Below are 989,854 nucleotides of genomic sequence, written 5' to 3'. Positions count from 1 at the left end.
AACCTCTATATTAAAGGGACAATGAAGCAGGAAGTGGTCCATACTTTCCAGTATGCCCCCACAAGTCTCACGAGGACAATCTCTGTCATCAGAGTTCCTGTACTTCAAATTGTCCCTCACATATAGCTTACCCAGGAAGCAACGCCAAGCCAAGTCCCAAAACTTCTCGGGGATCCTCGTGGAATTCAATAGACCCAGCCCTACCTCCAGATCCCGACTCGGGCAATCCCTGAGAACCAGAGGGGCCCAGAAATGAGTAGATAAGATCCTCTCGTCGAGTAATCTCCTCGACAGAGTCCTCACCTCCCACACCCCCAGACCCCACCGGCGGATGACCTTCAGAACCGGGGTAACATAAGCCGGGAGATGTCCGTGAGGCACTCGAAGGTCCTTCACACGCCCACCCATCTCCCATTCCTGGAAGTAAGGCCGAAACCACCCCCCACAGGAGGATACCCACGGAGGAGCCCTCTCTATCCAGAGGTTTGCAATATTCAACTTTAAAAAGGTATCCACCAGAAATACCACGGGGTTGACCATATTCAACCCCCCTAGTCTCCTCGTACTGTAAGTAACCTCCCGCTTGACTAGGTTCAACCTGTTTCCCCATAACAACTGGAAAAACAGGCTATAAACCCTCGTCCAGAGAGGTTCTGGCAAAATGCAAATACTGCCCAAATAAAGCAATACAGGGAGCAAGTAGGTTTTGCACAGGGCAACCCTTTCCCTCAGGGTCAAAGTTAAACCCTTCCAGCGGTCCACTCTCTGAGCGGCAATCTGAAGTCTGCCATCCCAATTTCGCGTTGGGTAATCACCCTGGCCGATTTCCACGCCTAGAATCTTGGCATATTCCTGGGGCTCCGGTAGAGTGTCCGGGAGACTAAAATCAGTCTCTCCTCCACCCAGCCAGAGACTCTCACATTTATCCTGATTGACCCTGGAACCGGAAACCTCCGAGTAGCGCTCCACTTCCGACAACACCACCTCTGCCTCCTCTTGCGAAGAGACAAAGACGGTGACATCATCCGCGTAGGCCACTGCCTTCAGCGTGGTCTCCCGTGGGCCAGGATCACCCATCCGAACCCTCCTCAAATGCCCACAATCTATCCTTCGGATGAAGGGGTCGATTACAAAAGCATAGAGCAGTGGGCTCAGCGGGCAACCCTAGCGAACACCAGAACCCACCACAAAAGGCCGTCCAACCCAACCATTCACCAACGGGAAAGTCTCTGCCCCTTGATACAATGTTTGTAGCCAGCTAACAAACCCACCCGGCAGACCATATCTCAAGAGAGTGGACCAGAGATACTCATGATCAACCCGGTCAAAAGCTTTAGCTTGATCCAAGGACAGTAAATACCCATTCCAAAGACCCGCCCTGCCCTGCTCCATGGCCTCCCGGACACCCAGAACAGCGCTAAAAGCGCCTCGACCAGGAACAGTGCAGTGCTGGGACTCCGAAAGGAGCTCTGGTGCAAATTTCACCAACCTAGTGAAAAGCACTTTTGCCAAAATCTTTCTATCCACATTGAGGAGTGATATGGGCCTCCAATTCTCAATGTGCGATAGATCTTTACCTTTTGATAGAAGAATCAAAGCTGATCTCCTCATTGATTTTGGTAGCACGCCCGAGGAAAGGCATGCGTTAAAAGCCCTCATCAATAAGGGGACTAAAGAGTCCTTAAAGATCTTATAAAACTCGGATGTTAAGCCATCCGGACCTGGCGATTTCTTGGGCCGAAGCCCATCAATGGCCAGTCTCACTTCCTCTTCCCTGATATCCTCTGTCAAAGCGCCAAGCGAGGGGTCTACCCCTGACATGGGGATGTTCTCAGCCAGGAAAGCCGAAATCCCCTCTCGGTCAGGCTCCCTCCTCCCCAAGAGGTGAGAGTAGAAAGATCTGACGACTTCCAAGATCTCTGACTTGGACCGTACCAGAGATCCTGTACTATCCTTCAGACCCACAATCAGTTTACCATTCACTGATATCTTACAGTTTTTGTAGGGGTCGGGCGAGTGGTATTTCCCGAAATCCCTCTCAAAAACCAAAGATATGTGCCTATCATACTGACACCTCTTGAGCAAGGCCTTCACCCTGGAGATTTCCTCACGGTCACCCCCAGCCGAGACTAAGGTCTCGAGTTTCCTCCTCAGGCTATGATACAGGCAATCCCTGTTCAAGCTTCTGAGGTTGGCAAGCTGTCGGAAGAACCTCCCCACCCGATATTTAAACATCTCCCACCACTCTGACTCAGTGCTACAAAGGCCCAATAACAGTACCTGGCTCTGAAGAAATTCCTCAAAAGACTGTCTCACAGTTGCTTCCTCCAGGAGTGATGAATTTAATTTCCACATGCCTCTTCCCATCCGTGGGGTCTCTGCAACATTCAGAGAAAAACATATAAGACAGTGATCAGAGAATTCCACTTCCACAACCGATAACAGTGAGAAAATGGCTATCTATCCTACTCCTACACTGACTGCCCCTAAAATAGGTGAACCCCGAGTGGCCTGGATCAGTCCTGATGTGGACATCAACCAGTCAAGCCTCATTAGCTACACTATTTAACGTCACGCTGTCGTATGCCAGCCGGTCTTTGGAACCTCTTCTATCCCGGGGCCTTGTGATAGTATTAAAGTCCCCTCCAAAGACCACCTGCCGGCTACAAAACAGAAACGGTTTGATCCTTATAAAGAGTCTTTTCCAATCCCACTTGGTTTGGGGACCGTAGATGTTGATGAGCCGAAGCTCTTGACCCTTCATAAACACATCTAAAATCAGACACCGTCCCATTTCGAGCTCAATAATCCGTCGGCATGTGACCTCTGCGATCTTAAAAAGGATCGCCACCCCGCTATACGGCTCGGCCGCAAGAGACCAGTGGGTCCACTCCTGCCTTGCTTTCTTCAAGGCTGACTGGTCAGTCAACCTGGTCTCCTGCAAAAACAAAATGTCGGCATCAAACCAGCCGAGAAAATCAAAGGCCGTAAATCTAGCCGCATCTGACTTAATGCTGGCAACATTAATGGTTGCCAGCGTCAACGGGGTGAGTGCCGCCATCAAGGATTATGAAGCTCGACAGCCAACTTTTTCCCACCCCCACCACTCTCCTCCTCACTGTGTGAGGAGGCCATTCGCTTCAAGCACACTGACACATCCATACACCTATCACTCAATTTGTCTGGCGCTTTCGGGGCGATCCCCCCCTCTAGAGAGAGATCTCCCAGAGGTGGGGACCCATCATCCCCCAAGGCCCCTATATCCTTGTCCGCAGCCCCCGGCACCTCACCCTCACTGGAGCAGGGAGGGATGTTCTCATCCAGGGTTTGGTACTGTTTGGAGAGGACCACCAGAGGCGAGGTAATAGAACTTTCCCTTGGTTTTCTGGACTGAGTAGATGACTCACCAGGAGGGTTCTCCAGGATAGATGTTCCGGAGGAGTCCCACTCCAAAGAAGGAGTCTTAGACCCCCTCCTCCTGTTCCCCCTCCTAGCTTTACTCTTTTTACCCTTCTTTTTACGATGTTGCTGTTGCCATGCCTGCGCCCCCTCTCCCTGTTCTTCCTCAGAAGAGGAAGGCGAGGCGTTGGCATCCTCCTCTTCTCTAATCCTTCTCTCCTCCTCATCCAGCTCATTAACCAGATCCTCAGCCACAGGGGCCCCCGAGGAAGAGGGCAAGGTCATCTCACCCCGCTCCCTCTCCCTCCGGCGCTGTTCTGCTCGCCTCACTCTTGAGGGGGGCACACTCTTTTCCTTCCTTGGACCAGTGCTCTGCTCACCTCTGCTAGTACCCTCTGCCGCAGGCTCCTCAGCACCCTGTGAAGCCGCGGTCTTACGAAGGACCGCATTGGCGAACGAGCGTGGGCACCGGCTGAATGGATGACCCAGATCCCCACATAGGTTACACCGAATGGCCCGACACGTGGCGGCAAGATGACCAAGCCCCCCACACAAGGCACATTTCTGTGCCTTGCAGCCTGCGCTGAAATGGGAGGGGCTACCGCACTTGTGGCAGACCTTCGGCTGCCCCCAGTAGTGGATCAGGATCCGATCCCTCCCCAGGAACGTTGAGGGAGGGATGTGGGTAACAGAGTTTCCTGAAACCTTTAACTTTACCTTAAAGGTCCAGCCTCCAGTCCAGAAACCAAAACGGTCACGAATCTTCTCGGGGACCTGGACCACCTCCCCGTAGTGGCTGATCCAGGTCATCATATCAACACAAGACAGTAACTCATTTGCTGTAATGACCGTTACTGTCTTCACCATGTTCTGCGGAGAGACCGCTGCCGCTATGATATTTTTCCATGCAGGGGTATGCTTGGCCAGCTCATACCAACACCAGAAGAGTTCCATGCCCTCTGGTCTCATGAAACTGGCCTCGAAATCCAGGGTACCAACAGGCTGAATGAAGGCAGCCAGATCCTGGCCCCTGAAGCCCATTTTCGTTAGGAGCTCAGCAATTTTGTCCCGGCAATTCCAGGGACAGGCTTCACCGCTCACGTTGGACCAGCGAAAACGGACCACATTCTTCCTAGCACCCTGACCCCCTGCTGTAGGAAGAGACCACTCAATGGGTCCCTCTCGCTCTCTATCTTGGAAAGCAGCCAACCCATGTCGTTTTGTCCAAAACGACAGGTCTATCACCTCATCCCCTACTTGCATAGTCTCCTCTCCTCTCTTTAGGGCGCTCAGGAGACGATGTTGCAAGTCACCTGCCTCGAAACTGTCATACAAAACCTCAGCCACCCTCCGTCCACTCTCCCCAGCAGCAGCAGCTTGAGCATACGTACTTCCCAGGGGGCAATGCTCTAGAATCACTGCGTTGAGAAACACGTGATGGTGTCTCCGCAGTGGATATGTTGATCTCCCTAAGGTCAACAATGCTTGCTTAAGTAGTCTTATACTAGGCATTGCCCCCACTAGCCAGATTCCTACTCCACACTGATGAGGGGCAAATACCCCGAAACGGCTGTCTGTGGATGGATACCATGTTTGGTATAGGTGGTCTCCTTGACTGGAGACTGCCCTTCCCGTGTTTGTTCCTTCCCGGTGAAAGACCTGGCTAGTTTCCTGCCAGCGTTGAGAAACACGTGATGGTGTCTCCGCGGCTTTCTTGTTTGCATACTTCCCAGGGGGCAATGCTCTAGAATCACTGCGTTGAGAAACACGTGATGGTGTCTCCGCAGTGGATATGTTGATCTCCCTAAGGTCAACAATGCTTGCTTAAGTAGTCTTATACTAGGCATTGCCCCCACTAGCCAGATTCCTACTCCACACTGATGAGGGGCAAATACCCCGAAACGGCTGTCTGTGGATGGATACCATGTTTGGTATAGGTGGTCTCCTTGACTGGAGACTGCCCTTCCCGTGGTTGTTCGTTCCCGGTGAAAGACCTGGCTAGTTTCCTGCCAGCGTTGAGAAACACGTGATGGTGTCTCCGCGGCTTTCTTGTTTGCATACTTCCCAGGGGGCAATGCTCTAGAATCACTGCGTTGAGAAACACGTGATGGTGTCTCCGCAGTGGATATGTTGATCTCCCTAAGGTCAACAATGCTTGCTTAAGTAGTCTTATACTAGGCATTGCCCCCACTAGCCAGATTCCTACTCCACACTGATGAGGGGCAAATACCCCGAAACGGCTGTCTGTGGATGGATACCATGTTTGGTATAGGTGGTCTCCTTGACTGGAGACTGCCCTTCCCGTGGTTGTTCCTTCCCGGTGAAAGACCTGGCTAGTTTCCTGCCAGCGTTGAGAAACACGTGATGGTGTCTCCGCGGCTTTCTTGTTTGCATACTTCCCAGGGGGCAATGCTCTAGAATCACTGCGTTGAGAAACACGTGATGGTGTCTCCGCAGTGGATATGTTGATCTCCCTAAGGTCAACAATGCTTGCTTAAGTAGTCTTATACTAGGCATTGCCCCCACTAGCCAGATTCCTACTCCACACTGATGAGGGGCAAATACCCCGAAACGGCTGTCTGTGGATGGATACCATGTTTGGTATAGGTGGTCTCCTTGACTGGAGATGCCCTTCCCGTGGTTGTTCCTTCCCGGTGAAAGACCTGGCTAGTTTCCTGCCAGCGTTGAGAAACACGTGATGGTGTCTCCGCGGCTTTCTTGTTTGCATACTTCCCAGGGGGCAATGCTCTAGAATCACTGCGTTGAGAAACACGTGATGGTGTCTCCGCAGTGGATATGTTGATCTCCCTAAGGTCAACAATGCTTGCTTAAGTAGTCTTATACTAGGCATTGCCCCCACTAGCCAGATTCCTACTCCACACTGATGAGGGGCAAATACCCCGAAACGGCTGTCTGTGGATGGATACCATGTTTGGTATAGGTGGTCTCCTTGACTGGAGACTGCCCTTCCCGTGGTTGTTCCTTCCCGGTGAAAGACCTGGCTAGTTTCCTGCCAGCGTTGAGAAACACGTGATGGTGTCTCCGCGGCTTTCTTGTTTGCATACTTCCCAGGGGGCAATGCTCTAGAATCACTGCGTTGAGAAACACGTGATGGTGTCTCCGCAGTGGATATGTTGATCTCCCTAAGGTCAACAATGCTTGCTTAAGTAGTCTTATACTAGGCATTTCCCCCACTAGCCAGATTCCTACTCCACACTGATGAGGGGCAAATACCCCGAAACGGCTGTCTGTGGATGGATACCATGTTTGGTATAGGTGGTCTCCTTGACTGGAGACTGCCCTTCCCGTGGTTGTTCCTTCCCGGTGAAAGACCTGGCTAGTTTCCTGCCAGTGTTGAGAAACACGTGATGGTGTCTCCGCGGCTTTCTTGTTTGCATACTTCCCAGGGGGCAATGCTCTAGAATCACTGCGTTGAGAAACACGTGATGGTGTCTCCGCAGTGGATATGTTGATCTCCCTAAGGTCAACAATGCTTGCTTAAGTAGTCTTATACTAGGCATTGCCCCCACTAGCCAGATTCCTACTCCACACTGATGAGGGGCAAATACCCCGAAACGGCTGTCTGTGGATGGATACCATGTTTGGTATAGGTGGTCTCCTTGACTGGAGACTGCCCTTCCCGTGGTTGTTCCTTCCCGGTGAAAGACCTGGCTAGTTTCCTGCCAGCGTTGAGAAACACGTGATGGTGTCTCCGCGGCTTTCTTGTTTGCATACTTCCCAGGGGGCAATGCTCTAGAATCACTGCGTTGAGAAACACGTGATGGTGTCTCCGCAGTGGATATGTTGATCTCCCTAAGGTCAACAATGCTTGCTTAAGTGAGCATACGTACCAACTCTCGAGGAGCCAGCTGCTGCCACTGGGGGGGCAGCAGAACCCACACCAGACTCTCCCCCCTTCTTTCTCTCCTCTTGCACCCTCATTCTTTCCTTCCTCACTTTCTCTTTCTCCTCTGCCTCTTTCTCCCTCCTTTCACGCCTTGCACTCTCAAACGCTGCCTCAGCCAACAAAGCGTCATTCAACTCTCCAGGCGTCCTCTCATCCACAACCCCCGATACATGTCCAAAAACCACACCTACCAAGTCGGGCTCGACTTCCAGCTCCTCCATTTCAATATTATTAATATTTTGGACCTCCCCACTGATCCCCTCCCCCCCTCCCCTCGTACCCTACTCTGCCAGGGCACAAGGAGAGGAAAGCGACGGGAAGTCCTCCATGTTGGAGAGGTCCGGAGCAGGGGTTTCAACAGGGCTAAATGTCCCCTGCGTCCTCCCCCGCTCCCCATCAGACGCATGCCCCTGCCCCCTGCGGGACCCCGCCGTGTGTACTTACACGTGCATGGCTTAATCTTTGAGACAAGCATATGCTACTGGCAGGATCAACCAGGTAGCCCGTCGGCGACCGCGCGAAGCTCCGGTGAAGGGGTGGTGGAAGCGTCGAGGTCGGGGAGAAGGCGGAGAGAGAGACCGAGAGAGGGGGACACGCAGGGGAACGGCGCCTGGCGGGTCGAAGGGGGTCAGCGAGGAGGACGCAATGGGAGGCCGCCCCTCGGCAGAGGGAGGGCACCACGGAAGGGAGCCCTATGGAAAGGCGCGCGGACAACCAGAAGCCCCCCAGGCGGAACGAGAAGGTGAGGAGACTGGCCTCGGGGGGACGCCACGGGCAGCACCCCGCCAAGAGCCCGCCGCTCCCGGGGCAACCCCCGAAGGGGGGCCGCTTGGGGAACGGGACGGGGCCAAGGCGATGGGGGCCTGATGCTGCTCCTCCGTCTGACTTAGTCCCACCTCCGCGCAGCGCGCGAGGGGTCGTCAGTCCACAGGCAGGCCCGGAGCGGAAGGGCGTCCGGAAGCCACCCCGGCAAGACGCGGAAGTGAGGAGACTGGCCGCCAGGGTCGCCACGGGCCACGCCCACCCACCGAGAGATCCGCCGCTTCCGGGCGACCCCACGGAGGGGGCCACCAGGGGTTGGGGGCATCCGAGGCAGTGGGCGAGCCTGGTGCGGCTCCTCCATCCGGCTTAGTCCCGCCTCCGCCGCGGGAAGGGCGCGGGGTCGACGGGAGAGGGGGCTGGCTTTCAGGGTCCACCGCGGCTCCGGCGCGACCAGGAAGACTCAGAGGTCTCCCCAGATGCTTGGCCTGGCCATGTCAGCGTCGCCCTACTGGCTTAGTCCTCCACCCGCTCTCGCGCCCGTTCCTCTACAGACTTTTTTTCTGCTTTTCTTTACGCCTCTCGTGGCTTTTGCAGCGGTGGGCCCAGCTGCCGACGGGACGGGGAAGGGGGGAGCGGAGCGCTTGGGGGGCCCCCTTTTTTTACCTCCGCCCTGGGTTTCTCGCCCTCTCTCCCTTTTTGGCAGGGTTTCTCCATCAGGACCCTCGGGTTCCCTTCTCGTTCTTTACTCTCGCACGCTTTCTCCCCCTTCTCCGAGCCGCCTTGGGGAGGACGGTCGAGAGGCACAGAAGGTGTACGCAATCCCCGGTGGGGACGCCCCCACACACCCTTCGCTCGCGAGGGACCCACACCACACCCTCCGCACCTCCATCATCTCCTCCCCATAGGGGGTAGGGGCTCAGGACAGACCGGGGGTAAGAAAAATGAAAAAGGATAGCCCGGCAGCAGAGTGGAAACGCCAACCGCCGCCGCTTTCCAGCTGGGAAGCTCTTGCAAGAAAAAAAAGCCGCCCTCGGAGAAGATCTTTGTGCTTCCTGGCACAGGGAGCGATTCGAACGGCGGGCCCCCTTGAGCAACCTCTGCCGGAAGATGGCCAGGAAGTCGCAGGGTAAGTCCCCGCCGTTCGCCCGTGCTGGTCATCGGACCGCTTTTCGACACTCGGGTCATTTCAAAGTCGCCACCGCGAGGCCCCCCGCCTCCTCGGGAGGGGGCGGCCAGCGCATTCGCGCCACCGTAAGGAAGGTGAAACCCCGGGGGTGGGGGAGGAAGGGGCCACTCGCCTGTGACCGGCGCGGGCTCCAGAGCCCGAGCCAAGCGAGCGGCGCCACTTCCCCGCCCGGGAGCACTTCGCCAAATCGATCGGAAGAGGACGATGCTGGGCCGGAAGGGAAGGGGGTCTTTCGGACCGGAACCTTCAACCCAGGGCCCACCGGATGGCTGCGTACATCGTGGGGGCGCTCTGACTCCGGGCCCCGTGCCTGGCAAACTCCCCACCGGGACCTGCACGAGAGGCTGGAGCGCGAACCCGCAACCGGAAAGGGTCCCCGAGCCGCAATTCGCACATCGCTCGGAGTACCGGTTCGTCGAGCAGAGCGTTGAAAGTCTGGAGAGGCGCTCTTCTCTCACATATATCTCCCGGAGGCGTGGGATGAAGTTTGTCTTCGGGTGCTTGGGAGCCCCCCCGCGTAAGCCGGGTCGGTCCCGCAAACTACGCGCCCACCTGGAACTGCCTGGCGGACGCGGCAGGCAAATTCAACCTCATCCTGGTTCTCCTGATTTTTTTGCTCCTTTGGCTCCCTCTCTGGCCGCTTTGGGGTACTGCAACCAAGGATCTGCCAAAACGCATGGAACTGCCCGTCGGATTCGAGTTAAGAGGTGTCAACCATGGAAGTCTGAACAGTCTGAAAATATTTCTCAAGGACTCTCCGGCGTGATTCTCTGGAGCCCTTTTCGGCTTCCGAGGCTGCCCGACGCCCCTCCCGGATGATGGAAGTCTGACGGTTTGACCAATTTTTCCCAACTGCCGGGGAAGATTGAGCAAAATTCTCTGGAGCCCCGCTCGGTCCCCCGAGGGCCCCGACACCCCTTAAAATCATGGAAGTAGGAAAATTTCGATTTTTCTTCTAAGTCCCAAGGACTCTCTGGCGAGATTGTCTGGAGCCCCGCTCGGGCCCCCGGGGGCCCTGGCACCTCCGGAAGGTCGCGGGGGCCTGAAATTTTCCAGTTTTCATCCAAGTGCCGAGGGCAGTCGGGCGAGAGTGCTCGGGGCCCCGCTCGGGCCCCCGGGGGCCCCGACACCTCCGGAAGGTCGCGTGGGCCTGAGATTTTCCAGTTTTCATCCAAGCACCGAGGGCAGTCGGGCAAGAGTGCCCGGGGCCTCGCTCGGGCCCCCGGGGGCCCACCACCGCTACAAGGTCACGGAGGTCCGAAATTTTTCAGGTTTTATCCAAATTACTTGGGGAGTCAGTCCAGAATTCGCCCGGGGGCCCCCCGGACAAAAAAAACAAAAAACCGCACACGCAATTTCGATGCGTTTTTGCCTGAGAACTTCCCCTCGTGGCCCCAGGGGCCCAGGCACGCACACAAGGGGTTCCCCTCTGAGCTCCATGGGTGTCAGCGGGACATGCGCAAAAAACAATCTGTTGCTCGGGAGTCCTCCGGCATAGTCAGCGCTCGCTGACTACAGAAGTCTGAGAATTTTGAAAATTATTCAAAGTCCCAAGGACTCTCTGGCGAGATTGTCTGGAGCCCTTTTCGGATGCCGGGGGCTTCCGACGCCGGTCAGATCTCGGAAGTCTGAAAAATGTGTCTTTTTTTTTTTCTAAGTCACTCAGTCTGCCACAGGATAGGATTAGATACATGGCTCAGCAGACAGTATCACACAGGATAGGATTAGATACACAGCTGTGCAGACAGTATCACAGGATACGATTAGATACACGGCTCAGCAGATTGTATCACACAGGATAGGATTAGATACACAGCTGTGCAGACAGTATCACAGGATAGGATTAGATACACAGCTGTGCAGACTGTATCACAGGATAGGATTAGACACAGCTGTGCAGACAGTATCACAGAATAGGATTAGATACACAGCTGTGCAGACAGTATCATAGGATAGGATTAGATACACAGCTGAGCAGACAGTATCACAGGATAGGATTAGATACATGGCTCAGCAGACAGTATCACACAGGAGAGGATTAGATACACAGCTGTGCAGACAGTATCACATGATAGGATTAGATACACGGCTCAGAAGACAGTATCACACAGGAGAGGATTAGATACACAGCTCAGCAGGCAGTATCACATAAGAGAGGATTAGATACAAAGCTCAGCAGCTAGTATCACACAGGATAGGTTTAGATACAGCAACTCAGCAGACAGTATCACACAGGATAGGATTAGATACTGTCTGCTGAGTTGCTGTATCATACAGGATAGGATTGGATACACAGCCTTGCAGACAGTATCACCGGTACACACACAGGCTGACAGGTGACAGGCGGAAGGTGTTTTTGGAGACGGTAGCAGCGCCGAGGCACACAGAGGTAGCAGAGGCGCACACACAGCAATGGCGGGGGGCAGAGCAGAGGGAGAGGGTGTCATTGCAGACGGTAACGGAGTCGGTGGCGGCGGGGGCAGAGCGAAGGGAGAGGGTGTCATTGGAGTCGGTGGCGGCGGTAGCGGGGGCAGAGCGGAGGGAGGAGGTGTCATTGGAGTCGGTGGTGGCGGCGGCGGTAGTGGGGGTAGAGTGAAGGGAGGGGGTGTTATTGGAGTCGGTAGCGGCGGCGGCGGTAGCGGGGGCAGAGCGGAGGGAGGGGGTGTCATTGGCGATGGTAATGGCGGGGGGAGGGTCCATACTCACACATCCCGGCGGTTGACAGGGGTTGAGTTGAGCAAACAGTATACGCTGTGAGCTTCACAATGATGGCGCCGATCTCCGTCCTCTGCTGTGAACTGGACAGCCCAGGGGGCGCGTCCAGGTCACAGCAGACGCCCACTGTAACGTTAGCTAAGAGGTCAGATTCCGACCCCTGTTCTCTATGCACAGGGGCTGCCATAAAGGAATGAGTTACTGTCGTTACACACACAGCAAATCCAGCATGGCAGCCCCCAGTGCCTCCAGTAAAATTAGAATTAAATAAAAACTAAATAAGCTGCAATTTTCATTTTGTATTAGAAATACTTGATTTCAGAAATACTATTTTTAATACAAAAATAAAAAACCGCGACACCTTCCCTTTAACTTCGGCCACAGGCCGTTCACAGAAAGATAGAACTACTTCCTCCAGCACAGGAAAATACAGAGCAGAACAACGAGTGTGTCCAGAGGCCTGGCTTTTACCTCTGGGACCACACCCTGAGGTGGAGATATGGTGAACAGCCATCCCACCCATCTCTTTAGCTGTCCACAACAAACTCGGCCCAGGTATTACAAATTAACCCTCTCACCACCTAATATGCTGGAGTATTCCATCCGGGTTTAAATCACTAATTTCAGTAATTTCAGCGAGACATATCTCCCCTCTTGCACATCACCAGTGATCACATCACATATTCCCCTCCTCTGCCCAAGGCCGGGGGTATGGGCACTATCAACCACGAAACAGGGGAGCCGTGACAGGGCATCTGCATTCCCATGTAACTTCCCAGGCCTGTGCTCTACATGGAAGGCAAAGTCCTGGAGGGCTAGAAACCACCTGGTCACCCTGGCATTCTTTCCCGGTCTACATCTCAACCATGTCAATGGCGCATGATCAGACACTAGCCTGAATTTGCGGCCTAGCAGGTAATATTTCAGAGTGTCCACTGCCCATCTAATGGCCAGGCATTCCTTTTCCATGATGGCATAATTTTTCTCGCAGGATGAGAGTTTCCTACTCAGGTAAAGCACTGGATGTTCCTTGCCATTTATTTCCTGCTACAAAACGGCTCCCAACCCGACCTCTGAAGCATCAGTCTGAAGCACAAACTCCTTTGTAAAGTCAGGTGCCACCAGGACTGGCTGCCTACACAGAGCAGACTTCAAGTCCTGGAACGCCACCTCCGCCTCAGAGGTCCACTTGGCCACCGATGGCTTTACAGCCCTAATCAGATCAGTCAGTGGAGCGGCCCTCACAACAAAATTCGGTACGAACCAGTGGTAGTATCCGACGATTCCCAGAAATGCCCTAACCTGCTTTTTAGAGAGTGGTTGTGGCCAATTCTGAATCGCCTCCACTTTATTCACTTGTGGCTTGATTAGGCCCCTACCGCCAACATAGCCCAGGTACCTGGCTTCCTCCTTCCCTATGGCACACTTCTTCGGGTTTATAGTAAACCCCGCCTTCCTCAATGCATCCAGCACCGCCTGGACCCTCTGTAGATGACTCCCCCAATCCGAGGTGAAGATCACAATATCGTCCAGATAAGCTGCAGCGTACTTCTTATGAGAAGCTTGGATCCGGTCCATGGCCCTCTGGAAGGTGGCTGGGGCTCCCTGTAACCCAAACGGCATCCTGGTATACTGGAAACATCCGTGTAGAGAAAGCCATCTTTTCCTTGGCCGCTTGAGACATGGGTATTTGCCAGTACCCTTTTGTCAGGTCAAGGGTGGTAATATACCTGGCTGGCCCAAGCCTCTCAATGAGCTCATCGACTCGAGGCATTGGATAAGAGTCAAATTTTGAGACTTCATTTAACTTGTGGTAGTCATTACAAAATCGTCAGTCTCCATCCGGCTTTGGCACAAGGACGATAGGACTAGACCAGCGACTTCTTGATTCCTCAATCACGCCGAGGCTCAGCATCCTCTTCACCTCCTTTGAGATCACTTCTGGCGGGCTTCGGGGATCCAGTATGGCTTCAGATGTACTCTCACGTGCGGATCCGTCAGAACTTCATGTTCCACAACCTGTGTATACCCCGGCAATTCTGAAAAGAGATCTAGATTTTGATAAAGCAACTCCAGACACTGCTGCTTTTGGGCCCTTGACAGCGTCTCTGCCACCATGACATCCTCGATATCAGCTTCCACCTTGACAGCTAGACACGGAGCTTCCACCGCTTCCCTATCTCGCCATGGCTTAATTAGATTAATATGGTACACCTGGCAGGGCTTCCGTCTACCCGGTTGGTGGATCTTATAATTCACCTCTCCCAGTTTCTTGACCACTTCATATGGTCCCTGCCACTCGGCCAGAAATTTACTTTCCATAGTAGGGATCAACACCAACACACGATCGCCAGGGTTGAACTGTCTCACCCTGGCAGAGCGATTATATACTCTCACCTGTGCCTTTTGAGCCCGTAGGAGACTCTCTCTCACGATGGGTATTGTTGCGGACGGAGGGGACGTGCTCGCCACGCTCGGGTCCGGGGCTTCTGCTGCTACTGCTTGGTGGCTCGAGCGGTGGACCGGACCCGGGGACTCGAGCAGCGCTCCTCACCCGTGAGTGAAATGGGGATTGGTGGTTTGGTTAGGGAGATTGTTCGTGACGCCACCCACGGGTCGTGGTGATAATGGCACCACCGCTGCTGGTAACGGGGATCCCAGGAGAGATGGTAGGGTGCAGCTGAGATGTTGTCCCCTCCGTGGGCAGGGGTTGGTGATCCCGGGGCCCGATGGTGTAACGGGGAGGCGGGATGGCTGGGGTGCAGGGTTGCAGGGACAGCGAGGCGCGGTGCCTGACGGCACTGGTGTACTCACTCAGACAATCACTGACAGAGTCTTTGGTAAACCAAAACGGCCGGATGGACGGGTCCCGCAGCCGGCTGCAGTGTTGTTGTTGTGCTCTCCCCGGATGGCTGATGGTGGCTGTCTTTCCCTGCACCTTTGAAAGTGTTCTGACTCCTGGAGTTGCCCACCGGTAGTCCGCTCCCCGGCGTATAGGTGCCGTAGGAGCCCGTTTTGCCCCCAGGCGCTGGCCCATGGATCTCTAGCCTGTGGCGGTGGCTGTATATCCTCTCTGGGTGGACGGTTGCCTTCAATCGGGACTTTAGTAGTTGAGAAACCCCTAGGGTTCCTGTCACATTCGGATTTGACTATTGACGGCAGCTCCAAGCCTGGTCGGGGTCCGATGGCCCTGCCTGTGGGCTTAGCTTCACTCCGTTCCCCGGTCCAGTACCGGCGGGCCGTCGCCCGACCCCGGTACTTACGGCTCTGCAGAGTTCCACTAACTCCTGCAGACGGCCACCACCGTCTGCCAACCTTGCTGTCAGTGTCTGGGCTCCAACCCAGACACCCAAGTGTTCACTCCTCTCACTTCCTCCTCCAAGACTAGACTGCACTTTTTCCCGCCTCCAGGCCTGTGAACTCCTCGGTGGGTGGGGCCAACCACCTGGCTCTGCCCCACCTGGTGTGGACATCAGACCCTGGAGGGAGGCAACAAGGGTTTTGTGTTTGGCTGCTGTAATTGCCTAGGGTGGGGGTGTGTGTGTGTTGGTATGTCTGTGACTACTTGGCTAGTCCGGGGCGTCACAGTATCACTTCAGCCATCCTCTCCTGCATCTGGGCCACATGCTCAATGACACTCCTAAGGGGGGTAACCTCTGCTTCCCAGGCTTCTTTGGCTATGTCAAGGAAACCCTGAGGATGTCGACCATATAAGAGTTCAAAGGGAGAGAACCCGGTAGAGGCTTGTGGAACTTCCCTGATAGACAAGAGCAAATATGGAAGCAGGCAATCCCAATCTCGGCCATCCTTCTCCAGGACCTTCTTGAGCATGGACTTTAAGGTCTTATTGAATCTCTCCACAAGGCCATCTGTCTGCGAGTGATACACTGAAGTCTTCATTTGTGTAATCCACAGCACCTTACACAGTTCCCTCATGACTTTCGACATAAAGCGGGTCCCTTGGTCTGTCAGGATCTCCTTTGGCAGTCCAGTTCGAGAGAAGATATGGACCAACTCCCTGGCTATATTCTTAGAGGAAGAATTTCTCAATGGTACCGCCTCAGGGTATCGAGTCGCATAGTCCAGAACCACTATGATATACTAGTATAATCCTCTAGCGGATTTTACCAGGGGGCCCACAAGATCCATGGCAATACAGTCAAACGGGACCTCTATTATAGGTAATGGCATAAGGGGACTTCAAAATGTGAGACTGGTGCAGTTAGCTGGCAGGTGGGACAGGATCTACAATAATTAAGAATCTCTCGACGACACCCCGGCCAGTAGAACCTCGGCAGAATCCGCTCCTGGGTTTTATCTACCCCTAGGTGACCACCCAGGACATGAGGATGGGCCATATCTAACACTCGACGTATATAAGGCCCTGGTACCAATAGTCGCTCAATTATCTCACCTCTCAACTGGGTAACCCGATATAGTAATTCCCCATTTACTGCAAAGTGGGGGAATCTGGTGTCAACCGCCAGCTCTTGAGCAATCCCATTTATGACAGTCACATTTTCAAATGTCCCCTTTAGTGTCAGGTCCCTCATTTGAACAGTCCCAAAGTTCCCTTCCAAAATGGCCAACTCCGGAATGTTAACCTCCTGGGACAAGGTCTCCTCCTCATCGCCCACCAACACACATAGTGGAAATTAATCCGCCTCCGACTGAATTGAAGTCTTATCATTGAGGGCTAACTGTCCTTTATCTGAGACACAGGGTTCCACTCCTTTACTCCACAATTCCCAGAACAAAGTAAAGTATCGTCCTATTATTTCTGGGTGCAACAGATCTTTCACCACTCCAGCCTCATGAGACTCCAACCCGCAAGTTGTTTTTATAGTCACAGCGGTCACAGGGTAGTCCTTGGCATCCCCATGAATACAACGGACGCCCACCCTCTTCCAGGAATCAGCCAGTGTGGAAGTGTGTCCCTCACGAGGCTCACCAAACTCCCGGAGTCTAGCAGTCCCACTATGCTGGTACCATTTATTTCTACAGGACATTCCTGTGGCCCCTCACTGGGTTGACTGTCCACACTGCAAACTGGGTATGCATAATAGGAAGAGCGCCGACTCATACTGCAGTCTATCGGCTCGGTGGTCAAGGGACAATGCGGAGCAATGTGACCCAGTCCCTGGCACCTCCAACAGATAATATTATTGATAAGCGGATAAGCGAAGCGCTCCGCGCGGAGCGCTTCCATCTGTAGGCTTTGTGCACCGGCGCCCCAGGTATTACCGCTGACTTCTGTTAGCCGCTCACCCGGCGATTACCTTTAGGCTTCCAGGTACAGGGTGTATATCCGGTCATCACCGCTTGCCTACCCATCGCTTCCACCCGCAGGCTTTGTTTACTAGGCGTCCAAGGTATTATTCCTGACCTTTAGTGTTAGCCGTTCATCCGGTGATTATTTTTAGGTCACCTGACACAGGGCGCATACCTGGTCACTTTTGTCTGTTTACCCACTGTACTTCCTCTGTGTACTGGCTCTATTTTCTATTTATAACCACATCATTGTTGTGTCATATGGAAATGCAAAATTCCATTTTTTAATATATTTGTCTTAATAAAAATTACCTTTTAACTTTTTTCACCTTAAAACTCCTTTGTCCTCCTTTGTTTCTAAGATATTATTGACTGGGCAGTTTTGCATGCCTCCACTTGCCACTTGGGACCTTGGATTCGCCCCTCCTGTAGATCTTGTACCCTTCTTTTGGGTGTCGCTCCCTGAAGAAATCCCCCAATAGGGAAATGGTAAGTCCCGTGGCTTCCCCAGGGAACTCTCTACCACCTGGTACCTCTCCACCAGTCCAACCAGGTCGTCAGCATTCGGGGGTTTTTCCTGGGCAACCCAAGTCTGCACTGGCTTTGGAAGGGAGGGATTGAACCTTTCCATTACAACCCGCTCCACCATCTGCCCTGGGGTGGAAGACTCTGGCTGCAACCATTTTTGCACCAGATGCAGTAAATCAAACATTTGCGAGCGAGGGAGTTTGTCACCATGATATGCCCACTGGTGGACCCGTTGTGCTCTAACAGTCATAGTCACACCCAGGCGTGCCACAAGTTCAGCCTTTAATTTGTCATACTCCTTAGCGTCCTGTAAAGCAAGATCATAATACGCCTTTTGTGGCTCTACACTTAAATATGGCGCCAATACCTCCGCCCACTGCTCCGGCGGGAGTTTTTCTCATTCAGCAACTCTCTCAAACACAGTCAAGAAGGCCTCAACATCATCCCCCGGGGTCATCTTTTGCATAGCTCGCCTTACCGCCTTCCAGACGTTAGCGTCATCACCAGGACTGGTCGCTCTGCCACGGATTACGTCTGCTAGGATGTCTATCTGCCATTGCTGTTGCTCCCGCTGTTGCTGCAGCTGCTGTATCAACAACTTGTTCGTCTCCTGCTGGGCTTGCTGATGCTGCTGCTGGTCCTGTACCAGGTGCCTGATCAGGTTCTCCATGGTGTCTGACCGTATTCCCTGGCTCATTGCTGCCTTCACCCAGGACATCCAGCTACTCTGTAGCAGGTATAAGCGTTTGCTGGGATTCCTGCCCGCAGTCTCCACCACTTGTGGTAAAGCCACTCCCTCAACTGCAGCAGGAGATAGATGTAGGAACACCTCACGGGTCGATTTTCATCTGGTTTATTAACTTCAGCCACAGGCCACAGAAAGACAGAACTACTTCCTCCAGCACAGGAAAATAAAGAGCAGAACGAGTGTGTCCAGAGGCCTGGCTTTTAACTCTGGGACCACACCCCGAGGTGAACATATGGTGAACAGCCATCCCACCCATCTCTTTAGCTGTCCACAACAAACCCGGCCCAGGTAATACAAATTAACCCTCTCAGCACCTAATATGCAGGAGTATTCCATCCGGGTTTACATCACTGATTTCAGTAATCTCAGCAACACATATCTCCCCTCTTGCACATCAACAGTGATCACATCACAACATATAGTACCATCCTTAATTACAGTTACCTCTTTTATTATGTATAACTTTGTCACTTCATACATACCATCATTTATAGTGATGTATGGGATGTTTGTTATTACATAGCGTCCCCTGTTGTGTGCAGTGCCATCCCATTATTACAATACATAGCATTACCTTTTGATATATATAGCACCCTCCCTTAGTATATAATGTACTTTCTTGTTCTGTATAGCGACATTCTTAATTGTTATGTATACCAGCACACCTTATTATGTAGTCTCCGCTCTAGTTATGTATGGCACTGTCGCTTATAATATAGCATCCTCTGTTATGTATAGCACTATCCCATTATTACATTGTATTATCTCTTGTTATGTATAGAATAGTATATTCTTCTTATTTTTAATATTCACAGTGCCCTCTTCAATAAAATAGTCCTCTCTTGTTAGATATAAAATAAAATGACTACTGATGGAGCACTATCTGACTAGTAGACCAGTCTATCAGCCTCCTCCTGTAGAAAAGAATCTTTACCATGTTATGTCAGCAGTAGAGATGAGCGAGGTTCGCCAATTTCATGTTCGAGTGATTTTGGGGGGTGTTCGAGTCGTTCGACAAACTCGAGCCTTTTGCTCGACAGTTCGAGTAACGTTTGAGAATGGTTCTATCAACAAAAAGCCTAGCTAGTTACTAGCTGGCATTTCACTGTAATAGTGGGAGTCACTGTGAATCACGCTATTATCAAAATTCAGCGTATAGTGTGCGGGGGGGAAACAGGGGTTAGATCCAAGCTGCTGCTGAGTGCTGAGAGAATGCCGATCGCCATTTTTTTTTTCCTAACCGCACGTACAGTGGGGCGGGCCAGGCTGTCAGCAAATCACAGAGACACACACTGCAAAGTGGATTTTTGCCAGACAAGCAAGGGCATGTGTCATAGGCTGTGCATGTCACATGTCCTTGCCTGATAAGACACGGCCATTTTCCCCGTCACCGCCATTACCTCTCTGCTGCATGTGGGTGACAGTCACCGCTCCCGCTGCTGCTGCTGTTGCTGTGTGCGCTATAGAGATACAGTGCAATCTACAGAGCGCTTTAGGGATTAGGGACTACTGGTAATTTCAGCCCTTTTCAGGACTGATTTACAGGCGTTCATAGACATAGCTGCTAGGCAGGTCCGTGCAAACGCTGTGTAGGGCTTTAGATAACAGCGTCTAGCTACCTCAGCTCAGGCAATTCCTTGCTGCATTTTTTTATTAGCAGAGATAGAAAGTGAGGCTTCCTTTGCTGTCCTGCTACCTACAGCACCCTGCCCATTTTTGCCACGCTATTTTATTTCCCCAAAGAGCTGACACTTTTTGTGGCATCCTAAAAGTGTCTGGAATACTAAGTTAGTGTTCCTTTGCTGTCCACTGACCCCCAGCACCCGTGCATTCTACCCCCCTTCCCATTTTTGCCACGCTATTTTATTTCCCAAAAGAGCTGACACTTTTTGGGGCATCCTAAAAGTGTCTGGAATACTAAGTTAGTGTTTCTTTGCTGTCGACTGACCCACAGCACCCATGCATTCTACCCACCTTCCAATTTTTGCCACGCTATTTTATTTTCCCAAAGAGCTGACACTTTTTGTGGCATCCTAAAAGTGTCTGGAATACTAAGTTAGTGTTTCTTTGCTGTCCACTGACCCACAGCACCCATGCATTCTACCCACCTTCCCATTTTTGCCACACTATTTTATTTCCCAAAAGAGCTGACACTTTTTGTGGCATCCTAAAAGTGTCTGGAATACTAAGTTAGTGTTCCTTTGCTGTCCACTGACCCACAGAACCCGTGCATTCTACCCACCTGCCCATTTTTGCCACGCTATTTTTTTTCCCCAAAGAGCTGACACTTTTTCTGGCATCCTAAAAGTGTCTGGAATACTACCTTAGTGTTCCTTTGCTGCCAAGCAAGGTACACCACATGTGCATTCTACACTCCTCTCCATTTCTGCTACGCACTTTTAATTTCCAAAAGTGCTGACACTTTAAGGGGCATACTACAATTGTCTGGGATACTACCTTAGTGTTCCTTTGCTGCCAAGCAAGGTACACCACTTGTGCATTCTACACTCCTCTCCATTTCTGCTACGCACTTTTAATTTCCAAAAGTGCTGACACTTTAAGGTGCATACTACAATTGTCTGGGATACTACCTTAGTGTTCCTTTGCTGCCAAGCAAGGTACACCACATGTGCATTCTACACTTCTCTCCATTTCTGCTACGCAATTAATAACTGCAGGTAGTCCAGCCAATCTGGGACGAAGATGCAGGCGCGGATATAATGTTGCCTTCATCCAAAGGTGGTTCTCTCGATGTCTGAGAGAGCTCAACACCACCAGCTGTTTCCACTTCCAAAACAACTGACAACATGACAATCACACTCCCTGTTGCGGGTAAAGGGATGGAAGGTTAGCGTGAAAAAGCATGTGTGACTGCTGTCCCCACAGTCACAGAGGATGAAGAGCACGCAGATACCATTGATGGGGCAGACGGTGGTTGCACCGCTCCGCTAGGCCGCATTGTACCATAGTGACCTTTTACTGCAACTTATGCTTCATTTAAAGTAGTGTCCAGGGTGGGATCCCCAGTATACAGCAAAACCACACACTAGGAAAAGGACTCTAGGCAGTTGGGTTGATAAATGATTGTTTAACTTTCCCAAAACAAACAATAAGAACCATGCATAAAACTGAAAGAACAGAACAATCTATTCACAATTCCAAAAGCCTACACCCCTATGCTGTGACAATCATAAAGGCGATTTATACCCCCTGATCACCAACTTTTGCCTAACCAAGGGACTGTCTAAATAGTTGCCTACTACCTGGTAATCCCTCTGCGTATCAGGAGTAATTGTGTGTGCGTGTGTGTGTGTGTGTGTGTGTGTGCGTGTGTGTGTGTGCGAACACGACTTACCAGTGTCGCATGACAAGAGCTTACAACTTATCTACCTAAACATAGACAAAACCCATTACCACCCCTGAATACCCTTGTTTGCTGAAGCCTCACAGATAAGGCAGATGATAACAGTGTGAATGCAAACCCCACAGCTCAGCAACAGTCCTGGAAATCTTGTAAAGCAACAGTCAATGCAAACATGTGTCACTGTCCCTCTATGATTTTAACTGTAAGTGCCAATTTGACAGTGCAGAGGCAGGAAGTCTTATTGTCTATATGGTCGGCCTAAGCATAACAGATATGTGTGTTGCTAAGAAAACAAAGTGTTGCGTGCACGCATTACTGTCTGGTCTCAGCCTACCGTTCCCAGGTACTGTGGTGTCCAGTTGCCATAAATACAGACTTTACGCTCCTCTTACGGTAAACAGTATAGACAGCACCGGAAGAATCTCGGTCTGTGGCACAGGATGCTGCTCACAGGCGTTACGGTCCTCCTTACCAAACTCCAACACGACTCCCCTCACAATTGACCGAAGTGTTTCGGCGGAGGCTCCTTGCTGTAACACACACCTTTAGCTTTTCCTTCTGTTCATAGACAGCATCTCCTCCGCTCTCCAAGTCCACAGCCGAAGACTGTTTTGCTATTGCTATAATGACCAAACAGACAAAGGCAGATGCAAAAAAACAGCTGCCCCTTGTGTGTAGTCTGCAACAATGCATGCAATGAACGGCAACTAAGCATGTTGCATTCACAGTGGATAAAGCTGATCAATACACCCTCACGCTATCAATTCCTGTGACACTTGTGACACATGTGACACTTCATGGACGAAGTACTCTAAGTAGTGAGTTTTTGGCCTCTACTTAGAGATTGGTGACAAATCTTACAGATGACATGACTTGGGTGATCCTTTGTGATGTCAAAAAAGCCCTAGGCTAAACAAGGCTTACAGTCCATGCAACCTCCAGAGCCACCACGACTTCTGCTTCCAGTATTTTGTCTCTGTCCAGGAAGACGAAATATAAACTCATCGTCAGTAGCATCCTCCTCCACCTCCTCTGCTGTCCTCATCAACTGGGTGACTTTGGTTTGACAGTAAGTGGGGTCTCCAACTTCATCATCACCCTGTGTGTTTTCACTCCCCTCATCCTGAGTCCTCCGAGCCAACCTCTTCCTGCCCTGACCGAAAAATAAAGTTGTTATTCGAATCAGGTATCTGAGTCTCATCAGCATGTTCCCCATTGTCTCCACCAGGAGGATTTATAGTTTGGGAATGAGGGTGTACATTATGCTCAGCACCTTCTTCATCGGGGCCTGGATCCAACACACAAAGCTTCTGGGCATCAGTGCAGATCATTTCCTTGTCTGGACTCACAGCAGCTTTGGAGCAGACCTCTGATTCCCAGGCTATAGTGTGACTGAACAGCTCTGGAGACTCAACCATCTCTGTTACCCCATACTCAGCAGGGCTGGTGGAAACATGAGAGCTGTTAGGAAGCAAGTGCGATTGGGTTGACACCACAGAGGAATGGAGTATTTGGGATATTGAACTTGAGGTGGAGGAGAGGCCACTTTATGGAGCACTTGAGATTCATTGAAGCACCTGCTGTTTTGGTGTCTCATCTACATTTGGTAGTGATGGTCGTGTCCGTGAAAAAAGGGATCATATCAGAATATCCACGGGAAGAAGTACACCTTTTATTTTGGCTGGTATTTGTTGTTACGAATTGGTACCGCCGTAGACGCCTGCAGCGGTTCCAGTTGCGCCCAGGCGTCAGCTGCCATTTTTGGCCGTGCCTCGGGTCGTCCAGCTGGCTGCTTTCTCCTTCATGTATAAGTGTGGAGAGGCGGCTAGTGCGCATGCGTGTGCCGATTTACCCCAGCTGCAGCCTAACTCCAGTGTTTCGCCTAGTGAATATGCTCAGCCTGACTGTGCCATTCCTGAGGCTAAGGCCTCAGTTGAGGCTACAGCGCATGCTCCCACATTTAGTGCAAAAAGCCTCTTTGCACAGGTAGTTGGACTCCGTGCCGTGTCTAAGTCCGGTGTTGTGGCTAGAGAGCATGCAGAAGCTGATAGTCTGTTTTCTGAGACTGTTTTCAGGCAAATAAGCATGCTCAGGCACTTAGTGCATCAGAGGCTAGGTCCATTAAGGAACTCACTGGCCATGTCCGTGAGGTGGCAGTCGATGATAGTCCAGAGGGCATCAGGTGTCCTGATGATGTGGCCACTCCGGACTGGCTCGCAGATGTCCGCCCCTATGATTTGGCACCTCATCATTATTCGTCAGACGATGACTGGTGAGGTGTTTGGGGCGTGGCTGCCATGCTGTCATCATTGAAGTGGCGATTATGGATAGGCCACTGGTTATGTCACTGATGACGTGGCACTCTGCTATTGGCTCATGGAGGGGCATTGTGGTCTACCCTGGGTTGGGGCGGACCCAGGTTAGAAAAGGGGCTGGAGACAACAAGGAGGTGCGTAGTCTTCTATTATGCTCAGAAAGAGCACACCTCCATGTGTTGAACCCATTGCGGCTTTAGGCCAGAGGTAGGCAAGGATAGGGCGTCGGTGCAGGCCGCCACCACACTTGGTACCGCAGAACGGTTAAGACCAGCTCCTGTCCTCCCAGTCATGCTAGTGCAGCCCAGTGGCATTAAATGGGCTGCTGCTGCTGCGCCTGCTGTCCACAGGTGTGCCCCCCTACGCACATGGACAGCGTACTCAATGTGTTGTTAACAGGGAGTTCCTGGGCTGGGTGTGTGGACCCTATGACGCTAACAGGGTTCACAGTCTCCAGATCCGAGTGTCGTCTAACTAGGTTAAGGCTACTATTAGTTTCAGAGCCACCCAGCTCTGTATCCTATGCCTAACCTTCATGTTGCCAGCATCTCCTTTTCCATCTGGGAGCACGGTGGACCCCGACTGGTGATTAGGATATATATCACCTTATCCTAATCTGCCAGTCCCCCCCGAAACAGATGGTGTTTCTTCAGCAGATGTTACTGTTGCTTAACCACCAAACCCACGGACACAAACTTTTTTCTCCTTTCCAACACACCTGTTCCCCTTTCCACCAGCATCTGTCCTTTTGACACTCATTTTGTATATTTACAAATTTGCAACTCTGCAGGGACACCACACCATACTCAACAGCTTAACAGGCAGCCCTCGGTCCCTCAGATGTGAACAAGTAAAAGACCATTTCCTCCTAGCCATGACAAAGCGTTGAGATTCACTCTGTGCAGCACTGGTATTTAGTGGAAAAGCCGAGCTAAGATTGCGTACCTGCTTGTGCTGACACTCCTGCATACGTGCGTTCCTTTCTATGGCAGGATTTATTTCGCCAAATTTTGTCTTCTACCGGGGATCTAACAGTGTGGCAACCCAGTAGTCAGCATTACTTCGAATTCGGACAATCTGAGGGTCATGTTGTAGGTAGTGCAGCAAGAAGGCGCTCATGTGTCTTGCGCATCCAGGAGGACCAAGTCCTTGCTGTGTTGGTGGCGGAGAGGTGAGAATCATGGCTCCTTCCCCCCACCCTCGCACAACCGAAATGTGAGCAAGCTCTCCCTCATCTGCTCAGTCTTGAATGCCCATCGCCAGTTCGTCCTCCATTTCTTACTGGACTCCTGCACCTTCCTCAACAGTTAGGCTGATACTATCCGCCCTTGTTAATCCCTCTCCCCCGCCATCCCTTGCCTGCCGCCTTGATACTGCTGACCATCTGGACCTTGTAGATCTTGTTATCCCTTCAGCATATGACTCCTCCTGTACTTCCTCCCATTCCTTTTGTCCCACCACCTGACTATGAATGCTGTTTAGAGTGTGCTCCAGCATGTAGATGACCGGAATTGTCATGCCGATAATGGCAACGTTAGCGCTAAACATCTTCGTTGCCATTTGTAAACTTCAAAGAAGGGTGCATAGGTCCTTGATCCGAGACTACTCCAGCAGCGTGATCTGTCCCACCTCTGGATATCTTTAGCCCAGGCTATACGTCATAACGTATTGCAGCAAGGCTCGCCGGTGCTGCCACAGACGCTGCAACATGTGCAGATTCAAATTCATGCGTGTCGGCACATCACATTTCAGGCGGTGAACCGCCAGACCAAAAGACTTCTGGAGTGATGCAAGTTGTTGAGCTGCTGGGTGTGAACGGTGGAAGTGAGCACATAGCGAGCATGGCCGCCGCAGAAGGCCATGTAGGCCGGGATGGTGGTTTCAAAATTGCTGGACAACCAGGTTCCACACGTGAGCCATACAAGGCAAGTGTGTCACATTGCCCTGACGAAGGGCCGCACCCAGGTTTGCATCATTGTCGCACACGGCTGTTAAGTCACCACCGGAGTCCACTCCAGCAACTTGTACTACGATCGCCAGGTGACACTGTGTTCCTTTCGTAGATAGTGCTGATGATATTAGAGAAGTCGATGCCAGCAGCGCCGGTGGCCGCAGGTTCCGCTCAGCCACTGGGCTGGGTTACCTTGAGATATGCAGAACCACTGGCTGACTGTAGGTGGTGGTTGTCTCACAGCTGAAGTACCATCATTCAGCTACAAACAATGGGAAGACACCACACCCTTTTTAAGTCGCTCTTGTCTGCTGACCACTGCCAGACATAGTTCTGAACATTTGGTTCCTTTTCCACCCAGTTCTGTTTTGTGATTTTGTGTGCTGACTACCACTTGTTTCCTGACTACGTCTCCTGCCTGCTGTTTATGTACCTCGTTGCCCGATCCGCATTTGACCTCTGCTTGTTTTCTGATTAAGTCCTGGCCATCCGATTCTGTTCATGTTCCTCAATTCATGGTTTTACCCTGCCTGACTACTACTCTCTCAGACTGCAGCCTTCGACAGGTATTGATGACCTTGGGCCCTGTGTAATTCCAAATCCCTGTATAGTGGTTAAAGGGGGTCCTGCTTGGTGAGTGGCTTCCCTCTAGCCTATCCTTTACAGCCTGTCTGAGTGTGTGGATCCAGGCAGGCGTTACACCGTGCATGCGCTTATCTGTCAGCACACCCCCAGCAGCTCTGAAGACACGTTCCGAGAGGACGCTGGTTGCGGGACACGACAAGATCCCCAAGGCGTAAGTGGCGAGCTCAGGCCATTTATCCAGATTGAAAGCCTAAAATGAACAAGGCTCAAGTTGCACAGTAATGGCATTGATGTTCACTTGCATATTCTCATATATCTGTGTCTCCTCCTCTTTTTCCTCGTCCAGCTCTTTTGTTTTCGCATGAGTATATGTCCTTGTCACTTTTCCATGTGTTTGTGGTGTCTTGGGAGTTGTTTGTCACCTTTTGGACACCTTTGAAGGTGTTTTCTATGTGTTTTTATGTGTTTGCCTCCCATTGTTTTCAATGGGGTTCAAGAGGTTCGTCGAATGGTTCGTTGAACGTTCATCGAACGGGGCCTCCGTTTGACGAACCGAATCGAACTCGAGCATTCAGAGGTTCGCTCATGTCTAGTCAGCAGTCATTTCATTTTAAACCAAACAAGAGAGAACACTATGAAATAAAGACAGGACACTGTAAATAACAAAAATTGCAAGATAATTCATTATGTAAGGGAAATTGTTGTACATAACAAGATAGGGCACTGTTAAGGCGACGTAATATACACAATGAGAGGAGACTATGTAATATAATATATACACACATAGTACATATAATGTGCAGCTTAGTCCCCATCTAAAGGAGAGGGGCCCATACACACTTTTTGCACAGGAGCATAAAGCTTTCAGTGTCTGCCCCTACACTAAGGTCGTCCTATTATTAATAAGCTGGCTGAGCTGGCATAAAAAGGCAAAAAGTTACGGTACTTTTTTTTTCTGCAACGTTTTAAATGTTTTATACTCAAATTCAGAGAAACTATTTTAACAGCCAGGAACAAAACACTCTTAGGCCCTGTGTGAACGCTGTAGATTTTACCGCAGAATTGCTGCTGATTTCGCTGAAGGAATGCTGCAGAAAAATGTTTATAACATTTCAGCAGTCCTTCTCCAGCAAATCCTATGGGGATAAAAGAATGCTGTGCGCACACTACGTTTTTTTGTTTCTGCGAGTTTTGCTGTGGAATTTCCGCTGCGGAATTAATGTGCATGTCACTTCTTTTCTGCAGGTACCTGCGTTTTTTCCCATAGATAATGGTAAAAAACCGCAGGGACCAACCAGCTGAAAAACTGTGGCAAAACCACGGCAATTCCGCATATAAACAGAAACAAACCGCGGCAAAACTACATGCAAATTTTGGGTGTAGTGTTTTGCGTTTTTTTGCCGTGGGTGAGGAATTCTTTCACAGGGTCCAGAATTTTCTTACGAAAATTCCATTTTCTAGTGCGCACAGGGCCTTATGCTGTGTTGACTCAGGGCGTTTTTGCAGTGGTTTTGCAGCGTATTTTAGCTGCAGATTTGCCTTAGTTTTATGCAAATCCATGCTAATAAAAAGCAGCATTCACAGTGCCAGCAAAGTCTATGAGATTTCTGAAATCTCATGCACACACACAAATCACGTCCAGGATTTTCTTGACGGTTTTGTGAACCCCCTCTCGTTTTGCTGCGTTATGAAAAGGATGAACATGTCCATTCTTTTCAGCGGTTTTGCCATGGTTTTTCAATCTAGTGATAGGTGGTTTCGCAGATATCATCGATCGGCAGGTCTAACCGGGCTAATAAAAAACCCAGTCCCGGCCCGGAATTGATCCAGGGTATCTGGCCAGCACCTTAAAATGGAGGTGGAAAGGATAGGGGGATTGGAGCAGGTGTGAAATACTTACGGAATCACCGACGTGGCTGTACGCTCCCACGACCCCTTTTTTACTTCCCATGACGCTTATTACCTTTATTGCATATTCACTGCTTTCATCTGTGATTGGTTGCAGTCAGACATTCCCTCAGCCTGTGTCGTGTCTGACTGCAACCAATCACAGTCCCGGTCTGCGTGTCTATTGTACAGAGAATGAATGAGCCGCACGTTCAGCAGTGACCTCCCTCAGGTAGTTTACGGTCACAGGTATCTCAGGCTGTGACCGGAAATCACCTGAGTGATGGGACCAATGATCACGCGGCTCATTCATTCTCTGGAGCTCACAGTGGGTGTTCATGTTCTATGGTGCTTGCTGTGATTTTCAGATGCAGCAAAGCTGAATCGTCATGGGACCTTGTGTGGATTATGTCGGACCTGCAGGGGTGTTATTATGTGGTTAATAAAGTGGTGAAAGAGGAGGCTTTTGTATTTTATTTCAAATAAAGGATTTTTTTAGTGTTTGTGTTTATTTCTTGTCACTTATTACAGATTGGTGATGTGGGTGTCTCATAGATGCATGCCATTACCAATCTAGGGCTTAGTCTCAGTTGGGAGCCACGATTAACCCCTTATATTACCCCGATTGCCACTGCACCAGGGCAATGGGAAGAGGCAGGTAAAGTGCTGGGATTGTTGCATCTAATGGATGCGACAATCCTGGGCGGCTGCATGCTGCTATTTTTAGGCTGGGTCTGTATACGCTGATTAGAAATACATCTAGTCCGTTGTATGCACAGTACAGTTGAAAGCTTTTAATCATGATTTTTGGCAAAACTGCTTAATTTTATATTTAAGAATCCTTAAAACAATGAAACCAAATAACAGCAATGAATAACAGAGTTATCAAAATACATAAATATAAATCATTATAAATGTTGCTAAAGTGAAAGCTGACAAGCTTCTTTCTTGAATTCCAGAAGCCTTTGTACTTTGTTGTAATTTTCGCAGGTCTAAACGACAAGAGTAACTCAGCTCATTTTCTGGGATCTCTCCTTCGGAAGGTTTCAAGTGTAGCTGTTCATCTCTAACCTGAAAATTAAAAATTAAATAGAATAAATATCCACAGTCTGCATTCAATATATATGTAAGCCTGTCTATGTATATTTGCATATATATATATATATATATATATATATATATATATATATATATAGATATATATACACCGTATTTTTCGGACTATAAGACGCACCGGACTATAAGACGCACCCTGGTTTTAGAGGAGGAAAATAGGAAAATAAAATTTTAAGCAAAAAATGTGGTCATGACACACTGTCATGGGGCGAGGATCTGCTGCTGACACTGTTATGGGGGTAATGTCCCCAAATTCTCTACTAAGGTGCCGTATCCTGGTAATGATCCTCCCTGCCTGGTATATACAGTATATGTCCCTCATCCGCTATACACCGTAATCCTGCCATATGGCCGCATCCTGCTATATACTGGCATGTGGCCGCATCCTGCTATATAACCCATCATGGCATATGGCCCCATCCGGCTCATAATATGCCCCCATCCGGTTCATAATATGCCCCCATCCGGCTCATAATATGCCCCATCCGGCTCATAATATGCCCCCATCCGGCTCATAATATGCCCCCATCCGGCTCATCATATGCCCCCATCCGGCTCATCATATGCCCCCATCCGGCTCATCATATGCCCCCATCCTGCTCATAATATGCCCCCATCCGGCTCATAATATGCCCCCATCCGGCTCATAATATGCCCCCATCCGGCTCATAATATGCCCCCATCCGGCTCATAATATGCCCCCATCCGGCTCATAATATGCCCCCATCCGGCTCATAATATGCCCCCATCTGGCTCATCATATGCCCCCATCCGGCTCATCATATGCCCCCATACTGCTCATAATATGCCCCCATCCGGCTCATAATATGCCCCCATCCTGCTCATAATATGCCCCCATCCGGCTCATAATATGCCCCCATCCTGCTCATAATATGCCCCCATCCGGCTCATAATATGCCCCCATCCGGCTCATAATATGCCCCCATCCGGCTCATAATATGCCCCCATCTGGCTCATCATATGCCCCCATCCGGCTCATCATATGCCCCCATACTGCTCATAATATGCCCCCATCCGGCTCATAATATGCCCCCATCCTGCTCATAATATGCCCCCATCCGGCTCATAATATGCCCCCATCCTGCTCATAATATGCCCCCATCTGGCTCATCATATGCCCCCATCCGGCTCATCATATGCCCCCATCCTGCTCATAATATGCCCCCATCTGGCTCATAATATGCCCCCATCCGGCTCATAATATGCCCCCATCCGGCTCATAATATGCCCCCATCCTGGTGTATGGCCGCATCCTGTGGCACATAAAAAAAATAAACGTTCATACTCACCTCACTTTACCTCACTCCCTGCAGCATCGCTCGTCCTTCCGTCTGTGTCAGCGGCAGCGCCGCTGATTGGAGCCGTCCCCATTACCCTGCTGGATCGCGATCATCTCCTGTGTCTGTGCCAGTGTCCCGGCCGCTGCGTGTGGACACGTGCGCACAGCGATGACGTCATCGCTGTGCGGCCGCTAGTCTCCACTCAGCTGCCGGCACAAACACAGGAGATGATCGCGATCCAGCAGGGTAATGGGGACGGCTCCAATCAGCGGCGCTGCCGCTGACACAGACGGAAGGACGAGCGATGCTGCAGGGAACAGTGAGTACTGTACACTCACTGATTCACTGCTCCCCGCGCTAATGATGATGCGTGGGGAGCAGTGAATACAGCCGCACATGATCACTCCAGGCCGTAGTTGCCAGGGGTGATCATGCGAGCCGGCTGTTTATCCCCCGCCCATCATCCCGCCCACCTGTCAGCGCCGGCTTCAGCGCTGAGGGATGATGGGCGGGGGATGGGCGTGCATATTAAATGAGCGGGTCCACGTAGTCACGGCAGGCTGCTACAGCCTGCTCGTGCCCCCGATGACCCGCTCCACCGCAGCACCCACATTCCCCGCAGCCACATTCAGACCATAAGACGCACCCCCCACTTTCTCCCAACATTTGGGGGAAAAAAAGTGCGTCTTATGGTCCGAAAAATACGGTATATATATATATATATATATATATATATATATATATCCCCTTAACCCCAGAGAATTGTTTTCACTTTAATGACGTGGCCATTTTTTCATTTTTTGCAATTCTGACCAGTGTCATTTTAACAGGTTATAACTCTGGCACACTTCAACGGATCCTGGTGATTCTGACATTGTTTTTCCGTGACATATTATACTTCATATTAGTGGTAAAATTCTGATGATATTTTTTGCAATTATTTGTGAAAATATCAGAAATTTGATGAAAATTGTGAAATTGTATGCCTATAAATCCAAGAATTATGTCACACAAAATAGTTACTAAATAATATTTCCCACATCTCTACTTTACATCACCACAATTTTTGAAACATATTTTTTTTTCTTAGGAAGTTAGAAGGGTTCAAATTCATCAGCAATTTCTCATTTTTCCAACAAAATTGACAAAACCATTTTTTTAGGGACCACATCACATTTGAAGTGACTATGAGAGGCCTAGGTAACAGAAAATACTGAAAAGTAACACCTTTATAAAAAACTGTACCCCTCACAATGCTCAAAACCACATCTAAGACGTTTATCAACCCTTTAGGTGCTTCACAGGAACCAGAGACATGTGGAAGGAAAAAATGAAAACTTTTTTAAACAAAAATGTTACTTTAGCCATAAAATTTTGCATTTTCACAAGGGTATCAGGAAAAAATGCACCATAAAATTTATTGTACAATTTCTCCTGAGTAAGCAGATACCTCATATGTGGTAAAATTCTACTATATGGGTGTACAGCAGGGCTTGGAAGGGAAGGAGTGCCATTTGACTTTTTGAAAGCAAAATTAGCTGAAATCATTAGCGGACGCACCTGATGTGCCTAAACAGTAGAAACCCCCCACAAGTGACCCCATTTTGGAAACTAGGCCTCTCAAGCAATTTTATGACAAGTGTTATAAGCACCATGAACTCCAAAGTGCTTCAGTTTTTCCGTAAAAATAAAAAAAAAATCAAATTTTTTCCACAAAAATGTTCTTTGAGTAATTTTTTTTTATTTTCACAAGAGTTAAGCGGGCTTTACATGCAACAACATCGCTAACGAGATATTGTTGGGGTCATGGAATTCGTGACGCACATCCGGCCTCGTTAGTGACGTCGTTGTGTGTGAAACGCACGAACGACCGTTAACGATCAAAATTACTCACCTAATCGTTGATCGTTGACACGTCGTTATAATCCCAATTATCGTTGCTGTTGCAGGACGCAGGTTGTTTGTCATTCCTGCGGCAGAATACATCGCTACGTGTGACACTGCAGGAACGAGGAACATCACCGTACCGGCGGCCGCCGGCAATGAGGAAGGAAAGAGGTGGGCGGGATGTTCCGCCCGCTCATCTCCGCCCCTCCGCTTCTATTGGGTGGCCGCTTAGTGAGGCCGCTGTGATGCCGCACGAACCTCCCCCTTAGAAAGGAGGCGGTTTGCCGGCCACAGCGACGTCGCTAGGAAGGTAACTATGTGTGAGAGGTGTTAGCGATGTTGTGCGCCACGGGCAGCAATTTGCCCGTGACGCACAACCGACGGAGGCGGATGCTAACGCTTGCGACATCGCTAGCGATGTCGCAGCGTGTAAAGCCTGCTTAACAGGAGAACATAGACCCCACAATTTGTTTTGCAATTTCTCCTGAGTACGTTAATTCCCCATATGTGGTGGAATACTACTGTCTGGGTGCATGGCAGGGCTTGGAAGGAAAAGAGCGCCATTTGACTTTTCAAACACAAAATTGGTTGGAATCATTAGCGGACGCCATGTCGCGTTTGGAGCGCTCCTGATGTGCCTAAACAGTAGAAATTCCCCCACAAGTGACCCCATTTTGGAAACTAAAGCCCTCAAGAAATTTATTGACATGCGTGGTGAGCACCATGTACCCCCAAGGTACTTCACAGTTTTTCCGTAAAAATTAAAATGAAAAAAAAAATCACGTTTTGTCCACAAAAATGTTCTTTGAGCTCAATTATTTTATTTTCACAAGGGTAACAGGAGAAAATGGACCCCACAATTTGTTGTGCAATTTCTCTTGAGTACGCTAATACCCCATATGTGGTGAAAAACTACTGTCTGGGTGCACGGCAGGGCTCGGAAGGGAAGGAGAGCCATTTAACTGTTCAAACACAAAATTGGTTGGGGTCCCTAATGGAGCGCTGTGTCCTGCTGCGTTTGCAGGGGGTTCAGAATCACTGGAGGAGTGGGAGGAATACACGAAGGTGGGATCCTCTCCCTCACTATCATTGTTGGAGGCAGCAATGTCATATGCCTCCTCTGCTGAATACCGTCTTTGGGACAAGCGGGACATTATAGTTTTTTGTGTGTTTTAATATAAAAATATTATTCAGGTGTGTGTGTGTGTGTTTGATGTAAACTTTTATTTATTAGAATAGAGGAGAGGAAAAAAAATGGAAGAAAAAAATAGAAAGATGAAGAGAAAAATAGAAGAGAAAAAAATTAGAAAGATGGGAAAAAAAATAAAAAGAAATGTGGTAAAATAAAAAAAACTAAACAGACGTTAGTAAAAATAAATTACTAAGCACCCGCAGCTACACAACACTAACTGTAATTCTATGCAGTAAAAGAAAAAAAAAAAACAGTAGTATATGCACTCCAAGATTTTTCTACTACAATTACTAAATGGGCATCACTAAAAATAAATTACCGAGCGCCCGAAACTATCTGACGCTAACCCTGACTTGATTCAGTAAAAAATACGGTAGTAAACGACGAATACTACGGTATATTTTCACTGTCCCTAATCTAGCCTATCTACTCTAAATTATTTTTATTTGATTCTTAGTTTATTTTTTCTTTTTAGTCACCGATCAGTTTCATCGGTTGAAGGAAGCATGCACGGGTGTGGTGCTAAATGGGGGGAGTCACGCACAGAAAAAAAATTAAAAAAATGAAAAAAGCCCTGGCCAAAAGTGAGCACGGAAGCTGATCAGTGATGTGGGTCACTAGTCAGTGCACGGATGTGGTGCAAAACAGGGGATAATGAAAAAAAAAAAAGGAAAAAAAAGTCCTGGCTAAAAGCGGCATGGACACCAATCAGCGATATGCGTCACTGATCAGCGCTCGCCGGCTAGAGGAAGCACGCACAGAGGAGGTGCAAAAAGGGGATGGAGATTGGACAGAGGAAAAAATAACAGAAAAAAGTCCTGACTAAAAGCGTCACGGATGCTGATCAGTGATGGGCATCAGCGGCTGCAGGACGCTCGCACGGAGGTGGTGAAAAAAAAAAAACCTGACAAAAATGGAGCGCTGAAGTACTGATCAGCAATCGATGGCAGAAGGAGGTGATTGGGAGGGGGGAATGGTGAAAAGGGGGAGAAAAGGGGGAACACAGAGAAAAAAAAAGGAAAAGGACAGTAACAGATCAGGGATAGAATAGAAGATCTTCTTTCTTCAGTCAGGATCAGCAGCAGGAGCAAGTAGGAGCAGCAGCAGTGATAGTGTGACGCCCTGGGCAGCCAGGAAGTCACAGATAGGGCCCCGCATTACACCTGTCCCTCATAGATAACATACAGCCAAACACATAAACCCTAGTCACCACCCTCAGGGCTTGATGGACACACCAGGGGGCGAAACCAGGCGGTTGGAAGAGGCCCACCGAGGAGTTCAGATAGCCTGAGGTGGGAAAGTAAACATAACAAGTCTAGAGTTCAAGTTGGAGAGGTGAGTCTGTCGGGAATTCTTCTTGATATTAGTGGTCGAGGCACTCGTTTGCTTATATGGTCTTAATGCAGTGATTGTTTGTGGTCTTATATAGCAATTTTCCCACAGTGGGTATAAATAAATAAATATTTTCCCTTCATCTGTGATAAATTGCCTATCTATATTTTTCGATATGCTATGCCTTATAATATTGTCAATAGGGAGATATATATATATATATACTATTCAATTGTTTGTATTGCTCTATACATGCGTAGGGCTTATTTCTAATTGGTTTCATAGGTGCATTGAACACTTGTAATTCCATCTCTCACCGTGTTGTTGCAGTGCACGCATGCGTGGCCTGTCAGGATTTCTCGCTACTCCCAGCCGCGTCTCTATGGCTACCTGGACACCGGGTTTACCCGGCGCCCTTGGATCCATGACGCATCTGTGAGGCGGGACTTCCGGTCGTCCGGTCTCGTATGCGTCATGACGCTGCCCAATCAGTGAGAGTTGTGGCCTATATTAACTTCACTTCCCCCGTTTCCGTTCACGCCCCCTGACGAAGGTTAATACCGAAATGCGCATTGGGCGCAATCCACTGCAGTTATCTATATCTCTAGGTAATATGTAGGTCCTGTCTTGCCTTGCCCTAATTGCTCTATATTCATCTGGCTCTCCGGTTTGTAGACATTTTGTATATCTCTTTAGTTTTACTTTCAGTGCACTTTGGGATAGACTAACAGACGCTTATTTTGACTTGGTCCATGATTCACAATGTGTTTCTTGACCGGTGTCTGTGTATTATATGTGGCAGCTATATTGTTGCACTATATTCAGCATTTTAATCCCTATATATGCACTGAAGGTATCTAAGCTGTCTATATCAGATGCTTTAGTTGCTTTTTTTGTCTATTTACCTATTAGCAACAATCTGTGTTATACCTTATATTAAGGGATTTATATGTCTTCTCTGTGAGTATGCCAGTTATTTAAAAATCCTCCTTTTGAGTGTATATTGCAATGCTTGACTGTGTATATATATACTTTGACATCTTGTATTGTTCAGCATATTAATTGCTATTGTTAACTGCAGTGATGTACATCGGTTTCTGACCCCCTCCACTTGTCTGCACTTAATATTAATAAAAATATATTTGGACCTATTGATCGCCTCTTTGTGTGGTTTTGGTAGTATAAATAGCGATTTGGTCCTTATATTGTAGTCCTTATTCTGCGTATTATATTATTGTTGTGCTATTACCATACTATCGTTATGCAGAATTTTCTTATGCCATTACTTATTTGTCTGTTTTTTGCTGTGTTTTGCACAGATTGTGGTGTCTCCAAAATGGACTACAAAGCTATGGAAACTTCATGGCTTGATCAAGCGGATCAGGTGTTTGGGGAGTCTCAAACGGATATTGTCAGTAGTGAACCTAATACGGATCTCCTGTTCTCAGAAATTATCTCCTTGATTAGCAAACGCACTCGTTTGTGGTGGAGTAGATTGCTCCTTGATAAATACGTGAGCAACAAACTTATACCAAGGGGTCTTAGAATTCGAGTAACACCAACATTTGTGGTTGATGACCAGGATTTCATCTCCAAGTGGGAGGACATCTGTAATATCTGTTCTTCCAATCTTATGCAACTCATGATCGACTTTAATACTAGAAATATTGCTAAAGTTGATTCCATGATTGATCAGAAACAGGCCTCTTTCCGTTCTATTTGTCCTCCTGACCGTGCTGAGAAGTATGATTCTGAGGCTAAGAAAAAGGTGGAATCTTTGGTTAAACAGATCAGAGATGTTCATATAAAAAAATTTAAACGTGATCAAAAAGATGCGGCTGAGAATAAAATGTATTTTTGGCGCAAACCCCGAACAGAACAAGAGGGAGTGAGACGTCCATCAGCCCAGTCCACCACTCAATCTCTCAGTGAATTATCTGATACTTCTGATTCCAGCACTAGGTCTGGAACTACATATGGCGGTGGTGGTCGCTCCCGGTATCAACATCAATGGACTAAGAAACCGAAGGGATTCAACTCGATTAATGACAATAAGGTGATAAACCTAAGTTCACATATACTTAGCGAAGTTGACTTGTCCCTATTGGCTAGAGGTTTGTCCTTTTCCCCTGTTGCTGGATTTCAAACCTTTACAGCAATTAAAGATCTAAATAATTTTGCTAGAGCATTATTGTTTAAGTGACATTTTTTTGATGAAACATCTCGGTTACTGTTTCCCGCAGAAAAAGAACAAGCGGCCTTAGCCATATTGACAGAATTAGAATTGGAACACAAAGCTGGTGAGGGAGGTAAGGTACCAGCTTGTATTAAACCTTGCTCTAAAAAATCTTTTCCCCTTTCCTCCTGCACGAATATTGATCTCTTTGTGCAGGTGGTGTCCAAAGAATTTGAAAAACTGTCCGGCACTGTCAGGAGTGACAATTTATCTAAAGCGGAACGTGTACGCCTTTAGGAGTTGCAACAGATATCAGATATTATAATAAAGCCGGCTGACAAGGGGGAACACATAGTCATTTGGCCAATAACCGCTTATGAGAGGGAGGCGTTTTGCCAATTGCGCGACAAAACATGTTATCAAAAGCTAACTTTTAATCCCCTCTCTAAATATACTGATGAACTTAAGCAAATTTTACAACAAGCCCAAAATGACTGTGTTATCTCCCCCGAGTTGGCGTCGGCTTTGGTTACATCTGAACCCAGGATTGCAACTTTGTATTTATTGCCCAAGTTGCACAAAAATGCATCTGTGCCGCCGGGTCGTCCTATTATTTCAGGCAATGGTAACTTCTTAGAAAATATAAACAGATGGCTTGATTACCAGCTCCAGCCCCTTGTGAGGAATCTTCCCTCTTACATTCAAGATACCGGAGAGTTTCTCAAGCGGATTGATGGTTTATATATTGGTGGTGATTCTCTTTTGGTGTGCTGTGATGTTGAGTCCCTATACACCAGCATCCGACATGCTGACGGAATTGAGGCAGTTAAATTCTATCTAAACACTACAGATATGTCTCCGAAATTTGTTGAGTTGGTGTTGCGACTGTTGGAGTTCTCTTTAACACATAATTTTTTTGTATTTAAGGGGTCTTTCTACCTGCAGCTCCAGGGTACAGCGATGGGCGCTTCTTTTGCGCCCGCGTACGCTAATCTGTTCCTGGGGCTGTGGGAGAGAGACCTCCCCCTGCCTGATTGTTTGTCGTCGATGGGCCGTGTCCTTTTATGGACACGGTACATCGAAGACATTTTCTTAATCTGGCAGGGGACTTCTGATTTTCTTTTGTTGTTTATTCAAGAGATGAACTCCAACACTCGCAACATCCATCTTACTCACCAATATTCTTCTGATTCCGTGGCATTTCTTGATGTTATGGTGTATAGGGACTCTGAGGACTTTTTACAGTCCGATTTATATCGTAAAACCACATCCACCAATACACCATGCATCTTCCTTTCATCCGCCATATATGATCAAATCCGTACCTGTCGGACAATTCTTGCGTATTCGCAGGTTGTGTTCAAATGACATAGATTTTGAGAAACAAGCAATTGAGCTGACTAGGCGTTTTGTTGAGAGAGGGTACAGCAAACGCATGATCAAGCATGAATACCATCGTGCGAAATATTCTGCTAGAAATGATCTGTTGTATTCTATGAAATCCAATAAAAGTGAGACATCAGTTAGATTTATTACCGATTATTGCTCTGAACATGTTGCTATTCGACAAGCCTTGATGAAATCTTGGCCTATCTTACAAGCAGATCCAATCTTGGCTAAGATTTTACCAGATAAACCACAAATTACGGTACGCAGAGCCAAAAATCTCAAAGATTATTTTGTCCGTAGTCTCCATGATGCTAACCCCCCACAAGCTCTCTGTAAAAGTCCATCAATTAGGAGTGGTAGTTTTCCATGCGGCAAATGTGTCACGTGTCCTAATATATCACGGACTGATACATTCAGTAACTCTTCCTCTACTAAGAGCTTTAAAATTCTGAAGAGAATTACTTGTGAGTCCAAATGTGTGGTTTATTACGGTCTCTGTCCCTGCCCAAAAATCTATATTGTGCTCACGACCCGGCAATTAAAAGTCCGTGTTCGGGAACACATTTTAGGAATAGAGGCCGCACGAGACAACATTGATGTGAATACCCTTAAAACGATTCCCAAGCATTTCAAATTATTTCATGGATCGGATTCAAAAAAATTAATGATCCGTGGAATTGATATGCTAGATATAGACATACGGGGTGGACGGGTTAGTCAGAGATTAGGACAATTGGAGACACGGTGGATCTGGCGTCTGCATACCGTTCAGCCCCATGGCCTTAATGAGCACATGAGTTTTATCCCTTTTCTATAATGTCTGGGTTTCTTGTTTTTAATTTAATTTTTATATTTCCTTAGGCCTCGGTTCTCTTTTCGGTTCTTTGCACCTATACAACTTTGGCATTGGAGTATGGATATGGCAGACTACTTCCTGTGACTTTCACCGCAATCGGATATCTCTTGATTTGGCAAATGATATATATACTGTTTTTTCATATATTGGTGATGATGTTATATTACTACGCTGTGGCTGGTTGCTGTGTGGGACCACACTACTTATTTATTGATATGAGTGTGCTTTTCGACCACTCTGTCAGGAATTCTTCTTGATATTAGTGGTCGAGGCACTCGTTTGCTTATATGGTCTTAATGCAGTGATTGTTTGTGGTCTTATATAGCAATTTTCCCACAGTGGGTATAAATAAATAAATATTTTCCCTTCATCTGTGATAAATTGCCTATCTATATTTTACGATATGCTATGCCTTATAATATTGTCAATAGGGAGATATATATATATATATACTATTCAATTGTTTGTATTGCTCTATACATGCGTAGGGCTTATTTCTAATTGGTTTCATAGGTGCATTGAACACTTGTAATTCCATCTCTCACCGTGTTGTTGCAGTGCACGCATGCGTGGCCTGTCAGGATTTCTCGCTACTCCCAGCCGCGTCTCTATGGCTACCTGGACACCGGGTTTACCCGGCGCCCTTGGATCCATGACGCGTCTGTGAGGCGGACTTCCGGTCGTCCGGTCTCGTATGCGTCATGACGCTGCCCAATCAGTGAGAGTTGTGGCCTATATTAACTTCACTTCCCCCGTTTCCGTTCATGCCCCCTGACGAAGGTTAATACCGAAATGCGCATTGGGCGCAATCCACTGCAGTTATCTATATCTCTAGGTAATATGTAGGTCCTGTCTTGCCTTGCACTAATTGCTCTATATTCATCTGGCTCTCCGGTTTGTAGACATTTTGTATATCTCTTTAGTTTTACTTTCAGTGCACTTTGGGATAGACTAACAGACGCTTATTTTGACTTGGTCCATGATTCACAATGTGTTTCTTGACCGGTGTCTGTGTATTATATGTGGCAGCTATATTGTTGAACTATATTCAGCATTTTAATCCCTATATATGCACTGAAGGTATCTAAGCTGTCTATATCAGATGCTTTAGTTGCTTTTTTTGTCTATTTACCTATTAGCAACAATCTGTGTTATACCTTATATTAAGGGATTTATATGTCTTCTCTGTGAGTATGCCAGTTATTTAAAAATCCTCCTTTTGAGTGTATATTGCAATGCTTGACTGTGTATATATATACTTTGACATCTTGTATTGTTCAGCATATTAATTGCTATTGTTAACTGCAGTGATGTACACCGGTTTCTGACCCCCTCCACTTGTCTGCACTTAATATTAATAAAAATATATTTGGACCTATTGATCGCCTCTTTGTGTGGTTTTCTCAGGCTAGGAGGCAGATGGCGGCCTCTGTCTGCAGGAGCCGGGAAGACGGCTCGGTGGAACCAAAGTGGACTGGGACACGGTAGTGGCCCTACGGTACCAACCCGGGGAACCGACTTGGAAACCGGAGCACAAAGGGGGCTCAGACCCTGAAGCTAGGTCCAGAAGCTACTGGGGGCTAGCTAATTAACTGATTGCGGCCAGGACTAGAGGTCCTGTCCCACCCAAAGTCCCGACTGAAGGCAACAGCCCAATGAGGGGGATAGAAAGCTAGGATAGAAAGGGCTCCTCAGGCAACCACAAGCCGGGAGCGGACTCCTGAAGTTGCAAGGGCAGGTAGTCCACCATCACAAACAGGTGCGGGAGAAAGACAGAGACCACCAGCCAGGTGGGGGACCAGACTGCAGCCGGCTACGGGCACCGACCACCATCACCTTGGTTTACCAGAGACTCGTGTGTTTACTAATAGTGAGTACATCAGTGCCCTCCGGCCGCCCATCTCCCTGCACCGCCAAGCACTCTCCCAACAGGTCCCGGGGCCACCATCCCTGCCCACGGAGGGGTTAACAACTTGCTGCCAAACATCTCCCCCGGGTGCCCCGTAACTGCAGCGGTGGTGTCCACCTTCACCACATCCCGTGGGTGGCGTCACAAACTTAACATGGCTCCAGCCGTACAGCTACGTCTTCAAACCACAAACCCCCTTTTGATTGGAGTGACTGCAGGACCCCAAGGGTCCCGAGACCCTCGAGCCACCCACTGAAGGTCCGGATCCGAGCGGCTCGGCTGCCGAGCACGGGGCTGTACACCTCCATTTCTGGCGTCACGAACAGGATACTTACCCATCCACTTACCTTGTGGAAGTGCGCCTTGTATTGAAGCCAGTGGTGATCTGTTGCGAAATTTTCAGAATCTGCCATCTTGTCGCCATCTTGTTGGCGAGAAAGTTCCCGCCCAAGGTCTCCTTCCCCGAGAAAGGGCGCGAAGCTGAAGCCCCGCCCCCTGGAAACACGGCCATAAAGAAAAGCCGGAAGTCGCAAAACGAAACTTACCGGCCGGTGAGTGGAGTGCCGCGAAAAGACCAAGGGGGGGCGGATGAAGATTCTGCGACATGTGACCAAGCAGATAAAGGGCAGGGACTCCAGGACCCCTTCACCCTTCTGGTTCCTGGACCCTGAGAGAGCGACATGGCTGATCCGTCCAGCAAGCGCGGAGCACCGGGGCCCGCACCCGGAACAGCGGCGTGGGTGGAAGCCCGGACCGCGCAGATGTGTTGCCAAATACATGCCCAGGCGTGATTCCTGATGGAGCGGTGGATGGCTGAGTTGGAGGAGTTGGCTGCGGCCATGCGAGCACACGAAGTGGAGGCAACCTTGGAGGAGAGGGTAAGCGACCCACGCCCCTATGTCCCCGAGGGAACGGCCGATCAGGCTGAGGGACTAGGGCTGCCCCTGCCCTCTATATTGCCTCCCTCGCCGCCCGCACCGGTTGCCGCTGATCCCACGCTCGGTCCGCTGCCACCAACACCGGCAGCGGAGTCCGTCCTACCAGCCCGTGAGGATCCGCCTACAAAAGCCACCGGCGGACAACCCGTCGCCACCCCGGCACCAACACTGGTCCCATGAAAGATCAGCCTCCAGAGGGTGCCCTGCCCCGGAGTGGACCCGCCAGTCCCGGAAGAAGCCGCTCCCCAGTTGACCAAAGACCCGGCAGTCCGCCCGGTCAAGATGGAGGTGGCTGCTGACCGGAAGTTGGCCCAGCGGGCAAAGCTGGCTGCTCCCAGAACCCAGGCCTTGGCTGAGGCACCACGGAGTTGCAGCTGTCAGGCAGCACAGCAGGCTGCAACACAGCGGGGTTCCCCAGTGCAGAGAGTGTCGGTTATAGCAGACACGGGGGAACTCCGGCTGGGCCCGACTCCCGCGCAGAGTGAGGCGGAGCAAGCAGACGCTCCATACTGGGAGCGGTAGCAGCACCAGCTGGGCCGGGAGATCGCTGCCCGTGAAAAGAGGAAAGCAGAGGTGCTAGCCCGGACCTTCCAAGAGAAGGACAATCTGCGGAACGCCACCTTTCGGGTACGGGGCCCGACGCACGAAGGCCAGGTCCGGCACTTTGACCCCCCTGCATGGATGGGGGTTCCTCTTCGAGCCGGACCTGGACGCAGAAATCTTCATGTCCCGGAGGGACGTCTACCCCCACCTTCCAATGGGCCACCCCGTCCGGGACCTGGAACCCGGTGAATTGGTTACCTACACCCGGCATTGCGGGAGAGGGGATAGTTAGCCCTCGATGTAAAGAGGAGGATGAGGCGCAGTGCCCGGAGACACGCCCATTCCCCTCCCCCGCCATACAGTCCCGCTGATGATGAAGAGGAGTATTAAGTGGTAGCGGTTCCCGGCTACCTTTCTGCCCGTCCCCGTTGGGACCTTGCTGACATTCCCATTCTATAAGTTAAATATTGACATGGCTGAGAACTTGCAGGCCAAGCCAGAAACTATTGGGCCTTGTAAATAGTCCCTGGACCACCCTTTTCATGTCCTGCAGTCTCCGGAGAGGCTGGTTGGGGGAAGGGCCTGCGGGAAATTGTAGGCTGAGGTCCTGTCACTAGTGAGACCAGTGACGACCCTCCGGGTCAGGGGTCCCCTAGACGTGGGGACTCTGAGAGAGACTGCCGAGTAAGGAACTTATTACCCGGTCCATGTGGGCAACACCCGGACCTGAACCCATTTCCTGGACTGGGGAAAAGGGATGCTGACCTGGTTTTTAGAGGCAGCATCAGGGCTAGGTTTGCTTGGGTGGGCAAAGTGAAAAGGACCCGATCCCATCCCGTTCCCGGTTAATAAAAATGTTTTTTATTATGCAACGTTTAAGCAAAATGCCTCCCGTTAAGGGATGAGCACAAAGCCTTCTTGATGTAAATATGTTAGTATTCTTGTACATGTTCTAAAATCTTTTATCTTTTTCAGTTTAAAGCAAAATAAACTTGTGGTGGTCGGACAGCCGCATACGGTCTGTGGTTAACCAAGGGGGAGTGTGACACCCTGGCCAGCCAGGTAGTCACAGATAGGACCCCGCATTACACCTGTCCCCCATAGGTAACATACAGCCAAACACATAAACCCTAGTCACCACCCTCAGGGCTTGATGGACACACCAGGGGGCGAAACCAGGCGGTTGGAAGAGGCCCACCGAGGAGTTCAGATAGCCTGAGGCGGGAAAGTAAACATAAGTCTAGAGTTCAAGTTGGAGAGGTGTGTGGGCTGGAGTTGTGTGCAGCTCCAGCGGAGGGAGAAACCAATTTGAGCAGGTGCCAGGGTAGGAGCCCTGGTACCTCAGGCTAGGAGGCAGACGGAGGCCTCTGTCTGCAGGAGCCGGGAAGACGGCTCGGTGGAACCGAGGTGGACCGGGACAGAGTAGTAGCCCGCTGGTACCGACCCGGCGAACCAACTCGGAAACCGGAGCACAAAGGGGGGTACTCAGACCCTGAAGCTAGGTCCAGAAGCTACTGGGGGCTAGCTAATTAACTGATTGCGGCCAGGACTAGAGGTCCTGCCCACCCAAAGTCCTGACTGAAGGCAACAGGCCAACAAGGGGGATAGAAAGCCACCGCCACGGCTCAGAGATCCCTCGGGCCAGCGTCTGCGGGCAAAGGGCTCCTCAGGCAACCACAAGCCGGGAGCAGACTCCTGAAGTTGCAAGCGCAGGTAGTCCACCATCACAAACAGGTGCGGGAGAAAGACAGAGACCACCAGCCAGGTGAGGGACCAGACTGCAGTCGGCTGCGGGCACCGACCACCATCACCTTGGTTTACCAGAGACTCGTGTGCTTACTAATAGTGAGTACATCAGTGCCCTCCGGCCGCCCATCTCCCGGCACCGCCAAGCACTCTCCCAACGGGTCCCGGGGCCACCATCCCTGCCCACGGAGGGGTTAACAACTTGCTGCCAAACATCTCCCCCGGGTGCCCCGTAACTGCAGCGGTGGTGTCCACCTTCACCACATCCCGTGGGTTGAGTCAAGAACTTAACACGGCTCCAGCCGTACACCTACGTCCCCAAACCATAAACCCCCTTTTGATTGGAGTGACCGCAGGACCCCCGCGTCCCGAGACCCTCGAGCCACCCATTGAAGGTCCGGATCCGAGCGACTTGGCTACCGAGCACGGGGCGGTACAGTAGCACAGGCTTCAAAAAGCATGTGGCACCACAAGGCCCAGCAGATTAGCAGCAGACTGTCAGTGACCGTTCTGCAAGCGTCTCAAAACTGGAGTGGGGTGGTGCAGAACAGTTACTGAGAGGCCAAACCTCAGTGCTGCTCTGTGATTGGAGCGATCGCACGTCACAGGATGATCGCTCCAATCACTGCTGGGGAGCAGGATGCAGAGATTTCATATATATATATATATATATATACATATATATATATATATATATATATATATATATATATATATAATGCATAAACAAGGAGAACAAACGAGTTTTTAAAGTGCAAAGTGTACATATTTATTCAGGATGATGGTGACACAACTTGTAAGCATTAGTAAAAATATAAAACCTGGACCATATCCGAAATTGTATCCATGTCAAAAACTAGATCACAGTCATTAAATGGCACCCCATCCCCTGAAGAAGAAAAAGAACACTTCAAATCGAAACGTACGTCGGGCAGCCTGGGGACCACGACCCTGGACCACCAGTGTGTATCCACTGCTCACCTTCTGGACTTTATACAACAACCAAGGGTATGATTCCTGACTACCGGAGTAACAACCTATGAGGGAAAATGCACGAGCCTCTTTAGGTTTATTAATCTTGTAACGTCCGTCATTGCTGGTCTGCTCATTAGGCGGTTAGAGCCATTGCTATAATACTGTTGTAACATAAGATAATCACCAGCGAATCTCATGTCTGTTTGGTTCACATGTTGCAGATAATCAGGACGCTGTCAAGCTTATATAGGCTGGTCTCCGGACTTGCAGGAGTGACATCATGAATTAATTTTTCCATACCTTGTATTGTTGGTTTGTGTCACAACCATTGTCAAGAATATTGTCGTAAAGTCTTACACTGTAAACATTTGTGGCTTTGATGTTTCCTAAACCGTATACATGGTAAACATATTACATTTTGCCACATATGGGATTGTGTCAGTGCCTCATATCGAGCACTTGAGTGCACATATACTATTGTCCATTTAATGACTGTGATCTAGTTTTTGACATGGATACAATTTCGGATATGGTCCAGGTTTTATATTTTTACTAATGCTTACAAGTTGTGTCACCATCATCCTGAATAAATATGAAAATTGTTTAAAAGAACAGAGAGTCCTCAGTGGTTGATACCTTTTAATGGCTAACTGAAAAGATGGTAATAATTGCAAGCTTTCGAGACTACTCAGGTCTCTTCATCAGGCATGGTATAACACAAAATCTGAAGAGTCACGTATTTATACACAACAGGACTTAGAATAGTGCAGTAAAAAAAAAAAAAAAAAAAAAAAAAAGAACAAGTTATATGAAACAGAACTATCTCTATGGCAGGGGGACAAGCTGTTCTAGCCATAAATACTGCTGCAGTTCAGTGTGAAAGTTTTATTGTCCTTTGATAAGGGTCTGGTCCAGGGCTGTGACACGCTCGGATGGTCAGAGGAGCACATCTTTTAACTGATGTAAAAAGACATGAATCCATGAGACACATTCATTCCTTCTCTGAATGTGTCAAAGGTCATCATAAGTTTGTACTCCCATAGTCTCCTGTCTCTCTGGGACTTGAAGTTTCCTTTCAATACCAGCAATTTCATGTCCATGATGCTGTGGTCTGGGTTACAAAAATGTTTGGCCACAGGTAGATCCATCCTTTTTTCTCTAATTGTGTGGCGGTGAGAATTCATCCTTGTCCTGAGCTGTTGTCCTGTCTCCCCTACATACAGACCCCCAGTTGGACATTTGGTACATATAATTAAGTACACCACATTGGTTGTGGTGCAGCTGAACGTACCTGGGATCTTGTAGTCCTGATGTGATCTGGGAATCTTTATCTTGTCCGTTGTCAATATTAATGGACAGGTCTTGCATTTTTTCTGGTTGCAGGGAAATGTTCCTGTTGGTGTTGGAGAGGACAGGGAGCTTCTGACAATGATGCTTCTTAGATTTGGGGGCTGTCTAAAACACAGAAGTGGGGGGTCTGGAAAAATAGATTTTAACCGGGCATCTTTTTGCAGTAATGGTTGTAGTTTCCGTGCAGCTCCTCTAAACACCTCCAGATGTGGATTGTAGGTGACTACAAGAGGGACCCGGTTGTTCTCTTCTTTGGTTTTATAATGTAGAAGATAGTTTCTTGATATTCTGGTGGCTCTTATAATCTGAACAATTGAAAACCAGATTATAAGAGCCACCAGAATATCAAGAAACTATCTTCTACATTATAAAACCAAAGAAGAGAACAACCGGGTCCCTCTTGTAGTCACCTACAATCCACATCTGGAGGTGTTTAGAGGAGCTGCACGGAAACTACAACCATTACTGCAAAAAGATGCCCGGTTAAAATCTATTTTTCCAGACCCCCCACTTCTGTGTTTTAGACAGCCCCCAAATCTAAGAAGCATCATTGTCAGAAGCTCCCTGTCCTCTCCAACACCAACAGGAACATTTCCCTGCAACCAGAAAAAATGCAAGACCTGTCCATTAATATTGACAACGGACAAGATAAAGATTCCCAGATCACATCAGGACTACAAGATCCCAGGTACGTTCAGCTGCACCACAACCAATGTGGTGTACTTAATTATATGTACCAAATGTCCAACTGGGGGTCTGTATGTAGGGGAGACAGGACAACAGCTCAGGACAAGGATGAATTCTCACCGCCACACAATTAGAGAAAAAAGGATGGATCTACCTGTGGCCAAACATTTTTGTAACCCAGACCACAGCATCATGGACATGAAATTGCTGGTATTGAAAGGAAACTTCAAGTCCCAGAGAGACAGGAGACTATGGGAGTACAAACTTATGATGACCTTTGACACATTCAGAGAAGGAATGAATGTGTCTCATGGATTCATGTCTTTTTACATCAGTTAAAAGATGTGCTCCTCTGACCATCCGAGCGTGTCACAGCCCTGGACCAGACCCTTATCAAAGGACAATAAAACTTTCACACTGAACTGCAGCAGTATTTATGGCTAGAACAGCTTGTCCCCCTGCCATAGAGATAGTTCTGTTTCATATAACTTGTTTTTTTTTTTTTTTTTTTTTTACTGCACTATTCTAAGTCCTGTTGTGTATAAATACGTGACTCTTCAGATTTTGTGTTATACCATGCCTGATGAAGAGACCTGAGTAGTCTCGAAAGCTTGCAATTATTACCATCTTTTCAGTTAGCCATTAAAAGGTATCAACCACTGAGGACTCTCTGTTCTTTTAAACAATTTTTTTATCTCTACTGGCTAACACGGTACAAAGATATATTTTACTTGAATAAATATGTACACTTTGCACTTTAAAAACTCGTTTGTTCTCCTTGTTTATGCATAATTATGAGTTTGTGCTACCCGTGTGGCCCTCAGACACTTAGGACCCCCGGGATTTCTTTGAGCATGGTTTTCTGGGATTTTGTCTATATATATATATAATGGCAGTGGACAGGATATGGGTGGACACACTGTATACAGAGTGTACAGTGTGTCCACCCATATCTTGTCCACTGCCATTTGCTTGAGAGCGGCGGTAGCTATAGGCATAGAATTGGTGTCTAGGTATAGTAAAGTAGCCATGTGCTACGCAATGAAACCACCTATAGCACCACCTGGTGGAAAACAACGGAGGTATCATTTTTAATTCGAAAACAGAACAAGATAGAGAAAAAAGTGAATTACAAAGTTGTAGAGCATCGTCAATTCAATATGAATCGACACCTTGCATACAGAAATGCTATGATTAGAACGTGTAAAACTTACAAGGCTGTGGACGTGAAGCGATACCTCATGGAGATCTTCCTACAAGTCATTGGGTATGGTGGCTGCGTGGAGTGACCTGACCTGACCCGATTGGAATTCTTTCTGTGAGGTCACATCAAACAGCAGGTGTATGCGACCCCTCCACCAACATTGCAGGACCTACGACAATGTATCAAAGATGCTTGTGCAAACGTGTCACCTACCATATTGCACAATGTGCAGCAAGATACAGTATGCTGTGCAGAGTCCAGATGTGCATTGCAGCTGACGGTGGCCACTTTGAGCATCAAAGATAAATGAGCGCCATATGCGTGACCAGGATTCAATGTTTTGGAGGGGTCATGGGTTTCATATCATAGCATTTCTGTATGCAAGGTGTCGATTCGTATTGAATTAATGATGCCCTACAACTTTGTAATTCACTTTTTTTCTCTATCTCGTTCCGTTTTTGAGATAAAAATGCTAACTCTGTTGTTTTCCACCAGGTGGCACTATAGGTGGTTTCATTGCATAGCGCATGGCTACTTTACTATACCTAGACAACACTTCTATGCCTATAGCTGCCGCCATTCTCAAGTTAATGGCGGTGGACAGAATGTGGGTGGACACACTGTATACAGGTGGATAAAGAACCTTTGGAGTATCATCAAGCAAAAGATCTATGAGGGTGGGAGGCAGTTCACATAAAAAAAGCAGCTCTGGGAGACTATTCTGACATCATACAAAGAAATTCAAGCAGAAACTCACCAAAAACTCACAAGTTCAATGGATGCAAGAATTGTGAAGGTGATATCAAATAAGGGTTCCTATGTTAACATGCAGGGCTGCCACTAGGAATTTCAGGGCCCCATACTGGTAAAATTTTCGGGCCCCCTTGAGACTCCGTCCAGGCTCCACCCAGCCCCGCCTCCACCCCTCAAACCTTCCACAGTCCTGCCGTCACTCTTTGAAAAACTATAATAAATATCTATATCTATATATTATGCACATACATATCACACACGCCCTGCCCCTCCTATCTCACAGAGCCTGTACACACACACACACGCACCCCCATATCACACACAGCCTGCAGCAACCCCCATATTACACACAGCCTGTACACATATACACACACAGCCTGCAGCAACCCCCATATTACACAGCCTGTACACATATACACACACAGCCTGCAGCAACCCCTGTATTACACAGCCTGAACACATATACACACACACACACAGCCTGCAGCAACCCCCGTCTTACACAGCCTGTACACATATACACACACACACACACACACATACAGGCTGAAGCACCCCCATGTTACACACAGCCTGTACACACACACACACACACACTCACACACGCTGCAGCACCCCCTTGTTACACACAGCCTGTACACACACACACACACACACACACACACAGGCTGCAGCACCCCCATGTTACACACAGCCTGCACACACACACACACACACAGGCTGCAGCACCCCCATGTTACACACAGCCTTACACACACACACACACACTGCAGCACCCCCATGTTACACACACACACACACATATGCTGCAGCACCCCCATGTTACACACAGCCTGTACACACACACGCACACATAGGCTTCAGCACCCCCATGTTACAGACAGCCTGTACACACACACACACAGGCTGCAGAAACCCCATGTTACACACAGCCTGTACACACACACACACACACACACACACAGGCTGCAGCACCCCCACATTACACACAGCCTGTACACACACACACACAGGCTGCAGCACCCCCATGTTACACACAGCCTGTACACACACACACACACACACACACACACATTACCTCATCTTGCATTTCCAGATGGTGCACAGCAGGAGAGGAGACACTGGGATCTGCATGGAGGCTGCAGAAGTTCCAGTCACTTTTCCTGTGATGAAATCAGGCACATGATTAGTCAGCTGACATGGAAGGTTCTGAATTTACAGGTCCTTCACCTTCTCAGCTCCTGCAGCCTCCGTTGTGGTCTGGTACGTTTCCTGTCCTGATCTGCAGAGCAGGAAGAGAGATGGCAGCTCTCTACGAACGGCCCGGGCCCCCTCATTGCCCTAATGATAGCCCCTGCCCTTGGGGCCCAATGAGCAGATTAATGAAAGGGGAGGGGCCCGGGCTGTCAGCCGGGCCTCCCTCCTGGCTTCTGCTCACCGGGCCCCCTACAGGAGTCACAGTAGTAATGCCCTGATGGTGGCCCTGTTAACATGTAACTTGGCCTGTTAGGATGTTTTGGATTTAAATAGCTTTTTATTTCAGTAAATGTGACCTCCTAATGCTGCAAATTCCACAAATGAGCATTTTCAGTTCTTTAACCACATAACGACCGCAGGCAGTAATCTTACGTCCTGAAGGTCATAGTGTTACTGCCCGCGGTCTGCTGCAAGCAGCTTGCAGCGATCGGCGCACATCTCAGCTGATTTTTACAGCTGAGATGTGTTTCTGCCAGGCATGAGTGGAATCGTTATCTGCCCGTGCCTTTTAACACCTTAAATGGCGCTGTCAATATGTGACAGCGCCATTATAATCTCATCAGCGGTAAACATTTACTCACCGGCTGATACCGGAATTCAAGTGACGTGATCACTTGACTTCCGGTAGTTGTCATGGTAGCACAGAGTCATGTGATGACTCCTGTAGCTCACATGACTCACTTCCTGCCTCACACAGCCGAGAGCTGGGTGAGACAAGTAATGAGCATATCTGCTGTTCACAGCTGTGTAGATGAGATCAGCAGATATGGCAGAGTGATCAGACAGCTGATTCACATAGTCTCCTACGGGACCTAGTAAAATAAAAAAAAAGCTAAAAAAAGTTTTAAAAAATTAAAAAAATAAATAAATAAAAGTTCAAATTACCCCCCTTTCGCCCTATTGAAAACTAAAGGATTAAAAAATAAAAATACATACATTTGGTATCGCCAAGTTCAGAAACGCCTGATCTATAAAAATATAAAATCGATTAATCTGATCGGTAAATGGCATAGCGGCAAAAAATTCCAAATGGCAAAATTACGTTTTTTGGTTGCCACAAATTAGGCGCTAAATGCAACAACAGGCGATCAAAATGTAGCATCTGCGCAAAAATGGTACCGTTAAAAATGTCAGCCAGAGACACAAAAAAATAAGCCATCACTGAGCCATAGATACCAAAAATAGAGAACGCGACAGGTCATGGAATATGGCGTACAACGTACGTCACTTTTTCCGGACAAACTTCTGAATTTTTTTTAACCCCTTAGAGAAAAGCAAACCTATTCATTTTTGGTGTTTACAAACTTGCACCGACCTGAGGCATCACATGACACATCAGTTTTACCATATAGTGAACACAGTGAATAAAATATCTTAAAAACAATAGTGCAATCACACTTTCTTTGCAATGTTTCCGAATTTGGAATTTTTTTGCTGTTTTCCAGTACACTATATGGTAAAACTCATGATTGCATCTAAAAGTACAGCTCTTTCCACAAAAAATGAGCCATAACATGACCATATTGTCTGAAAAATAAAAACGTTACTTCTCTCGGAAGAAGAATGTCGAAAAAAAAAGGAAAGCGCAAAATCGGCCGATTGTGAAGTAAAACATAAAATGTTTAAATACTCTACTGTGCCTAATAATTTGGAACACTGCATTTTGAGTTTTTTTGAATTTTGAAGATTATACTGTTATCATTGGGAGGTTTCTTCAATAAAATTTGATGTATACTCCAACAGGTGATGACTTTTATTAGACTGACTGTCATTTTCACCAATCATTTAGGAAAATCAGAGAAAAATATCATTTGCATAATAATTTGGAACATGCTGTATTTCCGTAATTCAATACAAAAAGGGAAACACATATATTATATAGTCATTACAAACAGAGTGATCTATTTCAAATGTTTATTCTGTTAATGATGATGATTATAGCTAGAGTTGAGCGAGTACCTAACTATTCGTACTCGCTATAATTATAACGAGTACTGTTTTAGGCCGGTTTCAGACGTCCGTGTTTAATCAGGTACAAGTCACATGCATGGTTATGGTCATACGTGTCACACGTGTGTCATACGTGTGTAACGCGTGTGACATCTGTGTTTGCATACGTGTGACAGGTACCGGAGAAAACACGGGTCTGTGAAATAAAAAGATTTTCCATATTTACCTGCTTTCTTCGTTTCTACTGCCTCTCGCTCCTGACCGCCGCTCATTATATTTATTGATTATTCACCGCACTCAGGACCTGGAAACTGGAGCAGCGCGGGGACAACACCGCCGAGGACAGGTGAGGATTCTGCAAGCACAATGACATCCAGGAGGACATTGGAGTTCCCAATGAACTCTGATGACATCCTGATGACACCCCCGCGACACCCGCACTACAGCTTCACGGGTTCATCAGAGTTCATTGGGAACCATGATGAGTCCCCGATGCTGTCCACGCGATGCTCTGGCTTCCAGGTTCTCACTATACACACACACACACGTATACACTGAGCACATATACACACATAGCGCACATGCATGTATACACTGAACGAACACACACACACACACACACACTCTGCTGTATACTCACCCAGCGATGCGGTCACTGGAACTGAAGTCCCCCGCGATGCTCCGGCTTCGAGCTCCACAGGGCACTGAATATTCAGTGAGCATAATGAGCTGGGGTCAGGAGCGGGAGGCAGCAGAGCCAGAGACAGCATCACTAGATACAGGTAAATATAGAAAATATTTTTATTAAAAAGACCCGTGTTTTCTCTGGTACATGTCAAACTGATGTCACATGGATGTCACACGGAACACATGAAAGGCACCAAAGGGTGCAAAATTACAAAATTCAGGAGAGTGGGACATTATGTGTCTTTCTGCCATTATAATGACAGAAAAGACTGATATGAAGTGTACAAGCACAGGAAAATCACCAGAGCGCTCTACGCTGTGAAAAGCAGTAGAAAATGGCACTGGAGTGAACATGTGACCGCCTCATGTAGGTTGAAGCTAAGGATCCTGGGTAAATTTATGCATTTTCCCTCCTTCAGTTTTTTTGCAGTACATAAAAAAAACGGAAGGCACACGGATGACAAACAGATGACATACGGACCGTCTACGGAACGGAAACGGATGCCACACGGATGCACCCGTGAAAAAAAACGGACTGTTTTTTTGCAGACAACAAAAATGGATCGGTCGTGTGAATGTAGCCTTATTCTGATCTGCCGTTTATAAACAGCAGGCAGAAATAAGTGAATAACGCCCCCCAGCGTCAGAAAATCTCCGAGGTTTCAGGGCTAGCTGAGACCCTGGAGATCATGATTCAGGACAGTTTTTCCGGTCTCCGCTCACGTGATCACAGGTATACACCGTATACCGATGATCACGTTACAGTAAATGACAGCGCCGGTAAAAAATTATTTATCTCCCATCTGGCATGAACAAACATGATAAATCTCCTCCCCGGTACCCTCCGGTCCCCCGGTGTCGCCAAAGTGCCCCCCCTGATGCCCTCCCAGAAATCCAAGATGGCCACGCGCACAGCAGCGCGCCGGCCGCATTCACCCTACTCCTCTGATTTCTGTCGCATGTGCCATGACACATGCGACAGAAAACTCCTCCCCAGGCCCTGCCAGGTCACCCCCTATAACCCCACCGGTGTTCCTTGGTGTCCCACGGTACCTGTGCAGCGTTGATCCCCCCACGGCCCTCTCCTTCACAATAGACGCTGCCGCATGCACAGAGCGGCTGTCAGCTCAGCTTCCTGTGTTCAGACACAGTGAGTGGTGGTTATGCATCTGTAAGCTAAATGGGCGGCACGGTGGCTCAGTGGTTAGCATTGCAGTCTTGCAGCGCTGAGGACCTGGTTCAATTCTCACCAAGGGCACCATCTGCAAGGAGTTTGTATGTTCTCCCCGTGTTTGCGTGGGTTTCCTCTGGGTACTCCGGTTTCCTCCCACACTCCAAAGACATACAGCGCTATGGAATTAATAACGCTATATAAATGAATAAATTATTATTACTGCAATGCCCTGCTCATGAGGTAAGGAACATAATTGATCAGGAGAGCTATATACTACATTTCCAAATGGAGGGATTTGATTTTATAGTTTCCCTGCTGAACGACTACCAAACATGAGAGTCCGTTATACGCCACAAGAAAACACATCTAAATAGCGAGCTCTGTTGTTAAGTATTCATTCAGCTGGATAACTGGACTTAAAGGGGTATTCCATCTCCAAGATCCTATCCCCAATATATAGTAGCTGGAATAGCAATAATATCAGCAAATACCAATATTTGGAAATGTAGAATAGTTCTCCTGATTAGGCATGCCCTTACCTCATGAGCAGGGCATTGCAGCTTTGGTAGCAACCATTACAACATGGACTCTGCTGCTGTGGACCCGGGGAGAGTGAGTGCAGATTCATTGCACTCACACTCCTCACATGAAGGGTCTGCACTCCTAGAAAATGGGGGATACATTCCCTGAGTGTCTCCCCTCCATATTCTAGACGGTCCAGAGTCGTCGTGGGACCCCTTTATTTTTTTTCTTACAATAAATTGGTGAAAGAGGAAATGTTTTGGGGACTGTTTTTTCAAATAAATTTCTTTTGTCGATTTTTTTTTTGTTAGTACTGACAGTTTATGATGTTGGGTATCTAATAGACGCCATGACATCACAAACTGCTGGGCTTGATCTCAGGTGACTTTACAGCTAGTATCAACCCGATTTATTACCCCATTTGCCACTGCACCAGGGCACGGGATGAGCTGGGGTGAAGCGCCAGGATTGGCGCATCTAGTGGATGCGCCACGTCTGGGGTGCCTGCGGCCTGCTATTTTTAGGCTGTGAAGGCCCAATAACTATGGATCTTCCCACCCTGAGAATACCAGACCACAGCTGTCCGCTTTACCTTGGCTGGTGATCCAATTTGGGGGGGACCCTACTTTTTTTTGTGTAATTATTAATATTTATAAAATAATTATAAAAAAAGAGCCTGGGGGGACCTCCACATTGGATCCCCAACCACGGTAAAGCTGCCAGCTGGGGTTTTCAGGCTACAGCCGTCTGCTTTACCCTAGCTGGCTATCAAAAATGGGGGGACCCAACGTCATTTTTTTTTTAACTATTTTTTAAATATAAAAAATTAATGGGCTTCCCTGTATTTTGATTGCCAACCAAGGTAACGGCAGGCAGATGGGGGTGGCAACCCATAGCTGTCTGCTTTATCTGCGCTGAGAATCAAAAATACCGCGGAGCGCTACGTCATTTTTTTTAAAGATTTATTTTTACAGCACTGTGATGTCCAGCAATCAAAATACAGGGAAGCCCATTTTGTTTTTAGTTATTTAAATAAATAATTAAAAAAAATATATATGGGCTCCCGCTGCATTTTTTGTATTGCTAGCTAAGGGTAATCCAAGCAGATACTAGCTGCTAACCCCCACTGCTTGGTGTTACCTTCACTGGCAATTGAAAATCCAGGGAAGCATTTTTTATTTTTTTTGCCAAAAAACTACAAAAAAAGGACGTGAGCTTCGCCATATTTTTGTATGCTAGCCAGGTATAGCAGGCAGGTGCTGGAAGAGTTGGATACAGCGCCAGAAGATGGCGCTTCTATGAAAGTGCCATTTTCTGAGGCGGCTGCAGACTGCAATTCGCAGCAGTGGGGCCCAGAAAGCTCAGGCCAACCTGGGCTGCGGATTCCAATCCCCAGCTGCCTAGTTGTACCTGGCTGGACACAAAAATGGGGCGAAGCCTACGTCATTTGTTTTCTAATTATTTCATGAAATTCATGAAATAATAAAAAAAGGGCTTCCCTTTATTTTTGGTTCCCAGCCGGGTACAAATAGGCAACTGGGGGTTGGGGGCAGCCGTACCTGCCTGCTGTACCTGGCTAGCATACAAAAATATGGCGAAGCCCACATAATTTTTTCAGGGGGCAAAAAACTTCTGCATACAGTCCTGGATGGAGTATGCTGAACCTTGTAGTTCTGCAGCTGCTGTCTGTCTGTATGGAGAAGAGCAGACAGCAGCTGCAGAACTACAAGGCTCAGCATACTCCATCCAGGACTGTATGCAGAAGTTTTTTGCCCACCAAAAAAATGACGTGGGCTTCACCATATTTTTGTATGCTAGCCAGGTACAGCAGGCAGCCACGGGCTGCCTCCAACCCCCAGTTGCCTATTTGTACCCGGCTGGGAACCAAAAATATAGGGAAGCCCGTTTTTTTTTAATTATTTCACTTATTTCATGAAATAATTAAAAAACAAATAACGTGGGCTTCGCCCCATTTTTGTGTCCAGCCAGGTACAACTAGGCAGCTGGGGATTGGAATCCACAGCACAGGTTAGCCCGAGGTTTCTGGGCGCCTCTGCTGCGAATTGCAGTCTGCAGCCGCCCCAGAAAATGGCGCTCTCATAGAAGCGCCATCATCTGGCGCTGTATCCAACTCTTCCAACAGCCCTGGAGCCGGGTGGCTTGTTGGGTAATCATGAGTTAATACTAGCTTAGTTTTACTAGCCAGTATTAAGCCAGAGATTCTTAATGTTAGGCACGTTTGACCCGGCCATTAAGAATCTCCAATAAAGGGTTAAAAAAAGACACCACACAGAGAAAAAATACTTTAATAGAAATAATTACACAGACACATTAGAGACTCCATCTTTATTACCCCCTGTCAGCCCTCCACGATCCATGGTCTTCTGTCTTTCTCGTTCAACAAATGCAGCTCTGCTCCATCACTGCTGCATGGGGGAAGACGCTGCTTCCCGTGCAGCCTTCACTCCGTGAAGGCTGCACAGGAAGCAGCGTGCAGCCTTCACTCCGTGAGAGATCAGTGCTGTTGGCTGCTGGCGGTGACAGACGCGTTACCATAGCAACAGGGCTCCGATCATGTGATTCCCGGAGCCGCGGTTAGCGGTGACGTCACCGCTAAATGCGTTGCTATGGCAACGGTGATCTCCGTTAATAACCGGCTGCATCAGCCGGTCCCTAACAGAACGGGGAGTCGACCGTGTGCTAGAGCATGTCGCCGGTACATGGCGATACACAAATGTGCACCGTGTACCGGAGAGTGCAATGACAGGTCCTACATGACGCGTCATAGTCATGTGACCAGTCTGTGGCCAATGAGATAATATCCACGTGACTGGTCACATGGCTATTTTGATGTCACGATAGGTCCTGCATCACTGCTGGCAGTGCTGGTCACCGGGAGGATTCAGCGATCATCGGATGGAATGGCGGCAGGAGACAGAGTGCAGAAGGGATTGCGGGGACCGGTAAGTGTTATGGCAATGTTTATTAACTGTATGTGTACATTTATAATGCGTTTTTATGTGTTTGTGATTGCCTCCCATTATATCCTATTGGTTCGAGTTCGGTTCGTCGAACGTTCGCCTAACTGACCTCCGTTCGACGAACCGAACTCGAGCCGAACCACGGCTAGTTCGCTCATCTCTATTCCTAAGTTGTTTATTAGACTCCTTAACATAGGCTTCCTTTGACCAAACCACCACATTGCCCCCCCTTATCGGCCGGCTTAAAAATAACTCCCTCCATAGATGGGAGATCCCGTAGAGCCACTCTAAGTCTATGTGGGAGATTGGAACAACTCCTCCTGGTGGAGAGGGTTCGTAAATCGCTCACCACCAGGTCATGGAAAATCTGGAGTTGTGGGCAGAGCGACAAGGGGGGGAAATGGTGGACTTGGGCATAATGTCTGTAGGAAAAAAGTTAGTTACAGCACTCTCACCCTCCGTCTCCAAATCCTCCAAATCCTGAAGAACCACTCGATCCACATCCACAGAAGAGGTATCTTGAGTCTTGCTCGTATGAATCCTGCGAAGATTGAGTTTTCACAGGAAGAGGTTGAGGTCTCTAGTTACTGCAAATAAATCAAAAATAGAGTCAGGAACAAAAGAAGGTTCAAGACTCCAATTTGGTCATGGGAGAGTCGTATATTGGTCAGGTTTGTTACCTCCATGTTACGTGTTTCACCATTTCTGGTGAGTTCTTCGCCTCTTTTCCCTGTTGTCAAAAGATAATTTCCGGGGCGTTTTGGTGGCTGTTGGCCTTTAGCTCTTGCAGTTGTTGCCCTAGTAATAGGACCCATAGGGAGATTACCAGTACAAGACCCTTCCTTACATGATGAAATTGAAGACATGGAAACAGAGCCAGACATAGTGGGCTTTCTCTTCTTTTTAGTAGATTGCCCCTTCCACCTGTATACCAGCTTTTTTTTATAATCAGAAACGTCTCTCTGGTACTTCTTGGACTTGACAGATAGTATATCTTTTTCCCATTTTGAGAATTCCTTATCTATAAATTCTTAGAATTTTTTTAAAAAGTCAGCATTCACCAGACCCGATAGCTTCTCCTGCGGCCGCCCAATCTCCGCTTCCACCTTCTGGATGGATTCATCATTCTGTTGGATGAGTAGTTGCATGAACACCCTAGAACAACCAGTGGCTGCCGCCTCCCATTGTTGCTTAAAAGCCTCACTGGTGACGTTAAAAGAGGGAAATACTTGGATCCTCAACCCCCTGGGGATTAAATCCTTCTCCAAATATTTTTGCATAAATGACCGGTTCCACCACAATCGTATTTTTTTATTTAAAAGCAATCTCATGCTACTCGTCAAGGCATCGGCCTCCATAGACTTCGGATCAGAGGCCACAACCTCCTCTGTCTCAAATAATTGATTAAGTTTATCCTGCCATGCCTTTTCGCGTGACAGCTGATCCATATTGACACCCGGTCGTATCTCTGTGAAAAGACACAGGAAAAAAATATTAGAAAGACAGAGACCAAGTAGAGCGGACCTCATATTTGTTGTAATATACATGGACCCCATAGAATACATACAAAAACCTGTGAACAAGAAGGGGTATTTATCATGTTTTTTTTAAGTAAAACTACTGTACCACAGTTGTGAAAAAGTACAGTTTTTATTATTACAAAAAGTGCAAATATCAAAAATCACATGTGATGACAGTTAGTAGTTAGACATACATAGTTAAAATCCAATTAGATGAGACAGAGAGAGAAAAAGGTCCCAGGGAGGGAGACAGACTACCCCTTAACTAAAACTGGTAAGAAAGTAGTATTACTATATCCTGGGGGGGGGGCATATAAGTAACCAAAAGAAATCAATAGTATACCCCCTGGGCTAGTGGAGTGATGGAATGTCCATACATTAAACAGTAACCAACAGGATAAGGTCCAAATCAGGGCCTGAGTACACCAGTATGTAACACCACCAGAATAATTTCAGAGAAAAAAAAAGGTCATACAGTGGTTGGTAAATTGGCACCTGAAAGACCTACCTGTGGTATGTATAGCACCCAGAAAGGGAGTCTGTCAGCCTCACATGTGGACCCGGTCACGACACGTGTTTCGCATGTGCTTCAATGGGAGACCGTGGCCAGCAGTGTGCCGGCGGTGTATAAATAGAGGCAAGGGGTGGGGACTCACTGTGATAATCACCGCTGTGTCTGGACTCAGCTGAGCGAGCGTATCCCTCCGATAGCCGGCACTCGATATGGCTTCCGGGTTCCAGGAAAGCCTCCTGGTGACGTCATACCCAGAAGCCATAGCACCGAGGCCGGATCGAAGTGAACATGCTCAGGAGTCTGTGACAGCACTGAACAGCGGTCTCCATCTTAAGTCATGGCAGCAGTATGGGCAACAAGCACAATTCATGTAATCACAGTAATTTTATATAGAATTGCACATAGTTAGTATCAGTGGTGTCTGGTACTTTGGTAGGCAGGCAAAGATACATAAATAAATATAGAGCTCCTTGTAATTATAGTAAACAATCCAAAATAGCACCTCTGTGTTCACTGTGAACTCTACTAGTGACTGCAATGAGCACAATTTCTAATCTGTGTTATCAATGGCCAGACACCACTGGTGCCACCTTGTGGATGTCTTATGGTATTAGTGTGGCTGTCTGACTAAGATTGCTATGGTGTCATGAACTATGCTCCCTGCCCTTACTTTCGCCAGGACTTAAGATGAGTGCTGTGGCTCTGTGCTATTTTGGATTGTTTACTATAATTACAAGGAGCTCTATATTTAATTATGTATCTTTGCCGGCCTACCAAAGAACCAGACACCACTGATAGTAACTATGTGCAATTCTATATAAAATTACTGTGATTACATGAATTGTGCTTGTTGCCCATACTGCTGCCAGGACTTAAGATGGAGACCGCTGTTCAGCGCTGTCTCAGACTCCTGAGCATGCTCACTTCGATCCGGCCTCGATGCTATGGCTTCTGGGTATGACGTCACCAGGAGGCTTTCCTGGAACCCGGAAGCCATATCGAGTGCCGGCTATCGGAGGGATACGCTCGCTCAGCTGAGTCCAGACACAGCGGTGATTATCACAGTGAGTCCCCATCCCTTGCCTCTATTTATACACCGCCGGCACACTGCTGGCCACGGTCTCCAGTTGAAGCACATGCGAAACACGTGTTGGGAACGGGTCCACATGTGGGGCTGACAGACTCCCTTTCTGGGTGCTATACATACTACAGGTAGGTCCTTCAGGTGGCAATTTACCCACCACTGTATGACTTTTTTTTTTTCTCTGAGATTATTCTGGTGGTGTTACATACTGGTGTACTCAGGCCCTGATTTGGACCTTATCCTGTTGGTTACTGTTTAATGTATGGACATTCCATCACTCCACTAGCCCAGGGGGTATACTATTGATATCTTTTGGTTACTTATATGCCCCCCTGTTACGAGGGGGACCCGGGGAAGCGTGCCAAGATGGGAAATGAACTGCTTCCGCCGGTCAAGGTCCACTGCGGTGTAAGGGACCGCCGCTATGGTGGGTGAAGAGTGAGCGGGTTGCTGCTAGCGATCGTCTGGAATGTCACAGACGATCTATGTACACCGATCTGCCCTAACCCGTGAGGGTTGTATGGCACAGATCTCACGGCTCGGTGTACCTGTTGCACGGGGAAGCACAGAGGTGCCCACGCACGTGTGCCAGTGGAAGTCACGAGAATATGGCACGAGGGTAGCACAGAGGTGCCCACGCACGTGTGCTTTCAATAACCAGGTGAGTCCAATGGAGACTTGAGGAGCTCACCTGGGACAGGAACACGGCCTGTTGACGGGGGTACTGCCGGAGCAGCAAGGCAGTAACACGGCCTGCAAACGAGGTACTGCCGGAGCAGCAAGGGCCAAGCCCACAAGAGAAAGTAATGCCTGAGCAGTGGCGTGGCAGCACGCTGCCAGACATCCAAACATAGAAGGACGGTCGCGCGCCGCCATGATGGCAGGGGGAGCTTTTAAGGAGGTGCAGCTCCACCCGAGGGCGGGCGTGAGGCGGAGATGACGGACTTGACCCAATCAGGGTCCACGACGTCCCAGCCTGGCCAGTCAGGATTCACCACGTCACCAGCCTTGCCATCAAGCCGTGTGACGTCAGTGAGCGAATCAGGACCCACCACGCATTGCACATGCTCACCCTCCTGCCTCTGGGAAATAGAGGCGGGATCCTCGGTCTCACAATGTGCAGAGATAATGGGAATCTCACTGCTTCCCTGAGCAGTAAACCTCTGCACATTGCGCAGCCTCGCAGACCTTCGGGGCCGCTGAGCAGGAGAGTCTGCGGCAGGCCAGGAATGGGAGACCGCTTCACTCCTTGTAACAGGAGAACCACTAGGTGTCACCCTTCTGCTGCCTCTCTGAGAAGGTATCTCCTGCGCACTGCGCAGTCTGGCAGACCTTCGGCGCTGCTGAGGAGGAGTGCTCGTGGCAGGCAAGGAATGGGAGACTGCCTCAGTCCTTGCCTCAGGAGAGCCACGAGATGTAACATTACCCCCCCGTCTAGGCCCCCCCCCTGTCCGTGCTCGAAGGCCGCTATCAAACCCGGGGCGCGGATATGATCCTCCAACTCCCAGGATCTATGCTCCGGACCACGGCCGGCCCACTCCACGAGGTAGTACCTCTTGCCCTGTATGACTTTTGTCTCCACAAGTTTTGCCACCTCAGGGTCGTCGGACGGGGAGTCGGTTTGAGCCGGCAGGGACCCCGAGAATTTATTAAGTCGTACGGGTTTCAGGAGGGACACGTGAAAGGTGTTGGCTATAGCCCAGTGTGGAGGGAGCTGGAGTCGATATGCCACTGGGCTTACCTGCTGTAGTACTTTAAACGGTCCCAGATACCTAGGGGCGAATTTGGCTGCCTGTACCCGTAGGTTAACATTCTTAGAGGACAGCCATACTAGGTCACCAGGGGCGAAGGATGGTGCAGGGCGGCGGCGAACATCAGCCGTTGTCACCATCCGGTCTTTAGCCCTTTTAAGAGCCTCTTGGGTGTCATCCCAGATCTCCCGGGCCTTGGTCGCCCAATCCTCCACTCTAGTATCGGGTGACGTAATGGGCATCGGAACCGGGATTCTGTGATGTTGTCCGTTATTGAGTAGGAACGGAGTCTGGCCAGAGGATTCATGGACCGAATTGTTAATGGCAAATTCGGCCCAAGGAAGGAGGTTAGCCCAGTTGTCGTGGTGCGTGGATATAAAATGGCGGAGGTAAGTTACCAAGGTCTGATTAGTCCTCTCCACTAGTCCATTGGTCTCGGGATGGTATGCGGAGGAGATGTTCAGCTCTATCTGCAGGAGCTTACAGAGCTCTCTCCAGAAGCGAGACGCGAACTGGGGACCCCGGTCGCTCACCACCTTGTCAGGCATGCCATGCAACCTAAATACATGCCGAATGAACAAGGTGGCGAGAGCACGTGACGTCGGGAGTCGTGGGAGAGGCACCAAGTGGACCATTTTAGAGAAGTGGTCCGTGATGACCCATACGACCCTGTGCCCTGCTGACTTGGGCAGATCTCCCAGGAAGTCCATCCCTACCACTTCCCAGGGACGATCCGGCACTGGCAGTGGGTGAAGAAGACCTGCCGGTCTCTGCCGGGACGGCTTATTCCGAGCACACGACATACAGGCTCCCACATATTCCTGTATGTCCTGGGGTAGTCTCGGCCACCAATAATGCCTGGTCACCAGGTCTCTGGTCCTTTTGACCCCGAAGTGACCCCCGACCTTGGAGGCATGGGCCCACGATAGCACCTCGTTCCGTAGTTCAGGGGGAACGAGGGTTTTGCCAGGTGGCACCTGGTCCAAAGAAGTGGGAGTGACCATCCTCAAGCTGTCCGGGGGTAGTATAAGACGAGGCTCCTCCTCGTCCTCCTCCAACACAACCATACAACGTGACAAGGCATCGGCCCGTACGTTCTTCTCACCGGCCAGGTGGCGGATAATAAAGCGGAACCGGGAGAAGAATAAAGACCAACGGGCCTGCCTTGGGTTCAGGCGTTGTGCTGTCTGGAGGTATGTGAGGTTTTTGTGGTCAGAAAAAACCTCAAATGGATGCTTCGCACCCTCCAGGAGATGCCGCCATTCCTGGAATGCTAGTTTCATCGCCAGTAACTCCCTATCCCCTATGGAGTAGTTCCTCTCGGCCGTAGAAAAGGTCTTGGAGAAAAAGAAACACGGATGTTTCCTTCCTCGTTCGTTTTTCTGGTACAGGACTGCACCTGCACCGACCGAAGAGGCGTCTACCTCCAGTAGGAAGGGTTTGGAGATGTCTGGACGATGAAGGATGGGAGCTCTGGAGAAGTGAGTTTTGAGAGTGTGAAATGCCTCTACCGTTTCCCGTGTCCATGCATTGGGATTAGCGCCCTTGCGGGTAAGGGCAATGATGGGTGCTGCCACCGTCGAGAAGTTGGGAATGAACTGGCGATAATAATTGATAAACCCCAAGAATCGCTGGATCGCCTTCAGCGAGCGGGGCTCAGGCCAGTTCATCACTGTCTCCAACTTCCCCGGATCCATTGCTAACCCCTGACTGGACACTATGTACCCCAGGAACGGCAAGGATTCCTGTTCAAAAACGCACTTTTCCAGCTTAGCATATAACAAATGGGTGCGGAGCCTCTTAAGTACTCGGATGACATCCCTCCGATGGGTGGTAAGATCGGGGGGAAGATAAGAATGTCATCCAGGTATGCAACCACGGAAAGATACAAATCCCGGAAAATGTCATTCACAAAGTCTTGAAATACGGCGGGGGCATTGCAGAGTCCGAAGGGCATTACTAGATACTCGTAGTGACCGTCCCTGGTGTTAAAGGCGGTCTTCCACTCATCGCCCTTTCGGACTCGCACTAGATTGTACGCCCCGCGTAGATCCAGCTTTGTGAAGACCTTTGCCCCGCGGAATCGATCAAATAGCTCAGTAATGAGGGGCAAAGGGTATTTGTTCTTGATTGTGATTGCATTTAATCCCCTGTAATCGATACAGGGGCGCAGATCCCCTTCCTTCTTTTGCACAAAAAAGAACCCTGCACCAGCCGGTGAAATAGACTTGCGAATGAACCCCTTCGCCAGGCTGTCCTGAATATATTTGGACATAGCCTCCGTCTCTGGAGCAGAGAGTGGATACACTCTGCCCCTGGGGGGCTCGGAGCCTGGCTTCAGGTCTATTCGGCAATCATATGGCCGGTGGGGAGGAAGAGTATCTGCGGCCCTTTTGGAAAAGACATCCCTGTAGGCCTCATAAGGTGTCGGTAAACCCGGCCCCTCAGTATTCCCTGAGGACCCAATCGACCTAATGGTAGCGGGTGGTTCGGTAGTCACGAGGTGCTCTCTACAGGATCCTGCCCAGGATGAGATCTCCCCTGTTGCCCAGTTGAGTATAGGAGCATGCTGTCTCAACCAGGGAAGGCCCAGTAGGATCTCATCCGTCCCCCCTGGAAGCACCAGGAAGGACACCTGCTCATGGTGTCCCGGTGGTACATCCATCCTGAGAGGGATGGTGATCTGGGTGATAGGATCGAGTAGTATGGACCCGTCGACTACCCGGACCCTGAGTGGCTTGGGCAACAGAACCAGGGGAACTGAGTATCGGGTTGCCAGGGAGGTCGAGATGAAATTGCCTTCAGCGCCTGAGTCCAAGCAAGCCAGGGCAGAGAAGAGAGTAGTGCCGAACTGCAACTGGGCGCTGATAGTCAACCTAGAGGGAGAAGTAGCGTCTAGAGTCCCCCCTCTGATAGAAACTAGACGCTGTCTTTTCCCGACGGTTTGGGACATCGGGTAGCTATGTGTCCCCTCTGCCCACAGGAAAAGCAGATGACACAAGACCGAGAACCTGGGGCAGAGGAGACCACCTTGGACACCTTCATTGACTCCACGGAGTCGCCTACAGGACTGGCTGGGACCTGTCTGATGGAAGACGGGAGTCAGACGCTTTTTAGGTCGAGAAGACGTGGGTGCTGAAGAGACCTCGAGCCTTCGCTCCGCCTGGCGGATGTCTATGCGAGAGGCAACCTGAATCAAGGACTCTAAAGTGGCAGGCACCTCACGTGTGGCCAGTGCGTCTTTGACAAACCCTGCCAGGCCCTCCCAAAACACAGGGACAAGGACCTTATCCGGCCAGTCCAGCTCTGCGGCCAGTGTCCTAAAGTGTACAGCAAAGTCCCTGACTGAAGCAGACCCTTGCCGAAGTCGTAGGAGGCGCAGCGCGGAATCGTGGGTGACTTGAGGCCCGAGGAACACCATTCTCATGGCCCCAAGATAAGCTGCTAAGTTATTCACCACACGATCTCCGCGCTCCCACAACGGCGTGGACCACTTCAGCGCTCTCCCTGTGAGCAGGGACTGGACGAAGGCTACCTTCGCCTTCTCGGTAGCGTAAAGAGTCGCGGACAGCTCTAAGTAGGTGGTAACCTGGTTTATAAAACCACGGCACTCAGAGCTGTTGCCGCTAAAGCGCTCTGGAAGCGCAAGGCGAGGAGACCTTCCGCCCAATAGCACAGCCTGGGTAGCCGCCTGGGTGGCGACTGTCGTCAGAGTAGTCTTATCGGAGGAAGACTGCTCCACTGCTGCCAATCGTGACTCCAACTGCTGCACATAACGCAACTGCTGCTGCTCTTCAGCCATAGCCAGACCTTTGGCGCGACCGTAATGTTACGAGGGGGACCCGGGGAAGCGTGCCAAGATGGGAAATGGACTGCTTCCGCCGGTCAAGGTCCACTGTGCGGTGTAAGGGACCGCCGCTATGGTGGGTGAAGAGTGAGCGGGTTGCTGCTAGCGATCGTCTGGAATGTCACAGACGATCTATGTACACCGATCTGCCCTAACCCATGAGGGTTGTATGGCATAGATCTCACGGCTCGGTGTACCTGTTGCACGGGGAAGCACAGAGGTGCCCACGCACGTGTGCCAGTGGAAGTCACGAGAATATGGCACGAGGGTAGCACAGAGGTGCCCACGCACGTGTGCTTTCAATAACCAGGTGAGTCCAATGGAGACTTGAGGAGCTCTCCTGGGACAGGAACACGGCCTGTTGACGGGGGTACTGCCGGAGCAGCAAGGCAGGAACACGGCCTGCAAACGAGGTACTGCCGGAGCAGCAAGGGCCAAGCCCACAAGAGAAAGTAATGCCTCAGCAGTGGCGTGGCAGCACGCTAACAGACATCCAAACATAGAAGGACGGTCGCGCGCCGCCATGATGGCAGGGGGAGCTTTTAAGGAGGTGCAGCTCCACCCGAGGGCGGGCGTGAGGCGGAGATGACGGACTTGACCCAATCAGGGTCCACGACGTCCCAGCCTGGCCAGTCAGGATTCACCACGTCACCAGCCTTGTCATCAAGCCGTGTGACGTCAGTGAGCGAATCAGGACCCACCACGCATTGCACATGCTCACCCTCCTGCCTCTGGGAAATAGAGGCGGGATCCTCGGTCTCACAATGTGCAGAGATAATGGGAATCTCACTGCTTCCCTGAGCAGTAAACCTCTGCACATTGCGCAGCCTCGCAGACCTTCGGGGCCGCTGAGCAGGAGAGTCTGCGGCAGGCCAGGAATGGGAGACCGCTTCACTCCTTGTAACAGGAGAACCACTAGGTGTCACCCTTCTGCTGCCTCTCTGAGAAGGTATCTCCTGCGCACTGCGCAGTCTGGCAGACCTTCGGCGCTGCTGAGGAGGAGTGCTCGTGGCAGGCAAGGAATGGGAGACTGCCTCAGTCCTTGCCTCAGGAGAGCCACGAGATGTAACACCCCCCCCCCCGGGATATAGTAATACTGCTTTTTTACCAGTTTTAGTTAAGGGGTAGTCTGTCTCCCTCTCTGGGACCTTTTTCTCTCTCTGTCTCATCTAATTGGATTTCAACTATGTATGTCTAACTACTAACTGTCATCACATGTGATTTTTGATATTTGCACTTTTTGTAATAATAAAAACTGTACTTTTTCACAACTGTGGTACAGTAGTTTTACTTAAAAAAACATGATAAATACCCCTTCTTGTTCACAAGTTTTTGTATGTATTCTATGGGGTCCATGTATATTACAACAAATATGAGGTCCGCTCTACTTGGTCTCTGTTTTTCTAATATTGTTTTCCTGTGTCTTTTCACAGAGATACGACCGGGTGTCAATATGGATCAGCTGTCACGCGAAAAGGCATGGCAGGATAAACTTAATCAATTATGTGAGACAGAGGAGGTTGGAGCCTCTGACCCGAAGTCTATGGAGGCCGATGCCTTGACGAGTAGCATGAGATTGCTTTTTAATAAAAAAATACGATTGTGGTGGAACCGGTCATTTATGCAAAAATATTTGGAGAAGGATTTAATCCCCAGGGGGTTGAGGATCCAAGTATTTCTTTAACGTCACCAGTGAGGCTTTTAAGCAACAATGGGAGGCGGCAGCCACTGGTTGTTCTAGGGTGTTCATCCAACTACTCATCCAACAGAATGATGAATCCATCCAGGAGGTGGAAGCGGAGATTGGGCGGTCGCAGGAGAAGCTATCGGGTCTGGTGAATGCTGACTTTTTAAAAAAATTCTATGAATCTATAAATAAGGAATTCTCAAAATGGGAAAAAGATATACTATCTGTCAAGTCCAAGAAGTACCAGAGAGACATTTCTGATTATAAAAACAAGCTGGTATACAGGTGGAAGGTGCAATCTACTAAAAAGAAGAGAAAGCCCACTATCTCTGGCTCTGTTTCCATGTCTTCAATTTCATCATGTGAGGAAGGGTCTTGCACTGGTAATCTCCCTATGGGTCCTATTACTAGGGCAACAACTGCAAGAGCTAAAGGCCAACAGCCACCAAAACGCCCTGGAAATTATCTTTTGACAACAGGGAAAAGAGGCGAAGTAACTCACCAGAAATGGTGAAACACGTAACATGGAGGTAACAAACCTGACCAATGTACGACTCTCCCATGACCAAATTGAAGTCTTGAAACTTGGTTTATCTTTTGTTCCTGACTCTATTTTTGATTTATTTGCAGTAACTAGAGACCTGAACCTCTTCCCGCGAAAACTCAATCTTTGCAGGATTCATACGAGCAAGACTCAAGATACCTCTTCTGTGGATGTGGATCGAGTGGTTCTTCAGGATTTGGAGGATTTGGAGACGGAGGGTGAGAGTGCTGTAACTAACCTTTTTCCTACAGACATTATGCCCAAGTCCACCACTTTCCCCCCCTTGTCGCTCTGCCCACAACTCCAGATTTTCCATGACCTGGTGGTGAGCGATTTACGAACCTTCTCCACCAGGAGGAGTTGTTCCAATCTCCCACATAGACTTAGAGTGGCTCTACGGGAGCTCCAGTCTATGGAGGGAGTTATTTTTAAGCCGGCCGATAAGGGGGCAATGTGGTGGTTTGGTCAAAGGAAGCCTATGTTAAGGAGGCTAATAGACAACTTAGGAATAAGGATTCATACACCACTCTCCCCTCCAACCCCACTAGTAAGTTTTTGATTGAGCTGCGACTGATCTTGGAGAGGGCATTTGACCTAGGCATAATCCCGAGAAAGGTACTGGATGGCCTCCTACCAAGGTCCCCGCTGATACCCACCTTCTACTTACTTGCTAAAATTCACAAACATCCGACCAGTCCACCAGGGCGTCCAATTGTCTCTGGCATTGGAGGGCTAAGCGATATGGCATGCAAATTCATTGATTTCTATCTGCATCCACGTGTGGAGACGCTGCCCTCCTATGTCAGAGATACTTCTGACATCCTAAGGAGACTGGATGGACTATATGTGGAGGGTGGGATTTCGCTGGTGACTTTGGACGTGGAGGCTCTTTATACCAGTATTTACCATCAACACGGCCTGCGGGCCGTTCAATACTTTCTCGGGATGAGCTGTTGGAATCCACCCTTGCGCTCTCTGGTCCTTGAGCTGTTGGAGTTCGTGCTCACGCACAACTTCTTCGCTTTCGATGACCGGTACTACCTCCAACGACGCGGCACTGCGATGGGGGCGGCATGTGCCCCCTCTTATGCCAACCTCTTCCTTGGTTATTGGGAGAGGGAGGTTTTTTGGTCGGGCATTATTGCTAGCTCCCATGTGCATTACTGGCTTCGCTATATCGACGACATTTTTGTCGTTTGGGGGGGTACCGGTCTCGAACTCGAGGATTTTGTGCGTCAGCTGAACTCCAACAGCTACAATATCCACCTCACTTGCCAGCACCATACTCGGACCATCGACTTTCTGGAATTAAGGATTTCAGTGTTGGAAGATGGTGCCGTGGCAACGGACATTTTTAGGAAATCCACGTCTGTGAATTCTCTCCTGCATGCTAGATCTAGTCATCCACCGTCAACCATACAATCAATTCCAGTCAGGTAGTTCTTACGTCTTAGACGGATCTGCTCGACTGATGAACTCTTTGAACAACTGACGGTGGATATGCGGGAGAGATTCGCGGAGCATGGGTATAGCCAGAGGTGTATTAAGGATACCAGAGAGCAAAAGGCACCAACAGAAATAGTCTCTTGTCCCGTGCCTATGTCAGTCGCAGCTCATCATCATCCTCTGGAGCCACTCGATTCATCTCCCCTTACAATAGCCAGTGGCATGACATACAACATATTTTTGTGAAGCATTGGGGGGTTCTCAAGACAGATCCTGTGCTAAGAAAGGTGGTCTCTGATCGCCCACTCATGACTGCCAGACGGGGCAGAAGCCTGAACGATTTACTGGTTCATAGCCACTATATTTCAAAATCAGGTCTGCCCTTTCATACAGGTCGCCCCAAATGGGGTTGCTTCCCCTGTGGCTCTTGCCTTGCCTGCCGCAATATCAGACGGACCACCACTTTTTTGGCGACGAACTCCAGCAGACAGTATGAAATTCGTCACTCACGGGTTAAATGAGAGGCTTTCATTCTCACCCTTCCTATAGCACATAATTTTTTTTTTCTCTCTGTTTTTGATGAGTACTAATTTTTACATCCCCCTGCTTTATTTGCACTGGCTATTTCTGACCTCCTCTTTGGCTTACTTGGTATGGCCATCTCCCAACGGGTTTAGATAAGGGACTTCCCTATATTAGTATTATCTCTACCTGTTTGGGTACATAGAGGTATTCCTCCTTTTTTGTCTCCTTTTATTTTATTTTATTATGACCATTCTATTAGTGTTCCTCCGTATTGATATTTATCTTATGCTGCAAGTCCTGACATCGGTTTTTCCTATGCCTTCATTGTATATATTATTTTTAGCAGTGATTCATATTGATTCATAGTATCATAGTATCATCATAGTATCATAGTATCATAGTTTTTAAGGTTGAAGGGAGACTCTAAGTTCATCTAGTTCAACCCGTAGCCTAACATGTTGATCCAGAGGAAGGCAAAAAAAAACCAATGTGGCAAACAAGTTCCAATGGGGAAAAATTTCCTTCCTGACTCCACATCCGGCAATCAGACTAGTTCCCTGGATCAATACCCTGTCATAAAATCTAATATACATAACTGGTAATATTAAATTTTTCAAGAAAGGCATCCAGGCTCTGCTTAAATGTTAGTAGTGAATCACTCATTACAACATCATGCGGCAGAGAGTTCCATAGTCTCACTGCTCGTACAGTAAGGCTGCTAGAGATAAGGAAACAAAAGGCGCAATAGGGTCTTACCCGGTAATAACCGTTTAGGAAGTAAAAGTAAAAACACTCACCTGATGAGGTTGTGCAAGTCACAACCCCTAGTAAGGCATGTGAGTGTCAGCGTAGTTCCAAGCAGCGGCCCCGTAGTGATCGTGGTAAAAATTTTTATATATGAATACACATATATGAGAAACGGGTTTGTGCCGCGCTAAAGAACACTGTATCCAAGGTATTTACTTAAAAATCTCTTTCTTTATTACAGTTCCAACGCGTTTCAGAGACATAAACCGTCTCCTTCCTCAGGGAAAAAGAGAAAATGTACACACAGTATGCAGACCGGTTGGTTATATAGAAGTCCATTAAAGCCACGTTAATCCCAATGACGTCAATGCTCTCATGGTAACAAGATGACTCATGAGCACGTGAAGACTACAGAGGAAATCTGTTAGTATTTAAAAAGTCCAAGCATCTGAACTTTTTCAACCGTACATAACTGAATAAAAATAGTAATAAAAAATGATGATAAAATAAAAATTTTGTATATATTAAAACTGTTTGGTTTTTTTCCAAAAGCGCATAAATGTGATAATAGATAAATATATTAAATATGTGATAAATTATCACATTTATGCGCTTTTTGAAAAAAACCAAACAGTTTTAATATATACAAAATTTTTATTTTATCATCATTTTTTATTACTATTTTTATTCAGTTATGTACGGTTGAAAAAGTTCAGATGCTTGGACTTTTTAAATACTAACAGATTTCCTCTGTAGTCTTCACGTGCTCATGAGTCATCTTGTTACCATGAGAGCATTGACGTCATTGGGATTAACGTGGCTTTAATGGACTTCTATATAACCAACCGGTCTGCATACTGTGTGTACATTTTCTCTTTTTCCCTGAGGAAGGAGACGGTTTATGTCTCTGAAACGCGTTGGAACTGTAATAAAGAAAGAGATTTTTAAGTAAATACCTTGGATACAGTGTTCTTTAGCGCGGCACAAACCCGTTTCTCATATATGTGTATTCATATATAAAAATTTTTACCATTGCTCGTACAGTAAAGAATCCTCGTCTGTGATTATGATTAAACCTTCTTTCCTCAAGACGTAGCGGATGCCCCCGTGTTCCAGTCGCAGGCCTAGGTGTAAAAAGATCTTTGGAAAGGTCTCTGTACTGTCCCCTCATATATTTATACATTGTGATTAGATCCCCCCTAAGCCTTCGTTTTTCCAGACTAAATAACCCCAAGTTTAATAACCTGTCTTGGTATTGCAGCCCACCCATTCCTCTAATAATCTTGGTGGCTCTTCTCTGCACCCTCTCCAGTTCAGCTATGTCCTTCTTATATATCGGTGACCAGAATTGTACACAGTATTCTAAGTGCGGTCGCACTAGTGACTTGTACAGAGGTAGAACTATATTTTTTTCATGAACACTTATACCTCTTTTTATACATCCCATTATTTTATTAGCCCTGGCAGCAGCTGCCTGACACTGTCCACTAAAGGGAAGTTTACCATCCACCCATACACCCAAGTCTTTCTCTGTGTCTGTTTTACCCAGTGTTCTACAATTAAGTACATAATCATAAATGTTATTTCCTCTACCCAAGTGCATGACCTTACATTTATCTACATTAAACTTCAATTGCCACTTCTCAGCCCAATCCTCCAATTTACATAAATCTCCCTGTAATATAAAATTATCCTCCTCTGTATTGATTACCCTGCAGAGTTTAGTATCATCTGCAAATATTGAAATTCTACTCCGCATGCCCCCAACAAGGTCATTTATAAATATGTTGAAAAGAAGCGGGCCCAATACTGACCCCTGTGGTACCCCACTATGAACTGAGACCCAGTCCGAGTACGTACCATTAATAACCACCCTTTGTTTCCTATCACTGAGCCAGTTTTTAACCCAGTTACACATATTTTCCCCTATCCCCATTATTCTCATTTTATGTACCAACCTTTTGTGTGGCACCGTATCAAAAGCTTTTGAAAAGTCCATATACACAACATCCACTGCATTTCCCTGGTCCAGGCTTGAACTTACCTCTTCATAGAAGCTGATCAAATTAGTTTGACAGGATCGATCCCTCATAAACCCATGTTGATACTCTGTCATAAGGTTATTTTTCTTGAGATACTCCAGTATAGCATCTCTCAAGAAACCCTCAAGGATTTTACCAACCATAGAGGTTAAACTTACCGGCCTATAATTTCCCGGCTCAGTTTTTGTCCCCTTTTTGAATATTGGCACCACATTTGCTATGCGCCAGTCCTGCGGTACCGACCCTGTTATTAAGGAATCTGAGAAGATTAAAAATAATGGTCTATCTATCACAGAACTCAATTCCTGTAGTACTCTGGGGTGTATGCCATCCGGGCCCGGAGATTTGTCAACCTTAGTGATTTCGAGGCGGCGGCGTACTTCCTGCTGGGTTAAGCAGGTAATATTCAAGGGTGAATTTATGGTATCACTGGTCATGTCATCTGCCATGGCATTTTCTTGTATAAAAACCGTAGAAAAAAAGTCATTCAGCAGGTTGGCTTTACCCTCATCCCCTTCCACCATTTCACCAAGACTATTTTTAAGGGGGCCAACATTATCGCTTTTCAGTTTTTTACTGTTTATGTAGTTAGAGAATATTTTAGGATTATTTTTACTTTCTCTCGCAATGAGTCTCTCTGTCTCAAACTTAGCTAACTTAATTTGCTTTTTACATATTTTATTTAATTTTCTATAATTATATAATGCCTCATCACTACCTACCCTCTTTAATTCTTTTAAGGCTTTCTGTTTTTCTTTTATTGCTTCCCTAACAGCTCTATTTAGCCATAGGGGTTTCCTCCTATTTCTAGCATGTTTGTAACCATAGGGTATATTTTCTGCACAAGCCCTATTCAGGATGCTCATAAAAGTCTCCCATTTGCTTTGTGTACTTTTATTACTTAGTACATCATCCCAGTTTATTGCACTAAGATCATCTTTCAACCGTTTAAAATTTGCTTTCCTGAAGTTTAGTGTCCTTGTAGCCCCTCTACTATACATCTTACTAAAGAATACATGAAAACTTATTGTTTTGTGATCACTATTCCCCAAGTAACCCCCAACTTGTATATTTGATATGCGGTCTGGCCTATTGGTTAGTACAAGGTCTAGTAGTGCTCCCCCTCTTGTGGGGTCCTGTACCATTTGTGAAAGGTAATTATCTTTCATTGTTATCAAAAATCTATTTCCTTTGCTGGAACTGCAAGTTTCTGTTCCCCAATTTATATCAGGATAGTTAAAGTCCCCCATAATAATTACCTCTCCGAGACTCGCTGCTTTATCAATTTGCTTTATGAGGAGATTCTCTACCTCTTCCATAATATTCGGCGTCTTATAACACACCCCTATCAGTATTTTATTATTCATTCTCCCCCCCCTTATCTCCACCCATAGGGACTCTACATTCTCAGTACCCTCACATATGTTGTCACGCAGGATGGGTTTTAAGGATGATTTTACATATAGAAACACACCTCCCCCTCGCTTATTTGTACGGTCATTCCTGAATAAGCTATAACCCTGTAAATTAACAGCCCAGTCATAGCTCTCATCCAGCCATGTCTCTGATATCCCCACTATATCATAATTTTCTTCCAACAATATTAATTCTAATTCCTCCACCTTATTTGTGAGGCTTCGGGCATTAGTGTACATGCACGTTACGTATGACTCTGTACCTATATTCCTGCTTACTGTATTGACTGTCCTAACCCTTCCCCCTGTACCACCCCCAATTTCATTACTTGTGCCCTGGTCACTATCTGCACTACATTCCCCTTCTATAAAGTGAATACTCTCGCCCCCCCATTCCTAATTTAAACACTCCTCCAACCTTCTAGCCATTTTCTGCCCCAGCAGAGCTGCACCCTCCCCATTAAGATGCAGCCCATCCCTAGCATAGAATCTGTAGCCAACTGAAAAGTCGGCCCAATTCTCCAGGAACCCAAAACCCTCTTTCCTACACCAATTCCTGAGCCACCTGTTAACCTCCCTGATCTTTTTGCCTCTCTGGTGTGGCTCGTGGCACAGGTAGTATTTCCGAAAATACCACCTTTGAGGTCCATGCTTTAAGCTTACAACCTAATTCCCTGAAATCATCTTTAAGGACCTTCCACCTACCTCTAACTTTGTCATTTGTGCCAATGTGTACAATGACCGCTGGGTCCTCCCCAGCCCCTCCCAGTAATCTGTCAACCCGATCAGCGATGTGCCGAACTCGAGCGCCAGGAAGACAACACACTGTTCGGCGATCCCTGTCTTTGTGACAGATTGCCCTATCTGTCCCCCTAATAATTGAGTCCCCCACTACCAGTACCTGTCTTGCCTGCCCTGCACTCCTATTCCCCCCCTTACTGGAGCAGACACTCCTCTGGCATTCAGAGGTCATGCCTTGCTGCAGCAATGCTACCCCTGTAATGACATCCCCCTCATCTGCCAAGTTTGCAAACCTATTGGGGTGTGTCAGTTCAGGACTAGCCTTCCTAGCACTTTTCCCTTTACCCCCCTTTCTAACTGTCACCCAGCTACCTACCTCACCGTCCTGCCGCTCCCTACTACGATCCTCCCCCACATCTGACCCAGCAAGCTGCTGCTCAGTGAGCAGCACACTCCTTTCCATATTGCTAATGCATCTCAGAGTTGCCAGCTGCTCATTTAGATCCAGTATCTGGGCTTCCAAATGTGCAACTTGCGCACATCTCGAACAACAGTATGCACCCTCGAACAGCTTTTCATGGACTGCATACATGAGACAAGATGTACACTGGATCGCATTAGCAATAGTGGAGCACATTTTCTAATGGGGATAGCACTAAACAAATGTTAAGTAATTAAACAACTAAATACAAACAATTCTACTCACACTTACTTTTGCTCACACTTTGCTCACTCACGCTCACAATGAAGAAGAAGACAGGCTTTCAGAAGTCTTCCTTCCGGCTGTAACGGCCAAAACCCGGTTCTCCTTGAGCTCGCGGTGACTCTTCACTTATCCCAGAAGGCACTGGGAATATGCAAATTATCCTCGCAAGACTCCTTCCCTGGCTTTCAGAAGTCTTCCTTCCGGCTGTAACGGCCAAAACCCGGTTCTCCTTGAGCTCGCGGTGACTCTTCACTTATCCCAGAAGGCACTGGGAATATGCAAATTATCCTCGCAAGACTCCTTCCCTGGCTTTCAGAAGTCTTCCTTTCGGCTGTAACAGCCAAAACCCGGTTCTCCTTGAGCTCGCGGTGACTCTTCACTTATCCCAGAAGGCACTGGGAATATGCAAATTATCCTCACAAGACTCCTTCCCTGGCTTTCAGAAGTCTTCCTTTCGGCTGTAACAGCCAAAACCCGGTTCTCCTTGAGCTCGCGGTGACTCTTCACTTATCCCAGAAGGCACTGGGAATATGCAAATTATCCTCGCAAGACTCCTTCCCTGGCTTTCTTATCTTTGTATCTTTTTTTCTTTAGTCTTTTTTCATTTCTTTGCCTGCGGTGGAGTATATACCATCTGTATGAGGGATGGACAACGTGGACCGGATATCCAGAAGTCCTGGAGGATTTGTAGTAACCTCTGTGTTCACTGTGAACTTTACTAGTGACTGCATTGAGCACAATTTCTAATCTGTGTTATCAATGGCCAGACACCACTGGTGCCACCTTGTGGATGTCTTATGGTATTAGTGTGGCTGTCTGACTAAGATTGCTATGGTGACATGAACTATGCTCCCTGCCCTTACTTTCGCCAGGACTTAAGATGAGTGCTGTGGCTCTGTGCTATTTTGGATTGTTTACTATAATTACAAGGAGCTCTATATTTAATTATGTATCTTTGCCGGCCTGCCAAAGAACCAGACACCACTGATAGTAACTATGTGCAATTCTATATAAAATTACTGTGATTACATGAATTGTGCTTGTTGCCCATACTGCTGCCAGGACTTAAGATGGAGACCGCTGTTCAGCGCTGTCTCAGACTCCTGAGCATGCTCACTTCGATCCGGCCTCGGTGCTATGGCTTCTGGGTATGACGTCACCAGGAGGCTTTCCTGGAACCCGGAAGCCATATCGAGTGCCGGCTATCGGAGGGATACGCTCGCTCAGCTGAGTCCAGACACAGCGGTGATTATCACAGTGAGTCCCCACCCCTTGCCTCTATTTATACACCGCCGGCACACTGCTGGCCACGGTTTCCTGTTGAAGCACATGCGAAACACGTGTCAGGAACGGGTCCACATGTGGGGCTGACAGACTCCCTTTCTGGGTGCTATACATACCACAGGTAGGTCCTTCAGGTGCCAATTTACCCACCACTGTATGACTTTTTTTTTTTTTTTTTTTCTCTGAGATTATTCTCAGGCCCTGAGTACTCAGGCCCTGATTTGGACCTTATCCTGTTGGTTACTGTTTAATGTATGGACATTCCATCACTCCACTAGCCCAGGGGGTATACTATTGATATCTTTTGGTTACTTATATACCCCCCCCCCCCGGGATATAGTAATACTGCTTTTTTACCAGTTTTAGTTAAGGGGTAGTCTGTCTCCTTCTCTGGGACCTTTTTCTCTCTCTGTCTCATCTAATTGGATTTCAACTATGTATGTCTAACTACTAACTGTCATCACATGTGATTTTTGATATTTGCACTTTTTGCAATAATAAAAACTGTACTTTTTCACAACTGTGGTACGGTAGTTTTACTTAAAAAAACATGATACAGTTAGGTCCAGAAATATTTGGACAGTGACACAAGTTTTGTTATTTTAGCTGTTTACAAAAACATGTTCAGAAATACAATTATATATATAATATGGGCTGAAAGTGCACACTCCCAGCTGCAATATGAGAGTTTTCACATCCAAATCGGAGAAAGGGTTTAGGAATCATAGCTCTGTAATGCATAGCCTCCTCTTTTTAAAGGGACCAAAAGTAATTGGACAAGGGACTCTAAGGGCTGCAATTAACTCTGAAGGCGTCTCCCTCGTTAACCTGTAATCAATGAAGTAGTTAAAAGGTCTGGGGTTGATTACAGGTGTGTGATTTTGCATTTGGAAGCTGTTGCTGTGATCAGACAACATGCGTTCTACGGAACTCTCAATTGAGGTGAAGAAGAACATCCTGAGGCTGAAAAAAAAGAAAAAATCCATCAGAGAGATAGCAGACATGCTTGGAGTAGCAAAATCAAGAGTCGGGTACATTTTGAGAAAAAAGGAATTGACTGGTGAGCTTGGGAACTCAAAAAGGCCTGGGCGTCCATGGATCACAACAGTGGTGGATGATCGCCGCATACTTTCTTTGGTGAAGAAGAACCCGTTCACAACATCAACTGAAGTCCAGAACACTCTCAGTGAAGTAGGTGTATCTGTCTCTAAGTCAACAGTAAAGAGAAGACTCCATGAAAGTAAATACAAAGGGTTCACATCTAGATGCAAACCATTCATCAATTCCAAAAATAGACAGGCCAGAGTTAAATTTGCTGAAAAACACCTCATGAAGCCAGCTCAGTTCTGGAAAAGTATTCTATGGACAGATGAGACAAAGATCAACCTGTACCAGAATGATCGGAAGAAAACATTTGAAGAAGAAAGGGAACGGCACATGATCCAAGGCACACCACATCCTCTGTAAAACATGGTGGAGGCAACGTGATGGCATGGAAATGCATGGCTTTCAATGGCACTGGGTCACTTGTGTTTATTGATGACATAACAGCAGACAAGAGTAGCCGGATGAATTCTGAAGTGTACTGGAATATACTTTCAGCCCGGATTCAGCCAAATGCCGCAAAGTTGATCGGACGGCGCTTCATAGTACAGATGGACAATGACCCCAAGCAAACAGCCAAAGCTACCCAGGAGTTCATGAGTGCAAAAAAGTGGAACATTCTGCAATGGCCAAGTCAATCACCAAATCTTAACCCAATTGAGCATGCATTTCACTTGCTCAAATCCAGACTTAAGACGGAAAGACCCACAAACAAGCAAGACCTGAAGGCTGCGGCTGTAAAGGCCTGGCAAAGCATTAAGAAGGAGGAAACCCAGCGTTTGGTGATGTCCATGGGTTCCAGACTTAAGGCAGTGATTGCCTCCAAAGGATTCGCAACAAAATATTGAAAATAAAAATATTTTGTTTGGGTTTGGTTTATTTGTCTAATTACTTTTGACCTCCTAAAATGTGGAGTGTTTGTAAAGAAATGTGTACAATTCCTACAATTTCTATCAGATATTTTTGTTCAAACCTTCAAATTAAACGTTACAATCTGCACTTGAATTCTGTTGTAGAGGTTTCATTTCAAATCCAATGTGGTGGCATGCAGAGCCCAACTCGCGAAAATTGTGTCACTGTCCAAATATTTCTGGACCTAACTGTAAATACCCCTTCTTGTTCACAAGTTTATGCATGTGTTCTATGGGGTCCATGTATATTACAACAAATATGAGGTCCGCTCTACTTGGTCTCTGTTTTTCTAATATTTTTTTCCTGTGTCTTTTCACAGAGATACGACCGGGTGTCAATATGGATCAGCTGTCACGCGAAAAGGCATGGCAGGATAAATTTAATCAATTATTTGAGACAGAGGAGGTTGTGGCCTCTGATCCGAAGTCTATGGAGGCCGATGCCTTGACGAGTAGCATGAGATTGCTTTTTAATAAAAAAATACGATTGTGGTGGAACCGGTCATTTATGCAAAAATATTTGGAGAAGGATTTAATCCCCAGGGGGTTGAGGATCCAAGTATTTCCCTCTTTTAACGTCACCAGTGAGGCTTTTAAGCAACAATGGGAGGCGGCAGCCACTGGTTGTTCTAGGGTGTTCATGCAACTACTCATCCAACAGAATGATGAATCCATCCAGGAGGTGGAAGCGGAGATTGGGCGGCCGCAGGAGAAGCTATCGGGTCTGGTGAATGCTGACTTTTTAAAAAAATTCTATGAATCTATAAATAAGGAATTCTCAAAATGTGAAAAAGATGTACTATCTGTCAAGTCCAAGAAGTACCAGAGAGACGTTTCTGATTATAAAAAAAAGCTGGTATACAGGTGGAAGGGGCAATCTACTAAAAAGAAGAGAAAGCCCACTATGTCTGGCTCTATTTCCATGTCTTCAATTTCATCATGTAAGGAAGGGTCTTGTACTGGTAATCTCCCTATGGGTCCTATTACTAGGGCAACAACTGCAAGAGCTAAAGGCCAACAGCCACCAAAACGCCCCGGAAATTATCTTTTGACAACAGGGAAAAGAGGCGAAGAACTCACCAGAAATGGTGAAACACGTAACATGGAGGTAACAAACCTGACCAATATATGACTCTCCCATGACCAAATTGAAGTCTTGAAACTTGGTTTTTCTTTTGTTCCTGACTCTATTTTTGATTTATTTGCAGTAACTAGAGACCTGAACCTCTTCCTGCGAAAACTCAATCTCCGCAGGATTCATACGAGCAAGACTCAAGATACCTCTTCTGTGGATGTGGATCGAGTGTTTCTTCAGGATTTGGAGGATTTGGAGACGGAGGGTGAGAGTGCTGTAACTAACCTTTTTCCTACAGACATTATGCCCAAGTCCACCACTTTCCCCCCCTTGTCGCTCTGCCCACAACTCCAGATTTTCCATGACCTGGTGGTGAGCGATTTACGAACCCTCTCCACCAGGAGGAGTTGTTCCAATCTCCCACATAGACTTAGAGTGGCTCTACGGGATCTCCCGTCTATGAAGGGAGTTATTTTTAAGCCGGCCGATAAAGGGGGGCAATGTGGTGGTTTGGTCAAAGGAAGCCTATGTTAAGGAGGCTAATAGACAACTTAGGAATAAGGATTCATACACCACTCTCCCCTCCAACCCCACTAGTAAGTTTTTGATTGAGCTGCGACTGATCTTGGAGAGGGCATTTGACCTAGGCATAATCCCAAGAAAGGTACTGGATGGCCTCCTACCAAGGTCCCCACTGATACCCACCTTCTACTTACTTGCTAAAATTCACAAACATCCGACCAGTCCACCAGGGCGTCCAATTGTCTCTGGCATTGGAGGGCTAAGCAATATGGCATTCAAATTCATTGATTTCTATCTGCATCCACTTGTGGAGATGCTGCCCTCCTATGTCAGAGATACTTCTGACGTCCTAAGGAGACTGGATGGACTATATGTGGAGGGTGGGATTTCGCTGGTGACTTTGGACATGGAGGCTCTTTATACCAGTATTTACCATCAACACGGCCTGCGGGCCATTCAATATTTTCTCGGGATGAGCTGTTGGAATCCACCCTTGCGCTCTCTGGTCCTTGAGCTGTTGGAGTTCGTGCTCACGCACAACTTCTTCGTTTTCGATGACCGGTACTACCTCCAGCGATGCGGCACTGTGATGGGGGCGGCATGTGCCCCCTCTTATGCCAACCTCTTCCTTGGTTATTGGGAGAGGGAGGTTTTTTGGTCGGGCATTATTGCTAGCTCCCATGCGCATTACTGGCTTCGCTATATCGACGACATTTTTGTCGTTTGGGGGAGTACCGGTCTCGAACTCGAGGATTTTGTGCGTCAGCTGAACTCCAACAGCTACAATATCCACCTCACTTGCCAGCACCATACTCGGACCATCGACTTCCTGGAATTAAGGATTTTGGTGTTGGAAGATGGTGCGGTGGCAACGGACACTTTTAGGAAATCCACGTCTGTGAATTCTCTCCTGCATGCTAGATCTAGTCATCCACCGTCAGCCATACAATCAATTCCAGTCGGGTAGTTCCTACGTCTTAGACGGATCTGCTCGACTGATGAACTCTTTGAACAACAGGTGGTGGATATGCGGGAGAGATTCGCGGAGCATGGGTATAGCCAGAGGTGGATTAAGAAAGGATACCAGAGAGCAAAAGGCACCAACAGAAATAGTCTCTTGTCCCGTGCCTATGTCAGTCGCAGCTCATCATCATCCTCTGGAGCCACTCGATTCATCTCCCCTTACAATAGCCAGTGGCATGACATACAACATATTTTTGTGAAGCATTGGGGGGTTCTCAAGACAGATCCTGTGCTAAGAAAGGTGGTCTCTGTTCGCCCACTCATGACTGCCAGACGGGGCAGAAGCCTGAACGATTTACTGGTTCATAGCCACTATATTTCAAAATCAGGTCTGCCCTTTCATACAGGTCGCCCCAAATGGGGTTGCTTCCCCTGTGGCTCTTGCCTTGCCTGCCGCAATATCAGACAGACCACCACTTTTTTGGCGGCGAACTCCAGCAGACAGTATGAGATTCGTCACTACATTACGTGCAGTACTGCTGGAGTCGTGTATCATGCCACATGTGGGTGTGGACTGATATACATCGGACTAACCTCACGTGAACTCCGTAGGAGAACGCATGAACATGTACGTGATATTGCGGTGGCAGCTGAAGTGGAGTCTATGGAGTCCCTGAAGATATTCCCACGCCACTTCAAGCTCAAGCATAATTGCGATCCATCAAGCTTAGTGGTTTGTGGAATTGACAAGATACATATGGGCATACGTGGGGGCGACCTTATGAAGCGACTGTCACAACGAGAAATCCCAGTGGATTTTTCGGCTTGGGACAGTTGCCCCTCACGGGTTAAATGAGAGGCTTTCATTCTCACCCTTCCTATAGCACATAATTTTTTTTTTCTCTCTGTTTTTGATGAGTACTAATTTTTACATCCCCCTGCTTTATTTGCACTGGCTATTTCTGACCTCCTCTTTGGCTTACTTGGTATGGCCATCTCCCAATGGGTTTAGATAAGGGACTTCCCTATATTAGTATTATCTCTACCTGTTTGGGTACATAGAGGTATTCCTCCTTTTTTGTCTCCTTTTATTTTATTTTATTATGACCAATCTATTAGTGTTCCTCCGTATTGATATTTATCTTATGCTGCAAGTCCTGACATCGGTTTTTCCTATGCCTTCATTGTATATATTATTTTTAGCAGTGATCCATATTGATTCTTATCTTTGTATCTTTTTTTCTTTAGTCTTGTTTCATTTCTTTGCCTGCGGTGGAGCATATACCATCTGTATGAGGGATGGACAATGTGGACCGGATATCCAGAAGTCCTGGAGGATTTGTAGTAACCTCTGTGTTCACTGTGAACTTTACTAGTGACTGCATTGAGCACAATTTCTAATCTGTGTTATCAATGGCCAGACACCACTGGTGCCACCTTGTGGATGTCTTATGGTATTAGTGTGGCTGTCTGACTAAGATTGCTATGGTGACATGAACTATGCTCCCTGCCCTTACTTTCGCCAGGACTTAAGATGAGTGCTGTGGCTCTGTGCTATTTTGGATTGTTTACTATAATTACAAGGAGCTCTATATTTAATTATGTATCTTTGCCTGCCTACCAAAGTACCAGACACCACTGATACTATGTGCAATTCTATACCGCTGTTCAGTGCTGTCACAGACTCCTGAGCATGCTCACTTCGATCCGGCCTCGGTGCTATGGCTTCTGGGTATGACGTCACCAGGAGGCTTTCCTGGAACCCAGAAGCCATATCGAGTGCCGGCTATCGGAGGGATATGCTCGCTCAGCTGAGTCCAGACACAGCGGTGATTATCACAGTGAGTCCCCACCCCTTGCCTCTATTTATACACCGCCGGCACACTGCTGGCCATGGTCTCCCGTTGAAGCACATGGGAAACATGTGTCGGGACCGGGTCCACATGTGAGGCTGACAGACTCCCTTTCTGGGTGCTATATATACCACAGGTAGGTCCTTGAGGTGCCAATTTACCCACCACTGTATGACTTTTTTTTTCTCTGAGATTATTCTGGTGGTGTTACATACTGGTGTACTCAGGCCCTGATTTGGACCTTATCCTGTTGGTTACCGTTTAATGTATGGACATTCCATCACTCCACTAGCCCAGGGGGTATACTATTGATATCTTTTGGTTACTTATATGCCCCCCCCCCCGGGATATAGTAATACTACTTTCTTACCAATTTTAGTTAAGGGGTAGTCTGTCTCCCTCCCTGGGACATTTTTCTCTCTCTGTCTCATCTAATTGGATTTTAACTATGTATGTCTAACTACTAACTGTCATCACATGTGATTTTTGATATTTGCACTTTTTGTAATAATAAAAACTGTACTTTTTCACAACTGTGGTACAGTAGTTTTACTTAAAAAAACATGATAAATACCCCTTCTTGTTCACAAGTTTTTGTATGTATTCTATGGGGTCCATGTATATTACGACAAATATGAGGTCCGCTCTACTTGGTCTCTGTTTTTCTAGTATTGTAAATTAGTTTAACAATTCTGGAAATCACCAAACCTTTAAGCTATGTGCATACGTTGCGTTCTATTCCGCAGCGTGTAAGTCACTGCATGTGCGTCTCAGAACGCAGCCGAAAAGCTGCGTTCTGAGACGCATTGTTACTGCAGAATTCCTGCTGAATTCATGCGTTTTGGATGCTTCCAGAATGCACATTTTTACAGTGCGGTCCCACTTGGGCTCTGCAGCATCCCCATAGACTTGCAGCAGAGCCGAGTGGGACCGCACTGTCAAAAAGAGCATGGCTGGCTGCGTGACAGAGCCGCCTGATCAGAATGAACTCAGATGAACTTCACCCGACTTTATTGTGATCGCGCAGCTCTGTGCGTGTGCAGCGGCTTGATTTGCGGTCACACGCGCGACTCACTTCAGTTGTTGCATGAAACTCACAGGAGCGGCGGTGTTCTACTGCCGCTCCTGTCAGCTTCTGATGTAGCAGAGCTGAAAGCATCGTGGGACCTTGCGTGGATTATGTCGGACCTGGAGGTGTTTTTGAGGGGTTAATAAAGTGGTGAAAGAGGGTTTTTTTTTTGTCTTTCATTACAAATTAAAGGATTTTTTGATGTGTGTGTTTATTTTCTTTAACTTACAGGTTAATCATGGAAGGTATCTCGGGGAGACGCCTGCCATGATTAACCTAGGACTTAGAGGCAGCTATGAGCTGCTACCATTATCTCCTTATTACCCCGTTTGCCACCGCACCAGGTCAATTCGGGATGTGTTTGGTAGAGTCCCGGGACTGTCGCATCTAATTGATGCGGCAATTCCGGGCGGCTGCTGGCTGATATTGTTAGGTTGAAGGGCTCCCCATAACGTGGAGCTCCCTATCCTGAGAATACCAGCCTTCAGCCGTGTGGCTTTACCCTGGCTGGTATCCAAATTGGGGGGCGGGGACCGCATGTCGTTTTATTTTAATTATTTTTTTTTTTTTACTGCTCGTTATAGAAACGACCACCGGGGGCTGTGATTGGTTGCAGTGAGACAGCTGTCACTCAGCGTGGGGGCGTGTCTGACTGCAATCAATCATAGGCGCTGGTGGGTGGGGGAAGCAGGGAATACGAGATGGATTAATTAGCGACTGGCATTTTCAAAAGTGGAGAAACCTCCACAGTGTGAATGCCGTGCAGTGCCGCGCTGGTGATCGGGGATCTGTAAGTATTAGAGAGGGGGTGGGAGGGAGAGACCGACATGGACAGAGGGAGAGATAGAGACAGAGAGAGAGAGAGAAAGAGACCGACACAGAGAGAGAGACCGAAAGATCTGCCTTTGTTATGTCAAAAAAACATGCTGATCGCAACAATAATGCAGTGCAAAGGCACTGCTTAACATTTTGGCAGCGTTTTTCTACAACTCATTGATTTCAATGGGTGTAGAATGCTGCCAAAACGGACAAAAAATTGACATGCTGCTTTTCTAAAAGCAGAGATTTTGTCAAATTTTTGACAATCAAAACGCTGCGTTTCAAAAAGCATTGTGCGCATAGATTTTGCATGATTCTCATAGACTTTGGAGGGGAAGCAGAACGCATGCATTTTGACAATGTGACGCTGCTACTCAAAACACTGCAGAAATGCACAAAAAACCCGCAACGTGCGCACATAGCCTTAGACATTTAATTTGTGTTCACCTAAACTGTTTGTAGATCCAGGAAACTAGTCTGAGTGCCAAATGTGGATTTGGGAAAGAATTGTTCCCCTAATATGGGGCAATTAGCATCTGCCCCACAGGGTTTTTCATCTAGGTCAACATGTGAGGTTATAGCTTGAACTTGATGGAAACGATAGTCTCTCATCTTTAAAACTATGAAATTTTAAAAGGTACATATAGGACAAATTTTAAGTTGGTCTTTTATAGAAATATATTTTTTTAGCATTTTGAACATTTTTTTTACATTAGGAATAATGTATATTTAATAATCACCCACTTTTTCCACTTTTCTAAAAACTCTCAAGAAATTTTCCCTCAAAACGCCTTTAATTTCGTTATCTTGCCATCCACGTCTCAGCAGTTCTATTATCAGCAGTGGATATTTGGATACATCCTCCAGACCATCAGGGAACCTATGAATAAAAAATATTTAGTCATTGAAACTAAAATTATTAGTTGCTACAATATGTCTTAGATATTTACTTGAAATATAGTCTTTTTTTAGACATATGCACTAATGTTTATATGAGAGACCCAGCTTTAACAACCATAATGGGATTGGGTGCAGTAATGGAATGGGGCAATTTAATTGTTTCATTTATTCTATCTTTAATGGCCGCTTTACACGCGTCGATTTATCTGGCGATATGTCGTCGGGGTCACGGATTCCGTGACGCACATCCGGCATTGTTTGCGACGGGCGACTCTGAACGATCGCAAATAGGATGAAAATCGTGGATCGTTGACACGTCGTTTATTTTTAAAAAAATGTTCGTTTTGGGGAAGCAGCAGACATATTGCGCCGTTTGACACCCTGCCAACATCGAACAACATTCAAATGACCGCCTGGGTCCAACAATATATCGTTGATCGCTGATGCGTCGATTTTGAGATCGTAATGTGTGACAGCAAATAAACGACCTATAAGCGATACCGGCAAATCGTAAATACGATCTGGGCGTGTCACGTCTCAAAATTAACTAGTTATTTTAAGACATACATACTACTCAGACACTATTTATTAATTCTATGAAACCCTGAATCAATAGTATATGTTCATTCATCTTACTGAGTTTGTTTCCTGATACTGTAAGGTCTTATCATTTGCTCTAAGTGTGCCGCCCCCGCGACAGCAGACGGGCTGCTAGGACCCGGATCCGCAGTGGCTCGAGGGGTCTCGACATCCGAGGCTGGGTCGCGCGGCTACCTCGGAAAGAAAAAGGGGGGGATGTGTTTTGGGTGGTGAATGGGATAATGTTTGTGACGCCACCCACGGTGTGTGGTAACGTGAGGGCCACCTCTGCCGGTTGGGGGGACCCCAGGGGTGATGGCATGGCAGCTCGAGATGTTAACCCCTCCGTAGGCAGGGGGAGTGGTCTCCCGGGGCCCAGTGATGGGATGGAGTGGGGAACCCGTCGGAGGTGACGGAATACCGAGTACTCACACAGTCCAAAGTCACTGACGCTGACACCAGGTAAGCCAAACTCTTGAATGCTCTGTTTCTCTTGGTTGAGCACGCTGGGTCCGTGCCTCTTTGGTGTTGCTGGTTGGTCTGAAGCATTGCCTCTTGGCACTGTGAGTAACTTGGTGGATCACTTTCGCCTAAGACTACTCGGGTCCTGCTCACCTGCGTGGCTAGCAAGGTGAGCCTGCTCTCAGGGTTCACGCTTGGGATTTTCTGGACGATTTTGGGAAGTCCTATCCCCCTCGTTGCGCTAGTACCCAATTCTGGAGCGGGTGGGGAACTGTTCCTGAAGACTCCGTTCCTGTCGGGTGAATTACTGGGCTGCGTGAAGCTAGTTCCCAGCCTAGGGTCTGCGTACCCCGTCGTGCCCTGGCCCCTGCCCGGTTGTAGCACAAGGCAGCCGGCCTGCTCTCTGTAGCAGTACTATACCCCCTGTCACTACACCCTGCGACCAGGGTTCCAGCTCCTTCTGGCCAGGCCAACGTCTGGCACCTGGGACAGGTACAGTAACCCAGCTCCACAGCGTGACCTGCACTATCACCGCTGTCTCACTGCTCAACTCTACTCAACTACTGACATCTCTGCCCTCCCTCTTCCATCCCCCATCTGGGTGGCCCTATTCCCCTCAGGCTGCCCAATGGGTGGTTGGTGGGTGTGGTGCAGAGTGTTCCTCAGGATTTATGTACAGCTGTTGGTAGCAACACCAAATGGACAAAACCCGTAACCAAGGAGGAGCGGGTACCATGCAGAAGGGCAGATTGCACGGCACCCTTGTGACGACCTGATAGGCCAGGGCCTCACATAAGTCTTTATGATTCATGTGAGCTTGCGTTTGTATTTGTTTTTGTATCTTATTTCCTCCTGCTGGCTTAAGTTAATTGATTGATTGTTAACAGGCTAAATTAGACTTAGATGAAAGCACAAACCTTCAGCTAAGGAGAGGCACTTGTGCATATTTTATCAAAGTACCATATTTTTAATAGTGCCAGAGTAGTTAAACACGGCCGTTGGGCAGGAGACAGGACAAGAGACACATTCAATCAAACTTGTTCCTAGTTCTTTTGTCCTGAAAAATGTATTCTATTCACACTATTCATTTTTATCATAGTTACATAGGTTGAAAAAAAGACTTAGGGGTACTTTACATGCTGCGACATCGCTAGCGATTGCTAGCGATGTCGAGCGTGATAGCACCCGCCCCCGTCGTCCCAGCGATATGTGGTGATCGCTGCCGTAGCGAACATTATCGCTACGGCAGCGTCACACGCTCATACCTTGTCAGCGACGTCGCTGTGACCGCCGAACAATCCCTCCCTCAAGGAGGACGTGCGTTAAGCATCATAGCGACGTCACTGTGGCGTCACTAAGCGGATGGCCAATAGAAGTGGAGGGGCGGAGATGAGCGGGACGTAACATCCCGCCCACCTCCTTCCTTCCGCATTGCCGGTGGAGGCAGGAAAGGAGATGTTCGTCGCTCCTGCCGTGTCACACATAGCGATGTGTGATGCCTCAGGAACGAGGAACAACATCACTACGTACGAGACAACGATTTTTGGTGTTTGGACGACCTCTCCAAAACAAACGATTTTTGTCTCTTTTGCGATCGTTTAAGGTCGCTCGTACGTGTTACATGCTGCGATGCTGCTAATGACGCCAGATGTGCGTCACAAACACCGTGACCCCGACGATAAATCGTTAGCGATGTCGCAGCGTGTAAAGTACCCTTTAGTCAATGGCCATATATGTCTGTCTCACAAGTCAGTAAAAAGGGTGCTCTGAAGTAAAAAAAGGCAAGCAGTAGAATGTAAATGCTTCGGCACTCAAAGAACAAGGAGAAAGAAAAAAATAATTCCTTTTCTGCGATTCTTTTATTTAGTATTCAAAAGAAAACATTTTTACATGTCGTACATCCTGTACGATGTTTCAGCTGTAAAGGTCAGCCTTTTTCAGGGATAACATGTCCAAAGGAGTAGTCTGGAGGGGGGAATGGAAAGGAACCATTGGTAAGCGGATACAGGGTAACTGCCTTTTCTTGGATCTAGGAGTAGTCCTCTATAGGTCCGTGCATATCCTAATGAAAAAATGGTGGCTATGCACCATATGATTGCTGACGTTGGAGCTCCTATTGATCAAAATTAAAATTAGTGAAATCATAATAATACTGTGGCAGGAATTAGTACCTGAAGTCACTATATGTACAATATGGAAAATATATTGACATGAGTGGTGAAGGGATGTGTACCGCCCCGCGAGCTCGGCAGGGTACCGAGCCGCTCGGATCCGTGCTCGTACGGTGGGTGGCTCGAGCTCGTCGCGGGCCCGAGGGTCACGTCGCTCCATAAGGGGGTTGGCGCTACACGCGGGGACTTCGGTGGGGAGTCCCATGGCCGGAGCCGTGGTGATTTGTAGGGGATTTAAGTTTGTGATGCCACCCACGGGTTGTGGTGAATGGATGGACACCACCGCTGCCGTTGACTAGGCCTCCCGGGGATGGTGTTGCACAGCTTGGTGTTGACCCCTCCGTGGGTAGGGAAGTGATGGTCCCGGGGGCCCGAGGGAGGTGCTGAGGCTTGGGGATGGGTGCGTGCTGGGTGCTGGTGCGGTGCGCGGCCCAAAGGCACTGGTGTACTCACTATGACACAACACATTGGAGTCTCTGGTAAACCAAACGGGATGATGAACAGGGCCCGCAGTCGGCTGCAGCTTCTCCCTTAACAGGTTGGTGGTTTCCGCCTTTCTCCTGCACCTCCTTAATGTGAATGTTATGACTCCTATGCCTAAGCAACGGTAGTCCGCTCCCCGGCTTGCTGGGTGTCGGGAGAGCCCTGTTTGCCCGCAGACGCTGGCCCTTTGGGTCTCTATGCCTTGGCGGTGGCTTTACCCTAATGGTTGGGCTGTTGTCTTCAGTTGGGTCTAGTGTGGGAAAGGTCCTTAAGTCCAGTCCTCAATAAGTTGATTTGACTCAGCCCTGTGGTTTCTGGGCTTCATGCTGGGTCTGAGTACCCCTCCTGGTGCTCTGGTTTCCATTCTGTTCCCCAGTTCGGTACCGGCGGGCCAATGCCCGACCCCAGTCCCTACGGTTCCACCGGCTGTAATCCCAGCTCCTGCAGGCGGCCACCACCGTCTGCCTCCTTGTCAGAGGTGACTGGGCTCCAACCCAGACACCTGAGTAGACTATTGGCAGGCCTGGTCACAGGTCTGCCCTTGAACTCGACTTCTCTCCTTCTCAACTAGAACTACTCTCTACAACTACTGTTTTCCCGCCTCCAGGCCTGTGAACTCTTTGGTGGGTGGAGCCAACCACCTAGATCCACCCCCCTGGTGTGGACATCAAACCTGGAGGGAGGTGACAAGGTTTTGAAGTTTGGCTGCTGTCACCTTTTTAGGGAGGGTGTGTGTGTGCATGGGACTACCTGGGACGACCTGACTAGTCCAGTGCGTCACATTCCCCCTTGGTTTAATGCAGACCGTCCGCGGGCTGCCCGCCGTCCATCACCGGTGTTACGGTTGCTGCGAGCACTGGAGACTAAGTCCAGATTTCTTGCTACTGCACATGTGCGAGCACTGGAGACTAAGTCCAGATTTCTTGCTACTGCACATGTGCGAGCGCTGGAGACTAAGTCCAGATTTCTTGCTACTGCACATGTGCGAGCGCCGGAGACTAAGTCCAATCTTGGAGCCATTGCACATGTGCGGGTGACATCATCGCTGACACGAGGTCACATGTCTCTGACACCTTCTATGCCGATTGGTCGCTGGTCATGTGCTTGTGACGTCTTGCTCGGTGATAGGCCAGCATGACGTCACTCCTGTCGTTCTGGCAGCAGATTGGTTCTGGTGTCCTCCATCTTGGATGAGGCACAGAGTCTATATAAGACCCTGACACACGCCGCATGGTGCTCAGTCCTCTTGGTTCATGCATATGAGTAGACGCTCTGTGCGTGTTCCTCTAGGCATTCCTCTGTCTATGCTAGGTGAGCGCTACCGGCAGGGTAGCGTTCTTATACCTTACAGCTTCGGCTGCTGTCCGTATCCTTACCTCTTAGGGGAGCGGACATAGGCAGGTGCCTGAGGCACATGGTCTGGCTGGGCCTTGTGATTCTACTCGTAGGTGGACGTTGCCGCTAGGGTAACGTTCCTTATACTGCGTCTGGCAGTTGTTCGTATCCTCGCACACTAGGGGAGCGAACAGAGGTAGGAGCTTTGTGCGGCTTACGCTGCTGTTCGTCTCTTTTGCACCACTAGAAGAGCGGACCTAGGCAGGTGCCATATCTAGTGGTTCGTGTCCTCGCACACTAGTGGAGCGAACGCAGGTAGGAGCTTTGTGCGGCTTACGCTGCTGTTCGTCTCTTTTGCACCACTAGAAGAGCGGACCTAGGTAGGTGCCATTTCGCACACATTGCCTTTGTCTCTGTGATTATTAACAGAGATCATTCCACACACCCTCCAAGTAAGGGAGGAATTGCTTTACTTACTTATTATATCCTTCTGTGAGTTAACAGAGGTATTGCACTCTGCCATAGTCTGCAGCAAAGTCTTTGCACGGTGGACCCTGACTGTCTGATACTCCTTTCAGTTATTATCAGACAGCCCCCCGTAACATTAGGACTGAGCCAAGGGTCTGGCAGTTATGGCAGAATATCAGCAGTTACACCGTTACATACAAGTACTTGAGTCACGGCTCAAGAGTATAGAGGATAAACCTCAGACCATGGTGACATCTGCACATGATCCTCGACTTGCTCTGCCAAACAGATATTCTGGCGATGCCAGATCATGTCGTGGTTTCATTAGTCAGTGTCAGATACACCTAGAGGTCAACTCTTCTCGCTTCTCTACGGAGAGGTCCAGAGTAGGCTTTATCATCTCCTTACTTCAGGACAAAGCCTTAGAATGGGCGACTCCCCTATGGGAGCGCTCTGATGTGGTTACTCTGAGACATCAAGACTTTCTTGATGCTCTTAAGGCGGTATTCATGGGTCCGCAGGTTACCCATGATGCGGCCCTGAGACTGTTAGATCTATCTCAGGGTTCGTTATCCACTAGTTCTTATGCCATTGCTTTTAGAACTCTGGTGGCAGAACTAGATTGGCCAGAGAAGGTGTTGATTCCTATCTTCTGGAGAGGGTTGGCAGGCTATGTCAAGGATGCCCTTGCTACTCGTGAGGTCCCTGCTTCTCTGGAGGACTTGATCACAGTAGCAACGAGGATCGATGTACGCCATAAGGAACGTAGACTCGAGGTCTCTTCCTCACGCCCTAAGCATCGGGCTATTCCAGTTGTTGAGGGTCCACTACCATCTTCCTCAGCATCTGAAACATCTCCCACTCCTATGGAGTTAGGTCATACGTCCTCCAGACTACGCAAGTCTGGTCCTCCTATATGTTACGTATGTCGTCAGGCTGGGCACTATGCCAACAAGTGTCCTAGTCGTCAGGGAAACTCCCTGGCCTAGTAACCATTAGAGGGGGGTTACTAGAGACGTCTTCTGCACCCTCTAAGTGTTGTATCCCAGGTCAGCTCTCGTTATCTGAGAATACATGGCCTATTATGGCTTTTGTGGATTCCGGAGCTGACGGGATTTTTGTGTCCTCAGGATTTGTAAAGGGACACAATATTCCCTCTATCATGTTAGAGGCGCCTATTCCTGTCCGTGTTGTTAATGGAACTATGTTGTCTGACTCCATTACATTGAGGACAGTTCCCTTGCGCCTTTCCCTGTCTCAGGGTCACATAGAGGAGATTTCTTTTCTTGTTTTGCCTGAGGGTATAGACGACGTCCTTCTGGGTCTTCCATGGCTTCGGACTCATGCTCCTCACATTGACTGGGAGTCTGACAGAATTATTAGTTGGGGTTCGAAATGTCAGTCCCGATGTCTTCCCTTACCACCTAAGGTCGTTGCGGTTGCATCAACTGATCTCTCTCCCATACCTACACCCTATTTGGATTTCGCTAACGTGTTCTCCAAACAGGGTGCTGAGGTTCTTCCACCCCATAGGCCGTATGACTGTGCCATAGACCTTATCCCAGGTTCGGTTCCACCTAAAGGCAGGGTTTACCCCCTGTCGATACCTGAGTCGGAGGCCATGTCAACCTATATAAGAGAGAGTTTAGAGAAGGGGTTCATTCGTAAGTCTGTCTCTCCCGCGGGAGCTGGGTTTTTCTTTGTTCGGAAGAAAGAGGGTGATTTGCGTCCCTGCATAGATTACAGGGGTCTCAACGCAATCACAATAAAGAACAAATACCCATTACCTTTAATTTCGGAGCTCTTTGACAGACTGAGAGGAGCTCAAGTTTTTACGAAGTTGGATCTGCGGGGTGCGTATAACTTGGTACGAATTCGAAAGGGTGACGAATGGAAGACCGCTTTTAACACCCGAGACGGTCACTATGAATACCTCGTCATGCCTTTTGGGTTATGTAATGCACCCGCAGTATTTCAGGACTTCGTAAACGATGTGTTCAGGGATTTACTGTTATCCTCAGTAGTGGTGTATCTGGACGACATCCTGATTTTTTCTCCTGATCTGGAGACTCATCGTCAGGATGTCGTTCGTGTCCTTTCCCGTTTAAGGGAGCACTCATTGTTTGCTAAACTCGAGAAATGTGTATTCGAGCAGTCCTCATTGCCTTTTTTGGGTTACATTATCTCACAAGAGGGTCTGGCTATGGATCCTGCGAAGCTCTCTGCTGTCCTGCAATGGTCCGAACCTCATTCCTTGAAGGCGGTGCAACGCTTCTTAGGATTCATAAATTATTACAGGCAGTTCATACCCCATTTTTCTACTTTGGTGGCCCCTTTGGTGGCCTTGACTAAGAAAGGTGCTAATCCCAAAGCCTGGTCTACTGAGACATCTCAGGCTTTTGAGGCAGTAAAAAGACACTTTTCAACTGCTCCCGTTCTTCAAAGACCCGATGAGAATAAGCCCTTCCTCTTAGAGGTTGATGCCTCTTCAGTGGGTGCTGGTGCGGTCTTGTATCAAAAGAACGGTGCAGGTAGAAAAAGGCCGTGTTTCTTCTTTGCTAAAACCTTTTCACCGGCAGAGAGAAACTATACCATTGGGGATAGGGAACTGCTCGCCTTGAGATTAGCCTTGGAGGAGTGGCGTCACTTGCTGGAAGGAGCGAAACATCCTTTCCAGGTCTATACAGACCATAAGAATCTGACGTACTTACAAACCGCTCAGCGTCTGAATCCTCGCCAAGCCCGCTGGTCCTTGTTTTTCTCCCGCTTTCACTTCTCCATCAACTATCTGTCTGGGAGTAAGAATAACAAGGCAGACGCCCTGTCTCGCTCTATGCTTTCTACCCAGGAAGAGATTGACGAACCTCGTCTTATCCTTCCCTCCAGGGTTTTTCATACGCTCTCCCCTGTGACGTTAGACCAAATCCCACCGGGCAAGACCTTTGTTCCGCCTGATCGACAGAATGATATACTGTCATGGGCCCACACCTCAAAGGTGGGTGGGCATTTTGGTATTAGGCGGACACGAGAGTTACTGGAGAGGTGGTATTGGTGGCCACACTTAGCCAGCCACGTCAAGAGATATGTCGGTTCCTGCTACTCGTGTGCTCGCAACTGTCCATTACGGCAGAGACCGGCTGGGCTCTTGCATCCTTTACCAGTGCCAGATAGACCATGGGAGGTGGTAGGCATGGACTTTGTGGGTGATCTTCCATGTTCACAGGGACATAGATTTGTGTGGGTCATTACGGACCATTTCTCCCGGATGGTTCATCTCGTACCGTTATCGAGAATCCCATCTTCCAGGGTACTAGCCAAACTATTCCTCAAGCATGTCTTTAGGCTTCACGGGATGCCAGATCGTATCATTTGTGATAGAGGCCCGCAATTTACTTCCCGTTTCTGGCGAGATCTTTGTAGCCTTCTGCAAATTGAGTTGAATCTCTCTTCGGCATACCATCCGGAGACTAATGGTTTGGTTGAACGTACCAATCAATCTATGATTATATACCTTCGACACTTTGTTGCTGAGAACCACGATAACTGGTCCTCCCTCCTACCCTGGGCAGAATTTGCCCTTAACAATTCGCTGGCTGAGGCCACTGGGCAGACACCGTTCGTACTCAATAATGGGCAACACCCTAGGGTACCAGTACCGTTTCCCGCTGCTGCACCTCCTCCTCTTGTGGCCGACTGGGCAACTAATGCCAGAGAGGTTTGGGATCGGACTCAAGAGTCGATCCAAGCAGCTAAGGACCGTATGAAGACGGTGTCCGATCGGTTTCGTCGCCCGGCTCCTGTCTTTTCTCCAGGGGACTTTGTGTGGCTCTCTGCAAAACACGTGAGACTTAGAGTGAGCTCTGTCAAATTTGCTCCTCGCTTCCTGGGTCCTTATGAGGTTCTTCGACAGGTAAATCCTGTAGTCTATCAATTGAAGTTACCTGTCCATCTTAGGATTCATGACAAATTCCATGTCTCACTGCTAAAGCCGGCTATTTTACCTCACGCTCGTGAAGTGCACTCTCCTGCCTCTGATTCCTCTCGCTCTAGCTATGAGGTACGAGCCATAGTTGGTTCTAAGATGGTTAGAGGGCGCAGGTTCTTCTTGATAGATTGGGAGGGCTATGGTCCGGAACATCGCTCTTGGGAGCCTGAGGAGGCTGTCCATGCTCCCGACTTAGTTGCCGATTACCTGCGTCGCCGGGAGGGGGGCCCTTGAGGGGGAGGTACTGTTACGGTTGCTGCGAGCACTGGAGACTAAGTCCAGATTTCTTGCTACTGCACATGTGCGAGCACTGGAGACTAAGTCCAGATTTCTTGCTACTGCACATGTGCGAGCGCTGGAGACTAAGTCCAGATTTCTTGCTACTGCACATGTGCGAGCGCTGGAGACTAAGTCCAGATTTCTTGCTACTGCACATGTGCGAGCGCCGGAGACTAAGTCCAATCTTGGAGCCATTGCACATGTGCGGGTGACATCATCGCTGACACGAGGTCACATGTCTCTGACACCTTCTATGCCGATTGGTCGCTGGTCATGTGCTTGTGACGTCTTGCTCGGTGATAGGCCAGCATGACGTCACTCCTGTCGTTCTGGCAGCAGATTGGTTCTGGTGTCCTCCATCTTGGATGAGGCACAGAGTCTATATAAGACCCTGACACACGCCGCATGGTGCTCAGTCCTCTTGGTTCATGCATATGAGTAGACGCTCTGTGCGTGTTCCTCTAGGCATTCCTCTGTCTATGCTAGGTGAGCGCTACCGGCAGGGTAGCGTTCTTATACCTTACAGCTTCGGCTGCTGTCCGTATCCTTACCTCTTAGGGGAGCGGACATAGGCAGGTGCCTGAGGCACATGGTCTGGCTGGGCCTTGTGATTCTACTCGTAGGTGGACGTTGCCGCTAGGGTAACGTTCCTTATACTGCGTCTGGCAGTTGTTCGTATCCTCGCACACTAGGGGAGCGAACAGAGGTAGGAGCTTTGTGCGGCTTACGCTGCTGTTCGTCTCTTTTGCACCACTAGAAGAGCGGACCTAGGCAGGTGCCATATCTAGTGGTTCGTGTCCTCGCACACTAGTGGAGCGAACGCAGGTAGGAGCTTTGTGCGGCTTACGCTGCTGTTCGTCTCTTTTGCACCACTAGAAGAGCGGACCTAGGTAGGTGCCATTTCGCACACATTGCCTTTGTCTCTGTGATTATTAACAGAGATCATTCCACACACCCTCCAAGTAAGGGAGGAATTGCTTTACTTACTTATTATATCCTTCTGTGAGTTAACAGAGGTATTGCACTCTGCCATAGTCTGCAGCAAAGTCTTTGCACGGTGGACCCTGACTGTCTGATACTCCTTTCAGTTATTATCAGACAGCCCCCCGTAACAACCGGTTTATTTTGTAACTCTAAAAGATAAAATATTGGTAAACTGTAAAAAAATTGTTTAAAAGAACTGAGAGTCCTCAGTGGTTGATACCTTTTAATGGCTAACTGAAAAGATGGTAATAATTGCAAGCTTTCGAGACTACTCAGGTCTCTTCATCAGGCATGGTATAACACAAAATCTGAAGAGTCACATATTTATACACAACAGGACTTAGAATAGTGCAGTAAAACAAACCCAAAAAATAAGTTATATAAAACAGAACTATCTCTATTGAAGGGGCCATAAATTTTTCTGCAGTTCAGTGTGAAAGTTTTATTGTCCTCTGATAAGGGTCTGGTCCAGGGCTGTGCCCCCCTGCCATAGAGATAGTTCTGTTTTATATAACTTGTTTTTTTTTTGTTTTTTTTTTTACTGCACTAGTCTAAGTCCTGTTGTGTATAAATATGTGACTCTTCAGATTTTGTGTTATACCATGCCTGATGAAGAGACCTGAGTAGTCTCGAAAGCTTGCAATTATTACCATCTTTTCAGTTAGCCATTAAAAGGTATCAACCACTCTCAGTTCTTTTAAACAATTTTTTTTATCTCTACTGGCTAACACGGTACAAAGATATATTTTACTTGGTAAACAGTATGCATTTTTTTTTCAAATCTTCCCTTGCGGGAGGCGCATTCTTGAACTGCTGCAAACATGAACATTTTTAATAATAAAGGAAACGGGACCAGGTCCTTCAGTCACCCACCCAAACAACCTGAACCTTGATGCTGCTCCTAAGAAGTGGGCAGCACCCCTTTTCCCCAGTCCAGTAACGGGCCCAGGTGGTGTTTAATGGGATGGGTGCAGGGTTCACATCTGCTCGTCTCTCGGAGGCCCAACGTCCAGGGGGCCCCTGACCCGGAGGATGGCCACCGGTTGCTTTGGTGGCGGGCCTCGGCCATCTGTTTCCCGTAGGCCCATCCTCCAGTCTGCCTCTCCGGAGGCTGTGAAACGGGAAGGCCGGTCAGGGAATTATTTACATGCCCAATAGTTTTTGGGTTGGGCTGCAAGTTCTTGGACTTGTCTTTAGGAAAACAAGGCAAAAACAGAGGCAGGCAGCATGGTCCCAACAGGGACTGTTCTACTTTGGCAGCCGGCTTCCACTGCCTTTACTCCGTATCTTCTTCATACTCCTCTTCGATGTCAACCTCAGGGCTGTACGGTGGGGGAGGGGACTGGGAGCGCTCCGGGCCTTCATGGTGGGCCTTCCTCTGCACGCTCAGGGCAAACCAGCCCCTCTCCCCACAATGGCAGGTGTAGCTAACCAGCTCTCCAGGAATCAGGTCACCGTCTGGGTGGCCCATGGGCAGATAGGGGTAGACATCCCGATGGGACACGAAGACCTCCGCTTCCAAGCCGGGCTCAAACACAAACCCCCACCCTCTGTCGGGGTCAAACCTCCTGACCTGACCTTCGTGCCTCGGGCCTCGTACCCGAAAGGTAGCATTACAGAGATTGCCTTTTTACTTTATGGTGCGGGCCAGGACTTCCGCCTTCTTCTTCTCCCGGGCTGCAATTTCCCGGCCCAGCTGGTGCTGCTGCCACTCCCAGTACGGGGCATCCAGTTGCCCTTCTTGCGCGCGGGTTGGGCCCAGCCGGATCTCCCCCATGCCGACCACGACCTGCACCTTCTCTGGGGAACCCCACTGTGTCGCGGCCTGGAGCGCTGCCTTGCAGCAACAACGCTGCGCTGCCTCCGCCGAGGCGAAATGTCGGACAGGCTGTACGACATGTAATTTTTTTTTCTTTTGAATGCTAAGTAAAAGCATCACAGAAAATTAATGTTTTTTCCTTTTTTCTTTTTTCCTTTTCCTTTGAGTGCCGAAAAAAACTAAAGGTGGCTTTAGACGCTACGAGATCGCGTTGGGGTCACGGAATTTGTGACGCACATCCGGCTGCTTTAGCGATGTCGTTGCGTGTGACACCTATTGGCGATTTTGAATCGTTGCAAAAACGTTCAAAATCGCTAATCGGTGACATGCCCCCTATTCCCAATTATCGTTGCTGCTGCAGTAACGATGTTGTTTCTCGTTCCTGTGGCAGCACACATCGCTACGTGTGTCACCGCAGGAACGAGGAACCTCTCCTTACCTGCGTCCCGCCAGCAATGGGGAAGGAAGAAGGTGGGCGGGATGTTCGTCCCGCGCATCTCCTCCCCTCCACTTTGATTGGGCGGCCGCTTAGTGACGTTGCTGTGATGCTGAACGAACCGCCTCCTTAGAAAAGAGGCGGTTCGCCAGTTATAGCGACGTCGCAGAGCAGGTATGTGCGTGTGATACTGCCATAGCGATAATGTACGCTACGGCAGCGATCACCACATATCGGCCGTACGATGGGGGCGGGTGCTATCACGCTCGACATCGCTAACATCAGCTAGCGATGTCGCAGCGTGTAAAGCGGCCTTTAGGTTCATCAAGTTCAACCTTTCTCTACCATTATACAGTCTTTGTCACTAAATTTTCTATAACTTACAATGACGAGAGTGTCTGGCATTAGTACCTCTTGTGGCACGGCATTACATAGTTTGCCTGCTCTAACAGTAAAGAACCCTGTTATGGTGAAGCTCTCTGATAGAATATAGATGGTAATCAATCAGACAGTCAGGGTCCACTGTGCAGTGATATTAAACTGCAGCTGGTAATGAACAGAAATATGAAGGTACCAGCAAATGTGCCCACTGGCAAATGGTACACTGTTGGTGTTAATCTCCACACTAGAACGGCACTACAGAAGCAGTACTTGCCACTGTTACTTCACAGTGGTGAAGTGCTTATTTAAAATAGTCTGTTAACTCACAGAGACTACTAATTAGAATATATGCAAATGAGTACTACAGAATTTATAATATATGTAAATATTAAGGCTGCTGTTAGCTCACAGAGACCAATAGAAAATACCAAATGCACAGTATGTCAGTGATAACCACACTGCCTTGCTTAGTAGGAGTGAGGCTGCCCAGGGGGAGAGAGAGCTTCCCTGCCTAACTGACTAACTCTAACCCTAACAGGTCCTAGGTATCAGTCCGCTATACTGCCAGACAAAGGCGGATGTACCGTGACAACGGCGCCTAAACCTACAACCACTCAGCAAAAGAGCACATATACCAGCATCTACTGTGTGCATGGACAAAGACGACTGAGCACACATGTGCGGGCTCCAGGGTCTTTTATAACCTAGGCATCGCCCACAAGATGGTGGCACCCATGACCAGCCCGAACCTTGGCCAATAGCGCTACAGAGCATCATCGGTGATGTCATCCATAACCAATGGAAAGGCATCACCCTCAGCCAAAGGGAAAGCAGCGTGTCAGTGGTGATATCACACGCGGCCAATAAACTGCTGTCACATGCTTAGCATGCTCACTACGGCCTTTCTCGGACTTAGGGTACCTTCACACTTAGCGATGCAGCAGCGATCCGACCAGCGATCTGACCTGGTCAGGATCGCTGCTGCATCGCTACATGGTCGCTGGTGAGCTGTCAAACAGGCAGATCTCACCAGCGACCAGTGAACAGCCCCCAGCCAGCAGCGACGTGCAAGCGACGCTGCGCTTGCACGGAGCCGCCGTCTGGAAGCTGCGGAGACTGGTAACTAAGGTAAACATCGGGTATGGTTACCCGATGTTTACATTAGTTACCAGTGTGAGCAGGGAGCAGGGAGCCGCGCACACTGAGCGCTGGCTCCTTGCTCTCCTAGCTACAGTACACATCGGGTTAATTAACCCGATGTGTAATGCAGCTGCATGTGCAGAGAGCAGGGAGCCGCGCACACTGCTTAGCGCTGGCTCCTTGCTCTCCTAGCTGCTGTACACATCGGGTTAATTAACCCGATGTGTACAGCAGCTACATGTGCAGAGAGCCGGAGCCGGCAGCACAGGCAGCGTGAGAGCTGCAGAGGCTGGTAACTAAGGTAAATATCGGGTAACCACCTTGGTTACCCGATGTTTATCTTGGATACAGCTTACCTCAGCTGTCAGACGCCGGCTCCTGCTCGCTGCTCGCTTCATTTGTCGCTCTCTTGCTGTCACACACAGCGATCTGTGTGTCACAGCAGGAGAGCGGCTTTGAAGAAAACGAACCAGGGCTGTGTGTAACGAGCAGCGATCTCGCAGCAGGGGCCAGATCGCTGCTCATTGTCACACACAGCGAGATCGCTAATGAGGTCACTGCTGCGTCACAAAAACCGTGACTCAGCAGCGATCTCGGCAGTGAGCTCGCTGTGTGTGAAGCACCCCTTAGCCTAGAAACAGCATTGTTTTCCTGCACATGCCAACTAACAGCTTTTCAGGAATTAGTCCCAGAACTGTAAACAGTAGCACAAACAGAATGTGCTGCCGCCAGGCAACTAGAACGCCGCCGAGAAGGAGCAGGGGAGGAGGGAGACGACCAAGGCACAGCAGTAGCTCGGCTCGTAACAAACCCTTTCCTAATAAGATGCTTGAATCTCCCTTCTTCCACTTGTAGCAAGTTCCCATTGATCCTTTATATAGTTTTTGGAAGAAATTAATTTTTGGAAGGAATAAGTCACGTGCCACAACTTTGTATTGACCACTCGTATTTATATATATATAAATAATATCTACTCAGAGATGTCTTTTTGTAAGATAAACAAGCCCAACATTTCTAATCTCTCATTATATTGGAGGACTTTCATCCTTTATAATAATCAAGCTACCCGCCTTTCAACTGACTCAAACTGCCGAATATCCTGTTTAAAATGTGGAGCCTGAAACTGGATCCCATATTCTATATATGGTCTTACAAGTTATTTGAGGGGTAACATTAGCATCACTGGATTTTATCTCTCTTTTTATACATCCTAAAATCTTTTTTGCTTTTGCAGCTGCATCTTGACATTAAATACGGAAACAACAGTTTTGTTGCATCCACAAAAACACTTATTGTTCGAGTGTGCTGATCTCAAATCTGATATTTGTTTTTCTCTGTAAGCTACAGTTTATTTACAATTCAATATTTTAAGTTTTCATCTTGTACACATTTCAACATTTAGTTTAACATAATGAAGTATAATGTCTTCTTGGGCATCATCTTTGTAAAAATGTAATAATGTAATGCAGTATATACACTAATAGATATGATTGCATCAGAATTTGTCTACAATTTCAAAATAGAACATATTAAAACACTTATTTTAATCATAAAATTTGCGCAAAACTTATTTAAATTCTATTCAGGCAAAAATTTGCATTTGTACGTACCATTACGTTTGTGTACTTGTTGAGGACAATCTCGTTTAAGGCTATGTGCACATGTTGTGTACTGTCCCTGCAGAAATTTCTGCAGCGATTTGAACAGCACACGTGCACTTCAAATCGCTGCAGAAAGAGTCCGTAATGAAAAAAAAAGCGAATTTCATGCGCTCTGACTGCAGCTCCTCCATAGACAGAGCAGGGACTGCAGGCAGAGCGCAGGAAAGAAGTGACATGTCACTTCTTAGAACGCGTGCTTCGGGCAGCAGCCGAAGCGCTGCGCTCTAATACGCCACATGCGCACGTCTCCTGCATAATCTTCATAGATTATGCAGGGGACGCAGGACGCATGCAGTTACGCTGCGGTGCAGATCGCAGCATAACTGCATGTAAATACGCAACGTGCGCACATAGCCTAATGGTTCAGCAGTAGTCTGTCAACAGATTTTTGTCACATCAACCATGATAACGCTCTTCCATTATCTTAAGATCTTGATAAAAGCGTTCTCCCTGCTCATCACTAACAGCTCCAAGATTTTCGGGAAACTTTTCAAGGGGACGTTCAGGAAGTAAATCTTAATGGTTATGTTACATCCAATGTCACGGAAAGCCAACAGCATCCTTTGAAGCAGAAGTTCATAGTTTTCTGCTTTTTTGTTGGCAAGGAAGATCTTTGTAACTGCCACAAAAGACTGTCATGCTGCTTTCTTCTCCTTATTCATCTTCTTGGCAAATTCTTCATCATGTATGAGGGTGTGAATTTGAGGTCCATCGAATACATAGTTACAAAGTTACATAGTTACATAGTTACTTAGGTTGAAAAAAGACCTAGGTCCATATAGTTCAACCTTATTCCACCAGTTCTACATTTGGTCACTAAGTCATTTATAACCAACAATGTTTTATGTACTGAAGAAATCATCCAGCCCTTTTTTAAAAGCTGTTATAGTATCTGCCATTACTACCTCTTTTGGTAAGGCATTCCGCAGTCTGACTGCTCTAACTGTAAAGAACCCTTTCCTATTTAGCTGTTGGAATGGCTTTTCTTCCACTCGCAGTTAGTGACCCCTGGTCCTTAGTATTGTCTTTGGAAGAAATAAATCATGTGCCAGTCCCTTATATTGACCACACATGTATTTATACATATAAATGAGATCTCCTCTGAGACGTCTTTTTTCTAAGCTAAACATATCTAACTTTTTCAACCTGTCATCACATGTGAGTCCTTCCATTCCTTGTAGTAGTCTAGTTGCCCGCCTTTGAACTGACTCTAACTTCTGAATGTCCTTTTTAAAATGTGGAGCCCAAAACTGGATCCCATATTCCAGATGTGGCCTTACAAGTAATTTATAGAGGGGTAACAATACGTTGGGATCACGGGATCTAATCTCTCTTTTTATACACCCTAAAATCTTGTTTGCTTTAGCAGCTGCTGCTTGACATTGAGTGCTGCTGCTCAGCTTATTTGTAATGAGAATACCCAAGTCCTTCTCCCGTTCTGTAGTCCCGAGTTTAATTCCATTTAATGTATACGCAGTTATAGGATTACTCCGTCCTAAGTGCATTACTTTACATTTATTAACATTAAATCTCATTTGCAAAGTATCTGCCCATTCTGACATCTTATCCAGATCTTTTTGTAATATTGTACTATCAAGGTCAGTTTTTAATATCCTACATAGTTTGGTGTCGTCAGCAAAAACTGACACTTTACTATCAATCCCATCCACAAGGTCATTAATAAAGGGATTAAAGAGAATCGGTCCTAGCACAGATCCCTGCGGCACCCCTCTGCTGACTATAGCCCATTTAGAGAATGTACCGTTTATGACTACTCTTTGTTTCCTATCTTTTAGGCAATTCCTTACCCAGTTGCATATAGTTTCCCATAGTCCTTGCTTCTGGAGCTTTAGTATAAGGCTATTATGTGGTACAATGCCTTTGCAAAGTCCAAATAAATCACATCAGCTGCATTACCAATATCCAGGTTTGCACTTACCCCTTCGTAGAACCCCAACAGATTGGTTAGACACGACTTATCTTTCATGAATCCATGCTGTCTGTCAGTTATATTATATTCTGCAATATATTTTTGCATGTCATCCCTTAAAATACCCTCACAAACTTTGCATACTACTGATGTCAGGCTTACTGGATAGTAGTTGCCTGGATCTACCCTCTTACCTTTCTTAAATATTGGTACCACATCAGCAATCCTCCAATCCTGAGGCACCAACCCTGTTACAAGCGAGTCTAAAAAGATGAGATACAGCATGACAACACAAGGCCTACCCATTAAATTAAAGACACCACACTTGAATAAAGTAAATGGCATAAAATGGCCGTGACATTTATTAAGGGTTACATAATAAATAAATTAATTAATAAATAATTAAAACCAATATTTTATTAAAATTCTTCCATAACCATATACCATAAATAACCAGTCCGCCAGTAAAACTGGCGACTTTACCCAATACTTTCAAAAAGAAGTCCATAACCAACCAGTCCACCAGTAAAACTGGCGACTTTCCCACTAACAAATGTCACGACGAGAGCAGTTCATGAAGTAGTCTTTCTCCAGGGGGGGAGGGTGGGTGTTCTTCTTGATCTTCAATTCTTCTGACAGCCAGCTGACGGAAGCAGCTACTTTTATAGTTAAAATTACCCGCACTTTCTGCCAGCTGATCCAATCAGCTGGCAGCAAAACAGGCGCGCAAAAACCAGACTAAACCTGTCAGAGCCAGAATACCTCAGAGCCACTGACTGAAAATTTGTTAACCCTTTCTGCACCTGAATAATGTTAACCAAATTCACAACCAAATAGTGAGGCCTGTGTTATCATGCGGTCGCTACGGCATACAAGATACCGTGCTCTGAACATGACAACACAAGGCCTACCCATTAAATTAAAGACACCACACTTGAATAAAGTAAATGGCATAAAATGGCCGTGACATTTATTAAGGGTTACATAATAAATAAATTAATTAATAAATAATTAAAACCAATATTTTATTAAAATTCTTCCATAACCATATACCATAAATAACCAGTCCGCCAGTAAAACTGGCGACTTTACCCAAACGCCAAGGACTAACAGTCCTTGGCCCACCCCCACTAACAAATATCACAGCCATTTCTCGATACAATTTTGGAGCCCTAAATTGAATATGTCCAATCCCACGTCTGACAGATGGACTAAATCATCCCTGTAAAGGCCACTCAGAAAACCTTCCAGATCAAGATGTCTGTAGGTTGACCCATTTATAACTGGTAAAAACCTTTCCATGGCACGGTTTACCCTTTTCCGAATCCGCTCCCGAAACCTCAGCCTGTCACAATGCCACTGCAAACGGGGAACGATTTCGGAAAAGACCAAACCCGCATCAGGAAACCATGACCTAATGATTGAAAGGTCTCTTCGCATGGCAGCAATCAGATCAAGAGTTTTCACTTTTCCAATATCATTCCCACCCAAGTGCAAAATGATTAAATTTGGAGAAGGCCACAATGTTTTTAAACAGCTCATCTCCTTCATCAGTCCGTCCCATCTCATACCTCTAACGCTGTACCACAAAATGTTAAAATGTTCAATATTAATGGCTAAATTCTCTCCATATGACCTTCCTGATGCTCTTCTCTTGGCCCAAAATATGTAAGAGTGTCCCACTATCCAAATGACAATGGGACCTACAAAAAAGAAAAAGAAATTTTATACTAACAACCTTGGACGGACATAAATTTTGTAACGCTTTGACTCCCATCTCCCAATCCCCATAATTTTACTAGCCGGTAACCCCCTTATGGCTGCTTCTGTAGCTGCCCCTATACGAAAAGAATGGGATGACAGTTTAAGATGCTCTAGATTCAGTTTAATCAAGGATTTTTTAAAAACTGAATTAAACTGAAACACCGTCACCGGACTCCCATCCTGATGGATAAGAAACGCCCCATCAAATGGAGGTCTAATCTGAAGCCAATTGTTAACATTGGAGACAGGACAAATAACTGAATTCTTTATCCGAAATAACCTAACGTTTGATCCCAAACCATCCTGATCAGACTTAGACCTACCAATACAAATCCTCAACGACTTATCAGTAACAAAAACATCTGAAAACATCAATCCTGACAACCGACTCCTACTAACAGAAACTAACTCACTAATCCTAAAAGCTCCAAAATATGCTAAAACGAATGCCACCCTAAACACCATTGACTCAAAGTCATTAACGCAAATATATGGCAACACATTCCACAATGAGAGCAATAACTTAAGAGAAATAGGTCTACGATTATCCGGCTTCCACGTCCTTTTCCTATAACCTTTCAATGCCTGTTGAACTGGGAAAAAACTCTTCAATGACAACAGACCATGCAATCTCAAGAAAAAAGACACACCTGAAAAAATATTAGAAACTGACCCCACCGCTAAATTCTTTCTCATCAAAAAATCCAGAAATTCAAGCGCTAAACCCACATTACTCTGAAAACAATCCACTTTATGAAAAACACAAAAATTCTGCCATTCTAACCATGCGGCCGAATACCTGGCCCATGTTGAATCAGCAATAGACCTCTTAATAGCCGAAACAACTAAGCCATCACTACAATCCATAAAGCTTCTGGGCACGGGCTCCCGAGAGAAATTGCCATCGGTTCCATACAAAAAAGTTCTTCCCGATCCTGCAGAGACAGAGCATTGTCCAACTTATTAACCCTGTCTGATTCCTGCTATCTGATACCAACAGCATCCTTCGATTTGACCACAACTTACCCCAGACCTCAACCAACCGCAAAACTGGAAATAAGGACATTCCCGTACTACTGACCGTCACAACAATAACCTTCCAATAATTGCGCCAAAACTCAAATACGAATTCACCTTGACAAAAAACCGTACTCACCCTGACCAAAAACAACTACAAAACGTAGGAAAGTTCAAAACTCCCGCCGAAAAAGTACCGCCACATAAACAAATCTTCCTTAAGCTGATGTGCCAAACTAATATAAGAACCCGAAGATGATAATCCCTTAGTATCAGCCTTCTGTCTGTCTAGGGAGCGCCTTAACCATCCCAGCATGTTTTGTAACCTCACTAGAGTCGCCGCCTTTAAAAATGGGCTCTTTACTGTTGTGTTGTTGCTGGTTATTCTGATTCTGTTTCTTAAAGCATTTGATGACGGCATGATTGCCCCCGCAAAAGGAGCACTCATGCCGAAATCTGCAGTTAGATGCAAACTTACAATTGGATTCATTGTAAGCGAAACAAAATCCTTTACTAACAGTAGAATTATTAATACTTTGTCTACCAAACTGGCTTCTCTGAGGAAGCATCAGATTCAGCCAAAGACCGATGTCTTTTTGACCCCACAGCATACTGCGATGGATGGCTAACTTCTGACGAAAACTCTCATCATAAGTCAGCCATGCCTGACCGCCGAAGCTGCGATAAGCTTCCAGTATGCTGTCAAGGTGCTGAAATAACCCCGAACAAACAGAAGGGTTCCTTTCCCCTAAAACAGAGGAAAAGATGCAAAATGCCTGCAGCCAGTTATGAAAAGATCTAAGGGGACCTTTCTTCCTATCATCCAACTCCGTCTTATCCTCTTTATTAACATTATCTCTGTTAGACGGAAGCAGAGAAAATAAATCAATAAATTCCCCCTTATAAATCTTTTCTTTAACTGGCTGCGGCAGATGAAAACCCAGGGGAGACAAGTCACATGTCAATGCCTCTTTAAATAAATAACCAGGCAATGACATGGACTCCTGACTACCCATAGGGGCTGCACTACCCCCCCTAGGCGTCCCTCCCCCTGCTAACAATTCTCCTAACACCTTCCTAACTACAGACTCCATACTAACAGACAGAGGGTCGACACACGAGACAGACAGGGGAACATTGAACATCTCACCCCTCCTTCTGCTCTGCGATCCTCGGCCCTCCTCTGGAATTCCAGCTTCTGCAGCTGAGCCACGCTGATGATCCTGTTCTCTGACTCCAGCTGGCAGATCATCTTCTTCAGACGGGGAGTCAGACCAGGGGGCCCCCGTCGCTCTTCCGGCCTCCGGCACGCTCACACTTGCTGGTGCAGCCCTGCTCCTGCTAGGATTTTCAAATCCCTGGGTCAGCGCCGCGCTTTTACGACGGCGCTGACTAGATGATCCACTCTTCCTCTTCCTGGACACATGACCGGGTGCAGGAGGATGACGTGCTGAAGTCCCGGCAGACAAGATGGGCGGTGATAACTCCGCTCCGGCATTCCCCTCTTCTCTGGACGATGACGTCGGGGGGAGGAAGCTGCTGCGTCTCTGGGACCTCCTCCTTGCAGGGATTTCCTCAGTCAGCTCTGCCATCTCCTCAGGAGCGGTGAGTTGAATCACCGCAGCGTCGCCGTCCATTTCTTCCTCAGCTTCTGCTGGCCGCCTGGGCACCGCCAGGCATTGTTTAAGCCAGGCTTCTCCGCCGTCCTCGCTCGCCCTCTTCATGAACTCCTGTAGCAGGCTCTCCATCAGCTGTTCTTCTTGATCTTCAATTCTTCTGACAGCCAGCTGACGGAAGCAGCTACTTTTATAGTTAAAATTACCCGCACTTTCTGCCAGCTGATCCAATCAGCTGGCAGCAAAACAGGCGCGCAAAAACCAGACTAAACCTGTCAGAGCCAGAATACCTCAGAGCCACTGACTGAAAATTTGTTAACCCTTTCTGCACCTGAATAATGTTAACCAAATTCACAACCAAATAGTGAGGCCTGTGTTATCATGCGGTCGCTACGGCATACAAGATACCGTGCTCTGAACAGTCTGTCGATTACGGAGCTCAATTCCCTCAATATTCGTGGATGAATGCCATCTGGCCCTGGGGATTTGTCAATGTTTAATTTACTCAGACGTAGGCATACTTCATCTTCTGTTAAATTAATTATATCGGGTGGTGAACTTTGATTTTTCACTTGTTAAATGATCCCAAGTACAGTCAGTTCCTTGGTGAACACAGATGAGAAATGCCTATTTAATATCTCAGTCTTATGTTTGTCTTCTATAACTAACATGTTATTATATTTTAAGGGGCCGATACTATCCTTTGTTTTCCTTTTGGCATTAATGTATTTATAAAAGATTTTGGGATTTATATTAATGTCATTTGCGATTTTTCTTTCAGTAGCTAGTTTTGCTTGTTTGATTTCTTTTTTACATTTCCTATTGATATCTTTATTCTGAAATGCTATTTCTGTATTCTCAGACTTTAAGATTTTAAACACCCTTTGTTTTTGTTTTATTATACTTTGTACTGTCTTATTTATCCATAGTGGTTTCTTTTTATTTCTGGACATTTTATTACCAGAGGGTATAAGTTTTTTACAGGACTCTAGTAGTATATCCTTAAACTTACCCCATTTCTGTTTGGTATCCCCAGTTACCATGACTTTGTCCCAATCTACACCTTTAAACTCTTCCCTTAATTTGTTGAAATCAGCTTTCCTAAAATTCCAGGTTTTAGCATTTCCCCTTTGAAATGTTCTATTGAATATTACTTTGAAGCTTACCATATTATGATCGCTGGTGCTCAAGTGCTCCCGGACCTGTAGATCTGAAATTGTATCTGGCTTATTTGACAGGACCAGATCTAGCAGATTATCTCCCCTTGTCGGTTCATCTACCATCTGAGAGAGGCACATTTTCTTGAATAGTAAATAAGAACTTACAGCTTTTAGCAGAACCAGAAGATTCTATGTCCCACTGTATGTCTGGATAGTTGAAATCTCCCATAATAAGAACCTGATTATTATTAATAGCTGCCTTTTCAATTTGTTCCAGCATTTCACCCTCTATTTGTTCAGGTATGTTAGGAAGCTTATAGCAAACTCCAATTAGCATTTTTCCATTATTCCCCTCCCCATGTACATTTACCCATACTGACTCTACATTGTTGCAGTTCCCCCCAATGTCATCATTCAACACAGGTTTTAGGTTAGATTTGATACATATACACACCTCACCACCTTTTTTGTCTTTCCTGTCCTTCTTAAATGTACTATAACCCTGTATGTTTGCCACCCAGTCATGGCTTTCATCCAGCCAGGTTTCCGTAATGCCCACCACATCATAATCCATGGTTGACATAAGAGTCTCCAATTCATTCATTTTATTTGCAAGACTTCTTGCATTTGCCAGTAGACATATAATACTATTAACACCTTTATTACTACTAGCCTCCCTACGTTCCTTGCATGTCCCATCCCCCCCTAATCCTTCATTGACCCCTGCCGTCTCAATGTCTCTATCTGCTCTATCTATCCCCTTTTTTGCTCCACTACCGTCCCTCCCCCAGATCCTAGTTTAAAAGCTCCTCCATCCATCTGACCATTTTCTCCCCCAGCACAGCTGCACCCTCCCCATTGAGGTGCAGCCCATCTCTACCGTAGCCGACTGAGAAGTTGGCCCAGTTCTCCATGAACCCGAACCCTTCCTTCCTGCACCAATTTCTAAGCCACGTATTTATCTACCTAAGCTCCCGCTGTCTTTCTAGTGACACTCGTGGCACCGGTAGTATTTCTGAAAACACCACCTTGGAGGTCCTGGACTTCAGCTTCTCTCCTAGTTCCCTGTAATCATTTTTAAGGACATTCCACCTGCCTCTAACTTTGTCATTAGTACCAATGTGCACCATGACCGCTGGGTTTTCCCCAGCCCCACCCAGCAATCTGTCTATCCAATCCGCAATATGCCGAACCCGAGCACCCGGCAGACAACACACTGTTCGGCATTCATGGTCTTGGCGACAGATGACCCTGTCTGTACGCCTAACTACAGAGTCCCCTACCACCAACATCTGTCTGTGCTTTGCTGTACTCCTATTTCCCTTCTTCCTACAGCAGTCGTTTTCCTGGTTGCTAGGAGCAACGTCCTGCTTTTATCTTCTTGAAAAACAAGGCAGGAAAATCAGAAAAATGTTGAAAGCATTCACTTTCTTTATTCAAAGCCCGAACAAACTTCTTTTTTAAACCAAGTTTGATGTTAAGTGGGGGAAAAATGACCCTGTCTCGAACAACTACAGGTTCATTCACAATATTGTGTATCCCTACTTCCAGAGCTTCACGTTTCGGCCACTCCTTCTATGTCCAGTATTTTTCCCGAGCTCAGCTGTCCCAGAAATACAGAAAACAAAGATACTTCATGAAACCTCTCTGTTGTCTTAGCAGGAGGTTTACCATTTTAAGATCTACACAAATGATCCAATTATGCTCCTCATACTTCAGTAAGTCGTGGACAATTTTTATGTCATTATAAACGTCTTGCAGATGAGTTGAATGGCCAATTGCAACCGCTGCATAAACATTACCGCTATGTAGGAAAACACATTTCAGACTCTATTTACACCGTGTGCAGAATTATTAGGCAAGTTGTATTTTAGAGGATTTTTTGTATTATTGATCAACAACTATGTTCTCAATCAACCCAAAAGACTCACAAATATCAAAGTTTAATATTTTTGGAAGTTGGAGTGGGTTTTTTTTAGATTTGGCTATCTTAGGAGGATATCTGTTTTTGCAGGTAACTATTAATTATTAGGCAACTTAACAGAAACCAAATATATTCCCATCTCACTTGTTTATTTTCACCAGATAAACCAATATAACTGCACAAAATTTAGAAATAAACATTTCTGACATGCAAAAACAAAACCCAAAAAATGAGTGACCAATATGGCCACCTTTCTTTATGATGACACTCAACAGCCTACCATCCATAGATTCTGTCAGTTTCTTGATCTGGTCACGATCAACATTGCGTGCAGCAGCCACCACAGCCTCCCAGACACTGTTCCGAGAGGTGTACTGTTTTCCCTCCCTGTAGATTTCACATTTTATGAGGGACTACAGGTTCTCTACGGGATTCAGATCAGGTGAACAAGGGGGCCATGTCATCATTTTTTCATCTTTTAGACCTTTACTGGCCAGCCACGCTGTGGAATAGTTGGATGCATGTGATGGAGCATTGTCCTGCATGAAAATCATGTTTTTCTTGAATGATACCGACTTCTTGCTGTACCTTTGCTTGAAGAAGTTGTCTTCCAGAAACTGACAGTAGGTCTGGGAGTTGAGCTTCACTCCATCCTCAACCCGAAAAGGTCCCACAAGTTCATCTTTGATGATACCAGCCAATACCAGTACCCCATCTTCACCTTGCTTGCATCTGAGTCGGAGTGGTGCTCTCTGCCCTTTACTGATCCAGCCTCTGGCCCATCCATCTGGCCCATCAAGAGTCATTCTCTTTCATCAGTCCATAAAACCTTTGAAAAATCAGTCTTAAGATATTTTTTGGCCTAGTCTTGACGTTTTATCTTATGTTTCTTGTTCAAAGGTGGTCGTTTTTCAGCCTCCTTTACCTTGGCCATGTACCTGAGTATGGCACACCTTGTGCTTTTTGATACTCCAGTAACGTTGTAGCTCTGAAATATGGCCAAACTGGTGGCAAATGGCATCTTGGCAGCTTCACGCTTGATTTTCCTCAATTCACGGGCAGTTATTTTGCGCCTTTTTAGCCCAACACGCTTCTTGCGACCCTGTTAGCTATTTGCTATGAAACGCTTGATTGTTCGATGATCACGCTTCAAAAGTTTGGCAATTACAAGACTGCTGTATCCCTCTGCAAGACATCTCCCAATTTTGGACTTTTCAGAGCTCGTCAAATCTCTCTTCTGACCCATTTTGTCAAAGGAAAGGAAGTTGCCTAATAATTAAGCACACCATATATAGGGTGTTGATGTCATTACACCACACCCCTCCTCATTACAGAGATGCGCATCACCTGATTTACTTAATTGGTAATTGGCTCTCAAGCCTATACAGCTTGGAGTAGGACAATATGTATAAAAGGTTTCTTGTGATCAAAATACTCATTTGCCTAATAATTCTGCACACAGTGTAGAGCTGTCAAAAATAGCCGCAATTCTGTTGGACTGTAAGTGGTAACACCTAGTTGGCTGAGAAGACTACTGATATCATGACAGAAAACAAAGTGTTTGTCTTAAGAAAAACGTCCACAAAAAAAAATCAATGCATGCCATAAACTGTAACAAAAAGACGTTAAAATGGACAAAAAACTAGAGCATGCACCAAAAAACAGATTTCAGATTTGGAACCAGTATTCAGAAATATATAGAAAAAGTTCTAAAACCTAATGTAACAGAAAATGGAAAAAAAAATTGTTGCCCAGGGTTATCAGCTTATTTGTAACAGAATGCTCAGGTCCTTCTCTTGTTCTGTAGACCCCCGTATAAGTCCATTTAATGTATATGGAGCAATGGGATTACTGTGGCTTAGGTGCATTACTCTACATTTATCCATGTTATACCTCATTTGCCAAATGTTTGCCCATTCAGACATCCTATTCAGATTATTTTGTAATATTGTACTATCCAGGTCAGTTTTTAATATTCTACATAGTTTGGTGTCATTAGCAAAGACTGACAATTTACTCTGAATCCCAGCCACGTATCATATATGTTCTAAGTGCTGCAGGCACTCATATCTAACAATCACATTACAAGAAGGAAAAAGAGGGGGATTCAGCTCCCCCATTCCAAGTTCATTAATAGTGGTCAGTGCATGGGCAAACAACAGACCGACTCCTGAATAGTGAGTGGTTCTAACTTATAACAGCTGAGAATGGAATGAGTTAATCCAGGGAGGAGTTTCTTGCAAGTATATTGGTCTTTGTGCACATATAGCTCAGTCATTTTATGTTAGTCTATGCTATGAGTAAGAGCTCTTAGGAGCTTGAAACGCGTAAGAGAAGACGTGTTTTTAAGCATGATTTTAAATATGCACAATAAAAGTTATTTCTTATGAAATGAAGAGGTCTGACGTAGATTAAAAAGTCAAATCGGATGGTGCTGGACAACCCTTTTCCTGAATTCTGTTGGAACTCATATCTAACACCTGTTCACACAAACTCTGTGCACTCCATTCATATCAGCCCCTCTCCTTTGTACAGCTCTCATGCCTTTTTACAGTCTTAAACCATACAGATCCACTCAATCCCACCATACAACACAAGAGACACTCTCACAAATCACTTAACCTGTTATGCAGTGTTCTGCTTTACACTCACCAGGCGTCATGGCGACTTCGGACCCTATTCACACTGCAGACTCTGACACGCCACCTGGTGATTTTCAGTTGCTCAGTCAGAGGCAGGTGTTGACCTGTTTTGTGCTCACTGGTTGTGCTGTTCCTACTTGTTTTATTTAAAACTAATTTCATGTTTTTCATGCTTGTCTTCTGCTGCCATCTACTGGTCAGACCTTTCGGTTCCTTTGTTTCTTTTCGTCCAGCCCATGGGAGTGTCTGCTGCTGCTCTTACATCACATTCTGACATGTTCAGTTCCAAACCAGAGATTGTGAGAATCACACCCCTTATTGGAGCTGCTAGAAGCAAAGTCTTCTGACCTTAGTGGCATCAGAAACAACATCACTAGAACACCAAGAAATCGGTTCTCTGTAACTGTGCATGTTTTATGGAGAAAAAAACCACAGTTGTTCATCTCAGCGTGTGCACATTCATCCAGCAACTCTGATGCGCTCTGGTCCTGTCTGCCTCACCTATTGGAAAACAAAGGTAAAATTCTCATGCCATCACACAACTACGCACCTTCAATCACCTTTAAGTGGGGACAGAACACTGGTGATCGGTCCAGCAGGAGTTAATTCCTGCTGGCCTAAAATTGCTGCTAGGGTTACAGATTGCTGAAGACCTATCAGAGACGACTCTGTCCTTTAAAAGATGGTTGAACTTGTTCCTTGATGCTGATTATAGCTCTAGCTGTTCTCTCGCGATACCGGTCATTGTGTGTTGGGATCCAGCTATTGGATCTGCTGAGTGCCATTTGGTGTGCTGTGGAAAAATCCTTGTTGTTTGTTTATTTTCTCCCTGTACTTTATTTGTCCCTGAACACATAGTGTCTTTACTCCGTGTGTGCTTGCAGTGAGTTTGAGCTTTGGTTTTCCTGCGTCTGTCTGTTTTTGTGGGATTCATCACTCCTGTCCCTGCCCTCGCTGGGTGGAGGAGAGGGATTATTAGACCATGGCTGCTCAGAAGTCAGGGCTACGCTGGCGGTCCAGACTTCTTTGCCATCTGATGTACCCCTGGAATAAGGTACAGCTTAAGGTCTCTAAGTTTGGACACACCTTCTCATCCAGAGAGTTTTCTTTATTTTCATGACTCTGAAAATTGTAGATTCACATTGAATGCATCAAAACTATGAAGTAACACATGTGGAATAAAATACTTAAAAAATTGTGAAACAACTGAAAATATGTCTTATATTCTAGGTTCTTCAAAGTAGCCACCTTTTGCTTTGATTACTGCTTTGCACACTCTTGTCATTCTTTTGATGAGCTTCAAGAGGTAGTCACCGGAAATGGTCTTCCAACAGTCTTGAAGGAGTGCCAAGAGATGCTTAGCACTTGTTAGCCCTTTTGCCTTCACTCTGCGGTCCAGCTCACCCCAAACCATCTCGATTGGGTTCAGGTCTGGTGACTGTGGAGGCAAGGTCATCTGGCGTAGCACATCATCATTCTCCTTCTTAGTTAAATAGCCCTTACACAGCCTGGAGGTGTGTTTGGTGTCATTGTCCTGTTGAAAAATAAATGATGGTCAAACTAAACGCAAACCGGATGGAATACCATGCCGCTGCAAAATGCTGTGGTAGCCATGGTGGTTCAGTATGACTTCAATTTTGAATAAATCCCCAACAGTGTCACCAGCAAAGCACCCCCACACCATCACACCTCCTCCTTCGTGCTTCATGGTGGGAACCAGGCATGTAGATTCCATCCATTGACCTTTTCTGCGTCGCACAAAGACATGGTGGTTGGTTCTCAAATTTGGACTCATCAGACCAGAGCACAGATTTCCACTGGTCTAATGTCCATTCCTTGTGTTCTTTAGCCCAAACATGTCTCTTCTGCTTGTTGCCTGTTCTTAGCAGCTATTTTCCATGAAGGCCTGCAGCACAAAGTCTCCTCTTAACAGTTGTTCTAGAGATGTTAGAAACAAGAAAATGTCCAATAAAAGTCAAATAGCTTTCATAAAAGACAACAACTTCACAAAAAATACCCTATTGTAAAACTACCTGGGTGTAAGTATGAAAAAACGCTACAAAATCATCAAAAATGTTCAGAATAAATTCAAAATATTTTTATTGTGACAAATATTTTTATTCAAACAAAAGAACACACCACAAAGGAGTCGGCTATTAAGCCCATATTAAAATGCTCAGGTTACAAAAAGAGTTATTTGTTAGTCTACAGGAGTATAAATAGTACAAAACAATTCATTAAATACAAAAATACATGAAAATCATGTTAGATCACCCTATAATTAATCAAATCTAATGCCTACCTATCATATTTCAGAGTGTTAAAGTGCACCAGTGCCAACTGTTGAACAATCTAATAATACATATTTGACTGTGAAACAATCATTAAATGTTTTTCAATATTTTACTGAAAAGAATGCACACATGTTCCCTGGCAACATTTTCTAAAATTATTTTTTCTTTTCCATAGAAAAATTCTTTAGAGATCAATACAGAGATTAATAAAGTCCAAATAAACATCTATGCACTTTCCTAATTTATTTGCAACTGATTGTCACAATCATCAACCTAGCAAGGCTAATGCAAGGCTAATAGTCATGAAGGGATAATAGCGATGCCGATCACATCAGCCGATGAATGAGTGGAGCTAAGTAGTTTCCTTAATCAAATCAAGTTCGAAGCAAAATACTTCCCATATAGGCATGCCAGTCCCAACTCAACAATCAGCTGATGGACGCGCACGCTAAAGTCATTCACATATGCTATTGGCAGGTTTTTAAATCATGAATCTACAGCGGTAACCCGCTACTAACAGAAAACTGTTAGACCGTACTGCATCAATGAATACATGTGACAATTCAGAAATTATGGAGTGAAAAGCTACATCAAAACAGCATATTACCTGAGCGGTGGGTGAGCCTCACCTTTCCCCGATGTACGTTTTGCGCCTGCTTTTTCAAGAGGGGTGTGTCAGGTAGGGAAGATGTTGCAGCTAATATACAGGTCTGTGACCAATAGGTTTAATCATGTTGTGAAGGGGGGCGTGTTTAATGATTGTTTCACAGTCAAATATGTATTATTAGATTATTCAACAGTTGGCACTGGTGCACTTTAACACTCTGAAATATGATAGGCAGGCATTAGATTTGATTAATTATAGGGTGATCTAACATGATTTTCATGTATTTTTGTATTTAATGAATTATTTTGTACTGCTGTAGACTAACTAATAACTCTTTTTGTAACCTGAGCATTTTAATATGGGCTAAATAGCCGACTCCTTTGTGGTGTGTTCTTTTGTTTGAATAAAAATATTTGCCACAATAAAAATATTTTGAATTTATTCTGAACATTTTTGATGAATTTGTAGCGTTTTTTCATACTTACACCCAGGTAGTTTTACCATAGGGTATTTTTTTGTGAAGTTGTTCTAGAGATGTGTCTGCTGCTAGAACTCTGTTTGGCATTGACCTGGTCTCTTATCTGAGCTGCTGTTAACCTGCAATTTCTGAGGCTGGTGACTCAGATAAACTTATCCTTCACAGCAGAGGTCACTCTTGGTCTTCCTTTCCTGGGGCGGTCCTCATGTGAGCCAGTTTCTTTGTAGCGTTTGATGGTTTTTGCCACTGCTTTTGGGGACACTTTCAAGGTTTTCCCAATTTTTCGGACTCACTGATCTTCATTTCTTAAAGTAATGATGGCAACTCTTTTTTCTTTACTTAGCTGCTTTTTTCTTGCCATAATACAAATTCTAAAAGTCTATTCAGTAGGGCTATCAGCTGTGTATCCACCAGGGTTCTGCACAACACAACTGATGGTCCCAACCCCATTTATAAGGCAAGAAATCCCACTTAATAAACCTGACAGGGAACACCTGTGAAGTGAAAACCATTTCCGGTGACTACCTCTTGAAGCTCATCAAAAGAATGCCAAGAGTGTGTAAAGCAGTAATCAAAGCAAAAGGTGGCTACTTTGAAGAACCTAGAATATGACATATTTTCAGTTGTTTCACACTTTTTTGTTAAGTATTTCATTACACATGTGTTAATTCATAGTTTTGATGCCTTCAATGTGAATCTACAATTTTCAGAGTCCTGAAAATAAAGAAAACTGTTTGAATGAGAAGGTGTGTCCAAACTTCTCATATATATATATAAAATGAAGGCAGCACTCAGCATAAACTTGAAAAGAATGCCTTTTATTGGCCCATAGGATACAGCAACGTTTCAGTCACAAGTGACTTTTGTCAAGCAGTACAACAAAATGCACTTCAGAGAGGGTTTTTATACCCTTACCAATTACAAATCTCATTAAAGCAATTATTTAAAAAAATCATATATACAGGCATTGAAAGAATATATGCCATATTCAAATAACATAAGCTTTTGTTTTAACATATCATATACAGAATACAGGTATTTTAACCTTATACATAAGCACTGCTACTGTAAGTGAACAATTAACTCACACCTGCTCGTCCTAAAAACCTTCATGACTCACCCCTTTCATATTATAAATCCCAGCATCTGCATATCGCAGTGTAATTGTCAGGCACACGTGGATTCATCTCAAAGCTTCCTGGTTGTCTCCCCCACTCACACATGCGCAGTAGCTATTATCGCCGCCATATTGGGACTCCAGATACACCCATTACACATGCATACTGGGAATCTACACAAACCACAACTGCTGCTCTTAGTTTAATATACCCCACTAAAGGAGCGATAAATAACGCATATTGTCACTAGTTCATCAGGCTTCATAATCTCTATACCCCTAGGCCCCTAAGCCACAACATGTCACTCCAATTATGGGATTAATGTTGTGTTTGTCTCCTATAAGGAACAGGGAGGATGCGTCTTTTCAGACATCATCCCCACATATTCCAAGGACTGTTACCATCACAGAGGTAATAAATGGGATTTACATTGCCTAAAACACAATTTAAATAGTAACATATTTTCTTTAAAAGTGGAAACTAGCAGCAGGTAGGTCAGAATCATCATCAGAAAAAAACATTTTCAAGAGGACGAATCAGAGTTCAATACAAAAACAGGGCAGATAATTCTGCAAAAAAGAGAAAATATTTACTATCAAAAATAAAATTGCTCATATTGATAAACAAATATTTATGCAAGACTACATTGTGTAAAAAAAATGCATTAAGAGCATATTCTGTCAGAAAATAGGAATACATCCACAAAGGACATTAGGTTCATAGCAAATTACCAACTTGAAAATTAAACATTTAATCCATTTGGTTTCAAAGTTTTGAACATAAATCCACTGCATTTCTAATTTTTTTTAAAATCTTCATTCTGTCCCCTGCCCTCCTTGTTAATGGGACATGATCTATGAGTCGTCTGCATTTAAGGCCTTTTTCTGTATGTTTCTGTTCTACAAAATGTTTAGAAACCGGTAAATCCATTCTCTTTTTACGTATAGTCAATCTATGATTATTTAACCTTGTTTTGAAATCTGTTGTTGTCTCCCCAATGTACCACATTTTGCAAGGACATTCTAACAAATAAATAACAAATTCAGTATCGCATGTCATGAAGTGTCTAATATGAAAGATTTCATTATTAATCGGATTTCTAAAAACATTCCCTTTTAACACATAACTGCAATTGACACATAAAAGACCTGTTCTTTTTGCCGCTGTTAGTGTTGCTTGAATTACTTTTTTCATGGAACCAATATCGGCATTAACAAGCATATTTTTAATATTTCTACTTCTGCGATACGAGAAAAGAGGAGGATTCTTAAACTCTTTCACTAATGGTAAGCTTTTATGAAGCATGCCCCAATGGTTACGAATAATCTTCTCTATGGACTTAGGGTACCGTCTCACTAATCGACGTAACAGCGATCCCGACCACGATATGACCTGGTCAGGATTGCTGGTGCGTCGCTACATGGTCGCTGGTAAACTGTCAATCAGGCAGATCTCACCAGCGACCAGTGACCAGCCACCAGCCCGCACTCGTGGAAACGATGCTGCGCTTGGTAACCAAGGTAAATATCGGGTAACTATGCAAATTCCTTTGCTTAATTACCCGATATTTACCCTGGTTACCAGTGCACATTGCTCCCTGCACTCGTACCCAGGGTACACATCGGATTACTAAGCAAAGCGCTTCGCTTAGTTACCCGATGTGTACTCTGGCTACGTGTGCTGGGAGCCAGCACTGGCAGCCTGAGAGCGGCGTACGCTAGTAACCAAGGTAAATATCGGGTAACCAAGCAAAGCACTTCGCTTAGTTACCCGATGTGTACCTTGGTTACCAGCGTCCACAGCTTCCAGATGCTGGCTCCCTGCTCCCTGCACATTCAGATCGTTGCTCTCTCGCTGACAAACACAGCGATGTGTGCTTCACAACGAGAGAGCAACAAGCAAAAAATGAACCAGCACTGTGTTTAACGATTAGCGATTTCACAGCAGGGCCCAGGTCGCTGCTTAGTGTCACACACAGCGAGATTGCTCATGAGGTCACTGGTACGTCACAAAAACCGTGACTCAGCAGCGATCTCACTAGCGATCTCGCTATGTGAGAAGTACCCCTTACTTTCTTCACCATATCTCATAATCATAGGAACCCTATTTATTTGATTACATCTTTTAGGTTCATAATTTTCAGATCTTATTTTTTGTTTCTGTAAAAGTCCCTTAGGGTAACCTCTTTCAATAAATGTACCTATTAATTTACTCAGTGATCTCTGCTCTATCTGAATCGTTCTCAATCCTTCTTACTCTGAGCATTTGTCCTATGGTAATGGCTTTTAAAAGGCTTCTAGGATGATGACTATCAAAATGCAACAATTTATTTTTATTTGTAGGTTTTGAATAGAGAGATGTCATCAGTTTGTTCCCTAATTTTGTCACTTCAACATCCAAAAGCTGAATTTGTGTGTCAGAATGAATTAACGTGAATTTTATGGTGTCGTCAACCAGATTGAGGTGCTTATGAAAATCAACCAACTCATCATTTCTGCCCATCCAAATAACAAATGTATCATCTATGTACCTCCACCATTTATATACCTTTGTAAAGTGGTGTGATACATAGATCACTTTCTCCTCCAGGACTGATATGACAATATTTGCGTACGCGGGCGCCAAGGGCGCACCCATCGCGACTCCGCGTACTTGCAAATAAAAATTATCCCCAAACAAAAAAATAATTGTGTCTTAAAAGGATGTCAAGTAAATTGATGATAAGTTCTTTCCAAGATGCAGAAAAACCAACCTCATCTAATTTAAGTTTAACACATTGAAGTCCCATACTATGATCAATGGAGGTGTAGAGTGAAACAATATCAAATGATGCAAGAATATATGTATCAGAAATTAAATCTACTGCTTTAAGTTTACTTAAAAAACCACCAGTATCCCTAATATAAGAGTTTGCATTACAGGCGAGTATTTTCTCTTTTTTACAGAATTATCTGCACTGTTTTAGTATTGAACTCTGATTCGTCCTCTTGAAAATGTTTTTTCTGATGATGATCCTGACCTACCTGCTGCTAGTTTCCACTTTTAAAGGAAATATTTTATTATTTACAGTTAGGTCCAGAAATATTTGGACAGTGACACAATTTTCGCGAGTTGGGCTCTGCATGCCACCACATTGGATTTGAAATGAAACCTCTACAACAGAATTCAAGTGCAGATTGTAACATTTAATTTGAAGGTTTGAACAAAAATATCTGATAGAAATTGTAGGAATTGTACACATTTCTTTACAAACACTCCACATTTTAGGAGGTCAAAAGTAATTGGACAAATAAACCAAACCCAAACAAAATATTTTTATTTTCAATATTTTGTTGTGAATCCTTTGGAGGCAATCACTGCCTTAAGTCTGGAACCCATGGACATCACCAAACGCTGGGTTTCCTCCTTCTTAATGCTTTGCCAGGCCTTTACAGCCGCAGCCTTCAGGTCTTGCTTGTTTGTGGGTCTTTCCGTCTTAAGTCTGGATTTGAGCAAGTGAAATGCATGCTCAATTGGGTTAAGATCTGGTGATTGACTTGGCCATTGCAGAATGTTCCACTTTTTTGCACTCATGAACTCCTGGGTAGCTTTGGCTGTATGCTTGGGGTCATTGTCCATCTGTACTATGAAGCGCCGTCCGATCAACTTTGCGGCATTTGGCTGAATCTGGGCTGAAAGTATATCCCGGTACACTTCAGAATTCATCCGGCTACTCTTGTCTGCTGTTATGTCATCAATAAACACAAGTGACCCAGTGCCATTGAAAGCCATGCATGCCCATGCCATCACGTTGCCTCCACTATGTTTTACAGAGGATGTGGTATGCCTTGGATCATGTGCTGTTCCCTTTCTTCTCCAAACTTTTGTCTTCCCATCATTCTGGTACAGGTTGATCTTTGTCTCATCTGTCCATAGAATACTTTTCCAGAACTGAGCTGGCTTCATGAGGTGTTTTTCAGCAAATTTAACTCTGGCCTGTCTATTTTTGGAATTGATGAATGGTTTGCATCTAGATGTGAACCCTTTGTATTTACTTTCATGGAGTCTTCTCTTTACTGTTGACTTAGAGACAGATACTCCTACTTCACTGAGAGTGTTCTGGACTTCAGTTGATGTTGTGAATGGGTTCTTCTTCACCAAAGAAAGTATGCGGCGATCATCCACCACTGTTGTCATCCGTGGACGCCCAGGCCTTTTTGAGTTCCCAAGCTCACCAGTCAATTCCTTTTTTCTCAGAATGTACCCGACTGTTGATTTTGCTACTCCAAGCATGTCTGCTATCTCTCTGATGGATTTTTTCTTTTTTTTCAGCCTCAGGATGTTCTGCTTCACCTCAATTGAGAGTTCCTTAGACTGCATGTTGTCTGGTCACAGCAACAGCTTCCAAATGCAAAACCACACACCTGTAATCAACCCCAGACCTTTTAACTACTTCATTGATTACAGGTTAACGAGGGAGACGCCTTCAGAGTTAATTGCAGCCCTTAGAGTCCCTTGTCCAATTACTTTTGGTCCCTTGAAAAAGAGGAGGCTATGCATTACAGAGCTATGATTCCTAAACCCTTTCTCCGATTTGGATGTGAAAACTCTCATATTGCAGCTGGGAGTGTGCATTTTCAGCCCATATTATATATATAATTGTATTTCTGAACATGTTTTTGTAAACAGCTAAAATAACAAAACTTGTGTCACTGTCCAAATATTTCTGGCCCTGACTGTAACTTGCATTTTAGGCAATGTAAATCCCATTTATTACCTCTGTGATGGTAACAGTCCTTGGAATATATGGGGATGGTGTCTGAAAAGATGCATCCTCCCTGTTCCTTATAGTAGACAAACACAACATTAATCCCTTATTTGGAGTGACATTTTGTGGCCTAGGGGTATAGGAATTATTAAGCCTGATGCACTAGTGACAATATGCGTTATTTATCGCTCCTTTTGTGGGGTATATTTAAATAAGAGCAGCAGTTGTGGTTTATGTAGATTCCCAGTACGCATGTGTAATGGTTGTATCTGGAGTCCCAATATGGCGGCGATAATAGCTACTGCGCATGTGCGAGTGGGGGAGACAACCAGGAAGCTCTGAGATGAATGCAGGTGTGCCTGACAATTACACTGCGATATGCAGATGCTGGGATTTACAACATGAAAGGGGTGAGTCATGAAGGTTTTTAGGATGAGCAGGTGTGAGTTAATTGTTCACTTACAGTAGCAGTGCTTGTGTATAAAGCTGGTGTCACACTAAACGACAGCGACAACGACGTCGCTGTTACGTCACCATTTTCGGTGACGTAACAGCGACCTTGTAAGTCGCTGTTATGATCGCTGCTTAGCTGTCAAACACAGCAGAAGCAGCGATCATAAGGTCGCTGTGCTACATGTTCAGAGAGCAGGGAGCCGCGCTTAGCGCTGGCTCCTTGCTCTCCTGCAGCACACATCGGGTTAATTAACCCGATGTGTGCTGCAGCTACATGTCACAGTTCAGAGAGCAGGGAGCCGCGCTTAGCGCTGGCTCCTTGCTCTCCTGCAGCACACATCGGGTTAATTAACCCGATGTGTGCTGCAGCTACATGTCACAGTGCAGAGAGCAGGGAGCCGCGCGCACTGCTTAGCGCTGGCTCCTTGCTCTCCTTGCTACAGTATGCATCGGGTTAATTACCCGATGCATACTGCAGCCACATGTCACAGTGCAGGAGCCGGCACTGGCAGCAAGAGCGGAGGCTGGTAACCAGCGTAAACATCGGGTAACCAGGGAAAGGTCTTCCCTTGGTTACCCGATGTTTACGCTGGTTACAGCTTACCGCAGCTGCCAGTGCCGGCTCCTGCTCGCTTCATTTCGTCGCTCTCTCGCTGTCACACACAGCGATGTGTGTGTCACAGCGGGAGAGTGACGACCAAAAAATGAAGCTGGACATTCAGCAACGACCGGCGACCTCACAGCAGGGGCCAGGTCGTTGCTGGATGTCACACACAGCGACAGCGACGGGACGTCGCTGCAACGTCACAGAAAATGGTGACGTAGCAGCGACGTCGTTGTCGTCGTCGTTATGTGTGACACCAGCTTAAGGTTAAAATACCTGTATTCTGTGTATGATATGTTAAAACAAAAGCTTATGTTATTTGGATATGGCATATTTTCTGTCAATGCTTGTATATATGAGTTTTTTAAATAATTGCTTTAATAAGATTTTGTAATTGGCAAGGGTATAAAAACCCTCTCTGAGGCCTAAAACACACTTCCGCATAAAAAACGTACATGTGACACTGTCCGTTTTTTGGGTCCGTGTTCCGTTTTTTTTGGGCGTTTCTCCGGTACGTATGGCATCCGTGTGATGGCGTATGCGAGCCGTGTGTACGTGTAAATGTCCGTATGTGCGTGTAAAATGCCCGTGTATGTGTACGTGGAATGTCCGTGTGGAATGTCCGTTTGTGTGTTGCACAATGTCGGAGATACATGTCGGCTGACAGCAATCAGAGTTGCGCGATGAGAAAGAACTCGGGTGAACTTCACCCGACTTCATCCTCATACCGCGGCTTTGTCTGTGTGCTGCGTACTGATTAGCGGTCACCTGTGAAGGATTCACCGGTGACCGCTAATCCACCGAGTGACTGTAGTGAGCAGCCCTCTCTCATACTTACCGATCCCCGATCACCAGCGCGGCGCTGCACGGCATTCACACTGCTCCGGCGGCTTTTACTATTTTGAAAGTGCCGGCCGCTCATTAATCAATCTCGTATTCCCTGCTTCCCCCTCCCACCGGCGCCTATGATTGGTTGCAGTGAGAAACGCCCCCACGCTGAGTGACAGCTGTCTCACTGCACCCAATCACAGTAGCCGGTGGGCGTGTCTATACTGTGCAGTGAAATAAATAATTAAATAATTAAAAAATCGGCGTGCGGTCGCCCCCCCAATTTTAATACCAGCCAGATAAAGCCATATGGCTGAAGGCTGGTATTCTCAGGACAGGGAGCTCCACATTATGGGGAGCCCCCCAGCCTAACAGTATCAGTCAGCAGCTGTCCAGAATTGCCGCATACAATAGATGCGACAGTTCTGGGACTGTACCCGGCTCTTCCCGATTTGCCCTGGTGCGTTGGCAATCGGGGCAATAAGGAGTTATTGGCAGCCTTTAGCTGCCAATAAGTCCTAGATTAATCATGTCAGGCATCTCCCCGAGATACCTTCCATGATTAATTTGTAAGTTATAGTAAATAAACACACACACCCAAAAAATCCTTTATTAGAAATAAAAAACACTAACAAATTCCCTTGTTCACCAATTTAATAAGCCCGAAAAAGCCCTGTTACACGTCGTGGCTCTCTTGTTGCAAGGAATGAGGTGGTCCCCCATTCCTTGTCGGCCACGAGCCCTACTGCTCAGCAGCACCAAAGGTCTGGGAGACTGTGCAGTCTGCAGGAGTTGCCTTCTCTGAGACACAGCAGAAGGGTGACACCTAGTGGTTCTCCCCTTGCAGGGAATGGAGCGGTCTCCCATCCCTTGCCTGCCACGAGCTCTCCTGCTCAGCATCATGGAGGCTCTGGGAAGTTGCGCAGTGTGCAAAGAATAGATGCTCAGGGAAGCAGCAAGACTTCCCATGTCTCTGCACATTGTGAAACCGGGGATCCCGCCTTTATGACCCAGAGGCAGGAGGATGAGCATGTGCTCCACGTGACGTCTTCTGATTCGCTCACTGATATCACACGGCCCCATGACGAGGCTGGTGATGTGCTGAATCCTGACTGGCTGGGCCAGGACGTCACGAACCCTGATTGAGTCACGCCCGTCTCGCTCCGCCCTTGGGTGGAGCTACACCTCCTTAAAAGCTCCCCCTGCCATCATGGCGGTGCGCGACCGTCCTTCTATGTTTGGATGTCTGGCAGCGTGCTGCCACGCCACTGTACAGACGTCATTGTCTTTCGTGGGCTTTGCCCTTGCTGCTCAGGCAGCACCTGGTTTGCAGGCCGTGTTCCTGCCTTGCTGCTCCGGCAGTATCTCCTTCAACAGGCCGTGTTCCTGTCCCAGGTGAGCTCCTCGAGTCTCCACCGGACTCACCTGGTTATTGAAAGCACACGTGCGTGGGCACCTCTGTGCTACCCTCGTGCCATATCCTGTGACTCCCGCTGGCACACGTGCGTAGGCACCTCTGTGCGTCCCCGTGCAACAGGTACACCGTACGAGAAGCCCCGAGCCATACAACCCTCACGGGTTAGGGCGGACCGGTGTACATAGATCGTCTGTGACGTTCCAGACGATCACTAGTAGCAACCCGCTCACTCTTTCCTGACCATAGCAGCGGTCCCTTACACCGCACAGTGGACCTTGACCGGCGGAAGCTGTCCATTTCCCATCTTGGCACGCTTCCCCGGGTCCCCCTCGTAACAAGCCCTCCATGTCCGACGTAATCCAGGATGGTCCTGCGTCGCTTCCAGCTCTGCTGCATGAAGGTGACCGGAGCTGCAGAAGACACCGCCGCTCCTGTCAGCTCCACGCAGCAACTGAGGTGAGTAGCGCGATCACTCACTCAACGTGGGGGCGTTTCTCACTGCAACCAATCATAGGCGCCAGTGGGAGGGGGTAGCAGGGAATACGAGATTGATTAATGAGCGGCCGGCACTTTCAAATGAATTAAAGCCGCGTATTTGCGGCACAGCTGTTCCTCGCCGCGATGGTGATCGGGGATTGGTAAGTATGAGCCGGGGGAAGAAAAAAACCGAGCACCAATGTAAGTATGACTGAGAACAGCAGAAAAAAGGTAAGTATACTGACTTTAATTTAAAAAAAAAAAAAAAAGATCACTACTGTAAAAACGCACAAGGACGAAACGTGCTGAACACGGACATACTCCGTGTGCGGTCCATGCAGACACAGACCCATAGACTAAAGCGGGTCCGTGCCTGCGTGCTGCCGGCAATAAATGGACAAGTCGTTTGTGTAGAAAACCACACACGTACGTACGACATGGACACATGTTCCGTGTGATTTTACGTGTGTGTGCCATCTACCATAGAATAACATGGGTCTCCGTGTCTCCGGTACGTGCAAAAACTTACCGCACACGTACCGAAAAAAAAGATGTGTGTTGCGGGCCTGAAGTGCATTTTGTTGTACTGCTTAACAAAAGTCACTTGTGACTGAAACTTTGCTGTATCCTATGGGCCAATAAAAGGCGTTTTTTTCAAGTTTATGCTGAGTGCTGCCTTCAGTTTTTCTACATACTGGAATCGGGTGAGACTGATTGGAAGGATCTTACACCACAACAGGTTAAATGCTGCTCCTGCTTTTGTATTCCTATATATATACACATATATTTATATATATATATATATATATATAAAAAATAATTAATTATTTGAAAATGCAATACACAGTGTTGCCACTAGAGGTCTCCATAGTAGATAAAGTCCAGCTATAAAAAATAAATTTAATGTCCACTAATTGCGCATAACCTGCATCAGATTGCACAATGCCGCAGTGGCAGCGGTACCCAGAGACTTGGTTTACCCGGTTGTCAGTGTCTGCTTATGAACTGAGTGAGTATGAGAGTGACCCCTGCACCCCACAGTACCCCTCATCGAGTCCCGGGGCATTCCCCTACCCGTGGAGGGCTACCACACCTTGCTGCCCTACTTCATCACCCCGGGTCATCCCAGCCACAGCGGTGGTACTCCCCAAATTACCATACACCACTGGTGGCATCACGAACTACATATCAACTCCCCTGTAAATATCCCCTTTCATTTGAGTGGCCGCACGACCCCCGGGTCCGGAGACCCTTGAGACACAGTGAACCTGAATCCGAGCAGCTTGGCTGCTTCCACGGGGGTGGCACATCTCAAATTCCTGGCGTCATGAATAGGATACGAGCAAGACCCACTTACCTGGGTGACGTGCACCTTGAAAATCCAAACCGCAAGTCAAGAATTCAGTTTCCTGCCACTTCCGCCATCTTTCGCCATCTTTTGGCGCCAAAACCCCGTCTTCTCGAACAAAAACGCAAAGCCGAAGCCCTGCCCTTCATCCTGAGAGTCAGCCTGGAACCGGAAGTTCCCAGAGGGCCACAGCACAGAAGTGAGTGGTGGGCGAAAACCGAGGGGGCGTGACGGCATGTAGCAGCGGAAGAGAAGCAAGGACGCCAGAACTCTGTCATTACATTCCTGGACCCTGCAAAAGAAAGATGGCGGTTGCGCGAGACTGGTCACCGGAGCGTGCTTCTCCCGGGACCGTGACCTGGATCGAACAAGAAACGGAGCAGCTCTGCAGGAGGATGCGGACGCAATTCCTCTTCATACTAGACCACTGGAGGGAAGAGCTGAGAAGCCTGGCAGTGGCGGTGCGAGCCCGTGAGATCAAAATCCCACGTGAGGAGTGAGTAAGCGGATACCTAGTCCCAGTTGACTCCACTAATCCAGCCTGTCACGGGGTTCTTCTCCCATATCATACAATCAACAGAGCGAGAGATGGCTGTACAATCCAAAGAGCATTTATTCCAAGCAAATCAAATGGTCCATAACATAATCCACAAAACAGAGGGTAAAATTGTCCAGTAGTGGTATAAATGTCAATCCTTCTTCCTTCAAGTTCTCAAACAGACTGCCTGAATCTCCCAGGTAAGCAAAGGGTTTAAAGTTGGCTGAACTCTAGGCCCACCTCCCCCTACACCCAGGGACGGAAATGCCTCAAGAGGCTATAACCTTGCACTAAAGGGGGTGATTACTTAGAAACAATAGAAATGTACACAGAAACAGTACAAAGAATGGACAGTGAACCAGGCTAAAAATAGGAATCTGTACAGCAAAATACACCACCCCCATATCCCACCATCACCACCTCTCCCTCCTTCTGAATAAGTGAGTATGCCATGAGGTCTACACAGACCTCTGGGCATCTCACCTAAGTCCATGTTGCTCAGCTGTGGATAGTCTATGGTTCTTCTTGCCGGGAAAATCCATCAGCACTCTGGTGTTGGCTTCCATGCTTGTATTGGATGGAGAAGCTGCAGGTAGTCCCTTGTACAGTGATAGGGTTGGAAGGACAAGCTTCTCTTTATGTCCTCCTTCACTCAAACTGTGCTTCCTGCACCCACAAATTGGCATTGTAGATCTCCCACATCATTTCCTAGGAGAAAATCTGCAGGCAGGCCGCTCATCACCCCAACCACCCATTGCTTGACCCCAAAGCCAAAGTCCAGATCTACAGTCGCCTTTGGGATATTCCTTTTTTGTCCTCCAGCCAATTCAATAACAATCCCTCGTCCATGATGTATTGCCTCTGGCAGAACCACCTGGGAATCAGCTATTGTGTGAAATGCCCCAGAGTCATAAAATCCAATAACTCTCTGTCCATGCAGCACGACCTCCTGTAAGTGCTTACTTTGATGGTGCTTAGGAACTCGGGGCTGTGGCTCGCACCCCATAAACCCCTAGTGGATAACCACGAGTGTCTGAGTCATTAGGCAAGTCAACTTGAAGGGGTGAGAACTTTTCCCACATTGTATTTGGCTGTAGAGAACGGACAGGTCGATTTGGTGCAAAGTCATTCCTCAATCGACCAGCAGGGCAAGTGTTTTGCAAATGCCCAGGCTGCCCACATTGATAACATCTCCTCTGCGTCGGACTCCTTCTAATGTGAATTCTGGAGAAGGCAGTAGGAGAACCTGGTGACAAAGGCCGGAGGCCATACACTCCAACAGGGGCATCTATGGTGCAAGGGTCAGCAGTACACTCCGGTGAAGGTGGTGGTGACTCTTCCTTAGGAGGGATGGAATGCACAAAATGCACCGGATGAGATGGAGGTGCGAGGGGGTCCCTCAGAGTCCTTGAGGGACAATTGAATTGCAGGTGCCCAGGTTGTCCGCACCCATAACATCTCCTCTCTGTGATTCCCCCAGGGCATGGTCATAACTGTTGGGGCCCAGGATTGTGAGCCATGGTTGTCATCGGCCTGTGGCTGGTTGAAGGGGCACATCTAACTAGAGAGGGCCGGGGAGCAGGAGCAGGCTGCATCTTATTGTCCAGAAGCCCCCTCCATTGCAGTCGGATAGTAAGGGCCTCATCAGCCAGGGCTGCAGCTCTATCCAAGGTGTGCGGCGTGCGCTCTCTAACCCATTCCCGTATTTCTGAGGGCCACTTGTAAATAAATTGTTCTATAAGAAATACCTGCATAATGTCTTCCACAGTGAAGGTGTCTTCCGCTTACAGCCATCTCCGACATGCCTGGGACATCTTATGGGCATACATCCTAAACAATCCCCCCATGGTGCATGGGAAGTCTTGGAACTGTGCCCCATGTGAATCTGGGGTGATGGTAATCCAGGATAGTCCCTTTTACAATGTTATAATCCCGGTTCTGCTGAGAGTCAATGGTGCGATAAGCCTCTGCCAGGCTTCCGTTCAGGAGTCCCACTAACAAACGCACCCAGCCAGAGTGGGGAACCTCCATCATGACACACTGCTGCTCAAAGTCCTTGAAGAACCTCTCTGGAAGCCTCATCAAATGGCTTGAAGTCTGGCCGGGTGATCCGCACAGGCTCCTGGATCGCTGGGTTTACACTCCAACTCACATTACTCCCTCTGTCGGACTCCATTGTTTCTTGTCTCCTCTGTGCTCAGCGAGCAGCCTGCTCTTTATATTCATGAGATACACCGGGACCAAGAACTGCCATCTCTTCTTCAAACCACACCACCCACTGGCTTTTTGGGGCAGGAATCCCTGTCCCCAGTGTTTGTTCGTCAGATATCTGGGAAGAGGTGGACTGGCTTGTGTGACACCCTGGCATAACCAGGTAGTCACACAGTTTAGGCCCCTGCACAACACCTTCCCACACTGGGTTACATACAGCTGACCTGAAACCCTAGTCACCCCCCCCAGGGTAGAACAGGCACACCAGTGGACGGGACCAGATGGATGGAGAACGCCCACCTAGGGGTCTAGAGAACCCGGGGTGGGTAAAGCCGGAGTATGGGGTACTTTGCATGTTGCGACATCGCTAGCATCAGCTAGCAATGCCGAGCGCGATAGTCCCCGCCCCCGTCGCACATGCGATATATGGTGATTGCTGCCGTAGCGAACATTATCGCTATGGCAGCTTCACACGCACATACCTGGTCGGCGACGTCGCTGTGACTGCCGAAATATCCCTCCTTCAAGGGGGAGGTGCGTTCGGCGTCACAGCGACATCACCGCAACGTCACTAATCGGCCGGCCAATAGAAGCGGAGGGGCGGAGATGAGCAGGACATAACATCCCGCCCACCTCCTTCATTCCGCATTGCCGTCGGGACGCAGGTAAGGAGATGTTTGTCGCTCCTGCGGGTTTACACACAGCGATGTGTGCTGCCGCAGGAGCGACAAACAACATTGTACCTGCGGTCGACCCGACATTATGAAAATGTCCGACGCTACACAGATCACCGATTTTCAACGCTTTTGCGATCGTTTATCGGCGCATCTAGGATTTACACGTTGCGATGTCATTACCGGCGCCGGATGTGCGTCACTAACGATGTGACCCTGACGATATTTCGGAAGCGATGTTGCAACGTGCAAAGTAACCCTAAGAGTTGAAAGTTGGAAGCTGAGAGAGGAGAGTTGAAGTTCAAGGGGCGCAGTGTAGCTCCAGTGAAGTGCGGAGTCACAAAGGAAAGGCGTCGGGGTTGGAGCCCCGGCGTGCTGGCTAGATGGCAGACGGTGGTCCGTGCCTAGCAGGAGATGGGAAGATGGCTGCCAGAGATCCGAGGTGGACCGGGACAGGGTTGGAGCCTAACGGTACCGACACCGGAGAAGCGACCCGGAAACTGTACACAGAGGGGGTACTTGGACCCTGAAGCCAGGACCGGAACCAACGGCCTAGCTAATTAACCAGTTGAGGGCAGGATTATAGGTCCTGTCCCAACCAATGTCCCAAATGCAGACAACCACCCACTGAGAGGGATAGGGCATCCGCCAGGGCCCGGTAGATCCCAAGGGTCAGCATCAGCAGGCAAGGCTCCCAACAAAAAGGACCGGGAGCGGACTCCCATGTTTCACACCGGGAAGTCCAACACACCACACACTGAGTGCAGAGGAAAGTGATACGGATCATCAGCCCGGGTGTGGGACCAGATACACCCGACCGCGGCGGCCGGCCGGCCACCAGCACCTTGGTTTACCACTGGACTTGTGATTTATTCAACCATGAGTAACCTAACATCCCCAGGTCCGACCGGGAGCGGCGGCCCCTGCAGTCACCATCCCCAGCATAGAGACACTGGGCCCCGGGGCATCCATCCCTACCCATGACCCATGGAGGGGTTAACATCCAGCTGCCATCCCATCGCCCCTGAGAGTCCCACAACAGCAGCGGTGGTGCCACAATTCACCACACACAGTGGGTGGCGTCACAAACAGTTTAGGCAAATCCCGTACAAATACGTCCCCTTTTATTTGAAGTGTCCGCACGACTTCCGGGTCTGGTAGAATCCCTCAAGCTACACTGCGGATCCGGATCCGAGCAGCCCGAGCAGCCCAGGGGCGGCACACTTGCAACCACCAGTAGATCAATTAAGGCTTCTTTACTCAGTCCCTGGTAGCTCAGGCCCAGATCTCTGGCTCTCTCTTTTAGACTGGATGCAGTCCAGTTTCTGTACCCACTCTGTGGGTTGATCTCCATTAGGCTGCGCTCTGTTGATCCCACCGCTGCCACCAATTGTCACGGGGTTCTTCTCCCATATTACACAATCAACAGAGTGAGAGATGGCTGTACAATCCAAAGAACATTTATTCCAAGCAAATCAAATGGTCCATAACATAATCCACAAAACAGAGGGTAAAATTGTCCAGTAGTGGCATAAATGTCCCCGTCTCTCTGAGAAGTCCCAGCTTCTCCCAGAGGATCAATCCTTCCTCCTTTAAGTTCTCAAACAGGCTGCCTTAATCTCCCAGGTAAGCAAAGGGTTTACAGTTGGCTGGACTCTAAGCCCACCTTCCCCTACACCCAGGGACGGAAGCGCCTCAAGAGGCTATAACCTTGCACTATATGGGGTGATTACTTAGAAACAATAGAAATGTACATGTGCCGCCCCACGCTCGGCAGAAGCCGAGACGCTCGGGTCCGGACCTTCAGTGGGTGGCTCGAGGTTCTCCGGACCCGGGGTCCACGGTCACTCCGATCTAAAAGGGGTTGGCGGTTTAGGGGGACGTAGGTGTACGGCCGGAGCCGTGTTTGAATTTGTGACGCCACCCACGGGTTGTGGTGAAGGTGGACACTACCGCTGCAGTTATGGGGCACCCGGGGGAGATGTTGCGCAGCAAGTTGTTAACCCCTCCGTGGGTAGGGATGGTGGCCCCGGGGCCTGTTGGGGGAGTAGTTGGGCGGTGCAGGGAGATGGGCGGCTGGAGGGCACTGATGTACTCACTATTAGTAAACACACACGAGTCTCTGGTAAACCAAGGTGATGGTGGTCGGTGCCCGCAGCTGGCTGCAGTCTGGTCCCCCACCCGGTTGGTGGTTTCTGCCTTTCTCCTGCACCTGTTTTGTGATGATGGACTACCTGCGCCTGCAACTACAGGAGTCCGCTCCCCAGCTTGTGATTGTCGAAGGAGCCCTTTGCCCGCAGACGCTGGCCCGTGTGATCTCTCTGCCGTGGCGGTGGCTTTCTATCCCCTCGTTGGGCTGTTGTCTTCAGTCGGGACTTTGGGTGAGACAGGACCTATAGTCCTGGCCGCAATCAGTTAATTAGCTAGCCCCCAGTAGCTTCTGGACCTAGCTTCAAGGTCTGAGTACCCCCCTTTGTGGCCTCCGTCTGCCTCCTAGCCAAAGGTGCCCGGGCTCCTACCCTGACACCTGTCAGTTTGCTATAGGCTTGTCACACAGGCCTGACCTCCTCCACTGAACTCTAAAACTAAATGAACTGAACTGTTTACTTTTCCTGCCTCAGGCGCTCTGAATTCCTCGGTGGGCATGGCCAACCACCTGGCTCCGCCCCCTGGTGTGTCCATCAAGCACTGAGGGAGGTGACTAGGGTTTATATGTTTGGCTGGTGTCACCTTGTTAGGGGACTGGTGTAATGCGGGGCCCTATCTGTGACTACCTGGCCCGGCCAGGGCGTCACATACACAGAAGCAGTACAAATAATGGACAGTGAACCAGGTTAAAAATAGGAATCTGTACAGCAAGATACACCTCCCCCCATATCACATACCATCACACAGCCGATACAGCTGTGGGATCCGGTCCGCCCCCGCTCACGACCTCGAGCTGCTCATTCCAACCCCGGCAGCGGAACCTTCAGCCCCAATCTATCAGGAACCAGCTGCGGAGCTCCCGACCCCATTACCCGATCAGGTCACGACAGTGGTCACCCAGACACTGGCCCGAAAAGACCCGGCCACATCACCGGGCCCGTACCTAGAAACAGAGCACCTGGACTCTGCACCCCCGGCTGCGGAGCAGTCGGTTCTTCTTCATGAAGTGGCAAGGGCGGAACCTGAGGAGCTACCGGTTCTGCCACTGTGCGGCATCCCAGCGGCTGTTGGGGCCTCAGGAGTACAGCTAAAATCCATGCCAGCAAGGGAAGCGAGGTCGGACGCTGACGCCCCCTACTGGGAACGACACCAGCAAAAGATTTACCAAGAGATGACAGCATGAGATCGGCGACGACGGGAGATTGCCACCCATACTCACCAAGAGAAAGACCAGGTGAGAAATGTCGCTTCATGAGTCCGAAGGCTGCGGTGCCGCGGCCTCGTAGACCATTTTGACCCTGACCAGGGATCGAGGTTCATCTGGGAAGTGGGCCTCACAGTTGGGGTGTTTGTGTCCCGGCGGGATGTGGCACCGCACCTCCCCAGGGGACATCCTGGGTGGAATCTGGAGCCAGAGGATATGGTCACGTACACCCGGCATTGTGGAGAGCGGGTCTGGTATGCCCTGGATGTAATCAAACAAGTAATGATGGAGGAAGAGTTTGTGCCGGCGTCCGTGGTGCGTAGCCGCAAGGAAGCATGGCTACGGGACCCGGCCATTTAAAGTTAGCAATGTTAGAAAGAAAATCTGTGTTTTCCTTTGTTATTATCCATAGTTTGTTATTTTCCTTGCATCATAGTAAATAGTAATGTTAATAAAAAAAAAGAAAAAATACTGACTAATCACATCGGTTTAATCAACAGAGAATTTTATCAGATTGAGAAAAGTTGATATAATCTTTGCACAAGGTACATGGACTATGGTTTTATCTATACATATATTTTAGTAGTAAACATGGACCATGGCCATGGAACTGGTTGTGGCCAACACAGACTTGTGTTATTATATATAGTTGCGTCTCCTGTGCCTACCAGAGTCGTCTTTGCAACACCTGCGACCTTAACCTGGTCACGGACCCATGGATAGGAATGCAGCGGGTCAGGTTGTTTGGGTGGCGGATTGATGGGATCCGGGACGTTGGGATTGGACTGTCTCAGGAAGAGGCTGCAACTGAGTAGGTTAAGCCTCCGCTACTGACATAACCGGTCGCGTTCCATAGTTGAAATGATGAACTCTTACTGTTAAGTAACATTTAAGGAATGTGCCTCGCTAATGTGGGATGAAAATCTTGGAAATAAAATGTTCCCTTTTTCTTACAGTTATGCAAATAAATCTCTGGATGTCCTGTAGCTCGAGTATGAGCTACGTTTAACCAAGGGGGAATGTGACGTCCCTGGACTATCAGGTCATCACAGAGTACTGGCAAAGCTGCCCTTCCATGCAGTATTCTGCCTCCCTCTTGGTTCTGGGTCCCTAGCTAAATGGTGTTGCCTCCAACAGCAAATCACATCCTAGAAACACCCTGCACCACACCCACCAGGCACAACAGTGGACGGCTTGAGTGGAATAGAGTCACCTACCTGGGGGGTCAGGGAGGGGAGGTGAGGAGTGTAGTCAGTGTAGTGTGAGGAGAATTGAAGGAGGTTTGGGAAGTAGACCTCGAGCTGTGAGAAGCTCAGAGGAAGTCGGGAGTGGTGACTCCTGAAGTAGCTGCCTAGGTTGCAGACGGTGGTCTGGGCCTAGAGGAGTCGGACCCCCGGTCGCAGGGAATTGTGGTGAGGTGCTTGGACCTGTCGAGGAGAACAGCCGGCAGCCTAGCACTATCACTGGTCCGGGACAGAAGGCACGACTGGGTACACGGACCCTAGGTCGGGGAGTAGCTTCAGGCAACCCGACAATTCACCTGAGGAGAACGGAGCCTTTATAATCTGTTTCCACCCACCTCAGAATTGGGGCATTAGCGCAATGAGGGGGATAGGACTTTCCAAACCAAAACGGTCCACAAAAACCCAAGCGTGAGCCCTGAGAGCAAGCTCGCATACTTAGCCATAGTAGGGAATGGAGTCCAGCTAGTTCTATGCTACCAAGTTGAAGTCAAACTAAGTGCCAGGAGGCAGGTCACGGATCACCAGGCAGCACCATTGGGGACAAGACCCAGATGAGCTCCCCTCAGCGGCAGCGGTACCCAGAGACTTGGTTTACCCGGTTGTCAGTGTCTGCTTATGAACTGAGTGAGTACGAGAGTGACCCTTGCACCCCACGGCACCCCTCACCCTCACCGAGTCCCGGGGCATCCCCCTACCCATGGAGGGCTACGACACATTGCTGCCTTACTTCTAGAGATGAGCGATGTTCGAGTCGATCGGTTCGCCAATTTCATGTTCGAGTGATTTTGGGTGGTGTTTGAGTCGTTCGACGAACTCGAACGATTTGCTTAAAGTTCGGCAGTTCGAGTTACGTTCGAGAATGGTTCGATCACCAAAAAGCGTAGCTAGTTACTAGCTGGCTTTTCACTGTAATAGTGTGAGTCACTGTGAATCATGATATTATCAAAATTCAGCGTATATTGTGCGGGGGGGATGGGGTTTAGATCAGTGCTGCTGCTGAGTGCTGAAAGAATGGCGATCGCCATTTTTTTTTCTTTCCTAATTGCGCATACTGTGGGGCGGACCAGACTGTCAGCAAATCACAGACACACACACAGCAAAGTGGATTTTTGCCAGACAAGCAAGAGCATGTGTCATAGGCTGTGCATGTGACATGTCCTTGCCTTATAAGACACGGCCATTTTCCCCATCGCCGCCATTATCTGTCTGCTGCCGGTGGGTGACAGTCACCGCTCCCACTGCTGCTGCTGTGTGTGCTATAGACATACAGTGCAATCTACACAGTGCTTTAGGGATTAGGGATTACTTGTAATTTCAGCCCTTTTCAGGGCTGCATTACAGCCGTTCATAGCCATTGTTGCTAGGCAGGTCTGTGCCAACGCTGTGCAGGGGTATATATAATAGCGTCTGGCTACATCAGCTCAGGCAATTCTTTGGGGCATTGTTACATTGGCAGGGATAGAAAGTGAGGCTTCCTTTGCTGACCAGCAAGCTACAGCACCTGTGCATTCTACACACCTGCCCATTTTTGCTACGCAATATTAATTGCAAACAGTGCTGACACTTTTAGGACCATAGTTTCATTGTCAGGGATAGTAAGTGTTGGTTCTTCAGCTGTCAATAAAGCTAGACCACCTCTGCATTGTACACTACCTCTCCATTTTTGCTACGACATTATAAGTGTCCAATCTAGTAACAAACAAAATGAGTGGCAAAAGGACAGATGCTGATGGAAAGAGGAACAGGCATGTTGGAAAGGGAAAAAAAAATTGTGTCCGTGGTGTAGGTGGTAAAGCTACAGTAACATCTGCTGAAGAAAGGCCATCTTCCAGCAAAAGTAAGATGTCTATTACTTTCCGTGGACAATCTGATGTGATCTCTTTTTTACGGAACCAAACAACTCTAACAAAGGTAGATGATGCACAAAAAATGAACATGCTTGAATGGATCTCAAGTGCTCTAACAAGTGGCCTCTCCTTCACCTCAACTTCAACATCCAAAAAACAACATTCCTCTGAGCTGTCACCCCAATCGCACTTGCTTTCTACCAGCTCTCAACTCAAGTCTCCACCCGCCCTGCAGATTATGGTGTAACAGAGATGGGTGAGTCTGCAGAGCTGTTCAGTCACACTATAGCCTGGGAATCAGAGGTCTGCTCCCAAGCTACAGTGAGTACAGACTAGGGAATGATCTGCAGTGATGCCCAGAAGCTTTGTGAGTCAGAATCAGGCCCTGATGACCAAGTTTCTGAGCATAATGTAGAACCTCATTCACAAACTGTAACACCTCTTGGTGGAGACAATGAGGAACATACTGATGACGATGAGACTCAGATACCTGATTGGAATGACAACTTAACTATTCAGTCAGGGCAGGAAGAGGTTAAGGTCTGAGGGCGAGGGGAGTGCAAACACGCAGGTTGATGATGAGGTTGTAGATCCCACTTACTGTCAACCCACAGTCAGGCACTCGAGGAGGTCAGCAGAGGAGGTGGAGGAGGATGCGACTGACGACGAGGTTAGCTTGCGCCTTCCTGGACAAAGACGGAGTACTGGAAGCACGTCTACAACTGCATCCTCAGCCACAACTCTGCCTCTGAGCACAAGTCGGGGTGGCTCTGCAGGTCGCATGGGCTCTAATAGTTGCCTAGCCTGGTCCTTTTTTGACATCGCAAAGGATCACCCAACTTATGTGATCTGTAAGATTTGTCACCAATCTGGAAGTAAAGGCCTAAACTCACTAGTTTGACTACTTCGTCCATGAACCGTCACATGAGTAACAAGCATAAGTCCAAGTGGGAAGCTCACTGTGCTACAATGCGGCCTAGCGGAGCGCGCCAACCACCGTCTGCCCCTTCAAGTGCATCCGTGTGCTCTTCATCCTCTATGACTGTGGGGACAGCTGTCACACATGTTTTTCAACGCAGACCTTCCATCTCTTTAACCGCAACAGGCAGTTTGATTGGTAGGTCGTCAGTTGTTTTGGAAGGGAAACCGGTGCTGGTGTAGAGCTCTCTCAGACATCGAGAGCACTAACTTTGGATGAATGCAACATAATGTCTCCACCTGCACTTTCCTCACAGACCAGCAGTTTTCCAGGGACACCCTACTCAACGCCGTCTCTGCACAGCAGCCAAATCTCGGTCCCTCAGATGTGGACAATTAAAAGACTATTTCCTCCTAGCCATGACAAAGCTAAGAGGCTGACTTTCACCCTCTGCAAGCTGTTGGCTACAGAAATGCTGCCTTTCCGCCTGGTGGACACAGAGGATTTTTGAGACCTTATGTCTGTCGCTGTGCCCCAGTACCAGATGCCCAGTCGCCACTACTTCTCCAAGAAAGGCGTGCCTGCGCTACACCAGCATGTCGCACACAACATCACCGCTTTCTTGTGAAACTCTGTGTGTGACAGGGTGCATTTCACCACCGATACTTGGACCAGTAAGCATGGACAGGAGCGTTATATGTTGCTGACTGGGCACTGGGTAACTATGATGAGAGATGAAGAAGGGTCTGCTGTACAAGTCTTGCCGTCCCCACGAGTTGTGCGTCAATCCTCTGTATGTCGAAGTTCCTCCACTGCTTCTGCCTCCTCAACCTCGTCTAGATCCTCCACCTCCACCCAAAGCCTGTCTCGTCAGGCTACCCGCATTGTAACTGCGCACAAGGAATCCTGCATACCTCCTTACTATGCTGGCAGCAGAGCTCAACGGCATCAGGCGGTCTATACGTTGAAATGTCTGGGAAATAAGAGTCACACAGCTGAGGAGTTGTGCTCAGCTCTGGAGAGCGAATTTAGTAAATTGTTGTCTCCACTCAACCTGCAGCCAGGGAAGGCCGTGTGCGACAATGCTGCACACCTGGGTGCGGCCCTTCGCCGGGGCAAGGTGACACACGTGCCTTGTATGGTTCACGTGTTGAACCTTGTTGTCCAGCAATTTTTAACCCACTATCCCGGCATAGATGGGCTTCTGCACAGGGCACGGTCACTCTCTGCTCACTTCCGCCGTTTAACTGGCATAGCTGACCGACTGGCATCGCTCCAGAAGTCTTTCGGCCTGCCGGTTCACCGCCAGAAACGCGATGTGGTGACATGCTGGAATTCGACTCTCCACATGTTGAAGCGACTGTGGCAGCACCGCCGAGCCCTGGTGCAATACGTTATGGAGTGTAGCCTGGGCCAACGAGATGCAAAGGTGGGGCAGATCACTCTGCTGGAGTGGTCTCAGATCAAGGACCTATGCACCCATCTGCACAGTTTCGACATGGCGACGAATATGTTTAGCACTGACAGTGCCATTATCAGCATGACAATGCCAGTCATTTACATGCTGGAGCACACTCTAAATGCTATTCAGAGTCAGGGGGTGGGACAAGAGGAAGGGGAGGAAGTACAGGAGGATTCATATGCGGAAGGGATACCAAGATCTACAAGGTCCAGACGTTCAGCATCCCAAAGGCGGCAGGCATGGGACGGTGGGGGAGAGGGATTAACAAGGGCGCATGGTAGCAGCCAAACTGTTTAGGAAGGTGCAGGAGCCCAGGAAGAAATGGAGGGCGAACTGGCGACGGGCATTGAAGACTCAGCAGATGAGGGAGACCTTGGTCAAATTTCGGTTGTTCGAGGTTGGGGGGAGATCTCAGAGGAAGGAAGCACGGTTATCACCTCGCCGCCACAAACACAGCAAGGACTTGGTCTGCATGGATGCGCAAGACACATGAGAGCCTTCTTGCTGCACTACCTACAACATGACCCTCGGATTGTCCGAATTAGAAGTAATGATGACTACTGGGTTGCCACACTCTTAGATCCCCGGTACAAGTCCAAATTTGGCGAAATAATTCCAGCCATAGAAAGGGATGCACGTATGCAGGAGTATCAGCAGAAGCTGTTACTCAATCTTAGCCCGGCTTTTCCATCAAACACCAGTGGTGCACAGAGTGAATCTCCCAGTTGTAACTTGCCAAGCATGGGACTGTCTCGTAATCATCAGTCAAACCGTACCAGCAACACCGTATCTGGTGGTAACAGTAATTTAAGGGAATCTTTTCATAATTTTTTTAGACCATCCTTTGCAAGGCCACAAGAGACAAGAAGTCTGACACATAGTCAACGGCTGGAGAGGATGATACAGGAGTATCTCTATATGAACATCGATGCTATGACTGTACAACTGGAGCCTTGCTCATTTTGGGCTTCCAATCTTGAAAAATGGCCTGAGCTCGCCACTTACGCCTTGGAGATCTTGTCGTGTCCCGCAGCCAGCGTTGTCTCGGAACGTGTCTTCAGTGCTGCTGGGTGTGTGCTGACAGATAAGCGCACGCGTCTTTCTAGTGACAATGTGGACAGACTAACGTTCATCAAGATGATGAAGTCATGGATCAGCAAGGACTTTGCTACCCCGGTGTTATCCTGGGGAGAGTAAAGGCTGGCGTATTTTTTAATGTGCTTGATGCAAATCAACATGTGAAGTTTGCAACTGGGGCACAAGTGATTCCACTGACGTGGTGTGTGTGGCCCAATTTTTGGAAAAAAGGGAGATTCTGCTTGGAGTCCCCTTGCTGTGTTTTTAAAAATGATCCAAGATGAACAAATCATGGTTCAGCAAGGACTTTGCTACCTGCCCCGGTGTCATCCTGGGGACAGTTAAGGCTGGCATATTTTTGAATGTGCTTGATGCAAATCAACATGTGAAGTTTGCAACTGGGGCACAAGTGATGCTACTGAAGTGGTGTGTGTGGCCCAATTTTTGGAAAAAAGGTAGACTCTGCTTGGAGTCCTCTTGCTGTGTTTTACATGATTTTAGAAGGGTATAGCATGCCTATATCTGTGTCTCCTCCTCTTTTTACTCGTCCAGCTCTTTTGTTTTCACATGAGTATATGTCCTTGTCACTTTTCCATGTGTTTGTGGTGTCTTGTGAGTTGTTTGTCACCTTTTGGAAACCTTAGGCGGGCTTTGCACGTTGCAACATCGGTAACAATGTGTTACCGATGCTGCAGCGATAGTCCCGCCCCCGTCGCACGTTCGATATATAGTGAAAGCTGCCGTAGCGATTATTATCGCTACGGCAGCTTTACACGCACATACCTGCCGTGCGACGTCCCTCTGGCCGGCGACCCGCCTCCTTCCTTAGGGGGCGGGTCGTGCGGCGTCACAGTGACGTCACACGGCAGGCGGCCAATTGAAGTGGAGGGGCGGAGATGAGCAGGATGTAAACATCCCGCCCACCTCCGTCCTTCTCATTGCAGCCGGGAGGCAGGTAAGGTGAAGTTCCTCGCTCCTGCGGCTTCACACACAGCGATGTGTGCTGCCGCAGGAGCGAGGAACTACATCGTACCTGTCGCTCCCCCGGCATTATGGAAATGTCGGAGGCTGCAGCGATGATACGATGACGACGATTTTGCGCTCGTTCATCGTATCATCTAGGATTTACACACTACGACATCGCAAGTGACGCCGGATGTGCGTCATTTTCGATTTGACCCCACCGACATCGCACCTGCGATGTCGTAGTGTGCAAAGCCCGCCTTAGAAGGTGTTTTCTGTTTGTTTGTATGTGTTTGCCTGCCATTGTTTTCAATAGGGTTCGAATTGGTTCGTCGACCGTTCGACGAACTTGTCCTCCGTTCGACAAACCGAACCGAACTTGAACTCTAGGGGGGTGGCTCATCTCTACCTACTTCATCACTCCGGGTACTCCCAGCGACAGCGGCGGTACTCCCCAAATTACCGTACACCACGGGTGGCATCACGAACTACATATCAACTGCACTGTAAATATCCCCTTTCATTTGAGTGGCCGCACGACCCCCGGGTCCGGAGACCCTCGAGCCACAGCGAACCCGGATCCTAGCAGCTCGGCTGCTTCCACGGGGGCGGCACAAATGTGAACTGGTGAAAAAAAAATATTTTTAATAATTTATAATGCACATAACCCTCATCTTGCAAAGATGAATAAATATATGTAAAGTGATAAAGTCCATAAAACATTACAGAATCAAAATTCCTATAATTTTCTATTGCAAATATCCCAGTTTGTGCAAAAGGCAAGGAGGTAGATAACAAGAAATAAATAAACAATTCATAGAAAAAAAATGTATGTTTGGGCTCAAACGATACACACAGCAGCCAAAAAAATAATAAAGACCTGTCGTCTGGCTGCAAAAGTGCAGGGAGCAAAGGACCTGGATGGATTAACGGTCACCTGGACATGCATTTTGCACAACCTTCGGACCCCGAGTAATTTGCAATAGAAAATGATAGAAATTTTAATACTGCAATTTTTTTATGCACTTTATCACTTGATATCTATTTACTCATTTTTGTATAATTAGGGTTATGTGCTTTATTAATTATTAGAAATATACTTTTTTTCACCAGTTCACTTTGTGCAATCTGACGCGGACTATGTGCCATTATTGCACATTAAATATATTTTTACAGCCGAATTTTTTCTACTACAGAGACCTCTAGTGGCTAACAATGTGTATTGCATTTCTTTTTCTTCTTTTTTTATAAATGTGGGGCGCATTTATTAATTACTAGCCGTAGTACACGGGAGTTGCCCGGGATAGTAACTGTCTCTCTGTCTCTCTCCCAGTCTCTGTCTGTGTGTTGCTGTCTGTCTGTCTCGCTGTCTGACTCTTTCCTTGTCTGTCTGTTTCTATCTCTCTGTCTGTATTTGCATCAGTCTATCTGTCTCAATCTCTGTATCTGTCTGTCTCTCTCTCTCTGTCTCTTTGCCCAGCTTTCTCTTTGCCCGTCTGTCTCTTTGCCCGGCTGTCTTTTTGCCCGGCTGTCTGTTTCTAGGTCTGTCTCTTTCCTGGTCTGCCTCTTTCCCGTCTGTCTCTCTCCAGGGCTGTCTCTCTCCCGGGCTGTCTCTTTCCTGAGCTGGCTCTTTCCCGGGCTGGCTCTTTGCCCGGTCTGTCTCTTTGCCCGGTCTGTCTCTTTGCGCAGTCTGTCTCTTTGCCCGGTCTGTCTCAGTCCCGCTCTCTTTCCCCGTCTGTCTCTTTCCCCGTCTGTCTCTTTCCCCGTCTGTCTCTTTCCCCGTCTGTCTCTTTCCCCGTCTGTCTCTTTCCCCATCTGTCTCTTTCCCCATCTGTCTCTTTCCCCAGCTGTCTCTCTGTGTCTGTCTCTTTCTATCCATCTCACCACCGACATCTTTTTACCTCACACATAAGCTTTGTATACTAACAGTTTATTTTGCTCCTATAGCAACCACTGACAGTTGCTATTTATAGCCTGCAGCTCCCATCTCCATTCAGTTTAATGGCTGTAGGATTTTTGTAGAGTAACTGGAAAGCACGGGGTTAAATTTTCCCGCCTAAACATAGTCAGTGACGTTCCCTGAGTCACATGGAGTGTCTGTGCAAAATTTTGTGATTGTACATGCGACGGTGTGGATTCCTTTAGCGGACATACACACATACACTGAGCTTTATATATTAGATTGCATTTGTTTTTTGTCTGAAAACAAATTGACTGATTTAGTATCTCTCCATATTTTTCTGCTTTTCTTTTTTATTTCTGCGTATGTTTTGCTTTTTGCTTTTGTATATGTGGACAATATTCCAGTGGAGGGATTAAATTCATTGTGTATATCCCCTTCTTTTTTATGTTTTTATTATTTTTTGTGTTTTAATAAAGATTATTTATATTTTGGCCTAACACATGTCATTTATAGGTTTCCATGATTCTTATGAGTTAGCTCAGTATATAATTACAGTTATAGGTTTTTCCCCTCCCTTTCATGTGCTGACTCAGCTCTGATACATAAAATTCAGCAAAGTGCCATGGATGAAGCTGCACCTCATATATAAGGAAGAACTCAGCACATAAGGCAGCAACCCTGGCACACGCTGCAAACACGTCTTATATACTGTAGCAGAGTTCACTGGCGGACATAATGCATGTGCAGCCGGTGCAGTCACACAGGGGCCCAGAGATTCAGGGGGCCCTTGCTGGCAGGTTAAAAATGAGGGCAATCTGACCTGTTGTCCGGAGCGCCAGGCTATGGGGCCCCTGGCCAGATCGCCCCCATCACACACAGCATGCCAGCAGGGAGCGATCCTGCAGCTCTGTACAGTGTAGTCAGTGGAATGCAGGAATCCGTCCTGACGGATTTTCTCTGTGACACACGCGCACCCTGATGTCATCAGTACGGCGCACGCGTGTGTGTCATTTGAAAAGTTCCCGGCAGGTGAAGAAGCAACGCAGCCAGGGTCTGTCCGGAAATGAGCAGTTGCGGGGCTCCGTGCGGAGAGAAACCGCGATGGGGGCCTCGTGAGGAGAGAAGCAGCGATGGTGGCCAAGTGCAGAGAGAAGCAGCGATGCGGTCCCCATGAGGAAAGAAGCAGCGACGGGGGCCTTGTGCAGAGAAGAAGCAACCACAGGGCCCGTGTGAAGAGGAAAGCAGTGTCCAGGGCCCGTACAGGAGAACAAGCAGCACAGCGGGAGCCCATACGGAGAGGCCTGAGGCGGGGACAATAAGGAGGGAGAGGTGAGTGGTGACTAATATTACAGGTGTAGTATATGGGGGTGTAGTGATGTATATTATATGTGTAGTATATGGGGGTGTAGTGATTTAGCATATTACAGGTGTAGCATATCGGGGGTGTAGTGATGTAGTATATTACAGGTGTAGTGTATGGGGTGTAGTAATGTACTATATTACAGGTGTAATATACTACATTGTGACGCCCTGGGCAAGCCAGGGGTCACAGGTCATCACACCACCACACCCTACATCCCAGTTAGGAACACCAAAGCTACTCAAATCCTTGTTGCCTTCCTCCAGGGGCTGATGTTCACACCAGGGGGTGGGCCAGGCGGTTGGCTCCGCCCACCGAGGAGTACACAGCCCTGGGGGCAGGAAGAACCAGGCAGATTAGCTCAGGGGGAGCTTGAGTGAGGGGCTAAGTAAACAACAGAGTCTAAGTGAAGTGAAAGTGAAGTGGTAGTGGAACAATGAAGAAAAGGAGCAAAAGTGAGCGTAGAAAGACCTGAAGTTAGTCTAGCTAAGTGCAGGACAGGTCAGCAAGGTCAGCAACAGCGGTGATCGTCTGGAGGGGGACTGCTCGGAGGTTGCTGGAAGGACCGCGGTCGAGTAGTGGCCCGGCGGTCTGGAGCAGTATACGAAGGACAGTCAGCACCAGGGCAGTGGCCTCTCGGACCCCGGCAAGGCTAGGAGTTGCCGTAATTTGCCGAATCCGTCAGTGAAGGGGACGTCGATCCCCCAACAACCAAGTCCCGATTGAAGACAACCGTCCAACCATTAGTGAGGAACACCGCCACCGCCAGGGCACCAGCTCCTCAGGGCCAGCGTCTGCGGGCAAAGTAGGGCTCCTCCGGCCTATATCCAAGCCGGGGAGCGGGTTACCGGTGGGAACCCATCGCTACCAACTTAGAAACATCAGGTGCCGGTCAGAGGGACATCACCGATACCTACTGGGAGAGCAAGTGCAGCCGTCTGTGGGAACCGTCTTTCCAGCCGTGTGGTTTACCGTAAAACTGTGTCAACGTCTCAGGCTGAGTGAGTACCACAGTGCCGCAAGGCACGGCGCTGCCCCCGCGTCCCTGCGCCCACCAGGCCCTGCACCCTTCCACCCCATCACCGAGCCCCGGGATCACCAACCCCTACCCACGGAGGGGCAACACAACACCTGGCTGCTCCGCATCACCACTCCCGGGATCCCCATATTGAGCAGCGGTGGTGCTACAAGTCACCACAACCGTGGGTGGCGTCACGGACAATCTCCCCAACAAAACCCCTTTCACTCACGGGCGAGGAGTGCCGCTCGAGAACCCCCGGGATCCGGCCCACCGCTCGAGCCACCACTGAGCAGCAGCAGCCGGACCCGAGCAGAGGGGTGAGCGCGGTGTCGGCACCCTCCTCCCCGCCCGCGACAACTTGGCGTCACGAACAGAATCTTACCGCTCTGCCGTTGGGTAGAGGTGCGCCTTGTGACCGCCGGAGGTATCCGGCTGAAAATTTCCAGAAGTCGCCATCTTTGGCGCGAAAAGTTCCCGCTCGAGCGTCTTCTCGAGTAGCAGAGGCGCGAAGGCCAAAACTCCCCCCCAATAGAGGAGTGGCCGGAAAGAAGCTAAGGGGGACGCGTTGGCGGCTGGCTGCATGTGAAAGCAGCTATAAAAGCAGGGACGCCAGGACTCTGCAGTCACTCCGTTCCTGGAAGGCACGATTGCCAAGATGTACAACCCAACTCCCAACGAGGAAGCCCCCGCACCCGGCACGGCGACGTGGTTGAGGGACCGGACCGTCCCGCTGAGTAATCGTCTGCAGGCCCATATGCAACTCCTCCTGGAGGAGTGGGAGACCGACATGGCGGATGTGGTGGCTGCTATGTGGAGATGCGAGGCGGAAGGGGATTTGGAGGAGCGGGTAAACGCCCCACTCCCCTGTATTCCTGAAGGATCGGCCATTGGAGCTGAGGGGCCCGGCCGGCTTCCGCTCACCCTGCCTCTCTCCCCGCTACCCGTGATGGCTGCTGCCGCTCCGCCATTAGGCCCGCTACCTGCCCAACCGGTAGCGATACCCTGCCCAGCCGCTCCGGGGGACCAGCCGGCTGCAGACGTTCGGGACGTCCCTGAAGTACACCAGGGGGAACCGCTAGAACCGCGGCCCCTTAACAGCATGGTGCCAGAAGTCCCAATAGAGACTGTGCCAGACCCTGAGCCCGGGACCGTGGCCTGGATGAGGGCCCGGATGATTCAGTTCCACCAGCGTCAACAGGAACAAATCCTCCAGATGATGGAGCAGTGGACCAGCGAGGTGGAGATGCTGACTACGACTACCCCGAGGTACGGAGGGGGAATGGATGTAGCAGAGTCGACTGGTGACCCACGTCCCTATGTCCTACCTGGACCGGCCGCTGCGGCTGAGGGGCCCGGCCTATGCATCACCCTTGCCGTTACTTATGGGGCGCCTCAGTGTAAGCTCGCCTAATCTGCTGCTCCGTGCTACCGCAGAAGGGGCTGAAGTGATGGATGCTGGAGGCCAGGAGACTGCGACAGCTGGCGGCAACCCGCTAGACGCAGAAACAAGAGATGACGACTCCTGCCCCAGCCCCGGGTCCGCTGTTGAGTTTGCAGGGGCAAGTGAGCGTTTCCGCTATGTGGGAGACCCTGTGGTTGTCCATACCCCGCGTACCGGTGGAAATGGGTACCGGGTACCCCTGTCACAGCAGGCATGTCAGTGCATGTTTGATATGCTGGTGGCAGAGGATGGGTCCGCCTCAGCAGAGGAACCGGAGTAGGGCAGCGGATGCCCGCTGCAGCAGTCCCCGTTGGGACCACCTTGAGTTTGTTGAAAAAGTTGAAAAAGTTTGAAAGTTTACAGAGATGATAAGAAAAATGATGATTACCGAGTACTTCACCTGATTCTTTGTGATTGAACCGGCCGGAGCCGGCACCGTTGTCCCCATGGGGACCGTTTAAACAGTTAGCATGGGAACTATCCATGGACAAGCCCGTGAACTTGCAGGGCAACCACAAACGTTAAGTGGCTTTTAAATATGTTGTTTTACCGTACCGTTTTCCGCAGCTGCCGCCTCCGGAGAGGCAGGTTGGAGGGAGGGCCCTCAGCAGAGCAGGCTGGGGCCCAACCACCAAAGGAACCGGTGGCTACCCTCTGGAGGGGAAGGACAGATCCCGCTCGGGTAACTTGTGCTGGACTGTGGGTCAAGGGGTGCTGCCTGGGCTTTAGGGGCAGCATCAGGGCCAGGTTGCTTGGGTGGGAGAGAGCGGAAACCGTACCCGTAAAACCGTTTAGTAACGTTTAAGAAATGTGCCTCCCGTTGTGGGATGATGTTATGCTTTACATGTTATCTTTTTACATTTACAGAAAAATAAAACCGGTGTTGGACGGGCAGCCCGCGGACGGTCTGCATTTTGCTAAGGGGGAATGTGACGCCCTGGGTGAGTGAGTACCACAGTGCCGCAAGGCATGGCGCTGCCCCCGCGTCCCTGCGCCCACCAGGCCCTGCACCCTTCCACCCCATCACCGGGCCCCGGGATCACCAACCCCTACCCACGGAGGGGCAACACAACACCTGGCTACTCCGCATCACCACTCCCGGGATCCCCATATTGAGCAGCGGTGGTGCTACAAGTCACCACAACCGTGGGTGGCGTCACGGACAATCTCCCCAACAAAACCCCTTTCATTCACGGGCGAGGAGTGCCGCTCGAGAACCCCCGGGATCCGGCCCACCGCTCGAGCCACCACTGAGCAGCAGCAGCCGGACCCGAGCAGAGGGGTGAGCGCGGTGCCGGCACCCTCCTCCCCGCCCGCGACAACATCACTACACCCCCCATATACTACACCTGTAAGATACTACATCCCTACACCCCCCCATATACTACACATGTAATATACTACATCACTACACCCCCCATATACTACACATGTAGTATATGGGGGGTGTAGTGATGTAGTATCTTACAGGTGTAGTACATGGGGGGTGCAGTGATGTATATTACAGACCTCTGATGACGCTACATACTTTTTAATCTGTGTATGCGAATCATATGTAAGGTCCTCTCTTGGTCTCTTTGTGACCTGTCAGTATTGCCACCTTGTACAATGTAAGTGTGCTGCCCCAGCAGCGGTCAAACCGCTCTGATCCGGGGGTGGTTACTCATGGCTCGAGGGTCTCCGGACCCGGGGGCTAGGGGCCACTCTCAAATGAAGAAAGGGGGATATTTACAGGGGAGATATATATAGTTTGTGACGCCACCGTGGTGTGCGGTAACGGAGACTACCGCCACTGCCGATGGCAGTTCCCGGGGGGGAGACGGAAGGGGGGCAGCCGGATGACGTTTCCCTCCACGGGTAGGGAAGGCCCCAGGACTCTGGATGGTGGGAAGCAAGGGAGCGCAGGCTTGCAAGAAGCAGGGGATGACCAAGTACTCAGACAGCGTCGGTGATGAAAAGCAGACTCTGACAACAAGGTAAACCAAGTCTCTGGGTGCTGCTGCCCTCTTGGGGGAGCCCGACCGGGTATCCGTCCCCTACAGTACTGCCTGATGGTCCGGAGCCTGCCTCCGTGCACAATTTTAGAAGTGTCCAAGTGGCCCGTAGGCATAAAGCTGTCCGGGCTCCGCTCCCTACTATTGGTAATGGAGCTGTGCTCTCAAGGGCTCACGCTTGGGATTTCTGTGGGCTGCTTGGGTTGGAACGCCCTATCCCCCTTGTTGTGCTAGTGCCCCTGATCTCTGAGCTTTGTGGGGAATAAAATAAATCTTTATTTTTTATATAGCGCTAACATATTCCGCAGCGCTTTACATACATCACGAACACTGTCCCCATTGGGGCTCGCAATCTAAATTCCCTATCTGTATGTTTTTGGAGAGTGGGAGGAAACCGGAGTACACAGAGGAAACCCATGCAAACACAGGGAGAACATACAAACTCCTTGCAGATGTTGTCCTTGGTGGGATTCGAACCCAGGACCCCAGCGCTGCAAGACTGCAGTGCTAACCACTGAGCCACCGTGCTGCCCGGGGACAGTCCATAAAGTCACTCTCCTCTACCGGTTAATTGCCAGGTTGCTTGAAGCTACTCCCCGACCTAGGGTCCAGTACCCCGCTGTGCTTTCGGTCCCGTACCGGCTATTGAATTTGAGCTGCTGACCATCCTCCAAGACTAGGTCTAGGCGATTAGTCCCAATATCCCACTACCGGGTCTCCGACTCCTCCAGGCCCAGACAGTCTGCAAACCAACGTTTTACTCCCCGGGAGCCACAGGCTCCCCCTAGCTCCTCACTGCTTGAGGGTTACTCTGTTCTGTCCTACTTCCCTCCCACCAGTCTGCCTGACCACTAGGTGGGCGGCCCTATTCCAGCCTAGCAGCCCACTGGTGTGTCTGACAGGGTGTGGTATGAGGTGTGATTGGGATTTTGGATGCAGATGGAGGCAGTACTATAGGCTGGGAACCCAGAACCAAAAGGGGTTGAGTCCTGCACTAAGGATAAAGAGCGTGCAGTACCCAGTGACGACCTGACTAGTCCAGGGGTGTCTGTCATGATTGACTCCTGGCTCAGCTGGAGCTGATCCTTTTTTTTAGTTTCACTTCTGATGCAGGTCATGTGAGGGGTTAATCCTTTCTGCCTTGTTCTGGAGGTCAGGCTGCTTTATTAGGGCACTGTGTCTCTCGGACTTCGCCAGTGATATTTCTGGCTCTGCTGTGTTCTGCTGTGTTCTGCTCTTGAGTGACTTGTTGTCTGCCCTGCCCCCTCCTGACCTCTGTGTTCATCTGACCTGTTAACCTCCTCTGTTGTCTGTTTCCATCAGTGTCTCTCCCGCTGTCTCCCTGTTCGTTCCTTATCTGTTTACCTTAATTCTGTCTTGTCTTCCCACTCCCCCTCGCTTCTAGGCTCTGATTTCCCGGCTACTGACTATTTGCTTCCCTCTGACTACGTTTAGACTTTGCCCTTGTGGACTTACAAGACCTCATGTTGTGACACGGCTTTCTGACGATTCTACTGCCATCTGGTGGGCTTGACTAGTATTACCTCTGCTAGAGAATTCCCTGCTCATATGTTTCCTCCACTTTTACGCCCCCTAGTGGTTTACCAGCTAACTACCTTCTCAGATAGTTTCAGGAATCCTCTCAGTCCCACATTACTGCGCTGTACTGCTATTGTACATCTTAGAGTACAGCGTGACATTATCACTGGCCCTTACATTTTTACCCCTATGGATCCGTTACATATCCTTACGGATCAGATGTCTAATTTGACTCAAATGATCCAGGACTTATCCATTGAGCATAGAGCCCTAGCCTCTTCCCATACTCAACTCTAGGGGGAGCTTGCTGCTGCAGTAAAGGCTTTCCAGGGTTCCATGACTCAATCACAGCCCGGTCCCGGAGATGTATCATTCCATTCTCCAGAACCCACGGTCATGCTCCCGGATAAGTTTTCCAGAGAGAAGGAGAGGTTTCACACGTTTCAGGAGAGCTGTAAATTACTTTTTTCTCTTAGACCCCGTTCCTCTGGGGATGATAGTCAGCGGTGGGGATAATAATTTCCTTGCTTAGGGAGGGACCTCAGACTTGGGCCTTTTCTTTACCTCCGACAGCCCCTGAGCGTATGTCTAAATAATGAACCGGACCGGGTCATGTTGGCAGAGGACAGGATCATGGGTCTCTCTCAGGGTAGACGCACTGCAGAGTGGTATTGTTCTGAGTTCAGGCAATGGTCTACGACGGTTTCCTGGAATGATTCTGCTCTGAGATGCCAGTTTAGGAGAGGACTCTCTGATCATCTCAAGGACGCTCTGGCCCTTCATCCTCCACCCAGTTATTTGGAGGAGGCCATAACCCAGGCAGTATGGATGGATCGGAGGTTGCGGGATAGAGGAGTGACCCTGCAGGAAACCTCATTATGCCCGGTCAAAGCTGAGGTTGTTCCACTTGCGGAGCCCATGGAGGTCAGTGCCACAGATTCCAAGGAGAAGGAGAGGAGACGACGACAGGAGTGGAAATTGTGTTTCTACTGTGGAAGTCCGGGACATTGGAGGAAGGACTGTCCTACCTGTCCTCCTGCTACTAAACCGTCGGGAAACGCTTAGGTCTGGGTGATGTTCGAGGAGGTCACCCAGACCCTCAGGTACCCTTTTCCTTTTTCCAAAAAATTTTGCTTTTTGCTTGAGGTGGAACTTGTAATAGGAGACTGTTGTATTCCAGCCTCTGCTTTCGTGGACTGTGGTTCCTCCATGAACTTCATTGACTCCAGTCTGGTTTCCAAAGCTAAGATAGGGACAGTTAGGCTAGAGACTCCGGTTCACATTATTGCTATTGATAGGACACCATTGTCACGAAATGTGGTTGAATTTGTCTGTGAGGAATTTTTGCTTAAAGTGGGGTCCCTTCATCAGGAACTTATTTCATGTTATATCATGGATAATCTCCCTGCGGGACTGGTGCTGGGATTCCCCTCGTTGCACATGCATAATCCTGTAATTGACTGGGACTCTCGCGATATTGTTAAATGGGGTCCTAAATGTTCTAATGGTTGTCTTATCACTGTTCAGGTGTCTTCAACTAATCTGGAGGGTATTCCGGAGTACCTGAAGGATTTTGGAGACGTGTTCTCTGAAAAAGAGGCTTAGGTCCTGCCACCACACCGTCCTTACGATTGTGCTATTAACCTGGTTCCAGGTGCCAAATTACCCAAGGCCCGTTTGTATAATCTTTCTGGCCCGGAACGCACTGGCATGAAAAATTACATATCCGATAGTTTACGTAAGCGACACATCCGTCCTTCTGTCTTGCCTGTTGCTGCTGGGTTCTTTTTTGTTAAGAAGAAGGATGGTGGCCTACGCCCTTGCCTCAATTTTCGGGAACTTAATAAGATCACAGTGAGAAATACCTATCCACTTCCACTCATCCCGGACCTCTATAATCAGTTATCTGGAGCTAAATGGTTCTCCAAACTTGATCTCAGGGGAGCCTATAACCTCATTTCGCATTCAGGAAGGGGATGAGTGGAAAACGGCATTCCTTACCTCAGAGGGCCTTTTTGAAAACTTGGTCATGCCTTTCGGCCTTGCTAATGCTCCTGCAGTGTTTCAGAATTTTATGAATGGTATTTTCTCTGAATTTATTGGCCGTTTTATGGTTGTGTACCTAGATGATATTCTTGTCTTCTCGTCCAACAAAGAGTCTCATATTGATTATGTACGTACAATACTTCATAAGTTACGGGAGAATTCCCTACTTGCTAAACCTGAAAAATGTACTTTTTGTGTCCAAGAAATCACCTTTCTAGGTTTTATTCTGTCTGCTGATGGTTTTCGGATGGATCCCAGAAAAGTACAAGCCATTTATAATTGGGTGCAACCCAGAGACCTCAAGGGTCTGCAGCGTTTTCTTGGTTTTGCCAATTATTACAGGAAATGTATTAAATCGTTTTCTCAAGTGGTCAAGCCACGGCTGATCTTAGGGAGTGGTCACCGCAGGCGATAGAAGCATTTCTGAGGTTAAAGGAATGTTTTATGACTGCTCCTGTACTTGTTCAACCTGACCTCTCTCAGTGGAGGTTGATGCTTCAGAGGTGAGTGTGGGGGCGGTGCTCTCCCAACGACCCGCTACTTTAACTAATTTAAGACCGTGTGCCTTCTTCTCCAAAAAAATTTCATCTGCTGAGAAGAATTATGATGTGGGGAATCGAGAGTTGTTGGCCATAAAGTTGGCCTTCGAAGAATGGAGGCATTTTTTGGAGGGGGCTGTTCATCGGATCACTGTTATTACGGACCATATAAACCTGTCTTACATCGAGTCTGCTAAACGGTTGACTCCTAGACAGGCTAAGTGGTCCTTTTTTTTTCCCGTTTTCACTTTTCCATTACTTTTCGGCCCGGTTCTAAGAATGTTAAGGCGGATGCGTTATCTCGCAGTTTGGATCCGTTTTCGCCTCCCAAACCTCCTTCCTCCATTCTTCCTCATGGGGTAGTCGTTGCTGTTTTATCCTCCGGATTGGAGGCTGAGATTCGTGTTGCACAGGCATTGGCCCCTCCTTCATTGCCCGATGTCAAATTGTTTGTTCCTGTCCAGTTTCGATTACGGGTTCTCCAGGAATTTCATGACTCTGTGTTTGGTGGTCATCCGGGGGTCTCAGCTACTCGTAAGGCTATTGCCAGGTTGTTTTGGTGGCCCTCTATGTACTCCGATGTCGCCGTGTTTGTGTCTGCTTGTGATGCGTGTGCACGTCCTAAAGTTCCCCATAACCGGCCGGCCGGGGAATTAGTGCCCTTACCAATTCCGGATAGGCCCTGGACTCATTTGTCCATGGATTTTATCACTAATTTACCTGTTTCCGCTGGCAAGACTGTTTTTTGGGTGGTGGTGGACAGATTCAGCAAACAGGCGCATTTTGTTCCCTTGTCGGGATTACCTTATGCTGAGACTCTATCCAAATTGTTTATTGAACAGGTGGTTAGATTGCATGGCATCCCTGTTAACATTGTGTCCGACAGGGGGGTTCAGTTCATTTCCAAATTTTGGAGAGCATTTTGTAGACAGCTGAGTTGTCCTTTTCTTTATCTTACCATCCCGAGATTAATGGGCAGACTGAGAGAACTAATCAGTCATTGGAACAAATTCTGCGGTGTCTGGCTATGTGTCAGCAGGACGATTGGTGTTCCTCACTGCCTATGGCTGAGTTTGCTTTCAATAACCGGGTCCATCAGTCCACAGGTACTACTCCATTTTTTTGTAACTATGGATACCATCCCCATTTCGGTGAATTTTCCAGACTTGATTCTGGGTGTCCTGGGGCTGATTCTGCAGTTCAGCAGTTGGAGGAGGTTTGGAGGGAGGTCCGGCATAATGTTGAGGTGGCTTTAGGGCGGCAAAAGCGCTCTGCTGACAAGAGACGATCGGTAGGATTTAATTTTCAGGTGGGGAATAAAATTTGGTTGTCTACCAAAAACATTCGTCTGAGAATTCCTTCCACTAAGTTGGGTCCAAAATTTATTGGTTCGTATGAGATCATCGAGATTGTCAACCCAGTGACTTTTCGTCTGCGGTTACCGCAGTCCTTTCGCATTTCTAATGTGTTTCACAAATCTCTGCTCAAGCCTTTTGTTCCTTCTGTTTCCGAGTGTCCTCATCCCCCTCCTCCCGTTTCGGTGGATGGTCAGATGGAACACTAGATTGAGCGCATCATCGATTCTCGGCGGGTCCGTAGTTCGCTTCAGTATTTGGTGCATTGGAGGGGTTACGGACCGGAGGAGCGATCCTGGGTTCCAGCATGATCTGTCCATGCTGACCGACTTACTCGTGCCTTTCACAGAAGGTTTCTTGGGAAACCTGGGGGTCCGGTGGCCCCCCTTGAGGAGGGGGTACTGTCATGATTGACTCCTGGCTCAGCTGGAGCTGAGCCTTTTTTTAGTTTCACTTATGATGCAGGTCACGATTATTTCTGCCTCGTTCTGGAGGTCAGGCTGCTTTATTAGGGCACTGTGTCTCTTGGACTTCGCCAGTGATATTTCTGACTCTGCTGTGTTCTGCTCTTGAGTGACCTGTTGTCTGCCCTGCCCCCTCCTGACCTCCGTGTTCACCTGACCTGTTAACCTCCTCTGTTGTCTGTTTCCATCAGTGTCTCTCCCGCTGTCTCCCTGTTCGTTCCTTATCTGTTTACCTTAATTCTGTCTTGTCTTCCCACTCCCCCTTGCTTCTAGGCTCTGATTTCCCGGCTACTGACTATTTGCTTCCCTCTGACTACGTTTAGACTTTGCCCTTGTGTACTTACAAGACCTCATGTTGTGACACGGCTTTCTGACGATTCTACTGCCATCTGGTGGGCTTAACTAGTATTACCTCTGCTAGGGAATTCCCTGCTCATACGTTTCCTCCACTTTTACGCCCCCTAGTGGTTTACTGTTACGAGGGGGACCCGAGGAAGCGTGCCAAGATGGGAAATGGACTGCTTCCACCGGTCAAGGTCCACTGTGCGGTGTAAGGGACCGCCGCTATGGTGGGTGAAGAGTGAGCGGGTTGCTGCTAGCGATCGTCTGGAATGTCACAGACGATCTATGTACACCGATCTGCCCTAACCCGTGAGGGTTGTATGGCACAGATCTCACGGCTCAGTGTACCTGTTGCACGGGGAAGCACAGAGGTGCCCACGCACGTGTGCCAGTGGAAGTCACGAGAATATGGCACGAGGGTAGCACAGAGGTGCCCACGCACGTGTGCTTTCAATAACCAGGTGAGTCCAATGGAGACTTGAGGAGCTCACCTGGGACAGGAACACGGCCTGTTGACGGGGGTACTGCCGGAGCAGCAAGGCAGGAACACGGCCTGCAAACGAGGTACTGCCGGAGCAGCAAGGGCCAAGCCCACAAGAGACAGTAATGCCTGAGCAGTGACGTGGCAGCACGCTGCCAGACATCCAAACATAGAAGGACGGTCGCGCGCCGCCATGATGGCAGGGGGAGATTTTAAGGAGGTGCAGCTCCACCCGAGGGCGGGCGCGAGGCGGAGATGACGGACTTGACCCAATCAGGGTCCACGACGTCCCAGCCTGGCCAGTCAGGATTCACCACGTCACCAGCCTTGTCATCAAGCCGTGTGACGTCAGTGAGCGAATCAGGACCCACCACGCATTGCACATGCTCACCCTCCTGCCTCTGGGAAATAGAGGCGGGATCCTCGGTCTCACAATGTGGAGAGATAACGGGAATCTCACTGCTTCCCTGAGCAGTAAACCTCTGCACATTGCACAGCCTTGCAGACCTTCGGGGCCGCTGAGCAGGAGAGTCTGCGGCAGGCCAGGAATGGGAGACCGCTTCACTCCTTGTAACAGGAGAACCACTAGGTGTCACCCTTCTGCTGCCTCTCTGAGAAGGTATCTCCTGCACACTGCGCAGTCTGGCAGACCTTCGGCGCTGCTGAGCAGGAGTGCTCGTGGCAGGCAAGGAATGGGAGACTGCCTCAGTCCTTGCCTCAGGAGAGCCACGAGATGTAACATTACCCCCCCGTCTAGGCCCCCCCCCTGTCCATGCTCAAAGGCCGCTATCAAACTCGGGGCGCGGATATGATCCTCCAACTCCCAGGATCTATGCTCCAGACCACGGCCGGCCCACTCCACGAGGTAGTACCTCTTGCCCTGTATGACTTTTGTCTCCACAAGTTTTGCCACCTCAGGGTCGTCGGACGGGGAGTCGGTTTGAGCCGGCAGGGACCCCGAGAATTTATTAAGTCGTACGGGTTTCAGGAGGGACACGTGAAAGGTGTTGGCTATAGCCCAGCGTGGAGGGAGCTGGAGTCGATATGCCACTGGGTTTACCTGCTGTAGTATTTTAAAAGGACCCAGATACCTAGGGGCGAATTTGGCTGCCTGTACCCGTAGGTTAACATTCTTAGAGGACAGCCATACTAGGTCACCAGGGGCGAAGGATGGTGCAGGGCGGCGGCGAACATCAGCCGTTGTCACCATCCGGTCTTTAGCCCTTTTAAGAGCCTCTTGGGTGTCATCCCAGATCTCCCGGGCCTTGGTCGCCCAATCCTCCACTCTAGTATCGGGTGACGTAATGGGCATCGGAACCGGGATTCTGGGATGTTGTCCGTTATTGAGTAGGAACGGAGTCTGGCCAGAGGATTCATGGACCGAATTGTTAATGGCAAATTCGGCCCAAGGAAGGAGGTTAGCCCAGTTGTCGTGGTGCGCGGATATAAAATGGCGGAGGTAAGTTACCAAGGTCTGATTAGTCCTCTCCACTAGTCCATTGGTCTCGGGATGGTATGCAGAGGAGATGTTCAGCTCTATCTGCAGGAGCTTACAGAGCTCTCTCCAGAAGCGAGACGCAAACTGGGGACCCCGGTCGCTCACCACCTTGTCAGGCATGCCATGCAACCTAAATACATGCCGAATGAACAAGGTGGCGAGAGCACGTGACGTCGGGAGTCGTGGGAGAGGCACCAAGTGGACCATTTTAGAGAAGTGGTCCGTGATGACCCATACGACCCTGTGCCCTGCTGACTTGGGCAGATCTCCCAGGAAGTCCATCCCTACCACTTCCCAGGGACGATCCGGCACTGGCAGTGGGTGAAGAAGACCTGCCGGTCTCTGCCGGGACGGCTTATTCCGAGCACACGACATACAGGCTCCCACATATTCCTGTATGTCCTGGGGTAGTCTCGGCCACCAATAATGCCTGGTCACCAGGTCTCTGGTCCTTTTGACCCCGAAGTGACCCCCGACCTTGGAGGCATGGGCCCACGATAGCACCTCGTTCCGTAGTTCAGGGGGAACGAGGGTTTTGCCAGGTGGGACCTGGTCCAAAGAAGTGGGAGTGACCATCCTCAAGCTGTCCGGGGGTAGTATAAGACGAGGCTCCTCATCGTCCTCCTCCAACACAACCATACAACGTGACAAGGCATCGGCCCGTACGTTCTTCTCACTGGCCAGGTGGCGGATAATAAAGTGGAACCGGGAGAAGAATAAAGACCAACGGGCCTGCCTTGGGTTCAGGCGTTGTGCTGTCTGGAGGTATGTGAGGTTTTTGTGGTCAGAAAAAACCTCAAATGGATGCTTCGCACCCTCCAGGAGATGCCGCCATTCCTGGAATGCTAGTTTCATTGCCAGTAACTCCCTATCCCCTATGGAGTAGTTCCTCTCGGCCGGAGAAAAGGTCTTGGAGAAAAAGAAACACGGATGTTTCCTTCCTCGTTCGTTTTTCTGGTACAGGACTGCACCTGCACCGACCAAAGAGGCGTCTACCTCCAGTAGGAAGGGTTTGGAGATGTCTGGACGATGAAGGATGGGAGCTCTGGAGAAGTGAGTTTTGAGAGTGTGAAATGCCTCTACCGTTTCCCGTGTCCATGCTTTGGGATTAGCGCCCTTGCGGGTAAGGGCAATGATGGGTGCTGCCACCGTCGAGAAGTTGGGAATGAACTGGCGATAATAATTGATAAACCCCAAGAATCGCTGGATCGCCTTCAGCGAGCGGGGCTCAGGCCAGTTCATCACTGTCTCCAACTTCCCCGGATCCATAGCTAACCCCTGACTGGACACTATGTACCCCAGGAACGGCAAGGATTCCTGTTCAAAAACGCACTTTTCCAGCTTAGCATATAACGAATGGGTGCGGAGCCTCTTAAGTACTCGGATGACATCCCTCCGATGGGTGGTAAGATCGGGGGAGAAGATAAGAATGTCATCCAGGTATGCAACCACGGAAAGATACAAATCCCGGAAAATGTCATTCACAAAGTCTTGAAATACGGCGGGGGCATTGCAGAGTCCGAAGGGCATTACTAGATACTCGTAGTGACCGTCCCTGGTGTTAAAGGCGGTCTTCCACTCATCGCCCTTTCGGACTCGCACTAGATTATACGCCCCGCGTAGATCCAGCTTTGTGAAGACCTTTGCCCCGCGGAATCGATCGAATAGCTCAGTAATGAGGGGCAAAGGGTATTTGTTCTTGATTGTGATTGCATTTAATCCCCTGTAATCGATACAGGGGCGCAGATCCCCTTCCTTCTTCTGCACAAAAAAGAACCCTGCACCAGCCGGTGAAATAGACTTGCGAATGAACCCCTTTGCCAGGCTGTCCTGAATATATTTGGACATAGCCTCCGTCTCTGGAGCAGAGAGTGGATACACTCTGCCCCTAGGGGGCTCGGAGCCTGGCTTCAGGTCTATTCGGCAATCATATGGCCGGTGGGGAGGAAGAGTATCTGCGGCCCTTTTGGAAAAGACATCCCTGTAGGCCTCATAAGGTGTCGGTAAACCCGGCCCCTCAGTATTCCCTGAGGACCCAACCGACCTAATGGTAGCGGGTGGTTCGGTAGTCACGAGGTGCTCTCTACAGGATCCTGCCCAGGATGAGATCTCCCCTGTTGCCCAGTTGAGTATAGGAGCATGCTGTCTCAACCAGGGAAGGCCCAGTAGGATCTCATCCGTCCCCCCTGGAAGCACCAGGAAGGACACCTGCTCATGGTGTCCCGGTGGTACATCCATCCTGAGAGGGATGGTGATCTGGGTGATAGGATCGAGTAGTATGGACCCGTCGACTACCCGGACCCTGAGTGGCTTGGGCAACAGAACCAGGGGAACTGAGTATCGGGTTGCCAGGGAGGTCGAGATGAAATTGCCTTCAGCGCCTGAGTCCAAGCAAGCCAGGGCAGAGAAGAGAGTAGTGCCGAACTGCAACTGGGCGCTGTTAGTCAACCTAGAGGGAGAAGTAGCGTCTAGAGTCCCCCCCCTCTGATAGAAACTAGACGCTGTCTTTTCCCGACGGTTTGGGACATAGGGTAGCTATGTGTCCCCTCTGCCCACAGGAAAAGCAGATGACACAAGACCGAGAACCTGGGGCAGAGGAAACCACCTTGGACACCTCCATTGACTCCACGGAGTCGCCTACAGGACTGGCTGGGGGACCTGTCTGATGGAAGACGGGAGTCAGGCGCTTTTTAGGCCGAGAAGACGTGGGTGCTGAAGAGACCTCGAGCCTTCGCTCCGCCTGGCGGATGTCTATGCGAGAGGCAACCTGAATCAAGGACTCTAAAGTGGCAGGCACCTCACGTGTGGCCAGTGCGTCTTTGACAAACCCTGCCAGGCCCTCCCAAAACACAGGGACAAGGACCTTATCCGGCCAGTCCAGCTCTGCAGCCAGTGTCCTAAAGTGTACAGCAAAGTCCCCGACTGAAGCAGACCCTTGCCGAAGTCGTAGGAGGCGCAGCGCGGAATCGTGGGTGACTTGAGGCCCGAGGAACACCATTCTCATGGCCCCAAGATAAGCTGCTAAGTTATTCACCACACGATCTCCGCGCTCCCACAACGGCGTGGACCACTTCAGCGCTCTCCCTGTGAGCAGGGACTGGACGAAGGCTACCTTCGCCTTCTCGGTAGCGTAAAGAGTCGCGGACAGCTCTAAGTAGGTGGTAACCTGGTTTATAAAACCACGGCACTCAGAGCTGTTGCCGCTAAAGCGCTCTGGAAGCGCAAGGCGAGGAGACCTTCCGCCCAATAGCACAGCCTGGGTAGCCGCCTGGGTGGCGACTGTCGTCAGAGTAGTCTTATCGGAGGAAGACTGCTCCACTGCTGCCAATCGTGACTCCAACTGCTGCACATAACGCAACTGCTGCTGCTCTTCAGCCATAGCCAGACCTTTGGCGCGACCGTAATGTTACGAGGGGGACCCGGGGAAGCGTGCCAAGATGGGAAATGGACTGCTTCCGCCGGTCAAGGTCCACTGTGCGGTGTAAGGGACCGCCGCTATGGTGGGTGAAGAGTGAGCGGGTTGCTGCTAGCGATCGTCTGGAATGTCACAGACGATCTATGTACACCGATCTGCCCTAACCCGTGAGGGTTGTATGGCACAGATCTCACGGCTCGGTGTACCTGTTGCACGGGGAAGCACAGAGGTGCCCACGCACGTGTGCCAGTGGAAGTCACGAGAATATGGCACGAGGGTAGCACAGAGGTGCCCACGCACGTGTGCTTTCAATAACCAGGTGAGTCCAATGGAGACTTGAGGAGCTCACCTGGGACAGGAACACGGCCTGTTGACGGGGGTACTGCCGGAGCAGCAAGGCAGGAACACGGCCTGCAAACGAGGTACTGCCGGAGCAGCAAGGGCCAAGCCCACAAGAGACAGTAATGCCTGAGCAGTGGCGTGGCAGCACGCTGCCAGACATCCAAACATAGAAGGACGGTCGCGCGCCGCCATGATGGCAGGGGGAGCTTTTAAGGAGGTGCAGCTCCACCCGAGGGCGGGCACGAGGCGGAGATGACGGACTTGACCCAATCAGGGTCCACGACGTCCCAGCCTGGCCAGTCAGGATTCACCACGTCACCAGCCTTGTCATCAAGCCGTGTGACGTCAGTGAGCGAATCAGGACCCACCACGCATTGCACATGCTCACCCTCCTGCCTCTGGGAAATAGAGGCGGGATCCTCGGTCTCACAATGTGGAGAGATAACGGGAATCTCACTGCTTCCCTGAGCAGTAAACCTCTGTACATTGCGCAGCCTCGCAGACCTTCGGGGCCGCTGAGCAGGAGAGTCTGCGGCAGGCCAGGAATGGGAGACCGCTTCACTCCTTGTAACAGGAGAACCACTAGGTGTCACCCTTCTGCTGCCTCTCTGAGAAGGTATCTCCTGCACACTGCGCAGTCTGGCAGACCTTCGGCGCTGCTGAGCAGGAGTGCTCGTGGCAGGCAAGGAATGGGAGACTGCCTCAGTCCTTGCCTCAGGAGAGCCACGAGATGTAACAGTTTACCATCTAACTACCTTCTCAGATAGTTTCAGGAATCCTCTCAGTCCCACATTACTGCGCTGTACTGCTATTGTACATCTTAGAGTACAGCGTTATAGTGTCACATGAGAATGCCTCAACAATACCTGACTTTCTTTTGATTTTCGTATTCCTGGTCAGTTTACATAGATAAGCACAATATATATAACCGTTACTTCTGTTATGTACATTTAACAATATTTTTATGGTAATGTGATCTCCTGATTTACCCTCCAGTTCTGGCTACATATTTATCTGTGCTATTGTTAGACCTTCGCCTGACCAGTAATCAGATTATATAGGCCTTGAGAGGCACTCACTACTTCCATTTTTTGGTGTTATACATCCCCTGATTTTCAATGGTTTGTCTTTTCCAGCACTCCATGGGTATAAATTGATGTACAGCATTGTCTTATTCCAATTACTACCGAATGTGGTTATTTTCATGGATCAACAATTTAGTGTTGATTGTATTTTTAACGAATAAATGCTTTTGTAACTTTTCACTAAATTGATTCATCCTCATTTTGTGGTGCTATACTCTTTTACTCTTTTTCCTCCTGTTTATTATGTATATTAGATGTATAGTATATGGGGGATGTAGTGATGTAGTATATTATATGTGTAGTATATGGGGGGGTGTACTGATGTAGTACATTAGATGTGTAATATATGGGGGGTGTAGTGATGTAATATATTATAGGGGTAGAGTATGGGGGGTGTAGTGATGTAGTATATTACATGTGTAGCATATGGGGGTGTAGTGCTGTAGTATAATACAGGTGTATAATACAGGTGTAGTGATAAAAAGATCTGGATAAGATGTCAGAATGGGCAGATACTTGGCAAATGAGATTTAATGTTGATAAATGTAAAGCAATGCACCTAGGACGGAGTAATTCTATAGCTACGTATACATTAAATGGAAGTAAACTCGGGACTACAGAACAGGAGAAGGACTTGGGTATAGAGATGAGCGAACCGGCCGTGGTTCGGCTCGAGTTCGGTTCGTCGAACGGAGGTCCCGTTCGAGTTCGGTTCGGTGAACGTTCGAAGAACCACTCGAACCACATAGGAAACAATGGCAGGCAATCACAAACACATAAAAACACCTAGAAAACACCCTCAAAGGTGTCCAAAAGGTGACAAACAACTCACAACACAACACATACACATGGGAAAGTGACAAGGACATATACTCCTGCGAAAACAAAAGAGCAGGACAAGGAAAAAGAGGAGGAGACACAGATATAGGCATGGCACGCCCTTCTAAAATCATGTAAACCACCGCAAGGTGACTCCAAGCATAGTTCTCCCTTTTTTCCAAAAATTGGGCCACGCACACACTCACCCCTTCAGTGGCAGCACTTGTGCCCCAGTTGTACACTTCACAGCTAGATTTGCATCAAGCACATTCAAAAATACGCCATACTTAACCGTTACAAGGATGACCCTGGGGTAGGTAGCAAAGTCTTTGCTGAACCATGACTTGTTCATCTTGGCTCCATTTAAAAAACACAGCAAGCAACGGTTACTCCAAGCGCAGTCTCCCTTTTTTTCAAAAAATTGGGCCCCACACACACCCACCCATTCAGTGGCAGCACTTGTGCCCCAGTTGTACACTTCACAGCTAGATTTGCATCAAGCACATTCAAAAATATGCCATACTTAACCATCCCCAGGAGGACACCGGGGTAGGTAGCTAAGTCTTTCCTGATCCCAGCTCTGTTCATCTTGGCTCCTTTTAAAAAACACAGCAAGCAAGGGTTACTCCAAGCGGAGTCTCCCTTTTTTCCAAAAATTGGGCCACACAGACACTCACCCCTTCAGTGGCTGCACTTGTGCCCTAGTTGTACACTTCACAGGTAGATTTGCATCAAGCACAATCAAAAATATGCCATACTTAACCGTTCCCAGGATGACCCCGGGTTAGGTAGCAAAGTCTTTGCTGAACCATGACTTGTTCATCTTGGCTCCTTTTTAAAAACACTTCAAGCAAGGGTTACTCCAAGCAGAGTCTCCCTTTTTTACAAAAATTGGGCCACACAGACACCCCTTCAGTGGCAGCACTTGTGCCCCAGTTGTACACTTCACAGGTAGATTTGCATCAAGCACATTCAAAAATACACCATACTTAACCGTTCCCAGAATGACCCTGGGGTAGGTAGCAAAGTCTTTGCTGAACCATGACTTGTTCATCTTGGCTCCTTTTAAAAAACACAGCATGCAAGGGTTACTCCAAGCGGAGTCTCCTTTTTTTCCAAAAATTGGGCCACACAGACACTCACCCCTTCAGTGGCAGCACTTGTGCCCTAGTTGCAAACAGGATGTTTTGATTTGCATCAAGCACATTCCAAATCCACAAGAATTTACTCTCCCCAGGATGACACAGGGGTAGTAAATTCCTTGTGGATCCATGACTTGTTCATTTTGATGAACGTTAGTCTGTCCACATTGTCACTGGACAGACGCGTGCGCTTATCTGTCAGCACACACCCAGCAGCACTGAAGACACGTTCAGAGACAACGCTGGCAGCTGGACACGACAAAATCTCCAAGGCGTAAGTGGAGAGCTCTGGTCATTTTCAAGATTTCAAGCCCAAAATGAGCAAGGCTCCATTTGCAAAGTCATGGCATCGATGTTCATTTGGAGATACTCCTGTATCATCCTCTCCAGCCGTTGACTATGTGTCAGACTTGTTGTCTCTTGTGGCCTTGCAAAGGAGGGTCTAAAAAAAATTCTGAAAAGATTCAATAAAATTGCTGTTACCAGCAACAGTTACGGTGCTGCTGGTACGGGTAGACTGTTGAAGATGACGAGACCGTCCCATGTTTGTCAAGTTACAACTGGGAGATTTACTCCCTGCACCTGCATGGTTGTTTGGTGGAAAAGCCGAGCAAAGATCGAGTAACAGCTTCTGCTGATACTCCTGCATACGTGCGTCCCTTTCTATGGAAGGAATTATGTCACAAAATTTGGACTTGTACCAGGGATCTAATAGTGTGGCAAGCCAGTAGTCATCATCACTTCTAATTTTGACAATACGAGGGTCATGTTGGAGGTAGTGCAGCAAGAAGGCACTCATGTGTCTTGCGCAGCCATGCGTACCAAGTCCACGCTGTGTTTGTGGCATAGAGGTGCTAACCGTTCTTTCTTCCTCTGACATCTCCCCCCAACCTCTTTCAACTGAAATTTGGCCAAGGTCTCCCTCATCCGCTGAGTCTTCCATGTCCATGGACAGTTCGTCCTCCATTTCTTCACGTTCTCCTGCACCTTCCTCAACATTTCACCTGCTACCATGTGCCCTTGTTGATCCCTGTCCCCCATGGTCCCATGCCTGCCGCGTTGGTGATGATGAACGTCTGGACCTTGGTGATGTTGTTGTGTCTTGCGCATATGAATCCTCCTGTAGTTCCTCCCCTTCCTGTTGTCCCACCCCCTGACTCCGAATAGTGTTTAGCGTGTGCTTCAGCATGTAAATGACTGGAATTGTCATGCTGATAATGGCATTGTCAGTGCTAAACATATTCGTCGCCATGTCAAAACTGTGCAGAAGGGTGCATAGGTCCTTGATTTGAGACCACTCCATCAGGGTGATCTGCCCCACCTCTGCATCTCGTTGGCCCAGGCTATAGAGTCATGACGTATTGCTCGCATTTCAGGCGATGAACCGGCAGGCCGAAAGACTTCTGGAGCGATGCAAGTCGCTCAGCAGCGGTGGTTGAACGGCGGAAATGAGCAGACAGTTTTCGTGCCCTGTTCAGAAGGCCATCTAGGCCGGGATAGTGTGTTAAAAATTGCTGGACAACAAGGTTCAACACGTGAGCCATACAAGGCACGTGTGTCACATTGCCCAGGCGAAGGGCCGCACCCAGGTTTGCAGCATTGTCGCACACGGCCTTACCAGGCTGCAGGTTGAGTGGAGACAACCATTTATTAAACTCAGACTCCAGAACTGCCCACAACTCACCCTCTGTGTGACTCTTATTTCCAAGACATTTCAAGCTAAAGACCGCCTGATGCCGTTGCGCTCTGCTGCCAGCATAGTAATGAGGGGTGCGTGATTCCTTCTGCGTAGTGAGAACGCTGGTGGCCTGACCAGGCAGGCTTGGGGCGGAGGTGGAGGACACAGATGAGGTGGAGGAGGCAGAAGCAGTGGCAGAACTTGGACAGACAGAGGATTGACACACAAGTCGTGGGGACGGCAAGACTTGTGCAGCAGACCCTTCACCATCTATCACCATAGTTATCCAGTGCCCAGTCAGCGACATGTAACGTCCCTGTCCATGCTTACTGGTCCAAGTATCGGTGGTGAAATGCACCCGTTCACACACAGAGTTTCTCAAGGAAGCGGTGATGCTGTGTGCGACATGCTGGTGTAGCGCGGGCACACCTTTCTTAGAGAAGTAGTGGTGACTGGGCATCTGGTACTGGGGCACAGCGACAGACATAAGGTCTCTAAAATCCTGTGTGTCCACCAGGCGGAAAGGCAGCATTTCCGTAGCCAAGAGCTTACAGAGGGATAAAGTCAACCTCTTAGCTTTGTCATGGGTTGCAGGAAATGGCCTTTTATTTGTCCACATCTGAGCGACAGAGATCTGGCTGCTGTGTGTAGACGGTATTGAGTAGGGTGTCCCTGGAAAAATGCAGGTTTGTGAGGAAAGAGGAGGCGTAGACATGATGTTGCCTTCATCCAACGTTGGTGCTATCGATGTCTGAGAGAGCTGTACTCACGCACTTGTTTCCCCTTCAAAACCAACTGACGACCTACCAAGCAAACTGCCTGTTGCGGTTACAGTGGTGGAAGTTGTGCGTGGAAAACCAGGTGTGACAGCTGTCCCCACAGACCTAGAAGATGAAGAGCGCGCGGATGCACTGGAAGGGGCAGGCGGTGGATGGTTCTCTCCGCTAGGCCGCATTGCAGCACGGTGAGCTTCCCTCTGGGACATATGATATTTATTCATGTGACGATTCATGGAAGAAGTTGTCAAACTGCTGAGGTTTTGCCCTCTACTAACAGAATCACGACAAATTTTACAGATCACATAATTTGGGCGATCTTTTGCTATGTCAAAAAAGGACCAGGCTAGGCAAGGCTTAGAGGGCATGCGACCTGCTGATCCACCCCGACTAGTACTCAGAGGCAGAGTGGTGGCTGAGGATGCAGTTGTAGACATCCTACCAGTGCTCCGACTCTGTCCAGGAAGGCGCAAGGTAACTTCGTCGTCGGTTGCATCCTCCTCCACCGCCTCTGTTGACCTCCTCGAGTGCCTGACTGTGGGTTGACAGTAGGTGGGATCTAGAACTTCCTCATCAATTGTTGTGTTTGCACTCCCCTCACCCTCAGACCGAGCCTCTTCTTGCCCTGACCGAATATTTAAGTTGTCATCCCAATCTGGTATCTGCGTCTCATCGTCATTAGTATGTTCCTCATTGTCTATAACAACAGGTGTTACAGTTTGTGAAAAAAAGTCAACATTATGCTCAGAAACTTGGTCCTCACGGCCTGAATCAGAGTCACAAAGGTTCTGGGCATCACTGCAGACCATTTCCTGGTCTGTACTCACTGTAGCTTAGGAGCAGACTTCTGATTCCCAGGCTATAGCGTGACTGAACAGCTCTGCAGACTCAGCCATCTCAGTTCCACCATACTGTGCAGGATGGATGGAGGCTTCAAGCTGGGAGAAAGCAAGTGTGATTGGGCTGACAACTCAGAGGACTGGTGTTTTTGTGGATGCGGTAGTTGAGTTGGCGGAGAGGGCACTTGTTGGACCACTTGAGATTCATTCAAGCATTTTTGGCCATCATCTACCTTTGTTCCAGTTGTTCGTGTCCGTAAAAAAGGGAGCACATCGGATTGTCCATGGTAAGTAGTAGACATCTTACTTTTGCTGGAAGATGGTCTATCTTCAGCAGATGTTAATGGAGCTTTGCCACCTTCCCCACGGACAAACCCTTTTTTTCCTTTTCCAACACGCCTCTTCCCCTTTCCACCAGCATCTGTCATTTTGCCACTCATTTTGATTGCGACAAGATTGTGCACATAAAATGTGGTAGTAAAAATTGAGAGGTGGTATAGATTTCAGCGGTGGTCTAGCTTTATTATCAGCAGAATAAACAACAATAATTATCCCTGACAATGCAACTACTGTCCTTAAACTGGCAGCATAGTTTGCTAGTATAATGGCTTAGTAACAATGAGTTTGAGTGTGCAATGCAGTGGTGCTGCAAATAGCTTTGCACCAGTGGGACAATAATGAAGTCCAACAGCCACTTTTAGGATGTCACTAAGTTTCCTCAGTGTTTGCTAGTATAATGGCTTAGTAACAATGAGTTTGAGTGTGCAATGCAGTGGTGCTGCAAATAGCTTTGCACTAGTGGGACAATAATGAAGTCCAACAGCCACTTTTAGGATGCCACTAAGTTTCCTCAGTGTTTGCTAGTATAATGGCTTAGTAACAATGAGTTTGAGTGTGCAATGCAGTGGTGCTGCAAATAGCTTTGCACCAGTGGGACAATAATGAAGTCCAACAGCCACTTTTAGGATGCCACTAAGTTTCCTCAGTGTTTGCTAGTATAATGGCTTAGTAACAATGAGTTTGAGTGTGCAATGCAGTGGTGCTGCAAATAGCTTTGCACCAGTGGGACAATAATGAAGTCCAACAGCCACTTTTAGGATGTCACTAAGTTTCCTCAGTGTTTGCTAGTATAATGGCTTAGTAACAATGAGTTTGAGTGTGCAATGCAGAGGTGCTGCACATAGATTTGCACCAGTGGGACACTAATGGAAGTCCAACAGCCACTTTTAGGATGCCACTAAGTTTCCTCAGTGTTTGCTAGTATAATGGCTTAGTAACAATGAGTTTGAGTGTGCAATGCAGTGGTGCTGCAAATAGCTTTGCACCAGTGGGACAATAATGAAGTCCAACAGCCACTTTTAGGATGCCACCAAGTTTCCTCAGTGTTTGTGTTATGGGGGGCTGTCTGATAATAAATCCTAAAGGAATGTCAGACAGTCAGGGTCCACCGTGCAAAGACTCTGCTGCAGACTATGGCAGAGGATAAGGGGTATATAAGTGTGCCACTGTAAATAATGATAGCACAAGTGCAGAGTGCAATACCTCTGTTATACTCACAGAGGAATATAATTAGAAAATAAAGCAATTCCTCCCTTACTTGGAGGGTGTGTGGAATGGTTTCTGTTAAAGATCACAGAGACAAAAGCAGTGAGTGTGAAATGGCACCTACTTAGGTCCGTTCCTCTAGTGGTGCCAGGAGACGGACAGCAGCGTACGCCGCACAAAGCTCCTACCTGCGTTAGCTCCACTAGTGTGCGAGGACACGAACCACTAGATATGGCACCTGCCTAGGTCCGCTCTTCTAGTGGTGCAAAACAGACGGACAGCAGCATAAGCCGCACAAAGCTCCTACCTCAGTTCGCTCCCCTAGTGTGCGAGGATACGAACAACTGCCAGACGCAGTATAAGGAACGTTACCCTAGCGGCAACGTCCACCTACGAGTAGAATCACAAGGCCCAGCCGGACGATGTGGCTCAGGCACCTGCCTATGTCCGCTCCACTAAGAGGTAAGGATACGGACTGCAGCCGAAGCTGTAAGGTATAAGAACGCTACCCTGCCGGTAGCGCTCACCTAACATAGACAGAGAGATGCCTAGAGCAACGTGCACAGAGCGTCTACTCGCATGCATGAAACAAGAGGACTGAGCGCCGGGCGGCGTGCGTCAGGGTCTTATATAGACTCTGTGCCTCATCCAAGATGGAGGACACCAGAGCCAATCCGCTGCCAGAATGACAGCAATGACGTCACACTGGCCTATCACTGAGCAAAGCGTCACAAGCACATGACCAGCGACTAATGGCATAGAAGGTGTCAGAGACATGTGACCACGTGTCACAAGCACATAACCAGTGGCCAATCAGCTTAGAAGATGTCAGAGACATGTGACCTCGTGTCAGCGATGATGTCACCCGCACATGTGCAATAGCTCAAAGATAGGACTTAGTCTCCAGTGCTTGCACATGTGCAGTAGCAAGAAATCTGGACATAGTCTCCAGAGCCACAGCAACCGTAACAGTTTGCTAGTATAATGGCTTAGTAACAATGAGTTTGAGTGTGCAATGCAGTGGTGCTGCAAATAGCTTTGCACCAGTGGGACAATAATGAAGTACAACAGCCACTTTTAGGATGCCACTAAGTTTCCTCAGTGTTTGCTAGTATAATGGCTTAGTAACAATGAGTTTGAGTGTGCAAAGGGCAGGAGGGTACAGTGGCAGGGTTGTGGGTCTCGGTAGAGGAAAGGAAGCCTCCCTTTCAATCCCTCCTAATGGGGAAATGCAGCGAGGAAATCCCTGACCTTAGCTACACAGACGCTGTCATCTTGTGTAGCTGATAAAATCTGTTTTCACGGACCTGACTGTCACCTATGGCTCTGACCCTACCGGTATTAGCCCTTACAAGGGCTGAAAGAAACTTCTATCCCTATTCTGTATAGCGCTGTGTATAGAGCATACACAGCAGTATCGAAGACAGGAGCTACGCCAGCGGTGACTGACACCAAGACGCAGAAGGCAGATAATGGTGTGCTGGAGGAAAATGTCCATTTTTATAATGCAGGGACATGTGACATGGACATCCTATCACAGATGCCGTTGCTTCTCTGGCTAAAAGTCCACTTAGCTGTGTGTGTGTCTGGGATTGGCTGACATGCTGGCCCGCCCCACTACACGCGCGCGCTTAGGGAATAAAGACAAGGGAAAAAAAAAAAAAATGGCGATCATTATCCAAACAGCAGTGTTCTGAATGCGCTGTTCCCGCACACTATACGCTGAAATTTCATAATAGTGTGAGTCACAGAGTGACTTACACTATTACAGCGGAAAGCCAGCTAGTAATTAGCTTGTCTGTTTGCTGCTAGAACCGTTCTCGAACGTATCTAGAACTATCGAGCTTTAGCAAAAAGCTCGAGTTCTAGTTCGATCTAGAACAGCCCCCAAAATCACTCGAGCAGCGAACTGGAGAACCTCGAACTGCGAACCGCGCTCAACTCTACTTGGGTATTCTTATTACAAATAAACTGAGCAACAGTACTCGATGTCAAGAAGCAGCTGCTAAAGCAAACACGATTTTAGGGTGTATAAAAAAGAGAGATTAGATCCCGTGATCCCAACATATTGTTACCCCTCTATAAATCACTTGTAAGGCCACATCTGGAATATGGGATCCAGCTTTGGGCTCCACTTTTTAAAAAGGACATTCAGAAGATAGAGTCAGTTCAAAGGCGGCTAACTAGACTACTACAAGGAATGGAAGGCCTCACATATGATGAGAGGTTGAAAAGTTAGATATGTTTAGCTTAGTAAAAAGACGTCTCAGAGGAGATCTCATTTATATGTAGAAATACATGTGTGGACAATATAAAGGACTGACACATGACTTCAGACTGTGGAATGCCCTACCACAAGAGGTAGTAATGGCAGATACTCTAACAGGTTTTAAAAAAAGGGCTGGATGATTTCCTCAGTACAAAAAAAATTGTTGGTTATAAGTGACTTAGGGGTACTTTGCACGCTGCGACATCGCAGGCCGATGCTGCGATGCCGAGCGCGATAGTACCCACCCCCGTTGCAGCAGCGATTTCCTTGTGATAGCTGCCGTAGCGAACATTATCGCTACGGCAGCTTCACATGGACTCACCTGTCCTGCGACCGTCGCTCTGGCCGGCGACCCGCCTCCTTGTTAAGGGGGCGGTTCGTGCGGCGTCATAGCGACGTCACACGCCAGGCGGCCAATCGGAGCGGAGGGGCGGAGATGAGTGGGATGTAAACATCCCGCCCATCTCCTTCCTTCCGCATATCCTACGGAAGCCGCAGTGACGCCGGTAGGAGATGTTCCTCGCTCCTGCGGCTTCACACACAGTGATGTGTGCTGCCGCAGGAGCGAGGAACGACATCAGACTGTCGCGTCAGCGTAATCATGGATTACGCCGACGCTGCACCGATGATACGATTACGACGCTTTTGCGCTCGTTAATCGTATCATCGAGCCTTTACACACTACGATGTCACATGCGATGCCGGAAGTGCGTCATTTTCAATTTGACCCCACCGACATCGCACCTGCGATGTCGTAGTGTGCAAAGCCCGCCTTAGGGTCAACATGTAGAATTGGTGGAGGAAAATTGAACTAGATGGACTTAAGTGTTTTTACAACCTAAGGAACTAATATTATTATTATTATTATTTATTATTATAGCGCCATTTATTCCATGTCGCTTTACAGTGAAAGAGGGTATACATACAACAATCTTTAACAGTACAAAACAGACTGGTATAGGAGGAGAGAGGACCCACGAGGGCTCACAGTCTATAGGGAATGGGTGATGGTACAATAGGTAAGGACAGAGCTGGTTGCACAGTGGTGTACTGGACTCAGGATTATTGTAGGTTGTAGGCTTGTTGGAAGAGATGGGTCTTGAAGTTCCTCTTGAAGCTTTCCACGGTATGGGAGAGTCTGATATGCTGAGGTAGAGCGTTCCAGAGTATGGGGGAGGCACGGGAGAAATCTTGTACGCGATTGTGGGAAGAGGAGATAAGAGAGGAGTAGAGAAGGAGATCTTGTGATGATCTGAGGTTGCGTGCGGGTAGGTACCGGGAGACTAGGTCACAGATGTAAGGAGGAGACAGGTTGTGGATCGTTTTGTATGTCATGGTTAATGTTTTGAACTGGAGTCGTTGGGCGATGGGAAGCCAGTGAAGGGATTGGCAGTGTGGCGAGGCTGGGGAATAGTGAGGGGAGATGTGGATTAAGCGAGCCGCAGAGTTTAGGATAGATTGGAGGGGTGCAAGAGTGTTGGAAGGGAGGCCAGAGAGCAGGATGTTGCAGTAGTCGAGGCAGGAGATGATGAGGGCATGCACTAATGTTTTTGCTGATTCTTGGTTAAGGAAAGCACGGATCAGGGAGATATTTTTGAGTTGTAGTCTGTATGAGGTGAAGAGGGCTTGGATGTGTGGCTTAAAGGATAGAGCAGAGTCGAAGGTTACTCCAAGGCAACGAGCTTGTGAGACTAGGGAGAGTGAGCAACCATCAAGTTTGATGGAAAGGCTTCTTGGAGGGGATGAGTGAGGGGGAGAAAAGACAATGAATCCTGTTTTGTCCATGTTAAGCTTTAGGAATCGCGCAGAGAAGAAGGATGAAATAGCAGACAGACATTGTCGAATTTTGGTTAGTAGAGAGGTAATGTCAGGTCCAGAGAGGTAGATCTGCGTATCATCAGCGTAGAGATGATACTGAAAGCTGTGGGACTCTATGAGCAGTCCCAGGCTGAAGGTGTAGATGGAGAATAGCAGGGGTCCAAGAACTGAGTCTTGGGGGACACCGACACATAGGCGGTGAGATGAGGAAGTGGTGTGAGAATGGGAGACTCTGAAAGTTCGGTCGGTTAGGTATGAGGAGATCCAAGATAGGGCCAAGTCCGTGATGCCCAGAGATGAGAGAATCTGTAGTAGGAGGGAATGGTCTACTGTGTCGAAGGCAGAGGACAGGTTCAGGAGGAGGAGGACAGAGTAGTGCCGCTTGGCTTTGGCGGTTAGTAGATCATTGGTGACTTTGGTTAGGGCAGTTTCAGTAGAGTGATGAGGTCGGAAGCTAGATTGTAGACAGTCAAAGAGGGAGCAGGAGGAGAGGTATGAGGACAATTCAAGATGGACATGCTGTTCTAGTAGTTTTGAGGCATAGGGGAGAAGGGATATGGGGCGATAGTTTGACACAGAGGATGGGTCAAGGGAGGGCTTTTTGTGGATGGGTGTAATGGAGGCATGTTTAAAGCATGAGGGGAATACACCACTTGTTAGTGATAGGTTGAAGAGATGGGTTAGGGCTGGGCTGAGGACTGCGGTGATGTTGGGGGTGAGGTGCGATGGGAGCGGGTCAAGTACAGAGGTGGTTAGATGTGATCTTAAGAGTAGAGTGGAAAGATTATTTTCTGTCATGGTGGAGAAGCTGGATTTAGAGGACGGGGGCTGATTAGCGATGATGAGTCGCCATGGTGATTGTGGGCCAAAGCTTGCTCTGATGTTATCAATCTTCTGCTTGAAGAAAAAGGCAATGTCTTCAGCTGAGATGAGAGGAGAGGAAGGTGGTGCTGGAGGACGGAGGAGAGAATTGAGAGTGTTGAATAGCTGTTTAGGGTTGTGAGAGAGAGAGAGGATATGAGGAATGAGAAGTAGGTTTGTTTTGCAGCAGTGAGTGTGGACTTGAAGGTGGTGAGGGACTCTTTATATGCAATGAAGTGCTCAGTGGAATGAGACTTCTTCCATCTGCGCTCAGCAATTCTGGAAGCCCGTCTCAGTTGTTTAGTCTGACTCGTGTGCCAGGGTTGCCTGTTGATTGTGCGGGTTTTGGTGTGAGTGAGGGGAGCAGCTGATTCGAGAGCTGCAGAGATTGTAGTGTTGTATAAAGCTGCAGCAGCATCTGCATCGTGTAAAAAAGCAATGTCTGTGAGAGGGAGAAGGGACTGTGAAAGTGCGTGTAAATCAAGGTGTTTGATATTTCTGTGAGGGTGTGAAAGTTTGTGGAGGGGGGGTTGCGTACTTGGAGAAGAGAGGGAAGAGAATGTGAGTAGGTTGTGGTCAGACACGGGAAGAGGTGAGTTAGAGAGGTTAGATAGGGAACAGAGGTAAGTGAAGATGAGGTCCAGCGTGTGGCCATCTTTGTGAGTAGCTGCAGAAGACCATTGGGTGAGGCCGAAGGAGGAAGCGAGTGTTAGAAGTTTGGAGACAGATGAGTGGGAAGTGTCAATGGGGATATTGAAATCACCCATAATGATGGTGGGGATGTCGGTGGAAAGGAAGTGTAGTAGCCAGGTGGTGAAATTATCAAAAAAGGCAGTGCCTGGCCCTGGAGGGCGGTAAATGACAGCCAGTTGAAGGTTGGAGGGGGCGTAGATGCATATGGAGTGCACCTCAAAAGAGGGAAGAGTAACAGAGGGTGGTAGTGGAATTGGTGTAAAGGAGCATTGGTCAGACAGGAGCAAACCAACTCCTCCACCATGCTTGTTACTGGGGCGGGGTGTGTGAGAGAGTTGGAGACCGCCAAAAGAAAGTGCAGCAGGAGAGGCTGTGTCAGAGGGGGTGAGCCAGGTTTCTGTGATGGCAAGAATGGAAAGTTTATTAGTGATGAAAAGATCATGAATGTAGGATAGTTTGTTGCAGACAGAGCGAGCGTTCCACAGAGCTCCTGTTAGTGGGACTGGGGGAGCGGGAGCTGGGTGGATGGGTATGAGGTTTGTGAGGTTGCAGAAATTTGTGATAGGTTGTGGATGAGGGTTTGAAGTGACAATAGGTATATGGTGAGGAGGACCAGGATTAGGAAAGATATCCCCAGCAGTGAGGAGAAGCAGTGAGAGTGTTAGTAGGTGGGAGCAGGAGAGGCCATGAGATGGTCGTGTGTGTCTGGAGACACAGGGTGAAATGTGGAGAAAAATCTCTGAGGGGAAGGTGAGATGGGCGGGGAGGATGGTGGGAGAGATGAAAAATTCATTACTGGGTTTAGGGATCAGAGGGGGCAGTAAAAAGTGAAGTATTATAGGAGTAAAAGTGAAGTATTATAGGGGTGAAAGTAAAGAAAAACGCAAACATTGTCTACAGTGACTATGTATGCAGTTACCTTACGGTCAAATCCAGCTCAATTCTGGCCTAATTCAATGCAACATACTTATATGGTGCATACTTGTCATGGTGCAGACAAAAGTCTTTGTGCAGGCTTTTAGGTGCCCCAATATATATATATACAAGTGCAATCAGCTGTGAAGGGGTGGGGTGCAACAAGAACCTCTTGATCAGTCAATCAAGGAAGCCAGATGCAGCATCACATAGGCAGAGTAAACAAAGGTCATAAAAGGAGGTTGGGGAACAGGGGGGGTCACAGTGAAATGCTGGAGCATGCCAGGGAGATATTGAAGCTAAGACAAAACATGTCATATATATTGGTAAAGTAAGGTGCATGGATTAACATACCAGGTAATAGCACACACAGCAGAGGAAATTGGAGATTAGTTCAGTTCATGGGAAAGTAGGGTGCATGGATTAACATACCAGGTAATAGCACACACAGCAGAGGAAAGGGGAGATCAGTTCAGTTCATGGGAAAGTAGGGTGCATGGATTAACATACCAGGTAATAGCACACACAGCAGAGGAAAGAGGAGATCAGTTCAGTTCATGGGAAAGTAGGGTGCATGGATTAACATACCAGGTAACAGCACACACAGCAGAGGAAAGGGGAGATCAGTTCAGTTCATGGGAAAGTAGGGTGCATGGATTACCATACTATGCAACTATGTAACTATGATATTTATATATATATATATATATATATATATATATATATATATATATACATAAAAAACAGATTGTCCTAAGACAGTAGTTAGTGCTTAACCCAAAAACCCAATATATCTGCAGCTGGGTTAAAGGGAAAAATCCCCCTTAATTTGCCTGGATTCAAAAATATAACGTGCAAGAGATTTTCTAAGTAGACATAAGAAATCTCAAAAACACAGCTCTGAAAATGGGTTTAATTATTTATTTATTAAATGTTATCATTGTCCTAGACAAATAGACAAAATACTATTCAACACAATATTCACACATAAAATTAAATAAAAAACACAATAATGGCACAGCAGCCAAATGCCAAATCAATTAATCATGATGCCCCGGCCGGTGGCAGGCACGATCATATAATTATATCAGTATGGTGTATCAGTTACCATTCAGTGCACAATTCAGTACCAGTTCATAAGTAGCGCTGCGATACAATTTACAGATAAAAAATCCAAAGGAGATATTGCCAGTTCATAAGCAAAGGAAGATTCAAATAGGGGCTTGTAATATAAACTGCATGTTCCAACGTTCCAGATGCCCTTAAGTATATTTAATGGCAATGCGGTAACCCACCAGCTCCAAATCCGACGCGCGTTTCGGGGGCGTTACCGGTCCCCTTCCTCAAGGATAGCTCAGCTGTTATTTTAGGTGCTATTTATACACAAAGTCAATTAGATTTAATTGCAAAAGACCACCATCAAAGAGTGCAAAGCATTATACTTAGTTATAAGGAAAGAAATACATATAATATAGGTTGGTGCAAAGGTCTTTTAAGATGATTTCAAAATAATTCAAATACAATACTATAGTAGTGTAATAATACATTAAAAAATCAATATACACATGTTCATGTCTCAATACATAGATTAAAAACATATATAAATATATAAGGAGAAATTATTTAAAGAGAAAATATAAAAACAGGATAATATTCCTATTTGATAATAATTTTTAAAAAAATTAATTAATTAATATTATGTGTAGGATTTAGCACTTTATATTGATTTTATTTATGTTATTTTTCTTACATTTTTGCTTTTTCGTTGCTATATATACTACCAATGTTTTAGTCTCTGGATTTATCAATTATTTATCTATTATTTATCTAACTATATTGCTAGAACATATTGACATATAGTGATTATCTAATTTAACCCCTTAACGACCGCGGGCCGTAAAATTATGTCCTAGCGGTCATAATGTTACTGCCCGCGGTCTGCCGCCAGCAGCATGCTGCGATCGGCGCACATCTCAGCTGATTTTCACAGGCACGAGCAGAATCGTTATCTGCTCGTGCCGTTTAACCCCTTAAATGGCGCTGTCAATATGTGACAGCGCCATTATAAGCACGATCGCGGTAAACTTTTACTTACCGCCCGATACCGGAAGTCACGTGACGCGATCACGTTACTTTCGGTAGTTGTCATGGTAGCACAGGGTCATGTGATGACTCCTGTGCTAGACATGAATTGCTTTCACTTTCGCTGTGCCCACGGCACAGTGAAAAAGAAAGTGAGCGTATCTGCTGTTTACAGCTGTATAGCTGTGATCAGCAGATAGTGCAGTGTGATCGGACTGCTGATCGCAATAGCCCCCTAGAGGGACTAGTAAAATAAAAAAAAAAAAGTTAAAAAAAAAGTTTTAAAAAATTAAAAAAAACCAAAAAACCTAAAAGTTCAAATCACCCCCCATTCGCCCCATTGAAAATTAAAGGGTTAAAAAAATAAAAAAATATACACACATTTGGTATCGCCGCTTTCAGAAACGCCCGATCTATCAAAATATAAAATCAATTAATCTGATCAGTATACGGCGTAGCGGCAAAAAAATTCCAAACGCCAAAATGACGTTTTTTTGTCGCCACAACCTTTGCGCAAAATGCAATAAGAGGCGATCAAAACGTAGCATCTGCGCAAAAATGGTACCGTTAAAAATGTCAGCTCGAGACGCAAAAAATAAGCCATCACTGAGCCATAGATCCCGAAAAATGTGAACGCTACGGGTCACGGAATATGGCGTAAAACGCGCTCCACTTTTTTCGGACAAACTTCCGGTTTTTTTTAACCCCTTATATAAATGTAAACCTATACATGTTTGGTGTCTACAAACTCGCACTGACCTGAGGCATCACACACACACACTTCAGTTTTACCATATAGTGAACACAGTAAATAAAATATCTCAAAAACAATAGTGCTATCGCACTTTTTTTGCAATTTTTCTGCATTTGGAATTTTTTTGCTGTTTTCCAGTACACTATATGGTAAAACTGATGGTTTCATTTAAAAGTACAGCTCGTTCCACAAAAAATGAGCCCTCACATGACCATATTGACTGAAAAATAAAAAAGTTACGTCTCTCAGAAAAAGAATGGCGAAAAAAAACGGAAAGCGGAAAAGCGAAAAATCGGCAGGTCGTGAAGGGTTTAAATAGACTATATGATCTATATATAGAGGACCATATATAAACTAGTCATTATAATATCTTATAAAAAAACATAAAAAATCCACAAAAAATATATATATCCTTAAAAGATTTTTATATCTATAACTAATTAAGACCTCAGAAAACAAAAAATCTAAAAAATGTTAAAAGCACAAAATTAGTTAAAAGAAAAACAGTTCAATGTCATTATTGAGTCCATTCGGCTTTCATGTATTTAGTTCAAAAATCCATTTACTTTCAGTTCGGGACATTTTCCCAATGAAGTCACCACCCCTCTAATCCCTTGTTACCTTTAGTATACACCAAACTTGGGACCCCTTAAAAGATCCTCCATGTTTTAGCAAGTAGTGCTTAGACAGCGGGTGTTTATCACATTTATTATTAATACTTCTAATTTGTTCACCCACCCTTTTACATAGGGGTCTTATTGTTCTCCCAACATACCTTTTTTGACAGGGGCATTGAATGCAATATATAACTCCCTTTGTTTGGCAGGTGATTAAATCCTTAATAATAATTTCCTCCCGCCCTTGCCAGAAATTTTTTCGTGTAATATTTTTTATGTTTTTACATATGATACATTTCTTACATGGAAAATACCCTTTCAGGCCAAATAACCCTCCCTTCTTGGATGATATGGTTTTACGTACAGTTGATATAGCTGAGCTATCCTTGAGGAAGGGGATCGGTAACGCCCCCAAAAGTGCGTCGGATTTGGACTCTGCTCAGCTCACCCTGTGCGGTGAAGATTTACTTGGTATACAAGGATAAGGCTGCACATCAAACTTAGATAATGGTATAATGCCTCAAGCATTCAGTTATATGTAGTTTTTTTTCTGAATGTGAACACTGCTCTGCCCCTTTCGGCCATGTTTTTTCCATCTCCTATATAAGACAGTCCTTGGTTACCCCTCTCCACCCACAGCAGTTTTTAATTGCAATGAGATGACACACAGTTAGGGTCACAAAGCTAGGGACCCCAATATAGAGATATACCTTGACGAGGTTTTGGGGCTCAGTTACATTGATCAATGCGATTGCTAAATATCTCCTTTTTCCTAATATTCATGGCAGGTATGCAATTCATTATTCACATGTTCAAGTTAGCAAGTTGCATTTTTCATTGTATTTTCCAATATTTTTCCATATGCTTGAGGCATTATACCATTATCTAAGTTTGATGTGCAGCCTTATCCTTGTATAGTATGTATTTTTTTGGCTTGCACTCAGAATATATATATTAGTGCTCACTTCAGTTATCCTATTCAGTTATATGTAGTTTTTTTTCTGAATATGAACACAGCTCCGCCCCTTTTGGCCATGTTTTTTCCATCTCCTATATAAGACAGTCCTTGGTTACCCCTCTCCACCCACAGCAGTTTTTAATTGCAATGAGATGACACACAGTTAGGGTCACAGAGCTAGGGACCCCAATATAGAGATATACCTTGATGAGGTTTTGGGGCTCAGTTACATTGATCAATGCGATTGCTAAATATCTCCTTTTTCCTAATATTCATGGCAGGTATGCAATTCATTATTCACATGTTCAAGTTAGCAAGTAGCATTTTTCATTGTATTTTCCAATATTTTTCCATATGCTTGAGGCATTATACCATTATCTAAGTTTGATGTGCAGCCTTATCCTTGTATAGTATGTATTTTTTTGGCTTGCACTCAGAATATATATATTAGTGCTCACTTCAGTTATCCTATTCAGTTATATGAAGATTTACTTGGTGGCTTCTCTCCTCGTGTGGAATTAATCAGCCGTGTATGAGGTGTACGCCTGGGCTGCCACTGGAGAAGCCGGAGAAGCTACACGTCTGTTTAAACTACAATTCCCTGGAAGCCAGCACTATATAGTGCTCGTCAGCTCTGCTCCTCCTGAACTGGGAGTGCAGGCAGGAAAGCCCTACACTGGAAACAACTCCAGGCATACAGGAGAAAAAAACAAAATCACCGTGCAGGAATACAGCCTACGGGGGCTTGATGCCCGGGACTGCTTTCAGGTAAAAAAACCTTATTGGGACATTTTTCATGAGCTAGTGGGCTACCGCATTGCCATTAAATATAGTTAAGGTCATCTGGAACGTTGGAACATGCGGTTTATATTACAAGCCCCTATTTGAATCTTCCTTTGCTTATGAACTGGCAATATCTCCTTTGGATTTTTTATCTGTAAATTGTATCGCAGTGCTACTTATGAACTGGTACTGAATTGTGCACTGAATGGTAACTGATACACCATACTGATATAATTATATGTTCGTGCCTGCCACCGGCCGGGGCATCACGATTAATTGATTTGGCATTTGGCTGCTATGCCATTATTGTATTTTTTATATAAAAAAATGTTTGTATGGTTGTGTGAATATTGTGTTGAATAGTATTTTGTCTATGAGTCTAGGACAAGGATAACATTAAATAAATAAATAATTAAACCCATTTTCAGCGCTGTTTTTTTGAGATTTTTTATGTCTAGTTAGAAAATCTCTAGCAAGTTATATTTTTGAATCCAGGCAAATTAAGGGGGATTTTTGCCTTTAACCTAGCTGCAGATATATTGGGTTTTTGGGTTAAGCGCTAACTACTGTCTTAGGACAATCTGTTTTATGTTCCTTAACCCCTTATGTTCAGCTGCTGACCCATATTCACGTGTTATAATTGTGCTGGTTGACATATAATCCCCTGTTTAATTTTTAGTATCATTATGGGGGATTTATGGGAGAATCGTAAGGATAGAATTATTAAGGTGCAAAGGTTTTTTGGATATGCGGAAAACCCGAATATAAGTAATGAAAATATTATAGATATCCCAGCTATTAAAAAGAAATTAAGGGAACTGGAACACTTACTCCTAAAAGAGATGCGTGATTTATGGGAAGTAGCAACCCTTGAGAGATCTATAGATCACTTGACCCAAAATGTATTATTGGAATCCTCCGGTACACCAAATGTAATAAGCACCCCTCAAAATAGCAATATATTGCAGGACCAAATGATAAACGGTAGGAGTACAACTAATACCTCCCAACCTGAGCTAGTAGATGACCCTAGGGCCAATACTAATGAGCCTTCTAACTCTCATGGCCGGAGGTCAAATATGACAGAAGGTGCGGCTAGTACACTTATTACTAAAAGAACTAGACCTACGCAACCCCAACCCCAAAGAAATATAAGAAAAAATGCAGGGACTAGTATTAACTATTCTAAAACAACACGTAGCACTACTGCTCTGTATTTTTTTCAAGGTAGGAAAAATAAACACCAGAGGGGGTGTAGGGGAGGGACACTCACCAAAAAGAAAATAAATGGGCAACCAATAAAGGATCAACAACAACAAAACATTTTTAATCTTAGTCATTATCAATTAACTAGTAATGAGACAGAAAGGGTTAAAATTTGAACCATCTGTAGGTTTTAATAAATTTCAAGCCTTTATTGGGATTAAACAATTCATGAGGAAATTAGCCCTAAAGAAATATTTTTTAAAAAACCTCATATCAAGACAGCATGTGATGAATTTTACTGGCTCAACCACTGTGATAACCCAAACTACTGATCTCAAACGTCAATCTAATTTCCACCCACTAAATGAATATTCGGATTCTCTTCTTACTTTTCAAAAATATGTGGTGAACGACATTAGACGATTAAAAAACCCTAAATAATGTGGGAGTTGGAATAATTTAACGAAGAAAGAAAAACTTGCAATTAAAAAATTGCAAGAGAATGAGAATATAATAATACGCCCAGCAGATAAGGGTGGGGGTATAGTTATTATGGATTTGGGGGACTATGAGAAAGAATCAGCTCGCCTATTGGGTGATAAGACAACGTATGAGGTATTGGCCTCTGATCCTACAAATATTTATAAAGAAGAATTGAATCTATTGGTTAGGAGAGGCCTTGACAAAGGAATACTGAATAAGGATGAGGCGCTATATATAAACATCCAAACCCCCAGGCTAGCTGTCTTCTATCATATACCAAAAATCTATAAAACACTACTGAATCCCCCGGGGCGCCCCATTATCTCAGGGATTGGCTGTTTAACAGCCAATCATCGAGGTATATAGATATCCACCTCCAGAAATGTGTTCCGTTATTACTGGCATATTTGAAAGATAGCACCCAGGTGCTACAGCTTCTGCAGGAAGTCAAATGGGAGAGGAACTATATTTTGGGATCAATTGATGTGACATCTTTGTACACTACTATTGAATATCATAAGGGTTGTGAAGCCTCAAAATATTTCTTAAATAAATCAGGTTTATTTCCTCAACCCCAGGTTGACTTTTTGGGGGATTGTATCCAATTTATTTTAAGTCACAACTATTTTTGGGATGGGCTCCAATACTTTTTACAATGATGGGGGACTGCTATGGGGACCAGGTTTGCTCCAAGCTACGCAAACCTGTATATGGGTATGTTATTTTAGGTGCTATTTATACACAAAGTCAATTAGATTTAATTGCAAAAGACCACCATCAAAGAGTGCAAAGCATTATACATAGGCAAACCTGTATATGGGTAGGTGGGAGGAGGTAGCCATATACCCTGGTGGCGTGCTCAGGGAGAACCTGGTCCTCTGGCGTCGCTTCATCGATGATGTTCTATTCATATGGTCAGGTGATCAAGAGTCTCTTTTTGAATTTTTGGAAAGATTAAATGTTAATGAGTTTCATTTGAAGTTTACTCATAAAATCAGTACTACAATGATTAACTTTCTTGATTTGAACATTTTCATTGAAAATGGCAAGATTCAAACTAAAACTTACCACAAGCCCACTGATACTAACAGTTATATTTCCTTAACTAGTTGTCATTTGCCTAGCTGGCTCCTCAATGTCCCAAAAACTCAATACATTAGAGCATTTAGAAATTGTAGTAAAGTGGAAGATTTTGAGTTGGAGGCGGGCTATTTAGCCAAAAAGTTTGAACAAAAAGGATATAGGGAGGCTTTCCTGGAGGATATATATTTACAAACCAAACAAATTGAAAGAAATAATTTACTCCAGAAAAAAATCCTTGAACCTGTACCTCCTAAATCTAATGAATTGAATATACCCATAATTCTCCAATATACCACACAAGTGAGGCTCTTAAAAAATATTATTAAGAAGTATTGGAGCCTCTTAAGAGAAGATAAAATAATAGGGGACATTTTGCCCGCTAACCCCAAATTTGTGTAAAGAAAGGCCAACAATATTGGTAATTTGGTGGCACCAACTATACGTAAAACCATATCATCCAAGAAGGGAGGGTTATTTGGCCTGAAAGGGTATTTTCCATGTAAGAAATGTATCGTATGTAAAAACATAAAAAATATTACACGAAAAAATTTCTGGCAAGGGCGGGAGGAAATTATTATTAAGGATTTAATCACCTGCCAAACAAAGGGAGTTATATATTGCATTCAGTGCCCCTGTCAAAAAAGGTATGTTGGGAGAACAATAAGATCCCTATGTAAAAGGGTGGGTGAACAAATTAGAAGTATTAATAATTAATGCAATAAACACCCGCTGTCTAAGCACTACTTGCTAAAACATGGAGGATCTTTTAAGGGGTCCCAAGTTTGGGGTATACAAAAGGTAACAAGGGATTGAAGGGGTGGTGACTTCATTGGGAAAATGTCCTGAACTGAAAGTAAACACATTCAAAAATATGCCATCCTTAACTGTCCCCAGGATGACACCGGGGTAGGTAGCAAAGTCTTTGCTGAACCAAGACTTGTTCATCTTGGCTCCTTTTTAAAAACACAGCAAGCAAGGGTTAATCAAAGCGGAGTCTCCCTTTTTTCCAAAAATTGGGCCACACAGACACCCACCCCTTCATTAGCAGTACTTGTTCCCCAGTTGTACACTTCACAGGTAGATTTGAATCAAGCACATTCAGAAATACGCCATCCTTAACTGTCCCCAAGATGACACCGTGGTAGGTAGCAAAGTCTTTGCTGATCACCGATCTGTTCATCTTGGATCATTTTTAGAAACACAGCAAGCAAGGGTTACTCCAAGCGGAGTCTCCCTTTTTTCCAAAAATTGGGCCACACAGACACACTTTAAGTGGCAGCACTTGTGCCCCAGTTGTACACTTCACAGGTAGATTTGCATCAAGCACATTCAAAATACACAAGCATTTTTTCTCCCCAGGATGACACAGGGGTAGTAAATTCCTTGTGGATCCATGACTTGTTCATTTTGATGAACGTTAGTCTGTCCACATTGTCAGTGGACAGACGCGTGCGCTTATCTGTCAGCACACACCCAGCAGCACTGAAGACACGTTCAGAGACAACGCTGGCAGCTGGACACGACAAGATCTCCAAGGCGTAATTGGAGAGTTCTGGCCATTTTTCAAGATTTGAAGCCCAAAATGAGCAAGGCTCCATTTGCAAAGTCATGGCATCGATGTTCATTTGGAGATACTCCTGTATCATCCTCTCCAGCCGTTGACTATGTGTCAGACTTGTTGTCTCTGGGGCCTTGCAAAGGATGGTCTAAAAAAAATTCTGAAAAGATTCAATAAAATTGCTGTTACCAGCAACAGATACGGTGCTGCTGGTACGGGTAGACTGTTGAAGATGACGAGACTGTCCCATGCTTGTCGAGTTACAACTGGGAGATTCACTTCGTGCACCACGGGTGTTTGGTGGAAAAGCCGAGTTAAGATCGAGTAACAGCTTTTGCTGATACTCTTGCATATGTGCGTCTCTTTGTATGGCTGGAATTATGTCACAAAATTTGGACTTGTACCAGGGATCTAATAGTGTGGCAAGCCAGTACTCATCATCACTTCTAATTTTGACAATATGAGGGTCATGTTGGAGGTAGTGCAGCAAGAAGGCGCTCTTGTGTCTTGCGCAGCCATGCGGACCAAGTTCATGCTGTGTTTGTGGCATAGAGGTGCTAACCGTTCTTTCTTCCTCTGACATCTCCCCCCAACCTCTTTCAACTGAAATTTGACCAAGGTCTCCCTCATCCGCTGAGTCTTCCATGTCCATGGACAGTTCATCCTCCATTTCTTCATGTTCTCCTGCACCTTCCTCAACATTTCGCCTGCTACCATGCGCCCTTGTTGATCCCTGTCCCCCATGGTCCCATGCCTGCCGCCTTGGTGATGATGAACGTCTGGACCTTGGTGATGTTGTTGTCTCTTGCGCATATGAATCCTCCTGTAGTTCCTCCTCTTCCTGTTGTCCCACCCCCTGAGTCCGTATAGTGTTTAGCGTGTGCTCCAGCATGTAAATGACTGTAATTGTCATGCTGATAATGGCATTGTCAGCGCTAAACATATTCGTCGCCATGTCGAAACTGTGCAGAAGGGTGCATAGGTCCTTGATCTGAGACCACTCCATCAGGGTGATCTGCCCCACTTCTGCATCTCGTTGGCCCAGGCTATACGTCATGGGCTCGGCGGTGCTGCCACAGTCGCTGTAACATGTGGAGAGTCGAATTTCAGTGTGTCGGCACATCGCATTTCAGGCGATGAACCGGCAGGCCGAAAGACTTCTGGAGCGATGCAAGTCGCTCAGCTGCAGCGGTTGAACGGCGGAAGTGAGCAGAGAGTTTTCGTGCCCTGTTCAGAAGGCCATCTAGGCCGGGATAGTGTGTTAAAAATTGCTGGACAACAAGGTTCAACACGTGAGCCATACAAGGAACGTGTGTCACCTTGCCCAGGCGAAGGGCCGAACCCAGGTTTGCAGCATTGTCGCACACGGCCTTACCAGGCTGCAGGTTGAGTGGAGACAACCATTTACCAAACTTAGTTTCCAGAGCTGCCCACAACTCAGCCGCTATGTGACTCTTATTTCCAAGATATTTCAAGATAAAGACCGCCTGATGCCGTTGCGCTCTGCTGCCAGCATAGTAATGAGGGGTGCGTGATTCCTTCTGCGCAGTTACAATGCTGGTGGCCTGACCAGGCAGGCTTGGGGCGGAGGTGGAGGACCCAGACGAGGTTGAGGAGGCAGAAGCAGTGGAGGAACTTGGACAGACAGAGGATTGACACAAGTCGTGGGGACGGCAAGACTTGTGCAGCAGACCCTTCACCATCTATCACCATAGTTACCCAGTGCCCAGTCAGCGACATGTAACGACCCTGTCCATGCTTATTGGTCCAAGTATCGGTGGTGAAATGCACCCGTTCACACACAGAGTTTCTCAAGGAAGCGGTGATGTTGTGTGTGACATGCTGGTGTAGCGCAGGCACACCTTTTTTAGAGAAGTAGTGGCGACTGAGCATCTGGTACTGGGGCACAGTGACAGACATAAGGTCTCTAAAATCCTGTGTGTCCACCAGGTGGAAAGGCAGCATTTCGGTAGCCAAGAGCTTACAGAGGGATAAAGTCAACCTCTTAGCTTTGTTATGGGTCGCAGGAAATGGCCTTTTATTTGTCCACATATGAGAGACAGAGATCTGGCTGCTGTGTGTAGACGGTGGTGAGTAGGGTGTCCCTGGAAAAATGCAGGTTTGTGAGGAAAGAGCAGGCGTAGACATGATGTTGCCTTCATCATTCATCAAACGTTGGTGCTATCGATGTCTGAGAGAGCTGTACACATGCACTTGTTTCCCCTTCCAAAACAACTGATGACCTACCAAGCAAACTGCCTGTTGCGGTTACAGTGCTGGAAGTTGTGCGTGGAAAACCAGGTGTGACAGCTGTCCCCACAGTCCTAGAAGATGAAGAGCGCGCGGATGCACTGGAGGGGGCAGGCGGTGGATGGTCCGCTCCGCTAGGCCGCATTGCAGCACGGTGAGCTTCCCACTGGGACATATAATATTTATTCATGTGACGATTTATGGAAGTTGTCAAACTGCTGAGGTTTTGGCCTCTACTAACAGATTCCCGACAAATTTTACAGATCACATGATTTGGGCGATCCTTTGCAAGGTCAAAAAAGGACCAGGCTAGGCAAGGCTTAGAGGGCATGCGACCTGCTGAGCCACCCCGACTAGTGCTCAGAGGCAGAGTGGTGGCTGAGGATGCAGTTGTAGACATGCTACCAGTACTCCTCCTCTGTCCAGGAAGGCGCAAGGTAACTTCATCGCCAGTTGCATCCTCCTCTACCGCCTCTGTTGACCTCCTCAAATGGCAGACTGTGGGTTGACAGTAGGTGGGATCTAGAACTTCCTCATCAATTGTTGTGTTTGCACTCCCCTAACGCTCAGACCGAGCCTCTTCCTGCCCTGACTGAATATTTAAGTTGTCATCCCATTCTGGTATCTGCGTCTCAACGTCATCAGTATGTTCCTCATTGTCTATAACAACAGGTGTTACAGTTTGTGAATAAGGGTCTACATTATGCTCAGAAACTTGGTCATCAGGGCCTGAATTTGAGTCACAAAGGTTCTGGGCATCACTGCAGACCATTTCCTGGTCTGCACTCACTGTAGCTTGGGAGCAGACCTCTGATTGCCAGGCTATAGTGTGACTGAACAGCTCTGCAGACTCAGCCATCTCTGTTCCACCATACTGTGCAGGGCGGATGGAGACTTGAGAGCTGGGAGAAAGCAAGTGTGATTGGGATGACAACTCAGAGGACTGGTGTTTTTTGGATGCGGTAGTTGAGGTGGAGGAGAGGGCACTTGTTGGACCACTTGAGATCCATTCAAGCATTTTCTATTTTTGGGCATCATCTACCTTTGTTCCAGTTCTTCGTGTCTGTAAAAAAGGGAGCACATCGGATTGTCCACGGAAAGTAGCAGACATCTTACTTTTGCTGGTAGATGGCCTATCTCAGCAGATGTTAATGGACCTTTCCCACCTTCCCCATGGACACAAACTTTTTTTCCTTTTCCAACACGCCTGTTCCCCTTTCCACCAGCATCTGTCATTTTGCCACTCATTTTGATTGAGACAAGATTGTGCACTTGAAATGTGGTAGTAAAAATTGAGAGCTAATGTACATTGCAGCGGTGGTCTAGCTTTATTAACAGCAGAATAAACAATAACTATCCCCGACAATGCAACTATGGCCCTTAAACTGGCAGCACAATTTGCTATTCTAATAGCTTAATAAAAATGAGTTTGAGGGTGCAATGCAGATGTGCTGGAAATAGCATGGCACCAGTGGGACACTAATGAAGTCCAACAGCCACTTTTGGGATGCCACTAACTGGCAGCACTCTTTTCAATTAAAATGGCTTTGCTAAAATGTGCAGGAGGGGAGAATGCAGAGGTGCTGGGACTTGCTTGGCACAAGTGCCAAAATAATGGAGGACAGCAGCCACTCTTTGGATGGCACTAACTGGCAGCACTCTGCTATTAAATTGGTTTTGCTAAAAAGGGCAGGAGGGTACAGTGGCCGGTTTGTGGGTCAGTGTAGAGGAAAGGAAGCCTCACTTTCTATCCCTCCTAATGGTGAAATGCAGCAAGGAAGTCCATGAGCTTAGCTACACAGACGCTCTTATCTGTAGCTGTTAAAAACTGTTTCCACGGACCTGACTGTCACCTATGGCTCTGAGCCGGATGAAATGAGCCCTGAAAATGGCTGAATTAAACTTCTATCCCTATTCTGTATAGCGCTGTGTGTAGAGCATACACAGCAGGATCGGCGACAGGCGATGCGTCTGCGGTGACTGTCACCCAGAAGCAGAAGGCAGATAATGGCGTCCTGACGGGCAGATGCCCGTATTTATAATGCAGGGACATGTGACATGGACATGCTATGACACACACCCTTGCTTGTCTGGCAAAAAGTCCACTTAGCTGTAAGTGTGTCTGGGATTGGCTGACATGCTGGCCCACCCCACTACACGCGAACTTAGGGAAGGAAGCACAGAAAAAAAAAAATGGCGATCGCCATTATCCCAGCAGCAGTGATCTGAACGCGCTGTCCCCGCACACTATACGCTAAAATTTCATAATAGTGTGAGTCACAGAGTGACTTACACTATTACTAGAGATGAGCGAACCGGTAGCGGTTCGGCTCGAGGCGGTTCGCCGAACGGAGCTCCCGTTCGAGTTCGGTTCATCGAACGTTAGACGAACCGAACTCGAACTGCATAGGAAACAATGGCAGGCAATCACAAACACATAAAAACACCTAGAAAACACCCTCAAAGGTGTCCTAAAGGTGATAAACAACTCACAACACAACACAAACACATGGGAAAGGGACAAGGACATATACTCATGCGAAAACAAAAGAGCTGGACAAGGAAAAAGAGGAGGACACACAGATATATGAGTATATGCAAGGAAACATCGATGCCATTACTGTGCAACTTGAGCCCTGCTCATTTTAGGCTTCCAATCTGGATAAATTGCCTGAGATTGCCACGTACGCCTTGGGGATCTTGTCGTGTCCTACAGCCAGCGTTCTCTTGGAACCTGTCTTCAGTGCTGCTGGGGGTCTGCTGGCAGATAAGCACACGCGTCTGTCCACTGACAATGTAGACATGGCTCTCAGAGGACTTTTCTTCCCCTGGGTCAGCCAGGGGACGGGAAAGGCACACGTATTTTTGAGAGTGCTTCATGCAAAGCATCTGTTTCATTTTGAAAAGGGGGATCAAGTGATGCTAGTCATGTGGGGTTTGTGTGGCCCAATTAGTGGAAATGAGGGAGACTGTGGTTGGAGTCCCCTCGCTGTGTTTCTAAAAGAACCAAGATGAACAAGTCATGGCTCTCAGAGGACTTTTCTTCCCCTGGGTCAGCCAGGGGACGGGAAAGGCACGCGTATTTTTGAGAGTGCTTCATGCAAAGCATCTTTTTCATTTTGAAAAGGGGGATCAAGTGATGCCAGTCAAGCGGGGTGTGTGTGGCCCAATTAGTGGAAACGAGGGAGACTGTGGTTGGAGTCCCCTCGCTGTGTTTCTAAAAGAACCAAGATGAACAAGTCATGGCTCTCAGAGGACTTTTCTTCCCCTGGGTCAGCCAGGGGACGGGAAAGGCACGCGTATTTTTGAGAGTGCTTCATGCAAAGCATCTGTTTCATTTTGAAAAGGGGGATCAAGTGATGCCAGTCAAGTGGGGTGTGTGTGGCCCAATTAGTGGAAACGAGGGAGACTGTGGTTGGAGTCCCCTCGCTGTGTTTCTAAAAGAACCAAGATGAACAAGTCATGGCTCTCAGAGGACTTTTCTTCCCCTGGGTCAGCCAGGGGACGGGAAAGGCACGCGTATTTTTGAGAGTGCTTCATGCAAAGCATCTGTTTCATTTTGAAAAGGGGGATCAAGTGATGCCAGTCAAGTGGGGTGTGTGTGGCCCAATTAGTGGAAACGAGGGAGACTGTGGTTGGAGTCCCCTCGCTGTGTTTCTAAAAGAACCAAAATGAACAAATCATGGCTCTCAGAGGACTTGTCTTCCCCTGGGTCAGCCAGGGGACGGGAAAGGCACGCGTATTTTTGAGAGTGCTTCATGCAAAGCATCTTTTTCTTTCTCAAAAGGGGGGTCAACTGATGCCAGTCAAGTGGGGTGTGTGTGGCCCAATTAGTGGCAACGAGGGAGACTATGGTTGGAGTCCCCTTGCTGTGTTTTACATGATTTTCGAAGGGCATGACATGCCTAAGAGGTTGAGTTTCATCATCTGCAACTTGTTGGCAACAGAAAGGCTGCTTTTACACCCTTTTGAGACCGAGGATTTTCGAGACCTTATGCCCATTGCCGTGCCCCAAGAGCCGATGGCCAGTCGTCACTCCTTCTCCAAGAAAGGCGTGCCCGCGCTACCACAGTAGGTCGCACACAACCTCACTGATTCCTTGAGAAACTCTGTGTGTGAGAGGGTGCATTTCAACACAGATACTTGGACCAGTAAGCATGGACAGGGGAGTTACATGTTGCTGACTGGGCACTGGGTAACTATGGTGAGAGATGGAGAAGGGTTTGCTGTACAAGTCTTGCCGTCCCCACGACTTGTGTGTCAATCCTTCCTCTGTATGTACAAGTTCCTCCACTGCTTCTGCCTCCTCAACCTCATGTGGGTCCTCCACCTCGGCCCAAACCCTGTGTGGTCAGGCCACCCTTCCTTGTAACTGCGCCCAAGGAATCCCACACACCTCCTTACTATGCTGGCAGCAGAGCTCAAGGCCATCAGGCGGTCAAATGTTTACTTTGAAATGTAGGGGAAATGTGAGACACCGCTGAGGAATTGTGGACGGTTAGCTCTGGAGAGTGAGACCGAGTTTCATCAATGGTTGTCTTCACTCAACCAGCAGTCAGGGAAGGTCGGGTGCGACAATGATGCAAACCAGTCTGCGACCCTTCTTCAGGGCAATGTGACACACGTGCCTTGTATGGCTCACGTGTTGAACCTGGTTGTCCAGCAATTTTTAAAACACTATCCCGGCCTACATGGCCTTCTGCAGAGGGCACGGTGTAACGCCTGCCTGGATCGACACACTCAGATGGGCTGTAAAGGATAAGCTAGAGGCAAGCCACTCACCAAGCTGGACACCCAGAACCCTGAAACCCTTTAACCCCTATACAGTGATTTGGAATTACACAGGGCCCAAGTTGATCAATACCTGTAGAAGGCTGCAGTTCCAGAGAATAGTTGTCATGCAGGGTCAAAAACATTAATTGAGGAAGAGGAACAGAATGGGATGGCCAGGACTTAATCAGAAAACAAGCAGAGGTGAAATGCGGATCTTCCAACGAGGTACATAAACAGCAAGCAGGAAACGTAGTCAGGTAACAAGCACACAAACTCATAAAACTGAACTGTGGGTAACAGTAACAAGAGGTTCATAGCTTTGTCCGTCAGTGGTCTGCAGACAGGAGGGGCCTAAAAAAGGGTGTGGTGTCTTCCCATTGGAACCAGAGTACAAATTGATTGAGTGGACTACGTTGGTGACTTAACAGCCGTGTGCGGCAATGATGCAAACCTGTCTGCGGCCCTTCGTCAGGGCAATGTGACACACGGGCCTTGTATGGCTCACGTGTTGAATCTGATTCTCCAGCAATTTTTAAAATACCATCCCGGCCTACATGGCCTTGTGCAGCGGGCATGCTGCTATGTGCTCACTTTCATCCTTCGCACCCAGCAGCTCAACAACTTTCATCGCTCCGGAAGTCTTAGGGTCTGGCAGTTAAACGCCGGAAATGCGATGTTCCGACACGCAGGAATTGGAATCTGCACATGTTGCAGCGTGTGTGGCAGCACCGCAGAGCCCTGGTGAAATACGGTATGACGTATACTCTGGGCTAACTTGATCCAGAGGTGGTGCAGATCACGCTGGTGGAGTGGTGTCAGATCAAGGACCTATGCACCCTTCTACACAATTTACAAATGTCGACGAAGATGTTTAGCACTGGCAATGCCATTCTCAGCATGACAATTCTGGTCATCTACATGATGGAGCACACTGTAAGCATTATTCGGAGTCAGGTATTGGTCCAAGAGGAAGGTGAGGAAGTACAGGAGGAGTCATATACAGAAGGGATAATAAGATCTACAAGGTCCATACGGTAAGCGGCACCTAGGCAGCAGTTATGGTGGGGGATAGGGATTAAATAGGGCGCATAGTATCAGCAAAAATTGTTGAGGAAGGTGCAGCAGCCATGAAGAAATGGAGGACGAACTTGCGATGGGCATGGAAGACTCAGCAGATGAGTGAGAGCTTGCTCACATTTCGGTTGTGCGAGGTTGGGGGGAGAGGGCAGAGGAAGGAGGCACGATTCTCACCTCTCTGCCACCAACACACCAAGGACTTGGTCCTCCTGGATGCACAAGACACATGAGCGTCTTCTTGCTGCACTACCTACAACATGACCCTCGGATTGTACGAATTCGAAGTAATGCTAACTACTGGGTTGCCACACTGTTAGATCCCCGGTACAAGACAAAATTTGGCGAAATAATTCCTGCCATAGATAGGGACGCACGTATACAGGAGTATCTTCAGAAGGTGGTACGCAATCTTAGATCTGCTTTTCCACTAAACACCAGTGCTGCACAGAGTGAATCTCAACGCTTTGTCATGGATAGGAGGAAATGGTCTTTTACTTGTCCACATCTGAGGGACCGAGGGCTGGCTGCTGTGCTGAGATGGCATTGAGTACGGTGTCCCTGCAGAGTTGAACTTTTGGTCATATACAAAATGAGTTGAAAAAGGACAGATGCTGGTGGAAAGGAGAACAGGTGTGTTGGAAAGGGGAAAAAAGTTTTGGTCCGTGGGTTTGGTGGTTAAGCAAAAGTAACATTTGATGAAGAAACACCATCTGTTACGGTGGGACTGGCAGATTTGGATAAGGTGGTATATACTATGTTACCGCTATATAACGAAAATTAATAAGAAAAGAAAGAGAAAGGTATATATCCCCATCAGCAGTCAGTGTCCACCGTGCTCCCAGATGGAAAAGGAGAGGTTGGCAACTGGAAGGTTAGGTGGAGGATACAGAGCTGAGTGGCTATGAAACTAATAGTAGCCTGAACCAAATTAGACGCCACTCGGATCTTGAGACTGGGAGCCCTGTTAGCGTCACAGGGTCCACACGCCCACCCAGCCCAGGAACTCACTGTTAACATCACAGGGGCCATTCAGTACGCTGACCGTGTGCATTGGGGCCACACCTGTGGACAGCAGGTGCATCAGCAGCAGCAGGCCTGTTAATGCCACTGGGCTGCACAAGCAGGACTTGTAGGACAGGACCTGGTCTTAACCGTTCTGCGTTACCAACTGTGGTGGCGGCCTGCATCGACGCCCTATCCCTGCCTACCTCTGGCCTAAAGCCGCAATGGGTTCAACACATGGAGGTGTGCTCTTTCGGAGCATAATAGAAGACTGCGCACCTCCTTGTTGTCTCCAGCCTTTTTTATAACCTGGGTTCGCCCCAAACCAGGGTGGACCACAATGCACCTCCTGGAGACAAAAGCAGAGTGATATGTCATGAGTGGCATAACTAGCGTCCTATTTGGAACCGCAACTTCAATGATGACCTCATGGCTGTCATGACCCAAACACCTCACCAGTCATCGTCTGACCATCAATAATGAGGTGACAAGTCATAGGGGCAGGCCTCTGCAAGCCATTTGGGAGTGGCCTGGCCACATCGTCAGGACACCTGATGCCCTGTGGTCTAAATGGGCCCCCCACATCAGGGGCAGGGCCAAAGAGTTCATTACCGGACCTAGTTTCTGATGCAGTAAGTGCCTGACCATGGTCAGTTGCATGAAATACAGTCTCTGAAAAAAGACTATCAGCTTTAGCATGGTGTCTAGGCACAACACAGGACTTAGACCCGGCACGGAGTGCAAGTACCTGTGCAAAGAGGCTTTTCGCACTAAGTGTGGGAGCATGCGCTGTAGCCCGAAATGAAGACTTAGCCTCAAGAATGGCACAGTCAGGCTGAGCATACTCACTAGGCGAAACACTGGAGTTAGGCTGCGGCTGGGGTAAATCGGCACACGCATGCGCACTAGCTACCTCTCCACACTTAGACGTGGAGGAGAAAGCAGCCAGCTGGACAACCCGAGGCACAGGCCTAAATGTCAGCTGATGCCTGGGCGCAACTGAAACCGCAGCAGGCTGCTTGCGTTTAAGGCGTCACCATTTTGTAACAACAAATACCATCCAAAAGAACAAGTGTACTTCTTCCCATGGATAATCTGATATGATCCCTTTTTTCATGGACACGACCATCGCTAACAAATGTAGATGAGGCCAAAACAGCAGCTGCTTCAATGGATCTGAAGTGCTCCATAAAGTGGCCTCTCCTCCACCCCAATTTCAAGATCCCAAATACTCCATTCCTCTGTGGTGTCAATCCAATCGCACTTGCTTCCTAACAGCTCTCAAGTTTCCACCAGCCCTGCTGAGTATGGGGTAACAGAGATGGTTGAGTTTGCATAGCTGTTCAGTCGCACTATAGCCTGGGAATCAGAGGTCTGCTCCAAAGCTGCAATGAGTACAGACAAGGAAGTTATTATTATTTTTATTATTATTGATTTATAGAGCACCATTGATTCCATGGTGCTGTACATGAGAAGGGGGTTACATACAGAATACATATACAAGTAACTATAGACAGACTGGTACAGAGGGAAGAGGGCCCTGCCCTTGCGGGATTACATTCTAAAGGATTTTTGGGAGGAGACAGTAGGAGTGGTTTAGGTTGAGCGTCAAGTATGTATGGTAGTGGTGTCATTGAAGGTTATAGTCATTTCTGAACAGATGAGTTTTCAGATTCAGTTTGAAGCTTGCGGGTGTAGCAGATAATCTGACGTGTTGAGGTAGCGAGTTCCATGAGACAGGGGAAATGATCTGCGCAGATGGCCAGAAGCTTTTTGAGTGGGATCCAGGCCCCGATGAAGAAGGTGCTGAACCTAATCTACACCCTCATTTCCAAAAAGTCAATCCTCCTGGTGGAGACAATGGGGAACATGATGAGGAGCACAGATACCTGATCGGAATGACAACTTTACTATTCGGTCAGGGCAGGAAGAGGTTGTCTCGGAGGACTCAGGACGAGGGGAATGAAAACACACAGGGTTAATGATGAGGTTGGAGACCACACTTACTGTCAAACCAAAGTCAGCCAGTTGATGAGGTCAGCAGAGGAGGTGGAGGAGGATGCTACTGACGACGAGGTTACGTTGCGTCTTCCTGGCCAGAGACAAAGTACTGGAAGCACGTCAACAACTGAATCCTGGACCACAACTTTGACTCTGAGCAGAAGTCGTGTTGGCTATGCAGGTCGCATGGGCTGTAAGCCTTTCCTAGCCTGTGAATTTTTGGACATCGCAAAGGATCACCCAAGTCATGGAATCTGTAAGATTTGTCAACAATCTGTAAGTAGAAGGCAAAAACTCACACTTTTGAGTACTTCCTCCATGAAGTATCACATGGATATGAATTGACAGCGTGAAGGTGTATTGCTCAGCTTTAGCAACTGTCAACGCAATATGCTTATTTGCCGTTCATTGCATGCATTGTTGCAGACTACACACAAGGGGCTGCTGTTTTTTTGGATCTGCCTTTGGTCACTATAGCAATATAAAATTGCTCTTCGGGTGTGGACTTGGAGATGCTGTCTATGAACAGAAGTAAAAGCTAAAGGTGTGTGTTACAGCAAGGAGCCACCGTGGAAACAGTTCGTTCAATTGTGAGGGGAGTTGTGTTGTACTTTGATGATGAGCACTGTAACGTCAGTGAGCAGCATCCTGTGCCACAGACCAACATTCTTACGGTGCTGTCTATACTGTTTACCGTGAGAGGAGCGTAAAGTCTGTATTTCTGGCAACTGGACATCACAGTACCCGGGTACGGTAGGCTGTGCCCAGACAATAATGCGGGCACGCAACACTTTGTTTTATTAGCAAAACACATATCTGTTCTGGGTAGGCCGACTATATAGACAATAAGACTTGCTGCCACTGCACTGTCAAATTGTCACGTACAGTTTAAATCATAGAGGGACAGCAACACATGTTTGCATTGACTGTTGCTTTTAAAGATTTCCATGACTGTGTTGCAGAGCTGTGTGGTTTGCATTCACACTGTTATCATCTGCATTATCTGTGAGGCTTCAGCTAACAAGGGTATTCAGGGGGGGTAATGTGTTTTGTCTATGTTTAGGTAGATAACTTGGAAGCTCTTGTGATGCGCCACTGGTAAGTCGTGTTCGCACACACACACACACACACACACGCACAAACACACAATTACTGCTACACAGAGGGATTAGCAGGTAGTAGGCAACAGAATAGATTGTTCAATTATTTAAATTGTATGCATGGTTCTTATTGTTTGTTTTGGTAAAGTTAAACAATCATTTATCAACCCAACTGACTAGAGTCCTTTTCCTGTTGCCTGGTTTTGCTGCATACTGGGGAGCCCACCCTGTACACGACTAAAAATGAAGCATAAGTCGCAATGTGAATTTCACTGTGCTACAATGCGGCCTAGCGTGCCTGTGCAACCACCGCCTGCCCCATCAAGTGCATCTGCGTGCTCTTCATCCTCTGTGACTGTGGGGACAGCAGTCACACATGGTTTTTCACACTGAACTTCCACTCCTTTACCCGCAACAGGGAGTGTGATTGGCAGGTCATCACTTGTTTTGGAAGTGGAAACAGAAGGTATTGTTGAGCTGTCAGACATCGAGAGAACCATCATTGGATGCAGGCTACATTATATCCACGCCTGCACCTTCGTCACAGATTGGCTGGACTACCTGCAGTTAATAATTGCATTCCAGAAATGGAAAGGAGTGTAGAATGCACATGTGTTGTACCTTGCTTGGCAGCAAAGGAACACTAACTTAGTATTCCAGACAATTTTAGGATGGCAGAAAAAGAGTCAGCTCTTTGGGCAAATTAAATAGCGTGGCAAAAGTGGACAGATGGGTACAGTGGCCGTGTTCTGTGGGTACCAGGACAGTAAAAGAAGCCTCACTTTCTATCCCTCCTAATGATCAAATGCAGCAAGGAATTCCCTGAGTTTGCTATAAAATTAGCATAGCAAAATGTGCATGAGGGTAGAATGCAGAGGTGCTTGAGATTGCTTGGCACAAGTGGCACAATAAAGGAGTCCAACAGCCATTTTTTGTATGCCACTAAGTTGCAGTATTTTTTGCTATCATTATAGCTTATTAAAAACAGAGCAGGAGGGTGTCCTGCACAGGTGATAGAAATAGCTTGGCACCAGTGGGGCACTAATGGAATACAACAGCCAGTTCTTGTATGCCACTAAATGGCAGCATTTTTTGCTATTATTATAGCTTATTAAAAACAGAGCAGGAGGGTGTCATGCAGAGGTGCTAGAATTAGCTTGGCACCAGTGGGACAATAATGAAATACAACAGCCAGTTCTTGTATGCCACTAAATGGCAGCATTTTTTTGCTATTATTATAGCTTATTAAAAACAAAGCAGGAGGGTGTCATGCAGAGGTGCTGCACAAAGCTTGGCACCAGTGGGGCGCTAATGGAGTACAACAGCCACTCCTTGTATGCCACTAAGTTTACTCAATTTTTGGTATTATAATGTATTAGTAACAATGAGTTTGAGTGTGCAATGCAGGCAGACGTGCTGCTAATACCTTTGCACTAGTGGGATAATACAGAAGTCCAACAGCCACTTTTTCTATGCCACTAAATGACAGCATTTTTTGCTATCATTATAGCTTATTAAAAACAGAGCAGGAGGGTGTCATGCAGAGGTGCTAGAAATAGCTTGGCACCAGTGGGACAATAATGAAATACAACAGCCAGTTCTTGTATGCCACTAAGTTTACTCAATTTTTGGTATTATAATGTATTAGTAACAATGAGTTTGAGTGTGCAATACAGGCAGACGTGCTGCAAATATCTGTGCACTACTGGGACTATACAGAAGTCCAATAGCCACGTTTAGGATGACACTAGGTACACTCAGTGTTTGCTAGTATAATGGCTTAGTTATAATGAGTTGGAGTGTGCAGAGGACAGGAGGGTACAGTGCCAGGGTTGTGGGGCTCTGGGTAGAGGAATGGAAGCCTGCCTTTCTATCCCCTCCTAATGGGGAAATGCAGCGAAGAAATCCCTGACCTTAGCTACACAGACGCTGTCTCTGTTTTCAGGACCTGTCACCTATGGCTCTGACCCTGCCGGTACGAGCCCTTAAAAGGACTGATGGAAAGTGCTCTCCCTAAGCTGTCCAGCGCTGTGTATGGAGCGCATACAGCTGTATCGGCGATAGGACTCAGGACGGAGCTGCGCCATTGATGTCTGACACCAAGGACGCAGAAGGCAGATAATGGCGTGCTGGAGGAAAATGTCCGGTTTTATAATGCAAGGACATGTGACATGGACATCCTATCACACATGCCGTTGCTTCTCTGGCTAAAAGTCCACTTAGCTGTGTGTGTGTCTGGGATTGGCTGACATGCTGGCCCTCCCCACTACACGCGCGCGCTTAGGGAAGGAAGACAAGGAAAAAAAAAAAAATGGCGATCGCCATTATACAAACAGCAGTGATCTGAAGGCGCTGTTCCCGCACACTATACACTGAAATGTCATAATAGTGTGAGTCACAGAGTGACTTACATTATTACAGCGGAAAGCCAGCTAGGAATTAGCTGTTTTTTTGCTGCTAGAACCGTTCTCGAACGTATCTAGAACTATCGAGCTTTTGCAAAAAGCTCAAGTTCTAGTTCGATCTAGAACAGGCCCCAAAATCACTCGAGCCGCGAACTGGAGAACCACGAACCTAGAACCGCGCTCAACTCTAACTATTACAGCGAAAAGCCAGCTAGTAATTAGCTTGGCTTTTTGCTGCTAGAACCGTTCTCGAACGTAACTCGAGCTATCGAGCTTTTAGCAAAAAGCTCGAGTTCTAGTTCGATCTAGAACAGCCCCCAAAATCACTCGAACCGCGAACTGGAGAACCACGAACCGCGCTCAACTCTACTAAATACATTAAAGCTGAATGGACTCAATAATGACATTGAACTGTTTGCTTTTAACTAATTTTGTGCTTTTAACATTTTTTAGATTTTTTGTTTTCTGAGGTTTTAATTAGTTATAGATTTAACAATCTTTTATGGATATATATTATTTTATGGATTTTTAATGGATTTTTTATTTTTTTTATAAGATCTTATAATGACTAGTTTATATATGGTCCTCTATATATAGATCATATAGTCTATTTAAATTAGATAATCACTGTATGTCAATATGTTCTAGTAATATAGTTAGATAAATAATAGATAAATAATTGATAAATCCAGAGACTAAAACATTGGTAGTATATATAGCAACGAAAAAAGCAAAAATGTAAGAAAAATAACATAAATAAAATCAATATAAAATCCTAAATCCTACACATAATATTAATTAATTATTTTTTAAAATAAATTATTTTCATATAGGAATATTATCCTGTTTTTATATTTTCTCTTTAAATAATCTGTCCTTATATATTTATATATGTTTTTAATCTATGTATTGAGGCATGAACATGTGTATATTGATTTTTTAATGTATTATTACACTACTATAGTATTGTATTTGGATTATTTTGAAATCATCTTAAAAAACCTTTGCACCATCCTTTATTTAATGCGTTTTTTTCCTTATAACTAAGTATAATGCTTTGCACTCTTTGATGGTGGTCTTTTGCAATTAAATCTAATTGACTTTGTGTATAAATAGCACCTAAAATAACAGCTGAGCTATTCTTGAGAAAGGGAATCGGTAACGCCCCCGAAACGCGCGTCGGATTTGGACTCTGCTCAGCTCACCCTGTGCGGTGAAGATTTACTTGGTGGCTTCTTTCCTTGTGTGGAATTAATCAGCCGTGTATGAGGTGTACGCCCGGGCTGCCACTGGAGAAGCCGGAGAAGCTGCACGTCCGTTTAAACTACAATTCCCTGGAAGCCAGCACTATATAGTGCTCGTCAGCTCTGCTCCTCCTGAACTGGGAGCGCAGGCAGGGAAGCCCTACACTGGAAACAACTCCAGGCATACAGGAGGAAAAAACAAAAGCACCGTGCAGGAATACAGCCTATGGGGGCTTGATGCCCGGGACTGGTTTTAGGTAAAATAAACCTTATTGGGACATTTTTCATGAGCTGGTGGGCTACCGCATTGCCGTTAATTATACTTAAGGGCATCTGGAACGTTGGAACATGCGATTTATATTACAAGCCCCTATTTGAATCTTCCTTTGCTTATGAACTGGCAATATCTCCTTCAGAGTTTTTATCTGTAAATTGTATCGCAGCGCTACTTATGAACTGGTACTGAATTGTGCACTGAATGGTAACTGATACACCATACTGATATAATTATATGATCGTGCCTGCCACCGGCAGGGGCATCAAATTTGGCATTTGGCTATTGTGCCATTATTGTGTTTTTTATATAAATATTTTTTTGTATGATTGTGTAAATATTGTGTTGAATAGTATTTTGTCTATTTGTCTAGGACAAAGATAACATTAAATAAATAATTAAACCCATTTTCAGCGCTGTTTTTTTGAGATTTTTTATGTCTATTTAGAAAATCTCTCGCAAGTTTTATATATATATATATATATATATATATATATATACACACACACACACACAGTACAGACCAAAGGTTTGGACACACCTCCTCATTCAAAGAGTTTTCTTTATTTTCATGACTCTAAAAATTGTAGATTCACATTGAAGGCATCAAGACTATTAATTAAAACGTGTGGAATGAAATACTTAAAAAAGTGTGAAACAACTGAAATAATGTCTTATATTCTAGGTTCTTCAAAGTAGCCACCTTTTGCTTTGATTGCTACTTTGTACACTCTGGGCATTCTCTTGATGAGCTTCAAGAGGTAGTCACTGGAAATGGTTTTCCAACAGTGTTGAAGAAGTTCCCAGAGATGCTTAGCATTTGTTGGCCCTTTTGCGTTCACTCTAAGGTCCAGCTCACTCCAAACCATTTTGATTGGGTTCAGGTCTGGTGACTGTGGAGACCACGTCATCTGGCGTAGCACTCTATCACTCTCCTTCTTAGTCAAATAGCCCTTACACAGCCTGGAGGTGTATTTAGGGTCATTGTCCTGTTGAAAAATATATTATGGTCCAACTAAACGCAAACTGGATGGAATAGCACGCCGCTGCAAGATGCTGTGGTAGCCATGCTGGTTCTGTATGCCTTCGATTTTAAATAAATCCCCAAAAGTGTCACCAGCAAAGCACCCCCACACCATCACACCTCCTCCATGCTTCACGGTGGGAACCAGGCATGTAGAGTCCATCCGTTCACCTTTCTACAAAGATACAGTGGTTGGATCCAAAGATTTCAAATTTGGACTCATCAGACCAAAGCACAGATTTCCACTGTTCTAATGGCCGTTCCTTGTGTTGTTTAGCCCAAACAAGTCTCTTCTGCTTGTTAGCAGTGGTTTCCTAGCAGTTATTTTACTATGAAGGCCTGCTGCACAAAGTCTCCTCTTAATATTTGTTCTAAAGATTAGGTGTGTCCAAACTTTTGGTCTGTACTGTGTGTGTGTATATATATATATATATATTAGCTGTACTACCTAGCTTCGCCCGGGTTAATAACTGCTGTTAACAAAATAGAATGTATTAACAAAAATTTATTGTGTGTGTTTTTGGGCGATTATATGGCGAGGTTGGTGTATGTGTGGTGAAATGTGTGCTGAGGGTGGTATATGTGTTCAAGTACGTGGTAGCGTGTGGCGAATTTTGTGTGTTTGTTCATATCCCCGAGTGAGGTGAGTATCCCATGTCGGGGCCCCACCTTAGCAACTGTACGGTATATACTCTTTGGCGCTATCGCTCTCATTCTTTAAGTCCCCCTTGTTCACATCTGGCAGCTGTCAATTTGCCCCCAACGCTTTTCGTTTCACTTTTCCCTCATTATGTAGATAGGGGAAAAATTGATTGTTAAATTGGAACGTGTGGGGTTACAATTTCGCCTCACAACATAGCACCCAGCGCTGTCCAGGATAGTAACTGTTACGGGGGGCTGTCTGATAATAACCTAAAGGAGTATCAGACAGTCAGGGTCCACCGTGCAAAGACTCTGCTGCAGACTATGGCAGAATGCAATACCTTTGTTAACTCACAGAAGGATATAATAAGTAAGTAAAGCAATTCCTCCCTTACTTGGAGGGTGGTTGGAATGATCTCTGTTAATAATCACAGAGACAAAGGCAATGTGTGCGAAATGGCACCTACCTAGATCCGCTCTTCTAGTGATGCAAAAGAGACGAACAGCAGCGTACGCCGCACAAAGCTCCTACCTGCGTTCGCTCCACTAGTGTGCGAGGACACGAACCACTAGATATGGCACCTGCCTAGGTCCGCTCTTCTAGTGGTGCAAAAGAGACGAAAAGCAGCGTAAGCCGCACAAAGCTCCTACCTCTGTTCGCTCCCCTAGTGTGCGAGGATACGAACAACTGCCAGACGCAGTATAAGGAACGTTACCCTAGCGGCAACGTCCACCTACGAGTCGAACCACAAGGCCCAGCCAGACCATGTGCCTCAGGCACCTGCCTATGTCCGCTCCCCTAAGAGGTAAGGATACAGACAGCAGCCGAAGCTGTAAGGTATAAGAACGCTACCCTGCCGGTAGCGCTCACCTAGCATAGACAGAGGAATGCCTAGAGGAACGCGCACAGAGCGTCTACTCTTATGCATGAACCAAGAGGACTGAGCGCCATGCGGCGTGTGTCAGGGTCTTATATAGACTCTGTGCCTCATCCAAGATGGAGGACACCAGAGCCAATCCGCTGTCAGAACGACAGGAGTGACGTCATGCTGGCCTATCACCGAGCAAGACATCACAAGCACATGACCAGCGACCAATCGGCATAGAAGGTGTCAGAGACATGTGACCTCGTGTCAGCGATGATGTCACCCGCACATGTGCAATGGCTCCAAGATAGGACTTAGTCTCCGGCGCTCGCACATGTGCAGTAGCAAGAAATCTGGACTTAGTCTCCAGCGCTCGCACATGTGCAGTAGCAAGAAATCTGGACTTAGTCTCCAGCGCTCGCACATGTGCAGTAGCAAGAAATCTGGACATAGTCTCCAGTGCTCGCAGCAACCGTAACAGTACCTCCCCGTCAAGGGCCCCCCTCCCGGAGATGCAGGTAATCGTGAACTAAGTCGGGAGCATGGACAGCCTCCTCAGGCTCCCAAGAGCGATGTTCCGGGCCGTAACCCTCCCAATCTATCAAGAAGAACCTGCGCCCTCTAACCATCTTAGAACCAACTATGGCTCGTATCTCATAGCTAGAGCGAGAGGAATCAGAGGCAGGAGAGTGCACTTCACGAGCGTGAGGTAAAATAGCCGGCTTTAGCAGTGAGACATGGAATTTGTCATGAATCCTAAGATGGACGGGTAACTTCAATTGGTAGACTACAGGATTTACCTGTCGAAGAACCTCATAAGGACCCAGGAAGCGAGGAGCAAATTTGACAGAGCTCACTCTAAGTCTCACGTGTTTTGCAGAGAGCCACACAAAGTCCCCTGGAGAAAAGACAGGAGCCGGGCGACAAAACCGATCGGGCACCGTCTTCATACGGTCCTTAGCTGCTTGGATCGACTCTTGAGTCCGATCCCAAACCTCTCTGGCATTAGTTGCCCAGTCGGCCACAAGAGGAGGAGGTGCAGCAGCGGGAAACTGTACCGGTACCCTAGGGTGTTGCCCATTATTGGGTACGAACGGTGTCTGCCCAGTGGCCTCAGCCAGCGAATTGTTATGGGCAAATTCTGCCCAGGGTTGGAGGGAGGACCAGTTATCGTGGTTCTCAGCAACAAAGTGTCGAAGGTATATAATCATAGATTGATTGGTACGCTCAACCAAACCATTGGTCTCCGGATGGTATGCCGAAGAGAGATTCAACTCAATTTGCAGAAGGCTACAAAGATCTCGCCAGAAACGGGAAGTAAATTGCGGGCCTCTATCACAAATGATACGATCTGGCATCCCGTGAAGCCTAAAGACATGCTTGAGGAATAGTTTGGCTAGTACCCTGGAAGATGGGATTCTCGATAACGGTACGAGATGAACCATCCGGGAGAAATGGTCCGTAATGACCCACACAAATCTATGTCCCTGTGAACATGGAAGATCACCCACAAAGTCCATGCCTACCACCTCCCATGGTCTATCTGGCACTGGTAAAGGATGCAAGAGTCCAGCCGGTCTCTGCCGTAATGGACGGTTGCGAGCACACGAGTAGCAGGAACCGACATATCTCTTGATGTGGCTGGCTAAGTGTGGCCACCAATACCACCTCTCCAGTAACTCTCGTGTCCGAATAATACCAAAATGCCCACCCACCTTTGAGGTGTGGGCCCATGACAGTATATCATTCTGTCGATCAGGCGGAACAAAGGTCTTGCCCAGTGGGATTTGGTCTAACGTCACAGGGGAGAGCGTATGAAAAACCCTGGAGGGAAGGATAAGACGAGGTTCGTCAATCTCTTCCTGGGTAGAAAGCATAGAGCGAGACAGGGCGTCTGCCTTGTTATTCTTACTCCCAGACAGATAGTTGATGGAGAAGTGAAAGCGGGAGAAAAACAAGGACCAGCGGGCTTGGCGAGGATTCAGACGCTGAGCGGTTTGTAAGTACGTCAGATTCTTATGGTCTGTATAGACCTGGAAAGGATGTTTCGCTCCTTCCAGCAAGTGACGCCACTCCTCCAAGGCTAATCTCAAGGCGAGCAGTTCCCTATCCCCAATGGTATAGTTTCTCTCTGCCGGTGAAAAGGTTTTCGCAAAGAAGAAACATGGCCTTTTTCTACCTGCACCATTCTTTTGATACAAGACTGCACCAGCACCCACTGAAGAGGCATCAACCTCTAAGAGGAAGGGCTTACTCTCATCGGGTCTTTGAAGAACGGGAGCAGTTGAAAAGTGTCTTTTTACTGCCTCAAAAGCCTGAGATGTCTCAGTAGACCAGGCTTTGGGATTAGCACCTTTCTTAGTCAAGGCCACCAAAGGGGCCACCAAAGTAGAAAAATGGGGTATGAACTGCCTGTAATAATTTATGAATCCTAAGAAGCGTTGCACCGCCTTCAAGGAATGAGGTTCGGACCATTGCAGGACAGCAGAGAGCTTTGCAGGATCCATAGCCAGGCCCTCTTGTGAGATAATGTAACCCAAAAAAGGCAATGAGGACTGCTCGAATACACATTTCTCGAGTTTAGCAAACAATGAGTGCTCCCTTAAACGGGAAAGGACACGAACGACATCCTGTCGATGAGTCTCCAGATCAGGAGAAAAAATCAGGATGTCGTCCAGATACACCACTACTGAGGATAACAGTAAATCCCTGAACACATCGTTTACGAAGTCCTAAAATACTGCGGGTGCATTACATAACCCAAAAGGCATGACGAGGTATTCATAGTGACCGTCTCGGGTGTTAAAAGCGGTCTTCCATTCGTCACCCTTTCGAATTCGTACCAAATATACGCACCCCGCAGATCCAACTTCGTAAAAACTTGAGCTCCTCTCAGTCTGTCAAAGAGCTCCGAAATTAAAGGTAATGGGTATTTGTTCTTTATTGTGATTGTGTTGAGACCCCTGTAATCTATGCAGGGACGCAAATCACCCTCTTTCTTCCGAACAAAGAAAAACCCAGCTCCCGCGGGACAGACAGACTTACGAATGAACCCCTTCTCTAAACTCTCTCTTATATAGGTCGACATGGCCTCCGACTCAGGTATCGACAGGGGGTAAACCCTGCCTTTAGGTGGAACCGAACCTGGGATAAGGTCTATGGCACAGTCATACGGCCTATGGGGTGGAAGAACCTCAGCACCCTGTTTGGAGAACACGTCAGCGAAATCCAGATAGGGTGTAGGTATGGGAGAGAGATCAGTAGATGCAACCGCAATGACCTTAGGTGGTAAGGGAAGACATCGGGACTGACATTTCGAACCCCAACTAATAATGCTGTCAGACTCCCAGTCAATGTGAGGAGCATGAGTCCGAAGCCATGGGAGACCCAGAAGGACGTCGTCTATACCCTCAGGCAAAACAAGAAAAGAAATCTCCTCTATGTGACCCTGAGACAGGGAAAGGCGCAAGGGAACTGTCCTCAATGTAATGGAGTCAGACAACATAGTTCCATTAACAACACGGACAGGAATAGGCGCCTCTAACATGATAGAGGGAATATTGTGTCCCTTTACAAATCCTGAGGACACAAAAGTCCCGTCAGCTCCGGAATCCACAAAAGCCATAATAGGCCATGTATTCTCAGATAACGAGAGCTGACCTGGGATACAACACTTAGAGGGTGCAGAAGACGTCTCTAGTAACCCCCCTCTAATGGTTACTAGGCCAGGGAGTTTCCCTGACGACTAGGACACTTGTTGGCATAGTGCCCAGCCTGACGACATACGTAACATATAGGAGGACCAGACTTGCGTAGTCTGGAAGACGTATGACCTAACTCCGTAGGAGTGGGAGATGTTTCAGATGCTGAGGAAGATGGTAGTGGACCCTCAACAACTGGAATAGCCCGATGCTTAGGGCGTGAGGAAGAGACCTCGAGTCTACGTTCCTTATGGCGTACATCGATACTCGTTGCTACTGTGATCAAGTCCTCCAGAGAAGCAGGGACCTCACGAGTAGCAAGAGCATCCTTGACATAGCCTGCCAATTCTCTCCAGAAGATAGGAATCAACACCTTCTCTGGCCAATCTAGTTCTGCCACCAGAGTTCTAAAAGCAATGGCATAAGAACTAGTGGATAACGAACCCTGAGATAGATCTAACAGTCTCAGGGCCGCATCATGGGTAACCTGCGGACCCATGAATACCGACTTAAGAGCATCAAGAAAGTCTTGATGTCTCAGAGTAACCACATCAGAGCGCTCCCATAGGGGAGTCGCCCATTCTAAGGCTTTGTCCTGAAGTAAGGAGATGATAAAGCCTACTCTGGACCTCTCCGTAGAGAAGCGAGAAGAGTTGACCTCTAGGTGTATCTGACACTGACTAATGAAATCACGACATGATCTGGCATCGCCAGAATATCTGTTTGGCAGAGCAAGTCGAGGATCATGTGCAGATGTCACCATGGTCTGAGGTTTATCCTCTATACTCTTGAGCCGTGACTGAAGTACTTGTATGTAACGATGTAACTGCTGATATTCTGCCATAACTGCCAGACCCTTGGCTCAGTCCTAATGTTACGGGGGGCTGTCTGATAATAACCTAAAGGAGTATCAGACGGTCAGGGTCCACCGTGCAAAGACTCTGCTGCAGACTATGGCAGAGTGCAATACCTCTGTTAACTCACAGAAGGATATAATAAGTAAGTAAAGCAATTCCTCTCTTACTTGGAGGGTGTGTGGAATGATCTCTGTTAATAATCACAGAGACAAAGGCAATGTGTGCGAAATGGCACCTACCTAGGTCCGCTCTTCTAGTGGTGCAAAAGAGACGAACAGCAGCATACGCCGCACAAAGCTCCTACCTGCGTTCGCTCCACTAGTGTGCGAGGACACGAACCACTAGATATGGCACCTGCCTAGGTCCGCTCTTCTAGTGGTGCAAAAGAGACGAACAGCAGCGTAAGCCGCACAAAGCTCCTACCTCTGTTCGCTCCCCTAGTGTGCGAGGATACGAACAACTGCCAGACGCAGTATAAGGAATGTTACCCTAGCGGCAACGTCCACTTACGAGTTGAACAACAAGGCCCAGCCAGACTATGTGCCTCAGGCACCTGCCTATGTCCGCTCCCCTAAGAGGTAAGGATACGGACAGCAGCCGAAGCTGTAAGGTATAAGAACGCTACCCTGCCGGTAGCGCTCACCTAGCATAGACAGAGGAATGCCTAGAGGAACGCGCACAGAGCGTCTACTCTTATGCATGAACCAAGAGGACTGAGCGCCATGCGGCGTGTGTCAGGGTCTTATATAGACTCTGTGCCTCATCCAAGATGGAGGACACCAGAGCCAATCCGCTGCCAGAACGACAGGAGTGACGTCATGCTGGCCTATCACCGAGCAAGGCATCACAAGCACATGACCAGCGACCAATCGGCATAGAAGGTGTCAGAGACATGTGACCTCGTGTCAGCGATGATGTCACCCGCACATGTGCAATGGCTCCAAGATAGGACTTAGTCTCCGGCGCTCGCACATGTGCAGTAGCAAGAAATCTGGACTTAGTCTCCAGCGCTCGCACATGTGCAGTAGCAAGAAAACTGGACATAGTCTCCAGCGCTCGCACATGTGCAGTAGCAAGAAATCTGGACAAAGTCTCCAGTGCTCGCAGCAACCGTAACAGTAACTGTCTCTCTGTTTCTCTCCCATTCTCTGTCTGTCTCCCCCTCTGTATATATCTCTCTGTCTGTCTCTCTATCTCTTTGTCTGTCTGTCTCTTACTGTCACTGTCTCTTTCTCCATCTATCTATCTCTTTCCCTGTCTGTCTATCTATCTCTTTCCTTGTCTGTCTCTTTCCCTCTCTTTCCCTGTCTGTCTCTGTTACGGTTACTGCGAGCACTGGAGACTATGTCCAGATTTCTTCCTACTGCACATGTGCGAGCACTGGAGACTAAGTCCAGATTTCTTGCTACTGCACATGTGCGAGCGCTGGAGACTAAGTCCAGATTTCTTGCTACTGCACATGTGCGAGCGCCAGAGACTAAGTCCTATCTTGGAGCCATTGCACATGTGCGGGTGACATCATCGCTGACACGAGGTCACATGTCTCTGACACCTTCTATGCCGATTGGTCGCTGGTCATGTGCTTGTGATGCCTTGCTCAGTGATAGGCCAGCATGACGTCACTCCTGTCGTTCTGGCAGCGGATTGGCTCTGGTGTCCTCCATCTTGGATGAGGCACAGAGTCTATATAAGACCCTGACACACGCCGCATGGCGCTCAGTCCTCTTGGTTCATGCATAAGAGTAGACGCTCTGTGCGCGTTCCTCTAGGCATTCCTCTGTCTATGCTAGGTGAGCGCTACCGGCAGGGTAGCGTTCTTATACCTTACAGCTTCGGCTGCTGTCCGTATCCTTACCTCTTAGGGGAGCGGACATAGGCAGGTGCCTGAGGCACATGGTCTGGCTGGGCCTTGTGGTTCGACTCGTAGGTGGACGTTGCCGCTAGGGTAACGTTCCTTATACTGCGTCTGGCAGTTGTTCGTATCCTCGCACACTAGGGGAGCGAACAGAGGTAGGAGCTTTGTGCGGCTTACGCTGCTGTTCGTCTCTTTTGCACCACTAGAAGAGCGGACCTAGGCAGGTGCCATATCTAGTGGTTCGTGTCCTCGCACACTAGTGGAGCGAACGCAGGTAGGAGCTTTGTGCGGCTTACGCTGCTGTTCGTCTCTTTTGCACCACTAGAAGAGCGGACCTAGGTAGGTGCCATTTCGCACACATTGCCCTTGTCTCTGTGATTATTAACAGAGATCATTCCACACACCCTCCAAGTAAGGGAGGAATTGCTTTACTTACTTATTATATCCTTCTGTGAGTTAACAGAGGTATTGCACTCTGCCATAGTCTGCAGCAGAGTCTTTGCACGGTGGACCCTGACTGTCTGATACTCCTTTAGGTTCTTATCAGACAGCCCCCCGTAACAGTCTCTTTCCCTCTCTTTCCCTGTCTGCCTCTTTCCCTCTGTCCCTTTCCCTGTGTTTGTCTCTTTGTCTGTCTCTTTACCTGTCTTTGTCTGTCTCTTACCCTGTCTGTCTCTTTCCCTCTCTTTCCCTGTCTGTCTCTTTCCCTCTGTTTCCATGTCTGTCTCTTTCCCTCTGTCTCTTTCCCTGTGTCTGTCTCTTTGTCTGTCTCTTACCCTGTCTGTCTCTTTCCCTTTCTTTCCCTGTCTTTCTGTTTCCCTGTGTCTCTCTGTCTCTTTGTCTGTCTCTTTACCTGTCTGTGTCTGTCTCTTAACCTGTCTCTCTCTTTCCCTCTCTTTCCCTGTCTGTCTCTTTCCCTGTCAGTCTGTCTCTTTGTCTGTGTTGGCTCTTTGTGTCTGTCTCTTACCCTGTCTATGTCTGTTTCTTACCCTGTCTGTGTCTGCCTCTTTCCCTGTCTGCGTCTGTCTCTTTCCCTGGCTGCATTGTGACACACCAACATTCCATATAAGGGCATTTCTGCCCATTCTTCTGAAGTTCTGGCTGCACTGTGGCTCCCATCTCCATTCGCTTTAATGGAGGCAGGTTTTTGGCGAATAACTGTAAAGCGCGGGGTTAAAATTTCCCCTCAAAACATAGCCTATGACGCTCTCGGGGTCCAGACGTGTGAGTGTGCAAAATTTTGTGGCTGTAGCTGCGACGGTGCAAATGCCAATCCCGGACATACACACACACATACACACACATTCAGCTTTATATATTAGATATATATATATGCAGCTTTGTTGCCATAGAAGAAGGGGGGGGGCACAATTTGTTGCACAGGCCCCAAAGCTGTCAGTGTCTGCCTCTGCCAGAGTTCCAAGTGCCAAGCATCTAAAGGGAAATCGTATTTGGCCAAAGGTCATCCATTTTCCTTAAGGCATACAACTCTGCCCTTCACCTCTCCAAACAAGCCTACTTGAACACCCTCATCACCTCACTATCCAATGATGTTAAATGATTCTTTGACACTATTCATTCCCTCTTGAGTCAAAGAATGTAGGCCCTTAGCGCTGACGACCTGGCCAGTTATGTCAAGGAAAACATTGACAATATCCAACAAGAAATTTTCTCCCAATCCCCTAATATCATACATTCTCATCCCTTCCGCACTTCGTCTAGCTCACTTTCTGTCTTTGAATCGGTCATGGAAGAAGTAGTTACTACGCTCATCGCATCCTCTCCCTCGACTACCTGCACCACTGATCCTATTTCCTCACATCCTCTGTAGTTAATTTTCCCGGCTGTTACCACTTATCAAACTAAAATATTTAACCTCTCTTTCTCGACTGGTATCTTTCAAAGAAGCTGGAATACACACATTACTAGAGATGAGCGATCTTGATTGGTGAAGATCGAAAAATTTCAAAATTGTACGATCCTTGGCGGGATCGATTCAGGATCGGAAATTCCAACATTTGTCGGCAACGTTTGGTTTGGATCAGTACATATTCGTGGCTTTTCTAAAACTTTAATATTACTTTGGCTACTGTAGTGGTGCTGTATTATGAGTGGGGGGAATGTGTTTGATGAAGGGAGGGAGTGGTCAGAGATCAGAGGATCGGCAGATTTTTTTTTCTTTTTAACGTCATGTGAAGATCTTCCCTCCAGCCAATCAGCCAAACACAATTTGCCAAAAGGCCAACTAGAGATACCATAACTAAAGTTCTTGAAAACTTAATTTTTATTATTACCAAAATAAACAGACATGTTTAAAACTAGCAAGTAGGGCGACCTAATATACTCACTAAATAAGGTGTCTGGTCGCGGACCAGATACAACGTACAATTGGACCTCTAGTTGTCCTTTGGGCAAATTGTGTTTGGCTTATTAACCCTATGCTGCTCGTGGGTATAGATTGAGGTGTTTATGTGATGCCCTGGACTAGTCAGGTCATCCCAGGTAGTCACACACAACACCACACCCCCTCCCGATTAGGTGACATCAGTCAAACTAAAAACCTTGTCACCACCCTCCAGGTTTGATGTCCACACCAGGGGGGAATGGAGCCAGGTGGTTGGCTCCGCCCACCGAGGAGTTCACAGGCCTCAAGGCAGGAAAACACAGACACAAGAGTCAAGTACAAGTGCAGAGTAGTCTAGAGGAGGTGGAGAGCAGTCAAGTTCACAGGCAGTCCTGTGTCCAGGCCTGCCAAGAGACTACCAGGTGGCTGGGTCGGAGCCCAGTCACCATTAGCAAAGAGGCAGACGGTGGTGGCCACCTGCAGGAGCTGGGATTAGAGCCGGTGGAACCGTAGGGACCGGGGTCAGGCGGTGGCCCGCCGGTACCAAACCGGGGAACCGATTGGAAACCAGAGCACCAGGAGGGGTACTCAGACCCAGTACAGAGCCCTGAACCAACAGGGCCGAGTCAAATCAACTGATTGCGGACTGGACTTAAGGACCTATCCCACACAAGCCCCATTAGAAGACAACAGCCCAGCCATACAGGGTAGAGCCACCGCCAAGGCATAGAAACCCAAAGGGCCAGCGTCTGCAGGCAAAGGGGCTCCTACGGCATATACAAGTCGGGGAGCGGACTACTGGTGTCTAGGCATAGGAGTCAAACATTTACACACAGAGGTGCAGGAGAAAGGTGGAAACCACCAACCTATTCTGGGAGAAGCTGCAGCCCGCTGCGGGCCCCGTTCATCACTCTGTTTGGTTTACCAGAGACTTCGGTGTCTTGTGTCATAGTGAGTACACCAGTGCCTTCGGGCCGCGCACCGCACCGCTTCACCCTGCACCCCGGCCCTTGCCAACCGGGCCCCGGGACCAACACCCCCTACCCACGGAGGGGTCAACACCTAGCTGCGCCATTACACTGTTCCCGGGAGCCCCCATACCTTCACCGCAGCGGTGGTGTCTACAATCATTACAACCCGTGGGTGGCGTCACAAACTTACATCCCAAACCAAACCACCACGGTCCCGGCCGTGGAACTCCTCACCCAAGTCCCCGCGTGTAGCGCCAACTCCCTTGCAGAGCGACGTGACGCCTGGGTCTGTGAGAGGCTCTAGCCACCACCCGCAGTACGAGCACGGATCCAAGCGGCTCGACGGTTGCAGCCGAACCCACGGGGCTGTACATTTACTATATTGTTGGGGGCCATGTTCAGGCCCTTTTGATCTATATCCTTATTAAGTCAGGTTTTTTGTCACATAAAACCAACTTAGATAACCTATTATTGGAAGCCTCTCATATTTTCTCCAATGGTAACCCCACATTTGCTCATAGAGACTTGCTTACTTTATTTAATAATATAACTAAGGGGACCGTTACACGTAGCGACGTTCCAGCAATCCCAACAACGATATGACCTGGTCAGGATCGCTGTTACATCACGACATGGTTGCTAGAGAGCTGGGAAACAGGCAGATCTAATTAATAATGCAGCAACGATACGGCGATCCGTATAACGACCTCAGCAGTCGTTAGGACCCTGTCACACAGCAGCTATTCTGATGACTGAAACCTTGATAGAGGCATAGTGTTTCCACCCAGGTGTGCCTTTGCGTTGCCTTTTCCTTGTTCCTCTGCTCTGAGTGGTGGCCACTACTGTTGCGCTGTCATTCTCAGATTGGGCGACCTTGCCATTAGAAGGCAACGCAGTTGCGCTTCCTTCCTTTGTTGCATAATGAGCACAATACAAAATATGGTTATGATTGCAAATAATTGATAGTTGACCTGCATGCGCTCAGGAACAAAGATGGAAGTGCTACTATGTTGCCTTCTTTATGGCAAGTTCGCCCAATTGTAACACAGTTGTGACCACAAATCAGAGCTGAGGAGTCGTTGAAAAGACAAAGCAAAAACACGCGTGCATCGCTGAGTTCTGAGTCACCAACGAGGTGGTTCGTCATTGTTATGGCGTCAAACACAGCGATACATGCTGCCCAGCGGGACACCAACGATCAAACAGTGAACCAGGACATTCAGGTATGATCTGCGATATCGCGGTTGCTGCTATGTGTCACACGTCACAAAACCTGTGACGTTTCAGCCATCTCACTAATGACATCGCTATGTGTAACGGGGATTAAAGAAATATAAAAAGCAGATTAGGGCTTGGTGGGAGATAGAGAGCTTTGAAACTTATTTACAGAGGAAAATAGTGTACAGAGGTCTGAGCATTAAGATCTCTCCTAATATACATAGGGAGGACAGTAATTTTGTAAAAGGCTGGGTGGGCTTACTAACTGATAACTCCCTACATATGATAGATTTTCTACTATCCTATGAAAAAGCACACTTGGATAAAATTAATGAAAAGCTGGAGAAAGATAAATGACCAACAGAAATATTCCTCACAATCAGATTTTGCGAAACTTGAGCTCGCACTACAAAACAATCTTGAAAAATTTAAGAAGGACATAAAAGATCTTAAACACCAAAAATTTATCAGGGATTTGAAGGATTTTGAGATGAGGTTTACAGGTTCAACAATAAAGGCCCCGTCACACACACAGATAAATCTATGGCAGATCTGTGGTTGCAGTGAAATCATGGACATATTGTTCCATTTGTACACAGCCACAAACCTGGCACTGATTGTCCACAATTTCACTGCAACCACAGATCTGCCGCAGATTTATCTCTGTGTGTAAAGTGGCCTTAAGCCTTCCCAATCCTTCAGAGCTAGGTACACTAATCTCTCAGAGACTGATAGCTCGATTGATGTCCCCAATACAACATCCAATATGCGACTGGGATTGATAAAGCAAACATTACCAACACTATTTGCTGGTGCCACTTTGGTGATACCAAGGGATCCCAATATATCGCAGTGTATACCTTTACCTATGACAGCGAATACGGCTTTACAACAAGGGGTACCACACAGGAGGCCCCTTAGTACCTGTCATGCTTCCCGGTCCCCGGGCCCCGCTCTCCGGTCCCCGTGCCCCGCACTCCGGTCCCCGTGGCCCGCTCCCCGGTTCCCGCCGGCGTCCCCTGCTCACCACCCCGGTCCCGGTCCCGTCCTCCTCGCCTGCACCCTCCTTGTGTCCTGCTCCCCGCTCCCGGCGCTCCTCTGCGACATGGGACACACAGCCGGGCGCTCCTGCTTCCTCCTCACCGCTTCCTGGACTGGCTTCTGGCACACGGGACTCGCGCATGCGCATTAGGGCGCGCGCGCGGTCATTGACCCTCTCTTAAAGGGCCAGCACCCAGAAACAGGAAATTGCATAGACAGGTACAGGGTATATTAGGTTTCTCTTTCCTGGTAGGCGGGGCCTGTTCTACGTGTTTAGCAAGCTAGTGTTCAGGTCCCCGTATTGCTTTACCCTGTGCTTTGCCCTGTATTAACTCTGTCTGTCTCGCAGAGCCTGTCCTGCCACCCCAGCCGCTCCGAACCAAGTCCATCCCTGGACCCTGACGGTGACTTCGGCGGATGTTCCACCACCTCTGCAGCTCCGCCAGTCTCCAGTCCCTGGCTCCGTTCGGTGACCCGCCCCATCGCTCAGCAGGTTCCGGATTCCGCCTGACCCTACAACCCGGCCTCGGACCCTGAGCCTCGTCACCCGGACTACCGTCCAGAACTCCGTGTGTTCAGCAACATCCACCTTTCCTGATCCTCTACGGACTGTCTGGCTACCAATAGTGCTTCGGCTGCCGTGCATCAGGACCCTCTGGCGGGGTGACCGGCCTGGCTGCCTCCTCAGGGAAATCGGTGTACGGTCCAGTGCTTCCACCATCCGGACGTAACAGTACTGTCTACATCACAGAACCCAAATATGCTACAGAGTCTAACTATGCCAGTGACATCTGCACAACAGGGATTCCCACAAGTTGGGGCCCTGGTGCCACATCCTACCCCTGTAGTGGGAGCACCCTCCTTCCAGCTGTTCACTTTTTTAGGGATAAGGAAGTGAATGCTGATAAGTCTGCTGATCTACAGATCTTTAACTTGTATTAATTTACTCTGGAAGAACCACATATTTCCCTGTTACGTATGGGACTATCTTTTACACCGACTCCCTCTTTTGACCCTTTCACCTGGATGAAGGGTGTAAATCTCTTCGTCAGGAAACTGGCATTACATAAATATCATGCTGTTAAAAATCGTGATCCGATAACTTTGAAAAGAATGGAGGAGGAGTCAATTAGGATGTTGGAGGAATTGCCTATGAAGTCGAATTTTGAGTTTATCCCCCCTTCTCCAAACTCAAGTCTAAAAGTAAGAACACCCCGCCTCTCTCGCAATGTCACAATTTTGATGCTTTTGTGAATATGATGACAGCTGATCTTGAGAGATTAACTAGAACAAATTTGGCAATGGGCCAGCTGAGCTTGGATGAAATCAGAGCTATGAAAGAATTGCATGTTTTCTGTGAGGATTTGAGTTTTTTTGTCAGTCATATTATTTTCTGTGGTAGGTACATTGATGATGTACTTATCCTATGGGAGGGTACACCCTTTTTGTGTGACGCCCTGGCACACCAGGTAGTCACAGCAAGAGTTAATCCTCCTTGGTACCATGTGATCCCACATCGGTGAAGTGAGGCAACCGCAGCTTCCCCCAGTGTAGCAACTGAAAAGAGCAGGAGGGGAAGAGTTGAGGGTCAGTCGGAGAAGGGAGTGAGAGGAGAGCAGACAGGGGTTGTAGCCCCTGGGCTGCTGGGGAAGTTAAGAAAAGCGAAAGCCGAGTTCTAGGAGTTGAAGTGGAGAGTAGGCTAAGGGGAACCCGTGGTGGACCGGGGCAGGGTAGTGGCCCGCCGGTAGTGTGCACGGTAACCCAGACTTGTGCAGAGAAAGGACTTCCCCCATCCGAAACCAAAAAAGAAAAGGTGACTGTCAGCTGGAGTGCAGGAGAGAGAGGACCCTACTACTTGTACCGGGTGTGGGATCCGAACACCTCCGTACCAAAGGTCTACAGACACCGGCAATTTCTGGTTAAGTACTGTACTCTGAGTATTTCTTCCATCTGTGTTTATTAACTCTCCACATCAATACAGCCTTATCCAGCACCACGACAACCGAACTGTGAGTTTCCTGCTCCCTGCAATCCCTCTCACATCACCCTGGCCCCGGGACTACACCTCCCCTACCTGTGGAGGGGATACCACCTTGCTGCCCAGATCCATCAGCCTCAGGCACCCCATATACCGGCAGCAGTGGTGCCATCTATCATCACCGCGTCCCACGGGTGGCGTCACTGACAAAGACTCTATCCCTTGTAAATAACCCCTTTTCACTTGTGGGCAGCGGACCGCTGCTCTAGCCCGGGTCCGGTTCCCACTTGAGCCACAGTAAAGCCCCAGATCCGAGCATCCCCAAGCAGCCCCTTAGCTATCGTCTGGCCCCCATCAACAACAATTTGGCATCACGAACAGGATTCTTACCCCATCAGTAGATGTCGTGCGTCTTGTTCTAAAATCCGTGAACTGTTTGAAAATTTTGACCTGCCGCCATCTTGCCCACCATTTTTGGCGCCAAAACAACGGCACCATCTTCTTCTTCCCCGAAAACGGCGCGAAGTTGAAGCCCCACCCCCTGGGAACACAGCCGGAAGGAAGTAACACCCTGAGGCCGAAAAGGAAACTAGCGAGCAACGCAAGGAGAGTGCTCGCAAAAGACCAAGGGGTGGGCGGGCAGAGAAGCTGCGGAATGTAACCAGTAGAGTTGAGCGTTGTTCGATTCAAATGGTTCGCCAATACAAATTCAAGTGATTTTGGGGGGTGTTCGAGTCGTTTGACGAACTGGAACGATTTGCTTCAAGTTCGGCAGTTCGAGTTACCGTTCGATAACGGTTCGATCACCAAAAGCGTGGCTTTTCACAGTAAAGCGGGTTTTACACGCTACAATATCGTTAACGTATTATCGTCGGGGTCACAGTGTTTGTGACACACATCCAGCGACGTTAACGACATCGCAGCATGTGACACGTACGAGCGACCTTAGTCGATCGCAAAAGTGGCCAAAATCGTTCGCCACGGAGAGGTTGTCCTGAATCAAAAAATCGTTAATTGCTTATTAGCGATGTTGTTCGTCGTTCCTGCGGCAGCACACATCACTATGTGTGACACCGCAGAAGCGACGAACGTCTCCTTACTAGAGATGAGCCACCCCCCTAAAGTTCGAGTGCGGTTCGTCGAACTCTCGAACCCCATAGGAGACAATGGGAGGCAATCACAAACACATAAAAACACCTGGAAAACACCCTCAAAGTTGTCCAAAAGGTGTCAAACAACTCCCAAGACAACACAAACACATGGGAAAGTGAAAAGGACAAATACTCATGCGAAAACTAAACAGCTGGACGAGGAAAAAGAGGAGGAGACACAGATTATGAGTATATGCAAGGGAACATCGATGCCAACCTGTGCAACTTGAGCTCTGCTCATTTTAGGCTTCCAATCTGGATAATTTGCCTAAGCTCACCACGTACGCCTTGGGTATCTTGTCATGTCCCGCAGCCAGCATTCTCTCGGAACGTGTCTTCAGTGCTGCTGGGGGTGTGCTGACAGATAAGCGCACGCAGCTGTCCACTGACAATGTAGACACACTAACGTTCATAAAGATGAGCAAGTCATGGATCTCAGAGGACTTTTCTTCCCCTGGGTCATCCAGGGGAGGCGAAAGGCACGTGTATTTTTGAGAGTGCTTCATGCAAAGCATCTTTTTCATCTTGAAAATGGGGGCCAACTGATACCACTCAAGTGGGGTGTGTGTGGCCGAATTAGTGGAAACGAGGGAGACTGTGGTTGGAGTCCCCTCGCTTTTGAAAAAAAACCAAGATGAACAAGTCATGGCTCTCAGAGGACTTTTCTTCCCCTGGGTCATCCAGGGGAGGCGAAAGGCACATGTATTTTTGAGAGTGCTTCATTCAAAGCATCTTTTTCATCTTGAAAATGGGGGTCAACTGATGCCAGTCAAGTGGGGTGTGTGTGGCCCAATTAGTGGAAACAAGGGAGACTGTGGTTGGAGTCCCCTCGCTGTGTTTAAAAGAACCAAGATGAACAAGTCATGGCTCACAGAGGACTTTTCTTCCCCTGGGTCATTCAGGGGAGGCGAAAGGCAAGTGTAGTTTTGAGAGTGCTTCATGCAAAGCATCATTTTGAAAATGGGGGTCAACTGATGCCACTCAAGTGGGGTGTGTGTGGCCCAATTAGTGGAAAAGAGGTAGACTGTGGTTGGTGTCCCCTCGCTTTTGAAAAAAGAACCAAGATGAACAAGTCATGGCTCTCAGAGGACTTTTCTTCCCCTGGGTCATCCGGGGGAGGTGAAAAGCACGTGTATTTTTGAGAGTGTTTCATGCAAAGCATCTTTTTCATTTTGAAAATGGGGGTCAACTGAGATGCAGGGCTTGGTGGGCGCAGGGACGCGGGGGCAGCGCTGTGCCTTGCGGCACTGTGGTACTCACTCAGTCTGAGACGTTGAGACAGTTCTCGGTAAAACACACGGCTGGAAAGACTGTTCCCACGGACGGCTGCACTTGCTTTCCCCAGTAGGTGACGGTGATGTCCCTTTTCCTGCACCTAATGTTGTTGATGGTCTCGATGGGTTCCCACCGGTAACCCGCTCCCCGGCTTCAAGCTGGACCGGAGGAGCTCTACTCTTTGCCCACAGGCGCTGGCCCTTAGAAACTGTTGCCCTGGCGGTGGCGGTGTCTCTACTGTAATGGTTGGGCTGTTGCCTTCAATCGGGACTTGGTTGTTGGGAGACAGACGTCCCCTTCACTGACGGATTTGGCAAATTATGGCGACTCCTAGCCTTGCCGGGGTCCGGGAGGCCCCTGCCCTGGTGCTGACTGTCCTTTGTACACTGCTCCAGACCGCCAGGCCACCACCCGTCCGCGGTCCTTCCAGGAACTTCCAAACGGTCACCCCTTCGGACAATCACCGCCGTTGCTGACCTTGCTGACTCTGTCCTGCACACAGCTGGACTAACTTCAGGCTTTTCTACTCTCACTTTTACTCCTTTTCTTCTTTGCTCCACTACTACTTCACTTTCACTTCACTTAGCTCCTCTACCACTTCACTGTTTACTCCTTCTTGTACAAACCCTATCCGCCTGGTTCCTCCCGCCTCCAGGGCTGTGAACTCCTCGGTGGGCGGAGCCAACCGCCTGGCCCACCCCCTGGTGTGAACATCAGCCCCTGGAGGAAGGCAACAAGGATTTTGGTTAGCTGTGATGTTCCTAACTGGGGTGTTTGGTGTGGTGGTGTGATGACCTGTGACCCCTGGCTTGCCCAGGGCGTCACATTCCCCCTTAGCAAAATGCAGACCGTCCGCGGGCTGCCCGTCCAACACCGGTTTTATTTTTCTGAAAAATATATAACATTGTAAATGGTAACATATTTACATTTTTATTAATTCTTCCCATAACGGGAGGCACTTTTACTTAAACGTTGCCAAACGGTTCATGGTTACGGTTTCCGCTCTCTCCCACCCAAGCAACCTGGCCCTGATGCTGCCCCTAAAACCCAGGCAGCACCCCTTGTCCCCAAGTCCAGCACACGTTACCCGAGCGGGATCTGTCCTTCCCCTCCAGAGGGTAGCCACCGGTTCCTGTGGTGGCTGGGCCCCAGCCTGCTCTGCTGAGGGCCCTCCCTCCAACCTGCCTCTCCGGAGGCGGCAATGCGGAAACGGTAACGGCAAAACAACTTAAACAGTCCCCACGGGGACAACGGTGCCGGCTCCGGCCGGTTCAATCACTGGTAGACAATCAGATGACTTTTTCGGTATTATTTTCAGTTATCATCATTTTCAAAACTTTCAAACAAAAACACAACTCCAGACAAACATGGTCCCAACGGGGACTGCTGCAGCGGGCATCCGCTGCCCTACTCCGGACTTTCAGCTTCATCCGAGGGAGGGGGTGCAGGACTCACTCTGCTCTCCTGGCTGCCCCGCAGTTTTACATCCAGGGCAAACCACCCCCTCTCTCCACAGTGCCGGGTATACTGGACAATGTCTCCCGGCATTAGGTTGCGGCCGGGATGCTCTTCAGGCAGGTGGGCATTTACATCCCGCCGGGCTACAAACACTTCGGCCTCCAGGCCCGGTTCATAAATAAACCCATAGCCTCGGCGGACATCAAACCGCCTCACCTGCCCCTCGTACAGCGGGCCCCGGACACGGATCGTGGCCTGGCGGAGATTCTCCTTCTCCCTTATCGCTCGGGCCACCAGCTCGGCCTTCTTCCTCTCCCGTTCACCGATCTCTAGGCCCAACGGTACCGGCTCCCTATCCCAATAAGGCGCTGCTGCGAGCTCCGGCGCATGGGTCGGGCCCCGCGGGACATTCTGGACGTTGCCCACTGTCGGGAATCTGGGCGGCGGGTCCCGCGGTGTCTTGGCCTTGGGCGCTGCCTTACAGCAACAACCCGGCGCTACCTCAGCCGAGGTGTGGGGCATGGGCATAGGGGCTTTCCGCTGCTGGGCCTTCGGCTCGGAGCGGGTCATCAGCTCCGGCTCGGGGGACTTTTCAGGGGATGCCTCCGGTTCAGTTTTTGGGACTTTCCAGGGCAACACCTCCGGTCGACTACGGGCTCCGGCTACAGGTCGGCCCGCCTGGGCGGGGACGCTGGGTATTGCTACCGGTTGCGGTGGTAGCAGGCCTAGTGGCGGGGTCACAGCCTCCGAGACGGGTGGCGAGGGAGGCAACGGGGGGAGAGGGCTTGGACCGGGTCCCGCAGCCGCGATGACCGGCCCTTCCAGGGCATCGGGGCGTGGGTCACTCACCCTCCCTTCCTCCGCTCCCTCCTCGCGTCTCCGCACAGCCGCTATAACGTCCGCCATGTCGGCCTCCCACTCCTCCATGAGGAGCTACATCTTGACCTGCAGCCTTAGGTAGAGCTGCGCGGTCCGGATTTCCACCCACGCCACGGTTCCTGGCGCGGGGGCTACGGTGTCGCGGCACGGCATCCACATGTTGCTGGCGGCTCTTCCCAGGAACAAGATGTCTGCAGAGTCCTGGCGTCCCTGATTTTATAGCTGCGTTCACATGCAGCCAGCCACCATCGCGTCCCCCTTAGCTCTTTCCGGCCCCTCCTCTCTTGGGGCGGAGTTTTGGCCTTCACGCCTCCACTACTCGAGAAGACGCTCGAGCCGGAACTTTTCGCGCCAAAGATGGCGACTTCCGAAATTTTTCAGCCGGATACCTCCGGTGGTAACAAGGCGCACCTCCGCCAGACGGCAGAGCGGTAAGATCCTGTTCGTGACGCCAAGTTGTCGCGGGCGGGGAGGAGGGTGTCAGCACTGCACTCACCCCTCTGCTCGGGTCCGGCTGCTGCTGCTCAGTGGTGGCTCGAGCGGTGGGCCGGATCCCGGGGGTTCTCGAGCGGCGCTCCTCGCCCATGAGTGAAAGGGGATTGGGTTTTGGGATATAGTCTATTGTCCGTGACGCCACCCACGGTTGTGGTGATCTGTTAGCACCACCGCTGCTGGGTGTGGGGATCCCGGGAGTGATCGTGTGAAGCAGCAAGTTGTTGTGTTGCCCCTCCGTGGGTAGGGGTTGGTGATCCCGGGGCCCAGTGTTGAGGTGGGTAGATGCAGGGCTTGGTGGGCGCAGGGACGCGGGGGCAGCGCTGTGCCTTGCGGCACTGTGGTACTCACTCAGCCTGAGACGTTGACACAGTTCTCGGTAAAACACACGGCTGGAAAGACGGTTCCCACGGACGGCTGCACTTGCTTTCCCCAGTAGGTGACGGTGATGTCCCTTTTCCTGCACCTAATGTTGTTGATGGTATCGATGGGTTCCCACCGGTAACCCGCTCCCCGGCTTCAAGCTGGACCGGAGGAGCTCTACTCTTTGCCCGCAGGTGCTGGCCCTTAGAAACTGGTGCCCTGGCGGTGGCGGTGTCTCTACTGTAATGGTTGGGCTGTTGCCTTCAATCGGGACTTGGTTGTTGGGAGACAGACGTCCCCTTTACTGACGGATTTGGCAAATTATTGCGACTCCTAGCCTTGCCGGGGTCCGAGAGGCCCCTGCCCTGGTGCTGACTGTCCTTTGTACACTGCTCCAGACCGCCGGGCCACCACCCATCCGCGGTCCTTCCAGGAACTTCCAAACGGTCACCCCTCCGGACAATCACCGCCGTTGCTGACCTTGCTGACTCTGTCCTGCACACAGCTGGACTAACTTCAGGCTTTTCTACTCTCACTTTTACTCCTTTTCTTCTTTGCTCCACTACTACTTCACTTTCACTTCACTTAGCTCCTCTACCACTTCACTGTTTACTCCTTCTTGTCCAAACCCTATCTGCCTGGTTCCTCCCGCCTCCAGGGCTGTGAACTCCTCGGTGGGCGGAGCCAACCGCCTGGTCCACCCCCTGGTGTGAACATCAGCCCCTGGAGGAAGGCAACAAGGATTTTGGTTAGCTGTGATGTTCCTAACTGGGGTGTTGGGTGTGGTGGTGTGATGACCTGTGACCCCTGGCTTGCCCAGGGCGTCACACTGTTATATGCTGTTTTGTTCAAATCAAAGTTTATTAGAATAGAAGAAGGTAATCAAACAATTGCACAGTGCGCAGGCTGAGGACATATATATCCCAAGCTAGCTGCTAAAAACATCACAGTTCCTTGACTAAACCTGCACCACTGGCGACCAAAAATAACAAGTACAATTCGTATGTGTGTGAAATAGGAAGAACAAATTGAAAAACAAAGAGATAAAGAAGAGGAGGTGGAAGAAGAATTTAGAGACAGTAAAGACAACAGAAACGTGTGAAAGTAAGGTGAAAGGGGAAGGGTACAAAGGGTTCCCACCCAAATGGATGCGCCCTCCTACATCAAAACCACATTTTCAAGGCTAACCTTCCAGGTACAGAAATAAGAGAATGGAAAATTACCTACATACTTGCCTCCCGTGAATCCATAGACCCATATCTGGTGAGTCCTGGAACATGATCCACGGGGCCCACGTAGCATCAACTTTGTCCTTGTTGCCGAGTGTCTGACCTATCAAGGAGAAATATAACTCCCATAGTGAAGCAGTGCAGCTAGCATATACAAATTATCTGGTAGATAGGTCTAGTTCGGCAAGGGACAGATGGTTGGAGGCAAAGAGGGGCTTTGACGAGTGGGCCAAAAAAAAGGAACAACTCTTTTGGCCTCACAAGGAAGCTGATCTTCATAGATTCGGCAATAAGGCAGGGAGAATGTTGGCAAATTTGGCAAGGGGTAGCAGAAAAACAACTGTAATCTCCAAAATGAAAACAAAGTGAGGGGGGTAACCACAGATCCCAAAGATATCAACAAGGTGCAGGGGGAATATTATAGAAAGCTATATGGGTCAGGAAACAATGATTTCACTGATGAGGACGATTGGTTAAGACAAGCTCAAATGCCTAGCTTAACGGAGGAAGAGCTGGGAGCCCTAAATGCGGACATTTCAGTGGAGGAGGTAACAAGAACAATGGGGAGCTTAACACCAATAAAGTGCCAGGACCTGACGGTTTTAATAACGAATTTCATAAAGCACTTAAGGATCTGATTACACCGGACTTAACCTCAGTTTTTAATGCAATCCTGGGAGGAACAGAAATCCCTAGAAATGCCAACATAGCATACATTAACTTACTCCCGAAGGGCAACAAAGACCTAGATGATCCCTCTAGTTACAGACCCATATCGCTCATTAATCAGGATTTAAAAATAATGTCCAAAATCATGGCCGATAGACTAGCACTGATTTTGCCTAGGGTAATCTCCGAACATCAGGTAGGGTTTATCAAAGGGAGAAATGCGGTTACCAATATCAGGAAGATGATCTTAGTGGTAGATGCGGTTAGATTGGGGTGCACCGAGGGAGGGGCAAAACCTGCTTTAGTTACACTCGACGCTGAGAAAGCGTTCGATAATGTTAATTGGAACTGGCTAGATAAAGTGATGGAGGCCATAGGAATTACCGGTAAAATGAGACTTTACATCAGAAGTTTATATGCCAACTCGGGAGCAAGGATACGTACCCCGGGCTTCCTGTCGGAAGTGTTCCCCCTGATGAAGGGGACGAGGCAGGGCTGCCCGCTATCCCCCCTACTATTTAACCTGGCAATTGAACCATTATCTAGAGTTCTCCAGGGTCCTAACATCTTCAAAGGGATCAAAATAAGGGGGGCAGAAATGAAGATAGCGCTTTTCGCTGATGATGTGATACTGTATATGGGAAACCCAGGCATGGACTTACCACAAACCCTTGACATGATTGAATAATTTGGATCATTCTCAGGCTTTAAGTTAAACAAAAAGAAGTGTGAGATCTTGTTCTTGAGGGGAGGTCACGGGAGTGTTGGGAGAAATCTGAGAGATGGTTGTACATGTGGGATCCCTATAGCACAGACATCAATCAAATACCTGGGAGTGCAGATAGGGAGAACGGTGGAAACAATTTATAAAATGAATTATGGCCCGCTGATCAGAAAAATCATAACACAAATAAGGGGATGGAAAGGCTTACCCTTACCATTGCTGGCAAGATGCCACTTGATAAAAATTATGAGCTCTCCTAGGCTGCTGTATCCCTTTCAGACAATTCCGCTACCATTAAAACTAAAAGATGTTAACAGACTCAACGCAGCATATGCAGATTTTGTGTGGAGGGGAAGGAAACCCAGAATAAAATTACGCACATTGATGAAGTCAGTGGAGGAGGGAGGAATGAATTTCCCGGACGTTAGGGGGTATAACCTGGTGTGTATTATAAGACACGTGATCGACTGGTTGAGAGGAACAAGTAGACACTCAGATCATGACATGGAGAACAAATACGCAACACCATGGGACCTGAAGTCCATTCTCCATGCCCCATTGTCTAGGATTGAGGGTCACATAAGAAACTCAATCATATTCCGAGATACCATGTTAACTTGGAGACTAGTTAGAAAGAAAATGGGACTTTCCTGAAAGGTGTCTAAGTATTTAAATCCGTGGGCATCCCCAAAATTCCCTCAGGGACGAGACAACAAGTTATTTCTGGGATGGAAAGAGATGGGCATCAAGAGAATGCAAGATGTTATGAATGTGGAGGAGAGACGGTGGATGACAGGAAGGGAAGTGCTTGATAAATATGACCTCAATAACATTCACATTATCCAGTATGAGCAATTGAAGTTTGGAGTAATCAGAGATCTTGGCGAGATTGGAAGGGAACTGAACAAAAGTCCGATTGATGAGCTCCTGGAATATGAGGTTACAAATGTAAATGTATCCCAAATTTACCGAACACTTAGGGAGATATTAATATCTCGGGAGGATAGTCGTACCTTATTAGCATGGGAGAAACAGCTGAAAGGTCAAGAAGTGGTGGGAAATATGTTGAAAGGGTGGGTCCAAATGCGGAAACATATCACCAACGAGGGTTGGAGAGACACCCAGTTTAGGATTTTACATAGGGCTATTGTAGGTTTCAGTATTCCGGGTAGAGATGCACGATGTCCAAAATGTCAAGCAGAGAAAACAGATATGCTACATGACACAGGTGTTTAAGTGACTATATTACATGTGGTTTATTTTGACTTTCTAGTTCGGTTTCATTATATGTCATTTTTTATGGAAGAATAATCTGGACTAGCAAGAGGGGGTTGTACCCCTTTTTTTTTCTTCTTCTATACCATACTCTGTCAATTGATTGTCCTTCCCTTTAATCATACTCATTTTGTTATGGTTTTTATAAAATTTGGAAAATCAATAAAAATGTTTGGAAAAAAAAAATGAGCCAAGATGAACAGATCTGGGATCAGCAAAGACTTTCATAGAGCTTCCCCGGTGTCATCCGGGCGACAGTTAAGGCTGGCGTATTTTGGAATGTGCTTGATGCTAATCAACACATACAGTTTGCAACTGGGGCACAAGTGCTGCCACTAAAGGGGTGTCTGTGTGGCCCAATTTTTGGAAAAAAGGGAGACTCTGCTTGGAGTAACCCTTGTGGTGTTTTTAAAAATGAGCCAAGATGAACAAGTCATGGTTCAGAAAAGACTTTGCTACTCAGCCCGGTGTCATCCTGGGGACAGTTAAGGCTGGCGTATTTTTGAATGTGCTTGATGCTAATCAACACATACAGTTTGCAACTGGGGCACAAGTGCTGCCACTAAAGGGGTGTCTGTGTGGCCCAATTTTTGGAAAAAAGGGAGACTTTGCTTGGAGTAACCCTTGTGGTGTTTTTAAAAATGAGCCAAGATGAACAAGTCATGGTTCAGAAAAGACTTTGCTACCTACCCGGTGTCATCCTGGGGACAGTTAAGGCTGGCGTATTTTTTAATGTGTTTGATGCAAATCAACCTGTCCAGTTTGCAACTGGGGCACAAGTGCTGCCACTAAAGGGGTGTCTGTGTGGCCCTATTTTTAGAAAAAAGGGAGACTCTGCTTGGAGTAACCCTTGCAGTGTTTTTAAAAATGAGCCAAGATGAACAAGTCATGGTTCAGCAAAGACTTTGCTACCCACCCCGGTGTCATCCTGGGGACAGTTAAGGCTGGTGTATTTTTGAATGTGCTTGATGCTAATCAACACATACAGTTTGCAACTGGGGCACAAGTGCTGCCATTAAAGGGGTGTCTGTGTGGCCCAATTTTTGGAAAACAGGGAGACTCTGCTTGGAGTAACCCTTGCGGTGTTTTTAAAAATGAGCCAAGATGAACAAGTCATGGTTCAGCAAAGACTTTGCCACCCACCCCGGTGTCATCCTGGGGACAGTAAAGGCTGGCGTATTTTTGAATGTGTTTGATGCAAATCAACCTGTCCAGTTTGCAACTGGGGCACAACTGCTGCCACTAAAGGGGTGTCTGTATGGCCCAATTTTTGGAAAAAAGGGAGACTCTGCTTGGAGTAAACCTTGCGGTGTTTTTAAAAATGAGCCAAGATGAACAAGTCATGGTTCAGCAAAGACTTTGCCACCCACCCCGGTGTCATCCTGGGGACAGTTAAGGCTGGCGTATTTTTGAATGTGTTTGATGCAAATCAACACATACAGTTTGCAACTGGGGCACAAGTGCTGCCACTAAAGGGGTGTCTGTGGGGCCCAATTTTTGGAAAAAAAGGAGAGTCTGCTTGGAGTCCCCTTGCTGTGTTTTACATGATTTTAGAAGGGCATGCCATGCCTATATCTGTGTCTCCTCCTCTTTTTCCTCATCCAGCTGTTTAGTTTCCGCATGAGTATTTGTCCTTGTTACTTTCCCATGTGTTTGTGTTGTCTTGGGAGTTGATTGGCACCTTTTGGACAACTTTGAGGGTGTTTTCCAGGTGTTTTTATGTGTTTGCGATTGCCTCCCATTGTTTCCTATGGGGTTCGAGAGTTCGACGAACGGTTCGACGAACGGCTCATCGAACGGGATACCGTTCGGCGAACCGAACCGAACTCGAACTCAAGGGGGGTGGCTCATCTCTAGTCGTGAGTTACTCACCAAAAGTCTCAAAGTTTAATGACCGTGCAAAAACTTACAAAGCGTGGAGAGCTTACCTCAGAATTACCACGGCTGGCCTAGACATCTCTGCCAACGAAGAGATTAATCTCTTGGTTAAGTGGCAAGGAAACAAATCGGTAGAACACGCAAAATGCATCAGAGATATCAGCATCAATCAACCGAGCAAAGGTTTGTGCCTATTATGAGAGAGACTTGACGAGTGCTATGGCTCTTCAGAGAGGATAGAAGAATCCGTCTTCAAAAGGTTGGAGGACTTTCCCAAAATCTCTAATAAGAGCTTTCACATGCTAAGAGTATTGAGCATCCTCTTGGTAGAACTCTAATTCGCCAACATTGAAGGAGACCTGCAAGGCCTTGCACCCTAGATACAGCCAGAGGCATCAAACCCATAGTGATGAAGCCACCTTACAGTCTGCAAGAGAAATGGTTAAACCGGGGTTCAGGTTACAAACAGCGCCACAACGTGCCGTTTCCTCCATTCTATATCTTTGTAGATTTTGTGTGCCAGCAGCCAAGATCAAGAATGATCCCAGCTTCGAACTTTCCACCTTAGATCACATCAACCCACGAACAGGTAAGTCTGCTTTAGTCCACAACCCCAGAGGCTCACCAATCACTGTACACAAAACTAATGTCTGCTACAGATTTATCATGCAAAACCCACAGTACAACAGAACGCAAAGTGTTGCTAACAATCAACCCAGACATAGAGTGCCCCTAAATCCTCACCCACTGCAAAAGTGCAGGGGTTTTAGGGGAAAATCTCTTAAAGACTGTAGAATCTTCCTCAAAGAGAACAAAATATTTTACATACAGTATGTTGTGCATCTACATTCCACTTAGTTAGAGACTGCAAAGCCCGGATCACTTGTTCGTAGTGTTACAGTCAAGAGCACAGCACAGCTTTACACCCAGAGCTAGCCCCACAGAACCCTTCGCACATAGACCAACTTACAGAGCACGTTAGGGAGGAGAAAGACAGTACACCTCCTGAAGTGTTACCCTAGTTTACTCAAGTTTGTGAGGTCTTACTAACAAATCCTGCTCAAAGATCTGTCTGATTACAGTTTACCCTATCGGCCACAGATACAGTGCCTACAAGTAGTATTCAACCCCCTGCAGATTTAGCAGGTTTGATAAGATGCAAATAAGTTAGAGCCTGCAAACTTCAAACAAGAGCAGGATTTATTAACAGATGCATAAATCGTACAAACCAACAAGTTATGTTGCTCAGTTAAATTTTAATAAATTTTCAACATAAAAGTGTGGGTCAATTATTATTCAACCCCTAGGTTTAATATTTTGTGGAATAACCCTTGTTTGCAATTACAGCTAATAATCGTCTTTTATAAGACCTGATCAGGCCGGCACAGGTCTCTGGAGTTATCTTGGCCCACTCCTCCATGCAGATCTTCTCAAAGTTATCTAGGTTCTTTGGGTGTCTCATGTGGACTTTAATCTTGAGCTCCTTCCACAAGTTTTCAATTGGGTTAAGGTCAGGAGACTGACTAGGCCACTGCAACACCTTGATTTTTTCCCTCTTGAACCAGGCCTTGGTTTTCTTGGCTGTGTGCTTTGGGTCGTTGTCTTGTTGGAAGATGAAATGACGACCCATCTTAAGATCCTTGATGGAGGAGCGGAGGTTCTTGGCCAAAATCTCCAGGTAGGCCGTGCTATCCATCTTCCCATGGATGCGGACCAGATGGCCAGGCCCCTTGGCTGAGAAACAGCCCCACAGCATGATGCTGCCACCACCATGCTTGACTGTAGGGATGGTATTCTTGGGGTCGTATGCAGTGCCATCCAGTCTCCAAACGTCACGTGTGTGGTTGGCACCAAAGATCTCGATCTTGGTCTCATCAGACCAGAGAACCTTGAACCAGTCTGTCTCAGAGTCCTCCAAGTGATCATGAGCAAACTGTAGATGAGCCTTGACATGACGCTTTGAAAGTAAAGGTACCTTACGGGCTCGTCTGGAACGGAGACCATTGCGGTGGAATACGTTACTTATGGTATTGACTGAAACCAATGTCCCCACTGCCATGAGATCTTCCCGGAGCTCCTTCCTTGTTGTCCTTGGGTTAGCCTTGACTCTTCGGACAAGCCTGGCCTCGGCACGGGTGGAAATGTTCAAAGGCTGTCCAGGCCGTGGAAGGCTAACAGTAGTTCCATAAGCCTTCCACTTCCGGATGATGCTCCCAACAGTGGAGACAGGTAGGCCCAACTCCTTGGAAAGGGTTTTGTACCCCTTGCCAGCCTTGTGACCCTCCACGATCTTGTCTCTGATGGCCTTGGAATGCTCCTTTGTCTTTCCCATGTTGACCAAGTATGAGTGCTGTTCACAAGTTTGGGAAGGGTCTTAATTAGTCAGAAAAGGCTGGAAAAAGAGATAATTAATCCAAACATGTGAAGCTCATTGTTCTTTGTGCCTGAAATACTTCTTAATACTTTAGGGGAACCAAACAGAATTCTTGTGGTTTGAGGGGTTGAATAATAAATGACCCTCTGAATAAACTTTTCACAATTTAAAAAAAAAATAAAAAAAGAAATAACATTCTTTTTTGCTGCAGAGCATTTCACACTTCCAGGCTGATCTACAGTCCAAGTGTCACAATGCCAAGTTAATTCCGAATGTGTAAACCTGCTAAATCTGCAGGGGGTTGAATACTACTTGTAGGCACTGTAAAAGGCGGTTAAACTCTATGCTATACTCGATGACCAGAGTAATAGATCACTCAACAGCTTGGCTTTTTTTGACATCTTTTAAATCGAGGGACTTAGCTCCTCCTACTCATTGAAAACATGTACAGGAGTGAGTGAAGAATCTGGGAGGAGGGCAACAGGTTATTAAATCAAATCCCTAGATGAGGAAACATCCTTACCCCTTCCTACATTAATCGAGTGCAATTCCTTCCCAAACAATAGAGAAGAAGTCCCCACTCCAGTAGCGGCTCTACACCATCCCCATTTCAGAAACATAGCGCATCTCATTCCTGCACTCAATTCTCAAGTCAAGTTGGTCCTTTTGCTGGGGAGAGACATCATCAGAGTTCACAAAGGGAGTAAACCGATAAACGGTCCTCATAACTCACCCTACGTTCAGAAGCGAGATCTAGGATGGATAGTTATAGGGGACGTTTGCCTCAGAAACGCTCACAAGCCAAACAACATCCATTCTTTATACACGAACACGTTGGAGAGTGGACGTCCATCCTTTTTACTACCCTGCCCCAACAAATTCCTAGTAAAGGAGACGCTCACCAACTTGGCACGCTTAAATGTTGGGGAAGACACTTACACCATGGATGACTTATGCGATGGAGACAAAGATTACCTAGGGTGTGCGGTCTTCCAAAAGACCAAAGAAGATTATAAACAAGCCCATTCCATTGAAGATGAGACCTTCCTGGAGATAATGGATCAAGGATTTCATAAGGATAAAAACAACAGCTGGGTGGCTCCACTACCATTCAAGCCATAGAGACCCCGTCTTCTTAACAACAAAGAGCTGGCACTAAAGCGCCTTACCTACCTAAAGCTAAGTTTCTCAGGGAAGCCAGAAATGGAGACACATTTCTTTGCTTTAATGGACAAAATATTCAAAAATGGTTACGCGGAGGACGCTCCACCTCTGAAAGAGGACAATGAATGCTGGTATCTCCCGATATTCGGTGTATAATCACCCCAAAAAGCCTGGACAGATACGCATAGTGTTCGACTCCAGCTCACAATACCAAGGACTCTCCTTGACTGATGTCCTTTTGACAGGTCACGACCTGAACAATGTGCTCATTGGTGTTCTTATCAGATTTCGAAAAGAAGCACTTGTCATCATTGCAGATATACAACAAATGTTTCATTGCTTTCTAGTCGATGAGGAGCATAGAGATTTCCTTTGGTTCAGAGATAACAAACCTACTAAAGACTTTGTAGAGTACCGTATTAAGGTGCATGTTTTTGGCAATAGCCCATCCCCTGCGATAGCAATCTACGGCCTTAAGCGATCTGTGCGAGGAAGTGAAAAACACTTTGCTAAAGATGTTAAACGGTTCATTAAAAGAGACTTCTACGTAGATGATGGCCTAAACTCTCTTCCATCACATCAGACTGCAATCAGCCTACTCAAGAGAATTCAGAATGAACTAGCGTGTTTTAATCTCAGATGGCATAAGATAGTTTCTAATAGCAAAACAGTGATGGAAGCCTTTTCTGACGAAGACTATGCCACCGATCTGAAAGACCTAGACTTATCCACAGACTTTCATCCCATACAACGCAGTCTAGGGCTCAATTCCTTATAATGGCACCGCACGGCAGTCATTATCACGCCGCTGCAGCCTCTCTCCTTGCCACTTGTGCCAGCTCCGGATCTCCACTGCAGGTAGCGCTGCTGTCCTGCACACTCCAGCCACCACCGATACTTGAGATTACCTCATCTCACCATGCTGCTTTGTTTTCCAGGCGTCCTCTCACCTCACATAGTGATTCTGTCACCCCTTCACCTACGGTATGTAGCATCTGCCTCCCTGTTGTTGCTAACCATACTTACCAGCTGTGTTCCTTTTCTCCCTCCACCTCACCCTTTTTCTTCTGTTCCCCAGTCTTTCTCTGCACCATTTCTCTCTTTCCCTCCTTTTCTCTCCCTCTTTTTTTTCTCTCCCTCCTTTTTTTTCTCCCTCCTTTTTCCTCCCTCTTTTTCTTCTCTTTTTCTCTTTCTCTCTCCCTCTTTCTCTCTCCCTCTTTCTCTCTCCCTCTTTCTCTCTCCCTTTTTCTCTCTCCCTCTTTTTTTCTCTTTCTCTCTCCCTCTTTCTCTCTCCCTCTCTCTCTCTCCCTCTCTCTCCCCCTCTTTCCCTCTCTTTCTCACCCAATCTTTCTCTCCCTCGCTTTCTCTCCCTCTCTTTCTCTCCCTCTCTTTCTCTCCCTCTCTTTCTCTCCCTCTCTTTCTCTTTCTCTCTTTCTCTTTCTCTCTTTCTCTCCCTCTCTTTCTCTCCCTCTCCCTCTCTTTTTCTCCCTCTCTTTCTCTCCCTTTCTTTTTCTCCCTCTCTTTCTCTCCCTCTCTTTTGCTCCCTCTCTTCTTTCTTCTCCACTCACCTTGGTACTGATACCAGCTCCGGCTGTCTGGTCTGGATACCAGCTGCGGCTGTTTGGTTTTGTTTTTACCTGTGTCACCTGACCAGTATTATCTCCTATGGTACGCAATTTTGTTATTATACCTGTACTAATTATTTCTCTCTCCATGTGATTAAGAGCATACTCTGCAAAACGTGTGGAACCTTACCCTTATTTGCAAACCTCCGGTTGTCCTTCGAGACCCGTGTTTCCTTACTCTGACCAGTGATGTACGTTCCATCCGCAGTATATCTTCATGTATTTTTGTATTATTTTGTACATAATCTGTGTATCACCTGTATATAATGCACTCATTATTGTTATTGTCTTCACACCTTTTCAGGCAACAACCTTGAGAAAGGCTCTATGCCGAAACGTTGGTGCTGTTGCTCTGGTTAGGTTCCTTTTGCAGTGTATTAGTCAATAAATCCACTTATGCATAATTCCCCCTTTGTCTTCATTTTGAGTGCTGGGGTTTACTTTACTATATAATTCTTTATCCCCAAAGCACCTCTAGTATATGTGGTAGAGCCTGTAATTCCTATATATTAGGGCTCAATTGGGACTTAAAGTCTGATACCTTCACGTTTCAGGTCGATGTAGAGCAAAAACCCTTCACACGATGAGGAGTCCTGTCCACAATCAACAGTCTATATGACCCCCTCACATTCGCTACACCGGTGATAATCCAAGGTAAGACCTTGCTAAGAGAATTAATTGTAGACTCGGTTGACTAGGACACCCCACTTTCTCCTGGGAAAGAAGTTCCATGGGTAACCTGGAGGGACCCTCTAAAGACATTATCTGACTTGCATATACACAGGCCATACACGTGTATTCCCTCAGAGAAAGTTCTCTCTAGGAAGCTATGCGTATTTAGAGATGCCTCAGTTAAAGCCATAGCCTCAGTCACCAATTTGAAAACAATAGATGTCACGTGTAATGTCCACATAGGGTAGGTCATGGGAAAGGCCATGTTGACTCCATGTCCTAAATCTACCATACCCAGACTAGAACGCTGCACTGCTGTTCTTGCCATAGAACTGGCGGAACGTATCACATCAGAACTCGACCTACAGCTTTAAGATACAGAATTCTTCACCAATAGCAAAGTAGTGTTAGGCTATATTCATAACAAGACTGGGAGATTCTATGTCTAAATAAATAACTGAGTACCCAGAATTAGGAAGTCTTTACAGCCTTCTCAGTGGAGATATGTACCGACCGACCAGAATCCTGCAGACTATGCGACGAGAGCGGTACCAGCATCAAGCCTTAAAGACACCCCCTGGCTACTCAGGCCTGCACTTCTGTATCATCCAGTACCCACTGCTCACGAGACACATACACATGAACTCTTCGAACCCGAATCAAATGTAGAGATCAAACCTTAGGTTTCCGCACTTAACACAATGGTTACCTACAGGCAGCTTGATTCTAGCCACTTTTTCAGATTCTCCACCTGGAGGTTAGTCTACAGAGCCTTGGCTTGCCTGAACTATGTTGTTAGATCTTTTATAAACACACAATCGGGACCAGTTCCATGCAAAGGCTGGCATCGTTGTCATAAAGCTTACTCATTGGACGGGCTCAAGCAAGCCAAACATGCAATCATCCGTTGTGTACAGCACAAAGCTTATACCCAGACTCTAGAGTCCCTCTGAAACCACAGAGGCGTCCCAAAAGATAGTCCTCTTAAGAAACTTGACCCATTTGTAGATACTCAGGGATTGCTGAGAGTTGGGGGACGAATTTCAAATGCAAGGCTTTAAAATAATGAGTGTACTCCTATCATTGTTGCTCTCGGCCATATTGCTTCCATGCTGATCAAGTATTATGTGTTAAATAAATTATTATGTGTGGCTTTATTAAGCGGTATGGCAGATGTCTGTAAAAAATTTGGACCATCGGTGCATTTTGGTTCAAAAATTGAATAGTAAGTTTTCATCCCTGATCTACATCTCTATAGGGATAAACCTAAGAATTTGATCACTACTCAAAAAAAGAGCCAATGTGATCACACACACTCATGTAGTTCACAGTGAATCATACAACCTACAAAGAACTACAACACTTTTACATAGAAAATATCTTTATTAAGAGAATATATATATAAAACAAGATAAAAATGCACAGCAATACAATGACATGAGGATAGGAGACAGCTTTTTCTCTGATTGAAATCACATGGTGGCCAGCAATAATAAATATATATTTTTCCTAGTCAGATGAAGTGTAAACAAAATCCCCTCTGAAAATTACTTCCAGGAATTTATTTCAAAAAATTCATCCGACTGAATAAAATTGAATACTTTGGCCAAACATACAATGAAAAAGTCTCAAAAGCTGAACCCAAAGTCTGTACACCCTGTACAGCAAATGGATGGCAAGAAGAAATCAGGACAGTATGTCTATAGCAAGAGTGACAGATGTGACACTGCACGGACTGTAGAAATGCATGAACATTTAGTAGTGTAATGGGGAATGTCAGGAGTCAATGCCATTTATAAATAGGTAATGCCATAACCAAATGAATGGAATATGGGGTAATAATAACAAGAAATGAGAGTCCTGACATGCCGCAACACACAAAATAGATAGTCACATGCAAGTGTACAAAAACATCTAGAGTAATCACATACTGTATCTTACCATGGGACACCCTGACGCGTTTCGCCAATGCTTTATCCAAGGGCGCTTATGACAAATGTAAGGTTTACAGAGGTTTTTATATCATTGGTAATTCACACCATCCCATAATTGCTAGAAAGGTTGAGCCAATACACTCATAGGAATCACTAAATGATCAACCGCATTGGTGGTTTCAAAAAATGATCAATGTTATTAGCATAATTACTTACTTCATCAAATCGAAAATCAATTGCACAGATGGAGATTCCCATTTCTTGTATGTGGGGTAACTAGGATAATCCTCCCCTCTGTGACCTCTCTGAACAGTTCCACTGGCCGGAACTGCCACATAAAGTGATGCATAAGGAAATCGGAAAACAGGAAGTGAGGAATCATAATGTGGTCCATCAGGGATATCCTTCCCCAAAGCTCACAAAGAAAGGTTCCGCTACCCGGAAACGCTGTATATGTTTGTTACACATCTGTGAGTGCAGTGGAACGCAAATGCGTTCCACATATGCGGAAGTGATTGCACATTATACAAATGGAAGTATTTTTCGTTTTTATATGAAAAAATAGAACTATAAAACCACCAATATGATTTAACCCCTTCAGCCCCCAGCCTGTTTTCACCTTAAAGACCCGGCCATTTTTTGCAATTTTGACCAGTGTCACTTTGACAGGTTATAACTCTGGAACACTTCAACGGATCCTGGCGATTCTGAGATTGTTTTTTTGTGACATATTGTACTTCATGTCAGTGGTAAATTTAGGCCGATATGTTTTGCGTTTATTTGTGAAAATTTCGGAAATTTGGCGAAAATTTTGAAAATTTTGCAATTTTCAAAATTTGAAATTTTATGCCCATAAATCTGAGAGATATGTCACACAAAAAAGTTACTAAATAACATTTCCCACTTGTCTACTTTACACCAGCGTAATTTTTGAAAAAAAAAACATTTCCGTTAGGAAGATAGAAGGGTTCAAAGTTCATCACCAATTTCTCATTTTTCCAACAAAATTTACAAAAAAAAATTTTTTAGGTACCACATCACATTTGGAGTGATTTGAGAAACCTAGGCGACAGAAAATACCCAAAAGTGACCCAATTCTAAAATCTGCACCCCTCACTCTGCTCAAAACCACATCCAAGAAGTTTATTAACCCTTTAGGAGCTTCACAGCAACCAAAGCAATGTAGACGAAAAAATGAAAATTTTACTTTTTTAACACAAAAATGTTATTTTAGCCATAAAAATTAGTATTTTCACAAGGGTATCAGGAAAAATGCTTCATAAAATGTATCGTGAATTTTCTCCTGAGTACGCAGATACCCCATATGTGGTGGTAATCAAATGTTTGGGCACACAGCAGGACTCGGAAGGCAAGGAGCGCCATTTGAATTTTTGAGTGCAAAATTAGCTGCACTCATTAGCGGACACCATGTCGGGTTTGAAGACTCCCTGAGGTGCCTAAACAATGGAGCTCCCCCACAAATGACCCCATTTTGGAAACTAGAGCCCTCAAATATTTTTTCTAGATGTTTGATGTGCACTTTGAACCCCTGGGGGCTTCACAGAAGTTTATAACGTTGAGCCGTGAAAAGAAAAAATTTTTTTTTTACCACAAAACTGTTGCTTCAACCAGGTAGCTTTTTTTATCACAAGGGTATCAGGAAAAAATGCACCATAAAATGTATTGTGCATTTTCTCCTGAGTACGCAGATATCCCATATGTGGTGGAAATCAAATGTTTGGGCGCACGGCAGGACTCGGAAGGCAAGGAGAGCCATTTTACAGCAAAATTGGTTGGAATTATTAGCGGACGCCATGTTGCGTTTGGAGACCCCCCTGAAGTGCCTAAACAATGGAGCTCCCCCACAATTGACCCCATTTTGGAAACTAGACCCCTCATGGAATTTATCTAGCTGTTTAGTGAGCACTTTGAACCCCTGGAGGCTTCACAAACGTTTGTAATGTTCAGCCGTGAAAATATTTTATTCTTTTTTTTACCACAAAATTGTTTTTTCAAACAGGTAGCTTTTTTTTCCACAAGGGTATCAGGAAAAAATGCACCATAAAATGTATTGTGCAATTTCTCCTGAGTACGACGATACCTCATATGTGGTGGAAATCAATTGTTTGGGCGTACGGCGGGGCTCAGAAGAGAAGGAGCTCCATTTCACAGTAAAATTGATTGGAATTATTAGCAGACGCCATGTTTCATTTGGAGACCCCCTGAGGTGCCTAAACAATGGAGCTCCCCCACATGTGATCCCATTTTGGAAACTAGACCCCCCCATACAAAAAAAATTAGTTTGGCGAAATAAAAAATACAGACATCAGTAAAAAAAAAAAAAAAAAAAGAGCGCCTGCCACTAAGACCAGTGCCAAACGTGAGAGCAATGCACGAGTCTCGCATCGCATCATCCACTGCAGTCTGGAAGCGAGCAACTGCGCTGGATAATGCGATGCGAGAGGGCGGGGCGGCAGATGAGAAAGGGCGCAGCGGATGGAAGATGGGAAAGGGCGCAGCGGGTGGAGGAGCGGCAGAGGATGGGAAAGGGCGCAGCGGATGGATGATGGGAAATGGCGCAGCGGATGAATGGGAAATGGCGCAGCGGATGGAGGAGCGGCAGAGGATGGGGGGGGAGGTGAGATGGGGATACCTACCTTACAGGATGGATCTAGGCAGCAGGATCACAGCAGACAGAAGAGGCAGCAGATGAAGGAGGCAACAGATCGAGGAGGGTGAGAGGGGGCAGTAGATGGAAAATGGGAGAGAGCAGGCAGCAGATCGGGGAGGGGGGCAGAGTCTGATGGGAGAGAGAGATGGCACATGGAGGAGGGGGGCCCTGGGGGGAGGGTGGCTTGCAGCACATGTGGGGGGAGGGTGGCTTGCAGCACATGTGGGGGGAGGGTGGCTGGCTTGCAGCACATGTGGGGGGAGGGTGGCTGGCTTGCAGCACATGTAGGTGGAGGGTGGCTGGCTTGCAGCACATGTGGGGGGAGGGTGGCTTGCAGCACATGTGCTGCAAGCCAGCCACCCTCCCCCCACATGTGCTGCAAGCCAGCCACCCTCCCCCCACATGTGCTGCAAGCCAGCCACCCTCCCCCCACATGTGCTGCAAGCCACCCTCCCCCCACGTGGGGGGAGGGTGGCTTGCAGCACATGGAGGGATAGGAGGTGTGGCGATGGAGAAGGGGCAGCCGATGAAGGAGGCGGCGGCGGTGGTGGCGGCAGCCGCCAATCGGGAACAGTGGGGGCCGATTCGGGGGCAACAGCGGCTGAAAAAGGTGGGTGCGACGGCGGCGGGGACAGTGGCGAGCATGGCGGCGGGGACAGCGGTGGATCGGGAGCGGCGGCGGGGACAGCGGTGGAGCGGGAGCATGGCGCCGGGGACAGCGGTGCATCGGGAGCAGCGGCGGGGACAGCGGTGAAGCGGGAGCAGCGGCGGGGCGATCGGAGACAGCGGTGCATCGGGAGCAGCGGCGGGGACAGCGGTGAAGCGGGAGCAGCGGCGGGGCGATCGGAGACAGCGGCAGGGACAGCTGTGAAGCGGGAGCAGCGGCAGGGCGATCGGAGACAGCGGCGGGGACAGCGGTGCATTGGGAGCAGCGGCGGGGACAGCGGTGAAGCGGGAGCAGCGGCGGGGCGATTGGAGACAGCGGCGGGGACAGCGGTGAAGCGGGAGCAGCGGCGGGGCGATCGGAGACAGCGGCGGGGACAGCGGTGAAGCAGGAGCATGGCGCCGGGGACAGCGGTGGATCAGGAGCGTGGCGCCGGGGACAGCGGTGGATCAGGAGCGTGGCGCCGGGGACAGCGGTGGATCGGGAGTAGCGGCGGGGCGATCGGAGACAGCGGCGGGGACAGCAATGGATCGGGAGCAGAGGCGGGGCGATCGGGGACAGGGGCGGGCGGCGGGGACAGGGGCGGGCGGCGGGGACAACAACTTACCGCTCTCCTCGGCTTCCAGGGACGGTCACAGGCTGCAGATCCACAATGATTGGAGAGAGCGGTCACAAGACCGGTCTCTCCAATCAGAGCTGGGGGCGGGTGAAGCATCGATCACCCAGCTCCAGCCAATGGCCAGTGCTACAGCAGCACTGATCAGGGCTGGATTTCAATGTTCCAGCCATTTTCAATGGCTGGAACATTACAGTGGCTGTAATTGGCTGAGCGGCGTTCGTCAGCCAATCACAGCCTCTGTAGGTTCGGGGAGGAGGCACCACCCCTCCTGAGGTCCCCTCCTTCCCGAATCTACCGTTTAATTAAACAAATTTCACTCCCCGGGGCTCCGGGACCGCGATTTCGCCATGACGTACTGAGTACGTCATGGGTCGTTTAGCACCATGTCACCATGACGTACTCAGTACGTCAAAGGTCGTTAAGGGGTTAAAAGATCATAAAGAGACATATTACACAATGCCCATAAAAATAAATGTATATATAAGTACATAAAGCAAAATTTGATAAAAACAAGATTATGCATTTTGCAATATAAGTAGGGTTATACATTTTTGTAGGGTTATACATTTCTCAATGTAAACAATAAATACAAAATCCTTTGTGCTTGTTAAAAAATCATTAGTGCTCATAGAAACATATAAATACATACTGAGAGAGGAGTAAGAGAATGCACACATGCACACGCACATTAGTGCATGAACATGTGTGCCGAGTCCACCCCAATCCCATAAGAAAGCATACACACATATATATACATAAACCATACATATACATATATATACGCATACATACATGCATACATTACAACGTGAATAATTAGAATATACAATGTCACTTATACTATAAAAAAGAACAGAGTAGAGAGGTACACATATGCACACGCACATTATTTGCGCATATACAGTTAGGTCCAGAAATATTTGGACAGTGACACAAGTTTTGTTATTTTAGCTGTTTACAAAAACATGTTCAGAAATACAATTATATATATAATATGGGCTGAAAGTGCACACTCCCAGCTGCAATATGAGAGTTTTCACATCCAAATCGGAGAAAGGGTTTAGGAATCATAGCTCTGTAATGCATAGCCTCCTCTTTTTCAAGGGACCAAAAGTAATTGGACAAGGGACTCTAAGGGCTGCAATTAACTCTGAAGGCATCTCCCTCGTTAACCTGTAATCAATGAAGTAGTTAAAAGGTCTGGGGTTGATTACAGGTGTTTGGTTTTGCATTTGGAAGCTGTTGCTGTGACCAGACAACATGCGGTCTAAGGAACTCTCAATTGAGGTGAAGCAGAACATCCTGAGGCTGAAGAAAAAGAAAAAATCCATCAGAGAGATAGCAGACATGCTTGGAGTAGCAAAATCAACAGTCGGGTACATTCTGAGAAAAAAAGAATTGACTGGTGAGCTTGGGAACTCAAAAAGGCCTGGGCGTCCACGGATGACAACAGTGGTGGATGATCGCCGCATACTTTCTTTGGTGAAGAAGAACCCGTTCACAACATCAACTGAAGTCCAGAACACTCTCAGTGAAGTAGGTGTATCTGTCTCTAAGTCAACAGTAAAGAGAAGACTCCATGAAAGTAAATACAAAGGGTTCACATCTAGATGCAAACCATTCATCAATTCCAAAAATAGACAGGCCAGAGTTAAATTTGCTGAAAAACACCTCATGAAGCCAGCTCAGTTCTGGAAAAGTATTCTATGGACAGATGAGACAAAGATCAACCTGTACCAAAATGATGGCAAGAAAAAAGTTTGGAGAAGAAAGGGAACGGCACATGATCCAAGGCACACCACATCCTCTGTAAAACATGGTGGAGGCAACGTGATGGCATGGGCATGCAATGGCACTGGGTCACTTGTGTTTATTGATGACATAACAGCAGACAAGAGTAGCCGGATGAATTCTGAAGTGTACCGGGATATACTTTCAGCCCAGATTCAGCCAAATGCCGCAAAGTTGATCGGACGGCGCTTCATAGTACAGATGGACAATGATCCCAAGCGTACAGCCAAAGCTACCCAGGAGTTCATGAGTGCAAAAAAGTGGGACATTCTGCAATGGCCAAGTCAATCACCAGATCTTAACCCAATTGAGCATGCATTTCACTTGCTCAAATCCAGACTTAAGACGGAAAGACCCACAAACAAGCAAGACCTGAAGGCTGCGGATGTAAAGGCCTGGCAAAGCATTAAGAAGGAGGAAACCCAGCGTTTGGTGATGTCCATGGGTTCCAGACTTAAGGCAGTGATTGCCTCCAAAGGATTCGCAACAAAATATTGAAAATAAAAATATTTTGTTTGGGTTTGGTTTATTTGTCCAATTACTTTTGACCTCCTAAAATGTGGCGTGTTTGTAAAGAAATGTGTACAATTCCTACAATTTCTATCAGATATTTTTGTTCAAACCTTCAAATTAAACGTTACAATCTGCACTTGAATTCTGTTGTAGAGATTTCATTTCAAATCCAATGTGGTGGCATGCAGAGCCCAACTCGCGAAAATTGTGTCACTGTCCAAATATTTCTGGACCTAACTGTACATATGCCACAACCAACTCCAAACTCACTTGGTGAAAAAATATATATGTCTTAGGATAATCAAAGAAACATTTTGATTAACAAAAAAGTGCATAAAGTGCGCAGTGCGAGTGAAAAACACACGTGACAAAAAACATTTCTTATAAAAAATATGAAAAAAATATATAAATATATTTTTATTAACACAATATAGTGTTTATATAAAAGGATTTTTATTTGTAAGAGTGTAGACTATTGAAAAGAGTCCCCACAAAGTATCCATAATTTCTCCGGGCAGTAGGATAAGATATCTCCATTCACAATACTCAAAAAGGCTCAACCTAAGAAAATAAAAATAATAAAAAATAAATAAAAAATTAAAACAAGTGTACAAAGAACTAACACCAGTAGGAAGAGCTAATAAAAAGGAACTAGGAACCTTAATCACAAGAAGGGTACATAACTGATATTCTCATTTAACCCATGAGGTACTAGGGTATTCAAAGTAGGCAATTCAGGAGAAGAGCAAGGGAGCATGTTCTAGCCATTTCTGCAGCAAAGGATGAAGAGGATGTATCCAGATTGACAACCATTCCTCGCCATTTCAGGCAATTCCACCAGTGTAATCCCTCTCTATTACGGATACGTGCAATTGATAGAGTTATGGTAAGTCAAAGAGGGGGGAAATGGAAAAAAGCTCTAGCCCGAAAAGAATCACGATGGATTTTTACTTTGAATACCCTAGTACCTCATGGGTTAAATGAGAATATCAGTTATGTACCCTTCTTATGATTAAGGTTCCTAGTTCCTTTTTATTAGCTCTTCCTACTGGTGTTAGTTCTTTGTACACTTGTTTTAATTTTTTATTTATTTTTTATTATTTTTATTTTCTTAGGTTGAGCCTTTTTGAGTATTGTGAATGGAGATATCTTATCCTACTGCTCGGAGAAATTATGGATACTTTGTGGGGACTCTTTTCAATAGTCAACACTCTTACAAATAAAAATCCTTTTATATGAACACTACATTGTGTTAATAAATTATATTTATATATTTTTCTCATATTTTTTATAAGAAATGTTTTTTGTCACGTGTGTTTTTCACTCGCACTGCGCATTTTATGCACTTTTTTGTTAATCAAAATGTTTCTTTGATTATCCTAAGACATATATATTTTTTCACCAAGTGAGTTTGGAGTTGGTTGTGGCATATGTATATGCGCAATTAATGTGCGTGTGCATATGTGTACCTCTCTACTCTGTTCTTTTTTTATTAGAAAAAGAGAACAGGAGTTTTTATAGTGCAAATAACAAATTTTTATTCGACAATGGTGGGGAAACAATCCAAACAGTCATTAAAAACATATAAAAACATTAATGACGGTTTGCCCCTACATAGGACATAGTACAAAATTTAAGATGTAAGAGCATGAGGCGTATAAATGGCACGTACTCAGGTGCAGAAATAACCCTTGGGTATTATACCGACAGTCTACAGTGGTCTGCACTTAATACCAGACTTCAGAATACATGAGTAGGGCATGCAGATATAACACATTCATTTGTACAAAGACACTATATAAAAGCCTTTAGCATGCTACCAGACATTTGAAAGTCATGTTGTCAGACAAAATCACTGTGGTATGGAGTCGCAACTGTGATTAAATATAATTTCCCATTAGGAGCCTGCACATATAAATACCAGTGCCTGTAACGCCCGGTACCAGTCCAACCAAGTGAGGGGGGGCTCCGCCAGTAACTGCAGCCTCTGGAAGACCTACGTACGTTTCGATATTAAAGGTGATTAATCTTCATCAGGGAGGAGGCATGAGGTGACAGCCTTCCCCGGTCACGGGCTTTTAAATGTGCCATTGTGATTGCCGCGGACCCGGAAGTCTCGCTCGCGGCAATCACACCTGGGGCCGGACGAAAACACGCGAGATGACGGCCATCACGTCATATTCGCGCATGCGCGGGAGCGGGGACGCGTCACCAAGGCTCCCGCGCATGCGCGCGACGTACAGATGGCCCCAGCTACGCGCGCACGAACGGCACCAGATGCGATCGCACGGAGACAGCCGGACACCGCAGCAATGGTGAGTGTAAACAAATCTCACTGAGCATATAATAATGCGACGACATTCATGAATTTAATGAAAACAAAACCAAATCATATAAATAAGTCCATCTTTAGTTGTTCGTATAGATCAGGAGAAATGATGAGTCTCACAGGGCAGACGTATGATCATTTTCTAGGTCCTATTGAAAAAGGACATACATAAGTAAATAAGCCCGGACAATAGGGAGGGATGCACATAAATTGAGGCAGATTAAAAACAGTTAAAAAACATAAATAAAATGGACAAAGGATACAGGTGCGAGAGCAAATGGCTATTTCAGAATGAGAAATGGGCAAAATCAATCTATAGATAGAATGCAAAATACATGTATAACATATATATATTATAATATATGCATAGACATGACCATAAGAGAAACAAATAGTTCCAGGAGGAAAGGCCACACAAAATCTGGGGAATATCATGCCTACAGGAAAGGGGCATAGCTCACTGATTCATTTAGGCCCTTAGGAGCCAGTGTGTCCAGAGTCACTATCCACTTGGTCTCACACTGCGCCAAGCGTTTTTTAAGATCACCACCTCTGATCCCCCCTGTTACCACATCAATCTCCCTGATCTTCAACTTCGAGGGGTCACAGGAGTGGTGTGATCTAAAATGCCTGGGCAGTGTTTTGAGTGTTGTTAGGTCCTCCTCCGTCTTGGCCGCAGCAATGTCCCTCACGTGCTCCCTGACCCTAATGCGGAGCTCCCTAGAAGTGAGTCCCACATAGGTCAGGGGGCACGTACATGTCGCGAAATACACCACATGTGTGGTTGCACACGTGATGTAATGTTTGATGTTATAAGTTTTCTGCCCATTAGATGAGCAGAATGTATGACTACGAAGGACATTGCTGCACGCCACACAATGGCCACAGGGAAAACAGCCCTGTGGAGGACCATGAGAACCAAAAAGGTTAACTCGGGGTGGAACATAGTGACTCTGGACCAAAATGTCCCTCAAATTCCTTGCTCTCCTAGATGTCATGAGAGGATCCTGGGTAAGCACACTAGCCAGAGTTGGATCGGTCATCAGCACCGGCCAATGTTTTTTCAAAATCTGGCGTATGGTCTCCCATTCCTGACTGTGTGTTCCAATGAACCGCACTGCGGTATCGCGTTCTGCCGATTTCTTTGGGGCATCAGTAAGTAGTTGCAGCCGGGGGGTCATTTTGGCCCGATTGTAACCCGCCCTGATGCTTCTACCGCTGTACCCCCTCTCACGGAAACGATCCCTGAGGTCAGCCGACTGGGCCTCAAAGCTATCTTTAGAAGAGCAAATTCGCCTCATCCTCAGATATTGTCCGGTGGGAATGGCACGAATTGTTGATGGATTGTGATCAGAAGTAGCATGTAGTAGAGCATTGACGGAAGTCGTCTTCCGAAAGACGTCCGTCTGGATCACTCCTCTCTGATCCACCTTGATCAAGATGTCGAGGAAGTCTATCTTATGTCTACTACTTTTATAAGTGAGCTTGATGTTAAAATCATTGATGTTTAATTGTCTCATGAATACATCCAGCTGCTCAGCTGTACCCTGCCACACAAACAAAACATCGTCTATATATCTAAGCCAACACTGCACATGGGCGCTAAGCCCGGGGCCCTCGTCCGCAAAAACCAGCCTCTCCCAGTAACCCAAGAAGAGGCCTGCGTACGAAGGCGCACAGGCCGCGCCCATAGCAGTGCCGCGTTGCTGTAGATAAAAGATGTCTTTAAAGACGAAGAAGTTGTGTGATAGTGCAAACTCAAGCAGCTCGATGATCAGCTCACTCAATTCGCCATTCTGACCCGACATCTCGAGAAAGAAACGAACAGCTCGTATTCCGTCCGTATGAGAGATACACGTGTATAAACTCTCAACGTCGGCCGTGACAAGGATCATGTCCTCTTCCAGAGAGATGCCGTCAATGCGCCTGAGGACGTCCGTGGTGTCCCGGACATAAGAGGGTAACGTCTCAACCAAGGTTTTTAAATGATAGTCTATAAATCGACAAATGGGATCACATAAACCCTCTATGCCCGACACAATCGGACGGCCAGGCGGATTGACGGCATCTTTATGGACTTTAGGCAGTATGTAAAATGTTGGGACTCTGGGATGTTTTTTACACAGTCCATCAAACATTTTCTTATTGATCAGGCCAGTATCCAGAGCCCTACGAAGTATCGCAGTAAGCTCAGTGGAAAAAACAGTCAGGGGATTGGAGAGCAATTTCCTATAGGTACTTTTATCCCGGAGCTGTCTAAGAACCTCCTGCTCATACTTGGCACAAGACAGCACCACAATGTTGCCCCCCTTGTCCGCAGGTTTTATCACAATATTGTGAAAACCCTGCAGTTCAATCAAAGCCCTCCTTTGAGAGTGAGTCAAATTGTCCCTTTTCCGATTAGTCGGGATTTTTTTAAAATCCTCACTCACCATTTTGGTAAAGATCTCAATTGCAGGGCTAATAGACAGTGGGGGAAACTTGGTTGACTTAGGTAGGAGGGCATCTGGGAACGTACCTGTTGTCGGGATCTCCTGTTCCTGGAGTAAATCCTCAAGATTGCGTATGGCCTCGCGTTCCACCAAACTGTCGGACCCGTCATTCCGCTTATGAAAAAGTTTTTTTAGAATTAGTTTCCGTGAGAATAAGTTAAGGTCTTTCAAAGTTGAGAAAAGATGGAAAGCATTAGAGGGAGAAAAAGTCAAACCCCGTGAGAGGACCTCCACCTGAGCCCCAGTGAGCACCCGTTGAGATAAATTGAGTACCTGGAGTTTATTCCCTTGACGTTTGTTCTTATTATATGTCACGGGTGGCCGGTTTCGATGTTTGACACGTGCCCCAACGGTATCTCCCAAATCCATGGAGCTCACTGATGCCCCAGAGGAGGAACCACCCGCTGAGGTCATGGATACCAGTGACGAGGATCTTGAACGGGGGTTCTTATTAGCAGTATCTCCCGTGCGTCCTCTGGTTGTATTATTTCTCCATCTATATGCCCTCCGCAGGGTGTAGTCCTGAATGTCCCTATTTAATTTCTTCAATTTGAAAGTCCTAATTTCCTGCTCCCATTTCTCCAACTCCTTATCAATCTCAGCGAAAAAACGGGTAACGACAGTTGGTGTACACGCCTCTGTTAGGTTTTTTTCTAATGCCTCTAATTCTGTTTCAATTGAGGTCAATGAGGTTGAATTGTGGTCCCACAGAAGACCCAGGAAGCCCCGAGAACATGTTTGTGCTAATTCTTCCCATTTTGTTTTAAAAGTTTCATCTTCCAAGGGGAAGGAGGGGAAGACCTGCACACGGAGGCCCCTGGGCACTAAATCTTTCTCCAAGTACTTGCCCAGAAATGCTTTATTCCACCAAAGTTTGGTGCGTTTCTTAAGTAAATCTTTATATTTGGTCATGATAGCCTCATCAGACTGAATGCCATTGCTCACATCACCTGTGGCCCCACCAGTCCTAAGGACGTCGTCCAACTGTGACTGCCAGGTGCTGTCCCTGGCCCTAAAGGTCATGGCGGCTGGAAATAACTCTGTAATAAACAGAACAAATATGATTAGAGGAGGGATATTCCAAAATACCATAACAAAAGTAGGGGTGGGCCCAGATTTTTCTGGAACCCAGCCCTTTTAGCACAAACTCATTAGCTTATTAGAAAAAGAGAACAGGAGTTTTTATAGTGCAAATAACAAATTTTTATTCGACAATGGTGGGGAAACAATCCAAACAGTCATTAAAAACATATAAAAACATATAAAAACATTAATGACGGTTTGCCCCTACATAGGACATAGTACAAAATTTAAGATGTAAGAGCATGAGGCGTATAAATGGCACGTACTCAGGTGCAGAAATAACCCTTGGGTATTATACCGACAGTCTACAGTGGTCTGCACTTAATACCAGACTTCAGAATACATATGAGTAGGGCATGCAGATATAACACATTCATTTGTACAAAGACACTATATAAAAGCCTTTAGCATGCTACCAGACATTTGAAAGTCATGTTGTCAGACAAAATCACTGTGGTATGGAGTCGCAACTGTGATTAAATATAATTTCCCATTAGGAGCCTGCACATATAAATACCAGTGCCTGTAACGCCCGGTACCAGTCCAACCAAGTGAGGGGGGGCTCCGCCAGTAACTGCAGCCTCTGGAAGACCTACGTACGTTTCGATATTAAAGGTGATTAATCTTCATCAGGGAGGAGGCATGAGGTGACAGCCTTCCCCGGTCACGGGCTTTTAAATGTGCCATTGTGATTGCCGCGGACCCGGAAGTCTCGCTCGCGGCAATCACACCTGGGGCCGGACGAAAACACGCGAGATGACGGCCATCACGTCATATTCGCGCATGTTCGCGTATATTCTAATTATTCACGTTGTAATGTATGCATGTATGTATGCATATATATATGTATATGTATGGTGTATGTATATGTATGTATATGTGTGTATGCTTTCTTATGGTATTGGGGTGGACTCTGCACACATGTTCATGCACTAATGTGCGTGTGCATGTGTGCATTCTCTTACTCCTCTCTCACTATGTATTTATATGTTTCTTTGAGCACTAATGATTTTTTAACAAGCACAAAGGATTTTGTATTTATTGTTTACATTGAGAAATGTATAACCCTACTTATATTGCAAAATGCATAATCTTGTTTTTATCAAATGTTGCTTTATGTACTTATATATACATTTATTTTTATGGGCATTGTGTAATATGTCTCTTTATAATCTTTTAAATCATATTGATGGTTTTATAGTTCTATTTTTTCATATAAAAACGAAAAATACTTCCATTTGTATAATGTGCAATCACTTCCGCATATGTGGAACGCATTTGCGTTCCACTGCGCTCACAAATGTGTAACAAACATATACAGCGTTTCCGGGTAGCGGAACCTTTCTTTGTGAGCTTTGGGGAAGGATATCCCTGATGGACCACATTATGATTCCTCACTTCCTGTTTTCCGATTTCCTTATGCATCACTTTATGTGGCAGTTCCGGCCAGTGGAACTGTTCAGAGAGGTCACAGAGGGGAGGATTATCCTAGTTACCCCACATACAAGAAATGGGAATCTCCATCTGTGCAATTGATTTTCGATTTGATGAAGTAAGTAATTATGCTAATAACATTGTGCATTTTTTGAAACCACCAATGCGGTTGATCATTTAGTGATTCCTATGAGTGTATTGGCTCAACCCTTCTAGCAATTATGGGATGGTGTGAATTACCAATGATATAAAAACCTCTGTAAACCTTACATTTGTCATAAGCGCCCTTGGATAAAGCATTGGCGAAACGCGTCAGGGTGTCCCATGGTAAGATACAGTATGTGATTACTCTAGATGTTTTTGTATACTTGCATGTGACTATCTATTTTTTGTGTTGCGGCATGTCAGGACTCTCATTTCTTGTTATTATTACCCCATATTCCATTCATTAGGTTATGGCATTACCTATTTATAAATGGCATTGACTCCTGACATTCCCCATTACACTAATAAATGTTCATGCATTTCTACAGTCCGTGCAGTGTCACATCTGTCACTCTTGCTATAGACATACTGTCCTGATTTCTTCTTGCCATCCATTTGCTGTACAGGGTGTACAGACTTTGGGTTCAGCTTTTGAGACTTTTTCATTGTATGTTTGGCCAAAGTATTCAATTTTATTCAGTCGGATGAATTTTTTGAAATAAATTCCTGGAAGTAATTTTCAGAGGGGATTTTGTTTACACTTCATCTGACTAGGAAATATATATTTATTATTGCTGGCCACCATGTGATTTCAATCAGAGAAAAAGCTGTCTCCTATCCTCATGTCATTGTATTGCTGTGCATTTTTATCTTGTTTTATATATATATTCTCTTAATAAAGATATTTTCTATGTAAAAGTGTTGTAGTTCTTTGTAGGTTGTATGATTCACTGTGAACTACATGAGTGTGTGTGATTACATTGGCTCTTTTTTTGAGTAGTGATCAAATTCTTAGGTTTATCTATTTACCTTTATTGGTCTTTTCCATTTATAAAATGGACTTCAGAGCCAGAGAGAGTAACTGGTCGACTAAAGCTGATTTACTTTTCAGCAATGATGCTCAGCAAAATGATGACATGGTTTGTACCAGTAGGAAGAGCATATCCAAACAGGTATGTGATCTCATGCATCGGCGCATGAAATTATGGTGGAACAAAAAGACTCTTGAACAATATCTACACAGGAATTTGATTCCTAGAGGTCTTCGGGTTCAAATTTACCCATCATTTGGGAGAGATGTAACAGATTTCGCCAAACGATGGGAGGACATATGTAACAGCTGTTCTAGATCTTTTATGCAGGCTATTATTGAATATAATAAACAACAGTTGGCCGTGGTAGATACGGAACTGGATGGAATACAGTCCCAGATCACTGACATATGGACGACTGAAGATATAGCCTTACTTGATAGTGAAATCGATACTAAATCTAAGGAATGGGAGAAACAAATTAGTGATGTAAAGAATAAAAAACTGCAAAGGGATTCACTTGATGACCAGACTGGGCGAGTATATAAATGGAAATTTCAGAATGGAGATCGACAGGTGAGAAATCCATCTATATCATCGGCGGCATCATCGACCAGTGAAACGTCTGTGTCTGAGCGACAACAACATAGGATTGCCCAGAATAAATCCACCAATTGGAGAAAGAAGGGATTCAAATGAAAACAGGTTCCTGATCTAGAACAAGACAAATCAAGTGCCTTGAAGGTAATAAATTTGTCTAATGTGGTCCTCTCACCAGCTCAAATTGATGTACTGTGTAGGGGTCTAACATTCTGTCCTGCCTCTAAATTTGACTGTTTTGCAGCTATCACAGATCTAAACCTCTTTGCCAGGAAATTACTTTTTAAAAAATATTTTCATGATGAGAATTTGAGATCAATGTTCCCTACCAATGAGGAAAGAGAAGCAATTCAGATACTGGAGGAGCTGCTAAGTGAACAAGACAGTCTTAAAGGAGGTAAGGTTCCATCATCCCCTATCCCTAAATCTAAGAAGTTCCCTCCTCTCACTTCTTGTCCGAATATTGACATATTTGTGCAGTTGGTTACAGAAGATCTGAAATCTATATCATCATCTATTAGACATGACAACTGCACAAGTATTGAGAGGGAGGCGTTGAAGGATCTGTCTAAAATGGATGATATTGTGATTAAGCCATCCGATAAGGGTGGCAATGTAGTCATCTGGCCATGCACCCTTTATGAGAAGGAAGCATTGCGTCAGCTGAGGGATTGTCAGTGTTATAAGAGATTGTATTATAATCCCTTGTCTGATTTTCAGTTGGCATTGATGAAGATTCTCCATAAAGGAGTTGAAGATGGTATTCTATCCTCTAAGGAAGTGGAATTTTTGACGGTTGAGGATCCATGTGTGGCCACAATATATTTTCTGCCGAAAATCCATAAAAAACCTGTAACTCCACCTGGACGACCTATCGTTTCAGGTAATGGCAATATTTGTGAATGTATTTGTAAATTTTTGGACCATTACCTGCAACCTTTGGTTGAAACCCTGCCTTCTTTCATCAGGGATACAAATGACATATTAAGAAAAATGGAAGACCTGCACTTGGAACAAGACATGTTACTTGTCACAGCCGACGTTGACTCGTTATATACATCCATACGACATCAGGACGGTCTTTCTGCGGTGAGTTTCTTCCTTGACTCATCCAATTTGGAGAGGGGTCTTGTTAAGTTACTTTTACAACTTCTGGAATTTATTCTGGAGCATAATTTTTTCTTTTTCAAGGATGTCCTCTACCTACAGCTCCAGGGCACAGCAATGGGGGCGTCTTGTGCGCCCTCATATGCTAAGTTTTCCTGGGGCTGTGGGAAAGGAACATCTTTGTAACAGACCCCCTTCCTCTCTCTGACAAGATACATATGTGGTCAAGATATATTAACGATGTCATTTTTGTATGGCAGGGTAACAAGGAAGAGTTGGAATTATTTATGACATCTATCAATCAAAATGACATTAATTTGAAACTCACCCATAATGTCGGAGCTTCTTCTATTGATTTCTTGGATGTGAAATTTAATGTTAATGCTAATGGTGCAATACATTCGGATCTCTTCAGAAAGACCACCGCAGTGAATTCTGTATTGCATGCGAAGTTTGCCCATCCTAAACATGTCATCAAAAACATTCCCAAAGGTCAATTCTTACGAATTAAGAGGATCTGTTCGGATAGCCTATCCTTTGAGAAACAAGCCGCTGATCTTACTAGAAGATTTTTGGCCAGAGGATATCATCCCAGAGATGTTAATCGTGGATACCAAGCGGCGAAACATACAGAACGGAGGACTCTGCTCAATAATGTCAAGAGAAGCAAACCCCATGAGGATATCGTGAGATTCATCTCTACGTTCAATTCGCATTCTGAGGAGGTACGTGCAATCCTAAAAAAACATTGGGGGATTCTAAAACTGGACAACATCTTGAGGCACTATGTTCCATCAGATCCGAACATCACTTTTCGGAGATCTAAGAGCCTCAAGGACCTTCTTGTACACAGTCATCACAGAGGTCAGGTAAGCCAAACTTTTTTGGACTCCTCAAAGATTCCATGGGGTTGTAAACCATGTGGTGACTGTGTGGCATGTCCCAATGTCGAGAGAGTAAAAAATTTCTTTAGCTCGGACGACAAGAGGGAATTTAAAATTACACATGCCCTCAACTGCAGTACAAAGGGGGTGATTTACTTGGCTTCTTGTCCCTGCAACCTTAGGTACGTTGGCCTCACAACCAGGCAATTCAGGAGAAGAGCAAGGGAGCATGTTCTAGCCATTTCTGCAGCAAAGGATGAAGAGGATGTATCCAGATTGACAACCATTCCTCGCCATTTCAGGCAATTCCACCAGTGTAATCCCTCTCTATTACGGATACGTGCAATTGATAGAGTTATGGTAAGTCAAAGAGGGGGGAAATGGAAAAAAGCTCTAGCCCAAAAAGAATCACGATGGATTTTTACTTTGAATACCCTAGTACCTCATGGGTTAAATGAGAATATCAGTTATGTACCCTTCTTATGATTAAGGTTCCTAGTTCCTTTTTATTAGCTCTTCCTACTGGTGTTAGTTCTTTGTACACTTGTTTTCATTTTTTATTTATTTTTTATTATTTTTATTTTCTTAGGTTGAGCCTTTTTGAGTATTGTGAATGGAGATATCTTATCCTACTGCCCGGAGAAATTATGGATACTTTGTGGGGACTCTTTTCAATAGTCTACACTCTTACAAATAAAAATCCTTTTATATAAACACTATATTGTGTTAATAAATTATATTTATATATTTTTTTCATATTTTTTATAAGAAATGGTTTTTGTCACATGTGTTTTTCACTCGCACTGTGCACTTTATGCACTTTTTTGTTAATCAAAATGTTTCTTTGATTATCCTAAGACAAATATATTTTTTCACCAAGTGAGTTTGGAGTTGGTTGTGGCATATGTATATGCGCAATTAATGTGCGTGTGCATATGTGTACCTTTCTACTCTGTTCTTTTTTATAGTATAAGTGACATTGTATATTCTAATTATTCACGTTGTAATGTATGCATGTATGTATGCATATATATATGTATATGTATGGTGTATGTATATGTATATATATGTGTGCATGCTTTCTTATGGGATTGGGGTGGACTCTGCACACATGTTCATGCACTAATGTGCGTGTGCATGTGTGCATTCTCTTACTCCTCTCTCACTATGTATTTATCTGTTTCTATGAGCACTAATGATTTTTTAACAAGCACAAAGGATTTTGTATTTATTGTTTACATTGAGAAATGTATAACCCTACTTATATTGCAAAATGCATAATCTTGTTTTTATCAAATGTTGCTTTATGTACTTATATATACATTTATTTTTATGTGCATTGTGTAATATGTCTCTTTATGATCTTTTAAATCATATTGGTGGTTTTATAGTTCTATTTTTTCATATAAAAACGAAAAATACTTCCATTTGTATAATGTGCAATCACTTCCGCATATGTGGAACGCATTTGCGTTCCACTGCACTCACAAATGTGTAACAAACATATACAGCGTTTCCGGGTAGCGGAACCTTTCTTTGTGAGCTTTAGGGAACGATATCCCTGATGGACCACATTATGATTCCTCACTTCCTGTTTTCCGATTTCCTTATGCATCACTTTATGTGGCAGTTCCGGCCAGTGGAACTGTTCAGAGAGGTCACAGAGGGGAGGATTATCCTAGTTACCCCACATACAAGAAATGGGAATCTCCATCTGTGCAATTGATTTTCGATTTGATGAAGTAAGTAATTATGCTAATAACATTGTGCATTTTTTGAAACCACCAATGCGGTTGATCATTTAGTGATTCCTATGAGTGTATTGGCTCAACCCTTCTAGCAATTATGGGATGGTGTGAATTACCAATGATATAAAAACCTCTGTAAACCTTACATTTGTCATAAGCGCCCTTGGATAAAGCATTGGCGAAACGTGTCAGGGTGTCCCATGGTAAAAACAGTATGTGATTACTCTAGATGTTTTTGTATACTTGCATGTGACTATCTATTTTGTGTGTTGCGGCATGTCAGGACTCTCATTTCTTGTTATTATTACCCCATATTCCATTCATTTGGTTATGGCATTACCTATTTATAAATGGCATTGACTCCTGACATTCCCCATTACACTACTAAATGTTCATGCATTTCTACAGTCCGTGCAGTGTCACATCTGTCACTCTTGCTATAGACATACTGTCCTGATTTCTTCTTGCCATCCATTTGCTGTACAGGGCGTACAGACTTTGGGTTCAGCTTTTGAGACTTTTTCATTGTATGTTTGGCCAAAGTATTCAATTTTATTCAGTCGGATGAATTTTTTGAAATAAATTCCTGGAAGTAATTTTCAGAGGGGATTTTGTTTACACTTCATCTGACTAGGAAATATATATTTATTATTGCTGGCCACCATGTGATTTCAATCAGAGAAAAAGCTGTCTCCTATCCTCATGTCATTGTATTGCTGTGCATTTTTATCTTGTTTTATATATATATTCTCTTAATAAAGATATTTTCTATGTAAAAGTGTTGTAGTTCTTTGTAGGTTGTATCTCTATAGGGATGGTTGCCTAGATCCTAAATACTGTACTATCTTTTTACATATCCTCAAGTCAAGACAACTATTTATACATCCAATAGGAGGCACTATAGAACTGCTTTCTTCTTCTTGTAGGAGCACTAATCCAGTTATAAATATTTTAAAGGCCTCAGTCTCACATAAATACATTTTCTCATACATAAAAACATGGACTGATTTTAATCATTGTTTTGTATCCTAGTTTCATCATTGGTCCATGTGTCAGTTTTTACATCATTGTTTCATCAATGATGGTCTCCTACAACTATAAATGACAATGAGATTACGAATTTAGGTTTTTTAAAGATCATATGGAGAAAAATTGGCCAAAAGGTTAAAATAATTATTGTCCAACAGCAGGGAGACGAAAAATCGACCGCAAACAGCTGCTATGCCAGACAAATTCTTTTATTTAGACGATTTTCTCCATAGGTGCAGGTAAAAATGCGGGAGGTGGCTTGGATGCGAGTCCCTCCACAGGACGACGGCCGTTTCGTCTGTAAGTCAGACTTCTACGGGTCCACGAGGACCCGTAGAAGTCTGACTTACAGACGAAACGGCCGTCGTCCTGTGGAGGGACTCGCATCCAAGCCACCTCCCGCATTTTTACCTGCACCTATGGAGAAAATCGTCTAAATAAAAGAATTTGTCTGGCATAGCAGCTGTTTGCGGTCGATTTTTCGTCTCCCTGCTGTTGGATCCCCTAGCTGTCTGCTACCGACCAGCACGCTGCGCCTGAAACCAGCGCCACATGATAACCATCAGCACGTGAGCCACTGAACCAAAAGGTAAATTGAGGGCAGGCAGTGCAGGACTTGTTCTCGTTTGGCTGTAAAATAATTATTGTAGCTCAAACATTTTCTGATTATACAAATACAAACACTTCAGAGCTGTTGTAACATTTTCTTAACCAATCCTAAACAGAATGGCTTACCCATTTGCCCCATCATAATCTCCACCAATTCCAATCGATTCAGGTCCTATGAAATGTTTAATGTAGTCAAAATGGTCTAAATAAAAAAGTTTACAAGTATTGAATACATAATTAATTTTTAGTTTTTAGATCAAAAACTTTGTATTAAACATCAAGGAACTTGCATTTTCTGAGTACAGTACATTTTGTTATGTGTCAACATTTTAAAATTAAAGATGTATAACAAGGAATAGTAAAAACTAACCACTGCAGAAAATTTTAACCGTGCCCCTAACCACACTGGTAGGAGGAGAAGTCTTGGGGGGCATGATGTAGGTGAGTGACATTCAGCAAACCTCGTAGACCCAACTCAGGGACTGTTCTGCTTTATCCGGGATGGTTAGAACCTATTGACCTATTTTTTGTTCATTCATTCAGAATTGTAGCAGTGATATCATTCTCATTTTTATGTAAGCTTCAATATATATCTTTCTGTTTTGTTTCTGTAAGGTAGTGTTCACACGGTGCGTAAATACTGTTGTTTTTCCCTGCATGTTTTCTGTTGGTATCTGCACCAAACTATGGAATAACAATTTTGTCTGGTTATTGCATTGTTTATGCGTTTTCCACTGTATTTGGTGTAGATCTGAAGCAGCATTTTTAATATGTTTATATAATACAGAAAAGCTTTGATTTTGCACTTAAAAAAGCAATTGCATTTTTTTTTACATGATTTTTTTTACATGCATTTTTTTCAAGCTCCCCATAGAAGACTATAAAGAACAAAAAGAACCAAAATGGGCACATTTAAACAGTGTGTTTAGAAACACTTCAAGCTGAGTTTTCATGAAATCATGTCCAGTTTGCTTGGACTGTGAAATTCAGCAACATTTCTGTGCAAAAAAAAATACAGCAGAAAAAAACACAGCATTTACCCTACATGTGAGCACGGCCTAAGATGAATAGGGCAATTATACTGTAAAATGTATTCCTATAGGTAACAAATACAGACTAATAAATTACATCCTAAATGAGGGGTGTTTGCTTCTCATCAGAGAAAAGCAGAAGAATTGGTTTGGCTGCGTGAGCCTTTAACATGATATCTAAAGGGAAAACACCTCAAAACATGTGTCTGCAACTGGAGTTTCTGGTTCAGCTGCTTATCCGAAGTTATATGACAAGGCCCTTTAAAGCGTAGATATTGCTTCTTCTAATAAGTAGTAGTTCTCTTCCTCACTGAAGATTTTATTTGCATATTCAAATTCCCAGTTAATCATTGCAAGGCTTATAATACTTGGCATGCCAACTTTCCTCTTTCCACAAGGAGAAAATACACCCCTTACACCCCAGGCAGTGGCCTCTCACCCAGACAAGCTAGTTATTCTACTTTGCATTGATGAAGGGTAAACACCCAGAAGAATGTCTTTAAAGGGTTGACATTGACTTTTAGGATTACAAATTACAATATATGATACTAGATTTCTTGTTCTCTTTCTCTATGAAAAGGTTTCTCTCATATTCAAGTTCCCAGGAGAGCACTGTAAGCTCTGGGGAGCCTATAAGTCTCCTTACCTCAACTTGGCGCTCTCAAGATGGAGAAACTTTACCGCTAAGATAGTCAATATTATTCTTCTTAGCTATGAATGGCTTAAATGCTTTATAGCCAAGCTAGCAATATCATAATTGTGATTCAAAAGTAATATATTCTTTAGGGATTTTTTTTTCTCCCATGCAAAGCATGGTGCTTATTATCACTAAGGGGGTTTTACTGTTGGAAAAGTGTAACAGAACCTATTCTACTTGTGTACAGACAGCCTGCACAAATACCGTATGTTCATAAATCACTTACAGAAGATATTTAAATGTTTTGGGATAACATGAAAAAGTTACATGAAAATTCAAACCTGCCAATGTAGAGATGTTTGCTGTTTTACTGCATGCAATGAACTCTGTATGAAAATTCACCATCAGCAATCCTCCATTCTTTTTCTGAAATCAATAACAAAAATAAACAACTGAAAGGGGTTCTCAGAGAAATGTGCTAAAATAAATAAAAACTTTTAACCCCTTCATGACCTTTAACATACCCATCATAGCCTGGAAGAAGTTCTCGACCAATGACATATGGGTACGTCATGGTGATTATGTGGGGCACATGAGCTGTGCCGGGAGCTCAGCTTAAGTGATAGCTGAACTCCAGCTGTCAGTCAGGCATGGTTCCCGTGCTACCCCTAGCTGTTTATGGCCTCCGTCACACATCCGTGCCTCCGGTACGTGTTTGCCATTTTTTATTTGTACCGGAGACACGTACACACGTTGTCCTAGGTAATCCTAATGTTTTGGATACACGTAAGTATTTAGGAACGGAACGTGTGTCCGTTCTGTACTTACGTGTGTCCGTGAGTTCCAAACGCTGACATGTTCGTGCTGCTCCGGCAGCACGGGTGTCACACGGCCCACACCCGTACCACACGGATGTAGTGTGGATGCGGGCCCGTGTGACACGCGCCGGAGAAACACACGTGCCAGGTTAAAAATAAAAAAAACACACACTAACCTCCACAAGTCTTGCAATCTCTGCCGCGGCTGTCACCTGCATCCGTCCCCCTGTGAATTTGAACAACGCATCTCCTTCACTGGGGGCCGGAAGCAGCGTCAGCGGGGTGTGGCCTGGGCTGACTGACATTCAGCACCACAGACAGCACCGGAAGAAGCAGGTAAGGCGTGTGTTATTACGTATAACACACGGAGAACACGTACATGCCACAAAAACGGCACACGGGGAGCAAACCACCCCTTTAACACGTACGTGAAAAAACGTTACGTTTTTTTCACGTAAGTGTGGCAGAGGCCTAAAGTGAAGCAACCACCAGGATTTTGCTATATAAAGTAAAGGCAGTGCCATACTGGCACTATGATGCTGAATCCAGACATACACTAAAAGTTTAGGGTCACTTAGATATTTCCTTATTTTTGAATGAAAAGCAAATTTTTTTTCAAAGAAGCTAACTTTAAATTAAACAAAAATACACTCTATACATATATTGTTAATGTGGGAAATGACTATTCTAGCTGCAACCGTTTGTTTTTTTAATGCAATATCTACATAGGTGTATAGAGTCCCAATTCCAACAACCATCACTCCAGTGTTTTAATGGTACATTGTGTTTGCTAACTGTGTTAGAAGAAGGCTAATGGATGTATAGAAAACCCTTGAAAACCCTTATGCAAGTATATTAGCACAGCTGAAAACAGATTTGCTGATTAGGAAAGCTATAAAACTGACCTTCCTTGGAGCTAGTTGAGAATCTGGAGCATTACAATTGTTGGTTCCATTAAACTCTCAAAATGGCCAGAAAAAGAGAACTTTCATGTGAAACTCGACAATCTATTCTTGTTCTTAGACATGAAGGACATTCCATGCGAGAAATTGCCAAGAAACTGAAGATTTGTAGAGGGAAGAGTGCCTGATACCATCTTTCAAGCATGGTGGATGTAATGTGATGGTCTGGGGTTGCTTTGGTGCTGGTAAAGTGGGAGATTTGAACATGGTAAAATGGATTTTGAATTAGGAAGGTTATTACTTCATTTTGCAACGCCATGCCATAGCCTGTGGACAGCGCTTGATTGGAGCCAATGTTATCCTACAACAGGACAATGACCCAAAGCACACCTACAAATTATGCATGAACTATTTAAGGAAGAAGCAGACAGCTGGTATTCTATCTGTAATGGAGTGGCCAGCCCAGTCACCAGATCTCAACCCTATTGAGCTGTTTTGGGAGCAGCTTGACCATATGGTACGCAAAAAGTGCCCATCAAGCCAATCCAACTTGTGGAAGGGGCTTCTGGAAGCATGGGGTGAAATATCAAAAGATTACCTCTGCAAATTAACAGCTAGAATGCCAAAGGTCTGCAAAGCTCTAATTGCTGCAAAGGAAGCATTCTTTGACGAAAGCCAAGTTTGAAGGAGAAAATTATTATTTCAACTAAAAAATCATTATTTCTAACCTAGTCAATGTCTGGACTATATTTTCTATTTATTATGCAACTCATTTGATAAATAAAAGTGATTTTTCATGGAAAAGACAAAATTGTCTGTGTGAAACTTTTGAACTGTAGTGTGCCTGTTGTAGAAAGATCAGATGCTTGATTGCTGAAATACATATAATCAAAAGTCCAGAAATACACTGCACCTTAGATTGATGTGTGCATCAGGAGCGGGTCTTTGTGGGACGGGTCCTTGTTGTAAATTCCTCCTACTGCGTGCTCTATGGCGTACCCCCTTTTCTATATTTAAATTTTGCCCTGCGCCACCATTGCTGCTGTTCACTGCGCGTGTGCAGTCCTACAATGATGATGTTTTAAGTAAGATGGTCCTGGAGTCCGCACATGCGGGCACTGTGATCTCCAAAGCCATTTTTTTAAGACACTGTGGAGAAGTCTATGAGCGGCATTATTTGTTTGTTTTTGTTTTTTTTTACATCTGCACACTCGCCACTGCCACTCATAGTCTTCTTTACACTGTCTTCAATAAAATGGTACCAGAGATCGCGGTACACAAATGCGTGGACTCTGGCACCATTTTATTGGACATTATTACTGTGGAAATGCGCATCCGCAGCCAAACGCAGAAATGTTGGTGTGGTATAATATTTAATCAAAGAAAAGGGGGCACATTATACAGAACGCAGGAGGAGGAATTTACAAGGACCCAACCCATAAAGGCCCAGCCCGATGCACTTTCCAATCAAAGGTGCAGTGCATTTCTGGACTTTTGATTACAGATATTTCATTAATCAAGCATCCGATCTTGCAACAAAAGGTATGCTTGTGTATAACCGAGAGGTTACGTTCAGGATACAGTGGGATATGAACGAGGAACGAGACCAGACTAGGGCTGAGTGCAAATTATTTTTCTTTATAAACCGTTAGGGGAGTGGGAAATAAAATACGAAATCAAGGTGGGATTTACCACAACCAAATGTACATACACCCAGCTCAGAAAGCCAGGATCAGTGTACTAGGCTAGAGACCCTTTCCAATTCGCGGGAACTACTGGAACACAATTTACCTACAGGAAAACCCAAACAATGCTGGAACAGAACCTATAAACTAATAGAGTGTAAATTACTGAGTGTAAGGGGTGCTTCACACACAGCGAGCTCGCTGCCGAGATCGCTGCTGAGTCACGCTTTTTGTGACGCAGCAGTGACCTCATTAGCGATCTCGCTGTGTGTGACACTGAGCAGCGATCTGGCCCCTGCTGTGAGATCGCTGCTCGTTACACACAGCCCTGGTTCGTTTTCTTCAAAGGCGCTCTCCCACTGTGACACACAGATCGCTGTGTGTGACAGCGAAAGAGCGACAAATGAAGCGAGCAGGGGAGCAGGAGCCGGCGTCTGGCAGCTGCAGTAAGCTGTATCCAAGATAAACATCGGGTAACCAAGGTGGTTACCCGATATTTACCTTAGTTACCAGCCTCCGCAGCTCTCACGCTGCCTGTGCTGCCGGCTCCGGCTCTCTGCACATGTAGCTGCATTACACATTGTAAGATACATTGCAGCGTGTAAAGCGGGCTTAAGAGGCATTCTGTCCCCAATCAGGAAACCAATCAGTGGTTCATGTTCAAAACAATGATTTTTATTACACAGATTAAATAACACACATTTAAAAAACAGAAATATCCTGTAGGGACACTATTTTATGCCCAGAAACCATTGGTTATATCCTTACAACTAGGGCTATATGTTACAATGGCAAAAATTACTATATATAAGGCAAAATACCAATGAGCAGTGCTGCTAGTAAAACCATACATGCACTGACACACACATTACATCCATAAGGTTGCCCAATAAATAGAATGAAATAGTTCCTAATAACTAGGAATTAACAATGCCCAGATGTAAGCAGGTCATCCCAAGGCTAAACACCACAATAGCTACTTGATGAATAACCTGGGTCCGGGTAAAACGTCCCTGCACCCCAACGCCGTTTCGCCCTTGCTTCTTCCGGGGGCGTGTGTGCGAGTTGTGCTACCCTGGGTACGATGAACAACCTGACGTTCAATTCATGATGAATGAACGACGTGCGTGCGATGAACGTTTTACCGTTCAATCGCAATCGCACGTAGCTGTTATACACTGCAATGTACCTTACAATGCCGGATGTGCGTCACTTACGACGTGATCCCGCCGACACATTGTAAGATACATTGCAGCGTGTAAAGTGGGCTTAAGAGGCATTCTGCTAGAACCACAAATAGATATAGAACCGAGGTATGTTATCAACATAAGACCACAGAAGAAGCAATACCTCTAAAAATATATTTAATTTTATTGAGAAAAATATAAAAATATGACAAACAGTATCTCTCTAAAAAATACATAAAGGACAAAACAGTGCCAGTGAGATGTTGGGAAGAGATAGTTTCAGCGTGAAAAGGATAGCGATAGATGAGGCAATTCTGCTAGTATCACACTGACAAGTGTTATGCATGTGCCAGGTAATGTATTATACCAGCAATGAGACTAATTCAAATTAATACCCACAGAGGGAGTAAAAAAGTAAAAAAAAAATATAAAAATATTTAAAAGAAATCCCAAAATAAAATAACATATGAAATTAATATCACACAAATAAACACGTATATTTATATAAAAACAAAACTAAACAAATAACCTCCACATATTTGATATCACCACATAAAGAACAACCCAATGTATAAAACTGCTACACTAATTAACCCTTTCATTAAAAACTGTAAAAAAAAAATTTGTTGCAAACAACTATGCTTTATCACCATACTGTTAAAAAAAGTGGAATAAAACGCGATCAGAAGGTCATATGTAAATAAAAATGGTATCACTGAAACTGTCATCTTGTCCCACAAAAAACAAGCGGACATAGGACTACAGCAGCAGAAAAATAAAATGCTACTGCTTGCCAAACAGACCGAAGCAAAAAACTATTTTTTACTATAAAATAGTTTTTACTGTGCAAAAGTGACAAAGTATAAAATCCCCAAAATTGGGATAGAAAGTGATCCGAAAATGGAGCCAATAAAAACGTCAATTCATTCGGCAAAAAGTAAGGAATTCTTCACATGACTGTCAGCAGAAATCTAGAAAAATTATAGCTATCAAAATATAGTGATACAAAAACAATTTAAAATAAACCCCCACACAGCCTTCTTTGCTAAAAAATAACAAAGCTACAGCTCTCAGAATATTGCGACAGATAAACGATTTACCAGATTTTTCAGATTTTTCAGATTATAAAACGCACCTTTTATCCCAAAAAATTGGAGGGAAAAATGGGGGTGCATTTTATAATCCAGATATAGCTCACCAGGGGGGGCACAGTAGCAATAGAGTGAGGTCGCAAATGAAAGACATCAGTGGCGGCATGAGTGGGGCAATGCTCTGGGCCCAGGGCTGTGAGAAGGGGATGTCGCAGTGGTGTGTGTTGGCGCCATTGATCTCCAGCTAGTGGACATGACAGACTTCAGGAAAGCCATGATGTAAAACTGCATGTGCCCCAGCAGCCATTTTCCTGAAGTCCTTCATCGTGTTGGAAGCGGCACATGCACAGATTAAGATCTCGGCTCTCCAAGATTGCAGTCTGCATGTGCGCTGCCTCCGCAGCCATTTTCCTGAAGCCCATGGCATCCATTGACCGGAGATCAATGGCGCCCGCATCGCTACACCGCAACACGCCCTTCCTCCCAGCCCAATGCCACCGCCGTCATGTGTCAGCTGCAACCCTGCCTACTGTGACCCCACTCCACTGCTGCACCCCCCCTTGAGTTATATCCAGATTATAAAGCGGACTCAAAGACTAGAAGAAGGACCCCTTTTTTATTATTAAAAATGAATTTTTTCCAATTTTCTTCCTTGAAATTTGGGGTGCGTCTTATAATGTGGTGCGTGTTATATTCCGAAAAATACAGTAATATAAAAAAAGTATTTTTACTATATGATAGAAGCAGAACATAAAAAAACTATATCAATCTGGTATCGCTGAAATCACACTGACCCACAGGATAAATCCATCATATCACTTATACTGTAAGATGAACAGCGCAAAAATTAAAAAAAAAACTATTTTTCTACTGATGTCTATTTCTTCATTCTTCCTCCCAAAAATTGTAATAAGGCTCGGCTGATATTTATCCTGCGCTCTTCGCTGAGCGTTACTTTCGGGCTTCCATGTAAATCCAAAAAACGAGATGCAGATAAAAGCCCCGTTGGAGCGAGTCACTATAATGAGGCAGATGAAAATACTTTGGATTCCGGTCTGGTCTCTGTTCTGACCAAGGAAGGTCCCATCCTTTTAGGGATCTTTTTAGCTCACAAATGTGGATGACCACAGCTCTGTTGATGTCTAAAACGTTTGACAATAGTGAAACAGACGACAAACGGAATCCAAGGTTTTTCCATCTCCTTCAGTCAGGGGTTCCATCGAGGGTTTTGTCTAAATAATAGTTGTGGGGGATTTAAATGGAAACCCTGAAGTAAGTGTTTAGCACAGAACACAAGAATGTGATCCCAGGCTTATACTGAAAGTGATCAAAAATGTTCTGTACCCCAAAATGTTACCAATAAAACCCCTAACAATCACTGGATATATCCCTCATTATTGGTAGAATAAAGACTCTGGAAAACTGTTAAAGTTCTGTTAAGACTCTCACCCCAAAATATAATCAGTGACATCTGTTCTCTCAAATCTAAATGCCCCCCCCTACTGCTGCCCCCCCTGTGCCTAAACCGCAGTAAGTGGCAATGTATGTGGCACTATTGTAGTAGGAAGAGCACAGTTTACAATTTATGGGGTGCGTATCTCCAACACCACAAACTGGGCATAATGTATGAGGGCACAATATATAGACTTATATAGGCATATATGTAATTCTTCAGAAAAAGAGAATGGCATGGATGCTACAAACTATTCTGCAGCAACAGATACATTATTTGAGAGGTGCAGTTTCCACAATGGGGTCACTTTTAGTGTGTTTTTGATGTTCTGGCACCTTATGGGCTATGCACGTTAACCACAAACTATTTTAGCTAAATCTGTACTCTGAAAACCAATTAGCACTTCCAGCTCAGCCCTGCCATGTGGCCAAACAGTGATCATCATCACCTTATTCTGGAGAAATTGCACAATAAATTGTTGGGTTCATTTTCCCCGTTTAACCCTTGTGTAACTGACAAATTTGCAGGTAAGAAAAAAAACTTAATTTTTACCACTACAATGTTATATTTCCACTCTCCAATGTTATAAAATTCTCTGAGGCACCTGTGGGTTCAAAATATTAACTACATCCCTAGGTGAAATCCATAAGTAGTGACATTTCCAATAAGGGGTCACTTGTGGGGTTTCTGCTAATCTGGCACCTCAGGGGCTCAGCTAATGAGGGCCACAATCTATTAAAACGGAATCTCTGTTCTAAATACCAAGTTGCACTCCTTCCCATCTAATTACCGCCGCGTAAACAAATTATAGAGTACAGCCACATATGGGGTACTGCCACATTCAGTTACAATTGTATAACAAATTATTCTGTCATTTTCTACTGTTATCCTTTGTGTGAATTACAATTTTTAGGCTAAAGTAAAAGTTTAGCTGAAAAACTCTACAATTTTCATTTTCGCAGCCCAATTTAATAAATGTAATTTGTCGGTTAAAAATACCACACCAATAGATTAATTCAATATAGGGTTTAGCTTACCAAATGCGGTCAGATGTGGGTGCTTCTACATTTTTGGCACTTCAGGGTCTTTGCAAATGCAACATGTCTAAATTTGTATTCCAAAATCAAATAGCGCTATTCGCTTTCCGAGCCTTACCATGTGCCAAAACTTTAGTTTTTGACCCTGTATGGAGTATCACCATGTTCTGAAGAAATTGTGTAACAAACTATGGGGTCCATTTTCCTCTATCATTGTCAAAACTAAAAATCTTGGGCTAAAATAACATTTTTGTGGAACAAGTAACCATCATTATCATATCCATATTTTAAAACGTTCTGTGAAGCACCTATGGGTTCAAAAAGCTCATCACACCCCTAAATACATTTCTTGATGTGTCTAGTTTCCAAAATGGGGTCATTTGTGGGGGTTTCTGATGTTTAGATATTTCAGTTGCCCTGCAAACGTGATATGGTACCCCCTATCTAGTTCAGCAAACTTTGCTTTCCAAAATTCAGATATTGCTCCTTTGGTTCAAAACCTTCTTGTTTGTCCAAACAGAACTTTTTGACTACATGTAGGGTATCAACTAGGGATGAGTCACCCCCCTAGTGTTCGAGTTCGGTTCGTCGAACGATGGGTGTGTTCGTCGAACGTTCTTCGTACGTTCGTCGAACACCATCGAACCCCATTGAAAACAATGGCAGGCAAAACACAAACACATACAAACACATACAAAACACCTTCTAAGGTGTCAAAAAGGTGACAAACAACTCAGAAGAAACCACAAACATATGGAAAAGTGACAAGTACATATACTCATGCTGAAAGAAAAGAGCTGGACGAGTAAAAGGAGGAGGAGACACAGATATAGGAGTATCTGCAAGTGAACATCGATGCCATGACTGTGCAACTTGAGCCTTGCTCATTTTGGGCTTCCAATCTGGAAAAAGGACCTGAGCTCGCAACTTACGCCTTGGGGATCATGTCGTGTCCCGCAGCCAGCGTTCTCTCGGAACGTGTCTTCAGTGCTGCTGGGGGTGTGCTGATTAGAGATGAGCAAACCGGTCGGACGTCTCGTTCGAGTTCGGTTCGGCGAACGTTCGACGAACCGAACTCGAACCGCATAGGAAACAATGGCAGGCAATCACAAACACATAAAAACACCTAGAAAACACCCTCAAAGGTGTCCAATAAGTGACAAACAACTCACAACACAACACAAACACATGGGAAAGTGACAAGGACATATACTCATGCGAAAACAAAAGAGCTGGACAAGGAAAAAGAGGAGGAGACACAGATATAGGCATGGCATGCCCTTCTAAAATCATGTAAAACACCGCAAGGTGACTCCAAGCCGAGTCTCCCTTTTTTCCAAAAATTGGGTCACACACACACACCCCATCAGTGGCAGCACTTGTGCCCTAGTTGTACACTTCACAGGTAGATTTGCATCAAGCACATTCAAAAATACGCCATACTTAACCGTCCCCAGGATGACACCGGGGTAGGTAGCAAAGTCTTTCCTGATCCCAGCTCTGTGCATCTTGGATCATTTTTAAAAACAATGTAAGCAAGGGTTACTCCAAGCGGAGTCTCCCTTTTTTCCAAAAATTGGGCCACACACACACACCCACCCTGTTACGGGGGGCTGTCTGATAATAACCGAAAGGAGTATCAGACAGTCAGGGTCCACCGTGCAAAGACTTTGCTGCAGACTATGGCAGAGTGCAATACCTCTGTTAACTCACAGAAGGATATAATAAGAAAGTAAAGCAATTCCTCCCTTACTTGGAGGGTGTGTGGAATGATCTCTGTTAATAATCACAGAGACAAAGGCAATGTGTGCGAAATGGCACCTACCTAGGTCCGCTCTTCTAGTGGTGCAAAAGAGACGAACAGCAGCGTAAGCCGCACAAAGCTCCTACCTGCGTTCGCTCCACTAGTGTGCGAGGACACGAACCACTAGATATGGCACCTGCCTAGGTCCGCTCTTCTAGTGGTGCAAAAGAGACGAACAGCAGCGTAAGCCGCACAAAGCTCCTACCTCTGTTCGCTCCCCTAGTGTGCGAGGATACGAACAACTGCCAGACGCAGTACAAGGAACGTTACCCTAGCGGCAACGTCCACCTACGAGTACAATCACAAGGCCCAGCCAGACCATGTGCCTCAGGCACCTGCCTATGTCCGCTCCCCTAAGAGGTAAGGATACGGACAGCAGCCGAAGCTGTAAGGTATAAGAACGCTACCCTGCCGGTAGCGCTCACCTAGCATAGACAGAGGAATGCCTAGAGGAACGCGCACAGAGCGTCTACTCATATGCATGAACCAAGAGGACTGAGCACCATGCGGCGTGTGTCAGGGTCTTATATAGACTCTGTGCCTCATCCAAGATGGAGGACACCAGAGCCAATCCGCTTCCAGAACGACAGGAGTGACGTCATGCTGGCCTATCACCGAGCAAGACGTCACAAGCACATGACCAGCGACCAATCGGCATAGAAGGTGTCAGAGACATGTGACCTCGTGTCAGCGATGATGTCACCCGCACATGTGCAATGGCTCCAAGATTGGACTTAGTCTCCGGCGCTCGCACATGTGCAGTAGCAAGAAATCTGGACTTAGTCTCCAGCGCTCGCACATGTGCAGTAGCAAGAAATCTGGACTTAGTCTCCAGCGCTTGCACATGTGCAGTAGCAAGAAATCTGGACTTAGTCTCCAGCGCTCGCACATGTGCAGTAGCAAGAAATCTGGACATAGTCTCCAGTGCTCGCAGCAACCGTAACAGTACCTCCCCCTCAAGGGCCCCCCTCCCGGCGACGCAGATAATCGGCAACTAAGTCGGGAGCATGGACAGCCTCCTCAGGCTCCCAAGAGCGATGTTCCGGGCCGTAGCCCTCCCAATCTATCAAGAAGAACCTGCGCCCTCTAACCATCTTAGAACCAACTATGGCTCGTACCTCATAGCTAGAGCGAGAGGAATCAGAGGCAGGAGAGTGCACTTCACGAGCGTGAGGTAAAATAGCCGGCTTTAGCAGTGAGACATGGAATTTGTCATGAATCCTAAGATGGACAGGTAACTTCAATTGATAGACTACAGGATTTACCTGTCGAAGAACCTCATAAGGACCCAGGAAGCGAGGAGCAAATTTGACAGAGCTCACTCTAAGTCTCACGTGTTTTGCAGAGAGCCACACAAAGTCCCCTGGAGAAAAGACAGGAGCCGGGCGACGAAACCGATCGGACACCGTCTTCATACGGTCCTTAGCTGCTTGGATCGACTCTTGAGTCCGATCCCAAACCTCTCTGGCATTAGTTGCCCAGTCGGCCACAAGAGGAGGAGGTGCAGCAGCGGGAAACGGTACCGGTACCCTAGGGTGTTGCCCATTATTGAGTACGAACGGTGTCTGCCCAGTGGCCTCAGCCAGAGAATTGTTAAGGGCAAATTCTGCCCAGGGTAGGAGGGAGGACCAGTTATCGTGGTTCTCAGCAACAAAGTGTCGAAGGTATATAATCATAGATTGATTGGTACGTTCAACCAAACCATTAGTCTCCGGATGGTATGCCGAAGAGAGATTAAACTCAATTTGCAGAAGGCTACAAAGATCTCGCCAGAAACGGGAAGTAAATTGCGGGCCTCTATCACAAATGATACGATCTGGCATCCCGTGAAGCCTAAAGACATGCTTGAGGAATAGTTTGGCTAGTACCCTGGAAGATGGGATTCTCGATAACGGTACGAGATGAACCATCCGGGAGAAATGGTCCGTAATGACCCACACAAATCTATGTCCCTGTGAACATGGAAGATCACCCGCAAAGTCCATGCCTACCACCTCCCATGGTCTATCTGGCACTGGTAAAGGATGCAAGAGCCCAGCCGGTCTCTGCCGTAATGGACGGTTGCGAGCACACGAGTAGCAGGAACCGACATATCTCTTGACGTGGCTGGCTAAGTGTGGCCACCAATACCACCTCTCCAGTAACTCTCGTGTCCGCCTAATACCAAAATGCCCACCCACCTTTGAGGTGTGGGCCCATGACAGTATATCATTCTGTCGATCAGGCGGAACAAATGTCTTGCCCGGTGGGATTTGGTCTAACGTCACAGGAGAGAGCGTATGAAAAACCCTGGAGGGAAGGATAAGACGAGGTTCGTCAATCTCTTCCTGGGTAGAAAGCATAGAGCGAGACAGGGCGTCTGCCTTGTTATTCTTACTCCCAGACAAATAGTTGATGGAGAAGTGAAAGCGGGAGAAAAACAAGGACCAGCGGGCTTGGCGAGGATTCAGACGCTGAGCGGTTTGTAAGTACGTCAGATTCTTATGGTCTGTATAGACCTGGAAAGGATGTTTCGCTCCTTCCAGCAAGTGACGCCACTCCTCCAAGGCTAATCTCAAGGCGAGCAGTTCCCTATCCCCAATGGTATAGTTTCTCTCTGCCGGTGAAAAGGTTTTAGCAAAGAAGAAACACGGCCTTTTTCTACCTGCACCGTTCTTTTGATACAAGACCGCACCAGCACCCACTGAAGAGGCATCAACCTCTAAGAGGAAGGGCTTACTCTCATCTGGTCTTTGAAGAACGGGAGCAGTTGAAAAGTGTCTTTTTACTGCCTCAAAAGCCTGAGATGTCTCAGTAGACCAGGCTTTGGGATTAGCACCTTTCTTAGTCAAGGCCACCAAAGGGGCCACCAAAGTAGAAAAATGGGGTATGAACTGCCTGTAATAATTTATAAATCCTAAGAAGCGTTGCACCGCCTTCAAGGAATGAGGTTCGGACCATTGCAGGACAGCAGAGAGCTTCGCAGGATCCATAGCCAGACCCTCTTGTGAGATAATGTAACCCAAAAAAGGCAATGAGGACTGCTCGAATACACATTTCTCGAGTTTAGCAAACAATGAGTGCTCCCTTAAACGGGAAAGGACACGAACGACATCCTGACGATGAGTCTCCAGATCAGGAGAAAAAATCAGGATGTCGTCCAGATACACCACTACTGAGGATAACAGTAAATCCCTGAACACATCATTTACGAAGTCCTGAAATACTGCGGGTGCATTACATAACCCAAAAGGCATGACGAGGTATTCATAGTGACCGTCTCGGGTGTTAAAAGCGGTCTTCCATTCGTCACCCTTTCGAATTCGTACCAAGTTATACGCACCCCGCAGATCCAACTTCGTAAAAACTTGAGCTCCTCTCAGTCTGTCAAAGAGCTCCGAAATTAAAGGTAATGGGTATTTGTTCTTTATTGTGATTGCGTTGAGACCCCTGTAATCTATGCAGGGACGCAAATCACCCTCTTTCTTCCGAACAAAGAAAAACCCAGCTCCCGCGGGAGAGACAGACTTACGAATGAACCCCTTCTCTAAGCTCTCTCTTATATAGGTCGACATGGCCTCCGACTCAGGTATCGACAGTGGGTAAACCCTGCCTTTAGGTGGAACCGAACCTGGGATAAGGTCTATGGCACAGTCATACGGCCTATGGGGTGGAAGAACCTCAGCACCCTGTTTGGAGAACACGTCAGCGAAATCCAAATAGGGTGTAGGTATGGGAGAGAGATCAATTGATGCAACTGCAACGACCTTAGGTGGTAAGGGAAGACATCGGGACTGACATTTCGAACCCCAACTAATAATGCTGTCAGACTCCCAGTCAATGTGAGGAGCATGAGTCCGAAGCCATGGAAGACCCAGAAGGACGTCGTCTATACCCTCAGGCAAAACAAGAAAAGAAATCTCCTCTATGTGACCCTGAGAGAGGGAAAGGCGCAAGGGAACTGTCCTCAATGTAATGGAGTCAGACAACATAGTTCCATTAACAACACGGACAGGAATAGGCGCCTCTAACATGATAGAGGGAATATTGTGTCCCTTTACAAATCCTGAGGACACAAAAATCCCGTCAGCTCCGGAATCCACAAAAGCCATAATAGGCCATGTATTCTCAGATAACGAGAGCTGACCTGGGATACAACACTTAGAGGGTGCAGAAGACGTCTCTAGTAACCCCCCTCTAATGGTTACTAGGCCAGGGAGTTTCCCTGACGACGAGGACACTTGTTGGCATAGTGCCCAGCCTGACGACATACGTAACATATAGGAGGACCAGACTTGCGTAGTCTGGAGAACGTATGACCTAACTCCATAGGAGTGGGAGATGTTTCAGATGCTGAGGAAGATGGTAGTGGACCCTCAACAACTGGAATAGCCCGATGCTTAGGGCGTGAGGAAGAGACCTCGAGTCTACGTTCCTTATGGCGTACATCGATCCTCGTTGCTACTGTGATCAAGTCCTCCAGAGAAGCAGGGACTTCACGAGTAGCAAGGGCATCCTTGACATAGCCAGCCAACCCTCTCCAGAAGATAGGAATCAACACCTTCTCTGGCCAATCTAGTTCTGCCACCAGAGTTCTAAAAGCAATGGCATAAGAACTAGTGGATAACGAACCCTGAGATAGATCCAACAGTCTCAGGGCCGCATCATGGGTAACCTGCGGACCCATGAATACCGCCTTAAGAGCATCAAGAAAGTCTTGATGTCTCAGAGTAACCACATCAGAGCGCTCCCATAGGGGAGTCGCCCATTCTAAGGCTTTGTCCTGAAGTAAGGAGATGATAAAGCCTACTCTGGACCTCTCCGTAGAGAAGCGAGAAGAGTTAACCTCTAGGTGTATCTGACACTGACTAATGAAACCACGACATGATCTGGCATCGCCAGAATATCTGTTTGGTAGAGCAAGTCGAGGATCATGTGCAGATGTCACCATGGTCTGAGGTTTATCCTCTATACTCTTGAGCCGTGACTCAAGTACTTGTACGTAACGGTGTAACTGCTGATATTCTGCCATAACTGCCAGACCCTTGGCTCAGTCCTAATGTTACGGGGGGCTGTCTGATAATAACCGAAAGGAGTATCAGACAGTCAGGGTCCACCGTGCAAAGACTTTGCTGCAGACTATGGCAGAGTGCAATACCTCTGTTAACTCACAGAAGGATATAATAAGAAAGTAAAGCAATTCCTCCCTTACTTGGAGGGTGTGTGGAATGATCTCTGTTAATAATCACAGAGACAAAGGCAATGTGTGCGAAATGGCACCTACCTAGGTCCGCTTTTCTAGTGGTGCAAAAGAGACGAACAGCAGCGTAAGCCGCACAAAGCTCCTACCTGCGTTCGCTCCACTAGTGTGCGAGGACACGAACCACTAGATATGGCACCTGCCTAGGTCCGCTCTTCTAGTGGTGCAAAAGAGACGAACAGCAGCGTAAGCCGCACAAAGCTCCTACCTCTGTTCGCTCCCCTAGTGTGCGAGGATACGAACAACTGCCAGACGCAGTACAAGGAACGTTACCCTAGCGGCAACGTCCACCTACGAGTACAATCACAAGGCCCAGCCAGACCATGTGCCTCAGGCACCTGCCTATGTCCGCTCCCCTAAGAGGTAAGGATACGGACAGCAGCCGAAGCTGTAAGGTATAAGAACGCTACCCTGCCGGTAGCGCTCACCTAGCATAGACAGAGGAATGCCTAGAGGAACGCGCACAGAGCGTCTACTCATATGCATGAACCAAGAGGACTGAGCACCATGCGGCGTGTGTCAGGGTCTTATATAGACTCTGTGCCTCATCCAAGATGGAGGACACCAGAGCCAATCCGCTTCCAGAACGACAGGAGTGACGTCATGCTGGCCTATCACCGAGCAAGACGTCACAAGCACATGACCAGCGACCAATCGGCATAGAAGGTGTCAGAGACATGTGACCTCGTGTCAGCGATGATGTCACCCGCACATGTGCAATGGCTCCAAGATTGGACTTAGTCTCCGGCGCTCGCACATGTGCAGTAGCAAGAAATCTGGACTTAGTCTCCAGCGCTCGCACATGTGCAGTAGCAAGAAATCTGGACTTAGTCTCCAGCGCTCGCACATGTGCAGTAGCAAGAAATCTGGACTTAGTCTCCAGCGCTCGCACATGTGCAGTAGCAAGAAATCTGGACATAGTCTCCAGTGCTCGCAGCAACCGTAACACACCCCTTCAGTGGCAGCACTTGTGCCCCATTTGTACACTTCACAGCTAGATTTGCATCAAGCACATTCAAAAATACGCCATACTTAACCGTCCCCAGGATGACACCAGGGTAGGTAGCAAAGTCTTTCCTGATCCCAGCTCTGTGCATCTTGGATCATTTTTAAAAACAATGTAAGCAAGGGTTACTTCAAGCGGAGTCTCCCTTTTTTCCAAAAATTGGGCCACACACACACCCACCCCTTCAGTGGCAGCACTTGTGCCCCAGTTGTACACTTCACAGCTAGATTTGCATCAAGCACATTCAAAAATACGCCATACTTAACTGTCCCCAGGATTACACCGGGGTAGGTAGCAAAGTCTTTCCTGATCCCAGCTCTGTGCATCTTGGATAATTTTTAAAAACAATGTAAGCAAGGGTTACTCCAAGCGGAGTCTCCCTTTTTTCCAAAAATTGGGCCACACAGACACCCCATCAGTGGCAGCACTTGTGCCCTAGTTGTACACTTCACAGCTAGATTTGCATCATGCACATTCAAAATACACAAGCATTTACTCTCCCCAGGATGACACAGGGGTAGTAAATTCCTTGTGGATCCATGACTTGTTCATTTTGATGAACGTTAGTCTGTCCACATTGTCACTGGACAGACGCATGCGCTTATCTGTCAGCACACACCCAGCAGCACTGAAGACACATTCAGAGACAACGCTGGCAGCTGGACACGACAAAATCTCCAAGGCGTAAGTGGAGAGCTCTGGCCATTTTTCAAGATTTGAAGCCCAAAATGAGCAAGGCTCCATTTGCAAAGTAATGGCATCGATGTTCATTTGGAGATACTCCTGTATCATCCTCTCCAGCCGTTGACTATGTGTCAGACTTGTTGTCTCTGGTGGCCTTGCAAAGGAGGGTCTAAAAAAATTATGAAAAGATTCAATAAAATTGCTGTTACCAGCACCAGATACGGTGCTATTGGTACAGGTAGACTGTTGAAGATGACGAGACCGTCCCATGTTTGTCAAGTTACAACTGGGAGATTCTGCACCTGCACGGTTGTTTGGTGGAAAAGCCAAGCTAAGATCGAATAACAGCTTCTGCTGATACTCCTGCATACGTGCGTCCCTTTCTATGGCTGGAATTATGTCACAAAATTTGGACTTGTACCGGGGATCTAATAATGTGGCAAGCCAGTAGTCATCATCACTTCTAATTTTGACAATACGAGGGTCATGTTGGAGGTAGTGCATCAAGAAGGCACTCATGTGTCTTGCGCAGCCATGCGGACCAAGTCCACGCTGTGTTTGTGGCTTAGAGATGCTAACCGTTCTTTCTTCCTCCGACATCTCCCCCCAACCTCTTTCAACTGAAATTTGACCAAGGTCTCCCACATCCGCTGAGTCTTCCATGTCCATGGACAGTTCGTCCTCCATTTCTTCATGTTCTCCTGCACCTTCCTCAACATTTCACCTGCTACCATGCGCCCTTGTTGATCCCTGTCCCCCATGGTCCCATGCCTGCCGCGTTGGTGATGATGAACGTCTGGACCTTGGGGATGTTGTTGTGTCTTGCGCATATGAATCCTCCTGTAGTTCCTCGCCTTCCTGTTGTCCCATCCCCTGACTCCGAATAGTGTTTAGCGTGTGCTCCAGCATGTAAATGACTGGAATTGTCATGCTGATAAAGGCATTGTCAGCGCTAAACATATTCGTCGCCATGTCAAAACTGTGCAGAAGGGTGCATAGGTCCTTGATCTGAGACCACTCCATCAGGGTGATCTGCCCCACCTCTGCATCTCGTTGGCCCAGGCTATACGTCATGACGTATTGCACCAGGGCTCGGCGGTGCTGCCACAGTCGCTGTAACATGTGGAGAGTCGAATTCCAGCGTGTCGCCACATCTCATTTCAGGCGATGAACCGGCAGGCCGAAAGACTTCTGGAGCGATGAAAGTCGCTCAGCAGCGGTGGTTGAACGGCGGAAGTGAGCAGACAGTTTTCGTGCCCTGTTCAGAAGGCAATCTAGGCGGGGATAGTGTGTTAAAAATTGCTGGACAACAAGGTTCAACACGTGAGCCATACAAGGCACGTGTGTCACCTTGCCCAGGTGAAGGGCCGCACCCAGGTTTGCAGCATTGTCACACACGGCCTTAACAGGTTGCAGGTTGAGTGGAGACAACCATTTATTAAACTCAGTCTCCAGAGCTGCCCACAACTCATCCGCTGTGTGACTCCTATTTCCAAGACATGTCAAGCTAAAGACCGCCTGATGCCGTTGCGCTCTGCTGCCAGCATAGTAATGAGGGGTGTGTGATTCCTTCTGCGCAGTGAGAACGCTGGTGGCTTGGGGCGGAGGTGGAGGACCCAGATGAGGTGGAAGAGGCAGAAGCAGTGGCGGAACTTGGACAGACAGAGGATTGACACACAAGTCGTGGGGACGGCAAAACTTGTGCAGCAGACCCTTCACCATCTATCACCATAGTTACCCAGTGCCCAGTCAGCGACATGTAACATCCCTGTCCATGCTTACTGGTCCAAGTATCGGTGGTGAAATGCACCCGTTCATACACAGAGTTTCTCAAGGAAGCGGTGATGTTGTGTGCGACATGCTGGTGTAGCGCGGGTACACCTTTCTTAGAGAAGTAGTGGCGACTGGGCATCTGGTACTGGGGCACAGCGACAGACATAAGGTCTCCAAAATCCTGTGTGTCCACCAGGCGGAAAGGCAGCATTTCGGTAGCCAAGAGCTTACAGAGGGATAAAGTCAACCTCTTAGCTTTGTCATGGGTCGCAGGAAATGGCCTTTTATTTGTCCACATCTGAGGGACAGAGATCTGGCTGCTGTGTGTAGACGGTCTTGAGTAGGGTGTCCCTGGAAAAATGCAGGTTTGTGAGGAAAGTGCAGGCGTAGAGATGATGTTGCCTTCATCCAACGTTGGTGCTATCGATGTTTGAGAGAGCTGTACACACGCACTTGTTTCCCCTTCCAAACCAACTGACGACCTACCAAGCAAACTGCCTGTTGCGGTTACAGTGGTGGAAGTTGTGCGTGGAAAACCTGGGGTGACAGCTGTCCCCACAGTCCTAGAAGATGAAGATCGCGCGGATGCACTGGATGGGGCAGGCGGTGGATGGTTCGCTCCGCTAGGCCGCATTGCAGCACGGTGAGCTTCCCACTGGGACATATGATATTTATTCATGTGACGATTCATGGAAGAAGTTGTCAAACTGCTGAGGTTTTGCCCTCTAATAACAGAATCACGACAAATTTTACAGATCACATAATTTGGGTGATCTTTTGCTATGTCAAAAAAGGACCAGGCTAGGCAAGGCTTAGAGGGCATGCGACCTGCTGATCCACCCCGACTAGTGCTCAGAGGCACAGTGGTGGCTGAGGATGCAGTTGTAGACGTGCTACCAGTACTCCGACTCTGTCCAGGAAGGCGCAAGGTAACTTCGTCGTCAGTTGCATCCTCCTCCACCGTCTCTGTTGACCTCCTCGAGGGCCTGACTGTGGGTTGACAGTAGGTGGGATCTAGAACTTCCTCATCAAATGTTGTGTTTGCACTCCCCTCACCCTCAGACCGAGCCTCTTCTTGCCCTGACTGAATATTTAAGTTGTCATCCCAATCTGGTATCTGCGTCTCATCGTCATCAGTATGTTCCTCATTGTCTATTACAACAGGTGTTTCAGTTTGTGGATAAGGGTCAACATTATGCTCAGAAACTTGGTCATCACGGCCTGAATCTGAGTCACAAAGGTTCTGGGCATCACTGCAGACCATTTCCTGGTCTGTACTCACTGTAGCTTGGGAGCAGACCTCTGATTCCCAGGCTATAGTGGGACTGAACAGCTCTGCAGACTCAGCCATCTCAGTTCCACCATACTGTGCAGGGTGGATGGAGACTTCAGAGCTGGAAGAAAGCAAGTGTGATTGGGATGAAAACTCAGAGGACTGGTGTTTTTTGGATGCGGTAGTTGAGGGGTGGAGGAGAGGGCACTTGTTGGACCACTTGAGATCCATTCAAGCATTTTCTTTTTTTGGCCATCATCTACCTTTGTTCCAGTTGTTCGTGTCCGTAAAAAAGGGAGCACATCGAATTGTCCACGGTAAGTAGTAGACATCTTACTTTTGCTGGAAGATGGTCTATCTTCAGCAGATGTTAATGGAGCTTTGCCACCTTCCCCACGGACAAACCCTTTTTTTCCTTTTCCAACACGCCTCTTCCCCTTTCCACCAGCATCTGTCATTTTGCCACTAATTTTGATTGCGACAAGATTGTGCACTAAAAATGTGGTAGTAAAAATTGAGAGGTAGTGTAGATTGCAGCGGTAGTCTATCTTTATTAACAGCAGAATAAACAACAATAACTATCCCTGAAAATGCAACTACGGCCCTTAAACTGGCAGCATAGTTTGCTAGTATAATGGCTTAGTAACAATGAGTTTGAGTGTGCAATGCAGAGGTGCTGCACATAGGCTTGCACCAGTGGGACACTAATGGAAGTCCAACAGCCACTTTTAGGATGCCACTAAGTTTACTCAGTGTTTGCTAGTATAATGGCTTAGTAACAATGAGTTTGAGTGTGCAATGCAGAGGTGCTGCACATAGGTTTGCACCAGTGGGACACTAATGGAAGTCCAACAGCCACTTTTAGGATGCCACTAAGTTTACTCAGTGTTTGCTAGTATAATGGCTTATTAACAATGAGTTTGAGTGTGCAATGCAGAGGTGCTGCACATAGGTTTGCACCAGTGGGACACTAATGGAAGTCCAACAGCCACTTTTAGGATGCCACTAAGTTTCCTCAGTGTTTGCTAGTATAATGACTTAGTAACAATGAGTTTGAGTGTGCAAAGGGCAGGAGGGTACAGTGGCAGGGTTGTGGGTCTGGGTAGAGGAAAGGAAGCCTCCCTTTCTATCCCTCCTAATGGGGAAATGCAGCGAGGAAATTTCTGACCTTAGCTACACAGACGCTGTCATCTTGTGTAGCTGTTCAAATCTGTTTTCACGGACCTGACTGTCATCTATGGCTCTGACCCTGCCGGTATTAGCCCTTACAAGGACTAATAGAAACTTCTATCCCTATTCTGTATAGCGCTGTGTATAGAGCATACACAGCAGTATCGGAGACAGGAGCTACGCCAGCGGTGACTGACACCAAGACGCAGAAGGCAGATAATGGCGTGCTGGAGGAAAATGTCCGTTTTTATAATGCATGGACATGTGACATGGACATCCTATCACACATGCCGTTGCTTCTCTGGCTAAAAGTCCACTTAGCTGTGTGTGTGTCTGGGATTGGCTGACATGCTGGCCCGCCCCACTACATGCGCGCGCTTAGGGAAGGAAGACAAGGGAAAAAAAAAATGGCAATCGCCATTATCCCAGCAGCAGTGATCTGAATGCGCTGTTCCCGCACACTATACGCTGAAATTTCATAATAGTGTGAGTCACAGAGTGACTTATACTATTACAGCGGAAAGCCAGCTAGTAATTAGTTTGTCTTTTTGCTGCTAGAACCATTCTCGAACGTATCTAGAACTATCGAGCTTTAGCAAAAAGCTCGAGTTCTAGTTCGATCTAGAACAGCCCCCAAAATCACTCAAGTCGCGAACTGGAGAACCTCGAACCGCGAACCGCGCTCAACTCTAGTGCTGATAGATAAGTGCACGCGTCTGTCCAATGACAATGTGGACAGGCTAACGTTCATCAAGATGAACAAATCATGGATCCGCAAGGACTTTTCTACCCCTGTGTCATCCTGGAGAAACTAAAGGCTTGTGGATTTTTGAATGTGCTTCATGAAAATAACCATTTTAAGTTTGCAACTGTGGGAAAATTGATGCCACTTAAGTGGTATCTGTGGCCAAATTTGGCGAAATATTTTCTACCATAGAAAGGGACGCACATATGCAGCAGTATCAGCAGAAGCTGTTACACAATCTTAGATCAGCTTTTCCACTAAAAACCAGTGGTGGAAAGAATGAATCTCACCTCTTTGTCATGGCTAGGAGGAAATGGTCTTTTACTTGCCCACATCTGAGGGACCGAGGGCTGGCTGCTGTGCTGAGACAACGTTGAGTAGGGTGTCCCTGCAGAGTTGCAAATTTGGTCATATAGAAAATGAGTGGAAAAAGGCCAGATGCTGGTGGAAAGGGGAACAGGCGTGTTGGAAAGGGAAAAAAAGTTTGTGTCCGTGGGGTTGGTAGTAAAGCAACAGTAACATCTGCTGAAGAAACACCATGTGTTATGGGGGGACTGGCAGATTAGGATAAGGTGGTATATATCCCAATCACCAGTCGGGGTCCACCGTGCTCCCAGATGGAAAAGGAGATGCTGTCATCCCGAAGGTTAGGCGGAGGATACAGAGCTGGGTGGCTCTGAAACTAATAGGAGGCTGATCCGAGTTAGATGACACAGGGTCCACACACCCAGCCCAGGAACTCCATGTTAACAATACAGGAGCCTGGGGGTATGCTGTCCGTGTGCGTAGGGGGCACACCTGTGGACAGCAGGCGCAGCAGCAGCCCAGTTAATGCCACTGGTCTGTACTAGCAGGACTGGTATGACAGGAGCTGGCCGTAACCGTGCCGCGTTACCAAGTGTGGTGGCGTCCAGCACCGATGTACTATCCCTGCCTACCTGTCCTAAAGCTGCAATGGGTTCAACACATGGAGGTGTGCTCTGTCTGAGCATAATAGAGGACTGCGCACCTCCATGTTGTCTCCAGCCCCTTTTATAACCTGGGTCCACTCCAACCCAGGGTGGACCACAATGCACCTCCAAGAGCCAATAGCAGAGTGCCACGTCATCAGTGACATAACCAGCGGCCTATCAGCTTGAGCATGTTCAGTAGGCACAACACAAGACTTAAATACGGCACAGAGTCCAAGTACCTGTGCAAAGAGTCTTTTCGCACAAAGTGTGGGAACATGCTTAGTAGCCCTAACTGAGGATTCGTCTCAGAAATGGCACAATCAGGCTGAGCATGCTCACTAGGCGAAACACTGGACTTGGTCTGTGGCTGTGGTAAATTGGCACACGCATGCGCACTAGCCGCCTCTCCATACTTAGATGTGGAGGAGGAAGCAGCCAGCTGGACGACCCATGGCACGGCCAAAAATGGCAGCAGGCGTCTGGGTGCAACTGGAACCGCAGCAGGCTGCTTGCGGCTACGGATGCACCGATTCGTAACACCATCTTCCAGCCAAAATAAGATGTCTACTTCTCGTGGATAATCTGATATGATCCCTTTGTTTATGGACACGACCATCGCTACCAAATGTAGATGAGGCACCAAAGCAGCAGGTGCTTGAATGGATCTCAAGGGCTCCATCAAGTGGCCTCTCCTCCACCTCAACTTCAATATCCCAAATACTCCATTCCTCTGTGGTGTCACCCCAATCGCACTTGCTTCCTACCAGCTCTCAAGTCTCCACCCGCCCTGCTGAGTATGGGGTAACAGAGATGGTTGAGTCTGCAGAGCTGTTCAGTCACACTATAGCCTGCTAATCAGAGATCTACTCCAAAGCTGCAGTGAGTCCAGACAAGGAAATTATCTGCACTCATGCCCAGAACCTTTGTGAGTCGCATCCAAGGTTCTGAGCATAATGTAGACCCTCATTCCCAAACTGTAACTCCTCTTGGTGGAGAAAATGGGGAACCTGCTGATGAGACTCAGGTACCTGATTGGAACGACAACTTTACTATTCGGTCAGGGTAGGAAGAGGTTGGCTCTGAGGAGTCAGGACGAGGGGAGTGAGAACACACAGTGTGATGATGAGGTTGGAGACTCCACTTACTGTCAACCCACCGTCAGCCAGTCGATGAGGTCAGCAGAGGAGGTGGAGGAGGATGCTACTGACGACGAGGTTAGGTTGCGCCTTCCTGGACAGAGACGGAGTACTGGAAGCACATTAACAAGTGCATTCTCAGCCACAACTCTGACTCTGAGCAGAAGTCGTGGTGGCTCTGCAGGTCGCATGGGCTGTAAGCCTTGCCTAGCCTGGGCCTTTTTTGACATCGCAAAGGATCACCCAACTCATGTCATCTGTAAGATTTGTCACCAATCTGTAAGTAGAGGCCAAATACTCACTAGTTTGAGTACTTAGTCCATGAACAGTCACATGGATATGAAGTGATAGGGTGAGGTTGTATTGATGACCTTTATCCACTGTGAATGCAAGATGCTTATTTGCCGTTCATTGTATGCATTGTTATTCACATGCAAAAGGGTAAGAGTGTATAAATTACCTTTATTCACTGTAAATGCAAAAGGTTTATTTACTGTCTATTGTATGCATTGTTGCTGACCACCCACAAGTGGCCGCTCTTTTGCATCTGCCTTTGACTGTTTGGTCACTATAGCAACAGCAAAACTGTTTTCGGCTGTGGACTTGGAGACCGGAGGAGGTGCTGTATGTGAGGTGAAGGAAAAGCGAAAGGTGTGCGTAACAGAAAGGAGCCACCGCAGAAACACTTAGGTGGATTGTGAGGAGACTCGTGTTGGAGTTTAGTGAGGAGAACCGAAAAGCGTGTGAGCAGCATCCTGTGCTGGAGACCGCTATTCTTCAGTTGCTGGCTATACTGATTACCGTGAGAGAATCGTCAAGTCTGTATTTATGGCAGCTGGACACCAAAGTACCCGGGTATCGTAGGCTGGGCCTAGGACTGCGTGCACGCAACACTTTGTTTTGGTAACAAAACACATATCTGTTCTGCTTTGACCGACTATATAGACAATAAGACTTGCTGGCTCTGCTCTGTCAGTTTGTAAGTTACAGTTAAAATCTTAAAGGGACAGCGACACATGTTTGCATTGACTGTTGCTTTACAAGATTTCCAGGACTGTGTTGCTGAGCTGTGTGGTTTGCTTTACCACTTTTATCATCTGCCTTATCTGTGAGGCTTCATCAAACAAGGTTATTCAGGGGGGTTAATGGGTTTTGTCTATGTTTAGGTAGATATGTTGTAAGCTCTTGTGCTGTGCCACTGGTAGGTCGTGTTCGCACACACACACACACACAATTATTCCTGCTATCCATAGGGATTACCAGGTATTAGGCGACTGTTTAGACAGTCCCTTGGTTAGGCAAAGGTTTGTGAGAAGGTGGTATAAATTGCCATTACGAGTGGCGTAGCATAGGAGTGTAGGCTTTTGGACTTGTGAATAGATTGGTCAATTCTTTTTGTTTTATGCATGGTTGTTATTGTTTGTTTTGTTAAAGTTAAACAATCATTTATCAACCCAACTGCCTAGAGTCCTTTTCCTGGTGCGTAGTTTTGCTGTATACCGGGGAGCCCACCATGTACATGATTTTCACTGTGCTACAATGCGGCCTAGCGGGGCGGGGCAACCACAGTCTGCCCCATCAAGTGCATCTGCGTGCTCTTCATCCTCTGTGCCTGTGGGGACAGCAGTCACACATGCTTTTGAACGAAGACCTTCCACCTCTTTACCTGCAACAGGCAGTGTGATTGGCAGGTCGTTAGTTGTTTTGGAAGTGGAAACAGCTGCTGGTGTTGAGCTCTCTCAGACATTGAGAGCACCACCTTTGGATGAAGGCAACATTATGTCTACGCCTGCACCTTCCTCACAGATTGGTTGGACTAGCTGCAATTAAAAATTGGCTAGTAGAAATGGAGAGGTGGTGTAGCTTTCTTGACAGCAGTGGTAGGTCACTGACTATCACAGACACTGAAACTATGCCCCAAAGAATTGCATGGACTACCTGCAGTTAAAAAAATTGTCTAGCAGAAATGGAGAGCTCTCTCAGACATTGAGAGCACCACCTTTGGATGAAGGCAACATTATGTCTACGCCTGCACCTTCCTCACAGATTGGTTGGACTAGCTGCAGTTAAAAATTGGCTAGTAGAAATGGAGAGGTGGTGTAGCTTTCTTGACAGCAGTGGTAGGTCACTGACGATCACAGACACTGATACTATGCCCCAAAGAATTGCCTGAGCTGATTTAGATAGACGCTGTGAAAAACACTTGCACAGCGCTGGCACAGACCTGCCTAGCAAAAATGGCTATGAACTGCTCTAATCTAGCCCTGAAAAGGGCTGAAATTACAAGTAGTCCCTAATCCCTAAACTGATGTGTAGATTGCACTTTTTAAGTGTATAGCGCCCACAGCAGCAGCAGCACATACCCGCAGCACTGAGATAATGGTGGCAATGGGGAAAATGGCCGGGTCCTATAGGGCAAGGACATGTGACATGCATAGCCAATGAAACATGCCCTTGCTTGTCGGGCAAAATCCACTTTGCTGTGTGTGTCTGTGATTGGCTGACAGCCTCGCCTGCCCCACTGTACGCGCGGTTAGGAAAAAAAAAATGGCTCTTGCCATTCTTTAAGCACTCAGCAGCATACAGTGAAAAGCCAGCTGTTACGTCCGGGTGGTGGAAGCACTGGACCGTACACCGATTCCCCTGAGAAGGCAGCCAGGCTGGTCACCCCGCCGTCAGGGTCCAGGGATGGATTTGGTTCGGAGCGACTGGCGTGGCAGGATAGGCTCTACGAGACAGGACAGGGTTAATACAAGGCAAAGCACAGGGCAAAGCAATACGGGGACCTGAACACTAGCTTGCTAAACACGTAGAACAGGCCCCGCCCACCAGGAAAAAGAAACCTTATATACCCTGTACCTGTCTATGCAATATCCTGTTTCTGGGTGCTGGCCCTTTAAGAAAGGGTCAATGACCGCGCGCGCGCCCTAATGCGCATGCGCGAGGCCCGTGTGCCAGAAGCCAGTCCAGGAAGCGGTGAGGAGGAAGCAGGAGCGCCCGGCTGGGAGTCCCACGTCGCAGAGGAGCGCCGGGAGCGGGGAGCTGGACGCATGGAGACCGCAGATGGGGAAGAGGAGACCGGGACCGGAGTGGTAAGCAGGGAACGCCGCCGGGGAGCGGGGAGCGGGCCACGGGGACCGGAGGACGGGACCATGGGACCGGGAAGCGTGACAGTACCCCCAAGCCCCCGCCGCCCCCCCCCGCAAGCGGGACAGGAAGGCACGAATCAGAGGAGTGCCAACATTCTTCCGGGGCTCTCAGGACCGATCCTCGGGACCATAACCCACCCAGTCTACCAGGAAGTACTGCCGACCTCGCACGGTCTTCATGGCCACGATATCTCTTACCGCACAGATGTCATCGTCAGCAATAGGAGGGGGAGCAGCACCGACCTCAGCGGAGAAGGGACCAAGGACAACAGGCTTGAGTAAGGAGACATGGAAGGAGTTGGGTATCCGCATCGTGGCCGGGAGTTGCAGCTTGTAGGAGACTGCATTGATCTTGCTGATGATCTTAAACGGCCTGATGTAGCGAGGACCCAACTTGTACGAGGGTAACTTCAATCGGACATATCTGGATGCAAGCCAGACCAGATCACCTGGGGAGAAACACGGGGGATCCAGGCGCCTCTTGTCCGCATGTCTCTTCATCCGCAAAGAAGCACGTTCTAGGGACGACTTGACAGAGTTCCATATAGCTGAAAAGTCCCGAACCAGAGCATCTGCTGCGGGGATGTCGGAAGCCGAGGATACTGGCAACGGGACAGAAGGCTGCAGTCCATACACGATCTGAAAGGGAGAGCTGGAGGTGGACTCACTGATGTGCTGGTTATGGGAGAACTCAGCCCAAGGGAGGAGCGTGGACCAATCGTCATGATGGATGTTGACGTAGTGGCGCAGGAAGGAGGTCAGGATCTGATTGACCCGTTCCACTTGGCCATTCGACTGAGGATGGTAGGCCGAAGAAAAGTCCAGGGACACTCCCAGATGTTTGCAGAGAGCCCTCCAGAAACGCGAGGTAAACTGAGTTCCTCTGTCGGACACAATGTGTGCGGGGAAGCCATGCAATCGGAATATGTGCTGTATGAAGGAGTCAGCTAGCTCCTGGGCAGAGGGCAGTCCAGCCATGGGAACGAAGTGGGCCATCTTTGAGAAGCGATCCACCACAACCCATATGACCGTATGTCCGGAGGATAAGGGTAAGTCCGTGATAAAGTCCATTGCGATATGTTGCCACGGAACGGAAGGAATGGGCAGAGGCAGAAGACGTCCATAGGGTAGGTGCTTAGGTGTCTTGTTCCGGGCACAGGATGGACAGGCTGAGACGAAGGTTGCGACGTCTTTACGGAGGGACGGCCACCAGTAGTGACGGACAATCGTGCTCCAAGTTTTCTTCTGACCAGCATGGCCGGCGATCTTAGAAGCATGGCCCCAGTGCAGGACTCTCTGTCTGTCAGTATCTGAGACATAGGTTTTCCCAGGGGGTATCTGAGTTAGAGTGACAGGAGTCACCGGAATGATTTTACTGGGGTTGATGATGGGCTGGTATGTCTCCTCCTCCAACTCCACAGGCACGAAGGATGTGGACAGAGCGTCTGCCCGCACGTTCTTATCCGCAGGCCGAAAATGGAGTTGGAAATCAAATCGAGCAAAGAACAAGGACCAGCGGGCTTGTCGTGGATTTAGTCTTTGGGCAGACCGCAGGTACTCCAGATTCTTGTGGTCCGTGTATATGATTACAGGGTATACAGCTCCTTCCAGGAGGTAGCGGCATTCCTCCAAGGCCAGCTTCACGGCCAGTAGATCCCGATCCCCAATGGTGTAGTTGCGTTCGGGTGCCGAGAAGCTCTTGGAAAAGAATCCACATGTGACCATCTTTCCGGAGGGGGAGTTCTGCATCAACACTGCCCCGGCTCCTGAGGAGGAGGCATCCACCTCTAAGGTGAACTGTCGGTTCAATTCAGGGCGATGGAGAACCGAGGAAGAAGCAAACGCCTGTTTCAAGGAGCAGAACGCGGCATCGGCCGCCGGGGACCAGTCCTTAGGATTAGCTCCTTTTTTAGTCAAGGCAGAGAGAGGTGCAGTCAAGGCAGAGAAATGCGGGATGAACTGACGGTAGTAGTTCACAAAGCCGAGAAAGCGTTGGATAGCCTTCAGTCCGGAAGGAGGAGGCCAGTTGATGATGGCAGACACTTTCTCTGGGTCCATCTGCAGGCCAGTGTCCGAGATTACATAACCCAGGAAGGGAAGAGACGACTTTTCAAAGATGCATTTCTCGTACTTGGCGTACAGACGATTCTCTCTAAGCCTCTGGAGGACTAGCTGCACGTTCTCTCGGTGGGTTTGTAGATCCGGAGAGAAGACCAGGATGTCGTCCAGATACACCACGACACAGACATAGAGGAGGTCTCTGAACACGTCGTTTACCAGTTCTTGGAAGACGGCCGGAGCGTTACACAGACCAAAGGGCATGACACAGTACTCATAGTGCCCATCCCGAGTGTTGAATGCAGTTTTCCATTCGTCTCCAGAGCGAATGCGAACCAGGTTATAGGCCCCACGAAGGTCCAACTTGGTGAATACACGGGCTCCTCGGAGCCGATCGAATAGTTCGGGGATAAGCGGCAGAGGGTATTTGTTCTTTACGGTGATCTGGTTTAATCCCCGGTAGTAAATGCAAGGGCGCAGGTCACCTTCCTTCTTCTTAACGAAGAAAAACCCCGCTCCGGCAGGGGACGAGGACCTCCGAATGAACCCCTTAGCTAGGCTCTCGGTGATATAGGCAGACATAGCTCGTGTTTCAGCAGGGGACAAGGGGTATATCCGTCCTCGAGGAGGCGTGGTTCCTGGCAATAACTCGATAGCACAGTCGTAGGGACGATGTGGCGGTAACACCTCTGACTCCTTTTTATCAAACACGTCCGTGAAGGACCAGTAGGCAGAAGGCAGTCCTGGTAGAGACTCTGGAACCGGAGGGCGTCGGACGGGCTGGATGGATTTCAGACATCTCTCGTGACACGAGGAGCCCCATTGGGTGATTTCACCTGTACTCCAGCTGACCGATGGTTCGTGTGTCCGTAACCATGGAAGTCCCAGCAGGATCTGATGAGACATGCGCGGGAGGACGTAGAAGGTGATCTTCTCGGTGTGCAGAGCACCGATCCGTACTTCCACAGGCTTGGTGATCAGGGAGACGGTGTCAGAGAGGGGTTTCCCATCAACAGAGGCGATCACCAGCGGTTTCTCTAGTGGGAGGACAGGCACCTGGTACTTATCCACCGTGGCCTGCTGGATGAAGTTGCCTGCTGCTCCGGAATCGAGATACGCCTCTGCCGTGAACCGGGTCTCTTCTGTAGTGACTTGAATAGTCCAGGTAACGGAGTCTGAGAGAGTCCCAGCACCTAGGGTGGCCTCTCCTACCAAGCCTAGGCTTTGGAGCTTCCCGGCTTCTCGGGACAAGAGCGTAGCAGGTGTGTACCATCACCACAGTAGAAGCAGAGACCCTTTGCTAGTCGTTCTGCTCGGCGTTGTTCCGACTGCTTCAGGCGGTCAATCTGCATGGGCTCGGAGGCAGACACGCCAGGTGACGCCAACTGGGGAGCGATGGACTTCTGTGGTGGGGAGGAGTGCCGTATCGGACGCCTCTCGCGGGACACTTCTTTGGATCGTTCCTGAAAGCGAAGATCCACTCGAGTCGCTAGGGCAATCAGGGCATCCAGGGTGGAAAGCACGTCACGTCCAGCCAGCTCATCTTTAATACGACCCGAGAGTCCTTCCCAGAAGGCGGCGGTTAGAGCCTCATTGTTCCACCCGAGTTCCGAAGCCAAGGTGCGAAAACGGATGGCATATTGGCCCACCGTCAGAGTCCCCTGACGTAGCCGGAAGAGAGATGAGGCAGACGCGGAGGCGCGTCCGGGCTCGTCAAAGGTGCCACGAAATACCTGCAGGAATTCCTGGATGTTGGTGGTCACCGGATCCTCCTTCTCCCACAAGGGGTTCATCCAGGCCAGTGCCTCTCCCTCTAGATGGGACATCATGAACGCGACCTTGGCTTGGTCGGAGGCAAACAAGTGCGGCAGCAGCTTGAAATGGAGAGAGCATTGATTGATGAATCCCCTGCAGGTCTTGGGATCTCCGGCGTACCGGGGTGGTGAGGCCAAACGAAGTCTGGAAGCATCCGAGGGGGCTGCCACGGGAGCTGTGGCCGTGGATTGTACAGTGGAAACCTGAGATGCCGAGGATGTGACCGTCGCTTGTAGCGTGTTCAGGCGGGTATCCACAAAAGACATGAAGTTCAGCATGCGGGTCTGGGTCTCACGCTGGCGCGTGAGTTCCTGCTGCAAGGCCGCTAGTGCTTCGGCGGGATCCATGGCCTGTTCTAGCTGTTATGTCCGGGTGGTGGAAGCACTGGACCATACACCGATTCCCCTGAGAAGGCAGCCAGGCTGGTCACCCCGCCAGAGGGTCCTGATGCACGGCAGCTGGAGCACTATAGGTAGCTGGACAGTCCGTAGAGAAGCAGGAAAGGTGGATGATGCTGAACCCACGGAGTTCTGGACGGTAGTCCGGGTGACGAGGCTCAGGGTCCGAGGCCGGGTGATAGGGTCAGGCGGGATCCGGAACCTGCTGAGCGATGGGGCGGGTCACCGAACGGAGCCAGAGACTGGAGACTGGCGGAGCTGCAGAGGTGGTGGGACATCCGCCGAAGTCACCGTCAGGGTCCAGGGATGGATTTGGTTCGGAGCGACTGGCGTGGCAGGATAGGCTCTACGAGACAGGACAGGGTTAATACAAGGCACAGCACAGGGCAAAGCAATACGGGGACCTGAACACTAGCTTGCTAAACACGTAGAACAGGCCCCGCCCACCAGGAAAGAGAAACCTTATATACCCTGTACCTGTCTATGCAATATCCTGTTTCTGGGTGCTGGCCCTTTAAGGAAGAGTCAATGACCGCGCGCGCGCCCTAATGCGCATGCGCGAGGCCCGTGTGCCAGAAGCCAGTCCAGGAAGTGGTGAGGGGGAAGCAGGAGCGCCCGGCTGGGAGTCCCACGTCGCAGAGGAGCGCCGGGAGCGGGGAGCTTGACGCATGGAGACCGCAGGCGGGAAAGAGGAGACCGGGACCGGAGTGGTAAGCAGGGAACGCCGCCGGGGAGTGGGGAGCGGGCCACGGGGACCGGAGGACGGGACCAGAGGACCGGGAAGCGTGACACCAGCTAGTAACTAGCTACACTTTTGGTGATCAAACCGTTATCGAACGGTAACTCAAACGGTCGAACGTGAAGCAAATCATTCGAGTTCGTCGAACGACTCGAATATCGCCCAAAACAACTCGAATTTGAAATTGGCGAATAGTTCTATTCGAACATAGCTCATCTCTAGTATCAACGCACTCATAAGAAAGTGGATAACAAATTATGGGGTCCACATTTTGGTGGTACTGTGTCGCCCAGGGAATAAGGTACTCGGTCCCGGGCCGCATATACAATTAGGTCACTTTGGTGGCCGTTGCCCAGTTCCGTGCCCTGGGTGCTTTTTATAAAGGGAGTATTTACAGGGGAGATAAGAGTTAATGTTCTTGTGATGCCACCTTCGGGTTGTGGTTATGATTGTGGAACTGCCACTGCTGAAGTAGGTACTCCCAGGGCTGGTGGTAATGGCAGCGGTGGTAGTAGGCCCTCCGCAGGTAGGGTTGAGCCTGGGAGGTATGTGATGTAGTAATAATGGAGGCCACACCGGGGTTGTAATGAACAGTCTCTACTCACTTTAACCTGTGGACGGCTGGTTCAGGTCCCTGTATTCCAGTGCCAGTTTAGTGACTCAGTTGATCTATCCCCGGCACTCTCAGTGTAGTTGAGACCCCGAAGCTTGAAACGTTGGGGGTCCCCCAGCTGTGTCACAGCGGTCTGTCTGTTCGGCTGGCAGTGTGGACCCTATGGGGAGGTATGTGTCCGAACCCGGATACTGCTTTACTGCTGATTCCCCCAGATCTGTAGGTCAGTGAGGCCCGTGGATGACCCTCACTGTGCAGGATTTGCCAGGCCGTATGAAACTGTCGCCTGACCTAGGGCCCTGTGCGCCATGCATGCCCAGGTTCCAGTGGTGCTCCCTCGTACCGTCCCTGGCGACCTTCTCTGTTCCAGAGGTACTTGTTTGCTCCTATACTGGCAACCTGACTTCCATGCCCCCGGGTCTCCGTTACACAGACCCAGCTCCAGGGACACTTCCTCCTGCACCTCACATTGTGCTCTCTCTCCTCCTACTCCAACAGACTGGCCTTCCCCCTTCCCACAAGGTGGTCTAGTCCCTGTATTTACTCTGCCCACTGGGTGGCCTCCCCTTATCTGACTAACCCTTTGAGCCCTAGTGTGAGTGGCAACTGGGAATTTAGGTGTGTGCAGGTGTTACTGGCACTGGTGTTCCAGGTCCCAGGGGGAGGTCCTGCATCCCTGTGAGGATTCAGTTCCCTGTAGTGCCCTGATTGGCTCAGGGGTGCTACAGTACCTTTCATAAACATTGAAAATTTGGTGAGAAAGCAACATTTTTCTGAAGAAAAATGAAAATTTTAAATATGACAACTTAATGTTATCAAATTCTGTGAAGTAACTGTTAGTTCAAAATGCTCACTATATCCCTGGATGAAATCCTTGAGGAGTCTAGTTTTCAGAATGTGGTCACTTGTGGGAGGTTTCTACTGTTTAGGTACCTTGGGGACCTGCAAATACAATATGGTGCCCGCAGTCTATTTCAGCCAAATTTGTGTTCCAAAATTCAAATGGCGTTCCTTCACTTCCGAGCCCTCCCGGTTGACCACACGTGGAGTATCAGTGCACGCATAAAAAACTGGGTAACAAATTTTAGGGCCCATCGAGCTGTGTTATTTCTTGTAAGGTGAATAAATTGGGGAAAAGCAACATTTTTAGGTAAAATGTAATTTTTTTTTCTATCCTACTTTGCATTAATTCCTATGAAGCACCTGACAAGTTAATAAACTTCTTGAATGTGGTTTTGAGCACTTTGAGGGGGCAGTTTTTAGAATGGTGTTACTTTGGGGTATTTTCTGTCACTTAGGCCTCTCAAAATCACTTCAAAAGTGACGTGGTCACTAAAAAAATGGTTTTGTAAATTTTGTTGGAAAAATAAGAAATTGCTTAAACTTTGAGCCCTTCTAACGTCCTAATAAAAAAAAATTATGATTAAAAAATTGTGCTGATGTAAAGTAGATATGTGGAAGATGTTATTTATTAACTATTTTGTGTGACATAACTCTCTGGTTTATGGGTTTTAAAAATTCAAAATTTGAAAATTGCAAAATTTACTACATTTTGTCAACTATCCAATTTTTTCACAAATAAGCGCAAAAAATATAATCCTAAATTTACCACTATCATAAAGTAAAATATGTAATGAAAAAACAGTCTCAGAATCACTGGTATCTGTTGAAGCGTTCCAGAGATATAACCTCATAGATTGACACTGGTCAGAATTGTAAAATTTGACCTGGTTATTGAGGGCAAAATTTCTTCCATCATTAAGGGGTTAATACAGACCTTAAACCCCAAATTTAATTTATAAAGACCCCAGAACCCAATTGAATTAATACAGACTCCAGACGTTTTAAATAAATGTACAAAGGTGATAAACAGCAATTCACATACAGACGTACCGTATTTTCGCTTTATAAGACGCCCCTGATTATAAGACGCACCCCCAAATTTGGTGAAGGAATAGAGAATTTTTTAATAAATGGGGTCCGTCTTATAATGCCAGTGTCCGTCTAACAAATAATATAGGGTATATGTCCCTCATAGCCCCCTCATCCTAAAATTAGCCACCTTAATCTGGATATGGCCACCTTATATTGAACACGTCCCCCAGTAAGGCCCACAGGCCCACTGTGGCAGGCCCACAGGCCCACTGTGGCCAGGCCCACAGGCCCACTTTGGCCAGGCCCACAGGCCCACTGTGGCAGGCCCACAGGCCTACTGTGGCCAGGCCCACTGTGGCCAGGCCCACAGGCCCACTGTGGCCAGGCCCACAGGCCCACTGTGGCCAGGCCCATAGGCCCATTGTGGCCAGGCCCACTGTGGCCAGGCCCACAGGCCCACTGTGGCCAGGCCCACAGACCCACTGTGGCCAGGCCCACAGGCCCACTGTGGCCAGGCCCACTGTGGCCAGGCCCACAGTGGCCAGGCCCACAGGCCCACTGTTTGCAGGCACACAGGCCCACTGTTTGCAGGCACACAGGCCCACTGTTTGCAGGCACACAGGCCCACTGTTTGCAGGCACACAGGCCCACTGTTTGCAGGCACACAGGCCCTCTGTTTGTAGACACACAGGCCCACTGTTTGCAGGCACACAGGCTCACTGTTTGCAGGCACACAGGCCCACTGTTAGATATCGCCCCCATGATGCTGCTTTTAGTAAAATAAACTCCTTACCTTCTGCAGCAGTGTACTGTCTGGTGTCACCCTCCTCAGGGTTGAGCTCCTCCAGTGTCTCCTGAACTTCCTACTTCCTGGTTCTAGTGCCAGTCATGTGATTGGGACTGCAGAGAGAGATATCTCTGCGTGCAAGATCACAGCAGCAGGAGGGAGACCGGGGAGACACGCTGGAGGAGGTGAGTAAAGAGTTTATTATTTTACTATGGGCAGCAGCATGGGGGCCATAGCTAACACAGGGGGAGGGGGCATGTGCGATCAAAGGTAAGCACAGGCAGATAATATGCGCAGCTCCCCCAGCCCATCGCCATGGTGCAGTTTCAGCACCATGGTGGTGGACAGCGGCTGTGCATATTATATGAGCGGGTGCAGGAGATCAAAGGCTGCCGCCCGCAGCTTCACAAGCCTCTACCAACCCCCCTAGCACTATTCCAGAGCGGCCTCCACCTCCCCTGGACCCTGCAGTATATAATCTGTATATTCGGTTTATAAGATGCACCCCCTACTTTCCCCCAAAATTTGGGGGAACAAAAGTGCGTCTTATAAAGCGAAAAATACGGTAACTGGAAATATCCAAGCTTATGGTGGAGCAATGCCCTTGAATAAGAAAGACTGACCATAACTCCTTAACAGTAAAGTAGTATATGACCTCGCTCCCACTTGTATATAAAATGTTGGAGAGAAAAAAAAATACGGATGCTAGGCGAGAAAAAAAATCACACACTCGCATAGCACTCGCATGACATATGGAATACCAAACGAATTTCACTTGTCCAACTTTTCTGAATGAGAATTAGACCAACTATTTTTCTACAGTCACTTACAGGACTAAGTGAGGGCGAACCATAAAAGTCATATAGAAAAAGGGAAAGGTCCAGCACCAAAATTTTCCATATAAAATCTGTCTTCTTAATTGAAAAATCACATACATGATAAAATCAAATATATACCATAATGTGGACCAAATAAGGCCCCCACCTTACGCGTTTCGTAGATGACTCCTTTCTTATAGGCATAGGTATTTGATTTTATCATGTATGTGATTTCTTAATAAAGAAGAAATAATTTTTTATGGAAAATTTTGGCACTGGACCTTTCTTGTTTTCTATTTGACTTGTGGTAGCCAGCCACGTCCGCACACCTGTGGAACTAACGGTGAGCTTTTTCCCCACCCCTGTTTCCTCTGGATTACATAAAAGTCACATGCATAGTGAAACAAGATGATTTGAGGAGAATATTTAAACTGAAAAACTCAGCAAATTAGACATGCCCTGGAAGAAGCTGCAAATGGGCACAACCCAAGGTTAGTCAGGGATCAAATATATTTAACTATAATGCCCTTCTTTTAACTACTTTTGTGACTATAGAGAAACAATGAAACTTCATTTCTGTAACATTGAAGATGTGATGCAATCTGTTGGTTTCTGTTTAAAGGGGTTATCTGGCTTAGTTTGCTTTTTTTTGTCATTTCACTATATGGCTACATAGGACTTACTTGTGCTGCTGTCAGACACTCTCCCCTGGCTCAGAGCATCAGAGCGGTCATGTGACCGCTCTTGCTGTGGTTTTGCTGCTTCCTCTGTCGTCATGTTGACAGGGGCAGTACGTTGTTGACAGGCATCAAAGCCAATGACATGTTGCTGCCCTGCTGGGTGGGTACAGTCCATTGGAGTCCCCACCCCCCTTCCCTGCTCAGCATTAACCCTTTGGAGGGGCAACACTGTTGTGGCAACCAGATCCTGGGGTGCCACACTCCCCCTTAGTTAAAACCAGTACTCCCGGACTGAAAAACATAAACAAGACATAACATAATAACATTTCATCCCTTTATGGAAAGCACATTTCTTAAACATTACAAACTTAAAGAATAACTACTATGAGTCTAGTGTGGCTCCCTGCCGGGTGTCCATTACACTGCTCCATGGGGGACCCACCGTGATAAAAACCCCAACATAGGCTCTTGGCATGCGTCAGAGCATTGATGACCCCAATGTATGCACGCCGGACGGGATTTTCTTCTGGGGTGGTGAGCACACTGGTGCTAACTATACACACTTAAAGTTTTGGCCACCCATAGTCCAGTCACCCAGTTGTCCATTTACTTAATCACCTAAAACAAAAAGCATTTTATACAAGACATTTTCACATAACTATTTACACTCTGATTGGTATTCTATATTCTATACTTTGGAGGGGGCTGTCCCCGGGTACTACGTTGGGAGCTGCGTAGTAGGGGTTTTAATTCTTCACTATCTGGTGTGTGTACTACCTCAATGTTGCAGGTTGGCCTAGCTGGTAGGGTTGCAATCTCCTACGGGTTCTTAGATTCACCATAGGTATGACAGATTCACCACTGGCAGGGGGTTGATTCTCCTGTTCCACTGCTGGCGTGTCATCTTGTGTTGGGACTGATAGTTCTTCAGGTGGATCTGAAACCTCTTCTGTTGCTGGTATGACCACTTGCGGGAATGTCAATACTGGTACCACTATAGCCTTATTTATTTGGGTTCATGTTTTGGGGAATTTTCCGAGTATTTTTTGGATCATATATTCCTCTTTTTCTTGAAGTTGGGGACTTTCTTGAACTTCTGAGATTTGACACCGTTCAGGGCATACCTTCAGACGATCTCTTGAAACTGCTTGATAAGTACTGCCTCCGTCTTTACTTATGAGACACACTTTGTTATTGTCAAAATTTGAGGGAATAATTGTGTAGGGCTCGCTCTCCCACTGGTCATCTAATTTGTGCATTCTCCGCTTTTTCTTGAGGACCTGTACTCCAGGTGCTAAGGGTGTTGCTGGGGCTGTTTGATTGTAGTTCTTTTCTTGTCTCATTCTGGCTTGGGACAGGTTCTTTTCCACAAATTCCTGAACTTGGCGGTATTGTTGTTGTCGCTCTGTATTCCAATCTTCTATCTGTTGAACCGCTTCAGGTGACATAGTTCCCATTTCAAAGTCTACAGGTAACTTGCCAGGTCTTGCTCGCATCAAGTAAGCGGGGCTGCAGTTGGTGGAATTTACTGGTATATGATTGTACAACTCCACTAGATCTGGCAACTTCTCTGGCCATTGGTTTCTTTCTTCTAGAGGTAGAGTCTTGAGCAAATCAATAACCACATGGTTCATCTTATCGCATAATCCATTGGTTTGAGGGTGGTACGGTGTTGTTCTTATTTTCTTACAGCCGTACATGTTACAGAATTCTTGGAACACTTCCGCCTCAAATGCAGGGCCTTGATCAGTCAGTACTCTTTCAGGATAACCGTGGGGTCGACAAAAGTATGCTTGAAATGCCCTAGCTGCTGTTATGGCTGTTTGGTCTTTCACAGGCACTACTACCAGGAAACTAGAGTAATGGTCCACTATGGTAAGGGCGTAGACATAGCCTGACCGGCTTGGTGTTAGTTTCACGTGGTCCATGGCCACTAATTCAAGGGGCTGCTTCGTGATGATTGGCTGCAGGGGCGACCTCTGGCTAGTATCATCTTTTTGCCTCAGGTTACACGGACCACAGTCTCGGCACCACTTCTCGATGGCCTTTCTCATGTGCACCCAGTAGAACTGATCACGGAGTAGGACCTCCAACTTCTTCCACCTGAAGTGTCCTGCTTTATCATGGTAAGTGGCTAGGACCATAGGGGCATCCCTTTGTGGAACCACTATTTGCTAGATGAGTTCATTAGTTCGCCAGTTAACATATCTCTTGCATAACTTGCCTTTGTAGAGAAACAATCGTCCCCTCTCCTTCCACAGCTGTTGGGCTTCTTGTGGAGCATGTGAACCAAGATGGGTTTCAGCTTGTGCTAGCTTTTCTTTGACTAATCGGACGTCCGGGTCACTGTTCTGGGTTTCTTCCCATTTATGGTGGAGTAATGGGTTGACCGAGACCTCGTGCTGGCTAGAGCACTTCCCTCTTACAGCATGCTCACACTGGGAGACACCTTGGTGATTGAAAGCTGGTAACTCTATCTCTTCGAGTTCATACAGGTCTTCTCCAGACTCGGGTAAGTGAGGCATTCTGGAAAGCGCATCAGCATTGCTACTCTTTCGGCCAGCCCGGTACTTAATGGTAAAGTCAAAGTTGGACAGTCGAGCCATCCATCGCTGTTCTATCGCACCTAGCTTGGCTGTTGCCAGGTGGGTCAATAAATTGTTGTCCGTGAAGATGGTAAACTTGGCCGACGCTAGATAGTGCTTGAAGCGTTCAGTCACTGCCCAGACAATAGTGATGAACTCCAGCTTAAAAGAACTGTAGTTTTCTGGATTCCTTTCTGTTGGACGAAGCTTTCTAATGGCGTAGGCTATCACTTTCTCTCTGCCTTCTTGTACCTGGGACAGAACTGTGCCCAATCCCACGTTGCTGGCATCTGTGTACAGTACAAACGGCTGGCTGTAGTCAGGATAGGCCAGAATTTCTTCTCCAGTGAGAGCCATCTTCAACCGGACAATGGATGTTTCTACTTGGCTATTCCACTCGAATGGAGGACTTTGCTTCTTAGCCTTCTTTGGCTGTCTCACCAGGAGATCTTGAAGAGATGCTGCTATTTTTGTGAAACCGTCAATGAACCTTCGGTAGTAGCCCACCAGCCCAAGGAACTGCCGCACCTCCTTTATCGTGGTGAGTCTTGGCCAGTCCTTGATTACTGTGACTTTCTCCGGATCAGGTGCCACACCTTCTGCTCTGACTACATGACCCAGGTATTGTACCTTTGGCTTCAAGAGGTGACATTTTGATGGCTTTATCTTCAGGCCATACTCGGACAAGGACTCAAACACTTCTGCCAAGTGCCTCAGGTGGTCTTCATAGGTCTTCGAGTAGACTATGACGTCATCTAGGTACAATAACACGGTTTCAAAGTTGTAATGGCCCAAGCAGCACTCCATCAGTCTTTAAAATGTCCCTGGGGCGTTGCAGAGCCCGAAAGGCATACAGTTGAACTCGCAGAGGCCCATTGGTGTAGTGAAGGCAGTCTTCTCCTTGTCCGCCTCTGCCACGGGAACCTGCCAATACCCACTGGTGAGATCCAAGGTGGAGAAATAGTTAGCTGATTTTAAAGCTGCTAAGGACTAGATATGAGCGAACCGGTCGTGGTTCGGCTCGAGTTCGGTTCGCCGAATGAAGGTCTCGTTAAAGTTCGGTTCGGCGAACCGCTCGAACCGCATAGGAAACAATGGGAGGCAATCACAAACACATAAAAACACCTAGAAAACACCCTCAAAGGTGTCCAAAAGGTGACAAACAACTCACAACACAACACAAACACATGGGAAATTGAAAAGAACAAATTCTCATGCTTAAACAAAACAGCGTTACGAGGTAAAGAGGATGAGACACAGATATAGGCATGGCATGCCCTTCTAAAATCATGTAAAACACCGCAAGGTTACTCCAAGCAGAGTCGCCCTTTTTTCCAAAAATTGGGCCACACAGACACCCACCCCTTCAGTGGCAGCACTTGTACCCCAGTTGTACACTTCACAGGTAGATTTGCATCGAGCACATTCAAAATTACGCCATCCTTAACTGTTCCCTGGATAACCCCGGGGTAGGTAGCAAAGTCTTTCCTGATCCCAGCTCTGTTCATCTTGGATCATTTTTAAAAACACTGTAAGCAAGGGTTACTGCAAGCAGAGTCTCCCTTTTTTCCAAAAATTGGGCCACACAGACACCCGTCCCTTCAGTGGCAGCACTTGTGCCCCAGTTGTACACTTCACAGGTAGATTTGCATCAAGCACATTCAAAATTACGCCATCCTTAACCGTTCCCAGGATGACCCCGGGGTAGGTAGCAATGTCTTTGCTGAACCATGAATTGTTCATCTTGGCTCCTTTTAAAAAACACAGCAAGCAAGGGTTACTCCAAGCGGAGTCTCCCTTTTTTCCAAAAATTGGGCCACACAGACACCCCATCAGTGGCAGCACTTGTGCCCCAGTTGTACACTTCACAGGGAGTTTTGCATCAAGCACATTCAAAAATACGCCATCCTTAACCGTCCCCAGGATGACACCGGGGTAAGTAGCAAAGTCTTTGCTGATCCCAGCTCTGTTCATCTTGGCTCATTTTAAAAAACACAGCAAGCAAAGGTTACTCCAAGTGGAGTCTCCCTTTTTTCCATAAATTGGGCCACACAGACACCCACCCCTTCAGTGGCAGCACTTGTGCCCTAGTTGCAAACAGGATGTTTTGATTTGCATCAAGCACATTCCAAATCCACAAGCATTTACTCTCCCCAGGATGACACAGGGGTAGTAAATTCCTTGTGGATCCATGACTTGTTCATTTTGATGAACGTTAGTCTGTCCACATTGTCACTGGACAGACATATGCGCTTATCTGTCAGCACACACCCAGCAGCACTGAAGACACATTCAGAGACAACGCTGGCAGCTGGACACGATAAAATCTCCAAGGCGTAAGTGGAGAGCTCTGGTCATTTTTCAAGATTTGAAGCCCAAAATGAGCAAGGCTCCATTTGCAAAGTCATGGCATCGATGTTCATTTGGAGATACTCCTATATCATCCTCTCCAGCCGTTGACTATGTGTCAGACTTGTTGTCTCTGGTGGCCTTGCAAAGGATGGTCTAAAAAAATTATGAAAAGATTCAATAAAATTGCTGTTACCAGCACCAGATACGGTGCTGCTGGTATGGGTAGACTGTTGAAGATGACGAGACCGTCCCATGTTTGTCAAGTTACAACTGGGAGATTCACTCCCTGCACCACGGGTGTTTGGTGGAAAAGCCGAGTTAAGATCGAGTAACAGCTTTTGCTGATACTCCTGCATATGTGCGTCCCTTTCTATGGCTGGAATTATGTCACAAAATTTGGACTTGTACCGGGGATCTAATAGTGTGGCAAGCCAGTACTCACCATCACTTCTAATTTTGACAATACGAGAGTCATGTTGGAGGTAGTGCAGCAAGAAGGCGCTCATGTGTCTTGCACAGCCATGCGGACCAAGTCCACGCTATGTTTGTGGCATAGAGGTGCTAACCGTTCTTTCTTCCTCTGACATCTCCCCCCAACCTCTTTCAACTGAAATTTGACCAAGGTCTCCCTCATCTGCTGAGTCTTCCATGTCCATGGACAGTTCGTCCTCCATTTCTTCATGTTCTCCTGCACCTTCCTCAACATATCTCCTGTTATCATGCGCCCTTGTTGATCTTTGTCCCCCATGGTCCCATGCCTGCCGCCTTGGTGATGATGAACGTTTGGACCTTGGTGATGTTGTTGTCTCTTGCGCATATGAATCCTTCTGTAGTTCCTCCCCTTCCTGTTGTCCCACCCCCTGACTCCGAATAGTGTTTAGCGTGTGCTCCAGCATGTAAATGACTGGAATTGTCATGCTGATAATGGCATTGTTAACGCTAAACATATTCGTCGCCATGTCGAAACTGTGCAGAAGGGTGCATAGGTCCTTGATCTGAGACCACTCCATCAGGGTGATCTGCCCCACCTCTGCATCTCGTTGGCCCAGGCTATACGTCATGACGTATTGAAACAGGGCTCGATGGTGCTGCCACAGTCGCTGTAACATGTGGAGAGTCGAATTCCAGCGTGTCGGCACATCGCATTTCAGCGATGAACCGGCAGGCCGAAAGACTTCTGGAGCGATGCAAGTCGCTCAGCTGCGGTGGTTGAACGGCGGAAGTGAGCAGACAGTTTTCGTGCCCTGTTCAGAAGGCCATCTAGGCGGGGATAGTGTGTTAAAAATTGCTGGACAACAAGGTTCAACACGTGAGCCATACAAGGCACGTGTGTCACCTTGCCCAGGCGAAGGGCCGCACCCAGGTTTGCAGCATTGTCGCACACGGCCTTACCAGGCTGCAGGTTGAGTGGAGACAACCATTTACAAAACTCAGTCTCCAGAGCTGCCCACAACTCAGCCGCTGTGTGACTCTTATTTCCAAGACATTTCAAGCTAAAGACCGCCTGATGCCGTTGCGCTCTGCTGCCAGCATAGTAATGAGGGGTGCGTGATTCCTTCTGCGCAGTTAGAACGCTGGTGGCCTGACCAGGAAGGCTTGGGGCAGAGGTGGAGGACCCAGACGAAATCGAGGAGGCAGAAGCAGTGGGGGAACTTGGACAGACAGAGGATTGACACACAAGTCGTGGGGACGGTAAGACTTGTGCAGCAGACCCTTCACCATCTATCACCATAGTTACCCAGTGCCCAGTCAGCGACATGTAACATCCCTGTCCATTTCCTCCTGGTCCAAGTATCGGTGGTGAAATGCACCCGTTCACACACAGAGTTTTCAAGGAAGCGGTGATGTTGTGCGCGATATGCTGGTGTAGCACAGGCACACCTTTCTTAGAGAAGTAGTGGCGACTTGGCATCTGGTACTGGGGCACAGCAACAGACATAAGGTCTCTAAAATCCTGTGTGTCCACCAGGCGGAAAGGCAGTATTTTGGTAGCCAAGAGCTTACAGAGGGATAAAGTCAACCTCTTAGCTTTGTCATGGGTCGCAGGAAATGGCCTTTTATTTGTCCACATCTGAGGGACAGAGATCTGGCTGCTGTGTGTAGACAGTGGTGAGTAGGGTGTCCCTGAAAAAATGCAGGTTTGTGAGGAATTGCAGCACGGTGAGCTTCCCACTGGGACATATGATATTTATTCATGTGACGATTCATGGAAGAAGTTGTCAAACTGCTGAGGTTTTGCCCTCTACTAACAGAATCACGACAAATTTTACATATCACATGATTTGGGCAATCTTTTGCTATGTCATAATAGGACCAGGCTTGGCAAGGTTTAGAGGGCATGCGACCTGCTGAGCCACCCCGACTAGTGCTCAGAGGCAGAGTGGTGGCTGAGGATGCAGTTGTAGACGTGCTACCAGTACTCCTACTCTGTCCAGGAAGGCGCAAGGTAACTTCGTCATCAGTAGCATCCTCCTCCACCGCCTCTGTTGACCTCCTCAAGTGCCTGACTGTGGGTTGACAGTAGGTGGGATCTAGAAGTTCCTCATCAAGCGTTGTGTTTGTACTCCCCTCCCCCTCAGACCGAGCCTCTTCCTGCCCTGAACGAATATTTAAGTTGTCATCCCAATCTGGTATCTGCGTCTCATCATCATCAGTATGTTCCTCATTGTCTATTACAACAGGTGTTTCAGTTTGTGAATAAGGGTCATCATTATGCTCATGAACTTGGTCATCACGGCCTGAATCTGAGTCACAAAGGTTCTGGGCATCACTGTATACCATTTTCTGGTCTGTACTCACTGAAGCTTGGGAACAGACCTCTGATTCCCAGGCTATAGTGTGACTAAACAGCTCTGCAGACTCAGCCATCTCTGTTCCACCAAACTGCGCAGAGCGGATGGAGACTTGAGAGCTGGGAGAAAGCAAGTGTGATTGGGTGACAACTCAGAGGACTGGTCTTTTTTGGATGCGGTAGTTAAGGCGGCGGAGAGGGCACTTTTTGGACCACTTGGGATCCATTCAAGCATTTTCTTTTTTTGGCCATCATCTACCTTTGTTCCAGTTGTTCGTGTCCGTAAAAAAGGGAGCACATTGGATTGTCCACGGTAAGTAGTAGACATCTTACTTTTGCTGGAAGATGGTCTATCTTCAGCAGATGTTAATGGAGCTTTGCCACCTTCCCCACGGACAAACCCTTTTTTCCTTTTCCAACACGCCTCTTCCCCTTTCCACCAGCATCTGTCTTTTTGCCACTCATTTTGATTGCGACAAGATTGTGCACTTAAAATGTGGTAGTAAAAATTGAGAGGTGGTGTAGATTGCAGCGGTGGTCTAGCTTTATTGATAGCAGAAAAAACAACAATAACTATCCCTGACAATGCAACTACGGCCCTTAAACTGGCAGCACAGTTTGCTATTAGAATGGCTTAGTAACAATGAGCTTGAGTGTGCAATGCAGAGGTGCTGCAAATATCTTTGCACCAGTGGGACAAGAATGAAGTCCAACAGCCGCTTTTAGGCTGCCACTAAGTTTCCTCAGTGTTTGCTAATATAATAGCTTAGTACAAATGAGTTTGAGTGTGCAATGCAGTGGTGCCACAAATAGCTTAGCACCAGTGGGACAATAATGAAGTCCAACAGCCACTTTTAGGATGACACTAAGTTTCCACAGTGTTTGCTAGTATAATGGCTTAGTAAAAATGAGTTTGAGTGTGCAATGCAAAGGTGCTGCAATAATCTTTGCACCAGTGGGACAATAATGAAGTCCAACACCCACTTTTAGGATGCCACTAAGTTTCCTCAGTGTTTGCTAGTATAATAGCTTAGTAAAAATGAGTTTGAGTGTGCAATGCAGTGGTGCTGCAAATAGCTTTGCACCAGTGGGACAATAATGAAGTCCAACAGCCACTTTTAGGATGCCACTAAGTTTCCTCAGTGTTTGCTAGCATAATGGCTTAGTAAAAATGAGTTTGAGTGTGCAATGCAAAGGTGCTGCAAATATCTTTGCAGCAGTGGGACAATAATGAAGTCCAACAGCCACTTTTAGGATGACACTAAGTTTCCACAGTGTTTGCTAGTGTAATGGCTTAGTAAAAATGAGTTTGAGTGTGCAATGCAAAGGTGCTGCAAATATCTTTGCACCAGTGCTACAATAATGAAGTCCAACAGGCACTTTTAGGATGCCACTAAACTTCCTCAGTGTTTGCTAGCATAATGGCTTAGTAAAAATGAGTTTCAGTGTGCAATGCAGAGGTGCCGCAAATATCTTTGCAGCAGTGGGACAATAATGAAGTCCAACAGCCACTTTTAGGATTCCACTAAGTTTCTTCAGTGTTTGCTAGTATAATAGCTTAGTAAAACTGAGTTTCAGTGTGCAATGCAGAGGTGCCGCAAATATCTTTGCACCAGTGGGACAATAATGAAGTCCAACAGCCACTTTTAGGATGCCACTAAGTTTCCTCAGTGTTTGCTAGTATAATATCTTAGTAAAAATGAGTTTGAGTGTGCTATGCAGTGGTGCTGCAAATAGCTTTGCACCAGTGGGACAATAATGAAGTCCAACAGCCACTTTTAGGATGCCACTTAGTTTCCTCAGTGTTTGCTAATATAATGGCTTAGTAAAAATGAGTTTGAGTGTGCAATGCAAAGGTGCTGCAAATATCTTTGCACCAGTGGGACAATAATGAAGTCCAACAGCCACTTTTAGGATGCCACTAAGTTTCTTCAGTGTTTGCTAGTATAATAGCTTAGTAAAAATGAGTTTGAGTGTGCAATGCTGTGGTGCCGCAAATAGGTTTGCACCAGTGGGACAATAATGAAGTCCAACAGCCACTCTTAGGATGCCACTAAGTTTCCTCAGTATTTGCTAGTATAATAGCTTAGTAAAAATAGTAAAAATGAGTTTGAGTGTGCAATGCAGTGGTGCTGCAAATAGCTTTGTACCAGTGGGACAATAATGAAGTCCAACAGCCACTTTTAGGATGCCACTAAGTTTCCTCAGTGTTTGCTAGTATAATGGCTTAGTAAAAATGAGTTTCAGTGTGCAATGCAGAGGTGCCGCAAATATCTTTGCACCAGTGGGACAATAATGAAGTCAAACAGCCACTTTTAGGATGCCACTAAGTTTCCTCAGTGTTTGCTAGTATAATAGCTTAGTAAAAATGAGTTTCAGTGTGCAATGCAGAGGTGCCGCAAATATCTTTGCACCAGTGGGACAATAATGAATTCCAACAGCCACTTTTAGGATGCCACTAAGTTTCCTCAGTGTTTGCTAGTATAATAGCTTAGTAAAAATGAGGTTGATTGTGCAATGCAGTGGTGCCGCAAATATCTTTTCACCAGTGGGAATATAATGAAGTCGAACAGCCACTTTTAGGATGCCACTAAGTTTCCTCAGTGTTTGCTAGTATAATGGCTTAGTAAAAATGAGTTTGAGTGTGCAATGCAAAGGTGCTGCAAATATCTTTGCAGCAGTGGGACAATAATGAAGTCCAACAGCCACTTTTAGGATGACACTAAGTTTCCACAGTGTTTGCTAGTGTAATGGCTTAGTAAAAATGAGTTTGAGTGTGCAATGCAAAGGTGCTGCAAATAGAGATGAGCAAACCGGTCGCGGTTCGGCTCGAGGTCGGTTCGCCGAACGGGGGTCCCGTTCGAGTTCGGTTCGTCGAACGTTCGACGAACCGAACTAGAACCAATAGGCTATAATGGGAGGCAATCACAAACACATAAAAATGCATGATAAATGTACACAAACAGTTAATAAACATTGCCATAACACTTAACGGTCCCCGCGATTCCTCCTGCACTCTGTCTCCTGCTGCTATTCCATCCGATGATTGCTGAATCCTCCCGGTGACCGGCACTGCCAGCAGAGAAGCAGGACCTATCGTGACGTCAAAATAGCCATGTGACCAGTCACGTGGCTATTATCTCATTGGCTACAGACTGGTCACATGACTATGACACGTCATGTAGGACCTGCGAGTACATCTCTCCTGTACACGGTGCACATTTGTGTATCGCCGTGTACCGGCGATATGCTATAGCACACGGTCGACTCCCCGTTCTGTTAGGGACCGGCTGACACAGCCGGTCATTAACGGAGATCACCGTTGCCATAGCAACGCAGTTAGCGGTGACGTCACCGCTAACCGCGGCTCCGGGAGCACCGTTGCTATGGTAACGCGTCTGTCAGCGTTACCGCTGTTACCGCTAGCAGCACTGATCACTCACGGAGTGAAGGCTGCACGCTGCTTCCCGATTGTAGTGAGGATTGTAGTGAGGATGAGGTGCCCCAGCCCATGATGTGCTGGTGCACCTCATCCTCACTACAATCGTCACTACTACTACACTAGTGAGGATTGTAGTGAGGATGTAGGAGGTGCCCCAGCCCATCAAGTAATGGGCTGGGGCACCTCATCCTCACTACAATCCTCACTACAATCCTGAATTGCAGTTTCTTCAAATTCATTTAAAGGCACTTGGAACGCTGAAATTGCTGCTTATAATTTAAGCCTCTATTAAAAACCTCTTATCAGCGATGGTTTATTGGGGATTTATTGGGCTGACAGGGGGTAATAAAGATGGAGTCTCTAATGTGTCTGTGTATTTATTTCTATTAAAGTATTTTTTCTCTGTGTGGTGTCTTTTTTTTAACCCTTTATTTATTACCCAACAAGCCACCCGGCTCCAGGGCTGTTGGAAGAGTTGGATACAGCGCCAGATGATGGCGCTTCTATGAGAGCGCCATTTTCTGGGACGGCTGCGGACTGAAATTCGCAGCAGAGGCGCCCAGAAACCTCGGGCTAACCTGTGCTGCGGATTCCAATCCCCAGCTGCCTAGTTGTACCCGGCTGGACACAAAAATGGGGCGAAGCCCACGTCATTTGTTTTTTAATTATTTCATGAAATAAGTGAAATAATTAAAAAAAAAGGGCTTCCCTATATTTTTGGTTCCCAGCCGGGTACAAATAGGCAACTGGGGGTTGGAGGCAGCCCGTGGCTGCATGCTATACCTGGCTAGCATACAAAAATATGGCGAAGCCCACGTCATTTTTTTGGTGGGCAAAAAACTTCTGCATACAGTCCTGGATGGAGTATGCTGAGCCTTGTAGTTCTGCAGCTGCTGTCTGCTCTTCTCCATACAGACACACAGCAGCTGCAGAACTACAAGGCTCAGCATACTCAGCATACTCCATCCAGGACTGTATGCAGAAGTTTTTTGCTGAAAAAATTATGTGGGCTTCGCCATATTTTTGTATGCTAGCCAGGTACAGCAGGCAGGTACGGCTGCCCTCAACCCCCAGGTGCCTATTTGTACCCGGCTGGGAACCAAAAATAAAGGGAAGCCCTTTTTTTATTATTTCATGAATTTCATGAAATAATTAGAAAACAAATGACGTAGGCTTCGCTCCATTTTTGTGTCCAGCCAGGTACATCTAGGCAGCTGGGGATTGGAATACGCAGCACAGGTTGGCCTGAGCTTTCTGGGCCCCACTGCTGCGAATTGCAGTCTGCAGCCGCCTCAGAAAATGGCACTTTCATAGAAGCGCCATCTTCTGGCACTGTATCCAACTCTTCCAGCACCTGCCTGCTATACCTTGCTAGCATACAAAAATATGGCGAAACTCACGTCCTTTTTTTGTAGTTTTTTGGCCAAAAAAATTAAAAAATGCTTCCCTGGATTTTCCATTGCCAGTGAAGGTAACACCAAGCAGTGGGGGTTAGCAGCCAGTAGCTGCTTGGATTACCCTTAGCTAGCAATACAAAAAATGCAGCGGGAGCCCATATATATTTTTTTTAATTATTTATTTAAATACCTAAAAACAAAATGGGCTTCCCTGTATTTTGATTGCTGGACATCACAGTGCTGTAAAAATAAATCTTTAAAAAAAATGACATAGCGCTCCGCGGTATTTTTGATTCTCAGCGCAGATAAAGCAGACAGCTATGGGTTGCCACCCCCATCTGCCTGTCGTTACCTTGGTTGGCAATCAAAATACAGGGAAGCCGATTAATTTTTTCTATTTAAAAAATAATTAAAAAAAAATGACGTTGGGTCCCCCCATTTTTGATAGCCAGCTAGGGTAAAGCAGACGTCTGTAGCCTGAAAACCACAGCTGGCAGCTTTACCATGGTTGGGGATCCAATGTGGAGGTCCCCCCAGGCTCTTTTTTTATAATTATTTTATAAATATTAATAATTACACAAAAAAAGTAGGGTCCCCTCCAAATTGGATCACCAGCCAAGGTAAAGCGGACAGCTGTGGTCTGTTATTCTCAGGGTGGGAAGGTCCATAGTTATTGGGCCTTCACAGCCTAAAAATAGCAGGCCGCAGGCACCTCAGACGTGGCGCATCCACTAGATGCGCCAATCCTGGCGCTTCACCCCAGCTCATCCCGTGCCCTGGTGCAGTGGCAAACGGGGTAATAAATCGGGTTGTTACTAGCTGTAAAGTCACCTGAGATCAAGCCCAGCAGTTTGTGATGTCATGGCGTCTATTAGATACCCAACATCATAAACTGTCAGTACTAACAAAAACAAAAAATCGACAAAAGAAATTTATTTGAAAAAACAGTCCCCAAAACATTTCCTCTTTCACCAATTTATTGTAAGAAAAAAAATAAAGGGGTCCCACGACGACTCTGGACCGTCTAGAATATGGGGTGAGACACTCAGGGAACGTATCCCCCATTTTCTAGGAGTGCGGACCCTTCATGTGAGGAGTGTGGGTGCAATGAATCTGCACTCACTCTCCCCGGGTCCACAGCAGCAGAGTCCATGTCGTAATGGTTGCTACCAAAGCTGCAATGCCCTGCTCATGAGGTAAGGGCATGCCTAATCAGGAGAACTACGGTAGAGGAAACTCTGCTCACTGGTATATAGGTGCTCAGAGGTAATAATAGATAAAATTAGTGAGTAACCTCGACACTCTAAATCTCCCAGACTAAGTCAGTAAGTCACAACGGATAGTAATGCAAAATCACTCTTTATTGGTCTGTATTAAGAAAACATTTTTTTTCATAAGCATATATGTTTTTGTCCAAAACAAGTTACAAATGACGTTTCGGCCTGAGCCTTCGTCAGATTGGACTTATCTGCATGTAATCATGAAAAATGACAATAATCAGTATCACATAAGAGTGAGAGAACAATAACATAAACTCGAACAATGTAGAGGTACAATTGGGATACAGCCAAAAAAATTGCAACACAGCAAGAAATGAAACACATGATACAAATGTCATAATACAGTACAAGGACAATATAGTAATGACAAATATGGGGTCAGAGTAGGCTTAGACAGCTCTGGTACGAAAGAGATGTCAATCATAAAGTAACATGTGCAGTAGGTGTAGAGCTACACTATGCATGGCAGATCTAATGGGTAGACCGACCGTAGAAAAAGAACGGAGAAAAAGTGGAGAAAAAGTGGAGAAAAAATGGAGAAAAAGTGGAGAAAAAAATGGAAAAAAAGTGGAGAAAAAATGGAGAAAAAGTGGAGAAAAAGTGGAGAAAAAATGGAGAAAAAGTATAGAAAAAGTGGAGAAAAAGTGGAGAAAAAATGGAGAAAAAGTGGAGAAAAAATGGAGAAAAAGTGGAGAAAAAATGGAGAAAAAGTGGAGAAAAAGTGGAGAAAAAGTGGAGAAAAAATGGAGAAAAAGTATAGAAAAAATGGAGAAAAAGTGGAGAAAAAATGGAGAAAAAATGGAGAAAAAGTGGAGAAAAAGTGGAGAAAAAGTGGAGAAAAAATGGAGAAAAAGTGGAGAAAAAGTGGAGAAAAAGTGGAGAAAAAATGGAGAAAAAGTGGAGAAAAAATGGAGAAAAAGTGGAGAAAAAATGGAGAAAAAATGGAGAAAAAGTGGAGAAAAAGTGGAGAATAAGTGGAGAAAAAGTGGAGAAAAAATGTAGAAAAAGTGGAGAAAAAATGGAGAAAAAGTGGAGAAAAAATGGAGAAAAAGTGGAGAAAAAATGGAGAAAAAGTGGAGAAAAAGTGGAGAAAAAGTATAGAAAAAATGGAGAAAAAGTGGAGAAAAAATGGAGAAAAAATGGAGAAAAAGTGGAGAAAAAGTGGAGAAAAAATGGAGAAAAAATGGAGAAAAAGTGGAGAAAAAATGGAGAAAAAGTGGAGAAAAAATGGAGAAAAAATGGAGAAAAAGTGGAGAAAAAGTGGAGAAAAAGTGGAGAAAAAATGGAGAATAAGTGGAGAAAAAGTGGAGAAAAAGTGGAGAAAAAGTGGAGAAAAAGTGGAGAAAAAGTGGAGAAAAAGTGGAGAAAAAATGGAGAAAAAGTGGAGAAAAAATGGAGAAAAAGTGGAGAAAAAATGGAGAAAAAATGGAGAAAAAGTGGAGAAAAAGTGGAGAAAAAGTGGAGAAAAAGTGGAGAATAAGTGGACAGAAAGTGGAGAAAAAGTGGAGAAAAAGTGGAGAAGAAGTGGAGAAGAAGTGGAGAAGAAGTGGAGAAGTGTTTGTTCATGCCAGATGGGAGATAAATAATTTTTTACCGGCGCTATCATTTACTGTAACGTGATCATCGGTGTATGGTGTATACCTGTGATCACGTGAGCGGGGACCGGAAAAACCGTCCTGATGATCTCCAGGGTCTCAGCTAGCCCTGAAACCCCGGAGATTTTCTGACGCTGGGGGGCGTTATTCACTTATTTCTGCCTGCTGTTTATAAACGGCAGATCAGAATAAGGCTACATTAACACGACAGATCCATTTTTGTGGTCTGCAAAAAACAGTCCATTTTTTTTCACGGGTGCATCCGTGTGGCATCCGTTTCCGTTCCGTAGACGGTCCGTATGTCATCTGTTTGTCATCCGTGTGCCTTCCGTTTTTTTTGTGTACTGCAAAAAAACTGAATGAGAGTAAATGCATAAATTTACCCAGGATCCATAGCTTCATCCTACATGAGGCGGTCACATGTTCACTCCAGTGCCATTTTCTACTGCTTTTCACAGCGTAGAGCGCTCTGGTGATTTTCTTGTGCTTGTGCACTTCATATCAGTCTTTTCTGTCATTATAATGGCAGAAAGACACATAATGTCCCACTCTCCTGCATTTTGTAATTTTGCACCCTTTGGTGCCTTTCATGTGGCACTAAGGGGTGCTTAGCTTTGTATTTAGCCAAAAAAATGAAAAAAAAAAAATGACGTAGGGTTCCCCCTAGTTTTGTAGCCAGCTAGGGTAAAGCAGAAGGCTGCAGCCTGCAGACCACAGCTGGCAACCTCACCTTGGCTGGTAATCCAAAACTGAGGGCACCCCACGCTGTTATTTTAAATTAAATAAATAATTAAAAAAAAAAACACATAGGGGGCCCCCCAAGATTGGATCACCAGCCAAGGTAAAGCAGACAGCTGGGGTCTGATATTCTCAGACTAAGGAGGTCCATGGTTATTGGACTCTCCCCAGCCTAAAAATAACAGGCCGCAGCCGCCCCAGAAGTGGCGCATCCATTAGATGCGCCAATCCTGGTGCTTCGCCCCAGCTCATCCCGCGCCCTGGTGCGGTGGCAAACGGGGTAATATATGGGGTTAATACCAGATGTGTAATGTCACCTGGCATCAAGCCCTGGGGTTGGTGAGGTCAGGCGTCTATCAGATACCCGACATCACCAACCCAGTCATTAATAAAAAAAAATAGACGACAAACACATTTTTATTTGAAAAAACACTCCCCAAAACATTCCCTCTTTAACCAATTTATTAGAAAGAAAAACACATCCAGGTCTGGTGTAATCCAAGGGGTTGCCATGACGATCCACACTGTCCCAGTCAATGAAGAGCAGGATGTTCCCCATTGGCTGGGAGAGCACTGCAGTGACCTGAGCTAACATCAATGTGTCAGCCCAGGTCACTGCAGGGGATGACAAGTGCTGCTGTCAGCGAGGTACATTACCTGCGCTGATCTCCAGCACACTGACAGCCCCTGTCACTGAGTTCAATGACTGGCGCCTTCACACCAAGTATCGCGAGAGGCCCGTGACGTCACCGCTAGTCAGTCTCGGGTCGGAAGTGATAGGTGATGTGACAAGCGGCGGCCATGGAGGACAGTGACAGCGCTGAGGTCGGGATGGCGGGACTTCATCACCGCAGGTAAGCCGAGCGGGACCATGTGTGTGTGTGTGTGTGTGTGTGTGTGTGTGTGTGTGTGTGTGTGTGTGTGTGAGTGTGTGTGTGTGTACATGCCGCGTGCAGGAGGGGGCGGAGTGAGCTGAGCGGGAAAGTGTGGGCTTCCTGCACGTAACTAGGATAAACATCGGGTTATTAACCAAAGCGCTTTGGTTGGATACCCGATGTTTATCTTGGTTACCAGCTTCTGGCAGGCTGCCAGCGATGGCTCCTGCACACTGTAGCTGTAAAAAGCCCTGCTTTTTGCTGCTAGAACCGTTCTCGAACGTATCTAGAACTATCGAGCTTTTGCAAAAAGCTCGAGTTCTAGTTCGATCTTGAACAGCCCCAAAAATCACTCGAGCTTAGAACTGGAGAACCTCGAACCTAGAACCGCGCTCAACTCTAGCTGCAAATATCTTTGCACCAGTGGGACAATAATGAAGTCCAACACCCACTTTTAGGATGCCACTAAGTTTCCTCAGTGTTTGCTAGTATAATAACTTAGTAAAAATGAGTTTGAGTGTGCAATGCAGTGGTGCTGCAAATAGCTTTGCACCAGTGGGACAATAATGAAGTCCAACAGGCACTTTTAGGATGCCACTAAACTTCCTCAGTGTTTGCTAGTATAATGGCTTAGTAAAAATGAGTTTCAGTGTGCAATGCAGAGGTGCCGCAAATATCTTTGCACCAGTGGGACAATAATGAAGTCCAACAGCCACTTTTAGGATGCCATTAAGTTTCCTCAGTGTTTGATAGTATAATAGCTTAGTAAAAATGAGTTTGAGTGTGCAATGCAGTGGTGCCGCAAATAGCTTTTCACCAGTGGGACAATAATGAAGTCCAACAGCCACTTTTAGGATGCCACTAAGTTTCCTCAGTGTTTGCTAGTGTAATAGCTTAGTAAAAATGAGTTTGAGTGTGCAATGCAGTGGTGCTGCAAATAGCTTTGCACCAGTGGGACAATAATGAAGTCCAACAGCCACTTTTAGGATGCCACTAAGTTTCCTCAGTGTTTGCTAGTATAATAGCTTAGTAAAAATAAGTTTGAGTGTGCAATACAGTGGTGCTGCAAATAGCTTTGCACCAGTGGGACAATAATGAAGTCCAACAGCCTCTTTTAGGATGCCACTAAGTTTCCTTAGTGTTTGCTAGTATAATGGCTTAGTAAAAATGAGTTTCAGTGTGTAATGCAGAGGTGCCACAAATATCTTTGCACCAGTGGGACAATAATGACGTCCAACAGCCACTTTTAGGATGCCAGTAAGTTTCCTCAGTGTTTGCTAATATAATAGCTTAGTAAAAATGAGTTTGAGTGTGCAATGCAGTGGTGCCGCAAATAGCTTTGCACCAGTAGGACAATAATGAAGTCCAACAGCTACGTTTAGGATGCCACTAAGTTTCCTCAGTGTTTGATAGTATAATGGCTTAGTAACATTGAGCTTGAGTGTGCAATGCAGAAGTGCTGCAAATAGATTTGCACTATTGGGACACTAATGGAGGTCCAACAGCCACTTTCAGGATGCCACTAAGTTTCCTCAGTGTTTGCTAGTATATCGGCTTAGTAACAATGAGCTTGAATGTGCAATGCAAAGGTGCTGCAAATATCTTTGCACCAGTGGGACAATACTGAAGTCCAACAGCCAATTTTAGGATGCCACTAAGTTTCCTCAATGTTTGCTAGTATAATAGCTTAGTAAAAATGAGTTTGAGTGTGCAATGCAGTGGTGCTGCAAATAGCTTTGCACCAGTGGGACAATAATGAAGTCCAACAGCCACTTTTAGGATGCCACTAAGTTTCCTCAGTGTTTGCTAGTATAATAGCTTAGTAAAAATAAGTTTGAGTGTGCAATACAGTGGTGCTGCAAATAGCTTTGCACCAGTGGGACAATAATGAAGTCCAACAGCAACTTTTAGGATGCCACTAAATTTCCTCAGTGTTTGCTAGTATAATGGCTTAGTAAAAATGAGTTTCAGTGTGCAATGCAGAGGTGCCGCAAATAGCTTTGCACCAGTGGGACAATAATGAAGTCCAACAGCCACTTTTAGGATGCCACTAAGTTTCCTCAGTGTTTGCTAATATAATAGCTTAGTAAAAATGAGTTTGAGTGTGCAATGCTGTGGTGCCGCAAATAGCTTTGCACCAGTAAGACACTAATGAAGTCCAATAGCCACGTTTAGGATGCCACTAAGTTTCCTCAGTGCTTGCTAGTATAATGGCTTAGTAACAGTGAGCTTGAGTGTGCAATGCAGAGGTGCTGCAAATAGATTTGCACTATTGGGACACTAATGGAGGTCCAACAGCCACTTTTAGGATGCCACTAATTTTCTTCAGTGATTGCTAGTATAATAGCTTAGTAAATATGAGTTTGAGTGTGCAATGCAGTGGTGCTGTAAATAGCTTTGCACCAGTGGGACAATAATGAAGTCCAACAGCCACTTTTAGGATGCCACTAAGTTTCCTTAGTGTTTGCTAGTATAATAGCTTAGTAAAAATGAGTTTGAGTGTGCAATGCAGTGGTGCCGCAAATAGCTTTTCACCAGTGGGACAATAATGAAGTCCAACAGCCACTTTTAGGATGCCACTAAGTTTCCTCAGTGATTGCTAGTATAATAGCTTAGTAAAAATGAGTTTGAGTGTGCAATGCAGTGGTGCTGCAAATAGCTTTGCACCAGTGGGACACTAATGAAGTCCAACAGCCACTTTTAGGATGCCACTAAGTTTCCTCAGTGTTTGCTAATATAATAGCTTAGTAAAAATGAGTTTGAGTGTGCAATGCAGTGGTGCCGCAAATAGCTTTGCACCAGTGGGACAATAATGAAGTCCAACAGCCACGTTTAGGATGCCACTAAGTTTCCTCAGTGTTTGCTAGTATAATGGCTTAGTAACAATGAGCTTGAGTGTGCAATGCAGAGGTGCTGCAAATAGATTTGCACTATTGGGACACTAATGGAAGTCCAACAGCCACTTTTAGGATGCCACTAAGTTTCCTCAGTGTTTTCTAGTATAATGGCTTAGTAACAATGAGCTTGAGTGTGCAATGCAAAGGTTATGCAAATATCTTTGCACCAGTGGGACAATAATGAAGTCCAACAGCCACTTTTAGGATGCCACTAAGTTTCATCAGTGTTTGCTAGTATAATAGCTTAGTAAAAATGAGATTGAGTGTGCAATGCAGTGGTCCTGCAAATAGCTTTGCACCAGTGGGATAATACTGAAGTCCAACAGCCACTTTTAGGATGCCACTAAGTTTCCTCAGTGTTTGCTAGTATAATAGCTTAGTAAAAATGAGTTTGAGTGTGCAATACAGTGGTGCTGCAAAAAGCTTTGCACCACTGGGACAATAATGAAGTCCAACAGCCACTTTTAGGATGCCACTAAGTTTCTTCAGTGTTTGCTAGCATAATGGCTTAGTAAAATGAGTTTCAGTGTGTATTGCAGAGGTGCCGCAAATATCTTTGCACCAGTGGGACAATAATGAAGTCCAACAGCCACTTTTAGGATGCCACTAAGTTTCCTCAGTGCTTGCTAGTATAATAGCTTAGTAAAAATGAGTTTGAGTGTGCAATGCAGTGGTGCTACAAATAGCTTTGCACCAGTGGGACAATAATGAAGTCCAACACCCACTTTTAGGATGCCACTAAGTTTCCTCAGTGTTTGCTAGTTTAATGGCTTAGTAAAAATGAGTTTGAGTGTGCAATGCAAAGGTGCTGCAAATATCTTTGCACCAGTGGGACAATAATGAAGTCCAACAGCCACTTTTAGGATGCCACTAAGTTTCCTCAGTGATTGCTAGTATAATGGCTTAGTAAAAATGAGTTTGAGTGTGAAATGCAAAGGTGCTGCAAATAGATTTGGACTAGTGGGACACTAATGGAGGTCCAAAAGCCACTTTCAGGATGCCACTAAGTTTCCTCAGTGTTTGCTAATATAATAGTATAATAGCTTAGTAAAAATGAGTTTGAGTGTGCAATACAGTGGTGCTTCAAATAGCTTTGCACCAGTGGGACACCAATGCAACTCCAACAGCCACTTTTAGGATGCCACTAAGTTTCCTCAGTGTTTGCTAGTATAATGGCTTAGTAAAAATGAGTTTGAGTGTGCAATACAGTGGTGCTGCAAATAGCTTTGCACCAGTAGGTCAATAATGAAGTCCAACAGCCACGTTTAGGATGCCACTAAGTTTCCCCAGTGTTTGCTAGTATAATGGCTTAGTAACAATGAGCTTGAGTGTGCAATGCAGAGGTGCTGCAAATAGATTTGCACTATTGGGACACTAATGGAGGTCCAAAAGCCACTTTCAGGATGCCACTAAGTTTCCTCAGTGTTTGCTAGTATAATGGCTTAGTAACAATGAGCTTGAGTGTGCAATGCAAAGGTGCTGCAAATATCTTTGCACCAGTGGGACAAAAATGAAGTCCAACAGCTACTTTTAGGATGCCACTAAGTTTCTTCAGTGTTTGCTAGTATAATAGCTTAGTAAAAATGAGTTTGAGTGTGCAATGCAGTGGTGCTGCAAATAGCTTTGCACCAGTGGGACAATAATGAAGTCCAACAGCCACTTTTAGGATGCCACTAAGTTTCCTCAGTGTTTGCTAGTATAATAGCTTAGCAAATAAATAATAAATTGAGATTTTTCATAGATGGAAAAAACTCACCAACCAGCGCTGAATAGTAAGATTAGTTAAGAATTTATTAATAACAATATAGAGATAACAACGAATAATGAAATTACTGCACAAGACAGGACACAAAGGACATAATAATAAATACACAAACAAGAGTAAATGTAATAGATACTGTGTCCTCGTGGGGCCCTGGCCGGTGGCAACCACGAATATTACTAAAAGTCCGACTAAGGAAAATAACTTCCTCAGGAATAATCAATAAATGAATAATAATTGTTGCAAAAGATTTCTTTCGAGGGGGTACCACATCCGTGCTAGCCCATATGTGAGGGCAAAGATTCCTTCTAGCGGGTACTTGTGCCCAAATGAATACTTCAAAGTAGATTAGATTGTACTAACATCCACGCTGCAAGTTTTCACGGTCCCTGATTGAGGTTGAATATGCCGCGATTCTACCAAGGAGTCTAACAGGCAGAGGGATCAGTGCACCGGGAACTCGTTACAAGTCTCAGTGTATATTACCTGACACCCGCGCTGGCAATGGGAGCTCCGTGAAGTATGGTCCTTGCTTGGGGCAATTCTCTCTCCTAGTCGGAGAGGAGGGAGTAATGCCGGGTCGCAGTTTGTCCTATCCATGTCCTAGGACGGTGCAATCCTGCTACAGCAACTTTCAACTAGCATCCTGTATTTTGGATCTAAAGACTCTCGCAAACTGCGACCCGGCATTACTCCCTCCTCTCCGACTAGGAGAGAGAATTGCCCCACGCAAGGACCATACTTCACAGAGCTCCCATTGCCAGCGCGGGTGTCAGGTAATATACCCTGGGACTTGTAACGAGTTCCCGGTGCACTGATCCCTCTGCCTGTTAGACTCCTTGGTAGAAGCGCGGCATATTCAACCTCAATCAGGGACCGTGAAAACTTGCAGCGTGGATGTTAGTACAATCTAATCTACTTTGAAGTATTCATTTGGGCACAAGTACCCGCTAGAAGGAATCTTTGCCCTCACATATGGGCTAGCACGGATGTGGTACCCCCTCGAAAGAAATCTTTTGCAACAATTATTATTCATTTATTGATTATTCCTGAGGAAGTTATTTTCCTTAGTCGGACATTTAGTAATATTCGTGGTTGCCACCGGCCGGGGCCCCACGAGGACACAGTATCTATTACATTTACTCTTGTTTGTGTATTTATTATTATGTCCTTTGTGTCCTGTCTTGTGCAGTAATTTCATTATTCGTTGTTATCGCTATATTGTTATTAATAAATTCTTAACTAATCTTACTATTCAGCGCTGGTTGGTGAGTTTTTTCCATCTACGAAAAATCTCAATTTATTATTCGTTTGTACCCAGGCAATTTTTGGGGTGTTTTTGCCTTTTAACCAGCTGCAGAATTTTAAGTGAGTTTTTTGGATCAAGCGCTTACCCTTGTCCTCGGACAATTTATTACCTTTTTAATAGCTTAGCAAAAATGAGTTTGAGTGTGCAATACAGTGGTGGTGCAAATAGCTTTGCACCAGTGGGACAATAATGAAGTGCAACAGCCACTTTTAGGATGCCACTAAGTTTCCTCAGTGTTTGCTAGTATAATGGCTTAGTAAGAATGAGTTTTAGTGTGCAATGCAGTGGTGCCGTAAATAGCTTTTCACCAGTGGGACAATAATGAAGTCAAACAGCCACTTTTAGGATGCCACTAAGTTTCCTCAGTGTTTACTAATATAATAGCTTAGTAAAAAATGAGTTTGAGTGTGCAGTGGAGTGTTGCCGCAAATGCTTTGCACCAGTGGGACAATAATGAAGTCCAACAGCCACGATTAGGATGCCACTAAGTTTCCTCAGTGTTTGCTAGTATAATGGCTTAGAAACAATGAGCTTGAATGTGCAATGCAGAGGTGCTGCAAATAGATTTGCACTATTGGGACACTAATGGAAGTCCAACAGCCACTTTTAGGATGCCACTAAATTTCCTTAGTGTTTGCTAGTATAATGGTTTAATAACAATGAGCTTGAGTGTGCAATGCAGTTGTGCTGCAAATAGCTTTGCACCAGTGGGACAATAATGAAGTCCAACAGCCACTTTTAGGATGCCACTAAGTTTCTTCAGTGTTTGCTAATATAATAGCTTAGTAAAAATGAGTTTGAGTGTGCAATGCAAAGGTGCAGCAAATAGCTTTGCACCAGTGGGCCAATAATGAAGTCCAACAACCACTTTTAGGATGCCACTAAGTTTCCTCAGTGTTTGCTAGTATAATGGCTTAGTAAAAATGAGTTTGAGTGTGCAATGCAAAGGTGCTGCAAATATCTTTGCACCAGTGGGACAATAATGAAGTCCAACACCCACTTTTAGGATGCCACTAAGTTTCCTCAGTGTTTGGTAGTATAATAGCTTAGTAAAAATGAGTTTGAGTGTGCACTGCAGTGGTGCTGCAAATAGCTTTGCACCAGTGGGACAATAATGAAGTCCAACAGCCACTTTTAAGATGCCACTAAGTTTCCTCTGTGTTTGCTAGTATAATGGCTTAGTAACAATGAGCTTGAGTGTGCAATGGCGAGGTGCTGCAAATAGATTTGCACTATTGGGACACTAATGGAAGTTCAACAGCCACTTTTAGGATGCCACTAAGTTTCCTCAGTGTTTGCTAGTATAATGGCTTAGTAACAATGAGCTTGAGTGTGCAATGCAGTGGTGCCGCAAATAGCTTTGCACCTTAGGGACAATAGTGAAGTCCAACAGTCACTTTAAGGATGCCACTAAGTTTCCTCAGTGTTTGCTAGTATAATAGCTTAGTAAAAATGAGTTTGAGTGTGCAATGCAGTGGTGCCGCAAATAGCTTTGCACCTTAGGGACAATAGTGAAGTCCAACAGTCACTTTAAGGATGCCACTAAGTTTCCTCAGTGTTTGCTAGTATAATAGCTTAGTAAAAATGAGTTTGAGTGTGCAATGCAGAGGTGCCGCAAATATCTTTGCACCAGTGGGACAATAATGAAGTCCAACAGCCACTTTTAGGATGCCACTAAGTTTCCTCAGTGTTTGCTAGTATAATGGCTTAGTAAAAATGAGTTTGAGTGTGCAATGCAGTGGTGCTGCAAATAGCTTTGCACCATTGGGACAATAATGAAGTCCAACAGCCACTTTTAGGATGCCACTAATTTCCTCAGTGTTTGCTAATATAATAGCTTAGTAAAAATGAGTTTGAGTGTGCAATGCAGTGGTGCCGCAAATAGCTTTGCACCAGTGGGACAATAATGAAGTCCAACAGCCACTTTTAAGATGCCACTAAGTTTCCTCAGTGTTTGCTAGTATAATGGCTTAGTAACAATGAGCTTGAGTGTGCAATGGCGAGGTGCTGCAAATAGATTTGCACTATTGGGACACTAATGGAAGTTCAACAGCCACTTTTAGGATGCCACTAAGTTTCCTCAGTGTTTGCTAGTATAATAGCTTAGTAAAAATGAGTTTGAGTGTGCAATGCAGTGGTGCCGCAAATAGCTTTGCACCTTAGGGACAATAATGAAGTCCAACAGCCACTTTAAGGATGCCACTAAGTTTCCTCAGTGTTTGCTAGTATAATGGCTTAGTAAAAATGAGTTTGAGTGTGCAATGCAAAGGTGCTGCAAATCTTTGCACAAGTAGGACAATAATGAAGTACAACAGCCACTTTTAGGATGCCACTAAGTTTCCTCAGTGTTTGCTAGTATAATAGCTTAGTAAAAATGAGTTTGAGTGTGCAATGCAGTGGTCCAGCAAATAGCTTTGCACCAGTGGGACAATAATGAAGTCCAACAGCCACTTTTAGGATGCCACTAAGTTTATTCAGTGTTTGCTAGTATAATGGCTAAGTAGTAATGAGCGTGAGTGTGCATTGCAAAGATGCCGCAAATATCTTTGCACCAGTGGGACAATAATGAAGTCTAACAGCCACTTTTAAGATGCCACTAAGTTTCCTCAGTGTTTGCTAGTATAATAGCTTAGTAAAAATGAGTTTGAGTGTGCAATGCAGTGGTGCTGCAAATAGCTTTGCACCAGTGGGACAATAATGAAGTCCAACAGCCACTTTTAGGATGCCACTAAGTTTCCTCAGTGTTTGCTAATATAATAGCTTAGTAAAAATGAGTTTGAGTGTGCAATGCAGTGGTGCCGCAAATAGCTTTGCACCAGTGGGACAATATTGTAGTCCAACAGCCACTTTTAGGATGCAACTAAGTTTCCTCAGTGTTTGCTAGGATAATAGCTTAGTAAAAATGAGTTTGAGTGTGCAATGCAGTGGTGCTGCAAATAGCTTTGCACCAGTGGGACATTAATGAAGTCCAACAGCCACTTTTAGGATGCCACTAAGTTTCCTCAGTGTTTGCTAGTATAATGGCTTAGTAAAAATGAGTTTGAGTGTGCAATGCAGAGGTGCCGCAAATATCTTTCCACAAGTGGGACAATAATGAAGCACAACAGCCACTTTTAGGATGCCACTAAGTTTCCTCAGTGTTTTCTAGTATAAAAGCTTAGTAAAAATGAGCTTCAGTGTGCAATGCAGAGGTGCTGCAAAGAGATTTGCACCATTGGGACACTAATGGAAGTCCAACAGCCACTTTTAGGATGCCACTAAGTTTCCTCAGTGTTTGCTAGTATAAAAGCTTAGTAAAAATGAGCTTGAGTGTGCAATGCAGAGGTGCTGCAAAGAGATTTGCACTATTGGGAGACTAATGGAAGTCCAACAGCCACTTTTAGGATGCCACTAAGTTTCCTCAGTGTTTGCTATTATAATGGCTTAGTAACAATGAGCTTGAGTGTGCAATGCAAAGGTGCTGCAAATATCTTTGCACCAGTGGGACAATAATGAAGTCCAACAGCCACTTTTAGGATGCCACTAAGTTTCCTCAGTGTTTGCTAGTACAATAGCTTAGTAAAAATGAGTTTGAGTGTGCAATGCAGTGGTGCCGCAAATAGCTTTTCACCAGTGGGAAAATAATGAAGTCCAACAGCCACTTTTAGGATGCCACTAAGTTTCCTCCGTGTTTGCTAGTATAATAGCTTAGTAAAAATGAGTTTGAGTGTGCAATGCAGTGGTGCTGCAAATAGTTTTGCACCAGTGGGACAATAATGAAGTCCAACAGCCACTTTTAGGATGCCACTAAGTTTCCTCAGTGTTTGCTAGTATAATAGCTTAGTAAAAATAAGTTTGAGTGTGCAATACAGTGGTGCTGCAAATAGCTTTGCACCAGTGGGACAATAATGAAGTCCAACAGCCCCTTTTAGGATGCCACTAAGTTTCCTCAGTGTTTGCTAGTATAATGGCTTAGTAAAAATGAGTTTCAGTGTGTAATGCAGAGGTGCCACAAATATCTTTGCACCAGTGGGACAATAATGACGTCCAACAGCCACTTTTAGGATGCCAGTAAGTTTCCTCAGTGTTTGCTAATATAATAGCTTAGTAAAAATGAGTTTGAGTGTGCAATGCAGTGGTGCCGCAAATAGCTTTGCACCAGTAGGACAATAATGAAGTCCAACAGCTACGTTTAGGATGCCACTAAGTTTCCTCAGTGTTTGATAGTATAATGGCTTAGTAACATTGAGCTTGAGTGTGCAATGCAGAAGTGCTGCAAATAGATTTGCACTATTGGGACACTAATGGAGGTCCAACAGCCACTTTCAGGATGCCACTAAGTTTCCTCAGTGTTTGCTAGTATATCGGCTTAGTAACAATGAGCTTGAATGTGCAATGCAAAGGTGCTGCAAATATCTTTGCACCAGTGGGACAATACTGAAGTCCAACAGCCAATTTTAGGATGCCACTAAGTTTCCTCAATGTTTGCTAGTATAATAGCTTAGTAAAAATGAGTTTGAGTGTGCAATGCAGTGGTGCTGCAAATAGCTTTGCACCAGTGGGACAATAATGAAGTCCAACAGCCACTTTTAGGATGCCACTAAGTTTCCTCAGTGTTTGCTAGTATAATAGCTTAGTAAAAATAAGTTTGAGTGTGCAATACAGTGGTGCTGCAAATAGCTTTGCACCAGTGGGACAATAATGAAGTCCAACAGCAACTTTTAGGATGCCACTAAATTTCCTCAGTGTTTGCTAGTATAATGGCTTAGTAAAAATGAGTTTCAGTGTGCAATGCAGAGGTGCCGCAAATAGCTTTGCACCAGTGGGACAATAATGAAGTCCAACAGCCACTTTTAGGATGCCACTAAGTTTCCTCAGTGTTTGCTAATATAATAGCTTAGTAAAAATGAGTTTGAGTGTGCAATGCTGTGGTGCCGCAAATAGCTTTGCACTAGTAAGACACTAATGAAGTTCAATAGCCACGTTTAGGATGCCACTAAGTTTCCTCAGTGTTTGCTAGTATAATGGCTTAGTAACAGTGAGCTTGAGTGTGCAATGCAGAGGTGCTGCAAATAGATTTGCACTATTGGGACACTAATGGAGGTCCAACAGCCACTTTTAGGATGCCACTAAGTTTCTTCAGTGATTGCTAGTATAATAGCTTAGTAAATATGAGTTTGAGTGTGCAATGCAGTGGTGCTGTAAATAGCTTTGCACCAGTGGGACAATAATGAAGTCCAACAGCCACTTTTAGGATGCCACTAAGTTTCCTTAGTGTTTGCTAGTATAATAGATTAGTAAAAATGAGTTTGAGTGTGCAATGCAGTGGTGCCGCAAATAGCTTTTCACCAGTGGGACAATAATGAAGTCCAACAGCCACTTTTAGGATGCCACTAAGTTTCCTCAGTGATTGCTAGTATAATAGCTTAGTAAAAATGAGTTTGAGTGTGCAATGCAGTGGTGCTGCAAATAGCTTTGCACCAGTGGGACACTAATGAAGTCCAACAGCCACTTTTAGGATGCCACTAAGTTTCCTCAGTGTTTGTTAATATAATAGCTTAGTAAAAATGAGTTTGAGTGTGCAATGCAGTGGTGCCGCAAATAGCTTTGCACCAGTGGGACAATAATGAAGTCCAACAGCCACGTTTAGGATGCCACTAAGTTTCCTCAGTGTTTGCTAGTATAATGGCTTAGTAACAATGAGCTTGAGTGTGCAATGCAGAGGTGCTGCAAATAGATTTGCACTATTGGGACACTAATGGAAGTCCAACAGCCACTTTTAGGATGCCACTAAGTTTCCTCAGTGTTTGCTAGTATAATGGCTTAGTAACAATGAGCTTGAGTGTGCAATGCAAAGGTTATGCAAATATCTTTGCACCAGTGGGACAATAATGAAGTCCAACAGCCACTTTTAGGATGCCACTAAGTTTCATCAGTGTTTGCTAGTATAATAGCTTAGTAAAAATGAGATTGAGTGTGCAATGCAGTGGTCCTGCAAATAGCTTTGCACAAGTGGGATAATACTGAAGTCCAACAGCCACTTTTAGGATGCCACTAAGTTTCCTCAGTGTTTGCTAGTATAATAGCTTAGTAAAAATGAGTTTGAGTGTGCAATACAGTGGTGCTGCAAAAAGCTTTGCACCACTGGGACAATAATGAAGTCCAACAGCCACTTTTAGGATGCCACTAAGTTTCTTCAGTGTTTGCTAGCATAATGGCTTAGTAAAATGAGTTTCAGTGTGTATTGCAGAGGTGCCGCAAATATCTTTGCACCAGTGGGACAATAATAAAGTCCAACAGCCACTTTTAGGATGCCACTAAGTTTCCTCAGTGCTTGCTAGTATAATAGCTTAGTAAAAATGAGTTTGAGTGTGCAATGCAGTGGTGCTACAAATAGCTTTGCACCAGTGGGACAATAATGAAGTCCAACACCCACTTTTAGGATGCCACTAAGTTTCCTCAGTGTTTGCTAGTTTCATGGCTTAGTAAAAATGAGTTTGAGTGTGCAATGCAAAGGTGCTGCAAATATCTTTGCACCAGTGGGACAATAATGAAGTCCAACAGCCACTTTTAGGATGCCACTAAGTTTCCTCAGTGATTGCTAGTATAATGGCTTAGTAAAAATGAGTTTGAGTGTGAAATGCAAAGGTGCTGCAAATAGATTTGCACTAGTGGGACACTAATGGAGGTCCAAAAGCCACTTTCAGGATGCCACTAAGTTTCCTCAGTGTTTGCTAATATAATAGTATAATAGCTTAGTAAAAATGAGTTTGAGTGTGCAATACAGTGGTGCTTCAAATAGCTTTGCACCAGTGGGACACTAATGCAACTCCAACAGCCACTTTTAGGATGCCACTAAGTTTCCTCAGTGTTTGCTAGTATAATGGCTTAGTAAAAATGAGTTTGAGTGTGCAATACAGTGGTGCTGCAAATAGCTTTGCACCAGTAGGTCAATAATGAAGTCCAACAGCCACGTTTAGGATGCCACTAAGTTTCCCCAGTGTTTGCTAGTATAATGGCTTAGTAACAATGAGCTTGAGTGTGCAATGCAGAGGTGCTGCAAATAGATTTGCACTATTGGGACACTAATGGAGGTCCAAAAGCCACTTTCAGGATGCCACTAAGTTTCCTCAGTGTTTGCTAGTATAATGGCTTAGTAACAATGAGCTTGAGTGTGCAATGCAAAGGTGCTGCAAATATCTTTGCACCAGTGGGACAAAAATGAAGTCCAACAGCTACTTTTAGGATGCCACTAAGTTTCTTCAGTGTTTGCTAGTATAATAGCTTAGTAAAAATGAGTTTGAGTGTGCAATGCAGTGGTGCTGCAAATAGCTTTGCACCAGTGGGACAATAATGAAGTCCAACAGCCACTTTTAGGATGCCACTAAGTTTCCTCAGTGTTTGCTAGTATAATAGCTTAGCAAATAAATAATAAATTGAGATTTTTCATAGATGGAAAAAACTCACCAACCAGCGCTGAATAGTAAGATTAGTTAAGAATTTATTAATAACAATATAGAGATAACAACGAATAATGAAATTACTGCACAAGACAGGACACAAAGGACATAATAATAAATACACAAACAAGAGTAAATGTAATAGATACTGTGTCCTCGTGGGGCCCTGGCCGGTGGCAACCACGAATATTACTAAAAGTCCGACTAAGGAAAATAACTTCCTCAGGAATAATCAATAAATGAATAATAATTGTTGCAAAAGATTTCTTTCGAGGGGGTACCACATCCGTGCTAGCCCTTATGTGAGGGCAAAGATTCCTTCTAGCGGGTACTTGTGCCCAAATGAATACTTCAAAGTAGATTAGATTGTACTAACATCCACGCTGCAAGTTTTCACGGTCCCTGATTGAGGTTGAATATGCCGCGATTCTACCAAGGAGTCTAACAGGCAGAGGGATCAGTGCACCGGGAACTCGTTACAAGTCCCAGTGTATATTACCTGACACCCGCGCTGGCAATGGGAGCTCCGTGAAGTATGGTCCTTGCTTGGGGCAATTCTCTCTCCTAGTCGGAGAGGAGGGAGTAATGCCGGGTCGCAGTTTGTCCTATCCATGTCCTAGGACGGTGCAATCCTGCTACAGCAACTTTCAACTAGCATCCTGTATTTTGGATCTAAAGACTCTCGCAAACTGCGACCCGGCATTACTCCCTCCTCTCCGACTAGGAGAGAGAATTGCCCCACGCAAGGACCATACTTCACAGAGCTCCCATTGCCAGCGCGGGTGTCAGGTAATATACCCTGGGACTTGTAACGAGTTCCCGGTGCACTGATCCCTCTGACTGTTAGACTCCTTGGTAGAAGCGCGGCATATTCAACCTCAATCAGGGACCGTGAAAACTTGCAGCGTGGATGTTAGTACAATCTAATCTACTTTGAAGTATTCATTTGGGCACAAGTACCCGCTAGAAGGAATCTTTGCCCTCACATATGGGCTAGCACGGATGTGGTACCCCCTCGAAAGAAATCTTTTGCAACAATTATTATTCATTTATTGATTATTCCTGAGGAAGTTATTTTCCTTAGTCGGACATTTAGTAATATTCGTGGTTGCCACCGGCCGGGGCCCCACGAGGACACAGTATCTATTACATTTACTCTTGTTTGTTTATTTATTATTATGTCCTTTGTGTCCTGTCTTGTGCAGTAATTTCATTATTCGTTGTTATCGCTATATTGTTATTAATAAATTCTTAACTAATCTTACTATTCAGCGCTGGTTGGTGAGTTTTTTCCATCTATGAAAAATCTCAATTTATTATTCGTTTGTACCCAGGCAATTTTTGGGGTGTTTTTGCCTTTTAACCAGCTGCAGAATTTTAAGTGAGTTTTTTGGATCAAGCGCTTACCCTTGTCCTCGGACAATTTATTACCTTTTTAATAGCTTAGCAAAAATGAGTTTGAGTGTGCAATACAGTGGTGGTGCAAATAGCTTTGCACCAGTGGGACAATAATGAAGTGCAACAGCCACTTTTAGGATGCCACTAAGTTTCCTCAGTGTTTGCTAGTATAATGGCTTAGTAAGAATGAGTTTTAGTGTGCAATGCAGTGGTGCCGTAAATAGCTTTTCACCAGTGGGACAATAATGAAGTCAAACAGCCACTTTTAGGATGCCACTAAGTTTCCTCAGTGTTTACTAATATAATAGCTTAGTAAAAAATGAGTTTGAGTGTGCAGTGGAGTGTTGCCGCAAATGCTTTGCACCAGTGGGACAATAATGAAGTCCAACAGCCACGATTAGGATGCCACTAAGTTTCCTCAGTGTTTGCTAGTATAATGGCTTAGAAACAATGAGCTTGAATGTGCAATGCAGAGGTGCTGCAAATAGATTTGCACTATTGGGACACTAATGGAAGTCCAACAGCCACTTTTAGGATGCCACTAAATTTCCTTAGTGTTTGCTAGTATAATGGTTTAATAACAATGAGCTTGAGTGTGCAATGCAGTTGTGCTGCAAATAGCTTTGCACCAGTGGGACAATAATGAAGTCCAACAGCCACTTTTAGGATGCCACTAAGTTTCTTCAGTGTTTGCTAATATAATAGCTTAGTAAAAATGAGTTTGAGTGTGCAATGCAAAGGTGCTGCAAATAGCTTTGCACCAGTGGGCCAATAATGAAGTCCAACAACCACTTTTAGGATGCCACTAAGTTTCCTCAGTGTTTGCTAGTATAATGGCTTAGTAAAAATGAGTTTGAGTGTGCAATGCAAAGGTGCTGCAAATATCTTTGCACCAGTGGGACAATAATGAAGTCCAACACCCACTTTTAGGATGCCACTAAGTTTCCTCAGTGTTTGGTAGTATAATAGCTTAGTAAAAATGAGTTTGAGTGTGCACTGCAGTGGTGCTGCAAATAGCTTTGCACCAGTGGGACAATAATGAAGTCCAACAGCCACTTTTAGGATGCCACTAAGTTTCCTCAGTGTTTGCTAATATAATAGCTTAGTAAAAATGAGTTTGAGTGTGCAATGCAGTGGTGCCGCAAGTAGCTTTGCACCAGTGGGACAATAATGAAGTCCAACAGCCACTTTTAAGATGCCACTAAGTTTCCTCAGTGTTTGCTAGTATAATGGCTTAGTAACAATGAGCTTGAGTGTGCAATGGCGAGGTGCTGCAAATAGATTTGCACTATTGGGACACTAATGGAAGTTCAACAGCCACTTTTAGGATGCCACTAAGTTTCCTCAGTGTTTGCTAGTATAATGGCTTAGTAACAATGAGTTTGAGTGTGCAATGCAGTGGTGCCGCAAATAGCTTTGCACCTTAGGGACAATAGTGAAGTCCAACAGTCACTTTAAGGATGCCACTAAGTTTCCTCAGTGTTTGCTAGTATAATAGCTTAGTAAAAATGAGTTTGAGTGTGCAATGCAGAGGTGCCGCAAATATCTTTGCACCAGTGGGACAATAATGAAGTCCAACAGCCACTTTTAGGATGCCACTAAGTTTCCTCAGTGTTTGCTAGTATAATGGCTTAGTAAAAATGAGTTTGAGTGTGCAATGCAGTGGTGCTGCAAATAGCTTTGCACCATTGGGACAATAATGAAGTCCAACAGCCACTTTTAGGATGCCACTAAGTTTATTCAGTGTTTGCTAGTATAATGGCTAAGTAGTAATGAGCGTGAGTGTGCATTGCAAAGATGCCGCAAATATCTTTGCACCAGTGGGACAATAATGAAGTCTAACAGCCACTTTTAAGATGCCACTAAGTTTCCTCAGTGTTTGCTAGTATAATAGCTTAGTAAAAATGAGTTTGAGTGTGCAATGCAGTGGTGCTGCAAATAGCTTTGCACCAGTGGGACAATAATGAAGTCCAACAGCCACTTTTAGGATGCCACTAAGTTTCCTCAGTGTTTGCTAATATAATAGCTTAGTAAAAATGAGTTTGAGTGTGCAATCCACTGGTGCCGCAAATAGCTTTGCACCAGTGGGACAATATTGTAGTCCAACAGCCACTTTTAGGATGCAACTAAGTTTCCTCAGTGTTTGCTAGGATAATAGCTTAGTAAAAATGAGTTTGAGTGTGCAATGCAGTGGTGCTGCAAATAGCTTTGCACCAGTGGGACATTAATGAAGTCCAACAGCCACTTTTAGGATGCCACTAAGTTTCCTCAGAGTTTGCTAGTATAATGGCTTAGTAAAAATGAGTTTGAGTGTGCAATGCAAAGGTGCTGCAAATATCTTTGCACCAGTGGGACAATAATGAAGTCCAACAGCCACTTTTAGGATGCAACTAAGTTTCCTCCGTGTTTGCTAGTATAATAGCTTAGTAAAAGTGAGTTTGAGTGTGCAATGCAGTGGTGCTGCAAATAGCTTTGCACCAGTGGGACACTAATGAAGTCAAACAGCCACTTTTAGGATGCCACTAAGTTTCCTCAGTGATTGCTAGTATAATGGCTTAGTAACAATGAGCTTGAGTGTGCAATGCAGAGATGCCGCAAATATCTTTGCACCAGTGGGACAATAATGAAATCCAACAGCCACTTTTAGGATGCCACTAAGTTTCCTCAGTGATTGCTAGTATAATAGCTTAGTAAAAATGAGTTTGAGTGTGCAATGCAGTGGTGCTGCAAATAGCTTTGCACCAGTGGGACAATAATGAAGTCCAACACCCATTTTTAGGATGCCACTAAGTTTCCTCAGTGTTTGCTAGTATAATAGCTTAGTAAAAATGAGTTTGAGTGTGCAATGCAGTGGTGCTGCAAATAGCTTTGCACCAGTGGGACAATAATGAAGTCCAACAGCCACTTTTAGGATGCCACCAAGTTTCCTCAGTGTTTGCTAGTATAATGGCTTAGTAAAAATGAGTTTCAGTGTGCAATGCAGAGGTGCCGCAAATATCTTTCCACAAGTGGGACAATAATGAAGTCCAACAGCCACTTTTAGGATGCCACTAAGTTTCCTCAGTGTTTTCTAGTATAAAAGCTTAGTAAAAATGAGCTTCAGTGTGCAATGCAGAGGTGCTGCAAAGAGATTTGCACCATTGGGACACTAATGGAAGTCCAACAGCCACTTTTAGGATGCCACTAAGTTTCCTCAGTGTTTGCTAGTATAAAAGCTTAGTAAAAATGAGCTTGAGTGTGCAATGCAGAGGTGCTGCAAAGAGATTTGCACTATTGGGACACTAATGGAAGTCCAACAGCCACTTTTAGGATGCCACTAAGTTTCCTCAGTGTTTGCTATTATAATGGCTTAGTAACAATGAGCTTGAGTGTGCAATGCAAAGGTGCTGCAAATATCTTTGCACCAGTGGGACAATAATCAAGTCCAACAGCCACTTTTAGGATGCCACTAAGTTTCTTCAGTGTTTGCTAGTATAATAGCTTAGTAAAAATGAGTTTCAGTGTGCAATTCAGTGGTGCTGCAAATAGCTTTGCACCAGTGGGACAATAATGAAGTCCAACAGCCACTTTTAGGATGCCACTAAGTTTCCTCAGTGCTTGCTAGTATAATAGCTTAGTAAAAATGAGTTTGAGTGTGCAATGCAGTGGTGCTACAAATAGCTTTGCACCAGTGGCACAATAATGAAGTCCAACACCCACTTTTAGGATGCCACTAAGTTTCCTCAGTGTTTGCTAGTATAATAGCTTAGTAAAAATGAGTTTGAGTGTGCAATGCAGTGGTGCTGCAAATAGCTTTGCACCAGTGGGACAATAATGAAGTCCAACACCCACTTTTAGGATGCCACTAAGTTTCCTCAGTGTTTGCTAGTATAATAGCTTAGTAAAAATGAGCTTGAGTGTGCAATGCAGAGGTGCTGCAAAGAGATTTGCACTATTGGGACACTAATGGAAGTCCAACAGCCACTTTTAGGATGCCACTAAGTTTCCTCAGTGTTTGCTAGTATAAAAGCTTAGTAAAAATGAGCTTGAGTGTGCAATGCAGAGGTGCTGCAAAGAGATTTGCACTATTGGGACACTAATGGAAGTCCAACAGCCACTTTTAGGATGCCACTAAGTTTCCTCAGTGTTTGCTATTATAATGGCTTAGTAACAATGAGCTTGAGTGTGCAATGCAAAGGTTCTGCAAATATCTTTGCACCAGTGGGACAATAATGAAGTCCAACAGCCACTTTTAGGATGCCACTAAGTTTCCTCAGTGTTTGCTAGTATAATAGCTTAGTAAAAATGAGTTTCAGTGTGCAATTCAGTGGTGCTGCAAATAGCTTTGCACCAGTGGGACAATAATGAAGTCCAACAGCCACTTTTAGGATGCCACTAAGTTTCTTCAGTGTTTGCTAGTATAAAAGCTTAGTAAAAATGAGTTTCAGTGTGCAATGCAGAGGTGCCGCAAATATCTTTGCACCAGTGGGACAATAATGAAGTCCAACAGCCACTTTTAGGATGCCACTAAGTTTCCACAGTGCTTGCTAGTATAATAGCTTAGTAAAAATGAGCTTGAGTGTGCAATGCAGAGGTGCTGCAAAGAGATTTGCACTATTGGGACACTAATGGAAGTCCAACAGCCACTTTTAGGATGCCACTAAGTTTCCTCAGTGTTTGCTAGTATAAAAGCTTAGTAAAAATGAGCTTGAGTGTGCAATGCAGAGGTGCTGCAAATATCTTTGCACCAGTGGGACAATAATGAAGTCCAACAGCCACTTTTAGGATGCCACTAAGTTTCTTCAGTGTTTGCTAGTATAATGGCTTAGTAAAAATGAGTTTCAGTGTGCAATGCAGAGGTGCTGCAAATAGCTTTGCACCAGTGGGACAATAATGAAGTCCAACAGCCACTTTTAGGATGCCACTAAGTTTCCACAGTGCTTGCTAGTATAATAGCTTAGTAAAAATGAGCTTGAGTGTGCAATGCAGAGGTGCTGGAAAGAGATTTGCACTATTGGGACACTAATGGAAGTCCAACAGCCACTTTTAGGATGCCACTAAGTTTCCTCAGTGTTTGCTAGTATAAAAGCTTAGTAAAAATGAGCTTGAGTGTGCAATGCAGAGGTGCTGCAAATATCTTTGCACCAGTGGGACAATAATGAAGTCCAACAGCCACTTTTAGGATGCCACTAAGTTTCTTCAGTGTTTGCTAGTATAATGGCTTAGTAAAAATGAGTTTCAGTGTGCAATGCAGAGGTGCCGCAAATATCTTTGCACCAGTGGGACAATAATGAAGTCCAACAGCCACTTTTAGGATGCCACTAAGTTTTCTCAGTGCTTGCTAGTATAATAGCTTAGTAAAAATGAGTTTGAGTGTGCAATGCAGTGGTGCTGCAAATAGCTTTGCACTAGTGAGACAATAATGAAGTCCAACAGCCACTTTTAGGATGCCACCAAGCTTCCTTAGTGTTTGCTAGTATAATGGCTTAGTAACAATGAGTTTCAGTGTGCAATGCAGAGGTTCCGCAAATATCTTTCCACAAGTGGGACAATAATGAAGTCCAACAGCCACTTTTAGGATGCCACTAAGTTTCCTCAGTGTTTGCTAGTATATTAGCTTAGTAAAAATGAGTTTGGGAGTGCAATGCAGTGGTGCTGCAAATAGCTTTGCACCAGTGGGACATTAATGAAGTCCAACACCCACTTTTAGGATGCCACTAAGTTTCCTCAGTGTTTGCTAGTATATTAGCTTAGTAAAAATGAGTTTGAGTGTGCAATGCAGAGGTTCCGCAAATATCTTAACACAAGTGGGACAATAATGAAGTCCAACAGCCACTTTTAGGATGCCACTAAGTTTCCTCAGTGTTTGCTAGTATAATAGCTTAGTAAAAATGAGTTTGGGAGTGCAATGCAGTGGTGCTGCAAATAGCTTTGCACCAGTGGGACATTAATGAAGTCCAACAGCCACTTTTAGGATGCCACTAAGTTTCCTCAGTGTTTGCTAGTATAATAGCTTAGTAAAAATGAGTTTCAGTGTGCAATGCAGAGGTGCCACAAATGTCTTTGCACCAGTGGGACAATAATGAAGTCCAACAGCCACTTTTAGGATGCCACTAAGTTTCCTCAGTGTTTGCTAGTATAAAAGCTTAGTAAAAATGAGCTTGAGTGTGCAATGCAGAGGTGCTGCAAAGAGGTTTGCACTATTGGGACACTAATGGAAGTCCAATAGCCACTTTTAGGATGCCACTAAGTTTCCTCAGTGCTTGCTAGTATAATGGCTTAGTAAAAATGAGTTTGAGTGTGCAATTGAAAGGTTCTGCAAATAGATTTGCACTAGTGGGACAATAATGAAGTTCAACAGCCACTTTTAGGATGCCACTAAGATTCCTCAGTGTTTGCTAGTATAATAGCTTAGTAAAAATGAGTTTGAGTGTGCAATGTAGTGGTGCTGCAAATAGCTTTGCACCAGTGGGACAATAATGAAGTCCAACAGCCACTTTTAGGATGCCACTAAGTTTCTTCAGTGTTTGCTAGTATAATGGCTTAGTAAAAATGAGTTTCAGTGTGCAATGCAGAGGTGCTGCAAATAGCTTTGCACCAGTGGGACAATAATGAAGTCCAACAGCCACTTTTAGGATGCCACTAAGTTTCCACAGTGCTTGCTAGTATAATAGCTTAGTAAAAATGAGCTTGAGTGTGCAATGCAGAGGTGCTGCAAAGAGATTTGCACTATTGGGACACTAATGGAAGTCCAACAGCCACTTTTAGGATGCCACTAAGTTTCCTCAGTGTTTGCTAGTATAAAAGCTTAGAAAAATGAGCTTGAGTGTGCAATGCAGAGGTGCTGCAAATATCTTTGCACCAGTGGGACAATAATGAAGTCCAACAGCCACTTTTAGGATGCCACTAAGTTTCTTCAGTGTTTGCTAGTATAATGGCTTAGTAAAAATGAGTTTCAGTGTGCAATGCAGAGGTGCCGCAAATATCTTTGCACCAGTGGGACAATAATGAAGTCCAACAGCCACTTTTAGGATGCCACTAAGTTTTCTCAGTGCTTGCTAGTATAATAGCTTAGTAAAAATGAGTTTGAGTGTGCAATGCAGTGGTGCTGCAAATAGCTTTGCACCAGTGGGACAATAATGAAGTCCAACACCCACTTTTAGGATGCCACTAAGTTTCCTCAGTGTTTGCTAGTATAATAGCTTAGTAAAAATGAGTTTGAGTGTACAATGCAGTGGTGCTGCAAATAGCTTTGCACTAGTGGGACAATAATGAAGTCCAACAGCCACTTTTAGGATGCCACCAAGCTTCCTCAGTGTTTGCTAGTATAATGGCTTAGTAACAATGAGTTTCAGTGTGCAATGCAGAGGTTCCGCAAATATCTTTCCACAAGTGGGACAATAATGAAGTCCAACAGCCACTTTTAGGATGCCACTAAGTTTCCTCAGTGTTTGCTAGTATATTAGCTTAGTAAAAATGAGTTTGGGAGTGCAATGCAGTGGTGCTGCAAATAGCTTTGCACCAGTGGGACATTAATGAAGTCCAACACCCACTTTTAGGATGCCACTAAGTTTCCTCAGTGTTTGCTAGTATATTAGCTTAGTAAAAATGAGTTTGAGTGTGCAATGCAGAGGTTCCGCAAATATCTTTCCACAAGTGGGACAATAATGAAGTCCAACAGCCACTTTTAGGATGCAACTAAGTTTCCTCAGTGTTTGCTAGTATAATAGCTTAGTAAAAATGAGTTTGGGAGTGCAATGCAGTGGTGCTGCAAATAGCTTTGCACCAGTGGGACATTAATGAAGTCCAACAGCCACTTTTAGGATGCCACTAAGTTTCCTCAGTGTTTGCTAGTATAATAGCTTAGTAAAAATGAGTTTGAGTGTGCAATGTAGTGGTGCTGCAAATAGCTTTGCACCAGTGGGACAATACTGAAGTCCAACAGCAACTTTTAGGATGACACTAAGTTTCCTCAGTGTTTGCTAGTATAATGGCTTAGTAAAAATGAGTTTCAGTGTGCAATGCAGAGGTGCCACAAATGTCTTTGCACCAGTGGGACAATAATGAAGTCCAACAGCCACTTTTAGGATGCCACTAAGTTTCCTCAGTGTTTGCTAGTATAAAAGCTTAGTAAAAATGAGCTTGAGTGTGCAATGCAGAGGTGCTGCACAGAGATTTGCACTATTGGGACACTAATGGAAGTCCAATAGCCACTTTTAGGATGCCACTAAGTTTCCTCAGTGCTTGCTAGTATAATGGCTTAGTAAAAATGAGTTTGAGTGTGCAATTGAAAGGTTCTGCAAATAGATTTGCACTAGTGGGACAATAATGAAGTTCAACAGCCACTTTTAGGATGCCACTAAGTTTCTTCAGTGTTTGCTAGTATAATGGCTTAGTAAAAATGAGTTTCAGTGTGCAATGCAGAGGTGCCGCAAATATCTTTGCACCAGTGGGACAATAATGAAGTCCAACAGCCACTTTTAGGATGCCACTAAGTTTTCTCAGTGCTTGCTAGTATAATAGCTTAGTAAAAATGAGTTTGAGTGTGCAATGCAGTGGTGCTGCAAATAGCTTTGCACTAGTGAGACAATAATGAAGTCCAACAGCCACTTTTAGGATGCCACCAAGCTTCCTTAGTGTTTGCTAGTATAATGGCTTAGTAACAATGAGTTTCAGTGTGCAATGCAGAGGTTCCGCAAATATCTTTCCACAAGTGGGACAATAATGAAGTCCAACAGCCACTTTTAGGATGCCACTAAGTTTCCTCAGTGTTTGCTAGTATATTAGCTTAGTAAAAATGAGTTTGGGAGTGCAATGCAGTGGTGCTGCAAATAGCTTTGCACCAGTGGGACATTAATGAAGTCCAACACCCACTTTTAGGATGCCACTAAGTTTCCTCAGTGTTTGCTAGTATATTAGCTTAGTAAAAATGAGTTTGAGTGTGCAATGCAGAGGTTCCGCAAATATCTTAACACAAGTGGGACAATAATGAAGTCCAACAGCCACTTTTAGGATGCCACTAAGTTTCCTCAGTGTTTGCTAGTATAATAGCTTAGTAAAAATGAGTTTGGGAGTGCAATGCAGTGGTGCTGCAAATAGCTTTGCACCAGTGGGACATTAATGAAGTCCAACAGCCACTTTTAGGATGCCACTAAGTTTCCTCAGTGTTTGCTAGTATAATAGCTTAGTAAAAATGAGTTTCAGTGTGCAATGCAGAGGTGCCACAAATGTCTTTGCACCAGTGGGACAATAATGAAGTCCAACAGCCACTTTTAGGATGCCACTAAGTTTCCTCAGTGTTTGCTAGTATAAAAGCTTAGTAAAAATGAGCTTGAGTGTGCAATGCAGAGGTGCTGCAAAGAGGTTTGCACTATTGGGACACTAATGGAAGTCCAATAGCCACTTTTAGGATGCCACTAAGTTTCCTCAGTGCTTGCTAGTATAATGGCTTAGTAAAAATGAGTTTGAGTGTGCAATTGAAAGGTTCTGCAAATAGATTTGCACTAGTGGGACAATAATGAAGTTCAACAGCCACTTTTAGGATGCCACTAAGATTCCTCAGTGTTTGCTAGTATAATAGCTTAGTAAAAATGAGTTTGAGTGTGCAATGTAGTGGTGCTGCAAATAGCTTTGCACCAGTGGGACAATAATGAAGTCCAACAGCCACTTTTAGGATGCCACTAAGTTTCTTCAGTGTTTGCTAGTATAATGGCTTAGTAAAAATGAGTTTCAGTGTGCAATGCAGAGGTGCTGCAAATAGCTTTGCACCAGTGGGACAATAATGAAGTCCAACAGCCACTTTTAGGATGCCACTAAGTTTCCACAGTGCTTGCTAGTATAATAGCTTAGTAAAAATGAGCTTGAGTGTGCAATGCAGAGGTGCTGCAAAGAGATTTGCACTATTGGGACACTAATGGAAGTCCAACAGCCACTTTTAGGATGCCACTAAGTTTCCTCAGTGTTTGCTAGTATAAAAGCTTAGAAAAATGAGCTTGAGTGTGCAATGCAGAGGTGCTGCAAATATCTTTGCACCAGTGGGACAATAATGAAGTCCAACAGCCACTTTTAGGATGCCACTAAGTTTCTTCAGTGTTTGCTAGTATAATGGCTTAGTAAAAATGAGTTTCAGTGTGCAATGCAGAGGTGCCGCAAATATCTTTGCACCAGTGGGACAATAATGAAGTCCAACAGCCACTTTTAGGATGCCACTAAGTTTTCTCAGTGCTTGCTAGTATAATAGCTTAGTAAAAATGAGTTTGAGTGTGCAATGCAGTGGTGCTGCAAATAGCTTTGCACCAGTGGGACAATAATGAAGTCCAACACCCACTTTTAGGATGCCACTAAGTTTCCTCAGTGTTTGCTAGTATAATAGCTTAGTAAAAATGAGTTTGAGTGTACAATGCAGTGGTGCTGCAAATAGCTTTGCACTAGTGGGACAATAATGAAGTCCAACAGCCACTTTTAGGATGCCACCAAGCTTCCTCAGTGTTTGCTAGTATAATGGCTTAGTAACAATGAGTTTCAGTGTGCAATGCAGAGGTTCCGCAAATATCTTTCCACAAGTGGGACAATAATGAAGTCCAACAGCCACTTTTAGGATGCCACTAAGTTTCCTCAGTGTTTGCTAGTATATTAGCTTAGTAAAAATGAGTTTGGGAGTGCAATGCAGTGGTGCTGCAAATAGCTTTGCACCAGTGGGACATTAATGAAGTCCAACACCCACTTTTAGGATGCCACTAAGTTTCCTCAGTGTTTGCTAGTATATTAGCTTAGTAAAAATGAGTTTGAGTGTGCAATGCAGAGGTTCCGCAAATATCTTTCCACAAGTGGGACAATAATGAAGTCCAACAGCCACTTTTAGGATGCAACTAAGTTTCCTCAGTGTTTGCTAGTATAATAGCTTAGTAAAAATGAGTTTGGGAGTGCAATGCAGTGGTGCTGCAAATAGCTTTGCACCAGTGGGACATTAATGAAGTCCAACAGCCACTTTTAGGATGCCACTAAGTTTCCTCAGTGTTTGCTAGTATAATAGCTTAGTAAAAATGAGTTTGAGTGTGCAATGTAGTGGTGCTGCAAATAGCTTTGCACCAGTGGGACAATACTGAAGTCCAACAGCAACTTTTAGGATGACACTAAGTTTCCTCAGTGTTTGCTAGTATAATGGCTTAGTAAAAATGAGTTTCAGTGTGCAATGCAGAGGTGCCACAAATGTCTTTGCACCAGTGGGACAATAATGAAGTCCAACAGCCACTTTTAGGATGCCACTAAGTTTCCTCAGTGTTTGCTAGTATAAAAGCTTAGTAAAAATGAGCTTGAGTGTGCAATGCAGAGGTGCTGCACAGAGATTTGCACTATTGGGACACTAATGGAAGTCCAATAGCCACTTTTAGGATGCCACTAAGTTTCCTCAGTGCTTGCTAGTATAATGGCTTAGTAAAAATGAGTTTGAGTGTGCAATTGAAAGGTTCTGCAAATAGATTTGCACTAGTGGGACAATAATGAAGTTCAACAGCCACTTTTAGGATGCCACTAAGTTTCCTCAGTGTTTGCTAATATAATAGCTTAGTAAAAATGAGTTTGAGTGTGCAACGCAGTGGTGACGCAAATAGCTTTGCACCAGTGGGACAATAATGAAGTCCAACAGCCACGTTTAGGATGCCACTAAGTTTCCTCAGTGTTTGCTAGTATAATAGCTTAGTAAAAATGAGTTTGAGTGTGCAATGCAGTGGTGCTACAAATAGCTTTGCACCAGTGGCACAATAATGAAGTCCAACACCCACTTTTAGGATGCCACTAAGTTTCCTCAGTGTTTGCTAGTATAATAGCTTAGTAAAAATGAGTTTGAGTGTGCAATGCAGTGGTGCTGCAAATAGCTTTGCACCAGTGGGACAATAATGAAGTCCAACACCCACTTTTAGGATGCCACTAAGTTTCCTCAGTGTTTGCTAGTATAATAGCTTAGTAAAAATGAGCTTGAGTGTGCAATGCAGAGGTGCTGCAAAGAGATTTGCACTATTGGGACACTAATGGAAGTCCAACAGCCACTTTTAGGATGCCACTAAGTTTCCTCAGTGTTTGCTAGTATAAAAGCTTAGTAAAAATGAGCTTGAGTGTGCAATGCAGAGGTGCTGCAAAGAGATTTGCACTATTGGGACACTAATGGAAGTCCAACAGCCACTTTTAGGATGCCACTAAGTTTCCTCAGTGTTTGCTATTATAATGGCTTAGTAACAATGAGCTTGAGTGTGCAATGCAAAGGTGCTGCAAATATCTTTGCACCAGTGGGACAATAATGAAGTCCAACAGCCACTTTTAGGATGCCACTAAGTTTCCTCAGTGTTTGCTAGTATAATAGCTTAGTAAAAATGAGTTTCAGTGTGCAATTCAGTGGTGCTGCAAATAGCTTTGCACCAGTGGGACAATAATGAAGTCCAACAGCCACTTTTAGGATGCCACTAAGTTTCTTCAGTGTTTGCTAGTATAAAAGCTTAGTAAAAATGAGTTTCAGTGTGCAATGCAGAGGTGCCGCAAATATCTTTGCACCAGTGGGACAATAATGAAGTCCAACAGCCACTTTTAGGATGCCACTAAGTTTCCACAGTGCTTGCTAGTATAATAGCTTAGTAAAAATGAGCTTGAGTGTGCAATGCAGAGGTGCTGCAAAGAGATTTGCACTATTGGGACACTAATGGAAGTCCAACAGCCACTTTTAGGATGCCACTAAATTTCCTCAGTGTTTGCTAGTATAAAAGCTTAGTAAAAATGAGCTTGAGTGTGCAATGCAGAGGTGCTGCAAATATCTTTGCACCAGTGGGACAATAATGAAGTCCAACAGCCACTTTTAGGATGCCACTAAGTTTCTTCAGTGTTTGCTAGTATAATGGCTTAGTAAAAATGAGTTTCAGTGTGCAATGCAGAGGTGCTGCAAATAGCTTTGCACCAGTGGGACAATAATGAAGTCCAACAGCCACTTTTAGGATGCCACTAAGTTTCCACAGTGCTTGCTAGTATAATAGCTTAGTAAAAATGAGCTTGAGTGTGCAATGCAGAGGTGCTGGAAAGAGATTTGCACTATTGGGACACTAATGGAAGTCCAACAGCCACTTTTAGGATGCCACTAAGTTTCCTCAGTGTTTGCTAGTATAAAAGCTTAGTAAAAATGAGCTTGAGTGTGCAATGCAGAGGTGCTGCAAATATCTTTGCACCAGTGGGACAATAATGAAGTCCAACAGCCACTTTTAGGATGCCACTAAGTTTCTTCAGTGTTTGCTAGTATAATGGCTTAGTAAAAATGAGTTTCAGTGTGCAATGCAGAGGTGCCGCAAATATCTTTGCACCAGTGGGACAATAATGAAGTCCAACAGCCACTTTTAGGATGCCACTAAGTTTTCTCAGTGCTTGCTAGTATAATAGCTTAGTAAAAATGAGTTTGAGTGTGCAATGCAGTGGTGCTGCAAATAGCTTTGCACTAGTGGGACAATAATGAAGTCCAACAGCCACTTTTAGGATGCCACCAAGCTTCCTTAGTGTTTGCTAGTATAATGGCTTAGTAACAATGAGTTTCAGTGTGCAATGCAGAGGTTCCGCAAATATCTTTCCACAAGTGGGACAATAATGAAGTCCAACAGCCACTTTTAGGATGCCACTAAGTTTCCTCAGTGTTTGCTATTATAATGGCTTAGTAACAATGAGCTTGAGTGTGCAATGCAAAGGTGCTGCAAATATCTTTGCACCAGTGGGACAATAATCAAGTCCAACAGCCACTTTTAGGATGCCACTAAGTTTCTTCAGTGTTTGCTAGTATAATAGCTTAGTAAAAATGAGTTTCAGTGTGCAATTCAGTGGTGCTGCAAATAGCTTTGCACCAGTGGGACAATAATGAAGTCCAACAGCCACTTTTAGGATGCCACTAAGTTTCCTCAGTGTTTGCTAGTATAATGGCTTAGTAAAAATGAGTTTCAGTGTGCAATGCAGAGGTGCCGCAAATATCTTTGCACCAGTGGGACAATAATGAAGTCCAACAGCCACTTTTAGGATGCCACTAAGTTTCCTCAGTGCTTGCTAGTATAATAGCTTAGTAAAAATGAGTTTGAGTGTGCAATGCAGTGGTGCTACAAATAGCTTTGCACCAGTGGCACAATAATGAAGTCCAACACCCACTTTTAGGATGCCACTAAGTTTCTTCAGTGTTTGCTAGTATAATAGCTTAGTAAAAATGAGTTTCAGTGTGCAATTCAGTGGTGCTGCAAATAGCTTTGCACCAGTGGGACAATAATGAAGTCCAACAGCCACTTTTAGGATGCCACTAAGTTTCCTCAGTGTTTGCTAGTATAATGGCTTAGTAAAAATGAGTTTCAGTGTGCAATGCAGAGGTGCCGCAAATATCTTTGCACCAGTGGGACAATAATGAAGTCCAACAGCCACTTTTAGGATGCCACTAAGTTTCCTCAGTGCTTGCTAGTATAATGGCTTAGTAAAAATGAGTTTGAGTGTGCAATTGAAAGGTTCTGCAAATAGATTTGCACTAGTGGGACAATAATGAAGTTCAACAGCCACTTTTAGGATGCCACTAAGTTTCCTCAGTGTTTGCTAGTATAATAGCTTAGTAAAAATGAGTTTGAGTGTGCAATGTAGTGGTGCTGCAAATAGCTTTGCACCAGTGGGACAATAATGAAGTCCAACAGCCACTTTTAGGATGCCACTAAGTTTCTTCAGTGTTTGCTAGTATAATGGCTTAGTAAAAATGAGTTTCAGTGTGCAATGCAGAGGTGCTGCAAATAGCTTTGCACCAGTGGGACAATAATGAAGTCCAACAGCCACTTTTAGGATGCCACTAAGTTTCCACAGTGCTTGCTAGTATAATAGCTTAGTAAAAATGAGCTTGAGTGTGCAATGCAGAGGTGCTGCAAAGAGATTTGCACTATTGGGACACTAATGGAAGTCCAACAGCCACTTTTAGGATGCCACTAAGTTTCCTCAGTGTTTGCTAGTATAAAAGCTTAGTAAAAATGAGCTTGAGTGTGCAATGCAGAGGTGCTGCAAATATCTTTGCACAAGTGGGACAATAATGAAGTCCAACAGCCACTTTTAGGATGCCACTAAGTTTCTTCAGTGTTTGCTAGTATAATGGCTTAGTAAAAATGAGTTTCAGTGTGCAATGCAGAGGTGCCGCAAATATCTTTGCACCAGTGGGACAATAATGAAGTCCAACAGCCACTTTTAGGATGCCACTAAGTTTTCTCAGTGCTTGCTAGTATAATAGCTTAGTAAAAATGAGTTTGAGTGTGCAATGCAGTGGTGCTGCAAATAGCTTTGCACCAGTGGGACAATAATGAAGTCCAACACCCACTTTTAGGATGCCACTAAGTTTCCTCAGTGTTTGCTAGTATAATAGCTTAGTAAAAATGAGTTTGAGTGTACAATGCAGTGGTGCTGCAAATAGCTTTGCACTAGTGGGACAATACTGAAGTCCAACAGCCACTTTTAGGATGCCACCAAGCTTCCTCAGTGTTTGCTAGTATAATGGCTTAGTAACAATGAGTTTCAGTGTGCAATGCAGAGGATCCGCAAATATCTTTCCACAAGTGGGACAATAATGAAGTCCAACAGCCACTTTTAGGATGCCACTAAGTTTCCTCAGTGTTTGCTAGTATATTAGCTTAGTAAAAATGAGTTTGGGAGTGCAATGCAGTGGTGCTGCAAATAGCTTTGCACCAGTGGGACATTAATGAAGTCCAACACCCACTTTTAGGATGCCACTAAGTTTCCTCAGTGTTTGCTAGTATATTAGCTTAGAAAAAATGAGTTTGAGTGTGCAATGCAGAGGTTCCGCAAATATCTTTCCACAAGTGGGACAATAATGAAGTCCAACAGCCACTTTTAGGATGCCACTAAGTTTCCTCAGTGTTTGCTAGTATAATAGCTTAGTAAAAATGAGTTTGGGAGTGCAATGCAGTGGTGCTGCAAATAGCTTTGCACCAGTGGGACATTAATGAAGTCCAACAGCCACTTTTAGGATGCCACTAAGTTTCCTCAGTGTTTGCTAGTATAATAGCTTAGTAAAAATGAGTTTGAGTGTGCAATGTAGTGGTGCTGCAAATAGCTTTGCACCAGTGGGACAATACTGAAGTCCAACAGCAACTTTTAGGATGACACTAAGTTTCCTCAGTGTTTGCTAGTATAATGGCTTAGTAAAAATGAGTTTCAGTGTGCAATGCAGAGGTGCCACAAATGTCTTTGCACCAGTGGGACAATAATGAAGTCCAACAGCCACTTTTAGGATGCCACTAAGTTTCCTCAGTGTTTGCTAGTATAAAAGCTTAGTAAAAATGAGCTTGAGTGTGCAATGCAGAGGTGCTGCACAGAGATTTGCACTATTGGGACACTAATGGAAGTCCAATAGCCACTTTTAGGATGCCACTAAGTTTCCTCAGTGCTTGCTAGTATAATGGCTTAGTAAAAATGAGTTTGAGTGTGCAATTGAAAGGTTCTGCAAATAGATTTGCACTAGTGGGACAATAATGAAGTTCAACAGCCACTTTTAGGATGCCACTAAGTTTCCTCAGTGTTTGCTAATATAATAGCTTAGTAAAAATGAGTTTGAGTGTGCAACGCAGTGGTGACGCAAATAGCTTTGCACCAGTGGGACAATAATGAAGTCCAACAGCCACGTTTAGGATGCCACTAAGTTTCCTCAGTGTTTGCTAGTATAATGGCTTAGTAACAATGAGCTTGAGTGTGCAATGCAGAGGTGCTGCAAATAGATTTGCACTATTGGGACACTAATGGAAGTCCAACAGCCACTTTTAGGATGCCACTAAGTTTCCTCAGTGTTTGCTAGTATAATGGATTAGTAACAATGAGCTTGAGTGTGCAATGCAAAGGTGCTGTAAATATCTTTGCACCAGTGGGACAATAATGAAGTCCAACAGCCACTTTTAGGATGCCACTAAGTTTCTTCAGTGTTTGCTAGTATAATGGCTTAGTAAAAATGAGTTTCAGTGTGCAATGCAGAGGTGCCGCAAATATCTTTGCACCAGTGGGACAATAATGAAGTCCAACAGCCACTTTTAGGATGCCACTAAGTTTCCTCAGTGCTTGCTAGTAAAATAGCTTAGTAAAAATGAGTTTGAGTGTGCAATGCAGTGGTGCTACAAATAGCTTTGCACCAGTGTGACAATAATGAAGTCCAACACCCACTTTTAGGATGCCACTAAGTTTCCTCAGTGTTTGCTAGTATAATAGCTTAGTAAAAATGAGTTTGAGTGTGCAATGCAGTTGTGCTGCAAATAGCTTTGCACCAGTGTGACAATAATGAAGTCCAACAGGCACTTTTAGGATGCCACTAAGTTTCCTCAGTGTTTGCTAGTATAATGGCTTAGTAAAAATGAGTTTCAGTGTGCAATGCAGAGATGCCGAAAATATCTTTGCGCCAGTGGGACAATAATGAAGTCCAACAGCCACTTTTAGGATGCCACTAAGTTTCCTCATTGTTTGCTAATACAATAGCTTAGTAAAAATGAGTTTGAGTGTGCAATGCAGTGGTGCCGCAAATAGGTTTTCACCAGTGGGACAATAATGAAGTCCAACAGCCACTTTTAGGATGCCACTAAGTTTCCTCCGTGTTTGCTAGTATAATAGCTTAGTAAAAATGAGTTTGAGTGTGCAATGCAGTGGTGCTGCAAATTGCTTTGCACCAGTGGGACAATAATGAAGTCCAACAGCCACTTTTAGGATGCCACTAAGTTTCTTCAGTGTTTGCTTGTATAATGGCTTAGTAAAAATGAGTTTCAGTGTGCAATGCAGAGGTGCCGCAAATATCTTTGCACCAGTGGGACAATAATGAAGTCCAACAGCCACTTTTAGGATGCCACTAAGTTTCCTCAGTGCTTGCTAGTATAATAGCTTAGTAAAAATGAGTTTGAGTGTGCAATGCAGTGGTGCTACAAATAGCTTTGCATCAGTGGGACAATAATGAAGTCCAACACCCACTTTTAGGATGCCACTAAGTTTCCTCAGTGTTTGCTAGTATAATAGCTTAGTAAAAATGAGTTTGAGTGTGCAATGCAGTTGTGCTACAAATAGCTTTGTATCAGTGGGACAATAATGAAGTCCAACACCCACTTTTAGGATGCCACTAAGTTTACTCAGTGTTTGCTAGTATAATAGCTTAGTTAAAATGAGTTTGAGTGTGCAATGCAGTTGTGCTGCAAATAGCTTTGCACTAGTGAGACAATAATGAAGTCCAACAGGCACTTTTAGGATGCCACCAAGTTTCCTCAGTGTTTGCTAATATAATGGCTTAGTAAAAATGAGTTTCAGTGTGCAATGCAGTGGTGCCGCAAATAGCTTTTCACCAGTGGGACAATAATGAAGTCCAACAGCCAATTTTAGGATGCCAATAAGTTTCCTCCGTGTTTGCTAGTATATTAGCTTAGTAAAAATGAGTTTGAGTGTGCAATGCAGTGGTGCTGCAAATAGCTTTGCACCAGTGGGACAATAATGAAGTCCAACAGCCACTTTTAAGATGCCACTAAGTTTCCTCAGTGATTGCTAGTATAATGGCTTAGTAACAATGAGCTTGAGTGTGCAATGCAGAGGTGCTGCAAATAGATTTGCACCAGTGAGACAATAATGAAGTCCAACAGGCACTTTTAGGATGCCACTAAGTTTCCTCAGTATTTGCTAATATAATGGCCTAGTAAAAATGAGTTTCAGTGTGCAATGCAGAGGTGCCGCAAATATCTTTGCACCAGTGGGACAATAATGAAGTCCAACAGCCACTTTTAGGATGCCACTAAGTTTCCTCAGTGTTTGCTAGTACAATAGCTTAGTAAAAATGAGTTTGAGTGTGCAATGCAGTGGTGCCGCAAATAGCTTTTCACCAGTGGGACAATAATGAAGTCCAACAGCCACTTTTAGGATGCCACTAAGTTTCCTCCGTGTTTGCTAGTATAATAGCTTAGTAAAAATGAGTTTGAGTGTGCAATGCAGTGGTGCTGCAAAAAGCTTTGCACCAGTGGGACAATAATGAAGTCCATCAGCCACTTTTAGGATGCCACTAAGTTTCCTCAGTGATTGCTAGTATAATGGCTTAGTAAAAATGAGCTTGAGTGTGCAATGCAGAGGTGCTGCAAATAGATTTGCACTATTCGGACAGTAATCCAACTCCAACAGCCACTTTTAGGATGCCACTAAGTTTCCTCAGTGTTTGCTAGTATAATGGCTTAGTAAAAATGAGTTTGAGTGTGAAATGCAAAGGTGCTGCAAATAGATTTGCACTAGTGGGACAATAGTGAAGTTCATCAGCCACTTTTAGGATGCCACTAAGTTTCCTCAGTGTTTGCTAGTATAATAGCTTAGTAAAAATGAGTTTGAGGGTGCAATACAGTGGTGCTGCAAATATCTTTGCACCAGTGGGACAATAATGAAGTGCAACAGCCACTTCTAGGATGCCACTAAGTTTCCTCAATGTTTGCTAGTATAATAGCTTAGTAAAAATGAGTTTGAGTGTGCAATGCAGTGGTGCTGCAAATAGTTTTGCACCAGTGGGACAATAATGAAGTCCAACAGCCACTTTTAGGATGCCACTAAGTTTCCTCAGTGTTTGCTAGTATAATAGCTTAGTAAAAATAAGTTTGAGTGTGCAATACAGTGGTGCTGCAAATAGCTTTGCACCACTGGGACAATAATGAAGTCCAACAGCCCCTTTTAGGATGCCACTAAGTTTCCTCAGTGTTTGCTAGTATAATGGCTTAGTAAAAATGAGTTTCAGTGTGTAATGCAGAGGTGCCACAAATATCTTTGCACCAGTGGGACAATAATGACGTCCAACAGCCACTTTTAGGATGCCAGTAAGATTCCTCAGTGTTTGCTAATATAATAGCTTAGTAAAAATGAGTTTGAGTGTGCAATGCAGTGGTGCCGCAAATAGCTTTGCACCAGTAGGACAATAATGAAGTCCAACAGCTACGTTTAGGATGCCACTAAGTTTCCTCAGTGTTTGATAGTATAATGGCTTAGTAACATTGAGCTTGAGTGTGCAATGCAGAAGTGCTGCAAATAGATTTGCACTATTGGGACACTAATGGAGGTCCAACAGCCACTTTCAGGATGCCACTAAGTTTCCTCAGTGTTTGCTAGTATATCGGCTTAGTAACAATGAGCTTGAATGTGCAATGCAAAGGTGCTGCAAATATCTTTGCACCAGTGGGACAATACTGAAGTCCAACAGCCAATTTTAGGATGCCACTAAGTTTCCTCAATGTTTGCTAGTATAATAGCTTAGTAAAAATGAGTTTGAGTGTGCAATGCAGTGGTGCTGCAAATAGCTTTGCACCAGTGGGACAATAATGAAGTCCAACAGCCACTTTTAGGATGCCACTAAGTTTCCTCAGTGTTTGCTAGTATAATAGCTTAGTAAAAATAAGTTTGAGTGTGCAATACAGTGGTGCTGCAAATAGCTTTGCACCAGTGGGACAATAATGAAGTCCAACAGCCACTTTTAGGATGCCACTAAATTTCCTCAGTGTTTGCTAGTATAATGGCTTAGTAAAAATGAGTTTCAGTGTGCAATGCAGAGGTGCCGCAAATAGCTTTGCACCAGTGGGACAATAATGAAGTCCAACAGCCACTTTTAGGATGCCACTAAGTTTCCTCAGTGTTTGCTAATATAATAGCTTAGTAAAAATGAGTTTGAGTGTGCAATACAGTGGTGCTGCAAATAGCTTTGCACCAGTGGGACAATAATGAAGTCCAACAGCCACTTTTAGGATGCCACTAAGTTTCCTCAGTGTTTGCTAGTATAATAGCTTAGTAAAAATAAGTTTGAGTGTGCAATACAGTGGTGCTGCAAATAGCTTTGCACCAGTGGGACAATAATGAAGTCCAACAGCCACTTTTAGGATGCCACTAAATTTCCTCAGTGTTTGCTAGTATAATGGCTTAGTAAAAATGAGTTTCAGTGTGCAATGCTGTGGTGCCGCAAATAGCTTTGCACCAGTAAGACACTAATGAAGTCCAATAGCCACGTTTAGGATGCCACTAAGTTTCCTCAGTGTTTGCTAGTATAATGGCTTAGTAACAGTGAGCTTGAGTGTGCAATGCAGAGGTGCTGCAAATAGATTTGCACTATTGGGACACTAATGGAGGTCCAACAGCCACTTTTAGGATGCCACTAAGTTTCTTCAGTGATTGCTAGTATAATAGCTTAGTAAAGATGAGTTTGGGTGTGCAATGCAGTGGTGCTGCAAATAGCTTTGCACCAGTGGGACAATAATGAAGTCCAACAGCCACTTTTAGGATGCCACTAAGTTTCCTTAGTGTTTGCTAGTATAATAGCTTAGTAAAAATGTGTTTGAGTGTGCAATGCAGTGGTGCCGCAAATAGCTTTTCACCAGTGGGACAATAATGAAGTCCAACAGCCACTTTTAGGATGCCACTAAGTTTCCTCAGTGATTGCTAGTATAATAGCTTAGTAAAAATGAGTTTGAGTGTGCAATGCAGTGGTGCTGCAAATAGCTTTGCACCAGTGGGACACTAATGAAGTCCAACAGCCACTTTTAGGATGCCACTAAGTTTCCTCAGTGTTTGCTAATATAATAGCTTAGTAAAAATGAGTTTGAGTGTGCAATGCAGTGGTGCCGCAAATAGCTTTGCACCAGTGGGACAATAATGAAGTCCAACAGCCACGTTTAGGATGCCACTAAGTTTCCTCAGTGTTTGCTAGTATAATGGCTTAGTAACAATGAGCTTGAGTGTGCAATGCAGAGGTGCTGCAAATAGATTTGCACTATTGGGACACTAATGGAAGTCCAACAGCCACTTTTAGGATGCCACTAAGTTTCCTCAGTGTTTGCTAGTATAATGGCTTAGTAACAATGAGCTTGAGTGTGCAATGCAAAGGTTATGCAAATATCTTTGCACCAGTGGGACAATAATGAAGTCCAACAGCCACTTTTAGGATGCCACTAAGTTTCATCAGTGTTTGCTAGTATAATAGCTTAGTAAAAATGAGATTGAGTGTGCAATGCAGTGGTCCTGCAAATAGCTTTGCACCAGTGGGATAATACTGAAGTCCAACAGCCACTTTTAGGATGCCACTAAGTTTCCTCAGTGTTTGCTAGTACAATAGCTTAGTAAAAATGAGTTTGAGTGTGCAATGCAGTGGTGCCGCAAATAGCTTTTCACCAGTGGGACAATAATGAAGTCCAACAGCCACTTTTAGGATGCCACTAAGTTTCCTCCGTGTTTGCTAGTATAATAGCTTAGTAAAAATGAGTTTGAGTGTGCAATGCAGTGGTGCTGCAAAAAGCTTTGCACCAGTGGGACAATAATGAAGTCCATCAGCCACTTTTAGGATGCCACTAAGTTTCCTCAGTGATTGCTAGTATAATGGCTTAGTAAAAATGAGCTTGAGTGTGCAATGCAGAGGTGCTGCAAATAGATTTGCACTATTCGGACAGTAATCCAACTCCAACAGCCACTTTTAGGATGCCACTAAGTTTCCTCAGTGTTTGCTAGTATAATGGCTTAGTAAAAATGAGTTTGAGTGTGAAATGCAAAGGTGCTGCAAATAGATTTGCACTAGTGGGACAATAGTGAAGTTCATCAGCCACTTTTAGGATGCCACTAAGTTTCCTCAGTGTTTGCTAGTATAATAGCTTAGTAAAAATGAGTTTGAGGGTGCAATACAGTGGTGCTGCAAATATCTTTGCACCAGTGGGACAATAATGAAGTGCAACAGCCACTTCTAGGATGCCACTAAGTTTCCTCAATGTTTGCTAGTATAATAGCTTAGTAAAAATGAGTTTGAGTGTGCAATGCAGTGGTGCTGCAAATAGTTTTGCACCAGTGGGACAATAATGAAGTCCAACAGCCACTTTTAGGATGCCACTAAGTTTCCTCAGTGTTTGCTAGTATAATAGCTTAGTAAAAATAAGTTTGAGTGTGCAATACAGTGGTGCTGCAAATAGCTTTGCACCACTGGGACAATAATGAAGTCCAACAGCCCCTTTTAGGATGCCACTAAGTTTCCTCAGTGTTTGCTAGTATAATGGCTTAGTAAAAATGAGTTTCAGTGTGTAATGCAGAGGTGCCACAAATATCTTTGCACCAGTGGGACAATAATGACGTCCAACAGCCACTTTTAGGATGCCAGTAAGTTTCCTCAGTGTTTGCTAATATAATAGCTTAGTAAAAATGAGTTTGAGTGTGCAATGCAGTGGTGCCGCAAATAGCTTTGCACCAGTAGGACAATAATGAAGTCCAACAGCTACGTTTAGGATGCCACTAAGTTTCCTCAGTGTTTGATAGTATAATGGCTTAGTAACATTGAGCTTGAGTGTGCAATGCAGAAGTGCTGCAAATAGATTTGCACTATTGGGACACTAATGGAGGTCCAACAGCCACTTTCAGGATGCCACTAAGTTTCCTCAGTGTTTGCTAGTATATCGGCTTAGTAACAATGAGCTTGAATGTGCAATGCAAAGGTGCTGCAAATATCTTTGCACCAGTGGGACAATACTGAAGTCCAACAGCCAATTTTAGGATGCCACTAAGTTTCCTCAATGTTTGCTAGTATAATAGCTTAGTAAAAATGAGTTTGAGTGTGCAATGCAGTGGTGCTGCAAATAGCTTTGCACCAGTGGGACAATAATGAAGTCCAACAGCCACTTTTAGGATGCCACTAAGTTTCCTCAGTGTTTGCTAGTATAATAGCTTAGTAAAAATAAGTTTGAGTGTGCAATACAGTGGTGCTGCAAATAGCTTTGCACCAGTGGGACAATAATGAAGTCCAACAGCCACTTTTAGGATGCCACTAAATTTCCTCAGTGTTTGCTAGTATAATGGCTTAGTAAAAATGAGTTTCAGTGTGCAATGCAGAGGTGCCGCAAATAGCTTTGCACCAGTGGGACAATAATGAAGTCCAACAGCCACTTTTAGGATGCCACTAAGTTTCCTCAGTGTTTGCTAATATAATAGCTTAGTAAAAATGAGTTTGAGTGTGCAATACAGTGGTGCTGCAAATAGCTTTGCACCAGTGGGACAATAATGAAGTCCAACAGCCACTTTTAGGATGCCACTAAGTTTCCTCAGTGTTTGCTAGTATAATAGCTTAGTAAAAATAAGTTTGAGTGTGCAATACAGTGGTGCTGCAAATAGCTTTGCACCAGTGGGACAATAATGAAGTCCAACAGCCACTTTTAGGATGCCACTAAATTTCCTCAGTGTTTGCTAGTATAATGGCTTAGTAAAAATGAGTTTCAGTGTGCAATGCTGTGGTGCCGCAAATAGCTTTGCACCAGTAAGACACTAATGAAGTCCAATAGCCACGTTTAGGATGCCACTAAGTTTCCTCAGTGTTTGCTAGTATAATGGCTTAGTAACAGTGAGCTTGAGTGTGCAATGCAGAGGTGCTGCAAATAGATTTGCACTATTGGGACACTAATGGAGGTCCAACAGCCACTTTTAGGATGCCACTAAGTTTCTTCAGTGATTGCTAGTATAATAGCTTAGTAAAGATGAGTTTGGGTGTGCAATGCAGTGGTGCTGCAAATAGCTTTGCACCAGTGGGACAATAATGAAGTCCAACAGCCACTTTTAGGATGCCACTAAGTTTCCTTAGTGTTTGCTAGTATAATAGCTTAGTAAAAATGTGTTTGAGTGTGCAATGCAGTGGTGCCGCAAATAGCTTTTCACCAGTGGGACAATAATGAAGTCCAACAGCCACTTTTAGGATGCCACTAAGTTTCCTCAGTGATTGCTAGTATAATAGCTTAGTAAAAATGAGTTTGAGTGTGCAATGCAGTGGTGCTGCAAATAGCTTTGCACCAGTGGGACACTAATGAAGTCCAACAGCCACTTTTAGGATGCCACTAAGTTTCCTCAGTGTTTGCTAATATAATAGCTTAGTAAAAATGAGTTTGAGTGTGCAATGCAGTGGTGCCGCAAATAGCTTTGCACCAGTGGGACAATAATGAAGTCCAACAGCCACGTTTAGGATGCCACTAAGTTTCCTCAGTGTTTGCTAGTATAATGGCTTAGTAACAATGAGCTTGAGTGTGCAATGCAGAGGTGCTGCAAATAGATTTGCACTATTGGGACACTAATGGAAGTCCAACAGCCACTTTTAGGATGCCACTAAGTTTCCTCAGTGTTTGCTAGTATAATGGCTTAGTAACAATGAGCTTGAGTGTGCAATGCAAAGGTTATGCAAATATCTTTGCACCAGTGGGACAATAATGAAGTCCAACAGCCACTTTTAGGATGCCACTAAGTTTCATCAGTGTTTGCTAGTATAATAGCTTAGTAAAAATGAGATTGAGTGTGCAATGCAGTGGTCCTGCAAATAGCTTTGCACCAGTGGGATAATACTGAAGTCCAACAGCCACTTTTAGGATGCCACTAAGTTTCCTCAGTGTTTGCTAGTATAATAGCTTAGTAAAAATGAGTTTGAGTGTGCAATACAGTGGTGCTGCAAAAAGCTTTGCACAACTGGGACAATAATGAAGTCCAACAGCCACTTTTAGGATGCCACTAAGTTTCTTCAGTGTTTGCTAGTATAATGGCTTAGTAAAATGAGTTTCAGTGTGTATTGCAGAGGTGCCGCAAATATCTTTGCACCAGTGGGACAATAATGAAGTCCAACAGCCACTTTTAGGATGCCACTAAGTTTCCTCAGTGCTTGCTAGTATAATAGCTTAGTAAAAATGAGTTTGAGTGTGAAATGCAAAGGTGCTGCAAATAGATTTGCACTAGTGGGACAATAATGAAGTTCATCAGCCACTTTTAGGATGCCACTAAGTTTCCTCAGTGTTTGCTAATATAATAGTATAATAGCTTAGTAAAAATGAGTTTGAGTGTGCAATACAGTGGTGCTGCAAATAGCTTTGCACCAGTGGGACACTAATGCAACTCCAACAGCCACTTTTAGGATGCCACTAAGTTTCCTCAGTGTTTGCTAGTATAATGGCTTAGTAAAAATGAGTTTCAGTGTGCAATGCAGAGGTGCCGCAAATAGCTTTGCACCAGTGGGACAATAATGAAGTCCAACAGCCACTTTTAGGATGTCACTAAGTTTCCTCAGTGTTTGCTAATATAATAGCTTAGTAAAAATGAGTTTGAGTGTGCAATGCTGTGGTGCCGCAAATAGCTTTGCACCAGTAAGACACTAATGAAGTCCAATAGCCACGTTTAGGATGCCACTAAGTTTCCTCAGTGTTTGCTAGTATAATGGCTTAGTAACAGTGAGCTTGAGTGTGCAATGCAGAGGTGCTGCAAATAGATTTGCACTATTGGGACACTAATGGAGGTCCAACAGCCACTTTTAGGATGCCACTAAGTTTCTTCAGTGATTGCTAGTATAATAGCTTAGTAAATATGAGTTTGGGTGTGCAATGCAGTGGTGCTGCAAATAGCTTTGCACCAGTGGGACAATAATGAAGTCCAACAGCCACTTTTAGGATGCCACTAAGTTTCCTTAGTGTTTGCTAGTATAATAGCTTAGTAAAAATGAGTTTGAGTGTGCAATGCAGTGGTGCTGCAAATAGCTTTTCACCAGTGGGACAATAATGAAGTCCAACAGCCACTTTTAGGATGCCACTAAGTTTCCTCAGTGATTGCTAGTATAATAGCTTAGTAAAAATGAGTTTGAGTGTGCAATGCAGTGGTGCTGCAAATAGCTTTGCACCAGTGGGACACTAATGAAGTCCAACAGCCACTTTTAGGATGCCACTAAGTTTCCTCAGTGTTTACTAATATAATAGCTTAGTAAAAATGAGTTTGAGTGTGCAATGCAGTGGTGCCGCAAATAGCTTTGCACCAGTGGGACAATAATGAAGTCCAACAGCCACGTTTAGGATGCCACTAAGTTTCCTCAGTGTTTGCTAGTATAATGGCTTAGTAACATTGAGCTTGAGTGTGCAATGCAGAGGTGCTGCAAATAGATTTGCACTATTGGGACACTAATGGAAGTCCAACAGCCACTTTTAGGATGCCACTAAGTTTCCTCAGTGTTTGCTAGTATAATGGCTTAGTAACAATGAGCTTGAGTGTGCAATGCAAAGGTTATGCAAATATCTTTGCACCAGTGGGACAATAATGAAGTCCAACAGCCACTTTTAGGATGCCACTAAGTTTCATCAGTGTTTGCTAGTATAATAGCTTAGTAAAAATGAGATTGAGTGTGCAATGCAGTGGTCCTGCAAATAGCTTTGCACCAGTGGGATAATACTGAAGTCCAACAGCCACTTTTAGGATGCCACTAAGTTTCCTCAGTGTTTGCTAGTATAATAGCTTAGTAAAAATGAGTTTGAGTGTGCAATGCAGTGGTGCTGCAAAAAGCTTTGCACCACTGGGACAATAATGAAGTTCATCAGCCACTTTTAGGATGCCACTAAGTTTCCTCAGTGTTTGCTAATATAATAGTATAATAGCTTAGTAAAAATGAGTTTGAGTGTGCAATACAGTGGTGCTGCAAATAGCTTTGCACCAGTGGGACACTAATGCAACTCCAACAGCCACTTTTAGGATGCCACTAAGTTTCCTCAGTGTTTGCTAGTATAATGGCTTAGTAAAAATGAGTTTGAGTGTGCAATACAGTGGTGCTGCAAATAGCTTTGCACCAGTAGGTCAATAATGAAGTCCAACAGCCACGTTTAGGATGCCACTAAGTTTCCCCAGTGTTTGCTAGTATAATGGCTTAGTAACAATGAGCTTGAGTGTGCAATGCAGAGGTGCTGCAAATAGATTTGCACTATTGGGACACTAATGGAGGTCCAAAAGCCACTTTCAGGATGCCACTAAGTTTCCTCAGTGTTTGCTAGTATAATGGCTTAGTAACAATGAGCTTGAGTGTGCAATGCAAAGGTGCTGCAAATATCTTTGCACCAGTGGGACAAAAATGAAGTCCAACAGCTACTTTTAGGATGCCACTAAGTTTCTTCAGTGTTTGCTAGTATAATAGCTTAGCAAATAAATAATAAATTGAGATTTTTCATAGATGGAAAAAACTCACCAACCAGCGCTGAATAGTAAGATTAGTTAAGAATTTATTAATAACAATATAGAGATAACAACGAATAATGAAATTACTGCACAAGACATGACTGATGGACTAGTGAATTGCGCTCCTGGTAACCTAATAAATAAGACACCACACACTGCGTGACATGGATTAAAATTTTGGCCACAGCAGCCCTTTATTTTTTATAAGAAAAAACATCAACAAGAAAAAACAAGATTATCGGCCCAGAGATGTGGTTGTTATAAATCCCAGCCCCATATCCCCCTCCGCCGTGTACACCTAGCTCAAGGGGGAATCTGGGTATACCCCTTGATCATTTTCCTTGTGTCCGCTGAGCTCCTCCCCAGGGACCCATCTATTCCACTGTCCACTGAGCTCCTCCCCAGGGACCCATATTCCACTGTCCGCTGAGCTCTGGCCCAGGGACCCCATTAAAAACATAATTCTCCAACCAACAAAGAGGGGGTTTAAACAACCACATCTCGCCGCCGCCAAATGCTGCTGTAACATACAATATTAAAATGTTAATACAATATTAATATGTTGATATGACATTGTCAATTTGGATACATTACTGATAACAATTGATACAATACGATACAATACTAATAATGTTGATAAAATACCGATGATGTTGAATACCAAAACATTGTTAGAATATTGACAGTGTTGCAAAGTCCTGATATTGATACATTTCCCTTTATTATAGGGAGGGTGGGTGGGACAACTGCTGGTTCAGTCTTTGAGTCCAGGACAAAGGAATGACACCTTAACATGGGACCTATTTCTTATATGGCCCCAGCCCCCCGTCTCTCCTCCTGCTCGCTCACCCCCCACCACATTCCTTAGGTAAAAACCCCATCCCTTACTCCTTAACCCTTTCCTGGATCTATCACTGCCTCAGTCATGTACGTTACGGCTATCTGCCTTCACTCTGCTTGACTGATGGACTAGTGAATTGCGCTCCTGGTAACCTAATAAATAAGACACCACACACTGCGTGACATGGATTAAAATTTTGGCCACAGCAGCCCTTTATTTTTTATAAGAAAAAACATCAACAAGAAAAAACAAGATTATCGGCCCAGAGATGTGGTTGTTATAAATCCCAGCCCCATATCCCCCTCCGCCGTGTACACCTAGCTCAAGGGGGAATCTGGGTATACCCCTTGATCATTTTCCTTGTGTCCGCTGAGCTCCTCCCCAGGGACCCATCTATTCCACTGTCCACTGAGCTCCTCCCCAGGGACCCATATTCCACTGTCCGCTGAGCTCTGGCCCAGGGACCCCATTAAAAACATAATTCTCCAACCAACAAAGAGGGGGTTTAAACAACCACATCCCGCCAAGACTCGCTCTTGTGACACCTTACAAGAGTGAGTTCCTCCACAACTTAATGGCTCGTTCTACTCCTTCTTGTATTCCCAACATCCATATATCAATGCCAATGTCATTAAGATGTACCTTATCATCTCTCCAAAATTGTTCCTTTGTATTTTCCAGCATCTAGTGACGTATGGCCACCCCTCCGTTTTCCAACACAAATTTTGTTATTTTTTTATTAACCTTTATCCTTGTATTATTGATGCGAGCCACTGATCGCGCTGTTCTCCACATTTGTCTAGCTACTATATCCGACCAGACCACCACTGTTTCTGGGTAAGACCTCCATAAATTCAACATATCAAGCTTTATGTTCCTAACTAAATGTCTTGATGTTCTTATTGCTAAATCATTACCACCTAAATGGATAAGTAAGACGTCCGGGGGGCGGTAGAACTCCACATGATACTGGATTTCTTTTAACAGCTGATGCCACTGCATTCCCCTCTTTCCTATCCATGTCACCCGTGCCAAGGAACTGGGCAACCCCAACTGTTTACCATTAGGCCTGACTGCTGCACGTAAGGCCCCCCAAAAAACAAATGAATGTCCCATGATCCAAACCAGGCATTGCTGTTCAGCTAAAACAAAAAACAAAAACACAATTATCACACAATTGTCTAAATGAAGACACAACTACTATAAGATTACCAAAATGTACACATATATATATATACATGTACGCCATTTATAATAAATGTAATCTAATGTAACTCTTAAATCTGCTCGATTCCCATCTCCCGATTTTTTTAACTATGTCAGGCCCTAAGCCCCATCTACAGCTTCTGTGGCTGCTCCTATCCTAAACGAGTGTGAAGTGAATGCATTTGGAGACTCTCCCAATATTGTCAGGCATTTTTTAAGAACTGCTGTGAATTGAAATTGTGACAATGACTTACAATCCTCATGAATTAGTAATGAACCTTGGATATTTGGCCTTCTTAAGACATAGTTTCTAAAACAGATGACCGGGCAGGCCCTGGAACCGCTTAAAGGAAACAATGTGATCCATTTTCCTCTACCCTGTTGATCAGTTTTTGACTTTGCCAGAAAACATTCCAATCTGTCTGTGTACTGATGCACGTCCTCGGCTTGTAGACCCCCACTTCTGGTGGAGCTACTCGACACTAACTCGCTGATTCTAAAAGCTCCAAAAAAGGCCAGTGTGAATGCACAACTAAAGAGAAACACTTCAAACGGACTGCTCCAGACTCGGCCTAGTACACTCAGTATCTGCTGCAATAACTGGAAAGAAATCGGACGCCGTTTATCTCTGGTCTTCTTACAACTTTTCCTGTAACCCTTTAGGGCCTGCTTAACTAAAAAATGCTTTGTGTAATCAGTGAAGTCGTGCAACTTAAACCAAAAAGCTAATCCAGACATTTTACTATCAATACTGGACAATGAAGTACCGTCCACAAAGGCCCTGCTAATGTAAAATAACAACAAGGAAACATTGTCATGTGACCTGGCATCATGTCCCACTAGAGCACACAAGTCTTCCCATTCCCTCCATGCTGACTGGTACCTCTGCCATGTGCTTACACCCACAGACCGTTCTATCAGAGCGTATGCGGTGTAACTGGCAGTGACCACAGAAAATCCGGACACTTCTTGCCTTGTACCTCTGCCATCGGGGCTAACGAACGGAATCTGTCCCACTGAAAACGAGACAGAGCATCAGCCACAGAATTGCAAACACCGGGGACATGCACAGCTGTAATCTGACAATTTGACTTTAAGCAGCGCAGCACTAGATGATGCAGCAACGTAACAACAGGCAGGGAAGAATCTGATTGTTTGTTGATGACTTCTACAACTCCCAAGTTATCACAATGAAATCTCACTTTTCGGTTTTGGAAAATATTGCACCAAATTTCACAAGCAACCACTATGGGGAACAATTCAAGGAGTACTAAGTTTCGTGTTAACCCATTGTTTCTCCAACTCTCTGGCCACCTATCTGCACACCACTGTCCAGAACAATATGCACCAAAACCAGTTGACCCCGCTGCATCAGTGTGGATGTCTAGATCAAAATTTGAAACCGGTGGTCTGATCCACAATGACCTCCCATTAAACTCCATTAAGAACTGTTCCCATACCGCCAGATCGTCCTTTAATGTTCTAGCCAGCCGCACAAAGTGATGTGGAAAGGTTATGCCTGAGGTAGCTGCAGCTAGGCGCCTACAAAAAACTCTACCCATTGGAATAATGCGACACGCAAAGTTCATTTTTCCTAACAGCGATTGTAGATCCTTTAATCTGATCTTACGGTGAGATCTAGCTTCTCTGACTGCCTCCAGCAGATCACTGACCTTGTCATCCGGTAATCTGCACTCCATTGCTTCACTGTCAATCAAAATTCCTAAAAACTTGATAAGTGTAGACGGGCCTTCTGTTTTATCTGATGCTAACGGTACTCCAAAACACTTAAAAACCGACTGAATCGCTGCCAATAATGAAGCACAAACAAATGACTTTGGTGGACCAATACATAGGAAATCATCTAGATAATGCAGGACAGAACGCACGCCGGCTTCCTTCTTTACTACCCACTCCAAAAATGTGCTAAATGATTCAAACAAGGAGCATGAGATGGAGCAGCCCATCGGTAAACACAAGTCTACATAAAACATTCCCTGCCACTGACAACCCAAGAGATGGAAGCTTTCTGGATGGACTGGTAAGAGTCTAAAGGCAGCTTCAATGTCTGTTTTTGCCATTAAAGCTCCTCTGCCATACTTCTGAACCCATGCAATCGCTGTATCAAATGAAGTATACGAGACTGTGCAAAGTTCCTGATTGATTCCATCATTAACTGAGCTTCCATGAGGGAAGGACAGATGATGGATCAGCCTAAACTTATTGGGTTCCTTCTTTGGGACCACTCCCAATGGAGAGACCCTTAAGTTTTCTATTGGCATTTTGGGGAATGGGCCTGCCATGCGGCCCAGGTCAATTTCTTTGTTTAGTTTTGTGGAGACAATGTGAGAATATGTATAAGCTGAAGCAAGGTTACGAGAACAGGTTAATGGGCCCGAAGTAGATGGGATCTTAAAACCTTCTGAGAAACCCTCCCCCAGCAATTGTGCTGCTTTTCTATCTGGGTACCTGCTTAGATAGCCCACCATCTCCCCGAGTCTAATTGGGGTTTCCCCCTTTTTGGTTAATTTCTGCTGTTGGGGTTTTATTTCGTTTAAAGCATTTTGATAGGCTATGGTTTCCACTACAGAAGGTGCATTCATGTTTGTACTTGCATGTGTTTCCGAATCTGCACTGGCTATCATTGAACTGCCAGCAGCAACCTTTTCTGTTTGCTGCCGACAATCCGATTGCTGATGATCTGCCGACATAGCCCTGAAAGGGCTGATTAACCCCACGTGGCGCTGTCATGAGACGCATCCATAAACCAATATCTTTGTGATCCCAACGAATCCCTTGGCGACCAGCCTTTCGTTGGCGAAACTGCTCATCATAGCGCAGCCATGCTAAACCTCCATACACACGGTGCGCCTCCCCGATAGAATTCATGTAACAAAATAAGGCAGAGCAATGTTCAGGAGTTTTTTGGCCTATTACACTTGCTAATATGGCAAAGGCCTGGAACCAATTGCTAAATGTTTGGGGGATGAGACAATACCGTCTTTCTTGTTCCTCTCTTTTCCTCTCATCAAACCTTACTCTAATCTATCCAAGTTATATTTTTCTAAGGGCAATAATGAAAATATTTCCACATATTCGTCGGCCCAAATCTTCTCCCTAACCTCCTGTTTCAAATGAATTCCTAGAGGACCCTCAAAACATACATATAATTCTCCTTTTGCTGCATCAGATAATGTAACCCCTTATGAAATTACTGCGTCCTCCTGTGTCTCTGGATCAGCACACGACTGACTTACCATCTCCGATGTCCGGCGACCATTCCCACACCATGCAGCAATAGGAGAAGAAGTTATGGGTAAGCTAGACTGACTCAAAGCCTCCTTAACCCCTGACACTAATTGCTGTACTATTGAATTAAGATCCCATCCTACATTGCCGGGACCCGTACCCCCAACTGCGCCCACTGGAGTCATTACAGGTGTTGTTACACTAGATATAGGACAAGAAAAAGTGTTCTCACCAATACCTGGCTGCGTCCTAGGTTGACCAGCCGTCCGTGACGTATTAGTTATAGTCTCTACAGCCCCTCCATTATTGAAGTGCTGCGTGCTGCTGCCCTCTAGTGGGGAGTCGTTATCTGTGTCATAGTCATTGTCTGGAATCTCTTCTGAGTCTTGTAGCTGTAGATTTATTGCCTGACTCACATCCTGAGCCGGCCGATGAAGTCTTTGTCTGGTTAAAGTACTTTTGCGCAGTTGTCTTTTTGGATTCCTACCACTCCTCGTGTAATGAGAACCCGGATCCGGAAATGTTGTGTGTCCTAAGCCCATCCCCCCGTGTTGGTTCATTTCCTGGGGTGAGGCCGTATGATGTCCTCTAGAATGATGCAAAGTTTGTTGAGGAAGTTCTAAGGATTCATGGTGGACTGTGGTCACGTCAGTTGTAGCTTGTGTGGCTGCTTCTCTGGCTGGCACATCAGTAGAGCTGGACTTTCTCCTTGCACTTCTTGGTGTCTCTCTGGTTAGATGGTCGGGCTCTTTTCTCTGTACCTTGTTATTCTGGTACTGTAGTTTCCTTCCTGGTTTGTAAGAAGGATCAGAGGCCGTGCTGCGCTTTGCTCTTTTCCTAGAAGTAACAGAAGGACTTATGATCCTATTGTGAGTCCTATTGGCCATTTCAGAAGTTAGTCTCTCAGGAGGTCTTGATCTTCTTAGAGTTTGATGTTCAGAAAGTTCAGAAGGGACAGATGCTGTATCCCGGGCACTCTTCAGCAATTCGTCTAGCTGGGCCTGAATCCATTCGGGCCTACACGTCAAAGCCGCAGCCTGAACGCTCTTCAGCAAGGCATCCATACTGCTGGTTCAGTCTTTGAGTCCAGGACAAAGGAATGACACCTTAACATGGGACCTATTTCTTATATGGCCCCTGCCCCCCGTCTCTCCTCCTGCTCGCTCACCCCCCACCACATTCCTTAGGTAAAAACCCCATCCCTTACTCCTTAACCCTTTCCTGGATCTATCACTGCCTCAGTCATGTACGTTACGGCTATCTGCCTTCACTCTGCTGGACACAAAGGACATAATAATAAATACACAAACAAGAGTAAATGTAATAGATACTGTGTCCTCGTGGGGCCCCGGCCGGTGGCAACCACGAATATTACTAAAAGTCCGACTAAGGAAAATAACTTCCTCATGAATAATCAATAAATGAATAATAATTGTTCCAAAGATTTCTTTCGAGGGGGTACCACATCCGTGCTAGCCCATATGTGAGGGCAAAGATTCCTTCTAGCGGGTACTTGTGCCCAAATGAATACTTCAAAGTAGATTAGATTGTACTAACATCCACGCTGCAAGTTTTCACGGTCCCTGATTGAGGTTGAATATGCCGCGATTCTACCAAGGAGTCTAACAGGCAGAGGGATCAGTGCACCGGGAACTCGTTACAAGTCCCAGTGTATATTACCTGACACCCGCGCTGGCAATGGGAGCTCCGTGAAGTATGGTCCTTGCGTGGGGCAATTCTCTCTCCTAGTCGGAGAGGAGGGAGTAATGCCGGGTCGCAGTTTGTCCTATCCATGTCCTAGGACGGTGCAATCCTGCTACAGCAACTTTCAACTAGCATCCTGTATTTTGGATCTAAAGACTCTCGCAAACTGCGACCCGGCATTACTCCCTCCTCTCCGACTAGGAGAGAGAATTGCCCCACGCAAGGACCATACTTCACGGAGCTCCCATTGCCAGCGCGGGTGTCAGGTAATATACACTGGGACTTGTAACGAGTTCCCGGTGCACTGATCCCTCTGCCTCTTAGACTCCTTGGTAGAAGCGCGGCATATTCAACCTCAATCAGGGACCGTGAAAACTTGCAGCGTGGATGTTAGTACAATCTAATCTACTTTGAAGTATTCATTTGGGCACAAGTACCCGCTAGAAGGAATCTTTGCCCTCACATATGGGCTAGCACGGATGTGGTACCCCCTCGAAAGAAATCTTTTGCAATAATTATTATTCATTTATTGATTATTCCTGAGGAAGTTATTTTCCTTAGTCGGACATTTAGTAATGATCGTGGTTGCCACCGGCCGGGGCCCCACGAGGACACAGTATCTATTACATTTACTCTTGTTTGTGTATTTATTATTATGTCCTTTGTGTCCTGTCTTGTGCAGTAATTTCATTATTCGTTGTTATCGCTATATTGTTATTAATAAATTCTTAACTAATCTTACTATTCAGCGCTGGTTGGTGAGTTTTTTCCATCTATGAAAAATCTCAATTTATTATTCGTTTGTACCCAGGCAATTTTTGGGGTGTTTTTGCCTTTTAACCAGCTGCAGAATTTTAAGTGAGTTTTTTGGATCAAGCGCTTACCCTTGTCCTCGGACAATTTATTACCTTTTTAATAGCTTAGCAAAAATGAGTTTGAGTGTGCAATACAGTGGTGGTGCAAATAGCTTTGCACCAGTGGGACAATAATGAAGTGCAACAGCCACTTTTAGGATGCCACTAAGTTTCCTCAGTGTTTGCTAGTATAATGGCTTAGTAAGAATGAGTTTTAGTGTGCAATGCAGTGGTGCCGTAAATAGCTTTTCACCAGTGGGACAATAATGAAGTCAAACAGCCACTTTTAGGATGCCACTAAGTTTCCTCAGTGTTTACTAATATAATAGCTTAGTAAAAAATGAGTTTGAGTGTGCAGTGGAGTGTTGCCGCAAATGCTTTGCACCAGTGGGACAATAATGAAGTCCAACAGCCACGATTAGGATGCCACTAAGTTTCCTCAGTGTTTGCTAGTATAATGGCTTAGAAACAATGAGCTTGAATGTGCAATGCAGAGGTGCTGCAAATAGATTTGCACTATTGGGACACTAATGGAAGTCCAACAGCCACTTTTAGGATGCCACTAAATTTCCTTAGTGTTTGCTAGTATAATGGTTTAATAACAATGAGCTTGAGTGTGCAATGCAGTTGTGCTGCAAATAGCTTTGCACCAGTGGGACAATAATGAAGTCCAACAGCCACTTTTAGGATGCCACTAAGTTTCTTCAGTGTTTGCTAATATAATAGCTTAGTAAAAATGAGTTTGAGTGTGCAATGCAGTGGTGCCGCAAATAGCTTTGCACCAGTAGGGCACTAATGAAGTCCAACAGCCACGTTTAGGATGCCACTAATTTTCCTCAGTGTTTGCTAGTATAATGGCTTAGTAACAATGAGCTTGAGTGTGCAATGGCGAGGTGCTGCAAATAGATTTGCACTATTGGGACACTAATGGAAGTTCAACAGCCACTTTTAGGATGCCACTAAGTTTCCTCAGTGTTTGCTAGTATAATGGCTTAGTAACAAAGAGCTTGAGTGTGCAATGCAGAGATGCCGCAAATATTTTTGCACCAGTGGGACAATAATGAAGTCTAACAGCCTCTTTTAGGATGCCACTAAGTTTCCTCAGTGTTTGCTAGTATAATAGCTTAGTAAAAATGAGTTTGAGTGTGCAATGCAGTGGTGCTGCAAATAGCTTTGCACCAGTGGGACAATACTGAAGTCCAACAGCCATTTTTAGGATGCCACTAAGTTTCCTCAGTGTTTGCTAGTATAATGGCTTAGTAACAATGAGCTTGAGTGTGCAATGGCGAGGTGCTGCAAATAGATTTGCACTATTGGGACACTAATGGAAGTTCAACAGCCACTTTTAGGATGCCACTAAGTTTCCTCAGTGTTTGCTAGTATAATGGCTTAGTAACAATGAGCTTGAGTGTGCAATGCAGTGGTGCCGCAAATAGCTTTGCACCTTAGGGACAATAGTGAAGTCCAACAGTCACTTTAAGGATGCCAATAAGTTTCCTCAGTGTTTGCTAGTATAATAGCTTAGTAAAAATGAGTTTGAGTGTGCAATGCAGTGGTGCCGCAAATAGCTTTGCACCAGTGGGACAATAATGAAGTCCAACAGCCACTTTTAAGATGCCACTAAGTTTCCTCAGTGTTTGCTAGTATAATGGCTTAGTAACAATGAGCTTGAGTGTGCAATGGCGAGGTGCTGCAAATAGATTTGCACTATTGGGACACTAATGGAAGTTCAACAGCCACTTTTAGGATGTCACTAAGTTTCCTCAGTGTTTGCTAGTATAATGCCTTAGTAACAATGAGCTTGAGTGTGCAATGCAGAGATGCCGCAAATATTTTTGCACCAGTGGGACAATAATGAAGTCTAAGAGCCACTTTTAGGATGCCACTAAGTTTCCTCAGTGTTTGCTAGTATAATGCCTTAGTAACAATGAGCTTGAGTGTGCAATGCAGAGATGCCGCAAATATTTTTGCACCTTAGGGACAATAATGAAGTCCAACAGCCACTTTAAGGATGCCACTAAGTTTCCTCAGTGTTTGCTAGTATAATGGCTTAGTAAAAATGAGTTTGAGTGTGCAATGCAAAGGTGCTGCAAATCTTTGCACAAGTAGGACAATAATGAAGTACAACAGCCACTTTTAGGATGCCACTAAGTTTCCTCAGTGTTTGCTAGTATAATAGCTTAGTAAAAATGAGTTTGAGTGTGCAATGCAGTGGTCCAGCAAATAGCTTTGCACCAGTGGGACAATAATGAAGTCCAACAGCCACTTTTAGGATGCCACTAAGTTTATTCAGTGTTTGCTAGTATAATGGCTAAGTAGTAATGAGCGTGAGTGTGCATTGCAAAGATGCCGCAAATATCTTTGCACCAGTGGGACAATAATGAAGTCTAACAGCCACTTTTAAGATGCCACTAAGTTTCCTCAGTGTTTGCTAGTATAATAGCTTAGTAAAAATGAGTTTGAGTGTGCAATGCAGTGGTGCTGCAAATAGATTTGCACCAGTGGGACAATAATGAAGTCCAACAGCCACTTTTAGGATGCCACTCAGTTTCCTCAGTGTTTGCTAATATAATAGCTTAGTAAAAATGAGTTTGAGTGTGCAATGCAGTGGTGCCGCAAATAGCTTTGCACCAGTGGGACAATATTGTAGTCCAACAGCCACTTTTAGGATGCAACTAAGTTTCCTCAGTGTTTGCTAGGATAATAGCTTAGTAAAAATGAGTTTGAGTGTGCAATGCAGTGGTGCTGCAAATAGCTTTGCACCAGTGGGACATTAATGAAGTCCAACAGCCACTTTTAGGATGCCACTAAGTTTCCTCAGTGTTTGCTAGTATAATGGCTTAGTAAAAATGAGTTTCAGTGTGCAATGCAGAGGTGCCTTAAATATCTTTGCACCAGTGGGACAATAATGAAGTCCAACACCCATTTTTAGGATGCTACTAAGTTTCCTCAGTGTTTGCTAGTATAATAGCTTAGTAAAAATGAGTTTGAGTGTGCAATGCAGTGGTGCTGTAAATAGCTTTGCACCAGTGGGCCAAAAATGAAGTCCAACAGCCACTTTTAGGATGCCACTAAGTTTCCTTAGTGTTTGCTAGTATAATGGCTTAGTAAAAATGAGTTTGAGTGTGCAATGCAAAGGTGCTGCAAATATCTTTGCACCAGTGGGACAATAATGAAGTCAAACACCCACTTTTAGGATGCCACTAAGTTTCCTCAGTGTTTGGTAGTATAATAGCTTAGTAAAAATGAGTGTGAGTGTGCTATACAGTGATACTGCAAATATCTTTGCACCAGTGGGACAATAATGAAGTCCAACAGCCACTTTTAGGATGCCGCTAAGTTTCCTCAATGTTTGGTAGTATAATGGCTTAGTAACAATGAGCTTGAGTGTTCAATGCAGAGATGCGGCAAATATTTTTACACCAGTGGACCAATAATGAAGTCCAACAGCCACTTTTAGGATGCCACTAAGTTTCCTCAGTGTTTGCTAGTATAATAGCTCAGTAAAAATGAGTTTGAGTGTGCAATGCAGAGATGCCGGAAATATTTTTTCACCAGTGGGACAATAATGAAGTCTAACAGCCACTTTTAGGATGCCACTGTTTCCTCAGTGTTTTCTAGTATAATAGCTTAGTAAAAATGAGTTTGAGTGTGCAATGCAGTGGTGCCGCAAATAGCTTTGCACCTTAGGGACAATAATGAAGTCCAACAGTCACTTTAAGGATGCCACTAAGTTTCCTCAGTGTTTGCCAGTATAATAGCTTAGTAAAAATGAGTTTGAGTGTGCAATGCAGTGGTGCTGCAAATAGCTTTGCACCAGTGGGACAATAATGAAGTTCAACAGCCACTTTTAGGATGCCACTAAGTTTCCTCAGTGTTTGCTAGTATAATAGCTTAGTAAAAATGAGTTTGAGTGTGCAATGTAGAGGTGCCGGAAATATCTTTGCACCAGTGGGACAATAATGAAGTCCAACAGCCACTTTTAGGATGCCACTAAGTTTCCTCAGTGTTTGCTAGTATAATAGCTTAGTAAAAATGAGTTTGAGTGTGCAATGCAAAGGTGCTGCAAATAGCTTTGCACCAGTGGGCCAATAATGAAGTCCAACAGCCACTTTTAGGATGCCACTAAGTTTACGCAGTGTTTGCTAGTATAATGGCTTAGTAAAAATGAGTTTGAGTGTGCAATGCAAAGGTGCTGCAAATATCTTTGCACCAGTGAGACAATAATGAAGTCCAACACCCACTTTTAGGATGCCACTAAGTTTCCTCAGTGTTTGGTAGTATAATAGCTTAGTAAAAATGAGTTTGAGTGTGCACTGCAGTGGTGCTGCAAATAGCTTTGCACCAGTGGGACAATAATGAAGTCCAACAGCCACTTTTAGGATGCCACTAAGTTTCCTCAGTGTTTGCTAATATAATAGCTTAGTAAAAATGAGTTTGAGTGTGAATGCAGTGGTGCCGCAAATAGCTTTGCACCAGTGGGACAATAATGAAGTCCAACAGCCACTTTTAAGATGCCACTAAGTTTCCTCAGTGTTTGCTAGTATAATGGCTTAGTAACAATGAGCTTGAGTGTGCAATGGCGAGGTGCTGCAAATAGATTTGCACTATTGGGACACTAATGGAAGTTCAACAGCCACTTTTAGGATGCCACTAAGTTTCCTCAGTGTTTGCTAGTATAATAGCTTAGTAAAAATGAGTTTGAGTGTGCAATGCAAAGGTGCTGCAAATAGCTTTGCACCAGTGGGCCAATAATGAAGTCCAACAGCCACTTTTAGGATGCCACTAAGTTTCCTCAGTGTTTGGTAGTATAATAGCTTAGTAAAAATGAGTTTGAGTGTGCACTGCAGTGGTGCTGCAAATAGCTTTGCACCAGTGGGACAATAATGAAGTCCAACAGCCACTTTTAGGATGCCACTAAGTTTCCTCAGTGTTTGCTAGTATAATGGCTTAGTAAAAATGAGTTTGAGTGTGCAATGCAGTGGTGCTGCAAATAGCTTTGCACCAGTGGAACAATAATGAAATCCAACAGCCACTTTTAGGATGCCACTAAGTTTCCGCAGTGTTTGCTAATATAATAGCTTAGTAAAAATGAGTTTGAGTGTGCAATGCAGTGGTGCCGCAAATAGCTTTGCACCAGTGGGACAATAATGAAGTCCAACAGCCACTTTTAAGATGCCACTAAGTTTCCTCAGTGTTTGCTAGTATAATGGCTTAGTAACAATGAGCTTGAGTGTGCAATGGCGAGGTGCTGCAAATAGATTTGCACTATTGGGACACTAATGGAAGTTCAACAGCCACTTTTAGGATGCCACTAAGTTTCCTCAGTGTTTGCTAGTATAATGCCTTAGTAACAATGAGCTTGAGTGTGCAATGCAGAGATGCCGCAAATATTTTTGCACCAGTGGGACAATAATGAAGTCTAAGAGCCACTTTTAGGATGCCACTAAGTTTCCTCAGTGTTTGCTAGTATAATAGCTTAGTAAAAATGAGTTTGAGTGTGCAATGCAAAGGTGCTGCAAATAGCTTTGCACCAGTGGGCCAATAATGAAGTCCAACAACCACTTTTAGGATGCCACTAAGTTTCCTCAGTGTTTGCTAGTATAATGGCTTAGTAAAAATGAGTTTGAGTGTGCAATGCAAAGGTGCTGCAAATATCTTTGCACCAGTGGGACAATAATGAAGTCCAACACCCACTTTTAGGATGCCACTAAGTTTCCTCAGTGTTTGGTAGTATAATAGCTTAGTAAAAATGAGTTTGAGTGTGCACTGCAGTGGTGCTGCAAATAGCTTTGCACCAGTGGGACAATAATGAAGTCCAACAGCCACTTTTAGGATGCCACTAAGTTTCCTCAGTGTTTGCTAATATAATAGCTTAGTAAAAATGAGTTTGAGTGTGCAATGCAGTGGTGCCACAAGTAGCTTTGCACCAGTGGGACAATAATGAAGTCCAACAGCCACTTTTAAGATGCCACTAAGTTTTCTCAGTGTTTGCTAGTATAATGGCTTAGTAACAATGAGCTTGAGTGTGCAATGGCGAGGTGCTGCAAATAGATTTGCACTATTGGGACACTAATGGAAGTTCAACAGCCACTTTTAGGATGCCACTAAGTTTCCTCAGTGTTTGCTAGTATAATGGCTTAGTAACAATGAGCTTGAGTGTGCAATGCAGAGATGCCGCAAATATTTTTGCACCAGTGGGACAATAATGAAGTCTAACAGCCACTTTTAGGATGCCACTAAGTTTCCTCAGTGTTTGCTAGTATAACAGCTTAGTAAAAATGAGTTTGAGTGTGCACTGCAGTGGTGCTGCAAATAGCTTTGCACCAGTGGGACAATAATGAAGTCCAACAGCCCCTTTTAGGATGCCACTAAGTTTCCTCAGTGTTTGCTAATATAATAGCTTAGTAAAAATGAGTTTGAGTGTGCAATGCATTGGTGCCGCAAGTAGCTTTGCACCAGTGGGACAATAATGAAGTCCAACAGCCACTTTTAAGATGCCACTAAGTTTCCTCAGTGTTTGCTAGTATAATGGCTTAGTAACAATGAGCTTGAGTGTGCAATGGCGAGGTGCTGCAAATAGATTTGCACTATTGGGACACTAATGGAAGTTCAACAGCCACTTTTAGGATGCCACTAAGTTTCCTCAGTGTTTGCTAGTATAATGGCTTAGTAAGAATGAGCTTGAGTGTGCAATGCAGAGATGCCGCAAATATTTTTGCACCAGTGGGACAATAATGAAGTCTAACAGCCACTTTTAGGATGCCACTAAGTTTCCTCAGTGTTTGCTAGTATAACAGCTTAGTAAAAATGAGTTTGAGTGTGCAATGCAGTGGTGCCGCAAATAGCTTTGCACCTTAGGGACAATAGTGAAGTCCAACTGTCACTTTAAGGATGCCACTAAGTTTCCTCAGTGTTTGCTAGTATAATAGCTTAGTAAAAATGAGTTTGAGTGTGCAATGCAGTGGTGCCGCAAATAGCTTTGCACCTTAGGGACAATAATGAAGTCCAACAGCCACTTTTAGGATGCCACTAAGTTTCCTCAGTGTTTGCTAGTATAATGGCTTAGTAAAAATGAGTTTGAGTGTGCAATGCAGTGGTGCTGCAAATAGCTTTGCACCATTGGGACAATAATGAAGTCCAACAGCCACTTTTAGGATGCCACTAAGTTTCCCCAGTGTTTGCTAATATAATAGCTTAGTAAAAATGAGTTTGAGTGTGCAATGCAGTGGTGCCGCAAATAGCTTTGCACCAGTGGGACAATAATGAAGTCCAACAGCCACTTTTAAGATGCCACTAAGTTTCCTCAGTGTTTGCTAGTATAATGGCTTAGTAACAATGAGCTTGAGTGTGCAATGCAGAGATGCCGCAAATATTTTTGCACCAGTGGGACAATAATGAAGTCTAAGAGCCACTTTTAGGATGCCACTAAGTTTCCTCAGTGTTTGCTAGTATAATAGCTTAGTAAAAATGAGTTTGAGTGTGAAATGCAGTGGTGCCTCAAATAGCTTTGCACCTTAGGGACAATAATGAAGTCCAACAGCCACTTTAAGGATGCCACTAAGTTTCCTCAGTGTTTGCTAGTATAATGGCTTAGTAAAAATGAGTTTGAGTGTGCAATGCAAAGGTGCTGCAAATCTTTGCACAAGTAGGACAATAATGAAGTACAACAGCCACTTTTAGGATGCCACTAAGTTTCCTCAGTGTTTGCTAGTGTAATAGCTTAGTAAAAATGAGCTTGAGTGTGCAATGCAGTGGTCCAGCAAATAGCTTTGCACCAGTGGGACAATAATGAAGTCCAACACCCACTTTTAGGATGCCACTAAGTTTCCTCAGTGTTTGGTAGTATAATAGCTTAGTAAAAATGAGTTTGAGTGTGCACTGCAGTGGTGCTGCAAATAGCTTTGCACCAGTGGGACAATAATGAAGTCCAACAGCCACTTTTAGGATGCCACTAAGTTTCCTCAGTGTTTGCTAATATAATAGCTTAGTAAAAATGAGTTTGAGTGTGCAATGCAGTGGTGCCACAAGTAGCTTTGCACCAGTGGGACAATAATGAAGTCCAACAGCCACTTTTAAGATGCCACTAAGTTTTCTCAGTGTTTGCTAGTATAATGGCTTAGTAACAATGAGCTTGAGTGTGCAATGGCGAGGTGCTGCAAATAGATTTGCACTATTGGGACACTAATGGAAGTTCAACAGCCACTTTTAGGATGCCACTAAGTTTCCTCAGTGTTTGCTAGTATAATGGCTTAGTAACAATGAGCTTGAGTGTGCAATGCAGAGATGCCGCAAATTTTTTTGCACCAGTGGGACAATAATGAAGTCTAACAGCCACTTTTAGGATGCCACTAAGTTTCCTCAGTGTTTGCTAGTATAACAGCTTAGTAAAAATGAGTTTGAGTGTGCACTGCAGTGGTGCTGCAAATAGCTTTGCACCAGTGGGACAATAATGAAGTCCAACAGCCCCTTTTAGGATGCCACTAAGTTTCCTCAGTGTTTGCTAATATAATAGCTTAGTAAAAATGAGTTTGAGTGTGCAATGCAGTGGTGCCGCAAGTAGCTTTGCACCAGTGGGACAATAATGAAGTCCAACAGCCACTTTTAAGATGCCACTAAGTTTCCTCAGTGTTTGCTAGTATAATGGCTTAGTAACAATGAGCTTGAGTGTGCAATGGCGAGGTGCTGCAAATAGATTTGCACTATTGGGACACTAATGGAAGTTCAACAGCCACTTTTAGGATGCCACTAAGTTTCCTCAGTGTTTGCTAGTATAATGGCTTAGTAAGAATGAGCTTGAGTGTGCAATGCAGAGATGCCGCAAATATTTTTGCACCAGTGGGACAATAATGAAGTCTGAGAGCCACTTTTAGGATGCCACTAAGTTTCCTCAGTGTTTGCTAGTATAATAGCTTAGTAAAAATGAGTTTGAGTGTGCAATGCAGTGGTGCCGCAAATAGCTTTGTACCTTAGGGACAATAATGAAGTCCAACAGCCACTTTAAGGATGCCACTAAGTTTCCTCAGTGTTTGCTAGTATAATGGCTTAGTAAAAATGAGTTTGAGTGTGCAATGCAAAGGTGCTGCAAATCTTTGCACAAGTAGGACAATAATGAAGTACAACAGCCACTTTTAGGATGCCACTAAGTTTCCTCAGTGTTTGCTAGTGTAATAGCTTAGTAAAAATGAGCTTGAGTGTGCAATGCAGTGGTCCAGCAAATAGCTTTGCACCAGTGGGACAATAATGAAGTCCAACACCCACTTTTAGGATGCCACTAAGTTTCCTCAGTGTTTGGTAGTATAATAGCTTAGTAAAAATGAGTTTGAGTGTGCACTGCAGTGGTGCTGCAAATAGCTTTGCACCAGTGGGACAATAATGAAGTCCAACAGCCACTTTTAGGATGCCACTAAGTTTCCTCAGTGTTTGCTAATATAATAGCTTAGTAAAAATGAGTTTGAGTGTGCAATGCAGTGGTGCCACAAGTAGCTTTGCACCAGTGGGACAATAATGAAGTCCAACAGCCACTTTTAAGATGCCACTAAGTTTTCTCAGTGTTTGCTAGTATAATGGCTTAGTAACAATGAGCTTGAGTGTGCAATGGCGAGGTGCTGCAAATAGATTTGCACTATTGGGACACTAATGGAAGTTCAACAGCCACTTTTAGGATGCCACTAAGTTTCCTCAGTGTTTGCTAGTATAATGGCTTAGTAACAATGAGCTTGAGTGTGCAATGCAGAGATGCCGCAAATTTTTTTGCACCAGTGGGACAATAATGAAGTCTAACAGCCACTTTTAGGATGCCACTAAGTTTCCTCAGTGTTTGCTAGTATAACAGCTTAGTAAAAATGAGTTTGAGTGTGCACTGCAGTGGTGCTGCAAATAGCTTTGCACCAGTGGGACAATAATGAAGTCCAACAGCCCCTTTTAGGATGCCACTAAGTTTCCTCAGTGTTTGCTAATATAATAGCTTAGTAAAAATGAGTTTGAGTGTGCAATGCAGTGGTGCCGCAAGTAGCTTTGCACCAGTGGGACAATAATGAAGTCCAACAGCCACTTTTAAGATGCCACTAAGTTTCCTCAGTGTTTGCTAGTATAATGGCTTAGTAACAATGAGCTTGAGTGTGCAATGGCGAGGTGCTGCAAATAGATTTGCACTATTGGGACACTAATGGAAGTTCAACAGCCACTTTTAGGATGCCACTAAGTTTCCTCAGTGTTTGCTAGTATAATGGCTTAGTAAGAATGAGCTTGAGTGTGCAATGCAGAGATGCCGCAAATATTTTTGCACCAGTGGGACAATAATGAAGTCTAACAGCCACTTTTAGGATGCCACTAAGTTTCCTCAGTGTTTGCTAGTATAACAGCTTAGTAAAAATGAGTTTGAGTGTGCAATGCAGTGGTGCCGCAAATAGCTTTGCACCTTAGGGACAATAGTGAAGTCCAACTGTCACTTTAAGGATGCCACTAAGTTTCCTCAGTGTTTGCTAGTATAATAGCTTAGTAAAAATGAGTTTGAGTGTGCAATGCAGTGGTGCCGCAAATAGCTTTGCACCTTAGGGACAATAATGAAGTCCAACAGCCACTTTTAGGATGCCACTAAGTTTCCTCAGTGTTTGCTAGTATAATGGCTTAGTAAAAATGAGTTTGAGTGTGCAATGCAGTGGTGCTGCAAATAGCTTTGCACCATTGGGACAATAATGAAGTCCAACAGCCACTTTTAGGATGCCACTAAGTTTCCCCAGTGTTTGCTAATATAATAGCTTAGTAAAAATGAGTTTGAGTGTGCAATGCAGTGGTGCCGCAAATAGCTTTGCACCAGTGGGACAATAATGAAGTCCAACAGCCACTTTTAAGATGCCACTAAGTTTCCTCAGTGTTTGCTAGTATAATGGCTTAGTAACAATGAGCTTGAGTGTGCAATGCAGAGATGCCGCAAATATTTTTGCACCAGTGGGACAATAATGAAGTCTAAGAGCCACTTTTAGGATGCCACTAAGTTTCCTCAGTGTTTGCTAGTATAATAGCTTAGTAAAAATGAGTTTGAGTGTGAAATGCAGTGGTGCCTCAAATAGCTTTGCACCTTAGGGACAATAATGAAGTCCAACAGCCACTTTAAGGATGCCACTAAGTTTCCTCAGTGTTTGCTAGTATAATGGCTTAGTAAAAATGAGTTTGAGTGTGCAATGCAAAGGTGCTGCAAATCTTTGCACAAGTAGGACAATAATGAAGTACAACAGCCACTTTTAGGATGCCACTAAGTTTCCTCAGTGTTTGCTAGTATAATAGCTTAGTAAAAATGAGCTTGAGTGTGCAATGCAGTGGTCCAGCAAATAGCTTTGCACCAGTGGGACAATAATGAAGTCCAACAGCCACTTTTAGGATGCCACTAAGTTTCCTCAGTGTTTGCTAGTATAATGGCTAAGTAGTAATGAGCGTGAGTGTGCATTGCAAAGATGCCGCAAATATCTTTGCACAAGTGGGACAATAATGAAGTCTAACAGCCACTTTTAAGATGCCACTAAGTTTCCTCAGTGTTTGCTAGTATAATAGCTTAGTAAAAATGAGTTTGAGTGTGCAATGCAGTGGTGCTGCAAATAGCTTTGCACCAGTGGGACAATAATGAAGTCCAACAGCCACTTTTAGGATGCCACTAAGTTTCCTCAGTGTTTGCTAATATAATAGCTTAGTAAAAATGAGTTTGAGTGTGCAATGCAGTGGTGCCGCAAATAGCTTTGCACCAGTGGGACAATATTGTAGTCCAACAGCCACTTTTAGGATGCAACTAAGTTTCCTCAGTGTTTGCTAGGATAATAGCTTAGTAAAAATGAGTTTGAGTGTGCAATGCAGTGGTGCTGCAAATAGCTTTGCACCAGTGGGACATTAATGAAGTCCAACAGCCACTTTTAGGATGCCACTAAGTTTCCTCAGTGTTTGCTAGTATAATGGCTTAGTAAAAATGAGTTTCAGTGTGCAATGCAGAGGTGCCTTAAATATCTTTGCACCAGTGGGACAATAATGAAGTCCAACACCCATTTTTAGGATGCTACTAAGTTTCCTCAGTGTTTGCTAGTATAATAGCTTAGTAAAAATGAGTTTGAGTGTGCAATGCAGTGGTGCTGTAAATAGCTTTGCACCAGTGGGCCAACAATGAAGTCCAACACCCACTTTTAGGATGCCACTAAGTTTCCTCAGTGTTTGGTAGTATAATGGCTTAGTAAAAATGAGTGTGAGTGTGCTATACAGTGATACTGCAAATATCTTTGCACCAGTGGGACAATAATGAAGTCCAACAGCCACTTTTAGGATGCCGCTAAGTTTCCTCAATGTTTGGTAGTATAATGGCTTAGTAACAATGAGCTTGAGTGTTCAATGCAGAGATGCGGCAAATATTTTTACACCAGTGGACCAATAATGAAGTCCAACAGCCACTTTTAGGATGCCACTAAGTTTCCTCAGTGTTTGCTAGTATAATGGCTTAGTAAAAATGAGTTTGAGTGTGCAATGCAGTGGTGCTGCAAATAGCTTTGCACCAGTGGGACAATAATGAAGTTCAACAGCCACTTTTAGGATGCCACTAAGTTTCCTCAGTGTTTGCTAGTATAATAGCTTAGTAAAAATGAGTTTGAGTGTGCAATGTAGAGGTGCCGGAAATATCTTTGCACCAGTGGGACAATAATGAAGTCCAACAGCCACTTTTAGGATGCCACTAAGTTTCCTCAGTGTTTGCTAGTATAATAGCTTAGTAAAAATGAGTTTGAGTGTGCAATGCAAAGGTGCTGCAAATAGCTTTGCACCAGTGGGCCAATAATGAAGTCCAACAGCCACTTTTAAGATGCCACTAAGTTTCCTCAGTGTTTGCTAGTATAATGGCTTAGTAACAATGAGCTTGAGTGTGCAATGGCGAGGTGCTGCAAATAGATTTGCACTATTGGGACACTAATGGAAGTCCAACACCCACTTTTAGGATGCCACTAAGTTTCCTCAGTGTTTGGTAGTATAATAGCTTAGTAAAAATGAGTTTGAGTGTGCACTGCAGTGGTGCTGCAAATAGCTTTGCACCAGTGGGACAATAATGAAGTCCAACAGCCACTTTTAGGATGCCACTAAGTTTCCTCAGTGTTTGCTAATATAATAGCTTAGTAAAAATGAGTTTGAGTGTGAATGCAGTGGTGCCGCAAATAGCTTTGCACCAGTGGGACAATAATGAAGTCCAACAGCCACTTTTAAGATGCCACTAAGTTTCCTCAGTGTTTGCTAGTATAATGGCTTAGTAACAATGAGCTTGAGTGTGCAATGGCGAGGTGCTGCAAATAGATTTGCACTATTGGGACACTAATGGAAGTTCAACAGCCACTTTTAGGATGCCACTAAGTTTCCTCAGTGTTTGCTAGTATAATAGCTTAGTAAAAATGAGTTTGAGTGTGCAATGCAAAGGTGCTGCAAATAGCTTTGCACCAGTGGGCCAATAATGAAGTCCAACAGCCACTTTTAGGATGCCACTAAGTTTCCTCAGTGTTTGGTAGTATAATAGCTTAGTAAAAATGAGTTTGAGTGTGCACTGCAGTGGTGCTGCAAATAGCTTTGCACCAGTGGGACAATAATGAAGTCCAACAGCCACTTTTAGGATGCCACTAAGTTTCCTCAGTGTTTGCTAGTATAATGGCTTAGTAAAAATGAGTTTGAGTGTGCAATGCAGTGGTGCTGCAAATAGCTTTGCACCAGTGGGACAATAATGAAGTCCAACAGCCACTTTTAGGATGCCACTAAGTTTCCGCAGTGTTTGCTAATATAATAGCTTAGTAAAAATGAGTTTGAGTGTGCAATGCAGTGGTGCCGCAAATAGCTTTGCACCAGTGGGACAATAATGAAGTCCAACAGCCACTTTTAAGATGCCACTAAGTTTCCTCAGTGTTTGCTAGTATAATGGCTTAGTAACAATGAGCTTGAGTGTGCAATGGCGAGGTGCTGCAAATAGATTTGCACTATTGGGACACTAATGGAAGTTCAACAGCCACTTTTAGGATGCCACTAAGTTTCCTCAGTGTTTGCTAGTATAATGCCTTAGTAACAATGAGCTTGAGTGTGCAATGCAGAGATGCCGCAAATATTTTTGCACCAGTGGGACAATAATGAAGTCTGAGAGCCACTTTTAGGATGCCACTAAGTTTCCTCAGTGTTTGCTAGTATAATAGCTTAGTAAAAATGAGTTTGAGTGTGCAATGCAGTGGTGCCGCAAATAGCTTTGTACCTTAGGGACAATAATGAAGTCCAACAGCCACTTTAAGGATGCCACTAAGTTTCCTCAGTGTTTGCTAGTATAATGGCTTAGTAAAAATGAGTTTGAGTGTGCAATGCAAAGGTGCTGCAAATCTTTGCACAAGTAGGACAATAATGAAGTACAACAGCCACTTTTAGGATGCCACTAAGTTTCCTCAGTGTTTGCTAGTATAATAGCTTAGTAAAAATGAGTTTGAGTGTGCAATGCAGTGGTCCAGCAAATAGCTTTGCACCAGTGGGACAATAATGAAGTCCAACAGCCACTTTTAGGATGCCACTAAGTTTCCTCAGTGTTTGCTAGTATAATGGCTTAGTAGTAATGAGCGTGAGTGTGCATTGCAAAGATGCCGCAAATATCTTTGCACCAGTGGGACAATAATGAAGTCTAACAGCCACTTTTAAGATGCCACTAAGTTTCCTCAGTGTTTGCTAGTATAATAGCTTAGTAAAAATGAGTTTGAGTGTGCAATGCAGTGGTGCTGCAAATAGCTTTGCACCAGTGGGACAATAATGAAGTCCAACAGACACTTTTAGGATGCCACTAAGTTTCCTCATTGTTTGCTAATATAATAGCTTAGTAAAAATGAGTTTGAGTGTGCAATGCAGTGGTGCTGCAAATAGCTTTGCACCAGTGGGACAATAATGAAGTCCAACAGCCACTTTTAGGATGCCACTAAGTTTCCTCAGTGTTTGCTAGTATAATGGCTTAGTAAAAATGAGTTTCAGTGTGCAATGCAGAGGTGCCTTAAATATCTTTGCACCAGTGGGACAATAATGAAGTCCAACACCCATTTTTAGGATTCTACCAAGTTTCCTCAGTGTTTGCTAGTATAATAGCTTAGTAAAAATGAGTTTGAGTGTGCAATGCAGTGGTGCTGTAAATAGCTTTGCACCAGTGGGCCAAAAATGAAGTCCAACAGCCACTTTTAGGATGCCACTAAGTTTCCTTAGTGTTTGCTAGTATAATGGCTTAGTAAAAATGAGTTTGAGTGTGCAATGCAAAGGTGCTGCAAATATCTTTGCACCAGTGGGACAATAATGAAGTCCAACACCCACTTTTAGGATGCCACTAAGTTTCCTCAGTGTTTGGTAGTATAATAGCTTAGTAAAAATGAGTGTGAGTGTGCTATACAGTGATACTGCAAATATCTTTGCACCAGTGGGACAATAATGAAGTCCAACAGCCACTTTTAGGATGCCACTAAGTTTCCTCAGTGTTTGCTAATATAATGGCTTAGTAAAAATGAGTTTCAGTGTGCAATGCAGAGGTGCCGCAAATATCTTTGCACCAGTGGGACAATAATGAAGTCCAACACCCACTTTTAGGATGCCACTAAGTTTCCTCAGTGTTTGGTAGTATAATAGCTTAGTAAAAATGAGTTTGAGTGTGCTATACAGTGATGCTGCAAATATCTTTGCACCAGTGGGACAATAATGAAGTCCAACAGCCACTTTTAGGATGCCACTAAGTTTCCTCAGTGTTTGCTAATATAATGGCTTAGTAAAAATGAGTTTCAGTGTGCAATGCAGAGGTGCCGCTAATATCTTTGCACCGGGGGGCGTGTCTGGGACTCCATGGAGCAGGACGTGTAAGGGCTGAGTTCCTCCGCCCGGGATACCGAAAAGCCCTTAACATAAGCTTCACATAAGCAGGAATGGGGAAGAAAAGGCCCCCAAAAGCTACAAAGGACCCAGTGGCTCCAGCACTGCTCACCCTTGACTCCTACCTTACAAAGGAGACGCCAGGGGAGCGGGAACAGGAGATGCCACAGGCAACAGGAGCGCCACAAAGCAGTCACCCCGGGACAGCCGCGATGGAGGACTGTGCAGGAGGGACGGAGCGGGGATTACCCACCCGCGCCGCGGACGGAGGAGAGGGAAGAGATCGGGAGCCGGTGGATTCCGGCGGGAGCGGGCCTTCCCTCGTGGGCAAGATGGCGGCGGAGGTGGAGGAGGCGGCGTACAGCAACTCACCAGCGCAGCTGCACGAGCCGGAGCATCGCCAGGCAAGTGACGCTGCGGGCCTCCAGAATGCCAGCCCAGGTGAGAAGTATGTGTTCCCCCCTGACGCGAGCACCGATGGCTCAGAGGAGATGGAGGTGATCATGCCGCCCCTTCCCCCCATAGAACTGTTGGAGCGTGGCGGTGGCTGGAGCTCGGCTGCCCACACAGACAGCGTGCAGAGGGGGTTGGAGCAGGCAGAATGGGCATTTGAGGACATGGAGCTGAGGAGTGATGGCCCTGAGGAAACTAGATATGAGGAAAGGAGCGACGAGGAAACTCTGGGGGAAAACTTGGAGCATGATAAGTCAGGCCTGCGGCCTCCTGGAACCCCCCGGCTCCCAGGGGATACAGTTAATACAATAACAAGTGACATGCTCTCCCCATCGGGACCTCCAACACTGCTAAGTGAGGCCCTTACACCCAGACCTCAAAGAGCCCATAAACCACCCAGGGACATAGGGCTCCGGAATCCGGGCCCCGCGGCTAGATGGAGGGGAAACCCTGAGCCACCCCCTAGCCCACCTAATCTGGAAAGCAACAAAAAAAAGGCCCTCAGGCAGTATGAAGGCCAGTTCAATGACCACACAGCCGGGATGCCCCCCACCAGAATGGTGGGAATTTATCAAACAAGTTCCCACCAAGACAGATTTCCAAACACTCATCTCAGAAGTCAAGGACGCCTGCAAATCTGAAATAGCTGCAGTCCATTCTTTCCATCTCCAAACGAATAAACCAACTGGAGAATGAACATGGTGAGGCTAGAACAACCATCCGCCACCTCCAATCCCAGACTTCCTCTCAGGCTGACGTCATCAGAGAATTACAGCGCCATGTTGAAGATCTAGATAACAGAGGCAGGCGACATAACATACGAGTCAGGGGCGTGCCTGAGGTCCAATCAAAGGAAGATGTCACCACAATCTTGCAAACCATATTTAATTCGCTCCTCCAACGGCCCTCAGACAACCCAATACCCATGGACAGGGCGCATAGAGCTCTCTGCCCCAAAAATCTAAAGGGGAACCCAAGAGACATTATATGCCACATCATTGACTTTCAACTTAAAGAAGAAATAATGCTCAAAGCCCGACCGCCAAAACAAGTGATGTATCAGGGCACCAAGATCCAGCTTTTTCAAGACCTATCGTGGATAACATTACAACAACGGAGGGCTCTCCGCCCTCTACTGTCATCCCTGCAGGCTCATAAGGTTCTTTATAGATGGGGGTTCCCGTTTAGCCTCACTGCACGACGTGGAGAGGCGTCGGCCACCCTCCGGGCCCCTGTAGACCTGGAGCCTTTTTGTCGGGTTTTTGATATTCCTGTTCCAGATTTGACAGACTGGACTCTGCCTCAACAGATGCCACTGCTTCCTCCGACGTGGCAACCAACGACCTCACCCCGCAAACGGCGGCCCGGGAGTGCAAGAGAAAAGGGCCCTACTTGACAGTGCCCTCTTGCACATTTATGGCTACTTATAGTTTTCAATTGGGGTTGACGAGCTCATTTTTATAGTTATTTGATGATTTTTTGCCTCACTTTTGGGGGGAGGAATGTCTCCCCATTCCGGAATCCTGGGGGAGGACGGAGACCCAGGGGACTGTTCTGTGGAGTTTCACCACTCACCCACTAGCAGAGTCTGACTAGTATAGTCGCAGGTTGGTTTACAGTGCAGGTTGTACTTAGTGCATCAGTTTCTAGTTAGAGTGCATGCAAGTCGGCTCTGATACTGGGATAGTGGACGAGTGGTGTCGTTTACCATACACCTATCTCATAACTGAAAGGTTTCTATTTTTTCTGTCGAATATAGTTATGTTTTTTCCTGTTTTTCTATGTCTATCTTCTAATTACAGGTATGCGTCTCACCAAATGCAGAGGGGTTCATGGAGTGCAGTTTTTACACACACCAAGTCGAGGTACCGGGCACTAGCCTTTATATTAGAGTATGCTGAGATTTTGGGATGGCTAGGTTCATGAGCCTTAATGTTAAGGGGCTGAATTCTGATGTAAAAAGGAGGCTGGCCCTCCAAGAGATGCGAAAATCAAAGGCGGAGGTGGTGTTTCTGCAGGAGACGCACTTCACAGAGAAAAGTTCCTTTAACTTTGCCCGCCATTGGTTTCCCCAATCCTTTTCAGCCACAACCACAAAGAAGAAAGCAGGGGTGGCAATACTGATCTCTCGCACCTGCCCACTTCAAGTGAGTAAGTGGGAAGCAGATCCCTCAGGTCGTTTTTTGATCGTCCAAGGTACTCTAAATGGAATACCACTAATTTTGTGTAACCTGTATGTACCAAACTCTAACCAGCTTAGATTTATTTCCTCAACATTGTCACGCCTCCCGAGGGACCGTGGGATCATCCACTTTATAGGAGGAGACTTTAATACGGTATTCTCAGACAAGGCAGATAGAATGCTTGCACCTTCACATTCGTCAGGCTCACATAGGTCACCACATCTATCCACGGGGTTCCGCAAATTGATCCGTAAACATCAATTATTTGATCCTTGGAGAATCGATAACCCGACGGCGAGACAATATACCTTCTTCTCACATCCCCATAAATCGCATAGCCGAATAGATTACTTTTTGGGCAATATCCTTACACTTAGAACACTCCAACATGCACAAATTGGTAGTATCACTTGGTCGGATCATGCTCCTGTGTTGATATCTCTTAATCTGACAACCCCTCTCCTGAAACGCACCCACTGGAGACTGAACGAATCCTTACTCACTAACATCACATCTCGAGAATCTCTTCGTAGAGTCATACAGAACTACTTTATGGAGAATTCTCAGTCCCTCCCATCTTTCCCATTAATATGGGAGGCCCACAAAGCGGTGGTTAGAGGGGAATGCATAGCCCTGTCTTCTAAACTCAAAAAAGACTCACAACAGCAGTACCGTCAGTGTGAAAGGGACCTCTCCGCACAGCAGAGATTCAGCTTCAAACCCACCCCACTAAAACTCGCCTGAAAAAAGTGGTAGACTTGAGAACTAAACTAAAAGAGCTCTCACATGGAAACATAGAAAGACTCCTGCGTTACTCTCGCCAGAAATACTATGAATACGGTAATAAGCCCCATACGATGCTAGCTAGAAAGCTTAGAGACCAAGCGATAACTAGTGCCCCATGCGCCATAAAAGATGCTGCAGGCACCCCTCACTATGACCCCACGAAAATAGCTCAACTTTTCCACACATACTATACATCGCTGTATTCTATCCCCCCGCGGTTACCAATGACGCACCCGAATAGAACAAAAATATTAAATGACTATTTGACTGACTGTCACCTCCCAAAACTTTCTCAGGAGGCATTGGAGGACCTTAATCGGAAGGTGGAGCCAGAGGAAATTCATCAAATCATTAAGGACTTACCAGGCCACAAAGCCCCGGGTCCTGACGGGTTTACCTATCTATATTATAAGACCTTTGAGGGAGAGCTGTCTACCCATCTAACACACCTTTTTAACCTTTTCATGGAGGGTGAAGCCATCCCAAACACATTCCTACACTCATATATAACTGTTATTCCTAAAACAGGAAAAGATCCATTGGAGTGTGCAAGTTACCGTCCTATCAGCCTCTTAAACTCGGATCTTAAGATATTCACTAAACTACTGGCTGACCGTCTAAACAATTGGCTCCCACATCTGATCCATAAGGATCAGGTTGGTTTTGTCCGTTATAGACAAGCAGGAGACAACACTCGAAGGATTTTGAATTTGGTGGACGTGGTGAATAAGGGGGGAATTGAAGCTCTCCTTGTGGGGCTAGATGCGGAGAAGGCTTTCGACAGGCTGGACTGGTCCTTCATGTTCTCTGCTTTGGATCATTTCGGCCTGTCGGGGCCATTTGTCTTGGCACTCAGAGGATTGTATTCTTCGTCTGCGGCAACAATCCGCCTCCCTAATGCGCATTCGGGGCCCCTCCCTATTAGAAACGGAACTAGGCAGGGATGCCCGTTGTCCCCCCTGCTTTACGTTCTTAGCATTGAGCCACTGGCGGCGCATATCAGACATAACCCAGATATTATGGGGATCAAAGTACGAGAGAAATCCTTCAAAATAGCCTTATTTGCGGATGATGTTCTGCTGTCTCTGACCAACCCTATGATCTCCCTACCAAATCTCCACAAGATAATAGCCCAATACGCTAGGCTTTCGGGATATAAACTTAATTCGGACAAAACTGAGGCTTTACCTCTCAACATTCCGGAGGCTAAATTACAGTCCCTTAAACAAAATTTTAAATACTCTTGGTGCACAGACTCTCGGAGATATCTCGGAGTCAAGATACCTTCTAATTACAAGACAATATATCAGGCAAATTTCCCACCCTTGATACGAGAAGTTGAAAATAGTCTAAAGAAGTGGTCTTCCTTGCAGATCTCTTTTCTAGGTAAAATTGCCACAATTAAAATGTCAATTATCCCTAAATTTCTGTACTTGTTTGAGACTCTCCCAGTACGAGTACCCTTAGGAGTGCTGAAGAAGGTTCAATCATCGCTTTTGCGTTTTATTTGGCACTAGGGACGACATGGAATCCCAGATTCGGTCCTATGTGCACCACGCACTAAGGGAGGCTTGTCCTGCCCGAATATTATACTCTATTACTATGCTTCGCACCTACGCTGCCTGGCCTCCTGGACGACTTTACCAGCCTTCAATAAATGGACAGAAATAGCTCTGGATGGCTCCTTTTCATCCAAGCTCTCTAATCTGGGACCGACCTGTCGAAACCCCCTCTAGAGATCTCCTGGGCCCAATGGCATTCACAAGAGACTTATGGCGACAGTGTAGGATGAAGTTTCAGTTGGCATCACAGTCTTCCCTGTTGACCCCCTTCCTGTTCACCCCACACCTAACTTCAGGTATGAACTCAGAAGTGATCGGGCGGTGGGCAGAGGCAGGTCTCTATTGCTTTTGGGATATAGTCAATCCAACCACATTAAAACTCAAGCCATTTACTGACTTGCGACACCAATATAAGCTACCTTTCCACCTATATTTCTCATACCAGCAGATATCACACTTCTATGCGGATGTTATGGGACAGAGGGAGGTAGGCCGCCCCTCGGCATTTGAGACTCTCTGCTCAAGCCGGTCCTCGACCAAGGGATTAATCTCAGCCATTTATGCAATACTGGTGGCGGGGAACCCCTCGGGCACAGTGAAGCACACATATATGAGGAGATGGGAGGGCTGGGCGGGGAGACCGCTGTCGGAGACACTCTGGTCGGTCATATGGGCGAGGACATTCAGGTCCTCAATTAGTACTCTCTATAAGGAAAACCAAGTTAAAGACCTTATGACGTGGTACCATACCCCGGAGCTACTACATAAGTTTAACCGTGCTTGCCCAGATGTCTGTTGGAGATGTGGGCTCAGCGGGGCATCCTTATACCATATATTTTGGACATGCCCAGCCATAGAAGGTTTCTGGGGGGAGGTGGAAACCCTGATAGGCAGATTGGTCGATAAAAACATAAGCAGGGATCCGGTGGTCTACCTGTTGAATGCCCTCCCATCGTTTTTAAGTAAGCCAGAGATAAAATTGCTGCTTCATATCCTCACAGCTGCCAAGTGCTTGGTGGCATTGTTGTGGAAAAGAGTGGCGCCTCCGTCTGTCTCAGATCTGTATGCTCGAATAACAAATGTCAGAAATATGGAGAGATTAACGGCCCAGCTTCATAACACAATGGATGGGTTTATAACAACTTGGTCTTTGTGGGACACTTTTGCGAATTCATACCAGATATAGGGGAATGAAGATCTCTATAGTATTAGACTTTTTGCACTACATAGTAACGGGATCTGAGAATTTGCTACTGAGATCTTCAGGTTAGGCTCTGACCTCTATCTTCTCTTACTCTTATATGAGATAACAAACTGTTTAATTTCCATTTTCTTATGATATGCCCCTACTGCATTGTATTTGACTGCATGCCTGAGAATTATTTCTGATACCTGTGTATTTGTCTTAATTTTTGGTTGTAAAAGATGTTAAAAAATCTTCTCAAAAATAAAAAGTTGAAGAAAAAAAATATCTTTGCACCAGTGGGACAATAATGAAGTCCAACAGCCACTTTTAGGATGCCACTAAGTTTCCTCAGTGTTTGCTAGTATAATAGCTTAGTAAAAATGAGTTTGGGTGTGCAATACAGTGGTGCTGCAAATAGCTTTGCACCAGTGGGCCAATAATGAAGTCCAACAGCCACTTTTAGGATGCCACTAAGTTTCCTCAGTGTTTGCTAGTATAATGGCTTAGTAAAAATGAGTTTGAGTGTGCAATGCAGTGGTGCTGCAAATATCTTTGCACCAGTGGGACAATAATGAAGTCCAACAGCCACTTTTAGGATGCCACTAAGTTTCCTCAGTGTTTGCTAGTATAATGGCTTAGTAAAAATGAGTTTGAGTGTGCAATGCAGTGGTGCTGCAAATAGCTTTGCACCAGTGGGACAATAATGAAGTCCAACAGCCACTTTTAGGATGCCACTAAGTTTCCTCAGTGTTTGCTAGTATAATGGCTTAGTAAAAATGAGTTTGAGTGTGCAATGCAAAGGTGCTGCAAATATCTTTGCACCAGTGGGACAATAATGAAGTCCAACAGCCACTTTTAGGATGCCACTAAGTTTCCTCAGTGTTTGCTAATATAATGGCTTAGTAAAAATGAGTTTCAGTGTGCAATGCAGTGGTGCCGCAAATATCTTTGCACCAGTGGGACAATAATGAAGTCCAACAGCCACTTTTGGGATGCCACTAAGTTTCCTCAGTGTTTGCTAGTATAATGGCTTAGTAACAATGAGCTTGAGTGTGCAATGCAGAGTTGCTGCAAATAGATTTGCACTAGTGGGACACTAATGGAAGTCAACAGCCACTTTTAGGATGCCACTAAGTTTCCTCAGTGTTTACTAGTATAATGGCTTAGTAACAATGAGCTTGAGTGTGCAAAGGGCAGGAGGGTACAGTGGCCGGGTTGTGGGTCAGTGTAGAGGAAAGGAAACCTCACTTTCTATCTCTCCTAATGGTGAAATGCAGCAAGGAACTCCCTGACCTTAGCTACACAGACGCTCTTATCTGTAGCTGTTAAAACCTCTTTCCATGGACCTGACTGTCACCTATGACTCTGAGACTGCTGTTATTAGCACTTACAAGGGCTGAAAGAAACTTCTATCCCTATTCTGTATAGCGCTGTGTGTAGAGTGTACACAGCACTATCGGAGACAGGAGCTGCACCTGCGGTGACTGATACCCATACGCAGAAGGCAGATAATGGCGTCCAGACGGGCAGATGCCCGTATTTATAATGCAGGGACATGTGACATGGACATCCTATCACACATGCCGTTGCTTCTCTGGCTAAAAGTCCACTTAGCTGTGTGTGTGTCTGGGATTGGCTGACATGCTGGCCCGCCCCACTACACGCGCACTTAGGGAAGGAAGGCAAGGGAAAAAAAAAATGGCGATCGCCATTATCCCAGCAGCAGTGATCTGAATGCTCAGTCCCCGCACACTATACGCTGAAATTTCATGACAGTGTGAGTCACAGAGTGACTTACACTATTACAGCGAAAATCCAGCTAGTAATTAGCTTGGCTTTTTGCTGCTAGAACCATTCTCGAACGTAAGTAGAACTATCGAGCTTTTAGTAAAAAGCTCGAGTTCTAGTTCGATCTAGAACAGCCCCCAAAATCACTCGAACCGCGAAATGGAGAACCACGAGCCACGAACCGCGCTCAACTCTACTAAGGACTCTTCTATTCTGGGTAGTGGATAAGCATCTTTATGTGTAATGCAATTAATTTGCCTTTAATCAACGCACATTCTCATTGTGCCATCTTTTTTCTTTACGAGCACTAGTGGAGCTGCCCAGGGGCTACAACTATCTCTAATCACCCCAGCCTCCTTCATTTCCCGTAACATATCTTTTGCACGCTGATATTGAGCTGGGGGTACAGGGTGGTATCTCTCTTTAATGGGATGATGGTCACCAGTGGGGATTTGATGTTTAACCCCTTTTACCTGCCCAAAGTCTAGAGGGTGTTTGCTGAAGACCCGCTCGTATTCTTGTACCACCCGGTAAACTCCATGCTTTTGGTGGGAAGGGGTGGAGTCGGTGCCCACATGCAATCTTTGGCACCAGTCCTCTAGCTGTCCCTTGAAGCCATTGTCTTCCGCCTGGTCGGACGGGATCAAGGTTTCCATGGTTCTTATGGTATTATTACTGACAGTGTACAGCTTAGCTACCGTGGCCACTGTCTTGGTCAGTTCTTGGACCTGTTGTCTGAGCTCTGCAGCGGTATCCTTATCCAGGGTCTGCGCCTCAGCCCCTGCAGTGGCTCGGGTTGCAGGCACTTCCTCTGGGTATGTGATGGCAAGAGGCCGGAGGGGTACTGTGTCATTTTGAGTAGAGTCTCTCAGTACCCGGATGGCCTGGTCTTTAAACTTTGCAAAGTCAAGGGCAGGATTCTGCAGGACCATGATACGCAGCCGTGTCCTGTGAGCATCTGACAGGAGCCCCTCTATAAACTGCTCAGTCAGTAGCTTATCTTCACCACGCACACTCTCTGGGTCTACCTGTTTAACTGCTTTCAGGGCCTCCTGCAAGTTTAAGGCATAGTCCTGTATGCTGTCTTTAGCCCTTTGTTTGCACCCAAAGAATTTCATTTTTATTTCTGCTGCAGTGCGGGTGTCAAAAGTACTCTTCAACTTGGCCAGTATCTGGGTTACTGTCCCTTTATCAGTGTCAGGCCAGGACTTTACTTCACGCTGGGCTGCGCCAGTTATCTGTCCTATTATTATACCCACTTTCTGGCTCTCAGTTAGAGGATACACTTTAAACAAGCTATGCAGCCTTTTTCTGAAGTCGCTCAGGGTATGTGACTCCCCGAGTACTGCGGTAGCCAGTCCGCTCCCAGGAGGTATGGCATTGTGAGCGGCATAACGGGCGCTGCAGCGGGGGCTGGGGCGATGGCGACTGGGATTACATTGGCCGGTGCTGCTGCGTCTTGGGCTATAGCAGCCAGCTGCTCCTCCTCAGCGTCGGACATCCTTCTTCCCCCTTAGTGGACCTTACCAGGCTCCGCTCTCTTTTCAAAACCTCTTCTGAGTCGCGCGGGGTAAACGAACCTCCGCTCTGCTGGCGCGCTCTCTTCGCGCTCTTTTTCGGACACGCCCCCCTTCTTCCTGCGCTCAGCGAGGCTAATGGCGGCGGCAGTTTTTACAGTAAAACAGTCTTTAAGCACAGTTTCTTCAGGCGCACAGTACCCGGTGGGACCGGGCACTAAATCCTGTTCGTGATGCTAATGTTGACTCGCCCACCCCAGGGCTTTGGGACACCCGGTGTCGGGCCGCAATAGTCCGGGGGTAGTCAGTGGTGGCGGGGCCCGACTCCGTGACCCTGGCAGGGTCAACTAATATGGCAGTGGTGGGGATGGTAATTACTAATAAAGTTTGTAGAATATTCGTGACGCCACCTGTGGCTTGCGACTAAGGAGCCGCCGCTGCTGGATGGGACCTCGGGGCTGATGGATTAGCAGCTGGGATGGTTCTGTTCCCCACAGGTGGAGCGGTACCCCGGGGCAACCGTTGTTGCTTATTAAAGTCTATGATGCTAGAAAACGGTGCAGGGCTAATCAGGCAGTGTAAAGAACCGACACAAACAACAGTCTCTTTACCTTCTTTTCTTTTACTGTGGAACAGTCCAGTCCTGGGAGACCGTCACAGGTGGTAAAGGGGTTCCGGTCGGCCTGGAAGTACCTGGGGTGATCTCCTTGGCCAGTTGAGTATTGAGGCCTACTCCCTGTTCCTCCTTTTTCTTCTACAGGACCCTGCACTCTGGGTTAGCAATGGCCCTCTTGCTGCTGGGACTGGTGGTACGTCCCTTTCTTGTAGGATAGGCTGCGCAGGCTCTCTCTGATGCTTCCCTGCTGGGGTCCACACCGGGCCCTGGTGATGCAGCTGTACCTTCAGGTTGTTTTGGGGGCCAGGAGACTACAGTCCTCCTGCCCTTCGGATTCGGCTACCAGGTAAGGGTTTTACACCCTGGCAACCACAGACTCCGATGTCTAATTTTGCAGGAACATAACTACACTTCTGAATTTAAACCCAAAGATTAAGTGATGACAAGTCAGAGCCGTAGCCAGCATTTTAATTTGTCATCGTGAATGCTGCAACTCCATTACTGCCCTCCTGCGCTGAGGATAGGAAAAGGTGAAAAATTAGTGGGAAGTTTTAAAAAGCACCTCACACAGCGGAAGACTATGGAAAGCTGTGTACATTTTGTAGTTACAGCTTTATGAAAAGTATTTTACCAGCAATAGTTTATGCTGTGGGCATTAGCTTTAATTCTTGTTCTAACATTATACTTCCATCATCAAAGGCACTAATCAGAGATCCATATATTTTGTTTGATCAACATAATCAGTCAGGCTGAACGGAGCCAGGGCAGAGCCATGGGCGTAGTGACCCATGACTCACCTTTGCAGGGCAGCAAGGGGTTAATTATAATTTTCTAGAAAGAGCAGGCTTTCTGCGGGGTCAAGAGTTTAGGGGGGTGGATTTATAGGGCCAGGGGAGGGAACAGGGTGGGGGCTGTATATATGTCCAGGGAGAGAGGGGGGGGCACTACTTCGGCGCGAGGTACCGTTAGAGAAGGTCCCCGTGTCACCTCACCTGGTCTCCCCCTGATCTGATGGCATCTGTTGCAGGACTCCTGGAGCAGCTTCGGGCTGCTGCTTGCGGCGCGGATGGAGCGGCGGTCAGGACAGCGTTGAGGGAGATCCTGGGAGGTCCGGATGCGGTGCCTGATGCTGACCCCCCACCGCTCCGGAGTGGGCGCAGGGCGAGGGCACCGGAGAGGGTCTCGCCTGATGCTGCTCCTGGTCCTCAGCGGTGCCACAGGAGCCCCTCCGGGGACCCTCCTCGCCAGAAGAATCCATCTGCTGCAGCTGGCAGGAGCAGGCGAGGGAGGAATCCTTCTCGGCGTTCAGGACCTGCGGCGGTGGGCGGTCCCTCCAGGGGTCAGGTGACCGGCTCAGCTGCCTCTACTGCTTCGAGCTACAACAAAATGGCGGCGGTCCTCCCTGGCGATGCTCCTGTCGGGGGGACTGCTAGACAGCATGGAGTTGGAGTTTCTGCGGGGCCTCCGGGGCCGGGAATTGGGAGTACGTCTCTTCAAGGAACATCACCTGTGGTGCCCGGGATGGATTCATCTTCCAGGAGGACCGCGCGCGCTGGGTTGGAGGATACTGACAGGAGTGGGGCATCGCAGCTGCGGAGATCATCACCAGAGAGGAGGTTGCTGTCCAGGTTCAGGTCCCCTTCGACGCGGAGGAGCGGGTCGCCATCAGGGAGGTCAGCGATGGGGAGAAATTCGCCCGCACGGCAGGGGCCTGGGTCATCCCGGTCGAGGTCGTGATTCAGGAGGAGGTCGCCTTCACGGTCGGCATCTGAGGGGAGTCGTCCTGCATCTCATTATCCGGTTCGCTCCGGGGTCATCCGACCAGGGTCGACTGCGGCGGGTTCCCAGGTCCCCCCTGGTCGAGCTGCCGAAGACCTTTCCGTGCTGGACCATTCTGGAGGAGATCGTCATCTGGAGTCAGGATTTTCGGCTGGTGGGTCTCATGTACCGACGCAGCTTGGTGAGTACACCTCTATGTTTTGTACGTCCTCACCTAGTTTAGTTTCCCTGGGAGTGAGCGGTGGCCAGGCGCAAGGCGTCATGGGGGGTCTGGGGGTCCGGGGCCGAGCGCGGCGGGGTTTGATGTCGGTGGTCTGAGCAATGTTTTGAATGGTGTGCGTGATTTGTTGGCGCAGTTGGATAGGGTGAGTCAGGGGGCAAGCGGGTCCCCTGTCCCAGCGTGGGTGCCGGGTTCTGGGGCGGCAGCATCTGGCGTGGTTGTGGTACCGACGGAGAGCGAGGTGGTTGCTGGGGATGGTGTGGCGGATCCCGGGCAAAAGGAGAAGGATAAGGAAGGAGATAGGATTATTTTGGATGATAGGGCCAGAGGGGAGGTGTACGTTTGCGTTTGCTTTGAGGGCCCTCTGGGGGCGCATTTAAAGAAGGAAGTGAAGGAGAATATTTGGAAGGATGAATACGTGGAGATTTTTTCCCTCCTTCCTTTGGAGAAGTTTAATTTAGATAAGAGAAAGAAGGATGATAGCAAGAAGGAGGAGGAAGAAAAGCAGAAGTGGCGGCTGATCCCTCAAACGTTTGTTAACTGGTTGCAGGCTTTTGCGATCCTAGCTAGTGTCATTGGCGAAAAGGCGCCGGATAATTGTTCTGGGCTATTCTGCTACATGGATGCTATAGCAGAAGCTCATAGGATTTATAGTGGGCAGACTTGGTTGCGGTACGATGAACAATTTAGGTAGCGAAAAGCTGTGCGGCCCAGTATCCGATGGGATCAGAAGGATATTGGTTTATGGTTTAAAGTCATGGCACCGGCTCGTTATGGTCAGCCCTTTCACGGGGGGGCCATCCGGCCAACATAATGTTGGGGGAGCGGGGACCCAGGCAGGGGGTGTTGGAGCAAAGGCAGGGGTGTGCTGGCAGTTTAATGACAGCCAGTGCAAGTTTGGAAACTCCTGCAAGTTTAAGCATCAGTGTTCAGGTTGTGGAGGTTCCTCCCACAGAGCGCCTCGTTGCTTTAAGAAGGGAAGGCCCAAGGTAGGGGGAGATCTTGGAAAAGGGGGGGAGCCCGGTGAGGCTTCACGAGATGGCCCCTTATCTAGATAGATACCCTAAGTGGCATAAGGCAGTATTGTTGGAGGACGGTTTTCGTGTTGGTTTCAGGATCCCCTCCCTCCTCATGTTGTTCCGTTTCAGTTAAAGAGTTTGTTGTCGGCACGGCGACACCCAGAGGTTGTGACTAAAAAGCTTCTTGGGGAGGTTGCTTGTGGGCGGATGGCGGGTCCATTTGCATCCCCCCCATTCCTAATCTGGTAGTATCGCCATTAGGGGTTGTCCCAAAGAAGCAGCCGAACAAATTTCGGCTCATTCAGCATTTGTCGTTCCCCAAGGGTTTGTCGGTGAATGACGGCATTGACCCAGAACTTTGCTCAGTGGTTTATACCTCGTTTGACGCTGCCATCAGCTGGGTTCGGAAATGTGGTAGGGGAGCATTGCTAGCAAAGACGGACATCGAATCGGCATTCCACTTGCTGCTGGTGCATCCTGAGAGCATGCATCTGTTGGGTTGTTTTTGGGAAGGTGTTCCATTTCTTGCGCTTATTTTGAAGCGTTCAGTTCTTTTTTAGAATGGGCAGTGTGTGATGTGGCGCAGCTCTCGTCGGCGATTCATTTTCTTGACGATTTTTTGTTCATTGGCTCGCGGAGTCGGCAGTTTGTCAGACGTTGTTGAGGACTATGGAGTGGTTGTCTGGCCGGTTCGGGGTCCCCTAGGCGCCGGATAAGACGGAAGGCCCGTGTACTTGTCTGAATTTTTTGGGTATCACTATTGATACTGTGTTGATGGAGTGCAGGCTGCCTGAAGAAAAGATCTCAGCTTTGCGGGCAGAGGTGGGATCGGCTGTTCGTCCTAAAAAAATTCAGTTGAGGGACCTCCAGTCTTTGTTGGGCAAGCTTAATTTTTCTTGCCGCATCATGCCCATGGGCCAGGTTTTCTCACGAAGGTTGGCGTCAGCGACTGCCGGGGTGCGCTCCCCAAGGCATTACATAAGGTTGACTCGGGACCTTAGGGAGGATTTGGCTGTATGGGGCAGTTTTTTAGAGAAGTACAATTGCCGGTCGCTAATGATTGCAGAAGTCTTAGATGATTTTGATTGTGAGCTCTTCACCGATGCAGCAGGGGGTACGGGCTTTGGAGCTTACTTCGGTGGCAGATGGTGCGTGGGAGAGTGGCCAGCGGCTTGGCATGACGCAGGGTTTACACAGAATTTGACATTGTTGGAGTTTTTTCCAATTGTGGTGGCAGTGTCCATTTGGGGAGAGCATTTTAGCAACAGAAAAATTCGTTTTCACTGTGATAACATGTCGGTTGTCATGGCAATTAATAACCTGTCTGGCGCGTCTCCTCTGGTGGTCCGCCTGTTGCGTACTTTGTGTTGCGGTGCCTTTGTCTTAATGTGTGGGTTGTGGCAGTGCATGTACCGGGGGTTGAGAACTCCATTGCTGATTCCCTTTCTCGCTTGCAGTGGGATCGTTTTTGGAGCCTGGCACCGGAAGCGGAGTCCGCTGGCAGCATCTGGCCGGCGGAGCTCTTGGAATTGGTGTTCGAGAGGCGAGTTCGTTGATCAGAGCATCATTGGCCCCTGGCACGTGAGCTGCATATGAAGCAGATTGGATGGAATGGACAAATTGGAGGCAGGAATTTGGGGCGGGGGAGTCTGCAAGGATTCTGTAGGCTTTTTGCTTTGTTGGATGTGCCGGATGGCTTCAGATCAGTGGTCTTTTTCCAGGGTTAATCGGTTTATGGCGGGGGTTGCGTTTGGTTGTTGGCGGGGGGTTGCTGACATAACAAAGAATTTTCTGGTTTGACAAGCTGTGAGGGGCTTGAGGAAGGGGCTTCATAGACTGGACAGTTGGAGGCCGGTGTCATTCCAGCTGCTGGAAGAGTTGGGTGCTCAACTGGCGCGAGTGTGTGTTTCCTATTTTGAAATGGTTTTGTTTCGGTTGGCGTTTTCCTGGGCTTTCTTCGGAGCTACGAGGATAGGCGAATTGGTGTCCCCAGTGTCATCCCGTGGGGGGGGTGTTTTGGGAGAAGACACAGTTGATTTAGGAGACTCTGTGGAATTTTGGATCCGGCGGTCTAAGACGGATCACTTTGGTCATGGAAGAAGGGTCACTTTATGGGCATTGGTGGGGTCCTTGATGTGCCCTGTATCTTGTTTTAAACAGTATTTAGAATTGGGGGCAGGCCGCCTGGGACCAATGCTGAAGCATCAGGACGGATCGTTTTTGTCCAGGTATCAGTTTGTGGCGGTCTTTCGGAAATGCCTGGAGAGGTTGGGGTTGGGGGCGGACAAGTTTTCAGCCCATTCTTTTCGCATTGGAGTGGCGATGGAGGCCGACAGGTGGGGGCTTCCAGCTGAGACAGTGAAGAGGATAGGCAGGTGGGAGTCGAGGAGGTTCAGACTGTACGTCCGCCCCCATTTGTTGTAGAAGTCGGGGCTAGTCTGGTCTAGTGGTGTAATTATTTAAAAAAAAAAAAAACAAAAAAAAACGGAACCCTGTAATGTTGTTTTTAATCGTACGTTGGATCGGGGTGAGGGGCATGCGCTGGCGGCAGGTGTTGGTTGATTTTCATCGGTTCGCTCAATTGGATCGCACCCCAGATGTGCTGGTGTTGCACAGGGGGGGAAATGATTTAGGGGCCCACCCCTGTCTGGAGTTGATACGGGATATACGGTACGACCTGCTCCGCCTTTGGTCAGTTTGCCCTAACCTGAGGGTGGTTTGGTCGGACATTGTTCCCAGAAAGGTTTGGCGGGGGGCTCGGTCCCTGGAGGGGATCAACAAAACCAGAATAAAGGTCAACAGGGTGGTTGGGAATTTTGTGTCCAGGAATGGGGGAGTGGTGGTTCGGCACAGGGACTTGGAGTAGGGGGAGGGGAATTTTTGGCGATCAGATGGTGTGCACCTGACTGCCGTGGGTATTGATTTATGGGCCTTGAGCATTCAGGAAGGAGTGGAGCGCGCACTGGTTTTGGTGGGGTGACTCGCATTATGAAGTGTCAGGTAATGCTCATGGTGGCGGTGGCGAGGGGGGTTCTTGGAGTCGGTGGAAATTCGGGGTGGGGGGTGGTACATCGGATAGATGGGGAACCACCCCCCCTTGTTTATTCTGGTATGGTAATTGCCTGGCGGACTTGGGGGGGCTCTCCAGGGGTGGGCCCCCTGAGAGTCGGTTAGGGACACGGTTTTCCGGCAAAAGGTGATGCCCCCGAGCTTGTGGTCGCGGCTGGGGGCAAATATGCCGGAAGGTTTGGTAACAATATTTGGTGTCCGCCAGGTTTTGGGGCTCCAAGAACCGCCCTTGCATTGGTAAAATGTTTATTTATGGTTATTTATTTGTTATAATGTTTGTTAATAAACCGGGCCGATTTGGCCAATTTATCCAAAGAATGGTGTTGTGTTTTTATTAGCGGTTGGGAAAAAGGGGGTTTTGTTGGGGATTCTGCTGAGACGATGAAGAAAGCCTCTGCAGTAGGGCAGTCAAGGGCCATAGATATCTATATGAAAAAATACATTGTGTGGCTTTTGAATATAAAAATGAAAAACCTTAAAGAGGACCAAGCACTAGAAGTTTTCTATATGAAGTAAACACAGTGCCATATAGGGAGTGAGATGATGAATGCAGGTGCGTCACCAAGGGTTATGGGGTACTTGGTCCCGGGCAGTGTATAACTGGGGAATGTTACTTTGGTGGCCGTTGCCCAGTTCTGTGCCCTGGGTGCTTTTTGAAAAAGGGGATTACTTACAGTGGATTTTTGAATAAAGTTCATACGTGACGCCACCTATGGTGTGCGGCCAGGTAAGGGGGCCGCCGCTGCAGGATTCTTCTCATCGGGGGTGGATGTTGATTGCAGCCAAGATAGAGTCACTCCCCACAGGCAAAGTGGTTGCCCCGGGAGGGTGGCCGGCTGGCTGATAGTGGGCCATGGACGCCGGAGCATAGGATGGCGTCGCCGGTAAATAATGGAAACGAGGCAAGAGCTCCAGTTCAGGTGTTTACTCACTGGTTAGGAGATTGCCTGAGAGTTTCCTGGTTCACTGCTGATAAGTCTCTGGTTATCCGATGCAAGTTCCAAGTGGTTACCGATGTCAGTCTAAATGTCCTGTTTGTCCAGCGACTGGCAGAAGGAACCTGGGCCGAGCTTCAGCTCATAGGCCCCAGGCTCCACAGCAGAAAGGTAAGCTTTGTCTCGTCCCTCCAGCACTGGTGCTTTTCTGCAGCTAGTCTGGTCTCAGGGGACTTCCCTCTAGAAAGCTCACTATTTGTCATGTCTACCTTCTCTTATACCCCATGTGGCACTCGCCCCCCAGTGGTTGTCCTGGTGACCGGGAAGTCCCATGCTACTGGATGGCTAACTCTCCCTGCCCACCCCATTCCACTCCCCCCCTGTGGGGAAGGCACCTAACTGCATGGGAAATGTGTGTCTGGTGTGAGCACCGGCAATCCACCTATCACTTACCCCGGTTAGATACTGCTCCTTAACTCAGTTGCATTACCCTGTAGCAACCAGGGCTTCAGGGGCACTACACAGCTATACCTGTTGTAGAAAGATCTGAAGCTTGGTTGAAGAAATATCTTTAATCAAAGTTGCAGAAATGCACTGCACTTTGAGTGACAGGTGCAATAGGTGCGGGCCTTTGTGGGTCGGGTCCGCGCTGTAAAGTCCTCCTCCAGTGTCCTCTATAACGTGCCCCCTTTTCTTTATTTGAATATCACGCCACAATTGCTGCTGTTGCCGGCTTGTGCACTTTGACACAGTAATTCTGTGACGCCCTGGCCTATCAGGTCATCACACGGTATTGTGCAATCTGCCCTTCTGCACAGTATTCACCCACCTTGGTTACGGATCCTGGTCCTTTGGTGTTGCTATCAGCTTGGCCAATCAAAATCCTAGGAACACACTTCCCACTTTAACCTGCCAGACACACCATTGGGGGGCCTGAAGGGAATAGGGCCGCCCACATGAGGGGGGTTGGCAAGGGGGAAAGTGAGGAAAGTGACAGTTGAGCTGAGGAGTTGAGGAGTTGAGAGTGAAAGGAGAGAAGGTGGAGTGGTGACTCTCGTAAGGAAAGGCCACGGAGGAGAGCTCCTGTGTACTAGGTGGCAGACGTTGGTCTGGGCCTGGTAGGAGCTGGAACCCCGGTCGCAGGGGACAGTGTCAAGGGGCACAGACTGCAAAAGAGGGCTGCCGGCAGACTTGAGCTATCACCGGGCAGGGGCCAGGGCACGGCGGGGTACATGGACCATAGGCCGGAAAGTAGCTTCATGCGTTCTGGTAATTTACCCGACGGGGTGAAGACTTCAAATGTCATCCCCAAACCGCTCCAAAATTGGGGTACTAGCGCACTGATAGGATAGGACGTTCCCAATACAGTCCAAAGAAATCCTACGAGTGAACCTTGAGAGCAAGATTACTCCGTTAGCCATACGGGTGAGTGGGACCCAAAGAGTTTTATACCCACGGGTCCAACAGAGACAGAGGTGCCAAGGACAGGGTCACAGGCTAACAGCAACACCAAGGGCACGGACCCAAGCTCCCTACAAGCTGCAGTTGTGCTCAGAATTCTGGTTTACAAGCTGTTGGTGTTGTTATTCCTGGACTGAGTGAGTACACTGAAATACCCCTGCTCCTACCCCAGCAGCACCCATTCACCAACCATCCGACGGGCCCCGGGACACAAACCCCCTACCCACGGAGGGGTTAAAACATCAGGCTGCCACACATCGTCACCAGGCTCCCCAACTGCAGCCGTGGTCCCTCACATTACCACGCATCGTGGGTGGTATCACGAAATTTTCAATTCTCCTCCTTGTACATAGTCCCCCTCTTATCGAGTGGCCGCGTGACCCCCGGGTCCGGAAACCCCTCGAGCCACCATGTATCCAGATCCAAGCAGCCCGGCTGCTGGCATGGGTGTGGCACAGCTCAAAAAACTTGGCGACATGAACAGGATACGAACAGGACCCACTTACCTGGGTGATGTGCGCCTTGAAAGCCGAAGACAGCGAGTCAAGATTCTGTTTCCCGCCACTCCGCCATTTTCCGCTAATTTTTCACGCCAAAACCCCGTATTCTTTGAGAAAGCATGCAAAGCCTAAGCCCCACCCCTTATCTTCCCAGTGAGGCTGGAACCGGAAGTTCCCAGAGTACCACGGTCAGCGAGAGAATGCTGCGAAAAGACCGAGGGGTGGGCCAGAATGTGTTACTAGCGGAAGTGGAGCAGGGACGCCAGGACTCTGTCACAACGTTCCTGGAAGACGCAGTGGCAAGATGGCGGAGCGAGACTGGTCCCCAGAGTGTGCTGTCCCTGGGACCGCGGCATGGATAGAGGAGGAAACAGTGCAGCTGTGCCAGAGGATGCGGACGCAATTCCTCTTCATTCTTTATTCTGAACCACTGGAGGGAAGAGATGAGGAACCTGGCGGTGGTGGTGCGAGACCCTGAGATTGAAATCCCACGTAAAGAGAGGGTAAGTGGTTACCCAGTCCCTGCTGATTGCACAAATCCGGACAAAGTGGCTGAGGGATCCGGACCGTCCCTGCTCGCGGTGAGTGCTCCACTACCAACTACCCCATCCTCGGCGGACGCCGAGCTGCCCCCACCATCCCCGGCAGCGGAACCTTCAGTATGTCTATCAGATTCTCCGGCTGCAGAGATCCAGAGCAAGGCCCTCATTCCAGCCATGGCAGTGGTCACCCAGACACCGGTCAGACCAGACCCAGCCACATCACCGGGCCCGAGCTCAAAGGCGGAGCACCCGGGCCCTGCAACCCCGGCTGCGGAGCAGTCGGTTTATCAGTCTACACCAGCGGGAGCGGAACCAAGATGTCTGACTGTTCCATTACCGCGCACCATCCCGATGGCTGTCAGGGCCTCAGAAGTTTACTTACCACCAGTGACAGAGGCTGAAATGTAGCCTAGCATCGATCCCCATGCTGGAGAACTGCACGGGCGGCAGCTATTGCGATTCCGTACAAAAGCAATAGCCAGAGAGCGACGCCGGAGAAGAATTGCCGCTCAAGAGCTTGTGAGTGGAAGTGCCACCTGGGTCTGGGACCCATGGAATGGTGGCCGGAGGCAGCGCTGTACCCTGGAAGGGCCACTGGAGCAGATTGATAGTGATTGTCCGTTGCAGTAATGCAGCGGCCAAGAAGTTAAAAAAAATACAGTACCAGTAGTTGCGATGCCATAGAATGTTAGGTATCAGTGTTTTTTTGTTTATTATTTTTCATAGTTTATTATGTTTCATACAGAAAATGTTAGTGAATAAGTGCCTAGTCAACCAGTTTTAATGAAAAGGGTGAAAGTTACCAGATTTACTAGAAGATTGTCAAGATGTGTACCCCAGTACATGGACTCCGTTAAAAGTTTTTATATTTATTAAGTATAAATGGACCACGGTCACAGGACTGGCGTGACCAACACAAACTTGTGTCTTGTATAATAGTTGCACCTCATGTACCAACCAGAGTCATCTAAAATACAACACCCGGGACCTTAACCCGGTCAAGGACCCACCTTAGGTTTCCAGGGGGAACAGGTTGTTTGGGTGGCAAGTTATTGGGATCCGGGACGTTGGGACTGGACTGTCGCAGGATGGAGCTTCAACGGAGTAGGTTGAGCCTCCGTTACCATGGAAACCGGTAGCGTCCCACAGTTGGGCGATGAACTCTTAGCATAATAGAATTTTAGTAACGTTTAAGTGCATTGCCTCCCCTGTGTGGGATGGACCCATTAAATAAAATTGTGTTAACTTATGTTCCCCTTTTTCTGCAGTTTAAGCAAAACAAAAATAAACCTCTGGCGTCCTGTAGCTCGCGGTCGAGCTACGTTTAACCAAGAGGGAATGTGAAACCCTGGCCAATCAGGTCGTCACAGGGTATTGCGCAAACTGCCCTTCTGCACAGTATCCACCCTCCTTGGTTACGGATCCTGGTCGTTTGGTGTTGCTATCAGCTTGGCCAATCAATATCCTAGGAACACTTCCCACTTTAACCTGGCAGACACACCATTGGGGGGCCTGAAGGGAATAGGGCCGCCCACATGAGGGGGGTTTGCAAGGGGAAAGTGAGGAAAGTGACAGTTGAGCTGACGAGTTGAGAGTGAAAGGAGACGAGGTGGGGTGGTGACTTTCGTGAGGTGAGGCCATGGAGGAGAGCTCCTGTGTACTAGGTGGCAGACGTTGGTCTGGGCCTGGTAGGAGCTGGAACCCCGGTCGCAGGGGACAGTGTCAAGGGGCATGGACTGCCGAGGAGGGTGGCCGGCAGCCTTGAGCTATCACCGGGCAGGGGCCAGGGCACGACGGAGTACATGGACCCTAGGCCGGAAAGTAGCTTCACGCGTTCCGGTAATTTATCCGACGGGGTGAAGACTTCAAGTGTCATCCCAAACCGCTCCAAAATTGGGGTACTAGCGCACCGATGGGATAGGACTTTCCCAAAACAGTCCAAAGAAATCCTACGCGTGAACCCTGAGAGCAAGCTCAGTCAGTTAGCCATACGGGTGAGCGGGACCTGAAAAGTTTTATACCCACAGGTCCAACAGAGACAGAGGTGCCAAGGACAGGACCACAGACTAACAGCAACACCAAGGGCATGGACCCAAGCGTGCTCCCTACAAGATGCAGTGGTGCTCAGAATTCTGGTTTACAAGCTGTCGGTGTTGTTATTCCTGGACTGAGTGAGTACACTGAAATACCCCTGCTCCTACCCCAGTGGCACCCATTCACCAACCATCCAACGAACCATCTGACGGGCCCCGGGACACAAACCCCCTACCCATGGAGGGGTTAAAACATCAGGCTGCCACACCATCGTCACCGGGCTCCCCAACCGCAGCGGTGGTCCCTCACATTACCGTGCACCGTGGGTGGCGTCACAAACTTTCCAATTCTTCCCCTTGTACATAGTCCCCCTCTTATCAAGTGGACGCGCGTCCCCTGGGTCCAGAGACCCCTCGAGCCACCGCGGATCCGGATCCGAGCAGCCCGGCTACTGGCATGGGGGCGGCACAATTCTGTCCTTATTAAAATGGCATCTGAGTCCGAGCATGCGTGAACCGCAATCTCTGGCTCCATTTTATTGAGGACACTGGTGAAAATTGTGAGCAGCAGGGGCGCATGCTCAGATGTATAAAAAAAATATCTGCGAATGGGCCAATGACCCACCTACTGTTTCTCTTCTAGATGTCGCAGAGCTCAGAAAGCTAACCCCACTCACAACACAGCTTTCTGTGTACATTGTCTATTGACAGTAAGCTGCTAATCATAGGATGGGGTGTGGTCAGAAAACTACATGCATTCCCTGTAGTTCTGGCAGTGATAAACACCTTGTGATTAAATCTTCACTGTAAGTAAACAACACAGCATGAAAATTAACACATTGCTGAATTCAGGGTTTCAGTGCCTTTCTCCTGTTGTCTTCAGATTACATAGCCAAAACTTGCTGACAGATTTCATTTAAGGGTCCACCCGGCCAAATTCAATAATATATTGAGTATAAAAAAAGACTTTGCAATTGACTTTACATACAAGGGGTGAAGATTCAGTAATGTATTGAAATTGCCTGCTGTGAATTGGTATACTCAGATTCTCTCAATGATGGATATAAGTAGTCAAGATATTAATTCTCTCACATAAACTATTCCAACATTATCCTGGTACCAAAATACAGATGCTGTTACATATAAACTTTATTATAACCATTTTCTCCCAATAAAGTGTAAGGTATCTTTATTTAAATGTGACTTACAGTGCCTACAAGTAGTATTCAACCCCCTGCAGATTTAGCAGGTTTACACATTCGGAATTAACTTGGCATTGTGACATTTGGACTGTAGATCAGCCTGGAAGTGTGAAATGCACTGCAGCAAAAAAGAATGTTATTTCTTTTTTTATTTTTTTTTTTAAATTGTGAAAAGTTTATTCAGAGGATCATTTATTATTCAACCCCTCAAACCACCAGAATTCTGTTTGGTTCCCCTAAAGTATTAAGAAGTATTTCAGGCACAAAGAACAATGAGCTTCACATGTTTGGATTAATTATCTCTTTTTCCAGCCTTTTCTGACTAATTAAGACCCTCCCCAAACTTGTGAACAGCTCTCATACTTGGTCAACATGGGAAAGACAAAGAAGCATTCCAAGGCCATCAGAGACAAGATCGTGGAGAGTCACAAGGCTGGCAAGGGGTACAAAACCCTTTCCAAGGAGTTGGGCCTACCTGTCTCCACTGTTGGGAGCATCATCCGGAAGTTGAACGCTTATGGAACTACTGTTAGCCTTCCACGTCCTGGACAGCCTTTGAAAGTTTCCACCCGTGCCGAGGCCAGGCTTGTCCGAAGAGTCAAGGCTAACCCAAGGACAACAAGGAAGGAGCTCCGGGAAGATCTCATGGTAGTGGGGACATTGGTTTCAGTCAATACCATAAGTAACGTAACAAATTTATCCAGGAAACACATAATAGCCCTTCTAATGGAAGGAGAGTGTATAAAATGAGGCTACATATTTAAAATTAGCTAATAAAGGTATCATCTTATATATATGACCAAATTCAAATGCAGATTAGTGGCAGGGTAGACCAGCGGCCTGATTGGAAATGACTGTCACCTTTAGAGTCCTCTCTCATAGTTTTTCTGGGGAAGGATCAGGGAATGCAAGGGTTAAACTTAAACAACCAGGTCATTAGGGGTTTAGGGATCGTAAAGAGAGGGGGAAAGGAAGGAAAAGATATTGAACAAAAAGGAAAAAGGGGGGGGGGGGGCAATACAGGACCAGGATTTAGTTGAGGTCCCTGTATGATATATAGGGATAATATAACATGGAGCACTTAATCAATTATATATATATAAGGATAGAGTGGTTAATAAAGGCGCTAGATTGGACTGGGATCTGTTGAAGACCCTAAACGCTTAATAAAAATAGCTCCCCCTGCAATATGGATACAGATTATCCTGATATTATGCGAAAACCGGAAGTAGGGCATTCTGACGCCGGTCGCAGAAGATGTACAGACCTTTTGCCAGTACAGGAAGTGAGGCAATCTGATGCCTTCCCACATGAGTACTGTGTGGGGAGTGGAGGCCGGATATGACGCCCCCTAACATGACGATAAGCGTCAGAGGGGAGGTTTGGCAACGTCCCGGGTGTTAAATATATGACAGCCGCAAACCGGAAACAGAGAAACCCCAAACGAGATTGACCAATGGGACGGGAGGTGTGTCATCGCGCGTCACATATGGGCGGTACTGACTGACGACTGACATCAGGCCCTTTGGATAACGCCCCCTTCCCCCCTTGATGACCGGCAATGAATGAAAAACCGGAAATAAGGTAATATGACGCTGACGAGGAGGGGGATTTAAACTTGCCAGCGTTCAGCATTGAGCTAGGCGCCATTATCCTTGCACCATTGATGTGCGGCCGGCCTCTAGACCTATGCAGTGGGATATCTGAGTAAGTACCCTTTTGACATGGACCTTTTGATATGGATTGTTGATCTGACCTGGATAATATGAGGGAGACGAGGAGATGTTATTGGATTTTTATATATTGTTTTACAGCTGACAATAACACCTCACTGTGGAATTACATACTCATGGCCTAAATAAGAACATGCAGTCCCAGATAATACCTGACAGTGAGTGAGTACTGGGCTTCACAAAATAGTCTGTTGTTTTTAAACTGATGAGAATGTGATGGACTTATGTGTATATATATATATATATATATATACTTTCAGTGAGAACAACATTACCTTATTGAAGGACTGAATTATCAATTTTGGCACTATTGCAATGTGAGTAATGGCCGTATATGGAATTGCTGTATATGGACTCTTAAAATGGTGATTAGTCATCTAATATAGACATATTAATAATTTCATTCTGTCATCTGTGCAACTGAGCCCTGAACAGCCCCTGATGAACCTCCGTTCTATTGTTGGTCCAGGAGGAGAAACGCGTCGGGCAGTGAGCTATGCCTAATGGCGAAGCAGTAGGCGATTTGGCTACATCATTTTCTGGTGAAATGGGCAGTGAGCTATGCCTATTGGCGAAGCAGTGGCGATTTGGCTACATCATTTACTGGTGATATGTAAAGTTTGATACCCAAAACATGGACAGTGCCTTCTACTTGATAAACTGATTATGTTAAAAATGCTGAGATGTCTATCTAAATTCAAAAAGTGTAAGAAAGCAGGTTGATATACCGCGCCACACCACAGAAGCCAAAAGTTGTTAAAAGTAAATCCCTTGTTCTTTATTTTCACAGGTCTACGCGTTTCAGGGACATATCCGTCCCCTTCCTCAGGACAATGTACAGAAAATACTAATACTAATAGTATTTTCTGTACATTGTCCTGAGGAAGGGGACGGATATGTCCCTGAAACGCGTAGACCTGTGAAAATAAAGAACAAGGGATTTACTTTTAACAACTTTTGGCTTCTGTGGTGTGGCGCGGTATATCAACCTGCTTTCTTACACTTTTTGAATTTTCTCATCACCGCGGGACCGCTGCCTCCCACACCATCACATCGTGATTTACATGCTTTGAAAGGGGTTGTGACTGGCACAACCGAACCAGGTGAGTTGACCTGCCAGTATTCACTTCCACGTGTATACCGGGTAAGACCCTATTTGCGCCTTATCTTTCCACAGTTATCTTATCTATGAGATGTCTATCTAGAATATCCAGGAAATTATAGATGTCACATTTATTGAATGCCTGGATGGATGCATGAGGACCTCACAAAATAATATACAAGGCTCTCACAGAGATTAGCAGCACGAACAAGATTGTCAGTACAGGGTCAGAATGGTCAGTCCACGTTTTGAGCAGGGGCGCCACTACGTTTATATGTATAGGGTGCCGACCCCTGCGGTCAGGAAGGGTTAAAATAGGGAATTTACCCGGAAAACCCCCTGCAACAGTGATTTAATGTATCAAACTCACTCTGTTTTTAAACTTGTTGGTTTTTGGAATAAAGCATTGAATTTTATGGTGGGTTTTTTTTTGTGAGGTATTACTAACCCATGGACAACAAGGAAGGAGCTCCGGGAAGATCTCATGGCAGTGGGGACATTGGTTTCAGTCAATACCATAAGTAACGTACTCCACTGCAATGGTCTCCGTTCCAGACGAGCCCGTAAGGTACCTTTACTTTCAAAGCGTCATGTCAAGGCTCGTCTACAGTTTGCTCATGATCACTTGGAGGACTCTGAGACAGGCTGGTTCAAGGTTCTCTGGTCTGATGAGACCAAGATCGAGATCTTTGGTGCCAACCACACACGTGACGTTTGGAGACTGGATGGCACTGCATACGACCCCAAGAATACCATCCCTACAGTCAAGCATGGTGGTGGCAGCATCATGCTGTGGGGCTGTTTCTCAGCCAAGGGGCCTGGCCATCTGGTCCGCATCCATGGGAAGATGGATAGCACGGCCTACCTGTAGATTTTGGCCAAGAACCTCCGCTCCTCCATAAAGAATCTTAAGATGGGTCGTCATTTCATCTTCCAACAAGACAACGACCCAAAGCACACAGCCAAGAAAACCAAGGCCTGGTTCAAGAGGGAAAAAATCAAGGTGTTGCAGTGGCCTAGTCAGTCTCCTGACCTTAACCCAATTGAAAACTTGTGGAAGGAGCTCAAGATTAAAGTCCACATGAGACACCCAAAGAACCTAGATAACTTGGAGAAGATCTGCATGGAGGAGTGGGCCAAGATAACTCCAGAGACCTGTGCCGGCCTGATCAGGTCTTATAAAAGACGATTATTAGCTGTAATTGCAAACAAGGGTTATTCCACAAAATATTAAACCTAGGGGTTGAATAATAATTGACCCACACTTTTATGTTGAAAATTTATTAAAATTTAACTAAGCAACATAACTTGTTGGTTTGTAAGATTTCTGCATCTGTTAATAAATCCTGCTCTTGTTTGAAGTTTGCAGGCTCTAACTTATTTGCATCTTATCAAACCTGCTAAATCTGCAGGGGGTTGAATACTACTTGTAGGCACTGTATACAGTGGCGACCGAATGTTTTGCATTTTTTTTTAAAAAAGTGTGATCACTCCTGTCTGGTTATTGTAATGCCATTTTATTTATGGTTTTAGTAAACTGGAAGCAATTGGTTATCAGCTCTAAAGATGAAAACTGTGTTTGACATTGTTTTATCCCCTTATGTGTTAGTTTTCCACATTTTCAGGGCCAAATGTTTTGAATATTTTGTCATGGGCAGTCTAATTTTACCTGTGTTTTTTGGATAAAACATGTGGGCCAAGATAACTCCAGAGACCTGTGCCGGCCTGATCAGGTCTTATAAAAGACGATTATTAGCTGTAATTGCAAACAAGGGTTATTCCACAAAATATTAAACCTAGGGGTTGAATAATAATTGACCCACACTTTTATGTTGAAAATTTATTAAAATTTAACTAAGCAACATAACTTGTTGGTTTGTAAGATTTCTGCATCTGTTAATAAATCCTGCTCTTGTTTGAAGTTTGCAGGCTCTAACTTATTTGCATCTTATCAAACCTGCTAAATCTGCAGGGGGTTGAATACTACTTGTAGGCACTGTATACAGTGGCGACCGAATGTTTTGCATTTTTTTTTAAAAAAGTGTGATCACTCCTGTCTGGTTATTGTAATGCCATTTTATTTATGGTTTTAGTAAACTGGAAGCAATTGGTTATCAGCTCTAAAGATGAAAACTGTGTTTGACATTGTTTTATCCCCTTATGTGTTAGTTTTCCACATTTTCAGGGCCAAATGTTTTGAATATTTTGTCATGGGCAGTCTAATTTTACCTGTGTTTTTTGGATAAAACATGGCAAAGACAAAGCCAAATTTATCACCAGCTTATTATTCTGTGAGTGAAGTCAGGCAAAACCTTAAAAGAGGTAGCCATAGAATTCAACTGTTTTTAAAGTCAAGCGTCATGTATACTAAAGAAAGAAAAACAAGGTTATGGAACAGGACTACATCATTCAAATAAGACACGGTGAGGCACAGTTATATATATCATTTTTGAAGGTTATGGAACAGCTGACAAACCTAGAAGAAGTGGACGACCACGACCATGAAAAACTTCCTCTAAATTTGATCACATTATTAAGAAAAAGTCTATATCTGATGGTCATAAAAGTGTTGTATAGATTTCACACAAAATGAAGGATGACTATGATGTCAAAGTGAGTTGCCAAACTGTGGCGCGACGGCTAAGAGGCTTGAATGCATGAGTTCCAGTCAAGAAGTATGTCATCTCTGCAAAGAGTGGGAAGATCTGACTTGAGATTGCCAAATAACATGGCCAATGGAAAGAGACAGTGGTTGGATGAATCCAAGTTCAATCTGTTTGGTAGTGATAGCCGCACTATATATACCGCCCAATTAGAAAACATAATTATGTAAAGTACCAAACACCTACAGTGAAACATGGTGGTGGCAATGTCATGGTTTAAGGCTGCTTTTCGGCACCTGCCATTGGCCCTCTGCATAGAATTGATCGAAATTTGAATGCTACCATGTGCAAGGATATACTGGAGAATGTAATGCTGCCACATAGTAAAACCAAAGTAAGCAGGGATGGAAATTGCAGCAAGACAATGATCTTAAGCACACATCCAATTTGTAAAAAAAAATAGTTTAGCAAAGAAAAATGTTCACCTGTTGAAATGGCGAAGCCAATCACCTGATTTACAGCCTATAGAGCAGCTTTGGGATAAGTTAGGGAGACGAATTGGGGCCAGTATCATAGCAGTAAAGATTTATTGTTTGCAGATTTGCAATGGAATGGAGCAAGGTCCCTTAAGATGTCCTGAATACACTAGTGGCGTCAATGCCCCGTTGGTGTAGTGCAGTAATTAAAGCAAGAGGTTATGCTACAAAATACTAAGTTATGGCATTGTAAGCAATTAATTACTTTCTATGTTGTGATCAATAAATAGTAGATGCAAAACATTTGGCAGAGTTTTCTTTAATGAAATGACCGACCTATCTTCAAAAGTATTTTGGTTAAAATCAGTAGCGTAGCTACCGGGGGGGCAGAGGGGGCGGTTGCCCCGACCCCCAAGCTCAGAGGGGGCCCACCCAGAACTTCTGAGCTGCCACACTGCAGGGGCAGAGCGGAAACTCTTTCCCAGATGACGAAAATACCTAGTGGTACAGCCAGGACCTGTGATGATGTCCTGCCCATGTGATCATGTGGGAGGAGCCACAGTTTTGCGGGGCAGAAAACAACAGGACGGTGATACTGATTCCTGAAGGAGATGGGGACATGTGACCAGTAATAACGGCAGAGGGTTGCAGGGCGAGTGGCATTTGAGGGGTGCAGACTGTGACAAAATGTTGTGAAGAGGTGCAGGGTGTTTGAGAGAGGGGTAAGTTTTGATATAGATAACCTCTCAAAAGAAGGCTCTGACAGACAACAATTGAGTACCTATAGTATAATCTCCGAATACTACCAACACTTACATAGCCCAAAATTAGTATTCAGTCAAAGCCAATAATTAATAAACAATGCAATTTTTATTAAATATATTAAAAATGCAAAAACACACAGGTGATTAAAATAAATGCAAAAGGATCTCATAATGCGTAGAGGGGCATGGGCATCACAAGAAAAGAATGGCACATATCAATGAATCCAACATATTAATATGTATCAATAAAATTCCAGGAAAAGTATTGGCATTTTGATGAAATTTAGGATACATGTTCTTCTTTCCTTCTACCACTTGAGGCCATCTACTACTCTTAAGGGCTCTGGAAATTTTTTTAGATGGTCTCGGGAGACAGTGGCCGTGGTTCTTACCTGATCCTTGCTGGTTAGGCAAGTCTTTTGGTTGTCGAAGTTGGATGGTTGCATGACGTATGGCTCCTTTTCCCATTGATCATCCAATTTGTGCTGCTTTCACTTCCTCTTTAGCACGATCTCACCTGGTGAGAAAGGGGTTGCTTTTGCCTGCTTGTTAAAGTTCCTCTCTTGCCTTTCTCTGGTTTGATTCAAACTCTCTTCAACACACTTTTGAATCTGTTTATACTGGATCTGGCGACATGAGTCCCAATCCGCCTTGGGCAAGTAGGTTTCAGGCAAGTCGACCTCCATCTCCAAGTCCACTGGGAATCTTCCAGGTCTGGTTCTCATCAGGTAATCGGGGGTGCATTTGGTGGATCCCACAGGAATGTTGTTATAGATATCCACAAGGTTTGGTAGCTTTTCAGGCCACTGGTTCCGCTCTACCAGGGGAAGAGTCTTCAGCAGATTGATCACTAGATGGTTCATCTTCTCGCTCATCCCATTCGTCTGTGCATGATAGGGTGTGGTGCGTATCTTCTTGCACCCGTACAAGCTACAGAACTCCTGGAAGATTTCAGCCTCAGATGCCGGACCTTGATCGGTAAGGGCTCGATCAGGATATCCATGCGGCCTGCAGCAGTGCGCTTGTAACGCCTTTTCTGCAGTGCTGGCAGTTAAATCTTTAACAGGTATCACCACCAGGAACCGAGAGTAGTGGTCTACCATCATGAGCGCGTACGTATACCCACTCCTGATGGGGGTTAACTTGACATGATCCAAGGCCACAATCTCTAGGGGTTGCTTGGTGACTATCGGCTGGAGAGATGCTCGCTGACTGGTGCCATCTTGCCTCCTCAAGGCACAGGGACCGCAATTCCTACACCAGTCCTCTATGGAGTCTCTCATCCCTATCCAATAGAAGCGACTTCTCAGCATCATCTCCAACTTTTTCCATCAAAAGTGCCCGGCTCCATCATTGTACGCTTCCAGCACCACCGGGACATAAGCCCGAGGTATCACGATCTGGCAGATCCTCTCATGTGTCTTGGGGTTGGTTAGGCTTCTGCACAGTTTGCCTTGGTGGAGGTAAAGCCGACTTCTGTCCTGCCACAGTTTTCTAGCTTCCTCTGGGGCGCCCGGCTCAAGACGGGCACCAGCTCTGGCCAGCAATGCTTTAACTAATCTGATTGCAGGGTCCTCATCCTGGGCCTCTTGCCAACCGTGACAGGGCAGTGGATCACAGGTCATCTCTTGCTGATGGGCGCATGGTCGAGGCCGTTCCATGTGAGCGGGCTGAAGAAACGCAGGCAATGGAACGCAGGCAATTCAATCTCTACCAGGTCATCTTCATCTTTCTCATCGTCAAACAGATGGGGCATCCTAGACAGTGCATCAGCGTTAGTGTACTTGTGGCCGGCCCTGTACTTTATGACAAAATCATAATTCGCCATCCTTGCAACCCAGCGTTGTTCCAACGCTTCCTTCTTCGCCTTGTCCAGGTGGGTCAACGGGTTATTGTCTGTGTACACAGTAAACTTTGCGGCAGCAAGGTAGTGCTTAAACCTTTTTGTCACAGCCCATACAAGTGCTAGGAACTCCAGCTTGAAAGAACTACAGTTCTCTGGGTTTCTCTCCATGGGCCTTAAGGCCGCTTTACATGCTACGATATATCTATCTTAGTGACACACATCCGGCATCGTTTGACATATTGTAGCATGTGACAGCTACGTGCGACTGTGAACGAGCAATAATACTCACCTCATCGTTGCTCGTTGACACGTCGCTCATTTTAAATTTTTAAAAATCGAACGTCCTTTTGTGCTCCGGTTGTTCATCTTTCCCGAGACAGCACACATCGCTCCGTGTGACACCCCGGGAACAATGAACTGCAGCTTACCTGCGTCCCGCCAGTAATGCAGAAGGAAGAAGGTGGTCGGGATGTTTACGTCCCGCTCATCTCCACCCCTCCGCTTCTATTGGCCAGCCACTGTGTGACGCCGCTGTGACGCCGAACGTCCGTCCTCCTTCAGGAAGAGGATGTTTGCCGCCCACAGCGAGGTCGTTTGGAAGGTAAGTACGTGTGACGGGGGTTTACGACTTTGTGTGATACGGGCAACAAATTGCCCGTGCCGCACAAACGATGGGGCGGATGCGATCGCACGACATATCGACGCGTCTAAAGCAGGCTTTAGTTTCCAGCTAGCATAGCCTTTCACCTTCTCCTTGCCCTTCTGCACCTGTGACAGGACAGCTCCCAGCCCTACATGACTGACATCCGTATACAGTATAAACGAGAGACCGTAGTCGGGATACACCAGGATTTCATCCCCCGTCAGGACGGACTTCATCTGCTCAAAGGAATCTTCCTATTCCTTGCCCCACTGGAACTGGAACGGAGGGCTAGAGGATTTGCCATTGTCCCACCAGAAGGTTTTGCAAGGGGGCCGCCATCTGTGTGTACCTCTTGACAAACCTCCAATAGTACCCCATCAGGCCCAGGAACTGCCGCACCTCTCTGACAGTGTTGGGCCTCAGCCAGTTCTGGATGGCTGTAATTTTCTCTGGATCCGGTGCCACTCCTTCAGCATTGACCACATGTCCCAGGTACTGTACCTTCGGCTTCAGCAGGTGGCACTTGGATGGCTTGAGCTTCATCTCATACTTGGACAGTGCCTCAAATACCTCTGCCAGGTGTTCTAGGTGCGCATCGTACGTCTTAGAGGACACAATGACATCGTCCAGATACAGCAAGACCGTCTCAAAATTGCAGTGGCCCAAGCAGCACTCCATGAGCCTCTGGAATGTCCCCGGTGCGTTGCACAGCCCTAATGACATGCTATTGAATTCACATAGTGCCATCGGGGTGACAAATGCGGTTTTCTCACTGTCTTCTTCGGCAACAGCCACCTGCCAGTATCCGCTAGTAAGATCAAGGGTAGAAAAGTAAGTGGCGGATTTCAGGGCATCCAATGATTCCTCAATGCAGGGCAAGGGGTAGACATCTTTGTGCATGATTTTATTGATTTGTCGGTAGTCCACACACATTCTCATAGTGCCGTCCTTCTTCACCAGTACCAGTGGGGTGGCCCAGGGACTGCAACTGTTACGGATTACTCCAGCTTCCTTCTTGCTCCTGAGCATGTCTTTAGCACACTGGTAATGAGCAGGTGGTATGGGCCTATACCTCTCTTTAATAGGTGGGTGTGTGCCCGTGGGTATGTGGTGTTGTACCCCCTTTATCCACCCAAAATCCATTGGATGCTTACTAAAGACCTGCTCATGGCCCTGGACAACCCTGTAGACCCCTTGTTTATGATGTGCAGGTGTAGAGTCGGTGCCCACGTGTAGCTCCTCACACCATTTCTCTAACGGTCCCTGGGGGCTATCACTGGGGAACTAATTGGGCTGGATTGGGGAACCTGCTGCGTGGATGGCATCTGCATTAACTACAAACAGCTTGGTGGCATACCTGGGTAGTGTGATCTCCTCTGCCCCACATTTCAACACTCGCACGGGCACTCTCCCCTTCCGGACATCAACTACCCCTCTGGTCATAAACACGGTGGGCCAATGCTCTGAAGGCAGGGGCTATACCACTGCCTGGTAATCCTGTCCACGGGAGCCTACAGCTGCCCTGCACCATATCATCATCTCGCTTCGCGGGGGCACTATAAGAGGGGCCACATGCATTACCCGCACACTACCTATCTCACTTCCAGAGAGATTTACCTGTTGCCGCTGCAGGAGGGCTCGGATTTCACATTGCAGGACTCTTTGCCGCCACGCCCCTGCAGTCTCAGACAGCTGTTGAAGCAAAAACAATACTTCTCCCATACAGTTTTCAATTACATTTGTGCCTAAAATGATCTTAGGGTTCCAATCACTAGGGTCATTCTGCATGACTATGAGGCCTTGCCTCTCCAACTCTACCCGGCCCACCTCAATTGTCACCTCCTTGAATCTGATTTGAGTCACTGGTAACCCGTTGATGGCGTAGATGGTGATGCTGTCATCTGGGTGGGGTGAGTTCATCATCTAACCAAAACTTCTTATACAGTACATAGGGAATAGTTGTTACCTGGGAGCCGGTATCAAAGAGTGCAGAGTTCGGGATCCCATCCAGGGTAATGGAAACGGTGGGCCGTCCCCCTACATACCGCTCCCACCAGTCTTCTGGGCCTTGAGAGTTTCTTCCTGGGGATTGGCACTTGGCCCCAGGGGTTGCCCATTTGAAGGACAGCTCAGTGCGTAATGGCCAGTCTTGTTACACTTATAACAAACAGATTTTCAATACCGGTCACTGTTCCGTCCTTTATACGCCATGGTCCTCTTCCTCATCCATGGGACGTCCTCCGAGCAGTCGGTTAGTTGTATCTCTCTCATCGGGATGCCTTGGACTTGAGTTGCATCGCCTCCAAGATCCTTGCGATGTCGCTACTTAGCTGCTGTACCTGTGAAGATAAATCGCTGATTCCACCTACAGGCACTACCGGGGGAGTTGGTTCAGGCAGTGCCAAGGCAGGGGGCTTCACATGCAACGGGGATGTACCAACTTGCCAGGATGGGAGTGGGGAGTCAGGAGCCTCCAGGGGCTGCAGGGCTTTGATTGCCCGCTCCTTCAGGGTAGTAAAGTCCAAGGTAGGATGTTCCAGGGCCCACAGCCGGAGCTGCTTATGGTCCTCCACTGATCCAAGGCCGTGGAGGAACTGCTCCACAAGCATCTTGTTCCCCTCTTGCTCACCGATATCGTTGGTCAGTCTCAGAGTCCGTAGCGCTGCTTGTAGTTTTAGGGCATAATCCCTAATTCTGTCTTGGGGCCATTGTTTGCAGCTATAGAACCTCATCCTCAGCTCAGCTTCAGTGCGGGTCTCAAATGCAGCTCCCAGTCTCTTAAAGATGGCGGGTACCGAGACCCGATCCTCCTCAGTCCATGTTTCCACTTCTAATTCAGCAGCACCGGTCAGCTGCGTGAGTACCACAGATGCCTGCTGCCGCCCGGGTAGGGCGTACATGTCGAGGACATTACAGATCTTTCTCTTGATTCCCTGCAGTGCATCCGGTCGGCTATCATACTGTGGGAGCCAGGTGGCACCAAGCACGTAAAGCAAGGTGATCAGCATGATGGGCACAACCACCTCGGCTTCCGGTGCTGCTGCCCTTGCGACTGGAGCAGCGCCTGTGACATTCGCATCACCCTGGTCTGGTGGGGAAAACGCTGCGACACTTCCATCGTCCGGCGCGGACATCTTTTATCTTCCCCCTTGGTTTTCGCCACCACTCAATTTTGTGCTGTGGCCCTCTGGGAACTTCCGGTTCCGGGCTAACTCTCAGAACGAAGGGTGGGGAGTACCCGGGGTGATGGAATGGGGCAGCCAGGTGTTGTAACCCTCCACGGGTAGGGGGAATACCTCAGGACTCAGTGGTTGAGGGGGATACCGCTGGATGCAAGGGGATCACTGTGGTGCTCACTCAGTCCATTAAGCAGACACCGACAGCTGGTCAAACAAGTCTCTGGACACCGCTGCCACTGAGGGGAGCTTAGTTCGGGTCCTGTCCCCAATGGTGCTGCCTGGTGATCCGTGACCTGCCTCCTGGCACTCAATTTACTTCTTTGGTGGTCCCGGTAGTGTGAAACTTGCCGGGTCCTGCTCCCCACTATGGCTAAGTGTGGGAGCTTGCTTTCACAGTTTCACGTTTGGGATTTTCTGGACCATTTTGGATTGGAAAGTCCTATCCCCCTTGTTGCACTAATGCCCCGATGCTGGAGCAGGTGGGAACGGATCTTGAAGGTTCCATTCTCCTCAGGTATATCATCGGGTTGCCTGAAGCTAGTCCCCGACCTAGGGTCCACGTACCCCGTCGTGCCTTGGTACCAGCCCGGTGATGGAGATAGGCCGCCGACTGTCCTCCTCAACAGATCCGTGCCCCTTTCCACGATCCCCTGCGACCCGGGGTCCAACTCTTCTAGGCCCAGACCACGGTCTGCCACCTAGATTGCTTCCCAGGAGCCCCGCTCCTGACCTCCTCTCACTTTCACTTCTCAGACTCTACTCTCTCCTCTTGACACTCCTCACCTCCCCTTCCCAACCCACCAGGTGGGCGACTCTATTCCACTCAAGCCGTCCACTGGTGTGTTTGGTGGGTGTGGTGCAGGGTGTATATAGGATTTGATTAGCTGATGTAGGTAACACCATATAGTTAGGGACCCTACACCAAGAAGGATGTGGATATTGCACAGGAGGGCAGATTGTGCAATACCTTGTGATGACCCAATAGGCCAGGGGCATCACAAATGCAAAGGATACAATGGGATTATCTGTATTAAATCAAGCATCTGCCATTAGATTACAGAATAAATGTACATATTATTTAATAGGTCATAGTGTAGACAAAATTCAATTAATTAATAAAACCTCCATATTAACTGATAAGATGTTGATCCAATCCCTTTAACATTCACATAGAAAACATTTACCTAGTACAATGTCCAGATATAATGATGTGAAAATCAATTCAGCAGAAGACAATACTTGCAGATATGTGTATCATACCCAAAGAGATGACCTGCCCCTCACACCACTCCAAGGATCATTTCACAATTGCTATGTCAGGGAGTGAAGTGGAGAGGTCAGTATGCAGATTTAAATACTAAGTCAGCAGCTGCAACTAATGAATGAGGAGGCACCTTCTTACTGGATGCCACATGTTGCGGACGCGCTGCGCTGTCCCATGGACCAGATGCGAGTCAGCATACATCAAGAGCGACACTGTAGCTGTTGATGACATCGACACAGCATCCAGGTTGAGGATAGGGCGCTGCACATGCGCACTACGGCGTCAGTGTGCTTGGCTGCTACATGTAAGTGATCAGCGCATTATGAAGGCTGTACAATGTGAAAAGGGGCACAGTACAGACAGGGGTAGTGTAGTGTGGTGAGGGGCATGGAAGGTATGGAGAGTGTGGAGGCCATTATTCATATCACAGTACATTATGTTGTATGGACAGCATAGAGGACATGGTTAATGATAGGGGATGATTTTACGGATATATTTCATAAGGAAAGACAGTGTGGTGGCCATAATTCATGGTGGAGGGATGGTGGCAGTGGTTGTAATACATTAGTGGGACAGTGTGGAAGCCATGTATCATAAGGGGGCCAGTGTGGGGGTCACTTTAGCGACAGGAAGCATAGTGGGTGGAAATATTTTGTCAGGTGCACAGTATAAGAATTATTTAGTGCATAGCATGTGCGGATATTTTTATTTAGATGTAATAATGACACTGATATTTTTCAGGGCACCATGTTGGGATATGTTGTGGAAAATCAGAGAAAATTGAAGTCTGTGGAAAGAAGCCGTGTATGTCCAAAGTCATCATGGCGTCTGTGTGTCGCCCAGGTTTATGGGGTATTCAGTCCCGGGCGGTGTATAACTGGGGAATGTCACTGTGGTGGCCACTGCCCGGTTCCGTGCCCTGGGTGCTTTTTGAAAAGGGGATATTTACAGGGGATTGTTGATTAAAGTTTATACGTGACGCTACTTGTGGTGTTGCGGCTATATGGATGGAGCCGCCGCTGCACAATGTTCACTACTGGGGCTGGTGTTAGTGGCAGCCTGGATGTTAGGTCCTCTGCAAGCAGGGCCAGGCCTCAGAGGATAGGTGTTGCAGGTGGGTGTTGAAAGAAGTTAGGCCACAATGGGAGTTTGGTGTAACTGGTTCTTTTTACTCACTGCGAGCTGGTAACTGGTCACCCGAGGCTGGCTGGTCATAACCGCAGGTCCCCTTAGTCCCAGTGCCGGTTTAGTGACCTGGTGGCTTCTTTCCCCTGCACCTGACTTTGGTTGGTGGGTCCCTGTGGCGTGGAGCGGTTGGGGGTCCCGTTGTGGTTGTCTTCTTCAGCGTCCGTATGACGGTAGCGTGAAACCTGTGGGGTTGGAGTCTCTGGTCCTGTCACCAGTTCTCCTTTTGCTACTGAGTCCCGAACTTCAAGGTCAGTGAGGTCCTTGATGGTCCCCTTACTGTGCAGATTTTATCAGGTCTGCCTGGAGCTTTTGCCTGACCTAGGATTCTGTACTAGAGATGAGCGGTGTTCTAATCGAACTGTTCGCCAATCTCAAGTTCGACCTGTTTTTGGCGATGTTCGAGTCGTTCGAAGAACTCGAATGATTAGCTTCACGTTCGACAGTTCGATTTACCGTTCGATAACGGTTCAATCACCAAAAGTTACTAGCTAGCTTTTCACAGTAATACTGTCATTCAATATTAATAATAATATTATCCAAATTCAGCGTATAGTGTGCGGGGGGACGGGGTTTAGATCAGTGCTGCTGAGTGCTGAAAGAATGGCGATCGCCATTTTTTTCCTAGCCACGCATCCAGTGGGGCGGGCCAGGCTGTCAGCCAATCCCAAACACACACACAGCAAAGTGCATTTTTGGCAGACAAGCAAGGGCATGTGTCATTGACTGTGTATGTCACATGTCCTTGCCCTATAAGACACTGCCATTTTCCCCATTGCCGCCATTATCTCAGTGCTGCGGTTGTGTGTCAGTCACCGCTCCCGCTGCTGCTGCTGCTGCTGTGGGTGCTATAAAGTGCAATCGAGAAATTGGTTTAGGGAGTAGGGACTAGTTGTAATTTCAGCCCTTTTCAGGGCTAGATTAGAGCAGTTCATACAAATTTTTTCCCGGAAGGTCTGTGCCAGCGCTGTGCAAGTGTTTTTCACAGCATCTGTCCAAATCAGCTCAGGCAATTCCTTTGGGCATAGTATCAGTGTGTGATAGTGGCGTAGCACTGCTATCAAGAAAGCTACCCCACCTCTCCATCTATAGTAGCCAATTTTTAACTGCAGCTAGTCCAGGCAATCCCTTTGGGCATAGTATCAGTGTGTGATAGTCAGTGGCGTACCACTGCTGTCAAGAAAGCTACCCCACCTCTCCATCTTTAGTAGCCAATTTTTAACTGAAAAAAGTCCAGGCAATCCCTTGGGCATAGTATCAGTGTGTGATAGTCAGCAGTATAGCAGTCTTTTAAAGTAAGATATACCACCTGTCCCCATCTCTAGTAGCCAATTTTTAACTGCAGCTACCCCAGGCAATCTGTGAGGAAGGTGCAGGCGGAGATATAATGTTGCCTTCATCCAAAGGTGGTGCTCTCGATGTCTGTGAGAGCTCAACAAAAGCAGGTGTTTCCACTTCCAAAACAACTGACGACCTGCCAATCACACTGCCTGTTGCGGGTAAAGAGGTGGAAGGTCTGCATCCAAAAGCATGTGTGACTGCTGTCCCTACAGTCATAGAGGATGCACGCGGATGCACTCTTTGTGGCAGACAGTGGTTGGTCCGCCCCGCTAGGCCGCTTTGTAGCACAGTGAGCTTCCCACTGCGACTTATGCTTCATTGAAAGTCATGTACAGGGTGGGCTCCCCAGTATACAGCTAAACCACTCACCAGGAAAAGGCACTTGGGTCGATAAATTATTGTTTTACTTTACCAAAACAAAAAAACCTGCATAAAACAGAAAGAATAGAACGATCTATTCACAAAGCCAAAAGTCTCCACCCCTATGCTGCGCCACTCGTAATGGCGATTTATACCACCTTCTCACCAACCTTTTCCTAACCAAGGGACTGTCTAAACAGTCGCCTAATACCTGGTAATCCCTCTGGGTAGCAGGAGTAATTGTGTGTGTTAGTGTGTGTTTGTGTGTGTGTGTGTGTGAGTGTGTGTGTGTGTGCGTGCGAACACAACCTACTAGTGGCGCAGCACAAGAGCTTACAGCATATCTACCTAAACAAAGACAAAACCCATTAACCCCGCTAAATACCCATATTTGCTGAAGCCTCACAGATAAGGCAGATGATTACAGTGGGAAGGCAAACCACACAGCTCAACAACACAGTCCTGGAAATCTTCTACAGCAACATTCAATGCAAACATGTGGCGCTGTCCCTTTAAGATTTTAACTGTAACTGACAAACTGACAGAGCAGAGCTAGCAACTCTTATTGTCTATATACTCGGCCTAAGCAGAACAGATATGTGTTTTGCTACCAAAAAAAAAGTGTTGCGTGCACGCACTCCTGGGCCCAGCCTACCATACCCGGGTACTGTGGTGTCCAGCTGCCATAAATAGAGACTTGAAGATCCTCTCACGGTGATCGTATAGCCAGCAACTGAAGAATGGCGGTCTCCGGCACAGGATGGTGCTCACACGTGTTATGGTCCTCTTCACCAAACTCTAAAGCAGGCTTTACACGGTAGCGATATTGGTACCGACATCGCTAGCGTGCATACCCGCCCCCTTCGTTTGTGCGACACGGGCATATCGCTGCCCGTCGCACACAAAATCACGCTCCCCCGTCACACGGCTTACCTGCCCTGCGAGATCGCTCTGGCCGGCGATCCGCCTCCTTTCTAAGGGGGCGGGTCGTTCGGCGTCACAGCGACGTCACACGGCAGGCGTCCAATAGAAGAGGAGGGGCAGAGATGAGCGGGACGTCAACATCCCGCCCACCTCCTTCCTTCCGCATTGGCGGTGGAGGCAGGTAAGGAGATGTTCTTCGCTCCTGCGGTGTCACACACAGCGATGTATGCTGCCACAGGAACGAGGAACAACATTGCTAATGAGAGGTAAAGTTTTTTTTGTTTTAGGACGACCTCTCCGTGGCAAATGATTTTGGCCGCTTTTGCGATCGTTTTAGGTCGCACATAAGTGTCACACGCTGCGATATCGTTAATGACGCGGGATGTGCGTCACTAACGACGTGACCCTGACGATAAAACATTAACGATATTGTAGCGTGTAAAGCCCCCTTAACATGAATCTTCTCACAATCCACCTAAGTGTTTCTGCGGCGGCTTCTTTCTGTTATGCACACCTTTTGCTTTTCCTTCAGCTCACATACAGCACCTCCTCCGGTCTCCAAGTCCACAGCCGAAGACAGTTTTGCTGTTGCTATAGTGACCAAACAGTCAAAGGCAGATGCAAAACAGCGGCCCCTTGTGGGTGGTCAGCAACAATGCATACAATAGACAGTAAATAAGCTTTTGCATTTACAGTGAATAAAGGTCATTTATACACCCATATCCTTTTACATAAGAATAACAATGCATACAATGAACGGCAAATAAGCATCTTGCATTCACAGTGGATAAAAGTCATCAATGCACCCTCACCCTATCACATCATATCCATGTCACGGTTCATGGACGAAGTAGTGAAACTAGTGAGTTTTTGGCATCTACTTAGAGATTGGTGACAAATCTTACAGATGACAGGAGTTGGGTGATCCTTTGCGATGTCAAAAAAGGCCCAAACTAGGCAAGGCTTAGAGCCCATGCGACCTGCAGAGCCACCACGACTTCTGCTCAGAGGCAGAGTTGTGGCTGAGGATGCAATTGTTGACATGCTTCCAGTACTTAGTCTCTGTCCAGGAAGGCCCAACCTAACCTCGTCGTCAGTATCATCCTCCTCCACCTCCTCATTGACTAGCTGACTGTGGGTTGACAGTAAGTGGGATCTCCAACCTCATCATCACCCTGTGTGTTCTCACTCCCCTCATACTCAGAGCCAACCTCTTCCTGCCCTTACCGAATAGTAAAGTTGTTGTTCCAATCGGGTATCTGAGTCTCATCAGAATTAGATGGACCTAGGTCTTTTTTCAACCTATGTAACTAACAATGTAACTATGTAGCATGTTCCTCATTGTGTCCACCAAGAGGAGTTACAGTTTGGGAATGAGGGTCTACATTATGCTCAGAACCTTCTTCGTCTGGGCCTCGATCCGACTCACAAAGCTTCAGGGCATCAGTGCATATCATTTCCTTGTCTGGACTCACTGCAGCTTTGGAGCAGACCTCTGATTCCCAGGCTATTTGTGTGACTGAACAGCTCTGCAGACTCAACCATCTCTGTTACTCCATACTCAACAGGGCGGGTGGAGACTTGAGAGCTGGTAGGAAGCAAGTGCGATTGGGGTGACACCACAGAGCAATGGAGTATTTGGGATATTGAAGTTGAGGTGGAGGAGAGGCCACTTGATGGAGCACTTGAGATCCATTCAAGCACCTGCTCTTTTGGTGCCTCATCTACATTTGGTAGCGATGGTCATGTCGGTAAGAAAAGGATCATATTAGATTGTCCACGGAAAGAAGTAGACATCTTACTTTGGCTGGAAGATGGTCTTTCTTCAGCAGATGTTACTGTTGCTTTACCACCTACCCCACGGACACAAACTTTTTTTTTCCTTTCCAACACGCCTGTTCCCCTTTCCACCAGCATCTGGTCTTTTTCCACTCATTTTGTAGATGACTAAATTTTTAACTTTGCAGGGACACCCTACTCAACGCCATCTCAGCACAGCAGCCAGCCCTCGGTCCCTCAGATGTGGACAAGTAAAAGACTATTTACTCCTAGCCATGACAAAGCTGTGAGATTCATTCTGTGCACCACTGGTGTTTATTGTAAAAGCCGATCTACGATTGTGTAACAGGCGCTTCTGCTGATACTCCTGCATACGTGTGTCCTTTTCTATGGCAGGAATTATGTCGCCAAATTTTGTCTTGTACCGGGGATCTAAGAGTGTGGCAACCCAGTAGTCAGCATTACTTCGAATTCTGACAATCCGAGGATCATATTGTAGGTAGTGCAGCAAAAAGGCTCTCATGTGTCATGCGAATCCAGGAGGAACAATTCCTTGCTGTGTTGTTGGCGGTGAGGTGAGAATCATGCTTCTCTCCTCTGCCCTCTCCCCCCAACCTTGCACAACACAAATGTGATCAAGGTGTCCCTCATCTGCTGAATTTTCCATGCCCATCGCCAGTTCGTCATCCATTTCTTCCTGGGGATCTTGTTATCCCTTCCGCATATCACTCCTCCTGAACTTGCTCCCCTTCCTCTTGTCCCACCACCTGACTCCAAATAATGTTTAGAGTGTGCTCCAGCATGTAGATGACCGGAATTGTCATGCTGATAATGGCATCATCAGCGCTAAACATCTTCATCGCCATTTCAAAACTGTGCAGAAGGGTGCATAGGTCCTTGATCTGAGACCCCTCTAGCAGCGGGATCTGCCCCCCCTCTGGATCTCGTTGGCCGAGGCTATACGTCATAATATATTGCAGCAGGGCTCGTCGGTGCTGCCACAGTCACTGCAACATTTTCAGATTCGAATTCCTGTGTGTCGGCATACCGCATTTCAGCCGGTGAACCGGCAGGCCGAAAGACTTCTGGAGCGATGCAAGTGTGACGCCCTGACAAAACCAGGTAGTCACACAGGCCCCCGCATAACATCTTCCCTCACTTAGGTGACATACAGCCGACCTGAAACCCTTGTCACCCCCCCTTAGGGCAAGACAGGCACACCAGTGGAAGGAACCAGGTGGTTAGGGAACGCCCACCTAGGGGTATAGGCAGCCCGGGGCGGGAAAACAAGGAGTACAAGTCGTATTTCAAGTTGAGAGGAGTGTGGGCTGGAGCTAGGTGTAGCTCCAGCAGAGGAAGTTCAAGTTGAACCGTGCCAGGGTTGGAACCCTGGTACCCTGGCTAGGTGGCAGACGGTGATCTCCGTCAGCAGGAGACGGCCGGCCGGCCACCAGCACCTTGGTTTACCAAAATACTCGTGTGATTCATTCAATTGTGAGTAACCAACTATCCCCTGGTCCATCTGGGTGTGCAAGCCCCTGCCATCGCTATACCCTGCACAGAGACACTGGGCCCCGGGGCAACCATCCCTACCCATGGAGGGGTTAACATCCGGCTGCCGTTACATCTCCCCTGGGTATCCCACAACAGCAGCAGTGGTGTCCCACCTCACTACACACCGTGGGTGGCGTCACAGATAGAGTTAAGCGATGTTCGAGGTTTGAGGTTCGCCAATTTCATGTTCGAGTGATTTTGGGGGGTGTTCAAGTTGTTCGACAAACTCGAATGATTTGCTAAAAGTTCTGCAGTTCGAGAACGGTTCGACCACCAAAAGCATGGCTTTTCACAGTAAGCATATGCGCACGTTGCATATCTGCATGCGTCCTGCGTCCCCAGCACAATCCCTCACTCTTTCCTACTCACCGATCACGGGCGCCTCGCTGCATGGCTGTCACAAATCTCCGGCAGCTTTTCCTCTTTTGAAAATGGCTGCCGCTTCATTATGCAATCAGGTATTCCGTGCCTTCCCCGCCCACCAGCGCCCATGATTGGTTGCACTCAGACACGCCCCCACAATGAGTGACAGCTGTCTCACTGAAACCAATCACAGCCGCTGGTGGGTGGGTCTATATCGTGCAGTATAATAAATAAATAATTAAAAAAAAAAATGCAGTCCCCCAATTTTGATACCAGCCAGGACAAAGCCAGACGGCTGGAGGCTGGTATTGTCAGGATGGGGACCGCCACGTTATGGGGAGCCCACCACCCTAACAATATCACCCAGCAGCCGCCCGGAATTGCCGCATCCATTAGTTGCGGCAGTCTCGGGACTCTACCCAGCTCATCCCGAATTGCGCTGGTGCGATGGCAATCGGGGTAATAACGGGGTTAATCATAACAAGCGTCTCCCCGAGACACCTTCTATGATTAACCTGTAAGTGAAAGTAAAGAAACACTCACAGCGAAAAATCCTTTATTTGGAATAAAAGACAAAAAAAACCCTCATTTACCTCTTTATTAATCCCCAAACAACAATCCAGGTCTGAAGTAATCCACACGACACTGTCAGCTCTGCTACATGAAGATGACAGGAAGCCCCGTAGAACACGAGTGCTCTGTCCTTCTCCATGCAGCATCTGAAGTGAGCCGCGCTGTCACCAGAAACTTCACTCTGCAATGCAGAGGTCAAGATAACCAAATCTTCCTATATTTCTCATTAGAGCCAATGGCTCAATTGTTAGAGCTCCTGCCTAAGAAGCATTAGTTCACGAGTTCAAGTCCCGGCCGCCCCGGTAAAGAATTTAACTTAATTTTAAATTCTAATTATTATTTATAATTATGATTTAATTTAATTTAATTATGCACTGAGGGGAGGAGCCGGACATCAGCTGTGAGCCGCAGGCCACACCTCTAAAATCAGAGCAGTTCACGGAATGAGGCTGCATTGCTCTCTCTCTTTCTCTCTCTCTCTGTCTCCCTCTCTCCCTCTCCTCTTCTCTCTCCTCTTCTCTCTCTCCTCTTCTCTCTCTCTCCTCTTCTCTCTTCTCTTCCTCTCTCCCTCTCTCCCCCTCTCTCTCCTCTCTTTTCTCTCTCTCCTCTCTTTTCTCTCTCTTTTCTCTCTCTTTTCTCTCTCTCAGACCTGGCGATGATCAGCTGATGCAGTCACCTGACGGAATCAGCTGACACTATAAGTCGAGCGGTGAGGCCGGCTTTTTACCGCCCGGCTGGCTAAACTATCAGCTGCTGCTGTCGGACAGGAGTGTACACAGAAGTGAGTAGTTTTTTATTTGCACTGATGCATCAGCTGATTGTATAAAAGCCATTTATACAATCAGCTGCTGTGTCATGTGATTCAGGCCCTTGAACCTGACATATCATCTGATCGCTTTGCCTTCCAGCAAACTGATCAGATGATATTGGATCCGGATTGGACGGCACGGGACCCTTGACCCAGGATTACTGCGGAGGGGGGTTCTTTATTTCAATAAAGATGGAGTCACTAATTGTGTTGTGTTTTATTTCTAATAAAAATATTTTTCTGTGTGTTGTGTTTTTTTATCTGTACTAGAAATTCTTCATGGTGGCCATGTCTAATATTGGCGTGACACCATGAATTTCGGGCTTAGGGCCAGTTGATAATATACAGCTATCAATAACCCCATTATTACCCAGTGAGCCACCCGTCACCAGGGCAGCTGAAGAGTTGGATACAGCGCCAGAAGATGGCCCTTCTATGAAAGTGCCATTTTCTGGGGCGGCTGTGGACTGCAATTCGCAGCAGGGGTGCCCAGAAAGCTTGGGCACACTGCGCTGTGGATTCATGAAATAATTGAAAAAAAAGGGCTTCCCTATATTTTTGGTTCCCAGTCGGGTACAAATAGGCAGCTAGGGGGTTGGAGGCAGCCCGTAGCTGCCTGCTGTACCTGGCTAGCATACAAAAACATGGCGAAGCCCACGTAATTTTTTTGGGGGGCAAAAATCTCCTGCATACATTCCTGGATGGACACAAGTAAAAAAAGAAAAAATACAGCTCACCGTATGAGATTATGCTGGTAAATTCATGTTGTAGAGAAGGTCAGATAGTGCATGGAATAAGGGAGGCTCAAACGTGATTGCAGCAAAAAGAAAAAAATATCCAGCAGTAACGTCTTCATAGGGAAAATATTTTTCTTAAAATTCCATTTTATTGAAAACTAATTAAAAAACATAGTGCAGCAAGTTATAAACACGTGGTTGACGCATTTCAGAAGTTAGACTTCCTTAATCATAACCATTGTTATGGTTATGATTAAGGAAGTCTAACTTCTGAAATGCATCAACCGCGTGTTTATAACTTGCTGCACTATGTTTTTTAATTAGTTTTCAATAAAATGGAATTTAAAAAAAAAATACTTTGCCTATGAAGACGTTGCTGCTGGATATTTTTTTCTTTTTTCTGCAGTCATGGATGGAGTATGCTGAGCCTTGTAGATCTGCAGCTGCTGTCTGCTGTCTGTCTGGAGAAGAGCAGACAGCAGCTGCAGAACTACAAGGCTCAGCATCCTCAATTCACTAGTGTATGCAGGAGAGCAGACAGCAGCTGCAGAACTACAGGGCTCAGCATACTCCATCCAGGACTGTATGCAGGAGTTTATTGCCTTCCCCAAAAAAATGACGTGGGCTTCGCCATATTTTTGTATGCTAGCCAGGTACAGCAGGCAGATACGTCTGCCCCCAACCCCCAGCTGCCTATTTGTACCCGGCTGGGAACTAAAAAAATAGGGAAGCCGTTTTTTTAATTATTTCATGAATTTCATGAAATAATTAAAAAAAGAAATCGACATGGGCTTTGCCCCATTTTTGTGTCCAGCCAGGTACAACTAGGCAGCTGGGGATTGGAATCCGCAGAACAGGTTGGCCCGAGCTTTCTGGGCCCCTCTGCTGCGAATTGCAGTCCGCAGCCACCCCAGAAAATGGCGCTTTCATAGAAGCGCCATCATCTGGCGCTGTATCCAACTCTTCCAGCAGCCTTGAAGCTGGGTGGCTTGCTGGGTAATAATGGGTTAATGCTAGCTTTGTTTTACTAGCTAGTATTAAGCCAGAGATTCTTAATGTCAGGCAAGTTTGACCCGGCCATTAAGAATCTCCAATATAGGGTTAAAAAAAGACACCACACAGAGAAAAAATACTTTAATAGAAATAAATACACAGACACACTTAGAGACTCCATGTTTATTACTCCCTGTCATCCCTCCACGATCCTGGTCTTCTGTCTTCTTTCTCCTTCAACCCATGCAGCTCTGCTACATCAGACAGCACTGCATTGGAGGAAGATGTTGCTGCTCCCTGTGCAGTTTAATCACTCAGTGAGAGTGAGCAGAGGCTGCGGGCTGTAAGCGGTGACATCACTGCTGCCACCATTGCTAAAATAATCTGACAGGCGGTTACTATAGCAACGGTGCTCTGATCACGTGATTCCCGGTCCCGCAATTCACCAACTGTGGCAGCCAGTCCTTGCATGTGGGCTAACTCTGTAAAGAGCGCCCACATGCAGGAACGGGGAAGCCGACCATGTGCCAGAGCATCTCGCCGGTACACGGAGATGCACAAATGAGCACCGCATACCGGAGAGATGCACTGACAGGACCTAGCATGACGTCTAGCCATGTGACCAGTCTGTAGCCAATGAGATAATAGACACATGACTGGTCACATGCTATTTTAACGTCACGGAAGGTCCTATCATCAGTGCTTGTTACAAGGAAGACGCAGTGATTATAATATATTATATTATAATTATCGGAAGGAAAAGCGGCGGAAGACAGAGTGCAGGACGCGTCGCGGGGACCTGTAAGTGTAATGGCAATGTTTATTAACTGTATCTATCTATCTATCTATCTATCTGTGCTACAGGGACAGTAGAGCTACAACAGAGCATTGTTTGAAAACTGAATGGCCTTAGCAACAGAGTTTGGCATCTGGCGATAAGAATGTCATCCATGATCCTCTAGTGGATAGGAAGAACATTGTCTTTCCTCCTTTGCACATAAAACTTGTATTGATGAAGCAATTCGTCAAAGCTCTCAATCACAGTGGAGAATGCTTTAACTATATATGTCCAACTTTTCCTGGTCTTAGTGAAGAGAAGAAAAAGGCTGGAATATTTGAAGGACATCAAATAAGAACACTTATGAGAGACCCAAATTTTATCACATCAATGAATGAGACAGAAGAAAGAGCTTGGAATGCATGTTGTAATGTGGTGCAGAATTTTCTAGGGAATAAGAAAGCAGACAACTATGAAGAGATTGTGGAAGAGCTACTAATGAGTCTGCGAAATCTTGGATGTAGAATGAGTATCAAGATTCACTATTTACACAGCCATTTGGACTTTTTTCCAGAGAACCTTGGGGATGTGAGCAAGGAACAAGGGGAGCATTTTCATCAGGACATTAAAACAATGGAAGAACGGTATCAAGGCCGGTGGGACTCACATATGATGGCTGACTAATGCTGGAGCTTGATGAGAGACAACCCAGAAGCTGTACATCACAGATCAGCCAAGAAAAGAAAGTTCAAATAACTGCCATTTGCCATTCATCTCTGTGCCATATATATATATATATATATATATATATGTGTGTGTTTTTATATTTTGTAGTTTAATTCTTTAAGTATATTTGATTTGCTGTACATAGACTTTGTAATATTTGTTATTCCTTGATTAAAAATATAAAAAATGTACTACCTAAAATCATGTGTTTTTATCATAAAACATTTGATATGAGTCATTTTCATCAAAAATTGAAAATATCTCGAAATCCTGATGTGATTGCCAAAAACGGACTTCATATTCAGAATCAGTAGGCGAAATTGACTTAAAATATGTTTTAAAACCTTTTGCCAAAAAAATTGCGTTGACCAGTGAATCTGTGCTGGAGAGGAAAAACGGGGTTAATGCCGCGCTGCCGCCGAATGATGAGATTGTTGATTATTAATAATTTTCTTTTATTTCATACCATATTTTTTGGACTATAAGACGCAGTCTTTTTCCCGCAAATGGTGGGGGATGCGTCTTATAGTCTGAATGTAGGGCTGCGGGGAATGAGGGTGCTGTGGTGGAGCGGGTCATCGGCGGCATAAGCAGGCTGTAGCAGCCTGCCGTGACCACGTGGACCCGCTCATTTAATATGCACGCCCATCATGCCGCCCATCATTTCTCAGCGCTAAAGCCGGCGCTGACAGGTGGGCGGGATGATGGGCGAGGGATAAACAGCCGACCCGCGTGATCATCACCCCTGGCAACTACAGCCTTGAGTGATCATGTGCAGCTGTATTCACTGCCCCCCACCGCATCATCATCAGCGCAGGGTGCAGTGAATCAGTATACTCACCGGCCACGATCCCTGCAGCACCACAATGTCCTCCTGTCTGTGCCGGCGGCGGCTGTGTGGAGACTAGCGGTGCGCACAGCGATGACATCATCGCTGTGTGCAGGTGTCCACACGCAGCCGCAGCCGGCACAGACAGGAGGACATCGCGATGCTGCGGGGATCGTGGCCGGCTCCACACAGGTCAGCGGCGCTGCTGCTGGCACAGACAGGATGAGAAGCGATGCTGAAGGGAGTGAGGTAAGGTGAGTATGAACGTTTATCTTTTTTATGTGCCACAGGATGCGGCCATACACCAGGATGGGGGGTATATAGCAGGATGAGGGCATATAGCAGGATGCAGGTATATTATGAGCAGGATAGGGGTATATTAGCAGAATGGGGGTATATTAGCAGAATGGGGGTATATTATGAGCAGGATGGGGGTATATTATGAGCAGGATGGGGGTATATAGCAGGATGAGGGTATATTATGAGCAGGATGGGGTATATAAAAGGATGGGGGCATATAGCAGGATGGAGCCATATGCCAATATGGGTTATATAGCATGATAGGGCCATATGCCAGGATGGGATATGTAGCAGGATGTGTCCATATGCCAGGATGACGGTATATAGCAGGATGTGGGCTATACCAGGATGAGGGACATATACTCTATATACAAGGCAGGAGGATCATTACCAGGATGGGGTACCTTAGTAGAGATTTTGGGGACATTACCCCCATAACAGTGTCAGCCGCAGATCCTCGCCCCATAACAGTGTGTCATGACCACATTTTTTGCTTAAAATGTTATTTTCCACCTCTAAAACCAGGGTGCGTCTTATGGTCCAGTGTGCGTCTTATAGTCCAAAAAATACGGCAGGTCTACGCATTTCAGGGATCAAGTCCGCTTCTTCAGGAAAAAAAGGAGGAATCAACAATACAATTGTATTGTTGATTATTAATGATTATTGTTAATAATTAACAATCTCTTCGTTGCACTGAATATTAATCCACATGGGGCTGCGGCAGCTGTGATTACTTTACAAGCCTTCATAGGGGTTGTGACTTTCACAACCACATTAAGTGAGTGTAATATCATGCATACTGCAATATTATACCTGGTAAGATCCTATTTGCGCTCCTTTTTCTCAGCTTTGCATAGGAGTTACAGGTTGGAAGGACACAGGGAATAACCAGGGTAAGAAGTACAAACTATCCCCTGTCGTGCCCTGTGTAAAAGCTTCCATCTTGACAAGGGATGCACCCTAATAAGCTGTCTGCCCCGCAACCTCATCAAAAAACACCCTCCCAACCTGTTTCCCTTTCAAACAACAGAGTTCACCAGGGGAGAAACAAGAATCAACCTGCAGTGACAGGGATTGGTAGAAAGTTGCACGAAAAAGGCAGTATGTGCAAAGACGGATGCGTTGGGAGTGCGTTTTTTGATGAGTTTGTGGGGCAGACTGCTTACTAGGGTGCTGCCCCTGTCAGGGTGGAAGCTTTTACATGGGACACGACAGGGGATAGTTTGTACTTCTTACCCTGGTTATTGCCGGTGTTCTTCTAACCTGTGGCTCCTCGCTTGTGTGATTGATGCTTACTTCATCTGTGGAGAAGGATCGGGTTAGATTGACCCTTATTATTCTTCAATATTGCACTTTATATTCTTTGCACTGTACGTTATTACTCAATGTAATTTTAATCATGGCAATTAAACGTTAAGTTTTAGTCTCTGCTGCTTTGGTACTGGTTAGGGGCCAACTCAGAAGTTTCACCCACAATGAGCCAAACCCCTAGCTACGCCTCTGGTTGAAATTAAGGTCTTGAATGATGACAACTTCATGTACTTTCATTTCATCAACAGGAGAAAAGGAATCACAACAACCAGACAGAAGTAATCACACTTTAGCATTTTTTTTAAAAACTTTTGGTCGCCACTTTACATTTAATTGTCTGTATGAAAGTAAAGCTGAAGGCAGCAAGACCATTTTTTACTCTCCAGAAAATCTAATTTACAAAAGTTACTTACAATGCTTTGCAGAATGTCATCAGGAACATTGCGTTCTATCCCACAACGTGCAAAGACTGCTGAATGACTAAATATTACTGGTGATTCCGATATTGCAAGGACTTTCCGAGATGTGTTAAATGAGGTATGAGACAGATCAATAATCATACCTATTCTGTTCATTTCTCTTACCACTTCCTAAAAGATAAAAAAAAGTGAACCTTTGTCACCATATTATTTAGGCATAGTGTCATATGTACAGTTGACAAAAGGGGTTCTTGGAGCTTTTGTAACTAAATCGTATTGATTAAAAGCTAGGGAACATTGTAACATAAGCATTCTCTCTGTATTTCCCCTGATTCAGTGGTCTCCCCCAAGTCTGGAAATGATGATGCTCCATCTGTTTAGTTCCTTGACTATTGAATAACTCCAAGGTCAGGATTGCTAAGACATCATTCAACTGAATGTTATTATTTCATATCCAGCAACCACCTTCGGTTGCTTCCAAAAAGAAATGGAAAACCCTTTAATATCGCTACTTGCAGTATTCAATTTGAAATATTCTTGTTTTAAAAAAAAAAAAATATATATATATATATATATATATATATATATACACATATATATATAAAAACGTTAAAGATGATCACACTAATGCATGGCTCATAGTTGAGTCTGGCTATGCCGTCTCTCATGTTTGCAGAAAACTGAATCAGGCTAATTTGCCTAACTGTTATGGAATACCTAAATGAAATTGCATAATCTTCAATTATCTAAGCACCATCCTTTAATCACAGTTCGGTAATATTCTGTGCATCTGTGAGAGTCAGAATTAGTTTTTTTGTAAACTCACTTTTTGTTAAAGAGGAGCGAGATACAGTGCCTTGCGAAAGGATTCGGCCCCCTTGAATTTTTCAATCTCTTCCCACATTTCAGGTTTCAAACATAAAGATAAACATTTTTAATTTTATAGTGAAGAATCAACAAGTGGGACACAATTGTGAAGTTGAACAAAATTTATTGTTTATTTTAAACTTTTATAAAAAATAATAAACTGAAAAGTGGGGTGTGCAATATTATTCGTCCCCTTTAAGTTAATACTTTTTAGCGCCCCCTTTTGCTGCGATTACAGCTGCAAGTCGCTTGGGGTATGTGAAGCTCAGTTTTGCACATCGAGAGACTGAAATTCTTGCCCATTCTTCCTTTGCAAACAGCTCGAGCTGAGTGAGGTTGGATGGAGAGAGTTTGTGAACAGCAGTTTTCTGCTCTTTCCACAGATTCTCGATTGGATTCAGGTCTGGACTTTGACTTGGCCATTCTAACACCTGGATACGTTTATTTGTGAACCATTGCATTGCAGATTTTGCTTTTTGTTTGGGATCATTGTCTTGTTGAAACACAAATCTCCGTCCCAGTCTCAGGTCCTTTTGCAGACTGCAACAGGTTTTCTTCAAGAATGGTCCTGTATTTGGCTCCATCCATCTTCCCATCAATTTTAACCATCTTCCATCTCAATGCGTAAAAGAAAAGCAGGCCCAAAACATGATGCTGCCACCACCATGTTTGACAGTGGGAATGGTGTGTTCAGGGTGATGAGCTGTGTTGCTTTTATGCCAAACATATCATTTGGCATTGTGCCCAACACGTTCAATTTTGATTTCATCTGATCAGAGCACCTTCTTCCACATGTTTGGTGTGTCTCCCAGGTGGCTTGTGGCAAACTTTAAACAACATTTTTTATGGATATCTTTGAGAAATGGCTTTCTTCTTGCCACTTCCTGTCATAAAGGGCAGATTTGTGCAGTGTACGACTGATTGTTGTCCTAGGCAGAAACTCTCCCACCTCAACTGTAGATCTCTGTATTTCATCCAGAGTGATCATGGGCCTCTTGGCTGCATCTCTGATCAGTCTTCTCCTTGTTTGTGATGCAATTTTTGAAGGATGGCCGGTAGGGATGGGCGATCACATAGTAATCGTGTACACGATCCTGACCACGAGCTTTCCAGGGAAGCTCTTGTTACAGATCGGGTCCAGATCAGGTCATGGGCTGTAAAAAAAAAAGAGGGCACATTATTAAAAAACATTGTTATTATACTTACAGGTCCCACGATGCATCCTGCAGACTCTCAGCAGCTCCTGCATCCGAGTCCGACCATTGCTGTGCCACCGGTAACCAGCAGTGACTTACAGGACCTTCAGTGACGTCATAGCATGTGACCGTCTTGTGTGAACATTGATAAGCTTACAGACTGGTCACATGACTATGACGTCATCGAAGGTCCTGGTAACTGAACTGTAACTGTCGCATCACAGCACACAATCTCCCCACAGGAGCGATCAGCTGCATATATTTCCATGCAGCTGAAGTGCTCCTGTTCTGAGATTGTCAGACCGAGCGGGGTGATGCAATGCGAGATGCAAGTGCAATCATCCCCTCAGTGTCAGCCTGCATGTCATTTCTGTACAGAGCGATGTAGCAGACCTGACATGACTCTCTGTGCTTCTCACTGTGTATAGACTGTGTCTGTACAGAGTGATGAAGCTGGTAATGCTCTCCCTGTGGATTACGTCGGACTAAGGAATTTCGTGACATCTGAGCAGTTTTGGTCCAGAATATATTGGCCAAATTTCAATAAACTATCTCCACCCCCTTCCGAGATAAGGAGTCGAGAAATTTTGGCAAAATTATGCAGCCTGACAAAGGTTAAATAGTTTAAAAAAAATAACGGGCTCCCCTGTATTTTGATCGCCACATGCTGGGACCTGGGCTGCTCTTTAACCACAATTTATGTGTAGAGCTTGCTCCACATGCTGGGACCTGGGCTGCTCCTTATCCACAATTAAGGTCAGTTCTGATATAGTCCTGGTATGTGTAGAGCTTGTCCATGTTGCGGGCAGGGGGACAGACCATAGCAGGGGGCTGCTCAAGACACTCGGATCCAGGGTCGTTGCAGTGGCTCGAGGGAAGCCGGACCCGGGCCTGAGCACCCGTCTGTCGCCCGCAAGTGAAAAAGGGGAATTCTATATATATATAGGGAAGGTTTGTCAGTGACGCCATCCATGGTATGCGGTGATTTTGGTGGCACCGCCGCTGCCGCTGGAGGTGGTGCCCGGGGCTGATGGAGTGGGGAAGCTGGATGTTATCCCCTCCACGGGTAGGGGAGGTGTTGTCCCGGGACCCCGGTCCACTTGGGATGGTGTGACGGAGTGCAGTCTGCAGGGCTGGACCGGATGGTGCCAGTGTACTCACAGTGCTGAAATAACTTGACACAGAGTCCAGATGGTAAACCAAACTGCCGGCAACCGGTAGCCTCTGGAGGGGTGTGCTCGGGTCCCACACACTGGTACAGCAGAACAGAGGCCCTTCCGCCTGCACTTTAGGTTTGTGTCCTTGGTTTTGACTACTCCGCTTGAAACAGGGAAGTCCACTCCCAGTGTGTTTGTCCGTGGGAGCTGTGGCCCGCGAGAACTGACCCATGGGATCTTAGCAGGCAATTGTGGAGCCCTATCCCCCTTGTTGGGCTTCCGTCTCGCTCTATCTGGGCCTCCTGTGGGATGAGATTTAAAATCCCGTCCCCAGCTGGTCAGTTGGTGAGGTGTTTAAACTGTTCCTCGCCCTAGGGTCCAGGTACCCAGTCTGTGCACGGCTCCAGACCGGATTCCCGCTGTTGGTACCGGCGGGCTACAACCCTGCCCCGGTCCACTTAAGCTTTCCCGCGACCGGATCTCCATCGCCTGTGGCCCTGTCTATCGACTGCCACCTAGTCAGTTGCCAAGTCGTCCAGTAGCCCAGGAGCTCCAACTCCTGACTACTCTGTTCACCGTCTCCACTCAACTCCAACTGTCAACTCTTCTCTCAACTGTCACTCTCTGACTGAAACTGGGCCCTCCCATAACACCTCAGAACCCCTACGTGGGCGTCGCCATCCGCTTGGCCCCTCCCACTGTTGTGTCTCTATTGTCGTGCCAGGGTACTAGGGTTTTGATGGCTGGTGTTGTGTACTAGTATGGGGAATGTGATGGAGGACCAAAGAGGAGAAAATCCTGCACCTAGAAGAGGGGTGCAGTCTTCTGTGACACCCTGATTTTGTCAGGCGCTCACACTCACATGCTGGGACCTGGGCTGCTCCTTATCCACAATTGCCTCTTTTGCAACATAGAAGCAGTTATATACAGGTTACAGGTATGTGTGCTCCATTATGGTTCTGCTTTTAACTTCATCTAGGAGGCTGCATGACACATGAAATACATAATATAGAGTAGGACCCCCCTATTGAGGTTTGCTGTGACGTTGGCAGGGGTGGCTCAAAGAATTGATCAATTATTTGCTAAAAATCTCATTTTGTATTATAGTACAGTTGGAATAAATCTGTGAATTTACACTTTTTATATGATGCATGCCATTTTCAGATCGTGCTGGCTCCCCTCTCTCTCTGATCGCCAGGTAGGTAAAGTGAGGCAGATGAGGATGGCAGCCCGTAGCCCGTATATACAGCTCTGGTAAAAATTAAGAGACCACTGCAACATTTTCAGTTTTTCTGATTTTTCTCTTAATAGGTATATTTTAGAGTAAAATGTAAATCGTTGTTTTATTCTATAAACTAGTATTTTCAGAAAATAAATGCAAAATGTATTGCTTGGAAACTCAAAGACATGTTGTCAGTAGTTAATAGAATAAAATAACAATATACATTTTACTCTAAAATATAAAGAGAAAAATCAGAAAAACTGACCATTTTGCAGTGGTCTCTTAATTTTTGCCAGAGCTGTATATATATGTACACAATATATAGTTGTATAAAATTAAATAATTACAAAAATGAAGTAGCGCTCCGTGGTATTTTTGATTCTCAGCGCACATAAAGCAGACAGGTAATGGCTGCTACCCCCATCTGCCTGGCTTTACCTTGGCTGGCAGTCAAGCTACAGGGAAGCACATTTTTTTTGTTATTTAAAAAAATAATGAAGAAAAAATGCGTGGGCTCCCGCTGCATTTTCTATTGCTAAGGGTAATCCAAGCAGCTAATGGCTGCTAACCCCCAGTGCTTGCTGTTACCTCCACTGGTAATGGAAAATCCAGGAAAGCCCTTTATTTTTTAAGTTTTTTGCCCAAAAACTAAAGACAAAAAATGACGTGGACTTCACCATATTTTTGTATGTTAGCCAGGTGCAGCAGGTAGGTACGGGCTGCACCAAACCTCTAGCTGCCTATTTGTACCCGGCTTGGAACCATAAATATGAGGAAGCCCTTTTTTTAAGTTCATGAAATAATTTAAAAAAAAACGACGTGGGCTTCGCCCAATTTTTGTGTCCAGCCAGGTACAATTAGGCCGCTGGGGATTGAAATCCGCAGTGCAGGATGGCCCAAGCTTTCTGGGCCCTCCCCACTGCGAATTGCAGTCTGCAGCCGCCCCAGAAAATGGCGCTTTCATAGAAGCGCCATCTTCTGGCGCTGTATCCAACTCTTCCAGCAGCCCTGGTGCTGGGTGGCACGCTGGGTAATAAGGGGTTAATAGCAACTTTGTTTTACCAGCTGCTATTAAGCCCAAGATTCTTAATGTCAGGCCAAGCTTGACCCGGCCATTAAGAATCTCCAATAAAGGGCTAAAAAAAAGACACTACGCACAGTAAAATACTTTATTAGAAATAAATACACAGACACACTTAGGGACTCTATCTTTATTACTCCTTCTCACCCCTCCACGATCCTGGTCTTCAGTTTTCTGCAACCGATGCAGCTGTGCTATATCAGAATGCACGGGGGGAGTAAGAACACTTCTGCTCCCCGTGCAGTCTAATCACTCAATGAGTGAGCAAAGGCTGTGGGTTGGTAAGCTGTAACGTGACATCATTGCTGCCACGGTTGCCATACTAACCTAACGAGCGGGTTACTATAGCAACAGTGATCTCCGATCACCTGATTCCCGATGCCGCTATTCACCAGCTGTGGCAGTGTATGGCAGCCAATCCATGCAGGTGGGCTGACTATGTAAAGAGCACCGACATGCAGAGATGGAAAGCCGAGCATGTGCCCGAGCATCTCGCCGGTACACGGCACTCGCCGAGTATACCGAGAGCACTGAGATACTCGGGCGAGCACTGAGTATGGGCGAGCATGCTGACACTACAGGACCTTGCATGACATCATAGTCATGTGACCAGTCTGTAGCCAATGAGATAATACAACATTCACACGTGACTGGTCACATGCTATGACGTCACGGAAGGTTCTTTGGTTACCGGGTGGCACAGCGATGATCATACTCAGAAGCAGAAGCGGGGGAGACAGAGCCTGCAGGACGCGTCACTGGACCTGTAAGTATAATGACAATGTTTATTACTAACTGTATTCTTTATTTTACAGCCCCCCGCAGCCCCATCACATAACTGTAAAGCTCCAGATCAGTGATCGGACTCAAGCTCATGTTATCTTGATCTCGATATTTACAAAATGATCGGGCGAGTCTCCCTGATACCGACCATCGGGGGGATCACCCATCACTAACGGCCGAGTCTTGGTAGATTTGCAATGGTATGATACTCCTTCCATTTCAATATGATTGCTTGCACAGTGCTTCTTGGGATGTTTAAAGTTGTGGAAATCTTTTTGTTACAACTTCCAGCTTTAAACCTCTCCACAACAGTATCATGGACCTGCCTGTTGTGTTCCTTGGTCTTCATGATGCTCTCTGTGCTTTAAACAGAACACTGAGACTATCACAGAGCAGGTGCATTTATACGGAGACTTGATTACACATAGGTGGATTATATTTATCATCATCAGTCATTTAGGACAACATTGGATCATTCAGAGATCTTCAATGAACTTCTGGAGTGAGTTTGCTGCACTGAAAGTAAAGGGGCCGAATAATATTGCACACCCGACTTTTCAGTTTATTATTTTTTACAAAAGTTTAAAATAAGCAATATCAGTCATTGGGTCGCTCAATAGGAAAAATGAATATTCGCCCCTTCCACCTCCCATAATCCTGCCCACCCCTCTGCTGGCGTCAGTGATTGGAACTTGTGATAATGAAATAATAAATAATCACTTCCTTCCATCACCCACCCCTCTGCCAGCATCAATGATTGGAACTTGTGTTAATGAAATTATAAATATGCACCCCTTTCCCCCACCCACCCTTCTGCTTGTGTAATTAATTGGAACTTGTGCTAATGAAATAGCTAATAGTCACCCCACTCCCCTTACTATATATTTTACTATCTTGATTTATTGAGCTTCTTTAATCTGAATACCAATATCAGATTATTGTGTATAGTCTTGTTGTAGAAGCTTTACCACTCAGGTGGGGAAGTCCATACAATTATTTTGGCAAACTTGTGACTTATATATATATATATACATATATATATATATATATATATATATATATATATACACTGCTCAAAAAATTAAAGGGAACACTTAACTAACCGAATATAACTCCAAGTTAATCAAACTTCTGTGAAGTCAAACTGTCCACTTAGGAAGCAACACTGATTGACAATCAATTTCACATACTGTTGTGTAAATAGAATTGACAGATTCAAATTATTGGCAGTTATCAAGACACACTCAATAAAGGAGTGTTTCTGCAGGTGGGGACCACAGATGACATCTCAGTACCAATGCTTTCTGGCTGATGTTTTGGTCACTTTTGAATGTTGGTTGTGCTCTCACACACGTGGTAGTATGAGACGGACTCTACAACCCACACAAGTGGCACAGGTAATGCAGCTCATACAGGATGGCACATCAATGTGAGCTGTGGCAAGAAGGTTTGCTGTGTCTGTCAGCGTAGTGTCCAGAGGATGGAGGCGCTACCAGGAGACAGGCCAGTGCACCAGGAGACGTGGAGGGGGGCCATAGGAGAGGGCCATAGGAGAACAGCAACCCAGGAGCAGGAGCACTACTTTACCTCTGCCTTTGTGCAAGGAGGAACAGGAGGAGCACAGCCAGAGGCCTGCAAAATGACTTCCAGCAGGCCACAAATGTGCATGTGTCTGCACAGTTGGAAACTGACTCCATGAGGATGGCATGAGGGCCCGACGTCCACAGATGGAGGTTGTGCTCACTGTCCAACACTGTGCAGGATGCTTGGCATTTGCCACAGAACACCAGGATTTGCAAATTCGCCACTGACGCCCTGTGCTCTTCACAGATGAAAGCAGGCTCACACTGAGCACATGTGACAGACGTGACAGAGTCTGGAGACGCCGTGGAGAGCGATCTGCAACTTGCAACATCTTTCAGGATGACCGGTTTGGCAGTGGGTCAGTAATGGTGTGGGTTGGCATTTCTTTGGAGGGCCACACAGCCCTCCATGTGCTCGCCAGAGGTAGCCTGACTGCCATTAGGTACCGAGATGAAATTCTTAGACCCCTTGTGAGACCATATGCTGGTACGGTTGGCCCTGGGTTCCTCCTAATGCAGGACAATGCAAGACCTCATGTGGCAGTAGTATGTCAGCAGTTCCTGCAAGATGAAGGCATTAAAACAATGGACTGGCCCGCCCGATCCCCAGACCTGAATCCGATTGAGCACATGTGGGACATCATGTCTCGCTCCATTCACCAACGTCACGTTGCACCACAGACTTTCTAGGAGTTGGTGGATGCTTTAGTCCAGGTTTGGGAGGAGATCCCTCAGGAGATCATCCGCAATCTCATCAGGAGCATGCCCAGGTGTTGTAGGGAGGTCATACTGGAGGCCACACACAATACTGAGCCTCATTTTGACTTGTTTCCACTTTAATTTTGTCTTGTTTTGTCTTGTTTTTATTTTCATTTTTACTTGTTTCCACTTTCATTTTGTGTGTGTTTTCAAATTCAGGCCTCCATTGGTTAAAACATTTGATTTCCATTGATGATTTTTGTGTGATTTTTGTTGTCTATTTCAGCGATTTTCCAGCCCCCCCAGCTCTTCTGCTAGGGTCTTTTGGAAAAATGTCCAAGTTTCCCATTTATTTCCATTATTCTCCTTATACTTCAAATTGACTACCGAGCACTTGAGCATTTAATGCTCGCTCATCACTACTGATTACTCATCTAAGAGAAAAGCCCTAAGGTGAAAGTTGGCAAAATGCACCTATAAGGAATTACATATATCAAGTTTTCTATTTAGCTTGTCAATTCAGTGGCTTAATGGGAACATAAAAAACCCCCTAACATTTTGGCTATGTGCGCACTTTGCTTTTTACCTGCTTTTTGCTGCTTTTTCAACTGCAGCGTTTTGGGCAAAAACTCTGCTTTGCAGTTCAAAACGCAAATGGCAAAAACAATTGACATGTTGCTTCTTTAAAAAGCAGAGTTTTTGCCCAAATTTATGCCACAAAAAGGCAGCATTTTGAACAGCATAGTGCACACAAGAAACCCAAATTCCCATAGACTATGCTTGAAAAGCAGAACACATCCATTTTGGCATTAAAATGCTGCAGTTGAAAAAGCAGCAAAAAAGCAGGTAAAAAGCAAAGTGCGCACATAGCCTTAGGATGGTCCTCCCATTTGTAACAGATTGCAGAATGTTGGCTCAAAAACATTATAGTAGTAATTATTTTTATATTCTTTATTGTTAAACCTTCAAACTTACCATGCAGGTTAGTATGGTATTTTTAAAACAAAATTGTAAAAATACCTGAAAATTGTTTTTTGAAAGATTATGACTGTGGTTATCATTTTTGCCATTGTCAGTTACAGATCTCAAGACCATCTGGAACGTGAAATCTGGACGTGACATGATATTGTTTTTGCAAAATTTACTAACATGATTGAATAAAATAAATTATAATGATTAAAAATGTCTTACTTTGCCAAAATCTGTCAAGCTACTTGTTCCTTGGTAGAATTTATGTGCACCTCTACTAGATGTTTCTGCCCTGAAAATAGACAAAAGATTCAAATGTTATCATCACGTTGTTTCAGTTTAGCTCATTTTTTTTCATATTTTTTACTACAGACCATGATGAAGGCGTAGCATATCGCTGAAACGCATAGTCTAGGACACCCTGTTAGTTTGATACTAGCCATTTAAATGTAGTGTTTTTAATCAAATTAACAAATATAACTTTTAATTTTTTATAAGAAAAAACTTTTTTGTCCACTTGGATTCGCTGGAATTTTTTAAACTGTTCTACTATTTGCTCCTGGAAGGGCATCCACTTTGTTCCGTGCGGCTTCACAGGACATGGACGCTACAAGAGGGATCTCTACTACTGGTAAGCGGGCCTTTTTTCTTTTTCACAGTTATTTAAACATTCACTACTTAGATATTCTTACCTAGTTCTTTAATCTACTGTGTTAAGTCCCTGGTTATTTAGTCCATTGGAACCTAGACACTGATTATAACGATGTCAAATATAGCTGACAATTCCTATTTTCTGAATCCAAATGGTAATGTGACCGGAATGAAAAACTTAACCTAGAATTAAAAGTTAAAAGGAAACAGGAGAAAAACGTACACGCTGTTACATCAGTCTGCAGGTTCTGCAAGTCTCAGAGCTTGCGGTTTATGCTGGATTTGTACTGCATAATCCTCTGGCTACATGTTAGCCAATCTACAATTGTTTAAAGGGAGGGAATCTGTCAGCATGTTTTTTCAATGTAATCTCACAGCACCATTATGTAGTGGAAGAGCGCTTACAATGATGTCACTTATTGGTGTGGCCTGCGTTTTGCTGTTTCAATACAATCAATGTTTTCTCAGTGAACGATCATCACTAGAGGACAACTAGAAAAGTACAACTAAGTCCAATCCCACCCCCAGTTTTCTGTTACTAAACAAAATTGTGATTCTATAACTACTGCACCTAGTATACTAAGTGATACATCAGTGGAATAAGGGTCTCTATAACTACCTCATTCTGCTGTCAGAATACATAACCCCCAACCATTCCGAACGGTCAGCAGAACTGTCTCAATTTGTGGGAGCAGTCCGACTGTCCCGAGATATTAGGGCTTTATTGCGCGATGTCTTCTCTGGGCATTCTCTTCATTGCTCTATAGCTCCTCCTCCTTGGGCAGGGCTTGTAACTCTCTGCATCCTGGCATTAAATATATAAACAATTCTCTTCTTCTTTTGCGATCTGGTCTCTTGGGGAATTGAATCGGGTGACAAACGTAGAGGGTTATACTATATTCAGGAAGGACAGGAAAGACAAAAAAGGCTGCCGCCCCACCACCGTGCGGAGCTGCCGCCCCACCACCGTGCGGAGCTGCCGCCCCACCACCGTGCGGAGCTGCTGCCCCACCACCGTGCGGAGCTGCCGCCCCACCACCGTGCGGAGCTGCCGCCCCACCACCGTGCGGAGCTGCCGCCCCACCACCGTGCGGAGCTGCCGCCCCACCTACACCCCACCTACTGTCTCCTCCCCAAAATCCTTTAGGATGTAAGCCCGCAAGGGCAGGGCCCTCTTCCCCCTGTGCTAGTCTGTCTATTGTAACGTGTACATGTATTCTGTATGTAACCCCCTCATGTACAGCACCATGGAATCAATGGTGCTCTATAAATAAACAATAATAATAATAATATTTATCAAATCTAACCTAAGATATCTGTGCTCAATGATGACATTCGGGGAGCTGCAACAATATAGAGTTAATATGGGTAAATGTACATGGGGAGGGGAATAACGGAAAAATGCTAATTGGAGTTTGCTATAAGCCTCCTAACATACCTGAACAGGTAGAGGGTGAAATGCTGCAACAAATTGAAAAGGCAGATAATAATAATAATAATAATAATAGTAATCGGGTCCTTATTATGGGGGATTTCAACTATCCAGACATTCAATGGAAGATAGGGGATATAGAATCTTCTGGTTGTGCTAAAAACTGTAAGGTCCTATCTACAATTCAAGACAATTACCTCTCTCAAATGGTAGATGAAACAACCAGGGGAGATAATTTGCTAGATCTGGTCCTTTTAAGTATCAAAGTAACATTCAATAGAACATTTGAAAGGGGAAATACTAAAACCTGGAATTTTAGGAAAGCTGAGTTCAACAAATTAAAAAAAAATGTGTAGATTAGGAAAATATCATGGTAACTGGGGATACGGAACATAAATGGGGTAAGTTTAAGGATAAACTGCTAGAGTCCTGTAAAAAAAACTTATACCCTCTGGTAATAAAATGTTCAGGAATAAAAAGAAACCACTATAGCTAGTACAAAGTATAATAAAACAAAAACAAAGGGCGTTTAAAATGTTTAAGGCTGAGAATACAGAAATAGCATTTCAGGAGTATAAAGGTCTCAACAGGAAATGCAAAAAAGAAATCATGCAAGCAAAATTAACTACTGAAACAAGAATCGCCAAGGACATTAAAATAAATCCCCAAAATTTTTATAAATACATTAATGCCAAAAGAAAACAAAGGATGGTATTTGCCCCTAAAAATATAACAACAAGTTAATTATAGTGTAAAAAGAAAAGACTGAGATATTAAACAGTCACTCATCAGTGTTCACTAAGGAATTGACTGTTCCAGGGATCATTCAACAAGTAAAAAATTCAAAGTTTACCACCTGATATAATTAATTTAACACAAGAAGAAGTACGCCTGCATCTGAGTAAATTAAACATTGACAAATCCCCCAGGCCAGATGGCTTTCATCCACAAATATTGAGGGAATTCAGCTCAGTAATTGACAGACCACTGTAGCTCATCTTCTAAAGCGGACTTTACATGCAACGACATCGCTAACGAGATGTCGTTGGGGGTCACGGAATTCGTGCCGCACATCCGGCCTCGTTAGCGATGTCATTGCATGTGAAATGCAGGAACGACCGTTAACGATCAAAAATACTCACCTTATCGTTGATCGCTGACCGGTCGTTCTAATCTCGATTATCGTTGCTGTGGCAGGACGCAGGTTGTTCGTCATTCCTGAGGCAGCACACGTCGCTATGTGTGACACCGCAGGAACGAGGAACAGCAACGTACCTGCGGCCACCCGCAATGAGGAAGGAAGGAGGTGGGCGGGATGTTCAGCCTGCTCATCTCCGCCCCTCCGCTTCTATTGGGCGGCCGCTTAGTGACGCCACTGTGACGGCGAACGAACCGCCCCCTTAGAAAGGAGGCGGTTCGCCGGCTACAGTGACGTCGCTAGGCAGGTAAGTATGTGTGATGGGTAATAGCGATGTTGTGCACCATGGGCAGCGATTTGCCTGTGACGCACAACCGACGGGGGTTTTTTTTTGCTTTTATTTAGTTACAGCAGGGTATGTTTTCACAATTTTTTTTCCTTGGTTTCTCTTTGTCTCATGGCCAGTGTGAACATGGTCTCACAAGTTCCAGGTATACCATCTCATACTCCGGCTCACTTTTTTGTTTTTATGTAGTTTTTTTGTATTCAGTACAAACAGGGAGTGGCCCCCTTCTCAGCGAGCTGGACATTTCATTCTGTGAATCCCCCTGACTGTGTGTGTCCTGTTGGGACCCGGTCGCTCTCAGCCCTTAGCCACATTGAGGCCTATTTTAGACCCATGGTAAGGTTCTAATATTAGAGAGTGTAGGTACTATCCCAACTGGGTACACCTTGACGTTTGGTGGGATAGCTTTATGCTTTTTTTGATCAAAAACAGTGTTTACTAAGTACCCTATGTTTATATGCACTATGCTTTTATTTAGTTACAGCAGGGTATGTTTTCACAATTTTTTTTCCTTGGTTTCTCTTTGTCTCATGGCCAGTGTGAACATGGTCTCACAAGTTCCAGGTATACCATCTCATACTCCGGCTCACTTTTTTGTTTTTATTTTGTTTTTACAAGAAGAAGTACGCCTGCGTCTGAGTAAATTAAACATTGACAAATCCCCCAGGCCAGATGGCTTTCATCAACAAATATTGAGGGAATTCAGCTCAGTAATTGACAGACCACTGTAGCTCATCTTCTAAAGCGGGCTTTACATGCAACGACATCACTAACGAGATGTCGTTGGGGGTCACGGAATTCGTGCCGCACATCCGGCCTCGTTAGCGATGTCATTGCATGTGAAATGCAGGAACGACCGTTAACGATCAAAAATACTCACCTTATCGTTGATCGCTGACCGGTCGTTCTAATCTCGATTATCGTTGCTGTGGCAGGACGCAGGTTGTTCGTCATTCCTGAGGCAGCACACATCGCTATGTGTGACACCGCAGGAACGAGGAACAGCAACGTACCTGCGGCCATCCGCAATGAGGAAGGAAGGAGGTGGGCGGGATGTTCAGCCTGCTCATCTCCGCCCCTCCGCTTCTATTGGGCGGCCGCTTAGTGACGCCACTGTGACGGCGAACGAACCGCCCCCTTAGAAAGGAGGCGGTTCGCCGGCTACAGTGACGTCGCTAGGCAGGTAAGTATGTGTGATGGGTAATAGCGATGTTGTGCACCATGGGCAGCGATTTGCCTGTGACGCACAACCGACGGGGGCGGGTGCTTTCACCAGCGACATCGATGTTGCTGTGTGTAAAGCCTGCTTTAGACTCGCTTGTAACAAGGTGTCTCAGGATTGGAGGATTGCTGATGTGGTACCGATATTTAAGAAAGGTAAGAGATTGGATGCAGGCAACTACCGTCCAGTAAGTCTGACATCAGTATTGTGCAAAGATTTTGAGGGTCAATTTAAGGGATGACCTGCAAAAATATTTTACAGAAAATAATATAACAACTGACAGACAGCATGGATTCATGAAAGATAAGTTATGTCTAACCAACATGTTGGGGTTCTATGAGGCGGTAAGTGCAAAACTGAATATAATATTAGTAATGCAGCTGATGTGATTTATTTGGAGTTTACAAAGGCATTTGATACTGTGCCACATAATATCCTTATACTGAAACTCCAGAAGCAAGGACTAGTGGAAATTATATGCAAATGGATAAAGAATTGGCTAAAAGATAAGAAACAAAGAGTAGTCATAAATGGTATATTTTCTAAATGAGCTATAGTCAGCAGTGGGGTACCGCAGGGATCTGTGCTAGGACCAATTCTTTTTATTTTATTTATTAATGATCTTGTGGATGGGATTGATAGTAAAGTGTCAGTCTTTGCTTATGACACCAAACTATGTAGAATATTAAAAGCGGATCTTCATAGTACAATATTACAAAACAATCTGGATAAGATGTCAGATTGGGCAGACATCTTATCAAGATTATTTTGTAATATTGTCAAATGAGATTTAATGTTGATAAATGTAAAGTAAAGCACGTAGGAAGGAGTAATCTAATTGCTGCATATACATTAAATGGAAGTAAATTGGGACTACAGAACAGGAGAAGGACTTGGGTGTTCTGGTTACAAGTAAGATGAGCAGCAATACTCAATGCTAAGCAGCAGCTGCTAAAGCAAAGATTTTAGGGTGTACAAAAAGAGAGATTAAATCCTGTGATCCCAACGTTTACTCTTCTATAAATCACTTGTTAACTTACAAAATGCGTCAAAACACCGCATTTTTTTTGCCAGGAGGTGTAAATTGGATGCAGGAATATGATGTAAAAATTTCAGCACCAAATTTACATCTCTTGGCCAAACAAAACTGCGATTTTCTGCTAGGAGATGCAGGTCTGTGAACTCAGTGATTTCCACCTGAGGTCAGGTTACCTGCGATCACAGGTGAAGGACCGTGGGAACATCCAGCTGTGACCGCAAATGACCTGAGTGACGTCACCGCTCATTGCGCAGCTCATTCATTCTCTGGAGCTCACAGAGAGCGGTCGTTCTCTATGGCCTCTCTCTGTGATATTCAGATGTAGCAGAGCTGAAGCGGCGTGGGACCTCATGTGGATTACGCCGGACCTGGAGGGCTGTGTTGGGGGTTAATAAAGTGGTGAAGGAGGGGGTGTTTGTATTTTATTCCAAATAAAGGATTTTTGTCTGTGTGTTTATGTACTGTAATTTACAGGTTTGTGATGCAGGTATCTGATTAACGCCAGAGCCATCACAAACCTAGGGCTTAGTAGCAGCTGTGTGCTGCTATTAACCTCTCATTACCCTGATTGGCACCGCATCACACCACCGGGAAGAACTAGTATGGCACCGGGATTGTCACATCTAATAGATGCGGCAATACCTGGCGGCTGCGGGTTGAGAATACCAGCCCCCAGCCGGTGATATCATGGCTGGGGATGAAAATTGGGGGGGACCGCACGTCGTTTTTTTTTATTATTTATTTAAATAAAAAAATAAAAAGCCGCATGCGGTTTCTCTCAGACCGGAATCACACTTACGAGGGACTCGCAAGAGTCGACCATGGCATCACCTGGCAAAGCCTTGCACGTGTGACTGTGGGCACTGGATACACAGCACAGATACAGCCCGACAGCTGGGGCTGCAGCCGCAGGCTAAATCTGTGCTGACAATTGTTTTTTTTGTTTATTTTTTACCACGATACTGACGCGCAGCCACTTGTACTGCTTTCCCCGCCGAACGGCTGTCCTGCCGCCTGTGATTGGTTGCAGTCAGGTGACATGCTGCTACTGAGGGTAGGGGCACGTCTAACTGCAACCAATTACACGCGCCCGTGGGCGGGCAAAGTAGTGAATATCGAATTGTCGGCCTTGGAAGGTAAAAGCGTGACCCGGAAGGGGTGTGCCACCATGACACAGCCTTGGTGAGTATACTGCACGCGCTCCTGCCCCCATATCCTCTCCACAGATGTTTTTAATCTCCAGATTCTGGTGCCCATTGAGTTATATAGGCACCGGATACCGGAGCAGATCGGACTTATTTTTAAATCTGTCAGTGATCCGCCGGTCCCGGTTTTTGGGGCATTCAATCAGCTCTACTTGTAAGGCCAAATCTAGAATATGGGATCCAGTTTTGGGCTACACAGTTTAAAAAGGACATTCAGAAATTAGAGTCAGTTCAGAGGCGGACAACTAGATTATTACAAGGAAGGGAGGCATTCCATACGATGAGAGCTTGAAAAAATGGATTTGTTTAGCTTAGAAAAAAGTTGTCTCAAAGGAGATCTCATTTATATGTATAAATACATGTGTGGTCAATATAAGGACTGGCACATAACTTATTCCTTCGAAAGACAATACTAAGGACCAGCGGGCACTCACTTCAAGTGGAATAAAAGCGATTCTGGCAGCTAAATAGGAAAGGGTTCTTTAAAGCTAGAGCTGTAGAGATGTAGAGAAGCCTACACAGAAAAAAGTCACCAATAGTACACAGGTCGGCTGCGCCTTTGGACGCACTGAGAGCTGAGTTCTCATGAAATCACATTCACTTTGCTTGGATATTTAGGCTGTGTTCACATGCATCATAGAGTTTTTTTCTGCTCATTTTTTTTGCATAGTAATTCTGCTGTGTCCAAGCAAAGTGTATGTGATTTCATGAACACTCCGGCCACTGTGCATCTAAAGACTGCTGAATTGTGTGGGGGGGGATGCTTTTTTTCCTCTAGATACTTCTATGTGGAGCCATAAAAAATTACAGTTTTTTATTAGAAAGAAATAGTAAATGGGTGTGACTTTGGGTGTGGCTAGTGGCGCTGTATGGTTTGTCCCTCTTTCTCTTCTCCAAACGTTGGGATGTATAAGACTGCATTACAAAAACTTGCTGACAGATTCCCTTTAATTGTCTGTATAGCCAAGCACATTTTTATGTGCACAGAGCAATTTTTAATATAATAGTTCTTTATACATAGGATATTGGTATTGGAAGTGTGGCGCCCCTGAGGCTTCAGTCGCCACAGAGTATTGCACCTTATTTTAGGTGTGATATTCACCTCAGGTAAGGAGGGGGTTAATCACCGGTGTTCCACATTCACACTTTACATATAGCTTAATTGTAGACACAGAGTACTTGAACCGCTCACCACAGTGGAAGTCAGCCTAATTAGTTCCTCCAAATAGGAATCCTCAGTCCCAGCACGGTTCACGGCAGCCAGCCATATATAGACAAGAAGCAAGCAGGGGAAAGATCCATCTCAGATTCCAAGGATTTGAATAAAAGGCATTTCTTTCTTTCAACTTTGTTAAAAAGAATATATCCAAAAAGGTAAAATAACACTGGCTGATAACACTGACAGATGGTAGATGATGAGAAAAACTACGCGTTTCGGCGGTATGCCTTCATCAGGTCATAGTTTGCTGTGCATGGCCATGTCTGTTATACTGACATCTTGCAGCATGCCCTGCATTTCCTCCTTCCCACCAAGAGGATCTTTATTCAACTATGTGGGCCAGACGGGAAACAAACCAGAAAATGTGTTGCCCCCAAACATCATAAGCAAAAACACCCCCAATATGTGTGTATATCTGTGTATATATATGATTGTTTACGTCTATTTATCCATGTATATGTATGTGTATGTGTAAGTGAATATGCCTTCAAATATATATATATATATATATATATATATATATATATATATATATGCTTCTACGGTATGTGATTACATCTGTATACTGTATGTGTACACATCTGTGTACTGTATGTTTAAATATCCGTGTTTCTGGAGTTGTATGTATGTTTGTAACATGCTTTTATGTAATAGTGTATTGTGGTGTATGTATAAAACATTTGTACATTTAGGGCACAACTCTAAATCTATAAGGCTACGTGCCCACAATCAGGCTTCTTCGCATTTTGTATGCAGCATGTTTTCTCTTGCAGAGGCGCTAGTGTCCTGTGCAGGAGAGCACACTGTACATGCCCAAGACCAGGATTAAGGGCTCGGAAAGTCGCACTGAATGTCTGTTTATGGAGTGTCTAAAAGAAGCAGCGGGCAGGAGATTTCTATAAATCTCATCCACTGTGCTTGTACTGTACGACGCAGCATTTTGTACACAGTGAAAAAGGAAGTACAAAACACTGCTAACACTGATCCTGGGCAAGTACCCTAAGGGCTCGTTCACATTTGTTAGGGTATTCCATTTGTCTTTCCATGTTTAAGAAAGTACAAGTAAAATTAACCCCTTTCAGCGACAGACGTAACTACACTGTATGCAGAATTATTAGGCAAATGAGTATTTTGATCACATGATACTTTTTATACATGTTGTCCTAGCTGTATAGGCTTGAGAGCCAACTACCAATTAAGTAAATCAGGTGATGTGCATCTCTGTAATGAGAAGGGGTGTGGTGTAATGACATCAACACCCTATATAAGGTGTGCTTAATTATTAGGCAACTTCCTTTCCTTTGGCAAAATAGGTCAGAAGAGAGATCTGGCTCTGAAAAGTCCAATATTGTGTGATGTCTTGCAGAGGAATGCAGCAGTCTTGAAATTGACAAACTTTTGAAGAGTGATCACTGAACAATCAAGCGTTTCATGGCAAATAGCCAACAGGGTCGAAAGAAGCGTGTTGGGCAAAAAAGGCGTAAAATAACTGCCCATGAACTGAGGAAAATCAAGCGTGAAGCTGCCAAGATGCCATTTGCCACCAGTTTGGCCATATTTCAGAGCTGCAACGTTACTGGAGTATCAAAAAGCACAAGGTGTGCCATACTCAGGGACATGGCCAATGTAAAGAAGGCTTAAAAACGACCACCTTTGAACAAGAAACATAAGATAAAACGTCAAGACTGGGGCAAAAAATATCTTAATACTGATTTTTCAAAGGTTTTATGGACTGATGAAATGAGAGTGACTCTTGATGGGCCAGAGGCTGGATCAGTAAAGGGCAGAGAGCTCTTCTCCGATGCCAGCAAGGTGGAGGTGGGATACTGGTATGGGCTGGTATCATCAAAGATGAACTTGTGTGACCTTTTCAGGTTGAGGATGGAGTGAGGCTCAACTCCCAGACCTACTGCCAGTTTCTGGAAGACAACTTCTTCAAGCAGTGGTACAGGAAGAAGTCGGTATCGTTCAAGAAAAACATGATTTTCATGCAGGACAATGCTCCATCACATGCATCCAACTACTCCACAGCGTGGCTGGCCAGTAAAGGTCTAAAAGATAAAATAATAATGACATGGCCCTCTTGTTCCTTGTTCACCTGATCTGAACCCCATAGAGAACCTATGGTCCCTCATAAAATGTGAGATCTACAGGGAGGGAAAACAATACACCTCTCGGAACAGTGTCTGGAGGCTGTGGTGGCTGCTGAACGCAATGTTGATCGTAAACAGATCAAGAAACTGACACAATCTATGGATGGTATGCTGTTTAGTGTCATCAGAAAGAAAGGTGGCTATATTGGTCACTTATTTTTTGTGGTTTGGTTTTTGCATGTCAGAAATGTTTATTTCTAAATTGTGTGCATTTATATTGGTTTACCTGGTGAAAATAAACAAGTGAGATGTAAATATATTTGGTTTTTATTAAGTTGCCTAATAGTTCTCCACAGTAATAGTTACCTGCACAAACAGATATCCTCCTAAGATAGCCAAATCTAAGAAAACCCACTCCAACTTCCAAAAATATTAAGCTTTGATATTTATGAGTTTTTTGGGTTGATTGAGAACATAGTTGTTGATCAATAATAAAAAAATCCTCTAAAATACAACTTGCCTAATAATTCTGCACACGGTGTATGTTACTATGAGGTCAACTCTTTCACATGTCCGTGGTTCTGGTATGTGTGTTGTATCCATTTTTTTCACAGTTACCACATGTACCGTGTTTTTCCAAAAATAAGCCCTCCCCAAAAATAAGCCCCAGCAGGGTTTTTCAGCATTTTAGGAGCAAGGTTTAAATATAGGCCCTCCACCGAAAATAAGCCCTAGTCACGGTTCATTAATGAAGTGTCCGTGCAGCTAAAAAAGTTAAAGAATCCTGCAGGACACTTTATTATAGACAGTGGACACCCCGCAATCATACTCCCCAGACGCCGAGCAGAGAACTTGCAGTGATCGCACACCCACACACATCCGATCTCACACACACACAATCAGATCGGATCACATACATACTCACCACATCCACTGATTTCTTCTGGCTGGCAGAATCCTGAGGGGCAGTGCAGTGGCGTGCAAGGTCCTGCTGCAACGTTAGCTTACAGGACCTGCAGACACGTGACTTCCTCCCATCATTCCCTGCAGCCGGAAGTGTTCTGTAATGCTGGATGTAATGAGTATGTGTGTGTCAGTGTGTGTCAGTGTGTGTGTGTGTGTGTGTGAGTCAGTGTGTGTGTGTGTCAGTGTGTGTGAGTCAGTGTGTGTGTGTCAGTGAGCCAGCCAGAAGCAGGAGAGGATGGCATGCAGCACCCACCGGAGATCACAGGGAGGACCTGGGAGCCACGCAGACTTCCGGGTCTGGTAAGTATGAGTCTCCTGGGAATTGGGGTGTCTGCTTTTTTGGGGGGGTAAACTTACCCCCAACCATGTTTCTCCAAAAATAAGACCTCCTCCAAAAATAAGCCCTAGTGCTTTTTTGGGAGCAAAAAAAAATACAAGACAGTGCCTTATTTTTGGAAAAACACAGTACCTATTATAATCTATGGTGCTGCTCACATGTCCGTGTGTTTTCACATACTGTATTGTGTATCCATGTGATCCACATAGAGACATGTCTGTTTTTTCCGGCAGCACAGATGACAAGGGTCAATAAAAGTCTAAGTTCAGTGAAAAACATGTACTGGACACAGATGGCATCAGTGTACAGTATGTTTGCTGTATGTGTTTACTACTCAAAATATAGGAGAAGCTGTGCAATTTTATTTTCTATATCCTATACCAAAAAAACACGGATGAGACATTTTTTCAAATACTTACACACGGATGGGTAATAAAAAATAAAAATGGATGGTCAAAACAGACTTTGTCTCACACCTTTTTATAAGGACATGTGAAGGGAGCCTAAGGGTGCACTTGTGTGTGGCGGGTTGAGGGAGCTGAGCCTGCTTCGTCCTGAGTAGCTGTTGGCTGCTATACATAGCCAACATCTGACTATAACAGCAGTGATCCTACCTCACCTCAGCTGCAGCTGTTTTAAAATGGATATCTGGGACTTTGTTAAAAAAATGAAACAAATTGTGCCTATGCACTAACAGGCAGGTTCTTCTTACCTACCTGCCTGTTGTGCCAAGTGCTATTCTTTGCCAGCACAGAGTGGTCACAGACCGCTCTCCTGCTAATGATTCAGCTGCTTTCGCTGACCTCAATTCAATAGAGCGGAAGCTTCTTTACCTCTCTGCTCTGTTGACATGGTGTGACTGCCGACATCATGCTGATTGACAATTGCCTCTGCACTCCCTAACTGGGGGAGCCGGCTGTCAATCAGCATGACGACTGCATTCCCTCACTGTCAACAGAGGTGAGAAGAAAAGGAGTTGCCGCTCTGTTGACATAACGTCAGCAGAAGCAGGTGAATTACCGTCAGGAGTGGTTTGTGACTGTGACCACTCTGTGCCGGCGAAGAACGGAATAAAACATAACAGTCAGGAAGACAGAGGTGTGTCTAGGCTTTCCAGCACCCGGGGCAAGAATTCAGTTTGGCGCCCCCCCACCAAGCGGTTTGGGTAGTCGTCATATCACCAATCATTCATATGTGATTAGCACACTTAGTCACGTGATAACAAGCTGCTCTTAATAATTCTCTCAATGTTCAATGAGAAACAGGAAGAATAGCTAGTTGTTACATGCAAGTATGAAAATCACATGAGTGAAGTGTCCATGTGATGACTGCTAGGACCAGCAAGCAGAGTTGAATCCTGACAAGGAGTATATTACACGTAATTAGAACTTGGGATGGTACATTGCTTAATTTTATAATTAAAGGGGTTGTCCATGTTTGATATGAAAGTCTGCAGTCACTCTATGTGACTGTAGGCTTCTGAATTCTCATCACATTCTGCACGCTTTTACGATTCTCCGACTCCAGTGACGAGAGTGAACGATCATGTGAGCACAAACTATGCGATTTGTATATTTCTGACCACATTCTGTTTTGACGTGTCCGCCTCACTCAATTCATTTTCGTTGAGCAAGACCATGACTGTCTAGTCGGCATGTGACCACATGTATGTAAAATCGCACACTTGCAGTTTTGTAACCTCACACTCTCACTGCAGGTACCAGAGAATCATGATAATGTGCAGTGTACGCACTGTGAGAATTCAGAAGTGTGCAGTCACATAGTGTGACACAGAATGACTGCAGACTTATCACAAACTTGGACAACCCCTTTAATGCTCCTAACATAAATAAAAACATAGCAACCCTTAATTTGGCAGATGGCACAATACTTTATTAAAGAGGTTGTCCACTACTTTAACATTTATGGTCTATATTAGTCTATATTGGTGACCTATAATTAGGATAGGTCACCAATATCTGATCGGCCAGGTCCAGCACCTGGTACTCCGATCAATCGCCTGTTCTAGGTGGCATGTGGCCGGAAGTGCTCATGTGGCGCCCCTGAGGCTCAGTCGCAACAGGGTATTGCATCTCACTTAAGATGCAGTACTCATACCGGGTAAGGAAGAGGTTAACCACTGGTGTTCATCACTTACACAACACACACACACACACTTTAGATACTTTCCCAGCTTAGCAGCCAGACACTGGAACTGGGCTAAAGGTGGTCACCATAACAATGGGTTTTTCCCAGCCACTAGTGAGTCATCAAGAAGGTGGGGGCAGCACAGGGGAAGAGAGAGAACACACAGTTTTTATTTCAGAATAGTCTGAGACACAGAAGAAGACGGGGCGCTGAGGGGTGTGCTGTACAGGTCCCCTCAGAGGGACCGCCCGGGAGAAGTGCTTCAGAGATCTCCAGGGACCGACTGAGGGAGTGCCAGAAAATCAGGGACTCACAGGACCGTGGTCGCTGTGAAGAGTGCTTCAGAGGTATCATAGTTAGGAGCGGGCAGACTGGAAGAAACCGGAGATGACCAGGGGAGTTGGTGAGACAGAGGAGAAAAACGGTGGCAGCCAAAAAGCCTAACAGCCCCTTCGGGACTAGTGCAGTCAGGGCGCACAACCCTAGGGTGGTGTACACTTTACGTTGCGCCATCAGAATCTGCAGGGAAGGGGGATTTCATGTCCCATTGCCCACCACAAAGATCCCGGGGCACAGCAGCAAATAGGGTCCGGAGTCATGATTACAGTCAGGCCCCACAGCGGATCCGCACTGTCTGCGAACGGGACGAGAACTAAACCCAAGGACACTAGGATCTCCAAGTAGCTCCACGCCACAAGGATCCACACTACAAGCGCAAACAAGGAAGGTATCACACTCTACAACACCGGTGGTGGCCACTGAATCATCTGGGATCAGCTGCGGCCCATCACGGCGGAAACCGGCACTCCAAGGGTGATGACCTGACACAGTGAGTATAAGAACTCTGCCGGCAATTCTGGTGTCGTCCCATCATTGCCGTCACCCACGCCCAGCGCCAATGGCCGCTACCCCCCACCATCGTCCTCTCTGGGGCCAAGCTCTACCTGTGCGGAGCTGGACTATCTGAGCTGCGTGACCATCCGCTCCGGAGGAGAGCAACATCTCGGAGCGGCGGCTGATCATTGTCCGCATACCTCAGGTGGCGATGCAAAGCAAACCCCCATCATCCACCATTACTGGTCACCTTGCACCCTTTTTATTGAAACCAACGAGGCCACAGAGCCAGATCAGGCCAGTCACAGCAGCCCCAAATACCACTGGCCCGGTGACGATTAGCCCTGAGGCCCAGTGGGCGCGTCACTCAGTTCCGCATCTGCTCCGTCTTCTGATAGTGGCAGCAGCCTCCTATTCAAATTAATGAGGAGGATGTGCAGTACCCGGCTGCAGACACTATCAGAAGACGGAGTAGATCCAAAAACATAATTAGAACCCCCAGCGGTACAGAAATACAGCATCTCAACCACCAGCAATAAAGAAATTCATTATCACAACCACCAGAAATACAGATATTCATCATCAGGACCATCAGAAGTACAGAAATTCATCATCAGGATCACCAGAAATACAGAAATTGATCATCAGAACCACCACCAGTACAGAAATACAACCATCTAACCCCATCAGTTCAGAAACACTGAATTAATACAAAAATACATTATCAGAACCACAAGCAGTACACGGTACATCTATTGTAATGTCAGGTCAGACCCATATACTGTACCTGGATGAACCTACAACTTCCAGTACATCCTTAAAGGGAACCTTTAGGTTTTTAACACCTAATCTGAGAGCAGTGTAACGTAGGGGCAGAGATCCTGATTCCAGCGATGTGTCACTTACTGAGCTGCTTAGTGTCATTTTGATAAAACCACTGCTTAATCATCAGTAGATTATCATTACAGGACTACTTGGCCTGCTGCCACATAGTCCAGCATATTCATAAGCTCTGTATAACTGTTAGGGGTACTTTGCACGTTGCGACATCGCTACTGCGATATCGTCAGGGTCAAATTGAAAGTGACGCACATCCGGCGCCAGTAACAATGTCGCAATATGTAAAGCCTAGATGTACTGATAAACGATTGCAAAAGCGTTGAAAATTGGTGATCTGTGTAGTGTCGGTCATTTCCATAATTTCGCTGCAGCGACAGGTACGATGTTGCTTCTCGTTCCTGCGGCAGCATACATCACTGTGTCTGAAGCCACAGGAGCAAGGAACATCTGCTTACCTGCTGCCAGCGGCTATGCGGAAGGAAGGAGTTGGGCGGGATGTTTACGTTTATCTCCACCCCTCCGCTACTATTGGCCGCCTGCCGTGTGATGTCGCTGTGACGCCGCACGACCCACTCCCTTAGGAAGGAGGCGGGTCGCCGGCCAGAGCGACGTCGCAGGGTAGGTAAGTCCCGTGTGAAGCTGCCGTAGCGATAATGTTCGCTATGGCAGCAATCACAAGATATCGCATGTGCGATGGGGGCAGGTACTATTGTGCTCGGCATCGTTATCATCGGATAGGGATGTCGCAGCGTGCAAAGTACCCCTTAGATCTGCAGCAGAGAAAACAGTGATTTCATCAAAATGACAGCAAAACGCTAAGTAAGGGACACATCGCTGGAATCAGGGTCTCTGTCTCTACATTATGCTGCTCTCAGATGGGGGAGCAAAAACCTGGTGACAGATTCCTTTTAACAATGGTAAGGAGATACTTGGGAGTTATCAATCATCATTAGACTGCGAAGCACAGTAAGGCCTCTGTTCCACTTATGTTTTGCACGGACTAGTGCACTCCAATAAAACATTGGCTTGTACCTGCTGTTCTGTTTTCATGCACGTTTGCACGGTGTGAACCCCAACATACAGCCTAAATCTGTTCTTTGTTTCCAAGTAAGCAGACTGTTTCTCAGAAGTCTAAACTTATTTATTGGTTAACAGTGTTGAACGTGTTTGAGTATATGGTAAAATTGTAAGAATACAGAAAACAATAATAAGTGTGGAGCACACTACACATCCAGATATTACATTACACTGTACATGGGAAAAGCTCACAAAATGGCAACATATACATGTGGATTTCTATCAAGTCTAATTACCTACATCATTTCAACTTATGCAATGCAACAACAGGTTTCAACATAATGTTTTTACACGTAGTACATACCGGATATACTTTCGTGTGGATAATGGGTTTAACAAGAGAGGTGCAGGAGAGCACAGGCAAACGTCCTCCTTCATGTATCTTCCTTACAAAATGGAGCCTGGTTTCAGAATGCTCAGGAAATCCCCAGCAGCAAGACAGTCCCAAAAAGGAAAACACTGAACACTATAGAACTAGAGCACCATCTAGTGGCTTAACATCGTTTAGTATTGATGTAAGGTAACAATAACTTTATTAGACTTAACAACTGTGACAATTGACACTCCCCACCTGACGTCAACTGATGCCACTTACAGGCTCTTTTGGCGAAAGCAACAGGACGAGTTCTGCAACTGGCCTGAGGAATAATTTATTCTCCCTGAATTTACACACCTTGACTTAAACTTTGTGAACGTTCCCATCTTTGCTCGGGAACGTCCTGGTTACTAGGCCAAGCGGCCACTCGTTTCGGTGTGATTCGCTGTCTTTCATGAGTACAACGTCACCAGGTTTGATGTTTGGTTTGTTGTCTTGCCACTTCGTCCTAGTTTGCAAGGTGGAGAGGTACTGCTTTCTCCATCTGTCCTTAGGAATGGGTTGCTTTTTGGTGACATTGTCTATTTCTTCAGTATAACTCTCATATTGAATGGTGCGAATTATCACATTCCTGGATCTTTCTAGGTTGGGAACAGTAAAGGCATGTTTGCAGTGATACCAACCTTTGCAAGGTTTTTGCCTCACAGGTGATGCTGACTGGTAAGACTGGGCTATGTAAATTAAAAAGGCAATGGCATGAACAAGCAACCTTTAGGCTGAGAACCTGCTGAAACGATGCGAACTGAGGTGGTGGTCTGAAGTGACTGTGCGTAGAACGGATACCTGCGGGCGGATTTCTTCATCAGCCTCTGGATCTATCAGCTCAAATGTGTTGGATTCGGTAATGCAGGATGTTGAACGGTGTAGGAATGCAGGACCTGAAAACCATGTTGTGTCTTTTAGGTGGCTCGCTGCAACGGATCTGGTCGCATGGTCTTTAGGATTATATTGTGTAGACACGTAGTCCCACTGTTTAGGGCAGGTGGATCTCCTGATCCTTAGCACCTGAAAGCTGACATGGACATAGAAACGTCGAATTTCATTTCAAATTTACCCTAGTACTACCTTGCTGTCAGTGTAGAATTCAGAATCCTTGATCTCTAGGCTTAATCCTGTCGAGATAAGTTCAGCCAACTCAAGTGCAAGCACAGCGGCACAGAGTTCCAGTCTGGGTATCGTGTGTTCACGGAGAGGCGCCTGTTTTGTGCGACTCATGACAAACTGTGACGGTGTTACGGGGGGACCGGCAGATTAGGACCAGGGGTATATATCCCAATCGCCAGTCGGGGCCCACCGTGCTCCAGATGGTAATGGAGCTGCTGGCACCCTGTGGGTTAGGCGGAGACTATAAAGCTGGATGGCTCTGAGATAACTGAAGGAACCGGTCACGTGTGTAGGGACACGTCAGACCGGACGACAACCCAGTTAGCGTTTCGGTGGAGCGGACGCTACTCCGACCACGTGTGTAACAACACGCCAGGCCGGATGGTAACCAGTTAGCGTTGACCGAGAAGACCGCTGCGACAGCGCCCTGTCGGCCACGTGTGTAAGACACGTCAGGCCAAGTGGTCCTCCGATTAGCGTTTCTGGCCACCACTCGACTGGCCACGTGTGTAAAGGACACGTCAGACCAGGTAGTCACACAGTAGCATTTGACTGGGAAGCCGAGGAGGATAATAGGGTTCACACACCCAATCCAGGAACACCCTGTTAACTTCACAGGGGTTCTGGGGTGCGCTGTCCATGCGCGTAGAGGGCACAACTGGACAGGTGGCGCAGCAGGTACACTGTCCGTGTGCGTAGAGGGCACTCTCGGACAGGTGACGCAACAGGTATTCTGTCCATGTGCGTAGGAGGCACAACTGAACAGGTGACGCAGCAGTCGCAGCCCAGTTAACGCCACTGGACTGCTCTAGCACAACAGGAACGGTAGCAAGGAAACACGGCGCCTGACCCTCATGTGCTGAGCCACGAATCTTGGCGTGACAGGCACCGTTCGCCTAGCCCTACCTACTGCTTCCAACAAGGCTTATGCCACCATGAACTCTAAATGAAGACTGCGCACCTCCATGTTGTCTCCAGCCCCTTTTATAACCTGGGTCCGCCCCAAACCCAGGGTGGAACCACTAAGGTCCAATAGCAGAGTGCCATGTCATCAGTGACGTCACATGCGACCTATCCGGAACCGCCACGTCATTGATGACCTCATGGCAGCCACGCCCCAAACACTTCACCAGTCATCGTCTGACGACCAATGGTGAGGTGCCAGATCATAGGGGCGGGCCTCTGCGAGCCAGTCTGGAGTTGCCATGTCATCAGGACACCTGACACCCTCTGCCCTATCAGGGCCTGCACCTCACGGACATGCTCAGTGAGGTCCTTACCGGAGCAACAGGCTTAGAAAGCAGACTATTAGTTTGAGCATGCTCAGTAGGCACATCCCAGAACTTAGACACAGCCCGAAGTCCAAGTACCTGTGCAAAGAGGCTGTTAGGGTTAATTGTGGGAACATGCTCAGTAGCCTGAACTGAGGACTTAGTCTCAGACATAACACAAACAGGCTGAGCATGCTCACTAGGCAAAACACCGGGCTTAAACTCCGGCTGGGGTAAATCGGCGCACGCATGCGCACTAGCCGCCTCTCCACACTTAGACGTGGTGGAAGGAACAGCCAACTGGACGACACGAGGCACGGCCAAGAACGGCAGCCGGCGCCTGGGCGCAACAGGAACCGCAGCAGGCTGCTTGCGGCTATGGCGGCGCCGGTTCGTAACAGACGGGGTCCTTCTCCCATATCACACAATCAACAGAGCGAGAGATGGCTGTACAATCCAAAGAGCATTTATTACAAGCAAATCAAATGGTCCATAACATAATCCACCATACAGAGGGTAAAATTAGTCCAGAAATATGACTATAATCCAATAAGCGATAAATGTCCAGGTCTCTTTGGGAAGCCGCAGCTTTTCTCTTAAGCTGGGTTTACACACTGAGACTTTCTAGCAATCCAACCTGCGATCTCAACCTAGCCGGGATCGCTACAAAGTCTCTGGTGAGCTGTCAAACAGGCAAACCTGGCCAACGACGCAACAGCGATCTGGACCTGCAGAGCAACCTAGCTGGTTGTTGGGGACGTGTCAAAGTCCCCTTTACACACTGAAACTTTCTAGCGATGCATGCTGCACAGCGGGAAACAAAGGACCTAGGAATGGTCCTGAACGATTTGTAGCGATCACAACTTCACAGCAGGGTCCAGGTCGCTGATAGGTTTCACACACTGCAATGTCGCTGGGGAGGTCGCTGTAACGTCACAAAACCGGTGACGTTACAGCGATGTCGTTTGCGATGTTGCAGTGTGTAAAGCCACCTTTAGAGGTTCAATCTTACTGCTTAAATCTTGAAGTTCTCAAACAGACTGACTCATCACCCCAGGTAAGCAAAGATGTTAGGTGGATTCCAGGACCACCTCCCCCCACACCTAGGGATAGAAGCGCTTCAAGAAGCTATAACCTTGCACTACAGGGTGTGATTACCTACAGACAATACAATGTACACACAAGCAGTACAAATAATGGACAGTGAACCAAGCTTAAAATAAGAATCCGCACAACATGATACACCTCCCCCCATATTCCACTATCACACAAACCCTATGTGGCATTGTTCCTTGGCATCTACAATTTTTAGATATGCCACTGTTGCAATCGCTTTGACTGAGGCATCACAAAAGATAGAAAGTCTTTGCAATTTGACTTCTGTTGTTGGCACAGGAGCATATGGTCGTCTCCCCTGAAGGCTGGTCAAGGCCTCAAGAGAATTCTTCCAGTCTGCCCATAGGTCTCTTTTCTACATTGGAAGCAGGTCATCCCAATCAGATGTGAAGCGTCCACGGGGTCTTAGGGTAATTGTCACCGGGCCAGTAGTTCCTTGGGGTAGCTGTGACTGGCCTGACCTGGTTCCATGACCCCGTAGCCTACATGAATAAAGAAAAACAGCAAACGGACAAGTGTCCAATACAGATGGGGATGGAAGGAGGCCCCTGGGAAACATGTCACCGGTTGCAGTGGTGACTGGGGTCTCGGCCTCCTCTGTCGCCGAACCTTCCTGCGACTAGTCCCTGCCCAGGGGCAGTACTGGATAGGGAATGGGGATGCTTCGCAGCGCCACCCGTGGTATGCGGCCAGGAATTAGCCGCCGCTGCACAGTCTCTCTCCGGGGCAGGTGTTAGGTGCAGCCGGGATGGTATCGCTCCTCGCAGGTGGAGCGGAGAACTCTGGGAGGTTGGTGAAAATGGGGGTGGCAGTCCAAGGGAACGCCGAAGCACAGTGCGGCGGCACTTACTCACAGAGTCACTGGGTGCGGGTTCCAGTCACTTTATTTACTGGCTCAGGTGGTATCGCACCCTGGGTGCTGGTCCTCGCCATCAGAGACTCCGGTCACTTCCCGGGCATGTCAGAGGCTGGATCTGGTTTGGTAATCTGTGGCCTTTCTCCTCCATGCACAACTCTGTACTCTCCCCGGATCCTGGTCCATACGGCCGGCAGCCTGGGCCTCTCGTGGGTCGGACCTCTGTCCAATCTCCTAGGCTCCCTCTCTGCTGCTGTGCCTCGGCCACCCAAACTAGGGCTCTGTACCTCTCCTGTGCTGAGTTCCGTGCTCCGGCAACTGCTGCCTTTTAGTCCACGATTACAGGTGCCTGGTCTCGTCTCTCTAGATGTTACTGGCCCCAGCTTGGTTGTGCTGTCTGTTCGGTATTACATCCAGACAGCTCTGTTCTGCCTCCCTGAAGGGCCTGACAGCCTCCCTTCAGGGAGCTACACACTGTGCATCTGCTCTGTCTCTTGTTCAAGCTGTTCTGCCTGGCTAAAAGTGAAACTGCAATGTTCTCTACTCCTAACTGCCCATGCCCCCACCTTTGCAAGTTGTTATGGTGACCTGGGTCCACTAGGAGCTGGCTGAGTCACTTCCTGACTGTGTTTAGAAACATTGTTAACCCTTTCCTAGTGACTGCTTCACCCTGCTGTATGGTGGTGTGAGGTGTGTGTAGAACTTACCAGATTAACATCTTCACCTGCCCGGGGAGAATATAATTATATACCCTATAGCTACCAGTCTCAGGGGCGCTACAGATGTATCTTGGGTAAAGTCTCTTAACATCATTTTACCTTGGATGGTCACAGGAGCTACAAATCCCAGAGGATCATACAAGATGTTTACAAAGGACAGAACACCTCTGCGTGTGAAAGGCTTCTCTTCTCTGCTAATTTGGAAAGTGAATGCATCCACCTTCAAATCCCAGATCAAACCAAGACTCCGCTGTATGGGTAGGGAGTCAGTGCTTGGTCCAAGTCCTTCAAATCACTTGAGTAATCTTGAGAGGGAAAAGCTTCCATTAATTCTTTGCTGTTGGAAGCGATCTTGTGCAACCTCAAATTAGACAGAGCGAGCATTTCTTGAGCTCTTCTAAGGAAACTGTTTGCAGCTTCACTGGTGGGTGTGGATTTTAGGCAGTCATCCACGTAGAACTCTTTTTCCACAAAGGATCTAATACAGTCCTGGGCAAGGGGCGGCCCGCGGGCCACATCCGGCCCGCCTGCTCTCTGTGACCGGCCCGCCCGTCTTCAGCCGGTGCAGTGGAGCCGGGCTGCAGCGTGCCGAGCAGGGAGAGATCCTGTGCAGGTCCGTACAGTCAGTGCAGGCAGCGGAACGCAGGAGTCTTTCCTCTGTTCCCTGCCGGCACTAATTGTCAGTGACACACGCGCGCTCTGACGTTGTCAGTACTGCGCTGCGTGTGTCATTTCAAAAGTTCCCGCCGGGCAGAAGAAAGAAGCAGCACAGCAGAGGAATAATTCATCTTGCAGGACCTGCGATGATGTCACGCCCATGTGACTGTGTGGGAGGAGACACAGGATGCCGGGCAGAAAGCAAGACATGCTGAATGCTGAAGGAGATGTGGACACATGATGACTGGTAATGAGAAAAGAGGGGACATGAGGGGAGGGGCTGCAGGGTGAGTGCATATGAGGGCTGCAGACTGACAGAAGGATGTGAAGGGGTGCAGAGTGTTTGAGAGGGGTAAGTTGGGGTACAGGCAGGGTGAGATATGTGGGCATGGTGTGTGACATATGGGGGTGCAGTGTGTGTGATATGGGGGTGCAGGCTAGTGGTGTAGTATATGGGGGTATAGTGATGTAGTATATTACAGGTGTGCTATATGGAGGTGTAGTATATTACAGGTGTGCTATATGGAGGTGTAGTATATTACAGGTGTGCTATATGGAGGTGTAGTATATTACAGGTGTGCTATATGGAGGTGTAGTATATTACAGGTGTGCTATATGGAGGTGTAGTATATTACAGGTGTACTATATGGAGGTGTAGTATATTACAGGTGTGCTATATGGAGGTGTAGTATATTACAGGTGTGCTATATGGAGGTGTAGTATATTACAGGTGTGCTATATGGAGGTGTAGTATATTACAGGTGTGCTATATGGAGGTGTAGTATATTACAGGTGTACTATATGGAGGTGTAGTATATTACAGGTGTACTATATGGAGGCGTAGTATATTACAGGTGTGCTATATGGAGGTGTACTATATGGGGGTGTAGTATATTACAGGTGTACTATATGGAGGTGTAGTATATTACAGGTGTACTATATGGAGGCGTAGTATATTACAGGTGTACTATATGGAGGTGTAGTATATTACAGGTGTACTATATGGAGGTGTAGTATATTACAGGTGTACTATATGGAGGTGTAGTATATTACAGGTGTACTATATGGAGGTGTAGTATATTACAGGTGTACTATATGGAGGTGTAGTATATTACAGGTGTACTATATGGGGGTGTAGTATATTACAGGTGTATTATGGGGGTGTAGTATATTACAGGTGTACTATATGGGGGTGTAGTATATTACAGGTGTACTATATGGAGGCGTAGTATATTACAGGTGTACTATATGGAGGCGTAGTATATTAGAGGTGTACTATATGGAGGCGTAGTATATTACAGGTGTACTATATGGAGGCGTAGTATATTACAGGTGTACTATATGGAGGCGTAGTATATTACAGGTGTACTATATGGAGGTGTAGTATATTACAGGTGTACTATATGGGGGTGTAGTATATTACAGGTGTACTATATGGAGGTGTAGTATATTACAGGTGTACTATATGGAGGTGTAGTATATTACAGGTGTACTATATGGAGGTGTAGTATATTACAGGTGTACTATATGGAGGTGTAGTATATTACAGGTGTACTATATGGAGGTGTAGTATATTACAGGTGTACTATATGGGGGTGTAGTATATTACAGGTGTATTATGGGGGTTTAGTATATTACAGGTGTACTATATGGGGGTGTAGTATATTACAGGTGTATTATGGGGGTTTAGTATATTACAGGTGTACTATATGGAGGCGTAGTATATTACAGGTGTACTATATGGAGGCGTAGTATATTAGAGGTGTACTATATGGAGGCGTAGTATATTACAGGTGTACTATATGGAGGCGTAGTATATTACAGGTGTACTATATGGAGGCGTAGTATATTACAGGTGTACTATATGGAGGCGTAGTATATTACAGGTGTACTATATGGAGGCGTAGTATATTACAGGTGTACTATATGGAGGCGTAGTATATTACAGGTGTACTATATGGAGGCGTAGTATATTACAGGTGTGCTATATAGGGGTGTAGTGTTGTAGTATATTACAGGTGTGCTATATAGAGGTGTAGTATATTACAGGTGTGCTATATGGAGGTGTAGTATATTACAGGTGTGCTATATGGAGGTGTAGTATATTACAGGTGTACTATATGGAGGTGTAGTATATTACAGGTGTGCTCTATGGAGGTGTAGTATATTACAGGTGTGCTATATAGTGGTGTAGTGATGTAGTATATTACAGGTGTGCTATATGGAGGTGTAGTATATTACAGGTGTGCTATATAGTGGTGTAGTGATGTAGTATATTACAGGTGTGCTATATGGAGGTGTACTATATTACAGGTGTAGTATATAGGGGTGTAATGATGTAGTATATCGGAGGTGTATTATATAGTGGTGTAGTATAATACAGGTGTATATGGGGGTGTAGTATATTACAGGTATATGGAGGGAGTGTAGTATAATACAGGTGTAGTATATAGGGGTGTAGTGGTGTAGTTTATTACAGGTGTAGTATATGGAGGGGGTGTAGTGATGTAGTATATTGGGTAGAACTGAGGTAATTATATTAGTCCGGCCCTCTAAACCAATCCCAATTTCTCATGCGGCCCCATGGGAAAATTAATTGCCCACCCCTGATCTAATATCTGACCCGTACCTTGCTTCACCTTCTTTAGCTGAATGTCTGAGACCATAGATGGCAACTGCAGGAGGACTGTTCCCAAAGATGTGCACTCTCATCCTGTACTCTGCGATGTCTTTATCTGGGTCATTGTCGCGATAACAGAAGAACCTCGAGTAGTTTCTGTATTCCTTTTTGACAATAAAGCAGTGAAACATCTGTTGTATGTCTGCCATAAATGCCAACTTATCTCTGCGGAAGCAGAGGACTTCCAGAAGTCTGTTATTGATATCTGGGCCGGACAGTAAGACATCATTTAGTGAAACACCTTCACATCTGGCGCTTGAGTCAAATATCTTATCTGACCTGGTTTCTTAGGATGAGACACACCGAAAATGGGTAAGTACCAGCACTCTTCAGAGTCTTGGAGTGGGGGTGTGATTTCTGCATGGTTACTCTCGAATATCTTCTCCATGAAGGCAAAGAAATATTCTCTCGTATCTGGTGAACTTTGAAGTTTGTGTTTCAGGGAGAGAAATTGACGGTAGACAGGTTCTCTGTTGTTGGGTAAGCATCGTCTTTGCGGTCTGAATGGTAGAGGTGCGACCCAACTTCTTGACTTGTCTTTTACTATTTCTTGCTCTCTGATGTCCAAGAACAGTCTGCCTTCTATGGACATTGCTGTCTTGTTGTCTTCTCTTGTCCTGTGGAAAACTGTACTTCCTATGTGATTTTGCTCGCTATCACAAGCGTGGTCTTCACAGGAAGGGTCTGCAAAAGGACAAGGCAGGGGGCACTGCGTGGTATTTTTTTTTACCAGGAAATGCTCTTGCATGGTTGGAAGAGAGATGGACGTCCATTTTCATGTGTACTGGTGAGCATACTGTTGACTGAGGTCGGCTTGTGCATCCCTCCTAGGCAGACATTTCCAATAATGACCCATCCTAGGTCAAGTTTCTGCATATAGGGAGCGTTCTGGTGGCTGTTAATCTGTCTTCTAGCCTTATGAACACGTTGTATGTCTCTTCTGAGGAGTAAGACTATCGGAGCTTCTAAGTAGAGATGACTGGTGTTTGAATCGAACTGTTCGCCAATCTCAAATTCGACCTGTTTTAGGCAATGTTCGAGTCGTTCAACAAACACGAACAATTAGCTTCAAGTTCGACAGACCGGTTCGATGACCAAAAGCGTCACTGGCTTTTCACAGTAATACTGTCATTCAATGTTAATACAGTGGAACTTGGTTAACGAGAACAATCCGTTCTGGGAGTGTGCTTGTTAACCAAGTTACTCGTTCAGCAAAGCAAGATTTCCCATAGGAAATCGTTGCAATGCAGACAATTCATTCCACAACTTGTTAAATGTCCCATCCTTGTCCCCTTTTGTGCCATTCCACACACGCACAAACACACACAAACACACACAGAACGTACACAAACATACACGCACACACATATTATGCTCACTTTACCTTCCGTTCAATCGCCGGCCTCCTGGGACTTGCATTTCGCCGGTACAGGATGTGTATCGGGTAACCATGCGACCGATGCCTCGGAGCTTCCACTGCCAGGGCGCTGACATCAAAGGCAGGAGCCACTTGTCTCTTATTGAAGAGCGCGCTGCCTTTGAGTAGTGTCTGACAGAGGAAGTTCCTCCCTCGTCGCGATGGTTACCCGATACATGTAGTTCGCCGATACAGGATGTGTATCGGGTAACCATCGCGACAAGGGAGGAACTTCCTCTGTCAGACGCTACTCAAAGGCAGCGCGCTGGTTAACCAGAGGCAAGCGGCTCCTGCCTTTGACGTCGGCGCTCTGGCAGCGGAAGTCCCGGCATCGGTCGCGATGGTTACCCGATACACATCCTGCAGCGGTGAACTATGTGTATCGGGTAACCATCGCAACAAGGGAAGAACTTCCTCTGTCAGACGCTACTGAAAGGCAGTGCACTGGCCAATCAGAGGAAAGCGGCTCCTGCCTTTGACGTCACCGCGCTGGCAGTGGAAGCTCCGGGGCATCGGTCGCATGGTTACCCAATACACATCTCGTACCGGCGAACTGTAAGTCCCAGGAGGCCAGCGATGGAACAGAAGGTAAGGTGATCAAAATATGTGTGTGTGCGTTCGTGTTTGTACATGTGTGTGTGTGTGTGTGTGTGTGTGGCGCCCTGGACTAGCCAGGTCGTCACAGGTAACACACAAACACCCCCACCCCCACTAGACAGTAACATTAGCCAAACATAAAACCCTTGTTGCCTCCCTCCAGGGTCTGATGTCCACACCAGGTGGGACGGAGCCAAGTGGTTGGCCCCACCCACCGAGAAGTTCACAGGCTTGGAGGCGGGAAAAGTTTAGTGGAGTTTGAGGAGTTGAGTGGAGGAGGTTGAAGTGAAGGGTGTCTGGGTTTGGGGCCCAGGCACTGACAACAAGGTTGGCAGATGGTGGTGGCCGTCTGCAGGAGTGGTGAATTGACGCGGAACCATAGGACCGGGGTCGGGCGTTGGCCCGCCGGTACCGACCGGGGAGCGAAGTGAAGCCAGCACACACAGGCAGGGCCATCGGACCCCGACTAGGCTTGGAGTCGCCATCAACAGTCAAATCCGAGTGTGACAGGAACCCCAGGGGTTTCCTAACAGCCAAAGACCCGACAGAAGGCAACTGCCCACACCGTGAGGGTATACAGCTACCGCCTAAGGCTAGAGACCCAAGGGCCAGCGCCTGCGGGCAAACGGGCTCCTCCAGCATCCATACACCGGGGAGCGGACTACCGTTGGGGATCCACCGTAGTCAAACAGGTATACAAAGGTGCAGGGAAAGACAGCCACCATCAACTGTCCGGGGAGAGACACTGCAGCCGGCTGCGGGACCCGTCCATCCAGCCGTTTGGTTTACCGAGGACTTTGTGCATCTCTTATTGAGTGAGTACACCTGTGCCATCCGGCACCGCGCCGTGCTGTCCCTGCAACCCTGCACCTCACCTACCCTGCCTCCCCGTCACACCACCGGGCCCTGGGACCATGACCCCTACCCACGGAGGGGGAAAACAACATCCCAGCTGCTCCCTACCATCGCTCCCAGGATCCCCGTCACCAGCAGTGGTGGTGCCCATCTTCACCACAACCCGTGGGTGGCGTCACGGACTAAATCCTTCAAACTAACCACCCCTTTCACTCACGGGCGAGGAGCGCCGCTCGAGTCCCTGGATCCGGCCCACCGCTCGAGCCACCGAGCAGCAGCAGCCGCAGCAGCACCAGACCCAAGCGTTAGCGAGCGCAGCGGCGGCGTACCTCCTCGCCCGCGACATGTGTTTCATAGTATCATAGTATCATAGTTTTTAAGGTTGAAGGGAGACTCTAAGTCCATCTAGTTCAACCCGTAGCCTAACATGTTGATCCAGAGGAAGGCAAAAAGAAACCAATGTGGCAAACAAGCTCCAATAGGGAAAAAAATTCCTTCCTGACTCCACATACGGCAATCAGACTAGTTCCATGGATCAACACCCTGTCATAAAATTTAATATACATAACTGGTAATATTACATTTTTCAAGAAAGGCATCCAGGCTCTGCTGAAATGTTAGTAGGGAATCACTCATTACAACATCATGCGGCAGAGAGTTCCATAGTCTCACTGCTCGTACAGTAAAGAATCCTCGTCTGTGATTATGATTAAACCTTCTTTCCTCAAGACGTAGTAGATGCCCCCGTGTTCCAGTCGCAGGCCTAGGTGTAAAAAGATCTTTGGAAAGGTCTCTGTACTGTCCCCTCATATATTCATACATTGTGATTAGATCCCCCTAAGCCTTCGTTTTTCAAAACTAAATAACCCCAAGTTTAATAACCTGTCTTGGTATTGCAGCCCACCCATTCCTCTAATAATCTTGCTCGCTCTTCTCTGCACCCTCTCCAGTTCAGCTATGTCCTTCTTATATATCGGTGACCAGAATTGTACACAGTATTCTAAGTGCGGTCGCACTAGTGACTTGAACAGAGGTAGAACTATATTTTTTTCATGAACACTTATACCTCTTTTAATACATCCCATTATTTTATTAGCCCTGGCAGCAGCTGCCTGACGTCCAATAAAGTTAGGTTTACCATCCACTCATACACCCAAGTCTTTTTCTGTGTCTATTTTACCCAGTGTTCTACAATTAAGTACATAATTATAAATTTTATTTCCTCTACACAAGTGCATGACTTTACATTTATTTTCATTAAACTTCAATTGCACTTCTCAGCCCAATCCTCCAATTTACATAAATCTCCCTGTAATATAAAATTATCCTCCCCTGTATTGATTATCCTGTTTGTTTTCAATTGTTTTCAATGGTGTTCGAAGGTGTTCAAAAGTGTTCATTGACCGTTCGACGAACACACCCGCCGTTCGACAAACCGAACTCGAACACTAGGGTGGTGGCTCATCTCTACTTCTGAGTCCAGTTCTGGTATTTGGTTAGCTTTAGGCGGGCTTTGCACACTACGACATCGCAGGTGCGATGTCGGTGGGGTCAAATTGAAAATGACGCACATCCGGCATCGCATGCGACATCGTAGTGTGTAAAGTCTAGATGACACGATTAACGAGCGCAAAAGCGTCGTAATCGTATCATCGGTGCAGCGTCGGCGTAATCCATAATTACGCTGACGCGACAGGCCGATGTTGTTCCTCGCTCCTGCGGCAGCACACATCGCTGTGTGTGAAGCCGCAGGAGCAAGGAACATCTCCTACCGGCGTCACTGGGGCTTCCGTAGGATATGCGGAAGGAAGGAGATGGGCGGGATGTTTACATCCCACTCATCTCCGCCCCTCCGCTCCGATTGGCCGCCTGACGTGTGACGTCACTATGACGCCGCACGACCCGCCCCCTTAACAAGGAGGCGGGTCGCTGGCCAGAGTGACGGTCGCAGGACAGGTGAGTCCATGTGAAGCTGCCGTAGCGATAATGTTCGCTACGGCAGCTATCACAAGGAAATCGCTGCTGCGACGGGGGCGGGTACTATCGCGCTCGGCATCGCAGCATCGGCCTGCGATGTCGCAGCGTGCAAAGTACCCCATACTCTTCAAATGGGAATGCGCCGCTACCTCCGGGGGAAGGTATCTTGGACCTGTTGTCAGGAGTAAAGTTGCACTCCAGTATCGTTGGCAGCGGTAAACAAGTCTGACCATCCCTAGACTCAACTTTGTAACCGGTTGCTTTCCTCTCGCCGTCTCGACAGTACCTGCACACATCCTCAAAGATATTAAAACAAAAAAGAAAATAGAAATCCATATCTAAATATTCATAAAGCAAAGCAGATCTCACCATTGTTGAAATTAATTAACCGAAAAAAAGATCTGCAAGGGGGATCCAATGATTTCTCAGACAACCAATGTGGTTAAGAATATTTATCATGTTTTAGTTCATCAATTTACAAAAATTATAGTGCTGGTGCCCACAGGATTAAAAGAAATCCTACCCCATAAAACCATACAAAAACAAGCTGATGCAATGTGGTGATGCCATAATTTGATATCCAAGGTTCTTGCAATTTATATATAAACTTCTGGGTATAAATAATTACAAATTTCATCAACCCTACTAACCAGTCACAGTTGGACCTATAATGTACAAGTGCAATTATGACCAGAGCAGCTGAACATATATATAGACCTCCTGAACACAATTAGCATTATGCAGTTAATTCATATAGTCTAAAGGCACAAGGTAACAAAGAACAAAAGGCTAATACATTCACCATACTGAAGGACAATAAATAACTATGTATCCCACAACATCTATCATGATCCGGATCATGATCCGTATGGAATCTTTGTATCGGGCCAATGTCAAATTAAACCAGTATGAAAGCGTCCGTTGAGCTATTAGAGTGTCAGGTGACAAATTACAAACCCAGATGGCGAACTACAAAGCCCAGCACCTCGAAGCGCGTTTCGCTTTTTGCTTCGTCAGGAGGTGCTGGGGTAGCCACAGGGTCACTCTCTTATACCATAAAGCCCACCTGAAGTCCATTGCGGCGCACGCCGCACGGCGGAGGCCGCATCATCCATCACCGCCGGCGTCCCGGAAGATGTCATGCGCATGCTCAAAAGACGTCCCCCAATTGGACGCCGGCCAGGGAGGAGGAGGCAGACTCCGACACGCAGAGTGCGCACTGACCTCAGCATGACCGGTGGCCATTTTGGAAGTGGGCAGAAGTGATGGCAAATTAAATGTAACATTACAGATAGCATAGAAAACAGCATTGAAAGCAGTTTTTGAGATAATGCAAGTTAAGCGGGCTTTACACACTGCGATGTCGGTCCCGATATTGCTAGTGTGGGTACCCGCCCCCATCTGTTGCGCGACACGGGCAAATTGCTGCCCGTGCCGCACAACATCGCCCAGACCCGTCACACTACTTACCTGCCCGGCGACGTAGCTGTGACCGGCAAATCGCCTCCTTTCTAAGGGGGCGGTCCGTGCGGCGTCACAGCGACGTCACTGAGCGGCCGCCCAATAGCAGCGGAGGGGCGGAGCTGAGCGGGATGTAACATCCCGCCCACCTCCTTCCTTCCGCATAGCGGACGGGAGGCAGGTAAGGAGAGCTTCCTCATTCCTGCGGTGTCACACGGAGCGATGTGTGCTTCCGCAGGATTGAGGAACAACCTCGTTACTGCTGCAGTAACGATTTTTGAGAATGGACCCCCATGTCACCGATGAGCGATTTTGCAAGTTTTTGCAACGATGCAAAATCGCTCATCGGTGTCACACGCAACGGCATCGCTAATGCGGCCGGATGTGCGTCACCAATTCTGTGACCCCAACGAGTTCGCATTAGCGATGTCGTAGCGTGTAAAGCCCCCTTTAGAAAAAGATCAAATAATTGAATAAGATGATCCAAACATATTAATATAGGTGCATACATGGATTACAGATTATCAGACAGTGGGCATGTCTACACATTAAATACTGACATCTAGTGGACAGTCCTATCCATGTCTCAGAAATAAAGCCATCATATAAGTATGTGCGAGATATGATTATCCCATCTCATAACATTAAATGAGTGTCATAATGGTCACAAATAGGAGTGCAGATCATCTTCATTTCAAAATGCATTCATGGTCCACAAGGTAATCCATGTAATAATAATCGGCATTTCATCCCGTCCATGCTTTATATATCAAATTATGTAATCAAAGAATTCTGTATAGAAAAAAAAAAATAAAAAGAATGAATAAACAAGAGACCTCAAAGCACATTAAAAAGTGAAATATACTGGTGACAGCATCATGGCAGCAAAAGAGCATAAATCTTATAAAGTTCATCTATAATTTAACTCCCAATTCAGAAAACTGCGAAGCCGGAAAGATCAACCTAAGCAAAACAGGGAGGATATGGTGGGGAGATAAAAAGGGAAACACAATGCTGAGGCGGAAAACAACCATAGTGGTTTATAGAAATTGCTTGAAAGAAATAAAATCATTCAAGCCCTTCGGCTTCTCCGTCTCTAACACCGTGATCCACTTGACCTCCCTATGCGCTAGTATCCCTAGGGCTCAAATAAATTCGGTCAATACCCCGAAATTTAAGAAGGCGCCAGTTACAGTTGTGACTTTCCTTAAAGTGTTTAGGGATATTCTTCAGCATTTCAAAATCCTCAGGTTTCACAATCCTGGCCACCTTCTTAATGTCCCTAATATGCTCGAGGACCCTTACCCTCAACTCACGGGAGGGGAGGCCCACATAAATGAGCCCACAGGGGCATTTTGCCCAATAAATTACATATGTCGTTCTACAATTTATATTGTGAACGATTTTAAACTCCTTATTGTTGGCAGAATTATGAAAAGTAGATGATCTCTCCATCTGTGAGCAAGCCCCACAGTCCCCACAGCAGGAGGAGCCCCATCTTGGTCCCCTAGCTCTCTCTAAAAAATTGGAGGGGGAGGTATAAAATGGATTTTGACTATCATGTCTTTCAGAGTCTTGGATCTCCGGGGTATAACAGATGGTCTATCTGAAAGAACCAACTTCAAATCCTTATCCAATAACAATATAGGCCAACATCTCTCAATCACTTGCTTCATTTCAGACCATTGAGAATGGTAAGGTGTAATAAGTCTCACTTGGTCATTCGACTTTTTAACCGCTGGTCTCAGCAGGTCATCCCTAGGTGTAGCCCTGGCCCTGTCATATCCAATTGGGGGACGTCTTTTGCGCATGCGCATGACGTCTTCCGGGACGCCGGCAGTGATGGATGATGCGGCCTCCGCCGCGTGGTGTGCGCTGCAATGGACTTCAGGTGGGCTTTATGGTATAGGAGAGTGACCCTGTGGCTACCCCAGCACCTCCTGACAAAGAAAAAAGCGAAACACGCGTCGAGGTGCTGGGCTTTGTGGTTTGCCATCTGGGTTTGTAACTTGTCACCTGACACTCTAATAGCTCAACGGAAGCCTTCATACTGGTTTAATTTGACATTGGCCTGATACAAAGATTCCATGCTCTAACCATGGTGTCTCATACCATTTTTTGACCCATGGGAAGCACATCATTGAAGGTAAGGGCTGTGAGTCTGAATTTATATTTGCGAATCCTGTGTTGGATGTTTTCAGATTGAATGCTCCAGTAGGGATGATATATATGGGGGAACTGTCTTGAGGGGAGACACATGGAAACTTATCCTGATATATATTCATTTTTGAATTTAAATGAGAGGACCCCCTGTTGGGGCCCTAATCAGAATATACTTTAACTATGATGAAAAAACTTTGTTCTAGGAGGCTATTACACCTAGGCTTTGAATCTCCTGATGAACTCCGTATAATAAGGAGATGGAGGGAAACGCGTCGATTTTCAAACATAATTATTGATGGATATGGAGACATCTCAGGACCCCGAGAGTTTCAAACATAGTTATTGATGGATATAGGAGACATCTCAGGACCCCAAATAATCAGCAGATACAGTGCCTACAAGTAGTATTCAACCCCCTGCAGATTTAGCAGGTTTGATAAGATGCAAATAAGTTAGAGCCTGCAAACGTCAAACAAGAGCAGGATTTATTAACAGATGCATAAATCTTACAAACCAACAAGTTATGTTGCTCAGTTAAATTTTAATAAATTTTCAACATAAAAGTGTGGGTCAATTATTATTCAACCCCTAGGTTTAATATTTTGTGGAATAACCCTTGTTTGCAATTACAGCTAATAATCGTCTTTTATAAGACCTGATCAGGCCGGCACAGGTCTCTGGAGTTATCTTGGCCCACTCCTCCATGCAGATCTTCTCCAAGTTATCTAGGTTCTTTGGGTGTCTCATGTGGACTTTAATCTTGAGCTCCTTCCACAAGTTTTCAATTGGGTTAAGGTCAGGAGACTGACTAGGCCACTGCAACACCTTGATTTTTTCCCTCTTGAACCAGGCCTTGGTTTTCTTGGCTGTGTGCTTTGGGTCGTTGTCTTGTTGGAAGATGAAATGACGACCCATCTTAAGATCCTTGATGGAGGAGCGGAGGTTCTTGGCCAAAATCTCCAGGTAGGCCGTGCTATCCTTCTTCCCATGGATGCGGACCAGATGGCCAGGCCCCTTGGCTGAGAAACAGCCCCACAGCATGATGCTGCCACCACCATGCTTGACTGTAGGGATGGTATTCTTGGGGTCGTATGCAGTGCCATCCAGTCTCCAAACGTCACGTGTGTGGTTGGCACCAAAGATCTCGATCTTGGTCTCATCAGACCAGAGAACCTTGAACCAATCTGTCTCAGAGTCCTCCAAGTGATCATGAGAAAACTGTAGACGAGCCTTGACATGACGCTTTGAAAGTAAAGGTACCTTACGGGCTCGTCTGGAACGGAGACCATTGCAGTGGAGTACGTTACTTATGGTATTGACTGAAACCAATGTCCTCACTGCCATGAGATCTTCCCAGAGCTCCTTCCTTGTTGTCCTTGGGTTAGCCTTGACTCTTCGGACAAGCCTGGCCTCGGCACGGGTGGAAACTTTCAAAGGCTGTCCAGGCCGTGGAAGGCTAACAGTAGTTCCATAAGCATTCCACTTCCGGATGATGCTCCCAACAGTGGAGATAGGTAGGCCCAACTCCTTGGAAAGGGTTTTGTACCCTTTGCCAGCCTTGTGACCCTCCACGATCTTGTCTCTGATGGCCTTGGAATGCTCCTTTGTCTTTCCCATGTTGACCAAGTATGAGTGCTGTTCACTAGTTTGGGGAGGGTCTTAATTAGTCAGAAAAGGCTGGAAAAAGAGATAATTAATCCAAACATGTGAAGCTTATTGTTCTTTGTGCCTGAAATACTTCTTAATACTTTAGGGGAACCAAACAGAATTCTGGTGGTTTGAGGGGTTGAATAATAAATGACCCTCTGAATAAACTTTTCACAATTTAAAAAAAAAAAAAAAAAAGAAATAACATTCTTTTTTGCTGCAGTGCATTTCACACTTCCAGGCTGATCTACAGTCCAAATGTCACAATGCCAACTTAATTCCGAATGTGTAAACCTGCTAAATCTGCAGGGGATTGAATACTCCCACAAGGAAAACACCAAACACTATAGAACTAGAGCACCATATAGTGGCTTAACATCCTTTAGCATTGATGTAAGGTAACAATAACTTTATTAGCACTTAACAACTGTGACAATTGTCTTATGCCTGAATGGGCAGAACACTTAGTTACATAGTTACATAGTTACTAAGGTTGAAAAAAGACCTAGGTCCATCTAGTTCAACCTTCCTCCACCAGTTCTACACCTGGTCACCAAGTCATTTATAACCATCAATGTTTTGTGTACTGAGGAAATTATCCAGCCCTTTTTTAAAAGCTGTTATGGTATCTGCCATTACTACCTGCTGTGGTAGGGCATTCCACAGTCTGACTGCTCTAACTGTAAAGAACCCTTTCCTATTTAGCTGCCGGAATCGCTTTTCTTCCACTCGCAGTGAGTGTCCCCTGGTCCTTAGTATTGTCTTTGGAAGAAATAAGTCATGTGCCAGTCCTTTATATTGACCACACACGTATTTATACATATAAATGAGATCTTCTCTGAGATGTCTTTTTTCTAAGCTAAACATATCTAACTTTTTCAACCTGTCATCATATGGGAGGCCTTCCATTCCTTGTAGTAGTCTAGTTGCCCGCCTTTGAACTGACTCTAACTTCTGAATGTCCTTTTTAAAATGTGGAGCCCAAAACTGGATCCCATATTCCAGATGTGGCCTTACAAGTGATTTATAGAGGGGTAACAATACGTTGGGATCACGGGATCTAATCTCTCTTTTTATACACCCTAGAATCTTGTTTGCTTTAGCAGCTGCTGCCTGACATTGAGTGCTGCTGCTCAGCTTATTTGTAATGAGAATACCCAAGTCCTTCTCCTGATCTGTAGTCCCAAGTTTTCTTCCATTTAATGTATACGCAGTTATAGGATTACTACGTCCTAGGTGCATTACTTTACATTTATCAACATTAAATCTCATTTGCCAAGTATCTGCCCATTCTGACATCTTATCCAGATCTTTTTGTAATATTGTACTATCAAGGTCAGTTTTTAATATCCTACATAGTTTGGTGTCATCAGCAAAGACTGACACTTTACTATCAATCCCATCCACAAGGTCATTAATAAAGAGATTAAAAAGAATTGGTCCTAGCACAGATCCCTGCAGCACCCCACTGCTGACTATAGCCCATTTAGAGAATATACCATTTATGACTACTCTTTGTTTCCTATCTTTTAGCCAATTCCTTACCCAGTTGCATATAGTTTCCCCTAGTCCTTGCTTCTGGAGCTTTAGTATAAGGCTATTATGTGGTACAGTATCAAATGCCTTTGCAAAGGCCAAATAAATCACATCAGCTGCATTACCAATATCCAGGTTTGCACTTACCCCCTCATAGAACCCCAACAGGTTGGTTAGACATGACTTATCTTTCATGAATCCATGCTGTCTGTCAGTTATATTATTTTCTGCAACATATTTTTGCATGTCATCCCTTAAAATGCCCTCAAAAACTTTGCATACTACTGATGTCAGGCTTACTGGTCGGTAGTTGCCTGGATCTACCCTCTTACCTTTCTTAAATATCAGTACCACATCAGCAATCCTCCAATCCTGAGGCACCAACCCTGTTACAAGAGAGTCTAAAAAGATGAGATACAGCGGTCTGTCAATAACGGATCTCAATTCCCTCAATATTCGTGGATGAATGCCATCTGGCCCTGGGGATTTGTCAATGTTTCATTTACTCAGACGTAGGCGTACTTCTTCTTGTGTTAAATTAATTATATCTGGTGGGGAACTTAGATTTTTCACTTGTTGAATGATCCCTGGTACAGTCAGTTCCTTGGTGAACACAGATGAGAAATGCCTATTTAATATCTCAGTCTTTTGTTTGTCCTCTCTAACTAACTTGTTATTATATTTTAAGGGGCCAATACTATCCTTTGTTTTCCCTTTGGCATTAATGTATTTATAAAAGATTTTTTGATTTATTTTAATGTCATTGGCGATTTTTGTTTCAGTAGCTAGTTTTGCTTGTTTGATTTTTTTTTGCATTTCCTATTGATATCTTTATACTCCTGAAATGCTATTTCTGTATTCTCAGCCTTCAAGATTTTAAATGCCCTTTGTTTTTGTTTTATTATACTTTGTACAGTCTTATTTATCCATAGTGGTTTCTTTTTATTCCGGGACATTTTATTACCAGAGGGTATACGTTTTTTACAGGACTCTAGCAGTATATCCTTAAACTTTCCCCATTTATGTTCAGTATCCCCAGTTACCATGACTTTGTCCCATTCTACACATTTAAGCTCTTCCCTTAATTTGTTGAAATCAGCTTTCCTAAAATTCCAGGTTTTAGCATTTCCCCTTTGAAATGTTCTATTGAATATTACGTTGAAGCTTACCATATTATGATCGCTGGTGCCCAAGTGCTCCTGAACTTGTAGATCTGAAATTGTCTCCGGTCTATTTGACAGGACCAGATTTAGCAAATTATCTCCCCTCGTCGGTTCATCTACCATCTGAGAGAGGAAATGGTCTTGAATGGTAGATAAGAATTTACAGCTTTTAGCAGAACCAGAAGATTCTATGTCCCACTGTATGTCTGGATAGTTGAAATCCCCCATAATAAGAACCCGATTATTATTATTAGCTGCCTTTTAAATTTGTTCCAGCATTTCACCCTCTATTTTTTCAGGTATGTTAAGAGGCTTATTGCAAACTCCAATTAGCATTTTTCCATTATTACCCTCCCCATGTACATTTACCCATACTGACGCTACATTGTTGCAGTTTTCCGCAATGTAATCATTCAACACAGGTTTTAGGTTAGATTTGATAAATGTACACACCCCACCACCTTTTCTGTCTTTCCTGTCCCTCCTAAATGTATTATGACCCTGTATGTTTGTCACCCAGTCATGGCTTTCATCCAGCCAGGTTTCCGTAATGCCCACCACATCATAATCCATGGTTGACATAAGAGTCTCCAATTCATTCATTTTGTTTGCAAGACTTCTTGCATTTGCCAGTAGACATTTAATCCTATTAACACCTTTATTACTCCTAGCCTCCCTATGTTCCTGGCATGTCCCATCCCCCACTAATCCTTCATTGACCCCTACCGTCTCCCTGTCTCTATCTGCTCTATCTATCCCTTTTTTGCTCCACTTCCCTCCCTCCCTCCAGATCCTAGTTTAAAAGCTCCTCCATCCTTCTGACCATTTTCTCCCCCAGCACAGCTGGACCTTCCCCATTGAGGTGCAGCCCGTCCCTACTATAGAGCCTGTAGCCGACTGAGAAGTCAGCCCAGTTCTCCATGAACCCGAACCCTTCCTTCCTGCACCAATTTCTAAGCCACGTGTTTATCTCCCTAAGCTCCCACTGTCTTTCTAGTGACACTCGTGGCACCGGTAGTATTTCTGAAAACACCACCTTGGAGGTCCTGGACTTCAGCTTCTCTCCTAATTCCCTGTAATCATTTTTAAGGACCTTCCACCTGCCTCTAACTTTGTCATTAGTACCAATGTGCACCATGACCGCTGGGGTTTCCCCAGCCCCACCCAGCAATCTGTCTATCCGATCCTCAATATGCCGAACACGAGCACCCGGCAGACAACATACTGTTCGGCATTCACGGTCTCGGCGACAGATGACCCTGTCTGTCCGCCTAATTATAGAGTCCCCTACCACCAACATCTGTCTGGGCTTTGCTGCACTCCTATTTACCTCCTTCCTACATCAGTTGTTTTCCTGGTTGCTAGGAGCAATGTCCTGCTGTAGTGACCCTAGTCTTGGCCCTTCCTTCCTAATATCAGCCAAACAGGCAAATTTACTAGGTTGCGCCAGGTCAGGACTAGGCTCCCTGACACTTTTCCCCCTACCTCTTCTTCTAACTGTTACCCAACTACCTACCTCTGGGTCCTGATCTTCTCCACCTCCACCCTCCTCCATATCACTGGCCCCAGCCAGAGAAAGCTTAGTGAGCTCTAAACTCCTCTCCAGGTTTGCAATGCCCCTGAGTGTTGCAAACTGCTTATTTAGATCAGTTACCTTGGCTTCCAAATACGCAACATGCTTGCATCGAGTGCAGACATATTCACCCTCAAACGGCTGCTCAAGGCATGCATACATCTGACAAGATACACACCTGGTAGCATTGTCCATGGAGCACCTATTAAATGGGGATAAACGTTAAAGTAGAAAAACAGAAAAAAAAACAACAAAAAAAAACAAAAAAAAAACAATGGGAAACGTATAAGGATAAATTCAAACTATGTTCTTGTGTCAAACTATGTAATTGTGTTTAAACTATGCCACACTTATCTTCAAACCCCGCACACTTTGCTTCAGTACCTTGCCTCGCACTTGCACCAGTGTAAAACTATGGGGGTGTCCATCTGCGATTGATTTTTCATACCATACCAGCATGAGAAAAGAATCACCTCATGCTGATTTTGGCAATGAGTCTCGGCTCACACATCCCCATACAAGTCTATGGGTGCATGGGAAATTTCGCACTGTTAATATCAGATGTCATCAGTGTAGTGTGATGTACGCACAGACAGGCTGTAGAGACGAGTGAGAGCCTGTTCTCCACAGCTGTAATCCAATCACAAGTTGCATGACAGTCGGCTCATGCAGGCAGCAGATCTGGAGCCGACGGTCATTAGCATATCGCATCCGATGCTCTCGCATGGGAAGCAATGCGGAAGTAGGACTGAGGCATAATGATGAGAATTAGTTAGTATCACAAATAAACATTTACATTCAGGTACTTTATAGATGACTTTGTCTCTGATCAGAATAATTTCTTTCTTTTCTTCATCTTGTCCAGACACCATGATGACTATTCATAGCCACAGCTCTTTTCTGCAAATTTCTATCTTCTCTGATCTTCTGCAGCACATTATGGCACAATACCCTTAAAAATAGCAGAATGATTATAATACTGCTAAATAAAAATATCTCCCCTACGCTGTGCCCCTGAACAAATAATTGTACCTCAGTGTTCTCTGCACAAAATATTACACACACTGTCCCTCTTATGGTACACACCCTCCATATTGTCCTCTCCGTTCTACACTGAACCCACTCTTCACACTGTCCTCTCACACTGTGTCCCCTTATACTGCCTGCCTTTAAATTGTGCCCACTCATCACACTCCCCCTCCTCGCTATTGTGCCGCCTCCGTGCCAGTGTCGCGCACCCTGACCTGGTCAGGCACCACTGAGTACTGCACACATGCTGGGTGAGTACAAACAGGTAATTCCAAAGGCTGAATAGGGTGTGAACACACAGACATACTTTATCTAGGTCTCACACACACCTTAGAGGGGACCCCTGGACAGACCCAGGAGGGGACGTGGCCTCCACATCTCAGCTAGTGGTGCAGTGGAGAAGCTGGAAGGAGTTATGCAGTGGCAGTCCAAGAGAGAGGAGCAGTGGAGGAGGACACATGTCAGTCTGAAGCAGAGAGCGTGCACGCAGACACGCTAGACAGACCCTGCAGGTGTAGTGGCTGTTGTCGGGGAAGTTCGGTTGTCACAGAGTCAGCCTGAAAGACACCTCAGTAAGAAGCGGGGTGATTGAGTACGGGGACTCCTGGTAGACCAGGCACACACAAGGACAGGTCCCTAGAGCCAGACATCCATTTAGTGGTCTGCTAAAACCTGCCGGTGAGGGCACTACAGGTGTCTCACCAAACAACACAGAGTCCGCAGCATCAGCAGCAACGAGGGGGCCCATAAGTGAGATAGGGCAGGAAACCATCTTTACTTGGTCCACGCTGCCAGCAAACGGACCAGAAAGGGGAGAAAAGGCAGATGTGACTTCCCTGGATGAATCCCATATACTTCAAGTGGGGGGTTATCCGAAACAAGAAGTGCTAGGAGGGTGAGCTTGCAGTCACCTCTATTTCAGCCTGAAGGATACCTGGTTCTCTCTGGTCTATCTCAGTATCGCCTGGGTTACCTCACAGAAAACAACTGAAAGTGAGTAAAATCCCTGAAAGACATTCTGGACTGTGTGTGAGTTCTTCTGTGACCTGTGGTTGCACACATACACCCGAGCTCCTGGGGCCAGCCTCACTCTTGGGAGGCAATACCACCAGACTGCATACACCATCAGCCCCAGACCCTCGTTAAACTACAGTGGCGGTCACCCCTCACCCTGACCACAAAACCGAGAGTGGCGTCATGATTCCTATGAAAGTGAACCTGACATACTTGTTGCCAGCAGGGTCCCTACAGAGAAGTCTCTGCAGTGTCCCGCAGGCGACCGCTGCAGTGCTGTGGTGGGCGACTCACCAGCAGCCGTGCTGCTCGGATCCGGATCTGCGGTATGGCTCGAGGGACTCTACCGGACGCGGGGGTCACGCGGACACTTCGAATAAAAAGGGGGGACATATTTGTACGGGGGTTGTTGAAACTGTCTGTGACTCCACCCACGGTGTGTGGTGAGATGTAGCACCACCGCTGCGGTTGTGGGGCTCCTGGGGGGTGATGGGCTGGGAACTGGATGCTAACCACTCCGTGGGCAGGGATGGATGCCCTGGGGCCCAGTGTCTCTGTGCAGGGGATGATAACGGCAGGGGCTGGTGCACCCGGTCAGGCCGGGGAAGTTACTCACTGTTGAATGAATCACACAAGTCTTTTGGTAAACCAAGGTGATGGTGGCCAGCTGCCGCAGACGGGTATATCTGGTCCCACACCCGAGCTGATGGTCACTGCCCCTTTACTCTGCATTTTGTGTTCTCTTATGTAGACTTCCCGGGGGGGAAACGCAGGAGTCCGCTCCCTGTCCTGGTTGGGAGCCGTGCCCGTCAGACGCTGACCCGTGGGATCTACCGGGCCCTGGCGGATGCCCTATCCCTCTCTGTGGGTGGTTGTCTACTTTTCGGGACTTAGGTTGGGACAGGACCTGGAATCCTGCCCTCAATCAGTTAATTAGCTAGGCTGTCAGTGCCGGTCCTGGCTTCGGGGTCCGAGTACCCCCTTTTGTGCATGGTTTCCGGGTCGGTTCTCCGGTGTCGGTACCGGCGGGCTACAACCCTGCCCCGGTCCACCTCGGATCTGCCGAGCCGTTTTTTCCGTCTCCTGCTGGCGGTGATCACCATCTGCCACCTAGCCAATGTGTCAGGGCTCCGACCCTGACACCTGTCAGCTTCTCCTTCTCACCCCAACTCCAACTCAAATCTCAAACTGACTGTTTTCCCGCCCCGGGCACTCCAGATCCCTAGATGGGCATTTAATTTCCACCTAGTCCCACCCACTGGTGTGCCTGTCCTTCCCTGAGGGGGTGACTAGGGTTTTAGGTTGGCTGCTTTAACCCTGTGTGGAAGCGGTGTTGTGTGGGGGCCTAACCTGTGTGACTTCCTGGTTTTGCCAGGGCACCACACTATGGCCTCATACTGTACCCACAAGCTACTCCCTTTCCATACCACCTCACCTGGCTCTACCCATTGCTCTATTTTGTGCCCTCTCACATTTTTATCATCCCATACTGTCTGATCACTAACTTCGTACTCAGCTCCCCTCACTCCCCATACTGTGTTCATATACATTTCTTACTCGCTTCCCATACTGTGTCAACGCCCCTTCTGCCCACTTGCTCCTCATAATGTGTCCTTAAATTTGCCCCCTCACTCTTTATTCTGTGTCCTCAACATTTCTTTCACCTGTTTGCTCCACATACTATGTCAGCATACATTCCCCCAATCACTCCCCATACTATGTCTGTATACATCACCCCTTACTGTCACTAACCATACTATGGCTATATACATCACCCCCTCACCCTCTTTCCTCATACTATGTTCAAAGATTCCTCCCACCCACCATACTGTGTAAACAGATACTTCCCCCTCCTCTCTCTCACCATACTGGGTAAACAGATATTTCCCCCTCCCCCTCCTCTCACCATACTGTGTAAAGAAATATCCCCTCCCCCCTGTACCACCATACTGTGTAAACAAATATCTCCCCCTCCTCTCCTCTCTGCCACCATACTGGATAAACAGATATTTCTCCCTTCCCATGCTCTCACCCTCATACTGTGTCCATAGATATTTTTCCCTCCCCATTCTCTCCCCCCAATGCTGTGTCCATACATGCTGGCTGCCCCTCACCCCATAGTGTTCCTCTTCGGTGTCTTCAGCTCCACTGGCGCACTCACCACCAGCGTTGTCTGCCGGCTATGAACTGTTACGCTGAAGAGTGATGTAACCTGTATGATCAGCTGATCTCATAACACTACAGATGTCTTTCTGACCAGGAAATCAGTTCTAGTGGTCATCGCTTCAATTGTCCTTGCTTCTGAAAGATACGAGGACAATTGATCAGTAAGACCTGGCGTGCCACATTTCCTCTGAGTCTGTCAGCTGACAGCCCAGACTCAGAGTAGCCGGCTCTCACTACGGGGTGGCAAACGCAGCCACCGGGGAGACTCAGACCACTTTGTAGTGAGCTCTGACTGGAACTATGACTGGAAGCTAGAGGCAGCAGGGAGAATTAAACTGAATTTTCTTCCTGTAGGCAACACTTTTTCAGCAAGCCAACTAACCTAACTTCAAACGCAATTTACCTGAAGATTGGCCCTACATCTGCAGATAAATAGCATTTCTAAAGGTAACAAGTTAACTTTAAAGAGGTGTCTAGAACATTTGTAGAATTTCACTATTTCACTGACTCTTAACATTGTGTAATGTACTGTTAGGATTGGTTTGTTTTTACTCTGCGCTCATATCACCTTTCCATATGAAATTTTTAGAGTGTTATACACTTACCCAGCAATTTTATTTCTGATTCTCTTATTGTTTCAACTGGGTTTATCAGAAAAGGAAGAGGTTGACATTTGATTGCCTCTAAAAAAACTGCATCTGGAGGAGTGATGTGACGAGTGCAGAAAGTATGTAAAAGTAATAGGTTTTGGGTTTTGTTTTGTTTGGTTTTTTTTTAAAAAAATGGTGTTCAAAAAAGCCTCACTAGGTAGTTTTTGTATATGTAGTGTGCTAGGTTATGGTACTGTATCTAGGTAGTAAACGTGGTTTTGCTCCCATATGTATATATAGGCTCAATTATGATACCATACTAGGGTTGATACATGTCCTCCAGGATGTGGCTAGAAACTTACTGAATCCCACTGAAGTGTGTTGTACTCACAGGCACAGCTGTGGGTGCAGTGGAAAATAAAAGTGAGCGTGGACTTTGTCAAGCCATTTGACCAAGTCAGATAACAAAAACCTTACAAGGGCTTTTATTTTTGGTAAGATTTGTAGGAAGGTAGTGTCACAAACAGGGGCGTACATAGAAATCATGGGGCCCCATAGCAAAAGTCTGAATGGGGCCCCCCCATTAAAAAAAATACAATAAAATATTAACAGAATAAACAGCATATACATTGCTGGGGGAACATACAAGTTACTAGGAGCCAGTGGGAGGGCATATGTGGCACCCCTGACCTGGTCAGGCACCACTGAGTACTGCACTCATGCTGGGGGCAGTACCATACAGGTGATCCAGAAGGCTGACCGAGGTGTCACTAAACAGGTGCATAGTAATCAGGTCTCACACATCTACCTTTGGGAAAACTCCTGAGAGATTCCAGGAGGGGGCGTGGCCTCAATGTCCACTCAAGGGGTGTGGTAGAGAGCTTGGTTGCTAGGTGGCATAGGCAAGAACAGGAGAGGAGGAGAAGTGAGCCAGTTTAGTGAGTGCAGCTCGGGGAGAGCGGTCACATGCAGCAGACCCTGGAGTCTGTCACAATCTGACAGCGTACGTGCAGTGACTACCGACGGGGGAGGTAGCAGCAACTTCCCTGGGTTACCCCCGTAGGGACTTTAAGTCGGGGTCACCACAAAAACACAAAGGGCTAAGGAAGGCGAGTTGGTAGTCACCCTCATCAGCCAGCCGGAAGGATTCCTGGTTCCAGCCTGGTTCATCCCAGCTACGCCCGGGTTACTCACCCTGCCATCTACTGTGAGTAAAAACCCTGAAAGACTGTTTGGACTGTGCCTGAGTCATTTTGCGTTTTGTGGTTCCACACACCTACACAGGGCCCTGGGGCTTGCCTCACTCTCGGGAGGCCACTACAACTGACTGCACCTGTTACGCCCTGGACCCCAGGGGTCACAGGTCACAACACTCACCACATACACCCCCACACTAGAAAGGTACCACCAGTCAACCACAAAAACCTGATTGCCTCCCTCAGTGTTAGACAGGCACACCAGGTGGGCGGAGTCAGGTGGAAAGACATGCCCTTCAAGGAGTCTGCTGGCCTGAGGCAGGAAAACAGTTAGTTGAGTTGAGGAGTTCTGTTCAGCCAGTCTGTGCAGACAGACGGTTCAAACAGTCAGACAGGCAGACAGCAGTGGCCGCCTGCAAGAGACCGGGAAAACGACCAGCAGAACCGTAACGGACCGGGAAAGGGTAGTGGCCCGCCGGAACCGAACCGTGGAGCTAAATGGATATTGGAGCACCAGGCAGGGTACTCAGACCCCGACTAGGCTATATGCCACCACCATAGTCAGATTAACTGATTGCGGTCTGGACCTCAGGGGTTCATTCCCACCAAAGTCCTATTTAAAGGCAACAGCCCAACCCATCCGGATAGTAGCCCCCGCCAGAGGCCAGAGATCCAAGGGACAGCCAGCGTCTGCGGGCAACAGGGGCTCCTACGACACATACACGCCGGGGAGCGGACTACCAGTGCCCAGGCACAGTGGTCACACTACAAACACAGGTGCAGGAGAAAGGCGGACATTGCCAACCCAACTAGGAAGCTGCAGCTGGCTGCGGGCCCTGTTCATTCCTCCATTTGGTTTACCAGTGACTCTATGTGGTTTAATCGTGAGTACAACAGTGCCATCAGACACCGCACCGCGCTGCACCGCAACACTGCGCCCTGCACCCTTGCTCACAGCCAGACCGGGCCCCGGGACCAACATCCCCTACCCACGGAGGGGTCAACACCAAGCTGCGCCATTACACCGCTCTCGGGAGTCCCCGTACCTTCACCGCAGCGGTGGTGCTCACCATCACCACAACCCGTGGGTGGCGTCATGAACAATCATCCCAAAAACCAGATACCCGCATCCCCCATGTGTAATGCTTGCAGAGCAACATGACCCCCGGGTCCGTGAGAGGCTTGAGCCACTACCCATAGAACGCGAGCACAGATCCAAGCAGCTTGGCGGCCGCAGCCGAGGCCGCGGGGCGGTACACACCCACCATCAGCCCCAGGCACCCCTTAATCTGCAGTGGTGGTCACCCTGACCGCAATACCAAGAGTGGCATCACGACAATCCTAAAAGAAGGTTCCCTACCTGTGACCAGACTGTTCCATCCACGTAGAGTCCCTGAAGGTAATGCACCGACAATACCTGTGGGGCTTCACATCTGGCGTCACGAACAGGATAAGGACTAGACCTGTAAAGACAGGTGACCATGTGCCTGGGCGGTCCGCTTAAAAAGTTTGAAGCGCTGCCATATTGCCACCATGAAAAGCACGCTGAAAAACAACAAAAGCCTGTGCTGGAAGAAGTTACCGCCCACAAAGAGGTGTGGCTACCCAGAGATCACCTGCAGCGTCCTGACCTTGTGAGAGGGAAGGAGGAAGGTTCTGACCCTGAACACTGGGAATGCTCTGGAGAAGTGAAGAGACTAACACTTAAGCTGCAAGAAGAAGTCATAGGCCTGCTGCTGAAAGAAGATCTGGAGAGCAGCGACGACGCAGAGAAAATGGCGTCCACACGCAGCGATCCAGAACTGGGCTCCGCTGCCTGGTGGAACTGGGAGCTGGACCAGTGGTGTGAAAGGCTGGAGGCGAAGGTGATGCAGAAGATCCGGGAACCACGCGCAGAGCTCAGCGAGATGGCTGGAGTCGCCTGGGCCCATGAGAAGTGGCCGGCAAGGCCAGCGACACGCGGAGCGGTGACCGCCCGGACACCGGAGATGCTGCTGAGGGGTGAGTCATCTGATGCCCCTGCCAGCGTGAGTGCCCCGTCACCCACTGCCATGCTCACGGTCCCTGGAGAGACGCTCGGCGTGGCGATGCTCAACCAGGCCGCTGCCACACCAGGCCCGGCCCGCCAAGAGCCCGCCGCAGCCGCGACGCCCATCCACACCACAGGAGCGACGCTGAACCAAGCCGCCGCCACGCGAGGCCCTGCCCGCCAAGATCCTGCTGCAGCAGCGACGCCCATCCACACCGCAGCAGCGACGCCCAACCCGGCCCGTCCAGCTCAGGCCGCCGCAGCGATGCCCTGCTCGGCAAGACAAGACCCCGCCGCAGCAGCGATGCTTATCCGCGCTGCAGGAGCAACGCTAACCCAGGCCGCCGCCATACTGGGCGCGGCCTGCCAAGACCAGGCCGCCGCCATGCCAGGTTTGGCCTGTAAGGCCAGAGCAGACACCGTTCCCCAGCCCAAGGAATTGGAGCTCCCCTCCCCACTGGGAGAGGACCCCGAATACTGGAGGCTTAAGGCTGATCTGGAGGCTCATTTCCTAAAGGAGATGGTGGACCGGTATCTGCTCCCTCCGCATTCCCACAAGAAGACTCTGTGACGACATGGACTCTCATGGGTTAAAGTTTCTTAACATTCAGCCAGACTATTGTTCTTATGTGTGCTAAGTCATGTTTGCTTAGCTATTGCTCTCCAGACTTTTCCAGTAATCATTGTATTGTAGTTGTGTATTGATAATGTAATTACCTTAGTAGCCATTGTCTAGTCGGTGACTTGCCGACTCCATGTAGATATACTGAGTCTTTTTATGCACATCATTTAAATGAACATTATCCATGCAGCTTGAAATTCGTCCAATGGGAGAAGCAATCTTGTCCAACCAATCGATGAGGACGCAGTGTGCCCAGAGGGAGGGCTGTGGCTATAAGAGAGGACTTCTTTAAGCCACCATGTTGATAAAGGTTGATGGATGCTGATGGATCCAGTCTAAGCTCTAAGGAGCTGACTAGAGGATCAGGATATCTTATGGATTCAATCTAGGGACTCCGGTTCCAGTTGGAGACCATATCCACAGCCTAGGGATTTCGACTCCGGCTGCCAAGATTGTAACGTCATACGAGGACTACCTAAGGAGGACACTCAGGTTGGGACAGTTCAGCCACCTGTTACAGACTTTGCAGACCTCACACAGCTTCCTGAATCTGGCATTATTCCTTTCTCGGTGGGTGCCCGCCAAAAGTGGGGTGCTGCTGGACTGGAGTAAGCGGCCCTGGAAGCTCTGAGGCATGGACATTCTAAATCCCTGGTGAGCCAGCGGAAGGGTGAGACTCTATTGCCTGTTACATTTGTGTGTTTTGCTGGTTATGTGCCGTTAATTGTTTGGGGATCCAATAAAGTCTAATTATTGTGGTTCCCTCACCCTGTGTCGTCTGAGTAGTGTTACGTCCACGGTTAAGGAGGCCGGCGTTCAGTTGGGATGAGCCCTGAGCCACGCTGTCTTTCTAAAGGCGGCGGGTTTTAGTGAATGAGAGCACCCACTGAGCTCCGTGTCTCCACAATTGGTGGCAGCAGTGGGATACTACTCAGCCTGGTTTACCCAGGGGAGCTGCAGTGGACTGGTGTTTTTGGATACCGTCCAGGGCTCAACAACCAGGGAGGCACATAAGCATACCCAGCAGGCCATAGGGGAGGCATTCAGGTTTTGGACGCTGCCATGTCCAACCCCACCAGCTCAGCCATGGGACAAGGACAAGAGAGGAGTTACGACCGCTGCAGTAAATGGATGCTACAGGATCTGTGCCAGAGGCGAAAGATTATCTACTGGAATGCTGAGACTTGGTCAGTCTTGATCCAGAAATTAGTCCGTTGGGATGCCCAGAATGATGCAGAGGACTATGAGGATCCCGCCGATATTGACCCACAGGATTTAACTATGTGCCACATCATGGATCCAGTGACAATCGGGAATCAACTTTGTCCAAAATGGCCCAAGCCACGGCGTTGTTGGAAGCATTGGGGCCTAGATCCTCAAGAGAAGAGAGGGCTTATGTTCTGGAATATGTTTATGGGATTCCAGCTGCCGTACTGCTAGCACCAGCCGCTCGAGAAGGATGGTCCCGCTACCCAGCAGAAGCTGCGCCAAAACAAAGGACTACAAACAGGGCCCGTGACTCACCCAATCTATGGCGCTGTTATACATGTGGGCGCCATGGCCATATAGATAGAGATTGTCTCCAAAACTGAGGCCGCATGCTTGGAGCCCATCTACCAGCTCAGCCGGTCAAGAGCCAGGGACTACGAGACACTGTTTCCTCCATTATCCTGGTAAGTCCAGTTATTATTTCCCCAGAAGACCCTGTACCAGATTCCCAATTATCCGTCTCCCTGGCTGAGGGCCAGCGCTCAGACATTCCTCTGGCATGTGTGCAGTTGGACCTAAGGACCGACCAGGGAGAGGTCGAGGTGGAGCTTGTGGACAGCCTCCCCACACCTGGTATTTTGGGGACCAACCAGGAAGTGATCGATGTGGGGATTGTGAACAGCCTCCCCATACCTGACATTGTGGAGACTGACCAGAGCAAGGCTGATGTGGAGCTTATGGACACCATCCCCATACCAGTTATTTCGGGAAAGGACCAGGGAGAGGTTGATGTGAGACTTGTGAACAGCCTCCCCACACCTGTCATTGTGGAGACTAATCAGAGCAAGGCTGATGTGGAGCTTATGGACACCGTCCCCACACCAGTTACTTTGGGGTCTGACCAGGAAGAGGTCCATATGGAGTTTATGGACAGCCTCCCCACACCTGTTGTTTCGGGGACTAGCCAGGAGGAAGTTGAAGTGGGGTTCATAGATGGCCTCACTAAGCCTGTTGTTTCGGATAAACACTCAAAGGGAAGTGAAAGTGGGGCTTGTGAATTACCTGCTCACACCAGTCATTTTGGAGAATGACCTAGGACAAGGACTATCTAGTCAGTTTGAAGCAGCCATCACCCACCTCCAAGCCAAGCAGGACCCTGATGTGGATCTTTCTAACATCTTTTCCAGGGATGGCTTGCATTCCCGGTCTCCATCATCCACTTCTGAGCCAAGAACCGTGAGTAAGCCTAACCACACTGTGGCTATTGACTGGGGGAGGATTGATAGTGGGAGATTTGTGCAGGCCCAACTCATGGACCCCACCTTAGTGCTTGTCCACAATATGGCTGCTCAACTTGGGGGAGGTAATCAGGGGGAGGTGTATAGATGCAAGCCTCTGTTGCTGACCTCACCATTAAAAAGGACAATGCCGTTAAGAGGAGAAGGATGATCGGAAGCCTATCAAGTCTGGCTAATATCAAGTAGGGGGAGGAATGTGACGACATGGACTCTCATGGGTTAAAGTTTCTTAACATTCAGCCAGACTATTGTTCTTATGTGTGCTAAGTCATGTTTGCTTAGCTATTGCTCTCCAGACTTTTCCAGTAATCATTGTATTGTAGTTGTGTATTGATAATGTAATTACCTTAGTAGCCATTGTCTAGTCGGTGACTTGCCGACTCCATGTAGATATACTGAGTCTTTTTATGCACATCATTTAAATGAACATTATCCATGCAGCTTGAAATTCGTCAAATGGGAGAAGCAATCTTGTCCAACCAATCGATGAGGACGCAGTGTGCTCAGAGGGAGGGCTGTGGCTATAAGAGAGGACTTCTTTAAGCCACCATGTTGATGAAGGTTGAGGGATGCTGATGGATCCAGTCTAAGCTCTAAGGAGCTGACTAGAGGATCAGGATATCTTATGGCTTCAATCTAGGGACTCCGGTTCCGGTTGGAGACCATATCCACAGCCTAGGGATTTGGACTCCGGATGCCAGGATTGTAACGTCATACCAGGACTACCTAAGGAGGACACTCAGGTTGGGACAGTTCAGTCACCTGTTACAGACTTTGCAGACCTCACACAGCTTCCTGAATCTGGCATTATTCCTTTCTCGGTGGGTGCCCGCCAAAAGCGGGGTGCTGCTGGACTGGAGTAAGCGGCCCTGGAAGCTCTGAGGCATGGACATTCTAAATCCCTGGTGAGCCAGCGGAAGGGTGAGACTCTGTTGCCTGTTACATTTGTGTGTTTTGCTGGTTATGTGTTATGTGCCGTTAATTGTTTGGGGATCCAATAAAGTCTAATTATTGTGGTTCCCTCACCCTGTGTCGTCTGAGTAGTGTTACGCCCATGGTTAAGGAGGCCGGCGTTCAGTTGGGATGAGCCCTGAGCCACGCTGTCTTTCTAAAGGCGGCGGGTTTTAGTGGACGAGAGCACCCACTGAGCCCCATGTCTCCACAGACTCTAGTAACATCCACGATGAAAAGTCCACCGCCCTGGCCTGCTGATGAGGATCCATCCCCAGCGCTACAACGGGAGGAGTGCTCAAGAGCACTAAGGGGGGGAGAGGCCCAGAGCCAGAGATGCTGCCGTGCTCCCGCTGGGATGAAGAAAGCCCAATGCCCTCTGCTGATGAAGAGCTGACAGTACTGGCCCCAAGCATGTATGTAACCTGGGAGCCTGCAGTCACCAAGGAATCCATGTAAGGAAATAAAGTAAAGTACAGCAAGTTAAAGTAAAGTTCTGCAACGTTCAAGAAATGTGTCCACATGAACTAATGTGAGAAATCCTTTTTGCACTTTGAAAAATATGGACCATAGGCTATGAAATGGCTATAGCCACAAACTCTCGCAGTGTATATAGTCACCCCAGAGGTACAGCCACCAGAGCCAGCTAGTTTAGGGGCCTGGCTCGCCTGTGACCAAGGAGCACGCCTGTTTATGGGGCCTGGCTCTCCACCACAAAGAGGGTACCTGGTCAGCACCAACTGTGGAGGCCGCCTCTACATCCTGCCAGAAGAGGCTGAAGGCACGGTCCACCAGGCCAGGTATACCCTGAAACCACCAAACCACGAAAGCCGTCTCTACATCCTGTTAGAAGGGGCTGAAGGCGCGGATTCACGGGAGAGGAAGATTGGAGGAGAGGTCTGGGGAAGCGGATGGCCCAGACCTGGTTGCTAAAAGGACCGGTGACCTGCCTCCTGAGAGGGTTTTGGGTGGGTTAACGGACTTGTGGGTTGAGGGTGGTGATGTATGGTACCTGGTGGTTTTAAATGTTTTACTGTTTTATGCATTTTAAAATGTTGTCTTGCAGCCCGAGAACGTGCTGGTGATAACTAAGGGGGAATGTGGCGCCCATGACCTGGTCAGGCACCACTGAGTACTGCACCCATGCTGGGGGCAGTACCATACAGGTGATCCAGAAGGCTGACCGAGGTGTGACTACACAGGCGCATAGTAATCATGTCTCACACATCTGCCTTTGGGAGGACTCCTGAGAGATTCCAGGAGGGGGCGTGGCCTCCATGTCCACTCAAGGGGTGTGGTAGAGAGCCTGGTTGCTAGGTAGCGTAGGCAAGAACAGGAGTGGAGGAGCAGTGAGCCAGTTTAGTGAGTGCAGCTCAGGGAGAGCGGTTGCATGAAGCAGACCCTGGAGTCTGTCACAATCTGACAGCGTATGCGCAGTGAATACAAAATGGATACAGCCGCAAACTCAATGCCATCAATGTATAAGGGAACTCTGGTACTGCATTACTGCTATATGAAAAAATGAGATTTTTAGTTTATGAATTGGCCAATGCATGTAAGCCCGGAAACCAACGGCAAGGTAAATCTCATTATTCCGGGTCCCTAACTTAAATGCCACTATCTAGGTTAAAAACATCCATGTCTGGGCAGCTAGACTAAAAGTTGGTTGGTTTCCGGGCTTACATGCATTGGCCAATTCATAAACTAAAAATCTCATTTTTTTCATATAGCAGTAATGCAGTACCAGAGTTCCCTTATACATTGATGGCATTTAGTGTGCGGTTGTATCCATTTTGTATTTGCTAGGTTTTTTCAGCTGGCACCTATACACACTTGTAGGATGTGCGGGTCAGTTTTTTTAAATATTTGCAGTGAGTTTCTTTGTGACTGAGCACTCCGCCCTATAAACCAGGCTATGTTCATAATCCTTATACCAGGAGTCCTAGCTGCCCAGACATGGAGGTTAGTCCAGATAGTGGCATTTCAAGTTAGATTTTTAGTCTAGCTGCCCAGACATGGATGTTTTTAACCTAGATAGTGGCATTTTAGTTAGGGACCCGGAATATTGAGATTTACCTTGCCGTTGGTTTCCGGGCTTACATGCATTAATCAATTCATACACTAAAAATCTCATTTTTTCATATAGCAGTAATGCAGTACCAGAGTTCACTTATGCATTGATGGCATTTAGTGTGCGGCTATACACACTTGTAGGATGTGCGGGTCAGTTTTTTGAAATATTTGCAGCGTACGCGCAGTGTCTACCGACGGGGGAGATCGGTCACCTAGTATTGCCGCCCGAAATCCACCAAAGGCTAGAGAAAGCAAAGGGGTGGCAGAGTAAGGGGACTGCCAGGGAGGTACCAGGCCCGCAGGGGTAACAGGTCCCAGTGCAGAGATAGATTCACTTTTCTTCTGCCAAATCTGCCTGAGGGGGCACTTTAAAACCCCCAAGACAACCCCACAGAGTCCGCAGCCACGTAGCAAAGAGAGGGCCCATAGTTCACAGGAGGCAAGCAGCCGGAGTGACCTTGTCCAGGCTACAAGCAAACGGGCCAAAACGAGGGGAGAACAGGCAGCTGCAACTTCCCTGGGTGATCCCCGTAGGGACTTCAAGTCGGGGTCACCACAAAAACACAAAGGGCTAAGGAAGGCTAATTGGTAGTCACCCTCATCAGCCAGCCGGAAGGATTCCTGGTTCCAGCCTGGTTCATCCCAGCTACGCCCGGGTTACTCACCCTGCCATCTACTGTGAGTAAAAACCATGAAAGACTGTTTGGACTGTGCCTGAGTCATTCTGCGCCTTGTGGTTCCACACACCTACACAGGGCCCTGGGGCTTAACTCACTCTCGGGAGGCCACAACAACTGATTGCACCCCCCATCAGCCCCAGGCACCCCTTAATCTGCAGTGGCGGCACCCTGACCGCAATACCGAGAGTGGCGTCACGACAATCCTAAAAGAAGGTTCCCTACCTGTGACCAGACTGTTCCATCCACGTGGAGTCCCTGAAGGTAATGCACCAACACAATAGCTGTGGGGCTTCATACATACAAGTTATTAGGGGGGCATATATACACAAATTATGAATTAATCTTTATTCTAGCCAGGCTATACATCTACCAGTCCAGTAAGTAGACTATTACTGGGCGCAGCTCCCTCTGCAGAGCACCAGTCTAGGCAGTGATGTGTGCCTGTCCTCCTCTTTTGTGACTCTCTGTGATGCCTGACGCCCGCAGAGCACCGCGGCGCATGACGCTCGCAGAACACCGCAGCGCATGACGCTCGCAGAGCACCGCAGCGCCTGACGCTCGCTGAGCACTGCAGCGCCTGACACTTGCTGAGCACCACAGGGTCTGACGCTCGCTGAGCACCGCAGCGCCTGACGCTCGCTGAGCACCGCAGGGCCTGATGCACGCTGAGCACCGCAGGGCCTGACGATCGCTGAGCACCGCAGGGATTGACGCTCACAGAGCACCGCAGCGTCTGACGCTCGCAGAGCACCGCACCGCCTAACGCTTGCTGAGTAAACAGTGCTAAAAAATCGTCCTACGAAAGTGTCTCACAGTAATTACTGATTTACTGCCGGCGGAAAAATAATTAAATAATACAAATCTACAAATATCTACATTTCTTTTTAATAATGCATCCACAAACTAGTCATACAATTACCAAATAATACATACTATATAATGACACTGAACAACACCCACCATATCAAAACCAATAACACTACTATATATTGCAAAATAAAGCTACCTCACCATGACCAAATATTATCATAACAAAGTCTGAATATAACCACCATCCTGTAACTGAGCAAAGTCCACTGCACAAAGACCAGTGGGTTCAAAACGCAAATCCCCCCCAGTACAGGGATAATACACACAGTGATGTCACAGTACAGGGGCAACACACAGTAATGCCACAGTACAGGGGTAATACACAGTGATTTCACAGTAAAGGGATAATACACACAATGATGTCACAGAACAGAGATAATACACACAGTGATGTCAAAGTACAGGGGTAATGCACACAGTGATGTCACAGTACAGGGGAAATGCATGCACACAGTGATGTCACAGTACAGGGGAAATGCATGCACACAGTGATGTCACAGTACAGGGGTAATGCACACAGAGATGTCAAAGTACAGGAATAATACACACGGTTATGTCACAGTACAGGGGTAATACACACAATGATGTCACAGTACAGGAGTAATACACAGTGATGACTCAGTACAGGGATAATAAACACAGTGATGTCACAGTACAGGAGTAATACACAGTGATGTCACAGTACAGGGATAATACACACTGATGTCACAGTAAAGGGATAATACACGCAGTGATGTCACAGTACACGGCTAAAACACACAGTGATGTTACAGTAAAGGGATAATACACAGTGATGTCACAGTACAGGGGCAACACAGTGATGTCACTATACAGGGGTAATACACACAGTGATGTCACAGTACAGGGGTAAAACACACAGTGATGTCCCAGTACAGGGGTAATACACAAAGTGATGTCACAGTACAGGGGTAATACACACAGTGATGTCACAGTACAGGGGTAATACACACAGTAATGTCACAGTAAATGGATAATACACGCAGTGATGTCAAAGTACAGGAATAATACACACAGTGATGTCACAGTACAGGGGTAAAACACACAGTGATGTCCCAGTACAGGGGTAATACACAAAGTGATGTCCCAGTACAGGGGTAATGCACACAGTGATGTCGCAGTACAGGGATAATGCACACAGTGATGTCACAGTACAGGGGTAATTCACACAGAGATGTCACAGTACAGGTATAATACACACAGTGATGTCCCAGTACAGGGGTAATACACACAGTGATGTCCCAGTACAGGGGTAATGCACACAGTGATGTCACAGTTCAGGAGAAATACACACAGTTATGTCACAGTACAGGGGTATTACACAGTGATGTCACAGTACAGGGATAATAAACACAGTGATGTCACAGCACAGGGATAATAAACACTGTGATGTCACAGTACAAAAATAATACACACCGTCATATTACAGTAAAGGGATAATACACACAGAGATGTCACATACAGGGGTAATGCACACAGTGATGTACCAGTACAGGGGTTATACACACAGTGATGTCACAGTACAGGGGTAATACACACAGTGATGTCACAGTACAGGGGTAATACACAGTGGTGTAACATCACAGAGGTAATACACAGTGATGTCACAGTACAGAGATAATAAACACAGTGATGTCACAGTACAGAAATAATACACACAGTGATGTTACAGTACAGGGGTAATACACAGTAATGTCACAGTACAGGGATAATACACACAGTGATGTCCCAGTACAGGGGTAATACACACAGTGATGTCACAGTACGGGGATAATACACATAGTGATGTCATAGTACAGGGATAATAAACACAGTGATGTCACAGCACAGGGGTAATGGACACAGAGATGTCACAGTACAGGGTTAATTCTAACAGTGATGTCGCAGTACAGGGATAATGCACACAGTGATGTCACAGTACAGGGGTAATTCACACAGAGATGTCACAGTACAGGTATAATACACACAGTGATGTCCCAGTACAGGGGTAATACACACAGTGATGTCCCAGTACAGGGGTAATGCACACAGTGATGTCACAGTTCAGGAGAAATACACACAGTTATGTCACAGTACAGGGGTATTACACAGTGATGTCACAGTACAGGGATAATAAACACAGTGATGTCACAGCACAGGGATAAAAAACACTGTGATGTCACAGTACAGGAATAATACACACCGTGATATTACAGTAAAGGGATAATACACACAGAGATGTCACATACAGGGGTAATGCACACAGTGATGTACCAGTACAGGGGTTATACACACAGTGATGTCACAGTACAGGGGTAATACACACAGTGATGTCACAGTACAGGGGTAATACACAGTGGTGTAACATCACAGAGGTAATACACAGTGATGTCACAGTACAGGGATAATAAACACAGTGATGTCACAGTACAGAAATAATACACACAGTGATGTTACAGTACAGGGGTAATACACAGTAATGTCACAGTACGGGGATAATACACACAGTGATGTCCCAGTACAGGGGTAATACACACAGTGATGTCACAGTACGGGGATAATACACATAGTGATGTCATAGTACAGGGATAATAAACACAGTGATGTCACAGCACAGGGGTAATGGACACAGAGATGTCACAGTACAGGGGTAATTCTAACAGTGATGTCACAGTACAGGGATAATAAACACAGTGATATCACAGTACAGGAATAATACACACAGTGATGTCACAGTACAGGGAAAATACACACAGTGATGTCACAGTAAAGGGATAATTCACACAGTGATGTCACAGTACAGGGATAATACACACAGTGATGTCACAGTACAGGGATAATACACACAGTGATGTCCCTGTACAGGGGTAATACACAGTGATGTCCCTGTACAGGGGTAATACACACAGTGATGTCACAGTACAGGGATAATATACACAGTGATGTTACAGTACAGGGATAATACACACAGTGATTTCACAGTACAGGGTAATGCACACAGATGTCACAGTACACGGGCAACACACACTAATGTCACAGTACAAGGGTAATACACAGTGATGTCACAATACAGGGATAATACACACAGTGATGTCACAGTACAGGGATAATACACAGTGATGTCACAGTACAGAGGCAACACACAGTGATGTCACAGTACAGGGGTAATACACAGTGATGTCACAATACAGGGATAGAACACGCAGTGATGTCACAGTACAGGGATAATACACAGTGATGTCACAGTACAGGGGCAACACACACAGTGATGTCACAGTACAGGGGTAATACACACAGTGATGTCACAGTACAGGGGTAATTTACACAGAGATGTCACAGTACAGGGATAATACACACAGTGATGTCCCAGTACAGGGGTAATGCACACAGTGATGTCACAGTACAGGAGTAATACACACAGTTATGTCACAGTACAGGGGTAATACACAGTGATGTCACAGTACAGGGATAATAAACACAGTGATGTCACAGCACAGGGATAATAAACACAGTGATATCACAGTACAGGGATAATACACACAGTGATGTCACAGTACAGGGATAATACACACAGTGATGTCACAGTACAGGGGAAATGCACACAGATGTCAGTATCATAGTATCATAGTTTTTAAGGTTGAAGGGAGACTCTAAGGCGGGCTTTGCACACTACGACATCGCAGGCCGATGCTGCGATGCCGAGTGCGATAGTGCCCGCCCCCGTCGCAGCAGCGATATGTGGTGATAGCTGGCGTAGCGAAAGTTATCGCAATGCCAGCTTCACACACACACTCACCTGCCGTGCAACGTCCCTGTGGCCGGCGACCCGCCTCCTTGTTAAGGGGGCGGGTCGTGCGGCATCACTGCGACGTCACACGGCAGGCGGCCAATCAGAGCGGAGGGGCGGAGATGAGCAGGATGTAAACATCCTGCCCACCTCCTTCCTTCCGCATATCCTACGGAAGCCGCAGTGAGGCCGGTAGGAGACGTTCCTCGCTCCTGCGACTTCACACACAGCGATGTGTGCTGCCGCAGGAGCGAGGAACAACATCGGACTGTCGCGTCAGCGTAATCATGGATTACGCCGACGCTGCACCGATGATACGATTACGACGCTTTTGCGCTCGTTAATCGTATCATCCAGCCTTTACACACTGCGATGTCGCCTGCGATGCCGGAAGTGCGTCATTTTCAATTTGACCCCACCGACATCGCACCTGCGATGTCGCAGTGTGCAAAGTGCCCCTAAGTCCATCTAGTTCAACCCGTAGCCTAACATGTTGATCCAGAGGAAGGCAAAAAAAAACCCAATGTGGCAAACAAGTTCCAATGGGGAAAAAATTTCCTTCATGATGTCACCGTATTGTCACCGTACAAGGGTAATACACAGTGATGTCACAATACAGGGATAATACACACATTGATGTCACAGTACATGGATAATACACAGTGATGTCACAGTACAGGGGCAACACACAGTGATGTCACAGTACAGGGGTAATACACACAGTGATGTCAAAGTACAGGGGTAATACACACAGTGATGTCACAGTACAGGGGTAATACACACAGTTATGTCACAGTAAATGGATAATACACGCAGTGATGTCACAGTACAGGAATAATACACACAGTGATGTCATAGTACAGGACAGTGTTGTTACAGTACAGAGGTAAAGCACACAGTGATGTCTCAGTACAGAAGTAATACACAGTGATGTCACAGCACAGGGATAATGAACACAGTGATATCACAGTACAGGGATAATACACACAGTGATGTCACAGTACAGGGATAATACACACAGTGATGTCACAGTACAGGGGTAATGCACACAGATGTCACAGTACAGGGGCAATACACAGTAATGTCACAGTACAGGGGTGATACACAGTGATGTCACAATACAGGGATAATACACACATTGATGTCACAGTACAGGGATAATACACAGTGATGTCACAGTACAGGGGTAATACACACAGTGATGTCACAGTACAGGGGTAATACACACAGTAATGTCACAGTAAATGGATAATACACGCAGTGATGTCACAGTACAGGAATAATACACACAGTGATGTCACAGTACAGGGGTAATACACAGTGATGTCACAGTACAGGAAAAATACACACAGTGATATCACTGTAAAGGGATAATACACACAGTGATATCACAGTACAGGGGTAATACACACAGTGATGTCATAGTACAGGACAGTGTTGTTACAGTACAGGGGTAAAGCACACAGTGATGTCTCAGTACAGAAGTAATACACAGTGATGTCACAGCACAGGGATAATGAACACAGTGATATCACAGTACAGGGATAATACACACAGTGATGTCACAGTACAGGGGTAATGCACACAGATGTCACAGTACAGGGGCAATACACAGTAATGTCACAGTACAGGGGTGATACACAGTGATGTCACAATACAGGGATAATACACACATTGATATCACAGTACAGGGATAATACACAGTGATGTCACAGTACAGGGGCAACACACAGTGATGTCACAGTACAGGGGTAATACACACAGTGATGTCACAGTACAGGGGTAATACACACAGTGATGTCAAAATACCAGGGTAATACACACAGTGATGTCACAGTAAAGGGATAATACACGCAGTGATGTCACAGTACAGGAATAATACACACAGTGATGTCACAGTACAGGGGTAAAGCACCAAGTGATGTCTCAGTACAGAAGTAATACACAGTGATGTCACAGTAAAGGGATAATACACGCAGTGATGTCACAGTACAGGGATAATGCACACAGTGATGTTACAGTACAGGGGTAATGCACACAGAGATGTCACAGTACAGGGGTAATGCACACAGTTATGTTACAGAACTGGGATAATTCACACAGTGATATCCCAGTACAGTAGTAGTGCACACAGAGATGTCACAGTACAGGGGTAATACACACAGAGATGTTACAGTACAGGGATAATACACACAGTGATGTCCCAGTACAGGGGTAATGCACACAGTGATGTCACAGTACAGGAGTAATACACACAGTTATGTCACAGTACAGGGGTAATCCACACAGTGATGTCACATTACAAAGATAACACACACAGTGATGTCACAGTACAGAAGTAATACACAGTGATGTCACAGTACAGGGTTAAAACACACAGTGATGTCAAAGTACAGGGATAATACACACAGTGATGTCATAGTACAGGGAAAATACACACAGTGATGTCACAGTACAGGGGTAATGCACACAGTGATGTCACAGTACAGGGATAATACACACAGTGATGTCACAGTACATTGATAATACAGTGATGTCACAGTACAGGGATAATACACACAGTGATGTCACAGTACAGGGATAATACACACAGTGATATCCCAGAACAGTAGTAGTGCACACAGAGATGTCACAGTAGAGGGATAATACACACAGTGATGTCACAGTACAGGGATAATACACACAGTGATGTCACAGTACATTGATAATACAGTGATGTCACAGTACAGGGATAATACACACAGTGATGTCACAGTACAGGGATAATACACACAGTGATATCCCAGAACAGTAGTAGTGCACACAGAGATGTCACAGTACAGGGATAATACACACAGTGATGTCAAAGTACAGGGATAATACCACAGTGATGTCATAGTACAGGGAAAATACACACAGTGATGTCACAGTACAGGGTTAATGCACTCAGTGATGTCACAGTACAGGGACAACAAACACAGTTATGTCACAGTACAGGAATAATACACACAGTGTTGTCACAGTACAGGGATAATACACACAGTGATGTCACAGTACATTGATAATACAGTGATGTCACAGTACAGGGATAATACACACAGTGATGTCACAGTACAGGGATAATACACACAGTGATATCCCAGAACAGTAGTAGTGCACACAGAGATGTCACAGTACAGGGGTAATGCACACAGTGATGTCACGGTAAAGGGGTAATACACACAGTGATGTCACAATACAGGGATAACACACACAGTGATGTCGCAGTACAGGATTAATACACACAGTGATGTCATAATACAGCGATAATACACACAGTGATGTCACAGTACAGGGATAATGCACACAGTGATGTCATAGTACAGGGGTAATGCACACAGTGATGTCACAGTACAGGACTAATACACACAGTGATGTCACAGTACAGGGATAATACACATAGGGATGTCACAGTACAGGGATAATACACACAGTGATGTCACAGTACAGGGATAATACACACAGTGATATCACAGTACAGGGATAATATACACTGTGATGTTACAGTACAGGGATAATACACACAGTGATGTCACAGTACAGGGTAATGCACACAGATGTCACAGTACAGGGGCAACACACAGTAATGTCACAGTACAGGTGTAATACACAGTGATGTCACAATACAGGGATAATACATACAGTGATTTCACAGTACAGGGATAATACACAGTGATGTCACAGTACAGGGGCAACACACAGTGATGTCACAATACAAGGGTAATACACACAGCAATGTCACAGTACAGGGGTAATACACATAGTGATGTCACAGTACAGGGGTAATTCACACAGAGATGTCACAGTACAGGAATAGTACACACAGTGATGTCCCAGTACAGGGGTAATGCACACAGTGATGTCACAGTACAGGAGTATTACACATTAATGTCACAGTACGGGGATAATACACACAGTGATGTCCCAGTACAGGGTTAATACACACAGTGATGTCACAGTGCAGGGATAATACACACAGTGATGTCATAGTACAGGGATAATAAACACAGTGATGTCACAGTACATGGGTAATGGACACAGAGATGTCACAGTACAGGGGTAATTCAAACAGTGATGTCACAGTACAGGGATAATAAACACAGTGATATCACAGTACAGGAATAATACACACAGTGATGTCTCAGTACAGAAGTAATACACAGTGATGTCACAGCACAGGGATAATAAACACAGTGATATCACAGTACAGGGATAATACACACAGTGATGTCACAGTACAGGGATAATACACACAGTGATGTCACAGTACAGGGGTAATGCACACAGATGTCACAGTACAGGGGCAACACACAGTAATGTCACAGTACAGGGGTGATACACAGTGATGTCACAATACAGAGATAATACACACATTGATGTCACAGTACAGGGATAATACACAGTGATGTCACAGTACAGGGGCAACACACAGTGATGTCTCAGTACAGGGGTAATACACACAGTGATGTCACAGTACAGGGGTAAAACAGTAAAGAGGGAAAGAAAATGTGCATAAAGTGGGATCACCAATATAGCAAAAAATATCATTTATTAATTTAGACACAAAACAAAACCATGGACAACATTTAAAAACATTTAAAAAGCGTAAGCTCATATATTAACACATATTTGGTGCCAGGGTATAAGGCACCAAACACACCCCACACTCTCAGCCGGCCAAAACCACCAATATATACTACTGATGAAGGCGTAAACTTGCAAGATGGTATCATAAAATACAAACAGGGGATTGAGACAGAAAGTACAAATGCCCGGACAAAAAAGACCAACTGTCAATGCATAGCAGTAAAACACCTGAGTGACCTGGGCCACAGCAATCACCTGGAATAAACTTGTTAAGCCAAAAAGGCAAGTATAGACGCCAGTAAGAATAATGGTTGGAGGCCACAAAATGGAGGAGGGGGTGGGGTGGTAATCCCACGCGTATCGCTACAGCAAGGTGTAGCTTCCTCAGGGAAAAGTGAGGAAAGCCATGGTTAGCGTGTCTTAAATACATATCGTAATTAGAGCAAAGATTGCTTACCAGCATGTAATTAGAGGACAGGGGAGATTTTTGTATACAGGCCGGAGTATACCGATGGACGCCGCCATATTCGCCACCTGATCTAGTCAGGTGGACTCATGACGTGAGGGTACCCTCTACCGCGCATGCGCCGAAACCATAGTGACCATGAACAAGGAGCGTCACATGCGCATGCGCAATGCGACAGACCAAGGAAGCGTACGTCATAGGTCACATGACCGTGTGCTGTATGTGTGTCCCTACGGCAAGCGCGCTGTGCTAGCACAATAACCCCAGTGTAGATGTCTATATAGACATAGGAACACATACGGCCGCAAAATATAGCGCTACCCATGCCATGACATAACATCATGCAAATAAGTCTCTATACAACGCATGCGCAGAGTCGGTGGCACCTATCATACCAGAGTGACCAAAAGTATAGCCTCTGGAAGCAAGAAGTGACGTTAAATATGGCATATTTTACATTTTAGGACAAAAAGGAAATACAAATATAGTAGCAATAGCAGTCACCAGAGTGACCAGGAATGTAGACTCTGGAAGCAAAATGTGACGTTAAATATAGCATGTTTTACATTAGGACAAAAAAGAAAGTGCAGATATAGTAACAATAACAAAGATAGAGCTCATCAGGTCACAAAAAAGTGGCAAATAGTTGTATTTGTCACTTAAAAGAGGTATCAACCCCAAATGACAAGTATTCAAAGATGTCCCATGAAAATGCATAGCCGTGAGTGTAGAGCCCCCATAAAGGGCAGCACCAACCCCGAACACCAAAGGACATATCTATTGAATAGTTGTTCATATAGAACTCCTAACACAAAACGTGTATAGTTGTTTCTTTATTTTTTTCTCTCCGTTTTTTTTTTTCCCCAACTTGCAGGGGTTGTGAACCCCAGCATGCAGTTATGCGAAAAAAGTCACATAAAGGTACATAGCAATAAGTATAGAGCTCCCATAAAGGGTAAGCCCAACCAAAGGAACCAAAGGGCATATCTGCAAAATAATTGTACATACAGAGCTCATGTACACATATACGTACATATAGCGCATGACCTGACAAAGAAATGCAAAAAGAGTCTCTGTGGAGGAGAAAACCCCTCTTGATGGGGCATGGAATCTCAGGGGGCACACAGTTGTACAGGAAAAAACAAGGGAAGGTCAAAAAAGAAAAACATGAGCAGTCCATGAGTCACAGATTGCTGGATAAGAGACATGGCCTGGATAGGAGAGTGGATAGATCCGTTGAGAAATCCGATTCCGTCATTGAGGACATTAAAGACGTTCCCACACCAGACATGATTTCTTCAGGAGATGGAGAGGGATCTTCATTCAGTTTCATCGAGGAAGATCAGGCACACCAAAGGCTATATACATACGAAAATGTGTATATATATATGTACACATACCTACAATCAAAGAAAAAGCCACAAATGAGCGGACAAAAGGAAAACCACAGGAACCCCCGAATGGTGAGGGCAGAGGAAGGGGGGGAGGGCGAGGGGGGTGGAGGGAGGGGGGGGAGGGAGGAAAGGGATGGTGGGGGGGGAACCCTCGGGGGGAACCGGATGGCTGAAAATCCAGCCGATGTTAAATTAACTGGAAAAATTCAGTCAACCATGAGTTCGAAAGGATAACATCCCCCAGGGTATCCCAAACAGAGTCCAAAGAGCGAGCTCATTTCTTGTAGAAGCCACTAAACAACATTTCCTCATTGAGGCCGTTGGGGGAAAGGCTCCGAAGTTGATAAATCCACCTGGCCTCCCTTCTCAATAATTCATCAGACATCTTTCCCCCCCGAATGTTAAGGGGGACAGATTCAAGCACCAATATCCGGACCTTACAAAAAGAGCCATTATGCAAATCAAGGAAATGTTGTTTAGCCACAGAAGTAATGGGCTTACCTTGAGCTTGATCTCTCTTGGCCCGTCCGATATCTGAAAAATGGTGCTGAATCCGTCGCCGAAGCTCCTGTGTGGTCTGTCCAACATATAGTTTGGGACAATCACACATCAAAAGGTACACAACATTTTTGGTGCGACAGTTGGCATAAACCCTAGTCGTGATAGTCCCTGGAAAGATAGAAATTTGGACAGACCTATCAGCAACAAGAAAGGGACATATGGAACAGTCCCCACAAGGAAAAGAACCGACCAATCTCTCTCCTCGACCCAAAGAGACAGTAGGTCTCTTAAAGTGACTCGTGGAGAGGAGGTCTTTTAGGTTCTTTGCACGTTTGGCGATCACTTTCGGACGAGTGTTGATGAAAGGGACCAACCTGGGTTCACTAAGGAGAATATTCCAGTTCTTTGCCAAAACACGTCGTACTTCCTCCCACTGGTTGTTATAGGCTGTCACAAGGTTTATGGTGCTCATCTCCGTCTTTGGCGACCACGGAAGGTGTCAGATCGTGGAATGTTAGCCGAATGTTGAAAGGCTCTGGAAATTACTTTAGGAGGATACCCTCTCTTGAGGAACCGTGTGGTCAAGTCCTGTGCTTCATTCCTAAATGTAGTTATTTCAGAACAGTTGCGGCGGACCCGCAAGAACTGACCCTTGGGTATTCCATCACGCACATGTTTGGGATGGAACGAGGTGTAGTGTAACACACTGTTGGTTGCAGTCTGTTTCCGAAACAGGGAAGTCGTAATACGATTGTTCTCCAACGTGATCTTCAAGTCGAGGAAATCTACCGATGTGATTGAGATGTTAGATGACAATTTAATATGCCACGGATTATCATTCAACTGGGCAATGAAATCCTCACACAATGCCCGATCACCTACCCAGAAAAAAAGAACATCGTCGATGTATCTAAACCAATGTGACACATGCCCCCGGAACAAAGCGGTAGGCGCCACGTGTGTCTCCTCCCACCAACCTAAAAATAGGTTGGCATACGAAGGGGCACAACGGGCGCCCATCGCGGTCCCGGATGCCTGTTTGTAAAAATCACGATCAAAGACGAAAAAGCTGTTGCGTAAGACAAGTTGTAATAAATCTATCAAAAAGGAATCGTGTTTTCTGTCACCTGTCGAGCGACGATCCAAAAAGTAAGTAACCGCTTGTAGGCCCAGGTCGTGATCGATGCACGTGTACAGGGATTCGATGTCCATAGTGATCAATAGGGTACCATCTTGAAGGTCGACTTGCTCCAATTGGGTAATCAAATGCGATGATCCCTGATATAAGAGTCAAGAGTAAACACATACGGTTGTAGATAGAAATCCAAATACTCGCATGGACGTTCGTATAAGCCCCCTATGCCCGATACTATGGGCCTCCCTGGCGGGTCCACCAATGATTTGTGGACCTTCGGGAGCATATAAAACGTAGGGATCTTGGGGAAACGTGTGGTAAGGAAATCCCTCTCCCGTTTAGAGATGATGCCCAAATCAAAGGCATGACCCAAAAACCTGTCCAGTTTAGCCTTAAACAAATCCGTGGGGTCTGAAGGGAGAATGGTATAGAAAACTCGGTTACCAAGTTGTCTACTAGCTTCCTTAGTATATAGTTCAATGGGCCATAGCACTACATTTCCCCCTTTGTCAGCCTCACGGATAATAAACGAGGTATTCTTTCTAAGTCTAGACAGGGCTTTTTGTTCCACGGCAGTGAGATTGTTTTGCTGAAAAGGTATAATCTTTAGACCCTGTCACACTGTCTCAAAAAAGATTTGTACTTCCGGGAACAAAGAGAAAGAGGGTGTAGCCTGAGAGGGCAATCTTGATGTAAAGGGCAACTTCTTACCTCCCGGTCCACTGCTTTCCTCCAAAAGCTCCAACAAATCCCGAAACGTTTGTCTGTCCTCCACAGGTAAGGTGTCAATAATACCGGGTTGATGGTACATAAGTTTAAAGACCAATTGCCTACAAAATAGGTACACATCCTTAGTAAGTTCAAATTTGTCGAGTACCTTGGTAGGAGAAGAGGAGAGACCCTTAGACAGGAGACTCAGTTCTTCATCAGACAAATGATAGTTAGTAAGATTGATAATTTGCAGATTACCTTGCGAGTCATTCCCCAAGTTTCCAAAACCGATACTGTCCCTCCATCACCACCTCTTCCTGTTCCTCGTTACCCTGTTGGACGTTGTGGGCCATTGTTTGCGTCGTGTTTGTTGTAGCAGAACCCCTGGTGCGCTTACGTCTCCCTCGTCTGGTGGACCTTCCCTGTCGCTGTTGTCCGAGGACAAAAAATCACTTGAGGAGAGATCACGAGTTGTAATATTTGATCCGCTTTGGCCCATTGCAACTGCTTTCCAGAATCTCTGATTCCCATGATGTGTCCATCTAAAGGCGACACCATTTTCAAAGTCCTTTTTGTCCCTAAAAAATTTTTGTTTTTTACCCCTAACAATATCCTTCTCATATCTTTCAATAGAGATTTTAAGCTGTTGTTGAAAGGGAAGGACCTGTGTGGTAAGGTCAAAGGTTTTTAACTTAGACTCACACATTCTAATCTTGTCTTTGATGTCATTTAACAATGTCCTATCATGTTCAATCAACATGTGCAGGATTATATCTGAGCATTTCATGAGGCCAGCTTCCCATGTGCTCTTGAACCCTGCATTAGGTTCCCAAGCAGGAAAGATCTGCACTCTCAGCCCACGGGGTACTATACCCATTTTTACATACTCTTCCAAAGTCTTGACATTCCACCATGTCTTAGTGACCGATTTGTGTAGGTTAGTAAGCTCACTAGATAACTGCTGGAAGGAGTCCTGTACCAACACCTCTGAGGGCGCACCAAACAAGTCACCAGATTGATTATTCCAAGCGGTCTCTCTAGCCTCCAAATCCATACTGGAAAAACCTAGTAATGCAATCACAAAACTAACCACTGTGCCACACTCCCAGAATTGAAGGGGAAGCCTTCACAACTGCGACAAGAGTAAACACTGGAGTGTGGGAGGGCACCAAATGTAAATTACATGTATGTATCAAAGCAGAGGGATCAAAACACCACTAGCACATTTTAAGAAACTAAGTCAGTAAAGAGGGAAAGAAAATGTGCATAAAGTGGGATCACCAATATAGCAAAAAATATCATTTATTAATTTAGACACAAAACAAAACCATGGACAACATTTAAAAACATTTAAAAAGCGTAAGCTCATATATTAACACATATTTGGTGCCAGTGTATAAGGCACCAAACACACCCCACACTCTCAGCCGGCCAAAACCACTAATATATACTACTGATGAAGGCGTAAACTTGCAAGATGGTATCATAAAATAAACTATATATAACCCTTAAAATTACGTACTTTATTAATATTCATTAAAATCCACAACCCTTGTGCAAAATATTTCAAAAGGGAAAAATAATAAAGGGAGGAGGGTAAGATGCTCGCCCTTTACAATAGCCCTCCCTCCTGTCCACTACCTACCGCGGGGGTCGGCACCCTGATACCTGCGAAAAATGGCGCCCCCACTCAGCGGAGGCTGTCCCTAAAATGACCCTCAATGGACCCTCAACAAAGTAATGAAAAATAGATAGGGTTAGGAGTCATACACAGGGTACATACATTCACAGTGGACAGGTAAAAAGGAACAGCTGCACATGAACCTCAGGTTTAGACCAACATTAAATGTCACTGGTGTTTCTAGGGGTCTAGGGGTAATAATACGGACCGATAGACAGATCCAGTGTACTGAATATAAGGTACCCCTGGTGCTTCCAGGGGCAAGGATACAATACAATGGATATGTGGCCCTATATATCCCCAAACACCCCTGAATACCAAGATTCAATTGCATACACTTGATATCCAAAACTACTCTTTGGTACGCCTATTAAGTGAAAGACAGAATATAGTGCATGGTGCAAAAACAATGTGCAAAATTATGAGCAGAATCTGGCCTCAGATGCCAACCATAATGAACAGCCAGTCTGCCCATATATAGAATAAGACATACCAAGTGTGAATCAACCAGTAATGGTCATACAGGTTAGTCAATAACTTATCTGTAGGGAGGGTTCATGTGCGCTTCCCAGAAAAGCCCCAAACACGCCTCAACGCGTTTCTCCAGACATGGATCATCAGGAGGCTTGATGCAAGGCTTGCCAATTGGTTTCAGGACAGCATGATGTCAGGATAAGGGGGGAGATCCGATGTACCTAGATCTCCTCTTAAAGGCACACCCCCATCCATGATAGGCCATACCATCAAAAATATTGCTCATCAGATCTTATGATCTTTCCCATAAGGTGTACATATAAATTGCTAGATTACCTCATGTACCCCGTCATATAATTCGTCCTACTGGATCATGTATGAAAATAATGTGTCTCCAGGGAACGCCCCTCTAATGCATTGGTATGGCCTATCATGGATGGGGGTGTGCCTTTGTGTGGGCGGGGGGGGGGGGGCTGATTGGATGGAGGTGGGGGTGGCCTATCACTGGCATGGTTTAAGAGGAGATCTAGGTACATCGGATCTCCCCCCTTATCCTGACATCATGCTGTCCTGAAACCAATTGGCAAGCCTTGCATCAAGCCTCCTGATGATCCATGTCTGGAGAAACGCGTTGAGGCGTGTTTGGGGCTTTTCTGGGAAGCGCACATGAACCCTCCCTACAGATAAGTTATTGACTAACCTGTATGACCATTACTGGTTGATTCACACTTGGTATGTCTTATTCTATATATGGGCAGACTGGCTGTTCATTATGGTTGGCATCTGAGGCCAGATTCTGCTCATAATTTTGCACATTGTTTTTGCACCATGCACTATATTCTGTCTTTCACTTAATAGGCGTACCAAAGAGTAGTTTTGGATATCAAGTGTATGCAATTGAATCTTGGTATTCAGGGGTGTTTGGGGATATATAGGGCCACATATCCATTGTATTGTATCCTTGCCCCTGGAAGCACCAGGGGTACCTTATATTCAGTACACTGGATCTGTCTATCGGTCCGTATTATTACCCCTAGACCCCTAGAAACACCAGTGACATTTAATGTTGGTCTAAACCTGAGGTTCATGTGCAGCTGTTCCTTTTTACCTGTCCACTGTGAATGTATGTACCCTGTGTATGACTCCTAACCCTATCTATTTTTCATTACTTTGTTGAGGGTCCATTGAGGGTCATTTTAGGGACAGCCTCCGCTGAGTGGGGGCGCCATTTTTCGCAGGTATCAGGGTGCCGACCCCCGCGGTAGGTAGTGGACAGGAGGGAGGGCTATTGTAAAGGGCGAGCATCTTACCCTCCTCCCTTTATTATTTTTCCCTTTTGAAATATTTTGCACAAGGGTTGTGGATTTTAATGAATATTAATAAAGTACGTAATTTTAAGGGTTATATATAGTTTGTTATGAAACACCCCCCTTTACATATATTTGGTATCATAAAATACAAACGGGATTGAGACAGAAAGTACAAATGCCCGGACAAAAAAGACCAACTGTCAATGCATAGCAGTAAAACACCTGAGTGACCTGGGCCACAGCAATCACCTGGAATAAACTTGTTAAGCCAAAAAGGCAAGTATAGACGCCAGTAAGAATAATGGTTGGAGGCCACAAAATGGAGGAGGGGGTGGGGTGGTAATCCCACGCGTATCGCTACAGCAAGGTGTAGCTTCCTCAGGGAAAAGTGAGGAAAGCCATGGTTAGCGTGTCTTAAATACATATCGTAATTAGAGCAAAGATTGCTTACCAGCATGTAATTAGAGGACAGGGGAGATTTTTGTATACAGGCCGGAGTATACCGATGGACGCCGCCATATTCGCCACCTGATCTAGTCAGGTGGACTCATGACGTGAGGGTACCCTCTACCGCGCATGCGCCGAAACCATAGTGACCATGAACAAGGTATCGGTTTTGGAAACTTGGGGAATGACTCGCAAGGTAATCTGCAAATTATCAATCTTACTAACTATCATTTGTCTGATGAAGAACTGAGTCTCCTGTCTAAGGGTCTCTCCTTTTCTCCTACCAAGGTACTCGACAAATTTGAACTTACTAAGGATGTGTACCTATTTTGTAGGCAATTGGTCTTTAAACTTATGTACCATCAACCCGGTATTATTGACACCTTACCTGTGGAGGACAGACAAACGTTTCGGGATTTGTTGGAGCTTTTGGAGGAAAGCAGTGGACCGGGAGGTAAGAAGTTGCCCTTTACATCAAGATTGCCCTCTCAGGCAACACCCTCTTTCTCTTTGTTCCCGGCAGTACAAATCTTTTTTGAGACAGTGTGTCGGGATATACAGGGTCTAAAGATTATACCTTTTCAGCAAAACAATCTCACTGCCGTGGAACAAAAAGCCCTGTCTAGACTTAGAAAGAATACCTCGTTTATTATCCGTGAGGCTGACAAAGGGGGAAATGTAGTGCTATGGCCCATTGAACTATATACTAAGGAAGCTAGTAGACAACTTGGTAACCGAGTTTTCTATACCATTCTCCCTTCAGACCCCACGGATTTGTTTAAGGCTAAACTGGACAGGTTTTTGGGTCATGCCTTTGATTTGGGCATCATCTCTAAACGGGAGAGGGATTTCCTTACCACACGTTTCCCCAAGATCCCTACGTTTTATATGCTCCCGAAGGTCCACAAATCATTGGTGGACCCGCCAGGGAGGCCCATAGTATCGGGCATAGGGGGCTTATACGAACGTCCATGCGAGTATTTGGATTTCTATCTACAACCGTATGTGTTTACTCTTGACTCTTATATCAGGGATTCATCGCATTTGATTACCCAATTGGAGCAAGTCGACCTTCAAGATGGTACCCTATTGATCACTATGGACATCGAATCCCTGTACACGTGCATCGATCACGACCTGGGCCTACAAGCGGTTACTTACTTTTTGGATCGTCGCTCGACAGGTGACAGAAAACACGATTCCTTTTTGATAGATTTATTACAACTTGTCTTACGCAACAGCTTTTTCGTCTTTGATCGTGATTTTTACAAACAGGCATCCGGGACCGCGATGGGCGCCCATTGTGCCCCTTCGTATGCCAACCTATTTTTAGGTTGGTGGGAGGAGACACACGTGGCGCCCACCGCTTTGTTCCGGGGGCATGTGTCACATTGGTTTAGATACATCGACGATGTTCTTTTTTTCTGGGTAGGTGATCGGGCATTGTGTGAGGATTTCATTGCCCAGTTGAATGATAATCCGTGGCATATTAAATTGTCATCTAACATCTCAATCACATCGGTAGATTTCCTCGACTTGAAGATCACGTTGGAGAACAATCGTATTACGACTTCCCTGTTTCGGAAACAGACTGCAACCAACAGTGTGTTACACTACACCTCGTTCCATCCCAAACATGTGCGTGATGGAATACCCAAGGGTCAGTTCTTGCGGGTCCGCCGCAACTGTTCTGAAATAACTACATTCAGGAATGAAGCACAGGACTTGACCACACGGTTCCTCAAGAGAGGGTATCCTCGTAAAGTAATTTCCAGAGCCTTTCAACATTCGGCTAACATTCCACGATCTGACACCTTCCGTGGTCGCCAAAAGACGGAGATGAGCACCATAAACCTTGTGACAGCCTATAACAACCAGTGGGAGGAAGTACGACGTGTTTTGGCAAAGAACTGGAATATTCTCCTTAGTGAACCCAGGTTGGTCCCTTTCATCAACACTCGTCCGAAAGTGATCGCCAAACGTGCAAAGAACCTAAAAGACCTCCTCTCCACGAGTCACTTTAAGAGACCTACTGTCTCTTTGGGTCGAGGAGAGAGATTGGTCGGTTCTTTTCCTTGTGGGGACTGTTCCATATGTCCCTTTCTTGTTGCTGATAGGTCTGTCCAAATTTCTATCTTTCCAGGGACTATCACGACTAGGGTTTATGCCAACTGTCGCACCAAAAATGTTGTGTACCTTTTAATGTGTGATTGTCCCAAACTATATGTTGGACAGACCACACAGGAGCTTCGGCGACGGATTCAGCACCATTTTTCAGATATCGGACGGGCCAAGAGAGATCAAGCTCAAGGTAAGCCCATTACTTCTGTGGCTAAACATTTCCTTGATTTGCATAATGGCTCTTTTTGTAAGGTCCGGATATTGGTGCTTGAATCTGTCCCCCTTAACATTCGGGGGGGAAAGATGTCTGATGAATTATTCAGAAGGGAGGCCAGGTGGATTTATCAACTTCGGAGCCTTTCCCCCAACGGCCTCAATGAGGAAATGTTGTTTAGTGGCTTCTACAAGAAATGAGCTCGCTCTTTGGACTCTGTTTGGGGTACCTTGGGGGATGTTATCCTTTCGAACTCATGGTTGACTGAATTTTTCCAGTTAATTTAACATCGGCTGGATTTTCAGCCATCCGGTTCCCCCCGAGGGTTCCCCCCCCCCCCACCATCCCTTTCCTCCCTTCCCCCCTCCTCCCTCCCCCTCCCCCCCTTCCTCTGCCCTCACCATTCGGGGGTTCCTGTGGTTTTCCTTTTGTCCGCTCATTTGTGGCTTTTTCTTTGATTGTAGGTATGTGTACATATATATACACATTTTCGTATGTATATAGCCTTTGGTGTGCCTGATCTTCCTCGATGAAACTGAATGAAGATTCCTCTCCATCTCCTGAAGAAATCATGTCTGGTGTGGGAACGTCTTTAATGTCCTCAATGACGGAATCGGATTTCTCAACGGATCTATCCACTCTCCTATCCAGGCCATGTCTCTTATCCAGCAATCTGTGACTCATGGACTGCTCATGTATTTCTTTTTTTACCTTCCCTTGTTTTTTCCTGTACAACTGTGTGCCCCCTGAGATTCCATGCCCCATCAAGAGGGGTTTTCTCCTCCACAGAGACTCTTTTTGCATTTCTTTGTCAGGTCATGCGCTATATGTACGTATATGTGTACATGAGCTCTGTATGTACAATTATTTTGCAGATATGCCCTTTGGGTCCTTTGGTTGGGCTTACCCTTTATGGGAGCTCTATACTTATTGCTATGTACCTTTATGTGACTTTTTTCGCATAACTGCATGCTGGGGTTCACAACCCCTGCAAGTTGGGGGAAAAAAAAACGGAGAGAAAAAAATAAAGAAACAACTATACACGTTTTGTGTTAGGAGTTCTATATGAACAACTATTCAATAGATATGTCCTTTGGTGTTCGGGGTTGGTGCTGCCCTTTATGGGGGCTCTACACTCACGGCTATGCATTTTCATGGGACATCTTTGAATACTTGTCATTTGGGGTTGATACCTCTTTTAAGTGACAAATACAACTATTTGCCACTTTTTTGTGACCTGATGAGCTCTATCTTTGTTATTGTTACTATATCTGCACTTTCTTTTTTGTCCTAATGTAAAACATGCTATATTTAACGTCACATTTTGCTTCCAGAGTCTACATTCCTGGTCACTCTGGTGACTGCTATTGCTACTATATTTGTATTTCCTTTTTGTCCTAAAATGTAAAATATGCCATATTTAACGTCACTTCTTGCTTCCAGAGGCTATACTTTTGGTCACTCTGGTATGATAGGTGCCACCGACTCTGCGCATGCGTTGTATAGAGACTTATTTGCATGATGTTATGTCATGGCATGGGTAGCGCTATATTTTGCGGCCGTATGTGTTCCTATGTCTATATAGACATCTACACTGGGGTTATTGTGCTAGCACAGCGCGCTTGCCGTAGGGACACACATACAGCACACGGTCATGTGACCTATGACGTACGCTTCCTTGGTCTGTAGCATTGCGCATGCGCATGTGACGCTCCTTGTTCATGGTCACTATGGTTTCGGCGCATGCGCGGTAGAGGGTACCCTCACGTCATGAGTCCACCTGACTAGATCAGGTGGCGAATATGGCGGCGTCCATCGGTATACTCCGGCCTGTATACAAAAATCTCCCCTGTCCTCTAATTACATGCTGGTAAGCAATCTTTGCTCTAATTACGATATGTATTTAAGACACGCTAACCATGGCTTTCCTCACTTTTCCCTGAGGAAGCTACACCTTGCTGTAGCGATACGCGTGGGATTACCACCCCACCCCCTCCTCCATTTTGTGGCCTCCAACCATTATTCTTACTGGCGTCTATACTTGCCTTTTTGGCTTAACAAGTTTATTCCAGGTGACTGCTGTGGCCCAGGTCACTCAGGTGTTTTACTGCTATGCATTGACAGTTGGTCTTTTTTGTCCGGGCATTTGTACTTTCTGTCTCAATCCCCTGTTTGTATTTTATGATACCATCTTGCAAGTTTACGCCTTCATCAGTAGTATATATTGGTGGTTTTGGCCGGCTGAGAGTGTGGGGTGTGTTTGGTGCCTTATACCCTGGCACCAAATATGTGTTAATATATGAGCTTACGCTTTTTAAATGTTTTTAAATGTTGTCCATGGTTTTGTTTTGTGTCTAAATTAATAAATGATATTTTTTGCTATATTGGTGATCCCACTTTATGCACATTTTCTTTCCCTCTTTACTGACTTAGTTTCTTAAAATGTGCTAGTGGTGTTTTGATCCCTCTGCTTTGATACATACATGTAATTTACATTTGGTGCCCTCCCACACTCCAGTGTTTACTCTTGTCACAGTACAGGGGTAATACACACAGTGATGTCACAGTAAAGAGATAATACACGCAGTGATGTCACAGTACAGGAATAATACACACAGTGATGTCACAGTACAGGGGTAATACACAGTGATGTCACAGTACAGGAAAAATACACACAGTGATATCACAGTAAAGGGATAATACACACAGTGATATCACAGTACAGGGGTAATACACACAGTGATGTCATAGTACAGGACAGTGTTGTTACAGTACAGGGGTAAAGCACACAGTGATGTCTCAGTACAGAAGTAATACACAGTGATGTCACAGTACAGGGTTAATACACACAGTGATGTCACAGTACAGGGATAATACACACAGTGATGTCATAGTACAGGGATAATACACACAGTGATGTTACAGTACAGGGGTAATGGACACAGATGTCACAGTACAGAGGTAATGCTCTCAGTGATGTCACAGTACAGGGATAATAAACAGTGATTTCACAGTACAGGAATAATACACACAGTGATGTCACAGTACAGGGATAATACACACAGTGATGTTACAGTACAGGGGTAATGCACACAGAGATGTCACAGTACAGGGGTAATGCACACAGTTAAGTTACAGTACTGGGATAATTCACACAGTGATATCCCAGTACAGTAGTAGTGCACACAGTGATGTCACTGTACAGGGGTAATGCACTCAGTGATATCACAGTACAGGGGTAATCCACACAGTGATGTCACATTACAAAGATAACACACACAGTGATGTCACAGTACAGAAGTAATACACAGTGATGTCACAGTACAGGGTTAATACACACACTGATGTCAAAGTACAGGGATAATACACACAGTGATGTCATAGTACAGGGAAAATACACACAGTGATGTCACAGTACAGGGGTAATGGACACAGATATGTCACAGTACAGGGGTAATGCACTCAGTGATGTCACAGTACAGGGACAATAAACACAGTGATGTCACAGTACAGGAATAATACACACAGTGATGTCACAGTACAGGGATAATACACACGGTTATGTCACAGTACATTGATAATACAGTGATGTCACAGTACAGGGATAATACACACAGTGATGTCACAGTACAGGGATAATACACACAGTGATTTCCCAGTACAGTAGTAGTGCACACAGAGATGTCACAGTACCGGGGTAATGCACACAGTGATGTCAAAGTACAGGGGTAATACACACAGTGATGTCACAATACAGGGATAACACACACAGTGATGTCGCAGTACAGGATTAATACACACAGTGATGTCATAATACAGCGATAATACACACAGTGATGTCACAGTACAGGGATAATGCACACAGTGATGTCATAGTACAGGGGTAATGCACACAGTGATGTCACAGTACAGGACTAATACACACAGTGATGTCACAGTACAGGGATAATACACATAGTGATATCACAGTACAGGGATAATATACACAGTGATGTTACAGTACAGCCATAATACACACAGTGATGTCACAGTACAGGGTAATGCACACAGATGTCACAGAACAGGGGCAACACACAGTAATGTCACAGTACAGGGGTAATACACAGTGATGTCACAATACAGGGATAATACACATAGTGATTTCACAGTACAAGGATAATACACAGTGATGTCACAGTACAGGGGCAACACACAGTGATGTCACAGTACAAGGGTAATACACACAGAGATGTCACAGTACAGGAGTAATACACATAGTGATGTCACAGTACAGGGGTAATTCACACAGAGATGTCACAGTACAGGAATACTACACAGTGATGTCCCAGTACAGGGGTAATGCACACAGTGATGTCACAGTACAGGAGTAATACACACAGTTACAGTGCCTACAAGTAGTATTCAACCCCCTGCAGATTTAGCAGGTTTGATAAGATGCAAATAAGTTAGAGCCTGCAAACTTCAAACAAGAGCAGGATTTATTAACAGATGCATAAATCTTACAAACCAACAAGTTATGTTGCTCAGTTAAATTTTAATACATTTTCAACATAACAGTGTGGGTCAATTATTATTCAACCCCTAGGTTTAATATTTTGAGGAATAACCCTTGTTTGTAATTACAGCTAATAATTGTCTTTTATAAGACCTGATCAGGCCGGCACAGGTCTCTGGAGTTATCTTGGTCCTCCATGCAGATCTTCTCCAAGTTATCTAGGTTCTTTGAGTGTCTCATGTCGACTTTAATCTTGAGCTCCTTCCACAAGTTTTCAATTGGGTTAAGGTCAGGAGACTGACTAGGCCACTGCAACACCTTGATTTTTTCCCTCTTGAACCAGGCCTTGGTTTTCTTGGCTGTGTGCTTTGGGTCGGTGTCTTGTTGGAAGATGAAATGACGACCAATCTTAAGATCCTTGATGGAGGAGCGGAGGTTCTTGGCCAAAATCTCCAGGTAGGCCGTGCTATCCATCTTCCCATGGATGCGGACCAGATGGCCAGGCCCCTTGGCTGAGAAACAGCCCCACAGCATGATGCTGCCAAAACCATGCTTGACTGTAGGGATGGTATTCTTGGGGTCGTATGCAGTGCCATCCAGTCTCCAAACATCACGTGTGTGGTTGGCACCAAAGATCTCGATCTTGGTCTCATCAGACCAGAGAACCTTGAACCAGTCTGTCTCAGAGTCCTCCAAGTGATCATGAGCAAACTGTAGACGAGCCTTGATATGACGCTTTGAAAGTAAAGGTACCTTACGGGCTCGTCTGGAACGGAGACCATTGCGGTGGAGTACGTTACTTATGGTATTGACTGAAACCAATGTCCCCACCGCCATGAGATCTTCCTGGAGCTCCTTCCTTGTTGTCCTTGGGTTAGCCTTGAGTCTTCGGACAAGCCTGGCCTCGGCACGGGTGGAAACTTTCAAAGGCTGTCCAGGCCGTGGAAGGCTAACAGTAGTTCCATAAGCCTTCCACTTCCGGATGATGGTCCCAACAGTGGAGACAGGTAGGCCCAACTCCTTGGAAAGGGTTTTGTACCCCTTGCCAGCCTTGTGACCCTCCACGATCTTGTCTCTGATGGCCTTGGAATGCTCCTTTGTCTTTCCCATGTTGACCAAGTATGAGTGCTGTTCACAAGTTTGGGGAGGCTCTTAATTAGTCAGAAAAGGCTGGAAAAAGAGATAATTAATCCAAACATGTGAAGCTCATTGTTCTTTGTGCCTGAAATACTTCTTAATACTTTAGGGGAACCAAACAGAATTCTTGTGGTTTGAGGGGTTGAATAATAAATGACCCTCTGAATAAACTTTTCACAATTTAAAAAAAAAAATAAAAAAAGAAATAACATTCTTTTTTGCTGCAGTGCATTTCACACTTCCAGGCTGATCTACAGTCCAAATGTCACAATGCAAAGTTAATTCCGAATGTGTAAACCTGCTAAATCTGCAGGGGGTTGAATACTACTTGTAGGCACTGCATGTCACAGTACAGGGGTAATACACAGTGATGTCACAGTACAGGGGTAATACACAGTAATGTCACAGTACGGGGATAATACACACAGTGATGTCCCAGTACAGGGGTAATACACACAGTGATGCCCAGTACAGGGATAATACACACAGTGATGTCACAGTACAGGGGTGATACACACAGTGATGTCACAGTACAGGGGTAATACACACAGTGATGTCACAGTACAGGGGTAATACACAGTGATGTCAAAGTACAGGGATAATACACACAGTGATGTCACGGTATAGGGATAATGCACACAGTGATGTCACAGTAAAGGTATAAAACACCAGTGATGTCACAGTACAGGAATAATACACACAGTGATGTCTCAGTACAGGGATAATACACATAGGGATGTCACAGTACAGGGATAATACACACAGTGATGTCACAGTACAGGGTTAATACACACAGTGATGTCCCAGTAAAGGGGTAATACACACAGTGATGTCCCAGTACAGAGGTAATACACACAGTGATGTCACAGTACAGGGATAATGCACACAGTGATGTCACAGTACAGGGGTAATGCACACAAATGTCACAGTACAAGGGTAATGCACACAGTGATGTTACAGCACTGGGATAATACACACAGTGATGTCACAGTACAGGGGTAATACACACAGTGATGTCACAGTACAGGGGTAATACACACAGTGATGTCACAGTAGAGGGGTAATACACACAGTGATGTCACAGTACAGGGGTAATACACAGTGATGTCAAAGTACAGGGATAATACACACAGTGATGTCACGGTATAGGGATAATGCACACAGTGATGTCACAGTAAAGGTATAAAACACTCAGTGATGTCACAGTACAGGAATAATACACACAGTGATGTCACAGTACAGGGGTAATACACAGTGATGTCACAGTACAGGGGTAATACACACAGTGATGTCACAGTACAGGGGTAATACACACAGTGATGTCACAATACAGGGGTAATACACACAGTGATATCACAGTACAGGGGTAATACACAGTGATGTCATGGTATAGGGATAATACACAGAGTGATGTTACAGTAAAGGGATAATACACGCAGTGATGTCACAGTACAGGAATAATACACACAGTGATGTCACAGTACAGGGGTAATACACAGTGATGTCACAGAACAGGGATAATACACACAGTGATGACACACCACAGGGTAATACACGCAGTGATGTCACAGTACAGAAATAATAATATATATATATATATATATTTATATTTTTTTTGCTGCTCATTGAAATCGGGTGAGACTGATTGGAAGGACTTTGCACCACAACAGGTTAAGTGCTGCTCCTATTTTTTGCATTGTATTATCTCAAGGAGATTTTTGCACTTATTTTTGCATTATGTCTTATCATGCTGTGGAGCCCGGTTTGTTATCATATTCTGTGGCGGATGAGGAACGTATTCTGAAGGGGGTCGATGTTGATGCGACTTTTTTGAATACACCTTCTATACCGGATTTGAAACAGAAGTTTCAAAATGATAATAAGAGACTTGTTACTTAGGAATTGCATCTTGCGACTTTGGGTCAATATTATAAGGAGAAGAAAATTCCTAGAGGTCTAAGATCTAATATTAGACCCAACCTCTTCCCTGGAGATTCACAGTTTTGCAACAGTTTTTGCATGTTATCTAACAAATATGCCTTTGATATAATTCTGTTGAATATGGACGTTTTGCAAAAGGACATTGTCAGATTGCAAGAGGTTATTAAAGAGCACGAGACCAAAATTAAGGATACATTATCTGAAGATGATTGGATGAATTTTCATGCCGGCATTAAAAGCAAGTTGGAAAAATTAAAGACCGAACTAGAAGAGAATAAAAGAAAAAAATGGTTCAGAGACTCTGAGGATTATAGAGTTGGAAATGTTTATAATTGGCAAAAAGGAGGGGCTAACAATACTTGGAGGAAAAAAGTTGGATGTAGTGGATGTGGTGCAATTGATCATTCTATGTGGTGGTTTTGTAATAATCGCATTGATTTTTTTTTAGATTTAGAAAAAATTCCACAGGATTACAAGGATCAAAGAGGAGAGGTGGGTGACACCAGCACAGGGAAAAGAAAAGGGAAAAAGGAGAAAGACAGAGTGATTCCCCAGAGGAAAGCATAGGAGAAAGTTAATAGTTATTTATCATACCATATGATAAACCTTTATTTAACACTTTTAACTGTATAGGGGTTAATACACCCCTATACAGTTAAAAGTGTTAAATAAAGGTTTATCATATGGGATTTGTCAACATGTAGATTGGTTTGAATTAGAACTTGATCTTTTGTCTTTTTTAGAAATATTAAGTTGAAACACTGGTTTCATGATAAAAAAAAATGGAGGTGGGAACAAAGGATAGTGAGCTGAATTTGAAAAGTGTAGGCATCAGTAAAAAGAGTGATTTTACTCCAGTTGTGGAGGTACCAGTAATTGAGGCATTTATACAGGCAGTTAAAAAAAGGTGGATTTTTTAAAAAATGAGACTAAGAAGGAATTCACTCAACCGAACCTTACAAAGGAGGAATATAGTGCTCTGCTGGATATTTCACAAGATAAAAAAATAATTGTAAAACCAGCAGATAAAGGGGGAGCGGTGGTTTTAATGGATAAGGATGACTATATGGTTGAAATTCAACGGCAGTTGATGGATTTGAATGTGTATAGAAAACTTGATTCTGACCCTAAATTTGAGATACAGAAAAAACTTAGGTTGGTATTGGAGGAAGCTGTAGGTGGGGGAATCATTGATAAAGAATAAATACTTCAATATTTACTTGTTAAAAATCCTTTAACGCCACTACTATATATACTCCCTAAAATACACAAGGGCTTGGAAAAACCACCAGGTAGACCCATAGTTTCTGGGGTTGAATCAGTCTTTAGTCACATTGGGATATTTCTAGATAAAATCCTTAATCCCCTGGCCTGCAACACTAGATCTTTTTGTCAGGTTTCCAGGTTTTCCAGTTCTCTTTTGAATGAGCTTGCCCTCAGTTAACATGGAGTTTAAGGTTCTGTTGCCCTACTTCCTGTCCAGCTGCTTAAAAGGCCGCCTCTCAGCCCAGTCCAGTGCCTGAGTATACTGCTTGCTGTGTGCTCCTGCTTTGCTGCTGCTAATCCTGATTGCTTTTGGATCCTCCTAAAGACTACCGACCGACCGCCTCTGGACCTTACCCGGTTTCTCAAGCTGTGCCGGATTCCGTCTGCCATCTTCGGTCAGCACTCTGCCTGGTTCTCTCTGGTTCGTAACCACTCTGGACAATCATCCCGTACGGACACTCCTGGACTTTTACCGCTTGCCCCTTGTGTCCCGGCTGCTGCGCATTTAGGCCTTCCGGGGTGATTGCCGGACAGTCCCTGTATAGGGGTTCGCTCTGGTGGTCTCCCTGGGGGAGTCCGGTGCGTGGCCCCGGGAATTCCCTCCGCTCCGTTTCGGGAAGGTATTTTGTGTATTTGTACTGCTGTGTTTGTTCTGTTGTTATCTACCGTGGTTACAGATTATAAAACATCTTGTATCAAAAACTCGTCTCTGCTGATCATTGCCCTACGCTATCGAAATCCTCAGAACATATAATAAGTATTACATTATACTCAGGCCATAAGAGGATTTCGCTGGGGCAATGACTGAGACACGAGGAGTAGATCAGCTCTTTTCTATGATTAACTCCTTGCAGCAGGAGATGGAGGTGGTGCAGACTAAACTTAGAGATGTGGAGGCACAGCTGGGCCATGATCACCAGGTACTGGGGCCGGCTATACAGGACTTGCAAGTCAGAGTGGAGGCTCAGGAAGCCGTCCCCACTACGTCCGTATCAGCTGCCGGTATGCCTAGGTTACCCCCATTCCGTTTCAATGGTGACCGTAGTCAGTTTCGTGGATTTGTGAACCAATGTATACTGTTTTTTGATGTACATGCTGATTATTACCGTTCTGACCGGTCCAAAGTGTTATGTATAATTATGTTATTAACCTCACGAGCACTGGCTTGGGCTAATCCTATGATAGAGAACCGGGACATCCGTTTAAATCACCTAGATGATTTTCTGACCGCAATGGCGCAGATGTTTGATGATCCGAATCGCCGTGCTACCGCTGAATCGGCTCTCCTTTCCTTACGTCAGGGAAAGCGTTCTGTCGTTGAATACGCCACTGAATTTAAGAGGTTAGTGGTAGACACCGACTGGGGAAACAATGCATTATTGTCTGTTTTCAGAAAGGGGTTGTCCGGTACCATCAAGGACGAATTAGCTCGTTCCGAATCTCCAGGGGATTTTGACCTGTTTCTCCAGCATTGTGTGCGTATTGATACCCGCTTGACGGAACGTAGACAGGAAAAATGGGCAGCTGTAAACCGTGTAAACAACTTTACATTTCCTTCCAGAGAACCCGCTCTCAGGACGCCACGGGAGGCCGAGGACGTTCCTATGCAAGTGGACTCTCTGCAAAAGCGAGAGACCAATGAACGTCGTGAACACCGGCTCCGTGAGCGTTTGTGTTTCTATTGCGGTCAATCGGACCATTTCTTGATCGACTGCCCGAAACGTCCGAATCGCCCAAATAAGGTATTGGCAGCCATGGCAGAGTGTGACAACACGGACGCAGAGTCCGATATCTCTGAGGCAAGTGGACACTTGGATGCGGTATTTCCCTTGACTGTAATGTCAACCTCACCGAAGGACTCAGAAGGGAAATATACCCATTGCTCACTCCCCATTCAGATCCGTTGGGAGGGACAACTAATTACTACCTCTGCAATGATAGACTCTGGGGCAGGGGGAAATTTCATGGACACTTCTTTTGCCAGGAAACACGGTATCCGGACTCAGCAAAGATCCTCACCGGTTACCATGGAGACGGTAAACGGATCTCCGTTAATCTCTGGACCAGTCGATCGGGAAACCGTACCGCTAGAATGCGTCATGAAGCCAGGTCAGCAGGAGACCCTTGTTTTCATGCTAATTTCATCTCCTCATTTTCCGATTATTTTAGGTATTCCGTGGCTACGGTCTACAAATCCGGTCATCGATTGGGAAACTAAGGAAATATCCTTCCCACCGCAGAATATTCCGACCATTAGTCCAACTGTTCCGGTTCCAGTACCACCAAATACGGAGAGCACTGTACAGGTACCTGTTTTACCCCCGGTTTACCGTGACTTCGCTGATATATGCGACAAAAGAAAAGCCGACCGACTTCCCCCGCATAGACCGTATGATTGCCCCATAGACTTACTCCCAGGGGCGGAGATTCCGTTTGGTCATGTCTACCCGTTGGCGGCACCTGAGCTAGGAGCGCTAAAAGAGTACATTGATGAAAGCCTAGCCAAGGGATTTATTCGTCCGTCTACCTCACCCGCAGGGGCACCCATCTTTTTCGTGAAAAAGAAGGAGGGGACTCTGAGACCCTGTGTTGACTACCGGGAACTGAATAAAATAACCATCCGGAACCGGTATCCGTTACCGTTGATTCCTGAGCTATTGGAGAGGGTCCAACAGGCAAAAATATTCACCAAATTGGACCTCCGTGGGGCATATAATCTGCTTCGTATACGTCCCGGAGACGAGTGGAAGACCGCGTTCCGATGTCGGTACGGACATTTTGAGTACCTAGTGATGCCTTTTGGACTTTGTAACGCTCCCGCGGCATTTCAACATCTAGTTAACGATATTTTTAGGGATATCATGGACCAATTCATGGTGATCTATCTGGACGATATCCTAATCTTTTCTGATTCTCTACAGGAACACCAGGAGCACGTCAAGACCGTACTTACCCGTCTGAGGGAAAACCACCTGTACATTAAGCTGGAGAAATGCGAGTTCCACTGCTCACAAATACAATTCTTAGGTTATGTCATCTCTCCTCAGGGACTAAACATGGAATCTGGCAAGATACAAGCCATTCTGGACTGGCCGGAACCGGGAAACATCAAGGAGGTACAACGCTTTGTCGGTTTTGCCAACTTTTACCGACGCTTTATCCGTAACTTTTCAGAGATTGTCCGTCCCATCACTCTGTTAACCAAGAAAGGACAGAAGTTTGTGTGGTCCGCCCAGGCCCAGGAAGCATTCCATCGTCTCAAGGTATGTTTTACCTCAGCGCCAATATTAGTCCATCTGAATCCCGCACTTCCCTTTATCGTGGAGGTCGACGCTTCCGACTATGCATTAGGGGCCATTCTTTCTCAAAGGACCGGGGACAAGAGTCTCTTGCATCCGTGTGCCTTCTTTTCCCGCCGGTTGTCCCCTGCAGAAAGGAACTACGACATTGCGGACAAGGAATTATTGGCGATTATTTCCGCTTTCAAGGAATGGAGACACCACTTACAGGGAGCCGCACAGCAAGTGATAGTACTCACGGATCACCGTAATCTGGAATTTCTTAAGTCTGCCAGGTGCCTGTCTCCACGGCAAGCCCGTTGGAGCCTATTTCTTAACCAATTCAATTTTATCGTTACATACCGTCCAGGTTCACGTAATGGGAAAGCCGATGCCTTGTCCCGAATCCACGCCGTGGACTCCGTGCCTGGAACCCCGTCTCAGACCGTGTTATCGGATGCCAATTTCGTTGGAGTACTCCAGGACCAGGACTTGTGGAAGGACATCAAGCTGGCCTATGATGGTGACGTATTTCTTGCTGCCCCCCCGAATGATGTAACTTTTGTTCTTCGGAATGGTGTGTGGTTGAGAGAGCGACGCATTTATGTCCCGGAGGCCGTAAGACTTCGGGTTCTCAAGTTGGTCCATGACTCCGTGTTGGCTGGTCATAGGGGGGTACAGAAGACGCAAGAATTTCTGAGCCGTTTTTTCTGGTGGCCTACTTGTTTAAAGGATGTGAAGGACTATGTCAACTCATGTGTGGTTTGTGCCCGGTGCAAGGTCCCTCGTGTGGCTCCTACGGGACTCCTCCAACCGTTACCCGTGCCATCTCGCCCTTGGGGGTCTATCTCCATGGATTTTATTGTGGAGTTGCCAGTCTCATGCGGACACAATACCATTTTAGTGGTGGTAGATCGATTGACTAAAGCTGCTCACTTCATTCCGTGTACCGGTCTTCCCTCAGCCGCAGAGACAGTGGATTTGGTTATCCAGAATGTATTCCGATTGCATGGGGTACCAGACGAGATCATCTCTGACCGGGGCGTGCAGTTCACGTCTAGATTCTGGAAGGGGTTTTGTACGGCACTCCAGATTGATGTCTGTTTGTCTTCTGCATACCATCCTCAGACGAATGGGCAAACCGAACGGACTAATCAAACCCTGGAACAATACCTTCGATGTTATGTCAGCCATCTCCAAGACGATTGGTTGAAGATGCTTCCGTTGGCGGAGTTCTCATATAACAACACTCAGAGCAGCTCCACTAAGGTAACGCCCTTTTTCGCTAACTTGGGTTACCATCCGAATGTTTTGCCTAGGTCACCGGTTGCGGTTTCGGTGCCAGCGGTGGAGGACAGATTGACAGAGCTACGACAAAATCTGGAGGTTCTGAAGGACACTGTGGCTACGGCCCAGGAGCGTTACAAGAGGTCGGCCGACACTCACCGGAAACCGGCACCCATGTACAAGGTAGGGGACTCTGTATGGTTGTCCACCAAAAACCTGAGATTGGGTGTTCCTTCGCAGAAGCTGGGACAAAAATTCATCGGTCCGTTTAAGATCACCGGGATCGTGAGCCCTGTGGCCTGTCGGCTACGGTTGCCGCACCATCTAAAGGTACACCCGGTCTTTCATGTGTCTCTCCTCAAACCTGTCTCCCCTAATACGTTTCGTGGTCGTGTTGTGCCTCCTCCTCCGCCTGTGATGGTCGACGGCGAGGAGCAGTTCGTGGTTGAGGACATTATTGACTCCCGGCTCCATCGTCGTCGGCTTCAATATCTGGTACGTTGGCAGGGGTACGCCCCCGAGGACGATTCCTGGGAACCGGTGGGTAACATTCGGGCACCCCGGAAGATCGCTCAGTTTCATCGACGGTTCCCGGACAAGCCGGGCCCTGATCCGTCCTAAGGCCGTCTCTGGGGGGGGGGAGTAATGTCAGGTTTCCAGGTTTTCCAGTTCTCTTTTGAATGAGCTTGCCCTCAGTTAACATGGAGTTTAAGGTTCTGTTGCCCTACTTCCTGTCCAGCTGCTTAAAAGGCCGCCTCTCAGCCCAGTCCAGTGCCTGAGTATACTGCTTGCTGTGTGCTCCTGCTTTGCTGCTGCTAATCCTGATTGCTTTTGGATCCTCCTAAAGACTACCGACCGACCGCCTCTGGACCTTACCCGGTTTCTCAAGCTGTGCCGGATTCCGTCTGCCATCTTCGGTCAGCACTCTGCCTGGTTCTCTCTGGTTCGTAACCACTCTGGACAATCATCCCGTACGGACACTCCTGGACTTTTACCGCTTGCCCCTTGTGTCCCGGCTGCTGCGCATTTAGGCCTTCCGGGGTGATTGCCGGACAGTCCCTGTATAGGGGTTCGCTCTGGTGGTCTCCCTGGGGGAGTCCGGTGCGTGGCCCCGGGAATTCCCTCCGCTCCGTTTCGGGAAGGTATTTTGTGTATTTGTACTGCTGTGTTTGTTCTGTTGTTATCTACCGTGGTTACAGATTATAAAACATCTTGTATCAAAAACTCGTCTCTGCTGATCATTGCCCTACGCTATCGAAATCCTCAGAACATATAATAAGTATTACACTTTTATTAGAGACACTGGAGATTTTTTACATAAACTTAGATCATTGGAGTTAGCCTCTCATTCATTTATTCTGGCATCATTTGATATAGTTTCACTTTACACCTCCATTGATCACAATATGGGTCTTCAATGTGTTAAATTAAAATTGGATGAGATGCATTTCTCTACATTTTGTAAGGAACTTATTTTTAATTTACTTGATATATTGTTGAAACACAACTATTTTCTGTTTGGGGATGACTCTTACTTGCAAATACGCGGAGTCGCGATGGGTGCGCCCATGGCGCCCGCATATGCAAATTTAGTCACGTCGGTCTTGGAAGAAAAGCTCATTTATGCATGTATAAGTGGTGGAGATACATAGATGATACATTTGTTAGCTGGATGGGCACGCAAGAGGAATTGATGGATTTCCATAAATACCTGAATCTGGTGGATAACACTATTAAATTTACATTAATTTGGTAACATACAAAAATTCAGTTTTTGGATGTTGAGATAAAATAAAAATTCTAAAATAGAAAATAAATTGATCACATCCCTTTGTTCAAAACCTACAGATAGAAATAAATTGTTACATTTTGATAGCCATCATCCTAGGAGCCTTTTTAGAGCCATTCCCACTTCACAAATGCTCAGAGTAAAAAGGATTGAAAATGATCCAATTAGTGCAGAACTGGCCATTAATAAATTGTTAAATAAATTTATTGAGAGAGGTTACCCTAAAGATCTTTTACAGCGAGAAAAAGTTAAATCTGATGGTCATTTATCTAAAAAAAAGTCATCATGTTGGTAGGATTCCTATGATCATGAAATATGGCGAAGAGAGTAAATCTATAGAGGGAATAATTCTTAAGCATTGGGATATGTTGCAAAACAGTTTACCCTTTGTGGATGAATTTAAAAATACTCTTTTTTCATATCGGAAGAGTAAAAATATTGAACATATGCTTATTAGTGCTGATATTGGTTCTGCAAAAAGAGATATTCAAACAACAATTTCTGTGGCTAAAATGATAGGTTGCTTCCCATGTCTTTCATGTGTTAATTGTAGTTACATGTTGAAAGGGAATGTTTTTACACATCCGATTAGTAATGAGACTATTCATATCACATATTTTTTGACATGTGACACGGCATTTGTTATTTATTTGTTAGAATGTCCTTGTAAAATGTGGTACATAGGTGAGATGACAACAGATTTTAAAACAAGATTAAATAATCATAGATTAACTTTACGTAAAAAGAGAATGGATTTACCTGTTCCTAAACATTTTACAGAACAAAAACAGACAGAAAAAGATTTAACCCCTTAACGACCGCCGATACGCCTTTTAACGGCGACAAATTAGGGTACTTCTTCCAAACCGCCGCTTTTTAACAGCGGTCGGAAAAAAGGGTCTAGCGCCCCCCCGAGTCAGAAAATTTCCAGGGTCTCAGCTGCCGGGGGTAGCTGAGACCCTGGAGATCATGATTCTGGCCGCTTTTTCCGGTCCCCGCTCACCTGATGACCGGTATACACCGTATACCGATGATCAGGTTACAGTAAATGACCGCGCCGGTAAAAAATCATTTATCTCCCATCTGGCATAATCAAACATGTCAGATGGGAGATAAATCTCATCCCCCGATCCTCTCCGATCCCTCTGTGTCGCCAAAGTGTCACCACACTCCCCCTTCCTCCCGAAAATCTAACATGGCGCCGCACATACCGGCGCGCACAGCAGCGCGCCGGCCGCATTTCCCCCTTTCCCATGGTTTCTGTCGCATGTGCTATGACACATACGACAGAAAACTGCTCCCTGGGCCCTGCCAGGTCACCCCCTATTCCCACCCCGGTGTCCCCAGTACCTGTCTCAGCTCTGATCCCCCGCGGCCCCCTCCTCCTTCACAGTGAACGTCGGTCACACTGCAGAGGGCGGCTGTCAGCTCCACTTCCTGCTTTGCCTTCAGTCTGCTCGGCAGTCTGCGGCCGTGACCCGGGGAGAGTGGGTGCAGATTCTTTGCACCCACTCTCCTCAAATGGAGGGTCTGCACTCCTAGAAAATGGGGGATACGTTCCCTGAACATGCCCCCCATATTCTAGAAGGTCCAGAATCGCCGCGGGACTTTCACAATGGATTACAGCAGGGACCCGATTTTTTTTTTCTTTTCAATAAATTGGCCAAAGAGGGAATGCTTTGGGGAGTGGTTTTTCAAATAATTTTTTTTTTTTGTCAATTTTTTTTTTTTATTACTGTCAATTAGTTATGTCTGGTATCAAATAGACGCCGTGACATAACTAATTGCTGGGCTTGATGTCAGGTGACATTACACATCTGGTATCAACCCCATTTATTACCCCGTTTGCCACCGCACCAGGGAAACGAGATGAGTTGGGGCGAAGCGCCAGGATTGGCGCATCTAATGGATGCGCCACTTCTGGGGCGGTTGCGGCCTGCTATTTTTAGGCTGGGAAGAGTCCAATAACCATGGCTCTTCCCACCCTGAGAATACCAGACCCCAGCTGTCAGCTTCACCTTGGCTGGTGGTCTAATTTGGGGGGACTCTACGTTTGTTTGTTTTTTTTAATTATTTATTGATAAATAATTAAAAAAAAAAAAAACATCTTGGGGAGCCCTCCAAATTGATCACCAGCCAAGGTGAAGCTGTCAGCTGTGGTTTGCAGGCTACAGCTGTCTGCTTTACCCTAGCTGGCTATCAAAAATAGGGGGGACCCCACGTCATTTATTTTAATTTTTTTTTTCTTTTTGTGCTAAATACAAGGCTAGGCACCCTTTAGTGCCACATGAAAGGCACTAAAGGGCGCCAGCTTAGAATATGCAGAAGGTGGGATGTTATATATGTTTGACATCTATCCATTCATCCACTGTAGCATTTTAGGCTGTGTGCCCACAATCAGGGTTTGCAGCGTTTTGGGCGCAGAGTGTTTTCCCTGCGTCCATAATGCTGTGTTGTGCAGTAGAAGCACAGTGGAAGGATTTTTAGAAATCTCATGCATACTGTGCTTCTTTTCACCGCAGCATAAACCGACCTGTGGCGCAGCTTCCCGAGCCTCAGCATGTCAATTTATGCTGCGGAGATGAGTGTTCTCTGCAGGTAGAATGGAGCTAAAGTCCACATCAGCCTGAACCCAATTCGTGGGCATGGGCAGCTGCGTTCTCCCGTGGACAACACTCAGATCTCTGCAGGAAGGCTGACACTGTGTACTAGAAGCCGTGTCGCTGGATCATGGCCACATAGCCTAACAGTGAGAAATTTGTTGCTACAGGAACATTTTTGTGAAGTACCTGTGGATTCAAAATGCTTACTATACTCCTGAATAAAATCCTTGAGGGGTCCAGTTTCCAAAATGGAGTCACTTGTGGGGGGGATTCTAATGTATAGGTACCCAAGAGGCCCTGCTAATGTGACATAGTGCGCGCAATTTATTTCAACTTTTCCAAAATTCAAATGGTGCTCCTTTCATTCCAAGCCCTCCCATTTATCCAAACAGAGGTTTTTGGCCACATATGGGGTATCCATGCGCTCACAAGAAATTGGATAACAACCTGTGGGGTCCACGTTTTGTTGTTGCCTCTTGAAAAAGTGAGAAATGTGATGCTAAAGAAACATTTTTGTGAAAAAAATGAAAATTTTCAATATGGCAACCTAAGCTTATCAAATTCTGTGAAGTATTCGTGGATTCAAAATGCTAAATATACACCTAGATAAAAGCCTTGAGGTGTCTTGTTTCCAGAATGGGGTCACTTGTGGGGGACCTCCACTGTTTAGGCACTTTAGGGGCTTTCCAAATGCGACATAGCGTCCACTAATTATTCCAGCCAAATGTTCAGTCAAATGGCACTTTTTCCCTTCCGAGCCCTGCTGTGCACCCAAACAGTTGATTTCCACCACACATAAGGTATTTGCATACTCAGGAGAAATTGCACAATAAATTTTATGCTGCTTTTTTTCCTTTTACTCTTGTTAAAAAAAAGCTATGTGGTTGAAGTAACAATTTTGTGGTAAAAATGTATTTTTTTTATTTTCACAGCTCAATATTATAAACTTCTGTGAAGCACCTAAGGGGTTCAGGGTACTCACCAAACATCTAGATAAATTCCTTGAGGGGTCTATTTTCCAGAATGGGGTCACTTGTGGGGGACCTCATGCAACATGATGTCCGCTATTGATTCCAGCCAATTTTGCAGTCAAATTGCACTCCTTCCCTTCCAAGACCTGCCGTGTGCCCAAACAGTTGAATTCCACCATATATAAGATATCACCAAACTCAGGAGAAATTGCACAATAAATTGCATGGTGATTTTTTTCCTGTTACCCTTGTGAAAAAAAAGCTACCTGGTTGAAGTAACAATTTTGTGGTAAAATTTTATTTTTTTATTTTCATGGCTCAACGTTATAAACGTCTGTGAAGCACTTGGGGGTTCAGGGTACTCACCAAACATCTAGATAAATTCCTTGAGAGGCCTAGTTTCCAATATGGGGTCACTTGTGGTGGTTTTTTGCTGTTTACGTACCTTAGGGGTCCTCCAAATGCGACATGGTGCCCGCAATCTTTTTCAGCCAAATTTCCTTTCCAAAATTCAAATATTGCTCCTTTCGTTCCAAGCCCTCCCATTTGTCCATACAAAGGTTTCAGACCACATGTGAGGTATCACCGCGCTTATAAAACAGTGGGTAACAAACATTTGGGTCAAATTTTTTTTAATTACCTCTTGAAAAAGTGAGAGAATTGATGCTAAAGCAACATTTTTAAGAAAAAAATGACAATTTTCAATATGACAACGTAACGTTATCAAAATCTGTGAAGTACCTGTGGGTCCAAAATGCTCAGTATACCCCTCGATAGAAGCCTTAAGGGGTCTAGTTTCTAAAGGATCACTTGAGGGGGGTTCCTGCTGTTTAGGTACCTTAGGGGATCTGTAAATGCAACATGGTGCCCGCAATCTGTTTCAGCCAACTTTGCTTTCCAAAATTCAAATATTGCTCCTTTCGTTCCGAGCCCTCCCATTTACCCAAACAAAGGTTTCTGACCACATGTGGGGTATCGGCGTGCTCATAAGAAAGTGGGTAACAAAGTGTGAGGTCCAATTTTTGGTGTTACTTCTTGAAAAAGTAAGAAAATTAGTGCTAAAGTAACATTTTTAGGTAAAATGTTAATTTTTATTTTTTTCATTCCACATTACTTTAGTTCCTGTGAAGCACCTGAAGGGTTAATAAACTTCTTGAATGTGGTTTTGAGTACCTTGAGGGGTGCAGATTTTAGAATGGAGTCACTTTTGGGTATTTTCTGTCACCCAGGCCTCTCAAAGTCACTTCAAATGGGATGTGGTCCCTAAAAAAATGGTTTTGTAAATTTTGTTGAAAAAATGGGAAATTGCTGATGAAATTTGAACCCTTCTAACTTCCTAACCCCAAAAAATTTTGTTTCAAAAATTGCGCTGATCTAAAGTAGACAAGTGGGAAATGCTATTTATTAAATATTTTGTGTGACATAACTCTCTGGTTTATGGGCATAAAAATTAAAAGTTTCAAAATTGCAAAATGTTTAATTTTTTTGTCAAATTTCAGATTTTTTCACAAATAAAATAAAAAAAATCATCCTAAATTTACCTCTAACATGAAGCCCAATATGTCACGAAAAACAGCCTCAGAATCACCGGGATCCATTGAAGCATTCCAGAGTTATAACCTTATAAAGTGACACTGGTCAAAATTGCAAAAAATGGCCTGGGCATTAAGTACAAAACTGGCTTCGTCCTTAAGGGGTTAAAATGCAGGCTGATAGATCATGTCCCCGTAACGAGAAGAGGAGGGGATAGAATTAAAAAATTGGAAATGAAGTGGATTTTTAGGTTAAATACCTTAAAACCAAATGGATTAAATATAGATTTTAGGGTGGGTGATCTTTTATAAACCCTTTTTTTCCCAGATGTATACATCCTCATCTCACATAGAATATTTTTTATGATGCATTCTATATATCATATAGGTTGTAGTCATTGGGTTTTTTCATTTATACAAGCAGCTTTAGAGTGATGAGTGAATTCTCTTTTCTTTTACAGAATCTGCAACACTGTCTTATAATGAATATTGTCCTTTTGGATTTCTGATAAGGTCCTGTTTTTTCTGCTACTTTATTTAATTTTGACAATTATATGTCAGGCATAGGAGAAAAATTCTGTTAGTCACCTATTTTACGATATTAAACTGTATATGTAGGAAGAGGGTCTATATAGATATATCCCTTTATCTCTATGTATTGTTGGGAGATTGAAGTTTTTCATATATTGGTAACTTTGTCACCTATCTAATGATATTAAACTGTAGGAGGAGGGTCTATACAGACATATTCTATTGTTTTCTATTTTTCATTGTTAGTCATCTATTTAATGATATTAAACTATTTGTATTGGTGGGAGGAGGGTCTATATAGATGAACCCCTTTATCTTAGTATAATGTTTAGGAATCATACATTTTCACTATTTGGTGACTTAGCAGATCTTTTTTGCCTGTTAGTGGTGTGGAACGATAGGTTTTCACCAATTTTGTAGCATATGTGGTTTTTTTAGCAGTGCTTTCACGTTTGTATGAATCCCAGTGTGTATGCATTGGGTGTATTGGGTCTGCTGGGTGTACCAGCATGGCAATTTTGGCTGCTACTGCACATGTGCGAGTGGGGAAGGCAACCAGGAAGTAGCAATGCATGCACGTGTAATTTGGAATCACACTGCAGACGCTGGGTTCCATAACATGAAAAGGACAATCAGGAGTCTATTAGTACTTACAGGTGTGTGTTAATTGTTTATGTACTGTTACAGTGCTTATGTATAAGGTGATTTACCTATTTTGTGTAAGATTTCATGTTTGATTATGCATTGATATTATGTGGACACTGTGTGTGTCCTATGTTTGTATTCATGTTATTTGGTTATTTTATTAATGAGATTTATAATTAGTGAGGATATTTAAAGCCTCACTTGAATGCATTGCATTGTACTGCTTGAAAAAAAGTCACTTGAGACTGAAACGTCATGCTGTATCATATGGGCCATTAAATAGGCTTTTTCATTCAAGATTGAAGCTGTGTGCTGCCTTCATTTTTTTTGCTGCTCATTGAAATCGGGTGAGACTGATTGGAAGGACTTTGCACCACAACAGGTTAAGTGCTGCTCCTATTTTTTGCATTATATATATATATATATATACAGTATATATATATATATATATATATAAAAAAGGGGGCACACCCGCTCTATATCAATAAAACCGAATGCAGTATCCTGCATGATCACATGACCAAAACAGAAGAAAAAAAGCTCACACCTAATGGATGCCCACTTTTTCAAAAAAATCCAATGAGAGAAGGAAAGAGAGCGGCTAGAATCTTTTCTCTTAACAAAGTTGATATTTCATCAGAGGAACATACGGATTTGAATAAACTTATGTGGGACTTGGAAAAGAATATCTCTGTCCGCATCAGAACTTGGTGGGACAGCCACACCTTAAAAGCTTATGTCGAACATGGGATGATTCCCAGAGGCTTACGCCTGCATAAAAGACCTACTACTGAATTTAATCAGGAATTTATCTCACAATGGAATAATATTCTCTCAGAATGTTCAAAAAAATTAATGCTGCTTATTATTGAACAAGAGCAGTCAAAATTATCATGTTTGGACACTAAAACAAAGGAAATTGAGGAATCACTGAAAAAATACTCATCCAGTGATACTTATAAAATTATGAGAGAACAATTGAATACTAAGATCTCTAAACTGGAGGACTCAATTACATCTTTTAAAGAAGGAAAATTTAAAAGGGACTCCAGGGACTATGAGACGGATAAGGTATACACGTGGCACCAGTTCAGATGGAATAGGGGGAATGAACCAAGATCCATTCTTAAAAATAAAAAAGGGGACCTTACACCCCTCATAATAGAGTCAGTTTTTCTTCTACTGAACTGGATACTACGGATGCAGAATCTACTGACTACAATACGGACACATCCGAGCCTAATCATCTTGTTCCCTCTATTTCAGTACAGGATCCAAAAAACTGCCCTGCTCCAAAACAGCAAAGAAAAAAACAAGGCGGGCCGGTACTAAGCACTCCAGGAGAAAAAGACTTTCAGCACGGACACTTTACGAGAGGGAGGAAACATTAGATCTGGAAAACTCTTTTTCTGTGATTAATATGTCAGCCAATATTCTCAATGGTGATGAGGTTCGGGTTCTTCAAAAGGGTCTTAATTTCGTACCGACAACTGATTTCAATCTTTTTGAAACGATTTTGGATGTCAATCGTTTTATACGTAATCTAACTGTTAAAAAACACTTTTTTCAAGAGCCCGAACAGAATCACCATATTCCTCAGGTTGTACAGGAATCTGGTTTTTTGATGTCTTCCTTTCAGGAGCAAATAGCATTGCAGACCCTACGTGAATTATCTGAGGATTCATGCATTTTGTCAGATAATTCGATTATACCTAGAAGAATTCCTAATCCATCGTTTTATCCGGTGCAATCACGATGTAACCAGATGACTGATTTCCAAACCTTGGTTGAGAAAGAGTTAACAGCTTTGCATAAACAGCCTAAGGATCTCTCGTCCAACCTTTCAGGTAAAGAAAAACTTGCCATTCAATCGTTAAGAAATAATCCTAATATTATTATTATGAACGCTGATAAGGGGGGCGCGGTGGTAGTTTTGGACACAGGACTGTATGAAAGAGAACTATGCAAAATGCTTGATGATAGCAGTGTTTATAGTAAAGTCACTAAAGACCCACTAAATGAAATCAGAAATTCCCTAACACAATTGATTGAAGAAGGTTTCCAACTTGGTTTATTTAATGATAAACAAAGGGATTATTTTGTTCCATCTTGCCCTTTGACTCCTATATTACACGCGCTCCCCAAGTCGCATAAAGATGTATTCCCCCCAAAATTTCGACCGATTGTCTCTGGGATCGGCTCTGTCACCGAACATTTGTCTGAATGGGTGGACGATCATTTGCATGATTTGGCTCAGTCATCTCCAAGTCATGTAACTGATAGCAAACATGTATTGAACATCATATCTAATATCAGCTGGCAGGAGGGTTTTAGCTGGATCTCTTGCGATGTCCAGACGCTTTATACATGTATCCCACATTATTTAGCTATATTAGCTCTTAAATGCCACCTTGACAGATACACAAATTATTCTATGGAATTGCAGAGTTTTATCCTTGAGGCTACTAATTTTCTTTTGAAGAACAACTATTTCACCTTTTTGGGTGATTTTTATATTCAGCGCCAAGGCTGTTCAATGGGTGCAAAATTCTCACCCTCCCTAGCTTGTATTTATATGCATTGGTGGGAGGAACAGTATATTTTCACCTTGTCCAACCCTTTTTTGACAGATACCGCCATATATTTGAGATATCTGGATGATATCTTAATTATATGGCAGGGTACCCATAATGGGGTTACTGAATTTTTGGATTACATCAGTAATAACGCCCATAATCTTTCATTCACTTATCAGTACCATCGGGAAGTGATACATTTTTTGGACATGTCATTTTGTGGCAATAAAATAGATGGAGTTATAGAGAGTAAATTATATCGGAAACCTTTTTCGGGTAACTCCCTTCTGCATGCAAAAAGCTGCCATCCTCGACATGTTATTCAAAATATTCCCATGGGGGAATACATTAGAGCCACTAGATGCTGTACAACTAATGTAGACCTAGCTGGGGAATTCATTACAATTGATAATAGATTCAAAGCCAGGGGTTACTCCCAGGCTCATTTGGATCGCTCTAAGTTCAAGGTTGGCCTCAAGGATAGAGCTCAGTATCTGGAGATGAAAAATACATCCTTTAATTCCCAAGACAAATTTTCAGTGGTTTTCTCTACTAACTATAGCAGGGATTACCACCAAGTGGTTCGCATCATCAAGAAATGTTTACCTATTTTGTCATCTGATGATGTTTTGCAAAAAGTGCTGGATCAGGGAATAAAATTTGTACCTAAAAGAAACGTTACCCTGGGCAACCAATTGGCTCCCAGTGATCATAGAACATTCCATAAGGCTATTAATAGCAATGATCACCGTTCTTGGCTCCCCACATGCGGTTCCTATAGGTGTGGGTGCAAATTATGCGGTTTATGCAAATTTATGGTGGGTACAAAAATGGTCTCTTCCTATGTTAATGGTAAATCTTTTTTGATTAAGGACATGATCAATTGTGGTACTGACCATGTAATTTATTGCATATCTTGCACTAAATGTTGTATTCAATATATTGGCAGTACTACACGCCCCTTGAGAAAGAGAATCTCGGAACACGTGTACGATGCAAGCCATGTAACAACAAGAAATCTGTCAGGTGCCTCCCAACATTTTATGCTAAAACATGCGGGGAATACAGATACTATGCAAGTAGTCGCCTTGGAAAAGGTTAGATTACCTAAAAGAGGAGGTAACTTGAAAGATTTATTGTTACGGAGGGAGACCAAATTGATCTTTCTAATGGGCACTAGATCACCTTTCGGCATGAACCTTAAAAATGATTTGTTTTTGACATATTGATTGTATAAAAATGATCCTATGAACCTTAAGAGTGATTTGCTTTTGACATATTGATTGTATAAAATGATCCTATGGCCTTAATCGGCCTTATTATTTATTTCATATTGCTCTTATATCAACTTTGCTATTCTACCCCTTTTTTTTTTTTTTGCAGTATACAGGGACACATGAGGCATTATACACGGTTACAAGATATATGAGACGGTATACACGGTATATGAGGCGGTATGCAGGGATATATGAGGCAGTGTGCCCGGTATACAGGATATTTTATTTTTTTTTTTTTTATGCAGTATACAGGGATACATGAGGTAGTATATAGGGATATATGAGGCAGTATACACGGTATACAAGATATATGAGACGGTATACACGGTATATGAGGCGGTATGCAGGGATATATGAGGCAGTGTGCCCGGTATACAGGATATTTTTTTTTTTTTTTTTTTTTTTCTTTCCTCTTCTTTCCTCTCTCCTTAACTTTCTGTCTGCTCCTTCCTCCCCTTCTCTCCGCCCACCATTGTTCATGTCTGGTTCTTAGCTTATTTTAATCAGTCCATTTCATTCATTAGCTAGAGACAGACTAAGAACTATACAGTTCGAAACGCGTCCTCTCCGTTTCTTTGCTCTGGACCCTATTTGGACTTTTTAATATGTTTCAATAAACGTCATTAATTTTTAATACATTTCCTGGATTCGGTGCTGGATTTTTTTGAAAAAGTCTCCATACAAGATTGCCAGCTGGTTTATCCTTGCACGTGTCTGGGAAGCATTGGTCTCCTTCATACCACAGGTGAGCGGATACATACACTTTCCTTGGACTTTGCTAATGGATGCCCACACCAGAAGATGGAAATGCTAGATACAAATATAACAATCTTTATTAAATCAAAAATTACAGTAAAAACACATAAAATCATTTACAGGGAACCTATCACAAGATTTGTTTAATGCTGTGTTGCACAGCACTGGTATATTGACTCTGCTTCATGCTGTTTTGCACAGCGCTGCACACAGCATTTACTTATGGCTTGCTGAAAGTTTGCCTTTTAGTACAGAGATATTACACACAGGGTGACACAGCACAGGGCAGTTTCTGTAGTGTTACAGGCAGACATCTGCACATTATTATACTCATCTGCTCCTGTGCTGTGAGGGATGATGTTAGTGACTTCTGCCTCCACGTCCTGCGGCTCCTGCTGGCTGTGTTCAGTTCCTTTCTTCTGCTATTTCTCTCTGGTGCTTCTGCTCTCCCTTCTTGTTTGCTCAGCCCTCTGTTTCCTCAGCTTCTTCTGCTCTGTTGTCTCCTGGTCAGTTTCTGCTCCTTCTCCTGCTCTATTGTCTCTCCTTGTCAGGTCTCTTCTTCTTCTCCTGCTCTGTTGTCTTCTTGTCAGGTCTCTGCTTCTTCTCCTGCTCTGTTGTCTTCTTGCCAGGTATCTGCTTCTCCTGCTCTGTTGTTTTCTTGTCAGTTCTCTGCTCCTTATCCTGCTCTGTTGTCTCTCCTTGTTAGGTCTCTGCTCCTTCTCCCGCTCTGTTGTCTCCTTGTCAGGTCTCTGCTTATTCTCCCACTCTGTTGTCTCCTTCTCAGATCTCTGCTTCTTCTCCCGCTCTGTTGTCTTCTTGTCAGGTCTCTGCTCCATCTCCTGCTCTGTTGTCTCTCCTTGTCAGGTCTTTGCTTATTCTGCTGTGTTGTCTCCTTGTCAGGTCTCTGCTTATTCTGCTCTGTTGTCTCCTTGTCAGGTCTAAGCTTATTCAGCTCTGTTGTCTCTCCTTGTCAAGGTCTCTGCTCCTTCTCCTGCTCTGTTTAGCTTTCCAATCTCTTTACAATCTCCCGCGGCTGTACTGAACAAGCTCCGCCCCTCTCCTGATTGGCTGTTTTCCTTCTATCAGCTCTCACAGCTCTCTGACTGGTAGAAGATGCTGCCTGGCCACTCCCCCCTCTACAGCACAGGCCACGCTGTGCAGTGTGGGTGACTCCATACCTCTGTGTTGGCGCCTGCAGCTATTCACACAGTGCGGGCCTCCCCTTAATCAGCAGCTTGATGATGGCCCGGGGCAGCCCGCCCATGCTGGAAATAATGGAGAGTGAAAGTGCACACACCGCAGACAGCCGCTCCGGGCCACTTTAGGTCACGGGCCCCATAGCAGCCGTTTGGTCTGCCTTTATTGATGGTACACCACTGGTCACAAAGAGTTTTGCACAAACTTCACCAACTGTGCTCCCTTATCTCTGTAGCAAGCTTGGTTCTGCACCCATATCTCGGTAGTAATCTTAGGCGGGCTTTGCACGTTGCGACATCGCAAGCCGATGCTGCGATGTCGCACGCGATAGTCCCCGCCCCTGTCACTGGTACGATATATTGTGATAGCTGGCGTAGCGAAAATTATCGCTACGCCAGCTTCACATGCACTCACCTGCCCTGCGACCGTCGCTCTGGCCGGCGAACCCGCCTCCTTGTTAAGGGGGCGGGTCGTGCGGCGTCACTGTGACGTCACACGGCAGGCGGTCAATCGGAGCGGAGGGGCGGAGATGAGTGGGATGTAAACATCCCGCCCACCTCCTTCCTTCCGCATATTCTACGGAAGCCACGGTGACGCCGGTAGGAGATGTTCCTCGCTCCTGTGGCTTCATACACAGCGATGTGTGCTACCGCAGGAGCGAGGAACAACATCGGACCATCGCGTCAGCGTAATTATGGATTACGCCGACGCTATACCGATGATACGATTACGACGCTTTTGCGCTCGTTAATCGTATCATCGAGCCTTTACACACTACGATGTCACATGCGATGCCGGAAGTACGTCATTTTCAATTTGACCCCACCGACATCGCACCTGCGATGTCGTAGTGTGCAAAGCCCGCCTTAGTCTCACTCCCATATCTCTCTAGTAATCTTGGTTCTGCTCCCATATCTCTGTAGTTAGCTTGATCTCACTCCCATATCTCTGTAGTAAGCTTGGTTCTGCTCTCATATTTCTGTAGTAAGCTCAGTTCTACTCTCATATCTCTGTAGTAAGCTCAGTTCAGCTCTCATATCTCTGTACTAAGATCGGTTCTGCTCCCATATCTCTGTAATAAGCTTGATTGTGCTTTCACATCTCTGTAGTAAGCTTGGTTCTGCTCCCGTATCTTTGTAGTAAACTACTTTTAGTTCCCCTATCTATGTAGTTGTGCTGCCTCCACGCCAGCAGCCGTGCTGCTCGGATCTGGATCTGTGGTATGGCTCGAGGGACTCTACCGGATCCGGGGGTCGCGCGGACACTTCGAATAAAAAGGGGACGTATTTGTACGGGTGTTGTTGAAAACTGTCTGTGATGCCACCCACGGTGTGTGGTGAGATGTAGCACCACCGCTGCTGATGTGGGACTCCCGGGGGCGATGGCCTGGCAGCTGGATGTTAACCTCTCCGTGGGCAGGGATGGATGCCCCGGGGCCCAATGTTTCTGCGCAGGGGATGATCACGGCAGGGGCCGGCGCACCCGGTCAGGCCGGGATTGTTAATCACAGTTGAATAAATCACACAAGTTCTTTGATAAACCAAGGTAATGATGGCCGGCTGCCGCAGATGGGTGTATCTGGTCCCACACCCGGGCCGGTGGTCAATGCCCCTTTCCTTTCCACTTTGTGTTTTCTGTGGTGGACTTCCCGGTGTGTAATGCAGGAGTCCGCTCCTGGTCCTTTGGTTGGGAGCCGTGCCCGTCAGACGCTGACCCGTGGGATCCACCGGGCCCTGGCGAATGCCCTGTCCCTCTTGGTGGGTGGTTGTCTACTTTTCGAGACTTAGGTTGGGACAGGACCTAAAAACCTGCCCTCAATTGGTTAACTAGCTAGGCCGTTGGTGCCGGTCCTGGCTTCAGGGTCCAAGTACCACCTTTTATGCACGGTTTCCAGGTCGGTTCTCCGGTGTCGGTACCGGTGGGCTACAATCCTGCCCCGGTCCACCTCGGATCTCCGGCAGCCATCTCCCCATCTCCTGCTGGTATTGACCACTGTCTGACACCTAGCCAATGTGTCAGGGCTCCGACCCTGACACCTGTCAGCTTCACCTCCAAACTCAACTTGACTTCTCTGACTGAACTCCAAATTTATGTCCCTCTCCAGACCCCTAGGTGGACATTTCCCTTCTGCCTGGTCCCCCCCACTGGTGTGTCTGTCCTTCCCTGAGGGGGTGACTAGGAATTTGTCGGCTGGTTAAACCCTGTATGAGAGCGGTGTTATGCGGGGGCCTTTTCTGTGTGACTTCCTGGTTTTGCCAGAGCGTCACATTCCCCCTTGGTTTAATACAGACCGTCCGCGGGCTGTCCGTCCACCACCATTTATTTTAACCGGAAATGGAATGAAAAAGATAGAAAAACAGGATAAAAGTAAAATAACTTTTTACAATTTCTTCCCTTTATGGAAGACACAAATCTTAAACGTTGCATAACTTAACGGAACGAGATGGACCGGACCACCTTTTTGCTGGGCCCCCACCCAAAACAACCTGTTCCCTGGTGCCACCGCTAAGCACTGGTGCACACCCCTTTACTCAAGTCCAGGAACGGGTCCAGGTGACGCCCACACGAGCCGGGTAAAAAGTTACTTACCCGGCATTCTATCTCAAGGGCCCCAAGTCCGGGGACCCCTGGCCTGGAGGGTAGTCACCGGTTTCAGTAGTGACTGGGCCTCGGCCGACTCTACCGCAGGCACTTTCTCCAATCAGCCTCTCCAGAGACTGCACGGTGTGTAACAAAAAGGTGGATGGGAGTATTTACAAGACCCAAAAGTTTTTGGGTTGGCCTGCCAGTTCTCGGCCGTGGTCCATATAAAACTGAAAAACTCCAACGGGGTTAACTGGGGTAGCCGGAAACCGCTACCTTAATGATCATCTTCCTGGCTTGGAGATGGCGGAGAGGGGTGGAGGTGCAGCTGATCACCATTCTTTACCCACCTCTTGACATCGAGGGCGAACCACCCCCTCTCTCCGCCGTGAGGGGTATATGAGTCCAACTCTCCGGGCTCCAGGTCTCGATCTGGGTGGCCAGTTGGTAGGTATGGGGACACATCTCTCCGGGAGATGAATATCTCGGCCTCCAGGCCCAGCAAGTATATAAAACCCCATCCCTATTGGGGGTTAAAATTCTGGACCTGTCCTTGATACATAGGGCCCCGCACCCGAAAGGTGGCCTGTCAGAGGTTGTCCTTCTCCCGGTATGCTCGGCTCAGCACTTTGGCCTTCCTCTTCTCCCGGGCCGCTATCTCGAAGTTCAGCTGCTGTCGCTGCCGCTCCCAATACGGGGCACTGGTTCCGTGCTCTGCCTCCGCCTGCTCAGGGGCTTGGACCATCCGGATGCCTTCACTGCCGGCTACGACCAGCCTCATGTGAAGTGAAGGGCTCTGCTGATCCACGGCCTGCTCTGCCACCCTGCAGGTGCATCCCGGCTGCGCCTCAGCCGGCATCGGGTACTGGGGAGCGGTCGGCGTCTTTGCTGGTGCCGACTTCCGGTTGGGCATCGCCTCTGTTGTGGCCGGGCGGATTGCTGGGGCCGACGTCATCAAGTGCGCCGCCACCTTCGGGACGGGAGGTGATGTCATCTTAAGTGCGGCCGGGCGGACTGACGGGGTTGTCGTCATCGGGGTTGCGGCCTGTCTCAGGTCACCAACTGCAGGTACGGGCAGCGAGGGAGGCGACATGGCAGACAGAGGCAGACCGAGCCCCTCAGCCTGTTGGGCCAGTTCCGGTGGAACATAGGGGCATGGGTCGCTTACCCGCTCCTCCGAGGCAATCTCCTCTTTGTGTGCCCGCACGGCTGCAGCCAGATCCTTCATCTCAGCCGTCCATCTTGCCAGCATGTAGTTGGCTTTGGTCTGGATCCTGCGGCACATCTTCGCAGTCTGGGCTTCCACCCATTCAGCAGTCCCGTGAGCTGGCTCCTCCATCATCGGGTCGCCGGACCGGGCAGACATCCTCTCGAGATGGTGTCCAGGAACAGAAGATGGCAGAGTCCGCCCCCTTGGTTTTTCAGGAGCAGTCTCTAGACGTGGCTTGCTAGTTTCGTTTTCAGCCTCAGGGTCTTCCTTCCGGCCGTGTTCCCAGGAAGCGGGACTTCAACTTTGCGCCCTTTCTCGGGGAAGAAGACGCTGAGTTGTGGTTTTTCGTGCCTGAAAATGGCGGCAAAAATGGCGGTCTTTCAAAATTTTGCAGTGGAGCGCCGCTGACTGTCCAGAACAAGGCGCACTTCCACCAGGTAAGTGAATGGGTAAGTATCGTGTTCGTGACGCCAAGTTTCGAGGTGTGCCGCCCCCACGCCAGCAGCCGTGCTGCTCGGGTCCGGATCTACAGTATGGCTCGAGGGACTCTACCATATCCGGGGGTCACGCGGACACTTCGAATAAAAAGGGGACGTATTTGTACGGGTGTTGTTGAAAACTGTCTGTGACATCACCCACTTCTGTGGGACTCCCGGGGGCGATGGCCTGGCAGCTGGATGTTAACCCCTCCGTGGGCAGGGATGGATGCCCCGGGGCCCAATGTCTCTGTGCAGGGGATGATAACGGCAGGGGCCGGCACACCCGGTCAGGCCGGGATTGTTACTCACAGTTGAATAAATCACACAAGTCCTTTGGTAAACCAAGGTGATGGTCGCCGGCTGCCGCAGACGAGTGTATCTGGTCCCACACCCGGGCCGGTGGTCAATGCCCCTTTCCTCTGCACTTTGTGTTTTCCGTGGTGGACTTGCCGGTGTGTAACGCAGGAGTCCGCTCCCGGGGAGCCATGCCCATCAAACGCTCACCCGTGAGATCTACCGGACCCTGGCGGCTGCCCTATCCCTCTCGGTGGGTGGTTGTCTACTTTTCGAAACTTAGGTTGGGACAGGACCTAAAATCCTGCCCTCAATTGGTTAATTAGCTAGGCCGTTGGTGCCAGTCCTGGCTTCAGGGTCCAAGTACCCCCTTTTGTGCACGGTTTCCGGGTTGGTTCTCCGGTGTCGGTACCGGTGGGCTACAACCCTGCCCCGGTCCACCTCGGATCTCTGGCAGCCGTCTTCCCATCTCCTGCTGGCGCTGACCACTGTCTGCCACCTAGCCAATATGTCAGGGCTCCGACCCTGACACCTGTCAGCTTCACCTCCAAACTCAACTTGACTTGCCTGACTGAACTCCAAACTTAACTCCCGGTTTTCCCGGGGGCTGGCACCTTCCTTCAATTGGCGCTGCGTGCAGGGTCGTTTCCTGCATAACCTGACAAAGAAGGCTGCAGGGAAGATGCCTAAGAGTAAAGGACAACTGACCACGAAAATAAAGATGGCAGGACATGGCCTGGGATAGGAAAAGTAGATAATTCCAACGCGTTTCGGAGACCCATCTGTCTCCTTCCTCAGGGAAAAAGGAAGGAGACAGATGGGTCTCCGAAACGCGTTGGAATTATCTAAATAAAAGAAAAATATTCATTTACATCCTTGCTCGTGGTTTCCTAGCGCGGTTTTTAAACCCGTTTTTCCTCCAGTCTACACTTTGACACCTTAAAGGGACGGCAGCTGCAGTTTCCTGCCAAGAACTGTGGTCCCCGGAACTTGGCCTGGGGGCAGCAGAACTGACTAAGGCGAGTGGGTCCCCCCCGGCTGTCCAGGGCCCCGGCATTTGCTTGGGTGTGTCAGCTACTGATGCCAGCCCTGGGACCAAGATATTGAGGGAAAGAGGAAGAGGCAGGCTTGGGTCCGGACTCAGCTGGTGCTCCCTGGTGGCGCAGTCAGTGGCTGCGTTACCATGGGGTGATCGGTTACCTTAACCAGGTTGGTGTGTGAAGGTCCCATTCTAAACTAGTGAAACAGGGTCCGCTTCATTGAGGAAGACAGGCCCTGGGGGTGGTACGCAGCTGCGGTCATGCATGTGATGGCCGAGGGAGCCTTCTGGGAGGCGTTGAGGTCCAAAGAGTCCTTACTGAGGAACAGTACCTCGATGGCAGTGACCCTATGAACCCGAAATCCTAGAGGGGAAATGGAGGCCAGCTTTCCCAGCACTGTGCTGGAAACCCAGGCCTGGGCTTCAAAAGTGGCATCACCCAGGGGGCCTACTCAGCCATATATGTTAAGCTGGCTAAGTCCAAGGCCACCTGGGTGTGAGATCAGTTACAATCTATGTAGATATAAATTGGAATCGACTTCAAACCTGAACTGCCCCCCAGTTGTGCTCGTTCTGTTTTCAGTGGGGGGGATAGGTCAGGAGATCTGCACCGCTGAAATTGGACCAGAGCAGTAACATTTTTTGTTTGTTTACACCCACCTTCTACCAGTTGTTTTGTGCATGTTGCACTCTGCTGGAATGTGGAACTTGTAACGGTGAAAGTCCAGCCTGCCCTCCGCTATGCACTTGCTCCATGGACATTGCCCTTGCCTCATGGACCTTATCCCTAGCTGCAGTTCCTGGGCTATGTTGTGCAACAAAGGATTGACATCTGCAGAGTGGGGAGAAGGAAGAAGGAAACGACAGACCCTGGAGGATGAAATCAGGACTGTTGTGCATCCTGCCAAGGACAGGCAGGTGCATGAACTGTGCTGCCGATGGCAGAGAAGGACTGTTGCTTATGTGTGACTGCTTGTTTTAAAGGTGCACCCTTGTCCGGTATCTGGATTAATGAAATGAACTCTGGCCTCTGGCCATAATAAATATGGACTTTTAGCATAACACTTAATTTACGGTTTTATACCTGTACATAATAAAGTTTATGGTTGGGGACAACCACATTTAAGTGGACAGATGTGTAATAGGGGGGGGCAGTGCACCAACCATGTTATATAGCCTGTTAAATATTGTAAGATGTATACACAGTCATATGAAAAAGTTTGGGCACCCCTATTAATGTTAACCTTTTTTCTTTATAACAATTTGGGTTTTTGCAACAGCTATTTCAGTTTCATATATGTAATAACTGATGGACTGAGTAATATTTCTGGATTGAAATGAGGTTTATTGTACTAACAGAAAATGTGCAATCCGCATTTAAACAAAATTTGACCGGTGCAAAAGCACCCTTATCAATTTCTTGATTTGAACACTCCTAACTACTTTTTACTGACTTACTAAAGCACTAAATTGGTTTTGTAACCTCATTGAGCTTTGAACGTCATAGGCAGGTGTATCCAATCATAAGAAAAAGGTATTTAAGGTGGCCACTTGCAAGTTGTTCTCCTATTTGAATCTCCTATGAAGAGTGGCATCATGGGCTCCTCAAAACAACTCTCAAATTATCTGAAAACAAAGATTATTTAACATAGTTGTTCAGGGAAAGGATACAAAAAATTGTCTCAGAGATTTAAGCTGTCAGTTTCCACTGTGAGGAACATAGTAAGGAAATAGAAGAACACAGGTACAGCTCTCGTTAAGCCCAGAAGTGGCAGGCCAAGAAAAATATCAGAAAGACAGAGAAGAAGAATGGTGAGAGCAGTCAAGGACAATCCACAGACCACCTCCAAAGACATGCAGCATCATCTTGCTGCAGATGGTGTCAATGTGCATCGGTCAACAATACAGCGTACTTTGCACAAGGAGAAGCTGTATGGGAGAGTGATGCGAAAGAAGCCGTTTCTGCAAGCACGCCACAAACAGAGTCGCCTGAGGTATGCAAAAGCACATTTGGACAAGCCAGTTACATTTTGGAAGAAGGTCCTGTGGGCTGATGAAACAAAGATTGAGTTGTTTGGTCATACAAAAAGGCGTTATGCATGGAAGCAAAAAAAACACAGCATTCTAAGAAAAGCACTTGCTACCCACATTAAAATTTGGTGGAGGTTCCATCATGCTTTGGGGCTGTGTGGCCAATGCCGGCACCGGGAATCTTGTTAAAGTTGAGAGTCGCATGGATTCAACTCAGTATCAGCAGATTCTTCACAATAATGTGCAAGAATCAGTAACGAAGTTGAAGTTATGCAGGGGATGGATATTTCAGCAAGACAATGATCCAAAACACCGCTCCAAATCTAATCAGGCATTCATGCAGAGGAATAATTACAATGTTCTGGAAAGGCCATCCCAGTCCCCAGACCTGAATATCATTGAAAATCTGTGGGATGATTTGAAGCGTGCTGTCCATGCTCTGCGACCATCAAACTTAACTGAACTGGAATTGTTTTGTAAACATACCTTTATCCAGGATCCAGGAACTCATTAAAAGCTACAGGAAGCGACTAGAGGCTGTTATTTTTTGCAAAAGGAGGATCTACAAAATATTAATGTCACTTTTATGTTGAGGTGCCCATACTTGTGCACCGGTCAAATTTTGTTTAAATGCGGATTGCACATTTTCTGTTAGTACAATAAACCTCATTTCAATCCAGAAATATTACTCAGTCCATCAGTTATTAGATATATGAAACTGAAATAGCTGTGGCAAAAACCCAAATTGTTATAAAGAAAAAGGTTAACATTAATAGGGGTGCCCAAACTTTTTCATTTGACTGTATATTTGTATCAACAACAATGGTTGCCCTTTAGTGACAATTCACCTTTTGATTAGATGATTAGATAACATAGGGTTAAGGTAATGGCAGATGGCAGGAAAGAGAAAAGGAGAGAAGGCTTGAGGTGGAACCAGTTGAGAATAGGGATGAAGTGTGAGAATATGGGGTCACAGTGCTAGGGCCAGTCAGGGAACTCCCAGATAACCTCAAGAGGTCCGGAGCCAGCAGCTCACCCCAACAGGCTTAGAGAGTTGTCCGTCTAGAGAGACATTGAGGCACAGAATCAGAATGAAGGTGAACGAAGTTAGGGGGAAGAAGACACAGACTCAGGAGCTTGAGTATGAGATCCAAGATAGCAGCGAGAGGAACAAGCCGAGGAGCAGTACCCCACATGGAGAGGAAGGAATGGAAGACCATGTCTGTCATAAGAGTGTGAAGAATAAAAGTGAACAATTCTGGTCAGCTAAGCAAACTTTGGTATTGCCTGTGTTACGGACTGTCCATGACGGCGACTGCCAGCGAGGTGATGGACACCAGCCTGAAGAAACCATTAAAGGGAACCTCTCAGCAAAAATTTTGCCCTAAACCTAAAAGTTTCCCCTTCTGCAGCTCCTGGGCTGCATTCTAGCAAGGTTCCTATAGTTATTCTGCCCCCTTTTAGATCAAAATAAATAGTTTATAAAGTGGTACCTTTCAGTTTGAAAATCTTGTTAATTCTACCATGGGGGCAGGCTGTCTGTTGTCCGTTACTGTCCCTCCTGCCGCTTTAGGCTGTTCCCCAGCGCTCATTTACATACCTCAGGACGCCGCCCAGTGCGTCCAAGGTCTCGCGCATGCGCCGTGCCACAGTAGCGGGACTTTGCACAGTGGGACCGCTGGTGACATTGTGCAGGCACGAGATTATGGGCGGCACTGTGATTTTCACCAGCAAGCTCCCGCCCATAATCTCGTGCCCGCGCTTTCCCCTCTGCCTCCACCGTTCTGCGCATGCCCTGGCCAGATGACCAGATGATCGGTTGTGTCCTGCTCCGCTCCTCCCATCTATTTCCTGCGCCAGGGCTAGATGGGAAAGAGGTGACATTGGGTCATTTGGCCAGGGCATGCGCAGAACGGTGGAGGCAGAGAGGAATGCGCGGGCACAAGATTATGGGCGGGAGCTTGCTGATTAAAATCACAGCGCCGCCCATAATCTCATGCCTGCGCAATGTCACCAGTGGTCCCACTGTGCACAGTCCCACTACAGTGGCACAGCGGATGCATGAGACCTCGGACGCACTGGGCGGCGTCCTGAGGTATGTAAATGAGCGTTGGGGGGTGGCCTAAAGCGGCAGGAGGGACAGTAACGGACAACAGACAGCCTGCCCCCGTGGTAGAATTAACAAGATTTTTAAACTGAAAGGTACCACTTTATAAACTAGTTATTTTGATCTAAAAGGGGGCAGAATAACTATAGGAACCTTGCTAGAATGCAGCCCAGGAGCTGCAGAAGGGGAAACTTTTAGGTTTAGGGCAAAATTTCTGCTGACAGGTTTCCTTTAAGTGTCATCCACTCCACTCGAAGTTACATCCGTACAGAGTCTCCACGGCAAAGGAGTGTAGCGCCCGTGCAGCATGGAGCCAGCAACTTACATCACAGCTGATAAATACTATTGAGAACTTTGCTATTGGAAGTGGAAGGGAAGATCAAAGATGAGAAAATCTAAATAATTAAAATATTAGCGAAAGAGAAACTGATCACAAACTAAAATGTTTCTATACAGATGCATAGTGCATGGGAAACAAACAAGAAGAATTAAAGCTTCTAATGCAGGATAAGAAATTTTATGTCAACTGAAAGTTGGGATGATACACATGATTGAAATACAAGGCTAGAAAGATACAACTTATTTGCAAGAAACAGATTTAATAAACGGGGAGATGTTGCATTGTTTGTTAGTAAAGTGTAAATCTCCACAGAAACTGAAGCTTCAGATACTGGGAGTTCTGTGGAGATTGTTTGGGTAACAATACAAGGAAAGAATAAGGTATAGGATACAATTGTAGGAGTTTATTACAGGCAACCTGGGCAAGCTGAAGATATGGATAAACTCTTTATGCAATACTACGCAGTGATCATATGAGATTTCAACCCGCTGTACCTGACATCACTCAGGTTTGTTGCGGTCACAGCTAGAGGTTTCTACAGTGCTCCACCCATGTCCACAGCTATCCTGACCTCAGGTGGGGTCACTGAGTTTAATGAAGTACCCTGAGGTCAGGTTACCTACGGTCACAAGTGGAGGACCGTGGGAACCTCCAGCTGTGACCGCAACTAACCTGAGTGACGTCACCACTGGTTGCGGCTCAGTCTCTGCCTGAAGTTACAGCATGCAGACATGTTCCCTGATCACGCGTTATAATTCAAATGTAGCAGGGCTGAATTGTCGAGTGGATTATGTTGGACCTGCAGGGGTGTTTTTGGGTTAATAAAGTGGTGAAAGAGGGTATTTTTTTGTCTCCTAGTCTAAAAGAGTTTTTTTTGGGTGTTTGTGTTTGTTTACTTTCACTTAGAGATTAGTAATGGGGGGTTTCATAGATGCCTCCCATTACTAATCTAGGGCTTACTGGCAGCTGTGAGCTGACATTCACTCCTTATTACCCCAGCACCAGGGCAATTGGGAAGAGTCTGGTTAGGTGCTGGGATTGTCGCATCTAATGGATGCAACAATTCTGTGCGGCTGCAGGCTGGGCCTCCCCAGCATGAGAAAACCAGTCCCCAACTGTCGGGCTTTCTTATTGCTGGGTATCAAAATTGGGGGGAACTGCACTTTAGTTTTTCTAATTATTTAAATAATAATAAAAAAAAGCCACATGCAGTTCCTCACATTTTGATACACAGCCAAGATAAGCGCACGGCTGGGGGCTGCAGCCTGTAGCCATATGCTTTATCTGTGCTGGGTATCATAATATGGGGGGACCTTACACCAAAAGTTTTATTTATTTTTACTGTACTATAGACCCTCAGACAGCACCTGTCATTAGCAGCTGTCAGATACTGTCACACAGGCTGGGGGCGTGTCTGACTGCAACCAATCACAGACACTTGTGGGTGGGGAAAGCAGTGCACATGCAACGAAAGTAATTAGCTGCCCCGGAAGTGAATGATCAAGTTCAGGTGCAGCTACAGTCGTGCTGGAACCTTGGTAAATATAGCGGGTGTGCGACTATCCCACTAACTCTTCCACCAGCATTTATATAGGGACCAGTGTCCAGCCAGATACCTGAGATCAATTCCAGGACGGAACCAGATTTTATTTTTCATCTGGTTAGGTCTGCCGGTACCAGTTATCTGCAAGTCTGCCCATCACTAGTCGTTTCCCTATCCACATTTGTTGGCAGGTCAATTGTCCTGCTCTTAACTGCTTTTTGCATCCTTTTGCAGCCCATTTGCCCCATTTTACAGCATAAAAGTTTGGGTCCCCATTGACTTTTATGGTGTTCGGGGTTCAATTCGAGACAAGTTGAGGTACCTAACCAAATATTCAACTACAGAACCATTGAGATATCATTTTTGGGTGCCATAGCCCCCCTGCTTCTTGATCTTTGGGAACTGATGGATTGTCATGAAAGCCACGGGCCTGCTAAAGGCCCCACAACTGTAATCTTGGAGAATCATGATTTCCATGGTATTGTAGTATATACCGTAGTATAAGTAACCAAATGATTGGAAGTTAAAAATCAAACTAAAAAATAAAGTTTAAATTAATTAAAAAAACAAAGTTAAAAAAAGAAAAGTTTATAAATTATAAATTGTTAAAAATAGAAACATTCAAATCACCCTTCATTTAAAAAGACATAAAAAAAGTAACATATTAAGTATAATCATCACACCTGAAAAATTCCAATCTATCACGATATAAAATTATTTTTACTACATGAAAGGAGTCAAAATGGAAGAACGTTATCTTTTTGTCACTGCACTAATGACGAAAAAAATACAATAAAAAGATCAAAATGTTGTATGTATGCCAAAATTGTATAACAAACATTGTAAGCTCAGTGTGCAAAACTATAAAGTGGGCTTTACACGCTGCGATCTCACTAGCGAGATCGCAAGCGATGGTACCCGCCCCCGTCAGTTGAGCGACACGGGCATATCGCTGACCGTGTCGCACAACCTCGCTTACCCCCGTCACACAGCTTACCTGCTCTGCGACGTCGCTCTGGCCGGCGACCCGCCTCCCTTCTAAGGGGGCGGTTCATGCGGCGTCACAGCGACGTCACACAGCAGGCGACCAATAGAAGCAGAGGGGCGGAGATGAGCGGGACGTAAACATCCCGCCCACCTTCTTCCTTCCGCATAGCCGGTGGAGGCAGGTAAGGAGATGTTCCTCGCTCCTGCGGTGTCACAAGTTCTGAATTTTTTTTGACCACTATAATGTAATATAGTATAAGTTTGGTATTTTAGTGTCTTGAAGAATCATACTGTCAGGTAATTCTTACTGCATAATGAATGTTGTAAAAGCAAAACTTAAAAAACAACGTGTTTTTTTGCCATGCTTGAATTTTTTCCCCAATTTCAAGTCTATTACACGGTAAAATGTATAATATCATTTAGAACTACAATTCATCTCATAAAAAGAAAACCCTCATGGCTATATTCATGTACAAATAAAAAGTTATGGATCTTAGAAGCATGGGCATAAACAAATGAAAGGACAAAAAATTTAAATGTTAAATTCATGAAGAGGTTAATGGATTCAGACATGTAAGACAGTATTGGTGCAAACATTTTATACTTTACCATGGCGTATTGCATGTGTGCGTTAGGGTCATATATCTGGCTCCAAGTTCATAGAACATTCTAAGGGCAGGCAGGCTACTGTCTATGATGTGTCCTCCTTCTAACCCAATGAGACAGGCAATTTTTTTAGTGTCTTCAATACCTAATTGGGAAAAAACGGATTATTTATATTATTTGCAACAGAGAAGTGATCAAGCAATAAAATGCTGAAATTATAAATTCCCTCCATTCAAGACAAACTTCATTGCGTTTTCTTTTTCTACATTTTTCTCATGTAATAAATAGGGATGAGCGAAAGTATTCGCCACTATTCGGTATCCAACGCATAATGGGGGATTCGAGGTATTCACTATCCGACGGCTAATATGGTATTCGCTTCGATACTTTCATTTTCATTTCTGACTTCCTGGCGCTTTTTTCCAGCCAATGAACATATCTGATGTTGCTTGCCCTCGCAGTAACGCCGCAGCCATCTTTGTTGTGGTGTTACTGTGATTGGCTTGGCCACACAGCATCATAGGGGATATATAAGGTTTCCACCATTTTGTGCACGCATTCATTCCTGAGCTGGCGGTGTAGATAGACTGTACTGTTTGCAGGAGAGCGTTTCTACAGCGAACTAATAACAGTCCTTCTAAGGGCTGAAGATATTTTGCATTAGCTGCTAGCGGCTGTGTAAATCGTAGAGCCAGTCTTAGGGACAGTGCAGTGCATTGTTTGATATAGCGTTCCTGCTGCAAAATCCAAAATAGTCCTTTTAAGGGCCGAAGATTGCGTGCATTAGGTGCTAGCAGGTGAAGAAATCACAGAAGTAGCTATAAGGTAAGTGGTAGTGCATTGCTTTTTTAGGTGAGATCCGTTCCTATTTTAAACCGCCAAAAAAAAAAAATCCTCTTATGGCTATGTGCACACGCTGCGTTTTTTTGATGCTGCGTTTTTGGCCGCTAAAAACACACAAAAATGCACACGCGGCAAAAAAAGCGGCAAAAAGCGCATGCGTTTTTATCGCAATTTGGTGCGTTTTTGGCTGCGTTTTTGATCTCTGCGTTTTTCTGCGTTTTTCCAATGCAATGCATGGGGGGAAAACGCAGATAAATCGCAGGAAAGAATTGACATGTCCATTTTTTTTTTTAAGCTCAAAAACGCAGCTTAAAAAAAAGTTGTGTGCGGACAGCAAAAATGAAAACTCATAGACGTTGCTGGGGAAACAAAGTCATGCAGTTTTGAGCTCAAAAACGCACCCGAAAAATGCACAAAAACGCCGCGAAAAATGCACTATGTGAACTTACCCCATTAGTCCTGCATACGGTCTGTTACTGCAGTGTGTGATATAGGGAGAGGTTTTTCACAGGCAGGGAGAGATTTAAGGCTAAGTTCACACACTGCGTTTTTTTGACGCTGCGTTTTTTTGCGGCAAAAAACGCACAAAAACGCACCCGCGTCAAAAAACGCAGCCAAAAATGCACGTGTTTTTGCTGCGATTTGGTGCTTTTTTTGCTGCATTTTGCTGCGTTTTTGCTCACTGCGTCTTTATGCGTTTTTTATCAGTGAACAAAAAAAAAAGGTCTGATGTCATTTCCTTCTTCAATATGTTCTTCATTCTCCACTAGTGTATGCAGGACAGCAGACAGCTGCAGAACTACAAGGCTCAGCATACTCCATCCAATAGTGTATGCAGGAGAGCAGACAGCAGCTGCAGAACTACAAGGCTCAGCATGCTCCATCCAGGACTATATGCTGGAGGGACAGGCAGGGGGAGCAGACCTACAAGGCTCAGCATCCTCCATCCAATAGTGTATGCAGGAGAGCAGACAGCAGCTGTCGAACTACAAGGCTCAGCATCCTCCATCCAATAGTGTATGCAGGAGAGCAGACAGCAGCTATCGAACTACAAGGCTCAGCATCCTCCTTCCAGGACTGTATGCAGGATTTATTTGCCCCCCCAAACAAAAAAAATGACGTGGGCTTTGCCATATTTTTGTATGCTAGCCGGGTACAGCAGGCAGGTACGGGCTGCCCCCAACCCCCAGCTGCCTATTTGTACCAGGCTGGGAACCAAAAATATAGAGAAGCCCTTTTTTTTTTATTATTTCATGAATTTCATGAAATAATTAAAAAAAAAATGACGTGAGCTTCGCCTAATTTTTGTGTCCAGCCAGGTACAACTAGGCAGCTGGGGATTGGAATCCACAGTGCAGGGTGCCCATGCTTTCTGGGCACCCCTACTGCGAATTGCAGTCCGCAGCCACCCCAGAAAATGGCGCTTTCATAGAAGCCCCATCTTCTGGCGCTGTATCCAACTCTTCCAGCTGCCCTGATGCCGGGTGGCTCACTGGGTAATAATGGGGTTAGGGATAGCTGTATATTATCAGCTGGCCCTAAGCCCAAAATTCATGGTGTCACGCCAATATTAGGCATGGACACCATGAATTTCTAGAAAAGATAAAAAAAACACAACACACAGAAAAATATTTTTATTAGAAATAAAACACAACACAATTAGTGACTCCATCTTTATTGAAATAAAGAACCCCCTCCGCAGTAATCCTGGGTTAGGGTCCCGTGCCGTCCAATCCGGATCCAATATCATCTGATCGGTTTGCTGGAAGGTAAAGCGATCAGATGATGTGTCAGGATCAAGTGCCTGAATCACATCACACATCAGCTGATTGTATAAAAGCTGTTTATACAATCAGCAGATGCATCGGTGCAAAAGAAAAAAAAAAAAAAATACTTATGTGCTGATTACCGGCAGCTCCTGCAGCGGAGTCTGATCCCGTCTGATTACTGCAGGAGCTGCCGGTAATCAGGAATTAAGTCTCCTGATGCATCCGCTGACAGGTTAAACCGGCCGGCCGCTGGCGTCAGCCCGAGACTTACGATCAGCTGACGCGTCAGGTGACTGCATCAGGTGATCCATCGCCAGGTCCTGCATCCTGCAGGCATACGTACCCGGGGAGACTGCACACACCCGGAGCGGTGGTACCGGGAGGAGGATCTGGGAGCGGGCATGGCACCGGGAGTCTGCAGACAGGTGAGTATGACTTTATTTTTTCTACTGTTCACTTTGGTTTTCGCAGCCGCTTCCCCCTCCTGCCCGTACATGACGCCGCACGGCAGCATACATGCACAGGACGGGAGATGGAAGCAGCGGTGACGGTACCGGGAGGATTCACGCTTCTGTGTTTACTGACAGAAGGAATCCTCTTCCTGTACATGTCACTTTACTACCCACCTCCTGCGTTTATAGCTTCGTTTTTGGTCTTAGAAACGCACTAAAACGCACCAAAACGCACCTATTTGCGTTTCTAATTGCGTCTTTCAACATCCTATTGCACTCAATGGATGAAAAGCGCAGTGAAAAACGCGGGAATAATTGACATGCTGCGTTTTTGTGGCACCACAAAAACGCAGCTGAAAAAAAACGCTGTGTGCAGACAGCAAAAATGAAAACTCATAGACTTTGCTGGGGAAGCAAAGTCATGCAGTTTTCTGAGCAAAAACGCACCCGAAAACTGCGCAAAAACGCCATGAAAAACGCACTGTGTGAACTTACCCTAAAGCTGTCCTGACATGTGCTACTAATAATCAACAATCCCAGTACTTGTACATCCCTTGTATGTGTTCTACTAGGAATAGGCATTACAACTTCCTAAAAATGGTCCAAAATTGACAAAACAATGGGTTCAGGTGTAGTGTAGTGCCTGTCAGCCACCATCTCAATTCATAGAAGCACAGTTGTGTCCTTGTGTTGGCTTCACAGCGTACATAAACTCCATAGTAGCCTACTCCTAAAAGAAATAGTGTAAATTAAAAAAAAAAAATTAAAAAAAAAAACAATTTCTGTCACAGCCTGTAGTTCTGCCTGAAGCCAAATACCATAATATATAGCATCCTGGTGGTGGCTTCATATCTTACAGAACCTACATAGTGTCCTGCTCTTATTAAAACGCAGTCTGAGTGCCAAAAACCAATACAGTGGTACCTCGCTTAACGAGTAACCCACTTAACGAGAATTTTGCTTAACAAGCAAAGCTTTCTGTAAATTTGTAACCCGCTTTACGAGAAAGCTTTGCTGTACGAGCAAAATTCTCACCGCACAAACTTCCGGTTTTGTCCATCCACCGCGCTCTGACCCGCACTTGCAGTCCACACAAACACACACATGTACGCACAAACACACACAAACACATACGCACGCACATACAGTATTATGCTCACCTTACCTTCCGTTCCACTGCCGGGCTCATGGTTCTTGTAGTTCCCGGGTACATCGCGACGTCCTCGCGGTGAACTACAAGACCCAGGAGGCTTGTGATGGAACGTAACGTAAGGTAAGCATATAATATAACATAATATGTTTACCTTTCGTTTCATCGCCGGCCTCCTGGGTGCTGTAGTGCGCCGCTGCGCTCCAGTCCACGCTGTGTATCTGCATCCATAGCGACGAGGGAGGAACTTCCTGTCACCTCTAATGAAAGGCAGAGCGCTGGCCAATCAGAGGCAAGCGGCTCTGCCTTTGACGTCAGCGCTCTGGCTGGGAAGTTCCTGCCTCGTCGTTATGGTAACGCGATACACAGCCCGGCCCCGTACCAGAGAACAGCAAGTCCCAGAAGACCGGCGATGGAACGGAAGGTAAGGTGAGCATATAATATGTACGTGTGCGTGCGTGCATGTGTGTTTGTGTGTGTTTGTGTGTGTGGTTGTGCATGTTTGTGCATGTGTGGAATGACTGAATAGGGGACATTTTAGAAGTTGTGGAACGGATCGTCAGCATTGCAATGATTTCCTATGGGAAATCTTGCTCTGCTGAACGAGTACCTTGATTAACAAGCACAGTCCCCGAATGGATTGTTCTCGTTAAGCAAGGTTCCACTGTACTAAAATAAAAGTGGTGTCAAACCCTGTTTTCTTTTAGGGTTGAAAGATATTCAAAACATCTTTGTCGACTCCTCCAAGTGGTACTTTGTCCAATAAAGCTACTTTGCGGTTTTTACACTTACAGAAACAGCTATCATGGGAAACTATTAACATAAGTTTAACAACCTGGCATAACTGTTGTTCCACTGTCTGTACAAAAGGTCATGTTACAATATTCACCTTCAAATAATCAAACCAAAAAAATGGGAAAAAGAGGCGGTAAGGGACGTGGACGAGGTGGTAGTGACAGTGGTGGTCGCCCAGGCAGTGTGACCGAGCCAAAGAAAAAGGTTCCTGCTTTATCTACAGTACCTCTGCCTTCCTATCCAAATTTTCTTGTCCACGTGGGAAACCACTCTTGCACCCTGAACAGTGCGAACAGGTAACGAGTTGGCTAGCAGAAAATGCCTCCAGTTACTTGTCGAGTAGCAAATCCCAAGGGTCCACCCAGACAGACTTGAGTAGACAAGAGGCTGGCCAATCGAATCCTCAGTCTTATCCTCCTTCCTCACAACAACAGTATTCTAAGGAAACATATGACCCCAAAGCAGGTTACTCTGAGGAACTATTTACGAGATCCTTTGACCTTTCTTGCCTCTCATCGCAAAACACCAGCAACGCAGGTGAGGCCATGGTGTGCAGTGATGCACAGATCTTTGAGCACCCAAGGCCAGAAGAAAGCCATGTTGTTGGCCGTGACATGCTGGGCAATCAGGTAGAAGTGTTAGAGGATGATGAGACACAGTTGCCCTCAGGTCAGCCTGAAACCACCATTACCCAAGATGTTGACCTTCAGGAATTTGAAGACAACCTGGTCGACTATGAGGTGGCCAGAGATGAGCCACCCCCCTAGTGTTCAAGTTTGGTTCGGTTCGTCGAACGGCGGGTGTGTTCGTTGAACGTTCAACGAACACCTTCGAACTCCTTTGAAAACAATGGCAGGCAAACACAAACACATACAAACACATAGAAAACACCTTTTAAGGTGTCCAAAAGGTGACAAACAACTCAGAAAACACCATAAAGACTAGAGTTGAGCGCGGTTCGCGGTTCTCCAGTTCGCGGTTCGAGTGATTTTGGGGCTGTTCTAGATCGAACTAGAACTCGAGCTTTTTTGCTAAAATTCGATAGTTCTAGATACGTTCGAGAACGGTTCTAGCAGCAAAAAGCAGGGCTTTTTACAGCTACAGTGTGCAGGAGCCATCGCTGGCAGCCTGCCAGAAGCAGGTAACCAAGATAAACATCGGGTATCCAAGCAAAGCGCTTTGGTTAGTAACCCGATGTTTATCCTAGTTACGTGCAGGAAGCCCACACTTCCCCGCTCAGCTCGCTCCGCCCCCTCCTGCCCGCGGCATGTACACACGTACACACACACACACACACACACACACTCTGCACACACACTCTGCACACACACTCTGCACACATGGTCCCGCTCGGCTTACCTGCGGTGATGAAGTCCCGCTATCCCGACCTCAGCGCTGTCACTGTCCTCCATGGCCGACGCTTGTCACATCACCTTCTCTCGCTTCCGACCCGAGACTGTTTAGCGGTGACGTCACGGGCCTCTCGCGATACTTGGCTGTGAAGGCGGCGGTCATTGAACTCAGTGAGAGGTGCTGTCAGTGTGCTGGAGATCAGCGCAGGTAATGTACCTCGCTGACAGCAGCACTTGTCATGCCCTGCAGTGACCTGGGCTGACCCATTGATGTTAGCTCAGGTCACTGCACTGCTCTCCCAGCCAATGGGGAACATTCTGCTCTTCATTGACTGGGACAGTGTGTATCGTCATGGCAACCCCTTGGATTACACCAGACCTGGATTTGTTTTTCTTTCTAATAAATTGGTTAAAGAGGGAATGTTTTGGGGAGTGTTTTTTCAAATAAAATGTGTTTGTCGTCTATATTTTTTTATTACTGACTGGGTTGGTGATGTCGGGTATCTGATAGACGCCTGACCTCACCAACCCCAGAGCTTGATGCCAGGTGACATTACACATCTGGTATTAACCCCATATATTACCCCGTTTGCCACCGCACCAGGGCGCAGGATGAGCTGGGGCGAAGCACCAGGATTGGCGCATCTAATGGATGCGCCACTTCTGGGGCGGCTGCGGCCTGCTATTTTTAGGCTGGGGAGAGTCCAATAACCATGGACCTCCCTAGTCTGAGAATATCAGACCCCAGCTGTCTGCTTTACCTTGGCTGGTGATCCAATTTTGGAGGGACCCCTACGTGTTTTTTTTTTTTAATTATTTATTTAATTTAAAATAACAGCGTGGGGTGCCCTCAGTTTTGGATTACCAGCCAAGGTGAGGTTGCCAGCTGTGGTCTGCAGGCTGCAGCCGTCTGCTTTACCCTAGCTGGCTACAAAACTAGGGGGAACCCTACGTCTTTTTTTTCATTTTTTTGGCTAAATACAAAGCTAAGCACCCCTTAGTGCCACATGAAAGGCACCAAAGGGTGCAAAATTACAAAATGCAGGAGAGTGGGACATTATGTGTCTTTCTGCCATTATAATGACAGAAAAGACTGATATGAAGTGCACAAGCACAAGAAAATCACCAGAGCGCTCTACGCTGTGAAAAGCAGTAGAAAATGGCACTGGAGTGAACATGTGACCGCCTCATGTAGGATGAAGCTATGGATCCTGGGTAAATTTATGCATTTATCCTCCTTCAGTTTTTTTGCAGTACACAAAAAAACGGAAGGCACACGGATGACAAACAGATGACATACGGACCGTCTACGGAACGGAAACGGATGCCACACGGATGCACCCGTGAAAAAAAACGGACTGTTTTTTGTAGACCACAAAAATGGATCGGTCGTGTTAATGTAGCCTTATTCTGATCTGCCGTTTATAAACAGCAGGCAGAAATAAGTGAATAGCGCCCCCCAGCGTCAGAAAATCTCCGGGGTTTCAGGGCTAGCTGAGACCCTGGAGATCATGATTCAGGACGGTTTTTCCGGTCCCCGCTCACGTGATCACTAGAGCTGAGCGCGGTTCGCGGTTCGAGGTTCTCCAGTTCTAGGCTCGAGTGATTTTGGGGCCTGTTCTAGATCAAACTAGAACTCGAGCTTTTTTCAAAAGCTCGATAGTTCTAGAAACGTTCGAGAACGGTTCTAGCAGCAAAAAAACAGCTAATTCCTAGCTGGCTTTCCGCTGTAATAGTGTAAGTCACTCTGTGACTCACACTATTATGACATTTCAGTGTATAGTGTGCGGGAACAGCGCCTTCAGATCACTGCTGTTTGTATAATTCGTCGCTGCATTTCCCCATTAGGAGGGAATAGAAAGGCAGGCTTCCATTCCTCTACCCAGAGCCTCACAATCCTGGCACTGTACCCTCCTGTTCTCTGCACACTCCAACTCATTATAACTAAGCCATTATACTAGCAAACACTCAGTGTACCTAGTGGCATCCTAAACGTGGCTATTGGACTTTGCTATAGTCCCACTAGTGCAAAGACATTTGCAGCACCTCTACCTGCATTGCACACTTCAACTCATTATAACTAAGCCATTATACTAGCAAACACTCAGTGTACCTAGTGGCATCCTAAACGTGGCTATTGGACTTTTGTCTAGTCACACTAGTGCAAAGACATTTGCAGCACCTCTGCCTGCATTGCACACTCCAACTCATTATAACTAAGCCATTATACTAGCAAACACTCAGTGTACCTAGTGGCATCCTAAACGTGGCTATTGGACTTTTGTCTAGTCACACTAGTGCAAAGACATTTGCAGCACCTCTGCCTGCATTGCACACTCCAACTCATTATAACTAAGCCATTATACTAGCAAACACTCAGTGTACCTAGTGGCATCCTAAACGTGGCTATTGGACTTTGCTATAGTCCCAGTAGTGCAAAGACATTTGCAGCACCTCTACCTGCATTGCACACTTCAACTCATTATAACTAAGCCATTATACTAGCAAACACTCAGTGTACCTAGTGGCATCCTAAACGTGGCTATTGGACTTTGCTATAGTCCCACTAGTGCAAAGACATTTTCAGCACCTCTACCTGCATTGCACACTTCAACTCATTATAACTAAGCCATTATACTAGCAAACACTCAGTGTACCTAGTGGCATCCTAAACGTGGCTATTGGACTTTTGTCTAGTCACACTAGTGCAAAGACATTTGCAGCACCTCTACCTGCATTGCACACTTCAACTCATTATAACTAAGCCATTATACTAGCAATTGATGCTGCCAGTTTAAGGGCCGTAGTTGCATTGTCAGGGATATTTATTCTTTCTTATTCTGCTGTTAATAAAGTTAGACCACCGCTGCAATCTACACCACCTCTCAATTTTTACTACCACATTTTCAGTGCACAATCTTGTCGCAATCAACATGAGTGGCAAAATGACAGATGCTGGTGGAAAGGGGAAGAGGCGTGGTGGAAAAGGAAAAAAAGGGTTTGTCCGTGGGGAAGGTGGCAAAGCTCCATTATCATCTGCTGAAGATAGACCATCTACCAGCAAAAGTAAGATGTCTACTACTTACCGTGGACAATCCGATGTGCTCCCTTTTTTACGGACACGAACAACAGGAACAAAGGTAGATGATGGCCAAAAAAGGAAAATGCTTGAATGGATCTCAAGTGGTCCAACAAGTGCCCTCTCAGCCACTTCAAGTACTGCATCCAAAAAACACCAGTCCTCTGAGTTGTCATCCCAATCAAACTTGCTTTCTCCCAGCTCTGAAGTCTCCATCAGCCCTGCACAGTATGGTGGAACTGAGATGGCTGAGTCTGCAGAGCTGTTCAGTCACACTATAGCCTGGGAATCAGAGGTCTGCTCCCAAGCTACAGTGAGTACAGACCAGGAAATGGTCTGCAGTGATGCCCAGAACCTTTGTGACTCTGATTCAGGCCGTGAGGACCAAGTTTCTGAGCATAATGTTGACCCTTTGTCACAAACTGTAACACCTGTGGTTATAGACAATGAGGAACATACTGATGAAGATGAGACGCAGATACCCGATTGGGATGACAACTTAAATATTCGGTCAGGGCAAGAACAGGCTCGGTCTGAGGGGGAGGGGAGTGCAAACACAACAATTGATGATGAAGTTCTAGATCCCACCTACTGTCAACCCACAGTCAGGCACTCGAGGAGGTCAACAGAGGTGGTGGAGGAGGATGCAACTGATGACGAAGTTACCTTGCGCCTTCCTGGACACAGTCGGAGTACTGGTAGCACGTCTACAACTGCATCCTCAGCCACCACTCTGCCTCTGAGCATTATTCGGGGTGGATCATCAGGTCGCATGGCCTCTAAGCCTTGCCTAGCCTGGTCCTTTTTTGACATAGAAAAAGATCGCCCAAATTATGTGATCTGTAAAATTTGTCATGGTTCTCTTAGTAGAGGTCAAAACCTCAGCAGTTTGACAACTTATTCCATGAATCGTCACATGAATAAATATCATATGGCCCGGTGGGAACCTCACAGTGCTGCAATGCGGCCTAGCGCAGCGAACCATCCACCGCCTGCCCCTTCCAGTGCATCCGCGCGCTCTTCATCTTCTAGGACTGTGGGGACAGCTGTCACACCTGTTTTTCCACCCACAACTTCCACCACTGTAACCGCAACAGGCAATTTGCTTGGTAGGTCATCAGTTGGCTTGGAAGGGGAAACAAGTGAGTGTGTACAGCTCTCTCAGACATCGATAGCACCAAAGTTGGATGAAGGCAACATCATGTCTCCGCCTGCACTTTCCTCACAAACCTGCATTTTTCCAGGGACACCCTACTCAACACCGTCTACACACAGCAGCCAGATCTCTGTCCCTCAGATGTGGTCAAATAAAAGGCCACTTCCTGCGACCCATGACAAAGCTAAGAGGTTGACTCTATCCCTCTGTAAGCTGTTGGCTACCGAAATGCTGCCTTTCCGCCTAGTGGACATACAGGATTTTAGAGACCTTATGTCTGTCGCTGTGCCCCAGTACCAGATGCCTAGTCGACACTACTTCTCTAAGAAAGGTGTGCCCGCGCTACACCAGCATGTCGCACACAACATCACCACTTCCTTGAGAAACTCTGTGTGTGAACGGGTGCATTTCACCACCGATACTTGGACCAGTAAGCATGGACAGGGACGTTACATGTCGCTGACTGGGCACTGGGTAACTATGGTGATAGATGGTGAAGGGTCTGCTGCACAAGTCTTGCCGTCCCCACGACTTGTGTGTCAATCCTCTGTCTGTCCAAGTTCCGCCACTGCTTCTGCCTCCTCCACCTCATCTGGGTCCTCCACCTCCGCCCCAAGCCTGCCTGGTCAGGCCACCAGCGTTCTCACTGCGCAGAAGGAATCACGCACCCCTCATTACTATGCTGGCAGCAGAGCGCAACGGCATCAGGCGGTCTTTAGCTTGACATGTCTTGGGAATAAGAGTCACACAGCTGAGGAGTTGTGGTCAGCTCTGCGGTCCGAGTTTAATAAATGGTTGTCTCCACTCAATCTGCAGCCTGGTAAGGCAGTGTGCGACAATGCTGCAAACCTGGGTGCGGCCCTTCGCCTGGGCAAGGTGACAAACGTACCTTGTATGGCTCACGTGTTGAACCTTGTCGTCCAGCAATTTTTAACACACTATCCCGGCCTAGATGGCCTTCTGAACAGGGCACGAAAACTGTCTGCTCACTTCCGCCGTTCAAGCGCCGCAGCTGAGCGACTTGCATCGCTCCAGAAGTCTTTCGGACTGCCGGTTCATCGCCTGAAATGCGATGTGGCGACACGCTGGAATTCAACTCTCCACATGTTACAGCGACTGTGGCAGCACCGCCGAGCCCTGGTGCAATACGTCATGACGTATAGCCTGGGCCAACGAGATGCAGAGGTGGGTCAGATCACCCTGATGGAGTGGTCTCAGATCAAGGACCTATGCACCCTTCTGCACAGTTTCGACATGGCGACGAATACGTTTAGCGCTGACAATGCCATTATCAGCATGACAATTCCAGTCATTTACATGCTGGAGCACACGCTAAACACTATTCGGAGTCAGGGTGTTACGGGGGGCTGTCTGATAATAACCGAAAGGAGTATCAGACAGTCAGGGTCCACCGTGCAAAGACTTTGCTGCAGACTATGGCAGAGTGCAATACCTCTGTTAACTCACAGAAGGATATAATAAGTAAGTAAAGCAATTCCTCCCTTACTTGGAGGGTGTGTGGAATGATCTCTGTTAACAATCACAGAGACAAAGGCAATGTGTGCGAAATGGCACCTACCTAGGTCCGCTCTTCTAGTGGTGCAAAAGAGACGAACAGCAGCGTAAGCCGCACAAAGCTCCTACCTGCGTTCGCTCCACTAGTGTGCGAGGACACGAACCACTAGATATGGCACCTGCCTAGGTCCGCTCTTCTAGTGGTGCAAAAGAGACGAACAGCAGCGTAAGCCGCACAAAGCTCCTACCTCTGTTCGCTCCCCTAGTGTGCGAGGATACGAACAACTGCCAGACGCAGTATAAGGAACGTTACCCTAGCGGCAACGTCCACCTACGAGTAGAATCACAAGGCCCAGCCAGACCATGTGCCTCAGGCACCTGCCTATGTCCGCTCCCCTAAGAGGTAAGGATACGGACAGCAGCCGAAGCTGTAAGGTATAAGAACGCTACCCTGCCGGTAGCGCTCACCTAGCATAGACAGAGGAATGCCTAGAGGAACGCGCACAGAGCGTCTACTCATATGCATGAACCAAGAGGACTGAGCACCATGCGGCGTGTGTCAGGGTCTTATATAGACTCTGTGCCTCATCCAAGATGGAGGACACCAGAGCCAATCCGCTGCCAGAACGACAGGAGTGACGTCATGCTGGCCTATCACCGAGCAAGACGTCACAAGCACATGACCAGCGACCAATCGGCATAGAAGGTGTCAGAGACATGTGACCTCGTGTCAGCGATGATGTCACCCACACATGTGCAATGGCTCCAAGATTGGACTTAGTCTCCGGCGCTCGCACATGTGCAGTAGCAAGAAATCTGGACTTAGTCTCCAGCGCTCGCACATGTGCAGTAGCACGAAATCTGGACTTAGTCTCCAGCGCTCGCACATGTGCAGTAGCACGAAATCTGGACTTAGTCTCCAGCGCTCGCACATGTGCAGTAGCAAGAAATCTGGACATAGTCTCCAGTGCTCGCAGCAACCGTAACAGTACCTCCCCCTCAAGGGCCCCCCTCCCGGCGACGCAGGTAATCGGCAACTAAGTCGGGAGCATGGACAGCCTCCTCAGGCTCCCAAGAGCGATGTTCCGGGCCATAGCCCTCCCAATCTATCAAGAAGAACCTGCGCCCTCTAACCATCTTAGAACCAACTATGGCTCGTACCTCATAGCTAGAGCGAGAGGAATCAGAGGCAGGAGAGTGCACTTCACGAGCGTGAGGTAAAATAGCCGGCTTTAGCAGTGAGACATGGAATTTGTCATGAATCCTAAGATGGACAGGTAACTTCAATTGATAGACTACAGGATTTACCTGTCGAAGAACCTCATAAGGACCCAGGAAGCGAGGAGCAAATTTGACAGAGCTCACTCTAAGTCTCACGTGTTTTGCAGAGAGCCACACAAAGTCCCCTGGAGAAAAGACAGGAGCCGGGCGACGAAACCTATCGGACACCGTCTTCATACGGTCCTTAGCTGCTTGGATCGACTCTTGAGTCCGATCCCAAACCTCTCTGGCATTAGTTGCCCAGTCGGCCACAAGAGGAGGAGGTGCAGCAGCGGGAAACGGTACCGGTACCCTAGGGTGTTGCCCATTATTGAGTACGAACGGTGTCTGCCCAGTGGCCTCAGCCAGCGAATTGTTAAGGGCAAATTCTGCCCAGGGTAGGAGGGAGGACCAGTTATCGTGGTTCTCAGCAACAAAGTGTCGAAGGTATATAATCATAGATTGATTGGTACGTTCAACCAAACCATTAGTCTCCGGATGGTATGCCGAAGAGAGATTCAACTCAATTTGCAGAAGGCTACAAAGATCTCGCCAGAAACGGGAAGTAAATTGCGGGCCTCTATCACAAATGATACGATCTGGCATCCCGTGAAGCCTAAAGACATGCTTGAGGAATAGTTTGGCTAGTACCCTGGAAGATGGGATTCTCGATAACGGTACGAGATGAACCATCCGGGAGAAATGGTCCGTAATGACCCACACAAATCTATGTCCCTGTGAACATGGAAGATCACCCACAAAGTCCATGCCTACCACCTCCCATGGTCTATCTGGCACTGGTAAAGGATGCAAGAGCCCAGCCGGTCTCTGCCGTAATGGACGGTTGCGAGCACACGAGTAGCAGGAACCGACATATCTCTTGACGTGGCTGGCTAAGTGTGGCCACCAATACCACCTCTCCAGTAACTCTCGTGTCCGCCTAATACCAAAATGCCCACCCACCTTTGAGGTGTGGGCCCATGACAGTATATCATTCTGTCGATCAGGCGGAACAAAGGTCTTGCCCGGTGGGATTTGGTCTAACGTCACAGGGGAGAGCGTATGAAAAACCCTGGAGGGAAGGATAAGACGAGGTTCGTCAATCTCTTCCTGGGTAGAAAGCATAGAGCGAGACAGGGCGTCTGCCTTGTTATTCTTACTCCCAGACAGATAGTTGATGGAGAAGTGAAAGCGGGAGAAAAACAAGGACCAGCGGGCTTGGCGAGGATTCAGACGCTGAGCGGTTTGTAAGTACGTCAGATTCTTATGGTCTGTATAGACCTGGAAAGGATGTTTCGCTCCTTCCAGCAAGTGACGCCACTCCTCCAAGGCTAATCTCAAGGCGAGCAGTTCCCTATCCCCAATGGTATAGTTTCTCTCTGCCGGTGAAAAGGTTTTAGCAAAGAAGAAACACGGCCTTTTTCTACCTGCACCGTTCTTTTGATACAAGACCGCACCAGCACCCACTGAAAAGGCATCAACCTCTAAGAGGAAGGGCTTATTCTCATCGGGTCTTTGAAGAACGGGAGCAGTTGAAAAGTGTCTTTTTACTGCCTCAAAAGCCTGAGATGTCTCAGTAGACCAGGCTTTGGGATTAGCACCTTTCTTAGTCAAGGCCACCAAAGGGGCCACCAAAGTAGAAAAATGGGGTATGAACTGCCTGTAATAATTTATGAATCCTAAGAAGCGTTGCACCGCCTTCAAGGAATGAGGTTCGGACCATTGCAGGACAGCAGAGAGCTTCGCAGGATCCATAGCCAGACCCTCTTGTGAGATAATGTAACCCAAAAAGGCAATGAGGACTGCTCGAATACACATTTCTCGAGTTTAGCAAACAATGAGTGCTCCCTTAAACGGGAAAGGACACGAACGACATCCTGACGATGAGTCTCCAGATCAGGAGAAAAAATCAGGATGTCGTCCAGATACACCACTACTGAGGATAACAGTAAATCCCTGAACACATCGTTTACGAAGTCCTGAAATACTGCGGGTGCATTACATAACCCAAAAGGCATGACGAGGTATTCATAGTGACCGTCTCGGGTGTTAAAAGCGGTCTTCCATTCGTCACCCTTTCGAATTCGTACCAAGTTATACGCACCCCGCAGATCCAACTTCGTAAAAACTTGAGCTCCTCTCAGTCTGTCAAAGAGCTCCGAAATTAAAGGTAATGGGTATTTGTTCTTTATTGTGATTGCGTTGAGACCCCTGTAATCTATGCAGGGACGCAAATCACCCTCTTTCTTCCGAACAAAGAAAAACCCAGCTCCCGCGGGAGAGACAGACTTACGAATGAACCCCTTCTCTAAACTCTCTCTTATATAGGTCGACATGGCCTCCGACTCAGGTATCGACAGGGGGTAAACCCTGCCTTTAGGTGGAACCGAACCTGGGATAAGGTCTATGGCACAGTCATACGGCCTATGGGGTGGAAGAACCTCAGCACCCTGTTTGGAGAACACGTCAGCGAAATCCAAATAGGGTGTAGGTATGGGAGAGAGATCAGTTGATGCAACCGCAACGACCTTAGGTGGTAAGGGAAGACATCGGGACTGACATTTCGAACCCCAACTAATAATGCTGTCAGACTCCCAGTCAATGTGAGGAGCATGAGTCCGAAGCCATGGAAGACCCACAAGGACGTCGTCTATACCCTCAGGCAAAACAAGAAAAGAAATCTCCTCTATGTGACCCTGAGACAGGGAAAGGCGCAAGGGAACTGTCCTCAATGTAATGGAGTCAGACAACATAGTTCCATTAACAACACGGACAGGAATAGGCGCCTCTAACATGATAGAGGGAATATTGTGTCCCTTTACAAATCCTGAGGACACAAAAATCCCGTCAGCTCCGGAATCCACAAAAGCCATAATAGGCCATGTATTCTCAGATAACGAGAGCTGACCTGGGATACAACACTTAGAGGGTGCAGAAGACGTCTCTAGTAACCCCCCTCTAATGGTTACTAGGCCAGGGAGTTTCCCTGACGACTAGGACACTTGTTGGCATAGTGCCCAGCCTGACGACATACGTAACATATAGGAGGACCAGACTTGCGTAGTCTGGAGAACGTATGACCTAACTCCATAGGAGTGGGAGATGTTTCAGATGCTGAGGAAGATGGTAGTGGACCCTCAACAACTGGAATAGCCCGATGCTTAGGGCGTGAGGAAGAGACCTCGAGTCTACGTTCCTTATGGCGTACATCGATCCTCGTTGCAACTGTGATCAAGTCCTCCAGAGAAGCAGGGACCTCACGAGTAGCAAGGGCATCCTTGACATAGCCTGCCAACCCTCTCCAGAAGATAGGAATCAACACCTTCTCTGGCCAATCTAGTTCTGCCACCAGAGTTCTAAAAGCAATGGCATAAGAACTAGTGGATAACGAACCCTGAGATAGATCTAACAGTCTCAGGGCCGCATCATGGGTAACCTGCGGACCCATGAATACCGCCTTAAGAGCATCAAGAAAGTCTTGATGTCTCAGAGTAACCACATCAGAGCGCTCCCATAGGGGAGTCGCCCATTCTAAGGCTTTGTCCTGAAGTAATGAGATGATAAAGCCTACTCTGGACCTCTCCGTAGAGAAGCGAGAAGAGTTGACCTCTAGGTGTATCTGACACTGACTAATGAAACCACGACATGATCTGGCATCGCCAGAATATCTGTTTGGCAGAGCAAGTCGAGGATCATGTGCAGATGTCACCATGGTCTGAGGTTTATCCTCTATACTCTTGAGCCGTGACTCAAGTACTTGTATGTAACGGTGTAACTGCTGATATTCTGCCATAACTGCCAGACCCTTGGCTCAGTCCTAATGTTACGGGGGGCTGTCTGATAATAACCGAAAGGAGTATCAGACAGTCAGGGTCCACCGTGCAAAGACTTTGCTGCAGACTATGGCAGAGTGCAATACCTCTGTTAACTCACAGAAGGATATAATAAGTAAGTAAAGCAATTCGTCCCTTACTTGGAGGGTGTGTGGAATGATCTCTGTTAACAATCACAGAGACAAAGGCAATGTGTGCGAAATGGCACCTACCTAGGTCCGCTCTTCTAGTGGTGCAAAAGAGACGAACAGCAGCGTAAGCCGCACAAAGCTCCTACCTGCGTTCGCTCCACTAGTGTGCGAGGACACGAACCACTAGATATGGCACCTGCCTAGGTCCGCTCTTCTAGTGGTGCAAAAGAGACGAACAGCAGCGTAAGCCGCACAAAGCTCCTACCTCTGTTCGCTCCCCTAGTGTGCGAGGATACGAACAACTGCCAGACGCAGTATAAGGAACGTTACCCTAGCGGCAACGTCCACCTACGAGTAGAATCACAAGGCCCAGCCAGACCATGTGCCTCAGGCACCTGCCTATGTCCGCTCCCCTAAGAGGTAAGGATACGGACAGCAGCCGAAGCTGTAAGGTATAAGAACGCTACCCTGCCGGTAGCGCTCACCTAGCATAGACAGAGGAATGCCTAGAGGAACGCGCACAGAGCGTCTACTCATATGCATGAACCAAGAGGACTGAGCACCATGCGGCGTGTGTCAGGGTCTTATATAGACTCTGTGCCTCATCCAAGATGGAGGACACCAGAGCCAATCCGCTGCCAGAACGACAGGAGTGACGTCATGCTGGCCTATCACCGAGCAAGACGTCACAAGCACATGACCAGCGACCAATCGGCATAGAAGGTGTCAGAGACATGTGACCTCGTGTCAGCGATGATGTCACCCACACATGTGCAATGGCTCCAAGATTGGACTTAGTCTCCGGCGCTCGCACATGTGCAGTAGCAAGAAATCTGGACTTAGTCTCCAGCGCTCGCACATGTGCAGTAGCACGAAATCTGGACTTAGTCTCCAGCGCTCGCACATGTGCAGTAGCACGAAATCTGGACTTAGTCTCCAGCGCTCGCACATGTGCAGTAGCAAGAAATCTGGACTTAGTCTCCAGCGCTCGCACATGTGCAGTAGCAAGAAATCTGGACATAGTCTCCAGTGCTCGCAGCAACCGTAACACAGGGGGTGGGACAACAGGAAGGTGATGAACTACAGGAGGATTCATATGCGCAAGACACAACAACATCACCAAGGTCCAGACGTTCATCATCACCAAGGCGCCAGGCATGGGACCATGGGGGACAGGGATCAACAAGGGCGCATGGTAGCAGGCGAGATGTTGAGGAAGGTGCAGGAGAACATGAAGAAATGGAGGACGAACTGTCCATGGACATGGAAGACTCAGCAGATGAGGGAGACCTTGGTCAAATTTCAGTTGAAAGAGGTTGGGGGGAGATATCAGAGGAAGAAAGAACGGTTAGCACCTCTATGCCACAAACACAGCGTGGACTTTGTCCGCATGGCTGCGCAAGACACATGAGTGCCTTCTTGTTGCACTACCTCCAACATGACCCTCGTATTGTCAAAATTAGAAGTGATGATGACTACTGGCTTGCCACACTATTAGATCCCCGGTACAAGTCCAAATTTTGTGACATTATTCCAGCCATAGAAAGGGACGCACGTATGCAGGAGTATCAGCAGAAGCTGTTACTCGATCTTAGATCGGCTTTTCCACCAAACAACCGTGCAGGTGCAGGGAGTGATTCTCCCAGTTGTAACTTGACAAACATGGGACGGTCTCGTCATCTTCAACAGTCTACCCGTACCAGTAGGACCGTATCTGGTGCTGGTAACAGCAATTTTATGGAATCTTTTCATAATTTTTTTACACCCTCCTTTGCAAGGCCACCAGAGACAACAAGTCTGACACATAGTCAACGGCTGGAGAGGATGATACAGGAGTATCTCCAAATGAACATCCATGCCATGACTTTGCAAATGGAGCCTTGCTCATTTTGGGCTTCAAATCTAGAAAAATGGCCAGAGCTATCCAGTTACGCCTTGGAGATTTTGTCGTGTCCAGCAGCCAGTGTTGTCTCTGAATGTGTCTTCAGTGCTGCTGGGTGTGTGCTGACAGATAAGCGCACGCGTCTGTCCAGTGACAATGTGGACAGACTGACGTTCATCAAAATGAACAAGTCATGGATCCAGAAGGAATTGTGTCATCCTGGGGAGAGTAAATGCTTGTGGATTTGGAATGTGCTTGATGCAAATGCAAAACAGATGTGTGTCTGTATGGAGAAGAGCATACAGCAGCTGCAGAACTACAAGGCTCAGCATACTCCATCCAGGACTGTATGCAGAAGTTTTTTGCTCACCAAAAAAATGACGTGGGCTTCGCCATATTTTTGTATGCTAGCCAGGTACAGCAGGCAGCCACGGGCTGCCTCCAACCCCCAGTTGCCTATTTGTACCCGGCTGGGAACCAAAAATATAGGGAAGCCTGGTTTTTTTTAATTATTTCACTTATTTCATGAAATAATTAAAAAACAAATGACGTGGGCTTCGCCCCATTTTTGTGTCCAGCCAGGTACAACTAGGCAGCTGGGGATTGGAATCCGCAGCACAGGTTAGCCCGAGGTTTCTGGGCGCCTCTGCTGCGAATTGCAGTCCGCAGCCGCCCCAGAAAATGGCGCTCTCATAGAAGCGCCATCATCTGGCGCTGTATCCAACTCTTCCAACAGCCCTGGAGCCGGGTGGCTTGTTGGGTAATCATGAGTTAATACTGGCTTTGTTTTACTAGCCAGTATTAAGCCAGAGATTCTTAATGTCAGGCACGTTTGACCCGGCTATTAAGAATCTCCAATAAAGGGTTAAAAAAAGACACCACACAGAAAAAAAATACTTTAATAGAAATAAATACACAGACACATTAGAGACTCCATCTTTATTACCCCCTGTCAGCCCTCCACGATCCTGCTCTTCTGTCTTTCTCGTTCAACAAATGCAGCTCTGCTACATCACTGCTGCATGGGGCAAGACGCTGCTTCCCGTGGAGCATTCACTCCGTGAAAGCTGCACGAGAAGCAGCGTGCAGCCTTCACTCCGTGAGTGATCAGTGCTGCTAGCGGTAACAGCGGTAACGCTGACAGACGCGTTATCATAGCAACGGTGCTCCCGGAGCCGCGGTTAGCGGTGACGTCACCGCTAACTGCGTTGCTATGGCAACGGTGATCTCCGTTAATGACCGGCTGTGTCAGCCGGTCCCTAACGGAACGGGAAGTCGACCGTGTGCTAGAGCATGTCGCCGGTACACGGCGATACACAAATGTGCACCGTGTACCGGAGAGATGCACTCGCAGGTCTTACATGACACGTCATAGTCATGTGACCAGTCTGTAGCCAATGAGATAATAGCCACGTGACTGGTCACATGGCTATTTTGACGGCACGATAGGTCCTGCATCTCTGCTGGCAGTGCCGGTCACCGGGAGGATTCAGCGATCATCGGATGGAATAGCGGCAGGAGACAGAGTGCAGGAGGGATCGCGGGGACCGGTAAGTGTTATGGCAATGTTTATTAACTGTATGTGTACATTTATAATGCATTTGTGTGTGTTTGTGATTGCCTCCCATTATAGCCTATTGGTTCGAGTTCGGTTCGTCGAACGTTCGACGAACCGAACTCGAACGTGAGCTCCGTTTCGGCGAACCGACCTCGAACCGAACCGCAACCGGTTCGCTCATCTCTAATAAAGACATGGAAAAGTGACAAGTACATATACTCTTGCTGAAACAAAAGAGCTGGATGAGTAAAAGGAGGAGAAGACACAGATATAATCATGTCATGCCCTTCTAAAATCATGTAAAACACAGCAAGGGGACTCAAACCAGAGTCTCCATTTTTTCTAAAAATTGGGCCACAGACACCACTTAAGTGGCATCCATTGCCCCACAGTTGCAAACTTAACATGCTGATTTGCATGAAGCACAATCAAAAATCCACAAGCCTTTACTCTCCCCAGGATGACACAGGGGTAGAAAAGTCCTTGAGGATCCATGACTTGTTCATCTTGATGAACGTTAGTCTGTCCACATTTTCAGTGGACCGATGCGTGCGCTTATCTGTCAGCACACACCCAGCAGCACTGAAGACATGTTTCGAGAGAACGCTGGCAGATCGCTGGACATGACAAGATCTCCAAGGCGTAAGTGGCGAGCTCAGGCCATTTTTCCAGATTGTAAGCCCAAAATGAGCAAGGCTTCAGTTGCAGAGTCATGGCATCGATTTTTACTTGGGAATATTCCTGAATCATCCTCTCCAGGCATTGACTATGTGTCAGACTTCTTGTGTCTAGTGGCCTTGCAAAAGATAGTCTAAAAAATTAATGAGACGATTCCATAAAATTGCTGTTAACACCAGATACGGTGTTGCTGGTATGGTTTGAGTCATGATGACTCGACAGTCCCATGGTTAGCAAGTTAGAACTATGACATTCACTCTGTGCACCATTGGTGTTTAGTGGAAAAGCCGAGCTAAGATTGCGTAACAGCTTCTGCTGATACTCCTGCATACATGCGTCCCTTTCTATGGCAGGAATTATTTCGCCAAATTTTGACTTGTACCGGGGATCTAAAGGGTGCTTTACATGCTGCAACATCACTAGCGATTGCTAGCAATGTCGAGTGCGATATTTGGTGCTCGCTGCTGTAGTGAACATTATTGCTACGGCAGCGTCACACATACATACCTTGTCAGCGACATCGCTGTGACCGCCAAACAATCCCTCCCTCAAGGGGGAGATGCATTCGGAGTCATAGTGACGTCACTGCGGCGTCACTAAGTGGCCGGCCAATAGAAGCGGAGGGGCGGAGATGAGCGGGACGTAACATCCCGCCCACCTCCTTCCTTCTGCATTGCCAGTGGACATAGGTAAGGAGATGTTCGTCGTTCCTGCAGTGTCCCACACAGTAATGTGTGATGCCGCAGGAACGACGAACAACATCGTACCGTGGCAGCAACGATATTAAGGAAAGGAGCGACATGTCAACAATCACCATTTTTTAACGATTTTGCGATCATTGCTCCTTGGTGTCACACGCTGCTATGTCGCTACCGGCGCCAGATGTGCATCACTAACGACGTTACACCGACAATATATCGGTAGCTATGTCGCAGCGTGTAAAGCACCCTTAAAAGTGTGGCAACCCAGTAGTGAGCATTGCTTCTAATTCTGACAATCCGAGGGTCATGTTGTAGGTAGTGCGGCAAGAAGGCGCTCATGTGTCTTGCGCATCCAGGAGGACCAAGTCTTCCATGCCCATCACCAGTTCGTCCTCCATTTCTTCCTGGACTCCTGCACTTTCCTCAACAGTTTGGGTGCTACCATGCGCCCTTGTTAATCCCACTCCCCCACCATCCCATGCCTGCCACCTTGGTGCTGCTGACCGTCTGGACCTTGTAGATCTTGGTATCCCTTCCGCATATTAATCCTCCTGTACTTCCTCCCCTTCCTCTTGTCCCACCACCTGACTCCGAATACTGTTTAGAGCGTGCTCCAGCATGTAAATGACTGGAATTGTCATGCTGATAATGGCATCGTCAGCGCTAAACATCTTCATCGCCATGTCAAAACTGTGCAGAAGGGTGCATAGGTCCTTGATCTGAGACCACTCCAGCAGCGTGATCTGCCCCATCTCTGGATCTCATTGGCCCAGGCTATACATCATAACATATTGCACCAGGGCTTGGCGCTTCTGCCACAGTCACTGCAACATGTGGAGAGTCGAATTCCAGCATGTCGGCACATCGCATTTCAGGCGGTGAGCCGGCAGGCTGAAAGACTTCTGGAGCGATGCAAGTCGTTCAGCTGTGGCGTGTTAACGGCGGAAGTGAGCTCATAGTGACCGTGCCCTATGCAGAAGCCCATCTAGGCCGGGATAGTGGGTAAAAAAATGCTGGACAACAAGGTTCAACACGTGAGCCATACAAGGCACGTGTGTCACATTGCCCTGGCGAAGGGCCGCACCCAGATTGCAGCACTGTCGCACATGGCTTTCCCTGGCTGCAGGTTGAGTGGAGACAACCATTGATGAAACTCTTTTTCCAAACCTGACCACAATGGTCAGCTGTGTGACTCACATTTCCCAGACATTTCAACTTAAAGACCGCCTGATGCCTTTGAGCTCTGCTGCCAGCATAGTAAGGAGGTGTGTGGGTTTCCTTGTGCGCAGTTACAACGCGGGTGGCCTGATCAGACAGGCTTTGGACGGAGGTGGAGGACCCAGACGAGGTGGAAGAGGCAGACGCAGTTGAGGAACTTCTACATACAGAGGATTGACGCACAACTCATGGGAATGGCAATACTTGTACAGCAGACCCTTCTCCATCTCTCACCATAGTTACCCAGTGCCCAGCCAGCGACATGTAACACCCCTGTCCATGCTTACTGGTCCAAGTATCTGTGGTGAAATGTACCCTGTTACACACAGAGTTTCTCAAGGAAGCGGTGATGTTGTGTGCGACATGCTGGTGTAGCGCAGGCACACCTTTCTTGGAGAAGTAGTGGCAACTGGGCATCTGGTACTGGGGCACTGTGACGGACATAAGGTCTCGAAAATCCTCTGTGTCCACCAGGCAGAAAGGCAGCATTTCTGTAGCCAACAGCTTGCAGATGGTGAAAGTCAACCTCTTAGCTTTGTATAGAGCTGTGGAAAAAGAAGCGCAAATAGGGTATTACCCCAATAATATGGGGTGAGGATGGGGGAGTGAATACTCACCAGATGGAGTTGTGCAAGTCACAACCCCTTTAACAGCATGTAAATTATTGATCCAGGCAGCAGCCACCCGATGGCAGATAACAGAGAATAGTAGAGATAGGTGATAATGCCGCGCCACAGATCACTTCTGGAAACGTAAGATTAACGTATCTTTATTGGCATAGGTCTACGCGTTTCAGGAGCACCGCTCCCTTCCTCGGGACCGTAAAGAACCAAGAAACATCAAATCACTTTGATTTGATGTTTCTTGGTTCTTTACGGTCCTGAGGAAGGGAGCGGTGCTCCTGAAACGCGTAGACCTATGCCAATAAAGATACGTTAATCTTACGTTTCCAGAAGTGATCTGTGGCGCGGCATTATCACCTATCTCTACTATTCTCTGTTAACCTCTTAGCTTTGTCATGGCTATAAGGAAATGGTCTTTTACTTGTCCACATCTGAGGGACTGATGGCTGGCTGCTGTGCTGAGACGGCGTTGAGTAGGGTGTCCCTGGAAAACTGCTGGTCTGTGAGGAAAGTGTAGGCGGAGACATAATGTTGCCTTCATCCAAAGGTGGTGCTCTCGATGTCTGAGAGAGCGCAACACCAGCAGCTGTTTCCACTTCCAAAACAACTGACGACCTGCCAATCACACTGCCTGTTGTGGGTAAAAAGTTGAAAGGTCTGCGTCGAAAAGCATGTGTGACTGCTGTCCCCACAGTCACAGAGGATGAAGAGCACACTGATGCACTTGAAGGGGCAGACGGTGATTGGCCCGCTCCGCTAGGCCACATTGTAGCACAGTGAGCTTCCCACTGCGACTTATGCTTCATATCCATGTGAGGGTTTATGGACGAAGTACTCAAACTAGTGAGTTTTTGGCCTCTACTTAGAGATTAGCGACAAATCTTACAGATGATATGAGTTGGGAGATCGTTTGCGATATCAAAAAAGGACCAGGCTAGGCAAGGCTTAGAGCCCATGCGACCTGCAGAGCCACCCCGACATGTGCTCAGAGGCAGAGTTGTGGCTGAGGATGCAGTTGTTGACGTGCTTCCAGTAGTCCATCTGTGTCCAGGAAGGCGCAAGCTAACCTCATCGTCAGTAGCATCCTCCTCCACCTTCTCTGCTGAGCTCATCGAGTGCCTGACTGTGGGTTGACAGTAAGTGGTATCTACAACCTCATCATCACCCTGTGTGTTTTCACTCCCCTTGTCCTCAGAGCCAACCTCTTCCTGCCCTGACCGAATAGTTAAGTTGTCATTCCAATCAGGTATCTGAGTCTAATCATCATCAGCATGTTCCTCATTGTCTCCACCAAGAGGAGTTACAGTTTGGGAATGAGGGTCTACATTATGCTCAGAACCTTCATCATCTGGTCCTGAATCTGACTCCAAAGCTTCTGGGCATCACTGCAGATCATTTCCTTGTCTGGACTCACTGTAGCTTTGGAACAGACCTCTGATTCCCAGGCTATAGGGTGACTGAACATCTCTGCAGACTCAACCATCTCTGTTACCCCATACTCTGCCGAGCGGGTGGAGATTTGAGAGCTGGTAGAAAGCAAGTGCGATTGGGGTGACAACTCAGAGGACTGGAGTCTTTGGGATGTTGAAGTTGAGGTGGAGGAGAGGCCACTTGATGGAGCACTTGAGATCCATTCAAGCATCTGCTGTTTTTGTGCCTCATCTACCTTTGGTAGCAATGGTCGCTTCCATAACAAAAGGATCATATCTGATTGTCCACAGAAAGTAGTAGCCATCTTACTTTGCCTGGAAGATCGTCTTTCTTCAGCAGATGTTACTGTTGCTTTACCACCTACCCCACGGACACAAACGTTTTTTCCCTTTCCAACATGCCTGTTTCCCCTTTCCACCAGTATCTGTCCTTTTGCCACTCATTTTGTAAGTGAACAAATTGGACACTGTTTGTTGCAGATAAAAATTGGATAGTAGAAATGGAGAGGTGGTGTAGAATGCAGAGGTGGTGTAGCTTTCTTGTCAGCAGAGGAACATCACTGGCTATCCCAGACAATGATACTATGCCCCAAGGAATTGCCTGCACCTTTTGCATTTAAAATTGCGTAGCAGAAATGGAGAGGTGGTGTAGAATGCAGAGGTGATGTAGCTTTCCTGGAAGCAGAGGAACGTCACTGACTATCCCAGACAATGATACTATGCCCCACGGAATTGCATACACTTTTTGCACTTAAAATTGCATAGCAGAAATGGAGAGGTGGTGTAGAATGCAGAAGTGGTGTATCTTTCTTGTCAGCAGAGGAACGTCACTGACTATCCCAGACAATGATACTATGCCCCAAGGAATTGCCTGAGCTGATTTAGACAGACGCTGTGAAAGACCCTTGCATAGCGCTGGCACAGACCTGCCTAGCAAAAATGGCTATTAACTGCTCTAATCTAGCCCTGAAAAGGGCTGAAGTTACAAGTAGTCGCTTATCCCTAAACCGATGTGTAGATTGCACTTTTTAAGTGTATAGCGCCCACAGCAGCAGAGGTGAGAGCGGTGACTGTCACACACCCGCAGCTGTGAGATAATGGCGGCGATGGGGAAAATGGCCGGGTCTTATAGGGCAAGGACATGTGACATGCACAGCCAATGAAACATGCTCTTGCTTGTCTGGCAAAAATCCACTTTGCTGTGTGTGTGTCTGTGATTGGCTGACAGCCTGGCCCACCCCACTGTACGCGTGCTTAGGAAAAAAAAATGGTGATCGCCATCCTTTCAGCACTCAGCAGCACTGATCTAAGACCCGTTCCCTCCGCACACTATACGCTGAATTTTGATAATATCATTAGTAACAGTGACTGACAGTATTACAGTGAAAAGCCAGCTAGTAACTAGCTACGCTTTTGGTGATCGAACCATTATCAAACAGTAACTCGAACGGTCGAACGTGAAGCAAATCATTTGAGTTCGCCGAACGACTCAAACACCGCCCAAAACAACTCGAATTTGAAATTGGCGAACGGTTCGCTTTTAACACCGCTCATCTTTAGGGGTGACTGATTTAACATGGATGGGTGGCATGGATTGCGAGAGCAGCAGTGCAGAGGAGCATGTGCCCATAGTCCGCAAAAAGGCTGTAAGAGAAAGGATTTGACCACTGCCAGAGGTCAATCAACTGTGCATATGACACCACTACCTGTGGCATCTCAGAGTCCAAGGGTCCATGCACCACCTGTGTCATCTCAAAGTCCAAGGGTCCGTGCACCACCTGTGCCATCTCAGAGCCCAAGGGTCCGTGCTGCGATTGTGTGGGAGTTTTTTTCCAAGAGTCCTTCGGACCAAACGGTTGCCATTTGTCAAATCTGTCAGACCAAGCTTAGCAGAGAACCATATGTTAGCCAAGCACACCACTAGGTGGTTGAAAGCTCTATGTGAAAAACACGATTTCCAGACTCAAAACTCTGCCACTTCCCCAGGGCTGCCTGCTTCCCAAACTGGTGTGCAAGAAGGTGGTGCTGATTCTTTCTTCTCCCAACCTAATGTTGGCCAAACTCAATCATCAATGCCCACATCTGCTTCGGTGTCCCAGCGATCTGCTCAGTTGTCCATAACACAGACCTTCGAAAAGAAGCGAAAATACCCTTACACACCCAAGGGCAGGCACCATAACTGCACACATTGCACGATTGATAGCCCTTGAGATGTTGCCGTATCGGCTTGTGGGAACAGAGGTTTTCCGTGACCTTTTGACGGTGTTAGAACATCGGTACTCTGTGCATAGCCGCCACTATTTTTCACGTTGTGCCGTCCCCACGCTCCACAATCACGTGTCCGTAAACATCAAACGGGCTCTCACCAACGCCATAACAGGGAAGGTCCACTTAACCACAGAAAAGCGGACAAGCAGAAGTGGAAAGGGATGCTACATCTCACTGACGGCACGCTGGAAGAACCTGGTTGCGGCTGGTACAGAGTCTGAACTGGCAACATCCCATATAGTTCCCACACCCAGAATAGTGGGGCCCACTTCAATCACAGTTTCAGTAGCCTCCTACACAGCAACAACTCCCTCCTTCTACTCTTCATCTGGCTCCTGTGCATCCTCCTCAACAGCCGCCGGTATCCAACCGTCGACATCATTTCCCAGCTGGATCTCTGCAGCACTGCTTTGGCTAAGCGGCAACACGCTCTACTGAAGCTCATCTGTATCGGTGACAAATCGCACATGGCACCTGAGCTGTTGAAAGCAATAAATGAGCAGACACATGAGTGGCTTACACCATTGGACCTCCGTCCAGGGATGGTAGTGTGCGATAATGGTCATAATCTGGTGGTGGCTTTAATGCTTTAAAAGCTTGTACATGTTCCTTGTATGGCCCACATCGTAAATTTAGTAGTTCAGCACTTTCTCAAAAAATACCCTAGGATACCAGACCTACTTACCAAGGTACGACGTATTAGCGCCCATTTTCGCAAGTCATCTCCCTCTTTTTCTGGCCTGGCAGTGCTGCAGCAAAGCTTACACTTGCCTCATCTCAGACTAATATGTGACCTCCCTATGAGATGGAATTCAACCTATGATATGTTGGCCAGGATCCATGAGCAGCAGAGGGCAGTATCCCAATTCCAGCTGGAACATGCCCATCAGATGCAGCTGCCAGACATAAGTACTGCATAATGGGTGTGGATTGCAGACATTTGTCAGGTCCTAGAGAATTTTGATTACTGTACCAACATTGTGAGCAGTGATGATGCTCTTATCAGCATTACCATTCCACTGATTTGTTTATTGAAACGCTCTCTGGATGGTCTGACAGACCAAAGTGTTAATGCACCCGAGGTGTGTGTTGATCCAGACTTCACAATGGTTGCTAGTAATCCGCACAACCTCAGCTAACAGGCTCAGGCCACTTTTGCTCAGCATCATGAGGATGAGGAGGATGATGAAGAACAGGAATGCTTTGAAGTTGGTAACCAAGAGATTGACAACCCAAGTTTCAGGGCTGTCCAGCATGGATGGCCTGAGGAGGAGCAGGAGGAGAGAGAGAGACTGAGGAGGAGAGGAGGTTTAGCAAGACAGAATGTATTCTTTTTTTTTTTAAATTCTTTATTTAACATTTTAGAATACAACATACATGGGTAGGGAACCATCATGACACTTTCTTACAAATTATGACAATGTGCATTCAGAAAAAACTTTAAGTATATTAACAACTTATAACACTGTCAGGTGGTTTCCTGGATAAAGAAAAGGGGATGTAAGAACAAGAAGGTGGAAGGGCATGGGGGGGAGAATTATGAGGAAGAATATAGGGATATAATACGTGAGAGTGTAAGGTAAGAAAGGGGGAGCAACAGGAGCATAGACAAAGAAGAAAAAAAATAAAACCTGCTAAGTTTTCTGTTGTTTTTTTTTTTGTTTTTTTTTTTATCGGAATGAGACTTCTCATTGCATGCTGATCAGACGCAACTTTTCAACTAACTTCTTAGTATGATAACGATGCATTTAGCCAAACCTCCCAGTCATTTAAATCTTTTCCATGTTTGATTTTTGACAGTCTGATTTTTTCAAGTGTACCTGTCTGGACTGTCTCTCTGATCCATTCTTTAAACGAAGGTGGCTCTTCACTCTTCCAATGTCTTGTTATGACTATTTTAGCAGCATTAACTATTTGTGGTAACAGAGAATTTTTCCTAAGGAGTGACTTTGAGGGATCTAAGTTGAGGAGAATGAATTTGGAGGATAAGGGTATTTCCGTATTGGTCACCTTTTTAATATGGTCTCTAATTTTTTCCCAGTAATTTTGGATTTTTGAGCATTCCACCAGGATATGTGACAGGGTAATTAGTTCAGATCCACATCTCCAGCAGAGTGGGGAAATTGAGCTGTTTATTTTATTTAATATAATTGGAGTTTTATACCATCTTGAGACTATTTTGTAGTTTAATTCTTGATACCTCACCGAAGTAGTGAGGGAGTGAATGTTCCCTAGAATTATTTGGATTTCTTCTTGGAGGAATTTTGTATTCAATTCTGTTTTCCATTTGTTCAAAAAGTCTGGAACATCAACATCTTGGGATAAGTTTTTATGTATTTTGGATATTATTTTTTCATTCTTTGTTGTGTTTAGAAAGAGTTTGAGTATTGGTGGGTCCGTAGTTGAGGAAGAGATATCTGGAAGGTGTAGATTTATCGTATCTTGTAGGATCTGAATATCTAATTTCTCCAGCTTTAGTGTGGAAATAAGTGCATTAAGTTTACCTTTATTTAGTGAGTCCTTTTTGTCTATTAATGACTGTATTGGTATGGTTTTATATTGATCCAGGTGGCTAAGTTTTTTTTTAGTGATCTGTAGCTATTGGGGATTAGGTGAAGAATAGGAGTGGCTTTGCAGATCCTTGGTATTAGATTCATTTTTTTATTTGTTTTATGCCAAAGTTTGAGCGTTGTTATGGTATAAGGATTTGTGATACTTTTGTATTTGAATTTGTTAAAGGAAGTAGGCCACAAGTAATGTAGAAATCCTCTATGTAAATCGCTCAATTCAAGTATCGTCCAAAGTTTTGTTGATGTGTGGGACTGAAGCTCAACCACTCTTGCTATATGTGCTGCTGTAATATATTTTTCGAAATCTGGACGGTCAAGACCTCCTCTATGTCTCAGATTTACTAGAATTTTGTGTTTAATTTTGACTTTTCCCTGCCCATACAAACTTTGATATTATAGCATTCATTTTTTAAAAAAATTGTTGAGGGATATCTATTGGGAGGGTTTGTAAAAGGTAAAGAACTTTGGGTAGAATTATCATTTTTATCAGATTAATTCTACCAAACCAGGAAATCGGGGCGTCTTTCCATGACATCAGGGAAGATTCTACTGACTTTAGTAAAGGCATAAAGTTGAGTTTGTAAAGGTGATTGGAAGAGCTTTGTACCCAAATAAGTGATGGAGGAACATTCTTTAAAGGGAGAGAGAGTAGACAGCTTTTCTTTGTTTTCAGGTGATAATAGGATATGCATTATATTGGACTTAGAGAAATTTATTTTAAAGTTAGAAATTGTGTTAAAGAGACGCAGTTCTAATAGCAATTCTTGTATAGAGTCATTTGGGTTTTCCAAAAAGAATAGAATATCATCTGCATAAGCAGCGCATTTATGTTCAATTGTGCCAGTCTTCAGTCCTTTGATTTTGGGGGATTGTCTAATTTTTTGTAAAAGGGTTTCCAGTGTAAGGATGAATAGAAGGGGGGACAATGGGCAGCCCTGCCTCGTACCTTTCTGTATATCAAAGCTGGGGGACAGTATATTATTCACTTTGACTCTGGCTGAGGGCGTGGTATATAAGGCCAGGATTTTTTGTAAAAAATTTTTGGGGAAGCCAAATTTAATGAGTGTTTGTTCTATGAAGTAACAATCAACGCGATCAAATGCTTTTTCCGCGTCTGTGGAAAGGACTGACAATTGTATTTCCTGGTGTTTAGCCAGGTGAATCGCGTTGATTGCCCTCATCACATTATCCTTGGCTTCTCTACCCTTAATAAAGCCAACTTGTTCCGATTTATCACATTTGGGAGAGGTTTCTGCATTCGATTCGCTAGTATTTTGGCATAGAGCTTCACATCATTTTTAATAAGTGAAATTGGCCTGACGTTGCCGCAGGAGGTGGGGTCTTTTTCTTCTTCCGGTATGAGACTTATGTGTGCCTCTAGAGATTCCTTCTTGAATTTGTTAGATTTATCAATATGGTTAAAGTAATCTAACAGGTGTGGAATCAGTTCAGTTTTGAAATGCTTATAATATTCTATTAAAAAGCCATCAGGGCCTGGGCTCTTACCATTTGGGGTTTGATGTATAGCTTCTTCTATTTCTTCCTTTGTTATAGGGAGATCTAATGATTCCTTTTGCATAGCTGAAATTTGGGGAAGGGTTAGGTTCTTGAGAAATTCTTCCGTTTTTTCAATTTTTTCTGAGTCAGATTTGCAGTTTGCTTTTAGATTATATAGGTTTGAGTAGAATTCTAAAAATGTTTTGGCGATATCTTCTGTTTTGTAGAATATCTGATCCTTATTATTTTTTATTTTCAGAATATGTGTGGAGTTAATTTGTTTCTTAATAGAGTTTGCCAGATAGCTACCACATTTGTTTGCATAGGAGTATGCTTTAAAACGGGAGAATGATGGAAACTTTTCAAATTTTTGATCAAGGAGGGCCCTTAATTCAAGTCTTAGATTACAAAGATTTCTCTTTAGAATATGAGATTGTGTTATCTTATGTTTGTCTTCCATATTTTTAATTTGGGCTATTTTTAGTGAGATCTCCTTTTCTCTTTCTTTCTTTGTTCTCGAACCAAGTTCAATGAGAATGCCTCTGAGAACAGCTTTGTGCGCTTCCCAAATGTTGGCGTTGCATTTGCCAGAAATACAGTTTTCTGTAAAGACATTCTTAATAGAACTGGCTAAATAATCTTGTGAGTCTTTCATTTTGAGTAGATTATTATTTAGCTTCCAATTTAAGGGGCTTCTGATTTGTTGTTGTATGTTCAGGTTGAGAAAAAGTGGGGCATGGTCTGAGAATATTATTGAGTCATAAGAGATGCTATGTACTAAGCTCAGATGTTTGTGGGGGAGAAATAAATAGTCAATCCTTGAGTATTTTTTGTGTACTGATGAGAAGAAGGAATAGTCTTTTGTGGCGGGGTGTATCATTCTCCACACATCTATTAATAGTCTGCTGTTTAGAAGTTTTTTAATGTATCTAGTTGTTTTGAGCTGGACCGTCGATTGGCCATTTGATGTGTCTAACGGAGGGTGTAAGGGTATGTTGAAATCTCCTCCCAGAATTAATTGGCCTTCTGTGAAATTATCTAAGATCTCAGTAAAGCTTTTGAAAAAAGGGGCATGATTGTTGTTTGGTGCATAAATGTTTGCTAGCGAAACAGTGTATTATATATTGTGCATTTCAGTAATATGTATCTGCCCTCTTTATCATATAACGCATCCTTAAAGACGAAAGGAATCCTCTTATTTATAATTAAAGATACACCTTTGTTTTTTTTGATTGGTGAGTTAGCGTTAAACCATTTAGTAAAGATTTTATTTTTAGTAACTGGTGTGTGTGTTTGTTTAAAATGAGTTTCTTGGAAAAATACTTTATCTATTTTATTTTTATGTAGATAGTTCAAGATTTGTGATCTTTTTCCTGGGATGTTTAATCCTTTTACATTATAGGTAGCTACCTTTATGTTGGCCATTGATGCTTGAGTGGGGCATATTTGCGTCTTATTTGTTTTGTCTTAGCAGGATTTTTAAATAAACAGGAACTATAGAAGGATGAGATAAAACAAAAGAGTGAACCATGATGCGCAACGTGCCACCAGGTTTCTCAACTGGTTTGAAAATTTTTGCAGCTGCTAGGGATATGAGCAAAAATAATGCACGCCCTACCAGGAATAATTGCAAGGATAAAGGTGGTATTCAGGTCCGTGGGGGCGTGGGCCTAGAAGAGAAGTAGCGGTTCTCTTCTTTTTTTGTTTTTTTTTTTTATTTTTTCGGGTTCGCCCTTTTTTCAAAGACGGAGAGAAATACCTATGTACTTATTAGAGGATTAAACAGACTCCTGGTGAGTCTTAATTGAACCAGAGGCTTTAAATGACACAATGTCAAATCCCATTTCGAATGTAGCCTATGAGCTCAATCCGGCGGGATTATGTTGTTTAGCATATACATTGTGTCCAGGCTTCCCCCTATCTCTGTCCCCACCTCAGTGGGAAAGAGGGAGGGGTAGTAGGTTGACGTATGTTAAGTATAGACAACTTCATATCTCTTTTCTAAATTTAACTCTTAATACAAAGTAACTATAACAGAACTTTAGAAACAGTTAACCTAGAATTTCTGATCAAAGTAAATATTTATATCATAGGTTTTGCTTCTATCTTCACCCGATTTCTCCGTTTTCTCTGTGGTCTCTATTGGGTGTTCTCTTGTATTCAGAATTCAGTTTTCTTTTCTTTTTTTCTTTGGGTGGATTGACTATAGACCACTTTTCAGATACTGGAAGTGGAGGCAAATTTAGAAATGCCTCCGCTGTTGTCCAATTTGGGACCTGGAGGTCCGATAAATCCAATTTTCTGAGGACGAACGGTAAGTCATCAGGAGTTCTGATTGTTAGGGTCTTGCCATTGAATGGGACTGCCAGCCCAAAGGGGAAGAGCCATTTGTAGGGAATGTTCTTATTTCTCAAAACTTTTGTCAAGGGTTGAAGCTGTCGCCTAAGATCGAGAGTCAGCTTTGTAAGGTCCTGAAAGATTTGAATCTCCGAGCCTTCGTATTCTATTTTTTCCGCACCTCTCGCTTTCTGATAAATGTCCTCTTAGGTTTCAAAGCTTTTGAAACAGCATAAAACATCTCTTGGTCTGTCTGTTCCCAATTGTTTTGGTTGGAACACTCTCTGTGCTCTTTCTATCTTCAGGTCATTTTCATTGTGTTTCCCGATAATGTTGTTGAAGATTGTGGTCAAGGTAGTGAAAATATCCTTATCAGGGATAGATTCCGGCAGGCCTTTAACTCTTAAGTTGTTTCTGCGGGACCTATTTTCAAGGTCATCTATGTGGGTCCTTTGCAGAAATTGATCTTTTTGTTTCTCAATTAAGAATTCTGTTACTTTTGAAGCGTGTGCTGTGATCTGCTCGTTATTATCTTCCAGGATTTGTATTCGGTCATGCGCCGATTTCACATCTTTTCTGAGATCTGCGATCTCATCCTTCTCAGCCTGTGTAAAATCCTTAAATAGATTCTTCATATATTCTGCTGTAGGGAGATCCTTAATGTATTCTTTTATATCTTGATCCTGCTGTATGGATTTGGAGGCCTCATCTTCATCACTATCGGACCACTGGTTAAGCGGAAGTGTTGCTGCTTTCTGTAGTGTAGTTCATTACAAATTTTATTACGTTGAGGTGTTTCAGTTTCAGTTCATTTTTGCGACTTGTTTTCATCTTGAGATTTTTTGGCGTTTTGTGTTGTTTATTTGAGTCTTCAGTTTGGGGTTTGTTACCTTTTCCCATTTTGCCTGTATTGATACTACTACACCGGGAGTAAGGAAGTAAACAGTTAAATCATATGATCTTTTATGTGAGTTTCATCAGATTGTAGATCTCAAGCTTTGATTGAAGGAAGTTTTCACCTATTTTGGTTGCAAGGAGGGGGAGGGGAGTTGCAGTTCGCTAGTAATATTCAGGGTGACTTTCTCTGCAGTGTACGGCTCACTATTATTTTTCCTGTGGAGCTCGTCTGTATATGTTGTTCACCACTGTTATTCAGGAGGGCTCCTCTGTGATATGTGGTTCTCTGTTGTTATTCAGGGGGAGCTCATCTATCATATGAGCATACCTCCCAACTTTTAAAGAAGGAAAAGAGGGACAAAGTTTGCGGCGCGCGTTTTAGGCCACGCCCCTAACCACACCCATTTCACAGTCACGCCCATATCCACTCCCCATCCACACCCATTCAGCACAAACACGCAGGCAGCCGGCGGGCCTCCAGCACGGACACGCAGGCAGCCAGCGGGCCTCCAGCACGGACACGCAGGCAGCCGGCGGGCCTCCAGCACGGACACGCAGGCAGCCACAGTGAGGCGGCCGGTCGCCTTCACAGACAGGCGGCCGGCCGCCTTCACAGACAGGCGGCGGGCCGCCCGCACAGAGAGGCGGCCAGCCGCCCGCAGAGAGAGGCGGCCGGCCGCCCGCACAATGAGGCGGCGGGCCGCCCGCACAGACAGGCGGCAGGGGGGCGCCCGCACAGACAGGCGGCAGGGGGGCGCCCGCACAGACAGGCGGCAGGGGGGCGCCCGCACAGACAGGCGGCAGGGGGGCGCCCGCACAGACAGGCGGCAGGGGGGCGCCCGCACAGACAGGCGGCAGGGGGGCGCCCGCACAGACAGGCGGCGGGGGGGCGCCCGCACAGACAGGCGGCAGGGGGGGCGCCCGCACAGACAGGCGGCAGGGGGGCGCCCGCACAGACAGGCGGCAGGGGGGCGCCCGCACAGACAGGCGGCAGGGGGGCGCCCGCACAGACAGGCGGCAGGGGGGCGCCCGCACAGACAGGCGGCAGGGGGGCGCCCGCACAGACAGGCGGCAGGGGGTGAGGGGGGAGGGAGGGAAATCAGCGCTGGGGAGATTAGTTTACTGTACCAGCAGCAGCACAGGCAGCGCTCCTCTCTATGCCACGTCTACTAGGATGGTAGGAGGGAAAAGCAGGGAGGCGGAGAGAGAGTGGGTGGGCGGAGCCCGGGAGCCGGCCGTCCCGCCCGTGGCAACGGGACAAACAACGTAAAGCGTGAAAGTCCCGCTGTATCCGGGACGGTTGGGAGGTATGCAGCATGTTAGAATGTGTACATAAGATCCCGCTGGTGGTGGCTGCAGCTTATAGGCCCCAAATCTGGTGACAGGTTCCCTTTAAAGTGAACCTGTCAGGTGCAATATGCACTCAGAGCCAGGAGCAGTTCTGGGTGTATATTGCTAATCCCTGCCTAACCGTCCCTGTATACACTAGCATAGATAAAGAGATCAAGAACAAATATTTTTAAAGATCTTATATCTTATGCTAATGAGCGCGGGGACTAGTCACAAGGGCGTTACTTCACTTGGCTAGTCGGCTCGCATAGCATGTTAGCATGTTATTACGCCCCTGTGTGAGTACTAACACGCTATATGAGCCGACTAGCCAAGTGAAGTAACGCCCTTGGGACTAGTCCCCGCGCTAATTAGCATAAGATATAAGCTCTTTAAAAATACTTTTTCTATAGATGCCTTTATCTATGCTGGTGTATACAGGGACAGTTAGGGAGGGATTAGCAATATACACCCAGAACTGCTCCTGGCTCTGAGTGCAGATTGCACCTGATAGGTTCCCTTTAAAGGGAACCTGTCACCAGAAATTTAGCAAAAAAAATAAAAGATTCCCCTCTGCAGCTCCTGGGATGAATTCTGGAAAGGTTCCTGTTGCTATTGTGCCCCCTTTGAGACCTAAAATAATACTTTATGAAGTCTTACCTTTTTGTATGCAAATCTGTTTTTATGGTCACGGGGGCGGGCTGCCTGGCGTCCGTTATTCCCCCTCCTGCCGTTGTACGCCGTCCCCCATTGCTCATTTCCATACATGAGGACGCCTTCCTCATGTAACTGTCCTCCTGAAGTTTTGTGCATGCCCAGTGCCACTCTCGCGGGAGTAAGCACTGTGCAAAGTGTGAACGCTTTTGAGGTGATTGCGCAGGCGCGAGATTATGGGCGGCGCTGTGATTGTCATCAGCAGCGTCATCCAAGTACCTTCCCATAATCTCGTGCCCGCGCTTCTCACTCTGCCTCCACCGTTATGCGCAAGCACTGGCCATATGAACCACGTTACCTATTACCATGGGCGCGAGATTATGGGCGGCGCTGTGATTGTCATCAGCAGCGTCATCCAAGTACCTGCCCATAATCTCGTGCCCGCGCTTCTCACTCTGCCTCCACCGTTATGCGCAAGCACTGGCCATATGAACCACGTTACCTATTACCATGGGCGCGAGATTATGGGCGGCGCTGTGATTGTCATCAGCAGCGTCATCCAAGTACCTGCCCATAATCTCGTGCCCGCGCTTCTCACTCTGCCTCCACCGTTATGTGCAAGCACTGGCCATATGAACCACGTTACCTATTATCATGGGCGCGAGATTATGGGCGGCGCTGTGATTGTCATCAGCAGCGTCATCCAAGTACCCGCCCATAATCTCGTGCCCACGCTTCTCACTCTGCCTCCACCGTTATGCGCAAGCACTGTCCATATGAACCATGTTACCTATTACCGTGGGCGTGAGATTATGGGCGGCGCTGTGATTGTCATCAGCAGCGTCATCCAAGTACCCGCCCATAATCTCGTGCAAGCGGTAATAGGTAACATGGTTCATATGGCCAGCACTTGCGCATAACGGTGGAGTCAGAGGGAAAAGTGCGGGCACGAGATTATGGGCGGGTACTTGGTTAACGCTGCTGATGACAATCACAGCGCCGCCCATAATCTCGTGCCTGCGCAATCACCTGAAAAAGCGTTCACATGCGCAAAACTTCGGGAGGACAGTTACATGAGGAAGGCGTCCTTGTGTATGTAAATGAGCAATGGGGGACTGCGTAAAGCGGCAGGAGGGGGAATAACGGACGCCAGACAGCCCGCCCCCGTGACCATAAAAACACATTTGCATACAAAAAGGTAAGACTTCATAAAGTATTTTTGTAGGTCTCAAAGGGGGCACAATAACAACAGGAACCTTTCTAGAAGCAGCCCAGGAGCTGCAGAGGGGAATCTTTTATTTTTATTGTGAAATTTCTGCTGACATGTTCCCTTTAACTGGTAGGGGAGCCAGGATAAAGCAGAGCTGAAGCTGTTGGGAAGCTAGGACCCAGCAGCTCTGCTCCACAGGCAGGAGACCACTGATCGGTAATAGAAGCCTGCAGATGTAACTCTGCATAGGTTATTGCCAGTGCTATCTGCAGGAGATAAGTGCTGATTGCACGGTCTCCTCAGCTTCCTGACTCCCCGCGTGTCTGCAGCAGTGAGAAGCCGCACACGGGGAGCCAGAGAGAACAGCTGCAGGGAAACGCAGGCTCCGGGACTGGGGGGGTCGGCTCTGGTGCAGGGGGGGGGGGCTCTGCTGCAGGGGGGGGGGTCGCTCTGCTGCAGGGGGGTCGCTCTGCTGCAGGGGGTGATTCATACCTCAGCAGCAGTCACAGGAGTAGGTGCGCGCTCGGCTCTGTAATGAATAGTAGAAGGGAGAAACAGCGAGGCGGGGCTACAGTGGGTGGGTGGAGCCGTGACAAACAGCCTCACGGGCGGGACCCGGGATCAAAGGCTCAGAAGAGGGACTGTCCCGCTGTATCCGGGACGGTTGGGAGGTATGATATGAGGTTTGCAGCTGTTAAGCTAGAAGGAGTTGTCCTGAATATGTGGCTTTTCTATGTTGGTCAAGAAGAGATTGTCTGCAGTGTTCAAATCACCACTGTCATTCAGGGGGGCTCCCCTAAGATATGTGGATCACTGTTGTTATTCCAGAATAGCTTGTCTGCAGCTTATGTCACACTATTATTATTCAGAGAGCGTTCACCTGTGCTGTGCAGCACACTACTGTCATTCAGGCAAGACTTGTCTGGGCCCTGCCACACAGTGATGTTATTCAGGGGGAACCTGTCTGCACACAGCAGGTCAAAGGCACTTTTATCATGTAGATGGGGACTCTGAAATTCAGGTACAGTGCTTGGTTTTAATATGCCTTATCTTTATGCTGCCACTCTCATTCACAGGCTTGCTTTGTAATTTGAGTCAAAACCCTCCTGTATTGGGTATGAAGACTCCTGTTTTAGAGATAAGCTGCAGTTCCTATCTCCTTGTACAAATGCCTCCCCCTTCTCCTTTTGCTGATCTTATGTGACTGGACCCAAGCACTGCTCCTTTCTGCTTTACCCAGCGCTGACAGCCAATGCTTCTCTGGGAAAATCACCTTCAGCCTACAGCAGGCCTACACTCAAACACAGTCACTGACACTGATGGGGGGCAGAAGTAGGTGAGAGTGCAGATTCTGAGGCACAGCAGTGTTAAGGGGCCCCCCTTCTGTCCCCCATGTAAGTACTCACAGTCCAACAGCTTTAGCTTCTTTTCTTCTTATCTCCTCCACTCTCAGTAAACAGTCTTTCTTCAGCTGCAGAGTGTCCTGGAGCAGCTTTCTTCCTGTCTTATCTTTTATAATGGCTGACTCCCCCTTTCCTTCACACTCCTCTGTATCAAATAATCTTGTGCCTCCTTGGATGTTTTCAGCCAGTTTCCCCCACTCTGTGTGCCTCTTGATCTCCACCATACATGAGGACCCTTTTGTGTACTTTTGGGTGGGGTTTGCTGGGAATGTTATATTAAAAGAAGCTATACAGTCAGGAGCTCTCCTGTATTGCAACCTTCCCGCTCTTCAGCTAGGCCATGCCCCCCCCCCCCCCCCCCCCCGACAGAATGTATTCTTAGCAGTGACACACAAAAGGTTTCCAGTTCAGAGTCTGGGACACATGGCACAGTTCATGTCACACTGCCTTTCTCATGACTGTCGGCTAGTCCACATTTTGGCAGACAACAAATACTGGTTATGTACCTTCCTTGACCCACGCTACAAAGACAAACTCACTTCGTTGCTTGTTGAGGCAAATAAGAATTGTACTACAGAAACATTCAAGAGGGCTGTAGTGGAGCAGTTGATGAAATGATTACCCTCAGATCATGCTGGCATCAGAGGTAGCGTGTCATCTCATGCAATAGGATTACAAGAGAGGGCTACGCATAGTAGGAGCAACACAGGCGGGGGACTAATGTGCCAAAACTGGTGCATTTTCCACAACGAACCAGATACCGGTGGCGGAACTTTGACAATTAGGGAACACTTAAGTAACATGGTGAGGAACTATGTAGGTGACCGTATCAGCGTGCTTTCATAGTCTACTGTTCCATTTAACTCTTGGGTTTCCAAGCTCAACACTTGGCCAGACCTTGATTTATATGCTTTGGAAGTGCTAGCTTGCCCTGCTGCGAGTGTGTTGTCTGAGCGCGTTTTCAGCTCAGCTGGGTCAATAATAACAGATACTCGCACACGACTATCCACGGAAAGTGCAGATAGTTTGATGATGATCAAAATGAACCATAGATGGATTGCCACAGAGTATCTCAGGCCGCCTGTTAACAATACCCAATAATTTGTATTTTTTAAGTTCCAATAAGTTCCATTGTTTCTCATTCAAGACTATTTTGTCTTCTATCATCTAATGAGACCGCATGACTAATCTAACTTGTTATGCTGCTGTGATGTAATTGTTTGGCCCAATCACCCAGGGCAATATTTTTCAAGCCTTTGTACATTATGCACTGGCACAACCACTGTCAAGGCTACACTGTCTATAACATTTGGTCAGGCAGTCTCTATTTGTGTTCTTTATTGATGCTGTGCTCCCCCGTGTGTTACACATGGCCCCTGCAGAATCAGAATTTTTTTAGCTCCTTGGCATGTTATGCCCTGTTCCTTATCCTACCAATTTAAAAAAACAAACAAACAAACTGTTGGGAGTACTTTCTGATGCTTTGATACATGGTGTCTGAACCTTTACACCCTAGGGGAACTGAATGTATTAAACTCCTTGGCATTTTATGGTCTGTTGTAAATCCTACCAATTTTTTTAAAAAAGCTGTTGGGTGTACCTTCTGATGCTTTGCTACATGGTGTCTGAACCATCCTTCCCTAGGGGAACTGAATGTATTAACCCTAGAACGACCATAGAAATCCACCATAGAAAACAAGTAACCTAGCAGGACTGCGAGGCCCCGGGTATGCATTCTAGGGTTAAACTCCTTGGCATGTTATGCCCTGTTGCTTATCCTACCAATTTTTTTTAAAAAAAGCTGTTGAGCGCTATTGGGAGTACCCTCTGATGCTGTGCTACATGTTGTTTGACCCATTCGCCCCTGGGAAAACGGATTTTTTTTTAATCCTCGGTGTTAGCTAGTGGAATAAAGTCTGAGTTCCAGAGTGAAACAACTGTCACTTCCACGGTGCTGCAAGCATCCCAAACTGTGGTCTAGGAAGAAGGCGATGATGCCTCCTGCTCCGAACCTGCTTTTGGTTAGATGCAATTATCATCAATGTCATCAGTTTTGATGTCCCAGCGTGGCGTTCATTTGTCCATAAAACATACATTACTGAATCATTTGAATAGAATTTGAATAGAGGGCCACTTTAGCCAGTGGTGTTAGTGGAGGAGGAGGAGGAGGGCAAAGCCAACACCCAAATGGCCACATTGGCAATAGCACTATAAAGTGTTATGGAGTACGTATTCCAACTTTCACACTAATGATATAGGGGACGCAGAAATCTACAAATGACTGCCATCCCTCCCCAATGTATGTTACAGGGCCCACCTGAGAGCCCTAAGAAGTCTGAGATTTGAGGACAGCCAGTGGCCCTTCCTACATTTGAGTAGAGGGACACTGGAGTCGGTGGTGCTGGTGGGGGAGGAGGAGGGCAAGGTCAACATCCCAACGGGCACATTGTTGCTGACCTTTTAAAGTGCTGTCAAATATGTCCCAAAAAAGGAGATGTGAGACAGACAAAAATATAATGTATAAGTTACATCCCTTTCTAATCGAAAAAGAAGGAAAAATATAAAAAACTAAACGTGTGAACATATGCTAAAGTGTTTTTTTTTGGAGGTCGGGGCTTGATTTGACGTTTTGTTACAGTGATTAGGCACTAAAAACTGTTTCTTAGCAATTTTCCCTCTTTTACTTTGGTTTGAGAGCTGAGCTGGCGACTACATAAACACCACGTGCTGCTCTGAGCACGTTATTCCAAGACACCAGAAATTCAGTCAGGCACCTTCTGCAGGCTACACCCATACTGTTTCAGCCTTTTCCCATTGATTTAAGCCTTTTCCTCATTCACCACAGGTCACCGTTGGGTCCAACGTAAAATTATTCTGGTTTCCCATAGACTTACATTAGGGGTCGAATATTCCCGAATAGTCAAATAGCGGCGATATATTCACCGGATATTTGGCAAAGCGAATATTAGGGTATTCGATCATCCCTAGTAATAAACCTATATAAGTAGGCACTAGTGATGAGCGAGCATGCTTGTCACTACTCGGTACTCGCACGAGTATCACTGTACTCGGGCTGCTCGGCGGGGACCGAGTAATCTCGCGATACTCGTGCTTTACTCGTGGTCTTCATTTCTGCATGTTGGCGCTCTTTTGAGAGCCAGCCCTCATGCAGGGATTGGCTGGCAGACCACTGCAATGCCACAGCCCTGTTAGTTGTGGAATTGCAGTGATTGGCCGGCCTGCACAGCGTCACCGAGCCTTTATATAGGCCGGCGCGCTGTGCTCTGCTCACAGCTATTCTGACAGTGAGTGTAGGGAGAGTGTCGCTGATTCAGGGAAAGCTTTGCGGCCCTTTATAGTTAGTTCCGGAGCAGGGCTGCAAACAGTGTGACCAGAAGTCCTTCTCAGGACTATTCTAGTTGTATACAGGCAGGCAGGGTATAGCCAGGTCGGAGTACAGTAGCAGAGTCCTTCTCAGGACTATTGTTGCTATATACAGGCAGGGTATAGCCAGGTCGGAATACAGGCTAGTGACCAGAAGAGTCCTTGTCAGGACTATTGTAGCAGTATACAGGCAGGCAGGCAGGGTATATATAGCCATTCCTAGTGGTGACCGTATACCAGCCTTCATCATATCTGGGGCTGGTGTACACAGTGTAAAACAGTCCAGATAGTGTCAGACTTCTCAGTAATTGTCGCTCCTAAAAACCAGTTAGGTTCTTATTGCGTCCGTGCTTGCATTTAAAAACAGCACGTGTGTGGCAGTCGGTGGCAGGGTACAGGTGCGCGTTTTGCACAAACTATTATATAACGCACAAGTCTAGTGTATAATACACGTCAGTCAGCAGTGTCTGATAGTGTCAGACTTCTCAGTAATTGTCGCTCCTAAAAACCAGTTAGGTTCTTATTGCGTCCGTGCTTGCATTTAAAAACAGCACGTGTGTGGCAGTCGGTGGCAGGGTACAGGTGCGCGTTTTGCACAAACTATTATATAACGCACAAGTCTAGTGTATAATACACGTCAGTCAGCAGTGTCTGATAGTGTCAGACTTCTCAGTAATTGTCGCTCCTAAAAACCAGTTAGGTTCTTATTGCGTCCGTGCTTGCATTTAAAAACAGCACGTGTGTGGCAGTCGGTGGCAGGGTACAGGTGCGCGTTTTGCACAAACTATTATATAACGCACAAGTCTAGTGTATAATACACGTCAGTCAGCAGTGTCTGATAGTGTCAGACTTCTCAGTAATTGTCGCTCCTAAAAACCAGTTAGGTTCTTATTGCGTCCGTGCTTGCATTTAAAAACAGCACGTGTGTGGCAGTCGGTGGCAGGGTACAGGTGCGCGTTTTGCACAAACTATTATATAACGCACAAGTCTAGTGTATAATACACGTCAGTCAGCAGTGTCTGATAGTGTCAGACTTCTCAGTAATTGTCGCTCCTAAAAACCAGTTAGGTTCTTATTGCGTCCGTGCTTGCATTTAAAAACAGCACGTGTGTGGCAGTCGGTGGCAGGGTACAGGTGCGCGTTTTGCACAAACTATTATATAACGCACAAGTCTAGTGTATAATACACGTCAGTCAGCAGTGTCTGATAGTGTCAGACTTCTCAGTAATTGTCGCTCCTAAAAACCAGTTAGGTTCTTATTGCGTCCGTGCTTGCATTTAAAAACAGCACGTGTGTGGCAGTCGGTGGCAGGGTACAGGTGCGCGTTTTGCACAAACTATTATATAACGCACAAGTCTAGTGTATAATACACGTCAGTCAGCAGTGTCTGATAGTGTCAGACTTCTCAGTAATTGTCGCTCCTAAAAACCAGTTAGGTTCTTATTGCGTCCGTGCTTGCATTTAAAAACAGCACGTGTGTGGCAGTCGGTGGCAGGGTACAGGTGCGCGTTTTGCACAAACTATTATATAACGCACAAGTCTAGTGTATAATACACGTCAGTCAGCAGTGTCTGATAGTGTCAGACTTCTCAGTAATTGTCGCTCCTAAAAACCAGTTAGGTTCTTATTGCGTCCGTGCTTGCATTTAAAAACAGCACGTGTGTGGCAGTCGGTGTCAGGGTACAGGTGCGCGTTTTGCACAAACTATTATATAACGCACAAGTCTAGTGTATAATACACGTCAGTCAGCAGTGTCTGATAGTGTCAGACTTCTCAGTAATTGTCGCTCCTAAAAACCAGTTAGGTTCTTATTGCGTCCGTGCTTGCATTTAAAAACAGCACGTGTGTGGCAGTCGGTGGCAGGGTACAGGTGCGCGTTTTGCACAAACTATTATATAACGCACAAGTCTAGTGTATAATACACGTCAGTCAGCAGTGTCTGATAGTGTCAGACTTCTCAGTAATTGTCGCTCCTAAAAACCAGTTAGGTTCTTATTGCGTCCGTGCTTGCATTTAAAAACAGCACGTGTGTGGCAGTCGGTGGCAGGGTACAGGTGCGCGTTTTGCACAAACTATTATATAACGCACAAGTCTAGTGTATAATACACGTCAGTCAGCAGTGTCTGATAGTGTCAGACTTCTCAGTAATTGTCGCTCCTAAAAACCAGTTAGGTTCTTATTGCGTCCGTGCTTGCATTTAAAAACAGCACGTGTGTGGCAGTCGGTGTCAGGGTACAGGTGCGCGTTTTGCACAAACTATTATATAACGCACAAGTCTAGTGTATAATACACGTCAGTCAGCAGTGTCTGATAGTGTCAGACTTCTCAGTAATTGTCGCTCCTAAAAACCAGTTAGGTTCTTATTGCGTCCGTGCTTGCATTTAAAAACAGCACGTGTGTGGCAGTCGGTGGCAGGGTACAGGTGCGCGTTTTGCACAAACTATTATATAACGCACAAGTCTAGTGTATAATACACGTCAGTCAGCAGTGTCTGATAGTGTCAGACTTCTCAGTAATTGTCGCTCCTAAAAACCAGTTAGGTTCTTATTGCGTCCGTGCTTGCATTTAAAAACAGCACGTGTGTGGCAGTCGGTGGCAGCGTCAGGCTCCACGTTGTCCCTGGATAGAGACGTGCATGAGGGCCTCAAAACATTGTTCCCATTGCAAAGGAGTGGGTCTCCTGTCGTTGTAATGTCCATTCTGCAAAGAATGGGCGAAAAAATTTACCACTGGGGGTATACCTGAAACAAAGGCCTAAGTATTGCAATTTGTAACGGTCATCATCATGGTGGCGCATGAGGAGAAGGAGGAGCAGTCCAGCGATTAGCCAAACTCCAGAAGTGTGTACCCATGGGTGAGTGGAGGTACATGGCAAACTTTAAATTCCGCTCTCATTTGCTGGTGGTGTGGTGAAGTCTGGCCCAATCCAACCCTTGTTCATCTTGATCAGAGTCAGCTTGTCAGCATTTTCAGTTGACAGGCGGGTGCGTTTATCTGTAATGATTCCACCTGCGGCACTAAAAACACGCTCTGACAAAACGCTAGCAGCAGGGCAGGCCAGGCCTTCCAAGGCGTAGAGAGCCAATTCATGCCACGTGTCCAGCTTGGATACCCAATAATTGTAAGGCACAGAGGAATGTCGGAGTACAGTTGTTCGATCTGCAAGGTACTCCTTCAGCATCTGGGCAAACTTAGGATTTCTTGTGGCACTACCCCGCACCTCAGGGGCTGTGGTACGTGAGGGGCTGAGAAAACTGTCACACATCTTAAAGACTGTTCCCCTACCTCTGGCGGATTGGACTTGTGCCTCTCTCGGCTGTACGCCTCGGTTGTCCACTGATTCATGACCTATGCCGCTAGCGTTTTGTGAGGGGAATGCTTTGCCTACTTCCGTGACTATGGCCTTCTGGAACTGCTGCATTTTGCCTGACCTCTCCGCCTCGGGAATAAGAGACATAAAGTTCTCCTTTTAGCGTGGGTCTAACAGTGTTACCAACCAGTAATGATTGTCGGCCAAGATGTTCTTAACGCGAGGGTCACGAGACAGGCAGCTTACCATAAAGTCAGCCATGTGTGCCAGACTCTTAACAGCCATCACTTCAGTATCCTGACCGACACGATGACTGAACATGCTGTCCTCCTCCTCCTCATCATCTACCCTGTCCTCTGGCCAGCCACGCTGAACCGAGGATATGACTGCATGTCATATCCTCAATTTGGCCAGAGAGTTGCTCCATGTCTTCATCCTCCTCCTCGTCATAGTCCTCCACTGCACGTTGTGATGAGACGAGGCTGGGCTGTGTGTTATCATCACCCACACCCACTACTGTTTCTTGCTGAAACTCATCGCGCTCCGCCTGCAATGCATCATGTTTGTTTTCTGAGCAGAGACCATTTTAGAAGGCAGAGAAGCGGTATGGTGACGCTAATAATGTCGTCATCGCCGCTCACCATCTTGTTGTAGTCCTCAAAGTTTTGGCGGATGGTGCATAGGTCGGACATCCATCTCCACTCCTCAGGTGTTATGTGTGGAGTTTGACCCATTTCCCGACGGCTTAGGTGATGCAGGTACTCAACAACTGCCCTCTTCTGCTCACATATCCTGACCAACATGTGCAGAGTTGAATTCCAACGCGTGGGGACATCACACACCAGTCTGTGTGCCGGAAGATGCAAACGGCGTCTTAAGGCGGCAAGGCCGGCTGAAGCAGTAGGTGACTTTCGAAAATGTGCAGACAGGCGGCGAACTTTTACCAGCAGATCAGACAGCTCTGACTATGACTTTAGAAACCGCTGAACCTCGAGGTTGAGCACATGGGCCAAGCATGGAACATGTGTCAGCTGGCCTCGCCTCAAAGCCGCCACCAGGTTCCGGCCATTGTCACACACCACCTTTCCTGGCTTTAGGTTCAGAGTTGTGAGCCAGTGATCTGCCTGCTGTTTCAGAGCTGTCCACACCTCTTCTGCATTGTGGGGTTTGTCACCTATGCAGATTAGCTTCAGCACTGCCTGTTGCCGCTTCGCCGAGGCAGTGCTGCAGTGCTTCTGTGTCGCCCTGGACAAGCCAGGGGCCACAGAGCACAACACTTAAACACCCCACACTCCCTGCAGGCATATCATAGTCAAAACACAAAATCCTTGTTGCCTTCCCCAGGGGCTGTTGTCCACACCAGGGTGTGGAGCCAGGCGGTTGGTCTCCACCCACCGAGGAGGAGGGAAAACACAGGCAGTGAGAGTTAAGCTAAGGAAGTGGAAGGAGGAAAGTAGTAGAGAGGAGAAAAGTGACAGCAAAGAGCCTGAAGTTGGTCCGGGTGTGTGGCCTGGACAGGACAGCAAGGTTGGCAGGATGTGGTGACCGTCTGCAGTGGAGGCCGATTGGAGTCTGCCGTAAGGACCGTGGACGGGTGGTGACCCGGCCGTACCGGACCGGTATACAAAGCGAAGCCAGCACCATTGGCAGAGGACTTTCGGATCCCGGCAAGGCTTGGTGTCGCCGTGAATTTGCCAAATCCGTTATTGAAGGGGACCTCAGGGTTTCCAAACAGCCAAGTCCAGATAGAAGGCAACCGTACAACCGTGAAGGGGAGACACAGCCACCGGCAAGGGCAACCGTCTCCCAGGGCCAGCGCCTGTGGGCAAAAGGGGCTCCTCCGGCCCATATCCAGGTCAGGGAGCGGGTTACCGTTGGGAAACCATCACTACCAACACTTAACTTCGGTGCAGGGAGAGACAGTCATCACTAACCTGCAGGGAGGAACAACCGCAGCCGTCCGAGTGACCTGTCCATCCAGCCACTTGTTTTACCCTGAACTGTGTCATCATCATTGGGCTGAGTGAGTACCTCCGTGCCGTGCGGCACAGCGCTGCCCCTGCGACCATGCACTTCATCAGGCCCCGCAACCCGCCTGTCATCCATCTCTACCCCATCACCAGGCCCCGGGACAACCAACCCCCCTACCCACGTAGGGGAGAAATAACAACAAAGCTGCTCCCTGTCACAGGCTCCCGGGATCCCCGTCCAGAGCAGCGGTGGTGTCCACACAATCACCACAACCGTGGGTGGCGTCACGGACAATATCCCCAAAACCCAAACCACCCCTTTTCACTCACGGGCGAGTAGCGCCGCTCGAGTCCCCGGGATCCGGCCATCGCTCGAGCCAACGAGCAGCAGCAGCCGTAGAGCTGCGTCAGCCGGACCCGAGCAGTGGGAGAGCGCACCGTCCCCTCCTCCGCCAGCGACACTTACAGCTTGGGACTGGTGTGGAGGGTAAAGTGGATCAGGATGCGCAGGAGGAGGAGGAGGCTGAGGAGCATGACATTCCGGAGCTGTAGAGTGTGTGTGAAACCCTGACTGAGGTAGGGCCTGCAAAACTTGGTGTGTGAAGGACGTATTCCGTCCCTCGCTCAGACTGGGTCCCAGCTTGCACAATATTAACCCAGTGTGACGTCAACGAGATGTAGCGGCCTTGCCCACATGCACTTGTCCACGTGTCTGTGGTTAGGTGGACTTTGGCTGAAACAGCGTTGTTCCGGGCACGTGTGATGTTTTGTGACACGTGGTTAGTTATGCAATGCGGGGACGGCACACAGGGAGAAATAGTGGCGGCTGTGGACCGAGTAACGTGGGACAGCTGCCACCATCAGTTCGCGGAATGCTTCTGTCTCAACCAGCCTAAAAGGCAACATTTCCAGCGCAAGCAGTCGCGAAATGTTAGCATTTAGAACTGTGGCATGTGGGGTGTTGGCAGTGTATTTGCGCCTGCGCTCAAAGGTTTGCTGAATGGATAACTGAACGTTGCGCTGGGACAAGGACGTGCTTGATGATGGTGTTCTTTCTGCGTAGGCAACTGCAGGTGCAGGAGTGGAGGAGGCTTGTTCGCAGGCAGCATGGACAGGGGATTGGCTCGCATGCACAACCAGCGAAGACGTAGCAGTGACATCAGCAAGCACTGCTCCTCGACTCTGTTGTACTTCCCACAAAGTCGGGTGCTTGGCTGACATGTGCCTGATCATGCTGGTGGTGGTCAGGCTGCTAGTTTTGGTACCCCTGCTGATGCTGGCATGGCAGGTGTTGCAAATGGCCTTTTTAGAATCATCTGGAGCCAACTTAAAAAACTGCCAGTGTCAGAGTTCCTGGTTTTCCAGTTTTCTTTTGAAAGAGCTTGCCCTTTGTTAACATGGAGTTTTCTGTTATGTTGCCCTACTTCCTGTCCATCTGTTTAAAAGCCGCCCCTAAAGCTTAGTCCAGTGCCTGAGTATACTGCTTCCTGTGTGCTCCTGCCCTGCTGCTTTTGGTTCCTGATTGTTATTCGGATCCTCTTGGAAAACAACCGACACCGACTCTGGACTTCATCTGGTATCATCTAGCTGTACCTGGACTCCGTTTGCCGTCTTTGGTCGGAACTTCTGCCCGGTTCCTTCCGTTTAATACCACTCTGGACTCACATCACGTACAGACATTTTTCGACTTACCTATTGCCCTTTTGTGTCCCGGCTGCTGCGCATTTAGGGCTTCTGGGGTGATTGCCAGACAGTCCCTGTATAGGGGTTTGCTGTTGGTGGTCTCCCTGGGGGAGTCCGGTGCGCGGTACCGGGAATTCCCTTTCGCTCAGTCCCTGGAAGGTATTTCCTGTATTTATGTTCTACTGTGTTTTTGTTCCGTTTATGTACATATTTGCTGGTTGCATATTATAAATGTCTTGCACCAAGAACTCGTCTCTGGTTGTCATTGCCCTAACGCAATCGAAATCCTCAATACATACAATAGTATTACAGCCAGACTCGGGAAGACCTAACATTTGTACAGGCACCTTGTGTCGTGTTGTTCCGGGGAACAGTTGACTGACGTCTGCCTGGGGCCACCACTCTGCTTCTTACTGCCTGTTGTGATGCTACGCCTCCCTCCCCCTGTGCACTGCTGTCCTCGCTCTGCATATCCTCCTGCCAGGTTGGGTCAGTTACTGGATCATCCACCACGTCGTCTTCCTCTTCCGCACCCTGCTCCTCCTCCTGACTTCCTGACAATTGTGTCTCATCATCGGCCACCCCTTGTTGAGACACGTTGCCAACTTCGTGAGAACGTGGCTGCTCAAATATTTGTGCATCTGTACATACAATCTCGTCATGGCCCACTTCAACAGGAGCTGGCGAGAGGCCAGAATTTGTGAATGGAAACGTGAACGAACAGCTATTCCGAGTGTCCAAGTGTGGGATCAGTAATGTCCGTGGACGTGTACTCGGCCTGGTGGTAGGAAGGAGGATCAGGTTCTGAAATGTGCGGTGCAGTATCACGGCTACTGACACTTGACCGTGTGGAAGACAGAGTGTTTGTGGTGGTGCCAATCTGACTGGAAGCATTATCCGCTATCCAACTAACAACCTGTTGACACTGGTCTTGGTTCAAGAGGGGTGTACTGCTGCGGTCCCCAAGAATTTGGGACAGGACGTGCGAGCGACTAGATGTGGCCCTTTGTTGTGGCGAAATTAGAGCTTGCACACAACCTCGGTGTCTGCCTGCACCACCATCACGTCCACTTCCTTGTTCGTTGACAACGCCCTTGCGCATTTTGCAATGCTGTGCTGATGTGTATTCACTAGACTTGTGTGTTATATCCAAGTTTGTGCAAAACTCACACAAATGCAGCGGAAAGCTGCCACCAACAGGCACACACGTGCGGTTTTTAAATGCAAGCACGGAGGCACTAAGAACCTAACAGGTCTCTATCCAGGGACAACGTAGAGCCTCCCAATGTTTGGCTTCCCTGCCTAAGGGCTATACTATAATACACCCACTTCCTTCCAATGGGCACTTCAGGTTTACAGGCCTTCATGCACGTCTCTATCCAGGGACAACGTGGAGCCTCCCAATGTTTGGCTTCCCTGCCTAAGGGCTATACTATAATACACCCACTTCCTTCCAATGGGCACTTCAGGTTTACAGGCCTTCATGCACGTCTCTATCCAGGGACAACGTGGAGCCTCCCAATGTTTGGCTTCCCTGCCTAAGGGCTATACTATAATACACCCACTTCCTTCCAATGGGCACTTCAGGTTTACAGGCCTTCATGCACGTCTCTATCCAGGGACAACGTGGAGCCTCCCAATGTTTGGCTTCCCTGCCTAAGGGCTATACTATAATACACCCACTTCCTTCCAATGGGCACTTCAGGTTTACAGGCCTTCATGCACGTCTCTATCCAGGGACAACGTGGAGCCTCCCAATGTTTGGCTTCCCTGCCTAAGGGCTATACTATAATACACCCACTTCCTTCCAATGGGCACTTCAGGTTTACAGGCCTTCATGCACGTCTCTATCCAGGGACAACGTGGAGCCTCCCAATGTTTGGCTTCCCTGCCTAAGGGCTATACTATAATACACCCACTTCCTTCCAATGGGCACTTCAGGTTTACAGGCCTTCATGCACGTCTCTATCCAGGGACAACGTGGAGCCTCCCAATGTTTGGCTTCCCTGCCTAAGGGCTATACTATAATACACCCACTTCCTTCCAATGGGCACTTCAGGTTTACAGGCCTTCATGCACGTCTCTATCCAGGGACAACGTGGAGCCTCCCAATGTTTGGCTTCCCTGCCTAAGGGCTATACTATAATACACCCACTTCCTTCCAATGGGCACTTCAGGTTTACAGGCCTTCATGCACGTCTCTATCCAGGGACAACGTGGAGCCTCCCAATGTTTGGCTTCCCTGCCTAAGGGCTATACTATAATACACCCACTTCCTTCCAATGGGCACTTCAGGTTTACAGGCCCTCATGCACGTCTGTATGCAGGGGCATTGGTGAACCTCACAATTTAGGACTGCCCTGGCAAAGGAAAATACTACAAAGACTCACTTCCTCAAAATGGGCACATTAGACTCAAGAGGCCTTCATGTACGTCTCTTCTCAGGGACATCGGAGTGCCACACAATGTTTTCACGTAAAATCTTTCATGTATTGATCTCAAAAAGTAACATACACCAGCTCTATCTCACTATTGGGTATGTGCCCTTAACATTTCCGCCATGAAAAATCATTTTGGGGTCATTTTGGAAGGTTTTCTGGTGAGTCCGTAAAAATGGCGTAAAACGCGGACAAAATTGTTCACAGCTGTGACTTTTGAGTGATAAATGCTTCAAGGGGTCTTCCCCATGCTGTTGCCATGTCATTTGAGCACTCTTCTGAGACTTTTGTGACATTTTTAGGGTTTCTCCATGCTGCCGGGAGGTCATTTCACAAAAATACTCGGGTCTCCCATAGGATAACATTGGGCTCGTTGCTCGGGCCGAGTACACGAGTATCTTGGGAGGCTCGGCCCGAGCTTCGAGCACCCGAGCTTTTTAGTACTCGCTCATCACTAGTAGGCACTAAACAATATCAATTGGCAATGGGACCCTTATACTAGGACTATCTAGCAACTTTGGTTATACAGCATCAGCAAACATTGCACAACCAAAATCATTTGTATGCCTTGTCTGCAGTGGTAGGAATAGTCTCATGGGCCCGATGCAAAACTTGTTCACAACTTTACAGTTTTTTTTCAGATAGTGGGCACATATCTTCCAGAACATTATATTTTCACTTTGCATTAACGGACACAATTCAACCTCCTGCTGGACTGGTGAGTTCCAGGGCAATCTAAGCCAGCATTACAGTGTACACAGTGACAGACATTTTCCCTTCCTGCAGTACCACATGCAGTCTCTTGGAGGTGTAAACCTGTTGAAGTTTGCAAGCCACACGAAACAGCTGTTGTCTGGATGCTCCCTACATTCCTGCTCTCCTGCCTTGGATTGTTTTTTTAATGTGACACAATAATGGATTTTTATGTATATGAGTGCCACTTGCTTTTTACGGTACATGAGACCGGAGCTGCCGCCAGCGCTTTACTTCATTTGAATGATTTCCAGAGCCACAAATCATTCAACTGAAATAAATAAAGCGCTGCAGTGGTCGAGATAATCGAGGGGTTTATATGCCAGCAGTCCACAGGAAGCAGGTAAGAGGACACCAAGGGAACGGCGGACAGGTGAGAAGACTTTTTTGTGTGTGTATGTGCAGAACGGCATAATAGGTATCAAGAATGGGACAAGTATGAGGACATTACTAAAGGATCAGCACATTACTACAGGGCACAAGGATGTAAAACAAAGGCACAAGGATGGACACATTAATACAGGAGACAAGGATGTGGCACAATACTACAGGGCACAAGGATGAGGCACATTATACTTTATTGGTATCTATTTTTATTTTTGAAATTTATCAGTGGTAAAATTAGGTGCCTCTGTTTATATCCAGGTCGGCTTATACTCGAGTATACAGAGTGTCCACCGTCATTAACTTGAGAACGGCGGCAGCTATAGACATAGAAAATTTGTCTAGGTATAGTAAAGTAGCCATGCGCTACACAATGAAACCACCTATAGCGCCACCTGGTGGAAAACAACAGTTAGCATTTTTATCTCGAAAACGGAACGAGATAGAGGAAAAGTGAATTGCAAAGTTGCAGGGTATCATCAATTCAATACCAGTCAACACCTTGCATACAGAAATGCTATGATACTGGCTGGCCACCGTCAAATGCAATGCACATCTGGAGTCTGGACAGCATACTGTATCTTGCTGCACATGGTGCAATATGGTAGGTGACAAGTTTGCACAAGCATCTGTGATACGTCGTTGTAGGTCCTGCAATGTTTGTGGAGGGGTCGCATACACCTGCTGTTTAATGTAACCTCACAGAAAGAAGTCCAATGGGGTCAGGTGAGCGTGGAGGCCATTGCACACAACCACCATACCCAATGACTTGTAGGAAGGTCTCCATGTGGTATCGCTTCACGTCCGCAGCCTTGTTAGTTTTACACGTTCTAATCATAGCATTTCTGTATGCAAGGTGTTGCTTCGTATTGAATTGATGATGCCCTACAACTTTGTAATTTACTTTTTTTCTCTATCTCGTTCCGTTTTCCAGATAAAAATGCTAACTCCGCTGTTTTCCACCAGGTGGCGCTACAGGTGGTTTCATTGCGTAGCGCATGGCTACTTTACTATAAGTGCTGCTCAAAGTGCTGCTCAATGTGTTGAATTGTCAACGTAATTCTCTTCTCCTACTCTTGATACACCGAGAGCAATACCGCAGATCCAGGATGTGGGGTACCTGAAACAATGGATACAGGAGGCCTGTGGTAGCATTTCTTCTGCGATATTGCTTTTGGTGTGTCAAGAGTAGGAGAAGAGAATTGCATTTTGCCTGTTAAGTGCCTCCATTGGACAAACAACTGATATTATATTCTTGAGACATCAATCACTACTATACTACTTATGGATGTGATAATTTCTCTGCACTAGTACCCCAACATTGGATTCACATTTTTACAAAGAATGAATCAGTGTATATGCTTTATTGATTCATCTACTTTGAATATTAATTTATATTTAACCTCTTCAGCCCCCAACCTGTTTTCACGTTAAAGACCAGGCCACTTTTTACAATTTTGACCAGTGTCACTTTATGAGGTTAGAACGCTTCAACGGATCCTGGCGATTCCAACATTATTTTTTCGTGACATATTGAACTTTATGTCAGTGGTAAATTTAGGATGATATGTTTGTTTTAATTGTTTTGGTGCACGGCAAGGCACAGAAGGGAAGGAGCATCATTTGAATGCAAAATTGTCTGTTATCATTAGCGGATGTGATGTTGCGTTTGGAGACCCCTTGAGGTGCCTAAGTGATGGAGCTCCCCCACAAGTGACCCCATTTTGGAAACTAGACCCCTCATGGAATTTATCTAGATGTTTAGTGAGCACTTTGAACCTCTGGAGGCTTCACAGAAGTTAATAACTGAGCCGTGAAAATAAAAAAAAAATTATTTACCACGAAATTGTTACTTCAACCAGGTAGTTTTTTTTTCACAAAGATATCAGGAAAAATTGCACCATAAAATGTATTGTGCATTTTCTCCTGAGTAGACAGATACCTCATATGTAGTGGAAATCAAATATTTGGGCGCACAGCAGGGCTCGGAAGCCAAGGAGCATAAATTGACTTTTCAAATGCAAAATTGTCTGGAATAGTTAATGGATGCCATGTTGTGTTTGTTTTTTTGTATTTATGTGAAGACCCTCTGGTTGAATTTAATCCAGACTATTTTCGTATGGTAGTTCCTGTGCTACTATTGATGCTACCTTAATTTATCCATTACTCCTAACATGGATACTTTGGATTTTTTGGACTGTGAGGAAAGGAGAAAGAGGTTGGAGGATGTTTTTTCTGGACAAACGAATTCCAATAATACACAGACTAATCACCAATCTAGTGAAGCCACATATACCTTCTGGGATTTAGAAAAACTCTCCATCCAGCGTTTGAAAACCTGGTGGGACTCTATGACCCTGCACAAATACATGGAGAAGCAAATGATCCCCAGGGGTTTGCGGCTCAAAAAGTCTCCCACCTTTTCCTTCTCTGAGGAATTTAAGGAGAGTTGGAACTCAATCCTCTCATCCTGTTTGCTGAAACTCATGGATTTGATTGTCATAGAGGAAAAAAAACGTATCCAGAGTCTCGATGACCAAATCAAAAAAGCACACACTTATTTGGTAGAGACGTATGACCCCACGGACTTTGATAGGCTTAATATACGACTTAGGAATGCAATAGACAAAGTGGAATCAGACATAATGGATTTAAAACAGAATAAATATAGAAGAGATACCAAGGACTATGAGTCTAACCAAGTATACACCTGGCATCTCAATACCAAGTCCAAATCCATTTTAAAGAAGCCGCACCAAGGGCAGCGTAATGGAAGATCCGTTTATTTTTCCTCTACAGAGAATGATTCTGCTAATGATAGCACTAGTTCATATGAATCGGGCAGGAATACCCATCCTCCACATGCGTCAAAAAACTTGCCAATAAGAAACGCCATTCAAGGAGAGGGGGTAGAAAACACAGAAGGTGGAGGGAGAAGATACCATCTCAGATCCAGGAAACGCCGCTATTGGAGAGATTAAGTCACCATAATTTTCCAGAAACCACGGTTGTGAATTTATCAGCTTCTATTTTGGACTCTGTTCAGACCAGTGTCCTTCAGAAAGGATTAAATTTTGCTCCTAGCAACAGAGCTGATCTTTTTCAAACCATCACGGACATTAACAAATTTATTAGAAATCTCACAATTAAACGACATTTTTTTGATAATGAAATTGAAATTAGAGACGTTCCATCTGATTTTCCATCTACCAGCACTACGGATATACCTTTATTCCTGAGCCTTAAGGAGCAAATAGCGGTTACACATTTACAAGAACTGAGTAATACCTGTATTAAAACACCAAACCCTTTGGCTTTTACCACCAAGAACCCCAGTTTTTACCCCATCGCCTCGAGAATTCCTATCATGGACACCTTTCAAGACCTTATGGAGTCTGAGATTAAGAGCATTTTAACCAAAAAACCGCAAGCTCATGACAATCTTACACCCAAAGAAAAGAAGGCTCTGGGTGATTTAAGGAATAATGATTTTATTGTCATCCGCAGAGCCGATAAAGGTGGCGCAGTTGTGGTGTTGGACAGTGCTCTATACGAGAGAGAAATAAATAAAATCTTGTGCGATGAATCTACATATAAGAAACTTACATGTGATCCCACAGTGGAATTTCCATCTAAGCTGCAAACACTTCTATTAAGAGGCTTTGAATGGGGTATTCTCACCAAAAAAACTCAGGAATACTTATATGTTGATTCTCCCATATGCCCTATATTTCAGGGCCTCCCTAAAGTGCATAAGGATTTATTTCCCCCTCCACTTAGACCTATAGTGGCCAGCACTAAATCCTTACTGAGCAACCTGAGTGATTGGATAGATCACCAGATCCAACCTTTGGTAAAACGTACGGTAGGCTATATTAGGGACACTAAGAGCCTTCTACAAAATCTAGAAAAAATCCCATGGACGGAGGATTCTTACTGGATAATGAGTGACGTTGAGTCACTATATCCTAGTATTCCACATAGGGAGGCCATTCAAGCCCTCTATTACCATCTTGAAAAATACAGCCCTTTTGATGATACTTTTAAAGAATTCATCCTCATGTCAACGGGCTTTCTTTTAACTCATACTTTTTTTGAGTTTAATGGTGACTTTTTTCTACAGATAGAAGGATGTCCGATGGGGGCGAGCTTCTCTTGTGCCCTGGCAAATATTTATATGGCACATTGGGAAGAACGATATATCTACATAGACAATAATCCTTTTATGGACAGCATAGTTTGGTATGCCAGGTACATAGATGATCAGATATTAATCTGTAAGAAAAATCCATCTAGTACCCCCCAGGAAACCATGGAAGCCATTAACATCTACTTTGACGGCAATTCCCTTAATTTGAAATTCAAAATGAATTTATATCTAGAAGCAGCCCCCTTCTTGGACGTCATGCTATCAGGGGATATAGCATCAGGCTCTATTAGATCTGCCCTATATAGGAAACCCACTAGTGGTAACTCCTCTCTCCACGCCACTAGCTGCCATACCCCCCATACTTTGAGAAATTTACCAGTGGGGGAATTTTTACGAGCTAAACGTTTATGTTCCACAGACGAGACCTACCATAAAGAGGCAACCTGCATTAAGGGAAGACTTAGTGGAAGGGGATATTCAGATCAAATCATAAAGAGGGCTTTCACGATTGCTGACAACCGGGCAAGGTCCGCTTTGTTGGCGGATCGCCCTATATCCCCCAAACGTATAGAGCGTGTAACATTCTCTACACCTTTCAGCACTGATTTTTTTCAGATCAAACAAGCCATTTTACGATTTGTTCCCTTGTTATGTCAGGATGTTACTTTAAGCCATATCCTCCAACCTGGAGTCAATATAGTGGCCAGGAGGGCTTGTACAATAGGGAACCTAGTGGCCCCAAGCAGATATGCTCCTAAGAAACCTGGCAGATCGAATAAGAACTGGCTCAGTGTACAAGGATCCTATAAATGTGGATCTAATAGATGCGGTCTTTGCAAATTTATGCTGAATAACAAATCTCTCATTGGGAACAATGGAGTGAATTTCGAAATTAAATCTTTCATTAATTGCTCCTCCACGCATATAGTCTATGTTGCTACATGTATTTCCTGCTGTAAGAATTATGTAGGTTGCACCTCCCGAGCCTTAAGAACCAGGATTTCAGAACATACCCGTATTCCTATAGCCGCTCAAGATAGAACTTCACTAAACTATGCTACACTAGTTAGGAAACGCTCCCTATCAGGGTTAACCAGGCATTACATCGAATGCCATGCTGCGGATTTCTCTACCTTGAGGATCACAGGCTTGGAATTTATCCCCAGACCTCCACGTGGAGGTGACTGGTTTAAAGCCCTACTATTAGCCGAAGCTAAATGGATTTTAAAGCTGGATTCAAGGTATCCGAACGGTTTTAATTACCGTTCTGACCTACGCTTCATTTTCTAACTAGATATTAGGATTCATATGATGTCAACTCCATAAAACACTATAATTACATAGAATATTATATAGACTCCTTACTAGCTGCGATTTATATTTATATTTATTTTTACATCGCTTTTTTTGATATGGATTCCGATGTCAGAAATAATGGGGATATTTATAACCTTCCATCTACCTATTTACCTTATTTTGATCCCCCTTTTGTCCTTTTCGGCAACCATTTATTTGTGTATATGTATACATACATTTCCCTTCCTCACCCCCCCCCCCATTCCCCATTGGATTACAAGAATTTATTTTCACATTTTTTATTTTTTCGGAGATATTCCATTTTTTGGAATTAATAATATACTCCATCCTAGCCCACACTGAATTTATGATATTAGACCGTATTAAAAAATCATCATGTTTTTGTGCTTCATGCGCTAACCCCATATTGAAATATAATTATGCTAATCCTTGATCATATACCAAAACCGCGAATAATATCGCATATGTTTTTTGACTATATACATTTTTCATGAACTTCATCCACCTTTTGACATGTTAATTCGCGGATAGATGATAGGAAATAATAATATTAACAACAATTATCCGGGAATGGCTTGGAGGGTAATAATAATATGAATTACAATAACGGGAATAAATACGGATATATAATTAAATAGAATGTATCCCTACCCCCTAGGAGATAATGATAACTATTACAATAATTTGGGAATGAGTTGGAGGATAATAATAATGAGAATTACAATAACCGTAATCAGCACAGATGTGCAATTAAATAGAATATATTCCCACCTTTCTAATTTTATTTTTATTTTTCCATCTTATTCCTTTTCATCCCATTTCTTACATATATATATATACATATATTTCCTCCCCCCCCCCCAAATGAATTTACGATATTAATTTGTACTATAGAACTGCTTTGTTTTTGAGCTCCATGTTCTGATCCCATATCGTAGTACAATTATGCAAATTCTAGACAATTCATTAAGCCCGTGAAAAAACATCTTACATGTTTTTTGATTAATAATGCTTTCTCTTGTGTTTCATCCACCTTCTGATATATAATTCGCAGTCAGGTGTTGGGTGACAGCTATAAGAATAGTGGTAACAGGAGTGAAATGGATGTTAAAAGTAAGAACAATGAGAATTATAATAACGGGAATATGATTGGATATATAACTAAATTAAATTTATTTTTACTTTTTATTTACCTTCCCCTATCCCAGTATTTCATATATTTATATTCTCTATCCTTCATATTAATAAGATCGATAACACTAAAGTTTTTCTTTTTCTGTTGCTCATTGGGATGGGATTTACGATATATAATATACCTATACCACTCATTCCTGCCCTCCATATGTATATGTGTTTGTATACACAGTTCCTGCTTGCCGAAATTGGATTTAATATCTATAGCTGTGAGTATTAACCCATTGGACGATAAAATCCCGTCCTTAGGGACTGGTAAAGTATGATATTCTGACGGTTTTGGGATTTCCACTTCTAGATCAATATATATCAATGCTTATCATGTACAATTAATTTACATTTATTAAAACCTTAAATCGCAGCTTTAATCATAGGAGGTTAAAAACTTCCAGACATTCATTCTCTTCCTCCCCCTCACCTCCTCCTCTCCTTCCTCTTTCCTTTTCCTGATGTAATTAACATTTTTTCACCCCTCCCTTTTCCTCATCTAATGAGTCAGTCTATTTCAGTAGCTCTTTTGGTTTCATGAGACACTTATGATTAAGGACTTGTTTGTGTTTATTATCAGTCCGAAACGCGTAAAGCCTTCATGAATTGTACCTATACCATCTAAGCGATTTTTCGGTCTTCACGATGTTTTTAACAATGTTCAAATAAAGACTTGATTGTTTTAACATAAGGAGGATTTGTGCCGGATCGCCCCCTCTCTTCTTCTTACGTCTGTGTTTGGAGACCCCCTGAGGTGCCTAAACAATGAAGCTCCCCCGCAAGTGACCCCATTTTGCAAACTAGACCCCTCATTTATCTAGATGTTTAGTGAGCACTTTGAATCCCTGGAGGCTTCACAAAAGTTTATAATGTTCAGCCGTGAAAATATATATATTTTTTTATCACGAAATTGTTATTTCAACCAGGTAACTTTTTTTTCACAAGGGTATCAGGAAAAAATGCACCATAAAATGTATTGTGCAATTTCTCTTGAGTACACAGATGCCTCATATGTGGTGGAAAGTAATTGTTTGGGTGCACGGCAGGGCTTAGAAGAGAAGGAGCGCCACTTCACAGCAAAATTGGTTGGATTTATTAGCGGACGCCATGTTGCATTTGGAGACCTCCTGTGGTGCCTAAACAATGGAGCTACCCCACAAGTGACCTCATTTTGGAAACTAGACCCCCCCATGGCATAAATCTAGATAGGTAATGAGCACTTTGAACCCTCAAGTGCTTCATACATTGAGCCATAAAAACAAAAAAGTACTTTTTTTTTCCCACAAAAATGTTATTTTAGGCTCATTTTTTTTACGTTTTACAGGGTTAACAGGATAAAATGGACCAGAAAATTGGTTGGGCAATTTGTCCTGAGTACGCTGATACCTCATATGTGGCAGAAAACCACTGTTTGGGCGCACGGCAGAGCTCCAAAGTGAAGGAGCATCATTTGACTTTTTAAATGGAAAATTAGCTGGAATCGTTAGCTGCACCATGTTGCGTTTGGAGGTAGCCCTGATGTGCCGAAACAGTGGAGCTCCCCCACATATAACCCCATTTTGGAAACTAGACCCCCATACAAAAAAATATTAGTTTGTCAAAATAAAAAATATGGACGTCAGTAAAAAAAAAAAATATGAGCGCCTGCAACTGACACTAAGGCATCTCGCAATCTCACATCGCATGCTCCTGTCTGGAAGAGAGCGACCGTGCTGGATGATGCAATGTGAGACTCGTGCATCGGCTTTCACGTGTGGCACTGGGCTGACCCTTGTAATGTTCAATAAAAAATATTGTAGTTGTCGATTACTACAGTATAATTTTACTGGCCCTAAATTAAGTTTATTTGTATTTCTTTCTTAGTTTACAGAAAAAAAATCAGGATGCATGCACAGATGTGCTGCAAAAAAGGGGGGGACTAGGTGGGATGGAAAAAAAGATGGCTGGAGGATGGGAGAGTGCGCGGTGGATGGAGGAGTGACAGAGGATGGGAGAGGGCATGGCGGAGGATGGGAGAGGGCGCGGCGGAGGATGGGAGTGGGCATGGCGGGTGGAGGAGCGGCGGAGGATGGAAGAATGCACGGCAGATGGAGGAGCGGCGGAGGATGAGAGAGGGTGCAGCGGACGATGGGAGAGGGCGCGGACGAGAATGGGAGAGGGTGCAGTGGAGGATGGGAGAGGGCGAGGCGGAGGAGGGGAGCGGGCGCGGCAGATGGAGGAGCGGAAGAGGATGGGAGAGTGCGCGGCGGATGGAGGAGTAGCAGAGGATGAAAGAGGGCGCAATGGATGTAGGAGCGGCGGAGGATAGGGTCAGAGGGTGGAAGGGGAGTAGGAGGTGAGGTGTGGACAGCTACCTTACAGGATGGATCTAGGCAGCAGGATCACAGCAGATGGAGGAGGCAGCAGATCCAGAAGGGGGAGAGGTGGGAGAGGGGGCAGCAGATGAAGAGGATGGGAGAGTGTGGGCAGCAGATCGGGGAGGGGCGCAGCGGCTGATGGAGGAGTGCTGTGGCAGATGTAGGGGCGCAGCGGCTAATAGGGGAGTGATGTGGCAGATGCAGGGCCACAGCAGCTGATGGGGGAGGGTGGTGGCAGAGGCAGTGATGCAGCAGCTGATGGGGGAGGGCGGTAGCAGATGCAGGGGGCAGTGGCTGACGGGGTACGGCGATGGCAGATACAGGGGCACAGCGGCTGATGGGGGAGAGCCGTGGAAGATGCAGGGGGGCAGTGGCTGATGGGGAAGGGCGGTGGCAGATACAGGGGCATAGCAGCTGATAGGGGAGTGCAGTGGCAGATGCAGGGGGCAGTGGCTGATGGGGGAGGGCGGTGGCGGATCCAAGGGGGCAGCAAAAGGAGGAGAGCAGCGGCAAATGCAAGGGCGCAGCAGATGGAGGAGGACCGCGGGATAATCTGGGAAAGTGGCTGCGGTGGCGGATGATCGGGGGCAACAGTGGATCGGGGGCAGTGACTTACCGATGGTCACCCACAGGGATCGCACTCCTCAGCTTCCACGGACGGAGAAGCTGAGGGGAGCGGTCACCTACAGATCACCGGTCCTAGATCCATGGTGCTTGGAGAGATCAGTCACATGACCGATCTCTCCAATGAAAGCTGGGGGAGGGTGCAGCAAAGGTCACCCAGCTCCAGCCAATGATCAGTGCTATGGCTGCACTGATCATAGCTGGATTTCAATGATTCAGCCAATTTCAATGGCTAAAACATTACATTGGCTGTGATTGGCTGAGTGCATTCGGCAGCCAATCACAGCCTCCGTAGGTCCGGGGAGGAGACATTACCCCTCCTGAGGTCAGGTACAGGTCGTCTCCTTCCCAAATCTACAGTTTTACCATGTGTACCATGACGGATATATCCGTCAAAGGTCATGAAGAGGTTAATGTATTGGGTTATTATTAGTGACAGGTGAATGTGTTCAGCAGTGCTCGGTACTCGATCAAGCATCAGAGTGTTCAAGATGTTCAATACTCAATCTAGTACTTTGGCCATGCTCGATTCCTCGCTCCGCATGTTTCCTGGCTTTTTTTTCAGGCACTAAACATGTGGGATTGTCTGCCAATCATGATAATGCTGTAGGAATGTTGGCTACTCTGGTATTACTGTGATTGGTCGGCCACATAGCATCATAGGGTCTATGTAAGACCTATTCATACCATGCTTGCTGCACTGTAGACAGAAATAGTGTAGGAACTAGGGAGAGATTCTGCTGGCGAAGGGACAGTGTATTATAATGATATAACTATAGTGTCACAGTACCTGCTGGTGCAACATTAAACCAACAGTTCTTTTCGGTGCTAATTGAAATCTATTATATTCTATAATGATATAGTTTTTACTCTGCAGTTAGTGTAGTGTGAGCTTCTAGAGTAGGGATAATGTATTACAAGCCTGTAGGAAGCCATACAGATCATGCTGCGAATACCTAACAAATGTGTTCTACTCCTTAATAATAACGCTCTCAGTTGCATTTAGTGTAGGGTGAGCTGCTGGAGTAGGGATAGTGTATTAGAGGCTTGTAGGCAGGGATTCTAGCCTTACAGACTATGCTGCTGCTAGCTAAAGAATCTATTCCATTCTCCAATAATACCGCTCTTAGTTTACAATCAATGTTAGGTGAGATTCTGGAGTAGGTATAGTGTATTAGAGACCTGTAGGCAGGGATTCTAGCTTTACAGACTGTGCTGCTGGTACCTAAAAAAATCTTATCTATTATTTAATAATACCATGTAGGGCAAGCTACTGGAGTAGGGATAGTGTAACAAAACTGGCTAGAAAAGGCTGTCCCAAGGGGCAATTTCAGATGTGAAAATTGCACCTTCTGCCGGTTTCATAGGTTGGATAATCCATTAAAAATAAGCTTGAAAATGCATCATGTGAATCAATTGTAAAACTACATTTCTTGTGTATATCATTTGCTATCCTTGCTGCTGATTTTATATTAGTAAAACCATTAAACCGACGTATCTACAGTTTAGGGAACATTTTACATCTATCATTTCTGTAAGGGGCTCTTCACAGTTAGTCATTAGTGATGAGCGAGTACGCTTGTCACTACTCGGTACTCGCACGAGTATCACTGTACTCGGGCTACTCGGCAGGTACCGAGTAATTTCGCGATACTCGTGCTGTACTCGTGGTCTTCATCCCTGCATATTGGCGCTCTTTTGAGAGCCAGCCCACATGCAGGGATTGGCTGGCAGACCACTGCAATGCCACAGCCCTGTTAGTTGTGGAATTGCAGTGATTGGCCAGCCCACACAGCGTGACCGAGCCTTTATACCGGCGGGCGCGCTGTGCTCTGCACACAGCCATATCGTATTCCCTGCTTTCCCCGCCCACAGGCGCCTATGATTGGTTGCAGTGAGACACGCTCCCACGCTGAGTGACAGGTGTCTCACTGCACCCAATCACAGCAGCCGGTTGGCGTGTGTATACTGTGCAGTGAAATAAATAATTAAATAATTAAAGAAACCAGCGTGCGGTCCCCCCAATTTTAATACCAGCCAGATAAAGCCATACGGCTGAAGGCTGGTATTCTCAGGATGGGGAGCTCCACGTTATGGGGAGCCCCCCAGCCTAACAATATCAGTCAGCAGCCGCCCAGAATTGCCGCATTTATTAGATGCGACAGTTCTGGGACTGTACCCGGCTCTTCCCGATTTGCCCTGGTGCGTTGGCAAATCGGGGTAATAAGGAGTTAATGGCAGCCACGTCTCCACGAGATACCCTCCATGATTAATCTATAAATTACAGTAAATAAACACACACACCCGAAAAAATCCTTTATTAGAAATAAAAATCACAAACCAATTCCCTCGTAACCAATTTAATAAGCTCCAAAAAGCCCTCCATGTCCGGCGTAATCCACTGACCTCCAGCGTCGCTTCCAGCTCTGCTGCATGGAGGTGACCGGAGCTGCAGCAGACACCGCCGCTCCTGTGAGCTCCACGCAGCAAATGAGGTGAGTAGCGCGATCAGCTGCTGTCAGTCAGGTAACGCACAGCCACCGCTGGATCCAGTGGTGGCCGCGGATAACCTCAGTTACAGCTCAGCTGATCGTGCTACTCACCTCATTTGCTGCGTGGAGCTCACAGGAGCGGCGGTGTCTGCTGCAGCTCTGGTCACCTCCATGCAGCAGAGCTGGAAACGACGCTGGAGGTCCGTGGATTACGCCGGACATGGAGGGCTTTTTGGGGCTTATTAAATTGGTTACGAGGGAATTGGTTTGTGTTTTTTTATTTCTAATAAATGATTTTTTCAGGTGTGTGTGTGTGTTTATTTACTGTAATTTATAGATTAATCATGGAAGGTTTCTCGGGGAGACGCCTGACATGATTAATCTACGATTTAGTGGCAGCTATGGGCTGCCAATAACTCCTTATTACCCGGATTTGCCAACGCACCAGGGCACATAGGGAAGAGCCAGGTACAGTCCCAGAACTGTCGCATCTAATGTATGCGGCAATTCTGGGTGGCTGCTGACTGATATTGTTAGGCTGGGGGGCTCCCCATAACGTGGAGCTCCCCATCCTGAGAATACCAGCCTTCAGCCGTATTGCTTTATCTGGCTGGTATTAAAATTGGGGGGACCGCACGCCGTTTTTTTTCATTATTTAATTATTTATTTCACTGCACAGTATAGACACGCCCACCGGCTGCTGTGATTGGGTGCAGTGAGACACCTGTCACTCAGCGTGGGGGCGTGTCTCACTGCAACCAATCATAGGCGCCGAAAAGCAGGAAAGCAGGGAATACGAGATTGTTTAATGAACGGCCGGCTTTTTCAAAAGAGGAAAAGCCGCCGGAGTTTAGTGAACAGCTGTCCAGCGCCGCGGCAGTGATCGGGGAACGGTAAGTATGAGAGAGGGGGGAGACTGACCGACAGACTGTGAGAGGGGGACAGACAAGACAGAGAGAGACCGACAGACAGACAGAGAGACCGACCAACGGACTGAGGGAGATAGAATTAAAAAAAAAATGACCGACGTCACATCGCTAGTAAAAAGCACAAAACGTGCGTTTTGGACATCGGAGTGCCACACAATGTTTTCACGTAAAATCTTTCATGTAATCTCAAAAAGTAACATACACCAGCTCTATCTCACTATTGGGTATGTGCCCTTAACATTTCCGCCATGAAAATTCATTTTACTGTCATTTTGGAAGGTTTTCTGGTGAGTCCGTAAAAATGGCGTAAAACTCGGCCAAAATTGTTCACAGCTGTGACTTTTGAGTGATAAATGCTTCAAGGGGTCTTCCCCATGCTGTTGCCATGTCATTTGAGCACTCTTCTAAGACTTTTGTGACATTTTTAGGGTTTCTACATGCTGCCGGGGGGTCATTTCATAAAAATACTCGGGTCTCCCATAGGATAACATTGGGCTCGGTGCTCGGGCCGAGTACACGAGTATCTTGGGATGCTCGGCCCGAGCCTCGAGCACCCGAGCTTTTTGGTACTCACTCATCACTATTAGTCATATTAAAAAAAAAAACATGCAGCCAACCCTGAAGTTTTATCCTTTGCAGGCTTGAGAAGGGTCAGCCTCCCTCCTCAGGGAGAGAAGGTCTTATTCCCTCCTCAGGGGGAAGATCTCCATAAAATACTTTTGAAAAAAGAAGCTAAGTGGTTTATATTTTTTGAAACACAATGAGGTCTAGGTTTAAATGATAAAAATTATCTTTCTGTATTTTTATTAGATGGAAAAATCTGTATTTGTACCTTGTTTTTACTCATTGCTAATAATGTTTACTTTTTTTACATAGTTACTTAGATTGAAAAAAGACCAAGGTCCATCTAGTTCAACCTTCCTCCACCAGTTCTACATTTGGTCACTAAAGGGTGCTTTACACGCTGCGATATCACTAATGATTTATCGTCGGGGTCACGGTGTTTGTGACGCCTATCCGGCGTCGTTAGCGACATCGCAGAGTGTAACACGTACGAGCGACCGTCAACGATCACAAAAGTGGTAAAAAACGTTGGTTTTGGAGAGGTCGTCCAAACACCAAATATCGTTGTCTGGTGAGTAACGAGGTTGTAGTTCCTGCGGCAGCACACATCACTATGTGTGACACCGCAGGAACGAGGAAACTCACCATACATGCGTCCCGCCGGCAATGAGGAAGGAAGGAGGTGGGTGGGATGTTCGGCCCGCTCATCTCCACCCCTCCTCTACTATTGGGCAGCCGCTTAGTGATGTCGCTATGATGCCGAACGAACCTCCCCCTTTAGAAAGGGGCGTCACCAGGCAGGTAAGTGCGTTTGACAGGTGTAAGCGATGTTGTGCGACATGGGCAGCGATTTTGATACTGATATCGCAGTGTGTAAAGTACCCTTAAGTCATTTATAACCAACAATGTTGTGTGTAATGAGGAAATAATCCAGCCCTTTTTTAAAGCTGTTATAGTATCTGCCATTACTACCTCTTGTGGTAGGGCATTACACAGTCTGACTGCTCTAACTGTCGATTACCCTTTCCTATTTAGCTACCAGAATCGCATTTCTTCCGCTCACAGTGTATGCCCCCTGGTCCTTACTATTGTCTTTGGAAGAAATAAGTCATGTGCCAGTCCTTTATATTGACCACACATGTATTTATACATATAAATGAGATCTCCTCTGAGACGTCTATTTTCTAAGCTAAACATATCTAACTTTTTCAACCGGTCATCATATGGGAGGCCTTCCATTCCTTGTAGTAGTCTAGTTGCCCACCTTTGAACTGACTCTAACTACTGAATGTCCTTTTTAAAATGCGGAGCCCAAAACTGGATCCCATATTCCAGCCTTACAAGTGATTTATAGAGGGGTAACTATACGTTGGGATCACGAGATCTAATCTCTCTTGTTATACACCCTAAAATCTTGTTTGCTCTAGCAGCTGCTGCTTGACATTAAATACTGCTGTTCAGCCTGTTTGTAATGAGAATACCCAAGTCCTTCTCCTGTTCTGTAGTCCCGAGTTTACTTCCATTTAATGTATAGGCAGTTATAGGATTACTCCGTCCTAGGTGCATTACTTTACATTTATCAACATTAAATCTCATTTCCCAAGTATCTGCCCATTCTGACATCTTATCCAGATCTTTTTGCAATATTGTACTATCAAGGTCAGTTTTTAATATCCTACATAATATCCTACATAGTTTGGTGTCATCAGCAAAGACTGACACTTTACTATCAATCCTATCCACAAGGTCATTATTGATTAATCTGATTTTATTGAATTTTCACAAATCAAACATAAACAACATTATATAAGAGAGTATGAAAGTAATAGTGGGGAATAAGAAAAGATTAGATCGAAAAATCTCAAGTATGGTCCCTCTTCGGTTCCAACGATCAAATATACTCAATTACATACATTGGCTTAAATGCAAATCACAATCTTATAATTTACTCTACAATAACATTGCTCCCTATATGGCTAATTCCATAATACTTCTAGTCCCAAGTCCTTTTACTTTCGGATGCGTTTCAGATAAATTGACTTACATAAAGTTACTCCTCCAAAATGTTTCCTTAAGTGTAATACTAACAACCGCACCCTGTTTAGGAGAGAGGGGAGAACAAAAAATACCAAAACTCACCCCTCTTCATATGACCATTTACTGTCTGGCGCATATCCGTAGCTATTATTCTATTTTCCAATTTTCTGGTATGGGGAGGATCCTGAGCGTAGCTCCATCATTAACATTATGCCCTATACCTGACTAGGATGAAGGTGTGGACAAAAAAGTAGTAGGTATATGAGTTGGGAGCAAGCGTTGGGCCCAAGGTGTAGACTAACGAAGTCCCAGAGGGGATTGGAATACAGAGGATGTTTGAGAAGTGAAAAAGGGAAAAATAAAATGCCCTAGTGTAAGAGAGATATGTGGAAGAGGGGAGAGGAAAAGGAGAGAAAAGGAGAGAGAAAGAGAGAGAGAGAGAGAGAGAAAAGAAGGGCGGGGGTGGTTTGGGGGGGAGCAATGAGAGAACGGGAGATGGGGGGAGGAAAGAAGGTGGGGGAGGGAGAAGATGATGGGGTTGAGGACAGGTGTGACACATCGGAGCCCTTGAACTCCCCTTTACTGAACCAATAACCTCGAGAAAACCTGGGTTTCTTTGAACATAATCCAAGATTGCCAAGTCCGGACATGGATGTCAGTAGTATCATTAGCTATTGCAGATAGTTCTTCCATGAGGGCTTTGTGTGAGAATTCCTTAAACCAATCCTCAGCAGGTGGGGTCTCCGTCCTCCACCAGTATCTGGGAATTACTGATCTAGCTGCAATCAAGCAAAACCTGAGGAGATCTCTTTTTTGTGCCCCAATGGAGAATGGCAACATGGAAATAATCACCACCTGGGGGGTAGGTCTTACCTGGTTTCCTGAAATCCTTGTATACGCCCCAAATACTGCATCCCAGAAGGGTCTAATTTTGTCGCATTCCCACCAGATGTGGGACATTGTCCCCTTTTCATTTCCGCAACGCCAGCACCTGTCCGGTTCCGAAGGGAATAGTTTGTAAATTTTGGTTGGGTAAAGGTACCACCGAGCTAGAATCTTGTAATTCTTTACATGAGCATACCCTGCCACCGACATTTTGTGTGTGTAGAGGAAAGCTTTTTGTTTATCCCCCTTTGAGAACGTAGTTCCCAATTCTTTTTCCCATGCCTGGACATAGTCCGGGCCCGGGTGGTTAGGTTGTCGATTAAGGTGATTATACAGTCATATGAAAAAGTTTGGGCACCCCTATTAATGTTAACCTTTTTTCTTTATAACAATTTGGGGTTTTGCAACAGCTATTTCAGTTTCATATATCTAATAACTGATGGACTGAGTAATATTTCTGGATTGAAATGAGGTTTATTGTACTAACTGAAAATGTGCAATCCGCATTTAAACAAAATTTGACCGGTGCAAAAGTATAGGCACCTCAACATAAAAGTGACATTAATATTTTGTAGATCCTCCTTTTGCAAAAATAACAGCCTCTAGTCGCTTCCTGTAGCTTATAATGAGTTCCTGGATCCTGGATGAAGGTATATTTGACCATTCCTGTTTACAAAACAATTCCAGTTCAGTTAAGTTTGATAGTCACCGAGCATGGACAGCCCGCTTCAAATCACCCCACAGATTTTCAATGATATTCAGGTCTGGGGACTGGGATGGCCATTCCAGAACATTGTAATTGTTCCTCTGCATGAATGCCTGAGTAGATTTGGAGCGGTGTTTTGGATCATTGTCTTGCTGAAATATCCATCCCCTGCGTAACTTCAAAGTCGTCATTGATTCTTGCACATTATTGTCAAGAATCTGCTGATACTGAGTTGAATCCATGCGACCCTCAACTTTAAGAAGATTCCCGGTGTTGGCATTGGCCACACAGCCCCAAAGCATGATGGAACCTCCACCAAATTTTACTGTGGGTAGCAAGTGCTTTTCTTGGAATGCAGTGTTTTTTTGCCTCCATGCATATTGCCTTTTTGTATGACCAAACAACTCAATCTTTGTTTCATCAGTCCACAGGACCTTCTTCCAAAATGTAACTGGCTTGTCCAAATGTGCTTTTGCATACCTCAGGCGACTCTGTTTGTGGCGTGCTTGCAGAAACGGCTTCTTTCGCATCACTATCCCATACAGCATCTCCTTGTGCAACGTGCGCTGTATTGTTGACCGATGCACATTGACACCATCTGCAGCAAGATGATGCTGCAGGTCTTTGGAGGTGGTCTGTGGATTGTCCTTGACTGTTCTCACCATTATTCTTCTCTGCCTTTCTGATATTTTTCTTGGCCTGCCACTTCTGGGCTTAACAAGAACTGTACCTGTGTTCTTCCATTTCCTTACTATATTCCTCGCAGTGGAAACTGACAGTTTAAATCTCTGAGACAACTTTTTGTATCCTTCCCCTGAACAACTATGTTGAATAATCTTTGCTTTCAGATCATTTGAGAGTTGTTTTGAGGAGCCCATGATGCCACTCTTCATAGGAGATTCAAATAGGAGACCAACTTGCAAGTGGCCACCTTAACTACCTTTTCTCATGATTGGATATACCTGCCTATGAAGTTCAAAGCTCAATGAGGTTACAAAACCAATTTAGTGCTTTAGTAAGTCAGTAAAAAGTAGTTAGGAGTGTTTAAATCAAGAAATTGATAAGGGTGCCCATACTTTTGCACCGGTCAAATTTTGTTTAAATGCGGATTGCACATTTTCTGTTAGTACAATAAACCTCATTTCAATCCAGAAATATTACTCAGTCCATCAGTTATTAGATATATGAAACTGAAATAACTGTTGCAACAACCCAAATTGTTGTAAAGAAAAAAGGTTAACATTAATAGGGGTGCCCAAACTTTTTCATATGACTGTATATCACTGAGATCAGGTGGGGGGGCGGTGAGTCCCTGAGAAACAAACCTTCAAATGGTGTAGGCGTCAGCGAATAAGAGCGCTGGCCCTCCGCCCTCCATCTCCCCAAAAAGGACCGCAACTGTCCGTACTGCAACCATGAAAGTTTCATAGGGGGATCCCTTGCCTCCAACTGCTCCCGCGTGGGGATATGAGTGTCCTGTAATAAATGAACCACTCGAAGGTCAGAATTTTTCTGCCTACAAAGAAACCTCTTCATCCCGTTTGCTGGAGGGAACGCCGGATAGTTGAATATGGTGGTAAGTGGACTAAGAGGCTTAGTCAGCCCGCCTTTTGCTCTCAGTCTGTCCCACAACGTCAATGTTGCCTTCACCAATATTCCTGCGGATTCAATGTGTATCTTTTCCTGTTTTTCTAGCCATGGAAGATTCTTCAGAGGTATCGGTGTGCAGTTTTGCTCCAGGCCCACCCACTGTTTTGTGTCTGCCTGGAAGTGCCAGTCAAACAATCTGACCAACACCGAGGCTTGGTGATAAAGTCGTAGGTTTGGCAACCCCGCCCCCCCTCTTGCTTGTGTCTAGTAAGGGTTAAGAATTTTATTCTGGGTTTTCCTTGTTTCCATATAAATTTTATAAGAGTGGATTTCATGGTTTTGAAGAAGCTTATTGGTGGGTTGATGGGGACAGCCTGAAAAACATATAATAATCTTGGAAGGATGTCCATTTTAAAGGTGTTAATCCTTCCAAACCAAGATAGAGGCTTTTTATTATATGTGTTGAAATCCCTAAGAGTCTTGTCTAATAGGGTTTGGTAGTTTAATGTGTACAGTTTATTAAGGTCGGAAGGTATCTGAATTCCCAGGTACTTTAATGAGTGTGCCTGCCACTTGAATGGGAAGTTGTTTTGGGATCTTTGAACTTCTGACGCTGGCAAGGAGATGTTTAGGGCTTCCGTTTTTTTGTAGTTGACTTTAAAATTACTAAGATCCCCATAACGTTCAAATTCCATCCTAAGTGAAGGTAAAGTGATATCTGGTTCTGAGCTATATAGCAGTAAGTCGTCTGCGTAGAGGGCCGTTTTGTACTGTCTCCCTCCGAGGCCTTGACCTTGCACACTGGGGTTTCTCCGATTGCCACTGCCAAATGTTCCATAACAATGGCGCATATCAATGTGGATAGTGGGCAGCCCTGTCTGGTACCGTTGTGAATCTGGAATGGGGTCGAGAGAGAACCGTTAGCTTTAATCCGTGCCATGGGGCTGGTGTAAAGGGCCATTATTTTAGCTAAAAAACCTCCCCTCAGCCCAATCTGCTTGAGAGCCGCCTCCATAAAACCCCAGTGTACGCAGTCAAAAGCCTTCTCCGCGTCTATTGATAACAAGCTCACTCCTCCCGGATATGCCCCTGCCCCGGCAATTAACGATATAGTCTTGTACACATTATCCCTGTACAAATCCTACCTGGTCTGAATGTATTATATCTGAAATTAGCGGTGTCAGTCTATTGGCTAGTAGTTTTGCAAAGATTTTGATGTCTACATTAATCAACGAAATTGGGCGATAGTTCGAGACCATCGAGGGGTCTTTCTCTGGTTTGGGTATTACAACTATGTGGGCCTCCAACGATTGTGGGGCAAACCCATTGGAAAATGTGACCGAATTAAACACCTTTGTCATGAAAGGCGTAAGTTTGTCCCTAAAAGTCTTGAAAAATATTGGGGAAAACCCATCCGGGCCAGGGCTCTTTACACTGGGTGTGTTATTAATGGCTTCCTCTACCTCCGCCTCAGTGAAGTGTTCCTCCAGCTGAGCTGTTATGTTGTCCTCTATTACTGGGAGGGCTGTGTCTGTTATGTATTCTTCTACCCACCTTTGAAATTCCTGAGGGTCCAGGTCCGAAAATGTCCCCTTTATGTTGTATAAGTTGGAGTAAAATGTTTTCATAATGTCTAAGATTTCTATACGGTTGTGTACCTCTGTCCCATTTGGTTGTCGTATTCGGTGGATGAATTGAGTCTGTGTGCGGGGATGAAGGAGGCGTGACATTGGACAGCCACATTTATCCGAGTAATTGTACAACGTCCTCTTGAATTGATTTTTGAATCTAAGATAACTGAGATTTAAAATGGATTTTAGGTAATCTCTGCATTTAGTGAGTTCTATCAGTGTTTCTGAGGATGGAATCCTCTTGTGTTGAGTTTCTAGTGCTTGAATTTGGGCCAGGAGTTCTGTCACCCTAGCCTCTTTAGCCTTTTTGATGCGTGAACCCTGTTTTATAAAAATGCCCCTCAGAACACATTTCAGGGCCTCCCACGTAATGGGATATGGTGTGCTGTCCGAAGCATGCACTGAGAGGAATAAGTCTATGGATTCCCGAATGTCCTCCACACACATTGTTACGGTTGCTGCGAGCACTGGAGACTATGTCCAGATTTCTTGCTACTGCACATGTGCGAGCGCTGGAGACTAAGTCCAGATTTCTTGCTACTGCACATGTGCGAGCGCTGGAGACTAAGTCCAGATTTCTTGCTACTGCACATGTGCGAGCGCTGGAGACTAAGTCCAGATTTCTTGCTACTGCACATGTGCGAGCGCCGGAGACTAAGTCCAATCTTGGAGCCATTGCACATGTGCGGGTGACATCATCGCTGACACGAGGTCACATGTCTCTGACACCTTCTATGCCGATTGGTCGCTGGTCATGTGCTTGTGACGTCTTGCTCGGTGATAGGCCAGCATGACGTCACTCCTGTCGTTCTGGCAGCGGATTGGCTCTGGTGTCCTCCATCTTGGATGAGGCACAGAGTCTATATAAGACCCTGACACACGCCGCATGGTGCTCAGTCCTCTTGGTTCATGCATATGAGTAGACGCTCTGTGCGCGTTCCTCTAGGCATTCCTCTGTCTATGCTAGGTGAGCGCTACCGGCAGGGTAGCGTTCTTATACCTTACAGCTTCGGCTGCTGTCCGTATCCTTACCTCTTAGGGGAGCGGACATAGGCAGGTGCCTGAGGCACATGGTCTGGCTGGGCCTTGTGATTCTACTCGTAGGTGGACGTTGCCGCTAGGGTAACGTTCCTTATACTGCGTCTGGCAGTTGTTCGTATCCTCGCACACTAGGGGAGCGAACAGAGGTAGGAGCTTTGTGCGGCTTACGCTGCTGTTCGTCTCTTTTGCACCACTAGAAGAGCGGACCTAGGCAGGTGCCATATCTAGTGGTTCGTGTCCTCGCACACTAGTGGAGCGAACGCAGGTAGGAGCTTTGTGCGGCTTATGCTGCTGTTCGTCTCTTTTGCACCACTAGAAGAGCGGACCTAGGTAGGTGCCATTTCGCACACATTGCCTTTGTCTCTGTGATTATTAACAGAGATCATTCCACACACCCTCCAAGTAAGGGAGGAATTGCTTTACTTATTATATTTACTTACTTATTATATCCTTCTGTGAGTTAACAGAGGTATTGCACTCTGCCATAGTCTGCAGCAAAGTCTTTGCACGGTGGACCCTGACTGTCTGATACTCCTTTCGGTTATTATCAGACAGCCCCCCGTAACACATGGGGTCACGAAGCAAAGTATCATTAAGTCTCCACCTCCAGGTCTGCTCAGGCCTATCCGGAGGGGACAATTTTAGAAAAATTGGTGTGTGGTCTGACCACACAAAGTTGCCAATGGAGGGGCTGGGTTGCCACGTTAGAGCGTGGGGACTTATTAGAAAAAAGTCAATTCTACTGTAAGAGTGGGCTTCATTCCCCTGTTCAGGGTTCCCCGTCCTCTGAGACAGGACTTTTTGTTGTGTTTCAAAAGCGGGGGTTACCACTGTGTATTGTGGGTAAGCGGCCTGGAGGTCCTCCATCTGCTCTGCTATGGGGGGTGGCGTCTGCTCCTGCCTTTCAGCGCCATTGCGATCTTGTGAGTCCTGTCCGGGTCCACCAGCTTGTTGTTTTATCCTGGCCTCTGGTAGTGTCCCTTTCTCTGGTGACCCTGACTGCAGCGTGTCCTGGGCGCTGCTTATTTCTCCATTCTGCGCCAGGGGTCCTCCCTCCCCCTCTGCCTGTGCTGCAGGCTCTGGCGCTTCTTCTTCCCCCACCGTGGCGCCATCCTGGCCTCGCGGTGTGGGTCCCGAACCACCCCCTCCTCCCCTGACACAAGGATCGTTTCCTGCTCTTCTCCCCCAGGTTCCGCCGCTCCTCCGCTGACGCTTGCAAGGCCGGGTGTAGCTGTCGGCGGTTCCTTTTCTTCCGTCCTGCTGCCTGTCTGCAACGCCATTACAGGTCCGGGTCCATGCTGGTTTGCAGGGCTCGCTCCTGACATGAAGCGGGATATGTCCTGGGATAGGGGCTCCGCGGCGCCCGTCGTGCTAGTAGGTGCTCCCTTCTTCTTTCTTGCACACATGGATGCATTTCTGGGTGCTGTGGTACTCTGAATAGCTGTGATTCTGTTGGCCTGGGCCAGGAGCTTAGCAGACACACATCTCTACTCCTCCATAGCCAGGCCACACCCCCCCACAAGGTCAATAATAAAGAGATTAAAAAGAATCGGTCCAAACACAGATCCCTGCGGCACCCCACTGCTGACTATAGCCCATTTAGAGAATGTAACATTTATGACTACTCTTTGTTTCCTATCTTTTAGCCAATTCCTTACCCAGTTGCATATAGTTTTCCCTAGTCCTTGCTTCTGGAGTTTTAGTATAAGGTTATTATGTGGTGCAGTATCAAATGCCTTTGCAAAGTCCAAATAAATCACATCAGCTACATTACCAATATCCAGGTTTGCACTTACCCCCTCATAGAACCCCAACAGGTTGGTTAGACACGACTTATCTGTCATGAATCCATGCTGTTTGTCAGTTATTATATTATTTTCTGCAATATATTTTTGCATGTCATCCCTTAAAATGCCCTCAAAAACTTTGCATACTACTGATGTCAGGCTTACTGGACGGTAGTTGCCTGGATCTACCCTCTTACCTTTCTTAAATATCGGTACCACATCAGCACCAACCCTGTTACAAGCGAGTCTAAAACAGTGGTCTGTTGATTACGGAGCTCAATTCCCTCAATATTCATGGATGAATGCTATCTAGCCCTGGGGATTTGTCAATGTTTAATTTACTCAGACGTAGGCATACGTCTTCTTGTGTTAAATTAATTATATCGGGTGGTGAACTTTGATTTTTCACTTGTTGAATGATCCCTGGTACAGTCAGTTCCTTGGTGAACACAGATGAGAAATGCCTATTTAATATCCCAGTCTTTTGTTTGTCCTCTATAACTAACTTATTATATTTTAATGGGCCAATACTGTCCTTTTGTTTTCCTTTTGGCATTAATGTATTTCTAAAAGATTTTGGGATTTATTTTAATGTCCTTGGCGATTTTTGTTTCAGTAGCTAATGATGCTTTCTTCATTTCTTTTTTAATTTCCTATTGATATCTTTATACTTCTGAAATGCTATTTCTGTATTCTCAGCTTTAAGATATTAAACGCCCTTTGTTTTTGTTTTATTATACTTGTTACAGTCTTATTTATCCATAGTGGTTTCTTTTTATTCCTGGACATCTTATTACCAGAGGGTATAAGTTTTTTACAGTACTCTAGGAGTATATCCTTAAACTTACCCCATTTATGTTCGGTATCCCCAGTTACCATGACTTTGTCCCAATCTACACATTTAAGCTTTTCCCTTATTTGTTGAAATCAGCTTTCCTAAAATTCCAGGTTTTAGCATTTCCCCTTTGAAATGTTCTATTGAATATTACTTTGAAGCTTACCATATTATGATCGCTGGTGCCCAAGTGCTCCCAGACCTGTAGATCTGAAATTGTATCCGGTATATTTGACAGGACCAGATCTAGTAAATTATCTCCCCTGGTCGGTTCACCTACCATCTGAGAGAGGAAATTGTCTTGAATAGTAGATAAGAACTTACAGCTTTTAGCACAACCAGAAGATTCTATGTCCCACTGTATGTCTGGATAGTTGAAATTCCCCATAATAAAGGACCCAATTATTATTATTAGCTGCCTTTTCAATTTGTTCCAGCATTTTGAACTTGTCTGTTGAGTGGTTGGATGACAAATGGGCACAGTCCACTTCAAGAGACAGCTGTGTTATGTCATTCAGGACAGGACCTGTAGAAGTGCACTTCGCACGAAACAGCCGTCTTCCGTAAATGTCTCGCGCCTACCCTCCCACTTGTTCCATGTGAAGGTATAATGGACTGACCTGAATTGGTGATTGCCACCATTTCAATGCTTTTTTCTGGACTTTAAAATATCTATTTTGGTCTCTAAGAATACAGCTCTTAGTTTGCAATTAGTGTTGGGAGAGATCCTGGAGTAGCGATAGTGTATTAGAGGCCTGTAGGCAAGGATTCTAGCCTTACAGACCATGCTGCTGATACCTGAAATATCTATTCTACTCTCTAATACAAAGTTTTCCAATCACAAGAGTCAGGACCACATAATCCTCACCCTGCTCTTCCTACCACCCACCATGGCGAGTCCCAGGAGACAAGTGACCCCATACTTGAACACTCCAAGGAGCCCTTTACCATTCCATATATGTCTTCTTCTGGTCTCTCAACGTTCATGTTTCAAGAGGCACATTAGGAGATAGTGTACGGTGATGCCGAGATATTTGAGCAGCCATGGTCAGAAGAAGCAGACGGTGGGGAACAGCAATTACTGTCTCAAGAGTGTGGATGATGAGACACCAGTTGCCAATGACTGCTGAGACCCCACCACCGCATCAATCTCCCATGCCCGAACAAAACATACAAATGTAGTAAACAAAATTAACTTTATTGGAGAGTTAAAATATATAAATAAACTCATCTTTTGTTAGACAAAATTGAGAGACAACACTGGATCTCAGTGTAGTTATAAGATGTAGGAAGTCTTTGAAATTTGCCAAATAAATACCCCTTATTTATCTTAGAGTAGCTCAGTGAAGTATGACAAAAAATGCATATAAAACATTCTTATTGGTACAAAAAGTCATTTAGAGCAATTAAAGGGGACATAATTATTACAAGGTAATACAATAAAACTAAGTTCACAAAGATACAGGAGGGTGAAAAAAAAACCCCACCGGTCTACACATCACAAATGTAAGCATAGTTTCTTTGGACCATGTAATTGCCACATACAGAAAGATAAATTCCCAGTTAAAATAGCTAAAGACCTCTCTGTTACTGCGTTAGTAAAGTACTGCACAGCACAGCCAGAGAGCTACTACTATAGTGGGACAAAAGCACAGTGGCATACAGGTACACCAAGCAAATACTATGCAAACTGCTTACCAGAAATAGAGCATGTAGACAGGTGGGGGGACAAGTCCCAACACGTGTTTCGCGTGTTGCTAAGTCGGGGAACCATGACGCCCAGATGGGGGGTTGCTGAGGAGAAAGTGAGGACAGTGACAGTAGAGTTGAGGGGAGTGAAGAGTGGAGAGAGGAGGTGAAGTGGCTCTCGACAGGAGAGGCCACGGAGGAGAGCTCCTGTGTACTAGGTGGCAGACGTTGGTCTGGGCCTGGTAGGAGCTGGAACCCCGGTCGCAGGGGACAGTGTCAAGGGGCACGGACTGCCGAGGAAGGCAGCCGGCGGCCTTGAGCTATCACCAGGCAGGGGCCAGGGCACGACGGGGTACATGACTTCAGGTGGGAAAGCAGCTTCACGCGTTCCGGTAATTTACCCGACAGGGGTGAAGACTTCAAGTCTCATCCCCAACCCACTCCTAAATCAAGGTACTAGCGCACCGATGGAATAGGACTTTCTCACTACAGTCCAAAGAAATCCTACGCGTGAACCCTGAGAGCAGGCTCACTCCGTTAGCCATACGGCTGAGCGGGACCCGGAGAGTTTCAAACCAACGGGTCCAATTGAGACTAAGGGTGGCTTTGCACACTACGACATCGCAGGTGCGATGTCGGAGAGGTCAAATCGAAAGTGACGCACATCCGGCGTCACTTGCGATGTCGTAGTGTGTAAATCCTAGATGATACGATGAACGAGTGCAAAAGCGTCGTTATCGTATCATCGTTGCAGGCTCCGACATTTCCATAATGCCGGTGCCACGACAGGTACGATGTAGTTCCTCGCTCCTGCGGCAGCACACATCGCTGTGTGTAAAGCCGCAGGAGCGAGGAACATCTCCTTACCTGCCGCCGGCGGCTATGGAAGGCAGGAGGTGGGCGGGATGTTTACATCCTGCTCATCTCCGCCCCTCCGCCGCTATTGGCCGCCTACCGTGTGACGTTGCTATGACGCCGCACGACCCGCCCCCTTAGGAAGGAGGCGGGTCGCCGGCCAGAGCGACGGTCGCAGGGCAGGTGAGTGCATGTGAAGCTGGCATAGCGATAATTTTCGCTACGCCAGCTATCACAAGATATCATACCTGCGACTGTGGCAGGGACTGTCGCGTGCGACATCGCAGCATCGGCTTGCGATGTCGCAACGTGCAAAGCCCACCTAAGGTGCCAGGGACAGGGCAACAGACCAACAACAACACCAAGGTCACAGATCCAGGCATGCTCCCAGCAGGCTGCAGAGGTGTTCAGAATTCTGGTTTACAAGCTGTCGATGTGGTTATTCTGGGACTGAGTGAGTACCTTAGAAACACCTGTTGCTATTCCCTCATGGCACCAGAACATCATCCCATCTATCAATGGGCCCTGGGACACAAACCCCCTACCCACGAAGGGTTAAACATCAGGCTGCCGCACCATCGTCACCAGGCTCCCCAACGGCAGCAGTGGTCCCGCACATTACCACGCACCATGGGTGGCGTCACGAACTTTCTAAAAACCCCCCTTGTACATATCTCCCCCCTCTTCTATTAATCGAGTGTCAACGCGACCCCCCCTGGTCTGGAGAGCCCTCGAGCAACCCAGTTTCCGGATCCGAGCGGTGGCAACCCGGCTGCTTGTTCGGGGCGGTAGACAGCCACCAAGGGGGCAGGGTTCGGGCATTGGAGAGGAATTAACCCCTTACATACAGGGCTCAGCTGTCAGGGTGCATCCAGTTAAGCCACTGACATGCCCTACAGACTGCTGAGACCTCACCATCGCATCAATCTCCCATGCCCGAAAAAAACACACAAATGTAGTAAACCAAATAAACTTTATTTAACCAAATATATAAACAAACTCTCATCTTTTGTTGGGTTGGGGTTGGTCACAGCTTAACATTAACAGGTGTACTTCCAACCGGATATACCTTTTAAACGAGGCATAATGACAGGCCGGACTCCCAGCGCAATCAGTCTTCGCTCAACAACCACCATTTTACCACTGACCGCCACAGAGGAGCAAAAGTCGCTAGACTGCACTCCAACCCCCACCCATGAAAAAGAGTGCCTGCTCAATGCCGTCCTGAAGGCCCAATAAAAAAATATCTAGGCCTATATCCGTCAAATGGACTTCATCCGGCAACATAAGGCTGGAATTGTCACCTTCCAACTGCCTGTGCCTGATGACCACTCCCCCCTTAAAACAAACGAAATGAGACATTAAGCGTACATCGCGACCGCTCAACCACAGCCGCGTCCAGAGCCCCTTGCCATGCAACACGAGAAACGACCTCTGACCATACTAGCACCAGCTCTGGGAAGAAACTGTGGAATTTATCCATGTCCGACTCCATGGTGGGTAGAAGTTTGGCAAGCCGGCATGAACAAAGATCATTGCCCCCTGCATGGAGGACCAGAATTACAGGCGAGGACCAGAATTACAAGTGCCGAAGCAGCTTGGGCTATGACCACCACCTCCGGGAGAACCTGCAGCCACATCAGGCCTCTGATGCCCCTCCAATGAATGTCGAGGCCACGGAAACCGAGGTTTCTTCCACCTGGACGATGCGCCTGTCATGATGTATTTTACCTTCTCACTGTATTTGCTGTAATACTATGTCTTGGGATGTAAGTAACCATACCTTCCCCCCATCTCCTGTGTCTCTGGGCCCATAATGCAATTATCTCTTGTCCACACAGCCAGGGGAACTTCTCATTGTTTCGTAAGCAGTGGATAACGCCAACTACACAAACCTGTAGACATCTCGGAGCCAACCTTCTAGAATCTTCTAGTGGGCCCAACCATTGCATAGACCCCTACCCTTGAGGGGCGGGCCCACGAGCTCAGACAATTCACTCCTGTTTCTAAATGCAGTTGGGAGCTGAGTTTTGAGAGGAAGGGAGCGAGATCTGATTCTGCGGACAGATCTTGCCGTCCAGTGTTCTTGTGAATAAACCTGTTGGATCGTCCCTCGGCCTCGTCCATCCTTTGCTCTGTTGTACACTCCCGTCACAAACTGGTGGCAGCGGCGGGATCAGAGCAGAAGAAATGGAGGACAACGGCCAATCAACGTCTGAAACCAGAACCTCAGGATACAGGAACTGGACTGTGGTGAGCCTACAAACAAAGGCCCATGAATTAGGTGTCGGCTACAAAGGACTCTCTAAGGAGCAACTAATTGAGGCATTGGAAAACGCTTGCCTGCAAGATGGCACCGAGGAACAATTTCCACAGCAAGGGGAGCAAAGACGGGAGCCGGAGGTAAATACCCAAAAGAGTCAATGGGTTGTGTGGTACGAGGAGAAGATGGCCTTGCTGGGAGAGGAGACCACCATAGAATATAAGATGGAGGTCATGCGTGGAGCTAAAGAGAAGGAGCGCAGGATGGAGGAGATGGCACTGCTGGATAAGCAGCTTGCTGTGGAAGCCGCGAGAGGTTCCAGACAGACTGTAACCCCAGCACCCATCATGAGGGAACTTCCCAGGGTGTCCCGCAAAGACTTCAAGCAGTTTAATGAGGCTGCTGGTGACATTGAGGGCTTCTTCCAGGACTTTGAGCATCAGTGTCGATTAATGGAAGTCCCAGAAAGGGAGCGCGTCCGGCATCTGGTTGGGCTCTTAGAGGGTGGAGCTGCTGCAGCCTATAGAGCTATGGACCCTCGGTGGAACTGTGAGTATGCGGATATTAAACAGACTATTCTAGAACATTATGCTGTAACGCCAGACACTTACAGGACTCAGTTCCGTACTTTAGCATGTGATGAGGAAGTGTCCTTCAAGATGTATGCCCATAAACCCAAACATCTGTGGCATCGTTGGCTGGAGGCAGAGGAGGCCTTAACCTTGGAGACCGTCCTCCAGGTCCTCCTAAAAGAGCAGTTTTACTTCAAGTGCCCCGCTGAGATCCGGGAATGGGTGCGTGAAAGGAGACCAGCCACTGTGGAGGAAGCTGCAGCTCTAGCTGATGAGGCTCTCACCATCAAGCCTCAGTGGAAAAAACTACTACCCAGTGAGAAAAAAACCACCAACCCCCCAACGCTGGCGGCCCCTGGTCCTTCTGGCCCCAATGTTCACCATCACCCTAGACCGTCAACTCATGGGGACCTTCGTGTGACTGTGCCTCGCATTACTCATGCTCCACCTTTGGGAATACGACGTGGAGGAAGAATCCCAGAGCGCAGATGTTATGGGTGTGGGCAGCCTGGGCACATGCAATTCCAATGTCCATGTGTTCGGAGACAGAACAGCTACAGACCGCCTTTGCCTGTTCATTATCTACAGACACCTTCACCAGGAGAAGAGCTGGATTCTGTGCCTGATGACTTGCCAAGTGACTCAGATATCCTGGCTCCCCTACCCGGAGTCTATGGGGTGCGAGCTCCAGCCACCTGTTGTTCTGATCTTCAGGACAAACATCTACAGGAGGTCGTGCTGGATGGCCAAAAAGTTGTTGGCTTCCGTGACACTGGGGCTTTCCTCACCATAGCCGATCCCCGAGTAATTCAACCACAAGCAATTCAAAAGGGACCAGGAATTGCCATTGAACTGGCAGGAGGTACCCAGAGATATATTCCAAGAGCGAGTGTGACCCTGGATTATGGCTTTGGAGCAAAACAATGTGTGGTCGGTGTGATGAGTGGCCTCCCTGCAGACGTTCTTCTAGGAAATGATGTGGGGAATCTTCATTGCCACTTTGTCGGTGCGGTAACCAGAAGTCAAGCCAAGAGAGCAGCCCATGTGGACGTGTACAACCCATCCATGGAAATGAGGCCACCAGAACTGCCATTACAGCCGTACTGTGGCCAAGCCTCTTACCGACATGACCAAGAAAACAATGCCCCGGCTGGTGATCTGGACTCCAGCCTGTGATGAGGCTTTTAACCGGCTGAAGGACGCTCTGGTCTGCGATCCTGTCCTGGCTGCTCCAGACTACAAACGGAGATTTATTGTGCAAACGGACGCCTCTGCTTATGGACTGGGAGCTGTCCTCAGCCAGGTGAATGCAGCTGGGGACGAACACCCCATTGCCTACCTCAGCAGGAAACTGCTGGACCGAGAAGTGGCCTATGCAACTGTTGAAAAAGAATGTCTGGCTGTAGTGTGGGCCCTTAAGAAACTACGGCCATATCTGTATGGACGGGAATTCACTGTGGTTACTGATCACAATCCCCTCACCTGGCTGAACAGAGTCTCTGGGGACAATGGACGATTACTGCGATGGAGCCTGGCTCTGCAGCCCTATAACTTTACCATACAATATAGAAGGGGCAGCCAACACCAAAATGCAGATGGACTGTCCAGGCAAGAGGAGCCTTGAGTCCTGTCAGCTATGCCTGCGTGTACTTAACCAGTGACCTGTAGAGGTCCCTAGTACGTACACAAGTTGGGAGGGGAAGGAATTGTCATGATGTATTTTACCTTCTCACTGTATTTGCTGTAATACTATGTCTTGGGATGTAAGTAACCATACCTTCCCCCCATCTCCTGTGTCTCTGGGCCCATAATGCAATTATCTCTTGTCCACACAGCCAGGGGAACTTCTCATTGTTTTGTAAGCAGTGGATAACGCCAACTACACAAACCTGTAGACATCTCGGAGCCAACCTTCTAGAATCTTCTAGTGGGCCCAACCATTGCATAGACCCCTACCCTTGAGGGGCGGGCCCACGAGCTCAGACAATTCACTCCTGTTTCTAAATGCAGTTGGGAGCTGAGTTTTGAAGAGGAAGGGAGCGAGATCTGATTCTGCGGACAGATCTTGCCGTCCAGTGGATTGTGTGGGATTTCTGGGACTCTGAAGAGGACTATTTCGTCGTGATCTGGCACTTTGGATTATCGGGAGGTGCCCCCGAATCTGTTTTATTTGGACTTGTCGTATGCTGTTCCTGTATTCCTGTTAGTAAACCTGTTGGATCATCCTCGGCCTGTTGTCTCTCTTTGCTCTGATGTACACCCCGTCACAGCGCCGCTCTCTGACAGGCCCAAAAAATGGAAGAATGGCCCAACAGCCAAACCACCGGCCTAGCACCGCATATGAAAAAAGGACAAAATTAGTAAAGCAAAAGATCAGGTCTAACATATCTCACAAAACAGGATGAACGCCATCTACCAATGCGTTGAATTTCAGAATTGGACAAACCAGCTTGCGCAGCCTCGGTAGCAGCACCTATCCTAAAAGAATGCGTATCAAACTGAGAAGGGGGTAGGCCGATAAACGGAAGACACTTACGGAAAAGGGACAAAAACTGGAACTTTGTCAGCGGCGAACCATCCTCATGAGATAGCAAGGACACACCGGAGCGGCATACCGCCAAACAGTTGGTAAGCAATAGGGTAAACAGGACCAGGAATAGAAAATAAAGGAATCCAAGAGCCCCTTCTAGACAGATGAGTTTTGGACTTACGAATGCGGATGCGCAAATTGCCATTGCAAAAGGTTACAACATTATGCCGGAGGCCAGCGGGGCTGTGTTTTGATGAGGACAATAGTTTGCCAATTCGCAATGCGCCAAAAAATGCCAAGTCAAAAGGAAACCAAAAAAGGCGGATTCAAAAGGGGATGAACAAAAATTACGCACACAATCAATGAGGCGAGCCAGCATAGTAAAAGAAATAGGCCGTCTATGCTCTCGGAGGGGGAACATGCGACACCAACCACGAACTGCCTGGTGGATAATGAAGGTTTTTGTTCCATCGGACCAGCCACAGAGCTTAAAATGAAAAGCCAGGCCAGTTAAACGACTCCGGGCGACGGACCTGGAGAAGCCTGAGTAACGCAAATGTAGCAAGTATCGGACTGTAACCACCAAATGGGCAGATTCAGAACTAGTGACTGGGCGATGCCCAACAAAACTAAGCCATTCAGCCCACGTCTTACCGTAGGCCTGCCACGTCGCAGGAGCAACCGCAGCTCTCACCAAAGGAATCAACGGTTGACAAGCAGGTCCCACATACTGGATGGGTAAGGCAGCCCCTCCGGCCGAGCGCAGGGGCAGAGCTCTCGAAACTTCTGAAAATCAAAATGGGAAAGAGAATCAGCCATTGAATTCCGAAAACCGGGAACATGCCGGGCGCGAAACCAGATGTTAAACTCCAAGCATCTAAGCACTAAAGATCTAAGTAACTTAATTACCGGGGGGTAAGAAGAAGACGAATGATTAATGGCGTTGACAACACTCATGTTGTCAGTCCAAAACAAAATACGATTATTGCGAAGAATAGGTCCCCAAATAGCGACAACCGCCACTATGAGAAAAAGCTCAAGCAAGGTTAAAATTGAAACTCAGCCTAATGCATGCCAGGAATCCGGCCAGCACTCAGTGCACCACTGATCATCAAAGATTACCCCGAAACCAAGGGACCCCGAGGCGTCAGAAAAAAGGGATAGCTCCTCGTTAGTCTTTTCATTCTCCTTGAAGCATGTATGACCATTTTACGTAGTTATAAACTCCGTCCAAACAATCAAATCAGCACGCAAAGGTGCAGTGATCCGAATTCGGTGATGAGGAAGTTTAACCCCCCTTGTAGAAAGGGCCAAACGACGGGAAAAAATTCGTCCCATAGGCATTACCCGACATGCAAAAACCAGGAGGCCCAGCAAAGATTGCATCTGCCGCAAGGTTACGCTACGAACAGATACAAAACCCCTGAGTAATAGGTTCGAGACTTTTTCAGGTGGGAGGCGAAAAACCATGGCTTCGGAATCAATTTCAATCCCCATGCAGGATAGCGTGGAAACAGGGCCCATCATTTTTCACCCGAGAAAGGGACATCAAATTTTGCCATAAGATGGCAAAATTTGTCCAATAAAAATTGGCAATGAGTAGAATCACGGGGGCTGACAAAAAGAAAATCATCCAAGTTATGGATGATGGAATGGGAACGAGATTCCCATCTCACCACCCATTCCAAAAAGGAACTAAAGAGTTCAAAATAATAGAAGGGGATAGAACTTCCCATGGGCAAATGTGGCGCCCCTGAGGCTTCCATCGCCACAGAGACATTGCACCTCAGCCAGAGGTGTGATGTCCCATCCTAGGTAAGGACAAGGGTACATACCGGTTCACAGGCAAATCTACACAAAACACTCATTGCTAGGCATATACAGGGACCAGAGATAGTGGCAGCTACCCCCATGCTGTAGTCAGGGAGGCCGTAAGACCCATCTCTCCTCCCATGGGGTGGGGGCCGAGCAACAAGGAAAGTGGAAGGAGCCAACTGAAAGTAAGAATAGAAACAGGAAGTTTAAGTCAGTCTAGTCGGTGAGAGGGAGAAGGAGAGGGAGGTAGTTACTTCAGGAGAGTGAAGAGAAAATGACAGAGAGAGAAGTTTCCTGGTGGAGATTAAGGGGCCCAGCTAGGCCCACATGACACCACAGACAGAGAAGAGAGGATCCCAGGGCCACGGAAGGGCATATTTGCTCATGGCCTGCTCCACAGGAAGATCGGGTGGAGGGATCTGGCTGCATTTGGGGACGGTCCCCAGATAGAGGGAAGAAAGACATTTCCTCATAAAGTGACACCGATGCCCAGGGTGGTTGCAAGCGCCCAGGGCCACAACCTGCCGTTGATCCCCTGGGAAGAGGGCAAGATTCCAGTCAGGCAAGCCCCCTTGACCAGATTCTATGGTAGAGGCCAAGACTAGTTCATCTATCAAAGTCAAGGCTGTGAAGCCAGTCGAGGAAAGAGACATAAAAGTGGTGCACCGGTATTAACCCTAAGAATTACCTGGGATCGGCGGAGGTCCCTGACAGTGGATCCCAGCATACCATTGGGCAACTGGTTTGTCGACACCTGGACTCAGAATCAGTGAGTACAAGACCTTGAAACTGCAACTGCCTCCCTTTTGTTCTACACCGCACCACCATTGCATAAACTTTCATAAGCACCAACGGTTGCCCAGGGGTACCGCTCCACCTATGGGAAGCAGAACCATCCCAGCTGCCATTACATCAGCCCCGGAGGCCCTATCCAGCAGCGGCGGCTCCATAGCCGCAATCCACAGGTGGCGTCACGAATATATTTCCACAAACTTTATTATTAATCACCATCCCCACAGCCGCCATATTAGTTGACCCCACCAGGGTGTCCCAGAGCCCTGGGGTGGGTGAGTCAACCTAGGCGTCACGAACAGGATTTCGTGCCCGGTCCCACTGGGTACTGTGCGCCTTAAAAAACTGTGTTTTACTCTGTGAAAACCACCGCCATTAAAACTGCTAAGCGCGGGAAGAAGAGGGGTGTGCCTGAAGAAAGAGCATGAAGTTAAGCCCCGCCTCCGCTAGGCAAAGAGGAGGATTGAAAAATGGCGCGCTAAGAAAGTGTCTGCCTGGTAGTTAATGCTGTCTGGAGGAAGAGAGAAGATGGCTCCTGCAAGCGGAGGCCAGGAGGAGCTCGGATGGATCAGGCCTGTGACTGCCGCTGAGCTGAAGGCTGAGATCGGGAGTATGGCTGACAGGATGAAGGAGCAGAGCAGACGGCAGATAGCCGTGTGGGGGAAGGAGATGGTGCTGGCCATGAGGAATCTGCAGATCTCTGTGCAGCGAGGCCTGCGTGGAGCGAGGCCTGCGTGGAGGTGCCGCCCACGCCCATCCAGAGCCCACACCAGCGATGGCGATCCTGCTGCAGAGCATCTCCGGCCTAGCCCTGGGTGAGTCCCATACTGACCCTGCCCGATCGGGTATGCTGACCCCGCCGGTGTTACTACCAGAGGCCGCTGCGATGCCCGCCGCGATCCCTGCTGCGATCCCTGCTGCGATCCCGAATGCAATCCCTGCTGCGATCCCGACTGAAGTTTCTGCTGCGATCCCAGATGCGATCCATGCTGCGTTCCCGACTGAAGTCCCTACTGAGACGTCCGGCGCAGAAGCACCCCATCCGGCCAGATCAGACCAGGCCACGCCGCCGGCTATCCCAGAAACTGCTGTGGCTGAGAGCCCACCACCCTGGCCTGCTAAAGAACATTCATCCCCAGCACTGCTGCCAGGAGCGGAGCCGGAGAAAAATGAATATATGTAAAGACACAGCAAGTTAAACTGTAAATAGCCCCTGTTTGTCCCATTTGCTTTGTGAAGATGTCACCCTGTTGCCCCTGTTCTTTTTGAAGACGCCCCTTTCCCCTTCCCACTCCTGAAAGTGTGTGCAACCAGGCCACTGGACATTGTGTGGCTGGTATGTTGTGTAATCGTTTAACCAGGCCACTGGCTTAGTGGCTGGTTGTGCCCCTTATGTAAAGTTAAAGTTGAACAGACGTTTGGGCCACAGGACTATGTGTGGTCAGTAACCCCAATGTAAATAGTTGCACCAGTTGTGCCCCCTACCAGAATTATGGTGGGAGTGCCCTGAACCAGTGCATTGGACTGTAAAGTGCACACAAGAATTTTAGAGTTGTTTAAGAGTTTTTCTTTTTTTATGCAACGTTCAAGAAAGGTGCCTCTCATAAAGGGAAGAACAAGTTCTAAAGTTTTACTGTTATATGCATATAAAAATTTGCAGTTTCTTTCCACTGTATTTTCTTGTTTCAGCCCGCGGACGTGCTGGGATTTGCTGTGGGGGAGTGTGGCGCCCCTGAGGCTTCCGTCGCCACAGAGACATTGCACCTCAGCCAGAGGTGTCATGTCCCATCCTAGGTAAGGACAAGGGTACATACCGGTTCACAGGCAAATCTACACAAAACACTCATTGCTAGGCATATACAGGGACCAGAGATAGTGGCAGCTACCCCCATGCTGTAGTCAGTGAGGCCGAAAGACCCATCTCTCCTCCCATGGGCAACAAGGAAAGTGGGAGGAGCCAACTAAAAGTAAGAGTAGAAACAGGAAGTTCAAGTCAGTCTAGTCAGTGAGAGGGAGAAGGAGAGAGAGGTAGTTACCTCAGGAGAGTGAAGAGAAAGTGACAGAGAGAGAAGTTTCCTGGTGGAGATTCTGGGGCTCAGCTAGGCCCAGATGACACCACAGACAGAGAAGAAAGGATCCCAGGGCCACGGAAGGGCATATTTGCTCATGGCCTGCTCCACAGGAAGATCGGGTGGAGGGATCTGGCTGCATTTGGGGACGGTCCCCAGACAGAGGGAAGAAAGACATTACCTCATAAAGTGACACCGAGGCCCAGGGTGGTTGCAAGCGCCCAGGGCCACAACCTGCCGTAGATCCCCTGGGAAGAGGGCAAGATTTCAGTCAGGCAAGCTACCTTGACCAGATTCTATGGTAGAGGCCAAGACAAGTTCAGCTATCAAAGTCAAGGCTGTGAAGCCAGTCGAGGAAAGAGACATGAAAGTGGTGCACCAGTATTAACCCTAAGAATTACCTGGAATCGGCGGAGGTCCCTGATAGTGGATCCTAGCATACCATTGGGCAACTGGTTTGTTGACACCTGGACTCAGAAATAGTGAGTACAAGACCTTGAAACTGCAACTCCTGGTGTCGCCTCACTTTTGTTCTACACCGAGACCCCCATTGCATAAACTTTCATAAGCACCAATGGTTGCCCCGGGGTACAGCTCCACCTGTGGGGAGCAGAACCATCCCAGCTGCCATTACATCAACCCCGGAGGCCCTATCCAGCAGCGGTAGCTCCATAGCCGTAATCCACAGGCATCACGAATATATTTCCACAAAATTTATTATTAATCACCATCCCCACAGCCGCCATATTAGTTGACCCCGCCAGGGTCACGGAGCCGGGCCCTGCCACCGCTGACTACCCCCGGACTAGTCCGTCCCGGCACCGGGTGTCCCAGAGCCCTGGGGTGGGCGAGTCACAAACACATGTCGTAATAATAGTAACCATCGACAAACCAACCCAGCAAATGATGGCAATCGGGATGAACTGGAAGGAGATGAAAAGCCGACTCAATGTCGGATTTTTCCATCAACGCACCCTTGCCGGCCTGACTAACTAACAAGACAGCTCTATCAAAAGACACATAAGTGACTGAGGCATCCGACTCAGATATGCAGTCATTCACAGATGAACCCTTGGGGTATTGAATCAGGTGTTGAATCAGGCGAAACTTGCCTAGTTCCTTTTTGGGAATGACCCCCAAAGGGGACACCCTCAAGTTGAAAAAGTGGGGGGAAGTAAATAGACCCTGGATCCTGCCACTGGACAATTCGCCTTTCAGCTTTTGAAGCAACACATGGTGCAAATCAGTAGCCGACTTAAGGTTTGGAGCAAAAGAGGATTCCCTACTAAAGATAAAAGGGATGAAAAAAAAACAAAAGTAAAGTCAAAGTGCAGCTGAGCTGCTGCCTCTTTATTGGGATACCGGTCAAGCCACGGCCCCATCGTGAGAACGGTCACTGGCGTCCTTATCTGGCGTTTTAGATGGTTTTGCTGGCAATTTTGCGGATGGGCGAGGGCACCTGGTTGCTGCATGTGCTCCACCACGAGCAGAGCACTCATGCTTGAATTTACATAGGCCGAAGAAGCACAGTGGACTCCATTGAATGAACAACACATGCCGGGTCTACGAATGGCCACTGAGCCGGAGCCGGCAGAGGTGCTAGGGGCCGCTGAATGAAAGTGGTTATAGGTCTTTTGGGCCATCATTAAATGCAGCCAGGTGTCCGTGGATTTAACATCCAACCCAACTGGGGTTGGAGGGCCAAATGGCGACGAAAATCCTCGTCATAACGCCACCAGGCTGATCCTCCAAGTGGCTTATAGGAATTATATATTATAGCAACGCTCTGGGTGCTTTTGCCCCATGACACATCCCATAACAAAAAATGCTTGCAGCCAATTGTTAATAGTCTTCGCTACTTTTGGCCTCCTCTCAAAAGGACAATCAGATGATCGCCGCTCCTTGTCAATTGTATGTTGCTTGGTTGAAACCAAAGACCATATGTCAACATAATCATTTGCCCATATCTTACTGACAGTCTCCTAACCCAAGTGGATCCCAAAGGGGTAACGCCGCAAAAGAAAACATCCCTATGAATATCGGCGCGGTGAGGGGGTTCAGATTGTCTAGGGGGTTAACCAGAAAATGACGGGTTAACGAGTATAAGCCCCCCCCCCGCTGCCGGCTGCAAATTAGCTAAAAGCATCTTAATAGCCGTTGCCATACCCGCGCCATCCCCACACGCCCCCGAGTATTGGTACTCACCAGCATCTTGAAGGGGAGGTACAGACTGCTCCTGGAGTGGATCCACAAATTCCCTGGGATGCGGACGTGCTGGGGGAGGAACAGTCTCCCTCTGAGGAGGTTGGTAGTGATGCCGATGATGCCTATGGGGCACGACTGAGGTGTCTGAGGAGACCGGTGTAGTAGAAGGAGAACGCCACCTCGATGAATGAGAATGGCGGCTCCTCTGAGAGGATCTGGAACGACGTGTGAAAGGGCGTCCACGGGAGCGTCTGCGTTGGTCAGGGCTACGAGGAGGTGACACAGATGAGGGCGAGGCGGAGCGGTTACTGCGCCCACGGCGGCTACGACCTCGGTTCCAGCACCCACCTGTATTGGGACAGCCATATCAGGGGCTTGAAAAGTTGTTGGAGCTGGATCAGATGGGGGTTGAACAATTTGGGGGGGAGCAGACATTTCAGGGTACACACCTGCATCCCCCTGCAACAAAGGTGGCAAGGCCAGCAGCTGTGCAGAAGGGCTTATTAATGCCCCAGCACAAATATCAGGCTGAAGGGACTGAGGGGGAGGGGGTAGTGGCTGCACTACATTTGCAGCCTCCTCTATGGACGAGGAGCTGCAGCTATGATGACCCCCTCATAATAAATGGTGCTGGTGACTGTAATTGGTGGTTCAGGGAGGCAGGGGTTAACCTGTCTTGACCGCGGTTCCACGCTGCCGAAGGGACAGTGTCGGCATGCGGCAGCCGCGGTTGGGAGCTGAGAGGAAGTGGACAGGGCTAGTCACGAGGCGCACGCACAAGTGCGCATTCCCCGTGACATCATATCTGATGCACTCAGGCGCTCCAGCAGACGGGTTCGCCGTGGGGACCGCCTGCCGCCGGGAATCACCGCCTGAGCCTCAGAAGGGATGGGACGCAGCTCCGCGAGGATGGCGGTAAGCCATGCGTCCCCGTCCCTAACTGGATTCAATCCCTTGTTCTCATAACTGAATCAGAGTCTCTCCTCTACATCTCTTGCTGGCTATATTCCAGTCCCTCCTTTTAATTTTTGGCAGCCCTTGCACTTAGTGCATAGCCTTTACCAGTCTAGGAGTCCCACTCCTTAAAAATGGTTAAAAATGTTGTCCGTGGTCCTCCTCTAGGTGTCTTCCAAAAGGTATTGCAGTTACTCCTTGTTTTTGCAGCCTTTGCATTTGGTGCATAGCCTTTACGAGTGTAGCAGTTGTACCGCCCCAGCAGTGGTCGAACCGCTCGGATCCGGATGTCACTATGTGTGGCTCGAGGGTCTCCAGACCCGGTGGCTAAGAGTCACACTGTGAGACTCATGTGGGATTAGTGGATGAGGGCAGGTATATCTCACCCCGGTATCGGTCCTATGTGACTTAGCCTGGCCAGGATCACCTGGCTACTAATGGATTAATGGGAGGTGAAGGACGGAGGTAAAAGGAATCTGGGAAGTTGGGGGAGGGTCTCCATCTGGGAACACAGTAAGCCTGTCTGTGTAGGAGACACTTGTGAGGAGCAGTGCCTGATGTTTGTATGGTTTAGCTGGAAGGGAGAAGCCCTCCAGTTGGTAGTTAGGATATCATCCTGTATAGTTAGTGCCGGACAGGCAAGGATTTATTTTGTTGGTGTTTTTTTTCTTTTTGTTTATGCTTCACTGCAATAAACCTGACCAAGCGTCAGTTACACCTTGAACTCGGCTGTCTGCCTGAGGTGAATACGTGCCCTTTGAACCCAGCAAAGGCGATCCTGGAGCGTGTTATCACATTGTGGTGGAGAATGCGGGCAGCACGTTACAGCGCATCATAATGGATGACGTGGTGAAAGCGCTGGTACAATCCGCAGCTGTGCAGCAGGAGGCTAATCGCTTGATGTCGGCACAGTTGAAGGAACTGGTGGAATCGACGGTTAAAGACCGCCAACTTTTGCAGCAGGTGGCGCAGCGTCTGGCGACCGTACCGGAGAGTAATGCGGAGGCTGACCAGAGGGTGATTCATGTGAGTCGGTGCAGGCAGAAATTAACCACAGAGGACGATGTGGAAGCTTACCTGACCACGTTTGAACGGACGGCGGAGCGGGAAAAGTGGCCAAAGGAGCGATGGGCCGACTTGCTTGCACCGTTTCTGGCAGGTGAGGCCCAAAAAGCCTACTTTGATCTTGAGCCTGAAGCAGCGCATGACTTTGATAAACTAAAAGCCGAGATCCTTGCCCGGCTGGGAGTGACGACGGCCGTGCGAGCACAGAGAGTTCATCAATGGACTTATCAGCCCGATAAACCACCGCGGTCACAGATGTTTGACCTCATTCACTTGACCAAGAAATGGCTACAGCCCGAGGTTTTGACGGCGCCAGAGATGGTACAAAGAATCGTTCTTGATAAATACCTAAGAGCTCTACCGCCATCTCTGAAGAGGTGGGTAAGCCATGGAAACCCCACGACAGCGGATCAGCTAGTGGATCTAGTGGAGCGTTATTCCTTGGCAGAAGGACTTATGGACGATGCTACACATCCTCGCTCTTCCCCTTCTCGACGAGGATCTGGTAAGACTGTTCCAGGGTCATGGGGAGGAGGAAAATATCCTAAGGCAGTGGAGGAGGAAAACAGGACTGCTGGCCCTGTGAGGGCTAAGGTGCCAAACTATGGTCTTAGCAAGGGGCCCGTGAGGTGTTTCCGCTGCCAGGAGGCAGGCCACATTGCTGCAAACTGTCCAGTAACTGCAGAACCGATGCAGTGTGATGTCACGGACTTTGAAAAACGCAGGGCTATGGTTGCACGGGTAGTGTGTGTTGCTGCATGTCAAGGCGATATGAAAAAACACCTGTGTGAAGTGTCCATTGATGGCAATACTGTTGTTGCACTATTAGACTCGGGAAGTGTGGTGACTCTGGTAAAGGCCAGTCTGGTAGCAGTCCCGATGGGACCGTCAGATAAATTTTCTGTGACATGTGTGCATGGAGACACCTGCTCGTACCTCACAACGGTCTCCTGCATTACTACGCCCTATGGGTCTGTGCATCATAAGGTGGGACTAGTACCAGCATTATTGCATGATATCATTTTGGGCAGGGATTTTCCCCACTTCTGGCAGTTGTGGGAGAACCAATTAGTACCCCAGGGTAGCCGCACGGATGATCATTCTCCCACACCTTGTGTGGGCCCGGAGCCACTAGAAGATGCCCCACAAGAGGGTTCAGAGGAGGAATCCGCTGAAAACAACCCCCAGTTCCCCTTTTCAGTTCTGGCGGGTGATTCCGATGAACCCGGGGCAGAGGCGGACACGGGTGGCTGTCCCCCTTCCTCTTGGCTGAATTTGGAAGTCCAGAAAGATGACTTCCAAAGTGAGCAAATGAGAGATCCTACCCTTTCTCAGGCTATAAAAAATGTTAAAATGATAAACGGGGTGCAGGTGGATGCAGGTACTAGGCTGTCTTACCCCTACATGGCACTGGAGAATGACTTTCTCTATCAGATAGAGAAGAAGGGGGATGACACAGTACAACGATTGGTTGTGCCGAGAGCCTACAGGCGGAGTGTGCTGGACCTGGCACACGGACACATGATGGGGGGACACCTGGGGGTCCAGAAAACTACCGAAAGGATATTACACTGTTTTGTTTGGCCCGGCATGCATCACGATATTCGCACCTATTGCGAGTCTTGTCCCGACTGCCAAATCTCTGCGCCTAGGCCCCGTTTCTGTAGCCCCTTAGTACCTCTGCCTATCATCGAGATCCCATTTGAGAGAATTGGGATGGATTTAGTTGGACCCCTCCCCAAGTCTGCACGAGGACACCAGCACATCCTTGTCCTCTTGGATTATGCCACTCGTTACCCCGAGGCCATCCCTTTGCGTAACACGGCCACCAAGACCATTGCCAAGGAGCTGGTCCATGTGTTTAATCGGGTTGGTGTCCCAAAACAAATACTCACAGACCAAGGAACCCCCTTTATGTCTAAAGTAATGAAAGAACTCTGCAGGCTGTTACAAATAGCACATTTACGCACCTCCGTGTATCACCCTCAAACGGACGGACTGGTCGAACGGTTTAACAAAACTTTGAAACAGATGCTCCGTAAGGCGATAGACAAGGACGGGAAGAACTGGGACTACTTACTCCCGTATTTGCTTTTTGCCATCCGGGAGGTGCCCCAGTCTTCCACCGGGTTCTTTCCTTTCGAGCTTCTGTACACCCGACGTCCCCGTGGTCTGTTAGATGTCGCTAAAGAAACCTGGGAGGGACAGGTCACCCCGTTCAAAAGCGTAATAGACCATGTAACCCAAATGCAGGACCGTATTGCAGCGGTGATGCCCATCGTTAAAGAGCATATGATACAGGCTCAAGGAGCACAGAAAAGGATTTATGATAGGGGGGCCAAGATCCGTACTTTTGCACCCGGAGATAGGGTGTTGATCCTGGTCCCCACGGCAGAAAGCAAATTTCTGGCAAAGTGGCAAGGCCCCTTTGAAATTAAGGAACGGGTGGGTGAGGTAAACTACAAAGTGTACCAGGCTGGTAAAAGGAAGCCTGAACAGATTTATCACGTGAATCTGATAAAACCCTGGAAGGACCGTCCAGCTCTGTCAGCAGGTCTGGCCCTTCCGGTCTGCAAGCAGACCATACCGGATGTCGGGACGGCGGAGACTCTGTCGGAGCGGCAAAAGACCGACGTCAAGCAGTTTTTAATCAACAATCACGAGTTTTTCTCGGAAAAGCCCGGGCAGACCACTCTCATTAAACATGACATCATAACAGAGCCTGGGGTAACAGTTCAGGTAAAGCCCTACCGAATACCGGAGGCTCGGCGGGAAGCTGTCTCCCGAGAAGTGAAGACCATGTTAGAGTTAGGTGTAATCAAGGAATCGCATAGCGCCTGGTCGAGTCCGATTGTGTTAATACCGAAACCAGACGGCTCCATTAGATTCTGCAATGACTTCAGGAGATTAAATGCGGTCTCCAAATTTGATGCATACCCTATGCCACGGGTCGATGAATTAATAGATCGGCTTGGAAAAGCCCGGTATATCACGACCCTAGACTTAACGAAGGGCTATTGGCAGATCCCGCTAACAGAGGCCGCTAAAGAGAAAACCGCGTTTTCTACACCGGAAGGTTTATACCAGTATGTGTATATGCCGTTTGGACTACATGGGGCACCGGCAACCTTTCAAAGGTTGATGGACCGACTCCTGAGGCCCCATAGGCAGTATGCTTCTGCGTATTTGGATGACATAGTCATTTACAGCCTGGACTGGGAGACGCACCTCCAGAAACTAGAGGCTGTGATTGAGGACCTGCGGGAGGCGGGTCTAACAGCAAACCCCAAGAAATGTCATATCAGGCTGGAAGAAGCCCGGTATTTGGGATACGTAATTGGGAGGGGAATTGTTAAACCCCAGATTGACAAGATACAAGCCATTCAGAAATGGCCGCAACCAGTCAACAAGAAGCAGGTGAGAGCGTTTTTGGGAATAGCCGGCTACTACCGACGGTTCATTCCCAATTTTGCGGCTACCGCTGTTCCCCTGACGGACCTTACCAAAGGGAAAGACTCTGTCATGATCAAATGGACCACGGCAGCCGAAGAAGCCTTCCATAACTTAAAACTAGCTCTTTGCTCTCAACCTGTGCTAATGACTCCTGACTTCCGCAGCGAGTTCGTGGTCCAAACGGACGCTTCTGATGCCGGTATAGGGGCTGTATTGTCACAACTGAAGGACGGAGAGGAACATCCGGTCCTTTATCTTAGTCGGAAACTTAATAAGCATGAACGCAACTATGCCATAGTGGAAAAAGAATGCTTTGCCATTAAGTGGGCTCTAGAGTCCCTTAAATATTACTTGATTGGAAGGAAGTTCCGGCTGATCACTGACCATGCCCCTCTCAAGTGGATGCACTTGAATAGGGAACGGAATGGCCGAGTGACCCGGTGGTTCCTTGCACTTCAGGCCTACCGTTTTACAGTGGAGCACCGCCCGGGGGTGCGGATGGGGAATGCTGATGCCCTGTCTCGTGTGCACTGTTTTGTGGGTGCTGTTGCTCAGCTGCAGTGGTCTGAGCAGAGGGGGGGATATGTGAGACTCATGTGGGATTAGTGGATGAGGGCAGGTATATCTCACCCCGGTATCGGTCCTATGTGACTTAGCCTGGCCAGGATCACCTGGCTACTAATGGATTAATGGGAGGTGAAGGACGGAGGTAAAAGGAATCTGGGAAGTTGGGGGAGGGTCTCCATCTGGGAACACAGTAAGCCTGTCTGTGTAGGAGACACTTGTGAGGAGCAGTGCCTGATGTTTGTATGGTTTAGCTGGAAGGGAGAAGCCCTCCAGTTGGTAGTTAGGATATCATCCTGTATAGTTAGTGCCGGACAGGCAAGGATTTATTTTGTTGGTGTTTTTTTTCTTTTTGTTTATGCTTCACTGCAATAAACCTGACCAAGCGTCAGTTACACCTTGAACTCGGCTGTCTGCCTGAGGTGAATACGTGCCCTTTGAACCCAGCAAAGGCGATCCTGGAGCGTGTTATCACAACACCCAAATGAAGAAGGGGGCTATTTACAGGGGAGATATATATACTGTAGTTCGTGACACCACCCATGGTGTGCGGTGATAGGGAGTACTGCCGCTGCTGTTGGGAGTACCCGGCGTGATGGGGTGGGGCAGCTAGATGACATTGCCCTCCATGGGTAGGGAAAGGCCCCGGGACACTGGATGGTGGAATGGAGTGCAGGGGGAGTGCAGGCTCACTGGTTACAGGGGTTAATCAGGTACTCACTCAGCAAGAAAGTAGATACTGACAACATGGTAAACCAAGTCTCTGGGTGTCGCTGCCCTCTTAGGGGAGCTCGTCCGGGTCCCGTCCCCTGCAGCACTGCCTGGTGGTCTGTGGCCTGCATCCGGGCACAGTAATTTTAGAGTGTCCAAGTAGCCCGTCAGCTTGGAGCTTTCCTAGGGAGTAGCAGAGGAACTTGCTCTCAGGGGCTCACGCTTGGGATTTCAGTGGGCTGCTTTGCTTTGAAAGCCCTATCCCCCTCGTTGCGTTAGTGCCCCAATCTCTGAGCTTCGTGGGAACAGTCTATATAGGCCCTGTACTCCACACGTTAATTGACGGGTTGCTTGAAGCTTCTCCCCGACCTAGGGTCCATGTACCTCAACGTACCTTTGGTCCCAGCCCGGCTATTCAATTGCGGCTGCTGGCTATCCTCCAAGACTAGCCAGGCACCCAGTCCCAATCTCCCATGATGGGGTCTCTGACTCCTCCGGGTCCAGGCCACCGTCTGCGACCTAATCTACTTCTACCCCTGGGAGCCCCAACTCCCAGCTCCCTCCGAGCTCCTCACAGCTCAAGGGCTACCACTCAGCTTCCTCTCTCCTTGCTCCCCTGGAGCCAACTCACTTGTCACCTTCCACCTCCCTGCCTGACCCATAGGTGGGCGGCCCTATTCCAGCTTAGCAGCCCACTGGTGTGCCGGACAAGGTGTGGTGCAAGGTGTGACTAGGATTTGTAGATGCTGGTGGAGGCAGTACTGCAATATGGGAACCCATGGGGGTTGAGTCCTGCACTGGGAGATAAAGAGCGTGCAGTACCCTGTGACAACCTGAGTAGTCCAGGGGCATCACATTCCCCCCTGGTTAAACGCCGCTCGCCCCGAGCTACAGGACATCCAGAGGTTTATTTTGTTAACTAGAAAAAGAGAAAGATAACAAGTTTAATCAACAATTTCTCTTCCCACACAGGGTAGGCATGGTACTTAAACGCTACATTGTAAAACTCTTAAAGTTAATTTTTATTAGTAGAACCATGGGAAAGCTACCGGTCGTAGCGGTAGTCGGTAGCTCAGCCTACTCCACTGCAGCACCTTCCTACGACAGTCCATTCCCATTGTCCCTCTCCCTTCAACCCACCACCCAAACAACCTGTCCCGCTGCTTCCTACTTGGTTCTGTGACAGGGTTGAAGTCCTGGAGGCATAAAAGACGACTCTGATGGGCGCACGGGGCGCAACTATATACAAAAAGCACAAGTCCGTGCTGGCTGCTGCCAGTCCCTTAGCCATGGTCCATTTTTAACTTTAGATAATTGGCAGAAAATCAGGTGACTTTGCCGGATAATCAACATTTTCATTCAACATTAGCAGCATTTTCTTAAACTTTACTTATCATTGTTCAGGAAAATAAGAAACTAAGAATAACAACAAAAGAAAACAGAGTATTACCACATTAAACAGCCGGGTTTCACTACCATTACTCCCTATATCTCAGTGGGGGCTGACCAAAGTTGACTCGGGTTGACCTCCTCAACTCCTGACCCTCTTCTTCTTGCTGTGACGTGGCAATGACCCCTTCAGGTCCCTCACCTTCAGTGGCAGGTGTAGCAGGTAGGACTCTACGTGTTCATGGCAAGGGCATGGGCACTACTCTAGTTGTTGAGGGAAATGCAGTGTTAGTAAGCCTTTCTTCTTCTGGTTCCTCCACTGGTTGTGGGAATGTTAGCACAGGGACTATCACTGCTCAGTTTTGCATGGGCCAGTCTTCTGGGAAGTCACCTAGAATGGTACGGATCATCCTCTTCTTTCTTTCCACTACTTGAGGTTGGGGCTGGGGTTCAGCTGGAACTCTTAAGGGCTCTGAACACTTATTTAAGTGATCCCGGGAGATAGTAGACGTGGTTTTTCTCTGATCCTTGCTGATGAGGCAAGTCTTCTGGTTGTCAAAGTTAGATGGTTGCACTAAGTAAGGCTCCTTCTCCCATTGGTCATCCAGTTTGTGAAATTTTCTCTTCCTCTTCAGCACCATCTCGCCTAGTGAGAAAGTGGTAGCTCTTGCCTGCCTGTTGAAGTTCCTTTCTTGCTTTACTCTTCTCTGATTCAAATTCTCTTCAACATACAGTGGAACCTCGCTTAACGAGTAACCCAGTTAACGAGAATTTCACTTAAGCAAAGCTTTCTGTAAATTTGTAACTCGGTTTACGAGAAAGCTTTGCTGTACGATCAAAATACTCACCTCACACACTTCCGGTTCCGTACATCCACCGCGCTCTAACCCACTCTTGCAGTCCACACAAACACACACAAGCACGCACAAACACACACGCACGCACGCACACACATACAGTATTACGCTCACCTTACCTTCCATTCCATCCCCGGGGCCTCATTGTTCTTGTAGTTTCCCGGTACATCGCGACGAGGGAGGAATCCTCGCGGCGAACTACAAGATTCAGGAGGCCGGCGATGGAACGGAAGGTAAGGTGAGCATAATATGTGTACCTTCCATTTCATCACCGGCCTCCTGGGTCCTGTAGTTCGCCGCTCCAGGCTGTATATCGGTAACCATAGCGACGAAGCATGAACTTCCACTGTCAGCCGCTCCTCAAAGGCAGCGCGCTGACCAATCAGAGGCAAGCGGCTCCTGCATTTGATGTCAGCGCTCTGGCAGCGGAAGTTCCTCCCTCGTCTGTTAACCCGATACACAGCCCATACTAGCGAACAGCAAGTCCCAGGAGACTGGCGATGGAACGGAAGGTAAGGTGAGCATAATTTGCGCGTGTGCGTGCGTGCTTGTGTGTTTGTACATGTTTGTGTGTGTTTGTGCATGTGTGGAAAGACACAATAGGGGACCAGGATGGGACATTTAACAAGTTGTGGAACGAATTGTCTGCATTGCAATGATTTCCTATGGGAAATCTTGCTTTGCTGAACGAGTAACTTGGTTAACAAGCACTCTCCCAGAACGAATTGTTCTCGTTAACCAAGGTTCCACTGTACTCTTGGATCTGTTTATACTGGATCTGGCGACGTGAGTCCCAATCTGCATTGGGCAAGTAAGCTTCAGGCAGTTCGACCTACATTTCTAAGTCCACTGGGAGTCTCCCAGGCCTGGCTCTTATCAGGTAAGCAGGTGCACATTTAGTGGATCCCACAGAAATGTTATTGTAGATGTCAACGAGATCTGGCAGTTTTTTAGGCCACTGGTTTTGCTCCTCAAGTGGAAGAGTCTTCAGCAGGTTTACCACCAAGTGGTTCATCTTTTTGCACATCCCATTTGTTTGGGCATGGTAAGGCGTAGTGCATATCTTCTTACACCCGTACAGACTACAGAATTCCTTGAGGATTTCAGCCTCAAACGCTGGACCTTGATCAGTGAGGACTTGATCGGGATACCCATGCGACCTGCAAAAGTGTGCTTAGAACGCCTTCGTTGCTGTGCTAGCAGTTAAATCTTTAACAGGTACCACAACCAGAAATCAGGAATAGTGTCCACCATCGTGAGTGCATAGGTATAGCTACTCCTGCTTGGGGTGAGCTTGATGTGATCCAAAGCTACAATCTCCAAGGGCTGCTTGGTGACTATTAGTTAGAGTGGTGCTTGCTGACTGATGCTATCTTTCCTCCTGAAGGCGCAAGGACCACAGTTCCTGCACCAGGCTTCTATGGTGTCTCTCATCCCAATCCAGCAGAAGCGACTTCTCAGCAACATCTCCAACTTCTTCCATCCAAAGTGCCCTGCTCCATCGTGGTACACTTCCAGGACCACCGGGACATACGCTTTAGGTATCACTATCTGGCAGATTCTTGTGTGGTGCCCCTGACCTGGTCAGGCACCACTGAGTACTGCACCCATGCTGGGGCAGTACAATACAGGTAATCCAGAAGGCTGACCGGGGTGTGGTTACACAGGCACATAGTAACCAGGTCTCCCACATGGACCTTTGAAGGGACCCCTGGGGAATCCAGGAGGGGGCGAGGCCTCCATCTCCACTCAAGGGGTGTGGTAGAGAGCCTGGTTGCTAAGTTGCAGAGGCAGGCACAGAGGGGAGGGAGTAGTGAGCAAGTCAGTCAGTTAAGCCCAGGCAGAGGAGTCGCAAGGGGGAAACCTGGAGGCTATCACTAGTCAGAGACCGCAGGTGCAGTGGTTACTGACGGGGGAGAACAGTCACCTGGTAGTGCCGCCTGAAATCCACCCAGGGATGGAGTGCAAAGGGGTGGCTGAGTACGAGGACCGCCAGGTGAGGACCAGGCCCGCATGGGGTTACAGGTCCCCAGAGCAGGGGCCCATTCAGTTAGCCTGCTCAACCTGCAGGTGGGGGTACTTGGTACCCTCCACCATAACACCACAGAGTCCGGAGCCACGTAGCAACGAGAGGGCCCATAGTTCACAAGAGGCAAGTAGCCGGAGTGACATGGTCCAGGCTACAAGCAGACGGGCCGAAAAAGGGGAGAACAGGCAGAAGCAACTTACATGGGTGACCCCGTAGGACTGCAAGTCTGGGTCACCACAAAAACACAAGGGCTAGGAAGGTGAGTCAGTAGCCACCCTCACAAGTCAGCCTGAATGAATTCCTGGTTCCATCTGGTTATCACGGCTTCGCCTGGGTTACTCACCCCCGCCATCTGACGTGAGTAAAAACCCTGAAAGACATTCTGGTTTTGTGTGTGAGTCATTCTGCGACCTGTGGTTCCACACACCCAAACTGGGCCCTGGGGCTAGCCTCACTCTCGGGAGGCCACCACATCTAGCTGCATTCAACATCAGCCCCAGGCGTCCCCTAATATGCAGTGGCGGTCCCCCTGACCGCAATACCAAGAGTGGCATCACGAATCCTAAAGAAGTCAACCTACCTGTTACCAGAAGGACCCAGGACGCGCCGTCCCTGAAGACCCTGAGATGATCTGAAGGTAACGGGGCCGCGGGGTGACACACTTTCATGCGTCTTGGGATTGGTAAGACTTCTGCACAACTTGCCTCGATAGAGATACAGTCGACTCCTGTTCTGCCACAGCTTCTTAGCTTCTTCTGAAGCATCTGGTTCAAGACGGGAGCCAGCTTGGGCTAACAGTGCTTTGATTAGCCAGATTGCAGGATCACCATCCTGGGCTTCCTGCCAACCGTGATGGGGTAATGGATTGAAGGTTGCCTCCTGTTGACCCCTATGGGACCGGGGCTGTTCTATACTAACAGGCTGATGGAAGGCAGGTAATTCAATCTCCTCCAGGACATCTTCATCCTCTCCATCATCGGGTAAATAAGGCATTATGGATAGCGCATCCACATTAGTTTCATTGCGGCCAGCCACTCACTTTCGCGCTGGGGCACTCTGGGAAGTTCCGATTCCGGCCACACAATCTTAGGACGAAGGGCAGGGTTTCATGGCCTTTTGGCGCCAAAGATGTCGGAAAATGTCGGGAACGGAATTTTGACACCACAGCTTGGATTCTAAGGCGCATGTTACCAAGGTTAGTGGGTCCTGCTCGAATCCTGTTCGTGACGCCAAATTTTTTGGGATGTATCGCCCCAGCAGCGGTCGAACCGCTCAGATCCAGATGTCACTACTCATGGCTCGAGGGTCTCCGGAGCGCAGGCTCGATGATTGCAGGGGTTAATCAGGTATTCACTCAGCAAGAAAGCAGACGCTTACAACGTGGTAAACCAAGTCTCTGGGTGCCGCTGTCCTCTTGGGGGAGCTCGTCCGGGTCCCGTCCCCTGCAGCACTGCCTGGTGGTCTGTGGCCTGCCTCCGGGCACAGTAATTTTAGAGTGTCCAAGTGGCCTGTCAGCTTGGAGATTTCCGGGCCCCGCGCCCTACTAAGAGTAGCAGTGGAGCTTGCTCTCAGGGGCTCACACTTGGGATTTCAGTGGGCTTCTTTGCTTGGAAAGCCCTATCCCCCTTGTTGCGCTAGTGCCACGAAATGCACCAGCCAAGTTGAAAAGTGGTCAAGGAACTGGGTGGGTGAGCCTGGAGGACGGTATCTGACAGCTACTCTGAGGGAGAGGGGATGGAAGAGCCTGATGGTGTGGGAATGAAAGCTGGGAATGAGAGTGATGGAGCTGTGGGGATGACCTGGAAAGTGCATTGTGGGGACAGGAGTAAACCGACTCCACCACCATTTCTGTTTTCAGGTCTTGGTGAATGGGAAAAGTGTAAACCACCGTGAGAAATGGCAGCAGGGAAGTAGTGTCAGAATCCTGAATCCAGGTTTCAGTGAGGGCTAGCAGATTAAGAGCGTTATTGAGAAAGAGCTTGTGAATTAAAGGAAGCTTGTTACATACAGACCGTGGATTCCAGAGAGCACAATTAAAAAAGGGAAGTGAGGGTGTACAACTAATGTTAATAAGGTTAGCAGGGTTTCTATAGGAGTTGGGGAAGGGGGTAAAGTTAGCATGGGGTGGACCGGGATTAGGAGAGATATCGCCTGAGAGAAGTAGCAGTAGAAGGAGAAAGATCAGATGGTTTTTGGAATTGTGGCATGGCTTTCTCTGCAAGACCCTGGAGCATGATGATTGAGATTATTCAGATAGGTGAAAAGAGCATGGGAGCTGTACATGGGAGAGGGGAGGAGAGAGGGACTGATGTGGATGAGTGGTGATGGACGAGGGACAGGGCGGTGAAAGTGGACAGTAAAAGCATATAGGATGATGGAGAAAGAAATAATGATCATGGTTGAAACATGGTTGAATCAGAAGGTGTCAAAGAGTAGTTTACCTGCCTCTTGCCCTGACTAACTGCTATTGAAATAACGGCCCAGCACTTAACAACTAGAGATGAGCGAACCGGTCGCGGTTCGGCTTGAGTTCGGTTCGCCGAACGGAGGTCTCGTTCGAGTTCGGTTCGGTGAACCGCTCGAACCACATAGGAAACAATGGGAGGCAATCACAAACACATAAAAACACCTAGAAAACACCCTCAAAGGTGTCCAAAAGGTGACAAACAACTCAGAAAACAACACAAACACATGGGAAAGTGACAAGAACAAATTCTCATGCGAAAACAAAACAGCGTTACAAGGAAAAGAGGATGAGACACAGCTATAGGCATGGCATGCCCTTCTAAAATCATGTAAAACACCGCAAGGTTACTCCAAGCGGAGTCTCCCTTTTTTCCAAAAATTGGGCCACACACACACCTACTTCTTCAGTGGCAGCACTTGTGCCCCAGTTGTACACTTCACAGGTAGATTTGCATCAAGCACATTCAAAAATACGCCATACTTAACCGTCCCCAGGATGACACCGGGGTAGGTAGCTAAGTCTTTCCTGATCCCAGCTCTGTTCATCTTGGCTCCTTTTAAAAAACACAGCAAGCAAGGGTTACTCCAAGAAGAGTCTCCCTTTTTTTCCAAAAATCGGGCCACACAGACACCCACCCCTTCAGTAGCAGCAGTTGTGCCCCAGTTGTACACTTTACAGGTACATGTGCATCAAGCACATTCCAAATCCACAAGCATTTACTCTCCCCAGCGTGACACAGGGGTAGTAAATTCCTTGTGGATCCATGACTTGTTCTTTTTGATGAACGTTAGTCTGTCCACATTGTCACTGGACAGACGCGTGCGCTTATCTGTCAGCACACACCCAGCAGCACTGAAGACACGTTCAGAGACACGACAAAATCTCCAAGGCGTAAGTGGAGAGCTCTGGCCATTTTTCAAGATTTGAAGCCCAAAATGAGCAAGGCTCCATTTGCAAAGTAATGGCATCGATGTTCATTTGGAGATACTCCTGTATCAGCCTCTCCAGCCGTTGACTATGTGTCAGACTTGTTGTCTCTGGTTGCCTTGCAAAGGAGAGTCTAAAAAAATTATGAAAAGATTCAATAAAATTGCTGTTACCAGCACCAGATACGGTGCTACTAGTACAGGTAGACTGTTGAAGATGACGAGACCATCCCATGTTTGTCAAGTTACAACTGGGAGATTCACTCCCTGCACCTGTATGGTTGTTTGGTGGAAAAGCCGAGCTAAGATTGAGTAACAGCTTCTGCTGATACTCCTGCATACATGCGTCCCTTTCTATGGCTGGAATTATGTCACAAAATTTGGACTTGTACCGGGGATCTAATAGTGTGGCAAGCCAGTAGTCATCATCACTTCTAATTTTGACAATACGAGAGTCATGTTGGAGGTAGTGCAGCAAGAAGGCACTCATGTGTCTTGCGCAGCCATGCGGACCAAGTCCACGCTGTGTTTGTGGCATAGAGGTGCTAACCGTTCTTTCTTCCTCTGACATCTCCCCCCAACCTCTTTCAGCAGAAATTTGACCAAGGTCTCCCTCATCCGCTGAGTCTTCCATGTCCATGGACAGTTCGTCCGCCATTTCTTCATGTTCTCCTGCACCTTCCTCAACATTTCACCTGCTACCATGCGCCCTTATTGATCCCTGTCCCCCATGGTCCCATGCCTGGCGCCTTGGTGATGATGAACGTCTGGACCTTGGGGATGTTGTTGTCTCTTGCACATATGAATCCTCCTGTAGTTCCTCCCCTTCCTGTTGTCCCACCCCCTGACTCCGAATAGTGTTTAGCGTGTGCTCCAGCATGTAAATGACTGGAATTGTCATGCTGATAATGGCATTGTCAGCGCTAAACATATTCGTCGCCATGTCGAAACTGTGCAGAAGGGTGCATAGGTCCTTGATCTGAGACCACTCCATCAGGGTGATCTGCCCCACCTCTGCATCTCGTTGGTCCAGGCTATACGTCATGACGTATTGCACCAGGGCTCGACGGTGCTGCCACAGTCGCTGTAACATGTGGAGAGTCGAATTCCAGCGTGTCGGCACATCGCATTTCAGGCAATGAACCGGCAGGCCAAAAGACTTCTGGAGCGATGCAAGTCGCTCAGCAGCGGTGGTTGAACGGCGGAAGTGAGCAGACAATTTTCGTGCCCTGTTCAGAAGGCCATCTAGGCCGGGATAGTGTGTTAAAAATTGCTGGACAACAAGGTTCCAGACGTGAGCCATACAAGGCACGTGTGTCACCTTGCCCAGGTGAAGGGCCGCACCCAGGTTTGCAGCATTGTCGCACATGGCCTTACCAGGCTGCAGGTTGAGTGGAGACAACCATTTATTAAACTCAGTCTCCAGAGCTGCCCACAACTCAGCCACTGTGTGACTCTTATTTCCAAGACATTTCAAGCTATAGACCGCCTAATGCCGTTGCGCTCTGCTGCCAGCATAGTAATGAGGTGTGCAGAGGGATAAAGTCAACCTCTTAGCTTTGTCATGGGTCACAGGAAATGGCCTTTTATTTGTCCACATCTGAGAGACAGAGATCTGGCTGCTGTGTGTAGACGGTGTTGAGTAGGGTGTCCCTGGAAAAATGCAGGTTTGTGAGGAAAGTGCAGGCGTAGACATGATGTTGCCTTCATCCAACGTTGGTGCTATCGATGTCTGAGAGAGCTGTACACACGCACTTGTTTCCCCTTCCAAATCAACTGACGACCTACCAAGCAAACTGCCTGTTGCGGTTACAGTGGTGGAAGTTGTGCGTGGAAAACCAGGTGTGACAGCTGTCCCCACAGTCTTAGAAGATGAAGAGCGCGCGGATGCACTGGAAGGGGCAGGCGGTGGATGGTTCGCTCCGCTAGGCCGCATTGCAGCACGGTGAGCTTCCCGCTGGGACATATGACATTTATTCATGTGACGATTCATGGAAGAAGTTGTCAAACTGCTGAGGTTTTGCCCTCTACTAACAGAATCACGACAAATTTTACAGATCACATAATTTGGGCGATCTTTTGCTATGTCAAAAAAGGACCAGGCTAGGCAAGGCTTAGAGGGCATGCGACCTGTTGATCCACCCCGACTAGTGCTCAGAGGCAGAGTGGTGACTGAGGAAGCAGTTGTAGACGTGCTACCAGTGCTCCGACTCTGTCCAGGAAGGCGCAAGGTAACTTCGTCGTCGGTTGCATCCTCCTCCACCGCCTCTGTTGACCTCCTCAAGTGCCTGACTGTGGTTTGACAGTAGGTGGGACCTAGAACTTCCTCATCAATTGTTGTATTTGCACTCCCCTCACCCTCAGACCGAGCCTCTTCTTGCCCTGACAGAATATTTAAGTTGTCATCCCAATCTGGTATCTGCGTCTCATCGTCATCAGTATGTTCCTCATTGTCTATAACAGGTGTTTCAGTTTGTGAAAAAGGGTCAACATTATGCTCAGAAACTTGGTCCTCACAGCCTGAATCAGAGTCACAAAGGTTCTGGGCATCACTGCAGACCATTTCCTGGTCTGTATTTACTGTAGCTTGGGAGCAGACCTCTGATTCCCAGGCTATAGTGTGACTGAACAGCTCTGCAGACTCAGCCATCTCAGTTCCACCATACTGTGCAGGGTGGATGGAGACTTCAGAGCTGGGAGAAAGCAAGTGTGATTGGCCTGACAACTCAGAGGACTGGTGTTTTTTGGATGCGGTAGTTGAGGTAGCGGAGAGGGCACTTGTTGGACCACTTGAGATCCATTCAAGCATTTTCCTTTTTTGGCCATCATCTACCTTTGTTCCAGTTGTTCGTGTCCGTAAAAAAGGGAGCACATCGGATTGTCCACGGTAAGTAGTAGACATCTTACTTTTGCTGGAAGATGGTCTATCTTCAGCAGATGTTAATGGAGCTTTGCCACCTTCCCCAAGGACAAACCCTTTTTTTCCTTTTCCAACACGCCTCTTCCCCTTTCCACCAGCATCTGTCATTTTGCCACTCATTTTGATTGCGACAAGATTGTGCACTTAAAATGTAGTAAAAATTGAGAGGTGGTGTAGATTGCAGCGGTGGTCTAGCTTTATTAACAGCAGAATAAACAACAAGTATTTCCCTGACAATGCAACTACGGCCCTTAAACTGGCAGCATAGTTTGCTAGTATTATGGATTAGTAACCATGAGTTTGAGTGTGCAATGCAGAGGTTCTGCAAATAGATTTGCACTAGTGGGACACTAATGGAAGTCCAACAGCCACTTTTAGGATGCCACTAAGTTTATTTAGTGTTTGCTAGTATAATGGCTTAGTAACAATGAGTTTGAGTGTGCAATGCAGAGGTGCTGCAAATAGATTTGCACTAGTGGGACACTAATGGAAGTCCAGCAGCCACTTTTAGGATGCCACTAAGTTTACTCAGTGTTTGCTAGTATAATGGCTTAGTAACAATGAGTTTGAGTGTGCAATGCAGAGGTCCTCACCGAGGAGAGGAGACTGGAACAAAATATTGCTCCAAAAGGACTGTAAGTGGATTTATCGATTCAGATCAATTAGTCCTGATGGTCTGAACGAACAGCTAGTTTTTAACTGTTTTCTGTGATTGTGGTGATGCTGGAGGGAGGGATACTTTGCTTCTAACACATAGGCTGAAGGTGGCCTGAAATTCCCTGCTAGGGGTGTATTGACCGGAATAGGTTACCCCGTTTTCTATTTATATGGAATAAAATTATTGCTGAAGTTGTCTTCTGACTGAAGCCTTGACCATTCCCCACTTACATTACTGATAGTTTATATGTACATCCTCCTATCAATGATCTAAATAACTTTGAATTAATATTAGCCATAAATAAAACAAAATACCTGTCTATATAAAAACCATGCTGTGTACTCCGAGGACATCTGCTGGTTTTTATTGGGAAATGCAGCGATAGGAAGTGCACACAGGTATAATAAAATAATAATAAAAAATTTCGTTTTTGCCCTTTATCGTGCCTCTGTCGGTTTGTAGGAGTGCCAAGTAAGCGGACCTCTTGAATTAAGGTCCCCTTACTTGTATCATGAATCTAAAAACATACGCTGTATTAGTAGCGATATGATGTCCCCTAACGCATGCGCAGTAAGTCGAGTTATCTTAACGCATGCGCAGTAGTTGAAACGCAGCGTGCGTTCCACAGCCGAACTTACTGGTTGTGAGAGACGCAATGCGCATGCGCGAACCGCATTTTTACTTCCGGTTTCGGGAATACACATCTAAGATCATCTTTGATTGCAATGATAAACATCAGGCCCTATTATATGTTCCGACTAAGATAATAACGACCTAAGTGGGCTTAATTGACAACTGTGAGAAGTTTAATCGTTTTACTCCGAAAAGCCCTCTATGACCAATCGAAAAGCTGTATAAAGGTCATGTGTGCTGAAGGGGAGGGCTTAGACCTATTTAAACCCCAGCATCTAAGGTATGGTGTGTCATACCACTTTGATGTCTGGAGACTGCAACATCTAAGGTAAAAATCTAGCCTTTGTACTGCTATATACTGCCTTCCTATTTAATATGCTATGATATAGGGGTATTACATATGGACTGGCTCTTTTTTAGGGGACAACTTCTGTATATAAAAATAAAAACAATATTCTGGATGAAATATTTATTCTTTTTGAAGTTTTTTGACTTTGACAATGTCCCTTTTAGGCTATTAGGCCAACTTGAGAAGGAAAAATCTCCTGATGAGCTCCGTCAGCTATGTGTATGGAGTGAAACGCGTTGAGATCAGACTTTAAAGAAATCATGACATAAGAAAGTGAATATTCTCTAGGCACCTTGGAGATCCCCAGATAAGTGAATAATCTCATTGTTGAATATAATGGAAATTTTCTAATGACCATATGTCATTTTTTCAACTAGGACTGTAAGGGCCAAATTTAGGGCCAGCCGCCGAGGAGTGGGGGCACCGGAAAAATAAGGGTGTACTCCATTTGCCAGGTAGGAGTGAGACTGAGGGAAAGTCCATATTAGGTACTAATGTCACTGTATATGTATTATATGCACTGGGTGCCGGACATTTAGGTGGTCTTCTTCACTGTAGAGACTTGTTTTCTGTATTGGCTGAGAGGGAGAGAGAAGGGACACACAAGGGCGAGCCGCCGAGGAATGGGGGCATCGTTTAAATAAGGATGTACTCCATTGATAGGTAGGGATAGTCCTTCTGAGGGCAAAATTAAGGACATTTCTATTTGATTGGTTCCCCTCGAGTATTATTGGTTTTTCAAAAAAAGTGTGCATTTTTCTCCTTACCTTCCATCCCTCAAGTGTCTAAAGTAAAGTGATCCAGACACCCTTTTTAAACTTTCACTGTATATGTATTTTTGTCGTTTGTCTTGGTATGAAGATTTTTAAAGAGATATGAATAAAAAGAAAAATTTTAGTATAAATTGAAAAAAGCAGGTTTAATCTGACATGTAATGGCTTAGTAACAATGAGTTTGAGAGTGCAATGCAGAGGTTCTGCAAATAGATTTGCACTAGTGGGACATTAATGGAAGTCCAACAGCCACTTTTAGGATGCCACTAAGTTTACTCAGTGTTTGCTAGTATAATGGCTTAATAACAATGAGTTTCAGTGTGCAATGCAGAGGTTCTGCAAATAGATTTGCACTAGTGGGACACTAATGGAAGTCCAACAGCCACTTTTAGGAAGCCACTAAGTTTAATCAGTGTTTACTAGTATAATGGCTTAGTAACAATGAGTTTGAGTGTGCAATGCAGAGGTTCTGCAAATAGATTTGCACTAGTGGGACACTAATGGAAGTCCAACAGCCACTTTTAGGATGCCACTAAGTTTACTCAGTGTTTGCTAGCATAATGGCTTAGTAACAATGAGTTTGAGTGTGCAATGCAGAGGTGCTGCAAATAGATTTGCACTAGTGGGACACTAATGGAAGTCCAGCAGCCACTTTTAGGCTATGTGCGCACTGGGAAATGAAATTTCCTTGCGTAAATTCCGCAGGCTCACAAAGATGTTATCACCTGCGGAAAAAATCCGCACCAAATTCCGCACCAAAATCCGCATGCGGATTGTCGCGTTTTGTTGCGGATTTGGTGCGGAATTGGTACGGATTTGGTGCGGTTTTTCCGCAAGCTGTTCCCTGCGTGATTTTTACATTACATTAGGGAAAACCCGCAGCTACCTGCGGAAAAAAAGTGACATGCACTTGTTTTTGCTGCGGGATTTCCGCAGCAAAACATGCAGCTGTCAAATTCTGCCTAGTGCGCACAGGATTTTTTTTCTCCATAGGATTTGCTGGTGATTCACTGCAGAGATGTTATGAACATTTTCTGCAGCGAAACATGCAGCAAATCCGCGGAAAATCCGCGGCAAAATCCGGTAAGTGCGCACATAGCCTTAGGATGCCACTAAGTTTACTCAGTGTTTGCTAGTATAATGGCTTAGTAACAATGAGTTTGAGTGTGCAATGCAGAGGTGCTGCAAATTGATTTGCACTAGTGGGACACTAATGGAAGTCCAGCAGCCACTTTTAGGATGCCACTAAGTTTACTCAGTGTTTGCTATTATAATGGCTTAGTAACAATGAGTTTGAGTGTGCAATGCAGAGGTGCTGCAAATATATTTGCACTAGTGGGACACTAATGGAAGTCCAACAGCCACTTTTAGGATGCCACTAAGTTTATTTAGTGTTTGCTAGTATAATGGCTTAGTAACAATGAGTTTGAGTGTGCAATGCAGAGGTGCTGCAAATTGATTTGCACTAGTGGGACACTAATTGAAGTCCAACAGCCACTTTTAGGATGCCACTAAGTTTACTCAGTGTTTGCTAGTATGCTAGTATAATGGCTTAGTAACAATGAGTTTGAGTGTGCAATGCAGAGGTTCTGCAAATAGATTTGCACTAGTGGGACACTAATGGAAGTCCAACAGCCACTTTTAGGATGCCACTAAGTCACTAAGTTTACTCAGTGTTTACTAGTATAATGGCTTAGTAACAATGAATTTGAGTGTGCAATGCAGAGGTGCTGCAAATAGATTTGCACTAGTGGGACACTAATGGAAGTTCAACATCCACTTTTAGGATGCCACTAAGTTTACTCAGTGTTTGCTAGTATAATGGCTTAGTAACAATAAGTTTGAGTGTGCAATGCAGAGGTTCTGCAAATAGATTTGCACTAGTGGGACACTAATGGAAGTCCAACAGCCACTTTTAGATTGCCACTAAGTTTACTCAGTGTTTGCTAGTATAATGGCTTAGTAACAATGAGTTTGAGTGTGCAATGCAGAGGTGCTGCAAATAGATTTGCACTAGTGGGACACTAATGGAAGTCCAACAGCCACTTTTAGGATGCCACTAAGTTTACTCAGTGTTTGCTAGTTTAATGGCTTAGTAACAATGAGTTTGAGTGTGCAATGCAGAGGTGCTGCAAATAGATTTGCACTAGTGGGACACTAATGGAAGTTCAACAGCCACTCTTAGGATGCCACTAAGTTTACTCAGTGTTTGCTAGTATAATGGCTTAGTAACCTTAGTAAAAATTAGCTTGAGTGTGCAATGCAGAGGTTCTGCAAATAGATTTGCACTAGTGGGACACTAATGGAAGTCCAACAGCCACTTTTAGGATGCCACTAAGTTTACTCAGTGTTTGCTAGTATAATGGCTTAGTAACAATGAGTTTGAGTGTGCAATGCAGAGGTGCTGCAAATAGATTTGCACGAGTGGGACACTAATGGAAGTCCAACAGCCACTTTTAGGATGCCACTAAGTTTACTTAGTGTTTGCTAGTATAATGGCTTAGTAACAATGAGTTTGAGTGTGCAATGCAGAGGTGCTGCAAATAGAGTTGCACTAGTGGGACACTAATGGAAGTCCAACAGCCACTTTTAGGATGCCACTAAGTTTACTCAGTGTTTGCTAGTATATTGGCTTATTAACAATGAGTTTGAGTGTGCAATGCAGAGGTGCTGCAAATAGATTTGCACTAGTGGGACACTAATGGAAGTCCAACAGCCACTTTTAGGATGCCACTAAGTTTACTCAGTGTTTGCTAGTATAATGGCTTAGTAACAATGAGTTTGAGTGTGCAATACAGAAGTTCTGCAAATAGATTTGCACTAGTGGGACACTAATGGAAGTTCAACAGCCACTTTTAGGATGCCACTAAGTTTACTCAGTGTTTGCTAGTATAATGGCTTAGTAACAATGTGTTACGGGGGGCTGTCTGATAAAAAAAACCTAAAGGAATGTCAGACAGTCAGGGTCCACCGTGCAAAGACTCTGCTGCAGACTATGGCAGAGGATAAGGGGTATATAAGTGTGCCACTGTAAAAAATAATAATCTGTTAAACTCACAGAGGAATATAATTAGAAAATAAAGCAATTCCTCCTTTACTTGGAGGGTGTGTGGAATGGTCTCTGTTAAAGATCACCGAGACAAAAGCAATGAGTGGGAAATGGCACCTACCTAAGTCCGTTCCTCTAGTGGTGCCAGGAGATGGACAGCAGCGTAAGCCGCACAAAGCTCCTACCTGCGTTCGCTCCACTAGTGTGAGAGGACACGAACCACTAGATATGGCACCTGCCTAGGTCCGCTCTTCTAGTGGTGCAAAATAGACGGACAGCAGCGTAAGCCGCACAAAGCTCCTACCTGCATTCGCTCCACTAGTGTGCGAGGACACGAACCACTAGATATGGCACCTGCCTAGGTCCGCTCTTCTAGTGGTGCAAAAGAGACGGACAGCAGCATAGGCCGCACAAAACTCCTACCTCTGTTCGCTCCCCTAGTGTGCAAGGATACGAACAACTGCCAGGCGCAGTATAAGGAACGTTACCCTAGCGGCAACGTCCACCTACGAGTAGAATCACAAGGCCCATCCGGACCATGTGCCTCAGGCACCTGCCTATGTCCGCTGCACTAAGAGGTAAGGATACGGACTGCAGCCGAAGCTGTAAGGTATAAGAACGCTACCCTGCCGGTAGCGCTCATCTAACATAGACAGAGAGATGCCTAGAGGGACGTGCACAGGGCGTCTACCCTCATGCATGAACCAAGACGACTGAGCGCCGGGCGTCGTGCGTCAGGGTCTTATATAGACTCTGTGCCTCATCCAAGATGGAGGATACCAGATCCAATCCGCTGCCAGAATGACAGCAATGACGTCACGCTGGCCTATCACCGAGCAAAGCGTCACAAGCACATGACCAGCGACCAATCGGCATAGAAGGTGTCAGAGACATGTGACCACGTGTCACAAACACATGACCAGTGGCCAATCAGCTTAGAAGGTGTCAGAGACATGTGACCTCGTGTCAGCGATGATGTCACCCGCACATGTGCAATGGCTCCAAGATAGGACTTAGTCTCCAGCGCTTGCACATGTGCAGTAGCAAGAAATCCGGACATAGTCTCCAGAGCCACAGCAACCGTAACAGTACCTCCCCCTCAAGGGCCCCCTTCCCGGCGACGCAGGTAATCGGCAACTAAGTCGGGAGCATGGACAGCCTCCTCAGGCTCCCAAGAGCGATGTTCCGGGCCATAGCCCTCCCAATCTATCAAGAAGAACCTGCGCCCTCTAACCATCTTAGAACCAACTATGGCTCGTACCTCATAGCTAGAGCGAGAGGAAACAGAGGCAGGAGAGTGCACCTCACGAGCGTGAGGTAAAATAGCTGGGTTTAGCAGTGAAACATGGAATTTGTCATGGATCCTAAGATGGACGGGTAACTTCAATTAGCAGACTACAGGATTTACCTGTCGAAGAACCTCATAAGGACCCAGGAAGCGAGGAGCAAATTTGACAGAGCTCACTTTAAGTTTCACGTGTTTTGCAGAGAGCCACACAAAATCCCCTGGAGAAAAGACAGGAGGCGGGCGACGAAACTGATCGGACACCGTGTTCATACGGTCCTTAGCTGCTTGGATCGACTCTTGAGTCCGATCCCAAACCTCTCTGGCATTAGTTGCCCAGTCGGCCACAAGAGGAGAAGGTCCAGCAGCGGGAAATGGTACCGGTACCCTAGGGTGTTGCCCATTATTGAGTACGAATGGTGTCTGCCCAGTGGCCTCAGTCAGCAAATTGTTAAGGGCAAATTCTGCCCAGGGTAGGAGGGAGGACCAGTTATCGTGGTTCTCAGCAACAAAGTGTCGAAGGTATATAATCATGGATTGATTGGTACGCTCAACCAAACCATTGGTCTCCGGATGGTATGCCGAAGAGAGATTCAACTCAATTTGCAGAAGGCTACAAAGATCTTGCCAGAAACGGGAAGCAAATTGCAGGCCTCTATCACAAATGATACGATCTGGCATCCCGTGAAGCCTAAAGACATGCTTGAGGAATAGTTTGGCTAGTTCCCTGGAAGACGGGATTCTCGATAACGGTATGAGATGAACCATCCGGGAGAAATGGTCCGTAATGACCCACACAAATCTATGTCCCTGTGAACACGGAAGATCACCCAAAAAGTCCATGCCTGCCACCTCCCATGGTCTATCTGGCACTGGTAAAGGATGCAAGGGCCCAGCCGGTCTCTGCCATAATGGACGGTTGCGAGCACACGAGTAGCAGGAACCGACATATCTGTTGACGTGGCTGGCTAAGTGTGGCCACCAATACCACCTCTCCAGTAACTCTCGTGTCCGCCTAATACCAAAATGCCCACCTACCTTTGAGGTGTGGGCCCACGACAGTATATAATTCTGTCGATCAGGCGGCACAAAGGTCTTGCCCGGTGGGATTTGGTCTAACGTCACAGGGGAGAGCGTATGAAAAACCCTGGAGGGAAGGATAAGACTAGGTTCGTCAATCTCTTCCTGGGTAGAAACCATAGAGCGAGACAGAGCGTCTGCCTTGTTATTCTTACTCCCAGACAGATAGTTGATGGAGAAGTGAAAGTGGGAGAAAAACAAGGACCAGCGGGCTTGGCGAGGATTCAGACGCTGAGCGGTTTGTAAGTACGTCAGATTCTTATGGTCTGTATAGACCTGGAAAGGATGTTTCGCTCCTTCCAGCAAGTGACGCCACTCCCCCAAGGCTAATCTCAGGGTGAGCAGTTCCCTATCCCCATTGGTATAGTTTCTCTCTGCCAGTGAAAAGGTTTTAGCAAAGAAGAAACACGGCCTTTTTCTACCTGCACTGTTCTTTTGATACAAGACCGCACCAGCACCCACTGAAGAGGCATCAACCTCCAAGAGGAAGGGCTTATTCTCATCGGGTCTTTGAAGAATGGGAGCAGATGAAAAGTGTCTTTTTACTGCCTCAAAAGCCTGAGATGTCTCAGTAGACCAGACTTTTAGATTAGCACCTTTCTTAGTCAAGGCCACCAAAGGGGCCACCAAAGTAGAGAAATGGGGTATGAACTGCCTGTAATAATTTATGAATCCTAAGAAGCGTTGCACCGCCTTCAAGGAATGAGGTTCGGACCATTCCAGGACTACAGAAAGCTTCGCAGGATCCATAGCCAGACCCTCTTGTGAGATAATGTAGCCCAAAAAAGGCAAGGAAGACTGCTCGAATACACATTTTTTGAGTTTAGCAAACAATGAGTGCTCCCTTAAACGGGAAAGGACACGAACGACATCCTGACGATGAGTCTCCAGATCAGGAGAAAAAATCAGGATGACGTCCAGATACACCACGACGGAGGATAACAGTAAATCCCTGAACACATCGTTTACGAAGTCCTGAAATACTGCGGGTGCATTACATAAACCAAAATGCATGACGAGGTATTCATAGTGACCGTCTCGGGTGTTAAAAGCGGTCTTCCATTCGTCACCCTCTCGAATTCGTACCAAGTTATACGCACCCCGCAGATCCAACTTCGTAAAAACCTGAGCTCCCCTCAGTCTGTCAAAGAGCCCTGAAATTAAAGGTAACGGGTATTTGTTCTTTATTGTGATTGCGTTGAGACCCCTGTAATCTATGCAGGGACGCAAATCACCCTCTTTCTTCCGAACAAAGAAAAACCCAGCTCCCGCGGGAGAGACAGACTTACGAATAAACCCCTTCTCTAAACTCTCTCTTATATAGGTCGACATGGCCTCCGACTCAGGTATCGACAAGGGGTAAACCCTGCCCTTAGGTGGAACTGAACCTGGGATAAGGTCTATGGTACAGTCATACGGCCTATGGGGTGGAAGAACCTCAGCACCCTGTTTGGAGAACACGTCAGCGAAATCCAAATAGGGTGTAGGTATGGGAGAGAGATCAGTTGATGCAACCGCAACGAACTTAGGTGGTAAGGGAAAACATCGGGACTGACATTTCGAACCCCAACTAATAATGCTGTCGGACTCCCAGTCAATGTGAGGAGCATGAGTCCGAAGCCATGGGAGACCCAGAAGGACGTCGTCTATACCCTCAGGCAAAACAAGAAAAGAAATCTCCTCTATGTGACCCTGAGGTAGGGAAAGGCACAAGGGAACTGTCCTCAATGTAATGGAGTCAGACAACATAGTCCCATTAACAACACGGACAGGAATAGGCGCCTCTAACATGATAGAGGGAATATTGTGTCTTTTTACAAATCCTGAGGACACAAAAGTCCCGTCAGCTCCGGAATCCACAAAAGCCATAATAGGCCATGTATTCTCAGAGAATGAGAGCTGACCTGGGATACTACACTTAGAGGGTGCAGAAGACGTCTCTAGTAACCCCCCTCTAATGGTTACTAGGCCTGGGAGTTTCCTTGACGACTAGAACACTTGTTGGCATAGTGCCCAGCCTGACGACATACGTAACATATAGGAGGACCAGACTTGCGTAGTCTGGAGGACGTATGACTTAACTCCATAGGAGTGGGAGATGTTTCAGATGCTGAGGAAGATGGTAGTGGACCCTCAACAACTGGAATAGCCCGATGCTTAGGGCGTGAGGAAGAGACCTCGAGTCTACGTTCCCTATGGCGTACGTCGATCCTCGTTGCTACTGTGATCAAGTCCTCCAAAGAAGTAGGGACCTCACGAGTAGCAAGAGCATCCTTGACATAGCCTGCCAACCCTCTCCAGAAGATAGGAATCAACACCTTCTCTGGCCAATCTAGTTCTGCCACCAGAGTTCTAAAAGCAATGGCATAAGAACTAGTGGATAGCGAACCCTGAGATAGATCTAAGAGTCTCAGGGCCGCATCATGGGTAACCTGCGGACCCATGAATACCGCTTTAAGAGCATCAAGAAAGTCTTGATGTCTCAGAGTAACCACATCAGAGCGCTCCTATAAGGGAGTCGCTCATTCTAAGGCTTTGTCCTGAAGTAAGGATATGATAAAGCGTACTCTAGACCTCTCCGTAGAGAAGCGAGAAGAGTTGACCTCTAGGTGTATCTGACACTGACTAATGAAACCACGACATGATCTGGCATCGCCAGAATATCTGTTTGGCAGAGCAAGTCGGGGATCATGTGCAGATGTCACCATGGTCTGAGGTTTATCCTCTATACTCTTGAGCCGCGACTCAAGTACTTGTATGTAACGGTGTAACTGCTGATATTCTGCCATAACTGCCAGACCCTTGGCTCAGTCCTAATGTTACGGGGGGCTGTCTGATAAAAAAACCTAAAGGAATGTCAGACAGTAAGGGTCCACCGTGCAAAGACTCTGCTGCAGACTATGGCAGAGGATAAGGGGTATATAAGTGTGCCACTGTAAAAAATAATAGCACAAGTGCAGAGTGCAATACCTCTGTTAAACTCACAGAGGAATATAATAAGAAAATAAAGCAATTCCTCCCTTACTTGGAGGGTGTGTGGAATGGTCTCTGTTAAAGATCACAGAGACAAAAGCAGTGAGTGGGAAATGGCACATACCTAGGTCCGTTCCTCTAGTGGTGCCAGGAGACGGACAGCAGTGTAAGCCGCACAAAGCTCCTACCTGCGTTCGCTCCCCTAGTGTGCGAGGATACGAACAACTGCCAGACGCAGTATAAGGAACGTTACCCTAGCGGCAACGTCCACCTACGAGTAGAATCACAAGGCCCATCCGGACCATGTGCCTCAGGCACCTGCCTATGTCCGCTCCACTAAGAGGTAAGGATACGGACTGCAGCCGAAGCTGAAAGGTATAAGAACGCTACCCTGCCCGTAGCGCTCATCTAACATAGACAGAGAGATGCCTAGAGGGACGTGCACAGGGCGTCTACCCTCATGCATGAACCAAGAGGACTGAGCGCCGGGCGGCGTGCGTCAGGGTCTTATATAGCCTCTGTGCCTCATCCAAGATGGAGGATACCAGAGCCAATCCGCTGCCAGAATGACAGCAATGACGTCACGCTGGCCTATCACCGAGCAAAACGTCACAAGCACATGACCAGCGACCAATCGGCATAGAAGGTGTCAGAGACATGTGACCACGTGTCACAAACACATGACCAGTGGCCAATCAGCTTAGAAGGTGTCAGAGACATGTGACCTCGTGTCAGCGATGATGTCACCCGCACATGTGCAATGGCTCCAAAATAGGACTTAGTCTCCAGCGCTTGCACATGTGCAGTAGCAAGAAATCCGGACATAGTCTCCAGAGCTACAGCAACCGTAACACAATGAGTTTGAGTGTGCAATGCAGAGGTGCTGCAAATAGATTTGCACTAGTGGGACACTAATGGAAGTCTAACAGCCACTTTTAGGATGCCACTAAGTATTCTTAGTGTTTGCTAGTATAATGGCTTAGTAACAATGAGTTTGAGTGTGCAATGCAGAGGTTCTGCAAATAGATTTGCACTAGTGGGACACTAATGGAAGTCCAACAGCCACTTTTAGGATGCCACTAAGTATTCTTAGTGTTTGCTAGTATAATGGCTTAGTAACAAGGAGTTTGAGTGTGCAATGCAGAGGTTCTGCAAATAGATTTGCACTAGTGGGACGCTAATGGAAGTCCAACAGCCACTTTTAGGATGCCACTAAGTTTACTCATTGTTTGCTAGTATAATGGCTTAGTAACAATGAGTTTGAGTGTGCAATGCAGAGGGGCTGCACATAGATTTGCACCAGTGGGACACTAATGGAAGTCCAACAGCCACTTTTAGGATGCCACTAAGTTTCCTCAGTGTTTGCTAGTATAATGGCTTAGTAACAATGAGTTTGAGTGTGCAAAGGGCAGGAGGGTACAGTGGCAGGGTTGTGGGTCTGGGTAGAGGAAAGGAAGCCTCCCTTTCTATCCCTCCTAATGGGGAAATGCAGCGAGGAAATCCCTGACCTTAGCTACACAGACGCTGTCATCTTGTGTAGCTGTTAAAATCTGTTTTCACGGTCCTGACTGTCACCTATGGCTCTGAGCCTGCTGGTATTAGCCCTTACAAGGGCTAATAGAAACTTCTATCCCTATTCTGTATAGCGCTGTGTGTAGAGCGTACACAGCAGTATCGGAGACAGGAGCTACGCCAGCGGTGACTGACACCCAGACGCAGAAGGCAGATAATGGCGTCCAGACGGGCAGATGCCCGTATTTGTAATGCAGGGACATGTGACATGGACATCCTATCACACATGCCGTTGCTTCTCTGGCTAAAAGTCCACTTAGCTGTGTGTGTGTCTGGGATTGGCTGACATGCTAGCCCGCCCCACTACACACGCGCGCTTAGGGAAGGAAGACAAGGAAAAAAAAAAATATTAATTATATAAATTATTAATTATAATGCCATTATCCCAGCAGCAGTGATCTGAATGCGCTGTTCCTGCACACTACATGCTGAAATTTCATAATAGTGTGAGTCACAGAGGGACTTACACTATTACAGCGGAAAGCCAGCTAGTAATTAGCTTGTCTTTTTGCTGCTAGAACCGTTCTCGAACGTAACTAGAACTATCGGGCTTTAGCAAAAAGCTCGAGTTCTAGTTCGATCTAGAACAGCCCCAAAATCACTCGAACCGCGAACTGGAGAACCACGAACTGCGAACCGCGCTCAACTCTATTAACGATAAAATATCATCCAATTAGACAATCAGAAATTTACCAATTAGTTCCCAGAAAATATCATTCATGAATAACTGGAAGACGGAGGGGGCATAAGTGAGCCCAAAAGGCATCACTAGGTACTCAAAATGCCCCTCGCGGGTATTAAAAGCCATCTTCCATTCATCCCCTCCTTAATTCGAATGAGATTGTACACCCACTTAAGATCAAGTTTAGTAAACCATTGCGCCCTTAACTCTCGAAAACAGATCTGACATCAGGGGCAAAGGATACTGATATTTAACAGTGATTTTATTAAGGAGGTGATAGTCAATACAAGGTCTCAGTGACCCATCCTTCTTGGACACAAGGAAAAAATTGGCACCCAGGGGTGAAAATGATGGTCTAATACAGGGGTCTCAAACTCAGCTGGGTGTATGGGCCGCACACAGAAAAAAAATAATTTGAGGGGCCGCATTCTTTTCAGGACAAAGTGACATTGGTAGTGGTACCATATATATTATATATATATAACACACACATTTTTTTTGTAAGTAATACAGTTTTATTTACAATAAGCACTGCATAGTAATTTTGGCCAACATCTTGTAGTAATGTGCCCCATCCTGTTCTCCATTCTGTAAAAATGTGCGCATCCTTGCCCCCTTGTAGCAATGTGCCCCATGCAGGTCCCCTTCTTGTGGTAATGTGCCCCATATGCAGGTCCCCTTCCTATAGTAATGTGCTTCATGCAGGTCCCTTTCTTGTATTAATGTGCCCCATGCATGTCTTCTTGTAGTAATCACACACACACACACACCCCGTGCAGCCTCAACTGACACACACACACACACACACACACACCCTGTGCAGCCTCAGCTGACACACACACACACACACACACACAAACCCTGTGCAGCCTCAGCTAACAGACACACACAAACCCTGTGCAGCCTCAGCTAACAGACACACACACACACAAACCCTGTGCAGCCTCAGCTAACAGACAAACAAACACACAAACCCTGTGCAGCCTCAGCTAACACACACACACACACACCCTGTGCAGCCTCAGCTAACACACACACACACACACACACACCCTGTGCAGCCTCAGCTAACAGACACACACACACCCTGTGCAGCCTCAGCTAACAGACACACACACACGCACACCCTGTGCAGCCTCAGCTAAGAGACACACACAAACTCTGTGAAGCCTCAGCTAACACACTAACACATACACACACACACCCTGTGCAGCCTCAGCTAACAGACACACACACACACACACACACACAAAAACATTCTGCTCACCTATCCTCCGTCGGCTCAGCAGCACGCAGACATGTAGACCCGATAATGATCACAGCTCCTGCCTGTCACTGCTGAACTTTCTGCCGGCGCGTGCAGAGCACTCAGAGCAGTTCTCACTGCACAACAGCCACTGGCCAATCACAGGTAAGCATCTGAGGTCATATGGAGCAGGTGCTTGCCTCTGATTGGCAGGCGGCTGTTATTGTGTTCTGCAGCGAGAACTTTACTGTGCCCGGCAAAGGCAAAACTGTAAACTGAAATAGATAGCTGGAGGCTGCGGCCTCTTGCACCGGTCGCCATCTTTACCGGGTCCACGGGCCAGCGGGCCGCAAGAAGCCACCTGAAGGGCCGCATGCGTTTGAGACCCCTGGTCTAATATGACCTTTTTTTTAATGACTCCTTAATATAGGTTCACATAGCATCATGTTCGAGCACAGACAAATTGAAAATCCGTCCATTAGGAAATTTGCAACCTGACACTAAAGGGGGCTTTACACGCTGCAATATCGGTACCGATATCGTTAGCGAGCGTACCCACCCACGACGGTTGTGTGTCAAGGGCAAATCGCTGCCCGTGGCGCACAACATCGCTAACACCCGTCACACGGTCTTACCTGCCCTGCAACGTCGCTTTGGCCGGCGATCCGCCTCCTTCCTAAGGGAGCGGGTTGTCCAGCGTCACAGCGACGTCACACGACAGCCGTCCAATAGAAGCAGAGGAGCGGAGATGAGCGGGACCTAACATCCCGTCCACCTCCTTCCTTCCGCATTGCCGGTGGAGGTATGTAAGGAGATGTTCGTCGCTTCTGCGGTGTCACACACAGCGATGTGTGCTGCCGCAGGAACGACAAACAACCTCGTTACTCACCAGACGATATTTGGTGTTTGGACGACCTCTCCAAAACCAACGATTTTTACCACTTTTGCAATCGTTGTAGGTCGCTCGTACATGTTACACGCTGCGATGTCGCTAACGATGCCGATTGTGCATCACAAACACCGTGACCCTGATGATAAGTCGTTAGCGATATCGCAGCGCGCAAAGCCCCCTTAAGTCAATGGCACAATCACACTCCCTATGGGGAGGCAAGGAATCAGATCCAGTCTCATTAAACACACCAAAGAAGTTCAACAAATATTCAGGTACATCATGTGTCTGAGCAGAAATAGACAACACAGAAAGGTCATTATGCACACATTGACAACCCCAACTAACCACAGACAAGGATCTCCAATCTAGAACTGGATTATGGGTCTGCAGCCAAGGGAATCACAGTACCAAAATATCATGCAAGTTGTGTAGTACCAAAAATTTACAATACTCCCGATGAGCTGGTGCAACCCTCATAGTCACCTGAGTCCAAAATTGGGGTTTGTTCTTAGCTAAGGAAGTATCATCAATGCCCCTTAAAGGAAAAGGAGTTTGTAAAGGTACCATGGGAAAGCCACAACCCTTAGCAAACCCAAAATCCATCAAGTTCAGGGCGGCAAAGCCATCAAGTTCAGGGCGGCCCCTGAATCAAGAAAAGCCATAGCAGAAAAAGAGGACAACGAGCAAATTAAAGAGACTGACAAAAGAAATTTAGATTGCACAGTACCCACAGTAAATAAATGAGCGAATCTCTTTTCTCGTTTAGGGCAGAAAGAGATAGTGTAAGAAGCATCTCCACAATAGAAACACAACTTATTTCTCCGTCTAAAACCCTGCCGCTCAGTATTAGAGAGAACCCTATCACACTGCATAGGCTCCTAAGACTGTTCCGCAAGCAATACATCAGCACGTATCATTTTGCGCTCGCATAAATGTATCAATCTGAATGGCTAAGGTCATAGAGGTATCGAGACCCAAAGGAATAGGAAATCCCACCATAACATCTTTCACAGTATCCGCAAGACCCTTCCGAAAAAGTGCTGCAAGAGCATCATCATTCCATTTGGTAAGGACCGCCCACTTTCTGAATCTCTGACAAAAAATTTCAGCGGAATCCTGACCCTGGATCAATGCCACCAAGGCTTTCTCAGCTTGATTCACAACATTAGGTTCATCATACAACAATCCCAGAGCCTGAAAAAAGAAATCCACTAAGCAAGAATTGGATCACCAGGTACCAAGGAAAAGGCCCAATCCTGAGGGTCACCGCGCAACAAGGAGATGACAATCATAACCTGCTGCACGGGATTCTCTGAGGACTTAGGTCTTAAGGCAAAAAATAATTTACAATTATTTTTAAAGTTCAGGAATTTAGAACTATCCCCCGAGAACAATTCAGGGATGGGAATTTTAGGTTCTACAACAGGAGTCTAAGATAAGCCAAACTATCTTAATCCTGAGAAGTAAGATGCTCAACATGATCAGACAACTGGTTAATATCCATTTATCCTTTAATCACATCTACAGTATATCCAGGATATATATAATCTTTACCATCTGGTCGCTGCACTAGGCATTTTATAAAAAACCTGTTAAACCGCGGCTTATATTTGGGAATTTGATCCGGTCCAGTATTTATGTTTTTTACTATTTTTTCTGCACTTGATATTTTTAATGTTAAAAATCAATAAAAATTTATATTTTATATCATTAATCTATCATTATCTTTTTCATTTGAATCTCTGGGGGTTCTTATTGAGGGTTTTTTGACTTGCATGGTTAATATCCATGCCAGCATAAGATCTTCCATGGAACCCAAAGAATAAGAGGGAAAAAATGCAGAATGAAAAAAAAAAAAGGTCCTTCTTTTGAGTACCTGTTTTTTTGTGTGGCCGGTGATACTGTTATGATCTGGTAACCGTGGATGACCAAAAAAAATCCCATCAATCAAGAAAAAACAGAACCACAAGAGTAGTTGGAAACTGAGCTGACCGCAATCTCCTATCTATCAGACAATACTAGAAGTAGCAGTGGGATGTTCCTAACACACCTAGACACCTCATCACTGCCTGAGAAACTTGTTACACCTCATAGATAGAAATGAGGAATCATAACTTGCCTCGGAGCGGTCCCCAAAGAAATAGCAAGCCCCAACATGCAACAACGGTGATGTAAGAAAATACAATACACAGAAAATATGGATTAGTAAAGGTGAGGCCCGACTTAATAGATATGACAGGACAGGACAGATGACTGATTGTGACCAGAAAAAAACCCTGCAAAAAATCCCAAACTCCTGATAATAAAAAATACTGAGACCACACGGACTCTCCCCCACGATATCAGGTACTCTTGTGCCAGACACTTTAGAACGAACTGCAGATATAATGGAAAGGAACAAAATCACAGACAAATAATATTCAAGTGCAAAAAATCCAAATCTGAACAGAGAGCAAGCTCCCTTTCTTGCTGGAGGAACTGCCCTGCTCCCAGAAGCAGAAAGACAGATCCTCACCTACAAGAAACCAAACACAGAACCAAATAGAATAAGCACAAACACTCTTAAGTGCAAATCCAGCAATTAAGCACAGAAACAGTAAACGTATCTGGAGTAGATTTGGGGCACTAAATAAACGGGAGAAACAGAAAGGAAAACTCCCAGCCACCTTCAGAAGCAGGCAGAAAACAGTTTATCACCGGCAACTGCCAAGCACAACATGCTTTTCTAAAAAGACTAGGCTGATCTGCAATAGGATTTCCTGGATTCCCAATTAATTCCATCACCTGTTTGAATTACAGATTCAAACTCAGGGGATTGTGGGTGCTCAGCTTGTTAAGCAAAATTAACAAATGCTGATCTCACCAGGGAATGATTAAGGAATAAAAGAAAACAGGACACTTTTGACACCCGCCCAGACTCCAGTCTACACAAAATCCCACCTTCCACCATCAGATAAGATTTACAAAGAGGAAGATACAATCATACATCAGTGAGTATTAAACATAATGTAAAGATGACATAGCATAAGTCACAGCAAGCAGAGTTATTTGTACCTGGACAGAGATTCAGCAGATGAGAGTAGCAGACATTGCCCTTCAGAAAGTAGAATTATGTACCAGGACAGAGATTCAGCAGGAGACGGTAGCAGACATTGCCCTTCAGTAAGCAGAGTTATGTACCAGGACAGAGATTCAGCAGGAGAGGGTGGCAGACATTGCCCTTAAGTAAGCAGAGTTATGTACCAGGACAGAGATTCAGCAGGAGAGGGTAGCAGACATTGCCCTTCAGTAAGCAGAGTTATGTAGCAGGACTAGAGATGAGCGAACCGGTCGCGGTTCGGCTCGAGTTCGGCTCGCCGAATGGAAATCTCGTTCGAGTTCGGTTCGGCGAACCGGTTCAGCGAACCACTCGAACCGCATAGGAAACAATGGGAGGCAATCACAAACACATAAAAAAACCTAGAAAACACCCTCAAAGGTGTCCAAAAGGTGACAAACAACTCACAACACAACACAAACACATGGGAAAGTGACAAGGACATATACTCATGCGAAAACAAAACAGCTGGACGAGGAAAAAGAGGAGAAGACACAGATATAGGCATGGCATGCCCTTCTAAAATCATGTAAAACACCGCAAGGTGACTCCAAGCAGAGTCTCCCTTTTTTCCTAAAATTGGGCCACACACACACCCACCCCTTCAGTGGCAGCACTTGTGCCCCAGTTGTACACTTCACAGGTAGATTTGCATCAAGCACATTCAAAAATACGCCATACTTAACCGTCCCCAGGATGACACCGGGGTAGGTAGCAAAGTCTTTCCTGATCCCAGCTCTGTGCATCTTGGATCATTTTTAAAAACACAGCAAGCAAGAGTTACTCCAAGCAGAGTCTCCCTTTTTTCAAAAATTGGGCCCCACACACACCCACCCCTTCAGTGGCAGCACTTGTGCCCCAGTTGTACACTTCACAGGTAGATTTGCATCAAGCACATTCAAAAATACGCCATACTTAACCGTCACCAGGATGACACCGGGGTAGGTAGCAAAGTCTTTCCTGATCCCAGTGCTGTGCATCTTGGATCATTTTTAAAAACACAGCAAGGGTTACTCAAAGAAGAGTCTCCCTTTTTTCAAAAAATTGGGCCACACAGACACCCCATCAGTGGCAGCACTTGTGCCCTAGTTGTACACTTCACAGCTAGATTTGCATCAAGCACATTCAAAATACACAAGCATTTACTCTCCCCAGGATGACACAGGGGAGTAAATTCCTTGTGGATCCATGACTTGTTCATTTTGATGAACGTTAGTCTGTCCACATTGTCACTGGACAGACGCGTGCACTTATCTGTCAGCACACACCCAGCAGCACTGAAGACACGATCAGAGACAACGCTGGCAGCTGGACACGACAAAATCTCCAAGGCGTAAGTGGAGAGCTCTGGCCATTTTTCAAGATTTGAAGCCCAAAATGAGCAAGGCTCCATTTGCAAAGTAATGGCATCGATGTTCATTTGGAGATACTCCTGCATCATCCTCTCCAGCCGTTGACTATGTGTCAGACTTGTTGACTCTGGTGGCCTTGCAAAGGAGAGTCTAAAAAAATTATGAAAAGATTCAATAAAATTGCTGTTACCAGCACCAGATACGGTGCTACTGGTACGGGTAGACTGTTGAAGATGACGAGACCGTCCCATGTTTGTCAAGTTACAACTGGGAGATTCACTCCCTGCACCTGCACGGTTGTTTGGTGGAAAAGCCGAGCTAAGATCGAGTAACAGCTTCTGCTGATACTCCTGCATACGTGCGTCCCTTTCTATGGCTGGAATTATGTCACAAAATTTGGACTTGTACCGGGGATCTAATAGTGTGGCAAGCCAGTAGTCATCATCACTTCTAATTTTGACAATACGAGGGTCATGTTGGAGGTAGTGCAGCAAGAAGGCACTCATGTGTCTTGCGCAGCCATGCGGACCAAGTCCACGCTGTGTTTGTGGCATAGAGTTGCTAACCGTTCTTTCTTCCTCTGACATCTCTCCCCAACCTCTTTCAACTGAAATTTGACCAAGGTCTCCCTCATCCGCTGAGTCTTCCATGTCCATGGACAGTTCGTCCTCCATTTCTTCATGTTCTCCTGCACCTTCCTCAACATTTCGCCTGCTACTATGCGCCCTTGTTGATCCCTGTCCCCCATGGTCCCATGCCTGCCGCGTTGGTGATGATGAACGTCTGGACCTTGGTGATGTTGTTGTGTCTTGCGCATATGAATCCTCCTGTAGTTCCTCCCCTTCCTGTTGTCCCACCCCCTGACTCCGAATAGTGTTTAGCGTGTGGTCCAGCATGTAAATGACTGGAATTGTCATGCTGATAATGGCATTGTCAGCGCTAAACATATTCGTCGCCATGTCGAAACTGTGCAGAAGGGTGCATAGGTCCTTGATCTGAGACCACTCCATCAGGGTGATCTGCCCCACCTCTGCATCTCGTTGGCCCAGGCTATACGTCATGACGTATTGCACCAGGGCTCGGCGGTGCTGCCACAGTCGCTGTAACATGTGAAGAGTCGAATTTCAGCATGTCGCCACATCGCATTTCAGGCGATGAACTGGCAGGCCGAAAGACTTCTGGAGCGATGCAAGTCACTCAGCAGCGGTGGTTGAACGGCGGAAGAGAGCAGACAGTTTTCGTGCCCTGATCAGAAGGCCATCTAGGCCGGGATAGTGTGTTAAAAATTGCTGGACAACAATGTTCAACACGTGAGCCATACAAGGCACGTGTGTCACCTTGCCCAGGCGAAGGGCCGCACCCAGGTTTGTAGCATTGTCGCACACGGCCTTATCAGGCTGCAGGTTGAGTGGAGACAACCATTTATTAAACTCAGTCTCCAGAGTTGCCCACAACTCAGCCGCTGTGTGACTCCTATTTCCAAGACATGTCAAGCTAAAGACCGCCTGATGCCGTTGCGCTCTGCTGCCAGCATAGTAATGAGGAGTGCGTGATTCCTTCTGCGCAGTGAGAACGCCGGTAGCCTGACCAGGCAGGCTTGGGGCGGAGGTGGAGGACCCAGATGAGGTGGAGGAGGCAGAAGCAGTGGCGGAACTTGGACAGACAGAGGATTGACACACAAGTCGTGGGGACGGCAAGACTTGTGCAGCAGACCCTTCACCATCTATCACCATAGTTACCCAGGGCCCAGTCAGCGACATGTAATGTCCCTGTCCATGCTTACTGGTCCAAGTATCAGTGGTGAAATGCACCCGTTCATACACAGAGTTTCTCAAGGAAGCGGTGATGTTGTGTGCGACATGCTGGTGTAGCGCAGGCACACCTTTCTTAGAGAAGTAGTGGAAACTGGGCATCTGGTACTGGGGCACAGCGACAGACATAAGGTCTCTAAAATCCTGTGTGTCCACCAGGCGGAAAGGCAGCATTTCGGTAGCCAAGAGCTTACAGAGGGATAAAGTCAACCTCTTAGCTTTGTAATGGGTCGCAGGAAATGGCCTTTTATTTGTCCACATCTGAGAGACAGAGATCTGGCTGCTGTGTATAGACGGTGTTGAGTAGGGTGTCCCTGGAAAAATGCAGGTTTGTGAGGAAAGTGCAGGCGTAGACATGATGTTGCCTTCATCCAACGTTGGTGCTATCGATGTCTGAGAGAGCTGTACACACGCACTTGTTTCCCCTTCCAAACCAACTGACGACCTACCAAGCAAACTGCCTGTTGTGGTTACAGTGGTGGAAGTTGTGCGTGGAAAACCAGGTGTGACACCTGTCCCCACAGTCCTAGAAGATGAAGAGCACGCGGATGCACTGGAAGGGGCAGGCGATGGATGGTTCGCTCCACTAGGCCGCATTGCAGCACGGTGAGCTTCCCACTGGGACATATGATATTTATTCATGTGACGATTCATGGAAGAAGTTGTCAAACTGCTGAGGTTTTGCCCTCTACTAACAGAATCACGACAAATTTTACAGATCACATAATTTGGGCAATCTTTTTCTATGTCAAAAAAGGACCAGGCTAGGCAAGGCTTAGTGGGCATGCGACCTGCTGATCCACCCCGACTAGTGCTCAGAGGCACAGTGGTGGCTGAGGATGCAGTTGTAGACGTGCTACCAGTACTCCGACTCTGTCCAGGAAGGCGCAAGGTAACTTCGTCATCAGTTGCATCCTCCTCCACCGTCTCTGTTGACCTCCTTGAGGGCCTGACTGTGGGTTGACAGTAGGTGGGATCTAGAACTTCCTCATCAATTGTTGTGTTTGCACTCCCCTCACCCTCAGACTGAGCCTCTTCTTGCCCTGACAGAATATTTAAGTTGTCATCCCAATCTGGTATCTGCGTCTCATCGTCATCAGTATGTTCCTCATTGTCTATTACAACAGGTGTTTCAGTTTGTGAATAAGGGTCAACATTATGCTCAGAAACTTGGTCATCACGGCCTGAATCTGAGTCACAAAGGTTCTGGGCATCACTGCAGACCATTTCCTGGTCTGTACTCACTGTAGCTTGGGAGCAGACCTCTGATTCCCAGGCTATAGTGTGACTGAACAGCTCTGCAGACTCAGCCATCTCAGTTCCACCATACTGTGCAGAGCGGATGGAGACTTCAAAGCTGGGAGAAAGCAAGTGTGATTGGGATGACAACGCAGAGGACTGGTGTTTTTTGGATGCGGGAGTTGAGGTGGAGGAGAGGGCACTTGTTGGACCACTTGAGATCCATTCAAGCATTTTCTTTTTTTGGCCATGTGAGGCAAATCCCGGGATATGAAGATGAATTATGACTCCAGTCATGGTCCCTCATCACTCCCTGGCAGTGCCCCCTCCCTTCTTGTTCTCAGTGTTCCACTTACACCTCCATGGCCATGTCCTGTGATATGGAAATGAGGTGGTGTGGGAACAATGGACACAGGATGACTCCCTGCCGTCACCCTGTAACAAGAGTTGTATCTCATTAGCAAGGCTATGGAAATATCCAGACAGAACGACTCCAGTAAAAAATGGTTCATATCTCGCAAGCCATATTTCCGATAAATATGGCAACCATAAAAATGGTGTCTCCGCATGTGGACGATGCCGGCACCCCCTTTTTATGGGAGCAGGACATTGGGAAATGCCCCAGGCGTGATATCAGCCAATGGGGAACTGGCAGACAGGTCATGAGTCCCCTCGTTCTGTAGCTAAATTCATAACTGTCACAATGAGAGCATTGGCGTCCGCCTACGACGCTCCCAGGCAAAGTTATGGCCCATATTCCATGTTGGGATATTGTCCATAACTCAAGCCAGGGGTGGAGCAGTGCTCCCTGTGAGGTCACTAAGGTAGGAGGGGACCTGGATGTGCCCAGGTTGATAACCCTACTTCGGCCATTTTCCAGGGGTCTTTTCGCTGGGGGCACGTGTAGGAAACATCTGTGGGAAGGATCCTAGAAACCTGGGTACAGCGCCCCCCTGTGGCCAGACGCAACAAGGTAACTGCTGGAACTGTGTATGCCTGTTTGTAACCCATGCTTTGATTGTAGCTGTACTCTGACATATGTATATTCTGTAGATTCCCTATTGTATATATTGTAGTTTCTAGTGTGCTTTAGGCTGATTAAATTATATAATTAATCTTGGGCTGTTCTGTTATCTCGATCTTGAATCCCACGTCTGTGTGTTCGGCTAATAGTTACCGTGAAGCGGTTGGTGGCAGCGAGTTTGTGCCAAGGATTATTGTGGGGAGGCCAGTGAGATTCGGGGAGATTTTATATATTCCGCCCGCGGAGGTCGGGGGAATATATACCCTACTCTCACCGGGGACCCTTCAATAATCGGCATAAGTAGTATAGCGGCCTCCTTGCTTATTGTCGGGCAATTCCATAATTGGCCTGACTATAAGAGGGGTGCTAGAGAGCGCGTCACGTGCTCTGTCTGTCGGTCGGGAGGTATAAAGGAGGGGTGACCCCCACTTGTTACTCCCCGATTGTGACGTACTGGTAACCAGCGCGGGGGATTTCTGAGTGACCCCCCCGGTGGTTTGTGACATATTGGTGGCATAGCGGTGGGATCGAGATAATAGTGTGTGTGAGTGTGAGACCCATACTCCCAGACACTAAAGACTGCCTGCAGCAGCTGTGGCTGCTGGGGTCTTCAGACTAGCTCAACACTAGAGTGTCAGAGTGCAGATACTGTAAGGTGTGTGGAGGCATCAGGTGTCAGTTCTGTGTCAGTGACCAAAGTCTGCAAGAATGGCTGAGAGCACCAGGAGCAAAGCCAAAGGAATGGCCGATGCTCAGGCCAGAGACGATGAGGAGGTTGCCCACGAGTCCTCCAGGAGCTCGACGCCAGAAAACCGTTCTGCCGAGGACATTGCGCAACCTGGCACTGCTGGACAAGATGAGGAGGAGCTCACCCAAGGTTCCTCAACGAGCCAGATGCCAGCCCTCCGCTCTGAAAGGGACAGTGAATCGCCTAGCTCTGCAGCGTGCCGCAGATCACCACGTGCCATTCCACCGAGCCTGGGAGGCTCGGATAGCCTTCTTCAAATGGCTATGGCCCTTCTCCAGGCTGGAGACCAGAAGGGCTACAAGGAACTCCTGGCAGAGCGCAGGGCAGAGCGGCAGGCAGCGCGTGAAGAGCGCCAGGCAGAGCGTGAGGCTGCGGAGCGACGGCAACAGGCAGACCGTGACCACCAGCTGCAGCTAGCTCAGCTCCGGCCCTCATCAGCCACACGTGACCTTCAAGACACCAAACTTCCAAAGGTCCGTGTTGAGGACTTCCCAGTGCTGGAGAAGGATGGAGACTTGGACTCTTTCTTGACTGCTTTTGAACGGACTTGCTTGCAGCACCATCTGGACAAGGACCAGTGGGCCAAATACCTGACCCCCCGTTTAAGGGGTAAGGCCCTGGATATCCTTGGGGACTTGCCTGCTGAGGCAGATCAGGGCTACGACACCATCAAGCGGGCCCTGATCCAACAGTACAACCTCACTCCAGAGTCCTACCGCAAGAAGTTCCGGAGCCTACAGAAGGGACCAAAGGACTCCTGGGCTGACCACCGGCGGGCACTTGCCCGAGCTGCCGACCACTGGACCCAAGGCCTGCAGCTTTCCACCGGACCGGAGATCCTGGACTTGTTCATCACGGAGCAACTCTTGTGGAACTGCCCTGAGGATCTCCGCCAGTTCATCCGAGACCAGAAGCCAAAGGGGTCCACGGCTACAGCTGCCCTTGCCGATGACTACACCAACAACCGGGCCCCTGAGGCCAGGAGAGCGGCCACCAGCAGCACCTGGAGAGGGGGTAAGATGAATTCGGCGACTGCCCCACCTGCCCCTAGACTGCAGGGGGTGTCCCCCTCAACTCCCCTCTCCAGGCCCGTGGCGGAACCAAGACGGTGCCACCAGTGCAACCTACCTGGACACTTCAAGGCCATGTGCCCTCAGCGTCCCAAGGCCCCGGCTCCGTCCCCGTCCCAAGGGCCGCCCAAGGTGTATTGTGTGGGTGGGGGTGGTGGTAGGTCCCTGGACAGCTTCCAACCTGTCACCGTCGGCCGGTCTGTGACCATAGGACTGCGAGACAGCGCCTCGGAGGTGACTCTGGTGCGGCCTGAGATGGTGTCCCCCCAAGACTTGATCCCTGGAAAAACCCTCGCTGTCTCCGGGATTGGAGGCACTGACCCGGCGCTGCCTGTTGCTGACATTTATGTGGACTGGGGCGCAGGGCGAGGGGTGAGGGAGGTGGGGGTAACTGATCGGATCCCTGCAAACGTGCTACTTGGGACAGATTTGGGGCAGATAACCTCCCAGTTTGGGCCCCAACCAAGGGCTGAACCTTCAGCCCGTACTGACATGCCTCCGGACAATGTTAATGTGTTATCTATGAATGATGTAAGGGAGGAGGGAGTGAACTCTGATATTTCTGCTTGCATAGACACCATAGACACACACTCAGCTGCAGCTGTGACAGGGGAGGGGGTCAGAGAAAGGTGTGACAATGCCTCTACAAGTAATCAGCCTGTGAGCTGGGATCTGCTGCCCTCTGCAGGGATAAGCAGAGAGCAGGGTGCTGCAGGGGGAGGACCAGTGTGTGGGGTGGGGGCTACCACAGCAAATGTGGGGTCCCCAGAGATTTCACAGCGGGGTTCTGTTGCTGCAGGAGGGGAACAGGCAGGTGAGATTGGGGCCGGTCCAGGAGCGGAAGTGCTCCCAGGTAAGATCTCGGTGCATGGTTCCCCCACAACCGGGGTGTCAGGAAGCCAGGTAGGTCTGCCTGAACCGGCGACTTGGTCAGGAACGGAGGAGGAGCAGGCACGACCCACGGTCGCAGCGGCTGTGGCCGCTGTCACCCGCAGTGGGAGTGCTGGAAGCCAAGGGGCCTCCCGGAGGTCCGGTAGCTCTTCCCCTTCTGACCAAGTGGCAGCCAAGTCAGGTGGAGGCCAGGACACAGGTCCCGGGGTACTGACTGAAGATGTGACAGTCTCGTCGATTCTGGCCACATCTAGTCAGGGGTTTCAGGCAGCGTTAGAAGCTGACGACAGCCTGAAAGCTCTTAAGGAGCAGGCGGCACAGCCTCCCTCGGACTCTGACCCGGAGCGAGTGGTCTGGGACCAAGGACGGCTGTACCGGGCCACGGTCCAGCAGGGTTCACCGGAGGCGTGGCCCAGGGACCGACAGTTGGTGGTACCCTATCCGTTCCGGACGGAGTTGTTGCGGATCGCACATGAGATTCCGATGGCCGGACACCTAGGGATCGCTAAGACCAAGGCCAGGTTAAACCAGCATTTCTACTGGCCAAAAATGGGGGCCGATGTGGCTGCCTACTGCCGTTCGTGTGAAACCTGTCAGAGAGTGGGGAAGGTGGGGCCACACCCCAAAGCCCCACTAGTATCTCTGCCAATCATCGATGAGCCTTTCAGGAGGGTGGCTGTGGATATGGTCGGCCCGCTGGCCATCCCCAGCAGCTCCGGGAAACGCTTCATACTGACGGTAGTGGACTATGCCACCCGGTACCCAGAAGCAGTGGCCTTGTCGTCCATTCGGGCTGACAAGGTGGCCACCGCATTGCTGGAGATTTTCTCCCGAGTGGGTTTTCCCCAGGAAATGCTCACTGACCGGGGGACCCAATTCATGTCCCAGCTGATGGAGGCCCTCTGTAAGCAAGTCCAGGTGCGACATCTGGTGGCCAGCCCGTACCATCCACAGACTAATGGCCTGTGCGAGCGGTTTAATGGCACCTTAAAGCAGATGCTTAAGATGTTGGTCGACTCCCATGGGCGTGACTGGGAGCGGTATCTCCCACACCTGTTATTTGCTTACCGGGAGGTTCCACAGGCCTCAACAGGATTCTCACCGTTTGAGCTCCTGTACGGGCGACGTGTGCGGGGCCCCCTGGCTCTGGTGAAAGAGGCTTGGGAAGGGGATTTGGCCACCCCTGGAGTGTCGGTTATCGAGTATGTCATGCGCTTCCGGGACAAAATGCAGGCCGTGACGCAACTGGTACACGACAATATGGCTCAAGCCCAGGCCGATCAGAAGCGTTGGTACGACCAGAACGCTTGTGAGAGGACCTACCAAGTGGGTCAAAAGGTGTGGGTACTGGTCCCCGTACCACAGGACAAGCTTCAGGCAGCCTGGGAAGGCCCATACCTCGTGTACCAGCAGCTCAACCCTGTAACGTACCTGGTCACCCTGGACCCTGCCCGTGGAAGGCGGAAGCCCTTCCATGTGAACATGATGAAGGCACATCATGAGCGGGAGGCATGTGCGCTCCCCGTGTGCAACCTGCCCGAGGAGGGAGAAGCGGAAACCCTCTTGGATATGCTAGCCCAGGTTAGGGCAGGCGGATCCATTGAGGATGTGGAGGTTGGCCACCAGCTCTTGGAAGACCAACGGTCCCAGCTGTGGGCCACCCTCCTCCCCTTCCGGGGGTTGTTTACCAACCAGCCCGGAAGGACTGACTTGGCTGTCCATCACGTGGACACTGGGGATCATCCCCCGATCCGGCGTTCAGCATATCGGGTCTCCCTGGAGGTGCAGCAACACATGCGCCAGGAGATTGACGAGATGCTGAAGCTGGGGGTGATCCAGGCATCCAACAGCGCTTGGGCCTCGCCTGTAGTCCTCGTCCCTAAGAAGGACCGAACCACTCGGTTCTGCGTGGACTACAGGGGGCTCAATGCGGTCACGGTCGCCGATGCGTACCCAATGCCACGCATCGATGACCTGCTCGATCAGTTGGCCGGGGCTCAGTACCTGACCATCATGGATCTGAGCCGGGGATATTGGCAGATCCCCCTGACTCGCAAGGCCAGGGAACGCTCTGCCTTTATTACCCCATTTGGACTGTACGAGTCCACGGTGATGCCATTCGGGATGAGGAATGCCCCTGCCACTTTCCAGCGGATGGTCAACACCCTGCTCAAGGGACTTGAAGGGTACGCGGCCGCGTACCTGGATGACATTGCCGTCTTCAGTCCCACCTGGGAGGACCACCTAGAGCATCTAGCACAGGTGCTCAGGCGGATCCACCGGGCAGGTTTGACCATCAAGCCGGGAAAGTGTCAGCTGGCCATGAGCGAGGTCCAGTACCTCGGTCACCGGGTAGGTGGGAGAACACTGAAGCCCGAGCCTGAGAAAGTGGAAGCCATCGCATCCTGGCCCACCCCCAGGACCAAGAAGCAGGTGATGTCCTTCTTGGGGACCGCTGGGTACTATAGGAGGTTTGTTCCATGCTATAGTAGCCTGGCAAAGCCCTTGACGGACCTCACCAAGAAGAAGCTGCCCTCTGCAGTCGATTGGACAATGGACTGCGAGACAGCCTTCCGGGCCCTAAAGGACGCCCTGTCCAGCCCGCCCGTGCTACAGGCAGCCGACTTCACGCGGCCGTTTGTAGTACAGACCGACGCCAGTGACTTCGGCCTCGGTGCGGTGCTCAGCCAGGTGGACTCTGCGAGCCAAGAGCACCCAGTCTTGTACCTGAGCAGGAAGCTGTTACCAAGGGAAGTTGCCTATTCCACGATGGAGAAGGAGTGCCTGGCCATAGTGTGGGCCCTGCAGCGTCTGCAACCCTATCTATACGGGCGCCACTTCATCGTGGAGACGGACCACAATCCCCTCAGCTGGTTGCACACCGTCTCTGGGACGAATGGGCGATTGTTGCGATGGAGCCTTGCGCTCCAGCAATACAACTTCACCATTCGCCACAAAAGGGGCCGTGACCACGGTAACGCAGACGGGCTGTCCCGACAAGGAGAGGTCGCGGACGGGCGCACGGGGGAACACCGGAGTGTGCTGCCCCCTAGCGCCCTCAAAAGGGGGGAGGTGTGAGGCAAATCCCGGGATATGAAGATGAATTATGACTCCAGTCATGGTCCCTCATCACTCCCTGGCAGTGCCCCCTCCCTTCTTGTTCTCAGTGTTCCACTTACACCTCCATGGCCATGTCCTGTGATATGGAAATGAGGTGGTGTGGGAACAATGGACACAGGATGACTCCCTGCCGTCACCCTGTAACAAGAGTTGTATCTCATTAGCAAGGCTATGGAAATAGCCAGACAGAACGACTCCAGTAAAAAATGGTTCATATCTCGCAAGCCATATTTCCGATAAATATGGCAACCATAAAAATGGTGTCTCCGCATGTGGACGATGCCGGCACCCCCTTTTTATGGGAGCAGGACATTGGGAAATGCCCCAGGCGTGATATCAGCCAATGGGGAACTGGCAGACAGGTCATGAGTCCCCTCGTTCTGTAGCTAAATTCATAACTGTCACAATGAGAGCATTGGCGTCCGCCTACGACGCTCCCAGGCAAAGTTATGGCCCATATTCCATGTTGGGATATTGTCCATAACTCAAGCCAGGGGTGGAGCAGTGCTCCCTGTGAGGTCACTAAGGTAGGAGGGGACCTGGATGTGCCCAGGTTGATAACCCTACTTCGGCCATTTTCCAGGGGTCTTTTCGCTGGGGGCACGTGTAGGAAACATCTGTGGGAAGGATCCTAGAAACCTGGGTACAGCGCCCCCCTGTGGCCAGACGCAACAAGGTAACTGCTGGAACTGTGTATGCCTGTTTGTAACCCATGCTTTGATTGTAGCTGTACTCTGACATATGTATATTCTGTAGATTCCCTATTGTATATATTGTAGTTTCTAGTGTGCTTTAGGCTGATTAAATTATATAATTAATCTTGGGCTGTTCTGTTATCTTGATCTTGAATCCCACGTCTGTGTGTTCGGCTAATAGTTACCGTGAAGCGGTTGGTGGCAGCGAGTTTGTGCCAAGGATTATTGTGGGGAGGCCAGTGAGATTCGGGGAATATATACCCTACTCTCACCGGGGACCCTTCAATAATCGGCATAAGTAGTATAGCGGCCTCCTTGCTTATTGTCGGGCAATTCCATAATTGGCCTGACTATAAGAGGGGCGCTAGAGAGCGCGTCACGTGCTCTGTCTGTCGGTCGGGAGGTATAAAGGAGGGGTGACCCCCACTTGTTACTCCCCGATTGTGACGTACTGGTAACCAGCGCGGGGGATTTCTGAGTGACCCCCCCGGTGGTTTGTGACAGGCCATCATCTACATTTGTTCCAGTTGTTCGTGTCCATAAAAAAGGGAGCACATTGGATTGTCCATGGTAAGTAGTAGACATCTAACTTTTGCTGGAAGATGGTCTATCTTCAGCAGATGTTAATGGAGCTTTGCCACCTTCCCCACGGACAAACCCTTTTTTTCCTTTTCCAACACGCCTCTTCCCCTTTCCACCAGCATCTGTCATTTTGCCACTCATTTTGATTGCGACAAGATTGTGCACTTAAAATGTGGTAGTAAAAATTGAGAGGTGGTGTAGATTGCAGCGGTGGTCTATCTTTATTAACAGCAGAATAAACAACAATAACTATCCCTGACAATGCAACTACGGCCCTTAAACTGGCAGCATAGTTTGCTAGTATAATGGCTTAGTAACAATGAGTTTGAGTGTGCAATGCAGTGGTGCTGCAAATAGCTTTGCACCAGTGGGACACTAATGGAAGTCTAACAGCCACTTTTAGGATGCCACTAAGTTTACTCAGTGTTTGCTAGTATAATGGCTTAGTAACAATGAGTTTGAGTGTGCAATGCAGAGGTGCTGCACATAGATTTGCACCAGTGGGACACTAATGGAAGTCAAACAGCCACTTTTAGGATGCCACTAAGTTTACTCAGTGTTTGCTAGTATAATGGCTTAGTAACAATGAGTTTGAGTGTGCAATGCAGAGGTGCTGCACATAGGTTTGCACCAGTGGGACACTAATGGAAGTCCAACAGCCACTTTTAGAATGCCACTAGGTTTACTCAGTGTTTGCTAGTATAATGGCTTAGTAACAATGAGTTTGAGTGTGCAATGCAGAGGTGCTGCACATAGGTTTGCACCAGTGGGACACTAATGGAAGTCTAACAGCCACTTTTAGGATGCCACTAAGTTTACTCAGTGTTTGCTAGTATAATGGCTTAGTAACAATGAGTTTGAGTGTGCAATGCAGAGGTGCTGCACATAGATTTGCACCAGTGGGACACTAATGGAAGTCAAACAGCCACTTTTAGGATGCCACTAAGTTTACTCAGTGTTTGCTAGTATAATGGCTTAGTAACAATGAGTTTGAGTGTGCAATGCAGAGGTGCTGCACATAGGTTTGCACCAGTGGGACACTAATGGAAGTCCAACAGCCACTTTTAGAATGCCACTAGGTTTACTCAGTGTTTGCTAGTATAATGGCTTAGTAACAATGAGTTTGAGTGTGCAATGCAGTGGTGCTGCAAATAGCTTTGCACCAGTGGGACACTAATGGAAGTCTAACAGCCACTTTTAGGATGCCACTAAGTTTACTCAGTGTTTGCTAGTATAATGGCTCAGTAACAATGAGTTTGAGTGTGCAATGCAGAGGTGCTGCACATAGATTTGCACCAGTGGGACACTAATGGAAGTCAAACAGCCACTTTTAGGATGCCACTAAGTTTACTCAGTGTTTGCTAGTATAATGGCTTAGTAACAATGAGTTTGAGTGTGCAATGCAGAGGTGCTGCACATAGGTTTGCACCAGTGGGACACTAATGGAAGTCCAACAGCCACTTTTAGAATGCCACTAGGTTTACTCAGTGTTTGCTAGTATAATGGCTTAGTAACAATGAGTTTGAGTGTGCAATGCAGAGGTGCTGCACATAGGTTTGCACCAGTGGGACACTAATGGAAGTCCAACAGCCACTTTTAGGATGCCACTAAGTTTACTCAGTGTTTGCTAGTATAATGGCTTAGTAACAATGAGTTTGAGTGTGCAATACAGAGGTGCTGCACATAGATTTGCACCAGTGGGACACTAATGGAAGTCCAACAGCCACTTTTAGAATGCCACTAAGTTTACTCAGTGTTTGCTAGTATAATGGCTTAGTAACAATGAGTTTGAGTGTGCAATGCAGAGGTGCTGCACATAGGTTTGCATCAGTGAGACAATAATGGAAGTCCAACAGCCACTTTTAGGATGCCACTAAGTTTACTCAGTGTTTGCTAGTATAATGGCTTAGTAACAATGAGTTTGAGTGTGCAATGCAGAGGTGCTGCACATAGATTTGCACCAGTGGGACACTAATGGAAGTCCAACAGCCACTTTTAGGATGCCACTAAGTTTCCTCAGTGTTTGCTAGTATAATGGCTTAGTAACAATGAGTTTGAGTGTGCAAAGGGCAGGAATGTACAGTGGCAGGGTTGTGGGTCTGGGTAGAGGAAAGGAAGCCTCCCTTTCTATCCCTCCTAATGGGGAAATGCAGCGAGGAAATCCCTGACCTTAGTTACACAGACGCTGTCATCTTGTGTAGCTGTTAAAATCTGTTTTCACGGTCCTGACTGTCACCTATGGCTCTGACCCTGCCGGTTTTAGCCCTTACAAGGATTAATAGAAACTTCTATCCCTATTCTGTATAGCGCTGTGTATAGAGCGTACACAGCAGTATCGGAGACAGGAGCTACACCAGCGGTGACTGACACCAAGACGCAGAAGGCAGATAATGGCGTGCTGGAGGAAAATGTCCGTTTTTATAATGCATGGACATGTGACATGGACATCCTATCACACATGCCGTTGCTTCTCTGGCTAAAAGTCCACTTAGCTGTGTGTGTGTCTGGGATTGGCTGACATGCTGGCCCGCCCCACTACACACGCGCGCTTAGGGAAGGAAGACAAGGAAAAAAAAAAAATGGTGATTGCCATTATCCAAACAGCAGTGATCTGAATGCGCTGTTCCCGCACACTATACGCTGAAATTTCATAATAGTGCGAGTCACAGAGTGACTTACATTATTACAGCGGAAAGCCAGCTAGTAATTAGCTTGTCTTTTTGCTGCTAGAACCGTTCTCGAACGTATCTAGAACTATCGAGCTTTAGCAAAAAGCTCGAGTTCTATTTCGATCTAGAACAGCCCCCAAAATCACTCGAGCCGCGAACTGGAGAACCTCGAACCGTGAACCGTGCTCAACTCTAACCAGGATAGAGATTCAGCAGGAGAGGGTAGCAGACATTGCCCTTCACTAAGCAGAGTTATGTACCTGTGTGAAGAGAGAGAAGATGGATGTTAGTCCACTGCCATTTAAATAACTGCCAGCATTTAGATACGACAGGACAGACCAGATAACTGATTGCGGCCAGATAAAAACCCTGCAAAAAATACCAAACTCCTGATAATAAAAGATACTGAGACCACATGGACTCTCCCCCACTATATCAGGTACTCTTGTGCCAGACATTTTAGAGAGAACTGCAGGTATAATGGAAAGGAACAAAATCACAGACAAATAATATTCAAGTGCAAATAATTCAAACCTGAACAGGGAGCAAGCTCACTTTCTTGCTGGAGGAACTGCCCTGCTCACAGAAGCAGAAAGACAGATCCTCACCTACAAGAAACTAAACACAGAACCAAATGGAATAAGCAGAAACACTCTTAAGTGCAAATCCAGCAATTAAGCACAGAAACAGTAAACTTATCTGAAGTAGATTGGGGCACTGAATACACGGGAGAAACAGAAAGGAAAACTCCCAGCCACCTTCAGAAGCAGGCAGGATAGAGTTTATCACCGGCGACCACCAAGCACAAAATGCTCTTCTAAAAAGGCTAGGCTGATCTGCAATAGGATTTCCTGGACTCCCAATTAATTCCATCACCTGTTTGAATGACAGATTCAAACTCAGCTTCATTACCATTCCTGGCCACCAGAGGGAGCTCCACACCAGCACCCACTCAGATGACATTCACAACAGGTCATCTTCACGATAAATTCTTCTCCAGACTGCAGCTGGAGGGAGAGGGCATTGCACAGTATGCCACAGCACTACAGGAGGTGATGGCAGAAATACAAAAGAAGGAATGCGATCAGGCAGTCAGGCAAGAGTCAATGGTTAAAATATTCCATGAGCAGTTCATTCTGGGACTCTACAATACTTCGCTACAAAGGGAGTTGTTGGAGCGTGCCCGGGTGGACCTGACCCTTTTATTCTGGAAACTCCTGACAGAGGCTGGACCCAAAGTAAAGAAGAAATCTACACCTCCAGTGTGGTGCACTATCACGCTGCAAGCCTTAGGGGTACTTTGCACGCTGCGACATCGCTACTGCAATATCGTCAGGGTCAAATCGAATGTGACGCACATCCGGCGCCGGTAACGACGTCGCAACTTGTAAAGCCTAGATGCGCCAATAAACGATCGCAAAAGCGTTGAAAATTGGTGATCTGTGTAGTGTCGGTCATTTTCATAATGTCGCACCAATAGGAGATACAATGTTGTTCCTCGTTCCTGCGGCAGCACACATCGCTGTGTATGCAGCCGCAGGAGTGAGGAATATCTCCTTACCTGCCTCCACCAGCTATGCGGAGGTGGGCGGGATGTTTACGTCCTGCTCATCTCCGCCCCTCCGCTTCTATTGGCCGCCTGCCGTGTGACGTCGCTGTGACGCCGTACGACTTGACCCCTTAGGAAGGAGGCGAGTCGCCAGCCAGATCGACGTCGCAGGGCAGGTAAGTGCGTGTGAAGCTGCCGTAGCGATAATGTTCGCTACGGCAGCTATCACAAGATATCGCATGTGCGACGGGGGCGGGTACTATCGCGCTCTGCATCGCTATCATCGGCTAGCGATGTCGCAGCATGCAAAGAACCCCTTAGTGAAAGCTCGGCATCAGAGTCAGTTCTCGCTCAGGTGGTACAACATTTGCAATCCTCCCTGACCAGCATGTAAGAGAAATTTACGCGGATGGAGCTGGACATGAAGAACTGCCCCACTCCTGAAGTTCCTTACCTGCTTCCACAGTATCGGCTACCCCCAGCCATGGACATGAGGAACAGCTTCGCCTCTGAAGCTCCGTACCGGCTTCCACAGTACCCCTATCAGACTTACCCGCCACCTCCTGCCATGAGACCATATCAATCAGGCCCCCCCGTGGTCCTACCAACCCCCATGGAGACTACACCATATAACAAGAACAGGCCAAAGAGGAGAGAAGATGTCATCTGCTGACAGTGTGGGGTACAGGATAATTGGGCCTGAAATTGCCGGAAGGGACCCACAATCAAACCAGAACCGCCGTTAAACTACCAACCCTCACAGTAGAAGAAAAGTGACAACACGTGATCAAACATCCATAAATAAGTCTTTTATTGAAACATAAAACAGGAGTAGGATACAGGGACCAATAGAATCAGTGTTGGAGAAAAAGGGAGCTAACCTGCAGTATATAAGAATCAACTGTACCACCAAAAAATATGTATTTTACAAGTTGTAAAAAATGTTGTAAACTGTGATCTTTAATTGATACTCAATAGAATGTGTATGATGTATATAAAGCCCATAAAATACAACATACATACAATAATTGTAGATGCAAAATTAAGAGGTTGGTACAGATAAATCTCACATTACCAAAAAGGTGACTACATATAGAACCACCCCCTGACGAAGATGTTTCACCGAAACGGCCGTCGGGTTGCTGGACGCTTTCCTGCCTCCTCTCGCCCCATATATCTGTAACATCTAGTTTACTATTGTCCTCATAGTAAGGTTTTTTACTAGCCATTGTCAGCTCCCCTTTTGGTAGCCATTTGTATTCTTTATTTTATACCAAATGTTGGATTAGCAAAGGTTTCTCTTTAGCCTTTGTCAGTTTTTGTACTGTTAGCCGACTGTATTTTTTGTTGATAATGAAACCATTGATGGATTAGTAAAATTCTTGTTTTTTATTGACGAATCTACAATCCTTGGATATATTAAAATCCTCATTAGGTATTTTTGACGAGCTTCTATATGTAGTCACCTTTTTGGTAATGTGAAAGTTATATGTACCAACCCCTTAATTTTGCATGTACAATTATTGTATGTATGTTGTATTATATGGGCTTTATATACATCCTACACATTCTATTGAGTATTAAGCGGGCTTTACACGCTGCGACATCGCTAATGTGGAGTCGTTGGGGTCACGGAATTCGTGACGCACATCCGGCCGCATTAGCGATGCCGTTGCGTGTGACACCGATAAGCGATTTTGCATCGTTGCAAAAACGTGCAAAATCGCTAATCGGCGACATGGGGGTCCATTCTCAAATCTCGTTACTGCAGCAGTAACGAGGTTATTCCTCGTTCCTGCGGCAGCACACATCGCTGCGTGTGACGCCGCAGGAACGAGGAAGCTCCCCTTACCTGCCTCCCGGCCACTATGAGGAAGGAAGGAGGTGGGCGGGATGCTCAGCTCCGCCCCTCCGCTGCTATTGGGCGGCGGTTCAGTGACGTCGCTGTGACGCCGCACGGACCGCCCCCTTAGAAAAGAGGCGGTTCGCCCTTCACAGCGACGTCGCCGGACAGGTATGTATGTGTGACGGCTGTTGTGCGGCACGGGCAGCGATTTGCCCGTGTCGCGCATCAGATGGGGGCGGGTACCCACACTAGCGATATCGGGACCGATATCGCAGTGTGTAAAGTAGCCTTTACTGTAATTATAGATCACAGTTTAAAAATTTTTTACAACTTGTAAAATGCATATTTTTTGGTGGTACCATTAATTCTTATATACTGCAGGTTAGCTGCCTTTTTCTCCACCACTGGTTCTATTAGTCCCTGTAAACTACTCCTGTTGAACAGTATGTTTCAATAAAAGACCTATTTATGGATGTTTGAGCTCATGTTGTCTCTTTTCTTCTATTCCTTACTTGGTGATTTGTCTAAATTTATATATCATGTCAATAAATCTTATATATGCATGTATTAGCAATCTTTTATTATAATGGATTTGGGATAATTGTAATCATGCATTTTTCATCACTTATGTTTTTGTTCCAACCCCACAGTAGGCCAGACGCAACAAGGTAACTGCTGGAACTGTGTATGCCTGTTTGTAACCCATGCTTTGATTGTAGCTGTACTCTGACATATGTATATTCTGTAGATTCCCTATTGTATATATTGTAGTTTCTAGTGTGCTTTAGGCTGATTAAATTATATAATTAATCTTGGGCTGTTCTGTTATCTCGATCTTGAATCCCACGTCTGTGTGTTCGGCTAATAGTTACCGTGAAGCGGTTGGTGGCAGCGAGTTTGTGCCAAGGATTATTGTGGGGAGGCCAGTGAGATTCGGGGAGATTTTATATATTCCGCCCGCGGAGGTCGGGGGAATATATACCCTACTCTCACCGGGGACCCTTCAATAATCGGCATAAGTAGTATAGCGGCCTCCTTGCTTATTGTCGGGCAATTCCATAATTGGCCTGACTATAAGAGGGGCGCTAGAGAGCGCGTCACGTGCTCTGTCTGTCGGTCGGGAGGTATAAAGGAGGGGTGACCCCCACTTGTTACTCCCCGATTGTGACGTACTGGTAACCAGCGCGGGGGATTTCTGAGTGACCCCCCCGGTGGTTTGTGACAGGCCATCATCTACATTTGTTCCAGTTGTTCGTGTCCATAAAAAAGGGAGCACATTGGATTGTCCATGGTAAGTAGTAGACATCTAACTTTTGCTGGAAGATGGTCTATCTTCAGCAGATGTTAATGGAGCTTTGCCACCTTCCCCACGGACAAACCCTTTTTTTCCTTTTCCAACACGCCTCTTCCCCTTTCCACCAGCATCTGTCATTTTGCCACTCATTTTGATTGCGACAAGATTGTGCACTTAAAATGTGGTAGTAAAAATTGAGAGGTGGTGTAGATTGCAGCGGTGGTCTATCTTTATTAACAGCAGAATAAACAACAATAACTATCCCTGACAATGCAACTACGGCCCTTAAACTGGCAGCATAGTTTGCTAGTATAATGGCTTAGTAACAATGAGTTTGAGTGTGCAATGCAGTGGTGCTGCAAATAGCTTTGCACCAGTGGGACACTAATGGAAGTCTAACAGCCACTTTTAGGATGCCACTAAGTTTACTCAGTGTTTGCTAGTATAATGGCTTAGTAACAATGAGTTTGAGTGTGCAATGCAGAGGTGCTGCACATAGATTTGCACCAGTGGGACACTAATGGAAGTCAAACAGCCACTTTTAGGATGCCACTAAGTTTACTCAGTGTTTGCTAGTATAATGGCTTAGTAACAATGAGTTTGAGTGTGCAATGCAGAGGTGCTGCACATAGGTTTGCACCAGTGGGACACTAATGGAAGTCCAACAGCCACTTTTAGAATGCCACTAGGTTTACTCAGTGTTTGCTAGTATAATGGCTTAGTAACAATGAGTTTGAGTGTGCAATGCAGAGGTGCTGCACATAGGTTTGCACCAGTGGGACACTAATGGAAGTCTAACAGCCACTTTTAGGATGCCACTAAGTTTACTCAGTGTTTGCTAGTATAATGGCTTAGTAACAATGAGTTTGAGTGTGCAATGCAGAGGTGCTGCACATAGATTTGCACCAGTGGGACACTAATGGAAGTCAAACAGCCACTTTTAGGATGCCACTAAGTTTACTCAGTGTTTGCTAGTATAATGGCTTAGTAACAATGAGTTTGAGTGTGCAATGCAGAGGTGCTGCACATAGGTTTGCACCAGTGGGACACTAATGGAAGTCCAACAGCCACTTTTAGAATGCCACTAGGTTTACTCAGTGTTTGCTAGTATAATGGCTTAGTAACAATGAGTTTGAGTGTGCAATGCAGTGGTGCTGCAAATAGCTTTGCACCAGTGGGACACTAATGGAAGTCTAACAGCCACTTTTAGGATGCCACTAAGTTTACTCAGTGTTTGCTAGTATAATGGCTTAGTAACAATGAGTTTGAGTGTGCAATGCAGAGGTGCTGCACATAGATTTGCACCAGTGGGACACTAATGGAAGTCAAACAGCCACTTTTAGGATGCCACTAAGTTTACTCAGTGTTTGCTAGTATAATGGCTTAGTAACAATGAGTTTGAGTGTGCAATGCAGAGGTGCTGCACATAGGTTTGCACCAGTGGGACACTAATGGAAGTCCAACAGCCACTTTTAGAATGCCACTAGGTTTACTCAGTGTTTGCTAGTATAATGGCTTAGTAACAATGAGTTTGAGTGTGCAATGCAGAGGTGCTGCACATAGGTTTGCACCAGTGGGACACTAATGGAAGTCCAACAGCCACTTTTAGGATGCCACTAAGTTTACTCAGTGTTTGCTAGTATAATGGCTTAGTAACAATGAGTTTGAGTGTGCAATACAGAGGTGCTGCACATAGATTTGCACCAGTGGGACACTAATGGAAGTCCAACAGCCACTTTTAGAATGCCACTAAGTTTACTCAGTGTTTGCTAGTATAATGGCTTAGTAACAATGAGTTTGAGTGTGCAATGCAGAGGTGCTGCACATAGGTTTGCATCAGTGAGACAATAATGGAAGTCCAACAGCCACTTTTAGGATGCCACTAAGTTTACTCAGTGTTTGCTAGTATAATGGCTTAGTAACAATGAGTTTGAGTGTGCAATGCAGAGGTGCTGCACATAGATTTGCACCAGTGGGACACTAATGGAAGTCCAACAGCCACTTTTAGGATGCCACTAAGTTTCCTCAGTGTTTGCTAGTATAATGGCTTAGTAACAATGAGTTTGAGTGTGCAAAGGGCAGGAATGTACAGTGGCAGGGTTGTGGGTCTGGGTAGAGGAAAGGAAGCCTCCCTTTCTATCCCTCCTAATGGGGAAATGCAGCGAGGAAATCCCTGACCTTAGTTACACAGACGCTGTCATCTTGTGTAGCTGTTAAAATCTGTTTTCACGGTCCTGACTGTCACCTATGGCTCTGACCCTGCCGGTTTTAGCCCTTACAAGGATTAATAGAAACTTCTATCCCTATTCTGTATAGCGCTGTGTATAGAGCGTACACAGCAGTATCGGAGACAGGAGCTACACCAGCGGTGACTGACACCAAGACGCAGAAGGCAGATAATGGCGTGCTGGAGGAAAATGTCCGTTTTTATAATGCATGGACATGTGACATGGACATCCTATCACACATGCCGTTGCTTCTCTGGCTAAAAGTCCACTTAGCTGTGTGTGTGTCTGGGATTGGCTGACATGCTGGCCCGCCCCACTACACACGCGCGCTTAGGGAAGGAAGACAAGGAAAAAAAAAAAATGGTGATTGCCATTATCCAAACAGCAGTGATCTGAATGCGCTGTTCCCGCACACTATACGCTGAAATTTCATAATAGTGCGAGTCACAGAGTGACTTACATTATTACAGCGGAAAGCCAGCTAGTAATTAGCTTGTCTTTTTGCTGCTAGAACCGTTCTCGAACGTATCTAGAACTATCGAGCTTTAGCAAAAAGCTCGAGTTCTATTTCGATCTAGAACAGCCCCCAAAATCACTCGAGCCGCGAACTGGAGAACCTCGAACCGTGAACCGTGCTCAACTCTAACCAGGATAGAGATTCAGCAGGAGAGGGTAGCAGACATTGCCCTTCACTAAGCAGAGTTATGTACCTGTGTGAAGAGAGAGAAGATGGATGTTAGTCCACTGCCATTTAAATAACTGCCAGCATTTAGATACGACAGGACAGACCAGATAACTGATTGCGGCCAGATAAAAACCCTGCAAAAAATACCAAACTCCTGATAATAAAAGATACTGAGACCACATGGACTCTCCCCCACTATATCAGGTACTCTTGTGCCAGACATTTTAGAGAGAACTGCAGGTATAATGGAAAGGAACAAAATCACAGACAAATAATATTCAAGTGCAAATAATTCAAACCTGAACAGGGAGCAAGCTCACTTTCTTGCTGGAGGAACTGCCCTGCTCACAGAAGCAGAAAGACAGATCCTCACCTACAAGAAACTAAACACAGAACCAAATGGAATAAGCAGAAACACTCTTAAGTGCAAATCCAGCAATTAAGCACAGAAACAGTAAACTTATCTGAAGTAGATTGGGGCACTGAATACACGGGAGAAACAGAAAGGAAAACTCCCAGCCACCTTCAGAAGCAGGCAGGATAGAGTTTATCACCGGCGACCACCAAGCACAAAATGCTCTTCTAAAAAGGCTAGGCTGATCTGCAATAGGATTTCCTGGACTCCCAATTAATTCCATCACCTGTTTGAATGACAGATTCAAACTCAGCTTCATTACCATTCCTGGCCACCAGAGGGAGCTCCACACCAGCACCCACTCAGATGACATTCACAACAGGTCATCTTCACGATAAATTCTTCTCCAGACTGCAGCTGGAGGGAGAGGGCATTGCACAGTATGCCACAGCACTACAGGAGGTGATGGCAGAAATACAAAAGAAGGAATGCGATCAGGCAGTCAGGCAAGAGTCAATGGTTAAAATATTCCATGAGCAGTTCATTCTGGGACTCTACAATACTTCGCTACAAAGGGAGTTGTTGGAGCGTGCCCGGGTGGACCTGACCCTTTTATTCTGGAAACTCCTGACAGAGGCTGGACCCAAAGTAAAGAAGAAATCTACACCTCCAGTGTGGTGCACTATCACGCTGCAAGCCTTAGGGGTACTTTGCACGCTGCGACATCGCTACTGCAATATCGTCAGGGTCAAATCGAATGTGACGCACATCCGGCGCCGGTAACGACGTCGCAACTTGTAAAGCCTAGATGCGCCAATAAACGATCGCAAAAGCGTTGAAAATTGGTGATCTGTGTAGTGTCGGTCATTTTCATAATGTCGCACCAATAGGAGATACAATGTTGTTCCTCGTTCCTGCGGCAGCACACATCGCTGTGTATGCAGCCGCAGGAGTGAGGAATATCTCCTTACCTGCCTCCACCAGCTATGCGGAGGTGGGCGGGATGTTTACGTCCTGCTCATCTCCGCCCCTCCGCTTCTATTGGCCGCCTGCCGTGTGACGTCGCTGTGACGCCGTACGACTTGACCCCTTAGGAAGGAGGCGAGTCGCCAGCCAGATCGACGTCGCAGGGCAGGTAAGTGCGTGTGAAGCTGCCGTAGCGATAATGTTCGCTACGGCAGCTATCACAAGATATCGCATGTGCGACGGGGGCGGGTACTATCGCGCTCTGCATCGCTATCATCGGCTAGCGATGTCGCAGCATGCAAAGAACCCCTTAGTGAAAGCTCGGCATCAGAGTCAGTTCTCGCTCAGGTGGTACAACATTTGCAATCCTCCCTGACCAGCATGTAAGAGAAATTTACGCGGATGGAGCTGGACATGAAGAACTGCCCCACTCCTGAAGTTCCTTACCTGCTTCCACAGTATCGGCTACCCCCAGCCATGGACATGAGGAACAGCTTCGCCTCTGAAGCTCCGTACCGGCTTCCACAGTACCCCTATCAGACTTACCCGCCACCTCCTGCCATGAGACCATATCAATCAGGCCCCCCCGTGGTCCTACCAACCCCCATGGAGACTACACCATATAACAAGAACAGGCCAAAGAGGAGAGAAGATGTCATCTGCTGACAGTGTGGGGTACAGGATAATTGGGCCTGAAATTGCCGGAAGGGACCCACAATCAAACCAGAACCGCCGTTAAACTACCAACCCTCACAGTAGAAGAAAAGTGACAACACGTGATCAAACATCCATAAATAAGTCTTTTATTGAAACATAAAACAGGAGTAGGATACAGGGACCAATAGAATCAGTGTTGGAGAAAAAGGGAGCTAACCTGCAGTATATAAGAATCAACTGTACCACCAAAAAATATGTATTTTACAAGTTGTAAAAAATGTTGTAAACTGTGATCTTTAATTGATACTCAATAGAATGTGTATGATGTATATAAAGCCCATAAAATACAACATACATACAATAATTGTAGATGCAAAATTAAGAGGTTGGTACAGATAAATCTCACATTACCAAAAAGGTGACTACATATAGAACCACCCCCTGACGAAGATGTTTCACCGAAACGGCCGTCGGGTTGCTGGACGCTTTCCTGCCTCCTCTCGCCCCATATATCTGTAACATCTAGTTTACTATTGTCCTCATAGTAAGGTTTTTTACTAGCCATTGTCAGCTCCCCTTTTGGTAGCCATTTGTATTCTTTATTTTATACCAAATGTTGGATTAGCAAAGGTTTCTCTTTAGCCTTTGTCAGTTTTTGTACTGTTAGCCGACTGTATTTTTTGTTGATAATGAAACCATTGATGGATTAGTAAAATTCTTGTTTTTTATTGACGAATCTACAATCCTTGGATATATTAAAATCCTCATTAGGTATTTTTGACGAGCTTCTATATGTAGTCACCTTTTTGGTAATGTGAAAGTTATATGTACCAACCCCTTAATTTTGCATGTACAATTATTGTATGTATGTTGTATTATATGGGCTTTATATACATCCTACACATTCTATTGAGTATTAAGCGGGCTTTACACGCTGCGACATCGCTAATGTGGAGTCGTTGGGGTCACGGAATTCGTGACGCACATCCGGCCGCATTAGCGATGCCGTTGCGTGTGACACCGATAAGCGATTTTGCATCGTTGCAAAAACGTGCAAAATCGCTAATCGGCGACATGGGGGTCCATTCTCAAATCTCGTTACTGCAGCAGTAACGAGGTTATTCCTCGTTCCTGCGGCAGCACACATCGCTGCGTGTGACGCCGCAGGAACGAGGAAGCTCCCCTTACCTGCCTCCCGGCCACTATGAGGAAGGAAGGAGGTGGGCGGGATGCTCAGCTCCGCCCCTCCGCTGCTATTGGGCGGCGGTTCAGTGACGTCGCTGTGACGCCGCACGGACCGCCCCCTTAGAAAAGAGGCGGTTCGCCCTTCACAGCGACGTCGCCGGACAGGTATGTATGTGTGACGGCTGTTGTGCGGCACGGGCAGCGATTTGCCCGTGTCGCGCATCAGATGGGGGCGGGTACCCACACTAGCGATATCGGGACCGATATCGCAGTGTGTAAAGTAGCCTTTACTGTAATTATAGATCACAGTTTAAAAATTTTTTACAACTTGTAAAATGCATATTTTTTGGTGGTACCATTAATTCTTATATACTGCAGGTTAGCTGCCTTTTTCTCCACCACTGGTTCTATTAGTCCCTGTAAACTACTCCTGTTGAACAGTATGTTTCAATAAAAGACCTATTTATGGATGTTTGAGCTCATGTTGTCTCTTTTCTTCTATTCCTTACTTGGTGATTTGTCTAAATTTATATATCATGTCAATAAATCTTATATATGCATGTATTAGCAATCTTTTATTATAATGGATTTGGGATAATTGTAATCATGCATTTTTCATCACTTATGTTTTTGTTCCAACCCCACAGTAGACCGGAGTCCTGTGGGGGAAGCTCAAAGCGAGACAGAACAGTATGAGAATGAACATCTGGTAGCAGGAAGTCCCATCCCGCGTGCCGAATTCGAAGGTGTTGCCATAGATTGCTTTCTAGACAAGTGACAACTATGCTAGAAGCTTTCTTCAATCAATACTTCTAGGCCCTAGCCTGACCTGAATGAGAGACTCAGATTCATTTGACTGCTGCTAACCACCAGCCCTTCCCAGTAAAAGGGGTCGTGTGGATTCAGTTTGGCGAATACACCATATGTTCAGTTAGGCTAGGCGAACCGAACCTTGAGAGGTTCGCTCATCTCTAGTAATAGGCTATATTGAATGCACGGACAAAGTGAGGTAAAACCAACAGATGTAACATATAAAAGATATTTAATAAGAAATCACCTTGAGATGAATCAACAAATTCCAATTCTTCATATTCTTTACACATTCTCTTGATAACATCAATTTGTTCCAAAGCTAGCCTTACTGCATCTTTATCTTGAGCACTGCACAACACATATGCTGACCAGAACTAGAAGAAACAGAATTTATAGAATGAATTATTTATTATACATTTTTCCAAACTTACACATGCTTTAAAGTCCCTATTGGCAAACTAGAATTTTTTTTGGAGTACAGAGATGCCTTCAAGAGGCAAAATTACAAATTAATAATTTATTTTAAAGGGAACCTGTCAGGTCCAATATGTAGCCAGAACCAGAAGCAGTTCTGGGTGTATATTGCTAATCCCTGCTTAACCGTCCCTGTATAAACTTGCATAGAAAAAGAAATATTTAGAAAAAGTATTTCTAAAGATCTTTTACAGTATGCTAATGAGCGAGGGCATTAGTACCCTGGGCATTAGTTCCCCGGCCAGTCGGCTTCATTAGCATGTTAGTACGACCCTGTGGGCGTGCTATCATGCTAATGAATACGCAGCGTCACAGTATGAACTCCCTCACCTCTCCGACGCCATCGCTGGATTTCGGCTCTGTGCGCATAACCCCGGAGTTTGGGTCATGTGCACTACTTCAGTTTGAAGCCAGGACACATACAGATGGCTTCATAGTGTGCATGAGCCAAACTCCGGGATCATGCACACTGAGCCAAAATCCCCCGTCGGACGTGATGACGGCGGAGAAGTGAGTATAGATCATCCTGTGACACTGCATATTTATTAGCATGGTAGCATGCCTACAGGGGCATACTAACATGCTAATGAGGGGCGACTGGCCGGGGAACTAACGCCCAGAGGGCTAGTTTCCTCGCTCATTAGCATATGGTAATAGATCTTTAGAAATATTTTTTTCTAAAGATGTCTTTATCTATGCTAGTGTATACAGGGACTGTTAGGCAGGAATTAGTAATCTACACCCAGAACTGCTCGTGGTTCTGGGTGCATATTGGACCTGACAGGTTCCCTTTAAGGTGGTTCAGTAAAAAGTGAGTGTGCTGTTATCTGGAAAATAAATTATAATACTTCACTCTTTGAAGTACTGCACTTAGGTTCTTTGTTCATGAAGATTAAAGGATTTACAAACGGGTTTCTGCCTTTGACAACATTCACATAATCAGTATTTGGTCAGTATTTTACATCCGCATTTATAAGTCAAAACGAGGAAAGGGTGAAAAATACAAAAGTGGTGCACGTGTTTCTATTATACTTTCCTCTGATTATTCCACTTCTGGTTTTGACCTACAAATTCTGATATAAAATACTGACCAAATATGGAAAGTGTGAACCTGTTCTAAATCAGGTGAGTATCTAATTATTGTTACACTACATAACTGCATTTTATGCCCTGTTGCACCTATATATAGTTTTTGCATTAGCCAAAGACCTTTGTGCATGGGAGGTAAGGTTAAATTATGACCAATTGCCCTGGTGAGCCAGATTGATTTTTGTGTATAGCACAATGGTCCTTTTTTAAAATATTTTGTGTGGTTCTTTCTGTTTTGTATTGAAACCTTATTAAAATTGTATTTTTTTTATGATACCTAGTGTACACTGTAATTATTTGCTTAACTCAAGGAGGCCACATTGCCATACTGAGCCAACCCAAAGGTTACAAAAATTTGAAAGGGGTACTTACGTAAATAAATCACCAGAACCACCATCAGTACATTAATACATAATCAGAACCACCATAAGTACATAAATACATCACCAGAAGAACATTTTAAGAATTTGAGGAGGATTTTGAGAGTTTCTGCTCAGTTCCTACTCCAAAAAAATCAATGTGAACATATGCTAATTTAAACTGAGTTTTTGGAGCAGAAACAGTTGCAGTCCCTGGGCCGCCCCACTGGTACTTGTGAGAAAAAAAGATGGTACCATGAGGACATGTGTAGACTACCGACAGATTAACAAAATCACACACAAGGACGCCTACCCCTTGCCCCATATTGAGGAATCGTTAGATGCCTTGAAGTCTGCTACTTAGTTTTCTACCCTTGATCTCACCAGTGGGTACTGGCAGGTAGCTGTTGCCAAAGAAGACGGGAGAAAACCGCGTTCACTACCCCGATGGGGCTATGTGAGTTCAACAGCATGCCATTCGGGGTCTGCAACGCACTGGGGATATTTCAGACGCTGATGGAGTGCTGCTTCGGTCACTGCAACTTCAAAACAGTCTTGCTGTACGACGTAATTGTCTACTCCAAGACATACGAAGCACACCTGGAGCACCTGACTGAGGTGTTTGATGCCTTGTCCAAATACGGGATGAAGCTCAAGCCATCCAAGTGCCACCTGCTGAAGCCGAAGGTACAGTACTTAGGGCATGTGGTGAGTGCCGAAGGTGTGGCACCGGACCCTGAGAAAATCACAGCTATACAGAACTGGCCAAGGCTCACCACCATCAGATAAGTGCGGCAATTCCTGGGCCTGATGGGATACTACCGGAGGTTCGTCAAGGGGAACACACAGATGGTGTCCCCCTTGCAGGACCTTCTGGTGGGTCAACCGGTGCATGGCAAGTCCTCAGGATCTCCGTTCCAGTGGGGTAGGGAGCAAGAAGATTCCTTTGAGTGGATGAAGTCTGTACTGACCGGGGACGAAATCCTGGTCTATCCTGACCACGGTCTTCCATTCATACTGTATACGGATGCCAGTAATGTGGGGCTCAGAGCTGTCCTGTCAAGGGCAAGGAGAAGGTGATAGCCTACGCTAGTCAGAAGTTGAGGCCCACGGAAAGGAACCCGAAGAATTATAACTCCTTCAAGCTGGAGTTCCTGGCACTCGTATGGTTTATGACAGAAAGGTTCAAGCACTACCTTGCTGCTGCCAAGTTTACTGTATACACGGACAATAATACATTGACTCATCTGTGTTGCAAGGTTAGCAAATTATGATTTTGTTATAAAGTACAAGTCTGGTCGCAAGAACACCAACGCAGACGCGCTGTCCAGGATGCCCCATCTGTTCGATGATGGGAGGGATGAAGATGACCTGGAAGAGGTTTAATTGCCTGCGTTCCATCAGCCTCCGTCTGTGGCGCGGCCTCCACCAGGAAGAAATGACCTGTGACCCATTGCCTCACTATGGCTGGCAGGAAGCCCAGGACAGGGACCCTGCAATCAAATTAGTCAAAGCATTGCTGGCCAGAGCTGATGCCCGTCTTGAACCAGGCGCCCCAGAGGAGACCAGAAAATTGTGGCAAGACCGGAGTCGGCTTTATCTTCACCAAGGCAAAGCTATGCAGGAGCTTAACCAACCCCAAGACTCACAAGAGGATCTGCCAGATTGTGGTACCCCGGGCGTATGTCCCAGTGGTGCTGGAAGCATACCATGATGGAGCTGGGCACTTTGGATGGAAGAAGCTGGAGATGTTGCTGAGAAGTCGCTTTTACTGGATAGGAATGAGAGACTGCATAGAAGCCTGGTGTAGGAATTGCGGCCCTTGCGCCTTAAGAAGGCAGGATGGCACCAGTCAGCGAGCACCACTTCAGCCAATTGTCATCAAGGAGCCCCTGGAGATCATGGCATAGGACTATGTCAAGTTGACCCCCAGCCGAAGTGCGTATATGTATGCGCTCACAATGGTCGACCATTACTCACGGTTCTTTGTGGTGGTGCCTGTTAAGGATTTGACTGCCAGCACTGTGGCAAAGGCGTTCCAGGCACACTTCTGTAGGCCACATGGGTACCCCGATCGAGTCCTTACGGATCAAGGAGCTGCATTCGAGGCTGAAATCTTCCAGGAGTTCTGCTGTATGGGTACAAAAAGATATGTACCACACCCTATCATGCGCAGACGAATGGGATGTGTGAGAAGATGAACCACCTGGTAATCAACCTGTTGAAAACCCTTCCTCTTGAGGAGCGGAAGCAGTGGCCTGAAAAACTACCAGACCTGGTGGACATCTATAACAACATTCCGGTGGGATCCACCAAGTGTACACCAGCTTACCTGATGAGAGCTCGGCCTGGAAGACTTCCAGTGGATTTAGAGATGGAGGTTGAATTCCCTGAAACCTACGCGCCCGGAGAGGATTGGGACTCACATCGCCAGATCCAGTACAAGCAGATTCAGAAGTGTGTTGAAGAGAGTTTGAATCAAACCCGGGAATGGCAAGAAAGAAACTTAAACAAGCAAAATCAACCCCCTTTGCCCCCAGCAAGATTGTGTTAAAAAGGAAGAGAAAGCTCCACAAGTTAGATGATCAGTGGGAAAAGGAACCATATGTGGTACAGCCATCCAACTTTGATAACCAAAAGACCTGCCTAATCAGCAAGTATAAAAGAGGGACCACAGCTACGGTATCCCGAGACCATCTGAAGAAGTGCCCAGAACCCTTAAGAGTGGCAGATGAAACTCAGCCCCAGCCTCAAGTGGTGTAAGGAAGGAAAAAAATGATCCATACCATTCTAGGTGATTTTCCAGAATATTGGCCTATGCAGAATGGAGCAGTAATAGTCCCTGTATTAACATTCCAATAACACGTGGAAGAACCAGAACAGGAAAGACTTACTGACACTGCACCCATGCCAGCACCTAGAGTAGCGCCTGTACCCTTGCCATGCACACGTAGGGTCCTACCAGCAACACCTAACACTGAGGGCGAGGCATCTGTAGAGAGTGTTGCCATGCCACCAGAGGGAGATGAGGGTCCAGAGTTAAGGAGATCGACCCATGCTAACTTTGTTCAGCCTTCACAGAGGTATAGAGAAGAGTGTTAAAAAAAAAAATACTATTAATGATGCCACAGAACTGTTAGGTATCGGTGTTTTCGTTTGTTGTTTTCCATAGTTTATTATTTTTCATATAGAAAATGTTAGCAAATAAGTGTCTAATCAACCAGTTTAAATGAAAAGAGTGAAAGTTACCTGATTTATAAGAAGATTGTTAAAATATGTACACCCGGTACATGGACTTTGTTGAGTTTATATATATAGTAAAAATGGACCACGGTCACAGGACTGGTTGTGACCAACACGAACTTGTGTTATTGTACATAGTTGCACCTCCTGTGCCCACCAGAGTTGTCTATCACAGCGCCCGGGACCTTAACCTGGTCACGGACCCACCATAGGTATGCAGAGGGTTAGGTTGATTTGGTGGTGGGTTAACGGGATCCGGGACATTGGGACTGGACTGTCGTAGGAAGAGGCTGCAACGGAGCAGGTTGAGTCTCCGCTACCACTGAAACCGGTAGCGTCCCACTGTTGCGGAGATGAACTCTTAAAAATGTTGAGTAACGTTTAAGTGACAAGCCTCCCTGATGAAGGATGTTAATTTTTCTTACCTTTTTCTACAGTTTAAAAAAAAAACAAAAAAAAAACAGCCCTCTGATGTCCTGTAGCTCAGGGATGAGCTACGTTTAATCAAGGGGGAATGTGACGCCCTGGCTTATCAGGTCGTCACAGGGTATTGTGCAATCTGCCCTTCTGTGCAATATCCACCTCCTCCTTGGTTACGGGTCCATAACCTTTGGTGTTGCCAAGAACAGCTGATCAAAATCCTAGGAACACTCTGCACCACACCCACCAGACACACCAGTGGACGGCCTGAGTGGAATGGGGTCGCCCACGTGGGGTGGTTGTTAAGGGGGGGTTAGGAGTGTCAGGAGACAGGGAGAACTGAAGTAGCTCTCAGAGAGAGAGGAGGTCAGGAGTTGGGCTCCTTGGAACTACTAGGTAGCAGACGTTGGTCTTGGCCTGGTAGGAGCTGGACCCCGGTCGCAGGGGATCATGGCAAGGGGCACGGACTGTTGAGGAGGACAGCCGGCGGCCTTGTGCCATCACCGGGCAGGGGCCAGGGCACGACGGGGTACGTGGACTTTAGGTCAGGGAGTAGCTTCAGGCGTCCTGACAATTTACGCGATGAAGACGGAGCCTTCAAGATCCATTCTCCACCGGCTCCAAAATCGGGGTACTAGCGCAAACGAGGCGGATAGGACTTTCCACTGAAATGGTCCAGGAAATCCCAAGCGTGAACCCTGAGAGCAAGCTCCCTCAGTTAGCCACACTGGGGATCGGGACCCGATTAGTTTCAGACTAAAGGGACCAACTAGAAGACAAGGTGCCACGGGAAAAGGTCACAGACTAACAGGCAACACCAACAGAAACGGGACCCAGGAGTGCTCCCTCTCAGCGGCAGCGGTGTCCAGAACTTTGGTTTACTACAGTTGTCGGTGTCAGCATTTTTGGACTGAGTAAGTACGTAAGTGACCCTTACCTCTCCAACGGCACATCCAAGTCACCATCACCAAGTCCCGGGGCATTCCCCCTATCTGTGGAGGGGTTAAACACCTAGCTGCCCACACCATCGCCACCAGGTACTCCCAATCGCAGCGGTGGTACTCCATCTTACCATGTGTGGAGCCCCTGAGGCTTCCGTCGCCACAGAGATATTGCACCTCAGCCAGAGGTGTGGTATCCCATCCCAGGTAAGAAAGGGGGTCAACTACCGGTGTACAGACAAAACTTGCACACACCAATTGGTAGGCATACACTGGGTCAGGGATAGTGGCAGCAACCCCCATAGATGTATTCATGTGGCCGTAAGTCCCATTACTGGTCCCAATAGTGTGGGTGGGGCCTAGTCAGTGGGTGTGTGTGAGGAGTCAGAAAGTGAGAGTAGACAAAGGGAACCAGGAAGTTCAAGTTTAGTGAGTCTGGGCAGTCTAGTCAGTCTGTCTGACAGTGAGTAAGAAGGAGTGAGGAGGTGGGCTGTCAGGAGAGGACAGCAGACAGAAAGGACAGAGACAGAAGGACATTACTGGTGAAGATCCTGGGGTCTAGTAAGGCCCAGGTGACATCCAAAGAAAGAAAGGATTCCAGGACCACGGAAGGGCAATTGTCCCGTGACCTGTTCCGCTGACAACATTGGGTGGAGGGATCTGGCTGCATTCAGGGTCGGTCCCTAGAAAGAGGGAAGAAAGACAATTCCTCAAAAGTAACACCGAAGGCCTGGGAAATCGTTGCAGGTGCCCAGGGCCACTACCCCCCACAGATCCCCAGTGAAGAGGGCAAGAAACAACTGCGATTAGCCCCCTTTGTAGAGGCCCTGTGGTGGAGGCCAAGACCAGCTCAGCTAAAACAGTCGAGGCTAAGAAGTCAGTCAGAAAAGGACACAGAAAAGGACACACGACTAGGGGTACACCGGGACTGACCCTTGACCTCTCCGGGATTGGCGGCGGCCCCTGACAGCGGATCCTGGCACTCCGTGGGCAACCAGTCCGCGGCCAAATTGAACTGAACAGTGAGTGAACATCTTGACTGCAAGCTGTGTGTTGTCTGGTTTATCCTACACCTCGTCCACAAACACCATAGACTTTACCAAGCACCAAAGGTTGCCCCGGGGTACCCGCTCTACCTGTGGAGAGCAAGCAGCACCTCAGCTGCCATAACAGGTCCCTTCCAGCAGCTGCAGCTCCATAGCTGCAAATTACCACAGGTGGCGCCACGAATATTCATATAAACATTATCATCACCTCCCCACAGTTACATTAACTGACTACACCAGGGTCACGGAGTCGGGCCCCGCCACCACTGACTACCCCGGACTAGTCCGGCCCGACACCGAGTCACCTAAGGCCCTGGGGTGGGCGAGTCACATGCACCAAGGGTGGCATCATGAACTTTCCACATCATCCCCTGTACATAACCCCCCTTTGTTTGAGGAGCCACACGACCCCCGGGTCCGGAGCCCTCTCAAGCCACCGTGGATCCGGATCCGAGCAGCCCGGCTGCTGACGCCACGGCGGCACACCTTTACCTTCCTAGCAACAAGCTAGCATATTTTGGGGGGCTTCATATCTTACAGAACCTACCTAGTGGCTTGGTGCAACTAACACACAGGTTCAGTGTTACCCAATTTTTATTAATACTTGCTGTCAGGGTCAGTAATTGTGCTTCAAGGCCAGTACCTTCCTAGCAACAAGCTAGCATATTTTGAGGGGCTTCATATCTTACAGAACCTACCTAGTGGCTTTCTGCAACTAACACACAGTCTTAGGCCCCCTTCACATGCACGTGAAAAAAATGAACCGTTTTTTTCACGGGCATATTAAAGGGGTAATTTGCTCCCCGTGTGCACTGTTTGTGGCACATGCGTGTTCTTCGTGTGTTATACGTAATAACACACGGAGAACGGATAGTCCCGCCTTACCTAATTTTTCCGGAGCAGTCTGTGGTGCTGAATGACAGTGTCCGGCACAGGCCACGCCCCGCTGACGCTGCTTACGGCCCCCAGTGAAGAAGATGCGTTGTTCAAATTCACTGGTGGTCGGATGCAGGTGACAGCCGCGGCAGAGACTGTGCAGGGCTGGTGGAGGTGAGTATGTGTTTTTTTTTATTTTTACAATGACACGTGTGTTTCTCCGGCGCGTGTCACGTGGGACCGTATCAACACTACATCCGTGTGGCACGTGTGCGGGCCACGTGACACCCGTGCTGCTCAAGAAAATCGGACATGCCTCCGTATGGAGCACACGGGCTCACGTCTGCACCACATGGAGGCACAGGCCAATGGCTGAACACGTGCTTGCACATAAACCCATTGATTTTAATGGGTATACGTGTGCCCATGTCTCCGGTACATGCGGGGACGGACCTAGCACGTACTGGAGGCACGTGCGTGTGAAGGGGGCCTTAGTGTTACCCAATTTTTATTAATGCTTGCTGTCAAGGTCAGTAATTGTGCCTCAAGGCCAGTACCTTCCTAGCAACAACCTTGTATAGTTTTGGGGGCTTCATATCTTACAGATCCTACCTAGTGGCTTTCTGCAACTAAGGCCGAAAACACATATCCGTTAAAACCACATCCGTGTAAAACGGGCCGTTTTTCGGGTCCATTTTCCGTTTTTTTAGGTCCGTTTTTATGGTATGTGTGGCCTGCGTGTGTATCCCGTTTGCTAGCCGTATGTGCGTGTAGAATGTCCGTGTGTGCGTGAGTGAAATAACTGACATGTGTATGTGTTGTTCGTGTGAAATGTTCCGTGTGTGTGTGTGTGATGCACAATGTCGTTGATACATGTCGGCAGACAGCAGACAGAGTTGCGCGATGAGAATGAACTCGGGTGAACTTCACCCGACTTCATTGTCATGCCGCGGCTCTGTCTGTGTGCCGCGTACTGATTAGCGGTCACCCGTGAAGGACTCACCGGTGACCGCTAATCCCCTGAGTGACTGAATTGAGCAGCCCTCTCTCATACTCACCGTTCCCCGATCTCCGGCGCGGCGCTGCACGGCTGTTATATAAACTCTGGCGGCTTTTACTATTTTGAAAAAGCCGGTCGCTCTTTAATCAATCTCGTATTCCCTGCTTTACCCGCCCACAGGCGCCTGTGATTGGTTGCAGTCACACACGCCCACCACGCTGAGTGACATCTGTGTCACTGCACCCAATCACAGCAGCCGGTGGGGGTGTCTATACTGTGCAGTAAAATAAATAAATAAATAATTAAAAAAACCAGTGTGCGGTTCACCCTCCCCATTTTAATACCAGCCAGATAAAGCCATACGGCTGAAGGCTGGTATTCTCAGGATGGGGAGCCCCACGTTATGGGGAGCCCCCTAGCCTAACAATATCAGTCAGCAGCCGCCCAGAATTGCTGCATACATTATATGCGACAGTTCTGGGACTGTACCCGGCTCTTCCCGATTTGCCCTGGTGCGTTGGCAAATTGGGGTAATAAAGAGTTAAATGCAGCCCATAGCTGCCACTAAATCCTAGATTAATCATGTCAGGCGTCTCCCCGAGATACCTTCCATGATTAATCTGTAAATTACAGTTAAAAAACACACACACGCGAAAAATCCTTTATTAGAAATAAAAAACACTAACAAGTCCCTCATCACCAATTTATTAACCCCGACAAAGCCCTCCATGTCCGGCGTAATCCACGGACCTCCAGCGTCGCATCCAGCTCTGCTGCATGAAGGTGACCGGAGCTGCAGAAGACACCGCCGCTCCTGTCAGCTCCACGCAACAGATGAGGTGAGTAGCGCGATCAGCTGCTGTCACTGAGGTTAATAGCGGCCACCGCTGGATCCAGCGGTGGCCGTGAGTTACCTGACTGACCTGAGATCGGGGAACGGTAAGTATGAGAGAGGGGGGGAACTGACCGAAAGACAGCGAGAGGGACAGATAAGTCAGGGAGACCGACCGACAGACATAGAGAGAGACCGACTGACCAACGGACTGAGGGAGAGAACGAAACAGAAAATGAAAAAAGACCGACATCACATGAAAAAAGCACAAAACGTACAGGGAACAAACAGAGATGCGTCCGTGTCACTCGGACGTGCGCACAGACCCATTGACTTTCATTGGGTCCGTGCTGTGTGTTGCGTGCTGAAAACGGACATGCTTCCGTGCAAAACGGAGACACAAACGTAGCACGCACACGGACCCACGGACCTTAATGAAAAACGCACGTGTCCTCAAACATTAAATAACATTGGTTACCATGCCTGATGAAGAGACCTGAGTAGTCTCGAAAGCTTGCAATTATTACCATCTTTTCAGTTAGCCATTAAAAGTTATCAACCACTGAGGACTTTGTTCTTTTAAACAATTTTTTTATCTCTACTGGCTAACACGGTACAAAGATATATTTTACTTGTATCAAAATGGAGGATACCAGAATGTACCGCATTTTTATGGAACTAAAGACACTTCTGAAGAAACGCGCACAACTGGACAGCGACATACATTTTCTTATCCAAATGCAAAAAGGAGAATCTGATCCCCAAAGGACTCTGGATTACAAACCCAATTCTACATACCTACAATACCCATTATGCACAAAACCTTTGTCACAGGACTTCTGAGAGACTAAGGAACCACCTTTTGCATGTCTTCTACAGCATCAAGAGTAAAATCCAGAGGGAATTTGAAACACAAAAGGAAGACACTTCCAGAAAGCACAGAACAAGAAGTACAACAATACTACTACAGACTACGAACCCTTCTGATCCACAACAAGGAAAAGAAGCTACATAGACTGCGCCTCAATTCAGGACTTAATACAAACAGGTGGAGAACAAAGCCAAAACCTGACAACTTGGACAACCACTCCATTCAAGACACAAAAGCATTTAACTGTGTTATCAATCTCTCGGATTACAAATCAAACAAAATGGAAGTTGCTGTGCTTTCTAGAGGACTCTCATTTTGTCCTACTAAAGCTCTAGACAAAATTGAACTCTGCAGCGACATGGAGGATTACTTCAGGAGACTACGTCTGAGGGAATATTTTAGCGATGCAGATGTTTCAGAATCCACCCAGACTGAAGGAAGACGGATCTTGACAACCAGGAAAAGATCAGATTGGACACCTCCACCAGGACGCAACCCTCATCTGGATAACTATATAGACACTTTCAGGGGAAAACACTGTGGAAAAGAAGCGCAATAGGGTCTTACCCCAAAAAAAAGGGGGGGGGAGTCAAGGAGGGTGGTCTTACTCACCTATAGGGGTTGTGAAAGTCACAACGCCTATAACAGCATTTTAAGAAATCCAAGTCACGGCAGCGGACCCAAAATTGGCAGATAACAGAGAGTAGTAGATAGGGATGTCAAACCGCGCCACTGACTCAGCCGATCCAGGAGATTATGGATTGATGTTGCTTTTATTCATTACACAGATCAAGTCAACGCGTTTCAGGAGTCACAGCTCCCTTCATCAGGACAGACTGGCAAGCAAAACAAATCTTGTTTTGCTTGCCAGTCTGTCCTGATGAAGGGAGCTGTGACTCCTGAAACGCGTTGACTTGATCTGTGTAATGAATAAAAGCAACATCAATCCATAATCTCCTGGATCGGCTGAGTCAGTGGCGCGGTTTGACATCCCTATCTACTACTCTCTGTTATATAGACACTTTCAGACATTTGGGAAAATCCACTTTCCTAGACACACACAGGAGGCAACCATCCAACATCAGTGCCCAGGAGAGAAGGGCCATAAAATCTTTGAAAACCAACAAAGAAATCATCATTAAACCTGCAGACAAGGGGGGTGCAATAGTCATGATGAACAAATCAGACTACATGAAGGAAGCACACAGACAACTGATGGACACACGTTACTATAAGAAATTGGAGTCTGACCCTACACAGGACTATTACAAGGAACTTAACAAGTTGGCCTCTTGTCTGCCTGACATATCCATAAGAACTGATGAACTGATACCGGTGAGTCCAAGAATAGGCACATTCTACATGCTTCCCAAAATTCACAAATCTGGAAACCCAGGAAGACCCATCATTTCATGTGTGGGCACCCTCACTGAACAAGTCTCTGGATGGGTAGAGGGTATCCTTAAACCCTTGGTAAGGGATACAACCAGCTACATCCAGGACACTACTGACCTATTGAAAAAACTATCAGCAATAGGTCCTCTTCCAGAGGGAACCATCCTTGCCACCATGGATGTGGAATCCTTGTACTCGAATATTCCACACCAAAATGGATTAAATGCTTGCAAAATTTTCCTGGAAAATACAGGAACTGATGCCAATTCTGTGGTGAAGCTTACAAAATTCATCCTCACCCATAATTACTTTGCATTTGACAATGACATATATCTACAGGAGACTGGGACTGCAATGGGAAGCAAAATGGCACCACAATATGCAAATCTTTTCATGGCCAAGCTTGAGAGTGACTTTTTATCCTCTTGTCCCATCAGGCCTCTGGCCTACTACCGTTACATTGATGATATTTTAATTATCTGGACAGAGTCTGAGCAGCAGCTGAAGACCTTCCATGAACAATTTAATCAGTTTCATCCCACCATCAACCTAACACTCAACTACTCCTGCACGGAAATCAACTTCTTGGACACCATCATTAAACTACGGAACAATGAAATACAGACATCCCTGTACAAGAAGCCAATTGACCGTCCAACATACCTGAAATGGGACAGTTTTCATCCAAAACACATAAAAAACTCTATTGTATACAGCCAGGCTATCAGGTACAATCGGATATGTTCCAACAGTACAGATAGAGACAATTGTGACGCCCTGGGCAAGCCAGGGGTCACAGGTCACAACATCACATGCACCCCACATTCCCTGCAGGTACACTAAGCTAACCTAAAATCCTTGTTGCCTTCCTGCAGGGGCTGATGTCCACACCAGGGGGTGGGCCAGGCGGTTGGCTCCGCCCACCGAGGAGTTCACAGCCCTGGAGGCGGGAAAACCAGGCAGTCAAGCTAGGGGAGTGAAGTAGAAGGAAATGGTAGAGGAGCTTGAGTGAAAAACTAAAAAAGGAACAGTTAAGCAAGCCTGAAGTTGGTCCGGGTGTGTGCCCCGGACTGAGACAGCAAGGTCAGCAGACGGTGGTGATAGTCTGCAGGGGGACTGCTCGGAGGTTGCTGGAAGGACCGCGGACGGGTGGTGACCCGGCGGTACCGGAGCAGTATACGAAGAACAGTCAGCACCAGGGCAGGGGCCTTTCGGATCCCGGCAAGGCTGGGAGTCGCCATAATTTGCTAAATCCGTCAGTGAAGGGGACCTCTGTCTCCTAACAACCAAGTCCCGATTGAAGGCAACAGCCCGACCGTGAAGGGGATACACCGCCACCGCCAGGGCACCAGTCTCCCAGGGCCAGCGCCTGCGGGCAAAGTAGGGCTCCTTCGGCCCACATTGAAGCCGAGGAGTGGGTAACCAGTGGGGACCCATCGCTACCAAGAGACTTTACATAGGTGCAGGAAAGAGACCGTCACCGCTAACTGCAGGGAACCGCAGCACCGTAACCGTCCGAGGGACCCGTCCAACCAGCCGTTTGTTTACCGAGAACTGTGTCGTGTTTACTGGCTGAGTGAGTACCTCCGTGCCGTGCGGCACAGCGCTGCCCCTGCGCCCCTGCACCTCCACAGGCCCCATACCCGCCTGTCCACCATACCAGCACCATCACTGGGCCCCGGGAGCACCAAGACCCCTACCCACGGAGGGGCAAATCAACAACTGGCTGCTCCGTACCATCACTCCCGGGCTCCCCAAACAGAGCAGCGATGGTGTCCACTCAATCACCACAGCCGTGGGTGGCGTCACGGACAATAAACTATCCCAAAACCCAATCCCCTTTCACTCACGGGCGAGGAGCGCCACTCGAGTCCCCGGGATCCGGCCCATCGCTCGAGCCACCGAGCAGCGGCAGCAGCAGGCCGCAGCAGCCGCAGCGGCAGCCGGACCCGAGCAGTGGGAGAGCGCGGCGTCCCCTCCTCCGCCCGCGACAACTTGGCATCACGAACAGGATCTTACCGCTCTGCCGTTGGGTAGAGGTGCGCCTTGTGATCGCCGGAGGTATCCGGCCGGAAAATTTCAGAAGTCGCCATCTTTGGCGCGAAAAGTTCCCGCTCGAGCGTCTTCTCGAGTAGCAGAGGCGCGAAGGCCAAAACCCCGCCCCGATAGAGGAGGGGCCGGAAAGAGGCTGAAGGAGACGGAATGGTGGCTAGCTGCATGTGAGCGCGGCTATAAAAGCAGGGACGCCAGGACCCTGCAGCCATCTTGTTCCTGGGAGAGGCCACCAGCAACATGTTCATGCCGTCCCGCAGCACCGTAGCCCCCGCGCCTGGAACCGCGGCGTGGGTGGAGATCCGGACCGCGCAGCTCTACCAACGGCTGCAGGTCAAGATGCAGCTCCTCATGGAGGAGTGGGAGACCGACATGGCGGACGTCATAGCGACCGTGCGGAGACGCGAGGAGGAAGTGGAGGAAGGGAGGGTGAGTGACCCACGCCCCGATGCCCTTGAAGGGCCGGTCATCGCGGCTGCGGGACCCGGTCCAAACCCTCTCCCCCTGCTGCCTCCCTCGCCACCCATCTCGGAAGCCGTGACCCCGCCACTAGGCCCGCTACCACCGCAACCGGTAGCGATACCCAGCATCCCCACCCAGGCAGGCCGACCTGTAGCCGGAGCCCGTAGTCGACCGGAGGTGTTGCCCTGGAAAGCCCCGAAAACCGAACCGGTGGCGTCTCCCGAGAAAGTCCCCGAGCCGGAGCCGATGACCCGCTCCGTGCCGAAGGCCCAACTGCGGAAAGCCCCTGTGCCCATCCCCCACACCTCGGCTGAGGTTGCGCCGGGTTGCCGATGCAAGGCAGCGTCTAAGGCCACGTCACCGCGGAACCTGTCGCCCAGAGTACCAGCAGTGGGCAATGTCAAACAGGTCTTGCGGGGCCCGACCCGTGCGCCGGAGCTCGCAGCAGCGCCATACTGGGACAGGGAGCCGGTACCGTTGGCCCGGAGATCGGTGAGAGGGAGAGGAAGAAACCGGAACTGGTGGCCCGTACAATCTGGGAAAAAGAGAGTCTCCATCAGGCAACGTTCCGTGTCCGGGGGCCGCTGTACGAAGGGCAGGTGAGGCGGTTTGATGTCCGCCGGGGCTATGGGTTTATATATGAACCGGGCCTGGAGGCCGAAGTGTTTATAGCCCGGCGGGATGTGAATGCCCACCTGCCTGAGGAGCATCCCGACCGTAACCTGATGCCGGGCGACATCGTGCAGTACACCCGGCACTGTGGGGAGAGGGGGTGGTTCGCGCTGGACGCTAAGCTAAGGGGCAGCCAGGAGTCCCGTGTGAGCGCCGCGCCCCCTCCCTCAGGTGATGCTGAAGAGTATGAGTAATGGCAGCGGAGCACCGTTGCACCGTCCTCGTTGGGACCACCAGTGTGTTTGTTTGAAAGTTTTTGTGAAAATGAAGAATTGATTACCGAACAGTCACCTGATTCTTCTGTGATTTGGAAACCAGCCGTTGCCGGCACCATTGTCCCCGTGGGGACCGTTTGAAAAATATGCATAGGAACTCCTATGGACAAGCCCGTGAACTTGCAGGGCAACCACAGACGCTAGTTGCTTGTAAATAAGTTGTGTTACCGTTACCGTTTCCGCAATTACCGCCTCCGGAGAGGCAGGTTGGAGGGAGGGCCCACAGCAGAGCAGGCTGGGGCCCAGCCACCACAGGAACCGGTGGCTACCCTCTGGAGGGGAAGGACAGATCCCGCTCGGGTAACTTGTGCTGGACTGGGGTCAAGGGGTGCTGCCTGGGCTTTAGGGGCAGCATCAGGGCCAGGTTACTTGGGTGGGAGAGAGCGGAGACCGTAACCGTTAACCGTTTTAATGTTTGCAACGTTTAAGAACTGAACCTCCCGATGTGGGATGATGCCATAAATTGTATATATGTTACCGTTTTCCCTATCTTTTCAGAAAAACAAAAGGAAAATACAACCGGTGTTGGACGGGCAGCCCGAGGACGGTCTGCGTTTTGCTAAGGGGGAATGTGACGCCCTGGGCAAGCCAGGGGTCACAGGTCACAACATCACATGCACCCCACATTCCCTGCAGGTACACTAAACTAACCTAAAATCCTTGTTGCCTTCCTCCAGGGGCTGATGTCCACACCAGGGGGTGGGCCAGGCGGTTGGCTCCGCCCACCGAGGAGTTAACAGCCCTGGAGGCGGGAAAACCAGGCAGTCAAGCTAGGGGAGTGAAGTAGAAGGAAGTGGTAGATGAGCTTGAGTGAAGAAGTAAAAAAGGAACAGTTAAGCAAGCCTGAAGTTGGTCCGGGTGTGTGCCCCGGACTGAGACAGCAAGGTCAGCAGACGGTGGTGATAGTCTGCAGGGGGACTGTTTGGAGGTTGCTGGAAGGACCGCGGACGGGTGGTGACCCGGCGGTACCGGAGCAGTATACGAAGAACAGTCAGCACCAGGGCAGGGGCCTTTCGGATTCCGGCAAGGCTAGGAGTCGCCATAATTTGCTAAATCCGTCAGTGAAGGGGACCTCTGTCTCCTAACAACCAAGTCCCGATTGAAGGCAACAGCCCGACCGTGAAGGGGAGACACCGCCACCGCCAGGGCACCAGTCTCCCAGGGCCAGCGCCTGTGGGCAAAGTAGGGCTCCTTCGGCCCAGATTGAAGCCGAGGAGTGGGTAACCGGTGGGGACCCATCGCTACCAAGAGACTTTACATAGGTGCAGGGAAGAGACCGTCACCGCTAACTGCAGGGAACCGCAGCACCGTAACCGTCCAGAGGGACCCGTCCAACCAGCTGTTTGTTTACCGAGAACTGTGTCGTGTTTACTGGCTGAGTGAGTACCTCCGTGCCATGCGGCACAGCGCTGCCCCTGCGCCCCTGCACCTCCACAGGCCCCATACCCGCCTGTCCACCATACCAGCACCATCACTGGGCCCCGGGAGCACCAAGACCCCTATCCACGGAGGGGCAAATCAACAACTGGCTGCTCCGTACCATCACTCCCGGGCTCCCCAAACAGAGCAGCAGTGGTGTCCACTCAATCACCACAGCCGTGGGTGGCGTCACGGACAATAAACTATCCCAAAACCCAATCCCCTTTCACTCACGGGCGAGGAGCGCCGCTCGAGTCCCCGGGATCCGGCCCATCCGAGTCCCTCTTGTAGTCACCTACAATCCACATCTGGAGGTGTTTAGAGGAGCTGCACGGAAACTACAACCATTAGTGCAAAAAGATGCCCGGTTAAAATCTATTTTTCCAGACCCCCCACTTCTGTGTTTTAGACAGCCCCCAAATCTAAGAAGCATCATTGTCAGAAGCTCCCTGTCCTCTCCAACACCAATAGGAACATTTCCCTGCAACCAGAAAAAATGCAAGACCTGTCCATTAATATTGACAACGGACAAGATAAAGATTCCCAGATCACATCAGGACTACAAGATCCCAGGTACCTTCAGCTGCACTACAACCAATGTGGTGTACTTAATTATATGTACCAAATGTCCAACTGGGGGTCTGTATGTAGGGGAGACAGGACAACAGCTCAGGACAAGGATGAATTCTCACCGCCACACAATTAGAGAAAAAAGGATGGATCTACCTGTGGCCAAACATTTTTGTAACTCAGACCACAGCATCATGGACATGAAATTGCTGGTATTGAAAGGAAACTTCAAGTCCCAGAGAGATAGGAGAGTCTGGGAGTACAAACTTATAATGACCTTTGACACATTCAGAGAAGGAATGAATGTGTCTCATGGATTCATGTCTTTTTACATCAGTTAAAAGATGTGCTCCTCTGACCATCCGAGCGTGTCACAGCCCGGACCAGACCCTTATCAAAGGACAATAAAACTTTCACACTGAACTGCAGCAGTATTTATGGCCCCACAACAGTTTGCCCCCCTGCCATAGTGATAGTTCTGTTTCATATAACTTGTTTTTTTTTTGTTTTGTTTTGTTTTTTTTTACTGCACTATTCTAAGTCCTGTTGTGTATAAATATGTGACTCTTCAGATTTTGTGTTATACCATGCCTGATGAAGAGACCTGAGTAGTCTCGAAAGCTTGCAATTATTACCATCTTTTCAGTTAGCCATTAAAAGGTATCAACCACTGAGGACTTTCTGTTCTTTTAAACAATTTTTTTATAAAATTGGTGCACGTTTGGCCGTGTCTCCGGTATATACGGAAACGGACCAAACACGCACGTTTTCTACGGATGTGTGTGGCAGGCCTAACACACAGTCTAAAGGGGGCTTTAGACGCTGCGATATCGGTAACGATATATCGTCGGGGTCACGTCGATAGTGACGCACATCCGGCGCCGATAGCGAAATCGCAGCGTGTGACACAAACGAGCACAAAAATGTGAAAAACCGTTGCTCGTTGACACGTCACTCATTTCCTTAATATCGTTGCTGCTGGCGTTATGATGTTGATCGGCGGTCCTGCGGCACCACACATCGCTATGTGTGACATCGCAGGAGCGACGAACATCTCCTTACCTGCCTCCACTGGCAATGCGGAAGGAAGAAGGTGGGCGGGATGTTACGTCCTGCTCATCTTCGCCCCTCCGCTTCTATTGGCCGGCCGCTTAGTGACGCTGCAGTGACAACGCTATGACGCCGAACGCATCTCCCTCTTGAGGTAGGCATTGTTCGGCGGTCACAGCGACGTCGCTGACAAGGTATGTAAGTGTGACGCTGCCTTAGCGATAATGTTCGCTACGGCATCGATCAGCACATATCGTGCCACCGATGGGGGCGGCTGCAATCGCATGCGACATCGCTAGCAATTGCAAGCGATGTCGCAACATGTAAAGCACCCTTTAGCGTTACCCAATTTTTATTAATATTTGCTGTCAGGGTCAGTAATTGTGCCTCAAGGCCAGTACCTTCCTAGCAACAACCTTGTATAGTTTTGGGGGGCTTGATATTTTACAGATCCTACCTAGTGGCTTGCTGCAACTAACACACAGTCTAAAGGGTGCTTTACACGCTGAGATATCGCTAACGATTTATCGTTGGGGTCACAATGTTTGTGACGCACATCCGGCGTCGTTAGAGACATCGCAGCATGTAACACATACGAGTGACCTTAAATGATCGCAAAAGAGAAAAAAATCGTTGGTTTTGGAGAGGTCGTCCAAACACGAAAAATCGTCTCGTATGTAGCGATGTTGTTCGTCGTTCCTGCGGCATCACACATCGCTATGTGTGACACCGCAGGAGCGACGAACATCTCCTTACCTGCCTCCACCGGCAATGCAGAAGGAAGAAGGTGGATGGGATGTTACGTCCCTCTCATCTCCGCCCCTCCGCTTCTATTGGCCGGCCGCTCGGTGACGTCGCTGTGACGCCGAACACACCTCCCCCTTGAAGGAGGGATTGTTCAGCTGTCACAGCGACGTCACTGCACAGGTATGTGCATGTGACGCTGCCGTAGCAATAATGTTCGCTACGGCAGCGATCACCACATATCGCTCATATGACGGGGGCGGGTGCTATCGCGCTCGACATCGCTAGCGATCGCTAGTGATGTCGCAGCATGTAAAGCACTCTTTAGTGTTACCCAATTTTTATGAATACTTTCTGTCAAGGTCAGTAATTGTGCCTCAAGGCCAGTACCTTCCTAGTAACAAGCTAGTATATTTTGGGGGCTTCACATCTTACAGAACCTACCTAGTGGCTTGCTGCAACTAACACACAGTCTCAGTGTTACCCAAATTTTATTAATATTTGTTGTCAGGGTCACAACCTCTGCTTCAAGGCCAGTACTATCTGTGGAGACACGGGGCTCAGTGGGTGCTCTCGTCCACTAAAACCCGCCGCCTTTAGAAAGACAGTGTGGCTCAGGGCTCATCCCAACTGAACGCCGGCCTCCTTAACCGCGGGCGTAACACTACTCAGACAACACAGGGTGAGGGAACCACAATAATTAGACTTTATTGGATCCCCAAACAATTAACGGCACATAACACATAACCAGCAAAACACACAAATGTAACAGGCAACAGAGTCTCACCCTTCCGCTGGCTCACCAGGGATTTAGAATGTCCATGCCTCACAGGTTCCACGCTGTCTGAGGTCTGCAAAGTCTGTAACAGGTGACTGAACTGTCCCAACCTGAGTGTCCTCCTTAGGTAGTCCTGGTTTGATGTTAAAATCCTGGCAGCCGGAGTCGAAATCCCTAGGCTGTGGATATGGTCTCCAACCGGGTCCGGAGTCCCTAGATTGAAGCCATAAGATATCCTGATCCTCTAGTCAGCTCCAAAGAGCTTAGACTGGATCCATCAACCTTCATCAACCTGGTGGCTTAAAGAAGTCCCCTCTTATAGCCACAGCCTTTCACTTGGATACACTGCGTCCTCATCGAATGGTTGGACAAGATTGCTTCTCCCATTGGATGAATCTCAAGCTGCATGGACAATGTTCATTTAATTGATGTGCATAGAAAGACTGAAGCTATCTACATGGAGTCTGCAAGTCACAGACTCAACAATGGCTACTAAGGTAATTTACATTAGATTACAATACACAACTACATTACAATGAATGCTCAGAGGGGCCTGGCAGACACAATGGTTTAGCAAACATGAGTTAACAAAAACTTCAATACTAAACTCCCAAGAGTCTTGTAGAAACAATGAGGGCTTATCCCCCATCTATACACACAGAAGAACAATAGTCTGGCTGAATTTTAAGAAACTTTAACCCATGAGAGGCATTGGGTGTCCATGTCGTCACACTATCCTAGCAACAACCTTGTATAGTTTTGGGTGCTTCATATCTTACAGAACCTAGATAGTGGCTTGCTGCAACTAAAGCCTGTTTTACACGGGATGACCGATTTCCCAATCGATCGTACCTGAAGTGGGAGGGACGTTCGGCATCACAGCGACGTCACATAGCCGCCGGCCAATAGAAGCGGAGGGGCAGAAATGAGCGGGACATAAATATCCCTCCCACCTATTTCCTTCCGCATAGCCGGTGGGTGCTGCGGGACGGAGGTAAGCTGCTGGTCATCGTTCCCGGGGTGTCACACGGAGCGGCGTGTGCTACCCCAGAAACGATGAGCAACCGGCGCCATTTTAATTAAACGAGAATATGAAACCGAGTGACGAGTACACGACTCACGTTTGTGAGCAATACAGCGTCGCTCGGAGGTGTCACACAGCCCGACGTTGCAAGCAATGCCTGATGTTCGTCACAAATACTGTGACCCCGACGATCTATCGCACGATAGATCGTCTCATGTAAAGCACCCTTTACACACAGTCTTAAGGGTACTTTACACGCTGCAACATCGCTAGTGATTGCTAGCGATGTCGAGCGCGATATCACCCGCCCCCGTCGTACACGCAATATGTGGTGATCGCTGCCGTAGCGAACGTTATCGCTACGGCAGCATCACATGCACATACCTTGTCAGCGACGTCGCTGTGATGCCGAACAATCCCTCCCTCAAGGGGGAGGTGCATTCGGCGTCACAGCGACGTCACTGAGACGTCCAAAGCAGCCGGCCAATAAAAGCGAAAGAGTGGAGATGAGCGGGACTTAACATCCCGCCCACCTTCTTCCTTCCACATTGCCGGTGGAGACAGGTAAGGAGATGTTTGTCACTCCTGCGGTGTCACACACAGCGATGTGTGCCGACGCAGGAACGACAAACAACGTACGAGACAACGATTTTTGGTTTTAGGACGACCTCTCCAAAACCAACAATTTTTGTCTCTTTTGCGATCGTTTAAGGTCGCTCTTATGTGTTACACGCTGCGATGTCGCTAAACGGCGCCGGATGTGCGTCACAAACACCGTGACCCCAACGATAAATTGTTAGTGATATCGAAGCGTGTAAAGTACCCTTTAGTAGTGTTACCAAATTTTTATTAATACTTGTTGTCAGGGTCACAACTTCTGCTTCAAGGCCAGTACCTTCCTAGCAACAACCTTGTATAGTTTTGGGGGCTTCATATCTTACAGCACCTACATAGTGCCTTGCTCTTACTAAAACTCAGTTTGTGTGCCAAAAACCAATACTAAAAGAAAAGTGTTGTCAAACCCAGTTTTATTTTGGGGCTGAAAGACATTCACAACATCTTTGTCGACTCCTCCAAGTGGTAGTTTGTCCAATAAAGGTACCTTTTGATTCTTAGACTTACAGAAAGAGCTATCGTGAGAAACTATTAAAGCAAGTTTAACAATCCGGCATAAGTGTTGTTCCACTGACTGTAGAAAAGGTCATGTTACAGTATTCACCTTCAAATAATCAAACCAAAAACATTGGAAAAAGAGGGGGTAAAGGCCGTGGATGAGGTGGTAGTGACAGTGGTGGTCGCTCAAGCAGTGTGATCGAGCCAAAGAAAAAGGTTCTTGCTTTATCTACCTCTGCCTTCCTATCCCAATTTTCTTGTCCACATGGGAAAGCACTCTTGCGCCCTGAACAGTGCGAACAGGTAACGAGTTGGCTAGCAGAAAATGCCTCCAGTTACTTGTCGAGTAGCAAATCCCAAGGGTCCACACAGACAGACTTGAGTAGCCCAGAGGCTGGCCCATCGAATCCTCAGCCTGGTTATCCTTCCTCACAAAATCAGTATTCTAAGGAAAAATATGACACCAAAGCAGGAACTGTTTACGGGACCCTTTGACCTTTCTTGCCTCTCACCGCGCAACACCACCAACGCAGGTGAGGCCGTAGTGTGCAGTGATGCACAGATCTTTGAGCACCCAAGGCCAGAAGAAAGCCATGTTGTTTGCCGTGACATGGTGGGCAATTAGGTGGAAGTGTTGGGGGATGATGAGACACAGTTGCCCTCAGGTCAGGCTCAAACCTCCATTACCTATTATGTTGATTTCAGGAATTTGAAAACGACCTGGTCGATGATGTCACTGATCCAACATGCACGGTTGGCATGGATTGCGAGATCAGCAGTTCAGAGGAGCATGTGCCCATAGTCCGCAATAAGGCTGTAAGACATAGGGTTTCGACCACTGCCAGAAATCAATCAACTGTGCACATGACATCACCACCTGTGGCATCTCAGAGTCCAAGGGTCCATGCACCACCTATACCATCTCAGAGTCCAAGGGTCCGTGCACCACCTCAGCTATCTCAGAGTCCAACGGTCCGTGCACCACCTCCACCATCTCAGAGTCCAAGGGTCTGTGGTGCGATTGTGTGGGAGTTTTTTTCCAAGAGTCCTTCAGACTCGTGTGCCATCCCCGCGCTCCACAATCACGTGTCCGTAAACATCAAACGGGCTCTCACCAATGCCATAAAAGGGAAGGTCCACTTAACCACAGACACGTGGACAAGCGGAAGTGGACAGGGACGTTACATCTCACTATATAAAATATAGAAATGTGGCACTCCTTCTATAGTCGCTGGTGCTTGGATAGGGTCCCACCCCAGATCAAAAAATTGAAAAAAATCCAGCACTCAAAGCATTCAACTGAAATTGTTTTATATTTTATTCATTGATCTGTGTAATTATTAAAGACGTTTCGGTCATCCGACCACTTTCATGCCTCCCAAAAGTAACCCTCCAGTGGAAACGTTCATAGGTTTATTGGAACATGACATTACGTCATTTTTCAAAGATGTGTCTAACAAATCATTACACTGTCCTTCCAATTTTTCAGATAAGGATAAAAATGCGTTGGCATCTCTTATGCAGGATAAAGACATAATTATCAAACAAGCCGATAAAGGCGGAGCTTTGGTAGTTATGGACAAATCCATGTATTTACAGGAAATACTGAGACAATTGGGGGACAGTAATGTCTATGGAATATTGGCAAGTAACCCGACGAATAGGATTCGAGATAGGATTAGATCTGTGACCGGCCACTATCTACAAAAGGGAGTAATAGATTAGAAGACATTTGATTTCTTACAAAAGCAGAATCCAATCATTCCTGTCTTTTATGTACTCCCCAAAATTCATAAGACCTTGGTGAACCCTCCTGGTAGACCTATAGTGGCGGGCACAGATTCTATCCTTTCCCCTTTAGCTATTCTACTTGAGAAGATTATTACTCCTTTGACTAAAAACATTCCTTCTTTCCTGTTGGATACTGGTCACTTCCTAGAGGTGATTCGTGGACTTGATACTATTCCATTTGATGCTTATCTCGTGACTTGGGATGTGACAAGTTTATATACGTCTATTGTACATCAGAAGGGCATGTCAGCAGTTCGTGAGTTATTGTTACAACATAACTTTTCGAGTGATACAAGTGATTTCTGTCTGGACTTATTACAAATAGTGTTAACTGAAAATTTCTTTTTGTTTCAGGACATCTATTATATTCAAAAACAGGGGACCGCGATGGGGTCCAACGTAGCGCCCCCGTATGCAAATACGTACATGTCTTACTTTGAAGATACATTCATATATCCACATAAGGGATTCCAAGAGCACTGCAAGTGTTGGAAGAGATTTATTGACGACGTTTTTTGCATATGGGTTGGCCCGTTGGATTCCATCATGGAGTTCCATAATTACATTAACAGCATTTGGTCTGAACTTCAATTTGTTATACAATATGATTTACATAATATCAATTTTTTAGATGTCACTGTTACGAAATTAGAGAATGGACATTTACAAACAGATTTGTACATAAAGTCGACGGACAGGAATAACTTACTCGCATATGATAGTTGTCATCCCAAAGCCATGAAGAATTCTATACCTAAGTCCCAGTTTCTTAGGGTACATAGGATTGTTAACCAACAAGAAATTAAAGATACCAGATTACAGGAGATGAGGACTAAGTTTCTGGCGAGGGGTTATCCACAGGAGGTTTTGAATAGTGCTAGTGTGAATACCGAATCTTCTATTGGTAAGACTAGAGATAAACGTTTGGCTTTCGTTCATACTTACCATCCTTTTTCTTACAAAATTCATAAATTCATCAGAAGTCATTGGAACATCTTGCGTAAAGGGTACCCGGAGGTGGCAGAATTTAAATCACCTTTTCTTCCTTGTTTTAGACGACCGTCCAACCTCAGTAATAAATTGGTGAGAGCTGATGTGGGCGCCGGTGTGACTGGACCCGTTCAAACTCATCTTTATACCCAGAGACGTGGTACTTTTCCATGTTTAAATTGTGCCCAATGCAGTAATGTGCTGAAAGGTGATAGAGTTTTGCATCCCTACAGTGGTCGGGGTTATCCAATTAGAGGTTTTTTCACCTGTGAGACATCTTATGTTGTATATGTAGTGAAGTGTCCTTGTGGCCTACTCTATGTAGGCGAAACCACCCAGACTGTTAAGGAACGTATATCACAACATAAATCCACCATTAGGTGTGAGAGATTGACTTTACCTCTTCCATCTCATTTTCATAAACAGGGACATAGTGTTAGTCAATTACGGTTCCAGGTGTTAGAGCAGGTCTTGCCAAATAGAAGAGGAGGTGATAGGGTTAAAAAATTGAAACAAAGGGAGGCGTATTGGATTTTTACTCTTCAGACTTTGGAGCCCAAAGGCCTTAATCGTGATTTCGATACTTCTAGTTTCTTATAGCTTTTCATTCATTTATGCCTACTTGTTATTATCTTTTTCAGAGGAGTTGATCACTGATTTGATGATGGCCGGTCCCTTTAGGTATTGTCTTATAATCTTTTTCCTGTTTCTTTCTTAACATAATCCTTTTTTCTGCTTTTTCCCTAGTTTTAGTTTTTTCTACGCATTACTCATTTTCCCTTGTTCCCTTTTTTCCATAGTCTCTCCTTTCCCTTTCCTCTTCCCCCCCCCCCTCTTCCCTTCCCAATGCCCACCCCCTTTTCCTTTCCCTTCCCTTCCCCCCTTCCCCCCCCCCCTCCATTTCCTGACGTATATTCCTTTTAGTTTTTCTTTTTTCTCTTTTCTTTTTTTTTTCTTTTTTTCTTTTTTTCCTTTTTTTACTAGGGTTGATTATAGTTGATAAAAAATTAAAGAATTATTAAATTGATTCTGAATAAATACACCATTCCCTTAGTCCTCTTATCTTATTTCTTCTATTTTTTCTTTTATTTGATCTTTTAGGTAATTTGTCTTTAAATTGCCAACCATCTGGTTTACATTTTGCCAACCAGGATCGTCACTTCCGGTTTGCGGACCGGAAGTGACGTCCTGCGGTGAGGAGTGGCTGTCTGTGTATGTCTACAGTTGCCAACCATCAGGATTTACACTTTGCCAGCCGGTGACGTCACTTCCGGTTTTCGGACCGGAAGTGACGCTCCGTGACGTCACTTCCGGTCTTCGGACCGGAAGTGACGCTCTGTAGCTTGTTAATGAGCTAATTGAGCGGTCTATTTAAATCTGGACATTGGACTGTCAGATTACATTGACTGCAGACCCGGACGGGCAGCTTTTTCCTCTGGTCCAGCTTTTCCATATATTTCTACAGAGCCCTTTCTGGTGAGTGTTCATTACATGGCATTTCTGTGTATTGTCTGTTTTATTAGATTAGAATAGTGTCTCAGTGCTGGTGCTTAGGCTCTTTGTCCTTCTATATTAGCAAGATATACATTTTTTGGATAAATTTTTGGGTTTCCTGTTTGGTTCCCCGTTTTGTTGTATAATGGTTCTATTATGCTACATTTTATCTGTATTTCAATTATATCTTTAGGTGGACAGTATATCTGCTAGTGAAGCGGCTCAACTGACAGATTCTTCATTTTTGTCTTTTTGTTGACATTTTTTGTATATCATAGTTTATGGTTCATGCATTATAATGTGGTGAATATTTCTGCCCTTTTTTGTTACCATGATTGTATAATGCCATTATTTCTGTACACTAAAAAATTTTTCATGTATCTTTTTATTGTAGTGTAAACTGATGAAGGTCGGATGACCGAAACGTCTTTAATAATTACACAGATCAATGAATAAAATATAAAACAATTTCAGTTGAATGCTTTGAGTGCTGGATTTTTTTCAATTTTTTGCTACATCTCACTGACAGCACACTGGGTGAACCTGGTGGCAGCTGGTACAGAGTCTGAGCCGGCAACATCCCATATAATTCCCACACCCAGAATAGCGGGGCCCACTTCAATCACAGTTTCAGTAGCCTCCTACACAGCAACAACTCCCTCCTCCTCCTACTCTTCATCTGGCTCCTGTGCATCCTCCTCAACATCCGCCGGTGTCAAACTGTCAACATCATTCCCCAGTTGGGATCTCTGTACCACTGCCTCGGCTAAGCATCAACACGCTCTACTGAAGCTCATCTGTATCGGTGACAAATCTCACATGGCACCTGAGCTTTTGAAAGCAATAACTGAGCAGACAGATGAATGGCTTGAGCCTTTAGATCTCCGTCCAGGGATGGTAGTGTGTGATAATGGTCGCAATCTGGTGGCGGCTTTAAAGCTTTGAAAGCTTGTACACGTTCCTTGTATGGCCCACGTTGTAAATTTAGTAGTTCAGCACTTTCTGAAGAAATACCCTGGGATACCAGACCTACTTACCAAGGTACGACATATTAGTGCACATTTCCGCAAGTCATCTCCCTCTTTTGCTGGCCTGGCAGTGCTGCAGCAAAGCTTACACTTGCCTCATCACAGACTAATATGTGACCTCCCTACGAGATGGAATTCAACCTATCATATGTTGGCCAGGATCCATGAGCAGCAGAGGGCAGTATCCCAATTCCAGCTGGATAATGCCCATCAGACGCAGCTGCCAGACATACTACTGCCGAGTGGGTGTGGATTGCAGACATTTGTCAGGTCTTGGAGAATTTTGATTACTGTACCAACATTGTGAGCAGTGAGGATGCTGTTATCAGCATTACCATTCCACTGATTTGTTTATTGAAACACTCTCTGGATGGTCTAACTGATCAAAGTGTTCATGCACTCAAGTTGTTTGTGGATCCAGACTTCACAATGGTTGCTAGTAATCCACACAACCTCGGCCAACAAGCTCAGGACATTTTTGCTCAGCATCATGAGGATGAGGATGAGGAGGATGATGAAGAACAGGAATGCTTTGAAGTTGGTAACCAAGGGATTGACAACCCAAGCTTCAGGGCTGTCCAGCATGGATGGCCTGAGGAGGAGCAGGAGGAGGAGAGAGACTGAGGAGGAGAGGAGGTTTAGGGAGACATAATGTATTCATAGCTGTGACACACAAAGGGTTCCAGTTCGGAGTCTGGGACACATTGCACAGTTCATGTCACACTGCCTTTCTCATGACAGTCGGCTAGTCCACATTTTGGCAGACAACAAATACTGGTTATGTACCTTCCTTGACCCACGCTACAAAGACAAATTTGCTTAGCTATTTGTGGAGGAAAATAAGGATTGTACTACGGAAACATTCAAGAGGGCTGTAGTGGAGCAGTTGATGAAATGATTACCCTCAGATCATGCTGGCATCAGAGGTAGTGTGTCATCTCACGCAACAGGATTACAAGAGAGGGCTACGCATAGTAGGAGCAACACAGGCGGGGGACTAATTTGTCAAACCTGGTCCATTTTCTGCAAACCGTCAACTGCGAATCAGATACCGGTTGGGGGAACGATGACAAGGAGGGAACAGTTAAGTAAGATGGTGAGGGACTATGTAGGTGACCATATCAGCGTGCTTTCCGAGTCTACTGTTCCCTTTAACTATTGGGTTTCCAAGCTCAACACTTAGCCAGACCTTGCATTATACACTTTGGAAGTGCTAGCTTGCCCTGCTGCGAGTGTGTTGTCTGAGCATGTTTTCAGCTCAGCGGGGTCAATAATAACAGATACTCGCACACGACTATCCACGGAAAGTGCAGACAGTTTGACCATGATCAAAATGAACCATAGATGGATTGCCCCAGAATATTTCAGGCCGCCTGTTAACAATACCCAATAATAAGTGTAGCCCCAAAATTTGGATTTCTTAAAGTTCAAATACAGTAAGTTCCATTGTTTCTCATTCAAGACTATTTTGTCTTCTATCATCTAATGACACCGCATGACTGATGTAAGTTGTTATGCTGCTGCCATGTAATTGTTTGGTCCAATCACCAGGGCAATATTTTTCAAGCCTTTGTACATTATGCACTGGCACAAGAACTGTCGAGGCTACACTGTCTAGAACAATTGGTCAGGCAGTCTCTATTTGTGTTCTTTATTGATGCTATGCTCAACTGTGTGTTATACACGGCTCCCTGCAAAACCAGAATGTTTTTTTAGCTTCTTGGCATGTTATGCCCTGTTGCTTATGCTGCCATTTTTTTTTAAAATAAGCTGTTGGGAGCTTTTGGGAGTACCTTGTGATGCTTAGCTACATGTTGTCTGAACCACTACACCCTGGGGGAACTGAATGTATTAAACTTGTTGGCATGTTATGCCCTGTTCCAAATCCTACCAATTTTTTTTTTAAAAAAACTGTTGGGAGTACCTACTGATGCAGTGCTCCATAGTGTCTGAACCATTTCCCCCTGGAGAAACTGAATTTTTTAAATCCTCGGTGTTAGCTAGTGGAATAAAGCCTGAGTTCCAGACTCTAAACTCTGCCACTTCCCCTGGGCTGCCTGCTTCCCAAACTGGTGTGCAAGAAGGTGGCGCTGATGCCTCCTTCTCCCAAGCTGATGTTGGCCAAACTCAATCATCAACGACATCACCTTTGATGTCCCAGCATTCCGTTCAGTTGTCCTTACCACAGACCTTCAAAAAGAAGCGAAAATACCCTGTTACGCACCCAAGGGCAGAAACCATAACTGCACACCTTGCAGGATTGATAGCCCTTGAGATTTTGCGGTATCGGCTTGTGGTAACAGAGGCTTTCTGCAACCTTTTGGTAGTGTGAGAAAATGAATGTATTAAACTCCTTGGCATGTTATGCCCTGTTGCTTATGCTACCATTTTTTTTAAAATAAGTGTGGCGCCCCAGGACCTGGTCGCCACAACAGCATTGCCCTCCCAAAGGGTTAATGCTGAGCCTGGAGGTAATTGGGAGGTCCATTGGCCAGCAAGTTTAACATCCAACGCAGTTCTCCCTCCGGCCAGCAGGGGGAGCTCTGAACCTGGGATTCCAGGGAGCATCCCCTTAAGTCTGATTTGAGGGAGGAAGTAGTGGTCAGTCTGTAGAGAGCAGTAGAAGTGAACAGACGCAGAGTGAGCTGTCCTGTGAATCTGGGGCCTAGAGCTAGAGTAGCTTGGCCCAGAGAAGCAGGAGTAGCTGAGAGGCAGCGGAGAGACTCGGACATCGGAGTCTGTGGCCACCAGGGCTTAAACATACTCCCTGGTAGCCGAATCCGAAGGGCAGGAGAGCTGCAAGCACCTGGCCCAAAAACATCCCAAAAGCACAGCTGCAGCATCAAGGCCCGATGTGCACTCCAGCAGAGAAGCACCAGAGAGAGGGCCTGCGCAGCCTGCTACAGAGGGAAAGGGACGTACCATCAGTCCCAGCAGCAAGAGGGCCATTGCTGGATTCAGAGAAGCAGGGTCCTATCATAACAAAGAAAAGCACAGGAGTAGGCCTCATACTCAGCTGGCCAGAAAGATCTCCCCAAGTACTTCCAGGCCGACCGGATCCCCATCACCACCTGTAACGGTCTCCCAGGACTGGACTGTTTCCAAAGTAAAAGAGGAAAAGGTAAAGAGACTGTTGTTTGTGCCTGGTTCTTTCATTGCCTGTCGGCCCTGCACCGTGTTAGCCACACAACCCCATAGACTTCCACGAGCACTAACAGTGTCCCCGGGGCTCCGCTCCACCTGTGGGGAGCAGTACCACCATTGCTGCTATAACATCACCCCGGAGGCCTCACACAGCAGCGGCGGCTTAATAGCCGCAGACCACAGGTGGCGTCACGAACACAAACTTTATTCATCAAGCCACATATTCTACTGACACCCACCAGGGCCACGGAGCCGGGCCCAGCCACCACTGGCTACCACCGGACTAGCCCGGCCAGGCACCGGGTGTCCCATAGCCCTGGGGTGGGCGAGTCAGTTTTGGCGTCACAAACAGGATTTCGTGCCCGGTCCCACCGGGTACTGTGCGCCTGCAGAAACTGTGCCTAAAAGACTGTGTTACTGTTTGATAACTGCCGCTGCCATTAGCCCCGCTGAGCGCAGGAAGAAGGGGGGCGTGCCTGACAAAGAGCGCGAAGGGAGCGCGCCATCAGAGCAGAGCGCTGTTAACCCCGCGCGACCCAGAAGGGAATTTGAAAAGTGAACGGATCCTGGTAAGGTTCACTAAGGGGGAGGAAGATGTCCGACTCGGAGGGAGGGCAGGTGGCTGCCATAGCCAGAGACGCCGCAGCACCAGCCGAAGCAATCCCAGTCGCCGTCGCCCCAGCCCCCGCTGTAGCGCCGGTAATGCCGATCACGATGCCGTACATCCCGGGAGCGGAGTGGCTGCCGCAGTACTCCGGGGAGTCCCATACCTTGAGCGACTTCAGAGAAAGTCTGCACAGCTTGTTCCGGGTGTATCCTCTGACTGAGAGCCAGAAGGTGGGCATATTAATGGGGCAGCTAGCCGGCGCGGCCCAGCGTGAAGTGAAGTCCTGGCCTGATACAGATAAAGGGACAGCAACCCAGATACTGGCCAAGCTAAAGAGTACTTTTGACACCCGCACCGCAGCAGAAATAAAGATGAGATTCTTTGGGTGCAAACAACGGGCCACAGACGCATAAGGGACTATGCCTTAAACTTGCAGGAGGCCCTGAAAGCAGTTAAACAGGTGGACCCAGAGAGTGTACGTGAAGAACACAAACTCCTAACTGAGCAGTTCATAGAGGGGCTCCTGTCAGATGCCCACAGGACACAGCTGCGTATCATGGTCCTGCAGAACCCTGCTCTGGACTTTGCAAAGTTTAAGGACCAGGCCATCCGGGTACTGAGAGAATCTACACCGAATGACCCAGTACCCCTCCGGCCTCTTGCTATCACGTACCCCGGGGTGGTGCCCGCAACACGAGCCGCTGCAGGGGCTGAGGCGCAGTCCCTGGTTAAGGACCCCACTGCAGAGCTCAGACAGCAGGTCCGGGAGCTGACCAAAACTGTAGCTGCCCTTGCCAAGACCGTGCAGTCTCTACAAGTGACCCCATCACCTGCAAGAATCGAGTTGGCCTCCAGCCCAGATGACGTCCCATGGATGCGACAGAGGAGGATTCCGCCGACCCGAGGCAGAGACACAGACCGGTATGCTTCAACGGGACAACCGATCTGCCGCCGCTGCAGCCAGGCGGGCCACATTGCACGACACTGTCCTTTAAATGAGCCGACCCCCAGGTGTAAGGAAGCCCGGCTCAACCCCCAGCCGCAGCAAGTATGTGGGAGGACGACCGGTCCTTCCTATTGTGCTGGATGGGATCCCTTTGAATGCTCTCCTGGATATGGGGTCCCAGGTAACAACCATCCCCTATAAACTGTACAAAAGATATTGGGCTGATTCAGACATTGACCATGGCCCAGATGATGATTTAACAATTGTGGCCAGTAATGGTCAGCCCTTGCCTCAAATTGGGTACAAAGAAGTAACCATTAAAGTGGGGCGGGTAGAATTGCCATGTCAGGGGATGATAATCGTAGATATTGATCGCAAAGAATCTGACCCACTGATAACCATTGGTACAAATGTGATAGAAAATTGTATTGCCAAAGTGATAATTTTGTTGCAATAGGCGTCTGAAACTGCCAGCTCCGGGCAGCAGCGTGCCCTACAGAGGGAGATCCGAGCCCTGATGAGGAGGCAGCAGGTAGAGCTGGCCGGAGGAGAAATTGGCAGTGTGAGGGTAAGTGACCCCCTCCCCATTGCAATACCCCCAAGAAGTGAAATGTTGATATGGTGTCGGGCAGCAATAGGCCTCAAGGGTCAGGACTACCATGCCTTGGTAGAACCGGTGTATTCAGACAGTAGGCCTGGAGTCCTGATAGCCAGAGGGGTAGCAGACGTCCGCAAGGGGAGAGTGTCCGTCCGTGTCCTGAATTGTGGGGAGGAGGAAGCCAAATTGCCCCGGTACGCGACTGTAGCAAAACTGTACACTGTCAGCAACAATACCATCAAAGCAGTGGAACCCTTGATCCCGTCCGACCAGGCGGAAGACAATGGCTCCAAGGGGCAGCTGGAAGACTGGTGCCAAAAATTACATGTGGGCACCGACTCCACCCCCTCACACCAAAAGCATGGGGTTTACCGGGTGGTACAGGAGTACGAGCGAGTCTTCAGCAAACACCCCCTAGATTTTGGGCAGGTGAAAGGGGTTAAACATCAAATCCCCACGGGTGATCATCATCCCATTAAAGAGAGATACCGCCCTGTACCCCCCGCACAGTATCAGCGTGCCAAAGAAATGTTACGGGAAATGAAGGAGGCTGGGGTTATCAGAGATAGTTGTAGCCCCTGGGCAGCTCCACTAGTGCTCGTAAAGAAAAAAGATGGTACAATGAGAATGTGTGTAGATTACAGGCAAATTAACCGCATTACACATAAAGATGCTTATCCACTGCCCAGAATAGAGGAGTCACTAACAGCCTTAAAGTCAGCTAACTATTTCTCCACCTTGGATCTCACCAGTGGGTATTGGCAGGTTCCCGTGGCAGAGGCGGACAAGGAGAAGACTGCATTCACGACACCAATGGGCCTCTGTGAGTTCAACTGTATGCCATTCGGGCTCTGCAACGCCCCAGGGACATTCCAAAGGTTGATGGAGTGCTGGTTGGGCCACCACAACTTTGAAACCGTGCTGTTGTACCTGGATGACGTCATAGTCTACTCCAAGACTTATGAAGACCACCTGAGGCACTTAGCAGAAGTGTTTGAGTCCTTATCGAAATATGGCCTGAAGATAAAGCCGTCCAAATGTCACCTCTTGAAGCCAAAGGTACAGTACCTGGGTCATGTGGTCAGCGCAGAAGGTGTGGCACCTGATCCGGAGAAAGTCACCGTAATCAAGGACTGGCCAAGACCCACCACGGTAAAGGAGGTGCGGCAGTTCCTTGGGCTGGTGGGCTACTACCGAAGGTTCATTGATGGTTTCACCAAGATAGCAGCGCCCCTTCAAGATCTCCTGGTGGGCCAGCCAAAGCAGGCTAAGAAGCAGAGCCCTCCATTTGAATGGAGCAGCCAACTAGAAACATCCTTTGTCCGGCTGAAAGGGGCTCTCACGGGAGAAGAAATTCTGGCCAACCCTGACTACAGCCAGCCATTTGTACTGTATACAGACGCCAGCAACGTGGGACTGGGAGCAGTTCTGTCCCAGGTGCAGGGAGGCAGAGAGAGGGTGATAGCGTACGCCAGTAGGAAGCTTCGGCCCACAGAAAGGAATCCAGAAAACTACAGTTCCTTCAAGCTGGAGTTCCTCGCTATTGTTTGGGCAGTGACTGAACGCTTCAAGCACTATCTGGTATCGGCCAAGTTCACCATCTTCACGGACAACAATCCGTTGACACACCTGGCAACAGCCAAGTTAGGTGCGTTGGAACAGCGATGGATGGCCCGGCTGTCTAACTTTGACTTTACCATCAAGTATCGGGCTGGCAAGAAGAATAACAATGCTGATGCGCTGTCCAGAATGCCTCACTTACCAGAGTCTGGAGAAGACCTGGATGAACTCGAAGAGATAGAGTTACCGGCTTTCCATCACCAAGGTGTTTCCCAGTGTGAGCATGCTGTAGGAGTGAAGCGCTCGAGCCAGCACGAGGTCTCGGTCAACCCATTACTCCACCATAATTGGGAAGAGACACAGAACGGTGACCCGGCCGTGCGATTGGTCAAAGAAAAGCTAGCACAAGCTGAGACTCATCTTGGCCCAGATGCTCCAGAAGAAGCCCAGCAGTTGTGGAAGGAGAGGGGACGACTGTTCACCTATCAAGGCAAGCTCTGTAAGAGATATGTCAACTGGCGAATGAATGAACTCGTCTGGCAGATAGTGGTTCCGCAGAGGCATGCTCCAATGGTCCTAGCAGCTTATCATGATAATGCAGGACACTTCGGGTGGAAGAAGTTGGAGACCCTACTCCGTGATCGGTTCTACTGGGTGCACATGAGAAAGACAGTCGAGAAGTGGTGCCGAGACTGTGATCCATGTAACCTGAGGCGGAAAGATGATGCCAGCCAGAGGTCTCCCCTACAGCCAATTGTCACGAAGCAACCCCTGGAGTTGGTGGCCCTGGACCACGTGAAGTTAACACCAAGCCGGTCAGGCTATGTGTACGCCCTCACCATTGTGGACCATTACTCTCGTTTCCTGGTAGTAGTGCCCGTGAAGGACCAGACAGCCAGAACAGCAGCGAGAGCATTTCAGGCCTACTTTTGTCGACCTCACGGTTACCCTGAAAGGGTACTGACTGATCAGGGTCCTGCATTCGAGGCAGAAGTGTTCCAAGAGTTCTGTAACATGTACGGTTGTAAGAAAATCAGAACCACACCGTACCACCCCCAAACCAATGGATTGTGCGAGAAGATGAACCATGTGGTTATTGACATGCTCAAGACTCTACCTTTGGAAGAAAGAAACCAATGGCCAGAAAAGTTACCGAATCTGGTAGACTTGTACAACCATATCCCGGTAAATTCGACCAACTGCAGCCCTGCTTACCTGATGCGAGCCAGACCTGGCAAGTTACCTGTAGACTTTGAGATGGGGACTGTGTCACCTGAGGCGGTTCAGGAAATAGAGGATTGGGATACAGAGCGGCAGCAGCGGTACCGTAAGGTCCAGGAATGCGTAGAGAGGAGCCTGTCTCAAGCAAGAACGAGACAAGAGCAGCATTACAATCAAACAGCCCCAGCAACTCCCTTAGCACCTGGAGAACAAGTCCTGAAGAAGAAGCGGAGGACGCATAAATTGGATGACTAGTGGGAAAACGAGCCCTACACCATTATCCCCTCCAACTTTGACAATAGTAAGGTATGCCTCATAAGCAAGGATGAAGGCAAGACCTATCAAGCAGTTTCTCGGGACCGCCTGAAAGCGTTCCCTGAACGGTGTAGAACCCAAAAAGAAGTAGAAGAAGTACAAGAAAGTCCCCAAAGTCAAGAAAAAGAGGAAGAGATGATCCAAACAATCCTTGGAAAATTCCCCAAAACTTGGACCCGAATAAACAATGCCATATTGGTACCAGTCTTGACGTTCCCGCAGTTGGTCGAGCCAGAAACAGAAGAGGTTCCAGATCCACCTAAAGAACCGTCCGCTCCAACACGAGGTGACACGCCAGCAGTGGAACAGGAGGTTCAACCCCCTGCCAGTGGTTAACATGCCGTACCCTTGGCGAATCTGAGATCCCGTAGGCAACCGACATGTATCCCTGTCAGGGTTAGGCCTACCAATCACACGGGGGGGCAGACACTCCAAGTAGTCAGGGACAAACCCCAGAGCTACGCCGGTCCCAACGTAGCACTCGGGGACAGCCCCCTCCAAGGTATAGAACATAGAAAGTAAAATACCTAACAGAATGTAAATAGTTATGTGAAATGTCTGTAATGTTGTGTATAAAATGCTTTTTTGTCTTAGACGATTAAGTAAATGGACAATTGGGCCACTGGACTATGGGTGGCCAACACCTAAATTGTTCATAGTTAGCACCCGTGTGCTCAACACCCCTGAAGAAAAACCCGTCCGGCGTGCATAGAGTGGGGTCATCAATGCTCTGACGCACGCCCAGAGCCTACGTTGGGGGTTTGATCGCGGCGGGTCCCCCATGGAGCAGTGTAATGGACACCCGGCAGGGAGCCACACTGGACTCTTATAGTAGTGTTTAAGTTTGTAACGTTTAAGTAATGCGCCTCCCATAATGGGATGAAATGTTGTAACGTGTGTTTGTTTCCACAGTCCGGGAGTACTGAATTTAACTAAGGGGGAGTGTGGTGCCCCAGGACCTGGTCGCCACAACAGCATTGCCCTCCCAAAGGGTTAATGCTGAGCCTGGAGGTAATTGGGAGGTCCATTGGCCAGCAAGTTTAACATCCAACGCAGTTCTCCCTCCGGCCAGCAGGGGGAGCTCTGAACCTGGGATTCCAGGGAGGATCCCCTTAAGTCTGATCTGAGGGAGAAAGTAGTGGTCAGTCTGTAGAGAGCAGTAGAAGTGAACAGACGCAGAGTGAGCTGTCCTGTGAATATGGGGCCTAGAGCTAGAGTAGCTTGGCCCAGAGAAGCAGGAGTAGCTGAGAGGCAGCGGAGAGACTCGGACATCAGAGTCTGTGGCCACCAGGGCTTAAACATACTCCCTGGTAGCCGAATCCGAAGGGCAGGAGAGCTGCAAGCACCTGGCCCAAAAACATCCCAAAAGCACAGCTGCAGCATCAAGGCCCGGTGTGCACTCCAGCAGAGAAGCACCAGAGAGAGGGCCTGCGCAGCCTGCTACAGAGGGAAAGGGACGTACCATCAGTCCCAGCAGCAAGAGGGCCATTGCTGGATTCAGAGAAGCAGGGTCCTATCATAACAAAGAAAAGCACAGGAGTAGGCCTCATACTCAGCTGGCCAGAAAGATCTCCCCAAGTACTTCCAGGCCGACCGGATCCCCATCACCACCTGTAACGGTCTCCCAGGACTCGACTGTTTCCAAAGTAAAAGAGGAAAAGGTAAAGAGACTGTTGTTTGTGCCTGGTTCTTTCATTGCCTGTCGGCCCTGCACCGTGTTAGCCACACAACCCCATAGACTTCCACAAGCACTAACAGTGTCCCCGGGGCTCCGCTCCACCTGTGGGGAGCAGTACCACCATTGCTGCTATAACATCACCCCGGAGGCCTCACACAGCAGCGGCGGCTTAATAGCCGCAGACCACAGGTGGCGTCACGAACACAAACTTTATTCATCAAGCCACATATTCTACTGACACCCACCAGGGCCACGGAGCCGGGCCCAGCCACCACTGACTACCACCGGACTAGCCCGGCCCGGCACCGGGTGTCCCATAGCCCTGGGGTGGGCGAGTCATAAGCAGTTGGGAGCTCTTGGGAGTACCTTGTGATGCCTAGCTACATGATGTCTGAACCACTAAACCCTAGGGGAACTGAATGTTTTAAACATCTTTGCATGGTATACCCTGTTGCTTATGCTACCAATTTTTTAAAATAAGCTGCTGGGAGCTTTTGGGAGTACCTTGTGATGCTTAGCTACATGGTGTCTGAACCACTACACCCTAGGGGAACTGAATGTATTAAACTTATTGGCATGTTATGCCCTGTTGCTTATGCTACCAGTTTTTTTAAAAAAATAAGCTGTTAAGAGCTCTTGGGAGTAACTTCTGATGCTGTGCTACATGGTCTTTGAACCATTCTCCCCTGGGGAAACGGAAATTTTTGAAATTCTTGGTGTTAGCTAGTGGAATAAAGTCTGAGTTCCATAGTGAAAAAACTGCCACTTCCACGGTGCTGCATGCTTCACAAACTGCGGTCTAGGAAGCAGGCGATGATGCCTCCTGCTCCCAACCTGCTTTTGGTTAGATGCAATCATCATCAACGACATCAGCTTTGATGTCCTAGCGTGGCGTTTGTTTGTCCATAAAACATACATTTCTGAACCATTTGAATAGAATTTGAATAGAGGGCCACTGGAACCGGTGGTGTTGGTGGAGGAGGAGGAAGAGCGCAAGGCCAACATACAAATGGCCACATTGGCAATAGCACTGTAAAGTGTTATGGAGTACGTATTCCAACTTTCACACTAATGATATAGGGGACGCAGAAAACACACAAATGACTGCCATGCCTCCCCAATGTATGTTACAGGGCCCACCTGAGAGCCCTAAGAAGTCTGAGATTTGAGGACAGCCAGTGGCCCTTTCTACATTTGAATAGAGGGCCACTGGAGCCGGTGGTGCTGGTGTAGGAGTAGGAGGAGGGCAAGGTCAACATCCCAACGGGCACATTGTAGCTGACCTTTTAAAGGGCTGTCAAATTTGTCTCAAAAAAAGAGGTGTGAGACAGACACCAATATAATGTATAAGTTACAGACCTTTCTAATCGTAAAACAAGGAAAAATGTAAAAAACGAAACGTGTGAACATATGCTAAAGTGTTTTTTTTTTATATAAGTCGGGGCTTGATTTAACGTTTTGTTACAATTATTAGGCACTAGAAACTGTTTATTAGCAATTTCCCTTCTTTTACTTTGGTTTGAGAGCTGTTCTGGCGACTACGTAAACGCCGCGTGCTGCTCTGAGCACATTATTCAAAGACACCAGAAATGCAGTCAGGCACATTCTACAGGCTGTGTCCATACTGTTTCAGCCTTTTCCCATCCATTTCAGCCTTTTCCTCAGTCACCACAGGTCAACGACAGGTTCAACATAAAATTATTCGAGTTTCCCATAGACTAACATTGGGGTCAAATATTCGCGAATACTCGAATAGTGGCGAGGTATTCGCCAGATATCCATCGAAGCGAATAATAGGGTATTCGATCATCCCTAATTGTTATATCAAGCATCCCACGCAACAGTGTGGTGCCACCTAGTGACCGAAGCACAATTCGACACAAATGTACAGTACCCCACCTCTTAGGAGGTGCCTCTGGACACTTAAGCTGGTGTCACACACAGCGACAACGACAACGACGTCGCTGCTACGTCACCATTTTCTGTGACATTGCAGCGACGTCCCGTCGCTGTCGCTGTGTGTGACATCCAGCAACGACCTGGCCCCTGCTGTGAGGTCGCCGGTCGTTGCTGAATGTCCAGCTTCATTTTTTGGTCGTCACTCTCCCGCTGTGACACACACATCGCTGTGTGTGACAGCGAGAGAGCGACGAAATGAAGCGAGCAGAGGGAGCAGGATCCGGCGTCTGGCAGCTGCGGTAAGCTGTAACCAGCGTAAACATCGGGTAACCAAGGGAAGACCTTTCCCTGGTTACCCGATATTTACCTTCGTTACCAGCCTCCGCCCTTGCTGCCAGTGCCGGCTCCTGCTCTGTGCACATGTGGCTGCAGTACACATCGGGTAATTAACCCGATGTATACTGTAGCAAGGAGAGCAAGGAGCCAGCGCTAAGCAGTGCGCGCGGCTCCCTGCTCTCTGCACTGTGACATGTAGCTGCAGCACACATCGGGTTAATTAACCCGATGTGTACTGTACCTAGGAGAGCAAGGAGCCAGCGCTAAGCGCGGCTCCCTGCTCTCTGCACATGTAGCACAGCGACGTTATGATCGCTGCTTCTGCTGTGTTTAACAGCTAAGCAGCGATCATAACAGCGACTTACAAGGTCGCTGTTACGTCACCGAAAATGGTGACGTAACAGCGACGTCGTTGTCGCTGTCGCTTAGTGTGAACCCAGCTTTAAGATCAGGTTTACCCAGAAAAGAACAATGCAACTTTCTGATAAGATTATCAACATTGATGTCATTAGCTGACACCCACGTTCGTTCCTCTGATCCATAGCCTTTCGAATGAACAAGGTAATGCAATGGGCGTCAGTCTCCTGGAATTAACAATTTTTTCACTTCATACTCAAGACTGTCTCCAACCAACACAAGTGGAGGGAAGTTATTAACAGGGTGTATGTAATGCTTGATTGGAGCCACAGACTTAGACTGGCTGTAAGGGGGGTCTAGAGAAAAGCCGCTCACAAAGCAGGACCCCAAGAACTCTGCAACCCTTTAACCCCTTCACGACCATGGACGGAAAGATCCGTCCTTGTGCCCTGGGCCTTAACGACCAAGGACGGATCTTTCCGTCATGGCGGAATCGCGGCACCGGAGCCTCCGGTGACTGCAATATGTTAACAAAAACCGCAGATTCGGGGAGGAGGGGACCTGTTCCTGACCTTAGGAGGGGTGGTGCCTCCTCCCCGGACCTACGGAGGCTGTGATTGGCTGACGAACGCCGCTCAACCAATCACAGCCACTGTAATGTTCCAGCCATTTAAAATGACTGAAACATTTAAATCCAGCCCTGGCCAGTGCAGCTGTAGCACTGGCCATTGGCTGGAGCTGGGTGACCTCACTGGATCACCCTCCCCCAGCTCCAATGCTCTGATTGGAGAGATCGGCCTTGTGACCGATTTCTCCAATCACAGTGGACCTGTTGCCGGTGACCGCCCCCGTCATCGTCCCTGCAGCACGCCAGCACACACAGTGAGTGTACACAGTGCAATGGCAGGGCGACAAGCTCCGGTCCCATGGTGTTATGAGACCGGAGCATGGGACCCGGAAGTTGCCGCGCTGCCATTGCACTGTACGAAAAGCGTCCCGATCCGCCGCCGCCGCTGCCCTACGCGATCTGCCACCTGTCTCCCCGATCTCCTGCCAGCACCCTCACTCCCACACCTCCCGATCCGCTGCCGCCCTCCATCTGCCACAGTGCCACCGCTCCCCCCAATCTGCTGCCCGGCCCCTCACCTCCGTGCAGCAGATCGGAGGGAGCGGTGGCACTATGACAGATGGAGGAGGACTGGGATCGTGCACCCTGTCCTCCTCCATCTGTCATAGTGCCACCGCTCCCTCCGATCTGCTGCCCGGCCCCTCCCACTCGTGATCGGTGCTCGCCCCCTCCCCTCCGTGATGTGCTGCTCGCCCCCTCCCCTCCGTGATGTGCTGCTCGCCCCCTCCCCTCCCCTCCGTGATGTGCTGCTCGCCCCCTCCCCTCCGTGATGTGCTGCTCGCCCCCTCCCCTCCCCTCCGTGATATGCTGCTCGCCCCCTCCCCTCCCCTCCGTGATGTGCTGCTCGCCCCCTCCCCTCCGTGATGTGCTGCTCGCCCCCTCCCCTCCGTGATGTGCTGCTCGCCCCCTCCCCTCCGTGATGTGCTGCACGCCCCCTCCCCTCCATGATGTGCTGCACGCTCCCCCCACCTCTCACCCCCGTGGTCAGCTACCCGCCCCCTCCCCTGTCACCGCCATGATGTGCGCTCCCTCCCCTGTCACCGCCGTGATGTGCGCTCCCTCCCCTGTCACCGCCGTGATGTGCGCTCCCTCCCCTGTCACCGCCGTGATGTGCGCTCCATCCCCTGTCACCGCCGTGATGTGCGCTCCCTCCCCTGTCACCGCCGTGATGTGCGCTCCCTCCCCTGTCACCGCCGTGATGTGCGCTCCCTCCCCTGTCACCGCCGTGATGTGGGCTCCCTCCCCTGTCACCGCCGTGATGTGCGCTCCCTCCCCTGTCACCGCCGTGATGTGCGCTCCCTCCCCTGTCACCGCCGTGATGTGCGCTCCCTCCCCTGTCACCGCCGTGATCTGCGCTCCCTCCCCTGTCACCGCCGTGATCTGTGCTCCCTCCCCTGTCACCCCCGTGATCTGCTGTCCACTCTCCCTCCACCTCTCACCCCCGTGATCTGTGCTCTGCTCACCTGTCTCCCCCGTGATCTGTGCTCCCTCCCCTGTCACCCCCGTGATCTGCTGTCCACTCTCCCTCCACCTCTCACCCCCGTGATCTGTGCTCTGCTCACCTCTCACCCCCGTGATCTGCGCTCTCTAACCTCTCACCCCCGTGATCTGTGCTCCCTCACCTGTCACCCCGTGATCTGTGCTCCCTCACCTGTCACCCCCGTGATCTGCTGTCCGCTCTCCCTCACCTCTCACCCCCGTGATCTGTGCTCTGCTCACCTGTCTCCTCCGTGATCTGTGCTCTGCTCACCTGTCTCCTCCGTGATCTGTGCTCTGCTCACCTGTCTCCTCCGTGATCTGCGCTGCGCTCCCTCCCCCACCTCTCACCCTCCCCGATCTGCTGCCTCCTTCATCTCCTGTGATCCAGCTGCCTAGATCCATCCTGTAGGGTAACTATCCCCAATCTCACCTCCCACTCCCCTTCCCACCCATCCCCCCCACCCGCCCCCTCCCCCCATCCTCTGCCGCTCCTGCATCCACTGCGCCCTCTCCCATCCGCCCCCACCCTATCCCAGCCGCCGTCTCACAATCACAGATGCTCCCTTTATATGCCGCTGCCCCCCCATCTGCTGCTGCCCCATCTGCCGCCCCCCCCCATCTTCCGCTGTTTTTTTTTTTCTATGCCATGGGGGTCTAGTTTCCAAAATAGGGTCACATGTGGGGGAGCTCCACTGTTTCGGCACCTCAGGGGGTCTCCAAACAGCATGGAATACGCTAATTGTCCCAGGCAATTTTGCGTTTGAAACGTCAAATGACGCTCCTTGCCTTCCGAGCCCTGCTGTGCGCCCAAACATTTGAGTTCCACCACATATGAGGTATCTGCGTACTCAGGAGAAATTGGACAATACATTTTATGGTGCAATTTTTGCTGATACCCTTGTGAAAAAAAGCTACCTGGTTGAAGTAACAATTTTGTGGTAAAAAAGTTTTTTTTTATTTTCACGGCTCAACTCTATTAACTTTTGTGAAGCCCCCAGAGGCTCTAAGTGCTCAATAAACATCTAGATAAATTCCATGAGGGGTCTAGTTTCCAAAATGGGGTCACATGTGGGGGAGCTCCACTGTTTCGGCACCTCAGGGGGTCTCCAAACGCAACATGGAATACGCTAATTATCCCAGACAATTTTGCGTTTGAAACGTCAAATGACGCTCCTTGCCTTCCGAGCCCTGCTGTGCGCCCAAACATTTTATTTCTACCACATATGAGGTGTCTGTGTACTCAGGAGAAATTGCACAATACATTTTATGGTGCAATTTTTCCTGATACCCTTGTGAAAAAAAAGCTACCTGGTTGAAGTAACAATTTTGTGGTAAAAAAAAAAAATTTTATTTTCACAGCTCAACTCTATTAACTTTTGTGAAGCCCCCAGAGGCTCAAAGTGCTCAATAAACATCTAGATAAATTCCATGAGGGGTCTAGTTTCCAAAATGGGGTCACATGTGGGGGAGCTCCACTGTTTCGGCACATCAGGGGCTCTCCAAACGTAACATGGTGAGGCTAACGATTCCAGCTAATTTTCTGTTCAAAAAAGTCAAATGGCGCTCCTTCCCTTCCGAGTCCTGCCGTGCGCCCAAACAGTGTTTTTTCGCCACATATGAGGTATCTGCGTGTTCAGTAGAAATTGCCCAACAAATTTTGGGGGTTCATTTAATCCTGCTACCCTTGTTCATATGCAATATTTGAGGCTAAATTAACATTTTTGTTGCAAAAAGTAAAATGTTCATTTTTTCCTTCCACATTGCTTTAGTTACTGTGAAGCACCAGAAGGGTTAATAACCTTCTTGAATGTGGTTTTGAGTAGCCTGAGGGGTGCCGTTTTTGGAATGGTGTCACTTTTGGGTGTTCTGTGTCATGTAGACCTTTCAAAATTGCTTCAAATGTGATGTGGTCCCTAAAAAAAGTGGCTTTGTAAATTTTGTTGTAAAAATGAGAAATTGCTCATAAACTTTGAACCCCTATAACTTCCTTAAATTTTTTTTTTTTTCCCCAAAATTGTTCTGATGTAAAATAGACATGTGGGAAATGTTGTTATTTATTAATTATTTTGTGTCATATGTCTCGTTGGTTTTAGAGCATAAAAATTCAAAGTTTGAAAATTACAAAATTTTCAAAATTTTCGCGAAATTTCCGTTTTTTTCACAAAGAAATGCAAAAAATATCGGCCTAAATTTACCACTAACATGAAGCCCAATATGTCACGAAAAAACAATCTCAGAATCACCTGGATCCGCTGAAGCGTTCCAGAGTTATAACCTCATAAAGTGACACTGGTCAGAATTGCAAAAAATGGCCTGGTCTTTAGGGTCAAAATAGGCTTGGGGCTGAAGGGGTTAACAGGGATTACAGGGATTTGGAATTACACAGAGCCCCAGAGATCACTACCTGTGCTAGGTTGTAGTCCGTGGTCGTCAGGCAGGGTCAAAAAACATGAGATGCTAAACAGGAACAGAATCGGCAGGCAAGGGCGTAGTGAGGAGACAAAGCAGAGGTCAAATCCTGAACTAGCAGCAAGGTACAAAAATGACAGGCAGGAGGGTAGTCAAACAACAAGCAAAGGTCAGCGCACAGGAATCAAAATACAAACAGCACATGAGCCAGGAGTACAGAACTATCTCTGGCAGTAGTCATGTGACAGGAGGGGGAAGAAGAAGGGTGTGGTGTCTTCCCATTGGCTGCAGGTGAATGTTGGCAACTTCAGCTGGAAGACACACGCCACCTACAGTCAGCCAGTGGTACTGCAGGTTCCAGGGAAACCCAGCCTAGTGGATGAGCGGAGCCTGTGCTCCGCAGAGCCATGGGCACCGACTCCTCTCCCATCACCAGCACTATCCATGGTGGGAACATGGCGTCACCTGGTGATCGGAGCAGAAGTCGCAGGAGCGGACTCCGGTGGGGACGTGACAGTGTACTAGAAAGTAATATCTCTTTTGCAAAGATTTGTGAAACACATTGGGAAGCTGTAATGAGGGGTGGAAGTTTCAAATGGAAAGCTACTGGACTGACCCCCTCAATAGTCTCATAAGGACCAATGAACTTGGGCGCCAACTTAGCAGAGGGAACCTTGAGTTTGATATTTTTATTAGATAACTACACCTATTCCTAAATATCAAAGTTCGGTCCATCAATATGCTTCTGTGAAGCCCCACAGGTGTTGTGTCGGTGCATTACCTTCAGGGACTCCACTCGGCTGCTTCTTGTCACTGGTAGGAAATCTTCTATTTGTCGTGACGCCACTCTCAGAATTGCGGTCAGTGGGGACCGCCACTGCAGATTAAGGGATGCCTGGGGCTGATGGTGGGTGCAGTCGGGTGTAGTAGCCTCCTGAGAGTGAGGCAAGCCCCAGGGCCCTGTGTAGGTGCGTAGTACCACAAGGCGCAGAATAACTCCACACACGCAGAATGTCTTTCAGGGGTTTTACTCACTTCAGATGGCAGGGTGAGTAACCCGGGCGTAGCTGGGATGAACCAGGCTGGAACCAGGTATCCTTCAGGCTGACTTCTGATGGTGACTACCAACTCGCCTTCCTTAGCCCTTGGTGGTTTGGGGTAACCCCGACTTTTAGTCCCTATGGGGGTCACCCAGGGAAGTTGCTGAAGCCTCTCTCCCCTTCGATTGCCGTTTGCTTGTTGCCTGGGCCAGATCACTCCAGCTGCTTGCCTCCTGTGAACTGTGGGCCCTAACTGTGGCTACGTGGCTGCGGCTTTTAGGTGTTGTGGTGTGGGCTTTGAGGGCCCCACACCGGCAGGTTTAGCAGGGAAAGGTGGATCTATCCCCACTCCGGGATCTGCCGCCCGTTTGGGCCTGGTTCTCCCTAGCAGTCTCCTTACTTCCCACTCTGTGCTCTCTCTTTAGCTGGAGATGGGTTTCGGGTAGCACTCCTAGGTGACCGTTCTCCCCCGTCGGTAGCCACTGCGCGGACGCTGTCAGACTGCAACAGCCCTAGGGGTCTGCTCCTCTCTGAGCTCCCTGGACTCTGCACTGAGCCGGCTCACTGCTCCTCCTCTCCTGTTCTTGCCTACGCCACCTAGCAACCAGGCTCTCTTACCACACCCCTTGAGAGGAGATGGAGGCTTTTGGCCCCCTCCACTATTCCAGTGGAGGTGAAGGCTTTTCCCCCTCCTGGGATCCCCAGGGGTCCTCTCAAAGGTACATGTGTGAGACCTGATCACTATGCGCCTGTGTAGTCACACCTCGGTCAGCCTTCTGGATTACCTGTATTGTACTGTCCCCAGCATGGGTGCAGTACTCAGTGGTGCCTGACCAGGTCAGGGGCGCCACATTCCCCCTTAGTTATCACCAGCACGTCCTCGGGCTGCAAGACAACATTTTAAAATGCATAAAACATTAAAAACATGGTAAAACGTTTAAAACCACCAGGTACCATACATCACCACCCTCCACCCACAAGTCCGTTAACCCACCCTAAACCCTTTCAGGAGGCAGGTCACCGGTTTCTTTTGGTAACCAGGTCTGGGCCATCCGTTTCCCCAGACCTTTCCTCCAATCTGCCTCTCCCGTTGGCCGCGCCTTCAGCCACTTCTGGCAGGATGTAGAGGCGGCTTTCATGGTCTAGTGGTCTTCAGGGCATACCTGGCCTGGTGAAGCCGCGCCTTCAGCCACTTCTGGCAGGATCCAGAGGCGGCCTTCACAGTTGGTGCTGACCAGGTACCCTCTTTGTGGTGGAGAGCCAGGCCCCATAAACAGGCATGCTCCCTGGTTGCAGGCGAGCCAAGGCCCCATAAACGGACGTGCTCCCTGGTTGCAGGTGAGCCAAGCCCCTAAACAGGCTGGCTCTGGTGGTGGTACCTCTGGGGTAACTATTTACACTGCGAGAGTTTGTGGCTATAGCCAGTTCATAGCCTTAAGGTTTATGGGTTTCTCACATTAGTTCATGTGGGCGCATTTCTTAAACATTAACGTTGCAAAACTTTTCAAAACTTGTCAAACTGGTAACTTCTGTACTGCTTTCTTTACTTTACGCAGATTCCTCCTCACCAGGGCTTGGGCCTGTAGGGCTGCGGCACCTGTTGCTTTCTCCATCTCTGTCTTTTCCTTCTTCTTCTGTATCTGTTTCTTTTTCTGCATCTGTTTCTTTTTCTGTTGAGACAGCAGGTTCACTGTAGGGATTTCTGGGACATGGTGTAACATCCAATGCATACCATCCTCTTTCTCCTTGGTGCATGGTGAATTCCACTGAATCTCCTGTCCGTAGATTCCTTCCTGGATGTCCTCTGGGCAAATGGGCTCTAACGTCTCTTCTGTTAACAAAGATGCCTTCTTTCATACCAGGAGCAACGATGAATCCGTATCCTGACGTCAGGCTAAAGTCTTCCACAATTCCTCTACAAAGGGGTCCTCTGACCTGGGCTTTGGCTCTTCTCAGGAACCGTTTCTCCTGTAGGTCTCTGGCCGTTATTTCATCTTTCTGCTCTGGGGACTGCGGTGCAGGGAAAGACTGGGTTCTGCTACGGCGCCGTGTCTTGCGGACTGGATTCTGCGAGGTACAGCTTACAAGCTCCCAGGTGAGGCTTTTGGGTAGATCTTCTTCAGCAGACGGTGTTAGGTCTTCTTCATCCCAGCGGGAATATGGCAACATCTCCGGCTCTGGGCATGGATCCACTGCTGGTGGCTCCTGAGTCAGCTCCTCAGCTTCCTGGCCCCCCCTCCTTCTTAGTTCTTCTGAGCACTCCTTTGGTGGCAGTGCTGGGGATGGACTTTCTTCAGCAGGCCCAGGCGGGGGACTCTTTGGCGTAGTTGCTGCAGGGGTTGCCGGAATCCTCTTGGGGGTGTGCGGAGGGAGTAGATACCGGTCCACCATCTCCTGTGGGAACTTGGCCTCCAGGTCAGCCTTCAGCTGCCAGTATGCGGAGTCTTCACCTATCAGGGATTTCCTTGCAGGGACCTCCTTGGGCTGGGGAGCGGTGGCTGCTCTGGCCTTGCAGGCCGGGGGAAATGGTGATGCAATCTTATCTTGGCGGGCCGCGCCTGACATGGCGGCGGCCTGGATCGGCGTCGCTGTCGCGATGGGATCGGTGCAGACTGGGCTGGGCGTCGCTGCAGCGATCGGAGCTTGGCGGGCCGCACCTGGCGTGGCTGCGGCCTGGTTCAGCACCTCACTTGCGGCGCGGACGAGCGTTGCTGCTGCGGTGGGGTCTCGGCGGGCCGGGCCTAGCATGGCGGCGGCCTGGGTCAGCGTCACGCCTGCGGCGCGGATGAGGGTCGCGGTAGCAGCCGGTTCTTTACGGGCTGAGCAGGGCATCGCTGCGGCGGCCTGGGCTTGGCGGGCCGCGCCTGACATGGCGGCGGCCTGGCTCAGCGTCGCCGCGCCGGGCGCCTCTTCAGGGACCGCGGGCGTGGCAGCAAGGGTCGGGGCATCCGGGCCGGCAGGGGCAACACTGGACTCACCCATCGGTGGCAGCATCGGGGCCTGAGTCGTCACCGCCCGGTCTGGCACTCGGCGCACGGCTCTCTCTTCATAGGCCTGAACCGCCGCGGTCATTCCCAGGAACTCCGCACGTCCCTCTCTGATCAGCCTTCCGACCCTGGCCTCCAGTTGATCGCAGAACTCGGCGAGCTCCCGACACCACCAGGCAGCGGAGCCTGGCTCTGGGTCTCTGCATTCAGACGCCATTTTCTCTAACAACAAGCTGCTGGCTTCTTTTCCGTTCCGCCGTCTCTGGGCGCTTCCGCTCTCTCCACAAGCGAGGTCAGAACTCTGCAGGGGATCTCTGGGTAGCCACACCTCTTCGTGGGCGGTAACTTCTCCCAGCGCGGGCTGCTGTTGTTTTTCAGCGCGCTTTTCATGGTGGCAATATGGCGGCGCTTCCAATTTTCCAAGCGGACCGCCCAGGCACATGGTCACCTGTCTGAACAGGTCTAGTCCTTATCCTGTTCGTGACGCCAGATGTGAAGCCCCACAGGTGTTGTGTCGGTGCATTACCTTCAGGGACTCCACTCGGCTGCTTCTTGTCACTGGTAGGAAATCTTCTATTTGTCGTGACGCCACTCTCAGAATTGCGGTCAGTGGGGACCGCCACTGCAGATTAAGGGATGCCTGGGGCTGATGGTGGGTGCAGTCGGGTGTAGTAGCCTCCTGAGAGTGAGGCAAGCCCCAGGGCCCTGTGTAGGTGCGTAGTACCACAAGGCGCAGAATAACTCCACACACGCAGAATGTCTTTCAGTTGTTTTACTCACTTCAGATGGCAGGGTGAGTAACCCGGGCGTAGCTGGGATGAACCAGGCTGGAACCAGGTATCCTTCAGGCTGACTTCTGATGGTGACTACCAACTCGCCTTCCTTAGCCCTTGGTGGTTTGGGGTAACCCCGACTTTTAGTCCCTATGGGGGTCACCCAGGGAAGTTGCTGAAGCCTCTCTCCCCTTCGATTGCCGTTTGCTTGTTGCCTGGGCCAGATCACTCCAGCTGCTTGCCTCCTGTGAACTGTGGGCCCTAACTGTGGCTACGTGGCTGCGGCTTTTAGGTGTTGTGGTGTGGGCTTTGAGGGCCCCACACCGGCAGGTTTAGCAGGGAAAGGTGGATCTATCCCCACTCCGGGATCTGCCGCCCGTTTGGGCCTGGTTCTCCCTAGCAGTCTCCTTACTTCCCACTCTGTGCTCTTTCTTTAGCTGGAGATGGGTTTCGGGTAGCACTCCTAGGTGACCGTTCTCCCCCGTCGGTAGCCACTGCGTGGACGCTGTCAGACTGCAACAGCCCTAGGGGTCTGCTCCTCTCTGAGCTCCCTGGACTCTGCACTGAGCCGGCTCACTGCTCCTCCTCTCCTGTTCTTGCCTACGCCACCTAGCAACCAGGCTCTCTTACCACACCCCTTGAGAGGAGATGGAGGCTTTTGGCCCCCTCCACTATTCCAGTGGAGGTGAAGGCTTTTCCCCCTCCTGGGATCCCCAGGGGTCCTCTCAAAGGTACATGTGTGAGACCTGATCACTATGCGCCTGTGTAGTCACACCTCGGTCAGCCTTCTGGATTACCTGTATTGTACTGTCCCCAGCATGGGTGCAGTACTCAGTGGTGCCTGACCAGGTCAGGGGCGCCACACTTCTTGTTAGCAGATGGGTCCTGTCTTCTCTGTACACTTTTTAGGTTTTCTCTGACTATAAACAAGCTTCAACTTGTTTATATATTTATCAGCCTCTGGAGTGTTAAGGAACCAAAATGTGGATGATACCCAAGATTACAGAAGTACGAAGAAGTCTTAAAGGAAAGGTGCCATAAAAAAAGTTTTTTAATAACTGAAAAATATAAATTATTAATGATTTAATGTCTTGTTATCAGTGGCATAACTACCGCGGTCGCAGCGGTCACCATTGCGACCGAGCCTGGGAGGTTATGGGCCCACGGCCGCCTGGCAGATCAGCAGCCAGCTCCTTTCTGTGAGAGAAGTGCTGCGCTGTTCTGCCGCAGACCACTCGACAGCTATATGACCCGGTTGCTGCTACTTACACTGGGCCCCCCTGCCTGGTGTCAGCGGCAGCACCAGGCCCCCGTCATCGCACACTGCTATGATATTGCATAGAGCGGCCGGCACCACTCTATGCATCATCATTCTTCCACCGTGCCTGCGCAGTGACGTCACTCCTGTGCGACTGCTGTGTGTGGTGAGAGCACAGAGCGCAGGAAGGGAGGACGCCGACAGGAGCCACAGGGGAATGAGGACAGAGATGAGGACGAGCAGCGGTGAAACAAGGTGAAGACAGAGCAGCGGTGCAAGGAGAAGAGAGGTGAGTACTTGTTTTTTTATTTTTTTTTTATAAATCAGTGAGTACACGGGGAGGCTGGCTGCAGGACACATGTAGGCTTTGAAAGGGCTGGCTACATAACTCATGGAGGCCTTGGTGGGGGGGCTGGCTGCATGACTCATGGAGGCCTTGGTGGGGGGATGGCTGCATGACTCATGAAGGCCTTGGGGGGGGCTGGCTGCATGACACATGGAGGCCTTGGGGGGGCTGGCTGCATGACACATGGAGGCCTTGGGGGTCTGGCTGCATGACTCATGGAGGCCTTGGTGGGGGGGGGCTGGCTGCATGACACATGGATGCCCTGGGGGGGTTAGCTGCATGATACATGGAGGCACTGGGGGGGCTGGCTGCATGATACATGGAGGTCTATGGAGATGCATAATAAACATGAAGGGCACCTTATACAAGGACTGTAGGGGTGTATTATACAATGCGTGCAGAATTATTAGGCAAATTAGTATTTTGATCACATAATACTTTTTATACATTTTGTCCTACTTCAAGCTGTATAGGCTTGAGAGCCAACTACAAATTAAGTAAATCAGGTGATGTGCATCTCTGTAATGAGTAGGGGTGTGGTGTAATGACATCAACACCCTATATAAGGTGTGCATAATTATTAGGCAACTTAATTTCCTTTGGCAAAATAGGTCAGAAGAGAGATCTGGCTCTGAAAAGTCCAAAATTGTGTGATATCTTGCAGAGGAATGCAGCAGTCTTGAAATTGCCAAACTTTTGAAGAGTGATCACTGAACAATCAAGCGTTTCATGGCAAATAGCCAACGGGGTCGAAAGAAGCGTGTTGGGCAAAAAAAGGCGTAAAATAACTGCCCATGATCTGAGGAAAATCAAGAGTGAAGCTGCCAAAATGCAATTTACCACCAGCTTGGCCATATTTCAGAGCTGCAACGTTACTGGAGTATCAAAAAGCACAAGGTGTGCCATACTCAGGGACATGGCCAAGGTAAGGAAGGCTGAAAAACGACCACCTTTGAACAAGAAAAAAAGGATAAAACGTCAAGACTGGGCCAATCTTAAGAATGATTTGTCAATGGTTTTATGGACTGATGAAATGAGAGGGACTCTTGATGGGCCAGAGGGATGGGCCAGAGGCTGGATCAATAAAGGGCAGAGAGCTCCACTCAGACGCCAGCAAGGTGGAGGTGGGGTACTGGTATGGGCTGGAATAATCAAAGATGAACTTGTGGGACCTTTTCGGGTCGAGGATGGAGTGAGGCTTAACTCCCAGACCTACTGCCAGTTTCTGGAAGACAACTTCTTCAAGCTGTGGTACAGGAAGAAGTCGGTATCGTTCAATAAAAACATGATTTTCATGCAGGACAATGCTTCATCACATGCATCCAACTACTCCACACCGTGGCTGGCCAGTAAAGGTCTAAAAGATGGAAAAAATAATGACCTGCCCCCTTGTTCACTTGATCTGAACCCCTTAGAGAACCTGTGGTCCCTCATAAAATTTGAGATCTACAGGGAGGGAAAACAGTACACCTCTCGGAACAGTGTCTGGGAGGCTGTGGTGTCTGCTGCTCGCAATATTGATCGTAAACAGATCAAGCAACTGACAGTATCTATGGATGGTAGGCTGTTGAGTGTCATCATAAAGAAAGGTGGCTGTATTGGTCACTCATTTTTTTGGGTTTTGTTTTTGCATGTCACAAATGTTTCCAAAGTTTGTGGAGTTATATTGGTTTACCTGGTGAAAATAAACAAGTGAGATGAGAATATATTTGGCTTTTATTAAGTTGCCTAATAATTCTGCACAGTAATAGTTACCTGCACAAACAGATATCCTCCTAAGATAGCGAAATCTAAAAAAACCCCACTCCAACTTCCAAAAATATTAAGCTTTGATATTTATGAGTCTTTTGGGTTGATTGAGAACATAGTTGTTGATCAATAATAAAAAACATCCTCTAAAATATAACTTGCCTAATTATTCTGCACACGGTGTACATGGAGGAGTATGGGGCTGCATAATACAATATGAAGATTTTTGGGGCTGCATTATAATACATATACGACTATGGGGGCTACATTATAATATATGGAGGACTATGGAGGCTACCTTATACATGGACTATGGGGGTGCGTTATAAAACATGGAGGACTATGTGGTGCAGTATACAGTTAGGTCCAGAAATATTTGGACAGTGACACAAGTTTTGTTATTTTAGCTGTTTACAAAAACATGTTCAGAAATACAATTATATATATAATATTGGCTGAAAGTGCACACTCCCAGCTGCAATATGAGAGTTTTCACATCCAAATCGGAGAAAGGGTTTAGGAATCATAGCTCTGTAATGCATAGCCTCCTCTTTTTAAAGGGACCAAAAGTAATTGGACAAGGGACTCTAAGGGCTGCAATTAACTCTGAAGGCGTCTCCCTCGTTAACCTGTAATCAATGAAGTAGTTAAAAGGGCTGGGGTTGATTACAGGTGTGTGGTTTTGCATTTGGAAGCTGTTGCTGTGACCAGACAACATGCGGTTTAAGGAACTCTCAATTGAGGTGAAGCAGAACATCCTGAGGCTGAAAAAAAAGAAAAAATCCATCAGAGAGATAGCAGACATGCTTGGAGTAGCAAAATCAACAGTCGGGTACATTCTGAGAAAAAAGGAATTGACTGGTGAGCTTGGGAACTCAAAAAGGCCTGGGCGTCCACGGATGACAACAGTGGTGGATGATCGCCGCATTCTTTTTTTGGTGAAGAAGAACCCGTTCACAACATCAACTGAAGTCCAGAACACTCTCAGTGAAGTAGGTGTATCTGTCTCTAAGTCAACAGTAAAGAGAAGACTCCATGAAAGTAAATACAAAGGGTTCACATCTAGATGCAAACCATTCATCAATTCCAAAAATAGACAGGCCAGAGTTATATTTGCTGAAAAACACCTCATGAAGCCAGCTCAGTTCTGGAAAAGTATTCTATGGACAGATGAGACAAAGATCAACCTGTACCAGAATGATGGGAAGAAAAAAGTTTGGAGAAGAAAGGGAACGGCACATGATCCAAGGCACACCACATCCTCTGTAAAACATGGTGGAGGCAACGTGATGGCATGGGCATGCATGGCTTTCAATGGCACTGGGTCACTTGTGTTTATTGATGACATAACAGCAGACAAGAGTAGCCGGATGAATTCTGAAGTGTACCGGGATATACTTTCAGCCCAGATTCAGCCAAATGCCGCAAAGTTGATCGGACGGCGCTTCATAGTACAGATGGACAATGACCCCAAGCATACAGCCAAAGCTACCCAGGAGTTCATGAGTGCAAAAAAGTGGAACATTCTGCAATGGCCAAGTCAATCACCAGATCTTAACCCAATTGAGCATGCATTTCACTTGCTCAAATCCAGACTTAAGACGGAAAGACCCACAAACAAGCAAGACCTGAAGGCTGCGGCTGTAAAGGCCTGGCAAAGCATTAAGAAGGAGGAAACCCAGCGTTTGGTGATGTCCATGGGTTCCAGACTTAAGGCAGTGATTGCCTCCAAAGGATTCACAACAAAATATTGAAAATAAAAATATTTTGTTTGGGTTTGGTTTATTTGTCCAATTACTTTTGACCTCCTAAAATGTGGAGTGTTTGTAAAGAAATGTGTACAATTCCTACAATTTCTATCAGATATTTTTGTTCAAACCTTCAAATTAAATGTTACAATCTACACTTGAATTCTGTTGTAGAGGTTTCATTTCAAATCCAATGTGGTGGCATGCAGAGCCCAACTCGCGAAAATTGTGTCACTGTCCAAATATTTCTGGACCTAACTGTAATATATGGAGAACTATGGGAAATTCATTATAATAATTGGAGGGCTATGAGGGCTACTTTATACATGGAGGACTACGAGGGTGCATTATAATATATGGAGGACTATGTAGTGCAGTATAATATATGGTGAACTATGGGGTGAATTATAATATATGAAGGACTATGGGGTGAATTATAATACATGGAGAACTATGGGAAATGCATTATAATAAATGGAGGACTATGGAGGTGCATTCTAATATATGAAGGGTTATGTGCGACCCTTTATACTATATGGAAGGCTATGTGGGGGCCATTATAGTATTTGGAGAACTATATACGAGGGGGGACAAAGATACAAGCATGGGATGGGAATGTTTTGTGCTGAGGGAAAAAGGCTCTTTCTCTCAGCACCCAGCTTTCCAATTCTCTGAAATGGGAAAGCTGAGTGCTGAGGCAAAGATGTATAGCAGAGCATGGGAAAGCTGGGTGCCGAGGACAAGATGGATATCAGAACATGGGAAAGCAGGGTGCACTGCTGATAGATGAATTTCAGATCATGGGAAACCTGGGTGCTGTGGGTAAAAGCCAAGTGTCCGTGTCATTATCCTGTGCCCCGAGTGTCAGTATCATTATCCCGTACCCTAAGTGTTGATGTATATGGAAGGGGGGCCCCGGTCCAAATTTTGCACCAGGGCCCATCAAACTCTAGTTACGCCACTGAATATTATCATTTTTTTATGGAGCAAAATATGAAAAAAATCATTTTAAAAGTTTGATATGTTCAACTTTTAAACACTAGGGGGAACAGTTGCTGAAAACCAAGTATAAAACTAGTCTGGATTACAACTGCAGTAAAAGTGTGCAGAAACTGCTCTCATGTATGATGTCAATCCTCCCCTTCCCTTCTGGGTGTTTTCATAAGGATAAGGGAAGATTAAATTTAGAATCACAGTGTGGAGCCATTTTGTTGGGGACTGCAAAGTGATCCTAATAAGTCTAAAGTGTCACCGAGGCTGCTGGCATAGTGCTCCACTGTATAATGTGCCCCATAATATACCATGCTCCATAATATCATGTCCAATAATATACCGTGCTCCACAATACCATACCCTATAATATACCGTGCTCCACAATACCATACCCTATAATATACCGTGCTCCACAATACCGTGCCCCATAATAGACCGTGCTCCGCACAATACCATGCAGAGCAGTATGGTCTCAGGGGTGTTCATTACAGTAATTGGTGGGTTACAGGGTCAGTGTGCCTCCTATTTTCATTCTCCACCAATGTTATTCTATATACTTATGTACATCTCAATACAGTGAGTCCTCCTCATGAGGCTCCCATGCATGAGCACTTTCCCAATATGTATTGGCTGATTTTGATCTAAAGATGTCTCTTTAAAGTTATTACCTGTATCCCTTTATAGAGGAACATTTATTTATCTGGGATTTCTGTGCATTATTCATTTGGGACAGGTGTGCAATATTTATTATGTATGAATTTCTCTGAATGTGTCACATTTCATATATGTGGGTGGTATTCTCTCTGCTATGACATACAGTTAGGTCCAGAAATATTTGGACAGTGACACAATTTTCGCGAGTTGGGCTCTGCATGCCACCACATTGGATTTGATATGAAACCTCTACAACAGAATTCAAGTGCAGATTGTAACGTTTAATTTGAAGGTTTGAACAAAAATATCTGATAGAAATTGTAGGAATTGTACACATTTCTTTACAAACACTCCACATTTTAGGAGGTCAAAAGTAATTGGACAAATAAACCAAACCCAAACAAAATATTTTTATTTTCAATATTTTGTTGCGAATCCTTTAAAGGCAATCACTGCCTTAAGTCTGGAACCCATGGACATCACCAAACGCTGGGTTTCCTCCTTCTTAATGCTTTGCCAGGCCTTTACAGCCGCAGCCTTCAGGTCTTGCTTGTTTGTGGGTCTTTCCATCTTAAGTCTGGATTTGAGCAAGTGAAATGCATGCTCAATTGGGTTAAGATCTGGTTATTGACTTGGCCATTGCAGAATGTTCCACTTTTTTGCACTCATGAACTCCTGGGTAGCTTTGGCTGTATGCTTTGGGTCATTGTCCATCTGTACTATGAAGCGCCGTCCGATCAACTTTGCGGCATTTGGCTGAATCTGGGCTGAAAGTATATCCCGGTACACTTCAGAATTCATCCGGCTACTCTTGTCTGCTGTTATGTCATCAATAAACACAAGTGACCCAGTGCCATTGAAAGCCATGCATGCCCATGCCATCACGTTGCCTCCATCATGTTTTACAGAGGATGTGGTGTGTCTTGGATCATGTGCCGTTCCCTTTCTTCTCCAAACTTTTTTCTTCCCATCATTCTGGTACAGGTTGATCTTTGTCTCATCTGTCCATAGAATACTTTTCCAGAACTGAGCTTGCTTCATGAGGTGTTTTTCAGCAAATTTAACTCTGGCCTGTCTATTTTTGGAATTGATGAATGGTTTGCATCTAGATGTGAACCCTTTGTATTTACTTTCATGGAGTCTTCTCTTTACTGTTGACTTAGAGACAGATACACCTACTTCACTGAGAGTGTTCTGGACTTCAGTTGATGTTGTGAACGGGTTCTTCTTCACCAAAGAAAGTATGCGGCGATCATCCACCACTGTTGTCATCCGTGGATGCCCAGGCCTTTTTGAGTTCCCAAGCTCACCAGTCAATTCCTTTTTTCTCAGAATGTACCCGACTGTTGATTTTGCTACTCCAAGCATGTCTGCTATCTCTCCGATGGATTTTTTCTTTTTTTTCAGACTCAGGATGTTCTGCTTCACCTCAATAGAGAGTTCCTTAGACCGCATGTTGTCTGGTCACAGCAACAGCTTCCAAATGCAAAACCACACACCTGTAATCAACCCCAGACCTTTTAACTACTTCATTGATTACAGGTTAACGAGGGAGACGCCTTCAGAGTTAATTGTAGCCCTTAGAGTCCCTTGTCCAATTACTTTTGGTCCCTTGAAAAAGAGGAGGCTATGCATTACAGAGCTATGATTCCTAAACCCTTTCTCCGATTTGGATGTGAAAACTCTCATATTGCAGCTGGGAGTGTGCACTTTCAGCCCATATTATATATATAATTGTATTTCTGAACATGTTTTTGTAAACAGCTAAAATAACAAAACTTGTGTCACTGTCCAAATATTTCTGGACCTAACTGTATCTATCATGTTTATGACCCTATTTTGTCACATTGTCCTGCTATTTTTCTTCTGTGTTTTTATGGCACTCTGCATGCTATACTGTGTTTGTGGTGTTTTAATCAATAAAAACGAACAGGCTTGGCATAAGCTACTCCATTTCCCAAAAACCGGGCGTTGCCCATCTGGACTTAAACAGAGGACCCTAGGTAAGGGCCACAAAGTCAGCTGCTGTTCGGTGGTACAAGCTGGCCAGAAAGATAGTCAGGAAGCTAGGTCAGACACAGGAGGTCACGTCAGGAACAGAATACACAACGAGTAGTCAAATGTAAAGCCGAGGTCAATGAATGTGTAAATCAAGTCAAAATACAGGCACGCAGGAAAAAGACACAAACAAGGATAGAATCTCTATTAACTGGCAATGAGAGTTGGCTTTCTGGGGTTTATGTAGAACAGCTCCACCCAGTGCTGACAGCAGACATAAATCAAGACAAGATTTATCCTGTTGCTGCCAGACTGGACTTAGCCACAAGTCCCAGGAATGAAATAGGATTGTTATAGAAAGCATCCCCCGCAACAATAGTGTGATGCCACCTAGCAGCCAAAGGAGAAACCTTCACAGATGTTACACAGGGGTCCATTTCATTCTCCCATTTACTCAATTTCCCCTTTTATCAATCTAGAGTCTCACAACTGGGTGTTCTACAAAAGGAGGTTTGGAAATTCCAAATCATCCACCATTTATGGTACCTTAAGAATTTAGCAGTCAATGATGGGATTATAATTCAGAAGGCAGGAGAAAAGCAGGTTTAAATACCGCGCCAAACCACAGGGGTCCAGATGATATTAGTAAATCCCTTTTCTTTATTTTCACAGGCCTACGCGTTTCAGGGACATATCCGTCCCCTTCCTTAGGACAATGAATACAGATAATACAGTATTCTCTGTACATTGTCCTGAGGAAGGGGATGGATATGTCCCTGAAACGTGTAGACCTGTGAAAATAAAGAAAAGGGATTTACTAACATCATCTGGACTCCTGTGGTTTGGCACTGTATTTAAACCTGCTTTTCTCCTGCCTTCTGAATTATATCCTCGCTGCGGAACCGCTGCCTCCCACGCTATCTATATGCTCTAATAGGGGTTGTGACTGGCACAACCCTACCAGGTGAGTGTTCCTGCTAACATTCACCACCACGTGTTATACCGGGTAAGACCCTATTTGCGCCTTATCTTTCCACAGCTTTTCCTGCCGCTTGAATGATGGCATTATGGCAGAGAATCTTTCAGTGTCTAAAGGTCCAGTCACACTAAGCAACTTACCAGCGATCCCAACAACGATAGGGATCGCTGGTAAGTTGCTAGGAGGTTGCTGGTGAGCTGTCACACTGCGACGCTCCAGCGATCCCACCAGCAACCTGACCTGGCAGGGATCGCTGGAGCGTGGCTACACGAGTTGCTGGTGAGCTCACCAGCAACCAGTGACCAGCCCCCAGTCTCCTAGTTACAGCACACATCAGGTTAATTAACCCGATGTGTGCTGCAGCTAAATGTGCACAGAGCAGGGAGCAGCGCACACTGAGCGCTGGCTCCTTGCTCTCCTAGTTACAGCACACATCGGGTTAATTACCTGATGTGTGCTGCAGCTACATGTGCACAGAGCAGGAGCCGGCAGCACAGGCAGTGAGAGCGGAGGAGGCTGGTATCAAAGGTAAATATCGGGTAACCAAGGACAGGGCTTCTTGGTTACCCGATGTTTACATTAGTTACCAGCCTCAGCAGAAGCTGGCTCCCTGCTCACTGCACATTAGTTGTTGCTGTCTCGCTGTCACACACAGCGATCTGTGCTTCACAGCAGGACAGCAACAACTAAAAAATGGCCCAGGACATTCAGCAACAACCAACGACCTCACAGCAGGGGCCAGGTTGTTGCTGGATGTCACACACAGCAACATCGCTAGCAACGTCACAAAAGTTGTTCGTTACCAGCGATGTTGCTAGCGATGTTGCTTAGTGTGACGGGGCCTTTATGCCTCTTTCGACCAACAGTTTTCTTACAGATATGGGACATGAGGCACTCTTGGCAAAAGCCTGGATTAATTACACTATTAGGGCATGTGCGCACGTTGCGTTTATTTTCTGCGTTTTAAGCTGCAGCGTCACATTGTCAAAATGCATGCGTTTGGCTTCCCCAGCAAAGTCTATGAGAATCATGCAAAATCCATGCGCATGATGCTTTTTTAAACGAAGCGTTTTGATTGTCAAAAATTTGACAAAATCTCTGCGTTTAGAAAAGCAGCATGTCAATTCTTTTGTCCGTTGTGGCAGCGTTCTACACCCATTGAAATCAATGAGTTGTAGAAAAACGCTACCAAAATGCTAAGCAGTGCGTTTCCACTACATTTTTTTTGTGATACGCATGTTTTTTTGACATAACAAATGCAGATCTTTCGGTCTCTCTCTCTGTCCATGTCTTTCTCTCCCTCCCACCCCTTCTCTCATACTCACCGATCCACGATCACCGGCGCTGCGCTGCACGGCGTTCACACTGTGGCAGCTTGTCTTTTGAAAATGCCGGCCGCTCATGAATCCATCTCGTATTCCCTGCTTCCCCCGCCCACAGGCACCTATGATTGGTTGCAGTCAGACACGCCCCCACGCTGAGTGACAGCTGTCTCACTGCAACCAATCACAGCTGCCGGTGGGCATGTCTATATCGAGCAGTAAAATAAATAAATAAATAATAATAAAAAAAAACAACGTGAAGTCCCCACCAATTTTGATACCAGCCACGATAAAGCCACACGGCTGAAGGCTGGTATTCTCAGGATGGGGAACTCCACATTATGGGGAGCCCCACCAGCCTAACAATAACAGCCAGCATCCGCCCGGAATTGCCACATACATTAGATGCGACAGTCCCGTGACTCTACCTGGCTCATCCCGAATTGCCCTGGTGCGGTGGCAAACAGGATAATAAGGAGTTAATGGCAGCAGCCCATAGCTGCCACTAAGTCCTAGGTTAATCATGGTAGGTGTCTCCCCGAGATACCTTCCATGATTAACCTGTAAGTTAAAGAAAATAAACACACACACATCCAAAAAATCCTTTATTTGTAATGAAAGTAAAAAAAACCCACCCTCTTTCACCACTTTATTAACCCCTCAAAACCACCTCCAGGTCCGACGTAATCCACGTAAGGTCCCATGATGCTTTCAGCTCTGCTACATCGGAAGCTGACAGGAGCGGCAGTAGAACACCGCCGCTCTTGTGAGCTCCATGCAGCAACTGAAGTGAGTCGCGCGATCAGCTGTGCTGTCACTGAGGTTACTCGTAGCCACCGCTCTCAGGTGGAGGACTGCAGCTGTGGCTGCAAGTAACCTGAGTGAAAGCACAGCTGATCGTGCAGCTCACTGCAGTCACTCAAGGGATTTGCGATCACAGGTGAGTCCTTCAAGTGTGACCGCAAATCAAGCCGCGGCACACGCATAGAGCCGCACGATCACAATAAAGTCGGGTGAAGTTCATCCGAGTTAATTCTGGTGGCACGGCTGTGTCTTGCAGCCAGACATGCTGTTTTTGACAGTGCGGTCCCACTTGGCTCTGCTACAAATCTATGCGGATGCTGCAGAGCAGAGTGGGACCGCACTGTCAAAAATGTGCGATCTGGAAGCATCAAGAACGCATGAATTCAGCAGGAATTCTGCAGTAACAATGTATCTCAGAACGCAGCTTTTCGGCTGCATTCTGAGATGCACATGCAGTGACTTACGCTGCGGAATAGAACGCAACTTGCGCACATAGCCTTAGTTTTTTTCCTGTCCATCTTGATTGCTGTAATTTATCAGGCCACTGTGTTTATAATAATAATAAAGTTTATTTTTATAGCACCAACATATATAGATCCTTAGTTCATTTCTTGAATGAGTGACATAATATGAGACTAAAGGGTGCTTTACACGCTGCAACATCGCTAGCGTCGTTCGTGCGATATGTGGTGATCGCTGCCACAGCGAATAATGTCGCTACGGCTGCGTCACATGCAAATACCAGCTGTTGCTGCCGAATAATCCCTCCTTCAAGGGAGAGGTGCGTTCGGCATCACAGCGATGTCACAGCAGCGTCACTAAGCGGCCGCCCAATAGCAGAGGAGGGGCGGAGATGAGCGGGCGGAATATCCCGCCCACCTCCTTCCTTCCTCATTGTCAGTGGACGCAGGTAAGGAGATGTTCGTCGTTCCTTCGGTGTCACACATAGCGATGTGTGATGCCGCAGGAACGACTAACAACCAGCGGCATGCACCACCAACGATATGAAAAGGAGCGACGTGTCAACGATCAACGATTTTTGACGTTTTTGCGATCGTTGATCGTCGCTCCTAGGTGACACACGCTGCGATGTCGCTAACGACGCCGGATGTGCGTCACTAACGACGTGACCCCGACGATATATCGTTAGCGATGTTGCAGCGTGTAAAGCACCCTTAGGCCATGACCATAATACATTATCTTGATGATTTTCTGCTTGTTGGTCCTGGAGATTCTGAGTTATGTAGTTTTATGTTAAATTCGTTCCGTTGTTTCCTGAAATGTTTTATGTCTCTGAAGAAAAGACAGAGGGCCCTAGAATGGTCATTTCCTTCCTCTGTACAGAAATTAACACTGCCTAAATGGCTTTTTGTCTTCCCCAGGAAAAGTAAGCAAGTTTCCTGGTTATGATTAATGGGTTTTGCTCAGTATCAGACGATTTAGATGCATTTATGATTGTTTGCAGGGTTATGCTGATGGGTATGTTTTTTCTTGTTTGTTGTCCTTGGCCCTGCAAGGACTGAAGACTTCTAATCACCATATGAGAATCACTTTGCCAATGAAAGCAGATTTAAGGAATTTTCGAGGAATTATAATAGGCATACCTGTTACAGAAGAAGAGTCGGGGCTGTTTACGGATGCCTTCTTTGGGATACTTCAGTGTGCAGATTAAAATAGTTATTGTAAGAACTTCATGTTATCTTCTTCCTTTCATAACCTCTCCCACATTAGATGGGTTCTTAAATGTTTGGATGATTAGAGCATAATACTTGATTTAGGGCCTGTTATGTGCTGGCATCAAAAACAAGATGGCTGATGCTTTACAATTTTTTATGTTCACATTGGCTGGAATTCCAGGAGTTATACCCAGAAGTATACTGGGCGGCTTACCCTGCCTTCTCCTGTTATGGGACACCAGGCTGATGGAGAATGTAAATTCATTAGTTACAGCAGTGTGACAACTATACAGTATAGTAACACCTGGGCAGCATGATTGGCTCAAATTATGAGAAGGGATGTTCCAGCGGATGATCCATCACAGTTAGAAGTTACAACACATTTTCTGGCACTGCACTGTGCAGGGCAGGGCCACCACTAGGAATTTCAGGGCCCCATACTGACAAAATTATGGGGCCCCCTTGAGACTCCACCCAGGCTCCACCTCCACCCCGCAAACCTTCCACAGTCCACCACCACTCTTGGAAAAACACACACACACACAGATATATATATATATATATATATATATATATATATATATATATATATATATTAATAACTGCTGTTAACAAAATAGAATGTATTAACAACAATGTATTCTGCACACAAAAATCACAAAACAAGTAGATATAAATGTAATTATGTCTGTCTCCCCGTCTGTATATATCTCTCTTTCTCTCTCTCTCTCTTTGTCTGTCTGTCTCTTTCCCTGTCTGTCTCTGACTGTCTCTTTCTCTGTCTGTCTCAATCTCTTTCCCTGTCTGTCTAGCTATCTCTTTCCCTGTCTGTCTATCTATCTCTTTCCCTGTCTGTCTATCTATCTCTGTCACTTTCCCTGTCTGTCTCTTTCCCTCTGTCTCTTTCCCTGTGTCTGTCTCTTTGTCTGTCTCTTTCCCTGTCTGTCTCTTTCCCTCTCTTTCCCTGTCTGTCTCCCTGTGTCTGTCTCTGTCTCTTTGTCTGTGTCTGTCTCTTTACCTGTCTGTGTCTGTCTCTTAACCTGTCTCTCTCTTTCCCTCTCTTTCCCGGTCAGTCTGTCTCTTTGTCTGTGTCTGTCTTTGTCTTTGTCTCTTACCCTGTCTATGTCTGTTTCTTACCCTGTCTGTGTCTGCTTCTTTCCCTGTCTGTGTCTGTCTCTATCCCTGGCTGCATGCTGACATGCCAAAATTCCATTTAAGGGCGTGGCTGCGCATTCTTCTGAAGTTCTGGCTGCACTGTGACTCCCAGCTCCATTCGCTTTAATGGAGGCAGGTTTTTTGGTGAATAACTGTAAAGCGCGGGGTTAAAATTTCCCCTCAAAACATAGCCTATGACACTCTCGGGGTCCAGAAGTGTGAGTGTGCAAAATTTTGTGGCTGTAGCTGCGACGGTGTAGATGCCAATCCCGGACATACATACACACACACACACACACACACACACACATACACACATTCGGCTTTATATATTATATATATATATATATATATATATACACACACACACAGTCATGGCCAAAAGTCTTAGCACCCTCGAAGTTGTTCCAGAAAATGATGTGTTTCCCTCAGAAAAGTAATAATACACCCTCTACACTGCCTACCCCTCTCCATAATGCATCTTCTACATCACCCCTCTCCATAACACCATAACACACCACCTACACCGCCATTTTCCATAATACGTGCTCTACACTGCCTCTTTCCATAATACACCCTCTACACTGCCCCCCTCCGTCACACTCTGCCCCCCTCTGTCACACTCTGCTCCCCTCCGTCTGCCCCTCTCTGTCACACTCTGCCTCTCACACTCAGCCCCTCACACTCTGCCCATCTCTGTCACACTGTGCCCCTCACACTCTGCCCCTCTCTTGTCAGACTCAACCTCTTACACTCAGCACCTCTCTTATCACACTGAGCCCATCACACTCTGCCCCCTCTCTTGTGTCTCAGCCCCTCCCACTCAGCACCTCTCTTGTCACACAGAGCCCATCACACTCTGTCTCTCTCTTGTCACACTAAACCCATCACACTCAGCACCTCTCTTGTCACACTGAACCCATCACACTCAGCACCTCTCTTGTCACACTGAGCTCATCACACTCAGCACCTTTCTTGTCACAACCCCTTACACTCAGCACCTTTATTATCACACTGAGCCCATCACACTCTGCCCCCTCTCTTGTCACTCAGCCCCTCCCACTCAGCACCTCTCTTGTCACACTGAGCCCATCACACTCTGTCCCTCTCTTGTCACACTAAGCCCATCACACTCAGCACCTCTCTTGTCACACTGAACCCATCACACTCAGCACCTCTCTTGTCACACTGAGCTCATCACACTCAGCACCTCTCTTATCACACTCAGCCCCTCACACTCAGCACCTCTCTTGTCACACTAAGCCCATCACACTTGTGGCACCCCTGACATGGTCAGGCACCACTGAGTACTGCATCCATGCTGGGACAGTACAAACAGGTAATCCTGATGGCAGAACAGGGTATGGACACAGACACATAGTGACCGGGTCTCAGACACACTATAGAAGGGACCCCTGGGCAGACCCAGGAGGGGGCGTGGCCTCCACATCTTAGCTAGTGGTGCGGTGGAGAAGCTGGTTGCTAGGCTGCAGTGGCAGGCACAGTGGGGAGGCAGTAGTGAACCAGTCTGAAGTGAGGAAGCGCAGTGTGTAGTCGCAGAAGGAGGACATGTGCGGGGTCACTAGTCAGACCCTGCACGTGTCATGGCTGTCGGCAGTGGAGTTCGGTTACCACACAGTCAGCCTGAAACGCACCTCAGGAAGGAGCGAGGTGACTGAGTACGGGGACTCCTGGTAGACCAGGCTCGCACAGGGAAACAGGTCCCTAGAACAACAAACCAAGTATTCGGTCTTCTAAACCTGCTGGTGAGGGTGCTGAATGTGCCTCACCAACCTACACAGAGTCTGCAGCATCAGCAGCAACGAGGGGGTCCATAAGTGATACAGGGCAAGAAGCCATCTCTACTTGGTCCACGCTGCCAGCAAACGGGCCAGAAAGGGGGGAAAGGCAGTTGCAACTTCCCTGGGTGATTCCCACAATACTCCAAGTCAGGGGTCACTCCAAACAAGAAAGGCTAGGAAGGTGAGTTGACAGTCACCCTCGGATCAGCCTGAAGGATACCTGGTTCCATCTGGTTCATCATAGCATTGCCCGGGTTGCCTCATCTGAATGTGAGTAAAAACCCTGAAAGACATTTCTGGACTGTGTGTGAGTTCTTCTGCGACCTGTGGTACTACGCACATACACCCCAAGCCCCTGGGGCCAGCCTCACTCTCGGGAGGCCATAACACCAAGCTGCAAACACCATCAGCCCCAGACGCTCGTTAAACCGCAGTGGCGGTCTCCTTTCACCCTGACCGCAAAACCGAGAGTGGCGTCACGATTCCTATTGAAGTTAACCTAACTTACCTGTGGCCAGAAGATTTCCAGCACGTGAAGACCCTGCAGAGTCCCTGGAGGTCGAGAGAAGTCCCTGAGGTCTCGGAGGCGATCGCTGCAGGTGAGGGGGCTTCAGACACTCAGCACCTCTCTTGTCACACTGAGCCCATCACACTCAACATCTCTCTTGTCACACTGAGCCCATCACACTCAGCACCTCTTTTGTCACACTGAGCTCATCACACTCAGCACCTCTCTTGTCACACTGAGCCCATCACAATCAGCACCTCTCTTGTCACACTGAGCCCATCACAGTCTGCCCCTCTCTTGTCACACTCTACCCCTCACACTGAGCCCATCACACGCTACCCTTCTCTTGTCACAGTCTGCCCCTCTCTTGTCACACTCAGCCCATCACACTCTGCCCTTCTTTTGTCACACTCAGCACCCCCCATGTTCTCATCTTCACTCATTACCTCTCATGTGCCCTCATCTGCTACAGCTACTCAAGTATCTTCTGGACCCTCCCACATGGGTTACATGGGCATGACGTCATCGCACGTCCTGCACGGAAGCAGATTACAGATTCCCTGCCTCTTCAGCGCTCATGTATTAAATCCCCTCTCCCCTCCCCCTTAAAAAAAACGCCGGGTTTGCTAGATGGAAAAAGGAAATGGGAGTTTATAACAAAATAAAAAAACCTGTTTTAACATGACCCTGGGAAGCAGCAGCTCGGGGTGAATGCCCTCTGTCAGGGCCGAGAGGACTGGTAGGCCCAGGAGGTGGATCCACTGGACCGAGCACCCCACCGGAGGGCAGGGTACACGGCAGCCGGAGCACTGGCGTAGCAGGGATGGGTCCCTCCGGGAACAGGTAGAACAAAGTCACACGGTACTAGGGGGCCAGCGTCCTTCCGGGGACGGGTAGAACAAAGTCACCGGGGTCACAGAGTTCCTTGAGACAGTGCAGGACACTGGTACAGGTGCCGGGTAGTAAAGATAGGCAGTAGTACAGGACACGGCACAAGGGGACCTGAGAACCTAGCTCACAAGACAAAGCTTCAAGACACGTTGATCAGGCGCCGCCCACATGGAAAGGCCAGTCCTATATACCCAGCACAGCCTCATGTCATTTCCTGCTGCAGGTGTGCTGGGCCTATAAGACCAGGAGAGTGGGCGCGGCCCGGTCCTATACAGAACCATGTGGCTAAGACTCAGAGTCACACTCATAAGACCAGGAGCAGGACACAGGAGAGCACGAGCGGGAGCGGCAGCCATGACCAGTGGACACGTGGACTGGATCAGTGAGCAAGGAGTGGTGGTGCGATGGCGATACTGGATCAGTGGATGAGGAGCGGTGCCTGGACGGTGAGACCGGCTCAGTGGGTAAGGAGCAGTGGTGTGCTGGCGATGCTGGATCAGTGGGTACGGAGCGGTGGTGCGATGCAGGGACCAGCTCAGTGGGTAAGGAGGGCTGTCGGGACACCGGGAGCGTGACACCCTCCCTGTTCCCCCGGTAGCTACGCTACTGCTACACCCCCAGTATTAGTCACCAGTAACTCCCCCGCCACCCCCACCCTCCTCCTCATTGTCGCCTCCTCAGGTTATTAGTCATCACTCACCTCTCCCTCCTGAGGCACCTCCGTACGGACCCCCGCCGAGCTGCTTCTCCTCTTGTACGGGCCCTGGCTGTGCCGATGCTGTTTTCCTAGAGGCCCCCGCCACTGCTTCTCCCCGTGAAGGCCCTGGCTGTGCCACTTCTTGTCCTGTCGGCCGGGCGGGAACTTTTGAAATGACACACGTGCGCACAGTACTGACATCATCAAGGCGTGCCGCGTGTGTCACAGATTAAGTGCTGGGCAGGGAACAGAGGAGAGATTTTTGCATTACGCTGTCTTCACTAACTGTGCAGAGCTGCAGGATCGCTCCCTGCCCGGCACGCAGCATGTTATGAGGGCGATCTGACCAGGGCCCCCTGAAGCCTGGAGCTCCGGACGACAGGTCAGATTGCCCTCATTACTGACCGGCGAGCAAGGGCCCCAGCATGACAGCCGCGCTCAGAGAATAACCGGCTCCCACTACGGGGCCACTAGCGCAGCCCCCGGGCAGTCCTTCACTCTGCCGCATCAGGCAGCCCAACAGCATCCCCCCTCACAGTTGCGCCCGGGGCAGATGCACCGCCAGCCGCCCCCCCCACCCTAGATACCGGGTATGCAGCTGCATATCCGGTATATCCAGTACACGTGGCTAATTTGCATGCAATGCAAATTAGCCACGTGTATAAAATATTTTGTCAGCCACAAACTGTGCAAGTTCTCTCACTTAAAAAGATGAGAAATGCCTGTAATTGACACCATAGGTTGACCACAACTATGAGGGACAAAATGAAAAAACAAATCCAGAAAATCACCTTGTCTGATTTGCAAGATATTTTTTTTTCAAATTATGGTGGAACATAAGTATTTAGTTATCTAAAAACTTTCAAGATTTCTGGCTCTCACAAACTTGTAACTTCTTCTTTCAGAGGCTCCTCTGTCCTCCACTCATTACCTGTAGTAATGGCACCTGTTTGAACTTATTATCAGCATAAAAGACACCTGTCCCCAACTTCAAAGAGTCAGACTCAAAAATTCACTATGATGAAGACCAAAGAGCTGTCGAAGGACACTAGAAAAAAAATTGTAGCCCTACACCAGGCAAGAAAGACTGAGTCTGCAATAGTCAAGCAAGTTGGTGTGATGAAATCAACTGTGGAAAAAATAATAAGAAAATGGAAGACATAAAAGACCACTGATAATCTCCCTCGATCCTTGGCTCCATGCAAGATCTCACCCCGTGAGGTCAAAATGATCACAAGAACGGTGAGCAAAAATCCTAAAACCACACGGGGGGACCTAAGCGACTGACCTGCATAGAGCTGGGACCACAGTAACAAAGGCTACCAACAGTAACACATTACGCCGCCAGGAACTCAGATCCTGCAGTGCCAGACGTGTTCCCCTGCCTAAGCCAGTACATATCCAGGCCCGTCTGAAGTTTGCTAGCGAGCATTTGGATTATCCAGAAGAGTATTGAGAGGATGTCATATACTCTGATGAAACTAAAGTAGAACTATTTGGTAGAAACACAACTCGTCGTGTTTGGAGGAGATACAATGCTGAGTTGCATCCAAACAACACCATACCTGAGTGATCAAGAGGTTCTTATTGCACCCCACCCCTTCACAGCTGATTGCACTTGTATATGTATATAATGGAGCACCTAAAAGTCTGCAAATAGACTTTTCCTCTGCACCATGACAAGTATGCACCATATAAGTATGATGCATTGAATTAAGCCAGAATTGAGCTGGATGTGAATGGAAGGTAACTGCATACATAGTCACTGTAAACAATGTTTGTGTTTTTCTTCACTTTCACCCCTTTAATACTTCACTTTCTACTGCCCCCTCTGATCACTAAATCTAGTAATGAACTTTTCATCTCTCCCACCATCCTCCCCACCCATATCCCCTTCCCCTCTCCAGACACACACAACCATCTCATGGCCTCTCCTGCTCCCACCTACTAACACTCTCTCTGCTTCTCCTTACTGCTGGAGATATCTCTCCTAATCCAGGTCCTCCTCACCACATCCCTATTGTCACTTCAAACCCTCATCCACAACCTATCACTAATTTCCGCAACCTCACAAACCTCATACCCATCCACCCAGCCCCCGCTCCCCCAGTCCCTCTAACAGGAGCTCTATGGAACGCTCGCTCTGTCTGCAACAAACTTTCCTCCATTCATGATCTTTTCATCACTAATAAACTTTCCATTCTTGCCATCACAGAAACCTGGCTCACCCCCTCCGACACAGCCTCTCCTGCTGCACTTTCTTATGGCAGTCTCCAACTCTCTCACATCCCCCGCCCCAGTAACAAGCATGGTGGAGGAGTTGGTTTGCTCCTGTCCGACCAATGCTCCTTTACACCAATTCCATTACCACCCTCTGTTACTCTTCCCTCTTTTGAGGTGCACTCCGTACGCATCTACGCCCCCTCCAACCTTCAACTGGCTGTCATTTACCGCCCTCCAGGGCCAGCCACTGCCTTTTTTGATCATTTCACCACCTGGCTACTACACTTCCTTTCCACCGACATCCCCACCATCATAATGGGTGATTTCAACATCCCTATTGACACTTCCCCCTCATCTGTCTCCAAACTTCTAACACTCGCTTCCTCCTTTGGCCTCACTCAATGGTCCTCTGCTGCTACTCACAAAGATGGCCACACGCTGGACCTCATCTTCACTCGCCTCTGTTCCCTACCTAACCTCTCTAACTCACCTCTCCCCCTGTCTGACTACAACCTACTCACATTCTCTTCCCTCTCTTCTCCAAGCACGCAACCCCCCCTCCACAAACTTTCACACCCTCACAGAAATATCAAACACCTTGATTTACACGCATTTCACAGTCTCTTCTCCCTCTCACAGACATTGCTTTTTTACACGATGCAGATGCTGCTGCAACTTTATACAACACTACAATCTCTGCAGCTCTCGAATCAGCTGCCCCCCTCACTCACACCAAAACCCGCACAATCAACAGGTAACCCTGGCACACGAGTCAGACTAAACAACTGAGACGGGCTTCCAGAATTGCTGAGTGCAGATGGAAGAAGTCTCATTCCACTGAGCACTTCATTGCATATAAAGAGTCCCTCACCACCTTCAAGTCCACACTCACTGCTGCAAAACAAACCTACTTCTCATCCGTCATATCCTCTCTCTCTCATAACCCTAAACAGCTATTCAACACTTTCAATTCTCTCCTCCGTCCTCCAGCACCACCTCCGTCTCCTCTCATCTCAGCAGAAGACTTTGCCTCTTTCTTCAAGCAGAAGATTGAGAACATCAGAGCAAGCTTTGGCCCACAATCACCACAGCCCCTCATCATCGCTACTCAGCCCTCGTACTCCAAATCCAGCTTCTCCACCATGACAGAAAACAATCTTTCCACTCTACTCTCAAGATCACATCTAACCACCTGTGCACTTGACCCGCTCACATCACACTTCATCCCCAACATCACCGCAGTCCTCATCCCAGCCCTAACCCATCTCTTCAACCTATCACTAACAAGTGGTGTATTCCCCTCATGCTTTAAACATGCCTCCATTACACCCATCCTAAAAAGTCCTCCCTTGACCCATCCTGTGTGTCAAACTATCGCCCCATATCCCTTCTCCTCTATGCGACAAAACTACTAGAACAGCATGTCCATCTTGAATTGTCCTCATACCTCTCCTCCTGCTCCCTCTTAGACCGGCTACAATCTGGTTTCCGACCTCATCACTCTACTGAAACTGCCCTAACCAAAGTCACCAATGATCTACTAACTGCCAAAGCCAAGCGACACTACTCTGTCCTCCTCCTGAACCTGTCCTCTGCCTTCGACACAGTAGACCATTCCCTCCTACTACAGATTCTCTTATCTCTGGGCATCACAGACTTGGCCCTGTCTTAGATCTCCTCATACCTAACCAACCGAACTTTCAGTGTCTCTCATTCTCTCACCACTTCCTCATCTCACCCCCTATCTGTCGGTGTCCCCCAAGGCTCAGTTCTTGGACCCCTGCTGTTCTCCATCTACACCTTCAGCCTGGGACAGCTCATAGAGTCCCCTGGCTTTCAGTATCATCTCCACACTGATGATACACAGATCTACCTCTCTGGACCTGACATTACCTCTCTACTAATCAAAATTCCACAATGCCTGTCTGCTATTTCATCCTTCTTCTCTGCGCAATTCCTAAAGCTTAACATGGACAAAACAGAATTCATTGTCTTTCCTCCTCCTCACTCATCCCCTCCAAGAAGCCTTTCCATCAAACTTGATGGTTGCTCACTCTCCCCATTCTCACAAGCTCGTTGCCTTGGAGTAACCCTCGACTCTCCTCTATCCTTCAAGCTACACGCCCAAGCCCTCTTCACCTCATGCAGACTACAACTCAAAAATATCTCCCGGATCCGTGCTTTCCTTAATCAAGAATCAGCAAAAACATTAGTGCATGACCTCATCATCTCCCGCCTCGACTACTGCAACCTCCTGCTCTCTGGCCTCCCTTCCAACACTCTTGTACCCCTCTAATCTATCCTAAACTCTGCAGCCCGCTTAATCCACCTCTCCCCTCGCTATTCCCCAGCCTCGCCACTCTGCCAATCCCTTCACTGGCTTCCCATCGCCCAACGACTCCAGTTCAAAACATTCACCATGACATACAAAGCCATCCATAACCTGTCTCCTCCTTACATCTGTGAGCTAGTCTCCCGGTACCTACCCGCACGCAACCTCAGATCCTCACAAGATCTCCTTCTCTACTCCTCTCTTATCTCCTCTTCCCACAATCGCGTACAAGATTTCTCCCGTGCCTCCCCCATACTCTGGAACGCTCTACCTCAGCATATCAGACTCTCCCCTACTGTGGAAAGCTTCAAGAGGAACCTCAAGACCCATCTCTTCCAACAAGCCTACAACCTACAATAACCCTCAGTCCAGTACACCACTGTGCAACCAGCTCTGTCCTTACCTATTGTACCATCACCCATTCCCTATAGACTGTGAGCCCCCGCGGGCAGGGTCCTCTCTCCTCCTATACCAGTCTGTCTTGTACTGTAAATGATTATTGTATGTATACCCTCTTTCACTGTAAAGCGCCATGGAATAAATGGCGCTATAAAAATAAATAATAATAATAATAATAATAATACCTACTGTGAAACATGGGAGTGGAAACAACATGCTTTGGGGCTGTTTCTCTCCAAAGGGACCAGGACGACTGATCCGAGTACATGAAAGAATGAATGAGGCCATGTATTGTGAGATTTTGAGTCCAAACCTCTATCCATCAGCAAGCGCATTGAAGATGAAATATGGCTGGGTCTTTCAGCATGATAATGATCCCAAGCACACTGCCAGGACAATAAAGGAGTGGCTTTGTAAGAAGCATATGAAGGTCCTGGAGTGGCCTAACCAGTCTCCAGATCTCAACCCATAGAAAACCTTTGGAGGGAGTTGAAAGTCCGTAATGCTCTGCGACAAACTCAAAACATCACTGCTCTAGAAGAGATTTTCATGGAGGAATGGGCCAACATACTACCAACAGTGTGTGCCAACCTTATGAAGACTTACAAAAAAACGTTTGACCTCTGTCATTGCCAACAAAGGATATATAGCAAAATATTGATCAAATACTTATCTTCCACCATAGTTTGCAAAAAAAATCTTCCCAAATCAGACAAGGTGATTTTCTGGATTTGTTTTCTCATTTTGTCTCTCATAGTTTTGGTCTACCTATGATTTCAATTACAGGCCTCTCTCATCCTTTTAAGTGGCAGAACTTGCACAATGGCTGACAAAATACTTTTTTCCCCACTGTATGGTATCTCTGCTTTAAGCATGTTTTAGTTTGTTGATTTATGAGGCCCTTATGTTGAGTGCGATCAGCCCCATTAGGAGATTATTTCTGCTGAGAAACTGTACAAGGATGTCAAGTTGGTAAAGGGAAAATTAGCATCTTTACTAGAGTTGAGTGCGGTTCGTGGTTCGTGGTTCTCCAGTTCGCGATTCGAGTGATTTTGGGGGGTGTTCTAGATAGAACTAGAACTCAAGCTTTTTGCTAAAAGTTCGTTAGCTCGAGTTACGTTCGGATCTATCAGCAAAAAGCCAAGCTATTTACTATCTGGCTTTTCACTGTAATAGTGTGAGTCACTCTGTGACTACCACTATTAGCAAATTTCAGCGTATAGTGTGCGGGGGCTGCGCTTTTAGATCACTGCTGCTGGGATAATGGCGATTGCCATTTTTTTTTTCCTTGCCAAAGCGCGCGTGTAGTGGGGCGGGTCAGCATGTCAGCCAATACCAGACACACACACGGCTAAGTGGACTTTTTGCCAGAGAAGCAAGGGCATGTTGTTAGGGCCAGATGGATGGGCAGACCCGGGAGGTGGATCCACTGGGCCGAACTCCCCGATGAGGGAAAGGAGTCCGGTAGCCGGAGCACTTTAGGTAGCAGGACAGTCCGTGCACTGGAACACAATGGAGAAGTCCCGGGACCACGAGGTCACTGATGGTGGTCCGGGTGACGGAGCTCAGGTTCGGAAGCCGTGATGATGTCAGGCGGGGTCCGGAACCGTTGGAGCGAGATGACGGGTCACCGCAGGGAACCGAGGTGGTACGGACTGTCAGGATGGCAGATGGGCAGCGTTCGGGGTTCGAGATACAGCAGGACCGGATGGCGATGCAGGATCGGCTCTAAAAGACAGAGAGGTAAGTATCTCACAGAACACAAGGAGACCTGACTCCTAGCTTGGGAAAACACGAAGAACAGGCCCCGCTCCCTTGGACATTAACCCCCTTTATACCCTGTACCTGTATGCATCATTTCCTGTCAGTGGACACTGGCCCTTTAAGAAAGGGTCAGTGACCGCGCGCGCGCCCTAATGCGCATGCGCGCGGCCCGGGTGCCAGAAGCCAGGGCAGGAAGCTGAGAGGAGGACGCAGCAGAGCCGGCCAGGGACTGGGAAGCCGACGGGCGCCGGGAGCGGGGACCAGGAGGCCTGGGAAGCGCGGGTACTGGAGGCTGGGGAGCGGGGAGCATGGCAGGTGAGCCGGGGAGCGGAGCAGAGGACCCGGGGAGCGGAGCAGAGGACCCGGGGAGCGGAGCAGAGGACCCGGGGAGCGTGACAGTACCCCCCCCCACGTCCCCCTCCCCGCAACCGGGACAGGAAGGCACGGATCAGAGGAGTGCCCACGTTCTCCCTGGGCTCCCAGGACCTATCCTCAGGACCATACCCTTCCCAGTCCACCAGGAAGAACTGTCGACCTCGTACGGTCTTCATGGTCACAATATCCCTTACCGCATAGATGTCGTCCTCAGCAATAGGAGGAGGAGCCGGACTGGCGGCAGCGGAGAAGGGACCAAGGACAACCGGCTTGAGCAGAGACACGTGGAAGGAGTTGGGTATCCTCATCGTGGCCGGGAGCTGTAGTTTGTAGGAGACCTCATTGATCTTGCCGAGGACTTTAAATGGTCCGAAGTAGCGAGGTCCCAGCTTGTAGGATGGTATCTTCAGTCGGATGTATTTGGAAGCAAGCCAGACGAGATCTCCCGGAGAGAAACACGGAGGATCCAGACGTCTCTTGTCCGCGTGTCTCTTCATCCGCAGGGATGCACGTGCAAGGGAGGCCTTAACTGAGTCCCAAATGGTTGTAAAGTCACGGAGTACTGCATCAGCAGCAGGGATGTCCGAGGAAGAGGATACAGGCAAGGGGACAGACGGCTGAAGTCCGTAGACAACATGGAAGGGAGAACTGGAGGAGGACTCACTGACGTGGTGGTTATGGGAGAATTCAGCCCAAGGAAGAAGCGTAGACCAATCGTCATGATGGGCGTTGACGTAGTGACGTAAGAAAGAGGTCAATATCTGATTGACCCGTTCCACTTGGCCGTTCGACTGAGGATGGTAGGCCGAAGAAAAGTCCAAAGTCACTCCCAGATGTTTACAGAGAGCCCTCCAGAAGCGGGAGGTGAACTGAGTTCCTCTGTCGGACACTATGTGTGATGGAAAGCCATGCAAGCGGAAGATGTGATGTATATAGGCGTCCGCGAGTTCCTGGGCAGAGGGCAGTCCAGCCATAGGAACGAAATGGGCCATTTTAGAGAACCGATCCACCACGACCCATATGACTGTGTGTCCGGAGGACAATGGCAAGTCCGTAATAAAGTCCATCGCTATGTGTTGCCAGGGAACTGAGGGTATGGGCAGAGGCAGAAGACGGCCATATGGCAGGTGTTTGGGAGTCTTGTTCCTGGCACAGGAGGAGCAGGCAGAGACAAAAGAGGCGACGTCCGTGCGAAGAGATGGCCACCAGTAATGACGTGAAATCGCACTCCATGTTCTCTTCTGACCTGCATGACCGGCTGTTTTCGAGGCATGGCCCCAATGTAACACTTTTTGCCTGTCAGGCTCAGAGACATAGGTCTTCCCAGGCGGTATCTGGGCCAGGGTGACAGGAGCCACCGGAATGATCTTACTAGGACAGATGATGGGTTGGAATGTCTCTTCCTCCTGCTCCATGGGCATGAAAGACCTAGACAAGGCATCAGCGCGTACATTCTTGTTCGCGGGTCGGAAATGGAGCTGGAAGTCGAACCGGGCAAAGAACAAGGACCACCTGGCTTGCCGGGGGTTCAGTCGCTGAGCCGTCCGCAGGTTACCATGGTCATTGTACCTGGAACACTATCGTTGGGATTACCACTCACTTGATCTGCCTCCATCGCAGGCGATTGATGCCGACCTGTTATTAATCAGGAAGCTAAAGACATTAAGATATTATCCTATAACAATCTCTGATGTATTCGGATATGGTGAAAATCCTTGGTCTCCCCTGATGAACCCCTGAAAATAACTCTTCAGGGGGGAAACGCGTCGGGATGTTGGATTGTCAGCAGTAATCAGGAATTTGGACTGCCAGTAGTGACCCCAGCAGATAAGTCCCTTGCTGGGATCATAAGTTCATTTTTTCTATACATCATGATCTATACATCATGATATATGTGTATCTATGCATCATCTAGTATTGGCTACTTTTATATTGATATTGTTGGTAAAACCACATACTGATTCCCAAATTTGTATTATCATCAGTCTTATGGGCTATTAAGATCTCATAATGACTTTTTGACTAGTTTTTGCACTTTTATTGCTTTGGTGGTGGGTCTCTTTGCGACTTGCAGGTTAGAGGGAAAGCTTAGGGACAGCCGACGTGGAGCGGGGGGCACCCAACAACTTAAGGTGCACCTCCGCTGGTAGGCAGTTGCCAGAGAGGGAGAGATATTCCCCCTGTTACCCTCCATGTTTACAGGCTATGTATCATATATTAAGAGTCTTGTCACTATAGGCTCACTCATTTCAATACAATTAGTCCCCCTTCCCTCACCAGCAGGTGTGGTGCGTTTTTCTGACCTTCCACTCACTTTGACACTACTACATGACTGTTTATGTGTATATATAAGAGTTATTATACTCTGTATCTCTGAGTATTTTTTAAGCGATATTTTTCTAATAAATTTAATTTTAGGAGTATGATGTTTTTGGTTTATGGCCGTCCGCAGGTATTCCAGGTTTTTGTGGTCCGTGTAAATAATGACGGGGTACACTGCTCCTTCCAGAAGATAGCGCCATTCCTCCAGAGCCAGTTTGACTGCCAATAGCTCTCGATCACCGATGGTGTAGTTGCGTTCAGGCGCTGAGAAGCTCTTGGAGAAGAAACCGCAAGTCACCATCTTCCCGGAGGAGGACTTCTGCATGAGCACTGCTCCGGCTCCCGAGGAGGAGGCATCCACCTCCAAGGTGAACTGGCGGTTTAACTCTGGACGGTGGAGTACAGGAGAGGAGGCAAAGGCTCGCTTTAGAGAGCCAAACGCGGCGTCGGCCGCAGGTGACCAGTCCTTTGGATTAGCCCACTTCTTGGTCAAGGCGGAAAGAGGAGCAGTCAGAGCCGAGAAGTGAGGAATAAACTGGCGGTAATAGTTGGCGAATCCCAGAAAGCGTTGGATTGCCTTCAGTCCAGAAGGAGGAGGCCAGTTGAGAACGGAAGAGACCTTCTTTGGATCCATCTGCAGTCCGGTATCGGTGATGAGGTAACCCAGGAAGGGGAGAGAAGACTGTTCGAAGACGCACTTCTCGTACTTGGCGTACAGGCGATTCTCTCTCAGTCTTTGTAGAACCAGTTGCACGTTCTCTCGGTGGGTCTGGAGGTCCGGAGAGAAGACAAGGATGTCATCCAGATATACCACCACACAAACGTAGAGAAGGTCCCGGAACACATCGTTCACTAATTCTTGGAAGACTGCTGGTGCGTTACACAGGCCGAAGGGCATCACGCAGTATTCATAGTGCCCATCGCGAGTGTTGAACGCGGTCTTCCATTCATCCCCTGAGCGGATACGGACCAGGTTGTAGGCACCCCGAAGATCCAACTTGGTGAACACACGAGCTCCTCTGAGCCGATCAAACAATTCGGGGATGAGCGGCAGGGGGTACTTGTTTTTTACGGTGATTAGGTTCAATCCCCGGTAGTCTATACATGGGCGTAAGTCGCCCTCTTTCTTCTTTACGAAGAAGAAGCCTGCTCCAGCAGGAGAGGAGGATCTCCGAATGAATCCCTTAGCCAGGCTCTCTGTGATGTACGTAGACATGGCCCTTGTTTCGGCTGGAGACAGTGGATATATCCGTCCTCGAGGTGGTGTAGTTCCCGGGAGCAGGTCAATGGCACAATCGTAAGGACGATGTGGCGGAAGTACTTCGGATTCCTTCTTATCAAAGACGTCCACGAAGGACCAATAGGCTGAGGGCAGTCCCGGTAGGGACTCGGGAACCGGAGGTCGCCGGATAGGTTGTATGGTCTTCAGACAGTTCTCATGGCAAGAAGACCCCCATCGAGTGATATCGCCAGTGCCCCAGCTGACTGAAGGCTCGTGTGTCCGCAACCAAGGAAGGCCCAGCAGGATTTGATGTGACATATGTGGGAGGACGTAGAGAGCGATGTTCTCGGTGTGCAGAACACCGATACGCAGTTCAAGCGGCTTGGTGATCCAGGAGATGGTGTCAGAGAGGGGTCTCCCATCCACAGAGGCAATCACAAGAGGTTTGGCGAGTGGAGTAACAGGCACCTGGTACTTGTCCACCGTGGCCTGCTGGATGAAATTGCCTGCTGCCCCAGAATCGAGGTACGCCTCAGCCGTAAACCGCGTCTCTCCCGTTGTCACTTGCACAGTCCATGTAACTGGGTCTGAGAGAGTCCCAGCACCTAGGGTGGCCTCTCCTACCAACCCTAGGCTTTGGAGTTTCCCGGCCTCTCTGGACAGGAGCGTAGCAGGTGTGTGCCCTCTCCGCAGTAGAAGCAGAGACCCTTGGCGAGCCGCTCTGCTCGGCGTTGTTCAGACTGTCGCACACGGTCGATCTGCATGGGCTCATGGACGGAGACACCAGAGGCCGTTGACTGGAGTACGGCGGGCTTCTGTGGAGGAGAGGAATGCCTTACCGGACGTCTCTCATGGGACACCTCTTTGGACCGCTCCTGAAAGCGTATGTCCACTCGAGTCGCTAGGGTAATCAGGGCGTCCAGGGTGGACGGTACGTCACGTCCAGCCAGCTCATCTTTGATTCGACCCAAGAGTCCTTCCCAGAAGGCGGCGGTTAGGGCCTCGTTATTCCACCCGAGTTCTGAAGCCAAGGTGCGGAAACGGATGGCGTATTGACCCACCGTCAGAGTTCCCTGACGTAACCGGAGAAGAGATGAAGCAGACGCGGAGGCGCGTCCGGGTTCGTCAAAGGTGCTGCGAAAGGCCTGCAGGAACTCCTGGAGGTTCTTGGTCATAGGGTCCTCCTTCTCCCACAAGGGGTTCATCCACGCCAGTGCCTCGCCCTCTAGGTGAGACATGATGAAGGCGACCTTGGCTTGGTCGGAGGCAAACAAATGTGGCAGCTGCGTGAAATGGAGGGAGCATTGGTTTATAAACCCCCTGCAGGTCTTGGGATCTCCGGCGTACCGGGGTGGTGAGGCCAAACGCAGTCTGGAAGCATCCGAGGAGGCTGCCACGGGAGCGGGGGCCGTGGATTGACTAGTGGAGACCCGGGGCGCTGAAGATGTGACCGAGGCTTGTAGCGTGTTCAAGCGGGCGTCCACGGAGGTCATAAAGTTCAGCATGCGGGTCTGGACTTCACGCTGGCGTTGGAGTTCCTCATGCAAGGCCGCTAGTGCTTCGGCGGGATCCATGGCCTGTTCTTACTGTTAGGGCCAGATGGACGGGCAGACCCGGGAGGTGGATCCACTGGGCCGAACTCCCCGATGAGGGAAAGGAGTCCGGTAGCCGGAGCACTTTAGGTAGCAGGACAGTCCGTGCATTGGAACACAATGGAGAAGTCCCTGGGACCACGAGGTCACTGATGGTGGTCCGGGTGACGGAGCTCAGGTTCGGAAGCCGTGATGATGTCAGGCAGGGTCCGGAACCGTTGGAGCGAGATGACGGGTCACCGCAGGGAACCGAGGTGGTACGGACTGTCAGGATGGCAGATGGGCAGCGTTCGGGGTTCGAGATAAAGCAGGACCGGATGGCGATGCAGGATCGGCTCTAGAAGACAGAGAGGTAAGTATCTCACAGAACACAAGGAGACCTGACTCCTAGCTTGGGAAAACACGAAGAACAGGCCCCGCTCCCTTGGACATTAACCCCCTTTATACCCTGTACCTGTATGCATCATTTCCTGTCAGTGGACACTGGCCCTTTAAGAAAGGGTCAGTGACCGCGCGCGCGCCCTAATGCGCATGCGCGCGGCCCGGGTGCCAGAAGCCAGGGCAGGAAGCTGAGAGGAGGAGCCGGCCAGGGACTGGGAAGCCGACGGGCGCCGGGAGCGGGGACCAGGAGGCCTGGGAAGCGCGGGTACTGGAGGCTGGGGAGCGGGGAGCGTGGCAGGTGAGCCGGGGAGCGGAGCAGAGGACCCGGGGAGCGGAGCAGAGGACCCGGGGAGCGGAGCAGAGGACCCGGGGAGCGTGACACATGTGTCATAGGCTGTCCATGTCACATGTCCTTGCATTATAAAAATGGACATATTCCCCTAGCACGCCATTATTTGCCTTCTGCGTCTGGGTGTCAGTCACCGCTCACGCAGCTCCTGTCGCCGATCCTGCTGTGTACGCTATACACACAGCGCTCTACTTATTAGGGACAGAAGTTTATTTCAGCCCTTTAAAGGGCTAATTACAGCTGGCTCAGAGCCATAGGTGACAGTGAGGTCAGTGGAAACACTTTTTACAGCTTCAGATAACAGCGTCTGTGTAGCTAAACTCAGGGAATTCCTTGCTGCATTTCACCATTAGAAGGGATAGAAAGTGAGGCTTCCTTTCCTCTACACTGACCCAAAACCCGGCCACTGTACCCTCTTGCCCTTTTTGCAAAGCCATTTTAATTGCAGAGTGCTGCCAGTTAGTGCCATCCAAAGAGTGGCTGCAATACTCCATTATTGTGGCACTTGTGCCAAGAAAGTCCCACCACCTCTGCATTCTCCCCTTCTGCCAAGAAGCAGAGTCTCCCTTTTTTCCAAAAATTAAGCCACACAGACACCCCTTCAGTGGCATCACTTGTGCCCCAGTTGCAAACTTGACAAGTAGATTTGCATCAAGCACATTCCAATATACCCCAGCCTTAACTGTGCCTAGGATGACACCGGGGTAAGTAGCAAAGTCTTTGCTGGACCTTGACTTGTTTATCTTGGCTCATTTTTAAAAACACAGCAAGGGGACTCCAAGCAGAGTCTCCCTTTTTTCCAAAAATTGGGCCACACGGACACCCCTTCTGTGGCATCACTTGTTCCCCAGTTGCAAACTAGACAGGTAGGTTTGCATCAAGCACATTCAAAAATACGCCTGCATTAACTGTCCCCAGGATGACACCGGGGTAGGTAGCAAAGTCTTTGCTGAAAAATGACTTGTTCATCTTGGCTCATTTTTAAAAACACAGCAAGGGGACTCGAAGCAGAGTCTCCCTTTTTCCAAAAATTGGGCCACAAAGACACCCCTTCAGTGTCATCACTTGTGCCCTAGTTGCAAACTTGACAGGTAGATTTGCATCAAGCACATTTCAAAATACGCCAGCCTTAACTGTCCCCAGGATGACACCGGGGTAGGTAGCAAAGTCTTTGCTGAACCATGACTTGTTCATCTTGGCTCATTTTTAAAAACACAGCAAGGGGACTCCAAGCAGAGTCTCCCTTTTTTCCAAAAATTGCGCCACTCAGACACCTCTGCAGTGGCATCACTTGTGCCCCAGTTGCAAACTAGACAGGTAGATTTGCATCAAGCACATTCCAAAATACGCCAGCCTTAACTGTCCCCAGGATGACACCGGGGTAAGTAGCAAAGTCTTTGCTAAACCATGACTTGTTTATCTTGGCTCATTTTTAAAAACACAGCAAGGCGACTCCAAGGAGAGTCTCCCTTTTTTCCAAAAATTGGGCCACACAGACACCCCTTCAGTGGCATCACTTGTGCCCTAGTTGCAAACTTGACAGGTAGATTTGCATCAAGCACATTCCAAAATACACCAGCCTTAACTGTCCCCAGGATGACACCGGGGTAGGTAGCAAAGGCTTTGCTGAACCATGACTTGTTCATCTTGGCTCATTTTTAAAAACACAGCAAGGGGACTAGAAGCAGAGTCTCCCTTTTTTCCAAAAATTAAGCCACACAAACACCCCTTCAGTGGCATCACTTGTGCCCCAGTTGCAAACTTGACAAGTAGATTTGCATCAAGAACATTCCAAAATACGCCAGCCTTAACTGTGCCTAGGATGACACCGGGGTAAGTAGCAAAGTCTTTGCTGGACCATGACTTGTTTATCTTGGCTCATTTTAAAAAACACAGCAAGGGGACTCCAAGCAGAGTCTCCCTTTTTTCCAAAAATTGGGCCACACAGACACCCCTTCTGTGGCATCACTTGTGCCCCAGTTGCAAACTAGACAGGTAGGTTTGCATCAAGCACATTCAAAAATACGCCTGCATTAACTGTCCCCAGGATGACACCGGGGTAGGTAGCAAAGTCTTTGCTGAAAAATGACTTGTTCATCTTGGCTCATTTTTAAAAACACAGCAAGGGGACTCGAAGCAGAGTCTCCCTTTTTCCAAAAATTGGGCCACAAAGACACCCCTTCAGTGTCATCACTTGTGCCCCAGTTGCAAACTAGACAGGTAGATTTGCATCAAGCACATTTCAAAATACGCCAGCCTTAACTGTCCTCAGGATGACACCAGGGTACGTAGCAAAGTCTTTGCTAAACCATGACTTGTTCATCTTGGCTCATTTTTCGAAACACAGCAAGGGGACTCCAATCAGAGTCTCCCTTTTTCTTCCAAAAATTGGGCCACACAGACACCCCTTCAGTGTCATCACTTGTGCCCCAGTTGCAAACTTGACAGGTAGATTTGCATCAAGCACATTTTAAAAATATGCCAGCCTTAACTGTCCCCAGGATGACACCGGGGTAGGTAGCAATGTCTTTGCTGAACTATGACTTGTTCATCTTGGCTCATTTTTAAAAACACTGCAAGGGTTACTCCAAGCAGAGTCTTCCTTTTTCCAAAAATTGGGCCACACAGACACCCCTTCAGTGTCATCACTTGTGCCCCAGTTGCAAATTTGACAGGTAGGTTTGCATCAAGCACATTCCAAAATACGACAGCCTTAACTGTCCCCAGGATGACACCGGGGTAGGTAGGAAAGTATTTACTGAACCATGACTTGTTCATCTTGGTCATTTTTAAATACACAGCAAGGGGACTCGAAGCAGAGTCTCCCTTTTTTCCAAAAATTGGGCCACACAGACACCCCTTCAGTGGCATCACTCTTGCCCCAGTTGCAAACTTGACAGGTAGATTTGCATCAAGCACATTTTAAAATACGCCAGCCTTAACTGACCCCAGGATGACACCGGGGTAGGTAGCAAAGTCTTTGCTGAACCATGACTTGTTCATCTTGGCTCCTTTTTAAAAACACTGCAAGGGACTCCAAGCAGAGTCTCCCTTTTTTCCAAAAATTGGGCCACACAGCCACCCCTTCAGTGGCATCACTTGTGCCCCAGTTGCAAACTTGAGAGGTAGATTTGCATCAAGCACATTCCAAAATACGTCAGCCTTAACTGTCCCCAGGATGACACCGGGGTAGGTAGCAAAGTCCTTGCTGAACCATGACTTGTTCATCTTGGCTCATTTTTAAAAACACAGCAAGCTGACTTGTGGCGCCCCTGACCTGGTCATGCACCACTGAGTACTGCACCCATGCTGGGGGCAGTACAGTACAGGTAAACCAGAAAGGCTGACAGAGGTATTATTACACAGGCGCATAGTAATCAGGTCTCCCACATCGACCTTTGAGTGGACCCCTGGGTAATCCTGGAGTGGGTGTGGCCTCCATCTCCACTCAAGTGGTGTGGTAGAGAGCCTGGTTGCACAGGCAGGCACAGTGGGGAGGGAGTAGTGAGCTAGTTAGTGAGTGCAGCTCAGGGAGAGCAGACGCATGCAGCAGACCCTGGAGTCTGGCACAATCTGATAGTGTACGTGCAGTGGCTACTGACGGGCGAGAACGGTCACCTGGGAATGTCACCCGAAAACCTCCCGAGGCTGGAGGCAAGCGGTGGCTGAGTAAGGGGACTGCCAGGGAGGTATCAGGCCCATAAGGGTAACAGGTCCCAGTGGAGAGATTTATTCAATTTTCTCCTGCCAAACCTGCCAGAGGGGGCACTTCAGACCCCCACCACAACACCACAGAGTCCGCAGCCACGTAGCAACGAGAGGGCCCATAGCTCACAAGAAGCAAGCAGCCGGAGTGACCTGTTCAAGGCTACAAGCAAACTGGCCGAGAAGAGGGGAGAACAGGCAGCAACAACTTCCCTGGGTGACCCCCTTAGGGACTTCAAGTCGGGGTTACTCCAAAAACATCAGGGCTAGAGAAGGCGAGTCGGTAGTCACCCTCACAGTCAGCCTGAAGGAATTTCTGGCTTCATCCCAGCTATGCCCGGGTACTCACCCTGCCATCTGATGTGAGTAAAACCCCTGAAAGACATTCTGGTTGTGTGTGTGAGTCATTCTGTGACCTGTGGTTCCACACACTCAAACAGGGCCCTGAGGCCCGCCTCACTCTCGGGAGGCCACTACATCTAGCTACATCCAACATCAGCCCCAGTCGTCCCCTAATCTGCAGTGGCGGTCCCCTGACTGCAATACCGAGAGTGGCGTCACAAAACTCCTAAAGAAGCAACCTACCTGTGACCAGACCATCCCACGTGGAGTCCCTGAAGGTAGTGCACCGCTACACCTGGGCTGGGGGCTCCACACATGTATAATGCAGCCTCTCCAGGTCTCCATGTATAATAATGCAGCCTCTCCAGGCCTCCATGTATTATAATGCAGCCTCTTCAGACCTCCATGTATAATGCAGCCTCTCCAGGCCTCCATGTATAATAATGCAGCCTCTCCAGGCCTCTATGTATAATAATGCAGCCTCCCCAGACCTCCATGTATAATGCAGCCTCTCCAGCCCTCCATGTATAATAATGCAGCCTCCCCAGGCCCCCATGCATAATGCAGCCTTCCCAAGCCTCTGGCCACCGTGTACTCATTAATTTATATTAAAAAAAAAAAAGTACTCACCGCTCTCTCTTCCTTCCACTGCTGCTGTCCTCACCTCTCTCCTCGTTCCCCAGCTGCTGCTCTGTCTTCACCGTTTTCCTCTTCCACCACTGATCATTCTCCCCTCTCCTCGTTCTCCCGGTGCTCCGGTCGGCATCCTCCCGTCCTTCGCTCTGTGCACTCAGCACAACAGTCGCACGGGAGTGACGTCACCGCGCAGGCACAGGGGGAGAATGATGATGCATAGCGCGGCACCGGCTGCGCTAATGCTTCATGATTACTGTGCGCGGTGACGGGGGAGCCGCCGCAGCCGCTGCCACCAGACAGGGAGCTCCGATGCCGCTGCTGACACCAGGCAGAGCGCGCCGATGCCGCCGCTGACACGGCAGCCGCACCGGGTCATATAGCGGCCACGTGGTCTGTGACAGATCAGCGCAGCTCCTCTCTCCCTGACAGGAGCTGGCTGCTGATCTGCCTGGCGGCCGCCAGACCCCTGACCTCCCGGGCCCGGTCGCAATGGCGACCGCTGCGACCGCAGTAGTTACGCCCCTGGTCATGGTTGAGTGCTGGGAAGGGTATGTGAGGCTGATTAAACACTCCTTACTACCTATGAGTGTGGCTCAAAGGGTTAAAGCAATCCTGTGTTTCTGAGACAGGGGCAGAGTGTGTGCTGCAGAGTGAGAGAGCAGAGCAGGGAGCTCTGAGTGTGTCAGCCTGTGTGGAGGCTGAACACATGTCTATGGAAATCAGTCTGGAAGGAGACTGCAGCCAGGCTGGTCAGTGAGGTGGCCACAGGAATGAACCTCTCCTGGAGGAGAATACACTGGCAGGGGCCAGTTTGAGTAGGCTGCCATACGTTCCTATGGACGCTAATGGACTAAGCCCACTGTCTTCCGGTGACCCTGCCTATGCCTACTTGAGCCAATCCTTACATTATGCAAATCAAAAAAGGTCCGTGGAGCCACTGTTATTAATCTCAACACAGAATATAGCCATATATCCCTCCGGGAAGGACCTAGCCAAGGAGTGGCTCTTTTTAGGAGACCACCATAACCACCATATTAAGTGGCCTTTTTAGTCAATATCCAACTCTTTGACGAGTTTAAAGATATGAATCCTTACAATAGATGGAGAATGTGGGCATGAGCGCAGCCTGGTTACTAAGGGCCACAGCCTAGGACGTATTTCTAGGGATACAAACAGCTTGCGGTGGATCCAGGCGGGTCCACGAACATTTTTTAAGTGGTTTGCAGTGGATCGGTGGGTCCACGAAAATTTTTGAAGTGGTTTGCAATGGATCGGCGGGTCCACGAAAATTTTGTCTGCGCACTCAAGCAGCTGGCGGTGGATCGGCAGGTCTGCAGGGTTCTGTGCTGCAGCGTCGGGAGACCAGTGACCAGAGATTCCAGGCCAACCCGGAATTGCTGGGCCCTGATGGGTGAGCAGTGATACACCACAGGCTGGAGATCCTGGTTGTACGGGCGGTACAACCTGGAAAGGTTAGTGGTACTCTAACCCCCCCTCTCTTTAGACCACCGGGTATTACCCATCGGAGGGCCCCTCCTGTTTGTCTTCTCGTTTCAGCATGGAGGTAGTGCGAACGGACGCTATGGAGGTGCTGTACTGGTTCCTTGTGTGTGGACTGCAGGAGTTAACTGTGCGCAGCGATGTGGCAGCAGTGGACCAGTTAATGAACTCCCTTTTGGGGCCAGTGGGGACAAAGGGAGCCCAGGGACGTAATGGGGAACTGTATGAACTGGGCCCTAAGGTCACTGTGGGGCAGCTACGGGAGCCCCTTAGAGGAACAGTTGCCCACAAGGGGGTGGAGCTTTCCACATTCGAGCAGGTGGACTATAGCAAGGGGTAATGGGGTTCGCCTTACATATGTCATACCTGAGGTATTATTATTATTATCATTATTATTTATTTATAGAGCACCATTAATTCCATGGTGCTGTACATGAGAAGGGGGTTACATACAAAATACATATACAAGTTAAAGTAGACAAACTAGTACAGAGGGAAGAGGGCCCTACCCTTGCGGGATTACATTCTATAGGATTATGGGGAGGAGACAGTAGGTGGGGTGTAGATTGGGCGGCAGCTCCGCACGGTGGTCGGGCGGCAGCTCCGCACGGTGGTCGGGCGGCAGCTCCGCACGGTGGTCGGGCGGCAGCTCCGCACAGTGGTCGGGCGGCAGTGAGTTCATTGTAGATTGTAGGCATTTCTGAACAGGTGGGTTTTCAGGTTCCGTTTGAAGTTTGCAAGGGTAGGGGATAGTCTGACGTGTTGAGGCAGCGAGTTCCAGGAGACTGGGGATGCTCGGGAGAAGTCTTGGAGTCGGTTGCGTGAGGAGCGAATGAGAGAGGAGGAGAGAAGGAGATCTTGGGAGGACCAGAGGTGACGTGTTGGAGTGTAGTGGGAGATTAGTTTGGAGATATACGGAGGAGAGAGATTATGCACAGCTTTGTAGGTCAGTGTAAGTAGTTTGAATTGGATACGGTGGAAGATTGGGAGCCAGTGGAGGGACATTCAGAGGGGAGAAGTGGGGTGGTATTGAGGAGAGAAGTGGATCAGTCGAGCAGCAGAGTTAAGGATGGACTGGAGAGGGGCGAGCATGTTGGCAGGGAGGCCACAGAGGAGGATGTTACAGTAGTCGAGGCGGGAGATTATGAGGGCATGCACTAGCATTTTAGTAGATTGCGAATTGAGGAAAGGGCGGATTCTGGAAATATTTTTGAGTTGAAGACGGCAGGAGGTGGTGAGGGATTGGATGTGTGGTATGAAGGATACGGCAGAGTCAAAGGTCACTCCGAGGCAGCGAACTTTGGGTACTGGTGAGAGCATGGTGTTATTTATTGTAATAGATAGATCAGGTGGAGAGTGTAGGTGAGACGGAGGAAAATGATTAGTTCAGTTTTGGCCACATTGAGCTTTAGGAAGCGAGAGGAGAAGAAGGAGGATATAGCAGATAGACATTTCGGGATTTTGGACAGCAGAGATGTGGCATCTCGGCCAGAGAGGTAGATCTGGGTGTCGTCGACATATAGGTGGTATTGGAAGCCATGGGACTTTATGAGTTGTCCCAGGCCAAATGTGTAGATAGAAAAAAGTAAGGGTCCTAGGACAGAGCCTTGAGGGACGCCAACAGAGAGATGGCGGGATGAAGAGGTTATGTGAGAGTGGGAGACACTGAAAGTGCGATTTGAAAGGTATGACGAGATCCAAGAGAGGGCAAGATCTCTGACACCAAGGGAAGAGAGGGTCTGTAATAGAAGGGAGTGGTCAACGGTATCGAAGGCTGAGGACAGGTCTAGAAGTAGGAGTATAGAGAAGTGCTTGTTAGCTTTGGCAGTAAGTCAGTCGTAATTTTAGTCAGGGCAATTTCGGTAGAATGATGTGGACGGAAGCCGGACTGCAGGTTGTCAAAGATAGAGTTAGGCGGGCTTTGCACGTTTCGACATCGCAAGCCGATGCTGCGATGTCGCACGCGATAGTTCCCGCCCCCGTCGCAGGTACGATATCGTGTGATAGCTGGCGTAGCGAAAATTATTGCTACGCCAGCTTCACACGCACTCACCCGCCCTGCGACCGTCGCCCTGGCCGTCGCCCCGCCTCCTTCCTAAGGGGGCGGGTCGTGCGGCGTTATAGCGACGTCACATGGCAGGCGACCAATAGAGGCGGAGGGGCGGAGATGAGCAGGATGTAAACATCCTGCCCACCTCCTTCCTTCCGCATATCCTACGGAAGCCGCGGTGACGCCGGTAGGAGATGTTCCTCACTCCTGCGACTTCACACACAGCGATGTGTGCTGCCGCAGGAACGAGGAACCACATCGGACCGTCGCGTCGGCGTAATCCATAATTGCAGCGATGATACAATTACGACGATTTTGCGCTCGTAAATCGTATCATCTAGGCTTTACACACTACGATGTCGCATGCGATGCCGGATGTGCGTCACTTTCAATTTGACCCCACCGACATCGCACCTGCGATGTCGTAGTGTGCAAAGCCGCCCTTAGAGGAGAGGTGGGAGGAAAGTTCAGCATGGACATGCTGTTCCAGGAGTTTTGAGGCAAGTGGGAGTAGTGATATGGGGCGATAGCTGGTAGTAGAGGTTGGATCGAGGGAAGGTTTCTTTAGGATAGGTGTGACTGTTGCATGTTTAAATTCAGAGGGGAAGGTACCAGTCATTAGAGATAGGTTGAAGAGATGAGTTAAGGCTGGAATAAGGATGGTGGTGAGGTTGGGGAGGAGGTGGGATAGCATGTGGTCAAGTGCGCAGGTGGTGAGGTGCGCTTTTGAGAGAAGACGTGCAAGCTCTCCTTCGGTGATGGTGGGGAGGAAGTTTATGGGAGAGGGGCAGTGGTCAGTTATATGAAGGGGTTGTGGTGGCTGAGCAGAGAAGACTTGCCTTATTAGGTTGATTTTTTCTTGGAATTAAGTGGCAAAGTCTTCTGCAGAAATGAGGGAGGTTGGAGGGGGCAGTGGTGGGCGAAGGAGGGAGTTGAAAGTGTTGAATAACTGTTTGGGGTTGTGTGTTAGAGAGGATATGAGGTTTCTGAAGTAATCGTGTTTAGCGGCGGTGAGTACTGAACGCAATGTGTGAATTGCATTTTTGAATGTGGTGAAGTCTTCCTGGGAGTGCGTTTTCTTCCAGCGCCGCTCTGCAGCCCTAGACCTTTGCCGAAGTTTTTTAGTGAGGTTGTTGTGCCAGGGCTGTCTATTGATTCGTCTCACTCTGCCATGCACAAGGGGAGCGACTGAATCAATAGCTGATGTGAGAGTGCTGTTGTAGAAAGTGGTGGCACTGTCTGTGTCGTGGAGGGACGTTATGGAGGACAGTGGAAGGATAGAGTCGGCAAGGGTGTGCATGTTGAGGTGTGCAAGGTTTCTGCGGGGATGTGCTAGGTGCTGGACAGGGGGGGCAGGTGAGGAGGATAGGGCTGAAAAGGTCAGAAGATGGTGGTCAGATAGGGGGAGGGTGGAAGTTGTGAGGTCAGAAAGGGAACAGAGGCGGGTGAAGATAAGGTCTAATGTGTGTCCATATTTGTGGGTGGCAGAGGTGGACCACTGAGTTAGGCCAAAAGACGAAGCAAGGGAGAGGAGTTTGGAAGCAGCTGATTGGCGGGTGTCAGTGGGGATGTTGAAGTCACCCATGATGATGGTGGGAATGTCAGCAGAGAGAAAGTGTAGAAGCCAGGCAGAGAAGTGGTCAAGGAAGGCAGTGGTAGCGCCCGGGGGTCTGTATATGACAGCCACTTGGAGATTGGAGGGAGAATAGATTCGGACAGAGTGCACTTCAAAGGAAGGCAGGACAAGGGAGGGTAGAGGTGGGATTGTGGTGAAGCTGCAGTTGTTAGAAAGAAGGAGGCCCACTCCTCCACCCTGTCTAATGTCAGGGCGAGGAGTGTGGGAGAAGTGAAGGCCACCGTAGCATAGTGCAGCAGGGGAGGGAGTGTTGGAGGGTTTCATCCATGTTTCGGTGAGGCCCAGAAAGGATAGATTGCTGGAGGTAAAGAGATCATGAATGATGTGCAGTTTATTACACACTGCACGGGCATTCCAAAGCGCTCCAGAGGTATGGGCTATCCATCCGGTATGAGGCCATAGGAGTGCTCCGTGGAACTGAATGTGGTAAAAGTGTCTGGTCTGTTAAGGGGGCTTTACACGGTAGCGATATCGGTACCCGTCCCCATCGTGTGTGCACCACGGGCATATCGCTGACCGTCGCGCGCAAAATCGCACTCCTCCGTCACACGGCTTACCTGCCCTGCGACGTCGCTCTGGCCGGCGATCCGCCACCTTTCTAAGAGGGCGTGTCGTTTGGCGTCACAGTGACATCACACAGCAGGCGTCCAATAGAAGCGGAGGGGCGGAGATGAGCGGGATGTAAACATCCCGCCCACCTTCTTCCTTCCTCATTGCCGATGGAGGCAAGTAAGGAGATGTTCCTCGCTCCTGCGGTGTCACACATAGCGATGTGTGCTGCCGCAGGAACGAAGAATAACATCGCTAATGAGAGGTAAACAATTTTTTTTAATTTAACAATTTAATTGTTTTAGGACGACCTCTCCGCGGCACACGATTTTGGCCGCCTTTGCGATCGTTTTATGTCGCACATAAGTGTCACACGCTGCGATATCGTTAATGACGCCGGATGTGCATCATTAACGATGTGACCCCGAACGATAAAACATTAACGATACCGTAGCGTGTAAAGCCCCCTTTAGACCCGGGGAGCTGGCTGACCTTAGTGAGACCCATACCCAATCTCCATTTTATGGTCGGTAGGAAAATAGAAGGAAGCTGTGTGCATGGGACCACTAAAGAATATCCCCTGGCCAGAGTGCTGATTCAGACGGCCAAGCGTTTGGAGCACCCTGATGTGGGTGTGGTTCTGGATTTGCTCTATCCAGTTATCATAGGATGGGACTTTGAGTTATTTAGGGACTTATGAAAGACAGAGGCCGGGACCCATTGCTCAGGAATGAGTCGGCCCCCGCCTAAGGAATCCTCTCTTAGGTATAAGGTTATACAGATTCCCTGTAGTATATGAGGGGTAATGAGGAGATGGTACCTCTAGAGTTAGGGGTGACCAAGGGAAATAGAGGGTCTCCCCAACTTAGTGACGTGACATCTCCAAAGGGAAGTGACAGTGTGACCACAAAAATCCAAGTAGTTCCAGGGGAGGGGACTGATAGCTGGTTAAGTGGGGACTTGTTAGTCCAGGACAAAAGGGGGAGTGACGATAACTCCAGTAAAGACACTGACTCGAGAAAGGTGACAAACGAGTGCACTGGTGTACGGATTGGTGAGAAGGGCAAATCCTCTTCCCGACGACGAAGACATAATGGGTGCCAAGAGGTAGCACAGTGTATGACGTCTGAGGGGGCAGAGAAGTTTCAGGAAGGCACTTTGCCAACAATAACCACTAGTGTAGAGTCGGATAGCGAGGTCCTGCAAGAAAAAGAGGAATCTGAGTGGACACATTGTAACGACAGATCAGCGGGCTGAAATTTTAGAAAAGGAGCCGACCAAAGAAGTACTGGTGGTGTTCCCTATGACTTTCAATTGTGAAGCCGATGGTCTGTCGAGTGTGAGCCCTAGTGGATATGAAATCCTGGAAGCCCTGTAGGAGATGACATTATTGAGAGTGGTAGTCGAGAGAAAAACCCTGAAGATCATGGTGAGCGGACTGGTGGTCCATCCTGTGCTTGGCTCATGGAGAGTGAAAATGGTGCCAAAGCTTTAAAACGAATGGAGTACCACACTGAAGGGTGTGACATCCTGGCAGGAAAGGAAGAAAAGGCTAAAGGTGACACTGCAGAGACCCTAGAGAAAGTCGAAGGTAATGCAGTAAAGGCCCAAGAAAGAGCTGGTGCTGTAAAAGTGAAGAGAGCCTCTGAGGATGTGAAGTCTGGACTAGAGGTCTCATCCGGGAGTGAGCGCCTGCATGACCTGCTTGGTAAAACCAAGATGGAAGATATAGAGATTGTCTTGGGTAAGAGGAGTAAGAAACTCAAAGTCTCTGAAGCTGAGGCTGGAGCACCGGCAGGTGACGAGCTGCCAGAGAAACTGACACATCGGGATAACAGTGGTCCAAGGGATGAAGCCATGGAGAAGGAGCTGACTCCAGAGTTAAAAGCGGCATCCTCATATTTTTCAGGGGGCGTGTCCTGGACATGGAGGAGTGAAGACGCTCATAGCCGGAGCTCCCGGGCCCAAAGCTTCACACACTCTTCTCCTCCGGCCGCGCGCAGATACAATGCCCCCAAAGAAACGGCCACCTGCAGTACATGATCCGGCATCTGACAGAGGACTCTCCGGAGGCCTGGCAAAATTCCTCTCCTCCCCGGCAGCGGCACCCCACAGCGCCGGCAGAGGCAAGATGGCGACGGCTGGAACAGGGAGCGTGGTGGAGGAGAAGTTCCCGCAGGCAGCGCGGCTGCAGCACCAGCTAAGTGAAGGGGAGAGGGGGGAGGAGGCGGCTGGAGGCACTGCCGCTCATAGAGGGAGCCCAGCCACGTCCAAACCAGCGGGGCCCCCACAGAGAAAAGTTGGAGAGCAGACCCCGGGAGGTACCCTCATATGGGAGTCGCAGGCTGCTTCCAGGCCCTCTGGCGCCCCCAGCCTGAGGGACGGTGACTCTGGGAACCTGGATGCCCCCCTGACCTCCCCCTCTGACATGTTGGATATCCAGGCCATGAGGGAGCTTATCGTCGCCCTCCCCAGCAAAAAGGATCTGGATGAGGTGGCTTCTAGAATAGAACAGGCTCAGCTGTCAGCACTGTCCTCAGTGAGGGAGGAGATGGGGGTTCTGGAGGACAGGATCACGGCCTCTGAGCAGGCCCAGGGATCAATGGAGGGCAGACTGGAGTGCCTGGAGAAAGGCTGGGAAGCTTCCAACATATGTATTAGAGACATGTCCCTGCTTCTGGACGACCAAGAAAACAGAAGCAGGAGAAACAATGTCCGACTGAAAGGCATTCCGGAGGACTGGTCGCCTGAACTCCTGCGCTCCAATGCTCTGGCTATCTTTAATATTGTCACAGGCAGACCCCCTGACGCAACCTACCTCTTCGACAGGATCCACAGGGTGGCCCGCCCTAACACCAGGGCATCCTCCAACACCAGAGACGTCCTATGCCGTCTCCATTATTATGGAGATAAGGAGCGGATCCTTCAAGGGGCATGGGCACATGGCCCAATAGAGATGGACGGTGCACTCGTGTCATTGTTCCCAGATGTCTCCAGTCGTACCCTATATATGAGGAGGCTACTTCACCCGCTCTTACTCTGAATCAAAGAAGCGGGCGCCACCTACCGCTGGGGACACCCCTTCCATCTTATAGCCCGCAAAGGAACTGCTGTCTATCTGTTGAGGAGACCCTCAGATCTACCGGGACTGTTCACATTCCTGGGGATTGACGATATGTCGGTTCCAGATTGGCTCGCCTGGGACCCCTGTGAGGCGGAGGGAGAGGGGTGGGGGGGTGGTCCTTCCTCCTCGTTGGATGAGCGGGGCTGATCCCGCCTGATCATTGAGCCCCTTGATATCTCTACAGTATTGAATGATGACATGTGCGTAATGTTTACCTTCCAGGTGCTTTAGGGTTTAAAGTTTAAGATCGTTTCTCTCATAAGTAATATTCGTTGTGTCGTGCGCGGTCGGTGGGGGGGGAACTTTTCATAGTCCCGGCTGGAGCACCGGGATGTAAAGTCCGGCTTCTTTACAGTTGGGCCCGAACTTTGGCCCCTCCGTGATTCCATACTCGTACCCGCTTTCCTATCTTCCCTGTGGACCCGCGGCTGGTTCCTAGGTCTGCGAGCTTTGCGTGAGCTTCTATACCCTGTGTGATCTCTTTCTCCTTTTTTCTCTCTTATTCCCTTGTCTCGGTTGTACCTCTGTTTGTATCTGCCCCCTGACTCCTAGTTAGTTCCCGTTTCTCCCTCTAGCAGGGCGGACACTCTCTCTCCTTCTATCACCTCCCTTAACCCCTGCTCACTCTCCCTTTATCTAAAGCTACTCCTCATTCCCCCCCCTATCTCCCCTCTTTTCTTTTTTCTCTTCTCTTTCTTTCCCTTTCCTCCCTTCCTTCCTATCACCCCCTCTTGCTTCCACCCTCCCTTTTCTCTTTTTTTTTTTTTGTCCTCCCCCCCTTCCTCCCGGGGGCTAAGGTTGGCCAGTGATGAAGGAGGCGTGTTCTGAGTTGCATATTGGCTCATTGAATGTGAGGGGATTGCATGATCCCGGGAAGCGCTCAATTCTCCTGAACCTCCTATGGAGGAGCCGCATACAGGTTGCTTTCTTGCAGGAGACCCATTACAGCCTGGAGAAACCATATAAGCTTTCGGACAAAAGGTACCCGGTTGTGTTTCACTCCCCCTCTCCCGACCCCAGATCCAGGGGAACCAGTATACTAATAGCAGGTTCACTACAATGGGAGACACTGGAGTCAAGGACTGAGGGGGAGGGGAGACTTCTATTGGTGAAGGGGCGTATCGCCTCCCAATTATACACATTTGCGGCCATATACTTGCCAAACACAGGTCAGTGCACAACGTTTTTACGCTTCCTTGACATAATAGACGACTTTGCCGAAGGCACTTTAGTGATAGGAGGGGACTTTAATTTCACCTTAGACCCTAATATTGACAATTCTGGGGGAGCTTCTTGTTTACCACAAAGGGCAACACAGCGTATCAAACGGGGACTGCGCGAATTTCAGCTGATAGATACCTGGAGGCTTCTCCATCCTGCAGACAAGGACTATTCATTCTACTCTTCCGTTCATGATAGTTATTCCCGCCTCGACCACCTCTTCGTCCGTCATAGGGACCTCCATGCCCTGCGGGCAGCGACAATTGAAAGCATCTATTTCTCTGACCATGCGTTGATTACGATCTGCTTGCCCTGGACTATCCCGTCGACAGGCAGTGCCAATGGATCTTGAACAACTCACTACTAAATGACCCGATAGTCATGGATGAGATCCAATCGGCTTTGTCGGAATATTTTGGGCAAAATACAGCTGGGGAGGTGTCGCCCAATGTGGTATGGGAAGCCCACAAATGCGTCGTGCGGGGGCTTTTTATCAAGCATGGCTCGCATCTGAAAAAAGTACGGGCGGCGCAGGTGGCTGCTCTTCTTTCCGAAATTCATCAAGTAGAGGCCCTCCATAAGAGATCCCGTGACCCAGCGTCCAGATCTCGACTGATCCAAAAAAGGGAAGAGCTGCGCACCCTATTGACTCATAAGACAAAGGGTGCCATGGTTAAATGCAGGAGACATTTTTATGAGTTCGGAAATAAGAGCGGCAGAACCCTGGCCAGAGCGCTACGCTTACAAAGAACGTGGGGTTATGTCCAGCGGGTCCAGAACCCGGGTGGGAGGATGGCGACTCTGCCCAGGGATATCGCCACGGCCTTTGGTAACTTCTACGCCTCCCTTTACTCTATTGATGGAGATAAAACCAATCCAGCCCAAGCAGACTTACGCCTGCGGATCAGGAAATATATTAGTAATTCAGGAATGCAAGGGCTCCGTGCGGAGGATGCAGAAGGTTTGGAGAGACCTATCACAGAACTAGAATTACTCGAGGCTATCAAAAACTCCCCAACGGGAAAGGCCCCGGGCCCCGACGGCTTCCCCCTAGCCTATTACAAAAAGTTGGGATCAATGCTAAATACTCCCTTCCTTCAGGCCTTCAATAATGTTGCAATGAGTGGCTTGTCCCCCATCCCTAGAGACACTTTGTCTGCTACCATAGTGGTCATTCCCAAAGAGGGCAAGGACCCTTCTCAGTGCGCGAGTTACCGACCCATCTCCCTGTTGAACACTGACTTAAAGCTTTTTGCGAAGATCCTGGCGGACAGGCTTTCTCCTCTGATGGGAGGCCTCATTCATTCGGACCAGGTTGGGTTTCTGGGAGGGAGAGAGGCCAGGGACAACACGACCAAAGCACTAAACCTGATTCATAAAGCCCGCATGGAGAAGTTGCCGTTGATGCTTCTTTCCACAGACGCCGAAAAGGCCTTCGATCGTGTTAATTGGGTTTTCATGACAGAGGCCTTGAGAGCGATTGGGCTAGGCAGGTCTATGTTGAACTGGATTGGCTCTCTCTACAGTGGTCCTACCGCAGCGGTCAGGGTGAATGGCCTTCTCTCCGACAGGTTCCCGATAACTAATGGGACCAGGCAGGGATGCCCCCTGTCTCCTTTGATATTTGTTTTGACCCTGGAGCCCTTACTGTGTCATATTAGAAGAAATCGTGACATCACGGGTCCTCGCACTAAGGTTCACGAATTCAAAATTGCAGCCTACGCAGATGACCTCCTATTTTTCCTCACGAATCCCTTGGTCTCCCTGCCCAATCTGCTCCGGGAATTCGAGATTTATTCCTGCCTATCCAATTTCAAAATAAACATGACCAAGTCTGAAGCCCTGAACGTGAACCTGCCTCCGGGCACGGTTGCCTCACTTCAATCATCTTTTAGCTTTAAATGGGCATCTAGATCTCTTGGTTACTTGGGGGTTCGGCTGGCGGCGGATACTAACTCGCTTTTCAAACTGAACTTTCTTCCCCTCCTTGGGACTATCAGAGAGGATTGCACGAGATGGGCGAAAGGCTGGTTCACTTGGTTCGGTAGATGTGATATCTTTAAAATGAATGTCCTCCCTCGCATCCTTTACCTTCTCCAGGCTCTTCCAATACGGATTCCCAGCTCCTTTTTTAAGGAACTGGCCGCCCTACAAACCAAGTTCATCTGGGACAATAAGCCAGCTCGAATCTCCCGCACTTTACTGTCCAGACCTAAGAGGAGGGGGGGGATGGGAATCCCTGACCTGAAAGTATACAGCTGGGCCTCACACATTGTCAGGGTTATCGACTGGTGTCGCCACGCCAAGACGAAACCCTGGGTGGCACTGGAACAAAGTTTCTCTGCGATCAGTCTTACCGCAGCCCCTTGGATACCGAGCCCTCTTCCCGCTAACCTGAGACATCACCCTACAATCGGTGCCACTCTGGAGTGCTGTTCCCTGGGACAGGTCCGCAGATTACTACTCCCAGTCCCCTCTCCTCTCTCACCCATAATTGGCTCCCCAGACTTCTATCCGAGTCTGACGGATCCCGTCTTTCGCCGCTGGATAGAGGAGGGGCACTTCCGGGCGTGTCACCTAATAACTGACGGGGGCTGGCCCTCGCTCGGGGCACTCACAGAATGCGAGACACCGAGACAGTTGGGAACCTGGAGGTCCATGCAACTCAGACATTACATCAGCTCTCTCCCCGACCACTCGCTGTACACGGCTCGCCCCACGGAGTTTGAAGCGCTGTGTACCCGGGAGGGAGTGCTACGGCACTCTCTTTCCCTGGTGTACAGGATGTTGACGGACCCTGGCGACCTCCCCCCCCCCCCCACATTTCTCGTACACTGGGAACAAGACTTGGGTCTTTCCCTGACAGATACGCAAAGGAATAAAATTTTGGCACTCGCCCACAAGACCTCAATAAGCTCCAGACTTCAGGAATCCAATTAGAAACTTCTGTCGAGGTGGTATAGGGTCCCAACCAGAGTACACAAGATGTTTCCAGGCGTAGACCCTTGCTGTTGGAGATGTGGGACGGCTGAGGGGGACTTTGTACACATATTCTGGTCGTGTCCGGCCCTCCGAGGGTTCTGGAGCGGAGTGGGGGAGGTGATTAAACACGTGACTGGAACATCACAGACCCTGGGTCCGGAGTTGTTCCTTCTTCAATTGACTGAGATGTCTGTCTCTGCATACAAACAGTCGCTTTTGCACTTTCTGGTGATGGTGGCCAGGTCATGCATCCCCTTGAAGTGGAAGTCGGACGCCCCCCCTGCTCTGTCCCTCTGGGCCTCCAGGGTCAATGAGCTTCTGCAGATGGAGGAACTGACCTCTTCCCTGCATGATCGGTACGAGCGCTGCCACGGGATCTGGCTTCCCTGGATGCAATTTAAGCTCTCCAATGAATACGACCTCCTTCTGCGTGATGCGTAGGTGGAGCGCATTCTCCTCTGTCGCTGGCCTTTCCCCCCTGGCAAACCTTCCCCCCCCCTTTTTTTTTTTTTTCTTTTCTCTTTCTCCTCTCTCTCCTCTTCTTATTCTCTCCCCTTCTTCTCCTCTTCTCCCATCTTCTTCCCCCTTTCTCTCCCTCCTTTCCCTCTCCCTTCTTTCTTTCTCACCTTCCCCCCGCTCTGCCCTATCCCTTCCCCTTTCCACTCTTCCTCTACATTCCTCCCCCTTTCTTTTCTCTCAGCTGGTGTGAACTCTCCCCTGTTGAGAGATGTCTGAATGATCTTTAGGTACTCTTGCCTCCTTTTTGGTACTTCTCTTTCTTGTCTATGATAAAAATTGAAAAAGAACGGACCTGTTCGACAATTTGTGGGGTTGGCTCAGATGCTAGTGATTTTGTATTGAGATGTATTCTCCCAAACTCTGTTCAACTGTTTTTGTCTATTTTGCCAACTGACTGCTTTATGGTTTGTAAGGGTCTGCTGTATAAATAAAGAATTTAAAAAAAAAAAGCGGCATCCTCTCCCTCTTCTAAGCAAGCTGATGAGCCACCTATCTATGAGGTGGCTGAAGGCGAAGCAGCTGAAACCCAAGAAAGGGTAGATTATGACATAGTCGCACCACATGAAGAGGCCAGAGGTGTAGAGATGGAAGAAGCCTCTGAAAAAGTGTGTCGTGAACCAGAGAGGTCCGCAAGTGAAGACTCAATCAAGGGGAGGGTCAAAGACCATCTGAAACAAGACATGCTTCTTAGCAGGCTACTGAGAGTCGAGTAAGCGAGCTGGAGAAAGAAGTGGCAGAGCTCCGAAGTTGCTTGGCAGAGTGCCAGTCCAAGTCCCAGGTAATCTTGGAGCAGATGGAGCGGTGAGTGTTCATCCTGACCAAGTTTGTTGAAGCAGGAGAGGCCCAAAGAGAGCTGTCCACAATTCCACAATCATGTGGAAGCGGCAGGGAAAAATGAGACTTGTGTAGTCAAGCGGGTGTGCCACCGAGTCCATGCATGAAGAATTTAAGAAAGCTGTGGGAGCGCGTGAGGTTTACTGTACCCCAGAGGCTTAACAGTTAGTGGTATTGTCCACCACTGAAATTACTGGGCAACGGGTTGCTATTCTAAAGGACATGCACTTCAGATATGTTTGTGTGAAGTGGAAGATGTGACAACATGGATTCTGTCAGTGCCTGGCATGGGTTAAGTTTCTTAAAATTCAGCCAAACATGTTGATAGCTTGTTTATAAATGGTGGATAAGCACCTCATTGTTTCTACAAGACTCTTAGGGTACCGTCACACTTAGTGATGCACCAACGATCCCACCAGCGATCCAACCTGGCAGGGATCGTTGGTGCGTCGCTACATGGTCGCTGGTGAGCTGTCAATCAGGCAGATCTCACCAGCCACCAGCGACTTGTATAAAGATGCTGTGCTTGGTAACCAGGGTAAATATCGGGTAACTAAGCAAAGCGCTTTGCATGGTTACCCGATATTTACCTTAGTTACCAGCGTACACCGCTTACAGGCTGCCTGCGCTGGCTCCCTGCGCTGGCTCCCTGCATACGTAGGTAGGGTACACATCGGGTTACTAAGCAAAACGCTTTGCTTAGTTACCCGATATTTACCCTGGTTACCAGCGTACGCTGCTTTCACAGAGTCGGTGCTTGTTGGTCTCCCGCAGTCAAACACACCGATGCGTGCTGCACTGCGAGAGACCAACGAGCAAAAAATGAACCAGAACTGTGTGTAACGATCAGCGATTTCACAGCAAGGGCCAGGTTGCTGCTTAATGTCACACACAGTGAGATCGCTGATGAGGTCACTGGTACGTCACAAAACCTGTGACTCAGCAGCGATCTCGCTATGTGAGAAGTACCCCTTAGGAGTCTAGTGTTAAAATTCTTCCTGACTCATGTAATTGATTTGGCCAGTGAAGGTCAGATACCCAGACAAATCAATTATGCAAACCTCCCATTGTATTACTATGTGTATTGCTAGATGCGGTGTAACTTAGGGGTGCTTCACACACAGCGAGCTCGCTGCCGAGATCGCTGCTGAGTCACGCTTTTTGTGACGCAGCAGTGACCTCATTAGCGATCTCGCTGTGTGTGACACTGAGCAGCAATCTGGCCCCTGCTGCGAGATCGCTGCTCGTTACACACAGCCCTGGTTCGTTTTCTTCAAAGCCGCTCTCCTGCTGTGACACACAGATCGCTGTGTGTGACAGCAAGAGAGCGACAAATGAAGCAAGCAGGGAGCAGGAGCCGGCGTCTGACAGCTGAGGTAAGCTGTATCCAAGATAAACATCGGGTAACCAAGGTGGTTACCCGATATTTACCTTAGTTACCAGCCTCTGCAGCTCTCACGCTGCCTGTGCTGCCGGCTCCGGCTCTCTGCACATGTAGCTGCTGTACACATCGGGTTAATTAACACAATGTGTACAGCAGCTAGGAGAGCAAGGAGCCAGCGCTAAGCAGTGTGCGCGGCTCCCTGCTCTCTGCACATGTAGCTGCATTACACATCGGGTTAATTAACCCGATGTGTACTGTAGCTAGGAGAGCAAGGAGCCAACGCTCAGTGTGCGCGGCTCCCTGCTCCCTGCTCACACTGGTAACTAATGTAAACATCGGGTAACCATACCCGATGTTTACCTTAGTTACCAGTCTCCGCAGCTTCCAGACGGCGGCTCCGTGCAAGCGCAGCGTCGCTTGCACGTCGCTGCTGGCTGGGGGCTGTTCACTGGTCGCTGGTGAGATCTGCCTGTTTGACAGCTCACCAGCGACCATGTAGCGATGCAGCAGCGATCCTGACCAGGTCAGATCGCTGGTCGGATCGCTGCTGCATCGCTAAGTGTGAAGGTACCCTTAGCTGTCTCTCCCTCGTCTCTGCCAGAGGCCATTACTACTAGGGATATTTTGTATACGGTTTGAAATCTAGCCAATAAGAGCCCAGTCTTATCCACCAATCGTGAAGACCCCAATGGTCTGAATGGAGAGCTCAGGGGTATAAGAAGGACGACTGTCCATTGCCTGGCAAGACTCTTGCTACATGATACCAATCTAGGATCTGCGGATCCAATTGGCAAGCCATAACCGAACCTGGATTATAATACTACATTAGAGATGAGCCACCCCCCTAGTGGTCGAGTTCTATTCGGTTCGTCAAACGGCGGGTGTGTTCGTCGAACCTTCGACGAACACCTTCTAACCCCATTGAAAACAATGGCAGGCAAACACCAACACATACAAACACATAGAAAACACCTTTTAAGGTGTCCAAAAGGTGACAAACAACTCAGAAGACACCACAAACCCATGGAAAAGTGACAAGTACATATACTCATGCTGAAACAAAAGAGCTGAACGAGTAAAAGGAGGAGGAGACACAGATGTAGTAGTATCTCCAAATGAACATCGATGCCATGACTGTGCAACTGGAGCCTTGCTCATTTTGGGCTTCCAATCTGGAAAAATGGCCTGAGCTCGCCACTTACGCTTGGAGATCTTGTTGAGCCAATGTTCTCTCGGAACATGTATTCAGTGCTGCTGGGGGTGTTCTGACAGATAAGCGCACGTGTCGCGGACGGGTGTCGCCTACGCTGCGACAACTAGGGCTGCTCAAGTGACGCTCGGGTCCGGGATAGTATCTGGGGCTCGAGTGGTGACCGAACCCGGGGCTCGTGCAACCGCCCATCCTCGTAACAGTGAAAAAGGGGGGTACTTACAGGGGAGATTGTCTGTGATGCCACCCATGGGTTGCGGTGATGGGATGGTGGCACCGCCGCTGCCTCTCGGGGCCGGCGTCCGGGACCGATGGTGTGGGGGCAGCAAGGTGGTATCCCCTCCACGGGTAGGGGGAGGTGTAGTCCCGGGGCCCAGGTGTAGGTTGGGAGCAGTGCTGGGGTGCTGTCGGCAGGTTGGACTGGATGACACCGGTGTACTCACAATTAGGAAGAATATACACAGAGTCTGTATTGTAAACCAAGGCCGGATGCCGGTTGCCTCTGGAGGGGTGTGCTGGTCCCGCACACGGGTTAGCATGGTAGGGACCCTTCCTCCTGCACTTGTGTCTTGCTGTTTGTTGATTAAACCTGCTTGGAATGGGAGAAATCCGCTCCCTTGCAGCTTTGTATGCAGAGGGAGCCGTTGCCCGCAAACACTGACCCGTGGGATCTCAATGGGTTCTTGGCGGACACCCTATCATCCGCCTTGGGCTGCCGATCTGCTCTATCTGGGCTTCTCTTCTCGGGAACAAGGCCTGGTATCTTGTCCCGCTGGTCAATTAACAAGGGGCTTGAAGCTTACCTCGTCCTAGGGTCCAGGTACCCCGCCTGTGCACGGCCTCCGGATCGGATTCCCGTCGTCTGTACCAGCGGGCTACAACTCTGCCCCGGTCCACTTCAGGTCTCCCGCAACCAGATCTCCATCGCCTGTGGCCCTACAATGTCGTCTGCCACCTAGTCGGTCCTCCCATGGTCCAAGGGCTCCAACCCTGACCACACTGCACTTCAGTTCCCGTCACCGACTACTCCTTCAACTCTCCACTCAACTCAAACTTAAACTGACTGGTTCCCACCCCTTGTCACCTCAAGACGCCTAGGTGGGCATTCCCATCCCCCTGGTCCCGCCCTGGTGTGTCCTGGCTGTCATGGGGGGGCGACTAGGATTTGTGGCTGGTGTTCCTATGTGTCGGATGTGTGGTGTTAATTCCCAAGGAGGCGATTCCTGTACCCTTGGTGGGGGGGGGTACAGTCATCTGTGACTACCTGGTTTTGCTGTCCGGCATCGGTATTTATTTTTCAGCATCTGAAAAGAGGTAAAAACAAGGATAACATTTTAACAGTCAACATTAAAACATTTCTTCCCTTTATGGGAGGCAAATAGCTTGAACATTACGGAACTGGTTACCATCTACCCTTTTTCCCGCCACCCAAAACACATATACCCTCCCTTGCTGCTACCGCTAGGCAGGTGTCATACGATCCTGGGTTCTGGTGGGCGTCTGTCAGTGTCCGGGTCAAAGTTCCGCACATTGTATCACCCCAAAGGGTCCCATGGACCGGAACCCTTTGGCCTGGACTGTAGTCACCGGTTTCCATGGTGACTGGGCCTCGACCAACTCCACCGCAGGCCCTTCCTCCAACCGACCTCTCCAGCGGGTGCCGCCTCCTGGCGGTGAGGTAACAAGAAGGTAGATGGGGGGTTATTTACAAAACCCAAGAAAGTTTTTGGGGTGGTGTCGCCAGTCCTGACACCATGGTTCATTTTTAACGCTTAACTGGGGTAAACTTGTTTCAAAACAACTGTAATTAGGTGACGCACACAGTTAATTGGCATTTGAATTTGCTTATACATTACTATTTACATAGGCATACAGGCTTCACTCATTCCCTGTATCTGAGTGGTGGCTGACCTAGGTTAGGGCATGCAGACTTCTTTAAACCTTCTCCTAGGCTCTGTGGGCTTAGACTACTTACGGGTTCCCCACTCCTTGTGTTAGGTAAGGTGGGCAAAGTTTGCCGGGTGCGAGACATAGGTATAGGTGCAACCCTAGGTGTAGGTCTAGGTGCAGGCCTCTCTGGTTCTGGCTCTTCCACGGGTTGTGGGAATGTTAGAACGGGAACGATCACGGCCCCATTTTGCATAGGCCAATCTGCTGGGAAGTCACCTAGGACAGTGTGGATCAATTCTTTCCTTCTTTCCGCACCTGGGACTGGAGTGGGCACTCCTTCCACGACCTTCAGGGGTTCTTGGCAGCTTTTCAGGTGGTTCCTCGAGACAGTAGCTGTAGTCTTCCCTTGGTCTCGACTGACGAGATAAGTCTTTTGATTTCCGGAGTCAGAGGGTTGTGTGACATAGGGGACTTTCTCCCACTTGTCATCCAATTTATGCAGTCTTCTCTTCCTATTCAGTGCCACATCTCCCGGTACAAAGGGAGCAGCTTTTGCCTATTAGTTGAAGTGCTGCTCTTGCCTTTTCCGGCTTTGGTTCAGATTCTCTTCCACATATTTTTGAATCTGCCGATACTGCATCTGACGTTTGGAATTCCAGTCCGTGGTCGGAGAGATAGTTTCAGGCACTTCAACATCCATGTCCAGATCCACCGGTAACCTCCCGGGCCTCGCCCTCATGAGGTAAGCAGGCGTACACTTAGTAGAACTGACGGGAATGTGGTTGTACATATCTACTAGATTGGGCAACTTCTCAGGCCACTGATTCCGCTCTTCAAGGGGTAGAGTCTTGCGCAGGTTGAGGACTAGATGGTTCCTTTTTCACACATCCCATTGGTTTGGGCATGGTAAGGTGTAGTACATATCTTACTACATCCATACAGACTGCAAAATTCCTTGAAGATCTCCGCTTCAAAGGCGGGGCCTTGAGCTGTAAGGTCCTTCTCGGGATATCCATGCGGTCTGCAGAAGTGCGCCTGGAAAACCCTGGCCGCAGTATGGGCCATCAGATCCTTAATGGGTACCACGACCATGAACCTTGAGTAGTGGTCCACTACGGTGAGGGCATATGTGTACCCACTATGGCTTGGCGTCAGCTTGACATGATCTAGAGCAAGGAGTTCCAATGGCTAATTGGTGATGATCGGCTGCAACGGGGCCTTCTGGCTGGTACCATCTTTTCTCCTTAGCACACAGGGACCACAATCCCGACACCATGCTTCGATGGATTCCCTCATTCCAGCCCAATAGAAGCGCTCTCTCAGCAGCATTTCCAACTTCTTCCAGCCGAAGTGTCCAGCTCCATCATGATAGGCTTCCAAGACCACTGGTACATATACTTGAGGTATGATTATCTGACAGATCCTCCTGTGCGTCTTGGGGTTGATCAGTCCTTGGCACAACCTGCCTCGCTGTAGGTACAACCGGCCCCTCTCTTTCTACAACCTTCGGGCTTCTGCCGGGGCAGTGGGTTCTAATCGGGAACCAGCCTGCGAAATCAGCGTCTTGACTGACAGACTGACGGCAGGATCTTTATCTTGTGCTTCTCGTCAGCCGTGATGGGGTAACGGGTTAAATATTGCCTCCTGCTGATTGCTGTAGTGCTTGATATTTTCTGACCTGTCAGGTTGATGGAATGCAGGCAACTCAATCTCTTCCAGCTCATCTTCGTCGACTCCACCATCAGGCAGGTGTGGCATCCTAGACAACACATCAGCATTGGTGTTCTTCCGACCGGCTCTGTATTTTATGGTGAAGTTATAGTTCGCCAGCCGGGCTACCCAGCGTTGCTCCAGGGGAACCAAGCTTCACTTTATCCAAGTAAGTTAAGAGATTGTTGTCCGTATATGCAGTGAACTTTGCAGAAGCCAGGTAATGCTTAAACCTCTCTGTCACAGCCCAGACGAGTGACAGAAACTCCAACTTGAAAGAACTGTAATTCTCCGGATTCCTCTCTGTCGGGCGGAGCTTCCTGCTTGCATAAGCTATCCCCTTCTCCTTTCCATTCTGCATTTGGGACAATACAGCCCCTAATCTCACGTTGCTGGCATCTGTATACAGTATGAATGGGAGACCGTAGTCGGGGTATGCCAGGATCTCTTCTCCAGTCAGGGCTGACTTCATCTGTTGAAAGGACTTTTCCTGCTCCTCACCCCATGTGAAGGGGGACCCAGAAGCCTTACTATGCTGAGTGTGCCCGACTAGGAGGTCCTGCATAGGAGCTGCCATCTTGGTGTATCCCTTGACAAGGCGGCGGTAGTAGCCCATCAGGCCCAAGAACTGTCGCACCTCTGATGGTAGTAGGTCTCGTCCAGCTCTGGGTGGCAATTATCTTCTCCGGATCCGGGGTCACACCCTCTGCGCTCACCACATGCCCGAGGTATTGGCTTCAGCAAGGGGCACTTGGATGGCTTCAACTTCATTCCATACCTGGAGAGGGCTTCAAAGACTTCTGCTAGATATTCTAGATGATCTTTGTATGTCTTGGATGACGTTATCGTCTATTCAAAGTATAACAGTACCGTCCCGAAGTTGAGGTGTCCCAAGCAGCATTCCATCAGCCTCTGGAAGGTTCCGGGTGCATTGCACAACCCAAAGGGCATGCTGTTGAACTTGCAGAGTCCCATTGGGGTGGTGAAGGCGGTTTTCTCATGGTCTTCCTCAGCAACAGACACTTGCCAGTAGCCACTAGTGCGATCAAGGGTAGAGAAGTAATTCGCCATTCTCAATGCAGCTAGTGATTCTTCAATACGGGGGGATTGGATACGCGTCCTTATGGGTGATGTGATTGATCTTCCAGTAGTCCACACACATCCTCATGGTATCATCCTTCTTCACCAGAACCAGCGGAGCTGCCCAGGGGCTACAGCTATCACGGATTACCCCCTGCCTCCTTCATGTTCCTCAACATGTCTTTGGCGCACTGTTATTGTGCAGGTGGTATTGGCCTATATCTCTCCTTGACGGGTGGATGTGCACCTGTGGGAATGTGATGCTAAATCCCTTTGATCCTCCCAAAGTCTAACGGGTGTTTGTTGAAGACCTGCTCATATTCCTGCACTACCCTGTAGACCCCCTCTTTGTGGTGTGAAGGCATGGAGTCAGTGCCTACATGTACCTCCTGACACCATTCTTCTGGCTGGCTTGGTGAGTCTTCAATCAATCTAATTAAGGCAGACATTGGGTCAATTACTACAAAACCACGTCAGATTTTTTTGGGAACACCTAAGGCGGGTAATTTTCCTTGCCTGCACTGCCTCCAGTGCAACAACCTTACTAAGGGTCATACATTCACACACCCACATACGGGTAAGGTATTTCCCATCAAGGATTTCTTTACGTGTGAGTCATCTTATGTAGGAATTCGATACTGTTTTAACCGTACACGTGACTGAGGGTCGGTGACAATGTCATGTTTAATTAGGTTAGTACGGCCAGGTAGTTCTGAAAAAAATATCTGCATTTCTCTGTACGAACTCCTTGGTTTCTTGTATTTGGGTCTTGGATAGCGTGTCTGCAATACCCACCTCTGGTGGTACTATCTGGGGGTCACTTACCATAGATGTTGGTGCCACTCGAGGCCCACTATCAAGGGTAGTTTCCACTATCAGACTCTCTGTCCCGCCAGGACTTAAGCAAGTTTACGTGGTAGATTTGTTGGGGTTTTCTCTTGTCTGGTTGGTGTACCTTATAATTCACTTCACCTATTCTTTCCAGCACCTCGTATGGCCCCTGCCATTTTGCAAGAAATTTATTTTCTACAGTAGGTACCATGACTAACACTCGATCCCCGGGTTGAAAAACTCGTGTTATAGCCGCACGGTTGTACACCCTGCTTTGGGCGCGTTGTGCGCGCTGTGCGCGCTCCAAACATTCTTTGACTATTGGCATAACTTCCGCAATTCTGTCCTGCATAAGTGTTATATGTTCAACTACACTGCGGTAAGGAGTCACCTCTTGCTCCCAAGTCTCCTTGGCAATATCCAACAGGCCTCTGGGACACCGCTCATAGACCAATTCAAAAGGTGAAAAACCCGTGGAGGATTGGGGTACCTCTCGTATGGCGAACAAGAGATATGGCAGGAGAGTATCCCAATCCCTCTCGTCCTTATCCACTACCCTTTTCAACATCCCCTTTAGGGTTTTATTGAAGCGCTCGACCAGACTGTCCGTCTGAGGGTGATACACTGAGGTACGCAGGTGGGAGATTTTTAGTAATTTACATAGTTCTTTGAGAATACGAGACATAAAGGGGGTCCCCTGATCCGTAAGTATCTCTTTCGGAATGCCTGTGTGAGAAAACATGTTCAAAAGCTCCTTTGAAATTGCTTTTGCATTGGCATTCCGTAAGGGTACAGCCTCCGGATAACGGGTGGCGTAATCCAGTACCACCAAAATGTATTAATGACCCCTGGCAGATTTAACTAATGGACTGACTATATCCATTGCTATCTTCTCAAAGGGCACCTCTATTATTGAAAAAAAAAAAGAAAGGAGCCAAGACAAATGATATGTGCACACACAGAATGTGGTGAGCCTTCCTCATAAAGATGGCTGCAGCCGAGGTGCAAGATGCTGATGTCACAGCCACTCAACCTCCACACTAGGGGGGAGGGGCGGCTGCTTAGCATAAGACATGCACACTAATAAGGCTTGCACTGGGAGCCCATCATATAATGAGTGAAATGCACAGTGTTTGAACTGTTTCTGGCGTCATTTATAGGTCGAGAGGGGAGCCAGCACGATCTGAAATTGGCATGCATCATATAAAAAGTGAAAATTCACAGATTTATTCCAACTGTACTACAATAAAAAAAATGAGATTTTTAGCAAATAATTGACCAATTTTTTGAGCCACCCCTGCCAACGTCACGGCAAATCTCAATAGGGGGGTCCTACTCTACATTCTGTATTTCATGTGCCATGCGGCCTCCTAGATAAAGTTAAAAGCAGAACCATAATAGAGCACACATACCTGTAACCTGTATATATAACCGCTTCTATGTTGCAAAAAAGGCACTTGTGGATAGAGACCAGCCCAGGTCCCAGCATGTGGAGCAAGCTCTACACATACCAGGACTATATCAAAACTGATCCTCCCAGTGCCAAACAGCAACCATTGATAAAGGCGGACCAGATCCAAGATGGTGCTTAATTAGCATTGCCCGTGGAAAGGGGTGAGGTAACTGAATCTGAACAGCTACCAACAGGAGGAATACATAGCAAACCAAAATCAGGCGTGCATGGTATGGTGATGACCGGCCACCAGAATTTGTAGCATAACTACGACCAAACAGAGAGAGAGGGGAGCCAGCACGATCTGAAATTGGCATGCATCATATAAAAAGTGAAAATTCACAGATTTATTCCAACTGTACTACAATAAAAAAAAATGAGGATCAGTTGTGATATAGTCCTGGTATGTGTAGAGCTTGCTCCACATGCTGGGACCTGGGCTGGTCTCTATCCACAAGTGCCTTTTTTGCAACATGGAAGCGGCTATATACAGGTTGCAGGTATGTGTGTTCCATTATGGTTCTGCTTTTAACTTTATCTAGGAGGCCGCATGGCACATGAAATACAGAATGTAGAGTAGGACCCCCCTATTGAGATTTGCCGTGACGTTGGCAGGGGTGGCTCAAAAAATTGATCAATTATTTGCTAAAAATCTCATTTTTTTTTATTATAGTACAGTTGGAATAAATCTGTGAATTTTCACTTTTTATATGATGCGTGCCAATTTCAGATCGTGCTGGTTCCTTTTTTTCGTCATTTATAGGTCACAGTTCAGACACTGTGCATTTCACTCATTATATGATGGGCTCCCAGTGCAAGCCTTATTAGTGTGCATGTCTTATGCTAAGCAGCCGCCCCTCCCCCCTAGTGTGGAGGTTGAGTGGCTGTGACATCAGCATCTTGCACCTCGGCTGCAGCCATCTTTATGAGGAAGGCTCACCACATTCTGTGTGTGCACATATCATTTGTCTTGGCTCCTTTTTGGTGTTTTTTTGATATAGTTCTTTGTGGTTTTTATAGCTAATTCAGTGTGGGGACTCGCGGGTGTGAGAATCCTTGACGAACGGATTGCGAGCTTGCATATTTTGGGCCAAGGTATAAACTAATATCTCACTATTTGAGGTATGGCACATTTTATCCATTTTTGCAGGATGTGTGTGGACCTTTTGAATTCAGGTGGTTAAATGGTGAGCCTGTCATGTGTTATGTACTCATAGTGCTAACTGACCCGCCTGGACCTGGTGTTGTGCGTCATTTATAGGCCATTATTCAGACACTGTGCGTCTCGTGTATCCGTGCGAGATGCACCTATATAGTGCTGTTTTGCCCGCCTGACCTGGGTTTCTGGCGTCATTTATAGGTTACAGTTCAGACACTGTGCATTTCACTCATTATATGATGGGCTCCCAGTGCAAGCCTTATTAGTGTGCATGTCTTATGCTAAGCAGCCGCCCCTCCCCCCTAGTGTGGAGGTTGAGTGGCTGTGACATCAGCATCTTGCACCTCGGCTGCAGCCATCTTTAGTAGGAAGGCTCACCACATTCTGTGTGTGCACATATCATTTGTCTTGGCTCCTTTTTGGTGTTTTTTTGATATAGTTCTTTGTGGTTTTTCTAGCTAATTCAGTGTGGGGACTCGCGGGTGTGAGAATCCTTGACGAACGGATTGCGAGCTTGCATATTTTGGGCCAAGGTATAAACTAATATCTCACTATTTGAGGTATGGCACATTTTATCCATTTTTGCAGGATGTGTGAGGACCTTTGGAATTCAGGTGGTTAAATGGTGAGCCTGTCATGTGTTATGTACTCATAGTGCTAACTGACCCGCCTGGACCTGGTGTTGTGCGTCATTTATAGGCCATTATTCAGACACTGTGCGTCTCGTGTATCCGTGCGAGATGCACCTATATAAAGCTGTTTTGCCCGCCTGACCTGGGTTTCTGGCGTCATTTATAGGTCACAGTTCAGACACTGTGCATTTCACTCATTATATGATGGGCTCCCAGTGCAAGCCTTATTAGTGTGCATGTGTGAAGCCCCACAGGTGTAGTGTCAGTGTCGGTGCATTACCTTCAGGGACTCCACGTTGCTGGATCTCCGTCACTGGTAGGAAATCTTCTTGTTTGATCGTGACGCCACTCTCAGTATTGCGGTCAGTGGGGACCGCCACTGCAGGTTAGGGGACGCCTGGGGCTGATGGTGGGTGCAGTCGGATGTAGTAGCCTCCTGAGAGTGAGGCAAGCCCCAGGGCCCTGTGTAGGTTTGTAGTACCACAAGTCGCAGAATAACCACACAGGCAGGAATGTCTTTCAAGGGCTTTACTCACATTTGATGGCAGGGTGAGTAGCCCGGGCGTAGCTGGGATGAACCAGGTGGGAACCAGGTATCCTTCAGGCTGACTTTATGAGGGTGACTACTGACTCGCCTTCCTTAGCCCTTGGTGGTTTGGGGTGACCCCGACTTTTAGTCCCTATGGGGGTCACCCAGGGAAGATGCTGCAGCCTCTCTCTCCCCTTCGTTCGCCGTATGCTTGTTCCCCGGACCAGGCCACTCCAGCTGCTTGCCTCCTGTGACCTATGGGCCCTCACTGTGGTTACGTGGCTGCGGCTTTTGTGGTGTTGTGGTGTGGGCTTTGAGAGCCCCACACCGGCAGGTTTAGCAGGGAAAGGTGGATCTATCCTTGCTTCGGGATCTGCCGCCCGGTTGGGCCTGGTGCTCTCTAGCAGTCTCCTTACTTCCCACTCCGTTGCACTCCCTAGCTGAAGCTGGCTTTCAGGTAGCACTCCTAGTTGACCGTTCTCCCCCGTCTGTAGCCACTGCGCGGACGCTGTCAGATTGCACAGCTCCAGGGATCTGCTCCTCACTTGAGCTCCCTGGACTCTACACTGAACTGGCTCACTGCTCCTCCTCTCCTGTTCTTGCCTACGCCACCTAGCAACCAGACTCTCCACCACACCCCTTGAGAGGAGATGGAGGCTCTACCCCCTCCACTATTCCAGTGAAGGTGAAGGCTTGCCCCCTCCTGGGATCCCCAGGGGTCCTCTCATGGGTACATGTGTGAGACCTGGTCACTATGCGCCTGTGTTCCACACCCCAGTCAGCCTTCTGGATTACCTGTATTGTACTGTCCCCAGCATGGGTGCAGTACTCAGTGGTGCCTGACCAGGTCAGGGGCGCCACATTCCCCCTTAGTTATCACCAGCACGTCCTCGGGCTGCAAGACAACATTTTAAAATGCATAAAACATTAAAACATGTAAAACATTTTTAAAACCACCAGGTATCAGACATCACCACCCTCCACCCACAAGTCCGTTAACCCACCCAAAACCCTCTCAGGAGGCAGGTCACCGGTCCTGTTGGTAACCAGGTCTGGGCCATCCGTTTCCCCAGGCCTTTCCTCCAATCTTCCTCTCCCGTTGGCCGCGACTTCAGCCACTTCTGGCAGGATGTAGAGGCGGCTTTCATGGGCTGGTGGTTTCAGGGTCTACCTGGCCTGGTGGATCCACGCCTTCAGCCCCTTCTGGCAGGATGTAGAGGCGGCCTCCACAGTTGGTGCTGACCAGGTACCCTCTTTGTGGTGGTGAGCCAAGGCCCCATAAACAGGCGTGCTCTCTGGTCGCAGGTGAGCCAAGGCCCTATATACGGACGGGCTCCTCCTGGTTGCAGACGAGCCAAGCCCCTAAACAGGCTGGCTCTGGTGGCGGTGCCACTGGTGTAACTATTTACACTGCGAGAGTTTGTGGCTATAGCAAGTTCATAGCCTTAAAGTTTATTTCTCACAATAGTTTTTGTGGGCACATGCTTAAACAATAACGTTGCAAACTTTTCAACTTGTCAAACTGGTCAAACTTTCGGTACTTCTTTCTTTACTTTACTCCTCGGTACCAGGGCTTTGGCCTATTGGGCTACGGCACCTGCTGTTTTCTTGCTCCTTGTCATCCTCTGAGGTAGTTTCATCTGTAGGCTCTTTGTCTTTTCTTTCTAGATCTTCATCTGTTTCCTTTTCTGCATCTGTTTCTTTATCTCTGTCTTTTCTTTCTTCTTTGGGACATGGTGCTACGTCTAAGGCATAGTAGCCCCTTTCTCCTTGATGCAAGGTGAACTGTACTGCGTCTCCAATTTTCAAATTTCTGCCTGAATGTCCTCTGGGCAGGTGGGCTTGAACATCTCTCCGATTCACAAATATGCCCTCTTTTATTCCTCTTGCTACAATAAAGCCGTATCCGCTTTTCAAATTGAAGTCCTCCACAACTCCTCTGCAAAGGGGTCCTCTAACCTGGGCTTTGGACCTTCTCAGTAACCTTTTCTCCTGTAGGTCTCTGGCTGTGACTTCTCTCTGCTCTGGGGATGACGGTGCAGGGGATAGTTGCGTTCTGTTGCGGTGTGTCTTACGGGCTGGATTCTGTAGGGTGCAGCTCACAAACTCCCAGGTAAGGCTTTTGGGCAGTTCTTCTTCTGCAGATGGTGTCAGGTCTTCCTCATCCCAGCGAGAATAAGGCAGCATCTCTGGCTCTGGGTATGGCTCTGGAGTCAGCCCCTCAACCTCCTGGCCTCCTCTCCCCCTTAGTTCTTCTTGGCACTCCTTTGGTGGCAGTGCTGGGGACGGGCTTTCTTCAGCAGGCCCAGGCGGGGGACTCTTTGGCGTGGTTGCTGCAGGGGTTGCCGGAATCCTCTTGGGGGTGTGCGGAGGGAGCAGATACCGATCCACCATCTCTTGTGGGAACTGGGCCTCTAGGTCAGCCTTCAGCTTCCAGTATTCGGGGTCCTCTCCTATCAGGGACTTCCTAGCAGGGACCTCTTTGGACTGGGGAGCGGTGTCTGCTCTGGCCTTGCGGGCCGGGGTAAATGGTACGTCAGCCTTGTCTTGGCGGGCCGCGCCTGGCATGGCGGCGGCCTGGTCTTGGCGGGCCGCGCCTGGCATGGCGGCGGCCTGGTCTTGGCGGGCCGCGCCCTGTATGGCGGCGGCCTGGTCTTGGCGGGCCGCGCCCTGTATGGCGGCGGCCTGGTCTTGGCGGGCCGCGCCCTGTATGGCGGCGGCCTGGATCGGCGTCGCAGCTGCGATGGGGTCTGTGCAGGCTGGGCTGGGCATCGCTGCAGGGACCGGGTCTTGGTGGGCCGAGCAGGGCATCGCTGCGGCGGCCGGGGCTTGGCGGGCCGAGCAGGGCATCGCTGCGGCGGCCGGGGCTTGACGGGCCGAGCAGGGCATCGCTGCGGCGGCCGGGGCTTGACGGGCCGAGCAGGGCATCGCTGCGGCGGCCGGGGCTTGGCGGGCCGCACCTGGCGTGGCTGCGGCCTGGTTCAGCGTCGCCGCGCCGGGCGCCTCTTCAGGGACCGCGGGCGTGGCAGTAGGGGTCGGGGCACTTGCGCTAGCCGGGGCATCACTCGACTCACCCATCGTTGGCAGCATCGGGGTCTGAGTCGTCGCCGCTCGGTCTGGCATGCGTCGCGCGGCTCCCTCCTCGTAGGTCCGCACCGCCGCAGCCATCTCCAGGAGCTCCGTGCGTTCTTCCCTGAGCTGTCGCACAATCCTGGCCTCCAGCTGGTCGCAGAAGATGGCAAGCTCCCGGCACCACCAGGCAGCAGAGCCTGGCTCTGGGTATCCACGTCTGGACTCCATTTCCTCTAGCACGCTACTGGCTTCTTCTCCGTTCCGCCGTCTCTGGACGCTTCCGCTCTCTTCATCAGCGAGGTCAGGACTCTGCAGGGGATCTCTGGGTAGCCACACCTCTTCGTGGGCGGTAACTTCTTCCAGCGCGGGCTGCTGTTGTTTTTCAGCGCGCTTTTCATGGTGGCAACATGGCGGCGCTTCCAATTTTTCAAGCGGACCGCCTAGGCACATGGTCACCTGTCTGAACAGGTCTAGTCCTTATCCTGTTCGTGACGCCAGATGTGAAGCCCCACAGGTGTAGTGTCAGTGTCGGTGCATTACCTTCAGGGACTCCACGTTGCTGGATCTCCGTCACTGGTAGGAAATCTTCTTGTTTGATCGTGACGCCACTCTCAGTATTGCGGTCAGTGGGGACCGCCACTGCAGGTTAGGGGACGCCTGGGGCTGATGGTGGGTGCAGTCGGATGTAGTAGCCTCCTGAGAGTGAGGCAAGCCCCAGGGCCCTGTGTAGGTTTGTAGTACCACAAGTCGCAGAATAACCACACAGGCAGGAATGTCTTTCAAGGGCTTTACTCACATTTGATGGCAGGGTGAGTAGCCCGGGCGTAGCTGGGATGAACCAGGTGGGAACCAGGTATCCTTCAGGCTGACTTTATGAGGGTGACTACTGACTCGCCTTCCTTAGCCCTTGGTGGTTTGGGGTGACCCCGACTTTTAGTCCCTATGGGGGTCACCCAGGGAAGATGCTGCAGCCTCTCTCTCCCCTTCGTTCGCCGTATGCTTGTTCCCCGGACCAGGCCACTCCAGCTGCTTGCCTCCTGTGACCTATGGGCCCTCACTGTGGTTACGTGGCTGCGGCTTTTGTGGTGTTGTGGTGTGGGCTTTGAGAGCCCCACACCGGCAGGTTTAGCAGGGAAAGGTGGATCTATCCTTGCTTCGGGATCTGCCGCCCGGTTGGGCCTGGTGCTCTCTAGCAGTCTCCTTACTTCCCACTCCGTTGCACTCCCTAGCTGAAGCTGGCTTTCAGGTAGCACTCCTAGTTGACCGTTCTCCCCCGTCTGTAGCCACTGCGCGGACGCTGTCAGATTGCACAGCTCCAGGGATCTGCTCCTCACTTGAGCTCCCTGGACTCTACACTGAACTGGCTCACTGCTCCTCCTCTCCTGTTCTTGCCTACGCCACCTAGCAACCAGACTCTCCACCACACCCCTTGAGAGGAGATGGAGGCTCTACCCCCTCCACTATTCCAGTGAAGGTGAAGGCTTGCCCCCTCCTGGGATCCCCAGGGGTCCTCTCATGGGTACATGTGTGAGACCTGGTCACTATGCGCCTGTGTTCCACACCCCAGTCAGCCTTCTGGATTACCTGTATTGTACTGTCCCCAGCATGGGTGCAGTACTCAGTGGTGCCTGACCAGGTCAGGGGCGCCACACATGTCTTATGCTAAGCAGCCGCCCCTCCCCCCTAGTGTGGAGGTTGAGTGGCTGTGACATCAGCATCTTGCACCTCGGCTGCAGCCACCTTTATGAGGAAGGCTCACCACATTCTGTGTGTGCACATATCATTTGTCTTGGCTCCTTTTTGGTGTTTTTTTTCACCTCTATTATTGGCAAGGGTACCAGGGGGCTTCTAAAATGGGTCATAGGCGCAGTCAACTGGCATGTAGGACAGGATTGACAGTACCGAGTTACATCTCCCATCAGACCCGGCCAAAAGAAACGTTGCAGAATACGGTCTTTTGTCTTTTCTCCCGCCAGGTGGCCCCCCAAGGGATGTTTATGTGCCAGGTCTAAAACCACCTGACAAAAGGATTTGGGTACCACTAGCTGCTCCACCACCACTCCTCGCATCTTGTCAATGTGGTATAGCATGCCCTGTTGCACTGCCACATGTGGAAACACATTTTGAGCCCCTGGGTACACTGGGTTTCCCTCAGCGACCTTCACATTTTCCCATGCCCTTGTTAAAGTTGGATCTTGGTGTTGAGCGGTCCCGAAATTATCACGGGCCACCTCAAGACCTGGCATCTCTATAACATCCTCTAGCGTGTCCGCCTCGCCTGCAAACACAGCCAGAGGAGAGTCTACAGATTCTGGCGCTACCCCTGTGTTGGGTCCCCTATCATCTTGTTCCAGTGGCTCAGGGGCTAACCCCAGGGTATCGTTCACCAGTTTTTCTTCAACCGGGGTGTTCATGCCATTTTTAACGTTCCACAAGTCCCAGAATAAGGGAAAGTCTCTCCCCAGGATTATGCTATGCAACATAGTCTTTACAATCACCGCCTGATGTCTTTTGGCCCCCAAGGGCGTGGCAAGAGTTACCCAGGCTGTGGGGTAGTTTTTAGTATCGCCATGTATGCAACTAATGCCCACAGTTGAACCTGTTATTACTCCAGGGTCCACCAAGCTAGCATGTACCAAGGTTACTTGACTGCCAGAGTCTAAGATGGCATTCACACTATAGCCGTTGACCTCAATTCAACACACATGTTGTTCATTTCCTGTGAGGATCTCCGCAGCACAGACTGACTGTACGTATAATGACTAGAGTTGAGCGCGGTTCGTGGTTCGTGGTTCTCCAGTTCGCGGCTCGAGTGATTTTTGGGCTGTTCGAGATCGAACTAGAACTCGAGCTTTTTGCTAAAAGCTCGATAGTTCTAGATACGTTCGAGAACGGTTCTAGCAGCAAAAAGCAGGGCTTTTTACAGCTACAGTGAGCAGGAGCCATCGCTGGCAGCCTGCCACAAGCTGGTAACCAAGATAAACATCGGGTATCCAAGCAAAGCGCTTTGGTTAGTAACCCGATGTTTATCTTAGTTACGTGCAGGAAGCCCACACTTTCCCGCTCAGCTCGCTCCACCCCCTCCTGCCCGCGGCATGTACACATACATACACATACACAAACACACACACACACACACATCCACCCCCCCGCCCGCCCGCCCGCTCGCCCGCTCGCTCGCTCGGCTTACCTGCGGTGATGAAGTCCCGCCATCCCGACCTCAGCGCTGTCACTGTCCTCCATGGCCGCCGCTTGTCACATCACCTATCGCTTCCGACCCGAGACTGACACTGGCGGTGACGTCACGGACCTCTCGCGATACTTGATGTGAAGGCGCCGGTCATTGACCTCAGTGACAGGGGCTGTCAGTGTGCTGGAGATCAGCGCAGGTAATGTACCTCACTGACAGCAGCACTTGTCATCCCCCTGCAGTGACCTGGGCTGACCCATTGATGTTAGCTCAGGTCACTGCACTGCTCTCCCAGCCAATGGGGAACATCCTGCTCTTCATTGACTGGGACAGTGTGCATCGTCATGGCAACCCCTTGGATTACACCAGACCTGGATTTGTTTTTCAATCTAATAAATTGGTTAAAGAGGGAATGTTTTGGGGAGTGTTTTTTCAAATAAAAATGTGTTTGTCGTCTATTTTTTTTTTATTACTGACTGGGTTGGTGATGTCGGGTATCTGATAGACGCCTGACCTCACCAACCCCAGGGCTTGATGCCAGGTGACATTACACATCTGGTATTAACCCCAAATATTACCCCGTTTGCCACCGCACCAGGGCGCGGGATGAGCTGGGGCGAAGCACCAGGATTGGCGCATCTAATGGATGCGCCACTTCTGGGGCGGCTGCGGCCTGCTATTTTTAGGCTGGGGAGATTCCAATAACCATGGACCTCCCTAGTCTGAGAATATCAGGCCCCAGCTGTCTGCTTTACCTTGGCTGGTGATCCAATTTTGGGGGACCCCTACGTGTTTTTTTTTTTAATTATTTATTTAATTTAAAATAACAGCGTGGGGTGCCCTCAGTTTTGGATTACCAGCCAAGGTGAGGTTGCCAGCTGTGGTCTGCAGGCTGCAGCCGTCTGCTTTACCCTAACTGGCTACAAAACTAGGGGGAACCCTATGTCATTTTTTTTTCATTTTTTTGGCTAAATACAAAGCTAAGCACCCCTTAGTGCCACATGAAAGGTACCAAAGGGTGTTCCACTTTTTCTCCACTTTTTCTCCACTTTTTCTCCACTTTTTCTCCACTTTTTCTCCTCTTAATCTCCACTTTTTCTCCTCTTATGCTCCACTTTTTCTCCACTTTTTCTCCACTTTTTCTCCACTTTTTCTCCTCTTATGCTCCACTTTTTCTCCACTTTTTCTCCTCTTATGCTCCACTTTTTCTCCACTTTTTCTCCACTTTTTTCTCCTCTTATGCTCCACTTTTTCTCCACTTTTTCTCCACTTTTTCTCCACTTTTTCTCCACTTTTTCTCCTCTTATGCTCCACTTTTTCTCCACTTTTTCTCCACTTTTTCTCCATTTTTTTCTCCACTTATGCTCCACTTTTTCTCCTCTTATTCTCCACTTTTTCTCCACTTTTTCTCCACTTTTTCTCCTCTTATTCTCCACTTTTTCTCCACTTTTTCTCCACTTTTTCTCCATTTTTTTCTCCACTTTCTCCACTTTTTCTCCACTTTTTTCTCCACTTTTTCTCCTCTTATGCTCCACTTTTTCTCCTCTTAATCTCCACTTTTTCTCCACTTTTTCTCCACTTTTTCTCCACTTTTTTCTCCACTTTTTCTCCTCTTATGCTCCACTTTTTCTCCACGCTTTCTCCACGTTTTCTCCACTTTTTTCTCCACTTTTTCTCCTCTTATGCTCCACTTTTTCTCCACTTTTTCTCCACGTTTTCTCCACGTTTTCTCCACGTTTTCTCCACGTTTTCTCCACTTTTTTCTCCACTTTTTCTCCACTTTTTCTCCTCTTATGCTCCACTTTTTCTCCACGTTTTCTCCACGTTTTCTCCACGTTTTCTCCACGTTTTCTCCACGTTTTCTCCACGTTTTCTCCACTTTTTTCTCCACTTTTTCTCCACTTTTTCTCCTCTTATGCTCCACTTTTTCTCCACTTTTTCTCCACTTTTTCTCCTCTTAATCTCCACTTTTTCTCCACTTTTTCTCCACTTTTTCTCCACTTTTTCTCCACTTTTTCTCCTCTTATGCTCCACTTTTTCTCCACGTTTTCTCCACGTTTTCTCCACGTTTTCTCCACTTTTTTCTCCACTTTTTCTCCTCTTATGCTCCACTTTTTCTCCACTTTTTCTCCACTTTTTCTCCTCTTATGCTCCACTTTTTCTCCACTTTTTCTCCACTTTTTCTCCTCTTAATCTCCACTTTTTCTCCACTTTTTCTCCACTTTTTTCTCCACTTTTTCTCCACTTTTTCTCCTCTTATGCTCCACTTTTTCTCCACTTTTTCTCCACTTTTTCTCCTCTTATTCTCCACTTTTTCTCCACTTTTTCTCCACTTTTTCTCCATTTTTTTCTCCACTTTCTCCACTTTTTCTCCACTTTTTTCTCCACTTTTTCTCCTCTTATGCTCCACTTTTTCTCCTCTTAATCTCCACTTTTTCTCCACTTTTTCTCCACTTTTTCTCCTCTTATGCTCCACTTTTTCTCCACTTTTTCTCCACTTTTTCTCCTCTTAATCTCCACTTTTTCTCCTCTTATGCTCCACTTTTTCTCCACTTTTTCTCCACTTTTTCTCCACTTTTTCTCCACTTTTTCTCCACTTTTTCTCCACTTTTTCTCCTCTTATGTTCCACTTATTCTCCACTTTTTCTCCACTTTTTCTCTACTTTTTCTATGGTCGGTCTACCCATTAGCTCTGCCATGCATAGTGTAGCTCTACACCTACTGCACATGTTACTTTATGATTGACATCTCTTTCGTACCAGAGCTGTCTAAGCCTACTCTGACCCCATATTTGTCATTACTATATTGTCCTTGTACTGTATTATGACATTTGTATCATGTGTTTCATTTCTTGCTGTGTTGCAATTTTTTTGGCTGTATCCCAATTGTACCTCTACATTGTTCGAGTTTATGTTATTGTTCTCTCACTCTTATGTGATACTGATTATTGTCATTTTTCATGATTACATGCAGATAAGTCCAATCTGACGAAGGCTCAGGCCGAAACGTCATTTGTAACTTGTTTTGGACAAAAACATATATGCTTATGAAAAAAAAATTTTCTTAATACGGACCAATAAAGAGTGATTTTGCATTACTATCCGTTGTGACTTACTGACTTAGTCTGGGAGATATAGAGTGCCGAGGTTACTCACTAATTTTATCTATTATTACCTCTGAGCACCTATATACCAGTGAGCAGAGCTTCCTCTACAGTAGTTCTCCTGATTAGGCATGCCCTTACCTCATGAGCAGGGCATTGCAGCTTTGGTAGCAACCATTACGACATGGACTCTGCTGCTGTGGACCCGGGGAGAGTGAGTGCAGATTCATTGCACCCACACTCCTCACATGAAGGGTCCGCACTCCTAGAAAATGGGGGATACGTTCCCTGAGTGTCTCCCCCCCATATTCTAGACGGTCCAGAGTCGTCGTGGGACCCCTTTATTTTTTTTCTTACAATAAATTGGTGAAAGAGGAAATGTTTTGGGGACTGTTTTTTCAAATAAATTTCTTTTGTCGATTTTTTGTTTTTGTTAGTACTGACAGTTTATGATGTTGGGTATCTAATAGACGCCATGACATCACAAACTGCTGGGCTTGATCTCAGGTGACTTTACAGCTAGTATCAACCCGATTTATTACCCCGTTTGCCACTGCACCAGGGCACGGGATGAGCTGGGGTGAAGCGCCAGGATTGGCGCATCTAGTGGATGCGCCACGTCTGGGGTGCCTGCGGCCTGCTATTTTTAGGCTGTGAAGGCCCAATAACTATGGACCTTCCCACCCTGAGAATACCAGACCACAGCTGTCCGCTTTACCTTGGCTGGTGATCCAATTTGGGGGGTCCCCTACTTTTATTGTGTAATTATTAATATTTATAAAATAATTATAAAAAAGAGCCTGAGGGGACCTCCACATTGGATCCCCAACCACGGTAAAGCTGCCAGCTGTGGTTTTCAGGCTACAGCCGTCTGCTTTACCCTAGCTGGCTATCAAAAATGGGGGGACCCAACGTAATTTTTTTTTTTAACTATTTTTTAAATAGAAAAAATTAATGGGCTTCCCTGTATTTTGATTGCCAACCAAGGTAACGGCAGGCAGATGGGGGTGGCAACCCATAGCTGTCTGCTTTATCTGCGCTGAGAATCAAAAATACCGCGGAGCGCTACGTCATTTTTTTAAAGATTTATTTTTACAGCACTGTGATGTCCAGCAATCAAAATACAGGGAAGCCCATTTTATTTTTAGTTATTTAAATAAATAATTAAAAAAAATATATGTTAGCTCCCACTGCATTTTTTGTATTGCTAGCTAAGGGTAATCCAAGCAGCTACTGGCTGCTAACCCCCACTGCTTGGTGTTACCTTCACTGGCAATGGAAAATCCAGGGAAGCATTTTTTTTTTTTTTTGCCAAAAAGCTACAAAAAAAGGACGTGAGCTTCGCCATATTTTTGTATGCTAGCCAGGTATAGCAGGCAGGTAGCTGGAAGAGTTGGATACAGCGCCAGAAGATGGCGCTTCTATGAAAATGCCATTTTCTGAGGTGGCTGCAGACTGCAATTCGCAGCAGTGGGGCCCAGAAAGCTCAGGCCAACCGGTGGTGCGGATTCCAATCCCAGCTGCCTAGTTGTCCCTGGCTGGACACAAAAATGGGGCAAAGCCTACGTCATTTGTTTTCTAATTATTTCATGAAATTCATGAAATAATAAAAAAAGGGCTTCCCTTTATTTTTGGTTCCCAGCCGGGTACAAATAGGCAACTGGGGGTTGGGGGCAGCCGTACCTGCCTGCTGTACCTGGCTAGCATACAAAAATATGGCGAAGCCACATAATTTTTTCAGGGGGCAAAAAACTTCTGCATACAGTCCTGGGTGGAGTATGCTGAGCCTTGTAGTTCTGCAGCTGCTGTCTGTCTGTATGGAGAAGAGCAGACAGCAGCTGCAGAACTACAAGGCTCAGCATACTCCATCCAGGACTGTATGCAGAAGTTTTTTGCCCACCAAAAAAATGACGTGGGCTTCGCCATATTTTTGTATGCTAGCCAGGTACAGCTGGCAGCCACGGGCTGCCTCCAACCCCCAGTTGCCTATTTGTACCCGGCTGGGAACCAAAAATATAGGGAAGCCCGTTTTTTTTAATTATTTCACTTATTTCATGAAATAATTAAAAAACAAATGACGTGGGCTTCGCCCTATTTTTGTGTCCAGCCGGGTACAACTAGGCAGCTGGGGATTGGAATCCGCAGCACAGGTTAGCCCGAGGTTTGTGGGCGCCTCTGCTGCGGATTTCAGTCCGCAGCCGTCCCAGAAAATGGCGCTCTCATAGAAGCGCCATCATCTGGCGCTGTATCCAACTCTTCCAACAGCCCTGGAGCCGGGTGGCTTGTTGGGTAATCATGAGTTAATACTGGCTTTTACCAGCCAGTATTAAGCCAGAGATTCTTAATGTCAGGCACGTTTGACCCGGCCATTAAGAATCTCCAATAAAGGGTTAAAAAAAGACACCACACAGAGAAAAAATACTTTAATAGAAATAAATACACAGACACATTAGAGACTCCATCTTTATTACCCCTGTCAGCCCTCCACGATCCTGCTCTTCTGTCTTCTTTCTTTCTAGTGTAGTAGTAGTGACGATTGTAGTGAGGGGCATCACTTGGGGCTGGGGAACCTCCATCCTAACTACAATGCTCACTACAATCGGGAAGCAGCGTGCAGCCTTCACTCCGTGAGTGATCAATGCTGGCTGCTAGCGGTAACGCTGACAGACGCGTTACCATAGCAACGGTGCTCCCGGAGCCGCGGTTAGCGGTGACGTCACCGCTAACTGCGTTGCTATGGCAACGGTGATCTCCGTTAATGACCGGCTGTGTCAGCCGGTCCCTAACGGAACGGGGAGTCGACCGTGTGCTAGAGCATGTCGCCGGTACACGGCGATACACATATGTGCACCGTGTACCGGAGAGATGCACTCGCAGGTCCTACATGACGTGTCATAGTCATGTGACCAGTCTGTAGCCAATGAGATAATAGCCACGTGACTGGTCACATGGCTATTTTGACGTCACGATAGGTCCTGCTTCTCTGCTGGCAGTGCAGGTCACCGGGAGGATTCAGCGATCATCGGATGGAATAGCGGCAGGAGACAGAGTGCAGAAGGGATCGCGAGGACCGGTAAGTGTTATGGCAATGTTTATTAACTGTTTGTGTACATTTATAATGCATTTTTATGTGTTTGTGATTGCCTCCCATTATAGCCTATTGGTTCTAGTTCGGTTCGTCGAACGTTCGACGAACCGAACTCGAACGGGACCCCCGTTCGGCGAACCGGCCTCGAGCCGAACCGGGACCGGTTCGCTCATCTCTAATAATGACAGACACCTTGTAGTGTTACAGTCCATAGGCTCTGTAGTTAATGGGCAGTTAGCAGCTACGTGGACGAGCCCACGACATCGCCAACACTGTAAGGGCCCTTGCCTTCCAGTTAGGGACCTCAGTCTGGGCCTGGTGACTTGCTGAGAAATTGCACCACTAACATAGTCCTTTGTGGACCTGCTACCCCTAGTTGCGACATTCTCTTTTGGAAAAGGAGTAGTTTTAGCAGGACTTTCAGGCGATTTCCTAGAACCCCAGCAAGGTGAAAGCGTCCCCTGGAGTAGGCTTTCAGAAGCGTTGTAACGCTCGACCATATTCACCAACTGGTCAGCGCTAGTTGGGTCACCCTGTCCGACCCACCTCTGGATCTTAGCCGGTAAGGTTCGCAGGTACTTGTCTAGGACAACACCTTCCACCATCTGTGCAGGCGTCAACGTTTCCGGTTGCAGCCATTTTTTTACCAGATGGATGAGGTCATGCATTTGTGAACGAGCTGGCTGATGTGCCACAAAAGTCCATAGATGTACCCGCTGTGCCCGTACATATGTGTTTACTCCCAGCCTTGCCAGGATTTCGCCTTTTAGTTTACTATAGTCCATAGCATCAGCTCCACTTAGATCATTATATGCCTTTTGCGGATCTCCAATCAGGAATGGAGCGACCACTTCAGCCCATTCGTCCACCCGTAGGCGCTCACATTCTGCAATACGTTCAAACACTGCCAGATATGATTCCACATCATCATCAGCAGTCATTTTAAGCAAAGACTTTTGTACAGCTTTCCGCGCACTGGCAGGGCTTTGTGCACGGTCCTCCGTGTCTCGCGGCTGCCGAACCAAGGACTCCTTTATTGCATTTAACTGCTCTTGGTGTATTTGATGCTGCTGCTCCAGCGCCTTCTGGAGGTAAGCATTGGTCTGTTGTTGCCGTACACTGGCCTGTTGTAGCTGGGCATTGGTCTGTTGTTGCTGGACATTGGCCTGTGGTTGGTGGACATTGGCCTGTTGTAGCTGGGTATTGGTCTGCACCAACTGTTTCAGCAGCTCCTCCATATTGCTGGTCTCTTGGCTCTTCAGCAGCACAGGAGCTTTCAGCCAGGACATTAACAAGAGACAATGCCCATAGAACGGTTTATCTGCAGTCACAGTCCAATAGCCACTAATGCCCGCATTCGAGACACCATTTGTGAGACAGGGGATATAGCTCAGCTGGGATCTTTGCTTTGGTCCAAGCGAGTGGCTATGGATTCACAGATGACAGCGGAAGACTGGCAGGTTCCAAACAGATACGGCCACTGCCGTGATTATTGTGTACACTTATGCCTCAGTGTTACACATACAAAAACAGGAAAATAAATGTCTAAGGCCGTCTGGCCACTAACTAACAACAGAATGCTAACTACAAAATAAACCTATGTAACAAACAAAACAGTATTCTCTTACTGTGTCGGCTCCTCAGCACAGCCAGTGGAGGTATGGAGTCTCAGCCCCAGCAGCCATGAGCCTGTCCTGCTATCCTTAGCAGGTTCTTTTTCACTGAATGCCTTCTGATTATTTCAGCTGATCCAGTGAGGGATCAAAACCTGGATTGAATGTGAAGAAGGGAGCAACCAGTCGCACTCCCATTCCTACTGATTGCTCCAGGAAAAACCGAGCCCAAAATTACACTGAAATAAACAGGCTTCAGTGACTACCTTATTGCTGATCCATATATAATGTTCCCAGCTTTTCCCAGCCCATTTGCATGGGCCGACCGCTCCACAGTCAGTACATGGAGACATATGAAATGAACCGAGGGGAAACATACCTGTTCTCTAGTACTTCTCCCCTCGGCATCTCACAATATATATATATAGATTGTAATACCCCCGATCCTCTGGAGTCCACAGTACCATATTGCAATTAACATACTCATATGATTCATATGATTGTGTTTCCATCCATGTATGGTATGAACCTTCAACATTTTTATCATATGTTCTGAATAACCATGTGACTATTTTATTGATCTTATTTTTGAATACATTGATTAATTCTTATCTCTATTCTTCTAGGTTCCCTTTACCATGGGATTCACCTGCCCTGCACAACCCACTTCTTTATCTAATATATAAAGCTGAATGTGTGTGTGTGTGTGTGTGTGTGTGTGTGTGTGTGTGTGTGTGTATGTATGTGTATATGTATGTCCGGGATTGGCATCTGCACCGTCGCAGCTGCAGCCACAAAATTTTGCACACTCACACTTCTGGACCCCGAGAGCGTCATAGGCTATGTTTTGAGGGGAAATTTTAACCCTGCGCTTTACAGTTATTCACCAAAATCCTGCCTCCATTAAAGCGAATGGAGCTGGGAGCCACAGTGCAGCCAGAACTTCAGAAGAATGCGCAGCCACGCCCTTATATGGAATGTTGGCGTGTCACAATGCAGCCAGGGAAAGAGGCAGACGCAGCCAGGGAAAGAGGCAGACACAGACAGGGTAAGAAACAGACATAGACAGGGTAAGAGACAGACACAAGAGACAGACACAGACAAAGAGACAGACTGACAGGGAAAGAGACCGACAGGGCTGAATGTGTGTATGTGTGTGTATGTATGTGTGTGTGTGTGTATGTATGTATGTCCAGGATTGGCATCTGCACCGTCGCAGCTGCAGCCACAAAATTTTCACACTCACACTTCTGGACCCCGAGAGCGTCATAGGCTATGTTTTGAGGGGAAATTTTAACCCTGCGCTTTACAGTTATTCACCAAAATCCTGCCTCCATTAAAGCGAATGGAGCTGGGAGCCACAGTGCAGCCAGAACTTCAGAAGAATGCGCAGCCACGCCCTTATATGGAATGTTGGCGTGTCACAATGCAGCCAGGGAAAGAGGCAGACGCAGCCAGGGAAAGAGGCAGACACAGACAGGGTAAGAAACAGACATAGACAGGGTAAGAGACAGACACAAGAGACAGACACAGACAAAGAGACAGACTGACAGGGAAAGAGACCGACAGGGCTGAATGTGTGTATGTGTGTGTATGTATGTGTGTGTGTGTGTATGTATGTATGTCCGGGATTGGCATCTGCACCGTCACAGCTAGAGCCACAAAGTTTTGCACACTCACACTTCTGGACCCCAAGAGCGTCATAGGCTATGTTTTGAGGGGAAATTTTAACCCCGCGCTTTACAGTTATTCACCAAAAATCCTGCCTCCATTAAAGCGAATGGAGCTGGGAGCCACAGTGCAGCCATAACTTCAGAAGAATGCGCAGCCATGCCATTAAATGGAATGTTGGCATGTCACAATGCAGCCAGGGAAAGAGACAGACACAGACAGGGAAAGAGGCAGACACAGACAGAGTAAGAAACAGACATAGACAAGGTAAGAGACAGACACAAAGACACAGACTGACAGGGAAAAAAACAGACAGGGAAAGAGAGGGAAAGAGAGAGACAACGCGAATGGAGCTGGGAGCCACAGTGCAGCCAGAACTTCAGAAGAATGCGCAGCCACACCCTTAAATGGAATTTTGGCGTGTCATGGAATGTTAGCGTGTCACCATACAGCAAGGGAAAGAGACAGACACAGACAGGGAAAGGGGCAGACACAGACAGAGTAAGAAAAAGATATAGATAAGGTAAGAGACAAACACAAAGAGACAGACACAGACATAGAGACAGACTGACAGGGAAAGAGACAGACAGGGAAAGAGAGGGAAAGAGACAGACTATAAAGCTGAATGTGTGTGTGTATGTGTGTGTGTGTATGTCCGGGATTGGCATCTGCACCGTCGCAGCTACAGACACAAAATTTTGCACACTCACACTTCTGGACCCCGAGAGCGTCATAGGCTATGTTTTGAGGGGAAATTTTAACCCCGCGTTTTAGTTATTCACCAAAAAACCTGCCTCCATTAAAGCGAATAGAGAGGGAAAGAGACAGACAGGGAAAGAGACAGACCGGGAAAGTGACAGAGATAGATAGACAGACAGGGAAAGAGACAGACAGACAGACAAAGAGATAGAGAGAGACAGAGAGATGACAGACCTTATAATTACATTTATATCTATTTGTTTTGTGGTATTTGTAGAATACATTTTTGTTAATACATTCTATTTTGTTAACAGCAGTTATTAACCCGGGCGAAGCCGGGTAGTACAGCTAGTATCAGATATTGAACAACACCTTGTTCCACACAGACCCTGCACTATAGGTCAGTATGTATACCAGCACCTCTCCACAGTTCCTCCGCTTCATGCTATTCCCCTCAGCTACACTGCGCAAGTGCGGTACAGCGCGAATTAACTTCCCCCCACCTTCCCTGTAACCATGGAACTTCCACCGCGTCTCCGCGCCGTGCGCATGCGCAACCAAATTTCCTTCTGCGCATGCGCCGGCGTGCATTTCACGCTGTGTTCCACTTCCAAACCAGGAAGTTATCGCAGCTGCACAGCACCTTCCCTGCTTCCATAAATAGCACAGCCACCACATCAGCAGCACAAGCACCAGCCTGGACCCCTGCCCACACGCTATACTGGTTTGTTACTTGAGCCACACCTGATGCTGCACTCCTTACATGTTACTGGCGATTTCTCTAGTCCCTTCCACGACAGCATAGGAGGTTGTCTCTCCACGCCCTAATTGGGACAGGAAGTTCAAGAGGTTTAAAAGGACCCTCCCACCTCCCACAGCCAGTGTCTTTCCTGTCCCCATGGGGCATGGGGAGGCGGCTCTGGCAGATCATCGTTGGATCCGTCGGTTCTTTGTGTCTGCTAGTAGACTCTGTCCACGTCAGAGGGTCCTGACGCCTCGCTGGGATCTCAATGTGGTCCTTACAGGACTATCTCAGTCTCCGTTTGAACCTCTGTGCTCTTGTAACATTCGTTCCCTTTCTCACAAGACTGCTTTTCTTGTGGCTATTACATCTGCTCGCAGAGTCGGCGAACTTCAGGCTTTGTCTGTTAGGGAACCTTACCTGACCATCAGAGATGACAGCATTGTTTTTCAGCTGGACCCTTCCTTCCTTCCCAAGGTGGTTTCGGATTTTCACCGTTCGCAGTCCATCGTCCTGCCTTCCTTCTGTCAGAATCCTCGGACTCCGGGTGAGGAAGTGTTTCATTCTTTGGATGTCCGTCGGATAGTGTTGCACTACCTAGAGGTTACTGCTTCTTGGCGCCTTGATTCTAACCTGTTCATCCAGCCCTTTGGCCGCAATGAGGGCAAGAAGGTGGCTAAGAGTACCGTCGCCAACTGGATTGTGCGAGCAATTAGAGATGCATACCTCGCTCAGCATCTCTCTCCACCTACTGGATTCACGGCGCACTCCACCAGGGCTACCTCTGCCTCCTGGGCCGAACGGGCAGGGGCCTCCCCTGAGCAGATCTGCAAGGCGGCTACGTGGTCTTCGCTCCATACTTTCACGAAGCATTATCGTCTGGATCTGGATTCCAACAGGGATTTGGCCTTTGGCAGGAAAGTCCTGCAGGCTGTGGTCCCCCCCTAGGTATCAATTCTTTGGTATTCCTCCTATGCTGTCGTGGAAGGGACTAGAGAAATAAGAATTATTCTTACCGATAATTCGGTTTCTAGGACCTTCCACGACAGCAGGTAATTCCCTCCCCTATGTATTCATGTATTCCTGAATGTGTAGTACTTCTCATATGCTATGGATTCTTTGTAAGACACTGGCTGTGGGAGGTGGGAGGGTCCTTTTAAACCTCTTGAACTTCCTGTCCCAATTAGGGCGTGGAGAGACAACCTCCTATGCTGTCGTGGAAGGTCCTAGAAACCGAATTATCGGTAAGAATAATTCTTATTTTTAATAGCTAACATTATGCTCCATGGTTACAGATTTCACCAATGCCCTGCGCTTGTTCTTATACCCGTTTTTCATAAGGTATCTTTGCTCTACATATTTTCATATTTCTATCTTGCTTGGATCTTTTCAGCATACATCTAACGCTTCTGCACTTCTTACATAAATACCCCCTTGAGGAATTTTGCATATTATTGGCTTGGATTCATGCTGTGATACAGGGTCAGAGGGTAACAGTTTTCCCTTTACAAATAAGTCATGTTGTACCTACAATAATTTCATGCTGTTTCCCTTTGTTCACCTCTTGTATACAAGGTCCCTTTTCCTCGTAGCACATTACCTACACACTTTCCTGGTGAAAGACAGACAAATGTGACATACTGTCACAAGGACTTCATTTACACATCAACTCTAATCTAGAGGTATTTACTAGAGTTGAGCGCGGTTCGTGGTTCGAGGTTCGCCAGTTCGCGGTTCTAGATCGAACTAGAACTTGAGCTTTTTGCTAAAAGCTCGACAGTTCGAGTTACGTTCGAGAACGATTCGATCACCAAAAGCAGGGCTTTTTACAGCTACAGTGTGCAGGGAGCCATCGCTGGCAGCCTGCGGTAAGCTGGTAACCAAGATAAATATCGGGTATCCAAGCAAAGCGCTTTGCTTGGTAACCCGATATTTACCCTAGTTACTTGTGCAGGGAGCCGACACTTCCCCGCTCAGCTCGCTCCGCCCCCTCCTGCACTCAGAATGTACACACACACACTCACACTCACCTGTCCCCAGCCATGCAGTCCCCGGCACTGACGTCCTCAGCGCCACATGGCCCCACTAGGCTCCACCCACTTCGCACTCCGCCGCTCGCACACATGGCCCCGCTAGGCTCCACCCAGTTCGCACTCTTCCGCCCGCACACATGGCTCTGCTAGGCTCCACCCACCTCGCACTCCGCACACATTACCCCGCTTAGCTCCACCCACCTCACACTCCGCACACATTACCCCGCTTGGCTTCACCCACCTGGCACTAAGCACATATTATCCCGCTTGGCTCCACCCACCTGGCACTCTGCACACATTGCCCCGCTTGGCTCCACTCACCTGGCACTCTGCACACATTACCCCGCTTGGCTCCACCCACCTTGCACTCTGCACACATTACCCCGCTTGGCTTCACCCACCTGGCACTCCACACACATTAACCTGCTTGGCTCCACCCACCTGGCATTCCACACACATTACCCCGCTTGGCTCCACCCACCTGGCATTCCGCACACATGGCCCCGCTTGGCTCCACCCACCTGACACTCTACACACATTACCCCACTTGGCTCCACCCACCTGGCACTCTGCACACATTACCCCGCTTGGCTCCACCCACCTGGCACTCTGCACACATTACCCCGATTGGCTCCACCCACCTAGCACTCTGCACACATTACCCCACTTGGCTCCACCCACCTGGCACTCTGCACACATTACCCCACTTGGCTCCACCCACCTGGCATTCTGCACACATTACCCCGCTTAGTTCCACCCACTTGGCACTCTGCACACATTACCCCACTTAGCTCCACCCACCTCACACTCGGCACACATGGCCCCGCTTGGCTTACCTGCGGTGATGAAGTCCCGCCCTCCCGACCTCAGCGCTGTCACTGTCCTCCATTGCCACCGCTTGTCACATCTCCTCCTCTCGCTTCCGACCTGAGACTGTGACTAGCGGTAACGTCACAGGCTCCCGCGATACTTCGCTGTGAAGGCGGCGGTCATTGAAGTCAGTGACAGGTCTGCTGTCAGCAGTGCAGGAGATCGTCACCGCAGGTAATGTACCTCGCTCCTGACAGCAGCACTTGTCATGCCCTGTAGTGACCTGGGCTGACCTACTGATGTTAGCTCAGGTCACTGCATTGCTCTCCCAGCCAATGGGGACCATTCTGTTCTTCATTGACTGGGACATTGACTATGGTATGGATTGTTATGGGAACGCCTTATTGGATTACAGCAGACCTGGGTTTGTTTTTCTTTCTAATAAATTAGTGAAAGAGGGAAAGTTTTGGGCAGTGTTTTTTCAAATAAAAATCTGTTTGTCGTCTATTTTTTTTTTATTACTGACTGGGTTGGTGATGTCGGGTATCTGATAGACACCTGACCTCACGAACCCCAGGGCTTGATGTCAGGTGACATTACACATCTGATATTAACCCCATATATTACCCTGTTTGTCACCGCACCAGGGCATGGGATGAGCTGGGGCGAAGCACCAGGATTGGTGCATCTAATGGATGCTATTTTTAGGCTGGGTAGAGTCCAATAATCATGGACCTCCCTAGTCTGAGAGTATCAGACCCAAGCTGTCCGCTTTACCTTGGCTGGTAATCCAATTTTGGGGGGACCCCCACGTGTTTTTTTTTTAAAATTATTTATTTAATTTAAAATAACAGCGTGGGTTGCCCTCAGTTTTGGATTACCAGCCAAGGTGAAGCTGCCAGCTGTGGTCTGCAGGCTGCAGCCGTCTGCTTTACCCTAGCTGGCTACAAAAATAGGGGGAACCCCACGTCATTTTTTTTTTAAATGTATTTTTTTTTTTGGTAAATACAAGGCTAAGCACCCCATAGTGCCACATAAAAGGCACCAAAGGGTGCAAAATTACAAAATGCAGGAGAGTGGGACATTATGTGTCTTTCTGCCATTATAATGACAGAAAAGACTAATATGAAGTGTAAAAGCACACAGGAAAATCACCAGAGCGCTCTATGCTGTGAAAAGCACTAGAAAATGGCACTAGAGTGAACATGTGACCGCCTCATGTAGGTTGAAGCTATGGATCCTGGGTAAATTTATGTATTTTCCCTCCTTCAGTTTTTTTGCAGTACGCAAAAAAAAACGGAAAGCGCACAGATGACAAACGGATGATATACAGACCGTATACGGAACGGAAACGGATGCCACACGGATGCACCCGTGAAAAAAAAGGACGTTTTTTTGCGGACCGCAAAAACAGATCGGTCGTGTGAATGTAGCCTTATTCTGATCTGCCGTTTATAAACAGCAGGCATAAATAAGTGAATAGTGTCCCCCCGCGTCAGAAAATCTCTGGGGTTTCAGGGGGTACCTGAGACCCTGGAGATCATGATTCAGGACGGTTTTCCCGGTCCCCGCTCCTCCCCAGGCCTTGCCAGGTCACCCTTTATAACCCCACCGGTGTTCCCTGGTGTGCCACGGTACCTGTGCAGCATTGATCCCCCGTGGCTGTCAGCTTCCTGTGTTCAGAAACAGTCAGTGGTGGTAACCATGCATCTGTAAGCTACTGCAATGCCCTGTTCATGAGGTAAGGAACATAGTTGATCAAGAGAGCTATACTACATTTCCAAATGGAGGTATTTGATTTTATAGTTGCCCTGCTGAACGACTACCAAACATGAGAGTCTGTTATACGCCACAAGAAAACACATCTAAATAGCGAGCTCTGTTGTTTAGTATTCATCCAGCTGAATAACTGGACTTAAAGGGGTATTCCATCTCCAAGATCCTATCCCCAATATATAGTAGGTGGAATAGCAATAATATCAGCAAATACCAATATTTGGAAATGTAGAATAGTTCTCCTGATTAGGCATGCCCTTACCTCATGAGCAGGACATTGCAGCTTTGGTAGCAACACTTACGACATGGACTCTGCTGTTGTGGACCCGGGGAGAGTGGGTGCAGATTCATTGCACCCACACTTCTCACATGGAGGGTCTGCACTCCTAGAAAATGGGGGATACATTCCCTGAGCGTGTCCCCCCTATATTCTAGACGGTCCAGAGTCATCGTGGGACCCCCTTATTTTTTTTTCCTTACAATAAATTGGTGAAAGAGGGAATGTTTTAGGGAGTGTTTTTTCAAATACTTTTTTTTGTCTATTTTTTTTTCTTAGTACTGCCAGTTTGTGATGTCGGGTATGTGATAGACGCCATGACATCACAAACTGCTGGGCTTGATGTCAGGTGACCTTACAGCTAGTATCAACCCCATTTATTACCCGGTTTGCCACCGCACTAGGGCACGGGATGAGCTGGGGTGAAGCACCAGGATTGGCGCATCTAGTGGATGTGCCACTTCTGGGGCACCTGCGGCCTGCTATTTTTAGGCTGTGAAGGGCCAATAACTATGGACCTTCCCACCCTGAGAATACCAGACCACAGCTGTCCGTTTTACCTTGGCTGGTGATCCAATTTGGGGGGGACCCTACTATTTTTGTAATTATTATTATTTCTAAAATAATTATAAAAAAGAGCCTGGGGTGACCTCCACATTGGATCCCCAACCACGGTAAAGCTGCCAGCTGTGGTTTTGAGGCTACAGCAGTCTGCTTTACTCTAGCTGGCTATCAAAAATGGAGGGACCCCACATCCTTTTTTTTTTTAACTATTTTTTCAAATAAAAAAAATTAATGGGCTTCCCTGTATTTTGATTGCCAGCCAAGGTAACGCTAGGTAGATGGGGGTGACAACCCATAGCTGTCTGCTTTATCTGCGCTGAGAATAAAAAATACCGTGGAGCGCTATGTCAATTGTTTCAATGATTTATTTTTACAGCACTGTCATGTCAGGCAATCAAAATACAGGGAAGCCCATTTTTTTTAGTTATTTAAATAACTAATAAAAAAAAATATATATATGGGCTCCCGCTGCATTTTTTGTATTGCTAGATAAGGGTAATCCAAGCAGCTACTGGCTGCTAACCCCCACTGCTTGGTGTTACCTTCACAGGCAATGCAAAATCCAGGGAAGCATTTTTTATTTTTTTTTCCCCATCCCCCATCCTGCTTACCCCTCATCGTGCTTCATCCCCCATGCTGCGCACCCCCCATCGTGCTTCATCCCCCATGCTGCGCACCCCCCATCGTGCTCCATCCCCCATGCTGCAAACCCCCTATTGTGCTCCATCCCCCATGCTGCGCACCCCCTATCGTGCTCCATGCCCCATGCTGCGCACACCCCATCGTGCTCCATCCGACATGCTGCACACCCCCCATCGTGCTCCATCCGACATGCTGCGCACCCCCCATTGTGCTCCATCCCCCATGCTGTGCACCCCCGATCGTGCTCGATCCCCCATGCTGCGCACCCCCGATCGTGCTTGATCCCCCATGCTGCACACCCCCCATTGTGCTCCATCCTCCATGCTGCACACCCCCATCGTGCTCCATCCCCCATGCTGCGCACCCCCCATCGTGCTCCATTTCCCATGCTGCACACCCCCCATCGTGCTCCATCTCTCATGCTGCACACCCCCCATCGTGCTCCATCCCCTATGCTACGCAACCCCCATCGTGCTACATCTCCCATGCTGCGCACCCCCCATCGTGCTCCATCCTCAATGCTGCACACCCCCTATCGTGCTCCATCCTCCATGCTGCACCCCCCCATCGTGCTCCATCCCCCATGGTGGGGCCGCCGGGGGCAGGTCCGAGCGCGGCAACGTGTGTCGGGGGCGGGGCTGAGCGAGCGAGGCGTCATGTGTACTGGGAGCCGGTGTTCGCTGGTAACCATGATACACATCGGGTAACTAAGGGAAGCGCTTCCTATAGTTACGCGATGTGTATCATGGTTACCAGCGTACACCGGCTCTGTCACGATCCCAGCATCGCAAGGTTATGTTCGCCGGGGGCGGGGCCGAGTGTGCCAACGTGTGGCGGGGCGGGGCCGAGTAAGCAAGGTGTCAGCGTATGCCAGCTCCCTGCACATGTGTACCGGGAGCCGGTGTACGCTGGAGCGGGGCTGAGCGGGCGAGGCGTCAGCGTATGCCGGCTCACTGCACATGTGTACCGGGAGCCGGTGTACGCTGGAGCGGGCGATGCGTGCGAAGGGCTGGGGAGAGTGGCTAATCCATGCGGGGGGCAGGGCCAGGCCGAGGCGAGCGGCCAATCCATGGGGGAGTGGGGCCAGGCCGAGCCCAGCGGCCAATCCAACAGTTGTCACTCTAACGACACTGTCACGGTGACACAATGTCACGGCGACACAATTTTGGAGCAAGACAGACAGACAGAATAAGGCAATTATATATATAGATTTTCTATCGCTATGTGTGACACCGCAGGAGCGACGAACATCTCCTTACCTGCCTCCACCGGCAATGCGGAAGGAAGGAGGTGGGCGGGATGTTACGTCCCGCTCATCTCCGCCTCTCCGCTTCTATTGGCCGGCCACTTATTGACTCCGCAGTGACGTTGCTATGACGCCGAACGCACCTCCCTCTTGAAGGAGGGATTGTTCAGTGTCTCCAGTGACGTTGCTGAAAATGTATGTGCGTGTGACGCTGCCGTAGCGATAATGTTCGCTACGGCGGCGATCACCAAATGTCGCACGTACGACGGGGGCGGGTGCTATTGCGCTCGACATCGCTAGCAATCGCTAGCAATGTCGCAGCATGTAAAGCACCCTTCAGTCTCTGCCTAAAGCTCACAGAGGGCGATAATGTTATGTGCCTTCAGTAATATAGCACAGCTGGAATCATTTTGGAATCTTGTGTGGATTACGTCAGACCTGTTTTGAGGGTTAATAAAGGGGTGAAAGAGGATTTTTTTTGTTTTATTTCAAATAAATTATTTTTCGGTGTTTGCATTTATTTCTTTTCATTTACAGTTTTAGTAATGGGGGTCTCATACATGTCTCCCATTAATAATCTAGGGCTTAGTAGCAGCTGTGAGTTCTAATTAACCCCTTATTACCCTGGTTGCACCACATTGGGGAATAGGGATAAGCCAGGTAAAGTTCCGGGATTGTCGCATCTAATGGATGCGACAATCCTGGGAGGCTGCAGGCTGCTATTTTTAGCCTGGAGGACACAATAACCATGGGTCTCCACAGCTGTCTACTTTATCATGGCTCTGTATCAAAACTGGGGGGGACCGTGCACCGTTTTTTAAAATTATTTACTAATAATTTAAAAAAACAAACCAAATGCAGTCCCTTTTATTTTGATATACAGCCAAGATAAATACACAGCTGGGGGCTGCAGCCTGTAGCTGCATGCTTTATTTGTGCTGAGCATTATAATATGGGGGGACCCTATGTCAATTTTTTAAATTTATTTATGTTTACACCAATGTAGACACAGCATCTGTGATTGAAAGAAGTCACACAGGCTGTCACATTGATTGTAGTCAGATGTGCCTCCTCCCAATCAGAAGTGCATGGACTGCCGGTAGGCAGGGGAAGCAGTGCATATGCATGATGGAAAATGAGACGCCCTGGAAGTAGTATGCCACGAGAAATATTCAGTAATAGAGATGAGCGAGCCTCTAGAGGCTCGATTTCGGTTTGGTTCGTCGAACGGAGGCCGCGTTCGAGTTCGGTTCGGCAAGCCGTTCGACAAACCTCTCGAACCCCATTGAAACCAATGGGAGGCAAACACAAATACATAAAAATAGATTATAAATGTACACATACAGATAATATACATTGCCATAACACTTACCTGTCCTCGCAACGCGTCCTGCACTCTGTCTCCCGCCGCTCTTCCTTCTGATAATCGCTGCGTCCTCCCGGTAACCAGCACTGATGATAGGACCCTCCGTGACGTCAAAATAGCCATGTGACCAGTCACGTGTCTATTATCTCATTGGCTACAGACTAGTCACATGACTATGATGTCATGCTAAGACCTGTCAGTGCATCTCTCCAGTACGTGGTGATCGTTTGTGCATCCCTGTGTACTGGCGATATGCTCTGGCACATGATTGGCTCCCCGTTCTGCTTCCCCGCTCTGTTATTCACCGGCTGCCACAGCCGGTTAATAACGGAGATCACCGTTGCTATAGCAACGCGCCTGTCAGTGGTGACGTCACCGCTCACAGCACGGAGCTGCTCACTGAGTGATATAAAATGCACGGGAAGCAGCGTCTTCCCCCATGCAGCGCTGCTGATGTAGCAGAGCTGCATGGGTTGAAGGAGAAAGAACACAGAAGAGCTGGATCGTGGAGGGCTGACAGGGAATAATAAACATGGAGTCTCTAAGTGTGTCTGTGTATTTATTTCTATTAAAGTATTTTTTCTCTGTGTGGTGTGTTTTTTTTAACCCTTTATTGGAGATTCTTAATGACCGGGTCAAACTTGCCTGACATTAAGAATCTCTGACTTAATACTAGCTAGTAAAACAAAGCTAGTCTTAACTCATAATTACCCAGCAAGCCACTGTCACCAGGGCCAGGGCAGCTGTAAGAGTAGGATACAGCGCCAGATGATGGCGCTTCTATGAAAGCGCCATTTTCTGGGGTGGCTGCGGACTGCAATTCGCAGCAGAGGCGCCCAGAATGCTCGGGCTAACCTGTGATGCGGATTCCAATCCCCAGCTGCCTAGTTGTACCCGGCTGGACACAAAAATTGAGCGAAGCCCATGTCGTTTTTTTTTTTTTATTATTTCATGAAATTCATGGAATAATTAAAAAAAGGGCTTCCCTATATTTTTAGTTCCCAGCCGGGTACAAATAGGCAGCTGGGGATTGGGGGCAGCCGTACCTGCCTGCTGTACCTGGCTAGCATACAAAAATATGGCAAAGCTCATGTCTTTGGTTTTTTTTTAGTTTTTTGTCAAAAAAAATAAAAAATGCTTCCCTGGATTTTCACTTGCCAGTGAAGGTAACACCAAGCAGTGGGGGTTAGCAGCCAGTAGCTATTTGGATTACCCTCAGCTAGCAATACAAAAAATGCAGCTATAAATTAAATACATTTAATTTAAATAATTAAAAAAAATGACGTAGCGCTCCGCGGTATTTTTGATTCTCAGCGCAGATAAAGCAGACAGCTACGGGATGCCACCCCCATCTACCTGGCGTTACCTTGGCTGGAAATCAAAATACAGGGAAGCCCATTAATTTTTCTAATTTAAAAAAATAGTTTAAAAAAAAATGACGTGGTGTCCCCCCATTTTTGACAGCCAGCTAGGGTAAAGCAGATGGCTGTAGCCTGAAAACCACAGTTGGCAGCTTTACCGTGGTTGGTGATCCAATGTGGAGGTCACCCCAGGCTCTTTTTTATAATTATTTTCTAAATAATAATTATCACAAAAAAAACGTTTAGTCCCCTCCAAATTGGACCACCAGCCAAGGTAAAGCGGACAGCTGTGGTCTGGTATTCTCAGGGTGGGAAGGTGTTACACGTCGTGGCTCTCTTGTTGCAAGGAATGAGGTGGTCCCCCATTCCTTGTCTGCCACGAGCCCTCCTGCTCAGCAGCGCCAAAGGTCTGGGAGACTGTGCAGTCTGCAGGAGTTGCCTCCTCAGAGATTCAGCAGAAGGGTGACACCTAGTGGTTCTCCCCTTGCAAGGAATGGAGCGGTCTCCCATCCCTTGCCTGCCACGAGCTCTCCTGCTCAGCATCACAGAAGCTCTGGGAGGTTGCGTAGTGTGCAAAGAATAGATGCTCAGGGAAGTAGCAAGACTTCCCATGTCTCTGCACATTGTGAAACCGAGGATACCGTCTTTATGACCCAGAGGCAGGAAGATGAGCATGTGCTCCACGTGACGTCTTCTGATTCGCTCACTGATATCACACGGCCCCATGACGAGGCTGGTGATGTGCTGAATCCTGACTGGCTGGGCCAGGACGTCACGAACCCTGATTGGGTCACGCCCATCTCGTGCCCGCCCTTGGGTGGAGCTACACCTCCTTAAAAGCTCCCCCTGCCATCATGGCGGTGCGTGACCGTCCTTCTATGTTTGGATGTCTGGCAGCGTGCTGCCACGCCACTGCTCAGGCATTACTGTCTTCTGTGGGCTTGGCCCTTGCTGCTTTGGCAGTACCTTGTTTGCAGGCCGTGTTCCTGCCTTGCTGCTCCGGCAGTATCCCCTTCAACAGGCCGTGTTCCTGTCCCAGGTGAGCTCCTCAAGCCTCCACCGGACTCACCTGGTTATTGAAAGCACACGTGCGTGGGCACCTCTGTGCTACCCTCGTGCCATATTCTCGTGACTTCCACTGGCATACGTGCGTGGGCACCTCTGTGCTTCCCCGTGCAACAGGTACACCGAGCCGTGAGATCCTTGCCATACAACCCTCACGGGTTAGGGCAGATCGGTGTACATAGATCGTCTGTGACATTCCAGACGATCGCTAGCAGCAACCCGCTCACTCTTCACCCACCATAGCGGCGGTCCCTTACACCACACAGTGGACCTTGACCGGCGGAAGCTGTCCATTTCCCATCTTGGCACGCTTCGCCGGGTCCCCCTCGTAACAGGAAGGTCCATAGTTATTGGCCCTTCACAGCCTAAAAATAGCAGGCCGCAGGCCCCCCAGAAGTGGCGCATCCACTAGATACGCCAATCCTGGCGCTTCACCCCAGCTCATTCCGTGCCCTGGTGCAGTGGCAAACGGGGTAATAAATGGGGTTGATACTAGCTGTAAGGGCACCTGACATCAAGCCCAGCAGTTTGTGATGTCACGACGTCTATCAGATACCCGACATCACAAACTGTCAGTACTAACAAAAAAATAGACAAAAAAAAATTATTTGAAAAAAAAATAAGGGGGTCCCATAACGACTGTGGACTATCTAGAATATGGGGGGACACGCTCAGGGAATGTATCCCCCACTTTCTAGGAGTGCAGACCCTCCATGTGAGGAGTGTGGGTGCAATGAATCTGCACCCACTCTCCCCGGGTCCACAGCAGCAGAGTCCATGTGGTAACTGTTGCTACCAAAGCTGCAATGCCCTGCTCATGAGGTAAGGGCATGCCTAATCAGGAGAACTATTCTACATTTCCAAATATTGGTATTTGCTGATATTATTGCCATTCCACCTACTATATATTGGGGGATAGGATCTTGGAGATGGAATACCCCTTTAAGCCCAGTTATCCAGCTGAATGAATACTAAACAACAGAGCTCGCTATTTAGATGTGTTTTCTTGTCGCGTATAATAGACTCTCATGTTTGGTAGTCGTTCAGCAGGGCAACTATAAAATCAAATACCTCCATTTGGAAATGTAGTATGGCTCTCCTGATCAATTATGTTCCTTACCTCATGAGCAGGGCATTGCAGTAGCTTACAGATGCATGGTTACCACCACTCACTGTGACTGAAGACAGGAAGCTGAGCTGACAGCCGCTCTGTGCATGCGGCAGCATCTATTGTGAAGGAGGGGGCCGCGGGGGATCAATGCTGCAAAGGTACCGTGGGACACCAGGGAATACCGGTGGGGTTATAGGGGGTGACCTGGCAGGGCCTGGGGAGGAGTTTTTTGTCGCATGTGTCACGGCACATGCGACAGAAATCAGAGGAGTAGGGTGAATGCGGCTGGCGTGCTGCTGTGCGCGCGGCCATCTTGGCTTTACAGGAGGGGGTCAGGGGGGCACTTTGGCGACACCGGGGGACCGGAGGGGACCGGGGAGGAGATTTATCTCCCATCTGAGATGTTTGTTCATGCCAGATGGGAGATAAATAATTTTTTACTGGTGCTGTCATTTACTGTAACGTGATCATCGGTATACGGTGTATACCGGTGATCACAAAGAGCGGGGACTGGAAAAACCGGCCTGAATCATGATCTCCAGGGTCTCAGCTACCCCCTGGAACCCCGGAGATTTTCTGACGCTGGGGGGCGCTATTCACTTATTTCTGCCTGCTGTTTATAAATGGCAGATCAGAATAAGGCTACATTCAGACGGTCCGTTTTTTCACGGGTGCATCCGTGTGGCATCCGTTTCCATTCCGTATACAGTCCGTATGTCATCCATTTGTCATCCGCGTGCCTTCCATTTTTTTGCGTACAAGAAAATTTCTTGAGAAAATATTCTCAAGAAACTTTCTTGAGAAAATGAGTATGTCGATTATTTTCTGCAGGTACCTGCGGTATACCCCCGGAATTTCACTCCATTCACTGTAATGTAATCGCGAAATTCCGGGGGTATACCGCAGGTAGCAAATGATGTGCGGTATACCCCCGGTATAGCCGTGATTTCCCTGCGGTAATGCTCATCGCTCCCTGCGGTTTTGCAGGGAGGGATGTCATTATGCCAGGAAGAGGAGGCGGAGCAGAGTAAACACAGACGTCACACTCACTGGATGCTGCACAGAAGCGCTTCCGTATGACGTCCGGCGGGTGCCCGTGCAGTCTGTGTCCCACTCCGGCCTCGCCGCTGCCTGCCCTGCAGTGTGTCAGTGTCTGCCCGCAGTATCAGTGGCTTGTCACCCTGCAGCGCAGGCAGACACTGACACACAGCAGTGCGTGCAGCCGCGGGGATGCCGAGCGCTGCTGTCAGGAGGTGAGATGAGATCATTACCTGCTGTGACTATCTACTGCCTCCTGACGTCACCGCGGTCACTGCCATCTATGCCCGTCTCGCGAGTGGCCCGAGACTGTCACTAGCTGTGACGTCACGGGCTCTCGCGATACTGATGACAACGTGGCGGGCATAGAAGTCAGTGACAGCACTGATGGCAGGACTGCAGGAGATGATCACAGCAGGTAATGATCTCATCTATCCCCCTGACAGCAGCGCTCGTCATCCCCTGCAGTGACCTGGGCTATTGATGTTAGCTCAGGTCACTGCATTGCTCTCCCAGCCAATGGGGAACATTCTGTTCTTCATAGACTGGGACAGTGACTATGGTATGGATCGCCGTGGGACGCCCCCCCTTATTGAAATACGCCGGTCGTGGAATTGATTGTTCTTATCAATAAACTGGTGAAAGAGGGAATGTGGGGAGGTTTTTTTTTCCAAATAAAACTTTTTTTGTTGTCTATTTTATGTTTCTTACTGACTGGGTTTGTGATGTCAGGTATCTGATAGACGCGTGACATCACTAACCCCAGGGCTTGATGCCAGGTGACATTACACATCTGGCATCAACCCCATATATTACCTCGTTTGCCACCGCACCAGGGCAATGGGATGAGTTGGGGCGAAGCGCCAGGATTGGCACGTCTAATGGATGCGCCACTTCTGGGGCGGCTGCAGCCTGCTATTTTTAGGCTGGGGAGTGTCCAATAACAGTGGACCTCCCTAGTCTGAGAATATCAGACCCCAGCTGTCCCCTTTACCTTGGCTGGTGATCCAATTTGGGGGGGACCCCACATTTTTTGTTTTAAATTATTTATTTAATGTAAAATAACAGCGTGGGGTGCCCTCTGTTTTGGATTACCAGCCAAGGTGAAGCTGCCAGCTGTGGTTTGCAGGCTGCAGCCGTCTGCTTTACACTAGCTGGCTACAAAAATAGGGGGAACCCCACGTCATTTTTTTTTTTTTTAATTATTTATTTTTTGGCTAAATACAAGGCTAGGCACCCTTTAGTGCCACATGAAAGTCACAAAAGGGTGCCAGCTTAGAATATGCAGGGGGGTGGGACATTATATAGGTCTTTCTCATCTATCTATCTATCGATTATCTATCTATTATCTATATTATTTATTTCTGTTCAGCATAAAAAAACCGCAGGGACCAACCTGCGGCAAAACCACGGTAAAACCGCGGCACAATCGCGGCAAAAACACGTGCGTTTTACCCACGGATTTGGTGCGCTTTTTTACCACAGGTGTGGTAATCTTCAACTCCCAGAAGTTTCTCAAGAAATTTTCTTGAGAAAAATCACTTTTCTAGTGCACACATAACCTTAGTCCATCTAGTTCAACCCGTAGCCTAACATGTTGATCCAGAGGAAGGCAAAAAAAAACCAATGTGGCAAACAAGCTCCAATAGGGAAAAAAATTCCTTCCTGACTCCACATACGGCAATCAGACTAGTTCCATGGATCAACACCCTGTCATAAAATCTAATATACATAACTGGTAATATTACATTTTTCAAGAAAGGCGTCCAGGCTCTGCTTAAATGTTAGTAGGGAATCACTCATTACAACATCATGCGGCAGAGAGTTCCATAGTCTCACTGCTCGTACAGTAAAGAATCCTCGTCTGTGGTTATGATTAAACCTTCTTTCCTCAACACGTAGCGGATGCCCCCATGTTCCAGTCGCAGGTCTAGGTGTAAAAAGATCTTTGGAAAGGTCTCTGTACTGTCCCCTCATATATTTATACATTGTGATTAGATCCCCCCTAAGCCTTCGTTTTTCCAAACTAAATAACCCCAAGTTTAATAACCTGTCTTGGTATTGCAGCCCAACCATTCCTCTAATAATCTTGGTCGCTCTTCTCTGCACCCTCTCCAGTTCAGCTATGTCCTTCTTATATATCGGTGACCAGAATTGTACACAGTATTCTAAGTGCGGTCGCACTAGTGACTTGTACAGAGGTAGAACTGTATTTTTTTCATGAACACTTATACCTCTTTTAATACATCCCATTATTTTATTAGCCCAGGCAGCAGTTGCCTGACACTGTCCACTAAAGTTAAGTTTACCATCTACCCATACACTCAAGTCTTTTTCTGTGTGTTTTACCCAGTGTTCTACAATTAAGTATATAATTATAAATTTTATTTCCTCTACCCAAGTGCATGACCTTACATTTATTTACATTAAACTTCAATTGCCACTTCTCAGCCCAGTCCTCCAATTTACATAAATCTCCCTGTAATATAAAATTATCCTCCTCTGTATTGATTACCCTGCAGAGTTTAGTATCATCTGCAAATATTTAAATTCTACTCCGCATGCCCCCAACAAGGTTATTAATAAATATGTTGAAAAGAAGAAGGCCGAATACTGACCCCTGTGGTACCCCACTATGAACTGAGACTCAGTCCGAGTACGTACCATTAATAACCACGCTTTGTTTCCTATCACTGAGCCAGTTTTTAACCCAGTTACACATATTTTCCCCTATCCCCATTATTCTCATTTTATGTACCAACCTTTTGTGTGGCACCGTATCAAAAGCTTTTGAAAAGTCCATATACACAACATCCACTGCATTTCCCTGGTCCAGGCTTGAACTTACCTCTTCATAGAAGCTGATCAAATTAGTTTGACAGGATCGATCCCTCATAAACCCATGTTGATACTCTGTCATAAGGTTATTTTTCTTGAGATACTCCAGTATAGCATCTCTCAAGAAACCCTCAAGGATTTTACCAACCGTAGAGGTCAAACTTACCGGCCTATAATTTCCCGGCTCAGTTTTTGTCCCCTTTTTAAATATTGGCACCACATTTGCTATGCGCCAGTCCTGCGGTACCGACCCTGTTATTAAGGAATCTGGGAAGATTAAAAATAATGGTCTGACTTCCTATTCCTGCGCTGAGATGTGAGGAGGGGGAAGAAGTAGCTCCATACAGCCCCTGCAATATACAGTGACTAACAGAAGCAAACAGCTCCCTAGACCAACATAGAGAGACTGCACTGAATTACCAGCTGTCAGTGCATGGATCGTTATCTCCTCAGAAGTGGAGGAACACCATTCAAGCCCAGAGCAGAGGAGAGGGAGGAGGGGGTGAGTGCAGATAACATGGCACCCACAGTGAGGAGGAAGGAGGGGGAGGAGGGAGAGAAACCACAAGGGCAGCTGCAGCAATGTGCAGGAGGCCAAGATAACAGTAGAATTCAGAGTATGCAGAGTGGTACAGAGACATTGGGCTTGGGGGAAAGATATGAGATTGATTACAAAAGGTTGGCAAAAGAAGTGGCAGATCATCTGACAGCAGACATCAGAGAGGCAATAGCAACCTCAGTGAAGAAGGCTTTGGCTGCGCTGCAGGAGGATGTGGAGCACCATGATATGAGACTGACTGATATGAGAGGTAGAGCAAAGAGTTTATGATGCTGAAGAGAATCTGACAAGATTGGAGGGCAGATTTAAGGAGCTAAACACTAATGCTCAGCTTATGAAGGATAAAATAGAAGATCTCGAAAACAGATCTAGGAGGAATAATTTAAGGCTGGTGGGTCTGCCTGAGACAGTGACCACTAAATATTTGGACTCAATCTGTGAAAAAGAATTACCCCAGGCTTTAGGCTTACCAGATATCTGCCGTGTAGAAAGAGCGCACAGAGTGGGACCCATAAGGGAGCAAAGAGATGGTCACAGTAACAATGATAATATCTCCAGGCAAGGTGAAATGTCCAGAGCAAGACAGGTCATTATAAAATACCTGGAATACAAAAGATGAAGAAGAAATTCTACGGGCCTTCAAGAATAGGAAACAGGCACTATGCATTCAGAAACACAAGATTCTATTATTTGGCGACTATTCGGCAGAAGTCACACGAAAAAGAAAAGCATTTAGCCAGATCTGCACTGCCCTCTATCACAAAAACATTAAATTTCAGCTTTTATACCCAGCAATACTAAGAGTAAGAGGAGCAGATGGGGTCACAAAGACTTTTCGGGATTCTTCAGAGGCGGAGCGAGAGATACTACAGGACGGGAGAACACGGCGACAGGAGAGGAATGGAAAAGAAGGGACTTTCACTGATCCGAAACATGCAGATCCTGCAAACATAACATCTGCAGTTAGACCCGACAACGAGCCAGAAAGGAGTCAATCGAGATCCAGACCAGCCAGTCCGAAGGAAAAGCGACAGATGGCGACTTCAGCTGGGAAAAGAGGAGGAAGAGGCAGCAGCTCATGAACAAGCAGGCAAGACAAGCACTTAATTTGAGACTGCTGAATGGAGCCGTATGGTTACAAATGTGCCTTAACTCTCTAAAGTCTCGCCTACCTCCTTCTCTCTTTCTTCTCTATCTCTTTTTATTTCGCTCCCTTTTTTTCTCTCTCTTTTTCATGCTTATCACTTTTTCCCTTTTATCATTTACTAATACTTTTTTTTTTCTTCTTCTCTCTCTTTTTCTTCTCTTAATGACGGTTTTAGGAGCTTGATAAATTTATAAAGGCTGTTTAGGGGCAAGGAGTTAATAGCCAACAGAGGGGGAGAGGTGACTTAGTGGGGTGGCTTCATGGAGAGCTTGACTTGAAGCAGGGGTTTGAAAGGAGTCTCAATCATCTCAGAAAAAATGGAAGACGTTAATTGTATTTGTAAAGTTGGGGATGGGAGGGGTTATATACAGTTGGGGGAGGGGAAGGGAGGGGAAGGGAGGGGAAGAAAGTTGGGGAATCCATGCAACATGGCCTGAAAAAGGAACTGTTGATTTTGGGGATTATGGTTAAGCTCATTACGTGGAATGTTAAGGGACTCAGATCGCCGCACAAACGAAATATGATACTACGTCATCTCAAGAAGCTTAAGGTTGATATTGCTTTATTACAGGAGACGCACTTGCAAAAGGATGAGTTCTTCCGTATGAACAAGATGTGGGTGGGAAGGGTATATGGGTCGGCCTTAAAAGGTAGGAAAGCAGGGGTTCTTATTTTGATCAATAAAAACTTTGCACACGAGGTGGAAACACAAGATTCAGATGAAGAAGGAAGATACATACATATAAAGTTTTCAGGTACTCAAGGCACTTTTAGTATCCACAATATATATGCACCCAATATGGAACAAAGATTTTTTTTTTTTTTAAATATAGCTAATAAGATTTTGCTGGATGGGGATATATGTAAATTGGTGGGGGGAGACTTCAATACAGTGGTTTCTCAGGAAGAAGACAGGAGGAGTCAGGGGAAGCAGGGGAGGAACACGGAGGGGTCGCTGAGAGCATTGTTAAATACAACTACACTACAGGATTGCTGGAGATTATATCATCCGCAAGAGAGAATTTACACACTATTCCCACCCACATGACTCTTGGTCAAGGATTGACCTTTGGCTGACAAGTGAGAATTTATTGCAGAGGGTAGAAGAGATAGTTATAGAGACTATGGTAATATCGGATCATAGCCCAGTGGTAGTCAGTATAGCTGACAAAGTTCAGAGAGGACAGGATTATATATGGCGCTTCCCCTCATTCTTGACTTGGACGAGAACTTACATAGAATACTGAGAGAATGGTGGGTGGATTATACATTGACGAATCAGGAGCACAGTGGGGAAACACTATTGTATTGGGAGACGGCCAAGGCAGTTTTGAGAGGAAAAGTGATAGGATATACGACAAAGGCGAAACGACAGACAGAAACGACAGAAAGTAAAGTTTCAGGAGGCTAGCCGGGCAGTCAGGGAAGCATATACTGACTTCTTAGAAAAACCATCAAGGGTGACAAAAGCAAAGTGGGTGGAGGCGAAGGGCAATTTTGAGAACTGGGTAGAAAGGAAAGAAGGTATGTACAGGATACAACAAGAGGCACAGTTGAATCGTTTCGGGAACAAGGCAGGGAAGTTATTGGCAAATCTGGCAAGGGGACGACGACCGATGACACATATCATGACACACAGAAACGCTGTGGGGAGTAAAACGACAGATCCCAAAGAGATAAACGACATTCTTGGAGACTTCTATACAGGTTTATATAAAGAGGAGGGGTTAGATGATAGGAGAGAAGGAAATGAGTGGTTAAAAGGAACAAAAATGCCTACGCTCACAGAGGAAAATTTACAGGCTATGAATAAAGAGGTGACGGAGGAGGAGGTGCTACAGGTTATAGGAGAGTTAAAAACGACAAAGGCCCCGGGACCAGATGGCTTTAGCGGCAGTTTTTTCAAAATTATGAAGGATCAAATCTCACCTATACTGACAGAGTTATTCAATAAGATAATGGACAGGGAATAAATATCGGGTACACTTAATACAGCCTATATAAAGCTCATTCCTAAAGGAGGAAAGAATTTAGAAGACCCATCTAGTTATAGGCCCATCTCGCTGATTAATCAAGACCTAAAAATTTTAGCGAAGTTGATGGCAAATAGGTTAGCGGCAGTATTGCCAGAGATTATAGATCTCCCCCAGGCTGGCTTTGTTAAAGGACGTTCAGTGGTGACAAACATTAGGAAAGTAATGCTAGCAATTGATGTAGTAAAGCAGACGAGAGAAGGGGGGGAGGGGAATCCAGCCTTGATCAGCTTGGACGCTGAGAAAGCCTTTGACAATGTGAGGTGGTCATGGCTGGAACAGGTGCTAGATCACCTGGGCTTACACGGAGCTTTTAGGAATTTTGTGAGGGTCCTTTATGCAAATCCTCAGGCAAGAGTGAGTACCCCGGGATTTCTGTCAAAAACATTTCCTTTGATGAAGGGAACCAGGCAAGGATGCCCGATGACACCACTATTGTTTAACTTGGCTATTGAACCACTGGCTAGACGTTTGAATGAGAGGGGGTGGTTTGAAGGGATCAAGGTAGGGAGGAAGTCATTGCACTCAGCCTTATTTGCTGATGATATAATCCTGTTCATGAGCAAACTTAAAACGCAATTGAGTAGAGTCATGGAACAAATTGAGGAGTTTGGAAGGTTAGCAGGGTTTAGACTGAACAAAAACAAATGTGAAATTCTCTTCTTGGACGGAAAGAGAGCGGAGGGGGAGAGGGGTGCATTATGTGACATTCCAATAGCTGGATATACAATTAAATACTTGGGAGTACAGGTTGGGAGGGATACTAAGACCATATATTCATTAAATTATTCCCCTTTGATCGAGAAAATTGAACGTGAACTGCAAGGTTGGGCAAATTTGCCGTGGACTCTTCTGGGAAGAAATCATCTAATAAAAATGATGAGCTTTTCCAAGCTTCTCTATCCAATGCAGACAATCCCATTGCTTCTTAAACACTCGGATGTGAACAGATTGACAAAAGCGTTCTCACGTTTTTTGTGGAAGGGATATAGGCTGAGGATTAGTGCCAAAAAGCTAATTTTATCAACAGAAAATGGAGGGATCAGACTACCTAACATCAGGGGGTACAATTTGGCCTGTATCTTCAGACATGTAGTCGATTGGATTAGACAATCAAGTAGGTATTCTGACTGGGATATAGAGGCTGAATTTTGTAAACCTTGGGACCTGAGTTCAATCCTACATACATCCATTCCAAATTTGCCACCCAACATTAAACACTCACTGATTTGTAGAGACACAGTGATGACTTGGAAGGCGGTTAGGAAAAAGTTCGGGTTAGCCTGGAACATCTCCAAATTCTTTAATATATGGGCTTGTCCTGACTTTCCACAGGGAAGGGAAAATTATCTCTTTAAAGAATGGAGGGAAAAAGGGATTGGAACTCTAAAAAACCTGATGCATGATACAGAACGGAGATGGATGACGTGTGAAGAGTTGAGGGCAAAGTATGACTTGCGCCCATTCCAGACTCTCCAGTTTGAACAGGTAAAACAAGGGATAATGAAGAAACTATACAACATAAATAACGAATATGAGGCAAATCAGATGGATGCGATCATATTAAGGGACATCCATGCCACAAATATATCAAGTCTTTATGGAAATATGAGAGAAGTTTTAGTCCCTAACATATCAGGAAGAATGTTGGAAGGGTGAGCAAAGCAGTTGGGAGATCAAGAAGTGGAGTAGAAGATTTTGAATGGTTGGATGAGAACTTAAGAGATACCCAATTCAGGATCATACATAGAGCTATCAATGGATTTAATATACTGAATGCAAGACATCCAGATAAGATGATGAGTTGTCCAAATTGTGGTATGGAAAAAACAGATCTATATCATGGGATATGGCAGTGCGAAAGGATTGAAAGATTTTGGAAACAAGTCCAAGGGGTAGTGAGGAAAATCTGGAATAGAAATGTAGAGTTAGATCCAATGGTCTGGTTATTTCACTATCAGTATCGAGAGGAGGGATAGAAAGGGGGAGACAAGTTACCGAATCTTTTCCATGATATAGCAATGATAAGTAAAAGGGCTATTCTTAAGAAGTGGCTGGTGAAGGAAACACCAACAAAAGGAGAACTTTTTAATCAATTGAAAAAAACGCTCATGTTGGAGAAGGTGATGGTGGAGAGGTGTAAAGAAAGGATGACAGCAAAATTTTTCAGTAAATGGAGAAAGTTCATAAGCGTTATATGTAGAGTTGAGCGCGGTTCGCGGTTCGCGGTTCTCCAGTTCGCGGCTCGAGTGATTTTGGGGCTGTTCTAGATCGAACTAGAACTCGAGCTTTTTTGCTAAAGCTCAATAGTTCTAGATACGTTCGAGAACGGGTCTAGCAGCAAAAAAAACAGCTAATTCCTAGCTGGCTTTCCGCTGTAATAGTGTAAGTCACTCTGTGACTCACACTATTATGACATTTTAGTGTATAGTGTGCGGGAACAGCGCATTCAGATCACTGCTGTATGGATAATGGCGATCGCCATTTTTTTTTTTCCTTGTCTTCCTTCCCTAAGCACGCGCGTGTAGTGGGGCGGGCCAGCATGTCAGCCAATCCCAGACACACACAGCTAAGTGGACTTTTAGCCAGAGAAGCAACGGCATGTGTGATAGGATGTCCATGTCACACGTCCCTGCATTATAAAAACGGACATTTTCCTCCAGCACGCCATTATCTGCCTTCTGCGTCCTTGGTGTCAGACATCACTGGCGCAGCTCCTATCGCCGATACTGCTGTATACGCTCCATACACAGCGCTGGACAGCTTAGGGATAGCACTTTCTATCAGTCCTTTTAAGGGCTCATACCGGCAGGGTCAGAGCCATAGGTGACAGAGTTTAAAACAGAGTTTAACAGCTACACAAGATGACAGCGTCTGTGTAGCTAAGGTCAGGGATTTCCTTGCTGCATTTCCCCATTAGGAGGGATAGAAAAGCAGGCTTCCTTTCCTCTACCCAGAGATCCACAACCCTGCCACTGTACCCTCCTGCCCTTTGCACACTCAAACTCATTGTTACTAAGCCATTATACTAGCAAACACTGAGTGAACTTAGTGGCATTATAAAAGTGGCTGTTGGACTTCTGTATCGTCCCACTAGTGCAAAGATATTTGCAGCACCTCTGCCTGCATTGCACACTCAAACTCATTGTTACTAAGCCATTATACTAGCAAACACTGAGTGAACTTAGGGGCATTATAAAAGTGGCTGTTGGACTTCTGTATCATCCCACTAGTGCAAAGATATTTGCAGCACGTCTGCCTGCATTGCACACTCAAACTCATTGTTACTAAGCAATTATACTAGCAATCACTGAGTGAACCTAGTGGCATCCTAAACGTGGCTGTTGGACTGCTGTATTGCCCCACTAGTGCAAAGATATTTGCAGCACCTCTGCCTGCATTGCACACTCAAACTCATTGTTGCTAAGCCATTTGTTAGGACCAGGTGGACGGGCAGGCCCAGGAGGTGGATCCACTGGGCTGAACACCTCACTGAGGGCAAGGTGCCCGGTAACCGGAGCACTACGGGTAGCAGGACAGTCCGTTCAGAGGAGTGGAGTGAAGAAGTCCCTGGGACCACGGAGTCTCTGAAGGTAGTCCGGGTGACGGAGCTCAGGTTCGGAGGCCGAGATGACGTCAGGCAGAATCCGGAACCAACGGAGCGAGGAGGTGGGTCACCACACGGATCCAGGGATCGGAGATGGTAGGGACTGACTGGATGGCAGACAGTCGCCGTTCGGGGTTCGGGAATCGTCAGGACCGGTTGGCGAGACAGGAGCGACTCTACAAGAGAGATAGGTAAGTATGGCACAAGACACAAGGAGACCTGACTCCTAGCTTAGCAAACACGAAGAACAGGCCCCGCCCACTTGGAAAGGATCCCCCTATATACCCTGTACCTGATTCCTCAATATCCTGTTGGAGGACACTGGCCCTTTAAGAGAGGGTCAATGACCGCGCGCGCGCCCTAATGCGCATGCGTGAGGCCCGGGTGCCAGAAGCCAGAGCAGGGAGCGGTGCAGAGGAGGCAGGAGTGCCGGGCTGGCTCAGCGTTGCCGATGGGCGCCGGGAGCGGGGACCGGGCTGCCTGGAGACCGCAAGTGATGGGGTATGGAGGCTGTGGAGCGGGGGACCGGGAAACATGGCACGGGAGTGACAGAGCGTGACCTGAGAGCGGGGAAGCATGGCAGGGGAGCCGGTGAGCATGGCAGGGGGGCCGGGAAGCATGGCAGGGGAGCTGGTGAGCGTGACACCTTTATACTAGCAAACACTGAGTGAACTTAGTGGCATTATAAAAGTGGCTGTTGGACTTCTGTATTGTCCCACTAGTGCAAAGACATTTGCAGCACCTCTGCCTGCATTGCACACTCAAACTCATTGTTACTAAGCCATTATACTAGCAAACACTGAGTGAACTTAGTGGCATCCTAAACGTGGCTATTGGACTTCTGTATAGTCCCACTAGTGCAAAGATATTTGCAGCACGTCTGCCTGCATTGCACACTCAAACTCATAGTTACTAAGCCATTATACTAGCAAACACTGAGGAAACTTGGTGGCATCCTAAACGTGGCTGTTGGACTTCTGTATAGTCCCACTAGTGCAAAGATATTTGCAGCACCTCTGCCTGCATTGCACACTCAAACTCATTGTTACTAAGCCATTATACTAGCAAACACTGAGGGAACTTAGTGGCATTATAAAAGTGTCTGTTGGACTTCTGTATCGTCCCACTAGTGCAAAGATATTTGCAGCACCTCTGCCTGCATTGCACACTCAAACTCATTGTTACTAAGCCATTATACTAGCAAACACTGAGTGAACTTAGTGGCATTATAAAAGTGGCTGTTGAACTTCTGTATCGTCCCACTAGTGCAAAGATATTTGCAGCACCTCTGCCTGCATTGCACACTCAAACTCATTGTTACTAAACCATTATACTAGCAAACACTGAGTGAACTTAGTGGCATTATAAAAGTGGCTGTTGGACTTCTGTATCGTCCCACTAGTGCAAAGATATTTGCAGCACCTCTGCCTGCATTGCACACTCAAACTCATTGTTACTAAGCCATTATACTAGCAAACACTGAGTGAACCTAGTGGCATCCTAAACGTGGCTGTTGGACTGCTGTATTGCCCCACTAGTGTAAAGATATTTGCAGCACCTCTGCCTGCATTGCACACTCAAACTCATTGTTACTAAGCCATTATACTAGCAAACACTGAGTGAACTTAGTGGCATTATAAAAGTGGCTGTTGGACTTCTGTATCGTCCCACTAGTGCAAAGATATTTGCAGCACCTCTTCCTGCATTGCACACTCAAACTCATTGTTACTAAGCCATTATACTAGCAAACACTGAGTGAACTTAGTGGCATCCTAAACGTGGCTATTGGACTTCTGTATAGTCCCACTAGTGCAAAGATATTTGCAGCACGTCTGCCTGCATTGCACACTCAAACTCATAGTTACTAAGCCATTATACTAGCAAACACTGAGGAAACTTGGTGGCATCCTAAACGTGGCTGTTGGACTTCTGTATAGTCCCACTAGTGCAAAGATATTTGCAGCACCTCTGCCTGCATTGCACACTCAAACTCATTGTTACTAAGCCATTATACTAGCAAACACTGAGGGAACTTAGTGGCATTATAAAAGTGTCTGTTGGACTTCTGTATCGTCCCACTAGTGCAAAGATATTTGCAGCACCTCTGCCTGCATTGCACACTCAAACTCATTGTTACTAAGCCATTATACTAGCAAACACTGAGTGAACTTAGTGGCATCCTAAACGTAACTATTGGACTTCTGTATAGTCCCACTAGTGCAAAGATATTTGCAGCACCTCTGCCTGCATTGCACACTCAAACTCATTGTTACTAAGCCATTATACTAGCAAACACTGAGTGAACTTAGTGGCATTATAAAAGTGTCTGTTGGACTTCTGTATCGTCCCACTAGTGCAAAGATATTTGCAGCACGTCTGCCTGCATTGCACACTCAAACTCATAGTTACTAAGCCATTATACTAGCAAACACTGAGGAAACTTAGTGGCATCCTAAACGTGGCTGTTGGACTTCTGTATAGTCCCACTAGTGCAAAGATATTTGCAGCACCTCTGCCTGCATTGCACACTCAAACTCATAGTTACTAAGCCATTATACTAGCAAACACTGAGGAAACTTGGTGGCATCCTAAACGTGGCTGTTGGACTTCTGTATAGTCCCACTAGTGCAAAGATATTTGCAGCACCTCTGCCTGCATTGCACACTCAAACTCATTGTTACTAAGCCATTATACTAGCAAACACTGAGTGAACTTAGTGGCATTATAAAAGTGGCTGTTGGACTTCTGTATCGTCCCACTAGTGCAAAGATATTTGCAGCACCTCTGCCTGCATTGCACACTCAAACTCATTGTTACTAAGCCATTATACTAGCAAACACTGAGTGAACCTAGTGGCATCCTAAACGTGGCTGTTGGACTGCTGTATTGCCCCACTAGTGCAAAGATATTTGCAGCACCTCTGCCTGCATTGCACACTCAAACTCATTGTTACTAAGCCATTATACTAGCAAACACTGAGTGAACTTAGTGGCATTATAAAAGTGGCTGTTGGACTTCTGTATCGTCCCACTAGTGCAAAGATATTTGCAGCACCTCTGCCTGCATTGCACACTCAAACTCATTGTTACTAAGCCATTATACTAGCAAACACTGAGTGAACCTAGTGGCATCCTAAACGTGGCTGTTGGACTGCTGTATTGCCCCACTAGTGTAAAGATATTTGCAGCACCTCTGCCTGCATTGCACACTCAAACTCATTGTTACTAAGCCATTATACTAGCAAACACTGAGTGAACTTAGTGGCATTATAAAAGTGGCTGTTGGACTTCTGTATCGTCCCACTAGTGCAAAGATATTTGCAGCACCTCTTCCTGCATTGCACACTCAAACTCATTGTTACTAAGCCATTATACTAGCAAACACTGAGTGAACTTAGTGGCATCTAAACGTGGCTATTGGACTTCTGTATAGTCCCACTAGTGCAAAGATATTTGCAGCACCTCTGCCTGCATTGCACACTCAAACTCATTGTTGCTAAGCCATTATACTAGCAAACACTGAGTGAACTTAGTGGCATCCTAAACGTGGCTATTGGACTTCTGTATAGTCCCACTAGTGCAAAGATATTTGCAGCACCTCTGCCTGCATTGCACACTCAAACTCATTGTTACTAAGTAGTGATGAGCGAGTACTAAAAAGCTCGGGTGCTCGAAGCTCGGGCCGAGCCTCCCAAGATACTCGTGTACTCGGCCCGAGCACCGAGCCCAATGTTATCCTATGGGAGACCCGAGTATTTTTGTGAAATGACCCCCCGGCAGCATGGAGAAACCCTAAAAATGTCACAAAAGTCTCAGAAGAGTGCTCAAATGACATGGCATCAGCATGGGGAAGACCCCTTGAAGCATTTATCACTCAAAAGTCACAGATGTGAACAATTTTGTCCGAGTTTTACGCCATTTTTACGGACTCACCAGAAAACCTTCCAAAATGACACCAAAATGAATTTTCATGGCGGAAATGTTAAGGGCACATACCCAATAGTGAGATAGAGCTGGTGTATGTTACTTTTTGAGATTAATACATGAAAGATTTTACATGAAAACCTTGTGTGGCACTCCGATGTCCAAAACGCACGTTTTGTGCTTTTTACTAGCGATGTCGGTCATTTTTTTTTTTTTATTCTATCTCCCTCAGTCCGTCGGTCTGTCTCTCTCTGTCTTGTCTGTCCCCCTCTCACAGTCTGTCGGTCAGTTCCCCCCCCTCTCTCTTACTTACCGTTCCCCGATCACTGCCGCGGCGCTGCACAGCTGTTCAAACTCCGGTGGCTTTTCCTCTTTTGAAAAAGCCGGCCGCTCATTAATCAATCTCCTATTCCCTGCTTTCCTGCTTTTCGGCGCCTATGATTGGTTGCAGTGAGACACGCTCCCACACTGAGTGACAGCTGTCTCACTGCAACCAATCACAGCAGCCGGTGTGTGTATACTGTGCAGTGAAATAAATAATTAAATAATTAAAAAAAACGGCATGCGGTCCCCCCAATTTTAATACCAGCCAGATAAAGCCATACGGCTGAAGGCTGGTATTCTCAGGATGGGGAGCTCCACGTTATGGGGAGCCCCCCACCCTAACAATATCAGTCAGCAGCCGCCCAGAATTGCCGCATACATTAGATGCGACAGTTCTGGGGCTGTACCCGGCTCTTCCCGATTTACCCTGGTGCGTTGGCAAATCGGGGTAATAAGGAGTTAATGGCAGCCCATAGCTGCCACTAAATCCTAGATTAATCATGTCAGGTGTCTCCCCGAGATTCCTTCCATGATTAATCTGTAAATTACAGTTAAAAAACACACACACCCGAAAAATCCTTTATTAGAAATAAAAAACACTAACAAAGTCCCTCATTACCAATTTATTAACCCCGACAAACCCTCCATGTCCGGCGTACTCCACAGTCCTCCAGCGTCGCGTCCAGCTCTGCTGCATGGAAGTGACAGGAGCTGCAGAAGACACCGCCGCTCCGGTCACCTCCACGCAGCTAATGAGATGAGTATAGCGATCAGCTGAGCTGTCACTGAGGTTACCTGGATCCAGCGGTGGATGCAGCGGTGGCCGCGGGTAACCTCAGTGACAGCTCAGCTGATCGCGCTACTCACCGCCGCTCCAGTCAGCTCCATGCACCAACTGAGGTGAGTAGAGCGATCAGCTGCTGTCACTGAGGTTAATCGCGGCACCGCTGGATCCAGCGGTGGCCGGGAGTTACCTGACTGACAGCAGCTGATCGCGCTATTCCCTTCATTAGCTGCGTGGAGGTGACCGGCGGCTTTTACTATTTTGAAAAAGCCGGCCGCTCATTAAACAATCTCCTATTCCCTGCTTTCCCCGCCCACCGGTGCCTATGATTGGTTGCAGTGAGACACGCCCCCACGCTGAGTGACAGGTGTCACACTGCACCCAATCACAGCAGCCGGTGGGCGTGTCTATACTGTGCAGTAAAATAAATTAATAAATAATTAAAAAAAAACGGCGTGCGGTCCCCCCCATTTTAATGCCAGCCAGATAAAGCCATACGGCTGAAGGCTGGTATTCTCAGGATGGGGAGCTCCACGTTATGGGGAGCCCCCCAGCCTAACAATATCAGTCAGCAGCCGCCCAGAATTGCCGCATACATTATATGCGACAGTTCTGGGGCTGTACCCGGCTCTTCCCGATTTGCCCTGGTGCTTTGGCAAATCGGGGTAATAAGGAGTTAATGGCAGCCCATAGCTGCCACTAAATCCTAGATTAATCATGTCAGGCGTCTATGAGACACCCTCCATGATTAATCTGTAAGTTACAGTAAATAAACACACACACCCGAAAAATCCTTTATTAGAAATAAAAAACACACACACATTCCCTGGTTCACCACTTTAATCAGCCCCAAAAAGCCCTCCATGTCCGGCGTCATCCAGGATGTTCCAGCGTCGCATCCTGCGCTGCTGCATAGAGGTGACCGGAGCTGCAGAAGACACCGCCGCTCCGGTCACTTCCACGCAGCAAATGAGGTGAGTAGCGCGATCAGCTGAGCTGTCACTGAGGTTACCCGCCGTCACTGGATCCAGTGACAGCGGGTAACCTCAGTGACAGCTCAGCTGATCGCACGGCTGTCTTCATTAGCTGCGTGGAGGTGACCGGAGCGGCGGTGTCTTCTGCAGCTCCTGTCACTTCCATGCAGCAGAGCTGGACGCGACGCCGGAGTCCGTGGAGTACGCCGGACATGGAGGGTTTGTCGGGGTTAATAAATTGGTAATGAGGGACTTTGTTAGTGTTTTTTATTTCTAATAAAGGATTTTTCGGATGTGTGTGTTTTTTAACTGTAATTTACAGATTAATCATGGAAGGAATCTCGGGGAGACGCCTGACATGATTAATCTAGGATTTAGTGGCAGCTATGGGCTGCCATTAACTCCTTATTACCCCGATTTGCCAACGCACCAGGGTAAATCGGGAAGAGCCGGGTACAGTCCCAGAACTGTCGCATATAATGTATGCGGCAATTCTGGGCAGCTGTTGGCTGATATTGTTAGGGTGGGGGGCTCCCCATAACGTGGAGCTCCCCATCCTGAGAATACCAGCCTTCAGCCGTATGGCTTTATCTGGCTGGTTTTAAAAATGGGGGGAACCGCACGCCGTTTTTTTTAATTATTTAATAAATAATTAAAATTAATAATTAAAATTAATAAATAATTAAAAAAAACGGCGTGCGGTTCCCCCCATTTTTAAAACCAGCCAGATAAAGCCATACGGCTGAAGGCTGGTATTCTCAGGATGGGGAGCTCCACGTTATGGGGAGCCCCCCACCCTAACAATATCAGCCAACAGCCGCCCAGAATTGCCGCATACATTATATGCGACAGTTCTGGGACTGTACCCGGCTCTTCCCGATTTGCCCTGGTGCGTTGGCAAATCGGGGTAATAAGGACTTGGCAGCCCATAGCTGCCAATAAGTCCTAGATTAATCATGTCAGGCGTCTATGAGACACCCTCCATGATTAATCTGTAAGTTACAGTAAATAAACACACACACACCAGAAAAAATCCTTTATTAGAAATAAAAACACACACATATACCCTGGTTCACCACTTTAATCAGCCCGAAAAAGCCCTCCATGTCCGGCGTAATCCAGGATGCTCCAGCGTCGCATCCAGCGCTGCTGCATGGAGGTGACCGGAGCTGCAGCACACACAGCCGCTCCGGTCACCTCCACACAGCAAATGAACACAGCCGCGCGATCAGCTGCTGTCACTGTGGTTACCCGCGGCCACCGGTGGATGCAGCGGTGACAGCGGGTAACCTCAGTGACAGCAGCTGATCGCGCGGCTGTGTTCATTTGCTGTGTGGAGGTGACCGGAGCGGCGGTGTCTGCTGCAGCTCCGGTCACCTCCATGCAGCAGCGCTGGAAGCGACGCTGGATCATCCTGGATTACGCCGGACAAGGAGGGCTTTTTCGGGCTGATTAAAGTGGTGAACCAGGGTATATGTGTGTGTTTTTTATTTCTAATAAAGGATTTTTTCTGGTGTGTGTGTTTATTTACTGTAACTTACAGATTAATCATGGAAGGTGTCTCATAGACGCCTGACATGATTAATCTAGGACTTATTGGCAGCTATGGGCTTCCAATAACTCCTTATTACCCCGATTTGCCAACGCACCAGGGTAAATCGGGAAGAGCCGGGTACAGTCCCAGAACTGTCGCATATAATGTATGCGGCAATTCTGGCCAGCTGCTGACTGATATTGTTAGGGTGGGGGGCTCCCCATAACGTGGGGCTCCCCATCCTGAGAATACCAGCCTTCAGCTGTATGGCTTTATCTGGCTGGTATTAAAATTGGGGGGAACCGCACGCCGTTTTTTTAATTATTTATTTATTTATTTTACTGCACAGTATAGACACGCCCACCGGCTGCTGTGATTGGGTGCAGTGTGACACCTGTCACTCAGCGTGGGGGCGTGTCTCACTGCAACCAATCATAGGCGCCTGTGGGCGTGGAAAGCAGGGAATATGAGATGGCTGTGTACAGAGCACAGCGCGCCGGCCGGTATAAAGGCTCGGTCACGCTGTGCAGGCCGGCCAATCACTGCAATTCCACAACTAACAGGGCTGTGGCATTGCAGTGGTCTGCCAGCCAATCCCTGCATGAGGGCTGGCTCTCAAAAGAGCGCCAACATGCAGGGATGAAGACCACGAGTAAAGCACGAGTATTGCAAAATTACTCGGTACCCGCCGAGCAGCCCGAGTACAGTGATACTCGTGCGAGTACCGAGTAGTTACAAGCATGCTCGCTCATCACTATTACTAAGCCATTATACTAGCAAACACTGAGTTAACTTAGTGGCATTATAAAAGTGTCTGTTGGACTTCTGTATCGTCCCACTAGTGCAAAGATATTTGCAGCACGTCTGCCTGCATTGCACACTCAAACTCATAGTTACTAAGCCATTATACTAGCAAACACTGAGGAAACTTAGTGGCATCCTAAACGTGGCTGTTGGACTTCTGTATAGTCCCACTAGTGCAAAGATATTTGCAGCACCTCTGCCTGCATTGCACACTCAAACTCATTGTTACTAAGCCATTATACTAGCAAACACTGAGTGAACTTAGTGGCATCCTAAACGTGGCTATTGGACTTCTGTATAGTCCCACTAGTGCAAAGATATTTGCAGCACTGCCAGCATTGCACACTCAAACTCATTGTTACTTACTAAGACATTATAATACCAAAAATTGAGTAAACTTAGTGGCATACAAGAAGTGGCTGTTGTACTCCATTAGTGCCCCACTGGTGCAAATCTATGTGCAGCACCTGTGCAGGACACCCTCCTGCTCTGTTTTTAATAAGCTATAATGATAGCAAAAAATACTGCCATCTAGTGGCATCATAGAACTGGATGTTGTATTTCATTATTGTCCCACTGGTGCCAAGCTATTTCTAGCACCTGTGCAGGACACCCTCATGCACATTTTGCTACGGTAATGTTATAGCAAACTCAGGGAATTCATTGCTGCATTTGATAATTCGGAGGGATAGAAAGTGAGGCTTCCTTTAGCTTTTCCTTCTGTTCATAGACAGCATCTCCAAGTGCACACCCAAAGAGCAGTTTCTCCTCCACGTCTAAGTGTGGAGAGGCAGCTAGTGCGCATGCGTGTGCCGATTTACCCCAGCTGCAGCCTAACTACAGAGTTTTCACCTAGTGAGTATGCTCAGCCTGACTGTGCCATTCCTGACGCTAAGTCTTCATTTCGGGATTCAGCGCATGCTCCCACACTTAGTGTGAAAAGCCTCTTTGCACAGGTACTTGCATTCCGTGCCGGGTCTAAGTCCTGTTTTGTGCCGAGACACCATGCTAAAGCTGATAGTCTTTTTTCAGAGACTCTATTTCATGCAACTGACCATGCTCAGGCACTTACTGCATCAGAAACTAGGTCCGGTAATGAACTCTTTGGCCCTGCCCCTGATGTGGGGGGGGCCCATATAGACCACAGGGCATCAGGTGTCCTGACGATGTGTCCAGGCCACTCCCAAATGGCTTGCAGAGGCCCGCCCCTATGACTTGTCACCTCATTATTGATGGTCAGACGATGACTGGTGAGGTGTTTGTGTCGTGGCAGCCATGAGGTCATTATTGAAGTTGCGGTTCCAAATAGGACGCTAGTTATGCCACTCATGACGTGTCACTCTGCTTTTGTCTCCAGGAGGTGCATTGTGGTCCACCCTGGTTTGGGCGGACCCAGGTTATAAAACGGGCTGGAGCCAACAAGGAGGTGCGCAGTCTTCTATTATGCTCCGAAAGAGCACACCTCCATGTGTTGATGTAAGGGGTGGGCAGACCCCTTACAAGGAAGCACAGGTTTTCTCTGAAGTGGTTAATGCTTTCCCCTAGAAACTGTACAGGAGGGAGGAGGAGCCGGCAGCTTAGGGGGAAAGGAAGTGTGTGCTGAAGGCAGTTGTGTCCGGGACGGGAGAGAAGAAACAGCCAGGGGCAGAGTGTGGAGCTGAGTGGGCAGAAAGAAAGAAAGAAAGAAGGGAGCTGGAAGAACAGGGAAGCCGGAGAGAAAAGGAGCGGGCGGAACCTCATAGTGCGAAGCAGTCCCGATGTGGGTCCGGGCTGTGGGTAGCCAGAAGTGGGAGCCGGGCGAAGAGGAGTAGTCAGGCAAGTCACCCACTTGAGGGGACGCTAGGGCAGGCTTTCCCTCAGCTAAAGGAAGCGCCACAGCACTGTGTTTTATTACTGCCACGTGTGGAGACTTGCGAAGAATAAAACATGTTTGTTATTTGCATTGAACCATGCCTGAAGAGTATTTGTGCGCCGGACGACATCTGCACCACCACACTCTGCCCCACCAAGACATCTCCCGTCCCGATAGTGACGGCGGAGCCAGGGGTAAGCCTGACAGAAGGGGCCACGACTACAAGGCCGGAGGCACCCCTGGCACCCCGTTACATGTGGCGTAGTCGGCAGGATCCGGATCATATGCAAGGGGTCCCACTCCAAGAAGAAGGAGATCAAGTGATGCCGAGGACACTGGATCCAGATTATTGGAAAAGAGTCCCGATCCCATGGTGGGAAGAGGAAGAAGTGCCTAAGGCGTTGGACCGGGCACAAGATGGCGGCAAGATGGCCGTTGTCTGTGAAGACACAGAAAGCGCGCGCAGAATTGGCGCCAAAAGAAGAGCCTGGGGCTGGCCGGTGCCGAAAAAGAAGTTCGGAGTACTCCGCCCAAAGAGGGGAGGTGCCGGTCCCAGGGCACGAAGGAAGATATGTGAAGTGGGCGGTGTTCCAGAGAAAAAGAAGAACCGCCGCGTAGGGGTCGACCTGATGTGTGAGACTGGGGGTGGAGTATACCCAAGAGCGGGAAAAGTAAGCCCGCCTCCACTTCCTCCAGCATCTCCACTGACCCCGACGCCATTACCAGAAACGCTGACTCCGAGCAAGATGGAGACTCCAGGAAGACAGCAAGCTGCGGTAGCCGCACTAGTAGCGACTAGCCTGGGCAGAGGACGCCCAAAGCAGACTGCGGCTGCGGAAGGACCCACCCTTAACCTACCGGCTGTGCCAGGAGGACCGGAGTGGCCCACTACACAAGAGGCCGCACAGTGGCAACAGGAAATCGAGTGGGAGGAATGCCAATACCGGCGGCGGTCGCAGCAAAGACCGGTGCTAGCTGAACTCTCCCACCCGAGACGTTGGAGCAACCCGCCAACTACGAGCCCTTCTGGAGGCTGCGCCGGTTGCCCGGACAGTCCCTGTCGGAGTACGTGCAGGCCCAACGAGCCGAATGGCAACGTGCATATCATCTGGAGTGACTTTTCAAGACCGGAAGATGGCGGGCCTGTTTTTGTTCAACACCGGCGTTGTTTTGAGCCGGAAGAAGGTGTGTTGTTTGTAACCGTTCAAGTTGCTGAGCCCAGAAGAGAGCCTGATGCTGGACTGAGCCAGTGGCTCCCTCCGCGTCGTTAAGAAGATTTTTGCCGAGTTGTGTTCCTGCCAGCTAACGTCTAAGACCGGGAGTGCTGCAAAAGCCTCCGGGAAGAACCTCCACTAAGACCGGGAGTGCCTGCCGACGGCCTCCGGGCACGACTAAGACCGGGAGCTTCCAGGAGGAACTCCGGGCGCTGGACTGGTGTGCCCTTGCGGGTGCCCTCAGGTGAACATGTTCGCAGTTTCATTAAAATGACTTTGTTTAGTTTTAAAATGTGATTTTAGATTTGTGCCTTGCCGGGAGGCTTAAGCTTAAAAAGGGGAGGTATGTAAGGGGTGGGCAGACCCCTTACAAGGAAGCACAGGTTTTCTCTGAAGTGGTTAATGCTGTCCCCATAGAAACTGTACAGGAGGGAGGAGGAGCCGGCAGCTTAGGGGGAAAGGAAGTGTGTGCTGAAGGCAGTTGTGTCCGGGACGGGAGAGAAGAAACAGCCAGGGGCAGAGTGTGGAGCTGAGTGGGCAGAAAGAAAGAAAGAAAGAAGGGAGCTGGAAGAACAGGGAAGCCGGAGAGAAAAGGAGCGGGCGGAACCTCATAGTGCGAAGCAGTCCCGGTGTGGGTCCGGGCTGTGGGTAGCCAGAAGTGGGAGCCGGGCGAAGAGGAGTAGTCAGGCAAGTCACCCACTTGAGGGGACGCTAGGGCAGGCTTTCCCTCAGCTAAAGGAAGCGCCACAGCACTGTGTTTTATTACTGCCACGTGTGGAGACTTGCGAAGAATAAAACATGTTTGTTATTTGCATTGAATCATGCCTGAAGAGTATTTGTGCGCCGGACGACATCTGCACCACCACACTCTGCCCCACCAAGACATCTCCCGTCCCGATAGTGACGGCGGAGCCAGGGGTAAGCCTGACAGAAGGGGCCACGACTACAAGGCCGGAGGCACCCCTGGCACCCCGTTACATTGAACCCATTGCAGCTTTAGGCCAGAGGTAGGCAGGGATAGGGCGTCGATGCAGGCCGCCACCACAGTTGGTAACGCAGAACGGTTAAGACCAGCTCCTGTCCTACAAGTCCTGCTTATGCAGCCCAGTGGCATTAACAGGCCTGCTGCTGCTGATGCGCCTGCTGTCCACAGGTGTGGCCCCAATGCACATGGTCAGCGTACTGAATTGCCCCTGTGATGTTAACAGGGAGTTCCTGGGCTGGGTGGGCGTGTGGACCCTGTGACGCTAACAGGGCTCCCAGTCTCAAGATCCGAGTGGCGTCTAACTCGGTTCAGGCAACTATTAGTTTCATAGCCACACAGATCTGTATCCTCCACCTAACCTTCCATTTGCCAACCTCTCCTTTTCCATCTGGGAGCACGGTGGACATTGACTGCTGATGGGGATATATACCTTTCTCTTTCTTTTCTTATTAATTTTCGTTATATACCGGTAACATAGTATATACCACCTTATCCAAATCTGCCAGTCCCACCGTAACAGATGGTGTTTCTTCATCAAATGTTACTTTTGCTTAACCACCAAACCCACGGACAAAAACTTTTTTCTCCTTTCCAACACACCTTTTCCCCTTTCCACCAGCATTTGTCCTTTTTCAACTCATTTGGTATATGACCAAAAGTGCAACTCTGCAGGGACACCGTACTCAATGCCATCTCAGCCCAGCAGCCAGCCCTCGGTCCCTCAGATGTGGACAAGTAAAAGCCCATTTCCTCCTATCCATGACAAAGCGTTGAGATTCACTCTGTGCAGCACTGGTGTTTACTGGAAAAGCAGATCTAAGAATCCGTACTACCTTCTGCAGATACTCCTGTATACGTGCGTCCCTTTCTATGGCAGGAATTATTTTGCCAAATTTTGTCTTGTACCGGGGATCTAACAGTGTGGCAACCCAGTAGTTAGCATTATTTCGTATTCGTACAATCCGAGGGTCATGTTGTAGGTAGTGCAGCAAGAAGGCGCTCATGTGTCTTGGGCATCCAGGAGGACCAAGTCCTTGGTGTGTTGGTGGCAGAAAGGTGAGAATCGTGCCTCCTTCCTCTGCCCTCTCCCCCCAACCTCGCACAACCAAAATGTGAGCAAGCTCTCACTCATCTGCTGAGTCTTCCATGCCCATCGCCAGTTCGTCCTCCATTTCTTCATGGGCTCCTGCACCTTCCTCAACAATTTTTGCTGATACTATGCGCCCTTGTTAATCCCTCTTCCCCACCGTCCCTTGACTTCCGCCTAGGTGACGCTCACCATCTGAACCTTGTAGATCTTATTATCCCTTCTGCATATGACTCCTCCTGTACTTCCTCCCCTTCCTCTTGGACCAACACCTGACTCCGAATAATGCATACAGTGTGCTCCATCTTGTAGATGACCAGAATTGTCATGCTGAGAATGGCATCGCCAGTGCTAAAGATCTTCGTCGATATTTGTAAACTGTGTAGAAGGGTGCATAGGTCCTTGATCTGACACCACTCCAGCAGCGTGATCTGCACCACCTCTGGATCAAGTTAGCCCAGGGTATACGTCATACCGTATTTCAGCAGGGTTCTGCGGTGCTGCCACAGATGCTGAAACGTGCCGATTCAAATTCCTGCGTGTCGGAACATCGCATTTCAGGCGTTTAACCGCCAGACCCTAAGACTTCAGGAGCGATGAAAGTTGTTGAGCTGCTGGGTGCGAAGGATGAAAGTGAGCACATAGCAGCGTGCTCGCTGCACAAGGCCATGTAGTCCGGGATGGTATTTTAAAAATTGCTGGAGAATCAGATTCAACATGTGAGCCATACAAGGCACGTGTGTCACACATGCCCTGACGAAGGGCCGCAGACAGGTTTGCATCATTGCCGCACACGGCTGTTAAGTCACCAACGTAGTCCACTCAATCAATTTGTACTCCGGTCGCCAGGTGACAACGTGTTCCTTTCGTGCATAGTGCTGATGATGGGAAAAGAGTCGATGCCTGCGGCGCAGGTGGACGCAGGTTATGGTCACCCACTGGGTTGCGTTACCTTGACAGATACAGAACCACAGGCTGAATGTAGGTGGTGGGTATCTCACAGATGAAGTACCATCATTCAGCTACAACCAATGGGAAGACACCATACCCTTTTTTAGGCCCCTCCTGTCTGCAGACCACTGCCAGACAAAGCTATGAACCTCTTGTTACTGTTACCCCCAGTTCAGTTTTATTAGTTTGTGTGCTTGTTACCTGACTACTTTTCCTGCTTGCTGTTTATGTACCTCGTTGGCCGATCCGCATTTCACCTCTGCTTGTTTTCTGATTAAGTCCTGGCCAATCCATTCTGTTCCTCTTCCTCAATTAATGTTTTTGACCCTGCATGACTACTATTCTCTGGAACTGCGGCCTTCCACAGGTATTGATCAACTTGGGGCCTGTGTAATTCCAAATCACTGTATAGGGGTTAAAGGGTTTCAGGGTTCTGGGTGTCCAGCTTGGTGAGTGGCTTGCCTCTAGCCTATCCTTTACAGCCCATCTGAGTGCGTCGATCCAGGCAGGCGTTACACCGTGCCCTCTGCAGAAGGCCATGTAGGCCGGGATAGTGTTTTAAAAATTGCTGGACAACCAGGTTCAACACGTGAGCCATACAAGGCACGTGTGCCACATTGCCCTGAAGAAGGGTCGCAGACTGGTTTGCATCATTTTCGCACCCGACCTTCCCTGGCTGCTGGTTGAGTGGAGACAACCATTGATGAAACTCGGTCTCACTCTCCAGAGCTAACCGTCCACAATTTCTCAGCGGTGTCTCACATTTCCCCTACATTTCAAAGTAAACATTTGACCGACTGATGGCCTTGAGCTCTGCTGCCAGCATAGTAAGGAGGTGTGTGGGATTCCTTGGGCGCAGTTACAAGGAAGGGTGGCCTGACCACACAGGGTTTGGGCCGAGGTGGAGGACCCACACGAGGTTAAGGAGGCAGAAGCAGTGGAGGAACTTGTACATACAGAGGAAGGATTGACACACAAGTCGTGGGGACGGCAAGACTTGTACAGCAAACCCTTCTCCATCTCTCACCATAGTTACCCAGTGCCCAGTCAGCAACATGTAACTTTCCTGTCCATGCTTACTGGTCCAAGTATCTGTTGTGAAATGCACCCTGTCACACACAGAGTTTCTCAAGGAATCGGTGAGGTTGTGTGCGACCTGCTGTGGTAGCGCGGGCACGCCTTTCTTGGAGAAGGAGTGACAACTGGCCATCGGCTCTTGGGGCACTGCAATGGGCATAAGGTCTCGAAAATCCTCGGTCTCAAAAGGGTGTAAAGGCAGCCTTTCTGTTGCCAACAAGTTGCAGATGATGAAACTCAACCTCTTAGGCATGTCATGCCCTTCGAAAATCATGTAAAACACAGCGAGGGGACTCCAACCACAGTCTCCCTCGTTTCCACTAATTGGGCCACACACACCCCACTTGACTGGCATCACTTGATCCCCCTTTTCAAAATGAAACAGATGCTTTGCATGAAGCACTCTCAAAAATACGCATGCCTTTCCCGTCCCCTGGATGACCCAGGGTAAGAAAAGTCCTCTGAGAGCCATGACTTGTTCATCTTGGTTCTTTTTTCAAAAGCGAGGGGACTCCAACCACAGTCTCCCTCGTTTCCACTAATTGGGCCATACACACCCCACTTGACTGGCATCACTTGATCCCCCTTTTCAAAATGAAACAGATGCTTTGCATGAAGCACTCGAAAAATACGCGTGCCTTTCCCGTCCCCTGGATGACCCAGGGGAAGAAAAGTCCTCTGAGAGCCATTTCCACATTGTCAGTGGAGAGACACGGGTGCTTATCTGCCAGCAGACCCCCAGCAGCACTGAAGAAAGGTTCCGAGAGAAGGCTGGCTGCAGGACACGACAAGATCCCCAAGGCATACGTGGCAAGCTCAGGCAATTTATCCAGATTGGAAGCCTAAAATGAGCAGGGCTCAAGTTGCACAGTAATGGCATCGATGTTTCCTTGCATATACTCATATATCTGTGTCTCCTCCTCTTTTTCTTTGTCCAGCTCTTTTGTTTTCGCATGAGTATATGTCCTTGTCACTTTCCCATGTGTTTGTGTTGTGTTGTGAGTTGTTTATCTCCTTTTGGACACCTTTGAGGGTGTTTTCTAGGTGTTTTTATGTGTTTGTGATTGCCTGCCATTGTTTCCTATGCGGTTCGAGTTCGGTTCGTCGAACGTTTGACGAACCGAACTCGAACGGGACCTCCGTTCGGTGAACCGACCTCGAGCCGAACCGCGACCGGTTCGCTCATCTCTAGTTATATGTTCTAGAGAAGAAACAATACAAATAATGTCCACATTTGTGTTTACGGAATGGTACATGAAGGAAGACCTGTCAGGGTCCCTGTGCGAGCTGAAAGTATAGTTGGCCAAATTCTGGGTTGTGTTGCATGGAGAGGGGAGGGGGGAATGGGAGGGATAGTGTTTACAAGTAATGTTTGTAACAAGTTATCAAGGAATGCTGAAGGGGGGTAGCAGAGACTGAATAATGGAAATATACATTGACGAAGAAGGGGAAGGAGCAAATTTGATGACCGTGACAAATATTTGATCGATAAATTGTAGAGACTATGTTATTTGATATTTTGATTTGTTGACCCTTATTTTCTTCATTCTGTACCCTATTTTACCATTACAAGAAAAGAAATAAAAAATTTGTTTTAAAAAAAAAAAAAAAAATGGTCTATCTATCACAGAACTCAATTCCTGTAGTACCCTGGGGTGTATGCCATCCGGGCCCGGAGATTTGTCAACCTTAGTGATTTCGAGGCGGCGGCGTACTTACTGCTGGGTTAAGCAGGTAATACTCAAGGGAGAATTCATGGTATCACTGGTCATGTCATCTGCCATGGCATTTTCTTGTATAAAAACCGTAGAAAAAAAGTCATTCAGCAGGTTGGCTTTACCCTCATCCCCCTCCACCATTTCACCAAGACTATTTTTAAGGGGGCCAACACTATCGCTTTTCAGTTTTTTTACTGTTTATGTAGTTAAAGAATATTTTAGGATTATTTTTACTTTCTCTCGCAATGAGTCTCTCTGTCTCAAACTTAGCTAACTTAATTTGCTTTTTTACATATTTTATTTAATTTTCTAAAATTATATAATGCCTCATCACTACCTACCCTCTTTAATTCTTTTAAGGCTTTCTGTTTTTCTTTTATTGCTTCCCTTGCAGCTCTATTTAGCCATAGGGGTTTCCTCCTATTTCTAGCATGTTTGTTCCCATAGGGTATATTTTCTGCACAAGCCCTATTCAGGATGCTCATAAAAGTCTCCCATTTGCTTTGTGCACTTTTATTACTTAGTACATCATCCCAGTTTATTGCACTAAGATCATCTCTCAACCGTTTAAAATTTGCTTTCCTGAAGTTTAGTGTCCTTGTAGCCCCTCTACTATACATCTTACTAAAGAGAATAGTGAAGTAGGGCTTGCACGGCCGCGCCAGTGACCACTCTGACCATAGAGAATTAATGTTCCTTTATTTCATCTTTAGGTCGACGCGTTTCTGGAGTCTCTGCTCCCTTCCTCAGGACACACAGGAAAAAAGTACATCAAAAGAGATTTGATGTACTTTTTTCCTGTGTGTCCTGAGGAAGGGAGCAGAGACTCCAGAAACGCGTCGACCTAAAGATGAAATAAAGGAACATTAATTCTCTATGGTCAGAGTGGTCACTGGCGCGGCCGTGCAAGCCCTACTTCACTATTCTCTGTTATCAGCCAATCTGGGTGCTGCTGCCTTTGGCCGTGATTGTTTGCCTGCATAGTAGTTGTGACTCTCACAACTCTCGGGGTGAGTGATTTTCTTTATTTCACCCCGCATATAACTCGGATAAGACCCTATTTGCGCTTCTTTTTCCACAGCTTCTCTTATTAATACATCTTACTAAAGAATACATGAAAACTTATTATTTTGTGATCACTATTCCCCAAGTAACCCCCAACTTGTATATTTGATATGCGGTCTGGCCTATTGGTTAGTACAAGGTCTAGTAGTGCTCCCCCTCTTGTGGAGTCCTGTACCATTTGTGAAAGGTAATTATCTTTCATTGTTATCAAAAATCTATTTCCTTTGCTGGAACTGCAAGTTTCTGTTCCCCAATTTATATCAGGATAGTTAAAGTCCCCCATAATAATTACCTCTCCGAGACTCGCTGCTTTATCAATTTGCTTTATGAGGAGATTCTCTACCTCTTCCATAATATTCGGCGTCTTATAACACACCCCTATCAGTATTTTATTATTCATCCCCCCCCCTTATCTCCACCCATAGGGACTCTACATTCTCAGTACTCTCACATATGTTGTCACGCAGGATGGGTTTTAAGGATGATTTTACATATAGACACACACCTCCCCCTCACTTATTTGTACGGTTATTCCTGAATAGGCTATAACCCTGTAAATTAACAGCCCAGTCATAGCTCTCATCCAGCCATGTCTCTGATATCCCCACTATATCATAATTTTTTTCCAACAATATTAATTCTAATTCCTCCACCTTATTTGTGAGGCTTCAGGCATTAGTGTACATGCACGTTACGTATGACTCTGTACCTCTATTCCTGCTTACTGTATTAACTGTCCTAACCCTTCCCCCTGTACCACCCCCAATTTCATTACTTGTGCCCTGGTCACTATCTACACTACATTCCCCTTCTATAAAGTGAATACCCGCTTTTCATAGCGTAGAGCGCTCTGGTGATTTTCCTGTGCTTGTACACTTCATATCAGTCTTTTCTGTCATTATAATGGCAGAAAGACACATAATGTCCCACTCTCCTGCATTTTGTAATTTTGCACCCTTTGGTGCCTTTCATGTGGCACTAAGGGGTGCTTAGCCTTCTATTTAGCCAAAAAAATAAATACATTTAAAAAAAATGACGTGTGGTTCCCCCTATTTTTGATAGGCAGCTAGGGTAAAGCAGACGGCTGCAGCCTGCAGACCACGGCTGGCAGCTTCACCTTGGCTGGTAATCCAAAACTGAGGGCACCCCACGCTGTTATTTTAAATTAAATAAATAATTTTTTTTAAAAAACAACGCATGGGGGTCCCCCCAAATTTGGATCACCAGCCAAGGTAAAGCGGACAGCTGGGGTCTGATATTCTCAGACTAGGGAGGTCCATGGTTATTGGACTCTCCCCAGCCTAAAAATAGCAGGCCGCAGCTGCCCCAGAAGTGGTGAATCCATTAGATGCGCCAATCCTGGTGCTTCGCTCCAGCTCATCCCGTTGCCCTGGTGCGTTGGCAAACGGGGTAATATATAGGGTTAATACCAGATGTGTAATGTCACCTGGCATCAAGCCCTGGGGTTCGTGATGTCACGCGTCCATCAGATACCCGACACCAACCCAGTCAGTAATAAAAAAAAAAAAGACGACAAACACATTTTTATTTGAAAAAACACTCCCCAAAACATTCCCTCTTTCACCAATTTATTAGAAAGAAAAACAAATACAGGTCTGGTGTAATCCAAGGGGTTCCCATGATGATCCATACCATAGTCAATGTCCCAGTTGATGAAGAACAGAATGTTCCATATTGGCTGGGAGAGCAATACAGTGACCTGAGCTAACATGAATAGATCAGCCCAGGTCACTGCAGTGCATGACAAGTGCTGCTGTAAGGAGGATAGCGAGGTACATTACCTGCGGTGATCGCTGCACTCCTGATAGCAGAACTGTCACTGCAGGTCTCCACCCACCTCGCACTCCACCGCCTGCACACATGGCCCCGCTCGGCTCCACCCACCTCACACTCCACCGCCCGCACACATGGCGGAGTGCGAGGTGGGTGGAGCCGAGCGGGGCCATGTGTGCGGGCGGCGGAGTGCGAGGTGGGTGGAGCCGAGCGAGGCCATGTGTGCGGGCGGCGGAGTGCGAGGTGGGTGGATCCGAGTGGGGCCATGTGTGCGGGCGGTGGAGTGCGAGGTGGGTGAAGCCGAGCGGGGCCATGTGGCACTGAGGACGTCAGTGTCAGGGACTGCATGGCTGGGGACAGGTGAGTGTGAGTGTGTGTGTGTGTGTACATGCCGAGTGCAGGAGGGGGCGGAGCCAAGCGGCGAAGTGTCGGCTCCCTGCACATGTAGCCAGGGTAAATATCGGGTTACTTAGCAAAGCACTTTGCTTGGCTACCCGATATTTACCTTGGTTACCAGCTTACCGCAAGCTGCCAGCGATGGCTCCCTGCACACTGTAGCTGTAAAAAGCCACACTTTTGGTGATTGAACCGTTCTCACACGTAACTCGAACTGTTGAGCTTTTAGCAAAAAGCTCGAGTTCGATCTCGAGCACCCCCGAAAATCACTCAAACATGAAATTAGCGAACCTCGAACCTCGCTTAAGTCTATTCAGTAAGTTTAACGCGCCAGCTTTCCCCTGTCTCTTTTTTTGTTTTTTTAAATTAACTCAGTTGCCGGACCCGGATGGTTTCTCAGGGAACTCTGGGCTCGGAGTCGCTACTCGGGTACTTTTGTACTGGCGCGGATCTAGATGATTACAGTCCGGGTGCACCCATCACTAGTCAGAACCTCTGCACTCAGTAAACTAAGTGATATATTGTTGGATTCAGAGTCTCTTTGCTTACAATATGCTGCTCTCAGCTGCTGTAGCAAAAACCTGCTGACTGATTCCCTTTAAAGGGTGGTTTACACGCTGCGACATCGCTAACGATATATCGTCGGGGTCACGGTGTTTGTGACGCACATCCGGTGTCGTTAGCGACTAGAGATGAGCGATGTTCGAGGCTCCAGGTTCGCCAATTTCATGTTCGAGTGATTTTGGGGGGTGTTCGAGACGTTCGACGTACTCGAGCCTTTTGCTAAAAGCTCGACAGTTCGAGTAGCATTCAAGAACGGTTCGATCAACAAAAAGCCTAGCTAGTTAGTAGCTGGTTTTCACTGTAATAGTGTGAGTCACTGTGAATCACACTATTATCAAAATTCAGCATATAGTGTGCGGAGAAGACGGGCTTTAGATCAGTGCTGCTGCTGAGTGCTGAGAGAATGACGATCGCCATTTTTTTTTCCCCCCTAACCGCGCGTACAGTGGGGCGGACGAGGCTGTCGGCAAATCACAGACACACACTGCAAAGTGGATTTTTGCCAGACAAGCAAGGGCATGTGTCATAGGCTGTGTATGTCACATGTCCTTGCCTTCTAAGACAGCCATTTCCCCTGTCACCGCCATTATACAGTATCTCTGCTGTGTGTGTGGGTGACAGTCACCGCTCCTGCTGCTGCTGCTGTGTGCGCTATAGAGATACAGTGCAATCTACATAGCGCTTTAAGGATTAGGGACTACTGGTTATTTCAGCCCTTTTTTTAGGGCTGATTTACAGGCGTTCATAGCCATAGCTGCTAGGCAGGTCAGTGCAAACGCTGTGTAGGGCTTTAGATAACAGCGTCTGGCTATCTCAGGTCAGGCAATTCCTTGCTGCATTTTTTCATTAGCACTGCAGGGATAGAAAGTGAGGCTTCCTTTGCTGTCCTGCTACCCACAGCACTCATGCATTCTACCCACCTGCCTATTTTTGCCCCGTTATTTTATTTCCCCAAATTGCTGACATTTTTTTGGCATCCTAAAAGTGTCTGGAATACTAAGTTAGTGTTCCTTTGCTGTCCACTGACCCACAGCACCTGTGCATTCTACCCACCTGCTCAGTTTTGCCACGCTATTTTATTTCCCCAAAGAGCTGACACTTTTTGGGGCATACTACAATTGTCTGGGACACTACCTTAGTGTTCCTTTGCTGCCAAGCAAGGTACACCACATGTGCATACTACACTCTTCTCCATTTCTGCTACGCAATTATTAACTCTAGGTAGTGTGGCACCCCTGAGGCGTCCGTCGCCACAGGAACATTGCACCCCATCCAGCAGTGTGATGTCCCATCCTGGGTAAGGAAAGGAGTGAACGCCGGTCCACAGGCAAATCTGCACTACACCCATTGTTAGGTACACATAGAGAAAACCAAAAAACCGAATATAGATACCAAGGTAAAGTATGATCATCAAAAAACGAAAATTCCTATTACCTTAAAAACATAGTCTTTATTTTTTATTGGACATATAGTACATACATACATAAAGTGATAAAAATGTATTAAACTGATTTTTGAAAAGAAAGGTGAGAAAAATAATTAATCCTTCTCTCACCCTTCCTTACATACGGGGGTCGGCGTCCTAATTGACCATGACGCCCCTGTTCCTCGTCGACTGTCGTCCTAAACTGACCCTCCACTCACTCTGAAGAAGATATCCAGTGTGTCTAAATAACAGTGGGTAAGGTGCAACACCAAAGATAAAGCCCACAAGATTATATGCACACATAGATTGTGCAAAGGAGGGAGTTATGTCCGTCACTAATCATCAGTCGCAGACTAGTAGGGATAGGCCAGACTACGTCCTCAAGTCGATACACAATGATTATCAAATATTGACTTAAGCTGTTTTACGTCTAGGATTCACCCTACGCGTTTCGCCCCATTAGTTAGCAAATAGGGGCTCATCGGGGGTATAACAGCATGGTCCTTGAAACACACAGCTTCAAAAAACACCCAGATGGAGTACATACCGTTACCTGGGGATTTTCTCCTTGATGCTATTAAGAGGGCTTGAACGGTATCTAAGGACTCTGCTTGTATTATGCTTTGAAAGCCTGGGTTGCATACTCTACATGACTTATCTTCTGGATGCATGAACTTGTCTATTGCGGCAAGTTAGCCTGAACCTGATTTAGACTGTACGTTCAGTAACAAGCTACCAGGTGCATCAAGTGGTGTTATAGTATTAGTGTTTTTGGAGGATGTACCATATTATCTATTGGTCCTGGTGCGACTCTATTATGGTTTGAACCTGTGTGTTTCAAGGATCCATGCTGTTATACCCCTGATGAGCCCCTATTTGCTAACTAATGGGGCGAAACGCGTAGGGTGAATCCTGGACGTAAAACAGCTTAAATCAATATTTGATAATCATTGTGTGTCAACTTGAGGACGTAGTCTGGCCTATCCCTACTAGTCTGCGACTGATGTTTAGTGACGGACATAACTCCCTCCTTTGCACAATCTATGTGTGCATATAATCTTGTGGGCTTTATCTTTGGTGTTGCACCTTACCCACTGTTATTTAGACACACTGGATATCTTCTTCAGAGTGAGTGGAGGGTCAGTTTAGGACGACAGTCGACGAGGAACGGGGGCGTCATGGTCAATTAGGACGCCGACCCCCGTATGTAAGGAAGGGTGAGAGAAGGATTAATTATTTTTCTCACCTTTCTTTTCAAAAATCAGTTTAATACATTTTTATCACTTTATGTATGTATGTACTCTGTTTGTGGCATATATGTCCAATAAAAAATAAAGACTATGTTTTTAAGGTAATAGGAATTTTCGGTTTTTAGGTACACATAGAGACCAGGGACAGTGGCAGCAACCTTCCCATGCTGCATGCTGGGAGGGGCCGTAAGACCCATCCCTGCTCCCACAGGGTGGTAGCTTAGCAACTGGGTGGGTGGGAGGAGCCAGCCGAGTGTAGAGTAGACAGGGAAGGTCAAGAGTAAGCAGTTAGTTAGTGAGACGAAGTGGAAGTGGAGGGAGAAGGAAGAAGTTCTGCGGGAGGCAGAGGAGAAGGAGAGACAGTAGGAAAGAGCTCTAGTCAGTCAGGAGCAAGAGAAGAAAGTGACGCTTCCTGGTGAAGACCCTGGGACTCAGAAGGTCCAGGTGACACCAAGTAGAGAAAAGAAGGGATTCCAGGGCCACAGATAGCTTTCAGGCTCGTGGCCTGTTCCACAGGAACATCAGTGGAGGGATCAAGCTGCACACAGGGGACGGTCCCTAGAAACCGGAGGAGGAGAAGTCAACTCCAAAAGTAAAAACCGAGACCCAGGGAAGTTGCAAACTCCCCAGGCCACAGCCCACAGCAGAACCTCTGGAAAGGGGGTAAAACTACCGACAGGCAAGCCCCTGGCCCGGAGGCTGTAGTGGAGGTGAGCCAGGTTCAGCCAACAAGGGCAAGGCTTAAGGAGTCAGCTGAAGAAAGGGACACATAGAGGGGTGCACCGGCTTTTATTCCAGGATCTACCCAGGATCGGCGGAGGTCCCTGACAGTGGGTTCCAGCAGTCCAAAGGCACCAGCATGCTGCAGCCCAGGAACTGTGAGTAAACACCTTGAAATTGCACCCCCTGGTGTTGTCTCCATTATTCCGCCTGCACTATTCCATCACTGCATAGACTCTTATGACCACCAACTGTTGCCCGGGGCACCACTCCACCTGTGGGGAGAAGGACTATCCAAGCTGCCATTACATCAGCCCCGGAGGCCCCATACAGCAGCGGCGGCTTAATAGCCGCAAACCACAGGTGGCGTCACGAAAAATACAAACTTTAATCACCCCCAAGTCTAAAGCCTTATTAATTGACTCCCGCCAGGGTCACGGAGTCGGCCCCACCCACAGCTGACTTCCCCTGGACTAGTCCGGCCCGATACCGGGTGTCCCAAAGCCCTGGGGTGGGCGAGTCAGTAGTCCAGCCAATCTGTGACGAAGGTGCAGGCGTGGTTATAATGTTGCCTTCATCCAAAGGTGGTTATCTCGATGTCTGAGAGAGCTCAACACCACCAGCTGTTTCCACTTCCAAAACAACTGACGGCATGACATTCACACTCCCTGTTGCGGGTAAAGGGGTGGAAGGTCAAGCATGTGTGACTGCTGTCCCCACAGTCGCAGAGGATGAAGAGCACACAGATGCCATTGATGGGGCAGACGGTGGTTGCACCGCCCCGCTAGGCCGCATTGTAGCAAAGTGACCTTTCCACTGCGACTTATGCTTCATTTAAAGTAGTGTACAGGGTGGGCTCCCCAGTATACAGCAAAACCACACACTAGGAAAAGGACTCTAGGCAGTTGGGTTGATAAATGATTGTTTAAAGGGTGCTTTACACCAGGCAATCTATCGTGCGATAGATCGTCGGGGTCACGGTTTTTGTGACGCACATCCGGCATCGCTGGCGATGCCGGCCTGTGTGACACCTCCTAGCGACGCAGAATCGCTCACAAATCGTGAGTCGGGTACTGCTCGTTAGGTTCCATAATATCGTTTACTTTAGTTGACCATCGTTTCCGTGGTAGCACACGTCGCTCCGTGTGACACCACGGGAACGATGAGCAGCTTACCTGCCTCCCGCGGCCGCCGCCGTCTCTATGTGGAAGGAAGGAGGTGGGCGGGATGTTTACGTCCCGCTCATCTCCGCCCCTCCGCTTCTATTGGCCGGTGCCCGTGTGACGTCGCTGTGACGCCGAACGTCCCTCCCACTCCAGGAAGTGGACGTTCGCCGCCCACAGCGAGGTCGCACGAGAGGTAAGTATGTGTGACGGGGGTTACTAACTTTGTGCGATACGGGCAGCGATTTGCCCGTGACGCAAAAAGGACGGGGGCGGGTACGATCGATTGTGAAATCGCACAATCGGTCGTACCGTGTAAAGCAGGCTTTACTTTCCCAAAACAAACAATAAGAACCATGCATAAAACTGAAATAGAACAATCTATTCACAATTCCAAAAGGCTACACCCCTATGCTGCGACACTCGTAATGGCGATTTATAACCCCTGCTCACCAACTTTTGTCTATCCAAGGGACTGTCTAAATAGTTGCCTACTACCTGGTAATCCCTCTGCGTAGCAGGATTAATTGTGTGTGCGTGTGTGTGTGTGTGTGTGTGTGTGTGTCTGTGTGTGTGTGCGCGAACATGACTTACCAGTGTCGCATCACAAGAGCTTACAACTTATCTACCTAAACATAGACAAAACCCATTACCCCCCCTGAATACCCTTCTTAGCTGAAGCCTCACAGATAAGGCAGATGATAACAGTGTGAATGCAAACCACACAGCTCAGCAACACAGTCCTGGAAATCTTGTAAAGCAACAGTCAATGCAAACATGTGTCGCTGTCCCTCTATGATTTTAACTGTAAGTGATATTTAGTGCAGAGGCAGCAAGTCTTAGGGTGGTGTCACACACAGCAACGATGACAACGACGTCGCTGCTACGTCACCATTTTCTGTGACGTTGCTGTCGCTGTGTGTGACATCCAGCAATGACCTGGCCCCTGCTGTGAGGTCGCCGGTCGTTGCTGAATGTCCAGCTTCATTTTTTGGTCGTCGCTCTCCCGCTGTGATGCACACATTGCTGTGTGTGACAGCGAGAGAGCGACGAAATGAAGCGATCAGGGAGCAGGAGCCGGCATCTGGCAGCTGCGGTAAGCTGTAACCAGGGTAAACATCGGGTAACCAAGGGAAGACCTTTCCCTGGTTACCCGATGTTTACCTTCGTTACCAGCGTCCGCCGCTGTCGCTGCCAGTGGCGGCTCCTGCTCTCTGCACATGTAGCTTCAGTACAAATCGGGTAATTAACCCGATGTGTACTGTAGTTAGGAGTGCAGGGAGCCAGCGCTAAGCAGTGTGCGTGGCTCCCTGCTCTCTGCACATGTAGCTGCAGTACACATCAGGTAATTAACCCGATGTGTACTGTAGCTAGGAGTGCAGGGAGCCAGCGCTAAGCAGTGTGCGCGGCTCACTGCTCTCTGCACATGTAGCACAGCGACGCGTGTCGTTATGATCGCTGCTGCTTCTGCTGTGTTTGACAGCTAAGCAGCGATCATAACAGCGACTTACAAGGTCGCTGTTGCGTCACAGAAAATGGTGACGTAACAGCGACGTCGTTGTCGCTGTTATGTGTGAACCCAGCTTTATTGTCTATATAGTCGGCTTAACCAGAACAGATATGTGTTTTGCTAAGAAAACAAAGTGTTGCGTGCACGCATTACTGTCTGGGCCCAGCCTACTGTACCCGGGTACTGTGGTGTCGAGTTGCCATAAATACAGACTTTACGCTCCTCCCACGGTAAACAGTATAGACAGCATCGGAAGAGTGTCATTCTGTGGCACAGGATGCTGCTCTCAGGAGTTACGGTCCTCCTCACCAAACTCCAACACGAGTCCCATCCCAATTGACCGAAGTCTTCCCGCGGTGGCTCTTTGCTGTAACACACACCTTTAGCTTTTCCTTCTGTTCATAGACAGCATCTCCTCCGCTCTCCAAGTCCACAGCCGAAGACTGTTTTGCTATTGCTATGGTGACCCAACAGACAAAGTCAGATGCAAAAAAAACAGCTGCCCCTTGTGTGTAGTCTGCAACAATGCATGCAATGAACGGCAAATAAGCATGTTGCATTCACAGTGAATAAAGCTGATCAATACACCCTCACGCTATCAATTCATGTGACACTTGTGACACATGTGACACTTCATGGACGAAGTACTCAAAGTAGTGAGTTTTTGGCTTCTACTTAGAGATTGGTGACAAATCTTACAGATGACATGACTTGGGTGATCCTTTGCTATGTCAAAAAAGCCCCAGGCTAAAGAAGACTTACAGTCCATGCGACCTGCAGAGCCACCACGACTTCTGCTCAGAGGCAGAGTTGTGGCTGAGGATTCAGTTGTTGACATGCTTCCAGTACTTTGTCTCTGTCCAGGAAGACGCAACCTAACCTCGTCGTCAGTAGCATCCTCCTCCACCTCTGCTGACCTCATCAACTGGGTGACTTTGGTTTGACAGTAAGTGGTGTCTCCAACCTCATCATCACCCTGTGTGTTTTCACTCCCCTCGTCCTGAGTCCTCGGAGCCAACCTCTTCCTGCCCTGACCGAATAGTAAAGTCGTCGTTCCAATCAGGTATCTGAGTCTCATCAGCATGTTCCCCATTGTCTCCACCAGGAGGATTTACAGTTTGGGAATGAGGGTGTACATTATGCTCAGCACCTTCTTCATAGGGGCCTGGATCCAACTCACAAAGCTTCTGGGCATCAGTGCAGATCATTTCCTTGTCTGGACTCAAAGCAGCTTTGGATCAGACCTCTGATTTCCTGGCTATAGGGTGACTAAACAGCTCTGCAGACTCAACCATTTCTGTTACCCCATACTCAGCAGGGCTGGTGGAAACTTGAGAGCTGTGGCCCCTGTGTTGTTAACAGTGAGTTCCTGGACTGGGTGTGTGGACCCTGTGATGCTAACAGGGTTTACAGTCTTCAGATCCGAGTGTCGTCTAACTCAGTTCAGGCTACAATTAGTTTCAGAGCCACCCAGCTATGTATCCTCCACCTAACCTTCGTGTTGCCAGCATTTCCTTTTCCATCTGGGAGCACGGTGGACCCAGACTGGCGATTAGGATATATGCCACCTTATCCTAATTTGATAGTCCTCCCCCGTAACAGATGTTGTTTCTTCAGCAGATGGTACTGTTGCTTAACCACCAAACCCACGGACACAAACTTTTTTCTCCTTTACAACACACCTGTTCGCCTTTCCACCAGCATATGGCCTTTTGCCACTCATTTTGTATATTTACAAATTTGCAACTCTGCAGGGACACCATACTCAATGCTGTCTCAACACAGCAGCCAGCCCTCAGTCCCTCAGATTTGGACAACTAAAAGACCATTTCCTCCTAGCCATGACAAAGCGTTGAGATTCACTCTGTGCAGCACTGGTGTTTAGTGGAAAAGCCGAGCTAAGATTGCGTACCTGCTTCTGCTGATACTCCTGCATACGTGCGTCCCTTTCTATGGCAGGATTTATTTAGCCAAATTTTGTCTTGTACCGGGGATCTAACAGTGTGGCAACCCACTAGTCAGCATTTCTTCGACTTCGGACAATCCGAGGGTCATGTTGTAGGTAGTGCAGCAAGAAGGCGCTCATGTGTCTTGCGCATCAAGGAGGACCAAGTCCTTGCTGTGTTGGTGGCGGAGAGGTGAGAATCATGCCTCCTTCCTCTGCCCTCTCCCCCCAACCCCCAACCTCGCACAACCGAAAGGTGAGCAATCTCTCCCTCATCTGCTCAGTGTTCCATGCCCATCGCCAGTTTCTGTCCTCCATTTTTTGCTGGGCTCCTGCACCTTCCTCAACAGTTAGGCTGATAGTATGTGCTCTTGTTAATCCCTCTCCCCCACCGTCCCATGCTTGCTGCCTTGGTGCTGCTGACCATCTGGACCTTGTAGATCTTGTTATTCCTTCAGCATATGACTCCTCCTCTACTTCCTCCCATTTCTCTTGTCCCACCACCTGACTATGAATGCTGTTTAAAGTGTGCTCCAGCATGTAGATGACCGGAATTGTCATGCCGATAATGGCAACGCCAGCGCTAAACATCTTCGTCGCAATTTGTAAACTTCAGAGAAGGGTGCATAGGTCCTTGATCTGAGACCACTCCATCAGCGTGATCTGCCCCACCTCTGGATCTCTTTAGCCCAGGCTATACGTCATAACATATAGGAGCAGGGCTCGCCGGTGCTGCCACAGATGCTGCAACATGTGCAGATTCAAATTCCTGCATGTCAGCACATCGCATTTCAGGCGGTGAACCGCCAGACTGAGAGACTTCTGGAGCAATGCAAGTTGTTGAGCTGCTGAGTGTGAAGGGTGGAAGTTAACACATAGCGAGCGTGGCCGCCGCAGAAGGCCATGTAGGCCGGGATGGTGGTTTAAAAATTGCTGGACAACCAGGGCCACACCCAGGTTTGCATCATTGTCGCACACGGCTGTTAAGTCACCACCGGAGTCCGCTCCAGCAACTTGTACTCCGATCGACAGGTGATACCGTGTTCCTTTTGTAGATAGTGCTGATGATGGGAGAGGAGTCAATGCCAGCGGCGCCAGTGGCCGCAGGTTCCGCTCAGTCACTCGGCTGGGTTACCTTGAGATATGCAGAACCAATGGCTAAATGTAGGTGGTGGTTGTCTCACAGCTGAAGTAGCATTATACAGCTACAAACAATGGGAAGACACCACACCCTTTTTTAGGCCCCTCCTGTCTGCTGACCACTGCCAGATATAGTTCTGAACTTCTGGTTCCTGTTCCACCCAGTTCTGTTTTGTGATTTTGTGTGCTGACTACTGCTTGTTTCCTGACTACTTCTCCTGCCTGCTGGTTATGTACCTCGTTGCCCTATCCGCATTTGACCTCTGCTTGTTTTCTGATTAAGTCCTGGCCGTCCGATTCTGTTCATGTTCCTCAATTCATGGTTGACCGTGCCTGACTACTACTCTCTCGGACTGCAGCCTTCCACAGGTATTGATCACCTTGGGCCCTGTGTAATTCCAAATCCCTGTATAGGGGTTAAAGGGTTTCAGGGTTCTGGGGGTCCTGCTTGGTGAGTGGCTTCCCTCTAGCCTATCCTTTACAGCCCGTCTGAGTGTGTGGATCCAGGCAGGTGTTACACCGTGCCCTCTGCAGAAGGCCATGTAGGCCGGGATAGTGGTCTAAAAATAGCTGGATAACCAGGTTCAACACATGAGCCATACAAGGCACGTGTGTCACATTGTCACGGCGAAGGGCCGCACCTAGGTCTGCATCATTGTCGCACCCGGCATTCCCTGGCTGCTGGTTGAGTGGAGACAACCAATTGAAGAAACTTGGTCTCACTCTCCAGAGCTTACCGTCCACAACTACTCAGCGGTGTGACTCACATTTCACAGACATTTCAAAGTAAAGAGTCGACCACCTGATGCCGTTGAGCTCTGCTGCCAGCATAGTAAAGAGGTGTGCGGGATTCCTTGTGCACAGTTACAATGCCGGTGGGTTTACAATACAGGTTTTGAGTGGAGGTTGAGGACCTAGACGAGGTTGAGGAGGCAGAAGCAGTGGAGGAACTTCTACATACAGAACAAGGATTGACACACAACTCGTGGGGACGGCAAGACTTGTACAGCAGACCCGTCTCCATCTCTCACCATAGTTACCCAGTGCCCAGACAGCGACATGTAATGCCCCTGTCCATGCTTACTGGTCCAAGTATCTGTGTTTAAATGCACCCTGTCACACACAGAGTTTCTCAAGGAAGCGGTGATGTTGTGTGCGACATGCTGGTGTAGCGCGGGCATGCCTTTCTTGGAGAAGGAGTGGCGACTGGGAATCGGCTCTTGGGGCACTGCGATGGGCATAAGGTCTCGTAAATCCTCTGTTCAAAAGGTTGGAAAGGCAGCATTTCTGTAGCCAACAGTTTGCAGATGCTGAAGTCAACCTCTTAGGCATGTCATGACCTTCTAAAATCATGTAAACCAAAGCAAGGGGACTCCAAACACAGTCTCCCTCGTTTCCAAAAATTGGGCCACACACACACCACTTCACTGGCATCAGTTGTCCCCCAGTTGCAATCTTAATAAGATGCTTTGCATGAAGCACTCTCAAAAATACACCAGACTTTCGCCTCCCCTGGATGACACAGGGGTAGAAAAGTCTTCTGTGATCCATGACTTCCTCATCTTGATGAACGTTAGTCTGTCCACAATGTCAGTGGACAGATGTGTGCGCTTATCTGTCAGCACACACCCAGCAGCACTGAAGACACATTCCGACAGAACGCTGGCTGCGGGACATGACAAGATCCCCAAGGCGTAAGTGGCGAGCTCAGGCAATTTATCCACATTGGAAGCCTAAAATGAGCAAGGCTCAAGTTGCACAGTAATGGCATCGATGGTCACTTGCATATACTAATATATCTGTGTCTCCTCCTCTTTTTCCTTGTCCATCTGTTTTGTTTTCGCATGAGTATATGTCCTTGTCGCTTTCCCATGTGTTTGTGGTGTCTTAGGAGTTGTTTGTCACCTTTTGGACACCTTTGAAGGTGTTTTTTTGTGTTTTTATGTGTTTGCCCTCCATTGTTTTCAATGGTGTTCGAGATGTTCGTCGAACGGTTCGTCGAACTGAACTCGAATGGGGCCTCCGTTCGGCGAACTGAACTCGAGCCTTCAGAGGCTCGCTCATCTCTTTTAGCGACATCGCAGCATGTGACAGCTAGGAGTGACAATCGCCGATCACAAAAACGTCAAAAATCGTTGATCGTTGACACGTCGCTCCTTTTCATAATATCGTTGGTGGTGCATGCCGCTGGTTGTACGTCATTCCTGCGGCATTGTTGAGGATAAGAATTGAGTATAAAAAATACTTAATTCAGCCATTTCATAGACTCAGGTATATAGTTTGGTAAGTGTAAACTAATACACATGTTTATGTATGCTTTTGTTCCTTACTAACACGCATATATGTATATTGCATATTCAGTGTATTTTCCTTAGACACAGTATATACCAGCACATGTAATTGTAAAGATGGCTGCCATTTCCGGTCTACACCCGAGGTGATAAACAAAAGAAATTCCTAAAGTCTGGACTGTCCAATCAAAGAGAGGATATGCAGTTTTCTAGACGTCATGAAGCCCCGACCCACGAGATTTCATTGGACTGTATTTTGTCCACGCCCTTCACTTCTGAAGAGTTGTGGAAAGTTTTAAACAATAACCACTTGGTCAGTGCCAGTCATGGAGATAGATGTAACTGACTCGTTGTCCGTTATTAGTCTTGCGTGCACACATGACATTATGATTTGGAACAAGAGTCAGATCCCAAGTGACGGCTTGAGTCTCATCGTCGTCATTTTAACCCTGATAGTTGGCGTGCCAAGCGTGGAGCCACCGAAAAGAGTGAGTCAGATCTTCCACTTTCTGGACGTCTGGGGGCTACTCCACAAATATCCAGGTGTTGCTCAATATCGAGGATTTGATCACCCTTTGTTCCGCGGTAAGCATCATATACATTGTGTATGCTGTTTTACCTGTAGTTCGAGAGACACCTGGCAAAAGGGGGTGGTCACTAGTCTGGAGAATGGTAGTGCACCGGAGACCTAACGGTGTGACTGTCACTCGCCGGTGACCTAGAGAAGGACCCAGTCCCCATAGGTGCTGGGCGTAGGTTTTAAAGGATCTGACTGTCTGTATTTCTGAGTTGTAAATGGGGGCTTTCAGCTCCATAGAATGTTTGTACATTCCTCACTCTGCCTTAGCTCTCAAAAAGTTAATTGTCTCTTGCTCTAAACAAAGGACTAGCTGAGAGGAAGAATGGGGGTCGTCCCTCACTGGCTGCTTAATCAGGGACAGACCGGGGGTCTGGAAACTGCACAGCTCTACGCAGCCTGCATTTCTTTACTGAGAACAAAGGAAAGCAAGAAAAAGGTGGGGGTCACTCACTCATTCAGCTGCTGTCTTTGTTTTGTGGAGGAGAAAAAGGTGGGGGTCACTCATTCCCGCAGCTACATTCTTTCGCTGAGAGGGCAGCAGGAAGGGGGGTCAGTGTGTGTTAGTCATTGCCCACATGGCTGCATTTCTCCACTGAGAACAAAGAAAGAAAAGGAGGGGGGAAGATAGCCCGACATCTGCTCATAGTGAGGAGAAAGGAGGGGTCGATTACCTACTGCTGCAGTATATATATATATATATATATATATATATATATATATATATATATGTATATATATCTCAACTAACTGGTTTATGCGTTTTTCAGTATTCTGGAATTGTTGTTTTGTTTTTGGAACAGAGAGATAAGGGAATCGGCGTTTCCCCCAGTGTTGTGAACACATCGATTTTCGTGTGTATAGCCGGAAATAGGAACACATGGAGAACGGTATTAGTATCCACGTGTTGGACGCTGAAAGAGTGCGTCCTCTTTACATGGGAAAGAGGGGGAGGGATTCCGGTGTTGGCGATAAGTGTTTTGAATCAGCGTATTTCCCCTGAGTATTAACTCATGTACTGCTATGTAAGAACCGGAGAAATAGGGACGTACGAGGAACGGTTTTGTATTCGTACGTTGGACGTCTAAGTGTGTCCTTATTGCATAGTAGGGAGGAGGGGAAAAGAGTTCAGTTGGAACCGGCCGGTCCAATTAAAGCACTGTATACTCTGTTCAAGAAGAGATTGGTTTTTTCCTACAGGAGCTGAGAATTGCAGGAGGTTGTATAAATTGGTGGGTTATGATGGACATGGGTAGTGCAAAGAATCTATAATGAGATTGTGAAGTTATCACTCCTTAGTTTAGTTTCAAAGACTCTTGCCTAACAGGATCTTTTTTTTTCCAAAGGAAAGATAAAATATGAGCAGCAAGCCCCCTCCCTTCCCGAGTTGGAATGCACACTGCCCGTGCATTTGTAAAGGGGGGCTAGACAGCTCTCAGGACGAAAAAAAAAAAAAAAAAGGAAAGCGTGCAAAAATATATAAAAAATTGTAACAAATTGTGTAAAGTAGTTGTACTACCACCAGATGGCAGGCTGCAACCCATATTGATCTCCAGTCTCCAGTGAGGGTATACTGGAGGACAAAGACCCAATTCACTGTCTATTGCTGTTTCTAGAATCACTAAATGTTTTTCTCTAGCTGTGACTCATTGTTCTCCTTTAGAAGTCATCATATCTGGTACTAATCAAATCTTCCTTTGTATGCTGGAATGCAAATTGGTTTACAGGCACTAAAAGTAGCACCCCTGGCTCCGTCCATAGTTACAGCCACTCCCATTACACCCATGGAGTCCTAATATGGACGTACACCCGGAAGTCAGGTGCCTGGAACTTCCTGTGGTGGCCATCTTGCTACACCTTTTAAGTCACGTCTCTCTCAGTGGTTCTATGTCTAAGACTCTTAACCCATCCCCTCTAAACTTTTTTTTTTTTTCTCCTTTTTAAGGGGGTGGGAGAGGGCAGGAAGTGTGTTCTCTAGTAAATATGACTAACACATTTGAATAAGTATAAAACAGTATATTTGTTTACTCAGCTATCCCATAAATGCAAGTTAAAGATAAATAAGTGAAACTTTTACTGAATTGATAAATAGTAAAGGATATCTGTTCACATAAAATTAATTGGTATTTTAGAAGTCCTGCAACATTATATCATAAAATAGAATAGAGGTAGGTAAATATATATCTTTGTACTGTGTTAGTTAATTTAAAATAAAATTTGTAAACGACTTACCCCCTACTGATGTTAGGAGGTATTATATCCATTTGTAAGAGCATTGAGCAGTGTGTCTGAGTTTGTCCAGAGTTTAAAACAAAAAGATGAGTTTTTTTCTTTTTCCCTTCTCTCTCTCTTAGAGATAAGAATGAAATGTGGGTTTTTTTTGTTTTTTTTTTCCCAATGGTGACATAAGTTTGGTTTAACCCTTAGAGTTTAGAATTTCACATTTTTAGTTTCCTAAATGATTCAGTTAATTTTGTAGGGAAAATTAGATTTCATGAAATATGCAAATTAGTTTGTGTTGCTTTTGTTTTTTAATGGCGATTTATTCGAACAATATATTTTCATTTGCTGACTCTATCACCTTTTCTGTTTTTCCGATTATTTCTAAATAATTTATATATATTTTTTTGCAGGTTAGTCGCCCTGTCGCAGCTATCATTTAATCATGTTTCAGTTATTTCTATTACCACAGGTTTTTCTTTTCTTTATGGATACAGTGTTGTTTATTGTAAGGTTTTAAAATTCCTCAGCAATGTATATTGTTGTAAGACATACGTTATTTCCACTATTTGTCCAATTTTAGTTTCTAGTATGTAGCTACTTTATTACCTGCTGTCTTATTTTTCTTTTAGGGAATACCAGTATAAAAACTCTGAATTTTGCCACATTGGTAAATAAACAATTAAACAAGGGGGAATAAGGTATTAATTATATTCTCCAGTTTCTTCGAGGGCGCAGCAGGCATATTTGATAGGTTTTGAAGCTGACCCTTCCCCCGCAGGCTATGTTTATTAGATTACTATGAAGCATATCTGTTAACTGAAATAAGAAAGTCTTGTCCTATGTTTATTTGTTTATTTATTTAGTATTCTCAGTCATCTTAAGTATAGATGACCACTAACTGTATGATGGTCAGAGTTACAGTTATAAGAATGATCTAATGTATATATTTTTTAGTTTTTGTTTGCATAGATGGAACAAGATGTTGGTCGATTCTGCACTTGATATGCTGCGGTTTGCACAACATGAGGTAGTCTAAATTTGAACCACTTCTTCCCCTACTATTGGTACAGGTGAAAGTGATGTATTAAATGCCCTTTCTAGATGGGTAGAACAGGAGTAGGTAAGAGTCTTTAGAGGTGTTTGTAGGTTGTAGATTTTTTCTTGTTGTCAAATGGATTAGGTATGCTGAACATAAAGTCTAAATCTGAGCTGATTGAACCGGATGGAGATCCTCACACAGGTGCATCTGACCAAGAAGCAGTGAAGGGGCCTAGAGTTGAGAGTCTTTCACCAATACCGACCATGGCTCGGTGACACCTGTCACATCGTTAGTGACTTCTGTCACTCCTTGTGTTCTTAAACCCCTACAGCAACAAGCGATACAACAAGGAATGGAGTGTGACATGCAGGGAGCCAGCTGACTGCGGAAGGTCTGTGGACCAAGGGTGGTAAGCTTTCTCTGCCATGAGAGCTCTTCTTAATGATGGCCCAGGTAACATATGGACTAAAATCTGTGTAAGATGGATATCAGTGTGTGCTTCGGTGACACCGGGTTCAGTACCCAGGTGGGCAGATTCACCCAGTCTTGTAAGACATGTGCCTAATACGAAGTGAGAAAGAACTGTAAAGAATCCGTAGAAACACCCTGCACCTGCACTACCCATTTTTATAGACTGCAAACTGATTATAGATGTATATCATGAGCACGTTGTATGCAAGTCTGTGTGTGTTGTGTAAATTCCTCTCCAGGTTTAGTCAAAGGCATTCCAGTGCAGAAAACGACGTTATTGCTGAAAAGCACATGATGGTGGTATGTGAAAAAAAATGGGTTTATAAAAAGTGTATTTTTTTATAGAAAAGTGGAAACTGGCAAATCGTGAATAAAAATGTATGTTTTGTTTTCTTTTCGTAATAAACAGGTCTTTATGTAAGATGTTTTTTTGTTTAGCACAGGCATGTATATTTTTTATATAATTGACTGAATAGTGTGATAATCAGGTGTATTCTCCAATTCCAGATCTTAAATCAGAGCTAGAAGCATTTGGTCTCCAGTCAGGAGACTGAATGATCCTAAAGGACAAGCGAAAAGGAGCCATGAGTCAATACTAGATGAGCCAATCCAATCCGCAGAAAAATCTATGGATCCACACCTCGCATTGCAAAAGGGTCGATCCACCAGAGCTGCACTGAGCGTTCTGCTCATACTTATCCTTTTCAGAAAACCTGTACAGTCTCAGACCATTATTGCCAAAACAGTTAGAAGAGAGGACTTAGAGAGCCTTGAGACATGGGAAAGTCCAACTACAAAGGGTGAGGACTCGCTTAGGAGTCCTTAGTCTCAAACCGGTGAAGAAAACCCATTCCCCTTTCCGCCCATGTTTCAATGTTCAGTTAGGCAGATTCTTTTCCAACAGGTCTTTCTACCTCTCTTCCTAAGGGAACACAGTACCCTTAGAATTCAGAAATGGCAGAAATAAGTCTTTAGGGGGGACTGTTGAGGATAAGAATTGAGTATAAAAAATACTTAATTCAGCTATTTCATAGACTCAGGTATATAGTTTGTTAAATGTAAACTAACACACATGTTTATGTATGCTTTTGTTCCTTACTAACACACATATATGTATATTGCATATTCAGTGTATTTTCCTTAGACACAGTATATACCAGCACATGTAATTGTAAAGATGGCTGCCATTTCCTGTCTACACCCGAGGTGATAAACAAAAGAAATTCCTAAAGTCTGGACTGTCCAATCAAAGAGAGGATATGCAGTTTTCTAGACGTCATGAAGCTCCGATCCACGAGATTTGATTGGACTGTATTTTGTCCACGCCCTTCACTTCTGAAGAGTTGTGGAAAGTTTTAAACAATAAAGACCACTTGGTCAGTGCCAGTCATGGAGAAAGATGTAACTGACTCGTTGTCCGTTATTAGTCTCGCGTGCACACATGACATTATGATTTGGAACAGGAGTCAGATCCCAAGGGACCGCTTGAGTCTCATCGTCGTCATTTTAACCCTGACAGCATCACACATCGCTATGTGTGACACCACAGGAATGACGAACATCTCCTTACCTGCGTCCATCGGTAATGAGGAAGAAAGCAGGTGGGCGGCATGTTCCTCCTCTACTATTGGGTGGCTGCTTAGTGACGTCGATATGACGCCGAACAAACCTCCCCCTTAAAGGAGAGATTGTTCGGTGTCTCCAGCGACGTCACTAAGCAGGTATTTGAGTGTGACGCTGCCGTAGCGATATTGTTCGCTACGGCAGCGATCACCCCATGAAGAAACAGTGACGTGGGCGGGTGCTATCACTAGCTATCGCTAGCGATGTCACAGCATGTAAAGCACCCTTGAGACTCAGCAGTTTGTTGCCTGACATGACTACTAATACTCCTCAAAAACTTGGAGTTTTTGCTGCAAATCACAGCAAAGAGCCTCATTTGTATTCGCTGACATTTTTTGTGCCAAAATCTTCAAAATGGTGCACATTGTTTATGACGTTGGTGCAAGATCAAAAATGCTCTTCATTTTAGTCTTAGATCCGTTTTCATAACTTTTTTGCACTAAATATTGCAAAATCTTTAACAAATGTGCCACATTGTGAACTTCTACAGAAACCTTCCTCCGAGCAGGGACTGGAGCGAGTGTCACAGGAAAAAAACCCAGCAAAAAAGGTACCCTATTTTTATGAATTTCTCTACTGTTGGCAACACTGGTCCATGTACACACTAAATTGTCTATTTGTTTTGAGGTTCCTTACATTCTGTCTTTAAAAGGACTTAAATTGTTTTAGAATTATTATTTTTTTATTAGCAAAACAGTGGGTAAAAGACAATGTGTATGTGTTAGCATTTGTACACATGGGTAATGTGACAGACCTCAAACAATTTTAAAAATGGTTATTTTTCCTTCTATGATACCGAATATAGAATCTGTATATAATAATTTATTTATAATATTTTATAATATTAGGTACCTGAGCTCCAACATGACCAGTTTTAAGCTTTTGCAAGTTAGTCTGTGTAGTATTAATAGTCCGCAAATTAATTTTTGACAGTCGGTTGTTATGTCGCCTTCTGAGCTGCAGGGCAAAGTCATTATGTCTGTAATAGAAAAAGAAAATAAAAATTAAGATACTTTTGACAATATTTTGATATTTTTTTTTATATACGTCAACATCTGATGAAAATAATTTATTTCTTAAAATTGTAACAAAAAAGATACACCAGTATAAAACAGGAAATCCAGCTATTAGAAGGAAAAGTCTAAATCTTTTTTTGAGGAAGCAGGACAACCAGTGATTCGCATGGGGAATAGTTTGCTCACATAGTCTTTGAGGTACAGGATTCATGTATTCCACTTGCTTTTCATGTTAATTATTTTTATTATTTTTTTGTTATGCTGCATTTGTCAATACTTGGAATGTCTTTCTTTACATGATGGTGCATGTATAATGTATAGTGAAATAGATTTTTTAACAAATTGGCCATATGGGAGCCACGTTGCTTCAGGCTATGTGTACAGAATGTATTTTTTCCAGTGAATTTTGCCTGGAACCTACCAGAAAAAGAACTAAAAACAAAAAATAAATAAATCATTTTTGCATAGCAATGTCAAAACTGTTTGCTGTGCATATATTCCATCTTTTGTAACTTCTCAATCACTTAAAGGAAATCTGACAGCCGTTTTTTTGCTATTTAATCTGGGAGCAGCATGATGTATCATTTATGTGTTTTGTTCCAATGCAATCAGCAATCAGCATTTTCTCAGCAGAAGATTATCATTTCGGAACTACATCATGTGTGCAGACTAGAGATGAGCGAACCGGTCGCGGTTCGGCTCGAGGTCGGTTCGCCGAACGGAGCTCCCGTTCGAGTTCGGTTCGTCGAACGTTCGACGAACCGAACTTGAACCAATAGGCTATAATGGGAGGCAATCACAAACACATAAAAATGCATGATAAATGTGCACAAACAGTTAATAAACATTGCCATAACACTTACCGGTCCCCACGATCCCTCCTGCACTCTGTCTCCTGCCGCTATTCCATCCGATGATCGCTGAATCCTCCCGGTGACCGGCACTGCCAGCAGAGATGCAGGACCTATCGTGACGTCAAAATAGCCATGTGACCAGTCACGTGGGTATTATCTCATTGGCTACAGACTGGTCACATGACGAAGCCCACGTCATTTGTTTTTTAATTATTTCATGAAATAAGTGAAATAATTAAAAAAAACGGGCTTCCCTATATTTTTGGTTCCCAGCCGGGTACAAATAGGCAACTGGGGGTTGGAGGCAGCCCGTGGCTGCCTGCTGTACCTGGCTAGCATACAAAAATATGGCGAAGCCCACGTCATTTTTTTGGTGGGCAAAAAACTTCTGCATACAGTCCTGGATGGAGTATGCTGAGCCTTGTAGTTCTGCAGCTGCTGTCTGCTTTTCTCCATACAGACAGACAGCAGCTGCAGAACTACAAGGCTCAGCATACTCCATCCAGGACTGTATGCAGAAGTTTTTTGCCCACGTGTGGGCTTCCTGCACGTAACTAGGATAAACATCGGGTTACTAACCAAAGCGCTTTGGTTGGATACCCGATGTTTATCTTGGTTACCAGCTTGTGGCAGGCTGCCAGCGATGGCTCCTGCACACTGTAGCTTTAAAAAGCCCTGCTTTTTGCTGCTAGAACTGTTCTCGAACGTATCTAGAACTATCGAGCTTTTAGCAAAAAGCTCGAGTTCTAGTTCGATCTAGAACAGCCCCCAAAATCACTCGAACCGCGAACTGTAGAACCGCGAACCGCGCTCAACTCTAGTGCAGACAAGTTATTCTAGTCTGTGAAACCCCACTTCCACCACTGAGTAGCAGTTTACTCACAATGCATAGTGCACACAGTAAGCTGAAAAATCAGTTTTGTGGGCCGGGTTATACACAGTTTAATTTTTAGTGCTACTACATCTATATCAGAGAAAAATAGATGTTCTGTGAAAACTGTGTAGCGCCCTGGAAAACCAGGTAGTTGCACATATAGGCCCCCGTAGAACACCAATCCCAAGAAGGGTTAAATCAGCCGACCTGAAACCCTAGTTACCCCCCTCAGAGAAGGACAGACACACCAGTGGGCGGGACCAGGCGGATAGGGAACGCCCACCTAGGGGTCTGGAGAGCCCGGGGTGGGAAAACAGTGAGATTAGTTCAAGTTGAAGTGTGGAGTGGAGGTCCCAAGCTGATGGGTGCCAGGGTCGGAGCCCTGACACCTTGGCTAGGTGGCAGACAGTAGCCAGAGTCTGCAGGAGATGGAAAGATGGCTAGGTGGATCCGAGGTGGACCGGGACAGGGTTGGAGCCCGCCGGTACCGATACCGGAGAACCGACCCGGAAACCATGTGCACAGAGGAGGTACTTAGACCCTGAAGCCAGGACCAGCACCGACAGCCTAGCTAATTAACCAATTGAGGGCAGGATTTTAGGTCCTGTCCCAACCTAAGTCCCGAAAAGTAGACAACCACCCACAGGGAGGGATAGGGCAACCGCCAGGGCCCATAGATCCCAAGGGTCAGCATCAGACGGGCACGGCTCCCAACTAAAGGACAGGGAGCGGACTCCTGCGTTTCAGACCGAGAAGTCCTACCTACAAAACACTGAGTGCAGAGGAGAGAGACTTTGACTACCAGCCCGGGTGTGGGATTAGATACACCCCTCTGCGGCAGCCGGCCACCATCACCTTGGTTTACCACAAGACTTGTGTGCTTTACTTGACCTAACATCCCCGGCCTGGCCGGGTGTGCCGGCCCCTGCAATCACCCTCCTCAGCATAGAGACACCGGGCACAGGGACATCCATCCCTACCCACGGAGGGGTTAACATCCAGCTGCCAGCCCAGCGTCCCCGGGAGCCCCACAATGGCAGCGGTGGTGCTACATCTCACCACACACCGTGGGTGGCGTCACAGACATTTTCCAACCAATCCCATGTAAATATGTCCCCTTTTATTCGGAGAGCCCACATGACCCCCGAGTCTGGAGAACCCCTCGAGCTGCACCGTAGATCCGGATCCGAGCAGCACCAGCTGCTGGCACGGGGGCAGCACAACTGCACCACGCAGTCCAGTAAGTGATATTGCCCTAGATTCAGGCTTTCTTGCTCTATGTTATGCTGTCGTCAGAATATAGCGCAATACTCTCCTAACAGATCAACTTTAAAGCTGGCTTTACATGCTGCGATCTCGCTAGTGAGATCGCAAGCAATCATACCCGCCCCCATTGGTTGTGCGACACTGGCATATTGCTGCCCGTGTCGCACAACCTCGCTTACCCCCGTCACACTACTTATCTGCCCTGCGACGTCGCTCTGGCCGGCAACCCGCCTCCTTCCTAAGTCACAGTGACGTCACACGGCAGGCGGCCAATAGAAGTGGAGGGGCGGAGATGAGCGGTACGTAAACATCTCGCCCACCTCCTTCCTTCCGCATTGCCGATGGAGGCAGGTAAGGAGATGTTCCTCGCTCCTGCGGTGTCACACATAGCGATGTGTGGTGCTGCAGGAACAAGGAACAACATCGCTAATGAGAAGAAAACGATTTTTTGTTTCAGGGTGACCTCTCCGTGGCAAACGATTTTGGCCGCTTTTGCGATCATTTAAGGTTGCACATGTGTTACACGCTGCGATATCGTTAACACTAGAAGTCCCAGAGAGGGGTCATTTAACATTTCTACCATTGGAACCCTATGGAGCTCGATATTCCTGAGACTTCTAGTGTTAATGACGCCGAATGTGCGTCACAAACAACCTGACCCCAATGATAATTGACTAACGATATCGTAGTGTGTAAAGCCCGCTTAAGGCCAGAAAAGCCATGGAGGGTATAGATGAGCAGAGCAGCTGAAGTTCGGGTTGTGTGGGTTCAGCTGGACTTTAGATAAAGTTCAGTTCAGGACCTAAACCCCATTGGTAGTCACTGATTGGGGAGTTTGTCTCTCCGCCCACATGCAGCCAGCTATAAACAGAGCATATCCGGTAGTGGGAGGGCAGCGTTTTTTTTTTTTTAATTATTTATTTATGCATTTATTTTGGGACGCACTACACCCGATAACGCTCTTGTTACCCCCAGTGAGAGCCATTCAGAGACTGCAAGTGGCTCACACTGGGCCGAGCACAAAGCATAACCGAGCACAGTGATGCTTGCTCAAGTGGTTAGCATACGTAAAGCACCCGAACTCCGAACTCAAACACTGATTTTTTTATAAAGTCCATGTTTGGTACGAACACCGAACTTTACTAGTCAGGGTCGCTCATCTCCAATCAAGAGACTAAAAGAAGTGGCCTGTTTATTCTTTTGGTGGTTTCCAATAGGAAAGCTACACAAAAAACATCAATGAAGATGCTTCAGGAAAAGACCATTGACATCCTCCTAACACGTCATCATACGATGTGGGTACGCTGACAGTTAAATGTTGTAGTGTCCACATATTCTTATTGTCAGATGTGGCTTTTACCTGTGCACTGATGGTCCATAGGCTTAAATTGTAACAGTGACTTTCAGGCCACACAAACATCTATGTGATTCAACTAGTTGGAGGTGAAGTCACTGTTTTAATATGCAGTGCTTATTGATCCGTTACAGACTATTTTATGGTGCCCATCTACTCCTATTAGTAGTAACACATCTTAAAAAGGTACTGTTAATTGTTCAAAAAACTGAGTTAAAAACTTGTCAAAAAAAATCCATGAGCCCCCTTGATTTTACTGCACTCTCTGTTTTCTGCTGCATCACTCTTTGTAGAGATATTCAAATTTGGTTCTTTGTAAGTGCACTATGTTAAATCTCTGTTCACAGTTCTACTTGGCGTTTCTTCAGAGTCTTTTCTGGGGTGCGCACTTTCACCCCTCCCTCTCAGATGCTGCCAATGACTGATTCAACAGTCTCCAACACTGCGAGCTGTGATAGGCAGCATCTGGGAGAGAGGAGTGAAAGTGGACACCCCAGAGAAGACTATGAAAATATGCCCAGTTATACTAAAAGCAGAGATTTCAGATCTTGTATTTCTAAAGAGACACATGTAACTATCTTTGCAATGATGTGACATAATGCAAAACTGAACAGCGCAGCAGAATCATGGATTTTGATGAGGTATTTATCTAAAAATAATTTTCAGCAAGTGAAAGGCCCTCTTTAAAATGCCAAATTATTTAATTTAAAACCCCAAATTATTATGCTTTATAACAGGGGTACAAAACCAGCAACCCCCAATGCTGCATTTTATGGCTGTTCAGTAATAGGACAAAGATGCTTTTCCATGTTTCAAGGGGGAATTGTTCAAATAAAATATTTTTTTTATATTTCTACTGGATTAGTAAGGGTGTCTGCTAGATGCCCACCCATTACTAATGTCAGGGCTTGATGCTAGCTGGCAATTCACAGCGGATATCAAACCCATATATTACTCCATTTACCACCGCACCAGGGCAACGGAAGAACTGAGTACATCAAATAGATGCGCCACCTCTGTGGTGACTGCAGACTGCTATTTTGAGGCTGTGAAAGGCTAAAGAACTATGTCCTTTCCTACCCTAAAAGTATCAGCTCCCCAATTGTCTGCTGTCCCTTGGCTACTTTTGAAAAAATGGGGGGGACCCTACACCATTTTTTTTATTATTATTTTTTCAAAACATTTAATAAAATTACCTTGGGATCCCCTCTATTTTTCAAAAACAGCCAAGGTACAGCAGACACCTGAGGGTTGCAGCCCGCAGCTGCTGCTGTTCCTGTGTTGGTTATGAAAACTAGGGGGAACCCCATATTTTTTCTGTAAATTATTAACTCTACTAAATAGCTGTACAAACTACCGTATCTACTGTATCTATCTACTGTATCTATGTATTATCTATCTATCTCTATTATCTATCTATCTTTTTTCGTTATATTTAATATGGAGTGATGTTCTTTAGACTGGCTGTGCACTCCAGCCCCTACCTTACCCATTAGCCACAGGTGCTTTTATTATTTAGTAGTGGTGTGAAGCCCCACAGGTGTTGTGTCGGTGCATTACCTTCAGGGACTCCACTCAGCTGGATCTGGTCACAGGTAGGAGATCTTCTTCTTGTCGTGACGCCACTCTCAGTATTGCGGCCAGTAGGGACCGCCACTGCAGGTTGAGGGACGCCTGGGGCTGATGGTGAGTGCAGTTAGTTGGAATAGCCTCCTGAGAGTGAGGCAAGCCCCAGGGCCCTGTATAGGTGCGTAGAACCACAAGGCGCAGAATAACTCCACACAGGCAGAATGTCTTTCAGGGTTTTTACTCACTTCAGGTGGCAGGGTGAGTAACCCGGGCGTAGCTGGGATGAACCAGGCGGGAACCAGGTATCCTTCAGGCTGACTTCTGATGGTGACTACCAACTCGCCTTCCTTAGCCCTTGGTGGTTTGGGGTAACCCCGACTTTTAGTCCCTATGGGGGTCACCCAGGGAAGTTGCTGAAGCCTCTCTCCCCTTCGTTTGCCGTTTGCTTGTTGCCTGGGCCAGATCACTCCAGCTGCTTGCCTCCTGTGAACTGTGGGCCCTAACTGTGGCTACGTGGCTGCGGCTTTTAGGTGTTGTGGTGTGGGCTTTGAGGGCCCCACACCGGCAGGTTTAGCAGGGAAAGGTGGATCTATCCCCGCTCCGGGATCTGCCGCCCGTTTGGGCCTGGTTCTCCCTAGCAGTCTCCTTACTTCCCACTCTGTGCTCTCTCTCTAGCTGGAGATGGGTTTCGGGTAGCCCTCCTAGGTGACCGTTCTCCCCCGTCGGTAGCCACTGCGCGGACGCTGTCAGACTACAGCAGCCCAGGGGAAGGGGTCAGCTCTCCTCGGAGCTCCCTGGACTCTGCTCTGAACCGGCTCACATCTGGGACCTTCACTGCTGCTGCTCCTGTCAGAGCCTCACTTTCCTGCTCCTCACTCCTCCACACTCTGCTGCAGACTGTCTACTCCTCCTTCTCTTTTCCCCTTGTGCCTGCCTACGCCACCTAGCAACCAGGCTCTCTTACCACACCCCTTGAGAGGAGATGGAGGCTTTTGGCCCCCTCCACTATTCCAGTGGAGGTGAAGGCTTTTCCCCCTCCTGGGATCCCCAGGGGTCCTCTCAAAGGTACATGTGTGAGACCTGATCACTATGCGCCTGTGTAGTCACACCTCGGTCAGCCTTCTGGATTACCTGTATTGTACTGTCCCCAGCATGGGTGCAGTACTCAGTGGTGCCTGACCAGGTCAGGGGCGCCACATTCCCCCTTAGTTATCACCAGCACGTCCTCGGGCTGCAAGACAACATTTTAAAATGCATAAAGCAGTAAAACATGGTAAAACTTTTAAAACCACCAGGTACCATACATCACCACCCTCCACCCACAAGTCCGTTAACCCACCCAAAACCCTCTCACGTTGGCCGCGCCTTCAGCCACTTCTGGCAGGATGTAGAGGCGGCTTTCATGGGCTGGTGGTTTCAGGGTATACCTGGCCTGGTGGAGCCGCGCCTTCAGCCTCTTCTGGCAGGATGTAGAGGCGGCCTCCACAGTTGGTGCTGACCAGGTACCCTCTTTGTGGTGGAGAGCCAGGCCCCATAAACAGGCATGCTCTCTGGTTGCAGGTGAGCCAAGGCCCTATATACGGACGTGCTCCCTGGTTGCAGACGAGCCAAGCCCCTAAACAGGCTGGCTCTGGTGGTGGTGCCTCTGGTGTAACTATTTACACTGCGAGAGTTTGTGGCTATAGCCAGTTCATAGCCTTAAGGTTCATTTCTCACATTAGTTTATGTGGGCACATTGCTTAAACTTGAAAACGTTGCAAAACTTCAAACTGGTCAAAACAGTAACTTGGTGTACTTTACTTTATGCAGACTCCTCCTTACCAGGGCTTGGGCCTGTAGGGCTGCGGCACCTGTTGCTTCCTTGACCTCTTTCTTCGTCTGTGGTAGTCTCATCAGTAGGTTTTTTCTCTGTTCTTTCTCTATCTCTGTCTTTCCTTTCTTCCACTACTCCTCTACAAAGGGGTCCTCTGACCTGTGCTTTGGCTCTTCTCAGGAATCGTTTCTCCTCTAGGTCTCTGGCCGTTATTTCATCTCTCTGCTCTGGGGACTGCGGTGCAGGGAAAGACTGGGTTCTGCTACGGCGCCGTGTCTTGCGGGCCGGGTTCTGCGGGGTACAGCTTACAAGCTCCCAGGTGAGGCTTTTGGGCAGATCTTCTTCAGCGGAGGGTATCGGGTCTTCTTCGTCCCAGCGGGAGTATGGCAACATCTCTGGCTCTGGGCATGGATCCACTGCTGGTATCTCCTGAGTCAGCTCCTCAGCTTCCTGGCCTCCCCTCCCCCTTAGTTCTTCTGAGCACTCCCTTGGTGGTAGTGCTGGGGATGGACTTTCTTCAGCAGGCCCAGGCGGGGGACTCTTTGGCGTGGTTGCTGCAGGGGTTGCCGGAATCCTCTTGGGGGTGTGCGGAGGGAGCATGTACCGGTCCACCATCTCCTGTGGGAACTTGGCCTCCAGGTCAGCCTTCAGCTGCCAGTATGCGGGGTCCTCCCCCAGCGTGGGCTTCCTAGCAGGGACCTCCTTGGACCGGGGAGCGGTATCTGCTCTGGCCTTGCAGGCCGGGGTAAACGGTGACACAATCTTATCTTGGCGGGCCGCGCCTGACATGGCGGCGGCCTGGTCTTGGCGGGCCGCGCCTGGCATGGCGGCGGCCTGGTCTTGGCGGGCCGCGCCTGACATGGCGGCGGCCTGGTCTTGACGGGCCGCGCCTGGCATGGCGGCGGCCTGGATCGGCGTCGCAGCTGTGATGGGATCTTTGCAGGCTGGGCTGGGCGTCGCTGCAGCGATCTGGGCTTGGCGGGCCGCATCTGGCGTGGCTGCGGCCTGGTTCAGCACCTCACTTGCGGCGCGGACGAGCGTTGCTGCTGCGGCGGGGTCTCGGCGGGCCGGGCCTAGCATGGCGGCGGCCTGGGTCAGCGTCACACCTGCGGCGTGGATGAGGGTCGCGGTGGCAGCCGGTTCTTTGCGGGCCGAGCAGGGCATCGCTGCGGCGGCCGGGGCTTGGCGGGCCGCGCCTGGAGGGGCTGCGGCCTGGCTCAGCGTCGCCGCGCCGGGCGCCTCTTCAGGGACCGCGGGCGTGGCAGCAGGGGTCGGGGCATCCGGGCTGGCAGGGGCAACACTGGACTCACCCATCGTTGGCAGCATCGGGGTCTGAGTCGTCACCGCCCGGTCTGGCACTCGGCGCGCGGCTCTCTCTTCATAGGCCTGAACCGCCGCGGTCATTCCCAGGAACTCCGCACGTCCCTCTCTGATCAGCCTTCCGACCCTGGCCTCCAGTTGATCGCAGAACTCGGCGAGCTCCCGACACCACCAGGCAGCGGAGCCTGGCTCTGGGTCTCTGCATTCAGACGCCATTTTCTCTAACAACAAGCTGCTGGCTTCTTTTCCGTTCCGCCGTCTCTGGACGCTTCCGCTCTCTTCACAAGCGAGGTCAGAACTCTGCAGGGGATCTCTGGGTAGCCACACCTCTTCGTGGGTGGTAACTTCTCCCAGCGCGGGCTGCTGTTGTTTTTCAGCGCGCTTTTCATGGTGGCAATATGGCGGCGCTTCCAATTTTTCAAGCGGACCGCCCAGGCACATGGTCACCTGTCTGAACAGGTCTAGTCCTTATCCTGTTCGTGACGCCAGATGTGAAGCCCCACAGGTGTTGTGTCGGTGCATTACCTTCAGGGACTCCACTCAGCTGGATCTGGTCACAGGTAGGAGATCTTCTTCTTGTCGTGACGCCACTCTCAGTATTGCGGCCAGTAGGGACCGCCACTGCAGGTTGAGGGACGCCTGGGGCTGATGGTGAGTGCAGTTAGTTGGAATAGCCTCCTGAGAGTGAGGCAAGCCCCAGGGCCCTGTATAGGTGCGTAGAACCACAAGGCGCAGAATAACTCCACACAGGCAGAATGTCTTTCAGGGTTTTTACTCACTTCAGGTGGCAGGGTGAGTAACCCGGGCGTAGCTGGGATGAACCAGGTGGGAACCAGGTATCCTTCAGGCTGACTTCTGATGGTGACTACCAACTCGCCTTCCTTAGCCCTTGGTGGTTTGGGGTAACCCCGACTTTTAGTCCCTATGGGGGTCACCCAGGGAAGTTGCTGAAGCCTCTCTCCCCTTCGTTTGCCGTTTGCTTGTTGCCTGGGCCAGATCACTCCAGCTGCTTGCCTCCTGTGAACTGTGGGCCCTAACTGTGGCTACGTGGCTGCGGCTTTTAGGTGTTGTGGTGTGGGCTTTGAGGGCCCCACACCGGCAGGTTTAGCAGGGAAAGGTGGATCTATCCCCGCTCCGGGATCTGCCGCCCGTTTGGGCCTGGTTCTCCCTAGCAGTCTCCTTACTTCCCACTCTGTGCTCTCTCTCTAGCTGGAGATGGGTTTCGGGTAGCCCTCCTAGGTGACCGTTCTCCCCCGTCGGTAGCCACTGCGCGGACGCTGTCAGACTACAGCAGCCCAGGGGAAGGGGTCAGCTCTCCTCGGAGCTCCCTGGACTCTGCTCTGAACCGGCTCACATCTGGGACCTTCACTGCTGCTGCTCCTGTCAGAGCCTCACTTTCCTGCTCCTCACTCCTCCACACTCTGCTGCAGACTGTCTACTCCTCCTTCTCTTTTCCCCTTGTGCCTGCCTACGCCACCTAGCAACCAGGCTCTCTTACCACACCCCTTGAGAGGAGATGGAGGCTTTTGGCCCCCTCCACTATTCCAGTGGAGGTGAAGGCTTTTCCCCCTCCTGGGATCCCCAGGGGTCCTCTCAAAGGTACATGTGTGAGACCTGATCACTATGCGCCTGTGTAGTCACACCTCGGTCAGCCTTCTGGATTACCTGTATTGTACTGTCCCCAGCATGGGTGCAGTACTCAGTGGTGCCTGACCAGGTCAGGGGCGCCACAGTGGGTCTATCTTCGCCCAAACATGTAGGTTTTTTAAGCCCAGTCAGAAGCAAAAAGGAAGAGTAGGACCCAGCACAATGAGGTTGCTATGACGTGGTTGCTAGGCAGGTATTAAGATGGCCATTTTAATATGCTAAGCACCTGAAAAAATCTTTTTCCTATATTCTTATTAGTAGTTTAAAGCTCTGCCATTATAGAAAGTGACTGTTCCATTTTTGTAGATATTATACATTTTGACCAGATACGCACCTGTTCACACTATTGGAAGTGCTGACGGTCTCTTTGTTCCATCTATCTATTTATCTATCTAGCATTTGCCTACCATTTTTCTGGCGTTGGACAACTTTAAACATATAAAAATACCATTCATTTCAGTATCATGCGTTTTTTTTCCAGCACCGATCACACGTATGTCACATGGACATACGAACGACACATAGATGACACACAGATGACACACATGGACACTCGGATGGTCATACAGATGTCCAAAACGGACCTTGCAAAATGTGCTCTTTTCACACTAATGTGTGAAGGATCCCTAAACCAGTATGCTATAGAGCTTTGGAAGCTGAAAGATTCAGTATAATTTGTATTTTATTCATTAAAATTCCTGTGTGATCTGTAAAAGGGAGTCTGTCACACCAAAATTCAAATTAAACCACTTATACATTCATGTACAGAAGCCGCTATAACACCTGTAGAACAAATTTCACTAATTTTGTTTCTTAGAAGAAAACAATTTTTTTCCACATTTAGATGAAGGATCCTCAGAGCACACTTGGTGGGGCTAAGGATTAATACATCATTTCGACCCCTCAATAACAATCCTGCACACCTCATGTTGATTGGGACCACAAATGCGAGCACTGCTTAAATTGAATCACCAGCCTCCAACACACTGACAATGCAGGAGCTGAGAGCACAGATGCAGACATCCGACTCTCCTGTGTGCAACAGCCGTTCACTGCCCAAAGGATCACACAGTAGTGGGTGGTCGATGCTGACAGGAGTGGGATGAGAGGGCACCCACACGGTGGTCTCGGCCCATGATATGCTAGTGTGGGTGTGCTCTCATCCATCTCTCCTGTCAGCATCGGCCACCCGCTACTGTGTGATCCTGTGTGTACCAAGTGGCCGCTGTACACAGGAGAGGGGAATAAAAGAACACATGCACTGACACTGTATGTGCTCTTGTGTCGCCCTGGGCAAGCCAGGGGACACAGGTCACAACACCACCACACCCCACACTACAGGTAGGCACATCACAGCTAACCTACAAATCCTTGTTGCCTTCCTCCAGGAGTCTGATGATGCACACCAGGGGGTGGGCCAGGCGGTTGGCTCCGCCCACCGAGGAGCTCACAACTCTGGAGGCAGGAAGTAACCAGGCAGATGAGCTCAGGAGATAGCTCAGGGAGGAGCAGGAGTGAGGAGCTAGGTAGAGGAGTTAAGAAAGTGAAAGTGAAAGTGGAAAAGGAGGAAAGCAAGCGAAGTGACAGTAGAGAAAGAAAGCCTGAAGGGTCCAGCTTTGTGTAGGGCCAGAACAGCAAGGTCAGCGACGGCGGTGACTGTCTGGAGGGGGACCGTTTGGAAGTTCCTGGAAGGACCCCGTTGGCTGTGTGCCCGGTGGTCTGGAGCAGTGTTCCGAAGGACAGTCAGCACCAGGGCAGGGGCCTCTCGGACCCCGGCAAGGCTAGGAGTCACCAGATTTGCCAAATCCGTCAGTGACGGGGACGCAGATCCCCCAACAACCAAGTCCCGATTGAAGGCAACAGCCCAACCTGAACCGGGGAGACACTGCCACCGCCAGGGCACCAGTTTCCCCAGGGCCAGCGCCTGCGGGCAAAGTGTAGAGCTCCTCCGGCCCAGATTGCAGTCGGGGAGCGGGTAACCGGAGGGAATCCACCGATACCACAAGTCAAACATAGGTGCAAGGAAGAGGGACATCACCGTCACCTACCAGGAGTGCAGGTGCAGCCGTCTGTGGGACCGTCCTACCAGCCGTTTAGTTTACCGTACAAACTGTGTCACGTCTCAGGCTGAGTGAGTACCACAGTGCCGCAAGGCACAGCGCTGCCCCCGCGTCCCTGCGCCCATCGGGCCCCGCACCTACTTCTCCATCACCGGGCCCCGGGATCACCAACCCCTACCCACGGAGGGGCAACACAACAACTGGCTGCTCCGCATCACCATCCCCAGGAGCCCCATATTGAGCAGCGGTGGTGAAATCACCACAACCGTGGGTGGCGTCACGAACTATAACAATCCCCACACCCAACAACCCCCTTTCACTCACGGGCGAGGAGTGTCGCTCGAGAAACCCCGGGATCCGGCCCACCGCTCGAGCCACCACTGAGCAGCTGCCGGACCCGAGCAGAAGGGGTGAGCGCGGTGTGCTGACACCCTCCTCCCCGCCCGCGACAACTTGGCATCACGAACAGGATCTTACCGCTCTGCCGTCAGGTAGAGGTGCGCCTTGTTACCGCCGGAGGTATCCGGCAGGAAAATTTCAGAAGCCGCCATCTTTGGCGCGAAAAGTTCCCGCTCGAGCGTCTTCTCGAGCAGTAGAGGCGCGAAGGCCAAAACCCTGCCCCGAGAGAGGAGGGGCCGGAAAGAGCTAAGGGGGACGCGATGGCGGCTGAACGCATGTAGCTGCGGCTATAAAAGCAGGGACGCCAGGACCTTGCGAAAATACCGTTCCTGGAAGCAAACAGTGAAGACACCATGTGGATGCCGTCCCGCGACACCGTACCCCCCGCGCCTGGAACCGCGGCGTGGGTGGAGATCCGGACCGCGCAGCTCTACCAACGGCTGCAGGTGAAGATGCAGCTCCTCATGGAGGAGTGGGAGGCCGACATGGCGGACGTTGTAGCCACCGTGCGGAGACGCGAGGAGGAGGCGGAGAAAGGGAGGGTGAGTGACCCACGTCCCGATGCCCTTGCAGGGCCGGTCATCGCGGCTGTGGGGCCCGGTCCAAGCCCTCTCCCCCCGTTGCCTCCCTCGCCACCCGTCTCGGAGGCCGTGACCCCGCCACTAGGCCCGCTACCACCGCAACCGGTAGCGATACCCAGCCCGTCCGCCCCAGCGGACCGACCTGTAGCCGGAGCCCGTAACAAACCGGAGGCATTACCTTGGAAGGCCCCGAAGATTGTGCCAGAGACAGTCCCCGAGCAGTTTTCCGAGCCGGAGCCGACGACTCGCTCCGAGCCGAAGGCCCAACTGCGGAAAGCCCCTGTGCCCATCCCCCACACCTCGGCTGAGGTGGCGCCGGGTTGTTGCTGCAAGGCAGCGCCCAAGGCAATGACACCGCGGGATACGCTGCCCACCTTCCTGACAGTGGGTAACGTGCTGGACGTCCCGCGGGGCTCAACCCGTGCGCCGGAGCTGGCGGCAGCGCCCTACTGGGACAGGGAGCCGACAAAGCTGGGCCTGGAGATCGCGGAGAGGGAGAGAAGGAAAGCCGAGCTCGTGGCCCGAGCCATTCGGGAAAAGGAAAACCTGCGGCAAGCGACCTTCCGTGTCCGGGGCCCGTTCTACGAGGGGCAGGTGAGGCGGTTTGATGTCCGCCGGGGCTACGGATTCATATACGAACCGGGCCTGGAGGCCGAGGTGTTTGTGGCCCGGCGGGACGTGAATGCCCATCTGCCCGAGGAGCATCCTGGCCGCAATCTTATACCGGGGGACATGGTGCGTTACACCCGGCACTGCGGAGAGAGGGGGTGGTTTGCCCTGGATGTAAAGTTGAAGGGCAGCCCGGAGAGCAAGGTGAGCTCTGCATCCCCTCCCTCGGATGAAGCAGCAAAAGGACCGGAGTAGGGCAGCGGATGCCCGTTGCACCGTCCCCGTTGGGACCATCACTGAAGTTGCTGTTTGTTTGAAAAAGTTTAAAAAGTTTGAAATGATAAGTGAAATTACCGAAGAAGTCACCTGATTTGTTTGTTGATTTGCAACCGGCTGGAGCCGGCACCGTTGTCCCCGTGGGGACCGTTTAAGTTTTGCATGGGAACTATCCATGGACAAGCCCGTGAACTTGCAGGGCACCACAAACGTTAAGTGGCTTGTAAATATGTTGGTTACCGTTACCGTTTCCGCTATACCGTCTCCGGAGAGGCAGGTTGGAGGGAGGGCCCTGAGCAGAGCAGGCCAGGGCCCAGCCACCAAAAGGAACCGGTGGCCACCCTCTGGAGGGGAAGGACAGATCCCGCTCGGGTAACTTGTGCTGGACTGTGGGTCAAGGGGTGCTGCCTGGGTTTTAGGGGCAGCATCAGGGCCAGGTTGCTTGGGTGGGAGAGAGCGGAAACCGTGACCGTAAACCGTTGCAACGTTTAAGTAAATGTGCCTCCCGTCTTGGGAAGAGTTTTGATTAAAATGTTATTTATGTTTGTTTAACCTTGTTACCCCTTTTTACAGAAAAATAAAACCGGTGTAGGACGGCAGCCCGCGGACGGTCTGCATTTTGCTAAGGGGGAATGTGTCGCCCTGGGCAAGCCAGGGGACACAAGTCACAACACCACCACACCCCACACTCCAGGTAGGCACATCACAGCTAACCTACAAATCCTTGTTGCCTTCCTCCAGGAGTCTGATGATGCACACCAGGGGGTGGGCCAGGCGGTTGGCTCCGCCCACCGAGGAGCTCACAACTCTGGAGGCAGGAAGTAACCAGGCAGATGAGCTCAGGAGATAGCTCAGGGAGGAGCAGGAGTGAGGAGCTAGGTAGAGGAGTTAAGAAAGTGAAAGTGGAAGTGGAAAAGGAGGAAAGCAAGCGAAGTGACAGTAGAGAAAGAAAGCCTGAAGGGTCCAGCTTTGTGTAGGGCCAGAACAGCAAGGTCAGCGACGGCGGTGACTGTCTGGAGGGGGACCGTTTGGAAGTTCCTGGAAGGACCCCGTTGGCTGTGTGCCCGGTGGTCTGGAGCAGTGTTCCGAAGGACAGTCAGCACCAGGGCAGGGGCCTATCGGACCCCGGCAAGGCTAGGAGTCGCCAGATTTGCCAAATCCGTCAGTGACGGGGACGCAGATCCCCCAACAACCAAGTCCCGATTGAAGGCAACAGCCCAACCTGAACCGGGGAGACACCGCCACCGCCAGGGCACCAGTTTCCCCAGGGCCAGCGCCTGCGGGCAAAGTGTAGAGCTCCTCCGGCCCAGATTGCAGTCGGGGAGCGGGTAACCGGAGGGAATCCACCGATACCACAAGTCAAACATAGGTGCAAGGAAGAGGGACATCACCGTCACCTACCAGGAGTGCAGGTGCAGCCGTCTGTGGGACCGTCCTACCAGCCGTTTGGTTTACCGTACAAACTGTGTCACGTCTCAGGCTGAGTGAGTACCACAGTGCCGCAAGGCACAGCGCTGCCCCCGCGTCCCTGCGCCCATCGGGCCCCGCACCTACTTCTCCATCACCGGGCCCCGGGATCACCAACCCCTACCCACGGAGGGGCAACACAACAACTGGCTGCTCCGCATCACCATCCCCAGGAGCCCCATATTGAGCAGCGGTGGTGAAATCACCACAACCGTGGGTGGCGTCACGAACTATAACAATCCCCACACCCAACAACCCCCTTTCACTCACGGGCGAGGAGTGTCGCTCGAGAAACCCCGGGATCCGGCCCACCGCTCGAGCCACCACTGAGCAGCTGCCGGACCCGAGCAGAAGGGGTGAGCGCGGTGTGCTGACACCCTCCTCCCCGCCCGCGACAACTTGGCGTCACGAACAGGATCTTACCGCTCTGCCGTCAGGTAGAGGTGCGCCTTGTTACCGCCGGAGGTATCCGGCAGGAAAATTTCAGAAGCCGCCATCTTTGGCGCGAAAAGTTCCCGCTCGAGCGTCTTCTCGAGCAGTAGAGGCGCGAAGGCCAAAACTCCGCCCCGAGAGAGGAGGGGCCGGAAAGAGCTAAGGGGGACGCGATGGCGGCTGAACGCATGTAGCTGCGGCTATAAAAGCAGGGACGCCAGGACCTTGCGAAAATACCGTTCCTGGAAGCAAACAGTGAAGACACCATGTGGATGCCGTCCCGCGACACCGTACCCCCCGCGCCTGGAACCGCGGCGTGGGTGGAGATCCGGACCGCGCAGCTCTACCAACGGCTGCAGGTGAAGATGCAGCTCCTCATGGAGGAGTGGGAGGCCGACATGGCGGACGTTGTAGCCACCGTGCGGAGACGCGAGGAGGAGGCGGAGAAAGGGAGGGTGAGTGACCCACGTCCCGATGCCCTTGCAGGGCCGGTCATCGCGGCTGTGGGGCCCGGTCCAAGCCCTCTCCCCCCGTTGCCTCCCTCGCCACCCGTCTCGGAGGCCGTGACCCCGCCACTAGGCCCGCTACCACCGCAACCGGTAGCGATACCCAGCCCGTCCGCCCCAGCGGACCGACCTGTAGCCGGAGCCCGTAACAAACCGGAGGCATTACCTTGGAAGGCCCCGAAGATTGTGCCAGAGACAGTCCCCGAGCAGTTTTCCGAGCCGGAGCCGACGACTCGCTTCGAGCCGAAGGCCCAACTGCGGAAAGCCCCTGTGCCCATCCCCCACACCTCGGCTGAGGTGGCGCCGGGTTGTTGCTGCAAGGCAGCACCCAAGGCAATGACACCGCGGGATACGCTGCCCACCTTCCTGACAGTGGGTAACGTGCTGGACGTCCCGCGGGGCTCAACCCGTGCGCCGGAGCTGGCGGCAGCGCCCTACTGGGACAGGGAGCCGACAAAGCTGGGCCTGGAGATCGCGGAGAGGGAGAGAAGGAAAGCCGAGCTCGTGGCCCGAGCCATTCGGGAAAAGGAAAACCTGCGGCAAGCGACCTTCCGTGTCCGGGGCCCGTTCTACGAGGGGCAGGTGAGGCGGTTTGATGTCCGCCGGGGCTACGGATTCATATACGAACCGGGCCTGGAGGCCGAGGTGTTTGTGGCCCGGCGGGACGTGAATGCCCATCTGCCCGAGGAGCATCCTGGCCGCAATCTTATACCGGGGGACATGGTGCGTTACACCCGGCACTGCGGAGAGAGGGGGTGGTTTGCCCTGGATGTAAAGTTGAAGGGCAGCCCGGAGAGCAAGGTGAGCTCTGCATCCCCTCCCTCGGATGAAGCAGCAAAAGGACCGGAGTAGGGCAGCGGATGCCCGTTGCACCGTCCCCGTTGGGACCATCACTGAAGTTGCTGTTTGTTTGAAAAAGTTTAAAAAGTTTGAAATGATAAGTGAAATTACCGAAGAAGTCACCTGATTTGTTTGTTGATTTGCAACCGGCTGGAGCCGGCACCGTTGTCCCCGTGGGGACCGTTTAAGTTTTGCATGGGAACTATCCATGGACAAGCCCGTGAACTTGCAGGGCACCACAAACGTTAAGTGGCTTGTAAATATGTTGGTTACCGTTACCGTTTCCGCTATACCGTCTCCGGAGAGGCAGGTTGGAGGGAGGGCCCTGAGCAGAGCAGGCCAGGGCCCAGCCACCAAAGGAACCGGTGGCCACCCTCTGGAGGGGAAGGACAGATCCCGCTCGGGTAACTTGTGCTGGACTGTGGGTCAAGGGGTGCTGCCTGGGTTTTAGGGGCAGCATCAGGGCCAGGTTGCTTGGGTGGGAGAGAGCGGAAACCGTGACCGTAAACCGTTGCAACGTTTAAGTAAATGTGCCTCCCGTTTTGGGAAGAGTTTTGATTAAAATGTTATTTATGTTTGTTTAACCTTGTTACCCCTTTTTACAGAAAAATAAAACCGGTGTAGGACGGCAGCCCGCGGACAGTCTGCATTTTGCTAAGGGGGAATGTGTCGCCCTGGGCAAGCCAGGGGACACAGGTCACAACACCACCACACCCCACACTCCAGGTAGGCACATCACAGCTAACCTACAAATCCTTGTTGCCTTCCTCCAGGAGTCTGATGATGCACACCAGGGGGTGGGCCAGGCGGTTGGCTCCGCCCACCGAGGAGCTCACAACTCTGGAGGCAGGAAGTAACCAGGCAGATGAGCTCAGGAGATAGCTCAGGGAGGAGCAGGAGTGAGGAGCTAGGTAGAGGAGTTAAGAAAGTGAAAGTGAAAGTGGAAAAGGAGGAAAGCAAGCGAAGTGACAGTAGAGAAAGAAAGCCTGAAGGGTCCAGCTTTGTGTAGGGCCAGAACAGCAAGGTCAGCGACGGCGGTGACTGTCTGGAGGGGGACCGTTTGGAAGTTCCTGGAAGGACCCCGTTGGCTGTGTGCCCGGTGGTCTGGAGCAGTGTTCCGAAGGACAGTCAGCACCAGGGCAGGGGCCTCTCGGACCCCGGCAAGGCTAGGAGTCGCCAGATTTGCCAAATCCGTCAGTGACGGGGACGCAGATCCCTCAACAACCAAGTCCCGATTGAAGGCAACAGCCCAACCTGAACCGAGGAGACACCGCCACCGCCAGGGCACCAGTTTCCCCAGGGCCAGCGCCTGCGGGCAAAGTGTAGAGCTCCTCCGGCCCAGATTGCAGTCGGGGAGCGGGTAACCGGAGGGAATCCACCGATACCACAAGTCAAACATAGGTGCAAGGAAGAGGGACATCACCGTCACCTACCAGGAGTGCAGGTGCAGCCGTCTGTGGGACCGTCCTACCAGCCGTTTGGTTTACCGTACAAACTGTGTCACGTCTCAGGCTGAGTGAGTACCACAGTGCCGCAAGGCACAGCGCTGCCCCCGCGTCCCTGCGCCCATCGGGCCCCGCACCTACTTCTCCATCACCGGGCCCCGGGATCACCAACCCCTACCCACGGAGGGGCAACACAACAACTGGCTGCTCCGCATCACCATCCCCGGGAGCCCCATATTGAGCAGCGGTGGTGAAATCACCACAACCGTGGGTGGCGTCACGAACTATAACAATCCCCACACCCAACAACCCCCTTTCACTCACGGGCGAGGAGTGTCGCTTGAGAAACCCCGGGATCCGGCACCCCGCTCGAGCCACCACTGAGCAGCTGCCGGACCCGAGCAGAAGGGGTGAGCGCGGTGTGCTGACACCCTCCTCCCCGCCCGCGACACTCTCAGCTCCTACAGTATGTGTTCAAGGCTGAGAATTAAATTTAGGGTACGCTCACACGAGCGTATGACTCGGATGAGTGCAATGCGAGAAAATCTTGCATTGCACTCTGACCAATGTTATTCATTGAGGGAGAGCAGATAGTCAGGTTTTTTTCTCATCCAGATTCTGGATCTGGCTGAGCGAAAAGTTGCAGCATGCTGTGATTCTCAGCGAGAGACATGTCACTTGGACCCATACAAGTCTATTGGGTGCAAGTGAGACATCGGACTGCACTCGGATGACATCCGAGTGCAGTGCGATAATCGTATCAGCTGACAATGGAGGAGATGGGGATATTAATCCCTCCCTCTCCTCCTCAGCACCCGCCCTCCCCTACACAGCTGTGATCCAATGACAGGATCGCATCACACTGGCAGCACAGTGGGAGCCGAGGATCATTAGCATATCGCATCCTATGCACTTGCATCGGATACCATACGATCCTGTGAATCCAGCCTTAGTCAGCGCTCCAAAGTGAGTACTATTAATTAACATAAGGGAAGATGTGGAGGATTGTAATTGATGGGGTGGAATAGTGAGCTGAGCCCGTGGCCATGTGAAGGATACAAAGTGAACTCCTCATTAACATATCCAATGTTTTTATATAAAATAAAATGAATGAAATCTGTAGTACCAGTATGATTTTTCAAGGGGCTAAGTAACCTAAGTGAATGTATAAGTGGATGAGAGACTCCCTTTGAGACTAGAATTACATGCTGCCCATAGATTGAACAGCATTTCCAAGCTGCATGTTCAATGTCATAGGTTTTCTTTCCATCTCATCAAACATAACAGTAATGAAAATATTCTACATAACTACAATGAACTAGAAAAAAGCTCCGATTAGGAGCCAAATCGTTGCAGTATTGGACAATAATGTATAAATTAAACAATAAAATTCTACATACATTGTTCTCTGAAGTGGGCATAAAGTTCATAAATAACTATGAAAAATATATTGACATACTCACCCATCGATTAGAGGATTTAACTCCATGAGTCTCTGTGCTCTTTGGGACAAATCATCAGTGGAACATGAAATCATTTGAATAATGATGCATAATAAAAAATGAGCCCACAAGGCATTTTTGAAAAATATTTGCTTATTCCACTCCATAAATGTAGATAGATGTTTCTTTTATAATCCTGTAATTGACAGCAAACACAGAGCTAACTAAAATTTAATTTTTGCAATATCCAAGAATATTTTACATAAAACTTCACCCTTGCAATGAAAAGAAAAAAAAAATCTGTTTAACCTGCTTGAGGTAGAAACGATAAGACTGAGTTGACCCTAAATAAGTCTTTCAACATTACGTAAAATATTCAACTAAACAAGAATCTTATCAAGAATAAAAAATACCTAATTCCTTAGTCTTATGGCAAGGCACATTAAAAGATCTTGGAATTTAGTTGGTCCCTTCAGTAAGTGGCACTCAGGCCATGTGCACACGTTGAGTATTTGAGTTTTTTATATCAGTATTTGTAAGCCAAAACCAGGAGTGGAACAATCAAAGGAAAAGTATAACAAAAACATGGGCACCACTTGTGTATCTTTTACCGACTCCTGCTTTTGGCTTACAAATACTGAGGTAAAAAAAAAATCGCCAATCACTCAACGTTTGCACATGAGCCAAAGAATAGGGATGAGCGAACCCAAACAGAAAATTTAAGGGTTTGTAGCAGACACTGGTTGTACAGGGCTTGAACTCAAACACAGACTTTTCACGGAAGGCCATGTCTTATTTCGGGTGGTCTTCATATGCTATTAAAGTTTGTTGAATAGGTGCAGCACAGCCAATCAACAAGCTTTATTGTATGCGGAAGATGCCTGTATGCTACTGTGACGTGGGCTCCTGCCTATTTTTGATAACCAGTGCAGATAAATCAGTCAGCTGGGGACTGGCATTATTAGGCTGGGAAAGCCATGGTTATTTGGCCCTTCTCAACCTAAAAATAGCAGCCTGCAGCTGCCCCTGAAGTAGCACATCCATTAGACATGTGACAATTCCGGGGCTTTACCAGGCTCTTCCCAATTGACCTGGTGTGGTGGCAATTGGGTTAATACTTTTGGGGTTGATGTCAGCTGTGAATTTACAGCTGGCATCAAGCCCAGGGGTTAGTAATGGAGAGGTGTCAATTAGACACCCCCATTACTAACCCAGCAGGAGTATAGTTAAAAAAAAACCCACACACATACAAAAAGAAATGTTTATTTGAATAAACACTCCCCCACACTCCCTTGTTCACCAATTTAATAATTTAAAAATATATCCTTGAAGTTCCAAAGTAATCCAATTGTGTAATGTCCCACAACGCCCATCAATTCTTAAGGAGATTTGTTCTAAGTAAATTTGTGAATGAGGGAGTGTGACAGAGTGTTAATTTAAATAAACTATTTTTTTCCAGTGTGTTCTTTAACATTAGCAGGGTTAATAATGAGAGTGTCTGATAGACACCTCTGCATTACTATCCCCTGGCCTTGATGCCAGCTGTCAATTCACAGCTGATGTCAATCCCAAAAGTATTACTATGGTTGCCTCCGCAATAGAGAAAAGCTAGTAAAGTGCCAAAATTGGCATATCTAATGGATGCACCAGTTTAGGGGTGGCTGAGGACTGCTATTTTTAAGTTGGGAAGGGCCAAATAACCATGGGTCTTCCCAGCCTGATAATACCAGCCCCCAGCTGTCTGACTTACCTTGGCTGTGTTATGGGTCATGGGTCTGCGTCCTTCTTCTTCTCCTTCTGGCTCTGTGCCACGGCGTTCTACCTGTCTGCTCACTCCTTAGCTGCGGAGGCTAAGTCCAGAACTCTGGCTTCTGCGCATGCCCGAGTAGACAAGCTGATTTTGTTCTAAGTCAGCTTGGACCCGATCTGTGCATACCTACCACGTGGCAGCCGATGATTGGCCACGAGTGATGTCACCGCTGACGTGGGATCACATGACTCTGATGAGCTTCATGCTGATTGGTCGTGGGTGACGTCACCGCTGACGTTCACGACCGCTATTGGTTGAGATACGATTGTGCCCTGGGCGCCTCCATCTTATGGGTGGTGCTTTGTCTATAAAGGACCCCGCAGCACACTGCTCGGCGCTCAGTCGTTCTTGGTTCATGCATGGGGTAGCCGCCTCATGTGTGACCTCTCCTACTAACTAACCTAATACCTACAGTCACAAGCCAGTGTGCACCCGTTGGTTAAGTGCTCCTTATCTACTAGTGTACCACTAGTGCCTGCTCTCTACGTTCCTCAGTGGAGCCGGGTTTAGGCAGGGATTCTCACACTCACTGTGCTATCAGGTGACTCTCTGGTTCATTACTGTGCGGCAAGCACAGAGAGCTCCCTGATTCCCTACGGTGCGGCAAGCACAAAGGGCTTAGGCAGGGATTCATACACTCACTGGGCCACCAGGTGACTCTCTGGTTCTATACTGTGCAGCAAGCATATATAGCTCCCTGGGTTACATACGGGGCTCCGTACATTTGAGACTAAGCAGTACAGTTAGTACTGGTCTCACCCATACCTTAGCTACATGCTTCACCCTCTATGAGGTAATAGAGGTTAGCATCCAGGGATCTCCGTGACCTGTAATGGATTCCCTATCTTCCAATATACGTTGTGTAAGCATTAACACACGTGTGTCTATATCTTACTTTACCTCTGTGAGGCAACAGGGGTGCTAGTTAGTGGACTACGGTTGGGGTAACCATTCCCATGCACTTAGTAGTTTCTGTTAAGTAACAGGAACTGCAAGTCTATCTCTATAATTATGTAGGCACTCACCATAAGCCTTTTAGCATTACCCTCATTTACACATATGCTAATTCGGTAGTCTCTGTAAGTTAACAGAGAGGACCGCAGTTGGTCCTAGTGCCGCTTTGAGGTAACAGCGACTAGTACCATTTTTGTGGTACAGATACCTCCTACCTTCTGTTATCACCAGCAGCAGGTTTCCTCTGCACGGTGGACCCTGACTGCCTGATAGCCTGCTTCTACCTTTTATTAGGCAGTTCTGTAACATCCTCATTGCCAGAAACTATATGTGTGTCAGAAATGCATGCAGGCATATTCTCCAGGCTCTCCCTAGTCAGTTTTACTACTTTCCCATCCATTTCAGCCTTTTCATCAGGACCCCAGACCTCTTTGTTGGGTCCAGCAGACAATTACTTCCATTTCCCATTGACTTGCATTGTACTCGCTATTCGGAACAAGTATAGCGATTATGAATATTACTAGAAGGTGGACCGATTCTACGCATCGGGTATTCTAGAATTTACGTATTGTGTAGTTCATGTATGATTTTTGTTATATATATAGATGTTGTTGTGTGTACTTACCAAGTGTTTCTGTAGGGCGCTGTACATGTTCTGGGTGTTGTCTGGGTGTGGCGGGGGGTGAGAGCGGTGTTGTATGTGTGTTGCGTGTGTTGCGTTGTTTGTGGAGCGCTGTGTGTCTGTAGCGTTGTGTGTGTGTGTGTGTGTGTTGCGCGGTTTGTGTGTGTGGTGTGTTTTGGGGGAGGTATGTTTTGTGCAATGTGTGTGTTGTGCGGTATGTGCGTATATTTATGTATGCCGCGGTGTTTGTGTGTTGGGTGTTGTGTGTGTGCAGCGTTGTCTGTGTGTGTGGGTGTCTGTGTAGGGCGGTGTTTGTGGTTCCCAGTGTGTGTGTGGTGTGTTGTGCAGTGCGTGTGTTGCGTTGTTTGTGGAGCGCTGTGTGTCTGTAGCATTGTGTGTGTGTGTGTGTTGCGCGGTTTGTGTGTGTGTGGTGTGTTTTGGGGGGAGGTATGTTTTGTGCAATGTGTGTGTTGTGCGGTATGTGCGTATATTTATGTATGCCGCGGTGTTTGTGTGTTGGGTGTTGTGTGTGTGCGAATTTGTCTGTGTGTGTGGGTGTCTGTGTAGGGCGGTGTTTGTGGTTCCCAGTGTGTGTGTGTGTTGTGCAGTGCGTGTGTGTGTGTGTGTGTGTGTGTTGGGGGGAGGTGTGCACCTCCCATCGTGCTCCATCCCCCATGCTGCGCACCCCCCATCGTGCTCCATCCCCCATGCTGCGCACTCCCCATCGTGCTCCATCTGCCATGCTGCGCACTCCCAAACGTGCTCCATCTGCCATGCTGCGCACTCCCAAACGTGGTCCATCCGCCATGCTGCGCCCACCCAAATGTGCTCCATCCGCCATACTGCGCACTCCCCATCGTGCTGCATCCCCCATGCTGCGCACTCCCAAACATGCTCCATCCGCCATGCTGCGCACTCCCAAACGTGCTCCATCCGCCATGCTGCGCACTCCCTATTGTGCTCCATCCGCCATGCTGCGCACTCCCAAACGTGCTCCATCCGCCATGCTGCGCACTCCCAAACGTGCTCCATCCGTCATGCTGCGCACCCCCCATCGTGCTCCATCCGCCATGCTGCGCACTCTCAAACGTGCTCCATCCGCCATGCTGCGCACTCCTAAACGTGCTCCATCCGCCATGCTGCGCACTCCCAAACGTGCTCCATCCGCCATGCTGCACACTCCCAAACGTGCTCCATCCGCCATGCTGCGCAATCCCAAACGTGCTCCATCCGCCATGCTGCGCACTCCCAAACGTGGTCCATCCGCCATGCTGCGCACTCCCAAATGTGCTCCATCCGCCATGCTGCGCACTCCCCAACGTGCTCCATCCGCCATACTGCGCACTCCCAAACGTGCTCCATCCGCCATGCTGCGCACTCCCAAACGTGGTCCATCCGCCATGCTGCGCACTCCCAAACGTGGTCCATCCGCCATGCTGCGCACTCCCAAACGTGCTCCATCCGCCATGCTGCGCACTCCCAAATGTGCTCCATCCGCCATGCTGCGCACTCCCAAACGTGCTCCATCCGCCATGCTGCGCACTCCCAAACGTGCTCCATCCGCCATGCTGCGCACTCTCAAATGTGGTCCATCCGCCATGCTGCGCACTCCCAAACGTGCTCCATCCGCCATGCTGCGCACTCCCAAATGTGGTCCATCCGCCATGCTGCGCACTCCCAAACGTGGTCCATCCGCCATGCTGCGCACTCCCAAACGTGCTCCATCCCCCATGCTGCGCACTCCCAAACGTGGTCCATCCGCCATGCTGCGCACTCCCAAACGTGCTCCATCCCCCATGCTGCGCACTCCCCATCGTGGTCCATCCCCCATGCTGCGCACCCCCCATCGTGCTCCATCCCCCATGCTGTACCAGCATCAGCCTCTCTGCCCGCAGCATCAGCCTCTCTGCCCGCAGCATCAGCCTCTCTCCTCCCAGCATCAGCCTCTCTCCTCCCAGCATCAGCCTCTCTCCTCCCAGCATCAGCCTCTCTCCTCCCAGCATCAGCCTCTCTCCTCCCAGCATCAGCCTTTTCTGTCCCTAGCATCAGCCTCTCTCCTCCCAGCCTACCCCAGCCTCAGCCTCCACCAGCATCAGCCTCTCTTCTCTCAGCCTCCCCCTCCCAGCCTTCCCCAGGATCAGCCTCTCTCCTCCCAGCATCAGCCTCTCTCTTCCCAGCATCAGCCTCTCTCCTCCCAGCATCAGCCTTTTCTGTCCCCAGCATCAGCCTCTCTCCTCCCAGCCTACCCCAGCCTCAGCCTCCCCCAGCATCAGCCTCTCTTCTCTCAGCCTCCTCCTCCCAGCCTTCCCCAGGATCAGCCTCTCTCCTCCCAGCCTCCTCCAGCACGTCGTGCTCCTCTGCTGACACAGATCCGATCGCACACACACACACACACACACACCCGATCGCATACACTCACACACACCCGATCGCATACACTCACACACACCCGATCGCATACACTCACACACACCCGATCGCATACACGCGCACACACTGACGATATCGCACATACGCACTCACACTCACAACATCCGGAGATACCACATGCTTCTGGCCATGTGATCCTCCGGCAGGTCCTGGAAGTTCACTGCACAGTATCGCCGCCGAGAAGCAAGTGATATCCCAGGATGTTGTGAGTGTGTGAATGCGATGTGATGTGTGTGTGAGGTGTGTGTGAGAGTGAGTGTGATCTGATGTGTGTGTGTGTGCGTGCGTGTGTGTATGTTCCGCCGCTGCAGGACCTTGATGCGCTGGTAACTATGCTACCATGGTTACCAGCGTATCCCGTCCCCCGCTCGCACGGTAGCCCACACCAGCATACGGCGGCAACCCCAGCAATGCGAGGGTATGTGTCGTTTGGGTTGGCGGTGTACGCTGATATGGGCTCCCGGGGGTACAGTACTCACCTGGGAGTCGTGGCTCCCTGTCGGTCGGTTCGAAGAATGCGTGCGGGGGTTGGGGCCAGAGCGAGCGTGCATTGCGTGAGGGGGGCGGGGCGTGGGCGAATTGCCTGGGCGAGCGGCCAATCCGTGCGGGGGGCGGGGCTATGGCGAGCCCAGCGGCCAATCAGCTTTGTGTCACCGTAAGGACACAATTTTGAAGCAAGACAGACAGACAGACAGACAGAATAAGGCAATTATATATATAGATGGTACTCGCTCATCTCTATCAGAGATGTTCTATTGATTTATATCTGGTGTCTGTTTGGTATGAGCTTTTTAGAAAGTAAAATAAATCCACCATGCAGATCAAAAAAAAAAAAAGGGAAACAAAACTGCCCCCTATAAGTGAATGGGGCCCCTCTACTTCTGATTGCTTTGTTTTCCCGTTTTTGATGCATTTTAAGTCCAGACTTAAAGCAGAAATGTCAATGTGTTAAGTACAGAAATGCTGGGATTATGCTCTTAAGGCTACTGCTTTATTTACCATACATGTTTTCCGACTTCCCATAGCAGCCTTTAAGAAAATAACATACCAAATCCCACAGTTCATCAACATCAGGGTTCCCTTTTTGTAAGCAGACATGCAGTGCCTTGCAAAAGTATTCAGCCCCCTTGAACTTTTCAACCTTTTCCCACATTTCAGGCTTCAAACATAAAGATAAAAAAAATTAATTTTATGGTGAAGAATCAACAACAAATGGGACACAATTGTGAAGGTGAACGATATTTATTGCTTATTGTAAACCTTTGTAAAAAATAATAAAAAATGTGGCGTACAATATTATTCGTCCCCTTTAAGTTAATACTTTGTAGCGCCACCTTTTGCTGCGATTACAGCACAAGTCGCTCGGGGTATGTCTCTATCAGTTTTGCACATCGAGAGACTGAAATTCTTGCACATTCTTCCTTTGCAAATAGCTCGAGCTGAGTGAGGTTGGATGGAGAGCATTTGTGAACAGCAGTTTTCAGCTCTTCTCAATTGGATTCAGGTCTGGACTGTGACTTGGCCATTCTAACACCTGGATACGTTTATTTGTGAATAGTGTTGAGCGGACCCGGATCCGCAAAATCCGGATCCGCACGGTTTGTGAGCCCGATCCGACTCCGACCAGTACCCGGGATTCGGGGTGCACGATCTGGATCTGGGTTTTTTTATTTTTTTTTCTCTATCTCTCTCTCTCCCCATTCATTTACACTGCGGCGGATTCCGGATCGGATCCGGACTTCGGCGACAACCCGATCCGGATCCGCCGGACCCGGATTATGACTGATCCGCTCAACTTTATTTGTGAACCATTCCATTGATGATTTTGCTTTATGCTTTGGATCATTGTCTAGTTGGAAGACAAATCTCCGTCCCAGTCTCAGGTGTTTTGCAGACTCCAACAGGTTTTCTTCAAGAACGGTCCTGTATTTGGCTCCATCCATCTTCCCATCAATTTTATCCATCTTCCCAGTCCCTGCTGAAGAAAAGCAGGCCCAACCATGATGCTGCCACCACCATATTTGACAGTGGGGATGGTGTGCTCAGGGTGATGAGCTGGGTTGCTTTTACTGCAAGCATATCGTTTGGCATTGTGCCCAAATAGTTTGATCTTGGTTTCATCTGACCAGAGCACCTTCTTCCACATGTTTGGTGTGTCTCCCAGGTGGCTTGTGGCAAACTTTAAACAACACTTTTTATAGATATCTTCAAGAAATGACTTTCATCTTGCCACTCTTCCATAAAGGCCAGATTTGTGCAATGTATGACTGATTGTTGTCCTATGGACAGACTCTCCCACCTCAGCTGTAGATCTCTGCAGTTCATCCAGAGTGATCATGGGCCTCTTGGCTGCATCTAAAGGGTTAACAAGGGGTTAATAGGACTTGCCGGTGAACTGTCAGTGCTTGCCATGAGGCTGGAGGATTACCGACGTGCGTCTTGCTGGAGCACACTTTCCCTTGAATCTGCCTGGTATCCATGCTCCTCTTTAGTTGCTACTTACCTCGTTGAGCAGCCATTCATGCAGGCACCCTGGGGATGTAAACAAGCACGCATGTTGGGAATCCTCTACCCTCATGGCAAGCACTGACAGTTTATCAGGCAAGTCCAATTAACCTCTTGTTAACCCTTTAGGTTCCTTAGTCATTTTACACTATTTTGCATTAATCACTGTCCCTGTGGTACAGGGAATTATCCCTACTGGTTTCATTAGTACATTTGATAATCTCCACGGAGCGCTGAAGCATATGTTCCTAGATTACCTTTTACACTACTTGATATAATTTCACGCGGATTATATCTGTGACGCCCCTAGACTTTCGGCGTCACAGGGTACTGCACAAACTGCCCTTCCGTATAGTATTCCACCTCAATCTTGATTCTGGATCTTTATCTAAATAGTGTTGCCTCCAACAGCAAATCAAATCCTAGATACACTCTGCACCACACCTACCAGGCACACCAGTGGATGGCTTGAGTGGAATAGAGTCGCCCACTGGGGGGGTCAGGGAGGGGAGGTGGGGAGTGTAGTCAGAGAAGTGTGTAGAGAGAGAGAGAGAGAAAGAGAGGAGGTCAGGAGCAGTGGCTCCTAGAGAAACTGTCTAGGTTACAGACGGTGGTCAGGACCTAGAGGAGTCGGACCCCTGGTCGCAGAGGATTGTGGCAAGGTGCCTGGACCTGTCGAGGAGGACAGCCGGCAGCCTAGCACTGTCACCAGTCCGGGACCGAAGGCATGACTGGGTACACGGACCCTAGGTCGGTGAGTAGCTTCAGGCAACCTGACAATTCACCTGAGGAGAACGGAGCCTTTATGAACTGTTCACACCCACTCCAGGATTGGGGCATTAGCGCAACGAGGGGGATAGGACTTTCCAATCCAAAATGGTCCAGAAAATCACAAGCGTGAGCCCTGAGAGCAAGCTCCCACACAGCCATAGTGGGTAGCGGGGCCCAGCAAGTTCCATACTACTGGGCCAACATGTTGAAGTTAAACTTAGTGCCAGGAGGCAGGTCACGGATCACCAGGCAACACTATAGGGGATGGGACCCGGACAAGCTCCCCTCAGTGGCAGTGGTACCCAGAGAATTGGTTAACCCGGTTGTCAGCGTCTGCTTATGAACTGAGTGAGTACGAGAGTGACCCCTGCACCCCACGGCACCCCACACCAAGTCCCGGGGTATCCCCCCCTACCCGTGGAGGGCTACGACACCTTGCTGCCCCACTTCATCACCAATGGTTCTCCCAACGGCAGTGGCGGTACTCCCAAATTACCGTACACCACGGGTGGCATCACAAACTATATATCAATTTCCCTGTAAATATCCCTCTTTTCATTTGAGTTGCTGCACGACCCTGGGTCCGGAGACCCTCGAGCCACAGCAAACCCGTATTCATGCAGCTCGGCTGCTTCCATGGGGGTGGCACATATCTTCTTCACGCTGCTCCATCGGGTGTTTGTTTACTAGTCTGTCCTTGTTACAGGCATTAAAGGTCATTTAATTTATTTGGTTGCCTAAGCACAGGTGTTCATTTTAGCGCTCTTCCAAACTTTTTTTTTCATTAAAGGGAGAACGGACTGGCCATATAAAGGTATTACTAGACTTGTCTTTGAAAAAGTTACATGCAAAAATAAAAATTTGAGGTGTGAAATACTGCAGACAGACTGGCTTGAAAAAGCAAAACTAGTAGGTGTTAAGCACACAGTGGGTGTCATGCAGTGTTCTGCTCTACACTTGAGTCACCCACCACAGTGTTGCAGCGGTCACCCCCGGGACACTGCGGGGACTTCTCTTTAGGGACCCCTCTGGTGACAGGTAGGTCAGGTTGTTTGCTTCTGAGTCGTGACGCCACTCTCGGTTTTGCGGTCAGAGTGATGGATGACCGCCACTGCAGTTTAACGAGCATCTGGGTCTGATGGTGTCTGCAGTCTGGTGTATACCTCCCGAGAGTGAGGCTGGCCCCAGGGGCTCGGGTGTATGTGTGTGGAACAACAGGTCGCAGAAGAACTCAGTCTCAGTCCAGAAATGTCTTTCTACTTGTTTACTCACGTTCAGCTGGTTTTGTGAGATAACCCGGGCGATATTGAGATAGACCAGAGAGAACCAGGTATCCTTCAGGCTGGTATAGGGGTGACTGCTGATTCGCCTTCCTAGCACTTCTTGTTTCGGACAACCCCTGACTTAAAGTACCGTGGGATTCATCCAGGGAAGTTGCAGCTGCCTTTTCTCCCCTTTCTGGCCCGTTTGCTGGCAACGTGGACCAAGGTGGATAGCTTCAGGCTCAATCCTCCTTATGGGCCCCCTCATTGCTGCTGATGCTCGGACTCTGTGTTGGTTGGTGTGGGACTTGTTGTCCACCCCACCGGCAGGTTTAGCAGACCACTAAATGGATGTCTGGCTCTAGGGACCTGTTCCCCGTGCATGTCTAGCCCTATTCAGCCTTTAGGATTACCTGTTTGCACTCACCCAGCATGGGTGCAGTACTCAGTGGCGCCTGACCAAGTTAGGGACGCTACACACTCACCAGGTGTCCTGGCAACTTTGGATCCTGTTCCCACTGGAGAGTCTGACAAGTCACCTGGTGCTTGTGAATTGCTTAGTCAGCCGGGGGTTGACCTCTTTTGCGCTCACTGGTAATCGGTCTAGCAGGAGTTAATTCCAGCTGGCCTGTGAATTGCTGCTAGGGTCATAGGTCGCTGAATACCTAACTAACCGCATCTGCCCTTTAAAAGATGGTAGAACCTATTCCTTCATGCCGATTATAGTTCTAGCTTTTCTCCAGTGATAATGGTCATTGTGCCTTGTGATCTAGTTATTGGTGAATTGCTGAGTGTTAATTGATATGCTGCGGAAAAATCCTCATTGTTTGTTTATTTCCTCCCTGTACTTTATTTCTCCCTGAGCACATATTGTCTTTATCCCTGTGTACACTTGCAGTGAATTTGAGCTTTGGCTTTCCAATGTCTGTTTTGTGGGATTCATCACTCCTGTCCTGGCCCTCCATGGTGGTGAGGGGTAGGGGGGATTAAACTAGGGCTGATAACAGTGATCAGGAGTCAGGGCTACGCTGGTGGTCCAGACCTCTTCGCTATCTGAAGTAACTCTGGAATAAGAGACAGCTTAAGCCTGAGGGCCAGTCTAGGCGCCGACATTCCAAGTTACCGTGTCACACCCTGTGATAGTGGGTAAGATTTTTTATTAAATCACATCCACTTTGCTTCAACTGTTAAATGCAACAGATTTTCTGCACAAAAAAATGGAGTGGCAAAAATGCTGAATTTAACAACGTGGGAATCTGGTCTCAAATGGACATGCGATTATGTACGCACAAAACTTATAGATTGCTATATAGACCTTTGTATGCATTTTCACAATATGCTCATGTTTTACAATGCTGACTTCCTCTTTCTTTATTTATCTGGTTCTTCCTTTTTGCTTAACATTCAATAAGTGGTCTTAACACTAGTTAAATGTATACCGTATTTTTTGGATTATACGACACACTTTTCCCCCAAGTGGGGGGCAGTCTGTGCGGCGACTGGGTGCGTTCAGGCGGCCGGGTGCCTGTTGCTGCGTGCGGGCGGCCGGCTCCCTCTCTGTCCTGAAGGCCGGCTGCCTCTCTGCACGGGTGGGCGGGTGGCCTGCTGGCTGTCACTCTGTGCAGGCGGCCGGGTGCCTGTCGGTGTGGGCGGGCGGCCGACAGAGTACCTGTCGGTGCAGTGAGTGTCCCACTGTGTCCGCGGTCCCTGTTCAAATGATGGCGCCGGGAGTCAGCGCGTGCACAGATGGAGCCCTTGGATGAGAGCTCCATCTGCGTATGCGCCGCTCCAGGCACCATCATTTGAATCGGGACCACAGACAGACTGAGACACTCACCGCACCGGCCTGCTTCACTACTGACCTGCCACCGACACCATGAACCTGCCACTGACCGCTGCTGCTGCCGCCACTGCCCGCCGCCACTGCCGCCACTGCCCGCCACCACTGCTGCTGCCGCCACTGACCCCCGCCTCTGCTGCTGCCAAGAACCAGGCACCATCATTTGAATCGGGACCACAGACAGACTGAGACACTCACCGCACCGGCCTGCTTCACTACTGACCTGCCACCGACACCATGAACCTGCCACTGACCGCTGCTGCTGCCGCCACTGCCCGCCGCCACTGCCGCCACTGCCCGCCACCACTGCTGCTGCCGCCACTGACCCCCGCCTCTGCTGCTGCCAAGAACCACAGCTGCCACCACAACCTCTGCCTCCTGTGACCGACTTCACCACCACTGCTGCCCCCCTCCCCTACGCTGACTGATAGAACGAGTTTTTTCAGTAGCTATTTAAATCTCATATGGAGTCATTGGTTAACTCCATCTAGTGTTCATTGTATAGTATGGCAGGTTTTTTGTCACAAAAACAGAATATTGATAATTTACTATTGGAGGCTACACAAGTTTTTTCGAAATCAGAGATCACCTTTGTTCCGAAAGATATCAATTCCCAATTTAACAATTTATTCAAAATCTTTAAACAGCAGACCAGAGCATGGTGGGAGATAGCTAGCCTGGAGACGTATCTGACAAAGAGAATCGTTTATAGGGGATTAAGGATACAGATAGCCCCCAATACACATAGGGAGAATGTTGACTTTATGAAGGGATGGGAAGATTTATTAACAGATAACTCCCTTAGAATGATGAACTATCTGCTAGAATTTGAAAAGAAAAACCTAAATAAAATTAATGAGCAGCTCGAAAAAGAGATCATAAATATTCAACAATTCTCATCACAGCCGGATTTTGCCAGATTAGAATTAAATTTACAAAAAAACATTGAGATAGTCAAAAAGGAAATTAAAGAACGTAAACATCAAAAGTTTATAAGGGATTTGACTGACTTTGAGAGGGGTGAAGTATATAGGTTTGGGAGAAGGTTCACAAGACAGAATAAATCACGACAAACAGATCTCTCTGAGACTGATTTTTCGGAATCAGATAGCTCTACAGGTGGTAATTCTAATAGGAATCCCTCCAAACGGAAGGGAGGTCCAAACAGAAATAACAGGGAGAGGAAGAGCTCTTTTTCTAGATCATGGACAGCAGAACGAATTGGGAAAAATCGAGATCTGTCAAACAGCAATTCCTTCTCTTTCTTGTCATCTGTTTCACAATCTCTGAGAGGGGAGACACAGAACACACAAACTGTCCTGGCCCCTGGGAATGTGACACCTATTCCAAACATGACTATCCCGTCACAGTATGGAACACTAAATCAGATGCAGAATCTAACTGGTCCAACACAGACTTCGGTCGTATTTGGAAATACATCTACTGTTCCAGCTGTGACGAGCTCGCTACAAAATATGACTCATGGTCAAATGCCAGTGCAAAATGGTCTGGTCCAAAATACTCTCCAAATAGGAGATGTAACACAATTAAATACGACCACGAGGGTGGGGAATCCACAACTATCTACGGGCCAGATGCAACAGACCATGCTCCCCTCAAATATACCTCTACAAAGTATGATAACTTCAATAGCAACCCCACAAACGAGCATGAGCGAGATGATGTCGACAAATCAGTCTTTTTTGGGGAGATAGCTGATAGTGCAACAGATATAGTGATGCCACCAGAAAGAGACCTGCAAATATTCAATTTATCATCAATTGAATTGGAAGAGACACATAGGCGATTATTGAAAAAAGGATTATCTTTTACACCTGTTCCTAAATATGATCCTTTTCTTTGGACAAAGGATCTAAATCTCTTTGCAAGAAGGTTGGCACTACATAAGTATCACACTATAAAAAACAGGGATCCTGTGATTATGAAAGAGAAAGAGGATGAAGCAATCAGAGTCTTGGAAAGTCTAGAGGATGGTAGTGATGGATATGTGAATGAGACTGTACCCCCATTCTCGTCATTAAAACCAAAAAGTAAGAATACTCCTCCTTTCTCCCAATATCACAATATTGACACCTTTGTGAATATGGTAGGAGAGGATCTTAAAAAAATCAACCGTAGAACATATTACCCCCTAAAAAATCTCAGTATATCTGAACAAAGAGCCCTGAATGACCTTGAAGATCTAGAGGAGATCACTATAAAGGGTTCAGACAAAAGGGGGTAATATTGTCCTGATGGACACGACTGACTATGTAAAAATGGCAAGAAAACTACTGGATGATAAGAAAACCTACAAGATTCTGAGTACGGATCCCACTGATAAATATCTTGCAGATTTACAGTCCCTGTTAAAGGTTGCACTATCGGCATCACTGATTTCTGAGGATGAATACAAAGAGATGTATAACCCTCATCCCACTTTGGCCACGTTCTATGCACTTCCCAAAGTGCATAAGAACGTGGTCCCAATACCCGGTAGACCGATAGTCTCGGGTAATGATTCCCTCACAGAGGGTGCCAGCAGGTATATAGATGAACTACTATCCCCGTTTGTACAGGTGTTGCCATCCTTCATCAGGGACACAAAAGATATTGTCCTAAAGTTGCGTGGCCTCAATGTTTCAAAGCCAACCATTTTGACTAGCTTGGACGTAGAAGGACTATATAGTAACATCGATCATGAATTGGGAATAGGAGCAGTTCCCCACTTCCTAGCAGCAAAGGGTAAACAATTCACACCTCATAATGAATTTTTGTTATCACTTTTGCGTTTTGTTCTGACGCACAATTTCTTTACCTTTGGCGGTGCCCTATATCACCAGATTAGGGGTACCGCCATGGGTACGACTTGTGCGCCTACTTTCACAAATCTATTTTTGGGATGGTGGGAGGATGTTTTTGTATTTTCTGAGGATTTGAGTTTTTACACTAGCCACATTTTGTTTTGGGGTAGGTACATCGACGATGTACTTATCCTATGGGAGGGTGAAATAGATATTTTCCAGGATTTTGTTACTATCCTGAATAACAATAGGATTGGTATGTATTACACTCACGAGATTGGTAATAAAACCATCAATTTCCTGGATTTGACAATCACCATTGATGGGGATGGCAACATACAAACAAATACCTATAGAAAACCAACTGTGACAAACAATTTGTTGCATTGGGATAGCTGGCACCCCATCCCGCTAAAAGCAGGGATCCCAGTGGGACAATACATGAGAGCTCGTAGAAATTGCTCTGATGACAAGAGTTTTGGAGTAGAGTGTAGCAGATTATTTAAATTCTTTACTGCAAGAGGTTATCCAAAAAAAGTATTACATAAAGCCTTCAATAGGGCAAAAGGAATGAACCTTGATGAACTCCTGACAAAGAACAAGAAGAAAAATGAAAGTTCACCGGTTAGGGTGATAGGTACATATGACGAACGTTCTAGAGAGGTCTACAACATCCTAAAGAAATATTGGCCCATTCTTAGAGCCGACCCAGACCTAAACTCGGTGATTGGTGTTACCCCCAACATTACTTACCGCAGGGGGAAGAATCTGAGAGAATCTCTAACTCATAGCCATTTCACTCAGTCTAAGGTGAATCCGGAAAGAGATTGGCTAACAAGATTACAAGAGGGTTCCCATCCATGCGGAAGATGCTCCTTTTGCAGCTATCTATCGAAACAGAGAGATTTTACCAACCCGTTAGACAACCAGATATATGTCATAAAAGATAAAATCAACTGTAAATCGAAGGGAGTGGTTTATGGAGCAATATGTCCTTGTAAAAAATTATATGTGGGGAAAACGATCCAAGAGTTTCGGAGGAGGATTTCGAAGCATATTAGTACAATCAACACCAAAGTGGATACACCTCTCTCTAGACACATGAGATATTATCATAGTGAAAATCCCCTAGACTTGAAATTTTGGGGCATTAGACAAGTTAAATTGGGAGCAAGGAAAGGAAATTTGGATAGACTATTGCTAAAAGAGGAGGCGAGGTGGATTTTTAGATTAAACTGTATGAGCCCAAATGGCTTGAATGAAGGCTTTACATATACAGCCTTTATTTAATAATCTGTAAGACTTGTTTGTGTGATAGTCTCTACCCCCATACAAATTAATTAATTATCCTATACCATATAGATATAGAAAATCTGTGGACATCTATTATATGGGACCTTATTAGATGAATAATTTTTATTGCAGACTTTATTACAATTATCAGTATCAAACAAAACTGAGGTTTGAAATTGGAACATATCATTGAAAAGCTTGTCTCTCTGAGATATAATCCTACCCTATTTTAAGCATGGACATATATATGCCAAAGCAGAATATGGTGTACATATGGTATTTAATATATTGTCCTACTGTTCTAAAGAGGGACATATTTGTGGCAAGAGATAATCCCTCTAGAGTCTAAGTGTGAGCATATATGATCCATAGTCTAAGTATAGCTGCAGGCACGATTGAGGAAATTATGCTCCGTGCATCTAAGTGCAGACGCACGCGCATTATGTATGGTTATTCCCCCTGATTCTAAGTGTAGAAGCAGGCGCAGTTGAGAGCAACTGTCTTCCCTGCTTCTAAGTGCGGGCGCACGCGCATTAAGCAAAGATCATTTCCTCCGAGTCTAAGAGGGGACGCATGCGCGGTTAGTAATATCTCACTCTGTGGACTCTAAATGCGGACGCATGCGCGGTTCGAGCAGATGCCATCCGACTGCGATCACACTGACAGTTGTGGATCGTGTTTGCTTTTGTACTATATACTGTACACTATATACTCTATAATAGGAAGCTGTCCACTGCCCTGTTATGGTGATGGGATTGTAATACTTGGTAATCTTAAGGGAATATAATGTCAGACAGTTCTGACCAATGCACAAGCTGCGCTGTGACAGACAGCTGAACTAACAAAACATCTTGTGGCATTTAAAGGGAAACACACCCCTCTTGATATGACAGGCTCCTTTTTCTCTTCACACTATATGACACTGATTACTATTGGTTACTTCTGCTGTCAATATTTGGTTCAGACTATAAAAGGTCCTCCAACACAGAGTAAGTCAGTATTAGCCTCAGCCCCCTGATGACGCCAGTGTGGTGAAACATGTTTGGGAGGCTACTTCTTCATGTCTTTTAATTAGCAAGCATTAGTGGTCATTCATGACAAGAAAAATATAGAGATCACTCACAGACGTCAGTCTGGATTAGGAATCACTTTATTGGGAACGAGTATATACCAATCAGAGTTAGACCACAATGTTTAGTGATTTTAAACTGTTATGTCCCTTTATATCTTAAATAATGAATTAAAAGTTAGATTTTAATAGATCAGTCTTTAGTTTAGGGTCTCTAGTTGCCATTGGCAAATTGTGTTTTGATCACAGACAGACTGAGACACTCACCGCACCGGCCTGCTTCACTACTGACCTGCCACCGACACCATGAACCTGCCACTGACTGCTGCTGCTGCCGCCACTGCCCGCCGCCACTGCCGCCACTGCCCGCCACCACTGCTGCTGCCGCCACTGACCCCCGCCTCTGCTGCTGCCAAGAACCACAGCTGCCACCACAACCTCTGCCTCCTGTGACCGACTTCACCACCACTGCTGCCCCCCTCCAGTAAGACAACACCAGAGTATAAGGCGGACCCCATTTTTTTTTTACCTTTTTTTTATCTCTACATTTGGGGTGTGTCTTATAATCCGGTGCGTCTTATAAAACGAAAAATACGATATTTTTCATGTAAGCAATTATTATGCTGTAATTTATGTTTTTATTAATGTTTTATGCATATTATTCTGTATTATTTATGTTGATTCCACATAATAGATACTCTAAGTTAATTGGCTATATTAATATGTGAGTATACTAAACAATTACATCTCGCATTGCACTCTGACCAATGTTAGTCAATGAGGGAGAGCAGTTGGTCAGCTTTTCTCACATCCAGAATCTGGATGCGAGAAAAATCGCAACATGCTGCGATTTTCTGTGAAAGCCATAACACTCGCACCCATTCAAGTGAATGGGTGCGAGAGAAACATCAGACTGCACTCGGATGTTATCCCAGTGCAGTGCGATATATGCATAGGCTGACAATGGAGGAGATGGGAGGATTAACCCCTCCCTCTCCTCTGCAGAATTGCGAGATTGCAAGAGACGGGTCACAGTCGCATGACACTCGGCTCACAGCAGAGCCTGAGCCAGGGGTCATTAGCATATCGCATCTGATGCTCTCGCAACGGATGCCAAACGTTCATATGGGTCCAGCCTTAAGGGGAGGCTGTCAACTCAAACTGATAGTATGTAGTAAGAATATACCTTATAGGGGATCTAGCCATCTATAAAAAAAATAAACAAAAAACATACCTTTTATTGCTCTAACCGCTGCCTCCATGCTATACAAACTGAAGTGTAATCAAGTATACTAATCAGGGTGCTATGTGCACTCTTGGTGTGACCAAATGGCTGAGTGCACCATTCACTATTCACCTCACTGGTAATTGACACTAGTAGCTTGCCTTGAGCGAGCACTGTCTGCAGAGGAAGCTGACGCAAGTGCTGTGAATCACCAGGGAGGGAGGCGGGACAAGCAAAAGTAGTGGGCGGAATGCTGTAGTGACCCTCTTGGTCCTATCTAGGGTGCACTGTATACCATAATTAGCATATTTAATTTAACTTCAACTTCTTTCTTTTGGAGGCACTGATTAATACACACTAGGTGACTTTTTGACAAGCAATGTTCTGAACAATTATTCAGCCTATGCTATGCACACCTGGCTGAATTATCCTCTGTGCTCTATGAGAAATCTGCCAACTCTCACATCAGGTGGAACCTTATCCCCAGGAGAACAATGCGACCGGGCATCTAAAATTGGACATGCCCGCCCATCAGTCAGCCAGCACACCCATACACACGTGTAAACATGGCAGTATCGTCGGGTTCCGCCGACATTGTAAGTCAACCTTAAAGCTTAGTTGCCACAATTAATATTTTGTGCATTTTTGACACTGCAGATTTTCTGCATTTTTTTTACCAATTAGCTAAATGAGGTTGCATTTTTTTATTGTTTTTATCAGCTTTGATATTTGTCTCCTTTTTGTATGTCATGTTTTCAATAAAACCAGTTTCTTCTGGATACTTCCAATTAATTAGCTTTGATAAACTTTTAGTGATATTTTAATGTGTAGATTGCATGCACAGTACATTTCCACTGCAGAAACACAAGAAAAGTGCATGCAGGAAGATTATATCTTGTGTACTATGTTAGCCAGTAGATAAAAAAAAGTTAAAATTTGAGAGTCATCAGTGGTTAATACCTCTTGATGGCTAACTGAAAAGATGGTAATAAATACTACAATAAATACTACTCAAAGTTGTCTCAAAAGCTTCTCTTTTGAGTTAGACATTAAAAGATAACCACTTAGGACTCTCAAATTTTGATATTTCTCTAAAAGCGTGCATGTATATCTGTAGCTATTCCTCATCACATTCAAGTGCATGAAGAAAATCCACAAATAAAATGTATATTTCAGCAAGAGAAATTCATGTTTCAAACTTCAAAATTGCATAGTAGTTCAGTTTCCGTAGTGTAAAAATAAACAGTGGGTATGAGATTTTTAGAAATCCCATTCAGGTGTGGTTTTTATAGCATCAGTATCCTCTACATGGCTATGTGCTAAGTTTATACTGTCAGTTTGGCCTCAGAGATTACCTGTATGGAGCTTATTGTTTGAATCAGGAGCCAGAGACCTTGAAAAAGATTTAAAGGGATTGTCCAGGTTTGGACTCAAGTCTACCGTCTGTATATGTGCAGACTTGTGAATCCACACATCACACGAAGTGTGCGCTGTCAGAATTCTCCACTGTTAGTAGAAGGCTGGCACGTGACCGCAAATATGTGATTTGCATACATACAGTCACATGTCGACTAAAAGTCCGCGGCCTTGCTCAAAACAAGCGGAATGTGAGTGTGAGAATACGAATGTTGCGTGAAGGAAGTATACAAATTGTATACTTGAGATCCAATGATCCCCCGCTGCCACCACAGGAGAATCCTGACAGCGCTCGCTGTGATGATTCACAAATCTGCAGTCACATGAAAGGACTCAAGCTTTGACAGCACTTTTAACTATAGTGATTATGTAGGTGGTTTCACTGACTGTCTCATATCATAATTAGAGATGAGCGAACTGGTCCCGGTTCGGCTCGAGGTCGGTTCGCCGAACGGAGGTCCCGTTCGAGTTCGGCTCGTCGAACGTTCGACGAACCGAACTCGAACTGCATAGGAAACAATGGCAGGCAATCACAAACACATAAAAACACCTAGAAAACACCCTCAAAGGTGTCCAAAAGGTGACAAACAACTCAAACACATGGGAAAGTGACAAGGACATATACTCATGCGAAAACAAAACAGCTGGACAAGGAAAAAGAGGAGGACACACAGATATATGAGTATATGCAAGGAAACATCGATTCCATTATTGTGCAACTTGAGCCCTGCTCATTTTAGGCTTCCAATCTTGATAAATTGCCTGAGCTCGCCACGTACGCTTTGGGGATCTTGTCGTGTCCTGCAGCCAGCGTTCTCTCGGAACCTGTCTTCAGTGCTGCTGGGGGTCTGCTGGCAGATAAGCACACGTGTCTGTCCACTGACAATGTGGACATGGCTCTCAGAGGACTTTTCTTCCCCTGGGTCAGCCAGGGGAGGTGAAAGGCACGCGTATTTTTGAGAGTGCTTCATGCAAAGCATCTTTTTCATCTTGAAAATTGGGTCAATTGATGCCAGTCAAGTGGGGTGTGTGTGGCCCAATTAGTGGCAACGAGAGAGACTGTGCTTGGAGTCCCCTCGCTGTGTTTCTAAAAGAACCACGATGAACAAGTCATGGCTCTCAGAGGACTTTTCTTCCCCTGGGTCAGCCAGGGGACGGGAAAGGCACGCGTATTTTTGAGAGTGCTTCATGCAAAGCATCTTTTTCTTTTTCAAAAGGGGGCTCAACCGATGCCAGTCAAGTGGGGCGTGTGTGGCCCAGTTAGTGTAAACGAGGGAGACTGTGGTTGGAGTCCCCTCGCTGTGTTTCTAAAAGAACCAAGATGAACAAGTCATGGCTCTCAGAGGACTTTTCTTCCCCTGGGTCAGCCAGGGGACAGGAAAGGCACGCGTATTTTTGAGAGTGCTTCATGCAAAGCATCTTTTTCTTTTTCAAAAGGGGGCTCAACCGATGCCAGTCAAGTGGGGTGTGTGTGGCCCAGTTAGTGGAAACGAGGGAGACTGTGGTTGGAGTCCCCTCGCTGTGTTTCTAAAAGAACCAAGATGAACAAGTCATGGCTCTCAGAGGACTTTTCTTCCCCTGGGTCAGCCAGGGGACGGGAAAGGCACGCGTATTTTTGAGAGTGCTTCATGCAAAGCATCTTTTTCTTTTTCAAAAGGGGGCTCAACCGATGCCAGTCAAGTGGGGTGTGTGTGGCCCAGTTAGTGGAAACGAGGGAGACTGTGGTTGGAGTCCCCTCGCTGTGTTTCTAAAAGAACCAAGATGAACAAGTCATGGCTCTCAGAGGACTTTTCTTCCCCTGGGTCAGCCAGGGGACGGGAAAGGCACGCGTATTTTTGAGAGTGCTTCATGCAAAGCATCTTTTTCTTTTTCAAAAGGGGGCTCAACCGATGCCAGTCAAGTGGGGTGTGTGTGGCCCAGTTAGTGGAAATGAGGGAGACTGTGGTTGGAGTCCCCTCGCTGTGTTTCTAAAAGAACCAAGATGAACAAGTCATGGCTCTCAGAGGACTTTTCTTCCTGTGGGTCAGCCAGGGGACGGGAAAGGCACGCGTATTTTTGAGAGTGCTTCATGCAAAGCATCTTTTTCTTTTTCAAAAGGGGGCTCAACCGATGCCAGTCAAGTGGGGTGTGTGTGGCCCAGTTAGTGGAAACGAGGGAGACTGTGGTTGGAGTCCCCTCGCTGTGTTTTACATGCTTTTAGAAGGGCATGACATGGCTTAGAGGTTGACTTTCAGCATCTGGAAACTGTTGGCTACCAAAATGCTGCCTTTCCAACCTTTTTAACCGAGGATTTTCGAGACCTTATGCCCATCGCAGTGCCCCAAGAGCCGATGCCCAGGCGCCACCCCTTCTCCAACAAAGGCGTGCACGCGCTACACCAGCATGTCGCACTAAACATCACTGATTCCTTGAGAAACTCTGTGTGACAGGGTGCATTTCACCACAGATAATTGGCCCAGTAAGCATGGACAGGGGCGTTACATGTCGCTGACTGGGCAATGGGTTACTGTGGGGAGAGATGGAGAAGGGTCTGCTGTACAAGTCTTGCCGTCCCCACGAGTTGTTTCAATCCTTCTTCTGTATGTAGAAGTTAATACACTGCTTCTGCCTCTTCAACCTCGTGTGGGTCCTCCACCTTGGCGCAAACCCTGTGTGGTCAGGCCACCCTTCCTTGTAACTGCGCACAAGGACTACCACACACCTCCTTACTATGCTGGCAGCAGAGCTCAATGCCATCAGGCGGTCAAAGGTTTACTTTGAAATGTATGGGAAATGTGAGTCACACTGCTGAGAAGTTGTGGACGGTTAGCTCTGGAGACCGAGTTTCATCAATGGTTGTCTCCACTCAACCAGCAGCCAGGGAAGGCCGGGTGCGACAATGATGCAAACATGGGTGCGGCCCTTCGCTGTGACAATGTGACACACGTGCCTTGTGTGGTTCACGTGTTGAACCTGGTTGTCCAGCAATTTTTAAAGCACTATCCTGGCCCACATGGCCTTCTGCAGAGAGCACGGTGTAACGCCTTCCTTGATCCACACACTCAGATGGGCTGTAAATGATAGGCTAGAGGGAAGCCACTCACCAAGCAGGACCCCTAGAACCCTGAAACCCTTTAACCCCTATACAGGGATTAGGAATTACACAGGGCCCAAGGTGATTAATACCTGTGGAAGGCTGCAGTTCCAGAGAATAGTAGTCAGGCAGGGTCAAAACATTAATTGAGGAACAGGAACAGAATGGGACGGCCAGGACTTAATCAGAAAACAAGCAGAGGTGAAATGCGGATCGGCCAACAAGGTACATAAACAGCAAGCAGGAAAAGTAGTCAGGTAACAAGCACACAAAATCATAAAACTGAACTGGGGGTAAAAGCAGAGCTATGTCTGGCAGTGGTCTGCAGACAGGATGGGCATAAAAAAGGGTGTGGTGTCTTCCCATTGGTTGTAGCTGAATGATGGTATTTCATCTGTGAGATACCCACCAGCTACATTCAGCCAGAGATTCTGCATCTGTCAAGGTAATGCAGCCCAGTGGGTGAGCATAACCTGCGTCCACCTGCGCCGCTGGCATCGACTCCTCTCCCATCATCAGCACTATGCATGAAAGGAACACGTTGTCACCTGGCGACCGGAGTACAAATTGACGGAGCGGACTCCGTTGGTGACTTAACAGCCGTGTGCGGCAATGATGCAAACCTGGCTGCGGGCCATCGTCAGGGCAATGTGACACACGTGCCTTGTATGGCTCACGTGTTGAACCTAATTCTCCAGCAATTTTTAAAACACCATCACGGCCTACATGGCCTTGTGCAGCGGGCACGCTCGCTATGTGCTCACTTCCATCGTGCGCACACAGCAGCTCAACAACTTTCGTCGCTACAGAAGTCTTTAGGTCTGGTGGTTAAACGCCTGAAATGCGATGTGCCCACACGCAGGAATTTGAATCTGCACATGTTGCAGCGTTTGTGGCAGCACCGCCGAACCCTGCTGCAATACGTTATGACATATAGCCTGGGATAACTTGATCCAGAGGTGGTGCAGATCACGCTGCTGGAGTGGTGTCAGATCAAGGACCTATGCACCCTGCTACACAGTTTACAAAAGTCGACGAAGATGTTTAGCACTGGCAATGTCATTCTCAGCGTGACAATTCTGGTCATCTACATGATGGAGTGTGTCGCCCTGGGCAAGCCAGGGGACACAGGTAACAACACACACGCACCCCACATTCCCTGCAGATACACCAGCTAACCCACAAATCCTTGTTGCCTTCCTCCAGAGGCTGATGATTCATACCAGGGGGTGGAGCCAGGCGGTTGGTGTCCGCCCACCAAGGAGTTCACAGCTCTGGAGGCAGGAAGTTCCAGGCAGTTTAGCCCAGGCAGGGCTTGTGTGAGGAGTCAGCTCAGGGACGAGCTTGAGTGAACAACAGAGTGTAGCTCAGGAGGGAGCTAGAGTGAAGTGAAACATCAGTGAAAGTGACAGAAAGCCTGAAGTTAGTCTGTGGCTGTGTGCCCAGACGGAGTCAGCAAGGTCAGCAGACGGTGGTGAAGGTCTGCAGTGGGACTGTCTGGAGGTTGCTGGAAGGACCACGGAAGCTGTGTGTACCCGGGGGTCTGGAGCAGTATACAAAGGGCAGTCAGTACCAAGGCAGGGGCTTTTCGGATCCCGGCAAGGCTTGGAGTCGCTGTAAATTGCCAAATCCGTTAGTGAAGGGGACGTAGATCCCCCAACAAGCAAGTCCTGATTGACGGCAAAGGTCCAACCACAACGGGGAAACACCGCCACCGCCAAGGCACCAGTTTCCCAGGGCTGGCGCCTGCGGGCAAAGTGTGGAGCTCCTCCGTCACAGATTGTAGTCGGGGAGCGGGTAACCGGTGGGAATCCACCGCTACCAAACAGACATTTCAAAGGTGCAGGGAAGAGACCGTCACCGCTAACTGCAGGGAACCGCAGCACCGTGAACCGTCCGAGGGAGCCGTCCAACCAGTCGTTTGTTTACCGAGAACTGTGTCGTGTTTACTGGCTGAGTGAGTACCTCAGTGCCGCAAGGCACAGCACTGCCCCTGCGCCCCTGCACCCCACTGGGCCCCGGGATCCCCAACCCCTACCCACGGAGGGGCAATACAACAACTGGCTGCTCCGCCTCACCATCCCCGGGATCCCCATATAGAGCAGCGGTGGTGTACACTCAATCACCACAACCGTGGGTGGCGTCACGGACAATAAACAATCTCCCAACCAATCTCCCCCTTTTCACTCACGGGCGAGGAGTGCCGCTCGAGAAACCCCCGGGATCCGGCCTACAGCTCGAGCCACCACTGAGCAGCGGCCACCGGACCCGAGCAGAAGGGGGTGAGCGTGGTGTGCCGACACCCTCCTCCCCGCCCGCGACAACTTGGCGTCACGAACAGGATCTTACCGCTCTGCCGTCTGGTAGAGGTGCGCCTTGTTACCGCCGGAGGTGTCCGGCAGAAAAATTTCAGAAGCCGCCATCTTTGGCGCGAAAAGTTCCCGCTCGAGCGTCTTCTCGAGCAGTAGAGGCGCGAAGGCCAAAACCCCGCCCCGAGAGAGGAGGGGCCGGAAAGAGCTAAGGGGGACGCGATGGCGGCTGGACGCATGTAGCTGCAGCTATAAAAGCAGAGACGCCAGGACTCTGCAGCAATACTGGGTTCCTGGAAGGCACGATTGCCAAGATGTACAACCCAACTCCCAACGAGGAAGCCCCCGCGCCCAGCACGGCGACGTGGCTGAGGGACCGGACTGTCCCGCTGAGTAATCGTCTGCAGGCCCATATGCAACTCCTCCTGGAGGAGTGGGAGACCGATATGGCGGATGTGGTGGCTGCTATGTGGAGACGCGAGGCAGAAGAGGATTTGGAGGAGCGGGTAAGCGACCCACGCCCCTGTATTCCAGAGGGATCGGCCGTTGGAGCTGAGGGGCCCGGCCGGCTTCCGCTCACCCTGCCTCTCTCCCTGCTACCCGTAGTAGCTGCTGCCGCCCCGCCATTAGGCCCGCTACCTGCCCAACCGGTAGCGATACCCTGCCCAGCCGCTCCGGCGGACCAGCCTGCTGCAGACGTCCGGGACATCCCTGAAGTATGCCAGGGGGAACCGCTGGAACCGCGACCCCTTAACAGCATGGTGCCAGATGTCCCAGTAGAGACTGTGCCAGACCCTGAGCCCGAGACCGTGGCCTGGATGAAGGCCCGGGTGATGCAATTCCACCAGCGTCAGCAGGATCAGATCTTCCGGATGATGGAGCAGTGGACCAACGAGATGGAGGAGCTGCTTACAACTGCCCCGAGGTACGGAGGGGGAATGGATGTAGCAGAACCGACTGGTGACCCACGTCCCTATGTCCTACCAGGACCGGCCGCTGCGGCTGAGGGGCCCGGCCTAGTCTCGGCCTGTGCATCGCCCTTGCCGTTACTTATGAGGCGCCTTAATGTCAGCTCGCCAAATCTGCTGCTCCGTGCTACCGCAGAAGGGGCTGAAGTGCTGGAAGTTGGAGGCCAGGAGGCTGCGACAGCTGGCGGCAACCCGCCTGACGCAGGAACACGAGATGACGACTCCGGCCCTAGTCCCGGGTCTGCTGCTGAGTTTGAAGAGGCCAGTGAGCGTTCCCGCTATGTATGGGACCCCATGGTTGTCCATGCCCCGTGTGCCGGTGGAAATGGGTACCGGGTGCCCCTGTCACCGCAGGCATGTCAGTGCATGTTTGATGTGCCGGTGGCAGAGGATGGGTCCGGCTCAGCAGAAAAGTACGAGTAGGGCAGCGGGTGCCCGTAGCAGCAGTCCCCGTTGGGACCACCATTGTTGTTTGAAAAAGTTTGAAAGAATGATAAGAAAATGATGATACCGTGAAAGTAACCTGATTTGCTTTGTGATTTGCAACCGGCTGGAGCCGGCACCGTTGTCCCCGTGGGGACCGTTTAAAGTTTTGCATGGAGGACTATCCATGGACAAGCCCGTGAACTTGCAGGGCAACCACAAACGTTAAGTGGCTTGTAAATAAGTTGTTTACCGTTACCGTTTTCTGCCATGCCGCCTCCGGAGAGGCAGGTTGGAGGGAGGGCCCTCAGCAGAGCAGGCTAGGGCCCAGCCACCAAAGGAACCGGTGGCTACCCTCTGGAGGGAAGGACAGATCCCGCTCGGGTACCGTGTGCTGGACTGTGGGTCAAGGGGTGCTGCCTGGGCTTTAGGGGCAGCATCAGGGCCAGGTTGCTTGGGTGGGAGAGAGCGGAAACCGTAACCGTAAACCGTTTGCAACGTTAAAAAAGAAATGTGCCTCCCGTCTTGGGAAGAGTTATTATTAAAAATGTACATAATTTTCCGTTTATGATGTTATACCTTTTTACATTTACAGAAAACAAAAGGAAAATAAAACCGGTGTTGGACGGGCAGCCCGAGGACGGTCTGCGTTTTGCTAAGGGGGAATGTGTCGCCCTGGGCAAGCCAGGGGACACAGGTAACAACACACACGCACCCCACATTCCCTGCAGATACACCAGCTAACCCACAAATCCTTGTTGCCTTCCTCCAGAGGCTGATGATTCATACCAGGGGGTGGAGCCAGGCGGTTGGTGTCCGCCCACCAAGGAGTTCACAGCTCTGGAGGCAGGAAGTTCCAGGCAGTTTAGCCCAGGCAGGGCTTGTGTGAGGAGTCAGCTCAGGGACGAGCTTGAGTGAACAACAGAGTGTAGCTCAGGAGGGAGCTAGAGTGAAGTGAAACATCAGTGAAAGTGACAGAAAGCCTGAAGTTAGTCTGTGGCTGTGTGCCCAGACGGAGTCAGCAAGGTCAGCAGACGGTGGTGAAGGTCTGCAGTGGGACTGTCTGGAGGTTGCTGGAAGGACCACGGAAGCTGTGTGTACCCGGGGGTCTGGAGCAGTATACAAAGGGCAGTCAGTACCAAGGCAGGGGCTTTTCGGATCCCGGTAAGGCTTGGAGTCGCTGTAAATTGCCAAATTCGTTAGTGAAGGGGACGTAGATCCCCCAACAAGCAAGTCCTGATTGACGGCAAAGGTCCAACCACAACGGGGAAACACCGCCACCGCCAAGGCACCAGTTTCCCAGGGCCGGCGCCTGCGGGCAAAGTGTGGAGCTCCTCCGGCACAGATTGTAGTCGGGGAGCGGGTAACCGGTGGGAATCCACCGCTACCAAACAGACATTTCAAAGGTGCAGGGAAGAGACCGTCACCGCTAACTGCAGGGAACCGCAGCACCGTGAACCGTCCGAGGGACCCGTCCAACCAGCCGTTTGTTTACCGAGAACTGTGTCGTATTTACTGGCTGAGTGAGTACCTCAGTGCCGCAAGGCACAGCGCTGCCCCTGCGCCCCTGCACCCCACTGGGCCCCGGGATCACCAACCACTACCCACGGAGGGGCAATACAACAACTGGCTGCTCCGCCTCACCATCCCCGGGATCCCCATATAGAGCAGCGGTGGTGTACACTCAATCACCACAACCGTGGGTGGCGTCACGGACAATAAACAATGTCCCAACCAATCTCCCCCTTTTCACTCACGGGCGAGGAGTGCCGCTCGAGAAACCCCCGGGATCCGGCCTACAGCTCGAGCCACCACTGAGCAGCGGCCGCCGGACCCAAGCAGAAGGGGGTGAGCGTGGTGTGCCGACACCCTCCTCCCCGCCCGCGACAGGAGCACACTGTAATTATTATTCGGAGTCAGGTGTTGGGACAAGAGGAAGGGGAGGAAGTACAGGAGGAGTCATATGCGGAAGGGATAACAAGATCTACGAGGTCCAGATGGTCAGCGGCACCTATGCGGCAGTCATGGTGAGGGAGAGGGATTAACAAGGGCGCATAGTATCAGCAAAAAGTGTTGAGGAAGGTGCAGGAGCCCATGAAGAAATGGAGGACGAACTGGCGATGGGCATGGAAGACTCAGCAGATGAGTGAGAGCTTGCTCACATTTCGGTTGTGCGAGGTTGTGGGGAGAGGGCAGAGGAAGGAGGCACGATTCTCACCTCTCTGCCACCAACTCACCAAGGACTTGGTCCTCCTGGATGCACAAGACTCATGAGCGCCTTCTTGCTGCACTACCTACAACATGACCCTCGGATTGTACGAATTCAAAGTAATCCAGAATACTGGGTTGCCACACTGTTAGATCCCCGGTACAAGACAAAATTTGGCGAAATAATTCCTGCCATAGAAATGGACGCACGTATACAGGAGTATCTGCAGAATGTGGTACGCAATCTTAGATCTGCTTTTCCACTAAACACCAGTGCTGCACAGAGTGAATCTCAACGGTTTGTCATGGATAGGAGGAAATGGTCTTTTACTTGTCCACATCTGAGGGACCGAGGGCTGGCTGCTGTGCTGAGATGGCGTTGAGTACAGTGTCCCTGCAGAGTTGCACTTTTGGTCATATACCAAAATGAGTTGAAAAAGGACAGATGTTGGTGGAAAGGGGAACAGGTGTGTTGGAAAGGGGAAAAAAGTTTTGGTCCGTGGATTTGGTGGTTAAGCAACAGTGACATTTGCTGAAGAAACATCATCTGTTACAGTGGGACTGGCAGATTTGGATAAAGTGGTATATACTATGTTACCGCTATATAACGAAAATTAATAAGAAAAGAAAGAGAAAGGTATATATCCCCATCAGCAGTCAGTGTGCACCGTGCTCCCAGTTGGAAAAGGAGAGGTTGGCAACTGGAAGGTTTGGTGGAGGATACAGAGCTGTGTGGCTATGAAACTAATAGTAGCCTGAACCGAGTTAGACGCCATTCGGATCTGGAGACTGGGAGCCCTGTTAGCGTCACAGGGTCCACATGCCCACCCAGCCCAGGAACTCCCTGTTAACAACACAGGGGCCATTGAGTACGCTGACCGTGTGTGTAGGGGCACACCTGTGGACAGCAGGCGCATTAGCAGCAGCAGGCCTGTTAATGCCACTGGGCTGCACAAGCAGGACTGGTAGGACAGGAGCTGGTCTTAACCGTTCTGCGTTACCAACTGTGGTGGTGGCCTGCATCGACACCCTATCCCTGCCTACCTCTGGCCTAAAGCCGCAATGGGTTCAACACATGGAGGTGTGCTCTTTCGGAGCATAATAGAAGACTGCGCACCTCCTTGTTGGCTCCAGCCCCTTTTATAACCTGGGTCCGCCCCAAACCAGGGTGAACCACAATGCACCTCCTGGAGACAAAAGTAGAGTGACACGTCATGAGTGGCATAACTAGCGTCCTATTTGGAACCGCAACTTCAATGATGACCTCATGGCTGCCATGACCCAAACACCTCACCAGTCATCGTCTGACCATCAATAATGCGGTGACAAGTCATAGGGGTGGGCCTCTGCAAGCCATTTGGGAGGACACCTGATGCCCTGTTGTCTATATGGGACCCCCACATCAGGGGCAGGGCCAAAGAGTTCATTACCGGACCTAGTCTCTGATGCAGTAAGTGCCTGAGCATGCTCAGTAGCATGAAATACAGTCTCTGAAAAAAGACTATCAGCTTTAGCATGGTGTCTAGGCACAAAACAGGACTTAGACCCGGCACGGAATGCAAGCACCTGTGCAAAGAGGCTTTTCACACTTAGTGTGGGAGCATGCGCTGTATCCCGAAATGAAGACTTAGCGTCAGGAATGGCACAGTCAGGCTGAGCATACTCACTAGGCGAAACACTGTAATTAGGCTGCAGCTGGGGTAAATCGGCACACGCATGCGCACTAGCTGCCTCTCCACACTTAGACGTGGAGGAGAAATTGCTCTTGGAGATGCTGTCTATGAACAGAAGGAAAAGCTAAAGGAAGCCTGACTTTCTATCCCTCCGAATTATCAAATGCAGCAATGAATTCCCTGAGTTTGCTATAACACTAGCGTAGCAAAATGTGCATGAGGGTGTCATGTAGAGGTGCTATAAATAGCTTGGCACCAGTGGGGCACTAATGGAATACAACAGCCAGTTCTATGATGCCACTAAATGGCAGTATTTTTTGCTATCATTATAGCTTATTAAAAACAGAGCAGGAGGGTGTCATGAAGAGGTGCTAGAAATAGCTTGGCACCAGTGGGGCACTAATGGAATACAACAGCCAGTTCTATGATGCCACTAAATGGCAGTATTTTTTGCTATCATTATAGCTTATTAAAAACAGAGCAGGAGGGTGTCATGCAGAGGTGCTAGAAATAGCTTGGCACCAGTGGGGCACTAATGGAATACAACAGCCAGTTCTATGATGCCACTAAATGGCAGTATTTTTTGCTATCATTATAGCTTATTAAAAACAGAGCAGGAGGGTGTCATGCAGAGGTGCTAGAAATAGCTTGGCACCAGTGGGGCACTAATGGAATACAACAGCCAGTTCTATGATGCCACTAAATGGCAGTATTTTTTGCTATCATTATAGCTCATTAAAAACAGAGCAGGAGGGTGTCATGCAGAGGTGCTGCACATAGATTTGCACAAGTGGGGCACTAATGGAGTACAACAGCCACTTCTTGTATGCCACTAGGTACACTGAGTGTTTGCTAGTATAATGGCTTAGTAACAATGAGTTTGAGTGTGCAATGCAGGCAGAGGTGCTGCAAATATCTTTGCAATAGTGTGACTAGACAAAAGTACAATAGCCACGTTTAGGATGCCACTAGGTACACTGACTGTTTGCTAGTATAATGGCTTAGTTAAAAAAAGTTTGAGTTTGCAATGCAGGCAGACGTGCTGCAAATATCTTTGCACTAGTTTGACTACACAAAAGTACAATAGCCATGTTTAGGATGCCACTAGGTACACTGACTGTTTGCTTGTATAATGGCTTAGTTAAAAAAAGTTTGAGTGTGCAATGCAGGCAGACGTGCTGCAAATATCTTTGCACTAGTGTGACTACACAAAAGTCCAATAGCCACGTTTAGGATGCCACTAGGTACACTGACTGTTTGCTAGTATAATGGCTTAGTTAAAAAGAGTTGCAGTGTGCAATGCAGGCAGACATGCTGCAAATATCTTTCCACTAGTTTGACTACACAAAAGTACAATAGCCACGTTTAGGATGCCACTAGGTACACTGACTGTTTGCTAGTATAATGGCTTAGTTATAATGAGTTGGAGTGTGCAATGCAGGCAGACATGCTGCTAATATCTTTGCAATAGTGTGACTAGACAAAAGTACAATAGCCACGTTTAGGATGCCACTAGGTACACTGACTGTTTGCTAGTATAATGGCTTAGTTAAAAAGAGTTGGAGTGTGCAGAGGACAGGAGGGTACAGTGCCAGGATTGTGGGGCTCTGGGTAGAGGAATGGAAGCCTGCCTTTCTATTCCCTCCTAATGTTGAAATGCAGCGACGAAATCCCTGACCTTGGCTACACAGACGCTGTCGCTGTTTTCAGGACCTGTCACCTATGGCTCTGACCCTACCGGTTTGAGCCCTTAAAAGGACTGATAGAAAGTGCTCTCCCTAAGCTGTCCAGCGCTGTGTATGGAGCGCATACAGCTGTATCAGCGATAGGACTCAGGACGGAGCTGCGACAGTGATGTCTGACACCAAAGACGCAGAAGAGATAATGGCGTCCTGGAGGAAAATGTCCGGTTTTATAATGCAGGGATATGTGACATGACGCCTAATAAGGAGTTATTGGCAGCCCATAGCTGCCAATAAGTCCTAGATTAATCATGTCAGGCGTCTCCCCGAGATACCTTCCATGATTAATCTGTAAATTACAGTTAAAAAACACACCCCCGAAAAATCCTTTATTAGAAATAAAAAACACTAACAAATTCCCTCATTACCAATTTATTACCCACAACAAAGCCCTCCTTGTCCGGCGTAATCCACGGTCCTCCAGCGTCGCATCCAGCTCTGCTGCATGCAGGTGACAGGAGCAGCAGAAGACACAGCCGCTCCTGTCACCTGCACGCAGCTAATGAAGAGAGCCGTGTGATCGGCTGAGCTGTCACTGAGGTTACCTGGATCCAGCGGTGGATCCAGCGGTGGCCGCGGGTAACCTCAGTGACAGTTCAGCTGATCGCGCTACTCACCGCCGCTCCGGTCAGCTCCACGCAGCAAATGAGGTGAGTAGCGCTATCAGCTGAGCTGTCACTGAGGTTACCCGCGGCCACCGCTGGATCCAGGTAACCTCAGTGACAGCTCAGCCGATCACACGGCTCTCTTCATTAGCTGTGTGCAGGTGACAGGAGCGGCTGTGTCTTCTGCTGCTCCTGTCACCTGCATGCAGCAGAGCTGGATGCGACGCTGGAGGACCGTGGATTACACCGGACAAGGAGGGCTTTGTTGTGGGTAATAAATTGGTAATGAGGGAATGTGTTTGTGTTTTTAATTTCTAATAAAGGATTTTTTCGGGTGTGTGTTTATTTACTGTCACTTACAGATTAATCATGGAAGGAATCTCGGGGAGACGCCTTACATGATTAATCTAGGACTTATTGGTAGCTATTGGCTGCCAATAACTCCTTATTACCCCGATTTGCCAACGCACCAGGGTAAATCGGGAAGAGCCGGGTACAGTCCCAGAACTGTCGCATCTAATGTATGCGGCAATTCTGGGCGTCTGCTGGCTGATATTGTTAGGCTGGGGGGCTCCCCATAACGTGGGGCTCCCCATACTGAGAATACCAGCCTGCAGCCGTATGGCTTTATCTGGCTGGTATTAAAATAGGGGGGGACCGCACGCCGGATTTTTTAATTATTTATTTATTTACACGGCACACAGAGCCGCGCGGCATTAAATGAAGTCGGGTGAAGTTCACCTGCTTTTTTGACACGTCCTTAACGACCAGCTAGTCGCTCTGCAGGTCCGGATCGCTGTTAGGTCGTTGGCCAGGTCTGCCTGTTTGACAGCTCACCAGAGACTTTGTAGCGATCCCGGCTAGGTTGAGATCGCAGGTTGGATCGCTAGAAAGTCTCAGTGTGTAAACCCAGCTTAAGAGATCGAGAAATTGAAAGAACTGTCAAGTTCGGAGGAGGAAGGCGGATGATATGGGCAATGATGAGCTATATGCGAGTGTCCTATAAGATGAGTTACTTTGTAAACTCAAGTACTATGGGTATGAAAAAGACGACATAATGTTCCAGCAGGGCCAAAAGCATACATCAAAATTGGGAAACAAATGGTTCAGTGACACAGTCTCCATACTTCAACTTAACCAAACACTTGTGGGTAGAGTTTGAGGAAATGCTGTATACATACCCAAGTGAGTTGACCAATATGCACCAACATTAGGAACGTGTAGAAGAGAGCTGGAATCAGATTTTGGACAAGACAGGCTTGTGAAAGGCTTTTGGCAGATTCAGGCTTGAATCTGATAGAGAGCATGCTCAGAAGGATTCAGGCAGTGTTGAATGTCAAAGGTGGATTTACAAAATACTAATAAAATAATAAAAATGAAATTTACATCTTTAGTACTAAGGTAGTAACAAACAATGCACTGACATATTAAGAATCTGGATAGCTAATCATATGCTAAATAGTTACAAGTCAGATTTATATTTGAGATAGCCAAGTTGATTGAATATAAAAGGAATGTAGTCTCATGCTGAAAGCTATAATGGATGGTGAGATATGAAGCCTGAAAGTCAAAAATTCAAAACATTGTTACTCTTAGGGGTACTTTGCACGCTGCAACATCGCTAGCCGATGATAGCGATGCCGAGCGCGATAGTACCCGCCCCCGTCGCACATGCGATATCTTGTGATAGCTGCCATAGCAAACAGTATCGCTACGGCAGCTTCACACGCACTTACCTGCCCTGCAACGTCGCTCTGGCCGGCGACCCGCCTCCTTCCTAAGGGGGCGGGTCGTGCGGCGTCACAGCGATGTCACACGGCAGGCGGCCAATAGAAGCGGAGGGCCGGAGATGAGCAGGACGTAAACATCCCGCCAACCTCCTTCCTTCCGCATAGCCAGTGGACGCAGGTAGGAGACGTTCCTCGCTCCTGCGGTGTCACACACAGAGAAGTGTGCTGCCGCAGAAACGAGGAACAACATCGTATCTCTTATTGGTGCGACATTATGGAAATGTCTGACACTGCACAGATCACTAATTTACGAAGCTTTTGCGATCGTTTATCGGTGCATCTAGGCTTACACGTTGCGACGTCGTTACTGGCACCGGATGTGCGTCACTTTCGATTTGACCCCGACGATATCGCAGTAGCGATGTCGCAACGTGCAAAGTACCCCTTAGGCTCATCAGTGTAATTGAGTGTTGAAGATATTTGGGTGTGCTGTGGTTTATTTCATTAAGCTTCCCTTTAAGATCATGTTTAAAATCTTATAAAGTTAAACAGTCATGTTTACAATACTCTGCTATTAGTATATTGTTCAGATCTTGAAGAGACCCAAGGTATTTCAAAATCTTATATGTGTAATCTAGTATTTTAAGAATTGTACTTATACAGTACTGTGCAATGTTATCATCTCTTCATACTGTTTCTTGTTTAAAGGAAGATCTCATATTTCAATATTTAAATCAAGGAATAATGTATATAATGCTTTTTGGATGTTAGCTCAGTATTTGTAGAAAAAACAGATCAGCTTTTTTTATTAATTTCTATTATACAATATCAAACAAAATGTATTATTTTGTGTCTAATGAAAAATACTGGTTTTAAGACATCTCTTGTGATTTCCCAACCATTCTTACTGTGGATGTGCAAAACAAATAGTGGTTATAAAGTACTGTTACATTGGTACACATCAATAACAGACAGCAAATCTAACCTATAGAGATAGAACAAAGAGAAAATCCCAAGCACTCTTTAAACAGTGCAATGCAATTCCTTCAATACAATGCAAACATGCAGAAACAGCTATACCTGGATCACTCCTGAATGAGGTCCTGTCTGTTGTAGGGCAGGAAATTGTACTGCCAGCTGGTTGCAGAGCCCTGCTGTTCCTCCTTTTCCGGTTAAAAACAATTGCATAGCATAGAGGCTGGACTGCACAGAAAATAGCTCTTTCAAAAGTAAAAGCTCTGATTAACTATTTAGAAGGCTTCAGGAAGAAGTACATTTTTCACGTGAAAATTATAGGATATATTAATGATCGTTAACTATAATTACTGGAACATGTAAGTAGTTCAGGATATGTAGGAAATAATTTCTCTTTTCATATCTGGTTCCATTTGAAAGGCATAATAATTACAAATTAGATTTTTGGATTACAAATTAGTTTTTGAGTTGCAGTTTCCAGCAGAGTGCCTGGAATTTGAATACATACACTTTGCTTGGGAGGGTGTTTTACAGAGTGGTAAAGGGTTGATTTAAAATGTTCTAAAAGTATTTTTTTTTATTATTATTATTATTATTCTTGCTATCTATAAAAAAAACTAACATATTATTTTGCAATTTTACAACTGGTCATTAGTACTATTACTAAACCCATACTTCCTAGTCGACATCGGCAGCATCAGCTTGATTTTGACTAGGGATGACTGAACCTAAACTGTAAAATTTGGGGTTCATACAGGAAAATGGGTGTCCGGGGCTCGAACTGAAACAGAGATTTTTTTTAAAAGTCTGTGTCCGAGTTCAAACTTTGGGTGCTGTGTGTCTCTGTGTGTGTGTGTGTGTCTCTGTATCAGTCTGTTTGTCTCTATGTGTGTGACTCTGTGTATGTCTCTGTATCTGTGTGTGTGTGTGTGTGTGTGTGTCTTTCTCCGTGTGTCACTGTTTCTATCAGTATGTGTGTGTCTGTGTGTGTCTTTCTGTCTCTGTGTTTTTTACTGTGTCTCTGTGTGTCTGTCTCTGTATCAGTCTCTGGGTGTCTGTCTCTGTGTGTGTCTTTCTGACTGTTTGTGTGTGTGTCACTGTCTGTCTCTTTGTGTCTGTCTGTGTGTCTCTGTTTGTGTCTCTGTATGTGTGTCTGTGTGTCTCCGTCTGTGTGTCTGTGTGTGTGTGTGTCTGTGTGTGTCTGTCTGTATCGGTCTGTGTTTCTGTGTGTGTCTGTCTCTGTGTGACTCTGTCTCCATTTGTGTCTGTTTCTGTGTTGCCTCTGGCTCTGTGTGCCTCTGTCTCAGTATGTCTGTGTGTTGCTGTTTGTGTTTCTGTGTGCGTCTGTCTCTATGTGTGTCTCTGTCTCTGTGTCTTTGCCTCTGTGTGCATCTGCTTCTGTGTGTGCCTCTGTCTCTGTGTGCCTCTGTCACTGTATGCCTCTGTCACTGTATGCCTCTGTCACTGTATGCCTCAGTCTCTGTATGCCTCTGTCTCTACCAATATCATATTAACTGACAGATAAGCTGTCTTATACTAAGAATGTCCTTTGTTGCTTATTAATGATCTGTAGCTGCCAGGTTCATTGACGTTAATGTAAGCAGGTTTATTGGTGAATAACTGTATAGCATGGGGTTAAATTTTCCTTTCAAAACATAGTCTATGAGGTTCCTTGAGTCAAATGAAGTGTCTGCAGAATTTCGTGGTTGTAAATGCGATGGTGCAGATTCGTTTCACAGACATACACACACACACACACACACACACACACACACACACACACACACACACATGCATATATACATACCACACATACATACATTCAGCTTTATATACTAGCTAGATCTGACTTTATTGCATGTAGTAATACCAAGTATGTTTATTTTCTATTATTATATCTTTATTTTTAAGGGGTGGAGATATTCAAACTTTTATATTGATTTTATCTTTTTGCATTGTTAAACTGTTTTTCTTTTTCACTTTACTTCTTAGTTCCCTTAAGGCCTAAAACACACTTCCGCAAAAAAAAAGTCTGTGTGACACGGTCCGTTTTTCGGGTCCGTGTTCCGTTTTTTTGGGGCGTTTCTCCGGTACGTATGGCATCCGTGTGATGGCGTATGCGAGCCGTCTGGAGAGAAGGATGTGGATTCACCCCCTTGTGAAGCTCAGGAAAACACATGGGCATTTTAATATTCTCTATGGCGAAATGCGGAAATTTCCACCAAAATTCCAAGCCTACTGCCATCTCACCATGAATTCATTTGACAACATCCTTGGCCTTGTGTACCATCGTTTGAATCATCAGGACACCTCTATGCGCCTCAGCATCTCCCCTGAGGAACGACTGTTGGTGACTTTACGGTAGGTAGTGTCATGTAAACTCATGCTTTATCTGTTATTTTGAAATACATGTTAAATCTCAAAGGCATCATTTTGTTGAAATTATGTAATTTAAAATTATGGTCTTTGTAGAAAACTTATATTGATCACATAACCTCATTGCAATCTCAAAATAAGATCTGAGAGTTCACATCTACCATTCTATCTCTACCAAAATTAAAGAAACAAGAGGCATTAACCCCTTCACGACCGCGGGCCGTAAAATTACGTCCTATTTTAACGTGACTTAACGACCAGGGACGTAATTTTACGGCCTAAACTTCATTTGATTGCCGTGGCCATAGCAACGGCTTTCAAATGATGTCCCCTGCTGTTTCTTACAGCAGGGGACCTTTGCTTGACCCCAGGGGGGGTGGCATCGCCACCCCCCATAGGCGATCGATGTGATTGGCTGTTCAAATCGGAACCGCCAATCACATTGATCACGCTGTTTTCGGCAAAAAAAAATGCCAAAAATGGTGTGATCCTGTAAAATCCAGCTAGGACCGGAGCTGCAGCAGCTCCGATCATTGGCTGGAAGCAAGCAGACACCGTGGCCCCCCCCCGCAGCACTGATTGGAGCGATCGTGCTATGACGCGCAATCGCTCCAATCAGCGTGCAAAAGGGGCTGTTTGACCTGGCGGTGACCGCTCTCCCAAGGCTTGTTTTAGCCTGGAGACCCCTCCCCCAGCCATTCTGCGCTTGCATCCGCTGGGAGTTGTAGTGCCACGCTGCCCGCTGCTGCTGCTTTCGCTTTCGCTTTCGCCTGATCTCTGCTGCCGCCGCCACTTCATCTCTGCTGCCGCCGCTGTTTTTCCAGGTGCCCGACCTCTGCTGCCCCCCCCCTGATCTCTGCTGCCCCCTTCCCCCCCCCCGATCTCTGCTGCCCCCTTCCCCCCCCCCGCCCCCGATCTCTGCTGTTGTCGCCACCTTCCGCTGCCTGATCTTTGCAGCCGCCGCTGCTCCCCAGTGATCTGTGCTGTCCCCGTATCTCTGCTGCCCCCCCCGATCTCTGCTGCCCCCCCCGATCTCTGCTGCCCCCCCCCGATCTCTGCTGCCCCCTCCCGATCTCTGCTGCCCCCTCCCGATCTCTGCTTCCGTCGCCACCTTTCCCGGTGCACGACCGCCGCGTGATCTGTGCTGCCCCCCCGATCTCTGCTGCCCCCCGATCTCTGCTGCCCCCCCCGATCTCTGCTGCCCCCTCCCGATCTCTGCTGCCCCCTCCCGATCTCTGCTTCCGTCGCCACCTTTCCCGGTGCACGACCGCCGCGTGATCTGTGCTGCCCCCCCGATCTCTGCTGCCCCCCGATCTCTGCTGCCCCCCCCCGATCTCTGCTGCCCCCCCCCGATCTCTGCTGCCCCCCCCGATCTCTGCTGCCGTCGCCACCTGATCTTTGCAGCCGGCGCTGCCTGATCTGCCCCTTCCCCCACTCTGATCGCTCTGTAACACCCCCCCTCGGCTTCTCCTGTCCCCCCCTCGGCTTCTCCTGTCCCACCCTCGGCTTCTCCTGTCCCCCCCTGTCGTTCCCTTACCTGCTGCTGCCGCTGTCTGGATCCTCCTGCCTGAGTGTCTGACGGCTTCATCATCCAGACTCATCTGCGTCTTCCTGGGTCCTAGCTTCCTTCTGCAGTCTGGTGACTGATCTTCCTGCTGGTCCTGTGAGTATAATTTATTTTTTTTTTTTTTCCCTTGTTGCTTTTTTTTTTTTGTATTTCATCTGTCTGTGCGTCCTGCAGCCGCGGAGCGCAGATCCATGATGCATATCACGGATCTGCGTCCGAGCTCAGTTTAGCGCAGGATTTTTTTTTTTTTTCCCCGTATCAGTGATTGCTTTTTACACCTTATCCGCCGAGCGCAGATCCATGATGCATATCACGGATCTGCGTCCGAGCTCAGTTTAGCGCAGGATTTTTTTTTTTTCCCCCGTATCAGTGATTGCTTTTTACACCTTATCCGCCGAGCGCAGATCCATGATGCATATCACGGATCTGCGTCCGAGCTCAGTTTAGCGCAGGATTTTTTTTTTTTTTTCCCCGTATCAGTGATTGCTTTTTACACCTTATCCGCCGAGCACAGATCCATGATGCATATCACGGATCTGCGTCCGAGCTCAGTTTAGCGCAGGATTTTTTTTTTTTTCCCCGTATCAGTGATTGCTTTTTACACCTTATCCGCCGAGCGCAGATCCATGATGCATATCACGGATCTGCGTCCGAGCTCAGTTTAGCGCAGGATTTTTTTTTTTTTCCCCGTATCAGTGATTGCTTTTTACACCTTATCCGCCGAGCGCAGATCCATGATGCATATCACGGATCTGCGTCCGAGCTCAGTTTAGCGCAGGATTTTTTTTTTTCTTTTACGGACGCCTTTTTAGTATGTTTCATTTTTATGATTCCAAATTTTAAATCTAGTTATTTTCTTTTTCTTTCTAGATTTTTTATTTGTCTACTCAAAGAAAATAAAGAAACACACACACACACACACACGCACACTAATAAAGTTTAGTTTGTTGGGTTTTTTTGGGTTTTTTTTCCACGCCCCACACACCCTACACAATGTCCCACTTGCGCCGCTCATCCCGACCACAACTTTTTTCAGCCCAGGAGGCATATGACCATATTGCCTCCGAAACCGAGAGTGAGGGAGAAGACCCCACATTCTTGTACTCGTCCCACTCCGACTCCTCTTCCTCCTCCTTCAGTGAAGAAGAAGAAGTACGAAGAAGACGCAGAAGAAGAAGTGGACATCAGCCAAGAGTGAGTGACCCCCAATCCAGCACTAGTGCTACTGCCCCCCAATCCAGCACTAGTGCTACTGCCCCCCAATCCAGCACTAGTGCTACTGCCCCCCAATCCAGCACTAGTGCTACTGCCCCCCAAACCAGCACTAGTGCTAGTGCCCCCCAGCCTAGCACTAGTGATCCCCTCTGGTCCCCGGCCCCTGCAAACTTTGCACCACGGATTCCGGACTTCATCCCCCAATCAGGAATCCAGTTTGAGACTGCCAACCTCAGTGAACTAGATTTTTTCAAAGTCTTTTTCACTGAGCAGTTCATAAGTCTCATGGTGGTGCAAACCAATTTGTACGCCGAACGTTTTTTGGCTCAAAACGCTGCTTCCTCATTTTCTGACTGGTCTCCCGTTGACGCAGTTGAAATGATGAAGTTCTGGGGTCTGGTTCTTAATATGGGGTTGGTGAAGAAGCCTGAAATCCGCAAATACTGGAGTGTAGATATTATAAATAACACTCCAGTATTTCGCATGGTAATGACCCGTCACCGTTTCGAGTCAATCCATAAATTTCTCCATTTCAGGGACAATTCGGAGTGTCTTCCCCGAGATGACCCGAATTTTGAAAGACTTTTCAAAATTCGTCCGGTCATCGATCACTTCAGCAACAAGTTTGCTGAAGTGTACATTCCCGAAAGGGAAATCTGCGTGGATGAAACCCTCATCCACTTCAAGGGAAGGCTGGGTTTCCGTCAGTACCTGCCCAACAAGAGGGCCAGGTATGGAATCAAACTCTATAAACTCTGCGAGAGTACCTCAGGGTATACTCTCAGGTTTAGAGTTTATGAGGGAAAAGACACCAAGATCGAACCCCCAGAATGCCCACCTTCTCTGGGGGTGAGTGGGAAAATAGTGTGGGATTTGGTGCACCCACTGCTGGATAAGGGTTATCACTTGTATGTTGATAACTTTTATACCAGCATCCCACTATTCAGATCCCTCTCTGCCAGAGCTACTGCAGCGTGCGGTACTGTGCGCAGAAACCAGAGGGGTCTCCCTACGTCGCTAACTGGGCAGCTGCTCCGAAAGGGCGAGAGCAGAGCCCAGTGTAGCGACAACATGCTTGTGGTCAAGTTCAGAGACAAGAGGGACGTCTTTTTGTTTACCACAATCCATAATCCTGGCACCACCACCACCACAGTTCGGGGTTCTCTTTCACAGGTCCAGAAACCTAACTGTGTCCTGGGGTACAACCGGTACATGGGGGGAGTTGATCTCTCTGATCAAGTCCTCCAGCCCTACAGTGCAGCACGAAAGGCTAAGGTGTGGTACAAGAAGCTGGCTGTGCACCTCGTATAGATGGCACTGTACAACGCGTTCGTGCTATCACGATGTGCAGGCAGCACCAACACCTTCCTTCAGTTCCAGGAGGTAGTGGTCAAGGCCCTGATGTTTGGAGATCAGGAGGCAGCGGCCCCCAGTACCTCTGGAACTGAAGGTTCTCGTTTTGTACGAGGGCAACATTTCCTAGGCAAGGTCCCGCAAGCAGCCAGAAAAGGTAGGACACAGAGAAAGTGTAGAGTGTGCCACAGGAACGGGATTAGAAAGGACACAACATGGCAATGCGACACCTGCCCCGACACACCTGGACTCTGCATCCCGGACTGTTTCAGAATCTACCATACATACATGCCAACCTGACATACTCCCCACAACTCACACAACATACACACACAAAAAAAAAACGGCACTCACACATACCATTCTGACTTATTCCCCTCAACTCACATAACACACACAGCCAAAAAAAAAAAAAAATTAAAAAAAAAAAAGCACTCCCATGCCAACTTGACATTATCTCCAACACATGCCAACCTGACGTTCACTCCCGTAATAAAAATACATACTTTCATCTTCAAGACGCAACACTAATTTTGGGATGGGGCATTGATCCAGGGAACTAGTCTGATTGCCATATGAGGAGTCGGGAAGGAATTTTTCCCCTAATGTGGAGTTTTTGATGCATGGGGTTTTTGCCTTCCTCTGGATCAATATGGGGGACATGGGGGTTCAAAATGCTCAGCACATATCTACATAGGTTCCTTGGGGGTTCTAGTTTCCAAATTGGGGTCACATGTGGGGGGTTTCCACTGTTTAGGCACATCAGGGGCTCTCCAAATGCGACTTGACACCCGCAGATCATTCCTCAAAATCTGCACTCCAAAATGTCACTTCTTCCCGTCTGAGCCCTGCCATGCACCTAAACAGTGGTTTTCCACCACATATGGGGTATCTGCGTACTTAGGAGAAATTGCACAACAAATTATATGGGGCAATTTTTCCTGATATGCTTGGGAAAATTAAAAATTTTTAACTCAAAGAACATTTTTGTTGAGAAAATAAGATTTTTTTATTTTCTCGGCTCAATGTTCCAATCTAATGTGAAGCACCTGGGGGATAAAGGTGCTCACTAAACATCTAGATAAATTCCATGAGGGGTCTAGTTTCCAAAATGGGGTCACATGTGGGGGGTTTCCACTGTTTAGGCACATCAGGGGCTCTCCAAATGCGACTTGACACCCGCAGATCATTCCTCAAAATCTGCACTCCAAAATGTCACTTCTTCCCGTCTGAGCCCTGCCATGCGCCTAAACAGTGGTTTTCCACCACATATGGGGTATCTGCGTACTCAGGAGAAATTTCACAACAAATTATATGGGGCAATTTTTCCTGAAATGCTTGGGAAAATTAAAAATTTTTAACTCAAAGAACATTTTTGTTGAGAAAATAAGATTTTTTTATTTTCTCGGCTCAATGTTCCAATCTAATGTGAAGCACCTGGGGGATAAAGGTGCTCACTAAACATCTAGATAAATTCCATGAGGGGTCTAGTTTCCAAAATGGGGTCACTTGTGGGGGTGCTCCATTGTTTAGGCACCTCAGGGGGTCTCCAAACGCAACATGGCATCCGCTAGCGATTCCAGACAATTCTGCATTCGAAAAGTCAAATGGCCCTCCTTGCCTTCTGAGCCCTGCTGTGCGCCCAAACAATTGATTTCCACCACATATGAGATATCGGCGTACTCAGGAGAAATTGCACAATACGTTTCATTGTGTGTTTTTTCCTAATACCCTTGTGAAAAAAAAAGCTACCTGGTTGAAGTAACAATTTTGTGGTAAAAAAAAAAAAATATTTTCTCGGCACAATGTAATAAACTTCTGTGAAGCTCCCAGGGGTTCAAAGTGCTCACTAAACATCTAGATAAATTCCATGAGGGGTCTAGTTTCCAAAATGGGGTCACTTGTGGGGGTGCTCCATTGTTTAGGCACCTCAGGGGGTCTCCAAACGCAACATGGCATCCACTAACGATTCCAGACAATTTTGCGTTCGAAAAGTCAAATGGCCCTCCTTGCCTTCTGAGCCCTGCTGTGCGCCCAAACAATTGATTTCCACCACATATGAGATATCAGCGTACTCAAAAGAAATTGCACAATACGTTTTATTGTGTGTTTTTTCCTAATACCCTTGTGAAAAAAAAAGCTACCTGGTTGAAGTAACAATTTTGTGGTAAAAAAAAAAAAAAATATTTTCTCGACACAATGTAATAAACTTCTGTGAAGCCCCCAGGGGTTCAAAGTGCTCACTAAACATCTAGATAAATTCCATGAGGGGTCTAGTTTCCAAAATGGGGTCACTTGTGGGGGTGCTCCATTGTTTAGGCACCTCAGGGGGTCTCCAAACGCAACATGGCATCCGCTAGCGATTCCAGACAATTTTGCATTCGAAAAGTCAAATGGCCCTCCTTGCCTTCTGAGCCCTGCTGTGCGCCCAAACAATTGATTTCCACCACATATGAGATATCGGCGTACTCAGGAGAAATTGCACAATACGTTTTATTGTGTGTTTTTTCCTAATACCCTTGTGAAAAAAAAAGCTACCTGGTTGAAGTAACAATTTTGTGGTTAAAAAAAAAAAAAATATTTTCTCGGCACAATGTAATAAACTTCTGTGAAGCTCCCAGGGGTTCAAAGTGCTCACTAAACATCTAGATAAATTCCATGAGGGGTCTAGTTTCCAAAATGGGGTCACTTGTGGGGGTGCTCCATTGTTTAGGCACCTCAGGGGGTCTCCAAACGCAACATGGCATCCACTAACGATTCCAGACAATTTTGCGTTCGAAAAGTCAAATGGCCTTCCTTGCCTTCTGAGCCCTGCTGTGCGCCCAAACAATTGATTTCCACCACATATGAGATATCGGCGTACTCAGGAGAAATTGCACAATACATTTTATTGTGTGTTTTTTCCTAATACCCTTGTGAAAAAAAAAGCTACCTGGTTGAAGTAACAATTTTGTGGTAAAAAAAAAAAAAATATTTTCTCGGCACAATGTAATAAACTTCTGTGAAGCCCCCAGGGATTCAAAGTGCTCACTAAACATCTAGATAAATTCCATGAGGGGTCTAGTTTCCAAAATGGGGTCACTTGTGTGGGAGCTCCATTGTTTAGGCACCTCAACGGGTCTCCAAACCCGACATGGCGTCCAATAATGAGTCCAGCTAATTTTGCTTTCAAAAATTCGAATGGCGCTCCTTACCTTCCGAGCTCTGCCGTGCGCCCAAACAATTGATTTTTACCACACATGGGGTATCAGCGTACTCAGGAGAAATTGCACAATAAATTGTAGGGTGCACTTTCTCTTTTCTCCCTTGTGAAAATGTAAATTTTTATGGCTAAAGTAACATTTTCATGTAAAAAAGTAAAATTTTAATTTTTTCCTTCCACATGGCTTTGGTTCCTGTGAAGTACCTAAAGGGTTAATAGACTTCTTAGATTTAGTTTTGAGCAGTGTGAGGGGTGCAGTTTTTAGAATGGGGTCACTTTGGGGTATTTTCTGTCACCTCGGCCTCTCAAAGTCACCTCAAATGTGATGTGGTCCCTAAAAAAAATGGTTTTGTAAATTTTGTTGGAAAAATGAGAAATTGCTGATGAACTTTGACCCCTTCTAACTTTCTAACGAAAAAACATTTTGTTTCGAAAATTGCGCTGGTCTAAAGTAGACAAGTGGGAAATGTTATGTAGTAACTATTTTGTGTGACATATCTCCCAGATTTATAGGCATAAAATTTCAAAGTTTAAAAATTGCAAAATTTTCAAAATTTTTGACAAATTTCCAAAATTTTCACAAATAAACGCAAAAAATATCAGCCTAAATTTACCACTATCATGAAGTACAATATGTCACGAAAAAACAATGTCAGAATCGCCGGGATCTGTTGAAGCGTTCCAGAGTTATAACCTGTCAAAGTGACACTGGTCAGAATTGCAAAAAATGGCCCGGTCATTAGGGTGTTTTAGTGGCCGGGGGTGAAGGGGTTATTCAAATAAGCTTGTTTATTAAACAGAAAAATAACTATTTTTCCAATATGGAAAGTAAATATCAACACATATGTTTTCCCAAGAAAAGCAATAAAAAAAAAGTCATACACAGTATCTCGCCAGTCATTGGATGATACAAATATTTGGTGTGAAATACAACTTACATGAATAGTCAAAGTAATGTCATGTTTTTATTCTATTTAAGTTACCTAGCAACTGGGCAATCAATCAGCAGTCTACATTTTGAATTCTTATTGGGAAGGTCCACAATTGGCAAGATTATCCTGCATACCTGCACTGTGCTATGGGAGACCTTTAGGCATCATGTCATGCAGCTGCCTTCAACACAGGAATGGATGCACATTTCAGATGAATTTTTTGGAGAAAACAGCTTTCCCTAATTGTATTGGCGCCATTAATGGAAAGCACATTAGAGTGAAGAAACCACCTAACTCTGCATCAAGATATTTTAATTATCATAAGTTTTTTTCTGTAGTTATTTTGGCCATGGTAGATACAAACTACTGCTTTTTATTTGCTGATATTGGGGCCTATGGCAGTGCCCCAGATGCACGCATTTTCAGAAGCTCACGTTTAGCAAGACGATTAATGTCTGATAGTTTAAGTTTGCCTGCATCAAGACCATTGCCTGGTACTAATGGCCCTATTGTTCCTTTTGTAATGGTTGCAGATCAGGGGTTTGCATTGTCTAGGCATTTGATGCGTCCATATCCCAGAAGGGGGCTGGACAGATCAAAAGCCCTATTTAATGGCAAATTGGCCAGAGCACGTTGCTATGTTGAATGTGCCTTTGGCATTTTGGCCTCAAGATGGCGCATTTATCAAACCACCATCCAACTCCAACCAACCACCATCAAGGCTGTCATTAAAGCTACAGTAGTGTTACATAATTACTGTAGATTACATGAAAGCAATGACGAAGACATTGAGGAGTTGCCAGCTTTAAATGCACCATTTGTAGAGAATGGTAGTGTTAGAACCACTGTGTCCACTTCTGGTCTACAAGTGAGGAATCAGTTTAAAGATTATTTTAGTTTAAATCGCCATAGTCATGTATAAATTTGACATTGTTATAGTTTTTTATCACTTGGTTACATAAGCACAAACACATATGTAATACAAAAGAGAAAATGACCATACATAGCTATAATTTGTGTTATTTTTGTTGGTTGGTTGTGTTTGTGGTCCTCATAAGCTATTGTGATATAACTATATTGCTATAAAATCAGGAATTTTTGTTATTCAAAAAACAGTACTACTGAATGTACATGACTAATAAAAATATGGCAAATTGTTTTTGAAAAAATTAGTCCAGATTTTTTATTTTACCAATGTATGTATGTTATCTTTTGAAATACACCCTGTATTCTTTTTTTTTTTTTACACAATTTTGTCAGGGACATTAGCCCATACAAAACACTATACTTTATTATGCAATAATGTCACGCAAACATAATTTGTTTGACACTATTGGAATACAAGTATGGGACCAGACCATATGCAGATACTGCATAGTGGCTGGATGTTTAATAATAAAGGAGTCTGAATTTTAGTGTAGTAGTTTATGTGCATGCATTTTTACCCTAAACCCAGTTTATTCTAATGGATGGTCCAAACAACATGTCCAGAGCAAGGCAACATTCTAACAGGCAGGTAATGTTTTTGAAGTGATAGAGTAATTTCTATTGAATTTTTGGAAAGGAAAACACAAATATGACCCCATGAATATAGAGCAAGTAATGTGTTACATTTTGATATGTTTTCCCACCAGCAATACCCTAGAAAAAATACAAAAATGTAAAATAATACATACAATATCACATTATGATTCAACTAAATCCTCTAGGCTAGTGATGCTTTCCTGTGTAGCCTCCATTGCATTGACACCTACAGAATATGTTTGCTGCACAACACTAGATGTTGTAGTGAGTGACTGATCAGTGTTTCCACTAGTAACAGTTGTTGTACTTGGAACAAATAATGATGCAGTTGTTTGAGCAGATGGAACACCAAGTGTAGGTGGTACATATTGATGTGTTGGAAGAGGCTGAGTATGTGTGTATGTGAAGTTAGGTGGGTAAGTCTGTTGTTGAAAGTACTGTTGTTGTGAATTATTAGGAACATGGTAGGATGTTGGTTGTTGAAACATTTGAGGTAGTCTATGAACATTACTAACAATACTATGATAGTTAAGAGAGGTTTGCATTGGTGTCTGTTGGGGTACTTGCGGGACAAATGATGGCTGTTTAGATGGCCTTTGTGTAATTAATGTACCGGTTTGGTGTGGGACAACTGTTGGCCTAATTTGTACATCAGTTACCATAGAAGAAGATGGACACTGTATATGTGTTTGTTGCACTACAGGATTTAGTTGAAAATTAGAGAAATGATCTTCTGTTTGGGTTTCCACAGTTTGTTGGGTTGTGTTTGTGTGTGGGCCACGTGGATTGGCTCTCCATTGTTCTATCACTTCAAAACAATATATGGGTTCTGGCTCACGTTGGGTAGCAGATATTAGTGTTATTAAGGACGCCCTCAATCTGTCCTGCCTATCAGGTGCAACCAATGCAAGAGAGGGAGAAAGGGAGCGGCAAAATCTCTCTCCATCACTCTCTGGTATCAGTGACTTCATCATGTGTATTATTCTGGTATCAATGATATCTGGCAGGGAACGTAAATCTTCATAACGCCTATGTCTGCGACCACGGATAGATTGGGCTACTGTGCGCATGGTATTAGTTGATATTCTTGGCTGTGTGCCTGCATGTTGCTGTGGACTACTCTCTGCAAGAACTGGTGAAGGGCCACTTTGTTGCCCTGTAGACTGGCCTGCAATTACATTAGTGGATTGACTTGTTCCCAAACCCAAATCAGAGGACATTTCTTCTGCGTCTGGCTGGCTGGTATTGGGGATTGTTGGTGGTTGATATGAGGTAGGCTCCATCTCAGAAGCAGAGGTCGCTGTTAATACTGCTAACTGGGCATCCTCACTATCTTCCAGGTTATCCTATGTACTTTGATGAAGAAAAAAAAAAAAATTAATATGTGCCTTTTAAATAAAACCACCATGTGATGTAATGGTTGAAACTTACTTTGGTACTTCCATAATGGGCATAAGGAAGCTCAGTTTTTCATAATGGACATATTTTTTCTTTTTTGCAGCGGCAGCTCTGGTGGCCACTGGGTTATATTCTCTTCTGAACTGGTCACGGGCTGAGCGCCATCGCCGTTTTACAAGATCCACTGTTAAAAAAAAAAACATTGTAAAATAAGGTCACATATTCTAACAATTGAAGATTAAAAAAATAAGACATTAGTCTTGTATTGCAGCAATTGTAAAAAATTGGAACACACATCCATGTGTATGAAAACAACAACCCATAACACTCATATAGTGACATAATAACACAATAAGCATGAGAAAGAAAACAAGTTCACCAGTAAAAATCTTAAACCACTGTATAATCATTTATCTCCTTTTAAATTTCCAAAAATAAAAAAAAACCTTCAGTAAGCCATGAGAAACAAAATTACTACTAACCCATGAAGTGCCATATGTTCCACAAAGATTTTCCATTATACACTACACATTACTGTTACCATTCCAGACAAGAAAGCCATGGACCCCATAGGGGGGAGGGGCGACATGACCAGAGGGAAGGGAGGGAGTGAGGGGTTAATAAAGGTATAATGAGGGGCATTATGGGAAGGTATAGGGGATTGGTGGAGAAAAGGATCCCTGTAGGGGAGGGGGGGGAGTATAAAAGCGATGAGGGAGGGTCTTACCTCCCCTTTTGGACTCCGGACGGCGACAGATTGAGAGACCCAGGACCAGGACCACAAGGACCAGCATGGCGGACCTCCAGGAGCTGAATCGGCTGATTAGAGCGGCGATGGCGGTGCACGGGGCCCAGGCAGTGCAATCCCACGTCAGGGCTGCCTGTGTGTCCCCGTCGGCACCTGCCCCTTGTTCCCCCCCTCGCCGTGGGCGGCGTTCCAGGCCCCCTGTGCGGTACTCTCCGGGTGCGGGGGGAGCAAGGAGGCCAAGTGAGAGCCCCCCCCGGGACCCTCCGCGGCGGGGCGGGCAGCGGCAGCTCCCTGCGTCCGCTCCGGCCGCCGGGAGGAATCTCCGACGCGGCCGCGACGGCCGAGAAGGGGGCGTGGCCAGCCCGGGGCCTTCTTCCTGTCTCAGGCCTCGGGCTGGAGTGCAGAGCCCAGCGGCGTCTCCCGGCCGGGAGCGAGCCCGGCGCTTGAATGAGGCCAGCGGTGGCCTGGATGGAGGCGGGCCCGGCCTGGGGCCTACTTCCGGTCCCAGGCCGCGGGCTCGAGTGATCAGGCCGGCGGCAGCCCGGGGACCGGGCCGAGCCCTGCATGAATCGGAGGCACGGAGAGGGGGCGTGTCCAGCCTGGGGCCTGCTCTGGACGCCGGGCCCCCGGCGGTGGGGCACGTCCCGGCGGCTGCTCCTGATCAGGAGCGTGCCCGGCTGATGGAGGCCAGCAATACCCCCCGGGGACGTTGGGGGGGCCGGGCGCAGGCAGCCAGCAGGGGGACCGGTGTGGGCAGGCGCCACCCGGATACCTGCACGGCTGCAGAGGAGAGGAGGGACGGTGGGACCCCCGCAGGGCGCGCCAGGTCCCTCGGGTCATCAGCTCCGCGCCCGGCGGACGCGGTCTCCCTCGGGGGGGGGAGGACCCAGCGGGAGGTCTCGGTCGGAGGCCCGGGAGGGCGGGAACCGGCGGTGGGGAGCCCCCTGAGCTCGGGGAGAGGCTCCTCCAGGAAGAGGACTCGGTCGGCGGCGGCCCAGGGGACAGGACGGTCTTGTGGGCTGTCGCCGCAAAGAAAGCAGCGGACGCCCACCGCCAGTGCCCACGCGGCTGCCCAGGAGGGTGGCTGTGGTGGAGGGGACGCATCGGCTGCGTCCTCTGGAGCTGGGACGGTGGAGGACGGCTACAGCGAAGAAGAAGAAGGAGCCCTCAGGTCGGGGGATGAATTCGAGGAGCCGCTGGCGGACGACATCGCAGTATCGAATTCCGTCTCCGCGTCACGGTCGGGTGAGCTAGCCGTGGATTCGGCATTGCTTGCGGCGCGGGGTGCGGGTGCTGGGGAGGTGGCTGCGGGCACGGCAGCGCCAGAGGGGTCAGTTTTACTTAGCCAGTTGCTGGGGCTTTTGCAGGGTTTAGCGCGCGCGCCGGCGGCGGCGACGGCCTGGACAGGGTCGGCGGTGGATGGCGCGGCGGCGGCTAGCGGCGAGAAGGTGCCGGTGGGGGCGGGTGTAGGTAGCGGAGTAGTGGAGACTGCAGGCGAAAAATCGGGAGAAAAGGAAAAGGAAAAGGAAAAGGAAGATGAGGTGGTGCGGCTGGATGATAGGGCTAAGAGCGAGGTGTATGTGTGCTTTGAGGGACCGCTAGGGGCGCACCTCAAAAAAGAGGTGAGGGAAAAAATTTGGAAAGGGGAGTATGTGGAGATATTTTCCCTGCTGCCCCTGGAGAAATTTAACCTAGACAAGGTGAAGCCGAGCGATTCCAAGAAGGAAAAGGAGGAGGAAGAAAAACGCCGTTATAGGCTCATTCCTCGTTCCTTTTCCAATTGGTTGCAGGCGTTCGCAATTTTGGCTAGCGTGGTGGGGGAAAAGGAGCCGGAGCACTGCTCGGCTCTATTTGGCTATATGGATGCAGTCGGGGAGGCGTATCGCACGTACGGGGGTTTGGCATGGCTGCGGTATGATGAGCAGTTTAGGCAGCGGAAGGCGTTGCGGCCCGGCATGCGATGGGACCATAAGGACATTTCCTTATGGATGCGCTTAATGGCGGCCCCGAGCCAGCCCTTTCGTGGCGGTGCCGGGGGACCGGGCGCCGGGCCCTCGGGGATTCAGAAAAAGGGATTGTGCTGGCAATTTAACGAAGGCCAGTGCAAATTTGGCGCAGCGTGTAGGTTCAAGCATGAGTGCTCCGGCTGCGGGGGGGGACATAGCTTGTCCAAATGCTTTAAAAAAGGGAGAGGCAAGGCTGGGGACGGGTCTGGAAAAAGGGAGGACGCCGGTGAAAATAGAGGCGATGGCGCCGTTTTTAAGTAGGTACCCGGACGGGGCAGCGGCGTCGCTTTTGCGGTTTGGTTTTTTGTACGGTTTTCGGATTCCGTCGGCGGTTGAGGCGTTGCCTCCGGTTTGTCGCAACTTACGGTCGGCGAGGGACCACCCTATGGTTGTGGGTGAGAAGTTGGGTAAAGAGGTTGAGCTGGGCAGGATGGGGGGGCCATTTGAGAGCCCTCCGTGCAGTAATTTGGTGGTGTCCCCGCTGGGGGTGGTGCCAAAGAAGGAGCCGAATAAATTTCGGCTCATTCATCATCTTTCATTTCCGGAGGGGTCGTCTGTGAATGACGGCATTGCGCCGGAATTGTCGGCAGTGTACTACGTCTCGTTTGACAAAGCGTTGGACTTGGTACGGGCGGCAGGACGCGGTGCATTGATGGCAAAGGCGGATGTAGAATCGGCGTTTCGTTTGTTGCCGGTGCATCCGGAGAGTCAGCACCTTTTGGGTTGCTGGTGGAACGGGAAGTTTTATGTTGATCGTTGTTTGCCCATGGGCTGTTCGATTTCTTGTTCATATTTTGAGGCGTTTAGCTCCTTTGTTGAGTGGGTGGTGCGGGACGTGTCCGGCTTGTCGTCCATTATTCATTATTTGGATGATTTTCTGTGTGTTGGTCCGGCGGGTTCCATGGTTTGCGCTGGTTTGTTGTTCGCCTTGCAGAGAGTGGCGGATCGGTTCGGGATCCCTTTGGCGCAGGAAAAAACGGAGGGGCCGGCGCCGGTTATGCGGTTCCTGGGGATTGAGATCGACTCGCTGGCCATGGAATGTAGGTTGCCAGAGGACAAGATTGTGGATTTGCGGAGTGCGGTTGCAGCAATGCTGGCAGCAAAAAAAGTGCGGCTTAAGGTGGTGCAGTCTTTGCTTGGAAAGCTGAATTTTGCATGCAGGATTATGCCGATGGGGCGTGTTTTCGCCAGGAGGTTGGCGGCAGCTACGGCAGGCGTACGGTCATCGGCGCATTTTGTGCGGGTCACGCGGGAGATCAAGGCAGACTTGTTGGTTTGGGACGTCTTCTTGCGACATTTTAACGGCCGCACTTTGTGGTTGAAGAAGGTGGTGCCCAATGATGCTCTGGAACTATATACGGATGCGGCCGGGTCGGCGGGTTTCGGCGCCATTTTTCAGGGTCATTGGTGTGTGGGAAGGTGGCCCGAGGATTGGCGACAGGGTGGCCTTGTCAAAAATCTGGCCCTGCTCGAGTTGTTTCCAATCGTGGTGGCGGTGGAGTTGTGGGGGTCGCAATTTTCGGGACGAAAGGTGTGCTTCCATTGCGATAATCAGGCAGTTGTACATGCAATCAACAGCTTGTCAGCGAAATCTGGACCTGTAGTAGCATATTTGCGGCATTTGGTGCTCAAGTGTTTGCTGTGGAATATTCATGTGGTTGCAAAACATGTGCCGGGGGTGGATAACGGGGTGGCTGACGCTTTATCTCGTTTTCAGTTCCACAGGTTTCGGGAGTTACTGCCGGGGGCGGACGAGGTCGGAGCGGTGTGCCCAGAGGAATTGTGGAGCCTGGTGAGGCAGTGATTGCGGGTTTGATTAGGAATTCGGTGACCGAGGTGACTTGGTGCCGTTATGCTAAGGTGTGGGTTGAGTGGCAGGCAGTGCTGGGCGAGATGTTTGGTAACGGGCGAGCGGATTATTTACTGGCGCTCTTGGCATTGGTGAGTGAGGATTTTAGGGCTGGGAGGTCAGCGTCGGCGGTGGCGATTAGGGTGGCGGCCGTGGCCTTCTGGTTAAAGGTTAGGGGTGTGCAGGACGTTTCAAGGGACTTTCGGGTACGGCAAGCATTGAAAGGTTTTCGGAAAGGGGTGAAGGTGCGGGACACTAGGCGGCCCATTTCATTGGACTTGTTACGGCGTTTGGTGGATGGTTTGCAGGGGATTTGTGTCTCAGTGTATGAGACGGTGTTGTTTAAAACTGCTTTCGTGTTGGCTTTTTTCGGGGCTTTTCGGATAGGAGAATTGGTGAGCCCGTCAAGGGTGATTGGGGGTGGTGTGCTATTCGAGGATGTGTCGGTAGAGGGACGGAGAGTGGAGTGTCGGCTTCGGCGGTCCAAGACGGACCAGATGGGTCGGGGCAGGTTGGTAGTGTTGTATGCGGTGCAAGGGGATGGCTTGTGCCCGGTGCAGGTGGTGAGTCGGTTTTGTGGTCTGCGGGGCGGTCTTCCGGGCCCGCTGCTACGTCACGAGGACGGGGCTTGGTTGTCTCGTTATCAGTTTGTGGCAGTGCTGAGGAGTTGTTTGCGCTGGGCGGGTGAGCGCCCAGAGGATTATGGGTCCCATTCGTTCAGGATTGGGGCGGCTACCGAGGCTTCTCGTTGGGGTCTTGGAGATGACATGGTGAGACGGATTGGTCGGTGGGAGTCCTCTCGTTTTCGTGGTTATGTGCGCCCGCAGTTATTATCTCGTTGAGGGTTCTGATGGGGAGTTGTTTGTTTTGCCGTTAGGTTTTGTTGTTCTTTGTTGCAATCTGGAGTGCTGGTGTTGTTGTTAAAATTGTTTCCTTTATTGTAGGAGTGTGTCTGGTCTGGATCCTGGGGCACTCGTTCGTTTTTTGGGGGGCCCGTCGGGCCGACGCTCGCCCGAATGGTCGGCAGTTGGGTCTGGACAGGTCGCTGGCGTCGGTCAAGTGGATTGGAGTGCGGGGCATGGAATGGAGCAGGGTCGTGCCGGAATTCGAGTACTATTGTAGGATGGACAGACCCCCGAACGTGTTGGTTTTGCACGTGGGGGGTAATGACCTGGGTTCGCGATCTGATTCGGGACATTAAGATCGACCTACTGCGGTTATGGGCAAGGTATCCGGGCCTGGTGGTGGTGTGGTCGGATATTGTGGCCAGATTATGGTGGAGGGGGGCCCGGTCGGTTGAGAAGATTAATCGCGCCCGGGCACAAGTGAACAGGGTGGTTGCGCGTTTCGTGCGGAGAAACGGCGGCGTGGTGGTGAGGCATGTGGACCTGGAATCGGCGAAGTGGCAGTTTCGGAGAGGTGATGGGGTTCATCTTAATGACATTGGTTCTGATTTATGGGCCCTGGGTTTGCGGGATGGCGTGGAGCAAGTCTTGGGCGTGTGGCGGGTCCAGGCCACGTAAGGTGTCACGTGTCCTGTCCTGGCGGGGGTAGGTCTGGTCCAGAAGCGGTTGGAAGGGATTTGTAGCTGGACCGAGAGGCACTGTCTTGGTATGGTGTCTCTGGGTTCCGGGAAATTGCAGGCACGGGGTTCTGCAAAGTTTGGGGGGTATTAATCCGTGGGGTGATTAATACCTCATCTCTGGGTCGGAGTGTTGCGGCCAGGGATTTGGTGTAGGAAAGGGTTTCTGGACCGGGCCTACATAGGGTTTCATGTACCGTTTATTATTATGTGTTACCTATTATTGTGTGTTTGGGGGTCGCCCGTTGGACGGCGCCCCCTTTGTGGTAGTATGTTAATAATAGGTAATAAAGGCTGCTGTGGCCAATTTGTTTAACCAAGTCGCATGCAGTCGGTGTATTATTTTTAGGTTAAGTTTTAAGGGGTATAGTAACCATCACGACCGGAAAATCCTTCCTCAGTGGTCATGGTGACACCAAGGAACATGCATAATAAACCAAACATAAAAATACAACTCAAAATGTATAGACATTTCACAGCACATTTACAATAGAAAAAGCACAAAATTGCAAACCAAAAAAAACCCAAACATGTTTAATAGTTACTTGACCACCCTGAAATGCCTTTTGTACATGCATAAAATGCTTTGCAGACCACATATACACATGCTGACATTACTAGTAAACTGCAATGAATAGTTCAAAAGGCCAAAAAACTACACTCTCCTGTTTGTGAGTCTCCAGTGTAGCTCAAAATGAGTCAGGCCCATTAATAAATGCCAAACAAACTATACAAATATGGATCTAATCTACCTACAGAATGAGCACATGTAGGTAAAGACAGAAGCAATGCAAATATCTGTACTCACCATATCTATTTTTCTTTCCAGGGGTACATTGAGACCATCCATTCCTAGGGTAGACTACCTCTGCCACAGACATCCATGCGCGTTCCACCATTAACCTGTCATGATAGCCATCAACATGTGTGTCCCACAGCTCTGGATGCCTCTCTACTTCTCCAATCAGCCTCTCTGTATCGATTCTGGGCGCCATGCTCAGTACCTGTGTTGTTCTCTGTGATCAAAGTTCCCTGCAGTGAGAGGACAGGTGCCCAGCTGCTGTCTGGCGTGCAAATGAGACAGGAAATGTATGTTTGGCGCCAGAATTAATGGCCTACAATTGACCTGATAGATTGGTAACAAGTGTTTCAAATTTTGTGATGAAAAACGGACACGGACGATATGTGCTGAACACGGACATACTCAATGTGGTCCGTGCAGGCACGGACCCATAAACTAAAGCGGGTCCGTGCTTGCGTGTTGCCGGCCAAAAACGGACATGTCGTACACACGTACTTACGACACGGACACACGTTCCATGTGATTTTACGTGCGTGTGCCATCTACCATTGAATAACATGGGTCTCCATGTGTACGTGTATCCGGTACGTACAAATACGTACCGCACACGTACAAAAAAAACGGATGTGTGTTGCGGGTCTAAGGGAGTTAAACCCGTGATTAATGGAGGACTACAAATAGGCATTGTGTGTGAAATGAACATCTGTCTATGATTAGTGGTGCTGACAGGAGCAGTGCACATGTTACACCACTTGCGCTTTTTGGGGCTAATTAAATGTGTTAAAGGCTATGTGTATTTTTATTGTAAATAAACATAATGCATAATGCATATTTTTTTTCTTTCTCTCCCTGTCTCTCGTCAGTGCCGCTATGTCTCGTTGCTTGCCACAACATCGCTCAAAACATGACAATGTCAGGTAAGGGCGGACATACCCGGCCACGCCTCTTTACTGCTCACTACACCTCATTATACCTAGATGTGGTATGGATAGCACAATGTTAGACTGGGAACAGAATTGTGCTTAGCCTACAGTTTGGGTTCCGCCTGCATTGTTGTCCCTGGTTACCATGGCTATGATGTGGGCGTGAACTTCGGCTGCTCAACTGACAGTACCGCAGTGAATTGCAGGACACGGTTACATCCACAACTGGCAAATATATATGTAGATGTATATGTGTGTGTATATGGCTGTACACTGTGTGTACGTGGTGACTGTGTATAGGTGTGTGTATATGGCTGTACGCTGTGTGTAGGTGTCGTCTCTGTATATGGCTGTATGCTTTATGTAGGTGGCATCTGTAGGTGGCATGTGTGTATATGGCTGTATGCTGTGTGTAGGTGGCGTCTGTATATATGTGTGTAAATAGGTATACGCTGTGTGTATGTGTCATCTGTGTATAGGTGTGTATATGGCTGTACACTGTAGATGGCGTTTGTGTATATGTGTGTGTAAATGGCTGTACTCTGTGTACATGTCTGTGTATATGTGTGTGTGTATATGGCTGTATGCTGTGTGTAGGTAGCATCTGTATTTGTGTGTGTATATGGCTGTGCGCTATGTAAGTGGCATCTGTATATATGTGTGTGTATATGGCTGTAAGCTGTGTGTAGGTGGCATCTGTGTATGTTTATGTAAATATCTGTATGCTGTGTGTACGTGGCGTCTGTGTATATGTGTGTGTGTATATGGCTGTACGCTGTGTATAGGTGTCTGTGTGTATATGTGAGTATATGGCTATACGCTGTGTGTATGTGTCATCTGTGTATATGTGTGTGTATATGGCTGTACGCTGTGTGAAGGTGTCCATGTATGTGTATATGGCTGTATGCTGTGTGTACGTGTCGTCTGTGTATGTGTGTATATGGCTCTAGGCAGTGTGTAGGTGGCGTCTGTGCATATGTGTGTGTATATGGCTGTACGCTGTGTACATGTGTGTGTATGGCTGTATGCTGTGTGTAGGTGGCATCTGTATATGTGTGTGTATATGGCTGTAGGCTGTATGTAGGTGGTGTCTGTATATAGTGTGTATGGCTGTACGCTGTGTGTAGGTGGCATCTGTGTATGTGTGTATATATCTGTACGTTGTTTATAGATGGTATCTGTGTGTGTGTATGTCTGTATGCTGTGTGTAGGTGGTGTGGCGCCCCTGACCTGGTCAGGCACCACTGAGTACTGCACCCATGCTGGGGACAGTACAATACAGGTAATCCAGAAGGCTGACAGGGGTGTGGAACACAGGCGCATAGTGACCAGGCCTCCCACATCACCAGAGGGGACCCTTGAGTAGCCAGAAGGAGTTAACTTTCAATTCCCAGCTAGGGGTGTGTTCAGGGGCTGGTTGCTAGGTGGCGTAGGCAAGAACAGGGGAGGAGGAGCAGTGAGTCAGTTAGAGCAGAGAACTCCAGAGGGCTCAGTGAGGAGCAGACCTGTGGGGCTGTTGCTGTCTAACAGCGTCCGCGCAGTGGCTACTGACGGGGGAGAACGGTCAACTAGGAGTGCTACCTGAAAGCCAGCTTCAGCTAGAGAGAAAGCACGGAGTGGGAAGTAAGGAGACTGCTAGAGAGCACCAGGCCCAACCGGGCGGCAGATCCCGAAGCGAAGATAGATCCAGCTTTCTTCTGCTAAACCTGCCGGTGTGGGGCTCTCAAAGCCCACACCACAACACCACAAAAGCCGCAGCCACGTAACCGCAGTGAGGGCCCATAGGTCACAGGAGGCAAGCAGCTGGAGTGGCCTGGTCCGGGGAACAAGCACACGGCAAACGAAGGGGAGTGAGGCTTCAGCAACTTCCCTGGGTGACCCCCATAGGGACTCAAAGTCGGGGTCACCCCAAACCACCAAGGGCTAAGGAAGGCGAGTTGGTAGTCACCCTCATAAAGTCAGCCTGAAGGATACCTGGTTCCCACCTGGTTCATCTCAGCTACGCCCGGGCTACTCACCCTGCCATCAAATGTGAGTAAAGCCCTTGAAAGACAGTTCTGCCTGTGTGAGTCATTCTGCGACTTGTGGTACTACAAACCTACACTGGGCCCTGGGGCTTGCCTCACTCTCAGGAGGCTATTCCAACTAACTGCACACACCATCAGCCCCAGGCGACCCTCAACCTGCAGTGGCGGTCCCTACTGGCCGCAATACTGAGAGTGGCGTCACGATCAAAACCGAAGATTCCCTACCTGTGACCAGATCCAGCTGAGTGGAGTCCCTGAAGGTAATGCACCGACACAACACCTGTGGGGCTTCACAACTTCTGGCGTCACGAACAGGATAAGGACTAGACCTGTTCAGACAGGTGACCATGTGCCTGGGCGGTCCGCTTGAAAAATTGGAAGCGCCGCCATATTGCCACCATGAAAAGCGCGCTGAAAAACAACAGCAGCCCGCGCTGGGAGAAGTTACCGCCCACGAAGAGGTGTGGCTACCCAGAGATCCCCTGCAGAGTTCTGAGCTTGCCAGCGAAGAGAGCGGAAGCGTCCGGAGACGGCGGAGCAGGAGAGAAGCCAGCAGCTTGCTAATGAAGATGGCGTCTGAGAGCAGAGATCCAGAGCCAGGCTCCGCTGCCTGGTGGTGTCGGGAGCTTGCCGAGTTCTGCGATCAACTAGAAGCCAGGGTCGGAAGGCTGATCAGAGAGGGACGCGAGGAGTTCCTATGGATGACCGCGGCGGTTCGGGCCTACGAGGAGAGAGCCGCGCGCCGAGTGCCAGACAGGACGACGATGACGCAGACCCCGATGCTGCCACCGGTGGGTGAGTCGAGTGATGCCCCGGCCAGCGCAAGTGCCCCGACCCCTACTGCCACGCCCGCGGTCCCTGAAGAGGCGCCCGGTGCGGCGACGCTGAACCAGGCCGCAGCCACGCCAGGTGCGGCCTGCCAAGACCCGGCCGCCGCAGCGATGCCCTGCTCGGCCCGCCAAGACCCGGCCGCCGCAGCGATGCCCTGCTCGGCCCGCCAAGACCCGGCCGCCGCAGCGATGCCCTGCTCGGCCCGCCAAGCCCCGGCCGCCGCAGCGATGCCCTGCTCGGCCCGCCAAGACCAGGCCGCCGCCATACAGGGCGCGGCCCGCCAAGACCAGGCCGCCGCCATGCCAGGCGCGGCCCGCCAAGACCAGGCCGCCGCCATGCCAGGCGCGGCCCGCCAAGACAAGGCTGACGTACCATTTACCCCGGCCCGCAAGGCCAGAGCAGACAAGGCTCCCCAGGTTCAGGAAGTCCCTGCTAGGCAATCCCTGGTAGGTGAGGACTCCGCATACTGGCAGCTAAAAGCCGACCTGGAAGCTAAGTTCCCACGGGAGATGGTGGAGCGGTACATGCTCCCTCCGCACACCCCAAAGAGTATCCCGACAGCTCCCGCAGCAACCACGGCAAAGAGTTCCCCACCTGGGCCGGCAGAAAGAAGTCCATCCCCAGCACTGCTACCCAAGGAGTGCCAGGAAGAACTAAAGGGGGGAGGAGGCCAGGAGGTTGAGGGGCTGACTCCAGAGCCATACCCAGAGCCAGAGATGCTGCCTTATTCTCGCTGGGATGAGGAAGACCTGACACCATCTGCAGAAGAAGATCTGCCCAAAAGCCTTACCTGGGAGTTTGTGAGCTGCACCCTACAGAATCCAGCCCGTAAGACACACCGCAACAGAACGCAACTATCCTCTGCATCGTCATCTCCAGAGCAGAGAGAAGTCACCGCCAGAGACCTGCAAGAAAAACGAGCCCTGAGAAGGTCCAAAGCCCAGGCCAGAGGACCCCTTTTCAGAGGAGTAGTGGAGGATTTTAATCTGAGAAGTGGATATGGATTCATCGTAGCACCTGGTATCAAAGAAGGGATATTTGTCAATCGGAGAGACGTCAGAGCTAATCTGCCTAGAGGACACCCTAGCAGAAATCTAAAGATGGGAGATTCAGTCCAGTTTACTATGCATCAAGGCGAAAGAGGATTGTATGCCCTGGACGTAACACAAAGTCCTAAAGAAAGAGAAGGAAGACAAAGTAGAGAAAAAGAACCTACAGATGAAACGACCACAGACGACGACAGAGAGCAGGAAAGCAGCAGGTGCCACCGCCATACAGGCTCAAGCCCTGGTAAAGAGGAGTAAAGTAAAGTAAAGAAAGAAGTACAGAAGTTAAAGTTTTGAAAAGTTTTGTTTTGCAACGTTTAAGCATGTGCCCACAAAAACTATTGTGAGAAAACCATAAACCTTAAGGCTATGAACTGGCTATAGCCACAAACTCTCGCAGTGTAAATAGTTACACCAAAAGGGCACCACCACCACCAGAGTCAGCCTGTTTAGGGGCTTGGCTCGTCTGCAACCAGGAGGAGCCCGTCCGTATATAGGGCCTTGGCTTACCTGCAACCAGAGAGCATGCCTGTTTATGGGGCCTGGCTCTCCACCACAAAGAGGGTACCTGGTCAGCACCAACTGTGGAGGCCGCCTCTGAATCCTGCCAGAAGAGGCTGAAGGCGCGGATCCACCAGGCCAGGTATACCCTGAAACCACCAGCCCATGTAAGCCGCCTCTACATCCTGCCAGAAGTGGCTGAAGCCGCGGCCAACGTGAAAGGGTTTTGGGTGGGTTAACGGACTTGTGGGTGGAGGGTGGTGATGTATGGTACCTGGTGCTTTTAAATGTTTTACATGTTTTAATGTTTTATGCATTTTTAAAATGTTGTCTTGCAGCCCGAGGACGTGCTGGTGATAACTAAGGGGGAATGTGGCGCCCCTGACCTGGTCAGGCACCACTGAGTACTGCACCCATGCTGGGGACAGTACAATACAGGTAATCCAGAAGGCTGACAGGGGTGTGGAACACAGGCGCATAGTGACCAGGCCTCCCACATCACCAGAGGGGACCCTTGAGTAGCCAGAAGGAGTTAACTTTCAATTCCCAGCTAGGGGTGTGTTCAGGGGCTGGTTGCTAGGTGGCGTAGGCAAGAACAGGGGAGGAGGAGCAGTGAGTCAGTTAGAGCAGAGAACTCCAGAGGGCTCAGTGAGGAGCAGACCTGTGGGGCTGTTGCTGTCTAACAGCGTCCGCGCAGTGGCTACTGACGGGGGAGAACGGTCAACTAGGAGTGCTACCTGAAAGCCAGCTTCAGCTAGAGAGAAAGCACGGAGTGGGAAGTAAGGAGACTGCTAGAGAGCACCAGGCCCAACCGGGCGGCAGATCCCGAAGCGAAGATAGATCCAGCTTTCTTCTGCTAAACCTGCCGGTGTGGGGCTCTCAAAGCCCACACCACAACACCACAAAAGCCGCAGCCACGTAACCGCAGTGAGGGCCCATAGGTCACAGGAGGCAAGCAGCTGGAGTGGCCTGGTCCGGGGAACAAGCACACGGCAAACGAAGGGGAGTGAGGCTTCAGCAACTTCCCTGGGTGACCCCCATAGGGACTCAAAGTCGGGGTCACCCCAAACCACCAAGGGCTAAGGAAGGCGAGTTGGTAGTCACCCTCATAAAGTCAGCCTGAAGGATACCTGGTTCCCACCTGGTTCATCTCAGCTACGCCCGGGCTACTCACCCTGCCATCAAATGTGAGTAAAGCCCTTGAAAGACAGTTCTGCCTGTGTGAGTCATTCTGCGACTTGTGGTACTACAAACCTACACTGGGCCCTGGGGCTTGCCTCACTCTCAGGAGGCTATTCCAACTAACTGCACACACCATCAGCCCCAGGCGACCCTCAACCTGCAGTGGCGGTCCCTACTGGCCGCAATACTGAGAGTGGCGTCACGATCAAAACCGAAGATTCCCTACCTGTGACCAGATCCAGCTGAGTGGAGTCCCTGAAGGTAATGCACCGACACAACACCTGTGGGGCTTCACAGTGGCATCTGTGTATAAATGGCTGTATGCTGTGTGTAGGTGTCTGTGTATATGTGTGTATATGGCTGTATGCTGTGTAAATGTCTCTGTGTGTATATGTGTGTGTATATG

At 47.3% G+C, this 989,854-nt stretch overlaps 2 protein-coding genes across 5 annotated transcripts; both read right to left on the bottom strand.

Annotated features, from left to right (window-relative positions):
* Positions 1 to 27,153: 27,153 nt before the first annotated feature.
* Positions 27,154 to 966,346, bottom strand: LOC142254541 (dipeptidase 2-like). Of its 4 annotated transcripts, none has more exons than XM_075325647.1 (11): positions 966,298 to 966,346; positions 926,699 to 926,873; positions 905,760 to 905,886; positions 713,577 to 713,706; positions 558,504 to 558,645; positions 443,938 to 444,007; positions 434,153 to 434,329; positions 262,594 to 262,678; positions 260,711 to 260,786; positions 87,457 to 87,592; positions 27,154 to 29,689 (listed from the first exon to the last, which is right to left on the bottom strand). In XM_075325647.1, the coding sequence occupies exons 2-11, from the start codon at positions 926,842 to 926,844 to the stop codon at positions 29,504 to 29,506; spliced, it is 1,275 nt and encodes a 424-aa protein (XP_075181762.1). In that variant the 5' UTR covers positions 926,845 to 926,873; positions 966,298 to 966,346; the 3' UTR covers positions 27,154 to 29,503. The 4 variants fall into 4 exon arrangements, with proteins under 4 accessions (XP_075181762.1, XP_075181760.1, XP_075181763.1 ...); XM_075325645.1 differs by lacking the exon at positions 966,298 to 966,346 and adding an exon at positions 962,490 to 962,573; XM_075325648.1 differs by lacking the exon at positions 966,298 to 966,346 and adding an exon at positions 962,490 to 962,573 and having other exon boundaries at positions 260,711 to 260,756.
* Positions 106,162 to 110,230, bottom strand: LOC142255036 (uncharacterized). The gene is made up of 2 exons (XM_075326468.1): positions 109,657 to 110,230; positions 106,162 to 107,428 (listed from the first exon to the last, which is right to left on the bottom strand). The coding sequence occupies exons 1-2, from the start codon at positions 110,228 to 110,230 to the stop codon at positions 106,866 to 106,868; spliced, it is 1,137 nt and encodes a 378-aa protein (XP_075182583.1). The 3' UTR covers positions 106,162 to 106,865.
* Positions 966,347 to 989,854: the final 23,508 nt, after the last annotated feature.

Source organism: Anomaloglossus baeobatrachus, chromosome 10 (assembly GCF_048569485.1).
Source record: "Anomaloglossus baeobatrachus isolate aAnoBae1 chromosome 10, aAnoBae1.hap1, whole genome shotgun sequence".
NCBI lineage: Eukaryota > Metazoa > Chordata > Amphibia > Anura > Aromobatidae > Anomaloglossus > Anomaloglossus baeobatrachus.
The sequence above is the reverse complement of the archived record's forward strand: the minus strand, read 5'-3'. Positions and strand labels throughout refer to the sequence as shown.

What these genes read in the sequence shown, in the direction of transcription:
- LOC142255036 (XM_075326468.1), bottom strand. Translation starts at nt 110,230, where the DNA reads ATGAAGAGGGCGAGCGAGGACGGCGGAGAAGCCTGGCTTAAACAATGC. An exon ending in ATCGCAGAGCAGAAGGAGGG is followed by an intron (nt 107,429 to 109,656) that starts GTGAGATGTTCA and finishes TCTTTTTTGTAG; the next exon opens with GTCCCATTGTCATTTGGATA.
- LOC142254541 (XM_075325647.1), bottom strand. Translation starts at nt 926,844, where the DNA reads ATGGAGTGGAATAAGCAAATATTTTTCAAAAATGCCTTGTGGGCTCAT. An exon ending in ATTTGTTGATTCATCTCAAG is followed by an intron (nt 558,646 to 713,576) that starts GTGATTTCTTAT and finishes TTTCCCAATTAG; the next exon opens with GTATTGAAGACACTAAAAAA. An exon ending in TTTTTAGAAAAGTGGAAAAA is followed by an intron (nt 29,690 to 87,456) that starts GTGGGTGATTAT and finishes TTTAATTTTCAG; the next exon opens with GTTAGAGATGAACAGCTACA.